We start from the raw sequence: 1000485 nt of genomic DNA, 5'->3' as shown, positions 1-1000485 counted from the left end.
GGATTTCCTGTAGAATAAGGTGTATGTGATCAAGCCACAAATATTCAACTGAAGGAGAACATTCTTGCAGAAATTAGGACTCTGCAGCTAGAAACATTAACAGCTATCATGGAAAGTACTATAGAAATGGCCTGTCTTTGTGAAGCTTGAAAGTGGAAGGCATTTATGTGGTGTGGTTTTTCATAGCTAATAAAAAAAATCTTCAGGTTCTATATTTCATTATTAAAAAAAATAAGTATTTAATAAATAATAAAGTTATTTATTAAATATCCACCCCTCTGAAAGGGAAATCTCCTATACAAAAAGCATGATACCTGTTTTAAATGTTTATGCAAGATGAACTGTCTACCTTTTTTTTAACTTTAAAAATTAAGAAATCTTTTTATTAGACAGAATGCACTGAACACATAACTTGCTAATTTAGAAAGTAAATTATTATTTTATTTAAATTTTTTTATGTCATAAGATCATTCCTTTTTATTTTTTTTTTCACTGCAGTGCTGTATTCAAAAATTCTCAGAAATTAGCACTCACATCAAGGAAAAATATCTTGAAATAACAGCAGAGAAATATGATATTACAGAAACTCGATGACTTTACAAAAGGCAAATCGTGTTTTTCTTTCCTTCATTATGATTTTATTTTGAGTACGTTTACCTTCATAATTCAGTCAGAAGCAACATGTAGCTGAAATGTTTTACTTGTTCCACAGGTTCTCCATTCACAACACAGTTGACATTTTAAATGATTCTGCCTATTTTCATTGTCTTTGTCTTTTTATTGCTGACCTTTATACCATATCTATTACAACAACTATGCAATTTAGTCAGAGAATTTTGCAGACTTGTAGCGGATTTATTTAGAAGTATAACATCATCCGCATAAAGCAAAGAGCTGACATTAACATCTCCAATTTTGATATCATGTTTAATACCACTTTCTTTCATAATGTGATCCACATATATAATGAATAATAGAGGGGATAATGTACATCCTTGTCTCACACCAGATTTAACATTAAACCATCTTCCTGTACTTCCTTCAATTCTAACTGCTGACTTACAACTCAAATAAAGACTAAGTATTGCTTGATATAATGCCCCATTGACAGCGTATAACTGCAGCGTATTGAATAGCTTCTCTCTTGGAACCTTATCATATGCCTTTTCCAAATCGACAAAACTTAAATACAGATCTTTGTTATATTCCCATGCTTTCTCGACTATTTGTCCTAAAGTGAAGATCTGATCCTGACAGCCTCTGTTGGCCTGAATCCATCTTGTTCTTCACCAAGCTTTTCTTCCACAATTCTTCTGAACCGTTTCTCAAGTATACTTGCATAGATCTTGCCAGGAACACTCAGTAGGGAAATACCTCTGTAATTCTCACATTCAGTTTTATTTCCCTTTTTATATATGGGTACTATGAGAGCACTACTCCAATCATCGGGAATTCGTCCCTCTGTCCAAGCTTTCTGAACTATGCTGTGCACCCTCTGTAAGACTTTTATACCACCATACTTCAGCATTTCTGGTCGAATATCATCTACTCCTGCTGCCTTTCCACATTTCAAGCCTTTGATGGCTTTTTCTACTTTAAGTATGGATATGTATTCCTGACTGCATGCCTGTGCAGTGTTTTTTTATCACTGTGCTGTGATCACTGCTTGTTTCATTTAGCAGTTTTTCAAAGTAATTACTCCAAACTTCAAGGATATCTTTTTCTCCTGTTTTCATGTCACCTTTATCATCTCGAACTCCTTTTACAGCACTCTTACCTCCATTCCTAAGTTTCATCAACAACCTCCAGAATATTTTGCTACCTTCTTGGTATTTATTTTCTATATTCTTGCCAAAGTCCTCCCATGACTTTTGTTTAGCTAGTTTTACACACTGTTTAGCTTTCTTATATTTGTCTCTGTATTCTGTCAGAGTAAAAGCTAACTTATTTGCCAGGAACTTTTGATATGCTTTCTTCTTTTCCTTCACTGCCTCTTTAACTTCCTGTGTCCACCAGGGAGGTCTGATTTTTTTTTATCCTTGCACACAACCTCACCGCATGCCTCTCTGGAAGAATCAACCGATGTTTTCTTCAGAGTTTGCCACTGAATCTCCAAGGTTTGATTAGTGTTCTCAAACTCTTTAATTTTCTTTTCAATAATCTTTCTGTAGTTTAGTCTACAGTTCACATATGAGAGCTTCTCAACTTTTATTCGCTTTAAAACTTTCTTACATGTTATTCTTTTCAATGTGAAATTCAATTTTATCCTGCTCAAGACTAAATAGTAATCACTTCCAATTTCAAATCCTCTGTATGCTCTGGTGTCCTTCACCAGGGAGAAAACATCACTATCAACAATAACATAGTCAATGAGATTTTTCTTATTCCTAGATTCTTCTCTCCATGTGAATTTTTGCACATTTTTATGTTGGAACATGCTGTTAGTAATAACCAGTCCACGTTCTGAGCAGAAATCCAATAGATATTTGCCATTATTATTAGCTTTGTTCTTTTCTCCAAATTTTCCCAAAATATTTTTGTATGTCTGACAATCATTTCCTGCTCTGCTATTTAGATCCCCAACAAGGACCATCTTTTCCTTTTTCATTGTGTCAGTTGCTTTTTCTAAAGCATCAAAAAATTCCTCCACTTCTACCTTAGTTGAACCTTCTGTGGGACCATAGGCACAAATAAGTCTCATTGTCCAGTTCCCCATTCTCATATTTGCCCGCATTACTCTACTTGAGACTGACTGCCATTCAAGAAGATTAGCCTCGTATTTTGTGTTGAATATTATGGCTACTGCTTCTTTTCCTTGATTGTCATTGCCTGAATATAACATTTTGTATTTATTGCTCAGAAAGATCTCACCAGTTTTGGTCTTTTTTGTTTCAGTCACCCCTGTTATGTCGATCTGGTACTCATCTAATTCCTCAGTCAGCTCCATTTCTTTGCCATTCAGGCTTCTTACGTTGATAGTACCGATCTTTAACTATGGTGATGTTGAGTTGGGGTTTTTTCAGATTTGTTCCAGTAGCTGACTTTTCGCTGTTCGCCCTGGTTCCCTGGCAAAAACAACGGGGGCCTTGTTTAACCGGGCGACGCCCCAGCCGGCATGAAATTTTGTCATGTTGTACCATTATTTTTTTATTTTTGTTTAACCAATAAGAATACAATTTGTTCGGCTAAATCCCAAATTGCCAGCCCATCCTCGTTCGTTCAGTATCAAAGTAAATAACCAACAGGGTGCACCACGAGAAGATGAGGATTGGACATTAGGTCAGAAGCCCTGGTCGGTTCTCCGCATTCTTTTAAAGGCTATGTGGAGGTCTCCTCTCAGTTATACAGCTTTGACCCTTTTTATCTGAGACCTTGAGGGTATTGAGTACTCATTGAGGGAGACGATAAATCACCTACATCAACTGTCATACCTTCTCTTGAACTCATTCACACTATATTCACTATCCCTAAAGGCAAACTATTCCACTCACTTACTGCTCTGTGAGAGAAAAACCTAGCTGTTACTCTTTTGAAACTTAACTTCCATGGATGCCCCTCCCAACAATCTTACTTCCCCACCTTCCATAGTATGAAAAATTTCAGTAGAGGATATCTTATAACACCCATTCAAAAGTATATAAACCTTCATCATATCACCCCTCTTTCACCTGTTAACTAGAATCTGCAATCTACAAACTCTCAATCTGTCCTCATAATCTAAACTCCACAAATCGAATATAATCTTTGCAACTCTTCTTTGTAACCTTTCCTCAGCTTCTTTAGCCCTTTTTGAACAAAGAAAACCAAAGCTGTGCACAATAATCCAGGTGTGGTTGTATCAAGGACTATTTGAAACTTTTGATATGTGACCTTTCAACATGAAATTCCTATCCACCTTTATGCCAAGATCCCAAGCCTCATCAATTTCTTCTGGCATAACCCTTCTAATATAATATGCTGCTGGAAATCTCATCATACCAAAATGCATAACTTTACACTTACTAACATTAAACTGACAATCATTTTTTTCCCCAAATTTCTAGCCTATTCTAATAATTTTGTAAGTGCTAGATATCAGTAGCATCCATGATCGCCCTGCTTATCTTTGCATCATCGGCGAACAATTGCACATCTCCTGTTAGACCCTTCCTAATGTCATTAATATATAGATTGAACAACAATGGATGGCCCAAGGAACCCTGGTACACCACTGATCACCTGAGGTACACCACTGGTCACCTTGAATTTAAAAGATTCACAACCACCATATACAACTTTTTGATATCTGATCCGCTGATCCAAGTGGATCAGATATCAAAAAGTGGTATATGGTATCCAAGTGACCATCCACTGATCCAAGTCAAGAGTTTATATTCCAATCCCATATTCTCCAGTTTACACAACAGTCTTTCATGTGATATCTTATAATATGCCTTAGTAAAATCCAACTATTTCATAGTGTATTCATTCCCTTTATCCAACTCATCTGTAACATTGTTATAAAATTAAGTAAATTGCTAAAACATAACCTTCCTGTAGTAATGGAAGATTATGTTTTAGCAATTTACTACTAAACCTTGCAAAGTATAGCTTGTTTGTCTAGCCATTTCTGTATGTGAGTTCTTACCAACTTCTCTAAAATCTTCACTACCACACCAGAGATACTGATAGCTCAGTAGTTAGACAGATCAGTTTTTGAATCCCTTGTACGATGGAACTACCATACATTCTTACAATTCCTGTGGTACGAGGCTGGTCTGAAAAGTTCTTGGCCTAACAATGAAAAACAAATTTATAATTTCAAAATTATTTTTATTTTTTAACATAATCTCTGTTAAGACTAATACATTTATTCCAGTGATGCTCCAATGCCATTATCCTGTTACTGTAGTGGTTTTCAGTAAGCTCTGGAAATTACCCCTCTACAGCTGCAATCACCTCTTGATTCGATGAAAAATGCTGACCAGCATGGAAGAATTTTAGTTTTGGGAAGAGAAGAAGTCAGAGGAACCAAATATGAGGAATAGGATGGATGTTCCTACAATTAATAGTGCAGATCCCTTAATTTTCCCATTGCCAAAACACCTTTGTGGGCAGGTGCATTGTCCTGATGAAAGATGATTTTTTTCTCCTGCAAACCGGGTTTTTTCTCAGAAACTTTTTCGTCTAATCTGGTTAAAAGATCGGAATAATATTCCCCGGCTATTGTTTTACCCTTTTCAAGATAATTAATGAACAAAATGCCTTCAAAACACTGATGCCATGACCTTATCTGCTGATGGAACTGACTTTTTCTTCTTTAGCATGGGAATCTTCAGATTCCCATGCATTTCCGATGTTTTTCCTATTCAATAACTGATACCATGGGACCAAAGATAATATTTTCCTAAGTTGATCATAATTCTCAGCTTTGTAGTTCAGCCTGAAACGTGTTCTAATGGGAACATCAATATTATAAGATACTTCCCAAGAAAGCACATCATGATTACTGTCACCAACTGGTGGTAAAATAGTCATATTCTTAACAGAAACCCTATCTGATGCTCTGAACAAATCCAAATCTCTTTGACCTCGATTTCCTTCTTTCACATGCTGCTTAAGAAAGTTATCTTGCAACAATTCAACAAATTCCTCTTTATTCTTATCATGAGATTTCTCATGATAAGAATAAAGAGGAATCTGTTACCTTGTTTAATATTAATTTTTCAAAATGATATTCCAGAATTCCTGAATATCCTTTTCCTTTCTGATATCACCATTATGATATTTGATTGTTTTTGTGGTACTTTTCCCTCCATTACTAACTTTCTTAATAACCTGTGTAACATTTTGTGATCTTTCTGATATTTATCTTACAATGTTCTTTTGACTCCAGTTACTTTTATACATAACTTTCCTACATTCTGCTCTGAATTCTTTTAAGAGTACATACTGACTTTGTTTGGAACCTTCTACATGATTTTTCAACTCCCAAACTTCTTTAACACCAGTGGGCTTTAATTTTTTTTTTATTTTTGAAAACCATTTCACAATGCTTGTACCTTGCATAACTATTACACAATGCTTTAATTGTTTTATGTGACTCATATCCATAGCAGAAAACACTCAGTTCATTAGTGCTATAGGGTCCGCTCAGATTTCGTTTACACATGCACACATGAGCACTTTTAATATTTTTTTGTTCTTTAATTTTTTTTTTTTTACATAATTCAGAAACCTAGCTCTAGAGATAAAACATAATAGAACCTTTTTAAGTCATTTCGGCATCCAATTAACAGTAGCCATGGTTTCACTTTTCATCTCATTTCATCTCAATTTTTAAGATTTTAAGCACTTCAGAAATAGTAATATGAATAGAATTTTAACTTTTATATTAATTTAATTGATATCATTGCTTCTTTTTAATCCATTACATTAAGAAATTGAAAAATATAACAAAAAATAAAAAATATACAAATCCACATGTTTTTAAAAATAATAAATGTCAGTTTCAAAACATAGCATGTTATGTCATAAAAAATCTTTTGTAATGCATGAAACAAACATAATCCTTCATATATTTTTGTTCAACATAATTTTTAGTTAAGAAAATTTTCAATTAATTTTTTTCAGAGATACATTATTATTATTAGAAATGGAGAATAAAGTACTGTAGAAAGAATCAGAGATGATAAATGTGACATGAAAACTGAAGATAAAGATATTCTAGATGTCTGTAGTAATTACTCTGAATTACAGTATCAGCATGATGGTAGAAAACTCCCAACAGGAATGCAGTCAGGAATACATTTCCATACTTGAAGTAGAAAAGTCGTCATCATCAAAAACCTGAAATGTGCAAAGGCAGCTGGAGTAGATGAAATTCAGCCAGAAATGCTCAAATATGGAGGTATAAAAGTTTTAGAGTGGCTGCATTGCATAATTCAGGACTGGTCAGAGGGTCAAATTAAAAATTTTTAGAGCAAAGCTCTCACAGTACCTATCTATAAAAAGGGAAATAAAACTGCAAGAATTACAGAGATATTTCCTATTGAGTGTTCCTGATAAGATTTATGCAAGTATACTTGGGAAACAGCTAAGAAAAATTGTGAAAGGGAAGCTTAGTGAAGAACAAGCTGGATTCAGGCCATATAAAAGTTGTCAAGATCAGATTTTCACTCTAATACAAATAGGTGAGGAAGCATGGGAATATAACAAGGATTTGTATTTAAGTTTTGTAGATTTCGACAAGGAGCCAAGAGGAAAGCTCTTCAAAAGGCTACAGTTATATGGTGTTAATGGTACATTATATCAAGCAATGCATAGTCTTTTTTAAGCTGTGAGTCAGCAGTTAGATTTGAAGGAGGGAGAGAGAGAGAGAGAGAGAGAGAGGAAGACTGTTTGAGGTAAAATCAGGTGTGCAACAAGGGTACACGTTATCTTCACTAATATTCATTATTATGTAAAAATAATCATAATTTTTGTTTATGTTAGTATGTTTATTAGTTTTGTTTTCATAACACATATTGTCGGCACTTGCAATGTGCCCGTTATGAAAATTGTTTTGTTAAAAGTGATATGTAAAACAGTTAAAAATTTAATGTACTTACCGGATTTGAATATTTGTATTACTTAAAAGAATTTTTATTGTAATTTAAAATTACAAAGGTTGTGTTTTATGAAGACATTTTCTTGTCGCCAACGGGGGCAACGTGTCAGCCATTATTTATACCAAACTCCTTGCTTACCAGTTTCATGGAGTGCGCATGCTCGCCGAGAAGTTGGATGTGTGATTGACAGCTGACAAGGAAAGCTTTCGGTATCTGAGTAACGGCTGTAAACAATAGAGCGTTCAGGAGTAATTTAGAACACAGGCCGGCAGATATTTAGATTTGAAGGAACTTAAATTTTTTAAGTGACTGTCGGAAAAAAATTAATAGTATATTCCGAAAAAGGAATCGTTGAACTATTAAGTTTCAAAGTGGAATAAGTATTGATGAATAAAAGGAAAATATTGCTATATGCGTTTTAAACGGAATATTGGAGGACCCACTAATTCAAAGATTTATAGTAGATTCCGAAAAGGGAATCGTAGAACTGTAAGTTTTTTTTTTATTGGAAGAGTTAAGACCGTCGATAAGCATTTAGTGAATAAAAGAAGAATTTGCTATTAATGTTCTAAAGGAATGTTTGAGAAAACTCTGATTAGGAAGTTTCATCTGTATTAAGGATGCCGGATCTGACTATTATTTCTACTGAAGAAAAGAGACAGAATTAAGTTCGGAAGAATTAATGTGTGCTACATGAGTCATGAAAAAGCATCCTGTGAAAATGAAGATTAGAGTCATGTATCTTCGGAAAAGGGCCTTGACAGAGAAAAAAACTGGCTATGAACATTTTGTGATTGTGCAAACAAAGTGTTTAGTCTAGTCTTAAGTGTAAGTTTATTTTTAAAAGGCCTTGGATCCAATTAAATTTGTAGTTAGTTATGTAAAGTTATTTAAAGTGTATATATATTGTTTTTGTTATATTAAATGTGTTTATTTTGTATTTTGGTCTTGAGTCAGTGATTATTTGGATCCTGAAAGGAGTTAAGATCATTGCACCAATTGGAGTGAACCCTTGTGCATATAAAAATATATAGGTACGCTCGGAAATAAATTAAAACTAATTTATAGAAAAAGAAATTGATTAAAAATCTCCTATTTAAATATAACCAATTATTAACAATGGCGCAGTCGACTACAGGATTGGTTATGACTTAACTTTATTTTTAGAGTCTAGAAAGTAAATCTTGACTCAAGTAAAATGGCTACAGAAGATAGCAATATTAGTAGTGAAGTTTCTTCAATTAAAGATGATAAATTTTTTAGGTTAATTAATCCAACTTTAGTAATACCTTCTTTCTCAGGTGATAGTAGTGAAAGTTTAGAAACATTTTTCAGATATGCAGAAAAAATTAGAGATTTAGGAAAATAGTCAGATTTTCATTTGTTGATTATACTTCGTAGTAAATTATTGGGCAAAGCCAAAACATTCTTAAACACATCTCCTTTACTAAGAGACACTGACAGTTATGCAACTTTTAAAAGTCTGCTAATATCAGAATTTTCAAGTGTAAAAGAATTAGGGCCTAACATTTGGAAAATTCAACAGTGCATCCAGGGTAATAGGGAGTCTGTTTCAGAATATTATCACAGACTTAGGAGCATTGCTAATGAATTTAATATTTCATCTGAAGAGAAATCCTCTTTGGAATGGTTGCTGTTTAATCAATTTAGGCTTGGCCTTAGAGATAATTTGAAAGAAACAGCATACAAGAAAAAGGTTAAAAATCTTGACCAGTGTTTTGAAATTGTTAAGGAAAAGGAAGAGAGACTTAGAGATATATTTCATTCCTCAAACAATAAACAGGTGAACTCTTTTCAATATAATGAAACTCATTATCCTAGCATTGTGGCTGCAGATAAAGTGAGAGAAGGAAAGTTTCATAAATTAAAAGGTGCTAATAAAAGAAACAGTCTAAGGAAACTTCTGTGAATTTCACCGAAGATATTCCAGAATCTGATTCCAAGGTACAATTACATGATTTGGGAAAATTAGAGGAACTGAAAACATTTCTTAGTGAAGAAATAGAAAGACAACAGACACCAATAGTTCAAGGACAGGAACGTCTTTTTAAAATGATATATGATTTAACAATATCCAAGAATACTACAGATAATCAGTCTTTCTTTTGTAAATCTAATGGTATTGACAGGAATAAAGCATCTCATAGGAGATATGTTCCAAAATGCTTTAGATGCAATAAACTGGGTCATTTTGCTAAAGACTGTTATGTTAGAGATAAATCTTGTTTTCAAAATAAGAAATCAGAGAATAAAGAAAAATCTGGAAATAGTTATTATTCCAATATCATACTGGCAAGGACAGAAATGAAAGTCAAACTATTCACTAGACATGGGTAAAGCTAAAGACAGCTCCGACCCTAAAAGAGAGTTTGACGTAGCATTAGCTCCTTATGCTAATGGATGTAATACTTTGACAGTTCTACAAGGATTTATTGAAGATGTGCCTTGTGAAATCTTACTTGACACAGGTGCACATATCTCACTCATTTCTTATAGCTTGTTTAACAAAATTAAATCTCTAATTCCAAATAATATTTCAATTTTAAGTTGTCCAATTAAATTAAAGGGTATATTTGAATCAGAAATTTCAGCTGATAAGCAAATAAATGTTTTTATTTCAATTCCTTGTTTTCCACTTTAAGTTTGTCATCCATTAATAGTTCTTCCAAAATCATCTAATCCAAATGTACAAGTCATATTTGGAATTGATTTTCTGAAACGTCATGGTTTTGCATGTAATTATGTTGATAATACAGTGTCATTGTGTGGACTAGAATGCCGTTTAGACAGGAAAATTAGAGCAGTCTCCTGAAGTTTTTCAAGATACTAATGATAATGATCGAGTGTTCAATATTGAGACTCTAATGAATAAGGAATCTAGTTCACAAATTTGGGAAAAGGATAAGATTGTCCAAGCTCAGAAAAATGATCCCATACTCAAAACTATCTATGAAGCAGTAATGAAGGGTGAAACTCAACTGGATACATTTTTAAACCTGGAAAACTTGTATTTAGATAAAGATGGGTTACTCTTATCTAGACAAATGGAAGATGGAAGGTTGAAAGTGAAAATATTGGCACCAACTCAAATGATTCCTTGGATCATGTACACTTTCCATGATTCAGACTTGGCAGGACACCAAGGATTTTCTAGAACTTGGGAAAGAATAAAGGATCGTTACATCTGGAAAGGTATGAAGAGTGATATACTCACATATGTCAAATCATGCCATAAGTGCCAAATAAGATCCCCTTTCAGAGGAAAAGCCCCATTACAACCATTTCCAATTCCAACTAGACCTTTTCAGGCTGTTGCTATTGATGTGGTAGGTCCACTGCCAATTACTAAAAAAGGCAATAGGTATATTCTAGTAGTCACAGACATGCTAACTAGATTTCCTGAAGCAGTGTCAATGAAGGATCAAACTGCAAAGACCATTGAGGAAGTTTTTGAATATGATAATTTGTAGATACGGAACTCCTCAGACCTTACTTTCAGATCAAGGAGCAAATTTCACATCTGAACTGTTGTTACAGTTATGTAAATTACTCAACGTTAGGAAGATTTTTACAACACCTTACCACCCGCAGTGTAATGGTATGTGTGAAAGGCTGAATAGAAATATAAAGCAAATACTTTCCAATCTGGCAAACGCTAAAATGAATGATTGGGACACATATATTTCTCAAGCACTATTTGCATGTAGATCTGCTTTTCATTCTGCTATCAAAGAAAAACCATCTTTTGCTTTATATGGCTTTGATCTAATCTTTCCTAATGAACTTGTTTCAGTCATTCCTAATACAGGATATAATGACATAAATGAGTATCTGGAAACCATAGTAGATAAATTTTCCACTACTCACAGATTAGTAGGTGAAATAAGTAGATTAAGTTCTCAGAAAACTAGGCAGTATATAAATTGTTTTAGAAAGTATTAGTCATTTGCACCAGGTGATTTAACATTGTTAGATGATAAATCTAGTATAAAAAGAGTTGAGAAATTAGGAAGGAAAGCTTTAGGTTCATACGAATTTTAGACAAATTTTCTCCTGTGAATTTTAGGATTCAAGATGTCAAAAATCCTAGTAAAATTTTAAATGTACACTCTGATAGGTTAAAAAGTTACATTTTAGGGAGTGGAAATTTAGTTACATTAGGAGACAATATGAATAAAATATTGAAAGATGAGCATAGTTTTCCTAGTACTAATTATGCATCTCATTCACAATTAAATAGTAAAAAAGGGAATAGTTTTAAAGCTCATAATTCAAATACGTAGCAAAGGAGAAAATTTAATTTGGGTAAAACAAAATCTAATGCAGGAAATTTTAGAACTCTCAGGGTACATAATTCAAATAATGTACAATGTAAGAGTGATGATAATCAAACTGACTCTAACATTGATGAAATTATAGCAGAATATCATAGGTTAGTTAATATTGAGTTAAATAAGACAGAGGAACGTGAAAATACCTCTAATTTAGTTAGTAAAAATAAAGAATCTCAGAAACCTGTAGAATTTGATTCTGATAGTGATGACTCTGTAGATTTAAGGCATAATTCAAATAACTTAAGTGAGATATTTGAAAAGTACAGAAATGAAATTTGTAAGTATAGTAAATTAGACGATGTAAATTCTGAATCATCTCTAGCATCAGATGATTCTGAAACTAGTGATTCCGAAAGTGTAAATAATGATGAGCAAGAATCACGTTATTTTTTAAGATTTAGGAATAAGCATTAAAAGTTTTGTTTAGATATAGGTTAAATATTTAAAATTTTTTTAAAAAAAAAATTTTTTTCAGAGAAAGATGAAACTGATGTAAAAATAATCATAATTTTTGTTTATGTTAGTATGTTTATTAGTTTTGTTTTCATAACACACATTGTCGGCACTTGCGATGTGCCTGTTATGGAAATTGTTTCGTTAAAAGTGATATGTAAAGCAGTTAAAAATTTAATGTACTTACCGGATTTGAATATTTGTATTACTTAAAAGAATTTTTATTGTAATTTAAAATTACAAAGGTTGTGTTTTATGAAGACATTTTCTTGTCGCCAACGGGGGCAACGTGTCAGCCATTATTTATACCAAACTTCTTGCTTACCAGTTTCATGGAGTGCGCACGCTCGCCGAGAAGTTGGATGTGTGATTGACAGCTGACAAGGAAAGCTTTCGGTATCTGAGTAACGGCTGTAAACAATAGAGCGTTCAGGAGTAATTTAGAACACAGGCCGGCAGATATTTAGATTTGAAGGAACTTAAATTTTTTAAGTGACTGTCGGAAGAAAATTAATAGTATATTCCGAAAAAGGAATCGTTGAACTATTAAGTTTCAAAGTGGAATAAGTATTGATGAATAAAAGGAAAATATTGCTATATGCGTTTTAAACGGAATATTGGAGGACCCACTAATTCAAAGATTTATAGTAGATTCCGAAAAGGGAATCGTAGAACTGTAAGTTTTTTTTTTATTGGAAGAGTTAAGACCGTTGATAAGCATTTAGTGAATAAAAGAAGAATTTGCTATTAATGTTCTAAAGGAATGTTTGAGAAAACTCTGATTAGGAAGTTTCATGGGGGGGGTGGGGGGGGGGGGGGGTGGGGGGGGGGGGGGGTGGGGGGGGGGGGGGGTGGGGGGGGGGGGGGGTGGGGGGGGGGGGGGGTGGGGGGGGGGGGGGGTGGGGGGGGGGGGGGGTGGGGGGGGGGGGGGGTGGGGGGGGGGGGGGGTGGGGGGGGGGGGGGGTGGGGGGGGGGGGGGGTGGGGGGGGGGGGGGGTGGGGGGGGGGGGGGGTGGGGGGGGGGGGGGGTGGGGGGGGGGGGGGGTGGGGGGGGGGGGGGGTGGGGGGGGGGGGGGGTGGGGGGGGGGGGGGGTGGGGGGGGGGGGGGGTGGGGGGGGGGGGGGGTGGGGGGGGGGGGGGGTGGGGGGGGGGGGGGGTGGGGGGGGGGGGGGGTGGGGGGGGGGGGGGGTGGGGGGGGGGGGGGGTGGGGGGGGGGGGGGGTGGGGGGGGGGGGGGGTGGGGGGGGGGGGGGGTGGGGGGGGGGGGGGGTGGGGGGGGGGGGGGGTGGGGGGGGGGATTTACTTTATTACTAATCTTCTATCAACAATTTTCCTTGAAATTAGCCTACTGGCAGCACTCCGATATTCAGGTATCTTTTATCTCTGTCTTCCAGAGTACTTCTGGCTGCAATCCAGCTAGAGACCTTGGTCTTCTTCTAGGTATTTTCCTTGCCATTTTGTCATCAAACACCTGTTTTACTAACTTTTCCTCTCTCATTCTGTTTAAGTAATCATATCACCTAAGATTAGTTCTGCTCGCACATCATAGAATGCTAACAATTGAAGTTCCTTCCTAATATGTTCATTTTTAATATTATTCTGTCATTTATGCCATCCTCATTAATCATCAGTGCTCTAAATCTTGGCCATAATTTTGTGTAAGTTTTAAAAGAGGTATACCGTGAGTAGACATATCGATACAAAATTAATAACGGAAAAAAACTCACATACAAAGATTATTTAATAGTATAATTTTCACCTGTGTGTCACAGGCGCATCTTCAGTACATTAAGCTCAAATTAAACAGTAACACAAAAGTCAGTTTCTCATGGAACGCCTTTATAAAGAAACATGTGAAACTCTACTTCATTCTCCTAACTTGAACAGATCCAACGGCTTACATCTATCCCCTTTATGGGAGATAGTACTTTATAAATCAGCTAATCTTTCCTAACTTTTTTTTGTATTTATTTAATTTTTTATTTTTTTATTTTTTATTTTTTTTTTTTAGGAAAGTTATTGACCTTTTTAGTTATCTTACACCAGCTACTTAGGTGGTGCTTTTTGGAATTGTCAGTTATTGTTAACTTTGAGCTTAATGTACTGAAGATGCCTGTGACACACAGGCGAAAATGATACTATTAAATAATCTTTGTACGTGAGTTTTTTCTGTTATTAATTTTGTATCGATAATTTTGTGTAGCAATGTAAAAAAAGTGCCAATGCTAGACTTAATATACAATGTAGAACATGGAAGCTGTCATTAGCTCCAGAAATAGCAAACAACATCAGAGTTGATGTCACCAATATTCTTTCCCAGACTTTGCCTTTGAAAAATAATCTATTTTCTGGCCAACTTGTTGCTCTCAGAAAGTTACAAAACAGATAAAAGTATTGCCATCGCCAGAGCAGTAAGGGTAATGCCACAGTCATCCTTAACACCACTGAATATAATCAGAAAATAATATTATTCTCCAAGATTGCTCTACCTACATCCTATTATGATTCCACCAAATGCAGGTTAAAATATTAATAAGCTTATTTAAAAAAATATCTTCCTGGCTACCTGATATCCCAAAAAAACTCAAATTCTTCAGTTCTCATATCCCTCCCAGATATACCATCCACAACCACAATTTCCTCCTAAGACCTATAGTAGATGCCATTGATGCTCCATGCTACAAATTGTCAAAACAGCTAACATACTTTCTTATCTCTCACTGGTTATACCACATCCTATATATATATATAAAAAAAAAAAAAAAAAACTCTATCCATTTTAAAACCTCTATTGAAAATCTAACTTTAAATAATACAGACATATTGATAAGCTTTGACATCACCTCACTGGTTACCAATATTCTCTTGAAGGAAATCATAACACTTAAAAAATGCTTTTCCTTCTAATATCTTATATCTCTTTTCCTTTGCCATCAATTCTGGCTATTTTTCTTGAAGGAACAAATTTTACAACAGACAGAGGGAACTGCTATGGGTATCCCCTCCCTCTCACCTGCCAATTTTTACATAGAAAATTTTGAACCACACACACACCCCTTCTATCTGGCTAAGATATGTAGATGTGTTCTGTATTTGGACTCGTGGCCCAGACAGACCTATTCCTCTGTCACTTCAATAGTCTATGTTCAAGAATACAGTTTATGACAGAAGGATAATAGTTTACACTTCGTAGATATCTTAGTGACATGCCTTCTGAATGGTAACCTCTCCTTCACTGTACACAGGAAACCCACTCACACAGGCAGATAAATTCTCAAAATTTTTCCACCACCACCCGACTCAACAATATGGCATTATTAAAACTCTAACCAACAGAGCCCACAATCTTTGTTCCAGTAGAACCTTTCTTTCAGCAGAACTCAACCATTATACATAACAATTTCCTATCCAATTGCAACAGTTCTTACAGAAATAAATTACAGAAATGCCATCACTATCCCCTATGTTTGAGTACAGAAAAAATAGCAAGTCTTTAAAAAAGTACACTTCTAAACAGCTTTTAAGCCCCACTAGAAACTTGCTAACCTTATCTCAGCTCCCTAGATTAGCTCCCTCCTCTCTCTCAATTCCTGGAATATATCAGGGTACTTTATATAAAACAGACAGGTAGATCAGTGCCCATCTGTTTAGATGAATAATCTAAATGAATAGTGCATCTGTTTATACTGTTCCTCATGACTATGGTCAATCTGGTCTTGCGGGCTATGTATTGGATACCACTCACAGGATGTTCTTGAAGAAAACCACCATCATGGTCAATTTAAAGAAATACCATTTTTTTGGAATCTGCAGCAGCACTCAGAAATCAATGGTTGCAAGAAACTTCCCAAAATTTGGGAAACATTAATTGTGAGAAGTTCCAATATACAACCTAGGATTCCTACAAATGCTCATAGAGTAGAGGATGCAATACAAACAAGATTGGACTGTAGAGTCATATTCATGTGTTTCATTTAGTATTGTTGCCTTTATGTGTGTATGTGTAATGTCTCAGTTCTACTCTCTGAAGATATGTCTGTGATAGAAACAAAATAATGGAAGCATTAAAATAGCATTGACAACACTAAGAAGGAGTAAAAATTCTGGAGCCATCGTGTTGGAGGTTTAATGGACTCCTAGGACACAAATTTCATGGTTATTGTTTAAGGTAAGTAGAAGAAACTGGGTAAGACATGGACATACCATTCTGGATTCTCTCTGAAGTCATCTGCATGAAAAATTGCACAACTACACAGTAGCCACTGTCACTTTATGTCAGTGGTTCACTTTTAATTCATTATATTCACAGACAACACAACTCTTTTTTCTAAATCACTTTTAGAATGCAACAGCAAACAAATTTAATTACTAACCATAAAGTCCCATGAGCCTCCATAGCTCAATCACTAACAATGACACTCTTTGGATAGAAAGAGCTATGTTTTAACTCCATCTAGGGCACAAACAACAGTTTAACTGAAGGTGACTTATCCAGTCTCTATATAGTTAGCAGCACTTTTCTCCTGGAAACTCAGGTTTTTCATCCTGCAAACAGGCAAACCAGCCAGAGAATTCACACAGTTTATAGATATAATACACTTTACAGATTGGATTAATTGTCTTATCATAGTATTAATTAGGTTTCTTAAAAAGGCAAAGTTAATTAGCCATGACAAGCCATTGGGCTTAACACATAAGGTGAAATGAGAAGTCCCAGAAATGATATGTAAAATTATTATGAAATCATAAAAAACTATTATGAAAGAATACACATCATCCAGTTACTCTTATACAAGCAATATGATGCCAACTCCCTTCAAATCATCTCCCATCATGATAATTTAAATCCATTGAAGTAAGTTTAAAAGATATATATTTGGATGATGTCAAGTAAAATATTTCTAATACAGTTTATTTCATTTAAAAATGTATTGTTATTAAATAATTAGTGAAAAAGAAAAGGTTCATATTTTTCATTCAATTAAGAATGCATTTCTCCATTAAAATGCAACTCTATGCAAAAATCATCCACAAAATAGCTGTATGATTTAATCATCTTTTCTGTACTTCCCTCCCCATCAGAGTTCTTTTGTACACTTAATGAAATAGTTTCATTTATATTAAGCAATACTAGAAAAAAAATTAAAAACACCATTTTTGGCATTTACTGAATTCAGAACATCTCACTGTTGACAAATACCTGCCAAATTATTCTTTCATTATTTTTTTTTTCTATGGACACGTGACATTTATCACTATATAACTGGTCCAAAATAAAATGAATTTTAAAATTTATTTCTTAAGTGGAAAAAATTTTTTTTTTAAAATATATATATACAAATGCAAAATAGCAAATTTTCAAATACCACCCTATGAAATTTGGAAGAACATAGTAAAAGGTGCTATTTGAAAATTTACTACTGTGCATTTGATAAAAGGAAGTTACCTTAAACAGTCTATTGATTCTTTTAGCAATAGAATGATCGATTTATATCCAATTTTCTATATAAAAATATAAAAAAGAATAAAATATAGTGTGAAATGCAAAAATTTTGGAATCTAAAAATGTCTTTTGTAAATTTTTATACTTACAAATATTAGGCTCATTTCTCACAAAATGAAAAAGAATCTATTACATTTGTTCTGTCTATATATTTTTTTTCTTTCTGGATGGATTATCATAGCTCGATCAGTAATGACCCATGTTCTGTGGTTAAAAATAGCTGGACTTGAATCCCAGGTATTTGATAAGCTAGAACCTTTATAGGATCTTTTCAACAGAAGATAAGTTAGCCTGCTTCATTTATCTGAAGATTTTTTTTTTGAAGAAAAAGATTTTTCCCCCCCCTTAAGTCATTCACGTTTTTCATCTCATAAGACAACAACCTAAAAAGAACAGATGCAAGTGAGAGGCACAGCAAGATTAACCATCCTATCGCTGAATTAAATAGGTTTCTCCAAAGCCAAGTTTCTAAGCCAATAACAGAACAATGAGCAGGTTAAGGGAATCCTTACAAAATTTGTTTGCCATCTCAGTTTCTGTCAAAACTGAATATTTGCAGAGGAGAGGGGGGAGCAGTAAAATGATTCAATATCATTATACAGTGGTATCTCGCTGATGCAAACTAATAAAAACCATGCTCGTTCAGATTATCAAAAAGTTCGGATTAGCAAATTTTCCCCCAAGAGGCAACAATAACTAGTGTTTAAGACAAAAATAATCAGATTCTAATGGTACATCAATTTAATTCTATAAACAAATGAAGTAACTGATAGAAAAAATGCTACTGTACTGTTGTGAAACTCGATGTAGCTTGATAACCTGATATGGCTTGATGGATTACAGTCCCGTGGTCTTCGATCCCTTAATCTGTATGAAATAGTCATGTATTAAGTGTTAGCGAGCACCTGGCTCACCCTATTTAGGGTTGTACGGAGGTACCAGAATCGATAAGCAAAGCAGCTTTCGGGCGCTTATGTTTCCACCTATCGTGTTCGTCCTAATTAGATGACTCTTGAATGAGTTGATTTGGATGAACAGCTGCTTTGGCAAAATAAGCAGCAACACTGTTATGGAGGAAAGTGGGAATATCTGGAATATCGGCATCTCGATGTAAGAGAGTATTTCTGACAAACCACGGAGCGTTGAAGATCATACGGAGGCACTTGTTTTGTATAACTTGTAGCTTTTTGATGTTAGTGGGGGAAGTGTGCCCCCAGGCTGGCGATCCGTAAGTTAACGATGGTCTGATAATTGTTTTGTAGATCCGTAGTTTGTTATCAGTGCTGACTTGACTTCTTCTATTGAGGAGAGAATAGAGTTGTACAATTGCAGAGTTTGCTTTTTTGCGTGCATAAACTATGTGGGAGTTAAAGTTTAAACGGTTATCAAGTTGAATGCCTAAATATTTGGTGCTAGATCTCCATGGGATGGCTGTGTTAAAAAGTTTAACTTCTCCAACATGAGATGCTTGTCTTCTTGTGAAAAGAATGGCAGTGCTTTTATCGGCATTTACAGATATTCTCCATTTTTTGAACCAGTCTTCTAAATTTGTTGCTGCAGTTTGTAATCGCTGAGTAGCAATATTAGGCCTGAGAGATCTGCTAAGAATAGCCATATCATCCGCATAACTAGCTATAGTGGTTAGTGATGTGCTAGGAACATCAGAAACAAAGATGTTAAAAAGCAGCGGTGAGAGCAGCGAGCCTTGAGTGACACCAGCAGTGATTTTTTTCAGTGAGGATCTAATTCCACGCAACTTAACCTGAATTTTTCGGTCCTGTAGAAAGGAGTTAATAATTTTGGTAAGATAAAGAGGGATGTTGGCTGCAATTAATTTGTAGATGAGACCTTTGTGCCAGACCGTATCGAAAGCTTTTGCAACATCTAGAAAGATAGCTCCTGTGTGCTGTTTCCAGTTAAAGCCTGTAGTGATGAACTCAGTCAGTCTGTGAATTTGCTGTGTAGTGCTATGTCCAGTACGGAAACCAAATTGTTCTTTCGGAATTATGTTATTTTTATTTACCTCCTCAGTAAGTCGGTTGAGAATGACTCTTTCTGCTATTTTTCCTAGGCATGATAGAAGACTGATGGGTCTATAGCTCTGTGGCATCTGAGGTGCTTTACCAGGCTTGAGAATAAGGAAAATATTGGCTTGTTTCCATCTTGAGGGGAAATAATTAATTCTCAGAATTGCATTGATAATGGCTACTAAATGCATGACAGCTTTGTGTGGAAGGGCTTTAATTGTTTTGTTGGTAATTTCGTCTGGACCAGGGGCTTTTTTGTTTTTAAGCTTCTTAATGATTGAATAGACCTCTTTAGGTGAGGTGGGGCAGATATTTTCACAGCTATAAGGTCTCCGAAGCACAGAGCGTACCCTACGATGTATTTTTTCTATGAAGACTAGATCCGCTTGTGCATCATTAGGACGGCACTGAAGTTGTAGGGCGTGGACGAGAGCTTCCGCTTTTTCATTATCTCTGTAAACAAGACCTCTTTCTCCGTGAATGGGCTGGATGTTAGAGCGATCTGTACGGAGAGCTTTAGTCAACTTCCACAGAGAATTATCTTCGGTTTTGAGAGAACAGAGTTTTCTTTCCCATTGCTGGTTTCTGTGATCTTTTAAAGCGTAACGGACTAGGTTGGACGCTCTGTTTAGTTCTCGACGGTCTTGCGGAGATAGCGTGTTGTGATAGCGGCGTCTGAGCCTATTTTTGTTCCTTATCAGAGCAAGGATTTCTGCAGGAAGTAGGTTAACTTGAGCTGGGGTAGAAGTAGAGCAAGCTGCGGAAAAGCCAGCCTGTATTTTACATTCAAGATTGTTGACTGCCGCGTCAATTTCTTCACGGGTGGAAATAGTCGGTACTGAGTCTATGATAGTGTTCATTTTAGTCTTGAATTTTGGAAAGTTTGTGTGGGGGTTGGCTGGGAATGAGCTCAGGCTCCTCCCTTAAACTTAAGAGTACTGGATTGTGATCTGAGCTTAGCTCGTCAATCACTTGAAGTCGGAAATGATGAGAAATATTGTTCAAAATAGCAATATCTAAAACATCAGGTCTGCCGATCGTTCCGTAGTGTGTTGGCTCAATCGGGCCTGCAATAACGATATTTCTCTTCAAGGCAAAGTTGTAGAGTATCATTCCGTTGTTGTTAAAGCTTTTGCTGTTCCATAAAGGATGTTTGGAATTGAGGTCTCCTGCTACAATTACTGCTTCATTTGTATCTAGTAGCTGAGAGAGATCAGAGGGGAGTAGAGGTTTGCCAGGGGGGTTGTATACAGAATAAATCTTTAAGCTGCCTGCATTGTTGGTAAGAATTTCTATGCCTGTCTCCTCGAGGTTAGATGTATTAATCTTCTTAGTCTCATTATAGCGAATGTTTCTTCTGACAAAGATGGCAGTGCCTCCACCTCTGGCATTAAGTCGGTCATTTCTAAGTAACGAGTAGTTTCTGAGTTTGGGATTATCACAGGGACGTAGGTGTGTTTCGTTAATGAGGAGAATATCAATTTGTAAATGATCTGTAAGCTCCTGTAATTCCAAAATTTTGCTGTTGAGACCGTTTGCGTTCCAGAATATTATCTGCATAGAATTTGATGTTAAAGCCGGATTAGTCATTAATCATGGAGAAGATGACTTGAGTATTCCTCAGGAATTTGTTGGTGTCGGCCTGGCTTGGATTTGTTTTGCTGAAGGCCATTAGCATCTCCCCAAGTGAGGCAGCGAGTATTGCTAAAGAATTTGGACTGCTAGTTGCAGGGAGTACCTTAGTGTTACTCGAGGAAACTACAGAAGCATAGGATTTATCTGGTGTAACTTTTTGCGGGCACAGATCTCACAATATTTATCTGAGTGGGCTGGGTTAATTCCTGTCTAGGCCTTTGAAGGTTGGATGGGTGGAGAGAGCAACCCCTTGTAGTTTGCAGGATGTGGGCCACTGCAGTTCGCACATTTAGCAGGTGTGGTCTTTGGCTTGACGCAAGTGTGCAAGGGATGATTTCCACCGCACTTCACACACTTGTAGTCTGCTCTGCATAACATTTGCGCATGCCCAAATTTTTGGCAGCGATGGCATTGACCAGCCGATGCCTTTCTTCGTAGTGGCTCGGTCTTGATGACCAAGTTGCAGACTATTTTAAGATCATAAATTTCTCTCTGGTCTTTACTGATCTCTACTAAGACCAGAGGCATGGGACGCTTGTCTGCGCGATACATTCGCGAAATCTTGATCTGCTCCAAGCCTTGTAATCTGAGGTCAGTAGCTATTTCTTCTGTTGTTATGTTTTCTACCAATCCTCTGATCACTACCTTGAGGTTCTTTTCACTCTTAAGTTGGTAAGTATGGTATGGAAATTTATGATCGTCCATAAGTCTGGTGAGCTGGCGGTAGTCCGTTGTTCCTTCAGGCTGTATGTGTACTTCGTCATCTGTGTTTTTGGCTGACGAGAACTTGATGTTACTTTTTTTCATCGTCTCTGCAAGCAACGACCATTTTTCCTTAGATTACAGGACTACTGGTGGGATCCTCTCTTTGGGCTGTATCGGTATATTTGTCTCAGTGCTGGCACTAGATTGTGCTGATGTGTCCATTTGAGAGGCAAATTCATGTTCTGCAGCAAGAGACTCTTTCTTTCTCTTCTTTCTGCTGACTTCCTGGTAATCATTAGAGTCTGTGTCAGTTGTAGCGGAGGAAATGACTCTGTCATGTGTAGGGCGAGGAGAAAGTTCGGAGGTTTGAGGGTCTTCTTTCTCGACCTCCATAATCTGGTGAACTTCTACCTTCCCTGGCCATTTTTGTGTAAGATGTTACCAATTTGCCGAAAGATAGCTAGAAGTTCTTTGAAGGAGAGATCTTCATATGGTGAATCCATAATCTAGACTTGAAGTGGGGGAAGGACCTGCCTTGTCCCTTCAACCACCAAGTGTTGTACTGGGCGGGGAACAGGAGAGAACCTGGAAAATGTTTTTGAAGGTGAAAGTAAAAAGTCTTACCTGCTCTGATGATCGAGCACGCTGTTGACGCATCAAATAATCACTATTTAATTTCAATGTTGAAAATAACTCTGAATTTAGCATTAAAAACAAAACTTAACTTCACTGCTGTAATACTACAAGGAGCGCTGATAAACACGTCTGTACTCACTGATAAACAACAACAACTCCTCTTTTCTCGATGTAGCTTAAAAATACCAAAGCGCTTTACATCGATTTTTACAGAGGTCAAGTCTCATGAGAACTGTTACAAAAATAACCTTGTTTGTATCTATGTATTTTATTAATGTAAATAACCCTATGGGAATTGAGTGTATTTACTGTTTTAACTAAAGTTTCCAGAATGTCAAAAACAAAGGCAATGTTTTGCCATTGGAACTTTGTATAATAGCTATGTATAAGATCACAAGAAAGTGGTTTCCGATTAAGTGTGTGAGAAAGTTGTAAGCTCTGCACATGAACATCTTCAAAGCTAGTATCAAAGAGGTCTGCTAGTTTCAGAAGTTTCCGCTGCCGAACAAGACAAAGAAAAAGAATGTACGGAGGAGAAAAAAGAACGGGCCAGCCTTAGCAAAAGGATCAAGGAGAACTGCGGATATCTTCGGGGTTTACAACCCTTGATGCAAGGTCCCGAGAAGGTAAAAATAAAAGAGGACTGAGCCGAACATCGGTGGGCAGTTTCCAGCAGAGAACGTGGGCAGTTTTCGGCAGAGGCAGTCGAGGGGAGGCGACAGCCAGTTGCTGACAGAAGGGGAGGCAAAGCGCTGTTACCGAAGACAGCCAGGAGCATACTGACCCAGAGAAACAGACTTTATGGCAAATCCACGCCAGAGGAAATAAAATTGGGAGGTCAACTGAAGCCAAAAGCTGCAGAACAATCTTCAAGCCTGTATGCTGAAACTTCTTGCCTGAGCTTTTGAGTACCGGGAAAATTGCAGTCCAAGAACCATAAATATGCTGACGAAACGCCCCCTGAAGCAAGACCTAAGATGAAAGAAGAACCAGGGACTTTGTTGCACCTTTGGAAAGTGTCGTGACGAAGAGCCTCCGTAAGTGTGTTCTAACCTCTAATGTACATTCTTTTTTGTAATCTAGGAGATATATCATAGATGGACTGATAAGAAATATCTATAAGAGAATCCTCTGATTTGTTGTTAACTGAATTGTAAGATAGCTTCCCAAAGCTAGCTAATCTCTTAATGAGTAACTTAGTCTTGGCAATTTGATTTTTTAAAGCATAGAAGTAACAGAGTAATTATATATATTGTATAGTCATTTAATATTGAAAAGGGAAAATTTGTTTTTTCTTTATACCAAAAGGATAGGTAGAGAGGGAAGAGTAACCTTCCTATCGCTTATTTAATGTACTTTATTTTAAATGTAAATAAAATGTGTTTTAATTATATGTCTATAGAGTGCCGCCTGATTGTTTATTTTACAATGCACTGTTCCTAAAAAAAACATCGGACTTGTGAGTGGGAAACCAAGTGAGATAGCTGAAGCATATAGTTAAGTGCAAATAGACCACGACTGTTTGTAGTTTTACTGAAGGAAGTTTTGTTAGAGAAATAGAGAGAGAAATCAACTGGCCATATTACTAAGTTTTATGCCAGTTAAAAGATATTAGTGGTGCAGCCTCAATAAAATAAATTTTCTAGTATCCATAGGCACAAGACTCGTAGGGCGATAGGTAGATAAACACAGTACGCAAGCAAGAAAGGTTACGAGAGAGAAAGCGCACACTGCTAATTAAGAATAAAGAATAAAATATTAGAATAACGGTATTACAAAGGTGCAGTAACCAAGCAGGCTTATAAATAGCAAGAAGTAAAAGTTTCACACACAGTTTACACTGTAATATAAAACTTAAAAAATAATACAGTACACAAGTTTATTTTAGTAAAAAAATCAGTTTGTATGTATCTGTATTGTTGAGGATTCTGATTTAATAAAATTGCATAGTTCAGTACATAACTTAATTTGCATAAAAAATATCACTTTCTTGTACACAACAACACAAAAAAATGTTTTGCAAAATAACACACAAAAAAGGTTTTTTTTATTTCTTTGTAAAAAAAGTCACCGATTTTCTTTTGCTTCTTGGAAGCTAAACTTTTTTTTGAATGCTTCTTCTCAGAGTTGCATTAGCAATAAAATTTTGTGAAATGGCATATCATTCTGCTTAGCCCATTCTATATACATATTAAAACTGCCAATGCTTCTTCATGTTTTACTATTTTTTCTTTGAATTCTTTATCGTCATCATTGTCTGCTAATTCATTCTGTGGAGTCATATTTATAATTTAAGCATCTGATTTGATTTCGAATTCATTTTCAGTTCCACCTGTAATCCATTCTGTAACATCTATTTGTAAAATTTCAACGTTTGGATTTATATTTTTAACCAAATTATGCACGTTTTGAATTTCCACTTTTTGTGTATCACCATAGGTATCTTCGTAAATTCTAGAAGGCCACAGTTTTTTCCATGACGCTCAACAGCGGTGATTCATGCCAACAATACTGTACAGTATAAAAAAAGCAAACGTGAACACACAATAAATCAAAATAGGCCTATACAGTGTAACTGTACAATCGACAGTATGAAAAAAAATACTGTAATAATAAAATACAATAAAAAATAATAATAAAATAAAATAAAAGCTAAAATAATAATTATTAAATAAAAATAATAGAAAACAAAATAACAATACGTAATAAATAATTTTTTTTCTCTTTCAAACTGCAGTTCGGATTACTGGAGGGTTCAGACTAAAGAGGTTCGGATAAGCAGGATAATACTATATATAATTTTGAAACATTTTACCACTTTTTTTTCCCAGCATCTTGTGAAAAGCAACTGCTTTTCACAATTATTCTGTCTGCTTTTGTCAACTTGCTACTATCACTAATTTCCATAATCATTCTTCCTTTAACTTCCCACATAGTAAAAAAACTCAAGGATTTCTTTTCATAATCTGATTTTACCTTCCTCACCATGTTCAGGATATGGACTATTCGTTTACGAAAACAATGTTCAATATAAAGGAGTGCATAAATTCAGGAAGAAAAAACAAGGAATAAGAAAATGTCGTATTGACTATGTTGTTGCTGTTTAGAGTTTGAGATTGATATCTTCACACTGATTCCAGATACAAGGTTATTACACAAGGTATATGAAACAGAAAGGAATCACTGTTTAGTCTTCAGCAAGAAAGAGATGAATATCATATGAAAAGAATATGCACAACAAACAAATTTTAAAATTTGTGTTTGTCATCATCATCAATATATATATACAATTTGCTATTTTAAGGATACTTGTGACATAACGGGATCTATGTAAGAGGCGAGTCCTGGACCAAAAGATGCTGTGGTCAGTTTCAATCCCATGTTGAGCCAATCCAGACTTTTCAGTTTGTGAAGAATGGAGAATTGATGTTCTTGGATTTGGTCTTCACAACAAACCTGATAAGTCTGGATTGGCTCAACACGGGATTGAAACTGACCACGGCATCTTTTGGTCCAGGACTCGCCTCTTACATAGATCCCGTTATAGGTTCGAACGTTTGTTCAAGGAAAGCTTGGAGACCTTGCTCCATCATCCCAATCTGAATCGTAATGACTCTATATCTATATCAAAAATCTGGGAAAGTCTAATCAGGATTACTCATTAAATTTTTTTTTTCAATCATGTCTCTACTTCAAAATATTCCGTTTCATACTTAGTGATATAACATCACACGAAATGTTCTATTTTTAACGATCTATTATTAGTATTCTAGCTTGTATTTTTTTAAAACTCTTCTTACCACTGAGGATGGTCTGCTATTTCCAGACAGAAATATATGGTTAATTTAATATCTTTCTTGTGTTTACGTGCATGTTCAAGGAAAGCGTGGAGGCCTTGCTCCATTGTCCCAACCTGAATCGTAATGACTCTATAACTATATCAAAAATCTGGGAAAGCCTAAACAAGATTACTCATTAATTTTTTTTTTCCAATCATGTCTCTACTTCAAAATATTCCATTTCATATTTAGTGATATAACATCACGCAGCATGTTCTATTTTTTAGGATCTATTGTAAGTATTCTAGCTTAGCTTGTATTTTTTTAAAACTGTTCTTTTAATACCACTGAGGATAGTCTGCTATTTCCAGACCGAAATATTTGGTTAATTAAATATCCTTCTTGTGTTTACGTGCATATATCATTTCTATCTACAATTTTCCTCCAAATGAGTCTGTTAAACGTCAACACTCCAATATTATCAGGTCTTATATTTCTATCTTTCTGGGATAGAATACTTGTTTTGATAATCTTTCCTCTCCCACTCTGCTTAAGTGTACATACCAAATGATATTAGCTCTGCTAATGCATTCCAGATGCTGACAATATCAGGTTCTTTCCTAATATCCTTGTTTTTAATATAATATTGACATTGATGCCATCTGTTCGTGCCCCCTAATATTTCTCAGGACTCTCATATCTGTGGTCTCTAGACTTTGGTCAAGTGTTTTACCTCTAACCCAGCTCTCAGATCCATAAGTTAAAATTGATTTAAACACTGTCTTATATACAGCTAATTTAGTGTTTTCACTAATTTCTCACTTATTCCATATAAATTTATTCAGTTGACTTCCTACCATACCAGCTTTGTTGATTCTGTTGTCCATTTCCATATTTAACTTACCATCTTCACTAAAAATCATGCTTAAATAGCTGAAATATTTTACTTGTTCTATAAGTTCTCCATTCACAATGCAGTTGATATTTTCATTGTCTTTGTCTTTTTAATGCTGACCTTCATACCATATCTATTACAACAGTTATTCGATTTAATCAGGTCATCTTGCTGACTTGTAGCTGATTTATTTAGAAGTATAACATCATCCGCATAAAGCAAAGAGCTCAGATTAACACCTCCAATTTCGATATCAGGTTTAATACCACTTTCCTTCATAATGTGATCCATATAGATAATGAATAACAGAGGAGATAATGTACATCCTTGTTTCACACCAGATTTAACATTAAACCATCTTACTGTACTTCCTTCAATTCTAACTGCTCACTTAAAACTTAAATAAAGAGAAAGTAGTGCTTGATACAATGTCCCATTAACCCCATAAAAGTTGTCAAACAAAGGCTTTCTGCATATTGATTCTAATTTTAGGTGTTAGTTCATTAATTTAGAATTATTCGTGATTATCTTTGTCCGTTTTGTGTTTTTGTATGCGTTATGTGTTAAAATTTTGAAATTATTAAGTATGTCTTTTTGTTTTATTTTCCCTGTCCCTGAAATTTACGATAATACTGGTGATTTAGTGGTAAGTTTTACATTTTATTATTTTTACTTTTATTCAATTTTTTTCTTTAAATCAGAGAAATTTAAATTTCTAACCCTTTAAAATGTTTTCTAAAAATTATCTGGAGCAGAAAACCCTAAACGAAAATTAGAAAAAGAATGAAATATTTCTAAAAGTGTAAAATATTTAACTAACTTCCTAAAATCAAAAAAATTCATCATCACCTGACTATACGTCATTTAACATTTCAATAAAAGAAGATGCATCACGTGATGAAAATTCTAGAGATTTCAACTCTGGTGGTATAAGTCTAAATGAAAAAGATCAAAGAAATGAAAATAATTATTTTCAAATTTCAAATTGAAATGTGACAAATTTCAAAGAAAACTTTCTGAAAATCCTTTTCAGAATAACGATCCTGCTACATGGCCTTTTCCATTAAACGCGATTATATTTTTATCTTCAGATTTATTAGAATGTAGCAGAGATGAAAGCACTGATTTCGGTTAATCCAGGGACACTGAAAATCGATGTTTTTCAGCATCAATGTATTATAGAATAACTCCACATGGTGAAAATTATTTAAGAAAATGGCTTATTTATTCAATGAGTGCCAACAAAGCATTTTGTATTTGCTGCAAATTATTTAACTTTAATAAAGTTACTTCAACCTTAGGATCAGTTGATCATTGCAAGTGGAAACATAAATGATTACTTAAAGAGTCATGAAAATTCACCAGAACATGTAAAAAACGTTTTCAAATGGGTTGAAACAAATACGAGATTTCAAAAAAGTAAAACAATAGATGGTGATATGCAGTCAATCATTGTTAAACAATAAGTTTAGGATACAATAAACAATAAGATAAACAATTATAAGCTAATAAGATTATAAGCTACGTGACAGATATCCACAATAACAAGGTTATTCAATGTTGTTATTATTATTACACTTTTCAATCTATTTAATCTTATGAATATGAATTATTTTGGGGGGATATTTTTTGAGTGTGTGATTGAAAACAGATTCATACTGAAATTGAATATATTTTGTTATATCACGTTTCAGGTAATATTGGCAGGTCTGTTCTGTACGAAAGAAAATTTTCCAGATTTGGATATCGTACAATTGGCGATTCAGGTGGCTGAAACATTAGAGAAGCTAACAGAATAAAATAAGGCTTCAATTAATTTTTAAGCCATATTCTTCGAAAATTTAAAGAAGCTAACGATTCGATATTAATTGCTTATTATTCCATAATGCAAAGCGCAAATCCTTTCGGACGTGTGTAATGCTATGCATAATAGAAAGAGCAAATATTTAGAACGGTTCATACTTTATTGACTGCACGTATGAGCTGTAATGTACTGTATTTTGTGTCGCATACTATTGTGTCATACTATACGCTTTAGCAGCTACAGGAACAGCGAGCCCCCCTCCCCTACTAGGCTTAGTTACCTATAACTGATTAGTGAGGTGGTCTGGAGAACTGCAATAGAAACACAAACTAATATCGTAATATTATTTTATTATGATACTGTTGCGAAATATTCTGATTTCGTTTTGAAGCGAAAGCTGTAATTGTTGAGAAAAAGCAGTTCCAAGGAATGGAGACATGGAAATTGATGTGGAGAGAAGTGGAGAAAGTCGCCGTCTGATTGTTTTAGTTTGAACATAAAAAGTGGCAGACCAACTGTCAATCACCTTTCTTCCACTTTTGCAAGATGGTAGACCAGCTGTCTACTATAATGTCGTCCTCATGTTAATACATAAATGGAAAGAAAAATAAATAAAATTGACTGCCTTTCATAAGAAGAATGTTTAATGAAAACTGCTGTAAATGAACAAGCCTGTGTTTTGCTGATCGTTTCTTCACCTATTGGTAGTACGATGATCATCAATAAGTCAACAAATCGGATTTCTTTTCGATCAATTGCTGCAATACGTTCAAATGTAATCAATTACGCAATACGTTCAAATGTAATCAATTGCGCAATGAAAGATCAATTGATCTGTGAACGTGGATTATGGAAATACGAAATTCGTATACTCCAACTTGATATTCAAATAGAAAAACAACTCTTGAAATTTAATTCTTTCAGAATGCAATAAAAATATTTAAAACATTAAGACCTACACGCACTGATCTTGGTCCTGGTTATGAATAAAAACAAAAACACATTCATTTCAACTGAGATCATTAGGAGGAATTCTCTGCATATGCACTTTTTTCATTGTAGAGGATTTACCTGGGGATGTTATGAACCTTTTAATCTATTCCTGCGGATTTCTTGAGATATTAGATCACACTGATGAGGTATGCTAAACAAAAGAAGTACTTTCTTCTTTTTATCTTTCCATGTTAAATCTGTGGCTCTTTTTTAAATCATGACTACACTCGCATGCAACCAGGCTTAATCCAGAATTTCAAATGTCATTTTTATTAATTTAAAATATGGTGTCCGTAGATATAATTCATTTATTTCGACAAGATAAATAAATAAATTCACATAATCTAAATTCTCTTATACGATGACATCGTTTCGCTTTTAATAAGAAATACGAATACTCATCAACTAAACCTATTGTTGTAATACTTCTGTCGTGGGGGTAATATGTGAGGAAAGAGAATTTCTCCGCCTTTGCTAAGGTCACATTCTTGATACAAATATGAAGACCATATGTACTCACGAAATTTATGTATATTTTATCTTCTTATAGATTACACCCCTGTAGAATTTTACGTCAACTTTCTTGATTTACGGAGCCAAAGAAATTTTTTAAAATTCTCTGTACATCAATTTGCGAATATTTCTTTAAAATATTGCAAATATCGCTTTCCCAACTTCTTTATATTCTAATTTTGTTTTACGCATTTCGTTTCTCTCAGCTTGTACTTCTACATTCAATGTGAGTTTAGCCTGTTTATTTAAAAAATAGGTTGAAACGGAATTACGCTTGATCGCTTTCACGGTTAATTCTTATGGGGTACCCCATTTTTCTCCATTTTCGGGTAGGTTTGAATCCTGGAAACGAGGGTTTAAATATATTCATATTAAACCAGTGTATGTTCACGGCGCCGGTACTTGTTCGGAAGAACACAAATCCCGGGTTTTCGGTTACAAAACCTTCGTGAGACCGACTAACTCACTTGGGTCGAAAGAGACCAAATGAATGTTCTTCACGTCAATGTCGGGAATAAAATCCATGTCTTTCCGACCAAACCTCCTCATCTATACCGAATGAGCAACAGAGGATCTAGTAGTTTTAAGAAGTGTTTCCTATACGAATTGCTGATTTTGAATGGAAAATCAAACCATATCTTAATTAGTTTCTTCTCATTTGTAGTCCGTTTAAGTTTGCATAATGCAAAATAGAAAGCACGTCTGTTTCATTTCAGAATTAAATCATAAATTTCTGAATAAGTTTATTCGATTATAAACTTATAGTTTTTTATTTTCATGTAAAATCTGGAAAAATATTCGATCAATTATAATAGCCTCAGAAAACTCTCCAGAGTAAGACTCATCATCATCAATTAGCGACCACCAGTATGGAATCTGCTATTTCCATTCTACAGCAAACCTCCTCGCAAACCTTACCTTGGTGAGTGCTCATTAAATCATTTCCGAATCCCATGTGAGCTCAGACATTTCAAAGGCAATAGATCGTGTCTAGTATTGAGTCCGTATTAAAAGGTTACCATCACATTACACAGGCAGGTAGTTGTCGATTCAATCACAAAGGCCAGGAGGGAGGCCGTCTTGTGGTCTCCGTCCTGTTTATTACAGTCTAGTATTTGTCTCATGTCGTAGTATATGTTCTCCTCTCAACAGATTTCTTTATCTGTCCAAGAGTATCCCAGGGTTCTGTCTTCTCACCTACTTTTTGCGCCCTTCAGCTCAGTATCGTTAAACTACAATTTTTCTATTCCTCTTCTTTATCCTGTAAACGCTGCCGTACAATCTAAGACACAAGATCACCCATAACCAACGAATTAAATACTGATCTAATCTCCTCGCCATTCTCAATTTTCGCGGAGCCAAATTCATGAATTTCAGTGCTATTAAGATTCTCTCCTGTCTGCGAATATGCAAGGAACATTCTACTTCACTCCCACTTAATTTGGATAATATTCTGATATTGTTTTTGGCCTGTTTTACTTTCTTAGGATGTCTGTTACATCCACTTTTCCTGCAACAGGATATTACATCAAGAGCCTATCAAGGCCTTGGCGTTTTTTTTCGTTGAAATAATACTAGGCCATTGCTCGTAAGACTTTTTCGGAACCAACCATCCTTCGAATATTGTTCTCATATTTAGGGTGCTTCATCGAATACCTCATTAAGACCTGTTTGCGAATTATAAAAGAAGGCAATAACTTAATATGTTGCCTTAACAGGTGTTTGATGACACCTAAACAGGTGTTATCCAACACCGTTTGATGACATTGTTCGTGCGATGACACCTAAACAGGTGCCATCGCATGAAGAGATTCTTATTTCCCAGTAATTCGTAATTAAAAAAATTTTTGATTTTTCGCCTCCTTATTTTAATATCTTGGAAAATTTGAATTACCTTGAAATATCACGAAGCTATCGATCACTGTTTCCTTTTTCTCGATGAACAAATGAAGACATTATTATTCAAGCAATTTAGACATATTTTACTTGTTACAGAATGCACTTTTCGCGTCAACATTCTTGATTCACTGATCCAAGGAAATGTTTTAAAAATGCTCTGTACATCAACTTCCGAATATTTCTTTGTAATATTGGTAATAACGCTTTCCCAATTTCTTTGTATTCTAACTTTGATTTTCGCATTTCGTTCTTCTCTCTTTTACTTCTACATTCAACGTGAGTTGAATGTAGAAATAAAATCTTGTTTATCGAAAAACTTGGTTGAAACGGAATTACACTTGATCGCTTTCGAATTCTACTCTCGGGTACAGCTTGACGCAATGAGGCCTGCTTCCGCTGTTTCGTAGTCCTTTTAATGACATAAATATTTCACCATTCACTTTAGGCTGATATCAAACTTGAAATAATAAATAAAAATCTCTCTCTCTCTCTCTCTCTCACGTAACAGCAGCTGTTTCATTTATCAATTCGTATGGAGTACTCCCCTATTTCTCCACTATGCCCTTTCGGCAGTGCCGGATTAAGTAGCGTGCTGACCGAGAAACTACCCACTGCGTAACCTACACACACTCGCTTTCTGTTGGACTCGCTTCTTTAGCCGAACCCATCCTTGGTTCAGTAGCCCCATCCCACTTCTCACAGTCCTCGGGCGACAGAACTGCGCGTCACTTACGGGGGACGCCCTAGCCGTGGTCCTCTCTCTGTTATCCATCATTTCATCAATGGTTTTGGCATGGTTATTTTATGGCCGGGTGCTCTTCCAGACGCCAACTCTACCCGTTTATCCGGGTTTGGGACCGGCATTGAGAAGACTAATTTGCCCTCCCGAGTAGCTGGGTTACGTGGTAACCCTAATATATATATATATATATATATATATATATATATTAGGGTTAATAACACTCTAGAGCTATACAATTATAAAGTTATAATAATATTCGACTGTGAATTACAGTTATTATGAACTTGAGCTATAGTCCGTGTTAAAGTTCTATTGTTGTACACTAGTGCGTGTATGGAACTATGCGATTTCCAGTATCTGATAGTATATATATATATATATATATTACGTTTTCTCATGTTAATTATGTACTGCAATTTTTCTTGTGTGTTTGTCAGTTTTTTTAAACTTGATTTTTTTTATTCCTGTTTGCTATTTTTTAAAAGACACCTGAAGAAGTTTCTCAAAAGCAGAAACCTGTTGTATTTCAGTCATTAAATTCGCTTTATACATATATGTGTATGTATATATATATATATATATATATATATATATATATATATATATATATATACATACATCGGTGGAATCTTGAATCTCGGTCATAAAGCATTAATGACAGTAGAATCAAGGTTTGAAGGCAGGTCATGGGGGGGTGGGGGGTGGAAACCTGTTTCAACATATCCCAAACAAAGACAGCAGGTGTTGTGAGATCAGGAGACGTTATGGGTACCGGAATTCTTTGTTCCTCGAAACGAGCCTGCCAGGAAGGTGTTCCGATAAATATAGGTCCTAGATCCACGTGATGTGTATCAGGTTTCTCCATCCTGTTTGAATACCTGTGCAAATGGAAGGTTTTTGCGCGACATGTCCCATGCAAATCCCGAGTGAAGGGAACCAACACACATTCTTGATAAAACTTTTGCTATTCAAGGTCAAGGTTACCCCATCCTCGTCAATAAAGTAGGGCCCATTTATGCCATGGCCGGAAATCGCACACTATGTGGTCACAGTCTCACTGCGAAGAGCTGTTGGGAAAATTTAGGTCTCAAGAAATCAGGAAGCCTAGATTCGTCTGTTTACATGACCGCTTAGATGGAAATGTCCTTCCTCCGAGAAATTGACATTATGGAGGAATGACGGATCATCATAGATATTGGCCAACATGCTTGCGCAGTATACCCACCCAGTAGCGTAATCCGTTGCTGGTAAACATTGACTCACTTGTGTGACATAAGAAAAAGCACCCAGCTCTTAGAGCATTCCCGGTACTTTATTTATTTATTTATTCATATGGAGTTTCCTCCCTTTTCTCCTCCGACCCTATTGGGACGAATTGAGCCCCCTCATGGGGGGTTAAGTGTTCAAGGGACCGGTTTGCCTGCTTGCAAGATGAAAACCCCAGATAAACTGGGGGGAAAAACCCTGCTGTCCACGCCCAAGACCGGCTAACTTGGTTTGGGCTGAAGAAGATCCCTAAGCTCCTTACGTCGGCAACGGGAATAGAATCCAGGACACTCCTTCCACAGGCATATGGTTACGAAGCGCAAAGCCACTATGCTAACCGTGTGGACATTCCCTGCTGACCGCTTCGGTATCCCAATTTCTACCACTGTTTGCCTTTGACTATGTTTCGGAGACTGTAACACATGTTACAGCACACGCCCGTGATTCTCGTTTGTGTCAATAATTGACCATACCACCAACCGCTGATTTTGAATGCTCCAGTTGAGCTGCAATGGCTCGTATGGAGATGCCACCAATGTAAAAGATCACGATGACACCTTTTTCAAACTTCTTATGCTACCTCTTTTGACAGCAGAAATAAATAGATACTATTATTGTTATTTCGCCGAATAGTAACTTAGGTAGTATAATTTATGTTAACTTTCTATTTCAAAGTTCCAAACGTTTAGAAATTTACACTATAGTGTTACCTTTAATCATGACTAATATCCGCTCTTTTGCTCTTTATGTGGGAATCGTCTGTAGTCGTAATGACATTTTTTCTTTCATGTTCACATTTTCTATAATAATTAACTATTCCTATTGGTTTGGATTTTCTATTCTAATCCGATGGACACATCTAATATAGTAACAAAATTGTCAACTATTTAATTCATTTTGTACTTTATTCATTATATACAAAACTCACAATTACGTTATTTGTAATGTTCCTCAAAAGTTCCAAACATTTAAAACTTTAGACTCTAGTGATATGTTTAGATGAGTTTAACCACGCTACCGGCCAAGACGTCTATAGACGTTCACTTTATCATGGATGCGAAGTGCTTATTAAAATTGTAATACCATTGTTATAACAATGAAATATATGATGGATACGAAGCGTATGCGGATGCGTATTTGATCCATAACGGCCGGTAAGGTGGTTAAACTCAATGTGTCTAATTATGACTTAGATTCTCCCTTCCCTCACCCGAAAATTCGCATCTCTCGATGCAGACTTTTGATATGGTTCTATATAAATTTTTTCAATCTGATTGGTTGTTTTTCTATATTTCACTTTTAAAAATTCTAAACATGTTTTTAAAAATCTAGTGTTTATATCTCCTTCTTTGGCATACACAAACTGCTTTTGTTTCCAAAACTATGATGAATTGTTGTCCTTCTCTGGCTATTAATTTAAATTTGATTCCTTGTGCTTCAATCGTACTTCTATAACTGAAATTTTATTTTATATTATTTTATTTTTTCTTTAGCATTAGTAGGTTTAAATAAAGGAAATGAAAGAAACAAGGTTTGTAACTCTCCGCCAGGGATTTCTTATTAGAACCTTCTTTTGCCATCACAACTAAATAGTTATTTCTTATTATTTCAAATGAATATTAGCTCTGTAGTATACTTTGTTAATTTCTGTGTTACAAAGTTCCAAATATTTAAAACTTTAGACTTTTAAATGTTTTAAATAGTGATTTTAAAAGACTTTTAAATAGTGATATGTTTAGGTGAGCGTAAAACTCAACGTGTCTTATAATGAATCATATCCTCCGTTTTGATGTTTATGTGCTGTCCTTCTGTGTTCTGATGACACGAACATTCTGTTTAAGATTATCAGTTCGGATTTTCGAGTATGCGAACAGACTGTTTACTGATAACTCAAACAATGTCAATAGGTAGCATTAGACAATTTTCTAAAATAATTAATTACAGGTTGTCTGTTTTCTCCCCTTTTTTCCCCCATTCCCGGTATTTCACAGTAGTGATTTTTTTTCTTCGAATATTTTTTTCAAAAAATTCTCACGATGTTTTTCTTCTTCCAAAGATAAAAACTCCCGTCCTGGCTTTTGGTGATGTTCCTTGTGGCTCATCGTTCTTACTTCTGAGAAACTGGTTGCTCAGTAGAGAGGAGAATACAAAACGACAATCTTACAGTAGCAACAAGAAACCTGATAAATCTGGCATGGCATAGCAAGGAATATATACAGACTACAATACCAATTAAGTTACTCCCTAACAGTTGACTCATTTAGCTGTGCAAAAAAAGCTAAATGTGTCAACTGTTAGGGAGATTATTCACGGCTTATTCTCATGCATGTCAGAAATGGAAAGACGAAAAAGAAATACAAAGAATGAAAACAGAACAAAATATAACATATCAGGATGCAAAAATAAGACAAGGTGCACATTAACTCCACTCCTACTCATCATCTATATCGATCACATTATGAAAGTAGCATCAAGCCTGATATTAGAGATTTAGATGTCAAACTTAGTGCTTTGCTTTATGCAGATGATGTCGTACTCCTAAACACATCTATTGCAAGTCTCCATGATTCTCTAACTAAAATGAATAATAGCTGTAACAAATATGGCTTGAAAATCAGCGATAAAAAGACCAAAATTATGAAAATAGGCAGGAGCACAGAAAACTTCAACTGCATTCTGAATGGAGATCCTATAGAACAAGTAAAATATTTCAGCTATTTAGGCACAGTTTTTGGTGAAGGTGGAAGGTTAAATCTGGAAATAGACAACGAAATAAACGAAGCTGGTATGGTGGGTAGCTAGATGAATAAATGTATATAGAATAAGAGAGAAATCAGCCAATACACCAAACTAGTAATATACATGACAATGTTCAAACTAGTTTTTTAAATTATGTATCTGAGAGTTGGGTTAGAAATAAAGTTCTTGATCAAAGACTAGAGACCACAAATATGAGTATTCTGAGAAGAATTAGAGGAGTTAACCAATGACATCAATGGCAGAATCATATTAGAAATGAACTTGTATTTACTAGCATTCAAGAATGTGTCAGAAAAGCTAATCTAAGGTGATGAGCCAATGAAATAGAATGGATGAGGAAAGATTAGCAAAATAAGTGTTTGATTCCAAGATGGCAGGAAGGAGACCGAGAGGATGACCAAGGTCTAGGTGCACTGATTCAGTTAGAGGTGCCTTAGAAGCACAAAATATTAGGTATGAGAATAATGGGGTGTTCATAAGTAATAGATTGATTTAGAGGAAAATTGTTGATAGGAGATTAATAAAAATGTAAATTTAATCATATAGTGCTGTCATAGTAACCTAAGCACTCCTTAATGATACATATCATACAAGTCGTAAAATACCTTCATGGCTATTTCAATATTTTCATTTTGGAGACTATCCAAAAGATACTGTATATAGAAGCCCCACATTCTGTCTAAAGAAAAAAAAAGTTTTAATACAAACAAAAAAATGCCAACACAAATATGATTCAAATAAATTAAAAATCATTTGTTTTATATATATATATATATATATATATATATATATATATATATATATATATATATATATATATATATATATATATATATATATATATATATATATATATATATATATATATATATATATATATATATATATATATATATATATATATATATATATATATATATATATATATATATATATATATATATATATATATATATATATACAGTGGTGCTTCGTACTTCGAACGCTTCTAACTTCGAACGTTCCAGAGTTCAAACGCTTGAGAAAGCAAGAAATTTGATTCACAATTTGAGCGGTGTTTCTAAATTCGAACTATAGTCCAGGAACTCAGAATCATACAGCATTATACAGTTTCGGCACGCCATTGTGCATGCTTCTTCCCCACTAATTTCCCTCACTCACTCACTTCCCCATGCCCGTGCATTGTGTGTGTGTGTGTGTGTGTGTGTGTGTGTCTGTCTCAGTCCGCTGTGCATTGTCCCTTACTTTACACAGCCTAGTCATTGCGCGATACATTTGTGTAGAGAATTTTTAACTGTTTTTGGCATTTTTCTTTATTACCCATGGCATCCAAGATTGTAGAAGGAACAAAACCTAAATGAAAAGTTGTAGTATTGACAACTGAGATGAAGAAAGAAATTATCATGAAACAGGAAAGCGGTACACATTTGACGGATCTGGCGACGATGTTTAAAATATCAAATCAACGATAACTAGCATTTTTAAGAATAAGGAAGCAATAAAAGCAGCAAATGACTAAAGTGTGACAACATTGACCTCCAGGAGATCACATGTTATTGAAGAGTTTTTCTAACTTTCTAACTGAATTTTAACAGTCTGTATGCAAGGATATAATGTTTTAACATTGCACACATTAAAGTTAGCGTATTCACGTTTTCTATCCGTATGCATTTACAACTTTGATTTCTTTTATAATTCCAGTTACTTACAACTACACGGTTGAAAAATTGATTCAGCTTACATGTGCATTTCTGAATTTAAAAATGATGAATTTTATTGTTTCAGAATGACGGTAATTTATTCGCATGGAACCAGTTTCACGATCTTTTCAGGTTTGCGGTGACGATGTTTCGGAATTGAGGAAGAATTTACAGTGATTATGAATGCGCTGTCATCAGAAAAGTGTTTACAATATTTCTTAAATGTTCATCACAGCCGGCCTGGATGGGCGAGTGGTCACCGTATCCGGTCTGTAGCTAAGAGACTACTGATTGGGATACTGCAAATGTATTGGATGTTTATGCTTTTCCTATTTACCGATTACAATCTGCACTGCTGAAATCTGTGTCCTAGCATAGTATTAAACCTTAATGGGTTTTTGCAATTAAAATAAAAATCAAATTAAAGCGATCACAGAATTCGTTGAAGTAAAGAATACTGGAAATATGAATGTTTTTTTAATTTTTATAATGCGTGTGAATTACTTGTAAGCTGACAGAAAAAGATAATCGAATTGAATCTATGGGAAACGACCCTGGAATGGAAAAGGGAAAACGAAAATGGAAACGACAAATATATGATACACATAGCAGACTGGAATTTAAGAGGAATAGCATATAAAGAAATAGAATTAGACCAGTTATTAAATGAAAGAAATTTTAAAATAGCAGTAATCACCGAAACAAAAAAGAAATTAAAAGGAACTATGAGAACTGAAAATTTTAATGTGATATACAGTAGAGTCGACAGAGACCAAAGAGCACAAGCAGGTGTCATGATTTGGATTCATAACTCCCTTTAAAAACAGTTAAAACATTATAAATTATGGAATGAAAGAATAATAGAAGCTAGAATAAAAATAGATAGAAGCTATTTAACAATAATTGGTTTATATGCCCCAGAAGAAGGAAGAGAACAGGATAATATTGATTTTTATAATCAGCTACAAAACATATATAATAAAATAAAATAAAAATAATTACATGATTTTAGCAGGAGACTTAAATGCAAGAATTGGAAACACGAAAATTAATAATAATATTGGAATACAAGGAGAACACACTCTAAACAGAAATGGTAAAAAATTGATTGACTTTGTAGTTTATTGGGGGGGGGGGGGGGTGGGGGGGGGGGGGGGTGGGGGGGGGGGGGGGTGGGGGGGGGGGGGGGTGGGGGGGGGGGGGGGTGGGGGGGGGGGGGGGTGGGGGGGGGGGGGGGTGGGGGGGGGGGGGGGTGGGGGGGGGGGGGGGTGGGGGGGGGGGGGGGTGGGGGGGGGGGGGGGTGGGGGGGGGGGGGGGTGGGGGGGGGGGGGGGTGGGGGGGGGGGGGGGTGGGGGGGGGGGGGGGTGGGGGGGGGGGGGGGTGGGGGGGGGGGGGGGTGGGGGGGGGGGGGGGTGGGGGGGGGGGGGGGTGGGGGGGGGGGGGGGTGGGGGGGGGGGGGGGTGGGGGGGGGGGGGGGTGGGGGGGGGGGGGGGTGGGGGGGGGGGGGGGTGGGGGGGGGGGGGGGTGGGGGGGGGGGGGGGTGGGGGGGGGGGGGGGTGGGGGGGGGGGGGGGTGGGGGGGGGGGGGGGTGGGGGGGGGGGGGGGTGGGGGGGGGGGGGGGTGGAGTAACCTTGACCTTGAATAGCAAAACCTACATCAACAATGTGTTGGTTCCCTTCACCCAGGATTCGCATGGGATATGTCGCGCAAAAACCTTCCATTTCGTGCACAGGTATTCAAACAGGACGGAGAAACCTGATACACATCACGTGGTTCTAGCGTATATTTATAGGAACACCTTCCTGGCAGGCTCATTTCGAGGAACAAAGAATTACGGTACCCATCACGTTCGTCTGATCTCGCTACACTTGATGTCTTTGTTTGGGATATGTTCAAACAGGTATCCCCCCATGACCTGCCTTCAAACCTCGATGAGCTAAGGGAAAAATGTACACGATATCGCTACCCTTGTTCAGAGAATCTTCGCATGTGCTATGAAATCTGTCTTAAAAGACATGTGACCATTTCGAGCCGTAATCTACCGTCATTAATGCTTTATTCGACCAAGATTCAAGATTCTACCGATATATATATATATATATATATATATATATATATATATATATATATATATATATATATATGAAGAAGGCTTTCGACAGCCTTCTTCAGGTGTCTTTTAAAAAATAGCACACATCAACAAAAACACTGAAGTTAAAAAAACTGAGAATTACAGGAACAAATTGCAGTACATAATTAACACGAGAAAATGATATATATATATATATATATATATATATATATATATATATGTAGGAAGTATTTTTACCTTGGGTATAAATATGTTAAAGATACCAAGCAATTTTAAACCTGGTTTTTACTCCATTTCCCAAGTAAGCAAACAGACTAAAAGTCAAGTTTGCGCCTGCAATTGATGCAAGTCTAACTGATCCCACAGGTAGTGCAGGACCAGGGCAACTCGTGGCAAAGGTGGAACAAGCTCCGATCACTAATCTTAATATTTACCCTTAATGCCAAAACTCATCTCCAAGAAGGGGATGTATGATGTTTTGTATTAAAGGCAAGGGGCCACTACCCAGACCGGTTTCGACCTTTACCCAAGGTAAAAATACTTCCTACATTTATATCTCCTCCAGAGATTTTTATTTAATTTAATAAGGTTAAAACACCTTATGGTAACTTGTTTTGGCGAATTACTTACAAGCTCTGTATTACTAAATCTTGGTATTATTTCTAGCCTAGCTCCCACTGACGAGACCTCAATAAAGGTCGAAACCGGTCTGGGTAGTGGCCCCTTGCCTTTAATACAAAACATCATACATCCCCTTCTTGGAGATGAGTTTTGGCATTAAGGGTAAATATTAAGATTAGTGATCGGAGCTTGTTCCACCTTTGCCACGAGTTACCCTGGTCCTGCACTACCTGTGGGATCAGTTAGACTTGCATCAATTGCAGGCGCAAACTTGACTTTTAGTCTGTTTGCTTACTTGGGAAATGGAGTAAAATCAGGTTTAAAATTGCTTGGTATCTTTAACATATATATATATATATATATATGCGTATATTTTTTGATGGATGGATATTTTTTATTTATTTAATTTGATAAAATATACATCGGAAGATAGGCAACAAAAATACTTTACATATTATAAGAATATATAAGGGAGAGAAGAAGAATTTTCGTTTTTGTTATACAGAAGAAAGTGGCAAATGATACATGTGTGGTAGAGATGAAATTTTCTTTTTGGTAAAAGCGTCAATATTACATCTCAGTATCACTCTTAGCTATCTTTCAGTTGAAGTGTATCCTCGTCGCAATTCAGAACGGATACTAGTGGGGTTCAACTCCTTAATGAATTTGGCTACAGTTTTTGTTTCTTTGTAATAATCATATTCCAGCAAAAGCTTGCTTTGTAGATTCCCACGTAGGTTCCACATGAGCGTTTGCTCTGCTTCGGTGATTGATGAGTGCTGTTTATTTCTTGTGTGTTTGACGTAGATGCTTTAGATGACAGTCTTGGTGCATATGAAAAGGAAGTTGCATATTCTGTGTCTGTTCTCTTCTCTGTGGACTAAACACCAGTAGGGTTCTTGGGTGCCTGTTTAGTTACAGGTGCGAGAGGCAGTACTCTGGGCATACGTAATCATCGCATTGTTAGATATGTGCATTTCAAGGTACCTGAAACTTCGCAGAAGAGAAGTATCAGGTACTAAGATGGGCGACTTGAAGAGGCGTCTATCTTAGCATCGCATGATGCATAGCATTATGCATATCTGCAAGGACATGTGCTTTGCATCATGGGATACTAAGGCAAGTGATGTTAAGTTATACCACCTTTACCACGAGTTGCCATAGTCTTGAAAATACTTCAGGCGCAAAATTTGTTTGCTTACACTTGGATAAAGGATTAAACCAAGTATATAATTTCTTGGTATCTTTAATTTACTTTAATCTTAGTTTTAATGTACCTAAAACGTTACATTACGTTTTAGGTACACTTCATAATTATTTAATCCTGCATATTTACGTAACCAGAATTAATTGGCAAGATTATTTAGAAGATCATAATCAGACAATAATATATTGTGGTAGGGTAAAGGACCACAGAATGGTTTCGGTTGTCTGCTAAACTTTTCTTACCAGATGTCATTTTAAAATCATTGATAGATTGGACCAATTTTCTGCAATTGGCTAACGGTGGAGTAGATAAGACCATATGGTCGCATTCATTTACTTTAGTTACCAAGTAAACTTTTCTGTTTTCTCTTGGCTTGTCCACATTCTGGCCGCTTCGATTCGTATGCTCAAAGTGGAGGAAGCATGAAAAGCATGAATGTGTTAATCTAGAGACACTAGAAACGTAAAAGTTAGATGGTGAAGTGTACATGTTTTGGCGATTTTTTTTTTTTTGTATATCATCGTAATATATATGCTGACAACCAAGAATATGAATGCTTTATTACCATTATCGTAATTGTACTTATAATAGAAATTACAATAGAAACATAACAAAAACATCAGTTGATAAATCCATATATGTTGCATCAAATTTTTGTGCTTCCTGTTATGACACACAGATGGCAGCAGCAGATTAGGCTAATCTGAAATTGTATTTATATCAGCATTTCGCATTGATTCCTCTGGAAGTCGAAGAGAGATCGAGTCATTGCTCTTGAAAAAGGATAGTCCCAGTCTTTTCTTTTAATCTTCTGTCTGCCAACGTATTTACCAGGTGCATAAATGAAAGAGTAATAAACAAAGTGTGCAGGACCTTCTATTCTGATTTCAGGAATATACGGAAACAGTTAAGAAGTAAGTTTTTTTTCTTTACATGATATCACATTTATTTATTTTTTACATTTTTATAAAGTTCTAGAGTTAATTAGTATTAGATTTTCATAGAATCATAAAAATGGTATAAATGAATCTATGGACTAAAAGTATAATTTTCTGCTTAAAGTTCCAACGATTGTTAAAATTGTTGAGAGGTGTGACTTTAGTGTATGGATTCTGGAATAACAAAGGAGCAAGCGGTAATTCATCTTGAATGCACCGGATTTGGTAAGGGATTATCCAGCTGCATAGGGAACTGAAAGGACGGAAAGAGGAACCAGAGTATGTTATTGGGGATGTCTTTGGAGAGTAGGAGTAAATAAAGGAAAGGTGAAGACATAATTTCCGATTACCGCAATGACGATGATTTAAAAATTGTTAAATACATAAGAATTATTTCATTTGATCAGACTATATTATGTAGACATTCGGATGTACTGAAAGGAGTCCACAGAAGATTCATTGAGGTCTCTGAAATGCTAAAAATAAAGGACTGTGGCGATTTAATTTCAAGAGAATTATAAGAAGAGAAAAAAGATGTCCTATTTGCAGTAGCGAACAAAATAATCCGAACACTCACATGTTAAAGAAAATTAATTTTGACAAGAACATAAGTAAAAAAAATAAACACCAATTTTATTTTTGCTGCTCTGTTCCTAATAAGTTCTTTAATTCGCGTAGGCATGGACTCTATCAACGTAGAACACATTGTCTTATTTCTGCATCTCGAAACTATACTTTTAGAATGGATTGTATTAATTTATCCTTTGAATCACAGTTGAATTTTTTCAACTATGGATTTCACTCTATGGACCACAAAGTTTCTATTGGATTAATGTTAGGAGAGTTATCAGCCACTGAGGCAATTAGATGTTGTGCTTGTAGAGAAATGTTTCACTTTTTTAAAGTGTGTCATGGAAAGAGATCCTGTTGGAAGATGAGCTCTTTGTCTTTCTGAATCTGTGGGACCACTCGTTTCTCCAATATGTTTTATGTACTGATCCCTTTTCATCATACCATCAACAAGGACAAGTAATTCTAGACCGACTTCTGTAAAACAACAGAACATCTTTCTTTTTTATATGGGTTTTTAGAAGCTTGTTGAAGGTGGCGGGAGATCTTCTCAGTTGCTGATTTGCAAGCATAGGGTAATCACTCTCCTTGGACGAAGAAATGGCTCTTACCTGCAAAAATGACCTTCCCTAATTTCTCAACAGTCCAATAGTTGTACAACTGATGCGTCTTTGTCTGCATAGCCTTCGTCAACAGATGTTTCTTTTTTGATCTCTGGGCAGTCCTCTCTGTTTCCAGTAATCTTCGACGGACTGTACTGTTAGAAACATCAATCCTACTAGTTCTGTAAACTCTATTTAAGTGTACAGAATACAATTTTGGATTCATTGTGATTTTTCTAACTACTAAACGATCTTGAGTAAGTGTAGTTTTTATTTTCCGCCCACATATTTTTGTTTTCTCTCAGGAGAAAATGCACAGTCTCCTTAAGCCTTTTTAAAGTCGCATTATCAGTACCCAAACCTGCAGAATACTCATTAACAATTTATCGTTGAATCAGAGATGTGTGCTGAGAAATATTACATATTCTCGAACGCTTTATTGGAGTGATATCGATTCTATTGCTACACAAAATGAATAAAACACTAACAATGTCAACCTTTTACACTATTAAAAACCACAACCCTATTATTTAACATCATAGCGACAGGTACAACGTGCTACAGTAAACTAAAGTGAACTAAACCCAAAACCGGAAATAGTAAACCAAAGTTATTTTGAAGTGAAAAAAAACCCAAACGGAAAAAAAAAAAAAGACGAAAATTCAGCTTGTTTGGATGAATTTGTTCGCTACTGATATAAGTTTAATAAAAATAATATACACATAAATGACATATCTACCTGGTTACGTTCACAACTGATAGATTAGTGTGAAAAGTTATACATGCACAGATATATGTCAGTACTGTTTGAGGCAGAAGAAAAATTGAGCCTTCATGATATTACTTGTAAGAAAATTATGTAAGAACAAAATATATAGTTGACTGCTTCTGTAGATTAGAAGATGAAAAGGGCGGTGCGTATTGCATTCATCTGCAAATAAGCTCAAGGAGTTGATGGGATAGATTGCATGAACGAAAGGGCTTATCGGAGGCATTAAATGGAATTCATACAGTTACTAACAATAATTATCTGAGGCATCATGTGATGGAATGTACTAGGAATTCGAGAGTGCAACCATTAACTGCATCGGAGGACTGCTCTGTAACCGATGGCTCCAATGTCGCTATTTTGTGTATATTGGTCTTGGTCTCGGAGATGGCTAATATGAATAATATAACGATTGACTTAGAGAAATACTGAAATAAATCAAGGAATAATCCACGTTGTTCACCACTGGTCACCCTAACTCATTCATACCCAAACCCTTTAACCACACTTTTGATATTGATATTAGTCAACCTTCCTCATATCAAAGCTACAAATTTAAAATCTGTAGTATATCCTCCAAATTATGCAATAGCTTTTGGTTCTGAACCCTGTCAAACATCTTAGGAAAGTTCTAAAAATATAATTTCATATCCATTCCTCATGTCTAACGTAACCATAGTTAATTAAAAAATATGAGCGGTTTGTTCAAACATGACCTTCCCATAGTAAACCCTACCCGTTCCTTTCAAATTATACATTTATTGTCTATCCGCTTCTGCATGCAAGCTGATGCGAACTTTTCAAAATCTTCACCACCACTCGAGAGAGACGCTGATAGTTAGATACTTATCATTCTTTGCATCAATTCTGCTCAATGGATTATCATATTTTCTTGACGCTCTGCAATCTTCCTTGCTCCAAGACTGAGACTGTACAGCCTTGTCAATGGTTCAGCCAGTTCAGATGAACAGGTTTATCATCTTTTTAAACACCCCATCAGTTACTATTGACGAATTCCAATTCAGTTTAATCAACAGCTCTAGTGCCATCTCCTCATGCACCTCAAATTCTTCATCCTTTTAGGAAGTGACATTGAGTTTAATTTTGCATGTACTTTATAATTTTCATAACTGACATCAACTTTGGCAAATGGGTTCTTTCTACAATCATGTGTTTCTTAAGAATATCTTACTTAATAATACTGTATTTACTTTTCACTTCTGCGTTGGAATCGTGGGAAATGTTCCTAAAATATACGAACTTCATTGTGTTCATTAGATTTGTATGAAGTGGTTCAGAGAAATAATGAAGTACGTTTTCGAATAAAAATATTTTCATAAGATTTTTCAGGACATGACCGGTGTTGGGAAAAATTAGAGGACATCCATGGAACCCATGTAAGAATATAGTTATCAAGAACGTGACGATAATATTTGCTTGAAGAGAGAGAGCGTAGTGAGTAATGGATTGTCAGAGTTAATAATAGAGCAGTTTGTCCGGAAATGAGTTCATAGCAAAATATGATAGATATTGTTAAGGTAGTGATGAATGTAGTTGGTATTAATGGACCTCCCATGATGAGTCTAAGGAAATCTTCTTATAAATATAATAATAAGAGCAACAAGGTGAACCGGATCTCGTAATTGAGAATTGAGTTTATCCTTAAGAATATATGGATAGTTTTTTGAAGTATATTGTTCCAAATGCATTTGAATCAATTACTCAAAACATTTTGCAAAATGTGTTCAAAATATACTGCAATAGTTGTTCAATATGTATTTGAAAATATTTAAAATGTTTTACAAAACGTATTGAATAGGTACTTAAATATTTGTTCAAAATGGATTAGAAATCTTTGCGATTTTTTTCACATAATTATATACTCGTGATATTATACCTTATCTAGAATATTATGGGATAAATGAATTAGGATTAGTAATCCACGTATATTAACATGATATAAATGATTTAGAATTGAATAAGTGATTATTCTGAAAGTTAGGAAAGCTATGAAAAATCAAAGAATGCAATTTCACTGGTACCCAAAACGTAAGGACGAACTCTGTTTCTGAAGATCACAACCGCAAATTCCGAATGGTCTCTTAGTGACAATGTGTATAATTGAAGATTTGTAGAAAAAAGCGGGCACACATTTAAATTTTTTACTCGCGAGCAAAGGGGGGTAGCACACATCAGGATAAAAAGCAAAAGGCTGAGATAAGAGGAACTTTGAATTTCTTTTCGTGAAGGAATCAAGTTACAAACTCCAATGTCTACAAATGTCTCAAAAACATATTCTGGATGATTTCACGCGAGGAAATTATTGGAAATCTTCAAGACGACCGAAGAATTACGGATATTGCCAAAGAGTTTAGAATCTCGCATAGCATTGTGTCTGCTCTTTGGACAGCGTTTCAAACCAATGAAATGTGTTCGAGACCTTTCGTAACAGCTCGCCCTTGCTCCACCACGGAGAAGCAAGACAGATGTTTGGTTTTAATGGCAAAACGTTTTTTGCCATTAAAACCAAAACATTTTGCACCACCGCAGGTCGGCTCAATTCAATAATATATTCGTGGATATCTCGACAAACTCTGATAACACTTCTGCGAGAAGTAGGCCTATAAGTCCGAAGGCCTCTAGTCTTCTTCACTTTATTCACTGCCCATCGTAGACATCGTGTTCCGTAGTGTTTTATCCATATAATTTGATCAAGAGACCAATGGCCTAATGTACTCTTTACGATGAGATGCATTTTAGTTTTTCCTCCGATTCTACACGACACTTGATCTGGTGTGAAAGTGCTGTAGCTTACCACCGCGAGTAAATTATTGAAAAGTACAGATACCGCGGTGCACAGGTCATGTTGTGGAAAATGATTACGCTTATGGACGCACCGATCTACAAGTGCAGAATAGGATATGACTGGTGATAGATATTGCAAAGAAGTTCTTCATCGTCATGTTCGATTGTTTTGTGGTGCTGTAACAAAGAGTTTATTTTTACGGATGACAATGTCACACCACACTGTACGCGAGAAGTGGAGATACTTCTGGAGACCGAGGATATTAGTCGAATCTCGTTGCCAGTAAGCTCCCCAGATCTCAACCGCATAGAACACGTTCGGAGACGCATTGCTGCCTGAAACTCTCCTCCAAAAACAAACAAGACCAAAACAAACAAATCCTTTCTCGGAAGGATTAGTGGGCTAATTTGCCTCAGCAAATCTTTAATCACTTGGTGCTAAGAGTGGTACGACGTGGTGAGAGCTGAATCGCAGTTCGGAATTGACATATTCCCTACAGTCTTTCCGCAAAGTTTTCTGTAAGCACTGTACATTAATTCCATAACTACGCCCTTAAGAAATTTGTAACTTTTACAAAAAAAGTATCGAAATTTAATTTATATGATATTTACGTCACGTTTTGGTAATATAATTTATTATAATGCTAGCAATAAATTTATGTTTACATTTGGCTGTCGTCATGAAACTGGTTTCTGATACAAGTTTAAATGTTGTTCGTCCTTAGCTTTGCACATTAGTGCATGCAATTTATATAGATTTACATAAATCTGAATAATTAACAATGTTGGAAATTAGAATAGATTTTAAATGGAGTGATAGCGGTATGGATTAATGAATATTCCAGATGATAGAGAAATGGGATATATTTTACAATGAATTTTGAATATTTAGAAAGATTTATATATGATAAGCATAAGAGTTTACTTGAATTTGTAGAAAAAAATTATTTAGAATTGATATCCAGTGTACATAACAAAGACAAATATGCGGTATATTACAGAAATCTTAAGATATATTTAGAACTAGGATTAGAGTAACCAAAATACGCGGAGTAATTGAATTTAAACAGTTCACTTAGATGAATCTTATTATTGACTTTAACCACCTTACCGGCCGTTATGGATCAAATACGCATCCGCATATGCTTCGTATCCATCATATATTTCATTGTTATAACAATGGTATTACAATTTTAATAAGCACTTCGCATCCATGATAACGTGAACGTCTATAGACGTCTTGGCCGGTAGCGTGGTTTTAATATAGAAAGAGAAGCCATTTAAAATGCTTTTATAGATTATTTTTATAAATATGTGAATAATTTAGTAGTTTCTGGATTTCTTTGGTCGCGCTGTGGAATATGTTGATCCTCATTTTTATCGTTTTGAAAAGTGGTTAAATAAATCCTCACCAGTGAAAGCGCAGCAGCAATTCTTAAACGGATTAATACCACTGAGAAACCAGTAAGAAGTCTTGAAGTGTTCAATGACAGTCTTTTATCGGCAACACCTTCAGACGGCCACCTTCCGCAGAATTTTAGACGACAGAGTGTTTCTTTCGAATTTAGCTGAGCGCATCCGGCCAGCACCGATAAAACTAACGACACTCTCAAGAATCTCAGCTGTAGACAAGTCGTCACATATTAAAAATGATCAGGAACGAGATTTTTACTGCCAATGAAAGCGTGCTCATTGCATAAAAATCTGCGAATCGACATTTAAACTTCTCGTGAATTAGAATCAGCCTCTGTTACGCCATTGTGCCTTCCTCAGTAAAAATGTTCCTGAACTCACAGAACGCGCCGAATGCTTGGACCAACGCCTCATTTCAATTGACTTGATCGATAGCGAAGAAATTATACGAAGACCAGATTCGAAGTAAAATTCCCCACCACCCCAGTCGTTCCTTAGCCTCATCGAGTCGATATTGCACGACTGGATCGAGTAGTACAATATCGACGGAAAAGAAAAAAGAACAAGGCTTTTTTACTCACCCAACACACCGAAAGCGACGATACGCTGATGGAAGACCTCCTCCAACTAATCGCCGAAAACTCACGCGATGCCACCTCTTTAAACCTACAAACAAATGAACGGACGGGACGAACTTCGCTCGGTGAATGTAAACCCGGGAGACACCGGAAAATGCATCAGAACTAATAATGGCTGTGAACAACTTCAAAGTCAGTTATCCCAAGTCACATATGCGAGCGCAGCCCGAACGTAACTTCAGCTAGCGTAAATAAAGCCAACAACTTGAAAAAAAAAAAACAAAGTTCCGACAAAACATGGAACATGGACTACACAAGAGGAATTCTAGTGAAGAAATCGAGCCGTATTAATAGGATGCATAGGAAACGTGTATGACTTACTAGGTCAAAAAGAACCCCCATAGAGGCTTCCAGATCCGCTACAAATACAGTATGTATTCTCAGCTTCATTCTCAATAATATCCAATTTTTTTATTTTGTCCAAAAATCCCCATGTGCTGTTCTTAAGAATAATCCAAATTTCTGCCTCTCCAAACAATACCCACGTCAACTTCCCGAACACTCACTATTCAACCCCTATCTTCTGAAGGGAGGGGAGATATTATCGATGTTATTCCTGGCGATTTTATCGTACCTTGGGTAATAAAATCGCCAGGAATAAAATAGATAATATTGTATCAAAGGTACGATAAAATCTACAGTACCAACTGGCTTTCCACATCCAATTTCACAGATCAATGGTAGAGATGCTGAGAGATTTGTCATCACAAATGATGGCAAATTGTGCAAATTGTTCACATGCCCACTAGAGTACAAGATAACTCCAACACATTTACAAACACTCTGAACCTCCTGTTGGCTGGTATTTCCTCTGAACAAACGGTGAATTTTGTGTATTTCTTAGGTAATTTTGACCATAACTGTGTGCTTCGCACTTTCCCCACTGAGCAAAACCCACACCGCCATTCGCAAACAATAGTCATCTATTATTACAAGAACGGTAAGTTGGATGACCTCTGATATTTGTGTGCTTCATTCCCTTGGTCGAACTATTGTTTTCGGCCTTCAGGCCCACGCATCGCTGAAGTAATCTAGGGAATGGAAGTATATATTCCCCATTCCTCTCTAAATCTCAATCTCCTGAGTAAGGCTTGGTTCTCCAAAGGCTGCAAAAATAACGAACAAAGCATAAGGCAACTGGCTACAATGAATAACTTCTCACAGCCTTCTCATACTGCTTATATCAAAGTGCGAAACAACTGCAAGAAAATTATCAATATAACAAAAAACGATTTCCAAAGAGCCAAAAGCAGGAAACTTGCAACGTGCCCAAATTGGAGCCGCGTGTTTTGTTCTCTTGCCCAAACAGTTGTCCACAAATTTCATCAGCACTACACTCACAACCCCTTCACTCGAGTTGACCTATTGCTTTGTCACCATACAAAAAGAGGCAGTCTCCATTATAAGAACTGACCCACTCTGTATTCTCCAAATGTTCTGAGGATTGGTGCTCCAGAGTTGACTTCAATTCTATGTCACCTTTATATGCATTCTTACTAATCTGACATATACCTTACAACGTGGGGAGTGACCAATTTACAGCCTATTCTAAAAAGGGTGACATATCTTTACCATCGAACTTCTGCACAATCTCTCTCACATCATTTTTCTCTAAAGTAAGAGAGATCCATCAATACCCAGCTCCTACGCTACTTGAAATAATCAACTAATAAATCACTGCCATTATTGATTACCGCAATGACGTCACCCAAATCCGGATACGTAAAAGTCTGGCTATTCCCAAGTGGTTGCACATCATTAATCCAAGGGTTTCGACTGCATCAGGAACAAAGGCCTATTAAGTAAATGCCCATCATTCGGTCTCTCCAGTGATTTCAGAAACTGGGTTGCTTGTTTTTCACCCAAATGCACATTTCTTGTGATGTTGAACAGTTCCTTATCTTTTATGCAACTAATGCTGGTGTTCTGCAAGGTTATCTGGTGTTACGCATCCTCTTTCTTCTATATATCAATGACCTATTCCAATTGACCGTCATTCCGATACTCATTTTCGCCGACGACAGTACATTACGCTCCATGCTCGCTATTGACAAACTTTTCAATAAACTAACAGCCACGATCCACAGATTAAAAAATTTTGAAATCTGATTGCACGAGAAATTTTATCGGAGTACAAAGTTTCTTTTGAGCCACTTACCTTCTCTATTAGTCATTCTGTTTTTATGGCTCCAGGGCTCAGGTAAGATGTAACAGCCGCACACCCCCTCTCGTGGGGGCCCTGATGTACAACCATTAGACAATGGGGCTCGGATAAACTTGTCAATTTCAATGCCTGCTAAATATACTACTGCCTTATTTACCACAAAAAAGATCCATAATCTCTGAGCCAAACCTTTGACAAGACCGAATCTCTAAGAAAAATTAGAGTTCTTCCAAGATTCTTCTGGCATAGACACGTTTCGACCATTGTCTCCTCTGTGAAAAAAATAGGATTTCTCTTTTGTCCAAAGCGAAATATTTTTTCTAAACAGCTATTAACTTGTAAAATCAGAAATTCGTCCGTCTATCGAGTATTGCTCACACATCAAGGGCGGTGCCCCCAATATTCCCTAAAAATGTGGATGCATTATGGAAAACAGTAGACTGTAAGAGATTTTAATGAGTTTGTAGAGATGAATGATTCATCGCTTAAAAATCTCACTCCACATATTTTAGTACAGGTGTTTATTATCTTCTGCATTAATCTTCTATAATTATATCCATGGTAAACGTTCAGCAGAACTGACATAAATAATTTAACCCCCTTTCTTCCTCTTTCATTCCTGCTGTACTCTGGAACATCCTCTCCTCCCATGTGTTTCCCAAGGAATACAATGCACAGGCCTTCAAATATAAGGCGAACAAGTTCTTACTTTCTGAAAACTCTTTCCATTCAAGGTACCAATGTGCTTTAGATTGACATGCTAAGTTGTCGCGTACGGGCCCAAAATAAAAACATACTTGGAAAAATAACAGAACCAGTTAGGAAAAGAAGTAGATAAAAATTATGTCGTGATAATGAAAAAATTGAAAATTTCATAACTAAGTCGGAGTTAAAAACTGTACTGATATCCTTATAATATTTCAAATATTTTAGTTCCTTCTTTTTCAAGTATTTTTGTTAGTATAAAAATAATTGTCTACTCGAAACACACTTGTAGTTAAGGACAATCGTAAAACAGTTGTACTTATGGTAAACAATTCTGGGCGAACAGCTGAAATTTCTTCAAGCAATACATTCGCAAATTGGACTCAGGGCAGCTGAACGAACAAACGTAATGTAAGTAAAAAACTAAATTTAGCAGTTCTTCAGAAAATTTAAAAGAAATTAGTGAAAACTCTTACCAGGAAGGCATTTCTGAAAAGAAAAACATTGGGAACATTAGTTTCTAATAACCACATGAAACTGTAATTTGTTAATAAAAGATTACATGATTGTTCAAATGTTATATATATATATATATATATATATATATATATATATATATACATATATATATACATATATATATATATATACACACACACATACACAAATATTTCAAACGCAGGTACAATTTTTAAACTATAATTCATACGTAGACATGCTTATGGGTAAACTGAGTACTAATCGCTGCTGTGTTCCCTCTTGTTAATAACGGGTAAACAATTCTGCTAATGAAAGCAAGAAAAGCATATTCCTTAAAATATAGCATGAATTCCTCATACAGATGTTTGGTAGTCAAAAACATAAACAACTGAATTCCGTATTTCTAGATTTATAGATGTTTATCTATAAATATACGTTTTCATAATGGCTGGGAAAAATAAAAGATTCTCCCTAAACTTAGGACGTTTCTCTTATTTGAAAATTTTCTCAGATTTTAAATTTAAAATTTTTAAGATTTGAAGATTGGATGTTTAAGATTTAATTTTCCAATTGACATTAGAAATTAAACATTAGTTATGGGGAAAATATTTTATTCAGAAAAAGTAAATAATGAATAAAATAATAATAAAAAACGAAGCTGAAATTCCATTCGGAATGGGGAATTATTAACTTCTTCAAAATAATGCTTACATGAAACGAGTGTGTTCATACAAAGGAAACGGTCATTCGTTCATATTTGGTTAAGAATTTTTTTTATTCTTTTATATAATTTTCCGGTTGTAAATATAAAATGCATTTAATTTCTGAAAATAATTTAAGTTAACAAATATATCGAATTGCCAACGATAACTATTACTTGTGCTTTTACGGAAAACTTTACTATTTCATAGTCCAAACTTACTTTGGTTTGTTAATTCACTAAATGAAAAAAGATGGAAGTCATCTTTTTTTCCATTTAATTAGTTTTTATGTGCACATTTTGTATTAATTAAAAAAAAAAAATTACCCTCTTAAAAACAAAATTATAGTAACGCGTCTTTTTTATTTCATTTTTTCGTCAAGCATTTCTTTTTTCTGCATTAATTAAAAATTAATATATTTTTACTTATTATCAAATTCTTGATGTAATCTAAAGCAGTAGTATTATAATGACGGAATTGACATATCCGACAAACGATGGCGCCACTTTAGCATGCTCGTGTATCGCGTAAATAATTCTAGTAAAGCGCTAAAGGTCATCTCACGGAGAAGTTTTAATTTATATTAAGTCTTCAAAAATTATTTAAACTCACCTCACAATGCAAAACAAGTACTTGCAGAAGATCTGCATTTTTTTTTTATAAAGATGTGCATCGCTATAAGTCAGCAGAATTTCCATCAAATGATTAGTGATGTTCTATTTTCTTAAAGTTTGAGATTTTGTTTCAAAAAGTTATTTTTTATTAAATAAAAATATTCAGCTTTGTCTAGTGTCCAGCTATTTGACAACTGCCAAAAACTGTTCGCATTTGTATGTGGACAAGAATAATTTATTAAACCGTGATACTTCTTAGCATTAATGCAATTAATGCTAAGAAGTATCACGGCATAAAGTATTAGCAGATAAATACCTAAGATATTACGCAATTATGCTAAATATTGAATAAATAGAACTAAGTGCCGTGGTATGCGATCTGGATGAAACAAAAAATGAGTATTTATAACAACCAGTTGCATGAGAAATACAAAGAGCAGGCGAGGAAGGTGACCAGCTTGATAAGGGTGGAGAAAATGCAGTATGAGCAGCAGTTAGTTAAAGCGGCCAAAAAAATCCTCAGGAGTGGTTTCGATATGTGGTCAGTAGAAGAAAGAATGATTATGGTAGGATGGGATTGATTGGTTAAAATGGAGGAATGATAACCACTGCGCAGGATGTAGTTGAGATATTTAGTGAGCAATTTATAAAGGTATTTCATTCTTGTGAATGAGATATCATTCAGAACTTGAAAGCAGTGGGAAAGGAGGGGGAACTGTTAGTATGTGAACAGGAGGTATATGAGGAATTGAATAGACTTGATGTAAATAAGGATGTGTGACTTGATGCTATTTCACCACGAGTTTCGAGGGAATGTGCCAGAGAGTTAACAGCTTTTGCATATCTCTTCGACATGAGTCTCTCATTGGGTCAAGTTCCAAAAGAGTGGAAAGAGGGTAAAGCTGTTCCAATTCATAAGGGAGGTGATAAAAGTAAGTCTTTGAATTATAGACCAGTTTCTGTGTCTCCAATTATGTTAAAGGTATTAGAGAAGTTAGTTAGGGATAAGATTCAGAATTGGGTTCACAACTGAAAATTACCATTTGGTGGCCAGCATGGATTTACTAAAGGAAGATCGTGCTTTAGCAATCTGCTTACTTTTTATAATAAAGTGATAGATGCGTTGGATAAAGGTGGTGCATATACAGTGGCATATTTAGATTTTGCAAAGACGTTTGATAAATTGCCACATGACAAGCTGGTAATTAAATTGGAACGGACGGGGCTGAACAGTAGATTAGTTCGCTGGATTGGAGATTGGCTGTCTGATAGGCATCAGCGAATTGTCTATGGAGGAGTGACGTCACAGAAGAGGAACGTTATTAGTGATGTGCGCCAACGGTCACTTTTGGGTTCAGTGCTGCTTAATGTTTATGAAAATGATATTGGGAGTGGTCTGAATGGCGATATGCAGATGTTTTCAGATTATGCAAAGTTGGGGAGAGCAATCAGAATTAGAGCTGATGCTGTAGCTTTTCCAAGAGGACTTGAATACACTGGCTGAATGGGTATACAAGGGGATGTCAATTCAATGTTTCAAAATGTAAGGTTTTGAATGGGGAGCAGAGATGGGATGTAAAATACACAATCGGTGCAAATATCTTGGAAGAGGTAGAGGAAGGAGAGATATGGGAGTGATTGTAGACAAGGACTTAAAATTTCAGGGACATGTTACTTAAATTGTAAAAACAACACAGCAGATAATGGGGATGATACGGATTATATCGACTTGTAGAAGTAAGGATGTTATGGTTCCTTTGAATAAGACTTTGTATAGGCCACATATGGATTACTGTGCACAGATGTGGTCACCTGGTTTTCAAAAAGATGAAGATGCTTTGAAAAAAAGTTCAGAGCCGATTGTCTAAGGTGGTTTCTGGTTTCTAGAATGTAGTGTATGAAGAAAGAATCACAGAATGCAATTTGCAGAAATTGGTGGATAGAACGAGGAGCGGGGATATGATCGAGACATATAAGCTGTTAAGAGGTTATTACCAGATTAATGTCGGTGAGATTTTGCACAGAATGGGTGAAGATAGCAGGAGAACAAAAGGTCATCCTTGGAAGCTTTATTAGGAGGGTGTGAGAAAGGGAGTGAGGAACAGTGAGGTTTTTTGCATGAAGAGTGGTGAGTGATTGAAAAGCATTGCCCTAGAGTCTGGTGAGCTCAAAGACAGTGAATATATTTAAGGCGGTATGATAAACTGTGTATATAACAGTGGACCTCCCACGATGAGTCTTTGATTGGATGGAAGTTTCATAATAATAATAATAATAATAATAACAACAAAACATTAGACAATACAGCATGTAAATGCAAAATTCATTAAGGAAAAGCCATCCGGAATTTTTATATTGAAGATACGATAAACACAGTCATTTGAATACAAACACTTTGTAAATTACATTATTCTGAATCGATTCCGATGGTTGCACTATGAAAGAAAAACACTCACGCTGTACAATCTACAGAATGAATGCAAAGCACTATACTAAGGGGCTTCCAGCTTAGCAGTGCATCCTTAAATTCCTGGGTAATGCGTTCGCGTGCGCGTGTGCGTTCTTGCTTCTCTGTGCTGCGGTATTTATCGGAATAACTGCGAATATAGCAACAAATTAATATGAAATGGATGATCAACGTCATTCCCTGGAATATTTAGCACAAACTTTGAGGATGTATGCAATTGCATTGTACTTCGCGTAGAATTTTTGTTATGGAAGATCTCACTTATTGCAAAAGTAATAAATATCATTTTGCAATTATTGCATTGGAAAAATTGTTATTGTCATTTATATATGTTTATACCAAATTATTTTTTAGAATTTTCGGTGAATCCTTGGAATGAATAGAAAATGCAATAATAATATTTGTTATTATACGACGAATATACGATGATGATAAAAAACTAATTATTTTAAAAAATTAAAATAACAAAATTATTATTATCATTATTATTATTACTTTAATACCTATTATAGGATTTTCATTAGTTGAACTGTTTTACAATAAATGTTTGCCAATTTTTCTCGAAACAATAAAAAAGTATAGTTTTATATTATCTTTTAGTTATTTTCCATGATTCGTATTATCATCACTAACCACATAAACGGAATTGAAGTTCAAGGAATCACTATGAGAGAGAATAACACACACACACACACACACACACACACACACACACACACACACACACACACACACACACACAATCCACCGTCTATATTACTTACACTCAGTCATCATAATGTGCGGGTCACCCACACATTACCCGAAAAAATCAACTACTAAGGTAGTTTTGTTAATTTTGTAATTTCTGGGGCCTATTTTCATGTATACGAGTTGAAAATTTCGACCTTCAGCATAAAAGAAATATTTTCTTGCATTATAATGTATTACATTATATGTACATTATATACAATAATAATAATATATATATTATTATACGTTTAATATATCTTATCATTGATGAAAAATAAAAGGTCCATTTACACTTTAAATACTGTCATATATTACGTACATTAATAAAATCTAAACAGATCTCTTTTTACCTTTATGGAGTTAGATATTTCCGTTATAACCTGCTTAAATTCATTATAGTCAATTGCTAGATGAAACCCAGCGGCGTATATATAGTGTGGTAATGCCTGAAAAATATTTTCATCATACTTGTTTTCAGTAATAGTTTACATACAAGTCTCATCAGATTTATTTTAATTTAAATCATACTTTCTTATTTCGAAATAATAACAATCAAAATATTATTCTTTTCGTTATTATTATTATTTTATTAAACTCTAAATAATCACCCATAATGGTAGACTAATAAAGAAATAAACACCAACTCGGTGTTTTTTATTTCCATCATTACCTAACTAAATTTTTTGAGTCTTCGTAGCTCATTAGGTATAGACGAAGCCCGTTTGGGCAGAATGACCTGGGTTCGATTCCCGTCAGTGACGTGATGAACCTTTTTCTGGTCACTTTCGACGAAAAGCGAGTTAGCCAGTCTCGAACGGAGGTAGGAGGGGTTTATTCACCAGGAAACTCGGGTTTTTCGTCCCACACACACGCGGGTATAGAGTCATAAATACTTAACCCTCCGTGAGAGCTCAACTTGTCCCGATAGGGACGGGGAGAAAAGGGAGGAAACTCCATACCAAAAAAAAATAATAAACAAACAAACTTTAGAAGGTGATTGCACCGAAATCCATCCTTCACCATCAACGAAATTATGAGCTCAAGTCAATCAATGATTCAGAGCTTTCAGGGAAGATAGTCGCCTATTAGGGGGTCTTAAATTCTAATAAGTAAATTAGAATCAAAATGTATATTAGAAGGCTAGAAACTGTGTATTTTACAGTTTAATTATTTTTGAGTGATGAGTTTAAAAATCAAACTCTTTGCACGTAAAGGCTGGAAAGCCTTTCTCTATTTGGCAAATAGAATTGTCTTTCTTCTTGAGGTTTAATGCTGTGGAAGGAAAGGTTCTTTCCACAGGGTTACACAAAAGGCGCTCCGTTGCAGAAATAGAAAGAAATAATCAAATGTAAAGTAACAAGAATTTCTTTAGGAAAACCCAAGTGGTTGCTCTTGATATCTTTGACGCATTTCATCAAATTAGTTAAAAAGTCTTCTCACGCTATCATAATGTTTATTAACGTATTAGACAGAATCGCCAGTAATGGCAGCTTTCTCTCTGAAAATAAATAAAAGTGGAAGCATCAAAATACTTACCGTCATATCTTTGCATACATCGGAAAACAGCACGTCGTTGGAAACATTTACTTCTCTACATTCTGAATACCTTTTGATAAATCTTTGCATTACCTGCAGAAGAAAGAAGGAAATCATTTGAATTCCTTGGCATTGCATAACGTTGATATGAACACGGAGTAAATAAAATAAATCGTGTTCTATCAGTTAGATGGAATCACAAACACGTCAAACACGAGTTCTTCCTATTAGTCAACACTGAATCGATAAACGCTACTGAAATGTGTTTAGTATGTCGCGGAAAAACGAAACTGTATTTATTATGTTTGAAAAATTGGTTAGGAAATGTATAGTCACTATTCTGAACTCTCGGGATTTATTAACTGACTTTCTCTCTCTCTCTCTCTCTCTCTGCTATACTTTGCTTTGAGATCGTTCACCGTCACAACACTCAAAAATTACTGCAGAAATGCATTCCACACATTCATGACTGTCCATGATAAAAAAGCTAGTCCTACCTCCCCTCCCTTGATAACTAAACGTTTCCTTGATTTTCAGCGATAACCACATAGTTCTCCCTATTCTAGCCATGAACTGAAAAATTCTGAATCAATCCGATAGCAAACCATGTTCCCCTTTTCCTTTTATCTGTCAATTTCCGTAACCCACAAATCACCAATCTATCCTCATAAGGAGCATCCCATAGATGGCCACATCTTGGCCACTTTCTTCTGGAGATTCTTCTTACCTATTCTGCGTCTACAAGGAACCCAGGAGAAAGATTTAATGGTGCGGAGTAGACACGATTGGACCTATGACGACCTTATAAAGGGGTATGACGACCACTTTATATCTAGTTGTTGGTGTCTTCAATACCCAAGTAATCCAATGAGATAGTTAATCAGTTTTGCAATATAGCCTCTGAACTTTAACCCGAAGTTCGATAGCATCATAAAATCCTTAACCCGGATACTATTTTGCAATTGTTCCTTCAGTTTAATATTCAGCTCGTAATCGTTTCCTCTCAACCTGTATAACAGTTTCCCACATTAAACTGAAGCTTCTTCACCGTTACTGTTAGCACGCACCTATACGAGTATATCATCCTGCAAGATCTTCTCGTGATCCTTATTGACTACTGCCCTTCTTAGTTTTACATTAATAGCAATTAACTGAATATATCCTCCTAAATCATTTCCTGTACATTAATGTACAAATTAAATAGCAGTGGCTGAGTAAAGAGCCTTGTAGCACACCACTAGTCCCACGCCTTCGTCTGGCTCAACCCATCTATAAACTCTTAGTCTATCCATTATCCACTCCACCAGATTCATATCCAACCGCAGTTGTTCCAATTTATATAACAGAGTTCCGTGCGTTACCTACTTAAATGATTTTTCAATGTCTAGCTGTATTATCACGTAGCCATTCCCTTTATCCAACTGGGCTGTTGTTACGTTATTATGAATTCGAAGTATATTACTGATGCATGGCCTACCTTTCAAAAACGATGTTTCACTGCATACACTTTCCTATTTCTATCGGTCCATTCATAAACTTTGCGTTTAATCAACCTCCCCTGTACCTTTACCATCATTCCTGAGATAATGATCAGCAGAAAATTAGCTACTGTTTCTCACCTGAGATTTAAATGAAACAATCTCGTCAAAGACGCTGCCAGTTCCCGAGCACCTTTTGATAATCTGAAGCTGATATCCAATCTAATTCCATAGCTGTATTTATATAAAGGTTCTGTGGTTCAGTAATACTGTATTCTGCTCTGTTTCAATATCATCTCCTTTCACATTAACAGATGTAAGAACAGCAGAATTATTAAAATAATGAGATATGTCTTACCTGTTACTTAAATATCTCCAACTGGATGATACACCTTAAAGTGATTATCCAGTAATTCAACTATTTCATTTGCTTCGGTCATCTCCATCCCATCAGAATTCATCAAAATTATTGTATTGCAAAATTACAGTAATCGTCCTTTTACTTGCCACATTCTGAAAGAACTCTTTAGGATTACTTTTCTCTCTCTCTCTTTGTTAGTTTTCTCGCGTACTCTTACCATTTTCCCTATTTTGGTGAAAAGAAAAACGCAAACTATTCTTGACTAACTAGATAGACCCATCTCCTCAGTTTCCTTCACAGAATACGCCAATAGTTGGTATTTTTCTTGAGTAGGTTTGCATAAAAATAAATAAATAAATAAACCTACCTGCGATTGCTGATCGTTCGAGTTCAGGCCACAAACACTGTTACCTAATTTTTTGAGCTTTTCTGCAAGTAATAAAATAAACACAATCAGTTTCATATATTATACTTGTTCATTTGAAATATAAATTTATCGTTTTAAACGTGTTGCGCGATATTTGCTTAGATTATCATGTTGATGTCGAAAAGACAACTGATTATAGTACTTTACTACAACAGAGACAATCAGATATAATTTTGCAACTTTTTATTTGTCTTTTAGAGAACGGTCCTCTCTTGAGGGGGGAATTCCATGAATGGTGTGGAATTCCAATGGAATTTCTAATCCATAGAGGAAATCATCCAAACAAGTTTTATCATATGATTAAAGAACATATGAAACAAAGAAATATGTCTCACTGAAGACATTGTGAACATATTATATGAAAGAAAAATACAAAACCTGTACACATAAAGAAAGCGAGAAGATATGTAAATAAATAAAACAGGAGCAATAGGAGGAACAAATAAGCGAAAGACCAATGGCATATAGGGAAGTGCAAGAAATAGATTTAAGCAAGATTGAAGGACTCAATGAAGCATATAACATAATTATTAGTTATAACAGTTCAGATTATGCCATCCGAAAGAAGAAACCAGCGACATCGGATCAGTGGTACCCTAAAGCAAGATGGCTCATACTGATTAAAATAACGCCTTGATCAAGGGATTATTACTATTATGTAAAGATATGGATGCTCCATGGAGTCAAAAGACTCATCACGGGAGATCCACATTATTCATTAATACAATACCTTTCATACATCTTAGTCACTGTTGGGTCGCTCACTACCCCCTCTGGAAATCCATTCTACTCATTCCTCACTCTCTATGGGGTTGGAGAGTATGCTGGCCACTCGATTCGATTAATATCCTCGGTGTCCAAAACTATCTCCACTGCTCTTGTACCAGGTGGTGGGGCATACTCCATAAAAATTCATTCTTTGCATACAAAACCATGTAACAATCGAACATGAAGTGGAAGAAATTCGTTGCAATATTATTCGCCACTCATAGTCCATTTTTCCAGCACTTGTAACTCGGTACGTCCATGAATCGTAACGTCTCCGCACACCATAACCCCAGCATCGCTGTATATATACCTTTAAAAATTTTCTCGCAATGGTAAGCAGGCCAGATCAAGTGCCGTCTAGAATCGGAGGAAAGACTAAAACGACTTTCACCTGTAAAGAGTACATTAGCCCATGTAGTGTTGTTCTTGTTCAAGTTTTATGTATACGACACCAACGTCCTTTATCCACAACTCATCGCTGTGGATAAAGGACGTAGAATACGGGACTTCGTGCTTGAATGAAGCCGAATTGAAAGCTGAAATGCTGTGATACGTCGATTACGTTTAGCTGTTATAACGAAAACCCTTTCTTCATGCTCAGTAGTAAAGCGAAGGCGAACTTTCAAAACATCTGTAACACATTCCATTGGTTTGAAACGCTGCCCAGAGCTTAGATTACAACGGTATGCGAGATCCCAAACTCTCGGATAATATCAGTAATTCTGGGCCATCAGGAAACTTTCCTGTAATTTTTCTCTGTATGAAATCATCTAGTGATGTCTTCGAGACATTACAAGTCATTCAAGGTTACAACCTTATTCCTTCACGAAAATTCCTTCCTTCAAACACAATTCTCTTAATGCATTCTTTTTCCTTTTATCATTTTCATTACGTGCTACCACGTGACCCCTAAAGAGGCGATTACAAAATTTGCATGTCTACCTGCTTGCTGATGGAAATCGTCAGCTGTGCAAATAGCCACAAGCTGATTCGTTTAAATCTCCGATTGTAATCTTCAGTAATATTGTTCGTCCTTAGGTTTATACTACAGTGTGCATAGTGATTTGGATTACAGTCGAAGCATTCTGGACAACAAGACTCTCAGAAACTTGAGCAATACGGTACACTCATAATAACAACTGTCCTCGGTATAACGGGAATGCTGATGATTTCCATCTGCAAAATTAACAGGTTCTTCAATTGGCCAAATGTAGAGTTCTTCAAAAGCGGAGTTCACAGGGATCAGTGTTCGAACGGTCTGATGTGACCTATTTTTGTGGAATAATAGTTGAAATATATATATTTGTTTTCACTAGCTGATGATGAAACTAAACTTATTTGTCCAGTTTTGTATCTGTTAATGTCAGTGCTCGAAAGGTCTCATTTGACCTGTTTTATGGAATAAAAACCCCAATTTTCTTGCTTCAAAACTCTGACATATCTTACATGAGAACGGCTGTATCATTTTGACTTTTAAACCTCTCATATAGATTCATTTTATCAAGAACGTAGGTGGCATAAAATTAATGAAAACTAAATACTAAGAATCAAGCTGGCCAACAATCAACAGTTGGTGACCAAAGAAATGGAGAAATATTCCAAGTGGTAAAGGGACGAAAGTCCGCACCTGCTATTTCTCAAGATGGAAAGTAGCGGAGAGGACAACAAGATATTGGCGGAATGTTGAAGACATCAAAAAAACGATATGTTCATATTTGATTTAAAAACATCTTTTGAATTGTATTCTTTGAGCAACACAGAAGAGGGGAGACTGTCATAAAAGGCAACAGTAGAAGGAACGGACTCAATCAGAGGTGTAGTTCTGCGGGTTCGTATTTCCTTTTTTTCTGTAATCTATTAATATTAGTTACTTTAGTTGGTAATTTATAGTTGGGGTAATTCGCATTACATTTTTACAGCATTTATACAATAAGAATGAGTAACATATATTTACAATTTTTAATTTGATGTATTTACGCGCTGTAACTAAAGCACTTAAATGAAACATATGGATTTGTTTCCTTTCTGTTGATCTCAGTTGAGATGTAGTCTCATTTTGCTCGAAGCCTTTTTTTTTTTTTTTACTAAGCTTATCTGAGGATTCCACCAGTTAGTTATTGTTTATTGGTTTGATTTCTGTGTTGGAAGTAGGCTGATGTTTGATAGGTCTCAAATCCACTACAGCCGTAGGTAGAGAAATTCATTCACATGCAAACATACACGATAATTTGAAATGTCATGACGCGCGTGTGAACTGGAAAGCCTGAATTAATATTATGCTTCATTAAATTTATAGGGTGCATGTTTCTTGTTCATTGTATGTCCTTTTCGTATCTCCACGTGTCCCAAGGGCACAAAGTTCTGCCATACGTTAGACTACAGGCCGAAGTCAAACCTGTGAGAATGGCCAGTCCTCAGTACAGTGCAGTGCCAACAGTATCGAACGATTAAAGCCCTTCCTGGGGTGGGGGGGGGGGGGGGTGGGGGGGGGGGGGGGTGGGGGGGGGGGGGGGTGGGGGGGGGGGGGGGTGGGGGGGGGGGGGGGTGGGGGGGGGGGGGGGTGGGGGGGGGGGGGGGTGGGGGGGGGGGGGGGTGGGGGGGGGGGGGGGTGGGGGGGGGGGGGGGTGGGGGGGGGGGGGGGTGGGGGGGGGGGGGGGTGGGGGGGGGGGGGGGTGGGGGGGGGGGGGGGTGGGGGGGGGGGGGGGTGGGGGGGGGGGGGGGTGGGGGGGGGGGGGGGTGGGGGGGGGGGGGGGTGGGGGGGGGGGGGGGTGGGGGGGGGGGGGGGTGGGGGGGGGGGGGGGTGGGGGGGGGGGGGGGTGGGGGGGGGGGGGGGTGGGGGGGGGGGGGGGTGGGGGGGGGGGGGGGTGGGGGGGGGGGGGGGTGGGGGGGGGGGGGGGTGGGGGGGGGGGGGGGTGGGGGGGGGGGGGGGTGGGGGGGGGGGGGGGTGGGGGGGGGGGGGGACATTTCACGAATCTTCCTTCACCCCTCCCCACCTTTGCCCATATTAAAGTACAAGAGTTTTGTACTTTAATATGGGCAAGCTTGAAACATATCAGATGCATAGTCGATTTGTGTATGATGATTTAAATGTGCATGTGTGTAATTTAAGATGATTTCTTACCTAATTTCTTCTTTCGTAAACAGACCAACTCTTTGCATTTGTTCCAGCTCATTTATAGTTCTTTCTGTGTGTAAATGGACAATTTCAGCCATTTTTTTTTTCTTTACAACTTTTTCTTTTTAAATCAACAGATAGTAAATAACTTCAAAATCCCAAATCACACGTGCACTTTTCATTAGATTACACAAGCGCCATCTTTGTGTACATAAATTTCATTTATTACGAAAATAAATAAAAATTCGTAATGTATACAGGAGGCGAGTAAAGAAAAATTTTAGATGCAGATAAATAATAATAATAATAATAATAATACCTAAATTTATAAAGCCAGAGATAATGGGTGGCTGATAGGGAACTGAAGTTCAGAGGTCATATTGGATTCATATTGGATTGGATTCTCAAAATTGCGCTGACTAGTAGGGAGAGAAAGGTGATTATTCCTCTTCATAAACTGATACGTCCACATCAGGACTACTGTGCTCAGATTTGGGCGGCTGAGTTTCTTGTAGAAATGGAGATGGTTGAGAGGATTGAAAGGCAGGTAAAGATTGTTTCGTACCCAGTACCGGTTTTATCATTAGGCGAACCTAGATAATCGCCTAGGGATGTTAAGACTTCGGGGCGCCAGATTTTGCTACATAGTTCGGGAAAAAATTACAACCTTCAAAAAAAAATTAGTAAAACCTTGATTAATAATAAAAAAAAACTGAAATAAGTCAAGCCGTCCTGGTGCTCGCTGATGATCCTATATTATTTTTGCCTTACTCTATTTCTTCCACTGTCCTGCTCTTTGTATACTTAAATTCAAGTGCAGAGATTTTTCTTCCTTCTGGCATCTTTGTATTTAAGATGAAATAATTATCTTGCTATACAGATATTAGGAGTAATCATGTATTGGTTTTGATTAATAAAAATTTTTAATGTTCATAATGATATTATTTTTATAAATATCCACATGTGTAGGTGTATGTGCGCTTGTGTGAGTATGACAAAATATATTTAGAGAGACAATGTATAGGAATTCCTAAATTTTCTTTGCCTAGGGGCATCAGATACTCACGGACTGGCCCTGTTCGTACCTGTGGAATATTCTGTACGAGGATAGATTCGGGATTTTTAAGTTACCAAAATTGGCATAAAGAAGGAAAAGAGGTGCATGATTGAAACATTCAAGCTGTTGAAAGGGTTTTATATAATGAAAGTAGGGGAACTTCTTCAGTATATGGAAAATGGTGACAGAACAGAAGAGATCATCATTGGCAAGAAGAAAAAAAAGATAATTAGCTAACGCCTTTTCGTTCCCGTATAGGAAGTAGGCGAGACCGTTTTAGCACTATCTAACTTTTGGAGACTAGGCAGTTGAATCTCTACTGGTAGCCAATCAGAGACAGCTGACCGAAGGCTATCACTAATTAATCAGTACGCAGTGAAGGTGGCGGCTAACAAGTGCCGCCATCTCGTGGTCCCTGACCCTAACACAATATTTTTAATGTCTGAATGAAAATAGTGTGCGGGTTCGACAGCCGATTTTCTTGAGTTTAAGGGACGAAAAATAAGAGTTTACAGGAGAAAAAACCAGCTTGCCCGCGCCATAGATCGATAACTCGGGAACCGGTCGAAAAAAAAGGATTAGAAAAAGTTCCTCGATGGCAACAACTACATTCGAACCTTTTGTAGTGCGGTCAAGCGTCGTAGGGTACAAACGCCACTTCTACTGAGTTACACAGGCTCTCGTTTAGCAAGGATGTATGAACTAATTTTTTTTTCTACAAGAGTGATGAAAAGATGGAATCCTTTGCCTGAGGTCGTTGTCAGTTCTTCGTCAGTGAATCAGCTTAAGGAGGGATATTATTATTATTATTATTATTATTATTATTATTATTATTATTATTATTATTATTATTTTAACGGTGTCTCCATGGAGTCAAAAGACTCATCGCTGGAGACCCGACATTGACACACTAACCATTATTTACACAATACCTGTCATACCTCTTCTTAAATTCATTCACAGTTAAAGCATTCACAACCAGTTCTGGCAAAGCATTCCACCCATTCACAACCCTCCAAGTAAAAAATCTAGTCCTAACACCCTTGTTAACCACACTCTTACACAATCTCCAGGGATGGCCCCTCGTTCTCTCACATCCTGTATTGGTCTTAAGAATATCATCAGTATCAATCCTGTAAAATCCCTTTAAAAATTTAAATACCTCTATCATATCTCCTCTCCTACGTCTATCAGCTAGTTTTTGGAGCCCACAGATAATCAATCTATCCTCATAGGGAACATCCCACAGACCTGCAACAATCTTTGTAACCCACCTCTGAATCCTCTCTACCACTTCCGCCTCACCAAGAAATCCTGGCGACCAGATCTGTGCACAATAGTCCAAATGCGGCCTTATTAATGCCTTATAGAGTGGAATAATAACTTCCCTATCCCTGCTTGTTAGTGTGTTCCTCAACAACCATGTAATTTGATGTGATGTTTTGGCAATCTTAGCAATATGCCCTTTAAACTTAAGTTCTCTGTCCACAATAACTCCCAAGTCTCTTGTCTCATCAACTTCCTGCAGTTCAGTTCCGTTAATATAGTAAACAGCATGCGATGTCATCCTCCCGAAGTGCATCACCTTACACTTAGCCACGTTGAACTGACAGCCATTTACCTCAGTCCATAGCGTCAGCCTATTTAAGTCATCCTGTAAAATATCCACATCATTTGAATTGATTATCGCTCTTCCCAATTTTGCATCATCAGCAAACAAGTGGATATTTCCATTCAAGGTATTTCCAATATCATTGATGTACAAATTAAACAATAGAGGACCAAGAACTGAGCCCTGAGGTACACCACTAGTCACTTGCCTTTTCCTGGACTCAGCTCCTCCATAAACCACTCTTTGATATCTGTCCGCCAGCCATCCTTTAATCCAAATCACCATCTTCGGATCCAAACCCATTTGCTCTAATTTATGTAACAGAGTTCCATGTGGAATCCTGTCAAAAGCCTTTGCAAAGTCAAGCAGTATCACTGAGTAAGGATTTCCTTTATCCAACTCCACTGTTACTTTATTATAGAACGTAAGTAAATTACTTAGGCAAGACCTACCTTTCACAAAACCATGTTGCCCCTTATAAAGTATCATATTGCTGTCCACCCAGTCCTGAATTCTAATTTTAACTAATTTCTCCAAAATCTTAACCACCACTCCAGATATATTGATTGGTCTATAATTTGCAACATCAGTCTTAGAGCCTCCCTTGTGCAATGGAACTATTTTCCCCTCTTTCCACTCTATTGGCACTTTACCAGAACTGAGGCTTAAATTAAACATCCTGGTTAGAGGAGTTGCTAATTCTCTTGCACATTCTCGTAACACATGGGCCGATATGCCATCTAACCCAATGGCAGTGTTAGCATTAAGGTTCTTTAATATATTAAGCACCTCAATTTCATCTATCTCTATACTCTCATCAGTCAATGGCACATCTGACACTGCACTATCACTACGAAGATGGTACACTTTTGCGAAATGATCACTAAGCAACTCAACTATTTGATTAGCTTCAGTAATTTCCTTACCATCAACACTTTTTAAAGTAATCTTTCCATGGATATTCTTCCTTTTACTAGCCACATAGCGAAAGAACTCTTTAGGGTTTCTTTTGGATTCATCAGCTAGCTTCCTCTCATAATTAGCTTTGGCTTTCCTTACCATACAGGTTACTCTCTTTGCCTGTACCTTATATTGCTCATTGGAACGCTCATCACCTTTTTATTTATATGTCTTCCACAACCTTTTCTTTATCTGCAACTCTTGTTTAATAGTATTAGTCATCCATTTTATTCCTACTTGATTTCTCCTTCTGACTCTGGGAATACAGTCTGATACAGCTTTCTTCAAATACTCCTTGAGAATCTCCCACGCACCATCAACATCTCTCCCCTTGAATTTCTCATGCCATAATACAGCTGAAAGCTGACTTCTCAGCTTGCCATAATCACCAGCCTTGTAATTCCACATATACCCATTCTTAATAGAATATTCAGTACGTCTTTCAATCTCCCAGGTCAAGACCACATGATCGCTTTCCCCAAGTGGAGACATTGTAACTAAATTACTTATTGATATGTTCTCCGATGTTATGACCAGATCTAACACTCTAGAATCTCTTGTCCCTTCCATCACCTGCTGTCTCAGGTAATTATCTCTTAACAATTGTATAAACTCCATTTCCTTTGTTCCTTGTGACCATTCCTTCCCCCAATCTATGTCCCCAAAGTTAAAATCCCCCATAATAATTACTTGACCTTTACTCATCGTGCTAATTTGCCAATACATGCTATCTATATTCTCCCAATACATGCTATCTATATGATAGCTACCGTTAGAGTTTCGTAATTTCATGGTGAAATTTTGGTTGCACTCTGAGATGTATGATAGTATTTGGTGAACAACATTTATAGGTTTCTTTCCTCAACGTTTATGTGAAACCATGAGGCCCATAAACGTTGTTTATGGGCCTCACGGTTTCCAAAGACTCTTGCCAACGAGTCTTTGGAAATCATGGAGATACTTGTTAATAATAATAATAATAATAATAATAATAATAATAATAATAATAATAATAATAATAATAATAATAATAATAATAATAACAATAACAATAATAATAATTAGATATATGAAGAGCCAAAGGCTTCAATTCGGCGACATATGACTTGTTTAAGTTACGGGATATTACATTTCATGTCGTCTCTTAGCCGAATAAGAAACTCAAAGAGTTTCATGCGGAATATAGTAGAAACTATATAAAGTTCGGCGATTCCAAGCGTAAGCAAATACCTAGATACTGACCCTTAAGATAGTGCAAGCTGATGAAGTTCAGCTTGCACTACCTTAAGGGTCAGTTGCTGCAGTATCCAGGTATTTGCTTACGCTTGGAATCGCCGACTTTATATAGTTTCTACTATATTCAGCATGAAACTCTTTGAGTTTCTTATTCGGCTAAGAAACGATATGGGATGTAATATCCCGAAACTTAAACAAATAATAATAATAATAATAATAATAAATAAATAAATCTGATAAAAATTAATGATAGATTTGAGCCAGCTATCTCCCGTTGGCTACAAATGGAGAATAAAATTTCGCCTTTCAGTCCACAAATAGTTATATAGAGCTAAAACGGTTCTTTCTACTCACTATAAGGGGAAGAAAAAGTGTTAGCTGATTTGTTTGCTTATTTGTATTTATTAAAATTCGACTTCTTTTATCTGCATCTACTCCAAAGGTAGTAGATGCAGATAATTTCAAATGAAATTTTAATAATAATTACAAGTGAAATAAATTACTTTCTTCATAAAAATAAATAGTGGGATTGTCATGTGCCTTCTATGGCGCTAGATCGACGAAGAGAGAGCGTCATCAGTTCAATTCTAGTCGCCGACTAAAGGAACTTTTACTAAGCTTTTTTTGACCAATTCCCGACTTATTCGATGCCTGCACGGGCAAGTGAGTTTTTTTCTCCCGGATACCCGACTTTTTCGTCTCGTAAACTCAAGAAAATTGACTGTAGAACCAACACTATTTTCACACAGTAAACATGGTGTTAGGATTAGGGAACACGAAATGGCGGCACTTGTCAGTTGTGTCTCTTTACCGGACGCCATGTAAAATTAGTGATAGTCTTGGACCAGCTATCTCTAAGTGGCTACCAGTGGAGATTGAACTGATCACCTTAGTATCCTAAAGTTAGATAGGACTAAAACGGCCTTGCCTACTCTCCATACAGGAATAAAAACCTTAACTATTTACCTGTTTTTTGCATCAAGCTTTCAAAAGTTAAAGTCGGGAGTTAAGAACTGGTTCCTGTAATTCTAGTGAGAGTACTAGAGAAAGACGTGTTTGGTTATGACAGTAAGAGGTACTGAATACTCATCGAACAAATTGTACAGTTAATTTGAACTCTATGACTAACCTCACAATGAAAGTACAGAAACGTTGTGGATCGATGAAAATAAATCCAGTGAAACCGTTTTAATTAAACTTAGAATTTTTGAAATCAGAATGTCTGTTCGACAAAGAAGAATATCATGGCAGATATATTCACTAAATCAGCTAATAACTTTTATTTCCTGATATAGAGTAGGCGAGGCACTTTTTGGCTATTTATAACTTTTAGAGACTGAGGGGACTATTCAGTCTTCACCCGTCAATTTGAGATGACTGGCCAATGACGATCACTAATTATGAACGGCATCCGGTGAGGAATCTGGAAGGCTGATATGTGCTGCCATCTCATAGTCCTTAATCCTAACACTATATTTATTGTCTGAAATAGCATATGTTCTATCCTCGATTTTCTTTTACACTTTATGCTACTTACAGAATGTGGTATTTGCAGCATGCCTCCTGCCATCGCCAACAATAGCGAACGCATAACATATCGAACATACTTTCTCAGCCTTTGTCTCCTAGAATAACAACAAACTCCTTTCTCTCCGTAAACTGCACAAAGAGGGTAGCATAATAATCACCAGAGCCGATAAGGTTAACGCTACTGTGATCATCAATGCATATGAATGTAATTGAAAAATGAACGTATTGCTTAAAGACTGCACTACTTAAAAATCACTAGATTATGATTCCAGCAATTCACAAAAGAAAACAGTAAAAATGCTTCTAAAATGTCACATCTTGGCCTCCTGAAGTACTAAAACCATTTTGTTTCCACCATATCAAATAGACCGACTGTTGATGATTTATGAACCCCAAAACTCTCACTCCATCCCATAGTAAATGCTACCGACTCCCCCTCTTTTAACTTACCTAGACAGTTAGCTAAATCCTTAACCCCGATTACTGGTCCTTCTTTATTTTTTAAAAAATTCCACTAATTTCAAATCTTTTGAAAATTAGATAATTTATTAAAAATTAGAATAAAAATGAGAAGATTAGATAATAATGATATCAAAGTACGGTTTGATGCACCTCTCTTTTTACAGGTATCCCTGTTTCTGACACTTCACTTCTACTAAAATAATTTCCTTCATGATATCATTAATCTTTATAATTTTACTATTCATTCTAGTCACTAAGAAAGATACCATCTTTAACAGATGGAGGATATAGCCAATGGTTCTTTCCTTTAGACTTTTGTTGGCTCAGACACATTAGGTTCCTCCATCTCAACAGACAGTATCTCAGATCCGGTTCACTATAGAAAAAGAAAACAATAATTCAATCTAAATCGTACTTACCGGGTGCGAAATTTAAGGATGTAAGTGAGAGCATTAGAGTGCAAAAACAGAGGATGAAAGAAATAACAATTGTGGCTGGTACGAATGAATTGAAAGGTGATAAATTTTTTATGAGAGAGGACTTGAAAGTATTGTTAAAAGTAGCGAAAGAAAAGAGTGACAGAGTTAGAATGGTGAGTCTGTTACCACGGTATGACAGAGAGGAGTTTAGAAGGAGGGCCATAATCGCAAATGATATTATGCGCAGGTTATGCGGACGGTGTGGTGTGGAATTTGTGGACCTGTGGAATGAGTTTGATGGGCGAAAGGACTTATACAAGATGGATGGCCTGCATTTGAATGGACTTGGTGTGCGGAGACTGGAAAACGTGTTGCTGAATGAAGTGAAAATGGATGTGCAGAACCAGGGAAACTAGAACTACCAAGGAGGGGGGGGAAGTGGATATCCAGACATCAGTGAGATAGTTGAGTGTAAAAATGTATATAATGTACCTGAGCCAGCAATAAGGACAAGAAATGGGAATGGGATATTTAGAATAACGCATCAAGATAGGGGTGGGACAAAGGGAACACTACAATTCATGTATACTAATGCCAGGAGTATTAGGAACAAGAAGGAAGAATTTTTGGCCTTGATTGGCTCTTCCTGGCCACAGGTTATTGGCATTAGTGAAACATGGCTGACAGAAGATGATATAGTTAGTGGGATAGAATGTGTAGGTTATAGTATGTTTAGGAGGGACAGAGAGAACAAAATTGGGGGAGGGGTGTTATTGATGATAGCTGATGAACTGCAGCCAAGGAGAATTGAAGTATTGCAGGATAGTGAAAGGAGCTCATTTGAGGCTATTTGGTGTGAGATTGATACTGACAGAATAAAATATACAGTTGGGTGCTGCTATAGACCAGGTGATGGAATAGATGGTGGAGATGGTATGCATAAACAAATTGATGAAATGAGTGGAAGGAGGGTAATTATTATGGGGGATTTCAACTATGGTAACATTGATTGGGAGGAGGAGAGGACACATGTGAGGAAGGAAATGGGTTTTATTCAATTATTAAGGGATAACTATCTGAAACAGCATGTAATTGAAAATACTAGGGGTGTGAGAGTGCTTGACCTGGTAATAGTATCTGAGAATTTGACTGTAATGAATATGACCATGTTGCCACCTATTGGTGAGAGCGATCATAAGGTCTTGACCTGGGAGGTGGCTAAAGGTGTGAAATTTGTGATTAAGACGGGGTATATGTGGAATTACCGTGCTGGCAAGTATGACAAGCTTAGGAGATTGCTTGGATCAGTGCCATGGCATGTACAACTGCAAGGGTTGGATGTCGATAGAGCATGGGAAGTGATCAAAGAGCATTTACAGGAGGTTATGGCTGATTGTATATCTAAGGTCCGAATAGTGAAACAAGGAGGGGGTTAAATGGATGAATAACACCATTAAGCTTGAGCTGCAAAAAAAGAAACAACTATGGAGGGAATTTAAAGAAAGGGGTGACCTGCAGGCACAAGAACGGTATAAAGTACAGGCCAGAAGGGTAACGAGTGTGGTAAAAACAGCAAAAGCCGATTATGAAAGGAAACTAGCTAGACAAGCAAAAGAGAATCCCAAACAGTTCTTTCAATATGCTGCAAGCAAGAAAAAACTGTACATGGCAAAATGATTTTAAGGAATGACGATGGTAAAGAGTTCACTGAACCAGTCGATATAGTGGAGTTACTGAGCGCGCACTTTGCAAAAGTATATCATCCAGGTGGTGACGTTGAAAAAATGAAGGAACCATTAGTTTATATGGGAATTGTGATGAATGAAGTGGAGGTGAATAATCTATTACAGAACCTTAATGTGAATACATCTGTGGGATTGGATGGTATACGGGCACGGGTCTTGCATGAAGCGGCTAATGAATTATCAGTGCCCTTGACCACGTTGTTTAATCTGAGTCTCAGGTCTGGCTTAGTCCCGAAGGCGTGGAAAGAGGAGAAAATAGTTTCACTGCTTAAAGGAGGATCCAAGACTATGGTTGCAAATTACCGACCGATCAGCATATCAGGAGTCGTTGTCAAGGTCTTGGAGAAAGTAGTCAAGGGAAAAATACAGGAATGGATTGATGAAAATGAGATACTGTACAGAGGACAGCATGGCTTTGTGAAGGGTAGATCATGCCTCAGTAACTTGCTCAAGTTTTATAACAAGGTGACGGCTGAACTGGATAAGGGAAATGGGTTTACAGTGATACTGCTGGACCTGGCAAAGGCGTTTGGCAGGATACCACATGGAATTCTAATCCGTAAACTACAACATATGGGAATGGATATAGGGTTGGTGAGATGGATAGCTGGGTGGTTGATGGAGAGATATCAAAGAGTAGTTTATTCAGGAGTAGAGTACAAAAAACGGCCTGTGACTAGTGGTGTGCCACAGGGTTCTGTTCTTGGACCACTGCTGTTTAATCTGTTCATTAACGATATAGGGAAGGTCTAAGTGGGACAGTTCATTTGTTCGCTGATGATGCAAAGTTGGGTAGGGCGATAGTGAATGCAGAAGATGTCAAAGTCTTGCAAGATGACTTAGATAGATTGGAGTTCTGGACTAAGGAGAATGGATGTCAATTTAATGTGACAAAATGTAAGGTTATGCATTTCTGAGTGAAAAGATTAGCAGCAGTATACCATATTGGTGGAACTGTACTCCAAGAGATTGATGAGGCCAGGGACTTGGGAGTGTTGGTGGATAGGGAGATGAAGTTTAGGGGGCACATTGCGAAAGTAGCTAAATCAGCTCATCAACTCACTTGGTTGTTGAAAAATACCTTGACGAGCAGAGAAAAACAAGTTATTGTACCTCTGTACCGAGCCCTGATAAGACCTCATCTCGATTACTGTGCCCAGATTTGGTCACCTCGGTTCCTTCTTGATGGGGAGGAGGTGGAGAGGATCCAGAGGCGAGTGACTAAGATGATAGCAGGTCTATGGAATGAAACATATGAGAACAGGTTGAAGATTTGTGGGTTGCAGAAACTAGTTGATAGGCGGAAAAGGGGAGACATGATTGAGACATTCAAATTGCTAAAAGGATTCTATAGGATTAATTCAGATGATATTTTTGAGATCAGGACTGGTGGTGGGAGAACTAGGGGACACCCATGGAAACTGGGCAAGAGCGTGGTCAGCAGGGGTGTTAGAGCTGGATTCTTTACTTTTAGAGTGGTAAATGAGTGGAATAAGCTGCCAGAGTCTGTTGTGGGTGCTATGACAGTGAGCGAGTTCAAGGCAAGGTATGATAGATACTGTGAGAATGTTGAACAGCTGCGTGAACATGATGTTTAGGGCCTCCCTCGATGAGTCTAAGGACTCCTGGAGTAACCCGTGGTAATAATAATAATAATAATAATAATAATAATAATAATAATAATAATAATAATAATAATAATAATAATAATAATAATAATAGCATGCCTTTTGTAGATATTCTAATCACATGTCTTTACAACGGCACCCCTTTCTTTCTCAGTTTTCTTTCTCAGAAACCCCACCTACACAGGTAGCACTGATAGATACATTCACAAACTGTATCATCATACCCCTGCTCAACAATATGGTGTTATCATAACCCTTGTTGATAGAGCCTCCAATCTCTGTTCTAACAGGCTGAACTTACATTTGAACTCTGCTTTATTCAACAGACCTTCTTGTTCAATGATTACAATGCCAAGAATGTCAACAAATTATTTTCCCCTCCTATCTCACATTCCTCTCAATAAGTCGACTATCAGTAGCGGATTATTTTCCTTTGAGGCCCTAAGCGCTATTTTGTTATAAGATCCGTTATGTAAAAGTGTTTATATATATATATATATATATATATATTAAAAAGACAACAAAATCTTTAAATAATAACACGTTTTTTCTTTATTTATAATTATTCATTTAATTTGTCTAGTATTACAACTAACAATGTTACATTTCATGCATTTAAATTATGGAGAGATCATTTAAATGTGTCTGGCCTAAACTATTTCTTAAATAATTTTTTCTTCTTTTTAATACCTAAAAAGAGCATTCGCCACTAGCATTGCTTATTCGTAAAGTCAAAAAAATTTTTAAGATTGTTTCTACGTTAGGAAATGTAATTTTTGAGGGTACTCGAGACGACGAGGCCTCAGGCGCGCGTGTAGTGCGCGTATTGGCTATTCTGCCACTGCCGACTATAACATTAGAATTTTAAGCGAAATGGATGTGAAAATGATTTTTTATTGTGGAGATTCCGACATGGTTTATAAGTTGTACTTGGTTGTATTGTGATGTTTTACTTTTGATTAATTTTTGAGTGAGATTCCTTTTTGCTGCAGTGTCAATGTCCTTATCTGTAAGATTCGTGATTAGTTCATAAGTTATATGGAAGTGCAGACATTGAGTCATGAAGGGAGAGGAGATAGACTCTTGGACATGACATCCATACACAGAATAATCAGTCTCCTTGCTATAACGTGGCCTCGACAGTGTATCCCATATACGACTAATCAGATTCCCTCTCACGTCCGTGCAGAGCAGTAGGATTATCCTCTAGTTCATCGGGAAGCCACCTGACTCGTTACTGACATGCTGGGGCCTAAATGACATGCATTACATGTCGACCGGATTTTGTCAACACGATTTTAACTAATGAAACCTCAAAATAGAGACGTGTTTCGGGTCTCTAAGTATGTTTTGCATTATTTCAAAGGCTATTATTCACATTGCAGAAAGTGAAAAAGAACAGAAATTGGAAAATCCGCTCTACAATCAAAACATGGTACATGCTCCTCAAAGGCCTCCAATAAATCGGAATGTGTTTCACCAGATGATAAAGGTCGTTTACCAATTCGTAGTCTACCTCTAACTAGGAAGGTATTTCTATAATTATAGGTGGAATATTCTCTGATTTCGTCAGATCTTTAGTGGTAAAAGGCCAAGCCACTGGAAGGAAGGGTTACTTTGTGGGGAAGAGCTTTGCATATTGTGCATCAGCTGCCCATTAGAGGCTCAAAATGTCATCTTACCAAGCTTAACCTTGCAATTAACGGGACATGGAAAATTAAGACACTGCCTAGATAGATTCCATGTTCTGGATTAACCAGTATGTTATCCACATGTAAAGCAGACTGTCTATCCCTTACTTTTAATTGTCTGTTACTGGATTCCAAACAAACACGACACATTATCACTTCAGGAGTCAAATAGCCAGTGTCAATACAGAGAATTATACAAAATTATTATTCCAAATTGTGACATTTTTTAATGTGGTTACCACCCAACATTCCAACCAGCCATGACGTCTATAGACGTCCAGCAAAATCTGGATAGGATTCTGTAACACCTATTGAATAACATGGATAAAAAGTGAAATATGAACTCACTACATCATGCACCACGGCTGGTTGAGAGGTAAAAAGTAGTGCGGTTAACCTAGTGGCTGTGCGTTTTGCAACTATATGCCTGGGGAAGGAGTGTCCCAGGTTCGATTCCCATCGAAGATGTGAGGAACTTGAGGATCTTCCTCAGCCATAGCCAAGATAGCCAGTCTTGGGCGCTGGGAGTAGGTTTTTTCCCGCCAGTTTATCTGGCGTTTTTCATCCCGCAAGCAGGCAAACCGGCCCCGTGAACACACGGATCTACAGCCATAAATACTTAACCCCCCCATGAAGGGGCTCAACTCGTCCCAATAGAGATGGGGGAGGAAACTCCCTACGAATAAATAAATAAATTAAACCTATAGTACACTTGTGCTGTGGCTGGGATGAGGATTGTGTGTGTGTGTGTGTGATTTTTAGAAAAAAAGTCTGGAAACCCTACTCTAGAGACCAAACATGGAACCTTTTCAGCCACTTCAGTCCTCCAATAAGTGGGGTGGTAGTCTCACAAACAGCCATTCGTGAGTGGGATTTACAAGACACTGTTAAATTAATGGCTAAAAAGGGTGAGCAAATTATCAATGCAATGTTTTATGATAGGCTTCCTGTGTAACTCAGTGGAAGTGGCATTTGCATCACCTGTAATAGGTCGCCCAAAGACATACTTCACTTGAAGTCTAGTCACGACTGGAGAAACTTTTTAAAAGCCTTTCTTCGACTGGTCCGGATTCAGTCGAACTCTGGTACGGGAAACCGGGTTTTTTCTCCCAGAAACTGTGGTTTTTCTATCCACAAACTCTAGAAAATCGACCGAAGCTACATTATTTCAGACAACATATCTTCTTAGAGTTCGGTCCGAAGAGATGGCAGCACTTGTTTTGCCAGTCTCTTCATCAGTTGCAGATTATAATTAGTGAAAGTCTTGGACCAGCTATCTCTGATTGGCTACCCATGGAAATTGACTGTCCCTCAGTATCTAAAAGCTAGATAGGATTAAAAGGCCTCACCTACTCCCTATAAAGGAATTTTTTTATAATAAAAAAAATTATTGGGTTATTTCGTGTAGCTCAGTAGAAGTGGCGTTTGCACTCTATGGCGGTTGACCGCCCGCACAAAGAAAGGATTTGGTGGTTCAAATCTAGTCGCCGACTAGAGGAAATTTTTCTAAGCCTTCTTACGACCGGTTCCTGATTAGCCGATCTCTGGCATGGGCTAGCGGGTTTTTTCTCCCGAAAACTCGGGTTTTTCTCCCCGTAATCTCAAGAAGATCGACTGTCGAACCCACACTATTTTCAGACATTAAAAATACTGTGTTAGTGTTAGGGACCACGAGATGGCGGCACTATCTTGCTGCCTTCTTCACTGCATACCAATGAATCAGTGATAGCCTTGGGCCAGCTGTCTCTCTGATTGGCTACCAGTGGAGATTGAACTGCCCACTCAGCCTCTAAACGTTAGATAGGGTAAACGGCCCCACCTACTCCCTATACAGGAACAAATAGGCGTTAGCTGATTTATTTTATATTTTTTTATTTCCTTTCAAGAACTCGGGTATTCTATTCTGTAAAATAGAGAAAGTGTTTCAGAATATATGCAGTTTAGGGATGTTAATACATAACCCCATTGCCTTAGTTGCTATTAGTTATTTCAAAACACCAATAAGCAATATCATCAATATCATCAGGTTACATTAAAGAGAGAGAGAAAAGAGAGAACTTCATGAGACAATAATTTCAATTTGTGCTTTAAACGTATACAAACTGTTAAGGGTGAGATTTTATAATATATGCTACATGTTATATTTTATAAAAGTATGTTAATATTATAAAACGTGGTCCTACATGAGGCAGGTGTAGCTCACTGGAAGTGGCGCTTGCATCCTCTGCGCTTGTTCGCTCGAAGTTAGATTTAAGTTCAAGTTTAGTCGTCGACTGGAGGAACTTTTTCTAAGCCTTTCTTCGTCCGGTTTCCGATTTAGTCGATCTCTAGCACGAGCAAGCAGGTTTTTCCTCCCAGAAACCCTAGTTTTTCATCCATAAACTCAAGAAAATCGATTTTGTACCCACATTATTTCAGACAGTAACATGTCATGTTAGGATTACGTACCAAGAGAAGGCAGCACTTGCTTGCCAGCATCTTCATCGGTGGCTGCTATAATTAGTGATAGACATGGACCAGCTATCTCTGATTGGCTACCAGTGAAGATTGAGCTGCCTGCTCAGTCTCCAAAAGCTGGATAGGATATAAAGGCCTCGCCTACTCCCTATAAGTGAATAAAAGGCATCAGCTGATTTATTTATTTTTATAACGTGGTCCTAGTAAATTCAGCTTTAATTTTTTAACCAGAATGACTATTACTGTTCTTAATTACAAACACATACTATTTTAAATATTACATAATATTTTTTCAAACCAATTTTTATTTTATTTACTTACTTATTTTCTGCAATTATTCGTCATATCATTATCATTTTACTCTTTGCATCAACTTTACTGTATTATTATTTGATGTAAATTCCACCTTAAAAAATTATCAGTACTTCGAATAAAGTGATGAGATGGATAATCTCCTACTCGAGAGACACAAACATGGAGGCACTAAAAGCAGGGCGTAATCTTACACTTGGTGATGAAATTCATATATCACCTGCTCATCTAGAGTAGGTGATAGATGAATTCAACATGCTCATGGTGGAATTTTAAATCAGAAATTATTAGTTGGAAATTCGGTACCCTATCCACTCAACCAATCAGGCGTATGCATCTTGTGTTATTAGCACTTACACCGTAACAGTTAAAGTGCATAAACAAAGAGAGATATAAAAATATTTATAATATCTCATATTTCTATTAATGCTCTTATATTTTGTTATATTTATACACTGCTTGAAAGAAGCTAACGGACACTCCCACGAGAACGGTGCATCATGCCATGTAACGAGTCACGTGTTTGTGGCCGGTATAAATTGGAAGAATATGCCGCTCCCAAGTCATTGCAACTGTGTCTGTTAAACTCTTGCAAAGGCCTAGTACTCACGCAGAGAAATATATATATATATATATATATATATAATATATATATATTCATTTTTTAAATTAACTGACTTAAACCCGAGAATTATAACACAATGACATTTATTTGAAAAAAACGCAACATGTTTCGTCAAAAATGACTTCTTCAGGCGATAAGAACATAGAAAGACAATAAAAGACACTTAAATTAACATTGACACACTCTAAAGCTATACAACTATAAAGCCATAATATTCGACTGTAAATTACAGTTATGAGCTTGAACTACAGTCCGAGTTAATGTTCTATTGTTGTACACCTGTGCGTGTGTGGAATCACGCGATCTCCAGTATCTAATAGTAGAGTTGAAAGAGTCTGACAAATTATAGCTAAGATTATTATTCAAATGAAAAGGATCTAAGGTGATTTCCCTTGACTCGACAATGCGGCGCTCTATTTCATCATGGCTGATGTGTAGGTTTGAAGTCAATGTCCAATCTATTTCATGTTGGTGGCCTTCGTTGTTCGTGTTTATTGAAAGCAGGACATGGCCCGACAGAGCAGTAGCTCTGGTTCTCTTATAAGCATTGTCTCTCTGATGCTCTTCGAGACGTAGTAAGATAGATTTTTCTGTCTGTCCATAGTAAGGCTTTCCGCATTCACAAGTGACCTTGTATACACCTGGGAATTGTAGAAGGTTGTGAGGTTGTTTATAGTTGTTGAAGCGTGATCTTATTTTTGGCAGAGTCGAGAAGCACGTTTTTATGTTAAACTTCTTTAGAATTCTGCTCAGCTTTTTGGATAGTGTGCTGATATATGGCAAGACGATATGACCTTTGGAGTCGTCCTGTGTCTCTACGTTGTTACGTTGGTGGCGGGATAATTGGTTGTTAATACTTTTTAGAGAGTAGCCATTGTTTTTAAAGGTCCATTTAAGATGTTGTAGTTCCTTTTTTAGTTCTTCTTCATCTGACAGTACAGATCTTGCACGATTCGCTAGAGTTGCTATAATACCCAACTTTTGCGCTGGATGGTGATGGGAGGACGCATGCAAATATCTGTCTGTGTGTGTTGGCTTTCTAAAAATAGAGACTTTAATTGATTCAGGCGTCTTGGTGAGTTTAACATCTAGGAAGCAGATGGAACTATTTTCTTCAATCTCCATAGTCAATTTTATATCTTGATGGCGGTTGTTTAAGTGGTCGAGGAACTTGTTAAGATTCTCAGTACCATGCTCCCATATGTGGAATATATCGTCCACATATCTAAGCCAAATTTTTGGTTTTAAAGTAAAAGAGGAGATCGCCTTTTCTTCAAAGTCCTCGAAAAAAATGTTGGCTAACACAGGAGAGAGAGGGCTTCCCATAACTAATCCTTTGACCTGTTTGTATAGTTTACCTTCGAATTCAAAATAGCCAGAGTTTACACAGTGAGATAACAGAGAGAACATTTTATTTGAAATCTTGTTTTTTAAAATATGGAGAACGTCCTGTGTCGGAACGTTGGTAAAGAGTGCTACCACGTCAAAGCTCACCATGATATCAGAAGATTTTAGTTTTAGGTCCTTTATTTTAGAGACAAAATCTGTTGAGTTTTTAATATAAGAAGAAGATTTCCCGCATAAGCTTTTAACGATGACGCCAAATATTTGGATAACCTGTATGTGGGTGAGTCAATGCTGTCTACTATAGGTATCAGTGGATAGTTTTCTTTGTGTACCTTCGGGAGTCCATATAACCTTGGAATGAGGGGGTGTAAAGAGCGGATGGAGAGCCGTGTATTCCGTGGAATTTCTGTGGTCTTTTGTAGGAGATTATTTGTTCTACTGTGTATTACTCTTGTTGGGACTCTCTCAATTTCCAAATAACAACCAAGTATTAACAACCAATTATCCCGCCACCAACGTAACAACGTAGAGACACAGGACGACTCCAAAGGTCATATCGTCTTGCCATATATCAGCACACTATCCAAAAAGCTGAGCAGAATTCTAAAGAAGTTTAACATAAAAACGTGCTTCTCGACTCTGCCAAAAATAAGATCACGCTTCAACAACTATAAACAACCTCACAACCTTCTACAATTCCCAGGTGTATACAAGGTCACTTGTGAATGCGGAAAGCCTTACTATGGACAGACAGAAAAATCTATCTTACTACGTCTCGAAAAGCATCAGAGAGACATGGCTTATAAGAGAACCAGAACTACTGCTCTGTCGGGCCATGTCTTGCTTTCAATAAACACGAACAACGAAGGCCACCAACATGAAATAGATTGGACATTGACTTCAAACCTACACATCAGCCATGATGAAATAGAGCGCCGCATTGTCGAGTCAAGGGAAATCACCTTAGACCCTTTTCATTTGAATAATAATCTTAGCTATAATTTGGCAGACTCTTTCAACTCTACTATTAGATACTGGAGATCGCGTGATTCCACACACGCACAGGTGTACAGCAATAGAACTTTAACTCGGACTGTAGTTCAAGCTCATAACTGTAATTTACAGTCGAATATTATGGCTTTATAGTTGTATAGCTTTAGAGTGTGTCAATGTTAATTTAAGTGTCTTTTATTGTCTTTCTATGTTCTTATCGCCTGAAGAAGTCATTTTTGACGAAACATGTTGCGTTTTTTTCAAATAAATGTCATTGTGTTATAATTCTCGGGTTTAAGTCAGTTAATTAAAAAAATGAACATATCCCAATATTTTCTATATATATATATATATATATATATATATATATATATGTGTGTGTGTAGAAAATATTTTACCTTGGGTATGATAAATGTTAAAAATACCAAGCAATTTTAAACCTGGTTTTACTCCATTTCCCAAGTAAGCAAACAGACAAACAAGTCAAGTTTGCACCTGCAAGTCTAGCTGATCCTACAGGTAGTGCAAGACCAAGGAAACTCGTGGTAAAGGTGGAATAAGCTCTGATCACTAATCTTAATATTTACCCTTAATGCCAAAACACATCTCCAAGAAATGGATGTATGATGTTTTGCATTAAAGGAAAGGGGCCACTACCCAGACTGGTTTCGACCTTTATTGAGGTCTCATCAGTGGGAGCCAGGCTAGAAATACTAAGATTTAGTAATACAGAGCTAATAAGTATTTTACCAGAACAAGTTACCATAAGGTGTTTTAACCTTATTAAATGAAAATCTCTGGAGGAGATATAAATGTAGAAAGTATTTTACCTTGGGTATAATAAATGTTAAAATTGCTTGGTTAAAATAAATATGTTTAAAATTGCTTGGTATTTTTAACATTTATTATACCCAAGGTAAAATACTTTCTACATTTATATCTCCTCCAGAGATTTTCATTTAATAAGGTTAAAACACCTTATGGTAACTTGTTCTGGTAAAATACTTATAAGCTCTGTATTACTAAATCTTAGTATTTGGAAATTCTGAGTTTTGATCTGATTATGAAGATCTTGAGTTTTGGTTTTGGTTTCATTCAGTACAGACGTGTTTATCAGCGCTCTTCATAGTATTACAGCAGTGATTAAGTTTTGCTTTTAATGATTAGTTGAGATTTCTTTTCAACATTAAAATAGTGATTGTTTGATGTTCTCCTATAGCGTCATCAGCGTGCTCGATCTTCAGAGCAGGCAAGACTTTTATTTTCATCTTCAAAAACATTTTCCAGGCCCTCTCCTGTTACCCACCCTGTGCAGCACTTGGTGGTTGAAGGGACAAGGCAGGTCCTTCCCCCGCTTCAAGTCTAGATTTAATTATGGATTCACCATATGAGGATCTCTCTTTCAAAGAACTTCTAGCTATCTTTCGGCAAATTGGTAACATTTTACACACAAAATGGCCAGGAAAGGTAGAAGTTCATCAGATTATGGAGGTCGAGACAGAAGACCCTCAAACCTCCGAACTTTCTCCTCACCTTACACATGACAGCGTCATTTCCTCCGCTACATCAACTGATATAGATTCTAATGATTACCAGGAAGTCAGCAGAAAGAAGAGAAAGAAAGAGTCTCTTGCTGCAGAACCTGAATTTGCACCTCAAATGGACACATCAGCACAATCTAGTGCAAGAACAGAGACAAATATACCGACACAGCCAAAAGAGAGGATCCCACCAGTAGTCTTGCGATCTAAGGAAAAATGGTCGTTGCTTGCAGAGACGATGAAGAAAAATAACATCAAGTTCTTATCAGCCCAAAACACAGATTATGGAGTCGCATACAGCCTGAAGGAACAACGGACTACCGCCAGCTCACCAGACTTATGGACGATCATAAATTTCCATACCGTACTTACCAACTTAAAACTGAAAAGAACCTTAAGGTAGTGATCAGAGGTTTGGTAGAAAACATAACATCAGAAGAAATAGCTACTGACCTTAGATCACAAGGCTTGGAGCCGATCAAGATTTCTCGAATGTATCGAGCAGACAAGCGCCCCATGCCTCTGGTCTTAGTAGAGATCAGAGAGAAATTTATGATCTTAGAATAGTCTGCAACTTGGTCATCAAGTCCGAGCCACTGAGAAGAAAGGCGTTGGCTGGTCAATGCCATCGCTGCCAAAAATTTGGGCATGCGCAAATGTTATGCAGAGCAGACTACAAGTGTGTGAAGCGCGGTGGCAACCATCCCTCGCACACTTGCGTCAAGCCAAAGACCACACCTGCTAAATGTGCGAACTGCAGTGGCCCACATCCTGCTAATTACAAGGGTTGTTCTCTCCACCCATCCAACCTTCAAAAGCTTAGACAGGAGTTAATCCAGCCCACTTAGAAAAATATTGTGAGATCTGTGCCTGAAATCCAAGCGCGAAAAGTTACACCAGATAAATCTTATGCTTCCGTGGTTTCCTCGAGTAACACTGAGGTACTCCCTGCAACTAGCAGTCAAAATTCTTCAGCAATTCTCGCTGCCTCACTAGGGGAGATGCTAATGGCCTTCAGCAAAACAAATCCACGCCAGGCCGACACCAACAAATTCCACAGGAATACTCAAGTCATCTTCTCCGTGATTAATGACTAATCCGGCTTCAACATCAAATTCTATGCAGATAATATTCTGGAATGCAAACGGTCTCAACAGCAAAATTTTGGAATTACAGATCATTTACAAATTGATATTCTCCTCATTAACGAGACTCACCTACGTCCCTGCGATAATCCCAAACTCAGAAACTACTCGTTACTTAGAAATGACAGACTTAATGCCAGAGGTGGAGGCACTGCCATCTTTGTCAGAAAAAACATTCTCTATAATGAGATTAAGAAGAATAATACATCTAACCTCGAGGAGACAGGCATAAAAATTCATACCAACAATGTAGGCAGCTTAAAGATTTATTCTGTATACAACCCCCCTGGCAAACCTCTACTCCCCTCTGATCTCTCTCAGCTATTAGATACAAATGAAGCAATAGTTGTAGCAGGAGATCTTAATTCCAAGCATACTTTATGAAACAGCAAGAGTTTTAACAACAACAGAGTGATCCTCTACAACTTTGCCTTGAAGAGAAATATTGTTATTGCAGGCCCGATCGAGCCAACACATTACGGAGCGATCGGCAGACCTGATGTTTTGGATATTGCTATTTTTAACAATATTTCTCATCAATTCCAACTTCAAGTGGTTGACGAGCTAAGCTCAGATCACAATCCAGTACTCTTAAGTGTAGGGGAGGAGCTTGAGCTCATTCCCAGCCTATCCCACACTAACTTTGCAAAATTCAAGGCTAAAATTAACACTATCATAGACTCAGTACCTACTATCTCCACCCGTGAAGAAATTGATATGGCAGTCAACAATCTTGAATGTAAAATACACGCTGGCTTATCCGCAGCTTGCTCTATTTCCACCCCAGCTCAAGTTAACTTCCTTCCTGAAGAAATCCTTGCTCTGATCAGGAACAAAAATAGGCTCAGACGCCGCTATCACAACACTCTATCTCTGCAAGACCGTTGAGAACTAAATAGAGCGTCCAACCTAGTCCGTTACACTTTAAATGATCACAGAAACCAGCAATGGGAAAGAAAACTCTGTTCTCTCAAAACTGAAGATAATTCTCTGTGGAAGTTGACTAAATCTGTATGACTCTCCATACAGATCGCTCTAACATCCAGCCCATTCACGGAGAAAGAGGTCTTGTTTACAGAGATAACGAAAAAGCAGAAGCTTTCGTTGATGCTCTCCAACTTCAGTGCCGTCCTAATTATGCACAAGCGGATCTAGTCTTCATAGAAAAAATACATCGTCGGGTACGCTCTGTGCTTCGGCAACCTTGTAGCTGTGAAAATACAGTATATGTCACACCTCACCTAAAGAGGTCTATTCAATCATTAAGAAGCTTAAAAACAAAAAAAGCCACTGGTCCAGACGAAATTACCAATAAAACAATTAATGCCCTCCCACACAAAGCTGTCATGCATTTAGTAACCATTATTAATGCAATTCTGAGAATAAATTATTTCCCCTCAAGATTGAAACAAGCTGATATAGTCCTTATTCTCAAGCCTGGTAAGGCACCTCAAATGCCACAGAGCTATAGACCTATCAGTCTTTTATCATGCCTAGGAAAAATCGCAGAAAGAGTCATTCTCAACCGACGTAATGAGGAGGTGAATAAAAATAACATAATTCCGAAAGAACAATTTCGTTTCCATACCGGACATAGCACTACACAGCAAATTCACAGACTGACTGAGTTCATCACTACAGGCTTTAACTGGAAACAGCACACAGGAGCTATCTTTCTAGATGTTGCAAAAGCTTTCGATAAGGTGTGGCACAAAGGTCTCATCTATAAATTAATTGCAGCCAACATTCCTCTTTATCTTACCAAAATTATTAACTCCTTTCTACAGGACCGTAAAATCCAGGTCAAGTTGCGTGGAATTAGATCCTCACTGAAAAAAATCACTGCTGGTGTCCCTCAAGGCTCGCTGCTCTCACTGCTGCTTTTTAACATCTTTGTTTCTGATGTTCCTAGCACATCACTAACCACTATAGCTAGTTATGCGGATGATATGGCAATTCTTAGCAGATCTCTCAGGCTTAATATAGCTACTCAGTGCTTACAAACTGCAGCAACAAATTTAGAGGACTGGTTCAGAAAATGGAGAATATCTGTAAATGCTGATAAAAGCACTGCCATTCTCTTCACAAGAAGACAAACATCTCACTTTGGAGAAGTTAAACTTTTTAACTCAGCTATCCCATGGAGATCTAGCACCAAATATCTAGGCTTTCAACTTGATAACCATTTAAACTTTAATTCCCACATAGTTTATGCATGCAAAAAAGCAAACTCTGCAATTGTACAACTCTATTCTCTCCTCAATAGAAGAAGTCAAGTCAGCACTGAAAACAAACTACGGATCTACAAAACAATTATCAGACCATCGTTAACTTACGGATCGCCAGCCTTGGGTCACACTAACATCAAAAAGGTACAAGCTATTCAAAACAAGTGCCTCCGTATGATTTTCAACGCTCCGTAGTTTGTCAGAAATGCTCTCTTACATCGCGATGCCGATATTCCCACTCTCCCGATATAACAGTGCCACTGCTTATTTGCCAAAGCAGCTGTTCATCCAAATCAACTCATTCAAGAGTCATCTAATTATGACGAACACGATAGGTGGAAATAAGCGCCCGAAAGCGGCTTTGCGTATCGGTTCTGATGCCTCCTTACAGCCCTAAATAGGGTGAGCCAGGTGCTCGCTAACCTTTAATACAAGACTATTTCATACCGATTAAGGGATCGAAGTCCATGGGACTGTTATCCATCAAGCCACATCAGGTTATCAAATCTTAGTATTTCTAGCCTGTCTCCCACTGATGAGACCTGTTTTCAGCGGCCCCGAGAGAAAGCTCCATGTTCCAGTCCTTCTTCAAACCTGTTCCAGCTGATTCCAGCAACAGTTTAGGAGAACCGAAAAGAGAGCTCTGATTGAAGTCCTTCCTTGGTAGGATTCCTTTGTTCTTTTTGTGTTTTTTTAGGCCTATACACGGAATAGACTATCCTTGGAAAGTCTTCTTCTTCCTTTCTTTCGTTAAATAATGTCTTCAGTTTTACCGAGGGTAAGAACCCTCGTGTTCGAAATAGATACAGAGATCGAGAAGAGGACGTTTGCTAGAACCATTATTGATAAAGTAGGGCAGACAAAATTTCCGGTTTCACACATTATGGGGGTAGAAGATTTCAGGTTGTTTGCATGGACGTTGCAACACGGGAGAAACTGCTGAATGGAGTAGAATGCAAAGGAAAACTTTATCATCCTTTTGTGGTGGGAAGCGTTTCCAAAACAGTTAAAATTGATCGATTCCCGCTCGAATATTTAGAAGAAGACAGGGATGTAATAGTAAAAGTCTTCTCGAAATGGGAAGCCGTCCGGGATATAAAAATTGGCACGGACGCTGATTTTCCTCAGTGGAAGTCAGGAGAAGTTTCGTTCTCGATCATGATTAAGGCAGAAATCCCAAACTTTGTCATGATCGGGTCAGCCAGGGTAATGGTCAGTAACCCGGGCGTAAAAAGTCAATGCATTCGGTGTGGATCACTGGAACACTTAGGCGCGGACTGCCCCAAGAACAAGTGCAGTAACTGCATGGGGGCAGGACATGCACTAGTCCAGTGTGAAGCACCCTGTCTGAAATGCAATGATACTACCCACAAAGTCAACGTTTGTCCTAGCAGGACACACGCCGAGAGAATAGGAGGCGCCATTTCGCCAATCCCTGCAAATATTTCAACCAAGAGTTCAGAGCCTACAAGTCATGACTACCGGACTGCAGATAAGACAGTGACAGAAACTACCACTATAGATCCTGACGTTTTCCCAGCACTTAAAACCCCAGTTATGGTGATAACAAATGACAAAATTCAACCACCTACTGCAACAAGACAGAAGGAAAAACAGAGAAAAAAGAAAAACGAAATGCTAGAAAAATCATCGAAACCGAGGATGAAATGGAAACGGAGACTAACACCAATGCCACCAAACGACCTATCACACCAGAAGAAGAAGAAGAAAATAAAAGAACCAAACCAAATTACGATAGCCCAGCAGAAACGTCAAGTTCAGAGGAGGAGGAAGAAAAAGGAAATAAAACAGACACCCATTTAGAAACAGATGAACAGGAACAAAGAGACGATCTAAGACCCATAGGAGAATCCCACAATTCTGGAAAAAAATCTCATAGAGGAATTCCAGGCAAAGTTGAAACAAAGGCAATATCAGAACCGACAAAGTTCCCTCACGCAAAGGCCAATGCACCTATATTGCATCTGTTAAAGGACTTCCCCGAGGAGGAGGCGATACTACGAACAGCAATAGAAACATTCGGAGACATTCAACTGATAATCACAGGACAAAATGGGCCAAGAGTCGTCAGTGCAGAATGGAACGACGTCTTTGTCGATAATATAGATGAAATCACTCAAGAAGAAATCAATGATTTTATCGATGCAGAGGACGACGTGGGACTAGCACTGCACAGAGGCCTCTACATGCTAAACCACGTCCGTGGAGACAAATTAGCAGATTTCATCATTAAAACCCACAACAATAGACAGAAGGAGGATTTAAACCTCGCCTAACAAGTCAGTCGACTCCTAGTATCGATCTGCCAGGGAAGGGGGAAAAAAAAACCTTTCCTTTCAGTTTTGTTTCGTTTAAATTTTGTCCACACAGGAAGGGGTATCCTGAGAACCTGGGCTGCGAAGGCTTACACCGAGGCGGTGCAGCTCCTTCTGGGCTGCATCATCCAGGCCAGGCTCTTCCCCCACTCTCCTCAGTTTAAATTGGTCTTTCATGTCACCCAGTTGTTTTTTTTTTTTTTGGTTCTGTCTTTGCTATTTGATATGTAACTTCTTGTGTCCTTTCTCAGTTCTTCTTTTTAAGTGTCCTCTTTCATTTGTTTTTCACTCCTTTCGCCGGCCAGACATCTGAAGAGATGACTGGCCGTCGAGAGCTGAAAAGAACGGATGGAGGGAGGAAATATCTGAGATCTGCTTGGCGATGACTCTTGAGTGTGGCCAAGTAGATCGACTAAGGCCTCTTTAACTACCTACTACTATCAACTCTATCTTTTCTACTCCTCTCTTACTATCAAAGCTGGCTCTCAGCACAACATTTTGACTCTAAAGAGGCTAATGATGATGAGATATGAACTCCCATTCTACCTCAATAAAGGTCGAAACCGGTCTGGGTAGTGGCCCCTTACCTTTAATACAAAACATCATACATCCCCTTCTTGGAGATGAATTACTTGTAACAAATAGCAATACAGTATCACAAAGGAGGTTAAACCAAATGTTTAACCTCCTTTGATGTATATGATGTATATATCTACTTATGATGCGTTTATTTTTCCTACCATATTTATTTGTTATGATCTGGTAAGAGTAGTACAAATGTATTAAGAGTTAAACCTGAATGTAATCTGTATGTATATATCTATTTATGATGTAAATATTTTACTACTATGTATTTACTTTTTATCGTTTTAATAAAATATACTCAGTGGAAGTGGTGCTTAAACTCCTCATCGCTAAACCGCCCGAAGAAAATGCGCTACGAGTTCGATTCTGGTCGCCGACTAGAGGAACTTTTACTAAGCCTTTTTGTCAAGCGATTCCCGAGTTAGTCGATCTGTGGCACGGTAAGCGGGTTTTTTCTTTCCGTAAACTTAAGAAAATCGACTGTAGAATCCACACTCGTTTCAGACATTACAAATATTGTGGCAGGGTTAGGTACCAGGAGATGGCGGCACTTGTTAGCTGTCTCTTCACTGCGTGTCGCTTAATTAGTGATAGCCTTGGGCCAGCTATCTCTGATTGGCTACCAGTGGAAATTGAACTCTCTGTCCACTCAGTCGCCCAAAGTAAGGGCTAAAAAGGTCTCGCTTACTCTCTATACAGGAGATAAAAGCGGTTGGCTGATTTTTTTTTTACTAACAAATTTGTTGCAAATTAAACTACTAACACTACTGTTACTAATAACACTGTTATTGTAATTAGTACGGGAATACCCTTTTTACATTTTTTTATGGTAGTTATCATAAAATGATCACACAGGATATTCTTTCTTAGAAGATTTAAAGATAAAAGTACAGAATAAAAATGAGTTCTTTTATTGCAAGGGGAAAAAAACATAGATTTTTAAATTAAACAGTTGAATGAGCCCAGGGAAGTAGCACAAATACTAATAGATAAGGTAGGAATTGACAGAATTTATGGGTTTACTCCATACAATAATGGATGATACCAGATAGTCACAAAGGATATTTAGACTACATATCTATTACTAGAAGGATTTGTGTTCAAGAACGAGACAGTCAAGCCCTTCATAATGGGGAGCTCCATTAAGGCAATAGCAATAGACCCCTTTCCATTAAAATTTCCTGATGATATGATAAGAACAACTTTAGCAAAATACGGAACAATCAAGGAAATTCAGAATGGGTAACTTCCACGACCTCACCTGGAAATCGGGCTAAGTAACAACAGTCGTGGATACGAGAACCCAGTCCCAAATCTAGTACATATGGGAGGATCAGGTATAATTCTCAACAATCCAGAGGTGAGAAGGCAGTGCCTGAGATGTGGACTCACAAACCACCTGATTTCGCCCTGTGATAAAAGAAAATGTGAAAATTGTAACCACCCGGGTCACAGCATCCCACAGTGCTCATTGCTGTGCAAAAGATGTAACAGCACGCAGCACAAGGTAAACATGTGTCTTCTTGGAAAAGCAGCCGAAAGACTAGGCGCCACAGTCCAGCCGCTGGGCGCAAATAACAAAGATTTTCCACAGTTGGCAGGTGTCAGTCAAGAAGGTAACACCAGCAAACCAACTCAGAACAACAATAGGAGAATACAAAGAGAGAGAGCAGCCACTACCTAAAAATAGGATAGCAGTTCCATCCCTGACAGAGGAAGATATAGACGACATTATCAGCAGCATAGGCCTTCCCCCATCGGACTGCTCTGGAGAAGAAGCAAGGGAAGTAGACAAGCTGCAAGTTGAAAATGCTGTTATCTCCCCCATCACACAAACTCAGATTCCTTGGTAGAGGAAATGAAATATATAAGCAGCTCGGCCAAAAGATCGGCACTCGAAAAGTGCACAAAGTAACAAAAAAAGTAAGAAAAAAAAAGCAAAACAGACAACACTAACAAGCAGAAATTAACTTCCTGCTTATTAGTGTTGTCTGTTATGCTCTTTTTGTCTTACTTTTTTAGCTTATTCAGCCATTTTCCAGACACAATCCAGCCGCAGTCAGAAGACAGTTCAGAGCTGTTATCTCGGGCTCTTTTACTTTCTGAATTCATACAATCTGTTCTTCAGAGTGTAACAGAGCCCGAGATAACAGCTCAGGGGTGGAAATCAGAGGTGACTCATATTGGCCCACGAAAGCTGATATTCGTTCGTGATAGCGAATAAAAGAAACTGATAGTTTGAATGAGGGAAATTAGAGTATCAATATCTATCTGAACTATTGATATGCACACTTGAAATCAAGCTAGATAGCATAGGCTCAACATTGCAAGAAGCAGAGCAAGCAGCCCTTTTTCAGGTACTACAAGAACTAGCTCAAAAACACTAATTTAAAGTGAGTGCCTTTATTAACATTGCCACTCTAAACATCAGATGTTTATTAGCGCCCAAAAAAGCAAGGTGAGATCTCGAAATTTATGCTCTGGTATAATATTGAGATCTTAATTATATAGGAAACACATTTTTCCAGATATAACATTTGACAGTTCATGGCGCATTACCCGTCATTTTCTTTTTGGAGTTTATTTGATGCAGAAGTAGAGGGGGATACTGATTAGGCCACCAATTCTGGGGGCCTAATTAGGAAATGGGGAAAATATTTATTTTCCAGTCTACCACCGAGAATTGGTGGTGGACTGGAAATACGGCCAACAAACTATCAGATTGCTAGGAATTTTTGCGCTAAACAGCGGTGCGACTCAATCTGCCTTTTCGCCTACCCTTAAGAACTACCTATATAGAGCCCCAGCACATCATCGCTTCCAACAACTGGAACTGTTTGGTAGACGGTGTGTTGGACAGAATGAGTTGCAATGCAGCAGCCGGAACAAGGGGAATATAAGAGCTTAGAACATTCCTCTCAAACCATCAATTAATAGACGCTTGGAGAGCCAAGGACCTCAACACATGATTCGGTTATCAGAACGGTTTAACGTTGGATCGAATCTGCATGTCATCTAACATCGGTGACCGAGTGCTTGACATTAGGTATGCACTAATCCCGGATCAGAGAGAAGGTTCAGACCTTGCCTAGAGCTCTTCTGATTCAACCTGTCCAGCTAAACAGAGAGAAAGCCAGTCCCCGTGGAGATTGAACTCCAACTATCTAAAACTATTTCAAGCCAAGCTGGAAAAATTCTTGGAACAGCAGTCAGGTAAAATCAATGGCTTTGCCTCTTACAGAGACACTTTAAAACATGAGAGACAGAAATGAAGTTTCAGCAAAGAAAAAAGCTGAAACAACTATTAAAGGAACTGAGATGATGCCTTAACAACAAAAGATAAGGAGTTCCTTATTCCGGTTTGATACACCAGGTACACTCAGGGATCAACCGGAAAAGGAAGAAGATGAAGAAGGAAGAATGCAAAGGAAGAAGCAGAGGAACAAAACTTCAAGATCTGGTTACAGTTCAAAAGCACGGACGCTCCATCCAAAGTACTCCGTAGGAAGGCTTCATGGAAACCAGTAGAAGACAAAAAAAAATTAATAATCGTAACAATGGAAAGAAGCTGGAAAACACCCCAGACATACTAATATTACAAAGAGGCTTTCACTAAACACCCAAGTCAGACTCAGCCAAGGGATTAGAGTATTCCAACAATACCATGCTATCTCAGTGCTGTACATAATACAGAAGTTTCAGATGCCGAGCTCACACAGACTATGAAAGTCTTAACAACAATAGGGAATAGGAGAGCCAGTTTCACTCGTCAACATCGATTACAAACTTCTAACAAAAGCCATCAAAAACAGGCTGAAAATCACAATTCCACGCATAATCATCAGTACTCGGACTTACGGTATCCACAGTAGAGAAATGAGCTTCAACGTTTTCCTGCTGTGGGATGTCTTGCGGTTAGCTATGTTCAAGCAATATTTCGTGATGCTAATGGCCTTAGACGTGGAAAAGCCTTTGATTAGGTATGTCATCAATACCCTGAAACTGGCGGGGGTGGGTGAGATGCTAAAGAAAATAATAGAAAGCATTAATGCAACGTCAGAAACCAGATTAATAATAAATGGGCACATATCAGATCCTATAAAGCTAGGAAAAGGAGTCCGGCTCATCGCAATGGCATTAGAACCTCTGTTACTAAGAATAAGTGAAATCAGAGCGATTCCCCTACCGATACATCAACAGAGTGCACTACTATCGCATATGCAGATAACTTAATCTGTACATTAAGAGACCACTGAACAATGCAACTGCATATAATAATATTTGGTTAACCGATCAAGTGTTGATCAATATTTTATTAATTAACTGGACCAACTAGTTTCGCCACACTTATCTGTTGGCTTCTTCAGGGCACTAACATATAGGTTTAAACACTCTCATAATATTCAATGCTCATGTGGCTCTAATTACATCGGACAGACTTCGAGAAGCCTCGAAATCAGGCAAAAGGAGCACATTGGCTATGTCAAAAACAACAGACAGGACATTTCTGGGCTATCGTCTCATTTCTCCACAACTAACCATGTCATCGAGTGGGACAAAAGCTGTTCCCCCTACTTAGAGGAAGATCACCATTCAAGAATGTTCAAAGAAGCAGCCACAGTCGCCCGTTCTACTGTGAACCTTAACAGAAATCAAGGCCTAATACTGCCAGAGATATGAAAAACCCTAATCAGAGCCTTAAAAACGGAAGAAATGAACTTTAATACAAACTACAGAAGGTTCCTCAGCAACAGCTAGCTGATCTTGTACACGCGATACGTGTTTCACTCACGTTCGATACTATTTCATTTGTAATTATTCTAGTCAGTTTTTATCCTTGTCAGTTTTGCAGTTACGCATAATTGTGAGAGTGTTTAAACCTATATGTTAGTGCCCTGAAGAAGCCAACAGATAAGTGTGGCGAAACTAGTTGGTCCAGTTAATTAATAAAATATTGATCAACACTTGATCGGTTAACCAAATATTATTATTTACTATTTATGATCAAGAAAACAACCTTCATGATGAATGCAACCGTATGTTGCATTATTCTGACTGCTGCACCAGGTTGGAGAGGTCAGCGGGCTCGATGTTAATACGGACAAGACCTGTTTAATAATCATTGGAAACTGGAACAAGAGTGGCCTTCCTAAGATACTAATACTCCGTGAAAATCCCATCAACATCTTGGGAAGATCCTTTCAAGAAATGCCTCGCATACAACAGATGAATTGCTACAAGAAACCAAAGCGATACTCAGTGACAGGGATGTAGGTCACCTTTCCTTTCGGACTAAAACTATTGTCATGAAAGTAGTGACATTGTGGCAGGTGATTTAAATGCCAAGTATTCTACCTGGAATAGCCATTCCACTAACAAAAATGGACAGATACTGCAGAAATATGCTGATTTCAACAACCTTCATGTAATAGGCCCTGCTGATCCCACCCATCACAACACTTATGGTAGGGCTGATGTATTGGACATAGCCATACTGCAGCACATCAGACTCCAATACAATTTAATGACAATCAATGATTTATCATCAGATCATAACCCAATACGGTTAAAATTAGGAAATCTTGAAAAATTATCCCCCCCCCCCACTCATTTATTCCTTGGGAAAGGCTCTCCAAGGTACTTCCAAAATATATTGGTCCTGTTTCCATCATTAAATCAAAAGAGGAAATTGAAATAGCTGTCAAAAATCTAACAGAACAGATTACAGCAGCCTGTGCAGCAGTTACTACCCCTGCAACTACCCACAAATCCAACCACCTGCCTGAAGATATTATGAATCTGATTAGGGAGAAAAATAGGGCTAGAAAAAGATACCATAACACTAGGGCGCCGCAAGACAAGCGGATCTTAAATAGGTTAAATTCTGCAGTGAGAGATGCACTCGCAGCTCATAGAACTCAACTCTGGGAAGAAAAACTGACTTCCACCTCCACTGACAACCACGCTGTATGGAATCTTATCCGAAAGATCAAGAACAAAAATAAACCTCTTCCCCCTCTGCAAAGAGATTCAGGTCTCATCCACACTGATGCTGATAAAGCTGAGGCAATAGCGAATCATCTTGAAAAACAATGCAAACCCGCATACGACCACCTTGACATTAGTCATATCTACAAGATACACCGTAATGTCAGATATTCGCTCAATTCTGCTCCCACACATTCTACTCAAATTACACCCACCTCACCTGCTGAAATATATGCTATTATTCAGAAATTCAAAAATAAAAAGGCTCCTGGACCCGACGGTATCTCCAACAAAGTTATAAAACTTCTACCTCGCAAAGCTATTGTTCATTTAGCAAACATAATCAACTCCATACTTCACTACAAGTATTTCCCTTCCTACTGGAAATTGGCGTACATAAAACCAATTCATAAATCTGGAAAGGATCCCACTTTGCCACAAAATTACAGACCAATCAGTCTCATCTCTAATCTCGGAAAAATTGCTGAGAAGGTAATTCTTACTAGGCTTCAAGATTCAGTACTCGGGTTAAACATCCTGCCTGAGGAGCAGTTTGGCTTCAGACAGATGCATAGCACCACACAACAAATACACAGATTGGTGGAACATATCATTACAGGTTTTAACTGGCGTCAATGCACTGGGGCTGTTTTCCTAGACTTAGCCAGTGCATTTGACAAGGTTTGGCATTATAGTTTGCTATAAAAGCTTATATCATCCGGTGTTCCAATCGGAATCATTCAACTCATCAAAGACATACCTCTGCGATAGGCGCATGCAAGTGAGATTAAGTGGAGTAGTATCTTCACAGAAACACATCTTGGCTGGAGTTCCACAAGGGTCCTTACTAGCACCAATCCTATTCTCCTTATACTTGCATGATATACCACACAACCCATTATCTTCAATTAAAGCTCTTTACGCTGATGACACAGCGATATTGGCCAGATCATTAAAGCCTCACCTAGCCATCAAGAAACTGCAAGAAAACCTACTGCAAATAGAACAATATTTTGCCAAATGGCGACTCCAGGTGAATCCTCAGAAGAGCGTAGCCGTCTTATTCTCTAGAAGATCAGTGCTTCCTAAAGAAGATATTCTCCTATTTAACACAAAAATTCAGTGGAAAACAGAGATCAAGTATCTCGGTGTGGTGATGGACAGAAAACTGACTTTCAACTCCCATATCAAGACTCTCTGTGCAAACACATCAAAAACCATAGCCCAGCTCTATCTGCTAATAAACAGAAACAGTAAACTGAGCACCAGAACCAAACTTCTCATATACAAACTGATGGTTCGTCCAATACTCACCTATGCCTCACCGGCCTGGAGCCATACTTCAAACTCAAATATCATTAAATTACAACGCATTCAGAACAAGTGTCTTAGAATGATCCTGGGCGCTCCATGGTTCATCCGAACTGTCCAACTGCACCGGGACACGGAGGTCCCCTATATCTACACCTTCATGCAGACTATAGCAACCAAATTCTTTTCAAAAGCAACTGTGCATCCTAACAGACTGATCAAACTGGCTGCTGACTATGATGCAATGGACTATTCTAAGCACAAAAGACCTAAAGTCATCCTCAACCCCCTCACTGAGGATTAATCTCCTAGCCCACTCAGGGAGAGCAATTAGCTCATAAACTCTTTCTACTCACAGTCTCTATTAAGATAGCCGGGAATATGAAAAGCTTTTGCTTCACCCGTTAAGCCAGTAATGTTACTAGTTACTAGTAGTGACATTACCGGGAGTAATGCACATCACGCAATTAACCGGATCCACGGAAGTCATAGAAGAAGACATATATAAACCATTGCGCTCCTTCTTCTATAGTGATAGATGCCAAGAAGTTGAACGCCATCTCTATCTTCCAGCCAGCAAAGAAGGTGCAGAATTGCCGGTGCTCAAACATCGATACACTGCCAACAGCATCAGGGCACGAAGAAAATCTTGACCTCCAATCACTTAAGTAACAGCACCTTGCGATACCAATTGGGTTTATTGCTGCCGATTTTTGGAGTAGATAACTACAAAGGGCCTAAAGTTGAAACAGCCACCACATTACTACCAGGAAATTTGCGCTGCAATTGAAGAGATTATAAATAAAGGAATCAATGCCAAAGAAAAAGGAAGATATTCGCTGATCTTTGAATATCAAGATTATCAATTACCAGACCCAGACGCCAATGCAAATTCCTTCTTCACGAATTTAAATAAGATCCCGATATATCCATCTAGACAAGATCTTTCCTGACGAATGGGGCATGGCAAGATTCCAGTAAAATGCAATCCATTTAAGAATAGAAGGTTTGCAAAACATGCTGGAGGAGAGACACAGTAAAGCGTCTCTTCTACTACAGTGTGAGTGCAGAAGATTTGCAGAAGCATGACAACAGTACTACAGGAGGTAATATTTCTATTCTTCCCACCCAAGTTAATAGGAAAACTAAATTGTACATGTTTCTAATTGCAGAGTTAAAATATCACATTTGGAAAACTATGGCTTGACTCTTCAACTAAAATCACATTACCATCGTTGGAGCCTTCACTCATTCCCTGTTTACTTTCCTCGTATTGGACAAATCGTTGTTGGGAATAGCAGAATTCGCAAAACATGCATAGGATGGTGCGATCTGCCCATCCTATGCAAGTTAGACCAAGGTAAGATCAGTATTCAATTTGTTCTTCCTTTCACTTAAAGTACCAGCAATGTCATAGCTTTGAAGAGGAAGTGGGACATAAACCTAGGCTGCGCAAGTCAACTCGATGTGGGCTCCCTCGAAAGGCGGGACTATCCCAGGCGCCGAACACCTTCCTTACACGAACTGCGAACCAAGAGAAAAGAAGAAAAAAAAGTTCTCGAGTTGGGAACTGACGGAGTTTGAAAGAAACGTTGTTCAGCAAATTGTTGACAAATCCGGCCATTCCTGTAAAAATTGAGATACCATACTAAGATGAGAGCGCAGGGAGTAAACTGCAAGTGCTACCTGCAGTGGATGACCTCCACCATTAGTCGGTCGACACGTTGAATGTGGAATTTCAGGCATCGACTGGAACACGAATCTGCACAAAAGCATTCAGAACCGAGGCTTGCAACATGGTAGGACTGCAATAGGCAAGCCCCATATTACCCATACCAACATGCAGTGTCGTCTTCAGTGGTGCAAAGAACATACAGTGGGACGCGGAAGCTTGGAAAGCTGTGGTATGGAGCGAAAAATCACAATATACCCTCTACCGTGTAGATAGATGGGTGTGGCGGATATACGGTGAACGTCTTTTACCAGAGTGCGTAACACTAACTATGAAATTCTGGGGTGGCGGTGTGATGGAATGGTCCTGGTTTTTCCTGGTTTTGCCACAGATCTCTGTTTGTGGTGCCACGAACATTGAAATCCGAGAGGTATCTGTTCTTTGACAATGTTGATTATTCTCATAAATATACAATTCAAGTATAGTATCAACATTTTCTGTTGGTTTTTACAGTTATTTTGGGCTGATTATTCGTTCTAAATAAATAAAAACATTTTACTTATATATACAAATGGAGTAAAATATATTATCAGATAGTTTTCATAGTCTACACAAATGTTTAAAATATGTTAGTGAGTTTTTGCAATATTTTATTTATTTATTTTTATTTATTTATTTATTTATTTTTATGTGTAACCAAGGGCCGTAGCCATATTGGTTACTAGAAAATTACATTTGTGCGATACAGTCGCTGCAAAATCAAGTGACTGCATCTGTGGTTGCTCACATGATGGTACATACTTGTCATATATTCGAATCATAATTGGACATGATATGTAGGTTATAGTGATCTCTTATGATATACGAGTACGTTTAAAATAAAAGTCAACATTATTTAGTCCCATGAGGTAGTCTCTCAATCTTTTTCCGAGAGCATATTCTGAAGTTACTGATTTTATTTCATTTGTGAGTTTATTGTAGCTTCTTGCTGCTAGATGTTCAAAGGATTTATGAAAACTTCGTTTGCCTTGAGTACTACCAGCAAGTTCCGGACATAACGATTGTTGATTGAATGTGCGCAGTCAGTAATGGCTATAGCTCTATTTATTCTATTTTTTATTCTATCAAAGGAAGCAGATTGTTGTAGTAATCTCCACCCCAAAAGCTGATACCATATTGCAGAGAGAAATTTACCGAAGAATAGTATATGTATCTTAAGAATGCTGCATTAACAAATTTTTTAACATAAATATATTTTGCTAATTACGAACCTCAACTTATTTGTTAAAAATGTGATGTTGGTGTTCCATTTCAGATTGCTATCAATGTGGATATTACTACATTTCGTTTTATGGTTATATTGTGATCTTGCTTATCTGTTAACGTGAAGTACATATATCTCATTTTATCGGTATTAATTTTAAGACGATTATTGCTAAACTACTTATTTACTTTCAATATATCATGGTTAATCCGATTTTCTAGATCCTCAATGGTCGTTTCGGTGTACTGTATACTACTGTCCGACCACAGTTCCGAGATCCTCAGCTGGCAATATTCCAAGAAGAGTCAATACATGTTGAAGGGAAGAAAGGAATAAGGCGATGTACGAATTCGTTACAAACACGCGAAATCGTGTGCATAAACGTAAAATTTTCTAACTTTTGTACAAGCAAAATAGTTACCACTTTAAAAATTACAATGTTCATAAAAGAAAAGTTAATTTTCGACGTGTAATAATAAACAACTCATCCCACAAAACGGATTGATTACCCTATTATCGGAATGGATTCTCCTTCTTCTGACATGCCCAGAAGTGTCTAAGGGTCTCGCATCTGTGGGTGTACAGTAATGCCGCAACGTCAGCGAACGACATCATTTTGCCAAAAGTTTGTATTTACACAGATCATTAACATGTATTAAAAATAGGATGGGTCCTACCACCGAACCCTGCTGGCTCCGTATTTTATTATTTTCGTTGCGCCATTGAATGTGCCGTAGCTAGTATATTGTTTTGTATTATTCAGATAGGATCTGAACCAGTCATTAGTAACTCCTCTTTTTTTTTTCGCTGTAGAGTGCAAACGCCACTTCTACTGAGCTTTTTGTTTTTTTCGCTGTAGAATGCAAACGCCACTTCTACTGAGCTTTTTTTTAACAACTTTATTATCAATTTTTGCAATTATTTACATCATAATGAATTATATATACAATATATACAATTGTTATACAATTATTTCAATCGAAGTTTCATTTTATATTATATCATCATGTTATAATGTAGTTGTTACATTACTGTTCTCTTAAAATGGCTTGACTTCCTTTACTTATAAACAGGGAATCTCATAACTGGTAGTTACATACTGTTACACCTGATATCTCAAGAATATAGCATTCTCAGCTATCATGGTGTAACATGAAGAGTACATAAAATAGATTAAAATTCCCTGCACAAAAGATATTAGTTGAACTAATTAAAAGGTGAATTATTTAAAAGAAAGATTCTTGCACCCAATAAAATGTATAAAATGCAAGGGTTGTTGTTAAAGTAGCTGACAAAGGAAGGAATGTATTAATATTGTAATATGACTTAAAATGAGAGAATTTAACTAAATATGTAGCTAACAAAGGAAAGTATAGATTAATATTGTATTATGACTAAAATGAGAGAATTTAACTGAATATGTAGCTAACAAAGGAAAGTATAGATTAATATTGTAATACGATTAAAAATGAGAGAGTTAAGTAAATAAGTAGAAAGGGATGAATCATAAAAAACGCTATGTGAGAGGCTAAAGATTAAGTTATTAAGTGAATACATGGAAATAGTTTGAAAGGGGATTAAGTTAGAGGCTAGCGCAAGAAAAACAAAACAATTGCTTCGGGCCGAACCCCGGATTGAAACATCGAACACGCTTACCGATCAATTGACGCTTGGCATTAAAACGCCACCCTAATTGGTCGATGACGAAAAAACAAGTAGGAGGCGGCGAAAAGAAGTAAGAAAGAGTGCCGTTAGGAGAGCAGCTATAAAAGGGTTGGTAACCCCCACGAGACTTTTTTGGTTTTTGTTTGGTTTTCCAGAGGAGTTCACGGTGTTTTTCCTGAGTGGCGCGATAGGGGTTATGCGTTCACGTCACAACACGGAAACGAAGGTGAGCGGGATATCGATTCCCGTTTTCCCATGTAAGAAGCAAAGAATGCCATAGAGTCATAGGAAAGGAAACCTTGTGTTTCGACTCCAGCGATAACTACGTAAAACAGAGAGCTGTAAAGAAATCAATGTCCTCTTCACGAGTAGCACAGCCGATCATGCAGGTGATTTAATGTAGTCCTGAGTTACAAGAGGTTATACCAAGCTAGTTCGTTCAGAAAAAGGTAAAGGCCCACAAGAAAAGCTAAAGAAAGGTATTGTGAAATTTATCTAATGTTAACTGAGATTTGTTTGTGAAAAGTACCATTATCCTAATACGGAACTGTTGAAGTGATCAAGGAGAATTTATAATAGGACTTTAGAATCTGATAGAATATATTAAAAGTAAGCTGGCTAGTGTTAATGATTTGTGAATAATTAAGTGTCCTAAGAATTTTGAATGCCTATTATATTGTATAAGAAAGTTAAATGACATAGTTGTGTGTTAATGCAGAAAACGGAATAACGGAATAGTGTGAATTAAGTAATTACGTGTCCTGAGAAATTTGAATGCCTATTGTAATGTGTAGGAAAGTTGGAATGTCATGTATGTGTTAGAGTAGTAAATGATTTTGTTAATCTACTTAAGCTTGAATAATCAGATAGTGTGAATTAATCATATTTGTCCATGTCAAGTGAAATTATGTTTAGAATTGTATGGCGGCATGATCGTAATAACCATTTTTGAATCGTAGCCTAATTACTTGTAATATGCTAATGTTAGTCTGTAAGTATTTAGTTTAGCAATGAATTGTACCATGTTAAGTAATTTAATAAATCTTTTGTTCAATGATAAGAGTTGTCTGATGTTGCTAATTCAATGCACCGCTTAAAAATATCGTACCTAATCACGCGGGAAATTTAATGTTGAGGAAAGAGATTAAGTGTCACGACTGCAATAATATTTGTACACTAAGAGATATATTCGAGATTGACTTTCTCCCTATTTATGACAACATGAATGGTGCAGTTGATAACCTCTTGAAAATATTGTACTTAGTCAAGCGGAAAATTTAAGTTGAGAATCGAGTTAAGTGTCACGACTGCAATAGTTACACTTTCAGATATATTTGAGTTCTTTCTCCTTGTTTTATGTATGTAATATCCTAAACTAAATATCCCAAGAGGTGCAGTATAAATACAAATATTAGGGATACTACGGGGAGAAATAACTTAGATATTGGTATAAGTTTTGGTGAAACCTTGTGCATAGAAGTTAGAAGAACATAGATAAAAGGAATTTGTAAGATTAGAATAAAAATCGTAGAATGGGACACAACAATACACATTACTTTCTATCACATCAATTTAGGTATAATTCAGCTTTGTTAGCTTTTTTTTAAAGAATATACAGTTAATTATATTTACATTCCATATATATAATTATATATCACACTTATTATATATTTAACAATCTATATATTCTACAAGATAAATCATATATACATCTGTACAGCGAAATAACATTAACATGCAATGAAGTTGGAGAGCACTCTTTTTTCCTGCGGTAGGAGATCTGTTCCAAGTGACTCAAGTGCTGTTTCCTCTGATGGAGGTGGAGAGTTCGTATCCTTCCGAATTTACTTCCGATTTGCCCCATTTCCACTAGGAGTGATGAAGGTGTCGTTCTGTTGTTGGTTGGAAGGTTCGTAAGGTTGGAGGTTAAGTGTGTCCATTCTTCTATAGTCATTCTTCTAGACTGGACTGAATTGGTGATCTCCTCTTGGATGTAGTCATGTAATTTCGATATTGTTCCGGGACTTTCTTCTCTTCCATATGCTTAGTCGCACCTGTGAGCCCAAATTGCGTGCATCGTTAGGATTAGAACAATTGTTTGCACCCTGTTTATATGTTTTCCTTTTAGCCACAATAACATTTCTTCATTGATTACTTTGATTTCGGGAAGCCATCTTTTAACGGCATTCCAAGTTACTTCTGCTTCCTTGCAATATAACATTAGGTGGTATAGTGTTTCCGGTTCCTGGCAAAACTGACATGTTGCATGCCCTTCAAGGGGGTATACCTTTAGCCACTATCCACATCTTGGTTGGTAGGCAGGCATGGTGCACTTTAAAGAAGAAGCTTTTATACCTTGGATGTATTGGGAGCTTGAAGATATTGTTTAATACCGGACTGAGTGTGATTTGTCCTCTTTTTAATTCTCTATGTTGTGGTATGGGAATGGTTGTTCTGCTTAGTTTGTAGTATGTTGCTTTTGTTTTTTGACTTATTAAGGTTTCAGTGTTGATGCGCTCTGTTACAAATACGTATCCCTCCGCCATCTCTGTAAACATTCTGGGAACTCTTCCGTGAATCTCTGGCATTGTGCTGATTATTCTGTGTGGAAAGCATTTCTGTAGAATGCTATTGCATATCCGTGGTATGACTTAGTGTTTGCTGTTTCTGAAGTCTTCACTCTGTTTATAACTGTTTTTAAGTGGATATTAAGTAGACCTAGACCTCCGGCTTCTAATTCGTGAAAGAACGTTGTTCTCCTCATCGGTTCGTACCGGGATCCCCAGATGTAGGTGGCGCACAGCCTGTGGATCTTGTCTGCCCATTGCCCATGGTACGGGATGTTGTTCACTTTGTACCAGATGCGAGAGGATAAATATATGTTGCATATTCGCGCTTTTCCTCTTACAGATAGTTGTCTTGGGCGCATGGTATTTATTTTCCACGCAACAGCTGCGTGGAGTTCTTTCCACTGTTCTTCATACGTTTCTGGGCCGCCTATTTTAACTCCCAGAACCGGTAAGTATTCCCGAGCTGTTATGCCTTGAGGAATCTCAGGGTTCTTTTCCCATTTTCCTATTAGCATGTAATGAGATTTATTTAGGTTTATTTTCAGGGCAGAAGCTCTTGCAAAGGAGTCTAGTAATTTCATTGACTCTTCAATGGATGTTTCCGTCTCTAGGGTTAATGTGATGTCGTCAGCATATGCCAATATTTTTGCTTGGCTCTCCCCGTGAATGTTTGTTCCCTTGATTTCTTTGTTGGAGTTGATCGCTCTGATGACTGGTTCTAGTGCAAGGACGAAGAGGGCCATAGAGAGGGGGGTCTCCTTGTCTCACTGAGCATTTCATTTTAAAAGATGCGGATAGCTTCCTGTTCACGATTACTTGACTTTCTGTATTCTCATAGAAAGTTTGCAGCCAGTTCCTAAATTTTGGGCCAAATCCCATTTCCTCTACAACTTTGAATATATATATGTGGCTTATGGTATCAAATGCCTTTTCTATATCCAAGCCTAGTAGCACACAGGGTTTGTCAGTCAGATTGTAGTACTCATATACTGATCTTAAATGAGTAATTGTGTCTGCTATGTTTCTGCCCTTAATTGCACAAGTCTGTGCTGGAGATATTAATTTCTGTAGGTACTTCTGTATTCTACTGGATAGGATTTTTGAGATGATCTTGTAATCGGTGTTTAAAAGAGTTATCCCTCTCCATTGCTTTATGTCTTTTAATTTCTCTGTGTCTGAAGTTTTCGAGACAGGTGTGATGTACCATGTGCTGAATCTGTCTGGTTTTATTTGTGTTTGGTATATTTCTTGCGTCATTCTCATAAATAAATGCTCGAATTTTTGGAAGTAGTGCTTGTAAAATTCGTTTGTAAGACCGTCTTCTCCTGGGGATTTCTTGTCTGGTAAATGCCTTACTATTTGCCTGAATTCTGCTGCTGTTATCGGGATGTCAATTTCTTCCGCCTCTTGCTAGGTAATCTTAGGTATGAAGGGGAGGAATTTGTTTCTGTCCCGTTCCTCGCTTTGTTTTTCCGAAAACAGTGTTGCGAAGTATTCGTGAATAGCATGCAGTAGTTCCGCATCTTCTTGAATAATTTTCCCATCGTAGTGTAAACATTTTATTCTCTTTCTTTCATAATTCCGTTTTTCAAAAATCCAAGCTGTGGATATTTTGCTCTCATCATTTTCTATGGTTCTTAACCGGGAGCGGAGCCATGCTCCTTCTATTTCCTGAAGTTGTTGCGCTTTAATTTTTTCTCTAATTAGAGTTATTTCTTGTTTAATTTCTGGTTTGGTTCGATCCATATAGTACAGGCTGGATAGTTTCTTTAGATCTGTCTCTCTTTCTTGGTTTTGCTGGTGTTTTCTTTTAGTGCTAATTTTTATGGCTGAGTTTTTAATTTTTCTTTTGAAGGTTTCCCAGGCTATGATTGGATTGACTATTTTTTCTACGTCTGATATTATATTTTGTACTTCTTTGTTGAATTCTTCATCTTTCGTTAAGTTCTGATTAAATTTATACAGTGGGAAATTTCTGTTAACGAATTTTGTTCTTTTTTCCTTGTGAGGGGGTTGAAATTCTGCTGTTACCATGTAGTGATCGCTGAAAGTTACAGGGATATGTTCAGCACTACTCGCAGTGGAGCCTCTGTATTGGGACACGTAAATCCTGTCGATTCTTGAGGCGTTCCCAGGAACGAAATGTGTGAACTCCTTTTTTCTTGGATGCAAGAATCTGAAGGCATCTGTTAGCCCGCAATCTACAAAGGTCTTGATGTGTCCTTTCTGTGGCGCTTGTGACCCTTTCTCCTGATCAATGAAGGGCTATTCCACGAAGTTCATTACCAGAGTAATGATAAGTCGAGATGTATGTCAACTTCTAGGGTTCTGTGCCTGACAGAGACTTCGTGGGACAGCAGTTGCATGTGTGGTGCCTTTTTGATAAGGATAGCTACTCCACCGCTAGAACTACTGCTGGCAGGTTCATTGATTAGGATATAGTGATGAGCTAGTCTTTTTTCTAGTCGTGTTACTGGCTCTGGCGCGTGAATTCTTGTTTCCTGCAGCATTACGATGTCTGGCAATTTTTTGTGAATTTTATTGATCAGCAGGTTTTGGCATTCTTTGGTATTTATCCCGTTACAATTTAGGCTCATTAACTTCATTTTGGTTCTGATTTGTTCTGTTACAATTATTCGGGAAGTTGTTTTATGTTTTGCTTCTGGCTCTGGTAGTATTTGGCGTGACTTTAATTTTTGTTCTTCGCTGTGTTTTAGGAGCTACGTTTTGTGTTGCTGGCGACTTGCTACTTGTTTGCCCTTTTGATTTCGGATTAGAGGTTATTTGTGACTCATTTGAGGTTTCCTGCTTGTCACCTGTACAGTTCTTTCCGCTAATCTCTTCCCTCGGTAATAGCTCAGGGCGACTTTCTGGAATTTCACTTTCTCTGCTTTTCCCCCTCTTATCGTCTGATATAGACATTTCTGGAACAGTGGTTTTGTTGCCTTTTTGTAACGTGAAGTTTTTTTTTCTTCCCTGTCTGTTGATGAGTTGTTGCTTCCGTTGTTATTCTCCCTGTTTTCTTCTTTACCTTTGTTATGCCCATCTGTGCCTTGCACATCCTCTTCTCCGCCTTCTATGTTTGGGGACTCTTCGTTTTGCCTCAATATGGAAGCGTACGTGCTACCCTTGCATTGATCTGCTGTATGACCTATGCGGTTGCACTTTTCACATTTCGGCTCATTGCAGTGTCTGGGTAGATGTTCGATTTTTTTATAGCGGAAGCAGGATGGCGGTCTTCCTGGGACGACGATGATTCCCATAACCTTTTCACTCGTATAGTATATGGGATGTCGTCAATTTTTGCACCTTCGTTGAGTTCTATGACTAATTTGTTTTTGTTGCTTAGGACATGAGACCAGTCATCATTCTTAATTGTTGATATGTTTTCCAGAAATTCTATTTTTCCGAATCTTTCAAAGTGGAGAGCAACCAAGTGATTTGGTATGTGGGGTGGCATCCAGTGTATTAATATTTCTAATTTCCTACATGCATTTGTATTAATTTCACAGGTGCCATTCCTCACTTGGATGTTCCCCATGCTGGCAAATCGTTCTTTAACGGTCAGTTGTTTGAACGACAGTAGAAGAACATAATTGTATTTTAGATGACCTAAATGCCACACATCACTTCCTTTAACTTTGTTTTTCGTAAGGCTTTTCATTATGTCCTCCTCGGTGTAAGGACCGCATTTTGCGTCACATTTAAGAATAACAGTTTTAGACCAGTCTATTTCGAGTGGTAAGTTTAGCGATTTTAATAGGTCCTGCGAGTTCAGAGCGATTTTCTTGTTCACTATCTACTTTAGGTTCAATGTCGTTATTTCTATTCATTATGCTATTCATATCACGAGATGGTTGAAACCAAGAGGTACTTACAGTTCCTTCTTTGTTAACATGTTCATTGCCAATCACGCGATATCGCCCGACGAGAGTTCTCACCAAACGGCCGATCACGCGTTATCGCGTGGACGTCGCTAACTAAATAAAAAAATAAATAAAATTTGGCCACCACACGAAATTCCAATTTTCAGCTTGGCAATGAACGTGTTAACCTTAGCATTAGCCTGCGAAGCTACGGTTGATCTTCGGTCTTCCTCTGCGGCCTGCAGTTTGGGGGTCGGGGCAAGGGTCGCGCGGGTCACTAACAATAGGGAGCACTAGAAAACACGTCTGTACTCTATGAAAGCTAGAGGCACAAGGCCATTTTTTAGTTTCACCCACGTACCTAGTTTCAAAAACATTACCAAAAACCTGTACTAGACCAACTAGCAAGTATGGTAAATTACATCAAGTCAAGACCTTTAAAAGCACGCCTTTTATTAAAAAAACTTCGCATATCTATGGAAACCAAGTACATATCTTTGCTTTTTTGCACACTAAAATAAGATGGTTATCGAGGGGTAAAGTGCTATTCCGAATTCGAGAACTTAAGAATAAATTATTGTTCTTTTTTTCAAAATGAAGGTACAGATGCTTTTGTAAAATATCTTCAAAATGAATATTTGGTGTGCTAAAATGGTATATTTAGCCGATATTTTAATTACTTAAATAGCGTTAATACAAGTATCCAAGGCACATCCACTGACAAATTGTCAGCTTTTCAGAAAAAAGTATCTCTTTGGAAAAATCGCATATCAGAAAAAAATATAGTAGATAATGTTTCTTTCGCTCCATAATAAAATGTCGAGGGGATTATTTCCGATATAACAGAACATTTAACAATATTGGAAGAAAAGATTTCAAATTACTTTCCTTCCTTAAACACACACACACACACACACACACACACACACACACACACACACACACACACACACACACACACACACACACACACACACACACACACACACACACACACACACACACACACAATTATGACTGGATACGAAATCCATTTGGCACAATTTATACATCAAGTTGTGAATTTTCGTTACAAAAAGAAGAACAATTAGTTTCTTTGTCAACGGATCGTACTCTAAAAATGAAATTCTCTGAAATAAGTCTTGAGGAATTTTGGATTTTTGTCCAAACCGGGTACCCAGCTCTCTTCACAAAGGAACTGAAAATTTTGTTACAGTTTTCAACATCATATTTGTGTGAGCTCGGTTTCTCAACATTAACCAATATAAAAATTAAAAAGCGTGAAAGACTTACTAATATGGACAAAGAGATCAGGGTAGCTATATCACATATTAGCCTGATATTGCTGAAATCTGCAAAAGCCGACAAGCTCAAGTATCGCATTAAAATAAGTTCCATTTTTACAAAAGGCAAGTCCATGCATATTTCTATTGTTAGTTTTATGACCCTAATGTTTTTGGTGTTCTCTAAATTTTTCTTATAATCAAAATTGTTCCGTGACTTCGAAAAGGTTAAGAACCATTGGTATAGAGTGATGATCTGCTATTTTTCTAAAATAGATCAGAAGGTTGACAGGCCGTTTGGTTTCTTATGAATTCTTCTTCTTTCACTACGCGTTATTCCCGCTTCCTATGCAAGGTCCGATTGCTACTTAGATGTGACTTCTTGTTAGTACCACTCCCAACAGACCTGTCGCCTAGCTTGCCGCTGGGGGGGGGGGGATATATATATATTTTCCTGTAGTTGCGTATGTTCACGGGGCTGTTTACCTGCTTGCGGGATGAAAAATGCCAGATAAACTGGCGGAAAAAACACCTACTGCCCGCGCCCAAGACCGGCTAATTTGGCTATGCCAGAGGAAGATCCTCAAGTTCCTCACATCGTCAACGGGAATCGAACCTGGGACACTCCTTTCCCACGCATATGGTTGCGAAGCGCAAAGCCACTAGGCTAACCGCGCAGAAGTTTGATTTATGATGAATATATGATCAATACAACTTAGTGAGTTGTTCGCTTCTCTCGTATTTCCACTAATGTATGCAAGAAACCCATGTGTAGATAACATATTTTTATATTCTTCAATTCTGCAATTATTCTTATATAAATCCAAATTTATATCCCCTACTAGTATGTATCTTGTTTTAAGGTCTTTATTTAGCTCTGATAGAAATATATCAACTGGGCCATCATGTGCACAGCATATAACAAATATTAATATAAGTATATTCATTATTGTGTCATAAAAATCTTCACAGTTTCAGCACTGTGCATATTTAATTTTATGAAAATTAAAACTATTTTTCCTAACGTACAGAATTAATCCGCCTGCATGTCGTAATTAACCAGAGAATGAAGATCAAGTTCAGTTGTTTGATCCGTATTTCATTAAGACTAGTACATTAATTTCATTAAGACTAGTAAAATAATTTCATTAAGACTAGTACTTCATTAAGACTATATATGGTTCGATTTCTGAGAAAAGTAACATTAAATTATCAAAATTTGACCTTAACGACCTAATATCGGCATGATATAAGTTGGCGTTCTTGGATGAATTTGAAGTAGTATCAAAAAACTTTTTTACAGATTATATAGTTTTTTTACAGTTGACAATCGCACCAAGATCTAAGTTATTCGTATGCTCTCTTAAGTCCATTTAGTTCATCATTGTATCTTTATGTATGTAATTAGTGAAAATATCCTTCAAGATCAGTTTTAGAACAAGAAGTAGAGGGGGGGGAGTTGTTATGAAATACAGATAAGGTACCCCAAAACAAATAATTATATTTACAGACTCGTCAAATTATATAAAGATTAAATTTACATGTCATTTAAAATTTTATTTCTCAGATTTATCAAAAAATAAATTTTATCGCTTAAAATAAATGAAATATTTATTTATAAATCAACTATAAAAATAATATATATTAAAATAAAATTAATTCGTTTAATTTTCCAGAGATATCATGAATAAGTTTATGTAGCATTTATTATTCCATACTATTAATAGTATAGTACTTAATAAATTTCTAACTCAAGTGTTTAATAACAACTTATTAAATTTATTATATTAAATTTATTATATGCTGTACTATTTATAGAATGGTAATTGTTACATAAACTTGTTCATGATGGTTGTTGAAAAATCAAACACATTTCTTTTATTTTGTTATATATTGCATGTTATGTTTAATTTATTGTAATATGTAATATTTATTTTATTTAAAATTTTATTTTTAATTAATCTGAAAAATAAAATTTTATATTTGTAAATTTATTCTTTATATAATTTGCCAAATAAGTCTGTAAATATGTATATACTGTATATATATCGTATTTTATTATTAGTTTTACGATTTCTCAGTAGATGGCAGAACGTAAAGAAGCAGCCAATGGAATCATGCGCTTCCTCGCTTTTTTTTTTTTTTCGTCTCTCTTGAGTGTTATGTAAGAATAATTTATCTCCACTTCCTCTCTTTTAGAAAACTCCGGAGAAATCCATTTCATGATTAAATAAAATGGCTTTGGATATAGTTTCGTTCTTGCATTATCCGGTGCTAGCATACTGTAATTATCTTTGTTATTTTTATTTTTATGCATTTATTTTTTAAGCCATTTTGTTTAAAACAAAACTATTTACCTGTGCTTAACGCCGGACTGATCTTATAAAAAAAATCATTGCTAATCTAATTCGTTATCGCTATTGTAATGTTTGAACAAAATTTTCAACTTTTTTAAATTGGCAATTTTAAGTGTGAAAATCAAATCGATGAGTCCTTGACTCCCTGGAGGTCTCTGATAATAATAATAATAATAATTACACTGTCATTCTAGTTTTTTTCCCCAATGTTTGTGTTTGGCAGATGTACATCAATTACAAAATTAATAAAGCAAAATAACGTTTTACATGTAAAAATATAATGTTACTTTGGGCGATAGATGGCGTTGATGGTAGTAGTGTCGTAGTTGGAGAATTAAGTAGTAGTGGAGAGGATGAGATGTATCTAGCGAAGTACAGTAGTGTGCCCTCCCACGATGAGTCCTTGGACTCCCTGGAGGTGTCACGTAGTAATAATAATAATAATTTATTGTTATTTTAAATTGTTATTGTTATAAGATGTCGAGTTCTTTCAGAGCCAATTTCATTTTATTCGTCTTTATTTTTAAGAACGATATATAGAAGGAACCGATAAAATTTGCTATTTTGATTACAGTTGATTTTTCCCGAAAAATTCCTGAAAAATATCCAAAAGATCAGTTTAGCATAGCACGCTTATTTTAAATACCCAAAATATATTTTTTTTATTACTGTTTTATTATTAAAGAAGTGCTAGCCCTCACAGTAATCACCGCTTTTACTTCAGTAAAAGTACTTTTACTTCACTTTTACAGTGGCTACATGCATAATTCAGAAGACCAAGCAAGAAAGTCTCATCCCGGATGTTTTAAGAAGAGCTCTTACATTACCATCTATAAAAAGAGTAATAAAACTGAATGCGAAAATTACAGAGGAATTTCCGTACTGAGTGTTCCTGGTAAGCATTCTCGAGAAACGGATAAAAAAAAATGGAAGAGAAGAACAAACTGGATTCAGGCCAAACCGAAGTTGTCAAGATCAAATCTAAAAACGACAAGGTATCAGGGTATCAAAACGCAGCACTTATATAGTGTGAGTGGGACATATCGAGTACTATCATAGTCTATATCAGGTGGTAGATGTCCTTCATTACCCGATGACCCCCCCCCCCCACTTTGATTATTTGAGACCTGAAAAGGGCTGCAGCTATGTTTGGTCACTAGAAGAGTAAGGATTCCGGTTTCTGTTCCCCTTCCGTTCCATATGCAGTGACAGTGATACCCTCAATGACATAATAATCACGCTGTAGGGAACCCAGACCCCGTATTCAAAAGTTTAGCAAAAAACGGTTCTGCAGGCCGGCCCCTGATTAATGCACAGGACCGAACCAGTTAGTTACGAATCTGGATGCTTCCCAATCAGCCATTGTCAGATCTTGCAGCCACCTATTTTGTCAAGATCAAATCTGAAAACAACGGGGTATCAGGCGAAAAGTTAGTTTGTGACTAGACGGAAAAACCAACACTGTGGCTGTAGGGACAACTATCTAGACCACGTATAGATAGGCAGCAGACCGAGTCCCCTCTGTGTGGGTAGTACGTTGTGGGTCAGTCTTTCACCTCTCCCTGCATGCTCTACTTCCTTTTTACATCTTCCTCATCACATAAAGCAGATCATAACCCAATGAAATGCAAGTTTACTGGGATCACAACAATTCTCCTACAAAAAATAGTTTCAAAAAATCATAGAAAACAAAACAAAAAAAAAAATCCCCACACACAACCTACCAGCATTAATTCCTATCAAAAAAAAAAATTCCACATTCCACTTCACAAACATCTGTGGCCTAAACAGCAATATAAACGATGTGCATCTCCCACCTACAGTCATCTAATCTGGAATTATTATTCCCATCAGAACCCCAACTGATAACCATAATGGCCCTCTCTGCCTCAACTGTCCACATTACACAGCTCTCTCTCTCTCTAGTACAAGGGCAGCTTGTGCGTTCATCAGCACCGACATACCATGCCAGAAACTGCACATCTTTTTGAATTCCAGCTGTTTGATCTGCTTTGCCTCAAAATTTCTCGACTAAATCAACCTGGTCTTTTCACATGCTCTCTCTTTCTATCGCTCTCCAAACTCTGTTAACCACCCTGACCTCTTCAACTCTCTCTCTCTCTCTCTCCAAACTCAATAGTCGAAATACCCGAATAGTGAGGTCATCTTTCTTGGGTACTTCCACAACTTACGTTGGCTTGCCTTCTCCAGTTTCACGATGAAGCAGGCAGGGATACCGATGTTTTTGCCATTAGCAAAAACATCGGTATCCCCTTCAATTTTCCAACACACTTGATCTCTTCCTAACAAGCTCTCCTTCCAAACATACTGTGGATAATATCATTTCTCTTCTTGGTTCTCAGATCACAACCCAATGCAAGTCTCTTTTGCCACGGAACAACCGTCACCCACCACTTACTCTCGTGTTCTTTGGCATTAGAATAGCACCAAATGGGACGACCTCAGTGAATTCTATTCGTCCTTCCCATGGTCCGACTACTCCTTCAATTGTTTTTGCTATTTTCTATTTTGCTTTTGCTATTTTCTTATTCGGTCTGGGCAAATACCTGCCCAGACCGAATAAGAGAAATCCTCACGGGAAGGCTTTCATTCCTTATTCCACTCAAAATTCATTGCCATCATCCAAGCCTTGAGTCTCTAAAAAGTGTGCCAAAGCAGTACAAGAAAAACCTGTGCACACCACGAATGCCCCAAGACCAAAAGTCTACCTGCTCACCCTGCCTATACTAGCAACAGTTTTAAAAGAATCATCAAATCCAAGTCAGACTTAGATTTGACCAAATGTTGCAAACTCGCCTACTTTGCATAGCAGTCGCTCTTTCTGGTCTCTTGCAAAGTCCATTGGGTGCAAGAAGAAGAGTGATGCCAATAAATCGGCCTTGACTTTAGGTGAGGTAACTACAGTACCACTCGCACATCCGGATGGTACTGTAGTTACCTCACCTAACGTCAAGGCCGATTTATTGGCATCACTCTTCTTTTCAAATTCCTGCATTAATAATCTCGGTAATGTTCCTTCCACGTCACTCCACCAAGTACGACTCTCTCCATGTCATCCACAGTCTTCCCCTCAGAAAGAAATCCGAAGAATCCTTAATTACCGAAACACAAACGAGGCATTTGATCCTGACGGTATCCCATGTATTGTGTTAAAAAATTGTAACCCAGAACTAACACCTATCCTGTATCACCTCTTGTTATACTCCTAAATAAATCAAGTGCAAGCCTATAGGATTAGTTGACTAAATTAACCAACTGCTGTAATAAATTTGGAATTAAAATCAGCAATAAAAAGAAAACAAAACACAAAAGATACAGAAATATCGTAAACGTTAATTGCATTCTGAATGGAAAACCTACAGTACGAATAAAGGAATCCGACTATTTAGGCATAATTTTTAGTGAAGATGCAAATTAAATATGGAAATAGACAACAAAATTCTCAAAGTTGGCATGACAGGAAATAAAGGGAATAAATTTATATGGACTAAGAGAGAAGCCACAACATAATCCTGTTGATCAAAAAGCGGAAATGCTTTGTGAATAAGGCTTTACAAGAAATCGAACCGCAGAATTCCTACGAAATAGTTAAGTTACAGTGAGAGGTAGGGACATCTGGAATCAGGGACATTTCGGAAAAAGACGTGCGCACACACCCACACACATATTGTTTTTAACGCTGTATTTCATCATCCGTTTCCTGGTATGTAGACTCAGCAGATGTGTAGGATATTGTAACAGTACTGCATGACAGTGGCGGCTCGTCCATAAGGGCTGCAGGGCTGCATTGAATGCAGCCCTTATGGACGAGCTGCCACTGCTGCATGATTAAGTTCATATTATCATTAACTCTCTATCAACAATTTTCCTCGAAAATTGTCTATCAGTTGTCAGCACTCTGATATTGTCATATCTTGTAGTTCGGTCTTCTAGTGTACTTCTGACTAAATGAATCCAGCTAGATCTTAGTCTTCCTCTGGGTCTTTGTCCTTCAGTCCTAGCAAAAAAAAAAAGTTGTTTTGCTTTGCTATCCTTTCCTCTCCCATTCTGTTTAAGCGTCTATATATAACCTGAGATTAGCCCTTCTCACAAATTCTCGGATGCTGACAATATCAAATTGCTTCATAACATTCTCGTTTCAATATGATTCTGTGATCTTCGTAAAACTCATGTCTGTGGTCTCCGGTCTCCGATCAAGTTTTTCATTTCTAACCCAGTTCTCCGATCCATAGGTTCAAATTGGTTTGAACGCTGTCTTGTATACATCTAATTTAGTGTTTTTCCGTTTAATTTCTCGCTTATTCCATAGAAATTTAGTCAGCTGACTTCCTGCCATACTGGCTTTGCTTATTCTGTTGTTTGTTTCTGTGTTTAACACGTTCATTGCCAAGCTGAAAATTGGAATTTTGTGGGGTGGCCAAATTTTTTTTATTTTTTTATTTAGTTAACGACGCCCACGCGATAACGCGCGATCGGCCACCCAGTGAGAACTCACATCACGCGATATCGCGTGATTGGCAATGAACGTGTTAATTTGCTATCATCATTAAAAAGTGTGATTAAAAAGGTTAGATATTTTACTTCTTCCGTAGGTTCTCCATTGAGAATGCAGTTAGTTTTCTATATTCTTGTTTTTTTTCCCCTCACAGTTTTTTTATTGCTGAATTTATTTAGGAGTATATCATCATCTGATAAAGAGAACAGCTAAGTTTGATATCTCCAATCCTGATATCAGGTTTAATGTCGCTTTCTTTCATAATGAGATTCATTCAGCTGATGAATAACGGTGAGGATTATATGCGCCCTTGTCGTACACCTGCTTATACATCAAACCATGTTCTACTTCAATTCTAACTGCTGAGTTACAACTAAATATAGAATACGTATTATTCTGTCTAATGTCCAGTTTTGAAAAGCTTTTCTCATGCTACCTCGTCTTATGCTGTCTTCATATCTACACACTGTTGACATTGAACATGTTTTAAATTCTTGAGACCATTCTGCCTTTGCATTGCGTTTCAAATGTTCGGCTGAGTTATATATGCATTATAATATATATATAATATAATCTATATTCAAGACTGCAGATAGACAGACGTGTTTGCATCCTGTAATGAATTAAGTTTCAAGACGGGAAATGTCTTGCAAACGGCGCCAGTTTTTATAAAGATTTGGCGTCTTTCATAAGTGACTCACGTAGTGGCCGCCTATTTGACTCGCCTATCGTTCCGGCCCAGGTTTAAACCATAACCACTGTTTCTTCATTCTGCTTTGTTATTATGTTTTCTCACGGATGCTGTTGATTCATTCCTAGTAATCCTTTAAACGGATTATTCCACGCTTCCCCATCTCAAACTAAAGACAGCATGTATTCTGTTTAAGGTTTAAAAAAGTGTAGTTGTAACTGAGATGGACTCTGAAATTAAATATGCGCTGAAGTACGTAATAACAGAATCTAAAACCATAATTGAAACTGCAGGTTGCGTCGTTGTTGCTGTAGAAAGACATAGAAACAGTTACTACCTCTGCAAGAGAAACACATAATGACTGTGAACTGCAAGTATCTTCCGAGGTTTGTCCTTTTTTTTTTTGACGGACAGTGTGTGTGTGTGTGTGTGTGTAGAAGATGTCGTGCTTCCATGATTGAAGTCTATCACGTCTTTGTAATATCTTCATAGAATTTAAAGGCGCAAGTATTTTGTCAGTGCACGATGCGTGCCTTTGGGAAGATCTGCAGTTCAAATCCATTCTGAAACATCGCATTTTTTGGACGAAACAGAGTTGCCTGCCCTCGTAGCGGTACCGCGGGATCTTTCAATAGTTCAAATTTATGTACCAATTTGAAGTAATTTCCATTTATTCGGGCAGTGTGTGTGTGTGTGTGTGTGTGTGTGTGTGTGTGTGTGTGTGTGTGTGTGTGTGTGTGTGTGTGTGTGTGTGTGTGTGTGTGTGTGTGTGTGTGTGTGTCTTTACAGTCTTCTAATGTCGTTCATTTGTCTGCCTTGGTAGCTGTTTAACTTCATGGTTTTATACCGCTTAGGATGTAAAACTAATTTCTGTTTTATCGTATAAGTTAGCACGCACACACACCAAGAACTCCTCTAAATCTAAATCACACCGTAACTTCAGATTATTCATAATTTAGTGAAATATTATCTCTGACGCTGAATGGCTTTCTGTTTTTGTATTTCATTATTAAGAACGCACCAATTTCCTTCGAATTGTTTTACACTCTTTTGTTCCCAAACCGTATTTTCCTTCTTATTAGAAATTAAAAATTGCGCCCTTCGATTGGAATAGGCCTAAGTTCGATTCTCGTCGCGACGGGAGGAATCTTTATCTGGACGATTTTCAATCGAAGGTGAGTTAGCCGATCTCAGACGGAGGTAGCAGGGTTTTTTTCTCCCGGAAACTCGGTTTTTCATCCAGCATACAGGCAAGTCGGTCCTTCAGAACACACGCAATTTACAGACACAGAATACCAGTTGTGGTGGAGGTGGGTGGTAGATGGGGTTGATTCGTAATAGAGGTTCTGTGTAGTGGTTGAAACTGTTGTAGGTATCCTCCCGCGATCAGTCTTCGGGCTCCTTGGAGGTGTCAGGAATAATAATAATAATAATAATAATAATAATAATAATAATAATAATAAAATGTATTTTGACTGTGTTATCTTACATGTTGTGTTTTTTAACTTAAAAATAATTTTTCTTTCGCCCTCATCTATGTCGTCTGCATTTAAAAATGTCATATACATGTTTGTCGTCATGACTACATTCGAAAATACAAGTTCTTACAAATCAAAAATACTTATGAAGTTGTTATGAAATCTTTATTTGATGACAACGTTCTCCAAGATCATATAAGCGAAGATGCACATCAGAATATACTGTCCGGAATATTGTGTTTTTGGCAGAAAATTTGGTATTTTCTGCGCCCGTAGAATCTACATTGGATTTTTGTGCTCAGTGTAATCTACCATTAGAGTTTAAAACGCATAAACGTCTAGAGAATAATTAAATCGACATTCAAAAACAGAAACAAACAAAAAATAAAAAGTTAATGTTCATTTGGCGAGTTGTATTTACTAGAACTGGAAAATCTTTGATAATCATTTCTGTTTAAATTCAGTTTACTCAGAATGGCTTCGTGTAAACAACATTTTGAATAAGAATCGACTTTTATAGATCATTTGAAATAAAATGCTATAATGTGCGGGGAGAAACTGAACTTGTTGAGATTTCTGACTTTTGGCTCAGAGAAGAATGAAGAACTCAGCATCCAGATATCTTCCGGTCATTGCTTTCTTTCTGTGGACTATAAATGGAAGACTATTATCCTCTTTCTTAGAAGAGGGTCTAAGAAAGAAGGCAATTGATGCATTCATGGTAAAGTGACTTCTAGGAATGAAATTAACTTCGTGTAAGAAGGCATGCAGATGCAAATACTGCCCATGGCCAATCTGGAAGTGGCGAAAAACTTATACAAAAAATAAGTATGGGGAAGGAGGTTACATACGTTCCATCGCTTAAATTGGTCATCAACCAAACGTATTTTAACTGTCAATTGCGTGTATTCTCCATCGCCTTTTTATAAATGACCGTTTGATGGCAGTTTTAAATTAGCGCATCTTTGTATTTACCCATTAAAAAAATGAAGAAAGAAAGAAAAAAGTGTGAATGTAGAGTAACGACCTACATTACTAGCACCATGACATCATTTGTGTGACACCATAGTACCGGTGACACATCACAGTGAGAGGAAGGAGGACCCAACCAAGTTTTATTTTGTGCGTGTGTGGGGATAGAAACAGTCTTACTATTAGTACTGATCACAGTTTAGTTTGAATTAATTATTAACTATTTCGTGCACTAAATCATTGCCCGTTGAAATCGTTCTGTTGAACCAATCGGTCATGGGATAGCCGGACGTTCAAATAAATTGGCATTACAAATATAGATTAAAATGCATTTACAACATTCACAAATCATTTTATTAAAAACAATATAATTGTAATAAATTAACTATAATATTAAAATAACATTTTGGTAGCCTTTTGTAAAACTTCTTTTTGGTGGTTTATAGAGGTGGTAACAATTTGGGGGTCTAGTAGGGGGAGTGAGGAGCACGTCTACTCTACCAAAGGGCGTGTTGGTTCGAATCCCACGATTGCTGTGAATGTTTTTAGGTGACAGACGATTTCCGTTTCCCCAGTGTGAGACCCTGCTTATCAGAAGCCTGAAGTGACATAAAAATACCATCCGGTCACTAAAACAGGGCTCCCAGATAGCTTTTAACCCCCACACAATAACGTACTCTAGATTTACAACCTTTCGTCTGTGGAATTCACATAAAAAAAAAAAAGTGCGTTTAACATTTAAAGGGAATTTATAAGATGTAACGTGGGGAGGTTAAATAGCCGAAGAATAGCGTTAAGTAATTTATAAACGAACCCTTTACTTAATTCATTCATACCTTTAATTATTATCATTTGACATTATTTATTTATTAACGAAAGTGTTGCCAGCGTCATTTGGTAACATTTCAACATCCTACCGAAGATTGATATGAAGTGTTATGCTGCTTCAGCACTTCGTTAATCAAGTGCTTGATGTTTATTATAAACGCAACGCAGTGTTGGACGCTAATGTAATGCGATGTAAATTCATGAATTTTATTTCAGATAATAACAGTAAAGAAATTCCTATCTTTACTGTTAGACGGTTTCATAGGCAAATAAGTGGCTAATGGTATTCGCTCCGGCAACGGGAATTCATTCATGCATCGTAGACATGCTGATGGCGAGTGTCGCCTACCTACTTGCCGCAATTACTCAAAACCCATTTGTCAACAACCATTTGAGCACGTCGCTGTTCCAAGCTCACCGCTCGCTAATCACAGCGTCACATTTCACGGCACTTTGTCTCGTGCTAGTTAGATTGCAGTCAATGTCAGAGATTACGGTCTGCGAGATCTCAGCATACCGAATAACCAGTTGATTGTCACCTCCGGCGTACACTTTTAAACGATCGGGGGAAGGGGGGGGCGGAAGAAAACTAAAGCGTGCACGACCCTCGTTACCACGGCATTCATTTACCTTTGGCGAACCACGTCCATTGCAATTCTCGCGTTGCTAAAGCAACGGACGCATGTCTCTGGTGATGGAGAGACGATTAAGGGAGTTGGAGTCTTGTCACTGAGCCATTGTGATGTTGGTTTTGTGAATGTTCCCCACTCAGGCGCCTGCATTCTTGCCTTAGAGACACGGCCTTCTCGTTCCCTTGGGCGGCTCTCCTCTCAAAGGGCGTCCCACAAAGGACAGTGTCTTTTTTTTCTTTCTTTCTTAAAGTAGGAGGTATTCTGATTTGTCGAAGTTCGGACTTCTTCAGTTACTTGTTTCCAGCGGTTATCCCTCTGGGACCTTGATTACGACTTTTTCAGGTCGAGATCTATAAAAAGAACGTGCCCTTATCCAGCGACTTACTTCAGTCAGTCACTTGCTTACCTGATCGTTCAATGTGTGAGACCGAATTCGAGGCGGTGAAAGAGTAAACTTGGTCTGCTTATTTCAAGACTTCTCGTAAGTAGCTGAATCTCTGTTAGAAATACGATGCATTTATTTCATTATTATTGTTTTGTAAGCGATTTTTGCCATGCAAACGAAAGCATTGGGCAAATTTTGAAATTGTCTTAAACGGCCAGTTCAATGGCTCGTAGCTTTATTTGTTTCTACTGTCGATTCGGCTCAAACCAAATTAGCCAACTTCCATTCTGCATTAATTGTAGAAAATAAATATGTTGGGTCTTACTTTATTTACTAAATTATATAAAGGCAAACTTTTATTTGTTAATGTGTTTATTTTTAAAGGATTTAATAATCATTTAATTGATTGTAAACACAGTAAATGTTAAACGTAGAATTATTATCATGTATATACTTTTTTACAAATATTCGTCAATAAAAAAGAAAGCTAACCGATAGATACTGTCCATGAACGCCTAAAACCTTAAATCCAACTCTGATCTTGAATGTCATATTTGCGAAAAAAAATTAAAGAGGATCCTGCTAATTCGATCTGTATGCGTTTGATAGCAAAGCACGAACATTTACCTTATGCATCACATGATGTTATGCGACTTGGCTAAGCATTACTGAGCACAACTTTTATTATGGATGTATCGGTATTTGCGACTGATTATGAGTAAATAGATAATGTATCACTAATGTCACAACTGATTGAACAGCATGTTCTATATAATTGTAAATAAATATGAATGCAATTGTTCTTTTACTTCTCTTTGGCTTTATGTGACTTTTATCGCATGTGATTCGGCATCTGCGTAGATCCAAGTGTGTATCTGGTGTTCAGAGGTTTAAAAAAAAGTAATAAAAATAAATATAGAATTCTATAATTTTTATTTATTTAACTAAGATTTTATAAATCGTGTTTATATAACTTTTTTTTTTTTTTGTAAGTCAATATTTTATTAATTAAATTTTTGGTAAATCGAGGCTTTTTGCAAGTTGTTTTGTGAATGGAATTATGTTCACTTTTTATTTTAATTTGGCAACTAGAGTATTTACCCCCACATGCTCACTCTAACACACCAATTCTGTTTGCCTGCATCTTCAAATCCAGAACTTAACCAGCTTTTTTGTTGCTGTATAAAAGAAACCTGTCACTTTAAAAAAAAAAAAATCTCTATATACATAAATAAATGCTATTAATATTAATAAACATTTAAAAAGTAACATTAATAAACACAAGTTCGAATCCTTTGAAATTTACCAAGGAAATTCAGTTTTTTCACTCTATTACAAAGCATACAAATCGTCCTAAGGACGCATGCAGCTGTAAACATGGCAGACTATAGGGATGAATTTAGCACATCCTATCTTATCAAAAATAGTGCGTATGAAAACTAATTTGCTTGTAATGAGCTACTTAGCCTAATACTTTAGTGGAATATAGGACGTTGGGTTAGGATTGGGGTGGGGAAGGATTATATGCTGAGGAAGTATTGCTTGCGTGGTAGCATTTACTAATAAGTGAGTGATATTTGCTTATAATTTCAGAATAGAGAGAGAGAATCAGTATTCCGAAATAAGAAACGAGATACTCACTACTCCACCGAGCGTGAGAGATGATTTTGATTACAAGATGTACATAGCTTAGACAGTATTTTGTCTCATAAAACATGCTGCAACATGTACTGGCACAGCTTCAAGATGGAATAGAGAAATCAAGTGAACAGACAGTCAACATCCTTGGAAAGGACTATTAAAATGGCATTACAAATCTCGCTTAAAAAATCAGCTTTTAACTGAGCTGTCATTCCACTCTCTTTCAATGAGAGCGACGAAATCTTCTTTCATATTTGAACATTTTAATTTTAAACCCAACAAACCTGCTTTTCTTGCTCATCTTTTATCCTCTGTACTCTGCTAAACATCTTAAAAGAATTTCCCTAAGATTATTGCAGTTATTCGTTACCAGTATTAAGAAGTTTTTCGCTTCTAACTAATCCATCTGGTACTAATGAACGCTAAGTTTTCTGGTACTAATGAACGCTACTCCTTGCCTTGGACTGATAAAAAATTATGTTTAATATACCTTAAATAATGCATAAATTGTTTGCTTTGTCCGTTGGTACTCCTGTGTTTTTAATATTTACGTTGAAATGAAACAGGATTTTTCTTGCCGGTAATTATTGTTGGTTCGCTTGTATTAGAGGTGAATCATCGATAATTAGCATCGCCACAAAATTCGCATATTATTATTATTACCCGACACCTCCACGGAGGCATCGGACTCATCCGAGAGACCACTCTGCGATCCACCACACCTGTATGCTACACAATCCCATTACACTGTATTTTTTTCTGTTAATTGCAATGCTCTCTCTACCTGTGTTCAGTAGTGGGGGGGGGTATATAAATATTCCTTGCGTCATGATAAAATTCGAACCTCTGGTGTTTATACAAATGAAGGTTGCATTTCCCATCGTTCTTTCGACCACACTATGGAAGCGACATAATTTATCTAATTTCATTAAAAACTCTATATATCTAACTCAGAAACTATATAATGATATTTAATATCATTGCAAAAACGGGAAAAATACTTTTTTTTTTCATAATTAACTAGAATTTTATGAGCGCAAACGCAATTCGATCCCTATTTATGCACTCTACATTGATAATGAATCTGAAGAATGAAAAACAGGTTTGAGTTGTTTCCCGTTAATCAGAAGGTATGAAATTTGTGTGGTTAGGTATCTGGTAATATCTATCTTCTCTGATGGACTTTAACTGTTTCGTGTTAGCAGCACATTTTTTGCAACCGCTTTATAATGAAATCCGATCCGCTAGCTATTAAGTGTCAGGAAGACGAATAAATTCTCAAGTGACATTAAAAAGAATAAAGCTAAATAAAAATATTAAAAATGTATTAAAATAATAAAAGCTAATCAAACCGACTTGCAAATATTATAACGGAATTTCCAGTTCTATCAAAAAATCTCAGATAAGCAATTTTTAGAGTATTAGGAATGGACTCAAGGCCGAGGATTGATGACCGCTGGTCATGAACTATATGAGTCATCATTTATTACTTGATGCACGGACTTTGCAAGCACCACACAGTTACAAGACGCCTACACTGTGAATATATATATATATATATATGTATGTAGAAATTTTTTTACCTTGGGTATATATTATGTTAAAGATACCAAGTAATTTTATAAGATAGGTTTACCATTACCTTAATGCATAGCATCATACATCTCCGCAAGGAAATGTGCTTTGCATTAGGGGAAAATTCTAAGGAAAGTGATCAACGCTTACTCCACCTTTACACCGAGTTGCCTAGTGTTGCACTACGTGCAGCCGCAAACTCGACTTACTTGTCTGTTTGCTTACTTGGGAAAAAGGTTTAAAAATCTAGCTTATAAAATTGCTTGGTATCTTTATATATATATATATATATATATATATATATATATATATATATATATATATATATATATATATATATATGTGTGTGTGTGTGTGTGTGTGTGTGTGTAGAAATTATTTTTACCTTGGGTATAATAAATGTTAAAAATTTTTATAATTAAAATTATAAAAATGTTAATACAGTTTAAATGACTAAACACCAAGAATAAAAAAGAATGGGTTTAATGGGAGCACTACTAGTTTCGTTGATAAAACAACTTCTTTATATGTCCAAATACAAAGAATTATATACAAAAAAACTACATTACGTTATTATGTAATGTTTCTGTAGTTTTTTGTATATAATTCTTTGTACTTGGACACCTGAAGAAGTTGTTTTATTTTATCAACGAAACTAGTAGTGTTCCCATTAAACCCATTCTTTTTTATTCTTGGTGTTTAGTCATTTAAACTTTATTAATTTTCATATATATATATATGTGTGTGTGTGTGTGTGTGTGTGTGTGTGTGTGTGTGTGTGTGTGTGTGTGTGTGTGTGTGTGTGTGTGTGTGTGTGTGTGTGTAAATATATGTATATATATATATATATATATATATATATTTATAGATGTAAATTAGTTTTTCTTACAAGGTCAAAAAACTAATTTACATCTATATCTCCTCCAGAGATTTTTATTAAAAATAAAAACACCTTGTTGCAACTTGTATAGGTAAAGTTGATAAGGCTCTGTATTATTAAAACCTTGGTATTTAGGGTCTAGCTACTCACTGAGGAGACCTCAAAAGGTTGAAACCGGTGGGCGGCTACGTGAGGCTCTCCTTGGGGATAGGTTTTTGCCTGTCTCTGAGTGGGACCACTGTTGAGATTATGGCTCTGCTTGGTGGAGGTGGGGTGAGCCTACCACTGGGTAAAGCAACACTGAGAAGTTCTTCTCGGTGACGGGGTGAGCCTGTCATTGAGTGGAACAACGCAGAGTTGGGCGATCTTTCGAGATCGTCTTATTTTTAGAGCCCGTTTCACTTTTACATTCAAAAACAGGTTGAAACCTGTCTGGGTAGTGACCCCACCCATAATGTATTGCAGTATACATCTCTTAGTGAGATGTGCTTTACATTATGGAAAATACTAAGAATAGTGATCAGAGCTTTACCCACCTTTACTATGAGTTGCACCACCTTTAGACTTGAACTACGTTCAGGCGCAAACTTAACTGTTTGCTTACTTGGGATTAGGAGTAAAATAACTAAGTTTATAAAATTAGTTAGTAACCCTAATATATTTTAATATATATGTATATATGTATATATATAAATATATATGTATATATGTATATTATAAATATATATGTATATATGTATATATATAAATATAAATATATATATATATATATATATATATATATATATATATATATATATATATATATATATATATATATATATACAGGGTGTTCGGGATAAATTTGACATATTTATAATTAATTATATTTTTCCGTAAGTTACATGTATTAACACACACTTCTCTTCATTTAAAAGTTTGGACCCTTCTTCATTCATATACAAGATGTCAGAAAGGATGGATAGCTGGAACCCACCTGAATCATGGAAGAGAATAACTTGTATCATGATGATTCGTGCCCGCCATCAAAATAAGGATATTACGACTGCTGCCCAATGCTCCCTGAATACAGTAAAAACAATCAGGCATGAACTAGAGACTTGCAATGGTGACTACGAGGATGTAGCAAGAAGAAAGATCCCTAGCAGACGATCTGATTGCGTTCGTACAGCAGAATTCCTCGCAAATCTGCAGGAACAGGTGTTGAAGAACCCTGGCATTGGAATTCGGGCTTTGTTCGTGGAGTTGCTAACTGTAGTCAAGCCCTGGATAACAAGGGTAGCCAATGGTAGGCCGTATGTATGGCAGCAGGATTCGGCCCCTTGCCACACCTCTGGGAAAAGTCAAAAATGGTTGTCTGAAAATTTCTACGACTTCACCAGTCCAAATGTTTGGCCTCCAAACTCCCCAGACCTTAACCCCATGGATTATTTTGTATGGGGCGCAGTTGAAAAAGACACCAATCGCACTTCCAGTAATACAAAAGCCCAGTTAATGGATAAAATTAAAACAGTTTTTGCGGCCCTTCCCAGGGAGACTGTAGCATCAGCTTGTTCGAGGTTCCGAAGCAGAATTGAAGCTGTGATCGATGCTAATGGTGGTTATTTTGAGTAAATCTTGTTGATAGTATTGTAATTAACTCTGCCTGTAATGTTTTTTTGTCAATTCATTAAATTTAATATATATATATATATATATGGAAAACAACGTTGGTTCTAAATAGAGAAGAAATTGGAGAGGTAAACATAAAAAGGGCATCTTTCAAGAAGACTCATTATCTCCTCTATTGTTTATAGTCATTGATCCCCTTAACTTGAATTTTAAATAAAACTGCTCATGGTTACAAACTGCGCAAAAGAGTGCAAAGATATCTTACCTTTTATACATGGACGATCTGAAGTTGTATGCAAAATCAGAGAATGAACTCGGATCGTTGCTTAACACCGTGCACATATTCAGTCAAGATATATCAATGGATTTTGGCTTAGACAAATGTGCAATTGCTGGAATAACAAGAGGAAAGTTTGAAGATATGAACGAAATCGAGCTGCTCAATGGTGAAATAATCAAGGCAATAAAATTCGAAGACAGCTACAAATATTTGGGAATTTTAGAAGCATCACAAATTCTGCGCAATAAGATCAAAGAAAGAACTAGAGCAGAATACATATGACGACTAATAAAACTCCTTAAGTCAATGTTTAATGGCTGGAAATTTGACAAAAGCATTTAATACCTGGGCCATACCTGTTCTGAGATATTCAGCAGGCATTGTTGAATGGACCCAGCTAGAGATGGAAGATTTAGACCAAATGCATGCCCTCAATCCTCGCAGTGACATTGATAGGCTATATCTATCACGCAAAAAAAAGGAGGTAGAGGATTATTACAAGGGAAGCAAGTTATTGTAGAAGGAAAACGAAATTTAAATGATTATCTGCAGCAAACAGCGAAAAAATTTCTACTTGAGGTAAGGAAAGAGGGTTTATTTAAATTCATGGAGACAAAATTGGAATACAAAACCGACCAAGTAAAAGTGAGAACTGAAAGATGAAAAAATAAGGCATTGTATGGAAAATACCTTCACAGCATAGAGGACAGCGTTGATAGTAACTTGACCTGGCAATGGTTGAGAAATGGAGCACTAAAAAAGAATACAAAAAATTCAAGAAGACAGTAAATGTAGATTGTGCAAAGAAAAGGAAGAAACGGTAGACCACATTATAAGTGGATGCAGCAAAATCGCCAAATTGAGTACCGTAAAAGGCATGATAACGTAGCTAAGATAATCCACTGGCATTTATGTAAAAAAAGTATGGGTTTGAAGTATCTTAAGACTATTGGAAGCATAAAGTTCACCAGAAAGTGGTTGAGAATGAAAAAGCTAAAATACTCTGGGATTTCAAAATCAAGACTGACAAAAGCTAGGAATGTAATACACCCGATAATAGAGTGGTTGAAAAAAGTGAAAACAAGGTTGTTAAGTTTATTGAAATATCAGTACCAGGAGATAGTCGGATTGACGACAAAAAAAATGAAAAAATTACAAAATATCGCGATTTGCAAATCGAAGTTGAACGAATCTGGCAAAAGAAAACGAAAGTTGTTCCCATAATAATAGGTGCTTTAGGCACCATCCCTAAAACATTGAAAAAGCATCTAGAAGCACTCGAGTTAGATGGATTAAAAATTGGGCAGCTGCAAAAGGCCGCTTTGTTCGCCACATATATATTTATATATATATATATATATATATATATATATATATATATATTTGTTTGTGCTTCCGTAGGTAATTTCTAATGTAGACGTTTTAAAGTACTTCTACATATTTTTTTTTAAATGTCGACCTGCAAAAATCAAAGAGAGCACGTTAAATTTATTGCAAAATGAGATTTAATTATTACATTTACTGCAAAGATCAAAACAGGGAAACTAGGAGAAAATTCACTGAAGAAATTATAATGTTATAAAACCTCGATAAAGATTGATTGCCGTTATAAAATTAGAAATAATAATTTTATAATGTAAAGTGTAGATTGAGTTCTTCGCAAAAAAGAAAAATATATCAACTTCGTGAAGTAAATTTCTATCAATACAAATGCAAATTTTTCGAGAATGGTCAGATGAAGGTTTTGTGTGTAATTATTTATTTGAGGTGGGGAATGATGATAGTAATCAAGCAAGCACTGTCAAAATAAAAAATAAAACGAAACTATTATATTTCTCTCTAAGTCCTTTTTCCTGTCTTGATACAGGAATATTATACATAAAGAAATTACTGTACTTGTTTTTATAGCGGTATTCACGACCGTTCTACAAGTATCTAGAAGTGAACTTCATTTGGGCTTATTTTATGCGCAGTAATGTGGAAACTGGAAATAATAAAAATAAAATAAAAACCGAATGCCTTTTCATTCTACAAAAGGAGACAGACGACATAAATCAACAAGAATAGTTTTCAAAATGAATTATTTGTTTGCTTATGATGCCGAACAAGAAATTTAAATATTATAAGCAAACAAATTCTCCATGAATTATTCTGTATTGAAAACTTTTGGAAAGTAAGGAACTTCTTTGGATCTTTTTCAAAATCGATATTAGAATATGTAACAAGAATACGGAGATTGATATTAATATTTGCATAAGAATACCTGGATCAAATTTAATATGGTTATTTCACTTCTCATGTAGCAGAGGCGAGAACTAGCGGGTAAATTAACATTATGGCAGTTTATACCACGGAGATATTCGAAGAGTTATTAGTGCCCGAGTAATAAATAATATGTATAATAAATAATATGTAATAAGCGCCTCCGTAGCGCAATTGGAAGAACGACTGTACATTGCGCTCTTCGATTGGAATAGGCCTAAATTCGATTCTCGTCGCGACGGGAGGAATCTTTATCTGGACGATTTCAGTCGAAGGTGAGTTAGCCGATCTCATACGGATGTAGCAGGGTTTTTTCTCCCGGAAAGTCGGGTTTTTCATCCCGCATACAGAAAAATCGGTCCTTCAGAACACACGCAATTTACAGACATAGAATACCAGTTGTGGTGGGCGGTAGATGGCGTTGATTCGTAGTAGAGGTTCGGTGTAGTGGTTGAGACAGTTGTAGGTATCCTCCCGCGATGAGTCTTCTGACTCCTTGGAGGTGTCAGGAATGATGATGATAATAATAATGTATAGTGTCATTTGGATACCAAGTAAGTAATAAATTTTCTTGTGTTACAAGAAAAGAACATTTTTTCAGTGACTTCATCAGCATCATGCTACAAAGCAATCAAAGATCAGCACACACTGTTTTGACCTTTATTACACTTTTTCATATCTATTGTCTACAGTGGCATCGCAATGGTAAATACTGAATTACATTTATGAATTAAAAAAATCACGTTAAATACAGTAGGACTCTTTTATATAGCCAATTCTTTAATATATTTGACTATGGAGTTTTTGATAACAAGTTCCAATTTTTTTTTCTTTTCCTTTCAGAAAACAAAAACAGGATCCAAATGACTCCACTAAAATTTTTATTGGCTGCAGCCATTTGTGCTATGTGCGTTGGAATCCCACGTAAGAATTTCCTGAACAATGACAAGGTTAAAAAACACAAGAGACCATTGAAGCCCCAGAGTTATTCTCCAACCAGCTCGCCCCAGCTGCAACTCTTAGATTCCATTGACAACTACCCAAGGAGACCACGCATCAAGCACCTGGATCAAAATTACTTGAGACAGCTTGTCGGAGACGAATTCGATAGCGACTGGATGTCTATAGACAAGCCAAAGGAGCTCGTCGCGGCAACAGCTGTGGAGTATTCCGACCAAGGATGGGCAATGGAAAGGGTCAAAAGACAACTAGACAATTTGAATCTGACTGAAGAACTGAGATCGATAGGAGATAACGAAGTGGTAGACAATCCTCGAGTTATTGACACAATTAAAACGTGGCTTCTTCGTCGTCCATTTTGTCCGATCCGATTTGTATGGGTGGATATCGGACCGCTGTTTTGGCCTCGTTGGATCAAAAGAGGTGAATGCCTGGAGAAACACGGAACGTGTTCTTGGCCTCCGGGTATGCACTGCGTTCCTGCCACCAGCACTACGCTCCAGTTGCTCCGCTGGCACTGCCGTAATCGCCGTCGTCAGGGAAACCGAAGAGCCGAACGTGGATCGCGCAACGGCCGAGTGATTCAAGGATCGTCAAAGCGCGGGCAAGAGTCCAATAACGATAGAGCCCGTTCGAAGATGAAGTGCGAGTGGATTCGAGTTCCGTATCCTGTCACCACGGAATGCTTTTGCACCTGTTAATGAACATCACGAAATTTGTTTATCTCAGTGTAAGCGGTATAGCATTGAAGGATTCGAGATCTACCCCCAAACTGAGAAAATTAGGATTGTTGAGTTTGGTAGGACAAAATGCAAACCAAAGCTAAATGATCAATTATTTCGATAAATGTGCAAGCTTTATCATTTGTATCCACTTCAACTGTTCATCCTGAACATATCCTATAGTAGACAAAATACCGGTTTTTTGAGAACTATTCGATTATTGCTCGTCAGCAAGCTATGTCATGCAACATTGCGAATATGCCTATGCGTGGAAATGGGACAATGTGCAGAGATATTATGGCGCTTTTCCTGTATATAACTGTGTATAAATATTTCCAAGTTTTGCGTATTACATGATACAGTTCTGTGTATATTGTATAATATAATATTTTATAATAAACACATTTATTATTATTTTTGTTATTTTGTTCCTCTTCAGTATTATGTGAATTTTTTAACTTTTTTATTTTAAAAATCCTAAAAACTTTTCATGTTTTTTTTTTATTGCATCTAAAGAGAATTTAAAGGATTTTAAGAAAATGACTGGTTTTTTGTATGACATGATGTCGCTCTGGATACCTTTCGCTAAGTATGGATCATTTAAAGATAATTTTTTATCCAGAAAAATATTGCTAAAATTTTATGACGGTTTGCAATTAACTACGAATTTATAGTTAAAGCATTGCTGTTGGTTTCAGTCTAACCAGTTCAAATTCTTATTATAGCGAATGATATGTATACACCATTAATTGTTGGTAACACCCGACACAGCTGAAGGTTCAGTGGATTCTACACTTTTTAATAGGAGTTCAGGCAGAAAGTCCTTAAAAAAGGAACAGAGATCTATTTTTATATTATATATGAAACACTAATGATATTTCAACAGACAATATGAAAGTCGAGAATCTTAAAACAGGTCTTCTTAGCAAAAACAACAAAAACAACACTAAAATGTAAGAAGGAAAAAAAAAGAAGAATTCTAATATTTCTCGTGTCCACTTAGTAATTTTGTGGGAATATATATTTTGATAGCATCAATTAATGTTTCTACTCGTTGTAATGCACAGGCTTCTTGCAATTAGGAAACGAATACAGACAAAGCCTGGTAAGAGGTGATTGGGCCAATGTTACAACACTGATCAGGCAATATCCGGATTTGGGTGTGTTGCAATCGATGAGGTGGGCGGATGAGAAATGTCGAAAAGGTTCAGAGGTGAATTTAGAACTTGCATTTCTTCAATCTGTCACCTATTTTTCTTCAAATAAGAAACATTTGATTTATAATTTATTTATTGATAGTTCATATTTTCAACTAGGAAGAAAGAAGCTAAAATGTTGGAAGCATTTGAAATGTGGTTATGGAGAAGAATGGAGAAAGTGGACTGAAAAAATCACCAATGAAGAAGTAAGTATTACAAAGAGTTGAAGAAGAAAGGAATTTACTAAAGACCATAAGAAGAAGAAAATATAACTGGATAGGACATGTATTAAGAGGAGACAGCCTACTGAAAAGAATGATAGAAGGGAAAATTGAAGGAAAGCGATCAAGAGGAAGAAGACGACTGACGATGCTTGATGATATAATGGGAACAAGAAGATATCAGGAAATGAAGGAGGAAGCAAGAGACAGGGGAAATTGGGGAAAGAGAATCTGCTGAGTTATATCATTGGACCTGTCAAGAGACAGAACACTAATGATGATGATGATATTTTCAACTATACTTTTTTTGCAGAGATGATTACAATCGTGTACAATTCTTGCCAAGCAATGCTCTATGTATCATGGATCGTACATTTTATGGATCTTTTCAGAGATCATATCTTTTTTAAGAAGTGCGATATCAAGTCGTAAACGTTTCTAAATGGATCTGTCGAACCATTGATTTGAAAGTAAAGTTGGATATCATATAAATCATTTATGGGGCTCTGCAATCAAATAAAAATACATAAGATACCTACAATTTGTCACAAATTGAAGAAAAAAAAACGATTTACTAAACTCAAAGCTGATGAAATATTCTCGTACCTTCCAGCTGTTTGTTATAATTTTTTATGCAACAAAAACGGTGACATGAACAATAAAACTAATTTTCTGAACTGAATGTGTTTGGCTTTCAATGAACCATTTGTAAGTTCACTGATTTAACTTCCCACTCAAAAATAACTTCATGAAATACAATGCATCCCACACAAAATAACTGCAAGGAAATTTTTCAAACATTACCTGGATTAAAGTGAACCCAATAAAAGGAATGAAAGTTCTGTCTTCTGTCTTACAACTTATTAAATTATTCTTTTTTTTTTTTTCTTAAAACAGCACAGTTTTCTGAAATAGATCTTCATCCTTCGGAACTTTCACTTGGAGAATCGAACTGGGTTGCAGGGGCAGATAATTGTTCCAGGCAAAAAGAGATTTGCTTTGAATCTTCCCAATACTTCCGATCAACTGGGAAAGCGTTATTTCCATCGGACCGAGTATCCTACATTAGCTTTCAAGTATTGAAAAGTCCGATTTCAATATTTATTTATTTGTTTTCAATATTGATGACCACTGTAAATATATTTATGCTATTTGTTACAACTATTAAAAAGTCCGTGCCTTTAAAATTTAAAATATGGTATGTACTTGCTGATCGATTGTAGCCATGATTGGGCATAATTCATAAATGCATATTGTAGTGATGGCCTTTGCTTACTGAGAAATGGAAAGAACAACTGATTAGGAAATTCGAAGTTTATTTTATTAAATACAGTACATTGATTTGATAACTGGTGTTTTCCAAGAATTTTCCAGTGCACTTCTTTATGAGAGTTCTTTTCAAGTCCGTCGAGGAACAAGAGGTTATCAGGTTACCACCCACTATCCTTTTACGATACTAAAAACACTTAAATACCAAAAAAAAAAAACTAAAATATCTTCATCCACGTTATTGAAAAATAACATATTCAAAAAAGAGAACACGTGACGAAACAAGAGCATAATCCATAAATATCAGGCTCCTGTCTAATAATTGTGGAATTAAGAGACCATCTTCCATAGATGGAATATGGAACACCTCCCAAGTAAAGCACAATGTATACAAGACGTAAACCCATATTTATATTTCCATACCATCAACATATAAGTAACTTGCATATAAACATTGGCAAATGAAACCTCACCGATTTATTTAAAAAAAAAAAAATCCATTCATCACTAAGCTCTCAACCAAACACTGTTTTAGTTGAGAATATCCGGGCCTTTCCCAACCGCATTCCCATACAAGCCCTAGTTCACGATGCGTCGTCAATACGCATGTCTTCTTTTACAGAGCTTCCGCTATCAAAACCCTTAATCAGCCCTCTTGTTTCTCCCCCTTTCTTCTCCTTCTCCCTTCTCTTCAACTCCGTTCCTCCTTCTCCAGCGAACAATGGCTTCCAGTTCGCAACGTAACTGTATTTAATCGAGTTCTACACGGATGAGACTTCAAAAGGTCAGCTCTTTGCCTATTCTTACGAGGGACTACTTTGATTATTGTAGAACATTCTTAACATCACGGTAATTCTATTCTGAGTCGGTTGGCTTTCGTGGGGCCCCATCAAGCACTAAAGATTCCTTGAGCAGTGGGGAGGGAGATTCGGAAATTCCAATCAGTCTTCGGATCGCATCCTTTGTTACAGCTGCACCGAGGGTTTCAATTGCAGATTTTTCCGTAATATGCCATCGTATCTCGAGGAATTAGAACAATAAATAAAGAGAACAGAATGGAGACGCATACAAGAACTACCGAGTGCTTCGAGTATAGTACAGATTTCAAAACAAAATATGAATATTTTAATATACAAATGAACATAAAGGTTTTAGATAAATTTCTGAGGAATTTATGAATTTAAACAATAGCAAAAAAGCGTAAAATATTTTAATATTTTAAATTCATAAATTAATTTTTAATTTATTAAAAATGATGGCATAAGGCAACCAAAGGAAGCGGATAAAGTATCATATGACATACATGGAAATGCAAATTAAAATACGTGTGAATAATGTATTATTAAATAGAGTAGTCTGGTTATTGCTGTCTCTTTATTTGTCTGATGGGAATATAAATAAATATGAGCATGCAAAAATATTATGGCATTTGTGACATACGATTTACGAAAGGCAGTAAAAAAACGTCCAAAAACAGTCTGATGTTACTAAGGATGATCATGTAATAGTTTGAGTTTGCAAGCTAGTGAGACATTTTGACTCTTCTTTCTCTGGGAGATTAATCTCAACATTCTGGGTTATATCTCTACAACGCATTATTTAAAATGCAAGACATTTTGATAATATGATGAAAATACTGTAGCAAGAAGCAATTTTGTGAATAGTAAAAAAAAAAAAAAAAAAATCCAGAACATTTTCCTAAAGAAATGGAATTGGTCAAAAAACACTGAACTCTTATATATTTAATTTCATACAAAATCTTCAATATTTCGTCCACAATGCACAGACACGCAATAATTATACTTCTCTTAGTGTACTCTGACTCACCGCAAAATATATGGCATGCAATGAAATTCCTATAAAATTTTATAGGTGTAACAAGGTTTTCATTTTTAAGTGTGCTATGCAGATACCTGTTAGCAAGTCTATTAACAGCTTAAACCCGTGAAGGGATGGGTCTTGGAAAAAGGTTAAAATGGCTAATTATAATAATATCTATCTGATTCCTCATTTTTATTATATTTATAAATTGTAATTTGTTCACTTTAACGTAAATGATATGATAATTGACTTCTCACGATTGATTACAATGCTCTTCACGAGGTTTATAATAATAATAATAATAATAATAATAATAATAATAATAATAATAATAATTTTTAAATATTTTTTATAATAATAATGATAATTTATTGATTGCTAAAATATTTATACATACAAGAAACATCTTGTGTGACATTGCACCTTATAATTTTACAGAGTTCTGCATTTTCTACATTGGATTTCAATTAAAATTTTTAATAATACTTTTTTGCTTTTATATTATGTATTTACAACACATGTTCTTCTAATATTAACAGTGAAGATTATACAGAATTTTTTGTTTGAATTTTTATTTATTTATTTTCTTTCTTTATTTATTTTTTTCAAAGTTTGAGAAAGAGTGATTATACAAACAAATTTTTGCATTTGTTTATAAGGATTCCTTGTAGATAAGTGAGACAAGTTAATCCCACCTACTTCGAAGCTTAGTTAGCTTTTATGAAGAGTTTGGGATTTAGCCTTCACTATTCATGTTGTTGTTACTGTTTATGCATGGGCTGTAGGCATTAGATTCTGGTGATTTGTGATGTGTATATTAGTGTTAATGGTATCTTAATTGTGTTGGTATATTTTCCAGAGTTCGTTTTTTAATGTTCTGTAGTTATCTACGTGTTTTAAATTTCTTGGAAGGTTGTTGAGTTGCGTGGGTATCTGATGTGATCTCACAAAAGAACCGTATGAGTTGTTGAAGGGTGTGGGGATGTAGAGAGTTGATGTAGGTCGTGTTATACGATATGTGTCGCTGTTGTTTCGATAGGTGATGTTGAAGTAATTTCTTGTTAATGTCATGTAGTGTTTCAGGTTTTTAATGCTCAGAATTCTGTGCATCGCCATGTGCTTGTCGGATATTGGTTGTTGCGTGTAAGGTGTCCAGATCACTGTTGACACGATTTTCTTGTGTAATGTTTCAAATTTTGTTAGGTGGTTGTTTGGGATTCGCAGATACCGTGATATAGGAGTTTTTTATGTTGGATGGAATAATGTCTTTAACTTGGAAGGGTTTTGCTGCGATGATCCGGAGTTTGGTGTGTAGATATTCTATATGTTTTGTCCATTTAAGGTGGGAATCTATATAGAGACCAAGGTATTTGCGTGTATTACAGGTTTGATTTCGGAACATTGGCAGGTATTTTTGTTGTTAATGCAGCGGTATGTGTGACAATGTATCGATAGTGATGCAGGGGTGTATGATTCTTGGGTTGTGTATTATCAACATCTGTGTTTTGGTGCCGTTGATTAAAATTGCGTTTTGGTGGAAGTATGTTGTGATTTCATTTAGGTCTTGTTGTGCTTTGCAGAGAGCTGTGTTAATGTCTGTGTGGATTGCTAGTAGTGCAGTGTCATCTGCGTATTGAAATATTTGACTTCTTATGGATATGTTATGAACATCGTTAATGTATATGTTGAATAGAGTGGGTGATATTATGGCACCTTGAGTACACCGTGTTTTATTTGTATACTCCGACTGTGACATGTACCTATTTTTGTTACTTGTGTTCTGTTTGAGAGGTAGTTCTTGAATCATGTATGCAGTGTTCCTCTTATACCTATTGAGTATAGTTTGGTGAGTAGCATGTCATGTTCAAGTGTTTCAAATGCTTTGGTTAGGTCCAGCAGTATAAGGACGGCGTACTTGTTTTTGTCGAGAGCTTTGTTCATTGTGTCGGCGATGTCCTCTAATAAAGTAATGGTGCTTTTTGTTTTCTGAAAGCTGTATTGGTTTTGTGAGATGATGATGTACTTCTGTAAATAGTTCTGTAGTCTGGTGTGTGTTATTTTTTCTAGAATTTTTGAGATGACTGGTAGTGTAGCTATTGGTCTGTAGTTCTGAATATCGTTTCTTTTACCGTGTTTGTATATTGGCGTAATTACTGCAGTTTTTAGTTGCTGTGGAATAATGCCTGTGTCGAATATTATGTTCACGAGTTTCAAAAGTATTGCACTTATTTGTTCAAATAATAATAATAATAATAATAATAATAATAATAATAATAATAATAATAATAATAATAATAATAATAATCTTAATGTTGCACTTTTTCAATAATGGATTAATACACTTAATCATGCTAGAGACACCATAGTTTGAAAATAGTGCTTTTGTGAGATTTTTAGGGGAGATTTCGTGGCTATAGGAATATTACGGTCACTTTGCTGGAAGCCAGGGTTTCAATAGTTAGTGTTATCGTCCCGCTTACGGAAAGCGGAAGCCAATTTTGTAGTCCCGGTTCTTACAAGTCGTGTGTGTGCTCATCTCTTTCTGTTTACAACGGCCTTCATGAACATCGAAACACTCCTCTGTGTGGTCGACTGCCCGTAGTGTTCTTGGCGCCATCTCCCGCAGTGCAAGGTCTGCTGACCCAGTCCTTCGCGGCGCTATTAAGCAGGTAAGAAGGTGTTCACCTTAAGAAAGACATACAAGCAAACGTGAGAGCCTCATTTCATCCAGACAGTGCGGCTCCACTAGGATTGTTCGCTGTTAGTAAGGGGGAAGGGGCGGGGGAAGGCATCGTTGTTCAATGTCGGAGATTGGCACACGATTAAAGCAAGACGGTGAGAAGCGACAGTGCGATTAACGCCAGCTTAATGGCTTCGACATAGCCGAAATCCGAAATAACAACGTGTAAACACGAATTCATGCAGTAGGCGCGTTGAAGTAATCCTATTGCCGATGTTTAGGTGAGAATTAATAAAAGAAATCTTCCGAAGTGTGCTCGAGTTATTCATATGTATTTTAAGAAATTGGGTGGCAAAGAAAAATACTTGTAAGCAGTGGCGGCTCGTGGCTTGAAATCGTGGGGGTGCTGCAACTTTCGAAATATACATACACACTGTAAGTACAGTGTATACGTGTTTGGATAAAATATCAAAATTATGATAACAAAATTAAAAAAAATTAAGCATGAAAAAATATTGTTTATTATCGATAAAGTCATACCAGTATAATTCAAAATTACTTAAAAATAAAATCCATTATCATAACCCCAATAGTGTTCGAAAATAAAAACTATAACAAATGTTGTGTCTTTAATTGTAATGTCCAAATATTTAAAGAGACTGAGTAAACACGATAAGCACTACGAACACTACTACTGGCGCAAACTGCATATAAACAACAGCGGAACTGCTCAACGGACAGTGTCGCATTACGCTAATAGCTGGCATCTCGCTATGACGTGCATGTGCTTGCGCGCGTAGCAATATGACACTGTGGTAAACGCAGTGCTGCTAGCGTCCTTCGCCTTCTAAGTACTACAAGATGGATTTTTATTATTATTTATACAAAATAAGGGAATTGTAGGATTATTGATGATAAAATTAAATATTAAAGCAAATATAAATAAATTAATAAATATATTTATATATCGAGAAAAATTGGGGATGCTGCAGTTCCGCAGTGTTTATGCACGAACCGCCCCTGCTTTTAAGAAAACAGTCACTTTTCTGGTGCGCAATGATACATTATATTTATTTATTTATTATTATTTTTTTTTTTTTTCATTTTAATCCCGTCATCATATTGCTAGACGCTTTAAGACCTACACATCAATTTTATTCGACAGTTAAATGTTGGAGAAGATAAAGTAATATTTTGGAAATTTTCACACCTAGGGGGCATCATGGGCATTTCCTTTTCTTATTGAGGGAGAGAAAGGCGAATTGTGAAATAAGATTTCAATTTCGTCTCCTGATGCGCATCCTAATTTTAAAAAAAAAAGGCAAACTAGTCAGCGCATCCTTTTTCTCACTAATCAACGTTACTTACAATTTTAAATCGACTGCGTCATCAAACAAAACGGTAGACTTTTCGCTCTAAGGTGGAGTGAGTCTTGTCTTAAGCATTTTTTCACCATTGAGGTTCTTTAGTTGTGGACTTTACAACTGCGACCGTCTCGACGATAAGGTGGTTATCCCTATGCCTCCCGGTGTGCCCTATGTCCAGTGGTGAGCTATGAGGGGGCTCGCCCGAGAGCCCTTTGTTAATTTTTTCTCAAATTTGCCAGCTCCTTGTTCTTCTTGTTTACTTTTTTTTTTCAAAAAAAAAAAAACATAATTTTTTTGAAAATATTAAGCGAAAACTAATACGGTAACCTAACAAAGTGATTTTATTAAATAAAATATTATAGTTACTGTTGCCACCATTTTATAAATAAGAATTCACTTTTGGTAATCACATAAATAAATAGGACTATAAAATAATGCCCCTTGATTGGTACCGTTGATTATCACTTGAAGTATAAAAACAAAAGAGAAATATAACGTACTTCAATATTATTGTGTTCAGATAATATTTATTTATTATTTATAGATTGTTTGTCATAAAAACTTCTATCGCAAACAAAAGAAATTTATTTTGTTTATAAAAAATGCGGACTATTTCATATGTGCGATTATAAAAGATTTTATTCTTATTCTATTTTGATAGTTAAAAAATGTTTTTCTTATGTAAGATAAATTAACACAGTTTATTGTGTGCAAATATTTCATGTTCAGATCATGAAAGATTTGTTTAAAAATGATATCCTTTACAGGTTTATTGTCCCCTCATACTTTTTAATTGGCATTTGTACACAAGCTGTATTAATAAACGTTTTTGGGTGAAATACGGCTTTTTTTTCTTTTTTTTTTTTTTGTGCTCGACGATGCGAGTCCTTTGTTAAAATTTCCATAGCTCACCACTGCCTATGTCTGTAGATGAGTGTCTTCAAGGGCCCCGTTTGCCTGTTCTGGGGGACGAAAAACCAGAGTTTCTGGGTAGAATAAAACCCTTACTTCCGTATGAGATCGGGTAACTCACCTTTAGTCGAAAGAGACCCGATAAATTCCTCACGTCACTGACGGGAATCTAACCTAGGTCTTTGTGACTTAAGGGCTTCGTCTATACCGACTGAACTACGGAGGCTCTAAGGTGGAGCGAGTAGAAACCAGACATTCACTTAGGATTACTTTAAGACAGTTGGTAAAATCTAGAAGAAAAAAAAAATTCACAATAAACATAGAATAAAGACGCAAGAGAAAGCGGTATTAAGAAAATTTAAATGTTATTTAAACCCACGCACACAACATATCCAGAAAAATACTTCGTGTACAGCTGATTCCAAAGTTCATCATTCATCAAAATGACTAAATGAAACTCCAAGAGAGGCACACCCACTTTGAAAATTTTCCCTCGTGCGTACGTTGGAGTAATATGTTTGCTTTGGGAACAACACGTTTCGATAACTTATTGACTTAAAACAGCTAGAAAAACTTATTTGCTGCCCGCTCATATCAGAAAATATTAGCTGATTTTTTGGGCTGAAATTCATATCGGAAGTTTCATATGTTTATTTTGAACGTTCTTTTTCTCTCTCACGAGGCATTTATTTCCCCCCTTCCCGTAGAAGAGGGAGGGAGTATGTATTCAGATAACTATAAGTGACCCGACGTTGCTCTGGTCATAGTTTTTTTTTTTTTTTTAATAAAATCAAAACTTAGATGACTTTTGTTTTATTTTCAAACATAAAGAAGTGAATTTATATTATTAAAATAATTTAAAAAAGTGATTTAAACATCAGCTACAGCTCGTTCGTCAAACAGTACTTTTTGCCATTCGCTATAATAAACAATTATCTTGAAAATTGTTATTGTAATTATTACAATTTTTTTCACTCCGAATTGGCAACATAACCCTCCCCCCCCTCGCAGTTCTGAAAGACGATCGCCTTTCTCAGATGACAACTATTGTAACATAAACTGTAATGAATGATCTGTTGATATATCAACGGAAACTCTTTTCACTTCTTAATACATTAAATCAAACCTGTTTCAGGTTGGGACTAAAGTTTGGCAGTCTTATCTTAACAGTTCAAAACGAATTCTTGATTAATGGCAGAACAGACAGACTGTCTAAATTGTGCAAGAAAATTTTCATACCTTCAATTTAAGCGGGTTTTTTTTTTTTATCACTATAACCTCTTTCAATAAATTTAGTTTAATCCTTTATCCAAGTGTGAGCAAACAAAGTTTGCGCCTGAAAGTATCTTCAGGACTGGGTTAAGGTGGTACACACCAGGGCAACTCGTTGCAAAGGCGGAGCAAGCTACCAACACTCCTATCCTAGTATCTCCTATAATGCAAAACACATCTCCTTGCGGATATGTCTATTGTTATGCATTAAGGAAAGGGCCACTACCCAGACCGGTTTCGACCTTTATTGAGGTCTCTTCAGTGGGAACCAGGCCCAAGTCGAGATATCAGGCAGAAGCATTTGCAGGTCATCTCCACCTATAGGAATTGCCAATTGGTGTGCCACCCTTTTTAATAAATTACTCTGGATTTAGAGAAAGATGTTGAAAGTTTATTTTCCACTTGGTTAGAGTATAATAAAAATTTAGTTTAATCCTTTATCCAAGTGTGAGCAAACAAAGTTTGCGCCTGAAAGTATCTTCAGGACTGGGTTAAGGTGGTACACACCAGGGCAACTCGTTGCAAAGGCGGAGCAAGCTACCAACACTCCTATCCTAGTATCTCCTATAATGCAAAACACATCTCCTTGCTGATATGTCTATTGTTATGCATTAAGGAAAGGGCCACTACCCAGACCGGTTTCGACCTTTATTGAGGTCTCTTCAGTGGGAGCCAGGCCCAAGTTGCCCTGGTGTGTACCACCTTAACCCAGTCCTGAAGATACTTTCAGGCGCAAACTTTGTTTGCTCACACTTGGATAAAGGATTAAACTAAATTTATTATACTCTAACCAAGTGGAAAATAAACTTTCAACATCTTTCTCTAAATCCAGAGTAATTTATTAAAAAGGGTGGCACACCAATTGGCAATTCCTATAGGTGGAGATGACCTGCAAATGCTTCTGCCTGATATCTCGACTTGGTCCTGGCTCCCACTGAAGAGACCTCAATAAAGGTCGAAACCGGTCTGGGTAGTAGCCCTTTCCTTAATGCATAACAATAGACATATCCGCAAGGAGATGTGTTTTGCATTATAGGAGATACTAGGATAGGAGTGTTGGTAGCTTGCTCCGCCTTTACAACGAGTTGCCCTGGTGTGTACCACCTTAACCCAGTCCTGAAGATACTTTCAGGCGCAAACTTTGTTTGCTCACACTTGGATAAAGGATTAAACTAAATTTATTATACTCTAACCAAGTGGAAAATAAACTTTCAACCTCTTTCAAGTTTCATATTTGTAAATATGTAAATTCTCATCTAACCCTCACTCCTTTGTTTTGTATATTAGATCCCATGACACGTAATGAGTAAATACGCTTAACTTTCAAAAAATCTACGAAGGATGTTGAAACTTGTTTCCATAGTCTATCAATGAGTCCGTCCGTTTACTGACTGAATTTTATATTTCTTTGGAGGAAAAATCCAAGTTTCCCTAAGAAGAATCCTTTCATCTCAGTATGACTTTTCAAACCTTCATTTGAAAAGTCCCCAGAAAGAAGTTCTCAACGAAACTAGAACGAAAGAAACAACCTTTACTACCAACGGGCAAAGTCGCTACCGACTGCCCAACGGACACGTGAATCCAAATTCTTATGACATTCCAATTAAGTCGCTTATTTTGATTTAAATATTGCAATCCTCTCTGTGTGAGAAAAGTTGTAAATACAGGAATAATATGTTGAGATTATGTGATTTTTGTTAAGTATTGCCTAGCATTAACTAATCTGCAAAAAAGAAAAAAAAATACAAGGGATTATTATTTATTACTTAATAATGACTAGTTTTTTTTATTTATTTTTTATTATTTATTTTTAGAAAAAATCAATCTTCAACGTTTTAATGATACTTTATAATCTGCTGGTCATGAACTTAAATCAGCAAGAGAAAAGCCTCATGGGTACGGTGTTAGTCGCGACTAGAAGTTTTTGAGGCCAGCATTGATTCGCTTTTTTTTTTTTTTTTTTTTGCATTAGGTCAAAGAGAAACTTTTTCCACTCCAGTTCTTCATTTCATTTTTTTGGCGCAAGTAAATAGAATATATCCTCCTATAAATTTCTGATAAATACCTAGAACAAAAATTAATTTATATATATATATATATATATATATATATATATATATATATATCCATTTCCCAAGTAAGCAAACAGACTAAAAATTTTTTAGTCTGTTTGCTTACTTGGGAAATGGAGTAAAATCAGGTTTAAAATTACTTGGTATCTTTAGCATATATATATATATATATATTGTGTGAGTGTGTGTGTGTGTGTGTCAAATTTACTACCGAGAATTTGACAGTTGATAAGTTAACTATCGAAATTTACTTACATTATTGTTGTGACAAAATATCACCAAATTTATCTATAGCGCCATCTACCGGATAGTAATAAAACAATAATCAACAATTAGTGCGATTTATTGATGAGAACTCTAAAATTAAAAATAAAAAAAACTTTTTTTTTCTGAAAATAATAAGCTATAAACTTTCAAAATTCCGTTTTTTTACAGAGATTTTTTTACCATTAACTTAATCCGTAATATTGCATAAGTGATATCGATATATTGAGGACGGTGCAAAAATAAGGGGGAAATTTTTCTCTTGTTCCAAATTTAAAAAAAAAAGGTAACAATTTACAAAATCGTAACGTTAAAAGACAACTGTTTGCAGTATAAGACTAATGCATTCTTTTAAAAAGAAGTGTCAAATTATAAAAATGTACTGAATAATTTTTAACACTTCCCCCCAACTAGAGGCCAGTTAGTGGTGTTAAACGTGTGAGATGAATTTTACGACCCGCTGGCGATTACCACTGTGATTATTAGAGATCTGAAGTGGGTTAAGAATCTTCCATTTTTGGTTTCGAGGGATGATTTTCCAGATTATCTAATCCTGAGCCCACCCATAATGCGCAGTAGGATTGCAACCTTTCATTGGGTTGGATTCACATACAAAAAAACAAAACAAACAAACCGAATAAAACAAAAACAAACAAAGAAACAAAAATCATAGCTTTAGTCATGAATGTATTAGTAGCAGTTCTAATAATATTAATAATTTGAATTCATCGCCATCTTCCCACTATGCTATAAGACGTATTAATAATGCCTTTATAGCAACCTGTCGCCTATCTCATCACGAGAATCTTTTAAGAAGAGTTTTTTAAATGAAGCCAAGTCGAAAAGTGTCATATGGAACTAAAGAATATTCAATAAATTTGAACCCTTCTGTTCCTCCGTCTTCGTGTACTATATTCCTTTATAGAGTCTCCGTAGGTCATTCGGTATAGACGAAGCTCTTTGGTCGAAAAGACCTGGGATCGATTCCCGGCCATGACGTGAGGAACCTTTATCGGTTTCGTTCGCCTAAAGGTGAGTTAGCCTGTCTCACGGACGTAGAGAGTTTTTCCACCCGGAAACTCTGATATTTCGTCCCTCAGAAAATGCAAACCAGCCCCTTATATATATATATATATAGTTTTGTCGGCCAAAGTCGGTTTGGACGTAAGTCGATATATTAAATCAACAGAGTTATGGGGGTTAGGGACTTAACAGTAATAAGTATACTGTTATTTTAATTTTTAAACCTTATTATAAAACTGTACTCTACGTTACTGCCACTAAATAACAGAAGAATAATCACCCAAATCTTCTTCCGTAATCACATCTTCATTACCTTCCCTGTGTGAACGATCAGGCTGTGGCTCTTCTCCTATAGCCTTTGTTTTTTTGTTGAAAATGTCCAATGTACTTTACTTATTTCTTTTCTTGTTTTCATCATAAATTTGTTTATAGCAAGCGAACGCATCATGAAGGCATCATGGTGTAAACAGAAGAGGCCATACAGAGAATGGATAGACGATATAAAGGACTGGTGTAGAATGGGTGTACAGAAACTGCGACACTGTGCACTGGACAAAGAAAGGTGGAAGAAGATGGTGAAGGAGGCATCAGACACGAATGAACAGTGAGCCCATCGTTCGTGATGATGATGATAATGATACTTAATCTCTTATTAGGAGAGTTCAGCCCTCCCCCTCTCAAAGGGACGGGGTGAAAGGGGCCCTATATGAATATTATTATTATTATATTTCTTTATCGAAATAATCTTTCTGATTCATCAGATTTATATAAAACATTTTGGAAGAAGGAAAACTTTAGATAGGATAAAAATGAAATATGGAAGAGGCTGTAAAGAATGATGGTAAGCTGGAATTAAATAAAAAAATAATAAATAAATTGCCTGATGTCTTTTTATTTCCCAAAGGGAGTAGATGGAGATTCCGTAAATAACTCTGGAAATCGGTGGAGAGCTGGTCTCCATTCTTGGCCCTTATCAATGGCTGAGTTCATGGATATCAATGATTTTCAGGTCGGCGAGAGTATGGCGGATAATTGCCGCTAGTTCGTAATTCTTATCTCTGACACTCGTACTGTTTCCTGAAATGGTGCGAGTTCAACTGACGATTTTTCTGAAATCATTAGTAGAACTGTTGTTTGGAAGGACACCACTTGCCCTTCAGTCGAAAAGACCCCAGTTCGAGTGCCGCCGACACTATTAGAAGAGCTTTTCAATGGAATGTAGTTAACTAATTTCATATGGAGAATGATACCGCAATATTGCAAGAATTTTCCTCCTTGAAATTTGCTTCTTTTATTACTAAAGCATTTGTTCCATGGCTTGATTACCGTGACGTCGTTTTCTAATCTACATCCTCTGTCCAAAAAGAAACCGAACTTTTCGAAAATAGAAGAAACTAGTGGCGCCGCCACTTGTATCTTTTTGTTGTCGAAAGCGGCAACCTTCATTACTGTTGTGTCAATTGTTTGACATTTGTTTCATTAGGAGCCTAGTTATGGTGCCAAGAGGGACAGTGTGTTTTGACAAACGGTCGGAAAATGAGTTTCAAAAGCGAGCTGCGATTGACTTTTGTGTTAAACTTGGTAAAAGTTTTACCGAAAGGCATCAAATGCTTCAAAAAGCATACGGTGATGAATGCTTATCCCGTCCTCAAGTTTACGAGTGGTTTAAGCGATTTCAAAGTGGTCGTGAGACGCTTGAAGACGACGAAAAACCGGGCCGTCCAAAAACAGGACTGAGCGAATTTAACATCCAAAACGTGCGTGATTTCATCAAAGAAAACCCTAAATCGTCCGTGAGATTCATTGAAGATGAATTGGCGATTCAAAAATCAACTGTGCACAACATTTTGACCGAGAGTTTGGGTCTTCGTAAATTGAATTCGCAATTTGTTCCCCACAAGTTGACCGACGACCAAAAAATGTATCGAATTGAACTGCAAGGACCTCATTAAAATCGTAAGGGCTCAAACTTCCTTGAAACGATCGTTACTGGTGACGAAACGTGGTGTTTTGAGTATGAGCCCGAAATAAAGCGCCAGAGTGCTGAGTGGACACCACCAGAAGAGGGACATTCGAAAAAAAGTTGCTTGGAGAAGTCAAAAGTAAAGACAATGCTGATTTGATTCTATGATTCCAAGGGCATTGTCCACAAAGAATTCGTTCCACCTGGCCAAACGGTGAATGGTGAGTTTTATCTCGAAGTTTTGAAGCGATTGATAGCGAGAATTCGTCGCGTACTGCATGAATATCGTGACGACCGACCGTTCGTCAAAACACACTGTCACTGCTGACAGTATAACTAGGACTCTAATGAAACAAATGTCATAAACAGTTGACACAACACCAACGAAGGTTGCGGCTTTCGAAACAAAAAGATACAACAGGTGGCGCCACTAGTTTCTTCTATTTTTCGAAGAGTTCGGTTTCTTTTTGGACAGAGGGTGTAGTTGTTGTTCAACACAAAAGATTATTAGAGAGAGAGAGAGAGAGAGAGAGAGAGCGTACTGGTTGGAATATAACCGAATAAGTACAGAAGAAAAATAAATAAAAAAAAAAACGGGTTTTCGGTTGTGAATAAACTAAAAACTTAATTTGGGGATAAGCATATGAAAAATGTAAAATATTTCAGATAAGTGGGTAGATTTTATGAAGAAATGAAAATATCACCTTATGACCTCTTCGTCATCATCAGTCGTAATTGTTCTTGAGTTGTTGGGAACAGGGAAGTATTTATCAGAAACGATTCTTAAACGATGTCATGCTTTACCCATAAGTAGTAACTGGGGTGATATTCTGAGGGAGCAGATTATGTCGGGAGTGATTTTATCAGGTAAAAAAAAAAAAAAAAAAAAAAAAAAATCTAGATTTTTAGATAACAACGACACTTATAAATATTCTCTAAAATAATTTAACAAAAAAACGGATGAATATGTTAAACTCTAATTATTGATTTAATAAGAAAAAACAGTCAATTTCACGAAAGTTGGAAATATTTAGGTGTGGATACCGTGGAGTAATCCTTAGATGCCGATCATCTTCGTAACATATGCATATATCTTTCTTTGCAATGTTACATTGTACTTGACTTTAAGTTTGAGTAGGTAAAGGAGTGGTGCTATATTACAAAATCGTGCGCTATTTACGGACCTCTACAAATATGCACATAGATATCTGAAACAATTTCGAGTTTTAATGCTTACGTGCCTTTTAGACATAATATACTCGAAACGTTCTGAAAAATGCGTGACACCATTTGACGAAGAGACTCCCCACCTAAAAAAAATGGCTCCTTTATTAAATTTACTTCAGTCTAATTCTAACGCAAGCCTGAGAAATTCAAGAGGACATACAAATGGACAAAGACAAAGTCCAGGCCATTGGCACGAAACACTTAAGAATGACGACTGGAAGGAATGAAAATGGAAAGCGTTAAAAAAAAAAGATAATGCACTTACAATGAAGCAGTCTGGACACATGCGATTGAGGAAAGAATGCCGAGTAAGATCTTTAAAAGATAGATGACAAGTAAAAGATAAAAAGACTGAAAGGAAGGCAAAATGAAAACGGTAGGAGTTTGAATGAAGGAAAACACAGAAAAAGCAGCAGACAGTGATCAGTGAAGAAATGAGACGCCAAATCTACCAAGACAACTGAAGACTAAAGAAGTAACCAAGCTAATCTGTTAGAACAGTTGCTAGACGAATGACGCTGCATGGACTTTTTATTCGTAATGGAAGCTAATGACGGTTTATGTATACAAACTATATCAGCCTTCTTGCATAATTTTTCATCAGTTTCCACATTTGCATGCTTCGATTTCCACTTCAGACTTTATTTAATAACATTAAAGTGACGCCATTTATCAGTGAACTCGATAACTTAAACTGATCTACTGAGAAGTAACACAAAAGATCGATCTGTGATCCACACACACACACACACACACACAAGATTGTGGGTTTTATTCTTGACAAGATTAAGAGATCGGGTAACAAATCATCGTCTCGTTATGCCATGTTTCTTTATCTCTAAGCATCTTAGGGATCTGGTAACGATGCACCCTATAATTTCGGATCATATTGCATAACTTAGGGTAGTACAACTGACGAATTGAATCAAAATTGAATCAGAGATTAAACGTTCACGAAAGATTTTAGTACAAGAACTGAAATACGAATACGTCAAGAAAATTCATCCAACAGAGTGGTGCTATTATATGCAATAAGACGATTCCAATATGGACATTCAGGAAACATATTAGGGCCGCATTAGAAAAAAAAATTATCCGAGGGCTGCATCACAATGCGTATTTAGTAATTTGGTGAGCAGCAGCGACGCAACATCGAAAGCTGAACAAACGAACAACACTAATTGCGCACTAATCGCGCGGTCACATTCCCTGTGAGCGCCCGGAGCATGCGCGTTGGAACAAAACAGTATAAGACCACTTCTTTGACACATCTAGAAGAGGACTTAAATAAGAATAATTCTAAAAGTGCTTTTCAAATTATCAATAAGTTAACCAAACCTTTTACTGCAATTAATTGGAGCACAGCAGATGAAGATGGAACTCCTATCACGGATAACCAGAAAATAGTTGATAGATGGAAATGTTACGCAACCAAGCTTTTTCAAAAGGACCCTCAACTGACTGACGATATTTTGGACGGAATTTTGCCAGGAGGTTCGGAGAAAGGAGATTACCCGATATTAAAAGAAGTCATTGGAGCAGTTAGCTCCTCAAAAATAGGAAAGTCACCGGGAATTGATGGTGTTACAATGGAACTGATACGCGAAGGAGGTGACACTATCATAGACACCTTGCTAAATTTATTCCAGGACGTATGGAACACGGAGACTTGGCCTTCTGATTGGCGGACTTCTGTCCTTGTACCTATTCCTAAACAGGGAAACAACAATAAATGTAGCAACTATAGAACAATAAGCCTTATTAGTCATCCAAGCAAAATCCTGTTCAAATACTATTGTCAAGAATCGAAAAGAAAATAGAAAGCAGACTATCAGATGAACCGGAAGTCCAGAAGTACAATCGACCATATTTTCACAATACACATACTAGGCAAAAAATACATAGAATATAACAAAATAATCTGTCACAACTTTTTAGACCTCCAAAAAGCTTTTAACTCAATATGGCATGAAGTATTATGGAATATTTTAGAACATTATGGTATTGACAACAAAATCATTAGGGATGCATCTTGTCCCCTCTTCTTTTTAACTGTTTTCTGGAATATGTCATAGATGAAGCTCTTCATGAATATAACAGTGGAATAGTAGTTGGCGGACTAAGAACAAATCAGATGTTGAATTCTTAAAGATACAAATTAGCAATAAACAAATTGAGAATGTAAACAAGTTCACTTATCTAGGAAGCACGTTTGAGTCAAGATGGTCGTTCAAAAACCGACATTAAATACCGAATTGCTAAGGCAACCATGGCCCTACAAAAGTTAAAACCATTGTGGGGAGATAACAGAATAGCAATCACAACCAGACTAAGACTAATTGACACCTTGGTGAATTCTGTCCTCTTGTATGGTTTTGTGGCTTGGATTTTATTGAAGGAAGATGAGAGGAGACTCCTGTCTTTCGAAATGAAAACTTACAGAAGACTTTTGAGGATTCCCTATACTGCTCACCAATGAAACCAATGAAAATGTCCGAAAACTGATTGATTCAGTAGACGGGAAAAGAAGGGAAAATATTCTGACAGTCATCAGAAAAAGACAGATGAAATGGTTCGGACATGTGAAGAGGGCTAATTCCAAAGCAAGCACTAGAAGGAATCGTTCTGGGACCAAGGGTTAGGGGGCGATCTCGATTAAAATAGACTGATAACATCAAAAAATGGACAAATTCCTCCCTTTCTCAACTGACATCAAGAACAAGAAACTGAGATGATTGGATGAGGAGGCTAACAAAGAATATCACCTACCAGCCATGAATGACCCAACGGTCCATTTAGGACTACTGGAGAAGAAGAAGAATATTTGAAAAACACGTGGATATATAGTGATGTAAAAAACACCAAATAAAATTATCAACATCAAGATTATCGATTAGTGATAGAATTAAAATATCTAATACGCATTCGATAAATTATTAATTTATTTTTTTTGCTCGTGAAAATCAAAACTCACAGCCGAGCCGCACAAAATCGCACCCAGGGCCGCATGCGGCCCTCGGGCAGTGCTTTGAACAGCCCTGATGTAAAGTATATATTTTCTTGGAAAATTTTGAATTTTTTTGATTACAAAAAAACCCGTTAAGATTTAAAAAATATTACAGTCTTTGAAAAAAAGGATTAATAACTGTTGAATACAAATAAAATATATTCGATTATTCATTTATTTTATGATTTCAAAATATCATAGCGTGGGTTTATCTGTGCAGTTATTGAAGTGATAAAAATAGAAAGAAAAAATATTTTGGTATTTACGTGGTTTTTTTTTTTTTTTTTTTTTAAAGGAAGTGGTATGACGTGACCTGGAAAGCGAAATCTGAAATTCTGGCACAAATGCTGTCCAAAAGTCAATAATTCATAAATTCTATCTGTAAGTGAAAAAGGCGATTTAAACTTCAGATATAAGAAAAAGCATCTGAGCTGCACGTGCTTAGACAATTCCCAACTCTCTGGGTTCTTTAAAAAATTTTTTTTTTCTTTCTTTTCCCATCAGCACTTCACTTCCCGTATTTGACCTCTCTATCTACGAAAACATGTTACCATTATCGCCGAGATAACCCTATCTGTGCTTCCGCATTCGGAACTTCTTGTTAAATAAACAAGCAAGGTTGCTAGTACACGGACTATAACTGCGAGACCTATTTTGACGGATGAGTCTCGCTACAATTGGTTAAATTAAATCCCGTACAATTTAACTTTGCCGCTTTGACATCGACGAGTTGCCTTTCTAGTGGTCATTGGTCAACCACATCTCAAGAGCGGTCTAAACAAATCCACTCGCGCTGACAGCCCGCACGCAGCAGTCCCGTGTTGTGAGATGGGGGAAGAGAGAGGGAGGAGGGGGGGGGGAGTTTACTGTCTCGCGCAAGATCGATGGTAGTCATTCCTGGCTCAGCCGGCCGCACTAAAGGCTTCTTTAGCCGATAAAGCGCTGCTCTCTGATACAGTTTGGCGCCGGAATGCGGGCCCTGGCGGCTTATTGTGCAACCCTCCCTTCCTTTGTCATCCCCTCAACCCCACATCACCGCGAAACCGACGTAAGGAGGGGTGGGGGTAGAAAGAGAGACGCCTATCAATCGATTGTGATGACTCCGTGTTCCGGATCAAGGATGTTAGATGACGGTCAGCTGGAGGTCATTACTACCACTTGACAGAGTGAGCTGTGGCGGACGGTGCGGTGCGTTCCCCATTTTGCTGTTTTCTGGAGAGGGGAAGGGGAACGAGTTTGTTTACTCTCAGAGATGTTACTTTATCAGTTTCATAAAGGCACCAGTTTTATAGACGCAAGTTATCGCTCGATGCCATATATTTATTCATAGATCGACGCAAATGGCTCCACTTACAAAATATTGGCTGGCAATGTGTCTGTTCCTGTAATTAGACAGACAATACATTTCAGCATCGTATAATTCAGGAAAATTTTATCAACCGCACGTGACATGGACAGCAACTTGATTTCCATTTTCCAAAGTATCTCTGAAAGAAATGATATAATGCAAGAACACACAATAACTTCATTTGTGAATATTTATGTTTGAAATTTAACTTCTCAAAGGTGGTGTTTTGGAATATTCAGAAGAATGAGTCTGCTTACTGTTTGGATAACTACTGTGCTACCCAACTATGACATGAAGCTGTACAGTAAATTAAAGAGGTCGCCTTCATATCCCTAAATAAAAATTATCTTGAATCGCATTGACCTCTGAGGTTTAATGCATTAATATCATTGAGTTAAAACAAATTTTATATTTATCGTGTCTTTGGATTTTCGTATTTTTCTGGATATCTTGTACCAACTTAAAGTGATCCTACCATTGAAGTAGAGACTGACAGTAAATATGGCGCTTATTCAACTGGTTTTCTTTTTTCTTTTTTTTTTTTTTTTTTATCAAATTCTGCTCTTTATTCAGATATTTTAGAACTTTGGATTTTTTTTTTTCATGCTCACATTCTATTCAATTAAATATCTTCTTAAATAACTCACTCACAGTGAAATGATGAGCTGCTGTTGTTGTTGTTGCTGGTGGTGGTAAGAATAATTTGTCATCATCATCATTAATGTTAATGATGAAGAAAAAGACCTTTCCTTCTCCCCCCCCCCACACCAAGTAAAAAAACATTTCACTTATTAAAAAACATAATCTCCCAAAAGAGCTTCATTACCATCAACATATTTGAAAAGTTCGAAAATTTTGAAAACTTTTCTTCAAAGTTTTTGTTAAAGTAATATTAGTTCTCTCTCTTTCTCTCTCTCTCTCTCTGTGTCTTTCTTTCTCACTTTCATTTATTTGTCACTCGCTTCTATGACGAACACGTCAGAGACTAGCATTTTATTAAAGGCTGTAGTGATCTTCATTGATCTGCACTGCAGAATTCAGATTTGTTGAAACACATCTCAACTCAACCATTTATATGACTCCACTCTTACCGTTTTCTCCTAAAGAAATCAACCTCACTGTTTTATTGTTGTAACTTGTATTTAATCGAATCAGATTGATGAGCTGCGTTTTGTATCTAAAGCAAACCAGAATTTTCGTTAAAAAAGCTTTGGTAGTGAGATGAACACCCATAAGTGTGACTAAATCACACCTCTGTTGTAAATACAAAACATTTGCTTTCATTCTAATGTTTGATAAGAATACATTGATCAAAGATCACTGAATTTTTATGATTATTAACGTAATCTAATGAATAATAAAAGTTTTAGATGGAAGTTGTCTGTCTATGATGTATAACGTAGTATTAGAGTGCACACCACTGGACCGATTTAAAGTCTGTCTGTGACGATTTTAACCCAGCGAACTAATATTTTAAACCTTGAATAGATACAGTTCTATAAGATTTAACATGGAAATACTGTTTTATAAGCAATGAAGAATGATAGTTCAAACGAATACTTCATCGTCGCATTGAACTAATTAGGAATTAATATATAATTCATAATCCAAAATTTGTTCATAAATCAGTATGTGGTTAAAATGAAAGCAAATTCTTCTGTACACAAATGATTTCTGTCTGTTAAGGTAGGAGAAATGTAGAAGGCCGCTGCAGAGTTGATACAAAAGTGATACATTAAATGTCTTCCTTTCTTTCCATCGTATTCAAATATAGTAGGAATTGCATTTTAAACGCTGCCTCTAAAAGTTTGCAGTTCCCTTCACAACTTGGCCACCCTTGCTTGCCGAGTGGTTAGCGTGTCCGCTCTCCAATTAAGAGGCTGCGGATTCGAATTCCGCCGTGGGCATGGATGTTTGTGATTGTCTGCAGAAATACTAGTAGTGGTGGTCGGCGGTAGATGACGTTAGTGTAGTTGCGGTCAGTTGGTGGATTGTGAGTGGTGGAAGCAGAGTTATAGAGTAGATACCCTCCTTTGATGACTCTTTGGACTTCCTGGAGGTTACAAATAATAATAATAATAATTAATCCAGCCATGTATTCATCTATTCATTACACATCATCAGATGCCGCATGGTCACTTCTTTCCTTGGTGATGTTCCACACCATTCTTCTCCAGTTGGTTCCGTTGTATGCTTTTCTGGAGGCTTCAGTTTGAAGGTTAGTCACTTCAGATACACCATCCATCCATCCATGCCATAGATGGTCTACCTGTTCCTCTTTTTCCAGGAACTTTACCTTCTGGTAATGTTTTGAGAAGTCCTTCTTTCATTCTTTCAATGTGTCCAAAGTATTTCAACTTTCTTCTGTTAATATCCTTAAGGAGCGTAATTATTAATGGCTGCATTCATTTTAAAATAAAATTTGAATAATGCTTTCTAATCAATCTCATTCCTCTTCTTCTTCTTCTTCTTCTTCTTATGAATTAAGTATTTTAACTTGTTCCAGATTCTTTTCTTATTCCTCTTATCCAGCGGTTTCTTGTATCTTTAGATGACCACAAAAGTCATTTTCGGAATTCTTGATTCTTCCGTTGTCTTCAGTTTCATCAAGCACAATATTTCGAATATTCTCAGTTGCCTACTTACTAATTTCTTCCTTGTTTGATCTCCCTTAATACAACCATTGTAGATGTCAGAATTTCCATTTCTTCTCTTAAATCTTTGACTGAAAGAACCGTCATGGATAAGTAACTTAAGTTCATATTTGTGACACTAATATTATTCCTATCCATATACTGTGCTGTGCTATATTTATTAAAGAGTGCATGTTTTTCCGGTTTTTCAAAAAAAAAAAAAAATATTCAATTAGAAAAACATTTTTCGATGAGATTCAAATTAGGTCTTTCCGACCGAAGGGCTTTGTCTATAAAGACTAAGCTACGGAGGCTTTACTGTTTTAATTAACATTAAAATAGTAAAACTCATAGATTATCTATCGTGGGGTTTGTTGCGATGATGCTATTAAAAAAAAAAAAAAAAAACGTTTATTCCGGACGCTATGTTGACAGTACATGTTTTATTATTATTATTATTATTCGTGACGCCTCCAAGGAGTCCGAAGACTCATCGCAGGAGGACACCTGTTGTACAACTCTCCGTCTCCACCACTACACCGAACCTCTACTACCAATCATCTACTGCCCACCACCACAGCTAGTATTTTTTGTCTGTAAATTGCGTTCTGAAGGGCTTTGTCTGTATGCTGGATGAAAATCCCAGGAGAAAAAACCTGCTATCTCGGTATGAGATCGGCTAACTCACCTTCGATTGAAAAAGTCCATATAAATTCTTGCCGTCATGACGCAACTCGAACTTAGGCCTTTTCCAATTGAAGGAAAAGGCCTAAGTACTGTCATTCTTCTAATTGCGCTACGGAGGCGCTAATAGTTCCAGTAACGGATAATCTTAACGCTGTGCTCTGTCATCAAATTCTAGACAATTCTTACTTCCAACTTTGTCGTAAAATTTCAGTGAAAGCGCTTTTTTAACTGTAAATAGCATGAAGTGTCCTCCCGCATTGAACACATATTTCATAAAAGTTTATCTTAAAATATTAATTTTTAAAAAATAATTATAAGCTACAAAGGGGATTAAATATGATTTCTTTAAACGTGAACCATGTTCCAAATTTAAGTTTCCAATAGTACGTACATTTTTAGATGAAGAAATTGTTGAAAGAAAGCAGTGAAATCAAAACATTAATTTTCCTTCGTTCGAGCTAAACGTGCAAATATCATGGAAAGATTACATGCGTCGAAGCGTTTAAACTGCCAACTTTTATTCGTACAACTGAAGTATGAGCTCCAGCCTTCGATTAAAAGAAAAATAAATTTCCCCTGTTTTGACAAATATTTTGATTGAAAATGACCTTGGGAACTGGAACAGTCTACATGAGGAAAAGCTGTGAATAGCATTGCGTTGCGACAATTCCATTAGTAACAAATACTTCGATCGCACCTTTAGTTTAATTACTCTTTATGATTGTTTCTAATTAAAGATTTTTATGGTTAAAACGCTTTCAAATACCACGTGCTGCTTAACATTTTAAACTGTGTTTTCAATAGTCAACGCACAATTGCCAGCTATTGTGAAAACATTTAGCTTTGGAGATATTCTATTACAATCTAAGCAGGTGAATTTCTATCTACTAAATATGATACTTTTGGAACTTCCAAAAAGAGTAGCGAATATATATCTGAAAAAATATGGTAGGAAAGTGATCTACAAAAACAGGAAATACTGAGATCATTTTAGGAGGCTTTGGAGCCACCACTCAAATCGTGGTTAGGGATCTTCATTACTGTACCTTAGTACACAGGATTAATTACACAGTACTTTTCGATTATCTGCAGAGTTTTCTCTCATTCTACTTTATTTATATTCTCACACTTTATCTGTATTTTCTCTTATTTTCCCAAACTTTTTTACACGCGCTTTCTATTTTATTTAATTTTTTGAATTATGAATTATTTCTGTTGTTCTCACAGCGCAGAAGGATTTTTTGCTGAAATCAGATATTTATAACGTACAAAAATGAAGTTTAATAGGTAGAAGGATTTCACCCTTCTCTTTATCGTCGAGAGCATTGCAGTAAACAAGTTATTGACTTTGCACTACCTAACGCAAAGTCTAACGGAACTTTGAAGATATTTCATTCGATAGAGACGCAGCTGTGTGGCGATGCACAGTTTACAGGGGCCATAAACAACTTCCCAAGAAGAAAATAGTTCGCAAGGTTCCACGGGAGAAAACATCTAAAAGGCAGACCGTGCATTCCCCTAGACCTATCCGTCAGCTGGTTGTGACAAAAGGGACTGGAGGGCAACGTTCCACCATACTCTGACGCAGACCGGATGGTGCCAGTGAGTCGGTCGAGCTTGTTCCATTCCTTTCAGACAGAAACACTTGAACTAGTGGCAATAAAAGATAATCCCAACTTGACACCATCGAACAATACCCTTTCCCTAAATGTCTGATATGTACGGAGCGTCGTCTGGCATGAGCCTGCATTAACAGAAAGAATATGCAAACGGGGAATAGCAAGGGGGGGTGGAAAGGGATGGGGTGAAACGAATCAAAGAGACAAAAGACGCCCAAGTTCTCTGGAGGTGATAAGTGGGATGAAAAGAGAACGACAATGGGAACTGAGACATTCAGGATGTGTTGTGACACAACTGTAAAGGCTTCATTCACGAGCCTTCATTGCAGTCCCATCACTCATATCAAAGGGGGTCGGTGGGAGGGAAGGGATGCTTGCAACGAGATTCGTATGTTCTCAGGAGTATCATGATAGAAATTCCAATCTTCACTTTTTTACGATTGCATACATTAAAGCTCAAGAAAAAGTGGAAGGCCTCTTCTAATGTTAGATTTCTTATCAGCTATCGTTTATTGGAAAGGAGTTTCGTTCTATCCGAATATGTAAAAACAAAGAAATAATCACACAAATGAGCTAAACTGGATACAATGAATTGAACACAGATAAGAAGAGAAAAACTGTTTATTCAGTAGAAAAATTACCCAACGCAAGTCTTCCGAAGGTCATAAATTATGCAGCTTCATCGAAAGAATGAGAGAGGCCTCTGAATCTGGTCAAATATCTGAAAAATATTTCCCAGACAGGAACATTAATCATCTGAATGTCTTCCTTCCTTTCAATTGATTTTTCTACCATTTACTCATCCGGTTTTCTATACATTGTATACAACTATGTCTATATTGGATATCTTGATTTATACAAAAGTTTAAAAATTAATCATTTTTGAGACTGGAAAATACAGAATAACTTAAACAAAGATTGAACGAGTCAACAATATTTGGAAACATGCATACAAGTATACAAAGTTACAACGAAATATTTCACAAACAAACAGTGCGGAAATTTTCGTTCTTTGTTGATGAATGGGTCACATACGCACTCGCATCTCTCAGTACCTTACCTGTCTTATCGATGAGTTAATCTCGGCACGACCTGAATGACATCGCTTCCGACAGAGCAGTGACGTTGAAAGTTTTAATAAGCACGGTAGCGGAATTAGAGGTGATAGAAATCACAAAGGGAAAAGAAGTTCGGCATATTCTATAATAACAACCAATTATAAATTTAAGAAAGAAGATCATCCTGCAGATGTCAGATTTATAAAAATCGGAAATTACTGCAAAAGATGTAAGAAACGCACTTATGGGACGAAAATAAAAGGCCAACATCAAATTTATTTATGAAACCGGCTAGAAAATTAAATAGGAAAATTAAATAGGGGAAGTTTTGTTTTTCTTTTGGTGAAGAGAGAAAAGTGGATATTTTTCTGACAGGGTGAAAGATAAGAAGATGTTCGGAGCGTTAAAATCAATCTAGTCGCAATACATTCTTCAGCTATTCATTGAACATAGAGAATTGGAATAAGAGTAATTTCTCCTTGAGCAGAAGAGGCAGTTATCCTTAGCTATTGGAAGGCTTGTCAATAAAGGCTGGAAGAAGTTTGCTTTGATGTGATGCTGTTCTTGATGGCTCGACGTATTGAGGTCATAATAATCCCATTTTTACCTCTCTCTCTCTCCACTAAAAGAAAAACAAAACTTCCCCTATTTAATTTTCCACACGTTTGTCAGATTTCTTGCTCTTGTGACCGGTCTTATTTTGGAAACTCCAAAACTTTCTTTGTCTGTAGTGAGGAACATAAATCTTATATCAACTATCTTGAATCTGAACAGTTCAGCCTTGATGAACACGTCATTCTCCATTCTTAGTAGAGAGAGACAAAAATCCTGCACAAGAAGAATGTCTTCAGAAAGAAACTCATGAAATATTACTACATTGTGCAAACTTAAATTGATCTGATGGCCTACGTTTATCTTCCTAATGGGAGATAGTCGCTTTTCGGGCTGCTAATTGTTCGTGATTTTAAATTATTTATTTTTTATGAATTATAAATAAGAATTGGTTAATCCTTTGTTACCTCTAAAGTTATTATGGCGTTTTGTTGAATCTTTTTGTTAATTGCATATTGTGTTCTTCGATTTTTTAGTTATACATAAAGATGCGTCACATATGTAGGCAAAAAGTCTGCGATTAATTTTTTTAAAAAATTAAGGTAAGTTCTCTGTTCTTTCATTTATAGAATCGTAGCAAGCAAATAAGGAAACAGAAGAGAGGTTCTATCAAACAGCCCGCATCGTTGCAAGGAATTTTGAATGGGAGTGGTGATTAGCCCTTAGCTTAGCCCTCTTCCTTTTTCCATGCTTGGGACAGACACGAGGATGGTTCACCCCAAGACGTAGTGTTTTGACTCCCCCCCCAAAAGCATAAAGCTAAATTAAATAGTTTCAAACATTTGTTTTGCGTAAAATATTAAAAATATTTCGGGCCCCAACATATAAAAAACGATGAATTATACAAATTGATCGAGAAAAAAAATCACCATGAAATAAAAAGACGGAGATGGAAATAGATTGGACATGTGCTGAGAACAGACAGCAGAGAGATTCCTAGAGTGGCTTTGACATGGATCCCAGAAGGAAAATGGAAAAGCCTAAATTAACTTGGCAGAGAATGACAGAAAAGTAAAGAAAAATGGCTGGTTGGGTGAGCTGAAGAGAAACAGAATTTGTGGCACAAGACAGACGTATCTAAAAGAAACGAAGCCTGTATGACACGAAGCACAAAGCGGATAAGAAAGCAAGTTAATAATTCTGTTTTTTAACATATTGTAATAACCTGAATGAAATCTGAAATCAACAGGAGATTTGTTTTCGGGGTTATTCTTATTTTATTCCAAAAGGAAAATGGTATTTTCCTTTTGGGATAAAATGGTATTTGGGATAAAAAGTATATTAATTCTGATAAAAACAAGACTCCATGTGCGCAAATGATACAGCTCCTGACATGTGTAGTGAATACGAAGAATGCTCACTGCAGGCAAATTGTGGTTCACCAATTAAAGACTTGTTTTGTGGACAATATACCCGTGACGAGAAACTCCTCTGTGATTGAAAGAGAATCAGCGTAACTTTGGTTTACTCATTTTTCACTGCGTTCCCACCAAATGCTATTTTTTTTTGACTTCACGCTATCCACTGAACTGAATGTACGCGTGCTTATAATGATAATTACGTCATAACAAATGCTAGCAATGTATCTGCTTTCAAAGCTCCACGTATATGACTGAATATATATGTCTGCATAAGTAGAAAGTGGTCCAAACATCAGATCGTAGGGGCCACTCCATTGGACAGTGCAGCATACCACAGAAACGAAGTCAGTCTCCATACTTCATTCATCACAGATTTATCACATTGTGAAGAATACGAAACAGATTCGTTGGGGTAAATTACACCGCTATTAACCCATGAAGTATATTAATTCTGATCAGTTTCATGAAGGTAGTGAGTGCCATAGTAACAGATTCTTCGAAGAGGGCGGAATCTGAGTGGAAGAACCAGAAAAAAAAAATTTTTTTTGTCTGTTTTAAAAAAACCATGCACTGTCCATACAATACATAAAGTTTATGCAAAGTTACTTAATTGAAGTGTTCCCTAGAGCAAAGCTCACTATAAATTTTGGTTTGTTTGTCACTACTTTAATTTCCAAAGCCTTTCAAGCATGTTCTGTTCTATTCATTATGACTTCTCGGAAATTAAGTTCCATTTCATAAGGATCAAACATGGAACTTTTCCAACCATTTCAGACCTATAATAAGGTGCATGGTGGCCTCGCAGAAGGCAATAAGATTCATCTATTGCCGAAAAACCCTTTCACAAACTTCCACACTCAGTAGATTTAGCACCCACAAAGTTATTAGCAGCAGATTTGGCGAATATGAACCGCAGGTCATCTACGTGTTAACGAATTACATGATAATGGCATTGAAATGCTGGAATATAAAAAGAAATAATATACTTTTATGTTAACTATTTTAACTGAAAAAGATAATACAATATATAAAATAAACTAGAATTCCATCAACTAGCATCACTAACACAGTTTTTAAATAAAGTGACGAAGCAGAAAGGCAGTGGCTTTGAAATTATGCACAAACTGCTTTTGTAACCTTGTTTAGTTGTTTCTTGCATCGTTGCTTAGCGAAATTATTGCAATGTTTATCGAACCACGGCGAAAACTCAGTTGGGACGACATCAGTCTTTTTTTTTTTTTTTTTCCAGTTCTCGATTCTGTAGCAGACTGAAAACAACAGTAAATCTTACGCTACACTGTCATTTATTAGTCTTTATTTTCTTCACTTAAGTAGCCATTGTAGATGGGGAATTCATTTCTCCTTCTTTCAGGTCGAAGTGTTCCGGAGAGGGCAGTGAATTCCCAACTGCGTGATTTCCAGGATTTAACAGGAAAATTCAACATATGGAAAGGCGGGACAAAAAAGAATAAAATAGCCTCTAATGATCGCGTGATATTTTTTCTTAAGAATGCCAGCTTAACTTCTGCTGAAGAAAATAAAACCGCTATTATTATTTTTTTTATTTATTTTATTTGTGTGTGTGTGTGTGTGTGTGTGTGTGTGTGTGTGTGTGTGTGTGTGTGTGTGTGTGTGTGTGTGTGTGTTTATTTTCCCGCAGATCTGCATTCATTGCAGATTTATTTATTTATTTATTTTTCCTTTTTATTTTTTAGATTTATGCTATTCATTTTCATACTTCATGGTAAAAACATTAGACAACCGCTGAATTATGGCTGGGTTTTCTTTCTTTTACAACTGCGTATTAAGCAGATGAAAATGCAACGATACTGCGCATGTCATATGAAACTGATGTTTCTGTAAAAAGTGCTTCCCATCACATTCGTTTGCATTCGAATTGTTTTTCTTTACGATGAGCAAATACACGAATCGATCAGCAATATTATTGATGATTATCTGGCTTTGAAGAAGAAAATAACCAATTCCTTGTTCTCCAAGAGAATTCTTCGTGTAATTTATTAGTACGCAATCCCAAGGCTATCTTTCTATTCTTAAGTAATCACCAAGTGCTCTTTAAGCATAAAATCCACAAAAACAAAGAAATGAATAATGAAAACAACATACATTTTTGAAGCCAAAGAGATTGATTTGCAACTTAAGCCATTAATTTTATGTGAACTCTTGAAAATGGTAAACTTGGTGAAGTTAGGACCAATATCGACGTAAATCAGGGATAGATAAATCTCATTGCAATAAAAGTGAAACGAAGAACGAGAAAATAGATGATTCTGAATGCTGAGGGAAAACATAACTATATCGGAGACTAGCAAGAATCTTTCGATAATAATTATCCGTTGAGCTATAATATAAAACCATGAGTGCATTAAAAGTGCACATTTTATGCAGAAGTTAGGGTTGGTTGTCAATACAGCCAAAGTTAAGATTAAAAATATAATGGTCTTAAAAGACTATGCTTTATGTTAAGTAATTGCGTATGTTTTCTGGTTAGTTTTCCTCTTTTAAGGAATGGGAAAAAATCATTTCCCGAAAGGGGGAACCTTCCCCTCTTACGTATGAAACCGACTAACTCACTCTCAGGTGAAAAGCTTCTTTTTATTTTTATTTAGAAGAAGTGGAACACAAAACCAATTCAAATCTTATTATATGGCCAGATATGAAGGAGTCATATCGTACTCTCTATTCTACTATTTTAACACATTTTCATAGGCGATTTCTTATTGAATCGATTTCTTTTCTTTAACTCCTGCAAAAACGACGAAGGCAAATCACCTCCTTCCATACCAGAAACTGAGAACTGTAAGCTTCCTGTGCCTTTCGTTAGAAAGAAATAAGAATATTAGACAACCTGGACTCTACAAAGTCATCTGGTGTCGACGGCATCTTTCCTATTGTACTCAAACGTTGTGCTCCGGAGCTAACACTTGTCCTCTATCATCTCTTCAATCTTCTCTACTAAGCAGGCACCTATCCCATCTCATGAAAACTAACATATAGTATATCCAACTCATTCCAAAAAAGGGAAGACAAAAGCCTACCAAACTACCGACCAATTGCCATCACCTCAGTTCTCTCCAAAATAATGCCGAAAGTCATCAATCGTCAACTTCTTCACTACCTGGAACCTCACCATTTAATCGGCGACCACCAGTGTGGATTGACCAATCGAGATCCCGGGCTGATATCTCAGCCTACATCACTCACTACTGGACACGTGCCATGGAAAGGTTTGGAGAAACGTGTGCTGTTGCTTAACAATTCCAAGGCTTCTTTTCAATCTTGTTTTGCATGAAGGTCTGCTTTGCAGATTGCCATACTTAGGCCTATCTGCCGCCTTCTGTAACTGGATAGCCACAGCTTTCTCTCTGATCGTTTACTGCATGGCATGGCAACCTCTCTTCGAAGTTTGCCACCAATGCAGAGTGCCTTGGGGAGCCTACTTTCACCTGCCCTCTTTTTCTTATACATAAATAACCTTCTTTCAATCACTACCAATCCTATCCATAGCTTTGCTGACGATGGTGCTCTTCATCCATCCTACTCCTTTGACAAGCATGTAGTTCCGAGACATCCCTTACATCAAGATCATCTGCAACCAAAGCCTTCAACACTGGTCCCCATACCATCCTTCAGTGGGAAAAGGATAATCTAGTGACCTTCAATGCCGCCAAAACGCAGTTCTGTCTTTACTCTCGCAAAAGGCAAATGCGTGTATTACTCCTTAGTAATACACGCATCACCAGAGACTATATGAACTATCTCTCCTTCGACTGACATTTATTTCTAACCTCTCCTAGTACAAACACATCACATCAATGGCTTCATCGGCCTCTAAAAAACTAGGCATTCTTTTCCTGTTCAAGGGGCTATTACACCTACCAGCAATATACAAATCCCAAATGCCCCAATCTTTAGAATACTGTACATACATTTGGGATGGTGCACCTAAAACCTGCTTAAAATTTCTTAATGCTGTTCAGAGAGCTATTCGGCTCATAGATGATCTTTCCTCACGGACTCACTTCAACCTCTGTCTCACTGACGTAGTGTTTCAGTTCTGTGTCTCCTTCTGTAAGTTCTTTCATGGCAACTGCTCCTGCGATTTGGCAAACATCATCCCTCCATTTGCTGTTAGGCCTGTTAAATGGAGAGCAGCAGCAGCTGTCCAACATCCCTTTACAGAACATCTGCGACTCATCGACTGCAAACTACAAACCATCTACCTCTGTCCTCTGGAACAGCAAATCCAGATCTTTCCCTTCAAAGATCATAAGCGCTAACGGATGTGCTATGGAGGCTCGAAGTTTGGATAATTTCTTTAATAATAATCCAGTAGTTATTTCTAAAATTTAACACACAATTTTACATTTCTGCTATTGCCCTGCGACTCAACTTACTAAAAGTTCTGACGACAAGAGGACTCTAATAATATGGTGACTTTTCCTTTTTCAACAAGAAAAAAATAAATATTCGTTATTGACTAAAACTAGACGAAAATGAGCTTATAACGGATTCGTGAATAGCTAATGACTGGTGTATGTTTTTTTTTTTTCATTTTTTAAACTGAATGCACCGACGCCTTAAGGCTACAACCTTTTGTGCAGTATTTAGTGTCTCGTTAAACTTAATAGTACTGAAATGAAACTGTTTTTTTAATTTTTTTTTGGTTATCATAATGAAAAATAAAAAGGAAATTGTCCAATAAACGAAAAGTTTCAGAAATTGATTGGGTTGAATACACTGAGCTGGAATTATAAATACGTCCATGAAATTTTGAGTTGAATTGTAGCCTTTTAATGTAGCAATTTACTCGACTTTATTTCCTGCAGTGGCTTTTATTTCGTTTTAGCATTTACAGATAGCGCTCACTCATAGAAAGCAGTGAGAGAGAGAGAGAATCTAATCCAGCTTTAAGGCTAAATTTTATGCATCCGTGTATTGCAAAGAAGTCTATTAAACACCATTTATACTTTTTTGTTCTTCATTTTAATCGCAAAATAACCGAATTAGAGTCCTCATTAATTACCAACTCACTAAAAGCCCTTAAAAGTATGAAGGTTAATAAGAAATACGATCAGCTGCAAGGGGCACAGACAAAGTTTTGTAATTAACGACTTTGGCAGTAATTATGGGCTTCCTTGTCTTTCAGAAACACCTAATGAGACGCGACATTTGGTGACACGCTCGTCTGGATTCGGCACGAGATTTATTGTCCGGATGACAGGGAGAAAACTTCGCACTTTTCTTTCGATTCTACGCGATATTGATTGCTATTCTGTTGACACGTGTCACGGAGAGGTGCTGCTGATGGGCAGACCAAGTGCAAGCACGTGCATGCTTGTCACGAAGCCCTTGGAGCTCTTGTTTGATTTACAACGACGAAACTTTGCTCGAGAATGAGGAGAAAGGACCGTCGGTCATGGACCGACTGATCATCGTTCGGAATAACAGAACATTTCAATTAAATCTATAGGAATTAAATCTGAAAAATAGGCTGGTTCGAGATGATTATGGAGTTGTAGAAAGAATTATGTTTTAACGTCTGCTTTAGAAACCATATTGTAATATGGTAAACTCTTTGTGAATAACGAGAGGATTCTTTATATGAGTTTTTTCAATTAAAGGTGAGTTAGCCGATCTCATACAGCTGCAGCAGGTTTTCTTCTCCCGGAAACTGAAAGTCCGCGTGGTTAGCCTAGTGGTTACGCGGTTCTCAAACATATGCCTGGGAAAGGAGTGTCCTGGGTTCGATTCCCGTCGCCGACGTGAGGAGCTTAAGGATCTTCCTCAGCCATAGCCAAGTTAGCCGGTCTTGGACGTGGACCGCAGGGTTTCCCCCCCCCCCCCGCGAGCAGGCAAACCGGTCCCGTGAACACACGCCTCTACAGACATGGGATACCTCCAGGAAGGAGTAACCAACCTATTCCGTAGGATTTCAGTTACGAATGCCTACACGGGAAAAAGTGTAGGTCTACGCTTGAGCGTAAATTAGGATAGGATAGGACAGGCAAATCGGCTATTAGAACACACGCAATTTACAGACAAAAAAATAGTGTTGATGAGCGGTAGATGGCGTTGATGGCAGTAATAATGTTTTTGTGTTTATGTAGATAATTAAGTAATAGGAAAGATGTGTGTAGCGGAGAAGAGTGTTCTTCTGCGATAAGTTCTTGGAGGAACTTATAAACGTAGCAAGGATAAGTTTATAAGTGTGCCATTCAGCACATGTACTTAACCGTAAATTGGAAGTTGGTTAGTTTTAGACGTCTCAAGATACTAAAAAACGAACTGTTCTCTTTAGACCCACCTCTTCGATTACATACTAGATGAGAATTAAAACTCAACCTCCAGCGGAAAGATTCAATTTGATAAAACTGGAACACCAGTTATACCTGAATATCTTAAGTAGTTTTCCCCCTTGTCCCCAAATACACCACTCTCTGTTACTCCATCAATATATATATATATATATATATATATATATACATACACAAAAAGAAGCTGGCAGGGAAAAAAATTAAAAAAACTGATTTAGAGTTGAAGCACAGACAAGCTAATCAACAGCGATAGGAACTCGGATACACAAGGCTCCTCAATACAGTCGTGCAGCTTTTTCTCTTCTAGTTAATGGAGTCAAAACGTATTTTCTCCTCTTAGATTGGCTGCACAGCTAAGCAAAAGAAACAGCAATTTCGTATTTTTTTATACGAAAAATCTCCATTAATTTCAGTAGAATGCAATCAGAATTCATAAATACGAGAAAATTCAAACGTGGTTAATTTTGTGCTTCATTTTACAGAGCCTTAACATCACTTAAGTGAACAACCATTAATGTGTTCAGCCTTCAGTCTGAGATGGTGGAGGAATCTAAAAAAAATAGGTAAAATAAAAATAAAATAAAACAGTGCGCAAGATGAGAGGGGTTTCATAAGTTATTTCACTGCAAAGGGATTTTCAGCCCACCCACTTCATCATCATTCTAAGGGAAGTCCCTATCTCTACGGAAATTTCTCTTCCAGGTCTTCCCATTTCTAACTGCCCACTTTAGTAGCTTATAACCTCTTCCCGTCTAAGTGTAAAATGCAATTGTTTTATCTCCATACGTGTCTCGAGAATTTCACCTTTCTTCCAATGATTGTCTTCTTCAATACTTGGTTCTCTTTTCTTTCATTCAAGACTTCTTCGTTGGTTTTTCTTTCTCGCTAATTTACTCCTTGTAATGCTCTTCGGCAGGTTATTTCAAATGCACGAATCCTTTCCCATCTTCTGCAGAAAAGGACCGAAAGACTTCGTCTATACCGATCTCGTCTCCGACCCAAGGGCTTCGTGTATACCGACTGAGCTACGGAGGCTCATTTACTTGTCTTAATCGCAATAAGTGATCTTCTTTTTCTTTAATACTTCTTTTCCCATAACAATTCTTCGTAGCGACTTGCATTTTCTTGAATGGTTCTTATAAGATATGAATGATTGTATCATACTTATCCAAATATTCTTACCACTAATCCCTATTTTATCTGTCTTATTTTGTTCTTTTGAACCTGTCACCATTATGTTAATTTCTGCAACATTTATATTGTCTATAATCAAACAAAATATCTGCATTTCCCCTTTATTCCTTCCACTGCATTGAAACCTCATACCTTTCTTTATTTCTGCAGTTGCTTCCTTTAACTGTATTCATATTATTACTTTCTGGTTGGCATACAATTTATTAATCAGCTTTCTATCTCTCTAGCTAATCCCTTTCCCTTCATTATTTGAAAAAGCTTAAGACCACCCATTAAGACTTCAATAAAAAACTGCTTTCAGCAGTCAACTTTTCATCTTCAATGCAACAAGAAATTTAACACCAGATTCTATTGAATTTGTTCAGTGCTGTTTAAAATGGTTACATTCATCATCATTTCAGCTGATCGATCTGAATTTAGATTTACTGATCATTTTGCTTTTCTCCACTGCAGCATTCGAATCGAATGGCCAAACCCACAAGGAATTCAAATTTTGTTCTTTGAATTTAACAGCTGCAGTTATTACTCTGTCAAAAATAATTACTCTGCTTCAGGTTGGCATCTCTGAAGCAGAGTACAGAATGTGCAAATCTTTAAGATTTAGAAGCCATAGAGTGATAGATCAAATAAACCCACAGGCAATTTTTTGCAACACGAATACCAATTACGTAGAAACAAACAGACGTTCTTACAAACAGACTGACATATTTGTAAAATTATTCTATTTGAACTGAAAATTAGAAAAGAAATATAAAACACAACGTCATCTATAGACCAGCATGACTTTTTCTCTCTCCCTTATACTTTAAATATGTTTAAGAAATCGATGAAAATGAGTGAGTAGAGCTAATTCTAAGTTTGAAATACCATGGACTTTTTAATAGGAATTACGTTCAGCTGCTTCAATTTCAGAAAGTTGAAATATATCTACCATATAGACTGTACTTGGATATTGTCAATCATAAAGGAACAACCGACCTACAACTGGATGTTCGGAAACTTCTACTGGCTAGTGATGTTTCCAAGCTTCCCTGCCATTATTTTAACTGCTTATGTATTAGGAAAAAGAAAACCAGGACATCCTCTTAAACGATTCAACGATGACTTCTAAGGCCGGAACAGGCCATGCTAGGCCTAAATCCTTGAAATGCATGATGGTGATGATGTATTTTTTGAACTTCCGTAGTTCAGTCAATATAGACGAAGCCCTTTGGTCGGAAAGACATGGGTTCGATTCCCGTTGGTGATGTGAGGAGATGTTTTTCTGGTCTCTTTCGACGAAAGGTAAGTTAGCCGGTCTCATACGGAGGGAGGGATTTTTTTACACCCGGAAACTCAGAATTTTCGTCCCCAAGAACAGGCAAACTGGCCCCGTGAACACATATGGATTACACTCATGAATGCGCCCCTGCTATATGACGGTCTCCCGAGCCCAAATAAAATTGAGAGGTTGGGAAAAGCAACCTCCCAACTGGTGAATTCCCCTGTAAAAAATCTCACCAGGAACACGTTGTGGGCAATTCCTACAAAGTCACCTAGGGTCGGAAAGGACTGAAGGGAAAACCAACCACTAGCACCACGTATTTTTTTTATATATATCTGTTCTTTAACCAACAAACAGTTGGTTCGAAATTCCACTACAGGCAATGTCTTTAGGTAATAGTAATAATTAACCCTTTAACTGCCAAGAACGTATTATTACAGGCTCGGAAATACACGCCTGCTTTGCTGAGCCTATATGTACGGTTGGCGTGCCTCCCATATTCAGACAGTTTGTTAGTATGGAAAGAATCGTCGTAAGATATTCAAACTTCGCTGGTAGGTTCCTCCATCTATTGCCAACCAATTGAAGTTTATTGACTTGGGTTTTTGTCCTTGTATGACAACTAAAGAGAAAAATTTGAACTGGTGCAACTAATTATATGCTCTTTATATATTTTTTTATTAATTTATACATAAATTAATGTGTGTAATTTGCATAATTAAGTGACACCCCTTGTTTATGCAAATTTTATAAAATACTATTATTGCCATTTTTGTGAGTGAACAAATGTATATCAAAAATGTATGATGCTGTCCGGACTTCTTACTTCAGTAAGAATTTTAATTGATTTTGTTTATAAATTTTTTGCAAAATCAATTCAGCACATGGAACAATGTCAGCAGAATATAAAATCAGCAGTTAAGGGGTTAATATCACCATCTAGTGTTGTCAGATAACCATCACACTCATTGGAGCCCGAAAGTGGCTTGAAAATAAATTTTTTTTTCATGTTGTAGAGCATGGTTTCCGATTTTCTAATCCTTAATCTGCCCACGATTCTCATATCAATGTGCTATAGGCTAACAACAACCTTTCGAGAGCGGGATTCAAATAAAAAATATCTGTTTTTTTATTTGAATTTGCATGGTCCATACAAGTCCTTTGTTGTCTTCATCTACTCGTCCCCTTAGTCTCCACGTATATTCACTTCCATTTAGCAATGAATGCCTTCCTGGAGATTTCATCTTTTTTGCTGTTCAAAAGGTCTTTGGAAGTCATTCTTTCTGTGTATGGGATTCTTGGGTTCAGATTCAAATATTCCGAGTGGTCATGTAGGGATGATACGTTCTTTTATTGTAAATTTCACATTCATATTATCTTTCCTTATTCTGGATCCAAGTGCCCTACTTCCATTTTCTCTCCTTTTTGGTCCTTTTCTACCCAACTACTCATTAAGAAAATGGCTAATCAACTGCTATTTACTTTTGTTGCCGCTTCCTAATTTATTATCAGACGGATTAATCTTTGAGATATGGCGAAGTTCGTCCTGCTTATGCATTGCTAGCTCTGATGTCGCGTGCCCTAAAAAAATGAGCTTCTAGTGAAACTTGCGATATCTTGACAGCCGATTAGAAGACCAGACGCATCTATAAAAACCCGAGTAGGTTATTTTTTCAAAGCAATTTTTAATATACCTTACCTGCAGAAATAAGAACATTGTTTTATGCACTTAATTGCAAGCGATATTTTGTTACAGTTCCTTCACTACTTGATATTAACTTATGAATTAGAACATCTCTGTTGAAGGTTTCAGTTGCTCAGATTAGCAGTAAAAAGCCTGCAATCTCTAATTTTTTAAATATATTTTTTGCTCTGTCAATAGGGAATGCAAGACCCGCTGGTAAGCACTGCTGTTAGTATCATTTGCGAGAAAAGCTCCTCTGTGGTTTTCACTTGCAATAGTTCGTTTCTGATCAGTTGGAAGAGTAGAACAGACCTTTATAAAATTTTAATGTGCACATTATTTGTAACATGCCACTAATGCTCGAGATTGTCAAGTGATGTATTTCGAATGTGAAAAATCAGAGACATAAAATAAATAGGGAACAATGCATTTGTCATGATCTTCCGTCTCAAAGGATGACACAGCATAGTACGGGGTTAATTTTAAAATTGTTTTTAAGGATATATACACACACACACACATTCAAACTAGATTTTGAATGATGCGATTTCAATCCCTATTGCACACTTAGAACAAATTATACGATATATAAAGGATCATTTGCTGCTCAGGTTACATCTGTTGTTCTTCGAGATGAAGTCAAAAGCGAAAGCGGTTATTAAATGGTTTCTTATGTTAGACCAGCGGGGGAAGAAAAAAAAAAAGCACTAACGGAAGTAAACATGTTAGCAGAATTGCTTCCTGTCAGTGATTTGCCAACTAGCGCATATTTCCGAGCGGGGCTGGTTATGCTGCAAACTAGTGTCGTATATTTTCTCTACTAAACACCCATCAGTGTCGCTGCTGCTACAGAAAGCCATCCGTTACAGCTTCGTTGTAGATATCTCGTCTGGCCAAAAGCCCTGGGTCACGCCACAACCCTTTAATCGTGGCGTCTGTTATTAATAGTCGAGAGGTGGTAGCGAAGTGTGCGAGACTACCGACTTCGCAGACATCCATATCGTTGTCGTTCGTTACATTAATGATAAGCGTCGCCAGAGGGACACTTTCTAAGACTCATTTGACGGGGAAACCAGCGAGAGTGTGGGTGCTCGGGCGCACACCCAATGCCGCCGTTGCTTCCGCACAAGGTATCGACGCTAAAAAAGAATTCATCAAGAGATGCATCTTAACATCGTTCCACTTTACTTCCTTTTCGTGTCATCGTCGAAATTTCGCCTCCACATAACTCGGCGGCAGCAGCATTTGTGATAAGCAGCCAAATACCCAGAATTACACTTTTCTCAAAATTGAGGACGCAGTCCAACAGTAAACATCGATTCTTTGCATGTTTTTCTATGCTAGGCTTTCAAACCAAAACGAGGCTTAAACTCTTCCGGATGTGAATCCGTTTTTGTTACTGATTATGGAATGAATTTATTTTTCCTAAGTGTCGGCGTTTTTGTGCATCTTGCATTGTTGGTTTGTAGTTTATTGGACTCATTACTTAGCATAAAAGCCCTTCAATTCTTTAAAAGTTATTAGCATTATTGTAACTTAGGGATATTCGTGACAGCGAATAGCCCGAGTAAATGACTATGTACACGTAATTTACTGAGGAGGTATTCAAAGTAGCTGTTGGTCTCTTTGGCCGAGTCTCCATTCCTAAAGCTGCAGTCCGTGGGTTCAAAGCTCACTAGGAAACGGATGCGTGTAAAAATTCAGGTAGTAGATCCTTATCACTTACTGTGGATTCACCACTTTTTTTAACGAAAGTCTGGAGTTTGTTCGAAGGCATCTTAGGTTTCCATAGTAGGGTCCCATGTATCTAATCCTTAATGTTCGTACATTATAAAAATGAGCTATAAACTTCCAGCCACTTGTGAACAGAATTAAAAGTTAACTTCTGTAACTTTTAATTCATACCGATTAAAATATCGGCCATTTATCAGTCATCTTATTCTTCTGAGCGGAACAAGCAACTCCTGCATATGCCTATTCAGAAGTATTTTCAATTTTGTTAACTTTAATTCAGAAAGGAAGCTTGTTGATCTGACTAATATGAGTCGACTATAAGAGAAATTCGTTTCGGAAAAGAAATTAAAATATTAAATAGGATTTAGCCACCTTAGTTTTCAAAACGTACGTTGTATACTTTCGCGAATTTGTGATTTGTTGAAGTGATGATGCGCTATTTCTCACTTAATGCATCTTAATGTAGTCAACGAAGACCACAGTATTAGTATTACATATTACACAGTATTATGTATTACTTTTTTTGCATATCCCGATTTGAGAAGCGAATTTAATATCAAAAAGGAGACGTTCGTTGGTAAAGAACTGCATTAGCGCAGCCAAGGTTGTATTTCCACGGTGGTGGTGTCAACGTATGAAACAGATTATTGTATCGTAGGGAGAAGGGGGAAAAAAATGGTCTCGCACCACAGCCACACTGAGTGGCCCGTATCATCTCTCCAGCCAAAACCTTTGGGTGGAACTCGAATATAAATATTCACAGAACATTCATGCCTATCGGATGTTTTGCAGGTGTTTAGGTGGGCGATGAACTTTGTTCGCTGTGAAACTACCACCTTGCTTATTGCAGAACTAGTGTTTTGAATTATAGTCTAAGTGCCTAAAGCTATTGGGGGAAGGTATATTATGTTTTAATTGAGTGTTTTTTCTGACCTGTTTATTGGGATGAACAACTCTACATTTCCATATAAGATCGGATAAATAACTTATGTGAAGGATGAAGTGTCTGGAGAGTTCCATGTTTCGTTTGTAGAATAGATTTTCCAGATTTAAAAAACCTTTAGTGTACGTTTATAGCATCAGCCTTTTATGGCAGTAACAGCTACTGGAGGTATGGCATCATCGTGCAGATGGTCCATGAAATTCCTTTTTCATACGATCTGTCACGATGGGACGAGTGCCGAGATATTCTTTAGCAACAGTTTGTGGGCTTATTTTCTGTTCATTTGAGCTTTCTTCTAATTTCGAATGTACGAGAGTATGAAAGCTCTAAATCGGGGATCCACAGAATTTCGCCTGAAGCTAAGAACGCCTCTTTGCAGGAGGCGTCAAGTTGGACTGTACAGTTGTGTGTAGACACAAGCGTTACACAAAATCTCGTGTAGCGAAGCCTGTGAGGATTTCACTTGTGCTCAAATTTTTTTCGAACACTTCTGGAGACATTAACTGAAGAGCATATTAAGGAAATTAAAAAAGGTATCGTCATTCAGATCTTGATCTTAAGATTACTTTGAATAATTATGTAGAGTTAAAATAAACAGTTTTTTCCCCATCATGAGGGAAGTACCGAATATATCACACATTTCGAGGCTAAATTTTAAAATCTTGAAAATGCTTTTCCCCACTCCCCCGGAAGTGAGATATGTATCAATTATGAACTTAGTATCTGATTTCTAATACAAAAGTGCATTTAAATCATTTAATCTAAAAGGTGAGTAGCTAAATTGGAATTTAACATCGAGATAAATTTGAAATCACACACCGGAAACTAAATTTTATGCTGTTCTCACGTGTTCTGAATGCCAAAACTCCTCAATAGATCATGTACACATAGGAGAAATATTTCTGTTTAAAAAAAAAATGAAGTTCGAAAAAGGGTGGTCTGTCAGTTTGAGTATGAGACTCCTGCTTATCAAGTATCCAGTCTAGAAGAGCTTGAATTTCTTTTAATTGCTTCAAAAATACACAAAAACCGAATATTAAACACTTATTTCAAATACAAGCATTGGAAATGACCAAATTCTGTAAACTTTACAAATGGATCTTATAAATATCCAAGCATCGAAACTATGAAATCTCAGAACACCAAACTGTACAAAAAGCTCCCTTTAAAGTGAATCGAGATTATTTCCCTAGCAGGCAGAATTTCATGTTAACATTCTGTCTTTCACTATAATTTTGGTGCTTCTAGCCGATTTCAGTTATTGAAAAAATATACACATTTTCTAACGATAAAAGCTAAATATACACAACACTAAATTACGATAACACAATAAATTATAACTATTACAAAGTGTGCATTGCATCACGTCACGATTTATTTAAATGCAGACGACTAGAAAGCTAACATTTAGAAAACTAACTTCACCGATTTTCATTTCTTTCTATTGCACTCACAAGAGAAAATTCACTACGTAAGTAAACCAGCACGAAGCTATTTTCTGGCCAGACGATTGTTGAAGCATTTTGATGTTCGAAGTTTTCTCCACCAGGAGAAATATTTTTCGCTCATATAACTTACTGAAAATAAACGAAATGACTAATTATCGCATGATTATATTCTGTTAGCACGAATACAGTTACGCTTTGTGAAATTAAGTAGAATTTGCGCTCTTAGATACAGAACTCTATAAAAATATTTTAAGTACCGAAGATATTGAAAAACTCGCATAAAATTTCAAGAAAGCTAACCGAATTACAAAAATCTCATCTCTTTTGTACTCTGTTTATAGGCAGTCAGTTTCCGGCTCAACTTTCCAAGAAGAGGAGCAGAAACTCCAACTTCTTTTATTATTCTTTAAGTGAATTAAAAAGAATCGCGCTTCGATCGTAGAGGAATTCTCGGAATCTTTCCAAGGCATCAAAAACCTACAAAAGAAAAATTGTCTCTTGGAATTCAGTCAGGGTACATTTCTCCTTCAGAGCAAACCGAGCAGTCACTGCAAAGAAAACTTCTCTTCGTCAAAATATTAAGCATCCATCATTCCGAGACCCGATGTGCGCATGCGTCATTCGATGGCTCAGGAAAACGTCTATTTACTGGTGTCGCTTGGAAATACTACAATGCATAATCAGGGTACAACCGTTCTTAGCCGCCAAATAATTTTCATTCTTGTTGCGTTTACGCAGACGCAGGTAACGTCCTCTGGTGACGGATTAGTTGTTCTTGCTTTGTATCTATCATAGCTATGGAGGATGGCAGCGTAAAATGACGTCTAGGGGTGATTAGGAGTTGTGCACCTACAAAGGATAAAATAAATATGCATAAAATGAAACGTTATGGATATGAAATAAAACTGAATTTCCAAAATAGAATAATCGAAGTTCAAAATCTGAAACAATTTCAAAAAGTAAATTTTAAAATTTAAATTAAAATATAATTTAAAAATATTGACGGCAGCAAAAAATGGTAAACTATTTAATATCAGAAGGAAGCAAGTGTGTGTTAACTGCTTGTGTTCGTTGGTCGTATCTGTTTGGGAAAAATAAAGTCATCTTTCTATTAACTTGAACTCTTTTAATAATAAGATGAACACATTTTGTGTTGCAAGCGTGTCGGATACCCGTTAATACACCGGCTTCGGATCTAAATCAACTAACTACTCGTTTACTATTTCCCTTCGTTTCATAAAGTGGGGTCACTAATGATTTTTCAATTTCTCTACAGTTTGACTGCAAGACCCATCAGGCGAAGTTACGACAATGTCAGTGTTTTTACAATGAAATTATAAATTACTAGTTATTTATATGGAGTAGTTTGTGAAGCCAGTCATAGGGCTTCACAAGCTATACGTACAACCGACAGTATTAAAATCGCACACGCTAAATCTAATGGCACGACGCAAACCTATTCTACACCCTTGAATAGTTACAAACAATCGTTTATTTTATAGCGTTGTGCTGTTTGACAAATCGTATATTGCTTTCTTCATAAATCATACTTCTTTTTTTTTGTGGTTACAAATTATTCAGGAAATAAAATACATTACAGACTAAATGGTACAACAAAAATGAGTTAGAATATTCACGACCAATGTCTTTCACGATATGGAAGATAAGTCATAAGATATTTTCCCAAATACCCATCCAAAATTAGCATTTAAGATATTTTCAATTAAGTCGGATTATTCAACCTCAGAAGGAAGTGACGGAGTTTCCTCCTGGGAAATTGTGCACTTTTCGCAAAATAGATAACCAGCCATTGAACTCAACGGATAATCCATTTTCTCGTGGCCTTATTCTAAATAGCGTTATTTAAGTTAGGAGACTAGCAAGATCCCTTTCTAAAGGTTTCCTCTAGCTTTGAAACTACAGTTTGTAATTTCACAGCTAGTTAAATTTGTAATCTTAGCTACCTACAGCGTTAATGGAATATTTTGAAAGAAAGTTCTGATGCTGAAAATATTACATCTGCTTTCGAACGAAAGTTGCACAAACTGCAGTGAATTCCAGTTAATACCAGTTCACCTCCACCTGTTTGTCAAACAGCTGCTTACAGAAAGATTCGAAAATGGCCAGATTTATAAATAGAATTTAACTCTTATACAAGTACATGAATAGTTATAAGGAAGGAGTATATTCAGGTATTTTCCTGTTACTAGACAGAGATTCTCTCTTTGACTTGTTTCTCAAAATTAAAAAGAGTAAGATTCAGGTATCGTTGCGTCGAGCAATGAGCATCGTCTGCCAACTGTATGTGTTCTCAGGGCAATCTTTGTAGAGAACAATCAGTTTCAGGCTGGAAAACTTCCACTTTTGTATGAGACAGATATGAGAATCCAAATAGTTGCTGAGAGAAAATAACTACCTTTCGTTATTTTGTAAAAGACAGCGTGAGCTGAAAGTGGTCCAGCGATAGTTGAATAGAACTCAGAAACCTTGATTTGATCGAAATAAGCCAACATTTTGTCTCTTATAAAAACTATCTGCTAAATACACGCGTCTATCTACGAGTTCGTACTGTCTCCACTCTGCAATCAATAGGGCTGTTAGCCTGAATTGCAATGTGGCATGAATGTTCCTGAATATATTTAAAAGAGGAGATATTTTAGTATCCTGGTGTGAGTTACCACTCTGCATACTAGAGCCCCAAACTGGCTCGACAGAATCTCATGTTCGGTCTCTACAGAACAGATTTTAAACCTAAAGGATTAACTAACCCTTATTCTACATGCAGTACTAATATGCAACAGGTTTACAACACTTCGTGAACGAAATGCATATTTAAAAAATAATTTTTTAAATTTCAAAACTGTATGACAGGTCCTTTACATGGAAGCAAATATTTAAAATTTTCCATCGTCATGCTTTCATAGGAACATTTTGCTATGGAAATCATCATTGGAACGATGATCCCTTCAGAAGAATGATCACATTGAAAAAAAAACACTATCATACTAAAAAGAAAGAAAAGCTTTAAGAATAAGTGCTCACTCAATGACCAACAGGTATAAATGAAAATTCGGATTAGAATTAGCTTTTGATGGAAACTTTCGAAAAGAATATCGGTTTAATCTTGATTTAAAACCTGATGATGGGAATAGAGTACTATTATGTATATGATATTCATTAGCTTTGTTTAGAGTTAAAGGATCGAGGTTGTTTGGAATTACACCAATCAATTATATGACCAGATTATTCTTGACGGGTTGTTAATTGTGGAACCGAAGTTTCCTACCAGGAAATTTGGGTTCCACACCCGACTCCTTTTGTATGGGACCTGGATAACAGTGAAACAAAATAACAATGATTATTTACGTGACAGGATGCACTTTGGAAAGTTCTGTATATTAAAGAAAATGCTTATGGAAATACTATTTATACTTCATCAGGAAGAAATCCTTCCACCTATGTTATCAGACTTGCGATATTCGAGAAATTAAAAAATAATAAAAAGACCAATGATTAAAACGAGTAAGATGGTTAAAATGTCACAGACGACAGCTTTCATGCAACAAAAGGCTCTTAGTTAATGGTAGCTTCAGATTGATCTTTTGATGCAAGAAAATATTAAATTCAGCAATGAATCAAACCAGTCTGGAAATAGATGAGCGATGTTAGCAATAAGGATGGGGGAACTACTACGTGAAGAGAAAAGGGCAAGCGTCTACTAGCTGTAGAGAATTTGTAGGAAAACTAACTTCTGCGTGTGTGTGTGTGGGGGGGGGTATTCAAACCCCAAGGTATACAGCGCCTGATTTTATATTTACAATCCTTTGATACACTGCAATAGAAGTTGTTTTAAATTTAGATATGGAATACAATATTATTAAATACAGTTACAAGGACACAATCGATTACCGTACGAAAAAAAAAAAAAAAAGTTTCCATCATACTTAAACAAAAATGGGTCATAATGTCTTCACTGCACTTTTACACAACCATACAGAGAAGCATCAAATTTTGGACGGGCAATCCAACACCTAATTCTGACATAAGAAAAGTTGCAAAGATTCATTTGTAAATGACTTTCAATCGTGACTACAAACACTAAAAATTCAATCAAGATATATTCGCAAGTATTTCGTGATACCTATAGAATAAAAGTTAATGAATCGAAGCCCCGACTTCAAGAATGAACTAAATTTGGAATGGACAATTGGAGACGAATCAATGTTAGTGATTAACTCTAAGCATACAATGATTTCAGGAGCGTAAATATGAAAGCTATGACTTGATAAATGGCATGATTTCCTAAAAACGCTCGGCGAACCATAAAAATCTTGATAATGAACTAACTTTCTGATCACGTGTAGACTCGTAAAAATGAAATATTCGCACAACAGACCCTTTGAGATATTATTACGTTTGTACAAATCTCGCTATTGATATGAACTAAACAGTTTAATGACTTGCTATCATAATGACGTTAGTAAAGGGTTGGGTACCTTTCATACACCAATACTGCAGATGGATTACCGCAAAACCTGCTTAAAGACCGAAAATGATCATTTTTTCACTACTTCAGACCTCCAATAAGCAGATGGTCTTACATCACGTGATGAGAACTTCCACCTGAAAACTTTCACAAAATAGATGCCGCTTCTGGATTCGAATTCACAGAATGCTGTTTGCAAAGAGTGCTAGCATCTCCTTTATTATGGCTTTACCCAAGAAAAATTGATCACGTCTCTGGTGCATAGTTAATTATTACCCAGCATAGATGGATATCCCGAACAGAAATCGGTTCGGGATATCCATCGTAGAAAGGTTTGTTTCACAACAACATTTTATTTGGTGAAAAATTACCACAGCAGCTAACTCTATGTAGCTGCGTTTCACAAACTAAGGACACAAATTACAAGCACCTATTAGTTTTGTCCATCCATCTGTACGCAGGAAAAGTTTTGGATGGACTGGGTTTTCGGAAATTTGCCAAATGGGATCCTTATAAACATTTGTCTACAGCTAATTTTTTTTTCTTTCCAAATTGAACAGTTTTCGTGGACAAAATATTTCAAAATGAAACCAAGTAATCCGTCAATAGAATTAATGAAATTTAATATTTAGATCGAAATGTATCGGGCAGTTTTCATTTTTGGTCACATCAAACCACCATTAGGACAAAATGATGAAATTACTCAATAGAAAACATCAGCTTTCACCAGACGGAATGTAACAAATTTGATATTGGAGATCTGAAATTTATCATCTGATATTTTATTTTATCACTAAAATATCAGATGATATTTTAGTGATAAAATGAGGTAAAACCGTAAAAATTATGTTGCGGGTGACAACAAAAATATCTAGAACACATAAGCCAAACACTGCTCTAGTTTAATTGCTGAGAATATTGAGAAACACTTTCATTACTGCCTTGGTTGACTTTTGTATTCTTTGTTGGAGCTTGTAATTAATGACCGTTTCTGAAATCGTTTATTTAAACCAAAAGAAATTAAATGGCATTAAATTCCAATTAGAAAGGAATTATCACATGTCATTTCGAAACAGTATCTAGTTTGGTCCCTACAAATGATCTAATCTGAACAAAGATTGAATTGTTTCGTTAACATTTTGTCAACGTACTTAAATAAACACATTTAACTGAAAAACCTCCAAAGAGAGGATTTGTGTGAGTGCAAATGAATGAATGAAGCAAATCACCAGCTAACCGAATCATTAATTTCTTTCACATTTCAGCGTTATTCTGATGTGTCCGAATTATTCTGCATTATTTTCGTTCGTGTTTAGGAGTATTGATGGGATTTTGTACATTTTTTCTATACGTTATCTCCAACAAACACTAAATTCCTCTAAACATCGTACACTGAAAGGATGATCCCACCTCTGTGCACTTTGATCATCAAGGGGATCAGAGTGCACGTGGCGACCGTAATTATTCATTGTGTAAATGATGAATGAGTAGATGACATGACTGCTTGGTTGAAGAATGAGAAAAGTCAGTGCCGCAACGTGCTTGTTAAGCGCCGAGCATAACAAGCACGCCGTTTTCCGCCTTGTGAGAGATCATTTCACCGATTGATAAATTAAACGAAAATTTCAGTCGAGATTACGATGGAATCTTGCCCGACTTTTCCTTAGTAAACGTCATCTGTTCGGTGAATGACTCTGTACGGAAGATTTATCACACCCAATAACCAACACACACACAAACTTACCGTTCACAGGCTAGCCAGCAGCTAGGTGCGTAGGCGGGCGAGGGCGTCTTTCTAACAGCTACACCTACACTCCGTGATGACCGGGTAGCGTACAGGAAACCACTGGCAGAGTCGCTGCAGGTCCCAGTCATGGCAGTGCCACCGCAAGATAGTCTTGTCCTCGGAGCGTCGCGCCTTGCAGGACATGCCGCGAGGGAAGGAGCAGGTGTTGGCGGTGAAACAATGACCTTCGAGGATCCAGCGGGGCCAGAAGCGGATGCCGAGGTCCTTCCAACGATAGGCGACGGGACAGTAGCTGTACATCCACAGGATCTCCTTGAACCTCCTCTTCAGCTTCTTTCCCAATTTCAAGCCGACTCTACTTCCGTCCGGCATGCGAACGTGGTTAAGACGGATCCTTCGGATTTCGCGGGGCATAGCACCGACCGGAATCACGTGACCTTGTTTGTTTCGCTTCGTTTCGAAGTTGAAAGTGGTGACGTTCGGATAATGGGAAGGCTGCTGTTCACTCATGAATTTATCGTCGAAATTTGGCCCCAATTTTCGGCGGAGTTCTTCGACGTCCATGTCTTCCGGTTTAGGATCGTAGATCTCGCCAGGTGGTTCAATGAGCTCGAGGACAGGTAAGTCTAGAGATGGAGCCGGCCGCACCTCAGGTCTTCCCTCCTCGTATCGGGCAGCCGGACGACTATTAGAGGTCACTGTAGACTGGGGACACAGGAAGAGAACGTAGAGGAAGTGGGACAGCAGGAGCCATCGGTGACCACGAGCGTCCACTGCAATTACGAAACACCTTCGGCAGGACATCTGAGGAAGAGAGAAAAGCCGCGTCACTTTAGGTGAGTATTTTAGATCGCAAATGGCTTAATACGTATTACGCGAAAAAGTTAGTCATGCGCTCGTTCTAAGTAGCCTGTTGCCATAGCAGCAGTTTGATTAAAAGTCTAGCAGGCAACTTAAAAGCGTAAAACAGCAACAGGTTACAGCAAATGCTTCGGCGTCGGGTCAAATAAGCATGCAATTAGGCAGGTGCGCTGAAATTTACCTCGTTTGACTCGGAAACTGTTATTGCAAAATTGGCAGGATCGACAGACAGGTGACATGCACTGGAAGAAGTTGGTAGGTCGGATGTGTGTAGTTCCCACGCGCCGGGCACGTGGGTACTTCTAGCCGACTGAACAGCAGACTGTCGAGAGAGGTTCACAGACTCAAATCATCGACAGCTGGGGAGGTGGAAAAGGAGGGTGGGGGACAGAAAACTGATGCGCGAGTCCTGGTGCAGCACTGCACAATAACAAACAAACGCACACATCCACACTCGCATAAGCTCCGCGCACGTCCGAAGAGATTTCATCCCCTTCTAACATCACAGCACTCACCGCATCGCTCGCGAGCGACAGCCCGTCTAGACGCACGGGAGATGAGGCGACAGAGATGTTGACACCAGCTCTTCCGGAGCCAGATCTTGTGCTACGGGCAGGGCGACGGAACTGCTTTTACGAAAAGGCCATATTTTCTTTGTGCGAGTGTGTGTGTGTAGGAAAAAGGGGTCGATTTGGGTAAACTTCATTTCGTCGCTCTTCCCCCCCCCGGCCATCTTCCCCTTTTCTGCATCCAGCTTCGCCAACGTTTTGAATACATAAGAAACGCGTAATCACATAACAGGGCATATCCGAGCATGCCGCCAATGGAGGAGCACGTGTCGATGTTCAGTGGAAGCTCCTCACGTGTATAATGGGCGATGGAGAATGTTTATAACTCGAAATGGGCAACTTGAAAAGTTTGACTTTGAAAAACTCCTGTTTGCGAATACGTGCTTGTGAAGGAATCTTACGTCGCTATAGCTCGAAATCTTTCGGCAATATTTCATTCCTAGTCGGATAAACAATGTCTTCTGAAACATTAAAGCAGAAATGCAAGAAGAATAAATAAAGTAATATTTCTTTAAACCTATTAGAATTTTTACTTTACATTTTACAAAATTAAACAAAAAAATTCTTCCACATCATTGCGATATTTATAGTTGAATTTAATATTGGGAAAGCGAAGTTTGTTCTTCTTGATTATTGATAGTTAATTTTTTTTTTTTTTTTTTTTTTTTGAGAGGAGCGTCCAAATGTGCCAGGAAGGGCTTATGAATCGTATTTCTGTTTATCGCATTAACAAAGCAATATCATGACTTATCACAAATTGGCGTCCTCCGAATTACTGCATACGAACATACACCCCTTTGATTTTCGGAAGACGTCGATTTGTGATAAGTCATGATATCGCTTTGTTAATACGATAAACAGAAATGAGGCTGTTGTTAAATGATGTGTTACGTTCTGTGGAAGGGAGGGTAGGAAATGTGACATTAATGGGGCAGTAGATTTATACTGTTCTGAATACATCTGAGAGAATCCTCAGACGAATTTCATTTTTCAGGAAGGAAAAAGGCAGTCTTTAATAGTTTAAAAATCTTAACGATCTAGTATCCATTAAAGATATTCTAAAGGATTTAATTGACTCAAAGATAACTAGTTTTAATTTTTTTTTTCATAATCCTCAATATAATATCGTTAAGTTTTCTCTCAGAATAAATTATTTGGGCTTTCTCGAGGCTCCCCCCCCCCATCTTCGTAGAACAAACCAATCTGGTAGCATACATAACCGAAATAATTCATTCGCGTTTGCTATCTTGAGAGAATCCTAAACAACCTTTCGGCTATAAAAAAGACATCTCTTAAATAATTAACATACCGGGCATTGAATAATAAATTGATGGGGAAAATGGGTGGAATTCCGATAGAGACGACGTCAGTTGTGTTGGTTCCGAAGCTTCTCTGTTGTGCAAGAGTGAACTTATGGGTCTGATACCGTTGATAAATTTTCATTAACTATTACTAGAAAGGCAATATTTTTCCATTAACACCAAAGAACTATCTCATGAGAAGAAGTGACGAAAAACCCTAATGATATAGTTCAATAAGTTGATATGCGATGCCGAAGAAACTTCCCTGTTTGAAGGGCGAGCTAGATTAGATTTCTTGGTTTAGCGTTGCAATCCATAGTTCAGCTGCCAAGTAAAATAGGTATGCAACTGTACATAAAGATTAAAATTCACAGTTTGTAATATATAGTACGAAGTAGTCTTTTCTGCCACCCTCTTTCAAAGTCAACGCACATCGTCTTCACTCTGCACTTCTGCCCGATGTGATAGGAAATTTCATATTATTAAGGACAAGTCCACTGAAAATAGCACAGTGATCCGATTTTGGATTGCGACCCAAGAAAAATTGCCCTGTAGTGACAAAATGCTTCCGGTTTCATCGGGAGTGAGCAAAAATTGATATTCTTCTATATTATCAGTATGACTGATAGGGAAGTAGTTATGCTAATTGCGCTAATGGGTTATAATTATAATTTATCAAATTCTACTTAATTAAGCTCATAAGAAGAAATGTAGGAGTGGTTAAGAATCACACCCACTGCTATATTATTCATTTAAATCATATTAATCCAGTAAGCATATAACCAACGATCGATCGGCACGCCAATCTTTGCTAAGCACTAACTGTTTATGATTATTAATAATAATCATTTCGTTATTATTAGCATTATTTTGTTTGAATTTGGTTTATTAGTTTCAGTTTATATCATTTACTGTAATCAAAACTCGACCCATTATTACAGTTTACTACTCAAGTGTAAGATCACTTGAAATGATTAACTGTAAAGAAAAAATAAATAAAATAAAAATCGCAAGGTTAACAATTCGTCGACTGCAAATAAATACCACCTTGGGCAAAATTTTAAGCACTTAAGGTAACGGCCATTATTATTAGGATTAAATATGATTGATTAAAACATTATTGCTTACAATTATTCTTTAGCTTAGATAATTCGCAATATTATAATCAGAAGAGCAAAATCTCGTATAACATCTAACCTACTCATTCAGATATACTGGTAACACAGCTGCATTTAGATGAGGAGAGAACAGGTTGCTAAAATATGGTCCGATTACTTTGCTCAATTTTACGTTTAGCAAATGTTCACTTACATTTCGAACTGCTCAATTTATTTATTTTATGACTGTTCTTCATGAGAAATGCGATCTGGCTGATTTTCCTTTTTTATACTTGTCATTATAAAACAATAAATGGATGTACTTACTTTACATCACTCCGCTTTCAATTCCCCCCACACGTCTCTAAAAGAATCTTCTGTTAATAACCTTTTGTGATTGTCGAACCTGCCTTTGTGCAGCTGAAAAGATTTCTAAAACTTATACATCCAGATTTCGTTGTCCGAAGTTATGGTTTTTGTTCATTGACACTGGGAGTTAACAAACAAAAATGCACACACAAATAATAAATCTACAAACCGAAATTTTCATAACGTAAGTGAAATATTCTGTAGACTGACACGAACCCTACTGACCAGTCTGAAAGTAATTTCAATAAACAAGCAGAAATTCAATTTATTCCATCAAAACTTTAACTTGCCTAAAAATTATACGCTGGTGTCCAAATGCTAAGGATGAACTACATTTTACCTGATATAAAAATTATAAACATAATAATAAATTATATTACTCAAAAATGTGTTATAAATTTCGTACAAATTAAATTGAAGTACGATTTTGTAAGGACTTTAAAGAATGAATGTACAGTGCTTACCGAAAACTATGCGAAGAAACATTTCAGTATGAAATATGTCCACTCCGAACTGCGATGCTCTCACAATGTCGTACCATACATAGCACCAACTGATTGAACACTTATTGAGGCAAACTGGCCCACTCCTCCTCCTTCAGAGCAAGAATAATACCGTGTTTGTTTGTTGGAGGTGAATTGCGAGCACTGATGCTTGCGTCCCAAACGTGTTTTATGCGGCTGAGATCTGGGTAACGTGCTGGCCACTCAACTGGATTAATGCCCTCGGTCTCTAATTGTATTTCCACTGTTCGTATACGATGTGCCGTGGCATTGCCATCCATAAAAATGAATTCTTCGCCAACAGCACCACGGAACAATCGAACATGACGTTAAAGAACTTCACTGCAATATCGTTCACAAGTCATAGTCCCTTTTTCAGCACTTGTAGCTTTGTGCGACCGTTAAGCATAACGCATCCCAGCACCACCGTATCTATCCATTTCACGACACTTGATCTGGCGTGAAAGTGGTACTTCTTACCACTTTCACGCCAGATCAAGTGTCGTCTAGAATCGGAGGAAAGACGAAAATGACTCATCTGTAAACAGTACATCAGTCCATTAGTGTCTTGTCCAATTTTCATGGCACCACTGAAAACGCTCTCTACGATGCGCTGTGGATATAGGTGCGCAGAGTACAGGCCTTCGGGCTTTTAGGCAGACGTCTTGCTACAGTTATACGATATCCGCCTACCTATGCTGGAATGGAACTGACTTGCAAGCTGACCTGCCGTGGTGCGTTGATTGCGTTTTGCTGTTATAACCAAAATCTGTCTTCATGCTTCGTGGTAGGACGAAAGCGAGGTCACCTTCGCCCTACTACGAGGGCGAGGTCAAACGTCTGGAACACATTCCATTCGTTTGAAACGCTGCCCAGAACCTGGATACAATGCTATGTGAGATATTCCAAACTCTCTTGCAATATCAGTAATTTTCCGGCCTTCTTCAAGCTTTCCAATAATTTTTCCTGCGTGAAATCATCTAGATTCTAGATGATGTCTTTGAAACATTACAAGACATCCAAGTTTGCAACTTTATTCCTTCACGAAAAGAGCTTCCTTCAAACACATTTCGCTTAGGGCAACCATTTGTCTTTTATCCTGTTGAGTGCTACCATCTGACCCCTCTTGGGCGCGATGCGAAAATGCGAAAGTGTACCCGCTTTCTTCTCGAAATCATCAGTTATGCAAATTGCCACAAGCTGTTTTGTCGGAATTTTCGGTTGTAATTTTCAGAAATAGTGTTCGTACTTTAGTTTTGGACACCAGTGTATTTTTACGCTACGAGATTAATTCTAAATATGATTACTTTAGAGATATTAATATTATTATTATTATTACTATTATTATTACAAATATCCTAGAAACAAAGATTCATCGACGGAATGATATTTTAAAATGATTATCGCAGCTGTGTCCAGGGATTTTAATTTCACATCCTATGAAGGCTCTACTCAGCCAGCAACATGTATCATACTGAACCTTAAACTCATTCTAACTCTTATCATTCACAATACATTCCGACAGAACATTCTTCTGTAAAGATTCTTGTGTGTTTGTACTTGGAAACTTTGATAGCCAACCCAATCAAGTATTTTCATTTCAAGAATATATTTAAATCGTTAGTTGAAATCACAATGGAGAACCTCTAAGTGCTGACAACAGCTGAGCACGTCTTCATCACATTCTTCCACTGTTGACAGATTTGGAAACTAGCTGAATTCTCCTCGTCCTAAGTTTTGTTTGTACAGGACAAGTTTTGGCACAAACGCAGAAATTACAGCTTTTGTTTTTGGAAAGACTTTTATTGGGATTATATTGATCAAGTGCATATAATAAACAACTAAGTTATACCAACTAGTTTCACCAACTAAGGCTGTTGACATCTTCAGGGTACATTTCATCAATATAATCCCAATAAAAGTCTTTACAGAACTTTTTGGTCAAGAAAATTAAACGTTTTTTTAGCTTTTGTTTTTATTAAATTCAGCTCATCTCCTTGGTGCTATAGGTTTGTTTCCTTAAATTTGTTAAACAAGTTCGGTCAATTAAGCCATGTCACTTTTGAAATTAATCAAGTCTGCTCGTTAAGAATCATCTCTGTTTTCTAAAAACTGAAGCAATGAGTCAAAAAGTTTATAAAATCGATTCGAACAAGCATCCTTTGATAGCCAACTTCTGTATGGAGCAGCAAGCGACTGAATTGTTCGTTTTCAATACAAATTTGTCAAAAAAATCTGCCATTCAATGAATCTTTTGATTTTGTTGACTGCTGTAATTACATAATGTAATGACATGTGCAGGCGATAACTCAGATATTTGCAACTGTTGATGATGAATCACAGTGTACATTGAATTCATTTCCCACCGCCTCTTTGAAATATGCTATAAAACCGCGATAGCGCCCCACCATCGCTAGAGCATCATCGGTAGAACTGACAAGATATTATTCAGAGGGATTTCTTTTTCTTTAAAAAACTCTTCCAATGCATGAAATATCGATTATTCTTTAGTATCAGTTAGCAAATTTTTAGCAAATAATAATTCTTGGCAAATTTTTTTCTTCTTTTATGTATCGTACATATGCTAAAAGTAAGGCTTCATTTCCTGGTAAAGTAGACTTATCAAGTTGTAGAGACAACTGATTTGTTTTTAAATACTTACATAATTTGAACATCCTGGGCCATTCCATCAATTCTTCGTTGCACTGTATTATTGCTCAAAGGAATTTTGTTGATAATATCAGAGGCTGGCTTGTGCAGTACAGCGTATGACCTCGCTAACAGCTGGTAGGATTAGTTCTTCACCAATATTATGGGATTGTTATAGGAAATGTTATTAGAGGAGCACAATCCATCATCATCTAGTTTGGATGCTGCTGAAAACATACTTTCCAATGTTGGTTGTTTCAAACATTTTTCTATAAGTGCTTGAAAATACCATAAATCATTATCTTTTTTTGTAAGCACGAACTTTTGTCAAATGTTCTTGTAGTCTTGAAAACTTCATAGATTCATTTGAAAAAACGTTTTGGCAAATCAGGCACATCGGTAATGTTTTTGTTTGTAGGCAACTGAATAAAGTTGTATTTCAAATATTCGATATTATATTGTCTACATTTCCTCTGGTGTTCAGCCATGATATTATCTGTAAAAAAAGTTAAATTTACAAAATTGCTAGGATGCAGTTTCTCACGTATCTAAACCAATTTATTTTTACAAGAAAAGGTATAAAAATATTCACGTGAAACCTGCTGTTTTACTGAAATAACAATAATTTGCTTTGTGTGTAATCTGTGTAAGTAAGGTACCGAATATGCACCAAAATTTTTATGCACTCTAGCAATTTGCTTACTGCTTGTCACACAATTCAGAAACAATCTAAAATTGATTTCATACGTCTCACGTATTTGTAGTATTATACAGTGAACAAGTCATAACATGCACATGTTCCTACCGATGCGTACTGGACTTGTAAAATTCCGATCACTTGAAAGTGCGCGCCCTGCAATTGAAGGGCGCGCACCTTACAACACTTTGCTTGTTGAAACTTGTCGCCGGACTTCAACGCCTATCGCCTGTAACTTGCATTTCGTACATTTCCTTGTAAAATAAAGCAACCATTACCACCTTTACTTGCGTTATACAACAGTTATATCATCAAAAGTTTTGATGATAATTTTTTTCAGCACCCAGTTTTTGTCCTTTATGATTTCATCGCCCTTTACTTCAATTCAACGCCCGCTTTTGCTCATGAGGCCAGTACTGCCCACATCCGGATCATTCCAGCTCCCCCAAGGGGGAGCGGTACTGCCCACTTTGGGAACCACTGATTTAGATGCATAAAACTGAAACTCCATTCATTTACCTACCTGTCCATATTATTTGAATCCTCCTGAAGAGGAAGATTTGAACCATTACTAATAACTTTCCAAAGCGTTACATGATATCTGAAAAACAATTGAGAAATATCTCATTGCAATTACATAACAATATTATTGACATAAAATTTCAAAAGTAAAGGTATTGGCACGAAGCACTGTGGAACAACATGTAACCTTCCTTCTCCGTGATATTGCTCCCCTTTACAGAGTTTTGATATCTATCAGTCTGGCAGTTTCGATCCAGTATACTGCCATTATATCTAAACAATTTGCGATCGATATATCAATTTTGCCTGTGGTACCCTATCAAATACCTTTGCAGAATACATAAAATGCCAATATGAATTTCTCTCACCAACACGTAACCTTGATTTTCTGCGATTACTGTCCAAGAGGGGACAGGGCGCTGCACCAAAATTTTGCTTTTGGTAATGGTAGCTTGAACTGAAGCAAGCAACTTCGGCATGTAAATAGTTAGTTTAGTTAATTATTTATTTTCTTTCCAATTCGACATGGTTTTACTCCAGAAATTTCACCAGGTATCGTTACAATAGCTACTGAAATTTGAGTATGGAAATACAATTTTTAATCAGTAAGCCAATATTCATATTTCAAATTAAAACTGCCTTTTTGCTGATGAAAATGTTCAGTAATTTTTCCCACTTTATCCCGTCCCTGTAGTAGTTTGCAAAATACCCCTCTACAGCTTTAAATTAGCTGTAGTTTTTTTATTATTTTTTTAAATATATTATTTTATTATATTTTATATTTGTATTTTTAGTTTTTGTTTTATATTTCAAATTAAAACTGCCTTTTTGCTGATTAAAATGTTCAGTAATTTTTCCCACTTTATCCCGTCCCTGTAGTAGTTTGCAAAATACCCCTCTACAGCTTTAAATTAGCTGTAGTTTTTTTATTATTTTTTTAAATATATTATTTTATTATATTTTATATTTGTATTTTTAGTTTTTGTTTTATATTTCAAATTAAAACTGCCTTTTTGCTGATTAAAATGTTCAGTAATTTTTCAATGAAATTTTACTTGAACTTCTTTCGTCTGGTCTTGGACACTATATATACACTATATATATATATATATATATATATATATATATATATATATATATATATATATATATATATATATATATATATATATATATATATATATATATATATGATCTACACACGAAACGCCATAAGACCTATAGCACATTAGTGCCGTGTGTGTGTGCGCGCAAGAGAAATAGAAGGAAAGGAGAGTCTGTTCACATTTTCCTTGAACAACTGAGGGTTGTAATCTTTGAGGAAGGCAGAGTAAGGGAGACTGTTTCGAAGGACAGAAGTAGATGGGATGAAAGAGGAGACAGTGAAGTTTGTTCGGTGAGTTTCAAGAGGAGAAGAATAATAGTAGCCAATTCATCATAGCTATGTCCATGAAAGCATCTATAGAAGACGCACGAGGCAGAAACTGAGCGTCTGTGAGAGATGGATTGAAGTGATTTGTGAGAGAAGGATCATTAATTAGCCGGATTGCCCTCTTCTAGAGAGAATCGAGCAATTTTACAGAGAATTTTGGTGCTCCACCCCACATATGGGAACAATATTCCATTATTATAGACGTACATACCTGGGTGGTCTTAAAAGCTCTCGGCTTAACAATGAAAAAGCGAACTTATAATTTCAAAATTATTTTTATTTTTCAACATAATCTCCTTTTCGATACTTGTTTTTTATCACAGCGACCGCCAGAAACGCAGCTTTGCACAAATATAAGGTCGCAAATGGAATTAAGATTCACTGAGCTTTACCACTTAGCAGCGGATATTCATCTTTTACTGATATCCAAAAGCCAGTTAGTTCCATGCTCCAAATATTCCCATATTTTCCGTGAAAAATGGGAATATTTTCCAATACTTTCCGCGGCGCACAGTTTGGGAACCACTGGTTTTTAATTAAAGGAGAAAATATTTTCGGGCTGATGATGTTGACTTATTCAAAATTATTGAACTATTTTATTTCTATAAATTAGCGTAATGAAATAGATTTTACTACAATAAATCGAAGATGTGAATCTTACATTTTCGTACTAAAACAACTTTATATAATCGTAAGATAAAGACCAGTAATTTCTGCTCTTTGTGATAGGGTTCTAAATCACAACAAATTTACAACCAACTTTTATCATCTTTTGTGCAACCATTTGGAACTAAGAGAAATTTGAGAGCGAAGAAAATAGTACTCAGGCTATTTATTATAAAATTTGAGTGTTGTTAAAAATAATATAAAAATATCATGTAAGAAAACTTTTGTCAATCACTAAGCAATATCATCTGTGCTTTTAAATATTTTTGTATATTACAGTATTTTCCGGTGTATAAGACGCACTTTTTTACCTTAAAAATTCATCTTAAAAATGGGGTGCGTCTTATATAATGAAGGTAAAGATTGTTTCCTCTTTTCAAAGTCATACGCACTCCCTTTTATGTTCCAAGATCTTTGTAGGCGGTTAATGGTGCAATCAAATTGATGCGTGACAGATGTAGGTTTCTGAAAGGTCAGTTTACTATTAAAAATTACCTATTATTTTATCCATTTTTTTAAAATCATACTTTAAAGTTTAGGTTTTTTCCAGAAAATTGCATTAAATTTCTTGGGTGCGTCTTACACATAGGAGCGTCTTATACACCGGAAAATACGGTAAGTAAATATTTGTGTATTACAATTTTATTAAGTAAAGCGATACCAAATAAAAATGCAAGAAAGAAACAAACAAACAATATCAACTGTTTTAATAAGTGTTAAGAGGTTGAGTTTACTAAAAATCACTCTAAATCTACTTTCTTGCATGCACGCAATGACCAAATTCTAATTATAAATGAAGTATCGAGAATCATAATATAAAAATCAACAAACTTTTTAAGATTAACAAATGAAATGATCTTTTAATAAAAACGGTTAGAAAGTTGAGACAAACAAGATGACCAATATGATTTAAAAAAATAATAATAATTCAGTCTTTCTATATCCTTTCGATAGTGCAGCGTACCGTTTCTTATCGGAGACTTTCTATCTGGGTCTTCTTGCAATCGATTGACATTGAGAACGTCTTTTTCCAAGTAAAGAAGTTTCTAATTCGAAAACTTCACGAGTACAGGAGTTCTTGGGAGAATAGTGTGGTAATGGTTTCATTTACTAGCTCTGCTCCTCTCAAAAAAAAAAAAAAATGTATTTGTAATTTGCGAACATTTAGAATTTAAAACTTGTGAAATGTAGCTATATGAATTTTTCAAACCAAAACTGTAAAACAGCAAAATATCAGGAATGCCATTGGCAAAAACGATAATTATGTATAGCCTAGATCAGGGTGGAGAACCCTTGGCAAGAGTGCCATACGCGGCAAGCCAACGACTTTTTTCCGACACGTAACCCAGGGCTCACCTTAAAAAATAATTCAATAAATAAATACATATCCGACATTTATGCCGACTTGTATATTTTAACTTAATATAATACAATTTTATTAAGTTCAGCCATACCAAATAAAAATGCAATAAAGAAACAAAAACAATATCAACTGTTTTAATAAGTAATAAGAAAATGAAACAAACACCCTATTTCCCAGCCATCATCTCCGCTATATACTGACGGACAAGTTTTGTCCCGTTCAGTTGTTGCATCATTCGCCACACGTGGCGTGACTCCTACCATCATTTTATATAATTTTTTTATGTTTCGTAAAAGAATTTATCGGATTTCTAAAGTGTGTATATATGTGAATTTGGATTTAATTAAATTGTAAGTCATTAAAATATGGATGGGAAGTATTTATTGTCAATTAATATGTTTAATTTATTAGATATAAATGCAAATTTTCTTTACATTGCCGTAAACATAAGTTATTGTCAAAGCTATGTGAAATGTATTATCAATATTCAGGATTATGAAGTGTTATCTGCACGTGATTAGATGGCATGCGTAACCTTCTCTTTCATTTGCATGTCTGTAGGTAGGTTTATATTTGTCAGTGTCCATCCGTCTTTGTCCACATTTTTACACCCCACGATCCTATTTTCGTTAAAGTTGGAAGCTGTATGAAGAAAGCAATCATTTTTATATGCGTTGTGGTTGTACAATTTTGATCATTCCGTTGTAATTTACTTTTATCCTTTTGCCTTTCGCTTTATTCCCTTCTTGGCTTCCTTTCTTTCTTCCTTCTCTTTTCTATTTGTGTTGATGAGAGCACAGATATTACATCATCAGCTAGGCTAGTAATATTTGTTCGATTTTGTAGGGTTGACGAAGTATGCAAAGAGATGATTAACCTTGAAACACTACCTGAGCGTACTACTGGGAATGAAATATGTAAAGCAGTTATGAACGAATTATTTATTCGTCAAATTGATATTTCAAAAGTAGTATCCGTCACAACAGATGGTACACCAAGCATGATTGGTAAGAAAGCAGGATTTGTAAATCAGGTTGCAAAACATGTTGGTCATCCACTAATAGGTTTTCGTTGCATCATACACGAGGAGGCTTTATGTGTAAAAGCTGGCCTAAAGGAACTGCAAGAAGCGATGTAAACAGTAACCGAGGTTGTTAATTACATTTTTGCACGAGCTTTGAATAAAAGACAATTTCAAAACCTATTGAATGAGGTACTAATACGGACTAATAATGTACAACAATGTTCGTTGGCTTAGTCGAAGTCTTTTTCTGAAACGATTTGTTAAATGCCTTGATGAGATAAATTCCTTTTTGACTAGTCAACAAATGTCTTATAAAGAAATGTATGACATCGTGTGGGTTTTCAAACGGATGTTTTTTTGCAGATTTTTGCGAACATTTAAATGTTGAACCTTAACTACAGGGCACTGGTAAGACTCTTGATGTTATGTTTAATGACATAAAGGCATTAAATGAAATTAGGAGATTTTAAGAGGGGGGGTTAAAAGAATTAAAAGAAATACATCATTAATCTCCAAAAGGATGACGGAAAGAAGAAGTGCGGAAAGCGAGGTAGTAAGGACTTGGAATACTGTTTCAAAAACTTTTGTATCTTTAAAAACCTTTGCCACAGCATTACTATCCATTTTTGCATCTACATATTCCTGTGAATCATTGTTCTCGGTGACGAACTTTGTTAAGTCTCGTAATAGGAGTAGCCTTACACATGAATTAGTAGCGCATGCATATCTCTACAGGTTACAAAGTGTAAACCTGATATAAATTACACAGTCCAACACAATTTTTGCTGACTTTTATATGAGACTTGTTTTTTACTAAGTTGGGTGCGCTGATTTCAAATATCAAACCCATTTTTCTCTATCACGTCAGGTTTTTCCTCTGTGGCATTTTCTTTTTACTAATTTGTAAGTTTTTGATAGTTTTAAGGAGGCAGAACTATTTAGAGGATCAACAAAATCGATTTTTTAATATTATTTTCTGAAAGTATGTACTTTTAAAAATCTGTTCCTAACTTTTTATCAAGAAATTCGAAAAATTCCCGAAGATATAGCCTATTATTCAAAGCGGCGCGCAGATCAGAATCGGAGCGCTCACCGCTCTCGCTTGTTAGTAAACGAATAAATGCGTAAGAACCTGCAACGGCACGTACTGGCGCTTTGAATGCGAGAGAGGCCGATAATTAGATACACAACTACTTAACAATATTCATTAAAAATTACAAGAATATTTATAAAAAAATAACAATTTTACTTACACATGAGTTTCAGGGAATAAATTTTTGTTTGTAGCAATTTCTGCTGTGTGTTCTGTTTTGGCAATCCCTTTGAATATTCCAACAGTAGTCGGCCATCATGTGAGAACCCATCTTCCTTGGTACCGATCTTCCATAGTTTTTAAATCTTGATGAAATCTTTCGCCTTGTTCACCGCTTACAGCACCTAAATTTCTCGAGAAATTTATCAAGATGACTGTGCAGGAAATGAAGCTTTATGCTCATGTTGCAACCTAGGCGCTGGAAATTTTCAAGCATTGTTTCCACTAGATCTTTGTAATTGCACGCTTTTTTGTTTCCAAGAAAGTTATTCGCAACCATCGTAAATGAAGTCCAGGCCTCTTTCTCAATATTGTTCATAAAGTTGATGAAATTTTGGTCTCTCATTAAAGTTCTAATTTGCGGTCCATCAAACACACCGGCTTTAATTTTTTCATAACTAAGTCGTGGAAATTTTTCACATATGTATTTGAAATAGTCACCTTGTAAATCTAAAGCTTTAACATACTGCTTCATAAGACCTAGTTTCATGTGTAGAGGTGGAAAAATGATTTTTTCTCTGTCGATTAAAGGTTGATTTATAACATTCTGTTCTCCAACATTTAAGGATATTCTAAGAGACCAATTTTTCTGACTCCAGTGTTGGTTTCTAGCTCGATTATCCCAGAAGCATAGAAAACACGGAAACTTTGTATATCCTCTTTGAAAGCCAAGTAAAAAGTTCACCATTTTAAGATCCACACAGATGATCCAGTTATGGTCTGTATATTTTAATAACTTCAGAACCTTTTTATTGTCCTCGTGTGTTTCCTTTAAGTGGACTGAATAGCCAATAGGAATTGAGCCATATACATTCCCATTGTGTAGTAAGACACACTTGAGACTTCTGCTTGAACTGTCGATAAATAACCGCCACTCATTTGGATGATATTGTACAACACTCATTTCAGTTAGTAAACCTGACACATTGTTACAGTAAACAAACCCACACTCGTGTTTAAAATATTGTACAAGGTTACTTTCCCTGCTACGATAAAAAGTTATCTTCGTATCTAGCTCCAGTAAGTTTTTTTCATTTAATCTTGAAGCTAACAATTCCGATGATTCCTTTGATAGGCCCAAATCTCTTACTAAGTCATTCAATTTCGCTTGAGTAAAACGTTGCGGTCCAGAACTAGAAATTAAATTTTCATTGTCTAAATAAACATTCGGGTCTTACTCCTCAAGAACATCTGGCATATCCCGATCATGCTCGTTCTCAAGTAAAGGAAGCCCTTTATAAATTGGCACGGCTATTTCATTGGAATGAGCAACTGGCCGAATTGCTGAGTCGAGATTTGGATACACAATTTTTTTCTTATTCTTCTTATTATAACCAGAAGTCTGAACTAAACAAAAATAGCAATCATCTACGTGATTTTTCGGTTCATGCCAAATCATTGGAATGCCAAAAGCTAATTTTTGGCATTTTCCCTTGCTCCTCCGTAGTAAATTTTGTACACATGACTTACACACTTTATTTGAAGCCCATGACTTGCCTGATCTGCAATTTTTACGTCAAAGTATGCATAGTACACTTTCTTAACGAAATCAGTGATATTTGTCCTTTGACTGGGAACAGTAAAGCTGCCACAAATGTAGCAGAAGGAATCTACACTATTGACACAATTTCGAGTAGTAGACATGATGTATTTTCTTCACTGCCCACTAACATGCAATTAACAAGACAAAAAAAAACCAGAGACTTTATTGAAACGTTATAAGCGCTCATCACGATCGATTAACGATTGACTGATTTCGATCGTTCTTTGTCTGCTATGACGCATATAGCATTCATTTGTTTTAGGCAATTGTCATCGCCTACTTTTCATCACCTAAATGTATTAGGTCCGTTATCGGCCTCTCTCGCATTCAAAGCGCCAGTACGTGCCGTTGCAGGTTCTTACGCATTTATTCGTTTACTAACAAGCGAGAGCGGTGAGCGCTCCGATTCTGATCTGCGCGCCGCTTTGAATAATAGGTTATATCTTGGGGAATTTTTCGAATTTCTTGATAAAAAGTTAGGAACAGATTTTCAAAGGTACATACTTTCAGAAAATAATATTAAAAAAATCGATTTTTTTGATCCTCTAAATAGTTCTGCCTCCTTAAAACTATCAAAAACTTACAAAGTAGCAAAAAGAAAATGCCATGGAGGAAAAACCTGACGTGGTAGAGAAAAATGGGTTTGATATTTGAAATCAGCGCACCCAAATTAGTAAAAAAACAAGTGTCAGACCATAATCAGCAGAAATTTTTTTTTTTTTGTTGGCCAGCGTTATCTGTCATCAGTGATGCAGCAGCAGCAGAAGTCTCATTCATGCTAAATAAATAAAGCGTCTACTATTTTTCTTTCTCTAGTTTTGATTTAATGTTTTCTGTTAAAAATGGTAAAGATTAACTTCTGTTTAATATATTATGTAGGGATAATAACATTTCATTTTAATGCAGAATTTCCGGTTCCCGTGTTATTCGATCTTTGGTAGGCATTTCAGGTCTTTCTCCCAGAAATTCTGGTTTTTGTCTTCTGCTTAAAAATTAATAATTAATTGTTGTTAATGATTATTGGTAAAATACATGTTAACAAATATTATCACGAAAATAAATTGCAGAAATCCCTAAAACAATAACAACATGGAATCTCACATTGCAAATAGATGTGAAACACAGGGGATAAAAAATTTTTATCAGAATTGTGGGTCTCGTTAGAATATTGGTAAACCTAAAAAAAATAAATCATCTAATGCCTTTTATTCCCTTATAGGGAGTAGGCAAGGCCTTTATACCCTATCTAGCTTTTGGAGACTGAGTGGGCAGTTCAATCTCCACCGGAAGCCAATCAGAGATAGCTTGCCCTTGTCTATCACTAATTATAGCAACCACCGATGAAGAGGCTGGCAAACAAGTGCTTCCATCTCTTGGTGCCTAACCCTAACAAGATAGTTACTGTCTGAAATAATGTGGGTACTAGGGTTGATTTTTTTTTGTTTACAGGATATTAAACCCGAGTTTCCGGGAGGAAAAACCAGCTTTCCCGTGCCAGAGATCGACTAACTCGGAAATCGGTCGAAGAAAGGCTTAGAAGAAGTTCCTCTAGTCGGCGACTAGACTTGAACTTAAGTCTGACTATGAGCAACCAAGTGTCACTTCCACTGAGTTACACAGGCCTTATTGGTAAACCTTTGATACAAAATGTCAGATCAAAACTGAAAACAGCTTAGGATGTGATATTTTCCAATTCCCAAACCGGAACACATATGCATGACTTCATCAAGACAAAACAAGAAATTTGGGTGAAACTGTCTTTGAATACTTTGAAATTTTTCTTCTTCAAAGCACAAATTCATGAATCCGATCATTTCAATTTTGGAAGATGAATGACTTATTACTATTACTATTACTATTACTATTATTACGGGCAACTCCAGGGAGTCATTAGACTCATCGAGGGAGGCCCCAAATCATATTCATCACAACTATTTGACATTCATACAGTATCTATCATACCTCGCCTTAAACTCATTCACTGTCACAGCATCCACCACAGACTCAGGGAGCGCATTCCACTCATTCACTACTCTAAAAGTAAAGAACCCAGCTCTAACACCTTTACTAACCACACTTTTGCCCAGTTTCCATGGATGTCCCCTAGTCCTCCCACAACCAGCCCTGTTCTCAAAAATATCTTCTGAATTAATTTTATAGAAACCCTTCAGTAATTTGAATGTCTCAATCATATCTCCCCTCCTCCGCCTATCAACCAATTTTTGCAACCCACAAATCCTAAACCTGTTCTCATACGGTTCATTCCACAGACCTGCTATCATCTTGGTCACTCGCCTCTGGATCCTCTCCACCTCCTCCCCATCAAGAAGAAACCTAGGTGACCAAATCTGAGCACAGTAGTCTAGATGGGGTCTTATCAAGGCTCGATACAGAGGAACAATAACCTGCTTGTCTCTGCTTGTCAACGTATTCTTCAGCAACCAAGTGATTTGATGAGCTGATTTGGCCACTTTTGCAATGTGTCCCCTAAATTTCAATTCCTTATCTACCAACACTCCTAAATCTCTTGCCTCATCAATTTCCTGGAGCACGGATTCACCAATGCAGTAAACTGCCGCCAATCTTTTCACCCCAAAATGCATAACCTTACATTTTGCCACGTTAAACTGACATCCATTCTCCTTAGCCCAGACCTCCAATCTATCCAAATCATCCTGCAAAATTTTGACGTCGTCTGCATTCACTATTGCCCTACCCAACTTCGCATCATCCGCAAACAAATGAACTGTTCCTCTCAGATCCTTTCCTATATCATTTATGAACAAATTAAACAGCAGTGGTCCAAGAACAGATCCTTGTGGCACACCACTAGTCACAGGCCGTCTTGTGGACTCTACTCCTGAGTAAACCACTCTCTGATATCTCTCCGTCAACCACCCTCCTATCCATCTCACCAACCCTATGTCCATCCCCATATGCCCCAATTTACTGATTAGAATTCCATGTGGTATCCTGTCAAAGGCCTTGGCAAGGTCCAGTAGAAACACCGTAAACCCATTACCCTTATCCAGTTCAGCCGTCACTGTGTTATAATACGTGAGCAAGTTACTGAGGCATGACCTACCCTTCACAAAACCATGCTGTCCCCAATGCAGTATCCCATTTTCTTCTATCCAATCTTGTATTTTCCTCTTAACTATTTTCTCTAAGACCTTGATAATGATTCCTGTTATGCTGATTGGCCGGTAATTTTCAGCAGCAGCCTTGGAACCACCTTTGTGCAGTGGAACTATTTTCCCCTCTTTCCACCCCCTTGGGACTGACCCAGTCCTGAGGCTCAAATTAAACAAAATGGTCAAGGGCACTGACAATTCTTTGGCCGCTTCACGTACGACACGAGCTGGTATACCATTTAATCCCACAGATGTATTGACATTGAGGTTCTGTAATAGACTAGTTACCTCTACTTCATTCATCACAATTCCAGTATAAGCTGTTGGCTCTTCCATTCCTGCAAAGTCACCACCTGGATGATATACTCTTGCAAAGTGCTCGCTCAGTAATTCCACAATATCGACTGATTAAGTTACCTCCCTACCCTCAGCATTTTTTAAGATCATTCTACCATGAACATTTTTCCTTTTACTTGCAACATATTGAAAAAACTGTTTGGGATTCTCTTTAGCCTGCGTGGCCAATTTCCTTTCATAATCTGCTTTTGCTTTTCTTACCACCCTTGTTACCATCCTGGCCTGAGCTTTATACTGTTCCTGCGCCTGATGGTCACCCTTCTCCTTAAAATTCCTCCACAATTGTTTCTTTTTTTTTGCAGCTCAAGCTTAATAGTGTTATTCATCCATTTAACCCCTAATTGATTTATTATTCGGACTCTTGGTATACAGTCAACCATTGCCTCCTGCAAACAGTTCTTAACCACCTCCCATGCACTATCAACATCCAGCCCTTGCAGTTTTACATGCCATGGCATTGAGCCAAGCACACACCTAAGCTTGTCATACTTACCAGCCCGGTAATTCCACATGTACCCTGTCTTAATTTTAAATTCGGCTCCTTTAGCCACCTCCCAAGTCATGACTTTATGGTCACTCTCACCAATTGGTAGCAACATGGTCATGTTCATTACAGCCACATTCTCGGTTGCAATTACTAGGTCCAGCACTCTCTGCCCCCTGGTATTTTCCAATACATGTTGCCGTAGATAGTTGTCCCTTAATAACTGCATAAAATCCAATTCCTTCCTCCCATGTGCCCTCTCCTCTTTCCAGTCAATGTTACCATAATTGAAATCACCCATAATAATTACCCTCCTTCCACTCATTTCTTCTATTTGCTTATGCATACTATCCCCACCATCCACTCCATTACCCGGTCTATAGCAGCACCCAATTGTATATTTTGTTCTGCTGGATTGTATCTCACACCAAACAGCCTCAAATGCGCTTTTTCCCCATCATGCAGTTCAACTTCTATACTCCTTGGCTGAAGATCATCAGCTATCATCAATAACACTCCTCCCCCCTTTTTATTCACCCTGTCACTCCTGAACACGCTATACCAGTCGCATTCAATCCCACTAGCTTTATCATCTTCTGTCAGCCATGTTTCACTAATACCGACAACCTCTGGCCTGGAAGTGCCAACCATGGCCAAAAACTCTTCCTTCTTGTTCCTAATACTCCTGGCATTAGTGTACATGAATCGCAGAAGCCCATTTGTCCCATCCTTACTTTGATGCCTTATACTAACTATCCCATTCTGATTTGTTGTCCGTCGTACTCGCTCGGGCATAATATACTTATTCATACACTTAACTGCCCCCCTAAAGTCAGCATATCTACTCCCCCCTCTTAATAAATCTAGTTTCCCTGAGTCCGTACATCCACTTCCACATCATTCATCAACACTCTTTCAAGTCTCCGTACACCAACTCCATTCAGATGCAATCCATCCATCTTATATAAGTCCTTTCGCCCATCGAACTCATTCCACACATCCACAAATTCCACACCACTCTCTATGCATAACCCACGCATAAAGTCATTGGCAATTATGGCCCTCCTTCTAAACACTTCACTGTCATACCGCGGTAAGATACTCACCATCCTAACTCTCTCACTCTTCTCTTTTGCTACCTCAAACAACTCCCTCACATCCTCTATCATTTCCATTTTGTCCTGTTTCAAATCATTCGTTCCTGCCACGATTATCATCTCTTTCACCCTCTGTTTTTGCAGTCGAATAGATTCGCTGACGTCCTTTATGATCGCACCCGGCTGGTACGACTTCGTTAAATTCTCAATTATTACGCCTCTTAATAGCGAATCCCCATACAGCACTCGCTCCTTCATTTTATTGACGTTTGCAAACATTCTATTATTTGCCGTCGCAGACTTCCGCCGGTTATTTGTCGGTACGATCAACACACATTTTTCCATACGCTCCAGTTGTCTTTTAGCTCTGCGTATGGCACCATTCAAACGGGCAATTTCGCTACTCGCATTTATCTCACCATTTTCATTATCGATCAAATCATCCATTCTTTCTGTGTTTCTACCTTCAATTACATTTTCGGCGACGCTCTCACAGCTATCTGGCACTACCACGCAATTCTCTAGCACACCGCCATTTTCTACATTCTGACTATCGTTCACGATATCGCTCTCGACACACGAAACACGCTTGAAGTCCTCATTCTCTTTACACTTTTTACACATATTAACTCCACTATCACTTTCTAACCAGACTCCCACCGCTCTTCGCAAGGCATACATCTCACAGACAGCACATTGCATAAATTCGTTTACATCAAAACTCTTAAACAAACATGGCGATCTGGCCGCCATTTTTTTCTTTATCGGTGCCATGTGTGCGCTATCTTTTCTTAAAAATAATAATTAAAATAACAGAAAACACACAAAAATTGTACAGACACACCAAGAAACAAAAAGCAAACAATACTACTTAAAATTCTAGTAAAATATCTAATGTTAACACAAAATAATACTAATCTTTTCAGGAGCTCTCGACAAGCCGACGATCTAATCAGTGCGACACCCATACTATCCTAATATATGTAAGTTTATTGGTGTAAGTTTATATGTAAGTTTATTGGTGTTGTTTGTAAAATTGAATTATGATAAGTAATGATATATATATATATATATACATATATATATATATATATATATATATATATATATATATATATATATATATATATATATATATATATATATATATATATATATATAATGGTAATCATCATAAATATTCAAAATTTTCCTTAGGGAAAACTTTTCATTTAGGATCGGTTCCTTTGACAAGGAGATGCTACGTTTCATTCTTTGTTTCATTTAAATGTCTCTTTGAGAAAAACTATTTTGAAATTTTATTACAATTCAAACTACCTAAAAGTTTGGTTAGACACCCCATGCAGAAACAACTGAAAAAATCCAAGCCTCGCATCCAACTGTCAGAGTTCTATATTATATTAAGTACACCACCGATTTTCCTGCAACTGACAATCCAACATCTCCTTTAGTCCAAACAAAATTACGAATGTGCACTTGAAGTTCCCGGAACTACACAAATAGTTTACTTGGGCAGACACGCATGGCTTTCTATTCGCATGGTTCTATATGTATTACATTAACTCATTTAATTCCAATTTTTGCTATAATTTCTACATAAAGAGTCTTATTTCGGGGTGCTTAAGGGTCAAAGCTGTATAACTGAGAGAACACCTCCACATAGCCTTTAAAGGAATGCAGAGAACCGACCAGGCTTCTGAATAATGTCCAATCCTCACCTTCTAGTGGTGCACTCTGTTGGGTATCTACCTGGATACTGAACGAACGGGGATGGGCTGGCATCTTGGGATTTAGCCGACCAAACTGTATTCTTATTGGCTTAAACCAATATAGAAAATGATGGTATAACATGATAAAATTTCATGCCGGCTGGGGCGTCGCCAGGTTAAACAAGGCTCCCATTGTTTTCGCCAGGGAACCAGGGCGAACAGCGAAAAGTCAGCTACTGGAACAAATCTGAAAGCACACCCCAACTCAACATCACCAGAGTTAAAGATCGGTACTATCAACATAAGAAGCCTGAATGGCAAAGAAATGGAGCTAACTGAGGAATTCGATAAGTACCAGATCGACATAATTGGGGTGACTGAAACAAAAAAGACCAAAACTGGTGAGATCTTTCTGAGCAATAAATACAAAATGTTATATTCAGGAAATGACAATCAAGGAAAAGAAGGAGTAACCATAGTATTCAACACAAAATCTTCTTGAATGGCAGGTAGTCTCAAGTAGCGTGATGTGGGCAAATATCAGAATGGGGAATTGGACAATGAAACTTATTTATGCCTATAGTCCTACAGAAGGTTCTACTAAGGTAGACGTGGAGGAATTGTTTGATGCTTTAGAAAAAGTAACTGACACAATGAAAAAGGAAAAGTTGGTCCCTGTTGGGGATCTAAATAGCAGAGTAGGAAATGATTGTGAGACATACAAAAATATTTTGGGAAAATTTGGAGAAAAGAGCAAAGCCAATTATAATGGCAAATACCTGTTGGATTTCTGCTCAGGTCATGGACTGGTTATTACTAACATCATGTTCCAACATAAAAATGTGCACAAATTCACATGGAGAGAAGAAGAAGCAAGGAATAAGAAAAGTCTCATTGATTATGTTATTGTTGACAGTGATGTTTTCTCCCTGGTGCAGGACACCAGAGTGTACAGAGGATTTGAAATTGGAAGTGATCACTATTTAGTCTTGAGCAGGATAAAATTGAATTTCACATTGAAAAGAATAACATGTAAGAAAGTTTTAAAGCGAATAAAAGTTGAGCAGCTCTCAGATGTGAACTGTAGACTAAAATACACAAAGATTATTGAAGAAAAAATGAAAGTTTGAGAACAGGAATCAAACCTTGGAGATTCAGTGGCAAAATCTGAAGAAAACATTGATGGATTCTGCCAGAGAGGCACATGTGGTGAGATTGTCTGCAAGGATAAAAAAATCAGAACTCCCTGGTGGACACAGGAAGTTAAAGAGGCAGTGAAGGAAAAGAAGAAAGCATACCAAAAGTTCCTGGCAAATAAGTCAGCTTGTGCTCTTAGAGAATATAGAGACAAATGCAATAATGCTAATCACTGTGTAAAACTAGCTAAACAAAAGTCATGGGAGGACTTTGGCAAGAACATAGAAAATAAATATCAAGAAGGTGGTAAAATATTCTGGAGGTTCTTGAAGATGCTTAGAAATGCAGGAAAGAGTGCTGGAAAAGGAGTCAGAAATGATAAAGGTTACATGAAAACAAGAGAAAAGGATATCCTTGATATCCTTTTCTCTTGTTTTCATGTAACCTTTGTCATCTCTAACTCCTTCCAATTCAGCCAATCTAACTAGGCAGCTGGCCCGCATGATGATCAATTTAAAGGATGTCTATTTTCATTCAAATTGTTTTCTTAATCCCTCCATACCTTTGATCCATGAGAGATTTCGACCTTGGGAATCTCAGTTGATAACCAGATAAAATGTACATTCTTGCTTAGAGAGCATAAAGATAATGAGGATGTTAATGCTTGTTACACTAAAAGCCAGAAACCAAGACTTTTCCCATTATGATATCGTTTAACAAACTGCATCACATGAGTTGCAGTTCAATGCTTCAGTGACAGTTTTTGCAAATCATTGAAACGAAGTTAAGCATTGTTTCAATGACAGAAACCAAGCAGAGCATGATTGACAATGCTCGTTGACAATCATCTGTACTGTGAAATCTTAAATATATCTAGATCATAACAGAGACCAAATGATTTTAATCTTGATCAACTCAACCATAACACCACCAACATCCACATCCGTCCTACAATCAGCATAGTCGATCAAACACGTACCTCCACAACCTCCTATCACTACTTATGCTCACGAACAACACTTTACTTTTCTGACCCAATTAGACCACTGCATCATGAGTTGCAGTTCAGGATTTCAACAGTGAAACAAGCGGAGCATGATCAGCCATACTCGTTCAAAGTTAGCTGCACCGTGAAATCGTAGATATATCTAGATGATGAGAGACTATGGTTTCATTACCTTCCTCTCAATGAATTTAATTCGAGAATTTATTGTTACTTCATAAATGCATGACATTATAATGCCCTTGGTTAAGTTGGCAGCACTTAATCACAGAATGAGTTATCTATACGAGAAACTTGGAATATGATTATTTTAAAAGGTATGATATCCAAATATATATTAAGGAATGTATAGGGTGGCCATAAATTAACTTTCCCTCTTTGGAAGTATCTGTAGCTAAAACTAATACACAGAATGAGACAACATTTTTATATTGAAGGCATGGGGCGATTAGTTCCTCAAAAAAAAAAAACAAAATTAGTACCAATAGTCGCCGATAGGGGAAATTTTGCCGCTGGAGGAGCCGAAAGCAGTCAAATATTTGCAGTAAACACAGGTAAAAAGGATTATGCAAATTTTACTGCGCGTACGTGATAGCAGCGCCACCAATTCCACTTAAAAAGGGATTGGGAACGTTCAGGCAGTTATTCGAATGACTGATGCATTGTGCTCAATATGCGTCCTACCTTGCTTCAGCGTGCTTTACTTGTTAAGTTGTTTTACCTTAAACAGTGCAATGCCATAGCGGCCCTTCAGGAATTTAGAAGGCTTCATAACCTGCGTACAGGTCCAATGTCAGCTGTAGCACTGAGAGCTGTGATTAAGAAGTTTGAAGAAACTGGATCACTAGGAGTAAGACCTGGCAGAGAACAGAAATCAGTGCAAGAAGAGACAGTAACAGACGTTAGTACTGCGGTGTTCGACGACACAGGGACCAGTACTGGTTCAAGCGCTAGTGCCATAGCTCGCAAATTTGATATGGCTTATGGTAAAATCTTACGGAAAATGCTTCACTTCTATCTGTATAAGTTCAGTCGTGTGCAAACACTAACTACCACAGATTATGATAAGCACATGACCTACGCGCTAACGTTTCTTACCCGAATGGAGATCGACAATGACTGGCCTTGGAGAATATTGCGGAGTGATGAGGCTCATTTTTATCTGAATAGGTCGGTCAACACTCACAGCAACAGAATTTGGGCATCTGAAAATTCCAAGCGATCCAGCAAGTACCACTGCATTCTCCAAAAGTAACCGTGTGGTGTGGCTTCACAGCCGATTTCATAATAGGACCATACTTTTTTGAGCGTATTACCCCTACAGATCCTGTAACCTACTCCATTACTGGAGAGATTTATCGACGAATGCTAAAAAATTTTGTCATTCCTGCATTGCAGCAAAGAGAATGTTTGGACTCCATAATTTTTATGCAGGATGGAGCACGCCACACATTGAACGTTCAGTTACAGCGGATTTTACGCCAGCATTTCAGTAATGAGAGGGTTAGCAGTCAGTTCTTTCCGACGGCATGGCCGCCTCGATCCCAGGACATCACTCCATGTGACTTTTGGCTGTGGGGGTATTTGAAATCCGTTGTGTATGTCGGTGGCGTTCCTAGCTTGCATTATTTGAAAGAGAACATAAAACAGGCTGTTATGAGCATCCGATCCGACTTCTTACGCTCAGCTGTAGAGCATGTCGCACACCGGATGCAATTTGTTGTACACGCGAAAGGTCAGCCAATTGAAAGTCGTGTATGTGGTCCAGGGGACCCTGATTCTGATGAATAAAACATTATTTCATGTGAGTTCAATCACTACATCAATTTCTGTCTCTCTCGCAAGTTGTTGATTTAGTTTATTATTATTATTATTATTATTATTATTATTATTATTATTATTATTATTATTATTATTATTATTATTATCATTGTAATAATGATAATGCTCTTACAACTTAAGGGAAACCCCGTTAATACAAATATCATCCAAGCTTATGCACCCACAGCTGACAAAAGTGAAGAAGATGTTAAAGAGTTTTATGATCACCTAAAAGAGATTAAAAGCCTAACAAAGAAACATGATATAAATATAGTGATGGGTGACGTCAATGCAAAAGTAGGCAGAGGAGGGGTGATGGAGAACATGGCTTAGGCAGCAGAAATGATAGAGGAGATCGCCTTGTCCAGTTCTCTCAGGAAGAAGATCTAATAATAGCAAATACCTGGTTTAAACTTCCACCCAGAAGACTGTACACTTGGAAATCACCTCAAGATTATTATTATTATTATTACGGGCAACTCCAAGGAGTCGACAGACTCATCGAGGGAGGTCCTAACTTCATGTCAAGAACAACTATTCGTCTTTCACACAGTATCTATCATACCTCGCCTTAAGCTCATTCATGGTCATACCACCCACAACACTCTGGCAGCTTACTCCACTCATTTACCACTCTCCAAGTAAAGAATCTAGCTCTAACACCCCCTGTTAACCACATTTTTGCCCAGCTTCCATGTATGGCCCCTAGTCCTCCCACCACCAGCCCTATTCTTAAAAATATCTTCTGGATTAATCTTATAGAAACCCTTCAGTAATTTGAATGTCTCAATCATATCACCCCTTTTCCTTCTATCAACCAATTTTTGCAACCCACAAATCTTCAATCTGTTCTCATAAGGTTCATTCCACAGACCTGCCACCATCCTGGTCACTCGTCGCTGGATCCTCTCCACCTCCTCCCCATCAAGAAGAAACCCTGGCGCCCATTTTTGGCACAGTAGTCTAGATGGGGTCTTATCAAGGCTCGATACAGAGGAACAGAAACTTTTTTGTCTCTGCTTGTTAAAGTATTTTTCAGAAGCCAAGCGATTTGATGAGCTTATTTAGCCACTTTTGCAATGTGCCCCTAAACTTCAATGTTCCCTATCCACCAACACTCCCAAATCCCTGGCCTCATCAATCTCCTGGAGTACAGTTCCACCAATGTGATATACTGCTGCTAATCTTTACACTCCAAAATCCATAACCTTACACTTTGCCACATTAAACTGACATCCATTTTCCTTAGCTCAGTCCTCCAAACTATCCAAATCATCCTGCAAATGCAACATCCTGTGCATTCACAATTGCTCTACCCAACTTTGCAACATCAGCAAACAAGTGAACATTTCCTCTCAGATCCTTTCCTATATCGTTAATGAAATTGAAAAGTAGTGGTCCAAGAACAGAACCCTGTGGCACACCACTAGTCACAAGCCGTCTTTTGGACTCCACTCCTGAATAATCCACTCTCTGGTATTTCATCTCTCCATGAACCACCCTCCTCTCCATCTCCCCAACCCTATATCCATCCCCATCTGCTTCAGTTTACTGATTAGAGTTCCATGTGGTATCCTATCAAAGGCCTTGGCAAAGTCCAGTAGAATCACTGAAAACCCATTACCCTTATCCAGTTCAGTCGCTACTGTGTTATAAAACGTGAGCAAGTTACTGGGGCATGATCTACCCTTCACAAAACCATGCTATCCCCCCATAGAATATCCCATTTTCATCTGTCCAATCCTGTATTCTTCTCTTGACTAGTTTCTCCAAGACCTTGACAACGATTCCTGATATGTAAATCGGTCGGTAATTTACAACAGCAGTCTTGGAATCACCTTTATGCAGTGGAACTATTTTTCCCTCTTTCCACCCCCTCAGGACCAACCCAGACCCGAGACTCAGATTAAACAGAATGGTCAAGGGTACTTACAATTCTTTAGCCGCTTCACGTACGACACGAGCTGGTATACCATCCAATCCCACAGATGTATTGACATTGAGGTTTTGTAATAGACTACTCACCTCCACCTCATTCACCACAATTCCCGTATAAACTTTTGGTTCATTCATTTCTGCAATATCTCCACCTGGATGATATACTCTTGCAAAGTGCTCGCTCAGTAATTCAACTATATCAACTGATTCAGTTACCTCCCTACCATCGGCATTCTTTAAAATCATTCTGCCATATACATTTTGTCTTCTACTTGCAACATAACGAAAAAACTGTTTAGGATTGTCTTTAACCTGCATGGCCAATGTTCTTTCGTAATGCTTTTTTGCTTTTCTTACCACACTCGTTTCCCTTCTTGGCTGGGCTTTACACTGTTCATGTGTCTGCCGGTCACCTTTCTCCTTAAATTCCCTCCATAGTTGTTTCTTTTTTAGTCTAATGAGCAAACATTAAAAATATTTTTGAAAGTAATTCAGAATCGTATTTATAGAAAAATTGAAGAAACTCTAATTGGAACGCAATTCGGCTTTCGGAATGGTTTTCGTACTAGAGAGGCCCTTTTCTGTGCCCAAATATTGATACAGAAATGCATAGAAAAACAGAAATCTGTCTTTATGTGTTTCATAGATTCTGAAAAAGCATGCGACAAAGTCAGACATACTAACTTAATAGAAGTCCTTCAACAAATAGGGCTAGACGAACAAGACTCTTAACATTAATAAGAAATCTGTATTGGAATCAATCAGCTACCATTCAATTAGACAACATTACCACCAGTGATATTAACATCAAAAGGGGAGTGAGACAAGGATGCGTGCTCTCACCACTCTTGTTCAACATATACACAGTGGTAATCTTTAAAAAGGCATTGGGAGAATGTCCAGAGGGAATCACAATAAATGGAAAGATTGATAACAACCTACTATATGCAGATGACACCGTGCTAATTACAAATAACATTATGGATCTCCAAAAACTCATTGACAGAGTATACATAAAAAGCCAAAGAATGACAATAAATATAAACATCAACAAGACAAAATACATGGTCATCAGCAAACATCCAACCTCATCGATGAAACTGACACTAAATGGGAAAAATATCGATCAAGTGTCAAGATATAAATATCTTGGTTGCTCGGTTAATGAAAGTTGGGATCCTGAAATAGACATACAGACAAGGATTGAAGTTGCATGGTAGTCCTTCATGAAAATGAGAACATTATTCTGCAATAAAGACCTAAACATGGAAGTCAGATGCCGAATGCTGAAATGTTACGTGTGGTCTATTCTGCTCTATGGAGTTGAAACATGGACGTTGAAGGCAACCACCATCAAGAAAGTTGAAGCCTTTGAAATGTGGCTATACAGAAGAATGCTAAAGATATCATGGGAAGAAAAAAATATTAATGAAGATGTCTTAAAATCCATTGGCTAAACTAAAGATCTTGTACAAATAATCAAGAAACGAAAAACATTATATCTTGGCAACATCATGAGAAACAGCAAATACCAACTTGATATGACAAAGAACAGGAATCGCAACTGCTAAGAAAGCTCTGAAACAGGACTAGGATATTTCAAAAGGAATATAGAAGTGGATAAGAAAATTCGGTATATCTAGTGTAGTTACTTTGAAAGATAATTAAATACAGTAAATGGTAACCGAAGTGTGACAAAAATAGGCAGAAAGAATGCGACAATTAATATATTTCATACATAATAATAATAATAATAATAATAATAATAATTATTATTATTATTATTATTATTATTATTATTATTATTATTATTATTATTATTCTATGGAAACAATTAAAGAACATTCTATGGGAAAAAAATTAAAGCTTATTAGAAAGCTGAGACATGTTGGAATCAATGGGCCTCTGCACAGGTGGTTTATAAACTATTTTCAAAGTAGAAAATACATTTCTGAAATAGAGAGCCAAAAGGATTCACTTCGGCAATGCAAAAGTATTCGAATTAAGTGGATATTGAATCCAACATTATTTCGAAGCCGAATAGTAAGGCTCTGCCTACTCACTGGTGTGAGTTCGTTTTCCCTGATGTATGAGAGGCTCTGCTTGGGGTAGGTTTTTGCTTGTCTGTGAGTGGGACCACCGCTGAGATTATGGCTCTGTTTGGTGGTGGGGTGAGTCTGACACCGGGTAGAGCCAATGCCGAGAAGTTCTTTTTGGTGACGGGGTGAGCCTGTCACTGAGTGGAACAACACTGAGTTGGAAGATCCTTTGGTCACTCGTAGGGAGTGGTCTGGGGATCGCCTAATTTTTAGAGCGGTCTTTACTTAAATACACCTCAACAAAGGTCGAAACCGATCCGGGTAGTGACTCTCCATAATGTATAACATCGTACATCTCATAGGAGATGTGTTTTACATTATGGGAAAATACTAAGAATAGTGATCAGAGCTTACCCCACCTTTACTACGAGTTGTCTCTGTCATGAAAGGTTTGCTTACGCTTGGATCTGCCGAAACGTTTATAGTTGCTATCTATATTCGGCATGAAACTCTTGCAGTTTCTCTGAAACCTCTTGTAGTTTCTCTATTCGGCTTTGAAATAATGTTGGACTCAATATCCACTTAATTTGAATAGAAAACATATCATACGTATCGAGTCAAACCGCAGCAGAGAGCTACCAGTAATCTGTGAAGTGTCACAGGGCGCTGTTCTATCTCCAACTTTATTCAACATTTATACGCACAATGTTAACTAGCTACCTCTCAAAGCAAGATCTTCCAATACGCAGACGATACAACTATAATATCCATCCATAATAATGCAAGCAGAGCCCAAACAAATATGCAGCAATAAATCTGCTCATGACATAAAACGCACAGAACAGTAAAACTACTACCATCACTCAGGTTGGAATAGTACGGTAACTTGAAATTTACTTCGATGCAGATACGAACTGGAATAGCCACATAAACCATCTACACAACAAACTCCGAACAATTACTGGAAAACTCTACAGGTTAAAAGACATAGTTCCCACACGCCTAAAAACACTAATATACAAAGCACTATGCCAAAATATACTAAGATACGCTATAACAACGTATGCTTTCTGTGCATCCTACAAACTAAATAGAATAAGGTCATTACAGTACAAAATGATAAAACTGATCTTTTGGGAATAAAGAGACAATACGAGCTTTATATACACTGCAATGCCAGAACACAAAATACTAACAGAAAAACACTTATGCCACTATATGCGGCTATGTCAAAACATTATTTCGATGCCAACTACAGGAATAGTCAGAAATACATACCATATAACAAGACCTCAGGCAACTAATTATATCACATATAAATATAATAATCACTACGGAAAGGCCACAAGAAGCTTTTACATCCCAGACATCCTAAATAAATTACCTTTTGAATACAGGAACCTTGACTACAATAGCCTGAAAAGAGCCTTAAGGACATACTATGAACAAGAAACACGCACCTTACAAACTTAATGAATTTCTGTATATTAGTGTTCAGGCTTTTCAGTTCAGCGACGTGTCATGACATTCCAAAATATCGCGCACTAGATTGTCGCAACATTTTTAAAAAAATTGTATTTATTTATTTATTTATTCTGGTGGTGTTAAAGCCATGAGGCCTTCTCTTCCACACCACCAGAAACATTAAATACAAATATAGATGCAAATACAAAATTACAAATTAATATAACACTTCTAGCATATTAAAAGGTAATTCTATTTAAGATAACATTAGGTTATATGAGCGATGAAATAGTCAGCTTGTTACGTAAATGCAGAAAAGAAAAAAAGAAAAAAGGAAATAAAATAATGATGAAATAAATAGTTAAAATAAATTTAAATTTCTAATTTAACTTATTTAGACTGTAGAAACATTGAACAATTATTGTCTTATTGATATTGATATTTGAATGAATATGCTGTAAAATGTAAAATAATACTGTGCTTTTTAAAGATAAAGTTAGAGAAACGTATGTGTTTACTCATATCAGTAAATTAAATTTGAAATATAACTGGTGAAATGTACAGGAAAGTGCACAAAAATATCGGGGCTTACAATAATCAAGGGCATTGTTTCTTCCTTGGAACATCCAGCGTTCCAAGGAAGAAATTGGGAAATTGATGGACCACAACTATTTACTGTCAGCAAAGATGAGACATTTTCAACCATGAGCGAATTTCTTGTTGGTGTCATAATATTGTTCATAATGCTCTCACTGGTATTGTTTCAACACACTTCATAAGCTTCTTCATGGCGTCTGATACTTGTTTAACTCCACTGTGTTTAAAATTCCTATAAGATTGAATGACTTCACGATAACACAGGGAAAAAAAAAAATCACACAGATCTTTCAATTCTTGTTCATCATAGTTCACGGCAATATCATCCAGGCAATGCTCAGAATACTTTCATTATTGTTCTTATCTGTCATACACCGACTTATGAAATTTGTGATTATACTCTCATAAAATTGTCCTTTATTTATTTCTATTACGTTGTTCCTACTCCCAGTACTTTTAAGGGAACTCCTTTGAATTGATTTGCTTTTGACTTTATATACACAGTCAAAATCGCAAACAGTTGTTGAATAACAGGAATGTAAGCATAATTACCGTAAAGGGAGAAAAGTCACAAAACAGAAAAATGTTCCTGATCCGGGCCCGGTGCATAAAAAAGCTACGAGGCTGAGCCCAGGAGTGCCCCGGCTGAATTTAACCAACCACCGTTCTCAACCTACGGCTGTAGTGGATATCAGACCTATCAAATATCAGCATACTTCCAACACAGCAATCAAACCAATAAACAATAACTAACCGATGCCCAAGTAAGCTTAATAAAAAAGCTTCCAGGATGCAAGCTGAGAAATTACATATCAACCGAGATCAACAAAAAGGAAAAAAAAAACATATTACACTTAAATGCTGTAGTTACAGCGCTTAAATATATTAAAGAAAATTTTTTAAATATATATAACTTATTGTAAGTGTATAAATGCTGTAAAAAATGCAATGTTATTCAACCGCAACTATAAATTACCAACTACAGCAACTATTACTAATACATTATACAGAAAAAGAAAGGAAAATTTATATGAATTTCATTGTTACAAAAAACCAGAATCATATGTGTTGTAAACTTATAATAAATATTCATAATCTTAATAAGAAGAATAAGAATAAGAATATTATTATAGAGCGCTATGATAGTACGTGGAAGCAACGCGATTTCACAATGGCTACCATTTCTTGAGTACCAAGCAGTTTTTTCTTGTGAATGCATTTTCAAGGTGTATCAAGGAGTTCGATTAGCAGAACCGAAAATATCGATGTACTTAACGTCAATATCTGTCAAGTCGTATATAAATCATAAATTGTCAAAGTTTGAAGCAAACAGCGATTAATCCACGACATGCACGAAAACAAAGCAAGTCGTCATCTTTGCATTCATACTAGGATGGCCAAATCTAGAAGGATCATGAAGTGCTGTGAATGCTAGGAGGATCAAACAGGGGAAAGACAATCACATAATATACAGGATGCCTGAAAAATCTGTACTCTCTCTCTCTCTCTCTCTCTCTAATCTGAACTTTCGGAAGCCAACGCAAATCAAATGCGGAACGTGACGAGTAGAAGTGTCTGTGTACAGCAGGAAAATAAAACGATGTTTATCATTTATCCCTGCTGTTAAAGACTTTAACAGCAGGGATAAACAACAACAACAATAGGTAATCAACCACTACAGAAAACCATAACAAGAGACATGCTGGATAAAGGGGTATAATCAGTGGCGCGCCCAGAGGGAAGGCCAGGGGCCCTGGCCCCACACAAAGAAAAAAGAAAAAAACACTAGAAAATTTTCCAAAAATCTTTTCCTAATTACATTTTTTTTTAATTTTTATTTATGTTGTGTCGTGTCTTCTATTTCTATACTACTTATGAATTATCGATCATTGCAGATGCTCAGTTATAGGTCGTATGCGATTGCGTAGTGTGTATTCTCAAATCGTCTACTCAACTCGGTCTCTCCGCCCCCCCCCCCCCCCCCAAGATTAAATCCTGAGTGCGCTACTGGGTATAATAACGCAAACGCAGCTGAGTCCATTTTGAATCATTTATTGGAAAATAGACTACAAAACGTAAAAATATAGCTTAATAACATTTGTCCGAAAACAATTTTAAAAATCAGACTGCACACATTGCAAAAAACTTAACGAATACGAATGTTTATCAAGTATTATTACTATTATCATTAGTTCACTATTGCCATGCTTTGAGTTTTCCGGGAGCAAGAATTAGAGAAATCGCAAATGTAATAGAGAAACAGAGAATAAAATAAACGAGATGGTAGTGCTTGTTGGAAGTAATGATTTAAGTATTAATAAATATAGTATAAGAGAGAGATATGAAAGGTTTGGAAGAAACGAGAAAGAAAATGTGAGAATAGAAATTCTTAGTTTATTACTAAGATATGAGAGAACTAAGTTAAGGCTATGATAGCAAAGGATTCAATGCTCGGGCTGTGTAGAAGAAATAGGTGTAAATTTTGGTTGTGTGGAGTCAGTTAAAAGGTTGAAAAATTTGTATAAGAGGGAGAGCATACACATGAATGAATTTGGAATCAGGAGCCTGGAGAAATTATTTCGGTTAAGACTTAATGCAGAGAGTGTTGGAGACTAGATCATCATGGAAGGAACAGTGAGAATGTGTGTGCAACTTCAGCTATGGTATGCAATATGACAATGACATGAATATCATTGAGCAAAGTTATGAATCTGGTGATGGAGTGGAAATTTACGATGTGGGTTCAGACCTTTTTTAGTGTTTCTATAGATGAAAAAGAGAAACTTGTCCAATCAGGCTAGGCATACTGTACACGCAAGTATACGAAAAAGCCAGGCGGTAACTAGTTATGCTACACACAAATACAAGAAACATCGGAAACAAAGATTTATTGCCTTGGTGAATATGTTTTGCTAATCAGCTATTAGCTAACGCCCTTTATGCTCTATATTTTGGTCTAATATTGTTGCCATTAGTAAAACCTGCCTATCAGAGTCAGGTACAGTAACTGGAATCGAGTGTAAAGCCTATAGCATATTTACGTAGGAGAGAAGAGATAGAAGAGGAAGGCGACCTACTTATGATATCAGATGATTTGTGTCCAGTTAGGGTAGAAAATCATGAAGTCAATAATAATGTCAGAGATAGCAGTGAGTTTGAGACTGTCTGGTGTGAAGTCAATGTTAATAGTGCAAAATATATGGTCGGATGTTGCCAGATGCCTGGTGGTTTAGTTACTGGAGACGATTAAATCTATTGCTCAATTACCCTGAGGGAATTAAGCAAGTCATTGTTATGGATGACTTACATTATCCAAATATTGATTGGATAGAAGAGAAATATCATTATAAGAATGAAGAATTTATTGAGTTGTTGCGAGAAAACTTTTTCAAGAAACATGTGAAAGAAGGAACTTGATATCAAAGAGTGTTAGATATGATAATAGCTTCAGAAGGAGTCTCAGTTAAGAATGTAGGTTTTGGCAACCGTCGGTGCCAATGATCATGCCGTAGCGTCTTGGGATGTAGATACCTAGATGGATGTTCCAATTAGAATGGATTACATGCTGAAATAAAAACCTGGAAATTCTCTGGCAAAATCAGGATAATCACAACAGCAGCTACTAATGAGTTTAAATACTTCTAAATAACCCATAAGTAGGTATCAAGTCAGTCTATTTGCTCAGTTAAAGATTGGACAATTAAATAAGTCTCGCTAGTGCTGTGCTGTTGATTACCTTGTCGGTAATCGACAGCGACTCAACAATGATACAAAGTGCTGCAGTTGCAAGTTAGATATTACTGAAGAAGAAAGGTCCAGTGCATGATTTCTGTTAGCACTGGCTGCACGCTTTCTGCGCAATAATAGAGGAATCGGCACACAAACTACACATTGTCCTCCAGCGTTTTTTTCGTTTCCTATGCCTCCCTATCTGTATCTGTAAATCAGTTTCTGAACTTGTGAAAACACATCGAAAGCCTCGAACAGCGCCTTAACACTATAGACAAAACTTTCTCCTCCCAAAGCAGAACAATAGAAGCCAAGCTCAAACTACTCAACGATCAGTACCGCAATGCAAGTGTACCCTTCCTTGACAACACTAACAAATTTGGTGACTTCATTGAGGTGCACGGCTGGATCGAGGCCAAAAACAAGAAACTTAAAGTTCATCATTCTGAACTTTCTAATGAAAACTGGCGTATTGCTGAAGAATAATAATATGATATCACGAAGATACGAGAGAATGCAACTTTGATCCTAGAAATATCATCAGATGCCATCTTTTTTGACCAGCGAATAAAAGAAAAGCAGAAGGGAACTTCCTACACTTTATAAAAGTGACATGTGACACACCGACAAGCACATCAAAACTAATAACAGTGATTAACAAGTTCAAAAGCACTTGTTCCAAATCATACATAAGAACTCGGCCTGCTAACATTCGCTCAACGAAAACAAGAACACGAACTACGGAAGGAACGAGAAGAAACACACCAAAACAGAACTCAAGCGATGCTATTACCGATGTAGAAATCAGTATGTAGGCAATGCACAGGAAACGGTTACAACTCATCCGGTCAAATATATGCCACACAGAAGCTTTCATGTTCACTTCACCAACATCGCGCCCTCAACTTCAATCCTAATAGCATCCGCTACCAACTTTAATCTACCAGGAAGTCTACTCTTCTCTCTAGACACTCGAATCTAATCAAATTTCCCAAGCACTACTCATCTGAACTATCCTAACTACTAACTATATGTGCCTGAAATACCATGCCACAGAGTGCCCAACCTAGAATTGCCCAACTATGATCTCCTTGGGTTGAAAATTTCCCTGCCTCAAGCAGTCAAATTCATTTGCTGTCTCTATCGTTCTGTCAATGTCATCCAACCACCTTTAGCTCTTTAACTTCCTCTAAAATAAAATATTAATCTCCTCTACTCCAGCTTCCCAAAGAGTGAAATAATCCTCCAAGGAGATTTTAATAAAACCAGCTGGTATTCCTCCTCCAGTTGTACAGACCAAGCAGGCAGAGATGGGGAGACATTTTCATCACTAAGGATCTTACATAAAGTGTTGACATACCTACCAGAATGCCAGATAACGTTAATCACTTTTCAAATACCTTAGATCTTTTCCTCACTAGTCCCCCTTTCAAGCGCACTACGCATGTTGTTGCCCCTAATGTGGTAATTCAGACCACAATGCAGTGCTTGTTTCCTTCTCCATGGAACAACATTTACACAGCTAATCTCAAACAAGAGTCACCCTGACATTATAACAGTATCAAGTGGGATGGTCTCCGAGACACTATGCCTCATTCATATGGTCGGACCATTGTTTCAGCATTCAGTTACAAATATGTGCATCGAATATATCACCGAATCAATTCTGACTAGCATAGAAACGTACATCCCCTCACTAGTACTTTGAACTTTCCCCTAAGTTTTCGTTCTCCAAAAGATATACAAGCAAAAATAATCAAGTATACCACAACTGTCTTACATCAAGAACTCCATCTCGTCTTCGTTTAGTGCTTATTCTCAAGTCTGAAATAAGTGCAAGAAAACTAGCAATGCTTCTAAAACAGTTTTCAAAGAGCAAAAATCAGGAAACTTGCATAATTTCTAAACGACAGCGAATACTGTTGATATCTCAACAAAGCAATTAGTTGTATTTTTGCCTAACACAACTTCCACCCATCATATCCAGATGGCTGTATTCCATCATCACCCAGAGAAAAAGCCAATATCCTTGATTTACAATTTTCTCTAATGCATGTGTAACTGATCATGGAAAATTACTAGAAATCCCCCTACTTCTTTCCATCACAATCTTCTGCATGATCATAGTTCCAAATAACTCTTACTAGGCACTTTCCCATTTTGAAATTTCTCTGCAACACTATCTGAGACTCTTTGTCAATCAAGGAGTTTATCTGCAGTTGAATGCGATAACTACTACCTCTTCCCTTAATCGCTAAAGGGTGGAATAACATATGTGATTTATTCTTCTTAGTTTCAGTAACTTCAATAATTATGTCGAGATGATATATCTCTAATTGTTGGTCGATTGGTAGCGTCTCTGCTACTAATGGCTCACGCAAAAAGTTAAGCAAGTTTGAGCGCGGTTAGTAGTTGGAAGGGAATCAATCGTTCGATGCTGTTGGCACATTCTCCCTCGATGAGTCTTTGGACACCCTGGAGGTGTCACATAATAATAATTCATTCATTTTATTTAGTATGGTGATTCAACGGCCGTGAGCCTCTTTTGCGAAGAGGTACGGCACCACCTCAGTGTCCCCTATTTTTATCCGAACTCGGGACCGGCATAGCTGACAATTCAGACATATGGCTGGAGGGATTGTCTTAAGTATTCCTAACTATATCCGTGTGGGTTCACGAGGTCTGTTTGCCTGCTTGCGGGAGGTTCACGCCCAAGACCGGCTAACTTGGCAATGGATGAGAAAGTTCCTTAAGCTCCCCACGTCGTCGACGGGAATCGAGCCTAGGACACTTCTTCCCCAGGCATATGGTTGCGAAGCGCATAGCCACTAGGCTAACCGTGCGGACATAATGATAATAATTCTGCGAGTTATATATTTTTTCTAGGGATATTTATCCCGGCAATAGTGCCTCGGTTCGTTCTGGTTCCCTGACAAATATGATGTGTCTTGTTTAACCCACGAAACCCCAGCTATCATAATATTTAAGTACTTCCTACCACCATGTTTGTTTGCCTGCGGTTTAGAGCAATATAGAATATATATTTTAGTCGTCTAAATCCCAAATTTCCCGTCCATTCTTGTTTTTCATTATTCAAGGGAATATATGATAACTGGAAGCACCACGAGAAGGCGAGCACTGAACATTGGGTCAGAAGGCCTGGTCATTTCTTCACATTCCTTACAATGTGAAGATCTCCTCCCAGACCCTTAAGCGATTTCATATATACAGTTGTAAGTTAGAGAAAAAAATAAGCCTAAAGAAATAATCTTTAACAGAGCACTTATAATTCCCTAATGATAAATGCAACTTTTCCCATACACGTCTTATCCATATTACGAAGTCTATTACAAAAATATTAATTATCAATACCTGTCATATTTTGCCTTGAAATCATTCATCGACAATGAGCACAGAACTGACTCTGGTAGCTTATTCCACTCATTCACCATGCTCCAAGCAAAAAAAAAAAAAGAAAAGAAAAAGAAAAAGAAAAAGAAAGCTAGTTCTCACTCCCTTGATAACCACACTCTTACTTAAGTTCCATTGATGATCTTTAGTTTTCCTCAGATTATTCACGTACTGAAATATTTCTTCCAGATCAGTTCTATAACCTCATCCGCATAAACAATTGCTGTGTCCATTATATCCCACATCCGCAGATCAACCATCCCCTGTAACCAGCATAGCCTGCCTTCCTGTGGAGCATCATTCAGACCTGCCATCATGTTGATCACTCGCCTTTGAACCGTTCACCTCATCCACATCTTCAAGAAATCCAAGCGATGAGATCTGTGTGCAATAATCCGGATGAGTCCTTATCAGAGGCCTTATAAAGAGGAATAATGACTCGCATATGTATGCAGATCAGGGTGTTCTTCAATAACCAGGAAATCATATGAAATGTTTTAGCTACTTTTGCAATGTCCTTTTACTTCAACACTCTATCCACCAATACTCCAAAATCCTTGACTTCATCAACTTCTTGGAGGGCAGTTCCATCAACACAACTGGTAAACGTTTCACTCCAAAATGCACAACCATACACTTTGTCACATTAAACTGACATTCATTCTCCTTTGCCCATATTGCCAATCTATTTCAATCATCCTGTAAAACACTGTTTCTCAACGTGGGGCGTACGTCCCACGGGGGGGGGATTTGAATATTTTAGGGGGAAATTAGAAAATGTACATGTACATATTTATAGATATTTATATTATACTTTTTCAGAACTTGGCTTACTATTATGCTAAGAGGGGGGAGGGCATCAAAATCTTTGAGACGTTGAGGTGGGGCATGATCCATAAAACGTTGAGAAACACTGCTGTAAAATATCAATATCATTTTTATTGACTTTTGTTGACTGAATAATTCCAATCAGATCATTTCCTATATCATTAATGAACAAATCAAATTGTAATGGCCGAAGTACCAAGCTCTGTGGCAAGCCACTAGTCACAGGCCTGATATAGGGCTCTGGTTCTGAATAAACTACTTTCTAGTAGCTCTATAACAACTACCCTCATATTCGCGTCACCAGATAAGCTTCATGCCCATACCCATTTGATGTAATTTACAAAGCTATTAATCAATCAGTCTCTTTATTCGTTTCGTTACCCTTTAACTTACAGCAGATATTTCATACGAGGGCAACGGTGCTTTTTTTCTCCCGAAAACTCCGGTTTCTTATCCCCGAAATAAACAAACCGAAGAACACAATCATTTAATAGATAATAATGATTTAATAGATAATGACCCTTCGTTTTTAGATGGTTGGACCTTCATTTCTAGCAATCACAACAACCTTTCAACTTAAATACTAACAGGCAAGAAAAGATAATGTTCTGTTTCTCATTCAAGTATATATCCTAGTCCAGCTCAGAACTTACTTCCATCTGTGCAGAGTTCAGTGTTGGTAAAAGGATTGCAAGAAAGTGAAGATGCAGTAATAGAAATGGAGGAATCACAGGCGGTAAGAACATCTTTTGACAATTTGCTCCAAGATCCGATGTTAATCCCAGTAACGAATATGACGCCTATTCTTAATGCTGTTGAGTTAATCGAAATTCACCCAAATATCATGGAATTAGAGCCATGTGGAGATATCGAAACATTAGTTCCTTGTTTAAGTTGCACAAAGTATGATACAAGATATTGAACCTGGTGTCTCACTGTTATTGCCTGGAACTGCAGTTTCACCTTTTGCCAGTTCTTCACATCAAGATAGTAGTAGCTGTCGTTGCTCCATGCAGTCATGAAGAACATGATCAGCAGCTTCCATTACAAGGTCAGAATGTCTCTCAGGAGAAGATAGATGAGTCATTTAATTATCCTTGAAGATCCATATGAAGGCTGCTGCAGACGCTGCTCAACCACAAGCATCATATGAAACTGCTTCAAAATATCAGACATGAACCATCGTGTTACCATATATTTGATCCGAACATGGAAGTTCGGACTGGATGAAGATTAGGCAAGATATTCAGTGCATGCACAATGAAATGAAAAGAATTACGGACATACATGGAAGAGTAAAAAAAGAGTGGAGGGAAAGATGGCATTGCGAAAGACGTAACGAATGATTCGAGACTGGCTCTCTATGGAGATTCCATTATTAGAGGTGTGGTGAACATGGAAGTTCGGACTGGATGAAGATTAGGCAAGATATTCAGTGCATGCACAATGAAATGAAAAGAATTACCGACATACATGGAAGAGTAAAAAAAGAGTGGAGGGAAAGATGGCATTGCGAAAGACGTAACGAATGATTCGAGAGTGGCTCTCTATGGAGATTCCATTATTAGAGGTGTGGTGAATGAGGTGCATAAGGTTAGTATTTGGAAGGGGACCAATCGTTCGATGCTGTTGGCACACTCTCTCTCGATGAGTCTTTGGTCTCCCTGGAGGTGTCAAATAATAATAATAATAATAATAATAATAATAATAATAATAATAATAATAATAATAAGAAGAAGAAGAAGAAGAAGAAGAAGATTTGTTTCCCTGGAGATAGATGAGCAGAGTGATTGGAGCGTTGGACATGAGGAATAAGAGAGCAAAAAAGTTGGTTGTTGTAGTAGGGAAGAATGATTTGGATTAGAACAAAGAAAAATGTCAGATTGGATATTAGGGGATTATTAAGGAGAATTAAAAGATAAGAATATAGTAGAAAAGGTAGTCAGTGTGTGTATTGCCAAGTAAGATAGTGATGAACTGGGGCATAGAGTAAAGATTATAAATGGTGTAAAGATTATAAATGGTATATTAGCAGAGTTATGCGAGGAGAAAGGAGTGCATTTCGTGAATGTGTGAGATGAATTTGAGGGACTGGTGGAAATGTATAAAGAAGGTGAGCTGCATTTAAATGGTTTTGGAGAGTCGGCCGGAGAGATTGTTGCTGGAAGGAGATGTAATGACTGTAATGAATAGATCTGAGGTGGTGGGAGGTGATATGAAAGAGATAAGAAAAGCAGGGTGGGGAGGTTTATAAATGGAGTGATAAATATCATGAATGAAATAAATGAGAGGGTGGATGCACAGCACAAACAGAGAAATGGCGGTAGTCATGGTGGACAGCGAGACACTTCATCGAACATGTTGATGCTGGATTTAGAGATGAATGTGTGAGTGGGCAAAAATTATCGAGATTGCCTGGGATGGGAGGGTGTTTGGGTGTAAGGAAAGTTGTAGAATTGATGGTACTACAGAAGAAGGGACTAGAAAAGGTATTGAAGAGTCACATTGAAGTGATGTTCATAGGACTTGTAGAAACAAAGAATGATTCCTGTTTGTTTACTAATTCCAGAAGTATTCGAAATAAGTGGAACGGAATTGTTGCATTGATTGAGTTCATTCGCCCCAAAATTGTTGGTATAAGCAAGACATATTAGATGAGAGTGATATCCTGACAGAAATAGATATGAACAGATATATTTTTTTGTGTAGACCAACAGGGAAGAAAGGGAGGAAGGGTAGTGTTGATTGTAGCAGATGAGTTGTGCCCATCTAAGGAGTTTTTTCTTTTCTTCACATTTGACGTCCTTAGACGCATATGGTATTTTCCATGCCTCACCGAGTTTTTGGGAGTGAAGTCTTCTGCTAGAATAAGTGGTAGGGTCGCATATACCCTTTCCACCCAGAGTTTTGTAGGACAATCACAAAACATCCATGCCCATGGCGGATTCGAACCCGCATCCTCTTGGATGGAGAGAGAGAGAGAGAGAGAGAGAGAGAGAGAGAGAGAGAGAGAGAGAGAGAGAGAGGACACACTAACTACTCGGCCAACCAGGCCGGCAAGGTGGATTTAAGTGTAAATAACGGTCACGGGTTTTCAGGAAGTATGGTGTGAGGTACAAGTGAACAGGATGATAGATTTAGTTGGTTGTTGCTATAGACCTGGTAATATGGAGAGCAATGAGAAGGAAATATATAAGCAAATTAACCTCATTAGCAAAGAACGAGTAATCATTATGGGTGATTTTAATTATGATAATATAGACTGGAATCAAGAAACTGCATCTGGGGACAAAGAAAATGAATTTCTGAACTTTTCGAGAGACAATTACCTTAGACAGTACGTAACAGAAGGTACACGAGGATCAACGGTATTAGATTTGATCATCTCATCAGATCATGTTATTATAAATTGGGTATCAAATCTTCCACCAGTTGGTAAGAGTGACCATCAAGTGATAACTTGCATTGGCGCCAGTTATTTGAGGACCTTTGAGGATAAATGTGGAATTATAAGGCTGGTAATTATGAAAGCCCAGGAAAAAATTTGAGGCAATAATTTGGAAAGATGAAATGGATGGAAAGGATATCAATGTTGCTTGGTCCCTATTCAAGAACTATTTGGTGGGGGAAATATCAGTATGTATTCCAAAGGTCAAGAGAGTAAATAGAGAAGGTGTTAAATGGATGAATCAAGAGATAAGATATGAATGGAAGGAACATAAGATGAATGACTTTAACAGCTGCATGAGAAGTACAAAAAGCAGGCAAGAAAGGTGACTCGCTTGATAAAGGTAGCAAAAGTGCAGCATGACCAGCACTTAGCTAATGCAGCTAAAAAAATTCTAGAGAATTTTTTTCAATGTGGCTTTGAATTATAGGCCAATCAGTGAGTTTGGAGTAGTGGTTAATGCGTTAGAGAGATTAGTTAGGACCAAGATTCAGAATTGGGATGATAACAGAAAAATGCTCTTTGGTGGTTAGCATTTGTTAATTAAAGGTGTTTTAGCAATCTGCTTACTTATTATAATAAGGTGACAAATGCATTGAATATGAGTGATGCATACACAGTGGCATATTTAGATTTTGCAAAGTCCTTCGATAAATTTTCACACAACAAACTGGTAATAGATTGGCTGTCTGGTAGGTATCAGGGAGTTTATGGAGGAGCGATATCCCAAAAGAGGAATGTAACTAGTGGTGTGCTCCAAGGGTCTGTTTTTTTCAGGTCCATTGCTGTATGTAAATGATATTGGGAGAGATCTGAATTGGTAATATGCATTTATTTCGAGATGATGCAAAGTTAGGGAGAGGTATGAGGAGTAGAGAGGATGCTGTGGCTTTGTCAGACCAGTTGAATACACTGGCCGAATGTGTAAATGAGTGGGAATGTCAATTCATTGTTGCAAAGTGTAAGGTTTTGAAGCAAAGATGGAATGTAGAGTACACAGTCTTGAAAGAGGTAGAGTAGTGAGAGATCTGGGAGTGATTCGGGGACACATTGCTAAAATTATGAGGACAGCATAGCAGATATTTGGAATGTTGCGGAGGACACTGACTTGTAGGGGTAAGGATGCTATGGTCCCTTACAGAAGACCTTGATCAGGTCACATATATTGAATACTATGCACAGATTTGGTCAAGTCGTTTTCAAAAAGATGAAGATGTATTGCAAAAGTTCCAGAGACGATTGACTAAGGTGGTTTCTGGTCTCTGGAATATTGAGTATGAAGACAGATTGAGAAAATGCAATTAGCAGAAATTGATGGATAAAAGAAGGAGAGGGGATATGATCGAGACATATAAGCTGTTAAGGGATTATTAGTAGATTAATGTGAGGGAAGGTTTTGCATTGAATGGGTGAAGACAGGGAGAGAACAAGAGGCCATCCCTGGAAGCTATATAAGGATAGTGTGAACAATGAGGTGAGGAACAGTTTGTGGTGAGTGATTGAAATACATTGCTGGAGAGCGTGGTGAGTGCGGAGGCAGTGAACGCATTTAGGTGCGGTATGATAAACTATGTGTAACAGTGAGACCTCTCGCGATGAGTGTTTTGACTCCACGGAGGTTTAATAATAATAATAAAATCTAAATGTGAAAAGCATATTTTCCCATTTTGCGATTTATGAATTTCACACATGAACTGCGTATATGTATAAAAATCGTAAAGCATTTTGATACTCTCATGGGAATTGAAAGGCTTTAACGGAATAATTTAATGGCATTAATGTACTATTTTAAAATTAATACCTAAAATGTTTATAAGCACTGATAGATGGCAACTGTTTTGTATTTGGAACTGAATTTGGTGAGCGGTAATGAAGGGTATTTTTTGAAATTTGTTTTCTATTTAATTTTCAACATCATAAATTAAAATCCTGACATAAAATAACATAACCATGTCTTTAAATACCGTTCTTAAAGAAGGAAAAATCGTCCTTTTTCACGGGGAATTGTAAGGAATTCTTTTTGATTTGATTGAAATGTTTGTTTTATATAATACACCAGTGTATTGTGGTTATGAGGGTTTTCGTATCTCATTAGGTATACTTCCTAAAAATTTTATTATTATGTGACACTTTCAAGGACTCATCGTGGGAGGGTTCACAGCTTAACCTTAGTCCTCCAACTACACGACACTATTACCATCAACTCTTACTTCATCTGGTCTCTTTGAAATGTCCACTTTTCTTAAGTGGGCATTTTATAGAGTTATTTAAATCTATATTGAACAATATTCAGAAAAAGTTCGTTTAATATAGATAACGCTGCATGTTGTGTTGTATTGCATATTACAAAGCGTATTATATCCGTTCTCATGTCAATCATTTGGATACGTATGTTTCAAGCCATGTATGTTAAGTTTGGCCAAGATGTTTTTTCATCTCATCTCATCTAATCCCCCCCCCCTCTTTTACCTTTCGGTGTTGAGGGTTTATTAATCATTGGACCTCAAACCCTTCACAGGATAAGGGGATCAGCCCTATGCCCCAGTGTATCCTATGTTCATAGTGTTGAGTTCTCACTGCTGGTTTGCCTGCTTTGCAGGATGAAAAATCCCAGGATAAACTGGGGAAAAAAACATAATGTCCATGCCCAAGACCGGCTAACTTGGCTATGGCTGATCCTTCATCTCCTCACCTCATCGATAGGAATCAAACCTAGGACACTCCTTCCCCAGGCATATGGTTACGAAGCGCACAGCCACTAGGCTAACTATGCGGACCAAGATGTTTTTTATACTACTTACTGCATCCGGTAGTAAATGCAGAATTCCAAAATGCGTACAGGGCATCAAATGCTGCTTGAAGGAGTATTTCCACCATGAGAATACAAACAATTAAAACATAAAAATTCATTTTAGGCATGGAGTTGAGTGGTTTGTGAATTGTGTCCTACTGTGGTATATTGGATTTCGGGAAGGTATGATTATGTAATGATAAAAAATATCAAAAACTACATAATGAGTAGAAATATATCAAGGGATATAAAGTTTTATTTATTTTTTAATTAAAAAAGGTAAATAATCCAACAAAAAGGATTCCTGTTCCAAAAAAAAAAAAAAAAAAGAATTCTGACACCATTTTGTATCTGTTCATGTAATTATACCATCAGATGAACTCTGAGCCATGATTTGGCACTAAAATTTCTAATCCTAATTAGCACAGAAAGATAACTTAACTTAACTACATAGTCAGAATTTACTGCCCTCTCCTAATGTCACAAACCTGTATATAACCTGTATGCTCTAATCTCTATGGAGAGGGTCTAGAGGTGATTGACTGATGTGGTTTCTGGTCTCTGGAACATTGGGTATGAAGGGAGATTGAGGAAATGTAGTTTTGCATAGCCTAGTGGATAGGAGGATGAGGAAAAGGATGTGATTGAGACATAGAAATTGACAAGGGATTGTTACCAGATTATTATCATTACGGGTATCTCCATGGAGTCAGTAGACTCATCGCGGGAGACCCAAACTATCAAAACAATATCTATCATACCTTTTCTTGAATTAATTTACAGACAAAAAACTCACAACTGATTATGTTAAAGATACCAAGCAATTTTAAACCTGGTTTTACTCCATTTTTCCCAAGTGAGCAAACAGACAAAGTGTCAAGTTTGCGCCTGCAATTGATGCAAGACTAGCTGATCCCACAGGTAGTGCAAATTGCAGGCGCAAACTTGACACTTTGTCTGTTTGCTCACTTGGGAAAAATGGAGTAAAACCAGGTTTAAAATTGCTTGGTATCTTTAACATAATTATACCCAAGTTAAAAATACTTTCTACAACTCACAACTGAGTCAGACAATGCATTCTACTCATTCACCATCTTCCAAGCAAAAAATCTAGTTCTCAAACCCTTGTTAACCATACTTTTCCTTAATTTCCAGGGATGACCTCTTGTTCTTCCATCACTATCACACAGCTGAAACATTTCCCCTGCATCAATTTTATAAAAACCTTTTAGTAATTTAAATGTTTCTATCATATCCCCATCTTTTCCACCTATCAACCAACCTCTGCAATCCACAAGCTCTCAATCTATCAATGTAGGGAGCATTTTTTACATCACTCGCCAACTTAGTAACTCTCCTCTGAACCCTTTCCACAACCTCCTCATCTCCAAGGAATCCAGGTGACTAGACCTAAGCACAGTAATTCAAATGTGGAAGTATCAACACTTTATAAAGGAGAATAATAACCTCTTTATCTCTGGATTAATGTGTAAGAGATTTTTCATAGAATTAAAAGACAAGAGTAGAACAAGGGGTCATTTCTGGGAGCTGTATGAGGAAGGTGTGAGCAGGAGAATGTGGAATTTTTGTTTAGAAAGTAGTTAGTAAGTGGAATGTGTTACCTCAGAGTGTGGCATGTACAGAAATAATGAATGATTCCAAGGAATAGTTTGATGAACTCTGAGCCATGTCATGTCTGAGCCAATGTTACATTGTGCATGTGACAGTTGGACCTTCCATGTTGGGTCTCTTGACTTGATGAAAGTCTGATGGTAATAATAATAATAATAATAATTTTCTTAGTGCTATGCATGTGATCCTACATTGATTCATAGGTAACAGAGGGTTGGGTCTTACTGCAATCTTTAATATCAGAAATCAGCTCAGAGAATACCTGACTACATATTATTATTGTTTATATGGGTATAGCATGGAAGGCGCATTGCTGGAGACTCACACTATCCATTAACACAATTCCTATCATACATCTTAAATTTATTCACTGATGGGGTACTCACAACCACCTCTGTCAATCCATTCCACTCATTCTCACTCTCCAAGTAAAGAACCTATTCTGCACACTCTTATTAACCACACTCTAAGACAACTCCCAAATGTGACTCTCCTTGTTTTCCCCTTACTCTCCGTGTACTGAAATATTTCTTTTGTGTCAATCTTATAGAATACCTTCAGTAAGTTTCTATCATATCTCTTCTCTTCTGCCTGTCAGCCAAACTCTGCAACCCACACACCTTCAATCTATCCTCATAGGAAACATTCTACAAACTTGTCACCAGCTTAGTCACTTGTTTCTGAATCCTCTCCACCACCTCTCAGTCCCCTAGAAATGCAGGTGACTAAATCTGTGCACTAGTTAAATATGGCCAAATTTATAAAGAGAGATAATAACCTCCTTATCATTCCTTGTCAGTGTGTTCTTCAACATGCAAATAAAACTCTGAGCTATTTTGCTAACTCTTACGATATTCCTCTGAATTCCAAATCTCCATCCACTACCACCTTCAGATCCCTAGCCTCATTAATCCCCTATAATATAGTGCCATCATTACGACACAAAGTATGTAACAATTTCATCCCAAAGTTCATTACCTTACATTTTACAACATTAAGTTGATAAGTTGATCATTGGCAAACAACTGAATATTTCCCCTCAAATCTTCTGCTGTATCATTTATGTACAAATTAAAGAGTAGTGGTCATGGTACAGAGCCCTGAGGCACTCCGCTAGTCATCCTCTTTTGCCGTGATTCTACTACCATCATACAGCAATCTCTGATGTCTACCCCCCCCCCCATCCATGCCACCAACCTCATATCAATTCCTATTTGCTGCAACGTATGTAATAATTTTCCATTTGGTATTCTGTCAAATGCCTTTGCAAAGTCCAGCACTGTCATAGTGTAGACATTTTCTTTATCTAATTCTACTGCACCTTATTATCAAATGTGAACAAATTGCTAAGGCAGGACTACCTTTTACAAAGCCATACTGTCCCCCTCTAGAGTATCATGTTCCTATGCACCTATATGGCTAGTACAGTTGGATTCCAATGATTTAGTAGTAATTTTTATTTCATTCATTTTGATCAATTGCAAAATATGCCTTCTTATGATGTTGATCACATGAGAGTATTACTTATTCATATTGTTAACATGACTATTAAATAGAAGATACTGATATATCTACTTATATGGACTCATCAGGAGAGCAAACTCTACAGATCACAATAGTTATCATACTTTGCTTGGAAGTCATCATTAATGCACTCCTCACCTGTTCTGTCAATTCATTCCATCATTCACTACTTTCCATGAAAAAATGTATACTTTTCACTGTTACTTACATCACCCTCTTACAGTTTCCAGAGATGACCTCTCATGCTCCTGCCGTCTATTACTCTATGCAATATTTCTCCTTCATTTATTAGGTAGGATCTTCTCACCACCATGTATGTCTCAATCATATCACTTCTCTTATCTACCAAGCTTTTCAAAAGTTCATTGCTGCAGTCTGCCCTTGTGCTCAACATTTCATTGTCCCAAGACAATCACTAGCTTTTAGATCCTCTCTGTTTTTCCTTATCGCACAGACATCCAGGTGACCAGAACTATACAAAAATATCAAGATGTGATGTGATGTGATTAGTACAATGCCAATATCAAATCTTAATTAATCTCTATTTCTCAATTTTCATAGCATTAAGTTTGAGTAACTTTTGCAATGTACTCAATGAGTGATAGGAGTAATGTTGTCACTGGGGAGGAAAGTGAACACAAGATTGCGATGGACTTGACTTTAGGTAGTGTCACTGAATATATGGAGAATCTGAGGAATGTGTCAACTTTCCTCAGAATGAGAAAAAATTTGAGAGTATAGGAGCATTGGATGGAGAGAGAGATGAGAATTACCAAGAAGAAAGGAATTTATGTGGAATTATAAAGCAGGTGACTAAATAATTTTCTAAATCAGCTAGGGACAGTTCCATGGATGAAAGAATGAAAGAATTGATATCAGCAAGTATAGAACTTTTCCTCAATCGAAAAGATAATGTTATTTAGTGTAAAGATTACTAATAAAATCAAATAGGAATTGAGGATGAAAAAGAAGTTATAGAAAAAGTATAAAGGGAGATGTGGAGAGCAGTTGCATAAGGAATATAACACTCAAGCCTGGAGAGTAATTAGTATGGTGAGGAAGACAAAAATGGAATATGAGAAGAGACTAGAAGTACAGTCCAAGGAAAATCTTAAGTAATTCTTTTGTTATAAGGCCAGTGAATGAATGATTCTGTTATATGGAAATATGGGTTGAAAGATCACACAGATGACATTTTGGAACTGTTTAATGATAACTTTATTGGGGTATTTCATCCTGGAGAAGCAGACTATATTCAAGGAGGAATAGAGAGGGGTTGACTGTTTAAGATAAGAATGAGGAGAATATGTTTCAAATATTAAGTACTCTGGAAGTTAATCAGGTAATGGGACTAGATAGGATTTCACCACATGTTGAACTGAGGAAATGACAGCTCCATTGACCTGGATGTGTCCGAGGAGTGGAAGGAGGACAAGATGGTGTCACTGCATATGGTTAATGGTAGAATGGAGGGATCAAACTATAGACTAATTTGTGTTTCTTCTGTAGTTAAGATTTTGAAAAAAATTAATGAGAGATTATATTAAAAATTGGGCAGATTAGGGTATCTGTGCAGGTCAATATGTATTTGGTAAAGAAGGTCACTCTTGTTTCAGTAATTTTCTTGCCCTTTATAATAAAGTAACAAGAGCAGCTGATGAGGGAAAGGTATATACTGCATTTTTTTCTTTTTTGAAAAGGTATTTGAGGTGGTTTCACATGATAAGTTGATATTTAAGTTGTTACACATAGATATCAGGTTAGTGAATTGGATGAGATTGGAAATTGTCTGATAGATACATTAGAGAGTTATATAAAAAGGAGTATTATCAAGAAAAAGGAAGGTCACAAATAGGGTTCCACAGGATTCAATCCTGAAACATTTGCTGCTTAATCTTTACATCATTATTATTGGCACTGGATTGCAGGAAGATAGTTGCATGTGATGTTAAACTTGGAAGGGTTATTTGTAATATTCCTATTGTGGTGACCTTTCAGGAGGTTATGAATAACCTCAGCAAGTGAATAGGAATATCAGTGTAATGCAGTTAAATGTAAGGTCTTGAAATTTGGGATCCACAAATGGGAAGCTGCATACACTGTTGGTGGAGCTATATTAGAGGAACTGGAAAATGCAACAGATCTTGAGAGATGATAATCAATAAAAATTGGAAGTTTAGAGGTCATATTGCAAAGGTGGTCAAGGTAACTCAGAGGATTGTGGCAAATAATAAGAACTCGGACTAGTAGTGATAAAAGAGTAGATATCATTGCATAAAGCCGTGATTCAGGCAACGTTTGGATTATTGTGCTCAGATGGGATACATGGGGTTGAGTTTGGGGAATTATATGGGACAAAGGGTAAAGGTGAGCAAACAGGAGTAAGTGTGGAGAAGTCACAAATTGAGGGGTGGCAAAGGTAGGACTGGTCATAGATTAACAAATGAATTGCTATTCTTATTTACAAATGCCAGTTATATCTGCAATAAGGGAGATGAAATTATTTTGTTGATTAAATTCATTTGCTTTAGTGAAGCATGGTCAGATAAAATTGATATGGGAATAGATATAGAAGGATATGATTTTTTTTTTTTTTTTTTTTTGTTACAGGAGGGAAAAGAAGGAGGAGAGGTGCTGATGATAATAGCAGGAGAATTATGTCCATATAATTCTACTGACATAATTCCACTCATATGTCACCTTATGTGACATATGATTGGAAAATTGTGGCAGTGGTTTTGAAATAGTATGATGTGAGGTGGAGGGCAATAATGTAAGACAGTTGGAACTTGCAATAAGCAATGGAATATGGCAGGTAGAGACAAATGTACAGGCAATTTGGCTTGGTGAATAAGAGGAGAGTGATAATTACGGCAATATTTGGAATGAAAAGATAACATCAGGGAAAAAGGAGAATGAATTTCTTGAGTTCTTAAGGGACAATTATCTTAGGCAATATGCAATGGAGGGCAAACAAAGATTGAGGATCTCAGATCTGATTATATCATCACCAGGGTCGTACTTACACTTTACCCAAGTTGGGTGGGCCCGAGGTACTAGAATGCTCTGGGGCCTCCTCTTTACAAAATGAATAAAGACAAATAAAAACAATTAATATATCCAAAAAACTTTTATTTCATTTATTAAAAAACTTATGCTAAGTAAAGACAGTACATATCAAACACAAATGTTAAACTAGCACTAAGCAAAGACACTACAAATGTTTTTTCTTAGACTTCTCTTTTGCAAATGCATCAATGATATCATCATAATTCAAATTATTAACAACTTCATTTTCAATAAATGATAGTGATAAATTTGACATTTTATCCTGATCCAAAGAGTTTCGTAAATGACCTGTTTGCAGTATGACTGCAAACAGGTCATGAACATATATAGTATTTGCATTCTTGTTTTAAAAAAAACAACAGGCATATGATGTATTTAAATATTGACTTGAAGCAACAACATCCTCTTTCTGAGCTATATATATTATAGTGATATAAGAAATTTGACAGAAAACAATCATCATTTGTTATGTTCAGTTTTAATTATTTATACTTTTAATTCTTCAGTTTTAAATCTCATTGTTTGCAGCCCTTAAATTCACCCTAATTTTTTTTTTTTTTTGGAACCCCATCTAGAGCCACATGCACCTATTTATAAGTATGGCCCTGATCATCATAGAATGTGATTGAGAATGAAGTGTATAATCTCCTCCCCCCATCCCCCCCTTTTTTTTTTATGTGGCTCCCATCCACAGAAGGTTATATGCAAACTTATAGTACATTTTTACAGTGGGTAGGCTAAAGATTTATTATAAATTTATATTTATAAATTTTATGTTTTTAAAATTTATTTTTTACATGGTTCAGAAACCCTACTCTAAGACCAAACAAGGAGCTTTTTTCAAGCCACTTCAGGCATTTATTAAGTGGGATAGTGGTCTCACACCAGGCAATGAAATTCATCTCCAACCTGAAGACAATCACAAATCAGTGCCCATGGCAGGATTCAAACACACAGCCCAATTTATGTGAGGAAGGTTTGTGTGTGTGTGTGTATATATATATATATATATATATATATATATATGGAATTGCATACAAGATAGGTGATTATGAAAGGTTTTATTAGCCAACTGTGAGCTATAGCTTGGAGATTGATCAAGAGCTGTTTAACAGCAACAATGTCTGAGTGTATTCCAAAGATGAAAAGACTAAATAAGGTAGGGGATGCTAGAAGATGGTTGGTAATAATCAGTTACATGCAAAGTACAAAGAGTAAGCCAGGAAGGTTACTTGGTTGATTTAAATAGCAAAAGTGTATGAGCAGAAATTAGCACAGGCCAAATGAAATTCTAGTGAGTTTTTTCGGTATGCTGTAAGTAGAAGAAAGATTGACTATGCGAGGATTCAATGGCAGATTGGTACTGTTGAAGAGGATATTGTTCAAGTATTCAGTAAGAATATTATCAGTGTATTTCATGCTTACAAGGGTGGTCTGAAAAGTTCTCGGCCTAACAATGAAAAAAAAACGAATTTATAATTTCAAAATTATTTTTATTTTTCAACAAGATCTGCAAAATACCCCTCTACAGCTGCAACCACGTCTTGATTCAAAGAAAAATGCTGACCAGCGAGGAAAAGTTTAGTTCTGGGAAGAGATAAAAGTCAGAGAGAGTCAAATCTGGGAAATAGGGTTGATGTTCCAACAATTCATAAGTGCAGATCCTTTAAATTTCCCATTGCCAAAACACCTTTGTGGCAGGTGCATTGTCCTGATGAAAGATGATTTTTTTCTTCTGCAAACTGGGTCTTTTCCCACGAATTTTCTAGTCTGGTTAAAAGATCAGAATAATATTCCCTGGTTATTGTTTTTTACCCTTTTCAAGATAATTAATAAACAAAATTAAAAAATATATACACGTTTACATAAGAAAATTTTTTAATTTGCTAAATATTTCAGTCTGAATATTACAGACCATTTTCAGTGGCTACATAGGAATAGTTTTTAAAAAAAGTGGAATACGAACAATTGATCATTCACAAATAGAACGAGCCCTGTGATGTCATACTGCTAAGTATTAAAAGAGTAAACATTTTTTATCTGAGTCATGATTAAATTAAAGATATTAATTCAGAAATTCACATAATAATCTTAAATAACATTAGACTAATATAGGAAATTTAAAAAAAAAATAATAATATTCAGACTGAAATATATGGTATTTCAGTCTGATATTCTTGTGTAAACATGTATATATTTTATAATCCTAATGTCACAAGTATCTTTAAAGAATCTAATAAACGAAATGCCTTTAGCATCCCAAAACATTGATGCCATGACCGTTCCTGCTGATGGAACCAACTTTGCCTTCTTTGACGCTGAACAACCGGCTTCTGTCCATTGTTTTGACTGTTTGAATTCTGGTGTGTAATGGTGAATCCCAGTCTCATCCATAGTAATAAATCAATGTACAAAATCAGTTTTATTCTTGTTAAAATGCTCCAAGCACTGTTCAGAGATTTCCATGCAAGTGCGTTTTTGATCTGCTGTGAGCAAGCGCAACACCCATCTTGCACAAAGCTTTTTCATATGCAATTCTTCATGCAAATTATATCCTACACATTTGTTTGAAATGCCTATAGTCTCAGCAATTTCTCGCACTTTGACTCACCAGTCATCCAATACCATATCGTGCATTTGATCAATGATTTCTGGAGTTGTCACACCTTTTGGACATCCTTCACATGGATCATCTTCAAGGCTTGTATGGCCACATTTAAACTCGGTAGCCCATTTCTTAATTGTCGAAATGAAGGAGAAGAGTGCCCATAGACTTTTATGAACTTCGAATGGACTTCTTTTTGTGTTAAACCTTCTTTTACAAAGAAATTTATAACTGCATGATACTCAATTTTATCCATTTCAAGGGATATAGAGAACACTTTTGCTTCAGACAGCTGTATAAAACAAACTCCTTGATAGAATGACTTGCAATTTCACATGGATACTTATGACAGATGTACCAACTTTAGAGAAAAAAAAATCTTACCGATAGTGCTGCCATCTATGGTCAAGGCTTAGAACGTTTCAGACCACCCTCATATGAAGGCAACATTATGAGAAGTTGGAGTGTATAAGGTATGGTGGAAGAGGGAATGATGGTGAGTGAATAGGAGGTATATGAGGAATTAAGTAAACTTGTTATTATTAAGGCAGTTGACATTAAATCTATCAGCACATATCTTCAAGGAATGCTCCACGGATTAATAATTGGTACACCTGTTTAACAAAAGGCTTGCAATAGGGCAAGTCCGAAAGGAGTGGAGAGTGGGGATAAATTGTTTTTACTTCACAGGTGCAGTTTCAGGGAGGAAGGTCACAAACAGTGTGCCACACGGATCTGTATTGGGCCATTTGTTTAACTTGTATATTAATGATATGAGAAACACAGAAAAAGCCAATCTCCTGGCTTCACACTTTCCCTCCAATGCATGCATAACTGACAATGGTAAACCCCCCTCCCCCCTGCAACCATTCCAGATTCCTAATATACAATGCCCCCTATATCCTTTTGCTAGAAAGAGATGACAATATTTTTCTGATCTTAGACACAAAGGGATGGTATTCCTCCAATTGTCCCGGAGGTTTGTGCACCAGAACTGAACTCCTATCCTGTGTATATATAATATATATGTATATATAACATAAACAAGTTGATGAAATGAGTGGAAGGAGGGTAATTATTATGGGGGATTTCAACTATGGTAACATTAATTGGAAGGAGGAGAGGACACATGTGAGGAAGGAAATGGATTTTATTCAATTATTAAGGGATAACTATCTGAAACAGCATGTAATTGAAAATACTAGGGGTGTGAGAGTGCTTGACCTGGTAATAGTATCTGAGAATTTGACTGTAATGAATATGACCATGTTGCCACCTATTGGTGAGAGTGATCATAAGGTCTTGACCTGGGAGGTGGCTAAAGGTGTGAAATTTGTGATTAAGACAGGGCATATGTGGAATTACCGTGCTGGCAAGTATGACAAGCTTTGGAGATTGCTTGGATCAGTGCCATGGCATGTACAACTGCAAGGGCTGGACGTCGATAGAGCATGGGAAGGGATCAAAGAGCATTTACAAGAGGTTATGGCTAATTGTATACCTAAGGTCCGAATAGTGAAACAAGGAGGGGTTAAATGGATGAATAACACCATTAAGCTTGAGCTGCAAAAAAAGAAACAACTATGGAGGGAATTTAAAGAAAGGGGTGACCTGCAGGCACACGAACGGTATAAAGTACAGGCTAGAAGGGTAACGAGTGTGGTAAAAACAGCAAAAGCCGATTATGAAAGGAAACTAGCTATGCAAGCAAAAGAGAATCCCAAACAGTTCTTTCAATATGCTGCAAGCAAGAGAAAAACTGTACATGGCAAAATGATTTTAAGGAATGACGATGGTAAAGAGTTCACTGAACCAGTCGATATAGTGGAGTTACTGAGCGCGCACTTTGCAAAAGTATATCATCCAGGTGGTGACGTTAAAAAAATGAAGGAACTATTAGTTTATATGGGAATTGTGATGAATGAAGTGGAGGTGAATAGTCTATTACAGAACCTTAATGTGAATACATCTGTGGGATTGGATGGTATACCGGCACAGGTCTTGCATGAAGCGGCTAATGAATTATCAGTGCCCTTGACCATGTTGTTTAATCTGAGTCTCAGGTCTGGCTTAGTCCCGAAGGCGTGGAAAGAGGGGAAAATAGTTCCACTGCATAAAGGAGGATCCAAGACTATGGTTGCAAATTACCGACCGATCAGCATATCAGGAGTCGTTGTCAAGGTCTTGGAGAAAGTAGTCAAGGGAAAAATACAGGAATGGATTGATGAAAATGAGATACTGTACAGAGGACAGCATGGCTTTGTGAAGGGTAGATCATGCCTCAGTAACTTGCTCAAGTTTTATAACAGGGTGACGGCTGAACTGGATAAGGGAAATGGGTTTACAGTGATACTGCTGGACCTGGCAAAGGCGTTTGACAGGATACCACATGGAATTCTAATCCGTAAACTACAACATATGGGAATGGATATAGGGTTGGTGAGATGGATAGCTGGGTGGTTGATGGAGAGATATCAAAGAGTAGTTTATTCAGGAGTAGAGTCCAAAAAACGGCCTGTGACTAGTGGTGTGCCACAGGGTTCTGTTCTTGGACCACTGCTGTTTAATCTGTTCATTAACGATATAGGGAATGGTCTAAGTGGGACAGTTCATTTGTTCGCTGATGATGCAAAGTTGGGTAGGGCGATAGTGAATGCAGAAGATGTCAAAGTCTTGCAAGATGACTTAGATAGATTGGAGTTCTGGACTAAGGAGAATGGATGTCAATTTAATGTGACAAAATGTAAGGTTATGCATTTCGGAGTGAAAAGATTAGCAGCAGTATACCACATTGGTGGAACTGTACTCCAAGAGATTGATGAGGCCAGGGACTTGGGAGTGTTGGTGGATAGGGAGATGAAGTTTAGTGGGCACATTGCGAAAGTAGCTAAATCAGCTCATCAACTCACTTGGTTGTTGAAAAATACCTTGACGAGCAGAGAAAAACAAGTTATTGTACCTCTGTACCGAGCCCTGATAAGACCTCATCTCGACTACTGTGCCCAGATTTGGTCACCTCGGTTCCTTCTTGATGGGGAGGAGGTTGAGAGGATCCAGAGGCGAGTGACTAAGATGATAGCAGGTCTATGGAATGCACCATATGAGAACAGGTTGAAGATTTGTGGGTTGCAGAAACTAGTTGATAGGCGAAAAAGGGGAGATATGATTGAGACATTCAAATTGCTAAAAGGATTCTATAGGATTAATTCAGATGATATTTTTGAGATCAGGACTGGTGGTGGGAGAACTAGGGGACACCCATGGAAGCTGGGCAAGAGCGTGGTTAGCAGGGGTGTTAGAGCTGGGTTCTTTACTTTTAGAGTGGTAAATGAGTGGAATAAGCTGCCAGAGTCTGTTGTGGGTGCTATGACAGTGAGCGAGTTCAAGGGAAGGTATGATAGATACTGTGAGAATGTTGAACAGCTGTGTGAACATGATGTTTAGGGCCTCCCTCGATGAGTCTAAGGACTCCTGGAGTAGCCCGTGGTAATAATAATAATAATAATAATAATAATATACTCTCTTACTCTACTCGTATCCATCCCACAGCTTGAAAATGTGCCTATATTCAAGGCATTCCCAAGTAGGGTAACAAGTCACTGTCATCAAACTATTGCTCTATCTCACATACCTCAGTCCTATCTAAAGTAATGGAGAAAATCATCAATTTCCAACTCCTACACGACTTTGATGGCACCCAGCTAATAAACGACCACCAGTATGGATTCCAATGCTGCCTATCAACAGGAGATCTGTTCACATATATCACCCATCTCTGGGCAAATGCCATGGAAAATTTGGTGGATCTCAAGTGGTTGCACTCAATATCTCCAGATCTTTTGACTGGATCTGGCACAAAGTTTTACTAAGTATGCTTCCATCATTTGGTCTGTCTCAGGACAGTTGGATTGCCAGCTTTCTGTCTGGACATACAATGTGGGTGATGGTGGATGGTTCCTTATCCTCACACCATTCAACTAATCCTGGGGTACGACACGGTTTTGTTCTCTCACCAACCCTCTTCCTTCTATATATCAATGACCTACTTCAGTTTACCTCCAAGCTAATACACAGTTTTGCAGATAACAGCACATTGCACTCCTCCATTTCATTGATAAACCTTACTCTACACAACTCACCTCAACCTACAGAACATCAACCACAACTACCATCAATTCTGATTTTCAAGCCATCCTCCAGTTTGGTTCAGATAACTTTGTCAATTTCATAAAATCCCCCTCTGAACATTAACACAGCCATTAACTATATTGAAATCACAATCTTCTCCCTCAAGAAAATGATTGACTCAATGCAGAGGAGATTGATTAATAACCCATCTCTTACCATCTCACTCTTTCCACTTTCATACAGGCGTTTGGTTTCTGCAATATGTGTATCCTATAAATATTTCCAGGTTCATCGAAATAGCATCAATAATTTCCCCCACTCGGTGCCAAGTCCGTTGAAACACATGCAGCTGCTGCCTGACGTCCTTCACAGTATACCTTGGAACCCACAAAACAAGTTTATTTTCCTCCTCCTCCTCCATCACTGCTACTGCTGTGTTTTATGGAACAGTCTTCCCCTGATGTTTCAGAAGGAAGAATACAATATATAGACTTTTAAATCAAATGTAAACAAGTTTCTCCTTTCCCAACCCACTATCCATACATGTTACTAACATATCATAGGTTGATTAATCAACTTCTTGTGTATGTGTATGGGACTCAACATAAAAAAAAAAAACATGCTTAATTAGCAGGTTGGTTAATCAACCTATAGTATGTTAGTAATGTGTATGCTTATATACAGATGTTTATTGATGAAGCAATATTGGAAAGAACTAAGAAGAAGAACAGATGTTGTTGCCTTGCAGGAGGAGGATCTCAGTACACTGTGTGACTGTAATTGATGTTGCAAAGTGTAAGATATTGAAATTTGGTAGGCAAGGCTGGGATGTAGAGTTTACAAATAATGGGAAAATGGCAATGATGAGGAGGACCTTGACATACAGAGGCAAAGAGATCTCTAACATATTCCTCTGGTTTTCAAGAGGAATATGTTAGAGAGGATACAGAGAAGATTCCCTAAGTTGGTGTCACTTTTGTGAAATGTGGAATATAAGGACAGATTAAGGGAATGCAACTTGAAAAGCTTTGTGAATAGGACAGAGAATATGATTGACATGCTTAAGCTGGTGAGGAGTTAATCAGATTAATGTAGAAGAGAATTTTCAGAGTAGAGGGAAACAAGGGTAAAACAAGAGGCCATCCCTAGAAGGAGGGTGTAAGTAAGGGGATGAGGAGCAGGTTCTTTGCATAGAGAATGGTTTGTGAGTGGATAGTATTCTTTGAAAGGGCGGTGAGTACAGAAACTGAATTGGTTTAAGGGAAGGTTCAGTGATCATTTTTGCATTAATGTGGACCTTCCATAATGAGTTTTGACTCCATGGGGGTCTGATGTTAATAATAATAATAAAGATCTGGTCACTGGGATTTATATAGGATAAATTAACTTTGCAGAGGGTACAGACAATGATCACAAAAAATATCATAATTGTACAATATGTTAGTTATGAGGATAGGCTGACGGCATGTACACTAGATAGTTTGGTGGATAGAAGACAAAGAAGTGACATGATTGAGGCATCTAAACTATTTAGAAGTGCTTACAGGATTGACACTGAGGAGATTTTTCATGTAGTAGAAGAAGGGGAAGAAACAAGAGCTATTCCTGGAAATTGTGAAAGGAAGTAATGAGTAAGAAGTGGCTTTTTTTTTTGCATGGAGGGTGGTTGGACCATGGAATGTGTTATCTGATAGGATGGTAAACATAGAAATGGTGAATGGCTGTAAGGAGTTGTATGAAAAATTCCCTTTTGTCTAAAAATCACTTCTGGCAATGAATCTTGTGACTTCACGGAATGTGAAGTCATTAGCCTCTATATACAAGTAGCCTAGTCATGAAGATCACGATACACATGGATCAAGGATTAAACAAGAATATAATTTTTGGCATCTTTAATTTAATTGATTCCATGGAATTCCTGATTAATAATAATCTGTATTCTCTAAATTGTAAATCCTCATCCACCATCATTACAAGATCCCTTAACTTCTAAAGCAAAGTTATTATTTTCCTGACCCCCATGGAGTCACAAGACTCATCGTGGGAGGCCAACACTACTCAACACACAAGTTCTGTCATACCACTCCTTAAACTCATCCACAGTCTGCATGCTCACCACCCTCTCAGGCAATGCTCGTACCACTTTCCATGCAAAAAACTTAATTCTTATCCTTTTTCTCACCACCTTTTGCAACTTACAGGGAGTTCCCCTTGTTCTTGCTCCTTTCCCTCATTCTACCATATGAAAATTTTCACCAATGTTCCAGACAAGTTCCAGCAATGTAATATTTCATTACGTCTCTGGTCAAAAAAAAAAAAATTTTTTTCACGTGTAGATGACATTATATTAGCCATAATTTTCCTTAAAAGAATTTTTCTTTTATGACAAGTTATTTAATTTGAAGTTACAAAACCCATTTTAGAAAAATGGGTTATGTGACTTAAGTGACTGCCATAGAAGACGATGCTTAAAATAAAAATCGGAACTTTATAACAGTGGCCAAAACTTTTTTTGCATATTGCTGCTTTTTCAGAGGAACAAAGCATAGACATTTAAAAAAAATACATATACATTTTTGAAAGCATGCATAGCTGTATTTAAAAAAAAAACACTTGTTTTATTTTTAGATTTTCACTAAAACCATTTAAACTTCATTTTAAAAATGTCTTTAAATCTGTGTTTATTATTCACAAAGAAGACAAGGTTTATTCTAATATATAGATGGAAAGTGGAAGGGAGACCACTTCATATCTTGCAAGGAATGCAGAGAGAGCAGATAAGGATTTCTGTTCCAGTATTCAGTCTTCACCTTGTACAACTATTATTAGGTACTACCTAGATGATGTACAAACTGCCAACCAATCTTGGTTTGTACCTGAATGGGTTGGCAGTTTGAGAATTATTATTATCCCAAGACCTGATGGAGTCAAAGACTCATCTAGGCGTCATTTTGTCATACACACAGCTAATAATAATGCACCTTAAATACACTCAAATTCTCTGCAGACACCACTCTCTTAGGCAGGGCATTCCAATCATTCACAACTCTGCATGCAAAAAACCTACTTCTCACTCCCCTGCTCATATCCTCCTTATACAGTTTCCAGGGATGACCTCTGATTCTTCCCCTGATCACCCACCGTTTTCTGTGAAACCACTACAACATTGATCCTATAACAACCTGTTATTAACTTGTAGGTCTCTCATATCACCCCCTCTTCCTTCTATCTACTATACTCTGTAAATTGCATCTCCCAACCTTTCTTCATATTCAACATTCCAGAGATCAGAAACTACCTTAGTCAGTTGCGGACCATTTCCAACATCTCTTCATCCTTTTGAAAACCAGATGCCCAAATCTGTGCAAAGTAGTCCATGTGTGGCTTAATCAGAGCCTTATACAATGGAACATGAATCTCCTTATTTCTACAAGTCAGTATTTTCTACATCATTTCCAGAATTCTTTGTGTTGTCCTCACAATTTTGGCAATGTGTCCCCTAAATGTCAGACCCTTATCCACTATCACCCCAAGATCTCTTATTTCCTCCATCTCCAACAATATATCCCACCAAGTGTAAATTATGCATCCTGTCTTTGTTTTCTGAATTTTAAAACCTTACATTGTGCAACATTGAACTTGCATCCCCATTCTCATTCACTCAATCTATTCAAGTCTTATTGTAAGGCCACACAACATCTTTTCTACTCTTCATCGTGCCAACTTTGTATCATCTGCAGACAACTGAAATCCCCATCCAAATCTTTGCCAATATCATTAACATACAGGTTAAACTACAATGGTCCTAAAACAGACCCCTGAGTCACACCACTAGTGACTTTCCTCTTTTGGGATATTGCTCCCCCATACACAACTTGCTGATACCTATCACTTAGCCAGTCTCCGATCCAATGCACTAATCTAATATCAAATCCTATCCGCTCTAGTTTGCCTGTCAACTTATCATGCAGTAATCTGTCAAAAGCCTTTGCAATATCTAAGTATACTATTATGTATCCCTCTCTTCTGTCCAAGGAAGCCATCACGTTATTGTAATAAGTAGATTACTAAAACATAATCTCCCTTTAGTAAATCCATGCTGTCCATCAAAGATAATACCATTGTTGTCAACCCAATTCTGGATCATAGTTATCACTGGCTTCTCCTACAACTTAACTTCAACACCTGACACACAGATAGGCCTATAATTTGATACTTGAGTTCTATCACCTTCCTTATGAAGCAGCACAGTCTTGCCCTTCTTCTGCTCCTTTGGAACTTGATCCAGTCCAACACTCGTATTAAAAAAATATCTCCAGCCAGATGTGCCAACTCTGCACATTCCTTCAGAATATGTGGTGATACATTATCAAGATCCACAGCCTTATTAACATCAAGTTTGCTCAATTCCCCATATATCTCTTGCTCACTTACAGTCAGTCTCTCCTCCCCATCATCAACTACTCTCAATGATGTTGCATTCACAAGAATGAAAGACCTTTATGAACTCTCATTAAGTATCTCCACTATATCTTCTGCAGAAATTGTCCTTATTCCATTTTCTCCAATGTGTAATAACAACATCCAACCAAGTATTTCATTCTATTCACCTCTATCTCATACCATACTGCCTCAAAACCACTGACACTATTTCCCTCTTGCATCTCTACTTTGTATGGACATAACTCTTTCTCTATCATCAATAGCACTTCCCCCCCCTCCCATTTTACCCTTTCTATCCCCACAAACACATGATACCCTTCCATCTCTATTCCTGTCGGGATGTCATCCTCATCCAACTATGTCTCACTTATTGCAAATATCTTTGGGTGAACAGACTCAATTAATGCAACCATTTCGTTTGCCTTGTTTCTTACACTTCTAGCATTTGTATACAAACACAGCAACTTATTCCTAGATCTATAGCTAGTTCCACTGATACTACTTATTTGATGTGAATTCTCCATACTTGACTCGAGCGATTTTTTTTTTTCTCCTTATTCATCTTAGAACCTTCTTCAAATCTAACTGCTTTCCCTTGATCCCAAATCATCCTCTTCCCTTTTTGTCTACATATTCACATCCTCTTGGAGCATCCACCTTTCTCAGCCTGTGCTCCTCTGTCCATCCTGAACCACCCCATTTCCCTATCTGTCTTGCACACCTGTTCTCTCATTCTCTATACTCGTGCTGCTCACTTCTTCACTCATAACCACCTCTTCAATCTCTCCTGTCTTACTCTCCTGTTCTTCCACATCACTTCACACTTGATCAGATTCATTCTCTGCACTCACTTCTTTACCTTCTGACAGCAGCAGCCTCTCCAAGTGCCTCACACCAAAACCACTCAAATGCAGTCCGTCACTCCTATACAGTTCACTTCATCCTTCAAACTCATTCCACAAGTTAACAAACTACACTCCTTTCTTCTGACACATTTCTGCTAACATATCATTCATAATCCTTGCTCTCTGTCTCATCTCACGACTTTCATACCTGGGCAACATGTTTACTACACTTCCTATCACACTATTCTCTTTTATCCATCTCAACAACCTCCTGATATCCAATCTGATGTGTTTTTGTTCACAGTCAAGTCATTTGTATCTATTACAGCTACCAACTCTTTTGCTTGCTTACTTCTCATATCCAATGCCTCAATCACTCTACTCATTCTATCTCCAGTAAAACAAACTTTGTGCATCCTATCATCCAGCACATCTTTAATAATTGAATCACCATACAGCTCCAGTCATGGGTCTTTCGTTACCTCTTTTATACCAATATTATTCATTTTCATCATTTTTGCTCTTCCATACATATCTCAATTTATATTCACTTCATTCTGCATCCATTTCATCTCTTGCTTCATCTTAACCAAGTCAACTTTCAAATCTTGCATCACAGTTTCCCTCTCATTAATTCTTTTGAACTTTCAAATCTTGCATCACATTTTTGCCAAACTGAATTCTGTGTAGACTTAAATGAAAAATAAAAGTGATAATAGAACATACTGAAAAGTCAAGTTGACTGGAATCTGCAAGATAAACAAGGACTTCTCCTGCTTTCTTCTTGTCAGGGGACCAGTATGGACAATGAAAAGTCTGTTAAAAAAGAACACATGGAAGGAATATAAAGTAAAGATGATCAGCATTCTCATGAGCAACGTGGAGTGCTAGCAAGAAGGGTAACTAGTATGATAAGAAAGACCAAATGAGATTATGAGAGAAAATTAGCTAAACAGGCTAATGTAAATCCAAAACAAGTTTTTTGTTATGTAGCAAGTAAGAGGAACAATAACTATGGAAGGATGAATTTAATCAATGTTGATGGTAGGAAGATGACAAAAACAACAGAAATAGTTGAGTTACTAAGTGATCATTGCGCACAGGTGTGTCATCCAATTAGAGATTTTGCAGTTCTGGTATAACAGAGACAACCATAATGATGTGACAGAGACTCATGTCAGAATTGAGTTAGATGAACAGGAGGTGCTCAGCATATTGAAAATTATCAATGTGAATAGAACAGTGGAACTGGATGGCAAGTTGCTCATGTTCTATGCAAATATACAAGAGAATTAGCACTGCCTCTAACAAAGTCATTCACCCTAAGTCTCAGCTTTTGCAAGGTTCCAAGGGAGTAGAAAAATGGTAAGCTACTAAGCTACTTCCATTACATAAAGATGGCTCTAAGATAAAATCAGAAAATTACAGCCCAATTAATAATTCAGGAATGGTGATTAAAAGTACTGGAAAATTTGGTTAAAGGTAAAATCTATCTATCGAGCAATTGATAGATAGTAATATAATATATTCTTATCTATGGTGGGCAGCATGACTTTAAAAGGTAGATCCTACCTAAGTACTTACTTTCTGAGTCCGAAATTTCCAGGACAGAAACCGGCTTGCTCGGGTATAAGTTTCTCGTCGATGTTTACTGCTATTCTTTCCAGAATCATTTGTTCAAAAGTATTTATAAAGGGTGTCCCAAAATTCACGCAAGATTTAAATTTAGCGCCATTTGTGCAGTAAAGTGTTGCCAACGAGAAAAAAAAGACAGCGTGACATCTGACAGTTCAGGATTATTAAAAATGGAGCGCTACACAAAAGAACAACACATTTTCATTGTTGAGCAATATTTTAAAAATGATGAAGGTTTGGCAGTTACAGTTTGCAATTTTCGTACAAAATATGGTCGGAATAGTGATTTAACTTCATCAACTGTGAAAAGATTAATTAAAAAATTCAAGGAAACTGGATCAATTAGTGATCTTATACACTCTGGCCATCGTTCAACAGAAAACATCGAAGCAGTTCGTGAGAGTGTTGCTGAGAGTCCACGAACATCAATTCGGCACCGTGGTCTTGAATTGAGCATTTCGAGAAGCTCTCTACAGCATATTCTCACGAAAGATTTGCATCTTTATGCTTACAAAGTTCACTTGACTCAAGAACTGAAGCCTACTGACCACACACAGCGAAGAGAGTTCGTTGAATGAATTATGGAACAACAACAAGTGGATGCTTATTTATCAAACAAAATCATCTTCAGCAATGAGGCTCATTTTCATCTTGATGGCTTCGTTAATCGACAAAATTGTCGCATTTGGGGGTTCAGAAAATCCACGAGTGCTCTAGTTTGACAATCAACTGACAATGTGGTAATCTATCAAAAGCTTTTGCAAAATCTAAGTATACTACAGTGTATCCATCTCCCTCATGTAATGCTGCTGTCACCTTATTGTAATAAGTAAGCAGATTACTAAAACATGCCTCCCTTTAGCAAATCGTGCTGTCCATCAAAGATGGACAGCACGATTGGAAGAACGCAATTGGAAGAACGACGGTACGTTGCACCCTTCGATTAGAAAAGGTCTAAATTTGATTCTCATCATGAGGGGAGGAACCTTTATATGTACTTTTTCAATTGAAGGTGAGTTAGCCAATCTCATACGGAGATAGCAGGGTTTTCTCTCGGGTTTTTCATCCCGCATACAGACAAATCGGCCCTTCAGAACACACACAATTTACAGACAAAAAATACTAGCTGTGGTGGTGGTGGTTGTGGGCAATAGATGATGTTGATGTAGGTGATTGGTAGTAGAGGTTCTGTGTAGCAGTGGAAACGGAGAGTTGCACAGTAGGTGTCCTCCTGCAGTGAGTCTTCAGACTCCTTGGAGTTGTCACGAATAATAATAGTAATAATAATAACCATTGTTGTCAAAGTTCTGGATCCTGGTTCTCACTAGCCTCTCCAACACTTTAACCACAACACCTTTCCCAAATATTGGCCTATAATTTGATGCTTGAGCTATGCCACCTCCCTTATGAAGCAGTACAATTTTCCTTTTCTTTCACTCCTTTGGAACTTGACTCAGTGTAAGACTCATATTAAACAAATATGTCAAGGCAGAAGTCAGCTCCCTGGCACATACCTTCAAAATATGTGGTGATACATCATCAAGTCCCACAGTCTTATTAACATCAATTTTTCAGTTATGATAAATAACTGATTTTCAGCAAAGATATAGGCTCTACTGAGTTTCCCCTCAAGCCATTGCAGGTCACTAATCTGTTTCCTTAATTTATCATAGTTTCCTATTCTATAATTCCAGACATCTCTTTCATTCAGTGAAGCTTACACTTGCTTTGTTTCTTCCCGTGTTCTTCACATTATCATTAACATCAGACCTCTAAAGATCAAAAGACTCATTGCTCAAAGTCCATACTCCCACACAAAAAGATAATCATACCATGCCTTTAAACCTATTCAGTTTATGCACTAGCCACACTCTAAGGCAATGAGTCTACTCATCAACCACATCATGCAAACCTGCTACTACTCAATGTGTTGCTCACAGTCTCCTTATACATAACCTCCAGGAAGGTTGGTAAATTGGTAGAGCCTCTGCTACTAATGGCTCAGTTAAGTAAGTTTGAATGTGGTTAGTAGTTGGAAGGGGACCAATCGTTCGATGCTGTTGGCACATTCTCCCCTGATGAGTCTTTGGACTCCCTGGAGGTGTCAAATAATAATAATAATATTCTTTTTCTTCTCGCCTTCCACTCTATAATTCCTTCTGTATTAATCTGGTAAAATCCCATCACTATAACTTAAAACATTTCTGTCAAATCCCATCCCATCTCCTCTTTTCCACCTATCCTCTAAACTCTGTAATTTACATTCCCTCAACTTCTTCCAATAACCAACATTCCAGAATCATGATATAGTCTTACTAATCTCTGAACCCTTTCCAGAGCTTCGACATCACAACGAAAACCAGGTGATGACCAATTATGCACACAGTATTTCATGTCTGGTAGCACAATCATGTCAGTGTGCTCTTTATCACAGCATCAGAATGCTGTGTAGTTTTTGCAACACTTGTGCAATATGCAACATGGACTTCATATTTCATCCACTTCTTGAATCACAGTTCCACTAATAGAGTACAGAGTCTTATAAGCTATGCAGTTAGACTGACAAATTTGATGCAAAGCTACCTTCCTCCATATAACCAGTAGCCTAGCATGATCATGATGTTACTTCACGTACTTACACTTAGGTAAAAGTTTTAAAAACAGTCATGTAATTATTTGTTTGTTTAAGTGACTTGTTTTTGAGACTAAACAAAAATCAAACCTACTACTACTAACCCTCAGTGATCTCGTTTACTGTGCCATCTGGTAAATATGTTTTACCCAGAATTCCATTAGGTATCAGCAAATACTCTATGATCATTCTACAACCTCCATGCTGTGCCACACTAATTTTTGCTAGGTGGCTCTGTTGTATATTTTTCTTGAGGTTTCACCTCTCCACAGACCAGTCACTACAGACAAACAGTCCATCTATGTTATCGAGGATCTACCACTTCCCAGGAACTTTACCCTCTGTCATAGTTTTGAGAAAACCTCATGCCATTTTTTTTATAAAACCAAACTATTTCAGCATTTTTCTGTCAGTACTCTTAATGAGTCTTAAAGTTTGATCACTCTTTCCTTTATAAGACCCATCCATTTGTCTGCTGTTCAGTGTGAGATTCTCGAGTCTCTTGCAACACATATCAAAAGTAGTTATAATTTTCGTATCAGGCTTCTTTAGTTTCCAAGTTTCACATCCATAAGTAACTATAGGTTCATAAGTAGCTATAGAATCCTCATCTCTTTTCTTGTAGTGACTATCAGTGCTCTTGACCATGTTGTTTAATCTGAGTCTCAGGTCTGGTTTAGTCCCGAGTTCCACTGCATAAAGGAGGATCCAAGGCTACTGTTGCAAATTACCAACCGTCAGCATATCAGGAGTCGTTGTCAAGGTCTTGGAGAAAGTAGTCAAGGGAAAAATACAGGAGTGGATTGACGAAAATGAGATGGTGTACGGGGGACAGCATGGATTTGTGAAGGGTAGATCATGCCTCAGTAACTTGCTCAAGTTTTATAACACAGTGACAGCTGAACTGGATAAGGGTAATGGGTTTACAGTGATACTGCTGGACCTGGCTAAGGCCTTTGACAACCACATGGCATTCTAATCCATAAACTGCAACATATGGGAATGGATATAGGGTTGGTGAGATGGATAGGTGGGTGGTTGATGGAGAGATATCAGAAAGTAGTTTATTCAGGAGTAGAGTCCAAAAGATGGCCTGTGACTAGTGGTGTGCCGCAGGGTTCTGTTCATGGACCACTGCTGTTCAATTTGTTCATTAACGATATAGGGAAGGATCTAAGAGGAACAGTTCATTTCTTCGCTGATGACACAAAGTTGGGTAGGGCAATAGTGAATGCAGAAGATGGCAAAATCTTGCAGGACGACTTGGATAGATTGGAGTTCTGGGGCAGCTAAGGAGAATGGATGTCAATTTAATGTGACAAAATGTAAGGTTATGCATTTTGGGGTGAAAATATTAGCAGCAGTATACTACCACATTGGTGGAACTGTACTCCAGGAGATTGATGAGGCCAGGGACTTAAGAGTGTTGGTGGATAGGGTTTAGCGGGCACATTGCAAAAGTGGCTAAATCAGCTCATCAAATCACTTGGTTGTTGAAAAATACTTTGATGAGCAGAAACAAGCAAGTTATTGTTCTCTGTACCGAGCCTTGATAAGACCTCATCTCGACTATTGTGCCCAGATTTGGTCACCTAAGTTTCTTCTTGATGGGGAGGAGGTGGAGAGAATCCAGAGGCGAGTGACCAAGATGATAGCAGGTCTATGGAATGAACCTTATGAGAACAGGTTGAAGATTTGTGGGTTGCAGAAATTGGTTGATAGGCAAAAGAGCAATTTGAATGATTGACACATTCAAATTGCTGAAGGGTTTCTATAGGATTAATTCAGAGGATATTTTTGAGATCAGGACTGGTGGTGGGAGAACTTGGGGACATCTATGGAAGCTGGGCAAGAGTGTGGTTAGCAAGGGTGTTAGAACTGGGTTCTCTACTTTTAGAGTGGTAAATGAGTGGAATAAGCTGCCAGAGTCTGTTGTGGGTGCTATGACAGTGAATGAGTTCAAGGCAAGGTATGATAGATACTGTGAGAATGCCAAATTGTTGTGAGGACATGATGTTTAAGGCTTCCCTCGATGAGTCTAAGGACTCCCTGGAGTCTCCCATAATAATAATAATCCTTCCAGACTTCATATTTCTATGACTATTGTTATAGCCATTTCTAATTTTCCGATGCCTTCTGAAAACACTTCTTCACATAACTGATAATGGTTCTCTAGCACACAGATTTGCTGATTTCTTCAGTTATTTTTCCATTAATGTATTTGTTTTTCAGAGCCTTCCATGTCTATATTTCCTTCTTAATCATTGTGTTTGTATGTTTAAGTTCTCTGTTCTTGTTGACCTCATTAATGCTGTCAAGGATTTATGCTAATTTATATTATTATTGCATGGGTAATTCAATGGAGTCCAAAGACTCACTGTGGAAAAATCAAACTATCCACACAATATATATTGTACCTCTCCTCGATCTCAGTGACTGACAAAGCACTGACAAATGACTCTGGCAAAGCATAGCACTCATTACCCCCCCCCCTCCATTTTTTTTTCTCTTCAAGCAATAAATCTAGTTCTTGCACCCTTGCCAATGACACTCATGCTCAATTTCCAGAGGTGATCACTTGTTCTTTCCCCTTGTATCCAAGTGCTGAAATATTTCCCTTGTATCAGTCCTATAAAACCCTTTCAATAACTGAAATATTTCTATCATATCCCAAATTTAAGGTTTATGAAATGCCTAGTAGACAACAGCAAGCTATAGTGTGAAAAGAGGAGTTGAATGGAAATGAGACAGATGCTGCTTGATCATTGATCAAAAGCTGTTTAACAGCAGTGTCTGAGTGTGTTCCAAAGGTGAAAAGACTAAATAAGATAAGAGTTAAGTATTATTACTATTATTATTATTATTCAGGCCTCCATGGAGTCAAAAGACTCATTGCAGGAGGTCCTTCCTAGGAAACACAAAGTCTATCAAGACTTATCGCGGGAGGTCCCCTCCTAGGAAACACAAAGTCTATCATACCACTCCTTAAACTCATTGACCGTTGTTCACTCTCACCACTCTATCAAGCAATGCATTCCATGGATCAACCACCCTCCATGCAAAAAAAACCACTCCTCACTCTTTTGCTCACAGCTTCCTTTCGTAACTTCCAGGGATGGCCCCTTGTCATCACTCCTTCTTGCTGTTCTACGAAGTGAAAGAACTCCCTAGTGTCAACCTTGTAACCACCTCTCAACAGTTTAAAAGTCTCAATCATATCACCTCTTCTTCTATCTACGAAACTCTGCAGCCCACATTCCCTCAGCCGATCCTCATAACTAACATTGTACAATCCTGAAACCAACTTTGTTATCTGCCTCTGTACCCTTTCCACAGTTAATTTATCCCCTTCAAATCCTGGGGACCAAATCTGAGAACAATGCTTTAAGTGTGGTCTGATCAGGATCTTATAGAACGGAACGAATAACTCTTTTATCTCTGCAGGTCAGCGTCCTTCTCAGTATTGCAGCAATCCTTTGTGTTACCTTCACCACCTTTACAATATGTCCCCTGAATTTCAGGTTTCGATCGATCATCAACCCCAGGTATCTTGTCTTCCCCTATTTCCTCCAGTACAACTCCTCCAATAGAGTATGAAGTGACCTTACATTTTGCTGCATTAAACCGATACTCCCATCCATTTGCCCATCTATCTAGCTTATTCAAATCCTCTTGCAGGGCTACCACATCAGCACTATTACTAATAACCCTTCCTAGCTTTGCATCATCCGCAAACAACTGAATATCCCCTTGCAATCCACTGACAATGTCATTGATATAAAGGTTAAACAGTATAGGTCCCAGTACTGAGCCCTGTGGGATCCCACTTGTAACCTTCTACCTCCTTCAAACTGGCCCACTGTACACAACTCTCTGATACCTATCGGACAGCCAATCATGAATCCAGTTGACCAACCTGATATCCAAACTCATGTGAAATGGATGAATGAAGGGATTAAGCATGAAATCTGGAAGAAGCCACTGTGTAGGCAACACATGAATGTTGGTAATAACTAGCTGCATTCATAGTACAAAGAGCAAGTCAGGAAGATGACTTGGCTGATAAAGATAGCAGATGTGCAGTATGAGCAGAAATTAGCCACTCAGGCCAAGAAAAATCCTAGTGAGTTCTTTCAATATGTTACAAGTTGAATAAAGAATTACTATGGGAGGATGATGCTAGTTGATGAAACTAGCAGGTTGGCTGCCAATGCAGAGGATATAGTTGAAGTGTTCAACAAACAGCTTATAAGTATATTTTATATTGTGAAGGCAATCATGAGAAACGAGTGTATAGGGTATGATGAAGGAGGGACTAATGATGAATGAGCAGTAGGTATATGAGGAGTTAAGTAAACTTGATGCTAATAAGGTAGTAGGACATCAAAATATATTGCTGTGGGTCTTGAAGGAATGATCCAAGGACTTGAAGTTTAGGGTTCACATTGCTAAAATTGTAAGACCTATCACAATGGATTATGAAAATAATTAGGAGGACATGGACATGTAGAAGCAACGAGGTTATGGTTCCCTTCTATAAGCCTTTGATCAGACCATATATGGACTACTGTGCACAGAATTGGTCACCTTGTTTTCAAGGGGACGAATTATTGGAGAGGATCTGAGAAAGGTTTACTGAGCCGGTGACAGTTCTATGCAATGTCAGATATGTGGAGAGATTAAGATAATGCAACTTGCAGAGCCTTGTGAATAGAAGTAGGACAGGGAATATGATTGAGATGTAAGCTGCTGAAGAGCTTTTACCAGATTAATGTGGAGGAAAAATTTCAGAAAGTAGAGGGAAACAAGGTAGAACAACAGGCCATCCCTGAAAGCTGTATAAGAAGGTGTGAGCAGGAGAGTGAGAAGTAGATTCTTTGCATGGAGAGTGATTGATAAGTGGAATGCATTGTTTCAAAGTGTGGTAAGTATGGAAACTGAATGGGATTAAGGCATGATTCAGTGATCCATTTGAATGAGAGAGTATAGATCTCTTACAATGAGTCCTTTGACTCTGTGGATGTCAAATGTTAATAATAATAATATTTTCCATCTATCAACTAACTTTTGCAACCCATAATCAATCTATTATCATAGGGAGCATTTGACAGACACTTAGACCACTTATCTGGATGTCAGATTGGTCAACTGGATTCAGGATTGGCTGTCCGATAGGTATCAGAGATTTGTGTATGGTGGGACAGTTTCAAGCAGGCAGAGGGTTACAAGTGGGGTCCCACTGGGCTCAGTACTAGGACCTATATTGTTTAACCTTTATATCAATGACATTGTCAGTGGATTGCAAGGGGATATTCAGTTGTTTGCGGATGATGCGAAGCTGGGAAGGATTATTAGTAATAGTGCAGATGTGGTAGCCCTGCAAGAGGATTTGAATAAGCTAGATAGATGGGTAAATGAATGGGGAGTGAGTTTAATGGAGCAAAATGGAGTCAGTGGATTGCAAGGGGATATTCAGTTGTTTGCGGATGATGCGAAGCTGGGAAGGATTATTAGTAATAGTGCAGATGTGGTAGCCCTGCAAGAGGATTTGAATAAGCTAGATAGATGGGTAAATGAATGGGGAGTGAGTTTAATGGAGCAAAATGTAAGGTCTTGAGGTTTGGGAAACATCGATGGGATGCTGCATACTCTATGGGAGGAGTAATACTGGAGGAAGTAGGGGAGACAAGAGATCTGGGGTTGATGATTGATAGAAACCTGAAATTTAAGGGACATATTGTAAAGGTGGTGAAGGTAACACAGTGGATTGCTGCAATAATGAGAAGGATGTTGACCTGCAGAGATAAAAGGGTTATCATTCCGTTGTATAAGTCTCTGATCAGACCACACTTAGACTATTGTTCTCAGATTTGGTCCCCAGGATTTGAAGGGATAAATTAACTGTGGAAAGGGTACAAAGGCAGATAACAAAGATGGTTTCAGGACTGTACCATGTTAGTTATGAGGATTGGCTGAGGGAATATGCGGAGACTGCAGAGTTTGGTGGATAGAAGAAGGAGAGGTGATATGATTGAGACTTTTAAACTGTTGAGAGGTGGTTACAGGGTTGACACTGGGGGAGTTCTTTCACTTGGTTGAACAGCAGGAAGGGGTGATGACAAGAGGCCATCCCTGGAAGTTACAAAAGGAAACTGTGAGGAAGAGGGTGAGGAGTGGTTTCTTTGCATGGAAGGTGGTTGAACCGTGGAATGCATTGCGTGATGGAGTGGTGAGAGCAAGAATGGTCAATGAGTTTAAGGAGTTGTATGATAGACTTTGTGTTTCTTGGGGGGGGGAACCTCCCCTCGATGAGTCTTGATAAACTTGGTGTTTCTTAGGAAGGACCTCCCACGATGAGTCTTTTTACTCCATGGAGGCCTGAATAATAATAATAATAATTACCATCTTGGTCACCATCTTAATTATTATTATTACGTGACACCTCCAGGGAGTCCAAAGACTCATCGAGGGAGAGCACCTACTTCACAACTCTCCGTCTCCACCACTCAAATCCACCAACAATAATGAACTGCAACTGCCATCATCATCATCATCTACACCAATGCCAACGCAACAATAGAACATGAAAAATCATAACAAGTGAATCAAGATTTTTCAGAAAAGTTCTGTATGCTTATATGAGGAACAATCAAATCAACTTTGATAATTAGCTGGCCTGGATGGCCCATGTGATTAATATATCTGCTCTCCAACCAACAGGTCACAGGTTCAAACCTAGATTCAAATCTTAAGAATGCAGAGGATGTTTTTTTTTTTGAGAGACTGAACAAGAAGTGGTATGTCTGTACAAAGTGCAGTGTTTCCTTTGACTGCATGGTATCAGTAAATGAGATTGAGAGAAATGAAAGTGCAGAATGATTGGTGAATATTAGACTAAGGGAAGAAAGCATAACATTTACATATTAACTAGAAGGGAGAACAAGAAAATAAGACCGTCAAGAATATGACTGTGGATGAGACTAGAATGAAAATTGATGTAATTGTGAGAGAGAAAGAGAGTATGAATGATGGAACAAAAGCAAGGTTGATTGTGAGAGAGAAAGAAAGAAAGTATGATTGTCAAAATGCGAGATTCGAAGAAAAAGTTGAGCATACCTCATCTCAGTATGCTGAGAATGACAAATGTGATGAGCTGTAGTTTCACTGAGATTAGATTTAGTGGATAGAATGAAGGAAATAATGCAAAAGATGTAAAAAAATGACTTTAGGAGAGTGGAATAGATGAGGGTAAAGTGTATGGAGATTTCATTATTAAAGGTGTGGTGAATGAAAGGGTCCAATGAGGTTTGTTTTTCTGGACAGAAGATAAACAGGGTTGGTGCTCTGGATAGTGAGTGATTGGAATGCCTTGCCTGAGAGTGTGGTGTCTGCAAGGAGTTTGAATGTGTTTAAGACGCGGTATGATGAGATGTGTGTGTGAGATAAAAGGACCTCCTAGATGAGTCTTTGACTCCATGAGGTCTTGTTTAATAATAATAATAATAATATGAGAAGTAAAGGAGTGAGACAACTAGAGACAACTACTGCTGTTTGTTCAGATGGAATATCAGCTCGGTTGTTGCATGAATGTGCAAGGGAATTGTCAACGCCTCTTACTTGGTTATTTAACTTAAGTTTGAACTCTGGTATGGTCCCTAGGGAGTGGAAGGAAGGCAAAGTGGTTCCTTTGCATAAAGGTAGCTCTAAGACCGTAGTAGTTAATTACATACCATTCGCCATCTCGGGAGTGGTGGTAAAAGTATTGGAAAAGTTGGTTAAGGAGAGAATTCAAGAATGGGTGGATCAGAATATGATACTCTGTAGGGGCTAAATGGTTTTGTTAAAGGTTGATCCTGCCTAGCAATTTATTAACTTTTTATAATAGAATGACATCTAAGTTGGACAAGGGGAATGGCTACATAGTGATACTTATGAAATTTGCTAAGACAGGATATCCCCATGGAATACTGTTGTGCAAATTAGAGCAGACGAGGATGGATACTAAACTGGTAATATGGATAAGAGATGGCTCATGGAGAGATACCAGAAAGTGGTGTATGGAGGAGCCAAGTCCAGAATGAGGCAGGTGGCCAGTGGCGTGCCTCAGGGCCCTGTGCTTGGCCGTTATTGTTTAATTTGTACATAAATGATATAGGAAATGGCTTGAAAGGAGATATTCAGTTATTTACTGATGATGAAAAGTTGGGTAGTGCAATAAAAAAATCAAGCTGATGTTGAGAGTTTGCAGGATGATTTAAATAAGCTGGCAAAATGGGCAAAAGGTAATGGATGTCAGTTCAATGTGGAAAAGTGTAAAGTTATGCATTTTGGGATTAAAAGATTACCAGCTGTGTACTACATTGATGGAACAGTACTCCAAGAGATTGATGAGGCTAGGGACTTGGGGGTGTTGGTGGATGGGGAGAAGAAGTTCAGAGGGCACATTGCTAAGGTGTCCAAGATTGCACATAGGATTACTTGGTTATTGAAGAACACACTAACATTCAGAGATAAAGAGGTTATTATTCCCCTTTATAAGGCATTGATACTTCCACATTTGGATTACTGTGCTGAAGTCTGGTAACCTGGATACCTTGGAAATGAGGAAGTTGTGGAGAGGGTTCAGAGGAGAGTGACTAAGTTGGCGAGTGACGTAAAAAATGCTTCCTACATTGATAGATCGAGAGCTTGTGGATTGCAGAGGTTGGTTGATAGGTGGAAAAGAGGGGAATATGATAGAAACATTTAAATTACTAAAAGGTTTTTATAAGATTGATGCAGGAGAAATATTTCAGCTGTGTGATAGTGATGGAAGAACAAGAGGTCATCCCTGAAAATTAAGGAAAAGTATGGTTAACAAGGGTGTGAGAACTAGATTTTTTGCTTGGAGGGTGGTGAATGAGTAGAATTCATTGTCTGACTCAGTTTGAGTTTTTTGTCTGTAAATTAATTCAAGAAGAGGTATGATAGATATTGTTTTGATAGTTTGGGTCTCCCGAAGACCCAAATACTCCATGGAGATACCCGTAATAATAATAATAATAGTCTAGTGGTGGTTATGGGACCCAATGATTTCGTTAAATAGAAGGAGAATGTAAGGATTGATATCGGGAAGTTATTGAGGAGAATGAAAGGTAACATCATAGTAGAAAAGGTTGTCATTATGTTGCTTGCTGTGTATGACAGTGACAAGATGGCAATAGTGCAAATCATGAAGAGTATGCTGGCAGAGCTTGTGATGAGAAAAGAATGCAGTTTGTTAATGATTTGTGGGATGCTTTCAAAGGGAGGATGAAATTATACAAAAGTCATGGATTGCATTCAAATTTATTTGTTGTGAATCAACTGGAAACACTGGTGCTAAAAGAAAGGGCAATGAGAAGTGAAGAAGAGATTGAAAGTAAGAGGTGTGATGTGAAAGATCAGGAGAGTGGAATAGATGAGGGTAAAGTGTTTGTGAATAAGTAGTAATGTGTGAGATGAGAGTAAGAGAACATGAATGCAAAATGGACAGGAAAATTAGGTGGGGGAGGATTGGCACATGTAGGAGGGAAAATGTCATAAGAAGAGTAGATGTCAGAAGCAGTAATGAATGTACATATTGGGATTGTCAATACAAAAATGGAATGGGATGGCTCATGATGTAAGGAAAGTTGAGTCCGAGGAGGTATGTGGGATAAGTAGAGATAAAAATGACTGGGCATTGGCAGGTGTGGAAAAATTACATCTGTGAGGTTGAATGGGTAAGACTGGTTGTGATCTAGTTTATTTATGAATTATTATTATTTTATGGCATCTCCATGAAGTTCGAAGACTATAGGATATCCAAATCAATCATCATACTCACAAATCCTATTATACCTCTCCTTGAATTCATTCACTGTCAGGAAACTCAGAACCAATTCAATTCTGGCAATCTATTCCACTCACTTACTCACTCACTCACCACTCTCCATTCAAAAAATCTAATACTAACACCCCCCTCCTAAACACTCTTACACAACTTCCATAGATGGCCCCTAGTTCTCTATTCTCATATATTGAAAAATTTCACTTGTATCAATTTCATAAAATCCCTTTAATATCGTAAAAGTTTCTATCATGTCTTCTCTTTTCTGCCTAAACTTTGTAACACACAAACCTTCAACCTATCCTCGTAGGGAGTATTCCACAGACCTGTCACCATCTTGGTCACTTGTCTCTGAATTCTTTTGACCATCTCCTGGTCCCCGAGAAACCCTCTGAAATTCAACTCTTTGTCCACCATTATCTAGTCTCCATAGCTCAGTCGGTATAGACGAAACCCTTTGGGCGGTGAGACCTAAGTTCGATTCCCATCCAAGATGTGAGGATTCTTTATCTGGTCTCTTTCAACGAAAGGTGAGTTAGCTGGTCTCATACATAGGTGTGGGGGGGTTATCACCTGGAAACTGATGTTTTTCATCCCCCAGGTGTTCACGAGGCAAACCGGCTTCGTGAACACTCATCTACAGACATAGGACACTCTGGAAGGCATAGGACTAACCACCTTATCCTTGAATTATAGTTGAGAAGTCCAAGAATAGTTGGAAGATCATGGCACTTAAGTGCCAGTTAGAACCACTGATGAATGAATGAATGAATGTCCACCATTATCCCCAAGTCCCTAGCTTCATCAATTTCCTACAAACAAATGTTATGTAATGCTATCAACATAATACACCATATGCAAACTTTTCAACTCGAAGTGCATAACCTTACATTTCACAAATTAAATTGGCAATCTATCCTTTGCCCACAATGGCAGTTTATTTAAATCATCCTGCAGGATATCTACATCACCTTTATTAACTTTTGTCTTCTCCAATTTTGCATCATCAGCAAACAACTGAATATCTGAAAACAACTGATATTCAGTTGTTTAATAATAATAATCCCTAGAGAATATGAATATTCTCAAGGGGATATTCATAACCACTCCACCATATATTACTCTCTGGTGTCTGTCCATCAGCCCCCCCCCCCCCCCCCATTCATGTTTCCAGCCTCATATACATTCCCATCCTCTCTAGTTTTTGTAATAGTTTTCCATGTGGTATTCTGTCATATGCCTTGGCACAGTTGAGCATTACCTTTATACAGTGAGCCTCTGTAGCTCAGTCGGTATAGACAAAGCCCTTTGGTCGGAAAGACCTGGGTTCAATTCCAGTCCGTAACATTAGGAACCTCTATCTGGTCTCTTTTGACGAAACATGAGTTAACCGATCTCATACAGAGATGGGGAGTTTTTTCACCCAGAAAATCAGGTTTTTCATCCTGCAGAAGAGGCTAACTATTATCCATGAACACACATGGATAATAGTTAGGAATTCTTAAGACGGTCTCACCAGCCATAGATTTGATTTGTCAGATATGCCAGTCGCGAGCCCGGATAAAATAAGGGGGATTGAGCTGGTGCCATACCTCCCAGTAAAAGGGGCTCTTGGCCATTGTATCATCATATGAAATAAATAAATAAAAAAATTTATCCAATTCTTCTGTCACTTTATTATTAAATGTGAATAAGTTACTAAGACAGGACCTAGCCTTTACAAATTCATGCTGCCGACTATAGAGTATTGCATCCCTATCCACTCACTGTTGTATTCTACTTTTCACCAACTTTTGCGATACATTAGCAACCACTCCTGATATATTAATTGATCTGTTGTTTTCTACCTCTGTCTTGGAGCCACCTTTATGCAGTGGTGCTATCTTATACTTTTTGCACTCCCTTGGAATCCTCCCAGAGCTGAGACTTCGATTGAAGAACTTCATCAGAGGCAGTGCCAGTTCTCTTGCACATTCACGTAATACACAAGCTGATATACCATCCAGTCCTACTGCTGTGTTCACATTCATATTTTTTAAAATGCTGAACACCTTCTGTTCATCTACCTCAATGTCAATATGCATCTCTCTAACATCAACTATAAAATCACCACCTGGATGATATATGTTTGCAAAATGATCACTCAGCAACTCGACTATTTCTTTTGGTTCATTCACCTTTCTACCATGAGCATTCTTTTAAGTCTTCTATCATAGTCATTTTTCCTCTTACTTGCTACATAACGAAAAAACTCTTTTGGATTTACTTTGGCCTGTTTGGCAAAATCTCTTTGATAATCTGATTTGGCCTTCCTTACCATACTAGTCATCCTTCTTGCTTGCACTCTGTACTGTTCATGAGTATACTGATCACTTTTTTTTCTTTATATTTCCTCCACAATGTTTTCTATTTTTGCAGCTCTTGCGTTATATCCCTACTCATCCACTTAATTCCATGGTTTATCCTCCTGACCTTGGGTATGCAGTCTGATACTGCTACTCTCAAGCAATCTCTTACCACTTGCCATGCACCACTGACATGCTTCTCAAGCACTGTTCCAAGATGACTCCTGATTCTCTCATTATCACCAACCTTATAGTTGAACGCAAACCTCTTTTTGACAGAGAACTCCACATGTTTGGCCACTTCCCAGAACAAGACCACTTGTTACCTCTTCCCAACAGGAGGCAGAGTGTCTACCTTGGTTATAGATACATGTTCTGATGCTATTATCAGATCAAACACACTCAAACCCCCTTGTCCCCTCTATAACATGTTGTTTCATGTAATTATCTCTTAGCAACGGTATAAATCCCACTTCCATCTTGCCATGCCCCCTTTCCTACCTCCAATTGATGTCTCTATAGTTAAAGTCTCCCATAATAATTGCTCGGACTATGCTTACGAGGGTGGTCTGAAAAGTTCTCGGCCTAACAATGAAAAAATGAATTTCTAATTTCAAAATTAGTTTTATTTTTCAACATAATCTCCCTCAAGACTAATACATTTATTCTAGCGATGCAATAGCACCATTATCCCATGCATGTGGTGGTTCTCAGTAAGATCTGCAAAATATCCCTCTACAGCTGCAATCACCTCTTGATTCGAAGAAAAACGCTGACCAGCAAGGAAGAGTTTAGTTTTGGGAAGAGATAGAAGTCAGAGGGAGCCAAATCTGGGGAATAGGATGGATGTTCCAACAATTCACAGTGCAGATCCCTTAATTTTCCCATTGCTAAAACACTTTTGTGGGCAGGTGCATTGTCCTGATGAAAGGTGATTTTTTTTCTTCTGTAAACCAGGACTTTTCTTATGAATTTTTTCGTCTAGTCTGGTTAAAAGATCAGAATAATATTCCCTGGTTATTGTTCTACCCTTTTCAAGATAATTAATAAACAAAATGCCTTTAGCATCCCAAAACACTGATGCCATGACCTTTCCTGCTGATGGATGTCTTCTTTGGCGCTGAACAGCCAGCTTCTATCCACTGTTTTGACTACTGTTTGGATTTGGTGTGTAATGGTGAATCCAAGTCTCATCCATAGTAATAAATCAATGCACAAAATCAGTTTATTCTTGTTAAAATGCTCCAATCACTGTTCAGAGATTTTCATGTGAGTGCATTTTTAATCTGCTGTGAGAAAGCGTAGCACCCATCTTATGCAAAGCTTTTTCGTTTGCAATTCTTCATGCAAACTATATCCTACACGTTCTTTTGAAATGCCTATAGTCTCAGCAATTTCATGCACTTTGACTCGCTGGTTATCCAATACCATATCGTGCACTTGATCAATGATTTCTGGTGTTCTTACACTTTTTGGACATCCTTCACGTGGATCATCTTCAAGGCTTGTATGGCCACGTTTAAACTCGGTAGCCCATTTCTTAATTGTCGAAATGAAGGAGAAGAGTGTCCATAAACTTTTATGAACTTCGAATGAATTTCTTTTGGCATTAAACCTTGTTTTACAAAGAATTTTATAACCGCACAATGCTCAATTTTATCCATTTCAAGAGATATAGACAACACCTTTTGATTTAGACAGCTGTATAAAACAAGCTACTTGATAGGATGACTTGCAATTTCACATGGATGTTTATGACAAATGTACCAACTTAGAAAAAAAATCTCTTGCCAATAGTGTTGCCATCTATGGTCAAGGCCAAGAACCTTACAGACCATCCTTATATTGTGCTTATCTGCCGATACATGACATCTGCATCTTCCTGTGAACCCCCCCCCCCTGGTCTATAGCAGCACCCAACAACATTCTCCTATTTGCCTCTATCTCACCCCTAACAGCATCAAATGAACCATCTCCCTCAGACCTAAATTATCTTTAACTTCTAATTTTACAGGTTGTAATTCTGTAATAATAATAATAATAACAATTATTATTATTATTATTATTACCACAAGACCTCATGGAGTCAAAGACTCATCTGGGAGGTCCTTTTATCGCACACACAGCTCATCATACCATACCTTGAACACATTCAAATTCCTTGCAGACATCACACTCTCAGGCAAGGCATTCCAATCATTCACAACTCTGCACGAAATAAACCTGCTTCTCACTCCCCTCTCACACCCTCTTTATACAGTTTCCAGGGATGACCTCTGGTTCTCCTCTGATCTCCCACTATTTTCTGTAGAACTTCTCCAGCATTGATCCTATAACAACCCCTTACCAACTTGTAGGTCTCTGTCATATCTCCCCCCCTTTTCCTCCTGTCCACCAGACTCTGCAAATTACATCTTCTCAATCTTAACTCGTATTCGACATTCCAGAGGTCAGAAACTACCTTAGTCAATCGCCTTTGGACCCTTTCCAACATCTCTTCATCCTTCTGAAAACCAGGTGACCAAATCTGGGCACAATAGTCCATGTGTGGCCTAATCAAAGCCTTATACAATGGAATAAGAATCTTCCTACTTCTACACGTCAGTGTTATCTGCATCATTCCCAGAAGCCTTTGTGTTGTCTTCACAATTTTGGCTATGTTCCCCCTTAATTTCAGATCCTTATCCACTATCACCCTCAGATCTCTTATTTCCTCCACCTGCAACAATATATCCTCACCAAACATAAATTCTGCATCCCATCTTTGTTTTCCAAATTTTTAAACCTTACATTTTGCAACATTGAACTCACATTTCCATGCCCAATCACTCAGTTTATTCAAGTCTTCTTGTAAGGCCACAACATCTTCACTGTTGGGACGAACATTCATGGTTCGTCCCAACTTTGCATCATCTGCAAACAACTGAATATCTCCATCCAAATCTTCACCTATATCGTTAATATACAAGTTAAACAGTAATGACCCCAAAACATACCCCCTGAGGCACTCCACTAGTAACTTTCCTTTTCCTGGATATCACCTCCCCATAGACAACTTGTTGATACCTATCAGATAGCCAGTCTCCAATCCAATGCACTAATCTAATATCCAACCCCATATGCTCTATAATAAGTTTTAATCCTTTATCCAAGTGTGAGTAAACAAAGTTTGTGCCTGAAAGTATATTCACGACTGGAGTAAGGTGGTACTGAGGGCTTTCTCCACCTTTGCAACTCATTGCAAAGGTGGAGAAAGCCCTCATCACTCTTATCTCAGTATCTCCCCTAATGCAAAGCACATCTCCTTGTGGATATGTGTAATGCTAAGCATTAAGGCAAGGGCCACTACCCATTCTGGTTTCAACCTTTATTCGGGTCTCGTCAGTGGGAGCCAGACCCAGTAGTGGAGACACCAAGGCAGAAGCAGCGAGAGGTCTTCCCAACTTATAGGAGTTGCGAAAGGGTGTACAGCCTTATTATTAAATTACTCCAGATTCAGAGAAAGATGTTGAGAGTTTATTTTTCACTTGGTTAGACTATAATAAGTTTAGTTTAATTCTTTATCCAAGTGTGAACAAACAAAGTTTGCGGTTGAAAGTATATTCAGGACTGGGGTAAGGTGGTACAACACCGGGCAACTCGTTGCAAAGGTAGAGAAAGCTCTCATCCCTCCTATCTCAGTATCTCCCATAATGCAAAGCATATCTCCTTGCAGATATGTGTAATGCTAAGCATTAAGGCAAGGGCCACTACTCATTCCGGTTTCAACCTTTATTGAGGTCTCGTCAGTGGGAGCCAGGCCCAGTTAGGTTGGGATGACCTCTCACTGCTTCTACCTTGGTGTCTCCACTACTGGGCCTGGCTCCCACTGACGAGACCTCAATAAAGATTGAAACTGGTATGGGTAGTGGCCCTTGCTTTAATGTTTAGCATTACACATATCCGAAAGGAGATGTGCTTTGCATTATGAGAGATACTGAGATAGGAGTGATAAGAGTTTTCTCCACCTTTGCAACGAGTTGCCTGGTGTTGTACCACCTTACCCCAGTCCTGAATATACTTTCAGGCGCAAACTTTGTTTGCTCACACTTGGATAAAGGATTAAACTAAACTTATTATAGTCTAACCAAGTGAAAAATAAACTCCCATCTGCTCTAGTTTGACTATCAATTTATCATGAAGTACTCTATCAAAAGCCTTTGCAAAATCTAAGTATATTACTGTGTATCCTTCCCCTTTGTCCAAGGAAGCAGTCACTTAATTGTAATAAGTAAGTAGATTACTAAAACATGACCTCCCTTTAGCAAATCCATGCTGTCCATCAAAGATAATACTATTGTTGTCAATCAACTCTGGATCCTAATTCTCACCAGCTTCTCCAACAACTTAACCACAACACCTGACACACAGATAGGCCTATAGTTTGATGCTTGAGTTCGATCACCTCCTTTATGAAGTGGCACAATCTTGCCCTCCTTCCACTCCTTAGGGACTTGACCTAGACTCGTATAGCAAGACTCGTATTAAAAAAATATGTCAAGACAGGTGTCAACTCCCTGGCACATTCCTTCAGAATATGTGGCGATATATTATCAAGTCCCACAGCCTTATTAACATCTAGTTTACTCAACTCCCCATACACCTCTTGCTCACTTACAGTCAGTCACTCCTCCCCATCATCTACTGCTCTCAATCTCTCCATGAAGTCATATTCACAAGATTGAAAGACCTTTATGAATTGCTCATTAAGTATCTCCACCACACATTCTGCAAAGCTGTCTTTAGACCATTTTCTCCTATCACTGTCATCCTTCCATAATCATTCTTTCTTTTGCTGGCTACATATCGAAAGAACTCCTTAGGATTCTTTTTAGCTTCATTAGCTAACTACTGTTCATTATGCTCTTTAGATACCCTCACCAACCAAGTCACCCTCCTTGCCTGGTCTTTGTAGACCTCATGGAATTGGTTATTTCCACTTCTTTTATGCTGCCTCCACAATGCTCTTTTTCTCTGTATTGCATGCTTAATCTCTCTATTCATCCATCTCACACCTACCTTATTTAACCTTCTCACCCTTGGAATACACTTAGACATTGCTTCTACTAGATAGGTTTTGAAAATCCCCCAAGCTGCAGTCATCTCTTTTCCAGCAACTCCTCATTCCATGCTACACCCTCAAGCTGTCTTCTGCAGCTAACATCCATAATACCCTACCTCCTGTTCCATCAATTCTCCCTGAAAATACAACACCCTTTACATTTTATCCCTATGACTATATCATTTTCAGCTGCTCTCTCACCCCAAACAGCATCAAGTGAACCATCTCCCTCAGACCTAAATTATCTTTAACTTCTAATTTTGTAGGTTGTAATTCTGTAGTAATTCTGCAGCTAACATCTGCAATACCCTACATCCTGTCCTGTTCCGTCAATCCTCCCTGAAAATACAATACCCTTTACATTTTATACCTATAACTATTATTTTCAGTCAACCAGGTCTCACCAATGCCTACGATTTTTGGCCTTTGTACTTTGAATGCCAGGATCATCAAAAATAAGGGATTTGAAATTGTTTTGGTGAATGAGTTTATTTACACAAAAATTGTAGGAATAAGTGAAACATGGTTGAATGTGATTGATATCATCACGGGAATTACCTCTCTGGTTGGCCAAGTGGTTAGCGAATCTGACAACCAACCAATATGCTGTGGGCTTGAATCCCACTGTTGGCATAAATGTTTGTAACTGCTTGTAGGTGATGATGACTTTCATTGTATGATGTGACACCATCCTGCTTACTGCAGGCCTAAAGTGGCTTGTAAAAAAAATTCCATGTTTGGCCTCCAAAGCAGAGTTTTCTGGATCAGGTAAGAAAATAATAAAAAATACACAAAATTATAAAAATTAATAAAGATAGAAAAAAGAAATCCTTACTCCACCTAATGTAATACTAATAATTATTATTAGTACTAAATATTAGTACTATTACTAAATTAGTACTATTATCGAAGTAATAGTACTAATGTACTATAGGTTTATCAACCTTTCATGGGTGGGAGTCACATAAAAGAAATGAAGGGATACAATGTTCTTTGTGAAATAGGATAAAAGAAAAACAAGAAAGGAGATCTGCTGTTAATGATAACATCGGAATTATACCTACAAAAAAGGCAGAGATACAAGGAGGAAGCAGTGACAGTGTTTTGAGGTTACATGGCATGAAGTGGAGCCTTTCAGGATGAAATATTTGGCTGGATGTTGCTATAGACCAGATAATGTGGAGGGTGGTGATGAAGAAATGTATAGGCATCTTGTGTTAATGAACAAGTGAAGTTTGGCTATTATGGGTGGCTTTAATTATGATAACATAGATTGAAATCAAGAGATAGCATCTGAGAATAAGTGAATTTCTCCGGTTCTTGAGAGGATAGCTATCTTAGGCAGTATATAATGGAGACACATGAAGATTGAGAGACAGATCTTACCATATCATCACAGAATGCGATTGTGAATGGGATGTTAGTTTCTTCCAATTTGCAAATGTGAACATGAAATAATCACCTAGGTGGAGGCCAACCATATGAAGACTTCTTTGGGGAAAGGATATATGTGGAATAAAGGCTGGTGAAAGGATATAAATGCTGCTTAAGCATTGACCAAGAGCTATTTAATAGAATTAATACATAAATGTATTCCAAATGTGAAAAGGTTGAATAAGGTAGGTGTCAAATGAATGAATGAAGAGTTTCAGCATGAAATCTGAAATAAGAAGGCACTAGAGATAGCACAAGTTCAACAATGGTAATAGTCAGTGAAGAATACACAGAGCAGGCCAGGAATGTGACTCATTTGATAAGAGCAGCAAAAATGCAATATCAGCAGAAATTAGCAAATTAAACCAAGAAAAATTCTAGAGTTCTTTTTGATATGTAGTAAGTCGAAGAAAGAATGATTATAGTAGGCTGATGTTAACAGATGAAAATGGATATCAGGAGGTTATTGAAGAATGAAAGGTAAGTAAATACATGGTAGGAAAGGTTGTCAGTGCTCAAAAGTTGTCAGATTTATAGCTACTGCATATGACATTGTTGGGGTATTCACTGAATGGAAGTCTGATGATAATAATAACAACAACAATAATTATGACCAGAAGAATATTTAAAGTTACATTTATATTGTATAACATTGTATTTCCTTAGCATTGTGATGTACTGTGAGGGAGTATCCCTCAAATTTCAAGCTCATCCACTTGCTGAATTTAAAGGAACGAAAAAGGGACTGCTATATTTGACTACACATAGGGTAAGAATTTATTCAGAATAGTTAGATTGCTTTTTGTATATTGTGTTAATAACTTTCTGAAAAAATACATTTTGAAACATGTTATCTAATAAAACATTCACTAAAGACTTGTTATGGCAAGATTAGTTTGAATGTAAACATTGTATACTATGTTTTTTGTATTCAGCCGTTATCTTTAATTGGACCTGAAGAAGGTTGCTGGCTGAGAGGATAGCATTTCTGTTCTCTATTTAGTAGGCTTTGAGTTCAAATCACATTGTTGTGTGCAGGTTTCTGAAAACCTCTAGGTGCAGTAACGCACTTAGGATTTAATCTTGGGAGTCCAAGTTGAGTAGACGATTTGAGAATACACACTATGCATCACATATGACCTATGACTGAGCATCTGCAATGATTGCTAATTCATAAGTAGTATAGAAATAGAAGACATGATGCAATATAAATAAAAAAAAAAAAAAAAGAATTTTAATTAGGAAAAGATTTCTGGAAAATTTTCTAGTGTTTTTCCCTTTTTCTTTGGGGGGGGGACACCCTGTCCCCCCTTCTGGGTGCACCACTGTCTAGGTGACATAATTTTTATTTTCCAGCATGAGATTCCCACCTTGCTTATTTCCTGATATATATATGCTATTGATTATCACTTTTTCATGAGCAGAATTCACATTAAATTATTATTATTATTATTATTATTATTATTATTACGTGACACCTCCAGGGAGTCCAAAGACTCATCAAGGGAGGGCACCTACTCTACAACTCTGTCTCCACTACTCAATTCACCAACTACAACAAACTTCATCTACCATCATCATCATCTACACCAATGCCATCTACTTCCCACTCCCACCACTAGTATTTTCACAGACAATCACAAACATTCATGCCCACGGCAGGATTTGAACCCACAGCCTTTTGGCTGGAGACTGGATATGCTGACCACTTGACCAACTAAACCAAGTCCAGACCTTGTACAAGCAAGAATTGAAATGTCCAACAGTAGCTTCTGTTTTAAGATTAAAAACTTCACACAGTAAGCACATAATTAATTAATAGTATATAATGAAAAATAATACTGATCTCTTGATTAGTATTATTACTAATCCTCCAAATACTCTGAAAAAACATTACATTTCATCCTTCCTTGTGGCATGCTTATAAAACCACGGACACGTGTGTGCATTCGCAGACTCTGTCACTGATATAATCTTGTAACTTCATGTGGACTTATAGATACTCATGATGTTAAGCTTACTAATTAGCATGGCAATTAAGGTGGAGTTATTATTTTGGAATACAGTTAAGTAAGCTTTATATATCAATTCATCTAAAATATTAATTTTGAATACTAAACTGTTCAAATTTGCAAAGTGTAATTCACTGAGTTGTAGTCTTTTATTATGTTATTATTATTATTAATAACACCAGACCTCCATGAAGTCAAAACTCTCATTGCAGGAGGCAAACACTGTTACACACAAAACCCATCAAACCATTCTTTAGACTCATTCAATGTATCTGCATTCACCACAGTGTCAGGCAATGCATTCTGCTAACCAAACACTCTCCATGCAAAGAACCTACTCCTTATGCCCTGCTCACACCTCCTTGTACAACTTCCAGTCATGTCCCCTTGTTCTACCTATTCTACCTTGTTCTATTCACAAGATTTTGCAAACTGCATTCCTTCAATCTTCCCTCATACAGACATCTCAAAGACCAGTTACAACCTTAGTCAGTCTTCTGTAGAACATTTCCAACATATTCTCATTACCATGAAAACCAGAGGCCCAAATCTGTGCATAATAATCCACGAGGCCTGATCAAGTCCTTATACAATGGAACCAGTACCTCTTTATTTTTACAAGTTAAGGTCCTCTGTATCATTCCCATAATTTGATGTGATGTCTTCACAACTTGTCATTTTCCTCTGAACCTCAGATCCTTGTCCACAACCACTCCAAAGTTTCTTGTTTCCTCAACTTCCTCCAAAAATATTCCCCAGTACGTGTATACTTTGCATCTCATTGTTGCCTACCAAATTTAAGAACCATACACTCTGCAACACTGAAATGAAAATTCCATACTGTTGCCCACTTATGCAATCTACTCAAGTCTTCTTGTAAGGTCACACAACATCTGCTTCATTCCTCATCACTCTCCCTGTTTAGCATCATCTGCAAACAGCTGTATATCACAAGTTAAACACATCACATCCCAATATCATTAATATACAAATTAAATAACAATGGTCCCAAAGAAGACTGCTGAGGCACACCACTAGTGACTTTCTTCTTCTGGGATACTGCATCCAAAAACACAACTTACTGATACCCATCTGAGCACCAGTTCCCTATTCAACTCATTAATCTATCCTCCAATCCCATCTGCTCTAGTTTAATTACCAACTTATGATGTACTGGTCTATCAAAAGTCTTTGCAAAATCTAAGTATACCACTGTATATGCATCTCATTCCAATACAGTTATCATCTTGTTATAGTGCATAAGCAAGCTGCTAAAACACCACCTTCCTTTAACAAACCCATGCTGACAATCACATAGAATACCACTTTTGTATCCTAGCCCTCACCAAACTCACCAGTACCTAACTACAACTCCAGATATACAGATTGGCCTGTAATTTGTTGCCTTAGATTTATCACCACCTTTGCGAAGTGAAACAATTTTGCCTTCCTTCCACTCCTTTGGGACTTGTGCTGTTGCAAGATACTTGTTAAACAGGTATGGCAAGGCCGATGCTAACTCTTTGAGATATTTTCTTAAGATACATGGTGAGATTTAATCAAGTCCTATTGTCTAAATAACATCTAGCTTACTTAACTCCACATATACCTCTGCTTGCTCACTATTGTCTTTTCTCATTTCATTCTCTACACTTGAGCTTCAGATTTCACACTGAGGATGAAACATTCTGATGAATTGCTCACTGAAACCTCGACTATGTCCTCTGCAGCAGTCACTAATCTCCCACTTTCATTCATTAACAGCATCTTACCGTAATCATTTTTCCTTCTACTTGCCACACATCAAAAAACTCACAAAGGTTTTTCTTGACCTGATTTGACTTGCACTTTTGTTGTCTTTACCAACTGAGTCTCTCCTGTCCTGCTCTTTATGCAACTGATTATTATCATTATTTATCTTGTGCTGCTTTAAACATGTCTTCTTCTTTCAGATTTCATGCTTAACCTCCTCATTCATCCATTTTATACCTACCTTATTCAGCTTTTGACATTCAGAATACATTCACACATCTTACATTTCTTTGACAGTTCCCAAGCAGCATTTATTTCCTTGCCGCTCAACTCCTCATTCAATGGTATAGCTCCAAGCTGTCTCCTAAGCTTAACATTACACCAGCCTTGTGGTTCACACATATATCCTTTACTCACAGAAACCTTCATATGGCTAGCCACAACCCATTTGATCACTTCATGATCACTCTCACAAACTAGAGGGAAGCGCAAAACTCCACTCACAGTTACATCACAGTTACATTTTAGATCTGAAATAATCAGATCTAAAACTCAATCCTTGGTGCCCTCCTTTACATGCTGCCTGAGATAGTTGTCTTTCAAGAACTCGAAAAATTCATTTTCCTTATTCCCAAATACTCTCTCTCTCTCTTCATTCCGATCTATACCTCCATAATTAAAATCACCCATAATAATATTCCTTTCCTTGTTCACTGACCGAAGTTGCTTATACATTTATTCATCATCTCCCTACACATTCCCTTACCTATAGTAACTGCCAGTTAAATATCTCTTGCTGTCAACCTCCACCTCCCACCACACCACACCACTTCATAATCATTGCCACTATTTCCCTCTTTCAAGTCTACCTTAAATGGATATAATTCCTCTGCAATTATCAGCAGCAATTCCTCTTCCTTCTCCTTTTTATCCTCATGATAAACACTCTACCCTTCCATTTCTATTCTTGTTAAGATATCATCTTCTATCAGTCATGTTTCACATTGATTTTGGGGTGAATAAACTCAATCAATGAAACGATTTCATCTCCCTTATTTCTGATACTCCTTATTTCTAATTTTCTCACCATACCTGCTTTTGCCCAATCACCTTTATTACCACTTACTACATATATCTGCTCAGACTCAACTATCCCACTTGCATCCCAATCAATTCCATTTCTATGCTGATCATCCCCCATGCAAACATTCACTACTACTACTTCCATCATCTATTCTCACTATGCCATATCTTTCTTTCCACCCCACTTCCATTTCCCTGTTCCTGATGCATTCCCATTCTCTTTTCATTCTCTCACAGTACTACTGTTTCTACTGCCAAGCACTTCAGTCTCTTTCATACCAATCTTCTAATCTTTCACTACCCCTCTTACTTCTGATCTCTTGTTTGCATGACACACTGCACTTCCATTTAGCAACATTCTTCAGTTCACTCACTCCAAATCCATTCAAATGCAATATAATGTCTCTATAATGTTATTTTTTTACTCAAATATATTCCATACATCCACAAGTTGCACTCCCTTCTCCTCACACAGCTCTGCTGGCATGCCATTCATAATTCTGACTCTCCATCTCAACTCATCATTGTCATACCTTGGCAACACATTGGCAACCTTTTCCACTATACTCTTATCCTTTACTCTCCTCAATAACCTCCTGATATCCACTCTTACATTCTCTTTATGATCATTTGTCTCCACAACTATCACTAATTTTTCTTGCTTGTTTCCTCCTTATGTCCAATGCATGAATTATCTTGTTCATATTTCCTCCTGGATATGCTATCCAACTTATGGACTCTCACTAACCAATCCTCTAACAATGGAATCTCCATGCACTGCTATTCTCGAATCACTCATCACCTCTTTTACCATTTTTTCTTTCATTCTATTCTTTTATATGCTTTCATTTGTTTCCACTGAACGTCCGATATCACTCTGCATATTCCTCATTTCATTTTGAATAACTGTTTCATCAGATCTTACATTCCAATAGTTTCACTCTCTGTCACTCATGTAGTCTTACTACTTCTTGTTCTACCACACCCTTACTTCTGTTTCTTCATTTATATTTCCCTTTGCTCCTTTATCACTTGCTTTCACTTCTTGATTCTTGTGTTCTTTCACTCTTCGATCTCACTAGCTTTGGTTCCATTTCTTTCATTTATGCTAACCTTCAATCTTTTTGTTCATTAACTCATAGTCTAACAAAATATCGCACTTACTACATCTACAAATGTTAATCTCCAAATCTAAAAATGTTAATCATGAGGAATTTCCTTGGAAGGTATGTTTCTAAACTCAAATATTATGTTGAGTTATTGGAAAACAGCATTCTGATGAACAGCCTAATCCTCATGGATCAAAGCAGCACTAAAACAAAACTTTTGTACTTGGTGATAGACGGCTTATATGTCCTGTGCCAAATATTTAGTGAAATTATTGGCACATGACATACAGACACCTACATAAAATCTCTTAGCAAAAACTTACACCTTAAAGAAAATCAGGCATAATTGTAGTGCCCTGAAGTGCCCTCTTTTTCTTCAACAGCTTAATGGATCATTTTGGTTTAGTGCTGCCATCACTAGCTTCTCCAACTTTCTCTGACATAAGCTGCATGTGGCATAAAGTATTCATACAGTTATCTTAAATCTTTACTGTATCCATCCATCGTGTTCAAGGTCTTTCTGTAGGAGACAGCATATTCTGAGTTTCATTATCACTTTTATTTGTAAATACTTATTTGATTACTCGTTTATTACTTGTAAGTACTTGTTTAATGCAGCAAAATGTAAGGTCTTGAGGTTTGGGACACATCGATGGGATGCTGAATACTCTATTGGAGGAGATATACTGGAGGAAGTAGGGGAGACGAGATCTGCAGTTGATGACTGATGGAAACCTGAAATTCAGGGAATATATTGCAAAGGTGGTGAAGGTAACATAGAGGATTGCTGCAATAATGAGAAGGACGCTGACCTGCAGAGATAAAAGAGTTATCATTCCATTGTATAAGACCCTGATCACACCACACTTAGACTATTGTTCTCAGATTTGGTCCCCAGGATTTGAAATTAACTGTGAAAAGGGTCCAGAGGTGGATAACAAAGACAGTTTCAGGACTGTACAATGTTAGTTATGAGGATCGGCTGAGGGAGTGTGGACTGCTGAGTTTGGTGGATAGAAGAAGGAGAGGTGATATGATTGAGACTTTTAAACTGTTGAGAGGTGGTTACAGGGTTGACACTGGGGGAGTTCTTTCGCTTGGTTGAACAGAGGGAAGGAGTGATGAGAAGGGACCATCCCTGGAAGTTACGAAAAGAAACTGCGAGCAAGAGGGTGAGGAGTGGTTTCTTTGCATGGAGGGAACCATGGAATGCATTGCCTGATAGAGTGGTGAGAGCGAGAATGGTCAATGAGTTTAAGGAGTGGTATGATAGACTGTGTGTTTCCTAGGAAGGACTTCCCACATTGAGTCTTTTGACTCCTTGGAGGCCTAAATAATAATAAGAATAAGAATTAACTGATCATGTACTCTCTAAACATGACCAAACCACTCAGTTCTCTTTCTTATAAATGATAGGAAAATAATGAATTTTCAAACAGGCACTGTACTTCCTCATGTCTTCATTCATACAGTCCAGTAGTTTGATTGTGATATGGTCCAAAATTTTTTCTCATTAATTATCTTTCAAATGTTATTATCTCCCTTTATTTTTGTATCCTATTATCTCCCTTTGTTCTTGTTCATGTTTCACACCCATAGATTAAATTTAAAGATTAAATGGAATTTAATCTTTAAAGGTGTCTGTGGCATAACTATAAAACAACAAAATTACCCAATAACCACAGTAATAAACTTTAATGAAAGTATGGATATTTCATACTGAAAATAACAATGCATCATCAGTGTGTAGAAACAACAAGCAAATCATAGAACAAGAATGCAAGGTACATGCATGGAAGTGCAGTGTGTGATTGCAAGCAAGAAATCAGAAGTAAGAGATGAAAGTGAAACATCAGGAGAGTGATATTGAATTATTATTCAGGCCTCCATGGAGTCAAAAGACTCATTGTGGGAGGTCCTTCCTAAGAACATAAAGTTTGTCAAGACTCATCGAGGGTAGGCCCCCCCCCCCCCCTAAGAAACACAAAGTCCTTCATACCACTCCTTAAACTCATTGACCATTCTCGCTCTCACCACTCCATCAGGCAATGCATTCCACGGTTCAACCACCCTCCATGCAAAGAAACCACTCCTCACCCTCTTGCTCACAGTTTCCTTTTGTAACTTCCAGGGATGGCCTCTTGTCATCACTCCCTCCCACTGTTCAACCAAGCAAAAGAACTCCCCAGTGTCAACCCTGTAACCACCTCTCAACAGTTTAAAAGTCTCAATCATATCACCTCTCCTTCTATCCACCAAACTCAGCAGTCCACATTCCCTCAGCCGATCCTCATAACCAAAACTGTACTGTCCTGAAACCATCTTTGTCATCCGTCTCTGTACCCTTTCCACAGTTAATTTAACCCCTTCAAATCCTGGGGACCAAATCTGAGAATAATAGTCTAAGTGTGGTCTGATCAGAGTCTTATACAACAGAATGATAACCCTTTTATCTCTGCAGGTCAGTTTCCTTCTCATAATTGCATCAATCCTCTGTGTTACCTTCACCATCTTTGTAATATTTCACCTAAATTTCAGGTTTCTATCAATCATCAATCCCAGATCTGTCTCTCTCCTACTTCCTCCAGTATAACTCCTCCCATAGAGTATGCAGCATCCCATAGATGTTTCCCAAACCTCAAGACCTTACATTTTGCCGCATTAAACTCACTACCCATTCATTTGCCCATCTATCTAGCTTATTCAAATCCTCTTGCAGGGCTACCACATCTGCACTATTACTAATAATCCTTCCCAGTTCGCATCATTGCAAACAACTAAATATCCCCTTGCAATCCACTGGCAATGTCATTGATATAAAGGTTAAACAATGTAGGTCCTAGTACTGAGCCCTGTGGGACCGCACTTGTAACCCTCTGCCTCCTTGAAACTGCTCCACCATACACAACTGTCTGATGCCTACCAGACAGCCAATCCTGAATCTAGTTGACCAATCTGACATCCAGACTCATGTGCTGCAACTTAAATATCAGCTTATCATGTGGTACCCTGTCAAATGCCTTCGCTAAGTCTAAGAAAATTGCAGTATATGCCTTTCCCTCATCTAATGTTCTTGTAACTTTATTATAAAAGGCTAGCATATTGCTAAAACAAGAGCGTCCCTTCACAAATCCATGTTGACTCTCACAGATAACATTACCCTCATCTGCACAATGTTGTATACGGTCCCTTACTACGTTCTCCAAGATCTTAACAACTACTGATGACACACAAACTGGCCTATAATTAGACACTTCCAGTGTGTTACCACTCTAATGCAATGGCACTCTCTTACCTTCCTTTCATTCCCTGGGCACCTTTCCTGCAGCCAGACTTTCATTGAAAAACCAGGTTAAAGGCACTGTCAGTTCCCTAGCACATTCTCTCAAAACTCGTGGTGAAATACCATCTACTGACATCCAGATTACTCAGTATCTGAAACACATTCTCCTCATGTACCTCTAAACCTCAAACCTACCCTGTCCCTCTAGCATTAAAACTGACTCCTCTAGGATGAAATACTCCAATTACTTACTTAGCAGTGGAAACAGTATTAGCATGAGAGATGAAGAGAGATCTGGAATGCAAGAGGAACAGGGAAACGGAGGAGCCTGGGTAGACAGGTAGACATGGCAGAGTGATTGGACATCGAAAGTAGCAGTGGATGTGTGTATGGAGATGGACTATATTGTGATGTGGGGTGGGGAAGTTGAGACTGAGTGGATATATGTACTAAGTAGTGATAAAGATAATTTAACACATGTGGTGTTAAATTCACAACCAACAAGTAGCTTGGATAAGACTGGTTATAGACCTGAAAATGAACTGCTGGATTGTTTACTTCTGTTTCTTCATTATTATATAAGAAATAAGGGAGATAAAATGGTTTCACTGATTGGGTTTATTTGCACCAAAATGATTGGAATAAATGAAACATGGATGAATGAAGATGATATCCTAACGTGAATAGAAATAGAAGGATATGGGAAGGTCAGCAATAAAAAGACAAAGACAAAGAAAATAGGTAGAATCATTGAAAATGTCCACTGTGTTGTGAACGGAGAACCTGTGGAACAAGTAAACCATTTCAGCTACGTAGGCATGGTTTTTAGTGAAGATGGTAAATTAAATATGGAAATAGACAACAGAATCAACAAAGCTAGTATGGTAGGAAGTCAATTGATTAAATTCATATGGAATAAGAGAGAAATTAGTCAGCACACTAAATTAGCTGTATACAGGACTATAATAAGTTTAACCTATAGGAGATGCCCTTTGGCATCTCCTATAGGTTAGGATGACCTCTCATTGCTTCTGCCTTTGTATCTCCACTACTGGGTCTGGCTTCCACTGACGAGACCTCAATAAAGGTCGAAACCGGTATGGGTAGTGGCCCTTGCCTTAATGCATAGGATTACACATATCTGCAAGGAGATGTGCTTTGCATTATGGGAGATACTGAGATAGGAGTAATGAGAGCTTTCTCCACCTTTGCAACGAGTTGCCTAGTGTTGCACTACCTTACCCCAGTCCTGAAGATACTTTCAGGCCCAAACTTTGTTCTTCACACTTGGTTAAAGGATTAAACTAAACTTATTATAGTCTAACCAAGTGAAAAATAAACTCTCAACATGTATACAGGACTGTTCAAACCAGTTTTAACTTATGGATCTGAGAGCTCAGTCAAAAGTAAAACACTTGACCAAAGACTAGAGACCGCAGATATGAGAGTCCTTAGAAAGATTAGAGGTGTGAACAGATGGCATCAATGGCAATATCATATTAAAAACGAGGATATTAGGAAAGAACTTGACATTGTCAGCATCCAGGAATGCATTAGCAGAGCTAATCTCAGGTGGTATTAGCAAAACAAGTGTTCTCTGCCAGGTTGGCAGGAAAACGACCAAGAGGAAGACCAAGATATAGGTGGATTGATACGGTACAAAGTGCCTTAGACGATAGAAACATAAGATCTGATAATGTTGGAATCTTGACAAGTAATAGACTGATTTGGAGGAAAATTGTAGATAGGAAGTTAGTGATGATATAAATTTTTCATGTAGTACTATCATATCCTGTACACCCCCCTTGAGGGTACATGTCAGGAATTTGATGATGATGATGGATACAGAAAGGAGGAGGAATGCTGCTGATGATGATAGCTGGGCAATTATGTCTACATAATGTTTGACATGAATGAGTGAAATCCCCCCTTGAGGGTACATGTCAGGAATTTGATGATGATGATGGATACAGAAAGGAGGAGGAATGCTGCTGATGATGATAGCTGGGCAATTATGTCTACATAATGTTGACATGAATGAGTGAAATAGTGGCAATGGTTATGAGGCAGTGTGGTGTGAGGTGGTGCTTGAGTGAAGACATATTTAGTTGGATGTTTCTATATTCTAAGAAATGTGGAGAGTGGTAATGAACAAACATATAAACAACTTGGATTAGTAAACAAAGGAAGGGTAATTATTATCGGTGATTTTAATTATGGTGGTATAGATTGGAATGAAGAGATAGCATTTGGGAATAAGGAAAATGAATTTCTTGAGTTATTGAGAGATAACTATCTCAGGCAGTATGTAAAGGAGGGCATGCAAGGATTGAGAGTTTTAGATCTGATCATTTCATCAGTTGTTGTAACTGTGAGTGGGATTTTGCACTTCCCTCTAGTTCATAAGAGTGATCACATGGGTTGTGGCGAACCATATGAAGACTTCTGTGAAGAAATTATATATATGGAAGTATAACGCTGGTGATTATAACAAGCTTAGGAGACAGCTTGGAGCTATAGCATGGAATGAGGAGAGTTGAGCGGGAAGGAAATAAATGCTTCTTGGGAACTGACAAAGAAATATAACAGCATCAATGTGTGAATGTATTCTGAAGGTCAAAAGGCTGAATAAGGTAGGTGTAAAATGGATGAATTGAATTGATGAAATATGAAAGGAGAAGGCACTCTGGAGGCAGCACAAGATGAATAATGGTAATAATCAGTTGCATGAAATGTATAAAAAAGTGAGCCAGGAGAGGAATTGGTAAGGACAACAAAAATGCAGTACAAGCAGATATTAGCAAATCAGATCAAGAAAAACCCTTGTGGGTTTTTTTTTTATATTATTATAAAAATGCTGGCCTGGTTGGCCAAGTGGTTAGCGTATCTGCTCTCCAGCAAAAGGCTGCGGGTTTGAATCCTGCTGTGGGCATGGATGTTTGTGATTGTCTGTGAAAATACTAGTCGTGGTAGTTGGTGGTAGATGACGCTAGTGTTAGATGATGAAGGTTGGTGGAGTAGTGAGACGAAGAGTTGTAGAGTAGATGCCCTCCCTCAATGAGTCTTTGAACTCCCTGGAGGTGTGATGTAATAATAATAATAATATTATTATTACTACTGCTACTACTCTAAGACCCCCATGGAGGCAAAGACTCATCTAGAAGGTTCTTTTGTCTTACACACAGCTCATTGTCCTCACCCTTAAAAACACACTCAAATTCTCTGCATACACCACTCTCTCTCAGGCAAGGCATTCCAATCATTTCACAACTCTGCATGCAAAGAACCTGCTTCTCACTCCCCTGATCCCCCACTGTTTTCTGTAAAACCTCTTCAACATTGATCCTATAACAACCTGTTATTAACTTGTAGGTCTCTATCATATCATCCCTCTTCCTCCTATCCACTATACTGTGTAAATTGCATCTCCCAATCTTTCCTCATATTCAACATTCCAGAGATCAGAAACTATCTTAGTCAGTCGCCTCTGGACCCTTTCCAACATCTCTTTGTCCTTTTGAAAACCAGGTGACCAAATCTGTGCACAGTAGTCCATGTGTGTGGCCAAATCAGAGCCTTATACAATGGAACATGAATCTCCTTACTTCTCCAAATCAGTGACCTCTGCATCATTCTGAGAATTCTTTGTGTTGTCCTCACAGTTTTGGCAATGTGTCCTCTAAATTTTAGATCCTTATCCACTATGTAAATTATAAATAATAGGATGGAAGTTTTTCAGCGGTGGCTGTTGATTTGATGTGTTATTCCAGGAGAGGCTGAAGATAGATATGAGTCCTAGGACATTTACAGTGTGGCAAATAGAAGGAAGAATGATTATGGTACGCTGATGTTAATGGATGAAAATAGTAGAATGGTAACTGCTGCAGAAGACGTTATTGAGGTTTTCAATAATGTCTTCTTCAGCAGATCACTTTATAAGGGTGTTTCATCAGGATGTACTCATGAGCAACTTAAATGTAGATGACATAGGAGTGGATGGCTTAATTGTGAGTGAACAAGAGGTATTTAAGGAAATGAATAACCTTGATGTCAATAAGGTGATAGGATTTGATGACAAATGACCAAAGATCTTAAGGGAATGTTCCAGAGAATTGGCAGTAGCATTGGCATACCTGTTTATTAAGAGTATTTAGAACAGCACAGGTTCCAAGGGAGTGGAAAGAAGGTAAAATTGTTCCACTTCATAAAGGTGGTGATAAGGAGGCTATGGCTAAAAATTATAATCAATCTGTATATCTGGAGTTGTGGTGAAGGTTCTAGAGAGATTGGTGAGATAGTTGATAACAGTAGTATTCTCCGTGGTTATCAGCATGGGTTTGTTAAAGGGAGACCTTCTTTTACAAACTTATGTACTATAACAAGGTGACAAATACCTTGGCAGGGGAAATGCATGTACAATGGTGTACTTGGATTTTGCAAAAGCTTTTGATAGACCACCACATGACAAGCTGTTAAAATAAATTGAAACAGATGGGATTGGATAAGAGATGTCTGAGTTGGATCAGTGACTGGCTGTCAAATAGGTATCAGAAAGTTATATATGGCAGTGTAATGTCCTGAAAGAGGAAGATCACTAGTGATATGAGGCAAGGGTCAATTTTGGGACCACTGTTGTTAAATTTGTATATTAATGATATTGTGATGGGGTTAACTAGTGATATGCAGCTGTTTGCAGGTGATGCAAGATTGGTAAGAGCAATGCAGAGTCAAGCAGGTGTTATGGCCTTACAGGGAGGACTTTAATAGATTGCATGAATGGGCAGATAAGTGGAACTATCAGTGCTAACTAAAAATTCACATGTATGTCACAGTAATTAACTTTTTAATATGTAAATATTTTGTCTTAAGTATCATAAGACATACAGTTATTAAACAAAAATTGTTATTTAATAACTATTGTTATTAAATAACAATTTTAAATTAAACAACAACAACAATCAGTTATTAAACAATAATTGTTGTTTAATAACTGTACTGATGATGTCTTATGATACTTAAGACAAAATGTTTACTAATTATAAAAATGTTAAAAAGTTAATTACTGTGACATACATGTGAATTTTTAGTTATGAATACTAGGAATTAATATTACAATAAATATTATTAAAACTTTTTTGATATATACCTAAGATTAGCTCTGCTAACACATCCAGGAATGCGTTAGCAGAGCTAATCTCAGATGGTATGGTCACTTAAATAGAATGGGAGAGGAAAGATTAGCAAAACAAGTGTTCTCTGCCAGGTTGGCAGGAAAACGACCCAGAGGAAGACCAAGATATAGGTGGATTGATACAGTACAAAGTGCCTTAGACGATAGAAATATAAGATCTGATAATGTTGAAGTCTTGACAAGTAACAGACTAATTTGGAGGAAAATTCTAGATAGGAAGTTAGTAATGATGTAATTTTTTCATGTAGTACTGTCATATCCTGTACACCCCTTGAGGGTACATGGCAGGAATTTGATGATGATGATGATGACCTAAGATGATAATCTCCCAAACTTTTGGAAGCAAGAGACAATCATTCCAAGTGAGGTTAGGTTGATGTAAAATTGCTTCACAACCTTCTTTGAAAAGCCATTCATATTTAAAACTTCTTCTATTGAGAAGATGAACTTCATCCCACAGGATTTTTCTTTGGATTTTTTTGATAATATTCTAGACATTTTGCAAAATTGCAAAATGTTCATGATTTGCCTTTCCAGTTCCTCTATTGCTTGATGTATATTATTGTTGCTATTAATGTTGACTCTTAGATAGTTAAAATTATTCACTTGCTCAATGATATTATGAGCAGGTTGGATTAGTCTTGATGAGTCCTTGAAATGCACATATATTTAGTCTTTTCCTGATTTTTGACAAACTTATAGGCTTCGCCTTGATTACATGGCATAGTTTATATAGTATCTGAATGAAAGTTTCCAAGGATAAGAGTGTCATCACATAAGCCAGATGTTTTCCACATACATTTCCATCCTATGGTCATTTAGGTCTCTAATGACTTTTTCAATGCTAGACTAAACAGGATACAGGATTGGCGAAAGAATATCTCCTTGTTGGAGTACAGATTTTATTTCAAAACTTCATGAATATTTCTGCAGGAAATGTACCTTGCATCGGGTATGGTGATTATAAAGTCATATCACATTTATATACTTTTGTGGTATTCTAAAAAGTCTCATTGCATCCCATAGTGTGTTTTGATATGTACTGTCATATACTTACTGTTCTTAAATACTGTAAATAATTCTTTATTAAATTCATCGTGTTTTTCTAACAATTGTTGGAGTGTGAAAATATGATCAGTTGTTGGCATTCCTTTGCAGAAGCCATACTGATTTCTTCTATGATGTTTGAACATGTACATTAATTCTTTTCCAGATCAGAGTATGCAATATTTTGTAGCAAGTGTCCAAAACAGAGAGAGAGATACACCACTAAAGGTACTGGTTATTGTAGGATCTCTTTTTTAAAACAATAAGAAGAGTATGGCTGGTATTTCAATCAACTTTCACCTATGCACGGTACTAATCTACTATAGTATTAATCTACTCATGGAATTTTCAGTCATGCAAACAGACAAAATTGCCTCAAGAACACACACAATTATCTAACATCATATTATACAATTATCTAACATCATATCATACAATATTAAACAGGAATTGCATGCAAAAAAGAGGCTATGGAAGAGATATAAGGAGACAGGTGAAGAGATGCATGAGGAATATAAGACACAGGCCAGAAGAGTGACTCGTGTGGTAAGGAAAGCGAAACTGGAATATGAGAGGAGATTGGCCCTAAGATCCAAAGAAAATCCTAGGGAATTTTTTAGCTATGTGGCCAGTAGGAGGAGAAATGACTGTGGAAGAATGATATTGTGGGATAAAAATGGGAATAGAGTGACTGATGCAGAGGACATAGTGGAATTGTTCAATGAACACTTTATTGGAGTATTTCATCCTAGAGGAGTCAGTTTTAATGCTAGAGGGATAGGACTGGTACGAGGTCTGGAGGTACAGGAGGAGAGTGTGTTTCAGATACTGAGTACTCTGGATGTCAGTAAAGCTGTGGGACTGGATGGTATTTCGCCACGAGTTTTGAGAGAATGTGCTAGGGAATTGACAATACCTTTAACGTGGCTTTTCAATGAAAGTCTGGCTTTGGCAAAGGTGCCCAGGGAATGGAAGGAAGGTAAGATAGTGCCATTGCATAAGGGTGGTAACAGACTGGAAGTGTCTGATTATAGGCCAGTCTGTGTGTCATCAGTAGTTGTTAAGATCTTGGAGAAAGTAGTGAGGGACCGTGTACAGCATTGGGCAGATGAGGGTAATGTTATCTGTGAGAATCAACATGGATTTGTGAAAGGACGCTCTTGTTTTAGCAATATGCTAGCCTTTTATAATAAAGTTACAAGAGCATTAGATGAGGGAAAGGCATATACTGCAATTTTCTTAGACTCGGCGAAGGCATTTGACAGGGTGCCACATGATAAGCTGATATTTAAGTTGCAGCACATGGGTCTGGATGTCAGATTGGTCAACTGGATTCAGGATTGGCTGTCTGATAGGTATCAGAGAGTTGTGTATGGTGGAGCAGTTTCCAGGAGGCAGAGGGTTACAAGTGGGTTCCCACAGGGCTCAGTACTAGGACCTATATTGTTTAACCTTTATATCAATGACATAGCCAGTGGATTGCAGGGGGATATTCAGTTGTTTGCAGATGATGCGAAGCTTGGAAGGATTATTAGTAATAGTGCAGATGTGGTAGCCCTGCAAGAGGATTTAAATAAGCTAGATAGATGGGCAAATGAATGGGGGTGTCAGTTTAATGCAGCAAAATGTAAGGTCTTGAGGTTTGGGAAACATCGATGGGATGCTGCATACTCTATGGGAGGAGTTATACTGGAGGAAGTAGGGGAGACAAGAGATCTGGGGTTGATGATTGATAGAAACCTGAAGTTTAGGGGACATATTGCAAAGGTGGTGAAGGTAACACAGAGGATTGCTGCTATTATGAGAAGGACACTGACCTGCAGAGATAAGAGGGTTATCATTCCGTTGTATAAGTCTCTGATCAGACCACACTTGGACTATTGTTCTCAGATTTGGTCCCCAGGATTTGAAGGGGATAAATTAACTGTGGAAAGGATACAAAGACGGATGACAAAGATGGTTTCAGGACTGTACAAGGATAGTTATGAGGATCGGCTGAGAGAATGTGGACTGCAGAGTTTGGTGGATAGAAGAAGGAGAGGGGATATGATTGAGACTTTTAAACTGTTGAGAGGTGGTTACAGGGTTGACACTGGGGAGTTCTTTCGCTTGATTGATCAGCGGGAAGGAGTGATGACAAGAGGCCATCCCTGAAAGTTACTAAAGAAAACTGTGAGCAAGAGGGTAAGGAGTGGTTTCTTTGTGTGGAGGGTGGTTGAGCCGTGGAATGCATTGCCTGATGGAGTGGTGGGAGCGAGAACGGTCAGTGGGTTTAAGGAGTGGTATGATAAACTTTGTGTTTCTCAGGGGGGGACCTCCCCTCGATGAGTCTTGACAGACTTTATGTCTTAGAAAGGACCTCCCTCGATGAGTCTTTTGACTCCTTGGAGGCCTGAATAATAATAATAATAATATGTTGGCATTGTAGCCTGAGTTGCTTCTGCGTAATTCAAATCAACCCAACTCCCACCTTAAGTCTACTCTATCATGTTATATGCGATACTGTATTACTGTGTTCTGTCTCATCTTGTACTGTATTTATTATTATTATTATTACTATTATTATTACGGGTATCTCCATGGAGTCAGTAGACTCATCGTGGGAGACCCAAACTAGCAAAACATATCTCTTCTTGAATTCATTTACAGACGAAGAGTTCACAACTACATCAGGCAATGAATTCCACTCATTCACCACCCTCCAGATAAAAAACCTTGTTCTGACACCCTCGTTAACCACACTCTTCTTTAATTTCCAGGGATGACCTCTTGTTCTTCCATCACTATCACACAGCTGAAATATTTCCCCTGCATCAATCCTATAAAAACCTTTCAGTAATTTAAATGTTTCTATCATATCACCTCTTCTCCGCCTATCAGCCAACCTCTGCAATCCACAAGTTCTCAATCTATCAATGTAGGGAGCATTTTTTACATCACTCACCAACTTAGTCACTCTTCTCTGAACCCTCTCCACAGCCTCCTCATCTCCAAGGAATCCAGGTGACCAGACCTGCGCACAGTAATCCAAATGTGGCAGTATCAACGCTTTATAAAGGGGAATAATAACCTCTTTATCTCTGGATGTCAGTGTGTTCCTCAACAACCAAGTAATCCTATGTGCAATCTTGGACACCTTAGCAATGTGTCCTCTGAACTTCATCTCCCTATCTACCAACACCCCTAAGTCCCTAGCCTCATCAATCTCTTAGAGTACTGTTCCATCAATGTAGTACACAGCTGGTAATCTTTTAATCACAAAATGCATGACTTTACACTTTTCCACATTGAACTGACATCCATTACCTTTTGCCCATTCTACCAGCTTATTTAAATCATCCTGCAAACTTTCAACATCAGCTTAACTGTGCATCATCAGCAAACAGCTAAATATCTCCCTCTAAGCCATTTCTTATATCATTTGTATACAAATTAAACAACAATGGCCCAAGCACAGAGCCCTGAGGCACACCACTGGTCAACTGCCTCATCCTGGACTCGGCTCCTCCATACACCACCTTGTGGAATCTCTCCCTGAACAATTCTCCTATTCATATCACCAATTTAGTATCCATTCCCATTTGCTCCAATTTGCATAACAGTGTTCCATGGGGTATCCTGTCAAAAGCCTTAGCAAAATCCAGAAGTACTACTGTGTAGCCAGTTCCTTTGTCCAACTCAGATGTCATTCTATTATGAAAAGTTAATAGATTGCTAAGGTAGGATCTACCATTAACAAAACCATGTTGACCACCATAGAGTATCATATCCTGATCCACCCATTCTTGAATTTTGTCTTTAACCAACTTTTCCAATACTTTTACCATTACTCCTGAGATGGTGATTGGTCTGCAATTAACTACTGCAGTTTTAGCGCCACCCTTATTCAAAGGAACCACTTTGCCTAACTTCCACTCCCTAGGGACCATACCAGAGTTCAAACTTAAATTAAATATCCAAGTAAGAGGGGGTTGACAATTCATTTGCACATTCATGCAACACCCGAGCTGATATTCCATCTAAGCCTACAGCAGTGTTTGCATTTAAATTTTGCAATATATTAAATACCTCTGATTTCTTAGCTTCAAATTCTCACATTAGTTATTGCTACAGGTACAGAGATATCCTCATTTGGGTGATAGACTTTTGAAAAGTGATCACTCAATAACTCGACTATTACACCTGATTTTGTCACCTCAATACCATCAGCACCCACTAAAGTTATCCTTCCGAAGTCATTCTTCCTTTTACTTGCCATATAGCAGAAGTACTCTTTGGGATTACCCTTGATCTCTTTGGCTAGGGTCTTCTCATAATCTGATTTAGCTTTTCTTATTATGCTGGTAACCTTCCTAGCTTGAGCCTTGTACTGCTCATGGGTGTACTGATCACCTTTCTCCTTATAAATTCTCCATAGCAGTTTCTTTTTTTTGCAGATCAAGCTTGATACTACTGCTCATCCATCTAACGCCTGCTTTGTTTGGCTTTCTGACCATGTGGACACAATCTGATATTGCTTTCCTCAGATACCTGCTGATTTTATCCCATGCACTGCTAACATCTTTCCCCTGCAATATGTTCTGCCATGGGATGGCTGCAAGCTCACTCTGAAGCTTGTTATAATTGCCTAACCTGTAGTTTCGTACGTACATACCCTTTCTTAACAGAAAAATCCACAGATTTTGCAACCTCCCAAGTCAATACCACATGATTGCTTTCACCAATTGGAGGTAATGAGGACACCTTACTTATGCATATATCTTCTGAACCAATAACCAGGTCCAACACTCTCACACCACGTGTCCCTTCAGTTATGTGCTGTTTCGAGTAATTATCTCGTAGAAGATGTATGAACTCCATGTGGTAATTCTACTGTTTGTTAATAAACCTACTAATTGCTTGACTTCAACGTAAAAAAACAACAACTTGGGATTGCTTCTTTTCCATATCAGCTTGATGAGTTCATAAATCTCAGTTGTTAAGAGTATTCCTGGAATTTTTAGAAGTAAGTTCTGCCGTAATTTTATTTTTTCCAGCTGTCTTATTTTTTAGTGCTTTAATAGCATTTTCAACTACAGTCAGAGATTGCTCATCAGTTCTGCTTTCCTTCAACATTTTCTTCTAAACATTGTATTCCTTGTGCAAGCTTTCATCTGATGGCAGCAATGACTTGTTTAGTATTCCCCTCAGAATATTGTTTGAATTCTTCAAACACATTTCTTTTTCTTGAGTAATTAATTAAAAACCTCTCTCAGATATTTGTATTATTTCCATACCATCATTCTTCCAATATGTAGGGATATGATAGAAAATTACTAAAAGAAAGTTATTAAATGGTTCTAAAAGATTGGCACAAAAGAAATTTTCAATACATGATGAATAAGAGTTCTATGGAAGTTGAATAAGAATGTAGCTAATAAAGGTGTGCAAATTAGATTATTTGCTTGTGAATGAGTGGAACAGATTATTGACAGAAATAGTCATGAGCACCATGACAGTGAATGAGTTTAAGGAACAGTGTGATATGTCTTGTGTGTATAAAGGTTAGTGTAGGTCTCCTATAATGCATCTTATGACTCCATGTTGATACCTGCATTATAATAATATTATTATTAATTATGAAACATAGGCCATCCTTGGAAGTTGTATAAGGAGAATGTGAAAAGGGAATCAAAGAACAGGTGTTTTGCATGAGAGAGAGAGAAGGGGATAATGAGTGCTGAAACAGTGAATAAGTTCAGATGGAGTGTGCTGAGCTCTGTGCATGACAGAGTACTTGCTGCAGTGAGTCTTTGACCCCATGGGTATCTAATGAAAATGATAACATTACTTAGAACTGCATAAAGATGTCAAGCATGCCAGCTGTAGATAATCCAAGAACCTTCCAGAGATCATAATGCTTCTAAAGAGAGAGAGAGAGAGAGAGACTTCAGGACTAATAAGCAGAGTGGAGGGTCTCACACCAGTGGTGAAATTCATCTGCCATCTAAAGATGTTTATAAACATTCATACATCTGGAATCTAAACCAAACAGATGGTTTGGAGAGTGAGGACACTATCTCCTCAACCAGCTAGGCCAGCATCCATCACTGTGTAATACATTACCACAAATTGAGATTGCATGGATGCTGAATTATTTCAAAGCCATACTTAACACCTGAAGTAATTTTTTTAATTTAAGTATGTAAAGTTAGATAAAACACTGTGATGAGTCTTGCACATGGAGGGTCAAAATGTTGCTAATAGTGTAAAATTGATCACTTGTTTATTTTATTCTTTTTTATGAATACATTTTAATTAATTTTTAATGTAACTATAGCTATTGCATTATAATACACTGCAGGTAACTAAACTTAATGTATTATGCATTTTTGGTATTCCTGTCTAACTCATTATTTGCTGACTTTATTAGTAGTGTTTATTTTTGATTTGTAGATGATTTTTGTCAACAAAAACTCTTCTGATCCACTGCAGTCATTTAATTTTCCATTTTGTGCAGTAACATTAATAAATCTAGAACAGCCCATTTTTGGAGCCAACAAAATCACAGGTGAAGTGAAAGCACAAGAAGGAGGTATAGTGTAATTATTTTTGATTATAATTTAAAACTTAAACTCACTCACTTTAATAGGGTTTTTCTAATTAAATTTAAATTAGAAAAAATACTTAATAAAAAAAATAATTAAAAAAAGTGCCTATAGTATCGCTTCATTAACCTCCTTTAATATTTATTAACCCCTTAACGCACCAATTAAAAATCAGAAAGCGGTCGTTTTTCCGCCAATTTTTTTATTCTTTATTTTCTTTATACACAAAAGAACATTAACAAATCTTGGAAAAAAACACAAAAAATGTCTCTTTTTGCAAAAAAAGGATAACTAAACTGCATCTACTTCGCTAAACCGAGTTAGTAAACAGTCAGTACACATACATCTTGTTTCTTTGCGAACCCTTTTATTGTGTTCATTCCTTTTTCTTGAGTAGAGGAAACACTGGCGAGTTGGATTTTCTTTCTTTTCTGTTGGTGGTATGAAAGATGGAAAATGTCGTGCAGATAATCTCAGCGGTGTTGGGATATTTGATGGACGTCCACTTCTTGAAATGCTTGTAGTTTTATATTTTTCAATGGAGAGTTCGATTGCTTTGAGGCGAAAATCAAGTGAATCCATCTTACTGCTAGATTTTTGGTAAAGCACGAAAGCGTTCCACAGTGCCAGGTCTAAGAGATGAAAGAATATCTTTTTATAATACTTCTTGCCTCTCTTTCTGGGTACAACATACAAAGACAGGTGTTGATCAACGCGATCAACACCACCCATGGTATGGTTGTAATCCAACACAAGTTGCTGTTTTTTTATTCTTCCTTTGCACGTCTCTATATCTAGCATTGATGTAGCGTGAATGGTAGAGATAAAGGAGATATCCATCTTGTCCTTCCATTTCATTACACACACTTTCCCTCTCTGAAAACCAATTACTTATCCAGTTTTAGATTTTTTATTCTTCAATTCGCTGGGTATTTCTTTTCGTGATACGCATAATGTTCCATAAACATCAGTCTTATTTATTATCAATAGATCCGTTAGTCCAGGTGAATTATAGAAATTGTCCATAGTCAAACAATAATCTTTATTCAAGGTTTCATCAAAGTCATCACTACTTGTGAAGACATTGGAAGATTGCTAAAATCTCTGTCCAGAATGGTATTCTTGCCAGTATAGATTATAAAATTATAGACATATCCACTTTGTGATTCACATAATAAGTATGTGTTTATGCCAAATCTGGGCCTTTTGAGAGGAATGTATTGCACCCATCACAGACGACCTTTATAAAGCAATAAACTTTTTTCACCAATTTCTCTGGCGTAATCGAATTGCCAAATTTTCTATTCAAATCTTCATAAATTGGCCAGATTTTATTAAGTTTTGGGCGAGGGTGATTTGTTGGATCAAATTCATCATTATTTGAAAAAATGTGGAAATTGTTTTATGGCCTCGAAGCGTTTCCCGCTTATACAATCCAGAAAAAATGGTGTATATAATAATGGATTTTTTGTCCAATAATGATGGTATTCTTGTTTTCTTACTATACTTTGCAAAAGTACAACAGCCAAAAATACTCTGATTTCATTTGGATTTGTGTCGTACCAAGAAATCTTTTCTTTACCACGGGTACGACTCCTCGCATATCTATTTGTTTCATCCACAACACGTTGAATCAATTGATCATCAAAAAATAGGTCGAAGAAATTTAGGCAGTTATAATCATGGACAAAAAATGTGCAAACGCAAATGAAATAGCTTATACATGCCGTTGGCAACTTTTCTCGGCTGAAAGGAAATAGGCACAAAATTGTCTAGCGTGTATATTTGGTTGTATTGATATGTGAAACCAAAATTCACGGTCCCACGTATTAACTCGGGTGCACGGAAAAAATTCAGTTTCTTGGACCCAAAGTTAACTTGGTTGAGTGCATTAAGGGGTTAACCACATTGTCAATGTGGATGAAATATATCACTCCTCATGAACTTCATATTAATAAGTCAATATAATATAAATGATGTTCCAATTTTAATATGCATTTTAAATCCATGACAATCTTAACATTATTATCCCAAGACACCCCATGGAGTCAAAGACTCATCTCATATTAACATATATATATGTCAATGACAATTGTGTGGTCAATAAAACTTTACACCTTGCTGACACCATTTTTGCTTCCATTCATTACCCAGTAATGAGTAGCACACATTTCCCCTTAGAACTGAGTCAGCTCATTGGGGCACAGACTCAAAAAAAAAAAAAAAAAAAGTGCAGAAAGCATTTCACAGGACCAACAATTCATGTAGACTTATTTAAACGTGCCTCAGAAGATTGGATCTATAGATTTCTAACACAAATAGCACATTCTTTATCTCACATATGCTTATTTAAGTGGAGGTTGGGTGACATAGCAGGTCAGTGGAGTATAATAGCCATTTTCCTAACCATTAGAAAACAATCTGCACCTTGTGACATTATTAATATCCAACCTCCATGGAGTCAGAGATTCATCATGGACATGATAATATGATATGGAGAGATATTTGCTGAATGAACATATGAGAAAGTTTTAAAATGGTAGAATCAGGAGAATGGAAGGACTAGCGGAGAGTGCTGAGTGAGTAGAATTCAATAATTGTGAACAAATTTATTTAAGATGTGTTGGAGACAGTAGACCTTCCATGATGTATTTTTTGTTGTGTTATTGTTGTATGATTCTTTTTGTAGTTAAAACTTCTCCCTTAATGCATTTTGATTACTAAAACAAGAGTGTCCTTTAACCCCCCCCCCCCCCCAACCGGCCACGACATCTACAGATATCGAGATAAATCTCTGGATATAAAGCTCTAAAAACCCATTGAATAACATGGATAAGAAGTGCAATTTGGTGTCACTATTTCATCCACATTGGCCGGAAGGGAGGTTAACAAATTCATGCTTGCCTGCATGAATAATATTGCCTTAATTTCCCAAATTCTGTATATGAGTTCTTATCAGTTTCTCCAAAATCTTAACTTGTCCTATTGCAAGATTTTCATTAAACAGCCAAGTTCATAGCACTGTCAGTTTCACAGCATATTCCTTTAAAACATTGGTGAAAATCGATCTAGTCACTCCCTGCCTTATTGACATTTATCGTACTCAGTATCTGGAATACATCCTCCTTGTTCACTTCTAACACTTCACCACTCATTATACTTATAGGAATAAAGCCTTCTGTACCAAAAAGGAACACTAATAATGTGATCATTAAATAACTCAACTGTATCATCTGTAATGGTCACCCAATTCCCATCTCCATCCAGCAAAGTAATCATATATACTGAAAAAGACTCCTTGAGATTCTCCTTGTATTGCAGTACTAGTCTCCCCCTCATATTCTAATTTTTCTCTCCTTAAATACTGTTAATTTTCTAGCCTTAACCTTATATTCCTCATGAAACTGTTGTCCACCTCTCTTTATGTCTTCCATAATCTCTTTTTCATCTGCAATTCCTCTTGTATTTCTCTTGGCATTCATTTCAGTCCAAATTGCTTTATCTTCCTTACTTGTTATTGTTATTATTGTTCTTGGCAACTCCAAGGAGTCGACAGACTCATTGAGGGAGGCCCTAACATCATGTCAAGAACAACTATTCGACATTTACACAGTATCTATCATACCTTGCCTTGAACTCATTCACGGTCGTAGCACTCACAACAGACTCTGGAAGCTTATTCCACTCATTCACCACTCTTCAAGTAAAAAACCTAGCTCTAACATCCTTGTCGACCACGCTCTTGCCCAGCTTCCATGCATGGCCCTTAGTCCTCCCACCACCAGTCATATTTTCAAAAATATCTTCTGGATCAATCTTATAGAAACCCTTCAGTAATTTGAATGTCTCAATCATATCACCCCTCCTTCGCCTATCGTCCAATCTCTGCAACCCACAAATCTTCAACCTATTCTCATAAGGTTTATTCCACAGACCTTCTATCATCTTGGTCACTCGTCTCCGGATCCTCTCTACTTCCTCCCCATCACGAAGAAACCCTGGTGCCCATAACTGGGCACAATAGTCCAGATGGGATCTTATCAAGGCTCAATACAGAGGAACAACAACTTGATTGTCTCTGCATATTAAAGTATTTTTCAGAAGCCAAGTGATTTGATGAGCTGATTTAGTCACTTTTGCAATGTGCCCCCTAAACTTCAATTCCCTATCCACCAACACTCCCAAATCCCTGGCCTCATCAATCTCCTGGAGTACGGTTCCACCAATGCGATATACTGCTGCTCTTTTCCCCCCAAAGTGCATAACCTTACACTTTGCCACATTAAATTAACATCCATTTTTCCTAGCCCAGTCCTCTAAACTATCCAAATCATCCTGTAAAATTTTGACATCCTGTGCACTCACAATTGCTCTACCCAACTTTGATTCATCAGAAAACAAGTGAACCCTCTCAAATCCTTTCCTGTATCATTGATGAACAAATTGAAAAGCAGTGGTCCAAGAACAGAGCTCTGTGGCACTCCACTAGTCACAAGCCGTCTTTTAGACTCCACTCCTGCATAAACCACTCTTTGGTATCTCTCCTTCAACCACCCTCCTATCCATCTCACCAACCCTATATCTATTCCCATCTGCTCCAGTTTACTGATTAGAGTTCCATGTGGTATCCTGTCAAAGGCCTTGGCAAGGTCCAGTAGTATCACTGTAAACCCATTACCCCTATCCAGTTTAGCCGTCACTGTGTTATAAAACGTGAGCAAGTTACTGAGGCATGATCTACCCTTCACAAAACCATGTTTTCCCCCATACAATATCCCATTTTCATCTATCCAATCCTGTATTCTTTTCTTGACTAATTTCTATAAGACCTTGACAATGATTCCTGATATGCTAATTGGTCGGTAATTTACAACAGCAGTCTTGGAATCACCTTTATGCAGTGGAACTATTTTTCCCTCTTTCCACCCCCTCAGGACCAACCCAGACCCGAGACTCAAATTAAACAAAATGGTCAAGGGTACTGACAATTCTTTAGCCGCTTCTCGTACGACACGAGCTGGTATACCATCCAATCCCACGGATGTATTGACATTGAGGTTATGCAATAGACTACTCACCTCCACTTCATTCACCACAATTCACGTATAATCTACTGGTTTATTCGTTTCTGCAATGTCACCACCTCGATGATATATATTTGCAAAGTGCTCACTCAGTAACTCAACTATATCAACTGATTCAGTTACCTCCCTACCATCAGCATTCTTTAAAATCATTCTGCCATGTACATTTTTCCTCTTCCTTGCTACATATTTAAAAAACTGTTTAGGATTCTCTTTAGCCTGCATGGCCAATGTTCTTTTGTAATCCTTTTTTGCTTTTCTTACCACACCCATTACCCTTCTGGCCTGGGCTTTATACTGTTCATGTGCCTGCCGGTCACCTTTCTCCTTAAATTCCCTCCATAGTTGTTTCATTTCTTTTTTTGCAGCTCAAGCTTAATGGTGTTATTCGTTCATTTAACCCCTACTTGATTTATTATTCGGACTCTAGGTATACAGTCAGCCATTGCTTCATGCAAACACTTCTTAACTGCCTCCCATGCACTATCAACTTCTAGTCCTTGCAGTTGTACATGCCATGGCACTGAACCAATCAAACTCCTAAGCTTGTCATACTTTCCAGCCCGATAATTCCACATGTACCCTGTCTTAATTGAAAATTCGACACCTTTAGCCACCTCCCAAGTCAAGACCCTATGATCACTCTCACCAATTGGTGGCAATGTGGTCATATTTGTTACAGCCAAATCCTCAGATGTAATTACTAGGTCAAGCACTCTATGACCCCTAGTATATTCCATTACATGCTGTCGCAGATAGTTATTCCTTAATAACTGCATAAAATCCAATTCCTACCTCCCGTGTGTCTTCTCCTCACTCCAATCAATGCGACCATAGTTGAAATCTCCCATAATAATTACCCTTCTTCCACTCATTTCTTCTATTTGCTTGTGCATACTGTCACCACCATCTTTTCCATCACCTGGTCTATAGCAGCATCCAATTGTATATTTAGTTCTGCTAGCCACAATCTCACACCAAATTGGCTCAAATGTGCTCTTTTCTCTATCCTACAATTCAACTTCTATTCTCCTTGGCTGTAGCTCATCAGCTATCCTCAACAATACTCCTCCCCCCATTTTATTCTCCCTGTCATTCCTGAACACACTAATACCCATCACATTCAATCCCACTAGCTATTATCATCTACAGTCAGCCATGATTCACTAATACCAATAACCTGTGGTCTGGAAGTGCCAACCATGGCCAAAAACTCTTCCTTCTTGTTCCTAATACTCCTAGCATTAGTGTACATGAATTTAAGACCCCCATTAGCCTCAACCCTACCTTGATGTCTTATATTAACTATCCCACTCTGATTTGTTGTCCTTATTCGCTCGGGCATGTTATATTCATTCAGCTGCTTCCCTAAGGACTGTATATCTATCACCCCCCTCCCTTAATAAATCTAGTTTCCCTGAATTTGCACATCCACTACATTCAGCAACACTTTCTCAAGTCTCCTTACATTCAAATTACATTCATTCTCCATTCAAATGCAAGCCATCCATCTTATATAGATCCTTTCGCCCATCGAACTCACTCCACACATCCACAAATTCCACACCACTCGTCATACATAACCCACGCATAAAGGCATTCGCAATTATGGCCCTCCTTTTAAACCTTTCACTCTCATACCGTGGCAAAAGACTAATCATTCTAACTCTCTCGCTCTTTTCTTTTGCTACCTCAAACAATTCATTCAGGTCTTCTATCATTTCCATTTTATCTCCTTTCAAATCATTCGTACCTGCCACAACAATCATTTCTTTCACCCTTTCCTTTTGCTCTATTAGAGAGCAAAAGGAAAGGGTGAAAGAAATGATATCTCAGTTACATACTTTATGGTCGCACCAGGTTGGTACGATTTTGTCAAATCCTCTACTAACACACCTCATACTAACGAGTCTCCATACAGCACTCTATCCTTCATTTTGTTCATGTTCACACTCATACGCCTATTTTTCCTGTCATACTTTTTATTATTGGCTGGTTCATTCAGTCGACTTTTGCTCATATGCTCTAGCTGCTGTTTTGCCCTTTGTATCGCACCATTCAACAAGCGATCTCTCTCATTGCATCTATCTCATCTTTTTTATTCTCTGTAAAACCATTAATACTATCATTCACACTTTCTACATTCACACTCTCACAATTCTCTGGTACAACCTCGCCACACTTTCTACATTCACACTCTCACTATTCTCTGGTACAACCTCGCCGTTTCTTGTCATATCCCTATTTTCTTCATTCTGAAGTTTGACAAAAATATCACACGCACGATCCGAAATACACTTCAATTCCTCATTCTCCCTACATTTTCTACACATTCACTCCTTTATTATCATCTAACCGCACTCCGCAAAGCGTACATTTCGCAGATAGTACACTGTATCATCTCCTTTACATTACCGTTCTTGAAAGAAGATGGCAAACCATCATTACTGGCCGCCATTTTTCTTCGTACTGGAGCCATACTTACTAGTAACGTATTTTATCAAATTATAAATTATAAACACCAAAAACACACAAACAGACGCACTAAGATATGCAAGGCAAACAAAACTACGCAATATTAAAGTAAATTTATCAACGATAACTGAAAATAACGCTTATCTTATCAGGAGCTTTCACAAACACTACACACTACGAATCCCTCTAGCAGCAAATTCCCCAAGACTGTATACTTATGGTATACAGTCTGCCGTTGCTTTCAACAGTTTTTTCTTAGGTATCTCCCATGCACTACTGACCCCTCTTCCTTCAAATTCTTTCATCCATTTTACTACAGTAGACTGATTTCTTAGCGTATGATAGTTGCCTATGCCAGGTCCTTCTGCCATTGTGCTTCTGCATTCCTATTCATCCTGCTAGTCAGGACCATATGGCCACGTTTACCAACTGGTGGAAAGTATGACAATCAGATCCTCTGATACTGTGACCAAATCCAAAACTCATATCCTTGTGTTATCCACACCACATGCAGCCTAAGATAGTTTGCTATTGTTGGATCCTATTTCTTAATTTATACTTTGGATCCGACATGTTAGTCACTATGATGTTCTTAAACATAATTATAAGTTGCTAGTTGATTTCTAATTCAATATAGAGAAAATTTATATTTATAGACTGCACCACTCTATATCTGGATTAGTTCAAGAATTGAAGATAAGCCAACTCACAACTATCCTCTTTTATATGATGTTATTATATATACTGGCCGAGTATATTTAACTTACTTAATTTTCCCGCTTTGGTTCGAATATTTTATGAATGGTGCAGTAAAAGAGATTCAGGCAAAATACAACTTTTCATTAACAAAAACAAACATTTAATTTTAAAATCATAAATTTTACACTTAACTTCAAATCAGTAATTAAGATATCACAATCACTTCAGCTTCTCCGATAAGTACAATCAAACTATGACAAGATAAATCTGTTATCTCTATATCACAGTCTTTTCATAGTTAAGTTCCAAATACAATAAAAATTGCAGTAATACCTCTTCATAAACAGACACTTTTAATTTTACGCTTATTTTAATTCTCCGCGATAGTTACTGTTAACATCAGGGAATTCTAAGATGAAACTCACACACTTCTCTGAACAGAAATAGTAAAGTTGGAATAATCTTACCGTTAATCTTCTTCCTTCATCAACATACACACAAACACATTTTATAACTGTAAACACTTTTAACAATAAACAGAACTCATTAAAATTAATCTTCTAGCATTAACTGAATTAATTTATGGGCACAATACATATAATCAGATGTTCTTGTATGAAGCACTACTGATTACTCTTGAATTAGGGCAATACACAATAATTCTTTAACTTGGGGTTTTATATCTACAGATGTTCATTCCTCCGGCATTCAAATAATTCTTTAGGCACTATAATTCTAAACACCGCTATCATTAAACACAACCCTGTTGCCTCTATTTATTCTCTAGTTACTTCTTGCTATGCTTCACGTTTCAGTGTGTCCTTGAAAGGTCGGCCCTGAAAATAAATCTCAACTAAAATATGGCTAGTCATTCCGTAGTCACTCAGCTATCTTCCGTTGCTTTATTTGTTATTCAGAAACTTATTAGCTAACTGCTTCTCAACTTGTAGACTTTATTTAGTTGCTTGAGTGACTTGCCGACTCGCTATTATCGCACTGTGATTTTTGAATGCCAGATGCCAACCTAATGCCAATCCTTCTCTCTCTAATAAATCTCTAATGCTCTAATCTCCTAATTAATTAATAATTCCCACGTTCATCGCTTATATATCGTTTTTTCCCCTAAATTGCTCACGTAATTTCTTTCTAAAACTCTTTTCAATAAACCTCACGTGGTGTTCCAAAACGTGCTCGCTCACTTACATACGTTTCCATGACAACAAAACAAAATATAATAAAATTGAGCTATTACATAACGTTAAACTTTACAAACAGGAATAAATAGACAATATTTACATTTCAATAAATGCGCAGTTAAATTATCAAATACAAGTTCTTATAATATTAACATAGTAATAATTAAAATAGCTTAATTATATTTAATACAGTCTTATCACTATTAATACATATATCTTTGATTAAATAATTAGATAGACAAAATTAAAGTAGTTATATGAATATTAAATTGTAAAATAAGTTGTTTACATTAAATAATATTTACAAGTCTAGCCTTTGTGATGGAAGATCATGTTGGATTCTGAAGCAAATAATAATTACTCTAATTTCTACATAATCAGAATCCAACACTATCAAGAAATCCAAAACTTCAGTTCCTATAACAGTGAATGCTGCCTCCTCTACCTAGTTTATATTGCTATGGTTGAAATTCCCATAATGATTGCTCAGTTTACACTTGCCAAACTACTTTGTCTAAACATTTCTTGCTCATCACCATCTATATTCCCTGGCCTATAGCAACATCCCTAAATTTCTTGCCTCATAAAGAGCTATCTCACACCATATACTATTAAAGCCATTAGTGTTATTTCCACTGATTCTCTCCCTGAGAGTGCACAATTAATCTGTTGTAACAGAGGGCGCACGAGGATTTAGGGTCTTGGATTTGGTCATCTCATCAGAGGATGTAATTATAAATGAGGTGTCAAATCATCCGTCAATTGGTGAGAATGACCATGAGGTGATTACCTGGGTGGTTGCCAGCAGTGTGAGGACCTCTGTGAAAAAAGGGTATATGTGGAACTACAAGGGGGGGGGGTGATTATCAAGAGCTCAGCAGACAGCTTGCGGGTGTAGCATGGAATGAGGAGTTAGCTGAAAAAGAGATCAATGCAGCTTGGGGAATTTTCAAAAACTATCTAGTAGATGCAATGTCTAAATGTATTCCAAGGGTGAGAAGGTTAAATAAGGTAGGTGTGAGATGGATGAATGAATACAGAGATTAAGCATGCAATACAGAGAAAAAGGGCATTGTGGAGGCAGCATAAGAGAAGTGGAAATAACCAATTACATGAGGTCTACAAAGACCAGGTAAGGAGAGTGACTTGATTGGTGAGGGTAGCTAAAGAGAGAGGTATGAATAGCAGTTAGCAAATGATCCCAAAAAGAATCTTAAGGAGTTCTTTCGATATGTAGCCAGCAAAAGAAAGAATGATTATGGAAGGATGACATTAATTGGAGAAAATGGTGTAAAGACAGCTGTTGCAGAATGTGTGGTGGAGATACTTAATGAGCAGTTCATAAAGGTCTTTCAATCTTGTGAATGTGACTTCATGGAGAGATTGAGAGCAGTTGATGATGGGGAGGAGTGACTGACTGTAAGTGAGCAAGAGGTGTATGGGGAGTTGAGTAAACTAGATGTTAATAAGGCTGTGAGACTTCATAATATATCACCACGTATTCTGAAGGAATGTGCCAGGGAACTGACACCTGCCTTGACATATTTTTTTAATACGAGTCTTGCACTCGGTCAAGTTCCTAAGGAGCGGAAGGAGGGCAAGATTGTGCCACTTGATAAAGGAGGTGAAACTATAGCCCTATCTGTGTGTCAGGTGTTGTGGTTAAGTTGTTGGAGAAGTTTGTGAGAACCGGGATCCAGAGTTGGGTTGACAACAAAGATTTGCTAAACTGAGGTCATGTTTTAGTAATCTACTTATTTATTACGATAAAGTGACTGCTTCCTTGGACAGAGGAAAAGGATACACAGTAATATACTTGGATTTCACAAAGGCTTTTGATAGAGTACCTGATGATAAGTTGACAATCAAACTAGACCAGGTGGGAACAGGAAAAGGAAAGTCACTAGTGGCGTGCCTCAGGGGTCTGTTTTAGGGTCATTACTGTTTAACTTGTATGTTAATGATATTGGTGAATATTTGGATGGAGATATTCAGTTGTTTGCAGATGATGAAAAGTTGGGACGAACCATGAAGAGTAGTGAAGATGTTGTGGCCTTACAAGAAGACTTGAATAGAGTGATTGTGCACGGAAATGGAGATGTGAGTTCAATGTTGCAAAATGTAAGGTTTTAAAATTTGGAAAACAAAGATGGGATGCAGAATTTATGTTTGGTGAGGATATATTGTTGGAGGTGGAGGAAATAAGAGCTCTAGGGGTGATAGTGGATAAGGATCTGAAATTTAGGTGACACATAGCCAAAATTTTGCTAAGGCTTTTGACAGGATACCCCATAGAACACTGTTACGCAAATTGGAGCAGATGGGAATGGATATTAAATTGATATGGATAGGAGAATGGCTCAGGGAGAGATACTATAAGGTGGTGTATGGAGGAGCCAAGTCCAGAATGAGGCAGGTGACCAGTGGTGTGCCTCAGGGCTCTGTGCTTGGGCCAATGTTGTTTAATTTGTATATAAATGATATAGGAAACGGCTTAAAGGGAGATATTCAGTTGTTTGCTGATGATGCAAAGTTGTGTAGTGCAATAAAAAATCAAGCTGATGTTGAAAGTTTGCAGGAGGATTTAAATAAGCTGGTAAAATGGGCAAAAGAAAATGGATGTCAGTTCAATGTGGAAAAGTGTAAAGTCATGCATTTTGGGATTAAAAGATTACTAGCTGTGTACAACATCGATGGAAAGGTACTCCAAGAGATTGATGAGGCTAGGGACTTAGGGGTATTGGTAGATAGGGAGATGAAGTTCAGAGGACACATTGCTAAGGTGTCCAAGATTGCACATAGGATTACTTGGTTGTTGAGGAACACACTGACATCCAGAGATAAAGAGGTTATTATTCCCCTTTATAAAGCATTGATACTTCCACATTTGGATTACTGTGCTCAGGTCTGGTCACCTGGATTCCTTGGAGATGAGGAGGCTGTGGAGAGGGTTCAGAGAAGAGTGACCAAGTTGGTGAGTGATATAAAAAATGCTCCCTACATTGATAGATTGAGAGCTTGTGGATTGCAGAGATTGGTTGATAGGCGAAGAAGAGGGGATATGATAGAAACATTCAAATTACTAAAAGGTTTTTATAGGATTGATGCAGGGGAAATGTTTCAGCTGTGTGATAGTGATGGAAGAACAAGAGGTCATCTCTGGAAATTAAAGAAGAGTGTGGTTAACAAAGGTGTCAGAACAAGGTTTTTTGCCTGGAGGGTGGTGAATGAGTGGAATTCATTGCCTGACTTAGTTGTGAGCTCTTCGTCTGTAAATGAATTCAAGAAGAGATATGACAGATATTGTTTTGCTAGTTTGGGTCTCCCACGATGAGTCTACTGACTCCATGGAAATACCCGTAATAATAAATAAATAGATAAAAATAATAAAAAAATAAATTTAAAAAAAATTGTGAAGACAATACAAAGGTTTCTGGGAATGATGCGGAGGACACTGACATGCAGAAGTAGGGAGATTCTTGTTCCATTGTATAAGGCTTTGATTAGGCCACACATGGAATATTGTACCCAGATTTGGTCACCTGGTTTTAGAGAAGGATGAAGAGATGTTGGAAAGGGTCCAAAGGCGACTGACTAAGGTAGTTTCTAATCTCTGGAATGTCAAGTATGAAGAAAGATTGAGAAGATGTGATTTGCAGAGTCTGATGGACAGGAGGAAGAGGGGAAGATATGATAGAGACCTACAAGCAAGTTGGTAAGGGGTTGTTATAGGATTAATGCTGGAGAAGTTCTACATAAAATAGTAGGAGATAGGGGGAGAGCCAGAGGTTATCCCTGGAAAGTGTATAAAGAGGTGTGAGTAGGGGAGTGAGAGGCAGGTTTTTTCCGTGCAGGTTTGTGAATGATTGGAATGCCTGAGAGTGTTGTGTCTGCAAGGAGTTTGAGTGTGTTTAAGACATGGTATGATGAACTGTGTGTGTGATAAAAGGACCTCCCAGAGGATTCTTTGACTCCATGAGGTCTTGGGGTGATAATAATAATAATGAGTAACAATCACATTTACCTTCCCTATCCTGCTGAAATATGCTATACTGTTCAATTTCTATCCCTGTTAGAACATCTTCCTCAGTTAACCAAGTTTCACTGATGCCAACAATATTTGGAGAGACTCAGTAAATCAATATCCCAAACTCATTTTCTTCATCCCAAATGTTCTTATCATTTGTATATACAGAAAAACCAACACATTGCCAATATTCTTATAGCCATTATAACTGACCTTATCTTGCAAGAACGAAGATACTTACCTCAAAAATTACATCCACTATCACTAATTGATGCTAACTCTGTTGCAAAAATAAGATTGGTAAAACAAACTATCAAGAAGAAGAAGAATGAAATAAGTGAAATTAATGAGACTAGAGAGATAACTACAATGATCACTAGACTAAGGATGGAACATTTTTAAGGCATGAAAATACAGCCAGATGGTAGTAGGAGCTATGAAACATTCAACTGTCCAGGAGTTGAACTAACACCTGTTCATATATATTCTTGTCCAGCAATTGCTGCTGCTGCTCTAGAGAAAATTGACAATAATTCTAGAGAAAAGCTTTACTCCATCAAAGTTCAACAGATTGCCAAAGCAGTTCTACAGATCCACGGTCATATCTAGAAGCTCTTCAATGGACTCGACAACAACAACTGACCTCATTACTTACTATTATAATAACGGAATTAACTCACATCAATTAATCTTTATTCATAGAATTTTTACCTGAGTATCACAGGTATCATCATTACAGGTACAAAGGCTAATTAAACAATAACTGTTATATTCACAAAGCACCACCTAAGTAGCTAAGGTTAAATAGACTAAGCCCTAACCTTTGGTTCAGATAAGTGGACGACATTTTTGCCATAGGAAGGGCACTTCAGAAGAATTTCAGGAGTTTATCTCAAAAATAAATGCACTTCATACAAGGATCCATTTCATCCTAGAAGTAGAAGTAAATAAGCAGTTAGCCATTTTAGACCTCTTAATTTTTCGCCAACTAGATGGTAGCCTACAATTCACAGTCTATAGGAAGGTGACTCATACAGGCCAGTATCTCCATGCTGAATCACATCACCATCCCAGTCAAAAGGCAGGTACTATAAAAACACTAGTTGATAGAGCCCACTCCTTTTGTTCTTCAGAAGAACTATTACAAAAAGAATTATATTATATTAATTCCTCCATCATATCCAATGGTTATAAGAATTCCTTCATAAAAAGAGCTTTAAGTAGTCGTGCTCCAGCATCCTCTTCAAATACAGAAGAACCTACGCATATACTATCCCCTATGTGCAAGGCGTTAGCAAATGCATGGCTAAAGTGTTAAAACCACTAAATATTTGTGTGGCCTTTCGACCCGTCAGAAAAATCTCCACATTCCTCATGTCTCCAAAGGACAAGCTCCCACATCTCAGCTATCCAGGTGTCTACCAGATTCCCTGCTCTTGTGGGTTATCATATTTCGGACAAACAGGAAGATCTACTCTGATCTGGTTAGAAGAACATAAGTCGTATATCCAGTACCTTGAACATGAACAGTGTGGACTTGCAGAGCATGTCATCAACACCAGACATAGAGTTAACTGGAACAAGACAAAAGTCATTCACAAAAGTCGGTTCTTAATGGAACGGCTTTACAAAAAAACATGTGAAACGTTACTTCACTCCCCTAACCTAAACAGATCCAGTGGTCTACGTCTTTCCCCTCTTGTGGGAGATAGTATTCTATAAATCAGCAACTCTTTCCTAATTTGTAATTGTATATACACACACACACACACACACACACACACACATATATATATATTAAAAAAAAGGTAAATAAATTTAGGAAATTTAACCTTAGCTACTTAGGTGGTGCTTTGTGAATATAACAGTTATTGTTTAATTAGCCTTTGTGCCTGTACTGATGATGCCTGTGATACTCAGGTGAAAATTCACAAATAATGAATAATCGACGTGTGTTAATTCCGTTATTATAATAGTAAGTAATACGTCTACTCACGGTATTTCCTTACTGAAACTGACCTCATATTTCACCTGGCTCTGTAATATTATTATTATTATTATTACATAACACCTCCAGGGAGTCCAAAGACTCAGTGAAGGAGCGCACCTACTCTACAACTCTCTGCCTCCATCACTCCACCAACCGCAACTACCTTCATCATCTACACTAACGCCATCTACTGCCTATCATGACCATCACTACCACCACCACTAGTACTTTCACAAACATCCATGCCCATGGTGGGATTCAAACCCGCAGCCTTTTCACTGGAGAGTGGATACACTAACCACTCAGCCAATCAGGCCGGGTACTATCCTCACATGAGGCTATCCCTGTTATGTTCCAACCTTACAATTTAGTTTCCCTGACACACTCATTTTCCCAGAACACAAGCCTCTTGAAAATCTCCTTTTGCATTCAAGTGTAATCCATCTCTTGTGTACAGCTTTATCCTTGAATGTACTCAACACATCTACATAATCCAGACCTCTCTTCCAACACATTCTCAGTATCATCTTACTACTCTTTTCCTCCACTCCATATTATTATTATTATTATTACACCCTCAATGGAGGCGGCAGAATCATCGTGGGAGGTTCATTCAACTGACAACATATTTATCATATAGAATCTTAAAATCCTTACCACTCCTTGAATTAACAACACATTTTGGTAATGCATTCCATTCATTGACAATTCTCCATGTAAAAAATCTACTCCTCACACACCCTTCTTCACTACACTTTTACATAACTTCCAGGAATGACCTCTGGTTCTTCCCCTCTTACCTTCTACTCTTTTTATAATATCCTCTGGATTAATCTGATAAAATCCTCTCATGAATGTAAATGTCTCTATCACATCGCCTTTCTTCCGCCTATCTACCAAACTCTGCAGTCCACATTTCTTCAACCTTTCTCTCTCTCTCTCCATAGCCAGTATTCCAATGTCCGATATTGTCTTAGTCACTCATCTCTGCACCCTCTACAATGTCTCTACATCACATTGAAAACCAGGTGGCCAGATCTGAGCACAGTAGTTCAAATGTGGTCTGACCAGTGCCTTATACAGTGGCAAAACCACTTCCTTATTCTTGCATGTTAGAGTACTTCTTATCATAGCAGCACTACGATGTGCAGCTTTTGCAACACTAGCAATATGCCCTCTAAACTTCAATCCAGTGTCAACCATCACTTCCAAATCTCTAATCTCATCCACTTCCTGCAGTACAGCGCCATCAATATAGTACATAGCCTTATATTTCTGCATTCCAAATTGCAACACCTTGCACTTACAACCCCACTCTTTTGTCCAAGTTAAAAGTCTATTTAAATCTTCCTGAAGGGATTCAGCATCAGTAGTGCTACTTATAATTCTTCCCAACTTTGCATCATCAGCAAATAATTGAAGGGATCCCTTTTAAAGGCATCTCTTCCCATCGCTATTCTTGCTTTTATGTCACTTTTACATCTTCCATCACTGCTAATCATACTTCCTAGATATTTAAATGTCTTTACTTAATTCAATTTTTTCCATTTATTCTGATATCCATATTTGCTTCTTTCCTTGCTATTTTCATTACGTTTGTTTTTCTTATGTTAATTTTCATTCCATAATTGATACAGGATTCCAGTAATCTGTTCAACAGATGTTGTAGTCCTGTTTCAATATTTGATAATAATGCTTTGTCATCTGCGTATCGTATTGCAAATATCTGTCTACCTCCAATCTTTATTCCATCTTCTGAATTCTCGAGTACTTCTTTTAACATTGCTTCAGAATACATGTTAAACAAAATTGGTGATAGAGAACAGCCTTGTCTTACTCCACCTGGTTCTGTTGTACCATATATATCTCTCACACTGCACACATACATTTTTATTAATCCTTTCTTTAGGTTTCTGTCCATTTTACTCCTGAATAAATTCCATTTTCTATTAAAGGCATCTCTCCCATCACTGTTCTTGCTTTTATGTCACTTTTACATCTTCAATCACTGCTACTCACACTTCCTATATATTTAAATGTCTTTACTTGATTCAATTTTTCACCATTTATTCTGAGATCCATATTTGATATCCTTTCATTTCTTCAGAGCTAAGCACTATTAAGAAATAAAAAGATATTATTATTATTAATATTATTATTATTTAGGCCTCCAAGGAGTCAAAAGACTCATCGCAGGAGGTCCTTCCTAGGAAACACAAGTCTATCATCACTCATCATGGGAGGTCCCTCCTAGGAAACACAAATTCTATCATACCACTCCTTAAACTCATTGACCGTTCTCGCTCTCACCACTCTATTAGGCAATGCATTCCATGGTTCAACCACCCTCCATGTCAAGAAACCACTCCTCACCCTCTTGCTCACAGTTTCCTTTCGTAACTTCCAGGGATGTCTCCTTGTCATGACTCCTTCTCGCTGTTCAACCAAGCAAAAGAACTCCCCAGTGACAACCCTGTAACCACCTCTCAACAGTTTAAAAGTCTCAATCATATCACCTCTCCTTCTTCTATCCACCAAACTCTGCAGTCCACATTCCCTCAGCCGATCCTCATAACTAACATTGCAGTTGAAACTGTCTTTGTTATCTGCCTCTGTACCCTTTCCACAGTTAATTTATCACCTTCAAATCCTGTGAACCAAATCTGAGAACAATAGTCTAAGTGTAGTCTGATCAGGGTCTTATACAATGGAATGATAACCCTTTTATCTCTGCAGGTCAGTGTCCTTCTCATTATTGCAGCAATCCTCTGTGTTACCTTCACCACCTTTGCAATATGTCCTTGAATTTCAGGTTTTTATCAATCATCAACCCCAGATCTCTTGTCTCCCCTACTTCCTCCAGTATATCTCCTTCAATAGAGTATGAAGCATCCCATAGATGTTTCCCAAACCTCAAAACCTTACATTTTGCTGCATTAAACTGACACCCCCATTCATTAATTGTCCGGAAACAATTTTCAGATATTCTTTGGAGGACATCTGACCTTCCAGCAATATCTAGGAGACCCGTTCCGAGCTTATTCAAATCCTCTTGCATGACTACCACATCTGCACTATTACTAATAACCCTTCCCAGCTTCACATCACCTGCAAACAACTGAATATCCTCCTGCAATCCCACCATACACAACTCTCTGATACCTATCGGACAGCCAATCCTGAATCCAGTTGATCAACATGACATCCAAAGCCATGTGCTTCAACTTAAATATTAGCTTATCATGTGGCACCCTGTCAAATGCCCTCACTAAATCCACAAAAATGGCAGTATATGCCTTTCCCTCATCTACCACTCTTGTAACTTTATTATAAAAGTCTAGCATATTACTGAAACAAGAGTGCCTCCCTCACAAATCCATGTTGACTCTCACAGATAACATTACCCTCATCTGCCCAATGTTGTATACGGTCCCTAACTAATTTCTACAAGATCTTAACAACTACTGATGACACACAAACTGGCCTATAATTAGACACTTCCAGTCTGCTACCACCCTTATGCAATGACACTATCTTACCTTCCTTCCATTCCATGGGCACCTTTCCCATAGCCAGACTTCAATTGAAAAGCCAGGTCAAAGGTGCTGTCAGTTCCTTATAGCACATTCTCTCAAAACTCATGGTGAAATACCATCCAGTCCGACAACTTTACTGACATCCAGAGTACTCAGCATTTGTAACACATTCTCCTCCTGCACCTCTTAACCTCGACCCTGCCCTATCCCTCTAGTATTAAAAGTTACTCCTCCAGGATGAAATACACCAATAGAGTGTTCATTGAACAATTCAACTATGTCCTCTGCATCAGTCACTCTATTCCCATTTTTATCCCACAATGTCATTCTTCCACAGTAATTTCTCCTCCTACTGGCCACATAGCTAAAAAATTCCCTAGAATTTTCCTTGGATCTAAGGGGCAACTTTTCTCATATTCCAGTTTCACCTTCCTTACATACTAGTCACTCTTCTGGCCTGTGTCTTATATTCTTCATGCATCTGCTCTTCACCTGTCTCCTTATATCTCTTCAATAGCTTATTTTTCACATGCAGCTCCTGTTTAATATTGTTTGTCACTACTTGACACCAAATTGTGTCCTCTTCTTCACTTGCCTCAGGGATCTGTTTTAGAGCTATTGTTGTTTAACTTGTATATTAATGATATCGGTGAAGATTTGGATGGAGATATTTAGTTCTTTGCAGACGATACAAAGTTGGGATGAACTATGAAGAGTAGAGATGTTGTGGCCTTACAAGAGGAATTGAATAAATTGAGTGATTAGGCATGGGAATTGGGATGTGAGTTCAATGTTGTAAAATGTAAGGTTTTAAAATATGGAAAACAAAGATGGGATGCAGAATTTATATTTGGTGAGGATATATTGTTGGAGGTGGAGGAAATAAAAGATCTGGGGGTGATAGTGGATAAGGATCTGAAATTTAGGGGACACATAGCCAAAATTGTGAAGACAACACAAAGGCTTCTGGGAACGATGTGGAGGACTCTGACTTGTAGAAGTAGGGAGATTCTTGTTCTGTTGTATAAGGCTTTGATTAGGTCACACATGGATTATTGTGCCTAGATTTTGTCACATGGTTTTCAAAAGAATGAAGAGATGTTGGAAAGAGTCCAGAGGCGACTGACTAAGGTAGTTTCTAATCTCTGGAATGTCAAGTATGAGGAAAGATTGAGAACATGAAACTTCCAGAGTCTAGTGGACAGGAGGAAGAGGGGAGATATGATAGACCTACAAGTTATTAAGGGGTTATAGGATCAATGCTGGAGAGGTTCTACATAAAATAGTGGGCGATCAGGGGAGAACCAGAGGTCATCTCTGGAAACTGTATAAAGAGGTTGTGAGTAGGGGAGTGAGAAGCAGTTTTTTTTCATGCAGAGTTGTGAATGATTGGAATGCCTTGTCTGAGTTTAGTGTCTGCAGAGAATTTGAGTGTTTTTGATGTGTTTAAAGCACAGTATGATGAGCTGTGTGTGTGTGATAAAAGGAGTCTTTGGCTCAATGGAGTCTTGGATAATAATAATAATAATAATATGACATGCTGCTATCACTAACCAATCTTATTGATGCACCCAAGAAGAAGACCATGCTAGTCATCCTTCTTGCTTCTGCTTTATATTGCTAATGAACATGCTGATTCACTTTTTTTCTTTATATTCACTCCACAGTGATTTTTCAACTTCTTCCTTATATCACTACTACTCATCCATTTAATGCCCATTTGGTTTATCTTCCTGACCCTGGGAATGCAATTCCATGCACTACTGACATTCTTTCCTTATAGCTTCTTATGCCAAGTTGCCACTTAAGTTTCATAATCACCAGCTTTGTAGTTCCATATATCCGTAAACCTTTTCGGAGAATTCCATGTGTTTAACAACTTTCTAGAACAAGACTGCATGGTCACTTTCCCCAAAAGAAACTTTGTACACCACACTGCTATGAATCATTTGAGAAAGGTTTTAGAGAGTAGTAATATTAGTAGTAGGAATAGCCCAAGGAGATTTCTCGAGGGCTACATTAATAAAAGGTGCAAGGAAAAGTAATCCACTCTTGGAATTTGTGCAAGGAAGTAAATTATTATTAGTATTATTATTATTATGTGACACCTCTAAGGAGTCCAAGGACTCATCAAGGGAGGGCACATACTCTACAACCCTCTGCTTCCACCACTCAATCCACCAACTACAATGAAGCACAGCTACCATCATCATCTACACCAGTGTTTCTCAAAGTGTGGTATGCGTACCCTCGGGGGTACGTGAAAGGTCTTCAGGGGGTACGTGACAATTTTCGGCTTGCATCATTAAAGCATGGAATCATTATTAAGAAAAAATAATAATTATTTTAATCGTATATATTTCTCAATAAATTATATATTATGAATGAATTCTCCTATCAATTATCATAACTGCTTCATTTCAATAGTTTGCAAATTCATGGGCGATCACTCGTGAATCTTCGTATATGAATGTACATCGCGAGCCTGAAATGATAGCGAAGAGCGTATGATTGCGACTGATAAAAAAGTAATTACATGATTCAATTTTATTATATTAAAAATAAGGCATATTTTTTGTTTACATGTACATCTAAATTCAAATAAAATAGACATTTACAACGAAATATATGCTTTTATTTTATTTATTTATTTAAAATTATTATTATTATTTTTATAAGGGGGTACTTAGTAATAATGAAAATTTAGGAAGTGCGGTACATGGATATCTGAAGTTTGAGAAACACTGATCTACACCAATGCCATCTACCACCCACCACCATTACTAGTATTTTCACAGACAATCACAAACATCCATGCCCATAGTGCAATTCAAGCCCACACTTTTTGTCTGGAGAGCAGGTATGCTAACCACTCGGCCAACCAGGCAGTATGTTATTTTTTGCAAGAAGAGTTGTGAATGTATAGAATGCTTTGCATGAGAGAGAGAGAGTGGTGAGAGCACCGATGATAAATGAATTGAAGATGTGGAATGTTTGAATGTGGTCATTAGAGTTAGACCTACAATGAGTCTTCATTCCATGGAGATCCTATAATAAACCAATATTAGTACTAGTGATGATCATAATATCTCTAATTACCAGTTCAGTTTCTGTGTGTATTTTTCTTTTTTTCCCTCCCATTTAATACAATCTTGGTTTAATAAAAAAAATTTTGTTTCAGGAAATTGGAATGGAAAAGCAATGTTTAATTTGATATTTACCTCTGGTGGTGCTATTGAGTTTAGTCGGGCATTGAAGGAAGCAGTTATATTTGGTGAGTCACTAAAATACACTCATGTTCATAGAAACCACATCACCTGCTGTAATCATGTTTTTTAGTCATTAAATTTGATGCCTATTTGAAAAGGATCAAATAGGCAATAGACAATAATTGTCACATATAATGAAGAAGGTAATGTAACATTTTTATTTTTGATTAATATTTGGCTCTTTTTAGTACAAGATGTGACATAATTAGGAAATGAAAACAAACTTGACAAATTTGCAGATATCTCAAAATAGAGTGGACAGTGATATTTTCAGTGGAAAAATAAATACTGGTATCAAAATTTAGTTCAACTACACAGTTTTACTAACATTCAAAGATAAAAATTCACTTTTTGCTGTTTAGTACTTCGTGGGTCCTCCTCTTGCCTTTATTACAGTTTGGCAAAATCATCTTATTTGCAATTATCAATTCATAGTTCCATATCCTTATCGTGGCTTCTTGGAATTCCTGAATTTTTTTGGAATGGCTTCTTGTGTATTTCAGTCTCCATTTGGTACCACAAATTCACAGTGGGGTTGAGATCTGGTCATAGTAGTCACTGAATCGAGTGTTCATTCAGCCACTTATTAACCTGCAACAAAAATGAACTTTAATTTAATTAAATTAAAGCTTTTTTAAGTACTAAACTCAATTCGTATGGTACATTTTAGGATTATAATAATATTACTTACACTTTTTGCCCTATGACAAGGGACAGTCATCATAAAAGATGCAGTTCATCGTTACAGTAAAGTGGTCTGATAGTAGGCAGCAATTCTTCTAAAATTTTTGGTATGCTTGTGCATTCCCTGAACCATTTGTAAAATAAAAGTGACAAACACCACGATACGACATGCAGCCCCAGATCATTTGACTGCTGAGAATTTCACTGTTGACACCAGGAAGTCAGGGTTGAATTTTTCCTCTGATCATCTTCAAACTGTTTGCTATCTGGACCCTATAGGTTAAACTTTTTCTTATCAGAAAAAATCACTCATTTCCACTGATCAGAAGTCCATTTGGCATGCTCTTTGTACCAATTTAACCAAGCCAATCTAATTTTTTGGTTAACAGGAGCTTCTTTTTTAGGGTGGCTGGCTATCAGTTTCTGTTGAATGAGTCTTCTCCTGACAGTTGCAGAGCTTGCCACAACTCCCGTTTGTTCTTACCAGTCATGTTTTAGTTCTCTGGATGACGTGCAGTGATTTGTGAGGCAGAGCAGCTTTAGAACTCGATCTTGGCATGGTGTAGACAGTAGCTTTCTTCCTGTTCCCCTTCTTCCTTTCAGCAGATCTGGTTTCCTTCACTTTCGACAGCAGCCATACCACACATTTACTACAGGACACCCCTTTTAGTTAATCCATGAGAGGAATAGCCTTCTCTATTCAAAGCTTGAATCACACTTTTTCTGCAAGCGTTGACTGCACGTAACTAGCCATATGAATCTCAGCAAAAAAATGCAAAAACTAGCCCTTGCTGTCTATTTATAACATAAAAAAATTCTGATGCAATAGTAGCAACTATTACATTATAAACCTGTGTGAATGTTAGATGAAGCAATTCAACAAAATATTTAATAATAAACCAATGAACCAATGACTATTTAACTACTAAATACTATATTAATGTAAGGTGATTCGTTTTCTATGAATAGGAGTGTATAATGATCCTTATTTGCTTCTTAGAAAATACTTATTAGCAATAGGCAGTATCTCATTATATTTGATAACTAGTTGCATGTAGTATTTTGTTATATACTGTGTGATATTTCCATTCAAGCGTAGAAAATGAAATGAGAGAAGACTTAATATTGAGCAAGTAAGAAGTATATGAGGAGTTAAGTAAGATAGATGTTATTTGGCAATAGGACTTGATGACATATCACCATGTATCTTAAGATGTTGTCCCATGGAGTTAGCATCAACCTTGCCATACCTGTTTAATAAGTATCTTGCAACAGCACAAGTCCCAAAGGAGTGCAAGGAAGGCAAAATTGTTTCACTTCGCAAAGGTGGTGATAAATCTATGGCAACAAATTTCAGGCCGATCCGTATATCTGGAGTTGTAGTTAGGTATTGGTAAGGTTGATGAGGGCTAGGATACAAAAGTGAGTTTATAAAAGTGATATTCTATGTGATTGTCAGCACGAATTTGTTAAAGGGAGGTTGTGTTTTAGTAGCCTGCTTATGTCTATAACAAGGTGACGACAGTATTGGAATGAGATGCATATACAGTGGTATACTTAGATTTTGCAAATGGAGCAGATGGGATTGGATGATAGATTAGTAAGTTGGATGGACAACTGGTGCTCAGATGGGTATCAGTAAGTTGTGTATTGGGATGTGTAAGAAAGTCACTAGTGGTGTGCCACAGCAGTCATCTTTGGGACCATTGTTATTTAATTTGTATATTAATGATATTGAGATGTTGATGTGTTTAATTTGTGATATACAGATGTTTGCAGGATGCTAAACAGGGGAGAATGATGAGAAATCAAGCAGATGTGACCTCATCTTGAATATATTGCATAAGTGGGCAACAATATGGAATTTTCATTTCAGTCTTGCAAAGTATAAGGTTCTGAAATTTGGTAGGCAACAATGGGATGCAAAGTATACACATACTGAGGAAAATGTTTGGAGGAAGTGGAGTAGACAAGAAATTTTGGAGTGGTGGTGGACAAAGATGTGAAGTTTTAAAGTCACATTGCACAAGTTGTGAAGTCATCACATCAGATTATGGCAATCATGAAGAGGAACTTAACATTCCAAAATAAATAGGTTCTGGTTTAATTGTACCATAGTCCCTTTAACTGCAGGTTCACTTTCTTCAGTTTCAGTTACCCAAAGTCAATCCCGGTCTAAAAATATTAAATGGAAAATTCTAGAAATAAACAATTCATAAGTTTTAAATTGCATGCTGTTCTGAGTAGTGGGATGAAATCTCATGCCATCCTACATGGGACGTGAATCATCCTTTTGTCCAGTATATCCACCCTATACTGTACTGTATATGCTATCCCCATTATTCATTTAAGGTTAAAATTGGTAGGAACCGAATACACCTAAAATTTCAAAATTTGCATTTCATACAATTTCTTTAATTTTAGTTATAACAGTGCAACCAAAAAAAATTGGGGTTTATCTGTACATTTTGAATTATTCCATTTCAAAAGTTGGACTCTTTCCCTTCCAGTGGTCATTTTGTTAACATGGGAATTTATGGTATACCGCAGTGGACCCAGTGCTGCCTTTTATTATAGTATAGTGCTACATAATAATTGTTCTATTTTATTATTAGTTATTATTATTACATAGGAAGAAACCTGGATGTTTCTTCCTATACATATAGGACTCCTTGGAGTCCTATATGTATAGGAAGAAACAGTATATATAGGATTCTGTACTATCTGCAGTTCCAGGTATCCACTGAGGGTTTTGGAATGTATTCCCCACGGATAAAGAGGAGACTATAAGACCTTAATCAGGCCTGTTATGGATTATTGCGCACAGATCACCTCCTTCCCCACAGTTATTATTATTATTATTCGTAACACCCCCAAGGAGTTTAAAGACTTATCGCAGGAGGACACTTACTATACAACTGTCTCCATTACTACCCAAGTCCCCATGGAGTCAAAGACTCATTGGGGATGTGATGAGTATATATTGGAAAGGATCCAGAAGAGGCTGACCGAGGTGCTAACTGATCTTTGGGATGGATATGAATACAGATTGAAAGATGCAGTTTGCAAAGCTTTGTGAATAGGAGGAAGAGAGGGGGGATATGACTGAGACAATTAAGTTGGTAAAGGTTGTTTTGCCAGGTTGGACCAAAAGGCTGCAGGTTCAAATCCCACCATGGGCATGGATGTTGATTGTCTGTGGAAATACTAGTGGTAGTGGTTGGTGGTAGATGGCGTTGGTTTAATTGCAGTCAGTTCGTGGATTGAGTGGTGGAGACAGAGTTGTAGAGCAGGTGCCCTCCCTCGATGAGCGTTTGGATTCCCTGGAGGTGTCAAATAATAATGTTTCTCTATGGGCTCTTAGTAATAGGTTAAGGTTTTCAACAGAAAAAAGTGTCTGTGTACACTTCTGTCAAAAATGCACTCTTCACCCAGATCCTGAATTAAGAATAGGATGCACTATTATTCCAGTAGCTACAGAAGCCAAGTTCTTGGGACTGATCTTTGACAGTAAACTTATCTAGCACACATTCGTCAACTAAGAGAAAAGTGCAAGAGAGCGTTGAACCTTCTTCACACTCTATCCTCTACTGAGTGGGTGCTGATCGAGCTTCATTGCTCCATCTTTATCTAGCACTTATACGTTAAAAGTTGATTATGGGTCTCAAGTCTATGGTTCTGCAACATAGAGTAACCTGTGATGGTTGGATTCCATCCATCATCAGGGTATACGGATAGCTACTGGTGCCTTTCAACATCACCCACTCAGAGTCTTTATGTTGAAGCACATGAACCAGCTGTCACTACGACAGAAACAGTTGTCTCTTAATTATGCCCTAAAGATAAAGTCTCACCCAGATCATCCTACATGGACTAGTCTCTTTTCTCTGCACTGGGAAGCTCAATACCACACACTTCAAACTGCCATACGTCCTTTTGGTATGCGTGTTAAAGAGACTATGCAAGCTATTGGTATAAATGTTGACAACATTGCCCACACTAAACATAACAGCATCCCTCCATGGCAGGTTTGCACACTATCCTGCAACCTCTCACTTTGTCAGCTACAGAAATCTCATACTCTGTCATCTATCTACCTCCAATTGTTTAATGCACACAGAGCAGCACACTCTGATTTCTTGCCTATCTATACTGATGGTTCAAGAACTAATACCTCTGTTGGCTGTGTTTCCTGACATTATTATCTCCAACCATATCCCACCTGATTGCAGTAATTATACAGCAGAGTTATATAAACACGTGCAGAGTCATATAAACAAGTGCAGAGTCAGTAAGCATTTGTTTATATAAAAGAAAACTGCTACCAAAAGTACATTTATTTATTTATTTATTTGTATGGAGTTTCCTCCTTTTTTCTCCCCCGTCCCTGTTGGGGCGAGTTGAGCCCTCCTCATGGGGAGTTAAGTATTTATGGCTGTAGATCCGTGTGTTCACAGGGCCAGTTTGCCTGCTTGCGGGATGAAAAACCCCAGATAAACTCGGGGGGGGGGGGGGGGGAACCCTGCTGTCCATGCCCAAGACCGACTAACTTGGCTATGGCTGAGGAAGATCCTTAAGCTCCTCACGTCGGTGACGGGAATCAAACCTAGGACACTCCTTCCTCAGACATATGGTTGTGAAGCGCACAGCCACTAGGTTTACTGCGTGAACACCAAAAGTGCATAATTTATACAGAGTCATTGAGCTCTTTACAGACTATCTCCTCTCCTATGTATAATCCACATCCAGTACTTTATGAGGTGTTACACCTGTTTCACAAAATGAAATCCTTAATTTTGATGTTCAGTTGTGCTGGATTCCCAGCCACATTGGAATTAAGGGAAATGAGGCTGCAGATGCAGCTGCTAAATCAGCTCAAACTTTCTCCATGTACTGTTTGACACTACCATATACGGGCTACAGACAGTTTATACGATCGAAGCTAATTACTCAATGGCAGTCATCATGGCAGGAAGCATTAACAAACAAATTATATGACATTGAACCTGAAATTAAGCATTGGCATTCTAGTCAATGAATAAAGAGAAAAGAGGAAGTTGTTCTCACTAGGCTCCACATAGGTCACAGTCATCTTACACATTCTTATTTACTGAGACCTAATGAGCCTCCTATGTGTCAAAAATGCAATACACATCTCATTATTTATCATATACTGGTAGAGTGCCTGCACTTTGCACAAGAGAGAAATGAAATTTTTGCCTACCTGGGCAGACCATATACACCCAGGCAGATGCTGACAGACTCGGGCAGATTGCACAATGTTTTTAATTTTTTACAAAGAATTAATTTATACAAACACATTTGACTGCAATTTTGTTTATATGTAAATACTGTATTGCTTCACTTAACTTTTGTACGTATATATTATATTACAAAATATGTAATGTTTTGTGATGTGTATGTGCAGGTATTGAGTACTAATGTATATATTATTCGTTAATTTAATTTTTGACCAATCATGTATTTCTGTAGCCTTGTGTTAACTTGTTGTAATTTTGTTAATATGTAAATACCACACTGCTAAACTTAATTTTTATGCATACATATTGTATAATAATTCCTCTTTAACTTTGTGTATTACTGTAATAACATTTGTTGTAATCTTATTGTAGTAAACTTATATGTAGATATGGCGTTCCTTTTGGTGTTGTACATACATTTTGTTTATTAACTTGTATCGTTGTCTAATTATGTGCTGCCTTAAATGCTGCAGTAATTTTGTTATGTGTAGATACTGCATAGCCAAGATTAACTTTTGTGCATATATATTATTTATGTTTTTTTGGGCTAATTATGTATTGCTATAGGACACTTGTATATTTGGTAATTTTGTTTATATGTAGATACCACATTGCCACATTTTATTTTTATGCATGCATTTTGGATAATAATTCCTTTTTACCTATTTATGTATGGCTGTAAAAACATCTGTTATAATTTTAACTATATGTGGATACTGTTCGTTGGCTTGGTGTTGTGTACATGCATTTTGTTTATTTAACTCGTATTGTTGACAGTTTTTGTACTACTGTAACCTTTAACCTTGTGTGTTGCTGTGCCCTCTGCAGCAATTCTGTTTCTATGTAGATGCTGCTTTGTGAAACCTAATTTTTGTACAGGCATATTGTTTACAATTTTCTTTAACTGCTTGTGTATAGTTGTAACCTTAGTATGGCACAGTATTCCAATTCCTCCCTCCATGGAACTGCCCCAAGTTGATATCTAAGACTGTTATAATCACCTACCTTATAATTCACATACATTCACTTCTCTTTGATACTCCTTCATGTCTGTTTATTTTCCAAGTCAAATCCACATGATCACTCTCTCTAACTGGTGGAAGAGATGTCATCTCAGTTATAATGGAAGTTATATAATTGGAATGGAAGGAAGGTAAGATAGTGCCATTGCATAAGGGCAGTAGCAGATTGGAAGTGTCTAATTATAGGTCAGTTTGTGTGTCATCAGTAGTTAGTAATGTTGTGTCGTCCTATCTTGCTGACCGATTCATTTATGTTGGTTAATCGAACTTAGCATTATTTCCTTAAAATTCCCTTTTTTATTTGTTAGATGTTGATTGATACTGATCCAAATATAAAGAAATTTATATTATCCTGCGCCACTTTATATTCAGACTAGTCTATATATTGCAGAGGAATCAATCATCAACTAATGTTTGCAATCTCACGTTTCTACAGGCCGAGGTTAATAATATCTTTTAAGGCTTCAGCAAGGTCCGATAAATTTTTATGAGCGGTGCAACGAATGAAGATCAGGCAAACAACAAATTGAATTCAATAAAACAAGACATTTAATGCAGGGTTATATAACATGTACATTCAAGTATAACTTTCTAATCAAGATAGTGCAAATGAACAAATCCAAAATATCTCTGAGATACAGGTAACTTTTTAGTTAGGTTTTAAGTTTAAAACCAAAGGTCTTAGATCTTACTATTCAAGAGATAAGTATTTCTATCACAACTTGTCTCTATTCTATGAGACAAATCATATCTTCTACACATCGATTTAGTTCTACTGCTCAGAATAGACACAATGCATTAGGTATCAAACATTCAACTCTCAGTTCTCTATTTTCTGTCAATTTATAGAATATAGTTCTCACAGTTCAAAGTTCCAGAATTCACAATAAATATTCTTATAGTTGGCTTTTCTAATTCACTTCTAGTCTATAAACACTTAATTGCATTACAAAACAGTTAACAATTCAAAGGGGGAACACTTTGGTGCTTTATTCCTTCGACTAGTTATAGTTAAATGCCACAGCTAGGATTAAGATAAATTAGGCGGAACTAACATTCATTTGTTTTACACTGGATGAAAAACGGACAAGTCTTACTGGGTTATAACTTCAGCATACTGAATTTACTTAGGCATATTATCAAAATTTCTGTTAACTAGGTTATCGTACTGAAACACAATTCAAGAACTCTTCACTATGTTAACTGAAATATTAAACACAGAGCCACATAATTCTTGACACATTGGATATACGTCATATACTAATTCCTTATTTTCCAGTATGTGTTGACTTCAGCTTTGTAGTATTCTTCCTCTAATCATTAGGAATCTATCATAATATCTAAGTCCTATAGAGGTAGTTATTAATGCCTTTTTAATCCCAGTCCACTCCTTGCCGAATTTTCCGAATATCTCCGCACGCCTTTTGTTACACACCTCTGGTCTCTTCACTTTCTCCCTTGTTGTTTACTTTCGTTTTCCAATTCACTCCGTTTATTCTTCCTGCCAAAATCCGGTTCTAGCCAATTCAGCTTACATCTACAGGTTTCTCTCCATATCATAGCTGTTCACGTTCTAAGCACGCACTAACTAAAAACAACTCCGTTTCTCCTTTACTAGCCAATTAAATTCAATCAGAAGAATTACATAAAATCATATCAGCAGAATTCCACTTATATACATTCTCTTTCGGAAATAACAAATAAGGTAATAATCTGTAGTTCACATAAAATACATTTCAATATGATAAATACAAATTCTTATAATACATATGCACAGCTTCTTATGATATTTATACAGGAACAAATAAAATAAATTGAATGACACTTTAATACCGAGTCTTTTCAGTATTAATATAAATCCCAAAATTATATAATTAGACAATAATAAACAAATTCAAAGTAATTATATGAATAATCATTTATGAGCAAGAGATTAACATCAAATAATATTTACAAGTGTTGCTTAAATTATGGCAAATTATGTCAAATGTGAATGAAGTATTATGATTCTCAAATATCTTCATTCACAGTTTAACAGTAAGATCTTGGAGAAAGTAGTGAGAGACCGTATACAGCATTGGGCAGATGAGGGTAATGTCATCTATGAGAGTCAACATGGATTTTTGTGAAGTGGTACTCTTGTTTTAGCAATATACTAGCCTTTTATGATAAAGTTCCAAGAGCATTAGATGAGGGAAAGGCATATACTGCCATTTTCCTAGATTTAGCAAAGGCATTGACAGGGCGCCACATGATAAGCTGATATTTAAGTTGCAGCACATGGGTCTGGATGTCAGATTTGTTAACTGGATTCAGGATTGGCTGTCCGATAGGTATCAGAGAGTTGTGTATGGTGGAGCAATATCAAAGAGGCAGAAGGTTACAAGAGGGGTTCCACAGGGCTCAGTACTGGGACATATATTGTTTAACTTTTATATCAATGACATTGTCCGTGGATTGCAAGGGGATATTCAGTTGTTTGCAGATGATGCGAAACTGGGAAGGGTTATTAGTAATAGTGCTGATGTGGTAGCCCTGCAAGAGGATTTGAATAAGCTAGATAGATGCGCAAATGAATGGGGGTGTCAGTTTAATGCAGCAAAATGTAAGGTCTTGAGGTTTGGGACACATCGATGGGATGCTGCACACTCTATGGGAGGAGTTAAAATGGAGGAAGTAGGGGAGACAAGAGATCTGGGGTTGATGATTGATAGAAACCTGAAATTTAGGAGAAATATTGCAAAGTTAGTGAAAGTAACACAGAAGATTGCTGTAATAATGAGAAGGACACTGACCTGCAGAGATAAAATGGTTATCATTCTGTTGTATAAGACTCTGATCAGACCACACTTAGATTATTGTTCTCAGATCTGGTCCCCAGGATTTGAACGAGCTAATTTAACTGTGGAAAGGGTACAAAGGCAGATAACAAAGATGGTGTCATGACTGTGCAATGTTAGTTATGAGGATCGGCTAAGGGAGTGTGGACTGCAGAGTTTGGTGGATAGAAGAAGGAGAGGTGATATGATTGAGACTTTTAAACTGTTCAGAGGTGGTTACAGGGTTGACATTGGGGGAGTTCTTTTGCTTGGTTGAACAGCGGGAAGGAGTTGACAAGGGGCCATCCCTGGAGGTTACAAAAGGAAACTGCGAGAAAGAGGGTGAAGAGTGGTTTCTTTGCATGGTGGGTGGTTGAACCATGGAATGCATTGCCTGATAGAGTGGTGAGAGCAAGAACGGTCATTGCATTTAAGGAGTGGTATGATAAACTTTGAGTTTCCTAGGAGGGATCTCCCTCGATGAGTCTTGATAGACGTGTTTCTTAGAAAGGACCTCCCACGATGAGTCTTTTGACTCCATTGAGGCTTAAATAATAATACTATTACTAATAATCAGCCCTTGTGATGCTATGAGCAAATCCAAAACTCTCGCACTTCGTGTTTCTTCTATTACATGTTTCACTTATCATTCATCCCATAATAATTCTAGAAATTTCATTCCCTTATTACTACATGCATTTTTCTCTTCCCAATTTATACTGTCATAGTTAAAATCTCTCATAATAATCATTCTTCTTGCACTTGTCAAGCTCAATTGCCTTAACATCTCTTGCTCCTCATCCTCTGTGTTCCTTGGCTTGTAGAAACACCCCACCGAATATCCATTTTGCCTACCCCTATCTCACACCATATGTTTTCAAAACCATTAATGTCACCGCCCTGCAAAGTCTCCACTCTGAGAGGACATAAGTCATCACGTATCATAAGCAGTACTTCACCACCTCATTTTCTGTTCCTATCCTTTTGAAAAATGCTGTACTCTCCTATTTCTATTCCTGTTATTATATCATCTTTTGTCAACCACATCTCAGAGATCCTAATAATCTTCAGACAGACTGATGCTATCAGTGCCACCAATTCATCTTTATTCTGGATACTTCTGGCATTAGTATAAAGCATAAAAATGTCACTGTTTCTATACCTATCCTTATCCCCTCCTGTCCCCCTTGTTTACTATTGTTGACAGTCTCATCCTTCCAGATGAGATTCACCTTAATTAAGATTGGCTTTTCAGAATCTACTATTAATATATTCTGACTGGTGTGTTTTCTTAAAAATTTCCCTAAAACAAAATTCTCTGGTCTGTGTTCTCATACTTCCATTCTCTCTCTCTCTCTTTGTTTTTCTCTGTTACTCAAGTACCGAACACTTTCTCTCTAGCATCTGTCAATCATCCATTAGTCTTCTTGGTGAGCATGCACACTCATTCTACTAAGCAGCAGTTGAGAATCTGGTAATGGCTGATATGTTATCATCATTGGCAAAAAGAGAATGTCTTTACAATGAATGACAGATATCACAACACTTAACAATTATGAATTACAATAAAGAACATTGAAATTATTATAGCTATCAGAATATCTAGTAAGTACATCAATCTCAAATACTTTCTATTTCATTTTAACATAAACATCAATTTCTTATCAGACACATTGTAAGTGATAATTATATGTGTTATGAAACCATAAACTAATAAAATACTAACGTGTGTTGAGTCTTAAGTGCTGGGAGGACATTGTGTTAGAGGTTTAATGGAATATTTTTACAGCACTGGAAAAGGATTAAAAACTAATTGTTAACTTACAGACCATGTTTTGGATACAACCCATAGTATCTCCTGGAGAAAAACCACCATGCTCCACCATAGTAAATTCAAAAAAAAAAAAAAAAGTCTATTTTTAGAATCTGCAGTGGCACTCAGAAATCAACCAACTTTAAATAAATATGGTTGCATATGTTCTCGGATTTGGTCCCCAGGATTTGAAGGGGATAAATTAACTGTGGAAAGGATACAAAAAAGACGGATGACAAAGATGGTTTCAGGACTGTACAAGGATAGTTATGAGGATCGGCTGAGAGAATGTGGACTGCAGAGTTTGGTGGATAGAAGAAGGAGAGGTGATATGATTGAGACTTTTAAACTGTTGAGAGGTGGTTACAGAGTTGACACTGGGGAGTTCTTTCGCTTGGTTGATCAGCGGGAAGGAGTGATGACAAGAGGCCATCCCTGGAAGTTACGAAAGGAAACTGTGAGCAAGAGGGTAAGGAGTGGTTTCTTTGTGTGGAGGGTGGTTGAGCCGTGGAATGCATTGCCTGATGGAGTGGTGGGAGCGAGAACGGTCAGTGGGTTTAAGGAGTGGTATGATAAACTTTGTGTTTCTCAGGGGGGGACCTCCCCTCGATGAGTCTTGACAGACTTTATGTCTTAGAAAGGACCTCCCTCGATGAGTCTTTTGACTCCTTGGAGGCCTGAATAATAATAATAATAATAATAATAATAAAACTATCCAAAATTTGGAAAACTTTAATTATCAGAGGTCCCACCTTACATCCTAGGCCACCTACAAATGCCCATAGAGGGCGCACCACCTAGATAGGACTTTAGAGTCACCCACGTGTTTCGCTTAGTATTGTGTTGTATTTGAGTGTGTGTGTGTTACAAGAGTTATTCGTAATCCCTGGAGATGTCTCAGTAACTGAGACGAAATATTGGAAGCATTAAAAATTAGATTTTAATCCTTTCCTAGTGCTGTAAATATTCCATTAAACCTCCAACATGAAAATACTAATGTAGACTAATAATTGTAAAAAGATTCATAATTTTAATTTATGACTATTTTTACAGTAGGACTGATTTCTCAGCTTTCTTGTTAATAATGTAAGACTAGTGTTCTTTTAATCCATTTTCCACAGACCATCCAGTAGGAGAGATGGCATCTACCAAATCCTATGTGAATATTATCACATAGGATTTGGTAGATGCCAGGAAGTGAGACATCCCAAATGAACCAAAAGGATCATTTGTTGAATGGAAGAAATGTTCATACTGGGGTGTATTCCGTGAGCATTCTTGCTTCAGAAATCTGTGAAATGTATGGAATTGGGACTCCATACTATTTCAGGGTTGTAGGAGGCAGGCATGTAAGAATCAAAAATCCAAGCTGTGTAGTTCACAGTGAGATGATATTCAGTTGTATAATTCATTAAATATATATCCTGCCTCCATGGATCATCTGCATTTATCTAAAAATCTAACTGCAGAGCTGGAATACGACATACTTTATGCACTAGATTTTTGAAATTCTTATAACATCTGTTATGCATAATTCATTTTTCTAGTCTTATTTTTATACAGGTCTCATACCCTTGATGATGTAAAGGCGACAACTTATGAAACTTGTCAGATAATATTGTCTGTTTTTTAAATAAATTCATTTATGTTTAGAAATGTGGTGTCCATATTGGAAATTAATGGAATATTTGCTAAACCAAACAAATATTTGTAATTTTCTACAACTATCTCTAATCCAGAGTATTTTAATAAACTTGTACTGATGAGACTTCAATAAAGTTTGAACCCAGTCTGGGTAGTGACCTTTCCATTAATGCATAACGATATACGTATATGATATACAAGAGCAAGTTCTCTGCATGGAGAGTGGTTGGTGAGTGGAATACATTGCCAGAGGGTATTGTGAATATTAAATTGGTTTAAGGCACGATTGGATGAGCATTGTGTGCAATAATGTGTACCTTCCATTATGAATATTTGACTCCATGGAAGTCACATGATAATAATAATATACACATCCAAAACTACGTGCTTTGCATTACGGGATACCAGGACATTTTGATGCGAATTCATCTGCCTTCATATATAACTAGCCTAGTTGTGAAGATATTTCAATTGCAAGTATTGTTTGTTCATGCTGGAGTAAATTATTAAAACAAGAATATTATTTGTCTAGTACAGTTTACTTTATAACCACTTGAAAAACTTTCCAAATTGTTAAATTTGCTAGTTTGTTAATAATGTTATCAGTCTTGTAAGTAATTAAACCTTTTAATAATTCCATATTATGAATAATTCTATATGTTGTAATTACATTTTAATCATTCATCATTAATACATTGAACTTAATGATATCACAATTGAATATAAATGCTGTTTATTTCAGTGCAAAAATCTGCAAGAGGAGAAATTCCACACTATAGTGAATACCTAGGTCCATTCTTTTCAGCTGCTTTTCAGGCATATGTTGTGCCATATAATTTCTATCATAATGTTATAAAGGGTACAAATATTTTTGCATCACAAACAGGTAATGAACATTACATTAGTTAACGATAAAATTTTGGAATTTTTTAGTGAACATAAAATATATTAATGGGAATTTAAATCATAAAGGGACTTGTAATGTGTATAAAGTCATAATACACATTTCAAGTGTATTCATTTCTGCCAGTCATTTCTTTTTTTCCAGCAGTAGTCAAATTGGCCCCATAGTCTTTGATATGCACCATGTATTTTTACTGGTTACTTAGAACCACTTCTTCAGGTGGATCTTTGAATTTTTTCAATTTGGTAAAATGTCAGAAGAATGTCTTCATTATTATGGATAATATTATTATTATTATTATTATTATTATTATTCAGGCCTCCATCGAGTCCAAAGACTTATCGTAGGAGGTCCTTTCTAAGAAACACAAGTCTATTAAGACATCGAGGGAGATCCCTCCTAGGAAACACAAAGTCTATCATACCACTCCTTAAACTTATTGACCGTTCTTGCTCTCACCACTCCATGAGGCAATGCATTCCATGGTTCAACCACCCTCCATGCAAAGAAACCACTCCTCACCCTCTTTCTCACAGTTTCTTTTTGTAACTTCCAGGGATGGCCCCTTGTCATGACTCCTTCCCGCTGTTCAACCAAGCAAAAGAACTCCCCAGTGTCAACCCTGTAACCACCTCTCAACGGTTTAAAAGTCTCAATCATATCACATCTCCTTCTTCTATCCACCAAACTCTACAGTCCACACTCCCTCAGCCGATCCTCATAACTAACATTGTACAGCCCTGACACCATCTTTGTTATCTGCCTTTGTACTCTTTCCACAGTTAAATTAGCTCGTTCAAATCCTAGGGACCAGATCTGAGAACAATAGTCTAAGTGTGGTCGGATCAGAGTCTTATACAACGGAATGATAACCATTTTATCTCTGTAGGTCAGTGTCCTTCTCATTATTGCAGCAATCCTGTGTTACCTTCACTACCTTTGCAATATGTCTCCTAAATTTCAGGTTTCTATCAATCATCAACCCTAGATCTCTTGTCTCCCCTACTTCCTCCATGTTTTTTATTATTTTAATGGTATAATAGAACACAGAAACTAAGTAAATAATTAATTTATTAACTTGATGCTGATATTTCGCTGGTGTTATAACCAGCATCTTCAGAGCACAAAAACACTGTTTGTCACAATACGCGAGACTAAAACAACATGGTGTACTTAAACAAAATTGTAGCAGCAACACAAAGACTAGAGTCCTGATTTTGGCACCCTCTATCTGAAAAAAAAAAAAAAAACAGCTATCATATATTACTAGAGTCCTAGAAAAGTGCTAGTTTTTTCTTAATATGACTGTCTCCCAGATCTTCGGCAAGTTAATACAGCCATATTTGTTGAGATTTGGAGTGTGTTTTAGGGCTTCTGTCGCCTCTAAGAACAATCTCTCTGATTTATACGGGTTTCTGTGTAGTACTTTTGTGTTTTTCTAGTTGATCCTGTGTGCAGGGGTATCCAGAGCATGGTCTGCTAGGCCCGACTTCCCATAATGATAATTCCGGACGTATCTTTTATGTTCGCTGATGCGAATGTTCCCAGTTCTTCCTGTTTGACCGTAGTAGGCTTGATTGCATGAGCAGGGTACTTGGTAGACTCCTAGATGTGATAAAGGAGGAATACTGTCCTTGGGTGAGCGGATGAGGGTGGCTAATTTGCTACATGGTTTGAATGTAGTGCGTAGTTTATGTTTATTGAGAATTCTTGAGATCTTTTCGGATGTGCCTTTGATGTAAGGGATGGTGACTGTTTTGTTGTAGTTCTCTGTGGTGGATGGTGGGAGGGGTTTCTTAGGAGTGTTTAGTATTTTGTTTATTTTATGTGGATTGTAGCCGTTGGCCAAGAAGGTGTGGCGTAAGTGGGTCAGTTCAGCAGTAAGAGCCTTGTCATTGGAACAGATTGCTCTCGCTCTATGGGTTAGTGTTTTTAATATGCCATATTGTTGAGAAGGATGATGGTGTGATTGTTTGTGTAAGTATCTGCCTGTATGTGTGGGTTTTCTAAAAACTGAAAACAATAAGGAACCATCTGGGAGACGTGTGATGAGTGTATCCAGGAAGGGCAGACAGTTGTTGGCTTCCAGTTCCATAGTACAGTGGATTTTTGGATGTTGGCTATTTAAATGTGCTAAGAATGTTTTCAATGTCTCAGGGCCATGTGGCCAAATAGCAAGCACATCATCAACATAGCGTAGCCAAAGTGTTGGTGTGAGAGTGGCTGTATTGATTGCTTGTTTTTCCAGGTGTTCTATGTAAAAGTTGGCTAAGGGGTGGGGAAAGGGGAGAGCCCATGGCTGTCCCATCAATTTGTTTGTATATTTTCCCTTTCCATGTGAAATATCCTGCATGTATTGTGTTGAATAGTTCAAATATTATTATTATTATTACGGGTATCTCCATGGAGTCAGTAGACTCATCGCGGGAGACCCAAACTAGCAAAACAATATCTGTCATATCTCTTCTTGAATTCATTTACAGATGAAGAGCTCACAACAAAGTCAGGCAATGAATTCCACTCATTCACCACCCTCCAGGCAAAAAACCTTGTTCTGACACCTTTGTTAACCACACTCTTCTTTAATTTCCAGAGATGACCTCTTGTTCTTCCATCACTATTACACAGCTGAAACATTTCCCCTGCATCAATCCTATAAAAACCTTTTAGTAATTTGAATGTTTCTATCATATCCCCTCTTCTTCGCCTATCAACCAATCTCTGCAATCCACAAGCTCTCAATCTATCAATGTAGGGAGCATTTTTTATATCACTCACCAACTTGGTCACTCTTCTCTGAACCCTCTCCACAGCCTCCTCATCTCCAAGGAATCCAGGTGACCAGACCTGAGCACAGTAATCCAAATGTGGAAGTATCAATGCTTTATAAAGGGGAATAATAACCTCTTTATCTCTGGATGTCAGTGTGTTCCTCAACAACCAAGTAATCCTATGTGCAATCTTGGACACCTTAGCAATGTGTCCTCTGAACTTCATCTCCTTATCTACCAATACCTCTAAGTCCCTAGCCTCATCAATCTCTTGGAGTACCTTTCCATCTATGTAGTACACAGCTGGTAATCTTTTAATCCCAAAATGCAAGACTTTACACTTTTCCACATTGAACTGACATCCATTTTCTTTTGCCCATTTTACCAGCTTATTTAAATCCTCCTGCAAACTTTCAACATCAGCTTGATTTTTTATTGCACTACACAACTTTGCATCATCAGCAAACAACTGAATATCTCCCTTTAAGCCGTTTCCTATATCATTTATATACAAATTAAACAACATTGGCCCAAGCACAGAGTCCTGAGGCACACCACTGGTCACCTGCCTCATTCTGGACTCGGCTCCTCCATACACCACCTTATGGTATCTCTCCCTGAGCCATTCTCCTATCCATATCACCAATTTAATATCCATTCCCATCTGCTCCAGTTTGCGTAACAGTGTTCTATGGGGTATCCTGTCAAAAGCCTTAGCAAAATCCAGAAGTACCACTGTGTAGCCAGTATCAGGGGGTAAGTGTGACTTCAGTAGATTTGAGGGTTTCTATTAGTGGTACATTTGTGAATAGTGAAGTGATGTCAAAGCTTACTATTAAGTCTGAGCTTTTTAGGGTAAGGTGTTGTAAGATGCTTTTTAGGTGTGTTGAATTTTTGACAAAGGAGGGAGAATTGTTTGTGAGAGTGGCTAGTAGCTTCGCTAAATGTCTAGCCAGTTTGTATGTGGGACTATTTATACTGTCCACAATTGGGCATAGGGGTGTGACTTGTTTGTGAATTTTTGGTGCTCCATAGATCCTCAGTGTTTTAACATGGAAGGGTTTGAGTTTGTTAACTGTGTCTTTGGGCTAGGAAGTGACTTTTTTCAATAATTTTCGTGCCTTATTCTTTTGTGTGTTGGTGGGATTGCGATCTATAATTTTGTATATTGACTGATCTTGTAATAGTGTGTGCATTTTGTTTTCATATTCAGTTGTGTCTTGTGTCCATCACCACGGTTGCATTTCCTTTGTCTGCTTATCCAGGAAAAGGAAAGTCACTGGTGGAGTCGGAGTCCCTCAGGGGTCTGTTTTGGGGTCATTACTGTTTAACTTGTATATTAACGATATAGGTGAAGATTTGGATGGAGATATTCAGTTGTTTGCAGATGAGGCAAAGTTTGGATGAACCATGAAGAGTAGTGAAGATGTGGCCTTACAAGAAGACTTGAATAAATTGAGCGATTGGTCATGGAAATGGGGATGTGAGTTCAATGTTGCAAAGTGTAAGGTTTTCAAATTTGTAAAACAAACATGGGATGTAGAATTTATGCTTGGTGAGGATATATTGTTGCAGGTGGAGGAAATAAGAGATCTGAGGGTGATAGTGGATAAGGATCTGAAATTTAGGGGAAACATAGCCAAAATTGTGAAGACAACACAAAGGCTTCTGTGAATGATGCGGAGGCCATTGACATGTAGAATAAGGAAGATTCTTGCTCCGTTGTAAAGGCATTGATTAGGCCACACATGGACTGTCGTGCCCAGATTTGGTCACCTGGTTTTTAGAAGGATCAAGAGATGTTGGAAAGGGTCCAAAGCCGATTGACTAAGGTAGTTTCTGACCTCTGGAATGTCGAGTATGAGGAAAGATTGAGAAGATGCAACTTGTAGAGTCTGGTGGACAGGAGGAAGAGGGGAGATAGGATAGAGACCTACAAGTTATTAAGGGGTTGTTATAGGATTAATGCTGGAGAGGTTCTACAGAAAATAGTGCGAGAAAATGTGGGAGAAACAGAGGTCATCTCTGGAAACTGTATAAAGAGGGTGTGAGTAGGGGAGTGAGAGGCAGGTTTTTTTTCATGCAGAGTTGTGAATGATTGGAATGCCTGAGAGTGTGGTGTCTGCAGGGAGTTTGAATGTGTTCAAGGCACGGTCTGATGAGCTGTGTGTGTGTGATAAAATGACCTCCAAGATGAGTCTTTAACTCCATGAGGTCTTGGGGTAATAGAATAATAATAAGAGTGCCCCCTCACAAATCAATGTTGACTCTCACAGATAACATTACCCTCATCTGCCCAATGCTGTATACGGTCACTCAATACTTTCTCCAAGATCTTACTAACTACTAATGACACCCAAACTGGCCTATAATTAGACACTTCCAGTCTGCTACTGCCCTTATGCAATGGCACTATCTTGCCTTCCTTCCATTCCATGGGCACCTTTCCCGCAGCCAGACTTTCATTGAAAAGCCAGGTCAATGGCACTGTCAGTTCCCTAGCACATTCTGTAAAAACTCGTGGTGAAATATCGTCCAGTCCCACAGCTTTACTGACATCCAGCATACTGAGTATTTGGAACACACTCTCCTCCTGCACCTCTAAACCTCGAACCTACCATATCCCTCTAGTATTCAAATTGACTCCTCCAGGATGAAATACTTCAATAAAGTGTTCATTGAACAATTCAACTATGTCATCTGCATCAGTCACTCTATTCCCATTTTTATCCCACAATGTCATTCTTCCACAGTCATTTCTCCTCCTACTGGCCACATAGCTAAAAAATTAATGATGCCAAGAAATTATATTGTTTGTTTCATCCTTTATTAAAGTGTAAGCAAAGGATATGTGTGTTGCATTATGGGATACAAAGGCAATTGATGTGTCATTATCCTGTATATAGAAGTAGCCCAGTCATGAAGTTATTTCACGTTCAAGCTTTGTTTGCTCATATGTGGAAATATGACTTCTGCATTACTTCAACTTTTTTATCACTTCTGGGTCTGGCATCCACTCATCAGTGGTAGCCAGACCCGGAGGTAATAGTAAGGATGAAGTAATGCAGAAGTCATATTTTCGTATATGAGTAGCCAAAAGGTGCCACCTCCTGGTCTGGCTCCCACTGATGAGACCTCAATAAAGGTCAGAACTGTTCTTGATAGTGACCCTTCCCATAATACATATCCTTATACATGTCTGTAAGGAGATGTGCTTTGCATTATGGGATACTAAGGCAAGTGATGTGAAGTCATTAGCTTTTTTACACGAGTTGCCCCAGTCCTGAAAATAGTTCAGGTGCAAACTGGTTGGCTTACGCTTGGATAAAGGATTAACCCAAGAATATAATTTCTTAGTATCTTTAACTTATAGTATAAACAAGTGGAAAAACTTAAATTACACTTCCTGAATATTACTGCCTTTTGGCCATGGAATGTTTACTCAAATTGGTTGGGCATGTTAAAAGATGGTGATCCTAATACAAGACTTTATTATTATTATTACCCCAAGACCTTATAAAGTCAAAGACTCATCTGGGAGGTCCTTTTATCACACACAGCTCATTGTACCGTGCCTTAAACACATTCAAACTCCTTGCAGACACCACACTCGCAAGCAAGGCATTCTAATCATTTACAACTCTGCACAAGGAAAAACCTGCCTCTCACTCCCCTACTCACACCTTCTTTATACAGTTTCCAGGGATGACCTCTGGTTCTCCCCCAATCTCCCACTATTTTCTGTAGAACCTCTGCAGCATTGATCCTATGACAACCCCTTACCAACTTGTAGGTCTCTATCATATCTCCCCTCTTCCTCCTGTCCAAACTTTAATCCTTTAATTACAGGAATATAGAATGCAAGGAGAAGATAGTCTATAGGAACAAATAGAGTGAGTTTGTTGAATTTCTGTGTGATAAATATCTTAAGATGCATGTGACTGAAGCAACTAGAGACTAAAGTTTTGGATTTGACGATAACTTCACAAGATGTATTTGTTAATAAGGTATTAACACTGCCACCAGTTGGTGATAGTGATCATGTAGGAAGTGGCGAAACAAGAAAAGGTTACTGCCAAAAACGGATATATGTGGAAGTATAAGGTGGGTCGGTGGGTGATTATGGAAAACTGTGTAGTCAGTTAGAGTCAGTTAGCATCAATATGTTGGTTAGATGAGCTGTCCAGGAAAGAATAGTGCATGAATGGAAATTCATAAGGCAGTATCTGACACAATCAATGTATAACTGCATACCAAGTGTTATTATCATTATTATTATGGGAAACTCCAAGGAGTCCTTAGACTCATTGAAGGAGGCTCTAAACATCATGTCAAGAACAACTATTCAACATCTATACTTTGCCTTCAACTCATTCACAGTCATGGCACCCACAACAGACTCTGGCAGCTTATTCCACTCATTCACCACTCTCCAAGTAAAAAACCTAGTTCTAACCACACTCTTGTCCAGTTTCCATGGATGGCCCCTAGTCCTCCCACCACCAGTCCTGTTCAGAAAAATATCCTCTGAATTAATCTTATAGAAACCCTTCAGTAATTTGAATGTCTCAATCATATCACCCCTTTTCCTCCTATCAGCCAATTTCTGCAACCCACAAATGTTCAACCTGTTCTCATAAGGTTTATTCCATAGACCTACTATCATCTCTCCGTCACTCGCCTCTGGATCCTCTCCACCTCCTCCCAATCAAGAAGCAACCCTGGCGCCAAGATCTGGGCACAGTAGTCAAGATGGGGTATTATCAAGGCTCGATACAGAGAAACAATAACTTGCTTGTCTCTGCTCGTCAAAGTATTCTTCAGTAACCAAGTGACTTGATGAGCTGATTTAGCCACTTTTGTGATGTGTCCCCTAAACTTCAACTCCCTATCCACCAACACTCCCAAATCCCTGGCCTCGTCAATCTCCTGGAGTATAGTTCCACCAATGTGATATACTGCTGCTAATCTTTTCACTCCCAAAATGCATAACCTCACATTTTGCCATATTAAATTGACATCCATCCATTCTCCTTAGTCCAGTCCTCCAAACTATCCAAATCATCCTGCAAAATTTTGAAATACTGTGCACTCACTATTGCTCTACCCAACTTTGCATCATCAGCAAACAAATAAACAGTTCCTCTCAGATCCTTTCCTATATCGTTAATGAACAAACTGAACAGTAGTGGTCCAAGAACAGAATCCTGCGACACACCACTAGTCACAGGCCATCTTTTGGACTCTACTCCTGAATAAACTACTCTCTGATATCTCTCCATCAACCACCCACCTATCCATCTCACCAACCCTATATCCATCCCCATATGCTCCAGTTTACTGATAGGATACCACAGAGTTCCATCTGTGGTATCCTATCAAAGGCCTTGGCAAGGTCCAGTAGAATCACTGTAAACCCTTATCCAGTTCAGCCATCACTGTGTTATAAAACGTGAGCAAGTTACTGAGGCATGATCTACCCTTCACAAAACACCATTCTGTTCCCCATACAGTATCCCATTTTCATGTATCCATTCCTGTATTTTTCTCTTGACTACTTTCTCCAAAATCTTGACAACGACCCCTGATATGCTGATTGGTCAGTAATTTGCAACAGCAGTCTTGGAATCTCCTTTATGCAGTGGAACTATTTCACCCTCTTTCCACCCCCTTGGGACTAACCCAGACCCGAGACTCAAATTAAACAATATGGTCAAGGGCACTGACAATTCTTTAGCCGCTTCACGTATGACCTGAGCTGGTATACCATCCAATCCCACAGATGTATTCACATTAAGGTTTTGTAATATACTATTCACTTCCATTTCATTCACCTCAATTCCTATATAAGCTATTGGTTCCTTCATTCCTGCAATATCACCACCTGGATGATATACTCTTGCAAAGTGCTCACTCAGTAATTCCACTATATCAACTGATTCAGTTACCTCCCTACCATCAGTATTCATTAAAATCATTATACCATATACATTTTTTCTTTTACTTGCAGCATATCGAAAAAACTGTTTGGGATTCTCTTTAGCTGGCATGGCTAATTTCCTTTCATAATCCGCTTTTGCTTTTCTTACTATACTCATTATCCTTCTGGCCTGTGCTTTATACTGTTTGTGGGCCTGCAGGTTACCTTTCTCCTTAAATTCCCTCCACAGTTTTATTTATTTTTTTTTTTTGCAGCTCAAGCTTAATGGTGTTATTCATCCATTTAACCCATACTTGATTTACTATCCGGACTCTAGGTATACGGTCAGCCATTACCTCCTTCAAGTGCTCCTTTACTGATTCCTATGCACTATCAACCTCCAGCCCTTGCAGTTTTACATGCCAATGCACTGAACCAAGCAATCTCCTAAGCTTGTCATACTTACCAGCCCGGTAATTCCACCTGTACCCTGTCTTAATTAAGCAAGTAAATAGAGCAGAAGTGAAACAGATAAACAGTAAAATCAAGCAAACTGCAATATTTGCATTATCTTTGGCATCCTTTTCAGATGTTGTATCTGACCAAATATCTGCTGCTGGTCCACTTTTACCATCTACCAATGATGACGATTTTGTCAAGAGTGGAGTCCTGTCTGAGGAATCAAAATTAGTGCTGTTTAGGCTGGGACTACTTTTCTCTTTATGTTCTTGAGGCTTGTATGGTGTGACAATTCGTTTTGGTAACTGATGATATTTGTCTCCTAGAAAAGATATATCACCAAAAAAAGCACCATCCAATCCAACATGTCCTGTATGTTTGAAATCACCTTGTGGACGGGAAATCATCTCAGGCCTTAACCTTCTTCTACTTGCATAAACTCCAGATTTTCCTTCTACTCTAGAAAATGTACGGCGATTAGTAGGCAGATTTTGTCCAAGATAGGCTACAGTATTAGCTGGATTAGAAAGACCTGTTTTACCATTATTTAAAACTCTTTTCCACAAGTTTGGAAAGGAGATTTAAATATGGTACAAGAGAGAGTTGGTGGCAGTCAGATTCACAAAGAGTGTCAAGTGCAGGCTAGGAAAGTGATGAGCATGATAAAGAAAGAAAAGGTGCAGTATAAGAGAAGACTGGCTGGTCAAGCCAGGGTTAATTCAAGGGAATTTTTCCACTATATGGCAAGCAAGAGAAAGTATACTTATGACAGGTTGACAACTTTATCAGCGTATATCATATACCGCTGGTGTAAATGATGCTGTTCAATATATAGAAGGAAGACAAGTATTAGGAGAATTCAGGTGTTGACTGGGTTAGATATTAATAAGGTTATGGGAATGGATAACATATCACGACATATTCTTAAGGAATGTGCACAACAGTTAGCTATGCCCTTGACCTGATTATTTAATGAAAGTATTGTGGTGGATAAGGTTCCAAAGGAGAAAAGACAAAATAGTACCATTTCACAGGCATGATTCTAGGACAGAAGCTTCCAATTATAGACCAGTCAGTATAACTGCTGTTGTAGTCAAGGTGTTGGAGTGATTTGTTAGGAATAGAATACAAGATTGAGTTGATGGGCATAGCATTTAATATTCTGAAGGTCAGCATGGATTTGTGAATGGTAGGTCTTGTTTTGGTAATTTACTTGCATTGTATAAGGTGATGAGTGTTTTAGGTAAGGGAGAATCATATACAAGGATATTCTTGGACTTTGCAAAAGCATTTGATAGATTACCACATGATAAGTCCATGTATAAGCAGAGGATGGGGATAGATAATATACTGGTTAGATGGATCGGAGATTGGCTCTCTGAACAATACCAGTAAGTTGTATATGATGGAACAGTGTATCAAAAAAGGAGGGTAACCAGTGGTATACCCCGGGGTTCTGTTCTTGTGCCCTGCTGTTTAACTTGTTCTTAAATGATATATCATGTGGACTGACTGGGAATCTTCATTTGTTTGCTGATGGTACAAAGTGGGGGAGAATTATAAGTAGCACCACTGATGTCATTTCCCTTCAAGAAGATTTCAATAGACTTTTGACTAGGAAAAAGGAATGGGATTGTAGTTTTAATATTAGAAAGTGCAAGGTGTTACATTTTGGAGTGCAGGAATATAGGGATCTGTACTATATTGACTATGTTGTACTGCAGGAAGTGAATGAGATGCGAGATTTGAGAGTGTTAATTGTCAGTAGACCGAAGTTTAGAGGCAAGTGTTTCAAAGACTGCAGATTGTAGTGCTGCTATGATAAGAAGTACTCTAAATGTAGAGATAAGGAGGTGGTTATGCCACTGTATAAATCACTGGTCAGACCACACTTGAAATGGAGTTGGTTACCTGGTTTTGAGTGTGATGTTGAATACATTGGAGAGGATTCAGAGAATAGTGACGGAGACGATATCAGGGCTATGGGATATTGGCTATGGAAAGATTTAAGAAATGTGGATCTCAGAGTTTGATGAATAGGAGGAATAGAGGTGACATGATAGAGATGTTTAAGTTAGTGAGAGAATTTTATCAGATTAATCCAGAGAGGATTATCATTATTATTATTACTTGACGCCTCCGGGGAATCCAAAGACTCATCGAGGGAGTCAGGGGTGAGAGGGGAAAAAGAGGCCACCACTGGAAGTTATGTGAGAGTGTTGTGAAGGGTGGTGGTGGGGGTTAGGAGTATATTTTTTATATGGAGAATTGTCAGTGAAAGTAACATATTACCCAAATATGTTGTTAATGCAAGGAGTATTAAGGATTTTAAGATTCAGTATGATAGATATGTTGTCAGTTGAATGAACCTCCCATGATGAGTCGGCAGACTCATCGTGAGTATATTAATAATAATAATATTCAATGTATGTACGTATGCCAGTCTGTCTTCCATACTCATCCTTTTGTTCACTAGGAATTCTGTAAGATTTTGTTTTGCTGCCTCAACCAATTCCCCTTTCCTATGCCAATTGTTCCTCATTGGCTACACTCATTATCTTCCCAGTCTGTATATATTCTCATGTAACTCAGCAGTGTCACTGTCTTTTTTACATTATCAGTAGCATCTTCTTTTTCTTCTTCAGCTCCTAAATGAATTAATGATTTTACCATTTCATTCCCATGCTAAATTATGAGATGTTAAACTAACTCATCTTCATGTTGTATAAAAGAGTTATCCCTTATCCAGCTAGAGAAATTCATTCTCCTTACCGATACATAAGTACAGCTCGTTTTCTTCATCCTCCTTTGCTCTAATTGGACAGAGAAACGAGATCAGGGTGGACGTTGGGATACTGAATGAAAAGTGTAGATAATGGTTTCAAGAGTAGATGTGTGAATACACAAGATAGTCAAGGATATGGGAATGACATTTTGCTCTGAGGAGGGATGTAATATCCGTGATCATAGAGAGAAATTGACAGGGGAGGAGTGTGGAGGTGTGATATACGAGAAGTGTCATTAGTAGAAACAGAAATGAGCTAGTGTGTACGTTTACAAATTCTTGAAGTATTCGAAACACAAGGAATGAAATTGCAGTATTGATAAAGTTCATTTGCACAAAAATTGTTTGGTATGAGTGAGACATGGTTGAATGAGGATGACATTCTGACATAGAGATGGAAGTATATGTAATCTTTCATGATGACAGACGAACAAAAAGGGAGGAGTGTTATTGATGTTGACAGAGGATATTTTGTGAGATTCTGAAGGTGATGAGTGATAGAAACATAAATTCCATTTGGATCCATCTAGGATGGAGATGCAAGAAACAAATACTGACAGTGGTGTGAAGTGGAGGATGAAATGGTTAGTAGGGTATTGCAATAGACCTGTAATATGGAAGACAGTGAGAAGGAAATGTTTAGACAAATTAGTCTTGCTAATAAGAGAAATTGTGATCACAATGGGTGATTTCAATTATAGTAATATGGACTGGAATGAAGAGACAGCATCATGAACCAAAGAGAATGAATTTCTTGAGTTTTTACGGGATAACTACCTTAAGCAGTATGTAACGGAATGTCGCACGTGGATCAGGGGTATTGATATCTCATCAGAACATGTAAATGAGGTATCACGTCTTCCTCCAGTTGGTGAAAGTGACCATGAAATGACCATTTGGGTGGTGGACAGCCATATCAGGACTTTCGTGAAAAAGGGTTATATGTGAAACTATAGGGTAGGTGATTATGTCAAGCACAGGAGGCGACTTGCAGCAATATCATGTAATGAGGAATTGTATGGAAAGGAAATCAATGCTGCTTGGCCTCTACTCAGAAAATATTTGGCAGAGACAATGACTGAGGGTATTCCAATGGTCAGGAGATTGAATAAAGTAGCTGTAAAATGGATGACTGAAAAAGTGAAGCATGCATTTGGAAGAAAAAGGCATTGCAGTGAATTATGAGTGGCACAAGTATGAGTGAAGATAATCAGGTACATGAAAAGTACAAAGAGCAAATAAAGAAGGTGACTCACTTAGTAAAGGCAACAAAAGTGTGGAATGAGCAGCAGTTTGCAAATATGCAAAGCAAAATCCTATGGAGTTTTTTTACATGTGGCTAGTAGAAGTAAGAATGATCATGGGCAGATGATGTTGGACAATGATAATGGGAGAATGATAAACACCGAGGAGGATATAATAGCAGTGTTTAATGAGCAGTTCATTAAAGTATTCCATCCTTGTGATTGTAACATAATACAGAACTTGAGAGCAGTCGGAATGGGGAAGGAATCAATGATGATGAATGAGCAGGAGGTATATGAAGAAATGAGTAAACTTGATGTCAACAAGGCCATGGGACTTGATGGTGTATCACTTTGTGTCTTGAGGGAATGTTCCAGGGAGTTAACAGCTTTAACTTATATTTTTAACACGAGTCTTAGATTAGCCCAGGTTCCAAAGAGTGAAAAAATGGCAAAATTGTTCCACTTCATAAATAGGGTGATAAAATTAAGGCTTTGAATTATAGGCTGATCTACTTGTCTAGAGTTGTGGTCAAGGTGTTGTAGAAACTAGTGAGGACAAGATTCAGAACTGGGTTGACAGTAGTAGAGTTCTCTTGAATGGAAGCTTGGGTTTGCTGAAGAAAGATTGTGTTTTAGCAATCTGCATACCTTATTATAACAAGATGATGAATACATTGGACAAAGGAGATGCATATACAGTAGTATATTTAGATTTTGCAAAGACTTTTTGGTAGATTGCTACATGAGAAACTAGTAGTTTAATTGGAACAGATGAGGTTGGATAGTAGATTAGTGCTTTTTGCTTGGAGATTGGTATTAACAGGTATCAACAGGTTGTGTATGGGGGATTGATATCCCAGAAGAGAAAGTCATTGATGGTGTGCCCTATGGATCTGTTTTGGGGCCATTGTTATTTAATTTGTGTAAATTACATTGGAAAAAGTGATATAAATGGTGAGCACATGTAGAGTAGAGCACATGTTGTAGCTATGCAAGAGGACTTGTATAGACTGTCTGTGTGGACAAGTGTGTGTGGGGATGTCAGGTTAACATTCCAAAGTGTAAGATTTTAAAATTTGGGATGAAAGACGGGATTCAGAGTATAGGATTGGTGGGGATATTTTAGAGGAGGTGGAGGAGATGAAATATCTGGGGATGATGGTGGATAGGGATTTAAAATTTTGTGGACATTTTGCTGAAATTGTGGGGACAGCACACTGGATTATGGGAATGATGCAGTAACACTGATGTGTAGAAGTAACGATGTTCTGATTCCATTGTACAAGTCTTTGATCAGGCTGCATACTGATTAATGTGCACAGATTTGATTGCCAGGTTTTTTAAAGGATGATGAGATGTTGGAGAGGGTTCAATGATTGACTAAGTTGGAGTCTAGTCTCTGGAATGTGGAATAAGTGGACAGATGGAGAGAATGCAAATTACAGAGCTTAGTGAATAGAAGGAAGAGAGGAGACATGATTGAGAGATATAAGTTGGTAAGGGGTAATTATCAGATTAATGTGGATGAGATTTTACACAGAATATCTGAAGATGGGGAGAACAAGAGGCTATTCCTGAAAGCTGCATAGCATGGGGGGTGAGGAATAGATTTTTTGGATGGAGAGTTGTGAATGATTGAAATGCATTGTGTATGAGTGCAGGGACAGTGAATGCATTTAAGTCGCATGAATTATGAATGTGGGCATGGGACCTCCCACAATGAGTCTTTTGATTCCATGGAGTCTATTGATGATAATAATAATTTAAGAATAATAGTTTTCCTATGGTATTTTGTCAAGACTTACAATACATCATGTAGTCCTTTTTCCTTACCTAACTCAACCAGATACACTTTTTTTTAAAAAAATCATTTGCCTACTGTAGGAATGGATGCTTTGTAAAGGAGGATTTAAATAAGCTGGAAAGGTGGGTGAGTGATTTAGGGATGCTATTTTAATGCATCTCAATATAAGGTCTTGAAATTTGGGATCCAGTGATGAGAAACCACATATCCTATTTGTGGAAGCATATTAAAGGAAGTAGAGGATGCAAAGGATCTTGGGGTGATGAACAATTGAAATTTGAAGTTTGGGGGACATATTACAAAGATATTGAAGGCAACCTAGAGGACTGCTGAAAAACTGAAAAGGACATAGGACAGGAGACATAAAAGGATGATGGTTCCCTTGTATAAAGCCTTGATCAGACAACATCTGGATAATTGGGCTCAGATCTATGCACTAGAATTTGAAGGGGATTAACTAACATTGAAGAGGGTACAGAGGTTAATAACAAAAATTGTATCAGGATTGCACAAACTGCAGATTTTTGTCAATAGAAGACAAATAGTGAGATGATTGAGACATTTACACTATTGATAGCTATTTACCGGATTGACACTGAGAAGATTTTTTCTATGGTAGAACAAGGACAGTTGACCAGGAACTCATGAGTAAAAAATGTGAGTATTTTTACTCACTTATTACTTTTGCATGAAGTATAGATAGACCATGGAATTAATTGCCAGAGAAGGTGGTGAGAATACAGACAGTGAATGAGTGCAAAGGGTGGTGTCATAAACTTTGTATTGTCTAAGAGACCTCTCATGACAAGTCTTCAATCTCCATGGGATACCTGAATAATAATATTATTATTCAGGCCTTCATGGACTCACAATGGAATGGCAACTCTCATACTATTGCTTGAACACATTTACTGTTCGTGATCTCACCACTACCAGCATTCCATTTCATGGTTCAACCACCCTCCATGCAAATAAACCACTCATTACCCTCTTGCTCACAACTTCTTTCATAACTTCCAGGGATGGCTGCCTTTATCCTTGCTTCTTTACCCTGCTCCACCAAATGAAATAACTCTCTAGTGTCAACCCTGTAACTACCTCTTTACAGTTTAAAAGTCTCAATCATATCACCTCTCCTTTTCTCTATCTACCAAACTCTACAGTCCACGTTACAACTGTGCAGCCTAACCTTATAACTAACATTGTACAGTCCTGATATCATCATTGTTATCTGCCTCTGCACTCTTTCCAAAGTATATTTATCCCCTTCAAATCCTGGGGAGCAAATTTGAGCACAATAGTCCCAGTGTAGTCTGATCAGGGATTTAATACAATGAAATGGCAGCTCTTTTATCTCTGCAGGTCAGCATCCTTCTCAGTATTGCAGCACTCCTCTGGGTTACCTTTGCAATATGTTCCCTGGATTTTAGGTTTCTATCAATCATCACCCCTAGAATATCATAAAAGAAACTGACCAAAGGAACAAATCATTGTTAAATACAGCTAACATATTACTATTTGAATTGTGGAACGGTGTATTGGCTACACATTACTTATAGTAAATTTTATAGCTTGGTAGTTATAATTAACTATATTGAATATTTATCCTTTAAGAGACGGTTATTATTTGAAACACATTAGATCCATTTAGACAGGAAAATAATAATGCTTTCATAAATTATCATTTGCATTTATGCAAACCTACACAATGCCTATTTATCTTCTTACATCAGTCACTGACAGAATATTGCACTTACAACTCCCTCTGGGAGATTATTTCACTCATTAACCACTATCTAAAATAAATTATTCTTGTTGAGAGGCTTATACGCTGGTTAAACATGATAACTAATATTTAAGAAATTGACAGCGTATACTAGAAATATAGATTAAATAAACTTTAATATATACTTTCCGATATTTCGGCGAACGTCACATTGCCATCTTCTTGGGAACTTACTAAAAGACACGTGCACCCAAATACTAATAACAGCAAATGAGACTGAAGCTAGGAAGCTAGCGTTTCCTAAAGTCCTGATGGTGCCCCCTGGCGGGCTGTATTGGTAGTTCTTGGCCTTTGGGCTGAAGTTCTTCTGATAAAAGTTTCCCAAATTTGGGGCAGTTTCATGCATCCAAATTTGTTGAGGTTTGGCGTGTTCCTAAGGGCCGAGGCTGATTCCATGAATAGTCTTTCATACTTGAACTTGCTGCGGTGTATTACTGTGGCTTTCTTCCATCTTATTCTGTGGCGAGTATCCAGAGCGTGGTCTGCAAGCCCAGAGTGGCTGTACTGGTAAAATCGGATGTAATCCTTGTGTTCTGAGATTCTGATATTTGCTGTCCTGCCTGTTTGGCCAAAGTAGGACAGTTTACATCTGCAAGGGACCTGGTATACACCAGGTAGGTCTAGGGGAAGTGGTTGGTCTTTGATGGAGCAGATAAGGGATGTCAGTTTTCTATGTGGTCTGTAACAAGTGGTCAAGTCATGTTTTTTTAGGATTTTATTGATTTTTTCCGAGGTGCCTCTGATGTAGGGAATCGTGATAGATTTAGAGTAATCTTTTTTGTGAAGGGGAGGGGGTTGTGGATAACTGGGTTAAGTAATTTTTGGATTTTTTGGAGGGGGTAGCCGTTGGCTGAGAAAGTGTCACGGATGTGATTTAGTTCAGTGGTTAAGGCTTGATCATTAGAACAGATTATTTTTGCCCTGTTGAATAATGTTTTAATAACTCCATATTGTTGTGAGGGGGGGTGGTGGGATTGTTGGTGAATGTATCTGCCTGTATGGGTGGGTTTTCTATAAACTGAGAAAACCAAGATTCCATCAGGTTGGCGGGTGACTAGTGTGTCTAGGAAGGGGAGGTTTTTGTTTTCCTCTTTTTCCAGGGTGAATTTGATTCTAGGGTGTTGGTTGTTCAAGTGTGTTAGGAAGGAGAGGAGTGAATCCGGGCCATGTGGCCAAATAGCGAAAAGATCATCAACGTAGCGAAGTCATATGGTAGGTTTTTGTGGGGCTGAGTTTAAGGCTTTCTCTTCAAACATCTCCATGAAGAAGTTGGCCAAGGGTGGGGAAAGTGGTGAACCCATGGCTGTCCCCTCTATCTGTTTGTAGAATTTTTCCTGCCAAACGAAATAGCCTGAGTTCATTGTAAACTGAAATAGGGCTAAGATATCGGGAGGAAATTTAGCTTGGATTAGCTCTAAGGTTTCTTTGAGGGGGACATTCGTGAATAGGGAGGAGACATCAAAACTGACCATTATGTCATTATGTTGGAGTGTAAGGTTTTCTATACTGGCTTTGAAGTAGGCTGAGTTTTTTGTGTGTGATGGTGTATTGCCAGTATAGTGTGAGAGCGCTTTGGCTAAATGCTTGGCTAGTTTGTAAGGGGGAATCAATGCCATCCACTATGGGACGTAATGGCACATTTTCTTTGTGTATTTTTGGGAGCCCATATATGCGGGGGGGTCTGGAGTTATAGGGTTTTAGTCTGTTGGTAATCTCCACAGGCCAAGAAGTGACCTTCTTAAGGAGCCTATGGAGTTTTCTAATTTGTGAGTTGGTGGGATTGTAATCAATGGGGAGGTAAGTGGAACGATGTCGTTTAGTAAGTTCCCAAGAAGATGGCAATGTGACGTTCGCCGAAATATCGGAAAGTATATATTAAAGTTTATTTAATCTATATTTCTAGTATACGCTGTCAATTCCTTAAATATTAGTTATCATATCTAAAATAAAGAAATTTGACACCAGATCCTTTTTTTAGTCCCCCTGTTAATCATTTTTCAAGCATAAAACCCCTTTTTTATGCATTGAAGCATTTCTAACACATCTTTGCTATAAAACCCTTTAAAGAGTAACGTGTATATTTCTATCACATTCCTTCTTTTCTGCATGCCAGTCAAATATTTAATATTTATCCTTTAATCTGTTTTCATAGTAAACATTAAACAGACTTATTGTTATTAAGGATATCAATGGAGTCACAAGACTCATTGTGGGAGGTAGATCCCTAACAACACAAAGTATATAATACCATTCCTTAAATCATTCATTATTTATGCTTTCACTACCCTATCATACAATGCATTCCAGAGTCCAACCACCTGCCATTCAAAGAAGCCACCCACTCCTTGACCTCTTACCATTTCCATTCTAACACCCAGGGTTGGCCCCTTCTCCTTGCTCCTTCCTCTTGATCTACCACACAAAGAACTCCCAATGTCAACCCTATAACTACTTTCAACAGTTTAAATGTCTTAATCATTATTATATATAGAAAGAAGAGGAATTTGTTGAATTCTTGATAGACAACTTTCTCAAGCAGCATGTTAAAGGAGGAACTCGAGGTCAAAAAGTGTTGGATTTGCTCAAACCTACCTTCAGAAGAGGTCTATGTTAAGAATATGACTATTTTACCACTGGTTTTACCATCATGCTGTGCTTTCTTGGAAAGTATCTAATTGTATTGATGGTTTAATTAGAACAGGTTATATGTTGAACTACAAAGCTGGAAGTTATGATCAACCTTAGGAGAGTACTATCTTTCGTCCCATAGTATCAGCTACTGAATTGGAAAAATGTCAGCAGTGCATGGGAATCTTTGAAGTACTTAAATGGGGCAGAATATGAATGTATCCCTAGTGTTTGAAGAATAAATAGGTTGGGAGTGAAATGGATGTGCAACCCTATTAAGCAAGCGATCCACAAGATGATGATGTGGAAAGAATATCATGAGAATAAGAGTGAGAGGAGTTATGAATTATATAAAACTCTTGCCAGAACTATAATCAGTATTGTGCGGAAAACTAAATCGGAGTATGAAAATAAATTGGCCATGCAAGCTGAAGGCAATCCAAAAGAATTTTATTGTTATGCTGCAAGCAAAAGAAATAATGAATGTTAAAGAATAACTTTATTGAATGCAGGTGGTAAGGTCAGAATCTAATGTGATTGTTCAATTAGTGAGTGCTCACTTTGTTAAGATATATCAATCAGATGTATGTAACATGGTGCACAGTGCTACTGTTACATTAAATGAAGAGTTGGAGGTTCATTAAAATGAGGTTTAAGAGCTGTTGCATAACGTGGATAAGAATATGTCAATAGGGACAGATGGTATATCTGCACATTTGCTAAAGGAATGCTCAGCTGAATTAGCTAGGCCTTTCACATGTTTGTATAACTTGAGTCTCAGCTCAGGAATGATACCACATGAATGGAAGGAATGCATGATAGTTCCATTATACAAGGATGGTGCAAAAACTGATGTGTCTAACTAGTGTCCTATCAATATCTCTGGTGTGGTAGTGAAGATTTTAGAGAAGTTGGTAAGCACTTGCATGCAGAAATGGGCAGACAAACAAGCTATACTCTGCAAGGAGCAGCATGGGTTTACTAAAGGAAGGTCATATTTTATAACAATATTATGCCACGTTGGATAAAGGGAATGCATACATTATGATAATGTTGGATTTCTCTAAGGCATTTGATTGGATACCATACGAACGGCTCTTGCATAAACTGGAGAATATGGGATTGGAATATAAACTCTTGACTTGGATCAGGCAATGGTTGACAGACAGATATCAAAAAGTGGCATACAGTGAGTGTGAATCTGCCAGATTTAAGATGACCAATGGTGTACCTCAGGGTTCAGTCCTTGGGCCATTATTGCTCAATCTATACATTAATGACATCAGGCAGGGTCTAACATCAGATGTGCAATTGTTTACCAATGATGCAAAGATAGGGATGCTAATTAGGGATGTTACTGATATTCAGCACTTACAAAATGATTTGAATAGGCTGGAAATTTGGGCAAACGAAAATGGCTGTCAGTTTAATATGAGTAAGTGTAAAGTTATGCACTTTGGCATGATGAGATTTCCAGTGGCATATTATATTAGTGGAGTTATGCTACAAGAAACTGAGGAGGCAAGGGATCTTGGCATATTGGTGGATAGAAATTTGAAGTTCCAGGGTCACATAGCAAAAGTTGTAAATACAACTCGGAGGATAATTGTGATGTTGAAGCAAACCTTGACATCTAAGGATAAGGAAGTCATTTTGCCGCTTTATTATTATTATTATTATTATTATTATTATTATTTGTCACCTCCAGGGAGTCCAAAGACTCATCGAGGGAGTGCATCTACTCTACAACTCTGCTTCCACCACTCGCAATCCACCATCTGACCGCAACTACACCAACGCCATCTACTGCCAACCACCACCACTTGTATTTCCACAGACAATCACAAACATCCATGCCCATAGCAGGATTCGAACCTTTCAGCCTTTTGACTGGAGAGCGGATACACTAACCACTCAGCGAGCCAGGCTGGCTTTGATAAGGCTTTTTTATAAGGCTTTGATAAGTCCATACCTGGATTATTGTGTGCAGATTTTGTTTCCTGGATTTCAAGGGGATAAAGAAGCTGTTGAAAGGGTGCAAAGAAGAGTTACAAAGATTATATCTGGATTATGGTGTTTAGATTATGTGGACTGATTGCAAGCATGTGGATACAGACTCTGGTAAACAAGAAAAAGAGGGGTGATATGATAAAGGTCTCTAAACTTTTGAATGGGTGTTATAGTATATCATCTGATAAAATTTTTCATCATATGGAAGGTGGGGGAGAGAACATGGGGATATCTATGGAAGTTAAGTTTGTTCGCTGTCAAGAAAGGGATAAGAGCTACGCTTTTCACTCACAGAGCAGCGAGTGAGTGCCTTTAGGGGTAGCGAGTGCAGCTGGTTTTGGTGATTTATAGCCTCCCTTGATAAGTCCTTGACTCCCTGAAGGACTCAGATAATAATAATAATTATTATTATTATACGTAATGTGATCTCTTTAATCCTTGCATTTTGACCAGAATATCTATTAAAATCTTACTGCTGTATGTCTGCCTCAGGTTCATTTATGGTTACTGTTATCAGCAAACAACTGGATATTCATATTCAAATTATCCACAATATCATTAGCGTTCAAATTTAACAGCAATGCCCATGCAGCACATTTTGTCAGTAGAACACTACTAGTCATCTGCATTATTCTACATTATTAGAAACACGTATTCTGAAGTATTAATAATAATCCTAATTTTATTATTGGAAATATTTCATATAACTAACAGGCACAAGCACATTCATAAGGTGAAAAACAAATAATGGAATGTTATTCCCTTTTACAGATCTGAGCCCCATCATGCAGTGCTACACACAATGGGTGGTTACAAAATAAAATAAAATACAATTAAATAATAATAATTATTATATTAAAATGACATGAAAAATGGGGAGGGGGTGCTTGGCATTTATTAGGATGAGATTCTCTCCCAGGTCTTTGCAAGAGATTGATGGTGATTCCAATTTAAGTTTGAAATGTGTAGAACTGCTTTAGCACTCTCTTTAAACCACTGCTCAAATTTAACTGATGCTAATATAACATTGCTGGCCTGGTTGGCCAAGTGGTTAGCATATCTGCTCTCCAGCTAAAATGCTGTGGGTTCGAATCCTGCTACGGGCATGGATGTGTTGTGATTGTCTGTGAAAATACTAGTGGTGTGGTGGTGGTCAGTGGTAGATGGCGTTGGTGTAGTTGCGGTTCATTGTAGTTGGTGGATTGAGTAGTGGAGACAGAGAGCTGTAGAGTTAGTGCCCTCCCTTGATGAGTCTTTGTACTCCCTGGAGGTGTCATATAATAATAATATAACAGATATATGTTGGACCAGAGGATGCTTTGGTCAGTGTCCACATCATTCTGTGTCAGATTAGATTTTTCAGGTTTATTATGGGCATGTAAGATTGGTGTTTCTGCAGTCAGTTTTCAACTGAACATCCTATTTGTTCAAAGTACAAGAGGAGGCAATCACATCGAACTTATACATCATGGAGGAAGGGAGAAAAAGGAGCCTGTTTATGTTTTGTGGAAGGTAACTAGAAGGAGATTTTGTTAAGAGGGAAGAATGTAGGTCCTGAAGTATCTTTTCAGGATCTGTGCAATTGCTTCAGAGATTTTTTTTCTTCTTTTAATATCTGACTCACATATGAAAAGTTGCAAGTCATATAGCATATCAGTGGCTTGCATTTGGGTAAGAAGAAAGGAGGAATCATTATTATCCTAAGACCCCATGGAGTCACAAACTCATCTAGGAAGTCCCTTGTCATGCACACAGCTCATTATGCTGCACCTTAAATGCATTCAAATTCTCTGCAGACACCACACTCTCAGGCAAAGCATTCCAATCATTCACAACTCTGTATACCAAAAACCTAATTCTCACCCCATTGTTCACACCCTTCTTATGCAGTTTTCAGGGATGACCTCTTGTTCTCTCCTAATCTCCCACTATTTTACAAAAACCTCTTCAACGTTGATCCTATAACAACCCCTGGCCAACTTGTACATCTCTATCATATCATCCTTCTTCCTCCTATTCCACGATATTCTGTAGATTGCAACTTCTCAACCTTTACTCATACTCAACATTCCAGAATTCAGAAACTACCATAATCAGTCACCTCTGGACCCTATCCAACACTTCTTCATCTTTTTGAAAACCACCAAATCTGTGAACAGTAGTAAATGTGTGGCCTAACCTTGTACAGTGGAACAAGAATCTCCTTACTTCCACAAGTCAGTGTTCTATGCATCATTCCCAGAATTTGTTTTGTTGTCCTCACAATTTTGGCAATGTGTCCTCTAAATTTTAGATCCTTATCCACCATCAAGATTTCTTATTTCTTCCACCTCCAACAGTATATCCCCTTCTTCTTCTTCTCTTCCGTCTAAGACGGGTTGAGTCTTCTCTTGAGCAGGATCTTCCAGTCTTCTCTATTCCTTGCTGTTCGAAAAAGTTCCTTATATGTTCTTTATTAATTTCAGCCAGGTAATTCTTGGTCTTCCAGGTCTTCTTTTTTCATTTGGAAACGTATTGATTAGGATGTTAGGAAGTCTGTCTGCATCCATGCGTACAGTGTGTCCAAACCATCTCAGTTGTTGTTTTCTAATTTTTTTCTATTATTGTCTATTTATACAATAGTTCTTGTCTGACTGTGATGTTTGTTTTCTTTTCTATCCAACTTGTTCTATTTATTTTTCTTAAGCATTTCATTTCAAATGCCAGCAGTTTTTTCTCCTCTATTTTTTTAACTGTCCACGCTTCTGCTCCATAGATGACTGTTGGTATAATTATTGCTTCATATAATTTGATTTTGGCTTGTTTAGATATCTTGTTTGTTTTCCAGATTTTCTGTAATTTTCCTATGGTGGTCCATCCTATCACTATTCTGTGTTTGATTGTTTTGAGTTCATCTATTGTTTCTGTTAGTTTTGATCCAAGGTATATGAAGTTATCTACTTGTTCTATTCTCCGTTTAGGGTGGCTGAGATGGTAGTTCTGTTCCTTTCTATTTTCATCACTTTTGTCTTTTGTATATTTATTGTCATGTCATATGTTTTACAGGTTTCGTTTAGCTTGTTGATCAACTTTTGTAGTTCATTTGGGGTTCTTGCAAGAAGGACGAGATCATCTGCATATTTGATATTATTTATGTTTAAACCGTTGACATTGATTCCAGGCTCATTGTCTATTGCTTTCTTTACAACTTCTTCTAGATATATGTTGAATAGGCATGGGGATAATGGGCATCTTTGCATTACTTCTTTTTGGATCTCCATGGGTTCTGTTGTGTGTCCTTTTTAATTATTGCATTTGTCTTAGAGTAATATTTTATCAGAAACTATATTATATATTTGTCTATTGCTTTTTCTAGTAGAATTTTAAGAAGGATTTCTCTGTTGATGTTATCAAAAGCTTGTTTAAAGTCCACAAAACAACAATATAGTTCTTTGTGGTCTTCCCAGCTGAGCTCTGCTAGTTGGTGCAGTGTGAAAATTTGGTCTATTGTTGAATAGTTTCCTCGGAAACCAGCTTGTTCTATGCCTATCATTTCTTTGTAGGTGTTTTTTAATCTATTTTGTATAATTCTTATGAATATTTTATAGGTGTGAGGGAGTAAATTGATTGGTCTGTAATTTCTGCAGTCTCTTTTGTCTCCTTTCTTGTATATTGGGATGATCTTTCCAGTTCTCCAGTCATCTGAGATCTCTCCTGTTTGTAGTATTTTATTGAATAGGGTTGTTAAATATTCTATTGATATGCTGCCTCCATATGACCAGAGTTCAGTAGGGATAATATCAATGCCTGGTGCTTTATTGTTTTTCATCTGTTTTATTGCATATCTAACTTCTTCTTGTAAAATTTTTGGGTGATCATTATTTTCTTCTATTGTTGGCATTGTAGTTTTGTTTCCTTGGTGGAAGATAGTCTTAAAATGATTTGACCAGATTTTTCTTATATATTCTCCTTAAATTTTTTCTTATATATTCATCCTTAAAGAAGGATGAATGAGAGGGAAAGTGAGAAGAGGGGGTTGAGAGTTAGAAAGTTAGAAAGATTTAATGATAGAGAGAATGTGTCGCGAGGTTCGGAAGGTGAATTGGATTGGATGAAGCAAGAAATGAAATGGATGTTGAATGAAATTAAGAGAATTCAGGTCAAAACTATTAAAATAAATCATGATGGCATGAAAGAGTTAACGAAAGATGAGCGAGTGGCGTTGTATGGCGACTCCATTATTAAAGGTGTGCTAGAGGATAAAATGCACAAGGTATGTTTACCAGGCGGTAAAATGAGTAGAGTGATTGAGGCATTGAATATGAGACGGGAGCGAGCAAAAGAGTTAATTGTATTAATTGGTACAAATGATTTGAGAGAGAACAAAGAGCATGTCAAAATGAATGTCAGGAGACTGCTTGGAAAGATAAAAGAGAATAGTGTGACAGGAAGGGTAGTCAGTGTGTTGCCTAGGTATGATTGTGGTGAAATGAGGCGGAGAGCAAGGATTATGAATGATATTCTGGCTGAAATGTGTGAGGAGATGGGAGTACAGTTTGTTAATGTGTGGAATGAGTTTGAGGGACGAAGTGAGCTGTATGGGAGCGATGGACTGCATTTGAATGGTTATGGTGTGAGTCGCTTGGAGAGACTGCTGCTGGAAAGTAGAGAAGCGAATACAGAGAATGAATCAGATCGAGAGGGGAGTGATGTGGAAGAGCAGGAGAGTAAGACAGGAGAGATTGAAGAAGTGGAAATGAATGGGGAAGTGAGTGGTATGAGTATAGAAAATGAGAGAATGGGTGTACAAGAGGAGCAGGGAAACGGGGAGGCTCAGGCTGGACAGGGGTACACAGTGTGAGAAAGGTGGATGCTCCAAGAGGAGGTGAGAGCATGTGTAGGCAGGAAAGTAATGGGATGATCAGGGATCAAGAGGAAACAGTTGGAATTGCAAAGGGTTCTAAAATGAAGAAGCAGAAAGGGAAACGGCCCCAGTCCAGCATGGAGATATCACATCGAGTGAGTAGTATCAGTGGAACTAGCTGTAGATCCAGAAATGAGTTGTTGTGTTTGTATACCAATACTAGAAGTATAAGAAACAAGGCGGATGAAATGGTTGCACTAATTGCGTCTGTGCACCCAGAGATTGTCGGAATAAGTGAGACATGATTAGATGAGGACGACATCCTGACAGGAATAGAGATGGAAAGGTATGATGTGTTTCGGGAGGATAGAAGGGGTAAAAAGGGAGGGATAGTGCTGTTGATGATAGAGAAAGAGTTATGTCCATACAAGGTAGAGATGCAGGAGGGAAATAGGGCCAGTGGTTTTGAGGCAGTATGGTGTGAGATAGAGGTGAATAGAATCAAATACTTGGTGGGATGTTGTTAGACCTGGTAATGTGGATGGTGGTGATAGTGAAATGTATAGTCAAATAAGTCAAGCAAATAAGAAAAGGGTGATCATTATGGGTGATTTTAATTATGGCAATATAGACTGGAATGAAGAGATAGCAACTGGAAGTAAAGAAAATGAGTTTCTTGAGTTTTTGAGGGATAACTACCTCAGACAGTATGTAACAGAGGGCACACGAGGATTAAGGATCTTGGATTTGGTCATCTCGTCAGAGGATGTAATTATCAATGAGGTGTCAAATCATCCACCAGTTGGTGAAAGTGACCATGAGGTGATTACCTGGGTGGTTGCCAGCAGTGCAAGGACCCCTGTGAAAAAAGGGTATATGTGGAACTACAAGGGGGTGATTATGAAGAGCTCAGGAGACAGCTTGCAGGTGTAGCATGGAATGAGGATTTAGCTGGAAAAGAGATCAATGCAGCTTGGGGGATTTTCAAAAACTACTTAGTAGATGCAATGTCTAAATGTATACCATGGGTGAGAAGGTTAAATAAGGTAGGTGTGAGATGGATGAATAAAGAGATTAAGCATGCAATACAGAGAAAAAGGGCATTGTGGAGGCAGCATAAGAGAAGTGGAAGTAACCAATTTCATGAGGTCTACAAAGACCAGGCAAGGAGGGTGACTTGGTTGGTGAGAGTAGCTAAAGAGAGGTATAAACAGCAGTTAGCTAATGAAGCCAAAAAGAATCATTTAGTTTCTAAGTCCACAAATCATCAGTATTTTCTCCATAGCCTCTCCAGAACATTCCATAGACTTGCCACAATCTTTGTCACTTACCTCTGAATCCTCTCCACCACTTCTTCATCTCTGCATAACCAAGGTGTTTAGTTCTCTGTGCAGTAGTCCAGATGTGGCCTTATTAGAGCCTTATATACAATAACCACTTTATCTCTGCTTGTTAGTGTGTGTACTTCGACAACCACATAAACTGATGTGCTGTTTTGCTTACCTTTGTAATATGAGCACTCAATGTCAACTCCCTATCCTACAATCATACCCCCCCCTCCCAAGTTCTTGGCCTCATCAGTTTCCTTCAGTTAGTTCCATCAATATAGTACACAGCTTGTGATCTCTTCCCAAAGTGTATCACTTTGCACCTGTCAACATAAAATTGGCACCAATTATTATTATTGTTATTATTCAGGCCTCCATGGAGTTAAAAGACTCATTGCGGGAGGCCCTTCCTAGGAAACACAAAGTCCATCAAGACTCATCGTGAAAGGTCCCTCCTAGGAAACACAAAGTCTGTCATACCACTCCTTAAACTCATTGACCATTATCGCTCTCACCACTCTATCTGGCAATGCATTCCATGGTTCAACCACCCTCCATGCAAAGAAACCACTCCTCACCCTCTTGTTCATGGTTTCCTTTCGTAACTTCCAGGGATGGCCTCTTGTCATCACTCCTTCCCGCTGTTCAATTAAGCGAAATAACTCCCCAGTGTAAATCCTGTAACCATCTCTCAACACTTTAAGTCTCAATCATATCACCTCGTCTTCTTCTATTCACCAAACTCTGCAGTTCACATTCCCTCAGCCGATCCTCATAACTAACATTGTACAGTTCTGAAACCATCTTTGTTATATGCATTTGTACTCTTTCCACAGTGAACTTATTCCCTTCAAATCCTGGGGACCAAATCTGAGAACAATAGTCTAAGTGTGGCCTGATCAGGGTCTTATACAATGGGAATGATAACTCTTATCCTTGCAGGTCAGTGTCCTTCTCATTATTGCAGCAATCCTCTGTGTTACCTTCACCAACTATGCAATATGTCCCTTAAATTTCAGGTTTCTATCAATCACGAACACAGATCTTGTCTCCCCTATGTCCTGCAGTATAGCTCCTCCAATAGAGTATGTATTCACCATTCCATTGATGTGTCCAAACCTCAAGACCTTACATTTTGCTGCATTAAACTCACTCCCCATTCATTTGCCCATCTGCCTAGCTTATTCAAATCCTCTTGCAGGGCTACCACATCTGCACTATTATTAATAACCCTTCCCAGCTTCACATCATCTGCAAACAACTGAATATCCCCCTGCGATCCACAGACAATGTCATTGATATAAAGATTAAACAATATAGGTCCCAGTATTGAGTCCTGTGGGACCCCACTTGTAACCCTCTGCCTCCTTGAAACTTCCCCATTATACACAATTCTCTGATACCTATCGGACAGCCAATCCTAAATCCACTTGACCAACTTGACATCCAAACCCATGTGCTGCAACTTAAATATCAGCTTATCATGTGGCACCCTGTCAAATGCCTTTGCTAAATCCAAGAAAATGACAATATATGCCTTACCCTCATCTACTGCTCTTGTAACTTTATTATAAATGGCTAGCATATTACTAAAACAACAGCGACCTTCACAAATCCATGTTGACTATCACAGATAACATTACCCTCATCTGCCTAATGCTGTATATGGTCCCTCACTAATTTCTCCAAGATCTTAACAACTATTTATGACACACAAACTAACCTACAATTAAACAATTCCACTCTGCTTCTGCCCCATTTTGGTATAAAAATATACCATCCAGCCCCACAGCTATACTGACATACAGAGTACTCTGTACTTGTAACATACTCTGATCCTGCACCTTTAAACATCGAAAATGCCTTATCCCTCTAGTATTAAAATTTACTCCTCCAGGATGAAATACTCCAATAAAGTATTCATTGAACAATTCCAGTATGTCCTCTGCATCAGTCATTCTATTCCCATTTTTATACTACAATGTTATTCTTCCATAATCATTTCTCCTCCTACTGGCCACATAGCTAAAAAATTCCCTGGGATTTTCTTTGGATCTTAGGGCCGATCTCTTCTCATTGTGCGAGGTAGAGGTAGGCAAGACAGGATATTTAGTGGGGTGTTGCTACAGACCCAGGAGCACAGAGAATGGGGACCAGGAGATGTTTAGACAGCTAAGTTTGGAAAGTGCAAGAAGAATGATTGTTATGGGAGATTTTAACTTCAGTAGTATAAATTGGAGAGAGGAAGATGCATGTAGCAATAGGGGAATGGAATTTCTAGAATTCTTGAGGGACAAATGTCTTAGGCAACATGTAACAGAGGGAACAAGAGGTTCAAAAATTTTGGATTTGGTTATAGCATCAGAAGAGTTGATAATAACTGAGTTGACGTCTCTCCCACCAGTTGGAGAGAGTGACCATATGGTGTTGACTTGGAAAATGAATAGACATGCAGGAGTATCAAAGAGACGGGAACTTATGTGGAATTATAAGGCAGGTGATTATAATAGTCTTAGACGTCAACTTCGGGAAGTTTCATGGAGAGAGGAATTGGAAAGCCGGGATATCACTAGAGCGTGGGAAATTGTGAAAGAATATTTGTTATCAGCAATGGTAAGTTGTATACCACGAGTGAAGAAGAGGATGCAATTTGGGGTAAAGTGGATGACAAACAATAATAAACAGGAATTGCATGGAAAAAGAGGCTATGGAAGAGATATAAGGAGACAGGTGAAGAGATGCATGAGGAATATAAGACACAGCCCAGAAGAGTGACTAGTGTGGTAAGGAAAGCGAAACTGGAATATGAGAGGAGATTGGCCCTAAGATCCAAAGAAAATCCTAGGGAATTTTTTAGCTATGTGGCCAGTAGGAGGAGAAATGACTGTGGAAGAATGATATTGTGGGATAAAAATGGGAATAGAGTGACTGATGCAGATGACATAGTGGAATTGTTCAATGAACACTTTATTGGAGTATTTCATCCTAGAGGAGTCAGTAGTAATGCTAGAGGGATAGGACTGGTTCAAGGTCTGGAGGTACAGGAGGAGAGTGTGTTTCAGATACTGAGTACTCTGGATGTCAGTAAAGCTGTGGGACTGGATGGTATTTCACCACGAGTTTTGAGAGAATGTGCTAGGGAATTGACAGTGCCTTTAACGTGGCTTTTCAGTGAAAGTCTGGCTTTGGCAAAGGTGCCCATGGAATGGAAGGAAGGTAAGATAGTGCCATTGCATAAGGGTGGTAACAGACTGGATGTGTCTAATTATAGGCCAGTCTGTGTGTCATCAGTAGTTGTTAAGATCTTGGAGAAAGTAGTGAGGGACCATATACAGCATTGGGCAGATGAGGGTAATGTTATCTGTGAGAATCAACATGGATTTGTGAAAGGACGCTCTTGTTTTAGCAATATGCTAGCCTTTTATAATAAAGTTACAAGAACATTAGATGAGGGAAAGGCATATACTGCAATGTTCTTAGACTTGGCGAAGGCATTTGACAGGGTGCCACATGATAAGCTGATATTTAAGTTGCAGCACATGGGTCTGGATGTCAGATTGGTCAACTGGATTCAGGATTGGCTGTCTGATAGGTATCAGAGAGTTGTGTATGGTGGAGCAGTTTCCAGGAGGCAGAGGGTTACAAGTGGGGTCCCACAGGGCTCAGTAGTAGGACCTATATTGTTTAACCTTTATATCAATGACATAGCCGGTGGATTGCAGGGGGATATTCAGTTGTTTGCAGATGATGCGAAGCTGGGAAGGATTATTAGTAATAGTGCAGATGTGGTAGCCCTGCAAGAGGATTTAAATAAGTTAGATGGATGGGCAAATGAATGGGAGTTTCAGTTTAATGCAGCAAAATGTAAGGTCTTGAGGTTTGGGAAACATCGATGGGATGCTGCATACTCTATGGGAGGAGTTATACTGGAAGAAGTAGGGGAGACAAGAGATCTGGGGTTGATGATTGATAGAAACCTGAAGTTTAGGGGACATATTGCAAAGGTGGTGAAGGTAACACAGAGGATTGCTGCTATTATGAGAAGGACACTGACCTGCAGAGATAAGAGCGTTATCATTCCGTTGTATAAGTCTCTGATCAGACCACACTTGGACTATTGTTCTCAGATTTGGTCCCCAGGATTTGAAGGGGATAAATTAACTGTGGAAAGGATACAAAGACAGATGACAAAGATGGTTTCAGGACTGTACAAGGATAGTTATGAGGATCGGCTGAGAGAATGTGGACTGCAGAGTTTGGTGGATAGAAGAAGGAGAGGTGATATGATTGAGACTTTTAAACTGTTGAGAGGTGGTTACAGGGTTGACACTGGGGAGTTCTTTTGCTTGGTTGAACAGTGGGAAGGAGTGATGACAAGAGGCCATACCTGGAAGTTACGAAAGGAAACTGTGAGCAAGATGGTAAGGAGTGGTTTCTTTGTGTGGAGGGTGGTTGAGCCGTGGAATGCATTGCCTGATGGAGTGGTGGGAGCGAGAACGGTCAGTGAGTTTAAAGAGTGGTATGATAGACTTTGTGTTTCTCAGGGGGGGGGGACCTCCCCTTGATGAGTCTTGTGAGACTTTATGTCTTAGGAAGGACCTCCCTCGATGAGTCTTTTGACTCCTTGGAGGCCTGAATAATAATAATAATAATAATTCCAGTTTCGCTTCGTTACGTATTAATCACTCTTCTGGCCTGTGTGTTATATTCTTCATGCATCTGCTCTTCTCCTGTCTCCTTATATGTCTTCCATATCTCTTTTTCGCATGCAGTTCCTATTTAATATTGTTTGTCATCCACTTTACTCCAAATTGTGTCCTCTTTTTCACTTGTGGAATACAACTTGCTATTGCTGCTAACAAATATTCCTTCACAATTTCCCAAGCACTAATGATATCCTGGCCTTCCAATTCCTCCTTCCATGAAACTTCCCCAAGTTGATGTCTAAGACTTTTATAATCACCTGCCTTATAATTCCACATGTGTTCCCGTCTCTTTGATATTCCTGTATGTCTATTCATCTTCCAGTGTCAAAACCACATGGTCACTCTCTCCAACTAGTATGAGAGATGTCATCTCAGTTATTATTATTATCAACTCTTCTGATGCTATGACCAAATCCAAAACTCTTGACCTCTTGTCCCCTCTATTACATGTTTCCTAAGACATTTGTCCTTCAAGAATTCTAGAAATTGCATTCCCTTATCTTCCTCGCCCCAATTTATACTGATGTAGTTAAAATCTCCAATAATAATCACAACCTACCTCGCACCATATGCTTTCAAAATCATTACTGTCACTGCCCTCCAAAACCTCCGCTCTTAGAGGACATAAGTCGTCACTTATCATAATCAGTACTCCAATACCATGCTTTCCCTTCCTATCCTGCCAAAAAATGCTGTACCCTGCTACTTCTATTCCTGTTATTATATACTCTTCTGTCAGCTACGGCTCAGTGATCGCAATAATCTTTGGCCAGGCTGATACTATCAGCGCCACCAATTCATCTCCTTTATTTTGGATACTCCTGGCAATAGTACAAAGCATAAAAATGTCACTGCTTCTATAGCATTGTCCCCGCTCGACTCCACTGGACTCAGTGTTACCTGATGTTGTCCACCAAGCACCCATTCCCTCAAGAGGCCACCCTGGGAATTCTAGTTTCCCTGCATTGACACACCGACTTGTTCAGAAGAACAGCAATCTGTCCAGATTCTTACATCCTTCCTCACTGAAATGCAAGTGGTCTCTCACATACAATTCTTTTCTCTCCTCAAACACCCTCCAAGCATCCATATATTCCAATCCTCTCTTCTGAGACATTCTAGATATTATGTTATTCAATATTACTGCTTTTCTTCTCAGCTCGTCAATATCATACCTAGGCAACATGCACACTATCTTTCCTCTCTGCGTCTTCTTTCGTACAACCTTAAGCAAGAATTTCATATCTCTCGTGCCCAATTCACTTTACCTCTCATGTCATTTGTTCCTACCATCACAATCATCTCATCCACCCTTTCATCCCTCTTAATTGCCATAGCCACACTTTCTATCGTTCCTCCAGGCAAACACTCCTCATGCATCCTATCTTGAACACCACGGATCATTGAGTCCACCATACATTACACCTCTTACTCCACCCTGTTGCTTGATTGCTCACATGCATCTCTCACTCTCTATCCTCTAACACTTTCTGTGTTCCCCTACTTACCTGCCTTCTAAACATCACTCTATCCCTGTTTCCAGTGCTCCCTCGCATTCTTCTCATTCCCTCTCTCCTACTGTTTCCATTCTCTCCTTTTCTATTATTCCCATAACTCTCTCTCATTCCCTCTCTTCCACTGTTCCTATTCTCTTTTCCTCTATAATTCCCATCTGTCTCTCTCATTGCCTCTCTTCCACTTATCCTGTTCTCTCCTTTTCTACCATTCTCCTATCTCTATCTCTCTCTCTCTCTCCCCCCCCCTCTCGTCTACCGTTCTATCATTCCCATAATTCTCTCTCTCCCTCTCTTCTACTGTTCCTATTTTCTCCTGTTCTATCATTCCCATAACTCTCTCTCTCCCTCTCTTCTACTGTTCCTATTTTCTCCTGTTCTATCATTCCCATAACTCTCTCTCATTCCCTCTCTTCTACTGTTCCTATTCTCTCCTGTTCTATCATTCCCATAACTCTCTCTCAATCCTACTCTGATTTGGCTTGCATTCGTCTCTTCTATTCGCCTAATCTCATCTTTCGCACTTCTCATCTCATTCCCTAGACATTCCACCTGCTCTTTCAGCTCATCTCTCTCTCTCTCTGCAAGACAGCCACTCTTATTTGCCATTCATCCTCCCAATTGAGACCATCTTTGAAAACTCAACAATCCTTCAACCGTTCCATACTCCCCATTCTCATTATTTTATTCATATTTCTCTCGCCATTCTCGCCCTCTATCATACCACTCATCTCTCTACGTGAAGAATCTCCCACCTCTGACTCAACGAGGTCAGTTATAGCAAGTTCCTCCAATTGCCTACATTTTGCGCATATACGTATTTCCCCTTCTCTCACCTGCCACATATACAACTGCCCGGACAATACATTCCACAAGTCCCGCATGCTACAAAATCCCATATGATATCACACAAAATGGACTCCTTAAATGGGGGAGGACTTGGCGATACACCATTTGCAATTTTAACTGCCGCTGCCACCATTATTCAAAATATTGTCGAGGAACTATTGCAACTAAACACTAAATAAGTATAAGGGAGTATAACTATATAAGTAAAGTACAAACAAAACGTTTAAGTATACTAAATATAAAAAAAAACAACTAAATAATGAAAACTTATGTTATCTTCATTTTCTTTTCCACTGTTATGCATCAGATTCTGGCTCCATCTTCTCGGTAACCAAAATACACAATATAGCAACAACTAACTTCAAAAACAACCACTGAAGGACACTCGTATTCCAGAAAAACAACGTAGCATAAATCTCAACAGAAGTCATACTATTCACCGATTAAAAAGCACTCAAAAGTAATTAGCAGGTGAAATTCGAACCCATGCCTCAGTGAGACTGGTGCCTAAAACCAGTGCCTTAGACTGCTTGGCCACACTACCTACCAATTTACCATCCACTCAATCTTACATTTTGTTCTGTGGAGAATTCCACATGAGCACATTATCTTTTTCATTGCCATCTGGTCATTCTCTTAATTTTTTGTTATTTGTACAATGAAAAGAATGACCAGATGTTACAAGTTCATACTGCTTGTTTAATGTGGCAAAATGTAAGGTTATGCATTTTGGGGTGAAAAGATTAGCAGTAGTTTACTACATTGGTGGAACTGTACTCCAGGAAATTGATGAGGCATGAGATTTAGGAGTGTTGGTGGATAAGGAGTTAAAGTTTAGGGGGCACATTGCAAAAGTGGCCAAATCAGCTCATCAAATCACTTGGTTGCTGAAGAATACGTTGACAAGCAGGTTATTGTTCCTCTGTATCGAGCCTTGATAAGACCCCATCTCGAATACTGTGCCCAGATTTGGTCACCTAGGTTTCTTCTTGATGGGGAGGAGGTTGAGAGGATCCAAAGGCGAGTGACCAAGATGATAGCAGGTCTGTGGAATGAACCTTATGAGAACAGGTTGAGGATTTGTGGGTTGCAAAAATTGGTTGATAGGCGGAGGAGGGGAGATATGATTGAGACATTCAAATTACTGAAGGGTTTCTATATAATTAATTCAGAAGATATTTTTGAGAACAGGGCTGGTTGTGGGAGGACTAGGGGACATCCATGGAAACTGGACAAAAGTGTGGTTAGTAAGGGTGTTAGAGCTGGGTTCTTTACTTTTAGAGTGATGAATGAGTGGAATGGGCTGCCAGAGTCTGTGGTGGATGCTGTGATAGTGAATGAGTTTAAGGCGAGATATGACAGATACTGTATGAATGTCGAATAGTTGTGATGAATATGATTTGGGGTCTCCCTCGATGAGTTTAAGGACTTCTGGAGTTGCCCGTAATAATAATAATAATATTGCATTTTTATGATTTCAAGTCACTGCTATCGTTGTTCTTACTTTCTTCACCCTTCTCACATTTGTTAAGAAAAACCCCTATAACAAACATGCTCTCCGGTTTTGTTCTCCTTCCATAAATCTCTCACTCTGCAAAGGACATGCATTTAGAACATTACAGCAAATACAATCACACATGCTAATATTGCCCCCCCCATTATATTGTGCATCAGTGCCATGATGCACAATATAATGTGCATCATGGCACATTATATTGTGCCATGATGCACATTATAATACACACCACCCTTGTATGCACAATACAGCATACAAGGAGGAAACAAATATTTAACCTTGAAAATTACAAAATTAAGCACACCATCCTTACAGTTAATCAAACAAGCACTCATCAGTATAATAATGCAAAAAAGAAACAGCTAATTATCTCTAAAAAGAAGTTTCTTCCAAAAGGAACTTATCTTTCTGCACTAAAAATCATCTCATGTGGTACTTCTGTCTTCTCGCAATAAAAAAAAAAAATTAATTAATTTAAGAACAATAATCTTTTTTTCCTTTTTACAGGTAGCACAGTATATATCACTCCTATATCTTCATATCCTGGTGTCAGCCCAGATCATTCTGCAACACCAAAACATTCACCAGGTATGAAACACATTGTAATCATGTTCAGATTTTATACTAAACCTAAAAGTGTTAAATTAATTCTTACATGTAAAACTCTTTGGAATGCACAGTGTGAAAAAAAATAAAAAAAGAAATAGTTTTCAAAAAGCAAAAAGATTTTTTTATTGCTCAAGATTTATCACCCCCCACCCATTTTTTCAAATGATATTTCCCAGTAAAGTAATAGGCATTCCATAAATTCATTAGTGGTTCTGTATCATTGTTTGGAGATCATATCTTTCATATGGGAACCATGTGAAGGAGTGAAAAGAACAGTAAAACAACATTGATTTCCCAGAGAATATGAAAAGAAATTTTTGCTCTAATGAATGTAATACACTGCTAGTGCAGGTGGTGAGTACTCCGTCGATAGCACAGAAAGCTTTGGCATAAAGATCAGTTGATGCCTAGGATTTTTCGCAGTGGATGTATTCTAAAATTGCTATATGTATGCACAGAAAAATGTGAAAGATTTGTGGACCGTTTGGGTAAATGAAAAGGAGGAAAGCATTAACTTATGTGAAAAGTGCCTTGAGAGTTTAGAGGAATTAGAAATGGGAACAAAAGTCAGGACTGTAGTAGAAGAGCTTAGGCAAGAGTTAGCGAAAATGAATAGTGAAATGAAACATCTCAAAGAGGATATTAAACATCTAAAGAAGAGATTGGCCGATGAGAAGGGGGAAGTTAGTATTACAAAGAAAGGGTCAAATGAGAATCTTATATCATTATTATTATTAAGAGAGACCTCCAGGGAGTCAGAGACTCATCGAGGGAGCCACATACTACACACACCAGCTATCATACTTATTCTTGAATTCATTCACACTGCTTGCACTCACAGCATCCAATGGCAATCCATTCCAATCATGCACCATCCTCTGAGAGAAAAATCTAGCCCTCACACCCTTCTTCGTGGCCTTCATTCTCAGCTTCCAAGGATGCTCCCTCATTCTTTCCCCACCCTCCATAAATTGAAAAATTCCAGCAATTGAAATCTTGTATGATCCTTTCAGAAGTTTGAAATTTCTCATTCATATCACCCTTCTTTCTCCTGTTTGCTAGTGTCTGCAGTCTACAAATTCTCAATCTGTCTTCATAACCAGTATTCATAATGATTATATGGGGACTTAGAGATGTGATGATTAATAAAGTTCACAAAACATGCTTTCCTGGAACGAACAATGAAGCAAATAACTGATGTGTTGCAGAAAGAAAAGACCAGGCGTAAAATTAGTGGTAGTCGTGGGCACAAATGACCCAGTCGGGTTAAAAAAAGAGTGGTGATAGAGACTTGAAGTTATTGCAGCAAGTAAAGGATAATAGTGTTGTTGGAAAAGTCATAGGCTTGTTGCCGGGATATGACAATAGTGAATTGAGAAGGAGAGCAGAAATAAATGAATAGTAAGATGGCTGAGTTGTGTGAGGTAAACAGACTTCAGTTTGTAAATCTATAGAGTGAATTTGAAGGAATGATGGAATAATTTAAAGTTGATGCATTGAATTTGAATGGGTTTGGTGTGGAGAATTTAGAAAGGCTATTGTTTTCTGAGAAGGCACAGAGTCAAGAATTTAATGTAGTAACTGTCCACTAGTGAAGCAGGATAGCACAACTAAATGCATTTTTTTTATGTGGTGAAACCTGTGCAGTATCAATAACTGTAGAGTAACTATGTATGCCACAGTAGATAACTTTTTTTTATTCTGTAGATATTTCATCTTAAGTATCATAAGACATCATCATTACAACTAACGAACAGCAATTGGAATGAAATCAACAACCAAAAAACAGTAGTGCACATGGTTAAATTAGAATCTCTGTGTGTATACAGTCTCATGTTCGTGGATTAAAAACTATTGGGCTGAATTAAAATTACTGAAATTAAAGCATAGCAGATAAATTATTGAATACAATTGAGGATAACAATTTCTCACACTTCTGGAATAGTGAGAGTGAGACAGTCATTTCAATTAAGATTAGGTCTATGAAGTAAGGCTTCAGCACTTTCATTATATAACCATTCATGTTTATATTATTATTATTGTTGTTATTATTATTCAGGCCTGTATGGAGACAAAATACTCATTGTGGGAGGTCGTTCTTAGGAAACAGAAAGTTTATCATACTTGAACTCATTGACTGTTCTTGCTCTAACCACTCTCTCAGGCAGTTCATTCCACGGTTCAACCACCTTCCATGCAAAGAAACCACTCCTGATCCTCTTGCTCACAGCATTCTTTTGTAACTTCCAGGGATGGCTCCTTGTAATTTCTCCTTTCCACTGTTCCACCAAGCAAAAGAACTCCCCAATGTCAACCCTATAACTGCCTCTCAACAGTTTAAAAGTCTCGATCATATCACCTCTCTTTCTTTATTCACCAAACTCTGCAGTCCACATTCCCTCAGTTGATCCTCGTAACTGACATTGTACAGTCTAAAAACCATCTTTGTTATTTGCCTCTGTACCCTTTCCACAGTTAATTTATCCCCTTCAAATCCTGGAGACCAAATTTGAGAACAATAGTCTAAGTGTGGTGTGATCAGGGTCTTGTATAATGGAATGATAACTCTTATCTCTGCAGGTCAGTTTCTTTCTCAGTATTGCAGCAATCCTCTGGGTTACCTTCACCACCTTTGCAATATGCTCCCTAAATTTCAGTTTTCTATCAATCATCACCTCCAGATCTCGTCTTCCCTATTTCCTCCAGTATAGCTCCTCCAGTCGAGTATGCATCTTCCCATTGATGAATCCCAGACTTCAAGACTACATTTTGCTGCATTAAACCGAAACCGCCATTCATTTACCAATCTGTCTAGCTTATTCAAATCCTCTTGCAGGGCTACCACATCTGCACTATTATTAATCGCCCTTCCCAGCTTCACATCATCTGCAAACAACTGAATACCCTCCCATACAATCCACTGACAATGCCATTGATATAAAGGTTAAACAATATAGGTCCCAGTACTGAGTCCTGTAGGACCCTACTTGTAATCCTCTGCCTCCTTGAAACTGCCCTGCCATACACAACTCTCTGATACCTATCGGACAGCCAATTCTGAATTCATTTGACTAACCTGACATTTAAACCCATGCGCTGAAACTTAAATATCAGCTTATCATGTGCCACCCTGTCAAACGGCTTTGCAAAATCCAAAAAAATTATATTATATTCCTTTTCCTCCTCAACTGGTCTTGTCACTTTATTATAAAAGGCAATCATATTACTAAAGCAAGCACGCCCATTAACAAATCCATGTTGGTTCTCATAGATAACATTACCCTCATCTGTCCAATGCTGTATATAGTCCCTCATTAATTTCTCCAAGACCTTAACTACTGATGACACACACCAAACTGGCCTATAATTAGACACTTCCAATCTGCTACTGCCCTTGTGCAGCGGCAGTATCCTACCTTCCTTCTATTTCCTGGGTACGTTTCCTGCAGCCAGACTTTTAGTGAAGAGGCAGGTCAACATAGCTGTCAATTCTTTAGCACATTCTCTGGATGTGCTAAAGAATTGACTGGATGAAATACTGGATGGTATTTCACCTTCTTTCCAAAACCAATGGTGAAATAACATCCAGCCCCATAGCTTTACTGACATCAGGAGTGCTCAGTATATGGAACACACTCTCCTCGTGCAACTCTAATCCCCGAATCTGCCCTATCCCTCTAGTATTAAAACCTATTTCTCCAGAATGAAATATTCCAATAAAGTGCTCATTGAACAACTCCTCTGCATTAGTCACTCTTTTCCCATTTTTATCTGACAATGTCATTCTTCCACAATCATTTCTCCTCCTACTGGCCACATAGCTAAAAAATTCACTGCGATTTTATTTGGATCTTAGTGCCAATCTCTTCTCCTATTCAAGTTTTACCTTCCTCACCATTCTGGTCACTCTCCTGGCCTGCATCTTATATTCTTCTTGTATCTGCCCTCCACACCTCTCCTTATATTTCTTCCATAATCTCTTTTTCAACTGCAGTTCCTGTTTGATATTGTTTGTCATCTGCTTCTTCACCCGTAGAATACAGCTTACTATTGCTGTTGCTGCTAACAAATATTCCTTCACAATTTCCCAAGGACTAATGATATCCTGGCCTTCCAATTCCTCCTTCCATGAAACTTCCCCAAGTTGACATCTAAGACTATTATAATCACCTGCCTTATAATTCCACATATGTTCCTGTCTCTTTGATACTCGTGCATGTCTATTCATCTTCCAAGTCAAAACCACATGGTCACTCTCTCCAACTGGTGGGAGAGATGTCATCTCACTTATTATCAGCTCTTCTGAAGCTATGGCCAATTCCAAAACTCTTGAACCTCTTGTGCCCTCTATTACATGTTGCCTAAGACATTTGTCCCTCCAAAACTCTAGAAATTCCATCCTCTTATTACTACATGTATTTTCATCTTCCCAGCTTATACTGCTGTAGTTAAAATCTCCCATAAGAATCATTCTTTTTGCACTTGCCGAGATCAACTCCCTAAACATCTTCTGCTCCCCACACTCTGTGCTCCTTGGCTTGTAGCAGCACCCCACTAAATATCCTGTCTTTCCCCCCTCTACCTCACACCATATGCTTTAAAAATCATTAGTGTCACTACCTTCCAAAGCCTCCACTCTTAGAGGACATAAGTCGTCACTTATCATAAGCAGAACTCCACCACCATGCTTTCTCTTACTATCCTGCCAAAAAATGCTGTACCCTGCTACTTCTATTCCTGTTATTATATCCTCTTTTGTCAACCATGTCTCAGTGATTGCAATAATCTTTGGCCAGGGTGATGCTATCAGCACCACCAATTCATCTCCTTTATTTGGGATACTCCTGGCACTAGTATATAGCATAAAAATGTCACTGCTTCTATAGCTATCATTGTCCCCTCTCGACCCCACTGGACTCAGTGTTACTTGATGTCGTCCCCCCTTCCCCAAGCACCCATTTCCACAAGAGGCCACCCCTGTTACCATCCACCCTGGGAATTCTAGTTTCCCTGTATTGACACACTGACTCATTCAGAAAACAGCAATCTCTCCAGATGCTTTTGTCCTTCCTCATTCAAATGCAAGTGGTCTCGCATATAGTTCCCTTCTGTCCTCAAACGCCCTCCAAGCATCCACATATTCCAATCCTCTCTTCTGACACATTCTGGCTATTATGCTATTCAGTATTACTGCTCTTCTTCTCAGCTTATCACTATCATACCTGGGCAACACACACACACACACTTTTCTCTCTGTGTTTTCTTTTGAACAACCTCAAACAAGAATCTCAGATCTCTCGCCGCCCGATTTACATTGCTTCTCAAGTCATTTGTGCTCACCATCACAATCATTTCATCCATCCTTTCATCCCCTCTTAATTGCCATAGTCACATTTTCTATCATCCCTCCAGGCAAACACACCTCTGGCATGTGTGGATCTATGTAGTTATATCTTTATAGCTATATAGTTATATGTGGATCTATGTAGTAACTTGGCATTTTGCCATTGGATCATGTGGCTAGCATTTTCGATTCCATGTCATTCAAGGTCAGATTTCTGAGGTTTGATTATATATTTATTTATAGATCTTACTGTTTGTCCATAGTAAGCCAAGTTACATGAACATAGTACTTGGTATATACCAAGTAGTAACCATTGGTGAGAGTTTGTCTTTTGGTTAAGGTAGCAAGTTATGAATTTGGTTGATGGGTTTGTAAGTAGCAATGAATTTATATTTTCTCATAATTTTTGCCACACATTCAGAGATGCCTTTGATATATGGAATGGAAGTCCTGTGGGCTTCTTCTTGTCTGGTTGATTTGTAGAAGAGTGGTTAATTATTTTGGGGGTTATTAATGGATTATATCCATTTAGTAAGGCTGTTTCTTTGATAATTTCCAATTCTTGTTTTAGGGATTCTTCAGAAGAGCAAATTTTGTGTTCTCTTTATACTAAAGATTTTATGATGCCATATTTTCAGATGGATGGTGAGCTGATGTATTATGGATGTAACAACCTGAAAAAATTGTTTTTCATTAGACAGAAGTGGAAATGGATCCATCTTGTTTCTGCTGGATGTGTACATCAAGAAAGGAAAAAACTGTTGACATTTCCTTTTCTAGTGCAAACTTCATACAAGAATGCAGGATGTTGATTTTTTGTTGACATGAGTAGAGTCCAGGTTCTGTGCGACTCCAAACTGCAAAGACGTCATTGATGTAACGTAGCCACATTGTTGGTTTTGGGTCAAGAGCGAAAATTCTGTTTTCTAGGTGTTCAAGAAAAAGTTAGCTAAGTTGGGTGATAAGGGTGAGCTCATTGCTGTTCCTTCCTGTTGTTTATATATTTCATTTCCATGTGAAGTAACTTGATGTGATTGCAAATTTGAATAATTCCACTATGTCGGGTGGAAATTTTTGGGTTAACAATTCTATTGTTTCTTTGTGAGGATTTAGTGAAGAGGGAGAGAATGTCAAAGCATACTAACATGTCTGTATCTGCTAGTTTGTCTTTTATCCTTGTATGAAATTCTAGGGATTTTTTTATTAAAGAGGTTGTGAATGGTCAGTGAGGGGACGGAGAAGTTTGGACAGGAATCTTGATATATGTGGAACTGCTTATAGAATCTACAATAGGTCTGAGTGGACAGTCACTTGATCCTAGTATCAAGTTCACACTAGAAAAGGAAACATCAACAGGTATTTCCTTTCTTGAAGTACACATCCATTGCAAACAAGATGGGTCCATTTCCACTTCTGTCTACTGAAAACCAATTTTTTCAGGTTGTTACATTCATAATACATCAGCTAACCATCCATCATAGAATCTTTAGCATCCAGAGCATGAAAGATTTGCTCTTCTGAAGAATCCCAAAAACAGGAATTGGAAATTATCAAAGAAACAGCCTTACTAAATGGATATAATCCATTAACAATCCAAAAAATAATTAACCACTCTTCTACAAACAACCCAGACAAGAAGGACTCCTATTTTGTATATTAAAGGCATCTCTGAACTTGTGGCAAAAATTATGAGAAAATATAAACTCATTGCTACCTACAAACCTATCAACCAAATTCATAATTTGCTACCTTCTCCAAAAGACAAACTCTCACCAATTATGCAACCTGATGTATACCAAGTACCATGTTTGTGTAACTTGGCTTACTATGGACAAACAGAAAGATATAATCTTGCTGTTTCTCTGAACTTCAAGACCACATCATCCGCCTTATCAAATCTCACAAATCTGGCCTTGCATAACATGGAATCGAAAATGCTAACCATAGTATCCAGTGGCAAAATGCCAAGTTACTACATAAATCCGCATATAAACATGAACGGTTATATAAAGAAAGTACTGAAGTCTTGCTTCATAGACCTAATCTTAACTGAAATGACTGTCTCACTAATCCAAAAGTGTGGAAAATTGTTATCCTCAATTGTATTCAATAATTTTTCTGCTATATTTTAATTTAATTTAATTTCAGCCCAATAGTTTTTAATCCATGAACATGTGACTGTATACATAGAAGGATTCTAATTTAAGCATGCACACTGTTTTTTGTTTATTGAATTCATTCCTGTTGGTGTTCGTTAGTTGTACTGATGATATCTATGATACATAAGATGAAATATTAGCAGAATAAAAAAGTTATTTGCTGTGGCATACGTGATTCTGTAGTTAGGTATATCTGATAGGATGGTTATAGGCTAGAGAATGTAGAGAATACTGATTGTGAAATGTTTAGGCAAATTGGTTGGGCATGTAAAAAAAAAGGTGATCTTGATGGAAGACTTTAATTACAGGTATATAGAATGGAAGGAAAAGTTATTGTATGGGAACAAGGAGAGTGAGTTTGTTAACCCTTTCAGGACCAGAAGGACTTATGAAGTAATACAAAGTTTTTAGGTATTAAAATGACTTTATTAGGTATCTATTTAACATAAAACATCATCATTATGTAGGAAAAAATCATAGGTTTTATAGAATTTCATGGGACACATGTGTCCCAATGGAAGGGTTGCAAATAAATTAAACTTTTATGTGGGGAAACATATGTCCCATGGTCCTGAAAGGGTTAAATTTCTGAGAGATAAATATCTTAAGCAGCATGTGACTGAAGCAACTGGAGGTTTTAGTGTTTTGGATTTGGTGATTACTTCACAAAATGTAGTTGTTAATGAGGTGTTGACACTGCCACTGATTGGTGAGAGTGATCATGAAGTAGTGAAACGAGAAAAGGTTACTGCCAAAAATGGATATGTGTGGAAGTATAAAGTGGGCAATTATGGGAAGTTCTGTAGTTAGTTAAGATATTGACAGTGCATGGAAATTCACAAGGCAGTATCTGACACAAGCAATGTATAACTTCATACTAAGGGTTAAATGAGTAAATAGAGTAGGAGTGAAATGAATGCACGGTGAAATGAAGCAAGTTGTGTTATTAAAGAAAATGCTATGGAGGAGGTACAGGACAGTTAGTTGGTGTTGATTGGATGGATCCATGAAGAGTATAAAGTGCAGGCTAGGAAGATGATGAGTTCGGTAAAGAAAGAAAAGGTGCAGTATGAGAGGAGATTGTCTGGTCAACCCAAAGTTAACTCAAGGGAAGTTTTCTGCTATAAGGCAACAACAGGAAGAATAATTATGGCAGGTTGACACTGGTGGATAGTTATGGCAGCAGAATAACAGTTGCAAAGGATGTAGAGGAATTATTGAATGATCACTTTATCAGCATATGTCATCTTTTTATTCTTTGAGTGCCATTTTTGTATTGGTGGTCACCGATAGGAGATGGCAGCTGAGGATTACTCAAATTTTGAGCAATCCTCAGCCACTCTGAACAGTCCTTCAGAGCTCATGCCAGTCCACTGTTTGATGTCTGCCAGCCAAGAAAATCTTGGCAATCTTGGCTGGCAGAGATCAGACAGTCTCTTCTTCTTCCTATTTTCCCTTTTATAGTCAATTGAAGTATCTTATATTTTTCATTAAAAAGTAGGTGACCAAGATATACGGTTTTCCTTCAAAAGAAGGAAAACCGTATCAACCGTAATAATGTGTTATGTTAATATGTATTAACTGTAATAATGTGTTTAGCCATACATACTCTAAGCTCTAAATTAAAATTGCAGTTACATAGTGTTGATTTCATCGGGAGAAAATTTTTTCTTGCCATTTCAATTCTAACTTTATTTCCATTTCTGGATTGCATTGTTCATTTAACCAGCATACGAGATATTTAAACTTTGTCACTCTTTCCTATTTCTTTCCCATTTAAAGAAAGTGCTGAATTAAGAATTGGTTTCTTGCTTATGCACATCAATTTAGTGTTTTGGTGATATTTGTTTTTAATCCCATTTTTTCAATCTCTTCATTAACTAGTTCCAGAAGATTTTGAAGATCCTGAATATTATCAGCAAGGAGAGCTGTGTCATCAGCATATCGGATGTTACTGATGATTTCACCATTTACATTATTCACTTCCTCTCTTCCTTTTAAGATTTTTTGAAATATGGCTTCTGAGTATATGTTAAAAAGAAGAGGTGATAGTACACATCCTTGCCTTATTCCTCGTTTTATATTAATGGAGTCTGTAATAATGTCGTCAACTTTAACAGATACCTTTTTGTTCCAATATAAGTTTTCAATGATCCTGATGTCTTTACCATCTAATCCAATTCTTTTTAATAGTGCAATCATTTTAGTATGTTGGACTTTGTCAAATGCTTTCTCGAAGTTGATGAAGCAAATGAATACTTCCTTGTTTTGGTTCTACAATTTTGGAATAAGATTTGAGAAGAGAACAGAGCCTCTCTTGTTCCCAAACAGTTTCTAAAGCCAAATTGGGAATCAATGATGGTGTCTTCACATTTTCTGTATATTCTTTTTTAAATTATTTTCAGAAGCATTTTGAGAACATGACTCATTAAGCTGATCATCTATAGTCATTACAAGTTTTCACATTTGTTTTTTTAGGTAGCATGATGAAGGTCGACTGTAACCAGTCTTGAGGGATTATGCCTGTATTGTAGATCTTATTAAATAGCTTTACTAATATAGTAATGTTGTCACCTTCTAATAACTTTATTATTTCTGCTGTTATTCTATCAAGGCCTAAGGCTTTATCATTTTTAGCTGAGTTCAGCAGATATTCTAGCTCTGATCTTAGAATGCATGGACCTTCCATCTGTTCATAAGCGGGTGTAGTCCTAAAAGAAATAGTGCCAGGGCTCTACCTCGGAAACAAAAATCCAGAGCACGAAGTTCGGTATTATTATTATTATTGCGACGGCCATATGGTAGAGAAATTGCCTTGTTTTCTGAAACAAAAATGACAAGAGTGGCAAGCTGCCATTTTTTGACCGAACATTGGAAATGCATTATAATTCTCATTATTATAATTCTTATAATTTATTATAATGAATTTAAAACTTTTGATAGTTTTAAAAAAGTACCAGGGCATCGCCCTGGCCCGACTACACCTCTGTTCATAAGTATTTTCTGGGTTCTGTCTGTTATCAGTAAAGAGTTCTACATATTTCACCCATTTTTGTATATTGTCATCCTTTTCGAATATTATTTCTCCCTTTTTGTTTTGAAGGCTACATGGTTATTTTTTCTTAAATATACCTGAGGTCTCTTTCAGCTTTTTGTGTACATTAAAACAGTCATGTTTTTTCTTGTAGAATTTTTATTTCTTTACATTTTACATTCATCCAGATTTCTTAATAATTTTCTGAACCTCTTTATATTTTGTTGGACTATCATTTTTATATGATCTGCGTTGATTCATGACAGAAAGAATTTCATCAGTTATCCAATCTTTCTTTTTTACTACTCTATCAGGACACAAGATATTGGTACATTTCTCTATGAAGACAGATTTTAATTTGTCCCATGATTCATCAACTCTCATGATGTTATCATTCTTGATAAATGCTATCTCTTGATTCAGATCTTGACTCAATTGTTTCTTATCTCTAGGTTTTTAAACTTTCTTAGATTAAACCTTTTATGTTGATGTTTCTTAAGTATATCTTTCAGTCTAAGTTTTAACTGCCACCAGTAGATTATGATCTGAAGCAATATCCACACTAGGATAGGTTTTTGTACTCTTTATGGAACTTTGAAATCATTGATTAATTAGCAAGTAATCAATTTGGTTTCTGACAATATTTGCACCAGTATATATCATTATTATTATTATTATTATCATTATTATTATTATTATTCCGGGCAACTCCAAGGAGTCGACAGACTCATCGAGGGAGGCCCTAACATCATGTCAAGAACAACTATTCGACATTCACACAGTATCTATCATACCTCGCCTTGAACTCATTCACAGTCGTAGCACCCACAACAGACTCTGCCAGCTTATTCCACTCATTCACCACTCTCCAAGTAAAAAACCTAGCTCTAACACCCCTGCTAACCACATTCTTGCCCAGCTTCCATGTATGGCCCCTAGTCCTCCTACCACCAGTCCTATTCTCAAAAATATCTTCTGGATTAATCTTATAGAAACCTTCAGTAATTTGAATGTATCAATCATATCACCCCTTTTCCGCCTATCAACCAATTTTTGCAACCCACAAATCTCCACCCTGTTCTCATAAGATTCATTCCACAGACCTGCTATCATCTTGGTCAGTCGCCTTTGGATCCTCTCAACCTCCTCCCCATCAAGAAGAAACCCTGGTGCCCATATGCACATTAGTCTAGATGGGGTCTTATCAAGGCTCCATACAGAAGAACAATAACTTGTTTGTCTCTGCTTGTTAAAGTATTTTTCAGAAGCCAAGTGATTTGATGAGCTGATTTAGCCACTTTTGCAATGTACCCCCTAAACTTCAATTCCCTATCCACCAACACTCCCAAATCCCTGGCATCATAAATCTCCTGGAGTATGGTTCCACCAATGTATTGTATACTTTTTATTCTGCTGCTAATCTTTTCACCCCAAAATACATAACCTTACACTTTGCCACATTAAATTGACATCCATTTTCCCTAGCCCAGTCCTTCAAACTATCCAAATCATCCTGCAAAATTTTGACATGCTGAGCATTCACTATTGCTCTACCCAACTTTGCATCATCAGCAAACAAGTGAACACTTCTTCTCAGATCCTTTTCTATATCATTGATGAACAAATTGAAAAGTAGTGGTCCAAGAACAGAGCCCTGTGGCACACCACTAGTCACAAGCCATCTTTTGGACTCAACTCCTGAATAAACCACTCTGTCGTATCTCTCCATCAACCACCCTCCTATCCATCTCACCAACCCTATATCCATTCTCATATGCTGCAGTTGACTGTCTAGAATTCCATGTGGTATCCTATCAAAGGCTTTAGCAAGGTCCAGAAGAATCACTGTAAACCCATTACCCATATCCAGTTCAGCCGTCACTGTGTTATAAAATGTGAGCAAGTTACTGAGGCATGATCTACCCTTCACAAAACCATGTTGTCCCCCATACAATATCCCATTTTCATCTATCCAATCCTGTATTCTTTTCTTGACTAATTTCTCTAAGACCTTGACAATGATTCCTGATATGCTAATCGGTCGGTAATTTACAATAGCAGTCTTGGAACATCCTTTATGCAGTGGAACTATTTTCCCCTCTTTCCACCGCCTCAGGACTAACCCAGCCTTGAGACTCAAATTAAACAAAATGGTCAAGGGTACTGACAGTTCTTTAGCTGCTTCACATATGACACGAGCTGGTATACCATTCAATCCCACAGATGTATTGACATTGAGGTTATGCAATAGACTACTCACTTCCACTTCATTCACCACAATTCCCGTATAATCTATCGGTTCATTCATTTCTGCAATCTCACCACCTGGATGATATTTTTTTCCAAATTGCTCACTCAGTAACTCAACTATATCAACTGATTCAGTTACCTCCCTACCATTGGCATTCTTTAACCCCCCAACCGGCCGGTGTGGATGAAATATTCAACACTCTCTAGCTTTTTTCATGGATCAAAATTTCGTCGGCATTCTACCTTTTATCATGCCATTACCTTCCTCCGCCGTTAATCTCGTTACGGCTATTCTATAGCATTAGTGGATTAACTGTTGCTGAGTGACCTTTGTGTCCCCTCCCCCTGTCTTTACGTCTATTGTGTTGCTTAGAATTTCATTTACTGTCCTAAGTTATTTGACCTTTCTTGCCTCTAAAATGATTTATTGTGTCTCTTCCCAAAAATTGAAACCAATTTCACATATGCGAAAAAAAAAATCAATCCTGAAATGCCCACTGATCAGCTTTTGCAATGAATCTATTTAGTGATAGTGAATTTGGTGTATTTTATTCTACAAATCAGTGCACCGGAAGAGATGCACTGATTGTTCTTTCACTTTACGTATAATAATTGAATAATTTTTTTTCGAATTTTAAAATTTTCAAATGTTTGCTTTGAAAATATTATGTCAAATATTTATATTTTTAAATAATATTTATTGAAATAAATATGTCCTTTTTCTTTCGTTTCTAGCGAAATAGCATTATATGGATCATCACATATCAGTTTTAGAAACGATTTTTTGTTATTCATAAAGACAAAATAAAAAAAAAATTTTAAAATGCTACATTGCCTTACTCGGTTTCCGATTGTGTGTCTTTTTGGTATCAAAAATTTATATCCAATGATATTTTAGCAGTGATTCTTCGCCTTCGTCATTTATTTATTTATTTATTTATTTATTTGTATTATGCATATTACGATAATATCTAGTGCACATCCTCGTAGATAGGTTGAAAATATAATGGGAAAAATATCATATACAGTATGATTCAAAATTCTTTTTCATTTTGAAGATTTTCTAATGCTTCCCCCCCCCTCCTTATCCTCTCCTAGAACTCACAGGTTTGAAAGCTTTTCTAGAGAGCATTCAAAATCAATTACTTCATTTTACCATTTTGACAAAAGATATACGGCAATCAGATTGTATTGTGAAACTTCTAATTCTGTTCTATTTATTTGCAATCTAAAACCAGCTGTTCTACTGCCCGCTGAAATTACGTGAAATTTTAGAAATAATATGCTATATTTTCACCATGCAAAATTGTTTATATGCATACCACACAAAAGAAAGTTCAGTAGTATTATTTTTGTTTGTTTTTCTTTAAAAAAATCTAAATATTACTTCTGCTGCTGCTGGAAGCTATTTCTGAAATAATCTAGTCTTGTAAATACTTGGTTATATCCTCTTAGCTGGAGGAAAAGCTGAAGGCTTATTACTCTCAGTGCTATTGAGAAGAAAGGGGAGAACACTAAAGTGCCCCAGGCTGCAGTGCAGAATATGTCAAGAATGTCTTGTTTCCTTTTCGATTGTTGATTACCTATATTCTAACAGAAATACTGATATTTCGTTTACATGCTTATACATTATTTATGCCAAAATAATTGCTTAATTTATAATGATCAGTTTCACTTTTATTATGAAAAATTAGAAATTAAATCATACAATTATCTTGAAAAAGAGGATTTGAATTATTTTCAAAGAAAAGGTGCATATGCGTTTCATAATCTTCTTTTTTTGGGGGGGGGGGGATATAGACCTAAGCAATCTGCGGATATTTCAGATAATTTATTTCATAAATCGTTCGCAAGACAGCTGTTACAAACGTAAATCACTTGGGGAACATACCCATTCATTTTAGTGTAAAATAGTAGCAAAGGTTCAGTTACTTTAGATATCTAATCTAGAAGAAAATGTTATGTCTGCTGAGATTAGAATCATACGTGAATAATTTTTCTCACATGATTTCTCTATTCGTTATAATGTAACCAATTTCCATATTTTTTTCCCTCCTGCAGACTTCATGTAGTGTCTATATGCAGTGATTTCTTCTTTGAACTATAAGAAAAAAAATCAGATAACAGGAGAAAAATATGTAGTCTTTTCTTTTCCACTGGCTGAATTTACAATGTTCTTTCTTTGTGTTTTGAAGAGAAACTGCAAATGACTTTTTTCTTACTATTTTTGCCATTATAACATCTCATATAATTATAAGAGTGACATTTTACCGTTTTTCTCCCACACGAGAAACAGAAATAAGGAGGTAATAATAATGTTGATTCTGCCAAACTTCATTGCAGCAGAAATTTTTATTACAAAACTGTAATATATATATATATATCTCCGAAACAAGAAATTTGGAACCCATATCACATCAATGTTGAGTGTTGGCAAGGTGAAAATGTTCCCGTTATTATTTATATATTTCATTTATTAACTAGGGGGGCTATGCCCAACCCCCCCCGTGTTCCGGTATGGTAGACCAGTTCTCCTTCAATTGTGATAACTCGAAAGGGGGTTCAGCCCCTGAATTCTGATGACTCGAATTTTGAAGACTCGACACTCAGGGTAGCCCCTGAGTTTCAAAACGTTTCGATAAACATGACATAAAAAAGCTTATCATTTTATATATATATAGGGTAGATTTTATTTCATTATTTTTTATTGTTTTAATGAAATACTTTACCTGGAATACTCTTTCCAGTTTCTCTGTGTTATAAAGAGAACTTAAAAATTAGCCTTCAAGATGAAAAAGAAACAGTGCATTCGGGTATCCCTCTATCAATATTTGTAGTCCTGAAAAGGACTGTTTTGATGGCTTTGAAAACAAACATTTTTTATTTCATACTGTTCAGAATTTAAAATTCTTGAACAGCGTGGAACACCTTGAAGCAAGGATAAACATACAAAGCAGTTTTACACTCAGGGCACCAGATTTTTGTTTCCTTTCTGATATTTTTTTTATTACATACATAATATTTGCGTGGAGGTTTTTTTTTTTATTAGCCGTTGGTGGTAGATTTTCGGGATAATGGTTGGAGTCAGCAGCGTTCAACCTCAGATGTCTGATAGGATTTCTGTTTTTCTGCTTGCTGAAGAAGGTGCATGTGCATGCAGCAATGCTTTCGCAATTTCTATTCTGTATTCTAGATATGTTATGGTAGACAAACATTTTTTCTTGTACAGGAGGAAACTGTTCCAAATAACAAAATCCAAACACTTCAAAATTCAAATAACATGTCCGAACACTTTTTTTGTAATATTTTTTATGCTGTTCCCTCATTACAGAGTAGAATGATAGCTGCTGATCGCACCTGTCGACTCAACCCATAGTGTCGTTGTATGCACACACAGCAATGGGTTTTTCTTTCTTCAAACCATGCTTCTCCACGGATTCCGCTGATGGATTGTACAGGGAAGATAGCAGAAAAACATCTTTTTTGTCTTTCCAACGTAGTGCAAAGACTTTCCCTCGCTGATAAGTTCGGATTTCCCCCTTCGATAGCTTTCCTGAAGCCAGATCTGGAGGCATATCTCGCCTTTTTGCATTTACAGTACCATAACTATCTGTAAGATGCTGTAAAAGCAAATCAGCGAGTTCAGGACACATATATAGTAATTATCCATTATAATGCAGTAACCTTTCCCCAGTAAAGAGTCTAGTAACTGCATTACTGCACGCATCGACAAGGGGAGATCCGAATATTTATCGTGCTCGATTACAGTTTGCTTTCCCATATAAGGTTTGAAATCCCAAAGATATCCACTTTCCGATTCGCAAAGCATAAAAAATTTTACTCCATACTTCGCTTTCTTTTTGGGAATATACTGCTTACATTTCAGTCCACCTTCATTTTTGACGGATTTTCATCAGAAAATCATAAATTTTGTTGAGGACTGGGCAAGGATGTGTTGCCTGATCGTATTCTTCATTATTCTGAAAATGCAAATACTTCATGATGAGATTGAATTGTTTTTCAGTCATAACATCACGAAACATTAGCGTGTTCAGAATCCAGTCTGTAGACCAATACATTTAGAGAGCTGGCTTTCGAAATGTATTTCGAAACTTCGGTTTTTTCACATTCTTTATTCTGATATTGCATTTGAAGGATGACAGTGATTTTAAATATTAATTTCACCTGTATCCGAATATCACATAATTTCCTGATTTATAATAATCAGGAAATATGTATATTGTCTAATTTATAATTTGCTAATTTATAAGAATCACCACATAGTTTCAGTATCGAAAAATTAAAGTCATGTGAAACAGTTACTAGAGAAAAATAACGAATTAAATAAAAACTGTACCTATGTTTCATAACAGTTTTCGGGTGTGTGATAGAAATGCAACGGGGGGGGGGGGGGTTAAACTATCAGAGGCGAAATAAAGTTCAATTCAATTGTAAAAATATGGAAATGAAATTTCACATTTGATATACATATTTTGAATGATAAAAATAAGCAAATGTATCGCTTACTTTAAAAATTGGAGAAAAAAATATCTGAATTATGCAGAAAATATAAATTTAAATCATAACTGTTAATTTCATTTTGTAATGACCAATTATACAAGGAAACCAAGAAAGTAAAAGTACAGATTACTATACAACATGAAGAAAAAATTTAATAATATGATTAAAGAATTTCATGTTATTCTCTATAAAGCAAAGTTGCTCAAGCGTGTCCTAAAGGAAATCTGTTAAGTAATATTCGATTTCGATGGTTTTGTACAAAAATAAAATTAATATAACCTGGAACGTCGGCAGCCGGTTTTCTTTTCTTTTTTTAAAAGAATATTCCAAATAATTATCGTGAATTAATTTCTTCGAGAACAAAGAAAAATCTTTTGTCTAGTAGCGATTAAAAAATTAGCGCAAAAAAATAAAAAATTAAATTGGTTAAGTGAAGAAATTATGCAAGACCTTTATTTTGTCCAGAAATTAAAATTGTATTGTACAATAAAAAGAGAAAACAAAAATATAAATAATTTCTCTATTTTTATTCTATCATATATAACTAAAATTTAGTTCACCAGCATGGAACAAGAAAGTCCGTTTCTTGTTATAGGCAACTGAGAGGCAGCTACGAACGGGAGATAATCCGATTAACCTTTCTCTTCAGCGTGAGGGTTTATCACACCTTCTAATGGACATGACAGTCAAATTGCACTTCTTATCCAGGTTCTTTAAACAGGTGGGCTGAATCTTATCCAGATTTAGTTGGACGTCTATAGACGTCCTAGCCGGTAGGAAGGTTAAAATCATTCTGTTTAGGATTCTCTTTAGCCTGCATGGCCAATGTTCTTTCGTAATCCTTTTTTTGCTTTTCCTACCACACTCGTTACCCTTCTGGCCTGCGCTTTATACCGTTCATGTGCCTTCCGGTCACCTTTCTCCTTAAATTCCCTCCATAGTTGTTTCTTTTTTTGCAGATTAAGCTTAATGGTGTTATTCATCCATTTAACCCCTACTTGATTTATTATTCGAATTCTAGGTATACAGTCAGCCAAACACTTCTTAACTGCCTCCCATGCACTGTCAACTTCTAGCCCTTGCAGTTGCACATGGCATGGCACTGAACCAATCAAACTCCTAAGCTTGTCATACTTACCAGCCCAATAATTCCACATGTACCCTGTCTTAATTGTAAATTCCACACCTTTAGCTACCTCCCAAGTCAAGGCCCTATGATCACTTTCACCAATTGGTGGCAATGTGGTCATATTTGTTACAGCCAAATGCTCAGATGCAATTATTAGGTCAAGGACTCTCTGACCCCTAGTATTTTCCATTACATGCTGTCGCAGATAGTTATCCCTTAATAACCACATAAAATCCAATTCCTTCCTTCCGTGTGTCCTCTCCTCACTCCAATCAATGCGACCTTAGTTGAAATCTCCCATAATAATAACCCTCCTTCCACTCATTTCTTCTATTTGCTTGTGCATACTATCTCCACCATCTTTTCCATCACCTGGTCTATAGCAGCACCCAATATTATTATTATTATTATTGTTCCGTGAAACTCCAAGGAGTTGACAGACTCACCGAGGGAGGCCCTAAATATTTAGTTCTGCTAGCCACGATCTCACACCAAATGGCCTCAGATGTGCTCTTTTTTCTATCCTGCAATTCAACTTCTATTCTCCTTGGCTGCAGCTCATCAGCTATCGTCAACAATACTCCTCCCCCCATTTTATTCTCCCTGTCATTCCTGAACACACTATACCCATCACATTCAATCCCACTTGCTATATCATCTACAGTTAGCCATGTTTCGCTAATGACCATAACCTGTGGTCTGGAAGTGCCAACCATGACCAAAAATTCTCCCTTCTTGTTCCTAATACTCCTAGCATTAGTGTACATGAATTTCAGACCCCCATTAGCTCCATCCCTACCTTGATGCCTTATACTAACTATCCCATTCTGATTTGTTGTCCTTATTCGCTCGGGCATATTATACTCATTTATACACTCAACTGCATCCCTAAAGTCTACATATCTACTCCTCCCCCTTAATAAATCTAGTTTCCCTGATTCTGCACATTCACTTCATTCAACAACACTTTTTCAAGTCTCCTTACACCGAATCCATTCTAATTCAAGCCATCCATCTTATATAGATCCTTTCGTCCATCGAACTCACTCCACACGTCCACAAATTCCACACCACTCGTCATACATAACCCACGCATAAAATCATTTGCAATTATGGCCCTCCTTTTAAACACTTCACTGTCATACCGCGGCAAAAGACTAATCATCCTAACTCTCTCACTCTTTTGCTACCTCAAACAATTCATTCAGGTCCTCTATCATTTCCATTTTATCTCCTTTCAAATCATTTGTACCTGCCACAACAATCATTTCTTTCACCCTTTCCTTTTGCTCTCTAATAGACTCAATTACGTCCTTGATAGTTGCACCAGGTTGGTACGATTTTGTCAAATCCTTTACTAACACACCTCATACTAATGAGTCTCCATACAGCACTGTCTCCTTCATTTTGTTTACGTTCGCACTCATACTCTTATTTTTCCTATCATACTTTTTATTATTGGCTGGTACACTCAGTAGACTTTTGTTCATACGCTCTAGCTGCCGCTTTGCTCTTTGTATCGCTCCGCTCACCAATGCAATCTCACTCATTGCATCTATTTCATCTTTTTTATTTTCTGTTAAACCATTAATTTGCTCTGTATTAATACCATCATTCACACTTTCTACATTCACGCCCTCACAGTTCTCTGGTACAACCTTGCCATTTCTTGTCATATCACTATTTTCTTCATTCTGAAGTTTGACAAAAATATCACACTCGTGACCTGAAATACACTTTAATTCCTCATTTTCCTTACATTTTCTACACACATTCACTCCTTTATTATCATCTAACCATACTCCAGCCCCATTCCACAAAGCGTACATTTCGCAGATAGTACACTAAATAATCTCCTTTATATTACAGTTATTGAAGAAAGATGACGAACCATTATTACTATCCGCCATTTTCCTTCGTACGGGAGCCATACTCACTTCTATTGTATTTTATCAAATTAATAATTGAAACATCAAAAACACACACAAACAGACACACTAAGATACGCAAAGCAAACAAAACTACGTAATATTCAAGTAAATTTGTCAATGATAACTTAAAATAACACTTATCTTATCAGGAGCTCTCAACAAACACTACAGCCTATGAATCCCTGTAGCATACGGCCAAATACTAGTGTAAATGATTCAGTGCAATATATAGAAGGGAAGCAAGTATCAGGAGAATTGGAAGTGAAAGAATTTAGAGGTGTTGATTGGATCAGATGTTAATAAGGCTGATGGATGACATATCACGTATTCTTAAGGAATGTGCACAATAGTTAGCTAAGCCCTTGACCTGGTTATTTAATGAAAGTGGAGAGGATTCCTAATGGAAAGAAGGCAAAATAGTACCACTCCACAAGCATGGTTCTAGGATAGAAGGTTCCAATTATAAACCATTCTGTATAACTGCAGTTGTAGTCAGGTGTTGGAGAAATTGGTTAGGAATAGAATACAGGATTGGGCTGATGGACACACATTCTTTATGATGGTCAATATGGATTAATAAAGGGTAGGTCTTGTTTTAGCAGTGCAAGTTTTTCCACTTGGTTATACTATAAATTAAAGATACCAAGAAATTCTATACTTGGTTTAATCCTTTATTCAAGTGTAAGCAAATATAGAAGGAAATATAGAAGCTCATATATAGAAGCTTATTACTTCACATCATCACTTGCCTTGGTAGATCTAGTCACCTGGTTTTCAATGTAATGTAGAGACATTGGAAAGGGTCCAGAGACGAGTGACTAAGACAATATTGGCACTTTGGAATACTGGCTATGGAGAGAGGTTGAAGAAATGTGGATTGCGGAGTTTGGTGGATAAGAGGACGTGAGGTCATATGATAGAGACATTTAAGTTAATGAGAGGATTTTATCAGATTAATCCAGATTATTATTATTATTGTTGTGGGTGTAGGCATACGAACTGTTGCATGGTTGTATCGCTGGTCCCGTTTTTATAGTTTTAATGTGGTTCTAACTCCTGTTTTTAATTTAAAAGTGTCATAAAGTAACTAGTTGTCATGCTGAAGACAGTGACATATAATCCATCGAAATCGGCCAAGTGGAATCCAAAATCTGAGTGTGCTAAAAATTGAAGCGCGGTTGCTAATGAGTATGGAACAAAGGACATCACCATCTTTGCAGCTGTCCAAAGGAAGAAAGGTGAGTCATGAAGTGCAACAAGTGTCAGAAGGAATTACCGTCCAACGGATGTTATATAACCTGCAGGAAATGCCATAGGAATCTTCACTTTACATGTTCCGGACTTTCAGAAACAACCTGGCAACGCAAATCCAGTGCCAAACGAGAAGAATGGAAGTGCCTAAACTGTAGAGAGAACAAAGAAACGCCACCACCCACGACGCAACCGATTACGCCGGAGGCAGAATCGGACGATGAACTGAACAGACAACAAAATACCAGTGAGTCTTATAATTTGAGTTCCGTAAATTTATTACTAGAAAAAGGTTTAGAAAATATAAAAGCTAGCTTGGTAGATCTTGTCCAAGAACTATTTGATAAACAGAATAAAGAAATAACAAAAAATTAGCGAATATGAAGAGTTTGTTCAATTTAATAATTCAAAAGTCGAAGAAGTCTTACAAACAGTAAAAGACATTAAAACCAGCATTAATGCATTAACTGACAGGCAGCACAAATTGATAAAAGACACATCGGAACTCCGTCAAGAATTTAATTCCCTGAAACTACAATACGAAGTTTTAAACCAACAACAACATAAAGAAGACATTGTCATAAACGGTCTTCCAGAAACCGAATCCACAGAAAATCTCAGAGACGTAGTTTTAAAGTTAGGCCATGCAATTGACATCCCCTACAGCATAATGATATTCAGACCATAAATCGGTTTCCCAGGAAGAACAGAAAACAAGGCTCGCCACGACCCGCACCAGTCATAGTTCGTCTGACAAGCAAGGCTACAAGAGACAATCTCATAAAAGCCAGCAGACTGAAAAAACCAGTAGTCAAGGATTTAAATGCATTGCAAGACAATACTCCAATCTTTCTATCAGAGTATTTAACACCTTTCAATCAGAATCTTTTGTACCAAGCAAGAAAAGAAAAAACAGAAAAAAGTATCAATTTTTATGGATCAAAGATGGCAAAATATTCTTGAGAAAGTCACAGACTTCAAAGTATATAGAAATAAAAAGCTCGGAAGATATAGACAGGTTGCCAGAGTGAAACAAAAGACTCCAACTTAATTCAATAAGAAGATCTCAACACAACAAAAACGAATGTGAACCATCAGATAGATGTAATTACACCAGAATACATTAGTAATTGTACTTTCGAATCGCTTGATGCATGGAAACGACATACAGTACAAAATTGAGAGAGGTCTCTCAATCTTGCATATTAACATCAGAAGCATCCGAAAACATTGGTTATTGTTACAGGCTTATCTGAGGAATTACACTAATATTATTGATATATTAATTCTTACAGAAGTATCCATAACTAATGACGAAGCGACTGCTTTCCAAATTCCAGGCTTCCAACAACATAGATCATGCCGCCAAACAAAAAGAGGGGGGGGTGGAATATTAATATTTATCAAACAAAAATTAATAGCAAAAGAAACGGCCTATCAGTTTGAGCATGCTGAAACCCTCTGCCTCGAAATCATTAATACCGTGAATACACAGCATCCCATAATACTAAATGCTATTTACAGGCCACCAAACCTAAACATGATAAAATTCTTGCAAGAACTCAATTGCTGGCTTTCAAGCCAAGAAATATGCTCAACCGAACACCTAATGATAATTAGTGACATAAACATAAATATTGCAAATGAAAACCAGAACAACACTGTACAGTACCTAGACACACTATCCATGTATAATCTAATACCAACAATAACATCATGTACTAGAGAAGAAATATTCGGAAATACTATCACTGCCTCCTTTCTAGATCATATAAACGTCCGAGCACCACCAAATAGTTACACTGCATCAGTCATAAAGTGCAAAGTAGCAGACCGTTACTTCACCGCCCTAAACCTGCACACCAAGACAATATCCATGCAATGTCCCACAGAAGAAAAGCAACAGAAAACAATAATAGACGAAGAAATAGTCAACCATGAAATAAGAAAAACAGACTGGAACACCTGGCATCAGATTCAGCAGATATCTTATACAACAGCATTAAACTCACACTGGAGGAAATATATAAGAAAGCTACAAAGAAAGTCCGAATTCGTTCAAAAATAACACAAAACTTAATCCTAGAAATACACAGAAAGGACGCTTTATGGAAAGAATTAAAGCGATATCCAAATAACACAGCTTTAAAAACTGAATATAAGATAACAAGGAATCGCCTTACAACACAAATCAGAAATGCAAAAAGAAGCTACTACAGAGACAAACTAACCTCTGCACAAAACAACATGAAACAAACCTGGCATCTGATCAATGAGATGCTAGATTTTGTTCCCAACACCACCGCCTCCGAAACTATAAAACACAGCTTCATGAAAGATGCAAAACCTATCCAACAACTAGCAAATGACTTTAACCAATACTTTGCAGACTCCATCCAAGATTTGCATAGAAATACCCCCCAATCACAAAATGAGACCCTCCACTTGGGCCACAATCAAAACAGACATTATGGTTCCCAACCATAAAAGAAGCGGAACTTCTCTCAGCAATACATCAAATCAAACCAAACAAAGGCTCCGGAATAAATGGTATCAGACCTAAAGATATAAAGCAACATGCAACTAGTTTAAGTGTTATCCTACTAAAACTAATAAATAAAATATTTAAAACAGGACAGATACCAAGTATTCTCAAGACCGCCATAATCACACCCATATACAAACATAGAAAAAGAAATTTAATCAGCAATTACAGACCCATAGCAACATTACCAATTATCAATCAAATTATGGAGCAGATCATACTGAAGAAACTCACAGCATACACTGAGATCTTTCATATTATCCCCAAAACACAATGTGGTTTTCAGAAAAATAAGGGAACAACATCTCTCTTGGAAGACTTTCCAGACGTAATTAATACCGCCTTAGACAAAAACAAAATTGCCATGGTAGTCTTTATAGATCTAACTAAAGCATTCGATACACTTACACATCAAACCTTGTTAGAAAAGCTGAGGAATGTTGGAATAGACGGGTCTCTTCACAGGTGGTTTACAAACTACCTCCAAAATAGAAAGCATATCACACGTATCGGGTCAAACCGAAGCAGAGAGCTACCGGTAACCTGTGGAGTGCCATAGGGAGCTGTACTCTCCCCAACTCTACTCAACATTTACATGCACGATATTAATCAGTTACCACTCAAAGGTAAGATATTCCAATATGCAGACGATACAGCAATAATATCCATCCATAATAACGCAAGCTTAGCCCAAACAAATATGCAACATGATATAAATCTGATCATAGACTGGCTCACGAAAAACTCCATACACCTAAACTCAGAAAAGACAAAATTAATGATATTCAGAAATCCACTGACTCAACCAGTTGATAACAAATATGTAACCATCCAACATCCACTTTCCAACATAAAAAAACACACAGAACAGCAAAACCACTACAATCACTCAGGTTGAAACAATACGATACCTTGGAATTTACTTCAATGCAGATATGAACTGGATAGCCACATAAACCATCTACACAACAAACTCCGAACAATTACTGGAAAACTCTACAGGTTAAAAGACATAGTTTCCATACGCCTAAAAACACTAATATACAAAGCACTATGCCAAAATATACTAAGATACGCTATAACAACGTATGCTTTCTGTGCACCCTATAAATTAAATAGATTAATGTCGCTACAGTACAAAATGACAAAACTGATCTTTTGGGAACAAAGAGAAAATCACGACATTATAAATATTGCAATGTCAGAACACAAAATACTGACAGCAAAACATTTACGTCACTATGCAGCCTTGCTAAAACATTATTTCGACGCCAACTACAGGACAGTTAGAAATACATACTGTATAACAAGACCTCAGACTACTAATTATATCACATATAAATACAATAATCACTACAGAAAGGCCACGTGAAACTTCTACATCCCAGACATGATAAACAAATTACCTTTTGAATACAGAAACCTTACAAACTACAATAGCCTGAAAGAGCTCTAAGGACATACTATGAACAAGAAACACACACCTAAAATACCATACAAACTTAATGAAACACAATATATTCGTTCAGGCTTCCAGTTCAGCGATGCATCAATACATTCCAAGTTATTGTGTGTGTGCGTGCCTTCACGTGTGAATTTCTCAATCATAGATTTTGTAGCTTCCCAACACAGCAAAAAAAAACATAATAAGCAACTGGTGTTATCCTCAGATAAGCTTACATATAAGCTTCGAGGATGAAAGCAAGGAAATTAGTCCTCATCCAAGATGCATCATATGTAACCAAATGCATGTAATGTACGTATCACATGAAAACCAATGTATGTAATGTATGTATTATATGTAAACCAATGTATGTAATGTAAATATCACATGTAAACAAATGTAAGTAATGTATCATACGTAAACAAATGTATGTAAGTATATAATAACTGTAATAAATGTATGCAATGTAAAAAAAAAAAACAAATTCTTTTAAATGTAAATCATGAGTTTACACTGTATGTTTGTGAGAATAAGGAAATATAATATTTAGATTGCATATGTGTAAATACTGTTGTATAATCACACCTTTTCAAACTTGAAAAAAAAAAAATAGTAAACTACAACATGTAATATTATACAACTTATATAACTCTGAACAATATAATTGTAAATTATTATTATTATTGTTATATATAAAAAAAAACTATTATCATCATTACTATTTAAATCTCAATATATTATTATTATTATTATTATTATTCAGGCCTCCAAGGAGTCAAAAGACTCATTGAGGGAGGTCCTTTCTAAGACATAAAGTCTGTCAAGACTCATCGAGGGGAGGTCCCCCCCTGAGAAACACAAAGTTTATCATACCACTCCTTAAACCCACTGACCGTTCTCGCTCCCACCACTCCATCAGGCAATGCATTCCACGCCTCAACCACCCTCCACACAAAGAAACCACTCCTTACCCTCTTGCTCACAGTTTCATTTCGTAACTTCCAGGGATGGCCTCTTATCATCACTCCTTCCCGCTGATCAACCAAGCGAAAGAACTCCCCAGTGTCAACCCTGTAACCACCTCTCAACAGTTTAAAAGTCTCAATCATATCACCTCTCCTTCTTCTATCCACCAAACTCTGCAGTCCACATTCTCTCAGCCGATCCTCATAACTATCCTTGTACAGTCCTGAAACCATCTTTGTCATCCGTCTTTGTATCCTTTCCACAGTTAATTTATCCCCTTCAAATCCTGGGGACCAAATCTGAGAACAATAGTCCAAGTGTGGTCTGATCAGAGACTTATACAACGGAATGATAACCCTCTTATCTCTGCAGGTCAGTGTCCTTCTCATAATAGCAGCAATCCTCTGTGTTACCTTCACCACCTTTGCAATATGTCCCCTAAACTTCAGGTTTCTATCAATCATCAACCCCAGATCTCTTGTCTCCCCTACTTCCTCCAGTATAACTCCTCCCATAGAGTATGCAGCATCCCATCGATGTTTCCCAAACCTCAAGACCTTACATTTTGCTGCATTAAACTGAAACTCCCATTCATTTGCCCATCTATCTAGCTTATTTAAATCCTCTTGCAGGGCTACCACATCTGCACTATTACTAATAATCCTTCCAAGCTTCGCATCATCCGCAAACAACTGAATATCCCCCTGCAATCCACTGGCTATGTCATTGATATAAAGGTTAAACAATATAGGTCCTAGTACTGAGCCCTGTGGGACCCCACTTGTAACCCTCTGCCTCCTGGAAACTGCTCCACCATACACAACTCTCTGATACCTATCAGACAGCCAATCCTGAATCCAGTTGACCAATCTGACATCCAGACCCATGTGCTGCAACTTAAATATCAGCTTATCATGTGGCACCCTGTCAAATGCCTTCGCCAAGTCTAAGAAAATTGCAGTATATGCGTTTCCCTCATCTAATGCTCTTGTAACTTTATTATAAAAGGCTAGCATATTGCTAAAACAAGAGCGTCCTTTCACAAATCCATGTTGATTCTCACAAATAACATTACCCTCATCTGCCCAATGCTGTACACGGTCCCTCACTACTTTCTCCAAGATCTTAACAACTACTGATGACACACAGACTGGCCTATAATTAGACACTTCCAGTCTGTTACCACCCTTATGCAATGGCACTATCTTACCTTCCTTCCATTCCCTGGGCACCTTTGCCAAGGCCAGACTTTCATTGAAAAGCCACGTTAAAGGTATTGTCAATTCCCTAGCACATTCTCTCAAAACTCGTGGCGAAATACCATCCAGTCCCACAGCTTTACTGACATTCAGAGTACTCAGTATCTGAAACACACTCTCCTCCTGTACCTCCAGACCTCGTACCAGTCCTATCCATCTAGCATTAAAACTGACTCTTCTAGGATGAAATACTCCAATAAAGTGTTCATTGAACAATTCCACTATGTCCTCTGCATCAGTCACTCTATTCCCATTTTTATCCCACAATATCATTCTTCCACAGTCATTTCTCCTCCTACTGGCCACATAGCTAAAAAATTCCCTAGGATTTTCTTTGGATCTTAGAGCCAATCTCCTCTCATATTCCAGTTTCGCTTTCCTTACCACACGAGTCACTCTTCTGGCCTGTGTCTTATATTCCTCATGCATCTCTTCACCTGTCTCCTTATATCTCTTCCATCCTCTTTTTCGCATGCAATTCCTGTTTAATATTGCTTGTCATCCACTTTACTCCAAATTGCGCCCTCTTCTTCACTCGTGGTATACAACTTACCATTGCTGATAACAAATATTCTTTCACAATTTCCCACGCACTGGTGATATCCCTGCCTTCCAATTCCTCCCTCCATGAAACTTCCCGAAGTTGACGTCTAAGACTATTATAATCACCTGCCTTATAATTCCACATAAGTTCCCATCTCTTTGATACTCTTGCATGTCTATTCATTTTCCAAGTCAAAACCATATGGTCACTCTCTCCAACTGGTGGGAGAGACGTCAACTCAGTTATTATCAACTCTTCTGATGCTATAACCAAATCCAAAATTTTTGAACCTCTTGTTCCCTCTGTTACATGTTGCCTAAGACATTTGTCCCTCAAGAATTCTAGAAATTCCATTCCCCTATTGTTACATGCATCTTCCTCTCTCCAATTTATACTACTGAAGTTAAAATCTCCCATAACAATCATTCTTCTTGCACTTGCCAAACTTAGCTGTCTAAACATCTCCTGGTCCCCATTCTCTGTGCTCCTGGGTCTGTAGCAACACCCCACTAAATATCCTGTCTTGCCTACCTCTACCTCACACCATACGCTCTCAAAATCATTTGTCTCACTACCTTCCAAATTCTCCACTCTTAGAGGACATAGGTCATCACTTATCATAAGCAGCACCCCACCACCACGCTTTCCCCTCCTATCCTGGCGAAAAATGCTATACCCAGCGACTTCTATTCCTGTTTTTATATCCCCTTCTGTCAACCACGTCTCAGTGATCACAATAATTTTTGGCCAGGCTGATGCTATCTGTGCCACCAATTCCTCTCCCTTATTCCGGATACTCCTGGCATTAGTATACAGCATATAAATGCCATTGTTTCTATACCCAGCATTATCCCTTCTAGACTCCACTGGGCTCAGTCTTACCTGACATTGTCTCCCTTCTCCCAAGTATCCATTCCCACAAGAGGCCACCCCTGCTATCATCCTCCCTGGGACACACTGACTCGTTCAGAACAGCAATCTCTCCAGATGCCTACGTCCTTCCTCATTCAAATGTAAACGGTCTCTCGCAAACAACTCCTCTCTTTCCTCAAACGCACTCCAAGCATCCACATATACCAGTCCTCTCTTGTCACACATTCTCGCTATAATGTCATTCAATATCACCGCTCTTCTGCTCAGCTCATCATTATCATACCTAGGCAACACGCACACTATTTTTCCTCTCTCTGTCTTCTTCCGTACGGTCTCAAGCAAAAATCTCATATCTCTCGCTGCCCGACTTACATTAACACTCAAGTCATTCGTTCCTACCATCACAATCATCTCATCCACCCTTTCACTTCTCTTAATTGCCATAGCCACCCTTTCTATTGTTCCTCCTGGCAAACACTCCTCACGCATCCTACCCTGAACACCACGGATCATTGAGTCACCATACATTATACCTCTTACCATTCCATCGCTCCTATTGTTTCCATTCTCTCCTCTTCTTTCATTCCCATACCTCTTTCTTCTACTGTTTCCATTCTCTCCTCTTCTAGCACTCCCATACATCTCTCTCATTCCCTCTGTCCTACTGTTTCCATTTTCTCCACTTCTAGCACTTCCATATCCCTCTCTCATTCTGTTTCTCCTACTACTGTTTCCATCCGCTCGTCTTCTAGCATTCCCATACCTCTCTCTCATTCCATCTCTCCTACCGTTTCCATTCTCTCCTCTTCTAGCACTTCCATATCTCTCTCTCATTCCGTCACTCCTACTGTTTCCATCCTCTCGTCTGCTAGCATTCCCATACCTCTCTCTCATTCCCTCTCTTCTACTGTTTCCAATCTCTCCTCTTCTAGCACCCCCATACCTCTCACTCATACTCCTTAAATTCTCTCTCTCTCCTACTCTGATTCGCCTTGCATTCATCCCTTCCATTCTCCTAATCTTATCTTTCATACTTCTGCTCTCATTCACTAGACATTCCACCTCCTCTTTCAACTCATCTATCTCCCTCTGCAGGTCAGTCACTCTTAATCTAAATTCACTCTCCCAAACAAAACCATCTCCTAAACTTCCACAGTCACTCACACCTTCCACACTATCAACCATTATTTTCTCATTCTCTCCTATCATACTACTTGTCTTCCTACATTCATTCTCCGTTCCTGGAGCAACAAAGTCGGATATCGATATATCTAATGTACTTATTTCCTCCAACTGCCTGCATTTTGCGCACATACGCTCTCCACTCTCTTTAACAAACCACATATGTAATTCCTTAGAAGCATACATGCCGCAAGTACTGCATGCCACAAAGTCCCTTATGATATTGCTAATAATTAAGTTCTTAAATGGCGGAGGACTTGGCGTTACGCCACTTGCGACTGCTGCTGAATCCACCATCATTCCTTACTGCCGAGTAGCGTAATCCTTAATAATTATTCAATTAATAAATAAGAGGGGAAAAAAGTACAAACATCAGAACATTTAAGTACTAATATAATTAAATAAAATGAAATATAACTAAATACAGTAACTTAGCTTCGTTTTGTCTTCCACCGTTACGCGTTCGATTCTGACGGTACCAACATATATTATATCGCGACAGCAACTAACTTCCGAAAAACAACCACTGAAGTACACTCGTATTCAGAGAAACAATTCAGCACTCAAAAACGTAGAAAAACGGGGAAAAAAACTGACTATTCACCGATTAAAAATCACTTTCTTCTGCACAGCTCAAATTCACCGCCACGTGCTGCCATATGTAGCACAAAGTGCTGAACCTTGTAAAATAATATACTGAATAGGTGATCTTTGTACATATGTAAATATTTGAAAGAACAATAAAAAAAAAAAAATTATTATTATTATTACATGACACCTCCAAGGAGTCTAAGGGCTCATCAAGGGAGGGTGCCTACTCTACAGCTCTCCTTCTTCACCACTCCATCCACCAACTACAATGAACCGCGACTACCATTATCATCTACACCATCTAATGCTCACCACTGGCATTTTCACAGACAATCACAAACATCCATGCTTGTGGCAGAATTCGAACCTGCAACCTTTTGGCTGGAGAGCAGATATGCTAACCAGGAAGGCAAGAGGGGGGGGAGGAAACCCGAGGCCATCGCTGGAAGTTAGGTAGGAATGTGTTAAAGAAGAAGAATGTGAGGAGTAGATTTTTTTACATGGAAAATTGTCAGTGAATGGAATGCGTTACCAGAATCTTTTGCAAGGAGTGTTAAGGATTTTAAGATCCTGTATGATAAATATGTTGTCATCTGAATGAACCTCACAGGATGAGACTGCCAACTCCATGGAAGGTGCAGTAATAATAATAAACTGACCACTGTGGCACATTCCTAGTGACCTTCCTCTTTTGGGATGCTGCACCCCCATATATACAACTTTCTGATATCTATCTGACCACCAGTCACTGCTCCAACCCAGAAGTCTGTTATCCATTCCCATCCATTTCAGTTCATTGAACAGCTTGTGTGGCAATCTATCAAAAGCTTTTGCAAAATCTACATGTAACACTGTAAACGTATTTCTCTTGTCCAAGTGAAAAACAAACTTTCAATATCTTTCTCTAAATCCAGAGTAATTTATTAAAAAAGGGTGGCACACCATTTGGCAACTCCTATAGGTAGAGATGACCTGCTAATGCTTCTGCCTGGTATCTCCACTTGGGCCTGGCTCCCACTGAAGAGACCTCAATAAAGGTCGAAACTAGTCTGGGTAGTGGCCCTTCCCTTAATGCATAACATTAGACATATCTGCAAGGAGATGTGTTTTGCATTATAGGAGATACTAAGATAGGAGTGTTGGTATCTTGCTCCACCTTTGCAATGAGTTGTCCTGGTGTCGTACCACCTTACCCCAGTCCTGAAGATACTTTCAGGTGCAAACTTTGTTTGCTCACACTTGGATAAAGGATTAAACTAATTTTATTATACTCTAACCAAGTGAAAAATAAACATTCAACATTATACTCTAACCATGTGAAAAATAAACATTCAACATTTGTCATCTTGTTATAGTACATAAGTAAGTTATTAAAACATGATCTCCCTTTAACAAACCCATGCTGATAATTTCTTACCAGTCTCTCTAGCACCCCTTCACCACTACTCAGTATATACAGTTGGCCTTTAATTTGTAGCCATAGCCTTATCACCTTTATGCACCTTATCACCTTACCACCTTTATGCAGTCAAACTATTTTACCTTCTTTGCACTCCCTTGGAATCTGTGCTGTTCAAAGACTCTTGTTAAACATTTCTATTAAACATCATTAAACTAATTCCCAGGAATACTCCCTTAAGGCCTGCAGTGATTTGTCATCAAATCCTGTTGCCTATTGCCATCAAGATTATTTCCTCAAATACCTCCTGCTCACTTTAAATGAACTAATGTTAAGTGCATGTTGAGAAGTGATTAGCTTATGTTAACAAGGTTCATTTTCTAATTACTTTTCTTCATGTTAAAAATTCTTACTCCTAATATGGAAACAATGGTTCACACATGTGAACCTTTTGAACTGTGTACAGTAATCATTATTTGCATTATTAGAATTTATACAATGATTGGTTCAAACAGATACAAGATGTATACAATAAAGTTCCAGTTTTACAGTATTGATTCTTTAATTTACTGTTTTGGGATCACATTGATTTGGTATCTTTTTTGGCATAGCTTTGTATTATTGTCATTTAATTATAGAAAATTAGTTGTATATATGATGCAGGAATCCTGTACTGAGAGTGTTTAATTTATTTTTTGCTTATATAATTTAAAAAAAGAAGAAGAAAGAAAAGCGAAATAATAATTTTGCTTTTCTTGATCACTGTGTCATTCAGTAAAATAGTTTATTAATTCACTGGTAGCCTCTGCCAACAACATTAGAATTGAACAGATACAAGATGCATACAATGTATTATAGGATATGTTAAATTGAAACAAAAGTAGAAAGTTAATGGTTTTATGTCACCTGGTGTACTGTTTGCTGCTAAGCGGCATGCATATATACAGAGAGAAAATTGAAAGTGTGAAAATACAGATAATAATTATACTCTAAAAATAAAACAGTAAGTTGTTCTTATAACAGTGCCCAGTTTGTTTAAAGTCAATATAATTGCAGTGAGACAGGTAAGTAAGTGTAGAACATATAACAAAAGTTGTATTAAAAAGCACACCGAACTTATTAAACTGTACACTGTAACTGTGCTAACCGCTCGGCCAGCCTGATTGGCCGAGTGGTTAGTGTGTACACTCTCCAGTCAAGAGGCTGCGGGTTCGAATCCCGCTGTGGGCATAGATGCTTGTGATTGTCTGTGGAAATACCAGTGGTGGTGGTCAGCAGTAGATGGCGTTGATGGATTGTGAATTGTGGAAGCAGAGTTGTAGAGTAGATGCCCTCCCTCGATGAGTCTCTGGACTCCCTGGAGGTGACAAATAATAATAATAATAATAATAAAGCCATCCTCTCTCATGTCCACTATACTTTAGTTTCTCATGATTGCACCATGATAAAGATAAAGCACCCTTATAAATTGATTAATGAATACCTCAACAATGCCTTCTGCAGCATTTACCATTCTACCATTTTCATCTATTAAAATCTTACCATAACATTCTTCTTTCTGCTTTTCATATATCAAAAAAACTCACAAGGGTCTTTCTTGCCCTGATTTACTAATATCTGCTTGTACTACATTTTTGTTGTCCTTACCAACTGAGTCACTTTACTGGATTGCTATTTATACTCTTCTTGCAACTGATTATTGCCATTATTAATCTTGTGCTACCTCCAAAGTGATTTCTTCTTTCAGATATCATGCTTAATCTCTTCACTCATCCATTTTATACCTACCTTATTCAGCCTTTTGACCTTCAGAATAAGTTCTGAAGTTCCCAAGCAGCATTTATTTCCTTACTTCTCAAATCCTTATTAGATGCTATAGCTCTAAGCTTGTCATAATCTCCAGCCTTGTGCTTCCACATACAGGGTGTTCGGGATAAATTTGACAGTTTCGTAAGGAAAAAGAAAATCTTCTTTGTATCTATTAAATTTAATGAATTGACAAAAAAACATTACAGGCAGAGTTAATTACAATACTATCAACAAGATTTACTCAAAATAACCACCATTAGCATCGATCACAGCTTCAATTCTGCTTCGGAACCTCGAACAAGCTGATGCTACAGTCTCCCTGGGAAGGGCCGCAAAAACTGTTTTAATTTTATCCATTAACTGGGCTTTTGTATTACTGGAAGTGCGATTGGTGTCTTTTTCAACTGCGCCCCATACAAAATAATCCATGGGGTTAAGGTCTGGGGAGTTTGGAGGCCAAACATTTGGACTGGTGAAGTCGTAGAAATTTTCAGACAACCATTTTTGACTTTTCCCAGAGGTGTGGCAAGGGGCCGAATCCTGCTGCCATACATACGGCCTACCATTGGCTACCCTTGTTATCCAGGGCTTGACTACAGTTAGCAACTCCACGAACAAAGCCCGAATTCCAATGCCAGGGTTCTTCAACACCTGTTCCTGCAGATTTGCGAGGAATTCTGCTGTACGAACGCAATCAGATCGTCTGCTAGGGATCTTTCTTCTTGCTACATCCTCGTAGTCACCATTGCAAGTCTCTAGTTCATGCCTGATTGTTTTTACTGTATTCAGGGAGCATTGGGCAGCAGTCGTAATATCCTTATTTTGATGGCGGGCACGAATCATCATGATACAAGTTATTCTCTTCCATGATTCAGGTGGGTTCCAGCTATCCATCCTTTCTGACATCTTGTATATGAATGAAGAAGGGTCCAAACTTTTAAATGAAGAGAAGTGTGTGTTAATACATGTAACTTACGGAAAAATATAATTAATTATAAATATGTCAAATTTATCCCGAACACCCTGTATATCATTTCTTCACCAAAGTCTTTATATGGCTTGACATAACCCATGTGATCACTCTTAGAAGTGCAAACCCCATTCACAGTCACATCCACTCATGAAATGTCCAGATATAAAACTCTCGATCGTCACATGCCCTTTTATTCATACTGCTTGAGATAGTGGATATTCCCAAATACTATTTCTTCATTTCAATTTATACGACCACAATTAAAATTGCTCATAATAATCACTCTTTCTTTCTTCACTATCCCAAGTTGTGTTTACATTTCTTTATCACCACTTCATGATCACTCTTAGAAGTGCAAACCCCATTCACAGTCACATCCTCTCATGAAATGGCCAGATATAAAACTCTCGATCGTCACGTGCCCTCTTTTTCATACTGCTTGAGATAGTAGATATTCCCAAATATTATTTCTTCATTTCAATTTATATGACCACAGTTAAAATTACTCATAATAATCACCCTTTCTTTCTTCACTATCCCAAGTTGTTTTTACATTTCTTTATCACCACCCTCCACATCCCCTGGCCTATAGCAACATCCAACCAAATGTGTCTTCCTGTCTACCTCACACGACATTGCCTCATAATCATTCCACTATTTTCCTCTTTTATGTCTACCTTATGTGGACATAATTCCCTCTCTTATCATCACCAGCATACCCCCCCTTCCCCTCATGTCCTTTCTATCCATCTGTACATTTCCTCTTCCATTGCCGTTAGGATATGATCTTCATTAAAGCAAGTTTCACTTATTTCATGATTTTGGGGCGAATAAACTCAATCAGTGAAACCATTTTATCTTCCTTATTTCTGATACTTCTGGCTTTTAAAAAACAAAGCTGTAGTTCTCTTTTAGTTCTATAACTAGTCCCACCCATGCCACTTGTTGGTTGTGATTTCCGCACCATACCAGTATGGTGTCCAGTCACCTTTATCACTGCTTACCACATATATCCACTCAGTCTCAACTTTCCCACCCGCATCCTGATCTATTCTATTTCTATGCTGGTCATCCTCATACATACATACATACATTCACTACTTCTTCCAACATCCACTTTTTCTCTGCCATGTGTCCCTACTATGCACCCAGACTCCCCTCCATTTCCATGTTCCTCTTGCATTCCCATTCTCTTTTCATCTCTCATGCTACTACTCTTTCTATTACTAAGCACTTCTGTTTCTCATGATCTTTCACTTCATCTCTTACTTCTGACCTCTTGCTTGCATCACACACTTCACTTCCATCTAGCAACAGTTTCTTCTATGCACTCACTCCAAAGCCATTCACAAATGCAATGTTCTGTGTAATTCCATTTGAATGTCTAATAATTCAAACATCTGTATAATTCCAATTCTTCCCTCAAATACATGCCACACATTTATAAACTGTACTCCCTTCTCATCACACAGCTCGGCTTGCATACCATTCACGATTCTGTCTCTCTATCTCAACTCATCATTGTCATACATCAGCAACATGCTGATGTATGACAATGATGTATCAGCAACATGCTGAGAACCTTTCCCAGTATACTTATCTTTCACTCTTCTCAATTTATCAGTAATGAAAATTGCAACCTACATAATGCAATTATGATGGCAGTCTGATCTCTTATTTTAGTATTATTATTGGTCTTTCACCAGGAGACTGAAGTCTGTTTAGGGTTGCATAAACAGCTTTAAGTCATGTATAAGAAATTCATATGAAGTTTTATAGCTAATGTTCAGCTAATGTTTCCCTTTTGAATCATTCCATGTGAAATTATCAAATTAAAAAATTAAACTGAAGGTGCATAACTTTGTATTTTAATGAAAACAAGTGTTTTCTCATTCATTCTTTTACATTTTTGTTGACATCTTATTATGACACTTATATGACATGGATAGGTATCAGAAAGTTTTATGTGGAGGTGCAGTATCCTGAAAGAGAAAGGTCACTAGTGGTGTGAGCAGGAATTAGTTTTGGAGCCATCGTTGTTCAATTTGTATGTTAATATTGGGATGGGTTAAAATAGTGATATGTATCTATTTGCAGATGTGTCAAAATTGGGGAGAGCAATGCAGAGTCAAGCGGATGTTATGGCTTTACAAGAGGACTTGAATAGATTGCATGAATGGGTAGGTAAGTGGAGCTGTCAATTCAATGTCAGTTCAGTTCAACAAAAAAAAATAATTCAGAGGCCACATTGCACAAGTTGTGAAAATGTCACATCGGACAATGGTATCATAACTTCTCTATTTCTGCATGCCAGAGTCCTCTGCATCATTGCCAGTATCTGATGTGACATCGGGATGTGATGGATTATGCGCACAGATTTGGTCACCAGGTTTTTGTGGTGATGAGGATATGTTGGAAAGGGTCCAGAGAAGATTCACAAAGGTAGTCAGTGGCTTCTGGAATGTGGAGTATGAAGATGGATTGAGAGAATGTAAGTTTGGATATGATTGAGACATATAAGCTAGTCAGGGATTGTTATCAGGTTGACATGGAAGAGACTTTTCCTAGAATATGAGAGGGGGGGTAGAACAAGAGGCCATTGCTGGAAATTGTATAAGGAAGGAGGTACACACCATTGGCGCACCTAGGGAGGGGGATAAGGGGGCCCTGCCCCCCCCCCACAAAAAAAAAAAGAAAAAGAAAAAGGAAAAAAAGACTAGAAAATTTCCCAAAAATCTTTTCCTAATTAAAATTCTTTTTTTTTTTTTTTTTTTTTTTAAATTTATGTTGTGTCGTGCCTTCTATTTCTATACTACTTATGAATTAGCGGTCACAAAAGGTAGGAATATCCTCTGGCTCTCGGGAATCACGACCGTTCGGAATGCAAGGCGAACAAAGTAGTGCTCGGACAGTACTTTGTTTGCCTGAGCCGGACCAGAGATCATTGTATCATGTATCATGTATTGGCGACATAGGTCGTATGCAATGCATAGTGTGTATTCTCAAATCGTCTACTCAACTCCCCCCCCCAAGATTAAATCTTGAGTACTCGGCCCCCTCCAAGATTAAATCCTGAGTGCGCCACTGGTACACACTATTGTGTGCAATAGTGTATACTCCCATGATGAGCCTCTGACTCAGTGGATTTCAGATGTTAATAATAATAATAATATTTATTGCGGATTCACAGAATCTTCATAATATCAAAGTAAAATGGTTGGCCGAGTAGTTAGCATATCTGCTCTCCAGCTGAAAGACTGCAGGTTTGAATCCTGCCATGGACATGGATGTTTGTAATTGTCTGTTAAAATACTAATGGTGGTGGTGGACAGTAGATGGCATTGGTGTAGTTGATGCATTTCACTGTAGTAATCGGATGAGTGTCTAGAACTCTGTCTCCACCAGTTATCGGATGAGTGGTGGAGACATAGTTCCAGAGTGGGTGCCCTCCCTGAATGAGTCTTTGGACTCCTTGGAGGTGTCACATAATAATAATAATAAAATCAGTGCTTATTTTCAGATTGTCCATTACTCATTTTTTGCTGCTAATTTATTGCTTAATGGGTGTATTTTTTATTTTAATTTGCATTTTCAGACAAATTCATTTTTTTTCAAGCTGACAGCCATTTGATTTAGATGTTCCAAGTGCTATTTTTCCCCATTTCATTCTCTACCTTGTAGATTCAATCTGGGATCTACATTGTAAACCTCCAAGTGGAATACACATCAGATTTTTTTGGATGCATGATGAAATACCTATACTAAAACTCGCCATGATTATTATTATTATTACAGACAGCTCCAAAGAGTCCTTAGACTCATCGAAGGAGGCCCAACATCATGTCAAGAACAACTATTCACCATTCACAGAGTATCTATCATACTTCTCCTTGAACTCATCTACAGTCATGGCACACACAACAGACTCTGGCCTGTAAAAAATAAGTAAAAAACCTAGCTCCTAACACCCTTGCTAACCACACTCTTATCAAGCTTCCATGGATGGCCACTAGTCCTCCCACTACCAGTCCTATTCTCAAAAATATCTTCTGAATTAATCTTATAGAAACCCTTCAGTAATTTGAATGTCTCAATCATCTCAATCACCCCTTTTCTGCCTATCAACTAATTTCTGCAGCCCACAAATCTTCAACCTGTTCTCATAAGGTTCATTCCATAGTCCTGCTATTATCTTGGTCACTCGTCTCTGTATCTCTCCACCTCCTCCCCTTTGATAAGAAACCCTGGCACCCATATCTGGGCACAGCAGTCTAGATGGGGTCTTATCAAGGCTCAATACAGAGGAACAATAACCTGTTTGTCCCTGCTTGTTAAAGTATTTTTCAGCAACCAAGTGATTTGATGAGCTGATTTAGCCACTTTTGGGATGTTCCCCCTAAACTTCAACTCCCTATCCACCAACACTCCCAAATCCCTGGCCTCGTCAATCTCCTTTAGTACAGTTCCTCCAATGTGATATACTGCTGCTAATCTTTTCACCCCAAAATGCAAAACCTTACATTTTTCCACATTAAATTGACATCCATTCTCCTTAGCCCAGTCCTCCAAACTATCCAAATCATCCTGCAAAATTTTAACATCCTGAGCATTCACTATTGCTCAACCTAACTTTGCATCGTCTGCAAACAAATGCACAGTTCCTCTCAGATCCTTTCCTATATCGTTAATGAACAAATTAAACAGTAGAGGTCCAAGAACCTGCAGCACACTGCTTGTCACAGGCCGTCTTTTGGACTCTACTCTTGATCCAATCTTGTATTTTCCTCTGGACTATTTTCACCGAGACCTTGACAACAATGCCGGATATGCTGATCGGCCGGTAATTTTCAACAGCAGTCTTGGAACCTTCTTTATGCAGTGGAACTATTTTTCCCTGTTTCCACCCCCTTGGGACTAACCCAGACCCGAACAAAATTGCCCGAACAAACAGAATTGTCACACTGACAATTCTTTAGCCGCTTCTCGTATGACACGAGCTGGTATACCATCCAATCCCGCAGATGAGATGACATTGAGGTTTTGTATAGACTATTCACCTCCACTTCATTCACCACAATTCCCGTATAATCTTTTCGTTCTTCCATTTGTGCAATGTCACCACATGGATGATATACTCTGGCAAAGTGCTCACTCAGTAATTCTACTATATCAACTGATTCAGTTACCTCCCTATCATCGGCATTCTTTAAAATCAATCCGCCGTATATATTTTTTCTTTTACTTGCAACATATCGAAAAAACTGTTTGGGATTCTCTTTAGCCTGCATGGCTAATGTTCTTTCATAATCTGCTTTTGCTTTTCTTACCACACTTGTTACCCTTCTGGCCTGGGATTTATACCGTTGATTAGCCTGCAGGTCACCTTTCTCCTTAAATTCCTTCCACAGTTGTTTCTTTTTTTTTCAACTCAAGCTTAATGGTGTTATTCATCCATTTAATCCCTACTTGATTTATTATTCGGACTCTGGGTATACAGTTAGACATTGTTTCCTGCAATAACTTCTTAACTGTCTCCCATGCACCATCAACATCTAGCCCTTGCAGTTTTACATGCCAATGCACTGAACCAATCAAACTCCTAAGCTTGTCATACTTACCAGCTCGATAATTCCACATGTACCCTTTCTTAATTGTAAATTCACCATGCACCATCAACATCTAGCCCTTGCAGTTTTACATGCCAATGCACTGAACCAATCAAACTCCTAAGCTTGTCATACTTACCAGCTCGATAATTCCACATGTACCCTTTCTTAATTGTAAATTCCACACCTTTAGCCACCCTCTAAGTCAAGACCCTATGATCACTCTCACCAATTGGTGGCAATGTGGTCATATTCGTTACAGCCAAATCCTCAGATGCAGTTACTAGGTCAAGCACTCTCTGACCCGTAGTATTTTCCATTACATGCTGTCGTAGATAGTTATCCCTTAATAACTGGATAAAACCCAATTCCATCCTCCCGTGTGTCCTCTCCTTCCTCCAATTAATGCTAGCATAGTTGAAATCTCCCATAATAATTACCCTCCTTCCACTCATTTCTTCTATTTGCTTATGCATACTATCTCCACCATCTTTTCCATTACCTGGTCTATAGCAGCACACAATTGTATATTTTGTTCTGCTAGCCTGAATCTCACACCAAATGGCCTCAAATGGGCTCTTTTCTCTATCCTGCAATTCAACTTCTATTCTACTTGGCTGCAGCTCAACAGCTATCATCAGTAATACTCCTCCTCCCATTTTATTCTCCCTGTCATTCCTGAACACACTCTACTCCTCACATTCAATGTCACTATGATTGTAACTTTTCTTCTATGAAAAAGGAGAAAAATGCCTCATAGTTTACAAAAATTAAAAATGACCAAATTTGAGTTCCATATAAGTTATGTGGGAGACCAAATACGAAATATAAATTTGTAATTTTATGAGTGATACACTTAATAGCTGGTTATAAAGCAAAATTGGTCACGTTTTCGTATTTTATCCCTTTCGGCTTAGAAAGGCCTTTTTAAAAACAAAGAAGATTGCATTTTTTTTTTGCTGTTGTTCAGTCTTTCATCATATTTAGTACAACCATGAAGTAAGACATTGTTTTTTAGACCAAGACTGGCATCATCATCATCAAATTCCTGACATGTACCCTCAAGTGATGTACTACATGAAAAATTGACATCATTACTAACTTCCTATCTACAATTTTTCTCCAAATCAGTCTATTACTTGTCAAGATTCCAACATTATCAGATCTTATATTTCTATCTTTTCAGGCACTTTTTACCGTATCAATCCACCTATATCTTGGTCTTCCTCTGGATCTTTTTCCTGCCAACCAACCTGGCAGAGAACACTTGTTTTACTAATTTTTGCTCTCCCATTCTGTTTAAGTGACCATACCACCTGAGATTAGCTCAGCTAACACATTCCTGGATGTTAACAATGTCATGTTCTTTCCTAATATCCTCATTTTTAATATGATATTGATCTAGTCTTTGGTCAAGTGTTTTTACTTCTAACCCCATTCTCAGGTCAATAAGTTAAAATTGGTTTGAACACTGTCTTGTATATAGCTCATTTAGTGTTTTGACTAATTTCTCTCTTATTCCATATAAATTTATTCAGTTGACTTCCTACCATACCAGCTTTGTTGATTGTTGTCTATTTCCATATTTAATTTTCCGTCTTCACTAAAAATTGGTCTCAAGTAGCTGAAATGTTTTACTCATTCCACAGGTTCTCCATTCACAATGCAGTTTATATTTTCAATGCTTCTGCCTATTTTCATTGTCTTTGTCTTGTTATTGCTACCTTCATACCTTATCTATTACAACTGATTACAACAGTTGTTTAATTTAGTCAGGGAATCTTGCAGACTTGTAGCAGATTTATTTTAAAGTATAACATCATCCGCATTAAGCAAATAGCTAACATTAATGTCTCCAATTTTGATATCAGGTTTTACGAATAAGAGAGGGGATAATGTACATCCTTGTCTGACACCAGATTTAACATTAAACCACCTTCCTGTACTTCCTTCAATTCTAACTGCTGACTTACAACTCAAATAAAGACTAAGTATTGCTTGATATAATGCCCCATTGACACCATATAACCATAGTATTTTGAATAGCTTCTCTTTCTCTTGGCACCTTGTCATATGCCTTTTCCAGATCTATAAAACTTAAATACAAATCTTTGTTATATTCCCATTATTTCTCAACAGTTTGTCATAAAGTTAAGATCTGTACCTTTATTACAAATCTTAACTTTACAGAAATAGCTCTGTAATTCTCACATTCAGTTTTGTTTCCCTTTTTATATATGTGTCCCATAAAGAGCTCTACTCCAATCATCTGGAATTCGTCCCTCTGTCCAGGCCTTCTCAACTATACAGTGCAGCCACTGTAAGAATTTTATACCTCTATACTTTAGCATTTCTTGTCGAATATCATCTACTGCAGCTGCCTTTCCACATTTCAGGCTTTTGATGGCTTTTACTACTCGAAGTATGGATATGTATTCCTGATTGCATGCCTGGTCAGTTTTTTTTACCAATTGGCTGTCACTGATTGTTTCATTTAGCAATTTTTTGAATTAATTACTCCATACATCAAGGATATCTTTCCCCCCAGTTTTCATGGCACCTTTTTCATCTCTAATTCTTTTTAGAGCATTCTTTTTTCCATTTCTGAGCATCTTCAACAATATCTTGCCACCTCCAGAATATCTTGCCACCTTCTTGATATTTATCTTCTATGTTCTTACCAAAGTCTTCCCATGACTTTTGTTCAGCTTGCTCATGTTTGTCTAAATTCTCTAAGAGTACAAGCTGACTTATTTGCCAGGAACATTTGATATGCTTTCTTCTTTTCCTTCACTGCCTCTTTTCCTGTGTCCTGTGTTCACCATGGAGTTCTGATTTTTCTATCCTTGCGGACAACCTCACCACATGCCTCTCTGGCTGAATCAATCAATGTTTTCTTCAGGGCTTGTCACTGAAATTCCAAGGTTTGGTTCTTATTCTCAAACTCTTTCATTTTTTTCAGAGTGGCATTCCATGTGAAAATAGTATATTAGACAGTAAAAAATAAATTTTCTCTACACATAATGAAGATGTGGCTCTAGAGGATGAGGAGGTAGTGGAGAGGATTTAGAGATAAGTGACCAAAAACTAATATGTCTGTGGAAGGCTCCCTATGAGTTAGCTATGTTTACCTGAAAAGAGCAGGATCACTGAGACGTGGTTGACAGAAGAGAATATAATAACAGGAATAGAAGTCACTGGGTACAGCTTTCGATAAGAAGGGAAAGCATGGTGGTGGAGTACTGCTTATAATAACTGACAACCTATGTCCTCTAAGAGTGAAGGCTTTAGAAAGCAGTGACACTGATGATTTTGAAAGCATATAGTGTGAGGTAGAGGTGGGCAAGACAGGATATTTAGTGGGGTGTTGCTACAGACCCAGGAGCACCGAGGGTGTGAACCAGGATATGTTTAGACAGTTCAGTTTGGCAAGTGCAAGAAGAATGATTGTTATGGGAAATTTTAACTACAGCAGTATAAATTGGGGAGAGGAAGATGCATGTAGAAATAGGGGAATGGAATTTCTAGAATTCTTGAGGGACAAATGTCTTAGGCAACATGTAATAGAGGAAACGAGAGATTCAAGAGTTTGGGATTTGGCTATAGCATCAGAAGAGTTGATAATAAGTGAGATGACATCTCTCTCACCAGTTGGAGAGAGTGACCATATAGTTTTGACTTGGAAAATGAATCGACATGCAGGAGTATCAAAGAGACAGGAATGTATGTGGAATTATAAGGCAGGTGATTATAATAGTCTAAGACGTCAACTTGGGAAAGTTTCATGGAGGAAGGAATTGGAAGGCTGGGATATCATTAGTGTGTGGGAAATTGTGAAAGAATATTTGTTAGCAGCAATGGTAAGTTGTATACCACAAGTGAAGAAGAGGACACAATTTGGAGTAAAGTGGATGACAAACAATATTAAACAGGAATTGCATGCGAAAAAGAGGCTATGGAAGAGATATAAGGAGACAGGTGAAGAGAAGATGCATGAAGAATATAACACACAGGCCAGAAGAGTGACTAGTATTGTAAGGAAGGCAAAACTAGAATATGAGAGGAGATTGGCTCTAAGATCCAAAGAAAAGCCTAGGGAATTTTTTAGCTATGTGGCCAGTAGGAGGAGAAATGACTGTGAAAGAATGATATTGTGGGATAAAAATGGGAATAGAGAGACTGAAGCAGAGGACATAGTGGAATTGTTCAATGAACACTTTATTAGATTATTTCATCCTGGAGGAGTCAGTTTTAATACAAGAGGGATAGGGAAGGTTCGAGGTTTAGAGGTACAGGAGGAGAGTGTGTTTCAAATACTGAGTACTCTGGATGTCAGTAAAGCTGTGGGACTGGATGGTATTTCACCACGAGTTTTGAGAGAATGTGCTAGGGAACTGACAGTGCCTTTGACCTGGCTTTACAATGAAAGTCCGGCTGCAGGAAAGGTGCCCATGGAATGGAAGGAAGGTAAGATAGTGCCATTGCATAAGGGTGGTTGCAGACTGGAAGTGTCTAATTATAGGCCAGTTTGTGTATCATCAGTAGTTGTTAAGATCTTGGAGAAAGTAGTGAGGGACCGTATACAACATTGGGCAGATGAGGGTAATGTTATCTGTGAGAGTCAACATGGATTTGTGAAGGCGCTCTTGTTTTAGCAATATACTAGCCTTTTATAATGAAGTTGCAAGAGTAGTAGATGAGGGAAAGGCATATACTGCCATTTTCTTAGACTTAGTGAAGGCATTTGACAGGCTGCCACATGATAAGCTGATATTTAAGTTGCTGCTCATGGGTCTGGATGTCAGATTGGTCAACTGGATTCAGGATTGGCTGTCTGATAGGTATCAGAGAATTGTGTATGGTGGAGCAGTTTCCAGGAGGCAGAGGGTTACAAGTGGGTTCCCACAGGGCTCAGTACTAGGACCTATATTGTTTAACCTTTATATCAATGACATAGCCAGTGGATTGCAGGGGGATATTCAGTTGTTTGCGGATGATGCGAAGCTGGGAAGGATTATTAGTAATAGTGCAGATGTGGTAGCCCTGCAAGAGGATTTAAATAAGCTAGACAGATGGGCAAATGAATGGGGGTGTCAGTGTAATGCAGCAAAATGTAAGGTCTTGAGGTTTGGGAAACATCGTGGGATGCTGCATACTCTCTGGGAGGAGTTATACTGGAGGAAGTAGGGGAGACAAGAGATCTGGGGTTGATGATTGATAGAAACCTGAAGTTTAGGGGACATAATGCAAAGGTGGTGAAGGTAACACAGATGATTGCTGCTATTATGAGAAGGACACTGACCTGCAGAGATAAGAGGGTTATCATTCCGTTGTATAAGTCTCTGATCAGACCACATTTGGACTATTGTTCTCAGATTTGGTCCCCAGGATTTGAAGGGTACAAACCTCTTCTTCCATCCCTTGAAGAAGAGGTGATAGAATTGAGACTTTTAAACTGTTGAAAGGTGGTTACAGGATTGACACTGGGGAGTTCTTTTGGTTGGTTGAACAGAGGGGAGTGATGATAAGACACTGGAAATTACGAAAGGAAACTGTTTCTTAGGGGGGACCTCCCCTCGATGAGTCTTGATAGACTTTGTATAATAAATTTAGTTTAATCCTTTATCCAAGTGTGAGCAAACAAAGTTTGCGCCTGAAAGTATCTTCAGGACTGGGGTAAGGTGGTACAACACTAGGAAAACTCATTGCAAAGGTGGAGCAAGCTACCAACATTCCTGTCTCAGTATCTCCTATAATGCAAAACACATCTCCTGGCGGATATGTCTAATGTTATGCATTAAGGGAAGGACCACTACCCAGACTAGTTTGGACCTTTATTGAGGTCTCTTCAGACTTTGTGTTTCTTTGGCCTGGATAATGATAATGATGATGATAATAATAATAGAAACTAAGTTACTAAAAGGATTCCACAAGGTCAGTAAAAATGAAATGGTTCAGCATCTGATGAATTTCAAAAGAACTGGGGAGAGGGAGCAGGGGTTCCTGAAAGTTGTAAGAGTGTGTTAGTAAGGATTTGGACTGATTTTTTGCCTGGAGAGTGGTGAATGACTGAAATGGATTACCGTATATTAAGACTTAAGTGCTGGGAGTAACTCATGTTAGAGGCTTAATGAGTGAAACAGCATGAGAAAGAATTAAAAATAATATTTAATTCCTCCAATATTTTGTCTGTTACTGAGACATTGTCTATGAGTATAATCATCTATGTCCAAGGCACTTCATAAGAAATAGCCAGAATCTTAAAGAAATACAATTTCTGCATGGCTTTCAAGCCCACCAAAAGCTTGCTGCCCTTATATTGTTATTATTATTACGGGCTAATCCATGGAGTTCTTTGTCTCATTGAGGAAGGCCCTAAACATTGTGCTAACAACCACATTTGTGCAGTACCTATCATGCTTTGCTTTGAAGTCATTCACAATCATAGCACCCACAACACACTCTGGCAACCTATTCTACTCATTCACCACTCTCCAAGCAAAAAAAATGTAGTTCTAACAGCCTTGCTAACTAACCCTTGCTCAGTTTCCAAGAATGGCCTCTTGGTCTTCTACCACTAGACCTGTTCTGAAAAATTTCCTCAGTAATTAATCTTGTAAAAACAATTAATAGTAATTTGTATGTCTCAGTCATATCACTCCTTTTCTGCCTAGCAACCAATTTCTGTTGGCCACAAATCTTCAACTTGTTATAAGGTTCATTCTGTAGACCTGCTACCATCTTGGTCACTCGCCTCTGGATCCTCTTCCTCATTTCCAAGAAATCCAGGTGATCAAATCTGTGTGCAGTAGTCAAGATGTTGTCTTATCAAAGCTTGATAAGGAGGAATAATAACTTGCTTGTCTCTGCTTATCAAAAGAATGTTCAGTAACTAAGTAATCCAAGCTACTTTAGCCCCTTTTCCTATATGCCCTCTAAATTTGAACTCCCTATCCCCTTACATTCCCAAATCTCTGGCTTCATCGGTTTTTTGGAGTATAGTTCTATCAATGTGGCATACAACTGGTAATCTCTTCACTTCAAAATGCATAACCTTACACTTTGCCACATTAAACTGATATCCATTCTCCTTTGCGCAGACTGCCAGTCTATCCAAATCATTCTGCAAAATTTTAGCATCATCATCTGTGTTAACTATTGCTGTATAAAATTTTGCATTATAAACCCCTAATATGAGAATGTAATGAAATATTGTAAGAATTAAACAGTATTTTAAAGCCTTTTTCAGTGCTTTTATACTTCATTAAGCCACCAACATAAGGATTTGAATAAGCTGGAGATGTCACAGGATGGCTGCAATGCTAAGAAACATTCTTAGTCAGTCTTGCACACCATCTTACATTCAAAAATAGCCCTATAGTTCATGTGCATGTCACACTTTCTGTATATTCATACTTGTTGATTTCTTATTACTCTGTCCATACAGACACCCTCAATATCTTCCCATGCATAATACATTCACAACATCATATCATTCTCAAAAAATTGATGCTGCTCACTTTATTCATCTTTCATGCTGATCTACATACTGACCTTCACTTTCACCAACATTTTGTCTCAGATCAGTGGACACAAAATTACAGAAATTAATTGCTACATATTTGAAATCTAAACCATGTGGAAAACGTGGTGGCAGAGTACTGCTTATGATAAGTGATGACATATGTCCTCTAAGAGTGGAGGCTTTGGAAGACAGTGACACTAATGGTTTTGAAAGCATATGGTGTGAGGTAGAGGTGAGAAAGATAGGATATTTAGTGGGGTGCTGCTACAAGCCAAGGAGCACAAAGGGTGGGGAGTAGAAGATGTTTAGGGAGTTGACCTTGGTAAGTGCAAGAAGAATGATTGTAATGGGAGATTTTAAGTATAGTAGTATAAGCTGGGAAGAGGAAAATGCATGTAGTAATAAGGGGATAGAATTTCTAGAATTCTTGAGGGACAAATGTCTTAGGCAACATGTAATAGAGGGAACAAGAGGTTCAAGAGTTTTGGATTTAGTCATAGCTTCAGAAGAGCTGATAATAAGTGAGATGAAATATCTCCCACCAGTTGGAGAGAGTGACCATGTAGTTTTGACTTGGAAGATGAATAGATATGCAAGTGTGTCAAAGAGATGGGAACGTATGTGGAATTATAATTCAGGTGATTAAAATAGTCTTTGGTATCAATTAGGGGAAGTTCCATGGAGGGCAGAATTGGAAGGCCAGAATATCACTAGTGCTTGGGAAATTGTGAAGGAATATTTGTTAGCAGCAATAGTAAGCTGTATTCTACAAGTGAAGAAGTGGACGACAAACAATATGAAACAGGAACTGCAGGTGAAAAAGAGATTATGGATGAGAAATAAGGAGAGGGCTGGAGAACAGATGCATGAAGAATATAAGCCTCAGGGCTTCTGACCTAATGTCCAATCCTCACCTTCTCGTGGTGCACCCTGTTGGGTATCTACTTTGATACTGAACGAACGAGGATGTGCTGGCAATTTGGGATTTAGCCGACCAAATTGTATTCTTATTGGTTAAACGAAAATAAAAAATGATGGTACAACATGACAAAATTTCATGCCGGCTGGGGCGTCGCCCAGTTAAACAAGGCCCCCGTTGTTTTCGCCAGGGAACCAGGGCGAACAGCAAAAAGTCAGCTACTGGAACAAATCTGAAAACAAACCCCAATTCAACATCACCAGAGTTAAAGATCGGTACTATCAACGTAAGAAGCCTGAATGGCAAAGAAATGGAGCTAGCTGAGGAATTAGATAAGTACCAGATCGACATAATAGGGGTGACTGAAACAAAAAAGACCAAAACTTTGGAGATCTTTCTGAGCAATAAATACAAAATGTTATATTCAGGCAATGACAATCAAGGAAAAGAAGGAGTAGCCATAGTATTCAACACAAAATACGAGGCTAATCTTCTTGAATGGCAGTCAGTCTCAAGTAGAGTAATGTGGGCAAATATGAGAATGGGGAACTGGACAATGAGACTTATTTGTGCCTATGGTCCCACAGAAGGTTCTACTAAGGTAGAAGTGGAGGAATTTTTTGAGGCTTTAGAAAAAGCAACTGACACAATGAAAAAGGAAAAGTTGGTCCTTGTTGGGGATCTAAATAGTAGAGTAGGAAATGATTATGAGACATACAAAAATATTTTGGGAAAATTTGGAGAAAAGAGCAAAGCTAATAATAATGGCAAATATCTGTTGGATTTCTGCTCAGGACATGGACTGGTTATTACTAACTCCATGTTCCAACATAAAAATGTGCACAAATTCACATCATGGTGGTGTATTAAGTCTAACATGTTAGTTTTATTTACCTGTCATAGCCAATCTGGTTGGTAGATTGGGTGGAGCATACCTACTCTCTAACCATCAGACTGCAAGTTCAAATCTCAAAATGGCTTGAAAAAAGTTCCATGTTTGTAGAATAGGGTTTCTGAATTATACATAAAAAAAAGTAATAAAATTATATAGACATGGGTGGGCTAAGGATTTACATAAAACCTTATTCATTCCACCCAGTAGTACTTATGTACTACTGTTTTTCAAGCTTCTTTGATACAACTGTGCAGGAGTCGCATAAAATTTAAAAAAAGTAACTTGGTTTCATAGAAACATAATGGTATGATTGGGTAGTTAATCTGTTTTCAGAGTAAGTGAGACCATTTAATTCACCACTGGCTGAAACTCTTAAAACTCTTCTGCATTTCAGATGAGCCTCATGCTTAGATCTTTCTTGATCTAAATGTCATGCCATTTTGGTTGTGCATACAATAAACAGTGCTATTCACTTCATGTAATTTCATGTATTGGTCTAAACTTAAACTGAGTAAAAAAAAAAATACAATTTTTGCAATAATAATATAAAAAAAATAGTTCACAATAGTAGTACAAATAAAAAAAAAAAATTTAGTTTCACTACAAGCCCTTTAAAAAGATTTGCTATTTTTTCCCCCCTTAGATACACTGTATATTGCTACTGTTCCTCCTCCTTATCCTGGCTTTGTTTCTGTTCTTTCAGCTACTCCAGGTAAGGAATGAAGCCTTTTATTTTTTGTACATACTATACTACCTATCTTGATGGTTCATAAAAGTACAAGAGTATAATATGCTCTCATTATTAACAGTGTTAAAGATTATCAGTTAATCATCAGTTCTAGAATTGATCATTCTGCTTATAATACATTCAGGCATATCTATAATTTGTTGTAAATAATGAAAATAAATAAAATGTTTTTTTTTGTTGTTTATCCGAATTAAAGTCACAGAGCAGGATTTGAAAAGTTGTCATTATTTCCAAGTACCAAAGCTTATTCAGGAAGTTAATTTCTTGTCTGCAAAAAAATATCCCATTCCTCAAAATGCAGTCCAGATAGAACGGATATAATAACTGATAAAGTGAACAACAATCTGAGAATAGGGCACTATGTTGAAAGTTTTCTCGCTTGGTTATACTATAAGCTAATTGACCTTTATTGAGGTCTCTTCAGACTTTGTGTTTCTTTGGAAGGACCTCCCATGATGAGTCTGTTGACTCCATGGAGGCCTGGATAATGATAATGATAATAATAATAATAGAAACTAAGTTACTAAAAGGATTCCACAAGGTCAGTAAAAATGAAATGGTTCAACATCTGATGAATTTCAAAAGAACTGGGGGAGGGGGAGCAGGGGTTCCTGAAAGTTGTAAGAGTGTGTTAGTAAGGATTTGGACTGATTTTTTGCCTGGAGAGTGGTGAATGACTGAAATGGATTACCGTATATTAAGACTTAAGTGCTGGGAGTAACTCATGTTAGAGGCTTAATGAGTGAAACAGCATGAGAAAGAATTAAAAATAATATTTAATTCCTCCAATATTTTGTCTGTTACTGAGACATTGTCTATGAGTATAATCATCTATGTCCAAGGCACTTCATAAGAAATAGCCAGAATCTTAAAGAAATACAATTTCTGCATGGTTTCAAGCCCACCAAAAGCTTGCTGCCCTTATATTGTTATTATTATTATGGGCTAATCCATGGAGTTCTTTGTCTCATTGAGGAAGGCCCTAAACATTGTGCTAAGCACCGACATTTGTGCAGTACCTATCATGCTTTGCTTTGAAGTCATTCACAATCATAGCACCCACAACACACTCTGGCAACCTATTCTACTCATTCACCACTCTCCAAGCAAAAAAAATGTAGCTCTAACAGCCTTGCTAACTAACCCTTGCTCAGTTTCCAAGAATGGCCTCTTGGTCTTCTACCACTAGACCTGTTCTGAAAAATTTCCTCAGTAATTAATCTTGTAAAAACAATTAATAGTAATTTGTATGTCTCAATCATATCACTCCTTTTCTGCCTGGCAACCAATTTCTGTTGGCCACAAATCTTCAACTTGTTATAAGGTTCATTCTGTAGACCTGCTACCATCTTGGTCACTCGCCTCTGGATCCTCTTCCTCATTTCCAAGAAATCCAGGTGATCAAATCTGTGTGCAGTAGTCAAGATGTTGTCTTATCAAAGCTTGATAAGGAGGAATAATAAATTGCTTGTCTCTGCTTATCAAAAGAATGTTCAGTAACTAAGTAATCCAAGCTACTTTAGCTCCTTTTCCTATATGCCCTCTAAATTTGAACTCCCTATCCCCTTACATTCCCAAATCTCTGGCTTCATCGGTTTTTTGGAGTATAGTTCTATCAATGTGGCATACACTTGGAAAATGAATAGACATGCAGGAGTATCAAAGAGACGGGAACTTATGTGGAATTATAAGGCAGGTGATTATAATAGTCTTAGACGTCAACTTCGGGAAGTTTCATGGAGGGAGAAATTGGAAGGCCGGGATATCACCAGTGCGTGGGAAATTGTGAAAGAATATTTGTTATCAGCAATGGTAAGTTGTATACCACGAGTGAAGAAGAGGACGCAATTTGGAGTAAAGTGGATGACAAACAATATTAAACAGGAATTGCATGCGAAAAAGAGGCTATGGAAGAGATATAAGGAGATAGGTGAAGAGATGCATGAGGAATATAAGACACAGGCCAGAAGAGTGACTAGTGTGGTAAGGAAAGCGAAATTGGAATATGAGAGGAGATTGGCCCTAAGATCCAAAGAAAATCCTAGGGAATTTTTTAGCTATGTGGCCAGTAGGAGGAGAAATGACTGTGGAAGAATGATATTGTGGGATAAAAATGGGAATAGAGTGACTGATGCAGAGGACATAGTGGAATTGTTCAATGAACACTTTATTGGAGTATTTCATCCTAGAGGAGTCAGTTTTAATGCTAGAGGGATAGGACTGGTACGAGGTCTGGAGGTACAGGAGGAGAGTGTGTTTCAGATACTGAGTACTCTGGATGTCAGTAAAGCTGTGGGACTGGATGGTATTTCGCCACGAGTTTTGAGAGAATGTGCTAGGGAATTGACAGTACCTTTGACGTGGCTTTTCAATGAAAGTCTAGCTTTGGCAAAGGTGCCCAGGGAATGGAAGGAAGGTAAGATAGTGCCATTGCATAAGGGTGGTAACTGACTGGAAGTGTCTAATTATAGGCCAGTCTGTGTGTCATCAGTTGTTGTTAAGATCTTGGAGAAAGTAGTGAGGGACCGTGTACAGCATTGGGAAGATGAGGGTAATGTTATCTGTGAGAATCAACATGGATTTGTGAAAGGACGCTCTTGTTTTAGCAATATGCTAGCCTTTTATAATAAAGTTACAAGAACATTAGATGAGGGAAAGGCATATACTGCAATTTTCTTAGACTTGGCGAAGGCATTTGACAGGGTGCCACATGATAAGCTGATATTTAAGTTGCAGCACATGGGTCTGGATGTCAGATTAGTCAACTGGATTCAGGATTGGCTGTCTGATAGGTATCAGAGAGTTGTGTATGGTGGAGCAGTTTCCAGGAGGCAGAGGGTTACAAGTGGGGTCCCACAGGGCTCAGTACTAGGACCTATATTGTTTAACCTTTATATCAATGACATAGCCAGTGGATTGTAGGGGGATATTCAGTTGTTTGCAGATGATGCAAAGCTGGGAAGGATTATTAGTAATAGTGCAGATGTGGTAGCCCTGCAAGAGGATTTAAATAAGCTAGATAGATGGGCAAATGAATGGGGGTGTGAGTTTAATGCAGCAAAATGTAAGGTCTTGAGGTTTGGGAAACATCAATGGGATGCTGCATACTCTATGGGAGGAGTTATACTGGAGGAAGTAGGGGAGACAAGAGATCTGGGGTTGATGATTGATAGAAACCTGAAGTTTAGGGGACATATTGCAAAGGTGGTGAAGGTAACACAGAGGATTGCTGCTATTATGAGAAGGACACTGACCTGCAGAGATAAGAGGGTTATCATTCCGTTGTATAAGTCTCTGATCAGACCACACTTAGACTATTGTTCTCAGATTTGGTCCCCAGGATTTGAAGGGGATAAATTAACTGTGGAAAGGATACAAACACGGATGACAAAGATGGTTTCAATACTGTACAAGGATAGTTATGAGGATCGGCTGAGAGAATGTGGACTGCAGAGTTTGGTGGATAGAAGAAGGAGAGGTGATATGATTGAGACTTTTAAACTGTTGAGAGGTGGTTACAGGGTTGACACTGGGGAGTTCTTTCGCTTGGTTGATCAGCAGGAAGGAGTGATGACAAGAGGCCATCCCTGGAAGTTACGAAAGGAAACTGTTAGCAAGAGGGTAAGGAGTGGTTTCTTTGTGTGGAGGGTGGTTGAGCCGTGGAATGCATTGCCTGATGGAGTGGTGGGAGCGAGAACTGTCAGTGAGTTTAAAGAGTGGTATGATAGACTTTGTGTTTCTCAGGGGGGGACCTCCCCTCAGTGAGTCTTGACAGACTTTGTCTTAGGAAGGACCTCCCTCGATGAGTCTTTTGACTCCTTGGAGGCCTGAATAATAATAATAATAATAATAATAATAATAATAACTGGTAATCTCTTCACTTCAAAATGCATAACCTTACACTTTGCCACATTAAACTGATATCCATTCTCCTTTGCGCAGACCTCCAGTCTATCCAAATCATTCTGCAAAATTTTAGCATCATCATCTGTGTTAACTATTGCTGTATAAAATTTTGCATTATAAACCCCTAATATGAGAATGTAATGAAATATTGCAAGAATTAAACAGTATTTTAAAGCCTTTTTCAGTGCTTTTATACTTCATTAAGCCACCAACATAAGGATTTGAATAAGCTGGAGATGTCAGAGGATGGCTGCAATGCTAAGAAACATTCTTAGTCAGGCTTGCACACCATCTTACATTCAAAAATAGCCCTATAGTTCATGACAAGTAACAGACTGATTTGGAGGAAAATTGTAGATAGGAAGTTAGTAATGATGTAATTTTTTCATGTAGTACTGTCATATCCTGTACACCCCTTGAGGGTACATGGCAGGAATTTTTGATGATGATGATGATGATGATGATGATGATGAAAGATGCCAAGAAATTATATTCTTGGTTTCATCCTAGTTTTATCCAAGTATAAGCAAACAAAGTTTGTTTGTGAAGAAATTTCACAACTGGGCTACTTGTATACAGGCTAATGACTTCACATCAATTGCTTTAGTATCCCATAATGCAAGGCAGACAAGGCAGATATCCTTACAGACATGTACAGTATAATGTGATATCTGGGAAGGGCCACTACCCAGACCAATTTCGACCTTAATTGAGGTAAAAAAGTAAAGGAGTGTTTATCATAGGCCTAGAGTAGTTAGTATAGGGGTGCAAGAGAGTCTGATAGTATTAGGAGAAAGAGAAGACAGATAGATAGTATGAGAGATAGAGAAAATGGCCTGTTCTTCTTTTATATAATAGTCATGTAGCCAAAAGCCATCCTTTTTTTTTCACTAGTCTCATGCAGCTGAAAACAACTAGAAGACCAACTGAAACTAAAGTGCAAGGATGACTGATACCCAGGTAGTTAGCCTTATCTGAGTTAACCACCTTGAGGTTGGTCTCTTCTTTGCCTTGGATTGCTCTCCAGTCATCCCTGAAATTGACTATAAAACTACATTGAACCAAGAGGATGGAACCATTTAAAAAACCTCTCAGAGTAAAAATAGACAGAATTTTATCTATTATTGAATATTACATAATGTGGGTGGTTTATACCACCTAGCCAAAATTTTGGTATCTCCTAGACTGCTTTGTCTAAACACAAAAATTGTCTGACTGAACAATAAAATTTCCACAATACAATATTATAAAGCATTTGTATGTCATATTGCTGGTTTTCAAATACATTTCTTCTTAACCTTGCATAAATGGTATTTTAATTCATTAATTATAAAAATCATAAATTCTCTTCCTATCGCTGACAAATGGTCAGTAGCGCAAAAGAAGAACCTGTTCTAAGATGAAAAGCCAAAAGGCCATTTTTTCTGGCGAGGGTGATATAAGTTAAGGGGATAAAAATCCCTTCTTGTTTTTCAGCCAGTAAGCGAAACTAAGATCGAACACTACGATCTGTAACGTTTCATGCCGACGAACTGTCAGCGTATCCAAGTGTAAGTGATCACTTGGTAGTGCCACACCACGGCAACTCGTTGCAAAGGTGAAGCAAGCTTCCTCACTGTTCTTGATATTTTCTCATAATATAAAACACAGCTCTTAAGAGATGTAGTACTGTTTTACATTATGAGGAGAGGTCACTACCCAGACCGGTTTCAACCTTTTTTGAGGTCTCATCAGTACTGAGGTCACATCAGTAAAACAGTACTACATCTCTTAAGAGCTGTGTTTTACATTATGAGAAAATATCAAGAACAGTGACGAAGCTTGCTTCACCTTTGCAACGAGTTGCCGTGGTGTGGCACTACCAAGTGATCACTTACACTTGGATACGCTGACAGTTCGTCGGCATGAAACGTTACAGATCGTAGTGTTCGATCTTAGTTGTTCGATCGTAGTGTTTGATCTTACTGGCTGAAAAACAAGAAGGGATTTTTATCCCCTTAACTTATATCAACCTCGCCAGAAAAAAATGGCCTTTTGGCTTTTCATCTTAGTTATACTATGTTATAATGTAATATAGTGACACACCTTTAGGTCAGTCGTATAGCAAAAGTATGTAAGTTTTCTTCACTTAAACTCTGATATTAACTAGGTCTAGCTACTCACTGATGAGACCTCAAAAAAGGTTGAAACCGGTCTGGGTAGTGACCTCTCCTCATAATGTAAAACAGTACTACATCTCTTAAGAGCTGTGTTTTACATTATGAGAAAATATCAAGAACAGTGAGGAAGCTTGCTTCACCTTTGCAACGAGTTGCCGTGGTGTGGCACTACCAAGTGATCACTTACACTTGGATACGCTGACAGTTCGTCGGCATGAAACGTTACAGATCGTAGTGTTCGATCTTAGTTTCGCTTACTGGCTGAAAAACAAGAAGGGATTTTTATCCCCTTAACTTATAAGAACCTGTTCTATTGTGTGAGTAATGGAATGCCCAACACATTACATAATCTGTTCCAGATACGCAGGGCAAGAGGGCAGCTGTACAATGCATGTTCTATTTTCTGATCAGTAACCGATGTCACAGATTGGATTGATGTTAAAGTACCTCCATTTAATGGTATTGACTGGAAGGTGACCATATGCAATTCTCCAAGCAGGATCTTCCTGTTTGGAGTATTATCCTTGAACTTCAATAAGTTATGAAACAAAGTGTTAGTTGTGGAAGTTTGTGGCAAAAGAGGTTAAAGATTTTTTATACCAAATTTTACTTTTTTTAATGGAAAAAATGTCAATGCCAGAATGTTATAGCAATTTTAGAGTTAAGCACATGTAGTAATCATGTCCTCCAAACAGGGGAAGATGAAAACCCAGGTAGTACTGGAGAAAGTCTGACATGTTTGATTGGTCTACAACATTTTATGGATTTTTGAAGTTGTATTGCTTTAATAGCAAAATTTTAAGACTGGAAACCCAAAGCTTCCATGCTTCTTTGATGAAGTAAAGCTGGATCAACTTGCACAGGCTTACCAAACCAAAGGAAAGTGACTCGATTTTCTAGTCTTCTAAGGTTTCATTGTTCTTGCATGTAAGTTAGAAAGTGGGGAGCTGATGCTAAAACCTCAAATGTCACATACACCTCTATTATCCAACCCATAATGGAATATGCTTTGCCCATCTGGGTGCAAACATCACAAACCAGTTTAGACAAGCTTATAAAAATTCAGAAAAATGCAGCTAGAATCATATTTGGACTAAGGAATACAACTCCTGTTAAAATAGCAGAATTCAAATCCAATCCTGTTCCTTTAAAAATAGGTGGCAAGAAAATTTACTAATTTGTAAAAAAAAAAAAAAGAAAAGAAAAAAAAAGAGCCAATGTTGCACATCATAGAACAAGTGAACTTTTTAAAAAGTGGTGACCAACAAACAGAATAAAGAAAAAAATCGATAATTTATAAAATATGGAAAATAAAATTTCCTTGGATTTTTCAAATGAACTACCCAGCATTTCTTCCAAATCAAGACAGGTAGAATATAGTTATTAATTTTGAAATAGGGAAACATGAGAAAAAAACGCCTAGAAAACCCTGAAATCTTGATTATTAGCTCTTTCAAAAATAATGAAATATGGACCTGATTCAATAAAAATCTATACAGATGGCTCCAAAAATTCAAATGGCAACTCTGGGAGTGGTGTACTCATCTATGGCTCTCAAAATATAGAGCTAAAAACAACTAACATTACAGGATGCAACTCATACCATGCAGAATTAATAGCCATTAACACAGCACTGCAACATTTGGATAAACAAAACCTAAAGGAAGTTATATTTTTCACAGATTCCTTAGCAGCCTTTCAAGCTATTAAGAACTGCTACACTAGCCATCAAGAAATACTTGACATAGCAAAGCACGCATTTTCACCCTTTCACTAGATTTATAACCATGCCCAACAGCAACATCCATATCATCCTTACATCTGCATACCATAGCTGAACTCATACACACATTCTCACCATTCCATCCATGATGATCTATCTTCCCTGACTCTCTGCATTAAGATGTCAACTCAACAAATAATTTCTGTAGTCTCCCGATACCAAATCCATCAGCTTTGCTGTGCATATCCAAAAACTCGCATCCATTTCTTTTACATAGCCTGCTTTGTAGAAGAAATGGGATTTCTTCTACATAAATGGAAACAGTTATGAAGGTAAAATTTATCCTAGAACAGGAAAGCCACTAGTGTTGTGCCCAAGGATTTGTTTTGGGACTGCTGCTGTTTAGCTTGTATGTTAATGATATTGGGAAAGTTTTAAATGGTGATATGCAATTGTTTGCAGTTGATGCAAACTTAGGAGGAACTAGGAGTAGCAGATGTTTTCTTTGAAAGAGGATGTGAATCGACTAGGTAATTGAGTCAGTGAGTGAGGATTCCAGTTCAGTGTTGCAAATTGTAAGGTAATAAAATTCAGGATCTGAGATAGATTCAGAGCATACAACTAATGAAGAATATCTTGGGGGGGGAGGAGATGATTTAGGGGCAATGTTCCACCTTGATGGACCTGTGTTTCATTCAGGATTTCTCCATGAGTGCAGGTCACAAAGATGCCTTCAATGATCTCGATTATGAGCCTCTCTCCGCCATGTTATACCCATAGATTTCACTAAGGGGTCTTCCCATCTTGTAAGGTGGTCTTCCTGGTTTTCTCTTTATTCTTGGTCGCCAGCTAAGTATTTTATATGTCCATCTGTTATGCCTGAGTCTGGCTACGTGCCTACCCATTTCATCTTGCTTTCGTATACTGCAGTTACCACATCTTTTACGCCTGATCTCTCTCTCTTAGTTCCGTATTTCTAACATGTTCCATTCTACTGATGTTACAAATCCTGCGTTCTATTGCATGCTGAGTAATCTTGATAGTATCTTCTTGTCTTGTTGTGCCATGTTTCTGATCCATATGCAAGTGATAGAAAAATTGTCACTATTAAATAGTTTTGCCTTTGCACAGATGTCAAGATTTGGATCAGTAAGTGTGTTTTAGTCTGTTGAATGATACCCATACAGTTTTCTTTCTTTTTACTAGTTCTTTAGATAAATCATTATTCATTTTTGTTTGTCCCAAGTAAGAGTCAACTTGTCCTATAGGGATGTTATTAAGACATAGGTGATATCACTTGTGTAGATGTTTTTAATCCATTTTGTTTTTTCTAGATTCATTTCTAAGCCTATCTCACTGCTGGTTGTGTATATTTTTTCACCCATTTCTTCTAGATATTTTGGGTTTTCAGATCTTAGTACTAGATCATTCTCAAACATAAGGATTTGTAGTTTTTCACCATGTATGCTTATTCCTCTGTTTAGGTCTATTTTTCTCAGAATATATATTTTAGGGATACATTGCTAAAATTGTACAGATAGCACATTATAGATTATGACAATGATGCAGAGGATACCAGCATATGGAAGTAAAGATGCTATTATTTCATTATAGAAATTAAGTTGATAAGAACACATATGGATTATTCTTCACTATATTATTCTGTATTTAGTCACTAAGTTTTCAAAAGGATGAAGAAATATTGAAAATGGTCCACAGACAGTTGACTAACATGATTTCTAGACTTTGGTATGTTGAGTATTCAGACAAATTGAGAGAATACAGTTTACAGAATTTAGTCAATTATATGTTTGGGAGGGGGGGGGGGGAATGCGAGACATATCGTTGGTAAGCGGTTATTACCAGATTAATAAAGGCATACGCGGGAGGAGATGAGGAATAGGTTTTTTGTATTTAGCGGTAGGTGGCTGGAATGCATCGCCTGACAGCCTGGTTTGTGCAGAGACAGTAATTGCATTTGTCACAATATGTGAGCTGTGTGAGTGACATTGGGACCTTCCACAATGAGGTCTTTGGACTCCATGGAGGTTTGATGGCTGCACTGTATAATTCAGAAGGCATGGATAGAAGGCTTAATTCCATATTATTAGACTAGAGCTCTGACACTACACATCTATAAAGAGGAAAGCAGAACTGAATGTGAGAGTTACAAAGGAATTTCTCTACTGGGTGTGATAGGTGGGAGTTCTGTATGTACAAGTATACAGAGAGGAGTCTTAGAAAAATTTGTGAATGGAAAAACAACTATCTGACCTAAAACAAGAGGTTTTAGGTCAGATAGGAGTTGTAAATATCAGATTTTTACTTTATGATATACAGATGAGAAATCATGGGATTATTATTATTATTATTATTATTCCTGACACCTCCAAGGAGTCCGACGACTCATCACAGGAGGACACCTACAACTGTCTCAACCAATACGCCGAACCCCTACTACGAATCATCTCCATCAACGCCATCCACTGCCCATCTCCACCACCACCACATCTAGTATTCTATGTCTGTAAATTGTGTGTGTTCTGAAGGGCCGATTTGTCTGTATGCAGGATAAGTCCGAGTTTCCGGGAGAAAAAACCCTGCTACCTCCGTATGAGATCAGCTAACTCACCTCGATTGAAAATCGTCCAGATAAAGATTCCTCCCGTTACGACGAGAATCGAACTTAGGCCTATTCCAACTGTTCTTCCAATTGAGCTACAGAGGTGCTTAACAGTTATAACAAGGATTTGCATTTAAGTTTTGTAGATGTGGAAAAAGCAATTGACAAGGTGCAAGAAAAAAGCTGTTTAACTGGGTATAATTATATAGTGTAAGCAGAATATTATATCAAGAGAGGATTTCGGATGGACTGGAATGTGTATAAGATTGGTGGAAACATAATTCGAAAGTAATCCTGAGCTGTGCAATCGAGGTGCTTGGTGAGACATCTGGAAAGATTAGAGAGCAGAAGGAGGGTTGGTGGTGGAATAATGTTGTACAAGTGACAGTGACAGCTAAGAGGAAGGCAAAGCAGAAGTGGGATGAGTCAAGAGTGGAAGAGGACAGAGAGAAAGCAAGATGCCAAGAGAGTTGTGACACAGTGACACAGGCGAAGGCCATGGCATATCAAGATCTGTATGATCAATTAGAAACAAAGGAAGGACAGAGAAAAATTTACCAACTAGCGAAATGTAGAAATAAAGCAGCAAAGGACATCTTACATCTGAGGCAGATCAAAGATGCTGAAGGAAGAGTATTATGGAGGGATGTGGACATAGAAACAGATGGAAAATATACTTTGAGGGACTTTTGAATGAGGAAAATGCAAGGACTCACAGAGGAGATGGGCAGCCTTCTGAGGGGATGGTGCAGAACATCAGTAGAATGGAAGTGACGGAGGCCATGAAGAGGATGAGGAATGGAAAATCGGTGGGCCCCGACAGAATTCCAGTGGAGGCATGGAAGGCACTGGGGGAAGAGGGAATTGACCTGCTGTGGGACCTGTTCATGAAAGTTTGCCAACAGGAAAATATACCCGAGGAATGGAGGGAGAGTACTCTTGTTCCCATCTACAAGGGTAAAGGGGATGCACAAGACTGTAAAAATTACAGAGGAATAAAGTTGATGTCCCACACAATGAAGATCCTAGAAAGGGTTCTTGATGGTAGATTGAGGGAGGAGGTGGAGATTGCAAAGGAACAATTTGGCTTCATGCCTGGTAGATCAACAACAGATGGTATCTTTGGGTTACGACAGATGATGGACAAATATCGAGAGAAACAAAGGGAGCTACATCTGGTATTTATTGATTTGGAGAAAGCATATGATAGAGTGCCAAGGCAAGAAGTCTGGAGGTGTCTGAGGAAGAAGAAGGTGCCGGAGAAATATGTCAGTATAATAAATTTAGTTTAATCCTTTATCCAAGTGTGAGCAAATAAAGTTTGCGCCTAAAAGTATCTTCAGGACTGGGGTAAGGTGGTACAACACCAGGGAAACTCGATGCAAAGGTGGAGCAAGATACCAACACTACTGTCTCAGTATCTCCTATAATGCAAAACACATCTCCTTGCGGATATGCCTAATGTTATGCATTAAGGGAAGGGCCACTACCCAGACTAGTTTCGACCTTTATTGAGGTCTCTTCAGTGGGAGCCAGGCCCAAGTTTCTTGGGCCTGAAGATACTTTCAGGCGCACACTTTGTTTGCTCACACTTGGATAAAGGATTAAACTAAATTTATTATACTCTAACCAAGTGAAAAATAAACTTTCAACATCAAAGAAATATGTCAGGTTGGTGCAGGAAATGTACAGAAATGTGAAGACAAGTGTTCGGACCTATTTGGGACAGACGGAAAGTTTTCAAGTAACAGTTGGCTTGCATCAAGGGTCAGCATTAAGTCCGTTTCTGTTTAATATTGTGATGGAAGTGGTAACAGAGGAGGTGAGAGAAGATGCGCCTTGGACAATGTTGTATGCAGATGACATCTTGCTGTGTGTAGATTCAAGAGAATAAGCGGGAACTAAACTAGAAAGATGGAGAAAAGTACTGAAAGAGAGAGAGGTATGAGACTGAGCAGAAGTAAGACAGAGTATATGTGTTGCGCAGTGGGCGGCAGCAGCCAGGAGACAGATCTGGAGCTGGAAGGTGAGAGACTTTAGATACTTAAGTTCAACAGTGGAAGAAGATGGAGGAGCTGAGAAGGAAGTGGGATGCAGGATACAAGCGGGTTGGAGGAACTGGAGGGAGATGGCTGGAGTGTTATGCGATAAGAGGGTGCCGATCAATCTGAAAGGCAAAATTTGTAGGACAGTAGTGAGGCCAGCTATGACATATGCTATAGAAACTGTGGCCCTGAAGAAAAATAACATCAGCAGGATGGAAGTAGCAGAGATGAGAATGCTTAGGTGGATGTGCGGTGTGACCAGAAAGGATCGTCTGAGAAATGACTATGTCAGGGGAACAGTGAAAGTTACGAACTTAGGAGCGAAAATACAAGAGGCAAGGTTGAGATGGTTTGGTCATGTGATGAGGAGGGAGGACGAATATGTGGGAAGAAGGGTCATGCAGATGGATGTGCAAGGAAGGCGGAAGCGTGGGCGGCCAAAGAAGAGATGGAGGGAGCTGGTAGAAGAGGACTTGAAGATGAAGAACTTGGATGTGGTGACAGCCCAAGACAGGAAGGTGTGAAGGAGACTCATTATCAACAGTGACCCCACTTAATTGGGAGAAGCTGCAGAAGAAGAAGAAGGATATTATATCAAGATTTGCTAAGTAAATTGGAACTGAGGAGATTCAGAAAAATAGTTTAATGTAAATCAGGTAAGACAAGACTGCACAAAATTGAGTGTTATTCATCACAGATGATCGCATTATGATAGAAAGTGGCCTGGCCAAGGTGGATGAAATAGTGAGAGCAAATTGTTCAAGTGAAACACACATTGCTTTATACAGGGTGGCCATAATTAAAGAGGAGGTATTCAGAGTCCTGTAGTGAAAAATGTATTGTATGAAATTCAACCAAACTTGGTGTAAGTACATTGGAACATGGGGGTTTTGATTTACAGAAGATAAAAATGCAAATTCTGTCACAAGGGGACATTTGGCATTATAAGTGCTTTGTTTGGAATTAAATGGTAATGGCTAGAAGGTACACACCAAATCAGTTCTCGTATCTGTATAACTTGCAGATGTGGTTCAATATGTCCTCTTTTCAGATGTTCTAAGAGCTGTATTCTATGAATGATATTTTCAAAAGCAGAACACAACAGATCGATCTACATTGATTTGCCTCGCATGCTGTGTTATTCTATCTTTCAGGGTTGCTAAATCAGAAACATATCCTTCATAGATCATGAGTTTCAGATGGCCCCACAACCAAAAGTCACAGGGGTTGAGGTCAGGTGAACAAGGTGGCCATGCTGTGTGAAATGCACAACTAATCACTGTGATTAGTTGTGCATTTCCCACATCATGGCCTTTGTTTTCGTAATATTCGCTCTACTGGCAATCCAACGTGAGATGGTGCTCCATTTTGCATAAATATGGTAGGGTCAAGGCATTTTCACTGCTGCAGTTGCAGAACAACAAAAGATGCTACGCAACTTTGTTGCGTAGCATCTTTTGATACATCACAGCAGAGATGGTACCAGTCACTGGTCCTATCGAGCAAAGTTCTTTGAAAAAGTACAGACCAAAATAAATGATGCAGCAAAACCATACCACACTATGACTTTCCGTGAGTGTAAAGGGGTCTGATGGAACACGAGGCTTATTCGTGGTCCAGTTGCAGCAACTGTGTGAGTTAACACTACTATTCAGATATAAAAATGTGTTTCATCACTCCACAAGATCTTCAAGGTGAGTGATACATAGCCATGCATCACTCACCTCCATTCGAGCTAAGAACGTCAAGGCAAATGCAGTCGAGTTTCTGCAGCACTATGAAGCAAAGCTTGAGTGTGTGAGATCTTATAGGGTAAAAAGCTCAGCATTTTATGCAGGATTTTCTACACAGTAAAGTATGGTCCAGTTTGCTTGATATTGCCCAAGCACTGCTGGACAAGGTCAGGCAGCGTGTGTTATTCATTCTGTATTCCATGATGGCAGTTGCAACTTCTTGAATTTGTTCAGGAATAATCTGTTTGCACCCTCGTCCTGGCCTCACTGCTAAAGATCCACTATTTTCTAAGATTTGTTATTGTAATTGGACCTTTTCTCCTATCCTTCAAACACAGAAATTCTCAAAGCACGGCACTGTTGATAGTAAAGTTTGACTAGCAACGCACGTTCCAGTAAGGTGACATCCATAGCACTTCAGTCTTATCAGAATAATGTGAATCCATTTTGGTCTTCCTTATATCCACCAACTCGTCAGTAAAAACACACAGTAAATATTATGTGCTTATTGCACCAAATATCCCCTGGTGGAAGAATTTACCTTCTGTAAATAAAAACCACATGTTCTGGAGTGTACTAACACCAAGTTTGGTTGAATTTTGTCTCTGAACACCTCTTTAATTATGGCCACCCTGTATGTATTATAATTTTTTTTTTTAATGCATGCTGTATAGTGAAATATTGATGTAAATTACTTAGAATGTATATGACTGATGTTAGTGCTTACTATTGTTTGCATTATAGCAGAGGAATTCTGAAACCGAATTTAATAGCATTATTTGTGTGGGGCATTTTTAGATGCATAGCACAAGAAAATATTATTATTTGGTAACCTCTGTGGAGTCAGACTCATTATGAGAGACCCACTCAACCAGCAAACATGTCTATCATAATGAGCTTTGAAGTTATTTACACTACCTGCACCCAGGCAATGCATCCCATTCACTAACTCTCCACATAAAAGATTTACTCCTCAATCCCTTCTTCACCACATCTCTACACAACTTCCAGATATGGCCTCTTGTTCTTCTCATCCACTCTTTTTTTTTATAAATTCTTCTATATTAATCTGATAGAATTCCTTAACTAATTTGAAGGTCTCTATCATATCTCCTCTTTTCCTCCTATCCACAAACCTCTGTAATCCACATTCTCTCAAATGATCTTCATAACCAACACTCCAGAGTTGTGATATCACTTTGGTTATTTGTCTTTGGACCCTCTGTAGTGTTCCTGCATCACAATGAAAACTAGGTGAATAAATCTGAGTAGAATAGTCCATATATGGTCTGATCACTGCCTTATATAGATGCACCACCACCACCGCCTTATCCCTACATGTTAGGGTACTTTTTATCATAGCATCAATATGATGTGCAGTCTTTGCAACACATGTGATGTGCCCTCGGATTAGTCCACTATCCACCATTGTTCCAAGATCCCAAATCTAATCCACTTCCTGAAGTACAGCCCTCACCAAATACCGAAGAAAAATGTGAATGATATGGTTTAGTAAAATGATAAGAAATTATTTACCTCTAGACAAAGTTGAAAGCAATATTGGCAAGCATAATGAAGATACCATATGTGATTAACAGAATCCATATGAGATCATGCAGCATATGTTAATAGCAGAAAATAACAGCCAGGAACAGATAGAATAGAGAGAGAGAGAGAAAAGTGGTGAAAAATTCAGTTATAGAATAACATGGGCAGAAATTTCTGTAAAATTATTACGCACCATTTTCAAAGTGTGGTCCACGGGCAACTAATAGGCTATGTTGTTTTCCTGGTGAGCTGCAAGAGAATTATATTGTAGATTTTCAGGATGCGATTTTTTTTTTTTTTTTTTTTTTTTTTTTTTTTTTTTTTTTTTTACTTATTTGTAAACCTATAGTGCATTTATAGTGAGGGCAGGTGAAAGATTTTTACTCTTTTTGATTTGCATATTTTGCACTTTGCTCTTTGAAGGGACCTATATTGTTTATCCTTTATAACAATGACATCATCGTCCATGGATTGCAAGGGGATATTAAGTTGTTTGCGGATGATGTGAACTGGGAAGGATTATTAGTAATAGTGCAGATGTGGTAGCCCTGCAAGAGGATTTGAATAAGCTAGATAGATGGGCAAATGAATGGGGGTGTCAGTTTAATGCAGCAAAATGTAAGGTCTTGAGGTTTCGGACACATCGATGGGACGCTGCATACTCTATGGGAGGAGTTAAACTGGAGGAAGTAGGGAAGACGAGAGTTCTGGGGTTGATGATTGATAGAAACCTAAAATTTAGGGGACATTGCAAAAGTGGTGAAGGTAACACAGAGGATTGCTGCAATAATGAGGACACTGGCCTGCACAGATAAAAGAGTTATCATTCCGTTGTATAAGACTCTGATCCGACCACACTTAGACTATTGTTCTCAGATCTGGTCCCTAGGATTTGAAGGGGATAAATTAACTGTGGAAAGGGTTCAAAAGCAGATAACAAAGATGGTGTCAGGACTGTACAGTGTTAGTTATGAGGATTGGCTGAGGGAGTGTGAACTGCAGAGTTTGGTGGATAGGAGGAGGAGAGGTGATGTCATTGAGACTTTTAAACTGTTGAGAGGTGGTTACAGGGTTGACAGTGAGGAGTTCTTTCGCTTGGTTGAACATCGTGAAGGAGTGATGACAAGGGGCCATCCCTGAAAGTTACGAAAGGAAACTGTGAGAAAGAGGGTGAGGAGTGGTTTCTTTGCATGGAGGGTAGTTGAACCATGGAATGCATTGCCTGATAGAGTGGTGAGATGGTCAATGCATTTAAGGAGTGGTATGATAGACTTTGTTTCCTAGGAGGGACCTCCCACGATGAGTCGATAGACTTGTTTCTTAGAAAGGACCTCTCACGAAGAGTCTTTTGACTCCATGAAGGCCTGAATAATAATATTATTTTTATATGGTCTTGAAACCCTGCTCTAAGGGCCAAGCATAGAAATTTTTCAAGCCACTTCCGGCCTCCACTAAGCAGGATGGTGGTGGTTTCACACCTGATAATGAAATTCATTTCCCATGACAATTGCAAACATCCATTCAAGCTCACAACCTGTTGGTTGTCAAGCATATATGCTAACCACTTGCCAACCAGGCCAGCTCCAGTAGTTGTTGATTTAGAATACATTATATTAAGAATCCTATTGATTAAAAAAAGGTTCTGTTACTTAGTTCATTTAATTTCAATATAATATTTTGCTCAACATTGTATATCTCCAGCTTTGAACACTGGCACGTTTTGATGTCAGAAGAAAACAGTCCCATTCTTCACATTAATATAATATGTTTTGTACACTTTGATACAAACTTACTTCCTTGAATGATTGAGCTTGAATAAATCATTAAATGTTTCACTTTTTGGTTTTATTTATAATATATCCCATTCTTATCCTAATTTTCCACTGAAAAATATTAAGGTTGCGTATGTTATACCATCTGCTCAATAATTTTGCAGATAGGGGCAGAATATGAAGACGCTTCTGGTGGTAAAATATTACCTATTTAGTAAAGAGTGGGATATTGGGTGGAGGGAGAGCCAGTGACCACTGAGTTATGCTTTTTCAAGTAGAAAGACAGAAAAGTTTATGAAACACTGAAGTAAAGAAAAAAACAGAAGTTTTATTAAGAAGTGCCATGGACATATGGTGTGTTAGCAGCAATTGACATGCTGATATTTTTAAAGTGCTTCTTACAGAAATTTCCTTAATTGGGGAAGCAAAGTTAACTGTTGGTAATTCAACTCGTTATTGATTAGAAGAGAAGAATTCATTTTAACATGTGGCTCTGTTACTCTATGTAAGAACCATCATTTCTTTATGGTGCATTGAAGTAGTGTTTTTGTTGATGCACATTCTCTCTACTTCTGGTGGAAGACTATTTCATTTCTTCTGTTAAATTCTCTCTCATTGAAAAAGGAAGGAATGACTGAGAAAAACTGATAATTCAGTAAAGGGCTGATCTAATTTACCTGCTCTGTTCATGTCACCTATAGAGAACTAACTTTTTTATTACTTGAATTGCAGTGTGTTTGTGTGTGTAATGGATTAATGTGATGCCATTTCTTGGCCTACATTTTTCTTACTAGTTTAGTTGAGTTAAATTATTATAGCTTATGTCAGAAATGATTCCAAGCATATCCAAATAATTAAAATCAAATATTGTTATAGACATTATTATTAAAATATCTACAAAAGTAATTTAATTGTAAATTAATTTCTTTTCATAATTGCTTTCAGTTTATTGTACAGTTTAAATTGAAAGCAAGTATGTGAAATGAATTATTAATTTACAGTTCAATTGCTTTTGTAGATATTTTACTAATAAGTTGTATATGATAACCATAACTAATATTTGATTAAACTGTTTGAATATGCTTGGAGTAATTTCTGACTTCAGCTAGAATAATTAAGATAAGATTTTTTTGTATTAACTTTAACCCTTGAATCTGAAATCAGTAACAGCATTTTCTATGGATGAACTAATTTAGAGATTTGGCTTTTAAACACGATAACAGGATAAATGACATCATTTACAATATCAAGTGATATGTAATTATTTAAACTAAGGGATATTACATCCCATATTGTTTCACAGCCAAATAAGAAACTCAAAGAGTTTCATGCCGAATATAGAAACTATATAAAGTTCGGCAAGTCCAAGCATAAGCAAATACCTGGATAGTCCATCTGGTAGTGCAACACAATGCAACTCATAGTAAGAATGGAGCAAGGATTGAGGTCTCATCAGTGAGCTACTCACTGATGAGACCTCAATAAAGGTTGAAACCGGTCTGGGTAGTGACCTTCTCTCATAATGTAGAACAGTAATACAGCTCCTAGGAGCTGGGTTTCACATTATGGGAAAATACCAAGAACAGTGAACGGAACTTGCTCCACCCTTACTATGAGTTGTACTGTGTTGCACTACCAGATGGACTATCCAGGTATTTGCTTACACCTGGACTCGTCGAACTTTATATAGGTTCTATATTCAGCATGAAACTCTTTGAGTTTCTTATTCGGCTGTGAAACAATATGGGATGTAATATCCCTTAGTTTAAATAATTTTATGTCACCGAATTGAAGCCTTTGGCTCTTCATATATTTAGTAAGTGATATGTAATTTATATTTCAGTTAAGTAATCAGATAGAATTGAAGGAAAGATGGTTTAATGTAAATCAAGTGTAAGAATGCATTCTACCTTCAATATTAATAATATATGCGATCTCATTATGAAGGAAAGTGACATCAAATCTTATTATCAAACAAGATACTGATCTCAGCGCTTTACTTTATGCAGATGATATATAATGAACAGTACAAGTCTCCAAGATTTCTCAACTAAAATGAATTATCTTTTTAGAATGAATTATCAAATGGTGGTTTAAAAAAGAAAGCTATTATGAAGAAGGCTGCAGAATTACTGATATTGCCAGAGTTTGGAATCTCGCATAATATTAGTATCCAGGCTCTGGGCAGCATTTTAAACCAATAGAACATGTTCCAGACATTTGCTAAGAGGTTACCCTCGCTCTATCACGAAGCATGAAGACAGATTTTTGGTTCTAAAATCGAAACGTAATCACTGCACCACAGCAGGTCAGCTTGCAAGTTGGCACCTTTCAAGCACAGGTATGTGGATATCTTGACAATTTTTTGTGGCTAAACATCTGCAACAAGTAGGCCTATATGCCAGAAAGCTCATGATCTGCATCCCTTTATTTTCAGTAGTATCGTATCCATAAAAATTGGACATGACACCAATGGGTTCATGCACTCTTTACAGATGAGTAGTTTTAGTCTTTCCTCTGATTCTAGATGACACTTAATCTGCCATGAAAGTGGTACTGCTTACCATCATGAGAATGTTCTTGAAAGGGATAAATATTGCGGTACTGGGGTCTTGGTGTGGGGAGGTATTATGCTTATTCGATGCACCAAGCTGGATAAAGAGACTATGACTAGTGGACAACATTGCAACAAAGTTCTTCAATGTCATGTTCAATTGATCCATGGTGCTGTAGGTGAATTTTTTACGTTGCATTTTTACGGATGACAATGCAACACCACATTGTACATGAACACTGGAGACTACGGATATTAATCGAATCAAGTGGCCAGCATGCTTCCCAGATCTCAACCCCATGGAGTACTTTTGGGATGCAATAGGGAGATGCACTGCTACTTGAAATTCTCTTCCAGAAAACAAACAAGACCTTATTCTTGCTCTGAAGGAGGAGTGGGCCAAGTGATTCAGGTGTTCAAGAACTCCTGAATCACTTGGTACTAAGCATGGTATGATGTTGCGAGAGCTGCATTTCAGTTTCGGGGTGGACATATTCCACACTGAAATGTCTCTCCACATAGTTTTCTGTAAGCACTGTACATTAATTGCTTAACTAGCATATTGTAATTTAATTTGTATGAAATTTATAACACTTTTGGTGTAATATAATTTATGTCCAGATATGGCTGTAGTCAAGAAAATGTTTTAATATATATATATAGGTAAAAATGTAGTTTCACTTTTAGCTTTTGGACACTATTGTATTTTATTAGAACTTTAGCTATCTTTTCAGATGCACCTCAGACATAAAGAATAGTGGTGTTTTGTTTGTATGTGTTTGAGGAGAGGTAAGATGGCCATGTAGTATTTGCAGCTCCTGCAAAACCATGTTTTGTAGGAGCTGCAGCCACTGACCAGGAGACAATAGTGAAGATATTTAAGTTTGGTGGAAAGAACTGCATAATATATATATATATATAGGTAAAAATGTAGTTTCACTTTTAGCTTTTGGACACTATTGTATTTTATTAGAACTTTAGCTATCTTTTCAGATGCACCTCAGACACTTTTCAGACATAAAGAATAGTGGTGTTTTGTTCGTATGTGTTTGAGGAGAGGTAAGATGGCCATGTAGTATTTGCAGCTCCTGCAAAACCATGTTTTGTAGGAGCTGCAGCCACTGACCAGGAGACAATAGTGAAGATATTTAAGTTTGGTGGAAAGAACTGCATAATAATAACAACAAATAGCCCTAGCCCTGTGTGTATGTCTTTTAAGAATACCATGTTTTTGGCTGGTTGATGATGTTATCATTTATGTAGATATCTTCCTGTGTGTGTAAAGTAACCTGTATGCATATTAAATTTGAAGATATCAGGGGAGAAATTAAATGTTCTTAATTCTACATCGTCTATTAGTGGCACATTAGTAAATAAAGATGTGATATTGAAACATTGACTGTGAGATTATGTCTGTATATTTAAGGATGTGATTTTTAACTAGTTATTTGAAATGGGCAGAATTTTTTTTTTTTTTTTTTTTTTTTTTTACAAAAGTAGAGGAGTTGCCAGTAAGTGGTGGTGAATATGACTTAGCTAACTGTTGAGCATGTTTATAAGTAGGACTGTCAACTATAGGATATAGGAAATATTTGATTTGTGGAGGTTAGGTATCCCTTAATTACAAGTTGGTTTAACATGAACAGGCGTTATTTTGTTGATGATTTCTTTCGGGCAAGAAGTCACTTTTTATGGTCTTTTTTTTTCTTTTGAGACATTGTAGGGTCTTGGTCAGTAATTTGATAAGTAGAATTGTCACTTAGGTTATGCATCTTTTTTGTTGTAATCCTATTTATTCATGATAACAGTGGCATCACTCTTATTAGCTTTAGTAATCACAATATTTTTATCATTATATAACCTTTTTTTTTTTTTTTTTAAAGCAGCTATTTCATTCTATGGTATATTTCTTTTTGGTGGTTTAGATTTGTTTAGGATGCTAGTTATGTCTACACACACATTGTAGGCTATTGAAGGTGTAGATGCCTTGTTCTCTGTTCATAATTTCTAGTTTCAGAACTTGTTAAGATGTAACAGTGACAGAGTATTATTAGCTTCTTCTCGAAGTGCCTGTCACAATAAATTTATTATTCTTAGATTTGATAGAGGCATAGAAGAAAGTTGCTTTTGTCATACAGCTCATCATACCATGCCTTAAACACATTCAGATTCTCTACAGACATCACACTCTTAGGCAGTTGACCAAATTTGTGCACAGTAGTCCATATGTGGCACCAGAATCTCCTTACTTCTGCAAGTCAGTGTCCTCCACATTATCAATTTGTTGTGTAATCCTTACAATTTTGGCAATATTCATCACCCCCAAGATCTCTTATTTCCTCCAACTCCAACAATATATCCCCACCAAGAGTAAATTCTATATACTATCTGTTTTCCAAATTTTAAAACCTTACATTTTGCAACATTGAACTGGCACCACCACTCCTGTGCCCATTCATAGTCTATTCAAGTCTTCTTGTAAACAATATCTGTGCTACTCCTCATAGTTTGTTCCAACTTTGCATCATCTGCAAATTGAAATCTTCCTCAATATCATTAACATATAGTTAAACAGCAATGGCCCTAAAACAGATATCTGAGATACACCATTAGTGACTTTCCTGTTTCAGGATATTATCTCCCATACGACTTTCTGATACCTATCAGATATCCAATCCAGTGCACTAGTCTAATATCCAACCCCATCTGCTCTCGTTTGACTATCAACTTACTCATGCAGTAATTTATCAAAAGCTTTTGCAAAGTCTAAAGTATACTACTATGTATCAATCTCCCACATCCAATACTGCTGTCACCTTATTGTAATAAGTAAGTAGATTACTAAAACATGACCTTCCTTTAGCAAATCCGTGCTGTCCATCAAAGACTTGTTGTCAACCCAATTCTGGATCCTGTTTCTCACCAACCTTTCCAACACTTTAACCATAACACCTGAAATTGGCCTATAATTTGATGCTTGAATTCTGTCACCTCCTTTATGAAGTGGTACAATTTTGCCTTCCTTCCACTCCTTTGGAACTTGACGTAAGTAAGACTCATATTAAACAAATAGTCAAGATAGATGCCACATATCTTCAAATATGTGGTGATACATCAAGTCCCATAGGCTTGTTAATATCAAGTTTGCTTAATTTCCCAAAAAAATCTCTTTGTCACTCACAATCAGTCTCTCCTCATCATCCACTGTTCTCAAACTCTCCTTGATGTCACATTCAAAAGATTGAAAGCCCTTTATGAACTGCTCCTTAAATATGACCATATGATCTTGTTGAAGTTTCAGTTGGAGCGTAGTACGTTGATGCTATTGTAAGATTTCAAATTTCTTTAAGTGCCTGCTTTTTTACTTTTATGAATTCTTTTTATGCCAAAACGTTGGAAATGTGATGGTCCACAGTTCAGGATTTAAAACATTAAATAGTTCTTCATGCAGAGCCATTATAGTGCTGTTTAATTTGATGAGTTCTTTGTGAAGTAGTAGCAATTTGTTTCTGTAGGAACACTAAACTTGTCTGTTAGTAAATACAGTACAATATACTTTAGCTAAATGTAGCTTTTCTTTAAATTTGAGAAAGCAGGAATAATATCACTATCATGGCATCGTCTGTGTAATGCTAACCTGTGCAATTGTCTGACCAATTTCATATATAGAAGTCATTATAAGTCTGATAGATTAGAGTTAGTCATGGCTACGAAGCATTCTCCTAACCTTAGGTACCCCATAAATATTGGTATCTATAAAAAAGCTTAATGTATAATTAATACGAAAAGGAAAAAATAAATTTAGTAAACTCACTAATATTTTGTTTTGCTGTTTTTTTTATCCAGCATCATCAGAGCACAATGAAAACTGTAACAGGCCTACAGCACTAAACCAAGTAATTCTAGAAACAATTTAAATGGTAACTGATACCTTATGTTCTTACGTGGTGCCATGTATGAGTCAGATAACTACAAAGTTAATTCAGAGAAGTCCAGCTATTAGGTCTTAAAATGATGGTTTCCCAGATCTTTGGTAAATTAATGTAACCATACTTGAGATTTGTAGAGTGCATCATAGCTGATGCTTATTCTAAGAATAGCATCTCAGAACCTGTAACAACTTATATATGTAATAAAGATGTTTTTCTCCATCTGATCCTATGTGAGGTGTATCCAGAGCATGGTCTGCCAATCCTGACTTGCCATACAGATGATCTTGGATGTAATTTTTATGATTAATTTTGGATTGAATTAACTCTGACCAATGCAAGGACATTAGGTCAGTTAAATTGTTTCTGCAATTACTTGGTTTAGCGCTATGTGCCTGTCACAGCCATTAGTATGCTCTGATGCTGGGTAGAAAACCAGCAAAATATTTGTTAGTTTAATAAATATCCCCCCCCCCCCTCTTGGTGTTAGTTATACTGTTAAGCTTTATTATGGATAATGAACAACATCTAAATATGGGGTGTTTAACATTAACAGGTTTTATTTTGTTGATTATTTCTTTGGGCCAAGAACAAGATCACACCAAACTGAACAAATATAGTTGCATTAACTTGTCAAAAATTTTCAGGACCTATCTTAAGATGAAATCCTATATAGCTCTAATACTTCTTTTATTATAACATTAGAAGGCACCAAATTAAGAATACAGATCTTTTGTCCATTGATCCATTTTGTCCAATTTAAATTGTTTCACTTACTCATTGTCGAATGTTAACTGCGACATGTAATGTGCTCTGAAATACAGCAAAATATAAGCTAGTTAATAAACATCTTTTTTATAATTTAGTTGGGTAAGTGTTGTAATAATACTGTTAAAATAAGTTATGAATATTTAATTGTTTCTTCAATGTATGTTTTATTTGAGATAATTATCATTACATGGGCATCTCCAAGGAATCATTGTGGGAAGCACATAGTAACCATTATTTACACAATACTATCATCTCCCTCTCTCATCTGAATGCTTCGAAGCGCTTACATGTTCAAGGTATAGCAGAAAAGATAGCTCAACTTATTTGCCAGTATACTTCCATCTATTTTTGTAAGAATATTAATTTAAAAAACTTTAATACTTTCCTATATTTCAACAATGCTACATTGCCATCATCAGGGATCACAAAAAAAAAAAAAAAAAAAAAAAAAAAAAAAAAAAAAAAAAAAATGTGCACATAGTCTTTTATACTTGTATTTGCTGTGGTGTAATAGAGTAGCCTTCTTTCAGCGTATTCTGTGGTGGGTGTCCAAAGCATGATCAGCAAGTCCTGAGTAGCTGTATTGGTGGAACAAGATGTGGTTTTTATGTTTGTATGTAATCATATTGGCTGTCCTTCCTGTTTGGCTGTAGTAAGACAGTTTACAACTCAACTGCAAGGGACCTGGTATACTCCTGGTAGAGGAGACAAGAGATGCCAGTTTCTTATGTGGTCTGTAACTGGTTGTGAGGTCATATTTCCTTAGGATTTTAATTTTTCAGATGTGCCTTGGATACATGGAATGATGATAGATATTGAGTAATCTCTGCTTTGAATGGGGAAGGAGAGTTGCTGTTACAAGGGTTTATTATTTTTTGCATTATTTTTGGGACTTGTAGCCATTGGTAAGAAAGTGTTAAGAATATAGTCAAGTTCAATAGTTAGGGCTCTGTTATATAAGATTTTTATAATCCCATATTGTTGGGAGGGAGGGGGTGACTGCTGGTGAATATATATATATATACCTGTATGTGTAGGTTTTCTGTAAACAGAGAATGTCATGGATCCTTCAGGCTGCCATGTAATCAGAGTATCTAGGAATGGGAGACTGTTGTTTTCCTTTTGCAAGGTAAACTGGATCCTGGAGTATTGATTGTTAACATGTGCTAAGAAATTGTGGAGTGGATCCAGGCCATGTGGCCAAATGGAGAATGTAGCATTATCCATGTAGCATAGCCAGACAGTGGGTTTTTTTTTGGGGGGGGGGGGGGGGAAGAGTTTAAGGCTTTTTCTTTAATGGTCTGCATAAAGAAGTTGGCCAGAGGTGGCGAGAGCAGAGAACCAAGGGCAGTCCCCTCTATCTGTTTGTAGAATTTTCCCTGCCAAACAAAATAGCCTGAGTTCATGGTGAACTGAAATATGGCTTGGATATCAGGAGGAAATATAGCTTGGATGTGTAAGGCATCTTTGAGTGGGAGATTGGCGAATAAGGAGGAGACATCAAAACCGACTTATGTCAGTGTGTTGGAGTGTGAGATTTTTTATACTGCCTTTAAAGGGTGGGCTGTTTTATATTTGTGAAGGTGTGGTGTCAGTATATTTGTGCAAGCACTCTGGCTAAATGTTTGGCTAATTTTTTTGTGGGTGCTACCCACAATGGGACGTACTGGCACATTTTGTTTATGGATTTTTGGTAGTCCATATATCCGGGAGGGGGGGGGGGGAAGAATCTAGAGTGAAGGTTTTATCTGATAAACTCCACAGGCCAAGAGGTAACCTTAAGGAGCCTCTAGATAACATGAGTTTCTGGATAACTGTTCAAAAAACAGAGCCCTAACTATTGAACTTGACCATAAGCTTAACACTTTCTTAGGCAATGGCTACAAGCCCCCCCCAAAAAACTCAAAATAATAAAACCGTGTAACAGTAAACCCCCCCCCCCCCTCCAAAGCAGAGATTACCCAAAATCTATCACCATTCCATATATCTGGGACATATCTAAATAATTAACAAAAATCCTAAGGAAATATGACATTATAACCAGTTACAGACCACATAAGAAACTGACATCTCTTATCTGCTCCACCAAAGACCAGCCCCATTCTCTAGACCCCACAAGGAGTATACCAGGTCCCTTGCAGCTGTAAACTGTCCTATGGCCAAACAAGCAGGACAGCCAATATAAGGATATCCGAACATAAGGACTACATCTGGTAGTCCTTATGTTCGGATATATAAGGACTACCAATACATCCACCGCAGGACTTGCTGACCATGCTTTGGACACCTACTGCAGGATATGCTGGAAGAAGGATTACACTGCAGCAAATACAAGTATGAAAGACTTCTCATCGAATCTGCCTCAGCGTTAAAAAACTTTCCAAAGTTCAAATTTTGGTGTATGAGACTCTCTTAAATCTGTGAATCATACAATTTAAGAACGTCAGCCCAACTGCCAAGACTATCCAATTTAGCTCACTAGGGGAGACACTGTTTAGGACTCGAGACCTGATCTCTGTTGTCATTATTCAGCCTCATTTACTCAGTATCAGTGCCTGCATACATGTATTTTTTTTTTTTTTTTTTTGTGATCCCTGATGATGGCAATGTGACATTGCCAAAATATAGGAAAGTATTAATGTTTTTTTTATTAATTAATATTCTAGTGTACTTTGACGTATACTAGAATATCAAATTTCCTGAAAAATTAAGTCACACCTCTATATTTTATAATTTTTGTCAGGTTTAACACAGCTTTTATTCCTATGACTATCCTTTTAATAACTCCTTCCCCAGGCATATGGTTGTGAAGCGCAAAGCCACTAGGCTAACCGGGCAGACACTTTCCCTCTTAACCATAGAATCAACCACTCCAGACCCTATGAGGGTTGTATCTGCATATCTTAAATAATTTTTCTGCTACCAATCTTAATTCCAGCTGGGTCATTGTCTAAGTTAGCCATTCTTATAATATATTCACTATAAATATTACAAAGATGGGATGACAGTATCCACCCATACTGCAATTACTTTTACTGCAGTCATTCCAAGACCACAATACTACAAACTTCTTTGAATGAATTTCACTGCTCAGCCCAAAGAGGGCACCTTATTAGTTCCTTTTCAGTTAAAATTTGAATAATTTTCATAATAGACTAATTGAGTGCATCACAGCAGTTGTAATTTGTGCTCTGATGACACTGTTAGAAAACCAGCAAAATATTAGCAAGTTCAATAAATTAATTACTGTGTTTTCTTTTGGTATTGTTTATACCATGAAGCACTCTTATAAAGACTGTATAATATAAACACGTATTCACAAGAAAGATATTTAATTAGCCAAATATTTCGGTCTGAAAATTGCAGACCATCTTCAGTGGCACTACAAGAACAGTTTAAAAAATACAAGGTGGAATACTAACAATAATCATTTATAAATATGAACAAGCCGTGTGATGTTATATCACTAAGTATTAAAGGGAAATATTTTTAAGCAGAGACATGATTGAATTAAAGATATTAATTAATAATTTCAAAAATTTGTGATCTCTCCTATTTTGGACAAACTGGATGCTCTTTAGAAAAAAGAATCCAAGAACATCAATCTTCCATTCATCACAACTAAAACCCAAAAAATCTGGATTGGCTCAGCACAGGATTGAAACCAACCACAACATCCTTTGGTCAAAAACTTGCCTCTTACATAGATCCCACTATAAATTTGAACGTTTATTCAAAGAAAGCGTAGAGGCCTTACTCCATCATCCTAACCTTAATCGGAATGACTGTATATCTGTATCAAAAATCTGGGAAAGTCTAATCAGGATAACTCATTAATTCACATTATTTTTATGTTATTTAAAAAAATTTTTGAAATTATTAATATCTTCAATTCAATCATGTCTCTGCTTAAAAATATTTCCCTTCAATACTTAGTAATATAACAGCTTGATCTATTGTTAGTATTCCACCTTGTATTTTTTAAAATGTTCTTGTAGTGCCACTGAAGATGGTCTGCAATTTTCAGACTGAAATATTTGGCTAATTAAATATCTTTCTTGTGAATATGTGTTTATATTATACAATCTTTATGTCACAAGTGTCCTTAAAACAACAAAGTTTGAATGCTACTGTAGGCATAGAAAAAGTGATGCTTAAGAGTCAAGGCTGGGTAACTGGAAGAAGACCTCCACATGGCCTTTTGGGGAATGCAGAAAATCGACCAGAGCTTTTGAACTGATGTCCAGTCCTCATCTTCTCGTGGTGAACCCTGTTGGGTATCCTGATACTGAATGAATGAGGATGGGCTGACAATTTGGGATTTAGCTGAACAAATCAGATACTTAATGGATTTAACCATAACTCAAAATGATGGAATTTCATGCTGGCTGGCTGGGGGGGGGGGGGGGGGGCATTACTGGTTAAATAAGGGTCCCATTGTTTTCGTCAGGGAACCAAGACAAAAAGCAAGAAGTCAGCTACTGGAACAAGCCCCAACTAAATATCAGCAGAGATCACGAAATGCACCATCAACATAAGGAGCATCACTGAAAAAGAAATGGAACTAACAGAAGAATAAGATAAGTACCAGATCAACATAAGTGTTACTGAAACAAAGAAGACAAAAACAGGTGAGATGTTTGTAAGCAACAAATACAAGATGCTAGTTTCAAGAAACAACAATCAGGGAAAAGAAGGAGTAGCTATAATATTAAACACTAAATATGAGGATAATCTTCTTGAACAAATAAAACATTTCAGTTATCCAGGCACACTTTTAGTGAAGATGCAAATTAAATTTGAAATAGACAACAGAATCAACAAAGCTAGTTTAGTCGGAAGTCAACTGAATAAATTTACATGAAATAAGAGAGAAATTAGTCAACACTAAATTAGCTGTATACAAGACAGTGTTCAAAACAATTTTAACTTATGAATCTGAGAGCTGGGTTAGAAATAAAACTTTTGATCAAAGACAGATAACAGATATGAGTCTTGAGGAAGATTAGGAGATTGAACAGATGGCAGCATCATATTAAAAATGAAGATATTAAGAAGAAACTTGACATAGCATTCAGGGGTGTGTTAGAAGAGCTAATCTCCGGCAGTATGGCCACTTAAACAGATTGGGAGAGAAAAGATTAGCTAAACAAGCATTCTTTGCAAGGATGACAGGAATAAGACCCAGGGGAAGAACAAGATGTAGGTGAACAGATACAGTATAAAGTACCAGAGAAGACAGAAATATAAGATCTGATATTGGAATGTTGACAAATAACAGGCTAATCTAGAGGAAAATTGTAATGATATAACATTTCATGTGGTACTATCATAAGATCTTGTATACACCCTGAGGATATATATGAGGAGCTTGGTGATGAAGACCCCCCCCCCCCCTCTCCAGTGTTGTTTATGTGAAGCACTGTTATAAACTCTAAGTTTGAATGCTATTAGCATGGAAAAAGTTCATGTGTTGTCTTTAGAATAAGGTTCAGATTATCTAACCTTGAGCCCAACTGAAGTATACTTTTCATGGCTAGGATTCACATAAAATTTATTTTTTTTTTCATTTTCCAATTATCCTGGGGAGAACTGATTGAATCAATGCCACAAGGTCATTGTCCTTATTTCTGATACTCTTCTGAAGCACTTTTTTTTAGCAGTTATGTTTGTGTGCTTATGTTTTGATAATACTTCACTAATCCATGGTCTGTCCACCTTCCATGCCTATCAAAATTCTAATCCCTCCCAGATATTGACAGATCTCAATGTCTGAGGTCATTCTTGATGCCATTCAAGTTTCAAACATTTGATTTTGACATTATCTTTAGAAAAATCTGAGAAATAATACTGGAGTATTTTTAACCATAAACGGTGGAAATTGCTAGAACTTCATAAAGTTCACAGTAATCTAACTAGTTACTACTATATTTCATAATCATTTAGAAGTCCATTGTGTCTTTAAACAGTGAATAAGGATTGCTTTTGGTCAATTCTTTTGCATTTCATTTTCCCAAGTATATCAGAAAAAGATTTGTCAAAATGCATTCCATTATACCTTTTCAACTGTTGCATGTTTCTAACAAACATTTTGATTTTCAGGCAGCTACACAACTCATTATCCAGTGATACAAACATCAGCATCATATCAGAGTTCAGTTTTATCTGCAAGGGACCAAAGCCAAGATCCTGTTCAATCCATACAGACTTCACAGAAGGTTGAGACTAATGACCAAGTAAGTTTAATGCAGTTTGAAGCTTTTTTTTTTTTTTCTGGAATCATTAGAGTTGCTTGAGAAAATAGCCTTATTTCTTTAATATTACAGGAGCATGAGCATATCATGCCAGAAGCTGTTGCAATAATTGTGAAATTAGTGAATCTCCATACCCTCTGTAAGACTTATGTTTTGATAATACTTCACCAATACCATGGTTAGTCATATCCCAGATATGACTGATCTTTACTTTGAAGCCATTCTACCTACATACCTCTCTTCTCCAGTAAATGTACTCTCTGTGCCACACAGTCCACTTGGACTACCCTTATTTCAAAATTGGCAGCCCCCCCCATCTTGTCCATGAATACAATTGCATGCATCACATAGCATTAAACAACACTATGTGAGATGATCTATACAACTACTATACATTACCTAGGAGGGATTATTACTTTCGTTCATCTGGCCCAAACCTATGTGCTGAACATAACAAAATAATTCTTATGGGCATGTAAACCTTTATTTCCTGTTCCACCCTAAGTATCAGTCCTTTATCTAAGGCTGGAACAAATTGGTTCTCCCACAGGTGTGCCAAAGCTGTACAAACATCCCATAACTGGCTTGCATCTAAAACCCCCCACCTATACCACTCATAGCTACAAGAAAACTATCAACACGTCAAAAACTGACTTTGAGAGAGCTAACAGGAAACATGTATTCTGTCAGTCTGAAAAGTTCTTGGCCTGACAATAAAAAAATGAATTTATAATTTCAAAATTATTTTTATTTTTCAACATAATCTCCCTAAAGACTAATACATTTATTCCAGCACCATTATCCTGTCCCTGTGGTGGTTCTCAGTAAGATCTGCAAAATACCCCTCTATAGATACAATCACCTCTTGATTCGAAGAAAAAAGAGGAAGAGTTTTAGTTTTGGGAAGAGATAGAAGTCAGAAGGAGCCAAAATCTGGGGAATAAGGCAGATGTTCCAACAATTCATAGTGCAGGTTCCTTAATTTTCCCATTGCCAAAACATCTTTGTGGACAGGTGCATTGTCCTGATGAAGATGATTTTTTTTCTTCTGCAAACCAGGTCTTTTTTCACAAATTTTTTCATCTAGTCTGGTTAAAAGATCGGAATAATATTCTCCGGTTATTGTTTTACCCTTTTCAAGATAATTAATAAACAAAAATGCCTTTAGCATCCCAAAACACCGATGCCATGACCTTTCCTGATGATGGAACCGACTATCTTCTTTAGCACTGAGCAACCGGCTTCTGTCCACTGTTTTGACTGCTGTTTGGATTCTGGTGTGTAATAATGAAGCCAAGTCTCATCCATAGTAATAAATCGATGCACAAAATCAGTTTTATTCTTGTTAAAACACTCCAAGCACTGTTCAGAGATTTTCATGCGAGTGCATTTTTAATCTGCTGCGAGCAAGCGCAGCACCCATCTTGTGCAAAGCTTTTTCATTTGCAATTCTTCGTGCAAAATATATCCTACACGTTCTTTTGAAATGTCTATAGTCTTAGCAATTAACCACTTAAACCACTTGTAAACTTGAGTATGGGATAAGCATTCATCACCACATGCTTTTTGAAGCATTTGATGCATTTTGGTAAAACTTTTATCAAGTTTAACACAAAAGTCAATCGCAGCTCTCTGTATGAAACTCATTTTCCGACTGTTCGTCAAAACACTGTCACTCTTGGCACTATAACTCTGCTTCTAATGAAACAAATGTCAAACAGTTGACACAATACTAATGAAGGTTGCCACTTTCGACAACAAAAAGATACAACAGGTGGCTACACCAGTTTCTTCTATTTTCGAAAAGTTTGGTTTCTTTTTAGACAGAGGGTGTACAATATAAAAGGAATTATCAAGTTTCATGATATGAGGTTTAGGACAGACATCAGGAATATCAAACCTAGTTCTTTGCTTTATGCAGATGATGATGCACTCCTAAACAAATCCAGTACAAGTCTCTAGGATTCGTAAGTCAATTTAAGAATGAAAATTAGCAAAAAAAAGACTAAAACTGTGAAAATAGGCAAGAATGAGAATGTGGAAAACTTCAGCCATGCTCATTAGAGAAGCAATAGAACAAGTAAAATATTTTTTTCAGATATTTTAGGCACAATTTTTAATGAAGATGGCAATTTAAATATGGAAATGGACAATACAATGAGCAAAGCTGGCATGTTGGTGAGCCAGTCGGATATATTTATGTGCAATAAGAGAAATTAGAGCATACAAAATGGTGTTGAAACACTTATGGAAACGACAGTGGAGTTAGAAACAATGCAGTTAATTAGGCTGTAGACAACAAACATGAGTTCTGAGAAAAATTAGGGAAGTGAACAGACAGCAATAATAGCAGAATCATTAAAAATGAAGATATTAGGAAGAAACTTGACAGTTACATTCCAAAAATCTAATCGAGCTAATTGAAGGTGGTATGGTCAAATAGAATGAGAGAAAGCAAAATGGGTATTTCATATCAAGAAAATACTCCAAAAAAGACCAAGATCTAGGTGATTTTTTGCAACCTGAGATATGCTAGAAGATAGAAATTCAGCTATTATTGGACTGCTGATAAGTGATAGACTAATTTGGAGGAAAATGTATTGACAGGATATTAGCAAGAAACTTAATCATGTAGTGCTATCATAACATTCTGTACACCTCTTGAGGATGACAATGAGAAATCCAACACATGAACTGATTTACCTAAGTAATCAAAGCCACCATCCAACTCCAAGAATGTTTTGAATATAAATATAACATCAGGTTTGAGATGTGCGAAGTATTGGTAATCTTGGCAAAGTATAAAATTGTTTTGCATGGTATTTAAACATGTTGAAAGTTTATTTTTCACTTGGTTAGAGTATAATAAATTTAGTTTAATCCTTTATCCAAGTGTGAGCAAACAAAGTTTGCACCTGAAAGTATCTTCAGGACTGGGGTAAGGTGGTACAACACCAGGGCAACTCATTGCAAAGGTGGAGCAAGCTACCAACACTCCTATCTCAGTATCTCCTATAATGCAAAACACATCTCCTTGCGGATATGTCTAATGTTATGCATTAAGGGGAGTGTTGGTAGCTTGCCCCACCTCTGCAACGAGTTGCCCTGGTGTTGTACCACCTTACCCCAGTCCTGAAGATACTTTCAGGTGCAAACTTTGTTTGCTCACACTTGGATAAAGGATTAAACTAAATTTATTATACTCTAACCAAGTGAAAAATAAACTTTCAACATCTTTCTCTAAATCCAGAGTAATTTATTAAAAAAAAGGGTGGCACACCAATTGGCAACTCCTATAGGTAGAGATGACCTGCTAACGCTTCTGCTTGGTATCTCCACTTGAGCCTGGCTCCCACTGAAGAGACCTCAATAAAGGTCGAAACTAGTCTGGGTAGTGGCCCTTCCCTTAATGCATAACATTAGACATATCCGCAAGGAGATGTGTTTTGCATTATAGGAGATACTGAGATAGGAGTGTTGGTGGCTTGCTCTACCTTTGCAACAAGTTGCCCTGGTGTTGTACCACCTTACCCCAGTTCTGAAGATACTTTCAGCCGCAAACTTTGTTTGCTCACACTTGGATAAAGGTATTTAAACATGAAAGTAACATTCAGCCATTTTTTTTTCATCTCCTACTTGTAACAGTTACTTACTAAACATGCATACCTTATTTTCTAAGTAAATTTATTTTTCTGTTTCATATAAATATATAAGCAATATTTACAAGCTTACAGCATTATATTCTTTAAGTCTCTTCGATTTTGAGTTTCAGGTAAAAAGTGATTGTAAAACAAAAAAAAAAGATATCAATCAGAACTATTAGTAAAAATCTATCTGATGTATTAAAATGCTCAAAAAGTACCTGTTAAACTACAAGGTAGAAGTTAAAAGGGATGGGAAAAACTTTTGTCAGTTAAATTGGCATGAATCTTGCCTCTTGAATATTTAGGTAGCAGTTATGTTTAATCACAAACGTCTGATTGACGTTTGTGATTAACGTGAGTCTGATTCATATCACTTCTTCCTACATATGCAGATACAAACTTGGTTTTCTCAGAAAGACACACAAGTGCAGTGCTTATCACATGCAGTAGTAGCAATTATTGAACCTGTCAATTTTTTTTATAAACTGAAGTATGAAAATAATTGCAAAAATTTTTTGTGGGCTTATCAAGTATACAAATGTTAGAATGGGATAAACTTGTAGCATCTTTGGGAAGAAATAATTCAAACTGCCATTATGTTTTTGTTTTTTAAACAAAATAAAAGATATTGAACTGGCAGTTACATGGATCATTAGACACTGTGCGATATCTGCATATTGTTTAAAAACATGTAGGTGATTGCTGCCATAACAAAGATCCTGTATGTTTGTTACACACATACAGAAATTGAACTACCAGATGTCAGAGTCCCTGGTTTCTGTGGCAATGAGTTGAGTTCTGTAGTAATGCCATTACTGCAGAAAACACTTTGAACATTCTTGCAGGTAAGGTATGAACACAGTATGATGGTCTATTGAAATATGTGCAAGAATACTTCATGTTCAACATCACCTATGTACTTTTTTTTTTAAATTTTATTCCAGACCTTCCTCCCACATATATCATTTATGTATTAAATCTATGAGCTTAACCATTCTAATGTTTATATAGTTCATAAAAAAGTTATTATATAAAATAAAAATGTAGTTGTGATGGGCAGACAAAAAAAAAAGCCCACACCTCCAAGAAGATAAAATGCAAGGTCTTACTTTTCAACGAACTAATTTTTTTTGAAAAATTAGTCTAGATAATTTCATAATTCTTAAGTTCCTATAAACTAAACTAAAGAAAATATTATAAAAAAGCAAAAAGGGTTTATTGCTAATTCTGGCAGTTTATATCTCTGCTACCAGCAGACATACAAACTACCAGATCAGAACTATTATTCTCCACAGAAGGTAAATCCTATCATCCACAATATTATTAACCAAAACATTAGTTTTGGGTAATCCATTATTTCCAAATATATGGAACGCAATAGATTACATACCCAAAAAAGTTTCAGAAGTAGAAAAATGTTGCAAATATAGGTTGGTTGAAAAATTTGGCCATCTATTATCCAACATCTGATCCAAAAATGCTAACTCCTTTCCTATGAAGGAGGTGATAAATTTTTTAAACTAGTAAAATAGAATCTTCGATTTTGAGCAAAGATTTTGCTTATGTGATTACCCCACCATGCATTCCAGAGGTTGACATGATGGCAAGTGCTGAAAAATCCAAAGTTTTTATCTCAAGAAGAGGCACAAACCACCAGATTGCTCTATGCCCCCCCCCCCTTTTTTTTTTATTTTTAAATGTCATCTAGCAAAAAGTATCAGTGTTGGAAAGGAACACCTTATAAAGCTGACATGATAATCCTTAAAGGTAACTCTACAAGTCACCTTGGAATTATGAGCACAATTGTTTCTGTTGTCACTCTTCCACTTATTGAACTAGAAGAAATGGAACTGTGATCCCACTTGTTGGCAAATGCAAAAAAACAGCAAAAATGAAGACACCCAATCACTCTTACATTATACAAAGTGAAAAATGTTCACTCTCTTTTCTATAGTAGATAGCAGAAGCCTTCAACAGATATCTTTTCAAGTATTTAACTCCTCAGAACTCATATCAGACATTCAAGTACCATTTTGAAAAACATCTCTTTTATGGAGAAACTTACAGATATACAAGTCACCCATAAGATATACAGAATTAGCCAGTTTAGACATGGTTTGCTCTTTACAAATGTTTAAGTTGAAAAATTTTGGCGATGGAGTTGCCTCTATTCACCGCCCATCATAAACTTATACGTGGAAAAATTTGAGGAAGAAGCTAGCACATACACTCTTAAAACATCATGTATGGTGGAGATATTACACTCTCCATGGAGTGAACAGATTCATCATGAGAGATTCGTTCAACTGACAACACATCATAGTAAAAAAGCATTAATAATGCATTACATTCATTAACAATTTTCCATGTAAAAAATCTAATCCTCTTCAACACACAACTTCCAGGGATGGCCTCTGGTTCTTCCATCCTCATCTTCTACTCATGTTATATTCCCTCTGTATTAATCCAACAAAGCCCCCTCATCAACTTAAATGTCTATCATATCACATCTTTTCCTACTATACAAACTCTGTAATCCACATTTCTTCAACCTCTCTCCATATCCGGCATTTCAGAGTCCTGATATTGCCTTAGTCACTGTATAAAAGCACTGGAAGAGTGCTTTATACAGTGACACAACCACCACCTAATCCCTACATGTTAGAGTGCTTCTTATCATAGTGGCACAATGTGCACCCTAAACTGTCCACTGTCAACTATCAAATCTAGAATCTCATTCACTTCCTGTGTACACATCCTTATATTTCTACACTCCAAAATAAATGCAACACCTTGCACTTATTAAAACAACCCCACTCCTTTGTCCAAGTCAAAAATCTATTCAAATCTTCCAGAATGGAATTAACATTAGCAAAACAACTGCAGATCTCTTGTCAGTCCACATATCAATTAAAAACAAACAGCAGTAGCCCAAGAACACAATCATGGGACACATAACAGGTTACTCTCCTTTTTTGATACACTGCTCCTTCATACACAACTTGTTGGTATCATTCAGAGAGCCAATCTCTGATCCATCTAACAATATACTATATATTCCCATCCTGTGCAGCTTGTACACAAACTTATGTGGTAATCTATCAAACACTTTTGTAAAGTCTACGAATATCACTGTGTATGATTCTCCCTTATCTCATAACCTTATAAAATGCAAGTAAATTACTAAAACAAGACCTACCCTTCACAAATTCATGCTGACCATCATGAAGAATACTATGCCCATCAACCCGGTATTCATGCAGCATTTCTTTAAGTACACTTTTAAAACATCTTTCTGCAATGTTTTAACTAGTATAATAGATTCACCTAAAAATAGCACTGTACTGAATATTTTATTCCTAACCAATCTCTCCAACATTGACTACAACAGCAGTTATACTGACTGGTTTATAATTGAAAGCTTTTGTCCTAGAATCATGCTTGTGGAGTGATACTATTTTACCTTCTCTCCACTCCTTTGGAACCTTATCCACCACAACACTTTCATTAAATAATCAGGTCAAGGGCACATCTAACTGTTGTGTGCTTTCCTTAAGAATACACCATGATGTGTCATCCATTCCACAACCTTATTAATATCTAACTCCAATCAACACCTGATTCTTTCACTTCCAGTTCTCCTAATACTTGCCTCCCTTCTATCCACTTATGTTCATAGAAACTGCATCACCTTATATAAATATAGTTTTAGTAGTTAAATAATAATTTTCATTGGTTTATCATTAGATATTGTTGTATTGCATCATCTATCATCCCCCACAGGTTTCTGTATAATGTAATAGTTGCTGCTAATTGCATCAGAATTTTTTTTATGCTGTAGACAGCAAGAGCTAGTTTTTGCATTTTTGTGCTGGGGCTGCTATAGCTGGTTACATGCAGTTAACACCAAAAATATGACAATAGAAAAAGTATGATTCAAGCTTTTAATAGAGAAGGCTATTCTTCTTGGGAAGTAGCTAAAAGGGTGTCCTAGAGTCCATCTACTGTGGTACAGTTGCCATTGAAAGTGAAGGAAATTGGATCTGCTGAAAGGAAGAAGGGGACAGGAAGAAAGCCACTGTCTACACCATGTCAAGATCCGATTGTAAAGCAGTTCTGCCTCAAAAATTGCAATGCATCATCCAAAGCTGACACAGGACTTGGTAGAACAAACGGGATTGCGGCAAGCTCTCTGTAACTGTTGGGAGAAGACTCATTTGACAGGGACTGATAGCCAGCCATCATAAAAAGAAGCTTCTGTTAACAGATGAGGCCACGAAAGAGATTGGCCTCATTAAATTAGTGCAAAGAGCATACCAAACAGATCCCTGATCGGTGCAAAAGTTTTTTTTTTTTTTTTTTTTTTTTTTACTGACGAGAAAAAGTTTAACCTGCAGGGTGCTGATGGCAAACAGACAGCTCAAAGATGATCAGGGGAATAATTCAATCATGGTGTTGGTTGTTTGAATTTCTTGAAAGGTTCAGTTAATGCACAAGAATATCAGAAAATTTTAAAAGAATTGCTGCCTACTGTCAGAGACCATTGTCATTTCCTAATTATATCACATCTTGTACTAAAAAGAGCCAAATATTAACCAAAAATAAGTTATATTATCTTCATTATATGTGACAATTATTGTGCTATTATCTCTTTTCAAATAGATATTCAAATTTAATTAGTAAAAAAGCATGGTTACAACAGGTAATGTGGTTTCTATGAATATGTGTATATTGCATGGCATCATTTACACCATATAATGTATGCTGATAAAGTGCTCATTCAATAATTCCACTATATCCTTTGTAATGGTCACTCTGCTGCCATGACCATCCACCAGTGTCTACCCGCCATAATTATACTTTCTCTTGCTTGCAATATAGCAGAATAAATCCCTTGAATAATCTTGACTAAACCAGCCAACCTCTTTTCATACTGTACCTGTTCTTTCTTTGCTATGCTTACTACCTTCCCAGTCTGCACTTTATACTCTTCATGGATCTGATCTACTGACTTATACCTCCTCCTCTGCAAGTTTCTTTTCCAAAACATTTTGCTTGATTTCAATCCTTCTCTACTCGCTTAACCCTTGGTATGCAGTTATACGTTGCCTGTGTCATATACTACCTTATGAATTTCCATGCGCTGTCAACATCTTTTCCAATGCTAGTTGACTGCAGAGCTTGCTATAATCATCCACCTTATACTTTCACGTACATCCATTTTTGCAGTAACCTTTTCTTTTCCCACCACTTCCCAAACAAGTACCTCGTGATCACTCTCACCAACTGGGTAATGTTTATTGCCTAGAAGCAGTCAAAAGCACCTCTAAGATTTTGTAGATTTCCTGATCAGTGGTCGTCCAAAAATCAAGTTTATACTAGAAATGGAAATAGATGGTAAATTACCATTCTGATTTTAAGAAAAAAAAAAAAAAAAGCCAGATGATTCTATAGAAAACAAAAAAACTTACATGGGTAGGCACTTGCATGCAAGCTAATTTTACCATCCTCAACAAATATTAGATATTGTTACAACTTTAATATTTAAGCCTTGGATGATTAAAGATGATGAAAAAAAAAAAAAAAAAAGAAAACTTAAAATCCTAATTTGCAAATTCTTTCCAAATGGCTACTCAAGGATGTTATTAAAGAAATTATTTTCTTTAATAACATCCATTAATTATAAACAAGTTGTAAGCAGATCTAGAAATCCAGACAGATAACCTGTTTATTAAAATCTGGCCTTTGAACCAGTTAACACCTCACAAAGCTGCATATGGTCCTAGTGGCTGTGCGCTTTGCAACCATATGCCTGGGGGAAAAGGAGTGTCCCAGGTTCGATTCCCATCTGTGATGTGAGGAACTGAAGGATCTTCCTCAGCCATAGTCAAGTTAGCCGGTCTTGGGCATAGACAGTAGGGTTTTTCCCCAGTTATCCTGGGGTTTTTCATCCCACAAAGCAGGCAAACCGGCCCTGAGAACTCAACACTATGTACATAGGATACACTGGGACGTAGGGCTGACCACCTTATCCTGTGAACGGTTTGAGGTCCGATGATTAATAAACCCTCAACACCGCAAGGTAAAAGAGGGTAAAGAAAAAAAGATGAGAAAGCTGCATACGTTCTCCTAAAGACTATCATTTTATAAACACATTGGGGTATAAATATTCCCATGTTTCTGTGAAAGATCTCTACATGAGAGGCATTCTGAAATCCTTAAAAAAAAAAGAACTTGTAGGCAACAGTGACATAAGAGAAAAATAAGGCATAAGAAAAAAACAATCCATGTGTTAAAAGTTAAGTGTTTGGAGAAGCTTAATGGAGTGAAACAGAACTAAGATATGATTAAAGGACTGACAATGTCTCAGTCACTGAGACATCGCCAGTGATTACAATATGAATCCTTGACTATGTCTCAATGTCTGAGATGAAATATTGGAAGAGTTAAATAACATTTTAAAACTTTTCTTAGTGCTGTTTCACTCCATAAAGCCTCTAACATGAGAGAAAGAAACACTGATCTCATTTCACATATTCTCACAGAATAGCATGTTGTAGACTATCTCCTCCATTCCAGAATATTCAAAGTCTTCTGAGGTAATTTGCACATGTGGCACATTATACAAACTAGGGACTTGCAGTTCATTACATCTGGAAGTCTAATTTGCACATGTAACATACAAGATATGTGTAAATGTGTCTATTGATAGATGTGGCTGTTCAACATATTCCAATTTGTAAAAGATGAGTTTTTTGACATGTTTAGATTTTTCTTTTTGTATGTTTCATGTAAAACCCTGAAAATGGTATCAACCAAAGAAAGATAGCAAGACAGGTAGAAGTGATGTTTAGTTTAATAAAAATCTGAATTAACCCTTTCTGATGTTTATATAGTTATTCATATTTCAAGAAATGTAAAACCAAAGAAAGTTTATATGTGCATAAGTCTCTGACTTCATGGAGGTCGGATGTTAAATAAAATGCAAAGTCATTGTTGGTAGACAAAAAAAAAAAACCTCAACATGGTAATATTTCTCAGTAAATAAGATTATTTTATAAACATCACTTTTTTTTTCTTCCCAATAGCTCCTCCATTCTGAAGAAACTAAAGTAAAAGATCAAACAGGCTAATAACTTCAGCTACTTTTAATTTTGTAAGCCACATTTTTATACTCATTTAGCATAAAAAAAAAAATTAACGAAATAAATTTCATGAGAACTTGTGTAAAGTTTAAAACTTTTATTATCAACAAGTACCCAAAACTAGAAGTCCACTGTTAACTGCTTTGGCAATTACCTATCTGACCACCATTTTGTGCATTTTTTTTTTTTTTTTAAATATCAAAAAGACAAAAAAGAAGCATTAGTGATCACAGATCACCACATGGACAATTTGGTACAAATATAATAAGCATTCAAATTTTCAAAAAATAAAAATGTGCTAAATAATAGTAAATTGTTATAAAACAAATTAAGATTAAGTCAAAATCACCGCTAATCAAACATAAAATACAGTAGATTACAAAACTAGCTGCCAAGATTTACAAGCTACACAAAATGGCTGGAAGAGCTGTTAGTGACAAGTCCGTTTTTGGTCGAAGCAATCCCCCCTCCCTTCTCCTATACAGTTCCATCTTTTACAAACATGTTCAGGCACAGTCTGAGGCACTAGCTCATAAGCAGAGCACGAAAACATTTTTAAAAATCAGGTTGTTCCTCCTTCAAAAGTGACAAATTCCTCCATAAGTGCTAGTGGGGCCCTTTTAATCTGAAAGAAAAGATAAGTAGATGAAATTAACTATCTGTAGTATTTATAAAATAAAATAAAAAATCCAGGATAAAGATAATTACTGGTATAGAACGTGCCTTAAGTTTTACTAAATCAAGTTTTACTTCAAAAGAAGAATGATAATTAATACTTAAGGAATTGACAGCGTACACTAGAAATATAAATTAAATCGACTTTAATATATACTTTCCAATATTTCGGCAACGTCACGTTGCCATCTTCATGGAAACTTAAGATAAAGACACGTGCACGCAAGTACTAAATAACAGCAAATGAGAAATGAAGCGAGGAAGCTACCGTTTTCCTAAAGTCCTGATGCTTCGGAAGGAGTGTTATATCAATTGATATTTTTCACTATACGGAAGGCAGGGAAGAAACACAAAGGGCATTCATTGAGGTTAAGTTTGTGTGCGATTAAGAAAGAAAGCAAGATTTTTCTTTCACAGAGCAGCGAGTGAAACAGTTTGTCTTTTTTAAAGTGCCGAGTGTATCTAATGTTAATGAATTAAGAGAAGGTACAATGGTGAGTGTGGAATATGTATGGTCTCCCTCTAGGAGTTCTTGACTCTGGTTATCATTACAGATGATAACTTGCGGGCTATATTAGGTGTTCTTGACCTTTGGGCTGAAGTTCTTCTGATGTATGTTTCTCAAATTTGGCACAGTCTCATGCATCTAAATTTGTTGAGGTTTGGCATGTTCCTAAGGGCTGAGGCTGATTCCATGAATAGTCTTTCATATTTGAACTTGCTGCGGTGTATTACTGTGGCTTTCTTCCACCTTATTCTGTGGCGAGTATCCAGAGCATAAAGGAAGAAAGCCATAGTAATACAACGTGCAAGTTCGATTCACTTAAACCTTGGTATTCCAGGTCTACCTACTCACTGATGAGACCTCAATAAAGGTCGAAACCGGTCTGGGTAGTGACCTCTCCTCATAATGTAAAACAGTAATACATCTCCTAGGAGCTACGTTTTACATTATGAGAAAATATTGAGGATAGTGATGGAGCTTGCTCCACCTTTGACATGAGTTGCACTACCCAAGTGATGACTTATGCTTGGCCTCCCCGATAGTTCTTCGGCATGAAACTCTTAGATTTCAATCTCCGAGTTTCGTATCCGGCTTTAAAATAATGAGGAATTTATTATCCCCTTGACTTAATTTATGCCACCGGGAAAAAATAGCCTCTTGGCTCTTTATCGTAGATTTAATTATCCTAATGATTTTGTCATTACCACAATGTTCTAAAATTTTCCATAATGCTTCATACCATATTGAGTCAAAAGCTTTTTGAAGGTCTAAAAAGTTGTGACAGATTATTTTGTTATGTTCTATGTATTTTTTGCCTAGTATGTGTATTGTAAAAATATGGTCGATTGTACTTCTGGACTTCCAGAAACCTGCTTGTTCATCTGATAGTCTGCTTTCTATTTTCTTTTCAATTCTTGACAACAGGATTTTGCTTGGATGACTAATAAGGCTTACTGTTCTATAGTTGCTACATTTATTGCTGTTTTCTTTTTAGGAATAGGTACAAGGACAGAAGTCAGCCAATTAGAAGGCCAAGTCTCTGTGTTCCATATGTCCTGGAATAAATTTAGCAAGGTGTCTATGATGATGTCCCCTCCTTCAGGTATCAGTTCCATTGTGACACCATCAATTCCCATATTTTTGAGGAGCTAACTGCTGCAATGACTTCTTTTAATAGCGGGTAATCTCCTGGCAAAATTCCATCCAAAATATAGTCAGTCAGTTGAGGGTCCCTTTGAAAAAGCTTGGTTGCATAACATTTCCATCTATCAACTATTTTCTAGTTATCCGTGATAGGAGTTCCATCTTCAATGTTCCAATTAATTGCAGTAAAAGGTTTGGTTAACTTATTAATAATTTTAAAAGCACCTTTAGAATTATTTTTATTTAAGTCCTCTTCTATATTTTTGCATTCATCTAATATTCATAAGTTTCTAGCATGTTTGATTTCTTTTTTTAATAATGTTAGTAATATTTTTATACTATTCTCTATTATCACCGCTATTAATATGAGATTTCAAATATCTTCTTTTGCACATAGGTCCAAAATATTTTTAGTTATCCATGGTTTATTTTCCTTTTGTATCCAAGGATTTTTTCAGCTGTCTCAGTTATCTTTTGTGAGAAATATTTGGTTTTAGATTCAATATTACATTTCTTGAAGCTTGTGTCAAAAATGTTTTAATTTGTATTTATATAGTATATTGATTTGGGGATCTTTTAATTTTTCTATATTATATCTTTTACAAGTTGATTTTAATATTTCTCTCATTTTCATATTCACAGTTGTGATGACCATGTTGTGGTTGCTGCCAATGTCGACTCCAGGAAATGATCTGGTTCTTGGGAGGCTGAAGTTTTTAAATCTTGTGCTTACAAGGATAAAGTCAATTTGGTTGCGTATTTTACCATCAGGGGAAGTCCATGTCCATCTTCTGGAAGGTTTATGGGGAAATAGAGTGTTAGTAATGGCAAGTTCATTTTGTGAGGCAAAATTGATCAATTCAAAACCTCTTTCATTTGTCTCCCCATAGCCATACAGTCCGACAAATGGGAGATAATCCTTGCCGATGTCTGTTCCAATTTTGGCATTCCAATCACCATGTACAATCAAAAGGTCTTTTCTGTTCGCTCCAGTAATTGTTGCATTAAGTTGACCATAAAACTCCTCTACTTCGGAGTCCTCGTGGTCTGTGGTTGGGGCATAGACCTGTATGATGATGATATTGAGTGGTTTTCCTCTTAGGCAGACTAGAGCAATTCTGCTATTGATAGGATTGAATTCCATGACAGAATTTCGTGATTATTTGTGTATCAAAAACCCAACACCTTTTCTGCTGCAGTCACATCCAGAGTAAAGAAGCAAATGTCCATCTGTTGTTAGCTCTCCTGTTTTGGAGCATCGAATTTCACAAAGTCCCATAACAGTCCATTCATATCTTTTTAGTTCGTTCTGTAGTAATTTGAGTTGACCTGATTGTAGTAGAGTCCTAATATTCCAAGTTCCGGTCATTAAATGGTTGTGGAGTCTGAATCTGGATCCAGTTTTTCCATTATTTTTGTCAGTGACAGTGGTGATGATAGCGCCAGTCGCTAACTTCTCATTGCCACCCCTGGAGCTGCTACCAAATGGCAACCTTGTTGAACCGGGCAACATCCGAACTGACATGGTGTGTTGTGTTAAGGTATTGAGAGTGGAAAGGATTATCAGAAATTTCTCCTATAAGCAATGAAACTAATGCAAACCCTATCTCTACGTACCAAAATTTCTGATAATCCTTTCCACTCTCAATACCTTTATTTTTATTATTTTTTTTTAAACCAGTTCTCCTTCCAGGCACACCATAGGTCACTTCTCCTGAGTAATTTAGATCACAACTGTGTAAGTTTCCTTTCACACTCTCCCTACAACCTTTAACTATTTGGCAGTAGCAAGGAATGATATCTAGAACTTCTACTTTTCCTTTCCATGATTATTGCTTCCAACTCTCCAGACGCAAATACCTGCTCTCAGCTAGTTACAGAATCATCTTCACTGTTATGAAGATGATAGTGAGGATGTTACAGGAAAAAAAAGTAAAAAAACTCATCTTACTGCAGCTTGCAACAAGAACCTCAACTACTCAGCTTATGCAGAACAACCAGCAATGAATTCAAATCCAACTTCATCAAGACTAGCAACAGAAAACTTGCCTCCTGTCCAAATGGAAGCAATGCCTTTCTGGTCCCTTGCAAAGGCCACTGGATGCAACTTATGCTCTCCTGCATTCCCATCTCTCTCTCGACCAGATGGTGCCGTGTTATAGCACCAAAAAATAAAGCTGACTTGCCATCACTTTTCCTCCAACTTCTGTTTCCCCTTTCCATCTACCTCTATCTTCTAAATCAGTGCTTCCCAAACTTATGGATGCCAAGGCCCCCTTTGGAAAAATTAAAATATTTTATGGCCCTCATCAAAAAAAAAAAATCTTAATATAGACATATGTTATAATATTTATTGTATATTATCAATACCTTTGAAATGAACTTATACAGATCAGCATATATTTACTAATATTCATTAATCGCCAAAATACGCAAGAAGCAGAATTTGTGAATTAACACCAATGTGTGATTTTTTTCATTAAAATATAAAAAAGAACAAAAAATAAAAATTAAATGTTTCTTTTAAGATTAAAAAAAATCTACTTAGTCTTAAAACATTTTAAACTTGTTTTCATTATTTCATGGCCCCCTCAACAAAACTTATGGCCCCCAAGAGAGCTGTAGCCCACAGTTTGGGAAGTGCTGTTCTAAATGACCAAGGCAAATAGTCTCCTACCATACCTGAAACTTAGCACCATATTCTTTCTGTCATTTTTCATCAAAACTACATCAGAAGAATGCTATGCTACAACAACAACTTGGACACTGAAGTCCTCTGATCCCAAAAGGCATTTCTCCAAATGTATTCAAATTTTGTGTTCTGGAATTATCGACTGTTCTATATTGTCTCTACAATCTTCTATACTTAACTGGCATTTATCCCAATGCATGAGAGCAAACATGCATCCAACCTATTCAAAAAAGGGAGATAGTAACAGTGCACCTATCACCTCAATCCTCTCCAAAATAACAAAAAAAACCACACTGTCAGCTTCACCACCTAGAAGGCCTACTGATTAATCAGAAATCACTAGCATGGATTCCACCAATGTTGATCCACAGCTTGGCTCACTACTGGACCCATGCTATGGAAAGATTCTAAATGTGCTGCTGCCCTTGACATTTCCACAACTTTTGATCATGAATGCATCAGTCTACTAGGCAAAATGTCATTCATCTACCTATTACCCTCAGTAAGTTAGCTGGCCTTTTTCTCTGGTCATTCACTGTATGTCATGGTGGATGGTTTCCACTAATACAGGAGTACTTCAGGGCTCTGTTCTATTACACATTCTCCTTTTCCTATACATGGCCTTCTCTGAATCACCACTAATCCTATCCACAGTTTTCCAGGTTACAGTAACTCTATCCTATTCATTCAACAAATCATGTGATGCTTGGTCATTCCAAGCTTTAAGATCTACAGCAGGTGTTTTAAACACTGATGATCCCAATACTAATCCTTCAATAGGAAGAGGATAAACCATTCACCTTCCACTCCACCAAAATGCAGTGCTGCTTTTTTTTCCCCTCAACAAAAGGGATTTCAATTCATCTTCCCTTACCCTCAGTAACAACATAAGTTGCCAGACAGGATCAGAATTCTCTTTGGATATATATTTACACCAACTGAAAGACCAAATTAGCACTATATAAGACAGTGCTAATTTGGTTTTTAGCTAATTTGCTAATATATATAGTGCTGTATAAGATAGCACAAGTCCACATGGACGGAAAACGCAAGAAATAAGAAAAGCCTCACTGACATATTGTTGATAGAGATATGCTAGTTCAGGATACAAGAGTGTTTGAAATAAACAGAGGATCTGAAATTTGAAGTGACCTTTACTTAGTACTAAGCAGGATAAAAAGGGATATCACATTGGAAAGAACAGTATGTAATCTACATCCACCAAAACCTTCGCACCATCCCATAAAAAATCGGGGGGGGGGGGTCTATCTAATCTATTGTTCTTGTGGCAATTTTTACGTAGGCCAGATGGGAAGGTCAGGAGAAATTTGTATGGTAGAACATAAAGACAAAGAAAAAAAGAAGAGAACACAAATTAGGTCTAGCTTTCCACACAACTTCCACTGGCCATAAAGTACTCTTTGGGTAAAAACCAATCATGGCATATATTGATAAAAACTGTTTCACAAGAAAATTCAAGGAAGCAGCAAAAATGCTTAGAATTCCTACACAACGCAACAAAAACCAAGGTTTGATATTACACCAAGTGTGATCGGCATTCATAAAAAATTAATTTCCTCAGATCTCAGGCATAACACATGTGAAGCACATAATGTGACAACAAATAAACATTCAGTAACGAAGGTTTCAAATTTTTTCAATGTTACAGTTGGAAACATGGACTATGAATTTAATCTTTGTTAGTTGTGTTTAACTTTTTTTATACACCAATTCCCCTGATGATGTAAGTCACACGACTTACAAAACTCGTCAGGTTTTCACGTATCCTATTCGTATTTAATAAACATGTGGTCTCAATACCAGAATCTCTCGAATATTTCTGGTTCTACAATCTAAAGACTCCCCAATAAGAAATCAATATATGAAATCAAAGTATATATAGAATACAAATACTGTACACCCCTTGAGAATTTGATGATGATGTATACTAGAATGGTTGAAAAGGTATTGCAGAACATTGATTAAAATATCACTAGTAATGAATAAGACATATCAAAAATGATTGTAAGCACTACAGATATATCATGCATTTCAGCTTATTTACTTATCTTCACAATTAATGCACAAAACTGATAAAGATTTATATTAAACTAACCAACTGTGTGTGTGTGTGTATATATATAATTTTTTTTTTTTAAATATATTTTTCTAAGCCACTGTGAAAAACTGAAACATGTCTCACAGCTTTATTGCTATAGCTTCAATAATAAATATTTCATAAGGCTTAGGTGTTTTATCAGACTTCCAAATATGTAGTTTTATGCTTAATTTTAATTAATTGTGCTATGTAAAAGATGAAAGAACAAGTATCTGCAGAAAGGTAAGTATTTCCTTTGTAAAGCACTTCATTTCAAAAGAATTGACACACACACACACACACACACACACACCTCCATACCTTTGGGTTCTGTTGAAAGACTCCATTAAATTTAATATCATTATGAAATACAATGTGTCATTTGATATCACTTTGAGGATAGAATCCTTCTAAAAGATTCTATCTTTTAGAAGGATTCTAAAAGATAGAAAAGATCCTAAATTTGGATAATGTATATAGAGCGTGTTGGGATTTTGAGGAGAAGTCTTGTATATTTGTTACAATTGCAGCCTTAATAGAGCTGTCTCAAGACCACAGACAGCAATCACTGAAGGTCATTAATTTTGCAACCATGCCCTTAAATGAAATATCACACATAGGGGTGTTATTTAAATGTGCACAAGTGTGAACCATACAGCTGCTAAAATGCACTATTCATTAGTATACATTTTAGCTAATGGTTAAATGTCTGAATGTATAGAAGGATTTTTTTTTCCTCCATGGAGCCATAAGACAGGCATACTACACATTATCCAGATTTAGATAATGTATAGTATGTTGGGATTTTGAGAAGTCTTCTATATTTGTTAAAAATTGCAGCAATAACATAGCCTCCTTCAAACCATAGACAGGAAATGCCGAAAGACATGAACATTGCAACCGAGCCGTTAAATGAAATAATGCATGTGTGGGGAGCAGTGTCATCTAAATGCATATAAGTGTGTGCATTGTACAGCTGTTGAAATGCACTTAAAATAACACAAAAGTTTCATTAATATATATTTTAGATAATCATTAAATGTATAGGATTGTTTCCTTGCAGTCATAAGAGAGAACACTAGTGGGAAGCTAGGAATTTTTCTAATGTTCTATTTTGCATTTAAAGAAAAATTCACAGGCTTTTATAATGAAATGGTGAAGATGTTTGGTTTTAGGACTTTGCTTTCTAGCAATGAAGACTCCCAAACCATACTGATCTTGGAATACTTAACTGCTGTTGTTGACTGCAGAACTAAGCATTTTCTCTTCTGTCTAATATATGTGATGGTATTCAAAAGATGGTCTATCAGTCATAACTTGCTATAACAATCTTCCTACCTCATAACCATTCCAGTTACAGGCATAGAGACACTATCATTACTGGATATGATAAGATGCAATTTATCCTAAAGCGAGCAGATTATATTTAAGCACTATCTTTTCTCGCAAGGCCTGGATAGAAGGCACAGGAATATAATAGTCTTGCATCTGGAGGGACTTGGTGCATGTAGTTCTTTATTTCATAGAGATTGGCCATTAGCTAAAAATATGTGGAAAAGTTAGATGACCGAGTTCAGTTACAACTCTTACAGGTAATAGCATTGGGGATATCACTGTGTTAGCATTTTAAAGACCCGTGTTAGACTAGGCACATCAGAAAAAAAATAGGTTTCCATGCTAAGTTCAACTGCTTATCAAACTATGCGACCCTCATCCACTCACCTGGGATGAACAAGCTCTATCCAGCTGGGAGTAGTAAGTGATGCATGCCTGTAACTCGACTATGGACAGATAAGGTGATCCTGTTTTATTTTGTTTTTTACTGACCCCCACACACAAGAGGTCACAAAATCCATAACACAATAATGCCACATGTGGACAAGTGGTCAGAAGAAATCTATTAAGTTTCTTGAAAAGTTGTGAATTATACTTGAGAAAAATGCTACTATGGGGAAGGTTGTTCCAAAGAATAAAGTCAGATGGAATGAAGAAAAATGAGAAATTAGACTCTGTATGAAATGTTGACTGGTGGCTGCTCTAGTTCTTACATGATCAGAAGAAAGAGAGGAATAGCAGAAGCAATTGGAGTGTTGCCTATGAAAGTAGCAAATTCGTAAGGTGGTTTCAAGTGCACCAACCCTAAACATGGGAAGAATATTCTAAGGTTGGTCTGATTTGGGATTTATGAACTGTTAGGAGTTGAGCAAGAGAGAAAGTGTTTTGAAAAAACACTTTTTTTTATTTATTTTTTTAAGAGTTAATAGATGCAATATGTTTATGCTAGGATGAGCTAGATGTCAGCACAAGAAGGATAAACTGACCTTAGTGGAAATCTGAACATTATCAAAATGTAAGAGAGAGAGAGTGAAGTATGATCCTTCACAACATTCATTATGTTATAGATCTTGAAACTTCAATCATTTGAGTAATACAGGGTCCCTCTAATGCACAAGGAAAAAATTGGCATTTTTTCCTCTTGCAATGAATCCTGCAATGACACCTCCAAGAAATCCTTGGATTCATCAAGGGAGGATACACTATTCCACTACAACTATCACCATCAACCCACAATGCTATCTAGCATCTATTACCAATAGCATATTTTGTCTGCAAATCAGCAAAACAATAGGTGTGGAAGTTAGATGGGGGGAGGGTTATTGATTTACAGGGTGTTCGGGATAAATTTGACATATTTATAATTAATTATATTTTTCCGTAAGTTACATGTATTAACACACACTTCTCTTCATTTAAAAGTTTGGACCCTTCTTCATTCACATACAAGATGTCAGAAAGGATGGATAGCTGGAACCCACCTGAATCATGGAAGAGAATAACTTGTATCATGATGATTCGTGCCCGCCATCAAAATAAGGATATTACGACTGCTGCCCAATGCTCCCTGAATACAGTAAAAACAATCAGGCATGAACTAGAGACTTGCAATGGTGACTACGAGGATGTAGCAAGAAGAAAGATCCCTAGCAGACGATCTGATTGCGTTCGTACAGCAGAATTCCTCGCAAATCTGCAGGAACAGGTGTTGAAGAACCCTGGCATTGGAATTCGGGCTTTGTTCGTGGAGTTGCTAACTGTAGTCAAGCCCTGGATAACGAGGGTAGCCAATGGTAGGCCGTATGTATGGCAGCAGGATTCGGCCCCTTGCCACACCTCTGGGAAAAGTCAAAAATGGTTGTCTGAAAATTTCTACGACTTCACCAGTCCAAATGTTTGGCCTCCAAACTCCTCAGACCTTAACCACATCTCTTACAAAAGAACATGCCAGTACCTTGTCTAGTCATGTTCTTTTCTCGAACAATCCTGATGATGAACACCAGGATCATTCAGTCTGCTGGGATAGATCCGAAAACATCTTTCGTTGCCATGATGAGTTTGAAAGAAAAATTGTGGAGTCCAGAGAAATCATCCGTAATCATGAACATTTAAATAACAATTTGAGCTACAACATCCCTGATAGCCACTCTGCTGTTGTTCAGTTCTGGCATTCACTAGAGTCTGCAAGCACACTCAACAAAACAATGCCACGTTTGAAAGAACAACTTAAATGTAAATACTATTTTTTTTTCATGTCGGTTATGTACTGCAATTTTCCTGTGCTTCTCAGTTTTAAACTTCAGTGTTTTTATTACCGTTTCCTATTTTTAGAAGACACCTGAAGAAGGCTGTCAAAAGCAGAAACTAGTAGTGTTTTATATCATTACAGTGGATTGAGGAATGGAAGCCCTCATTTCATCAAGGATTTATTTCAGTGATGTAGTCAAAACAGGTGTCTGGATCATGGGAGTGGAAGCAATAATCAGACAATGGAAAAGAAACAAAAATCCCAGAAGCCATCCCTGGTATGGGGCCAAGATTAGATGGGAGAAGAAGATGGATCTGTAGAAAAGGAGATGCAGATAAAATTGTGGTCAGAATTGCCAAGAGTACAGTAGACATCTACAGTGTATTTGGATGGAGATTTGGTTAAGAAAAGGTCCACTGTTGGGAGAATGAGGATTATTTGACATTCTGGTTGGCAGATTTGTATTAGATCATGACTGATAGTAAATGATTTTGCTTCCCTTCTGGCTTGATCTGTAAAGTTAAAGAGGAATCATTTTCTGTTATGAACATTAGCCTCTGAGAATGATGATCTCAGTTTGGGTAATTAGAATGTATGAAATCAATTTTAAGAAATTAGCACAGCAAGGTTGTCTGAATTACAACCGTCAAATAAAGCTGAGGTAAGTAAATCTTGAACATTTTTGTTTAATTGAAGAAATGCAGGATGTCTTCTGCATTAAAAAAAAAAGGCTGGCTGATTAGTTTACATATCCACTCTCCAACCAAAGCTGTGGGTTTGAATCCTGCTATGAGCATGGATTTCGGCAATTGTCTTTAGGTGGGAGTTGAATTTCATCACCTGGTATGTACACCACCCTGCTTAGCATGAGAAGCTTCAAATGTAATTGATTTCTAGAGATGGGCTTCCAAGACTATGCAAAAAATAAATAAAAATATACAAAATCTTTAGTCCACTAAGGATAAAAATGCATTTGGTAGATTACTTAATGATAGGATGGTGTACAAGCTGAAGATAATAAGAATGGAGAGTGTATTGGTTAGAAGGATTGGAGATTGGCTCTGAATGATAGCAGCAAGTTGTGTGTGATAGAGGGTAACCAATGATGTGTCCTAAAGTTCTGTTCTTGAGGCCCTGCTATTTAACTTTTGTTAATGATATTTCATGTGGAATGACTGGAGATCTTCAAGTATTTGCTGATAATGCAAAGCTGGAGAGAATTATAAGGAACACTGCTGATGTTAATTCCCTTCAGAAAATTTAAAGAGACTTTGCTTGGACAAATGAGTGGGATTGTAGTTTTAACGACGGCACTATACTGCAGGAAGCGGACAGAATTCAAGATCTGGAGGTGACAGTACGCTGAAGACTGGAGCGTATACTGCAAAGATTGCATATCATATACTGCAGGAAGCGGACAGAATTCAAGATCTGGAGGTGACAGTACGCTGAAGATTGGAGCGTATACTGCAAAGATTGCATATCATATTGTTGATATAAGGAGCACATTGACATGTACAGATAAAAAAATGATTAACGAATGCACGAAATTCCATGTTCTTGTAAGAAGTCTTACTACAAACAGGAAGATCTATAAGTTCTGTAAATAAGTTGCGTGAAACTTGCAATTACGATAAAATTCGGGAGCACAAGTATCTTTTTTTGTGCAAAATAACCAGTAAACGGAATACAGAGAGTACTAAGGAGCCAGGTACTTCTACACAACTAGTAAGTACCTTCATGTCAGTTATTTTTCAATTAAAAAAACAGCCACGTGAAAGTGCCCGATATGCCTACCATGCAGAGTAAAGATTGCGGCAACAAAGGCCAACAACGAAAGATTACTTCTAGTCCCGTCAGCATAGCGCAGCTGATAGCCAACAAACCGAAAGACAATACAAAGTGCCGCATATGCGAAACCGAAGTTACCTTAAGGAAAAAAGGTGTATTGTGCGATTTCTGTTGAAACTGGCTACATACTTCCTGCACGAAAATAGATGAATTGGTGCTCAAGCTTTTCATCGAACTGAACCAGCCTTTTTTCTGTTTGATGTGCTTTCCTTCTGTTAAACAGCTGCTGAACCAAGGCAAACGAGTTGAAAATCTCGAACAACGCCTTAATAACACAATCGATACTTTCTCTTCCAAAATCCGAAAGTTGGAAACAAAGCTCGAGATACTCGACAACCAGCGGCCGATCGCAAGTGCATCTGTACCTGCGAACGAACTCGGTGATTTAATCGCATCAACGGCACACGCGTCGCTTGAGGCCGAAAACAGGAGACTCAACGCCGTTATTCTGAACTTTGAGGAGGAAAATGGTAAATCTTTAAAAGAAGAATTTAGAAACCTAGCAGGTGAATGCAACTTCGATCCCAGGAATCATCTAATGTCATCGATTTGATCCTATAAACAAAAGAAAGGATGGAACGAACTTTCCAAGTTTCGTTAAAGTGATATGTGATACACCAACAAATATCAAGCTAAAGGACAGTTGCCCCCAATCGCGTGTAAGTGCTCGACCTGACTTAACCTTTGAAAAAAAACGCCAAAACGGAGACAACATCTGGACTAAACTAGTGCAAAAACCAAGTGAAGCCACTATAGCCACCAAGGAGACCAGTATGCAGGCACAACATAGGAAACGTGCAAGACCCTAGTGGTCAAAGCCATGCCCCACAGATCCCTGCATATCCACTAAACCAACATCCGTGGTCTCAACTCTAACCTTAATAGCGTTCACTATTAAGGTTAGAGTTGAGAGTTGAGTTCAACCAAACCCCACCTACTCTTCTTAACAGAAACTCAAATTTCACCTTCCCCTGGCACCATCCAAATTATTCACTATTTAACTCCTTTCGACCCAAGGGTGGTGTGTGCATATATATCCGCTCTGACATACCCTGCCAGAGAGCACCTAACCTAGAATCGCTCAACTTTTACCTCCTTTGGCTAAAAATATCCCTCCCCATTCAGTAAAATTCATCTGCTTTCTCAATCTCTCTCCCAGTCCCACTATCCTAATAGTGAAATCATCCTCCTAGGTGATTTTAATGTCCATAACACTAACTGGCTTTCCTGTTCCAGTTGTACAGATCCTGCAGGCAGAGACACTGACAAGCCAACCAGAATACCAGATATCCCAAATCACTCCCCAAATACCCTAGATCTCTTCTTTACCAATTACCTTTCCAAATATACAGTGAATGTAGTGAGCCCCATGCAACAACACTTACACAGTCACACCTGCACAAGAGTAGTTTGGCATTATAACAGTGCCAAATGGGACAGCCTCTGAGACTACTATGCTTCATTCCCATGGTTGGACTATTGTTTGCAGTCTTCCAATCCAAACATATGCACCGAATACATCACCAAAGTAATCCTCATTGGCATGATAACATATATTCTCCACACCACTCTGAACTACCGTCCCCTATCCAAACCCTGGTTCTCTAAAAGATGTGTCAAGGCTGTATTAATGAAAAATCAGGCATACCACAACTGGCTCAAATTAAGAACACCATCCTCCTTCAGTGCCTATACTGAAGCCCGAAACAAATGCAAAAACATTATCAATGATTCCAAAACAGAATTTGAACGCGCAGAAAGCAGGAAACTTGCAGCCTGTCCTAGTGGCAACCATGCCTTTTGGTCTCTTGCCAAAGCAATTGGTCGCAACTTTTGTCCTACACTACTCCCACCCCCTATCATACCCAGATGGCTCAATTGCAACACCACCCACAGAAAAAACTAATCTCCTGGCTTCACACTTTGCCTGCAATGCACACATAACTGACAATGGCAAATGCCCACAGTCATTCCAACTGCCCAACATACAATGCCCCTGTATTCTTCTGCCAGAAAGAGATCATAAACCTGTTGTCAAAATTAGACACAAAAAAAAAAAAAAAGCCCCTGGCCCTGATGGCATTCCTCCAATTGTCCTGAAGGTCTGCACAGCAGAACTGACTCCTATCCTATGCTGTCTGTACACACTATCTCACTTCACTGGTATATATCCCAAAGCCTGGAAATTGGCCTATATTCAACCCATTCCCAAAAAGGTTGACAAATCGCTGCCATCTAACTACCACCCTATCTCACTCACCTCAATCCTATCTAAAGTGATGGAGAAAAACCATCAATTCTCAACTACTACTCTACCTTGAAGGTACTCCGCTATTAAGCGACCAGCAGTACGGATTCCGCTGATGCCAATCAACAGATGACCTGTTCTCATGTATCACCCATCTATGGACATATACCATGGAAAAATTTGACGAATCCCAAGTAGTTGCACTTGATATCTCTAAAGCCTTTGACCAGGTCTGGCACAAAGGCTTACTAAGCAAACTTCCATCATTTGGACTGTCTCAGGACTACTGCAGATGGATTACCAGCTTCGTGTCAGGATGCACACTATGTGTAATGGTAGATGGCTCCCTATCCTCCCACTATCCAACTAATGCTGGGGTCCCACAAGGTTCAGTTCTCTCACCGATCCCCTCCCTTCTATACATCAATGACCTACTTCAGTTGACCTCCAACCCAATACACAGTTTTGCAGATGATAGCACATTGCACTCCTCCCTTTCATTTGATAAACCTTACCCTACACAACTCACTTCAACCCACAGAACATCAACCACAACTTCCCTTAACGCAGACCTTCAAAACATCCTCCGACGGGGTTCAGATAACCTAGTCAACTTCAACGCTAGTAAAACACAGTTCTGTCTTATTTCCCATATAAAAGAACCATTTTCCCCCAGTATTATTTTTGATAACACTCAAATTCCCAGACAAGATGAAATTTCTCTTCTCGGAATTACCATGACATCAGGCCTCTTCTGGCATAAACACATGACAACCACTGCATCCTCAGCTTGCAAAAAACTAGGCTCTCTCTTTCACTCAAGACATTACTTCACCTCAAAACAGCTGTTAACCTTATACAAATCACAAATTCGCCCAGCTATTGAATACTGTTCTCACATTTGGAGTGGGGCTTCTAAAAGCTCCCTTGACGAGAGCAATTAGACTGATAAATGATCCATCTCTTACCGATTCACTCCCCCACTTTCACAGACGTTTAGTCTCTGCAATTTGTATATTCTACAAATATTTTCATGGAAAATGCTTATCTGAAACATCAATAATTTTCCCCCCGCTCTGTACTAAGCCCATTGGAACATGTACAGCCACTTCCCAACATTCCTTCACGGTATACCTGGAAACCCACAGAACAAGTTTCTTTTTCTGTGGGTTTCATCCCTGCTACTACTGTACTCTGGAACAATCTTCTCCCTGATGTATTTCCCAAGGAATACAATATACAGGCTTTTAAATCAAATGTTAACAAGTTCTTCCTTTCCCATCCCACTACCCATATATGGTACTAAAGTACTACAGGTTGATCAGCCAACCTCTTGTATATGGGCACAACATAAAAAAGAAAAAGTAAATGAATCTCTGAACATCAAGACCACATCTGTCTTATCAAACCACACAAATCTGGCCTCGTACAGAATGGAGTTGAAAACCCTAACCATAGGATCCCATGGAAAAACACCAAGCTACTACATACATCCTTATATAAACATTATAAAAATTTCTGTGGGGAGCCCATTATAACAAGGAGGCTCCCCACAGAAATTTAATAACTGGATGAAAAAAATTCAAAGAAACTGGATCAATTCATGACAAACCCAGATCAGAGAGGCATTCATCAAGGAGAGTGAATACGGTTGAAATCGAAAGGGCATTTGAAAAGTATCCTAAGAAATCAGTGCAACGTGCTGCTGCTGCTAAGTTAAATGTACCGAAAACCACAGTGCACAGAATTCTAACCAGACAACTCCATAAACATGCTTACAAAATTACCACTGTTCAAATGCTACAAGAAAAGCATTATTATGCCAGGTTAGATTTCTGTCATCTGATGAAGACACAAATAGAAAATGACAGATGTTACTGACAGTTGGATTTTTCAGATGAAGCAACATTCCACATAAGTGGGAAAGTTAACTGTCACAATTACTGCATTTAGGGTACAGAGAAGCCTCAGGAAATGTGACAATATGAAAGAGGCTCACCAAAAGTTAATGTGGGGGTGTATGGTTAGGAGGTGTTGCATTATCGGGCCTTTCTTTTTCAACGAGTCCACTATCAGGGTTAAATCTTATTTAGCAATGCTCCAGAATTTTTTTTATTCTCAAATTAAAGAGATTAAAATCTTATGAATAAAACCATTTTCCAACAGGATTGGGCACCCTGTCACTATGCAACACAGGTACGAAAGTTTCTGGATGACACTTTCACAGACAGGTGGATGGGTAGAGGAGGTGCTCTTCCGTGGCCACCTTACTAGACTCCGTTACTTTTTCTTATGGGGTCATCAAAACAGTTGTGTATGCTTCAAAATATACAAAATATTTTTTATTACTGAAATCAGCTTTTCTCAATGACCTTAAGATTAAAATTACAAACACAATCAATGCAGTCACTGCTCAGCAACTACTAAATGTTTTCCAAAACTTCGAAATTCGCCTAGTTACATACATCGCACAAGATGGCGGTCGTGTTAAGCACTAATAAGAAACAAACCATTGTAGATAAAACTTAATTACATACTCTTAAAATCTGTAACTTTTATAATGTTGGACCTATTCAAGTTTAATGCAACCTATTCTTGTATAATGATCAGATTATTAAAATACGGAAAACAATAAAACAGTTTAAGTATTTGATTAACCAGAAGAACTGTTATCAATACAATTGCTGTATGCAGATGATCAGATAACATTACAAATGACCTTCAAAATAAGTTTATGAATTAAACAAAATAAGCCAACAATACAATTTTTAAAATTTCTCAAAAGAAAACAAGTCATGGCATTTTAAGGTTGAGATCATGTTAGATCAAAAATCATCTTCAGCTTGCTGAAACTCAAAAGTTCTTTGCTGCATGTACCAACTTCTTCCATTCCTGTCTGTCTTGAGATTTTTCATTACAGTTCTGAATTTAATTCCCATCTCAGCTAAGTCTTTTTGGATATTATCCTTCCAACACATCTGCAGTCTACCTCTATCTGGTCGTTTTCCCATCAGGCTTTATCTTGAATGCTTGTTTAGCTATTCTCTCCTCACCTATTCTTTCCACATGTCCAAGCTATCTCTGTATGCTCTAATTTCATTACCTAGAAGTGGGGATCTATAGAGTTCATTATTTCTTCCCCATATTGTCATATGTCTGCAACAGTTGCATCATGGTCTGTTATGCTCCATATAGAATAGATTCTATATACAAGGTTTGAATGTAGTGCAAAGGTTGTATTTTATTTATTATTTTTTTTTTTTTTTTTTTAAGTTTTAGCTATTTTTTTCTGAGGCACCCCAAATTAAGGAACAATGATAGCATTAATATAATATGCATGTTGAAAGAGATGTGAAGAGATGGAACAACTCAGTTGTTGATCTTTTTGGAAATTTAACCATTGGACAAAAGGTCCGGCAAATAAAGGGGAGTTCAGCCTGGGTATAAGAGATTGGAATCTCTATTAACAAGTGTTTTGATAATACCATATTGTTTAGTTGGGGGTGGGGGGGAGAGATAATGGGAAAGATTGTGTATGGTATGTATCTACCTGTGGATGGATTTTCTGTAAACTAAGAAAGGATGCTGTTGAGAAGACATGCAAGATCTTCTAGAAAAGACAGGCTATTGTTTTCTTTTTCTATAGTGAACTGGATTCTGGGGTGCTCTGTTGAGATGAAGGAAGGAGTCTAATATCTCTGAACTATGCAGCCAAATAAAAAAGTGAATGGCATCTAAATAGTCAAAAGAAATGACAGTTGATTAAAAACCAGAGTTATCAAATGTGAAAATTCTGAGAAAAGAATACACAGATTGGCAGAATCATTTTAAACATGAAAATAATAAGAAGGATCTTGACATTATTAGCCTTCAAGAATGTGTCAGCAGATCTAGTTTCAGAATAGGAGAAGTGAGAGGTTAGCAAAACAGGTATTCAGTGCCAAGAAAAGATCCTGAGGATTAAGATTTAAATGTGCAGATAGAAATGTATCAGAATACTGAAATATAACTGACAATACTGGAATCCTCACATAAAACATTCTCACCTCTTTCTTGACGGCATTCATTATCAGCTTCCTAGGATGCCCTCTCATCCTTTCCCCATCTATAAAATGAAAAATTCTATCAACTGAAGTCCTGTATGATCCTTTCAGAAGTTTCTCAATCATATCACCCTTCTTTCTTCTGTTTGCTAGTGTCTGAAATCTACAAATTCTCAATTTGTCTTCATAATGAGTATTTCACAATCCTGATATCATTTAGGACTCTCTCCCTCCCCTTATCAGAATTATTGCAGAAACCAGGAGAACAGACCTGCTCACAATAGTACATGTGAGGTCTTATTAAGGCCTTGTAAAGAGGCAAAATAACATCTTTAATTTTACACATCAAAGTTCATTTCAGCGTTGTAATTATCCTCTGAGTTGTATTTGCAATCTTTGCTACATGGTCCTTGAGCTTCAATTTCCTATCTACTAACACTCAAAGATCGCTAGCAAAAGGAAGGAAATCACTTTCCTTCTAGCATAATCCCACTAATATAATATAACATTGGATATCTAATCACACCAAATTGCATGATTTTACATTTACTGACATCCATTTTTCCATCCCCACAATTACTGGCTATTCAAATCATTCTGCAAGTACTGCATATCAGCAGCATTCCTGATTACTCTACCTATCTCTGTGTCACCAGAAAATAGCTGTATGCCACCTGTCAAATCCTTCCCCATGTGATTAATGTACAAGTTGAATAACAGTGGACCAAGGACTGATATCCTTGTGGTACGCCACTGGTTAACTTAAATTTTGCAGATTCACATACCCCATACACCACTTTTTGATATCTGCCAGTCAACCATCCTCTTATCCATGCTAATATTTAATAATGCAATCCCGTATTCTCCAATTTATGCAACAGTCTTTCATGCTGTATTCTGTCAAAAGCAAAATCCAGAAGTATATTTCCCTAATCTAACTCAATGGTAACATTATAGAATGTGAGCAAATTGCTTAAAACATGACATTCCCTTTGTAAACTGACGCTGTTCATTGCAAAGTAGAGATTCTCTGTCAATCCATTTCTGAATGTCAGCCCTGGTCAACTTTTCCAAATTCTTCACCACCACCACTACTGAGATACTGTTGGTCTTTCTTGTTCCTAAACTCAAATTATATCGCGTGGTCAAAGGAATAGCCAGTTCAGCTGAACTCTCTGCATCGTGCTGATATCCCAGTTGCTATTGCTGAATTCTTGTTCAGTTTGTGCAGCAGCTCTAATACTTCCTTCTCATACACCTAAGTTTCTTCATCCAAGAGGTAGCAGTGACTCAATGTCACTTACACTACGTTGATATCTTTTAGCAAAACAGACACTCAGTTAAACAATCTCTTCTGCATCTGTCACCCTCACACTATGTGCATTCAGTAAAGTTATTCTTTTATTTCATATTCTTTTTTTTACTTGCAGCATAACAATAGAATTCTTTGGGGTTGGCTTTAGCTTGTAGAGACAGTTTCTTTTCATATCACAACTGTACAATAGTTGCAACTCTTCTGGCCTACTGCTTATAATTTTCATAGTGAACATAATTTTTGTGCATGTCTTCCACATCAGCCTTTTCTCATGAGTCTCCTGCTTGATAAGATCACATATCCATTTCACTCCTACCATTTTATTCTTCAAACTCTCAGGACACATTCTGATATTACATCATTTAAGTATTTTTTTAAATGATTCCCATGCACGGCTGATATTCTTGCTATCCAGTAACTAATGCCATTGTGCTGAACCCAGCATACTTCTCAGTTGGTCATAATTTCCTGCTTTTTAGTTCAGCATGTAAATTTTTTTGAATGGAACATTCAGAAATTTAGCCACTTCTCAAGAGAATACCCACTGACACTATAATCAAATCTAACACTCTTTGACCTTGAGATCCTTTGGTCACATGCTGCTTGAGAAAGTTGTCTTGCAACAGCTGAATAAATTCAGTTTCATTCTTCTCATTAGATTTTACTGGTACCCAATCAATGTTTAGATTAAAGTCCCCCATTATGATTACTCTTTTTGCACCATCATCTTTATTTGGTGATGTATTTCTTCACCACTAACAACCAATCATTACAGTATTATAATCATAGGTCTTAATACTAACTGGATTCAAGTAATCTGATATGATTATCAGCATGTCGCCTCCTCTCCTATACTGTTTAACCTAGAGAATTCCCTTTGCATTTTAATAGATTTTCAGTAGCTTATTTTTTCATTTAAGGTTGTTAACCATACATGAAAAGCTACATTTTTAACAGATGTAACAGAGCATTTCATATAAAAGCATAGTTGCAGCTTCATAAAAATACTGTGAAACAAACCCCTTTTTAATGATAAATATCTTAATTAAATGCAACTTTCATAAGTATAAATGAGAATTTAAAAAAAAAAGCCTTATAAACTAAAGGAGTTCTACAGGCTTGTCTAGAGCAGGCTTTCACAAATATCCATGCCAATGGTGGAATTCAAACCAATAACCTGTTAATTTGATAATAGATATGCTCACAGCAAATCAGCCACAAAACTGTGGGCAAAAGATTACAATATACAGCATGATTACAAGAATTCTAGGTTAGCAATTTAGCACGTAAGTTATAAGCCAACTATAAATTAAATGTAAAATTACACTTGCCAAGAATATATAATTTCTTGGCAAGTATAATTTACTTTCTAACCAAATGAAAAAACTTTCTGTAAATTAAATGTGATGTTTAATTATATATAATTGATACATTGAAAGATTTATAATTGTTCAAAAGATCCGAGATGTGACTTCAAAATAAGCAGTTATTGTAAGGCTTCACAGCAACTCAAACCCAGTCTCTTCTGGTACTTAAATCAGTAATAAATACAAAATGAGTACATATATACTTTATTGAATGAAATGAATTAACTTCTAGTACATAACTGTTCTACACAAAATGCAATCACCTTTCATTAACAATTAATATTCCACTATAATGCAGGTAGTTCTTGAATATCTTTATTCTACTATAGTTTGTTCATAAAACAAACTAGAAACTCAAATAACTGGTCTCCTGTGAGTTCAGTTAAATCTATATCCCACATGACTTATTTCACACAAACATTGTGACATACAAACAGCTTTTTGTAATAGTTGTGAATTCTACATTGAATGTCTAATATTGCCACCATCTTCTAATATTAAGATCCCCCCCGCCACTTTTTTTTTTCTGAACACACATGTAGATACTACAAATATATAAGCATGTCCTCATTTCATAAAAATAACTAGTTATCAGTACTAATGAAATTATTTATTAGCCTTTGTTTAATTATCCAAAATGTGATTATGTAATAAGGAATATATATATATATATATATATATATATATATATATATATATTTTTTTTTTTTTTTAGAGTAGCAGGTGAATGGAATGCATTGCCTGAGAGTGCAGAAACAGTGAATGCATTTAAGTCATAGTATGATGAGTCTTTACTCCACTGAGGTCTCATAATAAAAAAACCTCTCAGCAAATACAATTCTTGTCATTTATTCATGTATGAATAAGGAAATATATGCAGAAATATTCATATATACCGAGTTCAGTGGAATGGGATCGGTTGCTGGATGGAAAGAATATTGACAGTGCATGGGAAGCATTTAAACAATACTTAAATGATGCGATATCAGAATGTGTTCTGAGAGTTCGAAGAATAAATAGAGTAGGAGTCAAATGGATGTGTAATCTTATTAAGCAAGAGATTCACGAGAAAAGGACGATGTGGAAGGAATACCGTTTGCCAAAGGATGACGTCCATTATGAACGTTATAAGCAGCAGGCTAGAATAGTCACAACTGTTGTAGGGAAAGCAAAGTCTGATTATGAAAAGAAACTGGCTCTGCATGCTAAAGACAACCCACAAGAATTCTATCGATATGCTGCAAGTAAAAGAAAGAATGAATATGAAAGAATAACTTCTAAATCCAGATGGCGTGAGGGTTACAGATGCAGAAGAGGTTATTCAGTTAATGAGTGCTCATTTCATTAAAAGCTATCAACCTGGTGAACGCAACATTGAGCTCACTGTTACCACTTCACTAGATGAAGAAACACAGATGTGTGAGGCTGAGGTATTAGAGCTGTTGCACAAACTAAATAAAAATTCAGCAATAGGGACTGATGGAATATCAGCATGTGTGCTAAAAGAGTGTTCAGCTGAGCTGGCCATTCCTTTGACCAGGATGTTTAATATGAGTCTCAGAACAGGGAAGATTCTGCAGGAATGGAAGGAATGTATGGTAATTCCATTGCACAAGGGTGGTGCAAAGACCAATGTATCCAACTATCGACCAATTAGTATCTCAGGAGTGGTGAAGATTTTGGAAAAATTGGTTAGGGCCCGTATTCAGAAATGGGTTGACAGTGAATATCTACTTTGCAATGAACAACATGAGTTTACTAAGGGAAAGTCATGTTTTAGCAACTTGCTCACATTCTATAACAATGTTACCATTGAACTAGACAAGGGGAATGGATACACCATAATACTTTTGGATTTTGCTAAGGCTTTTGACAATATACAGCATGGCAGACTGCTGCATAAATTGGAGAAAATGGGTTTGGGTTATACAATATTAGCATGATAAGTTTAGTTTAATCCTTTATCCAAGTGTGAGCAAAAAAAGGTTTGCACCTAGAAGTATCATCAGGACTGGAGTAAGGCAGTACAACACCAGGCAACTCGTTGCAAAGGTGGAGAAAGCTCTCATCATTCCTATCTCAGTATCTCCCATAACGCAAAGCACATCTCCTTGCAGATATGTGTAATGCTATGCATTAAGGCAAGGGCCACTACCCATACCGGTTTCGACCTTTACTGAGGTCTCGTCAGTGGGAGTCAAGCGCAGTAGTGGAGACACGAAGGCAGAAGCAATGAGAGATCATCCCAACCTATAGGAGTTGCCAAAGGGTGTACAACCTTATTATTAAATTACTCCGGATTCAGAGAAAGATGTCGAGAGTTTATACATTATACATATCCGCAAGGAGATGTGCTTTGCATTATGGGAGATACTGAGATAGGAGTGATGAGAACTTTCTCCACCTTTGCAACGATATGCCTGGTGTTGCACTACCTTATCCCAGTCCTGAAGATACTTTCAGGCACAAATTTTGTTTGCTCACACTTGGATAAAGGATTAAACTAAACTTATTATAGTCTAACCAAGTGAATAATAAACTCTCAACATCTTTCTCTGAATCCAGAGTAATTTAATAAGGTTGTACACCCTTTGGCAACTCCTATAGGTTGGGATGACCTCTCATTGCTTCCACCTTGGTGTCTCCACTACTGGGCCTGGCTCCCACTGACGAGACCTCAATAAAGGTCAAAACCAGTATGGGTAGTGGCCCTTGCCTTAATGCATAGCATTACACACATCCACAAGGAGATGTGCTTTGCATTATGGGAGATACTGAGATAGGAGTGATGAAAGCTTTCTCCACCTTTGCAACGAGTTGCCTGGTGTTGTACTACCTTACTCCAGTCCTGAAGATACTTTCAGGTGCAAACTTTGTTTGCTCACACTTGGATAAAGGATTAAACTAAGCTTATTATAGTCTAACCAAGTGAAAAATAAACTCTCAACAATATTAGCATGGATAAGAGGATGGCTGACTGACATATCAAAAAGTGGTATAGGAGGGATCTGGTATACGCAGAAGGATATAAAAGTTCTTTCCTTGAGGGCCCTACAGGGCACACTGGTGGCATGGTTTTGCCATCAGAGAATGACTACAATGATAACTTGAACAGGCATAGGGTAAAACACTTGTAAAGGCTTAGGCCTATATCATGTCTGGACGTGATGTAAGGGTAGTACTGCCCATAAACCAGTACAAAGATTAATAAAAAAATAAAAATAATAAAAAAATAACAAGTGGTGTACCACAAGGATCAATGCTTAGTCCACTGTTATTCAATCTGTATATTAATGATATTGGGAAGGATTTGACAAGTGACATACAGTTATTTGCTGATGATGCAAAAGATAAGTAGGGTAATCAGGAATGCTGCTAATATGCAGTCTTTGCAGAATGATTTGAATAGGCTGGAATTGTGGGCATGGGAAAATGGGTGTCAGTTCAATGTCATATGTAAAGTCATTCACTTTGGCATGATTAGATATTCAATGTCGTATTATACTGGTGGGATTAGGCTAGAAGAAACTGATGAGGCTAGGGATCTTAGAGTGTTAATAGATAGGAAGTTGAAGTTTGGGGCCATGTGGCAAAGATTGCAAATACAACTCAAAAGATAATTGCAATGCTGAAACGAACATTCACATGTAAAGATAAGGATGTTATTTGCCTCTTTACAAGGCCTTGATAAGACCTCACTTGGACTATTGTGCGCAGGTCTGGTCTTCTGGTTTCCATTGCAATTCTGATATATTGGAAAGAGTGCAAAGGAGAGTGTTAAAAATGAATATCAGGATTGTGGAATACTGATTATGAAGGCAGATTGAGAATTTGTAGACTGCAGGCACTAGCAAACAGTAGAAAGAAGGGTGATATGATTGAGACTTGCAAACTTCTGAAAGGGTCATACAGGATTTCAACTGATGTAATTTTTCAATTTATGGAGGGTGGGGAAAGGACGAGAGGGCATCCTTGGAAGCTGAGAATGAAGGCCACCAAGAGGGGTGTGAGGGCTAGATTTTTTTCTTGCAGAGGGTGGTGCATGATTGGAATGGATTGCCATTGGATGTTGTGAGTGCAAGCAGTGTGAATGAATTCAAGAATAAGTATGATACCTGGTGTGTGTAGTATATGCCCTCCCTCGTAGTGATGTTCCTTGTCTGGGCATCATATGTAAATCGCTTGATTAATGGTTCTGCACAAAACCACTAATCAAGCAATATTTGTACAGAACAAATTTTGCCATTTGTGGTGAGACTTAATTTCCAGATATTACTTTTATGGAATTGAAGAGCTTCATGCTTTCTTTTCACTATGTCTGTTAGAGTATCGATATAGGAACCAAGGTACAGAAAATCATTTACTTCTTTAATGGGGTCATTTAGCCTAATATTTCTTTCTATTCAGTTCTTTAGAACTAGTTTTACTGCTGTCGACTGTCAGTGCAATTGGTGCTGCATTTTCCATTCTCCATACCACTTTCAAATCATGTCCAACTATCCAACTAATAACCTATCTGTTCTAAAGATCAGCTCAATCCTCTTGCATATCCTGATGTGTATGAAGTTCCTTATGTCTGCAACTTAATCCGCTTTGGAAAGACTGGTAAATCTGTTAACATCTGTCTTGAAGAATACAAGAACTGTATCTACAATCACCTGTAGGACATGTCAGGAATGGCAAACTGTGTCCCAGATGTCTTCACACAAGATTAAATGGACAGCATTTACTGTGGTAAGTGCACAGGCAATCATTTTGTCCAAAGGCAAACAAAACCTTTGAACAAAAAAAAAGTAGGAAAAAGTTAGCTAGAAGCCACAAGCCATAAGGTTGGAGAAACTCGGGTGGTCATTCTTGTCATTTTCTGGGACATTTGATTGGGTGTATATCACAGAGGTATACTTACAAAATGACTTTTAAGGTCTGATTCAGGCAGATCCTGCATTATGACTTTTACATTCTCTGAAAATACAAAGACCATCCCAGTGCTCCATACTTGCACATACATTCTTCCTCCTGTGATCTTTTATCACTAGCTTGAAATCTTAAACACTCATCTTGTCATTCTCTGGGCTGAGAATAGCTTAGAGAACTTCAAGGTTATCAAAATAGTCTTATTCCTCAAAAGATCTGACCCCTCCCCCATTACCTTTGATAATACTGATATCTCCAGTCAACATCAAATTTAACCATGAAACAAACAATGCATCCACACCCTCCAAATCTCCCTGCCACCTTCTTCATTCAAGATTGAATTCTCAAATATACTACTCCTATCTGCTACTACTACTACTCCAAAATGGCCCACTGCCACTTGTTCTCGACAACATAAGTATCAGTACTTCATACATACTGATCAATCTAGTTCTTTTATATATAGCCGTATTAAAGTTACATGAAAGTAGACTTTGAATAAGTCTATGATATATATATATATATATATAAAATGATAAGCCTTTTTATGTCACATTTTTTGAAACATTTTGAAACTCAGGGCTACACTGAGTGGTCGTCAGAATTCAAGGAGAACCGGCCTACCAGTCGAACTCGGGGGGGGGGGGGGGGGGGGGGGCAGAACCCCCTTTCGAGTCTTCAAAATTCAAGTCATCAGAATTCAAGGAGAGCCGGCCAACCAGTCCTGAACTGGAGGAGAGGGCATGATCCCCCTAGTATATATATATATAAAAACTCAGAAAGTTCGTTTTTTTTTTTTTTTTAATCACTGAAACACTGCAAGTTAGGTTATCTGTTATGAATTTGCATTTCTGATCAGACATTACATATGAATGATTAAAAAAAGAAATTTTAAATTACTTACTTAGCTCTATTTTTTCCAAAAAAGCAGGTTAAATAGGGAGGGAAAAAAGTGCAAAATTAGTTATAAGACATAGTAAGATAAAAATATTGAAAACAGGACAAGATAAGGTTTTTAGCAAGGCCTGGGTTAAGATGTCAGGGCAGATAAAGAGCAAAAGAGAAGAAAAATGATACTGCCAAAGCATCATGTTACATTAAACTGCACAAAAACTTAATATTCTGCCATGAAGCTAGATGTTAGTTAAGATATACTGTATTATAAATATCAGCATTTATGCAATGCAAGCAGTTTTATAACAAATTTTGAATATCTTATATATACATTTAGTATTATATACTTTCTAGTAAGAAAGTCTTTCTTTACTAATTTCATTTGTTCTTTGTGAATACATGGCTTTTACTGTAATTTAAACCATACCAACAGCTTTGAATGCAAACAGTATTTTGTTCAAAATAATTTTGAGTTCTGGTTAACGATAAAATAGCTTAAGGATACTACTATTATGTACAAAGAATATTGAAAGAAATCATAATGCAGAAGTCCATACTTCTGCATTATGATTTGTGCACTGACTTGTAAAGGATATTTTGGAACACATTTATGCATTATATAAATAGAAGTTAACTTGGTTTTTGGTGAAATAACAGATTGCATTACTGTCATTACCATCTAGGACATCCAAAACAGAAGTATTCTTATCTGAAAATTCCTTGGTAAATGATCGTTTCAACTCTTTAAATCATGATATCAAGCCTCACATTTGGCTAAGAAAGTATTCATGTATAATGAGAGTGGAGTTTCCACAATCATAAAACCACATGTGTAAAACAGTAAAAATATTTCATCTTGCATATTGTAAAACATTGGTGTAAACAAAGAACGGAGCAGAGTGCAAGCATTTCATTAGAATCCCTCTATACTCATCATCACGTTTGTTAGGATAAAAGTACTACTGGGCAGAAAATAAAATACAACTTATTTAATACATTTAAGGATAACAATTTCCTAAGCTTTAAGGATGACATAGCAGTCATTATGATTAAGCTTCAGTCAATGAGGTAGGACTTCAGCACTCTTTAAATAAATATTCCTATTTACACACTGATCTATGTAATATGTGGTGTCACCCCATTGGATCCCACAACTAATGTTTTATATTCAGAGTTGTGCTTGGCCAGATTTATGAGGTTTGATAAGCTGGATATGGTCTTGATATTCAGAAATAAGCTTTTAAACCAACCGTATTATTTGGCAAACATGGTACTTGGTATACACTAGGTAGCATCACTGGTGAAAGCTTGAAGATTGTGAGTTTGGTTGACAGGCTAGTATAGTGATGAGTACTTTTTTTCATAATCTTTGCTCCAGGAAATGCATTTAAAATAAGGTATATGAGTCCTGTGGACTTCTTCCCTTGGATTATATAAGAGGGTTGATTTTTTCCCCTCCCCTTGAGTTATAGCCATTTAGTAAAGCTATCTGTTTGATAGTTTCCAGTTCTTATTTGAGAAATTCTTGACAGGAGCAAACTACATGTGTGCCTCTAGATAAAGATTTCACAATACCATAAAAAAAATTTCAGCGAAGGTGAGCAGATGCATTGCAAATATAGCTTGCTATAAAAGTTGATTTTTAGTAGACAAATAGAAAGTGATCCATCAGGTTCTCCCTTTATATGTCCAGAGAAGAAATATCATTTGATTTCTTTTCCAGTGCAAATTTAATTTGAGGATGTAGATTGAGTTTAAGAAATGAACTCTATTCATTTCTTAAACTCAATCTAAATACTGTGGGAGGCATTTAGGATTCTTTCTTCCAGGCATAGTAGATAAGTTTAGGTTAAGTGACTGTGAGCCCATTGCAGTTCTTTCTACTTGTGTGCATTGTTTATCTTATTTTGTCTCAGTATGAGGAATATTCATAAAGAGAGAAACAATATCAAACAGATTTTGATTTTTTTGTCATATACAAAACTCTGAAGACACAGTTTTGTCTATTGTTGGCAAAATATTTTGTGGAATTATTTTTTATTAAAGAAGCTGAATACCCAATGAGAGGAAAAGGTTAGACACAATTCTTGATTTTATAAGTGGGAGTGCCTGTGGAATCCACGATAGGTCTAAATGGACCATTAGTTGTGTAATTTTGGTGTGCTATATATATTCTAGGAGACCTTGCATGATAGGTTCTGTTTGTTTGTTTTTTTTGTTACGTTTGAGCTGTTTGTAAATCTTTTTTCCACTGGAAATTATCTAACTGTTGAAACCTGCCATAGAAAACTTCCAGTTTCAAGAAAAATATTAACAATATGGTCATTTGGAGGGGGGGGGGATTAGAAAAATACTGCCATAAACCCAAAATTTGTAATCTATCTGAATGGCAGAGAGCTTATCCACAATGGAAGAAGACGGTGGGCATTTCTTGGCAGGTTTGTGAAATGAAGGCTCTCGATTCAGATAAGTTTTGACTAATTGTGGATTTTGGGTGCTTGTGTAAGAGTTGTAAATAGAAGTTGTGCATTTTGAGTGTAATGTGTGGACTAGTTTGAGTTTGTTTTGAATCAAACCACAATTCATACCTATACCTGATTTCATATACTGTTTAATAAAATACTGAATTCAGCTGTTTAGTATTTATAACACTTACACTTTCTGCATATCTATGAATAGAACATATGTAGTAAAGAAAGGCAATCTTCAAATGGATATATTTAACACTAATGCTCTGGCATTTAAAAAAAAAAAAGATAGAATAGTTTAAAGAACAGAGGGATGATGCTGACCTCATCTGGAGTGAAGGAGTGAGGAACTGGGTCTGGGTTTGTAGGTGGAACATCTGCCATGGAGAGCTCGCTGTCAACTGTCAGCACACACAAGAGGCAATTACTGACATTTCTGTCACAAGTGTTCAAGACAATGCAGTTGTTATACTAATGTATAGGCAAAAGTCGTATTACAGATATATTAAAAACATTAAAATTTACAAAAATTGAGAAACTTCAAGAAACAGATGCATAGCACCGATATGTTAGAATTAGTTTTTTTTTTCCCAACTTCAAAAATTTTAATGTTTTTTTAAGAAAAACTTAGAAATGGTAAAGAGGTTGCAAATATTAATACTATACTACTGTTAAACCAAAAACAATTTTTGTAATTGAATTATAAAACAAAACACCAAGATACTCTTAATGCTGAAAACAGTGAGTATTTTGTAATGCAAAAAAAGCATTTAATAGCATATATATATATATATATATATATATATATATATATATATATATATATATATATTTTACTGCTTTAAATGCTTTTCACTGAGTTTATTGGAAAGGCTGAAGAAATCAATATTAGGAATGACAATTTCTTCAATTACTAGACAGGAGTGGAAGAACTCTGGTGATCCAAAGTTAAGAGAATCAAGAAACATGCTCTTTGTGCAAGTGTTTTCTGAAGAAACTAAGTTTTTCAACTGAAAGTGAGTTTGCCAGTTTTGTAGGATGAAAAACACCCTTCCACCTTTGCACTGAGACTGGCTAAAAGAACACAAACAATTCACTGACTTATTAAACTGTACAGAGCCATAATCCCAAATAATCAAATATTTTATTTCGTTTCAATTTCATGAATATACTACTTTTTCCATTTTCTTATTGAAAACTTTCACATGAATATTTTAAGTCAATTTTATCTCCCTATTGATTTTCTTTATCTTGCAAATTAAATTCTTATCCACCTCCCCACCTCCTTATTTTGTCTCTCTTACACTACATTACTGATTTATTGCGCTTCAGTTTTGTTCTATTTGTTGTTGTTTTGAAATTATTCCTTAATATGAACCTATAAACCAAATAATTATTCCTAGCTCTCAAAAAAAGCATTGATAAACAAGTGATTAATTCAAACACACTTTCAGCTGTTTTATGATTTATAACATGGAGAAAAGAATCATGCAACTGAAAACAATCAATGTTTATCCAAAAATAAGTATTCTTTATGTTCTTTGAAACTTGAATAATAGCTTATGTGCCAAGGTATTAATTAAATGAAGAGCAAATGTTTTATAATCATACAGCAGTGATCTTAGTTTTAGACCTATCATTCCATTGTATTCTTTATTTCTTATTTATAAAAAAAGTGTTTTCCCATTATTAAATCACATGCAGTGAATGACGGTCAATGGCAGTGCTATTACCTACCTTATTAGAATCTTATGCCATGCTCATGAGATATGTGGGAGAAAAGTCATTGCAAGCACTATGTGTACACATCCTACAAGCTTGTCATATCATAGTCTAATGCAAAATTAGTTATAGGTGCATATCGTAACAGTTGTGGGTACAGTCTTGCCCAAGTGTTTAATAATAAACACAGTGCTATTCTATGTTACTGTCGTAGGAAATGGTTGGAGATTACTGCTAGATATTCTGTTTGACTTAAATGTATAAATCTATATAAGTCAGGGTAGGTTATGGCTTCAGCTAAGGTTGAAGTCCTACATCATTTTACAGAATAAAAAAAAGAAACTCAGAAGGCTTGAGTCTGCTCCTTTTAATGTTGCTGCAACTGTGCAAACCCAAGTTGTTTGACATCTTTTCTAATTATAATTATTCAAGACCTCCATGGAGTATGTATTGAAAGCCTTAATTCAATCTGGAATTTAATCTTATGACCAACCATTCTGGATTATGTGCAATAAAAAGCAAATGCCAGAATAAATATTTTCAAATACCCATTTGAGGTGCCTCTCCACATTTCATATTTGAGATATTTTTCTATTTATTGGAAGTATGTTCTTCTGATGATTTCCACCTGAAAACTTTCCATTAATATCCACTTATCTCATTTAATACTCTCCCAAGTAGCATTATAGAAAGGCTCAAGTGTTGGCATTCATTTAATATCTCACACACACATGGGAGAGGGGTGGAGTTGATTTTCTCTCTCCACAAACACACGCAAGACACAGAGAGAGAGAGAGAGAGGAAGGGGTTGATACAGGAAACACTGAAGAAACTTTTTAGCATGAATTTGAAATGGATGGTGTATAAGGCATTTTGTATAAGGACAGTTTATTTCAAGTTCTGCAAGAATGGGTTCTTCTATTTATTTAGTGCCTTTCTTAGATTAATTAATGTACATTTAATATATCATTGTGGTTTAACTAGATTTATTGTATTAACATACACCTTCTTCCTAACAATATGTCCAACTTCCTGCAGGATCTGCTGTTTTGCATTTGGCCCTCCATTGGTTTGCAGCATCAGTAAAGCAGACAGCCATAGCCTGCATTTCTGTATGTTGTCCATCCATTGCGTTTTCACATGTCCTTTATGCCATCTGGACTAAGTGTAAGTACCCATCCTGCAACAGATTCCATGTCAGCCCAGGCCACATGCCCATACCATCATCTTATTACGGACAACTCCAAGGAGCCCATAGACTCATCAAGGGAGGCCCTAACATCATCTCAAGAACAACTATTTAACATTCACACAGTATCTATCATACTTCACCTTGAACTCATTTACAGTCATAACACCCACAACAGACTCTGGCAGCTTATTCCACTCATTCACCACTCTTCAAGTAAAAAACCTAGCTCTAACACCCTTGCTAACCACACTCTTGCCCAGCTTCCATGTATGGCCCCTACCCCTCCCACCACCAGTCCTATTCTCAAAAATATCTTCTGAATTAATCTTATAGAAACCCTTCAGTAATTTGAATGTCTCAATCATATCACTCCTTTTCCGCCTATCAACCAATTTCTGCAACACACAAATCTTCAACCTGTTCTCATAAGGTTCATTCCATAGACCTGCTATCATCTTGGTCACTCATCTCTGGATCCTCTCCACCTCCTCCCCATCCATAAGAAACCCTGGCACCCATACCTGGGCACAGCAGTCTAGATGGGGTCTTATCAAGGCTCGATACATAGGAACCATAGCCTGCATTTCTGTATGTTGTCCATCCATTGCTTTTTAATAACCTGTTTGTCTCTGCTTGTTAAAGTATTTTTCAGCAACCAAGTGATTTGATGAGCTGATTTAGCCACTTTTGGGATGTGCCCCCTAAACTTCAACTCCGTATCCACCAACACTCCCAAATCCCTGGCCTCGTCAATCTCCTGGAGTACAGTTCCACCAATGTGATATACTGCTGCTAATCTTTTCACCCCAAAATGCATAACCTTACATTTTGCCATATTAAATTGACATCCATCCATTCTCCTTAGTCCAGTCCTCCAAACTATTCAAATCATCCTGCAAAATTTTGACATACTATGCACTCACTATTGCTCTACCCAACTTTGCATCATCAGCAAACAAATGAACAGTTCTTCTCAGATCCTTTCCTATATCGTTAATGAACAAACTGAACAGTAGTGGTCCAAGAACAGACCCCTGCAGCACACCACTAGTCACAGGCCACCTTTTGAACTCTACTCCTGAGTAAATCATTCTCTGATATCTCTCCATCAACCACCCTCCTATCCATCCTCATATGCTGCAGTTTACAGATTAGAATTCCATGTGGTATCCTGTCAAAGGCCTTGGCAAGGTCCAGTAGAATCACTGTAAACCCATTACTCTCATCAAGTTTAGCCGTCACTGTGTTATAAAATGTGAGCAAGTTACTGAGGTATGATCTACCCTTCACAAAACCATGCTGTCCTCCATACAGTATCCCATTTTCATCTACCCAATCTTGTATTTTCCTCTTGACTATTTTCTCCAAGACCTTGACGATTCCTGATATGCCGGTCGGTAATTTACAACAGCAATCTTGGAACCTCCTTTATGCAGTGGAACTACTTTCCCCTCTTTCCATCCCCTTGGAATTAACCCAGTCCTGAGACCCAAATTAAACAAAATGGTCAAGGGCACTGACAATTCTTTAGCCGCTTCACGTACGACACGAGCTATATACCATCCAATCCCACAGATGTATTGACATTGAGGTTTTGTAATAGACTATTCACCTCCACTTCATTCACCACAATTCCCATATAAGCTGTTGGTTCTTTCATTCCTGCAATGTCACCACCTGGATGACATACTCTTGCAACGTGCTTGCGCAGTAATTCAACTATACCAACTGATTCAGTTCCCTCCCTACCTTCGGCATTCTTTAAAATCATTCTGCCATATACATTTTTTCTTTTACTTGCAACATATAGAAAAAACTGTTTGGGATTCTCTTTAGCCTGCATAGCTAATGTTATTTCATAATCTGCTTCTGCTTTTCTTACCACACTCGTTACCCTTCAGGCCTGCACTTTACACCATTCATGTGACTGCTGGTCACCTTTCTCCTTAAATTCCCTCCACAGTTGCTTCTTTTTTTGCAGCTCAAGCTTGTGTTATTCACCCATTTAACCCCTACTTGATTTATTATTCGGACTCTAGGTATACAATCAGCCATTGCCTCCTACAAACACTTCTTAACCACCTCCCATGCACTCTCAACATCCAACCCTTGCAGTTTTACATGCCAATGCACTGAACCAATCAAACTCCTAAGCTTGTCATACTTACTAGCCTGATAATTCCACACGTACCATGTCTTAATTGTAAATTCCACACCTTTAGCCACCTCCCAAGTCAAGACCCTGTGATCACTCTCACCAATTGGTGGCAACGTGGTCATATTCGTTACTGCCAAATTCTCAGATGCAGCTGCTAGGTCAAGCACTCTGACCCCTAGTATTTTCCATTACATGCTGTTGCAGATAGTTATCCTTTAATAGGTGCATAAAATCCAATTCCTTCCTCCCATGTGTCCTCTCCTCCTTCCAATCAATGTTACCATAGTTGAAATCTCCCATAATAATTACCCTCCTTCCACTCATTTCTTCTATTTGCTTATGCAAACTATCTCCACATCCATTCCATCACCTGGTCTATAGCAGCACCCAATTGTATATTTTGTTCTGCTAGCTTCAATCTCACACCAAATAGCCTCAAATGTGCTCTATCCTGCAGTTCAACTTCTATTCTCCTTGGCTGCAGCTCATCAGCTAACATCAATAACACTCCTCCCCCCATTTTATTCTCTCTGTCACTCCTGAACACACTATACCCCTCATATTCAATCCCACTAGCTATATCATCTTCTGTCAGCCATGTTTCATTAATGTGAGAGAGGACTTGAAAGTATTGTTAAAGGTAGCGAAAGAAAAAAGTGACAGAGTTAGAATGGTGAGTCTGTTACCGTGGTATGACAGAGAGGAGTTTAGGACGAGGGCCATAATCCCAAATGATATTATGCGCAGGTTATGCGCACGGTGTGGTGTGGAATTTGTGGATGTGTGGAATGAGTTTGATGGGCGAAAGGACTTATACAAAATGGATGGCCTGCATTTGAATGGACTTGGTGTGCGGAGACTGGAAAAAGTGTTGCTGAATGAAGTGAAAATGGATGTGCAGAACCAGGGAAACTAGAACTACCAAGGAGGGGGGGGGAGTGGATATCCAGACATCAATGAGACAGTTGAGTGTAAAAATGTATATAATGTACCTGAGCCAGCAATAAGGACAAAAAATGGAAATGGGATATTTAGAATAACGGATCAAGATAGGGGTGGGACAAAGGGAACACTGCAATTCATGTATACTAATGCCAGGAGTATTAGGAACAAGAAGGAAGAATTTTTGGCCTTGATTGGCTCTTCCTGGCCACAGGTTATTGGCATTAGTGAAACATGGCTGACGGAAGATGATATAGTTAGTGGGATAGAATGTGTAGGTTATAGTATGTTTAGGAGGGACAGAGAGAATAAAATTGGGGGAGGGGTGTTATTGATGATAGCTGATGAACTGCAGCCAAAGAGAATTCAAGTATTGCAGGATAGTGAAAGGAGCTCATTTGAGACTATTTGGTGTGAGATTGATACTGGCAGAATAAAATATACAGTTGGGTGCTGCTATAGACCAGGTGATGGAATAGATGGTGGAGATGGTATGCATAAACAAATTGATGAAATGAGTGGAAGGAGGGTAATTATTATGGGGATTTCAACTATGGCAACATTGATTGGAAGGAGGAGAGGACACATGTGAGGAAGGAAATGGATTTTATTCAATTATTAAGGGATAACTATCTGAAACAGCATGTAATTGAAAATACTAGGGGTGTGAGAGTGCTTGACCTGGTAATAGTATGAGAATTTGACTGTAATGAATATGACCATGTTGCCACCTATTGGTGAGAGTGATCATAAGGTCTTGACCTGGGAGGTGGCTAAAGGTGTGAAATTTGTGATTAAGACAGTGTATATGTGGAATTACCGTGCTGGCAAGTATGACAAGCTTAGGAGATTGCTTGGATCAGTGCCATGGCATGTACAACTGCAAGGGCTGGACGTCGATAGAGCATGGGAAGTGATCAAAGAGCATTTACAGGAGGTTATGGCTGATTGTATACCTAAGGTCCGAATAGTGAAACAAGGAGGGGTTAAATGGATGAATAACACCATTAAGCTTGAGCTGCAAAAAAAGAAACAACTATGGAGGGAATTTAAAGAAAGGGGTGACCTGCAGGCACACGAACGGTATAAAGTACAGGCCAGAAGGGTAACGAGTGTGGTAAAAACAGCAAAAGCCGATTATGAAAGGAAACTAGCTATGCAAGCAAAAGAGAATCCCAAACAGTTCTTTCAATATGCTGCAAGCAAGAAAAAAACTTGTACATGGCAAAATGATTTTAAGGAATGACGATGGTAAAGAGTTCACTGAACCAGTAGATATAGTGGAGTTACTGAGCGCGCACTTTGCAAAAGTATATCATCCAGGAGGTGACGTTGAAAAAATGAAGGAACCGTTAGTTTATATGGGAATTGTGATGAATGAAGTGGAGGTGAATAGTCTATTACAGAACCTTAATGTGAATACATCTGTGGGATTGGATGGTATACCGGCACGGATCTTGCATGAAGCGGCTAATGAATTATCAGTGCCCTTGACCATGTTGTTTAATCTGAGTCTCAGGTCTGGCTTAGTCCCGAAGGCGTGGAAAGAGGGGAAAATAGTTTCACTGCATAAAGGAGGATCCAAGACTATGGTTGCAAATTACCGACCGATCAGCATATCAGGAGTCGTTGTCAAGGTCTTGGAGAAAGTAGTCAAGGGAAAAATACAGGAATGGATTGATGAAAATGAGATACTGTACAGAGGACAGCATGGTTTTGTGAAGGGTAGATCATGCCTCAGTAACTTGCTCAAGTTTTATAACAAGGTGACGGCTGAACTGGATAAGGGAAATGGGTTTACAGTGATACTACTGGATCTGGCAAAGTCGTTTGACAGGATACCACATGGAATTCTAATCTGTAAACTACAACATATGGGAATGGATATAGGGTTGGTGAGATGGATAGCTGGGTGGTTGATGGAGAGATATCAAAGCGTAGTTTATTCAGGAGTAGAGTCCAAAAAACGGCCTGTGACTAGTGGTGTGCCACAGGGTTCTGTTCTTGGACCACTGCTGTTTAATCTGTTCATTAACGATATAGGGAAGGGTCTAAGTGGGACAGTTCATTTGTTCGCTGATGATGCAAAGTTGGGTAGGGCGATAGTGAATGCAGAAGATGTCAAAGTCTTGCAAGATGACTTAGATAGATTGGAGTTCTGGACTAAGGAGAATGGATATCAATTTTATGTGACAAAATGTAAGGTTATACATTTCGGAGCGAAAAGATTAGCAGCAGTATACCACATTGGTGGAACTGTACTCCAAGAGATTGATGAGGCCAGGGACTTGGGAGTGTTGGTGGATAGGGAGATGAAGTTTAGGGGGCACATTGCAAAAGTAGCTAAATCAGCTCATCAACTCACTTGGTTGTTGAAAAATACCTTGACGAGCAGAGAAAAACAAGTTATTGTACCTCTGTACCGAGCCCTGATAAGACCTCATCTCGACTACTGTGCCCAGATTTGGTCACCTCGGTTCCTTCTTGATGGGGAGGAGGTTGAGAGGATCCAGAGGCGAGTGACTAAGATGATAGCAGGTCTATGGAATGAACCATATGAGAACAGGTTGAAGATTTGTGGGTTGCAGAAACTAGTTGATAGGCGGAAAAGGGGAGATATGATTGAGACATTCAAATTGCTAAAAGGATTCTATAGGATTAATTCAGATGATATTTTTGAGATCAGGACTGGTGGTGGGAGAACTAGGGGACACTCATGGAAGCTGGGCAAGAGCGTGGTTAGCAGGGGTGTTAGAGCTGGGTTCTTTACTTTTAGAGTGGTAAATGAGTGGAATAAGCTGCCAGAGTCTGTTGTGGGTGCTAAGACAGTGAGCGAGTTCAAGGCAAGGTATGATAGATACTGTGAGAATGTTGAACAGCTGTGTGAACATGTTTAGGGCCTCCCTCGATGAGTCTAAGGACTCCTGGAGTAGCCCGTGGTAATAATGATAATAATAATAATGATAATGCCAATAACCTGTGGCCTGGAAGTGCCAACCAAGGCCAAAAATTCTTCCTTCTTGTTCCTAATACTTCTGGCATTAGTATACATGAATTGCCGAAGCACATTTGTCCCATCCCTATTTTGATGCCTTATACTAACTACCCTATTCTGATTTGTCTTTCGTACGCTCGGGCTTATTACACACATTCATACACTCAACTATCTCCCTAAAGTCTGCATATCTACTCCCCCCCCCCCCCTTAATAACTCTAGTTTCCCTGATTCTGCACACCCACTTCCACTTCATTCAACAACACCTTTTCAAGTCTCCGTACACCAAATCCATTCAAATGTGAAACCATCCATCTCATATAAATCCTTTCGTCCATCGAATTCCACACCACTCCTCCTGCATAATTCATGCATAAAGTCATTAGCAATTTTGGCCCTGCTTCTATACTCTTCACTGTCATACTGCAGCAACACACTCACCATGATAACTCTCTCACTATTCTCTTTTGTTACCTCAAGTAATTCCTTCAAATCCTCTCTCATTGCCATTTTGTCTCCTTTCAAATCATTTGTTCCTGCTACTACTATAGACGTGCTTACCCATCTTCTCTGGGATTGGGGCAACACCAAGCATTCACACCTCCATGACATGTGGTGCCTGTTCATTCCGTTTTGTTGCAGGTCAGCACCACTCTGCTCATAAAGTGCAAATGGTTGGATGACTGTAATAAATTTTGGGTTTGAGACATCAGGGTATTTTCTTGTCACACAGGACTCCAGTAACCTAGAGTCCTGTGTGACAGAACACCTTGATGCTGCCTAGTTGAAATGGTGCCAGTGATCTGGTGCCATTTCAGCCAGGCAGCATGTGTTCTGGTATCTGAGAGGGTACTACTATCAGGCATCACATGGGATCCAAGATACTGAAAGTTAGGTCTTAGGAAGTTCAGTACCACTGACTAGAATCATGCCATTTGTTTGGGTGCCACATTCTAAATATTCAGTTTTTTGTCAGGTTGAGTCACAAACCAAAGTCATCAAGTCATGTTTTCCACTGGTTGATTCAAGTAATTCAATTTCAGCTCTGGTCTTGTGGGCCAGCAGGACATTATCAGCGTACAGTAGGGCCCATGCACAAGATAAACAGAAGTGGTGATAGAGGAGGTCCTTAGCAGATGCCTACTTGAATGCTTAAATGTCTTGGTGACACCAGCAGCAGTGGATGGAGCTGATGTTAGTGTAGAGGAACTGCGTAATTAGGCTTCAGGGATGCCATGGGTTTGTAGAGATTACCAAATTAGTTCATGTGGGATGAATCAAATGCCTTCTCCAGGTCCAGGAAAGTCATGTGGACCATCTTTTCTTTCTCCCTGTGTCTTTTCATTAGTAGGCAAATGGCATGGTTGCATCTTTCATCTCACAACCTTTTACAAAACCACACTGATTTGGTGATACAGTAATGTCTCTTAAACAGGCATTGATTATACATTCAAAAATCTTTATGGTGTGGAAGAGGCAGCGAATGGGGTGGTAATTTGTGTAGACAGTGATGACATCACCTTTGCCTTTCCAAATACATACTGTAATGCTAGTCTGCCAGTCAGGTGGAATCTCATTTTCCCTGAAGCATTCGTTGAACACTTGTGTCAAAAACTCCATCCCTCATTGTCCTAATGTTTTCCAGGCTTCTGTGGGAATATCATCAGGACCAGTTGCCTTGTGGTTTTTCATAATCCTCACTGTGATGCACCCCATTAGTAGATATCCTGGATACTAAACAACCAAAGGTAGGCTGCCAATTTGGGATTGACAAATGTATTAACATACAATAAATCCAGTGAAACTGCAATGGATTTAATTCTATTTGTAATGGATTTGATGTATTTATTAACATATTGCTAATTTAAGATATGTCTTTAAAAAGAGTGCCAAATAACCCAAAAAAGAACAATGAAATGGTGTCAAAGCATGAGAAAACCTTAGTCTTGCTGAAGAAAACATTAAAAATCCAATAATCCATTAAAAATTCAATTGTTGATAATATGACTTATGATTCCATATTAAAACAAATCAGACAATCAACATAGAAATTCTAAAAGTTAAACGGATAAAAAAATAAATAAGAGACAGCAAAATGAGAAAGTTGATAAGGTGTCAATGAATAATAAGAAATAGGTAACTCATCTAAAACACAAGAGAGGGTCCAAAGACAAATAATGAGAAAGTAATATCAGGACTCTGTAGTGTTGGTTATGAAGAGCATTTGAGAGAATGTGAATTGCAGAGGTTAGTGGATAGGAGGAAAAGAAGAGATGTGATAGAGACCTTCAAGTAAGTTAAGGGATTCTATCAGATTAATACAGAAGAAATAATAAAAAGAGTGGATGTTAAGATGGAAAGAACAAGAGGCCATCCCTGTTGTATAAAGATGTGAAGAACGGTGTGAGGAGTATTTTTTTATTTTATTTTTACATGGAAAGTTGTTAAGTGAGTGGAATTCATTGCCTGAGTGTGCTGTGGGTGCAAGTAGTGTAAATAACTTCAAACCTCATTATGATAGACATGTTGCTGGTTTGAGTGGGCCTCCCATGATGAATTTGTTTATGGCATGGAGGTTACCAAATAATAATAGAATAGTCAATGGCAATGAAATCTTTATATCAACTTTGATTTCGAAAAAGTTTTTGACAGCATTGACAGAGAAGTAAAAATGAAAATTAATGTCATTATGGTATACCACATAAAATTATCAACATAGTTAAAAAAAAAATTATGAAAAGTATAAAAGACAAATCATATACAACAGAGAGCTTCCAGAAAAGTTTGAAATTAAAATAGGAGTTAGGGACAGGGCTGAATTCTCTCTTCAGCAATGTTTCTTATTGTTGTAGAGTGCTTTATTAGAAATGCCACTGAAACACGCAAAAGGAATACAGTGGCATTTAAGAGAACAGCTACATTACCTGGATTTTGCAGATAAGGTTACACACATATACATGGAAATAAAAAATTACAGAATAACCACAGTAATTAACTTGAATGTAATAAAGATACAAATATTTCATACTATTATTATTATTATTTTTATTATTATTATTACGGGTATCTCCATGGAGTCAGTAGACTCATCGCGGGAGACCCAAACTAGCAAAACAATATCTGTCATATCTCTTCTTGAATTCATTTACAGACGAAGAGCTCACAACTAAGTCAGGCAATGAATTCCACTCATTCACCACCCTCCAGGCAAAAAACCTTGTTCTGACACCTTTGTTAACCACACTCTTCTTTAATTTCCAGAGATGACCTCTTGTTCTTCCATCGCTTTCACACAGCTGAAACATTTCCCCTGCATCAATCCTATAAAAACCTTTTAGTAATTTGAATGTTTCTATCATATCCCCTCTTCTTCGCCTATCAACCAATCTCTGCAATCCACAAGCTCTCAATCTATCAATGTAGGGAGCATTTTTTATATCACTCACCAACTTGGTCACTCTTCTCTGAACCCTCTCCACAGCCTCCTCATCTCCAAGGAATCCAGGTGACCAGACCTGAGCACAGTAATCCAAATGTGGAAGTATCAATGCTTTATAAAGGGGAATAATAACCTCTTTATCTCTGGATGTCAGTGTGTTCCTCAACAACCAAGTAATCCTATGTGCAATCTTGGACACCTTAGCAATGTGTCCTCTGAACTTCATCTCCCTATCTACCAATACCCCTAAGTCCCTAGCCTCATCAATCTCTTGGAGTACCTTTCCATCGATGTAGTACACAGCTGGTAATCTTTTAATCCCAAAATGCATGACTTTACACTTTTCCACATTGAACTGACATCCATTTTCTTTTGCCCATTTTACCAGCTTATTTAAATCCTCCTGCAAACTTTCAACATCAGCTTGATTTTTTATTGCACTACACAACTTTGCATCATCAGCAAACAACTGAATATCTCCCTTTAAGCCATTTCCTACATCATTTATATACAAATTAAACAACATTGGCCCAAGCACAGAGCCCTGAGGCACACCACTGGTCACCTGCCTCATTCTGGACTCGGCTCCTCCATACACCACCTTATGGTATCTCTCCCTGAGCCATTCTCCTATCCATATCACCAATTTAATATCCATTCCCATCTGCTCCAATTTGCGTAACAGTGTTCTATGGGGTATCCTGTCAAAAGCCTTAGCAAAATCCAGAAGTACCACTGTGTAGCCAGTTCCTTTGTCCAACTCAGATGTTATTCTATTATGAATAGTTAATAGATTGCTAAGGCAGGATCTACCTTTAACAAAACCATGTTGGCCTCTATAGAGTATCATATCCTGATCCACCCATTCTTGAATTTTGTCTTTAACCAACTTTTCCAATACTTTTACCACTACTCCTGAGATGAATACTGAACAGAATACTGAAATATTTAAAGATTAAACAATAACATATGAAGACAAAAATAATAAAACTCCATGAAGAAGCCTTGACTGCTAGATTAAGAATAAGTAAAATGAAAACAAATAGAAGACGTACTGGTTAAACTTTAGTGGAGAACTAATTATTTAGGATTGATAAATAAACAGAGGTGATGAGGAAGATGTAAAATCTAAGATACAGAAAGCACAGATAACTTTTAACATGTTAGGGGAAAATATGAAGATCAAAGCAAGTAAGCTTAAAAAACAAAATCAGACAATTTAATACAAATATCAGTTCTACTCTAAACATGGACAACAAAAGCAATTAGGGAAAAACTGTAAAACTTTGTAAATAAATATTTAAGAATTCTACAGATAAAAGGATCAGAAAAAGTGCCCAATAAAGAATTATGGCAAAAAACTACACAAAAACCAGTATTATATGACATCAGAGAAAATGGAGATGGATATGGCATTTACTAAGCAAACCTAAAAAGGACAAAGAGTGGAATGCACAAGGCAGGAGGAAGCGAGATAGACCGAAGATGAGCTGGCAAAGAATAAGAACCTCAGAAAAATTGAAAAGATCTGGAAACAATTGAAGAGAGAAACACAAAACAGTCAGATGGAGATCTGTGATCAAGGCCCTATGCTCTCAATGGAGTGAAGAGGAATAAGTAATTTATGTAGTACCATCATAGTATCCTCATGATGAAACCCCTTTAGGAAACATCAGGAATGTGACAGTGATGATATTAAAATAAGACTACCAACAAAATAAGATAATATACAGCTTTCAAGATAAGCAACAAATATTATAACAGACAAAATTATTAATCTTTAAAAGGTATCTGTGGCATAACTATAAACAACAAATTACACAAAATTAAAGATGTCAAGAAATTATATTCTGGGTTTAATCCTTTATTATATTATTATTAAGAGACACCTCTAGGGAGTCAAGGACTCATCGAGGGAGACCACAGTTGAGTGCAAGCAGTGTGAATTCATTCACACTGCTTGCACTCAACATCCAATGGCAATCCAATCCAATCATGCACCACCCTATGAGAAAAAATCTAGCCTTCACCCCCCTTCTCAGCTTCCAAGGATGCCCTCTTGTCCTTTCCCCACCCTCTATAAATTGAAAAAGTGCATAAACTGAAATCTAGTATGAACCTTTCAGAAGTTTATAAATCTCAATCATATCACCCTTCTTTCTCTTGTTTGCTAGTGACTGAAGTCTACAAATTCTCAATCTGTCTTCATATTCAGTATTCCACAATCCTGATACCATTTTAACCTTCAGGCACAAACTTTGTTTGTTTACACTTAGATAAAGGATTAAACCAAGAATATAATTTTTTGGCATCTTTAATTTATAGTATAACCAAGTGGAAAAACTTCCAACAACAAATTACATAAATACAATAATTAACCTTAATGAAAGTAGAGATATTTTGTATACTGAAAACAACAGTACATAAGCATGTGGAAACAAGCAAATTAAAGAACAAGAATACAAGGTACATAACAATCGGTTTACATTAAAAATGGTTGCTGCGAGCTAGAAATTAATATATTGATAATATTAAAATCAATTTTTGATGTTTACATAAAACAAAAATTTCCCAAACTTTTGGGAGAGAGAGAGAATAGTTCTGATTCAGGTTAGGTAGATGTAAAAGAGCTTTGCAACTCTGAAAAGGTGCTCATATTTAAAATCTCTTCTATGGAGAAGATGAGTTTCATCTAACCAGATACCGTATTTAGCATCAATACTATGCTGTGCTAGACCAAACTTTTGAGGTTTCACGTATTCAATGTAATAATAATTCATTAATTCTGTTTTTTTTCTGTATAATGACCTGTCTGCCCAAGGTAAATAAAATTACATTTGGTAAACACCAGCTAATAATAAAATATGACAGTTTGTCTTTTGTAGATGGTAACAGATGAGAAATTTTGTTGATAAGAAAATGAGAATAAAGTGATCCTTCAAAATTATACCAATAGGTTCGGAGATACCAGAAATATAACGGATTGGAACCCTGCAGTCTGTTGAAGAATTTGTTGGAACATAGGAGTCAATTATCTGTTGGATATGATGAGGTTCAAATGGTTACATTTGATTCCATTAAAGTTTTGATAGCAAGTTCATGTTGTGAGCTTGAGGGAGAGGAATATACATTATGTGCTCTATTAATTAAAAGACTTGATAACACCAATTTTTTGAGAGGAGCGATAATGGACTTTTGATGGATGTATCTGCTAGTGAAGGTAGGTTTTCGATAAAAACTGGTTGACAAAGTAGCGGAGGCTGTAGAGTAAGAAGGATGTCCAAGAATGATAAACTACCAGAACTTTCTTTTCCATGGTGAATCGAATGCTTGGATGAAGGCTACTGATCCATTATAGGAAAGGGGTAAGTTCATTTTCAGAATGAGGCCAAACAGCAAAAACATCAACATAACAAAACCAAAGAGAGGGTTGGAGATGATTAGATGAGAAGAAGGTATCCTCCAGATGCTTCAAAAAACAGTTTGCCAAAGGTGGAGATGGAGGGTTACCCATGGCAGTACTTTCAACCTGTCTATAGATCTTTTTCCAGCTGAAATATCCTGATTGTATAACAAATTCAAAAATCTTCACATTAGAGGGGAAAAATCATATAGTAAAACTAATAGTGTCAGATAACAGATTGTTGGTAAAAAGGGAAACAATGTCAAAGCTGAGTAACAAATCCAACTATTGTATTTGAATATTCTTGATTTTCTTTTTTTGAGAAAATGTGTGGAAGTCTTGATGAATGATCTGGATTGTCCAATATGATGATAAATAAACGTGAAAGAAATTTACCAATTCTATAGGTGGGAGAGTCAATACAATTCCCAATAAGTCTTACCAGAACACCTTTATGAATTTATGTGAGACCATATAAACAAGGAGTCCTTCCAAAATGGGTGTGTAACTAAATCAAAGTATTTTATTCCAATTGTAAGCAAACAAAGTTTGCACATGAAACAACTGGACTACTTGTATATAAAGGCTAATGACTTCACATCAATTGCCTTATTATTCCATAATGTGCCTTGCATTTATGATTTCATCATCAAATTCCTGATATATACCTCAAGGGGTGTACAGGATATGATAGTAAGTACTACATGAAAAATTTACATCATTACTAACTTCCTATCCACAGTTTTCTTCCAAATCAGTCTGTCACCTGTCAGGATGCCAATATTATCAGATCTTGTATTTCTGTCTTCTAAGGCACTGTTTACTGTATCAATCCACTTATATCTTGGTCTTACTCTGCGTCTTTTTCCTGTCAAACTGGCAGAGAACTTGTTTTGCTAATCTTTCCTCGCTCATTCTGTTTAAGTAACCATACCACCTGAGATTGGCTCTCCTAATGCATTCCTGGATGCTGACGTCAAGTTCTTTCTTAATATCCTCGTTTTTAATATGATATTGACATTGATGCCATCTGTTCATGCTACTAATCTTTCTCAGGACTCTCATATCTGCTGTCTCTAGTCTGATCCAGAATTGAATGAAAACTGCTGCTTAACTACAGGATGCCTACAACCAACACCACTAAAAGACCTGTATACTTTGGCTGGTATTGCATCCCTTCAAGTTGAAGATCTGCATTCTCAGCTGATGAAAGAAGCAGACAAATGAATGATGAACACCACCTGCTGTTCGGCCAGACCGCAGTGCCCCAAAGACTAACATCCCCGACATAGCTTCCTGACAACTATTGAACCACCTAAAAACCTCCCAGAGACAAGACTTCAACAATGGCTTGCATTATATCCTGAAAATAATACTGGTATTCCAACAGCTGAACATCTTCCACATGGTGCCCACTTGGACTGGAATACTTGGAAAAGCCTAAACAGACTCCAGATTACAGGACGCTGCAAACAAAACCTCATCAAATGGGGCTACCTCACTGTCCCATACAATTGTGACTGTGGGACAATCCAGTCCATGGAACACCTTTCTTGTCCCTTTCTTCCATCGCTTTGTGCAAAAGAAGAGCTTATATCATGCACAGAAAGAGTAGTTGATTGTGCCAGATACTGGAGGAATATCTGACCATGTTTAGTGTATAAGTTATGTATAGTTTCCTTTTTTTCATATTTAATTATTATTCCCTGTATAATTCACACACCAAATCTAAGCTGATGTCATTGTAATGTATCCTAATTTGTTGTAAATCATGTTGTACCATTTACTTACTACTGTACTACTTGTGTTTGGATACGAAATAAATAAAAGTCTCTAGTCTTTGGTGGTGTTTTACTTCTCACCCAGCTCTCAGATCCATAAGTTAAAATTGGTTTGAACACTGTCTTGTAAACAGCTAATTTAGTGTTTTGGCTAATTTCTCTCTTATTTCATATATTTCATATAAATTTATTCAGTTGACTTCCTACCATACCAGCTTTGTTGATTCTGTTGTCTATTTCCATATTTAATTTACCATCTTCACTAAAAATCGTGCTTAAGTAGCTGAAATGTTTTACTTGTTCTTCAGGTTCTCCATTCACAATGCAGTTTATATTTTCAATGCTGCTGCCTATTTTCATCGTCTTGTTATTGCTGACCTTCTTACCATATCTATTACAACAGTTGTTCAATTTAGTCAGGGGAATCTTGCAGACTTATAGCAGATTTATTTAGAAGTATAACATCATCTGCATAAAGCAAAGAGCTGAGATTAACATCTCCAATTTTGATATTTGGTTTAATGCCACTTTCCTTTTCATAATGTAATCCATATAGATAATGAATAACAGAGGGGATAATGTACATCTTTGTCTGACACCAGATTTAACTTTAAACCATCTTCCTGTTCTTCCTTCAATTCTAACTGCTAACTTAGTGGTGAGCTATAAGGGGCTCACATGAGCCCTTTGTTAAATTTGCTAGCCCCTTGTTCTTCTTGTTTAATAATCTTGTAGAACTAGAAAATACCACCTTGGAATGTATACATGCTACTATAATTGCTACTTTAAATTCATATGGATTTTCTGATAACTATTTAAAAATTCATCTTATTGCATTTTGTTCTGATGGAGCTAGTGTAATGTTAGTACACATATCAGGTGTTGCAATCAAACTTCTACAAAGATTTCCCAACATTGTGATTTGGCATTGCATAGCTCATCGTTTACAATTAACATTAAACGATTCGATAAAAAAAACATTAAAGAAATAAATCATTTTGAAATATTTATGGATAAATTATATGCTTTTTATCGTCAATCACCAAAAAATCAACGAGAATTAAATACGATTGCAAAAGGCCTTGGTATCGAAATTTTAAAGATCGGCTGTGTGTTATGACTATGATGGGCAGCTTGCAGTTTACAAACGGCTCTTACTGTGTGGAGAAATTACCCAGCTTTATGCAAGTATTTGCATCAAACGATTAATATAAGGGCTTTTGAAACAGACTTCTCAATTTGGAATTTTTAAAAGATCTAGCATTAATGATTGATATCCTACAGGAATTATATCTGTCAGAAGCTCTACAAAGTTGCAATATAAGTAATATAAGAGCTAAGCGAGCACCTTTTTTTTTTTTTTTTTGCTCGACAATGCAAGCCCTTTGTTAAAATTTCCATAGCACACCACTGCTTACAACTCAAAATAAAGACTAAATATTGTGTGATATAATGCCTGACTGACACCATACAACTGTAGTGTTCTGAATAGCTTCTCTCCTGGACCTTGTCATATGCTTTTTTTTTTTCCAGATCTACAAAACTTGAATACAGATCTTTGTTATATTCCCATGGTTTCTCAACTATCTGTCGTAAAGTGAAAATCTGATCCTGACAGCCTCTATTTGGTCTGAATCCATCTTGTTCTTCACCAAGCTTCTCTTCCACAATCCTTCTCAGCCGTTTCTCAAGTAAAGTTGCATATATCTTACCAGGAACACTCAGTAAGGAAATACCTCTATAATTCTCACATTCAGTTTTATTTCCCTTTTTATATATGGGTATACTATGAGAGCTCTACTCCAATCATCGGGAATTCGTCCCTCTGTCCAGGCCTTCTGAACTATGCAGTGCAGCCACTGCAAGACTTTTATACCTCTATACTTGAGTATTTCTGGTCGAATATCATCTATTCCAGCTTCCTTTCCACATTTCAGGTTTTTTGATGGCATTTTCTACTTCAAGTATGGATATGTATTCCACAATTCATCTCAACCGTTTCTCAAGTATACTTGCATAGATCTTCGCAGGAATACTCAGCAGGGAAATACCTCTGTAATTCTCACATTCAGTTTTATTTCCCTTTTTATATATGGGTACTATGAGAACTCTACTCCAATCATCAGGAATTCGTCCCTCTGTCCAGGCTTTCTGAACTATGCAGTGCAGCCACTGTAAGACTCTTATTCCACCATACTTCAGCATTTCTGGTCGAATATCGTCTACTCCTGCTGCCTTTCCACATTTCAAACCTTTGATGGCTTTTTCTACTTCAAGTATGGATATGTATTCCTGACTGCATGCCTATTCAGTATTTTTTTACCACTGTGCTGTCATCCCTGCTTGTTTCATTTAGCAATTTTTCGAAGTAATTACTCCATACTTCAAGGATATCTTTTTCTCCAGTTTCATGTCACCTTTGTCATCTCTAATTCCTTATACAGCACTCTTTCCTCCATTTGGAGAAAGTAGGGGAGATGAGAGATCTGGGGTGTTGATGATCGATAGAAACCTGAAATTTAGGGGACATATTGCAAAGGTAGTGAAGGTAACACAGAGGATTGCTGCAATAATGAGAAGGATACTGACCTGCAGAGATAAAATGGTTATCATTCCGTTGTATAAGACTCTGATCAGACCACACTTAGACTATTGTTCTCAGATCTGGTCCCCAGGATTTGAACGAGCTAATTTAACTGTGGAAAGGGTACAAAGGCAGATAACAAAGATGGTGTCAGGGCTGTACAATGTTAGTTATGAGGATCGGCTGAGGGAGTGTGAACTGCAGAGTTTGGTGGATAGAAGAAGGAGAGGTGATATGATTGAGACTTTTAAACTGTTGAGAGGTAGTTACAGGGTTGACAATGGGGAGTTCTTTCGCTTGGTTGAACAGCGGGAAAGAGTCATGACAAGGGGCCATCCCCGGAAGTTACGAAAGGAAACTGTGAGAAAGAGGGTGAGGAGTGGTTTCTTTGAATGGAGGGTGGTTGAGCCATGGAATGCATTGCCCGATGGAGTGGTGAGAGCGGTCAATGCGTTTAAGGAATGGTATGATACTTTGTGTTTCCTAGGAGGGACCTCCCTCGATGAGTCTTGATAGACTTGCGTTTCTTAGAAAGGACCTACCATGATGAGTCTTTTGACTCCATGGAGGCCTGAATAATAATACTAATACTAATTTCTGAGCTTCTTCAACAATCTCCAAATTATCTTGCCGCCTTCTTGATATTTATTTTCTATGTTCTTACCAAAGTCCTTGTTTGTTCCCATGACTTGTTTAGCTAGTTTTACACAGTGTTTAGCTTTCTTAAATTTGTCTCTGTATTCTCTAAGAGCACAAGGTGACTTATTTGCCAGGAACTTTTGATATGCTTTCTTTTCTTTCACTGCCTCTTTAACTTCCATGGAGTTCTGATTTTTCTATCCTTGCAGACAACCTCACCACATGCCTCTCTGGCTGAATCAATTAGTGTTTTCTTCAGGGTGTGCCAGTGAATCTCCAAGGTTTGGTTCCTGTTCTTGAACTCTTTCGTTTCTTTCTTCAATAATCTTTCTGTATTTTAGTCTACAGTTCATATCTGAGAGCTGCTCAACTTTTATTTGCTTTAAAACGTTCTTACGTGTTATTCTTTTCAATATGAAATTCAATTTTATCCTGCTCAAGACTAAATGGTGATCACTTCCAATCTCAAATCCTCTTACACCATGGTGTCCTCGCCAGGAAGAAAACTTCACTATCAACAATAACATAGTCAATGAGACTTTTCTTATTTCTTGCCTCTTCTCTCCATTTGAATTTGTGCACATTTTTATGTTGCAACATTGTGTTAGTAATAACCAGTCCATGTCCTGAGCAGAATTCCAACAGGTATTTGCCATCATTAGCTTTGTTCTTTTCTCCAAATTTTCCCAAAATATTTTTATATGTCTGAAAATCATTTCCTACTCTACTATTTAGATCCCCAATAAGGACTAACTTTTCCTTTTTCACTGTGTCAGTTGCTTTCTCTAAAGCCTCAAAAAATTCCTCTGCTTCTACCTTAGAAGAACTTTCTGTGGGACCAAATAAGTCTCATTGTCCAGTTCCCCATTGTGAACTTTGCCCACATCACTCTACTTGAGACTGCCTGCCATTCAAGAAGATTAGCCTCATATTTAGTTGAATACTACAGCTATTCCTTTTCCTTGATTGTCATTGCCTGAATATAACATTTTGTATTTATTACTCAGAAAGATCTTACCCATATGCCAAATAAGTTGATCATTTTTGGTTCAAAGTTGTTTATATTAGCATGGGATATATCAGAATTCTGAAGAACATCTATGTGACGGAAAATCTGAAGCTTTCATGACAGACATTATGCTTCTTAGAAATTGCTTTAACTTAAATTATTTTTTCTTTTTTTTAAGATGCTGCTGATTTCAAAGTCTTTCAAATTCGTCTTTGCTCTAGTGAAGCACAGTAGCTCTCCTCCCAAACTGATTCCGTGCAAGGTGCCTTGAGAACATGTCAGCTATACATGATTGACCACAGCTGTGGAAGTACATATTTTTCTTATGTTCAAAGCAAATGCTAAGAGATATTCCAATTCAACCATAATATTATTATTAGACCTCCAAAATCTGGTAGGCATGGTTAAGTATATGTCAAACAACCCAATAACAGAATGACTCAGAGAATGAATGATTTTGTTTTTTCAGGATAAGAAAAACTCTAAGTGTAAACTTATTTTGAAATTGATTGAAGATCCAATCAATTTTGTTGTCATTTAATTTTATTTGGTCTTGAGTCAATAATTTTCTGCACTCTAAAAAGAAATAGTCATCCCTCAACTTACAGCTCAAAGACAAGTCTATGATCCCATAAGGAAATAAATAACATGTTTGACTATACTTTCGAATAAGACACAAGTGAATGTAAAGTAAAAAGGTTTCTATTTAGCAACAATGCATCATGTGCAGTGGCAACCTCTCTCAGCAATCAGCAATTGTCTTCAATGGTTCCTCTGTTGATTGTGTTTGAGAAATAGGCTATTGGTATATTTATCGTTAAATATTTCATGATATTTTGTGCAACATGACCCCTACATGCCCAGTCAAAAAACCTAGTGAAGAATCGTAGAAAAAGAGGCAAGCAATTGATCTTGAAATGAAGTTGCAGTTATAAGTGACGAAGCGATAAGTCCTATCTGTGATATGGAAAAGCTACTTGCATCATGAATAGAGGACCTGAACCAAAGGTGCATATCCCCTTAGCACTATGGCCATAACTGCTAAGGCACTAAATCTCTTCAACATGTTGAAGGAGAAAGCAGGACCTGATTACAACTACAAATTCAATGCTTCTTCCAGTTGGTTTATGAGATTGAAGCAGAGTTTTGCACTGCATAATATGAAAATGTATGGTGAATCTGCAAGTGTCGATGAGAAGGTTGCCAAAGAGTTAGTGAAGAAATTGGATAAAATTATTATGGAAGAAACTTATTTGCAACATCAAATCTTTAACATGGATGAGACCTCATTTTGAAAAAAAAAAAGCCCGGGCATACATTCGTCCACAAAAAAAACAAACTAAATCTATGCCTGGTTTCAAAGCTCTTTTAAAGACCATATTATGATTCTGTTGGGGGTAACTATATGGATATAAACAAACCATTTGTGATATGGCAGTGAAAATCCAAGAACCTTCTAAAACATTAGGAAGCATACTCTTCCAGTTAATTAGTGATGCAATAAGAAGTCATGGATGACTCAAAAATTGTTTGAGCATGCCTTAACTGTTATGTGAGTGAAATGGGAAGCTATTATGTGAAAGAAAATGTAGAAAGAAATGTGTTCGAAGAATAAATAGGTTGGGAGTGAAATAGATGTGAAACCTTATTAAACAAGAGATCCACAAGAAGAAAATGATGTGGAAAGAATATCGTGAGAATAAGAGTGAGAGGAGTTATGAAATATATAAAACTCAGGAAAGAAAAGTAACGAGTATTGTGAGGAAAGCTAAAACGGAGTATGAAAAGAAATTGGCCATGCAAGCTAAAGGCAATACAAAAGAATTTGATCGTTATGCTGCAAGCAAAAGAAAGAATGAATGTGGAAGAATAACTTTATTGAATGCAGATGGTACACGAGTGTCGGAAACTAAGGAGATTGTTCAGTTAATGAGTGCTCACTTTGCTAAGATATATCGACCAGGTGTATGCAGCATGGTGCATAGTGCTACTGGTACGTTGGATGAAGAGTTAGAGGTTCATGAAAATGAGGTTGAAGAGCTCTTGCATAACAGATAAGAATTTGTGAATAGGGACAGATGGAATATCAGCCCGTTTGCTAAAGGAATGTTCAACTGAACTGGCTAGGCCTTTCACACATTTCTATAACTTGAGTCTCAGCTCAGGAATGATACCACAGGAATGGAAAGAATGTATGATAGCTCCATTGCACAAGGGTGGTGCAAAAACTGATGTGTCTAACTACTGACCTATTAGTATCTCTGGTGTGGTAGTGAAGATTTTAGAGAAGTTGGTAAGAACTCGCATACTGAAATGGGTAGACAAGCATTCTATATTCTGCAGGGAACAGCATGGGTTTACTAAAGGAAGGTCATGTTTTAGCAATTTGCTCATATTTTATAACAATGTTACAGCATAGTGTATCCATTCCCTTAGATAAAGGGAATGGATACACTATGATAATGTTGGATTTTTCAAAAGCATTTGATAGGATACCACATGAAAGGCTGTTGCATAAACTGGAGAATATGGGATTGGAATATAATCTATTGACTTGGAGGAGATGGTTGACAGATATCAAAAAGTGGTATACAGTGGATGTGAATCTGCCAAATTTAAGGTAATCAGTGTTGTACCTCAGGGTTCAGTCCTTGGGCCATTATTATTCAATCTATACATTAATGACATCAAGCAGGGTCTATCATCAGATGTGCAATTGTTTGCCAATATGCGAAGATAGGCAGGGCAATCAGGGGTGCCACTGATATTCAGCAATTACAAAATGATTTGAATAAGCTGGAAATTTGGGCAAATGAAAATGGCTGTCAGTTTAATGTTAGTAAGTGCAAAGTTAGGCATTTTGGAGTGATTAGAGTTCCAGCGTATATTATATTGGCGAGGATATGCTACAAGAAACTGAAGAGGCAAGGGATCTTGGTGTATTGGTAGATAGGAATTTGAAGTTTAAAGGTCACATAGCAAAAGTTGCAAATACATCTTGAAGGATAATTGCGATGTTGAAACGAACCTTGATATGCAAGCATAAGGAAGTCATTTTGCCTCTTTATAATGCTTTGATAAGACCACACCTGGATTATTGTGTGCAGATTTGGTCTCCCAGGTTCCAAGGGGATAAAGAAGCTGTGGAAAGGATGCAAAGATTATATCCTCATTATGGGATTTAGATTATGAGAACAGATTGCGAGTATGTGTATTGCAGACTCTGGTTAACAGGAGAAAGAGGGGTGATATGATAGAGGTCTATAAATTTTTGAATAGGTGTTATAGCATTTCAAATGATGAAATTTTTCGTTATATGGAAGGCAGGGAGAGAACAGGGGGACATCCATGGAAGTTAAGTTTGTTCACAGTCAAGAAAGGGGTAAGAGCTAGGTTTTTCTCACAGAGAGCAGTGAATGTGCGGAATAATTCACCCTTAGGGATAATGAATGCATCTAGTGTAAATGAATTTAAGGGAAGGTATGATAGCTGGTTTGGATGATTTTTAGCCTCCCTCAATGAGTCCTTGACTCCCTGGAGGTCTCAGATAATAATAATAATCATCATTCTAGATAATGCTCCAGGTCATATTTCTTCCTTCAAACACTACTTCATTGATCCACTGATGGATCAGGGAGTTCTTGCAGTGATTAAAGCTTATTATCTACACAGAACGTTTTCACAGGCCATTTCTGCTACTGAAAGAAATTATCACTCTCATGCAATTCTGCAAAGCATTCAATAATTATCATGCTATTAGAAATATTGATGTGGCTTTGGACAAAGTGACCTCTCAATGTATGAGTAGCATATGGAAAAAGACATCAAAACTGTTTGTGAATGATTTTTGGAAGTTTTCAAAAAAAATTAAGACCTTTGTGAATTAAGTGAAGAAATATTGGGTCTAGCAAACAATCTGAATGATGACTTAATTCAACTCATAGAAAGTGTCCCTGGAGAGGTGACCAATGAAGAATTGGTCGAACTGGAGGAACGTGTTTCAGAAGAGGAAGAACGGGTAAAGGAAGATGAAAAGAAATAAGAGGTAGTTAAACAATTCACAGTGAATAGTCTTGCAGAAATGTTCTGTGCAGTTAGCGATGTTCTCAAAATGGCTGAAGACATGAACCACAATGTTGAACACTACTTAGTAGTAGAAAGGAAAATACATGTGTTTGCTTGTTATAAGCAAATTTATGATGAAACGAAGAATAAGCAAAGCACATTTTCGTCAAAAAAAAAAAAGTTACACAAGAAAAGCCAGAGCCTGGTCCTTCACATAGGGAAGGTAATGAAGATATGATTGTGGAGGAAGATTTGGGTGATTATTCTCCTGTTTTATAGTGGCAGTAATCTATAAAAAACTACTTCTTCATGTAGCTTCCTCAGTGAGAGGGTGCTGCACCATGTCCTTCCTGTTGGTGGCTTTCTTTTTTTTTTTTTTTTTGCATAGTCTAATTGATTTTTCTATCTTCCATCTGGACTTGCCCATGTGTATCGTGCTGTTGGTTTTTGCTCAAAATAAGTGTTAGTTATGATGAGACTGTGCTTGTTACAGAAATCAATCAGCTTTTGTCCTCTCTCATTCTTGCCTCTGAGATCAGATTTTTCACATTAAGAGAAATCATGGAAATATGTCAAGGATCTGTACTTAAATTTTGTAGATCTGGAAAAAGCATATACCAAGTGACCAGAGAAAAGCTTTTCAAAAAATTACAATTATATGGGGTGAATAGAACATTATACAGAGCAATATATAGTCTATTTAAGTTGTCAGTCAGCAGTTAGGATTGAAAGAAATACAGGAAGATGGTTTAATGTAAAATCAAGGGATAAGAAAATAATGCACATTATTTCCACTCTTATTCATCAACTATATGAATCATAATGAAAGAAAGTGGCATCAAGCCTGATATTAGAATTGGAGATGTGAAACTGGGCTCTGTGCTTTATACAACATTATGTACTCCTAAACACACCTAGTAAAAATCTCCAGGATTCACTAACTAAATTAAATAACAAATGTAACAAATTTGGCATGAAAATCAGCAATAAAAAGATCAGAACTATGAAAGTAGGCAGGAGCATAAAAACTTCAGCTGCATTCTGAATGGAGAGTCTACAAAACAAGTAAAATATTTCAGCTATTTAGGCACAGTGTTTAGTGAAGATGGCAGGTTAAATCTAGAAATAGACAACAGAATAAAAAAGCTAGTAACCAACTGAATAAATTTATATAGAATTAGAGCAAAATTAGCATAAAATATAAATAAAATTAGCCAAAATACTAAACTAGCAGTATATAAGACAGTGTTCAAACCAGTTAAGTTATGGATCTGAGAGTTGGGTTAGAAATAAAGCACTCGATCAAAGATACCACAGGAATGGAAAGAATGTATGATAGCTCCATTGCAGTGAAATGAGTGTTTCACTGCAATGACCACAGATATGAGTGTTCGGAGAAAAATTAAGGGAGTGGACCAATGGCATCATCATTAAAAATAAAGATATTAGAAATTAACTTGACATGATTAGCATTCAAGAATGTGTCAGCAGAGCTGATTAATTTGTTATGGTCAAATAGATGGAATGGGTAAAGAAAAGTTGGCAAAATGGGTGTTTGATGCCAAGATGACAAGAGAACCAGAGGAAGATCAAGGTCTAGGTGGATTGATTCCGTCAGAAGTGCCTTAGAAACACGAAATGTTAGATTATAACAATATTGGAGTGCTCACAAGTGATAGAAGGATTTGGAGGAAAATTGTTGATAGGAGATTAATAATAATAACGTAAACTTGATCAAGTAGTGCTGTCATAGTAACCTGAACACCTCTTGGGGGGTAGATATCAGGAAATTTATGATGATAAAAAAGAGAACAATTCAACTGAAAGTGCTGATATTATGTGTGGTATCAGCTTCAGAGAATAGTTCCATCTGCATTAATATACATATATCCAAAGTAAATTACAATAAAATAATGTAGTTAATAAATTTTTATATATAAATAAAAAAAACAAGGAATTAAACTTTCTCCTAAAGTTAACTTAAACAATCTCCTCTTTGCCGACGACCAAATAATAATTACAAATTCTGAAGATAACTTACAGAAAGCTATTTTAGATCTCAATGAGATATCCAAAGATTATGGTATGATAACATCAATGGAAAAATCAAAAACTATGGCCTTTAAAGGACAAGATCCAGCAAGAACTAAAATACTAATAGATAACAAGATCTTAGAACAGGTGAATTCATTTAACAAAGTATACCTAGGATGTACGATCACATATGAAAATGAAAAAGATATAAACATAAAAATTGCAAAATATTTAAAAATAACAGGTGTAATTAACTCTATATTACCAAACCTAGTTCAAAAACAAACCATGCTGAAAATATACAATACATTAGCCCTACCAGTCTTAATGTATGGAAGCGAAATCTGGACAATAAAACAAAAAGACAAACAAAGATTAACAACAGCAGAAATGAAGTTTATGAGAAAAACTTCAAAGTATACCCTATTTGATCACAAAAGAAACACAGATATTATGAAAGAATTAAACCAAGAACCAGTAATAGAAAAAATTAAAAAATATAAACATAAGTGGATGGAACACATTCAAAGAATGAAAACAGAAAGATTACCAAAACAAACCTTAAAGTACAAGCCATTAGGAAAAAGAAAACCAGGAATTCCTCTTAAACGATTCAACGATGACTTCTAAGGCCGGAACAGGCCATGCTAGGCCTAAATCCTTGATACGCATGATGATGATAAATAAAAAAAAAAAGGACAAATTAACGAGCACGAATTTTGAGTATTAATATAACCTCCCAAATTTGAGAAAGTTTTAGGCAATCATTTTTGTTTAAGTATGGGTTTTGAATGTGATTCACAGCTTTCCCTGTACAGTCTTTCCAGAAAGAAATAACTTTCATTTAACCCTTTGATTTTGTTCCACTGAATCCTGTGTTTTTTTTGTATAAAACAGTATATAACACAGGGCTTTGCTAAACCAGATGTGTTGGAATATTTAAGTGAAATGTATTCCTGATATTCTTCAAGACAAATTTGTGCAGAACAACTAGTCTGTCCGTAATAACGTGAGCCTCGAGACAGGGGATTCTGTATACTCCATGATAGAAAGAGGGGGGGATATTTGTCTTTAGGTGAGATAAGGAAGGTATTGAGTTTGCAAACTGAATGGAAAGGCTTGTAAGTTAATCTGTCAAAGTAGTCTTGCTATTTTTTCTGAAACTCCTTTAACATATGGAATACAAATTTTGGTAATTTCTTCAAGGCAGGTTAAGCCAACTGCCATTATTTTTTCGATAATTTTTGCATTTAACCATTAGAGATAAATGTAGTTCTGATAATACACAGATCTTTGTTTAGAAAAGAATCTGTAGAACATATTTTATGAGCTCTGTCAACTAAAGAATTGATTACACCATATTTCTGACAAGGGTGATGAGAGTTAGGATCAATGTATTCACCAGTATGAGTTGGTTTGCTATATACTGAGAACACTCAGGAAAGGAAGACAATTTGATTCTTGTGTTTATTGAATTAATTTTTTTCATGAAATTCATAATGATCAGACATGGAAGAGTCCATACAGAAAACATCAGTACCAAATTGATGGTTTAGGTGAAAAAATGTTCACAATATATTGTCTGAAATGTTCCATAAAGTAATTAGCTAAAGTTGGGGAAAGGTGAGACCCCATAGTTGTTCCCTCTACAGTTAGTTCTGACAGCTAAAGTATCCTGAATTAATGACAGAGTCAAATAATTTTACAACATCAGGAAGAAAGTCATTATGAAGTAATTCAATTGTATCTGTCAGAGGAATATATATAAAGAGTGAGAATACGTCAAAACTGACTAGATCTGTAGGTTGTAGGGATAATCCTGAAATTTTATTCTTAAAATCCATTGAATTTTTTTTTTTTTTTTAATGAAGGAAGCAGAATTTCTAATAAATGCAGAAAGATTAGATGGGTATTTTGAGACTTTATATATCAGACATCCTATGCAGTTCACAAATAGGTCTCAATAGGTAGTGATGTCCTTGTGGCTTCTGTTATTTTGGACAAACTGGCTGTTCTGCATAGATTTATCTTGAAGATAAGGAATACATTTCACTTAAAGAACTCAACGAATCCAGTTTTAAAAAACTGCATTATCTACAAAATACAGGATTCATTAGAAGAAAACTACTGTATAGTGTTGCACAAAAGTTATTTTCTTCTGGAAGGACTGTACAAGGAAAGCTGTGAAGCACGCCTTCACAACCCAAACCATATCTTTAATTTTCTTCTTGTAATTATTAATTTTTTGTTTATATTTAAAAATTTATTAACTAAATTATTTTATTGCAATTTATTTTGGATATCTATTAATGCAGATGGAGCTATTCTCCTGAAGATAATGGTGCACATAATATCGCATATTTTCAATTGAACTGTTCTCTTTTTTGCATTTTCCTATACTTGTATTGATAACAGCTATGAAACTTAGCCAAAAATTTTACATATAAAGACATTTAAATTAAACGTAAGTGATTCCGGTAATATTTTATGATTAATTCTTCCTCTTACTTTTTGATTTTTTTAAAAAAATATATTTGTTTTTAAACAGCTAGTCATTCTTGTTTCTCAGAAAATGGCTTGAATTCTTTCTGAAATGTGATCAATAAATTATATTTTTACTATGCTTGCATGTCTCCATACACATCAGAGTTATCTTTAAAAAATATTTAACAATATTTCATCCTATGCCAGTATTAAAAGAAAGAAGGATACTCATTTTAGTTTTTGGGAAGGTTTGTTTCCAAAGACTGATTTCAACAAACCCAAGAAACCCCCTTGGTAATTTGTTAGTGATTTTTGATGCATTAACAAGTGAATGTGAAAATTCTTAAATGAAACTAAAGAGTATACAATTCTAACATGATCACACGGAGCTATGTTCATCATGCAGGCATATGTTGTAAACATGTGTCCGCCTAATAAAAATATACAGATATATATGGTATGCCAACTTTATTTTTTTAGTAGAATTTCATTTGTTAAGCTAGTATTTCTGAACTGTCTTAATGATATAAGAATATCAAATGCAATTACATCTGTTTCAAGTTTTGAAAATTTACTTTACATAAATCTGTTGGTTTCTGCATCCAATGACTTATGAACAAGCGTGATTGCATTTTCTATGACTGAAAATTTTGGAGTATGTTGTTAGGACATGTCAAATATAATACATAATCTTTAATTGTTTGTACTATATGTAGTGATGCACTAAAAACTGCTTTGCTTTGGTTGTCGGGAAGGGGAGAGAGAGTTGCTATACAAATATTTTCATTTCATCCTTTGAAACAGATGTTATGAGTAAAATTCCATTTTTTCCTATGAATAAAAATTAATCCTATATTTTATAAGAAATGGACTCTGCCTGGTGATGAAACAACTGGTATACCTGAAATTAGTAATGATTTAAATTTTTCATGTAGTATTATCATATCCTGTAACCCCTTGAGGGTATATATCAGGAATTTGATGATGTAAAAAAAGTGTACAGAATCAATCATTACTTAAGAAAATTCTTAGAAAACAAAACATAACAAAAAAACTGTTATACAGGACTATTTGCTTGCTTAGTGTTTCATTGACACACCACTCAGGCCATGCCTAGAGGAATCCTTATCAATATTATCAGTTCAATGGATATGTCCTTACTAAGCTTACATTTACAAAGGTATAAAAACTGTTTATTTATTGGTTATTATTTCACAAAGAAATGTCCTCTCTGGGGTACTTAAAGGTCAAAGCTGTATAACTGAGAGGAGACCTCCACATAGCCTTTAAAGGAATGTGGAGAACTGACCAGGGCTTCTGACCTAATGTCCAATCTTCACCTTCTCGTGGTGCACCCTGTGTATCTACTTGGATACTGAATGAACGAGGATGGGCTGGCAATTTGGGGGTTTGCCAACCAAATTGTAATTCTTATTGGCTTAAACCAAATTACAAAATGATGGTACAACATGACAAAATTTCATGCTGGGTGGGGCATTGCCCATTAAACAAGGCCCCCATTGTTTTCACCAGGGCAAACAGCGAAAAGTCAGCTAATGGAACAAATCTGAAAACACACTACAACTCAACATCAGAGTTAAAGATCAGTACTATCAACATAAGAAGCCTGAATGGCAAAGAAATGGAACTAGCTGAGGAATTAGATAAGTACCAGATCAACATAATAGGGGTGACGGAAACAAAAAAGACAAAAACTGGTGAGATCTTTCTGAGAAATAAATACAAAATGTTATATTCAGGCAACAACAATCAAGGAAAAGAAGGAGTAGCCATTGTATTCAACACTAAATATGAGGCTAATCTTCTTGAATGGCAGGCAGACTCAAGTAGAGTAATGTGGGCAAATGAGAATGGGGTACTGGACAATGAGACTTATTTGTGCCTATGGTCCCACACAAGGTTCTACTAAGATAGAAGTGGAGGAATTTTTTGATGCTTTAAAGAAAGAAACTGACACAATGAAAAAGGAAAAGTTGGTCCTTGTTGGGGATCTAAATAGCAGAGTGGGAAATGATCATCAGACATACAAAAAATATATTGGGAAAATTTAGAGAAAAGAGCAAAGCTAATAATAATGGCAAATATTTATTGGATTTCTGCTAAAGACATGGACTGGTTATTACTAACACCATGTTCCAACATAAAAATGGGCACAAATTCACATGGAGAGAAGAGGCAAGAAATATGAAAAGTCTCATTGACTGTGTTATTGTTGATAGTGTTTTCTCCCTTGTGCAGGACACCAGAGTGTACAGAGGATTTGAAATTGGAAGTGATCACTATTTAGTCTTGAGCAGGATAAAATTGAATCTCATATTGCAAATAATAACATGTAAGAAAGTTTTAAAGCGAAAATAAAAGTTGAGCAGCTCTCAGATATGAACTGTAGACTAAAATACACAAAGATTATTGAAGAAAAAAAATGAGAGAGTTTGAAAACAAGAACCAAACCTTGGAGATACAGTGGCAAGCCTTGAAGCAAACCCTGATTGATTCAGCCAGAGATGCATGTGGTGAGGTTATCTGCAAGGATAGAAAAATCAGAACTCCATGGTGAATACAGGAAGTTAAAGAAGCAGTGAAGGAAAAGAAGAAAGCATATCAAAAGTTCCTGTCAAATTAGTCAGCTTGTGCTCTTAGAGAATACAGAGAGAAATGTAAGAAAGCTAAACACTGTGTAAAACTAGCTAAACAAAAGTCATGGAAGGACTTTGGCAAGAACATAGAAAATAAATATCAAGAAGGTGACAAAATATTTTGGAGGTTGTTGAAGAAGCTTACAAATGGAGGAAAGAGTACTGTAAAAGGAGTTAGAGATGATAAAGGTGACATGAAAATGGGAAAAAAAGATATCCTTGAAGTATGGAGTAATTACTTTGAGAAATTGATAAATGAAACAAGCAGCGATAGCACAGTGGTAAAAAACACTCAACAGGCATACATTCAGGAATACATATCCATACTTGAAGTAGAAAAAGCCATCGAAGGCTTAAAATGTGGAAAGGCAGCAGGAGTAGATGATATTCAACCAGAACCAAACAAGAGGGACGAATTCGCGATGATTGGAGTAGAGCTCTCATAGTACCCATATATAAAAAGGGAAATAAAACTGAATGTGAGAATTAGAGGCATTTCCCTACTGACTGTTCCTGGTACGATATATGCAAGTATACTTGAGAAACGGTTGAGAAGCATTGTAGAAGAAAAGCTTGGTGAAGAACAAGCTGGATTGAGGCCAAATAGAGGCTGTCAGGATCAGATCTTCACTTCACAACAAATAGTGGAGAAATCATGGGAATATAACAAAGATCTCTATTTGAGTTTTGTATATCTGGAAAAGGCATATAATAAGGTGCCAAGAGAGAAGCTATTCAATACGCTACAGTTATAAGCAATAGTCTTTATTTGAATTGCAAGTCAGCAGTTAGAATTGAAGTATAGGAAGATGGTTTAATGCTAAATCTGGTGTTAGACAAGGATGTACATTATCCCCTCTGTTATTCATTACCTATATGGATCACATTATGAAGGATAGTGGTATTAAACATGATATCAAAATTGGTGATGTTAATGTCAGCTCTTTGCTTTATGCAGACGATGTTACACTTATCAATAAATCTGCTACGAGACTGCAAGATTCCTCGACTAAATTGAATAACTGTTGTAATAGATATGGTATGAAGGTCAGCAATAAAAAGACAAAGACAATCAAAATAGGCAGAATCGTTGAAAATGTCAACTGCATTGTGAACAGAGAACCCGTGGAACAAGTAAAACATTTCACCTACTTAGGCACGATTATTTAGTGAAGATGGTAAATTAAATATGGAAATGGACAAAGAAGCAATATAGTTGGTATAGTAGGAAGTCAATTGAATAAATTCATATGGAATAAGAGAGAAATTAGTCGGAACATTAAATTAACTGTATATAAGACAGTGTTCAAACCAGTTTTAACTTATGGATCAGAGAGCTGGGTCAGAAGTAAAACACTTGACCAAAGACCAGAGACCTCAGATATGAGAATCCTGAGAAAGATTAGAGGCATGAACAGATGGCATCAATGATAATATCATATTAAAAACGTGGATATTAGGAAAGAACTCTACATTGTCAGCATCCTGGAATACGTTAGCAGAGCTAATCTCAGGTGGTATGGTCATTTAAACAGAATGGGCGAGGAAAGATTGGTAAAACAAGTGTTCTCTGCCAGGTTGGCAGCAAAACGACCCAGAGGAAGACCAAGATATAGGTGGATTGATATGGTACAAAGTGCCTTAGATGACAGAAATATAAGATTTGATAATATTGGAGTCTTGACAAGTAACAGACTGATCTGGAGGAAAATTGTAGATAGGAAGTTAGTAATGATGTAGATTTTTCATGTAGTACTATCATATCCTGTACACCCTTGAGGGTACATGGCAGGAATTTGATGATGTCCTCTTCATGTAATTTTTAAAAATTATTTCTATCATAACGGAAACATTGATGTCTAGAGATTGTAGGATGACATGGAATTTTTTCCACTCCACAACAACGTATTGGGGACACATGTAATATCACAACCGCAAATTATTAGTAATTCATTTACTTCTAATGAAAGTATTTCTTTTCACACCTATTTTTTCTTCTCTATTATATATGCCTATCATTCTCACATGGATCATGTCTGTTTACATACATACATACACCTTTTAGTAATATAAATATACTAAACAAATATAGTATTCCTTTCAATTACTAGTTTCTAACATATCCAGAAACAACCCTCTCCCCATGAATTTTTGGTTTCAATCAAAGCATACACCATGATTTGTGGCATGCCTGTTGCTGATATACAAACTGCAAGTTTTAAGAGAAATTTTCCTGCCACACCCCAAGGTCAAGTACAGAACAATGATTTGTCTTGGCCCAGCATAAATGTATTGAAGTAAAGGTAAGCCAACTAATTCACTCACAGTACTGGCATACATACATCTACATGGACAAAGTTCGCATAAAAAGTAAACAACGTGTTGTCCATTTTTATATGGTCTTAACATCTGTATCACTGATTGTTTGATTTTACAATAAGGGGAATCAGAAAAGAAACCAATACTCTGTATGAAAAGCATTCTCCAACTTATTAATTCATACATTCAAGGTGAATTTTGAAAATTATAAAAACACATGCTAACAAAACGGTGCTCTTCAAACTAAAGTGAACTGTATTGTTTTGGGGGAAAAAGATTAAAAATAAGATCGCTGAAGTTCAGCATTACTTGTATGTAAACTCAATATTGCTCAAGTTTATAAGCTGAAGAAACTGATTTTATATGAATACAATGAATGAAGTATTATTGTGTTTATTGTCAATTGTCTCTAATAAAGTAACAAGGTTGCTTAAAAGTCAAAGCTGGATGACTGGGAGGAGACAATCACGAAGGCTTCTGACCTAATGTCTAATCTTCACTTTCATGTGGTGGACCATGTTAATATATCCACATGGATGCTAAACAAATTAAGCTGACAGGGTAGAATAGCATTCATCAGATCACACACTGGATGTCATTTTGTGGACACTATATTATTCGGTTGTTGCAAATGAAATGGCCATTGAATGACTGTCAGGTTTCTACTGGTTGCTGAAGAAAGCAAGCACTGAGGTATATTCAAATTTTTTATGTCATGTGACAGCATCGCATGTGGGTGATGCAATTGTAGTATTTGTTTCATTCAACGAGCATTAAACATTGAATACTACCAACATTAAGTCAATCATGGAACCCAGTCAATTGCTATACCTTTACGACTTCAAATTGGGAAATTCTGCAACGGCTGCAGTAAAAAACATCAATAAAGCATTCGGTGCAGGAACAACTAATGAGAGATCCACTCGCCGTTGGTTTGCAAAATTTCGCTCAGGAGATTTGAGGCAACAAAACGAACCCTGTGGCCACCGTCCTTCCTCCATTGATTCGAATGAATTAAAGGATTTAATCGAATCAGATCCATGACAAACTGTACGAGAGATCGCCCAGACACTAAATGTACACTTCTCAACTGTTTCACGGCACTTGGCAATAATAGGAAAAGTAAGGAAGCTCGACAAGTGGGTGCCTCACGAACTCACTGATGAAAACAAAGCACGGCGTTTGGAAGTGTGCTCTTCTCTCTCAAGAAGAAAAGAAGAAAGGCTCCTGCAACGAATTGTGACTGTGGATGAGAAGTGGATATGCTACGACAATCGTACATGTTTGTCGCAGCGGTTGGGAGTGAAAGACACTCCAAAAGGCACCTCTGCATCCAATGAAGATGTTTACTGTATGGTGGTCTTCTGCTGGTGTTATTCACTACTCATTCCTTCCACGAGATGAAATGATAAATGCAGCTTGATATTGTACAGATATGCAGCAAATGCATGACAAATTGTGCCTTAAGCAACCAGCACTTGTGAATAGACGTGGAGTCTTATTGCTTCAGGATAACACCTGACTACATACAGTAGTGTCAACCATACAGCAAATCAACAATTTGAGATACGAAATTGTGCCTCATCCTCCATACTCTCCCAACATTTCCCCAACAGATTACCATTTTTCCGTCACTTGAGCCATTTTTGTCCAAGAAATGCTTTGCCAACGACACATCAATTTATCAGACAGTGGAGGACTTCATCACTTCCAGAGACACTGATTTTTACAAATGTGGTATAAATGACCTTGCCACATGTTGGCAACAAGTGCACTGATGCTGCTGGGGATTACTTTGATTAAACAGGTATTCTTCTTTTTATTCTCTTCTTTTTCAGTTGTCCTTAAAATCGGCCATTTCATTTGCAACAACCCAATAATATATAAAAAAGTTCATATAAGGATGGTTACAATAATTGCTCAAAATGTCTCAATCTCAGAACATGTTTGTCAATATATTTAGAGATTAGTGGAACACATTTTTCAGTAATGATTGCAGCTATCTTTATAATACAAATTATTATAATATATTTAATTTTCTTTTTTTCTGGTTATAAAAAGTGTACACAAAACAACAAATATCCAATGATAAGTGTGACTTTACAAATAATGTTGATAAACTGCAGTTAATGCTTGCTATATCTAACTCTTAAGAACTGCAGGAATAGTTTAATAGTAGACTGCTATTATAAATTTTTTGACATCGCTTTGAGAACATGACAAGTCTACCATACATATGCTGCTTGAAAATTCAAAAGATTTGCCTCATGGGCATGGCAAATCATGCTATACAACGAGTCTTGTTTGTAGCCAGTATAGATTGAAGGAATATGATGCTCAAGTCAGCACAACTGTGTCTAGGTGAAATGGCTGTGAGAAGGGAACTAAAGGAATTTGAAAGAGGCATTGTGGTTAGATACCATGTTGCAGGCCTATATGTTCAGCAAATTGGGCCACCCCATGTCAACAATCAGTGATACCATACTGAGATGGAAGGGCAGGGTAGCACTTGCAGTCACAACTGCAAGTGCTACCTATAGTGGATGAACTACCACGATCAGCAAACATGATTGTACCACAGTCACATTTGTTGACTGACAAATGGCTACCAAATGCAGAGTTCCAGGCATAAATTGGAACATAAATCTGCATAAAAACATTTAGAACTGAGGCTCATATGGTTTTCCATGGAAAGACCACAATATGAAAGACCCAGATTACCTGAGCCAACATGCAGCATCATCTTCAGTGGTGCAAGGAGTGCATACAGTGGGACATGGAAGCTTGGAAAGCTACCTTATGATGCAATGAATCATGAGACACCTATTGAGCAGATGGACAGGTGTGGGTGTTTCAGATGCCTGTTGAGCATCTCTTACTAGAGTGCGTAACACCATGAAATTTGGAAGGAGCAGTATGATGGTATGGTCTTATTTTTCCTGGTTTGGCCTCACACCTCTGTTTGTGGTGCCATGAAAACAACTCTGAGAGGTACCTGAACATTCTGGACAATGCAATGCTTCCTACTTTGTGGCATTTCTATGGAAACAACCACTGTCTCTTTCAGCAAGACAATGCACTGTGTCACAAGTGCTGCTGCTGTAACTGGTTTGTGGACATGAATGTCACTACACTTGACTGGCCTCCACAGAGCACTGATCTCAACCCTAATGAACAGCTGTGGGATGAACTGGAGCGTCATATGAGGTCAAGAGACATCCAACCCACAACAGACTAGGATCTCATTACATGCCTACAGGAAGAATGATTCAAAATTCCCACTGACCACTATCATGTGCTTGTGGAAAGCATGTCTGGTAGAATTGCTGCAGTCAGTCATCAGCAAAAAGAGGTCCATCTTATTAAGGTGGGTGCAATGGCTGTTTGTTCCTCACACTATGGTGTCCACTGACTTCTTTTCAAGCAGTGTACACACTGCAATGGTAAAACAACCATGTTATGCTGTCTTGGGCAACAGAGTTATACAAGGCCTGCATTGTTTTTGTCATGGAATAGCCTGAACTATGAAGTCAATGGTCTCTGTGGTGCAATTGAAAGACCAACAGTACATTGTGCCCTTCAAGTGGAAAAGGCCTAAATTCAATTCTCATGATGCAAGGAGTCTTTATATGGGTTCTTTTCAATTGAAGGTGAGCTAGTCAATCTCATACAGAGGTAGCATATTTTTCTCCCAGAAACTGAAGTTTTTTTTTAATCCAGCATACAGGCAGTGAACACACATGATTTACAGACAAAAAATACTAGTGACTGTATGGTGGACAGTAAATGCCATTATGTGTAGTTGGTGGATTACATAGTGGAAACAGTTGTAAAGTAAAATGCCCTTCCTTAATGAGTCCCTGGACTCCATGGAGGTGTCACATAATATACCAAAATGACACACCAGCCAAGAATCAAGGTTAGGCAAATAAAAGCATATAATGAATAAAAGTAGATTTTCAGTGGATAACAAATTGCATATTATCCTTTCTTTTAGTGTTGTAATCAGCATTCATTTTAGAAATTATGGACTTTACAACCATGTCATAAATAACTATTTTAATTTCCCGACGTTTCGACCTTCATATTAAGGTCAGAACCTGGTGTATATACAAATATACAAGGAGACAAGCTGAGTTACATTTCCCACAGTAAGCTAAAGAAACAATGATTTGATCGCTGGTTATTCTACTGGCATGATCTCTAGTGAAAAAAAAAACCCTCCTATATCAGAAACACACAACACTCCATAAACATAAAGACATTAACATTAGAAAAAGATGATATGTTAGTCAATTTTGACTTTTCTAACCTCTTTATGAATGTCCCAATCAATGACAATCCTATTAACAGAACAAATTCCCTCCAGATAGCATGGCACTCTTTGCGCATGTATTATGTTCTGGTTATTTTTTTTATGGCAAAATGCTTTCTACCTACAAAAAGAAGGTACAGCCATGCACTCGTCATTACCCCCCCCCCCAATTGCTAACTTTTATATGGAAAATTTTGAGCAACATGCTCTAGTTCCTCTCCTTTAAAACCCAAAGTCTGGCTTAGATATGTTGACGATGCTTTCGTGATCTGGTCCCATGGCCGTCAGACACTAGACGCCACCTAAACAAAAAACACAAACGCATACAGTTCACAATTGAGATTGAAAAACAGAACACAATTCCGTTTCTACATACACTTGTCACACATCTTCCTTCTGGGTCTTTCCTTCACTGTTTACAGGAAACCGACATATACTGGCCAATACATACACAAACTCTTACCACCACCCAACACAAAAACTAGGTGTCATTAATACTCTAAAAAAACAGGGCTTTGAAGATCTGCTCCAATTAACAAGCACTGAAAAACAAATTTAAAGTTATTAGCAATACTTTTCTAAAAAATGGTTACAGCCAAAACACTTAAAATTCTCTACAAGACCTCAATAAAAAAAACAAAAAACAAAGATAAACCAGACTACAATAAAACTATAACCATAATTAACCAAAGTTAAAAATAGGATATAAACAGAATACTACAGAAACACAACCTCAAAGTCATCTTTAAACCTCCTGCAAAATTAAAAAGCTTACTCAACTCATCCAAAGACCCACTCCCTCTGCTGGCCCACCCTGAAGTATACCGTATTTATTGCACCTGTAATCTACCATATATAGGGGAAACAGGACACACAATTCCTATCAGACAAAAAGGAACATAAACAACACATTAAATATAATAACTATGGTGAAGATGGCCTCTCTGATCATGCCCTGAACACTTTACATAAAATTGACTGGAAAAGTACCAGTTGTTTACATCGCACCAAAACATGATATGAACGCAAATTTAAGGAAGCCTGTGAGATTCTTATCAACCACCCAAACTGAACAATAATGATGGTTTAAAAATCCATTATATTATATATCATCCTAGAAATTATGTTATATATATATCATCCTAGAAAGAAACAAACATAAAATCAAAATGGAAATTAATGAAACACAATCTGGTTTCCAGGAAAATAAAGGAACTAGAGAAGGACTCTTCAACATTAGAACTATTATAGAAAGATATCTGGAGAAGCAGAAAGAAGTCTACTTATGTTTTATTGACTACACAAAGGCCTTTGACAATATACAACATGAACAACTAATCAAATGCATTAGAAATTTAGGAGTCGATGGTAAAGATACCAGATTACTGATAAATCTATATTGGGAGCAAACTGCCTCAATAAAAATATCGGGAGAAATCTCGGAAGAATTCCCAGTAAAGAAGGGTGTCAGACAAGGCTGTGTTCTTTCTCCTATATTGTTTAACCTCTATACTGAAAATATCTTCCAGCAGTTAGAAGAATTTAAAGGAGTCAGCATAGGAGGCAGGAATATAAACAACTTAGGATATGCAGATGATACAGTACTGCTAGCTGAAAATAAAAAAGATCTTCAAAACCTACTAGAAGAGGCACTGAAGCTAAGTGAAAAATATGGATTTAATTTCAACTTCAAAAAAACCAAAACAATGCTGGTAACAAGAGAAAAAGGGAAAATACCCTATATAAATATTCAGATCAGAGGAAATACTTTAGATCAAGTAGAGAGTTATATATATTAGGGTCAATTAATTACAGAGAATGGAAAGTGTGATAAGGAAATATTAAGAATAGAAATTGCTAGATCAACCTTCATTAGCATGAAAAAAATTCTGACCTCAAGGGAAACACAAAAACAAGAATTAGGCAGTCCAAATGCTACGTATGGTCAACACTGCTATATGGAGCAGAAACCTGGACAATATCAAAATATTGTGAAAATAAACAAAGCCTTTGAGATGTGCATCCTCAGAAGAATTCTTACAGTCCCGTGGACTGCCAAAGAAACTAATTTAGAAATATTAGAGATGACTGGAGAAGATAGGAATCTGTTGAAAACCATTAAGAAAAAGAAAACCACCTACCTTGGTCACATACTAAGGCACAAATCCCTATAGAAAACACTTCTAGAAGGAATGATACAAGGAAAAAGAAGAGGAAGACAAAAAACAGATTGGATGGGAAATATTAAGGACTGGACCTTTTTGTCCTTTGAAGAATGCAAAAGAGAAGCACAAAACCGTATATGGTGGAAGCTCATGGTAGTCAACCTCCTGGAAAGAGATGACATCTGACAAGACAAGAAAAATCTCAAGCATATGGGATTTTTCTATAAACAGGACTGTAGATAATCCAGAATCCTAAATCTAATATAATAATTGTAATGTTAAAAATAGGGCATCGTTGCTACTGTAAGAAAGAATGTTTTTCTCATGTTTTCTTAAATAAAATTTAGCTTTGATGTAGTTTCTAAATAATTCATTTTTAATTTTATCTGTATTTTATTTTATTATTATTTTTTTTTCACTAGAGTTCATGCCAGTAGAACCGGTGATCAAATCATTGTTTCTTTAGCTTACTGTGGGAAATGTAACTCAGCTTGTCCTTGTATATACTCCAGATGATGACCTTATTATGAAGGTCGAAACGTCAGGAAATTAAAATTTTTATTTATAACACAGTTGTAAAGTCCATAATTTCTAAAATGAAATTGCATATTATCATTTGATTTGATCAAGAAAATCTAGCACTACATATTAACTGTAGAATTAAATTTATTGTGTGTGTTTAGTAGTAAATTAACTCAAGGCCATGAAACATTTTAAATATAAATTCCACTGAAGTGTGGTCACATTACCTATACTATGTCATTACCAAGTATGTTTCTGAAAGTAGCAAGGCTTATACGTTGGTCATATATAACTGGTAATTAGTTTACGGAATTAACAACGCATATAAAGTATATTAATTAAAGGTAACTTTAATGAATAACTTCTATATTTCGGCAACGTCACGTTGCCATCTTCAGTAACATAAAGATATGGTATGTGCACGCAGGCACTAACAAAAGCAAATGAGGAAGAAAGCAAGAAACTAATATTGTTCCTAAAGTCCTAATGGTGCCCTCTGACAGGCTAATTTGGTTGTCTTGGCAGTTGGGCTGAAGTTCTCATAATGTAAGTCTCCCAAATTTGGGGTAGTTTCATGCACCCAAATTTGTTGAGGTTAAGAATGTTTTTTTAGAGCTGCTGATGATTCCTTGAATAATCTTTCGTATCTAAACTTGCTGCGGTGTATTATTTTTGTTTTCTTCCAACGAATTCTATGGTGGGTATCTAAGGCATGGTCTGCCAGCCCAGAGCGGCTGTACTGGAGAAACTGGATGTAGTCTTTGTGTTCTGAAATCCTGATATTTGCTGTTCTGCTCCTGAAGTTATGCTCCTATCTTTATGTTCCTGAAGATGGCAACGTGACGTTGCCGAAATATAGAAGTTATTCATTAAAGTTACCTTTAATTAATATACTTTATATGCGTTGTTAATTCTGTAAACTAATTACCAGTTATGTATGACCGACGTATAAGCCTTGCTACTAGAATTATGATCATCCACGAAGATTCCATCGCACGAAAGGCCCGTCAATACGGCAAAATGAGGTTGAAGATATCGAGACAACTAAATCGTCTGACGTTCCTAAAACACTGCCGGGATAACAAGGTAATCCCTAATTGTGTGAAATTGAAGCACCATTTTACTTCACAGAAAGCTCTGCACGTTTATAATCGCACTAGCTTCACCCTATTAAGAGAACAAATTACCGCGACACGTGTTCTCCCGACGAAAACAAACCCTTACGGGTGCTAGAGGAAAAGCTTTCAAATACACTCAGCCATGATCTTTGGACGATACTTTATGACATCTCATGCGCATCGGCAAGAAAAGAATTCGAAAAAATACGAAAACCTGATAAAGAATTCTACTTCCTTACCACAGCCACCACTCAACACTGTAGTCAACCTCTCGTCGGTAGTTTTAAAGCCTGAAGCACTCACCGCACTTGCACATGGTCACAATTTCGCCCTAGCTCTAAAAAGAATACCTGCCAAGGAAATCATGATCCAAATAGAACATGGGATTCGCAACCTTCCTAACCATATTGCCAACAACGTCAGACTGGATGTAGTCGGTGTTCTCACTAAAGCCAAACCTCCAAAAACCAACTTATCCAAAGATGAATATGCAGCCCTACAAGAAATGAAGAATAACAAAAAAAAAATAGTAACCACCAAAGTGGATGAGGGAAATGCCACTGTGGTGCTCAATGAAAAGGACTACAAAGGTAAGCTTAATGCTTTAGTACGAGACCGTACTACTTACCTCCCTATTGAATATAATCCTACCAGCTCTAATGCTGCTCTGGTCTGGCAGACCATGCCTTAGATACCCACCATAGAATTTGTTGGAAGAAAACAAAAATAATACACCACAGCAAGTTTAGATATGAAAGATAATTCAAGGAATCATCAGCAGCTCTAAAAAAACATTCCTAACCTCAACAAATTGGGGTGCATGAAACTACCCCAAATTTGGGAGAGTTACATTATGAGAACGTCAGCCCAACTGCCAAGACAACCAAATTAGCCTGTCAGAGGGCACCATTAGGACTTTAGGAACAATATTAGTTTCTTGCTTTCTTCCTCATTTGCTTTTGTTAGTGCCTGCATGCACATACCATATCTTTATGTTCCTGAAGATGGCAATGTGACGTTGCCGAAATATAGAAGTTATTCATTAAAGTTACCTTTAATATACTTTATATGCGTTGTTAATTCCGTAAACTAATTACCAGTTTCTGAAAGTGAAAATAGAGGACAGCAATTCCAAAAGATAGATGAATGTAGTGCGTGTTTAGATTAAAATTATATGATGGCAGCAAGATGAAATCAAGTTTACCATTAGATTCAGTCCTGTATACTATTTAGTGATTAACTAGATCTGTTTGATTACTACTACATCTTTGAATGTATATGCATTCATAGATAACCCCAGCCTCTGAAAAGCCCAGAGAAAGTTCTTTGCATCCTTGATGGGATAAAAACAATTCAGATCACAATATGCCCCTACAAGTTACATACCAAATGTGGGTTAACAACTTTGAAAAGTCCAATAACATTCATTCAAATCTAGAATGTTTGTGTGTTCACTGGAAGGATGAGATGCAAGTGAAAACAGTAAAATACCAAATAAAATTAAACTTACCTTCTGCTGTTCCATTCACAGTTATTTCTGTAGTCACCGTTGTGATAACAGTTTCTTGTGTTTTGATAACATTAGATTCTTCTTTCTCAACAACAATGTGTGCTTCGCTATATATAGAGAGGAAAAATTTAGACAAGTGTAAAATTAAGAGGAAAATGAAGTTCATCTGAATCATTTTCTGATATGTCAACTACAAGAATTATGACATTGTTCCATTAATAAGATGCATCAATGTAAAAAAAGATTCTAAGAACCAGTATGGATTTAGACAACAACCAAGCACTAAATACATGTTGCTGTATTTCAAAACTTGATTTATTCACCAAAAGACCAACACAAACTAATTTTAGCAGTTTTTCTAGACCTCCAGAAAGTTTTGACATAGTATCTCAGATATTTTATTTAAAAAAAAAGCACAGTGCTCCCCAAGATTCTGTACTTGGCTAGTATTATTTATAATTTACATCAACTGCTTCTGTGACCTAAAGTTATCAAGTAAAGCAAACATTTGACAGATGACATTACACTAATGTTCACTGCAATGTAATGTCGACTGTCAATTCTGCAACTGAAATGTGAAACATGGTCAATACAAATAAACTTGCTCTCGATGCTTGAAGGAAAAGAAAAAAAAAAGAAAGAAAACACACACACACACACACACACACACAGTAGTCCCCCCTTATCCACTGGGGATACATTCCAAGATAACCCATGGATAGGATGAACCCTATGTTTTTTCGTATACATACACACCTATGGTAAAGTTTAATTTATAAATTAGGTACAATAAGAGATTAACAACAATAATTAATAATAAAATAGAACAATTATAACAACATACTATAATAAGTTATCTGAATGCAAATGGAATCTTAGCAACCTCAGCACGTCTTTTCTATTATTTATATATTATTTTATGAAGTTGAGAACTTTCACCTTTTTCACTTAAAATAAGCACTTTATGGCTTTTGATTGACATTCGAATTGCCAGCATCACTGCTCTTGCACTTTGGGGGTCATTATTAAGTAAAATAAGGGTTATTTGAACATAAGCACTGCGATACCACGAAAGCCGATCTGATAACCAAGAACTACTCAGACGGCGCAATTTAAAACTTATCAATTGTCCATTACTAAAAGAAAGATCCATACTGCTTCATTTCAGTGATGTAAAATTACATCGGCAAAGTGATTATTCAAAGCCGAATTTTTGAAGAAACTATGAAAGTGTTATAAGTTGACCTGAGAGCCTATGAGAATACAATCCTCTGCATCCCTCAGCTGCCTAAGTCAAGTAGTGCAAGCTAAGGCAACTCGGGAAAGCCAAGGATTGTATTACCGTAAGCTCCGAGGTCAACTTGTGAAGTTTATTTCTGGAATTTTCCATTTAATATTTTTGGACCAGGGTTGATCACGGATTGGGAGGGGGGGAGTGACTATGGTATATATAATTTTTATACTCAGAAATATACCTATTAGTAAACCAATTTTTTCATCTCTATATTCCTATGTAAGTGGAATTATAAATTGTATCTTTGTAGGAATAATTGTAACTGCATGGAGATAGAAAATGCGAATACTGTAACTTATTTAGGATTAAAAGAGATATTTTGTCATAGGCTTCAATTCACAAATTTCCTTGTGTTTTTATGTGAAATCAAGAAAAGATTTTAACTGTGACAATGCTAAGCGTGACGTTTCTCCTGGATACAAATTGTTATACAGTACATTATACTAAGCTGGAGAGGAACATATCACACCACATTGACACCATTAATCTCTTTACAAAATACATTAATATGCATTTGAACCATACAGTGACATACAGTGAATGCCAAATACTCTATTACCACTTATACAATTATATATTTACCGGATAATGCTTTTCCTGAAGTCTGCTAATCAATACGTAAGCATTAGAAAAGATACTTCTGCAGAAAAGCATACTTAAAATATTTAATCCCAAAAGTGTAAAAAGAAAATGCACAAGCAATATATATTTAGCTTCAAAAATCTTTAATGGCTTACCTACGAGGGTGGTTCTATAAGTTTCCTGCCTAACTTAACTTTTAGAGGTGATAGAAAGAAAACAACCATCATTTTCCAACATAATCTCCCTTCAAAACACTTTTCACACCTTTGAGTTAACATTTCCATGCCCTTGTAAAAATAGTCTATACTTTTATCTGCAAAATGGCCTAGAACTGCATCTTTCACCTCATTGTCATCTGCAAATTTTCTTTCTCGAAGGTCTCTTTGGTTTCAAGAAGAGATAGTAGTCAATGGCGTCATGCAGCTTGTGCAGAAGTGAAGAATAATGTTCTGCATTCACGGTGGTATTCCTTTCCTTGAAGTCAATCAAGTGAATTCGCTGGCAATTCGAAAATATTGTTGCCATGATCTTCTTGGTGGATTGAGTGACCTTGGCTTTTCTCGGTGGTGCTTGCCTGGTTTGTGCCACTCCATGGATTCCCTTTTGGAAAGAGGATCATTATTATTATTACATGACACCTCCAAGGAGTCCAAACACTCATCAAGGGAGGACACCCACTCTACAACTCTGTCTCCACCATTCAAATCCACCAGCTACAGTGAACCGCAACTATCATCTACACCAACACCATCTACTGCCCACCACCACAACCACTTGCGTTTTCAATAGACAATCACAAACATCCATGCCCATAGTGTGACTCTAACACGCAGCCTTTTGGCTGGAGAGCGGATATACTAACCACTCAGATAGACAATAATAAAGGACCATGGTTTCATCTTCGGTGACAATGGATTACAGCCCCTCTTGGCAAAGCTCTAAAAACTTGCAGAGACAGGTCACATGATGCTCCTTCTGAATTGAAGAGAGAAGCCGGGGAACCACCTTGCACTGACCATCATTTTAAGCTTCTTGTGAATGATGTGAAAGACTCTTGTAATAGAAAGCCCCAACCATGCTGAGATTTGAGCTTCAGCCATCTGTCATTGAGCAGTTCCTCCTCAACAAGAGACATTTTCCTCAGTTGTCACTTCCGCAGGCCACCAATCATAAGGATCATCTTCGATGCTCTTTCTGCCTTGGCGAAACTGTTTAGCCCATTCCTTCATGGTAGAATATGAAGGAGTAGCTTCCCCATGAACACCATCTAGTTGTTGTTTGATAGCACTTGGAGAAAGCTCTTCTTTATCCAATTTTTAACATTACAGCCACTTAGAGTGCCATGTGTTATCAAAAGAGTGTCTCCAACTGAATGATGCAGGTAAAGAGTTGAAACTGGTACACTAAGCTCCCCACAGCATTTTAAAATTGACACAAATTTTGTATGTCAGGCTAAAAACTTTTGGAACCTACCTCATATCTTAATATGAAATGAAACCAGCAAGAACTTCATATATATATATAGTAAAACCCCATTTTTAAGTTCCTGCAATTTACGTTTTCCTGCCATTTACGTTATTTTCCGTTGGTCCCATCTTAAAGCCTATTCTTACGATATATTGTTTTCCCGCCATTAACAACTTGATGTGGACGTTATTTCCCCGTGATTTGCGTTTTTTCTAGAGTGGCAATACTAATTTTCGAAACAATTTCTGCGGAAATCTGTGCATTTCTGTTCATAGATTGCATTGCTTTCGGCTGTAGTTTCGTTTCTGCCATCAATGTGACTTGCATGTTTGCAGCAGTAATGTAGTGATGAGTGATACAGTGATTTTTTTTAATCACGGTACAAATTGATATTGCAGAATTTCTGCTACGTAATTTAGGTGTGAAAGTCGATTTCGAGTTGCAGTGGTGGATTATCCACGTTAGTAATATGCATAATCCACCATGGAAGAAAAAGACAGTGGACACAGGAAGTTAAAGAGGCAGTGAAGGAAAAGAAGAAAGCATATCAAAAGTTCCTGTCAAATAAGTCAGCTAGTGCTCTTAGAGAATATAGAGACAAATGCAAGAATGCTAAACACTGTGTAAAACTAGCTAAACAAAAGTCATGGGAGGACTTTGGCAAGAATATAGAAAATAAATATCAAGAAGGTGGCAAAATATTCTGGAGGTTGTTGAAGAAGCTTAGAAATGGAGGAAAGAGTGCTGTAAAAGGAATTAGAGATGATAAAGGTGACATGAAAACTGGAGAAAAAGATATCCTTGAAGTATGGAGTAATTACTTTGAAAAACTGCTAAATGAAACAAGCAGTGATGATAGCACAGTGGTAAAAAACACTGACCAGGCATGCAGTCATGAATACATATCCATTCCTGAAGTAGAAAAAGCCATCAAAGGCTTGAAATGTGGAAAGGCAGCAGGAGTAGATGATATTCGACCAGAAATGCTGAAGTATGGTGGTATAAGAGTCTTACAGTGGCTGCACTGCATAGTTCAGAAAGCCTGGACAGAGGGACGAATTCCCAATGATTGGAGTAGAGCTCTCATAGTAACCATATATAAAAAGGGAAATAAAACTGAATGTGAGAATTACAGAGGTATTTCCCTACTGAGTGTTCCTGGCAAGATCTATTCAAGTATACTTGAGAAACGGTTAAGAAGAATTGTGGAAGAAAAACTTGGTGAAGAACAAGCTGGATTCAGGCCAAATAGAGGCTGTCAGGATCAGATCTTCACTTTACGACAAATAGTCGAGAAAGCATGGGAATACAACAAAGATCTGTATTTAAGTTTTGTCGATTTGGAAAAGGCATATGACAAGGTGCCAAGAGAGAAGCTATTCAATACGCTGCAGTTATATGGTGTCAATGGGGCATTATATCAAGCAATACTTAGTTTTTATTTGAGTTGTAAGTCAACAGTTAGAATTGAAGTACAGGAAGATGGTTTAATGGTAAATCTGGTGTGAGACAAGGATGTACATTATCCCCTCTGTTATTCATTATCTATATAGATGACATTATAAAGGAAAGTTGTATTGAACATGATATCAAAATTGGAGATGTTAATGTCAGCTCTTTGCTTTATGCGGACTTCTAAATAAATCCACTACAAGTCTGCAAGATTCTCTGACTAAATTGAATAACTGTTGTAATAGATATGGTATGAAGGTCAGCAATAAAAAGACAAAGACAATGAAAATAGGCAGAATCATTGAAAATGTCAACTGTGTTGTGAATGGAGAACCTGTGGAACAAGTAAAACATTTCGGTTATTTAGGCACGATTTTTACAGAAGATGGTAAATTAAATATAGAAATAGACAACAGAATCAGCAAAGCTGGTATGGTGGGAAGTGAATTGAATAAATTCATATGGAATAAGAGAGAAATTAGTCGGAACACTAAATTAGCTATACAAGATAGTGTTGAGACCAGTTTTAACTTATGGATCTGAGAGCTGGGCAGAAGTAAAACACTTGACCAAAGACTAGAGACCACAGATATGAGAGTCCTGAGAAAGATTACAGGCGTGAACAGATGGCATCAATGGCAATATCATATTAAAAACGAGGATATTAGGAAAGAACTTGACATTGTCAGCATTCAGGAATGCGTTAGCAGAGCTAATCTCAGGTGGTATGGTCACTTAAACAGAATGGGCGAGGAAAGATTAGCAAAACAAGTGTTCTCTGCCAGGTCGGCAGCAAAACGACCCAGAGGAAGACCAAGATATAGATGGATTAATACGGTACAAAGTGCCTTAGACAATTGAAATATAAGATCTGATAATGTTGGAGTCTTGACAAGTAACAGACTGATTTGGAGGAAAATTGTAGATAGGAAATTAATAATGTAATTTTTTTGTTTCATGTAGTACTATCATATTCTGTACACCCCTTGAGGGTACATGGCAGGAATTTGATGATGAAGAAAAAGACAGAAAATGTATTTTGGTAGAAGAAATGATAGCAATTCTGCGACGTGTAGATTAGCATGCCGGAACACGTGTACATTTAGCAAAAGATCTTGGACTCTCCGTGTCCACTTTGAACACTATAGTAAAAAACAGGTCAAGCATTGAACTCAATGCAAAGCAATCTGGCGCTATGTCAAAAAACAAAAAGCAAAAACGATCAACAATTAAAGATTTTTTAAAATAGATAAATGTAAGTAATTATAAATTCATTTATTTTTAGTTATTAAATTTTGTAATCTAGTATATAGACTCGCATACGCAGTAAGTCATCTTTTAGCCTTTTTTAAATGTTTTTTTACATTTCCTGCTATTTACACTTTTTTCCATCAGTCCCCTGAAAAGTGTAAAAAAAAAAGGGGGGGGGGGGATTATATATATTATATATTGTTCTTGATTGTTAATATTTTTGTACACTATACTATTATGCTCTGTATATTGATTTGTGTAATCATTATATGTTTCATAAGCTGGATGAGCTTATGCTCTTGGGTTATCCATATAATTGTATTATAATTTTGGAAAAATTTTAAATATGTGATGTAACAAATTTTATTTGTATAAGTAGCTTAATAATAATAATAAATAGAAACAAAAATTCTAGTTATTTCTAATAGAGCTAGATGGGACAGCAATGGGTTCCCCCACCTCTAACTTCTTTATTAAAGAATTTGAAAACTTAACACTGAACACAATTACACAAACTAGTAGTTTGACTATGCTATGTTGTGTTTGTTATTTGGCTTCATGGTCAAGACTCACCGGATACATTTTTAGTGCATCTTAACAGCCAACACCCAAAAATAAACTTCATTATCATTTCTCAATTATTTCTCCCTTTTAGACACACAATAGTGACACAAATACCTAATCACTCATTATCCCTTTTCATTTATAGAGAACTCCTACACATGGAAAAGTACCTACATAAGTGATTCATCCATCCATTCCAATGGTATGGTAACCTCAAAATACTCAGACAGCCTTTGAATTTGAGCTTAGATACTTTTCCAACACTTGAGCTAATGGTATTATTCCCACAAAATAGATAAAATGCTGTATACAATCCCCCCCCCTCCATCCCTCTTACATCTTACCAATACACAAGATCATTGAAAAAAAAAAAAATTCTCATCCCTTATAATGAAGGATAAACCTGAAATATAACTGAAGTTTTTCTGCAAATACAATTCCCATGCTACTTTCAACCCATTCATCTAGCTAGCGATGTTCATCCGTTCTCTTCTCCTAAGGATGACTTATCCAAACTAACTTTATAGTTATCCAGCTTACAGAGAAGGTACTATATTATAACATTCATTTTATATATTTTTATTTTCAGTTACAATTTGAATTGTAAATAAAATGATCTAGTTGAGTGCTGTGTGCTTGTCATAGTTGTAATTTGTGTTCTGATGATGCTGGGTAGAAAACCAGTGAAATATCAGTAAGTTCAATATTTTTTCCCTCTGGGGTGTTGTTCATACCAGGAAGCACAAATATGAATAACCAACAACACCTAACCCTGTCTACATATACTGGTCTGGTTACAACCTTTTCATGATATATAACAACATAAATGTCTGAAAAGTAGTGCTTTGCATTATGGAAAATAGGCAACTGAAAATGTAAAAAATACAAAACCTTGGCTCACCCATGGGGTGAATATACTATAGATTAACAAAACTTTCACAGGTTGGAGCCATAGAAATTGAATGAACAGCTTTTATGTACAAGTAGCCTTGTCAAGAAGACACTTCATGTGTATACTTTGTTTATGCTTGGGTAGAGGATTAAAACAAGAATATAACTATATTATGTATCTTTAATAAATTTAGTTTAATCCTTTATCCAAGTGTGAGAAAACAAAGTTTACGTCTGAAAATATCTTCAGGACTAAATATGGTATTGTACTACCTTACTGGGGTAAGGTAGTAACAACACTGGGCAACTTGCAGCAAAGGTGGACCAAGCTAGTTTAATTCTTTATCCAAGTGTGAGCAAACAAAGTTTGCGCCTGAAAATATCTTCAGGACTGAATATAGTGTTGTACTACCTTACTGGGGTAAGGTAGTACAACACTGGATCAAGTGTTTTACTTCTGACCCAGCTCTCAGATCCATAAGTTAAAACTGGTTTGAACACTGTCTTCTATACAGCTAAATTAGTGTTCCGACTAATTTCTCTCTTATTCCATATGAATTTATTCAATTGACTTCCCACCATACCAGCTTTGCTGATTCTGTTGTCTATTTCTATATTTAATTTACCATCTTCAGTAAAAATCGTGCCTAAATAGCTGAAATGTTTTACTTGTTCCACAGGTTCTCCTTTCACAACACAGTTGACATTTTCAATGATTCTGCCTATTTTCATTGTCTTTGTCTTTTTATTGCTGACCTTCATACCATATCTATTACAACAGCTATTCAATTTAGTCAGAGAATCTTGCAGACTTGTAGCGGATTTATTTAGAAGTATAACATCATCCGCATAAAGCAAAGAGCTGACATAAACATCTCCAATTTTGATATCAGGTTTAATACCACATTCCTTCATAATGTGATCCATATAGATAATGAATAACAGAGGGGATAATGTACATCCTTGTCTCACACCAGATTTACCATTAAACCATCTCCCTGTACTTCCTTCAATTCTAACTGCTGACTTACAACTCAAATAAAGACTAAATATTGTGTGATATAATGCCTGACTGACACCATACAACTGTAGTGTTTCGAATAGCTTCTCTCTTGGCACCTTGTCATATGCCTTTTCCAGACCTACAAAATTTAAATACAGATCTCTGTTATATTCCCATGATTTCTCAACTCCAAAAAGCACGTGATTTCATCAAAGAAAACACGAAATCGTCCGATTGATTGAAGATGAATTGGGGATTCCAAAATCAACTGTGCAAACATTTTGACTGAGAGTTTGGGCTTTCATAAATTGAATTTGTGATTTGTTCCCCACAAGTTGACCAACAACTTAAAAAAGGTATCGAATTGAACACTGCAAGGACCTCATTAAAACCTCTCTTAAGAACCTCCTTGAAACAATCGTTACTGGTGAAGAAATGTGGTGTTTTGGGTGTGAACCTGAAACAAAGCGCCAGAGTGCTTAGTAGAGACCACCAGAAGAGGGGCATCTGAAAAAAAGTCACTTGTTTCTACGATTCCAAGGGCAATATCCACAAAGAATTTGTTCCGCCTGGCCAAACGGTCAATGGCGAGTTTTATCTCGAAGTTTTGAAGTGATTGATAGTAAGAATTCGTCGCGTGCAGCAAATATCGTGATGCAGGCAGCTGGTCACTTTTGCATGATAATGCACCATCTCATCGATCAAACATTGTTAGACAGTTTATGAGCAAAAACCAAGTTTGTGTGTTGCATCACTTGCCGTATTCACCTGATTTAGCACCCTATGACTTCTTTCTCTTCCCCTGACTTCATTTGCTGATGAAAGGAAAGTGATACGACACCATTGAAAACGTTCAAGTGCAGTAACTATGACCCTCAACAGTATCCAAAAACCGATATAAAAACTCATTTAACAAATTAATTGACCATGCCAAATGCTGTATCGAAGCTGAGGGAGAGTATATTGATTGAAATAAATGATTTGAATAATTATAATCGGCCTGTGTTTTATTTTCTATCAAAAGTTCGGTTTCTTTTTGGACAGAGGATGTATGTGTGAGTCACACTGATTATTTTGACACACTGAGGTATGACATTAATCTAGTAGCATTTTTGAATGGTAAGACATATACATTAGCTGTTCATAATGGTATTTTGTTAAGGATAATTATAATGCAAATTTACATCAGCTACAAAACTTATATTTTCATCATCAAATTCCTGACATTTACCCTCAAAGGGTGTACAGGATATGATAGTACTACATGAAAAATTTATATCATTACTAATATTTTGGATAAGTCAAATTGCCTGATTCAGAATGATAAGTGCAGGAAGGTACAAGGTGATGGACAATATATTGGACAAAGAAGATGCATATATACAGTGGTATACGTAGATTTTGTAAAGGCTTTTGATAGTTTGCCACATCACAAGTTGGTAACTAAATTGGAGTAGATGGAATTGGATGATAGATTAGAGAGTTGGATATGAGATAGGTATCAGGAAGTTGTGTATGGTGATGTAGTATTCCAGATGAGGATAGTTAGTCGTGTGCCTCGGGGATCTGTTTTCGGTATGTAACTTAAATAAACCTTGTTATTTAATTTATATATTGATGATATTGGGATGATTTTAACTGGTGACATACAATTGTTAGCAGATAATGCAAAATCAGGGAGAGTGATGAGGACTCAAGCAAATGTGGACCTTACAGGAGGACATGAAGAGATTGTACGAGTGGACAACAGTATGGAACTGTCAGTTGAATGTTGCAAAATGTACACATAGTGAGAATTTTGGGGGAAGATGAGGACACAAGAGACCTTTAGAGTGATGGCAGATAAGGATCTGAAGTTCAGAGGTCACATTACATAAATTGTGAAGTCATCACATCAGATAAAAGCAATGATGCAGAAAACTTTAGGTTCAGAAATAAAGAAGTTCTGGTTCCACTATATAAAGTCTCGACTATATCTTGTATGGATTATTTTGCACAAATTTGGTCCTCTGGTTTTCATGGTGATGAGGATATATTAGACAGGAGAGAAGATAGATTGAAATGGTAACTGGTCTTTGGGATTCCCTCAATCTGAAAACAGATTGAGGGAATGAAGGTTGCAAGATTTGTAATAGGGGGAAGAGAGGGGATATGATTGAGACATTTAAGTTGGTAAAGAGGTTAATGTGGAAATTTTTCATAGAATGAGAGATAACAATAGAACAAAGGGACATCTCTGGAATTTGAATAAAGAAGGTGTGAACAGATAAGGTGCAGGTTCTTTGCATGTAGTGGTTGGTGAGTGGAATGCAGTGCACGACATTGTGGTGAATGCAGATATGTTGAATGAATTTAAAGTACAATTTAATGGATTCTGTGTGTAACAGTATGTAGTTCCTGTGATGAGTCTTGAATCCATAGATGGCTGGCATTAATAATAATAATAATAATGTTAAATAGTATTTTTCTTATACAACTCACAATGTGATCTCATTTAGTATTATATTTACTACACTCTAGGAGTGTAGTAAAATAAAGCACATGATGCACAGAGAAGAAAAAAAAGATGACAAAAAATGAAAGCAAATGAGTCAGACAATTGCAAAAAAAAAAAAAAAGAGCCAGATATAGCCTTCAAAAGGAATGTACTGAATTAGTTCAATGTGTGCCTTCTTGCCACGAGTCCAAAAAGATTATGTATTGTACTTAGATAATAAAACAAGGATAGATTTGTAATTTGGGACTCAGCCACCCAAATTGTATTTGCTGATGACCATATACCTCCATTATAATGCTACAACAGCAATATCATACCAGTTCTAATATAACCTGGTAAAAAAAAGACTATCCCCCAGTGTTAGAAAAACATTTAGTTCAAGCCAGAGAATCTAATGCAGGAGTATTAAACTATTCAATGCTACTTCCGATCAAGGAAAGTGACCATGCAGTCTTGCAATGGGAGGTTGCTCAATGTGTGGAAATTTCAGTTAAGAAAAGGTTTATGTGAAACTACAAAACTGGCAATCATGACAAACTTAGGAGGCAACTTGGAACAGTGTTATGACAAACTATGTGGAATGAATGTCACTAGTGCATGGAAAATGTTAAGGATTGCTTGAGTGAGACAGTCACAGTGCATACCCAGGAGGATAAACTGAGTAGAGATTAAGTGGATGACTAGCAATATAAAGCAGGAACTGCAAAAGAAAGTATTGTGGGAGGCACATGAAGGTGATCAACACGTCTATGAGCAGTACAGAGCACAAGCAAGATAGAAGTAAATCCAAAAGAGATTTTTCACTACGTAGCAAGTAAGAGAGAGAGAAAATGATTATGGAAAGATAACTTTACTCAGTGCTGATGGTAAGAAAGTAACAGAAGCAGAAGAAATAGTTCAGATACTAAGTGATCAATTTGCAAGGGTATACCATACAGGTGGTGACAGACTGATATAAGCATTGAGATAGATGAAGTGGAGTGGAGGTACTCAGTATATGAAAAATACCAATGTAAATACAGCAGTGGGTTTGAACAGTATGTATCAAAAAGTATGTTTGAACAGTTTGAACAGTGGGTTTGAATAGCTCGTTTGCTACAAGAATGTACAAGTGAACTGGCAGTGCCTCTGATGAAGTGGTTTAAATCTCAGCTCTGGCAAGGTTCCAAGGGAGTGGAAAGAAGGTAAGATAGTTACATTACATTTTAAGGGTGGCTCCAAAACAGAAGTAGCAAATTGCAGACTAATTAGTATCTTTGGAGCAGCGGTTAAAATATTGAACAAATTAGTTAAAAGTAAAATTCAGGAATGGGTGGATAGGAATATGATAATCTATAGGGGCAGCATGGCTTCGTAAAAGGTCAGTCCTACCTCAGTAATTTATTCACATTTTATAATAAGGCGACTGCACAATTGGATAAAGGAAATGACTAAACCATGATACTACTTCACTTGGCAAAAGTATTTGACAGAATACCACATGAAAAAGTTACATAAGTTGGAGTAAATGGGAACAGATATGCAGCTGGTGAGAGATAGATAAGGGGGTGGCTGATAGACATCAGAGTGGAATCAAGGCGAATGAGGATAACTAGTGGAGTGCCCCAGGACTCTGTACTAAAATCACTACTTTTAATTTATAGCAAAAGATTTGAAAGGGGGATATTTGCGAGTGGCAAGGAAGGACAAAGCATGAAAGAAAGAGTGAATGGGAAGGCATAAAAGTGTGAGAGACTGGGAGAAAAGAGATAGTATTGTATGGAGGATTCGATGATATAAGAGGTATACTTAATGAGAGTGAAGAAAACATGTTTTTCAGGTGTGAAGATAAAGGATGTTAGTAATGCTGTAAGTATGCAGAAGAATGGAGTGAACGAGTTGATTACATTGGCTGACATAAATGATTTGAAAGGTAAGAAATATGCAATGAGAGAAGATATGAAAGTTGTTAGTGGAAGCAAAAATGAACAGCAAGAAAGGCCATGATTGCCAAAATGAAGTTGCCAAAAATGGAGTTGTCTGTCAAGAAAGGGTTTATGCTGAATTATAAGGCTGGTGATTATGAGAGCCTCAGGAGTCATCTGGGAACAGTGTCGTGGCTTGAGAAGCTACAAGGAAAAAATGTTAGTATGTATGGCAAGTAGTCAGAGATTGCTTGATGGTAGCAGTATCAGACTGCATACCTAAGATCAGGAAGATAAACCATGTTGAAATTAAGTGGATGAGTGGGGATATAAAGCAAGAGCTGCAAAAAAAAAAACATTGTGGAGGAAATATAAAGAAAAAAGTGATCGGTATACTCATGAGCAGTACAAGTTGCAAGCAAGAAGGCCAAAGTAAACATTTTTTTTTTGTTATGTAGCAAGAGGAAAAATGAACATGGTAGAATGACTTTACACAATGCTCATGGCTGGCTGAAAGGTGACTGAACCAAAAGAAATAGAGTTGCTTAGTGATCATTTTGCAAAAGGCATAGAATCCTTTACTTTAGGTGGTGATTTTTATAGTTGCTAATGTTTAAGACCCTGATCAGGCCACACTTAAGACTATTGTTCTCAGATTTGGTCCACAGGATTTGAAGGGGATTAAATTAACTGTGGAAAGGGTACAAAAGCAGATAACAAAGACAGTTTTAGGACTGTACAATGTTAGTTATGAGGATCGGCTGAGGGAATATGGACTGCATAGTTTGGTGGATAGGAGGAGGAGAGGTGATATGATTTAGAAAAAATGTTGAGACGTGGTTACAGGGTTGACATTGGGGAGTTCTTTCGCTTGGTTGAACAGCAGGAAGGAGTGATGACAAGGGGCAATCCCTGGAAGTTACGAAAGAAAACTGTGAGCAAGAGGGTGAGGAGTGGTTTCTTTGCATGGAGGGTGGTTGAACCGTGGAATGCATTGCCTGATAGAGTCGTGAGAGCGAGAATGATCAATGAGCTTAAGGAGTGGTATGAAAGACTGTTTCCTAGGACAGACCTCCCACGATGAGTCTTGATAGACTTGTTTCCTAGGAAGGACCTCCCGTGATGAGTCTTTTGACTCCTTGGAGGCCTAAATAATAATATCAACATTGAGGTACATGAACAGGTGTTCAGCATATTAAAAAATATGAATGTGAACACAGTAGTGGGACTGGATGGCATATCTGTGCAAGACAATTTGAACCACTGCTGATGAAGTTGTTCAATCTAAGTCATCCCTGCAGGGTATCAAGGGAGTGCAAAAAAGGGTAAGATAGTACTATTGCATAAAGATGCTCCAAGACAGAAGTAGCAAACTACAGACCAATTATTATATCAGGAGTGGTGATTGTTAAAGTACTGAAAAAGTTAGTGAAAGGTAAAATACGATTGTGGGTGGATAGAGATGCAATACTCTATAGTGGGTAGCATGGCTTTGTAAAGGGGTAGGTCCAGTCTTAGTAACTTATTCACATTTAATAATAAAAAGTGACAGCAGGAATGGATTAAGGTAATAGCTACATCATGATACCACTTGACTTTGCCATGGCAATCGACAGAATACCCGGTGGAAAACTATTACAAAAACTGGAGCGGATGGGAATGGATATTGTTGGATTCTGAATGAAGAGAAATTAAAGTTATTAATACTCCCTTCAGAATCCAACATATTCCACCATATCAAAGGCTACATTTGTAGTTATTATTTAATGTAAATCTCTTATTATAAACTATTATTCATATAATTACCTTTGAGATTTTTTTTATTTAATTATTTAATCTAGGATATGTATTAATAATGGAAAGGACTCTGTATATAAAAATAACGTTCAGATTATTTTATTTATTCCTATATTAATAGTAGAAGAATGTGTTCATCATATTTAATTATATATTATTTGAATTGAAAAATATCCTTTTATTTAGTTTCTGTATGTAAAGGTAAAACGTTATGCAATGCTTATGTACTGCTTTAATTGTTGTCATGGAGACAGAGTTAAAAATAGAAAGCGTGAGCGTAGTGGTGCGTGAGTTATGGATGTGAGATGGAATTGATATAAGCTAGACAGTGAGAACAAGTTTTGGCAGGAAAGCGGAGTGAAAATATATATAAACGGAAAGCAAGAAAAAACAAGAGCAGTGGGTCAGCACTAGAACTAGGGATTAAATACAATTGGAGCACTTAGTACAGTAATGGCACTGAGAACAGTACAATACAGACGAGGAAATAATTTATTGGCAGCACGGAGTTAAGTAAAAGTGCTGCGATCAGATTACGAAGGATCGAAATGTAAATTGACAACTCAGAATATTGATATGGAATTCTGAAATTAATGTTGTATTCCAGTGCTTTAAAGGAAGATTAGTGGAAGGCTGATTCTATTGCAAAGTAGTATGTGAGGAATAAGTGAATTTTCTAGTGCAAGTGTGTCTGCATATGTGATGTGCTGAAATTAAAGATTAAGTTAGTTTAAAGAAGATTACTTTTGAAATATGTAGCTCCAGTGTGATAATTATCTAAAGTATTATGTATGCCTCGGTGAATAATATGTGCAAAGATTTATTCCGGTAAGAACAGTTGTGCTTTATAGCATTTTAGAGTGAAGTTATAAGAGTTACCTCCTTCTATTAAATCCTAACATTAACTGTGGTGTTTATGCTGAAATTAGCCGAAGCCAGAAGATTAATAGTCTCCTCCCCACCCCCCTAAAGTGATAGCTATCTCTTGACTGAGCTATGCGATTTCTGACTAAGGGATAGATAAAGAATACTATTGTAAAAATATTTGCTGTGAATTTCAGTGGTAAAGAACTTTAGAACTATCTTTGCCTATTAAGGAGAAATTAGATTTTTAAGCTCAGTGTTTAATACCAAAAGTTAAGTGAATGTTATGTGTAGTTGAACTGAGTTAATTTTGCATTATCTTGTATCCAAAGTATGCTTATGTATATATTATATAACCTTGCATTAAATGTTTTGTTTTATTGATTTAAATTTGTTGTCAGCCTGATTCTTTTCCACTGCACCGTTCATAAAATTATCGGACCTAGCGGGAACATCAAATGTTAATGTAAAATTCGGTCTATATATAAAGATTAGACTGCTAAAGTTAATTAATATTTGATTATACTATTTTGCATTGACTAATCTGAATATAGGGTGGCACGGTATAATAGAAATTTCCCTATATTTGGATTAGTAATCAACATACAATTAATTAACCTTAATAAGAACAACATTAAAGCAAGATGGCGGATCAAAAGACAGGAAAAAGTGACAGCAGAAATGGATCAAGGTAATAGCTACATCATGGTACCGCTTGACTTTGCCACGGCAATCGACAGAATACCCGGTGGAAAACTATTACAAAAACTGGAGTAGATGGGAATGGATATGAAGCTAGTAGAATGTGTTCACATTCATATTTTTAATATGCTGAACACCTCCTGTTCATCTACCTCAATGTTGGCTGAATAACAGACACCAGGGAGTAGAATATGGTGGAGTAGAGTGTAGGAGAATGATGGTCACTAGTGGAGTTAACGAGGCAGTGAAAGAAAAGAAAAAAGCATATCAAAAGTTCCTGGCAAATAAGTCAGCTTGTGCTCTTAGAGAATACAGAGAAAAATGTAAGAAAGCTAAACACTGTGTAAAACTAGCTAAACAAGTCATGGGAGGACTTTGGCAGGAACATAGAAAATAAATATCAAAAAGGTGGCAAAATATTCTGAAGGTTGTTGAAGAAGCTCAGGAATGGAGAAAGAGTGCTGTAAAAGGAGTTAGAGATTATAAAGATGACATGAAAACTGGAGAAAAAGATATCCTTAAAGTATGGAGTAATTACCTTGAAAAACTGCTAAATGAAACAAGCAATGATGACAGCACAGTGGTAAAAAACACTGACCAGGAATGCAGTCAGGAATACATATCCATACTTGAAGTAGAAAAAGCCATCAAAAGCCTGAAATGTGGAAAGGCAACAGGAGTGGATGATATTTGACCAGAAATGCTGAAGTATGGTGGTATAAAAGTCTTACAGTGGCTACACTGCATAGTTCAGAAGGCCTGGACAGAGGAATGAATTCCAGATGATTGGAGTAGAGCTCTCATAGTACCCATATATAAAAAGGGAAATAAAACTGAATGTGAGAATTACAGAGGTATTTCTCTATTGAGCGTTCCAGGTAAGATATATGCAAGTATACTTGAGAAAGATTGCGGAAGAGAAGCTTGGTGAAGAACAAGCTGGATTCAGGCCAAATAGAGGCTGTCAGGATCAGATTTTCACTTTACGACATATAGTTGAAAAATTATGGGAATATAACAAAGATTTGTATTTAAGTTTTGTAGATCTGGAAAAGGCATGTGACAAGGTGCCAAGAGAGAGAGAGAAGCCATTTGAAACCCTACAGTTATATGGTGTCAATGGGACATTATATCGAGCAATACTTAGCCTTTGAGTTGTAAGTCAGCAGTTAGAATTGAAGTACAAGAAGGTGATTTAATGTTAAATCTGGTGTCAGAGAAGGATGTACATTATCTCCTCTATTATTCATTATCTATATGGATCATATTATGAAGGAAAGTGGTATTAAACCTGATACCAAAATTGGAGATGTTAATCTCAGCTCTTCACTTTATGCAGATGATGTTATACTTCTAAATAAATCTGCTACAAGTCTGCAAGATTCCCTGACTAAAGTGAATAACTGTTGTAATAGATATGGTATGAAGATCAGCAATAAAAATAGGTAGAAACATTGAAAATATCAACTGCATTATGAATGGAGAACCTATAGAACAAGTAAAACATATCAGCTACTTAGGCACGATTTTTATTGAAGACGGTAAATTAAATATGGAAATAGACAACAGAATTAATAAAGCTGGTATGGTAGGAAGTCAACTGAATAAATTTATATAAGAAAGAAATTAGCCAAAACACTAAATTAGCTGTATACAAGATAGTATTCAAGCCAATTTTAACTTATGGATCTGAGAGCTGGGCAGAAGTAAAACACTTGACCAAAGACTAGAGACTGCAGATATGAGTTCTGAGGAGCATGAACAGATGGCATTAATGGCAATATTTTATTAAAAACGAGGATATTAGAAAAGAAATTGACATTATCAGCATCCAGGTATGCATTAGCAGAGCTAATCTCAGGTTGTATGGTCACTTAAACAGAATGAGAGAGGAAACATTAGTAAAACAAGCGTTCTCTGCCAGGTTTGCAGGAAAAAGACCCAGATATAGGTGGTTTGATGCAGTAGAGTAAAGCAGATTGATGCAGGACGAAGACCAAGATATAGGTGGATTGATGCAGTAAAAAGTGCCTTAGAAGAGAAATATTAGATCTGATAATGTTGGAGTCTTGACAGGTAAGACTGATTTGGAGGAGAATGGTAGATAGGAAGTTAGTATTCATTCATTCATCTTCAAGGCCCACCTTTCTTAACTGGGTTGGGGGCAGCAGCTGCAAGAGGAACTTCCAATGGTCATGATCCTCCATCACTAAGCTCAGGTGTTCTGGTGGGACTCCCAAACGTGTCCATCCAATGTTTTGGATATAATCTATTCAGCGAGTCCTTTGCCTTTCATCCTCTGGCTTGGCAAAGAGCATGCTGCAGGAACCTCTCGTGGCATTCTGAGCAGGTGCCCATACCAACGTAACTGTGATCTCTCAACACAGAGAAGCAACAGTTGATTATTGAGGATTTCCTGAATTGCAGAGCTTCTGACTGTCGAGTCTTGTCAGCCCTGCAACCTATCAAAGGAACCTCATTTCAGCCACTTCGATTCGTGTCCGCATTCTTTCAGTCATTACCCAACTCTCATGACCATAGGTGAAGATGGGGACATAGACTGTATTGAAGACAGCCAGCTTTGACTTCTGGCTTAACTCCCACTTCAATACTACCGAACGGCCAAGCTCCCGCAATATTGTGCATATTGAGCCAGTATCTAGCTCTATGTCCCACTTTCCATCACTCATGAATATGGACCCAAGGTATTTAAACTTCACCTGCCTTAGTGGTACTCCACTCACATGTAGAGTGCACTGGGATGGTTGTCTTGAGACCACAAATGTTTCAGTTTTGGCCACACAGATCTTCATTCCGGCTTCTGCACAAACATCTACAAACCTATCCAAGGTCCACTGGAAGTCATTTGTGGAAGAGCTAAGCAGAACTAGGTCATCTGCAAAAAGCAGACATCAAATGCTACATCTTCCAATTCTGACACACTCACTGCCTATCAATCCAGTCCATAAATATTATGGAAAGGAGGGGTGACAGAACACACCCTTGGCGGAGGCCAATAGAGACTGTGAAAGGTTCGGATTTTGTGCTGTTTACCCCGACACAAAATTCCGTGCATTCATACAGGAACTTTATAGCAGCTAATAGTTTGCCATCCACTCCATACTCCTGTACTACTTGCCAAAGCTATCCCGAAGAACCCGGTCATATGCCTTCTCCAAGTCCACAAAACATTTGTAGACATTCTTGGCATATTTCCAAGATTTCTCAGTAGGAAGTCAACTTCACTTTGAGGCAAGTCTTAACTTGCCTCAAAGTGAAGATTTGGTGTGCTTCTACCAGAACGAAAGGCACATTGTTCTTTCTGGAACTTTGACTCAACTATGCTCCTGCACCTTCTTTCCAAGCACCTAGCATATACTTTCCCAAGCAGGCTGAGCAGAGAGATGCCACGATAGTTGCTATAATCTCTCTGATCTCCCTTCTTGAAGACTGGTATTATTATGCCTGTCTGCCATTGCTTTGGTGCTCACCCGGATATCCAAGCAGCCTAACGCACTCGAGCCAGCAAGAGAATGCTGTCTCGATTTAAGGCTTTCAGCATTTCGGGCCGAATTTCATCATCACCAGCAGCCTTGCCCGATTTTTGCAATTTTATTGCTAAATGGATCTCTTCTACTGTGAGACTAGTCATCGCCCCGATCTGCACCTCTTCGATGTCCACAACTGTTGGGCCACCTGGATTAAGAAGGTTCTCAAAGTATTCTCCATCTGTGGAGGATATCCTTCTCAGTTGTTAAAATTAAAAGTGCACCATCAGAGGCCTTAATTGCCCTTGCTGTGCATGATTTTCTCCCTCGAAGGCAGCGAATGGTCTGCCAGAATACTCTGTTTGCATTTGCATAGGAAAAGCCTAATCTTTTAGTAATGATCATTTTTCATGTAGTAGTATCATATCCTGTACACCCCTTGAGGATATATATCAGGAATTTGATGATGATAGTGGAGTACCACAGAATTTGATATTAGGGCCACTACTCTTTAATTGTATATCAATGACATAGGAAAAGATTTAAGAGGGGATATTCAATTGTATGCTGCTGATGATGATGCAAAACTGGGGAAAGCAATAGTTGATAAAGATGAAGGTATCATGCAGGATGACTTAAATTGGCATTGTGGACAAAAAGATAATGAGTAAGGTTATGCACTTCATTTTAAAAGGTTGCATATGGTGTATCATATTGATCGCATTAGTTTGTAGGAAACTGATGAGGCTAGAGACATGGAGATAATGGTGGACAAAGAGTTAAAGTTCAGAGGGTATACTGGAAAAGTTAGATGAAGAAAAACATGCTAACATAAGGAAGTTATTATCTCTCTTTATAAGGCTATGATTCAGCCACATCTTGACTATTGTGCACAGATTTGGTCACCTGGGTTTCTTCGGGACCAGGTGGTGGTCGAAAGGATTCAGAGAAGAGTGACCGAAATGATGACAGGTCTGTGGAGTACTACTCCCTATGAGGATAGGCTGAAGGTTTGCAGGTTACAAAGTTTAGTTGATAGGTGGAAAAGAGAGGACGATAGAAACTTTTAAGATATTAAAAGGGTTTTATAAAATCGATACAAGTGAAATTTTTCAATATATGACAAATTGTGAGAGAACTATTGGCCATCTGTGGAAGTTGTGTAAGAGTGGCTAGTAGGGGTGTGTACAGTGTGGACCAGATTTTTTGCATGGAGTGTGTTCAGTGAGTGGAATGGATTCAAGGAAAAGTATGATAGGATTTGTGCGTATGATGATTGATTTGGATCTTCCGCAATGAGTCTCCAGGCTCCATGGAGATGCCGTAAATAATAATAATTTCAGATGTTTGCCAATGATGCAAAACTAGGGAGGGCAATAATTGATAAGTGATGTAGATATAATACAGGATGATTTAAATAAATCTCCAGTGCAGACAAAGGACAATCGTTATCAATTCAATGTTGTAAAATGCAAGGAAATGCATTTGGGGATGAAAAGATTACACATTCCGTATCATACTGATGGTATTAGTTTACAGGAAGCTGATGAGGCTAAGGATCTGTGGGTAATGGTGGAGAGAGATCTGAAATTCAGAGGGAGAACTGCAAGGGTTGGCAAAATAGCTCAGAGGATTACTTGAATGCTGAAGAATACACCAACAGGGAAAGATAGGGAAGTTATTATTCCTCATTATAAGCTATGATTCGGTCACATGTTAATTAATGTGCAGAGATTTAGTCAGTTGTTTCTTGGGGATCGAGAGGTAGAGGAGAGAATTCAGAGACAAGTGACCAAGCTGGTGACAGGTTTGTTGTGGAATGAAAGGGATTCTACAAGACTGACACAGAAGAAACTTTTCAATACACGGGGAGTAGGGAAAAAACAAGACATCATACGTGGAAGTTTTCTAAGAGAATAGTCAGTAAGGGGGGTGTGAACTAGGTTCTTTATTTGGAGTTATGAAGGAGTGGAACATATTGCCAGAAGGGGCTGTGAGCACCTCAACAGTGAATAGGTTTAAGGAGATGTATGATAGGTACTGTGTTAATGGACAGAGGTGGTTTTGTATGATGAGTCTTGAATCTGTGGAGTGGCCATATAAATAATAAAAACATTAAGCAAAATGTAATGAAGTGATACACTTAAATTATGTAATGAAATAAAGATTTTAATATAACTTGCTAATATTTCGTGATGTGTATCACATCAGAGTATATATAAGAAAAACGACAATTCACGTACATGAATATGGGAATATTGTAAACTGTTGTACTATCATATATATTTCTAGTTGAAGCTAAAGAGTACAATTTGGTCAGCTATATCCCTCATTGCCAGCCCACCTGAATTTGTTCAGTATGCACTGGATACCCACTAATCACAAAGGATTGGACATTATGTCAGAAGCCCCAGTTGATTTTCCACAATTCTTAAAGGTGATTTAGAGGAGTTCTCCTCCTAGTTGAAAAAATATGATTTATTATGTTCAATATATTTTTCTCCAATGAGATATATTGTAAATAAATGATCTATTGGACCCTTAGAGATTAATAATAATGTAAACTTAATCATGCAGTACTGTTGCAATAGCCTGAACACCCCTTGAGAGTACACATCAGGAAACCAATGATAAAAAAAAACTGTATGCATAACAGATATATTTTACAATTTGAAGGCAAGATTATTGTTGGGAGTTAAGATTCACCATTTCCCAGAATTTGAAATTTTTAGACTCATTCCAAGTAAGATTTGTTGCATCAGCAATGTGTTGGCTATTTGGCCACACACACAGAGGAAGCTTTAGTTTTTATTAGACAGACACTCCTAGATGAAATTCGTTGAGTGTAGCAACAGTACTGCAATTGTTTAGGCAGTATAGCTTCACAAGCAAAGCATCTTAGATCAAGGTTAGTACCATCACTGTGGACAGCATTAACAACCAGAATGACGGGAAAACCCTGTGTATTTTTTTTGCATGATATGCATTTTGATATGCATGATTATGTATTTATCCATGCACTTAGTGTTTACAAAGCCCCTGATGGTAAATTTCATTAATTACTTTATTTTTTCCCCTCTGATATCGTTTCCACATGATGCATAATGTATTCCTGAAAAGTTGTGCAGCATTTCGATCAATGGATGGCACTCCACAAGGCCTTAAACAGGGATACGTTAGTTTTGATCACCCTGTATGTATATTTTTGTGTGTGTGTGTGTGTGATGGGACAAATTTGTAAAATGTATTTTTTATTCAGGATCACAGAGAGAAAATTTTGAAACACTGTTCTAAATTACTAAAAGATAAAACAATGTTTACCTCAAATGGTCTTTTACACTATCAACTGTAATATCTAAATCCCTCTTTTCTTCTTCTTGACCATTAATCTCAGGTTTCACTACTTCATTTCCACTTCTTTCTTCGACTCTACTTAAGAGGAAGAGGAGGAACTTAACATTATTACTGATCAGTTACATTCCTGTTAGTGATTAATTAGCAATCACATTGTAGTATATGACTGTCTACTTGACTATGTAATTAATTTAACTAAACATAACAAAAGCATAACACATACACTACACTTCAGTATTTTTATTATTTTTTTTTTTTTAAAAGTCAATCAAAACTTGAACAATGTTACCAGTGGAAAGTCACTAGTGCTGTGCCTCAGCAGTCTGTTTTAGGAGCATTGCTGTTTAACAGTATGTTAATGATATTGGGTAAGATTTGAATGGGGATATGCTCGTTTGCAGATAATGCAACATTGAGATGAACTATGAATAGAGATGTAGCTTTACAAGAAGACTTGAAACTGAGTGAATGAGCATGGGAATGGGGATACCACAGTTTGTCATAAGTATTAATGGCTGTAAATCTCTGTGTTTACGAGGACAGTTTTCCTGTTCTGAGGGATGAAAAACCTGAGTTTCCAGGTGAAAGAATCCCTTACAAGCAACGTGATGATGACATCACATTGCTTGTCGAGGATTTAGGCCCAGAGTAGCCAGTTCTGGCCTTAGAAGTCATCTTTGAAGAGGACATACTGGTTTTCTTTTTCATAGTGCTTGTAATTTAAGGCTTGTTTTCAGTCCGCACAGTTAGCCTAGTGGCTATGCACTTCGCAACCATATGCCTGGGGAAGGAGTGTCCTAGGTTCGATTCCCGTTGGTGACGTGAGGAGTTGAAGGATCTTCCTCAGCCATAGCCAAGTTAGCCAGTCTTGGGTGTGGACAGCAGGGTTTTTTCCCCAGTTTATTCTGGGGTTTTTCATCCTGCAAAGCAGGCAAACTGGCCTTGAGAACTCAACACTACAGGCCATAGGATAAACCGGGGCATAAGGCTGACCACCTTATCCTGTAAACGGAGTGAGGTCCGATGATCAATGGACCCTCGACAATGCAAGGTAAAAGAGGGTATAAGGAAGATGACATGACATTTTGGTAATCTTTCTGTTTTCATTCTTTCAGCATGTCCCATCAATTTATGTTTATATTTTTTAATTTTTTTTTATTACTGATTTCTGGCTTAATTCTTTCATAATTTCTTCATTACTTTTGTGTTTGAATAGAGCATACTTTGCAGTTTTTCTCACTCATAAACTTCATTTCCATACAATAAGACTGGTAGGACTAACGAACTGTATACTTTTAGTTGGTTTATTTTTTTTTTAACTATTAGGTTCAAATATAGAGTTAATCATCAATTTACTGACATGTATCCTCAAGGGGTGTACAGGTTATGACAGTACTACAGGAAACTTACATCATTACTAACTTCCTATCTACAATTTTCCTCCAAATCAATCTGTTACCTGTCAAGATTCCAACATTATCAGATCTTATATTTCTATCTTCTAGGGCACTTTTTACTGTATCAATGCACCTATATCTTGGTCTTCCTCTGGATACTTTTCCTGCAAACCTGGCAGGGAATAATTGTTTTGCTGATCTTTCCTCTCCCATTCTGTTTAAGTAACCATACCACGTGAGATTAGCTCTGCTAATACATTCCTAAATGCTAACAATGTTTAGTTCTTTCCTAATATCCTCATCTTTAATATGATATTGCCATTAAATTCCATCTGTTCAACACTTCCTAATCTTTCTCAGGACTCTCATAACTGCAGTCTCTAGTCTTTGGTCAAGTGTTTTATTTCTAACCCAGCTCCATCAGTTAAAATTGGCTTGATCACTCTTGTATGCAGACAATTCAGTGTTTGGATTAATTTTTCTCTTATTCCTTATAAATTTATTCAGTTGACTTCCTGCCATACCAGCTTTGTTGATTCTATTGTCTATTTCCATATTTAATTTATGGTCTTCACTAATATTCGAGCTTAAGTAGCTGAAATGTTTTACTTGTTCTACAAGTTCTCCATTCACAATGCAGTTGATATTTTCAATGTTTCTACCTATTTTCATTGTCTTTGTCTTTTTAATGCTGACCTTCATACCATATCTATAACAACAGTTATTTAATTTAGTCAGAGAATCTAGCAGACTTGTAGTGGATATATTTAGAAGTATAACATCATCCAATATTAACATCTCCAATCTTGATATCAGGTTCAATACCACTTTCCTTCATAATGTCATCTATATAGATAATGAATAACAGAGGGGATAATGTACATCCTTGTCTCACACCAGATTTACCATTAAACCATCTTCCTGTACTTCAATTCTAACTGCTGACTTACAACTCAAATAAAAACTAAGTATTGCTTGATATAATGCCCCATTGACACCATATAACTGCAGCGTATTGAATAGCTTCTCTCTTGGCACCTTGTCATATGCCTTTTCCAAATCGACAAAACTTAAATACAGATCTTTGTTACATTCCCATGATTTCACAACTGTCTGTCTTAAAGTGAAAATTCGATCTTCACAGGCTCTATTTGGCCTTAATCCAGCTTGTTCTTCACCAAGCTTCTCTTCCACAATCCTTCTCAACCGTTTCTCAGGTACACTTGCATAAATCTCACCAGGAACACTCAGTAGAGAAATACCTCTAATTCTCACATTCATTCAGTTTTATTTCCCTTTTTATATATTGGTACTATGAGACTTCTACTCCAATCATTTTGAATTCATCCCTCTGTCCAGGCCTTCTGAACTATGCAGTGCAGCCATTTAAGAATTTTATACCTCCATACTTCAGCATTTCTGGTCAAATATCATCTACTCCAGCTGTCTTTCCACATTTCAGGTTGTTGACAGCTTTTTCTGAATTATGAATACATATATGGATATGTATTCTAATTGTTTGCTTAGTCAATGTTTTTTTTACCACTGTGCTGTCACTGATTGTTTCATTTAGCTATTTTTAAAGTATTTACTGCATACCTCAAGGTTATCTTTTTCTTAAGTTTTCATGTCATCTTTATGAGCTCTAATTCCTTTTACAGAACACTTACCTCCATTTCTGAGCTTCTTCAACAACCTCCAGAATATCTTGCCACCTTCTTGATATTTTCTATGTTCTTACCAGTGTTCCCATGATTGGGGGTGGGGGGGGGGGGGGGTGGGGGGGGGGGGGGGTGGGGGGGGGGGGGGGTGGGGGGGGGGGGGGGTGGGGGGGGGGGGGGGTGGGGGGGGGGGGGGGTGGGGGGGGGGGGGGGTGGGGGGGGGGGGGGGTGGGGGGGGGGGGGGGTGGGGGGGGGGGGGGGTGGGGGGGGGGGGGGGTGGGGGGGGGGGGGGGTGGGGGGGGGGGGGGGTGGGGGGGGGGGGGGGTGGGGGGGGGGGGGGGTGGGGGGGGGGGGGGGTGGGGGGGGGGGGGGGTGGGGGGGGGGGGGGGTGGGGGGGGGGGGGGGTGGGGGGGGGGGGGGGTGGGGGGGGGGGGGGGTGGGGGGGGGGGGGGGTGGGGGGGGGGGGGGGTGGGGGGGGGGGGGGGTGGGGGGGGGGGGGGGTGGGGGGGGGGGGGGGTGGGGGGGGGGGGGGGTGGGGGGGGGGGGGGGTGGGGGGGGGGGGGGGTGGGGGGGGGGGGGGGTGGGGGGGGGGGGGAACCGCAGCAAGTTCAAATATGAAAGACTATTCATGGAATCAGCCTCAGCCCTTAGGAACATGCCAAACCTCAACAAATTTGGATGCATGAGACTGCCCCAAATTTGGGAAACATTTATCAGAAGAACTTCAGCCCAAAGGCCAAGAACTACCAATATAGCCAGGCAGGGGGCACCATCAGGACTCTAGGAAAACGTTAACTTTCTAGCTTCTGTTCTCATTTGCTGTTATGTAGTACTTGTGTGCACTTGTCTTTGTAATAAGTTCCCAAGAAGATGGCAATGTGACATTTGCTGAAATATCGGCAAGTATATATTAAAGTTTATTTAATTTATATTTCTAGTGTATGCTGTCAATTCCTTAATTATTAGTTATCATGTACCCTCCAGAGGTTTTCCTCACTATGACTGCATTACATGATTAAGTTCAGATTATTTATCTCCAGTTTTCCTCCAAATCAGTCTATTACTTGTGAGAACTCCAATATTACCATATTTACCACTGCATGCTGCTAAAGCTCTTCTGACCGAATCAATCCACCTAGACCTTGGTCTTCCTTTGATTCTCTTCCTTGACATCTTATCACCAAACACCTGTTTTGCTAATCTTTCCTCAGCCAATCAATTTAAGTGATCATACTACCATAGATTAGCTCTGTTTTTACATTATTGAATGCTAATAATGTCAGGTTCCTTTCTGATATCTTCATTTTTAATTTGATTCTGCTATTGATGCCCTTAGTCCACTCCCCTAATTTTTCTCAGAAACTTCTTATCTGTGGTCTCTAGTCTTTGATCAAGTGCTTTATTTCTAATCCAACTCTTAGATCCATAACTGAAAACTAATTTGAACACTCTTGTATACTGCTAGTTTGGTATTTTTCTAATTTCTCTCCATATAAATTTATTCCACTGGCTACCCACCATATCAGTTCTGCTTATTCTGTTGTCTCTTTCCAGATTTAACCTATCATCTTCACTAAAAACTGTGCCTAAATAACTGAAATATTTTATTTGTTCTATAGGATCTCCATTCAGAAAGCAGTTGAAGTTTTCTATGCTCCTGCCTACTTTCATAGTTCTGGTCTTTTTATTGCTGATTTTCATGCCAAATTTGTTACAGTTGTTATTCAATTCAGTTAGTGAATCCTAGAGACTTGCATTAGATGTATTTAGGAGTACATAAAGCAAAGAGCCAAGTTTGACATATTTAATTCTAATAATTCAGGCTTGATGCCACTTTCTTAATTGTGATCCATATAAGAGTGGAGATAATGTGCATCCTTGTCTTACCCCTGATTTCACATCAAACATCTTCCTGTATTTCCTTAATTCTAACTGCTGACAGACAACTTAAATATAAGCCTATGTATTACTCTGTATGATGTTCCATTCACCCATATAATTATAGTGTTTTGAAAAGCTTTTCTCTGGGAACCTTGTATGCCTTTTATAGATCTACAAAACTGAAGTACAGGTCCTTGTCATATTCTTATGATTTGTCAACTGAAAATCTGACCTTGACAACCTGTTTGGCTGACAAACTGGGTTTGAACCCAGCTTGGTCTTCTCCAAATTTCTCTTCCACCACAATCTTTCTTGACCTCTCATCAAGTATGCTTGCATTATCTTATTTTAAATATCTGATCCATGCACAAAAGGTCATAAGACCTAGATGATTACTGGCATAACGATCTTCCAGTATAACTAATAAGTTACATAGTCATGTAAGTATGAAGCTCTGGTTACTGTTAAGACACCATATAACTTGTATTACATCAGAGAATTCCCTTCAATCTACTTGAACAACATGCATTACCCAATATTGTCTTCTTGGGTAATGCATGATGTCCTGAAATAATGTAATCTGAGACAATTTATCTTCCCTTTCATATTCAATGTTATCTCATGTTTGATGGATTTCTAAAATTCATTTTACTGTGTGCTTTGTTAGGGTGTTTTTCAAAAGGAGCATTGTTTTTAAGTGAAATGAAACAAATTCTGCAAGGCAAGGATCAACATAAAAGTAGTTCTAATACTGACTGTTTTAAAAATTGATACGTCTTGAAACTTCGATATAACAAGAAAATGGAGTTCTTTTAATCATTCTTTATTGTTAAAGTTGGTCTCTCAGAGAAGAGAAATTTATTTAGAAACTTGTTCAAGTGGCCATTCTGAAGCAATTAGTGGAATAGTTAATTTTTTATTCATCATCTCTAATGGCTCAAGCTTTTTTAAGATGCAATGATATTCCAAGTTTTTATTGCAGATGATGAAGGGATCTATCAATAGAAGTATCTCGCCATATAGACATCTAGATCTCATTGCCATTGGAAACTAGACCTTGGAACTTTAAACTCTAGTACTCTGAGCAGTGAATCATGGCTAAATGAAATAACTGAAGAGCTAAAGTGACTAAAATGGGACATTCTCATATTGTGTGAAGTTAGATGTAATGGTGAAGAAATTCAATTAAAAAACAGACATACTGTATTATAGAGACCAAGATAAGGAATCAGTGGAGTTGGATTAATAATTAATAAAAAACTGAACAATATAATAGAATTTCACAAGTATATCTGATCGAATAGCAAGTATTGTTTTTCTAATCTAAAAAAGATACCCTTAAGATCATCCAAGTCTATGCACCAACAATAAGTCACACTGACAAAATCTAAGACTTCTATCATGATGTATCCCAACTTTACAATAAAAGAAAACATCATTTCAGAACTGTAATGGGAGACTTCAATGCTGGAATTGGTATACAACAATCAGATGAAAGCTCAATGGGAAAGTTTGGATATGACATGAAAGATGATAGAGGAGCAGGGTTAATAGAATTTGCAGAAAAAGAAAACCTGTACATCATATTTTTTTGTCTTGTCAAGAAAAAAAACACATAGGAAGTGGACATGAAACAGTCCAAATAGAAAAATTAGTGAAATTGATTTTATCCTCAGAAATAAAGATTGCTGAGGATAAAGTCAAAACTGTTCCGTTATAAACACTTTGAATGTTAGAAGTGACCATCGATCGTATGGTATGCAGTAAGATTCAAATAAACTGCCATAAAGAAAGAAGAAAAAGTTTCTCAGATCAAAGCAAAACAGACGTAAACAAACTCAACATTAAAAAGTATGCTTAGTATCGCAAGACTGGATCACAAAAGGAATATAAGTCCTCTGACATCATAGGAAGAGTGAAACATCTGAAGTGACAATTGGCTGGGCATATTGCTTGAAGACAAGATCAACGATGGACAAAAGTACTGGATTGGATTCCACAAGAGGAAAAATTGACCACGACGCCAACCTAAATCATGGTGGATTTTAGTAATCCTGGAAAAGCCTTCATCCAGAGATGGACTGATAATGGCTGATAATGATGAGCATCTAATAATATTCCTCAGGCACTAGAATTAATTTTAAGGTGATGGTCATTAAGGAAAAAAACCTACCTAGGTCTTTTAAAAGAAGGTTTTTGCAAAGCTGTTAGACAGTAAGCATGAAAATATGGAGAAGTTGTTTATGTTCTTAGTTTAGTTCATATTTGGTTTAATTTTGTCTTCTCTTCAACTGAGGATTCAAAATTTTCCTGCAGCTAGTTTATGTGCTATAAAAACTGAATGACACTTACTGTTCCTGTAAGGAGGCAGGTTTCTCTTCTTTTGTCTCTTCGTCTTCTACAGTCTCATACTCAACTGAGATTTGGGGCCTTGCACCTTCTGGTAACTCCAGCTCACAGTCTGTTTGTTTCACATGACTGGTTGATAAAGAAAAGCAGTAAAACTCACTAGGAGATATCAAATAAAAGCCTTCTCCTGTCTTGCAGAATACTAGACTAGATATACCACTGTAAGAAACAAGGATATTTGAAATTATAATTGTAAATCATACATTAATTAAAATTCTGCTTATTAATAATTAATATAATGAATATTGAAACCAAAGCAGCAAAGATTTGCTAATTTCATAAGATGCAAAATGTTTTATTCAAATTTATTTCCTCAAAATTTTTGTTGAAGTTTAATGCTATCCAGAAAGGGTGCAATCTGGTTAGAAAGATGACCCTTCTCTTATAATCACTCCAATTACTTTCTCATACACTATCAGTGTCTGACAGCTTTTATAAATCCCCCCCCCCACACACACACAATGGCATTGTGCACTGTTCTGCTGAACTGTCCACCAAACATTGTTCACTCTAGCTCTATGCCTGTAAAAACACATGTAGGAAATGACTTTTTTTTTTCTCTTTCCTTTACTAACACAAATAACAACATTGTACTATTGGTTTTGTAACCTTGCATGTGTAAGATCAAGATCTTATGTGTAATACACAGATTCCACACAAGTCTGTCTAGTGTCTGCTACAGAGATGTGTGTGTGGTAGGAAATTAGAGCACAACAATAAGCAATTAATCCATATACTAGGTTAATTTGTTCTTTTACGTGTGATAATGAATCATTTAGTGTTCAAGAAAATGTTTCTACTTTGTATCAGACTAAATATTTTCAGTATGATACTAGTGCATAATGCAATGCAACCATGACATCTTTGTCAGCAAGGAGTTAAAGAGATCTAGTTTGGTGAAATGTGTGAAATGTATTTAAGATGAAAGATTTGCAGAAGGAAAGAGATTTGTAAACAAATATGAGAGGAATTCCGAGTGAGTGCCAGTGATGTGAGAAAACATAATAGTGGAGTGAGTGGAGAATATTGACAAAACATAAGAAAATGTAAGTGCTGGAAGAGGAGAATGAAGAGGACCTGATGAAAGAAATAGGCTTAGGTGGAGTCATTCACAAGTGCAAGATTGAATGATTACAGAAATTCAGGTAAATGATAAAGGTGTAAGTAAGAAACAGGAATTTAAAGTAACAGAAGGAAATTTCAATTTCATACATTTTCAATGTATGAAATTCCATATTAAGAGGAGTGCTTAATAAGAATGTGACAATCTTGTTTTACTTAATGTGAAATTACTGACAGACAGTGAAGCTGTCAAGGTGCAAAGAAGCAAGATGAAAGAACCGTTTTAGCAGGCACTAATGATTTAAAAAGAAAAAAAAAATATTATAGAAAAATGGTAAGAAGTTATTGGAAGAAACAAAAAAGAAGAGAATAAATATTCCAATATATTGCAGCGGGGTGCTTAAGGGTCAAAGCTGTATAACTGAGAGGAGACCTCCACATAGCCTTTAAAGGAATGCGGAGAACCGACCAGGGCTTCTGACCTAATGTCCAATCCTCACCTTCTCGTGGTGCACCCTGTTGGGTATCTACTTTGATACTGAACGAACGAGGATGGGCTGGCAATTTGGGATTTAGCCGACCAAATTGTATTCTTATTGGTTAAACCAAAATAAAAAATGATGGTACAACATGACAAAATTTCATGCCGGCTGGGGCGCCGCCCGGTTAAACAAGGCCCCCGTTGTTTTCGCCAGGGAACAAGGACGAACAGTGAAAAGTCAGCTACTGGAACAAATCTGAAAACAAACCCCAACTCAACATCACCAGAGTTAAAGATCGGTACTATCAACGTAAGAAGCCTGAATGGCAAAGAAATGGAGCTAGCTGAGGAATTAGATAAGTACCAGATCGACATAATAGGGGTGACTGAAACTAAAAAGACCAAAACTGGTGAGATGTTTCTGAGCAATAAATACAAAATGTTATATTCAGGCAATGTCAATCAAGGAAAAGAAGGAGTAGCCATAGTATTCAACACAAAATACGAGGCTAATCTTCTTGAATGGCAGTCAGTCTCAAGTAGAGTAATGTGGGCAAATATGAGAATGGGGAACTGGACAATGAGACTTATTTGTGCCTATGGTCCCACAGAAGGTTCTACTAAGGTAGAAGTGGAGGAATTTTTTGAGGCTTTAGAAAAAGCAACTGACACAATGAAAAAGGAAATGTTGGTCCTTGTTGGGGATCTAAATAGTAGAGTAGGAAATGATTGTGAGATATACAAAAATATTTTGGGAAAATTTGGAGAAAAGAGCAAAGCCAATAATAATGGCAAATATCTGTTGGATTTCTGCTCAGGACATGGACTGGTTATTACTAACACCATGTTCCAACATAAAAATGTGCACAAATTCACATGGAGAGAAGAGGCTAGGAATAAGAAAAGTCTCATTGACTATGTTATTGTTGATAGTGATGTTTTCTCCCTGGTGCAGGACACCAGAGTGTACAGAGGATTTGAAATTGGAAGTGATCACTATTTAGTCTTGAGCAGGATAAAATTGAATTTCATAGTGAAAAGAATAACATGTAAGAAAGTTTTAAAGCGAATAAAAGTTGAGCAGCTCTCAGATGTGAACTGTAGACTAATATACACAAATATTATTGAAAAGAAAATGAAAGAGTTTGAGAACAGGAATCAAACCTTGGAGATTCAGTGGCAAACTCTGAAGGAAACATTGATTGATTCTGCCAGAGAGGCATGTGGTGAGGTTGTGTGCAAGGATAAAAAAATCAGAACTCCCTGGTGGACACAGGAAGTTAAAGAGGCAGTGAAGGAAAAGAAGAAAGCATATCAAAAGTTCCTGGCAAATAAGTCAGCTTTTACTCTTACAGAATACAGAGACAAATGTAAGAAAGCTAAACAATGTGTAAAACTAGCTAAACAAAAGTCATGGGAGGACTTTGGCAAGAATACAGAAAATAAATATCAAGAAGGTGGCAAAATATTCTGGAGGTTGTTGAAGAAGCTTAGGAATGAAGGAAAGAGTGCTGTAAAAGGAATTAGAGATGGTAAAGGTGAAATGAAAACAGGAGAAAAAGATATCCTTGAAGTATGGAGTAATTACTTTGAAAAACTGCTAAATGAAACAAGCAGTGATGACAGCACACTGATAAAAAACACTGACCAGGCATGCAGTCAGGAATACATATCCATACTTGAAGTAGAAAAAGCCATCAAAGGCTTGAAATGTGGAAAGGCAGCAGGAGTAGATGATATTCGACCAGAAATGCTGAAGTATGGTGGTATAAGAGTTTTACAGTGGCTGCACTGCATAGTTCAGAAAGCCTGGACAGAGGGACGAATTCCCGATGATTGGAGTAGAGCTCTCATTGTACCCATATATAAAAAGGGAAATAAAACTGAATGTGAGAATTACAGAGGTATTTCCCTACTGAGTGTTCCTGGCAAGATCTATGCAAGTATACTTGAGAAACGGTTGAGAAGAATTGTGGAAGAAAAGCTTGGTGAAGAACAAGCTGGATTCAGGCCAAATAGAGGCTGTCAGGATCAGATCTTCACTTTACAACAAATAGTCGAGAAAGCATGGGAATATAACAAAGATCTGTATTTAAGTTTTGTCGATTTGGAAAAGGCATATGACAAGGTGCCAAGAGAGAAGCTATTCAATACGCTGCAGTTATATGGTGTCAATGGGGCATTATATCAAGCAATACTTAGTCTTTATTTGAGTTGTGAGTCAGCAGTTAGAATTGAAGGAAGTACAGGAAGATGGTTTAATGTTAAATCTGGTGTGAGACAAGGATGTACATTATCCCCTCTGTTATTCATTATCTATATGGATCACATTATGAAGGAATGTGGTATTAAACCTGATATCAAAATTGGAGATGTTAATGTCAGCTCTTTGCTTTATGCGGATGATGTTATACTTCTAAATAAATCCGCTACAAGTCTGCAAGATTCTCTGACTAAATTGAATAGCTGTTGTAATAGATATGGTATGAAGGTCAGCAATAAAAAGACAAAGACAATGAAAATAGGCAGAATCATTGAAAATGTCAACTGTGTTGTGAATGGAGAACCTGTGGAACAAGTAAAACATTTCAGCTACTTAGGCACAATTTTTACTGAAGATGGTAAACTAAATATAGAAATAGACAACAGAATCAGCAAAGCTGGTATCGTGGGAAGTCAACTGAATAAATTCATATGGAATAAGAAAGAAATTAGTCGGAACACTAAATTAGCTGTATACAAGACTGTGTTCAAACCAATTTTAACTTATGGATCTGAGAGCTGGGTCAGAAGTAAAACACTTGACCAAAGACTAGAGACCACAGATATGAGAGTCCTGAGAAAGATTAGAGGCGTGAACAGATGGCATCAATGGCAATATCATATTAAAAATGAGGATATTAGGAAAGAACTTGACATTGTCAGCATCCAGGAATGTGTTAACAGAGCTAATCTCAGATGGTATGGTCACTTAAATAGAATGGGAGAGGAAAGATTAGCAAAACAAGTGTTCTCTGCCAGGTTGGCAGGAAAACGACCCAGAGGAAGACCAAGATATAGGTGGATTGATACGGTACAAAGTGCCTTAGACGATAGAAATATAAGATCTGATAATGTTGGAGTCTTGACAAGTAACAGACTGATTTGGAGGAAAATTGTAGATAGGAAGTTAGTAATGATGTAAATTTTTCATGTAGTACTGTCATATCCTGTACACCCCTTGAGGGTACATGGCAGGAATTTGATGATGATGATGATGATATATTGCAGCCATGCTATGATAGAATCAATCAAGGAGGACAAGCAATGATTACAAATAAGTCAATGCATGGGTTATGCACAAGGAATGGGAATGAATGACATTAAAAAATACCTGAAGGGTATCAGAGACTCATCAAGAGAGGCCATATACTACACATACCAGCTATCATGCTTATTCTTTAATTCATTCACACTACTTGCACTCACAACATCCAATGGCAATCCATTCTAATCACACACCACCCTATGAGAGAAAATTACTCCTCACCCCCTTTCTTAGCAGCTTTCATTCTCAGCTTCCAAGGATGCCCTCTTGTCCTTTCCCCACCCTCCATAAATTGAAACATTCCATCAACTGAAATCTTGTATGACGACCCTTTCAGAAGTTTGTAAGTCTCAATCATCTCCCCTCTTTCTCCTGTCTGCAATCTACAAATTCTGAATCTGTCTTCATACTCAGTATTCCACAATCCTGATATCATTTTTAACACTCGCCTTTGCACTCTGTCCAAAGTATCAGAATCGCAACAGAAACAGGAGACCAGACCTGTGCACAATAGTCTAAGTGAGGTCTTATCAAGGCCTTGTAAAGAGGCAAAATAACATCCTTATCTGGACTACAAGCACTTTTGAGTTGTATTTGCAATCTTTGCCACATGATCCTTGAACTTCAACTTACTATCTATTAACACTTGAAGATCCCTAGCCATATCAGTTTCTTCTAGCCTAATCCTACCAATATAATATGACATTGGATATCTAATCATGCCAAAGTGAATGACTTTACATTTACTGACATTGAACTGACACCCATTTTCCCATGTCCACAATTCCAGCCTATTCAATTCATTCTGCAAGTACTACATATCAGCAGCATTCCTAATTACTCTACCTATCTTTGCATCATCAGTAAATAGATGTATGCCACCTGTCAAATCCTTCCCCATGTGATTAATGTACAAGTTGAATAACAGTGGACCAAGCACTAATCCTTGTGGTACACCATATGGAAGAACTTATACAATGCTGATGAACTGGATATAAATCCATTTGCAGTTAGGCATCTTGAGAAATCAACTGTTCACTGAGAGTGTGAATGTGCAAAGTTAGGAAAACCAGAGCTAAAGGGCATTATGAAAGTATGCATGCAGGCACCATGGGTTAAATGAGTGCAAGAATGACAAAAACAGAATCATCACCAAATTGACAAAGTTGAATGTAGTAGTCTATGCAAGGTATAAAGATTTAGAGGGGACTAAGAGGATACTGCAGTTTATATATAGGGTGATAAAATTTAAAGTATCCTGTTGAAAGCCTTGTGGAGTGCCATCCAGTGATCCAAATGCTGTGAAACATGCAGGAATACATTGTCATGCAGAAGGGATATCAGGGAAAAAAAGTTTCAAAATCCACTGCCAGGGAAACTGTATGATGTACCAAATGTGGATGTAATAATTTTTCTCTCTGTGTGTAAGAAGGAAAAAAGTAAAACAAGCATAAACAACACATTTTTATTCTCTTCTTTTATGCATTCACATGCTGTATTGTTTGATGTGCTGCCCTTTCCAATATGCCACAAACTGCATCCTTTACAGTGTGTAACAGCAGAACACAGCTAGTTGGGACTGATGTTGTACACATACTGCATTATGCTCTTTCAGTGCTGACAAGTTATCAGAATGATCCCAATAAACACTGCCTCTGAGAAATTCCCAGAGCCAGGAGTCACAGGGGAGAAAGATCAGGTGACCGAGACAGACATACAGTGGGAAATGCATGGCTGATCACTCTAGCTTCCATGAGATGTTCTCAAAAAACTTGTACAGATCAACTGATATGTAGAAAGGCTCCATCCTGCATGAAAATGATTGAATCCATGCACAGGCACTGCTGTAGCACAACAAAATTGTTTATCATATCATGATACCTCTTAGCAGCAACTGAGCAGGTCACAGGACTGACTGGTAAATGTGTTCAAAGAAGAATGGCCCAATAATAAATGAAGCTGTAAACCCACACCAGACAGTAACTTTGGGTAAATAAAAAGGAATTTGTTGGATTGCATGCAGGTTTTGCATAGCCCATACCCAGCAATTGTGAGCAAATCCTGCTCCACAGCTCATTAAGGTGAAAGTAAGCCTCATCTCCCCACAAAATTATCCAGGCCATTCAGTGTCCAACTCCACTTGAGCAAGGAATGTCAGTCAACTTTCAAAGTCCTGCATCAGGATGATCTTGAACGGGTAGAAATGCAGAATCTTCCAGACAGTTGTGTAAGGCACATCCATGTGTGTTGATACAGCATGTGCACTGCAAGAACCAAAGCTTTTATTCATGGCCTGCTCCACAACTGCAGTAGCAACTTCATTCACTTGTGAACTGATTGGTTTGCAACCTCTGACAGGTTTAACTCCCAATGATCCCATTTCTTCAAAACAACTAATCATATGTCAGAGCACATGAAGATAGTGGACCTCGTCCACATTTGTTCAGCCAACCAAATTCTGAGTGCAGCCACAGCATTGCAATTTTTTTAGGTAGTACAGCTTCACAAGCATAGAACGTTGGAGCAAGGTCAATGCCATCACTGTAGGCAGAATTAACTGGAATGAAGGGAAAAATCCTATGTTCATCTTTTTAATCCCTCCTAGCACCTAAGTTGTGCGATATATGAATTCAACACATTTGGTGTTTATGACACTCCTTTATGGTAAATTTTGGAACTATACCCCCCCCCCCCCAGAAGATACTGCTTCTGCATGATGCACAATGGATTCCAGAAAAGTTTTGCAGCATTTGGATCACTGGATGGAGCTCCACAAGAACTTAAAAAAAGTATACTTTAATTTATCACCCTGTATATTGATGCCATTAGTATCAGGAACAGGGAGATTTTGGCATTGATTGGTGCAACCTTGCCAAAAGTAAGACATTAGCGAAACTGGTAGCAGATATATTTATAGGAATCCAATGGGAGGGATATAGTATTTTCAAAGAGGTAGAGCAAGCACTGGACAGATCTAAGAGTAAAAATAAAAAGAAGGAAATTTAAATGGTGACAGGAAAATTGAAGATATTCTAGATGTCTTGAGTATTTATAGTAATCTACAGTTTAACCAACTCTTTATCAGAACAGAAAGTTTACATAACTGAAGTACTATTACATGGAATTCTTTAAAAGAAGTTAGTTGACATGGAAGGATGATTTAATTGAAGGGTTGTTATTTTGAAGGTTGGATAAATGGTAGATTACTATACTTGGAAAGGCTGCTAAGCGAAACAAGCTGACAGCATGGTGATTTAAAACATTTAAGAGAATGAAATCAGGAGTACATATCAACATTAGATAACAAAACCCATCAATAACCTGAAATGTGAAAAGGATGCTGGAACAGGTGATATTTGACTTGAAATTCTCAAATATGGAGGTATAAAAGTTTTACAGTGGCTACACTGTAAAATATGATTCAGAAGACATGATCAGAGGGTTGAATTTTCAGATAATTCAAGTAGAGTTCTCATAGTACACATCTCTAAACAAGGATCTAAAACCGAATCTGAGAATCAGATGAATTTCCCTACTGAGTGTTCCTGATAAGATTTATGCAAGTCTACTTAAGAAAGATATTATGGAAGGGAAGCTAGTTTCAGACCAAACTGAAGTTGTCAGGATCAGATTATTCAAAAGACAAATAATTGAGAAATCACTGGAATATTAAGTTTTGTAGATATGGAAAAGGCATTTGCAGTAATTAATCATGGTGAGTTAGAGATCTTGCAGAATGATTTAAATAGGCTGACAGTATGGACAAAAAATAATAGTTGCCAGTTTGCAGAAAAATGCCAAGTTTTGTATTTTCATTCCATGCTTGATGGAAATCAAGTGTGGAATGATTTCTATTAATGGAAATATTCTCCAGGAAATTGAGCAGATAGTTGATTGTGGGAGAGTGTTGGTAGATAGGCATTTGAAGTTCAGAAGGCACACATTACTTGGTTACAGAAGAATACATGAACAATCAAAGTTAAGGAAGATATCTCTCCTCTTATAAGGTATCAATGCTTTTACATCTTGATTACTGTGCTTGATCACCTGGATTCCTTGTAGATGAGAACATAGTAAAGGATTCAGAGGTGAATGACAAGATGGTGAATGATCCCTGAAAATAGGGTAAGAGCATGATTAGCAAGAATAAAAGTAGATTTTGCATTTGTAAAGGAGAGAGCAAATAAATGAAATGGGTTGCCAGAATCTGTTGAGTTTTGTTGTTGAATGTGCTCGAGAGGAACAACAAGAATGCATATTCTGGGTCTTCTCCAATGCATCTTCAAACTCTGTGGAGGTTCCTGGTCAATAATAAACATAAGGTGTTAGTCAAGAGTACACCATATCTCTGCTGGTATTCATACTGACATCACAATTGAAGATGTTCAGCTGAACTCAATTTCATTTAAATGTTACACATATTATACTCCTACATAAATCCAGCAAAACTAAAAATATGGAACTATGGTGAATTTTGTTTTTTTTTTTTAATCTGACTCAAAAAACAAAAGGTCATAAGACTAGAAATAACACATCAATGAATGTATGGATAAAAAGGTATGAAGAAATTACCTTTTTTAAATAACTAAAAATTATTCTTTACAGAATGCAAAAGTAGATAGAATGAAATAGAAGAAAAGTTGGTTTGGTAAGTTCAGAATGACTGTAGCATGTTTAGAATGAAAATCAGGCAATTAAAAGACAAAGGCTACGAAAACAGATAGGAACATGGAAAACATCAACTGCATAAAGAACCCAGAGAACAATTACAGCATTTCAGCTATTTAGACACAAATTTCAATGAAGAGGACAAATTAAAAATAGAATAAGCAAAGCAGGTATGGTGGGAAGTCAAACTGAATAAATTTATATGTAATAAGGGAAAATTAATAAAAACACTAAACTAACTACGAAGGTGGTCTGGTCTGAAAAGTTCTCAACCTAACAATGAAATAACGAATTTATAATTTCAAAATTATTTTTATTTTTCAACATAATCTTCCTTAAGACTAATACATTTATTCCAGTGATGCTCCAGTGCAATTATCATGTCCCTGTAGTGGTTCTCAGTAAGATCTGCAAAATACCCCTCTACAGCTGCAGTCAGCTCTTGATTTGAAGAAAAACTGACCAGTGAGGAAGAGTTTTAGTTTTGGGAAGAGAAAGAAGTCAGAGGAAGCCAAATCTGGAGAATATGGTGGATGTTCTAACAATTCATAATGCAGATCCCTTAATTTTTCCATTGTCAAAACACCTTTGTGGGCAGGTGCATTGTCCTGATGAAAGATGATTTTTTTCCTTCTGCAAACCAGGTCTTTTCTCATGAATTTTTTCATCTAGTTTGGTTAAAAGATCAGAATAATATTCCCTGGTTATTGTTCTACCCTTTTCAAGAATTAATAAAAAAAATGCCTTTAGCATCCCAAAACACTGATGCCATGACTTTTCCTACTGATGGAACCGGCTTTGTCTTCTTTGGCACTGAACAACTGGCTTCTGTCCACTGTTTTGACTGCTGTTTGGATTTTGGTGTGCAATGGCGAATCCAAATCTCATCCATCATGCACTTTGACTCGCCAGTCATCGAATACCATATCGTGCACGTGATCAATAATTTCTGGTTGTTACACTTTTTAGACGTTCTTCACAATGGATCATCTTCAAGGCTGGTACAGCCATGTTTAAACTTGGCAGCTCATTTTTTAATTGTCGAAAATGAAGGAGAAGAGTGCCCATAAACTTTCATGAACTTCGAATGAATTTCTTTTGCGGCTAAACCTTCTTTTACAAAGAATTTTATAACTGCGCAAGACACCAGTTTTGCTTCAGACAGCTGTATAAAACAAACTACTTGATAGAATGACTTGCAATTTCACATGGATGCTTATGACAGATGTATCAACTTAGAAAAAAAAACCTTGCAGACAGTGTTGCAATCTATGGTCGAGGCAGAGAACTTTTCACACCACCCTCGTATATAAAAGCTATTGTTCGACCAATTTTAACTTATGGATCTGAGAGCCAAGTTACAAATATTTGATCAAAGATGGACAAGAGGTTTGAGAAAAGTAGGGGAGTGAAGAGTGATATATATAATGGTGGTGACATTAACAGTGAAGTAAGAACTTGTTACCAATCAGGATTGTGTGGATATATTGCTAATCTAGGGATATGGTCATTTACAATGACTAAGGAAAGTTTAGCAAAACAAGTGTTTGATGCCAGAAATGAGACCAAAGAAAGAAAAAATATACAAACTCTTGGGAAATAAGACTAATTTAAAGATAAATTGTTAAGTTAGTAATAAACTTATGCGGTAACTATCATATACCCCTTAGTGGATACATATCAGGAATTTTGTGATGGCTAAAGTATTGGAAAAGTACATTAAGGACAGAGTTCAGGAATCAATGGACAGGAATATGATGCTCCATGGAGACAGCATGAATTTGTGGAGGGAGATTTCATTTTAGTAAGTTGTGCTATTTCTACAACTAAGTGAAATTTGAGTAATTAAGGGAAATGGCTACGCCACATTGACAGATTTTGCAAAGGCATTTGACGGTATTAATAAAAAGATGGAACACTATTACAAATGTTGCAACAAATGAGGATGGACATGGAGATAGATTAAATTAAGTATAGTTGCTGGGAAAATTCCCATGTTACTCCTCTTAAACACTATTAATAATTACAGCTATTATAGCCTGTTTTTTTTTTTTTTTGTTGTTTAGGAGTGTCTCTTATTTTAATACAATAAGGGACATTGGCTAACATTACTCAAAAAAGGGGTGTATATATATTTTTAGGGCATTATGGGTGAGTACAGAAGGCAATATGGCAGAATAAAAGAGGTGGAAAAAATTTTGTACACACCTTGTTTTTGGTTCTATGATGCCTTCCAATTCCAAAATCTTACTGAAGGTTGTTTATAAATGGGGGGGGGGGGGGGGGGGGGGGAGCGTAAGCTGCAATCTCTGAGACAGAAATTGCAGCTCACGCCCTTGAACTAAAACATATCCCCCAAATCGACAAGGCCATAATCATAGACAAACAAGACAACGAAACAATGCTTAGAATATCCGAAACTATTGCCATAAAATGCGATGAAAATTCTATCAACGCCCACTGCCCCTACCTAATTTCCGAATGTTGGATGATTCAGAACTTACAAATTAAGCCTCCAGCCATTTAGCGACCACAAATGCCCTAATTTGGCAGATGCAACTTGCAGCCTTGACAGAGCCCTACGCTCATTCCCACAAGGTTCCGATGACGGTCAGACAACGTCCGAAACGGTCCATACCCCGTTAACCCCTGTCCAAGTTTACACATAAGGATATTCTTCCCCTTTGTTTCCCCCCCCCCCCCACCACCACCACCACCACACACACACAGAAAAAATTGTGGCCCTAAACAAAATAATATATATATTATTAATAGTAACCCAGGTTTCCAATCTTATTTCCCGCGTCAAAACGCACCCCATGTCCCCCATGGGGTTAAATTCTATTCTTTTTTCTATAATTTGTATGAGTGTAAATGTGAGATCTGTGCAGGATCTTCCTTTCCTAAAGCCGCACTGTTCTTCTCCAATAATTTCCTCGGCCCATGGTGTCAATTTACTTCTAATTATATTTAGATATATTTTATAGCATGTATTTAATAAGGATTCCTTAGTTTCCACAGACTATTGCTATCTTCCATTCTTGTGGGGCATTTCCTTTTTCCCATATTCTGTTCAGAAATTTAATCTTAATTGAAATGGTTTAGAGCTGTATTTGTATATTTGTATAGTTCTGAATTTATTCCATCTTCTCCTGTAGCTTTTCTGTTTTTTAGTATTTCCAATATTTTCTTTAGATCATTTAACTGTATTTTTGTTTCTTGATTTATTACTTGTTTTATTTCAATTTGATTATCATTGTTTAGAATCTGGGTGTAGTGATTGGTCCATTCTTTTGTGGAGGGGCCTTCTAATTGTAGATTATCCTTTGTTTCTTAAGTCATTTTTTTAATGATTTTATAGCTCTTTAGTTGAGGTCCATTTATGTTGTGCTGTAATCTTCATACAAAATTTTTCCAGTCTTGTCTGATGATTTTCCTGGTTTCTCTTCTGAAATAGAATATAAAAGAACTGATTCTTTTATATTCTATTTCATTTCCTATGGTTCTGTTGTTTAACCATTTAAGGTAATTTCTTTTTTCTTTCTTATTAAAGATTCTATTTCTGGGTTCCAGGTTCTTAGTCCTTTCCTTTTTCTTTGCAGTTTTGGCTTCATATGCTGCTTGTTTTACTATTTGTTTAATGTTTTGCCAATCATTTTCTATATCTGTATCTTCATTTATTTTCTTTATATGATTTGTAAGTCTTCTTTGATATAGTTCTGTGATACTATCTTGCTGTAACAGTTCTATCTTAAATTGAGTCTGCTTTTGTGTTTTTGTATTGTTTCTATTTCTCTGGTTTGGGATCTTAATAGTACTGATTAATAAATGGTGGTGAGAGTCAATATTGCATCCTCTGTATACTTTGCAATTACTTCCCAACCTCTTTAGTCAATGATGCTTTTATATCCTCTGGTTTCCCATGTATATTTATGTATATCTTTATGTTTAAAGAATCTGTTGGTGATTTTCAAGCTATTATAGGCCACAAATTCCCTGAGTTCTCTTCCAATTTCAAAACAATAAATTTGGTAAATACAAGATGGTGTTCAATTTTAACTTAAGCATGTGAAAGTTGGTTTAGAATATGAATGTTATGAAAAAAATTAAGGGAGTGAAGAGATGACATCAATGGCAGACTTATTAAAAATGAGGATATCAGGAAGGAATTTAACATTTTTAGCATTCAGGAATGTGTGAATCACATGACCAATTGACACAGAATGTAAGAGGAAAGATTAACCATGCTACCAGCCAAGACATCTATAGAGACATCAAGGTTATCATGGATGTGAAGTGCATATTAAAATTGTAATACCATTGAACTTACATTGAAATATATAATGGATACGAGGCATATGAGGATGCATATTTGATCCATAATGGCTGGTAAGGTGGTTAATAAAACTTTTTTTTTTTATTTCCAAGATGGCAGGAAAAAGATCTAAAGAAAGACTAAGATGAAGGTGGATTAATACAGTTAGAAGTGCTTAAAAAAAAAATAAAAATAAAAAAATAAAAAAGCTTTTCAATCAGAACATGAAAGCAGGTGGCTGGAAAGGAGTATAACCACCACCTTATCTGAAGAAAAGGAAACCTCTGAGTTGAATAGTAAATTTCTTCATTTGATTTGCACAACATGTGAAACAGTGATGATATGAATGGTGGACCATACTGTTAATGTTATTCCAAGAATCTATTCAAAGGCACATTGAATCTAAATTGCTAATAGGAAACTCAGTGTGATGAACAGCCTTATGATAAAAACAGCATCATTGTAGCTTGGAAGAACAACAGAACATTGCACGCTTCCATCAAAAAAATACCCAAGTTCGATTCTTGCAGATGAGAGAATCTTTATACTGGCTTTTCAATTCAAGGTGAGTTATAGCCTATTTCATATAGAGATAGCAAGGTTTTCTTCTCCTAGAAACTCAAGTTTTTCATCCTGCATACACACAAATTGGCCATGAGCGCGCGCACACACACAATTCACAGACCAAAATACTATTTGTAGTGGTGGTGAGTAATAGATAGAGTTGTATATTGATGGTAGTAAGTGTTGTGGTTAGCGTATCAAGTTGGAGAGATGAGTATAGTGAAGAAGTGTGCCCTCCCATGATGAGTCCTTGGACTATTCCCTGGAGGTGTCATGGAATAAAAAAATATCATTTCACCATATCGGGGGGGAGATACACATTCTTGATGTATACTACAAACTTTGGAATAAGATTTTTTCATCTTTTAAGAAATGTTAAGCAATTAATTAACAAAGGCATTTTGTGCTTTAAATTCTCAAAACAATGTATCCCTGTCTCTTCCAAGAATGTTCAAAGATGCATGTAAACAGATAACTAACATTCTTTTAGAGGTTTTAAAAGAATTATTCTAAATACAGCATAGTGGAAATACCCCAGTTAACTGATGGTTGTTCAGACCAGTTCTTTTACATTCAAAATCTTCTGCATTCTTTCTTTCTCACCTGAAATCCACAACTTCATCTATCCTATGTAGGCCAGACCACATGAGCATGATATATACATACTGGCTACTGAATTAGAAACTTATTTAATACAATGATTTCCGTATAGGCTTGTGACTGCCAATACTGATTGTCTTCAATTCTCTACACATAGTTCAGTGAGATAGGTCAGGAACAGCCTTCATTAAATGCTTTCAACTGCTGCACACAGAAAATTGTCTGTACAAGCCTTCTCAGACAATGGCAATCTTTTCCTGAGAGACTGTCTTTGGACTATAGTTACACCTCTTAGAGGAGTAATGCAGGTCATTTTTCCTGATTAAATACCTGGGATATCCCATCTTTTGAGAAACCAGTCAAGCTTTGCCGTTTTAAAAATTGTGGCTCCGGCCAGATGGGTAACTAAAATAAGCCCTTTATCGAGCTCCGAAAGATCCTTTGTTTTTCTCATTGTGTTCACTGTTAATTACTGACCAGCAGCATTCTTATATTGTTGCCTAGAACATGTGGTGATGCACATGACCAAGTATTTTGCATCTAAGCTGCATAGGTGATGCTTATGCACATCTGCATAAAGGTTTCTAATTCAATGGCCAGTATGTGTAGATAGCAGTCTAATTTGGAGAGAAACCATTGATAGGAATTTAGTAATGATGTAAGCCACTTGTGTAGTACTATCATAATATGCTATAACCCCATCCCAAAGGGTACACATCAGGAATTTAATGATAATTCAGTTATTTTGTCAATACTAAATTGGGAATGGCAGTAGCAAGTTAATAAAGCTGATGCAGAGATTCTTCGAGATAATCTAAACAGACAGGAAGTTTGGGTAAATAACAGCTATCAATTTAATGTGGCAGCGTGAGGTTATGAATTCTGGGATAAAAAAGAATTGCATGCTATGTATTATACTGATAGGCTGCACTACAGGAAATTGGTGGCTAAGTCTATCAAAGATTACCTATACCAAAGCAGAAAAAATAGCTGAAGGGATCAACATGGATTTTAACACCCTGAGAAGCAGAGACAAGTATTATTCTCTTTATATATGGATTTGATATTCACACTTGGACACAGATTTATTTGTCTTGTTTTGCTCAAAATGTGGACAGTGGAAAGGAGTCAGAGCCAAGCAATCAAAATTGTGAAATGTGTGTAGAGAATATGAAGATACTGAAAGTTTGTAGGCTAGAAAGTTTAGCTGATAGGAAGAAAAGAAGAGATATAAAAATTTAACTTACTAAACAGTGAAAAGTTTGTCGCCTGGCACTTTCGCAAATGCCTTTTCCACACCTACAAAACAAATATTCAGATCCTTATTATATTACAATAATTTCCCAATTATTTGTAGTAAAGTAAAAATGTGATTTTCATCAGTCCTACTTGGCCCGATCTCAGCTTAAGTTTCTCTTCCACTCCACATTTTTTTAAATCCATTTAATAAGTAAACTTGAATAAATCGCATAGGGAACACTTGGTAGCAAAATTCTTCAATAGTTCACATTTTTTTTTTTTTTTTTTTTTTTTTTTTTTAATAACAGATGATACCAAGAGAGCTCTACTCCAGTCCATTTGGACTGACATTTTGACCTGAACTTCTGAGTATAGCAGAAGTCAGGTTAGATTCCTTCCTCCTTCAATTTAAGTTTTTTTTTCCCTATCTTAATATTCATGTGTTTCTGATTCCATTTCACTTTTTCATATTTCCTACCATAGTGCTCTCACTCTACTGCCTCATTTAACAAATGAGCTAAAAATATAAAAAAAAGTTAAAAGTTATTATTATTATGGACAACTCCAGGAGGAGTCCTTAGACTCACCAAGAGAAGCCATAAACATCATGTCAAGAATTGTCCGACATTTGTGCAGTATCTATCATACTTTCTTTTAACTCATTCACAGTCATGTCATCCACAATAGACTCTGGCAACCCATTACACTCATTCACCACTCTCCAAGCAAAAAACCTAGTTCTAACACCATGCTAACTACTGTTATGTCGTGGTTTCTCTCTACTTTCTTAACTTATATACTTCTTTAACCTCTATTATCTTTTCTTGTGTGTGTATTCTAACTAGAATCTACCTAGGGATATTTCCTTTTCAGATACTGGCAAATTTGTATTTATACTGTGCCAGCCAGTATCCTATAACAGGAATTTATTCAAGTTCAGGGAAATATTCCTAGATTCATTGTCATACACTCTAACACACACATTTAAATAGATATCGGTACTTTGCAGTCGTGACCAATGATCTATTCTTAAACATATATATACTATAATTTCTCCCACTATGGTTCTAATTTTATAAGTGGTAATTTGATATCTCGAATTCAGGCATGACTCAGGCATATGCAATAAAACATGTTTATTGGAACTAAATGACAATTATAACTAAATTGAATCAAAATACTAAAACTTCTAAATCTCATCCTAAAATAGTTAAACAATTTAAAGTTATCAAATTCACTTGGATAGATCAAAGTATTAATCATACAAAACAATGGAAAGCAATGACAATATCACACTAAATTAAGATCCTCTCATGTATGCTATTCATAAAGTACATATTACACAACTTGTTGCTATCTCAGTTAAGGTTATCTACTAAACAAAATACACTTATTACTTCAGTTTATTCAGTCAATTAGATTCGTTCCTGACAATTCCTTGTCCAACAGAATTTGCTGTCTCAAAATACGAAATCTTATCAATGTTCTCTAAGGATTGTCCACATTACTTAATCAAACACAAATTTCTATCTTCTATCACTTCCGGAACAAATAAAGATCTCTACATTACCCTGGTTCTTTCTGAAGGTCTATTAACTACCATGTTCTGGTTATCCTTCAATTGGCTATCTCAGCGCTTGGCTTTTGGCTACGTCGTCCTTTCTACTGTTCCGGACTCTAACTAATTTCTGGACTGAAGGCAATCTCTGATCTTCTGATGGGACATCCAGCGAATGGCACGATTCTGCATAAGCTGATGATTCGCGTACAGCTCCGCGTGGAATCTTCTTAATCAGGAATCAGGATCAGTATAATCAGGAAAACGGCCCGCTGTCCGACTTCATAGAACCCTGCCTCGTCCTTTCTCTGACCACCGGTCAAGAATCCTCGAGATGAAATCCGGAACAAAAAAAAAAAAAAAAAAAAGCCCTTGCAATATGGCATGCGTTGCCTTATATTCTGTGTTCTAGTGCCCTCTTTTTGCTGTATTCCTTTTCGCACGACCCTTAGTTTTAATGTCCTTAAGATGATCCTTATTCTCCCTATTGCTGTTAGGTGCTGTCTTCGAGGAAAGTGCGCTTACGTTATCTTCTGCGTATGCTATAGCCTTCGGTGTTACGATCGATACGTGTGTTTCAGACGTGACCTTTGCACAGTTACTCATTACTGTCTGGCGATTTACATTATTTTAGATAGCTTAATAGGACACAAATTTAAGCCAATATTTCCTTTACATATAATCATAATTTGACATAATTCTCTAGTCTAGTTTTCCTGTTTTGATTATAAATATTTCTAATACATTACACATATTAACGCACATTCTCACATACAACAAACAAGGCCTTTATTACTTTCTGCCGGTGTGCAGGTATTATCTCAAATTAGTTAAAATTTTCATGTTAGATTCTGAATGAACAACTTCTTAGAAAATCCTCCATTCAGGATCTAACACTACATTCTTACTCAGTTACCATGGATGGCCACCTAGATGCTACAGAAATTTTCCCTTGAAGTTATAAGGATGTGGGGTAAACATGAGAATGGTGACTAAATTTTTAAGAATAGTGCTGAATGAATAAAATTAGCTGCTAGAGGTATATAATTCAGTGCTCTGTTAGTGAAACAAGTTTAAGGAATTAGTATATTATAAGCATTATGTATATAATGGTGCAAGCCTTCTGCAATGAAACTTTGAACTCTTTGAAGATGACTAGGTAATAATACATATGATACTCAGAGTAAGCACTGTGGTAGTCAACAGTACATTCACTATCACTTAACTAAAGTTACTTACTGAACATCCTCTGCTTTTATACAATGATGGACTAGCTGCTTATGAAGATCTAGAATACTATATACACTGATATCTCCAACATTTGTAAGGCACATCATACAATTTTCTGTGTGTTTAGCATCTAGAAATGAAGGGGGGGAAATTAAAATCTAAAACTAAACGATTAAAATTAAAAGCAACAATATCAAATAAATAATAACATTTTGTATTATTTAACCTATTAAATGTTAATATTTGTAGGATGTAACCATAAACATTTCTTAAACAACTTCTGAAGTGTTCATTATTCAGCAGTTATGCAGCATTCCTTAAATTATCAGTGTTCGTTAAACAACTGTAAACAGTTTTAAGCAAATTCAAGCTTTAGCATACATATGATATGCTACTATATCTTTGTATTATAGATTGACACTTCATAGCAAAGAAAGAAGCTGAATATAAGACTGAAGCTTAATGAACTGATCTTAATGACTTAAAAATTGCTCACAAACTGAGTATTTCTCTGAATACTTAACTTTTATTCAGGCATGATTTTTTTAAATTCAACAATTAAGGTCTATAAATAAAGGACATGCACAAAACCTCTGTCAGGCGATCAATATTGTCAGATCTTGTATTTCACTCTAAAGCACTTCTTACTGAATAAATCCACCTAAACCTTGGTCTTCCTCTTGGACTTTTTCCTGCCATCATCTGTTGTGCTAACCATTCTGTATAAATAATCATACCACCTATCTCAGGTGTAGCTCTGCTCACACAATGCCGAATGCTAACAATGCCAAGTTGCTTTTTAGTATGTTCATTTTTAATGCGATTCCACCTCTGATGCATCTATTTACTCTGTTAATTTTATCAGAAAAGATAAAGTCTGCAGACTTGTTTTTTAATTTTTATTTCTGATCCAGCTCTCAAATGCTGTGGAGTTAAAATTGGCTTAATGCCATTATACTACTTTTGACCAATTTCTCTCATTCCATATAAATCTATTTAGTTAACTCCCAGCCATTTAGTACAGTTTCATGAATTCTAGTGTATTTTACCTATATAATTTGCCATTTTCACTAACAATCAGGTCTACATAGCTGAAATTTTTTCTTCTAAGTTTCTCATTCAGAATGTAGTTTTTAATGTTGGCTTATTTCATTGGCAGCAACATTGAAAACATCAGCTCTTTTCATAAGTAATAAGACTGCCAGTAACAAAAAGACTTGTCAATTTTCTTACCACGTTTGATACAGCAGTTATTCAATTTAGTTAAGGAATCCTGCTAACTTTTAACATCTGCATAAAGTAAAAATTCTTGTAGATAAGCTTATACCTTTGTTATACATAGGTTTTAATTTTTCAGGAAATGACAACGTATACTAGATTTATTTTTTCCCCTGAGGTGTCCCACATAGGTTTGGATAAAACCACATTGTTGATGGGAGGGGGGGGGGGGGAATTGTAAAGTTTGTGTGTATTTATCTGTGTAGGTGGGGTTTCCCTACCAACTGAGAAAGAAAGGGTGCCAATGAGAGCCAATGATATTAATTAAAACAACTTCAATCAATACCTGCCTATATTTCGGCAATGTTATATTGCCATCATCAGGGATCACAAAAAACATGATATGTGCAACAGGCACTAAAAATGGGCAAATGAAGGCAACAGATGTCAGGCCTAGAGTCCTAAACAGTATACCTCCTAGTGGACTAAATTGGGTTATCTTGGCCATTGGTCTTAAAACGTATAATTTTAAAAGACTAGGTAGAAGCCTAATGTCCTATGAGGGGTGATGTTGGCTAGCCATAGCTGTTGGGTAGAAGGCCTAGGAATTAGTTTCCCAAATCTTTGAAAGTTTAACACAACCATAATTGATTCTAAAGAAGTATTTTGAATTCATATCTGTTGCAGTGAAGCAGTATTTTTTTTCCCATTTGATTCTGCGCAAGATATCTAAAGGCATGGTCAGCTAGACCTGACCGTAGTTATGGCAGCAGATGCATTTATTTTTAAAAAAATATTTTTGTTGGCAGATCTCCCTGTATGACCATAATATAAGTTGCAAGAACAAGGATTTTTGTGAATACCTGGAGCAGAGAGAATCCTTATGGGAGTGGATAAAAGCAAACAGCTTTGAATGAGATTTGAAATCACCAGCAGATTTATTTTTTTCCCCTGAGGTGTCCCACATAGGTTTGGATAAAACCACATTGTTGATGGGAGGGGGGGGGTGTAAAGTTCGTGTGTATTTATCTGTGTAGGTGGGGTTTCCCTACCAACTGAAAAAGAAAGGGTGCCAATGAGCGGTGCATGATTAGAATATCTAGAAAAGGTAGGATAATTTCCTAAAGTGAACTGGATTCTGGGGTGCTGGTTAAGGAGGAAGAAGTAGCATGTTTTAGCCATATGGGGAAATAGACCACATCAATATATATTAGCTGGGTAAGTTTGAGAATAGAAATATCAAGAGCATATTTTGATGAAAAACATGCTTCTAATTGCAAATTTCAATATATAAATTGACTAGAGAGTAAAGTTCAATGCTATACCCTCTGTTTATAAATAGTGTACTCCAAAGTGGAGTAGCCAGTATGAATTGCAAAATTGAAAAGATCAATGGTATCAGGGAAGAAAACATCTTTCAGTAAAACTAAAGTGTCAGAAAGCAGTAAACTGGTAAAAGGGTGATACTGAAGCTAACAATGATATTTTAAACTAAATTTTAGATTAAAGATTTAAAATGAGTGGACTTTTTAATATATGATGAAGTATGACCACTAGTAAATGGGATTTGAGATTTTTTTGACAAAAAAAGGGGGAGGAGGTTCAATGGTAATCACTATGGGACCAAGGGTTATTTGGTTTATGAAACATATGGATGGAGAGGGGAAAAGGCTAGTTATTTTATTTTTTATTTATTTTAACTATTTCAGGAGGCCAGAAGAAAACATCTTAAGGTTGTGACAAATTGTAAGGTAATTCCAACAGATCAAGTAGCACAACAACACCGACTGCTGTGCGCAGACTTTAAATTAAGATCGAAGATAAGAACTTCTGGTTGCCATGGGATGAAGACAATTAAGTGGTTTCGCTTAAAAGAAGAGAGTGTGAGGAATCGTTTTAGGGAGAGAGTGTTAGAGAGGATTTCGGATGGACTGGAAAGTGTACAAGATTGGTGGAAACATAATTCAAAAGTAATCCTGAGCTGTGGAATCGAGGTGCTTGGTGAGACATCTGGAAAGATTAGAGAGCAGAAGGAGGGTTGGTGGTGGAATAATGATGTACAAGTGGCAGTGACAGCTAAGAGGAAGGCAAAGCAGAAGTGGGATGAGTCAAGAGTGGAAGAGGACAGAGGTGTACAAAGAGAGAAAGCAAGAAGCCAAGAGAGTTGTGGCACAGGCGAAGGCCATGGCATATCAAGATCTGTATGATCAATTAGAAACAAAGGAAGGACAGAGAAAAATTTACCAACTAGCAAAATGTAGAAATAAAGCAGCTAAGGACATCTTACATGTGAGGCAGATCAAAGATGCTGAAGGAAGAGTATTATGGAGGGATGTGGACATAAGAAACAGATGGAAAATATACTTTGAGGGACTTCTGAATGAGGAAAATGCAAGGACTCGCAGAGGAGATGGGCAGCCTTCTGAGGGGATGGTGCAGAACCTTCAGTAGAATGGAAGTGACAGAGGCCATGAAGAGGATGAGGAATGGAAAAGCGGTGGGCCCCGACAGAATTCCAGTGGAGGCATGGAAGGCACTGGGGGAAGAGGGAATTGACCTGCTGTGGGACCTGTTCATGAAAGTTTGCCAACAGGAAAATATACCCGAGGAATGGAGGGAGAGTACTCGTTCCCATCTACAAGGGTAAAGGGGATGCACAAGACTGTAAAAATTACAGAGGGATAAAGTTGATGTCCCACACAATGAAGATCCTAGAAAGGGTTCTTGATGGTAGATTGAGGGAGGCGGTGGAGATTGCAAAGGAATAATTTGGCTTCATGCCTGGTAGATCAACAACAGATGCTATCTTTGGGTTACGACAGATGATGAAAAAATATCGAGAGAAACAAAGGGAGCTACATCTGGTATTTATTGATCTGGAGAAAGCATACGATAGAGTGCCAAGGCAAGAAGTCTGGAGGTGTCTGAGGGAGAAGAAGGTGCCGGAGAAATATGTCAGGTTGGTGCGGGAAATGTACAGAAATGTGAAGACAAGTGTTCGGACCTGTTTGGGACAGACAGAAAGTTTTCAAGTAACAGTTGGCTTGCATCAAGGGTCAGCATCAAGTCCGTTTCTGTTTAATATTGTGATGGAGGTGGTAACAGAGGAGGTGAGAGAAGATGCACCTTGGACAATGTTGTATGCAGATGACATCTTGCTGTGTGTAGATTCAAGAGAAGAAGCGGAAACTAAACTGGAAAGATGGAGAAAAGTACTGGAAGAGAGAGGTATGAGACTGAGCAGAAGTAAGACAGAGCATATGTGTTGCGCAGTGGGCAGTGGCCAGGAGACAGACCTGGAGCAGGAAGGTGAGAGACTTTAGATACTTAGGTTCGACAGTGGAAGAAGATGGAGGAGGTGAGAAGGAAGTGGGATGCAGGATACAAGCAGGTTGGAGGAACTGGAGGGAGATGGCTGGAGTGTTATGTGATAAGAGGGTGCCGATCAATCTGAAAGGCAAAATTTATAGGACAGTAGTGAGGCCAGCTATGACATATGCTATAGAAACTGTGGCCCTGAGGAAAAATAACATTAGCAGGATGGAAGTAGCAGAGATGAGAATGCTTAGGTGGATGTGCGGTGTGACCAGAAAGGATCATCTGAGAAATGACTATGTCAGGGGAACAGTGAAAGTTACGAACTTAGGAGCGAAAATACAGGAAGCAAGGTTGAGATGGTTTGGTCATGTGATGAGGAGGGAGGACGAATATGTGGGAAGAAGGGTCATGCAGATGGATGTGCAAGGAAGGCGGAAAAGCGTGGGCGGCCAAAGAAGAGATGGAGGGAGCTGGTAGAAGAGGACTTGAAGATGAAGAACTTGGATGTGGTGACAGCCCAAGACAGGAAGGTGTGGAGGAGCCTCATAACAAACAGTGACCCCACTTAAGTGGGAGAAGCTGCAGAAGAAGAAGAAGATTTCAGGAGGCCAACATGTGACATTTTTAGAAGCCTTTTTATAATTGGTAATTCCTTAGAATTCCTTCTGAGAATAGATAACCATAATCCAGTGGTTTACAAGTGTGGTTTCTGATCAATGCATCCATTGTCTGATCACCAACATTACTGCCCCCCCCCCTTGTTATTTGTATGTCGTTTTTGTGGTTTGCTGTGGTTGGGTGAAGATGGAGAGTTGTAAAGTAGGTTCCCTCCCTCGATAAGTCTGACTCCTTGGAGGTGTCATGTAATGATAAGTTTTAGGATAGTATTCCTAATGATGTCTCTGAGTGAGACAAAATATAGGGTCTATTAAACTTTTTTTGTCTGTATTCATTCCATTAAACCTAATGAGTTTAAACCAGCACATATTTTTGAATGCAACTAAGACTATCAAGTTAAGTACAAATTTCATAGATGTGTTTTTTTCAGAATGAAAATTCTGATATTCCATGAATCTACATGACAATAGCTAAGACCTCTTGTAATGCAAGAAGAATTGAATAGAGGTCATTCCTGCACTAAGAAGGTGCTACAATAATCTGATTAAAGATTTAATTGTGATATGTACATATAACTTGAATCCCCCTCCATTCTAAAGAACTGCTCTCACTCCCAACTGTAGCTATTTACTGTGGACCTGGATAGCCAAGTGGACAGCTCTACAAATAGGTTGTGACTCGTACCAAAATTTAATGGAATGAATACCAACACAAAGAGAAGTAATTAAAAAGCAAGTTCAATTGTCTGTCATAGGTCACAAACATTCAGGAATATAATATTAAAATTGTAATAACACACCCAAAAACAAACAAAACAATAAGTGGACGAAATTAGACTAAAGCTTCAGGTTATGAGGGACACCCTCTATAGGTGCTGTTGGGCAGGAGGCCTAACAATTAATCTCAAAGATGCCAATGACAGATTCAAAACATCATAATAATTAAACTTGCTTCTTTTCTTTTAGGATTACACTGTGATCAGCATTCATTTTAAAAATTTTTATGGAATTTACAACCATGTTAAAAAAACTTTTTTATTATCCCGACGTTTCGATCTTCACATCAAGATCATCATCTGGAGCATACATAAGTATACAGAACAAGCTGAGTTACATCATTAACTGTAAGCTAGAGAACGAATGATTTGATCACGTTATTCTACTGGCGTGACCTCTGGTGAATAAAAAATAAATAAAATAAAATAAAAATTTTTTACATCAAGCTAAATTCTATTTTTACAATGACAGGAATAAACATTCTTTAAGATGGTTTTCTTTCAGAAACAATTGGTGTCCTATTTTTAGTATTACAATTCCTATTTTTTATTTACAATACTGGATTTTCTACAGTCCTGTTTGTAGTTGTTCTTGGTGAGGAAGGTCGAATATATACCTTCCATGTGTTTTGGATTTTTAAACCATCATTGTTGTTCAGATTGGGGTGGTTGCTGATAATCTCTCAGGCTTCCTTGAATTTCCGTTCATACCACGTTCTAGTGTGATGTAGACAGCTGGTGGTTTTCCAGTCAATTCTGTGTAAGGTATTCAGGGCATGATCAGAAAGGCCAGCTCCACCATAATTATATTTAATGGGTCATTTATGTTCTTTTTGTCTAATAGGAATAGTGCATCATGTTTCTCCTGTATATGGTATGTTGCAAGTACAATAAATCCGGTATACTCCAGGGTGAGCTAGTGGAGGGAGTGGGTCTTTGGATAAGTTGAGTAAGTTTTTTAATTTTGCAGGAGGTTTAAAGGTGGCTTTGAGGTTGTACTTTTTGTTTATTTTGTCTGATATTCCTTTAACGTAGGGAATGGTTATAGTTTTACTGTAGTCTGGTTTGTCTTTGTTTTTTTATTGTGGTTTTGTAGAGAATTTTGTTTATAGTATTTTGGCTGTATCCGTTTTTTTGTAGGATATTACTGATAATTTTAAACTCGTCTTTCAGTGCCTGTTCACCGGAACAAATCGTCTGAGCTCTGTTTTTTAGCGTGTTGATGACACCTAGTTTTTGTGCTGGGTGGTGGTAGGAGTTTATGTGTATATATTGTCCCGTATGTGTCAGTTTTCGGTAAACAGTGAAGGAAAGATTGCCCGAGGGAAGACGTGTGACAAGTGTATCTAGAAACTGAAGTATGTTGTGTTTTTCAATTTCAATTGTGAACTGTATGCGTTTGTGTTGTTTGTTTAGGTGGCTATGGAATGTGTCTAATGTCTGGCGGCCATGGGACCAGATCGCGAAAACATCGTCAACGTATCTAAGCCAGACTTTGGGTTTTAGAGGGGAGGAATCTAGGGCAAGTTGCTCAAAATGTTCCATGTAAAAGTTAGCATTAGCAATGGGGGGGGGGGGGGGGAAATAATGGCGAGCCCATGGCTGTGCCTTCTTTTTGTAAGTAGAAGGCGGTTTGCCATACAAAATAACCCGACTGTAATACATGCGCAAAATCGCAATGATATCTGGAGGGAATTTGTTTTGTAGGAGAAGGATTGTGTCATTGATTGGGACATTCGTAAAGAGGGCAGAGACGTCAAAACGGACTAATAAATCATCTTTTTCTAATGTAATATCGTTGATGATGTTTATGAAGTGTTGTGTGTTTTTGATATAGGCGGGGGAATGACCTACCAACTCCTTGAGTGTTGCTGCCAATTTTTTGGCTAAATGATACGTCGGGCTATCAATTCCTTCAACGATAGGTCTTAGCGGGGTGTTTTCTTTATGAATTTTTGGTAGCTCGTAAATTCTAGGGGAGGGTGCGTAATGAAATCAGATCTCACGGCGCTTTTTCCACATGTATTATGGTCGGGTTATTTTGTATGGCAAAACGCCTTCTACTTACAAAAAGAAGGCACAGCCATGGGCTGGCCATTATCCCCCCCCATTGCTAACTTTTACATGGAAAATTTTGAGCAACTTGCCCTAGATTCCTCCCCTCCAAAACCCAAAGTCTGGCTTAGATACATTGACGATGTTTTCGCGATCTGGTTCCATGGCTGCCAGACATTAGACACATTCCATAGCCACCTAAACAAACAACACAAACGCATACAGTTCACAATTGAAATTGAAAAACACAACACACTTCAGTTTCTAGATACACTTGTCACACGTCTTCCCTCGGGCAATCTTTCCTTCACTGTTTACCAAAAACCGACACATACGGGACAATATATACACATAAACTCCTACCACCACCCAACACAAAAACTAGGTGTCATCAACACGCTAAAAAAGAGAGCTCAGATGATTTGTTCCGGTGAACAGGCACTGAAAGACGAGTTTAAAATTATCAGTAATAACCTACAAAAAAACGGATACAGCCAAAATACTATAAACAAAATTCTCTACAAAACCACAATAAAAAACAAAGACAAACCAGACTACAGTAAAACTATAACCATTCCCTACATTAAAGGAATATCAGATAAAATAAACAGAGTACTACAAAAGTACAACCTCAAAGCCACCTTTAAACCTCCTGCAAAATTAAAAAACTTACTCAACTCATCCAAAGACCCACTCCCTCCACTAGCTCACCCTGGAGTATACTGGATTTATTGTACTTGCAACATACCATATATAGGAGAAACAGGACGCACTATTCCTATTAGACAAAAAGAACATAAACGACACATTAAATATAATAATTATGGTGAAGCTGGCTTTTCTGATCATGCCCTGAATACCTTACACAGAATTGACTGGAAAACCACCAGCTGTCTACATCACACTAGAACATGGTATGAATGGAAATTCAAGGAAGCCTGTGAGATTATCAGCAACCACCCCAATCTGAACAACAATGATGGTTTAAAAATCCCAAACATATGGAAGGTATATATTCGACCTTCCTCACCAAGAACAACTATAAACAGGACTGTAGAAAATCCAGTATTGTAAATAAAAAATAGGAATTGTAATACTAAAAATAGGACACCAATTGTTTCTGAAAGAAAACCATCTAAAAGAATGTTTATTCCTGTCATTGTAAAAATAGAATTTAGCTTGATGTAAAAATTTTTTATTTTATTTATTTATTTTTTATTCACCAGAGGTCACGCCAGTAGAATAACGTGATCAAATCATTGTTTCTCTAGCTTACAGTTAATGATGTAACTCAGCTTGTTCTGTATACTTATGTATGCTCCAGATGATGATCTTGATGTGAAGATCGAAACGTCGGCATAATAAAAAAGTTTTTTTTTTTTTTTTTTTTTTTTACATGGTTGTAAATTCCATAAAAATTTTTAAAATGAATTAAACTTGCTGTTTAATTACTTAACTTAGAGCTGTATTTGTTCCAGTAATTTTTAATATGAGGTTGTGGGTTCAAATCCCACAGAGTGGCATGGATATGTTAAGGTATTTACAAGGTTAACTATTTTTGCCACCTATCTTAATGGAAACAAGAACTGGATTGGAAAAGCTATATTTGTCTCTAGAGCAAGGCTTGCAGATTATCTGACACCATCCATCCCCATATTAATTTGACATAAGTTGCATACCCATCATGAGTGGGATGTCCTAAAAGAATTTTGCAAACTACTTTTCAAAGTTAATTTAATCTGGCAATTAAGATATGTAGTAGGTTTTACATTTAACACTATACAATAGAAAAAGCTAATTTTATAGATATTGATTTTACATTTAACACTATGCAATAGAAAAAGCTAATTTTATAGACAGACATGGATAGTGAATTTTATGCAGACAATTTGAAACACTTCATTTAAGGTAATGAAATAAAGAAACAAGATAAGAGCACATTTAATAAAATTCAAAGTTAAAAAAATAAAAAATAAAAAAAAATATATATATATTAGTACTTACCACTTTTGCTCCTAAAAGTAGCAAAACCGACTTTTCTTACTGCAGACCCTTCATGTGCTGTTACTTTATACTTCCGATAAGGCTTCAGATTTGGCAGTGTAAATACCTGTAATATTTATAGGACAGACTTAAAAGCTTTAACATTAGCACAATTGTATTACAAGAAAAAATGTATGAGGATTATTAATTAAACTAATTTATAAATTGTATTTAGCTAGTTTTAAATGACAGACATAGAACCAGAGCAAATCAGGAAAAGCAAGATTTTGTATTAAAGTGTTACTATAACAGAGGTGATATCTCCATTAGCTACTTTTCATTTTACAATTAAATTCTTGGTATGTGTAACAGCAAATACATACATGATATGATAGTGCCAACGATTAATTTTGCATTATGACTAACTTTCCCCTCAGTTTTTTTTTCCAAATTAATTTATGCCAATCATAAAAAGAGAAAAAATATATTATATATGCCAATAAAATAAAAACTAGAAAAAAATCTCTAAGCCCTCCCATGGTACTCATGCACTATATATATGTAACCATTTCATGGGCTGGAAGTCAAAGATGGATGAGTTCGTTTTTTTTTTTTGTTGTTTTTTTTTTTTAATTATGAATCTTATACGCAAGAGGTCAATAAACCTATAAGCACATCAGTGCCATGTATGGAGAGCAGGTGCGGACTTAAAGATATGTGACTTTTTTCCCAAAGAGTTGCAAGTTGTTTGGAAATACTTCTAGCAATAAGGGGTGTTCCAGAAGACTGAGGTAGATGGAATAAAGAGGAAGAAGAAATGTAGGTTTGGTGTGTTTGCAGTTAACAGTAAAGGGTTGCTGAGCAGTGCTACTCTTGTATTAACCATAGAACGTACAATAGAAAGTGGAGGAATGATGGTTACCAGTTTAGTGAAGCAATGCCCACTGAAGTACCTGTAGAATAGAAAGAGCTGAAATGCTGCATTTGTGAGATGGAAGTTGAAGTGAACATGTAAGAGAAGGATTGTCTGTGTTGAATTGCTCTCCTATGGACAGTGTCAAGAATTTTTAGAGTAGTATTAGGTGCTCCACACAGGTGAGCAGTATTCTAAGCATGAGCAGATTTGGGATTTGTATATTGTTAAGAGTTGACTGAGTGTAAAATAGCATCATGAACAAAGAAAATGGCTAGTTTTTTGGAGGCTGAGGAAGCTACTGATGTGATGTGCTTGTGGCAGGAGAAGCTAGCAATGAATGTTAGTTTAAGAAGAGATCTTATTTTGTCTGGTAACTTGGGTATTACTGAAGGTAAGAAAATGTGAGCATTCTTGTAATTTACCATATTTACAATTCATCTAGTACAGGTTTTAATATTTCCAGTAATGTTTTTGAAACTATGGATTCTCTGTGCAAAAAACAGTGTGTAGATATAATATTTGGGTTTATTTTCTTTGCAAGAGTAACAAATCCTTTAACAGAGTCTACCATTGATGGAGCACAGTCCATACAAATTCCCACAAACAGCTCCCATGAAATTTTAAAATTTTCTAAATATGACGTAATAGTCAAAAATATCCTATCCTGTTGTGTGTTCGGAAAGTTCTCTGCAGCATAGAAACTGATTCACTATTTTGTCTTCATTAATGAAGTGAACGAATTCTAGTATATGAGCTTTACTGCTGTCAGTGGACTCATCAAATTGTAAAGCAAAATGTCGTTTGGGAAGTTTATTGGTAACTGTTTTCTCAATATCATTTGACATGTCTTTAATTTTATTTTTTATTGTATCGTCCGAATGAGGAAGTTTCATCATTTTCTTTTTTGCTTCATCACCAAACATAATGTTTACTATTTCACAATATGCTGGTAAATAAGACTCTGCTATAGTATGTGGTTTTAATTTTACCGCAATTAATTCAGCTACCTCATATGACACAAGTTGTGCCTTATTGAAATTATAACAGTCTTTTCAAAATATTTTACTTGTTTAACTTGCGTGTGCAATCTCTTGAAATAATCTTCAGCTGTTTGAAGCAAGATTGGTGGGCTTCGTAGTAAAGTGACTTTTCAACTTAGCAGGAACCATTGTGCCATTGGATAGTTTTTTCCTGCATATAAGACACTGGAGAATAGGACATTCTTTCTCACGTCCATGTACAACTGCAACTTAAATATTTGTCCAAATATTGTCTATTAATTTTTCTTATTTTACTACGTATAATGCAGTCTTCTGTATGAGACGTATTTGCAGCAATATCATTACTACTACTTCCAGTTGTACTTGCCCCATCATTAATACTTGCCTGAGAATCACGTTTTCGTTTAATAATAAATTTATCCATTGAGTGCTACTACAATGTTAGACAATCCACAAACCAAATACACAAAAATGGACTGTGCAATATTATGTTAGACAATACACAAACCAAATACACATTAAAAATTGACTGTGCTATTAAATGTTGCACAACATGCATCACTCAATGACTGTAAAAGAGATGCTTCTCCATTCCCCTCCTACAAGCATATGACCTATAAATGATATTCTATTGGTCAACATGCATAGCAGTCTTCGGTTGTTATGATCATTGGATGTTATGATCACATCCAATTACACTCAGAACTGTGCCATGTGACATCTTTCACTGGCAGAACACTTATAACCAGTTTGCAGAACACAAGTGTTCTGGAGAAAACTAGTTAAGAACCACTGCTTTAGTGCAATAAATTTTGGATGAACCTGATGAGGTCTTCAATCTATAAAGGAGCAATTGTGTATCCTGCTTTTTTTTTTTTTTTAGTTGCTTTCCATTATTTCAATTTCATACCTATTATTCTTGATTTGGAAGCTAGTTATTTTCTTTTCTTGCTTTTCTGTTTCTTCTTGAAGAACAGTTTCATGTTTTTGCATTTCATTTTGTGCCTGTTCAGTTGTTATACTAGGTTCATAATTGGTAATTTCAGCTGATGTTGTTCCATCTATATTTTACTGGGATAGTGGCTCCTGCAGATCTGGAATTTTGGGACTAATTTTTAGCTGATTTTGTTGTGCACTTTGTGATTTTACCAAGTGTAGTTTGTTTAAAAGTGCTGTCTTTATCAGAATGCATTGGAAGAACCAGGAACTCTTCATTATGCTTCTCTGACACACACAGTATTCTAATTGGCTCTACTAGTGCTCCCACTCTTTCAAAAAAAATTCAAAAAGTGCAGGTGTTAACACGGTGTTAAGAACTTTCACATTTCTGACAAGGTTTGAGATACTGATTAGTGATATGTCCAATCTCCATGCAGTTGAAACATTTAGATTTGGGGCAGTTACCACCCAAGTGGTTGTATGAACCAAGCACTGTCTTTGTACTCTGGGACAGTTTACCCATAACTTGGGTTGTACTGATGTTGACAAAATTTAGTATGGGCATCTTCACATCCATTGTGAAGGTGACATCACCAGAAAACTAGTCTAGATCTTCACCTGATAAATCTTTTTATATGTAACTAATCTTACCCCATTTTGAGAATGTCAGTATAAAAATTTCATTACTGTTTTCTATATATTCCATTGGAAATCTTTTGATTTTTACTGTTTTTACCTGGCTCCCGACCAGTACAGGAATAACTGTGCTGCCTTCGAAAGTAAAATCCTATAATAGTTTGTCCCTTGTTTTCACATCTTTAACTACAATTAAATATTTCCCTCCAGTGTATGAATAAATGTGAAAGAATAAATCTTATTAGTACCGACTTTCTTCTTAAACCTTAGTCATCCATCTCATTTCTTCACATTCTGGAATTTCAATTCTACAGTTCGCAAAATTGGAGGAATTGGTACCATTATCTGTGGGGGGGGGGGGAGACTAAAACCTCTGCATTTGATTGTTAAAAAAAAAAACAAAAAACATTTCAGTCATGACTTAGAATTAAGTAATCCCATGATAAAGAAATAATTCTACACCACCAGCAAATGCTTTATTTGAGCAACTATAAAAAGTTGGCTGTGATACTGCCAAAAGTAACCCATAATGCAGATATTAACTGCACTACCAACAATCTTAATATTTACTTTTAAAAAAAAAAATCAGTGCTAGTGGGGATGCAACCACCACTATCACCAGTAAACTAAAATCAAAGTGAAAAACAAATGAAAGAAAACCAAAGTACTTATCTTGCCAAAAACCAGGATATCAGTGGGAGTCAGACCCAGAAGTGATACCAAGCTTTAAGTAATGCAGAAATCATATTTCCATATACAAGTAGTCAAAAGGTGTCATGCCATATTACTAAAATACTCTGGATTAGAGAAAGTTGTAAGTTTTCAACTTGGTTATACTATAAATTAAAGATGCCAAGAAATTCTATTCTTGGTTTAATCCTTTATCCTGGTGTAACATCTATGTCTAATCCAGAGTATTTTAGTAATAAGGTGCGACACCTTTTGGCTACATCTGCATTACTTCAACCTTGGTATCACTTCTAAGTCTGGCTCCCAATAAAGGTTGAAACCAGTTTGGGTAGTGACCCTTCCTATAATGCATAGCATTATACATGTCCGTAAGGATATGTGCTTTGGATTATGGGATATAGGCAAGTGATGCAAAGTCATTAGCCTCTATATACGAGTTGCCCAGTCGTGAAGTTACTTCACCTGCAAACATTGTTTTGCTTACACTTGGATAAAGGATTAAATCAAGAAAATAATTTCTTGACATCTTTAAGTTATTGTATAACCAAATTGAAAAATTCAACATTGTATCCACAGAGTTCTAAAGCTTGATTGAAAAAGGATGCTGGGAAGTTGCTACTCATGTTTTAGATTTAAGATATCAAGCAGAAGCCAGAAATGATAGATGTCATGTCAAATTTGTGAAGCAGTGTCCGTGGAAGTACCTGTAAGAAGACTTCTGAAACAGATCATCTGTGAAGCACTTTTAGAGAGAGAGAGAGAGAGAGATATTAAATATACCAACCTAAACATGTCAGCAGTAATTCTAAGGATTAACAGATTTGGGATTTGATCACAGGACAGGTGAAAATAACAGAAGTGCATAGCAGTTTTTTTATTTTATTTTTAATATTGAGGAAACTATTAACATGATATTGAAGAAATTAACTAATCTGCTCTACTAAGGAGCAACTCCATCCCCTGGCATATCCTGGAGTGTATGAAGTTTTGTGTGACTATGACTTGGCCTACTATGGACAGACAGAAAGATCTGTTAACATTCACCTTGGAGAACAAGTACATTAGCTACCATTATTATGGAAAGTCTGTACTAGCAGACTACACTTTGGACACTTCTTCACACAGAATTAGATGGGAGAAAATCAGTGTGCCCCAGAATATAAAGTATTCCACCACATAGCTATATACTTTTTTCACAACATTAGAGGGTGCTAAAATAAGACTAGATCTTCTGTCCATTACAATCTGAATTGTTTCACTTATTGTCACATGTTAACTATAGCATGTAATGTGCTTTGAAGATGCTGGTTGAAACCCAGAGAAATATAAGCTAGTTAATAAACTTATTTTTTTTTTTTTAATAATTCAGTTGATTTGGTATTGTAATACCATTAAAATATGTTATGAATAACATTCAACACCTAAGCTTGTCTAATTAGATTGGCTAGAGGAAAATAAGAGTCCAAGAAGAAATCTGATCCTGTCTGATGATTTGTGTATTATTGAAGGTAAGGAATATAAATTCAGATTCTTTTTACATGAAAAAAAAAAGGGGGGCTAGAGTGCATTTCAGAAGCAATGAAGGTGACAAGGGTTATCATCGTCCCCATTGGATAATGGCATGGATATTCACATTTAATGGCACTGGTCACAGAAGATTTTCATACATGGTGCACTGCATGGTGCTCAATGCAAACTGAATTATTGGTCGATGAAAGATTGTCAATGTATATGACAACAGCTGCCTGATTCTCTAAACCCATCCATGATAATCTGGCAGATAATATAGGCTGAAATATCTGGCATGGTTCAAGAGCAGAGAAATCTAGTGGTGGTCATTAACTATTGGGCCTCCGCATACAAGATTTTCATACATTGAGCACTGCATGGTGCTCAATGTTCATTGAACTTTAAATTTTGATTGACAATTACTCCAGTTTCCTCCACTTCTTCCAGCAAAAGTCCATAGAGTAAGCATGAAATACCCATCTGTGGAACCCAAATTTCAAATCCTTACATGTAATTGCATTAAACTGATATCCCTATTCATTTGTCACACCCTTCCAGCATATTCAAATCCTCTGGAGGAAGGAACCAAAACAGCACTATTATTTATAACCCTCACACCTGCAAACAACTGAATATCTCTCTGTAGTCCTGTGACCATATTATTGACAAAGATTGAATAGTAAAAGTCCAAGTACTGAACCCTGTGGAACTCCATTTGTACCTTCTTACTCCCTGATACTGCTCAACCATATACAACTGATATCAGAAAGCCAGTTACCAATCCAATCTACTTTGATATTAAATCAATCTGTTACAACTTAAAAACCAACTTGTTATGTGGCACCCTATAAAATGCCTTTGAAAAATTTTAAAAAATAACATTATGCCCTACACTCATCCACTGCCTTGCTCTATTGTAAGAGATAACCAAATTACTAAAAACAAGAACTCTTTAACAAATTCATGCTGGTCTGTACAAATTATATTACCCTCATCTATTCAGTTCTATATAAGAACTATTACCAATTTCTCCAAAATCTTAACTACAGAAGAAATACAGACATAAGTTTGATATCTTTATGCTATGGTACTATCTTACCCCCCCTTCCACTCTCCAGGAATCTGATCCATTGCAAGACCTTCATTAAAAAGCCAAGTTAATGGCATTCACTTCTAACACCTAAGCACTCCTTGACCCTCTAAGAATAAAACCTGCTGTACTAAGATGGAAAAACCTAACAATATGAACATTATAGCTCAACTATGTCAACTGCTAGAAGTTTTTTCACTTGGTGATACCAAGAAATTATATACTTGGTTTAATCCTTTATCCAAGTGTAAGCAAACAAAGTTTGCACCTGAACTATTTTCAAGACTATGGCAACTCGTATAAAGAAGCTAATGACTTCACATCACTTGCCTTAGTATTCCATAATGCAAAGCGCATCTCCTCACAGAGATGTATAACAAAGACTATGCATTGTAGGAAGGTTACTGCCCAGACCAGTTTCAACATTTACTGAGGCCTCATCAGCAGGAACCAGACCCAGATGTGATACCAGAGTTGAAGTAATGCAAAAGTCATTTTCATATAAGAGTAGCCAAAAGTGTCACATCTTATTAAAATACTTTGGATTAGAGATAGTTGTTGGAAGTTTTTACCCCCCCCCCCTTGGGTATACTATAAATTAAAGATACCAAGAAATTATATACTTTGATTTAATCCTTTATCCAAGTGTAAGTAAACAATGTAGATGCCTGAAGTAATTTCAGGACTGGGGTAACTCGTATATATGAGAGTAGTCTGAAAAGTTCTCGGCCATAAATGGTTACGCTATGGGCAAGATTTATTTTTCTAAGTTGGTATCTGTCATGAGCATCCATGTGAAATTGCAAGTCATTCTATCAAGTTTGTTTTATACAGCTATCTGAAGTAAAAGTGTTGTCTGTATCCCTTGAAATGGATAAAATTGAGTATCGTACGGTTATAAAATTCTTTGTAAAAGAAGGTTTAACGCCAAAAGAAATTCATTCGAAGTTCATAAAAGTTTATGGGCACTCTTCTCCTTCGTTTTCGACAATTAAGAAATGGGCTGCAGTGTTTAAAAACATAATTAGATTGTCAAAAAGTTTTACAACACCAGAATTCATTGATCGAATGCACGATATGGGATTGGTGAGACTATACGCATTTCAAAAGAACGTGAAGGATATATTTTTTGTAGGATATATATATTTGCACATCTTGTGCAAAGCTTTTTCATTTGCATGCAAATTAAAAAGCTTTGCACAAGATGGGTGCCATGCTTGCTCACAGCAGATCAAAAAAACACATGTGCATGAAAATTTTCAAACAGTGCTTGGAGCGTTTTAACAAGAATAAAACTGATCTTGTGCATCGATTTATTATTATGGATGTGACTTGGATTCACCATTACAAACCAGAATCCAAACAGCAGTCAAAACAGTGGACAGAAGCTGGTTGTTCAGCGCCAAAGAAGACAAAGTCAGTTCCATCAACAGGAAAGGTCATGGCAACAGTGTTTTGGGATGCTAAAGGCATTTTGTTTATTAATCATCTTGAAAAGGGTAAAACAATAACTGGGGACTATTATTCCAATCTTTTAACTAGACTAGATGAAAAAATTTGGGAGAAAAGGCCCGGTTTGCAGAAGAAAAAAAATCATTTTTCATCAAGAAAATGCACTGTCCAAAAAGTGTTTCGGCAATGGGAAAATTAAGGGATCTTCACTAAGAATTGTTGGAACATCCACCCTATTCCTCAGATTTGGCTCCCTCCGACTTCTATCTCTTCCCAAAACAAAAACGCTTCCTCGCTAGTCGGTTTTCTTCTAATTAAAAGGTGATTGCAGCTGTAGAGAGGTATTTTGCAGATCTTACTGAGAACCACTATAGGGATGGGATAATGGTGCTGGAGCATTGCTGGAATAAATGTATTAGTCTCAAGGGAGATTATGCTGAAAAATAAAAATAATTTTGAAGTTATAAATTCGTTTTTTCGTTGTTAGGCTGAAAACCTTTCAGACCACCCTGATAGAGGCTAATGACTTCACATCACTTGCTTTAGTATCCCATGATGGATAGCTGCATTACCAAAATAAGCTTTGCTATTTTATTTGTTGATTGCCTTTAAATCCAGAAGCAATTTGAAACCTAGTTTCAGGAAATTTGTGTCCTGATATTTGTTTTTAATAAATATGTTGCATTTTCATATGTTTAAAATTTGACAAATTTTTAATAGACTTCTCATTAATTTATGGATTTACTTTTAAAATAATGATATTAAACCTCACCTACCTTAAACTGTTCTTCTGAGCAAATTAAAACCCTATGGCTTCCACTGAGGTCTTTGGGATTAATCTGCTGCTGCTCAGCCTGAAGTGAGTCAGGTAAAGGATGACCCTTATGGTCAACAATTTGGATGGAAAGAACTGGTGCTCTGTGTTTCAACTGAATTTCCTTTCCTGAAGAAAATTGTATAAATAGACTAAACTTTCAAAGCAAATAAACAATTATAAAATGTTTTATTCTCAGAGGCTATCAGAAATTCTGCATTACCTCGTTTCAATGGATCTTTGCAAAGTTGTATAACTTAATAGTAATTCACATAGATGCTGTGAATATTATTCACTATCTGATCAGAAGTATCAAGACACCTACTAGAAACTAATCACTTTCCCTGTGGCACACTTTCCAGCAGTGGATATTAATAAAAGCAAAGGGTGTCATAGAAGCAAAGGGTGGGTCCACCCTTTGCTTCTATGACAGCTCTAACTCTGCTGGGGAGACTCTCTACATGTTGGAATGTCTCTGGAAGAATAGCAACCCATTCTTCCTGAAGATCTGTAGCCAGAGTAGTTCGGAATGTGGGTCGTTGATGTGTGGAGCAAAGCTGGCATTCTAATTCATCCCAAAAGTGTTCTTTAGGATTCAAGTCAGGACTGTGGTCTGGCCAGTCCATTTCTGGAAAGTTATTGTCCACAAACCATGCTTTATGGCAGGTGGCACTGTCATGGGATACACACAATAGTCATCACCGAATTGATCTTCTACCATAGACAGTACGCAACGGGTCAAAATGTCCTTGTATCTTTCCGGATTTAGATTTCTATGTAGTGTCACAAGAGGGCTAATTCCATTCCATGAAAACCTCCTCCTCCTCCAAATTCACTGTTGGCACTACACATGCTTGCAGGAATCTTTTTCCAGGCATTCATCACACCCAGAGCCTCCCATCGGACTGCCACATGGTAAAGTGATTCATCACTTCAAATCACACATTTCCAGTTATCCAGTGTCATCACTCTTTATACCACTGCAGGTAGTGCTTAGCATTCACAGCAGAAATGTTTGGTTTATGGGCAGCTACTTAACCATGGAACCCCATTTCCCTTAACTGTTTACGCACAGTCATGATGCTGGCTAGACAGTTAGTAGCACTGCGGAACTCCCAAGTGATTGTTTCACTCAATGTCTGGCGATTTCCACGAACCACCTTCAACTCTCAGTGGTCCCTGCCTGTCATTAAATGCAGCCTACCTGACCATGGTTTTGTTGTGGATCGCTCTATTGGCCTGAATCCAGCTTAATCTTCACAAAGCTTCACTTCCACAATCATTCTCAACCATTTCGAAAGTATACCTGCATAAATTTTACTTGGAATACTCAGTAGAGAAATACATTTAATTCTCACAATCAGTTTTATTTCCCTTTTTTGTATATGGGTACTATGAGAGCTCTACTCCAATTATCTGGAAATCATCTCTCTGTCCACACCTTATCAACTATTCAGCCACTATAAGACTTAAACCTCCATACACAAGCATTTCTGGTCGAATATCATGAGTCTCCCATGATAAGTCCGGCTACATGGAGGTCAGATGTTAATAATAATATCCACTCTTGCTGCCTTTCCACATTTCAGGCTTTAGATGGATTTTTCCACTTCAAGTATGGATATGAAACGAGCAGTGACAGCACAGTGGTAAACAACTCAACAGGAGCTGCTCATTTCATTCAGCAATTTTCCGAAGTAATTACTCCATACATCAAGGATATCTTTTTCTCCACTTATCAAGTCACGTTTATATCTATAATTCCTTTTACAGCACTCTTTCTTCCTTTTCTGAGCTTTTTCAACAGCCTCCAGAATGTTTTGCCAACTTCCTGATATTTATTTTCTAAATTCTTACCAAAGTCTTCCCATGACTTTTGTTTAGTTAGTTTCACAGTGTTTAGTTTTCTTACATTTGTCTCTGTATTCTCTAAAAGCAAAATCAGACTTAGGAGCTGGCTGAGGAATTGGATAATTACCAGACCGATATCATAGATGTGACTGAAACAAAGAAAAAAAAACTGGTGAGATCTTTCTAAACAATAAATATAAAATGTTACATTCAGGCAATAACAATCAACGAAAAGAAGGAGTGGCTTCAGTATTCAACACTTAAGAGGCTGATTTTCTTGAATGGCAGGCAACCAACTAGTGTGATGTGGACCAATATCAGAATGTGGAACTGGACAATAAGACATTTGTGCCAATGGTCCCATAGAAGGTTCTACTAAGGTAGAAGTGGAGGATTTTTTTTTTTTTTTTTTTTTTTTTGAGGCTTTAGAGAAAGCAACTGAAACAATGAAAAAGGAAAAGTTAGTCCTCATTGAGGAGTTGAATAGCAGAGTAGAAAATGATTGTCATACAAAATATTTTGGAAAAATTTGAAGAAACGGGCAAATTCCATATGAATTTCATATTGAAAAGAACATGTAAGAAAGTCTTAATGCAAATAAAATTGGAGCAGCTCTCAGATATGAACTGTAGACTAAAATACAGACATTATTCACGATAAAAATGAAACAGTTTCAGAACAGGAACCAAACCTACCAGATTCAGTTGCAAGTCCTGAAAAAAAACTGCTCATTTCAGCTAGAGAGACATGCAGAGAGGTTGTCTGCAAGGAAAGAAAAAACAGAACTCCATGGGAGACATAGAAAGTTAAAGAGGCAGTGAGAAAAAAAGAAGAAAGCATGTCGAAAGTTCTTAGCAAATAAGTCAGCTTCTGCTCTTAAAGAATACAGAGACAAATGTAAAAAATCAAAAAACTGCAAAACTAGCTAAACAAAAGTCAAGGAAAGACTTTGGCAAGAATATAGCAAATAAATATCAAGAAGGTGGCAAAATATTCTGGAGGCTGTCAAAAAAGCTCAGAAATGGAGAAAAGAGTGCAGTAAAAGCAACTAGAGATGATAAAGGTGACATGAAAACTGGAGAAAATGATATTCTTGATGTATGGGGTCATTACTTCGAAAACTTGCTAAATGAAAAAAGTGACAGCACAGTGGTAAAAAACACTGTGCCAGGCATGCAATCAGAAGTACATATCCATACTTGAAGTAGAAAATGCCATCAAAAGCATGAAATGTGGAAAGGCAGCAGGAATAGAAGACATTTTTCCAGAAATGCTAAGTATAGAGGTATAAAAGGAAAATAAAACTGAATGTGAGAATTATAGAGGTATTTCCAATGGAGTGTTCCTGGTAAGATTTATGCAAGTATACTTGAGAAACAGTTGAGAAGGATGATGGAAAGAAAGTCTTGGTGAAGAAGATTCAGGCCAAATAGAGGCTGTCAGGATCAGATTTTTACTTTATGACAAATAGGTGTGAAATTGTGGGAATATAACAAAGATCAGTATTTAAGTTTTGTAGCCTGAAAAAGGTATATATAACAAAGTGATAAGAGAAAATCTCTTTAGTTATATTGTGTCAATGGGGCATTATATCAGGCAATACTTAGTTTCTGAGTTGCAAATTGGCAGTTAGAATTGCAGTACAGAAAGATGGTTTGATATTCGATCTGGTATCTGACAAGGATGTACATTATCCCCTTTGTTATTATCTATATGGATCACATTATGAAGGAACACAGTATGAAACCTGATATCAAAATTGGAGATGTTAATCTCAGCTCTTTTCTTTATGCAGATAATGTTATACTTTTAAATAAATCCAGTACAAAGTCAGCAAGATTCCCTGACCAAATTGAATAACTGTTGTAATAAATTTGGTACGAAAATCAGCAATCACAAGACAAACACCATGAAAATAGGCAGAAACATTGAAAATATAAACTATATCATGAATGGAGAACCTATAGAACAAGTAATACAATTCAGCTACTTAGGCACAATTTTTAGTGAAGACAATAAATTAAATATAGAAATAAACAGAATCAACAAATCCAGTATGGTAGGAATGTCTGTCAATTTCCAACTGTACAATACAGATCCAAAACGAGGACCAACTTTTCCTTTTTCAGTTGCTTTCTCTAAAGCAGTGGTTAAGTCACGGAACACTTTTGATTATAAGAAAAATTTGGGGAACACCAAAAAGCATTAGGGTCAAAAAACTAAGAATAAAAATATGCATGAATTTGCCTTTTATAAAAATTGAACTTATTTTAATGCGACACTTGAGCTTGATGGCATTATATCAGGTTTAATATGTGACATAGCTACCCTTATCTCTTTGTCTATATTAGTAAGTCTTTCATGCTTTTTAGTTTTTAAATTGGCTCATATAAATATGATGTTGAAAACTGTAACAAAATTTTCATTGTCCTTGTGGAAAGAGCTTGGTATTCGACTTTGACAAAAATCCAAAATTCTTCAAGAGTTATTTCAGAGAATTTTATTTTTAAAGTACGATCCATTGACAAGGTAACTAATTGTTCTTTTTGTAATGAAAATTGACAACTCTATGTATTAACTGTCCCAAATGGATTTCATATCTAGTCATAATTGTGCGTATTTAAGGAAGGAAAATAACTTAAAATCTTTTCTTCCAATATTGTTAAATGTTCTGTTATAAAGGAGATAATTCCCTCAGCATTTTATTATGGAGTGAAAGAAACATATCTACTATCTTTTTTTTTCTGATAAACTATGCTAAATATGCCATTTTAGCACACCAAATATCATTTTGAAGACATTTTATAGATGCTTTTGTAAAATGTCTGTACCTTCATTTTGAAAAAAAAAGGCCAGTAAGTTATTCTTAAGGTTCTAAAATTAGGAATAGCACTTTACCACTGGATAACCATCTTATTTCAAGTGTGCAAAAGTAAAGATTCGTACTTAGCTTCTATAGACATGCAAAGTTTTTTTTTTAAAAAGACATGCTTTTAAAGGTCTTGACTTGATGTAATTTACCATATCTACAACTTGGGCTGGCACAAGTTTTAATGTTGCCGGTAATGTTTATGAAATTGGGGATTCTCTGTGCAAAAAACAGTGCATAGATATGTTTGGGTTTATTTTCTTTGCAAGAGTAACAAATCCTTTTATAGAGCTTACTATTGATGAAGCACCGTCTGTTCAAATTCCTACACAGCTCCCATGGAATTTTAAAATTTTCTAGATATGACGTAACAGAGTCAAAAATATCTTGTTCTGTTGTATGTTCGGTAAGTTCTCTGCAGTATAGAAATTGATTCACTATTTCGTTTCATTAATGAAATGAACGAATCCTAATATATGAGTTTTTACCGCTAATGTCGGTGGACTCTTCAATTTTTAAAGCAAAATGTTGTTTGGAAAATTTATTGGTAACTGTTTTCTCAATATCATTTGACATATTTTTAATTTTATTTTTTATTGTATCACCCGAATGAGAAATTTTCATAATTTCCTTTTTTTGCTTCATTGCCAAACATAATGTTTACTATTTCACAATATGCTGGTAAAATAAGAGACACTGCTATAGTATGTGGTTTTAATTTTACAGCAATTAAATCAGCTACCTTATATGATGTAAGTTGTGCCTAATCAAAATTTTTAAAAGTCTTTTCAAAATATTTTACTTCTTTAACTTGCATGTCCAACAACTCTTGAAATAATCTTTAGTTTTTCAAGCAAGATCGGCATGCTTCGTAGTCAAGTGTCATGTGACATCTTTCACCAGCAGAACACTTGTAACCAGTTCACAGAACACCGGTTAAGAACCACTGCTCTAAAGCCTCAAAATATTCCTCCACTTCTTCTACCTTAGTAGAACCGTCTGTATGATCATAAGCACAAATAAGTTTCATTGTCCAGTTCCCCATTCTGATATTTGCCCACATCACTACATGATATTGGCTGCCATTCAAGATTAGCATCATATTCAGTGTTGAATACTATAGCTACGCCTTTTCTCTGAATGTTATTGTCTGAATATAAAATTTTGTACTTATTGCTTAGAAAGATTTCACCAGTTCTTGTCTTTTTTTGTTTTTTTTTAGTTTCAGTCATCCCTATTATATCAATCTGGTACTTATCCAATTCCTCAGCTAGATCCATTTCTTTCCCACTCAGGCTTTTTATATTGGTAGTACTGATCTTGAACTCAGATGTTGAGATGGAATGTGTTTAAGGATTTGTTCCAGTAGCTGACTTTTCACTGTTCATCCTGGTTCCCTGGTAAGAACAATGGGGCCTTGTTTAACTGGGTGATGCCCCAGTCGGCATGAAATTGTCATATTGCACCATCATTTTTCTTGTGGTTTAAGCCAATAAGAATACAATTTGGTCTGCTATATCATATATTGCCAGCCCATCCTCATTCGATGAATACAGTATAAGGGGTGCTTAAGAGTCAAAGATATATAACTGAGAGGAGACCTCTACATAGCCTTCAAAGGAAGGCAGAGAACTGATCAAGGTTTCTGACCTACTTTGATACCCTCTTAAGTATCAACCCAGATATTGAACAAATGAGAAACTGGAGAAAAAGAGATATCCTTGAAGTATGGAGTAATTACTTTGAAAAATTGCTAAATGAAACAAGCGGTGATGACAGCTCAGTGGTAAAAAACACTGACTAGGCATGCAATCAGGAATACATATTCGCCTGAAGTAGAAAAAGCCATCAAAAGCCTGAAATGCAGAAAGGCAGTAGGAATCTATGATATTCTACCAGAAATGATCAAGCATGAAGGTATAAAAGTTTTACAGTGGCTGCACTGGATAGTTCAGAAGGCCTGGACAGAGGGGCTGAATGTGAGATTTACAAGATATATGCAAGTATATTGAGAAACGGTTGAGAAGGATTGTGGAAGAGAAGCTTGGTGATGAACAAGCTGGATTCAGGCCAAATAGAGGTTGTCAGAATCAGATTTGCACTTTACGACAGATAGCTGAGAAATCATGGGAATATAACAAAGATCTGTATTGAAGTTTTGTAGATCTGAAAAAGGCATATGACAAGGTGCCGAGAGAGAGAGAGAGAGAGAGAGAGAGAGAAGCTATTCAAAATGCTACAGTTATATGGTGTCAATGGGGCATTATATCAAGCAATACTTAGTCTTTATTTGAGTTGTGAGTCAGCAGTTAGAAATGAAGTACAGGAAGGCAGTTTAATGTTAAATCTAGTGTCAGATAAGGATGTACATTATCTCCCCCCCCTTATTCATTATCTATATGGATCACATTATGAAGGAAGTGGTATTAAACCTGATATCAAAACTGGAGATGTTAATCGCAGCTCTTTGCTTTATGTGGATGATGTTATACTTCTAAATATATCCGCTACAAGTCTGCAAGATTCCCTGACTAAATTAAATAACTGTTGTAGTAGATATGGTATGAACGTCAACATTAAAAAGACAAAGACAATGAAAATAGGCAGAAACATTGAAAATATCAACTGCATTGTGAATAGAGAATCCATTAACAATGTAAAACATTTCAGCTACTTAGGCCCGATTTTTAGTGAAGATGGTAAATTAAATATGGAAAGACAAAATCAACAAAGCTGGTATGGTAGGCAGTCAACAGAATACATTTATATGGAATAAGAGAGAGATTAGCCAAAACACTAAATTAGCTATATTCAAGCCAATTTTAACTTATGGATCTGAAAGCTGGGTCAGAAGTAAAACACTTTAAAACACCAAAGATTAGAGACTGCAGATATGAGAGTCCTGAGAAAAATTAGGAGCATGAACAGATGGCATCAATGGCAATATCATATTAAAAACAGTGATATCAGGAAAAAACTTGCCACTGTCAGCATCCAGGAATGTGTTAACAGAACTAATCTCAGGTGGTATGGTCACTTAAATAGAATGAGAGAGGAAAGATTAGCAAAAGAAGTGTTCTCTGCCATGTTGGCAGGAAAAAGACCCAGAGGAAGACCAAGATAGGTGGAATGATACAGTAAAGTGCCATAGAAGATAGAAATATAAGATCTGATAATGCTGGAGTCCTGACAGGTAACAGACTGATTTGGAAGAAAATTGTAGATAGGAAGCTAGTAATGATGTAAATTTTTCATGTAATACTATCATATCCTGTACACCACTTGAGGGTATATATCAGGAGGTTGATGATGATGATACGGTATATATAGAGGGATTCCGATTTTAGCATGCGCAGTACTGTCTTTTGAATTCAATTCGACAGTTGTACTGATGTCTTATGATACATAAGACGAAATATTTACATAATAAAAAAGTTATTTAGTGTGCCATAAATGTTATGCTATAGTTATGGCTACCTCACCAGCTTTAGTAAAAACATTATGACAATATATCCTCTGTGATTTAAATCCTTATCCACCATCACCACAAGATCTATTTTCTCTGCCTCCAACAATATATATCCCCACCAAGCATGAACTTTACATTCCATTTCTGTTTCTGAAACTATCACATTTCACAACAGTGAACTGCATCAATACTCATGGCTATTCACTCAGTCTATTAACATCTTCTTGCAAGGCCAATGTCCTCTGCATCATTCCAGAATTCATTGTATTGTCCTCACAATTTTAGCAGTGTGTCCTCTAATTTTAGATCCTTATCCACGATGACCCCAAGGTCTCATTCCATCCATCTCCAGTAATACATCCCCAACAAGCGTAAATTCTTCATCCCACTTTGTTTTACAAATTTTACAAACTTACAGTTTGCAAGATTGAACTAGAATCTCCACTCCAGTGCCTCTTCACTCAATCTGTTCAAGTCCTCATAGTTCTTCCCAACTTTTCATCATATGCAAACAACTGAATATCCCCATTCAAATCTAACCTTATATCATTAATATATAGATTAATTACACATCAACATACATATTGAACAGCAATGGCCCTAAAACATACTCCTGAAAGTATCCTGATTCTCACTAGCTTCTGCAACACTTTTATCACAACACCTGAAAGAGATTGGCCTATGATTTGATGCTTGACTTCTGTCACCTCCCTTATGAAGCTGTACAATCCTGCCTTCCTTTCCACTGGAACTCGACCCAATGCAAGACTCATTAAAAAAATATATATATCACGGCAGATATCAACTCCCTGGCAGATTCCTTCAGAATAAGTGGTAATATATTATCAAGTATGCTCATCAAGTTTGCTCAATTCCCCATATACCTCTTCTTCCTCATCCACTGGTCTCAAACTTTCCATAATATCACATTCTCAAGGATGAAAAACCTTTATGAACTGTGCATTAAACATCTTAACTATATCCTCTGCAGCAGTTGTCTTTATACCATTTTCTCCATTCATTAATTACAGAAAATCTTTTTTTTTTTTTCAAAAAAAATTGTTTTTGCTGGCTACATATTGAAAGAACTCCCTATAAGTTTTTTTTTCTCACTTGATTAGCTAACTGCTATAATTAGCTAAATGCAGAAATGAACTGTTATGTTTGTATATGAATGCTAGAAGTATCAGAAACAAGTGAAATGGTTGCATTGATGTTTATTCACCCAATAATTGTTGGAATAAGTGAATAAACTTCATCAATGCAACCATTACATCTAGCATTCATACAAACGTAACAGTTCATTTCTGTACTAACAAGTCTCACTGATACTGTAACTTCTTCATGCCTTCCTCAAGCTATTTTTTCTTCTTACCCATCAAACTGTTCCCCTCCACTATATCCCAGACTATTCTACTCCTTTCTTGTCTACATACATATTCACATCCTCTTTGAGAATCTATCTTTCTCATGCTGTGAACCCGTCCATCCTGAGCTTCCCCATTCTATGTCTGCCTTGCAAACTTGTGTTCTCATTCTCTACTCATGCCACCCACTTCTCCATTCATAAGCACCACTTCACTCCCTCCTTCCTTACTTTTCAGTCACATTGCTTCTGACTTGCTCAGATTCATTCACTGCACAGATTACTCTTCCTTCCAGTAGAAGTCTCCAAATGATTCACCAAAACTATTCAAATTCACAGTTCAACTAGCCTTCAAACTCATTCCACACATTAACAAACTGTGCTTCTTTCTCTTCACAGATTTCTGCTAATATTCATAAGCCTTGCTATCCACCTCATCTCATCACTGTCATAGCTGGGCAACCCACTGACCACCTTTCTTATCAAACTATTATATTTTACCCTTAACTTCCTAATCTCCAGTCTTAGATTCACCTTGTTCCCACTCAAGTCATTTTACCCTACTATCACTAGCAACTCTTTTGCTCCCTTACTCCTATCCCTTAATCACTATTAATTTTACCTCCCGGAAAACAATGTGCATCTCCTTATTCACCACACCTCTAATAACCGAATCCCATACGACACCACCCAGTCTGTCATACAACATCATTCACTTCTGTCTTTTTACTCCTCCATACATACCTATAATTCTCTTCATTTGCTCTGCATCTGCTTCTTGTGGAAAAATAATTCAAGATTTGAAAGCTTATTTCTTGTCTCATCTTCCCCAACTCAGCTCTCAAATCTTAAATCATTTTTTCACTATCTTATCAGTCTCAGTCTAATGTCCTTATCACACCCTTTATCTTACTCTTTTGTTCACTATCAGTTTCACACACTCTTAGCATTCACACAATCATGCTCTGAAACAACTGTTTGACTTGCACCATATGCTCTATTCTGATCCATTAGAACATTTCACTTCTTGCATACCTATGCTCACTCCTTTCTCTTATCCAACCACTCCACATAAACATCAGCAACATCTTCTCATGCCTACATACTACATTCATGGTACTGTACTATTTTGAAAAATCCATGACATTCACTTTGTCTTTTATGCCGACCTATGAAATGATCTACCTTTCACTGCCATTATGTACCAGAACACTAACAATAAAATGAATTTACAGTAATACTGCCTCAGAAATTTAACCAAACACTATATTCTACACTCAACTATAACACAGTAAGGCTCAACCTAAAAATTAGACAACATAGTCTCAATATAAAATTGACTTATCTTGTTTCAGCCCACATAATGACCGATGTTTAAAAAACCTGTTTGTGTGTTACCTGCCTTCAAATTTTTTATTTAACACTTGGGTAACACAGTTCTTTCACTCACTCAGTCTCTTGTTAATTCCAATCTATAGTTTCAAGACTGTAAATGCAGTATATCAGTAACATCTGATTGACCTGCCTCTCTTTGCATCATCACCAGGCAATTAAGGATTGATCAGGCCTTTCCCATCATTAATAGTTAATACATAAATTAAACAACAATGATCCAAGGAGTGACCCATGAAACACACCACTTGTCACCTTAAATCAGGCAGATTCACAACCCCATATACCACTTTCTAATATCTGTCGATCAGCCACCCACCTATCCAATGCAATAGTTTATATTCCAATTCCATATTCTCCAGTTTATGCGGCAGTCTGTGGTATCCTATCAAATGCCTCACCAAAGTCCAATAGCATCAGAATTTATCCATTCCTTTTATCCAACTCAGCTGTAACATAAAATATGAGCAAATTGTTTAAACGTGACATTCCTTTAACCCATGCTGTTCCTTGCAAAGTATAGCTACTTTGTCCAGCCATTTCTGTATACAAGTTCTTACTAACTTCTCTAAAATCTTCAATCATTCCGGAGATGGGTTGATGGTTAGATCAGTTTTTGCACCACCCTTTTACAATAGACCTATCAAATTCTTCCTATTCCTGTGGGATCTTTCCTGACCTGAGCTAAGACTCAAATTAGGCAAACATGTGAATAGCCTAGCCAGTTCAGCTGAACATTCATTCCTCTAGCATATGTGCTGATATACTATTCTGTCTCTACTGCCAAATTCTTACCCAGATTATGCTACAACTCTAGAACCTCCTCTTCATGCACCTTCATCTCTTTATCTAATGTAGTGATATCACCACATTGAAGTCCAGTAATCCAATATTACTATATTGGATATTTAAATTTAACCAGGATTAAGTGCAAATATTTAAACATTATAATTTTAAAACTAAACTTGAGAAGAATGATAAACAGGGCAATTCCAAATGAAAAATGTTCAATGCTTAGTGTTGCAATGTAATAAACTTACCGAGCTGACACGTTACTGGATCTGAACTTCTTCCTTCAATTGTGGGTAAGGTGATTGTGAATATGTAGACAGTCCCAGCATTCGTTCCTGCCCAAAGTGTTGGGGTGGTGATTACATCTATGAAATGCATATAATTCAACATCATTAACTACTGATAAGATTAGAATGATGCAAATCAATAAATTTATTATTTAACAGACTATAGGACACATTAACAGCTCTTATTCTTTGATTGCTTAAAGTTCAATCAAATCCACCCAGGATATCCTGGATGGATTTGGGCTTTGTATAGTTGGCAGTTGTAAAGATGTGAAGTGTCTTGTACGAAAAAGTACAAGAAGTTTTTATTTCAACTATAGGTGCTACAGTCACCAATAGCACTTATAGTTGAAATGTGGTTGTGCCATGAAAGATCGGAGATGCAGGTCAGTTTCAGTAGAGAAATTTGATCGTATTTGGATATCTGTGTTACTGAAAGTAAGAGGTTCGTTTCAGACAAATTATGGAGACCACAACTGTGTTAGAAATAATTCCTTCTATTTCCACTACATTTTGACCTTCATATTAAAGTAATCATTTGGAGCTCACACACAAGCTTATTACATTTCAAGCGGTATGCTAAAGAGAAGATTTGATCAAAACCGTTATTCTATTGGCCTGATCTCTAGCGGAGAATAACGGTTTAGATCAAACCTATATTCTATTCATAGCATCAGAGAACAAATTCATATATAGTTTTATTAAAGCAAAAGTCATGTCCTTAATTTAATGAGAGTTATTATATTAGAGTTAATATCCTGGGTTACAGTCCTATTTATAATCAACTTACATGAAAAGAGTATGTGGGTAAAATATGTACCTTCCATATTTTTGGGATTTTTAGACTATCATTATTGTTAAGATTAGGGCGATTGATAAAAATTTCACAGGCCTCCTTAAATTTACGTTCACCTCATGTTTTAGTGTGATGTAAACAAAAGGTGCCATTCCAGTCAATTTTACGTAAAGTATTCAGGGCATGCTCAGGAAGGTCAGATTTATTATAGTTATTAAATTTAATGATCCGTTTATATTCTTTTTTCCGGATAGGAATTGTGCATCCTGTTTCACCTATATAGGGCAAATTACAGGTGCAATGAATACAGTATACTCCAGGGTGGGTCAGCAGATGAAGTGGATCCTTGGATGAGTTGAATAAGATTTTTAATTTTGCAGGAGGTTTAAAGGTGACATTAAGGTTGCATATCTGTAGTATTGTTTATTTTATCTGATCTTCCTTTAATATATGGAATGGTTACAGTTTTAATGTGATTTAGTTTATTTTTAAGTGAGGTCTTGTGAAGAATTTCGGTGATATTTTGCTTAGCCATTTTTCAGGAAGGTATTCATGCCAACTTTTAATTCACCTTCAAGTGCTTACTCACTGAGCAAATCTTCAAAGCCTTGTTTTTTTAGTGTGTTAATGACACCTAGTTTTTGTGTTGGTGGTGGTAGATGTTTATGTGTATATACTGGCCAGTATGTGTAGGCTTCCAGTAAACAGTGAAGGAAAGACTGCCAGAAGGAAGACGTGACAAGTTGCATCTAGAAAAGGAAGTATGTTCTGACTTTCTTTTCTTTTCAATTGTATGTGTTTGTGTTATTTGTTTAGATGGCTAATGGAAGTGCCTAATGTCAGGTGACCATGAGACAAGATAATGATCGCTCACCTATTGAAGGCAGACTTTGGGTTTTAAAGTAAAGGAATCTAGAGTACATTGCTGAAAGCTTCCATATAAAAGTTAGCAATGGGAAAGAACGGTGAGCCCATGGCTGTGCCTTCTTTTTGTGGGATGAAAGTGTTTCGCCACACAGAAAATAGTCAGAAAGTAGTACATGTGCAAAGAGTGCTGTGATACAGGTGGGAATTTGTCCTGTAAAAGAATTGTCATTGATTGGGACATTTGTGACAGGGGCAGAGATGTCAAAACTGACTAAAAAATCTTTTTTTTTTTTTTTTTTTTCAGTGTGGCACCTTTAATTTTGTTTACAAAGTGTTGTGTGCTTTTAATATAGGAGGGGGAATGATCTACCAACTCCTTGAGAATGGAAGAGAATGATATTAAGTCCTGCATGAAATCTATTGAGGGTTCTCACTTGTTACACAAATCACCAGGCCTCAGAGGAGCAACTATCCCATTAGGTGTTCGATTTCTTGAACACCTAATGGAATAGAAGTGTGAGGAAAGAAAGTGTTAACTACACTTTCCCACATTTCTGTACTCTTAAACACCATTCACTTGTTACTCAATATTGCTGTACTGTTCTATGATGAGAAGTTTTACTGCTTAAATATCTCTTATGTCCTCTTTTCCTTCTGTTATCGCCTTCACATGTTGACTCATTCATTTTATGTTTATTTGCGTCTTACCTTCTCTTCCAAAAGCATTTTCAGCAGCTTCATGTACACATTCCTTTAAATGATAAGAAAACTCAGATACAATTTTCTTTCTCTCTCTGCTGAAAAGATCTACAAGTTCTGTAACCACTGCTTTATAACAGGTCAATAGCCCTACCATGGTCATTTAAAGTATTTGGTCTCCTAGATGTAACAAGACTTATATCACCATATAATGATCCATCCTGCAAAATACATTGAGCAATACTGTCTTCTGATGCAATACTGATTTCAGATCTCCAGTTGATTGGATCCATGTAAACTTATATATATATCTTAATATTGGTAATAACCATTCAGCATTGTATTGTTAAATTGTGAATGAAGCTATGTTATGTAATTTATTTTTTTCATTCACATTTAACATTGCTTATTAAATATTAATCATGACTTATATAAAATTATTTATTATTCCTTAATTGAGAATTACTAAATAAATATTTAATTAAAACCTGACCTATTATTAGTTTATAAAATAATAAAATGTATAGAATTTTGTATAACCAAATATATATGGTGTAACGTAAAGTGTTATTTTATATTTAACTGTATACGTAATCAATAAGTTGAAGAAGTAGCTTAAATATTCTATTGTTCTTATTTGTGAAATATTTAATGTTATGTAATCACTCATGTAGCAGTAATATAGCATACATTACATTGGCGAAATGTTTACGCTTAGTCTATTGTCATGGAAACGCACGCGTAAACAACCACGAGTGGAGTAGAACGTGGCGTTCGAACGTAAGGGGGGAGTGAAGGTCATATAGAATAGAGAGAAAAAGGGTAAAGAGGAAGGAAGGTCATAGTTAAGACAGAGAGAGGGAGAGAAGAATTATTATTAAGCGAGGGAGGAGAGAATTTTGCGGAACCAAGATTATAGAATCCATAGGGCAGAAATTTATGAAAATAGTGTTCGGAAGTGAACCAATAAGTAGTGAATCATAAAGTTTAATATTATAAGTGAAATCGGCTGTTGTAATGAAGAAAGGTTAATGCCGTAATCAGATAAAAGGAAACTGGACAGTCAATACGAGAATTCTGATTAGTTCCAGTCAATCTGGATTACGAATAAATTCTATGTTGCCCTAGGAAAAGATTATATTGATTACTTGGAGAAAAGTGAACAAGAGAAGATATCAGTACCTAACTACTGTTGTTTGGAATAGTGAAGTGCGACTAACAGTAGTACAGTTAAAACTGTGGAGATTTTTGTTATGTGTGTTCCGCTAACGTTGATTAAGTTAATTCATAAGTGCTCTCTCAATAATTTGATGTGTTGAAGAATTTGTCTGGTAAGAGTAGTTGTATAAGTTTGTCTATTTTAGCTTTAACTGTGATATATCCCCGATGCTCAAGGACCGGAATTTATTTGTTTGGAATATTGCTTACATAGAGTATTGCCTGCTGTGAATATAAACATTGAGCTGATAGATTTGTGAAGACTGATTAAATGTGAAGTTGTTATATTAACTTGAAATAAGAAGAATTGTGTTTTTGAGACTGTGAATTGTATATGAAAGTTAGAACGTTGAATTGGAATGAGTGACCTAAGAAGTTGTATTAAGTTAATTGTATAGTTCCAATTTTAAATAGAGTTTTGTATTCGTTAACCATATCATATATTAAATGTTTTATTTTGTTGATCTAAATATTGTGTTTGCCTGAATTCCTTTTTATTGCACCGTTCATAAATATTCGAATCTAGCGGGAACCCCAAGTAAAAATGATAATAAATAATTCGGCCTAATGAGATGACTGCTAACTTAATTTAGAACTGATCCTACTATTTATATAGACTAATCTAAGAATAGGGTGGCGCAGTATAAATATAAATTTCCCTACTTTTGGATCGGTGATCATTTCGTGATTAGTTGTATTATTCATAAAAGTGACTTGAAACTAGATGGTAATTTAGAACACGACAGAAAAGGTCGTCACGACAGTATACCTCATTTTCACACTTGAATTAACCTGCATCCATTGTCATTAACATGAATTTCCTCATGACATTCCATCACACAATTATCATCCCATCCAAAACGATTATTAGCCTCCTAATACTAATAATTTCATAGATCCTGCTGATTCATTTTTCTTAGATCTTCAATATTATTATTATTATTGTTGTTGTTGTTGTTCCGGGCAACTCCAAGGAGTCGACAGACTCATCGAGGGAGGCCCTAACATCATGTCAAGAACAACTATTCAACATTCACACAGTATCTATCATACCTTGCCTTGAACTCATTCACGGTCGTAGCGCCCACAACAGACTCTGGAAGCTTATTCCACTCATTCACTACTCTCCAAGTAAAAAACCTAGCTCTAACACCCTTGTCAACCACGCTCTTGCCCAGCTTCCATTCATGGCCCCTAGTCCTCCCACCACCAGTCATATTTTCAAAAATATCTTCTGGATCAATCTTATAGAAACCCTTCAGTAATTTGAATGTCTCAATCATATCACCCCTCCTTCACCTATCGACCAATTTCTGCAACCCACAAATCTTCAATCTATTCTCATAAGGTTCATTCCACAGACCTGCTATCATCTTGGTCACTCGTCTCTGGATCCTCTCCACTTCCTCCCCATCACGAAGAAACCCTGGTGCCCATAACTGGGCACAGTAGTCCAGATGGGGTCTTATCAAGGCTTGATACAGAGGAACAACAACTTGTTTGTCTCTGCATGTTAAAGTATTTTTCAGAAGCCAAGTGATTTGGTGAGCTGTTTTAGTCACTTTTGCAATGTGCCCCCTAAACTTCAATTCCCTATCCACCAACACTCCCAAATCCCTGGCCTCAATCTCCTGGAGTACGGTTCCATCAATGCGATATACTGCTGCTATTCTTTTCACCCCAAAGTGCATAACCTTACACTTTGGCACATTAAATTGACATCCATTTTTCCTAGCCCAGCCCTCTAAACTATCCAAATCATCCTGTAAAATTTTGACATCCTGTGCACTCATAATTGCTCTACCCAACTTTGCATCATCAGCAAACAAGTGAACACTTCCTCTCAAATCCTTTCCTATATCATTGATGAACAAATTGAAAAGCAGTGGTCCAAGAACAGAGCCCTGTGGCACTCCACTAGTCACAAGCCATCTTTTAGACTCCACTCCTGAATAAACCACTCTCTGGTATCTCTCCTTCAACCACCCTCCTATCCATCTCACCAACCCTATATCTATCCCCATCTGCTCCAGTTTACCGATTAGGGTTCTATGTGGTATCCTATCAAAAGCCTTGGCAAGGTCCAGTAGTATTACTGTAAACCCATTACCCCTATCCAGTTCAGCCGTCACTGTGTTATAAAACGTGAGCAAGTTACTGAGGCATGATCTACCCTTCACAAAACCATGTTGTCCCCCATACAATATCCCATTTTCATCTATCCAATCCTGTATTCCTTTCGACTAATTTCTCTAAGATCTTGACAATGATTCCTGATATGCTAATCGGTCGGTAATTTACAACAGCAGTCTTGGAACCACCTTTATGCAGTGGAACTATTTTCCCCTCTTTCCACCCCCTCGGGACTAACCCAGACCCAAGACTCAAATTAAACAAGATGGTCAAGGGTACTGACAATTCTTTGGCTGCTTCTCATACAACACGAGCTGGTATACCATCCAATCCCACAGATGTATTGACATTGAGGTTATGCAATAGACTACTCACCTCCACTTCATTCACCACAATTCCCGTATAATCTACTGGTACATTCGTTTCTGCAATGTCACCACCTGGATGATATATTCTTGCAAAGTGCTCACTCAGTAACTCAACTATATCAACCGATTCAGTTACCTCCCTACCATCGGCATTCTTTAAAATCATTCTGCCATTTACATTTTTCCTTTTACTTGCTACATATTTAAAAAACTGTTTAGGATTCTCTTTAGCCTGCATGGCCAATGTTCTTTCGTAATCCTTTTTTGCTTTTCTTACCACACTCGTTACCCTTCTGGCCTGCGCTTTATACCATTCGTGTGCCTGCCGGTCACCTTTCTCCTTAAATTCTCTCCATAGTTGTTTCTTTTTTTGCAGCTCAAGCTTAATGGTGTTATTCATCCATTAACCCCTAGTTGATTTATTATTCGGACTCTAGGTATACAGTCAGCCATTGCTTCATGCAAACGCTTCTTAACTACCTCCCATGCACTATCGACTTCTAGTCCTTGCAGTTGTACATGCCATGGCACTGAACCAATCAAACTCCTAAGCTTGTCATACTTTCCAGCCCGATAATTCCACATGTACCCTGTCTTAATTGAAAATTCTACATTCTAAATTCTTGAAGGAGGCATCTTCACAGGGGACACAAATTCCAGTAATTAAAAATTGCAACCCATAATTTTCAAAAATCACTTAAATAAAATATTTCATTTACTTCTTTCCAACTTTTTGCTTGGTTCTTCCACTTGCTTTTTATGAGAACAGATATCAAACTAACTCTTCTGCTTTTATCCACTTGATTAATACAGCTATTTATCCAATATTTCAAAGCCCTTACCTTTCTTCTTTGCTTTTGCTAAGAAACATAAGATCTCTTTTTCATTTTTCTATTTCCAAAATTACCTCATTCAGTATTTAGCCCTCATAATCCATGTCCTCTAAAGATCTTCTTGTTTCTTGCAAAATCACCATCAAAAGAATCAACCATTACTTACCCCCCCCCCCCTCTGAGATTTAGCGGTATGTTTTTATCCGACAGGGAATTGGTCTATTGTGAAATCTCAACCTGTTGGAACATGGTTTAATTTCAGAGATACCCTCTCTCAGATATGTCACCAACTAAGGCATAAGTATCACACTTGCCTTATACGGAAATTAAGCTGGAAAGGAAGATTCCCCTAAAAAGAAGTTTGAATACTCAAACAGAATTGGGTTTGGAAGAATACAAAAACTATTTAATATGGATAATATCATACATAAATGATTATTAATATCAATAATTCTTGTTTTGTTTGAATTCATACACTTTTAAGTGAAAGATTTTTTTTTTTTTTTTTTTCCCTATCTAATGTAAGGCCACCATATTTGCTTATTGAGCCCTGAAGTAAATCTAGAAAGTGTTTTCTCCAGAGCAAGGTGCTGAGATTATCTCCAAACTATAAACAGTACTAAAGGTTTACAACCTTTTGTGGATATGAATTTGCATAAAAACACTGTTAGAATAGTGCTCGTAATGACTAGTCTGGCATTATCGGAACTAGCAATATTAGAACTGCAGATTTCTACCAATCTGCAGATATATATATAAGTGAAAATATACATAAAATACATGCTAGTACAAATAACTTTCTACCAAAGTAATGAACTTCAGAGAGCTTCAAAATCTGAGGTATTATTTTCTGTAAGAGCGGTAATCAGTAGCTTATATTCTTCAGTGTTTCTGCGCAAGTTTCCCTGAAATGTTTGAAATACTGATAACACTTAACTTTTGTGATCATGGACTAACTGAATGACCTTTTATTACTGAATTATGTACATGATTTATTACTTAAATATACGTGATGGACTGGATTTAAGTGGTTTCGGAGGTTCATGTTAGGAAAGAGTGTTGTCCAGTGAAAAGCAAGTGCAAATCAGGGAAGCAAGAAATATTAGGTAGGCTGCAATCAAGTGTACTCCTGAGACAAATTAATGTATAAAGAAATTATTATGTAATACTGAATGCAGTTATAAAGTTTCAAATCCAAAAGGATTGTTAATGACATTACACAAGGGTAACTGCAGATCCAAGGTGAGTGAAATGCATGTTTACCTCATACGTATCAAAATAAAGGAGATGAGTTTTTTTTTTTTGGCAATGGTTGGCTTAACTTAGCCAAAAATTATAGACACCAGTGAGACCTGATTGACAGAAATAATATAGTTATAGGGATAGAATGTAAAGGATATTGTATTTTCAGAAAGATAGAAGAAATAAGACAGGAAATGGAATATTCCTGATGATCAACAAAGAACTTTAACCAACAAATTAGAAGTTAGTGGATTTTAGGTCACTGAAAAAATTAAAGTTTGAAAACAGGACCCAAACTTGGGAGTTTCAGTGGCAAACCCTGAAGAAAAATGGATTGATTCAGCCAGGAAGGCATGTAATGAGGTTCTCTGTAAGGATATAAAAATCAGAACTCCATGGTGAACTCAAAGTTAAAGAGGCAAGCATATAAAAGTTTGACAAGTCAGTAAAGAATACAGAGAAAAATGCAAGAAAGCAATGCACTGTGTAAAAGTAACTAAACCAAAAGTCATGGGAAGAGTTTGATAAGAATATAGAAAATAAAAATCAGGAAGGTGGCAAAATATTCTACAGGCTATTGAAAAAGCTTGAAAATGGAGGAAAGAGTACTGTAAAAGGAATCAGGAGATGAAAAAGGTGACATGTGGAGTGATAAGATATACTTATCACTCCAAACATCTGGAGTGATTCGGTTGAAAGATTGCCGAAATAAACATGCAGTGGTATAAAACTCCCAACAGAAATGCAGTCACACATCCATACTTAAAGTAGAAAAAGTCAAAAACCTAAAATGTGAAAAGACAGCTACAGTTGATAAAATATGACCAGAAACGTTCAAATATGGAGGTATAAAAGTTTTACAGTGGCTGCATTGCATAATTCAGGACTGGTCAGAGAATTGAATTACAGATAATTAGAGCAAGCTCTCACTGGTACTATGAGACAACTGTTGAGCTACTATTGGTACTCTCATAGTACCAAACTATAAAAAGAAAAAAAAACTGAATGTGAGAATTACAGAGGTATTTCTCTACTGCGTGTTCCTGGTAAGATTTATGCAAGTATATTTGAGAAACAGCTAAGAACAATTGTGAATGGGAAGCTTGGTTAAGAAGAAGCTGGATTCAGGCCAAATAGCAGTTATCAGGATCAGATTTTCACTTTAAGATAAATAATTGAAAAATCCTAGGAATATAACACAGATTTGTATTTAAGTTTTGTTATCTAGAAAAGGCATATGACAAGGTGCCAAGAGGAAAGCTCTTCAAAATACTAGTTATATTGTGTAAATGGAATGTTATATTGAACTATACATAGTCTCTATTTAAGCTGTAAGTCAGCAGTTAGAATTATGGGACATACAGGAAGATGGTGTGATGTTAAATCAGTTGTGCAACAAGAATGCATGTTATGAAGGAAAGTAATATTAAATTTTGGCTCTTTATGCAGATGTTATACTTCTGAATAAATCCAGCACAAGTTTTCAAGATTCCGTGACTAAATTGAATAACTGATAGAATAAATTTGGTATGAAAATCAGCAATAAAAAGACAAAGATAATGAAAATAGGCAGAAGCACTTAAAACTGCAACTGTAAGAAAACTGCAAGAGGAAGACCAAGATTAGATGGATTGATACAGTAAAAAAAGTGCCTTAAAAGACAGAAAAATAAGATCTGATAATGCTGTAGTCTTGACAGATAAGATTATTTGTAGGAAAATTGTTGATTAGAAGTTAGTGATGCTGTAACTTTTTCATGTAGTACTATCATAATTATCCTGTACACCTTCTGAGGATACATATCAAGAATTTGATGATGGATTTTAGGCCTGGGGCAGATTACTTCATTGTAGGCTATCCCATGTGAGATACAGACCAATAAGACAAATACATTGGTTGCTACTATAGACCAGGAAGTCCACAGGAACATATGGATGGCAAGCATTGGCAGATTACCACGAGTACATGTGAAATTATTATGGGGACTTAAACGATGTCACATAGATTGGAGAGAGGAAAGATTGTTAGGGTGGAAATAATGTTTATACATTAGCTAAGGAATAATTACCTCAAACAACATGAGATGGAGAGGATCAGAAGTTTTAGAGCACTGGATATGGTAACAGCATCAAAAAATTACAAGGCAAAGAGACACTCTGCCTCCAGTCAAGAAAACTGACCATGCAATCTTGTTCTGCAAGGTTGCAAAAAACATGGAGAATTTTCCTGTCAAGAAAGAGTTTAAGTTGAACTATACCACTAGTAATTATAACAGGCTTAGGTGGTATCTTGGAGGCAGTGCCATAGCTTGAAAAGCTACAGGGAAGAATGTCAGTAGCACACTGGTGGTCAGGGGCTGTTTGAGAGAAACAAAATCAGACTGTATAACAATGGTCAGGAGGATAAACAGATGTGGTGGTTAAGAGGATTAGCAAAAGAGATGCAAAAAAGCAACCATTTTGGAGATAATATGAAGGAAAAAAGTGATCAACATACTCATAAGCAGTACAAAGTGCAGAGAACAAAGGTGATTATTATGGTAACCCTTTATATGAAAGGGCAAATCAACTTGAGAAAAAATTAGCTAAACAGGCCAAAGTAAATCGGAAAGGCTTTTTGTGCATGTTATTTAGCAAGTCATAGGAAACATGATGGTGGAAGGATTACTAATCATTGCTGATGGTTGGAAGATAACAGAAGCAGGAGAAATAGTTGAGTTGCTGAGTGATCATTTTGCAAAAATGTATCATCCAGATGGAGATTTTGCAGTTGCAGGTGAGACTGATGTGAGAATTAAGATAGGCAAACAGACAGTGCTTTGCATATTGAAAAATACCAATATGAATACAGCAGTGAAAATAGAGGGCATGTTGCCCCATGCACTATGCAGAAAAGTGATCTATCCTAACTCTCTCACTCTTCTCTTTTGCTACCTCAAGCAATTCCTTCACATCCTCACTCATAGCCTTTTTGTTTCCTTTCAAATCATTTGTACCTGCTACCACTATCAATTCTTTCACCCGCTGCTTTTGCATTCTAATTGACTCGCTTACATTCTTAACGTTCGCACCAGGTTGGTACGATTTTGTTAAACTCTCAACTAACACACCTCTTACTAAGGAATCTCCATACAACACACGCTCTTTCATTTTGTTTACACTCACTATCAAACCCTTATTTTTTCCATCATACTTTTGCTGATTATTAGTCAGTATGCTTGGTAAACATTTTTGCCAATGCTCCAGCTGCCAATTTGCCCTATGTATCGCTCCGCGTAAGAGAGCGATCTCACTCATTGCGTCAGTGTCATCATTTTTATTCTCCGATGATTCATTCAATCGTTCTGTATGTTTACCTTCATTCTCACTTTCAACGCCACTCTCACAGCTATCTGGTACTACCTCGCAAATATCACCATTCATACCTCGAATATCACTGTTATCTAGATTCTCACTTTCAACAACGATATCACTCCCACGACCTGAAGCACTCTTTAAATCCTCGCATTCCTTACACTTTTTGCACACATTCACTCCACTATCATTGTTTAACCAGACTCCAACTGCTCTCCTCAATGCATACATTTCGCAAATGGTACACTGAATCAAATCCTTTAAGTTAAGATTTTTAGACAAACATGGCGACCTGGATGCCATCTTTGTATTCCTCTTTATGGGAGCCATGTGCACAGATAATCGTATCTATCAATTTACTATTAAAATACTCAAAAAAACATACAAAAATCACCCAGACAGACATGCTAAAATACTAAAAGTAAACAATACTATATAAATCCTGTGCAAATTCATCAATTTTTACTCAAAATATCACTTATCTGTTCAAGAGCTATCCACAAACACTACATACCATATAGCCCTCTAGTGGCTATTTCTTGGCCATCATTTTTGGCCAAGTAAAGCTGATCAATGCCAAAAACTCTTCTTCCTTATTCCTCATACTTCTTGCATTCGTGTATGTGCATTTCAACATCCCCTGGTACCCACAATTACCATGGTGTAATGTCATTACCAACCCATTCAAATTGGAAACCTGTGAAATCACAATCATTTCTGATCTGTAGTGTTGACATGCTTATTTATCACAGGAGCAGCCAGACATGTTGAATTTGCATACTCCTAATATCTTTAGTTTCCCTGGTTTTGCACTTCCAAACTCTCATTAAACAACACTTTCTTCACACATCTAACTCCAAAACCATTTAAATGTAATCAGTCAGGCATATACAAGACCTTATGTCCATCAAATTCACTCCATACATCAATAAACTGCACACCATTCCTCCTGCACAATCTTCTCATTGACTCATTAGCAATTATGATCCTGCTCAACTGTCCTATCAAACCAAGACAGGAGACTAAATTTTTACTTCCTTGCTCTTCAATTTTTGCTTTTTGCAAAAACTCTTTCATATCTTCTCTTGTTGCATATTTTTACCCTTCCTAATCATTTGTTCCTGCCATAATCATGTCCTTCACTTCTCCCTTCTGAAAACTAACAGCCTTGATTTCTGAACCAGGGAAACATGCTTTTGTCACTTGCTCATCAAGTATACCTCTTATCATTGAATCTCCATACAATACTATATCCTTATCTGCAGTCTTTCACACTTTCGTACTTTCTAAATTCTTTTTTTTTTTTTTTTCCCATTCTCCCACCTGCTGCAACACACAACTATTGTTACTCCAGTCCCTCTAGTTCTGGTTTTGTCCTGTAAAGGACAAAACATAAACATGTTATTTCTATCCTTATCATAACTTCAGTCACTTCTTTCACACTCATTCTGAGCAGTATCATTCACAGCTTGCACAATTGTTGCCAAACCACTTTTGCTATCCTTCCTTACATGTAATTCATTTTCCCACTTTCTACACGATTCATTTCTTGCACTAGCACACTAAACATTTATGACAAATTCTCTCTCCATTCACACTTTCGTACCACAAATTTCGTGCCATGTATTAAAACACTTTCTAAAACAATATCCATATATTTCACAAGCACACACTCAACTTTACAGTCTAAACTAAGATATAATTAAATATAATTACTAATATCCACTAAAATAAAGGACTTATCTATTGACATGTGCAACATACAGCTTTTGCTCTGAGCTACTAGAGCCACAAGTACCCTGACAGTGAATCAGTTTAAAGAGAGGTATGATAGGTGTTGTGTGTATGAAAGTTAATGTAGGTCTCTGACTATGGATGGATGTGAGGAATCTGACTATGGAGACACCCATATAACAGGAATAATAATAATAATAATAATAATAATACAAAACTGGCATGTAATAAAAAAACAATGTTTTTAGAACATTAAGAAAATTCTCTAATGTTACTAACAATGTTAAAACATGCACAAATAAAATCAATAACATGATTATTGACATATGCATTACTGACTCAAGATAGCACCAAAAAAGCTACAAATTATCAGATACTTTATATAGGACAAGCAAAATTCTAAATGAGACCAATGATTGAAACAGTTTCTACAAAACCAGACATTAAACAGATACTCACTATTAATGATGAAGCTCTGGGCAAAGTAAAGGCAACGAACCATGGATCTTACAGCATCATCAGTGCGTACATCTTGTCTTTCTTCAGATTTAGGCTCTGGAGATGGTGAACTTTCAATTTTATCTGGTGTAGAAGGTAGCTGAACACCATCATTGGTACTTTTTTCTGTTTCTCTGTAAAGAATTACACATTAAAATTTATCATTATCATGTCTCCTCTAAAGACTCAATAGGTCCCTTTTAGTCACTCATGCCTAAATACCTTTCACAACTCTGAATACATCAGCCGAATCACTCAGCTTTCAGAGATGACTTAAGTTTACCTTACTAAAGTGAACACTTAAAGCAGCAAAATTTATAATGCAAGATCTCCTCACTAAATTATACAATATATATATCTAAAATCTCTCTTCTCCTCATCTATAGGTCACATTCCTTCAATCTATATATGCACAATTTCACAGACTAGTTATTTCAGTTACCAGCCACTGTTTCAACTACCTGCCCATCATCTTGGAACCCAAGTGACCATATTTACACAAAGTACACCAGATGTAGACTTTTAAAGACTTGTTAAGTGAGAGTATTATTTAATTTTTTCTTACAAGTTGGTGTTCAATGCAGTTATTCAGCAATGAATAACTGCATATATAATTCTCTCTGGGTGCTTAAGGGTTAACTGGGAGAAGACCTCCACATGGACTTTTGGGGAATGTGGAAAACCAACGAGGGCTTCTGACCTGATGTCCGATTCTCACTTTCTCATGGTGTACCGTATAAGAAGAAAGCATATAAAAAGTTTCTGGTAAGTAAGACTTTGGGAAGAACATTGAAAATAAATATCAGGAAGGTGGTAAAATATTCTGGAGGCTATTGAAAAAGCTCAGAAATGAAGGAAAGAGTACTGTAAAAGGAATTAGAAATAATGAAGGGGAACATGAAAACTGAGAATAAAGATATTTAATAAAGATATGAGAATAAACAACATGAGAATAAAGATATTCTTGATGTATGTAGTAATAACATTGAAGGACTGCTAAATGAAATGCTACATACACCACAATCATTTTCGTGTTCTCTTCAACATTCAACATGAGCAGTGGAAGAAGACTAAGATCTATTATTACAGAACATCAGCAAGAAGGTATATTAAAAGTATCATATCCATTTGGAGAGAACTGCTGTCAAGCATATACTGAAAAATATGGCCTTGTGCAAATGGTAGCACTACCCCACCGAATACTGCAGTTATTAAAACTACATATATAAAGTACAGGCTGAGATATTTATGAAATAAGATTATCAAGGATGATCTGATTTAACTCAAAATTCAGTGATAAATAAATGAAAGATTGTAATAAGAAATACCACTGACAAGTGAATGGCAACCACTTCCAGAGCAGTATTGAGCTGGACATGCTGAAGAGAAAGTATGGTTTCCCCCTAATGAGCAGGTCCACTCTAGTTCTCTCCATACAAATAATAGTGAAAGTCCTTAAGATGGAGCCCTTGCTAGGTTTTAAATACATCTTCTACAGACAGCAGAAAGAGTCATGTTTCTGCAGAGGAATCTTGATATCCTCATTCTGGTAGAATCCATGACAATTTCAAGGAAAGATTTTTCCCTTGATTCTCTTGATTTTGCAGACTGTGGCTTTTTTTCTCTCCTGAATTCATTCTTCCCAGAAGAATGAATTGAGGAGGAAAAAAATAAGCATTTTTCTTCACCTAGAAAAATGCTTATCTGAATATTGAGGTCAGTTCTTGTGTTTAATTTACATTAGATAGATAAAAATAAAATAAATCAGATAATGGCTTTTATTCTCTTATAGAAAGTAGGTAAAGCCTTTTAACACTATCTAGCTTTTGGGGAATGAGTGGGCAGTTCAATCTCCACTAGCCAATCAGAGATAGCATATCCAAGCCTATCACTAATTATAAGCAGCAATTGAGTTTACAGGATGAAAAACCCAAGTTTCTGGAATAAAAAATATTGCTTTCCCATGCCAGCGACAGATTAACTCAAGAACCAGTCAAAGAAAGGCTTAGAAAAAGTTCCTCCAGTTGGCAACTAGACTTGTACTTAAGTCTAACTTCAAGCAGCCTAGTGTAGAAGATGCAAAAGCCACTTCCACTGAGCTACACAGGTGCAGGTAGATATGCTGTTGCATAACCTAGATAAGAATTTGGCAACAGAGACTGATGGGATATCAATATGAATGCTAAAGGAATATTCAGCCCAACTAGCTATGCTCTTGATGTTTGTATAACTTGAGCCTCAACTCAGAAAAGATGATACAGGAATGGAAAAAATGTACGAGATTAACTTTTTTTTTTTTGTTCATTGTTCCATTTATGTCTAACTGTTGACCAATTGGTATCTCTGAAGTGATGGTGGCGGAGATGATAACTAATATACAGAACAAGCTATTGTTCTGTATATTATGATTGACAGACAAGCTATTTTGTAAGGATTGGCATAGGGTTACTAAACGAAGATCATGGCTGAGCAATTTGCTCGTATTTTATAATGTTACAGATGAACTGGATAAAGCACATGGATAAATAACCTGGACTATGAAAAGGCATTTGACAATATACCACATAAAAGAATGTTGAATAAACTGAAGAATAGGAGTTGGATAAAACTATTGCCTTGGATAAATGGATCATTGATAGATATTAAATTGCTATATGGCAAGTCTGCAAGATAAAATGACCAGAGGTATACAACAGAATCAGTCCTTGAACTACTGTTCATCTATACAGTAATGATATTGAGAAGGATCTGAGAGAAGATATTCAATTGTTTGCAGATGATGCAAAGATAGGCAGGGTAATAAGGAATCCAGCAATAACAAAATGTTGAAGATTCAAATAGGCCTGGAAATGTGGATGAATAATAATGGTTAACAATTTCATGTTGAGTGTCAAGTTATGCACTTTGGCATCATGAGATTTCCCACTGCATATGATACTGGCAATGTTATGCTACAAGAAACTAATGACACTAGGGACCTTCAAGTTAAGGCAGATAGGAGTTTGAAATTCAGAGGTTACATAACAAATAAAATAAAGGTTATATAACTAATAGGATAATTGTAATGTTGAAATAAGCATTTTTGTGTTAAGAATCAGCGCATGGTAGTCCAGGTGCAAGTATCAGGGCCTCCCTGTTAAGGGCCTTGATACTTACACATGAACTACTGCACACAGATTTGGCCTCCTAGGTTCAGAGATAATCAAGAAATGGAAGGGCACTGCAAAGAGTTAAAGATTATCAGAATTATGGAATGCAGATTATGAGGACAGAGTGTGTGTGGACCAGAGACACTGGTAAACAGGAGAAAGTGGTGATATGATAGAGGGCTATAAGCCTCTGAATGAGTGCTATTGGATATTGCCTAATGAAATTGTTCATTATATGGAAGGTAGAGATTGGACTTGAAGAGAATGCATCATGGAAGTTAGGTTATGTACAATTTAGAGCTAGATTTTTCTTCACAATTTGCCAATTGAAGTGGTGAGTGCATCTGGTATGAATAAATTTAACAGAAGGTATGACAGCTGGTGTGAGCGATGTATGGCCTCCTTTGATGAATCTATGACTACCTGGAGATCGTAAATAATAATAACAATAATACAGAAGTATCCATTCTTTATAAGAATGGTGTTCTTCCCCCCCCCCCCCTCAGCATGAACCTGGCATAATTTCTTAACAGTTAGTTTCTCACTAAGCAAGATCGTTTTAGGTGTTGCATCATTGCATGGATAATGAGAAACACTGTTATTGTTAATTCTTGCTTTATGGCTGAATTATATTGGTACCAGAAAAAATATATTTATTAGTTGTTAATAGCAAACTTGAATAATAAATCCAACCAGTTTCAAATACCTATAATCTGGTGGCTACTTCAGTGCTTTTTAATGGGAGAAACAAAGGAAGCACTGATGTTAAAACAAATCATTACATTTAGTCACAATTAATGTTCATAATTGTAATTATTTGCATTTAAATTTACCATCCTCACTGAAAATTGTGCCTAAATAATTAAATTTTTTTTTTTTTTTGTATTATAGGTTTCCCCTTCAAGATGCACCTGAAGCATATAGTTGAACTGCTGACTTTCATACAAAATGTGTTATTCAGTTAAGGAATCCTGGATATTGTACTGAATTTAAGAGTATAGCATTATCAATTTCCCGATATGGACCCTCAGGGGGTGTTCAGGTTAGTACATTATTATTACATTATGATAATAATGTAGTAACTGCACTACATTATTAATCTCCAATCAACAATTTTCTTCCAAGTCAGTCTATTACTATGAGTACTCCAATATTGTAATATCTAAATTTCAGTCTTCTAAAGGCATTTCTGATAATCAATCCATCTAGACCATCTTACTCTGGATCTCTTTACCATTTTGGCATCAAACTCCTGTTTGGTTAACCTTTCCTCTCCTAATTTGTTTTAAGTGACCATACCACCTCAGATTTGCTCTACTTACACATTCTTGCACAGAGTCAAGTTCGGTAATAAGGTCTCCATTTTTTAACGATTCTGCTATTCATGCAATGCGTTCACTCCTAATTTTTCTCAGAACTGATATTTGTGGTCTAGTCTTTGATCGAGTGCTTTCTAACCCAACTCTCAAATCCATAACTTAAAGCTGGTGTTGAACACCATCTTGTATATTACTAGTTTAATGTCCTGGCTAATTCCTCTTAATGTATATAAATTTATTCAACTGGCTCTCCACCATACCAGCTTTGATTATTCTGTTATGTATTTCTAGATTTAACTTACCATATAGCTGAAATATTTTGCTTGTATAGGCTCTCCATTCAGAATGCAGCAGAGGTTTTCTATGCTCTATCTATTTTCATAGTTTTGGCCTTTTTATTGCTGATTTTCATGCCAAATTTTCTTATAGCTGTTATTCAATTTAGTTAGAGAATCATGGAGACTTGCACCAGATATGTTTAAAACAACATCTGCATAAAGCAGAGCTAAATTATATAAATCAAGTGGATATTAAATCTGGCATTATTTCAAAGCTGAATGTAGAAATTATAAAAGTTTTGGCCGAGAGCGCTTAAGAAAAATACACTTCTCTGACACTTTGAATTTCTTAGTACTGAACAAGAGTTTTTGCTCTCTTAAGGTTTCTGCCTGGTCTCTGAGGAGAACCAATCAATTCGAAACAACTGTTAGGCCAGTGAAACCTTATCAAAATGGACCGATAGAAGGTGAATATATGGACACTTGGGCAAGCAATCATGTTTTCTATAAGGTCTGCAATATGGCAACTCAAATACCAGAAAGTGTATTCCTGTAAGCTCTCTGGTCAAATTTCGTACAAAACTTTCATAGTCTCTACATTCGGCTTTGAAATAATGCTGGATTTAATATTCACTTGATTTACCTAATTTTGCATTGCCAAACTGAAGCCTTTTGGCTCTTTATTTTAGCAAAGAGCCCAAGTTTGATATCAATTCTAACATCAGGTCCAGTGCTACTTTCTTTCATAATATGACCCATATAAATGATGAATATGACTGATTGGCTTCACGTTGGAAAAGCAGTTAAGGATGTTTACTTTCTCCTCACTTGTTTAGTATATATGCGGAGGACATCATGCATGAAGCACTGAATAAATGCAAGACGGGAATTAGGATAGGAGGTAGATTGATCAGTAATTTGAAGTATGCTGATGATACAGTACTCCTTTGTAATGACAAAGAAGAACCAGGACAAATTCTTGACAATGTTAACGAGATCAATAATAATAGAGGATCAACTCAATCCTAGCAAGATAAAGATTATGGTTCTCAAAGGAAATACAAACAGAGAGAAACAAGTGCACCTTAATGGAGAAAGAATTGAAGTCAGCAAGTTTGAGTGCCCTGGGATCCATTATTAATGTGAAGAATTGTTGTTCAGAAGACATCAGAAGAAGATTAGGAATGGCAAAAACAACAGTCAGAGACATGTCTAAAATCTGGATCTATTTCCATGGAACAAAGTTGAGGATTTTGGATGTCGTTTTTCCAACAGCGACTTATGGATGCGAGACTTGGAACCTAAAGAAGTCAGATGAGAAAAGAATAGCTGCTTTTGAGATGTAGATGTGGTGTTAGAGAAGGCTGTTGAGGAAAGGCATATAAAAATATACTGAAAGGCATACAAACTTTAAAATAGAACTTTAAAGCTCCTTAAGGATACTGACAGAAGAAAGTTAAAGTATTTGACACATTGAAAGGAGGACTTCCCAAAACAGTAATAGAAGGTAAAATTCCTGGAAAAAGAGGAAAGGGTAGACTGTCGATGAGATGGATGGTGTGTGGAGTGACTGATCTTCAGAGAGTTGAAGCCTCCACAAAAGCATACAACAAGACTACATGGCAAGGCCTGGTATGGCACATCACCGAGCATCAGAGTGACCATATGCATCTGTGGATGCCCAGTGAGCATATGGATGGACATCTTCCTATATTTCCTTCAATTCCATCTACTGAATGACAACTTAAATATTATTATTATGGGCAACACCAGGGAGTCCTTAGACTCATTGAGGGAGGCCCCAAATCATATTCATCACAACTATTCGACATTCATACAGTATCTATCATACCTTGCCTTAAAATCATTCACTGTCACAGTACCCACCACAGACTCTGGCAGCCCATTCCACTCATTCACCACTCTAAACCCAGCTCTAACTTTTGCCCAGTTTCCATGGAGGTCCCCTAGTCCTCCCACAACCAGCCTTGTTCTCAAATATAGACTATGTATGGCTCTGTATAATGTTCCATTTACCCCATATAATTGTAATGTTTTGAAAAGTTTTTCTCTGGGCACCTTGTATGCCTTTTTCAGATCTATAAAACTGAAGTACAGGTCTTTGTGATATTCTTAGGATTTCTCAACCATTTGTGTAAAAATGAAAATCTGATCTCTATAACCACCATTTTACATGAACCCAGCTTGTTCTGCTAGTTTCTCATCCACAATCTTTCTCAACCTCTTTTCAAATATGCTAGCATAAATCTTACCTGGAACACTTAGTAAAGAAATTTCTCTGCAATTCTCACATTCAGCTGTATTCCCTTTATAGATTGATACTATGAGAGTTCTACTCCAATCATCAGGAATTCAACCTTCTGACCAGGTGCTCTGAATTATGCAGAGCACCTGACCAGAACAAAATTTTTATACCTCCATATTAAGAATTTCTGATCTGATATCTACTCCAGATGCCTTTACACATTTCAAATTTTGAAGGCTTTTTCAACCTGAAGTATTCATATTACTCTTAATTCTCTTTGAATTCCTTTCGATCATTTTCTGGTATGGTTTTCTGTCACTGCTTGTTTTGTTTAACTATCTTACAAAGATATTACTCCAGACATCAAGAATATCCTTAAGTTTGCATGTCACCTTTGATTCCTTTTTCCTCCATTTCTAAGCTACAATAGTCTCCAGAACATTTTGCCACCCTCCTGATATTTTCCATACTCTTACCAGTGCTTTCTGTGACTTGTTTAGCTAATTTTACACATAGCTTAGCTCTTTCACATTTTTCTCTGCATTCTTTTATGGCACCTGCTAACTAATCTGCTAGGAACTTTTGGTATGCATTTATATTTTCCAGGAGTGCTTTAATTTCTTGTCTGCAATGACATTCTTATTTTTCTATCCTTAGAGAGAACTTCACTCCCACCAGATGAATCAATGTTTACTTCAAAGTTTGCCACTGAGACTACAAGGTTTGGTTTTTGTTTTCAGTCTGTTTCATTTTTTTCTTCCATAATGTTTGTATGGTCAAGTCTACAGTATACATGTAAAAGCTGCTCAACTTTAATTCTTTTTAAAACTTTCTTACATACTGTTCTTTTCAATGTGATATCCATTTAAATCCTGCTTAGCACTAAGGGTCACTTCCAATTTCAAATCCCTCTGTACTTATATCCTGAACCAGCATGAAGATATTATCAGCAATTAGAATTAGTCAATGAGGCTTTTCTTATTTCTTGTGTCTTTTTTCATGAACTTGTGCACATCTTGATGTTGAAAGATGGTGTTAGTAATGACTAGTTTTTCCTGAGCAGAAGTCCAGCAAATACTTACCATTATTATTAGTTTTGCCCTTTTCTCCAAATTTTCCTAAAACATTCCTATATGCATAGTGGGATTATTTTCTACTCTGCTGTTGAGATCTCCAACAAGGACCACTGATTCCATTTTTTTTTTGTCACCTGCCTGTTCTGATGACTCAAAAAATTCCTCCATGTATTCCTTAGAAAAAACTGTGGAACTATAGGCACAAAAGTTTCATTGTCTATTCACCCATTTTGAAATTTGCCCACAACCTTGAGAATGCCATCCAATCAACAAGTTTATCTTCATGTTTCATGTTAAATGCTATTGCTACTCCTTCCTTTCTATTTTTTATTTTATAATTAGTATGAAAAGAAATATTTATTTTTATTTTATAATTAGTATGAAAAGAAACTGAACAGGAATACATGGAGAAATCCAGTTTGGACCCATCAAATGTGTGCAAAGATATCTACATGAATAAAGCAAGAGAGAAGAATAGAGATCGGCAAGTTGCACAACTGTGTCATGCAGAACGTAGACAAGAGTATACAAAAGAACATGCAAGTATATTACTATGTCTGTTCAAATGCTAGAAGCATCAGAAACAAAGGGGTATAGATTTTGTTGCCCTAGTCAATATGTTGGGACCTCAGATTGTAAGCATTAGTGAGACCTGGCTAACAGAATCAGACATACTAACTGGTATCGAGTGAAGAATAGACAGGATGGGGGGGGGGGGGGGGGTGCTAATGATCAAATGTCTTGAATCCAGTTCAAGTTGAGATCTATGACTGCAATAGCAGTAACAATTTGTCTTGTGGCAGTGAGTTTGAAGCCATCTGGTGTGAGGTTGTATCTAACAAGATCAATTACATAGTGGGGTGTTGTTACAGACCTGGTGGATCAGTTGCTAGTGAAGAAGAAATGCATCAAACAGAAAAGATGGGTGCAAAAAAGAATGATCATAATAGGGGACTTCCATTATCCAAATATTGATTGGGTAGCAGTAGTATCTCATGAGAAGAATGAAAATGCATTTATTGAGCTGTTGTGGGACAACTTCCTCAAACAGTACGTGATAGAAGAAACTCTAGATCAAAGAGTGTTAGATTTGATTATAGCTTCACAGGGCATTTCAGTTAAAGACTTAACTATTCTGCCTCTGGTTGGTGACAGTGATGTGATACTCACTTGGGAAATGACTATGTTCCATTCAGAAAAGATTACATGGTGAACTACAAAGTAGGAAATTATGACCAACTAAGGAGTATCCTGAGTTCAGTGGAATGGGATCAGTTGCTGGATGGGGAAGAATATTGACAGTGCATGGAAAGCATTTAAACAATACTTAAATGATGCAATATCAGAATGTGTCCCGAGATTGAAGAATAAATAGGGAAGGAGTCAAATGGATGTGTAATCTTATTACGCAAGAGATTCGTAAGAAAAGGATGATGTGGAAGGAATACCATGTGCATAAGGATGATGTCCATTATGAAAATTATAAGCAGCAGGCTAGAATAGTCAACTGTTGTACATAAAGCATCTTAGTATGAAAAGAAACTGGCACTGTGTGCTAAAGACAACCCACAGGAATTCTATGGATATGCTGCAAGTAAAAGAAAGAATGAAGATGAAAGAATAACTCTTCTAAATGCAGATGCTATGTGTGTTACAGATGCAGAAGAGGTTGTTCAACAAATGGGTGCCCATTTTGTTAAAAGCTATCAACCTGGTGTATGCAACGTTGTGCTCTAAATTTTCAACAACTAACATTCAGCTCATTGCTACCTCTTCACTAGATGAAGAAACTCAGATATATGAGGACAAGGTATTAGAGCAGTTGCAAAAACTGAATAAGAATTTAGTAATAGGGACTGATGGGATATCACCACGTGTACTAAAAGAGTGTTCAACTGAACTGGCTATTCCTTTGACCAGGCTGTTTAATATTAGTCTCAGAACAGGAAAGATTCCGCAGGAATGGAAAGAATGTGTGGTAATTCCATTAAATGAGAGTGGTGCAAAAACCGATGTATCCAACTATCGACCAATTAGTATCTCAGGAGTGATGGTGAAGATTTCAGAAAAACTGGTTAGGACTCACATTCAGAAACGAGTTGACAGTGAATCTACTTTGCAATGAGCAACATGGGTTTACTAAGGGAAGATCACGTTTTAGCAACTTGCTCACATTTTATAACAATGATACCAATGAACTAGACAAGAGGAATGCATACAGCATGATACTTTTGGATTTTTGCATGAAACTTTCTAAGGCTTTTGACAGAATACAGTATTATAGAGGTTGCATAAATTGGAGAATATAGGTTTGGGTTAAAGAATATTAGCATGAATAAGAGGATAGCTGACTGACAGATATCAAAAAGTGGTATACAGGGGATGCGAGTCTGCAAGATTTAAGGTAACAAGTGGTGTACCACAAGGATCAGTTTGTACATTAATGATATTGGGAAGGATTTGACAAGCAACATACAACTATATGCTGATGATGCAAAAATAGGTAATCAGGAATGATGCTGATATGCAGTACTTGCAAAATGATTTGAATAGAGTGGAATTGCTGACATGGTAAAATGGATGTCATTTCAATGTCAGTAAATGCAAAGTCATTCACTTCAGCATGATAAGATATCCATGTCATATTATATAGGTAAGATTATGTTAGAAGACACTGATAAGGCTACGGATCTTGGAGTGTTAGTAGATAGGAAGTTGAAGTTCGGGAGCTATGTGGCAAAGATTTCAAATACAACTGAACAGATAATTGCAAGGCTGAAACGAATGTTCACATGTAAAGATAAGGCTGTCATTTTGCCACTCTACAAGGCCTTGTTAAGACATGACTAGGACTATTGTGCACAGGTTTGGTTTTCGTTACAATTCTAATATATTGGAGAGACTGCAAAGGAGAGTGTTAAATATCATATCAGGATTGTGAAATACCAATCATGAAGACAGATTGAGAATTTGTAGACTGCAGACACTAACAAATAGGAGAAAGTAGGGTGACATGATTGACTTACAAACTTCTGAAAGTGTCATACAGGATTTCAGTTGATGGAGGGTGGGGAAAGGGCAACAAGAGGGCATCCTTGGAAGGCAAGAATGAATGCTGCTAAAGGGGTAGGGCTAAATTTTTCTCTCATAAGGTGGTGTGAGTGCAAGCAGTGTGAAATGAATTCAAGAATAAGTATGATAGCTGGTGTGTGTAGCATGTTGCCTTTCTCGATGAGTCTGACGCCCTGGAGATGTCTCTCTTAATTTTTTTTTTTTTTTTATAAACACCATTATATCTTGCATACAATTAATTACATTATAAAATTATAGAAGTTAGAAAATTTAAAAATTAATTTTTTTTTAAAGTGAGTTTCATACAAATTTTTCCGTTTTTTTGTATAATGTGTTAATAATAGTTATTATAGATGGCAATTTATAGTTTGCAATCGGATAACATTACATTTTTAACAGCATTTATATGATAACAATAAGTTATATTTTACAATTTTTGCTTTTTTAATGTATTTAAGCACTGTAACTACAGCACTTCAATGGAATAAATAATTTTTTTTTTTCTGTTGATCTCAGTTGAGATGTAATGTCTCTGCTTACATCCTCAAAGCTTTTTAATAAGCTTATCTGAGGATGACATTGGTTAGATATATATATATATATATATATATATATATATATATATTTTTTTTTTTTTTATTGATTTGGTTGCTATGTTGTAGGTAGGCTGATGTTTGAGAGGTCAAATGAATGATCTGAAAGGTCCGATTAAAGTGAAATTGCCAATATATTCTGGTCTTATTGCATCTGTCTTGATGGTTCACATTCATTTTTATAGTGGTCTTCGTTTTGGACTAATTAGGACTTTTTTTCCTTTTTTCCTTTTTTTTTCAGTGTGGCAGCCTTTCAATGTCTTCTGAGCTTTTAATTTGTATCAGCTTTGAAGTTTGTGACTTCCTCAAGAATATCTTGGCATCTCTGGTCCACAAAAATTAGTAATTTTTTTTCCTGTTTTTGCTTTTCTTGCTTGGTACAACAGATTCTGGTTGAATGGTGTTAAATATTCGGATAGGAAGATTGGTGTATTGTCTTGCAATGTGTTCATTCTTGGCAACTGGTTTTTTCTGTCTGCTGGCTTTTATGAGATTGTCTCTTGTAGACTTGCTTGTAAGACGAATTATGACTGGTGCAGGTCGTGGCAAGCCTTGTTTTTGGCTCTTCCTAGAATTCGATTTACGGTCTGAATGTCATTAAGCTGTAGGGGATGTCAATTGCATGGCCTAGTTTTAAAACTAGGTCTCTGAGGTTTTCTGTAGGTGCAGTTCAGGAAGACTGTTTATGACAAGATTTAAATGTTCATATTGTAGGTTTAGAGAATGAAGTTCTTGACGGAGTTTGGATGTCACTTTCATCAAATTGTGTTGCCTGTCATTTAGTGCATTAATGCTAATTTTAATGTCTTTTACTCTAATTTTAATGTAATTTAGCAGTGATAGAAGTGTTTGCAACACTTCTATCACTGCTAAATTATTGTTTGACCAAATCTTCATATTCACTAGTTTTTTTGTTAGTTTGTTTGTAAGGATAGAAAAATCAGAATTCCACTGTGGACACAGGAAGTAAAGAGGCAGTGAAAGAAAAGAAGAAAGCATACCAAAAGTTCTTGGAAAATAAGTCCGCTTGTGCTCTTAGAGAATACCGAGACAAATGTAAGAAAGCTAAACATTGAGCAAAATTAGCTAAACAAAAGTCATGGGAGGAACATAGAAGACAAAAGTCATGGGAGGAACATAGAAAACAAAAGTCATGGGAGGAACATAGAAAACAAAAGTCATGGGAGGAACATAGAAAACAAAAGTCATGGGAGGAACATAGAAAATAAATATCAAGAAGGTGGCAAAATATTCTGGAGGTTGTTGAAGAAGCTTATTTAATGTCTTTTACTGTTTGCAACACTTCTATCACTGCTAAATTATTGTTTGACCAAATCTTCATATTCACTAGTTTTTTTGTTATTTGTTTGTCAAAGAGTTCTTGCACAAGATCTACTAAGCTGGCTTTTATAGTCTCTAGACCGTTTTCTATATGTATACATATTTTAAAGAGTTGAAATTATAGGACTCACCTGCATTTTTTTGTCTGTTCAGTTCGTCGTCTGATTTTGCCTCCGGTATAATCAGCTACATCGTAGGTGGCTGACTTAGGTTTTGTTTCTTTGTTCTTCCTACAGAGTAGGCATTTCCATTCCTTGCATGTTGCATTGAATTTACGATGCCAGGTTGTTTCTGAAAAGCCGGCACATTTTAAATGTAGAATCCTATTGCATTTTGTACAGGTTATATTATTTCCGTCGGACGATAAATCCTCCAAGCAACTGATACACTTCATGCCTCACCTTTCTTCCTTGAGCAACTGTGGCATGATTGTAAAGATGGTGGCATCCTTTGTTCTTTGCTCGTTATTGATCGCAGTCCTCTCTGTTCACTTTTCAACAGCTCAAAATTTGGTTTTTTCTTAGCCAATTTCAGTAAATTTTCAGCAGACAGAATATCACTGTCTTCGGCGTGACAAGTAGAGTTACTTGGGAACATTTTCAAATTAAAAACAGGAGTTACAAGAGCAGCGATATCACTGTGCACCCATTTGTATACCTACACAGCATCCTCTTTCTATTATATATAATAATAAAAAAAGAGACATTTCATACTTTGCCAAAAAAACGCCTGGGCATTCAATAGAATGCCTGCTTTTCACTTTGCCAGTAACATATATTTATTTATTTATAATATTTTATAAATAATATTTTATTTATATATGCATAAATTTTATGTTACTCAGTGTAAAACTAATTATTGTATTATTAAATTGATTTTCATTATGTTGGTTTTTTAAAAAAAAAACAGTAGTGAGAAAAATATTTATGCATTGTAACTCAAGTTAGCTGAAGTAACTGAAGTTAGCTGAGCAAGGGATGCAGCAGAAAGATGTCAACTTGTCGGCAAAACATTTACCATATTTACTCGAAAATAACTCGTCCTCGCGTATAACTGGCACCCCTGATTTTGCTTTATGGAAAAATACATTCTTGCATATGCCTCGCACATGCAAAATGTTTAAACATGTTCGTGTCGAGGCGAGGCGATAGTAACTTGCTCCCTGCAGTTAACAACACACCCTCCCCAGCAGCCATTACACTGCAAATGCAAGAAAAACAAGTAGTTTTCTTGTATCCCTGATTAAGGTACAGAGGCTTTTGCAGTCTGTGTAATATATTTCTCAACAGATAGTGCAATTAGAGACAGCTGTAATAAAAATGGCACTAACTAATGAATCACATGTCCCCTCTCACAGAAACTACGCTGTATAGACTCAAGCAAAACCATATGTTGCACCAGAAACACAGTATCTAACTAAAAACTGTTGTCCAATTTTTCAATTACATGAAATAAGTGTTTGTTTTATTGAATTTGAAATTCTCGATGTCATCATGACAGATCACAAAGGCTAACTTCAAATGAAATTCTACCACAAATTGAAATATGCCATATAATAACTTGTACGTATTGTAACAATTAAAAAAAAAAAAAAAGGTTGAATAATTTAGAAGCGTATAAAAAGGATATCACCTGTAAATCATTGATGTGCCAGCAAACTTCTCGAATGTGCCACCTCTGGCACGTGTGCCATAGGTTTGCCATCTATGACCTAGTGTATTCAACACAGGACTCAGTTCTTCCTCAACACTGAATGAAGAAACTCAGCTGTATGATGAGGTACTAGAGATATTGCACATTAACTGAATAAAAACTTCTAAACAGGGGCTGATAGGACATCAGCAATGAAATATGATGTCTGCAAAATTTAAGATGAACAACTGATGTAATTCCAAGGAAATTACTTGGTCAACTGTTATTCAATATTAATGACATTGAGAAGGATTTGACTGGAAAGGAAATAGAATTGTTTGCCAATGATGGAAAGATAGATCAGGTAATTAGGAATGCAAATACAAAGCCAGACTTGCAGAATGATCTGAATAAGCTGGACTTGTGGCCATGTGAAAATGGCTATCAGTTCAATGTTAGTAAATGCAAAATTATGCTCTTTTGTGTGATGAGATTATACAGGTATCTCAATGAAGTCAGAACACTCATTGCAGGAGAGCCATTATTCACACACACACACACACACACACACTTCTATCATATCTCCTTGTTTTTCACCTATCAGCTAGTTTTTGACATCTATAAACCTTCAATCTGTTCTCATTGAGAGCAATTCCAGAGACCAGCCACAATCTGTCACCTCTGGATACTCTCCATCACTTTATCTCCACAGAATCTGGGTGACCAGATCAGCTTGTGATATCCAATGACATACTGTATTAGCAGAATTATGCTAGAAGAAACTGACCAAGTTACCAATCTTGGAGTTTAGTAGATAGCTGTATGATCCCTAAACACTTCCTAAAATTATAAATAAAACTCATAAGCAATGCTGAAGCAAACATTGACATAAAAAGAAAAGGAAGCCACATTTTGTCTCTTTAAAATGCCTTGATACAACCTCACTGAACTGATATGTGTAATGGTCTCTTAGGTTCCAAGAGACTAAAGAAGCTGCAGAGAGGGTGTAAAAGTTACAAAGATGACATTGGGGCTGTAGAATATAGCATATTAGGACAGATTGAGAATTTGTGGACTACAGACAATAGCAAACAGGAGAAAGAGGGAATATGATAGAGACCATCAAAGTTCTGGTAGGGTCCATACAGGATACCCTTAAATAGAACATATTATATGAAGGGTTGGGAAATTATAAAAATAAATTGAGGCATAGCAATTTCTTGAAAATTATTTTTGAAAGAAAGGTGATGAGGTAAGGAATAGTATGGAAAACCAAGGAAGATATTTCTGGAACAACTGATGAGAAAATCAGAATTCAACAGCTACACACAAAGATGATACATTTATTTTCTGCCAACATAAATTTGGAACTACAAAAAAGATCCACAGAAACATGTTTGGAACATTTCTCTTTATGCAAACAAAAGATGGATCATGTCAAAACAAGATATTACAAGATTGAAAGCATTTGAGTTATGATGTTGGCAAAAAGTGCTAAAAATTAAATGGACAGGAAAAGTGATGCAAGGAGGTACCCCAATAAGTAAAACACACAAACAGAAGATACTAAAAAAGAGAAGTGGAAAATAGATTTTGAGGCACAGCAATTTCTTGAAAATTGTTTTAGAAGGAAAGGTGGTGAGGTAAGGGACAGCATGGAGGACCAAGGAAGAAACTTCCAGTGGATAAGAGTGAATGAATGACAGCAGAAAGTCCCATGACTTTGAAGACAATAAGAAGCCCTTTAATAATGCATGTAATTACATACACAGGTTACATGATATAAGGAACAAGTGCTTCTCCAAAGGATTTAGTGTCCAAGACAATCACAAAAAGGACCAGTTTTTTGTAATTAAATCTGATATCCTTTGTGTTCCTTTTTCTGAATTGGAATCTTGTGTCCTGCAATTATACTTGCAATGCAAGTCAGAGGTGCATGGAATTTAGATTGTGTGAATGCACTTTAAATAATGACCATAATATAAGTGTTGAAGTGCTGAGTAGTTGTTTGGATTATATTAAATTATTACTTGAAAATCATAGCAGTTTCCATATTTATCATAAATGGTACTCACTGTGTAACAAAAAACAATAAAATAAAATAATTCCATGATATAGTAATATACCCTTTCTGAAACTATTGCATAATTAGTAACTATAATAAGTTACTTGCCCATCTCTCTGTTGATCACTAGACTGAGGGGATGGCTGTTCCTTTGCAGCTCTGGTCTTCTTTTTCCTCAATCTGCGGAATGACTGTCGCAATGACTTCCTGAATAATCTGGGTTTAGATTTTGAATCTGCGGCTCCTGAAATATCTAAAAGATTGCAAAATAGTCAATTTCATGAAGAGAATGCTGAGGATATTTTTTATATTATAGCCAACTTACTATAGCACAATTATAATTCATCTCATCTCATCTTCTTTATACCCTCTTTTACCTTGCGGTGTCGAGGGTCCATTGATCATCGGACCTCAATCCGTTCACAGGATAAGGTAGTCAGCCCTATGCCCCGGTATATCCTATGGCCTGTAGTGTTAAGTTCTCAAAGCCAGTTTGCCTGCTTTGCAGGATGAAAAACCTCAGAATAAACTGAGGAAAAAACCCTGCTATCCACGCCCAAGACTGGCTAACTTGGCTATGGCTGAGGAAGATCCTTCAGCTCCTCACGTCGTGGACAGGAATCGAACCTAGGACACTCCTTCCCCAGGCATATGGTTGTGAAGCGCACAGCCACTAGGCTAACCGCGCGGACTCGCAATTATAATTTAATGATTATAAGTTACTAAAAAGTCCTGCCTAAAGCCTGATAGCATTGTGTCTATGCTTATAGAAAATTACTTATTGTAACAAGCTACTCTTGTAATCTGCATGAGTTTGCTACACTGAGTTAGCTATCACAGGAGGAGCGATTCAACTACACTCATGTAGTTATGGCCATGTGGCTAAAACTATCTGCTCTCTAATCAACAGATTGTGGACTTTAACCCCACTCTCAGCACAGGATTTTTGGACTGTCAAAAAATAAAATATGTCAAAAAATAAAATAAAAATTTATAAAAATAAAAACCTTAGCTCACCCACAGTATTAATGTACTGCAGCTTTACAAAAAACATTCATGGTGGGAGTAAAAAGAAGCATACATGTATTCAATTTCTTAATCATTGTTACTGTCGACACTATGTGGAATCATAAGCCAAGTGATTATGAGAAACTTAGTCGACTAGCATCAATCCCATGGGATGATGAGCTGCAGGAAAAAAAAAAAAAAAAGAGGTAGAAAAGGCATGGTAAACAATTAGTATACATTTATGCATTCTAAGTTATGCAAGTAAATGCAATAGGAGTGAAATGGATGGATAGTTAAATCAGGAAAGCAGTGTGAAACACTGCTTTGGAGGAGGTATACAGTAGTGATCAGGGCAAAAACAATGTGCTAGCCTCGAGTGCAAAAGACAAGGAAGCCAGATGACATGTACCTATTTTCCTTTTTTCCGAAAAACTCTGCTGTGAAACTATTTGGGTGTGCACAATTTTCTATTTTTGCTTATACACAAAAAGCTAGATACATCAGATGGAGGTGCTGAGACACATGAGGAATAAAGTAGAGGTTAGAATGGTAAAAAGCATAATAAACAAAGAAACACAGTATGAGAAGAGATCACTGGTCAGATGAAGGGTAAATCAAGAGATTTCTTCTGTAATGTTGCAAAGAGGAATAAATATAGAATAATGGCATTGATAAATATCTATGGCAGCAGTGACCAAGGGAAAGGGTATAGTTAATTTATAAGCACTTTGTCAGCGTACATCATATTAGTATAAATAATGCCATGCAACACAGAAGGCAAATAGAATCAGGTGAAAGAATGTTATATCAATGTTACATATTGTAGGGATAGATATTAATAAGGCTGCAGGAACATATGACATATATTTTTAAAGGAATATACGAAAGAATGACTATGTCCTTTAACCCACACCACCTGATCAAAAATATCCTCACCCCTACTCTCAACTCTAATATAAAAGGCATTAATATGAAGTTGGTCTAGTCCACACTATGATGCTATAATGGTCTTCATTTTTCTAGAAAGGCTAGATTTGACACATTGCTGTGATAATTCCTTTCCACAAGAGGTTGGTCATTGATGTCTGGCAATTTGGCCTGGCTTATAATCTGCATTCCTATTCATCCTATAGGTGTTTGACAGACAACATTGATCTCATAAAACCATTCCTACAGACCTTGCTTTGTGAACAGAGGTATTGTCATGCTGATACAGGAGAGGGCCTACACTGAACTATTGCCATAAAGTTGACAGAGAATTCTTTAAGATACCATTACAGGCCACAGTATTAAAATTTCCAGTCAATGGAACTAAGGAACCCAGAATGAACTATGAAAAACAGCCCCAGACTATGATGCTCAATCCCACCAAACCTACTCATTAATTTGACTGCCAGATAGCAAGCATGGTTTATCATTCCAGAGAACATATTTTCACTACTCCAGAGTCCAATGGTGGTGAGCTTTACACCACTCCACTCAACACTATGTCCTTGCTGATGTTAGGCTTGTGTGGGGTTGCACAGCCATGGAAAACCTATGGTCTCAGCTCTCAATGAACAGTTGTGGTGCTGACATTGCTTATACAGGTATTTCAGAACCCAGCAGCAAGCATTTCAACTGAGGACATGATTATTCTGTACCACGTGCTTCACTCTGTGGTCCCATTGCTGTGATTGTGCTGTTGTTGCATCTAGCCATTTCCATTTTACAATAACATCAACTTACAGTTGCAAAGGTGGTGTCTTATGATAATGGCATGTTAATAGTCACTGAGCCCTTTCAGAATGGTCCATTTTATTGTTACTGTTTATCTAAGAAGAGTACATGACCATATGCTTCTTTTTATACCTGTGAGTCATGGTTGTGATGTATAGAGATATCCACTACAATGAAGGGATGTAGTAACACAAAGTCTTGCAATGTAGAAAGTTCCAAGAAGTAGAAAGAAAAAAAAAATAGTACCAGTCCACGAGTATGATCCTAGGACAGAAGTTTCCAATTATAGACATGTCTGCAGTTGTAATAAACGAATTGCAAAGATTTGTTATGATGAGTATACAGGATTTAAGGAGAGGTGATCACTTAGAGATCAAAGCTAGATAACTAGGAAAAGACTTCCACATAGCCTTTAACGCAAGTGGACAACTGAGTGGGGCCCTCTTAGCTGACCAGACTATCTTCTGTACTGGCATAATACCTGAAACATGGTAGAATATATCATACCAACTGTAATGCTAATAAGTTAAACAAGGTACCACTGTTGTCATCAGAGAACAAAAACAAATACTGAAAAGTCAGCTATTGCAACAAACTTAACATCTGCATTCTTTTGATATCTTATGCTAATACCTACTGATGGCATGTACCAACATAAGATGGGCAAGAGTGATCAGGGAATGGAATGGTAGCAAAAAGATTGAATGGCAAATTTAAAAACAGGGATTTAAACAATAGAACTCATTGTGTGTATAGTCTCCCATAGAAGGTTCTAAGGAATAACTGGTGAAAGTTTAAGTCACTGGAGAAGATAGCTGAAAAAAACTGAAAAGGTGGCCTTGGTAAAGATCTCAACAGCAGAGTAAGAAGTGAATCTCAGGTGTATAGAAATGTTCTGGGAAATTTTCTGAGAAAAGGAAAATTAAGTGGTAAGTACTTACAGAATTTCACTGACTTATTTTGGCATATGTAGAAATAAAACAATTGATCAAAGACTCACACAAGAGATCACAGATATGAGAGTACCAGAAAAAAATAATATGAGTGAACAGATGGCCTCAGTGCAGAGATCCATATTAAAAATTAAGATATTAAGTAGAAACTTGTCACTATTAGCATTTGCAAATGTGAGAGCAAATGCTAATCTCAAATGGTATGGTCATTTAAATAAATGGGAGGAAAGGTGATCAAAATAGGTTTTTCGATGACAGGAAAGATATGGAGAAAGACCACAACCCAGTTTGACTGATTCAATTAGAAGTGCTTTAAAAGACTGAAATTATTATTTTTAAGGGAGACTTCCAGGTAGTCAGGAACTCAATGAGGGAGGCCACATACTATATGCACCAGCCATCATACTTGTTCTTGAATTCATTCAGACTGCTTGCACACACAATATCTAATGGCAATCCATTCCAATCACACACCACTCTATGAGAAGAAAAATCTAGCTCTCGGTCTCTCCCCCCCCCCCCTCTTCTTAGCACCAGTCATTCTTCTCACCTTCCAAGGAAGGTGAGAAGAATGAATTGAAAAAAGTGAAGAAATTGAAATGAAGTGAAAAAAGAATGCCCTCTTGTCCTTTTCCCACCCTCCATAAAATAAAATTCCATGAAAAATCCTATATAACCCTTTCAGAAGTTTGTAAGTCTCAAATCATATCAGCCCTCTTCCTCCTCTTTGCTAGTGTCTGCAGTACAAATTCTCAATCTGCCTTCATAATCAGTATTCCACGATCCTGATATAATTTTTAATACGCTCCTTTGCACTCACTCTCTCTCTACTGTATCAGAATCACAACAGAAACCAGGAGATAAGACTTGCACACAATAGTCCAAATGAGGTCTTATCAAAGTCTTGTAGAAAGGCAAAATGATCTCTTTATCTTTACATGTTAAAGTTCATTTTCAGCATTGCAAATATCTTTCGAGTTGTATTTGAAATCTTTGTGACATGTTCCCTGAACTTCAACTTTGTATCTACTAAAACTCCAAGATCCCTACCCTGGTCAGTTTCTTCTTGCATCATCCCACCATAACAAGCCAAAGTGCATGACTATGCATTTACTGACACTGAAGTGACACCCATTTTCCCATGCCCACAATTCCAGCCTATTCAAATCTTCTGCAAGTACTTTACATCACTTGCATTCCTAATTACCCTATCTATCTTTTCATCATCAGCAAATAGCTGTATGCTATATACAAATACCTGTCAAATCTTTCCCAATGTCATTAATGTAGAGATTGAATAACAGTAAAACAAGGACTGATCCTTATGGTACACCACTGGTTATCTTAAATTTTGCAAATTCACATCCAGCATATACCACTTTTTGAATGTCAGTCAGAAATCCTCTTACCCATGCTAATATTTTATAATTCAAACTCATATTCTCCAATTTATGCAACAATTTACCATGCTATATTCTGTCAAAAGTCTTAGCAAAATCCAAGAATAGCATGGTGTATCCATGCTGTTCATTGCAAAGTAGAGATTCTCTGTCAACCCATTTTTTAATGTACATCCTAACAAAGTTTCCCAAAATCTTCACCACTCCTCAGATACTGATTGGTCAATAGTTGGATATATCGGTCTTTGCATCACCCTTGTGTGATGGGGGATTACACAAGGGTGATGCAAAGGTGATTACACAAGGGTGATACCATACATTCTTTCTGCTCCTGCAGAAAGCAAAGGGAATCTTCCTTTTGAGACTCAAGTTAATAGTGTGGTTAAAGGAATAGCCAGTTAAGCTGAACACTCATTTAACACCCATACTGATATCCATCAGCCCCTATTGCAATTGTTCTTATTCAGTTTGTACAACAGTTCTAATACCTCCTCACACACCTGAGTTTGAGTGGCTCAATGTTGCATATGCAAGGTTGGTAGCTTTTAACAAAATGAGCATGCTTTAGTTGAACAACTTTGGCATCTAATCACTCTCAAACCATTTGCATTCAAGTAGTTATGCTTTCATATTCATTCTTTTACTTGCAGCATATTGATAGAATTATGATTTAGTTTGCAGAGCAAACTTCTTTTTATACTCAGACTTAGCTTTACATACAATAGCTGTCTGGCCTGTTGCTTATAATTTTCAATCAACATTTTTCTTATGAATCTTTTTGCTTGATAAGACTACACAGCCATTTGATTCCTATTTATTCTTCAAACTCTCAGGACACATTCTGCTGTTGAATCATTTAAGTATTTTTTTTAACTGTTTCCCATGCACTGTCAATATTCTTCATCTGACAACCAACATCATTGCACTAGACTCGGTATACCCCCCCTCAGTTGGTCATAATTTCTTGCTTTGTAGTTCAGTATGTACCTTTTCTGAATGAAACATCCATAAACTTAGCCACTTACCACATGACCATTGTCACCAGCCAGAAGAAGAATATTTACATCTTTAACTGAAATGCCCTCTGACACTATAATCAAATCTACCACTCTTTGACCCTGAGCTCCTTCTATCGCATGCTGCTTGAAAAAGTTGTCTTTTAACAGCTCATTAAATTCAGTTTCATTCTTCTCATGAGATTTCACTGCTACCCAATCAATGTCTGGATAATTAAAGTCTCCCATTATGATTACTCTTTTCACACCCACTGTCTCTATTTGGTGATGCATTTCTTCGTCTCTAGCAATCGATCCACCAGGTCTGTAACAACACCCCGCTATGGGTTTGATCTTGTTAGATTCCACCTCACACCAGATAGCTTCAAACTCACTGCCACATGATAACTGTTACTAGTATTATAATCATAGTTCTCAACACTAACTGGATTCAAGTCATCTGATATCATTATTAGCATGCCCCTCCTCTCCTATTCTGCCTATCCTTTCTACTTGATGCCAGTTAATATGTCTGAATCTGATAACCTGGTCTCACCAATGCCTCTAGAATCTGAGGACCCAACATATTGACCAAAGAAACAAACTCTACCCCTTTGTTTCTGATACTACTTGCATTCGTATATAGATATACACTATCTGCATGTTCTTTTGTATACTCTCGTCTGTAGTCTGCATGACAAAGACAATATAACACTAACAATATTGTAGTCGTGACAAAAAAGACTAATCTGGGGGAAATTGTCAATAGTTAGTTAAAATGTAAACTTTCATGAAGTGTTATAGTACCTGCATCAATTGAGAACACATCAGGAATTTGATGATAGCTATGAAATCATGGGAACTTTTTTTTTTATGTGGTTCCTACCATGAAATTATATGCAAACCTAGAGTACATCTGTACTGTGGGTGGGTTAAGGACCATTTTTAAATCAATTCTATATACAGTAGACTCAAGTTAACTGGAACATATCAGGACTAGAAAATTTTGGCTAAATTAAGAAGCTGTCCCAATTATGCAAAGTTTCATGTTAACAGTTAAAGACTGAACAACAAATCATGTATTCAAATCAATTAGAATAAAGCAGAACAAGTAGATTGAAAAGGTATTTATTAGGTGATACACCTCACTATTATTAGGTACAACTAGTTGAAGGGCTTTGCTTTACAACTCATACTTGATCATGTCTGATCAAAAGCAAATAGGACAATGGGGCAGCTATACTTGTTGCTAAACCATCATAGCTGGCTAAGACCAGAACTCAAACTGCTGCTATACAAGATGCTGATCAGGCCAGTCCTGATGTACAGCTCATCAGCATAGAAGCTGATTCAAACATTAGCAAACTACAAACAATCCAAAACAAATGTTTACAAATGGCATTTAATGCACCATGGTTCGCAAGAAACATGCAGCTTCACTGAGAAGCCGATATCCCCAAGATCAAGCCTTTTCTACTCAAAAACTGCAAAATTCTTTGCAAATGTTGCTACCCATCCCAACCCACTAATCTGCTAAGCGATAGACTACAGCAAGATCTTGCAAAACAAACATTCCAAATCCATATTGAACAGAAGTGTTTTTTTTTAACCCATTGCCCAAAATAGACAAGCCAAAAGCAACAATAATATTCCATGCTCATTACAGTCTACCACCTAAAAGTAGACTAAAACAAATACCTTAGAACATACTACCATGTGCAGTAATTTAGAAGAAACTTTTTGTAATCTGCAGCTCTCTCAGAATCAGCCTAATTTAAATAAATATGGTTGAGTAAATTAAACTTTCCAAACATGGGTAGTTTAATTTACTTACCATACTTCAAGATACCAGTTTACATCTTAGGCCAATGATGTCCTAACTAGGTGGGGTGCTTACAGAGGGCAACCCCCCCCTGGTTAGGACTAGTCTTTTGTTCATGTTTCACTTAGGTGTGTGTGTTTCAATTCTCATATTGTACTCCTTGATGATGTCTTAGATGAAATATTGGAAGAATTAAATATTTTTAATCCACAGTGATTTTTCAATCCATTAAGCCTCTAACATGATTTCTCCCAGCACTTAAGCCTTAACAAAGATTATGATAGACGTTTAAGTTACTGAAATGGTTTTATAGGATTGATGCAGGAAAAATATTTCAGCACTAGGCTAAAGGAACCAGAACAAAAGGTCATCCCTGAAAGAAGGTTGTGAGGACTAGTGAATGAATAGGTTATATTACTTATTTACATGAAAGTATAAGGTATAAGTAACGATATTTATTTAATTAAAAGACTAGATATTTCAGTCTGAACTTGCAGACCATCTTCAGTGGCAGTGACAATTGATTACAAGGTAGAATGCAAACGGATTAATTTGCATAATATAAAATTAAATAAATGTTACTACCTATACCTTGTGTTTCACGTAAATGAGTAATAACTATGGCACAAGATTCTTTAAAGGAATGAATGAATTGGTTACCAGAGTCAGTTGCAAGTGCTTATTCTGCTAATGGACTCAAGGAATGGTAGGATAGATACTGTGTGGATAGTTTGAATTGCCTAAATCATAACAGGAACAATTTTTACAACTGATCAAACCATTCTCCAGGACAAGTACTGCACACCTAAGCAGATGAACTATCCCAACTATTATAATCATTTTAGACAGATTTTATACAGTATGAAACTCAAAGAAAATACCAGATATAATCCAACACAATTTCATGACTAGTTTTTGATCGACTTTGACATTTTTCTAATATTTGATTTCATTACCATTATATTTCAATTTTCTAACTGCATCAACATATTAATATCTTAGTCTACCTCAGGTTCTTTAGTACTATTTTGCTACTAAACACTTAGTCTGGTGTACCATCATTTTTTATTTGAATTTTATTTTATTTTTTATTTTATTTAAATCTGAAAACACACCCCAACTCAACATCAGAGTTAAAGATTGGCACTATCAACATAAGAAGCCTGAATGGCAAAGAAATGGAGCTAGCTGAGGAATTAGATAAGTACCAGATCGACATAATAGGGGTGCTGAAACAAAAAAAGACAAAAACTGGTGAGATCTTTCTGAGTAATAAATACAAAATGTTATATTTAGGCAATGACAATCAAGGAAAAGAAGGAGTAGCCATAGTATTCAACACAAAATACGAGGATAATCTTCTTGAATGGCAGTCAGTATCAAGTAGAGTAATGTGGGCAAATATGAGAATGGGTAACTGAACAATGAGACTTATTTGTGCCTATGATCCCACAGAAGGTTCTATTAAGGTAGAAGTGGAGGAATTTTGTGAGGCTTTAGAAAAAGCAACTGACACAATGAAAAAGGAAAAGTTGGTCCTTGTTGGGGATCTAAACAGCAGAGTAGGAAATGATTGTCAGACATACAAAAATATTTTGAAAAAATTTGGAGAAAAGAGCAAAGCTAATAATAATGGCAAATACCTGTTGAATTTCTGCTCAGGACATGGACTGGTTATTACTAACACCATGTTCCAACATAAAAATGTGCACAAATTCACATGGAGAGAAGAGGCAAAGAATAAGAAAAGTCTCATTGACTATGTTATTGTTGATAATCATGTTTTCTCCCTTGTGCAGGACACTAGAGTGCAAAGAGGATTTGAAATTGGAAGTGAACACTATTTAGTCTTCAGCAGGATAAAATTGAATTTCATATTGAAAAGAATAACATGTAAGAAAGTTTTAAAGCAAATAAAAGTTGACCAGCTCTCAGATGTGAACTGTAGGCTAAAATACACAAAGATTATCGAAGAAAAAATGAAAGAGTTTGAGAACAGGAATCAAACCTTGAAGATTACGTGTCAAGCCGAATGAAAGAAAGCCCTGATTGATTCAGCTAAAGAGGCATGCGGTGAAGTTGTCTGCAAGGATAGAAAAATTAGAACACCATGGTGGACACAGGAAGTTATAGAGGCAATGAAGGAAAAGAAAAAAGCATATCAAGTTCCTGGCAAATAAGTCAGCTTGTGCTCTTAGAGAATACAGAGACAAATGCAAGAATGCTAAACACTGTAAAACAAGCTAACCAAAAGTCATGGGAGGACTTTGGCAAGAATATAGAAAATAAATATCAAGAATGTGGCAAAATATTCTGGAGGTTGTTAAAGAAGCTTAGGAATGGAGGAAAGAGTGCTGTAAAAGGAGTTAGAGATGATAAACGTGATATGAAAACGGGAGACAAAGATATCCTTGAAGTATGGAGTAATTACTTTGAAAAACTGCTAAATGAAACAAGCAGTGATGATAGCACAGTGGTAAATAACACTGACCAGGCATGCAGTCAGGAATACATATCCATACTTGAAGTAGAAAAAGCCAAAGGCTTGAAATGTGGAAAGGGAGCAGGAGTAGATGATATTCGACCAGAAATGTTGAAGTGCGGTGGTATAAAAGTCTTACAGTGGCTGCACTGCATAGTTCAGAAAGCCTGGACAGAGGGACAAATTCCCGATGATTGGAGTAGAGCTCTCATAGTACCCATATATAAAAAGGGAAATAAAACTGCATGTGAGAATTACAGAGGTATTTCCCTACTGAGTGTTCCTGGCAAGATCTATGCAAGTATACTTGAGAAACGGTTGAGAAGAATTGTGGAAGAAAAGCTTGGTGAAGAACAAGCTGAATTCAGGCCAAATAGAGGCTGTCAGGATCAGATCTTCACTCTACGACAAATAGTCGAGAAAGCATGGGAATACAACAAAGATCTGTATTTAAGTTTTGTCGATCTGGAAAAGGCATATGACAAGGTGCCAAGAGAGAAGCTATTCAATGCGATACAGTTATATGGTGTCAATGGGGCATTATATTAAGCAATACATAGTCTTTATTTCAGTTGCAAGTCAGCAGTTAGAACTGAAGGAAGTACAGGAAGGTGGTTTAATGTTAAATCTGGTGTGAGACAAGGATGTACATTATCCCCTCTGTTATTCATTATCTATATGGATAACATTATGAAGGAAAGTGGTATTAAACATGATAGCAAAATTGGAGATGTTTAATGTCAGCTCTTTGCTTTATGCAGATGATGTTATACTTCTAAATAAATCCGCTACAAGTCTGCAAGATTCTCTGACTAAATTGAATAGCTGTTGTAATAGATATGGTATGAAGGTCAGCAATAAAAAGACAAAGACAATGAAAATAGGCAGAATCATTGAAAATGTCAACTGTGTTGTGAAAGGAGAACCTGTGGAACAAGTAAAACATTTCAGCTATTTAGGCACGATTTTTACTGAAGATGGTAAATTAAATATAGAAATAGACAACAGAATCAGCAAAGCTGGTATGGTGGGAAGTCAATTGAATAAATTCATATGGAATAAGAGAGAAATTAGTCGGAACACTAAATTAGCTGTATACAAGACAGTGTTCAAACCAGTTTTAACTTATGGATCTGAGAGCTGGGTGAGAAGTAAAACACTTGACCAAAGACTAGAGACCGCAGATATGAGAGTCCTGAGAAAGATTATAGGTGTGATCAGATGGCATCAATGGCAGTATCATATTAAAAACGAGGATATTAGGAAAGAACTTGACATTGTCAGCATCCAGGAATGCGTTAGCAGAGCTAATCTCAGGTGGTATGGTCACTTAAACAGAATGGGCAAGGAAAGATTAGCAAAATAAGTGTTTTCTGCCAGGTTGGCAGGAAAACGACCAAGAGGAAGACCAAGATATAGGTGGATTGATACAGTACAAAGTGCTTTAGACGATAGAATTATAAGCTCTGATAATATTGGAGTGTTGACAAGTAACAGACTGATTTGGAGGAAAATTGTAGATAGGAAATTAATAATGATGTAATTTTTTTCATGTAGTACTATCATATCCTGTACACCCCCTTGAGGGTACATGGCAGGAATTTGATGATGATGATGACAAATTAATACATGAGTACATGAAAGAAAGAGTTTCAGTTTAGATTATTCAAACAAGGAAAAATTAGGAATGACAGCTTTGCAGTACAAGTTGATCTAAAAATAATCATGAAATTGTTAAAATCCACTTACCAGTTATACTTAAGGTACACTTTGCCATTACAGATTTTTTCTGAATATAATCAACAAGAGTGTATCCATGAGCAGTACCAGCTGATAGCCTACAAAAGAATTAAATATATTTCTTTTACAGAGTAAGTATTTATGATAATAATATGATACATAAACAGCATTATCAGATGCTTAGAGGCAACTAGTTGACAGTCTGGTTGGCCAAATAACTAGCACATTCATTTTCCAATCATGACATGATGTTAAAATCCTACTATGGCATAAATTTTATTTAAATCATTAGCTGCTAGTGTCACCTAAAGTTAAAATTATTTATTAGAGGCTTGAAAAATTCTGCATAAAATTCCCAAATTATACAATTCTTAGTCATTCCATAATATAGGTGACAAACTTTTCACGAGGAAAAAAAAAATGCACTTCAAAAGATTCCTTCCTAAGTGATGTTTGCTGTAGAAGATTAATTCATAAAGAAATGAACATAGGTGAAAACATTTCCCACCTAAAACAGATTTCTGGAATTTATTATAGGTGTGCAAAAACAATCATCATCATCAGCAAATTCCTGTCATGTACCCTCAAGGGGGGGGGGGGGGGGGGGGTACAGGATATGATAGTACTACATGAAAAAAATTACATCATTACTAACTTCCTATCTACAATTTTCCTCCAAATCAGTCTGTTACTTGTCAAGACTCCAACATTATCAGTTCTTATATTTCTATCATCTAAGGCACTTTATACCGTATCAATCCACCTATATCTTGGTCTTCCTCTGGGTCGTTTTGCTGCCAACCTGGCAGAGAACATTTGTTTTGCTAATCTTTCCTCGCCCATTCTGTTCAAGTGACCATACCACCTGAGATTAGCTCTGCTAACGCATTCCTGGATGCTGACAATAGTTCTTTCCTAATATCCTCGTTTTTAATATGATATTGCCATTGATGCCATCTGTTCATGCCTCTAATCTTTCTCAGGACTCTCGTATCTGCAGTCTCTAGTCTTTGGTCAAGTGTTTTACTTCTCACCCAGCTCTCAGATCCATAAGTTAAAACTGGTTTGAACACTGTCTTGTATACAGCTAATTTAGTGTTCCGACTAATTTCTCTCTTATTCCATATGGATTTATTCAATTGACTTCCCACCATACCAGCTTTGCTGATTCTGTTGTCTATTTCTATATTTAATTTACCATCTTCACTAAAAATCGTGCCTAAGTAGCTGAAATGTTTTACTTGTTCCACAGGTTCTCCATTCACAGTTGACATTTTCAATGATTCTGCCTATTTTCATTGTCTTTGTCTTTTTAATGCTGACCTTCATACCATATCTATTACAACAGCTATTCAATTTAGTCAGAGAATCTTGAAGACTTGTAGCGGATTTAATTAGAAGTATAACATCATCCGCATAAAGCAAAGAGCTGACATTAACATCTCCAATTTTGATATCATGTTTAATACCACTTTCCTTCATAATGTGATCCATATGGATAATGAATAACAGAGGGGATAATGTACATCCTTGTCTCACACCAGATTTAATATTAAACCATCTTCCTGTACTTCCTTCAATTCTAACTACTGACTTACAACTTAAATAAAGACTAAGTATTGCTTGATATAATGCCCCATTGACACCATATAACTGCAGTATATTGAATAGCTTCTTTCTTGGCACCTTGTCATATGCCTTTTCCAAATTGACAAAACTTAAATACAGATCTTTGTTATATTCTCATGCTTTCTCGACTATTTGTCGTAAAGTGAAGATCTGATCCTGACAGCCTCTATTTGGCCTGAATCCAGCTTGTTCTTCACCAAGCTTTTCTTCCACAATTCTTCTCAACAGTTTCTCAACTATACTTGCATAGATCTTTCCAGGAACTTGCCAGGTGCAAAGACAATGATACTCCAATTTCCTTCCCCATCAAAATTCCTGAAAAGTTCAAATTCCTGACATACCCTCCTCTGCTATTGCTAATGTTTCCTCCCCATTACAAAAAAAACACTTTTCTCCCTTTATTTGCCATGCATTCTGTTAGTTTACTTTGCATTAAAACACCTGCAAATTGAAGGTACATCTATGGGCTCTCTCTCTCTGCATTCTTTTCATGCAACACTTAGGGGGGGAGGAAACTGACAGACTCAATTCACAATATTATATGTGGAAAGAAAACTTGACAATGTCAGCATCCAGGAATGTGTTAGCAGAGCTAATCTCAGGAGGTATGATCACTTAAACAGAATGGAAAAGGAAAGATTAGGAAAACAAGTGTTCTCTGCCAAGTTGGCAGGAAAAAGACCCAGAGGAAGATCAAGGTATAGGTGGATTGATACCATAAAAACTGCCTTAGAAGATGGAAATATAAGATCTGATAATGTTGGAGTCTTGAGAGGCAAGACCGATTTGGAGGAAAATTGTAGATAGGAAGTTAGTAATGATGTAAATTTTTCGTGTAGTACTATCATATCCTGTACACCCCTTGAGGGTACATAGCAGGAATTTGATGATTCAGAATTGACCTTATGGTGAAGAATTTATTTCAAACAAAATAAGCTAGCTAACCTATACAAAAATTACTGTATATTTCATGCATTCTAGTTTCCAGAGAACAGTAACAATTTATGCTAGCAGTTAATGCAGACCAGCTGTAATCCCCACTCCTGTAACTGAAGGTGACCAATTATTAAGTTAATCAGTTGCTGTTGCTGAATTTTTGTGATTATTTTTGATTTTAATATACAGACAGCACATATTTAGGTCAATATGAAAATTTCAGGTAAGTATCCTACATATAATAACCTACTATACATTTTAGGTTTGTATTTTTCATTTTATGTTGTCCATGAACAATTTCCTGAGTTTCCTTTGTGTACTGACATCTAGTTTTCTCCCTAATTTCAAGACCTGAAATTCAAGCCAGAATTTCAGCAGAAATTCTGGTCTTGAATTTCTTGACAAGAATTTCTGCTGAAATGAATTAATATTCAGTTTATAAACTGGATATTTATTAGTTTTTTTTTTTTTTTTTTTTTTTTTGTTAGTTTCTCACATAGTCATGTGCACTGAAGAATTGTGGTCAAAATTCTGTATGCCACTGAATGCTGATTTACCTTAATTATACTACTCCACCCTTATTTTTCTCTTGCTATAGGTGAAGAGAGTTCTCGTCTATGTCTGTTTACAATTAATTCACAATATGAGTGACTAAGCTGGTGAGAGGTTTGTAGAATTCTCCCTATGAACATAGATTGAAGGTGTGTGGTTTAAAAAGTTGGGTTGACAGGCAGAAAAGAGAGGATGCAATAGAAAGATATTAAAGGAGTTTCATAAAAATGATGCAAATGAAAATTTTCAATATATGACAGACAAAGAACTAGGGGTCATCCATGGAAGTTGTGTATGAGCATGCAGATTATTTGTGTGTGTGAAGAGCAGTGAATTGCCATTCATTGTCTTGCAACATTAGTTGTGAGACAGTGAATGAGTTTAAGGAGAGGTAGAGGTATAATAGGTTTGGAAGTAATGGGAGACCCAAACGAGTATCTGGACTCCATGGAGATACCATATAATAATGAATTTGATTTAGATATTGTTAATATAAAAAGTTGAAAAGATGATTTTTTTTTTTAATTGAAATAAAAATACCGCCTATGAAATTACTGTAATATGGGGGGGGGGGGGGCTAATTTTGTCCTTTTTATTTTCTAGTTATAATAGGGATCCAGGAATGTGTTAGCAGAGCTAATTTCAGGTGGTATGGTCACAAACATAATGGGAGAGGAAAAATTAGCAAATCAAGTGTTCTCTGCTAGGTTGGCAGGAAAAAGATCCAGAGGAAGACCAAGATATAGGTGGATTGATACAGTAAAAAGTGCCTTAGAAGACAGAAATATAAGACCTGATAATGGAGCCTTGACAAGTAACAGACTGATTTATTTAGAGGAAAATTGTAGATACGAAGTTAGTAATGATGTACCATATTTTCCGGTGTATAAGAAGCACCCAAGAAATTTAATACAATTTTCTGGAAAAAACCAAAACTTTTACCTAAACCAAAACAACGCTCAAAGGCTATTTTGACTGCATGTGTACGAATCATTTTTGTTGCAATGGTAATGCCATTTTGCTGATTTTCTTGCACCCATTTCAAAACTTTGGTCTCTAGTTCTGGCCACTTCGCAATTTTTCCACGTTCCGCATGCTTTTCATTACGCAAATTGTACAAAATCTCCTTCTGACCACGCCAGGTTCTAATCATTTTTTCTGTAGGCAGAGGTCCAAAATGTCTTTCAGCTTCCCTATTCCCGTGTTCTTCCACATATTTTACAATCTGCAATTTGTAACTTGAAGTATATGAATGTTGCCTGTTTTTTTCCGTCACTAAAATCTACAGGAAAATATCAAACTGAACACAAAATATCTCAACATGTCAACTCAATACTGTTAAACATCGGTACCTGATTACTCGGATAAGATATTATGAAACTTGAATAGGGACTCCCCGTTCTTAGCCAATGACTCGCTAGAAGTCACGTGAAGCATCAATTTGATTGCACCATTAACCGCCTACAAAGATCTTGGAACATAAAAGGGAGTGCGTATGACTTTGAAAAGAGGAAACAATCTCTATCTTCATTATATAAGACGCACCCCATTTTACTGATGAATTTTTAAGGTAAAAAAGTGCGTTTTATACACCGGAAAATACGGTAAGTTTTTCATGTAGTACTATCATATCCTGTACACCCCTTGAGGGTACATGTCAGGAATTTGATGATGAGTTATAATAAACACTGAAACATTTTATACAGTACTTCCACAATAGCATTACTACCAACACCAGTAGTTTGAGATGGTTTTACACTGAAGGTATTTCCAATTTTAGTGTTCATATTTTAATCTAAAAATTGAAGTTTTTAATTTTTCAGGAAATGAAAATGTATACTAGAATATTAATTATAAAAAAACTTTAATACCTTCCTAGATTTCTGCAATATTACATTGCCAGCATCAGGGATCACAAAAAAACAATGACGTGCATGCAGGCACTAACACCGAGCAAATGAGACTAAATAAAGGCAAGAAAAACCTAAATGGTGCCCCCCCCCCCCCCCTAGTGGACTAAATTGGGTTGTCTTGTCCATTGGGTTGGCAATCTCAAAATGCATGATTCCATAATTTGGGACAGTCTCTTGCACCCAGATTTGTTGAGATTTGGAAAGTTTTTCAGAGCTGAGGCAGATTCAACGAACAGACTTTCATACTTATATTTGCTGTGGTGTAAAAGAGTGGCCTTCTTCCAGCATATCCTGTGGTGGGTGGGTTTTTATAATCTCATTCAACAAGTCCTGAGTGGGATTATAAAAACTTCTATAAGTTTTTATTATATAAGAAATTACATAAGTTTATGTATCTCTGAGTGGAACCGCATGTAGTCCTTGTGTTTGGATACCCTGCCTGTTTGGCCATAGGATAGTTTACAACTGCAAGGGACCTGGTATACTCTTGGTAGATCTAGGGGATGTCATTGGTCTTTGGTGAAGCAGATATGAAATGCCAATTTTTTATGTGGTCTAATTGGTTGTAAGGTCATATGTTATTAGGATTTTTTGTTAATTTTTTGGATGTGCCTCAATATATGGAATGGTGATAGATTTTGAGTAATCTCTGATTTGAAGGGGGGGTTGCTGTTATATAGTTTTATTATTATTTTGAATTTTTTTGGGAGTTGTAGATTGGCTAAGAAAGCGTTCAAGATATGGTCAAGTTCAGTAGTTAGAGCTCTGTTATCTGAACAGATTAATTTTGCTCTATCATATAGAGTTTTTATAATCCCATATTGTTGGGAGGAGTGACTGCTGGTGAACATACCTGCCTGTATGTGTTGGTTTTCTTAAACAGAGAATGCCAGGGATCCATCAGGCTGGCATGTGATCAGAGTAACAAGGAATGGGAGATTGTTATTTTCCTTTTCTAAGTTAAACTGAATCCTGGGGAATTGATTGTTTGTGTGTGTTAAGAAATTGGAGTGTATCTAAGCCATGCATCCAAATGGAGAACACATCATTCACAGTGTAGCCAAATAGTGGGTTTTTGTGAGGTAGAGTTTAAAGCTTTTTCTTCAGAGGTCTCCAATAAAGTAGTTGGCTAGGGATGTAGAAAATGAGAACCCATGGTAGTTCTCTCTGTTTGTAGATAGAAGCATACATTTTAAGAACATCAGCCCAATATAACCCAATTTAGCCCACTAGGGGGCTCTGTTTAGCTCTAGGGCAGACTTCTGTTGCCTTTATTCAGCCTCATTTGCTCAGTGTTAGTGCCTGTGTGCACACTGTTTTTTGTGATCCCTGATGACGACAATATAACATTGACAAAATATAGGATGGTATTAAGTTTTTTTTATAATTAATAGTTTAGTATTACATATAACAAATCTGAAAACAAAACCCAACTCAACATCACCAGAGTTAAAGATCGGTACTATCAACGTAAGAAGCCTGAATGGCAAAGAAATGGAGCTAGTTGAGGAATTAGATAAGTACCAGATCGACATAATAGGGGTGACTGAAACAAAAAAGACCAAAAAATACAAAATGTTATATTTAGGCAATGACAATCAAGGAAAAGAAGGAGTAGCCATAGTATTCAACACAAAATACGAGGCTAATCTTCTTGAATGGCAGTAAGTATCAAGTAGAGTAATGTGGGCAATGAGAATGGGGAACTGGACAATGAGACTTATTTGTGCCTAGGGTCCCACAGAAGGTTCTACTAAGGTAGAAGTGAAGGAATTTTTTGAGGCTTTAGAAAAAGCAACTGACACAATGAAAAAGGAAAAGTAGGTCCTTGTTGAGGATCTAAATAGCAGAGTAGGAAATGATTGCGAGATATACAAAAATATTTTGGGAAAATTTGGAGAAAAGAGCAAAGCTAATAATAATGGCAAATATCTGTTGGATTTCTGCTCAGGACATAAACTGGTTATTACTAACACCATGTTCCAACATAAAAATGTGCACATATTCACATGGAGAGAAGAGGCTAGGAATAAGAAAAGTCTCATTGACTATGTTATTGTTGATAGTGATGTTTTCTCCCTGGTGCAGACACCAGATTGTACAGAGGATTTGAAATTAGAAGTGATCACTATTTAGTCTTGAGCAGGATAAAATTGAATTTCATATCGAAAAGAATAACATGTAAGAAAGTTTTAAAGCGAATAAAAGTTGAGCAGCTCTCAGATGTGAACTGTAGACTAAAATACAGAAAGATTATTGAAAAGAAATGAAAGAGTTTGAGAACAGGAATCAAACCTTGGAGATTAAGTGGCAAACTCTGAAGAAAACATTGATTGATTCTGCCAGAGAGGCATGTGGTGAGGTTGTGTGCAAGGATAAAAAAATCAGAACTCCCTAGTGGACACAGGAAGTTAAAGAGGCAGTGAAGGAAAAGAAGAAAGCATATCAAAAGTTCCTGGCAAATAAGTCAGCTTTTACTCTTACAGAATACAGAGACAAATGTAAGAAAGCTAAACAGTGTGTAAAACTAGCTAAACAAAAATCATGGGAGGACTTTGGCAAGAATATAGAAAATAAATATCAAGAAGGTGGCAAAATATTCTGGAGGTTGTTGAAGAAGCTTAGGAATGGAGGAAAGAGTGCTGTAGAAGGAGTTAGAGATGATAAATGTGACATGAAAACAGGAGAAAAAGATATCCTTGACGTATGGAGTAATTACTTTGAAAAACTGCTAAATGAAACAAGCAGTGATGACAGCACAGTGATAAAAAACACTGACCAGGCATGCAGGCAGGAATACATATCAATACTTGAAGTAGAAAAAGCCATCAAAGGCTTGAAATGTGGAAAGGCAGCAGGAGTAGATGATATTCAACCAGAAATGCTGAAGTATGGTGGTATAAGAGTCTTACAGTGGCTGCACTGCATAGTTCAGAAAGCCTGGACAGAGGGACGAATTCCCGATGATTGGAGTAGAGCTCTCATAGTACCATATATAAAAAGGGAAATAAAACTGCATGTGAGAATTACAGAGGTATTTCCCTATTGAGTGTTCCTGGCAAGATCTATGCAAGTATACTTGAGAAACAGTTGAGAAGAATTGTGGAAAAAAAGCTTGGTGAAGAACAAGCTGGATTCAGGCCAAATAGAGGCTGTCAGGATCAGATCTTCACTTTACGACAAATAGTCGAGAAAGCATGGGAATACAACAAAGATCTGTATTTAAGTTTTGTCGATTTGGAAAAGGCATATGACAAGGTGCCAAGAGAGAAGCTATTCAATACGCTGCAGTTATATGGTGTCAATGGGGCATTATATCAAGCAATACTTAGTCTTTATTTGAGTTGTAAGTCAGCAGTTAGAATTGAAGTACAGGGAGATGGTTTAATGGTAAATCTGGTGTGAGATAAGGATGTACATTATCCCCTCTGTTATTCATTATCTATATGGATCACATTATGAAGGAATGTGGTATTAAACCTGATATCAAAATTGGAAATGTTAATGTCAGCTCTTTGCTTTATGCGGATGATGTTATACTTCTAATTAAATCCGCTACAAGTCTGCAAGATTCTCTGACTAAATTGAATAGCTGTTGTAATAGATATGGTATGACGGTCAGCAATAAAAAGACAAAGACAATGAAAATAAGCAGAATCATTGAAAATGTCAACTGTGTTGTGAAAGGAGAACCTGTGGAACAAGTAAAACATTTCAGCTATTTAGGCACGATTTTTACTGAAGATGGTAAATTAAATATAGAAATAGACAACAGAATCAGCAAAGCTGGTATGGTGGGAAGTCAATTGAATAAATTCATATGGAATAAGAGAGAAATTAGTCGGAACACTAATTTAGCTATATACAAGACAGTGTTTAAACCAGTTTTAACTTATGGATCTGAGAGCTGGGTCAGAAGTAAAACACTTGACCAAAGACTAGAGATTGCAGATATGAGAGTTCTGAGAAAGATTAGAGGCATGAACAGATGGCATCGATGGCAATATCATATTAAAAATGAGGATATTAGGAAAGAACTTGACATTGTTAGCATCCAGGATTGCGTTAGCAGAGCTAATCTCAGGTGGTATGATCATTTAAATAGAATGGGAGAGGAAAGATTAGCAAAACAAGTGTTCTCTGCCAGGTTGGCAGGAAAACAACCCAGAGGAAGACCAAGATATAGGTGGATTGATATTGTACAAAGTGCCTTAGACGATAGAAATATAAGATCTAATAATGTTGGAGTCTTGACAGACTGATTTGGAGGAAAATTGTAGCTAGGAAGTTAGTAATGATGTAATTTTTTCATGTAGTACTGTCATATCCTGTACACTCCTTGAGGGTACATGGCAGGAATTTGATGATGATGATGATGATAGTTTAGTATTAATTAAAAAAAAATTAATATATTTTTTCCTGAAAAATTGCCATTTTCTGAAAAATTAAAAGCTATATATAACCAATGTACAAGCTTGAAAGAGCATAATATTTAAGTCACATTAAATTATAAATTGACCAAGAACTATAATACACATGCATACTTACAATCCCCATTCCACATTGAGAGCAAGAGCAGTGATAGTTGCTGGTGGCAACATCTGAACAAGACAGCTAAGCTGAAAACCTTTCTCGAACTTTTGAGTACCTGGTTTTAATGTTAGAGGATTATGACCCTTCCAAACAAAGCTGTCATATTCTTGTACCAGGTTCACTGATGCTGCCTAAAAATGAGTTACATCACTTGAAACAAACTCAAGGTTTAGAGCTAAAAAAAGCTATTTAAGAAAACAAATATAATTAAATATTATCTGCTTCACAAATGAATACGAAAACTAACCTAGAATAAACATTGATTACAGAACTTAACCATTTGTGAAACTGTACTAGATATTAAAATCTTTTCTAGGAAAGTTCATCAAAAAAGTTTAAATCTTTACATTTCTACAAGCCTTGATATTGTTAATCTGTTCCCCCAACATACCAAGAAGAGAGACCTTACAACCAAACTAATTTCCAGCAGAAACCAAAGATTTCTCCAAATATTGGATTAACAGCATTTTCCTCAAATTCCAAGAGGAATATTTACAGAAGGAAGCAATGGGCTTTTGTCTTTCTCCCTTCAGGTAGAAAGGCTTGCGTTGACAGTTCATTATTTAGTTTATATAACTAAATAATTTCTTAATTTTCTACTGGTGTTATACCTAGCATCTTCAAAGCACAAAAAACAGTTTCATCACTGTCTTTACACTGTCACAGTATGCAAACAGCAACAACTAGTTAACAGTGGGACCAGTTTAAAAATTGTAACAGGAATTATCAGAGCCATATTTGTTGAGGTTTGGAGAATGTTTTAGAACTATTACTCATTCCAAAAACAGCCTTGCTGACTTATGAGTTCTATGTAGCACTTCCAAGACAAATGTCAACAATTCATCCTGTCAGTCCATAGTAAGCCAGGTCACAAATACAAGGCACTTCATACATCCTGAATTTGATAAAGAAAGGAGATGATAATTATCAAGTGCTCTGAATATCTTTTTCAATGTGGCCTGAATGTATTGGATAGCAAGTTTTGCTGTGGTCTCATGTATCAGTAGCAAATGGAATTTTCAGAAGAGCATTTAGTATTTGATTTTTGGAGATTAAATCCAATGGGCTAAAAAACAAGTTTGGCACAAATAAGTGAGTTCAGTGGTAATAGCACTGAACCACTGAACTCACTTAGTGGTTCAGTGGTTCAGTGCTATTACCACTGAACTCACTTAGTGGGTTCAGTGCTATTACCACTGAACCCACTAAGTGAGTTCAGTGGTAATAGCACTGAACCACTGAACCACTAAGTGAGTTCAGTGGTTCAGTGCTATTACCACTGAACTCAGTGGTAATAGCATCATTGGAACAGATAGCTCTGGTTCTATTGTTAAGCTGGATGATGGTGTGATAATCTTTTTTAAATCACATCACTTTATAAATTGATCTCACTGTTAACTATTGTTTGCATACTGTGAAACTTTTTGTGCTCTAAATATGCTAGATATAACCCCAGCAAATAAGTTAAATATTCTTCTTCTTTGAGCGCCATCTCCTATAGGAGGTCAGCGACCACCTTGGCAAATTTTGAGCGATTCTCAGCTACTCTGAGCAGTCTCTCAGAGTTCATACCAGTCCACTGTCTGATGTCTGCCAGCCAAGATTTTCTTGGTCTTCCTTGTCCTCTTCTTCCATTTATCTTCCCTTTTATAATCAGTTGAAGTATCTTATATTTTTCATTATGAAGTAGGTGACCAAGATATGCAGTTACCTTCTTTTTATGGTATCTAAAAGTTCATGTGATTTCCCCATTTGTTCCAGTACTTGCTGATTGGACGTTTTTGCTGTCCATGGGATTTTTAACATTCGTCTGTATAACCACATCTCAAAGGCTTCAAGTCTTTTTATTGATGTTGTTTTTAAGGTCCAAGTTTCTGCACCGTACAGCAGTACAGACCATACATAGCATTTAACCATGCGTACTCCAAGCTCTAAGTTTAAACTGCAGTTACACAGTGTTGATTTCATCAAGAGAAAATTTTTTCTTGCCATTTCAATTCTAACTTTTATTTCCATTTCTGGATTGCAATCTTCATTTAACCAGCATCTGAGATATTTAAACTTTGCCACTCTTTCTATTTGTTTCCTATTTAAAGAAAGTGCTAAATTAGGAATTGGTTTCTTACTTATGACCATGAATTTAGTTTTGGTAATATTTATTTTTAATCCCATTTTTTCCCTCTCTTCATTTATTAGTTCCAAAAGATTTTGAAGATCCTGAATATTGTCAGCCAGAAGAGCTGTATCATCAGCATATCGGATGTTACTGATGATTTCACCATTTACACTAATCCCTTCCTTTCTTCCTTCTAAGACTTTTTGAAATATGGCTTCTGAGTAGATGTTAAGAATAGGTGACAGCACACATCCTTGCCTTACTCCTCGTTTGATGTTAATGGAGTGTAATAATGCCATCAACTTGAACACTGTTTCAAGTTGAAGCAGAAAACAATGTCTAGCTTGAACAAGCTAGACATTGTTTTCTGCTCAATGATCTATTTTACACCCACCTAGTTACTAACCCTATATAAATCTCAAATCTGTCCATCCTTAAAATACTGAGGTGGTGCACCTAAAACCTCCTTAAAAATTCTTGACACTGTCCAGAGGAAAGCAATTTGGCTCATAAAAGACCCTTTCTTCACAGGATCACTTCAACCACTATCTCAGAATGTTTCAGTTTGTCTCTTCTACAGGTACTTCAATGGTCTACTCCAGTGACTGGCACAAATCATTCCTCCAATTTGGGCCTGTTAAAACAAGAGCAACAGCTTCCCAACATCCCTTAGTACAACTGCAAACACAGCGAACATGCTTTTTTCTTCTCTTTTATAACGTTACCTCATTCCTTTGGAACAGTCTTTCTTAATGTGTTTCCCAACAACTTTTACCAAAAATTCTAAGGAAAATGTCAAGAGATTTCTTTCTCAATCCTTGTCTGATCTCACATGGCACTGATGTGCATAAGTTCATGTATCTCTCGTGTAGGATAAATATATATATATATATATATATATATATATATATATATAAAAACTGCACAGAATCCTATACAACATATGCTAACAATTCAATTCACATGTCAAAAGATCTCCATCCTTTGTGCTATCCCATTTTCACATGGGATCTACTTCTGATGCCTCCCCCACCACAGTTCTTTCTGGCACTAAAATCTAAACTCTTCATTGATCTTTTCTTTGGTTTCATAATTAGTTATTAATCTCTCAATATATAAAACATTATTTCCCACAGTCAAGAGTCAGCCTTTTTGCATGTTCATTCTATTCTGCTTTGAAAGATTTCTTTGGGTGCAAATCCCAGGCTAGTTTATGTCACACTACTCATCTCATCACTAACTTTTTTTTTTCCCTGTCATATGCCATTGGTTTCAATTTTTTGGAAGAAATTTTTATTTGATTTAGGACTTTTTAGATATCACTATATACAAACCCAAGATATCTGAAATCCTGATGTTTTCAATAGTATCCAATATTACAGATTCAATATTCATACCCCATGTTTAATTTTCACATACTCTATTTTTAAACCGATCTTCTCTAGCATCTTTAATATTAATCTCAAATTCCTCTCATATTTATCAATTAGTGGTGCCGTGTGCAAATAGAATGCAGTAGTTCTGTCCTCTCACCACTTCACTGGAATGATGAATTCATGACAAAATTAAATCTGTTCTGGAATTCATATGCAAAATTAGGGTATTGGTGACAATGTTAGAATGCAAAGAGGAAAAATGAAAGTTGACTGTTTTGGCATGTATGAATAATTTGAAAAATGGCAAGTATGTAATAAGTGTTAGAAGAAAACGCATGACTAAAGATGACAAGTTTATTGTGATGTATATATGTATAACACGAATGAATTGAGAAGGGATATCTCTGCAAATGAGATAACACAGTTAATGCAGAAAGATTGGTATGAAGTTTGTTAATAAAAAACTATAGTGGTTTATTTATTAACACAAATTAAAAATTTAATATTTTAATCCCATATTTTGAATGAAATTAACAGGTATTTTCAAGAACAGAGTAATTTGAATAAGAACACTGAATGCAGAGTGAGTGAGCAAGTATATAAACATTTTGATTACAACCTCTGACAGTCAAAGGTGGCCACCATTCAATTTAAAACAAAATGAAATGAAATTTTTTTTTAAAATTTTTTTTATGGAATTTACAACTGTGTTAAAAAAACTTTTTTTTTATTATCCCGACATTTCGATCTTCACATCAAGATCATCATCTGGAGCGTACATAAGTATACAGAACAAGCTGAGTTACATCATTAACTGTAAGCTAGAGAAACAAAGATTTGATGATGATGATGATGTTGATCAACTGTAAGCTAGAGAAACAAAGATTTGATGTTGATCAACTGTAAGCTAGAGAAACAAAGATTTGATGTTGATCAACTGTAAGCTAGAGAAACAAAGATTTGATGTTGATCAACTGTAAGCTAGAGAAACAAAGATTTGATGTTGATGATCAAATCATTGTTTCTCTAGCTTACAGTTAATGATGTAACTCAGCTTGTTCTGTATACTTATGTACGCTCCAGATGATGATCTTGATGTGAAGATCGAAACGTCAGGATAATAAAAAAAAGTTTTTTTTTTTAACACGGTTGTAAATTCCATAAAAAGTTTTAAAATGAAAAATGAAATTAAAGTTCTAGTGTTTTTTTTTTGTTTTTTTTTTTAAATTACCAATAATATATTGCATATAAAATTTTGAAGTATAGTATTGTTGGGTAACAGTTTTTTTCTCCACCTATCTGCATGTAGGATGTCAAGTATGTTATTATGAGACTCCTCCAAGGATTCAGGGACTCATCGAGAAAGGCCACATATTATCCACATCAGTTCTCATATCTGTCCTTAAATTCATTCACACTACCTGCACTTCCATTGATGGCATTTATTTTCAACATCCAAGGATGCCCTCTCATCCTTTTCTCACCCTCCAAGAAACGAAAAATTCCATCTACTGAAATCCTCTGACTCTTTCAGAAGTTCTTAAGTTTCAATCATATCACTCTTTCTCGTTTGCTAGTGTCTGTAATCCACAAATTCCCAATCTGTCCTCATAATCTGTAATCCATAATCCTAATATCATTTCTAAATTCATTTGCACTCTCTCCACTGTATCAGAATGACTAGACCACAGTAGTTCAATGAGCTCTTATCAAAGCTTAGTTAAAAGGGAAATGTCTTCCTTATCTTTACGCAAGGTTTATTTCAGCATTGCAAAGTATCCTCTGAGTTATATTTGCAGTCTTTTCTATATGGCCCTTGAACTTCAACTATCTTCTAAAACTCCAATATCACTAGGGATCAGTGTCTTTTAGCATAATCCCACCAATATATGGCAATGAATATCTCATTACACTAAAGTGCATGATTTACATTTACGAACATTGAACTGATAGCCATATTCACATTCCCACATTGGCTGGTATTCCAGCCTATTCAGTCACATTCCTGATTACCATGCCTATCTTTGCATCATCATAAGCAAATAGCTGTATGTCTCCTGTCAAATACTTTCCAATGTCAATTAAAGACAAGGGACCAAGGACTGATCCTTGTGGTACATCACTGGATACCTAAATCTTGCAGACTCACATCCCTCATGTACCACTCTGATATATGAGTCAGCAATCCTCTTATATATGTGCTAATATTTTATAATCCAATCCCGTATTCTCAAATTTATGCAAGTCTTCCATGCTATATTCTGTCTAAAGCCTCAACAAAATACAAAAGTATTATGGTATATCCATTCTCCTTGTCAATGGTGACATTATTAAAGAATGTGAGCAAGTTGTTCAAACATGACCCTCTCTTAGTAAACCCATGCCGTTCAATGCAAAATAAGCATGGTGTGTCAACCCATTTCTGGGAGAGAGCCCTAACAAATTTTTTCAAACTCTTCACCACCACTCAAGAGCTAATGATAGATCAATATTTGAATACATCAGTCATTGAATCACTCTTGTGCAATAGGATTACCATATACTCTTTCCACTTCTGTGGAATCTAACCTCTTCTGAGACACATTTATATAATGGTATAATTTCAGTTGAACATGCATTTTGCATCTGTGCTGGTATCCCAGTCCCTACTGCCAAATTCTTATTCTGTTTGTGCAACAGCTCTAGCCCTTTCTTCATCCTGTAAAGAGGTAGCAATGTGCTCAATGTTGCATATACTAAGTTGACAACTTTTAGCAAAATCAGTACTCATGAGTCGAACAATTTCTTCTGCATCTGCCATATGCACATATTCTGAAATCTGATCTCCTAGCTCTAATTCAGTGAGGCAAGGACAATCTTGTACACTTCAATGTCAACCAGTCAGTCCTGTTTGATCTCTAGCATGAAAGAGCTCATATCCCTTTCTCTAGCCTTCAATAATAACCTGATATGCAAACACAGATTTCCCTTGTTGGCCTCACCTATGCCTTCAACCTTTCTTACTACAAAGATCTCACCCATAGCTTCCAAAAACTTTTCTATTCAAGACACTACTTCACACCTAACTATACAAAAATCCAAATCATGAAATATTGCTCGCATATTTGGGATGGTGCACCATTCACTAAGATTTCTTAATTGTATCCAGAAGATGGGAATCCAGTTATATGATCCCCTCTTGCAGATCCATTTCAGTCGTCTTCCAGAGGAATCCCAAGTTTTTACCTTATGCCTGTTCTACTTTCACAGACAATGCTCTGCTGAACTGGCCACTATTGTTGCTCTACTTTCCTCTAAAATAATAAGAGCTACCACTAACATCCATTTAGAGTTCAGCTTGAAACTTTCCAAACTAACTTCTCTTCCTCCTGTTCTTTGGAACAGCCTCCCCAAAAAGAATATAACCTTCAGATATTAAAAAGTCAATGAATTCTTTCTTTTTACCCTCTTGCCTACACATGCCACTGATATGTTATAGGGCTTGCAACCCAGTGTGTGGGTCAGATATAAAAAAGTTCAATGGTAAGGATGACATGTGGCATTGGCATCTGAACCTGCATTCTCAGGAGTAATTGGGCATGTTGGCATTTCCTCTAATTATAGATGTCATCTTATACCAGCACAATAATCATATGCAAATATAATTATTGCGCTGATATAAGAGATATAATCTATAAATCTCTATATAAAATACTAAATCAAGAGCAATAAAAAGAAACAAGCTTACGTCTATGTCAATCTCTCTTTCTCCATCTTTCATCTCCATAACAATAACTTGTCCAGCAGTTCCTCCGACAACAAGTGTACCACTTACACAACAGACATTTATCTTCTTAATAGCAAGCCTTGGATCATCACTATAAGGATCAAAAGTGCCCACCTAAGGAGAAGTACATGGTTTAGATGCTAGGCAATATATAATAAATATGAAGATCATTAAACTTTAAAAAATATTTATCTAGCAAAATAACTCAAGAAATCAAATTTGCCATCTGTAATGTTTTATAACAAGCATTTCACAAACTGGAATGCAAGTTGTCACATGCTGATATGCCTGTTTAACATGTCATATTGCTGTATGTCTGCAGTAATGATTAACAGAGTCTAAAATAATGTTAAAAATAATCTTAGCCTAAAATTTTAGATAAGTTTGTATCTGCAAAGCAAAAATTGCTTAAATAGCTTCCATTTATCTTCAGACCTTTCCCTTTCCAATCAAGAAATTTGAATATTTTTTCTAGGCATGCTATGATAATTATGGAGATACCAAGTCATCCTGTCTTATACCTCTCTGTATTTCCAAAGTAGAAATGTTTCCATTGAAATGAACTGATGCTGTGGTATTGGTGTATGCTGATTTGATGGTCTTGATGTACGGCTCCTCCACTTATACAATACTTAAAGCATTACAAAGCCAACAAGTTTTTACTGAATCAAAGGCTTTCTCATAATCAATAAAACCAAGACAATGGTAACTGATATTCGTTACACCATACAATAATCTGTTGTACAATTCGAATATGGTCCATTGTATTAAAGCCACTTCAAAAGCCTGGCTGTTTTTGGTTGTGCTAGGTCTAGAGTCATACAAAGTCTATGAGGCCAAGACTTTTGTGAACACTGTGTAAACCACCGATAGTTGACTGATGGGTTGGTAGTTCATCAAGTCTTCTACTTCACCTTTTTGTATCAGAATTAGTGTAGCCTTCTTCCAAGTTCTAGGTACATCATTTTTCTTCAGACATAAGGTAAACAGTTTTACTAAGATTCTGTAGATCATTTCTCCACCTGCTTTTAAAGTTCAGCTAAAACTCCATCCTCAACTGCAGCTTTTCTATTTTGTAGTTGAGGATGGAGCAATAAACAGATTTATTGCTGTTGGATTTTTTTTGAGACTATGGTTGTTTTTAATTGTTTGTTGTATAAATTTACAATCTAATTACCTTATTTTTCTGTGAGACATTTTCTTATTGTTTTGCACAATTCAGTGTATTCAATTTTATTCTGTAGGTTATTCAATTGTTTCATTTCTCTTTGTTTCTTCATAAGCTGTTTTGTTTCTTCAGAAATTTTGTTTTGTTTCTGTTCTGTGGTACCAGCTATTTCAACTAAGCATCAGAAAAGGTTTTGGGTAATAATGTCATTACTTCCTGATGGATCAGCATTGTCATCTATAATAAGATTTTTAAATCTATTGTTTAGTTCATGTTGGAATATATATATTTTCATGTTGAGTCTGTGTACATCTATGTTTTGCTTTGATCTGTGAAATCTTTTCTTCTTTCTTTATGGCAGTTTATTTGAATCTTACTGCATACCACACGATGGTCACTTCCTACGTTGAAGGTGTTTATAATGGAACAGTCTTGAAAGATGTTTTTCTTATTGCTGATGATAAAGTCAATTTCACTAGTTTTTCCACTTGGACTTTTTCATGTCCATTTCCTATGTGTTCTTTTCTTGAAAAAACATTCATGATGCACAGGCTTTCTTTTTCTGCAAATTCTATTAACCCCGCTCCTCTATCATCTCTCATGCCGGTTTTATCATTAGGCGAACATAGGCAATCGCCTAGGGGTGCTAAGACTTCGATGTACGTGTGCTTGTGCGAGTATGGCAAAATATAGACACAATGTATAGGGGCATCTAAATTTTCTTTGCCAAGGGACATCAGATACTCTCGGACCGGCCCTGCTCTCATACCATATCCAAACTTTCCCATTTTATCTGATTGTTATATACCAATTCCAGCACTGAAGTCTCCCATTACAATTCTGAAATGTTTTCCTTTATTTTAAAGTTGGGATACATCATGATAGAAGTCTTCGATTTCTTTGTCAGTATGACTTATTGTTGGTACATAGACTTGGATGATCTTAAGAGTATCTTTTTGAGATTTGAAAAACAATACTTGCTATTTGATCAGATATACTTGTCAAATTCTATTATGTTGTTCAATTTTTATTAATCATGAATCCAACTCCACCGATTCCTTATCTTGGCCGCTATATAATACAGTATGTCTGTTTTTTAAATGAAAAATTTCTTCACCATTACATCTGACTTCACACAATATGAGAATGTCTCATTTTAGTCGCTTTAGCTCTTCAGTTAGTTCATTTAACTGTGCTTCACTGCTCAGAGTCCTACAGTTTAAAGTTCCAAACTCTAGTTTCCAATGATAATGAGATCTGGTTACCTGGGAATTCTTAGCATCCTCTGCCTTCATGTTTAGCTGCCTGCTACTGTAGGTAGCAACAATCTGGAATCATGGGGGAATGAAGGCCATTTTATTTCTGTTTGATTCGTCATGGAAGACTGAGCTATAATTCACCATGCTGGCCCGCTGCAGGTTGGTAACTAGCAATATTTTCACATGGGGTTGCCAGTCCCAAAACCACTTGTCCATGGCTCTTTATTCAATATATTCAGAGCTGCCCCTGATATCCAACAGATGATAGTCAGGGTTTCCCCACATAAAAGCCAATTATGCTTTGCAAATAACATAGGTATCTTTATTTCATGAACTTCGAATTGGTAGCAAAACAGTTGGCCCAAGTTATGTTCAATAACTATGTCCAACAAGAAATGATAAAATTCGATAATGATGAAATTAAACAAGTAGGTCATTACATATACATAGGACAACAGATATCAATGGAATAAAATATCATGGACAAAATTAAAAAATGCACGATGCTTGAATGAAAAGCATTTGGAAAATTACTTTCAATATGCAAAGCCAACTACCATTATGCCTGAAGAGAAAAGTTTTTGACCAATGTATTCTTCCTATATTGACATATGGTTGTTGGAAGTTTTTCCAACTTGGTTATACTATAAATTAAACATGCTAAGAAATTATATTTTTGATTTAATCCCTTATCCAAGTGTAAACAAAGTTTGCACCTGAAATAATTTCAGGACTGGGCAACAAAGTATATAGACACTAATGACTTCTCATCACTTGCCTTAGTATCCCCCATAATGCAAAGCACATATCCTTAGACATATATAATGCTATGCATTATGGGAAGGGTCACTACCCAGATGAGTTTCAACCTTTATTGAGGTCTCATCAGTGGGAGTCAGACCCAGAGGTAATACTAAGGTTGAAGTAATGCAGAAGTCATATTTCCATATACGAGTAGCCAAAAGGTGTCACACTTAGGTATTATTAAAATACTCTGGATTAGAGATGATTGTTGGAAGTTAGAGATAGTTGTTGGATGTTTTTCCAATCCAGAGTTCTATTCACTCTATTCATGAGAGGGAAGTACAGCCTTTCTAACACAGACTGAACTGTGTGGGTGTGCACGCACACTCAAAGCATATATTCTTTCCATACAGATAAGCTTTTCTATGCAAAATATTACAAAATGTGATTAGATGTATTACCCATTTTATCATAAAAAAGTCTTATATAGGTAAAACATGCCTTTTTTTTTTTAAGGGTAACAAGTGAGTAACAATTAACTAAGATTTTTTTCCCCTCATATGTGGCTTCTTTTGCAGATCACTTCTTTTTAGTTCAGTCTCTGAATGCAACAAGACTGCAGTTTTAGAATAAAAAAAAAACTATGGACAACTTATCAAGTTTACATATGAATGCAATCCAACAGCTTTGCTTTCTGGGTAGTACTTGAATAACCTGCATGAAAAAGTGTTTTTCGTTTGAAATCTTCCTTTACTGGTTGATTAAAAAGGTAGTGAAAAGAAAGCAGATCGAAAGTTGCGATCCTGGCAAGTAACACAGCTTGTGCTCTTAGAGAATACAGAATCGGAAAGAAAATCAGCAATAAAGACAATGAAAATAGGCAGGAACTTGAAAGAAATAAACTGTATACTGAATGATGAGCCTATAGAAAAAATAAAGCAACTATTTAGGCACAATTTTCAGTGAAGATGGGAAATAAAAATAAACAGAATTAGCAAATCACTAAAAAATACACATACTAACCACAGTAATGACTATCTAATTCGTAAATATTTCATCCCAAGTATCTTGGGACATTAATACAATAGTTCAAACAATAAGGAATAACATACAGTTAGGGCGCATGATTACAATGGAATCTCAACATATGTGCAGTAACATGTTATAGAAGTAAATAAAAAAAAAAAAAGTATATATATATATATATATATAAGGATTATTATTTTGTATGACAATTTCCCATACTTTAGGAATGTCGTTGCAATCATTGTAATCATGCGCCCCAACTGTATGTTATTTCTAGTATTGTTTGAACTACTGTACTGATGATGTCCCAAGATACTTGGGATGAAATGTTTATGAATTAAATAGTCATTACTGTGGTTAGTATGTGTTTTTTTAGTGATGAATTCACCACAGGTTTCGTTATATAAAAAAGAATTAGCAAAGCTGGTATGGTAGGAAGTCAAATGAATAAATTTACATGGAATAAGAGAAATTAATCAAAACCCAAAACTAGCTGTATACAAGACAGTGCAGTGTTCAAACAAATTTTTACTTATGGATGCGAGAGCTGGGTTAGAAATAAAACACTTGACTAGAGACTGGAGGCCAGAGTTCTGAGAAAGATTAAAGGAGTCAACAAATCGCATCAATGACTTCATATTATCATTCAAGAATATGTTAGCAGAACTAATCTTAGGCAGTACAGTCACTTAACAGGATGGAAGAGGAAAGATTTGCAAAACAAACATGATTTGCCAAATTGGCAAGCAAAAGACCCAGAGGAAGACAAACACAACAGAAATATATGATCTCATAATATTGGAGTCTTGACAGATAATCAATGCTCCTTCTCTGTTGCACAGGTGTATAGCTGTGCAGTGACTGAGATGCTACCATGCGCACTGAATTGTTGCAGCACAGCATTTACTTTTAAAACACTGCTAGTTCCAAGTCACTATATATATACACACACACACAGTTGTTTTTGCTTTCCTTTCCTGACACTCTACATATTCTAATTGGTTTATCAACTAAAGATGGATTGGTTCAGTTAGGTCATTTGATATTGGCTGGCTACTTTTTAATACCCATTTGTCAACCATCCACTTATCTGAGTGAAGAAGTTTATATCTTAAAACCCATATTCTCCAGTCTATGCAACAGCCTTTCATGTGGTATCCCATTGTAAAACTATGTAGCTTAAAAATACCAAAGTGCTTTGCATCGATTTTTACAGATGTCAAGTCTCATGAGAACTGTTACAAAAATAACCTTGTCTGTCTCTATGTATTTTATGTTGGATATTAATGTAAATAACCCTATGTGAATTGATTGTATTTTAACTAAAGTTCCTAGAATGTCAAAAACAAAGGCAATGCTTTGCCATCGTAACTTTGTATAATAGCTATGTATAAGAGCACAAGAAAGTTGTTTACAATTAAGTGTGTGAGAAAGTTGTTTGCGAGCTCTGCGCATGAACACCCTCAAAGTTAGTATCAAAGAGATCCGCTAGTTTCAGAGAAGTTTCTGCTGCCCGACAAAAAAGAGTACACTGAGGAGAAGAAAGACTGGGTCGGCCTCAACAAAAAGATCAAGGAGAACTGCAGATTTCTTCGTGGTTTACAATCCTTGGAGCAAGGTCCCGAGAAGGCGAAAATAAAAGGGGACTGAGCCGAACATCGAGAGGAGATGTCTAGGTCCAGTTGCCGACAGAGGGGAGGCGAAGTGCTGTTACTGAAGAAAGCCACAGGCAGTCTGACCCAGAGGAACCAGACTTTATGGTGAACCCATGCCAGAGGAAAAAATTACAACAGTCGATGCCAAGTGCTGGTCAGATGTCCTAGTACAGCGGCAAGTCAACCGAAGCCAAAAGCCGCAGAGTGATCTTCAAGCCTGTATGCTGAAACATCTTGCCTGAAGTTTGGAGTAACGGGAAGATTGCAGTCAAAGACCTGCTGATATTCCAATGAAAATCCCCCTCAAGCAAGACTCTCCGGACGGAAACCTAAGGCCTAAGATGAAAGAAAAACCATAGTGACTTTGATGCAGAACTTTTGGAAGGTGTCATGACAAAGAGCCTCTAAGTGTATCCCATCTTTTTATGTACATTCTTTTGTAATCTAGGAGATATATCATAGATGGACTGATAAGAAATAGTAATAAATATCTATAAGAGAGTACTCTGATTTGTTGTTAACTGGAATATAAATTGTAAGATAACTTGCCATAGCTAGCTAATCTCTTTATGAGTAAATTAGTCTCGGCAATTTGATTTTTTTTTAAGAAGAGAAGTAATAGAGTAATTGCATTGTATAGTCATTTAATATTGAAAAGGGAAAAGTTTGTTTCTTTATACCAAAGTATAAGGATAGGTAGAGAGAGAGTAACCTCCCTATTGCTTATTTAATGTACTTTGTTTTTTTATGTAAATAAATGTGTTTTAATTATATGTCAACAGAGTGCTGCCTGATTATTTTACAATGCACTGTTCCTAAATGTGAACTTAAGAGCAGGAAACCAAGTAAGATAGCCGAAGCATACAATTAAGTGCAAACAGACCACGACTGTTTGTGCAAAGTTTTACTGAAGAAATGTGTGTTAGAGAGAGAGAGAGAAGTCAACCAGCCATATTACTGAGTTTATGCCAATTAAAAGATACTGGTGGCGCAGTCTCATCAAATAAATTTTCTAGTATCCATAGGCATAAAACTCATAGTGCGAAAGGTAGATAAACTAAGTATGCAATAGTAAGAAGGAATAGTGAAAATAAGAAAGGAATAAACATACATATAAGTATAAAAAGAAAGAAATAGCAAAAAGTATTACACCATCAAATGCCTTAACAAAATTCAATATCATTGTGTATCCATTTCCATTATTCAACTCAGCCATAACATTATTATACAAGCTAATTCTAAAACATGACCACCTTTTAAGCAAACCAGCACTGTTCCTTGAGATGTCCAGTATGTCTATCAACCTATTTCAGGTCTATCAGAAATACTCATAGGACAGTACCTGCATGTCTTTTTTGTACCATTCTTGTACAATGGAGCTATCATATGTTCTTTCCATCCCTCCGGTATTTTTCATGAGCTAAAACTCAAGTTATACAAAACATATGAAAGGTCTAGCCAATTTGGCTAAACATTCCTTCAGCCATGCTGATATGCCATTGGTTCCAATGGACAAATTCTTATCCAGTTTATGCAATAGCTTTTCAATCTCATCCTCATGCACCCCCACCTCTCTCTCTCTGTGTTAAATACACTTGAGATCTTAGAATAGTGAGTGCTCATTAAATGAAAAATTTCATTAGCTTCTGACACTTATCCTTCCATATTCATTATTTCTTTTAGTTGCAACATAACAAAATTATTTTCAGTTGCCTTTAGCATACATAGCCAATTTCTTTTCATGCTCTGATTTAGCTTTCCACACAGCACTTGTTACTTTTCTGACTTGCACTTTATATACTTAAGTCCTCTGACTCTTATATTCCTTCCACATGATCTTATAGATCTCTTGGTCCAATTGGATCACCTATATAATTTACTTCTTCCAAGCGAAGTACAGGATGATCAGTGTCACCAACTAGTAACAAAATAATTAAATTCTTAACAGAGACTCCCTTCTGATACTATGATCAAATGTAACACTTTTTGATGTTGAGCTCCTTCTTCCACATGCTGTTCAAGAAAGTTATCTTGCAACAACTCAAATTCTTTCTTGTTATGCAATTTTTCTACCCAATCAATGTTTGGATAATTTAATTCATCCATCAGGATGTCTTTTTTAATCTTCCACTAAAGGTCTGTTAATTCCATCAAATGCATTTGTGGTATATCGCTAATGCCAACTATTGTGAACTTTGATTTCCTTTTTTTAAAGGCCAGTTGTCTGTTCAAAGTTTCATATAGTGCGGTGTCATCTTCAGAAATAATGTTCAGAATTCCAACTGCACTGATCATCCAAGAAGATATGCAAAGACATTTTATAATTCTTCTTCTCTCTTCCATCATCTATGTGGATGATGATGAGGCTGAATGAACTCTTTCCACTTCCGTCTGTCCTGGGAGAGGTCGAACAATTCTGTCCAGTTTGGTGTTGCTTGTTGTGATATAGTTTTCAGGTCCTCTTTTATTTTGTCTATCCATCTAATTCTGGGCCGTCCTTTGGATCTTTTACCTTCCATCGTTCTATTCAGAGCTTTAGATGGTAGTCTTTCTGTTCCCATTCTGGTCACATGCCAAACCATCACAGTCTTCTTTCTTGGATTTTGTCTATTATTGTTATTTCTTGTTTTAGTCATTTCCTTATGTCTTTGTTTCTTAGTCGATTTAGTAGAGATACTCCAAGTAATCTTCTTAGCCAACCCATTTCAGTAACTAATAATTTTCTCTCTTCAGCCTTTTTGAGTTCCAGCATTCACTTCCATAGAGGAGTATTGGGAGGACCATTGTTTCATAGATTCTTACTTTAGTTACTTGTTTGATGTCTCTTGCCTTCCATATTTTATTAAGTCATCCAAAAGTTTGAGATGCTTGACTGATTCGTCTGTTTATATCTTTTATAATTTCACCATTGTACTCAATAACTCCAAAGTAGGTGAAGTTTTCTACCTGCTCTAGATTCTTACTATCAATTTCAATTTTTAGATTGGTGCTTCTTTTTCCTATTTGCATAATTTTTGTTTTGTCTATATTTATGTTTAATCCAGATTTTATACACTCCTTTATTTTATCAGAAATTCGCTGTAGATTTTCTTCTGTGCTTGCAAGTAATGCAATGTCGTCTGCAAATTTTAAATTTGTCACATTTTTCCCCATGTATTTTGATTCCAGTCTTCATTGTTTAAGGCCTTATTGGTTCTTCCAGTGTAAGATTGAACAGGTCGGGTGACAGATTGCATCCCTGTCTTACTCCGCTCTGTGTGGAACCAGTTGGTTAAGGTGTCCTCCATTCGTACTGCACTTTCAGATTTCTCATACAGATTATTTATTATTCTTATGGTTTTGTTGGGAATTCCAAATTCTTCCATAGTTCTCTTCTATGGATTGAATCAAATGCCTGACAAAAGTCTATGGAATTTATGTAGCAACTTTGACTGTACTCCAGTGTCTTTTCTATTACCTGTCTTAAGGTGAATAGTTGATCGATTGTGCTTCGCCCTGGTCTGAAACCTGCTTGCTCTTCTCCTAGTGCCAGTTCTATATATGGCTTAATTTGTTTTTCGAGTACTTTTGTAAAAACTTTACTTGGAATACTGAGGAGGCTAATGCCTCTGTAATTATTGCATTCTGTTTTATCTCCTTTTTTTGTATATAGGAGTTATGACTGATTTGGTCCAATCAGTAGGCACTGCTTAGTTTTTGTAGATCCTTTCAAATAATGTTTTTAATGGTTCCAAAAGTTGTTCCTTTCCTGCTTTTAAGAATTCTGCATGTATTTGATCAATGCCAGGTGCTTTCCTAGTTTCGAGTTTTTCTATGCTATGTGCTATTATTTCTTTGGTAAAGATATTTGTTTCTTCTTCCATTTCAGTGGTTGGAATCGTAATATTTTATAATTACATACTGTTTATATGCATATGAAAACACCATATAATCCTAACCACTTTCTGAACACATCTCCACTAATGACCATTAGCATTCTGTGGAAGTTATATTCTCCTTCAGTCAATTCAAACTACATTGTAGTATTTCTTCTCCATGAAAAAATGATTACACAGACGTTCATCCACATATATATCTTCTTGACTTGTAATGCCTCACTATTTGGTTAGATTGTTTTCAAATCTTCTGTTCTAAAGATCTGTCCTCGATGTTCAACTGAAACAAGTCTTAATCTATAGAATTATTTAATTTCACCCATTCTAAATTCTCAAATCCTATCTAAGCCTTGATTCTCCAAATAAGTGTGCTACAATACTTGAAAAGAACAAGGTATTATTTCAATTTTCATTGAAATAATTTTTTTTTTTTGGGGGGGGGGGGATGCTTAAAGGTCAAAGCTGTATAACTGACAGGAGATCTCAACATATCCTTTAAAGGAATGCTGAGAACCAACCAGGGCTTCTGACCTAATGTCCAATCATCACTTTCTCATGTGCACCCTGTTGGGTATCTACCTGGATACTGAACGAACGAGGATGGGCTGGCAATTTGGGATTTAGCTGACCAAATCTTATTCTTATTGGCTTAAAACCAATATACAAAATGATGGTACAACATGACAAAATTTCATGCCGTCTGGGGCGTCGCCCAGTTAAACATGCTGCCCGTTGTTTTCGCCAGGGAACCAGGGCGAACAGCGAAAAGTCAGCTACTGGAACAAATCAGAAAGCACACCCCCAACTCAATATCACCAGAGTTAAAGATTGGTACTATCAACATAAGAAGCCTGAATTGCAAAGAAATGGAGCTAGCTGAGGAATTAGATAAGTACCAGATCGACATAATAGGGGTGACTGAAACAAAAAAGACAAAAACTGGTGAGCTCTTTCTGAGCAATAAATACAAAATGTTATATTCAAGCAACGACAATCAAGGTAAAGAAGGAGTAGCCATTGTATTCAACACTAAATATGAGGCTAATCTTCTTGAATGGCAGGCAGACTCAAGTAGAGTAATGTGGGCAAATATGAGAATGGGGAACTGGACAATGAGACTTATTTGTGCCTATGGTCCCACAGAAGGTTCTACTAAGATAGAAGTGGAGGAATTTTTTGATGCTTTAGAGAAAGAAACTGACACAATGAAAAAGGAAAAGTTGGTCCTTGTTGGGGATCTAAATAGCAGAGTAGGAAATATTTGTCAGACATACAAAAATAGTTTCGGAAAATTTGGAGAAAAGATCAAAGCTAATAATAATGGCAAATACGTTGTTGAATTTCTGCTCAGGACATGGACTGGTTATTACTAACACCATGTTCCAACATAAAAACGTGCACAAATTCACATGGAGAGAAGAGGCAAGGAATAAGAAAAGTCTCATTGACTATGTTATTGTTGAGAGTGATGTTTTCTCCCCGGTGTGGGACACCAGAGTGTACAGAAGATTTGAAATTGGAAGTGATCACTATTTAGTCTTGAGCAGGATAAAATTGAATATCATATTGAAAAAAATAACATGTAAGAAAGTTTTAAAGCGAATAAAAGTTGAGCAGCTCTCAGATGTGAACTGCAGAGTAAAATACACACAGATTATTGAAGAAAAAATGAAAGAGTTTGAGAACAGGAATCAAACCTTAGAGATTCAGTGGCAAGCCTCGAAGAAAGCCCTGATTGATTCAGCTAGAGGCATGTGGTGAAGTTGTCTGCAAGGATAGAAAAATTAGAACACCATGGTGGACACAGGAAGTTAAAGAGGCATTGAAGGAAAAGAAGAAAGCATATCAAAAGTTCCTGGCAAATAAGTCAACTCATGCTCTTAGAGAATACAGAGACAAATGCAAGAATGCTAAATACTGTGTATTTTCTAAATCACTTAGGGAATTGAAACAGACTATTTCAGAACTCAGGCTATTTCGTTTGGCAGGGAAAATTCTACAAACAAATAGAGGGGACAGCCATGGGCTCACCACTCTCCCCACCCTTAGCCAATTTTTTTATGGAGACCTTTGAGGAAAAAGCCTTAGCCTCTGCCCCACAAAAACCAACCATATGGCTTCGCTACGTTGATGATGTGTTCGCTATTTGGCCACATGGCTCTGAAACACTCCTCTCCTTCCTTACACACTTAAACAACCAACACACCAGAATCAAGTTCACCCTGGAAAAAGAGGAAAACAACTGCCTCCCCTTCCTAGACACACTAGTCACCCGCTAGCCTGATGGAACTTTGGTTTTCTCAGTTTACAGAAAACCCACCCATACAGGCAGATACATCCACCAACAATCCCCCCCCCCCTCACAACAATATGGAGTGGTAAAAACACTATACAACAGGGCTAAACTAATCTGTTCTAACGACATAGCCCTTAACACCGAACTAAATCACAGTCTCAACACTTTCTCAGGCAATGGCTACCCCCCCAAAAAAAAAAATCCAAAAAATATTAAAACCTACAAACCACAGCCCCCCCCTCCTCCTCCCCTCCACAAAAAAGATTACTCTAAATCCATCACCATTCCCTACATCCGAGGCACCTTGGAAAAAATTACCAAAATTCTAAAAAAACATGACCTCACCTCCTGTTACAGGCCTTACAGAAAATTGGCATCCCTTATCCGCTCTACCAAAGAATATAGAAAATAAATATCAAGAAGGTGGCAAAATATTCTGGAGGTTGTTGAAGAAGCTTAGAAATGGAGGAAAGAGTGCTGTAAAAGGAGTTAGAGATGTTAAGGTGACATGAAAACAGGAGACAAAGATATCCTTGAAATATGCAGTAATTACTTTGAAAAACAGCTAAATGAAACAAGAAGTGATGACAGCACAGTGATAAAAAACACTGACCAGGCATGCAGTCAGGAATACATATCCATATTTGAAGTAGAAAAAGCCAAAGGCTTGAAATGTGGAAAGGGAGCAGGAGTAGATGATATTCAACCAGAAATGCTGAAGTGCGGTGATATAAAAGTCTTACAGTGGCTGCACTGCATAGTTCAGAAAGCCTGGAAAGAGGGACAAATTCCCGATGATTGGAGTAGAGCTCTCATAGTAACCATATATAAAAAGGGAAATAAAACTGAATGTGAGAATTACAGAGGTATTTCCCTACTGAGTGTTTCTGGCAATATTTATGTAAGTATATTTAAGAAACAGTTCAGAAGAATGTTGGAAGAAAAGCTTGGTGAAGAACAAGCTGAATTCAGGCCAAATAGAGGCAGTCAGGACCAGATCTTCACTTTACGACAAATAGTCGAGAAAGCATGGGAATACAACAAAGATCTGTATTTAAGTTTTGTCGATCTGGAAAAGGCATATGACAAGGTGCCAAGAGAGAAGCTATTCAATGCGATAGTTATATGCTGTCAATGGGGCATTATATTAAGCAATACTTAGTCTTTATTTCAGTTGCAAGTCAGCAGTTAGAACTGAAGGAAGTACAGGAAGACGGTTTAATGTTAAATGTGGTATGAGACAAGGATGTACATTATCCCCTCTGTTATTCATTATCTATATGGATCACATTATGAAGGAAAGTGGTATTAAACATGATATCAAAATTGGAGATGTTAATGTCAGCTCTTCGCTTTATGCAGACGATGATATAAATCTGCTACGCGTCTGCAAGATTCCTCGACTAAATTGAATAACTGTTGTACTTGATATGGTATGAAGGTCAGCAATAAAAAGACAAAGACAATGAAAATATGTAGAATTGTTGAAAATGTCAGCTGTGTTGTGAACGGAGAACCTGTGGAACAAGTAAACATTTCAGCTACTTAGGCACGATTTTTAGTGAAGATGATAAATTATATATGGAAATAGACAATAGTATCTTACAGAGGTATTTCCCTACTGAGTGTTCCTGGCAAGATCTATGCAAGTATACTTCAGAAACGGATGAGAAGAATTGTGGAAGAAAAGCTTGGTGAAAAACAAGCTGGATTCAGGCCAAATAAAGGCTTTCAGGATCAGATCTTCACTTTACGACAAATAGTCGAGAAAGCATGGGAATATAACAAAGATCTGTATTTAAGTTTTGTTGATTTGGAAAAGGCATATGACAAGGTGCCAAGAGAGAAGCTATTCAATACGCTGCAGTTATATGGTGTCAATGGGGCATTATATCAAGCAATACTTAGTCTTTATTTGAGTTGTAAGTCAGCAGTAAGAATTTAAGTACATTATCCCCTCTGTTATTCATTATCTATATGAATCTCATTATGAAGGAAAGTGGTATTAAACCTAATATCAAAATTGGAGATGTTAATGTCAGCTCTTTGCTTTATGCGGATGATGTTATACTTCTAATTAAATCCGCTACAAGTCTGCAAGATTCTCTGACTAAATTGAATAGCTGTTGTAATAGATATGGTATGAAGGTCAGCAATAAAAAGACAAAGACAATGAAAATAGGCAGAATCATTGAAAATGTCAACTGTGTTGTGAATGGAGAACCTGTGGAACAAGTAAAACATTTCAGCTACTTAGGCGCGATTTTTACTGAAGTTGGTAATTTATATATAGAAATAGACAACAGAATCAGCAAAGCTGGTATGGTGGGAAGTCAACTGAATAATTCCATATGGAATAAGAGAGAAATTAGTCGGAACACTAAATTAGCTGTATACAAGACAGTGTTCAAACAAGTTTTAACTTATGGATCTGAGAGCTGGGTCAGAAGTAAAACACTTGGCCAAAGACTAGAGACCGCAGATATGAGAGTCCTGAGAAAGATTACAGGTGTGAACAGATGGCATCGATGGCAATATCATATTAAAAATGAGGATATTAGGAAAGAACATGACATTGTCAGCATCCAGGAATGCGTTAGCAGAGCTAATCTCAGGTGGTATGGTCACTTAAATAGAATGGGAGAGGAAAGATTAGCACAACAAGTGTTCTCTGCCAGGTTCGCAGGAAAACGACCCAGAGGAAGACCAAGATATAGGTGGATTGATACGGTACAAAGTGCCTTAGACGATAGAAATATAAGATCTGATAATGTTGGAGTCTTGACAAGTAACAGACTGATTTGGACGAAAATTGTAGATAGGAAGTTAGTAATGATGTAATTTTTTCATGTAGTACTGTCATATCCTCTACACCCCTTGAGGATACATGGCAGGAATTTGATGATGATGATGATGATACTATGGCTACTCCTTTTCCTTGATTGTCATTGCCTGAATATATGTATTTATGGTTAAGAAAGATCTCGCCGGTTTTGGATCATTTTTGTTTCAGTCACCCCTATTATGTCGATCTGGTACTTATCTAATTCCTCAGCTAGCTCCATTTCTTTGCCATTCAGGCTTCTTACGTTGATAGTACCGATCTTTAATTCTGGTGATGTTGAGTTGGGGTTTGTGTTCAGATTTGTTCCAGTAGCCGACTTTTCGCTGTTCACCCTGGTTCCCTGGCGAAAACAACGGGGGCCTTGTTTAACCGGGCGACGCCCCAGCCGGCATGAAATTATGTCATGTTGTACCATCATTTTTTATTTCGGTTTAACCAATAAGAATACAATTTGGTTCGGCTAAATCCCAAATTGCCAGCCCATCCTCGTTCGTTCAGTATCCAAGTAGATACCCAACAGGGTGCACCACGAGAATGTGAGGATTGGACATTAGGTCAGAAGCCCTGGTCGGTTCTCCGCATTCCGTTAAAGGCTAATCGGAGGTCTCCTCTCAGTTATACAGCTTTGACCCTTAAGCACCCCCACTATTAAAGTTACGAAAAGCTAATCACAGGTGGTATGGTCATATAAATAGAAAATGAGAGAGGAAATACTAACAAACTAAGTTTGTTTTTTTTTTGCAGGATAAAGAGGAACACCAAGATCTAGGTGGATTCATAGTGTAAGAATTGCCTTAGAAAACCAAAAATAACAGGAAGAATATTGGAGTTCTGACAGATAACAGATTGAAAACTGTGGACAGGCAATTAGTAATGAACTTTTCACGTAATACTAACACAATATCCTGACCCCCCTCCCAAGAATATATCAGGAATTTTGATATGTAATATTGTATAAAATAAAGAGCTGAGATTAACTTCACCTTTGATCATCAAATTCCTGATATACCCTCAAGGAGTGTACAGGATATGATAGTACTACATGAAAAATTTACATGATTACAAACTTCCTATCTACAATTTTCCTCCAAATAAATCAGTCTGTTACCTGCCAAGACTCCAACATTATCAGATCTTATATTTCTCTCTTATTATTATTACTACCACCCCAAGACCTCATGGAGTCAAAGACTCTTCTGGGAGGTCCTTTTATCACACACACACACACACAGCTCATCATACCGTGTTTTAAACACATTCAAACTTTTTGCAGAAACCACATTCTCAGGCAAGTTATTCCAATCATTCACAACTCTGCATGAAAAAACCTGCCTCTCACTCCCCTACTCACACCCTCTTTATACAGTGTCCACGGATGACCTCTGGTTCTCCCCTGATCTCCCACTATTCTCTGTAAAACTTCTCCAGCATTCATCCTATAACAACCCCTTACCAACTTATAGATCTCTATCATATCTCCCTTCTTCCTCCTGTCAACCAGACTGCAAATTACATCTTCTCAATCTTTCCTCATACTCGACATTCCACAGGTCAGAAACTACCTTAGTCAGTCTCCTTTGGACCCTTTCCAACATCTCTTCATCCTTCCAAAAATCTGGTGACCAAATAGTCCATGTGTGGCGTAATCAAAGCCTTATACAAAGGAACAAGAATCTCCATACTTCTACACATCAGTGTCCTCCGCATCATTCCCAGAAGCCTTTGTGTTGTCTTCCAATTTTGGCGATGTGTCCCCTAAATTTTAGATCCTTATCCACTATCACCCCCAGATCTCTTATTTCCTCTACTTCCAACAATATATTCTCAAAGCATAAATTCTGCATCCCATCTTTGTTTTCCAAATTTTAAAACCTTACATTTTGCAACATTAACCTCACATCCCAATTTCCGTGCCAGTCACTCAATCTATTCAAGTCTTCCTGTAAAAGCCACAACATCTTTACTACACTTCATGGTTCGTCCAAACTTTGCATCATCTGCAAACAACTGAATATCTCCATCCAAATCTTCACCTATATCATTAATATACAAGTTAAACAGCAATGGAATTAAAACAGACCCCTTAGACACTCTACTAGTGACTTTCCTTTTCCTGGATATCACTCCCCCATACACAACTTGTTGATACCTATCAGATAGTCAGTCTCCAATCCAATGCACCAATCTAATATCCAACCCCATCGGCTCTAGTTTGACTGTCAACCTATCATGAGGTACTCTATCAAAAGCCTTTGCGAAATCCAAATATATTACTGTGTATCCTTTTCCTCTGTCCAAGGAAGCAGTCACTTTATCGTAATAAATAAGTAGATTACTAAAACATGACCTCCCTTTAGCAAATCCATGCTGTCCATCAAAGATAATACCATTGTTATCAACCCAACTCTCTTCTAAGGCATTTTTTTACTATATCAATCCACCTATATCTTGGTCTTCCTTTGGGTCTTTTTCCTGCCAACCTAGCAGAGAACATTTGTTTTGCTAATATTTCCTCTCACATTCTGCTTAAGTGACCTGAGATTAGATAATGCATTCCTGGATGCTGACAATATCAAGTTCATTCCTAATATCCTCGTTTTTAATGTGATATTGCCATTGATGCCATCTGTTCATGCCGCTAATCTTTCTCAGGACTCTCATATCTGCTGTCTCTAGTCTTTGGTCAAGTACTTCTAACCCATCTCTCAGATCCATAAGTTAAAACTGTTTTGAACACTGTCTTGTATACAGCTAAATTAGTGTTCCAACTAATTTCTCTCTTATTCCATATAAATTCATTAAGTTGACTTCTTACCATACCAGCTTTGTTGATTCTGTTGTCTATTTCCATATTTAATTTACCATCTTCACTAAAAATCATGCCTAACTAGCAGAAATGATTTACTTCTTCTATAGGTTCTCCATTCACAATGCAGTTGATATTTTCAATGCTTCTGCCTATTTTCACGGTATTTGTCATTTTATTGCTGACCCTCATACCATATCTGTTACAACAGTTATTCAATTTAGTCAGGGAATGTTGCAGACTTATTTAGAAGTATAACATCGTCCACATAAAGCAAAGAGCTCAGATTAACATCTCCAATTTTGATATCGGGTTTAATACCACTTTCCTTCATAATGTGATCCATATAGATAATGAATAATAGAGAGAGAGAGGATAATGTACATCCTTGTCTGACACCAGATTTAACATTAAAACACCTTCCAGTACTTACTTTAATTCTAACTGCTGACTTACAACTCAAAGACTAAGTATTGTTTGATATAATGCCCCATTAACACCATATAACTGTAGTGTTTTGAATAGCTTCACTCTTGGCACCTTGTCACATGCCTTTTCCAGATCTACAAAAGTTAAATATAGATTTTTGTTATATTGCCATGATTTTTCAAATATCTGTTGTAAAGTGAAAATCTGATCCTGACAGCCTCTTTTGGCCAGAATCCAGCTTGTTCTTCACCAAGCTTCTCAACCATTTCTCGAGTATACTGGCATATATCTTACCAGGAACACTCAGTAGGGAAATATCTCTAATTCTCACATTCAGTTTTATTTCCCTTTTTATATGTGGGTACTATTAGAGCTCTACTCCAATCATCAGGAATTCATCCCTCTGTCCAGACCTTCTGAACTATGCAATGCAGCCACTGTAAGATTTTTATACCTCCATACTTGAGCATTTCTGGTCAAATATCATCAACTCCTGCTGCCTTTACACATTTCAGGCTTTTGATGGCTTTTTGTACTTCAAGTATGGATATGTATTCCTAACCGCATCCAACTAATTACTCCACTTAAAGGATATCTTTTTCTCCTTTTTCATGTCACCTTCATCTCTAACTCCTTTTACAGCACTCTTTCCTCCATTCCTAAGCTTCTTCAACAACCTCCAGAATATTTTGCTATCTTCTTGATATTTATTTTCTATATTCTTGCCAAAGTCCTCCCATGACTTTTGGTTAGCTAGTTTTACAGTGTTTAGCATTCTTGCATTTTTCTCTGTATTCTCTAAGAGCACAAGCTGACTTATTTGCCAGGAACTTTTGATATGCTTTCTTCTTTTCCTTCACTGCCTCTTTAACTTCCTGTGTCTACCATCTAGTTCTGATTTTTCTAACCTTGCAGACAACCTCACCACATGCTCTCTGGCTGAATCAATCAGCATTTTCTTCAGGGCTGCTTGCTACTGAATCTCCAAGGTTTGGTTCCTGTTCTCAAACTCTTTCATTTTTTCTTGAATAATATTTGTGTATTTTAATCTACAGTTCACATCTAAGAGCTGCTCAACTTTTATTCACTTTAAATCTCTCTTGCATGTTCTTCTTTTCAATATGAAATTCAATTTTATCCTGCTCAAGACTAAATGGTGATAACTTCCTATTTCAAATCTTCTGTACAATCTGGTGTTCTGCACCAATGTGAAACCATCAATATCAACGATAACAGTCAATGAGACTGTTATTTTTTTTTTTTTTTTATTCCTTGCCTCTTCTCTCCATTTGAATTTGTGCACATTTTTATGTTGGAACACTGAGTTAGTAATAACCAGTCCATGTCCTGAGCAGAAATCCAACAGATGACAAAATATCAACTTTTTTGATATGAAGCTTAATTTGCAGATTAAGCTGAGGACATGCTAAGCAATAGGGACAGACTGGAAAGAGGGAAGAGCATGGAAAAATAGAAGTGAAATTTATACAGTTACTAATGGATAATGACCTGAAACAGTATGTGATGAACAAGTATTTCAGTGCTAGATCTGATAATACCATCAGAAGACTTACCCTTAAATAAAATAGACACATACTGCCTCCAATCAGAGAAAGTAACAATGCAGTCTTGTTCTGGGAGATTGCTGAATGTGTGCAATTCTCTGTCAAGAATGAGTTTGTTGAAATGTTGAACCACAAGGCTAATAATTATAACCAACTTAGGAAGCAACATGGAACAGTACCACAGCTGAAGAAGCTACAATGAAAGAATGTCAGTAGTGCATGGAAAGTAGTCAGGGTTTGTTTAAGAGAAACAGCATCAGTCTCATTACCCAAAATCAGGAGGATAAACCAAATGGGAATTAAGTGGATCAGTCGAGATACAAAGCAAGAGCTGCAAAAAACATTATAAAGGAAATATATAAAGAAAAAAGGTGATCAGCATGCTCACGGGCAATACAGAGTGCAGTCCAGAAGGGTTGCTAGCAAGGGAAGAAAATTCTAATCAGATGGGGGAAAACTTAGAGTCCCCAAATAAATCCAAAAGGTTTTTTATAGCAAGTAAGGGAAAGTACAAAAGAATTATTACTATTATTACGGACAACTCCAGGGAGTCATTAGACTCATCGAGGGAGGCCCCAAATCATATTCATCACAACTATCTGACATTCATACAGTATCTATCATACCTCGCCTTAAACTCATTCACTGTCACAGCATCCACTACAGACTCAGGGAGCGCATTCCACTCATTCACTACTCTAAAAGTAAAGAACCCAGCTCTAACACCTTTACTAACCACACTTTTGCCCAGTTTCCATGGATGTCCTCTAGTCCTCCCACAACCAGCCCTGTTCTCAAAAATATCTTCTGAATTAATTTTATAGAAACCCTTCAGTAATTTGAATGTCTCAATCATATCTCCCCTCCTCCGCCTATCAACCAATTTTTGCAACCCGCAAATCCTCAACCTGTTCTCATACGGTTCATTCAACAGACCTGCTATTATCTTGGTCACTCGCCTCTGGATCCTCTCCACCTCCTCCCCATCAAGAAGAAACCTAGGTGACCAAATCGGAGCACAGTAGTCTAGATGGGGTCTTATCAAGGCTCAATAGAGAGGAACAATAACCTGCTTGTCTCTGCTTGTCAACGTATTCTTCAGCAACCAAGTGATTTGATGAGCTGTTTTGGTCACTTTTGCAATGTGTCCCCTAAACTTCAATTCCTTATCCACCAACACTCCTAAATCTCGTGCCTCATCAATTTCCTGGAGCAGGGTTCCACCAATGCAGTAAACTGCTGCCAATCTTTTCACCCCAAAATGCATAACCTTACATTTTGCCACATTAAACTGACATCCATTCTCCTTAGCCCAGACCTCCAATCTATCCAAATCATCCTGCAAAATTTTGACGTCATCTGCATTCACTATTGCCCTACCCAACTTCGCATCATCCGCAAACAAATGAACTGTTCCTCTCAGATCATTTCCTATATCATTTATGAACAAATTAAACAGCAGTGGTCCAAGAACAGATCCTTGTGGCACACCACTAGTCACAGGCCGTCTTGTGGACTCTACTCCCGAGTAAACCACTCTCTGATATCTCTAAGTCAACCACCCTCCTATCCATCTCACCAACCCTATGTCCATTCCCATATGCTGCAATTTACTGATTAGAATTCCATGTGGAATCCTGTCAAAGGCCTTGGCAAGGTCCAGTAGAATCACCGTAAACCCATTACCCTTATCCAGTTCAGCCGTCACTGTGTTATAATACGTGAGCAAGTTACTGAGGCATGACCTACCCTTCACAAAACCATGCTGTCCCCGATACAGTATCCCATTTTCTTCTATCCAATCTTGTATTTTCCTCTTGACTATTTTCTCTAAGACCTTGACAATGATTCCTGATATGCTAATCGGTCGGTAATTTACAACAACAGTCTTGGAACCACCTTTTTATGAAAGGATGGCTTTAAACAATGCTGAGTTGCTTAGTAATCACTTTGCAAAGGTGCATCGTTCATGAGATTTTGTAGTGCTAATGTGAGAATTGAGTTAGATGAACAGGAGATGTGCAGCATATTGAATCAATATCAAATTTAATACCACAGCAGGAATAAATGTGCTATGCAAAAGTGCAAGCACGTTACTTGTGCCTCTGACAAAGTTGTTTAAGTTTCAGCCTCTAACACGAGTGGAAAAAAAGGGTAAGATAGTTCCATTATATAAAAGTGGCTCGAAGATAAAAAGTAGCAAATTAAAAATTAATCGCATGAGTGTTAGTTAAGGTATTAATAAAGTTGGTTAAAGGTAAAATCCAGCACTGGATGGATAAGAATGCAGTAATCAATGGTGAGTGGTATGGCCTTGTAAAATGCAGGTTTTGCTTTAATAATTTATTTCATAATAGTGGCACCAGAATTAGATATAAGAATCTTGAAAATAAACTTTCAAGAATTAGATAAGAGGAATTGCTATACCACGATAATGCTGGACTTTGTAAAAGCATATGAGAGAATACTGCATGGATAACTGTTATAAAAGTTGGAGCAAATGGAAATAGATATGAAGCTAATTGCATGGATAATGAGTGATAACAGACAGACCAGAGAGTAGTATATGGTAGAGCGGAATCTAGGAAAATGAGGGTGTCTAGTGAAGTGTGTCAAGGTTCTGTACTAGGGCCATTACTCTCATTTGTATATTAATGATATAGGGAAAGATTTAAGGGAGATATTTGTTTGCTGATATTTGGAGATATTTTAAGGGAGAGTTGTTTGCTGATGATACAAAACTAAGGAAGATAATACTTGATAAAGGAATAAATATTCTGCAGGATGATTTAAATAAATTAGGATTATAAGTGAAGAATAATGGCTGTTAATTAAATGTTGTGAAATGCAAGGTTATGCACTTCAGGTTGAAAATATTACATACTGTGCATCACATCAATGGTACTGAATTGCAGGAAATTGATGAGGCTAGGGACTTGGGGCTAATGGTGGACAGCGTTCAAGTTCAAAAGACATATTGTCAACATTGATAAAATAGCTCATTGGATATTTAACACACTGACAAAAAAGAGAGAGGTTATTAATTATTCCTATTTATAAGGCTACGATTTGGATACATCGTGACTACTAGGCACAGATTTAGTCATATGGGTTTCTTGGAAAGTTCAGAAGGTTGTGGCGAGGATTCAGAGATGAAGTGACAAAGCTGGTGAGCAAGTCCGGAATGCTTTGTATCAGGATAGATTGAGGGTATGTGGGTTGCAAAGTTCAGTTAATAGGCAAAAGGAGGAGATAAGTTTTTCAAGGGATTCTACTATAAAAGTGACACTAAGGAAATTTTACGATATGTGATGAATAGAGAGAACAAAAGGTAACCCTTGGAAGCTATGTATGAGTGTGGTTAGTAATGGTGTGTGGACTACATTTTTTTCCTTGGAGACTAGTGAGTGAGTGGAATGGATTGACAGATTTAATTGTGAGTGCTCTGTCAATGAGTGAGTAAGGAGAGGTATGATGGTCATTGTGCATAAAAAGGTTAGAATGAGTCTCACACAATGAATCTTCTGACTCCATTGAGATACCTTTATGATAATGGCTATTGATGGTATACCGGCATGGGTCTTGCATGAAGCAGCTAAAGAATTATCAGTGCCCTTGACCATGTTGTTTAATCCGAGTCTCAGGTCTGGTTTAGTCCCGAAGGTGTGGAAAGAGGGGAAAATAGTTCCACTGCATAAAGGAGGATCCAAGACTACAGTTGCAAATTACCGACCGATCGGCATATCAGAAGTCATTGTCAAGGTCTTGGAGAAAGTAGTCAAGGGAAAAATACAGGAATGGATCGATGAAATTGAGATAGTGTATGGGGGACAGCATGGATTTGTGAAGGGTAGATCATGCCTCAGTAACTTGCTCACGATTTATAACACAGTGACGGCTGAACTGGATAAGGGTAATGGGTTTACAGTGATACTGCTGGCCTTGGCTAAGGCCTTTAACAGGATACCACATGGAATTCTAATCTGTAAACTACAACATATGGGAATGGATATAGGGTTGGTGAGATGGATAGGTGGGTGGTTGATGGAAAGATATCAAAGAGGAGTTTATTCAGGAGTAGAGTCCAAAAGACTGCCTGTGACTAGTGGTGTGCCGCAGGGTTCTGTTCTTGGACCACTGCTGTTTAATTTGTTCATTAACGATATAGGGAAGGATCTAAGAGGAACAGTTCATTTGTTCACTGATGATGCAAAGTTGGGTAGGACAATAGTGAATGCAGAAGATGTCAAAATCTTGCAGGCTGACTTGGATAGATTGGAGGTCTGGGCTAAGGAGAATGGATGTCAATTTAATGTGACAAAATGTAAGATTATGCATTCTGGGGTGAAAAGATTAGCAGCAGTATACCACATTGGTGGAACTGTACTCCAGGAGATTGATGAGGCCAGGGACTTGGTGGATAGGGAGATGAAGTTTAGGGGACACATTGCAAAAGTAGCTAAATCAGCTCATCAACTCACTTGGTTGTTGAAAAATATCTTGATGAGCAGAGACAAGCAAGTTATTGTACCTCTGTACCGAGCCTTGATAAGACCTCATCTCGACTACTATGGTCAGATTTGGTCACTTAGGTTCCTTCCTGATGGGGAGGAGGTGGAGAGAATCCAGAGGCGAGTGACTAAGATGATAGCAGGTCTATGGAATGAACCATATGAGAACAGGTTGAAGATTTGTGGGTTGCAGAAATTAATTAGTAGGCGGAAAAGGGGAGATATGATTGAGACATTTAAATTGCTAAAGGGTTTCTATAGGATTAATTCATTGGATATTTTTGAGATCAGGACTGGTGGTGGGAGAACTAGGGGACACCTATGGAAGTTGGGCAAGAGTGTGGTTCGCAAGAGTGTTAGAGCTGGGTTCTTTACTTTTAGAATGGTAAATGAGTGGAATAAGCTGCCAGAGTCTGTTGTGGGTGCTATGATGGTGAGTGAGTTCAAGGCAAGGTATGATAGATACTGAGAGAATGTCATATAGTTGTGTGGACATGATGTTTAGGGCCTCCCTCGATGAGTCTAAGGACTCCCTGGAGTCACCCGTAATAATAGTAATAATATATGAAAAATAATAATCTCACATTATGATTAAAAGGATTGTAGGTGCATTCTCAGTACACCTACAAACCAGCATTGACTTATGACCATTGAAGTTGAAAATGAATGTAGTCAAAGAAATGGAAGCTAGATTTTTCTTTCAGAACAGCATGTAATCAGAATGAATTTCTGCCTTTTGGAGATGAGAAGTGCAGGTGGTGGTGGCAGTTAGTATTTTTAAATACTGTCAAAAGATACTTAAAATACAATATGGCAAATATTTAAAAAACTTACCTTACGAAATGGAGGCCAATCTTCTTCACCCGTGCTTTCTTCATGATCATCAGTAACAAAAATCTTTGATGTGTGAACTGTATATAGATGGCTAATAGATACCCCAGAAATATCCCAAAATCTGATTGTACCATCTTCATGTCCTGTTATTAACATATTTTGGGAAGTTGGTATGCTACCTGTGACATGACCTCCTGTTATGGGCCATTCCTAAAAGAAGCCAAAATTAAAGAGAAAATTCAGATTTCAGCATTGTTGATGCAACAATATGTAAAATCAAGAATATTAAAGAACATCAATTTTTATAATCTGTTTTCTTTAATGCAAGAATTGTATATAACACTAAAATTCATGTCCAGACCTGTATGAATTGTGAAGGCTGAAGAACTTGAGGCAATACAAGAATGTATCACTATGAGAAAAATGTTACTTTCTGCCAGAGAGCTTTATAGTTGTTACATTTAAGTATGAAATGATAGGGGTATGATTTGGATACATCTTCATAACTGAATGATTATGTCTCTTGGGTTTTTACAATGGCAACTACTAAAATTAAAATTCACTTACTATAGAATTTATTTCTAATATGTCAAATTCATCTATTTATGTGACTCCCACCCACCAAAGATTGTAAAAACCTACAGTATATTAGTTCTGTGGGTTGGCTAAGAACTTTAGATTTTTTTTTTATTAATTTTCAGTTTTTTTTTTTTTTTTTTTTTTTGTATTTTATTATTTTTTTTTTTTTTGCCATTTCAGGCATCCAATAAGTAGGGCAATGGTCTCATACCAGGCAATGAAATTCATCTACTACCATCTATCTAGATTTGGCCAGCCATGCTTTATCCACTAGGCAAAAGATTGACTGGAATAAAATTAAAGTTTGACAAAAGTTTTTTTAAGACAATATAAAGTTGTGAAGCCCATATCCACAGATCAACCCTCAACATCTGTCTTAAATTTTCAAAGTTTTAGGAAGTCATTCTAAATAGAACTCCTCACTGCTGTGTATAATGAATTAATAATTATTTAAAATTTCCTTTTTGAATTCCTGTAGTTATATATGAAGTTATCCTCCTCAAATCAGTATCATATTGTCACATGCATGCAAATTAGAACACATGAAATTACTTTTCATATATATATGAAAATTAGTTGAAAATAGATTCCATATGCAAATTATTATTCCATAACTATTTTTATCATTATGGATGCTCAGAACACCTAAAACAGGTGGCTACCACTAGAAAGAAATCAATGAACCATAAATGCAAATAAGAAATCAAAATACACACCATGAGTATTTAAAAAAAAAAAAAAAATCAAAATAAGATGTCATTTTAAAACATTACTCTCTGAAATTGTAAAAATGCTGTGCACTGCCAAATAAAAATGACTACCATGATTATGAGATGTAATCGACCAACCTTATACCAGCAAAGGTTGGTCGATTGGTAGAGCCTCTGCTACTAATGGCTCATGCAAAAAGTTAAGCAAGTTTGAGCGCGGTTAGCAGCTGGGAGGAGTACAATCATTTGATGCTGTTGGCACACTCTCCCTCGAGGAGTCTTTGGACTCCCTGGAGGTGTCACATAATAATGTTACTTTAAATGAGATTTGTAAGTCAGAACAAGACAAACAAAAATATCTGTCTTTTCTCAATCGTTTATGATAATATCCATTTCCATCATTAACACAGCTACACAACATTGTCACTCTTACACACAGATTACCATTCCTCCCATCATAGTTTCTTTAACTGTGGATATCATACCAATTAATAATTTCTAGATCTATGATACCAAATGCATTTAAATGTAGGCTGTCTATTATACAAATCCATTCTTCTCTCATTCATTCCACACATCCAAAAACTCATCCGTTCCTTCTACAAAGAATGTGCATCTAGTCATTTGCCATTGTGGCCCTTAATTCATATCTAGGTAATATGAATATGATTTTCTCTCTCACTTCAATTATTTTTTCACATCCTCTCGCGTACTAAATTTTCCTAGTTAAGTCGTTCATCCCTATTAAATTTATGATCTCTTTTGTAACATTCTTTTGTTTTTCAACTGCATGTGCTATATTTTTAACTTTTGCTCTGGGAAAATAAAGTTATAACCCAGGCATGTTTTATGATAGTTGCCATACCAAATAATATCCTTTTTTAAATCAATTTTCCTTACCCTGATTCCCTGCTTGTTTTTCATTTTGCTGCTTAACTTTACTCTCCATGTTCCTTAAATGCTGCTCAACTTTCAGTGATTCCCACAACGGTTTTCTAATAATTTGTTTTAACCTTGCGATTTCGGAGGTTAAATTATTTTCAATATCCTCTTCAATACTGTCTTTAGCAGGGCAATCAATCTTGTTCTCAACTTAGCTGTTCTTGTTAGTGCTCTGTTTCTGGCACCATTTTACAGCTGCATTTAATATTGCAATAGCACAAAATATGTTATAAAAACACTAATAACTTTATAAACATGGAAATCTACACTTAATATACTAAAAACACTAATTTTTTTAAAGAGGAAAAAAGCAAAAAAAATTTTTACATGTTCACCTAAAACCCAAAATCGGCTTCCATTTTACAAGGATGTGGAAAGAAATTGGCAATGCCTTTAACTGAGCTATTCAAACTTAAGTTTCAGCTCTGATCAAGTCCCAAAGGAGTGAAAGGAATGCAAAGTAATTCATTTGTATCTAAAACTAGAGTAGTATAGTATAGTACAGTAAACTATAGTAACCAATTATAGATAAATCAGCATCTCTGAAATGTTACTGAGTTTCTTGGAAATGAAAGAAGGAAACAGTGCAGAGGATCCAGAGAAAAGGTACCAAGATAGTGAGTAGTTTATGGAATGTTTTAAAATAGATTTTATATAAAATATTTAAAATAGATAAAATATTATATTTAAAATAGATGAAATAGATTATAAAAATAGATTTGTGAGTTACAAAAGTTGGTTGGCAGGCAAAAATCAGGATATTGTACAAACAATTAAGTTACTAAAAAGTTTTATAGGATTGATATAGAGGAAATGTTTAACTTGTTTTTTTTTTGGGGGGGGGGGGGGGGGGAATTACTGGAAATTATAAATATGAAAATTGATAAGACATTCCATATACCTGGAGTAATTATTCTAATTACAGAATGACAATGATGTAACTACTGAAAGTACAGTGGCAGAAAATATCTAAAAAGCAGTTGGAGTAAATGATATTTGACAAGAAATGCTCAAACATGGAGGTATACATAATTTTCAAAATGCTTGGTCAGAGATTAAAATTTCATATGATTGCAGCAGAGATGTCATAGTACCAACTATTTAAAAAAAAATTTTTAAAAAAGGAAATAAAATGAGAATTACAGAGGAATTTCTAGTGAAAAAGTGTTCTTTGTAAGATTCATACAAAACATTATTTGGGGAAATGAGAAAAAAATTAATGAAGGGAAATTTGAATAAGCTGGGATCAGGCCAAATAAAGGTTGTCAGGTTTTCACTTCAAGACAGTTGAGAAATGACAAGGATCTGTAAATATTGTAGATCTGGTAAATGCATATAACAAGGTGCCAAAAGAAATACTGTTAAAAAAAACCACCACAAGTATAAGTGTATATGCAATATTGAGCAATAGTCTATATTTGAGTTGTAAGTTAAGAGTTAGAACTGAAGGCAGAGAATGGTTTTATGTTAAATCAAGCATGATACAAGATTGCAAATTATCTCCACTATTATTCATCATCTATGTGGGTTACATTATGAAGGAAAATGGCATTAAACCTGATGTCAAAATTGGAGATACTGATCTCTGCTCTTTACTTTGTACAAATGTTATTCTCTTAAATAAATCAGTACCAGTCTGCAGGATTCCTTAACTAAACTGAATAATAAATGTGGTATGAAAATCAGCAGGAAAAAGACTATGAAAACAGGTAGACACAATGAAAACAACTGCATCTTGAACAGAGAATGCTAGAGAATTACTTGTCCTCTAAAACATTTCATCTATTCAGGCACAGGTTTTAGTTAAGTTAGCATATTAAACATGGAAATAGACAACAGAATTAGCAAAGTTGGTATGACAAGTCAACTGAATGAATTTATACAGAATAAGAAAAATCAGTACCAAACTAGATATACATAAGACAGCCATCAAACCAATTTTAACTTATGGATCAGAGCACTGGGTTAGAAACAAAACAACTGGTCAATAACTAAACCCACAGATTATAGAAGGTGAACAAATGGCATTATCATTAAAAATGAGGATATTACGAAGGAACCTAACAGGTTAGCATTCAGGAATGTTCATGTGAGCAGGTGATATGGTCATTAAACAGAATGGGAGACTAAAGGTTAGCAAAACAATTTTATTTTATATGTGAAGATGAAAAAACACATGAGAACACTTAGCCATAGGTGGATTAATAGAGTAAAAAGTGCTGTTGAAAACTGAAATATAAGATTGACAATACTGGCATCCTGATGAATAACCGATTTATTTGAAGGAAAAGTGCTGATATGAAGTTATTAATGTAATTTAATATCCTGTACCACTTCAGAGTACTTATCAGGAATTTGATTTACATGGACAAAAATGTTCGTGAATAAAGCCAAAATGAGAAACAAAACTTTAGTTAAGGAAGACTAGTTTCATCTTAAATGCACACAGGACTTTAGGTGAATGGGGAGGGAGAGATATTAAGAGGCAGACATTAAATCCAACATTATTTTAAATGCCAAGTGTTTGTAGGAATTATGAATGGTTTGTATGTGCTAAAACCTGTAAATGATTTACTGATATTGCTGGCCTGGTTGGCTGAGTAGTTAGCGTATCTAGTCTCCAGCCAAAAGGCTGTGGGTTCGAATCCAGCTATGGGCCTGGATGTTTGTGATTGTCTGTGAAAATACTAGTGGTGGTGGTCGGCAGTAGATGGCATTGGTGTAGATGAAGGAGTTGCAGTTGGTGGACACTGAGAGTTGTAGAGCAAGTGCTCTCTCTCTCTCTCTCGATGAGTCTTTGTACTCCCTGGAGGTTATGTAATAATAATAAATTAAATGTTTATGCACTGTTCAAGTTATAACAGTATTTATGGCTAGACTAGGTAGATTTAAGAAGATTAAGAGCTTTTATTAAAATGACATTAAATATAATCCATTTCATAGTTACAATTTGTACATACTGCAATTAATCAACACAAATCACTGTAAGATAAATGAAAATCTTAACATTAGATGTTAAGATGTATCTCCATTACACAGCTTCAGATGTGTGTGACTGCATATAATACACACATAGGAATGCTAAGACTAGATTGAGAACTCAACATCCCTAATTCATATTTTGGTTGGGATTTATAGCTGAGGGGAAGTTTGTATCAAAAATACTTACCCTGTCGGTATACTTTCCAGCAGTACTCTCCTTGCCAGCTGCAACTATTTTATTCCAAAGGTTTTCTGGAACATCTGAACAATGATGGCATGATGTAATAGCAGAAGAATGTGGGCTAACAAGGTAAGGCAAACAAAATGGCAACCATTCATCCGAAGTTAAGTCCAATACTACTAGTTCCTCCTCCAACAAAATTACAAGAGTCTGGGGATTGTCAAAATCTATAAAAACAAAAGGAACACCACCATGTATACTTTTCTCCTTAATTTCATGTAGATTTATCATAACATTCAATTCATTAAACTTTAGTTTTAAATAAATGACAATACAAGACCACAGTAACACAGTTGACTTTTATAGTCTTAAAAAAACAAATAATAATACCAAGAGAATCAGTAGAAAACACCTGAGTTTGAACAAGCAAGTTTACATCTAACAAATGTAACACTTATATCAATGATGGATGTTGTTTTTGTAGTTTGTCATAACAATCCTATACAAAAATTATCATTATATTATATAAAGTAGGTTCATAGAGTTCAAAGACTCATTGTTGGAGACCCAAACTATCCACACAATTTATCATACTTCTCCTTGAACCCATTAACAGACAAAGCACTCAACTGAATGGCAACCCATTTCCACTCATTCAACTCTCCAAGCAAAAAAATTTTGTCTTCACCCTCCTCCCTCACTAATCACACCTTTATTCAACTTCCAGAGATTACCTCTTGTGGCCCCTCCAGCCAAGTGTTGAACCATTTCCCCTACATCAATCCTATAAAACCCTTTACATAACTTACATGTTTCTATCATATCCCTCTTTTTCACCTATCAACCAACTTCTGCAGTCTACACACCCTCAATCTATGCTCATAAGGATCATTTCACAGAACACTCACCATCTTGGTTACTCGCCTCTCAATCCTCTTCATCACTTACTCATTCCCAACAAATTCAGAAGACCAGAACTGAGTACAGCAATCCAGATGTAGGCATATCATGACCTTCCTTATAAACAGAAATAACTTTCTACTCATGTGTTCTTCAATAGCCAAGTAATCTTACGAGCAACCTTCAATTGTCTACCACCATCCCTAAATCTCTAGCTTCATCTATTTCCAACAACCTACAGAAACCAATGCAAGCAAGCGCTCTAGATGATCATTTCAGGCCATTCAGGACTTCATATTTTGCAAAGCAGTGTATGTACACCAGAGTCCCTTCCCCCAAGCTTGAAATTATGTCTTCCTACTAACTTTCATAGCCAGTCTTTCATTCCAAATGTCATAGAAATTACATGGTTAAAAGATTTGTAGATTAAACAATCTGCATAGAAAGAATTCAGCTTTTAATTTAATCACATGTACTGAAATTAGTATAAATGCTGTTTATACATGTTCATGCAAAGTTATATTTTGCATGTGTCATGCATCTGGTAGTAGTTTGTTTGACCTTGTACCATGTCATTTCTGTTTCAGGTGAGCAGGCATTTTTCTACACATTCAGCAATCTATATGATGACAATTTAATCTTTTCAGCAGAAGTTGTGTAAAATTAATATTTGTGAACTGTCTACAGTAATGTTTTGAGGTAATTTTCATATCTCAAAAAGTTTGCTTTTAAAAATATTATCCATGACATAAATGAGTTGATTTCTATGCCCAAGTGAGGTGTATATAAATATTTCATGGGTGCAGTCAGTACCCCCCCCCACTTATCTCCACACCAATAAACTTCCACTTGAATTTATTTTGCGATTATATACAAGTCTATTGGAATGGATAAAAGATGACACTTTTCATTCTTATACCCATCCAATATAGTCATAGTATAGGAAACTAATACTGTTACAACCATAAAATAATCAGTTTGTTGTTTTTTATATATCATTTTGGAAAAAAAGTTCAAGATTGTCTAATATGACACATCACCTTTCAGTCTCCAGTAAAGGCTCATGAAGTGGTTTAAAGATTAAAGTCAGATAACTGGCATGAGATCTCTACATCATCTTTAAGGAATGCAGAAAATAAACAGGTGCTTTGACCTAATATCCAATCCTTAACATGGCATGCTTCATTAGTAGATATCCACTGAGTGCTGAATGAACAAAGATGGGATGGCAATTTGGAACTTATAACCAAATTGTACTCTATTGGCTTAAATAACATGGTACAAGATGAGATTTCATGCTGGCTGGAGAGACATCCAATTAAACATGGTCTGCACTGTGTCAGTGAACCAGAGTGAAAAGTCAGCTACTGGAATATAAAAACACAACAGAAGAAAAGAAAGCAGAATTGAAACTGATGTTAGAATATGATATATTAAAATTAGTTCTTTGCTTTACACAGAGCTACTCTAAAGACAAATCAAATGCAAGATTCTTTGGCAAAATCAGCAATAAAAAGGCCAAAACTCTGAAAATAAGCAGTAACATAGAAAACCTCAACTGCATTCTTGAATGGAGAACTTATGGATCAAGTAAAATATTTGGATATTTAGGCAAGCTATTCAGCTATTTTGTGAAGACAGCAAATTAAATTCTGTATTTAATTTGTTATCTGATGTAACTAATACTGTTACAACCATAAAATAATCAGTTTTATATATATATATATATATATATATATATATATATATATGATTTAATTAGATAATAGACAAATGAATTAGCAAAGCTGGTATAGGAGGAAGCCAACTGAAGAAATTTATATGGAATAACAGAGAATTTAGTAAAAAAAAAAAAACTAGCTGTATATAAGACAGTGTTCAAGACAATTAACTTATGGATCTGAGAATTAAGTTAGAAATAAAGCACTTGATACAAGACTGAGAGACCATAGATAGTGGTCTAGTCTTTGTGAAAAATTTTGGAAAAAAAAGTGAACAGAAGGCACTAATGACATTAAATATGACGATATTAGGAAGAAACTTGACATTAGCATTCAAGACCATCAGCAACACTAAGGTGCTATGGTCACTTACACAGAATGGGAGAGGAAAACTAAACAAAACATGTTTGATAGCAAGATATCAGATGACGTAAAGAGACTTAGAGAGACAAAGGATCTATATGAACTGATTCAGTCAGCTCATTAGAAGACCAAAATATTAAATATGACAATATTGGAATGCTGACAAGTAACTGACTAATTTAGAGGAAACTGCTGATAGATTAGGGATATCAGCTTGGGTTTTGAAAGAAATGTGCAAGGGAATTGGCAATGCTTCTGACTAGGCTCTTTTAGTCTCAAGCTCTCTTAGTTCCAAAGGAGTGAAAAGAGGGCAAAATAATTCCCTTGCATAAGGGAGGTAGGTTCAAAACGCAGCAAATTACAGAGCAATATCTTGGAAGTGGCAGTAAAAGTACTAGAGAAAAATTGGTCAAAAATAGAATAAGAATGAGTGAATAAGAACATGATACTATATGAGGGAGCACCATAGCTTTGTTAAGGGTTAGTCATGTCTTAATAATTTACTAACTTTTTATAATACAGTGACAGCTAAGTTGGATAAAGAAAATGGCTATACAATGATTCTGCTGGATTTTGCAAAGACATTTGACTGAATACCACATGAAACTCTTATGCAAATTAAAACAAATAGGGATGGATATGAGGGTGGATGCTGGACATTAAAAAGTGGTAAATGGAGCAAAATCCAGGTGAAAGCAGGTGACTAATGGTGTGCCGCAAGGTTCTGTGCTAGGACCACTACTGTTTAATTTGTACATAAATGATATAGGAAATAACCTGAAAAGAAATATAGTTGTTTTCTGATGATGCAAAATTAGGTATGGTAATAGTTATTCAAGGTGATCTGGAGAGTTTGCAGGATGATTTAAATACTGTGTGCATCCTGTACATTGGAGAAACAGGATGCACAATTCCTATTAGAAAAAAAAAGGAACATAAATGCCACATTAAATATAATAACTATGGTCAAGTTGGTCTTTCTGATCATGCCCTGAACACTTTACACAGAACTAACCGGAAAAGAACCTGTTTACATCACACCATAAGGGGGCCTGCGAGATTCTTATCAAACACCCTAATCTTAATAATAACGATGGTCTAAAAATCCCAAGCATATGGAAGGCACACATTCTACCCACTTAACTTTTCTCCCTAAGAGTTATTTATCAATAGGACCAATGCTAATCCAGGATCCTAAATCTAACATAACATTGTCATGTTAAATTAGGACAATTTTTACTGTAAAAAAACTATCGACATGAAAGAATGTTTCTCTGATGTTGTCTTAAAAAGAATATAGCTTTGATGTGGTTAATTTTTTATTTATGGTAATTTTATTTTCACTAGAGGTCAGGCTAGTAGAATAACTGTTGATCAAATCATTGTCTCTTCAGCATATTATGTGAAATGTAATTTAATTCTGAATGTTTATTTTTATAATTCCAAACTCCTCTAGTTCTTTCCTTTTTCTCCCATTACTTATATTTGTGAATGTTGCCATTTTGTGTGCTTAATATACAACTTATTTCCTTTGTTTCATGGGAATGGAGTGCAGGGATAGCAATTTTACCCTAAATTCAGTATGCATCAAACCCTGTGTTATAATGAACAATGTGGTCATGGGAGGTTTGCTATACTGTTGTATAACAATTTGTTCAGTGAATAAAGGAATTAACATTAAACTTGATGATGGGCAGGAAATTAAACAGTGATGTGGACAAGTTTTAAAACTGAAAGTTGGGAAATGCATCATTAAGGAAGAAATACAGGAATTTGTTGAGTCACCATAGAGAACAGTTCACAGAGTAAAACGTGATGCGGTTAATTTAATACAGCTAAACTAACAAACATTCCAGGAGATCTGGGAAAAACTTAAGCTAATAATGCACAAGTACCTGCAATATTTCTGTTTAGGATCATGAATAGCCAATTACAATCACTGTGTTTCTCTATGAAGATCACAGATTCATACAAAAAACAAAAGAAATTAGTCATGTTATTGCTGATAATGCTTTGTAAAATTAAAAGATGAATTTTGAAACAAGACATGTAATTGATGATTTGGTCTCCTGGGTTCCAAGGGGATAAACATGCAGATTTGGACTCCCGGGTTCCAAGGGGATAAAGAAGCTGTGGAAAGGGTGCAAAGAAGAGTTACAAAGATTATATCTGGATTATGGGATTTAGATTATGAGGACAGATTATGAGTATGTGTATTGCAGACTGGTTAACAGGAGAAAGAGGGGTGATATGATAGAGGTCTATAAACTTTTGAATGGGTGTTATAGCATTTCAACTGATGAAATTTTTCGTTATATGGAAGGTGGGGAGAGAACACTTGGGCATCCATGGAAGTTAAATTTATTTGCAATCAAGAAAGGGGTAAGAGCTAGGTTTTTCTCCCAGACAGCAGTGAGTGAGTGGAATAATTTGCCCTTAAGGGTAGTGAGTGCATCTAGTGTGAATGAATTCAAGGGTAAGTATGATAGCTGGGTTGGGTAATTTACAGCCTCCCTCGATGAGTCCTTGACTCCCTGGAGGTCTCAGATGATGATAATTTATGCAACTGAGCAGAGCAAAAATGAGCATCCCTAGCAAAGAAAAACATCCACAAAAGTTTTAAAAACATCCATCTAATGTTAAAGTTATCTCAGAACATGAAAGAATCTGAAAAAGAAACAAAAAACTGAATGGTAAAATCTGAAAAATAAAATAAATGGCTCAGCCAAAGAAGCATGTGGTAAAATCACTTCAAAGACAGAAAAGTATAACATGGTGCACACAGCAAATTGTGCATGTCCTCCTAGAGAACAATGAAAAATTAAAGAAAGGTGTGCTGTGCACATAAGTAAAATTGTAGGAGAAATAACTGGTCTACATAGTGATCTAATAATGCACAGAAATATACACATGCAAAACTAAGTGTTCTTTACACCATGGAATGCTTAGGCAACTAATGTGATATCAACAATTATATATAGCCTGATTGTGAATATATTATTCACATGCAAATTGTTTGCTTGCACTTGGAGAAAACTATTAAACATGAATATAATTTCTTTCCAAGTATAACGGCTCTTCAATTAAAAGGTTAAGACATCACATTATCAGTGTCAGACTGTGGAAAGCTAAACCAGATTTATATAGGTAAAAAATAGAATTGGTATTCCTGCAGCCTCTCTTTATTGTACTTGCCTTCTCTTGGACAAAAAAAAAAAACAGTTGAAGAGGTGCAAGAACAATTTTATGTTCTTTATAAACCAAAAAAGTTTAGTTCAGTTCAGCAGATTCAACACTAACCACCAAATCTTCTGATTGAAGAATCTCTTAAACAGATGCCATTTTAAATTATAGTACTTATTCAAGCATGCTCAAACACTACTACATCACTAAGTTGAACCAGAATGACTTTCCTTACTCAAACATTCGGAAAATTCTGATCTGCAATTGTATTTTTTTTTTTATCATATTTTATCAATTTTATGTTTACTGTACTTATATTACTCCAGCATGAGGTTCTTATCTCTTGCAATCTATTGTTATTCCACCTTTTCGAATTACCATTTATACTGAAGATCTGTTTTAGATTGAAATTACTGTACATATGCTAATATACAGCCTTTAGGCTCTTAATGCAAGACAGGAGCACATTGCCAAGTCCAATCTGCTATTAAGAATGACAGGTGAGTCTTACCTTACTGATGACTAGTCGTTGCGATAGTAATCCTGCTCAGTACGAGAGGAACCACAGGTTCAGACACTTGGTACATGTGCTTGGTCGAGTGACCAGTAATGTGAAGCTACCTTCAGTGGGATTATGACTGAACGCCTCTAAGTCAGAATCCCATCTATCCACTGCAATGATACTGTTCATGCCACACGTGTTGAAAGGCAGCGCTAGCCAGAGTTGCTTTTGTACTGTTTGCACTCTGGCGATGAGGCCACTAGAACAGAAGCATCATGGTAGCCATTGAGACTATGCAGCAGCTGTGCTTCCTACGCCACACCATTCAGGTGTGACGTGCAGCCACCAAAGCATCTGCAGGCAATTCATACCTAGTATGGTGGCTGTTCTTCTAAGCACAATACCGACCCAGACCAATACCTGGGTCATCTGCAGATGATTTTCTTCGTTTTCTTCAGAAAGATACATATGTATATATATGACCCTCGTATAATGCGGATGTTAGGTTCCATAGAAATGTCGCGTTATATAAATCGCTTTATGTGAGACTCAGATCACATAGAAAAAGTAGGGTTATGTTCTGAAATCGTTTTTTTTTAAATTATATAAACAACAATGACATACCAAAGAAAAAATTTTTTTTTATTTAATTAACTTACAAATTACAAATTTTTTTAACTTACAAATTACCTGAATAATTCAGGTAATTTGTAAGTTAAGAAAACAAACCATGAAACAAATACATAGTATAAACTTATAAAATTAAAAATTGTAAGTAAACTTCATTGCACATAATGCATAAATGTTTTAGGCAAAATAAAATAAAGTGCATATTTTAATCGTTATCACTATCTTCAAAAAGAAGATTTCATAGATGTTCTTTCTTTATGAGTGGTCGGACATAGTCATCACTCGAAATCTCTTGGACATCATTTGTATAATTCTCATTGCATACTTCGGCTGGTTTAGTTATCGAGAAGTTAGTAATAGGACCCTGCTTACCACTATGTTGCAATTTTTTTATTAAGTTCATAATATGGAGCTAAACAATCCAATTGTCTTGTGAATTTTCTGGGAGCGCTCCATTGAGCGATTATTATCCGTAAAATAACTTCCTTTTTTTGCCAACTCCAATCCTTCTGCTAATTTCTTTAAACTGAATTCTTTCACAGATTCATCACAATCAGAATCTTTGGCAGAACTTTCCCTGCCTTTTGGTTTGACGTCATCTATTAATCATACCAGTTCCTCCTCATTTAAATCTGTGTCAGCAATTAATTCAATAATTTCATTTTCAACCATATCGCAAAAGCCCTAAGTATCCATTACTATAAAAGTTAATTTTTTACATAAAAAAGCAATACATATTGTATGTGACTCACCAGAAAATAAAGTGCTCACCTTAAGATTAGCACACTTATAATTTTTATTGTGCTTTCCTGGCAGAAAACGAAGACAATTTTCAATAATAAACACTTTATGTGGTAAACAATTGACATACATGCGTGCTAAAAGGTATTTCCCCTAATATAAATTCGCTAATTATAATTACATCTGCGATATAGGCAGACACAAATTTAACGAAGATAAAATTTGATTTTTAAGTCGCATGGTGAAAAATATATGAAAAGATAAAGGGTTACTGCAATTTGTCAATGGTGTTATATTGAAACCACGTTGTATAAGTACCGTGTTATACGAGGGTTACCTGTACTTTAAATAATAAGTATTTAAAATAAAAAAATATTTCATTAAAATTAAATAGTTTTATTCAATGATTTTCATGTTTTGCTTGAAAATAGGTTATTGTTCATATCGGGTTTTCACATCTGGAACCATTAATCTATATTTTCATATACACTATTCTTTTTTACACTTTTCATTTACACAGTTCTTTCTGCATAAATGAAACCAATTTCTGGAACACCAATCTGCCGTTTAAATGGAGAATTGGGTGTATACAAGTTTAGAATTTGAAAGTTGCCATTACTACTTCCTAAAATACCTTATAGAATTCTAACTGAAAAGTTTATGCATCATATAATCTAAATTGCTCATTATCAGTCTGAGATTTTACAAAAACTTACCTGATTCATCATTCAAGTCACTAATAACAAAGAAGTCGATTACTTTTGATGTAAAATCAAGTACCTGATGCTTGCTGCCACTTAATATTGTTAAAGAATTTTTCTCTCTATAAGAAGCTCGTGTAAGACCACCAGAAAAAATGTAGAAATCGTCTCTTTAAAAAAAAAAAAGGAAAAGAAAAAAAATCACTTTCAATTATCATTTGAAAACTAAATCTACACATTAATATCAACTTGTTTTAAAACATATCACTCCCATATATGAAAAACCCATAAGGTCTATAGTACAACTATCTGCTTCAAGTTAGGGGGAGGGAGAAAGAATTTCCTGGTAAATACTAACACAATAGAGAAAGACAAGATTTTAATACCAGTTTACTATAAAACGTTTCTTCCAAATTGGTTCATTAGATGTTGGGTATCCACTGATTAAGCTCATACATTTTACTGTATTTCAGAGTAACTGCTTCTGCCCATATTTTGGTCACTCCTAGTGTCTTCTTGTATTATTTTCACTTCTAATAGCTATTCTGCTAATCATATGTTTATTAGCTTTCCATTGGTGGAAAACTACATGCTTTCCACCAATTCTTTTTCCTTTAGAGTATCTCCATTTTTAACATGATTATGCCAAAACCATCTACTCATCTCTAATCTTGGGTCACCTGCTCTGCTTCTAACTGAACTCTCGGCATTATTAAAACTAAAGTGAATACTTTGTACACTGTATAAAAATTGATCGTCTTGTATACAGATAGCATTCTATTTCTCGTGTTCCTTCATTATAAGTTGATTAGACTTGCTCCATGCTATGGTAGGCATGTGTTTCCAGATTTGCCATCTTCATAAAAATTTCACATAATTTTCTTTCCTGCTTTTCTTAATGCAGCCTTTCATATAAGCTTAGTTACAATTATATGATTTGTTGCAGGACTCGATTTATGTAAAGTAAAGAATTGAAGAAGTTAACACTTTCAATCTGGAATAAAGTTATGATGCAGCCATCTGATGAATCTTATAGCATCCAAAGGATTATTGTGGAAGGTCCATATTAACCATTATTGACAACACTTTTTCTCTGAAGTCTTTCACAAGACACTGTGTGTCAATCAATTCCATTCATTCACCACTCTCCAAGCAAAAAAATCCTCACGTCTCTACAAACAACTTACAAATAAATTCTATGAAACTCCCTTTAAATAACTTGTTTCATTTTACACACTTTTCTGCCCATCAACTAAATTTTTAAACTTCACAAACACTCCAATATATGCTCACAAGGGAGTGTTCTACAAGCTTATCACAACACTATGTTGCAAAAGTGTCTAGATAAACTGTATTTCCGATCGCCACAGCATTGCTGTCAAAAAAAGCTTGAGCCTCCTTTTCACTGTTATTAGAGCCACTACCTTTTAAGTGTAAGCCCTCCACTAAGTTCTGGTAAACTGCTGATGGAATTAATTTCCAGTCCTCCTGTAGTGAACAGCTGAGGAGTGTTAGCTGGGAGAGTCCTATCTACAACTTTCCTCCAAATCAATCTGTTACCTGTCAAGACTCCAACATTATCAGATCTCTTTTTTTTCTATCTTTTAAGGCACTTTTTACCATATCAATCCACCTATATCTTGGTCATTCTCTGGATCTTTTCCTGCCAACTTGTTCTGCTAAGTTTTCCTCCTCCATTCTGTTTAAGTGACCACACCACCTGAGATTGGTTCTGCTAACACATTCCTGGATGCTAACAATGTCAAGTTCTTTCCTAATATCGTTTTTAATATGATACTGCCATTGATACAATCTGTTCATGCCTCTAATTTTTCTCAGGACTCGCATATCTGTAGGCTCTAGTCTTTGATCAGGTGTTTTACATCGAACCGAGCTCTCAGATCCATAAGTTAAAATTAGTTTGAACACTCTTGTATACAGACAATCTAGTGTTTCAACTAATTTCTCTCTTATTCCATATAAATTTATTCAATTGAATAAATTTATATGGAATTAATTCTGTTGTCTATTTCCATATTTAATTTACCATCTTTACTAAAAATTGTGCCTAAGTAGCAGAAATGATTTACTTGTTTTATAGGCTCTCCATTAACAATGCAGCTGATATTTTCAATGCTTCTGCCTATTTTCATAGTCTTCGTCTTGTTTATTGCTGACCTTCATACCATATCTGTTACAACAGTTATTCAATTTAGTCAGGGAATGTTGCAGACTTGTAGATTTATTTAGAAGTATAACATCGTCCGCATAAAGCAAAAAAGCTGACATCAACATCTCCAATGTTGATATCAGGTTTAATACCACTTTCCTTCATAATGTGATCCATATAGATAATGAATAACAGAGGGGATAATGTACATCCTTGTATGACACCAGATTTAATATTAAATCTATCTTCCTGTACTTCCTTCAATTCTAACTGCTGACTTACATCTCAAATAAAGACGAAGTACTACTTGTTATAATACCCCACTGACACCATACAACTGTAGTATTTTGAATTGCTTCTCTCTTTCTCACTTGGCACCTTGCCATATGCCTTTTCCAGATCTACAGAACTTAAATACGGATTTTTGTTATATTCCCATGAATTCTCAACAATATTGTAAAATCAAAATCTGATCCTGACAGTCTATTTGGCCTGAATCCAGCTTATTCTTCACCAACCTTCAACCACAATCCTTCTCAACCGTTTCTGAAGTATACTTGCATAAATCTTACCATGAACACTCAGCAGAGAAATACCTCTATAATTCTCACATTTGGTTTTATTTCCCATTTTTGGGTACTATGAGAGCTCTAATCCAATCATCTGCATAGTCCAGGACTTCTGAACTATACAGTGCAACCACTGTAACACTTTTATACTTCCATACTTGAGCATTTCTGGTCGAATATCATCTACTCTAGCTAGCTTTCCACATTTCAGACTTTTGATGGCTTTTTCTACTTCAAGTATGGATATGTATTCCTGATTGCATGCCTGGTCAGTGTTTTTTTTTTTTTTAACACTGTGCTGTCACTGATAGTTCCATTTAGCAATTTTTAAAGTAATTGCTCCATACATCAAGGATATCTATCCTCCAGTTTTTATGTTACCTTTATCATCTCTAATTTCTTTGAAAGAACAATCTGAGCTTCTTCAAACAAGTATATTTTGTCACATTCTTAATATCATTTTCTATGTTCTCACCAAAGTCTTCCCATGACTTTTGTTTAGCTAGTTTTACGCAATGTTCTTCTATTCTCTAAGAGCACAAACTGATTTATTTACCACAAACTTTTAATATGCTTTCTTTTCCTTCACTACCTCTAACTTCCTGTGTCTGCCATGGAGTTCTGATTTTTCTATCCTTGCAGATAACCTTGCCACTTGCCTCTCTGGCTGAATCAATCAATGTTTTCTTCAGGGCTTGCCAATAAATCTCCAAGGTTTGGTTCCTGTTCTCAAACTCTTTCATTTTTATTTTAATAATGTTTGTTTAGTCTATAGTTCACATGAGAGCTGTGCAAATTTTATTTGCTTTAAAACTTTCTGATATGTTCTTTTCAGTATGAAATTGAAATTTATCCTGCTCAAGACTAAATGGTGATCACTTCCAATTTCCAATTCTCAGTACACCTACTGCACCAGGGAGAAAACATCAACAATATCTTAGTCAATGAGACTTTTCTTATTCCTTGTGTCTTCTCTCCATGTGAATTTGGGCACATTTTTATGTCGGAACATTGTGTTAATAATAACCAGTCCATGTCCTAAGCAGAAATCCAACAGGTGTTTGCCATTATTATTAGCTTTGCTCTTTTCTCCAAATATTCCCAAAATATTTTTGTATATCTCACAATCATTTCCTACTCTGCTATTTAGATCCCCAACAAGGACCAACTTTTCATTTTTCATTGTGTCAGTTGCTTTTGCTAAAGCCTCAAAAAATTCCTCCACTTCTACCTTAGTAGAATTCTGTAGGTCCATAGGCACAAATAAGTCTTATAGTCCAGTTCCCCACATCATTCTACTTGAAATTGTCTGACATTCAAGAAATTGAGCCTCATATTTAGTGTTGAGTACTATAGCTACTCCTCCATTTCCTTGATTGTCATTGCCTGAATATAACATTTTGTATTCATTGCTGAGAAAGATCTCACCGGTTTCTTTTTTTTTTTTTTTTGTTTGTTTGTTTCAGTCAACCCCTATTATGTCGATCTGGTACTTATCCAATTCCTCACCTAACTCCATTTCTTTGCCATTTAGGCTTCTTATGTTGATAGTACCGATCGTGAACTCTGGTGATGTTCAGTTGGGATGTGTTTTAGGATTTGTTCCAGTAGCTGACTTCTTGCTCTTTGCCCTGGTTTCCTGGCCAAACAACGAGGGCCTTGTTTAACTAGGTGACGCCTCACTCAGCATGAAGTTCTGTCATGTTGTACCATCATTTTATATTTTGGTTTAAGCCAATAAGAACACAATTTGGTTGGCTAAATCCCAAATTATTCAGCCCATCCTTGTGTGTTCATTATCCATGTAGATACTAATAGGGTGCACCACAAGAAGGTGAGGATTGAATGCTAGGTCAGAAGCCCTGGTCGGTTCTCTGCATTCCTTTAAAGGCTATGTAGAGGTCTCCTGTCAGTTATACAGCTTTGACCCTTAAGCACCCCCTCTTTAATTTGTATACTACTGATATAGGGAAAGATTTGCAGAGGGGGGGGGATTCAGTTTGCTGCTGATGCAAAAATGGGGAGGGTAATTGTTGATAAAGGTGATGTAGATATCCTGCATGATTTAAATAAATTGACATTATGGACAAAGGATAATTATTGCAAATTTAATGTTGCAAAATGTAAGCTTATGCACTTTGGGTTGAAAAAGTTACAGACTGTCATATTGATGGTACTGGATTGCATGAAATTGAAGCTAGAACCTTGGAAATAATAGTGGACAGAGCTGAAGTTCAGAGGGCATATTGCAAAAATTGGTGAAGTAGCTAAAAGGATTACTTGGATGCTTAAAAACACGAGTAAAGATGAAGAGTTTATTGTCTCCCCCCACATGGTATAAAGTATATTCAGATTCATCAACTGTTGTGCACATATTTGGTCACCAGGATTTCTTGGAGATCAGAAGGTGGTGAAGAGGATTTAGAGACTAGTGACCAAGCTGATGATAGGTCTGCAGAATGCTCCCTGTGAGAACAAGTTGATGGTGTGTGGGTTGCAATGAGACAATAGGCAGAAAAGAAGGGACATTATAGAAACTGAAGTTATAAAAGGGGTTCTATAAGATTGACACAAAGGAAATTTTTTCAATACATGAGAACAGGTTTTACTGTTGTAATTTGTATAAGAGTGATTAATAGGGGTATGCAGATTACATTTTTTTGCTTGGAGTGTGGTGAATGAGCAGAATGAATTGCTATACTTAGTTGTGAATACCCTAACAGTGAATGAGAGGTATGATATTTTGTGTGGGTCTCCTGCAATGAATTTTCTTACTTTATGGAGATACCCATATAATATAATAACCATTCTACTGAATTACTTGCTATACAGCATACACTTAAACATATAAAAGAAAACTTCCTACCACGTTATATAAATTTAAGGGAATCCTCATTGACTATGTTCTCATTCCTTGCTATCAACACAACTAACAAAATCTACAATTATTTTATTATGCTTGTGCTGAATCCCAAGTCACAGTGAAATGATGGGGAAATGAGGCTAGAGGTTTAGCTGCTATAAGCTTATGTCTACTCTAATTACTATATCAGTTCTCCTATACACACTTAGACAACTGGTAAAAGAAAAATTCAATGGCAAAACATTATTAATCATTTTCAACTGGTTAAGACAATTCTGGATGGTATGGTATGGTAGCAGACAATTAGATGTAGATTAACTCAGAGCAGAAGTTTTGTTTTTTTTGAACAAACATTAACAGTAGTCATTTGTAGCAGCTTTTATGAATAATAGTTAAATGTGATAGTTTAGAAAAAACTGTATACCTTATGTTGCATTATATATTATTCAATGTGGAACCAATGCATAACAGAATCATGAATTTAACATGCTTGTTTGATGCAGTATTTAAAAACATTGAATATTCAGACATGCTGGTGAGCATGTGAAAAATTAAAAATATGAACCTTGTTAACATTTTAATAGAAATCTCAATTTCTTTAGGATTGAAAGTCATATATCCATTATGGATGAATGATGTATATCTACCCATATTATTGGTATGTTGGTATAGTTTAAATATGACTAAATTTTTGTGACTGATGTCAGCAGAGTATATTTCATTAGATATTCAATTAAAAGGCATGTTGAAAAGCTTTAAGTGACATAGCTTTAACTATGATTTGCATAGTAAAAAATGAGATTTTTGGAAATGCTGTTCTCTGCCTGTACATACATCATTGGTATGATGGTGTTTTACTGTCAACTTCCAGATTGAAATCTGAAAATATATTCACAACCAGCCTGGTCAATTTTCACTGAGACATACATGAAATAAAACCTGACTTGCCTGACCAAACAGTAACAGTACAGGGTGGTAATCACTTTTTTTTTAAATGAAAAAGTCATTACTATCACAGCATCCTGTACACCCCTGAGGATACATATCAGGAATTTGATGATGCATATATGTATTTGCTGAAATAAATTCATACTATACTGGTAAGTGATAAGTTCCCCCCCCCCCTCCAAGGTATATAAAGTACACACTTCAAGAAGCGAAAGAAAGGTGATAGGTATTTCAAACAAGTGTTGAAAAGCAAAGTGACCCACATATGTCAATAACAATAGTTAACAAATAAAGTCAAGTTCAAATACCTACCCTCCTTTGACTGAGCTCCATAATATCTTTGGAATTGGCATACAGGAAAATGGCCCTGAGGAGGGGAAAATACAAAACAGTAAATATAAAGTATTTAGGCATTGAGTAAATTCAAAAATTCTAAGAAAAATAAAATTCATACCATAATGGATTATGGGATTTTGAGCAAGTTGAGATGTGTTGGATATGTTCCAGACAACATAACTTCCATCATCGTGAGAACTGATAAATTCTGTTCCATTTCTGTGCCAAGTAAGATATTCTAGTTTCTGAAAAGGAAAAAAAGGGGGTAATTGTATATCATTTATTTACCTGATTAAAACTTTCTTCCAACTGGTTTGGATAGAAGTTAAAAACTATTAAAATCATAATTATCAACCAGAAAAATGAAGGTTTACTGAAGGATCAAAGATAAATAATTAGGAGACCTCCACATAACTAATGAATATGAAGCTCTTAGGACTTGCATTCATGTCCAATCCTTCTCACAGTGCCCTATGTTAACAGATATCCATATAGATAATGAATGAACGAGGATGGAATGACAGTTTGGAGTTTCTGCAGATAAAATATTTAGAGCTATGCAGGAAAACTTTATACAAAAATTCAATATTATTAGTCAGCCTTTTCATCCACTGGAGAACCAAAGAATTAAAAGCACTTTCTAAAGGTCTTACAAATATTTTACAATAGCACTTTAAGTATTCCAGTAATGGACTTTTTTTTATAATGGTTCACAAAGCAATATGTGATTTCTTCAGATGTAGCCAACTAGCTTCATTTTTAAATAGCACAAATCCTTTTAAGTCCAAACCCTCACTTCTGAATTTCTCACCAAGAAAGGAAGGCAAAAAAAACATTTGCTCTTTACAGAGGAACAATAATTTTATTATTGCTCAAGCTAGATAATGAAGAAATTTTTCAATACATGAAATGGGAGAGAATAAGGGATCACTGGAAGTTATGCAAAAGTCATTACCATTATCATGAGGACTAAATTTCATACTTAAACAGTAGTGAATGAGTGGAATGGATTGCTAAAGGGAAAAGGATTTGCAGCTGGTTCTTTTCCTCCTCAATCTGCCTGTAATTATTATACAGGTGATTTTATGAAGTAGGAAGACTCACCACAGGTCCACACCAACCATTGTTTACATTATGATTTTGTTTTAGCATGAGGCTGTGTGAACAATGGTTAGTGTGGACCTCTGGTGAGTCTTCCAACTCCCTAAAATTGCCTGTAATAATTACAGGCAGATTGAGCAGAATACCAGCTGAATGAAAGTGAGATTTTACAATTGAACGCAATAATAAACACTGTTAGTGTACAGACTTATACTATAAAGATAAAGGAATATGGAAGCTAGGCTTACAAATATACAGCATATTACAGGACCATTACAATAACTGAAAAGGATTGTCAAAAGGGAAAATGGCATATCTGTGATTATTCACTTGAGCATGCTTTGAAATTTTTCAATTAAAAAATTGGCAGGGAAGCAAGGATGGGGATGCAAGTTTTATTCTTCAAAGAGAAGTAACTAGAATGGATAAGAAAGAAGAAATCTGCAATACGATGAAGTAAAACATTTAAAGGAGAAAAGATCTGTGATATTAGAATTATAAACATTTTAAATCATATTTTTAAAAGTGTTTATCCTCCAGATATCACATCCTTTGTACTTGGGCATCTATTCTGCTTACTTCACCTGGAAGAACAAGATTTACAAACAGAAGGGAGAGCCATGGGTTCACTTTCAAACCCTTGCCAATTTTCTCATGAAAAATTTTTGAAAGTATGCTCTTCACTCAAGCCCCGTCTATTTGATTAAGATAGACATCTCTATTTGGCATTATAACCTAGACATTACTCCACCTCAAGTAAACATCCAAGAATCTATTTTGCTATACAAAAACTACCAACAGTTTTATAGATAGTAACAATATGCCTTCTTATAGTAACCTTTCTTTTACAGTATACAAAAAGTCTGCTCAACACAGGCATATATATATTCAAAGTTTCCCATCATCGCCCCCCCCCCAAAAAACAGTAGTGTTACTAATACCAACCAACCAGAGTCAATCTTTATTCCAGCGAAGCTTCTCTCACAGCTGAACTCAACCATATACACCACACCTTCCAATTTAATATTCAAACCCTTGCCAATTTTCTCATGTAAATGGCTACAATCAGTAATACAACAACAAAATTGTTAATCCTTTCCCAAATACTCAGAAAGATTTTAGTAATACTATCATTAAAAAAACATAACGTGACCACTACCTCAAACCTTGCCTCACTTGATACTGGTTACCTTTGTCCTTTTCCCCTAAAGATCAACTATTTTTTCTAACTTTCAGGTGTGTGTGTGCATGCACATGCATAGTTTGTTCCAGCATGCTGGCCTACTATAAACAGACTGAAAGTATCAACCACCACTTGTATGGAAGGACATAAATTATACTTTGTAATCATGATTACAGTGAGGTCTGATGCAACACGCTTTGGTTATCATGCACAGAATCAAATAGGAGAGGGGAGGAAATCAACCATGCTTACTCAAAGTTTAGAAGTGAACCTTTCTTAGAATCAGTAGCAGCTCTTAAAAACCAAACTTATGGATGCATTCAACTTCTCAAAATATAGAAAACTGATTATTAGAGATATCCAATTGGAATATGGGCTTCCAACTGACAAATAGAGGATGTCATACCTACTGTACTTAGGTGCTGCATGATAATTCATATTTTTATTACCTGAAAATGTCTGTGACCTAAACAAAACTGTTCAACATTGTTTTCTTCCTTAATACTGCAACTAAACATTTAAAAAAATAAAAAACTGGTGGTAGACATAATACTTTGAAAACGATTTAACAAATGCAAGAGAAATTAAAATTTATCAACTCATATTTTGCTCACTGTAAAATGAGCATAATTCATGGGGAGAGAAAGGGAACAAATTTACAACATTCAAAATAACACAAGAACAAGTCAGACAGTATGAGTATACTCCATACTATGTTTTTTGAAAAAAGTTTCACACATGTAAGAGAAAGCTAAATATAATTTTATTATGCCTATATATTTCTCTCAATATATCATGAGCTTCTTTTAGAGAGAAAAAAAAAAAAAACTGATAACATTTAAATTCTGAATACATGAATGAGTCATAACAACATGCATATAATGTACTTCATTAGTCACAGCTGTCCATAAAGAGGAAACACTATTAGAGTTCAGGGACATGGGAATAGATGTATAATTAATTTTAAAATATATAAATTAAAATTATCAACAATTAACATAATTACTTCCCAAAACTTAGAAATATGCATACAGTCTGTACGATTAAGATTAGGACAGTGGTGTAGTCTTCACACGATTAAAAAAAACTGAAACCTATTGCAGTGTGTAGTGTTGCATCTTGGTATAGTTCTAGTGAACTGTCTAGTGTCGATGACCTGAGAAGCAAGGCCTGAAGCTTCAGAATCCAAAAATTTTATATAAACTTTTAAATTCTAAGAGTAGCAGAATGGCCAGGCCAGTCTGTCCATAGTAGCAAAGATAACAAAGAACAGTGTAATTGATATAGACCAGGCAAGGATAAAAAGGTGATATATCTTTATAGATGGTAAGAAAGATGACAACTTCTGGACTGGTTTGAAGGTGCTGTGCAAATTATATCTGCAAAGGAACCTTGCTATTTGTTCAGATGTTCCTTTAAGATAGGGTATGCTGATCCTTTTAACATCAGATTGCAATCTGGAAGAGGGATGATAATTATCAAATATTTTCTGTATTAAGGTCTTGCTGTATCCATTTAACAGAGTAAGTTTTATTTAATTCTTCTAATAAAAGAGACTAAAAAGAACTAATTACACATGCTCAGTATACAAGACTTTTGTTAATACCTATTTTTTGTGAAGATGCATGGACATATTGGTCTGTAAAGGATGGCTTCCTGTAAACAGAAAATTCGATTACTTAAATATAAAGAGCTAATAAGCTTCATTTCGGCGATATAAACATTATTTAAATTAAGGGGATATTAAATCCCACATTGTTTTAAAACCGAATAAGAAACTCAAAGATTGGAATCAGAGTTTCTTGCTGAATATAGTAAAACTATAAAGTATCGGCGACCACTAGCGTGAGCTAATGCAAGTGACCCTAGTATGTAGTACAATACCGGACAACTCGTAGCAAAGGTGGTGAAGTTCTGATCGCTATTCTTAGGTATTTCCCATAATGTAAAAACACATTTCCTAGAAAATGTATGCTGTTATTACATTATGGTGGAAGGTCACTCACTGATGAAGCCTCAAAAAAAGGCTGAAACCGGTCTGGGTAGTGACCTTCCACCATAATGTAATAACAGCATACATTTCCTAGGAAATGTGTTTTTACATTATGGGAAATACCTAAGAATAGCGATCAGAACTTCACCACCGTTGCTACGAGTTGTCCGGTATTGTACTACATACTAGGGTCACTTGCATTAGCTCACGCTAGTGGTCGCCGATACTTTATAGTTTTAATATATGCGGCAAGAAACTCTGATTCCAATCTTCGAGTTTCTTATTCGGTTTTTAAAACAATGTGGGATTTAATATCCCCCTTAATTTAAATAAAAGAAAATTCAATATTATCAGCAGAGTTACTATGTATTAAAGTACATCAGAGATCTTGTAATTCACACAAATTCAGAGGAGGAGGAAGTTTAGCTTTATACAATATCTGTGTGATCTCAAACCTTAGTTTGTTAGTCATCTGTAAGCAATTCCCTAATGCCTTTTTCTACACCCTACCAAAGTCTAAATGAGGCAGACGAGGTGTTACAAAATTTGGATCTTTAGACTTTATGGTAAGCGTAGAAAAAGGCATTAAGGAACTGGGTACAGATGATGCTAACAAGCTAAGTTTTGAGATTACATGGAGCTTGTGTAAAGCTAAACCAGCTCTTCAGAATATTTCTTTGCCTGAATTGCCAGATCTGACGTACTTTAATACATTGTAAATTTTCAGGTATTGAATTTTCTGTTTACAGGAAGCCATCCTTTACAGGCCAATATATCCACGCATCTTCACAAAAAATAGGTATTAACAAGTCTTCTATACTGAGCATATGCAATTTGTTCTTCTGAGTCTTCTATTAGAAGAATTAAATAAAACTATTATTTAATGGATACAGCAAGACCTTAATAAAGAAAATATTTGATACATTTTTGCATTTTTGAAAATTATGGAGACAACTACCGTGTTTGAAAAAAAACTTTAGTTTAATATAACTAAAATCTATATTCGACGTTTTGACCTTTATGTCAAGGTCATCTTCTGGAGCATACAACTATACACAGAAAACAAGCTACACTACAATCAAACTGGTTTGTTAAAGACACTGACCAATCGCTACAACAATTGTTGGCCTGACCTCTGGTGAAAAAAAATAAAAATAAAAAATAAAATAAAAATAAAGAAAATCATACATCAACCCTAGAGTCCTATTATTAGTGTTATCTGTTTGGTTGTAGAAATACATTGGGCAAAACAAATATCTATCTATATACATATATTAACATCATGTACATTCCAGCCAGTTGGTATGGAATGGTTTCTAATACTAGCTGAAGATTAGCTAGAGTCCTGACTTATGCTGGATCTTATATATTAGGTAGGCTGAATGTGTGCCATCAAGATACTTGAATTTTCATGCCATCTTTGTTGTTGATATTTGGGTGGTTATCAGGATTTTGCAGGCTTCCTTAAATTTCCTTTCGTACCAGGTTTTTGTGCGGTGTAAAGAGCAGGTGCTTTTCCAGTTAATTTGGTGTAAGGTGTTGAGTGCGTGGTCTGAGAGACCTGCTTCATCATAATGGTTATATTTAATGTGTTCTTTCTTGTGTATAGGGATTGTCCATCCTGTTTCACCAATGTACGGTAAGTTTCAAGTGCAGCGGATGCAACAGACTCCAGGATGTGCTAATGGGAGGAGAGGATCCTTAGAGGAGTTGAATATTGTTTCAAGTTTAGTGGGTGGGTTAAAGGTGGCATTGAGGTTATAATGTTGTAGGATTCTGTTGATTTTTTCCGATAACCCTGTAATGTATGGGATGGCTATGGTTTTACTGTAATCTAGATTCGTTTTTATTGTTTTATGGAGTATTTTATTAATAGTATTTTTGTTATAGCCATTATTTATGAATGTGTTGCTGATTATTTTTAGTTCTTGTATCAGGGCTTGCTGGTTAGAGCAAATTGTTGTAGCTCTGCTTTTAAGGGTGCTAATGACTCCATATTTTTGTGATGGGTGGTGGTATGAATTAGCATGTATGTATTGGCCAGTGTGTGTCAGTTTTCGGTAGACCATGAAGGATAGACTGCCTGAAGGAAGACGTGCGACTAGTGTCTAGGAATGAGAGCGAATTTTACGTGGTCTGAGAGGCCTGCTTCACCATAATGGTTATATTTAATGTGTTCTTTCTTGCGTATAGAGATTGTCCGTCCTGTTTCACCAATGTACTATAGGCTTAAAACCTTTCATGAGTGGGAATCACAAAAAAAGATATATGTTGCAAGTTTTTCCACTTGGTTATATTATAAATCAAAGATTTCAAGAAAGTATATTCTTAGTTTAATCCTTTATCCAAGTGTAAGCAAACAAAATTTGCATGGGCAGTAACTTCATGACTGGGCAACTCAGAGGCTAATGACTTCACATCAGTTGTCTTAGTATCCCATAATGCAAAGCACATATCTTTAGGGATATGTATAATGCTATGCATTATGAGAAGGGTCATTATCTAGATCAGTGTTGACCTTCATTGAGGTCTCAGTGGGAGCCAGACCCAAAAGTGATACCTAAGTGCAAGTAATGCAGAGGTCATTTCCATATATAAATAGCCAAATGGTGCCAACTTATTACTAAAATACTCTGGAGATGAGAGATATATATACAGATATATACTGTCTTGTATACAGACAATTTAGTGTTCTGACTAATTTCTCTCTTATTCCATATGAATTTATTCAGTTGACTTCCCACCATACCAGCTTTGCTGATTCTGTTGTCTATTTCTATATTTGAGTGGAATCATTAAAAATAAAGATACAGAAAAGGAATATGGCATCTGTAACACTGAAGAAAGTACAAGTAGAGAATTAAGGTGGCATGGTACAAGAATGGGAGAGAAAAATGTAAATAAAATGCATGAGTGATACCAGGGTTGCAGGACAGAGGAAGTTCAAGATTAGGTGGAATGATGAAATTAGTTATTGCTGATTTAATTGTTGAATTTAAACTTAAATTAAAAATTAAAATTGAAATTACTGAATTTAAACTTAGACTGAAGTATAAGGTACACAAGAGCTTAAACAATGGATATAAATTTGGAACAAAATTAATACAAATCTAGTAATGCAAAATTATGGTACTATCATAGTATCCTGCACACTTCTTGAAAACACCCCATCTGGAGATTAATCTCTTCAATTTTCCTCCAAACCTATGCAACCACGAATTAATGCAAATATGATAAAGATATGAATGTCTCCAAATATGGTTATGTATGTGGTGGGTGAAAAAATATGCTTTGGGTTCAGACCTTTTAAGCATGTCTGAGAAAAGAGAAAATTCTAGAACAAGACCAAATAAATGGCATATCTAATTATAAGAATTAGGCTAGGTGGTAATTTATTATGTCTACACAAATCCCAGGAGCATCAGAAACAAAGGGGTTGAGTTTGCTGCTTTATTGAATACAATGTGGCCTAAGATTGTTAGCATTAGTGAAACTGGCTATAAGAATCATATAATAAATGGGATTGAGTGTAATGGGTATACTATTTTTAGGAATGACAGAAGAGGAATACTACTAATGATATATGAGATGACTTAAGTCCAGTTAGAATAAAAACACAAAAAACTAATGGTAGCAATGTCCCACATAGTGGCGAGTTTGAGTATCTAGTGTGAAGTGGAGGTTAACAGAATGAAATATATGGTAGGGTGTTGTTACAGGTCTGACGGCTCAGTTGCAAGGGACAAAGAAATGCATTGCCAATTTGGCCTTATGGGTACCAAATGAGTGATCATTATGGGTAACTTTAATTTCCTAAACATTGATTGGGTAGAAGAAAAATCTCATGATAAGAAAGAAGAGGAAGTTATTGAATTGTTGCAAGCAAACTTTCACAAGCAGCATGTAAAGAAGGAACTCTAGGTCAAAGGGTGTTGGATTAGATCATACTGTCAGAAAGGGGGGGGGGGTCTCTTAAGAATTTGGCTATTTTACCATCAAATTGTGACAGTGATCATGCTGTGCTTTCCAGGGAAGTATCTAATTGTATTGATGCTCAGATTAAAATAAGTTACATGCTGAACTCCAAAGATAGTATTCTCCTAAGCTGATCATAATTTCCAGCTTTGTAGTTCAGCATGTAACTTATTTTAATCTGAGCATCAATACAATTAGATACTTCCCAGGAAAGCACAGCATGATCACTGTCACGATTTGATGGTAAAATAGCCATCGAAAAATTTCGAAAAATGTCAACATTGCATAGGAATCTTTGAAAAGTGCTTAAATGAGGCAGTACTGAATGTATCCCTAGTGTTCGAAGAATAAACAGGTTGGGATAAAACAAAATAGATATGCAACCTTATTAAGCAAGAAATCCATAAGATGATTTGGAAAGAATATCATGAGAATAAGAGTGAGAGGAGTTATAAAATATATAAAGCACAGGCCAGAAAACTAGCAAGTATTGTGAGAAAGCTGAATCAGAGTATGAAAAGAAATTGACCATGCAAGCTAAAAGAAATCAAAAAGAATTTTATCATTATGCTGTAATCAAAAGAATGAATGTGAAAGAATAACTTTATTGAATGCAGATAGTACTTGAGTGTCAGAAGCTAATGAGATTGTTCAGTTAATGAGTGCTCACTATGCTAAAATATATCAGCCAGGTGTATATAACATGGAGCACAGTGCTACTGCTACATTGGATGAAAAGTTAAAGGTTCATGAAAATGAGGTTGAAGATCTGTTGCATAACCTAGATAAGAATTTGTCAATAGGGACAGATGGAATATAAGTTTGTTAAAGGAATGTTTAGCAGAATTGGCTAGACCTTACACATTTGTATAACTTGGGTCGCAGCTCAAGAATAACTCCACAAGAATGGAAGGAATGTATGATAGTTCCATTGTACAAGGGTGGTGCAAAAAAATGATGTCTAACTACCAATGCATCAGTATCTCTGGTGTGGTAGTGAAGATTTTAGAGAAGTTGGTAAAAACCTGCATACAATTTGCTCATATTTTATAACAATGTTACGGCTGAGTCAGATAAAGGGAATGGATATGCTATGATAACGTTGGATTTTTCTAAGGCATTTGATAGGATACCACACAAACAACTGTTGTATAAACTAGAGAATATGGAATATAAACTCTTGACTAGGATCAGGGGATAGCTCACAGACAGATATCAAAAAGTAGTATATAGTGGGTGCAAATCTGCCAGATTTAAGGTCACCAGTTTTTAAGGTCACCAGATTTAAGGACTGAACCTCAGGGTTCAGTCCTTGGGCCATTATTGTTCAATCTATACGAGGTGGTGTGAAAAGTTCGACCTCAACCATAGATGTCAACACTATCAGCAAGATTTTCTTTTATTTTTTTTCTAAGTTGGTACATCTGTCATAAGAATCAATATGAAATTGCAAGTCATTCTATTAAGTAGTTTGTTTTATACAGCTGTCTGAAACAAAAGTGTTGTCTGTATCCCTTGAAATGGATAAAATTGAGTATTGTGAGGTTATAAAATTCTTTGTAAATGAAAGTTTAACAGCAAAAGAAATTCATTCGAAGTTCATAAAAGTTTATGGGCACTCTTCTCCTTCATTTTTGACAATTAAGAAATGGGCTGACGAGTTTTGCACTATATGGTATTGGATGATCAGCGAGTCAAAGTGCATGAAATTGCTGAGACCATAGGCATTTCAAAAGAACATGTAGGATATATTTTGCATGAAGAATTGCAAATGAAAAGCTTTGTGCAAGATGGGTGCTGCACTTGCTCACAGCAGATCAAAAACACACTCGCATGAAAATCTCTGAACAGTGCTTAGAGCATTTTAAAAAGAATAATGCTGATTTTGTGTGTTGATTTATTACTATGGATGAGACTTGGATTCACCATTACGTACCAGAATCCAAACAGCGATCAAAATAGTGGACAGAAGCCGATTGTTCCGTGGCAAAGAGGAGAAAGTCTGTTCCATCAGCAGGAAAGGTCATAGCATCAGTGTTTTGGGATGATAAAGGCATTTTGTTTATTACCGTGTATGTCGGCCTATAAGAAAACTCAAATACTACAGAAAACCTCTCGAAACCATGGGTCATCTTATATGGAGTATAAAAAGGGAAGCTTAATTTCTTGGATGGACATTTAGGTAGTTATAATAAATCGTTATATAAGAAAATAGGCAGTGTTTATAAACAAATCAGATTAATTTTTTGTTACATAAATTTATTTAAAATATTACAATAGATGCAAGTCTTAAAAAACAAATAATTATTAATCTCAATTTTCATGTTAATTTTCTTCATCTGTTGAAAATAGTTCTTCAGATTCATTGTTTAAATGATCGTCATATGGATCCCAGTTTGAATCCGTGAATTGATTTCGTTTTCATCGTCAGTGTCCTACAACAGATCATCTTCCATACCATCCATAAGATTAGAGATACCACACTTTTTAAATGATTTTATTACAGTCTCTACTTTATTTCATGCTTTGATCACAAAATTGCACAACATATCAAGTGATGCAGAGCACATAGATCCATAGTTTGTTGACTGGTAAAACAGAGTATTCTCAGTTTCACCAGTCAACATTCAATTATTCCACTCTTCTCGCATGTGATTTTTAAATGGTTTGTTCAAGCAGATGTCTAACTGCGGGTATAACAGCAATTTTTGTGTTATTTTTTTCTAGAAGACTTTTAGTATTCTCAGTTAAATGACTATGAAACATATCCCATACTAATAAACTGCATTTCTTCATTATATCGCCTGGTCACATGTTCCACACATTATATTTAATATAAAAGCACTTGAAGGAAATTTTATCTTAGGTTTAGTTTTACATTTGAAGATGATCATTGGTTTTAACTTTGTTCCATCAGCCAAACGTAACACAACCGTAAACCTTTTTTTTTTTTCATGACCTGTACTTCGAACTAGCACACTCTTGCTACCTTTAGACTCTGCTGTTTTATTGCTTATAAAACAGCATGTTTAATAAGCAATAAAACTTATCAAAGCTTTTAGGAGTTTCACCCATATTTCCAATATTTGACAATAGAAATTTATGTTCTTGTCTCAACTGAATAATAAATTTATGGAAAGTGGTAAGTTTGTGGTCAAGATCTGCTGGTAGTTTTTGAGCAATTTTCATTTTTTTGTCATATTACCAGATTTTGACTGTTCATGAAATGATTACACCATCCTGAAGTAGCTTGAAATTCTATACTTTCATCCGGATTCAATCTTGACCATTTTAGTGCATATGCTCTAATCATATTTCTTGTAACAAGATAACCATTCTGCCTTTGTTCGAATACCCATTCTGCAACATGATTTTCCAGTGGCCATCAGGTGATTCATCCCGTTCTCATTGTACATTTTTTCTTTGGCAATTTTTTTAAATATCTTCTTTCTTCCTCCATTCTCTTACCATCTTCAATCATTTCAAACTTTCTTGCAGCACCACAGTTATTAGTTTGCCATTTCAATCGAGCTTCATACTTTCTTCATTTTGTTGCTGGTTCCATGATTTTAAATGATAACAATTTTAATAATCCTAAAATTTTAAAAAAATGTAAAATTAATAATTAAAATTGGGGATAATCACTTTTAGTTAGAGTAATTCGTGCAAATACTAAATTTTTTTAAAAAAAATAACAGATATACATAGATATAAAAATAATGGATATAACAACAATACCTAATGTTGCATTAATACAAGAAAGAAGAAATTCGGGGGCTGTCTTATACCACCGACATAAGCTTAAAACCTAAAAAAGCCTAAAATTTAGGCCTCGTCTTATATGCCAACATATACGGTAATTATCTTGAAAGCGGTAAAACAATAACCGGGGAATATTATTCAGATCTTTTAACCAGACTAGACGAAAAAATTCGTGAGAAAAGACCCAGTTTGCTTAAAGAAAAGAAAACATCTTTCATCAGGACAATGCACCTGCCCACAAAGGTGTTTTGGCAATGGGAAAATTAAGGGATCTGCACTATGAATTGTTGGAACATCCATCCTATTCCCTAAATTTGGCTCCCTCTGACTTCTATCTCTTCCCAAAACAAACTGTTCCTCGTTGGTCAGCATTTTTCTTCGAATCAAGAGGTGACTGCAGTTGCAGAGGGGTATTTTGCAGATCTCACTGAGAACTACTACAGGGACGGGATAATGGCACTGGAGCATTGCTGGAATAAATGTACTAGTCTTAAGGGAGATTATGTTGAAAAATAAAAATAATTTTGAAATTATAAATTTGTTTTTTCATTGTTAGGCAGTGAACTTTTCAGATCACCCTCTTACATTAAAGACATCAGGCAAGGTCTAACATTGTATGTGCAAATGTTTGCTGATGATGCAAAGATAGGCAGGGCAAACAGGAATGCTACTGATATTCAGTATTTACAAAATGATTTGAATAGGCTGGAAATTTGGGCAAATGAAAATGGCTATTAGTTTAATGCTAGTAAGTGTAAAATTATGCACTATGGCATGATTTGAGTTCCAACAGCATATTATATCAGTGGGGTTATGCTCAGTGGCAGCTCATAGCTTGAAATCGTGGGGATGCTGCACCTTTCAAAATATACAATATACAATAAGTACAGTGTACACATACGTGTTTGGATAAAATATAAAAATGATAAAAATTTTAAAAAATTAAACATGAAAAAAAAATATTGTTTATTATCGATAAAATTATACAGTTTAGTATAATTCAAAATTACTTAAAAATAAAATCCATTATCATAACCTCAATAATGTTCTAAAATAAAAACTATAACAAATGTTATGTCTTTAATTTAAGAGACTGAGTAAACACGATAAACACTATGAACACTACTACTGGCGCAAACTGCATATAAACAACAGTGGAACTGTGCGACAGACAGCATCACATTACGCTAATAGCTCGCATCTCACTATGACGTGCATATGCTCGTGCGCATAGCAATATGGCATTGTGGTAAACAATGCTGCTAGCATCCTTTGTCCTCCTAAGTGCTACAAGAGGGATTTTTATAATTTTTTATACAAAATAAGAGAATTGTATAGGATTGTTGATGATAAAATTAAATATTACAAGCAAATATAAATAAATTAATAAATATATTTATGTACTGAGAAAAATTGGGGGTGTTGCAGTTCTGTAGTGCCTATGCACGAGCCGCCCCTGGTTATGCTACAAGAAAATGAGGAAGCAAAGGATCTTGGCATAATTATTATTATTACCCCAAGACCTCATGGAGTCAAAGACTCATCTGGGAGGTCCTTTTATCACACACACATACAGCTCATCATACCGTGCCTTGAACACATTCAAATTCCTTGCAGACACCACACTCTCAGGCAAGGTATTCCAATCATTCACAACTCTGCACGAAAAAACCTGCTTCTCACTCCCCCTACTCACACCCTCTTTATACAGTTTCCAGGGATGGCCTCTGGTTCTTCCCCCGATCTCCCACTATTTTCTGTAGAACTTCTCCAGCATTGATCCTATAACAACCCCTTACCAACTTGAGGTCTCTATCATATCTCCCCTCTTCCTCCTGTCCACCAGACACTGCAAATTACATCTTCTCAATATTTCTTCATACTCTACATTCTAGAGGTCAGAAACTACCTTAGTCAATCACCTTTGGACCCTTTCCAACATAATAGTAGATAGGAATTTAAAGTTCAAAGGTCACATAGCAAAAATTGCAAATACAACTCAGAGGATAATTGTGATGTTGAAGTGAACAAGGATAAGGAAGTCATTTTCCCTCTTTATAAGGCTTTTAAGACCACACCTGGATTATTGTGTGCAGATTTGATCTCCTGGGTTCCATGGGAACAAAGAAGCTGTGGAAAGGGTGCAAAGAAGAGTTACAAAGATTATATCTTTGTAACTCTTCTTTGCACCCTTTATGAGGACAGATTGCAAACATGTAGATAGCAAACTCTGGTTAACAAGAGAAAGAGGGGTGATATGATAGAGGGCTATAAACTTTTGAATTTATGTTATAGGATATCATCTGATGAAAATTTTAGTTATATGGAAGGTGGGGAGAGAACATGGGGGGGTCATCTATGGAAGTTAATTCTGTTCACATGTCAATAAAGGTCACAGATCTAGATTTTTTTCTCCCAGAAAGCAATGAGTGAATGGAATAATTTGTTCTTAAGGGTAGTGAGTGCATCTAGTGTGAATGAATTCAAGGGAAGGTATGATAGCTGGTTTGAGTGATTTATAGCCTCCCTCAATAAGTCCTCGACTCCCTGGAGGTCTTAGATAATAGTAATTATTATATCCATACATTAGAAGTAGAATGAGTTCCCCCCCCTCCACCCACAGTGTCCATTCTAATTACTGAAATAGCTTTCTTATTCTTCAAGAAAAGCTATTTGCTGATGATGCAAAGATAGGCAGGATAATCAGGAATGTGGCTGATATGCAGTACTTGTAAAATGATGTCAATAGGCTGGAATTTGTGGGCATGTGAAAATGGCTATCAGTTCAATGTTAGTTAATGTATAAAGTTATGCACTTTGGCATGGGATATCCAATGATATTGGTGGGATAAATTATGCAAGAAGAAACGTATCAGGCTAGGGATCTTGAAGTTTTAGTTGATAGTAATTTGATTTTCAAGGGCCATATCAAATATTGCACATACTGAAACAAACTTTGACACATCAAGATAAGGAAGTCATTTTCCCTCTTTACAAGGCCTTAATAAGACCTTACTTTGACTACTGTGTGCAGATCTGGTCTCCTGGTTTCCATGGTGATTCTGATACAGTGAAGAGAGTGCAAAGAAGAGTGTTAAAAATTATATCAGTTTTGTGGAAGATAGACATGATTGACAATTACTTCTGGAGTCATTACAGGATTTCAGTAGATGGAATTTTTTGTCTTATGGAGGGTGGGGAAAGGACAAGAGGGCATTCTTGTAAATTGAGAATGAGTGCTATCACAAAAGGAGTGAGCTAGATTTTTTTTCAGAGTGGTGCATGACTGGAAGGGATTGCACATACCATGTGCAACATTCTTTGTTGGATGTGATATGTGCAAGTAGTGTGAATGAATTCAAGAACAGACATGACAGCTGGTGCAGATATTTTGTGGCTTCCTCAATGAGCGACTCACTGCAGTGATATCTTAATGATAATATTAAACTATTTAATATTTTACATATGAGATGGATATATATACAACAGAATTTCTATAGATAGGGGAAGGGAGAATTTGATGCACAGGACAAGTAAACAAAATGCAATAGTTAAAAAATTTACCTGATTTCCCACAAAAGTATTCTCTGCTGTTGAAGTATTCATATTGAATAAAACAGTAAGGCCACTATTATAACCAATAAGAATTGTATCTAAATGACTGGGATGCTCAGCAATTGCTTTCACTAATCCAGGATTTATTTTGTAGTCATCTGGTACACTTGGAGAGAAAGAGAGACAGAAAAAAAGTGTTATACATTTATACAATTAGATTCAGAATAACTTGGTATATTATATACCATATAAAATCTGTTATACAGGTGATAAATTATCCATTGATATTTATAAAGCAAACTAGGTTTGAATAAAAAAAAAAAAAAGGATGTAGTGGGGAGGGGAAGACATTCAGAGGATTAGTACCATAATTCTTAAAGGAACTTTTACCAAAGCATTTATCAAAAAATTTGAATCTACTCATATTTCACAGGTTTTCTACCCAACATTTTCAAAGAATAACTTATAACTGACATGCATACAGGTACTGAACTGAAATATTAGAAATGATTCAAAATAAACATAAATGTCCTAACATGGAACCCTCTAAGGGCCAGATAACCAAAAATTTAATTTGAAATAATCTGGCCATCTGGCCTGAGAATAACTGTCCCAGATCTATGTCAAATTAATACAACCATACTTGAGGTTGCAGTACTTCATGGCAAATGCTGATTCTAAACACAGAATTTACCGTTAACGCAAAAATTACATCTGTGATCTGTATGGCAAGTCAGGATTAGAAAACCATGCCATGCTCTGGAAACTCCATCACATAAGATTAAATGAAAGAAGACACTGGCATTACATAGAATGTTGCTATATCTTTAGAATCACTGTTACAAAGTGTAACCCCCCACACCTAAACAAGTATGGTTACTTTAATTTGTGATAGATCTAGGAGACAGCCTTTCTGAGAACAGATAGCTCAACTTCTCCAAATTAACTTTACGGTTCATAAGAAAGATTCTGGTAATTGAACCATTTATTAAGATAAATAATAATAACAAACCCGACAAGTTTCGTAAGTCGTTTGACTTACATCTTCAGAGATCAAAGGCAACTAAAAGTTTAAACACAAGAAATCAGAAATTACTCAAAATAGTTCCTTCTGTGCAGTTGTGGCCATCTAACTGTTCATTAAATTAAATATCCGAATGCAGATTCAGTGCAATGCTAAGTTTGAACAATGCTGGATGCTGTCATGTTCACATTGCCCGAGGTCTGACTTGAGTATATTTTTTTTTTATCAGTGCTGACTAAACGCTGTGTAGAATTAGGCTCTGGTTTTTGTTGCATTGCATTGGAATTCTAAGCACGTCTGCAGCTTCTATAAATTTTCTTATGTAACAAATTTTTTCATTGTAAGACATGTTTGTTTTTTGCCAGAGTACATTATGGCCATTGGAAGTTGTATGGCATGCTAGGCCTGATTTGTGTTTTATTTTTTGCATGTATTTTTGGTGTTCGTTCATGCAAATTTCCCTTGATTTTCCTGTTTGGCCTACGTAGCAGATGCCACAGAAACAATGAAGTTTATAAACACCTGTTTTTTTTTAAAGGATGATGTGGAGGTTTTGGGGGATGTAGAAATCTTGAAATTTTTTTCAGAGGTAGAAAAGCAACTTTTGTTATGTTTGTTTAGTAATTTTGCCATTTTGTCTGTAACAGTCTTGATGTATGGAAGCGTGATTGAGTCCTTGAAATCTTGCTTTTGTGAGATGCTTGTAGGAGGTGTGTTGAGGATTCTTTTATTGTCTTAAGTTCAAATTACTAAACAAACACCAAAGTTGCTTTTCTACCTCTGGAAAAAATTTCAAGATTTCTACATCCCCAAAACCTCCACATCATCCTTTTAAAAAACCAGGTGTTTAAAAATTTCATTGTTCCTGTGGCATCTTCTATGTAGGTCAGATGGGAAGATCAGGGGAAATTTGCATGAACAAACACTAAAAAGACATGCAAAAAAGAAGAAAACACAAATCAGGCCTAGCATACCATACAACTTCCACCAGAGTACACCACAGTGTACTCTGGCAAAACACAAACGTCTTATATTGAAAAAAATTGTTACATAAGAAAATTTAAAGAAGCTGCAAACATGCTTAGAATTCCAACGCAATGCAACAAAAACCAGGGCCTAATTCTACACCGAGTTTGGTCAGCATTGATAAAAAATATACCCAAGTCAGACCTCGGACAATGTGAACCTGAACAACAGAACGTAACAGCATCCAGCATTGTTCAAACTTAGCACTGCACTGAATCTGCATTCAGATATTTAATTTAATGAACAGTTAAATGGCCACAACTGCATAGAATGAACTCTTTTGAGTAATTTCTGATTTCTTGTGTTTAAACTTTAGTTACCTTTGACCTCTGAAAATGCAAGCCAAACAACTTGCGAAACTTGTCGGTTTTTTTTTTTTTTTTTTTTTTTTTTGTTATTTATCTTAACATGTGGTCCAATTACCGGAATCTTTCTTATGAACTGCTAAACCACAGAAACCTAAGCCTATAACTTTATGGTTATCTGGCTCATACAGGGCATTATGTTGGGATATTTGTTTTGTTTCATTCACAATTTGAACTGGTTCTAATGTTTCAGTTCAGTGTGTATGTGCATATATGACAGTTACAATCTGCACATTGAAAATACTAGGTAGAAAACAAGCAAAATATTAGTGAGTTCAATGAATTTATTTTTTCCTCTTGCTGTTGTGCTCATACCATGAAGCACTATTATGAATAATCAGCAACACTGAAGCCTTTCTATGTGTATAGAAATTCTGCACGGAGAAGCAATTGCACAAAAAGCACATAGATTAAGCAAATAGAAACTAAAATTGTCAGAACAATTCAATTATTAAACCCTGGTTCTCCAAAAGATGTGTCAAGGTTGAACAAATGAAAAATCAAATATACCATAACTGGCTCAAATCAAGAACTCCATCCTCCTTGAGAGCTTACATGTAAGTGCAAAATAGATGCAAAAAAACAATCAATGCTTACAAAACAGTTTGAAAGAGCAAAAAGCAGGAAACTAGCAGCCAAGCCTTTTGGTCTCTCTCTCTCTCTCTCGCCAAATCAACTGGTCATAATGTCACACACTATTCCCACCCTTATCATACCGAGATGGCACCTTTGCATCATCATCACCCACAGAAAATGCCAATCTCCTGGTTTCACACTTTGCTTCCAATGCATGCATAACCGACAATGGTAAATGCCCCCCCTCCCCCCAACTGTTCCAGATGCCCACTATATCCTTTTGCCAGAAAGAACAAAAAAATACTGTCCACATTAGATAAAAGTCTCCTGGTCCTGATGGCATTCCTCCAATAGTCCTGAAAGTTCTTATAAATGTAAGGTTTTAAAATTTGGGAAACAAAGATGGGATGTAGAATTTAAGAGAAACAGATTTACCCTCGGTTGGGATATTTTGTTGGACATGGGAAATATGAGATCTTGGGTTGAGGGTGAATTTAGAGAACATTATGTTCTCTAAATTTAGGGAAATTTAGAGAACATATTACCAAAATTATAAGGAAAACAACGAATTCTGGCAGTGATGCAGAGGATGCCGACTTGTAAAAGTACAATTCTGTTTCCATTGTATAAGACTGATTAGGCCACATGGACTAATATGCATGGTTTTTAAAAGAATAAAAAGAATTTGGAGAGGCTCCAGAGGAGATTGACTAAATTAGATTCTGATCTTTGGAATGTCGAATAAGAAGAAAGGATAAGATGATGCAATATTTGCAGAGTCTAGTGGATAGGAGAAAGAGGTGGCAATATGATAGACATACAAGCTGATAAGAGATTGATAGGATTAACCTTGAAAAGGTCTTTCATAAAATGGTGGGAGACTGAGGGAAAACAAGAGATAATTCCTGGAAGTTGTATAAAGAGGGTGTGAACAAGGGAGTGACAAGCAGATTTTCTGCATGGAGAGTTGTGAATGATTGGAATTCATCCCTGAGAGGATGGTATCTGCAAAGAATTTGAATGTGTTTTAGGCACAGTCAATGAGTCTGACTCCATGGAATCTTAGGTTAATAATTTCAGCTATTTAGGCTGAACAAGTGCACAATATGGTATTGGATGACCAGCGATTCAAAGTGCATGAAATTGCTGAGACTATAGGTATATCAAAAGAACATGTAGGATATATTTTGCATGAAGAATTGCAAATGAAAAACCTTTGTGCAAGATAGGTGCTGCACTTGCTCACAGAAGATTAAAAATCCATTACCCATAAAAATCTCTGAACAGTGCTTGGAGCATTTTAACAAGAATAAAACTGATTTTGTGTGTAGATTTATTACTATGGAATTCGGCACCAAAGAAGACAAAGTCGATTTCGTCAGAAGGAAAGGTCATGGCACCTGTGTTTTGGGATTCTCAAGGCATTTTTCTTTATTAATTATCTTGAAAAGAGTAAAACTCTAACCAGGGGATATTATTCCGGTCTTTTAACCAGACTAGATGAAAAAATGTAAGAAAAGACCCGGTTTGCAGAAGAAAAAAAAAATCATCTTTCATCAGAACAATGCACCGGCCCACAAAGGTGTTTTGGCAATGGGAAAATTAAGGGATCTGCACTATGAATTTTTGGAACATCCACCATATTCCCAAAACATGGCTCCCTCCGCCTTCTATTTCTTCCCAAAACTAAAACACTTCCTTGCTGGTCAGCGTTTTTCTTTGCATCAACAGGTGATTGCAGCTGTACAGGGGGTATTTTACAGATCTTACGGAGAACCACTCCAAGGAGGGGATAATGGTGCTGGAGCATTGCTGGAATAAATGTATTAGTCTTAAGAGAGATTATGTTCATCATCATCAAATTCCTGCATTTATCCTCAAAGGGTGTACAGGATATGATAGTACTACATGAAAAATTTACATCATTAATAACTTCCTATTTACAATTTTCCTCCAAATCAGTCTGTTACTTGTCAAGATCACATTATCAGATCTTTTATATCTATCGTCTAAGGCACTTTGTACGGTATCAATCAATATATATCTTATTATATTCCTCTGGGTCGTTTTCCTGCAAACCTGGCAGAGAACCATTTAAGTGACTCGCCCATTTAAGTGACCATACCACCTGAGATTAGCTCTCCTAACGCATTCCTGGATGCTGACAATATCAAGTTCTTTCTTAATATCCTTGTTTTTAATATGATATTGCCATTGATGCCAACTGTTCATACCTCTAATCTTTCTCAGGACTCTCATATAGGCAGCCACTAGTCTTCAGTCAAGTGTTTTACTTCTGACCCAACTCTCAGATCCATAAGTTAACACTGGTTTAAACACTGTCTTGTATACATCTAATTTAGTGTTCTGACTAATTTCTCTCTTATTCCATATGAATTTAATCAATTCACTTCCTACCATACCAGCTTTGTTGATTCTGTTGTCTATTTTTATATTTAATTTACCATTTTCACTAAAAATTGTGATTAAGTAGCTGAAATGTTTTACTTGTTCTACAGATTCTCCATTCAGAACGCAGTTGATATTTTCAACGATTCTGCTATTTTCATGGTCTTTTTATTGCTGACCTTCATACCATATCTATTACAACAGTTATTCAACTTACTGAGGGAATCTTGCAGACTTGTAGCGGATTTATTTAGGAGTATAACATCGTCCGCATACAGCAAAGACCTGACATTAACATTTCCAATACCACTTTTCTTCATAATGTGATCCATATAAATAATGATTAACAGAGGAGATAATGTACATCCTTCTATCACACCACATTTAACCATCTTCCTATATTTTCTTCAATTCTAACTGCTGACTTACAACTCAAATAAAGACAAAGTATTGCTTGATAAAATGCCCCATTGACACCATATAACTGTAGCATATTGACTAGCATCTCTCTCTCGGCAACTTCTCATATGCCTTTTCCAGATCAACAGAACTTAAATACAGATCTTTGTTATATTCCTATTATTTCTCTACTATTTGTCATAAAGTGAAGATCTGATCCTGACAGCCTCTATTTGGCCAGAATCCAGCTTGTTCTTCACCCAGCTTTTCTTCCACAATTCTTTTCAATCATTTCTCAAGTATACTTGCATAGATCTTGCCAGGAACACTTAGTAGGGAAATACTTCTGTAATTCTCACATTCAGTTTTATATCCCTTTTTATATATGGGTACTATGAGAGCTCTACTCCAATCATCGGGAATTCATCCCTCTGTCTAGGCTTTCTGAGCTATGCAGTGCAGCCACTGTAAGACTTTTATACCACCGCACTTCAGCATTTCTGGTCGAATATCATCTACTCCTGCTGCCTTTCCACATTTTAAGCCTTTGATGGTTTTTTCTACTTCATGTAGGGGTATGTATTCCTGACTGCATTCCACATCAGTGTTTTTTTAACACTTTGCTGTAATCATTGCTTGTTTCAACATAAAAATGTGCACAAATTCACAGAGGCTAGGAATAAGAAAAGTCTCATTGACTATGTTATTGTTGATAGTGATGTTTTCTCCTTGGTGCAGGACACCAGAGTGTACAGAGGATTTGAAATTGGAAGTGATCACTATTTAGTCTTGAGCAGGATAAAATTGAATTTCATATTGAAAAGAATAACATATAAGAAAGTTTTAAAGCGAATAAAAGTTGAGCAGCTCTCAGATGTGAACTGTAGACTAAAATACAGAAATATTATTGAAAAGAAAATGAAAGAGTTTGAGAACAGGAATCAAACCTTGGAGATTCAGTGGCAAACTCTGAAGGAAACATTGATTGATTCTGCCAGAGAGGCATGTGGTGAGGTGGTGTGCAAGGATAAAAAAATCAGAACTCCCTGGTGGACACAGGAAGTTAAAGAGGCAGTGAAGGAAAAGAAGAAAGCATATCAAAAGTTCCTGGCAAATAAGTCAGCTTTTACTCTTACAGAATACAGAGACAAATGTAAGAAAGCTAAACAGTGTGTAAAACTAGCTAAACAAAAGTCATGGGAGGACTTTGGCAAGAATATAGAAAATAAATATCAAAAAGCTGGCAAAATATTCTGGAGGTTGTTGAAGAAGCTTAGGAATGGAGGAAAGAGTGCTGTAAAAGGAATTAGAGATGATAAAGGTGAAATTAAAACAGGAGAAAAAGATATCCTTGAAGTATGGAGTAATTACTTTGAAAAACTGCTAAATGAAACAAGCAGTGATAACAGCACAGTGATAAAAAACACTGAACAGGCATGCAGGCAGGAATACATATCAATACTTGAAGTCGAAAAAGCCATCAAAGGCTTGAAATCTGGAAAGGCAGCAGGAGTAGATGATATTCGACCAGAAATGCTGAAGTATGGTGGTATAAGAGTCTTACAATGGCTGCACTGCATAGTTCAGAAAGCCTGGACAGAGGGACGAATTCCCGATGATTGGAGTAGAGCTCTCATAGTACCCATATATAAAAAGGGAAATAAAACTGAATGTGAGAATAACAGAGATATTTCCCTACTGAGTGTTCATGGCAAGATCTATGCAAGTATACTTGAGAAACGGTTGAGAAGAATTGTGGAAGAAAAGCTTGGTGAAGAACAAGCTGGATTCAGGCCAAATAGAGGTTGTCAGGATCAGATCTTCACTTTACGACAAATAGTCGAGAAAGCATGGGAATATAACAAAGATCTGTATTTAAGTTTTGTCGATTTGGAAAAGTCATATGACAAGGTGCCAAGAGAGAAGCTATTCAATACGTTGCAGTTATATGGTGTCGATGGGGCATTATATCAAGCAATACTTAGTCTTTATTTGAGTTGTGAGTCAGCAGTTAGAATTGAAGGAAGTACAGGAAGATGGTTTAAAGTTAAATCTGGTGTGAGACAAGGATGTACATTATCCCCTCTTTATTCATTATCTATATGGATCACATTATGAAGGAATGTAGTATTAAACCTGATATCAAAATTGGAGATGTTAATGTCAGCTGTTTGCTTTATGCGGATGATGTTATACTTCTAAATAAATCCGCTACAAGTGTGCAAGATTCTCTGACTAAATTGAATAGCTGTTGTAACAGATATGGTATGAAGGTCAGCAATACAAAGACAAAGACAATGAAAATAGGCAGAATCATTGAAAATGTCAACTGTGTTGTGAATGGAGAACCTGTGGAACAAATAAAACATTTCAGCTACTTAGGCACAATTTTTACTGAAGATAGTAAACTAAATATAGAAATAGACAACAGAATCAGCAAAGCTGGTATCATGGGAAGTCAATTGAATAAATTCATATGGAATGAGAAAGAAATTAGTCGGAACATTAAATTAGCTGTATACAAGACAGTGTTCAAACCAATTTTAACTTATGGATCTGAGAGCTGGGTCAGAAGTAAAACCCTTGACAAAAGACTAGAGACTGCAGATATGAATATAATTGAATTTCATATTGAAAAGAATAACATGTAAGAAAGTTTTAAAGCAAATAAAAGTTGAGCAGATCTCAAATGTGAATTGTAGACTAAAATACACAAAGATTATTGAAGAAAAATGAAAGAGTTTGAGAACAGGAATCAAACTTTGGAGATTCAGTGGCAAGCCTTGAAGAAAGCCCTGATTGATTCAGCTAGAGAGGCATGTGGTGAAGTTATCTGCAAGGATAGAAAAATTAGGACTCCATGGTGGACACAGGAAGTTATAGAGGCAGTGAAGGAAAAGTAAAAAGCATATCAATAGTTCCTGGCAAATAAGTCAGCTTGTGCTCTTAGAGAATACAGTGACAAATGCAAGAATGCTAAACACTGTAAAACTAGCTAAACAAAAGTCATGGGAGGACTTTGGCAAGAATATAGAAAATAAATATCAAGAAGGTGGAAAAATATTCTGGAGGTTGTTGAAGAAGCTTAGGAATGGAGGAAACTATGAAAGGAGTTAGAGATGATAAAGGTGACATGAAAACAGAAGAAAAAGATATCCTTGAAGTATGGAGTAATTACTTTGAAAAACTGCTAAATGAAAAACTGACCAGGAATGCAGTCAGGAATACATATCCATACTTGAAGTAGAAAAAGACCATCAAAGGCTTAAAATGTGGAAAGGCAGCAGGAGTAGATGATATTTGACCAGAAATGCTGAAGTATGGTGGTAAAAAAGTCTTACAGTGGCTGCACTGCATAGTTCAGAAAGCCTGGACAGAGGGACGAATTCCCGATGATTGGAGTAGAGCTCTCATAGTACCCATATATAAAAAGGGAAATAAAACTGAATGTGAGAATAACAGAGATATTTCCCTACTGAGTGTTCCTGGCAAGATCTATGCAAGTATACTTGAGAAACGATTGAAAAGAATTGTGGAAGAAAAGCTGGGTGAAGAACAAGTTGGATTCGTGCCAAATAGAGGCTGTCAGGATCAGATCTTCACTTTACGACAAATAGTCGAGAAATAATAGGAATATAACAAAGATCTGTATTTAAGTTTTGCCAATTTGGAGAAGGCAAATGACAAGGTGCTAAGAGAAAGAGAAGCTATTCAATACGCTACAGTTATATGGTGTCAATGGGGCATTATATCAAGCAATACTTAGTCTTTATTTGAGTTGTAAGTCAGCAGTTAGAATTGAAGTACAGGAAGATGGTTTAATGTTAAATCTGGTGTGAGACAAGGATGTATATTATATCCTCTGTTATTCATTATCTATATGGATCACATTATGAAGGAAAGTGGTATTAAACATGATATCAAAATTGGAGATGTTAATGTCAGCTCTTTGCTTTATAAGGATGATGTTATACTTCTAAATAAATCCGCTACAAGTCTGCAAGATTCTCTGACTAAATTAAATAACTGTTGTAATAGATATGGTATGATGGTCAGTAATAAAACGACAAAGACAATGAAAATAGGCAAAATCATTGAAAATGTCAACTGTGTTCTGAATGGAGAACCTGTGGAACAAGAAAAATATTTCAGCTACTTAGGCACGATTTTTACTGAAGTTGGTAAATTAAATATAGAAATAGACAACAGAATCAGCAAAGCTGGTATGGTGAGAGGTCAACTGAATTAATTCATATGGAAGAAGAGAAATTAGTCAGAATACTAAATTAGCTGTATACAAGACAGTGTTCAAACCAATTTTAACTTATGGATCTGAGAGCTGAGTCAGAAGAAAAACACTTAACCAAAGACTAGAAACCAAATATGAGAGACCTGAGAAAGATTACAGGTGTGAACAGATGACATCAATGGCAATATCATATTAAAAACGAGGATATTAGGAAAGAACTTGACATTGTCAGCATCCAGGAATGCGTTAGTAGAGCTAATCTCAGGTGGTATGGCACTTAAACAGAATGGGCAAGGAAAGATTAGCAAAACAAGTGTTCTCTGCCAGGTTGGCAGGAAAACGACCAAGAGGAAGGCCAAGATATAGGTGGATTGATACGGTACAAAGTGCCTTAGACGATAGAAACATAAAATCTGATAATGTTGGAGTCTTGACAAGTAACAGACTGATTTGGAGGAAAATTGTAGATAGGAAGTTAGTAATGATGTAATTTTTTTCATGTAGTACTATCATATCCTGTACACCCCTTGAGGGTACATGGCAAGAATTTGATGATGATGATTGTTTTTTTCTCCAAATTTTTCCAAAATATTTTTATGTCTGACAATCACTTCCTACTCTGCTATTTAGATCTCCAACAAGGACTGACTTTTCCTTTTTCATTGAGTCAGTAGCTTTGTCTAGAGCCTCAGAAAAATCTTCCACTTCTATCTTAATAGCCTTCTGTGGGACCATAGGCACAAATAAGTCTCATTGTCCAGTTCCCCATTCTAATATTTGTCCATATCACTCTACTTGAGACTGCCTGCCATTCAAGAAGATTAGCCTCATATTTAGTGTTGAATACTATGGCTACTTCTTTTCCTTGATTGTCATTCCCTGAATACAACATTTTGTATTTATTGTTCAGAAAGATCTCACCAATTTGTCTTTTTTTGTTTCAGTCACCTCTATTATATCGATCTGGTACTTATCTAATTACTCAGCTAGCTCCATTTCTTTGCCATTCAGGCTTCTTATGTTGATAGCACCGATCTTCAACTCTGGTGATATTGAGTTGGAGTGTGTTTTATTGTTTGTTCCAGTAGTTGACTTTTCGCTGTTCCCCCTGGTTTCCCTGGAGAAAACTATGGGAGCCTTGTTTAACCAGGTGATGCTCCAGCCGGCATGAAATTTTGTCATGTTGTACCATCCTGGAATGGTTAGGTCATCATTTTTGTTCAGATTAGGATTATGTTTGAGCATTTCACGTGCTTCTTTAAATTTCCTCTCAAACCAGGTTTTGGTGTGGTGTAGGGACTTGGTATTTTTCCAATTAATTCTGCGTGGGTGGTCAGAAAGGCCAGTTTTTCCAAAATGGAGGTATTAATGTGTCGTTTATGTTTGTCCTTCCTAATTGGGATGGTCTGTCCTGTTTCCCCTATGTATGGTAGGTTATATGTACATTGTATTTTGTATATCGCTGGGTGGGCTAGGTGTGGAAGAGGATCTTTGGAAAAACTGAGTAGGTGTCTTAATTTTGTCAGGTGTTTAAAGGTGGTTTTGAAGTTGTACTTGTGTAGTGTTCTGTCGATTTTTTCGGAAATGCCTCCAACATAAGGTGTGGCAATAGCATTCTTGAAATCTTTTATTTTTACTAGTATCTCTGTGGAGGATCTTGTGAATAGTTTTTTTACTGTGTCCATTTTTTTAAAAATGTATGATTGATGATTTTGTATTCCTGGTTTTGAGCCTGTTCATTTGAACAAATTTGTTTATTTTGTTCAAATGAACAAAAAAGCAGAGTTTATTGTAATTTTTATTTTATTTATTAATTATAATTTATTATTATTATTATTTAATTATTTTATTTATCTATTTATTTTTTCAATTTTCATTTTATTTTTGCTAGAGGTGAGGCTAAAGAAAAGATTAATTAACAGCGTAGATTTAATTTACCAGTATAGAGTGCAAGAGCATGTAACTTGGTTCCCTATACACATGTATCCTTCTGATGATGACCTCAATACAGGGGTCAAAACGTGAAGTGTTATTTTATTAATAATTAGTAAAATAATTTCAACATGTGTTTTGTGTCCCTAAATTCGCAAATATGAATGCTGATCACCGTGTAACCTTAAAAGAAAGAGGAACAAAAGATTTGAAAAGAACTAAGAACAAAATTAATAGGTAAAAACTACACAATTTCAAGCAAAAATGGATAGAACTTGTAAACTGATTGGCCAATACCTAATATCCTAAACAAATAAAATACCAACCAACCGAAAAGAGAAGCCATGTAGACCTCAGAAAAGGATATTAGATGGATAATAAGACTGGAACAGACCAACATAGTATATATCTGCAATTAGCATTATGATGAATCTCTGGTCTTTATGCAGATGTTATACTTTACAAGTCTGTAAGATTCTGCGACTAAATTGAATTGTTGTAATAAATTTGGTATATAAATCTGCAATAGCAAGACAAAGACAATGAAAATAGGCAGAAACATTGAAAATATCAAATGCATCATGAATGGAAAACTTATAGAACAAATAAAACATTTGAGCTACTTAGGCACAATTTTCATTGAAGACAGTAAATTATATATAGAAATAGACAACAGAATAAACATAACTGGTATGGTTGGAAGTCAAAAGAATAAATTTATATGGAATAGGAGAGAAATTAGTCAAAACACTAAATTAACTGTAAGACAGTGTTCAAACCAATTTTAACTTGGGGATCTGAGAGCCAAGTTAGAAATAAAATACTTGACCAAAGACTAGAGACCACAGACATGAGAGTCCTGAGAAAGATCAGGGTTGTGAACAGATGGCATCAATATGGCAACATCATATTAAAAAACGAGGATATTACGAAAGAACTTGACATTGTAAGCATCCAGGAATGTGTTAGCAGAGCTAATCGCAGGAGGTATGGTCACTTACAGGTATGGTCATCAACAGAATGGGAGAGGAAATATTAGCAAAACAAGTGTTCTCTGACAGGTTAGGAAGAAAAAGACCCAGAGACCAAGATATAAGTGAATTGATATAGTAAAAAGTGTGTTAGAAGAGGGAAATATAAGATCTGATAATTTTGGGGTCTTGACAGATAAATTGATAAAACTGTTGATTAGGAAGTTAGTAATGAAGTAAATTCTTCATGTAGTAGTATCCTAATATTCTGTAACCCCCTTGAGAGTACATGTCAGGAATTTGATGATGTTAATGTTATTTGCTATTATCTGATTTCCTTCAATATTTGTCATTTAGGTGTTGTTTTTTTTTTGTATAATCCTACTTTATTTGATAATGTACTTATCAATGATCATTTCTTCCAGTTTTGTTGTTGGTTATTACTACAATATCATCAGCATATCATAAATTATTTAGATCACAATGATTAAAGAGAAAAGTAGTGTCTTGAATAGCCAGCTCATAGTCTAAAGAAAAGTAATTCTGACTCCAGTATAATCAGAGGCATGTTATCAAAAAATATTTTGACGATACTTTAGATTATGATCAAAATAAAGGAGTAGCGAAGTGGGGATCTATCTTGCAAGATGTAATGGCATTTCAGTTTCACTAGAATATTCTCTTCCTGTTGGAGAATGGTAGAGAGCCTGTTTATGAAGTAGGGTTATGTAAAATCTAAGCTTCTTAGATTCAAACATGGTAGGTTTGGCTTAGGACAGGTTAGTCATTACTAACATGTTTCAAATAACATGCATAAACGGACATGGGTAAAAACATAACATCTCATTACTTCACTAATTATAATCATAGTGATGGTTTTTAATACGACCAAGATACAACAGCATACAAGGGATTCAAAGTAGTTTACCGTTGTCTGCTGGAAAGAAACCACTGAATAGAAAGTGTTAATCATACTTAAACATTACTGGAGAAACGTGAGGTTAGAAAAAACAGAACATGAGGAAAACAATAACAAGGCCAGGGAAGGGGGGGGGGTGACATCAGCAATTACTGAAAAGTAATAACTACAGCAGACAATGAAATTATCTAAAATACCTGCAAGCTAATATGTACTCTTACAGAATATAAAGGAAAATACAGAGAGGCTAAGTTGTGTAAAAGTAACTAAGCAAAAATCATGGCAAGATTCTAAAAAAAGGTGAATCATCGTTACAAAACTACTGAAAAAAAAAAAGCATGGAAATGGAGGAGCAGAGTCAAAGATCCACAACAGGATGTCTGGTTGCATGAAAGTCAGAAAACTTGAAGTAACAAAATAAGAGTATAAATTATCCAGGGAATGCAAACAGAAGTGCACGTCAATTTACTAAAATAAAGAGCCAAAACACTTCACTTCTGTGATGCACAGTTATATAAATCAAGTGGATATAAATCTAGCATTATTTCAAAGGCAAATGTAGAAATAAAAACTGAAAATTTCCTAAGGAAGTTGACCAGAGAGCTTACAAGAATACGCTTGCCGGCATTTATGAGTTTGTCCTAGCACGGACCATATAGAAGACATAGGTGCTGCCCAAGCATCTATATATATATATCTATATCTATATATATCTATATCTATATATCTATATATCTATATATCTATATATATATATCTATATATATACAGGGTGTTCGGGATAAATTTGACATATTTATAATTAATTATATTTTTCCGTAAGTTACATGTATTAACACACACTTCTCTTCATTTAAAAGTTTGGACCCTTCTTCATTCATATACAAGATGTCAGAAAGGATGGATAGCTGGAACCCACCTGAATCATGGAAGAGAATAACTTGTATCATGATGATTCGTGCCAGCCATCAAAATAAGGATATTACGACTGCTGCCCAATGCTCCCTGAATACAGTAAAAACAATCAGGCATGAACTAGAGACTTGCAATGGTGACTACGAGGATGTAGCAAGAAGAAAGATCCCTAGCAGACGATCTGATTGCGTTCGTACAGCAGAATTCCTCGCAAATCTGCAGGAACAGGTGTTGAAGAACCTTGGCATTGGAATTCGGGCTTTGTTCGTGGAGTTGCTAACTGTAGTCAAGCCCTGGATAACAAGGGTAGCCAATGGTAGGCCGTATGTATGGCAGCGGGATTCGGCCCCTTGCCACACCTCTGGGAAAAGTCAAAAATGGTTGTCTGAAAATTTCTACGACTTCACCAGTCCAAATGTTTGGCCTCCAAACTCCCCAGACCTTAACCCCATGGATTATTTTGTATGGGGCGCAGTTGAAAAAGACACCAATCGCACTTCCAGTAATACAAAAGCCCAGTTAATGGATAAAATTAAAACAGTTTTTGCGGCCCTTCCCAGGGAGACTGTAGCATCAGCTTGTTCGAGGTTCCGAAGCAGAATTGAAGCTGTGATCGATGCTAATGGTGGTTATTTTGAGTAAATCTTGTTGATAGTATTGTAATTAACTCTGCCTGTAATGTTTTTTTGTCAATTCATTAAATTTAATAGATACAAAGAAGATTTTCTCTTTCCTTACGAAACTGTCAAATTTATCCCGAACACCCTGTATATATATATATATTCACTTTTATAGGTCCATTTTGATAAGGTTTCGTTACCCTAACAGCTGTTTCGAACTGGTTGGTTCACTTCAGAGACAAAGCGGAAACCTTAAGAGAGCAAAACTCTCATTCAGTACTAAGGAACTCAAAGTGTTGGAGAGGTATTATTCGTAAGTGAACTCCCTGTGGATGCATAAAGAATTTACTAAAACAAAGAGCCAAAAGGCTTCATTTCGGCGATGCACAACTGTATAAATCAAGGGGATATTAAATCCAGCGTTATTTCAAAGCCAAATGTAGAAACTGTGTAAATTTTGTAAGGAAGTTGACCAGAGCTTACAGGAATACACTTGCCAGCATTTACAAGTTGCTTTAGTGCAGACGATATAGAAGACATAGGTGCTACCCAAGCATCTATATCAGTGGTTCTTAACCAATGTTCCCCAGAACACTTGTGTTCCATGAACTGGTTACAAGCGTTCCACCGGTGAAAGATGTCACATGAAAGTTCTGAGTGTAATTGGCTACTCTGATCCTAACAACTAAAGACTGCTATGCATGTTGAATTCTAAACACATAGAATATCATTTATAGGTCATGTATTCAAGATACCAAGTAATTTTATATAAACTTGGTTTTTAATCCTATTTCCCCAAGTAAGCAAATAGACAAGTCAAGTTTGCACCTGCATGTAGTACAAGTCTGAGGAGACTCGTGGTAAAGGTGAATTAAGCTCTGATCACTTTCCTTAGTATTTTTCCTTTAATGTAAAGCACATCCCCTTGCGGAGATGTATGATGCTATGCATTAAAGGCAATGGTCACTACCCACCCATACCGGTTTCGACCTTTATTGAAGTCTCTTCAGTACGAGTACCTTTACTACGAGTTACCTCATACTTGCACTACATGCAGGAGCAAACTTGACTTACTTGTCTGTTTGCTTGCTTGGGAAATAGGATTAAAAACTAAGTTTATATAAAATTACTTGGTATCTTGAATACATAATATACCCAAGTTAAAAAACTTTCTACATTTATAGGTCATGTGTTTACAGGAAGGGGGGGGAGCATCTCTTTTACAGTCATTCAATGATGTGTGTTTATTTTGTATTGTGTAACATCGTGATATCGCACAGTCCGTTTTTAATGTGCATTTCGTTTGTATGTTGTCTAACATCGTAGTAGCACACAATGGATACATTTATTAAACGAAAACTTGATTCTGAGGTAAATATTAATGATGGCGCAAGTACAACTGGAAGTAGTAGTAATGACGTTGCTGCAAATATGTCTCATATACAAGACAGCATTATATGTAGTAAAATAAGAAAAATTAATAGAGCATATTCGGACGAATATTTAAGTTGTGGTTTGACAAGGACCAGTGAGGAAGAATGACCTATTTCCCAGTGCCTTGTATGCAGGAAAAAACTATCCAATAACACAATGGTTCCTGCTAAGTTGAAACGCTACTTCACTACAAAGAATGGTAATTTTGCTTTAAAAACTAAAAGATTATTTAAAGAGATTGTTGGACATGCCAGTTAAACAAGTAAAATATTTCGAAAAAGACTTCAAATTTCCAATAACGCACAACTTGCATCATACAAGGTAGCAGAATTAATTGCTGCAAAATTAAAACCACATACTACGGCAGAGTCGCTTATTTTACCAGCACGTTGTGAAATAGTAAACATGCTTGGCGATGAAGCAAAAAGGAAATTATGAAAATTCCTCATTCAGACGATACAATAAAAAATAGAATTAAAGATATGTCAGATGATATTGAGAAAAATCAATAAACCTTCCACAAAAAAAAAAAAAAAAAAAAAAAATTTGCTTGAAAAATTGACAAGTCCACTGACATTAGCAGTAAAGCTCATATATTAGGATTCTTTCGTTTCATTAATGAAAATGAAATAGTGAATGAATGTCTATCATATTTAGAAAATTTTCAAATTTCATGGGAGCTGTGTGTGTAGGAATTTGTATGGACAGTGCTCCATCAATGGTAGGCTCTATTAAAGGATTTTGCTTCCCTTGCAAAAAAATAAACCCAAATATATCTATGCACGGTTTTTGCACAGAGAATCCCTAGTTTCATAAACATTACCGCTAATATTAAAACCTGTACTAGACAAAGTTGTAAATATGGTAAATTGCATCAAGTCAAGACTTTTTTAAAAGCACACCTTTTTTAAAAAAAACTTTGCATATCTATGGAAGCCAAGTACGAATCATTGCTTTTGCACAATGAAATAAGATTTTTATCCAGGGGTAAAGTGCTATACTGAATTTTAGAACTTAAGAATGAATTATTGGCCTTTTTTCAAAATGAAGGTACAAATGCTTTTGTTTGTAAAATGTCTTCAAAAATTATATTTGGTGTTCTAAAATGGCATATTTAGCTGTATTTTAATTACTTAAATAGTGTTAATAGTGTTAATGGGGTGCTTAAGGGTCAAAGCTATAACTGAGAGGAGACCTCCACATAGCCTTTAAAGGAATGCGAAGAACCGACCAGGGCTTCTGACCTAATGTCCAATCCTCACCTTCTCGTGGTGCACCCTGTTGGGTATCTACTTTGATACTGAATGAACGAGGATGGGCAGGTAATTTGGGATTTAGCCAACCAAATTGTATTCTTATTGGTTAAACCAAAATAAAAAATGATGGTACAACAAAAAATTTCATGCCGGCTGGGGCGTCGCCCGGTTTAACAAGGCCCTCGTTGTTTTCGCCAGGGAACCAGGGCGAACAGCGAAAAGTCAGCTACTGGAACAAATCTGAAAACAAACTCCAACTCAACATCACCACAGTTAAAAATCGGTATTATCAACTTAAGAAGCCTGAATGGCAAAGAAATGGAGCTAGCTGAGGAATTACATAAGTACCAGATCGACATAATAGGGGTGACTGAAACAAAAAAGACCAAAACTTGTGAGATCTTTCTGAGCAATAAATACAAAATGTTATATTCAGGCAATGACAATCAAGAAAAAGAAGGAGTAGCCATAGTATTCAACACAAAATATGAGGCTAATCTTCTTGATAGAAGATTAGCCTCATCTAAGGTAGAAGTGGAGGAATTTTTCGAGGCTTTAGAAAAAGCAACTGACACAATGAAAAAGGAAAAGTTGGCCCTTGTTGGGGATCTAAATAGCAGAGTAGGAAATGATTGTGAGATACACAAAAATATTTTGGGAAAATTTGGAGAAAAGAGCAAAGCTAATAATAATGGCAAATATCTGTTGGATTTCTGCTCAGGACATGGACTGGTCATTACTAACACCATGTTCCAACATAAAAATGTGCACAAATTCACATGGAGACAAGAGGCTAGGAATAAGAAAAGTCTCATTGACTATGTTATTGTTGATAGTGATGTTTTCTCCTTGGTGCAGGACACCAGAGTGTACAGAGGATTTGAAATTGGAAGTGATCACTATTTAGTCTTGAGCAGGATAAAATTGAATTTCATATTGAAAAGAATTACATGTAAGAAAGTTTTAAAGCGAATAAAAGTTGAGCAGCTCTCAGATGTGAACTGTAGACTAAAATACACAAAAATTATTGAAGAAAAATGAAAGAGTTTGAGAACAGGAATCAAACCTTGGAGATTCAGTTGCAAACTCTGAAGAAAACATTGATTCTGCCAGTGAGGCATGTGGTGAGGTTGTCTGTAAGGATAAAAAAATCAGAACTCCCTGGTGGACACAGGAAGTTAAAGAGGCAGTGAAGGAAAAGAAGAAAGCATACCAAAAGTTCCTGGCAAATAAGTCAGCTTTTGCTCCTAGAGAATATAGAGACAAATGCAAGAATGCTAAACACTGTGTAAAACTAGCTAAACAAAAGTCATGGGAGGACTTTGGCAAGAATATAGAAAATAAATATCAAGAAGGTGGCAAAATATTCTGGAGGTTGTTGAAGAAACTTAAGAATGGAGGAAAGAGTGCTGTAAAAGGAATTAGAGATGATAAAGGTGACATGAAAACGGGAGAAAAAGATATCCTTGAAGTATGGAGTAATTACTTTGAAAAACTACTAAATGAAACAAGCAGTGATGACAGCACAGTGGTAAAAAACACTGACCAGGCATGCAGTCAGGAATACATATCCATACTTGAAGTAGAAAAAGCCATCAAAGGCTTGAAATGTGGAAAGGCAGCAGGAGTAGATGATATTCGACCAGAAATGCTGAAGTATGGTGGTATAAGAGTCTTACAGTGGCTGCACTGCATAGTTCAGAAAGCCTGGACAGAGGGACGAATTCCCGATGATTGGAGTAGAGCTCTCATAGTACCCATATATAAAAAGGGAAATAAAACTGAATGTGAGAATTACAGAGGTATTTCCCTACTGAGTGTTCCTGGCAAGATCTATGCAAGTATACTTGAGAAACAGTTGAGAAGAATTGTGGAAGAAAAGCTTGGAGAAGAACAAGCTGGATTCAGGCCAAATAGAGGCTGTCAGGATCAGATCTTCACTTTACGACAAATAGTCGAGAAAGCATAGGAATATAACAAAGATCTGTATTTAAGTTTTGTCGATCTGGAAAAGGCATATGACAAGGTGCCAAGAGAGAAGCTATTCAATACACTGCAGTTATATGGTGTGAATGGGGCATTATACCAAGCAATACTTAGTCTTTATTTGAGTTGTAAGTCAGCTGTCAGAATTGAAGTACAGGAAGATGGTTTAATGTTAAATCTGGTGTGAGACAAGGATGTACATTATCCCCTCTGTTATTCATTATCTATATGTATCACATTATGAAGGAAAGTGGTATTACACCTGATATCAAAATTGGAGATGTTAATGTCAGCTCTTTGCTTTATGCGGATGATGTTATACTTCTAAATAAATCTGCTACAAGTCTGCAAGATTCTCTGACTAAATTGAATAGCTGTTGTAATAGCTATGGTATGAAGGTCAGCAATAAAAAGACAAAGACAATGAAAATAGGCAGAATCGTTGAAAATGTCAACTGTGTTGTGAATGGAGAACCTGTGGAACAAGTAAAACATTTCAGCTATTTAGGCACGATTTTTACTGAAGATGGTAAATTAAATATAGAAATAGACAACAGAATCAGCAAAGCTGGTATGGTGGGAAGTCAATTGAATAAATTCATATGGAATAAGAGAGAAATTAGTCAGAACACTAAATTAGCTGTATACAAGACAGTGTTCAAACCAGTTTTAACTTATGGATCTGAGAGCTGGGTCAGAAGTAAAACACTTGACCAAAGACTGGAGACCACAGATATGAGAGTCCTGAGAAAGATTATAGGCATGAACAGATGGCATCAATGGCAATATCATATTAAAAACGAGGATATTAGGAAAGAACTTGACATTGTCAGCATCCAGGAATGCGTTAGCAGAGCTAATCTCAGGTGGTATGGTCACTTAAATAGAATGGGCAAGGAAAGATTAGCAAAACAAGTGTTCTCTGCCAGGTTGGCAGGAAAACGACCCAGAGGAAGACCAAGATATAGGTGGATTGATACGGTACAAAGTGCCTTAGACGATAGAAATATAAGATTTGATAATGTTGGAGTCTTGACAAGTAACAGACTGATTTGGAGGAAAATTGTAGATAGGAAATTAATAATGATGTAATTTTTTTCATGTAGTACTATCATATCCTGTACACCCCTTGAGGGTACATGGCAGGAATTTGATGATGATGATGATGAATAATTAAATTTAAATAACTAAAAATAAATTTTAAAAAAATAATAATTAAATAAATTTAGGAAATTTAACCTTAGCTACTTAGGTGGCGCTTTGTGAATATAACAGTTATTGTTTAATTAGCCTTGTACCTGTACTGATGATGCCTGTGATACTCAGGTGAAAATTCTATGAATAAAGAATAATTTATGTGAGTTAATTCCGTTATTATAATAGTAATATGTCTACTCACAGTATTTCCTTACTGAAACTTACACAATTATGACTGGATACAAAATCCATTTGGCACAGTTAATACATCGAGTTGTGAATTTCCATTACAAGAACAATTAGTTACCTTGTCAACGGATCATACTCTAAAAATGAAATTCTCTGAAATAACTCTTGAAGAATTTTGGATTTTTGTCCAAGCTGAATACCCAGCTCTCTCCAATAAGGGAACTGAAAATTTTGTTAAAGTTTTCAACATCATATTTGTGTGAGCTCGTTATCTCTATAATAACCAATATAAAAACTAAAAAGCATGAAAGACTTACTAATATAGACAAAGAGATGAGGGAAGCCATATCACGTATTAGAACTGATATTGTTGAATATCTGCAAAAGCCAACAAGCTCAAGTATCGTAATAAAATAAGTTCCATTTTTATAAAAGGCAAGTCTATGCATATTTTTTTTACTGTTAGTTTTATGATCCTAATGCTTTTGGTGTTCCCTAAATTTTTCTTATAATCAAAAGTGTTTCGTAATTTCGAAAAGGTTAAAAACCACTGGCCTATATATATATATATTCACTTTTTATGGGTCCATTGTGATAAGGTTTCACTGGCCTGACAGCAGTTTTGAATTGGTTGGTTCTCTCGGATAGTGCCTATGTGTTCTATGTGGTGCCTAGGGCAACTCATAAATGCTGGCGAGTATATTCCTGTAAGCTCTCTGGTCAACTTCCTTATGAAACTTTTAGTTTCTACATTTGGCTTTGAAATAATGCTGGATTTAATATCCACTTGATTTACATAATTGTACATGTCAATACTTGAGGTAGAAAAAAAGTCAGACAGAGTGCAGAGAGGTGGATGAAGTAAAATATTTGATTTGAAATGAAAGTGGTATTGAAGTTAATCAGTGGTTACACTGCATAATCCAGGAAGCTGGTCATAAGATTGAATCCCAGATGACTGGAATAATTATAACAAAAGAAAATAACTTTGAAAATTATGAAGAGATATGAAGTGTTTAAAAAAATAAAATAAATAAAACATACCTGAGAAAAGCTTTGAAAGAACCAACAGAGAAAACAAACTGGATTTAGGTAAAGGCAGCCATAAAACCAGTAAGCTTATTTGATTCAGGGATAAAAGTAAGGCCATTTTATTCATTGATACAGATTTTCAGTGATTTTCTAGTCAGCTATGAGAATTCAAGGTATCGTTCTTCTGTTTGTAAGTACACATCTCAGAAGCTATATCTGGAGTTTGAATCAGTAATGAAGCATTCCACTAATCAGCAAGTATAGTATCATTTATTTTAACACATAAAATTGATAAACAGTCAAAAAAATAATAGATTGAGGAACTCTTCTAAAGCTTTTTTGAAAAGACATACGAAACCAAAAGGAGAAACTGCAAGTAGTTTTTGCAACCACCAGTCTTTCAACTTTAGACATCAATAATTGAACTGGCTATCTCTTGAGAGCCTAAACCCTAATGGTATACTACTGTCTAAAATGGTGAGTGCTTTTGATTTTTCTGAGATAAGAGAGAAAAAAAAAAAAAAATTAGTTTCATGGAGGAAGACCTACTTACCTGCACCAAAATACCACTAACTCAAGCACAAGCCGAAAAAAAAAATGCTTAGAAAGTTCTTAGTCAGCAGTTGAAGTTTTTTGTTTCCTGATAAGTGTTTTTGTGCTTCAAGGATAATGGTCTGAATTCAGCAAGAATTAGTAATGATTCTAAAGTCAGAATCAGTAATAAATCATTCCACTAATCAGCAAGTATGGTTGCATAAATTTAACTGAAATATGGGAGATTCTAAAATTATCTTCAGCACAACAGACACAGGCTATGTATATACCACATCCATAATAACATGTGACATAACTGCAGTTCATACTTTTACCATTACAAATGAATTGTTTTTGCTAGTTACGTATGTTTCCTAATAAGTGTTTTTATGCTTCAAGCATAATGGTCTGAATTCAGCAGTACAGAATTAATATACTCACAGCTTTTGTCTTTATGTCTCAAGTTAACATGAATACAAAATAGGAGTGTCCACACCAGGTACATAAGGGTGATTGAATTATTAATATAGGACTTTTTGAAGTCGCTGAAATACTTACTTTTGCATAACGGCATCCTGGTAAATAACACTTTCAGCAATAGAAAAAGATGCAACATCAAGAATATAGATATTTCCACTTAACGTTCCAATGAAAACATTATCACCACTTGAATGAACACAGCATTTTGTAATTTTCTTCATTCTGCAATAATGTAAACATGAATATTTATTATTTGTGAATAGTCAATTATTCATAATGGTTACCTAAACACAATGGGAAAAGAAAGATTAGCAAAAAAGTATTCTTTGCCAAGTTGGCAAGAAAAAAAAAGGCCCAGAGGAAGATCAAGATGTAGGTGGATTAATATAGTAAAAAGTGTCTTAGAAGACAAATAAGATCTGGTAATGATGGAGTCTTGACAGATGAGATTCATTTTGAAGGAAATTGTTCATCGGAAGTTAATAATAATGTAAATTTCATGTAATATCATAATGTCTTGTACATCCTCCTGAGAATACATATCAGGAATTTGATGGAATATTTATTATTTATTTAACTAAAATTTACAGAACAAATGAGATAAAAATAATTATTCCATAACTCAAAAATGCATATTCCTTGGTATGTTAAGAACATGACCTTGAATACCAAATCATTTCTTATAACACCATTTAATATTTTGTAAGGAATTAATCATCTCCTACAGTAAGCAATCAGATACATATTAGATACTGAAAGTTTTTTCCACCTGGTTATAAATTTAAATTAAAGAAGCCAAGAAATTATATTCCTGCTACAGGCAAAGCAAAAGCAAACAAAGTTTACATATGAAGAATCTTCATGATTAAGCTTCTTATATACGAAGGCTAATGACATCACATTGACTGCCTTAGTATCGGCACATCCTTTTGGGGGAAACATCAGCTCTGGCAAGGTTTCAAAGGAGTGGAAAGAAGGTAAGATAGTTCCATTACGTAAAAAGGTGGCTCCAAGACTTCTTTCTGTCTTGGAGCCACGTGGTTGGCCGAGTGGTTAGCATATCCATTCTCCAGCCAAGAGGCTGCAGGTTCAAATCCCTCCATGGACATGGATGTTTGTGATTGTCATACTAACTCTGTGTGGAAAGGGAATATGTGACCCTATCCCTTCTTCTAGAAAAAGACTTCACTCCCAAAACCAGGCGAGGTACAAGATTGACTATATGGTGTCTATCAGTGGCGGCCCATTAAGTTTTAAGTGGGGTGCTGCCTATACAAAATAATTTTTAAAAAATTCTTTTTTTTATATTAGTAACCAATTTATTAATAAATAAATCTACAGATTTATTTAATAAATTGGTTACTGATTAGGAAAAAAATAATTTTTTTTTTAAATTATTTTGTATAGGCAGCACTCCCACTTAAAACTTCATGGGCTGCCGCTGGTGTCTATGGACATCAAATGTCAATTTTTTTTTTATAGATATTTCTGAGAAAATTCCTTTTCCAAGTCAATTTTTTTTAAGACAGAAGTAATAAATTACAGGCCAATCAGTATCTGTGGAGAGGGAGCAGCATGGCTTTGTACAAGGGAGGTTCTGCATCAGCAATTTATTCACATTTTATAATTAGGCAATAACAGAATTGGATAAAGGAAATGGTTACACTATAATGCTGCTGGACTACACATAGGCATCTGACAATACGTGAAAAATTATTACATATTTTGGAGCAAATAGGAATGGATGAGGTTGGTGCCATGTACAGGAGACAGCTGATAGCATCAGTGGGCAGTGTATAGAGGAGTGGAATCCAGGCATGAGGGTGACTAGTGGAGTGCCCCAGGGCTCTGTACTAAGACCACTACTCTAATTTGTACATTAACGATATAGCGGAAGATTTGAAGGGGGGGGGGGGTATTCAGTTGTTTGATGATGCAAAACTTGGAGGGCAATAGTTGATAAAAAGTAATATCTATATTTTGCAGGATGATTTAAATTGATAGTGTGGGGCAAAGGATGATGGCTGTCAATTTAATGTTGCAAATACACTTTGGGATGAAAGGGTTACATACTTTGTATCATACTAATAGTACTAATTTACAAGAAATTGATGAGGCAGGAGATCTGGGGTGATGGTGAATAGAAATTTGAAATTCAAAGGACATATTGAAAGAACTAAGGATTACTTGGATGTAAAGACAGAGATTATTATCCCTTCTCATAAGGCTATGGCTACATATTCACTACTGTACACAGATTTTGTCACATTTCTAAGGGACCAGGATGTGGTGGAGAAGATTCAGAAATGAGTGACCAAGCTAGTGACAGGTCTGTGGAATGTTCCCTATGAGAATATATCAAAGGTGTAGAGTTTAGCTGACAAGCAGAAGCGAGGAGAGATGGAAACTTATAAGTCACTAAAGGGATTCTATAAGATTGACACAAGAGAAATTTTTCAATACAAGGAGAATAAGAGGCAGACTAGGTTCTTTACTTGAAATGGTGAATGAGTGGAATGGATTGCCAAAAGTGGTTGTTGGTGTCCCAACAGTGAATAAGTTTAAGGTGTATGATAGGTACTGTGTTAATGGATAGTTTGGGTTTCCTGAAATGAGTCTTAAAGCCATGGAGTACCTATATAAATAATAATGCTATGCGTTATGGAAAGCGCTATTATCCAGACCAGTTTCTACCTTTGGGAGTCAAATCTACTTAACATGAAAACTTTGCTTGTACTTGGATAAAGAATTAAACAAAAATAAAATTTCTTGGCTTCTTTAATTTTAATACTAGATAAGCATATCAATGAAACTAAACCAACAGCAGTTGCCTGGCACTTGTGGAGAAAACCACTACTTTGAAAATCAATGCCTGGGGGAGAAATACCGAATTTCTCCATTGTTAGTCCTGTTACAGGCAGAAAATTCTTGAGACATTGTGGAACAGTGGGTAAAATATCTATAAACCTCCAAACTTGCAAGACTAATATTAGCAGTATTTACTTAATAATGAATTCCTGATGTGAACTCGCAATAGGTACAGAAGAATACCATGACAGTAATATAAACATAAGTAGTACTATCAAATTTTTTCTTCCAAATGAAGATGCAACAGACTTAACTCCATCAACATCAATTGAGCTAGTGAGCCTTCTTGCAATTTTTTTCCAGGCACCACATTGGTTCTGTTAAGCAGCAATACCACTTGAGATTAGTTCTGTTCATACATGCTGTAATGTTATTAATAAACAGTTCCTTTCAAAATTTTAATAATTTATCATATCTGTCGTCTGAACCCTGTTTTGAGCATTGACTGTGATTGTCTTCAAAAGTGGGAAATCAGCTTCACCCAGTTTAAGGCCACCAAGCCAACTTACTAAATGCCTGAAGTAGCTTTGAAAAAAAGAAAAAAAAAATTGATTACTCCCTAGGGCAGTATAAGGTAGGTTCCAAAGGTTTTCAGTGTGGCCCTATGGGAAGCTTAGTGTACCAGTTTCAACTCCCTACCTGTGTCATTCGGTTGGAGGCACTCGTTTGACTAACACGGCACTAAGGGGCTGTAATATTGAACACTGAGTACCACGCTGTGATAGTTTTTCATCAAAGAAGGGCTTTCTCCAAGTGCTATCACACAGCGACTGAATGGTGTTTATGGGGAGGCTTCTCCATCATAACCTATTCCTGTGAAGGAAGGGACTAAACAGTTTCGCCTAGGAAGAGAGAGCATGAAAGATGATCCTCGTGATGGCTGGCCTCTGGAAGTGATGACTGAGGAAAATGTCTCTTGTTGAGGAGGAACCATTCAATGACAGACAGCTGAAGCTCAAAGAAATCTCAGCACGGTTGGGGCTCTATAACAACTGTCTTTTGCATCATACATGAGAAGCATCATATGACAAAGGTCAGTTCAAGTGGGTGCCCCAACTTCTCTCTTCAATTCAGGAGCACTGTGTTCCTGTAGGTTTTTAGAGCTTTGCCAAGGGAATCACTTGTCTGTGGAACGTATCGACAATTCACTTGTGAACTTCTAACACCTTCAGAAGCTCTGACTGCTGCTCATGATTCAATGGGTGCTATTCTGTTCAAGTGGTATTCACTTCCCACATCCCATTTTTGACTTCTCTCAACCAACAAAAATGGGGACCCAGCTTGTCAATCATACAGAATTCCACAAACCTACTAAACTAGCTCCTCTACTTTCAGTTTCTATTCTCTAGAACAGTTTCAACTTTTATTTGTAATGTCTTCAACCCTCAGCTTTTCAAGTACATTCTCTCCTGAATCCTCAAGCCTATAAATGATACTAATGTATACTAGTTCCTACAGTCTGTTGGGGATAGATATTAAGATAAAGGGAATGTGCAACTATCACTATAAATCATTAGATATCTAATGATTTTCCATAACTATAGCATCTGTAATAAAGACACTTTAGTTACAGCAAATCATTAGATATCTAAGCAGTGATGGATGCATATTTCCTTTATCTTAATCCTGCCCCTTCATGGTAAGGGCTATTTTCATTAGTGTTTAGCCACATGATATTCTAAAAGAAACCTAATGTGTGTAATTAGGATTTCAAATGAGAATATTTGTCAAGTAGCCAGTACTTTGCAATTCCAAGGAATCCACATAAGTTCTACATGCTTCAAGAGTAAAATAATTCAATAAATATACATGGTGCAAACCGGAACACTTTTTTGAAGATCCTATGGATGGTTAGTTTGTTTTCTCTAAAACTTAACCACAAGCATTATTATTACATAGCACCTCCAAGGATGCTCTCCATGGGAAGGCACACCACTCCACTACACAACTCACAATCTCCCCTACTTAATTACTGCCATCAACACACAATGCAAATCAACTACCCACTACTAATAGTAGTTTTTTTTTTACCTGTAAATTACAGGTGTTCTCATAGTCAATTTGCCTGCGTGAAAGACAAAGTTTCCATGAGAAAAACTTTACTACCTCCTGAGGTTAGCTAAGCCACCTCCATTTGAAAAAGCATTATGATTCCTAGTATAAGCAGATACTTTGTTTTCTAATTTCAACTCAATTTCTAAAGGAATTCTGAAATAAATTTCAAGCAAACTGATTTTAGTAGTTCAAATATACATAACTAATTTATACCAACAGAAAAAACTAAATATTACTTACTGTCCTTCTAAAGAAACAGATTTTACTTCCTCCAACTCCCACTTTTCATTCTTCTTATTAATTTCCCATAAATGGAGAGAATTATCATCACAGTGAGAAATAAGGCGGCCCTAAATACAGATCTTGGTTAGAATAAACTTCATTGAATGGTATACTAATTATTCAGCACTCAACTGATGACTAACATCCCAAAGGTAAACTGATTCATGTTTAAATGAATATATACAAGAGAAACCACAATTATACAAGAAATTGTTCATAGAATTCTCTACTCAGAAGAATGAGAAAACTACAGTACCCAACATTTATCAATCAGCACTAAAGGCAATCACAGTGATGGCCAGTGAATTTAGAAGAATACACTATACATCAACAAAATGCAGTTATAACTCAAATTGCAGGATTTTGCTCATTTCAAAAAACCAACCCATCCAATTATTGAATGTCAAATATAAAACTTTTTATTTCCTTATCCTATGCTGACAGTTTCTAGAGGTACATATTCAATTTTTTAAATGCCATCAGAACTACTTTCAAACCACTTCAGATTCTGCAGAATTTTACATTTGCTAAAAGAACAGTGTTCCCTTTAAAAACACACTCGTTTACAAGATTATACTTGCAAAGAATATAAGTCAAATTGGAAAACTGAAATCTGTAAAAACTTGACTGACAATGAATACCAACAAGGATAAAACTGGCCTCACTTCCAACATGTTTACTGAACACTGCAGAACAAACTGGTCACCTGTAATTGTCTTTTACATGCCATATGTAAAAGACACTTATGGTACAAATCCTCAGGAATCTGAAGTCAGATGCTTTCAAGCCACCTTGAACACAAATCGGGGACTTCAATTCTATGACATTTGGATGTCCCTTATATGTCCTATATAGCATATCAGGCCTCTTATGCCAGTAACCAACTAAATACTATTGGGCATAATGAGCATATTATGCCCAAACATGCCAAATTATTATCTTAGGTTAAGCCACACTGTTATGACTTAATAAACTGTTGTAAAGAATTTCTAGTTTTGTACATTGCACTAACAGTAGTAGTTAGCAAATGATGTAAAAGCTGTGTGTTAACCCTTCGAGTTGCAAGTTAAAAATATATCTCAGCTTCTATAGCATATAAATACACAGAAAAAAATTGGGAAGATTGCTAAAACATTGGAATACTCCGTGCAAAAACTGAATTACATATAAATTCACATTTTTACTATATTTAAAATTTGAACGTACACGCGTCTAAACTGATTTAGAGATAAAGTATGGTGACATATACACTGCTTTACTGCTCAAAGAGCTAAATATACAAGCAAAATCCTACTACTTGATAATTGTTAGCAACCTCTTTTCTTCCAAAAATGCAGTCCTAAGATGTGCACTACTTATAATTCATTCCAGTTGTTATTGAATAATTCTTTTGCTAGTCAACATCTTAGCAAAAAAAGGCAAGACTATTCTGGAATAAGAGCTGAAACAAATTATTACCTATACATCTTGGCTATGTATCCTTAATTTTTATCCTTTCTTTTACCAAAGATTCTACACAATTTCTATAAAAGATAGAAGCTTCTGATATTCTAGTCTTGCTTTGACACCTCTGATCATTAATATCCCTTTGAATAACACTTCTAGCTTGAAACTTCTCTGGATGTTGTCAAGATATTTGAATCTAATACAAATCAGGATACTTTAGCTGAAAAAAAATCTATAAAAGAGACTGAGGGTAGAGCTATAGAGAATGCTTTCTATTCTAGCCCTTGGCTAATTATAATCTAAATCTAGATTTTCTTTTCCACCATTCATCCCTCAACCCACTTTCCGAATATACTATGTAGATGTATTTGCCATTTGTCCTCATTCTGAAAGTGAAGTAAAACTTTCCTATATGAAATCAATTCTACTTCCACATATTTAATTCATTAAGGAGAATGAAAACTCAGAGTACTGTTCTTAAACATTCTTGTACAGCCATTGCTCCCTTGTCAGCTTAATGAAATATGGTCTTGATTGAGAATGTCTTTTAGAGTGCTTTCAAGTTCCACAAGTTGAGCATTATTTAAATAAAAATGCTTCATTTCATATTCAATTTACTAATAACAACTTGCTTGCTTTTAGATAAATCTTTGCAGAATGCAAATGGATGGTTTCTTAAATTTAATTTTAAAGAAATAGGAAATTAGGAATATCAGTAGTGCAACAATGTTTAAGGAACACAAATCTGTTATGCAGATTCACTTTCTTCAAATGTAGCTTACGGCATCTTCTGACAGATTTCTAGTATTCCTCACCATAGAGGTTTGTAATTAACAGCTTTAATGAAATGTGCACTAGACATTAAAGCAGCTTTCACATGTAACAAAAATGACAGAATTTATTCAAAAACTCCAATATATTTCATCCAAAGTTACATGGACATTATTGGTCAGACATTAGTTTTGCTTTGATTAGAACTGAAGAACATCAAGATTATATTTTTGGAATCTGAGAAGTCTAGCCTTGCTTTGCATGCTATTGACAATAGATAGAATTCTTGGAAGCAGACAAAACTTCTTCACTCCAGTAAGTTCAAATTCAATTGTCTTTCCCTTAAAAGATGTGAAATGTTATAAGATTGTCCAAACCTGAACCAAATAGACTGTGTATACCAATAATCTTGAAAACCCATACCCCATCATTACAGCAAATTGATGGATGAAGCAGGTCAAGATTATAGATGATTGAAATTTCACAGCTGTTGACAGTGCCATATATTTTGTAAAGATAACAGAAAACAAATGTCTTTTAAAGAATATGAGGAGCTCCAACAAAATTATTATTATTAGGGAACTCCAGGGAGTTGGCAGACTCATCGAGGGAGGCCTTAACATCATGTCAAGAACAACTATTTGACATTCACACAGTATCTATCATACCTCGCCTTGAACTCATTCACAGTCATGGCACCCACAACAGACTCTGGCAGCTTATTCCACTCATTCATCACTCTCCAAGTAAAAAACCTAGCTCTAACGCCCTTGCTAACCACATTCTTTCCCAGCTTCCATGTATGGCCCCTAGTCCTCCCACCACCAGTCCTATTCTCAAAAATATCTTCTGAATTAATCTTATAGAAACCTTTCAGTATGATAAATTTAGTTTAATCCTTTATCCCAGTGAGAGCAAACAAAGTTTGCACCTGAAAATATCTTCAGGACTGAATATAGTATTGTACTATCTTACCTGAGTAAGTAGTACAACACCAGGCAACTCATAGCAAAGGTGGAGCAAGCTACCAACACTCCTATCCCAGTATCTCCCATAATGCAAAACACATCTCCTTGTGGATATGTATACTGTTATACATTAAGGGATTGGCCACTACCCAAACTAGTTTCGACCTTATTGAGGTCTCTTCAGTGGGAGCCAGGCCCAGAGTTGGAGATACCAGGCAGAAGCAAGGTCATCTTTACCTATAGGAGTTGCCAAAAGGTTTGCCACTTTTTTTTTTTTTTTTTTTTTTTATAATTAAATTACTCTGGATTTAGAGAAAGATGTTGAAAGTTTATTTTTCACTAGGTTAGACTATGATAAATTTAGTTTATTAAACTAATTTATCATAGTCTAATCTAGTGAAAAATAAACTTTCAAAACCCTTCAGTAATTTGAATGTCTCAATAATATCACCCCTTTTCCATCTACCAACTAATTTCTGCAACCCACAAATCTTCAACCTGTTCTCATAAGGTTCCTTCCATAGACCTGCTATCATCTTGGTTACTTGTCTCTGGATCCTTTCCACAAAGAAGAAACCCTGGCACCCATATCTGGGTACAGTAGTCTAGATGGGGTCTTATCAAGGCTCGATACAGAGGAACAATAACTTGTTTGTCTCTGCTTGTTAAAGTATTTTTCAGCAACCAAGTGATTTGATGAGCTGATTTAGCCACTTTTGCAATGTGCCCCCTAAACTTCAACTCCTTATCCATCAACACTCCCAAATCCCTGGTCTCAATCTCCTGGAGTACAGTTCCACCAATGTGATATACTGCTGCTAATCTTTTCACTCCAAAATGCATAACCTTACATTTTGTAGCATTAAATTGACATCCATTTTCCTTAGCCCAGTCCTTCAATCTATCCAAATCATCCTGCAAAATTCTGACATCCTGTGCACTCACTATTGCTCTACCCAACTTTGCATCATCAGCAAATAAGTGAACACTTCCTCTCAGATCCTTTCCTATATTGTTAATGAACAAATTTAAAATGTATTGTGCAAAATCCTTTTATAAAGGAGTCATAAAAGTAGATCAGATGAACAGAGCTCATTATCTGTTCTTCACCTGATCTACTTAAAAATTTCTACAATTAAAAAAACTGCCATTCTGAATGGTTACAATCAACACCAAAACAGCAGTGAAGATTATCAATTATTTTTCTCCACCATCTAATCAAAGAGAAGACTCAAACAGAATCTCCATCCCGTACATTAAAGAAGGCATTTCACAACATATTTCTCATACCTTCAAGTTTATTAATTCCACAAATTTCAAGCCTATACATTTAGTTAACTCTGTGATACCATCTCCAAAAGATAATCTTCTCTACTGCTATCTGGAGTCTATTCAGTCCCATGCAATTGAAGTTATTCTACTTTGGGCAAACAGGCTGATCTGACTTATGTCTTTCCTACATTACCACCTGCAAGAAACAGAACAAAATTGGGTCTAGCAAAGCACTGGATTACTAATACTAGCCATAGGATCCTGTGGAATGATGCCAAATTATTAGGTGGTAGATGTTCGCAATAAATATGAGCATCTCATTAAAGAAAGTTGCTAAGTACTACTGTATCACCCAAATCTGAACCTTAATGTCTCAATGCCAAAAACCTGGGAAATTATACAAATTTATTACGTAGAAATAAGTTTTTTTTCCCTCTCTCTCTCTCAAACACACGTACACTTCAATTGATACTAATAGTATCAGTTTTTACTGGCTGTCTCATGACTGCATATAAGGAGAATTCCATCCTCCGTATACCTTTATTGTTGTTTAATTTAAGAATGTATTACACTGATGATGATTTATAATACATTATTTGAAATATTTATAGTTAATCTTAATTTTTTATATTTGTCTATATGTAATTCTGAGTTGCTTCTTGAACAGCTGAATTGCAAACCTCCAGACCATCTGAAATGAACAAAATGACATTTTTCTGCTTTGCTTTTTTAGCAATTCAAGGAAGTAGAGAACATTCAAATTTTATCATACTTGACAAGACCTTATATTTGTTTTAATTCTTCCAAAGTATAAGCCAACCAAGTTCACATGTGATGTATCTTCATGACTAGTATACTTGTATATAGACTGTTGCCTTCACATCAAGCCTCCAGCCCAGTTTCAACTTCCTATTAAAGTGAGAGGGGGGGGGTCATCAAAAACTCATTCTTCTAGATCACTTTAATACCTTTGATGGGACATGTGCACTTGACATTATGACATACTTTACAGCTTACATATGCAGCAAAAAAAAATATAGCATTTCATTTAAAATTTTCAATATATTTCATCCAATGTTACATGGACTTCAGCAAGAGACAGACTTAACTACATTCAAAAGATGAATTACAATAACGAGTCATAATTCATGCACATAGTAGCTTGTCTCAGTTACAGCTGAGAGAGCTATACATAATATTACACTATTAGAGTTCAAAAGAACAATTGTAAAAAGTTATGTAGATATTAAAATAATGAAAAAATAAAAAATTGGCATTATGAATTTGTAGTTTAACAGTAGTGGCATTCCATGATTGTACATTGTCTAATTAGTTTAATTTATTGATTTGACTTTTTGTTGAATCCTGACTATGTCAACCTGTCTCTTAGGAGATTAATTTTGAGACAGAATATAATTAATCTCTTAGGAGATTAATTATATTCTGTGGTACCCATGACAACAGTAGCATTACCTTTGTCAGCCTTCATGATAATGTGTGTGTTCTGGCAAAGGGAATGTAGAGCTTGCACTTCTGAGAAGGGTATATTTAAAGGAGGTGGTTTTGCTATGTACAGAATTTGGGCAATCTCAAAACTTAATTTATTAGCTTCATCTATGCATAATTCTTTCAAATAATGGCAAATGTAGAAAAAGGTAAGTATGGTATATGTCGAGGAGACAGCAAAATCTTGACCTTTAGATAAAACATTTTGTTGCGTCCCCCTCGGCATATGTCAAAATTCAATCTATACACTTCCTTCAAAACCAGCTCAGAAATAGTCTTCCTTTCTACCTTCCACAAAGAACATTACCACCTCTTTCCTTACCAGGTATCTATCAAGTACCCTGCTCATGCCATCTTTGCTATTTTGGACAGACTGGTCATTCTGCATTGATTAGAACTGAAGAACATCAAGACTATATTAGATTTTTTTGGAATACAACAAGTCTGACCTTGCTTCACATGCGAATGACAGCAAGTTGAAATTCGATCACCTTTTCCTAGAAACACGTGAAACTAAGAAATCATCTGAACCTGAACCGATCAGACTTCAGCTGCAATCAAGCACAAACAAATGTGCATGAATTATGACTCTAGATTCATCATTTGAGTGTAGTTAACGATCTCCCTGACAGAGTCCAGGTAATGTTGGATGAAATATTGGAGTTTAAGTAAATTTCTATATAATTTTTTGCTACATGTGTAAGCATAACATTACTTTCTAGATCACTTTAAACCTCAGTGAATGATCTGAAACAACCATAAGCACATCAAGTCCTAAGCTCAATCTCTAGAACACTCAGCAGTAGCTCTACCCAGCAGATACACAAAAGCTTGCTGTGAAGCTGAACTGTTTTACTACCAGGAAGCCCAAAGACAACTATATTATGAAAATATTAGCAGGAATGAGACCCAGGAAGATAAAAAATAAATCAATGCAGAAGTTATTTTCTACATAAAAGTATCAAAATGGTATGTCATTACTCTTGATCAGAGATTACTGTAAAAATTTACTATTGGGTTAAAAAGTTTATTTATTTACACTTGACAAGAAATTATATTCTTGTTTTAATCCTGTACCTAATTGTGAACAAACAAAATTTGCACATGAAGTATCTTCACACCTAGTCTATTCTATAGGAGTCTGCAGACTTCATATCAATTGCTTCAGTATCCTATAATGTTTTTGCATTATGGGATACTGATTCAACTGATGCAAATTCAACAGCTGCTATATATACAAGTTGACTAGCCATGAAGATATTTCACATGCAAACTTTGTTTGCTCACGCTTCAGTAACAATAATAATCCCAATTCCAACACCATCAAAATTCTCTTCCTTGTAACAAGCTCACTGACCTAAAGTACCACCAATTTATAAGATTTCCATAATGACCTATCATATAGATCTAAATATCCTTTCTTGACCAAAATCTTCCATTTTGAGATACTGACTTGGCCACTTGGAAAACAGCCAAGTAAACACCTCATAAATGCTTTCATCAACTAATTGTGCTGCTGATATTCAGTACAATACCATAATATGAAGCTATCACCAAATCCAAGAATAAAAAATCTCATGTTGATTCTATCAAGTGCCTAAGGTAGTTATTCCTTAGAAACACTTTCTAGGCTATTCCCATGAATTGCCCATTAAGATCATTTGTCACTTGCTAAACTTTTTAGTTGTTCAAAAAAAAAAAAAAAAAAAAAAAAAAAAAAAAAAAAAAAAAAAAAAAAGCAACAAATAACACCATTTACAAATTATGACATGAGCAAGCTGCTTCAAATGTTTTAAGCATGACTTTATTATTATATAGGCACCTCCATAAAGTCCAAAGACTGATCATGGGAAACCCAATCTATCATACTTCTCCTTAAACCCATTAACAGAAAAAGCACTCAACTGACTCTGGCAACTCATTCACCATTCTCCAAGCAAAAGATCCAGTCCTCGCACTCCTACTGACCACATCTTTATTCAACTTCAAGGGATGACCCCTTGTTCTGGTCTCTCTAGCCAAATGCTGAAACATTTCCCCTGCATCTATCATATAAAATCCTTTAAGCAACTTAAATGTTTCTATTATATCTCCTCTTTTTCTCCTATTAACCATCTTCTGCAATCCACACACCTTCAATCTATCCTCATAGGGCACATTCCACAGGCCACTCACCTCTAAATCCTCTCCACTGCTTCCACATCCCCAAGAAATCCAGGGGATCAGACTTGAGCACAGTAATACAGATGTGGGCATATCAACTGGCTATGAAAAGTTCCATAACATGAGTGACAGGCGTTATCTAACACCTTTCAGTTGATCCTACTCAAATTCTGACATTAGCAATTAACACTAAATTATGTCCATATGATTTATAATTTATGATGGATGTAAATTTACATCAAGGTAGCTAAATTTACAGTTGTTTATGGCAAGTTGTACAGAACTTTATAACTGAAGCAGTTATGTCATCAATGAAAGCCTTGTGTAGAGGCTTAAGTGCTGCGAGGACATTATGTTGGAAGTTTAATGGATTTTTTTACAACACTCAAAAAGAATTAAAATAGAATTTAATACTTCCTATATTTCGTCCTAGTCACTAGGACATCTACGGGGATTACAAAAACAATTAATGTAACATGCACACAAAAACTTACAATACTAAGCCCAACCATGTGGGTGACACTAAAGTCCTATCTAGGTGGAGCGCCCTCTAAGGGCAGTAGTAGGTGGCCTGGAATGTAAGGTGGGACCTCTGGTGATGAGTGTTTACTGAGAGCTGCTGCTGCTGCTTCTAAGAAAAGTCTCTCTTTCTTGAATTTGCTGTAGTGGAGCATGGTGGTTTTCTTCCATGATACTCTGTGGGTGGTGTCCAAAACATGGTCAGCCAAGCCTGAATGGCCATAGTTGTGTTTAACAATGTACGACTTGTGTTCCTCCAGGCGGATGGATGCTGATCTGCCTGTCTGTCCAAAGTACGCAAGCTTACAGGAACAGGGTACTTTGTAAACTCCAGGCAGAGAGAGAGAGAGGTGGGAGCTGATCTTTTGTAGAACGGATAAGGGTAGCAAGTTTGCGGTAGGGCTTATATGCTGTGTGTAGGTTACACTTTTTTAGTATCTTGGCTATTTTTTCCGAAGTGCCACAGATGTAGGGTATGGTGATGGCATTTTTAAAATCTTGTTGACGAGAGGGACGGGGAATGGGGGAAGAATTGATTATTTTTTTGATACTGTGTTCACTGTAGCCATTGGAGAGGAAAGTTCTGTGTATGTGGTTAAGCTCAGTAGTGAGGGCGGTTCCACTGGAACAAAGATTGTGGGCTTTCTTAGTAAGAGTTTTAATGATGCCATATTGTTGCGAGGGGTGGTGGTGGTAGAGTTTGTGAATGTATCTGCCTGTGTGTGTGGGTTTTCTGTATACAGTGAAGGAAAGTGTATCATTAGGCAGGAGTGCGACTAAGGTGTCTAGGAAGGGTAAACAATTGTTCTTTTCCTTTTCCATAGTAAACTGGATTCTTGGATGTCAGCTATTGAGATGACTGAGGAAGGAGTCTAACGTGTCTGGGCCATGAGGCCAAATCGAGAACACATCATCTACGTATCTTAGCCAGATAGGTTTCAGTGGGGCTGAGTCTATGGCTCGTTTTTCGAAATTTTCCATATAGAAATTGGCAAGTGGGGGTGAGAGGGGGAACCCCTGGCGGTTCCCTCTATCTGCTTGTAGATTTTGTTCTTCCAAGAGAAATACCCAGAGTTGATGGCAAAGGAAAAGAGATCTAAGATGTCAGAGGGAAAAACGTTTTCTAAGAGAGATAAAGTGTCAGTTAAGGGAATATTGGTAAACAAAGAGGAGATATCAAAGCTTACTAATATGTCTGTATTATTCAAGGTTAAATTTTCTGTGAGGGCTTTAAAGTGGGTCGAGTTTTTTTATATAGGGAGTGGAATTTCCAGTGAAGGGGAACAGAGAGTTGGCCAGCTGTTTAGGGAGTCTGTAACAAAGTGCATTGGTGGCATCTACTATAGGCCTGAGTGGGGAATTGTGTTTGTGATTTTTGGTAAACCGTATATTCGGGGTGGGGGGGGGGGGGGGGGGGGGGGGGGGGGGGGGGGGGGGCAGGAGCGGAAAGGTTTAAGTTTTTTCGTGACGTCAGGGGGCCAGGAGGTTACTTTTTTAAGTAAGATTTTTGATTTCTTAACTTGTGTTTTTGTGGGGTCGTGTTCTAGCGGGATGTAAGTAGTGCGATCGCTGAGGATAACGTTCATTTTACGATTGTATTCGCTGGTATTAAGAACGACTGTGGCATTACCCTTATCCGCTCTGGTGATGACGATACTTTTTTCTTTGCATAGTTTCAGGAGAGCCATGCATTGGGCATATGATAAGTTACTTTTTGGAGGCGAAGAGTGAGCGAGGATGTTGGCTACATCGAGTCTGATGTTGTTGGCTACCTCGGAGGTAGCCAACCGATCACGTAAGCGACCGATCCCCCGTTCGACATTAACCATTACATCGAGCACCGGCACTTCTTTCGGGGCGACAGCAATATTACGGCCGAGACAAAGGGCGGCTGATGGCATCATCGTTGAGCCTTTTGGAAGAGAGGTTTATTACTGTCTGGAGCGGTTGAATTTGTGGTTGTGGTTTGTCTTTAACCAGGTTGTTGTATTTCTTGACGTGTTTGTTTTTTATTTTTTGAAATTCTCTCTGTGCGGAAGTTTCCGAAATGTCAGAGAGAATCGACCAAAGTTCAGGGTTAAGAACGGTGGAGAGCTCTGAATGTAAGGAAGCCAATGGCGGCGTTCGTCACTGCGAGGGCGGCACGAGTAAGAGGTGATTTGCTCGCATAGTAATGCCAGGCTGGCATGTTTATAATATACGGAGTGCTTTTTTGGAATGGAAATTGATCTTCATTTTAACGCAGTTCGGTATCACTCTTGTATCCCGACATCTTTTTAAAAAGGCCAGCCTATTTAGTTGTCTAGATAGTCGTAGTTTTTGACTTACCGTATTCCTTGGATTTGCGTGCTAAATCTTCTCCATGATGATTAGAATTCTTGTGTAGAGGCTTAAGTGCCTGCGAGGGACATTATGTTTGAGGTTTAATGGATTTTTTTCTTTTTTTTTTTTTTTTTTTTTTTTTTTTACAGGAGGTAGCCAACATATCATATGCCCAACGCATGGCTCTCCTGAAACTACGCAAAGAAAAAAGTATCGTCGTCACCAGAGCGGATAAGGGTAATGCCACAGTCGTTCTTAATACCAGCGAATACAATCGTAAAATGAAACATTATCCTCTGCGATCGGGCTAACTACATCCCGCTAGAACACGACCCCACAAAAACACAAGTTAAGAAATTAAAAATCTTACTTAAAAAAGTAACCTCCTGGCGTCACGAAAATACTTAAACCTTTCTGCCCCCCCCCCCCCCCAATATACGGTTTACCAAAAATCCACAAACACAATTCCCCACTCAGGCCTATAGTAGATGCACCTTTTTACAGACTGTCTAAACAGCTGGCCAACTGTCTGTCCCCCTTCACTGGAAATTACGCTTCCTATATAAAAAACTCTACCCACTTTAAAGCCCTCACAGAAAATTTAACCTTGAATAATACAGACATATTAGTAAGCTTTGATATCTCCTCTTTGTTTACCAATATTCCCTTAACTGACACTTTATCTCTCTTAGAAAACGTTTTTCCCTCTGACATCTTAGATCTCTTTTCCTTTGCCATCAACTCTGGGTATTTCTCTTGGAAGAACAAAATCTACAAGCAGATAGAGGGAACCGCCAGGGGTTCCCCCTCTCACCCCCACTTGCCAATTTCTATATGGAAAATTTCCAAAAACGAGCCATAGACTCAGCCCCACTGAAACCTATCTGGCTAAGATACGTAGATGATGTGTTCTCGATTTGGCCTCATGGCCCAGACACGTTAGACTCCTTCCTCAGTCATCTCAATAGCCAACATCTAAGAATCCAGTTTACTATGGAAAAGGAAAAGAACAATTGTTTACCCTTCCTAGACACCTTAGTCGCATGCCTGCCTAATGATACACTTTCCTTCACTGTATACAGAAAACCCACACACACACACAGGCAGATACATTCACAAACTCTACCACCACAACCCCTCGCAACAATATGGCATCATTAAAACTCTTACCGAGAGAGCCCACAATCTTTGTTCCAGTGGAACTGCCCTCACTACTGAGCTTAACCACATACACAGACCTTTCCTCTCCAATGGCTACAGTGAACACAGTATCAAAAAAATAATCAATTCCTCCCCCATTCCCCGTCCCTCTCGTCAACAAGATTTTAAAAATGCCATCACCATACCCTACATCCGTGGCACTTCGGAAAAAATAGCCAAGATACTAAAAAAGTATAACCTACACACAGCATATAAGCCCTACCGCAAACTTGCTACCCTTATCCGTTCTACAAAAGATCAGCTCCCACCTCTCTCTCTCTCTCTCTCCCTGGAGTTTACAAAGTACCCTGTTCCTGTAAGCTTGCGTACTTTGGACAGACAGGCAGATCAGCATCCATCTGCCTGGAGGAACACAAGTCGTACATCGTTAAACATAACTATGGCCATTCAGGCTTGGCTGACCATGTTTTGGACACCACCCACAGAGTATCATGGAAGAAAACCACCATGCTCCACCACAGCAAATTCAAGAAAGAGATTTTTCTTAGAAGCAGCAGCTTTTAGAAATCAACCAAATCTTAATAAATATGGTTGTATTAAGCTTCCGAAGATTTGGGAAACACTCATCACCAGAGGTCCCACCTTACATTCCAGGCCACCTACTACCGCCTTTAGAGGGCGCTCCACCTAGATAGGACTTTAGTGTCACCCACGTGGTTGGGCTTAGTATTGTAAGTTTTTGTGTGCATGTTACATTAATTGTTTTTGTAATCCCTGTAGATGTCCTAGTGACTAGGATGAAATATAGAAAGTATTAAATTCTATTTTAATTCTTTTTGAGTGTTGTAAAAAATCCATTAAACCTCCAACATAACATCAATGAAAGCGGTTAGCGCATCCACTCTCCAGCCAAAAGGCTGCAGACATGGAATCCTGCTACAGGCATGGATGTTTGTGACTGTCTGGAAATACTAGTGGGTGGGCAGTAGATGGTGTTAGTCTAGTTAGTGGATTGAGTGGTGAAGACAGCGAAGCAGAGTAGGTGTCCCCCCTCAATGAGTCTTTGGACTCCCTGGAGAAGTCACGTAATAAAAATAATATAATAATAATAATGGAATCTTAGTGCATAAAATGGTAATGTGCCATAATCAACAAAAGTTTAATTCTTAAATATGCAAAAAATCTGGTAACTACATTATATCATTCAATATTGTTAAAGGTTCAGTTTAGAGAGTAAATTCCTATATATCAAATCAGCTGACTGGTCTGCATCCCTTAAGAGTTGAATTTATACATTTATCTGTCAAGTGTGGAATAGTCTGAAGAGTGATCATAAAAATTCAATTAAAAAAACATTCAGATCTGTCAATTTCTGTAATACTGAAGAGCAAAAATTGACAGCTTTCTGCTATCTGAAAAACAATAATTCATATTATTAACACTAAAAAATCAATTTGTTACATATGCATGCACCTTAAAATCACAAATACCTGATTAGGAATAAACATTAGCTGCACTATATTGCCATCACTTTTTTGTTGAGCTTGGAATTCCACTCCTGGTACTCCGTATCTTATTTTATAATTAAAGAACAATCTTTTGCTAGTAATCACCTATTCTAAGATGATTTCAATAAAAAAAGAAATTTGATATTTTTAATCGATTAATTATATCAATAAAGTAGTAATAAATAAATCTGGAGTTTTTTTAATAAAAAAAAATGCTTGAAAGGAAGAAAAGAATTTGACTACTAAACTGATTTATAGCATTTGTTTTCAGAGCAGTAGGCCATATAAATTAGATTACAGTAGCTTGCTAGCTGAACTTTTCTATGCCTTTTTCAGCCAATTCAAGTTAATCTTCAGCAAATTTTTCTCCTGAAAACTGGTTTTTAATACATGAAAGTATTTATAAAACTCACTATTTCAGACAGTGTTAGGAGGACAAGATGTTGGTTTGCTGCAGCACACTCCTCTCTAGATGCCTATGCAATCATTGATAACCTTCAGCCAGCTATTGGCAATGACTAAAGGTGGAGAACGGACACCGATCTTCAGAAATAGTATTGCCTGCCCGCCCCCTTAAGGAATAAATTGATTTCTTTTTACAGTGATTCAAAATGATGTTTTGTAAAGTCATGGAAGGTGTAGTAAAGAAAAGATTGTTTTGCCAGTAATGATTGTTATTCCTATTTGCAGCTAACAAATACTGCAAATTCAGAAAGTATTTTACCTTGGGTATAATAAATGTTAAAAATACCAAGCTATTTTAAACCTGGTTTTACTTCATTTCCCAAGTAAGCAAACAGACAAACAAGTCAAGTTTGCGCCTGCACGTATTGGAAGTCTAGCTGAGCTGACCCTCAAAGTAGTGCAAGACCAAGGCAACTTTTGGTAAAAGTAGAATAAGCTCTGATCACTAATCTTAATATTTACCCTTAATGCAAAGCACATCTCCTCCAGGAGATGTATGATGTTTTGCATTAAAAGCAAGGGCCACTACCCAGACCGGTTTCGACCTTTATTGAGGTCTCATCAGTGGGAGCCAGGCTAGAAATGCCAAGATTTAGTAATACAGAGCTTATCAGTATTTTACCAGAACAAGTTACCATAAGGTGTTTTAACCTTATTAAATAAAAATCTCAGGAGGAGATATAAATGTAGAAAGTATTTTACCTTGGGTATAATAAATGTTAAAAATACCAAGCTATTTTAAACCTGGTTTTACTCCATTTCCCAAGTAAACAAACAGACAAACAAGTCAAGTTTGCACCTGCACGTATTTACCAAGACCAAGGCAACTACTTGGAGGGTCAGCTAGACTTCCAATACATGCAGGTGCAAACTTGACTTGAAAAACTTGAAAAGGATCACTACCCACATTGGTTTCAACCATTATTGAAGTCTCATCAGTGAGAGTTAAACCCAGAAGTGATGTGAAATAATCAGCTTCTATATACAAGTAGGCCAGTCATGAAGTGACTTCACACACAAACCTCTTTGCTTACACTTGGATAAAGGATGAAACCAAAAATATAATTTCTTGGCATCTTTAATTTATAGTATAACCAAGTGAAAAAAAAAAAAACTTTCAACAAATGATACCATATTGTTAAAGGTATGAGGAGAATGAATGAGTGTATCTGCCTCTAACAGAGTTTTCTGTATACTAAAGAGGACACTATCATTAGGTAGGCATGTTACCCAGGTGTCTAAAGAAGGCTAGATTATTATTAGTTTCCTTTTCCATTATAAACTGGATTCTAGAGTGAAACCTATTGAGGTAACAGACAAAAGAATAATGTGTCTGAGCCATGATAACACACAAGCATATCTGAACCAGAGAAGGTTTGAGACAGGCTGAATGAAGAACTTCTTTTTCAAAATCTTCAATGAAAAACCTGACGAGAGGGTCAGGGGAAGGAGGGGTAACCATAAAAGGTATACCCTGTTTGTAAACTTTTCTTTCAAGAGAAATATCAAATGGATTACCAAAGGGAAAACATCAGTAATATCAGGATGAACTTCTAAAAAATAATAATAAGGTGTCATTTAAGGAATTATCGGTGAACAGTGAGCTGTTTTCAAAAGCTAAGATATCTATTATTAATGATTATATTGTTAACAGAAATTTTAAAATGGATAACAGATTTTGCTGCTTGGATAATTTAAAGCACAGGGAATCAGTATCTATTATTGTACATCCATGGAAGGAGAACTAAAAGGATTTTTTTTTCTCCCTTTTTGGCAATTTCAGGAGGCCAGGAAGAAACTCATGACTAATTTTTTGATCTGAGATTTAGTGGGATCATAATCTAAAGGTGTGTAGGTAGGGAGATCTGAGAAAAATATCCATTTTTTTATTGTATTCACTGGAATTAAGGATAACAATAGAGATGCCCTTTAGCTCTCGTGATGATTATACAGTTATCATTGCATAGTTTCTTGAGGGCACTGAGTTGGCAGGATGATATTTCCTTTGTTTGGACCCAGTTACAGTCATCTAGTTAACAAACAGACAAGACTGTGCATAGGCCCAAATAAATGTGACTAAAGTAGTGTGAGGTGAGAATGTTATCTACATAACTTACCACATCAGGTGATATGATTAACAAAAGAAGATTAATGCGAAAGATTTTTCATAAGAGTACTGGAACAAGAGGGCATTCCTGAAAGTTGTATATGGAAAGCATGAACAAGGGAGTGAAGAGATCTGCTGAGCAGAATGCATTGCCCAAGTTTGAGTCCAGAAACAGGACCTTATCTTAAGGCAAAGGTTTTGATAAAGTGAGAATGAGTAACTTCCTGAAGGACTTATGCAATAATACTAACATTAAGGTACATAAAATGGTACTAGATACTTTGATACTAGATGGTGATACTAAATATAGGATCTATAATAATACTATTCATCATTATTCGTAATCATTTAATGGTATTAACGGACTATTAAAAATGAAATATGTAGTATCATCACAGTATGCTGTACATCCCTTGAAGTTATCAAGAAATTATAACAAATCATCCAATATTTCATCATATGTACAGCCACTCACTCCTGGGTTTATGTAAGCTGAAACTTAAAATTTCAGATAAATCTGACGTAACAGCCACAAGTGAAAAAATAAAAATATGTTCCAAGTGCGAACTTATTGTGAATGTAAAGACTACATGTGACAATCGGTCATCTTAATTTACTGTATTCAAGTTCTATAACATATAAAAAGGTATTCTAATTACATTCTCACTTGTTACTGTGCTGATGCCTATGGTATCACCTTGCAATTTTCAGCAATATTTTTCTTACACTATTTCCTTAAATCATCATCAGAAAGCAACCAAGAGATAAGAATGCATGACCAATTTGCACTCATAACAAAATTTATTTATAGAAGAAAATGAATTATAAAAGAGGACAAAGCTTATCTTCCCATTGTCCATGAACTAGGTCATGCAGCTTCAATGGCAAATACAATTTTTTAGGACACCACACAAAGGAAATGGTTTGGCCCCCCACCAAAACTATCAGAAATACTGCTGTTCTGCTCACAAGATTAGAGGGTTGTTTTTTTTTTTGGTTACTGTTTTTCAAGCACAAGATGGAAAACTGAATAATTTCTTGCTATTAGCATATCTACTATGAAATACTGAATGGATAATACAGCAAATTTGAAACTAACAAGTTCTGCAGAATGAAAATTTTATATAAGCCAGAGCAGCTGTAGTTACTATGCCACTATCTGAATTAATCTACAGTTAATTCAGATAGTGCTGAATTAGCTGTAGAGTACTAGCTTGCATCCTCTGGATGCATGTGAAACCCTACAATGTCTAGTATGTTCTAATGACTGGTTTTCTGTTTGGGGACAAAAGACTATCAGGAGGAAAAATGTGAAACCACTGTATTAATGACATGGACTGCATCAACAAAAACTAAGATCACTCTTGACTATCAGCTCAACAACAAATGTTTCAAAGTAGTTGGATATTGAAAATTTTTTCACTTGGTTATACTATAAAAAAGGCACCAAGAAATTATATTCTTGGTTTCATCCTTATCCAAGTGTAAGAAAACAAAGTTTGAGCATAAAGTCACTTCATGACTGGGCTACTTATACACATCTACCAATAATTGAGACGTTTTAGCAATTTACACCAGCAGGCGAACCCTAAATCGGGTATTTTCACCTTTGGCTTTGATCTCTTCCTGCACCATTTGAGCGAGGCTTTGCACCAATGTGCAGCATCAGGTGGAATCTGTCTCCATTTCTCCATCAAAGCAGCACTTAGTTCAGAAAAGATCAAGGACATGCTGATCTGAACCCCAATCACCACTCCAATTTGTCCCACAGGTGTTCAATGGGTTAAGGTTAGAACTCTTAGCAGACCAGGGCAGTCATTTAACATCCATCTCTTCATACCATTCAATAACAGCTGCTGCTCTGTGGAATGGGGTGCTGTCGTCTTGATAGTAACACTGGTCCATTCCATAAAAACTCCACGGTGTAGGCAGTACTGAGCTGCATTCATGGAACAATGACTAGTGGTACCACTCCAAACCAGCTGAATGCACCCCCACACTATTATTCCTCTACAATCAAATTTTACTGTGGGTACAACACACTGTTATAACAAGCATTCACTAGGCTGCCTCCACACCCTGCCATCAGACTAAACAAGTGAACCTTGATTCATCATTCCCAAGTAGTTTTCCACTGGTCAATTGACATGCTCTTTGAAATCAGGCCAGATGAGCCAACTTGTTCATTATTGTGATGTTCGTCTCATGTGCCACTGCTCTTCTGTGAAAAATCAGTAAATGGAGTTCTTTTCATAGCTTTTAGTGCTCACCGTGGTGTTACTGGTGACTTGGAACTCAATACGAATGGTCTGTGTGCCACCTGTTTTAACACCCTCCTATCTGTCATTAGTTTTTTGCAGCCATTCTGGGTGTTTTCCTGAACTAGTTATGCCAGAATGTCTCCATTTGTTGATCATCGCTAACTGTTGATTTTGAATGCTCCAGTTGAGTGGCAATGGCACATATGGACATGCCACCAATGTGACAGCCACGATGACATCTCTCTTGAAGTTACTGAGTTCACTCGTTTCCATACCACCTGTATTCATCAGCTACGATGAAGTACTGCTTCCTGTTATCTGTACACCAGTTTTTATATTATTAACAAACCCAGAATATTCTATAACTTCAAATTACAGGCATGTTCTGACATATTGGTAGATTGTGTATATAGAGGCTAATGACATCACATTTTAGTATCTCATAATACAATGCACAGATCGTTAGAATATATAATGCTATGCATTATGAGAAAGGCCACTACTCACACCAGTCTACTTTTATTGAGGTTTCATCAGTGGGAGCGAGACCCAGAAGTGATACAAAGTTCAAGTAATGCAGAAGTCATCTTTCCATATACAAGTAGTCAAAAGGTGTCACACCTTATTAATAAAATACTCTTGATTACAGATAGTTGTTGATATGCCCTTACCATAATGCTATGCATTATACATGTCCGTAAGGATACATGCATTAAATTATAGGATACTAAAGCAATTGATGAAGTCATCAGCCTCTATATATAAGTAGCTCAGCTGTCAAGTGACTTCACATGCAAACTTTGTCAGCTTCCATTTGGATAAAGGATGAAACCAAGAATATAATTTCTGGGCATCTTTAATTTATAGTATAACCTAGTGAAAAAAAAACTTTCAACAGCTATCTCTAAGCCAGAGTATTTTATTAAAGAGGTGCGAGACCTTTTGGCTACTTCTTTATGGAAAGACGACTTCTGCATTACTTCAACCTTGGCATCACTTCTGGGTCCCACTGATAAGACCTCAATAAAGGTCGAAATTCATGTGGGTAGTGGCCTTTCCCATAATGCATAGCATACATGTCCATAAAGATATGTGCATTGCATTATGGGATACTAGGATAATTAGTGTGCGGTCATTGCTTACACTTGTATAAAGGATGAAACCAAGAATATAATTTCTTGGAATCTTTAATTTATGAAGTAGTTGGAATATATTTGATTTTCATTTTTGCCCATCTAACTTCAGGTAAGATGTAAAAGAAATGGTCTGACTTCTCATTTCAAAAGTTGTGGCCATCATATTCACATCAATGTTTTATTCAGAGTTTAAATTTTGGTACTACTTCAAGAACTATCTCTTCTTGATCAAAAGCTATCCCAATAAATTGTCAGGTCAGACAAATCAAAGCTCCCATTTCTTTCTTCATAAACACTGTTCTAACTCAAGTTTTCGGTAATTTCTATCTGGTCTCTCAATATTTTCTGTAATCTTCCTCTTGGTCTTTTCCCTCAATTTTTATTTTATATATTTGGGGAGGGGGACGTTTTCTAAATTTATTCTATGTTCTTTTTTGTTGGAAATTTTTTCCCACTTGTTTAGACTACAATAAATTTAGTTTAACCATTATCCGAGTGTAAGCAAACAGTTTGCGCCTGAGGTATCTTCAGAACTGAGGCAACTTGTGGTAAAGGTGGACTAAGCTCTCATCACTTGTCTTAGTACCTCCCATAATGCAAAGCACATCTTGCAGACATGTATAATGCTATGCATTAAGGGAGGGGCCACTACCCAGACTAGTTTCGACCTTTATTGAGGTCTCGTCAGTGGGAGGCAGACCCAGAGGTGGTGATACTAAGGTGGAAGTAATGGAGAAGTCATATTTACCTATACGAGTTGCCGAAAGGTGTCTCACCTTATTATTAATTAACTCTGGATTAGAAAAAGATGTTGGAAGTTTTTTCCCACTTGGTTAGACTATAATAAATTTAGTTTAATCCTTTATCCAAGTGTAAGCAAACAAAGTGTGCACCTAAAGTATCTTCAGGACTGAGGCAACTCGTGGTAAAGGTGGACTAAGCTCTCATCACCTGTCACGCAAACTTTGTTTGCTTACACTTGGATAAAGGATTAAACTAAATTTATTTTATTCTATGTTCAAACCACTTCAAGCAACAGTTCAAGCATTTCTTTTGCTTTCTAGTCACAAAACATTTCTAATGTCCACATTTCTTATTCTATCTTTCTTTGTTTTTGCAAATCGTCTGCAAAACTTTCCTTTCCATTGCTTATATTTTACTTATGTTGTTTTTCTTTATTAGTCTTTCCTCAAATGAGCTGTTTCTGATTGAGATAATTTCTAATGGAAAAACTTCTGTTCCTTCATTTTTTGAACCAAAATTGGCCACATTTTTTTCTACTCCTGTTCTGTCTTCATACATAGTTCTCCTAAGATGACTACGCTATTTTGAACAATAACCTCCAAATGAGGTTATTGTTCAAAACAGTGCAATCATCTTAAGAGTGCATAAGGGACAAAGCTGTATGATTGAGAGAAGATCTCAACATAGCCCTTAAAGGAATGCAGATAACTGACCAGGGCTTCAGACCTAATGTCCAATCCTCACCTTCTCATGGTGCACCCGAATAGGTACCTACCTGAATATTGAATGAATCAGGATGGGCTGGCAATTTGGAATTTAGCTGACCAAATTCTATTCTTATTGGCTTAAACCACAACATAAGATAGTACAACATGACAATTTCATGCTAGCTGGAACATCACCCGGTTAAACAAGGCCCCTGTTGTTTTTGCTGGGGAACCAGGGTGAACAGCAAAAAGTCAGATACTGGAACAAATCCTGAAAAATACTCTAACTCGATATCAGAGTTCAAGATTGGTACTATCACCATAAGATGCCCGAAAGGCAAAGAAATGGAGCTAGCTGAGGAATTGGATAAGTACCAGGTCGACATAATAGGGGCGACTGAAACAAACAAAAAAAGAAACTGGTGAGATTTTTCTGAGCAATGAACTAAATTAGCTGTATATATAAAAGTGTTCAAACAGAAATTTTAACCTATGGATCTGAAAGCTGGGTTAGAAATAAAACACTTGACTAAAGACTGCAGATACGAGTCCTGAGAAAGATTAGGGCATGATCAGATGGTCATATCATTAACGCTCAGTTTTAATGATCATATCATTAAAAATGAGGAATATTAGGGAAGAACTTGACATTGTTAGCATCCAAGAATGTGTTAGCAGGGCTAATCTCAGGTGGTATGGTACTTAAACAGAATGGGAGAGGAAAGATTAGCAAAACAAGTGTTCTTTGTCAGGTTGGCAGGAAAAAGACCCAGAGGAAGATCAACATATAGGTGGATTGATACAGTAATTAGAAAACAAAAATATAGGATCTGATAATGTTGGAGTATTGACAGGTAACAGATAACTTTGGAGGAAAGTTGTAGACAGGAAGTTAGTGATGATGTAAGTTTTTCATGTAGTACTATCATATCCTGTACACTCCTTGAGGGTACATGTCAGGAATTTGATGCTGACCTCCAAATGATTATCTTTTTTTTTCCTCCACATCTGAACCATATACCTAGATAGCGGTCTCTGCCCACATCAGACAATATTAGGCTAAACCAATAGCACTGCTTAAAAATTGGTTACAAGGAGGGGGAGAAAAAAATTGGTGTAGGCATGCATCATACAGATATATTTTCTAAAAATACTAATTATTGGTAGTATTCTGTTTATAACTAATCAAGTGCAATTTTGCAAAGCTGATTACATGATTGTTTTAAGTGTTTTAACATGGCAGTGATGTGAGAATTGTAGTCAAGGGTTCCTTATTCACGGAGATTAAGACTAAGCATTCGTCTAAATGCAGTGCGAGCTCAATGTACTCATTGCCAAAAGTGAATAACTGATATGAAAATGTAGAGAGGGTATGTCACATATTTTATGAGTGAGAGCAAGAAATGGAAGACATGTCAAAAACAGAAGAAATGAAATGGCAAATGGTAACTGTGTGTGGTATTAAAAACTGTTGTAGAGAATGTATTGGAAAGGATGTGGAATAGTGAATGAAATATTAATAAGAGGATGAAAAAACAAAAAATGACTTAATTCACATGATATGAATAATGAGGTGGCAGTAAGGAGAGGTATGCTTATGCAGTCTTTAGGACAAAAGATGAGCTTAAGCGACTTGAAACATTTTTGTGGCATGAGAAATTAAAGGGAAAAGCATAAAAGAGAAACTGGAAATGGTGAGAAAGTACTGTATACAGATTCTATGACAAGAGGTGTACTTAATGAGAATCAGAGAAAAGCATATTTTCCCAGATGAAAAGATCAAGCATGTCAGTGAAGTTATCATACAGAGAAAGTGAAAAAGTTTAGTGGTTGTTTTGGCAGTCACAAAGAATTTCAAAAGGCAAGAATGCAACAAGAAAAATATTAAAGTTGCTGTAAGAAGCAAAAAGAGAAAACAAACAGTCTGCTGTCATTGCCATGTTATGAAAGGACAGAATTGAGAAGAAAGGCATTGACTGTTAATCAGTCAATGAAAAGATTGTATGCAATTTATAGATGTATGAAGTAAATCGTACATTAGTTTGATGGTCAGTATTTGAATAGTTTTGGAGTCATATGTTAGAGGAAGTGTTATTATTTGACACCTCCAGGGAGTTCGAAGATTAATCGAGGGAGAGTGTGCCAACAGCATTAAACGGTGTTGTTCAATGAAAGGATAGAAGTGCAAAATCAGGGAAACTGTAAGTGTTAAGGAGATGCAGTCAACTACTTGTGGGAATAATGATTATGCAGCACCAAATTCAATTTCACAGGTTAAGTCTGAACGGGTTGCTAATTACATCAGGCAAGGGTAACTGTGGGTCCCAAGAGATGATCAAATGCATGCAAATGTCAGCACAGAATATGAGTGGTGAGAAGATTTAAGCATAGACATCTCTGTATTTTAATCTGTCTTAGTTAAAATATAACTGCTTTTGCATAACTGACAGTTATCCCTTCACCAATATAAAAGCAGAATGTCTCAACTAGATTAGCCCCAAGTACATTTTTGTTTAAATATCACATCTTCAAAAATTGTGCAAAATTTAAAAATATTTTATAATATTTTTGTAATTTGTTCAATCCTTGTTTTCTGCACCTACAATGAGTATCCATACTTGCCTCCAAACTAAATTAAGGCACACTAAACAATTTTAAATAACTGTTATAAATTAAAATATATTCATAGTAAACAACTCAAAAGTATTTTTCAATAAAAAATATAAGTCCTGAAGCAGTCAACCTATCTTATGGCACAAGTGATAGGCATTAACCTTTCTTCCTCTCTAACATGGGCATTTCTTTATGGGATAGAACACAGGGAGGTTGAAATAATGCCTTAAGGCATTTGTTTATATCATGATCAAAGAATGTATGTCTCACTTCCGTCTGCAAGAAGTTTCCTGAACTACTACTAGGACTGGTTTGTAGCTTTATACAGTATCTCCCCCATCCTCAATCACACATACAAGAAATGCATGTAGTGCAAATAATTTATATTCTCTGCAGGAAATAATTCACTCCTATTCACTATAAGCTGATGTGAAAATTTTCCATTACACAACACGTTGCCATACATTAATGAATGTGCTATTAAAATTGTATGTTTCAAAATGATTTTTTTAATTCTTTATTCAAAAAGCCTCGAATACAGAATGCAAGTTTACTCAAGCTACCAAAAATGTTTATAGATTAACAGATCAAAAATGTTAACAGACATCTTGAAATTAATTTTGGTATGGAAATATTTTCTGGGAAATGTGTTATAGGAAGTTATTTAAAACAATAGCCAACTGAATTGGGCAATTTTACTGCCACTAGTTCCTTCTGTCACCTTTCCCATTAAGTAAATTTTGTACCTTCAAGATAGAAAGGTACAAAACAAATATACTCTATGCTTTCCTCATATTCCATTAAACATTAATTAATATTTAATGGAATAAGTTAAAAAAACATTTGCTACTTAGGTAACAAACATAAGCTGAAGTAAATGTTACTTTATCTCTTGTGGTTATTATTTTATAATAACAGATGGGGTTAATATCAATTTTTTAAAAAGGTAGGAGATGCAAATGAATGCAAAGGGGGAGGGAAAAAAAACTCACTGGCACTAAAAAGATGTTAGACCAAGGGAGTTTCCTTGCCCTAATCAGCCAAGACAAGAATATTTCACTTCAAACATAGAAGTTACTAGAGGATAGGAAGTTAAGACTCAAATACTGGTATTAGGTTGACACAGTCCGTTAAATTTAAAAAAATGCTTCAATTTATAATCTTGCATATATACCTCATACATATACCTCTCCTTTTAAATAATTCCTAGGAGATCAGGAAATTTTATTAATAGGCATGCTATAAAAGTTTATTTAAATTGATGCAGTCTACAAAAGATAACTATAAAAGCAAATCTGCTTGTAATTATGTTTTAATCAATAATGGATTTGGGAACTGATCTGCATTTTCCCAATTAGGGCACAACACATGTCAGAAATTATTATTTCATTGAAGTTTTTTCACTTGGATATGCTACCAATTATTTCAGACACAAAGTTTGGGCTTGAAGTATTTTCAGGACTGGGGCAACTCATGGTAAAGGTGGTATAAGTTCTGATCACTTGCCTTAGTATCCTATAATGTGAAGCACATATCCTTATGGGTATGTATAATGCTATGCATTATGGAAAGAAGTCACTACCCAGACCGGTTTCGACCTTTATTGAGGTCACGTCAGTGGGAGCCAGACACAGAAGTGGTGATACTAAGGTGGAAGTAATGCAGAAGTCGTATCACCATATACCAGTTGCCAATAGGCGTCAACACCTTATTATCAAAATTCTCTGGATTAGAGATAGTTGATGGAAATTTTTTCACTTGGCTATGCTACCAACTATATATTTGGTTTAATCCTTTATCCAAGTGTAAGCAAACAAAGTTTGTGCCTGAAGTATACCAGTCTGGGTGACCCCCTTTCCATAAGGATATGTGCTTTGCATTACCCATAACATAACCCATTGCATTACCCAAAGCACATACCCATAAGGATATGTACTTTGCATTATGGGATACTAAGGCAAGTAATGAGAACTTAAACCACCTTTACCATGAATTGCCCGAGTCCTGAAAATACTTCAGGCACAAACTTTGTTTGCTTACACTTGGATAAAAGATTAAACCAAATATATAAATTATTTCAAAACATACACAATCCTTTTAAAAATTTTGGTAGCTCAGAATATGAAATATTTATTCATCTTAGCACCAAAAACTTAAATTTGGGTTAATCATGGCCAATGCTCAGAATTGTTATCTGATGCCTATACAATCAACAGCTACAACATGCTGGCTCGGGGATCACCCGGATAAACAAGGCCCGTGATACCAATAGAGCGATTGGGGTTGGATCGAAAAGTGGGATACCGAAAGGAAACAGAAACTGAAACTAACAGAACTGTTATCAGTAGGGACGTGGAATGTGCAGACACTGCATGTCAGGAAAATTAGAACTACTTCATGAGGAAATGAAGAGATATCGGTGGGATATACTAGGATTGGCAGAGATGAGATGGGCATCATCTGGAGAGATCAATGGATGTGAAGTAATATGGTCAGGACATGACACCATGCATGAAGCAGGAGTTGGCTTCCTTCTTAGCAAAAGAGCTCGAGAGGCACTGTTAGGCTACAAATCAGTTAATGAACAAATCATAGTAGCAAGATTTCAGGCAAAGCCATTCAACATATCAATAGTCCAGATATATGCACCCACATCTGACAGCACAGATGAGGATATTGACTTATTCTACAAAGATCTGACAGAGACAATAGAAACAATACCAAAGCAAGATGTGCTAATTATTGAAGGAGATTGGAATGCCAAAGTTGGAATAGAAAATGATGGTTGGGAAAGAGTCATAGGAAAATATGGTTTTGGAGAAAGAAATTAACGAGGTGAAAAATTGTTAGAATTTGCTGTGGACGACGAGATGATGATCTGTAACACAAGATTCCAACAAAAGGAGTGTAGAAAATGGATGTGGCCATCAAATGATGGGAAAACCAAAAACATGATTGATATGATTAAAAGAAGATGGATAACATCAGTACAGCAATGTCGAACTTTTCAAGGAATGGATATAGACTCGGACCATAGTTTAGTGATTACAAACATCAAGATGAAATTAAAAAAGAAATATAAACCCCAACATCAGAGTAGAAGAGATACAGCACGAATAACTGAAGCAGAAATAGGAAGAAGGTACAGAACAGTGTTAGAAGAGAAACTTAAAAGTGTGGAGAAAGAAAAAAAACTCTAATTTAAGAGTGAAAAGAGTAATGAGGGCGATAGAAGATGCAGTTGAAGAAACAGTACCAGAAGAGAAGATCAATATAGAACAGTACTATGGAGAGCATAAATCAAGGGAGGTATATAAAATGATCAGAACCATTAATAGAAAGTGGCAACCAAAACAGACCACAATTAAAGATGAAAAAGGCAAAGTGTTGATAAATAAAGAAAAAATTGTACAGTGGTGGACAAGATACTGTAGTGAGTTATATGAAGAAAAACTAGAATTAGATAGCGTTGAGAAACTGACTGAAGAATTGAAGCAGATATCACCACCAGGTAATGAGCATGATATGGACATTTTAAGAGGAGAGGTAGAAAAAGCAATAGGACAGCTAAAACACAACAAGAGTCCTGATAACGATAACATTACTGGAGAAATGGTTAAATATGGTGGTGAAAGTATGGTTACAGAAATGCACCAACTATGTAATATGGTATGGAAAGAAGGGAAAATGTCAGAGGAGTGGGTGAAATCGATATTAGTAACATTATACAAGAAAGGAAATAAGCTAGCAATAAGTCACCTTGGTAAAGTGATGATGATCATATTGATCGAAAGATTGAGAACACAATTGGAAGCATACCTTGCAGACGAGCAAGCAGGATTTAGGAAGGATAGAACTACAATTCAACAGATTTTGACAATGAGGTTAATAGCAAAGAAAGCTAGGAGAAAAAACAAAAACATATATACTTGCTTTGTTGATTTTCAGAAAGCATTTGACAGTATTGACCAGAAAGTGACATTAGCAGTTCTGGAATCCTATGGAATTGATAAAAAAACTAATAGCTATATTAAAAGATGTTTATCAGAATGCAGTTGCAGCAGTTAGAATAGGTGATAATTTGGGGAAATGGTTTAAAACAAGCAGAGGTACTAGACAGGGAAACCCAATATCACCAAGCATTTTCATTGCACATTTAGAAAGAGCAATGGATAAAATGAAAGAAGATGCCAAAGGAACATCTGTACACGGAATGAGAATTAATAATCTGAGATTTGCAGATGACATTGTTATTAATGAAGAAGACAAAAGAGAACTACAAAAAACACTGAAACTGTTAAATGAAGAAGGGAAGAGATTTGGACTTGTTATGAACTTTGAAAAAACAAAGACAATGGTATTTGGTGAGAAGAACATGAAACAAAAGATACAAGTGGATGGAAATGATATAGAAAATGTAGAACAATTCACATATTTAGGAAGTAAACTGACATATGACTTGGACTGTAAAAAAGAAATAAAGATCAGGATTGCAAAGGGAAGAACAAATCTGAAGGCCATGGATAACATCTGGAAAAGTAAAATTATTTGGACATATCTGCAAACAAAACTAAGAGTATTGGAAACATGCATCTTCAGAGCGGTGTACTGTACGGATCTGAAACTTGGGTAAGGAATCAAGAAAAAGAATTTTGGCATTTGAAAGAACTTGTTACAGGAAGATTCTAAGAATAGGATGGGTACAGAAAATCACCAATGAAGAGCTCTATCAGAAGATACAACCAAAACAGAATCTAATGCAGAAGATTATAAAACGGAAGCTGCAATTATTTGGACATATCTGTAGAATGAATGAGGAATGGAATATAGACATTTATGTTTGGTATTTTAGATGGTTTAAACAGAAGAGGTAGACCATACAGAGAATGGATAGACGATATAAAAGACTGGTGTGGAATGGGTGTACAAAAACTGCGACACTGTGCACTGGACAAAGAAAGGTGAAAGAAGATAGTGAAACAGGCATCGGACATCAACGGGTAGTGAGTCCATGGTTCGTGATGATGAATGCTCAGAATACAGCCTCACAAAACCAACAAACCACCTGTCAGTGAGGTGGCAGATTCTTTCAGCAAACAGGATCTTGCTAACTAAGTATTGTCACCACAAAAGCAAATCTCTGCTAGATTGAATACATCATAAAAATTATGGATGTATTCTGATCACCCATGCAAGCATGAAAGGCTGCTAGATTGAGAAAATGCCAAAGTACTTTTAATAGGTAGAAAAACATTAAAAAATACAATCATCTCTCCCCACATGTAAATAATGTATAATATTATTATTATGGGTATCTCCATGGAGTCAGCAGACTCATCACAGGAGACCCAAACTATCAAAACAATATATATCATGCCTCCACTTGAATTCATTTATAGACAAAAGAATTCTCAACTGAGTCCGGCAATGCATTCCACTCGTTCACCACCCTCCAGGTGAAAAATCTAGTTCTCACACCCTTGTTAACCACACTTTTCCTTAATTTCCAGGGATGACCTTGTTCTTCCATCACTATCACACAGCTGAAATGTTTCCCCTGCATCAATCTTATAATAAAAACTTTTAGTAATTTAAATGTTTCTATCATATCTCCCTCTTCTCTGCCTATCAACCAACCTCTGCAATCCACAAGCTCTCAATCCATCAATGTAGATGGCATTTTTTACATCACTTATCAACTTAGTCATTCTCCTCTGAACCATCTCCACGGAATCCAGGTGACCAGACTTGAGCACAGTAATCCAAATGTGGAAGTATCAATGCCTTATAAAGGGGAATAATAACCTCTTTATCTCTGGATGTTAGTGTGTTCTTCAATAACCAAGTAATCCTATGTGCAATCTTTGACACCTTAGCAATCTGCCCTCTGAACATCTCCTTATCCACCAACATCCCCAAGTCTCTAGCCTCAATCTCTTGGAGTACCATTCCATCAGTGTGGTACAGAGCTGGTAATCTTTTAATCCCAAAATGCATAACTTCACATTGAACTGACATCCATTACCATTTGCTAAGTTTGCCAGCTTATTTAAATCATCCTGCAAACTCTCAACATCAGCTTGATTTTTTATTGCACAACCCAACTTTGCATCATCAGCAAACAACTGAATATCTCCCTTCAAGCCATTTCCTATATCATTTATGTACAAATTAAACAATAACAGCCCAAGCACAGATCCCTGGTCACCTGTTTCATCCTGGACTCTGCTCCTCCATACACCACTTTCTGGTATCTTTCCCTGGGCCATTCTCAGTTTGTATCCATCCCCATCTGCTCTAATTTGTGCAACAATATTCCATGGGGTATCCTGTCAAAAGCCTTAGCAAAATCCAGAAATATCACTGTGTAGCCATTTCCCTTGTCCAACTCAGATGTCATTCTATTATAAATTGCTAAGGCAGGATCGACCTTTAATAAAACCATGCTCGTCCCTATAGAGTATCATATTCTGATCCACCCACCCTTGAATTCTGTCTTTAACCAATTAATTACTGTGGTAGTTAATTACAGACCAATGACAATTGGTCTGTAATTAACTACCACAGTCTTAGAGCCACCTTTATGCAAAGGAATCACTTTGCCTTCCTTCCACTCCCTAGGGACCATACCAGAGTTCAAACTCAAGTTAAATAACCAAGTAAGAGGCGTTGACAATTCCTTTGCACATTCATGCAAGAACAGAGCTGATATTCCATCTAAACCAAGAGCAGTGTTTGCATTTAAATTCTGCAATATACTAAGTAACTCTGAATTATTAACTTTGCTACAGGTACAGAGATATCCTCACTTGGGTAATAGACCTTTGAAAAGTGATCACTCAGTAACTCTACTATTACATCTGAAATGGTCACCTCAATACCGTCACAGCACCCACTAAGGTTATCCTTCGAAAGTCATTCTTCCTTTTACTTGCCACATAGCAGAAGAACTCTTTGGGATTACCCTTGATCTTGAATACATTTACAATGATTCATAAAGAGTAAAAAAGGAAAATGATCATTTGAAGACACTTTGACCACAGAGGTGCATTTAGTAATTTATGCTAATTGCTTCTAATTTTGCAACCAGAATGTTCCAACTGAAACAACTCAAATTTTTAGTGATATTAAATATAAAATTTCATTAAGCAAAGGGGAGGAATTATTTAATACATATACTGGACACTGAATTTGAAACTTTTATTCATCAGTAGTTTCCATAAAGGCATGCCACTATCAATACTGATCCTCTTCAATTCCATATGCATAGTTCACTGAGACATGGGACAGGAAGAACTTTTATTAAATGCATCGGTCAATTGCTGCACAAGCCTTCTCAGATTACAGCAATCTCGTTTCTGACAGACTGTCTTAGGACCACAGTTATGTCCCTTAGATAAGCAATATGATTAATTTTACACTGATTAAACACCCAGAATATCTTGCCTTTTGAGAAACCACTCGGCTCTGTTTTCAAAATCATGGCTCCAGCCAGATGGGCACCCACAATCCCTTAATCGAACTCTGAAAGATCCTTTGTTTTTTCCTATTTCAGTAATAGTCAATAGTCAACACTATTGACTATTACTGACCAGCAGCCTTCTTAAATAGAAGGCTGCTGGTATACGCAATAGAAATGCCTAAAACACGTGGTGACACACGTGACCAAGTATTTTGCATATATGCTGTGTAATTGACACTTCCATACATCTGCATAAAAAAGTTTCTAAATTCAGTGGCCAGTATGTGCATAGAAAACTTGGAGTTATTCAACAACTAAGTGCGATAAACAGGTAAGTCATTTGGACAGAGTTAAGACTATGAGGCTTTACTTGCATATTCCATCTTGTTTCCTGTTTTGTGAAATGAAAACCTGCTAATAAACTTTACATCTGACAAAACAATGACATGCAGTAGGTTACATTATTTCCTGATGTGTTTTATGCCTGTAAATGTGTGCACAAGGCCAGTTTGCCTGTTGAGGAATAAAGAACTCCACCTCCTATGAGACTGGCTAACTATCTTTAATCAAAAAAGGCCTGATAAAGGTTCTTAGCATTGTAGACAGGGAACCCAGGTCTTTCTGACCAAAAGGCTTCATCTATCATAATGTTGAGCAATACATAATGAGGAACATTTACATTCTGATTATGCATTCATTAGAACAAAGTATAAATAAAATCCAGGCAGCAGTGTTAAAACAGCCAACCACAGATCACTTTCCACTAGCCATCAAAATTCATCCACAATCAGCACCTATAGACACTAAAGATGTCAGCATCCAGTACATTAGAATAAACTACAGTATACTAAAAAAAAATAATAATAATAATAATAAGCACATTCCTGGGAGCAGATAAAAGATGAAACAGACATGAACAAATTTATTAAATACTGCAGTAGAACATGCAACTACCATACTCCAAGAAGGGAAGCTAAAACCAAAAAAGCCATGAACACAACACAAAATACTGCATAAAACAGAAATAACATGTATAAAAAAAGCACAAAAATATCCTCACAATGAATACTACAATCATAGCTTCAGACAAGGAACCAGTTAAACTATAAATTGAAACAAGGAAAAACGATTATTACCTTGACTGAAATGTGAAGGTAGTGGGGGAGATGGAAATTCTTAAATAATCAGCAAAAATTATCTGAGAACCAACACTTTCATCATTTAGTAATAATAACAGCAATCAGATTTAAGTGAAAGAAATGTGGCAGATCAATAACTGATGAGAATAAAATAATTATGAGATAAACTCTTCTGCTGGGGAACCAACCACAATGGTAAATGCCAGAATTGTACCAAAGTCAAAAATATTCAATAAAGTAAAGAATAGCCACCAAGGGATCTATCGATGATGACTGAAGTGTTTCCGACAGAATTTAAGGAAGCTGTGGTAATACTAATTCAAAAAAGTTGCAAAAAAAAAAAAGTATCTTAATTTATAAGTCAATCTTTGTTTTCCCAGTGTTCTCTAAAATATCAAAAATTAATAAAAAACAGTAAATTAAAAAAAATACTTCAAGAACCAACATTAACTTCAACAGTGTTTCTAGGCTTCTAGAAGCACTTTGGATACATTATTCCATGTTATTACAAAAAAGTTGGAGACTGGGAATTATAGTGTCCATGCCTAATTTAAAAGCTATTTAACATCTAGAATTAATCATCAACATGGGAAATCACATGTTTTATACACAAAATTTTCCAACTGTTGTACAAGCAAAATAGTTACCACTTTAAAAACTAGAATTTTCATAAAAGAAAAGCTAATTTCCCAATGTATAATAATAAACACTCATCCCACGAAATGCATTGATTACCCTATTATCAGAATGAATTTGCCTTCTACTGCCATGTACAGAAGTGTCGAGGGGTCTCACATCTGTGGTCACACAGTAATATAAAATATACAACATATGCTATAATTTATTTAGGACTAAAACTTGAGAGCATCCTAAGCTGGAAAACATTAGATAATAATTATGCTAGTCTTATTTTTTAAAGATTCTTAACTGTGAAAATATTAAGAACATATTTCACATAGATACACTTATACAGCAAAGCAGAGAAGGAGGAATATATCACACCACACTGTTCCTCTTATTTCTTTACAAAATAAACTAAAACACATTTTGGCCAATAGTAATTAAACTATAGTGAAAGTGGAATATATCCTATTAAATAGATAATTGTCTAAATCAGCGTTTTCCAAACTATGTTCCTCAGAAAACTAGTGTTCCGTGGAAAGTGAATAAGTGTTCCATTAAAAATTATCAAAATTAATATGAGCCTGGAATGGTTTTAAGTGCTGTGACAAGTGCAAACATGCTTGAAAATCAGGCGCTCCTCACTTTGTGTGTGGATTGTGCCACACTGGCCTTGACTCAAGCTGGCTGACAGACGCCCATGGTTGTCGACACCTATGAGCACGAGTGAAGTATGGAGGTATTTATTCTAGGAAACGTGCGATCACATGCAAGGTCAATGCGATGCAGCCTGGCATGCCTGTAACGTGAGCTGTGGCATTTTTGCAATGCGATACATCCTGCTGCAGCAATACTGTGTGCTTAGCTTTACATTGAATACGAGACTGATGATACTCTACTATACTCTACGCTAACTTCCGTTAAAATTTCAGGATTTGTGAGCTGTTCAGTCATAGGAAAAGTTTGAGAAACCCTTGTCTAAAAGATAAGTTACAGGATGCTACTTTTTCTGAAGTCTGAAAATCAGTAAAAATCATTAGAAAAGATAGTTCTGCAGAAAAGTGGGCTCAAAATATATAATTCCAGAAATGCAAAATGAAATAATATGCAAACAGGTATTGGGCTCCAAAAATCTTTCATGGCTTACCCTCTCTTAAGAAATGAAACCAATATGAACATATACAGAAATTCAGATAGTACTTATTTTAATAAGGATATCATAATCAAATTCCTGCCATGTACCCTCAAGGGGTGTACAGGATATGAGAGTACTACATGAAAAAAATTACATCATTATTAATTTCCGATCTACAATTTTCCTCCAAATCAGTCTGTTACTTGTCAAGACTTTAACATTATCAGATCTTATATTTCTATCATCTAAAGCACTTTGTACCGTATCAATCCACCTATATCTTGGTCTTCCTCTGGGTCATTTTGCTGCCAACCTGGCAGAGAACACTTGTTTTGCTAATCTTTCCTCACCCATTCTGTTCATGTGACCATACCACCTGAGATTAGCTCTGCTAACGCATTCCTGGATGCTGACAATGTCAAGGTTCTTTCCTAATATCCTCGTTTTTAATATGATACTGCCATTGATGCCATCTGTTCATGCCTATAATCTTTCTCAGGACTCTCATATCTGTGGTCTCTAGTCTTTGGTCAAGTGTTTTACTTCTGACACAGCTCTCAGATCCATAAGTTAAAACTGGTTTGAACACTGTCTTGTATACAGCTAATTTAGTGTTCTGACTAATTTCTCTCTTATTCCATATGAATTTATTCAATTGACTTCCCACCATACCAACTTTGCTGATTCTGTTGTCTATTTCTATATTTAATTTACCATCTTCAGTAAAAATCGTGCCTAAATAGCTGAAATGTTTTACTTGTGCCACAGGTTCTCCATTCACAACACAGTTGACATTTTCAACGATTCTGCCTATTTTCATTGTCATTGTCTTTTTATTGCTGACCTTCATACCATATCTATTACAACAGCTATTCAATTTAGTCAGAGAATCTTGCAGACTTGTAGCGGATTTATTTAGAAGTATAACATCATCCGCATAAAGCAAAGAGCTGACATTAACATCTCCAATTTTGATATCATGTTTAATACCACTTTCCTTCATAATGTGATCCATATAGATAATGAATAACAGAGGGGATAATGTACATCCTTGTCTTACACCAGATTTAACATTAAACCATCTTCCTGTACTTCCTTCAATTCTAACTGCTGACTTACAACTCAAATAAAGACTAAGTATTGCTTGATATAATGCCCTATTGACACTATATAACTGCAGCGTATTGAATAGCTTCTCTCTTGGCATCTTGTCATGCCTTTTCCAGATCGACAAAACTTAAATACAGATCTTTGTTATATTCCCATGCTTTCTCTACTATTTGTCGTAAAGTGAAGATCTGATCCTGAGAGCCTCTATTTGACCTGATTCCAGCTTGTTCTTCACCAAGCTTTTCTTCCACAATTCTTCCCAACCGTTTCTCAAGTATACTTGCATAGATCTTGCCAGGAACACTCAGTAGGGAAATACCTCTGTAATTCTCACATGCAGTTTTATTTCCCTTTTTATATATGGGTACTATGAGAGCTCTACTCCAATCATCGGGAATTCGTCCCTCTGTCCAGGCTTTCTGAACTATGCAGTGCAGCCACTGTAAGACTCTTATACCACCATACTTCAGCATTTCTGGTGTAATATCATCTACTCCTACTGCCTTTCCACATTTCAAGCCTTTGATGGCTTTTTCTACTTCAAGTATGGATATGTATTCCTGACTGCATGCCTGGTCAGTATTTTTTACCACTGTGCTGTCATCACTGCTTATTTCATTTAACAGTTTTTCAAAGTAATTACTCCATACTTGAAGGATATCTTTTTCTCCCGTTTTCATGTCACCTTTATCATCTCTAATTCCTTTTACAGCACTCTTTCCTCCATTCTTAAGCTTCTTCAACAACCTCCAGAATATTTTGCCACCTTCTTGATATTTATTTTCTATATTCTTGCCAAAGCTCTCCCATGACTTTTGTTTAGCTAGTTTTACACAGTGTTTAGCATTCTTGCATTTGTCTCTATATTCTCTAAGAGCACAAGCTGACTTATTTGACAGGAACTTTTGGTATGCTTTCTTCTTTTCCTTCACTGCCTCTTTTAACTTCCTGTGTCCACCAGGGAGTTCTGATTTTTTTATCCTTACAGACAACCTCACCACATGCCCCTCTGGCAGAATCAATGTTTTCTTCAGAGTTTGCCATTGAATCTCCAAGGTTTGATTCCTGTTCGCAAACCCTTCCATTTTTTCTTCAATAATCTTTGTGTATTTTAGTCCACAGCTCACATCTGAGAGCTGCTCAACTTTTATTCGCTTTAAAACTTTCTTACATGTTATTCTTTTCAATATGAAATTTAATTTTATCCTGCTCAAGACTAAATAGTGATCTCTTCCAATTTCAAATCCTCTCTACACTCTGGTGTCATGCACCAGGGAGAAAACATCACTATCAACAATAACATAGTCAATGAGACTTTTCTTATTCCTAGCCTCTTCTCTCCATGTGAATTTGTGCACATTTTTAATGTTGGAACATGGTGTTAGTAATAACCAGTCCATGTCCTGAGCAGAAATCCAACAGATATTTGCCATTATTATTAGCTTTGCTCTTTTCTCCAAATTTTCCCAAAATATTTTTGTATGTCTCACAATCATTTCCTACTCTACTATTTAGATCCCCAACAAGGACCAACTTTTCATTTTTCATTGTGTCAGTTGCTTTTTCTATAGCCTCAAAAAATTCCTCCACTTCTACCTTAGTAGAACCTTCTGTGGGACCATAGGAACAAATAAGTCTCGTTGTTCAGTTCCCCATTCTCATATTTGCCCACATTACTCTACTTGAGACTGCCTGCCATTCAAGAAGATTAGCCTCGTATTTTGTGTTGAATACTATGGCTACTCCTTCTTTTCCTAGATTGTCATTGCCTGAATATAACATTTTGTATTTATTGCTCAGAAAGATCTCACCAGTTTTGGTCTTTTTTGTTTCAGTCACCCCTATTATGTCGATCTGGTACTTATCTAATTCCTCAGCTAGCTCCATTTCTTTGCCATTCAGGCTTCTTACGTTGATAGTACTGATCTTTAACTCTGGTGATGTTGAGTTGGGGTTTATTTTCAGATTTGTTCCAGTAGCTGACTTTTCGCTGTTCGCCCTGGTTCCCTGGCGAAAACAACGAGGGCCTTGTTTAACCGGGTGACGCCCCAGCCAGATGAAATTTTGTCATGTTGTACCATCATTCTATATTTTGGTTTGACCAATAAGAATACGATTTGGTCGGCTAAATCCCAAATTGCCAGCCCATCCTCGTCCGTTCAGTATCCAAGTAGATACCCAACAGGGTGCACCACGAGAAGGTGAGGATTGGACATTAGGTCAGAAGCCCTGGTCGGTTCTCCGCATTCCTTTAAAGGCTATGTGGAGGTCTCCTCTCAGTTATACAGCTTTGATCCTTAAGCACACCTAATAAGGATATTGAAAACTTTAAAATAAATGCATAAAATAAAAAATTAACCAATGCAAAAATAGTCAAATTCTGTATACTGATTTGGGTAATCATACATTTTGTAACCCAGATGAGCTTACTCTTTGGTTATAGATGTCTTTTCCTGTATAATTTTGCAAAAATTATAATTGAATTGAATGTTATGTCAAAGTTTCTGTATATATTTTGCATTTGTCATTTCAATGGAGAAAGTGAAAAATGCAATAAATTAATAGTTGTGGTGTCTTTGTGTATGGTACATTTTGGATACATGTATTCAAACTACTATAATGAAGAGTAAAGACAGCAAAAATTGTAATTGGTAATTATCTTGAAGCTGAATGTTGATACATTAAGAATTAAAAAAAAAACTTGAGTACCCTGTCAATTGCATTGCTCTAGCAATTAAACAGGTGTGCCACAAAGAGCCCCACAGGTATGCTGCAGGAGTTTGGGGGAAAGAATTGAAAAATGTCTATTTTTTATTCAATAAAACTGAATAAAAAACAAGGTAAATTTTAGAAGTACTGTATATTTTTCATAAAAGGCCAATAAAAATAAAAAAAATAAATTAAATCATAATAAAATTTTTAAAACTTCTGTCCCTATTGTTCCTGATCTGAAAATAACTCTGCTGTACTTGGACAACCTTACTTTTTATTCTCGTCAAGTGACCAGTGTCAGTCAGCTGTGGTTTGGATCGAGTGTGGCATTCCATGCGAGTTTGCATTAACGCAATCATTTTTTATTGCTATTTCATTTTAGGTATTTTCTTATTTCTGAATTTAGTTGCTTTTTTTTTTTTTTTTTTTTTTTTACTTGTTTTGTTAATTATTTTTGAGCTTATGTGACACCTCCAAGGAATCTGTGGACTCACCATGAGAGAGTAAGCTACTCCACCACACAAGAAATCTCCGTCTCCTTTATTTAATCCTACTACAAACTACTACTGCACGCCACTACTACCATTTTGTCTATAAATCACGTGTCCTGTTGACTGATTTGTTTGTATGTGGGATGAAAAACCCAAATTTCTGGGAGGAAAGCTCGGCTACCTACATATGAGACCAGCGAACGCACCTTCAAATGAAAAAGTGCATATAAAGATTCTTCCCATCACAATAAGAAGCAAACTTGGGTCTTTTCCAATCAAAGGGGCAATGACAGATTCTTTCAATTGTGCTGTAGAGGTGCTTATTATACATGGACACATTGATAATTAAAAAATGTAAGATGATGAATCAAGTGTGGCTGGCACTAGTTCTGGGAGTAACACACATAGTACTGTTAGGACTAGTTCTAAGCCCATCATGCACCAGTATAATGAAGACTTATTTGTCCTTTGGGTTCATGCCATCTGGAGAACAGCAACCATGTCCTGAGTGTGTTGTCTGTGGTGAGAAACCAGTAAACCACGCTTTGAAGGAATCAAAGGACACTTTTTGAAGTCAATGAAAAATGTCATTGGATTTATATAACATTTTGCTGGCCTGATTGGCCGAGTGTTTAACATATCCGCTCTCCAGCCAAAAGGTTCGAATCCTGCTGTGGGCATGGATGTTTGCGATTGTCTGTGAAAATACTAGTGGTGGTGGCCGTTGGTAGATGGCGTTGGCATAGATGAAAGCAGAGCAGTTCATTGAAGTTGGATTGAGTGGTGGAGACAGTTGTAGAGTAGGTGCCCTCTCTCTCGATGAGTCTTTGGACTCCGTGGAGGTGTCAGACAACAATGCCCCATGCTACAAAGCTGCAGCTGTTATGGAATGGTATGAAGAGATGGGTGTTAAATGATTGTCCAGGCATGCGCAGAGTCCTGACCTCAATAGTAATAATAAAATCTCATTTTAAAAGTTGAATAACAAACACAACAGGATACCCAAAATTATTTTTTTAAAAAAATCTATTAAAGTTGATATCACATTCTAGTCTCCTTCAAAGTACTCTCCATATGAGTCAAAGCACTTGTCCCAATGTTTTTTCCACTACTGGAAACAGTTTTGAAACTGTTCAAGTGGAATACTGTTTATGGTAGCCTCCAGCAACTTTCTCACTTTGTCCACATCAACGAATCACTCCCCTTTCATGGCTTTTTATCTGTGGGAATAAAGTCGGATGGAGAGAGAGATTGGGCAAGCAGGGAGGGTGGGGAACAACCACCATGTTGTTTATCGCCAAGAACTGTTCAACAGTTCTTGGCAAAAAGACAAGGGGATCATGTGAGTTGGGGCATTGTCATGGTGCAGCAACCAATCTCTGCTAATCTACATTTCTGGCCATTTATCAGACATCATCACGGTCTTCTCAAAACACCAAGATAAAAATGTTGGTTCACTAACTGTCCAGGAGCTGCAAATTCTTTGTGTACAATTTCATTCACATCAAAAAACAAATCAACATTGTCTTGACGTTTAATCAAACTTGATATGTTTCTTGGGTCTGAGTAAATTTGCATGTTTTCATTGGCTTGATGCTTCTATATTTTGTTTCTGGATCATAACAATAGCACCAAGATTCATCCCCAGTCGTTCTGGTCATTCAGAAATTGCTCTCTTAAATCGCTGCAAACATTTACAAATTTACAAAACATTTACACGATATTTTGTTGTTGTTCTTTTGATCCTTTGGGGGCAACAATGCACAAATTTGGCAGACATACATTTCATTTGAAATCTTCTGCTAAAATTTGCTGGCATGAACTGCATGACAAATTTGTCTCTTCAGAAACTTGCTCAATGGTCTTTCAACTATCTTCATTTCTACAGAACTGGCCCACTGTCTCTTTCAGCAACACAGTGCACCGTGTTAAGGCTGCTGAAACTGCATAGTTTGTGGACATGAAGGTCACCACACTTTACTAGTCACCAGAGCCCTGATATCAAAATGAATATCTGTGGGATGAACTGGAGCATTGGGCAAGATCCAGCAATGCCCACTCCACAATAATCCAGGACCTCATTACATGCCTACAATAAGAATCATCCAAAATTCATATTGATTGCAATCATACACTTGTGGAAAGCATGCCACATAGGATTACTGCATTCATTGCAGTGAAAGGAGATCTTACATCTTATTAAGAATCACTATGGCCGTTTGTTCCTCACATGCTATGGTGTCCATTAACTTCTTTCAAAGCCATGTAATATTACCTGCTCTACATACACTATCTACGAATAATTGTCCAGACACCCCAGTAATTTGAAATTATGGAACATTCCAGGTTTGTTAATAACATAAAAATAACATAATACAGATAGTAGAAAGCAGAATTTCATCGTGGCAGCTGAATACAGGTGGTATGTCAACATGAGTGTGGGATCCCTTCGTGGATCCCACACTCATGTTGGGATCAGTGAACTCAGTGACTTTGACAGAGGTATCATTGTGGGCTGTAACATTGGTGGAATGTCCGTATGTGCCATTGCCACCTAACTGGAGGTAACATTGCCACCAAAATCAACGGCTGGTGATGTGATCAACAAATGGAGACATTTCGGCATCACTAGTGTAGGAAAATACCCAGGATGGCTGCTGAAAATGACCGACAGGGACAGGAAGGTGTTAAACAGGTGGCACACAAAAACTGACTACAATCAGCATAGACCATCCACGATGAGTTCCAGAGCGCCAGTACCACCATGGTGAGCACTAATGCTGTACAAAAAGAACTCCATTTACTGGAGTTTCTACAGAAGAGCAATGGCACACAATCTGAAAATCACAACAAACAAGGCAGCTTGTTTGGCCTGATGCAAAGAGCATGTGAACTGGACAATTGATCAGTGAAAAACAGTACTCTGGAGCAATTAACCAAAGGTTCACCAGTTTCCAATCTGATGGCAGGGTGTGGAAGCAGCCTGGTGAAAGCTTGTTACACAGTGTGTTGTACTCACAGTAAAAGTTTGATGGTGGAGGAGTAATAGTGTGAGGTACATTCAGATGGTTTGAAGTGAGACCGCTGGCTGTGGTTCAATGCTATTCTGGATAATCAGGTGCTGCCTACACTGTGGAATTTTATGGAATGGACCCATGTTACTATCAAGACAACAATGCCCCATGCCACAAAGCTGCAGTCATTATGGAATGGTATGAAGAGATGGGTGTTAAATGACTGCCCAGAGTCCTGACCTCAACCCCATCGAACACCTGCAGGATAATTGGTGAATAATCACTCTTGGATAAAATTGGTTACACCCTGATTGGTGCCACATACCACTGGAATTATGGCATTGCAATATATATTAAGGATGATATATAAAATGCTTTTGTCCTAACAACGAGATGTGATAACGATACCCATCTTGCGAGTGTGAAAATCCACAACATAACAATAACCAATGTCTATAAACTTCCTTTGACATCATGGTCTATAAATGTGATATGACACGGTACGGATTACAACAGAACGAATGTAGTACTTCCCTCGTTCAATGGGCATCAACTGAATAATTGATGCTAAGGATCGAAATACCTTTAGAGCAGCATGGCAAACTGAGTCTAATCCAGACTTGTTTTGTTAAACGCAGCAGGGCAACCATTACCTAGCAAGACATGTACTTTAACTTCCCACACAGTCAACATCAACAGGCATTACTAGAAATTGGTGACGCTACCTATAGTGAGATCCTTTCTGTGACCATGTTGGAATTTTAAAAAAGCAAATTGGAGATATTTTGCAAATGAATTGGATAAATTTATCCATTGGACACCTGCTAGAATTGTAGAGTATAAGAGATTTGTAGGAGTTATATCAACTGCAAAAAAATATATCCCTAGAGGCTACAGAAAAGATTATGTTCCCAGATGGAATGAAGAGAGTAAAAACCTTTATAGAAAGTTTCTCAAAAAGTGAAGATCCTGAAATAGCAGATGAATTACTACATAGCCTGAATTCATCTCAAAAAACAAAATGGATTTATACAGTTGAAAACCTCAACGATTGAGTAGAAAAGCTTAGAAACTTCTCTAAAAACTATCCACAACTAATCTACCTAAAAGAAAAAGCATAGTGATCTCTCCTGAGAAAATAGCTAATCAAATTGTTAGTATGTCAAGGGCACCTAGGGACCATAAACATACCAAGAATGTTAAGAACTTAGACAATTAAAAACAGATGCTCCTGCTTTCTCACAATATGCCTCAATCTTCACTATAGATGAAGTAAAAGCTGTCGTACAAGATGTCAAAACCCCAGACTTCAACAGTACCCACATCTGAATTTCTGATTAATAGCAAGCCAAATACTATATAATAGCTTTCTGAATTCTTCTCTGATATATTACTGACTGGACAACTACCTAGCCAGTTTAAGAAGTCAAAAATAGTTGCTATTCTTAAACCTGGAAAACTGATCCAGGAGGCAAAAGTAAGATCTATTGCTTTATTGAGTAGCACCTATAAATGTTAGACCTATAAAATGTTTGTCCACACCAATCATGCAGCACGTCCCAATTGAACAAGCCAGTTTTAGAGAAAAACATGGTTGCTGTGATCAAGTGCTCACTTTATCATACATAGAAGCAGGATTCCAGAAGGAAGAAAAAACAGCTATCTTCTTGGACCTAACAGCAGCCTATGACACAGTATGGCATGAAGGTCTTAAAAATTTCTTAGTATAGTCCCATGTAAATGGACTGCGCACTTAATTTCCTCCATGCTCACAGAACATTTCTTTCAAGGAAATAAAATGTCCTGACAATGAAAATTTAATAATGGACTTCCACAAGGGTCAGTATTGGCACCCTGACTTTATAACCTATAGACATACAACCTGACTGTCACCGTCTCGCATAAGTTCTGTTATGCTGTTGACACTGTAATTGCCATTCAACACAAAAATATGAGTTGGGCTGAAGAGGTACTTACAAAAGATCTGAAAACAATAGGTGAATATTACAAAAAATAAAGGCTCCAGCTCAATCCAGAAGAATCAAGCTTTCACCTTAATAATGACATGGCAGATTTTGCATATCTGCTTTGAAGGAAGTATATCTGTTTTGAAGGATGTTTACTACGACACAATCACAATAAGTTTCCAAAGTACTTGGGTGTGACCTTGGACCACACACTCTTATAAGCAACACCTAACAAATGTTTCTGCTAAATTAAGAAACCATAACATAATACAAAAACTAATAGGCACGACATGGGGAGCAATAGCCGATAATCTATGGATTATAGCTGTCGGACTAGTTTTCTCTGTTACCAAGTATTGCTCCCATCAGTGTGGCTAAATAGCACATGTTAAATTTGTTGATAACCAAATAAATGATACAATGAAACTGATTTCTGGCACAATTAAATGAAACACCCACACGCTGGCTTCCAGCTCTTAGCAACATTGTTCCACCAAGTCTGCACAGGACTAAAGTACTCTTACAAGAGTATAAGAAAATCCTGGAAAATACAGCCCTACCAATACACTTAGTCTCTCCGACTTAAGTGTACAATGATTGAGACATCCACCACTACAATTAGCCCAACAACTACTACAAATCTAACTTTGACCTGAGCAAAAGTGGCAACAGCAGCAGGAGAGCCAGACAGATGATATTACAAATTTTTTTCTCTCAACATATTACAAGCAAGTTTTGCTGCTTGCTCAAACCTTCCACGAAAATTCTGGACTCAGCTTAAGAGAATACGAACTGGTCATGGTGTATGTGTGGACATGCTTTTTAAATGGGGTAAACAACCATCCCCACATTGTGAAGCTCAAAGACAAACTGTGATCCAATATCATCTTGGAGCATATTCAGGAGAGAAATCGAACTTTTTAAGCACTACTTGTGAAGCTATGAACTATCTGACTAATGTGGATATAACCTTTTTATTTTATGTTTTTAAAATGACAGTGTATTGTACTGCACGTTTTATTTATGCCATACGAATAAATAAATAACCTGCAGGATGAATTGGAGCAGCGATTGAAGTCCAGAGTAGCCACGTCCTCAATCTGTCACAGAACTCTGTGCTGCTTCGATGGAATAATGGAGATAAATTCCACCTGATGACTGTGACACATTGGTGGAGAGCCTCTCTCAAAGAGGTGCAGGAGGTGATCAAAGCCAAAAGTAGACAAAACCAACATTAGGGTTCACATGCTGGCATCAATTATAAATTGCTAAAGTAACATGCATTATATTTTAATCAGGAATTGAAAAAAATTGTGGTAGCTTATCAGTCAAGCCACATATCCCACACATCAGATATTAGCCTGCATGTATTCTAACATGGCCACCTAATATATCAGTCACTTGTTTATTACTGGATTTGAATGTTATGGAATTTTTAGCAATAACTACCATTGTTGAAGAAAATATGTTTACTACTTATGTATTGACAAGCTTATTGGTCTGTGGAGAAAAGAAAAATTTATAATACAAGATTTTTTTCAAGCGTGACAAGATTTTTTGCTTGGAGAATGATAAATGAATGCAATGTGTTGCACATCAATGAGTTCAAGAAGAGAGATATTGTGTGGTTAGTTTGGGTCTCCCATGTTAAGTTAAGTCCTCCATGGAGATTTCCATATAACAATAGTAATAATAATACATTTCTTGCTAATGTTTGTGCTATTAACACTTATGGCTTGAATAATCGCTTTTATGGAAAAAAGCAAACCTTTGTCATTACGTATAAATAAGCATTTGGAAAAACCTTTAATATCATAAACCTCAATAAATGAACATTAGGTCTACATAATTTCTGCTGGATGGAGAGAGCCAGTGACACCCGACAACGTGGCAGCAACTCAGACAACAATCGAGAAACATTTACCTTAGAATCAAAAGAATGAAATATTTTGAGAAACTGACTTCTTTCACAACTTTAGTTTTTTAACATCCACTATTAACAGTCAAATTCTGCATATTCCATTACTCAGTAAAAAATAAGCTAAATTACTGCAGTCCACCATGTATCTATTTTAGATGTTCATGTCGCAATTAACTGGTTAACTCGCTGTACAACTGAGAGGGCTCTAAGATGAAATTATGTGTTTTGTGATCTTTTCATTGGTCATATTCCATTACATCAAATTTTGATGAAAATTGACAAAACTCATTTGTAATTGCCAGCATAAGTGATAAGGTAAACTATTCATGATATAAAACAGGTGGTGGCATTACATAAATGAAACTGGCCAATTTTTTTTTTTTTTTTTTTTTTTTCAACTGGTTAACTAAAAAATGATTCGTCATAGACAAGCACCTGTACATTTTATGGCCACATTCTAAGTTCAAACATGACAAGTTTATTTTCAGCAGAAAAACAAAAAAATGCTACTTAATACATTTTTCTCTTGATTGCTAAAATGTCAATGGAATTCCTTGCCCTCTCCCATCTTTAAAAATTATAAATGATAGAAGTAAAATTATTTTCGACTTACTTATGAACAAAAAGGCAATAAGTTCTGGAAACCCTGTTTCTCGATACTTTTATTAAAATTACTGCGTTTAGCAAGAACATCAGCTTGCTAAGTGCTTCCGTAGCCAATGGCATGATGACTGTGCATTGCGCTCTTCAATTGGAAAAGGTCTAAATTCCATTCTCATCATGATGAAATGAATCTACATAGGCTTTTTTGAACTGAGGGCGAATTAGCTGATCTCATATGATGTAGCAGAGTTTTTCATCCTGCATACAGGTAAATCAGCCATCAGAACACACAATTTATAGACATAAAATACTGCTGTTGGTAGTGATAGGAGGTAGGTAGCATATTGGTTTAGTTATGCATAAGAAAATTAAGTAGTAGGGAAGGTAACCAGCGTGAAACTGAGTAGAGAAGAGTGCCATCCCACAATGAGTCCTTTGAGGTGTCACATAACTGAAAATTAATGAAATAGTTTAAGTGGTGGAAATTCATAAAAACAATTCCCTGGAAGAGGTGAGGGGGATATTCGCTCTTCCACTCAGATCACAAACTATTTGAATTTTCTACTTTAGTCGAAATACCATTTCTGAAGTTATTTCACATAGATTGTCTAATTTCAAATCAATATAACATATGCTCATTTAGCTATAGGGCATCCCCTGTGCTTGAATGCACTGGCTATGACCTGTGGTGCAGTTATTAAAACTATTATGACAATGCATTTTGAAACACACTTTGGGGTGGACCTGGATTATATTGTGTTTCTATCTTCATAAACTGAGGTAATGCTATTATTGATGAATTGTTTAAAAGCATAAGAAACCGAACGACCATTAAAGAATAAGTTACAAAAGAATAAAACTCGATCACTGTAAAGGTTTAAATAAGATGGTTAAAATACAAGGACAACGATTAAAACACTAGAAATGGATAATGTGGGGAAATAATTTAAACCCTCAGAGATGCATTGTTTTCAGAAGTGTGGAGAGTGTGCTACTGTGGGAAAGAAAGACAAAAAAGGTGGTGGTGTCCAACTTAAATGACTACATCGAATCGCTAGTCATTTTTGTACTGGCGGAAAGTTACGATTATTTTAATATGGAGCTTTATATTCTTTGAACTCACAACAGGGGCGATGGATGTCACTTTTATTAGTAAATATTTTACTAATAGTAAAATTGCCCTATATTCAAAATACAAATAAAGCTTTTAAATACATACGGACTAGAAATTTGTTTTCACTACTGATTGCAAACTAGCTATCCTTCTAAAACTCAAAAACTTACCAGACTTTATACTCGCAAGGAAATATTTGAATGCCACGATGATATACAGATTCCTTTGTCAACAGGATTGTGATGTCACTTATACCGTCTCTACAATTAGATCTCTCTGGGTGCATCTACAAGAACATTTTTGTGACATACTCATTCCCGAATATCTAAACAATAATAAAAGCCAAAATAATATTAAAAAAAAAAAAAAAAAAAATTTATCCAAAACTGAAATTGCTAACCACGTTCAAACAAAACCACAATCCTCTAAATTGAATTCATCATCCTAGACTTCCAAAATAACGGGATGATTTACTACTTTCAGAAACTATGAAATGAGCATTATTTCTTCTGTGTTTGAAGAGGAAAACATTAACACAGAAGAAATAACGTGCATTACTATCCCTTATGTACAAGGCATCAGTGAACGTATAGCAAAAGTTTTAAAACCACTGAATACTTTTGTTGCCTTTCGACCATTTAGAAAAATCTCCACCTTTCTCACTTCTCCTAAGGACAAGCTTCCACATCTTAATCATCCAGGTGTCTACCAGATCCCGTGCTCTTGTGGATTATCTTATTTCGGACAAACGGGAAGATCTGCCTCTATTCGGCTAGAAGAACACCAATCTTATATTGAATACTTTAAACCTGAAAAGTCTGGACTTGCAGAACATGCCATCTTCACCAGACACAGAGTTCATTGGAGAAAGACAAAAGTTCTTCACAAAAGTCAGTTTCTCATGGAACGCCTTTATAAAGAAACATGTGAAACTCTACTTCATTCTCCTAACTTAAACAGATCCGATGGCTTACGTCTATCCCCTTTATGGGAGATAGGAAAGATGAGCTGATTTGTAAAGTACTAACTTTTTATTGTATTGATTTTTTTTTATTTATTTCTTTATTTTATTTTATTTTTATTTTTTATTTTATTTTATTTATTTATTTTTTTTTTTTTTTGAGGAAAGTTATTGACCTTTTTAGTTATCTTACACCAGCTACTTAGGTGGCGCTTTTTGGAATTGTCAGTTATTCTTTAATTTGAGCTTAATGTACTGAAGATGCCTGTGACACACAGGCGAAAATTATACTATTAAATAATCTTTGTACGTGAGGTTTTTTTTTTTTTTTTTTTTAATTTTGTATCGATATGACTACTCACGGTATACCTCTTTTAAAACATACTGCTGAGGTTGCTAAAGTAACTCATAAGATTACATGGCTATTAAAAACACACTACAGACAAGGAAGTTATTCTTATTCCACTTTAAGGCCGTGATACATCCACATCTGGATTACTGTGTTCAGGTCGGATTTCTTGGGGATAAGAAAGCAGGAGAGGATTCAGAGGTAAGTGACCAATATGTTAACTGGTTTGTGGAATGTTCTCTATGAGGACAGTCTGAGGATGTGGATTGCAGACTAGGTTGATACACTAAAAAGTGAGGCTACAAAAACATTTAAGATATTAAAGTTTCATAGGATTGATGCAGGGGAAATGTTTCAGAACAAGAGGTAATCCCTGGCATTTGAATAAAGGTGTAGTTAGTAGGGGTGAGAGGACTACATTTTTTGCTTGAAGAATTATGAATGTGTGGAATGGGTTGCCAGTTAGTTGAGTGTTTTCTTTGTGTTAATGGGTTCAAGGAGCAATATGATAGATTGTGTGGATAGTTTGGGTCTCCTGTGTTGAGTCTTGGGACTCTATGGAGTTGCCAGTACAATAATACCTCTCACCAAAAGGTCTGGAACAAATTCCATACCTATTAATGGTATGAGATAGAATAGGACAGTATAAGACCTGCCTGCAACCAGATCTATAAGAGAAGAACATTTTCTTATTAATCAAAACTTTTTTTTCATACAATGTATCATAGAACTCGTTCTAAGATTCAACATTTTCCACACAAAAAAGTCAACCTAGGTATACCTAATATAATACCATCGTTTAAAAAATCATATTCACAATGAAATTTAAAATGCTTCCAAAACCACCTATTTTCATGGTTCACAATACAAAATAAACATAATTACGAACAATTTCTCAATAGCAGCCATCCTCTCCAATCTGGATAAATAGCCACTGTTAAAAATTGTCAAGTAATTACCCTCCAATCACAATCCAAGCTGTCATCTGGAATAGAAAACTGCAGTGCCAACCATAAAACCGATTCAAAAGCGCCAACAAAAACCAAGCATTTCTTTTCACGTGGTTAGCACATAACACATTATATGAATAAAGGAGATTCCTCCTAACTTACATGTCATATCACTCCTCCCCTTCCTATCTACCAACCTGTGAACATCACATCCCTCAATCTGTCATCACACTCAATATTTCAGACTCCTGAGACGGTTATCCATTCGCCTCTGAACTCCAATTTTTTCCTCATCTCCAATATAGCCAGGTGACCAGATCTGTGCAGAGAAATTCAAATTATTGTCTGTAATAATATCTTCCATAGATGCAGGGATGAGCTTGCTTGCTTACTCTATCCAAAGAAAAATAAAATGTTCCTCTGCAGGACCGCCCCGTGGGTAAGCACCAAAGTTATATTTCAGCTCCTCCCATAAAACAGAATTTGCAAATTAAATGAAATGGCACCCCTTCTGATGAGGCACCTTCATACGGGATACAATCTGCACACCCACACGGACAAGCCCTGTTCCTCTGACACCTATATAGCACAGTGGAAGCAGCGTGTGCCGGCCACGACACTAAATCGCACAAGGAGAGAGCATCGTAAGTTCCAATTCCAGTCACCGACTAGAGGAATTTTGACTAAGCTTTTTTCAACCAGTTCCCGAGTTAGTCGATCTCTGGCATGGGCAAGCAAGCAGAGTTTTTCTCCTGGGAACTCTGGTTTTTCTTCCCATAAACTCAAAATTGACCATAAAACAAACTATTTTTGTATAATAAACATAGTGTTAGGATAATGGACCACAAGATGGCAGCACTTGTCAGATGCCTTTCTTCACTGGACATGTATAATTATAGTCATTGGACAGCTATCCCTGCATTGACTACCAGTGGAGACTGCACTGTCCCCTCAGGCACCTGTTGCCTTGTCTAATCCCTATATATGGGATTAAAAGGGGTTTGCTGATATTTGGTTGTGGTTCAGGTCAAAACATATTTGTTAACATGTAAGGATCCCACTTTTGCAAGGGGTGGGTTAGTTCATAATGTAGTGGTCAAATTCCAGTACACGTTCCTAGAGATGAGCCCATATCATAACTATTGGATTGGAATGTTATACAGTATTAAAATGTTTTAAGGTGAATTTATAATACTTTAACTTTAAAATCATTACGTTGGTTGAAGAGTGGAAGTATAAAAACGTTTTTTTTTTTTTTTGAAAAAAAATTTTAAAACAAGTTTGAGGAATCTTGAAAACTTGTTTTGGAAAAAATTTTTCGAGGAAACAAGTCAATGAGAAGCATGAAATCCTCTGATGACTGAAAAATAATCCGTAAAAATTCATTCATAATCAAACTAGTAAAAATATCGTGCAAAATATTGAAAGTGAAATTTTTTAATGTGAGAAATTTTGCAAAAATCTGCAATTAATTGTCCATCATGTTCTCCAGATCTGAATACTCCCAACTTCTTCCCATGGGGTTACCTGAAGGAAAAGGTATATGCAAACAAGCCCCAGACAATCCAACAGCTGAGAGAGAACATTCATGCAAAAATTAGGGCACTGCAGCCAGAAGCATTAACAGCTGTCATGGAACATGCGGTAGAAAGGGCCCATCTTCGTGAAGCCAATAATAGAAAGCATTTGTCAGGTGGTTTATTTAAAAAACTTAACAAAAATAAAAGTGAATAAAAAAAGTTAAATGTTTCATCCCCTTCATGACTTATGGGCCACAACAGTGAGTACACACATAACAGTTACTTTCGTCATTACGTCGAGGGAGGGCACCTACCTACTCTACAACCCTCCATCTCCACCAGCTACAGCAATCTGTATCATCTACAACAGAGGTCTTCAATGCATGGCCCGCCGGCCATTTTGAAAAAATAATTACTTAACATTTAAATGTAAGTAAAAAAAAAATAATTTCAATGAAGCCTGGGGCCACTAAGCTATACTGCGGTATTTAGAATTGCAAGATGCTTTCCAGATTCAGAAGGAACGCTCTGCATTTTATACTTTACATAAAATCCTATAAAAATAAATATTAAATAGACATGCTTCTTCAGCCATCTACCAGCGCCAAGTGGTACTAAGTACTAGTACTAATCGCAGGTAGATGGCTGGCTGAAGCATTGAAACTATTGGATTTGAGAATGTCATGAAAGTTATTGTGACTGTCGTCAACATTATTAAGGCAAGAGGATTGAATCATCATCAATTCCAAGAGTTTTTGACCCAAGAGTGCAAAGTGGAGCACAGCAATGTGGTTTATTATAGCGGTGTACTTTGAGCAGAGAGAAGATTCTTAAAAGTGTCTTTGACTTAAGGAGCAAAATACAGTAGTTCAAACCAAGGGGAATCCGATTGTGGAATTTAACGATCCGAAGTGAATGACAGACTTTGCCTTTGTGACCGACATCTCGCTGCATATGAATGACCTAAATACATGGCTACATCCAAAGATCAACTGGTGCACACTCTGATCACAAAGTTTTTGTGGCCAAGCTCAAACTTTGGGAGGCACAACTTGCAAAAAAAGACTTAACTCATTTTCAGCTTCTCGCTGAGTCCAACTGTTCATCTCTTGATGAATACACTAGAGAATTAGCCGTGTTGCGAAGCAAGTTCGAAGAGAAATTTAGTGATTTTCGTAACCAACAGCCTTATTTAGATTTATTTTCAATACCATTCAGTGTCATTTCTAAATAACTTAGGGAATTGAAACAACGTAGATACGAATATAAATTAAATAAGTAATTAAATAAATAAATTAAACAAATTAGCTAAATATTTGGCTAAAGAGCTCACACACTACACTGGCAACACACCATCACACATAAAAAACTCAGCCCACTTCAAAGCCAGCATAGAAAACCTTACACTCCAACATAGTGACATAATGGTCAGCTTCAACGTCTCCTCCTTATTCACCAATGTCCCACTCAAGGAAACTTTAGAGCTAATCCAAGCTAAATTTTCTCCCGATATCTCAGCCCTATTTCAGTTCACAATGAACTCAGGCTATTTCGTTTGGCAGGGAAAATTCTACAAACAAATAGAGGGGACAGCCATTGGCTCACCACTCTCCCCACCCTTAGCCAATTTCTTTATGGAGACCTTTGAGGAAAAAGCCTTAGCCTCTGCCCCACAAAATCCAACCATATGGCTTCGCTACGTTGATGATGTGTTCGCTATTTGGCCACATGGCTCTGAAACACTCCTCTCCTTCCTCACACACTTAAACAACCAACATGCCAGAATCAAGTTCACCCTGGAAAAAGAGGAAAACAACTGCCTCCCCTTCCTAGACACACTAGTCACCCGCCAGCCTGATGGAACTTTGGTTTTCTCAGTTTACAGAAAACCCACCCATACAGGCAGATACATCCAGCAACAATCTCACCCCCCCCTCACAACAATATGGAGTGGTAAAAACACTATACAACAGGGCTAAACTAATCTGTTCTAACGACATAGCCCTTAACACTGAACTAAATCACATCCTAAACACTTTCTCAGCCAATAGTTACCCCCCCCAAAAAATATTAAACCTACAAACCACAGCCCCCCTCCTCCCCCCCCCTCCACAAAAAAGATTACTCTAAATCCATCATCATTCCCTACATCCGAGGCACCTCAGAAAAAATTACCAAAATTCTAAAAAAACATGACCTCGCCTCCTGTTACAGACCTTACAGAAAATTGGCATCCCTTATCCGCTCTACCAAAGACCAACCACTTCCCCTAGACCTACCTGGTGTATACCAGGTCCCTTGCAGTTGTAAACTGTCGTACTTTGGCCAAACAGGCAGGACAGCTAATATCAGAATTTCTGAACACAAGGACTACATCCAGTTTTACAAATATAGCCATTCTGGTCTTGCAGACCATGCTCTGGATACTTGCCACAGAATACGGTGGAAGAAAGCAAAAATAATACACCGGAGCAAATATAAATTCGAAAGATTATTTATGGAATCAGCCTCTGCCCTAAGAAACTCTCCAAACCTCAACAAATTTGGTTGTATGCGACTGCCCCAAATTTGGGAGGCATACATCAGCAGACCTTCAGCCCAACGGCCAAGAATGCCTACTTAGCCCACCAGAGGGCACCATCAGGACTTCTAGGAGAAAGATAGCTTCATATCTTCATTTCCAGTTACTGTATTGTTAGGGCCTGTGTGCTCCTGTCTTTCTGTAAGTTCCTTTAGAAAATGGCAATGAGACATTGCCGAAATATCGGAAATATCTATTAAAGTATTATTTAATTTATATTCGTATCTACGTTGTTTCAATTCCCTAAGTTATTTAGAAATGCATAACCAACGTATAAGCCTATCTACGAGAACCATTCAGTGTCAATACTGCCGAAATGCCAGGCTCAGTACAAATGGAGCTGCTTGAACTCTAAAATAACTCTTCTTTGAGAGAAAAATTATTCAATGTGCCCTTGCTTACATTTTTACAAAGACTACATTTCTGAGGATGCATTCCCTAATCTTCACAGCATCTTTGAAGATGTGTGCTTTGTTAGGAAGCACATACTTATGTGAGCAGTTCTTTACTAGAATGAAGCATGTGAAGTCAGAGACAAGAACTAAGATTATGAACCAACATCTCGAGAATACTATGTGCATAGCGACTTCCAACACTGACAAGCTCATCAAGGAAAAATATTGCCAAGTTGTCCATTGACATTGTAAAAAATGAATGTTTTCTTCATTAAATTATCTTTATTTAAGTATTGATTGTATTTACTTACCATGAACCCAACTCCTACCTATGCTCTTAAAGCTGAGTTTGTTTTATTTTTATAGGATTTTATGTCAAGTATCAAATGCACAGCATTTCTTGTGAATCTGGAAAGCATCTTGCAATTCTAAATATCTCAATATAGATTAGTGGCACGCAGGCTTCACTGAAATTTTTAATGTGGCCTGCACTGTCTGAAAAGTTGAAGACCCCTGATCAACACCATCTACTGCCACTAGTATTTTCACAGATAATCACAAACACCCATGCCCACGGCAGGATTTAAACCCACAGCCTTTTGGCTGAAAAGTGGATATGCTAACCATTCTACCAACAGAACATTTTCCACAAATATCGAAAAATCTGAACTACGTTTGTAATCCATTTGTCGAGTCTTTTGGCCAATGACCTAAGACTGGCTGAAAGAACTTTTTTTTTTTTGATAAAAATCGCTTGACAAGAAATTATATTCTTGTTTAATCCTTGACCCAAGTGTAAGCCAAAGTTTGTGAGTGAAGTATTGCTTATACTTGGGTAAAAGATTCAACAAGAATATAAATTACAATGCATGATTTTCCTCTGTAATTAAGTGAAGAAAACTGAAGTCAAATGATATAAAGTTTATTCAAGATCGAAAGTCTCAAATTTTTGGTTTAGATTAAAAACAGAATATCCATTACCTGATGAAAAAATTGAAAATCCTTCTGCCATTTTAAAAAATGCTGAAATCAGAGCACCAGAACGAACGTGATGCAGCACAAAGAAAAACAAATACACTGTATTAGGGACACGGTCAACTGGGCAACAGAATAAAAGATCAAATATGCAATTATATTCTGTTGGTCTATTACCAGGTAAAAATGAGTTAAAAGAATGGTATAAACATAAAATTTGAAAAATCTCGCTTATAATTAAGTTTATTTAATTATAATTTAAGTTAATTTTTATTGCATAGTGATGTTAGGTTAGTTTAGGTTATTTGAAAAACCTCGCTTATAATTAAGTCTAAGTTGATTTTTATTGCATAGTTAGGTTAGGTTATTTGAAAAATCTCGCTTATAATTAAATTTATTTCAAGTTTAAGTTTAATTAAGTTTATTTTTATTGTGTAGTTAGGTTAGATTACTAGAAATTAAACTACAAATTATGTTTGTTAATTACAAAATAACATTACTAAATGAATTGAAAAACTGTATTTTTATTGTTTTCTTTATTTTAATATTGTGCAATTATACCTTTTCATTTTTAAATCATTTTCGGAGCATTCTTTTTAACCACCTCTTTCTTAAATGATCCCACAAATTTTGATATATGATATAAACGAAAATATATAATATAAACATTTATTAACCACAATAAAGAGCCAAGAGGCTATTTTTATCGGTCTGGGTTCCTCATAATGTAAAACAGTAATATATCTCCTAGGAGCTGCGTTTTACATTATGAGAAAATATTAAGGGCATTGATCGAAACTTTCTCCACCTTAGCTCCGAGTTGCCCTACCAGGTGTTGACTTTCGCTTGAACTCGCCGAACGTTATTCAGCATGAAACTCTTCGAATTCGATCTTCTTATTCGGCTTTAAAATAATGAGGGATTTATTATCCCCTTAACTTTATTTATTAACTAGCTGACTCATTTTTTGTATTGGAAATTTCAATATGACTTCTATACAATTCGTAATTCTACACAATAAAAATAAACTTAACTACAAGCGAGATTTTTTAAATTTTATGTTTATACCGTTCTTTTAACTTATTTGTCAAAAAAATATTATTTAAATTTATCTGGTAATAGATCAATAGAATAGAATTGCATATTTGATATTTTATTCCGTCGCCCAGTTGTCGTGCACTCCTGTATTACTATGCGTTACTAGGCGAAGTAAGCATAACAATTACATTAAATGTATGCTTTAACTTTAAACTATGTACGTTTATGTTCAATCATTTTTGAAATTCATAATTATCCGATTTTACAGTATAGGCTTAATGGTTCGCGATAAAAATATTGAAAAGAGTTGGTGAGTCAAAGGTTGAGAAATCTGCTTTAGAATAAAGTTGCTATTCGATAAATGGCAAATATTACCGGAAATGGAGATGCCCAATGTGACCAATCGGCAAGGCGTTACATGTAATAATTTACATATTACTTGTAAAATACACTGACATGAAATTACGTGGATATTCCTGAAGTGAAAGATGACAGCTATTTGTATAATTTAAGTTTCAACTTGAAACTTTCAAGATCAACCATTAAGTATGGATGACAGCGTTATGAATCTCAGATTACATTAACAATTCTTTCAATTATCTTATAAAAAAACACAAGTCATCCCAACTACGCTTCTATCAGGAGGCAATTTTTATGTGAATCAAATTACTCAACTATATTTAGGGCACTTTTGATTTTTTTTATGCACTCCTTCACAATTCCCAAATTCATTAGAATGAGCCATTTATAACTGAAGTTATAAACTGGAAATCAACAAGAATGACGAAAATAAATATTGATAACACTGCAAAATTATAAAATTAAAGATTGGGCAATTTCATGAGGTCCTTCACTTTTTTTTTTTTTGTCCTTTTCTCTCGAAGTGAATCAGTAACGTGTCGCCATTTTATTGTACAGCTATGACCTATAGCGAACAATCCTTACACCAAGGTCGTGTAGGTTACGATAGCAACAACAAAAACTACAGCAGCCAACATAAGTTCTGTGATCTCTTCGGCACAGCGTATTAGAATAGCACCTCATTCAAACTATCTTTAATACCGGTCTTTTACCTTGAGCCCTGCCGACCGTAACGAATGGGGCAGTCAGCTGCTATTCTTTGTTCTGACAGAGCAGCAATCTTTTGTCCTTGCGTTGCACACTGATTGGTGAAAGGTCCAATGGTCATCGCACGTAATCTCCGAGCCTAAAACTTGCTACATAAGGTGTAATGCAGCCTAGTGGGAATTTCCAACCGGATATCAAAATATAGTACAATCGTTAGTGATATTACGATGAATATGTGCTGCTTAACAGTTAATATGCAAATTACTCGTTCGGATCATTCACCTCAACTCTAGTAATTATTAATATTAAACAAGCAGATATGAATTAAGTGCAAGAATCAAGAGAGCAGAGATGCCAGTCTTTACACAAAATGCAATTTAATACGCCCAAGTGTCCTGGACTGCATCTTCAACTTAAGTGTCCAGCCACACATGACGTAATTCGGACCTATGTACACGACTCACGTCTTCCGCAATTTTATTTACGTCTCTGATGTCATGACGAGTGGGGAACGGCCTACATGTTAGTAATTACTTTCTTTCCCAAGTGAACAATGAAACTGGAAATGTGACTTTTAATGTCCGAGCAAATCACGTATGGCGCGGGAGGGATGCTCTCTCATTCAGGTTTGTGGATTTTCCCCCTGCTAGAGAAGTGTTAGGCGACAAAATTGGGCTTATGAATTACCACCCATTCTATTTCAAATATTTAGTGTGCATTCCCCTAATGACATTCAGATCAAATATACCGTTTGTGTGTGGAAGCGGTGGGGGGGGGGGGGGGGTGAAGAGAGATTCAAAAAACATTAATTCGCGGAAGACCGTGTCCGTTTTTTTTGTTGTTGTTTTCTGAATTATCGCAGAAACAACTGTTCATTGTGTGTGGGGGATCGTAAGAACGATGCGACGTCTTCCATTCTAAAATTTCAGGAAGACTCGGTTTAAGTAAATTTCGTTTCATTTTATTATTATGATATATTATTTTAATTTTATATCTCATTTTATTTAAGCAAATTAGAAATCTCACTGCTATAATTCCATTCGATATTTTTAGCTGAACTTTCATCACCGTTTTCCCTCATATATACACATAGCCCCTCTCTCCCTGCATGGAAGCAAGATAAAAACGTACCAGTATCATATAAACATATGAAGTATTAACATTAAAGTGAACTTTAATTTAATTGCCCTATCATTAAAAAAAAAAAATCTGACCCAATATAATCCAATTCGAGACCTTAATATACTGCTACAGAGTATCGATCTAGAGACATTCACAGATACAAGTCCTTATGCCACAGAAGGGATTGATGTTGCCCACTTGACCAAGCAATGCATGTGTTACAGGTATGTGTAAGATTTAAATTAATTTGATACGGCAGTTCATGGCCGTTTTTCGTCATTGAATTGATAAAAAAAAAAAAAAAAAGCATCAAGAAAGAAAATCACATAATATATATATAATATAGGTATGGTCAGCTGCAAGTGTTTAATACAAAATGTTAAGTTTGAGAAATGGATGAAGACATTCAATACATACGAAATGTTGCAAAACCTTAAGTACATCGGTGGCATGTTGTAGGTAAGAATCTAGTTGACATTTTGGAGAAATGCTTAGAATGAGGAATGAGATTTGGTAGCAAATAAATGGTTGAATAAAAGACCCGAGAATTACAAGTAATCGGCTATATTATATTATAATACAATGGTCAGTAGTTTTTAAAGCACAAATTTCTGGACTAGAGAATCTTTTTTTCTTAATACGTACCTTTCGGTTGTTGTCGGGAAACGATAACTAATCCATAGTAGGTAAATGTGAATTTACTAATTTATCAGCATCGAGATTCCTAGAGAGTGCCTTTGACATGGATCTTTGAAGGAAAACGGAAAAGGAGGAGGCGGCCTGAATTAACTTGTCAAGGGATGACGGAAAAGGAGAAGAATGGGTGGCTGGGAGAGCTAGAGAGAAGCCTAACTGGTAGCTCAGAACAGGAGCTAGCTGAAAGAACGGATCTCGGCCATAAGAAACATGAAGCACGAAGAGGATAAGTAATTAAATGATTACCACAGGAGAGCTCCAGCACTATCTTGACAAAAAAAAAACCTCTAAGAGCAAATATATCGGGTCAATTCTATGCAAGATCAATTCTTTCCATCTAAGAACGCTTGGTTTTATATCAAATCAGAAAGTTATCGAACATCGTTTGATCCAAACTGACAGATTTCAGCCGCTGAAAATTAGTATCGATTAAAAGACTTTATGGAAACACTCCCATCAGTAAGTGTGTCAGCATTATTTAAGCGAAGCGACATTAGGTTAGTTACAAAGACTATACATACGAAATGTTGCAAAACCTTTAGTACATCAGTGGCATGTTGTAGGTTTTCATCTCTTAAAGCGATGAATTAATGCTATACAGAATATATCACAATCGCAGACTAAAACTGGAAAACCTATTAAAATGTCCGGAATACAAACAAAATTTTAATTTTGACTGTATCAGATTAACTAAATTGTTTTATTAACTGTAAGAAATGTAAGGAACTTAATATAACTTAACATATAAGGAACGTTTTCGAACAGCAAGGAATAGAGAAGATTGGAAGATCCTGCTCAAGAGAAGACTCAACACATCTTAGACGGAAGAGAAGAAGAGTAAGCAATGTTAGAATATTGCACTCTCGTTAGTAATTTTGTATTAATGCAATTCGTGATAATTGTTCATGTTACTGATTTTAAATTGCGATCGTCACTTGAATTACAACTGTTTGCCATTACAAATGGTGTGTGCATATGTAATACCGAAAGCTGTAATTTAAAACCCTGAAATTATCACATTCAAGAGATAAAAGCCGGTGTTGGTTCGCAGAGTGCAGTCATGCCAGTCACAATGCTGTCAAATGAACTTACTAATGAAATTAAAGGTTCTGTCTGCTTATAAGTGGGAAGTAGCAGCAACTTAATACCTTTCGCCACTCCCTGTAAAAAGCAGTAAAAATACATATTTCGAAATTAATACTGCAAAAAAGTGTAAAACCACTGCTAAAATCTTTTGGAGCAGGTAGGATTTTTTTTTTTCTTCATCCGAAAGACAATGTCACTATAGCATGAAGGATCTGCATACGGTAATTTTAATAATTAATCTCGAAAATCCGATTCACCTTGGTCTTCCGATGCAAGCGGGGAAAAAATCAGTTCCAACAAATGAAATCTGATGATGCATATTAAGCAATAAATTTACGCTTAGGTAAAGGACTTCTGGCATCACCCCACAGAACATTAAAATGCAGTTGTGCTGGCCATTTTATTCTTTGAGCAGGTTTCCAAAAAACAAATTAAAACAAATGCAAAATGAAGTTCTTTAGTCTCAACTCTGACGATCGATGAGGAGCCATCCTTCACCATCCGCTAACAGCTTAGCTCAAAGATATGACTTAATCACAAAGTGCAGTGTTCATTCATATAAGGAGTAATTCATGATAACGATACATAAGAGTAATAATTCCAAAGCAAAAATACTCTAAATTTCAGTTAGAATAGAAACAATGTCACAAAAGACAGGAGGAAACAGCTGACAACGTTAAATTATGCTCGCTGAATGAAAAGTAAAATACAATCAAAACGAGTAACTGCTTTAAAAAAAAAAGCAGTTAAAGCCAAATTCAAGAATGTTCACATATACAGAATCAAGGAATATAAATCATTGTGAATATTTTTTTTTGCGGGGGGGGGGGGTAAATCAGGTAAGGTTTAATTTAGGACTGTTCACCCTAACGAATTCTGTACGAAGGAACACTTCTGAATTTCGAGGACTGGTTCCCAATCCAAGACAAATATTTTGCTAACATATAAAGTGTGTATTCGTGCTGTAAGTAGTTTTCCCGCAAGTTATCAGAATTCCAGATTCATTTCAAATTATAACTACCATTTCTGTAAGAATTTTAGTAATGCATTTAAAGAAGGGAAAAAAAAAACAATTTGAAACAATTCATTTATCTCCACGGAAACACTGGGCTTATGGTTAATTATAACTTATTAATCATAATTCATTACCAGAAACAGTAAGGTTACGCAGCTAATTGATAACAATCGTTAGTATACGTAAAGATATATTTTTTAAATATACTATTTAAAAAAAAAGAAAATTAAATTGCCATAATTTCTCTTTAAAGGTTTTAACTAAAAATAGTCATAGAATTATATAATCTGGGAATCCTAATTAGCTCAACAACAATACTAGTGTTCTAGGTTTAATATCTTCGAACTGTGAATACAAACTGCTGCGCTAGCAGTGGAGAAACTACAACTGCTCCCCACTTCCAGCCAACATCCATCCAGCACCGGGAGATTTCACGGTATGGCAGTTACCCAATTTAAACTTCGTTTTAACATTAATAAATTTATTAATCTTAGTTTTCATAGTGAGAGCGATCAGTTAAAATGAGTCATTTCTAGCACTCACTAGAAAAGCTCCCTTTCGGATATGTTTAATCTGTTAAAGTAACTTTGTGTTATTAGAAATGCATTCATTTGAAATACTGATAATAGCATTCTTTCAATACTAACTGCATAATCTAAAACCATAAATGTGGAGATGCTTGAATTCTTACTAACTAGTCAGGGAAGATACTTATTCTGGTGTACCTTTCTTTTTGCACACGGCAATCTACCACGGAAAAAACCACCTAGTCACTAGACAAAAACGCTTCTGCTTTCAGGCTCGATATGAGAGAGAAGGGTTGGTGGATGCCAATTTTGCTTTAAAAAAAAATGGCCCAATGGTCAAATTTATCCAACCCATAAATGAAAAAACAGTGAACCTTGCTTACATCTGAATTCAAGACAGCTATTTTTGATCATATTAAGTCGAAATAGTAACTTTTCCCAAAAGTAAAGAATACAAAATTTAGTTATGAATAGGCAAAAATTTGTTGCACTGCAAAACTTTAGAAATGAAGCGTTTTTATTTATTTTGTTCACAGAATCTTCCTGTAGGTCTCAGAACCAGACGGGTCCCTCTTCATCTTTGTAAGATCTATGCGCTCTCAGACACAGCTAAGTTACCACCTATTTTTTCCCACTGTAGTTTCACGGTATGAAGTCATGCAACTGTTTTTAACCTTATCTGCTTTCCAAGGAATGTCAAAAACTTGCAAAACATTATACAAATAGAGTTTAACAAATGCATCGATAATTCATACCCATAATTGGATATGGGCATTATCAGAGGGCACTTTATCTTTGCAGAAAACTGTCGCTGACTCGAGAAGTCGCGATTCTTAGAAAATCACTACCTCAAAGATTCCAACACGCATCCCCAGCTTGAAAAGCACTGCAACCATCCTGATTGTTTCCATTCTGGTTGCAATTGGTATGGTAAAAAACAAGCAGTGTCTCAAATAAGATGCACTAACTTCTGAAGTAAATTAAAACACGAAAATTAAATCTACTAGTTATAGTTTCCTACTATAAAATAAAAGGAAGAAAAACAATTGACTAGTTTCCTACTAATAATAGGAAACTAGTCAATTGTTTTTCTTCCTTTTATTTTTTTATACTTCACATGTAAGGATACATCCTGATTACACCAGACTTCGCACCAATAGCCATCAAACATAATTTGGGATCCCAGGCAAGGGCACATGGTTGATGAAGAAATCCGTAGGAAGCTTTCTGTAAATAAAGAAAACAGGGTTAAAAAGAAAAAAAATTATCACACTTCAGTGAAATCAATTTTAAAAGTAAGAGACTATTCTACTTTCAGAAATTAATTTATTTTGAAATATTCTGTATAGATAAAAAACGTTCCAATTCTGAATATCTCATTGGACGAATACTATATTCCCAGCCTCGTTAACCGACCGCTAACTTGAAATGCACAGCTGAATAGAATAACGCTGTGTACATGTGTTTGTGAATGTCTCTCCAGATGAGAACAATTTAACTGCATGGAATGACAAGGTGGCTTAAAAAAGTCATGTTAGGTGCTTAGCGCTAGATTCCGCGATTATCTAACCCTTACACCAACACGCGATACTTAGATGTACACAACAGATTTACAACCACCCATTCGTGAGTGACTTATAAAACGCAATTGTGAGTCACTCACGAATAATAATAGTAAACCACAAATAAATTTTATTTACAAGTCAGTTGCATCAAAAGTGCATTACAGCCCAATTTTAAAAGATCGTCTTCAGCTAAAGAAACAATTCTTGAGACACTTGGCCATAGAAAATCGATGAGATTTTAGCAATAAAAACCTAGTTGTATATTATAAGCTATTAGAATATAGAGAAATAAATATTTTATTCCAATATTTTTTTTTTGTTGAATTAAAAGTGATAAATAAATTTTTAAATACACAAATAAGTTTTTAGTTGTGTATTTTTTTTAGTTGTTTATTTGTGCGTAATCAGATATCATGTTGGGGGAACGCGATCTATATAAGAGAGTAGATCGCCGAATACCTTTCTACAGAAAAGTAGCTCGCGTAGTAAAAAAAAGGTTGAACACCACTGGTCTATACTGTACGTGAAGCAGATACGGGAAAAAGATACAAAAATCAGGCAGAGACAAGAGTCCATGCTATCCGCCACTGCTGTTCATTTTTTTTGTTGTTGTTCATTTTTTTCCATGCTATCCGCCACTGCTGTTTATTTTTTTTTTTTTGTTGAATTAAAATAATTAAATTAAAGAAGATACGGGAAAAAGATACAAAAATCAGGCAGAGACAAGAGTCCATGCTATCCGCCACTGCTGTTCATTTTTTTTTTTGCTGTTCATTTTTTTCCATGCTATCCGCCACTGCTGTTTATTTTTTTTTTGTTGAATTAAAATAATTAAAAGTGATAAATAAATTTTTAAATACACAAATAAAGTTTTTAGTTGTGTATTTTTTTTAGCTGTTTATTTGTGCGTAATCAGATATCATGTTGGGGGAACGTGATCTATATAAGAGAGTAGATCGCCGAATACCTTTCTACAGAAAAGTAGCTCGCGTAGTAAAAAAAAGGTTGAACACCACTGGTCTATACTGTACGTGAAGAAGATACGGGAAAAATATACAAAAATCAGGCAGAGACAAGAGTCCATGCTATCCGCCACTGCTGTTCAATCATATACAAAATATATATACATCAATCATATTATAAAGGAAATGTGGTATTAAAATATCACAATTGTTAGCCTAAGCTCGACTTGATTATACAAAAGATACAATAAAATCTACAGCAGGATCATTGACTAAACTGAGCAAATTTGGTAAAAAAAATCAGCACTAAAAAGAATGAGAAAATGCATCTTCAGCTGAATGGGTATTCAGTATAAAACATGTATAACATTCGACTATTTAGGCACCCCCCCCCCCCAAATGAAAATGACAAATTTTGGAACAGACAAAAGGATAAGCAAAAATAGGATGGGGAGCTAATTAGATTTATATGGAGCAACATTAACAGCAAACTGCCATCCCACTTTAATAAATCAAAACTCGTACATGAGATCGCAAACCTATAGAGTACCCTCTGTGGCCAAATTAAATCAAGGAAGATATTCAATAACTCGTGACCAATCATAAGGTACAATCTATGGGAAAAAGTGCAGGGAAGGCCGTCTCAAAGGAAGAGGTAGGTGAGATTTTCCAAAGATGAGAAACTGGTTCCATTAGTATGAAATTGAAATATAGATGTGGAGCAGTAGCTGCAGATCGACTATCCGTAATATGAATACGAGGAAGGATAAAATTATCGCTGCCCATACATGGCTGGCTTGCGAGAAGAAAATCCCAAACTTCGTGAGGAAAAATGCCTGCCGCCGACGTATGGGAACAGCTAATTCACTTGAGCTGTATGAAAGCTTCGTTCCTAGGCGGGATTCGAAACTGAAGTTTCCAACCGGTAGAAATTGCGTTACCGAATGAGATTTCCTCCGACAAAAGAAATCGGCCAAACAATACACGCAACGATAAACATTAATTCTATGCCAATAGCATTAATCGCCTTACCATAGCCTCAATTAAGATTTTATGAAATGAAGTTACTTGAGCGTGAAAAGCATGGAGATTATGTTTAGTCAAATGTCAACCAGCCTTCCCTTTTTAATATTTGCGAGAAATAATTCCTACTAGTGGTAATTTTAAACAACTTTCACGTGTATGATGCAACTGTTGAGAATCATCTTCAATGTTACTTAATTCTTTAACGATAGTTAAGACATTGTGTTCTGAATTTTTTTTTTTGGCCAAAAGTTTAATTTTACTATGCTTCAAATTAGGCGGATTCTTATATCATTGTAGATTGTCATTATCTCTAAACGGCCAGCCTGATTGGTGTATCCACTCTAACATGGGGTTCGAATCCTGTCGCGGGCAAGAATGTTTGATTGTCTTTAGGTGGCAGATGAATTTCATCTTGATACAAAATTAATAACGGAAAAAAACTCACGTACAAAGATTATTTAATAGTATAATTTTCGCTTGCGTGTCACAGGCATCTTCAGTACATTAAGCTCAAATTAAACAATAACTGACAATTCCAAAAAGCGCCACCTAAGTAGCTGGTGTAAGATAACTAAAAAGGTCAATAACTTTCCTAAAAATAAAAAAAAAATAAATACAATAAAAAGTTAGGAAAGATTAGCTGATTTGTAAAGTACTATCTCCCATAAAGGGGATAGACGTAAGCCGTCGGGTCTGTTTAAGTTAGGAGAATGAAGTAGAGTTTCACGTTTCTTTATAAAGGCGTTCCATGAAAAACTGACTTTTGTGAAGAACTCTCATCTTTCTCCAATGAACTCTGTCTAGTGAAGATAGCATGTTCTGCAAGTCCAGACATTTCAGGTTTAAAGTATTCAATATAAGATTGGTGTTCTTCTAGCCGAATAGAGGCAGATCTTCCCGTTTGTCCGAAATAAGATAATCCACAAGAGCACGGAATCTGGTAGACACCTGGAAGTTTAAGATGTGGAAGCTTGTCCTTAGAAGTGAGAAAGGTGGAGATTTTTCTAAACGGTCGAAAGGCAACAAAAATATTCAGTGGTTTTAAAATTTTTGCTATACGTTCACTGATGCCTTGTACATAAGGGATAGTAATGCGCGTTATTTTTTCTGTGTTTGAAGAGGAAGACATTAAAACTACTCAAAGTTCTTTTAATGAAGCAATTATTATAACCATTAGATAGAAAGGAAGAAGTTATATATTGTAGTTCTTTCTGTAAAAGATCGTCTGAAGAACAAAAGGAGTGGGCCCGATGAACCAGTGTTTTAATAGTTCCTGTCTTTTGACGGGGATGGTGATGAGATTCCGCATGGATATAATGGCCTGTATGAGTCTTCTTTCTATAAACTGAGAAATGTAGGTTACCATCTGGTTGGCGAAGAATTAGAAGATCTAAAAAGGCTAACTGCTTATTTGATTCTACTTCTAGGGTAAACTTGATCCTAGGATGAGATGCGTTTAACTTAGTGAGAAATTGTTGAAGTTCATCCGAAGAGCCATTCCATACAGCAAAAATGTCATCGACATATCTGAGTAGGTCTGGGAGAAATGTTGTCAAAGATACGTTGTTCAAAATGTTCCATAAAGAAATTGGAGATAGCAGGAGAAAGAGGATTACCCATTGCTGTTCCTTCAATTTGTTGATACAACTTATTTTTAAAGGAAAAATAACCAGAATTTATTACAAAATCAAATACGTTTACAATGTCTGAAGGAAATTCCTGTTGTAGTAATTCAATACTTTCCGAAAGAGACATTTGTAAATAAAGAAACAACATCTAAACTGATCATGATATCAGAAACGTCCAAATGAAGATCTGAAATTTTATTTTTGAAATCCAAAGTATTTTTTATATAAATATCAGTTCTTCTAGTTGAAGAGGAGAGTAAATTTGATAAAAATTTTGAGATTTTGTAAGTGGGGCAACCTATACAATCTACGACGGGTCTTAACGGAATGCCTGGTTTATGAACTTTTGGAAGACCATACAATCTAGGTGGACGACCGAAGGAGGTTTTAAGTTTTTTCTTTTGATCTTCATTCCATGTAGATACATTATCTATTAGAGAATTAAGTCTCTTCAATTGACTCCGGGTAGGATCCGATGTAAGAGGCCTATAAGTTGAATAGTCGCGAAGTAAAAGAGACATTTTTTTCTCATATTCCTTCCTATCTTGAATCACTACCGCCTTCCCCTTATCAGCTTTCGTAATAATTAAATTATTGTTATTCTTCAGTGATTTCAATGCTTTAAACTCAGAGTAAGAAAGATTAGGACGAGGAGGCTTGGCATGAAAAAGAATTTGTGCACATTCAAAACGTAATCTGTGCTGTTTTTTGGGATAGGGATCGAATACCCCTGTCTATGTTATGAAAAAAATCCATAACTGGCACCTTATTCGGCGTAACAGCGAAATCATGTCCTTCTGATAAAACAAAACGTTCACAGTCTGTTAGTGGACGTTCGTAAATATTTATGACTACTTTATCTATATCAACAGTATTATTACTGGATCTAGGTATGGTGACCAGTGATTCAAATTTGCGTTTTAGCTTGTCACGAGAATCATTAAAGACCTTTAAGTAAGAACTCTAAGATATGCGCATTACAGTAGTAAAAGTTTCAACCGTTAAAACAGATTCCAGAGCATTTTTTATATCCATAATTTCTCTATTTAAGAGGGCAAGAGATTTTTTTAGCTTCGTGTAGCTGATTATTTAAAAGAGACTTACTAGCTTTGAAGTAGATCCGATGAGCTTTTGGGGACCTAAAAACTTTTTATTTTACAACAGGTTGGAATAACCTGGGCCATCTTACATCGTTTAAGGAATATTAATCTGTTAATGCATTTGGCTTCTTTACCAATACTTTACCGTATCTAGCAGATTGTTTGGAAATAAACTCTCCGTGAAGTCTAGCAACAAGTTTTAAAAGAGGTATACCGTGAGTAGACATATCGATACAAAATTAATAACGGAAAAAACTCACATACAAAGATTATTTAATGGTATAATTTTCGCCTGTAATACTATAATTTTCGAATTTCATCTTATGGTGTGATACTACCTCTCCATTTATTGTAGGCTTGAAAGAAAAAAAAGAAAAAAAAAGTGCCAAGCATGTCTGGAGCTGAATTTCTGGACCAGGTTAAAAAAAAATACAAAAAAATGATAATGAATAAAAGAAATCCTTAGTCTACCACAGTACAAATGTACGTAAGTTTATAACCTTTCGTGGATGCAAGTCGCAAAAAACACTAATTTGTTAGATTTAAGAAAATCAAAAGTTAGACATTTCTTCGTCCGAAGCGTCAGATAGCTTAGAGATGAATTGTATGCAGTTTTGTCATTTTCACATAGTTTAGAAATCATTTAGTGGTTAAGCAACACTCGTGTTCTATTAAGATACTTCATCACCTTACGTTTTCTAAAGACTCCCGCAATTTTCATATTGGCACTCTGGACAAATATGATTTTATTTGATTAAATCAATATTGGTGATACGAAATTGCTTTAATTTCTCCTGAGGAATTATTTCAATATTCATGTGAAAATTGTATGCAAAGATTCTATGAACACGTTAAATCTAAAATCAAATTAGTCTTCACGCCATTTCACTGGTAACTGACTAAAAAAACACTATGATAGGGGGCCTACTATGCCAATTACCGTTCAAATGCAACCTATGAAGGGTTTATCGATCTGTTTAGCAGCGACGACGTCATTTGCCTACCCACTGCTTCCTTTCGAAGAAGACAACATTCCTGAAGGCAACGAGCACGCTCGTGGGAGCGTGACAATGAACCACGTGCAAGTACAACGCTCAGGTTCTCGCCAGGTGACTAACCTACCTTGATATTGCACACAATGACGCTTCTTGTCTAGAGATAACACAGCACATACTTAAAATCAAGCAGTGAAGGGCGGTTACCGCATTCGAGTGCAGGAACAGATCACCTCCCTCCCCTTCCCTTTAACCCTCATGAGAATCTAAAGCTCAGTTAATTTAGCTCCTAAGAGATCCCCAGAGTGACGCATTCGACAGTCAAAGATAAGAATGTCTGTATAGTTTAGTCAATATCAACTCATTTGTACTCTGCTTTGAGGGAGAGTAGCTATTTACATGAAATTAAAAGGTGGAAAGCATTGGTCCAGATCTTTTGCTCAAGTAAACGATGGGGACTTACACTGCAACAAATCACAATAGAACAGTACTACCATAATCTTATTTGCTAAATTGTGTACTAGAATTTCTTCCCGGGAGAATGATTTACAACTCTAATACAAAACTAAGCTCACTGATTGAAATTACTGAGGAGCTGGAAAGAACCGTGGCCAAATCGACTGTATGACACGAGATTCAACATCTTATTTTGGCCTGCATTTTACTGGTTATTTTCTATCCCCTTCATTCATGGATTTTCTTGCATATTATGTAGTCAAGTAAATGCGTGACGTAAAACTGTGCTATTTATTTAAATCGCATCAAACATTTAGTCATGAAGGAAATTGACTAAAGCATCACAATCTCCCATTCACATTTGAAACAATTCTGCCTGATAAAATGATCCAAGGAAGTCATGAATATTATGTTTAAATTTTTCAATCACGTTGTTTCCATCCGTAATAAGACTAATCTACGTGATTAACCATAATTATGAACTGGAACATCTCATGCAGATTCTCTCAGAGTGCTATTCCCAATACTGACGATCAAAAATGGACTGATTCATATCGATATACAAAAAAATATACTTTAGTGTTATTAGTTGACAAATTATTTACAAATTAGGAACAATTTCTTCCTCCTGTTATCCTGCCTTTCGGATTATAGCTATAATTCAGATGTTGCTCTGCAATATTAACAGTTAACGCTAGTTGCTACTATCCGTCACACTTAATAGCAAATTTATCCTATCATCTACATACTCTTGCGTCTTATTACATTTCTTTATTGGTCCGGCTGTCTTCGGATTTATCACAAAACTTACTTCAAGGGATAAACTGATTAAATTATCCATTACAGCTACCAAGTGAGTAAAGTGCAGAGTATTAGGAATTACTCTTCTATGCCCAAATTGTGGGAAAGACGCAGAATACCCTCCCCCCCTCCTCTTGAGAACGAAACTTAAGATTCAATCTGGATCTCTTGCTTTTGATTTGATTTTGGTTGGTGTTTTTGATCAATCTTGGGGGGGGGAGGGAATGGTTTTGCATGATGCGAACACATCTGGCATGGAAGCAATTTATCTGCTCAGACCTCAGTTGCTTGTGGAAACTCGAATGCAATATATTAACACTTGCACGTATAGAGGATAAGGAGCTAGCTTAATGATAATGTAATCGACATATAATGTTTAAAAATATAAAAATGAATGACACTGCTCTTAATGTTACCCCGGTGGGAAGCAATAGTCCTGATATTTCGCTGAAGTAAAAGATGGAGACTTACACTACAGCGAATAATTTGTAAAATTTGCAGATTGTAATATCAGTCTGAAAATGTCGATGCCTCAAAAATTAAGAAAACAGCATTAAAAAAAAAAAATACACAAGCCTTCCTTCACTGTTAACTAGTTTTATATTCAAGTAATCGTACTGGACTGGAAAGCAATGTTTCTCATCCGTTGAAAAATGGTTCTGACGTATATACGTTCTGCCTGGTCCAGCACGTTCGGTAGGTCGAGAACTGCCAACCCGCATAACTGGCTCCTTGCTCTCGACAGGAGTTGATGCCGCGCACACCCGCACGAGCGGACTAGTCATGGGGCAAGCAACCTGCATGAAGCACTGGGTCAATGACATGTTCGACGGCATTGAGGCAAGATGACCATATACAAGACTCAACAGAATGTCGGAGAATGAGTAAAGCATCTTGGATTAATAAACATAGGAAATGCCAATCATTTTGGATTCAAATTACCGATACAACGAATTCACCGCAAAAGCTGTGAAATAGGTTAAAAGGCCAAACATGAAAACTTTTATTGAAAACTAAATTTGACATGATCCCAGAGACATCAAAAATAACTAATCAATCCGGACAGCTCATAAGACTAATATTTGTGAAATCCCTTTCACTTGTTTGTTAGAGACTTTCCATTTCAAATTTTCGAATTTTTTCTATTAAATACCGCATTAATTTGAACACTTAAGACTAAATAAGTTTACTGTTTACTATTAAATTACTTAATATTAAATGACACTAAATAAAATACGCCGTTGCTCACATTATGTGGCATTCACAGTAGTCTAAGCCGAATTCTACTAGAAAGATTGTAATTTCAGATACACCGCCACCCAAATCAACCTTTTCGACAGTCAGTTGTAGCATGTAATATCAACTTAAATGGTATAGTATCATAATATCCTGCACCCACCCCTTCAGGATACACATTAGGAATTTGATTTCTACTATATAGACGACAAACATCAAAGTGAAGCTTGAAAATTCTGACATGGAGAGCTACTACTAATGTTTAAGCCAATTAATTTTTTTTTTTAATACGCATCAAAGCATAATTATCCAGTATGTCGTTTCATTTCGAAATTTAAACAGCTTAGTATTCCAAACAAGTCACTTTTGTGGTGCGGCCACGAGTGTGTTCAGAACAATAACTAGGACCATCCTGACAATGAAAATAAATAAAGGCCGATTTCTTCATGTTTCCGGAATCTAACCTCAAAAAAATCTCGCTCGAGGTCACTTGCCTGCGAGAACGGATCACGTCTGAAGGAAGACTGACTCACTGCGTTCTACCATGTAGAAATAACCTCATGCAACGAGGAAATCTATATAAGAAAGGCACGAGAAGAGATCCCGCATTTCCCACGCTTCGGCAACGGCAAAATACGCAATCATAAAAAGCAATTCACTATATAGGAACGAGGAAGTGACCGCATCTCCTATACACACGAATTTTTAGGATAGGATGGGGGGGGGGAATTCGAGAGAAGTCGAAAGCATGAAACAATGTGAATGGTTTAGAAGTACTGAGAAAGTGGTCACGATTCAATGTCGTCTCACCGAAATAGGGTGGTGAATCTCTGTTACACATAAGGCGCACCAAAGCAACCTACGCAAACAATAACAAGACCACAAAATTCCTCGTATGCATGACAGCATATTTGCAAATTCACTAGACCGAGTGGTCTACACCAGCTGGATAAAATATTAACTAGTGGCAGTGATGAGTTTTTATGGTAAGCGTGTTCATGGATTCCTTTTAACATTCATCTTGTATCCTCATATAATAAGCAACCTTGTCGGCCTCAATACCTCCAACTGTAAGTCGCAAGCCACATTCCACGCAGAAAAATGCTAATTTCATATACAGTATAAATTCGAAAGATTTACGCTTTACTCGTATATCCCACGATCCCGAAACGAATAAATGTCTGACTGCGCGCACACAACTGCATTCACATTTTAAAATATTTTGAAAGAGATTCAAGTCCTATTACTAGTAGATATCAAAAACTATCGATGCTGGATGTGGGCTTTAGCAATCTGCACCGATACTGACGATTTTAAAAAGAGCTGAAGATCAATAAAATCATTTGATCAATGCAATGGTAAGATACACAGCGTAGGTTCGAAGCAAGTTGTCAGAGTACAAAAGTTTTTAAAAATCTGGGTTATCAGTGCGAAAGGTTAGCCTAGTGGTTATGCGCTTCGCAACCATATGCCTGGGGAAGGAATGTCCTAGGTTCGATTCCAAAGACGTGAGGAGCTTAAGGATCCTCCTCAGCCATAGCCAAGTTAGCCAGTCTTGGGCGTGGAAAGCAGGTTTTTTCCCTAGTTTATCTGGGGGTTTTCATCTCGCAAGCAGGCAAACCGTCCCAGTGAACACACACACGGATTACAGTCTTGAACATCGCCCTTAGGGGATGCAGCAGAGGAGTGGCGAACCGGCTGCATTAATACGCTAGTAATCCCTCATTAGGAGGGGATTCAACCCGGCCTAGACGGATAAGAGGGATACATAGATTAATTCGGCTGGCTTAGTGAACATCATACTCAAACAATGGGCTGTATACAAATCCCGAGTGGGCATGAATGCTTCTGAATGTCAGTCAGTGTTTCTCAAAGTGTGGTAAGAGCACAGGGCATGCGAAATGTCTTTAGGGGATACGAGGCACTTAAAAGCGCAGGTCTGTTCTATAATTAATTTTTCAATAATTGAAACCAGTAATCATTTTTATTTTATTTATTTTTGGCTGACAACATGACGCGTTCTAACCACGTGGTTCAACTGTTTGCACACAAAGTTTAACTTCAAATAGTTCGAACCTCACTAAATTGCTATTTAACTAGAGAATAATATTTCAAAGTTCCCAAGAGAAACAATTTCATTCGTCTCATTAAAAAGTATCGTTGAAATAATTTCATTTTTATTGTGGATTTGTATAAATCATATGTATTTTACCACGTAAACTTAAAAATTACCACGTAACTTATCATAACGCAAATGTTAAAAATATGTTTATAAATGTTGTTTGAATAAATTATTTCCCCTAAACTGCCTTTAGAAGCATGGGGGGGACACAAGTGTTACTGAAATTTTAAAAACTGTACGCAGATACAGAAAGACTGGAAAAGCCAGGCTAAGTGAAACCGAATTTTATTAGTAGGCGAGAGACTGTGGAACAGTTATGGGAAGTCTTGTGTAGGGAGTGTTGGTGCCTTTAAGACATTTAATACTTTCTCAGTCGATTGTTGCTGGTAAGGGTGTAATGGAATATAATATTTTGCACTGTACAAAGATGTAGATACATCATGGAGTGATGGTAGTGTATGATGCCCATACGGCATCATCTTATACAAGCAAAATAATGCTGCTGGTTACAATGTATTCATGTCTGTCGATTGCATGTATTTTACTGGGTGGTTTGTCTGATTGCGAGAAAAAAAAAAAAAAAAATTGCAGGAAGTTAAATCCCTCTACCTCTGTGAAAGTCCGGCTAACTGACCTTCACTTGAAAAGTCCTGATAACGGTTTTTCGCGTCCTGGATTCGAACCCAAATCTTTCCGACTAAAGGGTATCATCGAAACCGAACTACGGAGGTGACAGCAGAATATATGGTGTTGTAAGAAGTTGCTGAAAATGTTCACACTTTCACAGGATTCCAGGAAAAAAGTATTACAAGAGGTTAACAAAACAGTGCTGATAGCTAGAGTTGAAATTTGACGATGAAGATGCACAACAGCTGGAAGAAGAGCTCGCGAAATGTAGGCCAGAATTAAAAGCACATGAAGTTGGGGGGAAAGAAAAGAAAAAAAATGGCAGAGGCATTTGTCATCTTAAGGCAATTCGGTTGAGGAAATTTAACCCAAGATGGAGAGATTTGCAAAGTGAATGATGAAAGCTGCAGTTGATTGCTACAGAGAAATTTATGCAAATACGGAAAAAGGCAAACTATGCAGCTGGACGTAATGTACACATTTCTAAGCCCACTCCTGCTATCACCTCATACCTTAAAATGAGGTTACGCCTTCCACCTTCAGGTTACTTTGTTGCAATTCCCTAATTAGAAAAAGAATCTGATGAACTAGCATCCAATGTCTCTTCAGGTGAATCATCCATTAGTAAAACAGCAGCTCTGAAGAATTACTCTTGCCCTAGCTGGTTTTACTGGTGAGTGCTCAGTAGCCCTACACTCACGTTTCATTACAGTACTGTACGCAGTAATTTTAATGTTATAATTGTGTAATGTATTATTTCCCTATAAGCAGAGTAAAAAAGCAGGTAAAATAACAAAACAGACCTGCACATTTTAGCATATTAATTGTCAACACTAATAGTTCATAGCGATTTCCAGTTACAAGAGGTGTGTCAGAATGGCCTGTCGTAAGTTAAAAAGCGACTATGTGAAGCGGTCCGAATTATGGCCGAAGCAACAATTGCGTGTTCTTCTGTCTGATATATTGACAAAACCATGCCATCAATGACATCTCCATCTGTTGGGAGGAATCTAATGAACCAAATACACGCAGTTTTATTCTAGATATTAAGGGAAAACAGTTCTTTATGAAAGCAAAGCAAAGCAAAAAAAAAAAAAAACTCCAGAACAGAAAGCGTCCCCCACAGAAAGTCATAGTACCAACTCATCTTCCTACTGTACATTTAATGATCAACGCCAAGCCAGGTTTTGCTATTAAGTATATTTTTCATTTAACAAGCCTGGCGTTCGAAATATTCAATGATCCTTGTTATTTTCCAATGCTACGTGGGTAATATATTTGACTTCACTGCTATTAAGACAGTTCTTTAAGGAAATTTCTTCTTAAATTTGATAATATTCAATCCTCCAAGTAAAATCATATTTTCAAGCAGACTTACACTTTAGGTATACGGATATATCCTTATGCTAGGAAAGGGTTTTTATTAAGTAGTGCCACACCAAGATTGTCTGATGCCGTAGTTTGTATACCTCAACTAGTCAATTTGTCAGTTTCAAATATCTGACTTTGAAATAAAGACAGAATCCTACTTGGAGGCAATGATCAGAAATTGATATAATTTGGATATATGCGAGCAAATGATTCACTGGAAAAGGCACTATATTGGGAAAGATTGAAGGAAGGCTGCAAAAAGAGTTGGATGTACAACATAAAATAACTTACAATTGCTGAAAGAAAGGACAAGAGGCCAAGTGAAATGGAGAACCATTGTTCACAAGATCGCAAAGTGAAAATGACTTGATGGCACAAATGCCTGCACGGATTTTGTTCAACTGCAATAGATAGGTTCAATCCTAAAACGTCATCAACTGAATGCATGTTTAATACGTATACAAATGAAATTTTTATGCCAAATATTTCAAAGCCACTTGTTTAAGTTCATTTGTAACTTAAAGTGTTTAATTGTGCACCGATTTAAAAGCATTAGAAACATTCAGAATTAGTGTTATTTCTTGGTAAAAAAAAAAAAAAAAACTAGTGCGAAGTAGCAACAGAAGTACCAGCAAAGTTTGTACGAGGGTGGTCTGAAAAGTTCTCGGCCTAACAATGGAAAAACGAATTTATATAATTTCAAAATTATTTTTATTTTTCAATATGATCTCCCTCAAGACTAATACCTTTATTCCAGAGATGCTCCAGCGCCATTATCATGTCTCCCTGTAGTGGTTCTCAGTAAGATCTGCAAAATACCCCTCTACAGCTGCAATCACCTGTTGATTCGAAGAAAAACGCTGACCAACGAGGAAGAGTTTTAATTTGCGGAAGAGAAAGAAATCAGAAGCCAAATCTGGGGAATAGGATGGATGTTCCAACAATTCATAGTGCAGATTCCTTAAATTCCCATTGCCAAAACACCTTTGTGGGCAGGTACATTGTCCTGATGAAAGATGATTTTTTTTTCTTCTGCAAACCGCGTCTTTTCTCGAGAATTTTTTTCGTCTAGTCTGGTTAAAAGATCGAAATAACATTCCCCAGTTATTTTACTCTTTTCAAGATAATTACAAACAAAATGACTTTAGCATCCCAAAACACCGATGCCATGACCTTTGCTGCTGGTGGAACCGACTTTGTCTTTTGGCGCTGAACAACTGGCTTCTGTCCACTGTTTTGACTGCTGTTTGGATTCTGGTAATGGTGAATCCAAGTCTCATCCATAGTAATAAATCGCGCAAAGTTTTTTCATTTGCAATTCTTCACACAAAATATATCCTACACGTTCTTTTGAAATGCCTATAATCTCAACAATTTCATACACTTTGACTCGCCAGTCATCCAATAACATTAATGCACTTGATCAATGATATCTGGTGGTGTTACACTTTTTGCACGTCCTTCACGTGGATCATCTTCAAGGCTGGTACAGCCACGTATAAACTCGGCAGCCCATTTCTTAATTGTCGAAAACGAAGGAGAAGAGTGCCCATAAACTTTTATGAACTTCGAATGAATTTCTTTTGGCGTTAAACCTTCTTTTACAAAGAATTTTATAACCGCACGATACTCAACTTTATCCATTTGAAGGGATACAGACAACACTTTTGCTCAGACAGCTGTATAAAACAAACTACTCTATAGAATGACTTGCAATTTCACACGGATGCTTATGACAGATGTACCAACTTAGAAAAAAAAAATCTTGCCGATAGTGTTGCCATCTATGGTGGAGGCCGAGAACTTTTCAGACCACCCTCGAATATTATGCAATTACTCGGTTAATATACCGAGGTAACTGAAATTTGAACGATGTTGTTGGGGGAATTGTAACCGGAATCGTGCAAAGCGAGAACTATCTGTACTTCACTAAAGAAACTTCGAAGGAAATAATACTATGTATAATCATTTCTGTTTAATTTTATCAGCTTATGTGAAGTGACTGTTTCAGGTTCTTAAAATCTAAACGAACAATTGTTCAATTGGTAAAGTATTATCGATCCTTTAATAATCAGGAAACTGAGGTTTGTAATTTACGAAGTGCAAACTAATATTCTGTATCGGGCGGAATTTATCACCAGTGCTCTCAAACACCATTTGTTAATATTATCAGATTAAAATCTCAGAATGTGTCAAATGTTGCTCAATAAATATGCACGTGCTATTGAATAAATTTCTCTTGGTTATTATCTGTAAGAAAATGAATTTGTTTGGAATTGCGCTATATACAAATTCGCGTGGTAATTCGATCATAAGTAATCGGGGGGGGGGGGGGGGGGAGAAAGCACGAACAGAAGAATTTGTCGACATAATTCAACTTTCAAGAAGCAAATTAAGAGAAAATATTTTAATGGATAATATAGTTCGTAACCACAATGCAAGAATATGACATCAATAACTGCAAAACATTTCAAAATTATTGAAATGGCGCTGATCGATGTAAAGACTAGAGATTTTAGCGTACTTCCTAATGAATATTCAACAGCCTCTCGGATGCGTCAATCCGAAGACTGGATCGTGGTAGCAGACCCCATGCCTTCCTCTATTTCTTCATGGCTCTAGTCATTAAAGTTAAGTTGTTTATATAGGAAATTCGTGATTTTCCTCTTTGATTCTTTCCTTCCACAGCCCCCCCCCCTCCATTATTTCTGTACGCAGTTAATACCTCAGGTTGTGTCCAATAAAGTCTTTACTTCTCTTACTGATGTGGTTCAAAAGTGACTCCTGTTCTTGAACCACGTTAGAATTTCATTAGACTTTCTTTCTATCCTACTAATATTCATCGTCCTTCTCTAGCACTAACGTTCGAATGTCTCCAATTTTTTGGTGTCATGTAATGCTATGCTCTAATGCATGTTTTCAGTCTTTCTTAATTGAATGCCGGATCTTTACTAGTAAAAATATTTCTTGTATTAAAGTTTTTTTTGGCCAAACCTATTTTGCTTTTAGGTCTAACTGGCTTCTTTCATCTTCCGTGATGAGACTTGGGAGTACCATCCTAATAAATCTCATTTAAAAAGAAGTTACCGGTTGTACTAGGTTATTCGCAATTTTATTTTCATGAGATTCGCTTTACTTGCGGTTAGTTTTCTTATAATTTCTAGACTGTAATGTATGAAAATTTCTTTCCTCTATCAGGATAGATTTCAGTTTTCCCTCATCAGCATTAACTGCTATATCAGCAGAAAATCATAGCTAGTCAATTTCAATTATCTTAATTTCGGTTTCGATTTGTTCGGTTTATTTATTGCTTCTTCAATGTAGAGAGGTTAAACAGTATTGGAGAAAGAGAATAACCTTGTCTTACGTCTTTATGTATCTGATGTTGGTTTCTATCTGGGCTTTGCACTTTTAGATTAAACATGAGCCTTCCAGGTCAAGAAGGATTAAAGCACACTCGGATCTCTTTTTATGCGGATTTGAAGTTATGCGGTGCTCACCCACAGATACGAAACCTTTCGACACTTCTGCGCATGTCATCAGAAGGAGAATCCATTCCGATAGAGTATCCTACAACGGAAACACTTCACAAATCCTGAAATTTTCATGGAACACCTTGGTTATTTTGTAATGTATTCATGAATAATTAATTTAGCTGATTTTTATTATTAATTAATAATTGATCATTATTAATTAATCATTAAATTTGGCCGAATGGAGAGAAAAAAAAAAACACCAAAGAAAAGAAATTTCTTTGGAAATGAAAATTGCAATTTTAGATAGCTTAGCAAAAGGAGAGGGATCTACTGTGATTGGTGAACATTTTAACTTAGGCGAATCTACCATAATTAAAAAGAATGAAGTCGCAATAAGAAAATCTGTCATTTCTGGCACAAAACGAAGTGCCAAATTATCATCGTACTCAAGAGATGCTTTATTAGAAAACACGGAACGAGCGCTCGTAATTTGGATTGAAGAAATAACTCAAAGAAGAATTCCTATAAGTAGTTATTTAATTAAACAAAAAGCTCTTCAGTTTTTATGAACAGATGAAGCAATTGGAGCCGTCTACTTCCGCTTCCCAGGCTGTTAAAGAATTTTGGACTAGCAAAGGATGGTAAAGCGGGTTTTTAAAAAGGAATACACTTCATAACGTGAAGATTACAGGCTAGGTTGCAGCAGCCAATAATTTTCAAGAGAAGTTAGCCAAAATCACTGAAGATGGTGGATACTGTCCCGATCAAGTTTAATGCTGAAGAAACAGAACTGTTTTGGAAGAAGATGCCTACTTGAACTTACATCGCAAAGTCTGAGGAAAAAGCAAGTGGGGTTTAAAGAAGCAAAGATCGAGTAACGTTGTTACTTTGTAGCAATGCATCAGGAGATCGAATGTTGAAATCCCTCCTAGTAAATCGATTTCTAAGACCACGTGCTCTAAAAGGCAAAGATCTAAAACAGCTGCCTGTATATTAGATGGCTAATACAAAGGCCTGGGTAACAACTGCTGTATTTACTGAATGGTTCAATAATTGCTTTGTACCAGAAGTGGAAACATACACGAAGCAAAAAGCTCTCGATTTTAAAGTTTTATTAATTGTTGATAATGCACCAAGTCATCCGCATTTAGAAATACAAATGTGCAGGTAGCGTTTTTTCCACCCAATACAACAAGCATTATTCAGCCATTAGATCAAGGCATAATTGCTACTTTTAAAAAATATTACGTTAAGCACACTTTTAAATTTATATTGAATAAACTAGAAAATGAACCATTAACAGTAAATGACGTTTGGAAAAAAATTTCTATTTTGGACTGCTTAAATCATGTTGCATCTGCTATCGCTGAAATAAGACCACAAATTTTAAATGCTTGCTGGAAAGCAGCTTGGCCTGGATGTATTGCAAACAGTGCAACCATCTACATTGTTTGCAATACATACAGTAATGTAGATGGTTGCAAACAGTGCAACCATCTACATTATCAGCTGAAGTCATTATTACATTGGCACATGAAATTGGTGGAGAAGGTTTTGATACATTTAGCCAGAACGATGTAGACGAATTGCTTGTGCATAATACCTTAAGTGACGATGATATTATTGGATATCGATTAACTTTAGATATCGTCGAAGATCCAGAAAACGATATAGTGAAGTGGAAGAAAAACCTGTCCCCCTCACTGCAAATAATTCGAAAAGGTCTTGAACTGTGCAATAAATTGGAAAATCATTTTCTTGTTAATGACACAAATTCTGAATGAGCCTTTAAATTCCAACGTGAGCTGAAGAACTGTATGTCTGGAAATCGCGAGCAGTATAAAAAAATTAGTGAAATCATCATCGCAAAGTTTAATCACTAATTAAATTGTCAGAAGAAAAAAAATCAGCACAGAACGAGGGTGAAGCTAATTCTCTTTGTGAAAAACAATTGCCTTTACCATACATATCTGATGCGCTGACTATCTCTTCTGGTGATGAAAGTGATTTTGCACCAATTCGCAAACGTTGCCGAATATCGTCTAATAGCGATGATAATTCTGATGACAAAATGTTAAAAAAAGTTACTTTTCAATAAAATTAAATGAATAAAACTTTAAAACAACCTTAGGCATTCTTATTTTCCTGAATTTTCATAAACTTTTTGTATGCAATTTTAGGTTTATTTTAATTCATTGCTTCGGTTTTATGCGGTTTTAGAAAATTATAGAACGTATCCCTGATTTTTTAACGTAGGTTTAGGCCTTTTTTTTTGTGCGATTTTTTATATGCGGTTTTCTGTGGAACGCATCTACTGCATAAAAAGAGACCCGACTGCATTTTTATTCTTTTCAAATCTAATAACTGTTCTAAGAGCTAGGATTGCGCGTCTTATTTGTTATTAACAAATAAGACTGAATAATATATTGGCAATTTGTGTGGGTGGTGCGATTTTTAATATTTTAAAAGCATTTGAAATTAAACATTGTTCGGTGATTTCCACATTTAGCCGTGGTATTTTAGAAATTGGAATGACAGAGCATTGTGTATAATCTTTGAAGATGATTCCAGTTTCATATATTCCTTATGATCTTAAATTAGGGATGACAAAATATTCAGGAAATAATTCTCAGGAAATGTTATTACTACCTGATGCCTTGTAGCAGACAATTCATTTAGGATCTATTCAAATTCATCTTTTAATATGGTTGGGTCATTTCTTTTGCATCGTCATCTTCTATAGCCTCGCAGCCTTAATCTTCCTAAAGAGTTCTAAGTATTTTCCATCTTTCAGAAATTTCTTCCTTATCTACAAGAATTTTCCGTGTGTATTTTTCATAACTGTGCTTCTCGTTTGTTTTGTTGGTTAAATCTTCATTAGACTTTCTTTCTATACAACTAATATTCATCGTCCTTCTCTAGCACTAACGTTCGGTCTCCAATTTTTTTGTGTCATGTAATGCTATGCTCTAATGCAATGGTTCTCAAACTGGATGCCGCAAGTATGCCACAAGAGTGCCGCGAAATTTTGAATCGTTTATTTGTAAAAAGCAAAATATTCAATTGTTACAAATAACTAAATCAAAAACAAAAAAAAATTATATATTTTGATTTTAATGGATGAAGCGTATATAAAAATTATCATTTTTTGTATCACTCATATTATATTCTGGGATTTCATTAGATCACCGCGTGTCGTAGTAACTAGATATGTGACGGCACATAAATACTGGGGAAAATGAACTAATGAATGGTTAGTTGTCCTGCTGTCTGTTTTAGTATTTCTCTGTTCAGTGTGACAAGTATTATACATGATCATTTCCCCTAAACAAAAATCATGAGTCTTTTGTCATCGGTGAGAATAAACGAAGTACGATATTAAAGTCGTTAAATTCACTGAGTAGAGGTTTTTCTTATTGTTATATATTCCAACTATAACGAGAGCCATCGTAAATAAATGTTTTTCCTTTTTCCATCCGGAAAAAAAATTATTTACTTGAAATAAATTTTAAAATAAAATATTAACGTTACATATGCCCTTCAAAATCATGAATAATTTTTTCCTTAAAAAAAGTGAAGATTCTGACGATCAAGAAATATCTACTTGTAGCAAAGCTAACGAACCTCGCACTAATAAATTATCAAAAACTGATACTTGCATTAATGAAGATTTGACTATTTTTAACGTTCAGCAACAAAAAAGCACTAATGAAACAGAAACGATAAGTTCATGTAAAAAGGGAACAATGAAAAAAATGTAAAAACTCGTTTATATCAAGAGAGCTATCTAAAAATGGGATTTACGTGGTGTGGTGATAAATTAATTCCCAGACCTAAGTGTATTTTGTGTGGTTTGGTTCTATCAAATGAGGCTATGGTTCCTAACAAATTATTGTGATATTTCTCCACAAAACATGACAACTTGTCGAATAAAAATCCTGAATATTTCAAAGAGTTAATAAGATTACAAGAAAAACAAAGTAAAAGTTTTGTAAGAAAGTTTACAATTTCCGACCGAGTTCAGTCGCTGAAATAATTGAGAAGGAAATGAAGCCTCATACAATCAAGGCGAAACCTTGATTCGTCCGGCCTGTTCAGCAATTATGAGAACAATTTTTGATACTGAGGCAGAAGAAGAAATAAAGAAATTTCCATTATCAAATGATACTATTAGTAGACATATTAATGATCTGTCAGTCGATATTGAAAAGTCAGTTATAACCAAAATAATCGAATCAAAATTTTTCAGTTAGATGAGTCAACTGATATCGGTGGTAAAGCACACTTGCTTGTTTTTACTCGATTCATTGAAGATGATAATATTATCGAAGAATTTCTATGCTGCAAGGAATTCAAAAGAACTACGACGGGAAAAGATATTTTGATATAATGAACATATATTTTAATACAAATGGTCTCTCTTGGAAAACTTGTGTGGGTATATGTACAGATGGTGCACCTTCTATGGTTGGAATTACAAAAGGGTTTGTTTCCTTTGCTAGAAAAGAAAATGAGAACATTATAACGGCTCATTGCTTCATTCATCGTGAATCATTGGTGGCAAAGACAATAGGCTTGGAATTAAAAAGTGCATTAGAAGAAATCATTCAGATGGTTAATTATATCAAGGCCAGACCATTAAAATCTAGAATATTTGCAGGACCATGTGAAGAGATGCAATCTCATTACAAGAATCTTCATACCGAAGTAAGATGGCTTTCAAAAGGTCACGTATTGGATCGTTTTTTTTTTGAACTTAAAGAAATATTAATGTTTTTCCAAAATGAAGACAAACCAGAATTCTATAAATTATTACAAGATGATTTTTGGTGTTCCAAACTAGCCTATTTAACATACGTATTCGATCATCTGAACAAGCTGAACTCCAACATGCAAGGAAGAAATGAGAATATTTTGACATTTACAGATAAAATTAAAGCTTTTAAAGATGAAATAAAAATGTGGAAGATAAAATTAAGCACCAACAATGTAGAAATGTTCCTTAAAGTTGCCTCCAGAAAATGTAAGAACATTGATCTGCAAAAGCTTATTTACAGTCATTTAACATCGTTAGAAGAAAAATTCACCATTATTTTCCAGACATTTCAGTCAATTTATACGATTGGATTCGAAATCCATTTGTAGAGTCAACATCAGCAATGAGTGAGTTAAGTCTTATAGAAGCCGAAGAATTAATTGATATAAGTAACGATCGTACGTTGAGATTGAAGCATTCAGAAATGTGTCTGGATTCATTTTGGATAACAACTATGAAGGAGTACCCCAATATAGGATTCAAAGCACTTAACATCTTATTGCAATTTTCTACATCTTATTTGTGTGAACTGGGTTTTTCTGCACTCGTAAATATTAAAACAAAGAAGAGAGAAAGACTATGAAAATGAGATGAGAATATGTCTCTCAAAAACAAGGCCTAATTATCAAAGAAATATGCAAACACCAGGCACATATTTCACATTAAGTTCATATTTTATTATTTGAACCTTTATAATAGGTTTTGTTTTGTATGTTTTTCGGTTGTTTGAAAATAAACCAATTTAGTTTAAATAAAATCTGTTTTCTTTTAAACACTTTCCTTCATATCTTTAGTATCTGTAATATCAATTTATTTATGGGTTATATATGCGAGTCTTTCAGAAGCAATTAATCGGCACTTTACTCTCTATAAAAAGCGAATAATACTAGGGGTGCCGTGAAATTTATTTATTGATTTTAGTATGCCGCCAGACAAAAAAGTTTGAGAACCACTGCTCTAATGCATGTTTTCAGTCTTTCTTAATTGAATTTAGAATTATCCATTTTATTCGCACTTCTTTATATACCATTGTAATGCCAATGGTATATAATTATATACCAATCATTGCATCAATGCAGTGATTGGCTGCCTTGATTGTGTCCTTAAAATGAGTGCACTTTTTTTTTTCCGCTTTCCACTCTCTCCCATTTTAATGCTTTAATCAGTCTTATGTTTATAGATTCAGTAATTTCCTATATTTTAAGGTTATCTATATTCCATTTGGACCCCTTCCTTCGCTCTGACAGCTTTTTAAATTTCAAATCGCATTTCAATAATAATAAAAAACCTATCATTGTCTGCGTCAGCTCTAGGATTAACTTTTCACCTTATCTGTTTCTTCTCATAATATATCTAATACATTCCTATATCCTCTGGTACTGTCGAAGTATACCTACCTTCGTTTAAGTAGCAGTACCCCTAAACCGCATGTTGGTAATTATCAGACTGAACTGAACTGACAGAATACCAAAAGCAAATCGCGTCTTTCGTTTCGGTTTCAAGTCCATATTTTCCTACTCCAATGACTGCATTCCAATCGCCAATGACAATAAGACTGTCTTCACTTATGGTGAGTTTTATCAAATTCTCAATATCTTCATATACTCTTTCAACATCACTGTGGTCAATGGTAGCATGTAAGCTTGATATTTGATAATGTAAAACTTTAAGCAAACCAGTCTGCTGCGATAGTTGATTACTCTTTTTCCCCTCATTCCTTACTGAGGACTACTAGGACTCCATTTTTTGCCATCTCCTGAATAAGGCATTCTGTAGTCACCACTCCAACTCACAATGAATGTACAATTATTCCCCTGCTGTGTAAAAGTATCGAGTCGCTATGCTCCTTATTAATTCGTAAGACTTCCATCCATATTGCTACCTTACTAGGGAAAAGTAGAACAAGGTGGTAATCCCGTTGTCTTCCTTGCTCGGATAGCACACCAAATTCCTGGTAAAGGAGATTCGGTGTGCTATTTATCATTTCGAAAAATGTGAGCGAAGGGAAACAAAACATGAGATGCCTCGGCAATTTTTATTTTAAAGGACAAAATGATCGAGAAAGCATTTTGTTAGAGTTGTGATACTGTTAAACAGGCAATTTTGATGATTGTGTTATCTAGCCTTTTAAAAAAATCTCAATCCTAAGCAACAGGAAGTGCTCAGGTTCCTCCTGCATAAGTTGGTAAAGAAATTTCATTTCGTAGTCTTGTGAAGAGGTCTTCTACCAAGAAATCTATTAAGGGCTGAGTTATTTCGAGCAACTGTGATTTCTCAGATTCACGTCAACTCCAAGCAACTTAGCGCCCATAAACTGACAATGTAGAGTAAATGTCATAGTGGCAATAATGGCAGTTTAAAAATAAACTCGGGACATATTTCAGCAACACAAAGAAGGCAAATTTTTTCTGCACACTAAAAGAAACTACTTTATTAAAATTTGCTTCGGGGTGGCAAACATTTCAGAAGTCGAACTCGCTTAAAAGGAATGAACTCGAAATCTCTTTCGGATTGCTCTGCCTTCACAAGCTTATGTATTCACATAAAAATGCAACTCACAGAAGCAAGTGGTTTGAAGTTTTGTCCATGACAGTGTCAAGAAGGAAATGGTTCTTTGAAAATTAAACAGTTCCTTTTGGGTAGTCCTCACCCCCCCCCCTAACTCCTGAAGCAAAGTCGTCTCTAGCACCTGAAGATAAGTCAATATTAAAATCCGCTAGCATAAAGGAGCATGTTTCGCTAACTATTTATTTTAGTTACTGCATTCGCAAGCACCAAAATTACTAGGTTATATGATGCAGCAGAAACTCGTTTTTTTGCAGGTTGTTATAAGGAGTTGTATAAAGACTGGCTGATAGTAAACCAGAAACATGTCATTTTATAGATTATATACATCAAACCAGAGGTACCTAAAACTTGCATTCATACATGGTTAATATAATACCACCTTTGGCCTGAATTCTTACTGAAAAAAAGTTGCAGAAATTTAAAAAACTCTTCGGCGACAAACCAAAATATTTATCGTCAAAAAAATATGTCATATATTAGCATCAACCTTGCATGTATAGCAGCATCGACAAAATAGTAAATATAATGTGTAAGAGTCGAGCCATCTCCCCGATCAGAGAAATAATCTTTCAAGTTTTGGAAATTCATCTCGTAAGAGCATCTGACGCACTTTTAGAAGGGGTCAATGAACTACAATATTTTTATACATCAAATTATGAACCAAACTACGAGAAAACAGGTTGGACGAGTTGCTTTCAACGTACATTGCCTGTAAGAGGGAACATAGTTGAGATACGAACTCAAAGAAGCTGGTTCAACTAGAACATCCCGTAAACTGAACTTATGGGTTCCTTTTTCTTTATTTCGCTCATTTTACAGGGTCATTGTGTCCCTATAAATGGGGTTAGTTCACGGAGCTTAAATTTTTATAGCATCCCCACCAAGGAATATGCTGAAGCAAAGAAGATTATTGTTTGCTAGATCTATAAGCTAAGCATTCAGAACAAGTACTACTGCTCATCACTCCCCCCCATACCGCATGAACTTGTGGGAAAGGACGGGGGGGGAGCGTGAGAAAAACTATGCAGAATTCTTTAGACGTGATGAATCACAGTGAAGCAAAGACGAGTACTGAATGGACAATATATTAATAAAGAATCGATTGATCACGAAACAAACTTTTGCTGTTTTTATTTTTATTTTAGTTACAAAAACAATGTTATGTTTAAGGTGCATCTAGCCCCTATTCTCTTCCTTTCCACACTCACATGTATTAACCTCAACGATTAGATTACGTTTTGCTATCTAAATACTTGTGTCTCAAGTGGAACAGTATATTTATCTTTATTGTGCAATGGATGCAAACTTAATCCTTTCAGACGTCAATGCTCGAATTCACTGGTCCGAAAAGCAAATCTTAGTTTTTAGTTCTTTCGTATTGCAATAAAGACAGCAGCATTTCAAGATTTTAACTATTGGATGGGTGGGACATTTCTTCGCATATGGCTGTAATTAGCTTCTGTGCTACAAGAGGATTAAGTGCAATATTGCATTGTACGATGAATGTTTTGAAATCACATTTCTAAATCATGTTCGGGAACAACGGAAATCATTAAGAACAGATAATTTTCATAAGATAGTATACTTAAAGTTACTGCAGCGTTATACTGAAGCATTAAAAGTTGGAATGTTAAAAAAATAAAGAACTAAGCATACTTATTTTTAGTGACTTCAGATACGCATGAATTCTTATTTAAAATAAAGTTCGTGTAGTTCAGATGTAAATAAGTAGTTTGAGAAATAGCGCCAAAACTTCAGAGAAAATTATTGCGCCTGATTATGAAGTTAACGCCTTAAGTAAATCTCACAAGAGGATGAACATCCGCGATACCGAAGTGGTGAGAAAGCAAGTTGGTTGGTACAGACAAATTTTGAGTGTATAGATGAAAATAACATTTCACACTTCAACTAAGAATAATTAACGTTCTCAGATACAAACGTTCACTTGTTCCGCTAGAAAATTCAACTACCATCCTGTCAACCGGTTGCTGGGAGCAAGAAAAGCTAGATTATTTCCACGGTCTGTGGCATATGTGAGAAAATGTCATAAGGACATTATAATTGCGTACTGGCAGACAGAAAATACCACTTTTCACAAAACATACCGCCTGACAGTTTTCTGTCAAGAAAACGTTAGAGCGCACTAGACTATCGACTTGAAACGACTTCATAGTATTAAAAAAAACGAATTATTCGCTAGAAGAGATCTGAGTTTCCAGCATGGTTAGCGTCCTCGCTCTTGAACCAACTGGATCTGGGTTCTAATCCGATTGAGGCGTAAATGTCTGTGTCCTTAGGTAGTCGTAATGACCCGGTGTGAGACCATCGCCCTGCTTACTGGCCTGAATGTTTCATATTTGGTCTAGAGAGGGATCTAGATTATCCATCCTTTAAGCTCATATAATAATGGTCAAGAGAATTAAGTTACTTAAATATAAAGAGCCAATAGACTTCATGTAGGCGATATAAACATTTAAATTACGGGGATATTAAATCCCACATTGTTTTAAAACCGAACAAGAAACTCAAAGATTGGAATCGGAGTTTCATGCCGAATATAGTAAACTATAAAAGTATCGGCGACTACTAGCGTGAGCTAATGCAAGTAGTCCTAGTACGTAGTACAATCTCGGGCAACTTGCAGCAAAGGTGGTAAAGTTCTGATCGCTATTCTTGGTATTTTCCATAATGTAAAAACAGTATATAATGTAATAATAGCATACATTTCCTAGGAAATGTGTTTTTCTTGGTATTTTCTTGGTATTACAATCTCGGGCAACTTGCAGCAAAGGTGGTAAAGTTCTGATCGCTATTCTTGGTATTTTCCATAATGTAAAAACAGTATATAATGTAATAATAGCATACATTTCCTAGGAAATGTGTTTTTACATTATGGAAAATACCAAGAATAGCGATCAGAACTTTACCACCTTTGCTGCAAGTTGCCCGAGATTGTACTACGTATAGGACTACTTGCATTAGCTCACGCTAGTAGTCGCCGATACTTTTATAGTTTACTATATTCGGCATGAAACTCTGATTCCAATCTTTGAGTTTCTTATTCGGTTTTAAAACAATGTGGGATTTAATATCGCCTTAATTTAAATAAGGGAATTAAGGTTCATTAACAATCGGTTACAAATTTTTTGCAGTGTAGGAAATGACACCGTCTACACTGGTTTACAAGAGGTCGGCAACTAGTCCATAACAAAAAATTTCATGCTATTAACTCATTTTCGAGACGACATTTATATAAGATTTCTATTAGTACTGTAACATCACGGCAGTTATAAGTACAAGAATATTTTGCAATTTTACTTTACCGAGGTCTTGGTTACTGTAAGTCAGCTATTTTGTGATTTCAGTATGCAAGCTAATTGAGGTATATATTTCACGTCATTTAACATTTCCTACTGAAAAATCCTGTGAAGAGAGCTTTAATAAGTTCGCTTAGTGTTAAAGGATTATCCCCCACACACACAAAAAAAAAAAAATACAAAAGAGGCTTGCCTGTCTTAACAGAGAACAGTAAGCGCTGGAGCGAGAAGAGAAACATTATGCCACCCCATATACGAACAAGGCATTCGCGAAGAATGGTTGCAACATTTTGCAAAAATGTCAACGCTTATATGCATGGGATTCTTTGCAAAATGAGATTTAACTGGTTTACATTTTCTAACTACGTGGATCTTAGAAAATTTCATGCGGTTTACGAAATCGTGGAATATCCGACCGTGAAAAAGACAAGGGTTCTCACACGTAATGAATTTTTTTCTTCTTTTAAATGTGGATTTCCAAGTTTATACTACCATGTTTTTTTTTTTTGTTGTTGTTGTTTGTTTGTTTTTTGTTGAATGGAGCAACAATTTTGATTTTTGGCATTATTACTTACTTCCATAAAAGAAGGAACAGAAAACAAGTTTTAAAAAAACACTAAATTCCAAGTGGAATCAACACTGGTAAATGTAACATTCCACAGAAGAACCAAGTTGTACTGGAGCAAACATTATTTTCAACTTTAGCAGGCCCTGGAGAATCAGTTTCCCCTGACACTGTAAAATGTACTAGTTAGTAAAGAGCAAAAAAAAAAGTGGTACCAAAAAAGTTTGACCAGTGGTAGGCTCGTTGTTTCCATATTTCAAAGTTTTTTTTCCAGCAGAAAGCTACATTCAAGAACTAGTGCGGGTATCCTCTCATATGATTCAAGTGTGAAAAATCAAACGATTTATCCAAAAATAATGTTTTGCTCATCTATGATAGCCAGGCCTCGACAAATACGATGTCCCACTCACCCGTAGCGAGTTGATTTTGCCTGCTGGCGAGTAGCTTCTGAGTGGACAAAATGGAATATTTTAATAAACTAACTTCCTAAACAATTTCTTAACTTTAAGAAATCACAGAAGAAAATGTGATAAAAAAAGGGCTATTCTAGTAATACAATTAAGGTAAATATTAATGTGTTACTGTTCTTCCTATTATTTATTGACCTCTAAAGGAGTCTCGCACATTAGATTTAAATCTTCTCCAAATAACGATACATAATCTTTATGGAACTCCTATTGAATTATTGGGAAATACTTAAAAAAAATGCGATGAGGAGTTAGAATCTTGAGGGAGTACATTTTTTCGTAATGAATAGGATTTCGCATAATTTATCGAACCCTGATTATAGCAATCAGTAGACATTATCTTTGAAATAACGCAGATTTGGGTTCTTCATTCAAAACCTTCAAAGTTGAGTTTCATTTATGGAAATCATGGAGATTCCCCCCCCCCCCCAAAAAAAAATCTGGAATTAAAAGAAGTGTTGTAAACATGTGAAATCAATTCACGATATGAGGGAATCAAACACTGGATTCGCTGCTAATTAGAGAGAAAATCAAACACTACATCCTCGATTTAGCGATTAACTTGTATTGAAAAAATTTATAATGGCGTAGTCTTCATCGTCTTGTTCGAAAACATTAAAAAACTGGATAATGTGATACTAAAATTATAAAATATTCTAAATGTGTGTTATAAGAGGGTGGTCTGAAAAGTTCTCGGCCTAACAATGAAAAAACGAATTTATAATTTCGAAATTATTTTAATTTTTCAACATAATCTCCCTTAAGACTAATACATTTATTCCAGTGATGCTCCAGCGCCATTATCCCGTCCTTGTAGTGGTTCTCAGTAAGATCATCAAAATACCCCTCTAAAGCTACAATCACCTCTTGATTAGAAGAAAAACGCTCACCAGCGAGGAAGAGTTTTAGTTTAGGGAAGGGACAGAAGTCAGAGGGAGTCAAATCTGGGGAATAGAGTGGATGTTCCAACAATTCGTATTGCAGATCCATTAATATTCCCATTGCCAAAACACCTTTGTGGGCAGGTGTGTCCTGATGAAAGATTATTTTTTTTCTTCTGCAAACTGGGTCTTTTCTTACAAATTTTTTCGTCTAGTCTGCTTAAAAGATCGATATAATAGTCCATGGTTATTGTTTACCCTTTCGAAGATAATAATAAAAAAATTCCTTTATCATCACAAAACACCGATGCCATGGCCTTTCCTGTTGATGGAACTGACATTGCCTTCTTTGGCTTCTGTCCACTGTTTTGATTCTGGTGTGTAATGGTGAATCCAAGTCTCATCCATAGTAATAAATCGACGCACAAAATCAGTTTCATTCTTGTTAAAACGCTCAAAGCACTGTTCAGAGATTTTCATGCGAGTGCGTTTTTGATCTGCTGTGAGCAAGAGCGACACCCCGTCTTGCGCAAAGCTTTTTCATTTACAATTCCTTCTTGCATAATATATCCTACAGATTCTTTTGAAATGCCTGTAGTCAGCAATTTTACGCACTTTGACTCGCCGGTCATCGAATATCATACTGTGCACATGATCAATGAATTCTGGTATTACACTTTTTGGACGTCCTTCATGTGGATCTTCTTCAAGGCCTCTACGGCCACGTTTAAACTCGGTAGCCCATTTCTTAATTGTCGAAAACTAATGAGAACAGTCTCCATAAATTTTTATAAACTTCGAATGAATCTTTTGGCGTTAAACCTTTTACAAAGAATGTTATAACCGCACGATATTCAATTTTATCCATTTCGAGGGATACAGACAACACTTCTGCTTCAGATAGCTGTATAAGAAAAACTACTTGATAGAATGACTTGCAATTTCACATGGATGCTTATGAGAGATGTACCAACTTAGAAAAAAAAAAAAAATCATGATCATAGTGTTGCTATCTATGGTCGAAGCTGAGCACTTGTCAGTCCACCCCTCGTGAATGTTTTGTTCTCGAAACCACTAGATCTACACTAGCATCAGAGAAGGAAGCTGACAAAACAGAAATGCTAGTCCTTGATCTAAACAAAAAAAGGTAGGAAATTAATCAGACAAGCAAATGTTTTGGAAAATTCGGAGAAAAAGTTAAAGGCACTTTGCTAGAAAGATGTCTTTCTAGCAGAATATTAAAAATAAAATATAAAAATTCCACTCAAATTATGTAGATAACGTTGACACATAATTAAAGTAACTTGTATAAAACGAGATGTCAATAACAAAACAATCGAAACAGAAGTAAATGCTTTTAACCACTTTAGGTTCTTTAATCAGATTAAATGGTGAATCATGAACAATATCAAAATGCTTTGGTCACATTGTTAGAATACTTAAAGAGAAAGTCACCATCCACGAATCAATCTGTCTCAGGACAAAAAATGACTAATGTTTTATACAAAAAAAAACGTAGCTTTAAGGGAAAAGAAAACCATCTTCGTCGAAGGAAAAGGATTAAAACAAGGAGAATAACTGCCATTTACAAACTAAAATGACAAGCAAGCGCCAATGGCAATTTTAAGAGCAAACTACAATGGATTTTTAGTCTCGCCTTCATCATCACTGATGAAACTATTGAAGTGTGGACGTGGCACTACTTTCAGAAAGTAAGTCATTGGGAGAGTTTACAAAATACCCCCATTGCCATTAAATTTTAAATGCTTTTCGGTACACATTATGTATTCTACGTTCGTGAGTAAATGGAATGCTTGAAGGGAAATAAAAGTATAATACCAAAACTTCTGAACCAATGGGATGAGTGAATAATATATATTTTTAATGCCCACCTAAAAAATAGTGTTAGATGTTACAGAAATTCTTTCAAAATGGTATTTCGGTAGAAATAATGAGAAATCAACCGCGAGAAACATCCTCAAACTTTCCTTGCGTAGAGCAATCCCTTCCTGCTTTAAGTACCAAAATAATGAAAATACATCATGATATTCACAATTCTCGACACGAACGAATCACTTCGTGCACAAGGAATTACGGTTTGTTGAATCTTCCACTTCATTCTGCTCGCTTTCAGAGTTCATACTGTGTTACACACCCAGATCGCCGAAAGCGGGATGAATCGCAAGTAGCAGCATTTAGAAATAACTTCCGTCCATAAAAAAACTGAACTTGCCACCTATAATTTGTTTTAAAGAGTATACTAACAACTGAAAGAAAATGGCGAGAAAAAATGAAAAATGTACCTCTGTTTTATAACTTATAGCATCGTTGTGCATGCACGCAGATGCTGCAAGTTACATGTTATTGGAAAAGACACGAGGAATTTATGGACATTTTCAATTGTAGGTGACCTAGTCGATATCATAAGTGGATAATAGGTTTATTATTATTATTATTATTATCCCGCATACAGGCGAATCCGGCCAAGAGACATGAGCAATTTACAGACAAAAACACTATTTTTTGATTAGATAAGTACTGGAAACGGTGATGTGCAGTAAAGGTGAATACTCTCCCTCGATGAATAGCTCCTTAGAGGTGTGACATAATGACTCCCAACAAGTCACGGACACGTCAGTTTCTTTCTAGTAAAGAGAGCCGTTCGTCCAGTCTTATATGCATGGGCAACATGTACGAACCGAAAAATCAAAGTGAATAATATTGCAACCTTCAGATCAGATCGGCCACCGTTTCTTTATTTCATTTGTCTTTCTAGAAATCCGGTAAGCTTAGGTTTGGAATAATAATGAAAAAAAGAAAAAAAATTAGATTTCACTAAAAACGATCTCCATAACAGAACATCCTCCTTACTATTACTGAGACGTATAAATCATGCCAAAATATTAGAATGGAAGTTGAATTCTTTTTCGAACTGGATGATTATTGGTATGATGCAAGAATGAAATGCAAAGCTATTTCAGTGAAATCGACATTATAAACATATTAGGAATGTTATGAACCAGCCAACTTGACAATTAAAGTAGAGCCAGCCCAAATATTGATTTACGGAAGTACTTGAGTGATAAGACCACTCCTCCATTCTAAAAGATCGCTGGGAATTCTAGATGACACAAGTCTTATCTTGACTTGAGTCACTTTACCATTACAATAAAATCTAAGAATAAAAGGCAAACTTGATTCGAAAAGAGAACGAGATTGTGCAAATAGTATTTGGCTTTAAAGATAATTTATTTTCCCATAAGTTTCAGCCCACGCACGACATTTATTTGTTAGAGGCCTTGCAGAGGGTTGTGTAACGAAGCACAACCATTTGGGAGCTAAACTCATTTTGGTGCAGGCCCATTTGAAGACAGATGTTTTGGCACCAAATAAAACATTTTGTATTTGGAAAATTTATTTACAGCGAACGTCAACACGCTACTGTTCCTGACATTGTCGATTCCAGGTTATTAAGCGCCCTAGGCAAAGTTTACAAGTGCGCCCTTTATTTCATAAACTAAAATGTTTCTGATTGATATTAAACAAAATAAAATTGTCTTTCAGGTTAAATTAATAGGGCTTTCTTTTTATGTTCTTTTTTAATTTGAAAATTCAGTTAATTCATTTACAAAAAAAAAAGGTTATAAAATACTGAAATTTAATATTTTAAAATATTAACGTTTTAAAATATTTATTTTAACTGAATTTTAAATAGCGGTAAGTTCAAATCATTTAGGTAAGGAACAAAAAAGAACCAAGAGTTAAAGTGTGATGTGCGCGGGATAAGGAAAAAGAATCGATACCTAAATTATATATCACTATTTAATTTTGATATTTTAGTAAAATATGAATAAAGCATAGCTTGAAGTTTTGTGCCCCTTCATGGCTTGCGCCTTAGGCGGTTGCCTAGTGTGCCTAAATGGTAGCGCTAGCCCTGGTTCCTGATGATTGGTGACGTCTAAGTTCCTCCTAGTTGCTAATAAGTGTTTCGTCCTACATATATTCCTCTTGTATATTTTTTTTAAAGAAAATTTTGACTATAATGATTCCTCTGTCTTTGACAAAGGTTATCACAGAAAGGGGGAAAAATCGCTGCGAAGCAAGGCTACATGCTAAAGCTGGAGAGGTGGTAACTAATTTGGACGTTCTCATGAGGCTTCTACTGCACAAATAGAGGTTGCAAAAGAAAGCAGCAGACTCTTTAATCGCTGGATGTACTTGTCAATGTTTGACACACACACACACACACACACACACACACATCCCAAGGTAGTTTAGCAGACACTCTTAATGTTTGCTTTGAGAAAAATACGTAATGAGTGACGAATGCTTCCACCAATCCAACCAGTTTACAATTCTGCCAGAAACAAGTCCTTCACCCGGAGTGGAAGGAAAAATTTTAATGTGATAGCAGACCAGGCTCCAATCGGATATTAATCTTCGGAATATTAAAGTTTTGCCTTTGCATATTGATGAATCAATCACTTTTTCCCCCTCTGGCGGCAAGTCTGACGAAAAAACTGCCCAATCTGGCTTGTAATCTGAGTGGGATAAAAAGCCGTAAAATTGGCCCATCTTAAGCATACATAAGCCTTCGCAACTTCGAATGTCCAGTTTAATGCACAGTTACAGAATCTATGATCGTTGTTCAAATAAACAGTATAAAAATGTTAATTTTTATCCTGAATTCTCAGAAGAGAATACTTTGCTTCAATACGAATATCTGTTTATCCGGTCTTGGTTGTGATCTTTCTTACAAAAAAAAGTGTTTCTCGCATGGCTCCAAAACACAGTGCATGTATTTTAGACTTTAGTTGTCGAAAATTTAAATTTGGCTTTATAACGATGTCCTGTACATTTTTCAACAAAAATTCGACATGCATCGATTGTGTCCACATTCAGATTGAGCTTAACACAAAATGGCCTTGTGGAGGTAAAAATCGTTGATACATTTGATTACTCAGCCATCTTACAAATATAAAGTGGTCGTAGCAACGTGAATTAAAAGGTGTATTCTATTTCGGATACACGTTCAACGTGATTTCGAATATGGCAAAACTTTAAATGAATTAAATGGCAGTTCTCTTTTTTTATCCCTCCGTTTTAAAAAAATTTCATCGAAATTCTTCACAGTCGAAAACATTAACATGGAAATTTTAGGAATATCGAGAAAGTCATATTTAATAAAATTAAAATTTAAAATCTCGAATTAGTTTTCAGTTTGTCCCAGTAAAAAGCAAATATAGCTGATTATTCACATGATAGAATTTCATGAAGATAGGGCATCGTTAGGTGAACGAAATCCCCGTTATTTTCGGTGGGCACCCAATGCGAACGGCGAAACTTTAGCTACTGAAAAATGGTGTATTCAGACAAAGATCGTAAAAATTAAAGATCCTCCCTAGCCCAGTTGGTATAGAATGAATCCTTTGGTTAGAAAGACCCGCGTTCGAATCCAGTATATGACGGGAGTAACCTTCAGCACATCAATTCAAATCAAATGGCAAGTTAGCGGGTCTGACATGGCGGTACAGGATTTTTTTTTCGTACAAAAAGCTCTAGTTTTTCGTCTCTCAGACGAAAAACTAGAGCTTCAGAGGAAGAAGGAGGCAGCAGAGGAATTCCAAATAGTGTGATAGGTAGTGTGTAAAATTAATCTTTATGTACGCAAACCTAAGAATATTATCTAGCAGTTTACCGAATTTACATAAAATACTTTGACAAGACTTCAACAAAATGAAAGAATGAAAAAGATAATGGCAGTTCTATGGTAGTGCTGTTATATCAAAAACACTCCAAGTTTTTTTTTTCTCTCTCTTTTACATGATAAGATTAAAGATGCATTTACTATTGAGGTAGGTCCTCAAGTGCTGAGAAGCATTCAGACTTCGAACTCTGACATTGATAAAGTCCTCAAAAGAATGCTTAAGATTATCTTCTTGAACAATGAAATTTGAGATGTTATTTTCTCCCCATAGTTCACTGGGGGAAGGGAAAAAAAAAACGCACATGAAAGTGTTCATTAACATTTAGGTTGCCACAAAAACTTTGTAAGTTGTTTTGCCACTTGGCAAACAATTTACAATGGGAAAAAATAAAAATTTTCAAAAATAAATATTAAAATTTACCAGTTTACTTAACGAGCTTGAATCCTAAAAATGATAAACATTTCCGTGATTAACACTTAAAGAATTAGTACTGGTGATTTAAAAAAATAAAATAAAAAAAATAAAATAAAATTTTAAAAAGTTCTGAATTTTCACATCAAGCACATCTATAAATTTCCTAATTTTTTTTACATTAAAGAAAAGAGCAAAAATGTCTTCAAAGCACCTACAACAGCATTTTTTTTTTAAAGAGAAAAATTTGATATCTTATAGTACATTCATTTTCATAACTGATGCACACTTTGTTTCCTAGTGGAGTTGAAATTTTTCCAATGATATATCAAACTTGGGAATAGTCAGCAAGCATATGTGAAATGCAAATATCAGCTTAATGCTCTAGACACAATATCTAATCTCTTTTTGTCAAAGAGAAATAAATACCATACTATGCAAGTTTCATGTTCCAAGTTTTTCCTCTTGGTTATACTTATAAATTAAAGATGCCAAGAAATTATATTCTTGGTTTAATCCTCTATTCAAGTATAAGCAAACGAAGTTTGTGCAAGAAGAAACTTCGCAACTTGTATATACAGGCTAATGACTTCACACCACTTGCCTTAGTATCCCATAATGCAAAGAGCATTCTTACGGATATATATAATGCTATGCATTATGGGAAGGATTATTATCAAGACCACTTTCAACCTTTACTGAGGTCTCATCAGTAGGAGCTAGTAGCTATATCAAGATTTAACTAATGCAGAAATCCTATTTCCATATAAAAGTAGCCAAAAGGTATCACACTTCAAATTCCTGACATGTACCCTAAAGAGGTGTACAAGATATGATAGTACATGAAAAACTTGCATCATTACTAACTTCCTATCTACAATTTTCCTCCAAATCAGTCTGTTACCTGTCAAGACTACAACATTATCGGATCTTATATTTCTATCTTTAAGGCACTTTTTACTGTATCAATCCACCTATATCTTGGTCTTCCTTTGGGTCTTTTACCAGCTGACCTGGAATAGACTTTCCTCTCCCATTCTGTTTAAGTAACCATGCCAGCTGAGATTAGCTCTGCTAAGGCATTCCTGGATGCTGACAATGTCAAGTTCTTTCCTAATATCTTCGTTTTTAATATGATATTGCCATTGATGCCATCTGTTCATGCCCCTAATCTTTCTCAAGACTCAATATCTGCAGTCTTTAGTTCTTGGACAAGTGTTTTATTTCTAACCCAGGTCTTGGATCCATAAGTTAAAATTTGTTTGAACACTCTTGTATACAGATCATTTAGTGTTTTGACTAATTTCTCTCTTATTCTATAAGAATTTATTCAGTTGACTTCATACCATGAAAGTTTTGTTAATTATGTTATTTATTTACATATTTAATTTACCATCTTCACTAAAAATTGTGCCCAAGTAGCTGAAATATTTTACTTGGTCTATAGGTTCTCCATTCACAATGCAGTTGATATTTTCAATGTTTCTGACTATATTCATTGTCTTGTTATTGCAGATTTTCATATCAAATCTATTAGAACAGTTATTCAATTTAGTCAGGGAATCTTGCAGATTTGTACTGGATTTATTTAGAAGTATAACATTGCATAAAGTAAAGAGCACAGATCAATATTTCCAATTTTGATATCAAGTTAAATACCACTTTCCTTCACAATGTATTCCATATAGATAATGAATAACAGAGGGGATAATGTACATCTTTGACACCAGATTTAACATTCAACCACCTTCCTGTACTTCCTTCAATTCTAACTGCTGACTTACAACTCAAATAAAGACTAAGTATTGCTTGATATAATGCCCCACTGACACCACAACTGTAGCATTTTGAATAGCTTTTCTCTTGGCATCTTGTCATATGAATTTTCAAAATCAACAAAACCATTCTTTATTGCATCAAATGATTTCTCAACTATTTGTTGAGAAGTGAAAATCTGATCCTGACAGCCTCTATTCTGCATGAATCCAGCTTGTTCTTCACTAAGCTTCCCTTCCACAATCCTTCTGAACCATTTTTTCAAGTATACTTATATAAATCTTAACCAGAACACTCAGTAGGGAAATACCTCTGCAATTCTCACATTTATTTTATTTCCCTTTTTATATATGGGCACCATGAGAACTCTGCTTCAATCATCTGGAATTCATATCTCTGTTCAGGCCTTCTGAATAATGCAGTGCAGACACTGTAAGACATACCTCCATATTTGATAATTTCTGGTCAAATATCATTTGTACGAGCTACCTTTCTACATTTCAGGCTTCTAATCACTTTTTCTACTTCAAGTATGGATATGTATTCCTGATTGCAAGATTGGTCAGTGTTTTTTTACCACTGTGCTGTCACTGGTTGTTTCATTTAACACTTTTTCGAAGTAATTAAGCCATACATCAATGATATCTTTTTCTCCAATTTTCATGTCACCTTTATCATCTCTAATTCCTTTTACAGCACTCTCTCCTCCATTCCTAAGCTTTTTCAACAACTTCCAGAATATTTTGCCACCTTCTTGATATTTATTTTCTATGTTTTTACCAAAGTCTTCCCATGACTTTTGTTTAGCTAGTTTTACAGTGTTTAGCTTTCTTACATTTGTCTGTATTCTCTAAGAGCACAAGCTGACTTATTAGACAGGAACTTTTGATAGGCTTTCTTCTTTTCTTTCACTGCCTTTTTAACTTCTTATCCACGATAGAGTTCTGGGTTTTCTATCCTTGCAGACAACCTCAATGTTTTTTTCTATGCTTACCAATGAATCTCCAAGGTTTGGTTCCTGTTCTCAAACACTTTCATTTTTTTCTTCAATAATCTTTGTGTATTTTAGTCTACAGTTCACATCTGAAAGCTGCTCAACTTTTATTCACTTTAAAACTTCCTTAAACATACTGCTTTTCAAAATGAAATTCAATTTTATCCTGCTCAAGATTAAATGGTGATCACTTCCAATTTCAAATCCTCTGTACACTCTAGTGTCCTGCACCAGTGAGAAAACTTCCCTATCAACAATAACAGTCAATGCAACTTTCCTTATTCCTCACCTCTTCTCTCTCTCTACGTGAGTTTGTGCAGATTTTTATGTTGGAACATTGTGTTAGTAATAACCAGTCCATGTCCTGAGCAGAAATCAAACAGGATTATTTGCCATTATTAATAGCTTTTCCTTTTTCATTGTTTCAGGTATCACACTTGATTACTAAAATACTCTCAACTAGAAATAGATGTTGAAAGTTTTTCCACTAGTAATTAAAGATGCCAAGAAATTATATATTTGGTTTAATCCTTAGAACCTGAATCCAGACCCTTAGAAGTTGCAAATGGTAGCAATGAGTAAGAAGCTCAGAATTGCTTTTAGGATGTAGGATCATTGGACTATAAAATGCATTGACAGATAGGGTGGTGAAAGCATAAACACTGAATAAGATGAAGGAATGGTATGATGCTATATAACAAACCCATGAGACTCCATGGTGATCCCAAATGACAATTTTTAGTGAACAAATCATGGAGATAGACAACAGAATAATTTCTGTTGCCTGTCTTTGAATGGATCCAAGTTGAGTTAGAAATAAGTTACTCAGTTACACACAACTAGTGACACAAGTTGGGGGAAATAAATAAAAATGAAGAAAAGCAGCAGAGTGAATAGATGGAAAAATCATTAGAAGAGGAACTTAATTATCAGCATAAGAATTTATAAGCAGAGTTGACCTAAAGTTCATATGCTCACTTAAGCAGAAAGTGACTACTAATTTGCAGGTAAGAAAATTCAGGACAAACAAGATCCAAATGGATTGATGTGGTTAGTGGTTAATAGTGACTTAGAAATCAAGCATTAGATCCAGCTACACTGGCAACCTCAAAAATAAGAAGTTTGGAAAATTGTTGATAAGAAGTTATCAATGTAAACCCATCATGCAGAATTAGCATATTACATACATCATTTGAGTATATATCAGGAATTTGATAAGATTAGAACTTCTACAAGTCACAAACTATGGTCAATAAATTACTATTTGCATGCAGGGAATAACTGCCATCTTTATTAAAAAAAAACTGATTTCCCTATTCATCACTTAATTCAAGCATCCACACCCTAAATAAAAATTATATGGAGGATATACCAATTTAGCCCATGACAATTAAGTTAACAAAAAGAAATCTTACCTTGTTAAACTCAAACAAATCTTTCTGCAACTTTGCTCGTTCAGCATTCACTTGATATCCTTTCCCTTTCATAAACTTTAACATTTTGATTCTGCTTTTCCAGATATCTACATTATAAAAATGTAAAAATCAAGTAACAATCTGGCCAGGAATTTACAGTTAAAAAGCAAAATACATTCTTTCTCCAACAATATTTTTCACCATTACATACACCTTCACCCATAATAATGGCTGACTTCTATATTGTAATTCTTCCTTTAAATCCTTTGTGCTCACAAAAAAATATCCACCCACCATTAATAATCACTCATTCTGTTTTTTTTCTTTGTATTTCCATAACACCTGAAAAAAAAAAATCTAATCTAATGTTAGGCATCAGTACTTATAGCACCTTTTGCCTATTTTCTAAAGTGGTACCAATGGTATTAAACCACTGACTTTTTCTTTTTTTTTTTTTACTGTGGTTAAGGTTGACATGAATAGTATACATTCAAACATTAAAAAAAGAAATTATGTGAAAAAAGTAAATTTTTGACATACCTTTGCAGGATCCTCTTATTTATCTTAAAATTTTTGATGCAACAACATTGGAAAATATAAAATCAATAAAATATAAATTTAATTCTTTAACATGAATAATGAGCTATAAGAGAATTTTAAAGACCATCTATTTGATTATAATATGCATGGAGTTTTTACAGAAGGAAACAGAGTAAAGATAAGAGTTGAGAAATTAAAAACCAAGAAATACATACAGTGGTGATATAGTGGGCTCACATGAAAGATGAACAACTGAAAATTAAAATTATAGATTAGAGGTACAGGAGGAGAGTGTGTTTCAGATACTGAGTACTCTGGATGTCAGTAAAGCTGTGGGACTAGATGGTATTTCACCACAAGTTTTGAGAGAATGTGCTAGGGAACTGACAGTGCCTTTAACCTGGCTTTTCAATGAAAGTCTGGCTTCGGCAAAGGTGCCCAGGGAATGGAAGGAAGGTAAGATAGTGCCATTGCATAAGGGTGGTAACAGACTGGAAGTGTCTAATTATAGGCCAGTCTGTGTGTATCAGTAGTTGTTAAGATCTTGGAGAAAGTAGTGAGAGACCGTATACAACATTGGGCAGATGAGGGTAATGTTATCTGTGAGAGTCAACATGGATTTGTGAAAGGGCGCTCTTGTTTTAGCAATATGCTAGCCTTTTATAATAAAGTTACAAGAACATTAGATAAGGGAAAGGCATATACTGCAATTTTCTTAGACTTAGCAAAGGCATTTGACAGGGTGCCACATGATAAGCTGATATTTAAGTTGCAGCACATGGGTCTGGATGTCAGATTGGTCAACTGGATTCAGGATTGGCTGTCTGATAGGTATCAGACAGTTGTGTATGGTGTAGGGCAGTTTCAAAGAAGCAGAGGGTTACAAGTGGGGTCCCACAGGGCTCAGTACTGGGACCTATATTGTTTAACCTTTATATCAATAACATTGTCAGTGGATTGCAAGGGGATATTCAGTTGTTTGTGGATGATGCGAAGCTGGGAAGGATTATTAGTAATAGTCCAGATGCGGCAGCGCTTAAAGAGGATTTGAATAAGCTACATAGATGGGCAAATGAATGGGGGGTGAGTTTAATGCAGCAAATGTAAGGTCTTGAGGTTTGGGAAAGATCGATGGGACACTGCACACTCTATGGGAGGAGATATACTAAAGTAGGGGGGACAAGAGATCTGGGATTGATGATTGACAGAAACCTGAAGTTTAGGGGACATATTGCAAAGCTGGTGAAAGTAACAGAGGATTGCTGCAATTATGAGAAGGACACTGACCTGCAGAGATAACACGGTTATCATTCCGTTGTATAAGTCTCTGATCAGACCACACTTGGATTATTGTTCTCAGATTTGGTCCCCAGGATTTGAAGGGGATAAATTAACTGTGGAAAGGATACAAAGACGGATGACAAAGATGGTTTCAGGACTGTACAAGCAAAGTTATGAGGATCGGCTGAGGGAATGTGGACTGCAGAGTTTGGTGGATAGAAGGAGAAGTGATATGATTGAGACTTAAACTGTTGAGAGGTGGTTACAGGGTTGATACTGGGGAGTTCTTTTGCTTGGTTGAACAGCAGGAAGGAGTAATGACAAGAGGCCATCCCTGGAAGTTATGAAAGGAAACTGTGAGCAAGAGGGTAAGGAGTTGTTTCTTTGTGTGGAGGGTGGTTGAACCGTGGAATGCATTGACTGATGGAGTGGTGGGAGCGAGAACGGTCAATGAGTTTAAGGAGTTGTATGATACTTTGTTTCTTGGGGGGGGGGGGACCTCCCCCTTCGATGAGTCTTGACAGACTTTATGTTCTTAGGAAGGACCTCCCACGACGAGTCTTTTGACTCCATGGAGGCCTGAATAATAATAATAATAAAAAGAGCATTTTACAGTGCGCAAGTCATCTTCAGAGCTCAAGGAAATAAAAGTAAGGTCGGTCATTGACTTTTGTTTTTTTTATGGTTACATCAAATCTTCTGGATTATTGATTATTGACAGAAAGCTGATTAATTTGCATGTGGTGGAGTTTCCAAATTTCTGAAATTGCATTGGGGCAGTAAACATTGATGGCATCCTGTCATACTTTATGGCTATGGTTACTGAAATTCTTAATATTCATTGTTTTGTATGTCAATTATGATAGCTTACTCAATCTGTGGAGTGTGATTCTGTTCAAGTGAGCGAATCGTGATTTCAGTTTCTGGTATTTGATTTTTTTTTTTATTCTTGTGTTGGTTTTTGTTGTTCTTGTTACTTTGATATTCTGGAATTGCTATTCTTGTGTAGAGGCTTAAGTGCTGTGAGGACATTATGGCCATTCAGGCTTGGCTGACCATGTTTTGGACACCACCCACAGAGTATCATGGAAGAAAACCACCATGCTCCACCACAGCAAATTCAAGAAAGAGAGACTTTTCTTAGAAGCAGCAGCAGCTCTCAGAAACCAACCAAATCTTAACAAATACGGTTGCATTAAGCTTCCGAAGATTTGGGAAACACTCATCACCAGAGATCCCACCTTACATTCCAGGCCACCTACTACCGCCCTTAGAGGGCGCTCCACCTAGATAGGACTTTAGTGTCACCCACGTGGTTGGGCTTAGTATTGTAAGTTTTTGTGTGCATGTTACATTAATTGTTTTTGTAATCCCCGTAGATGTCCTAGCGACTAGGACGAAATATAGGAGTATTAAATTCTAATTTAATTCTTTCTGAGTGTTGTAAAAAATCCATTAAACCTCCAACATAATGGAATTGCTATGTTACAGTTGTGAAAGTGTTGTCATCTTGACCATAGCGATCTGATCATTGAGCCTGTGTAGGTAACTTTGCAACCATGCTGATAAAGGAAATTTATATACCAAATTATGGTATTCCAGTATTTCTTGATGTGAGTGGAGTTTGGTGGGTTTAAGAGAATGGTCAGTTTGTGATTGTTAGTGAAAACAAATTTTCCGTCACTATTTTAAATATATATTTAAATGCTTTGTATGTATTATGCATATATGGCAGTTTCATAATTTTATACTGGAAAATTTTCTTTGATTATAGGACTGGTCAAACCAATTTTGGTTGTTTGGTTAGCAATAATTTATTAATTGTATAGGATAATTTTGGTTTTTGAAACTAACTTATTTTATGGCATCTCCATGGAGTCAGGAGACCCAAATCAACCACCGTACCTCTCCTTGAATCCATTCACCATTAAGGGAACTCTAAACCAATTCTAGCAATCCATTCCACTCTCCATGCAAAACATCTGATCCACACATCCCTACTAACCACACACTTCCACAGATGGACCCCAGTTTGACTATTCGTCATAGGATAATTGAAAAATTTCACTTGCATCAATTTTATAAAACCTCTTTAATATCTTAAGTTTCTATCACATCCCCTCTTTTCAGCTTATCAACTAAACTTTGTGACCGATAAACTTTCAACCCATCCTTTCAGGGAGTATTCCACAGACCTGTCACCATCTTGGTCACTCATCTCAGAATCCTTTCAACCACCTCCTGGTCCCCCAAAGAAACCCAGGTGGCCAAATCTGTGTGCAGTAGTCAAGATGTGGCTGAATCGTAGCCTTATAAAGAAGGACAATAACTTTCTTACCTTTACTTGTTAGCACGTTTTTCAACATACAATTCTTTGAGCTATTTTACCAACTTTTGCAACATGCCCTCTGAACTTCAACTCTTTGCCTGCCATTATCCCCAAATCCCTGGTCTCAATTTCCTGCAAATTCAATACCATCAATATGATACACCACATGTAACCTGAATTGTTGAGACAAAATTGTTGAGCTACTGAGTGATCATTTTGCGTGATTATTAATTGTAATCCAAGTGAAGATATGACAAAGGTGAAAAGAGACTGATATGAGAAAAGAGGTTGAAGAATTGAAGGTACTTAGTAAATTTCATAACCTTACATTTCTAACATTAAATTGACAATCATTATCCTTTGCCCACAATGCCAATTTATTTAAATCAGCCTACAGGATATCTACATCACCTTTATCAACTACTGCTCTCCCTAGTTTTGCATCATCAGCAAATAACTGAATATCCCCTCTTAAATCTTTCCCTATGTCACTGATATAAAAATTAAATAGTGTCCCTAGCACGAAATCCTGAGATGTTGAAATGTTGTGGAGGATATATAAAGAGAAAGGTGACCCAGCATGATAAGGAATGCAAAAATCAAATTGAGAAGAGATGAGCCAAAACAGATGAAAGGAAATCCAAAGAGTTTTTCCATTATGTGTCAAGTAGGAGGAAGAATGACTATAGAACGATAACTTTAATGAGTGCAGATGGCAGAGGGATAACTGAAGCAGACAAAATTGTTGAGCTACTGAGTGATTATTTTGCAAGGGTATATTATCAAAGTGAAGATATGACAGAGGTGAAAAGAGACTGATGTGAGAAAAGAGGTTGAAGAATTGAAGGTACTTAGTATATTTCAGAATCTGAACACGAATAGAGCTGTGGTTCAGATGGGATATCAGCACGCGTTTATGAGGATGTGCAGAGGAACTGGCAAAGCCTTTGAGTAGGCTGTTTAAGTCTCAGCTGTGAAAAGTCACAAGAGATAAGAGTGGAAGGACAGCAGAATAATTCCTTTGCATAAAGGACAGCGTAAATCTGTTACCAAATTATAGACCGATTAGTATCTCAGGAGTGGTTATAGAAGTACCGGAAAAGTTAGTCAAAACAAAAATTCTGGAACAGGCAGAATTTTCTTTTTGATTAATAGACTAATAAATGACTCATTAATCTACTATAGTTTTTGTAATAGTGACAAATGAGTTGGATAAAGGGCATGGCTACAAAGACACTGCTTGAGTTTGTAAAGGTATTTGACAGGATAAAACATGGAACTGTTATGCAAACTGCAACAAATGGGGATGGATAGGAAACTGGTGATATGGATAAAAAGGTGGCCGATGGACAAATACCAAAAAAGCAGTATATGGAGGTGCAGAATCCAAGAGAAGGCAGGTGACTAGCAGTGTGCTATAAGGCTCTGTGCTTTTACCACTTTAATTTGTACATAAATTATATAAGAAGCAATTTAAAATAGAGAACTTGCAGGATTATTTTAATATGCTGACAGTAAGGGCAAAACATAATGGATATCAATTTAATGTGGAAATAATGTAAAGTTATGCATTTTGGGATACAAAGATTACAACCTGTGTATCACATTACAGAATGAGCACTCCAGGAAATAGATAAATCTAAGGATTTGTGGATGGTAGTTGATAGAGCTAAAGTTTAAAGATCATATGTTGAAGTAGCCAGGGTAGCTCACTGGATTATTTGGGTTACTGAAAAACACTAACATGCAGAGGTGAGTTTTCATTCCTCTTTATAAAGCCTTGATACAACTGCATCTGGATTACTGTACTCAGGACTGATCACCTAGATTTCTTGGGTATCAGGAGAGGGGGAGAGGTGGAGAAAATCCAGTAGTCTGCAGATTACTCAACCTATCCTCTTTAGGAGGATAGATTGAGGCTTTGTGGACTGCCAAAGTGGTTGAAACATTTGTTACGCTTGTTCTATCATGGATTTTAGGCAAAGTGGACTGTTCCAGTCGAATGCCATTGCTTTCTTGCTCTTTCCGTTTATTTTATATCCATATAGTACTTCTGGCAGTCTGCAATTCTCCATTTGATTTAGATGTTCAATTTTTTTTCTTTTTTTACTTATGAACATCACAAACATCCCTTGGGAGTACATATCAGGAAATTGATATTAACGTCTGACCTCCATGGAGTCAGACTCATTTGGGGAGGTACACACTATCACACATGATGCTCATCTAATTCAATGAATTAGATGAGCATTCGATTGATTCAATGTGTCTACAACACACCCAGGCAATGCATTCCACTCACCAACCACTTTACATGCAAAGAACCTGCTCCTCACACCTTCCTTATACAATGTCCAGCAATGGCCTCTTGATTTACCCCACCCCTCTCGCATTCTAAGAAAAATCTGTCAACCTAATAACCTCAAACTAGCTTATGTCTCAATCATATCCCCCCCCCCTCATATTAATGAGGCTTTGCAATTTATGTTCAATCAGTCCTTGTACTCCACATTCCAAAGACCACCTTTGTTAATCTTCTCCTCTGGAACCTTTCTAACATATCGCCATTAAAACTTGAAGACCAAATCTTTGCAAATAATTCATACAAGGCTTGATCAAGGCCTTATACATCGCCATCATAACCTCTTTGTTTGACCTCGGAACAGGCAAAATTGGCCCTGTGAAAATGCACAGATCTACAGTCATAAAATACATACCTAATCCCTCATTAGGAGGGCTTAACTAGTCCTAAGGGATGGGGGAAGAAATGGGAGAATCCCATACGAAATAAATAGCTTCATCTCTTACTTCTGATCTTTTGCACACCACACACACTGCACTTCCATCTGGAGAAAGTGCACTTTCTCCAGATAAATGGCACTCACTCCAAAGCCAAGTTTATATATAATAATACCAGAAGTATCAGGAATAAAAGGGAGATCAGTGGTTAACCTTGCAAAAAGTTATAAGCACTATTAACTTTGATGAAAGCAAGTGATGTAGTTACAAGGATCAGGTGTGATATTTTCAAGGAGAATAGAAAAAACAGGATGGGGTAGAAGAACAGCTGAACTGCAGCCAAAGAGAAGGAGACAGGTATATGGATTGCAGTTCACTTGAAACAATCAGGTATAAGAGGCCAACAGAACAAAATATACAGTTGGTTGGTGATATAGGCCAGGTGGGAAGGGAAGTGGGGTGCAGAAGATGACAGCAGTACATGAAAGTATTCAAGGAGGTATCTGAAATTAATCACTGTATAGCCAAGGTCAGGACAAATCAAATAAGAACTGCCAAAAAATGTTGAGGGTATAAGGACAAAAGCTGATAAGCAAGCTCACAAGCAGTAAAAGGATCAGACAAAAAGCGACCAGCATGGGGATGAAGGCAGAATTAGATTACAAGAAGTAATTAGCCAATCAGGCTAAGAATGTCCCCAAGTTTTTCACTATGCAGCAAGTAAAAGGAAGAATGACTATGGATGGATGGATAATTTATAAATACCTGATGGTAGCAAGGCGAGAGAAGCAGACAAAATAGTTGAGTTAATGAGTGAATGCACTGCAAAGATCTGTCATCCAAGTAGGGATATTTCAGTGGCTGGAAATGCAAGAATAGAAGTTGATAAATCCGGAGTATTTCTGGTATTGCAGCATCCCAATGCAAATATGGTTGTTGGATTATATGGAATACCAACTCACATAAAACAAAGGGAATGGAAAGAGAGAAACAGCTCTTATGTATTCAAGAATGCAGTAATAAATTATAGATTAGCCACTATTCTTAGGAATGTTGGTAAAAGTATTGGAAAAGTTGGTCAAAGAATTCAGATATGGATGAATAAGAATATACTTAGTAGTGGCAGCAGGTTTTCATGAAAGGTTAGTCATACCTTAGAAATTACCTAAGATATTACTATCATTAAAAGTTAGTCATACTAATATGCAAGATGGATAAATGGAATAGAAACACAATGAATGCTGGATATTGCAGAAGCAGTTGAAGAAGATATCCCTCTGTTTTAATTTACATAACAGTTCCATGTGATATCCACTTAACTATAAGTTTTATATCCACAAGGAAGACTGATTGACATAATTGACATACACCAAGATAGGAGGAGAGGAATCTAGGAGAAAGCCAGTGTAGAAGTGTGCTGCAAGGCTGTGTGTTTCGGTCATTACTGTTTAAATGTGAACAAATTTATTGCTGGCATACTAATAAATTATATTACACAAATGTGTTATAAATTTCATACAGTTAAATTGCAATGTTTTTGCAAAAGTTACAAATTTCCTAAGGACTTAGTTAAGGAAATAATGAACAGCACTCAAAGAAAGCTATACAGACAGATATTTCAGTATGGCACATGTTCACCCCAAACTGTGATGCAGCTTGCACAAAGTTGTACCAGCTTAGCATAAAGTGATTCAGGATTTCTTGAGGCAAACTGACCCACACATCCTTCAGAACAAAGATAAGGCCTTGTTTTTTTATGGAGGGTAATTTTGAGCAGCAATGCATCTTCCCATTGCATCCCAATTGTGTTATATTGGACTAAGATGTGAGGGCATGTTAGCCACTTGATTTGATTAATATCCCCCTATCTCCAGAAGTATGAAGGTGGCCTGAAAAGTTCTCAGCTTAACAATGAAATAACGAATTTATAATTTCAAAATTATTTTTATTTTTCAACATAATCACCCTTAAGACCCGTGATACTCCAGCACCATTATCCCGTCCTTGTAGTGGTTCTCAGTGAGATCTGCAAAATACCCCTCTACAGCCTCTTATTATTATTACGGGTATCTCCATGGAGTCAGTAGACTCATCGTGGGAGACCCAAAGTAGCAAAACAATATCTGTCATATCTCTTCTTGAATTCATTTACAGACAAAGAGCTCACAACTAAGTCAGGCAATGAATTCCACTCATTCACCACCCTCCAGGCAAAAAACCTTGTTCTGACACCTTTGTTAACCACACTCTTCTTTAATTTCCAGAGATGGCCTCTTGTTCTTCCATCACTATCACACAGCTGAAACATTTCCCCTGCATCAATCCTATAAAAACCTTTTAGTAATTTGAATGTTTCTATCATATCCCCTCTTCTTCGCCTATCAACCAATCTCTGCAATCCACAAGCTCTCAATCTATCAATGTAGGGAGCATTTTTTATATCACTCACCAACTTGGTCACTCTTCTCTGAACCCTCTCCACAGCCTCCTCATCTCCAAGGAATCCAGGTGACCAGACCTGAGCACAGTAATCCAAATGTGGAAGTATCAATGCTTTATAAAGGGGAATAATAACCTCTTTATCTCTGGATGTCAGTGTGTTCCTCAACAACCAAGTAATCCTATGTGCAATCTTGGACACCTTAGCAATGTGTCCTCTGAACTTCATCTCCCTATCTACCAATACCCCTAAGTCCCTAGCCTCATCAATCTCTTGGAGTACCTTTCCATCGATGTAGTACACAGCTGGTAATCTTTTAATCCCAAAATGCATGACTTTACACTTTTCCACATTGAACTGACATCCATTTTCTTTTGCCCATTTTACCAGCTTATTTAAATCCTCCTGCAAACTTTCAACATCAGCTTGATTTTTTATTGCACTACACAACTTTGCATCATCAGCAAACAACTGAATATCTCCCTTTAAGCCATTTCCTATATCATTTATATACAAATTAAACAACATTGGCCCAAGCACAGAGCCCTGAGGCACACCACTGGTCACCTGCCTCATTCTGGACTCGGCTCCTCCATACACCACCTTATGGTATCTCTCCCTGAGCCATTCTCCTATCCATATCACCAATTTAATATCCATTCCCATCTGCTCCAATTTGCGTAACTCTTGATTTGAAGAAAAATGCTGACCAGCAGGGAATTGTTTTTAGGAAGAGATAGAAGTCAGAGATAGCCAAATCTGGGGAATAGGGTGGATGTTCCAACAATTCATAGTGCAGATCCCTTAATATTCTCATTGCCAAAACACCTTTGCAGGCAGGTGCATTGTCCTGATGAAAGATAGTTTTTTCCTTCTGCAAACTGGGTCTTTTCTTACAAATTTTTTCATCTAGTCTGGTAAAAAGATTGGAATAATTCATTTCCTTAATTGTAATAATATTTTAAACCATTTGATTCTTTGTATTATAGTTTTTTAATTGATTGATGATTGATTCAACTAATTTGTACATTGTTTGATTGTATTAAGTTGATTCTTTAGATATCGAAAAATAAATAAATAACATTATGTTAATTTAAGCGTACAGAAACATTGCTGTTGTTCCAGCAAAGATCTTATTTTTGCTGGAACAACAGCAAAAATAAGATCTTTTACTTTAACGAGTGCCTAGTAGGTAATTTGCAGATTACCCAGGTAATTTGAGAAATGAAACAATTTTCGGCACTTTAACGGATCACCCTAGTTAATCTGCACAATACCTAGATAATCTGTAGAATAACTGATTTCTGCACTTTAGCGGTAACATATCCACTAAGAATGGAAATTGAAAATGATGAAGGCAAAGATTTTGAATCTGATTAGTATGAAATCTGCTGTAATTAATAAAACAGTATATCTAGTAGCATCCAGGAATGTAGAGAGCACCGAATGAAATGCTTAGGCAAATTGGATAGGCAAGTAAAAAAGTCGATTTTAATGGGAGATATAGTAGCATAGATTGGAAGGGGGTAACAAAAATAAGCGAATTTGTTAAATTTGAGGAATAAATCAAGCAGCACAAGATGAAAGCAACAATGTTTTAAGGTATTCATACTGCAACACACACCCTCATAGGATGTCATTGTTAATGAGATTAAAACAGCTCCCAGTTACTCAGAATGATCACAAGCAATTACTATCAAAAAGGGTTACGTGGAATTAAGGCAAGTGATCGAAAGATTCTGTAATCAACTAGCATTAATACCTTGGTTTCGTTATGAAAAAAAGTTGACAAAACATGGGAATTAATTAGATAACATTTCACAAACAATTCATAAGTGTATATTAAGATTTAATAAGACCCAGTGATGCTCCAGCACCATTATCCCGTCCTTGTAGCGGTTCTCAGTGAGATCTGCAAAATGCCCCTCTACAGCCTCTTGATTTGAAGTAAAATGCTGACCAGCAGGGAATTGTTTTTAGGAAGAGATAGAAGTCAGAGATAGCCAAATCTGGGGAATAGGGTGGATGTTCCAACAATTCATAGTGCAGATCCCTTAATATTCTCATTGCCAAAACACCTTTGCAGGCAGGTGCATTGTCCTGATGAAAGATAGTTTTTTCCTTCTGCAAACTGGGTCTTTTCTTACAAATTTTTTCATCTAGTCTGGTAAAAAGATTGGAATAAAATTCCCTTGTTATTATTTTACTCTTTTCAAGATAATAAACAAACTGCCTTTAGCATCCCAAAACACCGATGCCATGACCTTTCCTGCTGATGAAACAGACAATGCCTACTTTAGAGCTGAACAACTGGCTTCTGTCCACTGTTTGGATTCTGGTGTGTAACAGTGAATCCAAGTCTCATCCATAGTAATAAATCAAAGCACAAAATCAGTTTTTTCTTGTTAAAAAGCTCCAAGCACTGTTCAGATTTTCACGAGAGCGCATTTTGGTCTACTGTCAGCCACGTTTAAACTCTGCAGCCCATTTCTTAATTGTCGAAAACGAAGGAGAGAGTACCCATAAACTGTTATGAACTTCAAATGAATTTCTTTTGGCGTTAAACCTTCTTTTACAAAGAATTTTATAACTGCACGATACAAATTTTATCCATTTAAAGGGATACAAACAACACTATTGCTGTATAGAGTAAACTACTTGATAGAATGACTTGCAATGTCACATGGATGCATATGACAGATATATACCAACTTAGAAAAAAATATCGTGCCGATAGATTAGTGAGACCTGACTAAGGGTCAAAGCTGTATAACTGAGAGGAGACCTCCACATAGCCTTTAAAGGAATGCGGAGAACCGACCAGGGCTTCTGACCTAATGTCCAATCCTCACCTTCTCGTGGTGCACCCTGTTGGGTATCTACTTGGATACTGAATGAACGAGGATAGGCTGGCAATTTGAGATTTAGCTGACCAAATTGTATTCTTATTGGTTAAACCAAAATAAAAAATGATGGTACAACATTACAAAATTTCATGCGGCTGGGGCGTCGCCCGGTTAAACAAGGCCCCCGTTGTTTTTGCCAGGGAACCAGCGAAAAGTCAGCTACTGGAACAAATCTGAAAACAAACCCCAACTCAACATCACCAGAGTTAAAGATCGGTACTATCAACGTAAGAAGCCTGAATGGCAAAGAAATGGAGCTAGCTGAGGAATTAGATAAGTACCAGATCGACATAATAGCGGTGACTGAAACAAAAAAGACCAAAACTGGTGAGATCTTTCTAAGCAAGAAATACAAAATGTTATATTCATATCAATTGGCAATGACAATCAAGGAAAAGAAGGAGTAGCCATAGTATTCAACACAAAATACGAGGCTAATCTTCTTGAATGGCAGTCAGTCTCAAGTAGAGTAATGTGGGCAAATATGAGAATGGGGAACTGGACAACAAGACTTATTTGTTCCTATGGTCCCAGAGAAGGTTCTACTAAGATAGAAGTGGAGGAATTTTTTGAGGCTTTAGAAAAAGCAACTGACACAATGAAAAAGGAAAAGTTGGTTCTTGTTGGGGATCTAAATAGTAGAGTAGGAAATGATTGTGAGACATACAAAAATATTTTGGGAAAATTTGGAGAAAAGAGCAAAACTAATAATAATGGCAAATATCTGTTGGATTTCTGCTCAGGACATGGACTGGTTATTACTAACACCATGTTCCAACATAAAAATGTGCACAAATTCACATGGAGAGAAGAGGCTAGGAATAAGAAAAGTCTCATTGACTATGTTATTGTTGATAGTGATGTTTTCTCCCTGGTGCAGGACACCAGAGTGTACAGAGGATTTGAAATTGGAAGTGATCACTATTTAGTCTTGAGCAGGATAAAATTGAATTTCATATTGAAAAGAATAACATGTAAGAAAGTTTTAAAGCGAATAAAAGTTGAGCAGCTCTCAGATGTGAACTGTAGACTAAAATACAGTAATATTATTGAAAAGAAAATGAAAGAGTTTGCGAACAGGAATCAAACCTTGGAGATTCAGTGGCAACTCTGAAGAAAACATTGATTCTGCCTGCCAGAGGGGCATGTGGTGAGGTTGTCTGTAAGGATAAAAAAATCAGAACTCCCTGGTGGACACAGGAAGTTAAAAGAGGCAGTGAAGGAAAAGAAGAAAGCATACCAAAAGTTCCTGTCAAATAAGTCAGCTTGTGCTCTTAGAGAATATAGAGACAAATGCAAGAATGCTAAACACTGTGTAAAACTAGCTAAACAAAAGTCATGGGAGGACTTTGGCAAGAATATAGAAAATAAATATCAAGAAGGTGGCAAAATATTCTGGAGGTTGTTGAAGAAGCTTAGGAATGGAGGAAAGAGTGCTGTAAAAGGAATTAGAGATGATAAAGGTGAAATGAAAACAGGAGAAAAAGATATCCTTGAAGTATGAAGTAATTACTTTGAAAAACTGCTAAATGAAACAAGCAGTGATGACAGCACAGTGATAAAAAACACTGACCAGGCATGCAGTCAGGAATATATATCCATACTTGAAGTAGAAAAAGACATCAAAGGCTTGAAATGTGGAAAGGCAGCAGGAGTAGATGATATTCGACCAGAAATGCTGAAGTATGGTGGTATAAGAGTCTTACAGTGGCTGCACTGCATAGTTCAGAAAGCCTGGACAGAGGGACGAATTCCCGATGATTGGAGTAGAGCTCTCATAGTACCCATATATAAATAGGGAAATAAAACTGCATGTGAGAATTACAGAGGTATTTCCCTACTGAGTGTTCCTGGCAAGATCTATGAAAGTATACTCGAGAAACGGTTGAGAAGAATTGTGGAAGAAAAGCTTGGTGAAGAACAAGCTGGATTCAGGCCAAATAGAGGCTGTCAGGATCAGATCTTCACTTTACGACAAATAGTCGAGAAAGCATGGGAATATAACAAAGATCTGTATTTAAGTTTTGTCGATTTGGAAAAGCCATATGACAAGGTGCCAAGAGAGAAGCTATTCAATACGCTGCAGTTATATGGTGTCAATGGGGCATTATATCAAGCAATACTTAGTCTTTATTTGAGTTGTGAGTCAGCAGTTAGAATTGAAGTACAGGAAGATGGTTTAATGTTAAATGTAGTGTGAGACAAGGATGTACATTATCCCCTCTGTTATTCATTATCTATATGGATCACATTATGAAGGAATGTGGTATTAAACCTGATATCAAAATTGGAGATGTTAATGTCAGCTCTTTGCTTTATGCTGATGATGTTATACTTCTAAATAAATCCGCTACAAGTCTGCAAGATTCTCTGACTAAATTGAATAGCTGTTGTAATAGATACGGTATGAAGGTCAGCAATAAAAAGACAATGACAATGAAAATAGACAGAATCGTTGAAAATGTCAACTGTGTTGTGAATGGAGAACCTGTGGCACAAGTAAAACATTTCAGCTATTTAGGCACGATTTTTACTGAAGATGGTAAATTAAATATAGAAATAGACAACAGAATCAGCAAAGTTGGTATGGTGGGAAGTCAATTGAATAAATTCATATGGAATAAGAGAGAAATTAGTCAGAACACTAAATTAGCTGTATACAAGACAGTGTTCAAACCAGTTTTAACTTATGGATCTGAGAGCTGTGTCAGAAGTAAAACACTTGACCAAAGACTAGAGACCACAGATATGAGAGTCCTGAGAAAGATTATAGGCATGAACAGATGGCATCAATGGCAGTATCATATTAAAAACGAGGATATTAGGAAAGAACCTTGACATTGTCAGCATCCAGGAATGCGTTAGCAGAGCTAATCTCAGGTGGTATGGTCACTTAAACAGAATGGGTGAGGAAAGATTAGCAAAACAAGCGTTCTCTGCCAGGTTGGCAGCAAAACGACCCAGAGGAAGACCAAGATATAGGTGGATTGATACGGTACAAAGTGCTTTAGACGATAGAAATATAAGATCTGATAATGTTAAAGTCTTGACAAGTACCAGACTGATTTGGAGGAAAATTGTAGATCGGAAATTAATAATGATGTAATTTTTTTCATGTAGTACTGTCATATCCTGTACACCCCTTGAGGGTACATGGCAGGAATTTGATGATGATGACTATCAGAATCAGTCCTACTAACTGGTATCGAGTGCCATAGGTACAATAGTTTTAGGAAGGATAGAGAGGAGGGGGAGTGCTGCTAATGATATCAGATGACTTAAATCCAGCTAGAATTGAAACCTATGATTGTAGTAATACTACTAACAATATTTCATGTGGCAGTGAGTTTGAAGCCATCTAGTGTGAGATGGAATCTAACAAGACAAATTACATAGCTGGGTGTTGTTACAGACCTGGTAGATCGGTTGCTAGTGATGAAGAAATGCATCACCAAATAGAAAAGATGAGTGCGAAAAGAGTAATCATAATGGGAGACTTTAATTATCCATTTATTGATTGGGTTGCAGCAGAATCTCATAAGAATGAAAATGCATTTATTGAACTGTTGCAGGACAACTTCCTCAAGCAGCATACGACAGAAGAAACTATAGGGCAAAGAGTGTTAGATTTGATTATAGATTTAGAGGGCATTTCAATTAAAGACAACTATTCTATATTCTATCTCCAGTTGATGACAGCGATTATGCAGTACTCACTTGGAAGTGACTAAGTTTACGAATGTTCCACTCAGAAAAGGTTACATGCTGAACTACAAAGCAGGAAATTATGACCAACTGAGGAGTATACAGAGTTCAGTGGAATGGGATCGGTTGCTGGATGGAAAGAATATCAACAGTGCATGGGAAGCATTTAAACAATACTTAAATGGTATCTCAGAATGCGATCTCAGAATGTGTCTCGAGAGTTCAAAAAATAAATAGAGTAGGAGTCAAATGGATGTGTAATCTTATTAAGCAAGAGATTCGTAAAAAAAAGGACGATGTGGAAGGAATACCATTCACATAAGGATGACGTCCGTTATTAACATTATAAGCAGCAGGCTAGAATAGTCACACCTGTTGTGCGGAAAGCAAAGTCTGAGTATGAAAAGAAACTGGCTCTGTGTGCTAAAGACAACCCATAAGAATTTAATCGATATGCTACAAGTAAAAGAAGGAATGAATATGAAAGAATAACTTCTAAATCCAGATGGTGTGAGGGTTACAGATGCAGAAGAGGTTGTTCAGTTAATGAGTGCCCATTTCATTAAAAGTTATCACCCCTGGTGAACGCAACATTGAGCTCACTGTTACCTCTTCACTAGATGAAGAAAAGCAGGTGTGTGAGACCAGGGTATTAGAGCTGTTGCACAAACTGAACAAGAATTCAGCAATAGGGACTGATGGAATATCAGCATGTGTGCTAAAAAAGTGTTCAGCTGAACTGGCCATTCCTTTGACCAGGATATTTAATATGAATCTCAGAACAGGGAAGGTTCCACAGGAATGGAAGGATTGTATGGAATTCCATTGCATAAGGGTGGCGCAAAGACTGATGTATCCAACTATCGACCAATTAGTATCTCAGAAGTGGTTTTGAAGATTTTGGAAAAATTGGTTAGGGCTCGCATTCAGAAATGGGTTGACAATGTAACTGTCAACCCATTTCTGAATGCAGGCCCTAACCAATGAACAACATGGGTTTACTAAGAGAAGGTCATGTTTTAGCAACTTGCTCACATATTCTATAATGTTACCATTGAACTAGACAAGGGGAATGGATATACCATGGTACTTTTGGTTCTGATAAGGCTTTTGACAGAATACAGCATGGAAGACTGTTGCATAAATTGGAGAAAATGGGTTTGGGTTATACAATATTAGCATGGATAAGAGGATGACTAACTGACATATCAAAAAGTACAGAGGATCTGAGTCTGCAATGTTTAAGGTAACAAGTGGTGTACCACAAGGATAAGTGCTTGGTCCACTGTTATTCAATCTGTACATTAAGATATTGGGAAGGATTTGATAAGCAAAATACAGTTATTTGCTGATGATGCAAAGATAGAGTAATCAGGAATGCTGCTGATATGCAGTCTTTGCAGAATGATATGAATAGGTCAGAATTGTGGGCATGGGAAAATGGGTGTCGGTTCAATGTCAGTAAATGTAAAGTCATTCACTTTTTCGTGATTATATATTCAATGTCGTATTATATTGGTGGGATTAGGCTAGAAGAAACTGATGAGGCTAGGGATCTTGAAGTTCAGGGGCCATGTGGCAAAGATTGCAAATACAACTCAAAAGATAATTGCAATGCTGAAATGAACGTTCACATGTAAAGATAAGGATTTTTGCTTCTTTACAAGGCCTTGATAAGTCCTCACTTGGACTATTGTGCGCAGGTCTGTCTCCATTGTGATTCTGATATGTTGGAGAGAGTACAAAGCAGAATGTTAAAAATGATATCAGGATTGTGGAATACTGATTATGAAGACAGATTGAGAATTTGTAGACTGCAGACACCAGCAAACAGGAGAAAGAGGGGTGATATGATTGAGCCTTACAAACTTCTGAAAGGATCATATAGGATTTCAATTGATGGAATTTTTCAATTATGGAGGGTGGGGAAAGGACAAGAGGGCATCCCTGGAAGCTGAGAATGAAGGCCGCCAAGAAGGGTGCGAGGACTAGATTTTTCTCTCAGAGGGTGGGTCGTGGTTGGAATGGATTGCCTTTGAATGTTGTGAGTGCAAGCAGTGTGAATGAAAGTATGATAGCCGGTGCATGTGTGTGCGTGTGTGTAGTATGTGGCCTCCCTCGAGGAGTCTGACTCTCTGGAGGTCTCTCTTAATAATGTTGCCATGTATGGTCGAGGCCAAGAACTTTTCAGACCACCCATGTATCTCGACTGATATTCATCCATAAGAATGAATTCTTCACATACAGCACCACAGAACAATCAAACATGACATTGAAGAACTTCGTTGCAATATTGTTCACCAGTCAGTCTCTTTTTCCAGGAATTGTAGGTCGGTCCATCCAATAAGCATGAAGCCTCTATATACTACGATCCCAAAACTGCTGTATCTATCCCGTTCAAGAACATCTTTGAAGGTAAGCCCTTTCACTCCAGATCAAGTGATGTCTAGAATCAGAAGGGACTAAAATGACTCATCTGTGGAGAGTACAATAGCCCACTGGCCCCTTGTCCAATCTTTATGGATGCAACACCACTGAAAATGTGCTTAACGATGAGCTGTGAACAAAGGAATGCACATTACAGGCCTCTGAGATATCGAAGTACTTATGTTTGAATGGAGCAGACTTACAAGCTGATATTCCATGGTGCATTGTTTACGTTTTGCTGTAATAACCAAAAATCTGTCTTCATACTCTGTAGTAGAGAGAGAGAGAACAACCTCTCAAACATCCGGAACACAGACGTTTGCTAAGAGGTCAAAATGCTGCCCAGAAACTGATAGAAACTTAATGTTTCTATCAGTTTTCTTTTTTTTTTTTCCTTATCCATAAACCTTTGCAACCATCATTTTGCATCTTTTGTTTTGACTAAAACACTACACGAGTTTCCAAAATCTGGCAATATCAATAATTTTGCAGCCTTTAAACTTTCCAAAAATTCTTCCCTAGATGAAATCATATGGATGATGTCTAAGACATTACAAGATATCCAAGTTTGCATCCTTATTCCTTCACAAAAAGAGCTTCCTTCAAAATACAATTCACTTAGTGCAATCTTTTGCCTTTTATCATATTGAGTGGCATCACGTGGCCCCTTTTGCACATGATTTGAAAATTTCAATGTGCACCCACTTTCTACTCAAAACTGTCAGTTATACAAATTGCCACAAGCTGATTCATCTAAATTTGCAATTGTAATCTTCAGAAATAATGGTCATCCTTAGGTTTTGGAGACCAGTATACATAAATTATTATTATCCAGGCCTCCACGGAGTCAAAAGACTCATCGTGGGAGGTCGTTTTTAGGAAATACGAGGTATCATACTACTCCTTGAACCCACTGACCATTCACACTCCAACCACTCTCTCAGGCAATGCATTCCAAGGTTCAACCACTCTCCACGCAAAGAAACCACTCCTCACCCTCTTGCGCACAGCCTCCTTTCGTAACTTCCAGGGATGGCCCCTTTTTATCGCTCCTTCCTGCCGTTCCACCAAGTGAAAGCTCCAATGTCTACCCTGTAACTGCCTCTCAACAATTTAATAGTCTCGATCATATCACCTCTCCTTCTATCCACCAAACTCTGCAGTTCACATTCCCTCAGTCAATTCTCATAACTCATATTGTACAGTCCTGAAACCATCTTTGTTATCTGCCTCTGTACCCTTTCCACAGTCAATTTATCCCCTTCAAATCCTGGGGACCAAATCTGAGAACAATAATCTAAGTGTGGTCTGATCAGGGCCTTATACAACGGAATGATAACTCTTATCTCTGCAGGTCAGCGTCCTTCTCAGTATTGCAGCAATCCTCTGAGTTACCCTCACCATCTTTGCAATATGCTCCCTGAATTTCAGTATTCTATCAATCATCACCCCCCCCCCCCAGATCTCATCTCTCCTACCTCCTCCAATCGAGTACGCATCCTCCCATCGACGGATCCCAAACCTCAAGACTTTACATTTTGCTGCATTGAAACGACACCCATTTATTTGCCCATCTGTCTAGTTTATTCAAATCCTCTTGCAAGGCTGCCACATCTGCACTATTACTGATAACCCTTCCCAACTTCACATCATCTGGCAAACAACTGAATGTCCCCTTGCAATTCATTGACAATATCATTCATATAAAGATTGAACAATACAGGTCCCAGTACTGAGCTCTGTGGAACCCCACTTGTAACCTTCTGCTTCCTTGATATTGCCCCATCATACACAACTCTCTGATACCAATTCAGTCAGCCAATCTTGAATCCATTTGACTAACCCGACATTTAAACCCATGTGCTGCAACTTAAATATCAGCTTATCATGTGGCACCCTGTCAAATGCCTTTGCAAAATCCAAAAAAATGGCAGTATATGCCTTTCCCTCATCAACTGCTCTTGTCACTTTATTATAAAAGACAATCATATTACTAAAGCAAGAGCACCCCTTAACAAATCCATGTTGATTCTCACAGATAACATTATCCTCATCTACCCAATGCTGTATATAGTCCCTCACTAATTTCTCCAAGACCTTAACAACTACTGATGACACACAAACAGGCCTATAATTAGACACTTCCAGTCTGCTACCGCCCTTATGCAGTGATACTATCTTACCTTCCATTCCCTGGGTACCTTTCCTTCAGCCAGACTTTTATTGAAAAGCCAGGTCAACAGAGCTGTCAGTTCTTTAGCACATTCTCTCAAAACCCGTAGCGAAATACCATCCAGTCCAACAGCTTTATTGGTATTCAGAGTACTCATTATTTGGAACACACTCTCCTCTTGCACCTCTAAACCCTGATCCTGCCCTATCCCTCTAGTATTAAAACCTCCTCCAGGATGAAATACTCCAATAAAGTGCTCATTGAACAACTCCACTATGTCCTCTGCATCAGTCACTCTATTCCCATTTTTATCCTGCAATGTCATTCATCCGCAATCGTTTCTCCACCTACTGGCCACATAGCTAAAAAATTCCGTAGGATTTTCTTTGGATCTTAGTGGCAATCTCTTCTCATATTCCAGTTTTGCCTTCCTCACCATTCTGGTCACTCTCCTGGACTGCGTCTTATATTCTTCGTGTATCTGTCCTCCACCCCTCCCCTTGTATATCTCCCATAATCTCTTTTTCAACTGCAGTTCCTGTTTGATATCATTTGTCATCCACTTTACACTAAATTGTGTCCGCTTTTTCACCCGTGGAATACAGCTTATACTATTGCTGCTAACAAATATTCTTTCACAACTTCCCAAGCACTAATGATATCCTGGCCTTCCAATTCTGCCCTCCATGGAACTGCCCCTAGTTGATACCTAAGACTACTATAATCACCTGCCTTATAATTCCACATACGTTCCCTTTTCTTTGATACACCTGCATGTTTGTTCATCTTCCAAGTCAAAACCACATGGTCACACTCTCTAACTAGTGGGAGAGATGTCATCTCACTTATTATCAGCTCTTCTGATGCCATGACCAAATCCAAAACTCTTGAATCTCTTGTTCCCTCCATCACATGCTGCCGAAGACATTTGTCCCTCAAGAATTCAAGAAATTCTATCCCCCTTCTTACTACTTGCATTTTCCTCCTCCCAGTTTATACTGCTATAGTTAAAATCTCCCATAACAATCATTCTTCTCGCACTTGCCAAGCTTAACTGCCTAAACATTTCCTGGTCCCCACCCTCTGTGCTCCCCGGTTTATAGCAACACCCCAATAAATATTCTGTCTTGGCTACTTCTACCTCACACCATATGCTTTCAAAACCATTTGTGTCACTGCCTTCCAAAGCCTCTACTCTTAGAGAACATTAGTCATCACTTATCATAAGCAGTACTCCACCACCACATTTTCCTTTCCTGTCCTGCCGAAAAATGCTGTACCCTGCCATTTCGATTCCAGTTATTATATCATCAACGCCACCAATTCATTTCCTTTATTTTGGATACTCCTGGCATTAGTATAGAGCATAAAAATGTCACTGCTTCTATACCTATCATTGTCCCCTCTCAACCCCCCCCCCTGGGCTCTATGTTTCCTGACATCGTACCCCTTCCCCCAAGCACACATTCCTACAAGAGGCCATTCATGCTACCATTCACCCTGGGAATTCTAGTTTCCCTGCATTGACACACTGACTCATTCAGAAAACAACAATCTTTCCAGATGCCTTTGTCCTTCCTCATTCAAATGCAAGCAGTCTCTAGCATACAGTTCCCTTCTGTTAAGCAAAGCAAACTTCAAGCAAGAATCTCAGATCTTTCGCCACCCAATTTACACTGCCTCTCAAGTCATTTGTGCCCGCCATCACAATCATCTCATCCATCCTTTCACCCCTCTTAATTGCCATAGTCACATTCTCTATTGTTCCTCCAGGCAAACACTCCTCACGCATCCTATCTTGCACACCATGGATCGAGTCACCATACATTATACCTCTCTCTCATTCCCTCTCTCCTACTGTTTCCATTCTCTCCTCTTCTAGCATTCCCATACCTCTCTCTCCTACTGTTTCCATTCTCTCCTCTTCTAGCATTCCCATACCTAAGTTTCGCATAAATAATATAAGTAATATGAAAGTAAATATTCAGTTGTTTGCCAATTTAAAAAAAAAATGGATAAGGTAATAGTTAATCAATGCAATGTATGACTGATATAATAATGACTAATAATGACTGATAGGCCAAAAGTACAAGCAAAAGATAATGGATGTCAGATGTTGAAAATAAACGTTATGCATTTTAAGAAATTGTTGAAGGCTAGGGATTTGGGAATGGTGACAAACAATTGATGTACTGAGGGCATAATTCTAAGGTGGAAAAGGAAGCTCATAGGATTACTTGGTTATTGAAGAACACTAAGCTGAGGTCTGGTGACCTGGATATCTCGGGATGAAATGGTAGGAAAATTCATAGGCAAGTGATTAAGATCATGAGTGGTTTATGGAAAGTTCACACAACAGATCAAGTGCTTGTGGGTTGCAAAAGTTTATTGATAAGCAAAAAAGAGGAAACTGATAGAAACATTAAATTACTAACTGGTTTTATAAGACTGATGTAGAGGAAATATTTCAGCACTTGGGTGACAGGGGGTGAGAACAAGAGGTCATCACTGGAAATCAAGTAAGGGCATAGTTAGCAAGATTGCAAGAACAAATTTTTCACATGGAGTGGTAAATGAGTTGCCAGAGCATTCTGAGTGCTTTATCTATTAATAATTTCAAGGACAGTGTGAAGAGCCTTCAGACTCCATGGAGATATCTATGAATGAATTATCTCTGAACCAATTTCTAACATCCATAGTTAGTCTGCATTTCTTCCCAATCAAAGTTTATTTGCCTACCACCAAAGATCAACAATTTGTCCCTTCCAGCTGTTTGCCATCTTTTACTTTGGATAAACAGGACATTGTTGAGAAAAGACTACAAGAACACTAATCTTATATCATCAAGTCTGACAGATGTTGGCTAAGTATAGCATGGAAATGATACCGACTGCAGAATCTTCTGGTCTAATACTCTTACTTCACCACTGCTGCATCAAATTTGATGTAGCAATGAAATAGGTTTTAGAAGTGGAAGTTATGAAGAAAGTAGTGAAGCACTTTTACATCACCGAAATTTAAATCCTAATGACCATCTGTACTTAAAGTTGGGAATCTTGTTAAGTTAAGCAGTATCAAAAAACTGCATCACTATTGTACTGCATTACACTAGCACACAACTTATTCAAAAATATATTGTTGATGTTCTATGATATTGTCATCTCACTGAAAATTATCTGTTAGATTCAGATCAGAATCTGATTTAAGTTTTATTAACTGTGTTGACATGTTTCAATGTTTGCTTTGTACTGAATCACAAGCACTATTAAAGATAGTCTCTTCAAGAAAATTTACACCTTTAGTTTAGATGAAGAAGCAAGATTGATTTTAATGTTAATGAGCAAAACATGCTGCACCTCAAGGCACAAGACTATACCATAATGATGGTACTTTACTCCAGATGTGATTTGAAATCTGAGAATGATGGTTGACGAAGACCAGCATGCTACTATAACGTGCTCTATTATCTTCATAGCACTTTCAGTGTATCTGTTACCACTAAAGCTTGAAAACCGTTAATGTGCACATTACCTAGCTAATCTGCAGATTAACTGATTTGCTCCGTTAATGTGCGGAATCAAGAGTTTTCCGCATTTTACCTAGGTAATGTGCACATTAATGGCTTCCCTATCATTAAAGTTCAAAAGTTTGTTTCTCTCATTTCCTTTCCCTATTCCTTCTCCCCCTCTCCCTCCACTTTTAGTTTGGTTTTGCCAGTGTCATATGTTTTGCAAATTCATTTCCTTAATTGTAATAATATTTTAAACCATTTGATTCTTTGTATTATAGTTTTTTAATTGATTGATGATTGATTCAACTAATTTGTACATTGTTTGATTGTATTAAGTTGATTCTTTAGATATCGAAAAATAAATAAATAACATTATGTTAATTTAAGCGTACAGAAACATTGCTGTTGTTCCAGCAAAGATCTTATTTTTGCTGGAACAACAGCAAAAATAAGATCTTTTACTTTAACGAGTGTCTAGTAGGTAATTTGCAGATTACCCAGGTAATTTGAGAAATGAAACAATTTTCGGCACTTTAACGGATAACCCTAGTAATCTGCACAATACCTAGATAATCTGTAGAATAACTGATTTCTGCACTTTAGCGGTAACATATCCACTAAGAATGGAAATTGAAAATGATGAAGGCAAAGATTTTGAATCTGATTAGTATGAAATCTGCTGTAATTAATAAAACAGTATATCTAGTAGCATCCAGGAATGTAGAGAGCACCGAATGAAATGCTTAGGCAAATTGGATAGGCAAGTAAAAAAGTCGATTTTAATGGGAGATATAGTAGCATAGATTGGAAGGGGGTAACAAAAATAAGCGAATTTGTTAAATTTGAGGAATAAATCAAGCAGCACAAGATGAAAGCAACAATGTTTTAAGGTATTCATACTGCAACACACACCCTCATAGGATGTCATTGTTAATGAGATTAAAACAGCTCCCAGTTACTCAGAATGATCACAAGCAATTACTATCAAAAAGGGTTACGTGGAATTAAGGCAAGTGATCGAAAGATTCTGTAATCAACTAGCATTAATACCTTGGTTTCGTTATGAAAAAAAGTTGACAAAACATGGGAATTAATTAGATAACATTTCACAAACAATTCATAAGTGTATATTAAGATTTAAGTGAACAAACAGGAGTGAAATCAGCAAGCACTGTTGGAAACCATGGAGGTGCAAGACAATAATGATCAGATGCATGAGGAATAAATGCAGTGCAAGAGGAGATTGGCCTGATTGACAAAAAAGATAAAGTAATTCCATTATATGACAGAGAAGAGGAAGAATAAGTATGTAAGGATGGTAGTTATGGTAGCAAAGTAACAATTGCAAGGGTTAATGAAAACTTTCACACTGGTGAAAATGATGCTGTGCAACAAGTAGGAGATAGAATAAGGAAATTACAGGTGAAAATCAGGTGTTGATTAGTTACATATTAATGTGGCTGTGGGAATGGATGAAATTTCATCCATGTATTTTTAAGGGATGTGCAGAAGAGGACATCCTTTAAAAATACATGGAGGAAATTATGGCATTAACCTTCAACTTTCTCTCTACAAGATGTAGAGAGAAAGTTAAAGATATGCAAAATACACTACAGGCTGTTGAAACTGTTAATTTATAAATTTCTTTAATTTGTAGTATAACCAAGTGGGAAAACTTTCAACATCTATCTCTAATCCAGAGTATTTTAGTAATAAGGCATGACACTTTTGGCTACTTGTAAATGGGAAATATGACTTCTGCATTACTTCAACTTTGGTATCACTTCTGGGTCTGGTTCCCACTGATGAGACCTCAATAAAGATCAAAACCAGTCTGGATAGTGGCCCTTCCCATAATGCATAGCATTATACATGTCTGTAAGGATATATGAATTGCATTATGAGATACTAAGGAAACTGATGGGAAGTCAAATTAAAAAAGACAAGAATATAATTTTTTGCCATCTTTAATTTACACTACAGGCTATTCATGTTGCTTGATGGAATCCAACCAGTAAAAAGGAAAAAACACTTTATCCATTACCAATCTTTAAGTAAAGAAAGATGAAATATTAATCTGCACCATACACTGCACAAGACCAGTTAAGAAGAACAGGCAGTGCTCTGGCACTTCACCTAAAGAGGTGTTCAGGCTATTATGACAGCATTACAAGACAAAGTTTACATCTCCTATCAACAATTTCCCTCCAAAATCAGTTTTACCTGTCAGCACTCCAATATTGATGTGCTTAACATCTGATGCTTAGTCTAATGCATTGCTAAATGAATCAATCCACCTAGACCTTGGTCTTCCTCTGGGTCTCTTTGCTTTGAACTTGGTATTGAGTGCTAACAATGCCAAGTTCTTTAATAATGTCTAAATTTTTTAATATAAGTCTACCAATGATGCCATCAGTTCATCCCTCTAATTTTTTTTTTCAGAACTTCATATTTGGTCTAGTCTTTGACCAAGTGTTTTATTTCTAAACTAACTCTCAAACCCATAACTTAAAGTGGGTGTGAACACCATCTTATATACAGCTAGTATGGTGTCCTGACTAAATCCTCTTATTCCATATAAAATTAATAAGTTGGCACCCCACCATACCAGCTCTGCTTATTCTGTTGTCTATTTCCAAATTTAATTTGCTATTTTCACTAAAAACTGTGCCTAAATAACTAGCATTTCACTTGTTCTACAGATTCAATAATGAGAATGCAGCTGAAGTTTTCTATTTTCATGCCTATTTTCAGAGTTTTGGACTTTTTATTGCTGATTTTAATGACAAATTTGTTGCAGCTGTTATGCAATCATTTAGAGAACTCTGGAGACTTGCACTACATGCATTTAGGAGATGCATTTAAGCCATTATTTCCTCCACATGTTTTTAAGGGATGTCCTCTTCTGCACATGCCTTAAAAATATATGGATGAAATTTTTCCATTCCCACAGCCATATTAACAAATAACTAATCAACACCTGATTCTTTCATCTGTAATTCCCCTAATATTCTATCTCTTACTGTTACACATCATTTGCATAAAGCAAACAGGTAAGTTTGCTATCCCCGATTTTAATATCAAGTTTAATGTCAGTCCTTCATAATTTGATCTACACAGATGAATAAGAGTGGAGATAATGTGCAGCCTTGTCTTACCTCTGATTTTACATCAAACAAACCATCTTCCTGCATCTCCCTCAATTCTAACTGCTAACATATACAATATTTATTGCTCTGTATAATGTTCCATTTACTCCACATAATTGCAACATTTTGAAAGGTTTTTCTCGGTGCACCTTTTCATATGTCTTTGAGATCTACAAAACTTGAACATAGATCCTTGTTATATCCTGTATTTTCCACTATTTATTGTAAGGTGAAAATCAGTTCATGACCACCTCTGTTTGGAATGAACCCAGTTTGTTCAAGTTTCTTTTCCATAACCTCCTTTCAAGTGTGCTTGAAAGGAGGTTATAGAAAATGGTTAAGTTAATGCAGTAGCCACTGCATAAACTGCCATACTTCCACAATTGAGCATTTTTAGTCAATCTACTCTAGCTACATTTCCACATTTCAAGTTTTGATGCCATTTTCTACCTGAAGTCTTGATATGTACTCACGTTTGCAATTCTCTTTTATGCCCCTGTTTGTTTTATTTAAGTTTTCCAAAGAAATTACTCCAGATATTAAGAATATCTTTAGTTTCAGTTTATGTCATCTTTATCATCTAATTCCTTTTACTGAACTCTTTCAATTTTTAAGCTCTTTCAATAGCCTCCAAAACATTGCTACTTTCCTGATATTTACCTTCTATATTATTTATAGAAGTCTTTAATAACGTTTGTTTAGTTATTTGTACACATAGCTAAGCTCTTACATTTATCTTTATCTCTATTCTTTTAAGATATCTGTCAACTTATTTGCAAGGAAATTTCAGAATGCTTCTTTAACATCTTGTGTACACCATGGAGTTCTTATTTTTCTATCCTTGCAAACAACTTGCACATATCTCCTAAGATGAATTAATGTGTTCTTCAAAGTTTGCCACTGACACTCCACAAGGTTTAGTTGTTTGTTTTCAAACTCAGTTTTTTCTTTAAAAGCTGCATTCTTCAGTGTTCTTTTCAATACGATTCATTTTTATTCTGCTTAGAACTAAGTGATGGTTACTTCCAATTTCAAATCCTTCCAAGCAGGGAATTAACTTATCAAAAATCAGTGTGAAGAATTTGTTTCTTTTACAAACTGATTAATTCCAGGTAAAGATGATAACAGGTTTCAGAAGTGCACAGTTTCTGGTGAAGACCAACCCATTAGCACATGACCATGAAACAAGATAATTTTTTTTCGCAGTACAAACTTGTTACAGGAATGAGAAAAAACTGCAGCTGAAGAGAACAGTATCTACTACAAAACTTGATAATGGTAGCACATATGCAAGCAAGTCATTGAGGAGAAAAGGGAAAAATTGCATGGAAATTGAATGAATGAGAAGTTTGAGGTTGAAGTGCATGGATGGTAATTACACCAACTGATTATGTACAGCACCAACCATGAAAATACTCAAAAAAGAATGAACAGAACAATGAGGAAGTGAGTGGATCTCATCTGCAATGAAAGGCATCACTTAAGCATATTGGTTCTGCTGGGTAGTTGCACACATTCTATTCCTAGGTAGGTTATTAATGCATCAAAAATGTGAATGAGGTTGGGTAAGATTTGGGATTTGTCAACTGTACAGGGTTAGAAGTCTTTAAGAGCATCTCATTTTAGAGGTTAAGGAGACTATAGATCTGATTTATTTATACTTGGTTCTTGCATATGCAAGTTCAAGAAGGGAAATAAGTTACCTGACCTGATAACATTGTTTCCCTAAAAGTAAGGTCTTACAGAGAAGTAATAGGAGCATGTTTGGATAACACTAGATCATCACCATCCCCACTGAAGAATGGCAAGGAAATCTGTGCTTAATACACTGATTATGGAAGATACTGAAACCATTCATTTGAACAGGGCAATGTTTGTAAAATGAAAGCAAATGGGATGTATAACCAAATTTCCAACATTTAAACATGAGACAGCATAGTCTTACTGCAGTTAAAAGAAAAAAAATCCCTCACAAAAAATTTATACATAGACTTTACCAACATCAACTTGTACCATCACCACTTACAGCCATCTAAACCTGATCTTTTATTCATCAAACTCATATGTCATCCTCTACAACACAATGAATGTTTCCTTCCATAAGAATAAAAGGCAAGTTTTTGTCAAGTGTGATATCCTGACAAAGGTTATCATACCTGAAATTTTCTTTATATATAATCTCTTTTGGCTAAAGATTTTTTCTTCATTTTGGTGCTTCATTGTATTCTTTACTACTTTCCTTGATTACACAGACCTCTATCTCTGAAAGTTGATCAGATGCAGTTTAATTACTCAAACAGTGAAATAATCTTCCAAGTAGATTTCACCATCCACAATTCCAACTGGTTCCCCTTCTACCTACATATTCTGAGCTGAAAGAGAAACTAAGTTGTTTGAATTTCTATTAGAATTCAAATAATTATTCTCCCACTAACTTGGACATTTTCTTAACCAGAAATTTCTCCAAGTACAATTTGGCATTAGTTATTCTAACAAATTGATCACATCTTTTTTTTAATAGCCCATTCTTCTTTCAGCTAATTTTAACCTTATACCCTATATGATGTCTTTATTATTATTATCATTATGATTTATGACACCTCCAAAGACTCATCGCAGGAGAACACCCACTCTCCGTCTCCACCACTACACCAAACCTACTACCAACCACATCAGTGCCATCCACAGCTCACCACAACAACTCTTATTTTTTGTCTGTAAATTGTATGTTCTAAAGAGCCAGTTTGTCTGTATGCAGGATGAAAAACCCAAGATTCCAGGAGGAAAAAACCTGTTACCTCCATATGATATCGGCTAACTCGCCTTCAACTGAAAAAGTTCATATAAAGATTCCTCTCATCACGACGGGAATCGAACTTAAGTTTTTTCTAATTGAAAGATGCAACGTACGGCACCAACCAATTGCGCTACGGAGGCACAAATGATCTGATTATTGCTTCACTCTCAATCCAAGCACTTGATTGGATCTAATAACCAAATTTCTTGATAGGGTGAGTGCCTTTCTTCCTCATTCCACTGAAAATCCCCAAGCTTTGGTTTTCTAACAAATGTGGCAAAGCAGTCCAAATCAAAAATAGAGCACACACACACTCAACGGCACAAGCAAAATATTGTAGCCTCACTCGAGATTACGCTACAGCCTGCAAAAAAACCTAACTTCATAAGGACTAAATGCACTAAACTTGCCTCCTGCCAAAACAGCAGTGCCTTCTAATCTATGTTGCCACCTCTCTCATCCTCAATGTTAGCATGAAGGCTGAGTATCTTTCTTATGTCCTATCAAGAGATCAGAGAATGGATACTGAGCCATTTTTAAAGTAATAAGGAACTCTGGACAAAGGAAAAATACTCAGCTATGATGTTAACAGGTAATATGACCCAGACTGTGTTCCTACAACTGTACTTAAAACTTATGCTCCAGAACTAAAACTCGTGCATCACCATTATAAACTATCATACTTATTTGGAATGAAATCAACAATAAATAAAAAAACAAACTTTTATCCAGCCCATTGCTTAAAAAAAAAGGTAGATAAGTAAGTCATCAAAATAGCATCCCATTCACTTCAATACTCTCAGAAATATTGAGGGGCAACATTTTTGGATTTTACCAAACTTCTTCAGAGACCCATCAGTTAATTAGTTATCATTAATACGGATTGCACCATTCTTCTAAAGCAGACGAGCCTAACCATATCCACTTTTGTACATGGTCATGGAAAGATGGAGAATCTCATGTGGTCACTCTTGATATTTCCAAGATATTCACATTACAGCCTTCTTTCCAGCTGCCATCTTATGAGTGAATTTCCAGCTTCCTCTCTGGCTGTTCATTACATGCCATAGTGGATAGTTCCCTCTGATCTGATTTTTCACCAAAATAAGAGCATCCAAAATTCAATGCATTCACCTACACTCTTTCTCCTATGATCAATGATCCTTCTAACATCCAATACTATTCATAGCTTTGCTGATGACACTACACTCCATTTCTCTTCATTCACAAAACCTTGTACTCAGATGACTCAAACTTAAAGATCTATGGCATCTTAAATGATCTAACCATTCAAATTAGATAAAGATAATTTAGTACATTTTAATGCTAACAAAACACAATCCTGCCTTATTTCCCAAAAGACCACACTTCATTCTCCTTTACTTTTAATAACATTCTACTCACCAAGCAAGATTGGTTTCACTTCTTGTGCTAACTTGAAGATGTAGCCTATCCTGACATCCCACCCATAGTTTCTTAAGCCTCTCAAAAAAGCTTGGTATTCTTTTTCATTCTACACAATACTTTTCTTCTGCTCAATGCCTACAACTATTTTAAGAGCTATGCACTTTATAGATGATCCTTCTCTCAGTGAATCCTTCCAATCACTTTCCTTAGACACCATTTCTGCACTGTCTTTTCTACTGTAGTTATGGATGCTGCTCGACTGAATTGGCTGCAATGATTCCTCTACTTTCTTTAACTGCATACAAACAGAGAGCTGCTATACACCATCCATATGCCTCTGTCTTTTAGAACAGTCTTTCCCAATGCACACAACAAAAGTATTTAATAAAAAAAACCCTATCATTTAAGGTTAGGGCAACAAGATATTAACACTGAAATCCATAGAAAGAAAGCCTCCAATATGATATGCAGTTAATGTCCAGAGAGAAAACTGGCAATCCAATTACAAAGAGCACACGGAGAAGACGATACGACAGCTTAGTACTGAGGCTAACTGGACCTGATCAAATACCGTGAAATGTCTAGAGTAACCACAAATACTTTTGAGTTGTCCCAAAGTGGGACAAATCTACTGAGAAGAAGAATCCCATACTGGTGGTGAAGCTGGTTATTTATTATCTCCACAACTATTTGTGAGCAATGAGGGACAGCTATATCCCTCTTAAGGATACAGGCTTGCTTCCATACTGTGGGAAGATGCAGATGAATACATGTTGGAGGTATAATGGAATAATTATCAGCACTGAGAAAGGATTAAAAATAATTTTAATACTTCCAATACTTCGTCTCTGTCACAAAGACATCTTCAGGGATTACAAAAAACGTTTTGTAACAACACACACACACACACACACAAAAGCAATACAGTAGTGAGTGAAACTAAAGTCCTATCTCTAAAAACTAAAGTCCTATAAAATACCTAGATGGGACTTTAGTTTTCAGAGATCCCTCTTTACATCCTAGACCACCTGCAAATGCCCATAGAGGGTGCACCTCCTATCTAGGTGGTGCACCCTCTATGGTTTCGTTGTGAAACTAGTAGTGAGTGAAACTAGACTTTAGTTTCACTCACTACTGTATTGCTTTTGGTTGTTACAAAAAGGTTTTTGTAATCCCTGAAGATGTCTCTGTGACAGAGACGAAATATTGGAAGTATTAAAATTGATAATTATTCCATTAAACCTCCAACATGAATTCTGCACAGTACTTAAGCCTCAACACACGGATGCAGATGAATACAACAGCATGCACAGGAAATACAGGATAGATGTTAATTCTAGAGTACAAATTTGAGCAAATTTGATGGGAAGGCATACCATCAGAACCAGAAGACTCATTGGTATTCAGATTTGATGTCTTTCCTCAGAGAAGATCAAAAAGAATAAGGCAAGCTGTTTGTAGTATAGTTATGCAACTTTGCTTGATGCCAAGAGGCTGCTACCCAGTCCAGTCTCAGCAAGATACAAGGTTTAACTTCTGATTACCTCTTGCTCAAAGAGCATTTAGCCTCTTAAAGTGATGCGCATGCACACACATGTACGTCATGGGCTGTAGTGTGTAGCAATTACAAATCTTTTTTTTTTTTTTGAAGCATTTGAGATTTTAAATTTTTATCTATTTAGCATGGAAAGATAAAGAGAGAGAGAACAAGACCAGCTGCAAGATGGAAAGACAGTCAAGCTGGAACAGGCAAATGCCTAATAACTGAAAAGAATTCTTATCTCTGATTACTTGAGCACATTTGATGAGAACCAAGATTTTACTTGCAAGAAAGATTTTAGATATTCAGTCAAGGCAGGTAAGTTGTAAGATGGAGGTGGCGGAGATGTGGATGTTGAGATGGATGAGTGGTGTGACAATGAAGGACAGGATAAGGAATAACTACATCAGAGGGACGATCAAGGTGGGACCGATCGGTAAGAAGGTACAAGAAAGCAGGCTGAGGTGGTTCAGTCATGTAGAGAGAAGGAGTATGTTGATAAACGAGTGGAGCATATAGAGGTTGAGGGAAGGAGGAAAAGAGGCAGGCCCAAATTCAAATGGAGGAATAAGGTGACAGAGGATCTTAGGGGAAAAGGATGGAGTCAGGAACATGCCCTGGACCAGAGAATCTGGAAGAAGAAGATTAAAGATGGGAATGCCGACCCAGTTTAACACAGGATAAGGCATAGCGAAAGAAGAAGTCAAAGCAGGTGTTTGGTCAGGAGAGTGAAAAAAAGTAATCAGACCATAGAAAAGAGGATCATTACCTTATGGGAAAATTCCAGAATCATATTGTTTAGTACTGCTTGCAGGAAAGGACAAGACAGATTAACTGGGTGAAAAGCAATCAGTAAAAACAAATGTAAAGAAGGAAACATTTGCCTTGAACACAAAAATTACATCTGCAATCATCTGTATGGCAAGTTAGGATTGGCAGGCCATGCTCTGAATATTCTGTCACATGGGATCAGATGGAGGAAAACATCTTTATTACATAGAAATCATAAGTCTGAGAGACTTTTTAGAATCCATATCAGCTATGAAGCACTAACCTCAACAAGGTTGCATTAATCTATCAAAGATCTGGGAGACTCATTTTAAAACCTGATAGCTTAACTTCTCTAAATTAACTTTGTGGTTATCTGACCCATAGAGGGTACCATGTGAGGACATTAATTCTGTTGTCAGTCACAATTTAAATTATTTTCCTTAATTAGGTAGTTTAGTGCAGTGTGCCTATCACAGTTATAATTATGCTCTATTGATGCCGGTTAAAAAACCAATGAAATATTAGCGATTTTAATAAATATACACATTTCTTCATCTCTTGGTGTTGTTTATACTGTAAAATATCATTTGGAAGGGCAGTAACAGTTATGCTGCATGGGCTAATATCCACGTAATCTGACTAAACATACATGAGATTACACTATCCTTCAGCACAACATTCACTGGAAAAAGCGAGTTGTATTTTATTAAATAATGCATAGTTTAAGCTCCAATTCATTAACAAATTCAAATAATTACCTCACACTTTCCCATTTCTGGTAAGAATTCTGCTCAGTACACCTCCGCATTGCAGTTAAAAAGGAATAAAAATGTAAAGAATTCCACAATTTACTTTTTCCTTCAGAAATAAGTGGTATACAGATTGAACTCTAAGCTATAATATTTAACATGCACTTCAATTGCTATTCTCTCTTTAATATTAGTGGAAATGCCCAAGACTATGACCCAAGACAAATTCTGGAAATAAAACTTCAAAGAAATCCAATTTCAATTCTTTGTACTCACCTGAGAACCCTTGGGGCACATAAATCAGACTAAGCTTCAAGATCTTCCATAACAAACACCAGTTAACCTGATTATTAAATATTAACCTTAACCAATGGTTAAGGGCAACCTGAATTTTAATCTTAACAAAACAGCCCTGTCATATCTTGAAAGATCTTTCTTGCTACACCTCTCCCTGCCTCATGACAGTCAGATCTCTAGGCAAGATTAGGATCTCTTCTTGGGATATCCTCTCACAACTACTTTCCTGCCACACATTTTTTTTGGGAGGGGGGGGGGGGAGATGAGGAGGAATCAGCCATCTCCTCAGCTAGCAAAAGCCTGCCTTTTCTTTTCATCTCACTTTTCATCAGTGCAATAAACCTATATAGGTTTGATGCTACCCCCCCCCCCTAAAAAAAATCACTTTTCTATATGTTTTCATGGGTGCCGTTTCAAATTAGCTTATATTATTCCTTCAAAAGAAAAATAAACAGCTGCTTTTTATCAGCATTCATTCACATTATTGTCAAACTAATTGTCATCCTCACTTTTTCTCCAAGGATTACAACGACCAGCAAACAGCGCTTTTCCTAGCGGCGTGCGTCATTTATTAACATAACTGGAGCTTTTACCTATAACTCAGTTTATGTACTCTGTCTATTCAGTAGCTTAGTTAAAGTGTGTGTGTGTGTGTGTATACACTATCCAATTTCAAACAAAACTGAAGTGTCAATAGATTTCAATAACATTCCAACTTTATCAAAGTACATTCCGCCAAACTTATTTACAGATACAAATGATGTGAATGTGGAAATACAATGCTACAAGATGCAGCTATAAACTTGCCAAATTATCATCATTTAGCATCTTAAGTACTATTGAAAGAATGCAGTGCCTGTTATCCAATTTTCTTTCATAATGAACTAAACAGTATTTGACAAGGCATTTGATTGGCATCCTCTTTTGATCGGCACGAGGAGTAACCCTACTTTATTTTATAACTGTAATTGGATTAATAACTACTAATAAAGCAAATAAAAAAAGAAGAAACTACACCCACTGTACGATGCTTCTTATTCACTTCCAATAAAAACTACTGATTTCAATGACGTACGAGAGTATTTGAACTCGAATACCAGTTAGAATATATACATAGGAAATATATCACTCCCCAATTTGTTACGCCGCTAAATCATTCAAACGCAAAGATCTAATGCGTTTTCGAATACAGAGCAGTACTTCACTCTTTTAGAACACATTTCTACTAAAATTACTGTAGTCAACTGATATATAGGGAAGCATCTTGCATTAAGATTCAATACAACGCAATAACTAAATAAACAATCTTAGAAACAGAAAATGATCGGGGATTGGAGGCGTGTTCAATTTGCAACATCAGTACTCAATCCCCCCGCCCACTCTTATTACCACCTCTTGTAAAGTTTGTTAACAATAAAGTATACTAAGAGAAAAGTTAAGAGTCACAAAAAGATGTGGTGCATGAGACATTGGTCTTCCTGGCCATGTAATTAAATTTTCTATTTCATTTATACTTGGCAATATTGCATCCTGTAGAAACACTGCATTAAAGAAAAATTAAACTGTTTTTTTTCTACAGGATGCACTATTGCAAAAAGTATAAATATCTCTCTTAATATAAACTTATCGAAACATGCTCAAGAATCTCAAGTAACATTTACATAACATTCAGATCTTCTAATGAATATAATTTTTGGTAAAACGTTCTTTTAACTTCAAGTAAACTATAAAAAACAGAATGCGCTTTAGAATTTTTGCCTTTTTTTTTTTTAACGAAGAAATCGAAATCTAACAGAGATCTATCTAGTTTATCCAGCCTGCAGATCATACCATGAACATATATCTCACGTTCATTTACATCTAGAAAGCTTTCGACTATTTTTAATATATTAAATTGTATGTTAAATGTCACCGATCTTGAAAAATATGAAACTAATGGCAGCAAACAACTTTCAGAAAAAACTTAATATGATATCTGACTTAACATTTTAACACGCAAGGTCAAAAACATCACATCATCGATTGGACTCCGACAATTCGAAACAGTTTATGGTAACAAGGTTCATGCTCTTGAAGTGCCTCATAATTGTTTCAAAAAAGCCACGCCTTGAACTGTCATTACACGACAAAAACATCGCTCTTGGATACAAAAATTATTAAAATTCGAAATAAGTAAGTGATCTAATGATGAATAAACATGTAAAACTTACAAAACTTTCGGCGTCTATTTGAAACTGACGGACCGGCCGATAACTGTCACAAACTATCCAACTCAAATAACTGGCGCGCAGCTAGCACCTACCACTAAACACAACTACGCCAATCCATCTGCAACCTAAAGCCCAATGAGTCATTACACACTCTGCCTCCTCCCTCTTTTTGGCTTTGGATAGTTTCATTGACACCTATGTATCAATGCGCAGAAAAGTTAAGAACATGTGGCAGTAAAAAGTATTCTTAAATCAATTTTTATTTCTTAACACAAATTATGAGTAAATAAATATATCAAATATGTCCGGAGGATCTATCATGGAAAACTTCAGCGGCAGAAAATTAAACTTTTAATTGTAAACATAACGAACTCTTTCGAATCCACGTTAACACTAGTCTCCCTTCGATACAATCCCAGCATCTAACAACGTCGATAGATGGCGCGTTTGTGTTTGCTCCAGCGAATACAAAATATGATTTAAGTGTTAATTTGCTTTTGATGTACATCATTTTAAGAAAGTTAATAACCAAACGGTTAGGTAATGTTCTTAACCTACTCTAGAGATAATACGCTGCTTTTTTTTTCTTTCAACCACTTCAGACCTACACTAATCGGCAGCATGAAAATCTTTCGACCGATTCCCGAGCTAGCCAGTCTCTGGGACGGACAAGTAGGGTTTCCTTTAACTACGATAAAGGTCAGTTTTAAAACTACGTCATCAAAAAATCGACCATGAAACATTACAAGCAATAATTCGAATGTTAAGTTTAAGGTCACCATGTAGAAACAATGGAGTGCCATTTTCTCTCTCTCTCTCTCTCTCTCACACACACACACACACACACACACACACACACACACACACACACACACACACACACACACACACACACACACACACACACACACACACACACACACACACACACACACACACACACACACACACACACACACACACACACACACACACACACACACACACACACACACACACACACACACACACACACACACACACACACACACACACACACACACACACACACACACACACACACACACACACACACACACACACACGCTTTCAGTGATTCACTGAAAGCGTAGGCGGAATATCACTAAGGCTTAAAGGAAGGAAAGTGGTTGCCCATCTGTCTACCAAAAAGTTACTCAGTTCGAAAGCTCTGCCTCCTTCCTTTGGAGAATAAAAGCTATTAGTAGATTTTTTTTTTTTATTTTGTCTCCTGGAAACAAAGAATCGCTAAATTAGACTAAGGTTTAAAAACGTTTTTATTTTTAAAGAAGTTTTTTCAACAAATTATTGTTGTAAATTATAATCGTAATAAATAATGAATATTAAAACAAACATAGGTGGGGTTCATAGACTGATCATAGAAAGTCGCCTCAGCCAAACTCATTCACAACACATGACAAGAATGCAATCCACTAACTAACCACTCTCTATCTAAAAGAAAACTATAAAATAAAAACTATTCTTGCTCTGTTATTCACAAAAATTTCGAAAAAGGAGTTGAGAGTTGTTTATCAGTGAGTACAGACGTGTTTATCAGCGCTCCTTGTAGTATTACAGCAGTGATTAAGTTTTGTTTTTAATGATTAGTTCAGAGTTCCTTTCAACATTAAAATTAAAATAGTGATTGTTTGATGTTCTCATATAGCGTCAACAGCGTGCTCGATCATCAGAGCAGGTAAGACTTTTATTTTTATCTTCAAAAACATTTTCCAGACCCTCTCCTGTTCCAGCCCTGTGCAGCACTCGGTGTTGAAGGGACAAGGCAGGTCCTTCCCCCACTTCAAGTCTAGATTATGGATTCACCATATGAAGATCTCTCCTTCAAAGAACTTCTATCTATCTTTCGGCAAATTGGTAACATCTTACACACAAAATGGCCAGGAAAGGTAGAAGTTCATCAGATTATGGAGGTCGAGACAGATGACCCTCAAACCTCCGAACTTTCTCCTAGCCTCACACATGACAGCGTCAATTCCTCCGCTGCAGTAACTGTCATAGATTCTAATGATTACCAGGAAGTCAGCAGAAAGAAGAGAAAGAAAGAGTCTCTTGCTGCAGAACCTGAATCTGCACCTCAAATGGACACGTCAGCACAATCTAGTGCAAGAATAGAGACAAATATACCGACACAGCCTAAAGAGAGGATCCCACCAGTAGTCTTGCGATCTAAGGAAAAATGGTCGTTGCTTGCAGAGACGATGAAGAAAAATAACATCAAGTTCTAATCAGCCAAAAACGCAGATGATGGAGTCCGCATACAGCCTGAAGCAACAACGGACTACCGCCAGCTCAGCAGACTTATGGATCATCATAAATTTCCATACCATACCTATCAACTTAAAAGTGAAAAGAACCTCAAGGTTTGGTAGAAAACATAACATCAGAAGAAATTGCTACCGACCTTAGATTACAAGGCTTGGAGCCGATCAAGATTTCTCGAATGTATCGAGCAGACAAGCGCCCCATGCCTCTGGTCTTAGTAGAGATCAGTAAAGATCAGAGAGAAATTTACGATCTTAAGGTAGTCTGCAACTTGGTTATCAAGATCGAACCACTGAGAAGAAAGGCATCTGCTGGTCAATGCCATCGCTGCCAAAAATTTAGGCATGCGCAAATGTTATGCAGAGCAGACTGCAAGTGTGTGAAGTGTGGTGGCAGCCATCCCTCACATACTTGCGTCAAACCAAAGACCACACTTGCTAAATGTGCGAACTGCAGTGGCCCACATCCTGCAAATTACAAGGGTTGTTCTCTCCACCCATCCAACCTTCAAAAGCCTAGACAGGAGTTAATCCAGCCCACTCAGAAAAATACTGTGAGATCTGTGCCTGAAATCAAAGGGCAAAAAGTTACACCAGATAAATCTTATGCTTCCGTGGTTTCCTCGAGTAACACTAAGGTATCCCCTGCAACTAGCAGTCAAAATTCTTCAGCAATTCTCGCTGCCTCACTAGGGGAAATGCTAATGGCCTTCAGCAAAACAAATCCAAGCCAGGCCGACACCAACAAATTCCTTAGGAATACTCAAGTCATCTTCTCCATGATTAATGACTAATCCGGCTTCAACATCAAATTCTATGCAGATAATATTCTGGAATGCAAACGGTCTTAACAACAAAATTTTGGAATTACAGGAACTTACAGATCAATTGCAAATTGATATTCTCCTCATTAACGAGAGTCACCTACGTCCCTACGATAATCCCAAACTCAGAAACTACTCGTTACTTAGAAATGACAGACTTAATGCCAGAGGTGGAGGCACTGCCATCTTTGTTAGAAGAAACATTCGCTATAATGACATTAAGAAGATTAATACTTCTAACCTCGAGGAGACAGGCATAGAAATTCATACCAACAATGCAGGCAGCTTAAAAATTTATTCTGTATACAACCCCCTGGCAAACCTCTACTCCCCTCTGATCTCTCCCAGCTACTAGATACAAATGAAGCAATAATTGTAGCAGGAGATCTTAATTCCAAGCATCATTTAGGGAACAGCAAGAGTTCTAACAACAACGGAATGATCCTCTACAACTTTGCCTTGAAGAGAAATATTGTTATTGCAGGCCCGATTGAGCCAACACATTACGGAGCGATCAGCAGACCTGATGTTTTGGATATTGCTATTTTTAACAATATTTCCCATCAATTCCGACTTCAAGTGGTTGACGAGCTAAGCTCAGATCACAATCCAGTACTCTTAAGTTTAGGGGAGGAACCTGAGCTCATTCCCAGCCAGTCCCACACTAACTTTGCAAAATTCAAGGCTAAAATGAACACTATCATAGACTCAGTACCCACTATTTCCACCCGTGAAGAAATTGACGCGGCAGTCAACAATCTAGAATGTAAAATATGCGCTGGCTTATCCGCAGCTTGCTCTATTTCCACCCCAGCTCAAGTTAACTTACTTCCTGCAGAAATCCTTGCTCTGATCAGGAACAAAAATAGGCTCAGACACCGCTATCACAACACGCTATCTCCGCAAGACCGTCGAGAACTAAATAGAGCGTCCAACCTCGTCCGTTACACTTTAAAAGATCACAGAAACCAGCAATGGGAAAGAAAACTCTGTTGTCTCAAAACTGAAGATAATTCTCTGTGGAAATTGACTAAAGCTCCCCGTACAGATCGCGCGAACATCCAGCCCATTCACGGAGAAAGAGGTCTTCTTTACAGAGATAATGAAAAAGCGGAAGCTCTTGTTCAGGCCCTCCAACTTCAGTGCCGTCCTAATTATGCACAAGCGGATCTAGTCTTCATAGAAAAAATACATCGTACGGTACGCTCTGTGCTTCGGCAACCTTGTAGCTGTGAACATATCTGCCCCACCTCACCTAAAGAGGTCTATTCAATCATCAAGAAGCTTAAAAACAAAAAAGTCCCTGGTCCAGACGAAATAACCAACAAAACAATTAAAGCCCTCCCACACAAAGCTGTCATGCATTTAGTAGCCATTATCAATGCAATTCTGAGAATTAATTATTTCCCCTCAAGATGGAAACAAGCCGATATTTTCCTTATTCTCAAGCCTGGTAAAGCACCTCAGATGCCACAGAACTATAGACCTATCAGTCTTCTATCATGTCTAGGAAAAATAGCAGAAAGAGTCATTCTCAACCGACTTAATGAGGAGGTAAATAAAAATAACATAATTCCGAAAGAACAATTTAGTTTCCGTACTGGACATAGCACTACACAGCACTGACTGAGTTCATCATTACAGGCTTTAACTGGAAACAGCACACAGGAGCTATCTTTCTAGATGTTACAAAAGCTTTCGATAAGGTGTGTCACAAAAGTCTCATCTACAAATTAATTGCAGCCAACACCCCTCTTTATCTTACCAAAATTATTAACTCCTTTCTACAGGACCGTAAAATTCAGGTTAAGTTGCGTGGAATTAGATCCTCACTGAAAAAAATCACTGCTGGTGTCCCTCAAGGCTCGCTGCTTTTTAACATCTTTGTTTCTGATGTTCCTAGCACATCACTAACCACTATAGCTAGTTATGCGGATGATATGGCAATTCTTAGCAGATCTCTCAGGCCTAATATAGCTACTCAGCGATTACAAACTGCAGCAACAAATTTAGAAGACTGGTTCAAAAAATGGAGAATATCTGTAAATGCCGATAAAAACACTGCCATTCTATTCACAAGAAGACAAGCATCTCATGTTGGAGAAGTTAAACTTTTTAACACAGCCATCCCATGGAGATCTAGCACCAAATATCTAGGCATTCAACTTGATAACCGTTTAAACTTTAACTCCCACATAGTTTATGCATGCAAAAAAGCAAACTCTGCAATTGTACAACTCTATTCTCTCCTCAATAGAAGAAGTCAAGTCAGCACTGATAACAAACTACGGATCTACAAAACAATTATCAGACCATCGTTAACTTACGGATCGCCAGCCTGGGGTCACACTTCCCCCACTAACATCAAAAAGCTACAAGTTATACAAAACAAGTGCCTCCCTATGATCTTCAACGCTTCGTGGTTTGTAAGAAATACTCTCTTACATCGAGATGCCGATATTCCAGATATTCCCACTTTCCTCCATAACAGTGCTGCTGCTTATTTTGCCAAAGCAGCTGTTCATCCAAATCAACTCATTCAAGAGTCATCTAATTATGACGAACACGATAGATGGAAACATAAGCGCCTTTGTTTATGTTTTGACATAAACAAAGCTGCTTTGCTTATCGATTCTGGTACCTCCGTACAACCCTAAATAGGGTGAGCCAGGTGCTCGCTAACATTTAATACACGACTATTACATACCGATTAAGGGATCGAAGCCCACGGGACTGTTGTCCATCAAGCCACATCAAGTTATCAGGTTATCTGTTATTCACCACTTCTGAATGCAACTTCAAGGAAAGAAATTTGTCCTTGTTCTTGTATGTTCCCTTGTACTACCATATAAACTTTTTTTCATATTTATTTATTTTTGATATGTTAATACCGTGTAAGATAGATAAACTGTGTTGTTTATCTATCATTCATTTTTGTTCATGACGCCAATGCGAACGAGAAGAATTGCAGCTAAGACACGTGGATGCAATTATTGGAAAGTTTGTGATTTTGTGAAACGTGATGTGTGATGTATATTCGTTGCAAAAAGAAAATAAAGTGTGGTACAAGGAAGTGGAAATAGTGTCGTAGATGTTTTACGAGCCAGAAATGCCAGAGCGAGACAATAAAGTAGCGAATGATAATACAATAAGCTGTAAAACCGAAAACGAAAATATTGGGGTGAAAGGAGATCTGGTTTAAACGATGGTCAAAGAAATCGAAAATAGAATATAAATTAAATTAGGTGATTAAAAGTACCAAAAAGATAGCGTATGTGCAGCTTGCAATGGCAGAAGTTCAGGACAACATAGAAGACCTAAAAAAAAAAAAGAAACAGAAATAACTCGTCCGAAGGCTGGAGGAGTGTGTCCCTTTATCCATGACTTATCGAGGAACACATTTTCAGTGCTGTCTTTTCTTTTGTCTAGTCTAGTCTGTCTAGTCTTTTCTTTGACACCTCATCTGGCATGAAAGTGGTACTGTATACCATCGCGAAAATATTCTTGAAAGGGATAGATACGGAGTTGCTGGGGTCATGGTGTGAGGAGACATTATGCTTCATGGACGCACAGAGCTGCAGTGCTGAAAAACGGACTATTACTTGTGAACGATATTGCAATGAAATTCTTCATTGCCATGTTCGATTGTTCCATGGTGCTATAGGCGAAGAATTATTTTTATGGATAACAATACCACACGACATCATATCTGTGCAGAGGAGATACTTCTGGAGATCGAGGATATTAACTGAATCGAGTGGCCAGCACGCAGCCCAGATCTCAAATTCATAGAACACGTTTCGAACATAGGGAGTCATTTTGCTGGTTGAAATTCACCTCAGGAAAATAAACAAGGACTTACCTGTGCTTTGAAGGTGGAGTGAAGTAGTTTAACTCAAGAATTCCAGACTCACTTAACACTAAGCATAGCACAACGTTGTTAGAGCTCTCACTGTTCAGAGTAGATTTTCTATACAGAAATGCCTCTCCACATACCTTTTTAGGCACTGTAGATTAAATACTTAACTACGTCGTTAGGATATTTGTAGCTTTTACAAAAAATGTATTACAATTTAATTTGTTCTAAAAATTTATAAAATATATATTTGCATAATATAATTTATTAATATGCTGGCAATAAATTTATGTCTATAATTTGGCTATAGTCATGAAAATATTTCATATACAGGTAAAAATGTAGTTCGACCTTACTTTTGGACACCAGTGTAATGCTAGAAATGCTGTCAGAATGGGAAAATGAGAGGTAAAAAAATGTTTAGGCTAGAACCAATGATCTGAGAGGGAGAAGTATCATATGAAATAAGATGTGACAAAGTTATTACAATAAATGAAAAAGTAGAGCTAGAAGATGAAGTTGTCAGTTTACTGCAACGCCATGGTAGAGGCAAACAGAGGGCGTTGATAGCTAATGAATCAATATGCAGAAGTATGCTGTATAGTTGTTGGACCTTGACCTAGGTGTGATGGACATAAGGTTTAGTACAATGCTGATGAATTTCATATAAATGAATTCGGAATTATTTGTCTAGAAAGTGCTTTGTTCACTGAAAGTGTAGAAGTCCAGTAAAAAAAAAAAAACTGAACAAACTAGGGTGGATGCAGACAAGTGTATGTGAACCCCACGATTAGGCAAATGACCAAGAAAAGTAGAAACTAGTCATTGAAACAAAAATATGAAATAAGATAGTCATTTCAGGGAGTAAAGGTGGTTGGTGATCTAATGGGAAACTGCAGTTTCTAAATAGTAATGCCAGAAGTATCAGGAAAAAGAGGGAGGAATTTATTGTATTAGTTAGTGCGAATCGCAAACATTATAGCTATTAGTGAGACATGGATAACAGCAGATGATGTAGTTACAGGGATAGAATGTGATAGATTTAGTATCTTCAAAAGGTTAAAGTTCTGGAAAAGTTGGACAATAAGAGATGTCACGAATAGGTAGATAAGAATATGCTACCGTATGTGGAGCAGCATGACTTTTGGCAGGGTTAATAATGCATTTTATTCTACTATCTCAGAGTGATAACTGAGTTGGAAAGAATTGGCATAAAGGAAATAGATACACCACGATACTTCTGGAATTTTGCAGAGGCATTTTACAGAATGGCACATGGAACTCTGTTAACCATGCTGCATTAAATGGAGATAGAGATGAAAAGGAAATGGTGATATGCATAAAATGATATGGGTGGCTGATGAAAAAATAAAGAAGTAGTATATGGCGGAGTAGCATCAAGGAGCAAGTTGGGACTAGCGATGTGTTTGGACCACTGATGTTTAATTTGTACATAAATAATATAGGAAATAAATTTAAGTGACAAATTCCGTTGTTTGCTGATGTTGCAAAGATAGACAGAGTATTAGTTCATCAAGATTTTGTAGAGAACATGAAGAGTGATTTAAATAGGCTGAGAGCATAAGGAAAAAATAAGGAAAGTCAATTTATGGAAGAAACGTGTGACCTTATGCATTTTGAAATAAAAATATTAGAAACGATGTATAACATGAATGGAACTATGCTCCAGGACATTCATAAATCCAGTAATCTCGTAGTACTAGCAGGTAGACAGCTGAAATTTAGAGGACATATTGCTAACGTAGCCTGGGTAGATCACAGGAGTACTTGGTTCTTGAAAAACACACTAACAAGCTAAGATCAGTGAATTATTATTCTTCTAGATAAAGTCTTGACATGACCACATCTGGATTACTGTGCTCACGTTTGCTCACCTCAGTTTTTAAGTGATGAAGAAGTGGTGCAGAGGTGAGTGATCAAAGTAGAAAGTGATCTGTGGAATGTTCCTGTTAAGAGTTAGTGGATTACAAAAATTAGTTGGCAGGTGATAAAGTGGGGTAAACAATAGAAACATTTCAGTTATCTAAAGCTTTTATAGGATTGTTGCAGGGAAAATATATCAGCACTTTACTAAGTAGGGGGGGGGAGAACAAAAGGTCTTCTCTGTTAGTTGGGTAACAGTATGGTTAGCAAGTGTGTGAAAACTAGATTTTTCACTTGGTGTGTGGTGAATAAATGGAATGGTTGCATGAGTGCTTTGTTGTGTTTCAAGGTCTTAGGATTCTATGGAGGTACCTTTGGAATAATAATAATATGATTTTAATTCAATAATTTTTATTATTGAATTAAAATCATATTATTGATTTTAATTGAAATAAAATTATGAGTCTGTGTAGCTCAGTAGAAGTGGCGTAGTCGTGGCGTGAACTCTGACCAGAGCAGACGTGTTTTTGTGTGCTCCTTAGTGTTCGAGCGTAAGAGGATTAGTGCTGCTAAGCCTTACCAGTGCGGGCACGCTGCCCTTAACGTACCGTCTGCTTTCATACAGCATGTCGTCGATCGCGGAAAAATCTTCACTTGCTAATACAAGCTCACCTATTAAGGCTACTAGCTTTCAACAACTACCGGAAGGAAATGTTTCATCTGGCAATACCTCTTCAAGTACCAAGGCTACTGGATCTCTGAAGGATACATCCCCAGTCTCTACAGTAACAAATCTACATAACACAATGGAACAGGCATCAGCGACCGTCTTTCAGTCACCTGCTGCCAGTACAACGAAGGATTTCAATTCAGATGTTCTCTCATCGTTGAATCTCCCAGATGAACTAGATTGGAGCAAGGCCTGCATCCTAAAGTGGGATCCTTCTGGCGCCCCATATACAGAACTGGATATCATCGAAAGTTTGAAAGGCAAGGTAAGAGGTTCCGATGTATGGCACCTTGGCTCCTTAAAGTTCAGTTATGTTTTCATAATTTCATTTAAACATGTTTCTTTGAAAGAAAAATTTGCTAAATTAAAATCGCTTAATGTTAATAACCATACATGTGAAATTATTCCCATTGTGAGATCTAGAAAATTAGATATTTTAATTCATTGGTTGCCCCCCCAAATATCTAATAGATTAGTTGGCATGCACTTTGAATCATTTGGTAAAATAGAATGTATTGAAAATGTATCCAATATAAAAGATAAAGAATGGGCGCATGTATTGTCCAACAAAAAAAGATTGACTATTACATTGAATGACGATGCCAGAATAGAAAATATCCCGTACATTATAAAAGTTTCTAAAATGCCAGGCTTAGTAATCATTCCAGGAAGACCTCCTGTATGCTTCAGATGCAGGCAGGTAGGTCATCTAAGAAGAGAATGTACAGCATCTAAATGTGAGCAATGCAAGAGAATCGGACACGATATTAAACAATGTCCAGGGCTGACATATGCCTCCATGTTGGCCACGCGCCCTTCGGGCAGTCAACCGAACACAGATGAGCTTGAAAAAGCAGAAGACTTCCAGAAAATAACCTCAAGTATTGAATATGAGGCAGAGAATCGGGTCAATGAGAGCAGCACCCCCAGGGCTCAACACCCACGGGCACGGGGAATGTAATGAGAATAACTCTCCGCTAAAGGCAAAGGAAGGGATTATCCGGGCGGGCCAGGAGACTAACAGCCAAAGGTCAGTTTCAAATTCAGAAAAAGTAACAAAACCTGAAACTACAGAGAAAAAAAATCACTCCGAATAACACAAATGAAGAATTAAATAATAATTGCCCGGTTGAAGATGAAGACCTTCCAAACAGTGAAATAATTCAAACCATCTCGGTAACACAAATTACAGAAAAAAGTAAAACAGATTTAGAAAACGAAGAAGAGAAATCAGAATGGAATACTAAACAGACCCCAGTAAAGAGAGCAAAAATGAATTTTACGCCTAAGATCACCAAAAGCCGGAAGTCAAAACCCAAAGAAAAAAAAATAGCTAAGTGTCCGGAAAGAAAAGGCTCTAGAAAACTTTCAACTTTCTAACTATGACTCACAATCTAAAAATCATCACACTAAATGTAAACGGGCTAAATAATAAAACATCGATACAACTAACAGTTAATTTAATCTTTCAACACAGACCCGATATACTTATGATACAAGACACTTGATGCAAGACAAATCTGAAAACAAACCCCAATTCAACATCACCAGAGTTAAAGATCGGTACTATCAACGTAAGAAGCCTGAATGGCAAAGAAATGGAGCTAGCTGAGGAATTAGATAAGTACCAGATCGACATAATAGGGGTGACTGAAACAAAAAAGACCAAAACTGGTGAGATCTTTCTGAGCAATAAATACAAAATGTTATATTCAGGCAATGACAATCAAGGAAAAGAAGGAGTAGCCATAGTATTCAACACAAAATACGAGGCTAATCTTCTTGAATGGCAGTCAGTCTCAAGAGTAATGTGGGCAAATATGAGAATGGGGAACTGGACAATGAGACTTATTTGTGCCTATGGTCCCACAGAAGGTTCTACTAAGGTAGAAGTGGAGGAATTTTTTGAGGCTTTAGAAAAAGCAACTGACACAATGAAAAAGGAAAAGTTGGTCCTTGTTGGGGATCTAAATAGTAGAGTAGGAAATGATTGTGAGACATACAAAAATATTTTGGGAAAATTTGGAGAAAAGAGCAAAGCTAATAATAATGGCAAATATCTGTTGGATTTCTGCTCGGGACATGGACTGGTTATTACTAACACCATGTTCCAACATAAAAATGTGCACAAATTCACATGGAGAGAAGAGGCTAGGAATAAGAAAAGTCTCATTGACTATGTTATTGTTGATAGTGATGTTTTCTCCCTGGTGCAGGACACCAGAGTGTACAGAGGATTTGAAATTGGAAGTGATCACTATTTAGTCTTGAGCAGGATAAAATTGAATTTCATATTGAAAAGAATAACATGTAAGAAAGTTTTAAAGCGAATAAAAGTTGAGCAGCTCTCAGATGTGAACTGTAGACTAAAATACAGAAATATTATTGAAAAGAAAATGAAAGAGTTTGAGAACAGGAATCAAACCTTGGAGATTCAGTGGCAAACTCTGAAGGAAACATTGATTGATTCTGCCAGAGAGGCATGTGGTGAGGTTGTGTGCAAGGATAAAAAAATCAGAACTCCCTGGTGGACACAGGAAGTTAAAGAGGCAGTGAAGGAAAAGAAGAAAGCATATCAAAAGTTCCTGGCAAATAAGTCAGCTTTTACTCTTACAGAATACAGAGACAAATGTAAGAAAGCTAAACAGTGTGTAAAACTAGCTAAACAAAAGTCATGGGAGGACTTTGGCAAGAATATAGAAAATAAATATCAAGAAGGTGGCAAAATATTCTGGAGGTTGTTGAAGAAGCTTAGGAATGGAGGAAAGAGTGCTGTAAAAGGAATTAGAGATGATAAAGGTGAAATGAAAACAGGAGAAAAAGATATCCTTGAAGTATGGAGTAATTACTTTGAAAAACTGCTAAATGAAACAAGCAGTGATGACAGCACAGTGATAAAAAACACTGACCAGGCATGCAGTCAGGAATACATATCCATACTTGAAGTAGAAAAAGCCATCAAAGGCTTGAAATGTGGAAAGGCAGCAGGAGTAGATGATATTCGACCAGAAATGCTGAAGTATGGTGGTATAAGAGTCTTACAGTGGCTGCACTGCATAGTTCAGAAAGCCTGGACAGAGGGACGAATTCCCGATGATTGGAGTAGAGCTCTCATAGTACCCATATATAAAAAGGGAAATAAAACTGAATGTGAGAATTACAGAGGTATTTCCTTACTGAGTGTTCCTGGCAAGATCTATGCAAGTATACTTGAGAAACGGTTGAGAAGAATTGTGGAAGAAAAGCTTGGTGAAGAACAAGCTGGATTCAGGCCAAATAGAGGCTGTCAGGATCAGATCTTCACTTTACGACAAATAGTCGAGAAAGCATGGGAATATAACAAAGATCTGTATTTAAGTTTTGTCGATTTGGAAAAGGCATATGACAAGGTGCCAAGAGAGAAGCTATTCAATACGCTGCAGTTATATGGTGTCAATGGGGCATTATATCAAGCAATACTTAGTCTTTATTTGAGTTGTGATTCAGCAGTTAGAATTGAAGGAAGTACAGGAAGGTGGTTTAATGTTAAATCTGGTGTGAGACAAGGATGTACATTATCCCCTCTGTTATTCATTATCTATATGGATCACATTATGAAGGAATGTGGTATTAAACCTGATATCAAAGTTGGAGACGTTAATGTCAGCTCTTTGCTTTATGCGGATGATGTTATACTTCTAAATAAATCCGCTACAAGTCTGCAAGATTCTCTGACTAAATTGAATAGCTGTTGTAATAGATATGGTATGAAGGTCAGCAATAAAAAGACAAAGACAATGAAAATAGGCAGAATCATTGAAAATGTCAACTGTGTTGTGAATGGAGCACCTGTGGAACAAGTAAAACATTTCAGCTACTTAGGCACAATTTTTACTGAAGATGGTAAACTAAATATAGAAATAGACAACAGAATCAGCAAAGCTGGTGTCGTGGGAAGTCAATTGAATAAATTCATATGGAATAAGAAAGAAATTAGTCGGAACACTAAATTAGCTGTATACAAGACTGTGTTCAAACCAATTTTAACTTATGGATCTGAGAGCTGGGTCAGAAGTAAAACACTTGACCAAAGACTAGAGACCGCAGATATGAGAGTCCTGAGAAAGATTAGAGGTGTGAACAGATGGCATCAATGGCAATATCATATTAAAAATGAGGATATTAGGAAAGAACTTGACATTGTCAGCATCCAGGAATGCGTTAGCAGAGCTAATCTCAGATGGTATGGTCACTTAAATAGAATGGGAGAGGAAAGATTAGCAAAACAAGTGTTCTCTGCCAGGTTGGCAGGAAAACGACCCAGAGGAAGACCAAGATATAGGTGGATTGATACGGTACAAAGTGCCTTAGACGATAGAAATATAAGATCTGATAATGTTGGAGTCTTGACAAGTAACAGACTGATTTGGAGGAAAATTATAGATAGGAAGTTAGTAATGATGTAATTTTTTCATGTAGTACTGTCATATCCTGTACACCCCTTGAGGGTACATGGCAGGAATTTGATGATGATGATGATGATGATGATGACACTTGACTACACAACAACACTGACCCATCAAACAGCTTCAAATACAAGTTACAAACAATGTATCATATCGTTGCCGAAGAAGCTCAGACCAGTGGAATAGGTGGAGTTACTACACTAATAAAAAATCGGGTAACCTCCAAATATTATCCCATAATGTCTTAATCAGGCATAGAGTTCTGGAGGTCGAGCTCCTTTGGCAGAAAAAAATACACAACATAATTAACATACATGTATATGGACCAGCCACACATAATCATAAGACCACCTTCTGGGAGGAAGTGCGACACTATATTCAACAAAAAAATAACCCAATAATAGCAGGAGATATGAACTTTACAGAACAACCACAAAAGGATCAAGAACACCCAAACTTAATTCCGCAGAAAAATTTCACAAGGGCTTTTACCCACTGTGGCCTATCAGATGCCTTCAGAATCTTGCATCCCCAAAAGAAAGAATTCACATATTTTGCACCCGGAAACGCCTCTAGAATATACCGCATATACATCCAAACATTCAGAAATATAAAGGTCAAAACTGTACAACACACACACCTGTCATGTTCAGCGATCACTATATGGTGATGGCTGAACTACAATACCAACAAACAGAAACAGCTGATAAGTTTACAAACAGAAATTTCCCCCTATGGAAATTTAATAAACACCTTAAAGATGACGATGAATTCAACAATAACATAGAGAAAATAGTTGAAGAAATAGAATCCATAGAAAATGCTATAACAGCCTGGGAGAAATTTAAACACATGACAAAACAAACAGCAATCAAAATTAGTAGAATAAAAAAGCAGCAACAAAGGAACAAACAGAACGCTGACACGAAGAAATTATCAAAATTGTATCACCACCATGACAGAAATAATGAAAACATCAGAACAGAAATAGAAGAAATTAAAAATCGCATAACAGTGAAACAGTTTCAGGAAATAGAAGGAGCGTGGCTACGTGCTGGTCTCAAAATAATTGAAAATGGTGAAGGGAAGACCTCGACAGCATGGCTGTTTGAGAAACAACGGAACGCAAAACAGAGAATAAAAACCATAACATACGAAGGCCAAACCCTAAATAAAGACTTCGAAATAATTCGTGGTGTTCAAAAATACTTTTCTTCACTATTTCAAGAAAACCCCAGCAGTCAGGAAGAAAGAGAAAGATTCCTTTCACTCCTCCCCAAAATCACCCAGCAGGAGGCTGAGGAGATCGACGCACCAATCACCGTAGCAGAATGCCGTCTTATAGTGAAACAGCTCCCGGATAACAAATCACCAGGTGAAGACGGACTAACAGGCGAATTCTATAAAGAATACTTCCCAAAATTTGAACATATTTTTATTAAAATGATCAACACGATGATTACAACACAGACAACGCCAGCAAAATTCAACACAGGACACATTGTACTACTACCAAAGGTTAGGGATCAACAGAAGTTACAAGACATAAAAAACTGGAGAGGCATAACCCTACTGAATACTGATTACAAAATAATATCTAAAATACTAACAAACCGAATACAAAAGCACCTCCATAAACTTATCTCACCAGCACAATCATGTGCAGTGAAAGGAAGAAATATTCTTGACACAATAATGCACCTCCAATGCATTTGCGATTATTACAGCCTCACAGAAAATCCATGTATTGTAATAGGTCTAGATATTCAAAAGGCATTTGACACAGTTAGCCACCAATACCTGTTTGAAACACTAGACCGAATAGGAGTTGGAGTAAACTGGAAAGAAACGATTAAGCTTTTGTACAGAAACGCGGAAAGTAGGCTGATCATTAATAAAAATCTCTCAGCCTCTTTCCCAATAAAATGTTCCATCCGGCAAGGAGACCCACTATCCATGGCTCTATTTGTTCTAGCCCTAGAACCACTCATTATAGCCATTAACACAAACAACAATATCAAAGGAACACATATACACGGAGAAAGTGACGCCAAAATTTTGGCATATGCTAATGACGTCACTTTAACACTAGGAACACAAAAATCCTTGGACACAACACTCAAAATAATAAATGACTTCAGCAAAGCCTCAGCACTGAATGTGAATCTGGCAAAATCCCACTGCAAAATAATTGGCAAGTGGGAAAACCAACCAAGGATTCCTTCAGGAATACAGGGGAATAATTACATACCAGTTCTGGGCATCAACATCGGAAGCTCAGAATCACATGAAGACCAATGGAAAGAACTCCATGACGGCATAAAGAAGAAAATTAATGCAATGCGCCCTAGACAGCTGTCCATCAGAGGAAGGGCCCGAGTTTGCAACATCTACTTAACATCTCGCCTGTGGTACAAGATACACAACACCCCGTATCACGGAAGGTGGGCCGAAAAAATACACAGGCTATGCGCTACATACATCTGGGGCTCTCAGTATGAACCCATGCGCAGATCAACACTCTTCCATGAAGTTGAAGCTGGAGGTTTAGCATTGCTAAATATCCATCTGAAAACTCTCATCGGCAGGGCAATAACAGCAGCCCGAGCTCACAAAAACCTATCATGCCTATGCGGCAACATTCTTACAAAAGTGTTTGCCGCATAGGTTTATAAGCTCACTTCCAGATATAAAAAAACCAAGCCCGAGAATGTTCAAAGAAATAGCCGAAGGGTACACATATATAATGAAACACTCAGATACCGAAACCTTACTGACAATTAAACCAAGAAAACTATATAAAACATTAAGTCAAGTGACATTCCCACCTCCCCAACACAGGGAAATAAGAAAAGGAGAAATTAGGCTAAGTCCAGTGCTTAGCAAAGTTTTCCGACTTCCAATATCACCAAAATACAAAACATTCTTCTATAAAATACACCATGCCTGTCTCCCCACAAAAATGTGGTGTGTAGCAAAAAAAATCCCACTACAAGACCCAGCGAAGTGTCATTTCTGTCCCGACCCAGAAACAATATATCATATTATGATGTTCTGTAGCAAAACGTCCACAGTATGGAACACCATACAGAAATTCCTACATAAGACACAACCATTCTCTGAAAACACATTATTTTGGTTGGAAGACCAAAAAATGAAAAAAACAGAACTAATAATCATTATAATAACAATGTATGCAATATGGTCCCACAGATGTGACAAAATACACAGAAGAGACACCAGACCAGACATACTAGCAAAAATTAACAATTATTTAAAGGAAATTATCATAAACACTACACAAACCAAAAGCATAACAACACAGCAATGGAGGAAACTCGGCCTAATTGAAGAAGGAGAAGGAAAAATAAAACTTATACCGATAATGGAACCCCCGTAGTTAGTGGTAGACAATAATGATAACCCACTATCTGAACAAAAGCATAATCCCAGACAAAGGTGCTGTTAACGTAGGCTCATTCGCCACAACGAGAGGAATAATGACAACAAGATATCAAATCTAATAAAAAAAAATAAAATAAAAATAAAAAATTTAAAAAAAAAGTATATATGTATATAAAATAATTAAAATAAATAAATAAGTAAAAGTTTAAAAAAATAATAAAAATATTAATAATAATATATAGGTACGCCTATATATAAGGGATAAGAATGTTATATATATATATATATATATATATATATATGTATATCTAATTGTATAAAAAAAAAAAAAAAGAAAAGTAAATAGCAAATTACTCCTTAAGATAAGTCAATACTACTCTAGTAATAATTATGTAGCTTAAGATATACTACCAGACATATGTATATGTTCTTGTATATACAGACACAAGGACGGTAGAAATGTCAATTGTAAGAAATGCAGATAACATAAGTTCATAACATGATAATAACCCAAAATGTTAATAGGATATATTATCCATTTATAGACCTGTAACTAATTCTGCAATTCAGAAAACTTTGTATATAAGAAACTACAGATTTACCTCTTAAGTTAAGCAAACAATATAATGTTAAAGCAAGATGGAATTCTTTTTGTAAAAATAAGAGTGCCTACAAAAAAATAAAATCTGCATGAGATATAGAGATACTACCAAAATATATGCATATATAAATGTAAATAAAAACATAAGCAATGTATGTATTTTAAGAATAAGATGTGCATTTAAATTAAGTTAATAAAATAGTCATCCAAAATATGTAAAACGAATTGTACATATGGAAAATGTCAATGCTAACATATATATGTATGTATATGTATATGTGTGTGTGTGTGTGTGGGTGTATATGTATACATGTATGTATATGTGTGTGTGTGTGGGGGGTGTATATGTATGTATATATGTATATGTATATGTATGTATGTATGTATGTATATATATATATATATATATATATATATATATATATATATATATATATATATATATATATATATATATATATATATATATATATATATATATATATATATAAACGAGAATAGACTGATCTGATAATGGAACTTATAAACAGACTGAAATCACTATGTAACATATACCAACAAAAATAACAGCTCAAGCAATTCAATAGGACAATAAGGAAAATAGAAATTGAGCATGTGATGTTGTATCTTATTTAAACAGTGATTGTAAAACATGTGTCATAAGTATATTGTAACGAGTAAATGAAAATGCCTAATAGAAGTAGCAGCCTATGTACAAATTGTAAATAGCTGTATATATATTTATTTTTAAATATACACAGCTGCTGTTGTTGCTACAAACAACCTCAGTAGAAGTAGCCTCAAGAAATGTAAATCAAAATGTCAATTAGAATAAGCATTCTATGTACAAATATATATATTGTAAATAGTTGTATATATATTTATTTTGATTGTACATAGATGCTTTAGTGTTAATAAAAAATATACTCAGTAGAAGTGGCGTTTGCACTCTACGGCGCTTGACCGCACGAAGAAAGGATTTGGCGGTTCAAATCTAGCGCAGACTAGAGGATTTTTTATAAGCCTTTTTCGACCGGTTCCCGAGTTAGTCGATCTCTGGCATGGGCTAGCGGGTTTTTCTCCCGGAAACTCGGGTTTTTCGTCCCATAAACTTAAGAAAATCGACCGTCGAACCCACACTATTTTCAGACATTTAAAACATTGTGTTAGGGGTTAGGGACCACGAGATGGCGACACTAGCTTGCCTCCTTCATTCTTCACTGCGTACCGATGAATCAGTGATATCCCCGGGAAAGCTATTCCTGATTGGCTACCAGTGGAGATTGAACTGCCCACTCAGTCTCCAAACAAATTAGATAGGGTATACGGCCCCGCCTACTCCCTAAAAAAAACGGGAACAACATAGGCGTTAGCTGATTTGATTTTTTTTTTGATTATATATTATGTGTTTACAAAACATACTTTTTTTTAACAATGAGCTTCATACAAATTTTCCTTTTTTTGTATAATGTATTAATAAGAGTTATTGTAGATGGTAATTTATAGTTGCGGTTGAATATGATTACATTTTTTAAACAGTATTTATACAATAACAATAAATTATATATATTTCACAATTTTTGCTTTTAATGCATTTAAGCATTATAACTACAGTTGTAACGTGTCAGCTTGAACTCTCAAATCTTTTTAGTAAGTTTATCTGAGGATGACACTGGCTGCTTATTGTTTATTGGTCTGATTGCTGTGTTTCGAGTAGGCTGATGTTTGAGAGGACTGATCAAATTGAAATTGGTGTTATTACATCTGTCTGATAGTTCACGTTCATTTTTTGTTGTGTTCCTCTTTTGATCTAATTAGAAGTCTCTTTTTTTCCTCTGTGGCAGCCTATCTGAGGAAGTGAAAAACTTCAAAGTTTTTAGGCATTATCACTACAGTTATAATGTGTCAGCTTGAACTCTCAAAGCTTTTTAGATATTCTTGAGGAAGTGAAAAACTTTGAAGTTTTTCACTTCCTCAAGAATATCTTAGCATCTCTGATCCACAAAAATTTGTTTCTTTTTCTGTTTTTGCTTTTCTTGCTTGGTACAAGAGATTCTGGATGAGTCCTTCGCAAGTGTTTTTTCAGTCTGCTGGCTATTATGAGATTGTCTCTTGTGGACTTGCTTCTAAGACAAACTATGACTGTTGCAGGTCGTGACGAGACTTGGTTTTTGCGCTTCCTGGAAGTCCGATTTAAGGTCTGAATGTCGTTATGCTGTACAGCATAACAACAGTATTAAATCCAGTTCTAGACCAGCAATATCAAAACCTGTACTAGACCAAGTTGTAAATATGACAAATTAAATCAAGTCAAGACCTTTAAAAGCCCGCCTTTTTTTAAAAAAAACTTTGCACATGTGTAGATCTTTGATATGAATCTTTGCTTTTGCACACTGAAATAAGATGGTTATCCAGGGGTAAAGTGCTCTTCCAAATTTTAGAACTTAAGAATGAATTATTGGCCCTTACTTCAAAATAAAGGTACAGATGCTTTTGTAAAATGTCTTCAAAATGATATTTGGTGTTGCTAAAATGGCATGTTTAGCCAATATTTTTAGTTACCTAAATAGCGTTAATACAAGTATCTAATTGGAAAAAATGAAAATATTTTGACATCCTGACAAATTGTTAGCTTTTCAGAAAAAAAAGTATCTCTTTGGAAAGACTGCATATCAGAACAAATAAGTAGATATGTTTCCATCGCTCCATAATAAAAATGTCGAGGGAATTATTTCCATTATAACAGAATATTTAACAATATTGAAGAAAAGATTTCAAGTTACTTTCCTTCCTTAAATGCACACAATTATGACTGGATACGAAATCCATTTGCACAGTTAATGATATCGAGTTGTGAATTTTCGTTACAAGAAGCAGAACAATTAATTACCTTGTCAACGGATCGTACTCTAAAAATTATTCTCTGAAATAACTGTTGAGAAATTTTGGATGTTTCTCCAAGCCGAATTTTTGTCCAATACCCAGCTGTCTCCACAAGCGCACTGAAAATTTTGTTACAGTTTTCAACATGATATTTGTGTGAGCTCGGTTTCTCAATATTAACCCATATAAAAACTAAAAAACGTGAATGACTTACTAATATAGCCAAAGAGATGAGGGTAGCTATATCGCATATTAGACCTGATATTGCAGAAATCTCCAAAAGTCGACAAGCTCAAGCATCGCATTAAAATAGGTTCCATTTTTATAAAAGGCACATCCATGCATATTTTTATTCTTAGTTTTATGACACTAATGTTTTCGGTGTTCCCCAAAAAAGTGTTCCGTGACATCGAAAAGGTTAAGAACCACTGCTGTACAGGGATGTCAATTGCATGGCCTAATTTTAAAACTAGATCTCTGACGTTTTGTGTAGGTGCAATTTCGGGAAGACCGTTTATGACAAGATCTTTATATTGTTGCTGATTTAAACGTTCGTATTGTAGTTTTAGGGAATTAAGTTCTTGACGGAGTTCGGATGTCTATTTCATTAAATTATGTTGTCTGCTGGTTAGTACATTCACACTGATTTTAATGTATTTTACCGTTTTAAAGACTTCTTCCACAGCGAAATTATTATGTTTAACAAAATCGTCATATTTTTTTTATTATTTGTTTCTGTTTATTAAAGAGTTCTTCGGCAAGATCTACTGAGCTGGTTGGAAAAGGGAGGCTCTCTGTTTCACATGAAACCATAGGATTGCAACTTGGAATGCTATAAATATGAACCAAGGTAAGTTAGAAATAATAAATATGGAAATGGAGTTCAAGAAGTGGATATATTGGGAATAAGTGAACTTAGATGGAAAGGAATGGGCCATTTTCAGTCAGAGGACTATATGGTGTATTACTCAAGAGATGAAACAAGTCGTAAAAATGGAGTATCTTTCTTACTCAGGCACAAAAATATGGCTAGATGTGTATTATCTTATAATCCCATGAGTGACAGAATCATTTCCTCAGGGTCAGTGGACATCCAATGAATGTGACCATCATACAGGTTTATGCACCCACCACAGAGGCACCAGAAGAAGACATTGAAGAACTTTATGGCAAGTTACAAGAAATTATATAGATGCAACACCAAAGCGAGATTTATGGCTATTTATCAGAGAATGGAATGCAAAAGTGGGTAAAATCAATGAACAAGGAATAACAAGTCGTTTAGGTTTAGCTATTCGTGACACTGCAGGGAAGAGAGTGGTTGAGTTTTGAGCAGATAATTCTTTGTTTGTTGCTAACACCTGCTTTAAACAGCACAAAAGAAGATTGTACACATTTATATCACCTGATGGACAATACAGAAATCAAATTGACTATATACTTGGCCAAAGATGGTAAAAAAGTGCAATTCAGTCTGTCAAGGCCTTTCCAGTGCAGAGTGTGGAACAGACCATGAGTTATTAGTTGCCACGTTACATGTGAAATTACGGAAACTGAAAACAACGCAAATGTCGATCAGATATGATCTTGGAAACATACCAGCTGAATGCAATATCATTATACAGAACAGATTCAACACATGCAATTTGAGTGAAAGAGAATCAGATGAACTATGGGAAGAGATTAAAGACATAATTAAAACAGAAGCAAAGAAGAATATTCCAACAGTCTGTAAGAAAAATAAATTTAAATGACTCCAGAAGATGCCCCAAAAATTGCCGGAAAGAAGGAAAATGAAGGCCACATGAAATTTGCAAGAAGTACGGCATTTGAATGAAGAGATTCAACGACGAAATACAAGGGACAAGGAAAATACTTTAACCAGTAATGCCAACAAATAGAAGACCAACACAAGAGATCTTTTTAAAAAGATCAGAGAACTAACAGCAAAGTTTAGTGAGAAAAAAAATCAGCTAACTCCTTTTTATTCCCGTATATATAGGGAGTAGGCAAGAGCGTTTTTAGCCCTGTCTAACTTTTGGAGACTGACTGGGCATTTCAATCTCCACTGGTACCTCATCAGAGATAGCGGGCCCAAGGCTATCACTAATTAAGCGGCACGCAGTGAAGAGTGACGGCTCAGCAAGTGCCGCCATCTTGTGGTCCCTAACGCTAACACTCATATATGATGTCTGAAATAATTTGGGTTCTACGGTCGATTTTCTTGAGTTTACGGGACGAAAAACCCGAGTTTCCTGGAGAAAAAACCCGCTTGCCCATGCCAGAGATCTACTAACTCGGGAACCGGTCGAAAAAAAGGTTTAGAAAAATTTCCTCTAGTCGCCAACTAGACTCGAAATCAAGTCTTCCTCCGTGCAGCCAAGTGCTGTGGTATGCAAACGCCACATCCACTGAGCTACGCAGGCCAAGGTGACAATATTGAAAAGTAAACACAAAGGATATCTAACAGGAGCTGCAGACATCAAAGAAAGATCCAAAGAAGTCCTGTACAGAAAGGACTCCAAAATTACTGAGAAATTTGAAGAGAAGGATTATACACAGGAGTTTTTAAATACCACGAGAGTGAAGTGAGGTGGGTACTGCAACAGCTATCCAGTAAGAAGGCACCAGGAGGAGATGGAATACCTATTGAGCTGCTCAAAGCCCTGGTAGAAGAGCCAGTTAAAATTTTAACAGCTCTATATCAGAGAATTTGGATCACAAACGAATGGCCTAGGGCAGTGTTGCTGAAACTTCAGATATCCGCGGACCCCTTCTTAAATTTTCATTATTACCAAGTACCCCTAATTAATTCATTAAAAATTAATTAAAAATAGATAAATTAAAACGAATAAATTTATTAAAACGAATAAATTAATTAAAATTAATAAATTAATTTAAAATATTAAAAAATGAAATATCTATTTTATTTGAATTTATATGTTCGTGTAAACAAAAAATATGATTTATTTTTAATAGAACAAACTTTATAAAGATACTATAAAGTTTTGCTTACTTGAAATAATTTATTATTATTATTATTATTATTATTATTCCTGATACCTCCAAGGAGTCCGAAGACTCATCGCGGGAGGACATCTTCAACTGTCTCTACACCTTACCTCTACTACGAATCAACGCCATCTACCGCCCACCTTTATCATCAATGAGAGGAGTGAAATTGCTTATGGCGATATAAAATTTCAGCAAAATTTGGCTCTATAGTTGTTAATTTCAATCTCAGATGCGGTTCGACATCTATAATGCGATTCCTCTTCTTCGTCTTAATATCTACAAAGGCCGAAAATTCAACTTCGCACAGATATGAACTTGGAAATAGAAAAATGAACCTGAGAGCTTTATCTGTTAACATGTTCATTGCCAATCACGCGATATCGCGCGATGCGAGTTCTCACCAAACGGCCGATCACGCGTTATCGCATGGACGTCGCTAACTAAATAAAAAAGTAAAAAAAATTGGCCACCACGAAATTCCAATTTTCAGCTTGGCAATGAAAGTGTTAATTCAGGAAATTCATTCTGTATTTGTAGCCAAAATGATGATAACGTCTTCTCACTGTATTTATTTTTTAGGAAACCATCAGAAGCTTGTTCTAAAAGTTGTTCTTCTTCTATTGACGATAGAACCTTGACCTAGTAATTACATCTGAGGATTTGGCTGTAACAAATATGACCATATTGCCACCAATTGGTGAGAGTGATCATAGGGTCTTGACTTGGGAGATGGCTAAAGGTGTAGAATTTTCATTTAAGACAGGGTACATGTGGAATTATCGGGCTGGAAAGTATGACAAGCTTAGGAGTTTGATTGGCTCAGTGCCATGGCATGTACAACTGCAACGACTAGAAGTTGATAGTGCATGGGAGGTAGTTAAGAAGTGCTTGCATGAAGCAATGGCTGACTGTATACCTAGAGTCCGAATAATAAATCAAGTAGGGGTTAAATGGATGAATAACACCATTAAGCTTGAGCTGCAAAAAAAGAAACAACTATTGAGGGAATTTAAGGAGAAAGGTGACCGGCAGGCACATGAACGGTATAAAGCACAGGCCAGAAGGGTGACGAGTGTGCTAAGAAAAGCAAAAAAGGATTACGAAAGAACATTGGCCATGCAGGCTAAAGAGAATCCTGAACAGTTTTTTAGATATGTAGCAAGTAAAAGGAAAAATGTACATGGCAGAATGATTTTAAAGAATGCCGATGGTAGGGAGGTAACTGAATCACTTGATATAGTTGAGTTACTGAGTGAGCACTTTGCAAGAATATATCATCCAGGTGGTAACATTGCAGAAACGAATAAACCAGTGGATTATACGGGAATTGTGGTGAATGAAGTGGAGGTGAGTAGTCCATTGCATAACCTCAATGTCAATACATCTGTGGGATTGGATGGTATACCAGCTCGTGTTGTACGAGAAGCAGCTAAAGAATTACCAGTACCCTTGACCATTTTGTTTAATTTGAGTCTCGGGTCTGGGTTAGTCCCGAAAAGGTGGTTCCAAGACTGCTGTTGTAAATTACCGACCGATTAGCATATCAGGAATCATTGTCAAGGTCTTAGAGAAATTAGTCAAGAAAAGAATACAGGATTGGATAGATGAAAATGGGATATTGTATGAGGGACAACATGGTTTTGTGAAGGGTAGATCATGCCTCAGTAATTTGCTCACGTTTTATAACACAGTGACGGCTGAACTGGATAGGGGTAATGGGTTTACAGTGATACTACTGGACCTTGTGAAGGCCTTTGATAGGATACCACATGGAACCCTAATAAGTAAACTGGAGCAGATGGGGATAGATATAGGGTTGGTGAGATGGATAGGAGGGTAGTTGAAGGAGAGATACCAGAGAATGGTTTATTCAGGTGTGGAGTCTATAAGACGTCTTGTGACTAGTGGAGTGCTGCAAGGCTCTGTTCTTGGACCACTGCTTTTCAATTTGTTCATAAATGATATTGGAAAGGATTTGAGAGGAAGTGTTCACTTGTTTGCTGATGATGCAAAGTTGGGTAGAGCAATTATGAATGCACAGGATATCAAAATTTTATAGGATGATTTGGATAGTTTGGAGGACTGGGCTAGGAAAAATGGATGTCAATTTAATGTGGCAAAGTGTACGGTTATGCACTTTGGGGTGAAAAGAATAGCAGCAGTATATCGCATTGGTGGAACCGTACTCCAGGAGATTGATGAGGCCAGGGATTTGGGAGTGTTGGTGGATAGGGAGTTGAAGTTTAGGGGGAACATTGCAAAAGTGACTAAAACAGCTCACCAAATCACTTCACTTGGCTTCTGAAAAATACTTTAACATGCAGAGACAAACAAGTTGTTGTTCCTCTGTATCGAGCCTTGATAAGACTCCACCTGGGCTTCTGTGCCCAGTTATGGGCACCAGGGTTTCTTCGTGATAGGGAGGAAGTGGAGAGGGTACAGAGACGAGTGACCAATATGACAGCAGGGCTGTGGAATGAACCTTATAAGAATAGGTTGAGGATTTGTGGGTTGCAGAAATTGGACGATAGGCGAAGGAGGGGTGATAAGATTGAGACATTCAAATTACTGAAGGGTTTTTATAAGATTGATCCAGAAGATATTTTTGAAAATATGACTGGTGGTGGGAGGAGTATGAGCCATGCATGGAAGCTGGGCAAGAGCGTGGTTGACAAGGGTATTAGAGCTAGGTTTTTTACTTGGAGAGTGGTGAATGAGTTGAATAAGCTTCCAGAGTCTGTTGTGGGTGCTTCGACGGTGAATGAGTTCAAGGCAAGGTATGATAGATACTGTGTGAATGTTGAATAGTTGTTCTTGACATGATGTTAGGGCCTTCCTCGATGAGTCTGTCGACTCCTTAGAGTTTCTCGTAATAATAATAATAATAATAATAATAATAATAATAATAATAATAAATTTGTTTTTATTGAAAGGGTATCTTATCCACTCAATATTAATGTCCAATTCAGGGAAATACTTTTCTAAATTCATTTGTAAGCTTTTTAAATGCTGCATGATAGTAATTTTCACATCATCATCAATTTGTTCATTTGAACTTGCGAGCAATTCATGAAGCGATGGAAACGCGGCAAATTCTAGATTACCAACCCGCTTTTGCCATAACTTGATTTTTGTCAACATGGCGTTCACTTTATGTTGGACATGAAATATAGAAATTTCCTTGCCTTGTAAAGATAAATTAAGGCTATTTAATACAATAAATATATCTGCCAGGTATGTTAGTTGACTGAGCCATTTCCAATTATGTAAATACTTTTTAAATTCAAACTTTTCATCAAGAAAAACTTGTAGTTCATTCCGAAGTTTAAATAAACGAGTAAAAACTTTTCCACCAGAACGCCAACGAACATCGGTATGGAAAAGAAGTTGTGTATAGTTGCTTCCCATTTCTTTGCAAAGTTGAGAGAAAAGTCTGGCATTTAGAGGACGGCCTTTAATATAATTTATGATTTTTAAAGCAACATCAAGACCTGGACAGGAAAGAGCAGTGCACAACTGCTCAGATTAGCACAAGAGGCAGTTTGTTCGCCAAGATGGTCGCTGACCTTTGAAAGAAGATAGCACAATAAGAAGAAAGCTTCCTCAAGAACTTTTCTTAGGTCTGTAGACATCATATATGTAGGCAAAGCCTCCCTGTGTATGCAGCAGTGTGTCGACTTTGCATTTGGTGCAACAGCTTGAATCCTTGAAACAGGCCCTTTTTTAGATCCCACCATGGATTTCGCTCCATCCGTGCTTATTCGAACACAACTTTTCCAATCAAGCTTGTTTTGATGCGTAAAGGTATTTATGCTGTTGAATATTTCTTCTCCTGTTGTATGTTCTAGCAAGGGTTGGCAATATAAGAGGTAGTCATGAATTTTTTGATTTTTTTCGTACCTAACGAACACTAGAAGATTTGCAAAATTTGTAATGTCGGTAGATTCATCTACCTGCAACGCATAGTAACAACTCTTACGTATATCGGATAACAATATTTGTTTTATATTTTCAGCCTTTTCAGTGATTCTTCGATGAACGGTAATATTTGAAAGACAAATCCTATCAAAAGATCTTTTTGCATTATCTCCGATCATAATTTCCACTATTATTTTTGCTGCAGGCTTGACCAATGTTTCACCGCAAATTACACATAATGGAATAGGTTCCTGTTCATTTCCCGTCCATGAAAATCCACATTTCAAGTAATTTATATCGTACTCGCGACATTTTCTCATCTTCTTCCCAGTCGGTTCTTTAGAGATGTCAGCCGACACACTCTTATCAATTTCACTTGATCCAGATACAATATCAACACTTTCTTGTTGCTGACAGCTATTTGTATCTACTATGTTCCTCTCTTTTGCGCATTTTAAAAATCCAGTCTTTAACCAGTGATCTATACTTAAGAATTTGAAAGCTAAAAAAAAAATTACCGTATTTAACGAACAGTCCTTCAACAAATGGCTAGTGAAAGCAGAACTCGAAACAGACAGCAATGGTAGGCCAGTAGAGATAAAACAGCTATGAAGACGTCCATATGATTGGTGCGGTATTAACAAAAGATCGCGCTACTAATTGACAAAAGCAAGCCGACAGTTCAGTTGAAATGCTAATTCTCTTCAACTGAATTCCTTATACTGTATAATATCTGAAACACATTCACTATATATTTCTTAGTTGTAACACGTTCACTCAAACAAAACCATATGTTTTAATGTTGGAGGTTTAATGGATTTTTTACAACACTCAGAAATGATTAAAAAGAATTTAATACTTCCTATATTTCGTCCTAGTCACTAGGACATCTACGGGGATTACAAAAATAACTAATGTAACATAACACAAATATCATACAATACTAAGCCCAACCACGTGGGTGACACTAAAGTCCTATCTAGATGGAGCGCCCTCTAAGGGCGGTTGTAGGTGACCTGGAATATAAAGTAGGATCTCTGGTGATGAGTGTTTCCCAAATTTTCGGAAGCTTAATGCAACCGTATTTATTAAGATTTGGTTGATTTCTAAAAGCTGCTGCTGCTGCTTCTAAGAATAGTCTCTCTTTCTTGAATTTGCTGTGATGGAGCATGGTGGTTTTCTTCCATGATACTCTGTGGGTAATGTCGAAGACATGGTCAGCCAAGCCTGAATGACCATAGTTGTGTTTACAGATGTAAGACTTGTGTTCCTCTAAGCGGTTGGATGCTGATCTGCCTGTCTGTCCAAAGTACGCCAGCTTACAGGAACAGGGTACTTTGTAAACTCCAGGCAGAGAGAGAGAGAGAGGCGGGAGCTGATATTTTGTAGAACAGATAAGGGTAGCAAGTTTGCGGTGGGGTTTATACGTGCTTGGGGCTTAGTATTGTATGATGTTTGTGTTATGTTACATTAGTTATTTTTGTAATCCCCGTAGATGTCCTAGTGACTAGGACGAAATATAGGAAGTATTAAATTCTTTTTAATCCTTCTGAATGTTGTAAAAAATCCATTAAACCCCCAACATTATGTCTTCACAGCACTTAAGCCTCTATACACGAAAACCATATGTTGCCGGTGCACCATATGGTTTTGATTGTCTACTATACAGCATATTATGTGGGAGGAGTCATGAGATTCATTAGTTCCGTTTTTACCCAGTTGTCTCTAATTGCACTATTTGTTGAGAAACATATCACACAGCCTGCAGATGTCTCTGTCCTTATTCAGTGATACAATGGAACGTTTTGCGATCTCAAAATTAAATTTTATTCCATGCTTTAATGATGCATAGCCGAAAATTTCCACGGACCCCCTGGAGACCTTTCGCGAACCCCCGGGGGTCCGCGTACCACACTTTGAGAAACACTAGCCTAGGGAATGGAAAAAATCAGTTTAACCACGTCGCCGTCAGTATGGATAAAATATATCACTCTTCTACACTTCGTATCTATCATATATTTCAATGTAATATCAATGGTATTTCAATTTTAATAAGCACTACGCATCCATGGTAACCCGGAGATATATACGTCTCTGCCAGTTGGGTGATTATATACCTTTATTGAAGAAAGGCGATGCAAGAGAGGGCGAAATTTACAGAACTATAACACTGATTTCTCATGCACATAAAGTATTACTTAAGATCATTCAGAAAAGACTGTAACCATTCATAAAGAGAGAAATGCCAGATGACTTGGCAGGATTTCGAAAAGGCAGAGGAACAATAGATCAAATCACCAATGTGAGATGGAAAGAGCACAAGAATATCAAAAGTGTCTACATTTGTTTCCTTGATTATAGCAAGGCTTTTGACTCTGTAGATCATGTGAAACTGTGGAATGTGTTAATAGCAATGGGAGAACCAGAGCATTTCATTATCCTTCTGAGGAATCTTTATTATGAACAAGAAGCTAATGTCCGAAGAGATCTTGGAGAAACTGAGTAAATCGCAATAGGTAAAGGGGTACGTCAAGGATATATTTAATCTCTGTACCTGTTTAACTTGTACAGTGAATACATTTTAAACATGGCAGGGCTGGATGAGTCTTCAGTTGAAATTACAATTGGTGGAAGAAATATTAATAATTTGATGTATGTAGATGATATCACCTTGCTGGCAGAATGCAAAGAAGATTTGGAGGAATTTATTATGAAAGTTAAAGAAGAAAGTGCTAAATATGGTCTTAAACGTAACCTCAAAAAGACAAAAGGTATGGCAACATGTGAACTTAATGATTTTGATTTAGATGGGAGAAAATGGAAGCAGTTAAGAATATTGTGCTCCTAGGATCCCGAATTGATAAAGATGGTTATTGTACTGAAGAACACTTAGAAGAAGATTATTATTCGGAAGGAAGGCAATGACAAATTTAAGGAAGATCTTTAAAGATAAATATATTTGCCTCGCAACAAAAACCAGAATCATAAGATCAAAGATATTCCCTGTGGTACTGTATGGATGTGAAAGTTGGACCCTGAGAAAGAATGAAAGAAGGAAGATAGATGCATTTGAATTATGGGTTTGGAAACGCATACCAAGAATATCATGGACTGCAAAGCAAACCAATAAATCAATCATAGACAGAGTAAAGCCAGATTGCTCCCTCGAAGCTATGATCATCAAGCAAAAATCGTTATATTTTGGACATATTATGCGAGCAAATGACAGTCATGAGAAGATAATGATGCTTGATAAAGTTGATGGAAGCAGGAGATAAGGAAGACCAAGAATTAGATGGGTGGATGGAGTTAAAGAATCAACTGGAATGCGTTTGGAAATTCTGAAAGATATGTCCAGGTTCAGATCTGAATGGAGAATGTATGTTCGTAGAATCACACGGAATCGAAAACGACTCCATGGAATATAACAACAAAATATTTTTCTAGTAGAATATTTATAAATAAAATAAATAAATCTGCTAACGCCTTTTATTCCCTTATAGGGAGTAGACGAGGCCTTTTAACCCTATCTAGCTTTTGGAGACTGAGTGGGCAGTTCAATCTCCACCGGTAGCCAAGCAGAGAGAGCTGGCCCATGTCTATCACTAATTATAGCAGCCACTGATGAAGAGGCTGGCAAACAAGTGCTGCCATCTCTTGGTACCTAACCCTAACAAGATATGTTACTGTCTGACATAATGTGGGTACTACGGTCGATTTTCTTGAGTTTACGGGATGAAAAACCCGAGTTTCCGGGAGGAAAAACCCACTTGCCCGTGCCAGAGATCGACTAACTCGGGAATCAGTCGAAGAAAGGCTTAGAAAAGGTTCCTCCAGACGGAGACTAGACTTGAACTTAAGTCTGACTTCAAGCGACCTAGTGCAGAGGATGCAAGCGCCACTTCCACTGAGCTACACAGGCCTCCGTAGAATATCTAAGGAATTCAAATTATGACTCACCGGTATTTTTTATTTATTTTTTTATTATTATTATTTTTTGTCTGTTCGGTGCATATACATATAGTAAATGCACTTCAATTCCTGGCGTATTGCAATGGATTTATGTTGTCAGGTTGTTTTGAAGGGCTGGAATATATAAAGTGAATATTCCTATGTCATTTCCCACAGGTTATATGATTTCAGTGGGACGATAAATCCTTCACGTATTTGCTGAACTTCATGACGCATATTTTTTCAGTTGAGCAACTGTAGTGTGACTGTGAAGATGGTGAGGTCCTTTGTTCTTCATTCGTTGTTGACCACGGTCCAATCTGTTTATTTTTCAGCACTCAAAATTTGAACTCTTCTTAGACAATTTTGGTGAATTTTAGATCGCTGTCTTTGGCGTGACAAGTGGAATTACTTTGGAACATTTCAAATTAATAACTTAAAAATAGGAGTTAGAACCACTTTAAAACTATAAAAACCGGAACAGCGATATCACTATGTGTCCATTTCTATGCATACTTCTCGTGGCGGAGGGGCTTGCGTGCTTCAGTGATGTTGAGAGCTATTCTGACGGATGCATTGCTGCCAACTGGGCCACTCTTGTCAGGCGGGTCTCAACTGAGGAGCCAGATTAAAGTGTTCTATCCGCCATCTTAATGGTGAAAAGGAAGAAGAGATCCATACCGGATCAGTCGACGCACGGCTTATCAAGGACTGCATCAAATGTTGCGGATCCTGGGCATCAGGCGACAAGTGGGCTACAGGACCCAGTTCTCCTTGCTGGCCAATCATGGAAGGAAGCTGAAAAGCGATTGGAAGAAATCAAATTGACTGTAGAAAAAAACAGAGAAATTATGAAACGATTTTCCAGATGAACACGAGAAAAACGAGGTTTCAGAAAGCGTATGCATTTAATTTGGAAACAAAAATTCCCAGAATCTGCAATAACAGAACAAAGACTTATCGACCAAAAGAATTTCATTTTCCGTAACAAAACATTTACTGAACTTGAGCTGCAATAGTTATGTAATAAACCAACAAGTCCAGTAAGAGAAAATCACCAGGAGGTAGCAATATCAAACTTTGGAATTCAACTCAGTGAACATCAAGCTGACGAGATACCTCAGAATGTTTTAACAAAAGGGCAGTGTAAAATGAAGTCAGGGATATTGGAACATACAAACTCCATAAAAGACTGTATAAGACTACCACCATTAAAAGATTTACAACAATCTAAGCTAAAACAGCTCCTCTTAGACACAAATGCTGTAATTGAAACCATCACAACCAACAGTATAAAGGAAAGAAATCAGCTGCTATACAGCACAGCCTATATCATTTCAGTGAAGCTTGGTTGCAAACCGAAAGAGCAAAAGCCGAGGATGAAACAATCTGCACCGTAGAAAATCCGGTTAGAACGAAAGGTCAACAGGCTTCGAGCTGATTTAAGCAACTTAATGACTTTTAAAGAAGGATGGTTGAAAAATAATAACATCAAAAACAAACTGATTAACACATATGATTTGGCCAACAAAACAATTGCTGAAGTTACCGAAGAGCTAAAACAAAGAATTACAGCGACTGCACAGAAAATTAAAAGATATGAAGCAAGAATAAACCAATATGTACAAAATATGCAATTTCGACAGAACCAACTTCAGATCTTACAGTCTCTCCGGAGAAACACAAATGTAAACCATCATTCATCCGGAAAAGAAGAAACACTCAAATTTTCGAAGTCAATCTTGGATAACCCCATTGAACACATAAAGATGCTTCACGGATTAATGAAATAGAATCAGATATGAAACGAAAACAAATACAGAATGTAATTATCACTAAAGAAATGGTCAGTTTTCAAGCTAGAAAATTAAAAAACTAGAGTGCACCTGTCAAAGACTAATTACATGGATTTCGGTTAAAATATCTAACCAGTCTACATGATCGAATGGCAGAACAATTTAATAATTTGTTGTAGTCTGGCTCAGTGGAAGACTGGATGATATCTGGGCGCACGTTTCTCTTCATGAAAGCTAAGGATAAGGATGCAGACCCAAGTAACTCTCGTCCAATAACATGCCTACCCTACCGGCTATATTTAAGCTGCTCACTGCAATCGCAGCAAATTCGATATACCACTACTTATCAGATAATCACTGTAGCAAACAAAGATAGATGGGCCATGTCTATCACTAATTATAGGCAGTCATCGATGAAGAGACCGACAAAATAGTGCTTCCATCTTTTGGTAATGAAAACTTATGTGGATTTTATGGTCGAATTTCTTGAGTTTATGGGATGAAAAATCCGAGTTTCTGGGAGTAAAAAACCTGCTTGCCCATGCCAAAGATTTACTAATCTGGGAACGGGTCAAAGAAAGGTTTACAAAAAGTCCTTCGAGTCGACGACTAGACTCGAACTATAAATCTATCTTTAAATATTATGGATAAAGGTTTAATTTAAAAAATGTATAATTGTAATTGTAAAGAATTAAATACTCTGCCTTTTGTACTAAATTCTTGTACTGTACAGAAAATATGTCTCATGTATATATATTGTATACATAAATACTGTGATAATAAACCTTGTCATCATCATCGTCATTATTATTATTATTATTATTATTATTATTATTATTATTATTATTATTATTATTATTATTATTATTATTTTATTCACATAATTGATACACAGTCAAAACAAGATATCATATAAATAAAAATATGACTTGTGATTCAGAACAATTCGGATTCTATCCAAGGATCTAAAAATAGTCCGTCAGGTAGCGTCGTAAAATATGGACTGTTCCAAGTAATGCTATTTTTTGTAGGTCACATGGGGTCACTTCACTGATTTTTAATTGCTGTAAATAGTTGCACAGCTTCTTTGTAGTTGCACCAAGTGCACCGATATTGGGATGACTTTGATGTGTTTAAGCCACAGTCGGCCAACTTCTATTGCCAGAGCTCGATATTTAGTAATTTTTTCCAGTTCTTTATTGTTAATGTTGTTATCACTGGGTAATGCAATATCGACAATCTAAACCTGTCGATGTTCGATAATCGTGATGTCAGGTCTATTGTGTTCCAGGTGCCCATCAGTTTGTATTCTAAAGTCCCAGAGAATTTTTGCTGTTTCGTTTTCCAATACAGTCTCCATTTTATGCTGCCACCAGTTATCAGAAGTAGGAAAGCCATTTTTTTTTTTTTTTTTTTTTGCATACATGCCAATGAACTATTTTGGCCACTTGATCATGGCGGTATTTATAGTCAGTTTGAGCTATTTTGCTGCAGGCACTGATTAGATATTCTATCTCATCTTATTGATTGCATAATCTGCATTTGCTGTTATTATTGATGTTGAAAATTTTTGCTTTGTTTGCATTAGTTTGTAATAGTAGTTTGCATTATTCTATTCTTGAGCTGCTAGAATAAATCCTTCTGTTTCTTTTTTAATGTATCCGTGTTGTAGCCATTGCCATGTCTTCTTCATGTCAATTTTGTCCTCAGTATCTCGAAGAAATTGGCCATGCAAGGGTTTATTTTTCCAGCGCACATATCGGATATTTTGTTGTTCCTTTTTGTAATCAAATTTTTTGTTTCCAGTTGCTTTTAGAAGGCCCTCTTGTGTAATTGCTTGAAGCATTGGCTCAGAGCTATTGTCGATGTAATTTCTTAAACCAATTTCTTCTTCTTCCATAGTCTGTCTCACTTGCAGCAGACCCCGTCCACCTATTCTCCTCGTTAGCTACAACCGGTCAACATCACTTCGTGGATGTAATGCATGATGCATAGTCATTAGTTTTCTAGTTTTGCGGTCTAGTGTGTCCAGGTCTTCTTTTGACCAATTTATTATACCAACTGTGTATTGGATCACTGGTATCGCCCAAGAATTCATTGCTCTAATTGTGTTTAATCCATTTAGTTTTGTTTTCAGAATATTTTTAACTCTTTTGATGTATTCTGATGCTGCCTGTTGTATAACTTTCGAGTGGAGAATATCGTTGGCTTGTAATATTCCTAGGTATTCATGGTGTTCGTCAGCTGAAATTACTTTTATATATTTCTCTTGATCAAAACTAAAATTGCTAGTGTCATTAATTTTTCCTCGTGTAATAGATGAAATTGCGCATTTATCTAAATAAAGTTCCATTTTGATGTCCTGACTGAAAATGCAAACTATGTTCAACAAAGAATCTATTTGCTGGTCCGATTTTCCATATAGCTTCAAGTCATCCATATACAACAGATGGAAAATTTTAATATTACATATAAGGAATTTCATATCCAAGTTTTGTTTTCTTCAGAATCATAGACAAAAATATCAAAGAAATGTTGAAGAGCAATGGCGACAAGGAATCACCATGGAAAATTCCACGTTTAATGCTGATATCTCCAAATCCTTCATTATTCACTATTAAAGTTGTTTTCCGTGATCTCATAGCAGTAACCAGAAACGAACATATGTTTTTGTTATTAAAAATATTTTTAATGATTTTAGGATCCAGGAGTGTAGGCGCGAATCGAATGCTTTCTTGTAATCTATCCATGCCATGTTTAAATTAGTTTTTCTTCTTTTTGAGTTTCTGAGAATCATTTTATTAATAAGGATCTGGTCTTTTGTTCCTCTAGATTTTTGAAAATTGCCTTTTTGTTCAATCGGATAAATCTGATTATCTGATAAGTAGTGGTATATGGAATGTGCTATGATTGCAGTGAACAGCTTAAGCATAGTTGGTAGGCACGTGATTGGACGAGAGTTAGTTGGCTCTGCATCCTTATCCTTATCTTCCATGATGAGAAAGGTGCGCCGAGATATCATCCAGTCTTCCACTGAGCCAGACTACAACAAATTATTAAATTATTCTGCCATTCGATCATGTAGACTGGTTAGATGTTTTAACCAAAATCCATGTAGTTCGTCTTTGCCAGGTGCACTCCATTTTTTTAATTTTCTAGCTTGAGAAGTGACCATTTCTTTAGTGATAATTACATTTTGCCCATGTGTTTTTTTTATTTCATTTCTGATTCTATTTTATTAATCCGTGAAGCATCGTTATTGTGTTCAATGGGGTTATCCCAGATTGACTTCCAAAATTTGAGTGTTTCTTCTTTTCCAGGTGAATGATGGTTTGCATTTGTATTTCTCCGGAGAGACTGTAAGATCTGAAGTTGGTTCTGTCGAAATTGCATATTTTGTACATATTGGTTTATTCTTGCTTCATATCTTTTAATTTTCTGTGCAGTCGCTGTAATTCTTTGTTTTAGCTCTTCGGTAACTTCAGCAATTGTTTTGTTGGCCAAATCATATGTGTTAATCAGTTTGTTTTTGATGTTATTATTTTTCAACCATCCTTCTTTAAAAGTCATTAAGTTGCTTAAATCAGCTCGAAGCCTGTTGACCTTTCGTTCTAACCGGATTTTCTACGGTGCAGATTGTTTCATCCTCGGCTTTTGCTCTTTCGGTTTGCAACCAAGCTTCACTGAAATGATATAGGCTGTGCTGTATAGCAGCTGATTTCTTTCCTTTATACTGTTGGTTGTGATGGTTTCAATTACAGCATTTGTGTCTAAGAGGAGCTGTTTTAGCTTAGATTGTTGTAAATCTTTTAATGGTGGTAGTCTTATACAGTCTTTTATGGAGTTTGTATGTTCCAATATCCCTGACTTCATTTTACACTGCCCTTTTGTTAAAACATTCTGAGGTATCTCGTCAGCTTGATGTTCACTGAGTTGAATTCCAAAGTTTGATATTGCTACCTCCTGGTGATTTTCTCTTACTGGACTTGTTGGTTTATTACATAACTATTGCAGCTCAAGTTCAGTAAATGTTTTGTTACGGAAAATGAAATTCTTTTGGTCGATAAGTCTTTGTTCTGTTATTGCAGATTCTGGGAATTTTTGTTTCCAAATTAAATGCATACGCTTTCTGAAACCTCGTTTTTCTCGTGTTCATCTGGAAAATCGTTTCATAATTTCTCTGTTTTTTTCTACAGTCAATTTTTTTAGGTTTGATTTCTTCCAATCGCTTTTCAGCTTCCTTCCATGATTGGCCAGCAAGGAGAACTGGGTCCTGTAGCCCACTTGTCGCCTGATGCCCAGGATCCGCAACATTTGATGCAGTCCTTGATAAGCCGTGCGTCGACTGATCCGGTATGGATCTCTTCTTCCTTTTCACCATTAAGATGGCGGATAGAACACTTTAATCTGGCTCCTCAGTTGAGACCCGCCTGACAAGAGTGGCGCAGTTGGCAGCAATGCAGCCGTCAGAATAGCTCTCAACATGCGAAGCAAGCAAGCCGCTCCGCCACGAAAATGCCATGTTCCTTCGGGGGATTATTATTATTTATTTATTTATAGCCGGTTTAGTTCAGTGGATATGGCGTTTGCACACCAAGAAGTGTGGTGTGCGCTTGGCCGCACGAAGGAAGACTTGATTTCGAGTCTACTCGGTGACTAGAGGAAATTTGTCTAAGCCGTTTTTGGACTGATTCCCGTGTTAGACGACCTCTGGTACGGGCAAGCGGGTTTTTCCTCCGAGAAACTCGGGTTTTTCGTCCCGTAAACTGAAGAAAATGGACCGTAGAACCCACATTATTTCAGACATTAAATACGAGTGTTAGGGTCAGGGACCATGAAATGGCGGCACTTGTTGTGCCGTCACTCTTCACTGCGTGCCTCTTAATTAGTAATAGCCTTGTGCCAGCTATCTCTGATTGGGTACCAGTGGACATTGAATTGACCACTCAGTCTCGAAAAGTTAGATAGGGCTAAAAACGGCCTCGCCTACTCCCTATATATACGGGAATAAAAAAGCGTTAGCTGATTTTTTTAAATTAATTAATTTATTTATTTATTTATTATTTATTAATTATTCTATTATATCACATTATAAAGAGCCTGTGTAGCTCAGTGGATGTGGCGTTTGCACACCACGGCACTTGACCGCACTAACGAAGACTTTTGTTTCGAATCTAGTCGTCGACTAGAAGAAAATTTTCTAAGCCTTTTTTCGACCGGTTCCGGAGTTTGTCGATCTCTGGCACTGGCAAGCGGGTTTTTACTCCCTGAAACTCGTGTTCTTCGTTCTGTAAAGTCAAGAAAATCAACCGTAGAACCCACATTATTTCAGACATTAAAATATGTTGTGTTAGGGTTAGGAACCACGAGATGGCGGCACTTGTTGAGCCGTCTCTCTGTGTGACACTTATTTAGTGATAGCCTTGGGCCAGCTATCTCTGATTGGCTGCTAGTGGAGATTGAACTGCTCACTCAGTCTCCAAAAGTTAGTTAGGGCCTATACGGCTTCGCCTACTCCCTATACGGGAATAAAAAGGCGTTAGCTGATTTTATACATTTTATTTATACATTACATTTATTTTTATTATTAGTGGTAGTATATTAGTTATTCATTAAATAAAAATTTTGTATAATTTTCATTGTTAATATTAAAAGAACATGTGTTGAATATTGATAATATGCAGCAAAAAAGCATTATTAAAAATTTTAATTGAAATCCAGTGTAGAAAATGAACCATATGTGCAACATTTGTTCTGAATTTTGTAAATTATAATTGGGGTCTCACTCAAGATGATTATTGCATATGTGTAAATATTTCAGAAATCAATAAAATTATCATTATCAGCTAAGCTATCGCATTTTTTTAATTATTTTTTATTATTTCCGTATATAGGGAGTAGGTTAAGCCATTTAAGCCCTAGCTTTTGGAGAATGAGTGGGCAGTTCAATCTCTTCCCACTGGTACCCAATCAGAAATTGCTGGTCCAAGGCTATAACTAATTTAGCAGCAGGTAGTGAAGACAGACGGTTCAACAAGTGCGCCATCTAGTGGTCCCTAACACTAACATTCGTATTTAATGTCTGGAATAATGTGGGTTCTATGGTCGATTTTCTGGAGTTTACGGGAAGAAAAAAACCCGCTTACCTGTACCAGAGGTCGACTAATTCGGAAACTGGTCCAAAAATGGCTTAGAAATATTTATTCTTGTCGCCGACTAAATTCGAAATGAAGAAGTCTTCCTACGTTCGGTCAAGCACCGTGATGAGCAACCTCGACATCCACTGAGCTGTAGTTCAGTGGAAGTGGGGTTTGCATTGATCAGCGCTAAACCGCCCGAAGATAGACTTAAGTTCAAGTCCAGTCACTGACCAGAGAAACTTTTTCTAAACCCCTTTTCACCGTTTCCTGAGTTAGACATTTGTACCACTGGCAAACGAGTTTATCGTCCCGTAAACACAAGAACCTTGAAGTGTACAACCCACACTATTTTCAGGCATTAAAAATATTTGTTAGGGTAGCTATCACGAGATTATGGAACTTGTTGAGACATCTTTTCACTGTGGGCTGGTTAAATTAGGGATAGCTTTGGGCCAGCTAATTCTAAATAGCTACCAGAGGAGATTGCACTGCCCATTTAGTATCCAAAAGTTAGGGCTAAAACGCCCTCGCCTACTTCTTATAGGAATAAAAGGTGTTAGCTGATTTTATTATTATTATTATTATTATTATTATTATTATTATTTAGACGACGTTTTGTAATTATACGAGTGCACCCACGCTGATATCGCTACTCCCGTTTCATAGTTTTAAATTGGTTTTAATTCAGGTTTTTAATTTAAAAGTGTTTCAAGGAAATTCTATGCGTCAAGCTGAAAAGAGATGTATAATTTTGAAATCAGCCAAGTAGAATTCCAATATCCCATATCTTCAAGCTGTGTCATAAGCATTTTCCATGTCAAAGAAAATTAAAACAAGAAGTTCTTGCTGTAGAAATGCATCTCTTATAGGAGTTTCTAAACGAGCCAAATGGTCCAAAATTGAAGCATATGTAGCGGAGAGAATACCGTTGCTTTCTAAATACTGGAGAAGCATGGCATTAACAATTATCTCTAGTGTTGTCTTACAAAGACAGCTGGTCAGCGCAATAATTTGATAATTACTCGATTGTGTTGAATTCTTTCTTGGATTTGGGAGAAAAATGACAACTGACTTTGACAACAGAATCCAGAAACTCTGAAACAAAAATGAAAAAAAATCAGCTAACGCCTTTTTGTTCCCATACAGGGAGAAGGAATATTAAAAGAGAAACTAAGCAGCATTGCAGAAAACAAATTACTAGTGAACAAAATGGCTTCCGAAAAGGCCGATCCTGCATAGATCCAATTTTTACTTTAAAATTATTAATAGAAAAGAGAAGAGAATTTCAAAAAGAAACACATGTGGCATTTATTGATTATAAAAAAGCTTTTGAAAAAATTAGTCGACAAAAATTGTTTAAAACATTAACCAATTTAAACATACCAAACCAACTTTTACAATCTATTCAAGAAATATATACAGGAAATAAAATAGCAGTTAAATTAGAACACAACTCCGAATGGAAAGATATATCAAGAGGAGTACGACAAGGATGTACCCTCTCACCTCTGCTTTTCAACATATATATATAAATGAAATATTAATAATCTGGAAACAGCATAACCCATTTGGTATACAAATGACCCCGCAAATGAAGATAGATATACTACTATTTGCAGATGATCAAATATTATTAGCTACATCAGAAGATGACTTACAAAGATCATTAAAATCATTAAATGATATCTCAAAGCAATATAATATGACAATATCCAAAGAAAAAACAAAAATAATGGCATTCAAAGGAGAAAACCCAATAAGAAGTAAAATAGTATAATACTAGAACAAGTAAACACTTTCAGATACTTGGGGTGTGATCTATCATACGAAGAAGAAAAAGACATAGACACTAAAATATCAAACTTTGTCAAAGTAAATGGCATAATAAACAGTATATTTAAGCCATCCCTGGTACAAAAACACACTAGAATCAGACTATATAATGTCTTGTCAAAACCAACTCTACTATACGGAAGCGAAACATGGACCATGAAAAGGAAAGATGAAAAACGAATTCAAACAGCAGAAATGAAGTTCCTCAGAAAAACAGCTGGATATACCAAGTGGGACCACAAAACAAATGAAGAAATCTTACAATCCCTAAAAATCAAACCAATTAATTACTACATAAGACAGTATAAACAAAAATGGCTAGAACATTTAAATCGAATGGACAACAGCAGACTACCAAAAATATTATACAGATACAAAATAAGTGGAAAAAGAAGAATCGGAAGACCAAGAAAGAGATGGCATGAGACCAGAACAGGCCACATGGCCTATATTCCATATTAGGAAGAAGAAGAAGAAGAAGAGAAGAAGACAGGGAGCAGGCGAGCCGTTTTCAAGCACTATCTAAATTTTGGAGACTTCAAGAAAATCGACCGTCGAACCCACACTATTATCAGACATTAAATATATTGTGTTAGGTTTAGGGATCACCAGATGGCGGCACTTACTAGCCGCCTTCTTCACTGCGTGCCGATTAATTAGTGATAGCCTTGCGCCAGCTATCTCTGATATCTAAAAACTCTTCCTCTGGAAATATTCTGTTGTATATTAAGAGAAGGAGATCTGCAGAAGAAGATGATGATGATAGTTGTTTTATTATTTCATAATGTACGTCATTTTGACCTACTGCATTAGGGTGAGACAGTAAAAAAAGCTCTTTTTAGTTCTTCCTTAACAAATCGCTGATTGTATGGCTGATGCCCATTGGTAGAAAAATTTAGCCTTTGTTCTTTTGCTGCCCTTTTAGTATTAAAAATTAAGGAGGATTTGAAGCTGTTGCCGAGATTTTGGGAAACTTTTCTCCCAAAGCGTCTGCAGCAGTAGCTTTGGGAGAAAAATCAGCGTCAGCATTAGCACTTCAGTTATGGTCTAAGGTAGACAAACGGTATGTTGTATATCTATCTTTCATTTTCCGGATTTTATCCGATACCATTTTTGCACGGGTCGTTTGATTAATTGATGTGGAAAATTGAATCCATGGTTGATTTTGACTCTCAAGTCTCACATAACGTGCTTAGACCAGAGTATGCTTAAAGCAATTTCATTTGATGTGCTGGGATATGTACAAAAATGTCCCGTGCTTTGTGTTGATCTTTTTAGGCTGGCTCCCATTCTGGTTTCCACCAAGGCTTTGGATAGACTGAAAATCGAAATGATATTCTCTTAATGGAGGCTGTAGCTACCCAGACAATAATTTGTTATATACTTTACTGTTTCGTTAATAGGTGTTTGACTGGCAGTATTAGCATTAAATTTTGCAAGATGAAAAAAAAGTGTTCCAGTCATTGAGGTCCATTTCCCATATGGGCATCTGTGTAGATGGCTCCTGTGAAGACATTGTACAAAGAACAGGAAACTGATTGCTTCCATATATGTACTCTTCAACGTTTCATGTGAACAGTGGAAGAATGGAAGAGAAGCAGATTGTATGATCAATTGCAGAATATGAGCGGGTAGGCATATGGATGGAACTGTCGAGTTTATTATTCAATAGGGAGAGGTCAATATTGTAAAGGTTCCTTTCAACGATTTGACTTCGTGTAATGGTGTTGGCATCCCACAGAGTATTGTGACCATTAAAGTCACACATCAGAATTTTGGGTTCAGGCAGTTGCAAGATCATATTATCAAGATCAATTTAATTTAACTTAGCGCTCAGTGGTAAATAAATTGAACATACTGTAATAAGAAATTCCACAGAGAGGCAAATTGCTACTACATCAGATCAGTATTAATTTGGACATGATGGAGAGGAATATAACAGCCCACTATGATAGCAACTGCTCCATGAGCAGGGGAACCTTCAGTTCTGTCCTTGCATCAATAGTGAAATTCCGTAAGGTAGGTTGATGGCCTGACTTTGTCAGGTTTATATTTATCAATTGTTTTTGGAAAGTATGGACAGCCAGTGTCCATCTCTTTCTCCCATAAAATATGTAAACTGTCTGAAGGGTTAAGGTCAGTTGGCAAGTTTAATTTTCTTTCAGTGGATACCAAAGTATCCTTTTTTGTTTTCTGTAGGGGTGTCTGGTGATTTATCGTTAAGTGATATGTTTGCTCTTATTTTTTTGACCAGTGGGTTCTCATCGAATATGGCCATATTTGGAGTCGTCTCTTGAGTAAGGCCACAGGTCCACCGATTGATGTGACAACAGGGAAGCACTCGCGATCATAATGTTCAGGGGTGAAATTATCTAATATATGTAGCTCAGTGGATGTGGCGTTTGCACACTACGGCGCTAGGCCGCACGAAGGAAGGCTTGGTTTCAAGTCTAGTCAGCGACTAGAGGAAATTTTTCTAAGCCTTTTTTCGACCGGTTCCCGAGTTAGTCGAACTCTGGCACGGGCTTTTCCTCCCGGAAACTCGGGTTTTTCGTCCTGTAAACTCAAGAAAATCGACCGTAGAACCCACATTATTTCAGACAGTAAACATATTGTGTTAGGGTTAGGGACCACGAGATGGCGGCACATTTGAGCCGTCTCTCTTCACTGTGTACCACGTAATTAGTGATAGCCTTTGGCCATCTATCTCTGATTGGTACCAGTGGAGATTGAACTGCCCACTCAGTCTCCAAAAATTAGATAGGGCTAAATGGCCTCGCCTACCCCCTGTATACGGGAATAAAAAGGCGTTAGCTGATTTTTTTTTTGATATATCGACACACACACACAAAAGAAAGTTAGCTATATTGTTCTGTTCTGTTTTCGTGTTTCTTTTTCCTCTTTCCTCTTTTGACATGTACGAGAGTAATCTGGGTGATATCCCTGACAGTTGAAACAATCGACTTCTTTTGAAGAGCAGTATTTGTTATCATGCTCTTTACTTCCACATTGCACACACGTAGTAGAACCATGACAGGCAGTTTGGGCATGCCCATATTTCGGATATTTAAAGGATCTTTCGGATTAGGGATTCATCTTATGCACTAACAGGACAGCTGAAATATCCGCCTGCTTTCACAGATATTGGAGCTTAGATGTATCAAAAAGGATCATGTTCCTGGTTGAAACCAGATAACTATCCCTGCATATCATTTTTAAGCTCTGAACATACATCTTCATCATCAGGAACATGTCCGCGAGATTAGCCTAGTGGCTTTGCGCTTCACAACCATATGCCTGGGGAAGAATTGTCCTAGGTTCGATTACCTTCAACGACGTGAGGAGCTGAAGGATCTTCCTCAGCCATAGCCAAGTTAGCCGGTCTTGGGCGTGGACAGAGGGTTTTTTCCGCCAGTTTAACTGGTGTTTTTCATCACACAAGCAAGCAGACCGGTCCGAGGACACACACGGATTACAGTCAGGAATACGGATCCAGCCATAGGTCTGATTCGTCAGCCTATGCCGGTTCCAGAGCCCAGATAAAATTTGGGAGAACTAGATGGTACCGTGACTCCCGTATAAAGGGGGAACGCTGTATCATCACACGGAATTTATTTATTTTATTTATCAGGAACATCAAGGAAATCTCATCCTGATATCAATCTTTTAAGGAATTGAGTGTTTTATGAGGTGTTACTGTGATTGGTATTCCACCCATTGGTATTGCACACTGTAGCTTATAGGAATGTTGCTGACAAAATGTTTCCATAAAGATATCACCGGAACATAATTTCTTAACAGTTTTAGGCGGTCCTGCCGGCTTTTTTTGAACCCTTTTGTATAAAGAAGAGTGATATTTTCCCTATTGGATTTTCACCTGTTGTATGGATGATCAAAAACACTGGTATACTAGAATTATACTAGTATTATATTTTGTTTCTTACTTCTGTTACTAAATGCTGTATCTACGGTATCAGTACTTGTTTGGGACTTTGTTAAGCCCCAGAAACGTTTGAGGATGAAGAATTCATACTCAAGAATTCTTGAGCATGAATTCTTGAATATTCAAGAATTCAAGTATCAATTCTTGAATTCACACCCACCATGGACGCCTTTGACCAGTAAAAGATGACTGCACTCAGGAGTGGAACGCCAGAGCTACTCAGGATGCTATACTGGCACTACAGCAAGCCTAGGATCCTGACGATAGACAATGGGGCAAAAGACTTGCTGCAACACCGTTGACCCTTGCAGGCAAGCCTACTAACCGATTGCTCCTGACTCAACCAACCAGAACCACCCCATCTTGCTGAAGTAGAAGCGAAAGTAGTGCAAGGTTACCATGAACTCTCTTTTCGGATGTCCACGCGTTGCATTGCACGGCGACAGGCTATTGGATCTCAGTGGTCTGGAAAAAAGGATAGTAAAATGAACTCAGGAGAAGTATAGAAAAGTATAGAGGAAGAATGAAATTAGCCAGTACAATCACTGGGAGGTCCTATTCACTACGAACAGGTGCCCCACGTGGAGGGGTAGATGTGCGTGCTCCAATGTATTCAAATTTAGATGTGCAGTACATTACAACAGAACATTAAAGTGGTTAATCATTCCACAATTTGCTAGTTTCCAATGTCTGGCAAAGATATTGATATGTAAATTAAATACTGGTGTCAAAGATAGGCATTCATGGGTATCATGATTTATAGTCTCCGGACGGGCCCAGTAAATTTTTGAGGACTAGGGGACATCCATGGAAACTGGGCAAAAGTGTGGTTAGTAAAGGTGTTAGATCTGGGTTCTTTACTTTTAGAGTAGTGAATGAGTGGAATGCGCTCCCTGAGTCTGTGGTGGATGCGGTGACAGTGAATGAGTTTAAGGCGAGGTATGATAGATACTGTATGAATGTCAAATAGTTGTGATGAATATGATTTGGGGCCTCCCTCGATGAGTCCAATGACTCCCTGGAGTTGCCCGTAATAATAGTAATAGTAATAGTCTTCCAATTTGTGTAGCTCAGTGGATGTGGCATTTGCACACCACGGCACTTGGCCGCACGAAGGAAGACTTGGTTTTGAGTCTAGTCGGCGACTAGAGGAAATTTTTCTAAGCCTTTTTTCGACCGGTTCCCGAGTTATTCGATCTCTGGCACGGGCAAGCGGGTTTTTCCTCCCGGAAACTCGGGTTTTTTGTCCCGTAAACTCAAGAAAATCGACCGTAGAACCCACATTATTTCAGACATTAAATATATTGGGTTAGGGTTAGGGACCACGAGATGGCGGCACATTTGAGCCGTCTCTCTTCACTGTGTACCGCTTAATTAGTGATAGCCTTGGGCCATCTATCTCTGATTGGTGCCAGTGGAGATTGAACTGCCCACTCAGTCTCCAAAAGTTAGATAGGGCTAAATGGCCTCGCCTACTCCCGTATACGGGAATAAAAAGGCGTTAGCTGATTTATTTTTTTTTTAATTTGATACTTCAGTTTCTAATTCAATTTGCTATTAAGTTATATCTATAGAGGTTACTTCTATTATTTGGTTTGGAGTTTCATCATAGCAAGTATTTTTTTAAGTTATTTTCTAGTCACACAATCAGACTTTCATACGAAAGTATGATTGTGCGACTAGAAAATCTAGAATTAGATTGTGCGATTAGAAAAACTAGATTATACACCTTGAGAAAAATTAACAAAACACTTAGAAAAATTGATGTCTTTTGTGATGATGGTGGTGTACAATAGAATAACAATGGATTGAGGAGTCAACAAGAAATGATGGACAGGTAAATTTTTGTCTTCCATTTGAAGACAAAAATTGGACTCTTCAGAACACAGAATTGTACCCCATTTATCAGGGCTCAAATGAGATCCGTCTTTTGTTAAATCAGTGGTTTTTTTCCTCTGTTGTATACCCTTCCCCTCAGGGGCATTGTGAACGCGTAGGGCGGCGGTAAGCGTTATAATACTACTATTATAATAATAAAAAAAAATATTAAAAAAAGTTGAGACTTCACTTGTCGAACATTGAACCTGATATCGAAAAATGAGTAGGGTCTCATAAGGTTCAGGGTAGCCATTAATAATTGGATTGGCTTATTAAATACAGCACCTTTACATCTTTTTCGAGTAAAAATTACTTTGTATCAAAGTCACTAATTTTTAATTAACTATCAGTTCAAATATGTTGATGGTAATTTACGTTTGCCAAATATTTTATTATAATTATCTTATTGAATTATTAACCTAGTGCAAAAAAGACCAGAGGATGCCAGGCAAAATAAGATTACAAACTGCTGTGTTAAAGCAAGATGGTTGTTATTTCACGCAGTCTTGGCCAGTTCGTGTAATTGTTTATGTCTTATGAAACTGCATTCATAGTAGTGAGATGACAATTTGTGATACATTAAGCTAGTATGCCATCTCAAAGAATCATCTAAACAGCGACTGCTTGCCATTCTGAGGGTAGCTGAGATGCACTAACACACTGAGCAAGCCAAAACATGGAAAAGAAGGCGTTTCAACCTATGTTTTTATAGGCATTAGTAATTTGCATTGTGTGTAATCCTGTTGAGTGGCCAGGTTTTGCTCAATTTGACGGGATACTCAAATCGTTGTCAGAATGCCCATTGTAACAATTATTTACCTTCATATTCATGAAAAGCATTTTGTCCTGTTAATTTTTGTTGAGCAGTGTAGCCTATAAATGCTGTTTATTGGACTCTGTGCTTTTCAATTAATTTCAAAGAAAGCAACATTTGCATTAGTTACGTCATTGTAGAAAAAACTTTATCTCTCAATTTAAACTCTCTTTTTTTTTTTTGTGACTACTATTAAAAAGATTTATACCTAGCTAATGTTTACAGTTTTTATATCTACTTTTCTTATAAATTGAATTAAGTAGGTTTCGGCAATATTTCTTGTAGATTTTTGCCATTCAATCTTCTATCATCTTGTCATCATATCTTGATTTAAATGCATTCACTGTTTCTGCACTCACTACACCAGTGGCGGCTCGTCTATATGGGCTGCAGCCCCCTCTAGTAAAAAATGAAAGTCCCTGTTTTATTATCGTCGTTCTTATACATATTTATCTAAAAACCGTTATTTTTTGTTTGTAATAAAATACCGCTCAATAGTATATATAATTCATTTTGTAGCAATAGTTGTATTTTGCAATAGTCAATGTTCTGTGTGAGCTAGGGAGTACTGGCTAGTATACACAATGCTGGAGCTCAGGGGCGAATACTGGTCTTGAAATTCATGCTTGCTCTTGTTATGTAGTGAGAGATGTGATTGAAATCTCATTATCGGAATAACGAATTACAGGTAACCCTCGCATAACGCGGATGTTAGGTTCCCTAGAAATGCCGCGTTATATAAATCGCATTATGCGAAACTCAGATCACACACAAAAAGTAGGGTTCCGAAATCGTTTTTTTTTTCAAAAATTATATAAACAACAATGACATATCCAACAAAAAAATATTTTTATGTAATTCAGGTAGTTCATGAAAGTTAAGAAAACATATAAACTATGACACAAATACATAGTATAAAATTATAAAAATTACAAATTGTAATTAAGCTTCATTGCACGTAATGCATAAATGTTTTAGGCAAAATAAAAATAAGTGCATATTTTAATCTTTCATAGCACGAGGATTTGAGGATCGTTAATAAACATTTGTTTTGTCATGTAATCACCTGATGCATTACTACTAAACAGTAGAGTAATTCTGTCTTTGGAAACTGAATCCAGGAGCAGGTCATTCATTTTTCGAAATATAAGTGCGTTTTGGCATTTTTTTCCAATATAACCTGGATTCATTCACATTGAACACCTGGTCTGCATTATAAATGTTTATAAACGTTGAGAGTTTTTTTTGTTTAATAAGATTTCCATCCAAAGGAATTTTCTTTTGAGTGCATCTTCTTTCCAAATCATTAGAGATTTCTTCATTTTTCTCTTAGAAAATTGCGTACACGAGCAACGAGCTTTGCACTTACCGTTGACCCAGTAATAAACACTTTCTCAGATTTTATGTTCATTTGTTTGATTGTTTGAATTGTTGATTCATTTAAATTCAAAGTCCTCACAACAACTTGTTTTTGTCCATTTTTAACCGATCCATGTTTTAATTTTTTTTCTTCCAGGGAAATTTTCTTCGAGACGAATTTTCTTTTCAATATTCATTTTTTCCCCTTTCAATGCAATTTGTGGCCATTACTATAAAATATTTTTTTTACGTAAAAAAGCATTACATATTAATTATGTATGTAACTCAGCAGAAAATAAAGTGCTCAGCTTGAGATAACACACTTATGCTTTTTAATGCGCTTTCCTGGCAGAAAACGAAGACAATTTTCAACAACAAACACTTTATACGGTATACAATTGACGTACATGCGTGCTAAAGGGTGTTTTCCCTAATAAAAATTCGCTACTTATAACTACCTGCGCGATACGGACAGACACAAATTTAACGAAGATAAAATTTGATTTTTAAGTCGCACGGTGAAAAATATATGAAAACATAAAGGGCTACTACAATTTCTAGACTGTGTTTTTGTCAAAACCGCGTTGTATAAGTACCACGTTGAACAAGGGTTACTACAATTTGTAGACCGCGTTATATTGAAACCGTTGTATAAATACCGCGTTATACGAGGGCTACCTGTACTGACCATTTAATACTATATATTTAGAAATTTATGTATATTTAATCATACAAATACAACATTTATTTTAAAAATGATATTCTATATTTTTCAATTTAGCTACTTGAATACAAATTTACTATATCTAGATATATACAAAGCTTTTGATTCTGTATCACATGAAATTTTAATGAAAAAATTAGAAGTCATAGGAATACGAGGTAGTGTCCTAAACTGGTTCAAAAATTACTTAAATGCAAGATCAAAAATTGTAAAAATAAGCAACAGCCATAGCAGCTCCAAAACAGTAGATTGCAGTGTACCACAAGGATCTGCCTTGGGACCAATTTTATTTAATATTTATATCAAAGACTTCTGATATAAAATTGAATTAAACTAAACAGTAAAATAAATACTTTTGCAGATGATACAGTGCTAATTTTCTCTACAGACACAGCCGATCAAATGAAAACCATCGTGAATGCTGATCTTTTGAAAGGAACAGATTGGTTCCAGTCAAACAAACTCAGTCTGAATGTCTAAAAAACTAAATACGTAAATTTTAACTTGCGAAATACAACTAGCAAAATGAACTTCACTGCACAATCAATTTTGCATGATTGGAATTGCAGGACAAATTCAAATTTCAACTGCGAGAAAATAGAAAAAGTCAGTGTAATAATTTACTTGGGATTAAATATTGATAGTAGTTTAAGCTGGAAACCACATATTACCGATGTCGTAAATAAAGTAAGGATTATGTTAAATAGACTTTACTACCTAAACAGATTCTTAAATTTAAATATGCTAAAAATATTATATTCTACCTGGATTCAAAGCGCACTACAATGTGGTATATTAAGTTGGGAAGGAATCTATCGCACTACGCTGAAACCTTTAGTCTCGACTCAGCATAAAGTAATTAAAATCTTAACTAGAAACAAATATAAGGATACTGCAATGTGTAATAAATACACCATACTAAACATACTATCTCTTAGATAGATGCCAAAGGTATACAGTATCACACCTTTTCACTAGGATCAAAAAGAAACCTCAAGGTAGTAATCAGAGGTGTCTCGGAAGACGTATTCATAGAAAAAGTGGTTGCGGATCTACACCAACAAAACCTACTCCCTGTTAAGGTCAGTAGAATGACCAAAAAAGACAACACTCCAATGCCACTGGTTCTAATTAAGATCAGTCAAGCTTATAAGCATATATATGATCTGACATCCATCTGTGGACTAAAAATTACTATAGAACCACTAAGAAAAAGAGATTCAACAGGGCAGTGCCACAGATGTCAAAGATTTGGCCATGCCCAGAAGATGTGCAAGGATGAATTCAGATGTCTAAAAGGTGGGGTCGCCCACCCAACAAATACATGCACTAAACCAAAATCTACCCCGGCTAAATGTGCCAATTGTGACGGTCCTCACACTGCCAATTACAAAGGATGCGCTCACAATCCAAGAAACAGAACATCAGAAGCAGAAACATTTTCTTCCTCACTCAGCACACCTATGTCAGAGATTACTTAACAGTTTCCTAAAGTTCAATATAAAAGGTCAGACGCCCTTCAGACGAAGCCAGAGATTCCCAAAAGAGTAACTCCGCAACAACAATCTAGGACATATGCGGATGTAACTCGTCCTAAACAGTCATCTCGTGAACAGACAACACCACACACAAATCTGACAGCTATCATTACCTCTTTTCTCGCAAATATTCTGTTGGATTTTAGCAGATCCCGCCCTACACAAAGTTCTACTAACAGATTTCTAAAGGACACACCAGCCATTATCTCAGCGCTCACTACTGAACAGTAACAAATTAAAACCAGAGATCATTGCGTGGAACGCGAACGGCCTGAGGAGTAAGATTTTAGAACTTCAAAATTTTGTCCAAAGACATCAGCCAAGCCAGATGTCCTTTTACTAAATGAGATGCACCTACGACCTTCAGACAACCCCAAAATTTGTGGATACCAACTATACAGCGCTGATAGACTATCCCACAAAGGAGGAGGCACGGTCATTTTCATTAAAAATTTCATCTCTCCATAAACATCCCTCCTACCACCAACCTCGAGTTCACCGGCATTGAGATTCTCACGAGTTCTGTCAGCAAATTAAAAATCTTCGCAGCATATCATCCTCCACAAAAAAACATTACTGTTCTCGGATTTAAACGCCTTATTCAATACCGGAGAGGCTATCATTGTGGTAGGTGATTTAAATGCCAAGCATTCAACCTGGAATAATCGTTCCACCAAAAAATGGACAAATACTACAGAACTATGCTTGTTTCAACAACCTTCATGTAATAGGTCCCGCTGACCCCTCCCCCCTCATCACAACACTTATGGTTGGGCTGATGTGTTAGACATAGCCATATTACAGCACATCAGACTCCAATACAATTTAATGATGAATAACGATCTGTCATCAGACTATAACCCAATACGGTTAAAATTGGGAAACCTTGAAAAATGATCTCTCCCCCCTCACTCATTCATTCCTTGGAAAAGGCTCTCCAAGGTACTTCCAAAACATATCGGTCCTGTTCCCATCATTAAATCAAAAGCGGAATTTGAAACAGCCGTTAAAAATCTAACAAACAGATTAAAGCAGCCTGTGCATCAATTACTACCCCTGCAACTACCTGCAAATCCAACCACTTGCCAGAAGATATTATGAATCTGATTAGAGAAAAAAATAAGGCAAGCAAAAGATACCACAACACTTGGGCGCTGTAAGACAAATGGATCTTGAACAGGTTCAACTCTGCAGTGAGAGATGCCCTCGCAGCCCATAGAACTCAACTCTGGGAAGAAAAACTGACCTCCATCTCTACTGATAACCACTCCATATGAAATCACATTCGAAAGATTAAAAACAGAAATACCCCCCCCCTCCAAACAGATTTAGGTCTCATCCACACTGATGCTGATAAAGCTGAAGCAATACAAATCATCTTGATAAACAGTGTAAACCTGCATACGATCACCTCGATTTTAACCATATATACAAGATCCACCATAACGTTAGATATTCACTAAATTCTGTTCTCACATATTCCACTCAAATTGCACACACCTCACTGCTGAAATATATGAAATTATCAAAAAAAAAAAAAAAAAAAACTAACGCCTTTTTATTCCCGTATATACGGGAGTAGGCGAGGCCATTTAGCCCTATCTAACTTTTGGAGACTGAGTGGGCAGTTCAATCTCCACTGGTACCCAATCAGAGACAGATGGCCCAAGGCTATCACTAATTAAGCGGTACGCAGTGAAGAGAGACGGCTCAAATGTGCCGCCATCTCGTGGTCTCTAACCCTAACAATATATTTAATGTCTGAAATAATGTGGGTTCTACGGTCGATTTTCTTGAGTTTACAGGACGAAAAACCCGAGTTTCCAGGAGGAAAAACCTGCTTGCCCGTGCCAGAGATCGACTAACTCGGGAACCGGTCGAAAAAAGGCTGAGAAAAATTTCCTCTAGTCGCCGACTAGACTCGAAACCAAGACTTCCTTCGTGCGGCCTAGCGCGGTGGTGTGCAAACGCCACATCCACTGAGCTACACAGGCTCTTATATGAAAATATTAAGAAGGTTAAGAACAAAAGGCTCCTGGACCCGATGGTATCTCTAACAAAGTAATAAAGCTTCTACCACGTAGAGCTATTGTCCATCTGACAAATATAATTAATTCCATCCTTCACTACAAACATTTCCCTTTCTACTGGAAACTGGCGAACATAATACCAATCCATAAACCTGGAAAAGATCCCATATTGCTTCAAAATTACACACCAATTAGCCGCATCTCAAATCTCAGCAAAATTGCCGAGAAGGTAATTCTTACCAGCCTCCAAGATTCAGTACTCCGACTAAATATTCTGCCTGAGGAGCAGTTTGGCTTCGGACAATCGCATAGCACCACGCAACAAATACACAGATTAGTGGAACACATCATCACGGGTTTTAACTGGCGTCAATGCAATGAGGCTGTTTTCCTTGACATAGCCGGTGCATTTGAGAATGTTTGGCATTATGGTTTGCTATACAAACCGATATCATCTGGTGTACCAATCGCAATCATTCATCTTATAAAGGCATACCTCTATGTTGGCACATGCAAGTCAGGATGTGTGGGGTAGTCTCGACACAAAAACGCATCTTGGCTGGAGTTCCACATACCACCAATCCTATTCTCCTTATACTTGTATCGCACAACCCATTATCTCCAATTAAAGCTCTATATGCAAATGATACAGCGATATTGGCCAATCTTTAAAGCCGCACCTAGCCATCAAGAAACTACAAGAAAACCTACTGCTAATCGAACAATATTTCATCAAATGGTGACTCCAAGTGAATCCCCTGAAGAGCGTAGCCATCTTATTCTCTAGAAGAATCAGTGCTTCCTAAAGAAGATATCCTTCTTTTCAACACTAATATCCCATGGAAAACTGAGATCAAATATCTTGGAGTAATATTAGACAGAAAACTGACTTTCAGTTCCCATATCCAGAATCTCTGTGCAAACACATCAAAAACCATAGCCCAGCTCTACACGCTAATTAACAGTAACGGTAAGCTGAGCACCAGAATCAAACTTCTCATGTACAAACTGATGGTTCATCCAATACTCATCTACGCTTCACCGGCCTGGAATCATACGTCAAATACTAATATTCTCAAATTACAACATATACAGAATAAATGTCTCAGAATGATCCTGGGCACCCTGTGGTTAATCCGAACTGTCCAGCTACACCAGGACACAAATGTCCCCTATATTTACACTTTCATGTAGACTATAGCAATCAAATTCTTCTCAAAATTATCTGTGAATCCTAACAAACTGCATGACGCAATGGATTATTCCAAACATAAAAGACCTAAAGCCATCCTAAACTTAAACTACAGGAATTGAAGTTCATTCCAAGAATGCTGGTAATATAATAGCGCCTCCGTAGCGCAATTGGAAGAACGACAGTACATTGTGCCCTTCGATTGGAATAGGCCTAAGTTCGAATCTCGTCGCGACGGGAGGAATCTTTATCTGGACGATTTCAATCGAAGGTGAGTTAGCCGATCTCATACGAAGGTAGCAGGGTTTTTCTCCCGGAAACTCGGGTTTTTTCATTCCGCATACAGACAAATCTGCCCTTCAGAACACACGCAATTTACAGACAAAAACATACTAGGTGTGGAGGTGGGCGGTAGATGGCGTTGATGGAGATGATTCGTAGTAGAGGTTCGATGTAGTGGTAGAGACAGTTGTAGGTGTCCTCCCGCGATGAGTCTTCGGACTCCTTGGAGGTATCAGGAATAATAATAATAATATCAAAATCTATGCAGTATATAATCCACCCAGCATTCCATTGCTGGTATCTGACTTGGACTCCATTCTCGGCTTCACAGACTCCATCATCATGGCTGGTGACTTTAAAGCCAAACACTCCTGGCATAGCTCCACAATCAACGACACAGGTCGAACTCTAAACCATTACTCAACAAAAAATTCTATTGTTATAGCCGGACCCACAGAGCCGACCTATCACAGCTCAGCTGGAAGCTCAGATGTACCTGACATAGTCATCCTCAAAAACATCAGATACCAATATCAGCTGGAAACATTAAATGAACTTTCATCTAATCACAACCCTATTCTGCTTCAACTCGGTACACAAGAACAATTCTATCCTCTCCACTCTTTCATATCTTGGGACAAACTCTCCAGAATTCTCCCTGATCACATTGGCCCAGTCCCTGCTATTCACACTGAAGAGGAGATAGAAGTTGCTGCAAACAACCTTACCAGTCAAATCAAAAAAAGCAATAAAGTCAGTTACCCAAACTACAATCTTTCACCCTAGTGGTCGGATCCCCGAGGAAATCATAGATTTAATCATACTGAAAAACAAAACCAGAAAGAGGTACCATAAAACAAGAGCCCCGCATGGTAAAACAAATTTGAATAAATTAACCAGACAAGTCTGAGAAGCCCTCCAAAAACATCGAAACCAAGAATCGGAATCTAAGCTAACTAAATTAAACCCAGAGGACAACTCCATTTGGTGGTTCCTGAGAACCTTCCGCACTAAAAGGCAAAATTTACCCACAATTCAGACCAAGAAGGGAATAGCCCATACTGACAAGGAAAAGCCAGAGGCTCTGGCAAAGAGCTTGGAAACTCAATGCAACCCCTCTTATGAAAATTTGAACATCAATCTCATCTACACAATTCACTGCCGAGTCAGGCAGACCATAACACAACAAAAGGATGACCTAGAACCAGTCACACCCACTTCTCCAACAGAAGTTATAAATATCATAACCCACCTGAACAACAATAAAGCTCCAGGTTCAGATGGAATTATAAACAAAATAATCAAACTACTCCCCAGAAAAGCCATTGTCCATCTAGTCAACATAATTAGTGCCATCCTCAGACTCAAGTATTTTCCCTTAACATGGAAGATAGCGGATGTCACGGCAATCAAAAATATTGGAAAAAAACACCCATCTCCCTAAAAGCTACAGACCTATTAGTCTTCTGTCCAGCCTTGGAAAGATCGCAGAAAAAATAATCCTTACAAGGCTTCAGTCAGAAACGGATAAACTAGGTATAATTCCAAACGAGCAGTTTAGATTTAGAAAAACCGCACCACTGTTCAGCAGATCCACAAGCTGATCGAATTCATCTGTGAAGGCGTCAACCGGAACCTTCACACAGCTGCGGTCTTTTTAGATGCTGCGAAGGCTTTTGATAAGGTGTAGCATCAGGGTCTTCTCTACAAGCTCATCACATTCAATATGCCTACTAATCTAGTTAAAATAATTCATTCATACCTCAAAGACAGATTCATACAAGTCAAAATAAATGAAACTGTCAACCAGATGCAAGGTCCTGGCGGGAGTACCGCAGGACTCACTTCTGGTCCCCTTGTTGTTTTCTATCTATATAGCTGATATCCCTCAAAACCCAAGCTGAAGAATCACTGCATTATATGTAGATGATACTGCATCATTAGCAACATCTCTCAGTCCCAAACTAGCTATCAAAAGACTCCAAAACAGTATTCACACACTAGAGAAATGGTTGATGGACTGGAGGATCCAAGCAAACCCACAGAAGTGTTCAGCCATACTGTTCACTAGAAACAAGCATCAAATCAAGGAAGCTATACATTTACTAGGAGTTAAGATACCATGGCAGAATACAGTCAAATATCTCGGCGTAATTCCCGACAAAAAACTACAATTCACCAGTCATATAAAACACATAAGTTCAAAGACATCCAAAGTAATAACGCAACTCTACCCCATGATCAACAGAAAAAGTAAACTGCATACTTAGAACAAACTACTCATATCCAAGATGGTGATACGCCCAGTCATTACTTACGCATCGTCTGCATAGAATCATACCTCGATCAAAAATATTCAAAATCTACAAAGAATACAGAACAAATGTCTGAGAATGATTTTAGATCCATGGTTTATCAGAAACTACCAGATTCACAGAGAAGTCAACATTCCCTACATCACATCCCTCCTTCATGATCTAGCTGAAACATTCTTCATCAAGACAATTAATCATCCGAACCCACTGATTAAGCACGCTTCAGATTACAATGAAGCAGATTTCTGCAAATACAAAAGACCCAAATCAATTCTATGCTCAGCTGAACACAGCTAATCTCACTGCCTTTTCAGGGCGAGCTTAAAGCTCAAGAATTTCTCCACTCAAAGAACTTTCCTTTTCAGACAAAGGGGAATATGAAAAGCATTTATGCTTAACCCATCAAGTCAGTACCTTTATGCGTGCGTTATGCGTTATAAACTTCAACACTGAGGACTAATCTCCTACCCCACTCAGGGCAAGCAATTAACTCATAAACTTTCTCAACTCACAGTTTCTCTCAAGATAGCGGGGAATATGAAAAGCTTTTGCAAACCCTTATGTCAGTAAAGTTGATATTATTCATAAAAAACGAAAACGAATACGTAAACACGTAAATATCAAACAGGATGCTTTCCTTAATAGACATAAGGGCCTAAAATATATAGTTCCAAATAAAGAAGCGACTGGAAGACTGGCGAGGTAACTTTCCGAATGGAAATGAAGGCCGAAATCCCTAATTTTGTCTTTCTAGGCTCTGCCAGGGTAGTAGTTAACTACCCTGGATTTAAGAAACAGCGTTATAAGTACGGTTCTCTGGAACATCTAGGTAGAGACTGCCCCAAGAACAAATGCAGAAACTGCATGGCGGAAGGACATGCCCCACCACAGTGTGAAGCACCTTGCCTTAAATGTGGTACCATAGATCACAAAGTAGACACCCGCCCATCCAGAAACCAGGCAGAAAGGATGGGGGGGGGGTGCTATCACGCCAGCCACAGTAACACCAACAGTAAATATTAATGACACCGAACGGGAAGATTTCCCAACCCTGCAGGCTGAACATAACACAATAGCAACAGAGAATCAAAAACCCAATAAGAAGGAAGCGCCCGTAACTAAGAATGCAAAAACGACCAGCAAAGAAAGAACAGAGGAAGAAGAAACAGCCAAGGATCAAGCCACCACCACAGAAACTGCAGTGGAAGAAATAAAGGAACGCAACCAACAGGAAACTACCACTTTAGATACAGAGAAGGAAAACGAAGCAGAGGAAGAATGCGAAACGGAGGAAGAAATGGAAACTACTAAAGAAGAAGGTACACAAAAGCGGTCACGAAGCCCTGAAGAAGGAAACATTAAAAAATCAAAACCAGGTAACACAACCTCATCGGAAGGATCAGAAGCTGATGAAATGGAGACCAAAACAACAATACAGGAAGAGGCTGAAGAATTTTCTGTAGAAGAAATCAAACTAGTTATGGGTGAAAATGTGTTTAAAAATGAGTTTGCAATAATAAAGAAATGGAGAGGACCCATCGAATCCGCAGATAGTGTATTCTTAACAATGTACAGAGAAGATGGGCCAACGTTCCTCCTTCGGAAGGGAATTATAAGTATGAAATGGAAGGATATCTATATCGAGGACATAGCCACGGCATTGCCCAACCAGGTAACGGGTCATCTGGGGCTGACAGAGGTCGAGAGTAAGTACTTCTGCAGAACTTTGAGAAAGTTAACAGATTCAGAGATCAAAGAAGACACTGACTGGGTTGGACGTAAATACTTCCAAAGGTTACGACAGATAGGAAAGTTGAGTTAGTTCACGCAGGAGGGGGTAAAAAAAAAATCGCTTGCCCCAACAGGTTTATGATTATTAGTCCACAAAGGAGGGGGGGGGTAGACCTGAGAACCCGGGCTGCGAAGGCTTACGTCGAGGCGGTGCAATTCCTTGTGGACTGCATCACTCGGGCCGGGCTCTTCCCCCAACTTTCGGTTCTCTGGTTGATAAAGTCCACTTCAATACGGATCCCGCTATCGCAGTTTTTTTATTGTTTTTTATTTTTTTCAGTTGTAAGGCATAGTTTAAGAATAATCTAAGTTCCAAATTCTAACAAACATTTTTCTCTTTTTAGGGGTTTACGAGATGACGCCTCCAGACACCTGGATTAATGTAATCTAAAGTTATGTTTTTCGGGTAAAGTGAAGTGTAAATCTTAAGTTTTTTTTTTTTTTTTCGAACAGGTGTAAGGAGATTATGTTTTACAAACATTTTAGCCACAACCTCTGGGTTATACAGCTAAACAGGTTGACTGAGGCCTCTATTTACCTCCTACTGTCCTACTCTACCTTTCTTTAATTTCCCCTATTACTACCTGCTAACTCTCAGCAATCTTTACACTCCAAAGGCCGATGATGAAAGAGATGAACTCCCATTCTACCTACTCACTGATGAGATCTCAATAAAAGTTGAAACCGGTCTGGGTAGTGACCTTCTTTCATAATGTTGAACAATAATACAGCTCCTAGGAGCTAAGTTCACATTATGGGTAAATATCAAGAATAGGGATCGGAGCTTGCTCCACCTTAGACATGAGTTGCCTCAGCTTGCACAACCTTAAGGGTCAGTTGCTGCAGTATACAGGTATTTGCTTACGCTTGGATTCGCTGAACTTTATATAGTTTCTACTATATTCAGCATGAAACTCTGAGTATTTTATTCGGCTAAGAAACGATATGGGATATATATCCCTTAACTTAAACAAGTTATATGTCGCCGAATTGAAGCATTGGCTCTTCGTATGTCTAATAATTTATCAGGACACCTCTCGGCAATACTCATAGAAGGATGGTAAGTTCTGTTCGCTACAAACTTATTAACACTGACATCATCCCAATTCACAAACCAGGCAAAGACCCATACCTATCTGAAAATTACCGTCCCATCAGCCTGCTATCCAATTTAGGGAAAATAGCTGAAAAAAATCATCCTCATCAGACTCCAAGATCATGTCAACCAATTAAATATCATTCCAGAAGAACAATTCGGCTTCCGTCAAAATCACAGCACCACCCATCAAATCCATAGACTGGTAGAATACATCACCACAGGATTCAATTGGAATCAACACACTGGAGCTGTCTTCCTAGACATCTCAAAGGCCTTCGATAAGATCTGGCACCAAGGCCTCCTCTACAAACTTATCGTCGCTAACCTTCCACTAAACATGATACACCTGATCAAATCATACCTCTCCAACAGGAGGATGCAAGTCAAAATCAATGAAACAGTCTCAACCCAACGGAAAATCCTCGCTGGAGTTCCTCAAGGATCACTGCTAGCCCCGATCCTGTTCAACACCTATATGGCAGACATTCCTCAAAATCCTCTCACATCCACCATCGCCCTTTATGCTGATGACACGGCTATTCTAGCCAGATCTCGTCAACCACTTCTCGTCACCAAAAAACTACAAGACACCATCCTGAATCTGGAAAAATGGTTTAAAGACTGGCGACTACAATTAAACCCCCAGAAAAGTACAACGATACTCTTCACAAGAAGACGAGCATCCCCCAAAGGAGACGTCACCCTGTTCAACTCTAAAATTCCCTGGAAAACTGAAGCAAAATACCTAGGAATACTTCTCGATAAGCGATTATGCTTCAACAGGACATCAAGAGCATATGCACCAAAGCTTCGAAAGTTATCACCCAGCTATACCCCTTGATCAACAGACACAGCAAACTAAGCTCAACAAATAAAATACTACTGTACAAGACAGTGATCCGTCCCACAGTCATATACGCCTCCCCAGCCTGGAGCCATACCTCCAAGACAAACATCCTCAAGCTACAAAGACTACAGAACAAATGCCTGCGAATGATTCTGGACGCCCCGTGGTTCATCAGGAACGCCCAGATCCACCGGGACATAAATATCCCCTACATCTCTCCACTACTACGCTCCCTAGCGGAAACATTCCTTATGAAGACATCTACCCATCCAAACCAACTGATACAACAAGCCGGAAACTATGACGGTAATGACTACTGGAAACATAAAAGACCGAAAGCCATCCTAACACCCAACGACGAATAACCACTTCTGCCCACTCAGGGCGAGCTAAAATAGCTCACAAATTTCTCCCATCACTGCTCCCGAAACAGACAACAGGGAATATGAAAAGCGTCAAGCTTCACCCTCTGCGCCATATATGTCCTGCGTCCTGCGTTGATATTAACACTAACTGGGACTGCGAAACCTGGCTACAGTTCAAGTCGCAGGCAAGGGAATTCTTTCAGCGGTGTGGGCGTGAGCCCACACCGCTGAATGAAAGCAGGGCACACCAACAGGGACAAAGTCTGAGGGATCTCTATAGGGAGCTCGGTTGGTACCGCGCCAACGAGCGGAGAGGAATTCCCTGTAGCTATCTTATCAGACAGGTAGAAACCGAGCTACAGCAAGAGCGGCAGAGTAGAGTCGAAGACCTCGATTTTCGAGCGAGACTCTATCTCAGATATTTGGAAATACCTTCCGCCGCGTTCTATAATCAACAACGGGTGGCGGCAAATGACGAGCGAACGGTCTACCAGATCCAAGAGAATGGCCAACTGCTAAAATCAACCCCTCAAATACTTCGCTGTTTCCATCAGCGGTACCACGGCGCTTTTTCTGACCAGCAGAGTGCAGATGTTTTCAGTGAGTGGGACATCACACGTCTTCCCGAGCACCTTAGCGCTCTGCATGACAGACCGATAACTGCTGAGGAAATTAAAAAAGCCTGCAAAACAATGAAGGCAAGGAAAACCCCAGGGTTAGATGGGTTAGGGTTAGAATTCTACCGATCAATCTGGGACTACGTACTACCAGTTTTAGTAAAAATATTTAACGAATTCCTCACTTCGGGAAATATCCCCGAGGAATTCGTTAAAAGCTACACAATTTTTATCCCAAAGAAAGATCGGGATCGCACCTTGGCAGATAGCTGGCGACCGATCCCCCTAACTAATTCGGATTACAAAATATTTGCAAAAATTATCTGCAGCCGCATCAAATGCGGTATAGAAAAAAATCATAACAAGCTCCCAGGTTCACGGAATACCGGGTAGGTCGATGGAATTAAATCTCTTTTTCTTAAGAGATCTAATCCGTCTGGCCAAAAACAAAAATTATCCTTTGGCACTTCTCTCTACGGATCTGGAAAAGGCGTTCGACAGCGTCAGACACATGTACTTGCAGGACATCCTTCAGAAAATAGGCTCCGCAAACATCTATGGATTCACCCCATACGGGCCTGGAAAATACCAGGTAATCGTCAAAAACAACGAAACAAGGGACAAACTCCTGGAAGGTTTCAAATGTGGGGAGATTGAAATCAACCCCTTCTTAGTGGGAAGCCTGTCGAGAACAGTGAGGGTTAGCAGATTCCCCCTTGAATACATCGAAAAAAGTGATGATGTCATTCACAAGGTGTTCTCTAAATGGGGAATGGTCAAGAACATAAAACTGGGAACAGATCCTGACAAACCGGAATGGAAATCAGGAGAAGTCACTTCACAACAGAGATGAAGACGCCCGTTCCGAACTTTGTCACTATTGGCTCAGCTAGAGTTATGGTTAACTACCCAGGTGTGAAGAGGCAATGTTTTAGGTGTGGTTCCTATGAGCACCTGGGAGCAGAATGCGGTAAGGCAAAATGTAGTAATTGCGGTGATTCTGGGCATGCCCTACAACAATGCAATAACCCTTGCAAAAAATGCCACCAGGCAGACCATAAGTTCAACACCTGTACACAGAGATCATTAGCAGAACGTGTGGGGGTGCGATACAACCGCTCCTCACTCCTCCCCCCATCCCAGACAATACGGAAACAACCATAGAATGCACCTCCGCTTTTCCTCCTCTACCCACAACAGGGTCCAAATCTAAAGGGGGTGAACAGGAGAATTTCAAACAGACCATACTGGTGCCAAGAAACAAGCCCAAAAGCCAAAGAAAAGCAGAAAACAAGAACCCCCACAAACAGAGACGCAGCCGAAGACACAAAGATAGAGGAAATGGAAACCTCTACTGTCAAACGCCAGAGGGAGCATGCGGAAGAGGAGCAGGCTACATGCAAAAGACTGCCCATTGGGGAAAATCCAACCACCTCCTCCACAACTGACACAGGAACAAACCCCGTCCATTTCCCAGAATAATAAAAGGGGGAGCTGCCATTCTCCAACTCGTTCAAACAGACGAAGAAGGTCGTGAAAGGTTTGTCACCGCTATAGAAAGGGGCGGCGAGCCACGTTTCTTTACCCACTATCAGGAGGGTGCATCCAAACCCTGTGTTAATCTGGAATGGGGAAACTTCGTCGTGCCTGACATTCTTAGCGAACAACAGGACTCCTTCAGGAACACCATCGTAGCCAGTAATATGGGCTTACACGAAAGTGACATAACATCACTACACCAAGCAGTAATTGAAATAGCTAACGGGGAGGTACTAAACCTCAACCGTACCTTCTAAAATTCAACTATTAACATGAACAACAAATTTCGCGTCGCCACTCTCAACATTAACGGTCTGCGCTCCGTCAACGCACAACGCGCTGTTTGGAGCCTACTCTTACTGCATGAGGTTCATGTACTCTTTCTTCAGGAGACGCACTTTTATCAGGACTGGGACATAGAAAACTTCTCCAGAAGCTTCCCTGTTCAGAGCTTCTGGTGTTTCGGAGAGCGCTGTGCGAGGGGGGTGGGAATCCTTGTTCGTCAGCCTATTCTAGGTGGGTTTTTCAATGTACAGAAATATGCTGCAGGACGTCTAGTCTCTATAGACTGGAAGTTTGGAGGTAGAGTCATCCGCTTCCTTAATGTATATGCCCCTAACAACGCCCACCAGCGAAGCGGGTTCTTCACGTCCCTAGAACCCTATTTACACGGGGCTCAGTATATCATCGCCGGGGGGAGGACTAGAACTGCATCGCTGACGTAAGATTTGACAAAGTTGGTGGCAACATCAACTCCGGTACCGGTGGATCTAGGGAACTGCAACTGTGCTGTGATAATGTCGACCTCATCGACATCTGGAGGGAACATAATCCAGACACAGTGGGTACCATATGGGCGAGAGGAAGAGTCGCAACGCGACTCGACCGCCTTTATATCTCCAGGAAACTAGGGCCATGAGTTATTTCGGTCAGGCATATAGCGGTTGGTAGCTCGATAACAGACCATAAAATGGTTCTGATGAACATCGAACTACCCGAGGTCGTAGAAACATCGAGAGGACCCTGGAAAATACCTCCAAGCTTCCCCAAAATTTATAGCAAGGATTTGCAGCTGCTATGCGAAGGAAGGAAAAGGGCCAACTGGGGCTGGGACACGTGGGCCCAGTTCAAAACCGAGGCAAAAGAGCTCTTCCAAAACATCTCCAGAGAAAGAGCTCACGCGCAAAGGTATCGAGAGCTAGGGTGGTACTGGGCTAACCAGAGAAACGGTATTCCTAGCGATTCGCTTATTAAAGCCGTGGAAATCGAACTCGAGGCACTTCGACGAAAAAAAGTTGCCGAGCTCGATTTTCGCACCAGACTTTCTCCGGCAGGCGGAAACACCGTCGGCCGCCTTTTACAACCGGCAGCGCATAGCAGCACAAGACGAGAAAACGGTTCGGCAAATTCACGCTAACGGGCAAACACTCACAACCACGGGAGACATCCTGCAGCAATTTTCCCAGCATTACACGAGAACCTATTCCGACGAAGCTGAGGAGACAGGCGACTTCGGAGTGTGGAACATTGACAACATGTCTGAACACCTCAGAACTCTTCAAAAGAGACCAATCACTTCGGAAGAGGTTACTCGAGCCTACAAACAGCTTAAGCTACGGAAAACCCCTGGCCTGGATGGGCTAGTTGTTGAGCTTTATCGCTCAGCCTGGAACTTCATCTTGTCTATCCTGGTCTCACTATTCAACGGATTCCTATGCACTGGTGACGTACCTGCTGACTTCGTTAGTGGGTACACAATTTTCATCCCCAAGAAACGGAGAGACCTGAATAGCATGGGTAGCTGGAGGCCCATTTCCTTGACTCACACAGACTACAAATTATTCGCAAGAGTGATTTGTAACCGTCTGAAGTTGGGCAACCAGCACTCAAGTATACGGAGTTCCGGGCAGATCGATGGAGCTCAACCTCTTCCTGATAAGAGACCTTCTTCGCCTTGTGACGAACAAGGACCTCCCACTTGCACTCGTATCAGTAGACTTAGATAAAGCGTTCGATAGTGCAAAGCACAACTTTCTGCACTATATCCTAGAGAAAGTCGGAGTAGCGGCCTGCATAAGGGAAGCAATCAAAAACATGTACGGTAAAACAACAACGCACATTGCGATTAATGGGTTTCTTTCAGAACCCAGTCCCATACGCAGAGGGGTTCGGCAAGGCTGCCCCATTCTTTTCTCTTTAGTACTAGAGCCTCTTCTAAAAAAAACTGATGAGACGCGCGCAGTAAGAGGAACACCGCTGCCCTTAGGCTCCAAACAGAGCAAAACTATCGTATATGCCGATGACATTGTCGGAACCCTTCGGGATTCCGACTCGATTTACATCTTCTTCGGCATACTGCGAGAGTTCAGCGTGCTCAGTGGTCTTCACACCAATCCAGAAAAAACAAGAATCAAAATTTATGGGAAATTCGGTCCTGCCAGTCTTCCGTATAGTCTGAAACCCACAACCGGCATATTAACAATATTAGGAATTCCCTTCCTAGAGACCCCAGTGTTGCAAACAAAAAACTTAATAGAAATATGTGGCATAAAACTCAAACCTTTTAATCCCAACTACCTACGATTCGAAGGTAGAGCAACAGTTATCAAAACAGTCCTAAAACCGATGTTCCTGCACACCATTAACCTCACAAACATCACAGACACACAAGACAACGCCATTCACAAACATATCACTATTTTTTTCTGGAACAACAGGAAACACGAGGTGCGCAGGGCCTTTCTCCATCTCCCCCCCCACACACACACAAGGGGGATTCGCCCTGCCAATCCTCAAATACTGCCACCTAACCAACACTGCTCAGACCATACGGAAAGCACTGGCATCAAATCACCCTTCCGGCAATCTGATTAAATACTTCTTAGGATTTTTCCTACCCTACTTCCGGACCACTGGCCACGCCAGACAATGTGCGGAGACGGTGCCAGAGTGGTACTACGCAATATGCAAACTTTTCAAAAAAATGGCAATGGATGGAGTTCAAGTGCTTCAGCTCAGCCCAAACAAGCTGTACTGGAAAATATTTGACAACCTGGTAATAAATGTGATTAAACACCACATTTGGAAAATCAGGAAAAAACACCTTCTTAACGAGGAGGATCGCATCTATCTCCGTGTTAAGAACTGTCTCTCAGCCTACCTCCGCCGCTTCCTGGAGCAGGAAAGGTACTTACGGGGAGAAGAGCGGTTCCTGAGGAGATGGTGCGACCCACCAACCATCTGCCAGATCATACAGGGGGAATCCGGTTGTGTCTGCACTTATAACACCTTCAAGTTGTAGGTGTTGACGCTGTCTCGATCTTCCTTCCTGATCAGAGTTTAACCCACAGGTATGTCTAGTCGTTTCGCAGTTGAAAGTTTTTCTGTCCCCAGGTTGGGGTTGACCTGAACAAACCCGGACTGCGAAGGCCAACATCGAGGTGGTCCCAAGCCCTTTTCAGGGCGTGGTCTTCCGGGCCAGGTCATCTCCCTTCTTTTCCTGGTTATACTAGTTTCCTGGTTATACTTTTCCTGGTTATATCTGGGTTTGCTTGGCAAACTCATTCCTCTATAGAATTGTTTTCCACATAGTCTTTAGATTTATTTACACTTGTTAAATTTGCTTAGTCTCTCCTTTGTTTTCCTTTTCAGGATTTTTCCTTTTAAAAGTGAAAAATCAACTACCGTTTTAGAAGCACCCCTGGGGGGGGGGGGTCAACAGCTAAAACAGGTCAGCTGAGGCCTCTTTTATCTGCTCTACTACTATGCACTCTATCTTTATTTCCTCTACTACTATCTGCTGAATCCCAGCCTATCTTATTCCACAGGCCAATGATGAGAAGTACGTTGAACTCAAAAAATATATATATGAGACCTCAATAAAGGTTGAAACCGGTCTGGGTAGTGACCTTCTCTCATAATGTTGAACAATAATACAGCTCCTAGGAGCTAAGTTCACATTATGGGTAAATATCAAGAATAGTAATCGGAGCTTGCTCCACCTTAGACATGAGTTGCCTCAGCTTGCACTACCTTAAGGGTCAGTTGCTGCAGTATCCAGGTATTTGCTTACGCTTGGAATCGCCGAACTTTATATAGTTTCTACTATATTCAGCATGAAACTCTTTGAGTTTCTTATTCGGCTAAGAAACGATATGGGATATATATCCCTTAACTTAAACAAGTTATATGTCGCCGAATTGAAGCCTTTGGCTCTTCATATGTCTAATAATTTATTAGGACACCTCTCGGCAATACTCATAGAAGGGTGGTAAGTTCTGTTCGCTACAAACTTGATATTAACTATTAACTAGGTCTACCTAGTTAATATCAAGATTATAATCTAGGTCTACCTATTAACTGACGATCCAGTTTGTGAGGAGTGCCCGATCCAGCGAATCTGAAAGAGAGTTGCATGTTCCAGTCCTGCTGCCAGAAGCTTCCAGCCTTGGTGAGAAATTTTTTTTTTTAGTTTCTTTTTGTCTTGTGCCTGCTTGTAGTCTTCCGCCTCTACGTAGTGTAGCAGGAGATTTCTGCAAACGGGGAACGCTTGGCCCTGGTTTAAAGGTCTATCCACTTTTTCGGAACTTAATTCATAGTGAGGTATTTTTCTCTCTTCCAAATGACTTCATTTCTGCCGCGAGTGAAGACCCTCGGCATAAAGGCAGGCGTCAACGTACCGAAGAGGAAGTTAGCGAGAGCTCTCGCCGACATAGTAGGGGCACAAAAGATACTTGGTTTTACCACTTATGGAACAGGCAGATTTCAGGTAGTTGTGAAATATATAGAAACCAGGAATAAGTTAATGGCAGGTATAGAATGTGAAGGGAAAAAGATCTATCCCTTCATAGTAGGAAGTCTACTGAAGACACTATGAATAGAAAGGTTCCCTGTAGAATATCTAGAGGAAGGGAGTGAGATAATAAAAAAGGTTTTCTCAAAATGGGGAGACGTACGGGACGTCAAAATCACCAACGATGCAGACTACCCCGACTGGAAGACTGACAAGGTGACCTTCCTTATGGAGATGAAGGCCAAGGTCCCCAACTTTGTATTTCTAGGCTCTGCCACAGTAGTAGTCAACTACCCTGGTGTAAGAAAGCAATGTTTTCGATGCGGATCACTCGAACACTTAGGTGCAGACTGCCCCAAGAACAAATGCAGAAACTGCATGGCGGCAGGACATGCCCTAGCCCAGTGTGAGGCACCTTGCCTGAAATATGGAAATACAACCCACAAGGTAGACGTTTGTCCCAACAGGACAAAAGCAGAACGAATAGGAGGTGCTATATCGGCAACCCCAGCAACCACTCCAGTAAATAAACCTGAACCCGAAAAAAAGGACGACATTCTAGTTAGTTTATATAGTTTCTACTATATTCAGCATGAAACTCTTTGAGTTTCGTATTCGGCTAAGAAACGATATGGGATATATATCCCATAACGTAAACAAAGAGTATTTATTTTCCCACAGAAATGAGGAATCTCTGTTCAAAATAATTGTATAAATTATTGCTTTTTAGCATATTTGTATTCAAAGATCATAAAAATTTTAATGCTATTTAACTGCTTTATTTTTTTCCTAATTAATTGTTATGCAACTTTCTGTGTACATATCAGCATGCTCCTGCGATTTTATTATGATTTTATTTCGCACTCTCAAGGGACCCTGTAACCCCAAGAGAGCGCGTCCCCTGGGCGGCGGATAGAGGAGCCCACCATGTGTGTGTGTGTGTGTGTGTGTGTGTGTGTGTGTGTGTGTGTGTGTGTGTGTGTGTGTGTGTGTGTACATGCACGTGCGTGTGTGTATATATATATATATATGTGGTGGGGTCGTCCGAATATACTGAATAAAGACTGGTGGACCAATAGAGCCATAAGGGGCAATCATCTTGATTGTAAGGGAAGTGGCACTCCCATGAACCCCTAGCTGGATCTATCTTCTCCTTCTTCTACTTTGAGGAAGATCCACTTACTTTAATCTTTCCTATAAGGCCTTATCAGCCAACTCTTCTTACTTTATGACCCTTATGCTATTAGAGTACTCGAGGGCCATGGGGTCTTTTCATTTCTGGCTTTATAAACTATGCCCTCTCTATAAACCTTACTATATTTCTTCTGTAATCTACTCTTTCACCTTCAATATACCCTATTCCTCCTATGGATTTAAATTCGGAAGAAGGCTAGTTCAGAAGCCTTAAGGTAGCAGCCCTACCACTGAACTATTCCATCGTCAGGCTAATCCCCTGACATGGAGAACATAATCCTACTTGTAAGCTGACAGAAAAAGATAATTGGATTGAATCTATGGGAAACGACCCTGGAATGGAAAAGGGAAAACGAAAATGGAAACGACAAAATATAATACACATAGCAAACTGGAATGTAAGAGGAATAGCATATAAAGAAATAGAATTAGACCAGTTATTAAATGAAAGAAATTTTAAAATAGCAGTAATCACTGAAACAAAAAAGAAATTAAAAGGAACTATGAGAACTGAAAATTTTAATGTGATATACAGTGGATTCGACAGAGACCAAAGATCACAAGCAGGAGTCATGATTTGGATTCATAACTCCCTTTCAAACAGTTAAAAAATTATAAATTATGGAATGAAAGAATAATAGAAGCTAGAATGAAAATAGATAGAGGCTATTTAACAATAATTGGTTTATATGCCCCAGAAGAAGGAAGAGAACAGGATAAAATTGATTTTTATAATCAGCTACAAAACATATATAATAAAATAAATAAAAATGATTACATAATTTTAGCAGGAGACTTAAATGCAAGAATTGGAAACACGAAAATTAATAATAATGCAGGAATACATGGAGAACACACTCTAAACAGAAATGGTAAAAAATTGATTGACTTTGTAGTTTATAATAACCTAAAAATAATGAATTCCTTCTATAAACATAAAGACATACATAAATATACTTGGGCAGCAAGAGATGGAAATCAATATTAGATTACTTCATATTAAACGAAAAGACATCAAAATTTTCACTAGATGTTAGAGTTCACAGAGGATATGAAATAAGCAGTGACCACTTCCTTGTTAAAATAAAATTAAGATTACCACCTAAATGGCTACAAGTAACAAGAACAGAAAGAAAAATTGAACTATTTGTTTATAAAACTAGATTATTGAATGACACAAATGTACAATGGCTATATGAACAAAGAATTAACCAATATCTAGATAAAATAAAATAAAATGAAGAAATAGAAATAGAATGGCTTAATATAAAAACGATACTAAATGCAGCAGCAAATGAAAGCTTAGGAAAGACCAAAAAATTCAATAAAAGAAAAAAACTGAAGATCTGGGATGATACAATCAAAGAGATAATCAAAAAGAAAAAAGAAGCCTATCACAAATGGTTAAGCAGTAAAAGATTAGAAGATGAAATAGTATATAAAATAATAAGAGCCATAGTTAAAGAGAAGTCAGAAAAAAGAAATGGAGGATCATGGAATAAATTTGTTTCTAATTTGGAACATGATTTATATAAAATAAGACCCAATGTATATAAGATTTTGAAACACCTAAATGCAGATACCAAAGAAAACCTAAAATTAAACACTGAATTGAAATTAGAAGAATTTCTAAATTACTACACAGAACTGTGGACAGACAAATATTTTACAAAATACAACTGGCAAACAATTAACGAAAATGAAAAGGAAATAACTGAAGAAGAATTAGAAATCAGCCTGAAAGAAACAAGAAACGGAAAATCACCTGGAGAAGATAAGCTAGGTTCAGAACTATATAAATACGCAGGAACAAGATTCAAAGAAAGTCTCTTATTATTTTTAAATAAAATTTACTCAACTGGTATCCCCCCAGTAGAATGGAAAAAAGCAATTGTGATTCCTATCTTTAAGAAAGGTAATAGAGATGACCCTAAAAACTATAGAGGTATCAGTATACTAAATTCCTGTTACAAAATATATAACAGAATCTTAAATAACAAACTAATGAAATATTCCGAAAACTTTATTCTAGAGGTACAGAATGGATTTAGAAAAGGACGATCATGTATAGATCCAGACTTTTGCCTAAAATTAATAATAGAGAAAAGAAGAGAATATAATTTAGAAACACATTGCATTTATTGACTTTGAAAAAGCATTTGACAAAGTTAAAAGAAACATATTATTTAACATATTAAAAGAAAGACAAATACCAAATAATATCCTAAAAGCTATCACAAGTATATACGAAAATAATCAAATACAAATAAGATTAAATCACGAGCTATCATATACAAGAGAGATAAACCAAGGGGTCCGACAGGGATGTTCCCTCTCAGCAATTCTTTTTAATATCTACTTAAATGAAATAATAATAAAATGGAGTAAAAATTTACATCAAGGAATTAAACTTTCACCTACAGTTAACTTAAACACTCTCCTCTTTGCACTCTTTGACGACCAAATAATAATTACAAATTCTGAAGATAACTTACAGAAAGCTATTTTAAATCTAAATGAGATATCCAAAGATTATGGTATGATAATATCAACGGAAAAACCAAAAACTATGGCCTTTAAAGGACAAGATCCAGCAAGAACTAAAATAGTAATAGATAACAAGATCTTAGAACAGGTGAATTCATTTAACTACCTAGGATGTATGATCACATATGAAAATGAAAAAGATATAAACGTAAAAATTGCAAGATATTTAAAAATAACAGGTGTAATTAACTCTATATTTAAACCAAACTTAGTTCAAAAACAAACCAGGCTAAAAATATACAATACATTAGCCTTACCGGTCTTAATGTATGGAAGCGAAATCTGGAAAATAAAACAAAAAGACAAACAAAGATTAACAACAGCAGAAATAAAGTTTATGAGAAAAACTGCAAAGTATACCCTATTTGATCACAAAAGAAACGAAGATATTATGAAAGAATTAAACCAAGAACCAGTAATAGAAAAAATATAAACATAAATGGATGGAACACGTTCAAAGAATGAAAACAGAAAGATTACCAAAACAAGCCTTAAAATACAAGCCATTAGGAAAAAGAAAACCAGGAATTCCTCTTAAACGATTCAACGATGACTTCTAAGGCCGCAACAGGCCATGCTAGGCCTAAATCCTTGATAGGTATGATGATGATGATGATGAATATGTAATATGTTACACTTGGTCGTCGACTTACGACCGACTTCCGTTCTGGGTGACAGGTCGTAAGTCGGCCATATACAGGGTGTTCGGGATAAATTTGACAGTTTCGTAAGGAAAAAGAAAATCTTCTTTGTATCTATTAAATTTAATGAATTGACAAAAAAACATTACAGGCAGAGTTAATTACAATACTGAACATACTGTACTGTAAACACAAAAATACAATCTAAAATTAATGTAAAAATTAATACAAATGAGATTTACAAAATCAATTTTCAATCTTTGCTTTTGCTGGGTTGTGGTTCGTCAGGGTCATGTTCTTGGGTTGAGGTAGGAGATGTTCTCTTGATGACGAACATGCTGAGCTTTGTTTGAACAGTTTGTTTCTTTTATTCTTCATATATCTTACGATGACAACGCACAGCATCTTGAATGATACGTTCAATCTTTGTGAATCGTTAGACATTAGGGTTCATTGCTTCGAAACTGGCGAGAGCTTTATTCAGTTGCAAAAAAGAACCTGATAAACTCTTTGCAGTGAATTTTTTTTTGTTCCACTTCTTCCTCTCTCGCTTTTTCTTCTGACACTCTCTGTGCTTCCAATTCAATCAACTCTTCATCCGAAAGTTCTTTCATTTCACAATCTAGCAACTCCTCTACGTCATCTATTTCACATTCTAATTTAAGATTTTTTGCATGTATAACTATTTTTTCTGTAATCACTTCCAGTTCCTCTCCTTTTTCAAATCCTTCAAATGTATTCGCATAACATTTTAGACACTTTTTCCAAATTCCCGACATACAATTCTTTGTTACATATTTCCATGCGGTCGAAATATTCTTTTTACACTGAAGAATGTTGTACTGCTTCCAAAAGTCTCGCAAAGATAAATCAGTACCAGAATCTATCGCTTCGATGGCTTGTGCGAATGTCGTTCTGAGGCAGTGAGCCTTGAATGCTGAAATAGCACCCTGATTCATGGGTTGAATGAGAGCGGTTGTGTTGGGTGGCATAAAAACCACTCTAACATCATGTTGAAAGTCGTCCAGATGAGGAGGGTGGCCAGGGGCATTGTCCATAATCAATAAAATCTTGAAAGGGATACCTCTCTCAGCACAATATTCACGAGCCTGGTTAATAAAGCAGTTCATGAACTAGTCTTTGAACAGTGCTTGAGTCATCCAAGCTTCAGGGTTTGAACGGTAGTAAACGGGCACTGTGTGCTTGTTGATGTGCTTAAATGCACGAGGGTTTTCTGATCGATAAATGAGAAAAGGCTTCAGCTTAAAACCCACGGCATTCCCAGCAAGCAACAAAGTCAACCGATCCTTAAAAGCTTTGAATCTTGGCATCCTTTTTTGCTTCTTGATGTATGTAAGTACGATTAGGCATGCGTTTCCATTGCAAGCTGGTTTCATGTACGTTAAATATTTGTTCCGGTAGATAACCTTCTTCTTTGATTAAAGAGTCGAAACTATCAACGAATTTTTGGGCTTCATCTTCATATACACTTCCTGCTTCTCCTGTGACACGTATATTATGCAAAGAAAATCTTTTTTTTTTTTTTTTTTTTTAAACGCTTAAACCATCCAGTACTAGCCTGAAAATCTTCTGGCTAGTACTGGATGGTTTAAGCGAAAGCTTGAAGTCTTCGACGCATGATTTTATACTCTGAAACAGACTTCTAGCTTTCGCTTGCACTGCGCAAAGGCTCATGGGTGAATTTTTATATATTAAATCTTCCATCCACATAAACAACAATTTCTCCATTTCATGGATGGGTCCCTGTTGTAGTTTGGTTAAAATTGTAGACGGAACTTTTCACCGCTTCCCGAATTCTTTCTTTGTCCTTAAGTATTGTCGATACTGTGGAATGTGATAACTTCAAGTCACGTGCTATCGTATTCACTTTCTTTTCACCTTCATACTTCAGGATGACTTTCATTTTACACTCAAAATCAATAGTTTTCCTTGACTTCTTAGCTGGCGTATCTGTAGATGAAGGCATTTTCCTTTTAGTAGACATTTCATGGGTAGTAAAAGGAAAATGAAATACATTTTATAGTATTTCAGTAGAATTTTAATTAATACACCACACACAACAGATGCTTGAAAGCGAATGAGTGTATGTGAGAGATAGTTATCGTACGCGGGTTATCGTACGATAACTATCGTATCCCATAGTTATCGTACGCGCAGCTGCCTGATTTATTATTAAGTGCGGACGTCAAATGGCACATTGCCATCAATCCAGGAAAAAGTTCTGCAGTACTTTTCACCAGACGTAAAGCAGAACCGAACAGAAGCATACAAATGTTTGGAAAAATCATCCCTTGGCAAAACTCTACAAAAAAACTAGGAGTTCATCTTGATAAATGCCTAAATTTCAAGACACATAAATAGTATCTCCACCAAAGCAAGTCAGACAATAGCACAACTATATCCACTTTTTAATAGGAAGAGCTTCCTAAACATAAATAACAAAATCCTCCTCTATAAATCAGTAATAAGACCACAACTCAATTACGCATCACCAACCTGGGGACACACAGCTAAAAGCAACATCAACAGATTACAGACGATTCAGAACAAATGCCTAAGAATGGCATTTAATGTCCCTTGGTTCATGAGAAACCTCCACTTACACTAGGATGCCAACCTTCCAGATATCAATAAAATTGTTCACAGGCACAGATAATCACCCAAATCAGCTAATTCAACAGGCAGCAGACTACAAACTCTCAGATTATTTCAAACATAAAAAAACCAAAATCCTCCATCGCAAGATAAAGCTAATACAGCTTAAAATGCTCACAATGAGCAGGTAATTTACCCACAATAATTCTCTCATACACAAGCTAAAATCAGATGAAAGGATAAAGAGTCAAGCACTCAGTCCATTTCCCAAAGAAGTTCCAAGTTCCAAGTGCGGACGGTCGTAAGTCGATGACCAGGTGTATATGAATGTACATATATGTATATAATGAAAATTAATTACATACATTTTTGTAACTTTATGCATATCGTAACTTGGATGAGCTGTTGCTCTTCAGTTACACATATGATTGTTCAACATTTTGCACTATTATAGGAAGCTTACAAATAAATTTTACCAGTTAAAAAAAAAATTCTATCCTACGGTTCTTCTTCATGAACTGATCAATAACACCGTCATATAAAGTTGGTTGTAACTTAATTTTCCCAAGCAACACAACATGCACACTTGTAAAGGCTGTTGAAGCTCACTGGCTAGAGCTACGTTGACTGCATATGGCCTGTGGTTTAAGCAACAGAGTGAGAAGCGTGAAATGGCTATGTGCAAGTATGAAATCACAGTGCCGATGCGAGGACCTAGAAGCTCCTACAACCGAGCAAGCCAACGTAGCTTTGACTAGACGAGCAAGCATCGGTTTCGTTACACAACGTAAAGCTCAATTATTGCTGCACAAGCTAAAGAAGTCTTCTCTACAAAAATAAAAGCCTAAATGCCATATTCAAAAACACATCTCATCAATTCAAGCTGCAAATAGTTGACGACCTCAGTTCGGACCACAACCCAGTACTTCTAAAATTAGGAGGATCCGGAACTTATTCCCAGTCAGTCATTTACTAATTTCACAAAATTCAAGGCTACAATCAACACTATCATGGATTCAGTGCCGAATATCTCCTCCCGTGAAGAAATTGACGTGGCAGTCAATAATCTGGAAAACAAAATTCAAACTGGCTTGGCCACAGCCTCTTTTATTTCCACTCCAGCTCATGTAAACCTACTTCCAGAAGAAATCCTTGCTCTAATCAGAAACAAAAATAAAATCAAACGCCGCTTTCATAACACGCTATCTCCTCAAGACCGCCAAGAGCTGAACAGAGCATCAACCTTACTTTATTATGCACTAAAAGATCACAGATATCAGCAATGGAAAGAAAACTTTGTTCCCTGAAAACTGAAGATAACTATTTGTGGAAATTGGCAAAAGCTCTCTGTACAGATTGTTTTAATATCCAGCCCATTCACGGATAAAAAGATATAGTTTATAGGGATGATGAAAAGGCAGAAGCTCTCGCTGACGCTCTTCAATTTCAGTGCGGTCCTAATTACGCACATGCAGATTTGGCCTTCATAGAGAAAATTCACCGTCGAGTCCATACTGCGCTCTGGCAGCCATGAATATATCTGTCCCATCTTGCCTAAAGAGGTCTACTCAATCATCAGGAAGCTTAAAAACAAAAAAGCCACTGGCCCAGATGAAATTAACAACAAAACAATCAAGGCCCTTCCGTACAAAGCTGTCATGAATTTGGTAGCCATCATAAATGCAACATTCAGATTAAATTATTTTCCTGTCCGATGGAAATATTCAGACACGATCCTCATTCATAAGCCGGGAAAAGCGCCTCAGTTACCGCAAAGTTACAGACCCATCAGTCTCCTTTCATACTTGGGAAAAATTGCGGAAAAAGTCATCCTCAATCGACTTCAAGATGTGGTGAGCAAAAACAACACAATTCCGAAAGAGCAGTTTGAGTTTCGAACTGGGGACAATACTACACAACAAGTTCACAGACGAATCGAATTCATCACAACTGGATTCAATTGGCAACAACATGCAGGAGCTATTTTTCTGGATGTAGCAAAAGCCTTTGATAAGGTTTGGCACAAAGGCCTGATCTATAAATTGTTTATGGCCAACGTTCCGCTCTACCTTACCAAACTCATTGACTCCTTTCTAAAAAACCGGAAATTTCAATCGAAGAGGATTTGAGAGGACTCAAATCCTCTTCGAAAAGAATCACTGCAGGTGTTCCTCAAAGCTCACTGCTCTCTCTGCTGCTTTTTAACATCTTTGTTGTGACGTCCCTAGCACGACATCAACCATCAGAGCTTGCTATGCGGACGACATGGCAATTTTGAGTAGATCTCTCAGGCCGAACTTAGCTATGCAGCGCTTACAAACCGCAGCAAGAAACCTAGAAAAATGGCTCAGGAAATGGAGAACAGCTATGAATGCCGACAAAAGTACTGCCATTCTCTTCGCAAGATGGAAGGCATCCCACTACGGAGAAGTCAAACTTTTCAACACAGCTGTTCCATGGAAACCCAGCACCAAATATTTAGGTATTCAACTAGATAACCGTCTCAACTTTAACTCTCACATCGATTATGCCTACAGCAAATCAAACTCCTCAATTATGGAACTTTACTCTCTTCTCAACCAAAGAAGCCGGGTCAGCACTGAAAACAAACTACGAATCTATAAAGCAATCATTAGACCCAATTGACTTATGGATCACCGACTTGGGGTTACACCTCCCCTGGCAACAATAAAAAGCTACAGGTTATCCAGAACAAGTGTCTTCGTGTGATATTCAATGCTCCGTGGTTTGTCAGAAATACTCTCCTCCACTGAGATGCTGACATTTCTCCGTGATACTGCCATTACATATTTCACCAAAGCAGCTAATTATCCCTATCAACTCATTGGAGAGTCATCTCCAATGAGTTGATAGGGATAAAAACGATAGGTGGAAACACAAGTGTCCGAAAGCGGCTCTGCTCATCGGTACAGACGCTTGAACACTGCCCTAAAATGGGTGAGCCAGGTGCTTGATAAATTCTTATTAATTTAAGCCATTTTTAATGGAGATGAAGGGATTATAATCCAAGGGATTGAGGTCCATCCAGTCACAAAGGTTATAAGAATGCTTATAAATGCATGCATTTAACAAATAAATAGTACTTATTTCTCAGTTAGCGAGCTTGCGCAGCAAGTATGGAGAATTTGCCACTGCTGGAGCTGCATTCCATGCAGACCGCACCGAACCGCTACTTCTAGGATAACGCGTGATTTACGTGCAGTATGGGCTGATAGCATTGCAGCCCAAGATATGTTGCTACTACACAAATTAACGTCGTTATCGTAGGTAAATATTGTGCAGTTTTTCTTTTTTCTATTGAATTCTAGCATTTAATTTATATTTTGTAGAAACGAAAGACGAGAATTCTGTTAGATATTAAGTTCTGTAATATTTTAGTTTTATTAATGATATACCGTGGTGCTCCGCGAGACGGAGCACCTCGACTTTGAGAAGCGAACGCGGCGACGCCGCGTTCGTTGCATTCGATGATCGAATAAATAAGACAGCCTGTGTAGCTCAGTGGATGTTGCGTTTGCACACCACGGCGCTTGGTCGCACGAAGGAACACTTGATTTCGAGTCTAGTCGGCGCCTAGAGGAAATTTTCCTAAGCCTTTTTTCGACCGGGTACCGAGTTCGTCGATCTCTGGCACGGACAAGCGGGTTTTTTCTCCCGGAAACTCGGGTTTTTCGTCCCGTAAACTCAAGAAAATCGACCGTAGAACCCACATTATTTTCAGACATCAAATACTAGTGTAAGGGTTATGGACCACGAGATGGCGGCACATGTAGAGCCGTCCCTCTTCACTGCATACACTTTATTAGTGATAGCCTTGGGCCAGCTATCTCTGATTGGGTACCAGTGGAGATTGAACTTCCCACTCAGTCTCCAAAAAGTTAGATAGGGCTAAAAACGGCCTCGCCAACTCCCTGCATATACGGGAATAGAGGCATCATCTGATTTTTTTTTTCAATCCATATTGATTTTTTTTACTTTTATTGCTACAGCTGCAGGACTACAAATTCTTATGAGCCGCTACTGCACTACACCCACAGGAAATGCAATCCAGTTATCCACCACACTCCATGAAAAAAATCTACTCCTCACCCCTAGCTTATACAGCTTACAGGAATGGCCATTCGTTTTACCTGTCTCCAGATATTCTACAAAATATCTCATCCAAGTTAATCTAGTAATTACATCTTACCAACTTATACGTCTCGATCGTGTCTCCTGTGTTCCTTCTATCCACTAGATACAGTAATTTGTATTTGTTCAATCTGTTCTCATATTTACATATTCTCACATTTACTCTTGAAGAGGATAAAACTGAATTTATATTGAAAAGAAAAAGATGGAAGAAAATTTTCAAGCGAATAAAAGTTGAGCAGCTCTCAGATGTGAACTATAGACTGAAATACAGAAACATTATTCAAGAAAAAATGAAAGAGTTTGAGAACAGGAATCCAACCATGGAAATTCAGTGGCAAGCCCTTAAACAAACATTGATTCAGCCAGAGAGGCATGTGGTGAGGTTGTTTGCAAGGATAGAAAAATCAGAACGCCATGTAGAAACAGGAAGTTAAAGAGGCAGTGAAGGAAAAGAAGAGAGCATATCGAAAGTTCCAGGCAAATAGTTGAGCTTGTGCTCTCAGAGAATACAGAGACAAATGTAAGAAAGCTAAACACTGCAAAAACTAGCTAAATAAAAGTCATGGGAAGAGTTTGGCAAGAACATTGCAAGGCTGCAAGACATTTGACAAGAACATAATGGGGATATATTGTGGTTGGTTGGTGAATTTAGCACTCGTGTAAAATTGGTGATTTTTGTCTGTTTTATTCTTTTTAGAACTCTCAGAACATTAGTGTTTTATAGAAAATTAGTACAGATTTTAGTGTTTTAGTATTTTATAACATTTTTATTAAGATATTTCCACAATAAGTTTAAAAAGGCACCAATAATGCACAAGAAAAGTAATGCTAAAAGAGACGCCACAGACGAGAAAGAAGGCTAGCCCCGATGACGAGGTTATTGTTGTTGTGGAGAAGGTTAATGAAAATGAATTAACCTGCAAAATAGGAAAATGGAAGCAGGTCATCAGAGAAACGACACGGGAATTACAAAAAAAGTCGAGAGGCGTTTAAATGAGCATTGGGAGAAAATGAAAATTAAGCAGCAAAATAAGAAAACAAAGCACGGTAAAAGCTAAGTCCGGAAATCATGTAAGTGACATTGTCAGCAAAAGTTTGTACATCTGTCATAAGTATCCATGTGAAATTGCAAGTCATTCAATCAAGTAGTTTGTTTTATATACAGCTGTCTGAAGCAAAAGTGTTGTCTGTATCCCTTGAAATGGATAAAATTGAGTATGGTGTGGTTATAAAATTCTATGTAAGAGAAGATTTAATGCCAAAAGAAATTCATGGGCACTCTTCTCCTTCGTTTTCGAAAATTAAGAAATGGGCTACCGATTTTAAGTTTCCATACCAGCCTTGAAGATGATCAACGTGAAGGATGTCCAAAAAAAGCGTAACACCAGAAATAATTGATCAAGTGCACGATATGGTATTGAATGACCGGCGAGTCAAAGTGCGTGAAATTGCTGAGACTGTAGGCATTTCAAAAGAACGTGTGGAATATATTTTGCATGAAGAATTGCAAATGAAAAAGCTTTGCGCAAGATGGGCACCGCGAAGATCAAAAATGCACTCGCATTAAAATCTCTGAACAGTGCTTGGAGCGTTTTAACAAGAATAAAACTAATTTTGTGCGTCGATTTATTACTATGGATGAGACTTAGATTCTCCATTACACACCAAATCCAAACAGCAGTGAAAACAGTGGATAGAAGCCGGCTGTTCAGCGCCAAAGTCGGTTCCATCAGCAGGAAAGGTCATGGCATCGATGTTTTGGGATTCTAAAGGCATTTGGTTTATTAATTATGTTGAAAAGGGTAAAACAATAACTCGGGAATATTATCGATCTTTTAACCATAATAGACGAAAAATTTCGTGAGAAAAGACCCGGTTTGCAGAAGAAAAAATCATCTTTCATCAGGAGAATGCACCTTCCCACAAAGGTGTTTTGGCAATGGGAAAATTAAGGGATCCACCCTATTCCCCAGATTTGGCTTCCTTGTGACTTCTATTTTTTCCTCGGTTCTCAGCGTTTTTCTTCGAATCAAGATGTCCTTCCAACTCATTCCACAGATTAACAAACTGCACTCCTTTCTTTCAACACATTTGTGCAAATGTATCATTCACAATTTTTGCTCTCTCTGCCTTATTTCTCTGTCATACCTGGACAACACAATGATTACTTTTTCTATCATACTATTATCATTTATCCTTCTCAACAACCTGATATCCAATCTTCTATATTCCTTCTTCCTAGTCAAGTCATTTGCCTGATCTCATTTTGCTCGCCATCTCCTGATATCCAACTCCTCCATCATTCCATTTATTTTACCTCCAGGAAAACAAACCTTGTGCACCTTTTCCTTTACCACACCTCTACTAATAAAATCCCCAAGCGATGTCACTCGCAGGTCTTTCATACTGGCATCATTTGTTTTCATGTTCTTCGCTTTCATATATACATATCAAATTCTTTTCATTTCATTCTACATCCTTGTCATCTTAACCAACTCAGCTTTCAAATTTCATTGGCAGCCATACACGCTGGTTTGACATTAATACTGCTTTCCACCTTACTATTAATTGCACTCTGTTTTTCAACTTTGTTATATTCTTCTCATTCTTACCATTTTTTATTAAGTTCACTTTATTATTAGTATTATTATTATTTGACACCTCCAGGGAGTCAAAAGACTCATCGAGGGAGAGTGTGCCAATAGCATCGAACGATTGGTCCCCTTCCAACTACGAACCGCGCTGAAACTTACTTAACTGAACCATTAGTAGCAGAGGCTCTACCGATCGACCAACCTTTTCCGGCTTTTTCAAAAATATACTCTGGTCTACGTTTAATGATATTGTAAATAAACAGGCCCACACGCTAGAAATATGCAAATGCACAACTTTTACTATAACTTTTACTCATAAGCACACATTTATTTACAATTAATTATTCCAAAAAAACTTATTTGATACAGGAGTCTTCTTGACATAGTCTTCCAGCGAAATGCCACCTGGTGATCACCTTTGTCTAGTAAATGATTCAGCATCTAATTAAAAAAGAGATGAGTGAAAACATACATATGGAGAATAGCATGACATGGTTGTGAGACTCAGACTTTGAAAAAACAAGACACCAAAAGATTTGGTAACATTCAGTTGGGATTAGTTTTGGGACCATTGTTGTTCGATTTGTATATTGATGATATAAGGTGAAATTCAGTAGCCATGTTGCACAGGTTGTGGAGACATCACATCAGATAATGGCGATGATGTGAAGGACCCTGACATGCAGAAATATATTATGATGCCACTGTATATGGCCCTGATCAGGCCTCATATGGATTATTGCACACAGATTTGGTCAGTGTGTTTTCACTGTGATGAGGATATGTTAAAAAGAGTTCAGTGAAGATTCACAAAGGTGGTCGGTGGTCTTTGGAATGTGAAGTATGAGGACAGATTGAGAGAATGTAAATTGCAAAGCTTCGTGAATAGGAGGGGGGGGATATGATAGACATATAAGCTAGTCAGGGGTTGTTATCAGGTTGACATGGAGGAGATTTTCATAGAATGGGAGAGGGAGACAGAACAGGAGTCACTGGAAACTGTATGAGAAAGGTGTGAGGAGTAGGTTCTTTGCTTGGAAAGTGGATGGTGAGTGGTATGCATTGCTTGTGTGTGTTGGGAATGTAGACACATTGAATCAGTTTAAGGCATGGTTGGATGAGCATTGTGTAATAGTGTGTACCTCCCACTATGAGTCTCTGACTCAATGGAGATCAGATGTTAATAATAAAAAGATTGAAGGCATCTGAACTTTGGTGCTGGAGAAGGTTAATGAGAATTAGTTGGTTAGAAAGACTAATGAAGAAGTTCTAAGCATGGTCCAAAAAGAGCAGTCACAAATGAACCGCATCAATAAGACAAGAAAAAAGTCTAAGTGGACACAACCTGAGGCAAAGGAGTGCTTACAGAAATAATGGAGAGGATGGTAGAAAGAAAGAAGCCAAGAATTTCCTATATACCCAACTTAACAATAATAACTGGAGCTAAAAGCTATGAAGAAATAAAAATGAAGGTACAGGAAAGGATATTATGACCTCCTGCTTACCAATCTTTGAACTGATGCACCTGAGAAGAATACCACCAACCATTCTGACATCCTTTTTCTTTGTTAATTTATACAATCCAACTCTTAAGTGAAACCATCTTCATAACACTGACATTATTATTATTATTATTATTATTATTATTTCGGGCAACTCCAAGGAGTCGACAGACTCATCGAGGGAGGCCCTAACATCATGCCAATAACATTCACACAGTATCTATCATACCTCGCCTTGAACTCATTCATGGTCATAGCACCCACAACAGACTCTGGAAGCTTATTCCACTCATTTACCGCTCTCCAAGTAAAAAACCTAGCTCTAACACCCTTGTTAACCACATTCTTACCCAGCTTCCATGTATGGCCCCTAGTCCTCCCACCACCAGTCCTATTCTCAAAAATATCTTCTGGACTGATCTTATAGAAAACCTTCAGTAATTTGTCTCAATCATATCTCCCCTTTTCCGCCTATCAACCAATTTTTGCAACCCATAAATCTTCAATCTGTTCTCATAAGGTTCATTCCACAGACCTGCCACCATCTTGGTCACTCGTCTCTGAATCCTCTCCACCTCCTCCCCATCAAGAAGAAACCCTGGCACCCAGAAGTCCACCATCTGGACTACTGTGCCCATATCTGGGCACAGTAGTCCAGATGGGGTCTTATCAGGGCTCGATATAGAAGAACAATAACTTGTTTGTCTCTGCTTGTTAAAGTATTTTTCAGTAACCAAGTGATTTGATGAGCTGATTTAGCAACTTTTGCAATGTTCCCCCTAAACTTCAACTCTCTATCCACCAACACTCCCAAATCCCTGGCCTCATGAATCTCCTGGAGTACGGTTCCACCAATGTGATATAATGCTGCTAATCTTTTCACACCAAAATGCAACAAGGTAACAAGGCGATGTTTAATTCCTTCTCTCATGGAGAAACACTCACTTTCATTCATGTGTTGTCCATCATTATAAGAATGTAAAGGGAGATGTTCTTATTTCTATACTTCATTTTCTTGATTGGATCATTATTTCAGTTTTCTGAACCAAACCTAGAATGTGTATCAGCTAATCTAGCAGCTGCATATGTAATCTCATTTTCCTCAATTCCAATATGGCCGGAAATCCAGCACAGCTCAATATCACAATTAATAACCTTCAATTTGCACGACAATTGCAGACACAAAACATTGGATATAGATTGCACACAGAAGAGATTACCTGTAAAGAACTCAGTGAGTCTGCATAAATCATGCACTTTTGGTAGCAGTTTTCTTTCATATGTATAAGTGCAAGCTGAATTCTATGCACCCACCCCCTGCACTATAATTGTTGCAATGCAGTGATAAGTTGGTAAAGGGTTGTTATAGGATCAATGCTGGAGAAGTTTTACAGAGAATAGTGGGAGATCAGGGGAGAACCAGAGGTCATCCCTGGAAACTGTATAAAGAGGGTGTGAGTAGGGGAGTGAGAGGCAGGTTTTTTTTTCGTGCAGAGTTGTGAATGACTGGAATGCCTTGCCTGAGAATATGGTGTCTGCAAAGAGTTTGAATGTGTTTAAAACATGGTATGATGAGCTGTGTGTGTGTGTGTGTGTGATAAAAGGACCTCCCAGATGAGTCTTTGACTCCATGAGGTCTTGGGGTGGTAATAATAATAATAATATTTTAATGCATACAATAAAGTAAGGAAATACAGCAGCACAACCAGAGGTCTCAGTTCTTGAACCATTAGTATCAAATGGAAAATAATCCGAGTGCTCTGCTCTGCGTGCATTAAATAACTGCATGTAGACAAATGATGGAGTATGAGACTTCCTAATCTGACATAGTAAGAGATTGCAGGATGGAGTGCAAACCTACCATTGAGATATACTGTTATGTTTGGTGTGGGTAATGTTGTCAGCATTCGTGTCAGTAGCTCGTATAATCTCTTTAACACATATACAAAGGAATGTATGAGCAGTCTGAAATATGTCATACTGAGCCTCTCAACACAGCAACACAGAAAAAAAGATACTAGTCCATATAGGATACTCTCAAAGAGACTTTATTTTTTAGGGAATAGTTAAAAGGCAACTACTCTGAATAGGCAATGTGTGAAAGCAGCTATCCATATACCCTGATGATGGATAAGATCCAATTGCAGGCCATTCAACTTTGCAGAACCATAGACTAAAGCCCTATAATCAAGCTTTGAATGAGTGCATGATAAAGATGAAGCAATGAAGCTCAATCTGCACTTAATTCAGAGTGTGAAAGAAATACAATGCTCTTTGCACTTTTCCTTCATGTTGTAAATGTTGGCTAATGTAAACAGAATAATACTTTGTCCGATTCTTTACTCAGGATATGAGTGAAGAGTGTGTTTTCAGCAGAAATATACACTGACACTTTTCTGCTGAAAACAGAAAATCATTACTAAGAGCCCATGAAATAAGATCAAATGCTTGTTGAACTTGTTTGTAGTTATCTCATGTGAATGACAGTACATTCTGAAGTCATCAACATATAGAGCATTACCTATAATTGGAAGATGATGTTCATTGACTGAGTTAATTTTGACAGCAAAGAGCATCACACTGAAGATAGAGCATTAGAGAGCACCCTCTTCTTGATGATAGGTCCAAGATTGAGTACTTTCCACTTGGACTTCGAAGAGTTGGCTATGCAGAAAGTTTTAAATAAATATAGGAAGATGCACTCTGAGACCTAGGTTATTGAGTTCTTTTAATATCTCCAGACTGTCTTAAGCTTTTTCCATAAAAAAAAAAAAAATGAAAACTAGATGTTCACATTCCAGGAATGTATCTTTTATACATGTTTCTAATGATCAAATGGTGCAACATATTCTGTATTATGCAATGTAGCCGGTGCATAATACAGAAGGCAGTTTCCATCTGTAAAAAAGAAGAATAACACTGAATGTAGGCATTAAAGAGGAATTTCTCCTTTTTAAGTATTCCAGGTAAGAAAAATGAAACAATAGACTCACAAAAATTGTTAAAAAGAATTTTGGAGTAGAAACTGAATTCAGGACAAATAGAGATGGTCAAGATCATATTTTCACTTTACGAAAAATAGTTGCGAAATTGTGGGAATATAAAAGGATGTGTATTTCAGTTTTGTAGATCTGGAAAAAGTTATGTGAGAAGATACCAGAGAAAAACTTCAAGATGCTACAGTTATATGGGATAAATGGAACATTTTACCAGAGCAATACATACACCCTCCATCCAAAAAGAAACCAAACTTTTGATAGAAAATAAAACATAGGTCAATTATAATTATTCAAATCATTTATTTCAATCAATATACTCTCCCTCAGCTTCGATACAGTGTTTGGCACGGTCATTTAATTTGTTAAATGACCGTTACAAGACTCAGGCCAGGAGAGTGACTAATATGGTAAAGAAAGCGAAACTGAAATATGAGAAGAAATTGGCACTAAAATCCAAAGAAAATCTTAGGGAATTTTTTAGCTATGTGGCCAGTAGAAGGAGAAATGATTGTGGGATAAAAATTGGAATAGAGTGACTGATTCAGAGGACATAGTGGAATTTTTGCATGGAGGGTGGTTGAACCGTGGAATGCAATGCCTGACAGTGTTGAGAGCAAGAACAGTCAATGACTTCAAAGAGTGGTATGATAGACTTTGTGTTTCTTAGGAAGGACCTCCCACGATGAGTCTTTTGACTCCATGGAGGCCTGAATAATAATAATAATAAACATCTGCACTACACATGATATGATCTATCTTACTGGTATGAAAACATTCATTCCCCATTACATTTGAAATTCTTGAGAGGCCTGCCATTGTGTGGCAGGCCTCTCAAGCCTCCCAGAAGACTGCTTAGTTTTTTTTTTTTTTTTTTTTTTTTTTTTTTAAATAATGTGGTTATATTAATTAAGAAACCTCTTGTACATTTGTACCATGGGTGGATGAAGGATTATTCTCCCCATTTTTATCAATCAATTATGTAAAAATAAATAAATTAAGACAAGTACAAAAAATATATATATTAAAATTGATGGAAATGGAAAGTTTGATTCCAAATTCCAAATTTTGTTGCCTGACTAGAGGAACTTTTTGTGGGTTTTTAAATGATTCTGAGTTAGGTGATCTTTGACACAGTACTATATGAAAAAAATATATCATTACTAACTTCCTATCTACAATTTTCCTCCAAATCAGTCTGTTACTTGTCAAGACTCCAACATTATCAGATCTTATATTTCTATCGTCTAAGGCACTTTGTACCGTATCAATCCACCTATATCTTGGTCTTCCTCTGGGTCGTTTTGCTGCCAACTTGGCAGAGAACACTTGTTTTGCTAATCTTTCCTCGCCCATTCTGTTTAGGTGACCATACCACCTGAGATTAGCTCTGCTAACACATTCCTGAATGCTGACAATATCATGTTCTTTCCTAATATCCTCGTTTTTAATATGATATTGCCATTGATGCCATCTGTTCACGGCTATAATCTTTCTCAGGACTCTCATATCTGCAGTCTCTAGTCTTTGGTCAAGTGTTTTACTTCTGACCCAGCTCTCAGATCCATAAGTTAAAACTGGTTTGAACACTGTCTTGTATACAGCTAATTTAGTGTTCTGACTAACTTCTCTCTTATTCCATATGAATTTATTCAATTGACTTCCCACCATACCAGCTTTGCTGATTCTGTTGTCTATTTCTATATTTAATTTACCATCTTCAGTAAAAATCGTGCCTAAGTAGCTGAAATGTTTTACTTGTTCCACAGGTTCTCCATTCACAACACAGTTGGCATTTTCAATGATTCTGCCTATTTTCATTGTCTTTGTCTTTTTATTGCTGACCTTCATACCATGTTTAGTCTCTAGAGAAGAATTTCCAGTTATCTAACCCTTAGCGAGCTCAATGTACAACCCTTCAAAGGTAAGATTCACATAAAAAGTGGCTTACCAACAAAACCACCCATATCAAAATGTATGCATTTTGAGGCTGGCTTTGTATGAATTTGCGCTTCGATATTTATATGTTTTCTGCAGAGCCTTAGTATAAGCATTGTTATAGGAGAATACTACTATTTATAACTAGCATAGTTAGTTGTATTATTGACAATAATAATAATAATGTACATTAATGATATTGGGAAGGATTTGACAAGCGACATACAGCTATTCGGTGATGATGATGATACAAAGCTAGGTAGGGTAATCAGAAATGCTGCTGATATGTAGTCTTTGCAGAATCATTTGAACAAGCTGTTATTGTGGGCATGGGAAAATAAGTGTCAGTTCAATGTCAGTAAATGTAAAGTCATTTATACGACATTGGTTATCTAATCACTTTGGCATGATTAGATATCCAATGTCGTATTATATTGGTAGGATTATGCTTGAAGAAACTGATGAGGCTAGGGATCTTGTAGTGTTGGTAGATAGGATGTTGAAGTTCAGGGGCCAGGTAGCAAAGATTCTAAATATAACTCAAAAGATAATTGCAATGCTGAAACGAACGTTCACATGTAAAGATGTAATTGTAAGGATGTCATTTTGCCTCTTTGCAAGGCCTTGATAAGACCTCACTTGGACTGGCATGCGCAGTCTGGTCTCCTGGTTTCTGTTGTGATTCTGATATATTGGAGAGAGTGTAAAAATGATATCAGGATTGTGGGATACAGATTATGAAGACAAATTGAGAATTTGTAGACTGCAGACACTAGCAAACAGGAAAAAGAGGAGTGATATGATTGAGACTTACAAACTTCTGAAAGGGTCATACATGATTTCAGTTGATGGAATTTTTTATTTTATTGAGGGAGAAGGGACAAGAGGTCTGGTGCATTGTAGTATGTTGCCTCCCTCGATGAGTCTCTGACTCCCTGGAGGTGTCTTAATAATAATATCTATTACAACAACTATTCAATTTAGTCAGAGAATCTTGGAGACTTGTAGCAGATTTATTTAGAAGTATAACATCATCTGCATAAAGCAAAGAGCTGACATTAACATCTCCAATTTTGATATCATGTTTAATACCACTTTCCTTCATAACGTGATATCCATATAGATAATGAATTACAGAGGGGATAACGTACATAATTGTCTCACACCAGATTTAACATTAAACCATCTTCCTGTACTTCTTTCAATTCTAACTGCTGACTTACAACTCAAATAAAGACTAAGTATTGCTTGATATAATGCCCCATTGACACCATATAACTGCAGTGTATTGAATAGCTTCTCTCTTGGCACCTTATCATATGCCTTTTCCAAATCGCCAAAACTTAAATACAGATCTTTGTTATATTCCCATGCTTTCTCGACTATTTGTCGTAAAGTGAGGATCTGATCCTGACAGCCTCTGTTTGGCCTGAATCCAGCTTGTTCTTCACCAAGCTTTTCTTCCACAATTCTTCTCAACCGTTTCTCAAGTATACTTGCATAGATCTTGCCAGGAACACTCAGTAGGGAAATACCTCTGTAATTCTCACATTCAGTTTTATTTCCCTTTTTATATATGGGTACTATGAGAGCACTACTCCAATCATCAGGAATTCGTCCCTCTGTCCAGGCTTTCTGAACTATGCAGTGCAGCCACTGTAAGACTCTTATTCCACCATACTTCAGCATTTCTGGTCGAATATCGTCTACTCCTGCTGCCTTTCCACATTTCAAACCTTTGATGGCTTTTTCTACTTCAAGTATGGATATGTATTCCTGACTGCATGACTGGTCAGTGTTTTTTTACCACTGTGCTGTCATCACTGCTTGTTTCATTTAGCAGTTTTTCAAAGTAATTACTCCATACTTCAAGGATATCTTTTTCTCCAGTTTTCATGTCACCTTTATCATCTCTAACTCCTTTTACAGCACTCTTTCCTCCATTCCTAAGCTTCTTCAACAACCTCCAGAATATTTTGCCACCTTCATGATGTTTATTTTATATATTCTTGCCAAAGTCCTCCGATGACTTTTGTTTAGCTAGTTTTACACAGTGCTTCGCTTTCTTACATTTGTCTCTCTATTCACTAAGAGCAAAAGCTGACTTATTTGCCAGAAACTTTTGATATGATTTCTTCTTTTCCTTCACTGCCTCTTTAACCTCCTGTGTCCACCATGGAGTTCTAATTTTCCTATCCTTGCAGACAACTTCACCACATGCCCCTCTAGCAGAATCAATCAAGGTTTTCTTCAATGCTTGCCACTGAATCTCCAGGGTTTGGTTCCTGTTCTCAACCTCTTTCATTTTCTTTTCAATAATATTTCTGTATTTTAGTCTACAGTTCACATCTGAGAGCTGCTCAACTTTTATTTGCTTTAAAACTTTCTTACATGTTATTCTTTTCAATATGAAATTCAATTTTATCCTGCTCAAGACTAAATAGTGATCACTTCCAATTTCAAATCCTCTGTACACTCTTGTGTCCTGCACCAAGGAGAAAACATCACTATCAACAATAACATAGTCAATGAGACTTTTCTTATTCCTAGCCTCTTCTCTCCATGTGAATTTGTGCACATTTTTTTGTTGGAACATGGTGTTAGTAATAACCAGTCCATGTGCTGAGCAGAAATCCAACAGATATTTGCCATTATTATTAGCTTTGCTCTTTTCTCCAAATTTTCCCAAAATATTTTTGTATATCTCACAATCATTTCCTACTCTGCTATTTAGATCCCCAACAAGGACCAACTTTTCCTTTTTCATTGTGTCAGTTGCTTTTTCTAAAGCCTCAAAAAATTCCTCCACTTCTACCTTAGTAGAACCTTCTGTGGGACCATAGGCACAAATAAGTCTCATTGTCCAGTTCCCCATTCTCATATTTGCCCACATTACTCTACTTGACACTGACTGCCATTCAAGAAGATTAGCCTCGTATTTTGTGTTGAATACTATGGCTACTCCTTCTTTTCCTTGACTGTCATTGCCTGAATATAACATTTTGTATTTATTGCTTAGAAAGATCTCACCAGTTTTGGTCTTTTTTGTTTCAGTCACCCCTATTATGTCGATCTGGTACTTATCTAATTCCTCAGCTAGCTCCATTTCTTTGCCATTCAGGCTTCTTATGTTGATAGTACTGATCTTTAACTCTGGTGATGTTGAGTTGGGGTTTGTTTTCAGATTTGTTCCAGTAGCTGAATTATCGCTGTTCGCCCTGGTTCCCTGGCACAAACAACGGGGGCCTTGTTTAACTGGGCAACGCCCCAGCCGGCATGAAATTTTGTCATGTTGTACCATCATTTTTTATTTTGGTTTAACCAATAAGAATACAATTTGGTCGGCTAAATCCCAAATTGCCAGCCCATCCTCGTTCGTTCAGTATCCAAGTAGATACCCAACAGGGTGCACCACGAGAAGGTGAGGATTGGACATTAGGTCAGAAGCCCTAGTCGTTCTCCGCATTCCTTTAAAGGCTATGTGGAGATCTCCTCTCAGTTATACAGCTTTGACCCTTAAGCACCCCACCTTGAATGAAACAATTTATCAATTGTTTTGGGGAAGTATGGACAGCTAGTGTCCATCTCTTCTTCCGGTAAAGTATTCAATACGTCTGATGTATTATGGTCAGTTGGTAAATTTAGTTTACTTTCACTGAGTACTGAAGTATTCATTTTTTCTGTGGGAGTATCTGGTGGTTTATCTTTATGTGACATCCTTGCCATAATTTTTTTGACAAGTGGGTTTTCATTGAGCAGAATCATTTTTGGATTGTCTCTGGTTTAAGGCCATAGGTCATGTGATTGATGTGCTCAACAGACAGGTACTTGTGATCATAAGGTGCAGATATGGTGGAACAGACATACAAGTTTGAGTTGCTACTGTCACTTTCTTAATTGTTACCATCTCAGCATAAGAGGATCTCAGAGCAGGTGTTATAGTGACTAGCTTTCTTTTTGCATCCTGGTATGTTATGTTTTGCTCAGTTTACAGTCTTTATATTTCTTTTTTATCTTTTCAATTCTGACATGCACGAGAGTAAGCTGGATCATCTCCCTGGCAGTTGACACATTTAGCTTTTTTTGCACAGCAAGATTTGTTATCATGTTCTTTACTACCACATCGAGCACAGGTAGTAGAACCATGACAGGCAGTTTAGGCATGTCCATATCTCTGACATTTAAAGCATCTCAGTGGGTTAGGGATGTACATTCTAACAGGACAGCTGAGATACCCTGCTTTTACAGATGTTGGAGGCTTAGGTGTATCAAAAGTAAGGATGATGTTCTTGGTTGGAATTAGGTGACCATCCCTACGTATCGAGATGTGAATCACACCTGTCACTCCTTGATCTTTAAGTCCTGAACATATCTCCTCATCAGGAACATCATGGAGATCTCTTTCTGATATCACTCCTCTACAGGAATTAAGTGTTTCATAAGGTGTCACTGTAATTTCTATTCCACCCATTGTTGTTGCTCTCAGTAGTTTCTCAGAATGTTGCTGACACAATGTTTCCACAAGGACATCACCAGAACGCAATTTCTTAACAGTTTTGGGAGGTCCTGCCAGTCCTAAACCTTTTTGAACAAAGAAGGGTGACATTTTCCCTATTGGTTTTTCACCTGTAGCATGAATGTTGGTACATTTATGATTAAAAATGTTGGTACATTTATGTTAGGATCATATGTCCTTTGTTTCTTACTTCTGTTTCCATATGCTGTATCTACGGTATCAGTACTTGGTTGGGATTTTGTTAGGGCCCCTAAAACATTTGAGGATGAAGGATTCATGCTCAGAAGTTTTTGGTTTGGCGCCAGAGCTTCCCACCCACTATGGAGCCACACATGGACACCTACTGCCTGGCAAGCAATGACTGCATTCAGGAGTGGAACGTCAGGGCTACCCTGGACGCTATACCGGCACTACAGCAAGCCTAGGATCCTGACCCCGGACCATGGGGTGAGAGACTTACTGCAACACCGTTGACCCTTGAAGGCAAGCCCACTAGCAGATTGATCCTGGGTCATCCAGGACCGCCCATCTTGTTGAAGCAGGAGCCAAAGTAGTTCAAGACTACAAGGATCCCCCTTTCTGGATATCCACAGGTTGCACCGCACGGCAAACACGGTGGCAGGGCCTTGGATCCCAGTGATGGTGGACTAGAAAAAAGATAGTGAAAAAGACTCAGGAGAAGTAGAGCAAAGAATACAGGAAGAAAAGCAAAGAAAAAGGAAAAATGAAAAGGGCCAGTACCATCACTGGGAGGTCCCCTCCACCATGAACAGGTGCTGCACATGGAGGGCGGGGTAATATTAAGGCAAGTGATGAAAAGGATGAAAAAGGTGGCACACCGTTTGGCAGCTCCTATAGGAGGAGATGACCTTACTAATGCTTCTGCCTGGTATCTCGGGCCTGGCTCCCACCGAAGAGACCTCAATAAAGGTCAAAACTAGTCTGGGTAGTGGCCCTTTCTTTCAATGAAAGAATGTGTGGTAATCCCATTGCACAATGGTGGTCTAAAGACTGATGTATCCAACTATTGTCTGTATCTCAAGAGTGGTAGTGAAGATTTTGAAAAAGTTGGTTAGAGCTGATTATGAAGACAGATTGAGAATTTGTAAACTGTAGGCACTAGCAAACAGAATAAAGAGGAGTGATAATCACTGAGACTCCTGAAAGAGTCATATAGGATGTTAGTTGTTGGAATTTTTCATTTTATGGAAGGTGCGGAAGAATGAGGGGGCATCCTTGGAAGCTGAGCATGAATGTCACCAAGAAGGGAGCAAGATCTAGATTTTTCTTTCATAGAGTGGTGCATGATTGGAATTGATTGCCATTGGATGTTGTGTGTGCAAGCAGAGTGAGTGAATTCAAGAATAAGTATGACAGATGGTGCATGTAGATGGGGTTTTCCTCAATGAGTCTCTGACTGCCTGGAGGTCTCTTTTAATAAAACTTATCCTACTGCATTTCTAAAGAAGCCTTCTCATTTGATGTGGTTTACTAAGCTAGTTCTGATTTTTTTTTAAAATGAATTAATTGGTTATATTATAAACCATTAGGAAAAAGAAAACCAGGACGTCCTCTTAAGAGATTCAGCGATGACTTCTAAGGCCAGAACAGGTCACTCTAGACCTAAATCCTTGATAGGCATGATGATGATGATTAATTGGTTTTAAAGTGTTCTCATGTAAACATACCAATAAAATTAAAAAAAAAAAGGTTTATAAATTATTCAAAAAGTTTCCAAACGTCAAGAAATTTGGGTGCACGAGATTGCCCCAAATATGGGAAGCATTCACCCTAAGATCTTCAGGCCTACAGCCAAGACTACCCAATTTAGCCCACTAGCATGCCTCATTTAGAACTCTAGGCCAGATTTTATTGTCTTTCTTCAGCCTCATTTGCCAGTTATGTGCATATAGACACACTAATACATAATTGCTTTTTGTGATTCGTTATGATTACAATGTTGAAAATTTGCCAAAATATAGGAACGTATTAATTAAAGTTTTTATAATTAATATTTTAGTATGCTATTGTTATTTCCTGAAAAATAATAGTTATGAAGGGTGGGATAATTGAAGTACAATTACGTGGCACTCAACTAGAAGTCTGTTGACATCCAAGAATCTGTTAACTGAAGGGTCATTGTGTTGAAAGTCGGATAAATAGCAGAGTACTGTATATAACCAAATCTTTTGTACATTCTCATAATATGTAAGCTGATATAACTTCACATTACACTTTAATGGACAGGTTTAATCATTTCAATATTTCATCTCAGTCACAGAGACATCTTCAGGTATACAATGTTAAAATTGCAATATAACACAAGAAACAACAAGATGAAATAATGAGATTAGAATATATTAAGACTAAAATCCTATGAGGGGTTCCTTCCCTCTTTGGGTGCTGTTGGCTAGCTTTAGATGTTAGCCAGGAGGCCTAAGAATTAAAGTTTCCCACATTTTGGGAAGTTTAATACACCCATATTTATTAAGATTAGGCTGGATTTTTAAGTCTGCCACAGATTCTACAAAGTCTTTCACATTTGTATTTGCTGTGATGGAGCATGGTGATTTTCTTCCATCTGATTCTGTGCAAGGTATCCAAGGCCTGGTCTGCTAGACCTGACTGACCATAGTTGTAGCAGCAGATGCATTTTTTTTTTTTTTTGTGTTCTTCTAGGCAGATGTTAGCAGATCATCCAGTTTGACTATAATATGATAAGTTGTCAGAACAAGGAACCTTGTAAACACCTGGAAAGAGATGGGAGAGGAAGTCAATCCGTAGAAGAGTGGAGAAGGGAAGCCAGCTTCAAATGCAGATTCAAAGCAGTGCAGAGACTATATTTCTTTAAAGTACCTAAGGCTAAATACTCATTTATTAGAGCTGATACACCATCAAATCACATGGCCATATTTGCATTGAGATTCTACAATATCTTAAGTACTTCCAATTCATCAACCTCTATTTTCACATAATTTCCTGTAAAAGCAGTGTCCTAATTTGGTTGACAGACTCCTACAAGGTGGTCACTCAGT

The 1000485-nt window shown here is 36.8% G+C and overlaps 4 protein-coding genes and 1 long non-coding RNA gene across 7 annotated transcripts; 2 read left to right on the top strand and 3 right to left on the bottom strand.

Moving 5' to 3' along the window:
* Positions 1 to 59090: 59090 nt before the first annotated feature.
* On the bottom strand, positions 59091 to 62569 carry LOC150107910 (uncharacterized). Its single transcript, XR_016550633.1, has 3 exons — positions 62513 to 62569; positions 60307 to 60399; positions 59091 to 59216 (listed from the first exon to the last, which is right to left on the bottom strand). It is a non-coding gene; the product is annotated as an uncharacterized LOC150107910 (long non-coding RNA).
* Positions 62570 to 132954: 70385 nt separating this feature from the next.
* Positions 132955 to 133752, top strand: LOC150107909 (noggin-1-like). Its single transcript, XM_090415379.1, has one exon. It carries the CDS (start codon positions 132955 to 132957, stop codon positions 133750 to 133752), a length of 798 nt encoding a protein of 265 aa, XP_090271505.1.
* Positions 133753 to 177561: 43809 nt separating this feature from the next.
* On the bottom strand, positions 177562 to 185373 carry LOC150107908 (noggin-2-like). The gene is made up of 3 exons (XM_090415431.1): positions 185266 to 185373; positions 184221 to 185027; positions 177562 to 178839 (listed from the first exon to the last, which is right to left on the bottom strand). The coding sequence occupies exon 2, from the start codon at positions 185025 to 185027 to the stop codon at positions 184272 to 184274; it is 756 nt and encodes a 251-aa protein (XP_090271557.1). The 5' UTR covers positions 185266 to 185373; the 3' UTR covers positions 177562 to 178839; positions 184221 to 184271.
* Positions 185374 to 366559: 181186 nt separating this feature from the next.
* LOC150107907 (uncharacterized) lies at positions 366560 to 460331 on the top strand. Its single transcript, XM_090415377.1, has 5 exons — positions 366560 to 366569; positions 367522 to 367602; positions 418416 to 418484; positions 449386 to 449519; positions 460270 to 460331. Exons 1-5 carry the CDS (start codon positions 366560 to 366562, stop codon positions 460312 to 460314), a joined length of 339 nt encoding a protein of 112 aa, XP_090271503.1. The 3' UTR covers positions 460315 to 460331.
* Positions 460332 to 460403: 72 nt separating this feature from the next.
* Positions 460404 to 904201, bottom strand: LOC150107906 (lethal(2) giant larvae protein homolog 1-like). 3 transcript variants are annotated; one of them, XM_090415428.1, is made up of 26 exons: positions 904046 to 904201; positions 867075 to 867181; positions 827921 to 828018; positions 779169 to 779250; positions 765509 to 765618; positions 760424 to 760567; positions 736842 to 736998; positions 721382 to 721508; positions 721240 to 721294; positions 714393 to 714547; positions 705643 to 705863; positions 700243 to 700452; positions 675191 to 675343; positions 667927 to 668102; positions 658358 to 658446; positions 646338 to 646482; positions 629400 to 629572; positions 615659 to 615775; positions 603634 to 603800; positions 594646 to 594751; positions 584667 to 584787; positions 565577 to 565792; positions 558253 to 558363; positions 535176 to 535282; positions 490447 to 490523; positions 460404 to 460951 (listed from the first exon to the last, which is right to left on the bottom strand). In XM_090415428.1, the coding sequence occupies exons 2-26, from the start codon at positions 867156 to 867158 to the stop codon at positions 460889 to 460891; spliced, it is 3264 nt and encodes a 1087-aa protein (XP_090271554.1). In that variant the 5' UTR covers positions 867159 to 867181; positions 904046 to 904201; the 3' UTR covers positions 460404 to 460888. The 3 variants fall into 3 exon arrangements, with proteins under 3 accessions (XP_090271554.1, XP_090271555.1, XP_090271556.1); XM_090415429.1 differs by having other exon boundaries at positions 558253 to 558360; XM_090415430.1 differs by lacking the exon at positions 490447 to 490523.
* Positions 904202 to 1000485: the final 96284 nt, after the last annotated feature.

The sequence above is a fragment of the Typopeltis vanoorti genome, chromosome 3, assembly GCF_054136105.1.
Source record: "Typopeltis vanoorti isolate ZY-2024b chromosome 3, IOZ_Tvanoo_1.0, whole genome shotgun sequence".
Taxonomy (NCBI): domain Eukaryota; kingdom Metazoa; phylum Arthropoda; class Arachnida; order Uropygi; family Thelyphonidae; genus Typopeltis; species Typopeltis vanoorti.
The sequence above is the reverse complement of the archived record's forward strand: the minus strand, read 5'-3'. Positions and strand labels throughout refer to the sequence as shown.

Excerpts from the sequence above, each read along its gene's own strand:
- LOC150107909 (XM_090415379.1), top strand. The coding sequence starts at position 132,955 with ATGACTCCACTAAAATTTTTATTGGCTGCAGCCATTTGTGCTATGTGC.
- LOC150107907 (XM_090415377.1), top strand. Across the intron at positions 367,603-418,415 it reads AACACCAAAACATTCACCAG|ATACACTGTATATTGCTACT; the intron begins GTATGAAACACA and ends TTCCCCCCTTAG. Across the intron at positions 449,520-460,269 it reads AGGTTGAGACTAATGACCAA|CTCCTCCATTCTGAAGAAAC; the intron begins GTAAGTTTAATG and ends TCTTCCCAATAG.
- LOC150107906 (XM_090415428.1), bottom strand. The coding sequence starts at position 867,158 with ATGTTAAAGTTTATGAAAGGGAAAGGATATCAAGTGAATGCTGAACGA. Across the intron at positions 721,295-721,381 it reads AAATCCCATAATCCATTATG|GGCCATTTTCCTGTATGCCA; the intron begins GTATGAATTTTA and ends TCCCCTCCTCAG. Across the intron at positions 615,776-629,399 it reads CCAGAGCTTCATCATTAATA|ATGTAATCACCACCCCAACA; the intron begins GTGAGTATCTGT and ends TGCATTTCATAG.
- LOC150107908 (XM_090415431.1), bottom strand. The coding sequence starts at position 185,027 with ATGTCCTGCCGAAGGTGTTTCGTAATTGCAGTGGACGCTCGTGGTCAC.